The 1,005,603-nt window shown below is 47.6% G+C and overlaps 2 protein-coding genes and 2 long non-coding RNA genes across 10 annotated transcripts; 1 reads left to right on the forward strand and 3 right to left on the reverse strand.

Moving 5' to 3' along the window:
• Positions 1 to 107,486: 107,486 nt before the first annotated feature.
• On the reverse strand, positions 107,487 to 213,040 carry KCNK9 (potassium two pore domain channel subfamily K member 9). Of its 3 annotated transcripts, none has more exons than XM_008972889.4 (3): positions 211,837 to 213,040; positions 124,937 to 125,778; positions 107,487 to 108,244 (listed from the first exon to the last, which is right to left on the reverse strand). In XM_008972889.4, the coding sequence occupies exons 1-2, from the start codon at positions 212,501 to 212,503 to the stop codon at positions 124,937 to 124,939; spliced, it is 1,509 nt and encodes a 502-aa protein (XP_008971137.3). In that variant the 5' UTR covers positions 212,504 to 213,040; the 3' UTR covers positions 107,487 to 108,244. The 3 variants fall into 3 exon arrangements, 2 of the variants coding, with proteins under 2 accessions (XP_008971137.3, XP_063462989.1); XR_004673092.3 differs by lacking the exon at positions 107,487 to 108,244 and adding an exon at positions 119,212 to 119,347 and having other exon boundaries at positions 123,072 to 125,778; XM_063606919.1 differs by lacking the exon at positions 107,487 to 108,244 and adding an exon at positions 119,213 to 119,347.
• A 26,500-nt stretch (positions 213,041 to 239,540) lies between these two features.
• TRAPPC9 (trafficking protein particle complex subunit 9) lies at positions 239,541 to 964,942 on the reverse strand. Of its 5 annotated transcripts, none has more exons than XM_014346060.6 (23): positions 964,643 to 964,942; positions 957,109 to 957,702; positions 943,584 to 943,729; positions 939,294 to 939,422; positions 930,697 to 930,723; positions 909,525 to 909,646; positions 901,527 to 901,652; positions 874,892 to 875,108; positions 863,957 to 864,100; positions 815,582 to 815,708; positions 804,802 to 804,947; positions 795,293 to 795,378; positions 791,934 to 792,060; positions 788,222 to 788,354; positions 779,973 to 780,136; positions 755,897 to 756,049; positions 724,608 to 724,732; positions 526,859 to 527,001; positions 491,561 to 491,671; positions 412,960 to 413,113; positions 388,616 to 388,706; positions 241,171 to 241,394; positions 239,541 to 240,424 (listed from the first exon to the last, which is right to left on the reverse strand). In XM_014346060.6, the coding sequence occupies exons 1-23, from the start codon at positions 964,924 to 964,926 to the stop codon at positions 240,257 to 240,259; spliced, it is 3,741 nt and encodes a 1,246-aa protein (XP_014201546.4). In that variant the 5' UTR covers positions 964,927 to 964,942; the 3' UTR covers positions 239,541 to 240,256. The 5 variants fall into 5 exon arrangements, with proteins under 5 accessions (XP_014201546.4, XP_034822537.2, XP_034822535.2 ...); XM_034966646.3 differs by lacking the exon at positions 964,643 to 964,942 and adding an exon at positions 963,915 to 964,322; XM_034966644.3 differs by lacking the exon at positions 930,697 to 930,723 and having other exon boundaries at positions 964,643 to 964,892.
• Positions 354,845 to 358,733, reverse strand: LOC134731010 (uncharacterized). Its single transcript, XR_010113039.1, has 2 exons — positions 357,955 to 358,733; positions 354,845 to 357,600 (listed from the first exon to the last, which is right to left on the reverse strand). It is a non-coding gene; the product is annotated as an uncharacterized LOC134731010 (long non-coding RNA).
• On the forward strand, positions 414,053 to 422,849 carry LOC134731011 (uncharacterized). The gene is made up of 3 exons (XR_010113040.1): positions 414,053 to 414,111; positions 416,731 to 416,897; positions 419,199 to 422,849. It is a non-coding gene; the product is annotated as an uncharacterized LOC134731011 (long non-coding RNA).
• Positions 964,943 to 1,005,603: the final 40,661 nt, after the last annotated feature.

Raw genomic sequence — 1,005,603 nt, forward strand, 5'->3', positions numbered from 1 at the left:
CTAACGTGGTCAAATATACTGTCTCCAGAGCTTTGTGTTATCAACACTAATAAGTTCTAAAAACCCAGAGGTCTTGGGAGTGAGACTGAGAACATTAAAAGGGAAAGTGGATCTGCCATCTCTGATTCCTCTATCCCTAGCATAACAAGTATAGCTTGGGGTTCCCATCAGGAATCATAGATGGTTTTTTGGAGAAGAGGTGGCCAATATTGACTTAAATTACTAGACCACCTGAAGAGGCCAAAATTAGTGTTTGCATATATTCATCTCAAGAGTCCTTAAATTCCATGGTTGTGAATGGAGGAGGAGGAAGGTCTCATTCCTACTATGACCCAGTAGCTTTGTCTTTGCAAATGATGCTGACCCCATGTCACTCAATACAATGTTTTCCCCCTTCCAGGATTGAGGTCTGGGTCCTGATCTAAATCAGACCCAGGGGTATGAAGATATCGTTTCCAGGGGTGACCTGTCTGTGCTGATGACTTGGGAATAAACCCGTGGCAGAACAGGACTGCAGCCTCATGCTCAAGCCTTGGGTCCTAGATCATCCCCTTGCGCAAAAGGAGGGGACCACTGCCTTGCATGATCCTCACCACCTCCAGAGGTAGAACTTGGATGAATCTTTGCCAAATGCTGTCAGGATCCACAAGGCTTGATCTTGGCCCACAAAGGTCCTGAGTGGCTCTCGCAGGAGCTGCAGTTTCTAGCCCCAGGACATCAGGGGATGAGGAGACAAGACTCACAGCTTGAGACCCAACAGACCCAGAGAGATGTTAGTGCTTGAAGACTCGGCTTCTCTCTGCCTCTTGCCTGAAAGCTCCCTATCAGCCTAGGGGAAAACCTGCCTGGTGTTGTCAATAAGGTCCCAGGTCACACATGTCACGATATTCAGGGAAGTCTTCCCATGTCTGGGCCCCTCAAGGCTGGCTCCCTGGGTTAGGTGAACACACAGTGCCTGTCCCCACACCTGGGAGTGTCTGGAATCCTGCCAGGCCACACCATCTCTCCTTTGGCCAGCATCACTTACTCTTCCCTCGTGGGCCCTCCAGGGCTTCTTAGTTGAAGGTACGTTGGGGTCCACATCACTCTCGGGGGGCTCTCCATCCTGGAGAAAAGCATCTTCTCTGTTCTACAGCATCCCTTGTCTCGCTCTGGGAACTCTGCTACCTCCTGACAGGCCCTGATCTTCCAAGATCAGGACCTCAGTACCGAAAATGATCCCTTGCTAGTAGTTGTGATGACATGGAGTGCTCATCGGATCTCTCTGCCCTGCTGGGATCTGAAAACTCGTAGTTCATCTGAACGCCTCCTGAGGAAAGTAGATTCTAAGTCTCTCTGCCATGAGGATGTGGTCTGAGAAGGCTCTGGTCTGAACATTCCAGGGTCTGGTTGTCCACATGCACCTGGTTATCTTGTCTCCTTTGCAAGCTGTTCCTTGGCTGGTCCTCATCGCCCCAGCTGAGGCTGTGCTTTGGGGACACCTGTACCCTACGGCTTCATCTGGTATCTGTGCTCCTGTTCCCTCTTCCTGTCTGCACCTCTAGTAGAGCTTCTAAACTTCAACTGGGCATCCTCCAATACCTGCTACCTGTCCCTATTGGGAGTCTCATAGGTGTTTCAAATGCAGGTGATTCTAAATGGAGTTCAACTCCCCTACACCATCTGCATCTCTGCAATTCCATCTCACTCTGCTGTTTAGAATGAGAGTAAGGCATTACTTTTTAGTTTCCCATTGTTCTGTTGACTTATTGATGCCTCAGGGACTTAAGCAACTATGCAAAGCTAATGGTAAGGAGGGGCTTGAGGGCAAAGATGGTGACCCCTTCCTGTTGGGCTTTAATCAGGCAATGCTGCACTGCTGTGAGTCCCTCTTGGGTACAGTGGCCACTCCTTCAGGGCATTATCCCCTTCAGGCCCCAACCCTACCACCCTTTTCATTAGATCTGAAATCTATGCCTGATGACTGAGGCAGCCCTGAGTTAAGGGATCATGTTCCAAGGGGTCAGACAAAGCTTTGCAGGGCTCTCAACATAGTGAATGAACTGCTGAGAAGAGCAGGACCCACAGCACATCAGCCTGCCCTAAGCCTCTCCCCAAACCAGGGGGACTGGGGGGGAGCAAGGCCCAGTGTAGGAACTTACCCTGTGTACGCTTGGCAAGTAACACTGGTATATGTGACTGATTGGGATGGCAAAAGTTTGATCTACCAGCTTTTTAATAGTAAGTGTACTTTCATAAAGCTGGGGGGCACTAAATGGAAGCCTTCCAGAAAACAGTGAGGGGTCAGACTGGAGTAGAATCCAGGATCTTGTGTTGGAAAACGATTATCTTGGCATCCTCTGATAGCTATGAAGCCCTAAACACCAAGACTGCTAATGGCTGTGCCCTCTCTGGTGGCACCCTCATTCTGTTATGAGTCCTTAATAGTCATTCTGGCAGATCTGGGATACTTAGGAATTCTACCACGCTTCCTAGAGGCAGGCCAAGTCAAGGGTCATGTGCATGGTGATCAAGGGGGTTTTGGGAAAATCTGCAACCACAGTCTCTAGGACCTAGCTTTTAAGACTCCAACTGCTGAGAATGGGGCAGACTTGCCAACTTGGACTGTTCAGAAAATTCACCAGCCTGTCTATCCTTAGTTATTTTACTAAGAAGGTAGATTGAAGGAATGTCACAATGAACATATCCGTGACACCACGACCCAGGAAAATGAGTTCTATCAGCAAAAATTACATGCTTTCTCTTCAAGTCACTATGGCCAAATGTAATGACAATGACAAATGGCTCTGATCTGTACCTCCTCATTCTGTGTATTTCTATTAACTCTCCTGACTTTTGTATGTTGTATGTAGCAGTAGTTTCTCCCTATTTAGTATCTTATCTGCATATACTCCAGCTGATCCTACTGTTGAACTATATTTAGGTGGTAGCTTTGACTGTTACAATTGGTGCTCTCATAACACTGGATGTGAACTAGCACACATACATATGTTTTCCTGCTGTGTATATGCTCTGCAGTGAAATCTCTGGGTCAGACCACAGTTGGCTTTGGGGCACACACCAAGCAGTCATCCACAATGTCATACTATGTTCCTGGTATGAGAGTTGCAGTTGCTGTTCATATTCAGTGCTTCATAATTCAGTCACTAACTTCAGCCCTGCCGGTGGCTCAGGAGCAGTTTCTCATAGTAGCCTTCTGAATTACTAAATGTATTAAGTTATCCTGCTGCATATCAAATATGCACAGTATTGACATGAGACAACATCTCATGATCAGACTTATTAGATTGCTGCAAAAGTAATCGCAGGTTTTGACATCACTCAGTGCCAAAAACCAATTACTTTTGCACCGACCAATACATTCTGTGACTTTGTTTGCTAGGACAGTACAAGGAGTGGTCACTATGGCAACAATCATTTATGAGGGATGGGGTACGTAGGGAATGGTGGCACATCAGTTCATAAACGTGTTCCCTCTTCCTTCTAGAACCTGGGACCCAGAGGGTAAATGAGTAAATAAAGACTTCCATTCTGGCTGCAAGACGGAAGAACATCTTCCCCCAGCTCAAAATGCTGTGGGTTTGTTCTTACCTATTCCCATAGGTCTTGGTTGTATAACTGTAGACTTAGGTTACAACGGGGGTTCTTTACTCACTTGTATCTATAGCAAATTTTTGTCCCTTCCCAGGAAGTCATAGTTGTTGCTGGGTCATTGAGGGCCCCTCTTCCCAGTCCCTGTGTGGTTCCACATGCTTGGTGTGGCCTTGGGCACCTTGAGGCTGACAACACAGCTGGGTTGGAAGTCTTCCATCATCCAGTGTTCTAGAGTGGAAGCAACTGGCAGATGAGGCTCCCTTCCTAAGGTGGACTCTGACTGACTTCTTAGACAATCCCTAAGAAAATCCTCATCCCGCATAAGGTAACACTTGCAGAGCATCAGGAACTTTGGGGGGTCCCCCCAGGCTCCTCGGCACGGCTGCTGGTAGTGGTGGCCATGTCACCTATTTCCAGGGTAACTGTTGCCAAGGGTGGTGACAGCACCCCTGCCTGAGCATCTCCCCAGGCCCTCTAAGAATGAGTGGGAAGGTATTGGGGGGTGACAGTCGCTCACTAAGAACACCAGAGATAGAACAATGATTGCTCCCTGTAGTACAAGGTAATGGCAAACCCTGTTCTCATGTCCTTCCCAACGTGTGTTAAGACAAGGATGCAAAGCAATGTTGAGATGGAAAGCAAAGGACTCCTTGGTGATGCCCTAACATACTGGGTTGCAGTGTAACTTTCTATCTTACCACGGAAGAACCCCAGAATGACTTCTAATCTTGCCCCTATCTCCTGAGCAGAACTGACCCCCTGTGTTCTACACGGGTAAGGAAACTGCATTTGTGGCTCTCTGGTTACCTGAAACTGTGCTCCTTAAGAAAGCCAGGACAGAGAGCTGCAGAAATGAAAAATAACCACCTCATAAAGCCTGCAGACCACTTGGGCCACAGTCTATGTCCCCAGGAAATGGGCTTGGAAGTGCAGAGATGGGTGCACCAGCGCATCTCATGGGAACTTGGCCTGGTAAAGGAGCCCCGGTGAAATGGGACGAGATCCTGGCTCCAAGCCTGTTGGTGCCATCTTGGTCCTGGACAGTGGGCACTGCACAGAAGATAATACATTCAAAGCTGCCTCCTAAGCCTGGTGGCCAGCCCCTGTGCCAAGAAGTAAGATGACTCCTGTTCTAGGTGCCAGCACTGGAGCTCCGGGAAGCCTGATGAGGTGGAACCTTCCACAGGCTTGTCCCTGGGAAGCAGGAGCCAGGGCCTCCTGATAACTGGGAGTATGTGGCTCTGCCTACCTCCCCAAGCTGGTTCTGGTGTGGTTTGTGGGTCTCAGCTCAATGCTCCTATAGTCATACTGGGGTGGGTTACTTCCTGGATGTGTTACTTCCTGGATGTGATGCTGCACCACAGAAACATGCTGTTCAGTAAATGAGCAAATTAGAGCTACCAGAGTCTCCCTTTGACCTTATTTTCTTCCTTTATCTGAGCGGTAAGTTGTTGTTCATTGAACTCTAACGCAATAGAATTCTGCTGAACATACAACTGAATGAGGTGATGTTGACCTACAGCATATGGATGCTACTCTAAATATTGAAATATCTGCAGCTGTAGTGTGGCTGGCAGAACAAGCACGTCCCTGCCAGCCAGCAGAATTTATCCTAGAGAACAGGGATAGACTTGCATAGATACCACAGTAGGTGTGTCATGAGGCCAAAGAATGGGGAGAAGGCAAGGCTTCATAGACCTTCATAAGACTTGGGCTTCTACTTTGAGTGAAATGGAAATGTACTGGTGAGCTTTGAATTGTAGTCCTTATTTTCTTAAGGATCTCATTGGCTCTGCACGGAAAACAGCTTGCAGGGGAAGAGAAACCACTTGGGAGCATCATGCAAAAAGTCAAGTGACAGCTTAGTCTAGGTGTGTGTGGATGTGGCGGTGACAACTGATCAGGTCTGAGCCCATGTTGAAGGATGGAAACTTCTGTATACTTCAAGTAGGAAGCCTGTATGGGAGAGGTTTGGGGAGAACGTATAGGTGTAAGTTTGACATGCATAAAAGGAAATGGTCGAACTGCTGTTGCTGGCTTTTAAAATTCTATTTCAAACTGTGTACAAATTCCACTCCAGACAGCAGTAAAGAATGAATTTCTTATGCCAACTAAACTAATGGAGAGAAAAAAGTTGAGTCTTCAAGTAAATAGCAATGGGAAGGATGGCCACCACACTGAGTTGAGAAGGAGTGGGGAGAGATGGGTTGGGGAGTTGGTAATTAGCTATAAAATAAGTGAAAATTAGCCTTCACCCTGAATGAGGGTCCTCACTGACCAAGAGTTAAGTGGTATGGAATGACACTGACTGGATGACTGAAGTCAAAACTTGGAAGGTAGTTCATCTAAAAGGTCAAGAAATGGGACCTGCCAGTAACCACGGGAATTGACTTGGGCTCTTATGTGGAATGGAAGGAAAGGTTTTGGAAGTAAAGTCAGGATAATGAGGCAGACTTCTGGCCACATTAACATATGTGTTGACCTAATTGTGACAGACAGTGCTGAGGAGAGGAGAGAATGAGGTGCTAATGTGTAGTCCAGGAACGAAGGATGACCCAGGAGTTTGGAGCATACATGCAAAAGGTGGTTAAGAAGACGGAGAAAGTTCTCATTCCTGTGACATTGGGAGCATGGGAAGAAATACTACAGAAGAGGCTTGCCATGAGCAGATGCCATGCCCTAGAGTAGCAGCCAAGTTTCTCTTTCCCCGAATCCTGGGAGCTCCCAGGAGTTTGAGAGTTTGGCAACTCTGCCAAAAGGAAGCCCAGGGTCCCAAAGAACTCAGTAAAGTGTCTTGGGGCATCTCAGATGTGTGTCCTAGGCGATAAGAGGCCAGGCAGGAAGTATCAAGGCCAGGCATCTTAACATTTGTCTGATTCCTACTCTTGGGTACGACACTTCATAGGATTGTTTTCCACCTTTCTCGTCTACTGACTTCTGTGGTTAGAGTAGACCCTGGAGCTCTAGATCCATTTTCTTTACACAAAATTTGTTCTTGGTCATCATAAAAATGTGACTCTTCTGCTTACCAGACTTTATTTTTAAAGGCAGTTGACTTGAATGAACTCTGATCTCCCCAATTAAAGTATAACAGGTGCTGAAGATAAGAATCTAGAAATGGGCAACACATCTAGAAAAGATGGTTCTTATGCCAGAATTCCTCATCTGAGCTGGTTCACGACATGGAAGTGGGGTTTCTCCTTTCCTCACTTCTAACAGGGCTTAGGTATTCAAGTCCTGTTAAATACTAACACTGTCCTAACTCCAAATGAAGGAAATTAATACTGGAGACAAAGTTGCTATGAGGCTAACTTTCAGTTGAACAGAAGGCTGAACCCAAAAGATAACCAGAGTTTTTATGCCAGAATCAAATATAACAAGACTCAAATCGGGATCCCTGAGCTTGGACCCCTCCCAGTCATGTCTAATCTGGGAAAGCCTCCTTTGGACCTATTGTGTCGTATTTGGCCTTTGACCCCACCCTGTGTTTGCTGAGAGGGTTCTGGTGTTACTGTGTCTTCTACATTCTAGCATCCTACTTGGGAAGGTCCTATTTGTAAGAACCATGGGTATCTTTGGCAAGGTCACGGGGATTGTGCCTCTTAGCTCCTTAATGACAATCTAGAGCTAACAGCATGGTGGAGGCCTTAGAATTTCCAAGATGGTTAGATCTTGAGTTTCAGAAAAGACTTGGTGCATACAGACCAGAAACGGACACGGTTCTCCAGAGACTACAGAAACATACCTATGGAGTATGGCTTCATGGTGACAGGTGGCACTGGCAAGGACTCTAGGGAGGCTGAGCTGAGAGAACTAGAGGAACTCTGAAGGGTCTTTGTCCTGGGGGGAGACTGTATAACCTTGGGAGGGGAGGGAGGCAACAGACTGCCTGGAAGGTGGGGTAGAACTTGCCATATCAGAGGCCCAAAGAAAACTCAGAAAAATTGAAAGGGAAATTCGGTGTTAGTAACCACACTTAGTGAAAAGTGTCCTTGACCAAGGACAAAGGCCTACCCACTCTGGTGTTGCAGCTGGGCTAGTCTCTGTTCCTGGGGCTTCAGAGCACCAGCACTGGGCAGTCAACATCAAACTAAATGGTGTGTGGCATTTCAGTTCACCTCAAGATCCAGCCCCTGTTTAGGGTGAAGCCGTGCTCTGGGTGTGCCCCGGGGTGGGAGTCTAAAGCTGCCTATGTTCCAAGTTGACATGAGAGGGTCAAATCTATGTTTCATTTGAATCTGAACCTAAGTCAAAGGCTGAAATCTAAAAAGCCCCCTACCAGCCCCCATCTCACCTGAGGGGCATCGAGGGGCCTCCCCAGATGACGTATCCCCACACAGCATGCACACAAGTCCAGCAGGAAGCTCCTTGAACTCACTCTTGTCAGGTTCAAGCTGGTTGAGTCCTATTGCCTGTGCACAGATTCAACAGAGATCTGTTGCCCACATGATTAGGATTCAAATCTAGCCGGACAATGTTGAATAAGCAGAAGTCTGAAATCATGAAACGGGACTTAGGTCCGCAGCAGCAGGATTCTTCTCCAGTCTCAGGGCCAGCGCCTCCTGTGTCTCATGCTGCCTCTGCTCCTGCAGCAGCTGGCCACTGGCCACTGACCACTGACCTGGGGGCCTCATCCTGGAGCTGCTCCCACAACTTCTCTAGCCCCTCACCCTGCTGGTGATGGTGCTGTTCTTGTCTCTCAGAACAAGTGCTCTGTGCTGCAGCACAGAGCAATCTGGACATGTTTCCCAGAGTCCTGGGGTGCAAGCCCATGGACTAGTCCAGTCTTTCCCAGCTTTCGGAGATCTCAGTTCAAATCAGACCAGAGATTGTTGAACATGCAAAAGTTTGAAACCATAGAACTGGATTTAAATCCACAGCCATGAGAAAATAAAAGCCACATACATTACCATGCTGCTGCTTGTAGCTCATATTGTGAATGTACTCGTTAAAGCCTGTGTGAGTGAACTTGAGACACTAAGGGAAGCTCTAGAGGCCTTAAGGCAGGAATAAAAACCGGTGATATATTGAGGCCCACCTTTGAGGACACAGAAGGAATAGGTTGGTCAGATCAAAAGATGAGGTTCTTGAACTTCAGCCTGGGCAAGTCCATAGGACCTTCCAGGAAGCAAAGGGGATTTATCACCCTCTGGATTGTCACCAGGATAGGTATGGGTCCAAGCACAGCCTTTGTGACCACACAGTAACCCAGCCTTAGCAGCCTGACAAAAGTCAACATACATCATGTAAGCGAAGTAAAGGCCTTCAAGTTCAAGAGCCCTTGACAAGGGGTAGCAGGTGGGGTTTGTCTTGTGGTCAACTGGGGACCTATAGTAGCTATAAGGCCTAAGCTGTGAGAGCCCCTAAAGTGAGCCAGGAGAAAATGCCCTAGAGCCACTCACTCCTACTTCCTTGAAGGTACTCTGAGGGATGGAGACCTCCCTTGGGAACCAACCTCCTGGTACAGAGATCTTGCACCAAGGATACATGAGGCTTTCTGTGAGATGGGCTTGGACATGGAGAATAAGTGTGGGAACTTGAACACAGAGGGTAGCAGCTCATCTAAAACTGGTAGCTGGAAACCACCCCTGAGATCAATCTCCTTGGGCAGGTAACTTTTCTTTGTGTGCTGTCTCCATGGCCCCCCGACCACACACACATCTGCGGTCCCTAAAGGCTGAACTCCTCACTCTTCCATGTTATTTGGCCTCTGTATTAGGGTTCGGTAGAGGGACAGGATTAATAGGATAGATGTACATATAACAGGAAGCTTATTAGAACTGACTCCCATGATCACAAGGTAAAGTCCCATAATAGGCCATCTGCTGCAAGCTGAGGAGCAAGGATGTCAGTCTGAGTCCCAAAACCTCAAAACCGGGGAAGCTAACAATGCTCCCTTCAGTCTGTAGCCCATGGCCTCAGAGCCCCTGGCAAGCTACTGGTGTAAATCCAAGAGTCTAAAAGCTGAAGAACTTGGAGTCAGATGTTCAAGGGCAGGAAGCATCCAGCACAGGAGAAAGATGAAGGCTGGAGGGCTCAGCCTGTCTAGTCCTTCCACGTTCCTCTGCCTGCTTTTATCCTAGCCATGCTGGTAACTGATTAGATGGTGCCCACCCCGGTTGAGGGTGGGTCTGCCTCTCCCAGCCTACTGACTGAAATGTTTAATCTCCTTTGGCAACACCTTCAGACACACCCAGAAACAATACTTTCCATCCTTCAATCAAGTTGACAACATTAACCGTCACAGCCTCTCATTGTGTTTGGACAATGAGAAGCTCCACATGAGACAAAGGAGGGACAAAGACAGCAGTGTGCATGACTGCCCCCATCAAAGGTCATTTTGAGCTGCCTGTGTTCAACTGAAGGTGGCTGCGGCGTCAAGGTGGTTGTCTCTTAGTATCCCAAAATCCATCTCCAAGCATCTCTTCTAACACCCCAAGTCTGTAAATAGCTCCTGTTGTTTGTCCTGGGATTGCTAACCTGTATGCCAGCAGTCCTCAGTATGTTTCCTGGACCATCAATTACCTGGAAACTTACTGGAAACATGAGTTCTTGTTTGTCCTACCACCCCCCCACCCACGCCCCCCCCCCCACCGCCACCAACTACGAGAGCAGAAATTCCAGGGGGGTAACCTAGCAACTGGTGCCTGAACAGGCTCCTCCAGAAGATTCTGATGCCCACTAAAGTCTGAGCTCTCCTGCTTAGGATCACAAAGCCGCCTAGGCTGCATTCCACTGTGGGCCTGACAGGCTCACATCCTGTCAACTTGGATTGAAGGATGTAAAGTATTGTTTCTGGGTGTGTCTTCGAGGGTGTTGCCGAAGGAGATTCCCATTCTGCATGGTCTCCTTGAATCACTGAGTTCAAGGGGGCCACGTGTTTCCTGTCAGATCTCCTCTGATGCCTCAATGCTGTGAAGCTACACTTGCATTGTGACTACTGATCACTGCAGTGATGTGGCTGCAAGGAAGGACAGATGCCTTAGGTTTCTGGATAATCCTTAGGGTGGTGTTTCCAGGATGAGTGTCTTATTTTCCTCCCATACTAAAGAGGCTTAGGTAGCTCAGCCCAAGTTACTATACTGGGGAGATGATGGCATCAAACAGCCTCGTTGTCACGGAGGCCCTGTTTGGAATAATGAAGGCAGACTGTGTTGTCTCAAACTGTTTAGCTTCTCACTGATGCCTACAAAGTCACCATCCCCTAATACCAAACTAGATAGGGAAGCCATGGCTGACTCCCAATTCTGTCACTGCAGAGGTTGTGATATCCCAACTTCAAATTCCCGGTAGGATCCCAGTCTGGATATGTGGGCTCAGGACTTGATATTTGGGGGGGATCAAGACCCGGGTGCCTGTGACATTGGGCACATCCTGTTGGTGGGATATCACTGAGGTTACAAAATTACCTCTCCTGGCCTCTTATTTTGAGGCTATAAACCTATCATCTTGGGCCTTAAGTAGTGGTTCACAAGCAAACCCAGGGTACATGGAAGGAAAGATGCCTAACAGTGACTTATCTTTAGAAAACAAAGATGCTCTGTTGTTTCCCAAACAGATCAATGTTATAGCTACCCCTAGGCACAAACAGCATGTGAATATGAAATGAATAAACCTAAAGCAATGTTGTCTGGCAGGATACTCCCTTCATATCAGCTGTGTGTGGCATGAGTTGAGGGTGGGGGTGAAGCTCAGTCTTGGGAGCAGGCACCAAGGATGCCTGAACTTCCTGCTGTTGAAGTTTCCTGGAGCCTTCCAGACCTGAGCCAGCTCTGTACTGTATTAGCATTTTACTGTGCAATACGATTTTTTTTGGCCTGGTACATCAGGTGGCATCCAGCTTGTGGGCCAAAGTTCAGCCACTGGGACTCTTCAGCAACTGATAGTCTTTTAGGTGTTTATTGCTACCAAGACCCTGAAAGAAACCAGGAGTTAATTTCTAAATGTAGAGCACTTACTGGCAGAAACAAGCACAGCTCACCCATTTCCTGGAACCCATGTTGTCATTCAATCTGGGCTTACCAGTAGCTGCATGTAGCCTCTGCCACAGACTCCCACTGGCATACCTGCTGAGACACAGGACTTGAGGAATGGCAGTCTGGACATGGCAAAGCGTTTCTCTTGCTGTGTCAAACCCATAATAGCAGTTGTAAGAATAACCTGGTTAGTGGATCTGAGTGGACTCCCCGAGTGTTAGATGCCCTCCAAGTCTCAGCCTACCAAGAAATGTCTCAACATTTAGTGCAAAAGCAGCAGCTCACCCCTCATTCTTAATAGGCTGTCCTGACAAGTTCCAGATCACAGTACCTAGCAGTGACCCTGGGTACGCTCCTACCTCAGAACCCTCGTTGCATGTCTGAAGCACATGCCTGATACTAAAGGCAGGATGCTTTGTCTATGTTAAGAAGCCAACAGGACAGAGCTCTGACCAGAAAGAACATGTCCCCAGCAATGGTGTGTCCTGGCCTGGGGTAAAAATGGTTCTCATTACCCAGGGGAATTGGCTCCATGAGCAAGAGCTGCTTGGAACAAGCACTTGCCTGGAGATGTTAGTGATCAGATCGACCTCTGGAGGTCTCCCCTGACTCCCTCAGCTTCCAAGGAGGTGGCTGTTCTGCCTGGCACTGCTCCTATCTCCCTCAGGGTAGAAGCAGGACAGTGGCTAGGAGGTCCATTTAGGTCCGTCTACTTCAAAGCTTTGGAGTTAGAGCCTCCACGGGATTCCCAGAGCTCCTTACATACATCATATCCCCTGAGATTTTTCTCCCTGACCTTGACCAGTCTCGTGGAGTGTCCTGAAGGAAGTCTTCCAGGTGGTCTGCTCCATGAATATCTCTGGGAGGCCTGAATTTACTGTGGAAATAGTACCGAAAACAACCTAGAAGCCCAAGGCTGGCTCAATTTCCTGTTTCTGGAATTGGGAGCACACTGATCATTCGGGAGTGGGTCCTGGTTCCACAGTTCTGCTAGTCTATTTTCTCTCCAGATCTTGTCACTTTCATGAATATACCTTCAAATTCCTTGACTTTCTCCTCTATCATCGCCTTTCCCGCTACCTTGCGCATCCAGCGAGTTTTAAACCTTACATGTATAACTCAATCCTGAAATTTCCATTGTTTGTCTATTTCTTTTTAATATTCCACTTGTTGGAAGTGTTCACAATTGCTTGTTGGATTATTTTCTAATCCTTTAATCCTGATATTAGTGTCTTCTCAGTGCTCACATCCGATTCTTATTCAAACTGAAATGTTTTCTGGATCTTGGTACCACGGGTAAACCCAGGATGAATATTATAAAACTTTGAGTTTTACTAATAGGTCCTGTCTTTGCATGCAGTCCACCTGTTAACCTAATTGACACTTGGCCAGCGACCCGTGAAAGTGCTGTGCATCTGAACATAAACTCCTGTGGTACACCTCTGACCAATCTCCCTCCCCACCCAGATGAGGAGACGCCACCCAGGGTCTCCTCAGTTCCAGAGTGCATGGGGCTGCTGGGTGCCTCGTTACCGCAGGAGAGAAGTGTGGTGGAAATCTGCACCCTTCTCGCAGGCTTGAGCAAGAGGTGGGCAGCCCCTCATTACTGCAGGGGGTGAGAGAAGGTTCTTCCCACGAGCTCTGCTGCATCATACCACTCTCAATTCATGCCTGCTTGCTTGGCAACAGCACAGATTCTAATCTTTTGAGGCTCGTTAATGAGGCTCGTTGATGGCTTTTGGGTCTTTTTAATAGAGAAAGGGGATTGATAATGTGAAATTATGGACAACACAAAGAAGCCAAAAGAGGTGTGTATATGGATACTCAAGTCTTAAAAACCCTGTAGCAGTGAAGGGAGACACAAGGTCCCCAATGTCCACGTGACCATACCCTGGGATTCGGTCCTTCCAAAGAGTGCTGACCCCATCTCACTCCACACAAATGGAATGCCTTTTTGCCCTCTCAGGATGGAGGACTCTGTCCTGATCTGAAGTGGTCAGAAACACCAGGAGTGTGGAGAAACGAGCCTCCCACCAGTGACCTCTGTGTAGTTGAGGGTTTGGAGTAAAACTGTGGCAAAACGAGGCGGTTGCCTTGTACTCATGCCTCAAGTCATAGGTTCCCTTTCCTTTATGCAAAAGGTGACAACTTCTGTCTACACGGGCTCTCATGATCCTCTCCAGAGACAACACTCAAGTGAGTCTCTGCTACATACAGTCACAGGATCCTCAAGGCTTTGAAGTCACGAGGCTCTGGGGTTCTGAGTTGACTCCCAGAGGGGCCATGGTTTCTTCTGCTCCCCAATCTCCAGCCCTAGGAGCTGAGGAGAAAGGAGTCGCATGCAGCCTGAAATCCCAGGGGGCTCATACAGGTCTCCACTCAATACCAGGCTTTGCTGCCTCTCTCCTTCCTGGTACTGGCTTGGATTCTCCACCCTCAGCCTGGCCTCTGTGTTCCTTTGAGATTTACAGCCTCCTTGCACATGTGGGATTTCTGCCTATCAGGTCATGATATGCCTGGGGATCTTGTAGCTGGGCCCTGAAGGGCTGGCTCTCTGGGCTGGATGAACACATAGCCCCAGGATACTTGCGAGCTCCAGGAATCCTGCCAGGCCACACCATCTCTATTCTTGCCAGCATCTGTTGCACTTCCCTCATGTCCATCAAGGGTGGATCCTCTATGGCAGAAAGCATGTTGGGGTCCACACTGCTCCCTAGGGTGATCTCTGCCCTGGAGAACATCATCTACTATCTGTTCTGCAGGATCCCCTGCCACCTTCTTGGAAAATATCTTACCTCCTAACAGGCCCTGACCTTTTCCCAAAACCAGGGTCTCAGTCCAGACTGCTAGTCTCTTACTAGTAGTTGTGACACGGTTTGTTCATTAAATTGCTACTGATGTATGGGGCTAAACTCATGTAATCTGAATCCCCCCTGAACAAGTAGATTTCAGTCTCTCCCAGACCTGCTGGGAGGATGGGGTCTGATGGGTTTGGTATGAATACTGTCTGGTCTGGTAATCCACACACATGCTTAGCTTAATTTCATGTCATTTCCCAGCTACTTATTGGCTGGTCCTCATTGTCCCAGTTTGGGTTGTTGATGGCGGCACCTCTACCCCACAGCTTCACCAAAAGGCTCTGCATTCTAGTCCCCTCTCTACATCTGCACCTATAGTATAGCTCTAAGCTCCACCTGACATCCTCTAAAACCTACCCATCCCTATTCAGGGATCTCATAGGGTCCACAAAAACGGGTGGTTCTGGCTGAAGTCGACTCCCTTATGTCAGCAGGATCACAGCCGCTGTTAGGAGGCAGGAAGAAGTCAGGCCAATGCATAGCGCTTTCTGTTCTTACAGCACTAATAAGGCTTTGAGAATCTAGGGACAACTTTCTTCCTGAGCTACAGCTTGGAGGGACATCTGATGAAACTGAACCAAATACCGAAAACATCTTTGAGACCTAATCGGATCCATAGAGCCTGGGGCCTCATTTGTTTCTGCCTCTGGTTATAGTCAGGGTGCCCAAAGAGGATTGAGCCCAAGCAATGCTGTTCTGTTAATCAGAGGTGACTGGCTATGTGGGTGATGAACACAAGAGATGTTCACTCTTGCCTTTCAATGGGCAATGGCTTCTTGAGATGGTGAAACTGCCAAAGATCTGCACTCAGTTTCTGGCAAAAATAGCTAGCGGACAAGTCTATAGTTCCCAGAAGACTGAAATGCCGGAGTTACTTCAAGCCAACAAACAGCAATGTGTGATGTTAAGAAGTCTGCTTGGAAACACTTGGGCAGATCTTGGGAGTCTTAGGAATTCTACCTCACTTCCTGAAAAGCAGGTGCTGTTATGTCATGTTCATGACTGAGTCCTTGAGGGAGATCCAGGTCTGCAGTCTGTTCTGTAGGGCCCAGGCTGCAGGCCCCCAGGTGGTGGGAATAGGGCAGACCTGCCGATTTGGACTATTTTGAAAGTTGAGCAACCTACGAACTTGGTCCTGCTGGATATTTCGCTAACAGAATGCAGTTAGATGGAGGGAATGTTAAAGTGAACACTCATAAACCCAGAAAGATGGAATTTTACTAGCAAACTAGACACATTTCCGTGCCTTTGCCAGTCACGCTGAAGGTAAAACAAATCAACAGTGACAGGTGTGACAAAAATGGCCATATTTTTATCTTTGATTCCATTTAGATACTTGCATCTTCTGAGACTGTATACAGCTGCCTGCTTATTTCTGTTGCTGTCTAATCTATGAATATACACTGAGCTTGTCTGTTCTATTGAGATAACACACATGTGGTATCACAGACTGTCATGGTTAGTGCTCACTGGATGTGGAAACTGGTAATCACATCTTTCGTCTTCTGTTGTCTGTACACCTTGCTGTGAAAGCCCCGAGTTACAGGCTTTGTATGATTGGCTTCGGGACCATTTCAAATGTCCTTTCAAAAGAACATGTGGCCAGGCGTGGTTGGTTAACACCTGTAATCCCAGTGCTTTGGGAGGCCGAGGTGGATAGATCATCTGAGGTTGGGAGTTCGAGACCAGGCTGGCCAACATGGTGAAACACTCTCTCTACTAAAAAATACAAAAATTAGCCGGGCATGGTGGTGCATGTCTGTAATCCCAGCTACTGAAGAGGCTGAGGCAGAAGAATCGCTTGAACCCGGGAGGTGGAGGTTGCAGTAAGCCAAGATCTACATCACTGCACTCCAGGGTGGGTGACAGAGCAAGACTGTCTCAAATGCTGCTTTCTTTGCTCAGTGTATGAGAGTCGCTGGTCTACATACCTGCCAGCACTTGGGAATGTCAGTCTTTAAACTCAGCCCTGCTGGTGGCTTGGTAGCAGAATCTTGAAGTGGCAGTTTGAGTTCCTGAAGTTTTATTTCTTCACAATTACACTTGCTATCTGATTATAAAACACACAAGGTGTTCTTGTCAACATGATACCTGTCATAATGACCAGACTTCTTATGTATTTGCCAGGACAGCACAAGGGAGTGGTCATCATGGCACTGATCTGGGTATTTCTATGGGGGATGGGGTGGGTGGGGGTGGGGTATGCTATATCATCTGAACATCTGAAGCTTCTTTTGCAACTTCATTCTATAACCTGGGATCCAGTGAGTAAACAGGTCCCAATTACAAAGGTCTGGCTGCAAGATAGAAGAACTACCTTTTTCCTCAGCCCTGGAAATTCTGTGGTTCTTCCCCCTTCCTGGGGGGCCTCAGTCCTATAACAATAGATTTGGATCAGAAAGCGTTTATCCACTCACTCGGACCTAGAGCTGACTTCTGTCCTTACTCCAGAAATCATTGATTTATCAGGTCACCGAGTTCCCCTCCCTTTCCAGCCTCTGCCTGGGTTCATGTACTCGATGTGGCTTTGGGCAGCTTGTGGCTGACCACATACCTATGGGGAAAGGCTTCCTGCATCTGGTCTTCAAGTACTGGGGTATTCAGCCAACGATGCTTCCCTCCTAAGTGGGCTCTGACTTATGTTTTTTTTTGAATGCAAGGAAAATTCCTAAGAAAATGCCTGTTCCACATCATAAGTTGGCAATTTTTGGGGTCATCAGCAGTTTTGTGAGTCCTCTCAATCTCCCCTGCATGGTCGCTGCAGGTCTTAGCTGTGTTCTGTTTCCAGAGCAACTGCTGCTGGGGGTGGTGGTAACACCCCAGCCTGAGACCTGACCCTGAGGAAGGCAGATGCTAATCACCTGGTGTATTCTCACTACTTTCTAAGTGAAATTGAAGGATTTGCTTTGAACTTGGTGTCTGAGGGACCTTCTACCTTACCTATCAATACATTTCCTAGTAGAGAGCACAAGATAGTTTGTAAGACCTCTGAAGTGGATGAAAGACAACTGATGTCAAAATGAAGGTAAAATATGATCTTTGCAACAGGTTTCTGGAAAAGGATCCCAGGTATGGCTTTGGAGTGTGTGAAGTTGAGGACCAACTTGCCTTTTACTGAGGTACAATCAACTATCGTTCTATAAAGTTCCTTACTAAAGGAGGACATTGTCCAATCTTCTAACATGGTTGTGACGGGAAGTCTTTCTAAATGTGGGCTCCTGTACAGTACAATGAGCACAACAGTGTCCATGGAAATCCAAAACTCAAGACCTTGGCCATCATCATGATAGGTCATGAGCATGTGGAGACCATGTGGCCATGACACTCTAAGGATCCTCAATCTCGAGGAATGAAGTGGCCAATCCTCAAATGTAGGAGTAGGTGTATCATAAAGTCACAAGAGTAGAGATAAGGCAAGGCTTTGCAAACCTTCGTAAGGACTTCTTGGCTTTTGCTTTGCCTGAAATAGGAATGGATGGGTGAGCTTTGAATGGTAGGCCTTGTATTTTAAGAATCTCACTGGCTCTGTGTGGAAAACAGATTTTAGGGGAAAAAAGACCGGTTAGAAGCACTATGCAGAAGTCCAGGTGTGGGCCAGGTACAGTGGCTCACGCCTATAATCCCAGCACTTTAGGAGGCCGAGGCAGGTGGATCACCTGAGGGTCAGGAGTTCGAGATTAGCCTGGCCAACATGGTGAAACCCCTTCTCTACTAGAAATACAAAAAATTAGCTGGGCATGGTGGTGGGCACCTGTAATCTCAGCTACTCTGGAGGCTGAGGCAGGAGAATCGCCTGAATCTGGGAAGTGGAGGTTGTAGTGAGCCAAGATCGTGCTATTGTACTCCAGCCTGGGTGACTGAACAAGACTATCTTTAAAAAAAAAAAAAAAAAAACCAAAAAGGTGTAAAGTGGTAGCTTAGTCCAGGTGTGCATGGGCATGGAGGTGAGAATTGGTCAGATATGAGCCCATGTGGCAGGAAGAACTTGACAATTTCTGGATACTTGAGGTGGGAATACTATATGGAAAATTGAGAAAGTCGCAAGTTTGGCATAAGTTTGATAGGCATAAAAACTGCTCATTTCTTTCAAACTTGCTTTACTACTTAAATCTTACTAATTGGCAAATAACTGTATATCCACGGGATGCATAGCCATCTTTTGATACATAATTATAGTGATAATAGGGTAATTAGCATATCCATCATCTCAAACATTCAATATCCTCCTCCTAGCTATTTGAAACCAGATAACTATAGTCATCCTACAGTGCTATAGAACATGAGAACCTCATTCCTATCTAGCTGTAACTCTGTATCCTTTAACAAGTCTCTCCCTGCCCCGCCCCCGCTACCCTTTCCAGCCTCCAGCATTGTCCTACTTATCAGATCAACTTTTTTAGTTTTCACATATAAGCGAGAACATGTGGTGTTAACTTTGTTCCCAACTTATTTCACTTCATGTCCTCCAGTTCCATCCATGTTGCTGTGAATGACAGGATTTATTCTTTTTTATGGCTGAGTAATACATAACACTTTCTTTACCCATTTCTGTTGGACACTTAGGTTGATTCCATATCTTGGCTATTGTGAATAGTTCTGCAATGAACATGGGGGTACAGATGTCTCCTTAACATCCCAAAGAAAGGAAATTAACATAAGTTTCTGGTAGCAGGATTGCTGGATCACATGGTGTAGTTCTACTTGGAGTTTTTAGAAGGGACGACCTCCATACTGTTCCCCAGTGTCTGTACTAGTTTATATTCCCACCAACAGTGTATAAATCCTCTTTTCTGCATCCTTGCCAGTGCTTATTTTTTTGTCTTTTGATAAGAGCCATCCTCACTGAGGTGAGATGATACCTCATTGTTGCTTTGATTCGCATTTCCCAATGACAAGTAATGTTAAATATTTTTTCATACTTGGCCATTTGTGTGTCTTCCTTTAAGAAATGTCCACTCTGATTTGGCCTTTTTAAAAACTGGAATTTTCTCTTGATATTTGAGTTCTTTGTATATTCTGGATATAAATTCCCCTTAACAGACAAGTAATTCGCAGGTATATTTCTCCCATTCTGTAAGCTGTCTCTTCAGTGTTTCCTATGCTGTGCAGAAGCTTTAGTTTGGTATAATCCCTTTTATTTTTCCTTTTGCTTCCTGTGCTTTTTGAGGTCTCACCCATAACCTTTTCCCAGACTCGTAGTCCTGAAGTGTTTCCCCTATGTCTTCTAGTAGTTCTGTTTTGGATCTAACATTTAGGTCTCTGATTCATATTTTGAGTTAATCTTTGTATAGGATGAGAGAAAGGGGAGGGTTGGTGTCTAGTTCTACTCTTCTGCATTTGGGTATCTAGTTCTCACAGTACCATTTATTGAAGAGACTATACTTTCCCCAATGAGCGTTCTTGGCACCTTTTGTCAAAAGTGACTTGGCTATAGACATGTGACTTGTTTTATTGGTCTGTATATGGTTTTTATGCTATTACCATGTTCTAGCTACTACAGGTTTGTAGTACATCTTGATGTCTGGTACTATGATACCTTCAGTGTTTTTTGCTCAGAAGTTTTTGGCTCTCTGGGGTCTTTGGTTCCATTAAAAACTTCAGGAAATTTGTTTTATATTTTTGTGAAGAATGTCATTAGTACTTTGATAGGGATTGTGTTGACTCTATAGATTACTTTGGGGTAATAAGGACACTTTTGATCTCAGTCTAAGTGTGGGATGCCTTTCCATCTGTTTGTATTCTGTTTTCTCAGTTTGTAAGTTTTCCTTGTAGAGGTTTTATTACCTTCTTGGTTACATTTTATTTATAGGTATTTTTGGTAGGTTCTTGAGATTGTCTTTCTCTTTCAGCTAGTTCGTTGTTCACATGTAGAAATGCTACTGACTTTTACGTGCTTTGTATATTGTAACTTAATCTGTTTATCAGTGAAGAGTTTTTTGGTAGCATCTTTAGGTTTTTCTATATAAGATGTCACCTGAAAATGCTGACAATTTGACTTACTCCTTTTCAATTTGGATGTCCTGTATTTCTTTTGCATAATTGTTCTGGCAAGGACTTCCAGTACTATGTTGAATAAGAGTGGTGACAATAGGCATCCTTGTCTTGTTCCAATGCTTAGAGGAAAAGCTCTTAGCTTTTGCCCATTCTAGGATGTTAACTATAGGGTTATCACATGTGCAACAGGCTCTTTCCTATTGCCCAGATAGAGCCAATTTAATAAGACAGGGGAATTGCAGTGGGGTTTTACACACGCAGAGCCAGCTAAATGAGAGGCTATAGAATTTTATTATTGCTCAAATCAGCCTCCCCAAGAATTGAGGCTAGAATTTTTCAAAGACAGTTTGGGGAATAGGGGTGGCTAAGCAGTGGATGCTGCTGATTGGTTGGGAGTGCAATCACAGGGGTGTGGGAAATGGTCCTTGTGTATGCTGAGTTGCTTCTGGGTGGGGCCACGAGTGGTTGGTGGGTCTGGGTGGAACCATCAGTTGTCAAAAATGGGGAAAAAAAACTATCTTGGCCAATCTTAAGTTCTTTAGTAGTGATATTATCTGCAGGAGTAACTGGAAGTTGCAAATCTTGTGACCTCTAGAACAATGGCTGATAATTGTTTGCCTACACTTTAGCAGAGTTTTTAGGCTCCTCTTATCCTTCTAACCTGGTGGGATCTCACTAGCTTTACAAAGGTGGCTGAATTTGGGGAAGGGCTATTTTCATTTAGACTATAAACTAAATATTCTCCAAAGTGAGCTTGGCCTAAAGGCCCAGGAAACAAGAGCAGTTTTGGAGGATAAAGACAGGAGTTGGGTTAGATCAGATCCTTCATTTTCATAACTTTGTTATATTGAAACTGCCTTTGCAAAAACATATTGCCCTTATTGAAGTGTACTTTTCTCTATACCTAATTTCTTAAGGGTTTTATCATGAAGGGGCATTGAATTTTTATCAAGCTGTTTCTGCATCTATTCAGATCATGGTTTTTTCTGTTGATGGATCATGTCTGTTGATTTGTGTATGTTGAACAAACTTTGCATCCCTGAGACAAATCCCACTTGATTATGGTATATTCTTGATATGTTTCAAAGATTTGGCTTGTTTGGTACTTTTGAGGAGTTTTGTGTCTATGTTCATTATGGGTATTGGGTTGAGGTTCTTTTTCTCATGTCTTTGCTTTTTGGTGTCAGGGTTAGGCTGGCCTTCTAGAATGAGTTGGGGAGAATTCAGATTCCATTTTTTTTTTTAAATAGTTTGAGAAGATCCGGTGCCAGTATTCTTTAAATGTTCAATACAATTCAGCAGTAAAGGCTTCCAGTCCTGGACCCTTCATTGTTGGAGACTTATTACTGATTCAAACTTGTTACTTGTTTCTGTTCAGATTTTTCCTAGTCTTAATTTAATTTTGGTAAGTTGTACATGTCTAGGAATTTATCCATTTCCTTTACACTTTCAAATTTATTGGGACATAGTTGTTCATAGTAGTATCTAATGATTGTATTTCTGTAATATCTTGTGACAGCTCCCTCTTTTTTTGATATTCATTTGGGTCGTCTTAATCTAGTTAATGGTTTGTCAACTTTTAAATCTTCTAAACAATTTTTGGTTTCATCTCTTATTTAGTCTCAATTTCATTTATTTCTGCTCTGATCTACTTCTTTCCTTCTAATTTTTGGTTGGTTGGTTCTTTCTCCTCTAGTTCCTAGAAGTACATCAGTAAGTTGATTATTTGAAATCTCTAGTTTTTTTGACTATAGGCATCTGTTGCTATAAACTTGCCTCTTAATCCTGCTTTGGCTGTGACACATAGGTTTTGGTATTGTTGGGTTTCCATTTTTACTAGTTCCAAGGAATTTAACTTCCTTTTTAATTCTCACCTTCACCCATGGGTCAGTCAGGAGCATGTTATCTAACCAATGTATCTGTATAGTTTCGAATGTTCTTGTTATGACCTCAATGGAATAAAACTAAATATCAATAAAATATTCTCTTTTAAAAATCATGATTTGTTTTGAGTCCTAACATGTCACTCCTGGAGAACGTTTTATATGCTGATAAAGATATCCTGCAGCTGTTGAGTAAAATGTTCTGTAAATGTCTGTTAGGTCCATTTGGTCTGTGGTACAGTTCAAATCTGTTTCCTTTATTTTCCTGCCTAGATGATGTGCCTAGTGCCAAGTAGGATGCTGAAGTCTCCAACTATTATTGGGGTCTAGTGCTCCTTTTAGATCTAATATTAGTTACATATATCTGGATGCTCCTGTGGGGGTGCATATGGATTTACAATTGTTATATCTTACTGATGAATTGATGTTTATTATATAATGTCTCTTTATAGCTTCTAAAGTATTTTGTCTGACACAAGTGTAGTTACTATTGTCTACCTTTTGGGTTTCTATTTGCATGAAACCTCTTCTCACTTTCAGTCTTTTGTGGGCCTTTCTGATAAGGTGAGTTTCTCTTAGGCAGCATATAATTGGGTCTCTAATAGACTGGCTGAATGGAGGTTTTAAATGGAGAATTTGTTTATATTGCTATTATTGATGGGTAAGGACTTCTGCTGTAATGTTTTCTGGTGGTTTTATGTATCCTTTGCTCTGAATTTGTACTTGTGGTTAAATAGCTTTCTATAGTAATAAGTCTTGAGTCATTTCTCTTCGTGTTTTGGCTCTACCAGTGAGTTTTATAGTTTCACATATTTTCATGGTGGTTATTACTGTATTTTCACTTCTGGATAGACTCTCAAACATTTTATGTAAGGCTAGTCTAGTGGTGATGAATTTCCTTACTCTTTGCCTCTCAGTGAAATATTTCTCCATTTCTGAAGAACAGCATTTCTGGGTATAATATTCTTCCTTTCAGCACTTTCAATATATTCATTTTTCCACCACCCCCCCCCCCCCGACCTGGAAAGCTTCTGCTGAAAAATCTGCTTGAAGCCTAATTGGGGATTCCCTTAAATGTGACTTGATGCTTTTCCTTTGCTGCTTCTAGAATTTTCACTTTTGACAACTTAAATCTAACTCAGACCTATTTAGTTTGAATATACTTGGAATTCCTTGAGCTTCCTCAGACATTGGCACATTCAGTTGGTAAGAGATCATTGGGGTTACAAAAGCTACCTTTCGTGGCCCCTTATTTCAGAATACAAACCCAGCCATCTTAGGGCATAATTGGTTTTCAAATCAAGTACATGAAAAGGGACAATATTTAACAGTGAAATCTCATTAGAAAATGGAAAGAGATTAGATTTGATCATTCCACAGAATTGTGGGATCATAGTTAGAGCTTCCCCCAGAGTTCATGAGTTTGAAATAAGCAAGATAAAAACTTTAGGGGAAAGCTGTCAGGATGCCACTCCCCATCATGAAGCCGTGGGTACGAGTTAAGGGCAATGAAACACAATGCTGGGAGCAAGTACCATGAATGCCTTCCTACTGTTGAAGTTTCCTTCCGCCTTCTAGATCCACATTTTAAATATTTCCACATTGTACTGGCATTCTGCTGTGCAGTACTTTATCCAGTATATCAGATGGCACCCAATTTGTGGGTCAAAGTTTAGCCACTAGGAATTTTCAGGCCTTTGGTAACATGTCTTTAGGAATTTATTGCTACAAGGACCCAGGAATGGGCTAGGAGTTGGTTTGCAAATGCAGAGTATTTGCTGGTAGAAATAGGCGCAGCTCTTCTCTTCTTGAATGTGTTAAATCATCCAGTTGGGCTCTCTAGGGGCTCCATATAGTAATCTCTCTGCCATAGGCACTTCCACTATTCAGAGACAAAGACCATGTGGCATGGCAGCTTATCTTAGTCTGGACGTGAAACAAAACCTTCTCTTGCTCTGCAACTAATTCAATAATTGCAACTATAAAAATGATCTGCTTAATGGATCTGAGAGGTAATCCTAAATGTTACAATCCCTCCAATTCTTGAGAGGCCTACCAAGCAGTGTCCTAATGTTAGCAGAAATGCAGCAACTTGCCCCTCGTCTTTACAAGGACATCCTGTCAAGTTCCAGATTGCAGTACACAGCAGTGACTCTGGGGCTCACCCCAGCCTAGAGAATACTCATCACCTGTGTTTGACGCACAGCCACTTCTGCTTCTTGATTCCTAGAAGTGGGGTACATTGTCCATATTGAGAAGCCAGGACAGACCTCTGACCAGGAAAGACAACCTACTCCCCAAATGGGGTGTTCTATCCTGCTCAGCCATGGTCTTGCCTGAGACCAGAGTTCTCAGTACCTGGAAGCACCAGCTCCACAAGCAGGAGCTGCCTTAGAAAAAGCACCTGCCTAGAGACGTTAGTGATAGACTTTAATTCCCTTTCCCCCTAAAAAAGCAAAACTAATGTTGATGTTGATGTCAAATGATGTTAGACAACCCAAAGAAGCCATGGGCAATGCTGTGTGTCTATTAGTCACATGACAGCTTTAAAATTCTATAGCTGTGTATGAGGAGGAAGGAGGTCTCAAATATCCCTGTCCTAACCATGTGGTTTAGTCTCTCCCAAGAAACATGGCCCCTTATATGCATGTTGAATGTATCTCTTTTCTCTCTTGAAATGGAGGGCTTTATATCTTGACTTAAAATAATCAAGACCAGGAATACAATATAATCTGCCTATAGTTAGGGGTTTGGGTAAAACTGGCAGAACAGGACTGTCACCTTTTTCCCCAGGCTCAAGTCCTAGATTCCATTTCCCTTACCCAAAAGGGGAACCCTTCCCGCATGGGCTTTACCATCTCTCCAGAGATGAAACTTGTATGAGTCTCTGCTGTATGCAATGAGGATTCCAAGGCCCTGAGGTTGCTAGGCACTGTGGTCCTGGATGGCTCTCAAAGGAGCCATGGTTTCTCCCCTTCTCCCACTCCCCAACACTCGGAGATGAGGAGAAAGGAATGGTGTAGCCTGAAGTCCCAGGGACCCACGTAAGTCTTCATTCTATTACAGGATTTTCTGCCTTTCTTTTCTAGTACTTGCCTGGATTCTCCTTCCTCAGTCTAGGGAGATGCTGGCTTCAATGTGCCTTTATGCTTTTCAACCTCCTGGTGTGCATGGAACTTCTGGTCTCTTGGGTCATGGGGTGCTTGGATATCTTCCCAAAGTGGGGCCCTTAAGGGTGCTCTCTGGGTTGAATGAACATATAGCCCACTGGCTCCATACCTGGGGGTTCCAGGAATCCTGTCAGGCCACACCATCTCTTTTTGCCAGCATCTGTTGTTCTGGTATATCTCTCAAGGGTGGATTTTCTATTTTAGAAGTCATTTTGAGGTCTACATCACTCACTGGGGTGTTTTCTGCCCTAGATAAATATCCCTATATGTTCTACAGTATCCTCTCCCTTTTTCTTGGGAATATTTTGCCTCCTAACAGGTCCTGATCTTTCAAGACTAGGGTCTCAACTTCAATTGTTCCCCTAATAGTAGGGGTGACATATCTTATATGGAGAATTGCACCAGACATATGGGGCTAAACTCATGTCATCTGCATGTCCTCCTGAATAAGTGAGTCTCAAATCTTTATCTTTATCTCAGCCCTGCCATGTGAATTTGGTCTGAGGATTTAGCTCAATGCTGCTTGGTCCAATGGTCCACACATGTCTGGTTATCTTATCTCTTTTGTGAGCTGTTCTTTGGCTGGACCTCATTATCCCAGCTGGGGCTATGTTTTGGTGTTACCTGTTCCATGGGGCTTCACCTAATATGTGTGTTCGTGTTCCCCTCTTCCCATCTATACCTTTTGTGGAGTTCTTAACTTCATCCTCCACTACCTACTACCTGTCCCTATTGGGGTCTCTTGTAGGTTCTTAAAATGGCAGGTGGTTCTAAGTGGAGTTCATCAACTCTACTGCACCAGCTGCATCTCTGCAATTCCCCATCTCATGGCCATTTGTAAATAGACTATTTCTTCTTAGTTTCCAATTATGCCATTGATTTTTGGTGGTGGTGGTCTCAGGAACTTAAGCAGATATACAAGGCAAATAGGAAGGGGGTGATTAGGGAGAGATGGTGATCCCTTCAAGGTAGGTTTTAATCTGGCTAATGCTGCCACTGCTGTGGGTCCCTCTTAGGTGCAGTGGCTGTTCCTGCAGGGCATTAGATGTGTGATACGGTTGGCAGGGGCTGGGTCTGCATGGTCGGGGAGCAAGGGCAGCTACAGTGGGCTCACCACAAAAGGAGAAAAGCAGGGAGGTGACCCTGAAGGGCATTTCAACTATGTAGGATTACAGCCGCTGCTAGGAGACAGGAAATAGGCTATGCAGCACTAGTCAGACTTCAAGAATTTGAAGATAAGACAACTTAGCTCTTCCTGAGCTACAGCTTGCAAGGATGCCTCATAACACCAAACCATGCACTGAAAATATCTCAAGGGCTGATCAGACCCACGGATCCCAGGTCTTCATTTGTTCCCATTCCTGTGTGTAAGTTTGGATGCCTGAGGCAGGTTGATCCCAAGAGACACACTGTTCTATTGACTAGAGGTGACTGGCTGGCTATGTGGGTGGTTATATAAGAAGTGTCTGCTTATTTCAACAGGCAACAACTTGAGCTCACAAAACTTCCAAAAAACTGCATTAAGTTTGTAGCAAAAATAGCCAGTGGTCAAGACTGTAGTTCCCAGAAGACTGAGATCCTAGAGTTACTTTAAGCCAAAAAACAAACAAAACCCCAAGTGTGGTAGTCTGGGAAAGGCTTAGTCTAATCTGGAAGACTTAGGAAGTCTACCTCAATTTCTCCCAGTCAGGCAAGCTCAGGTCATGCCCTCAGTGACCAAGAAATTCATTGGGGCAATCTGTGTTACAGCTGTGCTCTATGGGACCCAGCTTGAAAGACCTTGGTTTACTGGAGATGAGGCAGACTTGCCAACTTCGGACTGCTTGAGAGCTGAGAAGCCCATGAACCTATCTGTCCTTCTTGCTGTGTATTTCACTTAGGAGTGAAGTTAGACTGGGGGGACTACTAATGTGAACACACACAAAACTACATTCCAAGAAGATATGGAAACTTCCCACAAACTAGATGCCTTTCCTCACCTCTGCTAGTCATCATCACTGAAGATGATAAACTAGTCCACAGTGATAGACATGGCAAAATAGTTGCATTTTTGAGCTGTACCTGATTCAATTTCTCTTCGTGACCTCATCTGAAATTTGCGTACATTGCATACAGATGTCTGCTCACTTCTGTTGATGTCTAGTATTTGGGCGTACTCCAGCTCATCCATCCTACCATTCAAGTGGTGGCTTGGGAAGTATCGCACTTAACATTTTCACAAGTTTGGATATGAAAACCTTAAGTATGTGTGTCTTTTGGTTGTGTACGCTGTTTGAAATCTGTGGGTTCTAGACTTCATATGGTTGACTCTGTGGACACCCCAGTCTTCCAAAAATGATGTGTCATTTAACATTGTCACTGTGTGAGTTGCAGTTGCTGTACATACTTGCCAGTGCCAGGGATGTTTAGTTTCAGCACTTCTGGCAGCTGGGTCTTATGGTAGCTTTTGAATTCTTAATTTTATCCAGGTGTAATTATATCTCCTGTTGGTATAAGGTATTCTTGTCAACACAATACACATGTTGACTTCATGATCAGATTCGTGATCTGTTGCTACTTTGTTTGGTGGAATAGGCCGAAGAGTGGTCACTATAGTAACAATTTATATATGTCTATCAGGGAGAGGGTGAGTGGGAAATGGTGGCACATCAGATCATCTGAAACCTGTTTCTGTAACTTTATTCTAGAACATGGATGAGTAATAAACAGGTCCTGAGTATTTGATAGTCTCCCTGCAAGATGAAAGGAGAATCTTTACCCCCAATTCAAAGAATTCTGTGGTCCTTGTCCTCCCTTTTTGTGGGCCACAGTCCTATAAACACAGGTTTGGGTCAAAAAGGATTTTCCACTCACTCAGATACAGAAATGTTCTGCCTATCCCAAGAAGTCATTGCTGGTTGCCCGGTCATTGAGTGCCTCTCCCCTCTCCAGCCTCTGTCTCGGTTCAGGTGCTTAGTGTGGTCTTGATGGCCTTGAGCAGCCTGAGGTTGGTCGCATACCTGGAGTGAAAGGCTTCCTCCATCTGGAGCATTTAGCCACCTGGGCTTCCTAAGTGGGCTCCAAGTTCTTTTTAAATGGTAGAAGGAAAATTCCTAAGAGAATCTTAGTTCCATGTCATAAGGCAATGCTTGCAGAGCATCCGCAGGAACTGTGTGGGTCCTACCGATCTCCTTGGTAGGGCCACTGCTGGTCCTGACTGTCACCTGTTTCCAGGGTCACTTCTGTTGGGTTGGCAGGGCATGGTGGTCCCCCTGCATGGACCTGAATGGGAAAGGAGGCAGGGCTGATCAGCTAATCACCTGGCCTACTCTTTTTCTGACTTTTGTCTTTCTTAAAAGATTTACTCTGAACTTGATGCCTGGTGAACCTGCTACCTTACCTGTCAATACCTTACCTAAAACTAAAATGTGAAATGGAATTGGTAGCACATTCTACAATATTTGTCTCCTTTAGCTTTTTTCTTGGAAATTCTCCACTAAAGTGCTTGAGTCCAGTCACTCTGCCTTGCAGAAACAACTCAGGCCCAGAAGTGAGAGGAGAGACCGCTTGTCTTGCTGCCTGCTTTCTATTTTGAGTTAGGAGTTTAGTTTCTAACAGGTCACTTAAAGACTCCTTTGAGTGTTAGAGGAAAAGCCTGAATCTTCTAGTGTCTCATTCTATATGAAGTGGAAAAGTGATCTGCTCAGTCCTTGACCCCGTGAAGCTGGGAAGAACTTCTGGTGTATTAGTCCTTGGCTTACATGCCAGTTTCTATTCTCAGAAACTTGGGTGAGAAACCAAGGGCCATAGACTTCCATGAGCTAGTTGAATACTTAGGGCATCTTGGCATTTGACTAAATCTGCCATAGCAGACAAACTAGTGGGGACAGGGGAGCTCCTGTTCCTTGCAAGATACAAAAACTGATACCTATAAGATATGTAACTGGACTTGGTGAGGTAGCCGTTTTCTATGGAAACTTCACACTAAGAAATGGCAGGGAAGGGGCATCCCAGGATGCTTAGAGATGAAACTAGCATTCCTTCCCAGCCCAGTGTGTCCTCAAGTCCTCTAAGGACAGGATGAATGCCAAGGAATCATTGAGGGGGGTGGCAGTCATTCACTACAATGGCAGGGTTAGAACAATACTTGTGCTACATAGAACAAGACCAGGGCAAGTTGTCACCCTGGTGGGACAGGTACAAAGTGTGTTGAGACTGAAAAGCTCATTGGTGATGTCCTAATAGATGCAGTGGAGAAACATGGTTGCAGTGTGACCCTCTCCCTGTTGAAGGAACTCAAGCTTATCTTCCCTGTCTCCTGAGCAAGACTCTGCTACCTTCATGTAACACATTAGCGAGGAAAATGCAGCATTGGCTCTCGGGGTGTATTTGGAGCTGCATAAAGTTTCAGAGAACTTCTGCAGTGCTCTGCCTTAGCTAATTTCCACCTCCTAGAGCTGATGGCAACTTTTGGGTAGCAGTAGATGTCCCTGGGAAATGGGTTGGAAGTGCACAGGGATAGGTACAACCAACACACCTCCCAGGAACTCAACCTGGTGAAGAAAACAGGAAGATAGGAAAAGACACTGGCTCCAAGCCCCATCAGCACCCACCCCAGCCTGGATAGTGGGTGTCTCACAGAAGGTACCACACACTGGAAGACTTTCTAAGCTGGGCAGTCAGCCCCTGAGCCAAGTGATAACTCCTATCCTTGGTGACAGCATTGGAACTCCAGGAATCCTGACAAGGAGGTTGAATCTTCCCCAGGCTTGTCACTGGGTAGCAAGGCCTTGGGCTCTTACTGATACTCCATAGGAGTGTATGGCTCCGCTTGCCCATACAAAGCCAGTTTCTCAACCAGCTTGCTGGTCCCCATAGTCACACTGGTGTGGGTTACTCTCCGGATTTGATGTCAAGCTAAGAAAGCATGCTATTCAGTAAACTAGCCAGTGAAAGCCACCAGTATCTTTAATGTGCCTACTTCCTCGTATTTTCCCCTCATCTCAACAGGTTATTCACTGAAATTAACTCAACAGATTTTATACTACATACCCCTGAGTGACGATGTGACCTATAGCAAATGGATACTAAAATACTGAATACCTACCACGTGTAGTGCTGCTAAGGAACAAGCGTGCCCCTGCCAGATGGCAAGTTATACCCTAGTGTCTAGGACAGAACACACCTACAGTTACGAATTGCTTAACGATGGGGACGCTCTGAGAAATGTTAGGTGATTTTCTTTGTCATCGTATGAACATCATAGTGTACTTAGAGACCTAGATGGTATAACCCATTGTACACCTAGGCTGTATGGAATAGCTTATTGTCCTGTCTACTGTTGTATAAGCAGTCCATGGTTGACTGAAATGTCATTGTGGTATGTGACCATGCCCATGTGTATATAGCCAAGAGATATAAAAGCAAGACCTTGTAGGCCTTTATATAAAGGGTTTGGCTTTTGCTTTGGGTGAAATGGGAATGGATTCATGAGTTTTGAATGCCCAGCCTTATGTTTGAAGGATCTCACTGGCTCTGTGGACCATAGGTTATAGGGGAAAAGAGACCAGTTCGAAGCAACATGTAGAAGTCTAGGTGTACAGTGGCAGCTTAGTCTAGGTGCACGGTTGTAGAGGCATGAATTGGTCAGATATGAGCCCATGCAGGAAGAATTGACAACTTCTGGATACTTGAGGTAAGAAGGTTGTATGGGGAAAATTTTGCAGGGAAGGCAAAACTTGGGAGTGGTAAGTTTGATATACGTAAAAGCAAAGCTGTTGAAAGCAAACTGCTACTAATTTTGTCATCTCAAATTCTGTCCATATTCTATCCTGACAGCAGCAAGAAATGGATGTTTTCATGTCAAACTAAGGTGGAGAAGGAGAAAGGAGGATGAGAGTCTGCAATGAAATGGCTATGGGGATGGATATCAATGCTAAATTGGGAAGGGAGGGGAAGCCGGTTGGAGGCCTACTAACTGTATTTAAAAAAAAAAAAAAAAAAAAAAAAAAAAAAAACAGGATCCATAGCTGAATTGGCCTCCACTACTACAACAGTCCTTATGAGGATGAAAGATTAAGTGGTATAGAATGACAAAATGCCAGGGTAGGATGACTCACAATATGAAGAGTTCCTCTAGAGATCAGGCATCTACAGGTAACCACAGGAATCAACTTTCTTGATGGAGAAAGTCTGTGGAAGTGAGGTCAGAACGAGGTTCACTCTTTGGTTCCTTCAGCATGCATGAAGATGACATGAGCATGACAGGTGGCGCTGCTGAGTGGGGAGAGCAAGGTGCTACCACAGCCAAGGAATGAGAGGGAGCCGCCAGGTGGCCAGGACACGCTTGTAACAAGTTGAAGAGAAAACTCCATGCCTTGGACTTGGAAAGTGCTGTGGAGTTGGAGTGAGGAATGTTCTGTAGAAGTTAGGAAAACATTCTCCTGCTCTACTCCCTGTAATGTTGGAAATATGGGAATAAGTTATTTTCTGTAACCCTCATGAGCAGATGCAGTGCCCTCAAGGAGCAGGCAAGTTACTATTTCACCACACCAATAAGGAGCCGCCAAAAGTTTGGGACTCTTGTCTTTGGCAGAGTTGCCAATATCCCCAAAGAATTCAGTGAAATGTTCCAAACCATTTCAAAGGAGTGTGTCTTACAGTGGAATGACAGTTCAGACATATAAGTAATCAAGATCTGGCATCTTAGACTTTTCTCTTTTGATTCTCTATTTTCTTGACCACACTTGAAAATACTTTTCTGATGTTCACTGCTTGACACCTCGTGGCCTTCTGACTCTGCTTACCTGAGGCTTTTATTATCTTGACTTGAACTTTTTGATGTCCCAACTTATGAGTGCGTAATAGCCACTGGGAATGTGAATCTAGGAATCTGTGTATCTCTTCCAGAAAAGATGACTTTTACACCAAAACCCCTAACCTGAATTGATCCATGCCATGGAGACAGGGCTTTTCCCTTTCTTTCCTCTTTATCCTTAGTCAAGGTTTAAGTATCAACACTGTAGTCTAAAAAGCAGAGAAATTCATATCCATGATAAACCAATATGAGGCTAATTTCCAGTTGGGAACAAATTCTGGACCTAAATGTTGATCAGGTTTCCATGCCAGAATCAAGTATAACAAGACTCAGGAAATACAGGGAGCTGAGCTTGGGGCCATCTCCTTTTCACAAGTCTGATCAGGAAAATCCCCCTCTAGGCCTATGATATCCTACCTGGCCCTTGTGCCACCCTCACTGCCAATGCCAAGGAGACTGTTCTACAAACTTTGTCCACTCGATTCTAGCTTCCTATTTGGGAAGGTCCTATCTTCCTAGAGAAAGCCCTGGTGTCCTTGGCAAGGACAAAAGGGATTGTGCCTCTAAGCTTGTCTTTAAGGGGCTAACAGCATGACAAAGCCTTGGAGCTTCTCAGATGGTTTGATCCGAGTTTTGAAAGTAACGGAACTCTGAATAAGTATAGCGTAACAACAATCACTGACATGTTCTTCAGAGAACTAAGGAAAGGGAAAGTGATGCAGGAACTGGGTTTCCTGGTGAGGGGTGGCGTTGGGGAAGGAGTCGGAGGCTGAGCTGATGGGGTTAATAACCGTGGCCCTGCTGGCTCACTGTCAGAGACTGCTTCTATACCCCTAGCAAGGGGGGAAGGGAAGCAGGTTGCCTAGGAGACAGGTGGGATTTGCCGTATCGGAGAAACTTAGAAATATGGAAGGAGGAAAGCTCAGGGCCAGAAGTAAGTTGAGGGAAGAGTGGAGTGGAGTGCCCTTTAACAAGGACAAAGATCACCCCCTCCAGGGTTATGGCCAGGCTGACCTCAGGACAGGGGGCTTAGAGCACCAACACTGGGCAGTCTGACATCAAACTGGAGAACACTTAGCATTTCAGGTGAATTTAAAACTAATCCTGGTTTAGAGTGAAGCGGGACTCAAGCTGTGCCCCGAGATGGATCTAAAGCTGCCTATACTTCAAACCAACACAAGAAGGACAAATGTGTGTCTGATTTACAGGAAAGCATCTTTGCTTGAGAAGCCCCTCACTTTGGCCTGGGGGCGGGCAGCGGTTGAGTCTCTCTAGCCAGCCTAGCCAGCTTTCCCAGCACAATAAGCTAGAAGAATTACAAGCCCAGCAGTAACTCAAGTTTTAATTCCTGCTGGGTTCTTGTTGGCTTAGTCCTGACGCCTGTGCACAGATACACCAGAGATGTTGCTATCCATGTGATGAGGGTTCAAATCAGATTAGATTGAATAGGCAGGAGAAGTTTGAAACCAGGAAACTGAATTTACATCATCAGGCTCAAGAAAATGGCATAACTAGAGGCAGTATATAGGGGTCACCTTACAGTTTCTTGTAGCTAATTCTATTAATCTACTTGAGATTTGAAACTACTTGGATGAATCTGGGTGAATATTCCGAAGATCTCAAGTGTTAGGAAGTTAATGTAATATATTGAGGTTTACTTGGAGATATTGAGTTGGGGGCTAGTGTATCAGATCAAAGGTGGTGTATCCTGAACTTCAGTTTAGCAATTAACAGACATTCCTAGGAGCAAGAGATGCCTCTTCTTGCCCGCTGTCAATTGTTGCCTGAGCCAGGTGCAGGTCTAAGCCAAACCTTATACAGTAGCCCTGCCTTATCAGCCCAGCTAAAAGCCAGGTACTCGTAACATGAGTGGAAGGGGGAGCTGGCTCCTAGGACTCCTAGATGAGGAGTGGGGCCTGTCTGGCCAACATGACCTCCCTAAGACCTGCCTGGGGGGTAGGGGGGAAGACTCCTGTCTTGCTATCAAAGGTGAGGGTGTAAAGAACACAGCATGGCCTTAAGGACTTCCAAGTTTCCACCATAGAATTCTCCATGGTGGAGCTGATGGTAGAGTAGTCCAAGCTTCCACAGTGGTACCCATGCTTCTGGTGGCTATCTAAGCAATGGAGCCAGGTGTCTTGGAGTGCAGGCATTTCAGCGGTTGTTCATACCACAGAGGCATCTCTTTTCTACATAAGAGCATACCGGGCTATGGGTCCTATAGTAGCTGGAGGGCCTCAGCTACTAGAACCCCTAAAGTGAGTAGGGGAGAAACACAAGTCACTCAGCCCTGCCAATGGGATACATCAGGTAAGAGGACTCTCCTACTTAACTCCACCTTTTAAGAAGGGCAGCCATTGGATGGGACCTTGTCAACAAGTACCCAAAGCCCAGACGCAGCTCTGGCTCTATTTCCTGAGCCACTTCTACTACTAAGAGCCACATAGACCAATAGGGAAGGAGGAAGACAGGGTTGAAACCTGAGTCCCTCCATATCTTGCTCAAACTGGCTCCACCTGATATCCCCAGGTTTGTGCTACTTCAGTAGCTTAAATTGACAGGAAACCAGAGATTTTCAACTCTTGCTAAGCTTTCTAGGTTGAGAACCATGATATCTTTTGTCTGATAATTTAATATCTACTTTCCTATGAAAGCTCAATTGTGAAGATGCAAGACTATTAAAATAAATATGGCCACTTCTAATGTATTAGAAAGCAGCATGAACTCTTTCCTAAACATTCTTGGGTTGATGGAGCTGTTTTGAAACTGCAGATTTTTCACCAATTAAAGAAGAATAATAAGACTTAAAACGGAAAACAAACTGGCAGCTGGAAAGTCCCGCTAAGACCAATCTCCTTGGGGGCAGACATCTTCCTTCTGTCTCCCGGATCTCTCCATCATATTTCCATACATACATCTGTAGTTCCTGGAGCCTGATCTCAAAACTTTCCCATAGTCTCTGGCGTCTTGGGTTTCCCCAATGAGAAGCTCCACACAAGACTGGCAGGAAGGACACAGTGACATCAGTAGTGTGACTTTGCCCCGTCCCTCAAAGGTCATCTTGAGCAGCCTGTATTCCTCGACTGAAGGTGGCTGCCATGCCAAGGTGGTTCTATTAGTTTGCCTGTCCTCTAATGCTCCAGTTTTAGTAACAGCTCATGTTCCTTAATTCTCTGGCCTGATACTTATTTGTTCTCAAGAAATTCCTAGATGACCACCTATCTGGGAACTTACTAGAAATGTGAACTTTTATATACAGAACCCAGCCTACCAGAGCAGAAGCCCCAGGGGTGGATCTAGCAATCTGTTTTAGCAAACAGTCTAGGGAGGTCCCCATGCCACTAAAGTAGATCGCCCCTGCTCTGGGTGACAAAGCCCCTGGGTTGCATTCCCCTGTGGTTCTGAGGTTCTCCCTTCATTCTGCATCTTCCCTCCTTGAGTCCATTGAGTTCAGGGTGCCATCAGTTTCCTGTCTGATTGCCTCTGCCTCAATAATGCCATGAAGCTTTAGTTTATATTGAGTTCTATTGTGGCTTTTGATCATTTTTTCATGCTGTGGGTGGCAGGGAAGGACAAACTTTAAGCTTTGGAGATAAATTTTGAAGGCATTATTTCCAGAAGGGGTATCCTATTCCTGCATGCCCCACAAGGCAATTTAGCCCAAGTTACAGTATTAGTGAGGAGATAATGGTGTCAGAAGACAGCCTCATTGCCACGAAGGCCCTGGTTAGAATTAGAGTCAAGATCTTCTGTTTAGAGCTGGGTAGCTTCATACTGTAAAGTTGCAAAAATTCCAAACTATGGTCTAGAGAAGCTGGCTTCCAGCTCCATTACTTTGAGATCATTTAGAATGAAGAGCCTATGAGTTCCCAACTTGGAATTCCCAGTAAAATTTCAATCTGGATACTTGAGCCCAAGACTCACTGCATACAGATACTTGGGAGCCTGTAACATTTGGCACCTTCTATTGATACATTATTGCAGTTACAAAAGTTACCTTTGGCCTCAAGGTTGAAGCTATAAACCCACCCATCTTGGTTACCTTGGCCCCAACTTGGTGAGAAGGGAAAAACTCTAAGAGTCACCTTGCATCAGAAAATGCAAGAAGTTTGGCTTGGTCATTCCCTAAACTTGTGGGGTCAGAGTTACTGGCTTTCTAGAAAATTTTTCTTCAAACTGTCCTTCAGGCTACCCTTCCACCATGGAGCCATGGATGAGTTGAGGCAGATAATCTCAGTGCTGGGAGCAGGTGTCATGGACATATGAACTTCCTGCTATTGAAATCTCCTTCAGCCTTCCAGAATTGAGCCAGCAGTCTTTTAAATATTTCTACATTATACTGGCATTCTGTACAGTACAATTTTGATCCAGTAGACTGCACCCAGCTCATGGTACAAAGTTCAGCCAATGGGAATTCTCAGGTATTTAGTGGACCATCTTCTAGGTACTTGGTGCTACCAGGACCCAGGAACAAGCCAGAGTTGGTTTTCAAATGTAGAATAATTGCTAGCAGAAGTAGGCATAGCTCTTTTCCTAGAATCTGACATTCAATTTGGGCTTTCCAGTGGTGTCAGGTAGCAAGTCTGCCATAGGAACTCATACTACTATATCTATTGAGACAAAGGCCATAGGCATGGCCCTTGTCTTAGTCTGGACATGAAGCAATGCCTTCTCTTGCTGTGTCCAACTCAACAGAAGCTTTAAGAATGACCTGGTTAGTGCATCTGAGCACCAGCCCCAAATGTGCTATAGGCCCTCCAAGTTTCAAGAGGCCTATCAAGCATTGTCTCTAAAGTTACTGCAGATGAAGCAACTTGTGCCTCTTTTGAGGCTATCCTGATGAGTCCCAAGTTAATATAGCAGTGACTCAGGGGCATGCGTCTCCCTGGAAAATCTTCATTGTGTGTGTTTGAAACATTGCCAGCTTTTTGGCCTTTCTGACCCATAGAATCGGGATGTTCTCCTGGCTTCTCAATATGGACAAAGCAGAGCTCTGACCAGAGAAGACAACCTGTGCCCAGCAATAGTGTGTTTCTGACCTGCTCAGCTTGTAGGTTGACAGAGCTGTTCTCGCTACCCAGGGAAATCGGTCCCATGAGCAGGAGCCACTTGGAACAAGCATTTGCCTGGAGATGTGTGATCAGGTTGCCTTCTGGCCTCCTCAGAGCATCTGAGGAGAGGTGGCTCTTCCTGGCACTGCTCCATGGTCCCCTGAGAGTAGAGGAGGGACTATATGGTACTAGGAAGGAGTCCATCTACTTGGGGCTTTGGCCAAAACTGACATGGGATGCCAGAGCTCTGTGCAGATGTTATACCCAGTAAGATCTTTCTCCCTGATCCTGACCAGACTTTTCTTGAGATGGTCTCACAGTGTCCTGAAGGAAGTTCTCTAGCTCACCTGCTTTGTAAATATTTTAGAAGACCTGAGTTTAAGACCAGAATCTAGACATTCAAGGCTGACCCAGCCTCCGACCTCTTAGTGAAGTAGCACGTTGATCATTTCAAGGTGAGCTCTGGTTCTACAGACCCACTTAATTGTTTAAACTCTATGTTCAGACTTTACCATTTCTATTGCCCTGACTTCAAGTTCGTGACACTTGTTACTTGTATTCTGCTACTGAGTCCGTCCAGTAAGTTTTTACCTTTGTTATATGTTTCAGTTCTAAAACTCACTTGTTTTCTTTGAGACTTTCTATTTCACTTGTTTCAAGAGTGTTAAACTGCTCACTGGAGTCTCTTAAACATTTTTCTATTTTTTTTAGTGTTCATATCTGATTGTCTTTTGTCTTTGTTTTGGCTTAAAATAACATATTTATCTCAGTTTCCATGGGTCAGGATCCTGTCTTATTCAAGCTGAAATGTTTCTGGCTCTTGAAAATGACATAGAAAAGTTGAGACAGGGTGATCCCCAACGTATATTTAGGGAAGCCAATTGCTGAGGACAAAACCAGTCTGAAGGAAGACCTCTAGAACCTTAGGTTGTTGGTCACTAATTCACTCCTCAGGCTTGCATGAGGACTTGAAGCACATGAGAATGTGGGTATTCGCTATCCAAGATGAGCAGGCCACATGGCATTACACAGGAGCTGGGATGGGTTTTGCTTTCTTTGGAGCAGCAGTAAGTTACTAAGGTTCATAAAACTCTCTATAATCTCTACTAATGTTCCAGCTAAATAAAGTGGCTAGTGGATAAGCCCACTTATAGAGGACTTAAATAAAAACGTATAGCCAACAAAATCAGTTTTTATCTGAGAATAAGAACAACCCCAATAAGGTGATAAAACTAAGAATGTCCCCACTCTCCTGCTTAGAGGATTTAAGCTAAGAGTAACGTCCAAAGTAACATGAAGCACCTAGACCTATATTTCTCCCATCCTGTGTGCCATGCTCCCAGCCAACAAGGTGTCCATATTTTAGCCTCTTGGAATATCATGTCCACCTATAGAGGTTCTGATAAACAGGTTCTTATTGAAGTGCCATTAGGAGCCATGGTTTGAGGTGCATGACTAGCTCTATAGGTCTGTTGTCCTCGTGGAGATGTTCTGTTCCCTGAAAGTTTTGACCTTGTTGTAGTTCATGACTGTAACAAAGTTACGTGCTCAGATGCAGCTCCCTATTCTCTTCATAAATTGACTATCCTAAGGATGTATGCTGCCTCTACTGTTATCTGGAGAGCTAGATGGAAGGACATTTTTTGTGAAAAAGCAAAAGAAGTCTCAAAATGAGCTACCCTGGATATCCGTTAATAAGCTTTTATTTTAAATCATTACTTTGGAAATTCTCTAAGAATTGTGAATACTCACATGTAGGCTTGTTGATGGTGTAGAAGGTTCTTCCTAACCCTGCTGCCAAGTTCTTTATACATAGAGCCCCCCTACATTGCCATAACTAACGTGAGAAGATTGTCTAAAGCAAGGCAAACTATTTCATGGCTTGAAAAAAATCAAAAGGCTTTTAAATGGAATTAGATTGTGTGCTAAATTGCAGTAGTGCTTATTAGTAACTAAATAGCAAGAATATGAAACTTACAATCTATACAAACTGCATTTTCTGCAAGGATAATAATTGGCTTTAACAAACATGTTTTCTGAGTTGAGAAGTTTGGTTCTTAAAAGCAGTTCTTTTCTGTTGCCCATAATAGTAGGAATATGGAGGCATTAAATAACCTATACTTTTTTTCTTCTCCTTGTTATGCAAGCTTTCAAAGTAATAGAACTGGGAGAAAAAAAGGATGTCCAGAGATGCAATTTTCTTCATGGTATACCTTCTTGTAAGAGGCTGAGAGTTAAATTTAAGAACTTAACCAAGAAGAGAGCCTTTTCTTGAACTCCTTCTTTCCAATGTTTCCAAGGTGTTTCTCCCATTGAGCTGGTTAAATTTCCAGGTATCAGTACCCACTAGGACATCCGTTGCCTGCCCAGTGTGAGAACTGCCACAAGACTCTCTCATTAGCTGCACATCTCGCCCCTATGCCAGCCACATGCCTTGGAAACATGAAACATAGATTTGGCCAAACAGGGTGCTGATCACTTTTCTCAGTGGAAAACAGACATTTTCTAATCAATGACTCACAGTGGCCATGTATCCTGAGATCAGTGTGTTTCAGGATGATTCCAGTCATAGCGCAATAGTACCACTGAGCCTGGGATAAAGGAAGCTTGGTATTTGGAAGCTCAGTTCCCTCAACAATGAGTTTCTGTTTGCATCAACTGGGGTGAAGCTAGTATAGAATACATTGTGGAGTCTGGGCGTATCCTCAGTGCCCTTGAGAAGGCTGAGGCACTGTTGAACAATGAGCAGAATGGGTCACCCTTACCCCCTCTAACAACCCCTATGTTGGTCATAGCTGATTCTCTCCTCTGCTTAGGGGTCTCGGCCAATGTCATCTTTGGTATAATGAAGGAACTGGTGACCACAGTTCACATCAAGAAGCTACTAAACAAGGGGTAAAGGCATCTGCCTTGTATCTTGGTATCTTGAAAAAGGGCTGTCCTTGCTGGAGTGAAAAGGATAGACGTGTGTTTTTTTTGTTTGTTTTTCTGAAAACATATGTCCTGTTCAAAGTTTATAAATTGTCAACCCAAGTGATTAAGTTTATTTGCATGTAAGTAGCTTAGCCAGTCTTAATCTTGAGAGTCTAGTCAACACTTTTGGATTCTAAAAATCTTAGTTGAAGTAGACACTGAGAATTGTATCCTACACTGTGCTGAGCAATAGATGATGTAGGTACCCTACCAAGACCCCCATCCTGCCACCTTCATCTCGGTGCACACCTTTGAATTGGCTTATACAGACCTATGACCTGAGAAACAGAGCATGAAGTATATGTCCTGGGGTGTCTATCTTCCTTTCCTCAATGCAGAGGTTACAAACTTGAATGCCTCTGAAGCCAGGCATGGGGTTTAGATAAGGGCAGAGCACCTGGGCAGCCTGTGGTGAACTAAGCAGGTCAGGACCTAGTGAAAAAAATTGCTTCTCAATTCAGTTACTTTCACCATATGTGAATTCAGGCCCAGCGTTGTTGGATCATTCCCTTAAAAAAACTAGGAATCTGGATTTTTATATGAAATCTCTAGGTACGTTTATAAACCCACAAAGCAAAAGCTGTAGAAGGAAGCTTTTTATACAGTGAATATATTATATAATTCTATGAACATGAAGTTCAACATGTAAAGCTAATCTATAGTAGGGAACAGGGTGGGGAGGTGGGAAGTCCAAATTGATAGTTGCCTTTAAGGAGATGAAAAGGGGGGGGTGATTGGAAAAGGTCTTCAGGGAAGCTTCTGGAATAGAAGTAATCTTGTGGGGATTGGGTTACTGGTACATGCATTTACCAAGACCCATTGAATGGCACACTGCAGATCTGTACACTTCATGTGACTTCTTAAAAGTAATAAATATTGAACTTGAGCTCAATTATTGAATAACAGGTATTTAGGGGCAAGAGCCGATGCCGATAACTCATTTCAAAATTTATCAAAAATGAAATTTTTGGATACATACACAATAAAGCAAATGTTGTTTAGAAAATGTAAACTGTGGCAATTAAATGGTAGATAACTATAAAGTTATTTCAGCTTTTCTGTTTTCTCCTTAATGTTAGAGGAAACAAATTGCAACCAAAGAAAAGTACCTGGAAGTCAAAGCTAACAGCTTAACACTTCAGCATTTATTCACTTGTAGAGAAAAGCATGATGTTGCAAGGAATTCTATAGTTCCTCTCTTCGAGCTGATTGTATTAAGCCATAAATCACTACTGCATTGCTGAAATAAGGAGTTGCAGTTTGTGTAGAGAGATTATAATCATCATCAATCACCATAGACATTATGGGTAACAGTAAAATGAAAATAGAAGCCATTTAATTAGTAAGTACTCTACCAAACATTGTCTTCTAATTCTCACAACAGACCTCCTAGGTGGCTACTCTCAAACTCCATTTATGTGGAAACTTAAGTAATTTAAGTCTTAATTTAAGTAAACTAAAAAACATGAATCAAGCTAAAAATCAGTCTGTAGGATTCATTTACTAGGGCAGTGTGGAGCCAGGTATAATCTTGCGTTGGTATGAGATTAAGTTCATCAAGTACTTTTTGCTCAGAAAACTCTTCATAACTTACAACATTATTCTGTGAACTCAATTTCAAAGTATTGTGGTGGGTTGTCATAAAATAGAAGTGTTAATTTATAGGTACCTTACAGCTGGAATATGGGAAATTCCTGTAGCTTTACATTAGTGTAGCATCACTTTTCTGTAAAGAATTTAGCAAATATAACCGTGCTAACTTGTAGTGACAGGAAAACCTTGGCTCAAAGCAAATAGAGCTGCATACATTCCAGTGGAAATCGGTACATATCATGACAAAGGAAATTCTAAGTTGCCAAGAAAACGGAGCAATGCAGTGGCCTGGAGGTGGAAGCCAGGGGCCAGCAGGTATGTCCAGGACTGTGCCAAGCCCCAGGGCAGGGGCTTGGCTTGCCTAAGGGCCTCTCTCTGCTGCCGTGGCTGCTGCTACCAGACACTGCTACCTAAGCTTCTAGATCTTAACAAGGCCTCTGTGCCTGTGGACTTTTTCCCTCTACTGTTCTTGATAGTGTTGGAAGCTAGTCCACATGCAAAAGTGAGTTGTGTGAGAGGGGCAGTTGAACCTCTGGGCACCTGCTTTTTCATCGTATATTTATGGGGAACGATGTGATGTTTTGATCTACATATACATTGGTTAGCTTGAAACTTTCTGCAATGTCACTTCACTAACTCATTTTTGCAACAAAAATGTTAAATCTATGAAAAATCTTGAAATATACAGTATGGTAACTGTTCATCTATGTAGTACAGTAGACTAAGAGTTGTCCCTCCCACCTAACAGAAAATTTGTTCTTCTTGATTAACATCTTTTCCTCCCATCCCCATCCCCCAGGATCTGGGGAACTGTACCCCAACCATTGGCAGGGAGAGACATCCATGGGGCCTCCAGAGAGCCTGAGAGCCACAGAGCAAGTGGAGGAGGAGGCAGGTCCAAGACAGCTCATCTCCAAGTTCATGTTCAGACCTAATTAAATTCATCTCCAAGTTCATGTTCAGTCCTAATTAAATGGTCCTGGTGGGGCTTCTGAAATGCCCACTGCACAATTCCATATTCCTGGTAAGGGCTGGGGCTGGGAAACACAAAATGAAGGGCCCCTGGTTCTGTAGCATGTACTAGGGCTGAGTGGTTGGATGTTAACCTAAGAACAGGAAATGGGCTTCTAGGCAGAGCCATAGGCTCTGCCCCCACCACCCACACAGCCAAGATTAGATTGAGCCCAAAGCTCAGTTGCAGGAAGAGGAGATGAACCTGTATCAGCCCCTGGACCAGATGGGAAGGAGGAACACTGGGAAGGGCCAACCTGGCTTGGGGGTTCCATGGCCTGAGGTTCCTGGACCCTCCCCTCTGCCCACACTCCATGTCAGCTGACCAAGTCTCCCTGTGGCTACAAAGGCCAAGTCCCTCCTCAGGCCGAAGAACCCTGAAGCTCCCCACTGGCTACATCTAGTGCTCCTCCCAAGAGATGGCCTCTTCTCTGGTAGAGCAGACCTATGGGTCTTTAGTTCTCACTCTGGGAATCATTTGGCCTTAATATGCAACTGGGCTCTCACTCTGGGAATCATTTGGCCTTTATATGCAAGAGGCCAGTGTCTCCTGGAAGATTTGCCGTGGGCCTTCCTGGAACACAACACTCCTACCTGCCTTGGCTGTGAATTGAGACAGAGAAGTCTCCTCTGACTTCACAACAGAAGCCAGGGAGTGCTCATCACACAGCCTACACTGCTGATGCAGTGGTCAAGTTCCCACCACGTGGGCCCAGAAGCAGGTGAGACAAGGGAACCAGAGTTGGTCACAGCAAAAATTGGCCAGTGTATGCCCACAGGTGCCAGGGCAGTACACAAAGATGCTTGATCAGTGGGGCTGGAATTAGATGAGCTTGTCGACTTGACACTTTCTTGAGACACAGAATCTAACACTCTGGCAAGGACACCATAGGATGGTGTGAACTCACTGCCAGGTGTCAACTAGAAGCCTGGGGAAGCCCATTGTGAGCAAAGTTGAAGTGCCAGAGTCCCTGTGGCAGACAGCAAAGAAAAAGATGGTGCTCAGGATAGTGGGCATGCCAGGGTTGGTGTACAATGTGAGTTCAGAAGACAAGTAGGAGATTACGCAATGGCCCAGAGGACATGTGCTTCATGAAGACCACCAGCAATGCACCAGTGAGGGACACAGCATCACTGAGAAGTGCAGTGGCATCTCCTGTGTAGACCAAGGCTGGTGGTAGGAGAGGAGTCCATGGAATTTGTCCTGCTGTTAGCAATGGGGACTGTTCCATACGCTACTCCCATCTAAGCAACAGAAGTCAGGCAGCCACAGCTAGACATCTCATGACTAGCAAGGTGACTGCTGTAGCCAAGGGGCCATGACGTGGGAAAAACAAAGACAATTGTTAGAAAATATCATACTAAGAAGTAGTACTTGGCTGACCTGTTTTGCCCCAAGGATGTAATCAAAAGAAAGCATGAAGGAAGAACAGGAAGTTGAGAGGAGTACTAAAATAGTCCTGATTCCTTACCCAATTCCTGGACCTATGACAACTTTTAAGACCCATAACCCATCAACTGATGAGGTAACAGATTTCCAAAGAATCAGCAAGACCAAAATTATATTCTGATTTTACTAGTTCTTTTCCAAAGAAACATGACCATTTTATGGGGCTGTACCCTGAGGAAAAAGAAAACCCAGCCATTTCAAGGATTACTTAAACATGAGAGATGTGGTGTTACCCAAAACTGCTACCATCCTCATGACACTTGGTTAGATGGAAGCATTTGTGACCAGTTCCCAAGTGGCCACTTGGATAAGGTCCAGCTTCCACTGGGTCTAGTGCATCTTCAGACACAACTTGTGGTTCCTTCCCTAGTCCCTGTAAAATATGACTGAGGATGACATCCTTGAGTCGGAGAGACCTTCACATTTGGGTCCTTGGCCTGTAGAGTAAGAGCTGTCATTGTAGTCAAGGTCAAGTGGAAGCTGCTTAAACTGCCCCCTTTTTCAACAGGATAACAAATCAAAAACAGATTGTATGCTGGGGCGAGGGGCACAGTGACAGCAAAGATTTACCCCACTCTTGAGGGTGATAAAGCATGTGTGGGTGTGGCTATCCTTCCCACATCTCCATTTTTGCTAACTGTCTTTCCTCTACAGAAACTGGAAAGAGCCTGCAAAAGGACTGTGGGCCACCATGAGCTCAAGAAAGTAGAAATGATCCTAGCTGCTGTGCCAGACATAGCATTGTTGCTAGCACAGATTGGTGCTGTGCAGTATCGGGTACATGCTATGCACATGCTGACTTGCCAAATGCACTACTTGAAGTCTCAGTGTGGGGGTAAACAGAATTGCTTGCATTCACATAGAACATTCAACAATATGCATTGTTTTGTTCCAAGACTGTATAAGTGTCCCTGCTCTATCATAGTTCAAGAAGACTGAATTGTCTGAGAATCCTGTAGAATGTCACAGTAGTCCATTACTTTAACAACATACTGATTGTGAAAGATGAGCAAGAGGGGGGTCAGCATTGGGGAGGCCTTGGCATAAAAAACCTGGACCTCAGAGGGTAGGGTGGGGGAGAAATTCTACAAGAATTCTAGGAACTGTAGCAGGACAAGCTACAGACAAAACTCCTCAGACACCGGATTAAAGAAGGAAGAGGGTTTTTTTTAATTCAGTCGGGAGTGTCAGCAGACTAGCGTCTTAAGAGCTGAGCTCCCCAAAGACAGAGTTCCTGGCCCTTTTTAAGGGCTTACAACTCTAAGAGGTTCCACGTGAAAGGGTTGTGATGGATTGAGATCACATGTGGTTAGAGTTGGAGGGGGGGGCGTTAATCTTTTAACCTCAAGCTGGGTCATCAGTGGCACCGGCTGGTCTTGCCACTGACTTCATTCCTGTTTTTCAAATTTTACTTCTTCCTCCTCTTCAGAGACAGATGGTAAGAGAAATGGCTTCTCTCCTCCTTCCCCCCTTTGAGAACCTCACTCACTACTGGGAGTTCTCACTCTCATCTACATTACCCAGGTCTTCCTGCCAGTCCAGTTCCATTGACTCCTAGAGTTACATACTCTTCTGTTTTCCAGTGGGGATTGGTCACTTCCTGGGATGCATACCTTGTGCTGGGTGACATTATACACACAAGTCCCTTTTAAACAAAAAGACTGTTTTAACTTTTTGCCCTACCTCAGTCTGAGGAATGTCAGTTGAAGTCCTTATTGTACAAGTCCAAAATTTAAGAAAAGTGAGTTCCACGATGAGTTTCCTCGTGCTTCGGCCATGCATGGACCAGTCAGCTTCTGGGTGTGACTGGAGTAGGGCTTGTTGTCGTCTTCAGGGTCACTCTGCAAGGGTTGTCTGGGCTTGGTCTTGCCTCCCAGGTTTCAGGCACTGCGGGTTTTACACGGCTGCAGTGGATCCAGGCTTGGATTCCCTCTACCTTCACAGTGGTAGGAGTGGTCAGGATGACAATCTGGGGTCCTTTCCACTGTGGGCACAAAAAAAGCTATGTTCCAGTCCTTGATCCACACTCGATCACCTAGGGAGAAACGGTGAACTGGGGAGAATAACAGGGCATGTCTTTTACCCAGGCTGAGATTGTTTGTGTAATTTTTCCTAAAGCCTGTTGCTGTCACTGTAACTCAATTTCACCTAACTCTGAGTGCCTGGAAGTCCCCACAATATGGGAGGGGGCCTATGATATAATATTTCATAAGGGGAATATGCTGTTCTTTTAGAAGGGGCACATCTAATTTTAAATAATACCATAGGGAGAACCTGTATCCATTTTATTCCTGTTTCCTGACATACGTTCTCTAAACTATTTTTGATAGGCTGATTCATCCGCTCCATCTTTCTGGAACACTGAGGCTGGTAGGCGGCATGCAGTTTCCACATGATCCCCAATACCTTTGCCATCTTCTGTACCAAGTCAGCCACAAATGCCGGCCTGTTATCTGAGCCCCAATCCATAAGGGCGGTCCAAATCTAGGAATAAGATCTCAAAGGAGTACACAGGTTATTTCATGAGCTTGCTCAGTTCATGTTGGATAAGCCTCCACCCACCCAGAGTAGGTACACACGAGAACTAGTAAATACTTGTTACCTCCACACTTCAGCATCTCTGTGAGGTCTACCTGGAGATCTTGAAAGGGGGCTGCTCCATAAGCTTGTATGCCAGGCGGAATGGCTGGACCTTGCCTTTTATTATGCTGTCGGCAGGTAACACACCACTGCATCACCGTTTTGGCAAGGGCTGGCAAATGCGAGATGTAGAAACATGGGCCTAACAACTTTTCAAGTGACTCCTGACCTAGATGGGTGGTTTCATGCACAACCAGTACAACTGCAGCTCCTAGCAGCTGTGGTACAGCTACTCTCCCATCTGGTAACCGAATCCATCCTTTCCTCCATCACTTGTCCTCCCTCTACCTGAAGAAAGTCCTTTTCTTCAGAATAAATAGGTACAAGATCAGGAGCCTGAGGGAGCAGAGGGGCTGTAACTGATGCCTGGAAGGGGGCAGATGCTGCTTCTTGAGCCTCTGAGTCAGCGTGGGAATTCCCCAAACCCACCAAGGTGGAAGCTCGCTGGTGTCCTCTGCAATGCATAACTGCCACCTTGTGGGGCTTCCATACCACTTCTAATAATTGCAAGATTTGTTGTTGATATTTTATGTCTTTTCCCCCAGAGTTCAATCGGCCCTTTTCTTTATATAATGCTCCATGCACTTGAAGGAAGGCATACTGAGAATCAGTGTAAGTGTTTACAGTCTTACCTTCACTGAGTTCTAAGGCTGGAATTAAAGCAATGAGTTCAGCTTTCTGGGCTGAAGTGCCCTGGGGCAACGATCTGGCTTCGACAACAGTGTCCAGGGTTACCACTGCATACCCTACACATCTCTCTCCTTGTGGGTTGATGAAGCTGCTCCTGTCCACGTATAGTTCCCAGTCTACTGATGCCCAAGGCTGGTCCCAGAAGTCAGGTCTGCTAGAGTAAACTGAGTCTAACACTTCTACACAATCATGCTCGACAGGGCTCTCTGATACCGGGAGAAAGGTGGCAGGGTTCACGGTACAAACTTGTACAAACTTCAATGGTTATACAGGGATTTTCACAGAGCAAACTTTGGTACTTGGTGAGTCTAGCATTCACTAGCCAATGATGTCCTTTAGTATTCATTAAAGTCACCACAGCATGGGGGGCCTTTATGTTCAGGTTTTGCCCAAGAGTCAGCTTATTTGCTTCTTGTACTAGCAGAGCAGTTGCTGCCAAGGCCCTCAAACATGGGGGCCATCCTTTAGAAACCCCGTTTAGTTGTTTAGAGAGGTAGGCCACCAGCCTCGGCCAGGGCCCCATAGTTTGTGTTAAAACTCCAACTGCCATCTTTTCTCTCTGACGCATACAATGTAAAAGGCTTTGTCAGATCGGGTAGCCCCAGGGCTGGGGCTGACATAAGTTTTTCCTTTAACTCATGGAAGGCTTGCTGTTGTTGGGATCCCCATTCAAAATCTTCCCCATCCCCCCCAACCTTTGTGACCTCATACAAAGGCTTGGCTAATACTGCAAAGTTTGGGATCCACAGTCTACAAAACCCCACAGCTCCTAAGAATTCTCTCACCTGCCTTCTGCTCTTAGGCTCTGGTAGATTGCAAATAACCTGCTTTCTTTCTGACCCCAGGCTGCACTCCCCGTCAGATAGTAAATCCCAAGTAACGTACCTGCTGTCAGCAGATCTGAGCTTTTTTTCTTAGGCACCTTATACCCACAATCCTCCAGGTGCCAGAGTAGGGCATCCATTCCCTTGGCACACCTGGCTGCTGTAGGGTGTCCCAGGAAGAGGTCATCAACATACTGGAGCAATATGCAGCCTAGGTCTCTGGTGGGAAACTTCTGGAGGTCTCCAGCCAATGCCTCCCCAAAGATGGTGGGGGAGTTCTTGAACCCTTGGGGAAATGTCTTTTAGGTCCAAGCAGGTGAACCAGCTGTCCTCAGCTGGCAGCAACCCCAACAATGTGTACGGGTTAGGTACTGTTGGACGTAAAGTCACTGTAGCTTGATTAACCAAGTGCAAATCCTGTACTGGCCTGTAGTCCTTGGTCCCTGGCTTGGGAACGGAACAGGCAGGAGGGGAGTGTTCCATGGAGACTGACAAGGAACTATAATTCCAAAAGTTCTTAGGTGTTTGAGATGGATCTGGATACCTTTTAAGAGCTGCTCTGGGGACCAGATACTGTTTTTGCCTAATGGGCTGGGCCCCAGACTTAACTTCTGTAAGTACAGGGGCTTGGGTTGACTGCCAAAACTGGAGGTTGTCTTCCACCCATACTCTTGGCCACCGCCTAGCCAGAGTTGGTCTTATGTCTTGGCCTGGCTCAGTTCAGAAAAGTTTCCATTCCTCCTCTTGGGGGACCGTAAGGGTCATGATGACTCCAGTTCCAGGTAACTTTAGCAGCAAAGAGCCATGCTCTGTAAAAGAAATAGTGGCTCTCAGCTTGCTAAGCAAGTCCCTTCCCAACAAGGGCAAGGGACAGTCAGACATGTACAAAAACTGATGAATCACTTTATGTCCTCCTACAGTATAAGTCCAGGGCGAGCAGAAAGCTTGCTTTGCTGAAACCCACATGGCTCCAATTATGTCAATAGTCTTTTTGGATAAGGGGGTGACCGGGGCAGTTACTACCAAATGTTCAGCACTGGTATCTAAAAGAAAATCAATGTCTTTACCCCTGACTGTCATTCTAACCATAGGCTCTTCAGAGGCACTTGAGCCTGGTCCCCCTCAGTCCAATAACCCTTCTGCCAGGTTGAGCAGGGCCCCTTCCTCCTTGTATGGGGCCTCCTGCTCTGAGTCACCTTGGTTTTTTTTGTTTTTTGTTTTGTTTTGTTTTGTTTTTAGCTGAGGGTATTTGTTCTTCCAATGTCCTATTTCTTTACAATAAGCACCAGAGTTTGCTAATTGCTGGAACAAGCAATCCCCAAATCTTAGGCAAGCTGAAAGGGGAAGAGGAATTGTGGCATTTTACATCTATTACCACAAAGAATTGCAATGCCAGATTAGTCTCTAGATTTCCAAGAGGCCTTACTCCAAAGCTAGATGTACTGTTTCAGCCAAGATCCTGGGTGACACACAAGTCTGCTGGCTTTGTGTGAGGCTGCAAGCAGGAAAAAGGCTCTGCAGCAGTCGAAGCTGGCTCTGACATTCAGACCATACAATAAAGTAGACCCTAAGTTGGTAGAGATGTCAATGGTGGGAAAAGGGTACATTGTAAAGTTTGTGGCAAACCCCCATGGGGAAAAATCACACTGCAGATCCACAAGGTTCTAGATGAAGTCATGTCTGTTTCCAGCACCATACAGAGCTGTCCTGACAAAGTAAAGTAATGGCCTGCCATACTCAGAATTAACAGACTGGGTAACTTACTAAGGAAAGAAGTTTAATTGACTCACAGTTCAGCATGGCTTGTGAGGCCTCAGGAAACTTACATTCATGGCAGAAGGTAAAGGACATGGAACTGAAGCACTAGCTTGGAGGTGGTGCTGCAGGTGGGTGCTGTCAACCAGGATGTAGAAATGCATGCTCAGTTTTGAGAACTCTTTATGGCCTTCTACTCCAGTAGAAAGCACACATGATTCTGGAAACCAACAGATAGAAATAGGTGTAGCCCCACTTACCGTCATCCCCTATGACTCATGGGAAACTTTGTGCTTACCTTCTCTAACTCTGTGATCTGCAGGATTGGAGATCCCAATCCCAATGGGAGGGTTTATTCTTGCCAAGGGACAGAGCAAGAGTCCCATTGAAGTATAAGCTATGACAACAGCCCAGGTAGTTTGGACTCTTATATCCAGGGACAATCAGGCAAGGATAGGTATCACCAGGATGATGGGAGGTGACTGCTCTGACCATCAGGTACAGGTAGAACTGCAATTATAAGGAAGAAAGGGAGGGAAGCATGTGTTTCTCAGGTGATCTACCTGGAGACCCTTTGTAGTCGAGAGACTACAAAAGTCTCTCCTCTTTGAGAGGAGTCAAATGTGAAAGCTACTGATTAGATTAGAGGAATGTGTTCCCATGATGACCTTGTCCAATGAAGTCAGGATTCTTCTAGGTTAGCTTCATTTTTCTGTATTTCACTAGCACTACTCACAGTAGCAGAGCCCATAGAGAAGGACAAGTGCCTCAGTCACCCACTTATGCTGGTGAGTGGACAAGTACAATGATCCAGCCTGAGAAAGGTATGACCACCAGAGGCTCACACCCCTCAAATGTGAGGGTGAGCTCATACCACCTAAGCCAGTAACTCCAGTAGAAGCTGTGGCTGAGGGTCAGGGGAAACTGAAAGTGGAGGAGGGAGACTGTGGGTACCAATGTGGCTTTGAGACCAATTGCTTTGACATGGGCTGTAGCATGGCCCACTAGAGCCCATGAAAAGCTGATCTCCACCCCCCACACACACACACCATAGCTGAGACTGTGTGAAGGTGCCACTCTGTCCTTGGCTTGATTTGCATCACACTGTGGCCAACCTGATTCAGATTTCCTGGAAGAACTTCTGCTGATGGTACATAAGAACTCTGTGAATGATGTTCCTCTGTCTTCCTTGGAAGAATATCAGTATACTTACAGAGGTCTAAAGATCCCTGGCTCCTCTTCAGTAGGCAAATGTCTATCCTACCCACTCTACAGAAAGAATGCTAATCTGTCTGTATTGGTTTTTCACACTGCTATAAAGAATTGCCTGAGACTGGGTAACTTACTAAGGAAAGAGGTTTAATTGACTCACAGTTCAGCATGGCTGGGGAAGACTCAGGAAACTTAATCATGGCAGAAGGTGAAGGGGAAGTGAGGCACCTTCTTCACAAGGCAGCTGAAAGGAGCAGTGCCGAGTGAAGCGGGAAAGAGCCCCTTTTAAAACCATCAGATCTCGTGGGAACTTGCTATCACAAGAACAGCATGGAGGAAACCACCCCCTTTGAATTACCTTTACCTGGTCTCACCCTAGACACATGGGGATTATGGGGATTACAATTCAGGATGAGATTTTGGGTAGGGACGCAGCCAAACCATATCACTGTCCCATAAAATGAGTCTTACCCAGCTTTTGGAAGGATGTATGTTCTTGGTGAGGCTCAGAAAAGGTACATCCATGGAGAGGTAACTCATGGCTCTGTAAAAGAATGGATGTAATTGAAGGTTTAAGTACTTAGAGCAAAAGCCAAAGAGGACCCTTTTCCAGACTGAGTTGCTTTCCCTAGGCATCCTGGAATTTGGAGTGAGATGTTTTTTGTGGCATGTGTGCATCTTTTCATGGGCAGACCTTTGAAGAGGGGTCAAATGTGAAAGCTACTGATTAGATTAGAGGAATGTGTTCCCACGATGACCTTATCCAATGAAGTCAGGATTCTTCTAGGTTAGCTTCATTTTTCTGTATTTCACTACCACTACTCACAGTAGCAGAGCCCATAGAGAAGGACAAGTGCCTCAGAACATACAAGCAGCTCTTACAATGGAGAGAAAGTCGTTGCTGATTCTTGGAAAGACTTTCATTGGAGCAGGTCTTCACTGACTCCCCTGACATCAGTGCAGGGTGAGGGCTGCTTCCTGATACTTGCACCACCAGATCTCCATGTCTTGGGATGATCCCACATACCCAGTTCACTGGACACAGACCAGAAGGGACTCCAGAAGGCATAACAAATAAACGAGCATTCTCAGAGTCAAAAGCCTTCAGGCAGAGAAGGGCCCGTAGAAGTTTGTGCTGAGATGCTGGCATGAGATAGTGCTCAGAAGAAATGAAGCTGGAGCCTTGGCCTTGAATACTCCCCTATTCCAAGTAGGCAATGGGACTCTACTCCACGTCTTGCTATTCTATGTGTTCTCCTCCTCCATATATCTGGCTGGGACTTCTCTCCTGAAGCTAGTCTCCATATGGCACCTAATGACCACACCATGAGCTCTCTAGCATCCACACCAGGGAGTGTTGCCTGTTTTGGTGCTAAACCCATGGCTGCGGGTATGCTAGGCACATCAGCTTGTCACTGTGGGAATCGGGGCTAAGGCATGCCTTTCGAAGGGAAGGCTTCCTGAGCAGCTGCTTGCTTCTGACATGGACTTGTTCCACTTATGAGACTTCACAGGATGTCTTATTTATGGTGGCAGAGCATGTTGGTCACAATTTGAACACCTTCTAGGATTTTTTGACAATCTCTGTCTTGGGTGACAAGCTGGCCTGTTGCTTGTTGCCCTTCTGCATTCAGACCTGGTTGAAACATCATAACATGAAATATGAGATCTGGGTTTCCAGGAAAATGCTGAAGGGGCTAGAGTGCAGGGTGCAGCTCTTCACAGGATAAGCCTTGACCTGTGAGGACAGAAAACTGAGGGTCCAGGCAGATGCACTTTTGTTTCTTTTCATGGATGACTCAAAAGTGCAATTACTCATTGTGACCCTTCTAGGTCCAGTGAATTCACCCGTTGAGTAATGTGGATGTCAACTTAGACCTGCACCTGTTGAGCAATGTGGATGTCAATTTACACCCCCTCAAGACAGGGTAGCCAGAATGGGACTGCATTACATTGCTTCTCACCTTTCCTTACATCACCAGCTTCCTCATTCTCACCAACTTCAGCCTCCTAGCTGGGCCCAGAACACAAGGCAGATGATGGGAACTCCAGATCACAAGTTGCCCTATGAGAGCCCTGCACTGGGCAGAGACGGCCAGGCCCTAGTACCCACCATGCTCAGTTGTCAGCAGGGCCTTCCCAGGAAGAATATATCCCCAATTCAGAGGCTGAGAACCCTGAAGATGCTGAGAGCTAGAGGCTGTCAGACAACTGTTCACCTGGAAGGTGAACACATACCTTCTTAAAGGGTGATCCAAGGTGTACACTTCTGTGGCTGTCACAGCCAATCACTTTGTGCCACATGGGTCCATCTCTCCACATGTGCAGAGCATCAGTTTTTGCAGCCACTTGTGGGCCTTTCTTCTGGAGGGTGGTGAGAGGTTGGAACTTTAGAATTAAGGAAGAACAATGGAGGAGGAGGAAGGTGATCACCTCTTGTGGCCCATGATCAACTTCTGGAACCAGGCTATAGTTAATTATTCCAAACTCACTTCTCTGACACCTGTATTTCTCTCTGTGCCTTACCTAGACCCTCGTTCTTGAGGGGCCGGAGCCCCTGCTGGCCTTTCTGTCTCAGGCTGGTGTTGGTGTACTCCATTCGGTCACAGCCAAACAAGGAAGAACCAAGTGTCTCAGAGGGCTACCTGAGTGCGCAGTATCTCCACTCTTCCACCTTGTGTCACAGCAAAACTATCTGATTTTGACAGGGCCAATGTTCCTATCAAGGTGATGACCCCTTTTCTTGCCTGGTGGTCATAGACACCCTGCACCCCAAAGTATCCAAGCAGCAGCCATGACTTGAGCTCCCATGGGACCCTTGCCAGGTTCCCTGGCAAGCATGTGCTGCTTTTGAGGGACTCTAACCCTGCAGAGCTAAGAGCTGCAAGAATAGGAAGAACGTGGTCCCTCGGGGTCACGGCAAGTTATGGCAAGCAGGGCCTCGCCTGTTTCTATCTGTTGACCTTCAGATCCATTCGCCCTCTTAGGGGGATGCACCCCACAAAGCCATCTATTTCACTTCCTATTCTGCATCCAGGAGGATGGCACGATCTTTGCCTAAGGATTGATCTGAGCTAGTGCCTTAGCTTGCACGTCCAGGAGGCTGTTGTGATGCTCTGAGGCCAACAGTGTCCAGATGGTGCAGCATGTGATGCCACCTGCCAGTCCCAAGAGTCTCCCGCACATCCCTTGCTACAAAGTAACTCTGACCGTCAGATACGATATTAGCCCATGCTATGGGTCAGGCCATCCAGTAACTCCCTCCACAAAAGCAGTTCTTGCTTAGATGTTCTGATGATAGGAAAGGCACATCTATGCCCAGAATGTGTGTCCATTAATGTGAGAACAAATTGCTGTCCCCTCAAAGAATCCAAATGAGTATATGTGATTCCAGGCAGACAGCTCATCTCCTTGAGGCATGGGGCAATGGCAGGGACTCAAGACTATGTCCACCCTGCCGGCCACAGAGGCTGCAGGAGTTGAGTGGACCATACTTCTGGGCCTGCATGCAGCCTCTGTCATGGACACCACTGCCTCTGTGTCCACTGTGCCAGTCCTCGGGTGACTGGTAAAGGCCAGCTAACATGTCTAACAGGTTAACAGAACGTAACCACTTATGTTAAATAGGTGAACATAAAATTCACCCAATTTAAGTATATAATTTGGGTTTTTAGTATATTCACGAGGCGGTTAAACCATCACCGCTACCTGACTTTAGAACCCTGTACCCATTGGCATCCTTTACTCCCCTGCCCCAGCTCTAGGTGGACACTGCTCTACAGTGCCTATGGAGCTGCCAATTCTGGATAGTCCATGTAAATGGAATCTTACCACATGTGGCCTTTGTCTTGGTTCTTTTGCTCAGCACGTGTCGTCAAGGTTCACCCATGCTATAGCACTCACTTCCCATGGCCTCTGTTGTCGGTCAAGCATGAAGGTAGCCACCCCACCTCTATCCCACCACATATTCTATGTTTGGATTTGATGGTGGCTTTTGAACAAGAAGTGCTTTTTTTCCGTGTCTCGTGGCAGAAGCACAAAAGACCTGCAGAGCTGGCTTCCTTCTCAGTTGGAAGCCTCTCCCAAAATAAATCAAAGTGAGTCTGTGACCTCGGCAGACTTCAGGCATCTTCCAACGACAAGATGTCACCATGGCAGAACCTTGATTTGTTACTCAAAGGCAAAAAGTGGCAATTATTCTTCCATTGCCTACTGATGTCCGGAGATGGAAAAGCCACAGGCTTTTGGAACTCTCAACTAAAGGTCTTTGTAGCACAAGCCAAAGAAATCCGTTTTAGGTCCTAAACAGCACTACACATTCCCAGGAAGGTACAGGTGCTCTGCGCAGTGTCCTCAGTGGACACGGACTTGCAGTTCAGGTTCTGCGTGCTCTGCCCAGTCACTTCTGCTGTTGGGCATCTGATTCAGGCAGGGGTAAGCAAGAGGTTCAGTGGTATCCCCAGCTATGAAAACTGTTTGTCTTGCAATCAACCACAGATGGTTTTGTGAGGCTAGAAGCAGCTCCTCTGATCCCAACCAAGTCTGGGCCAGAGGTTCCATTTAAGAAGAAGCAATCATTGCCCTTGATGTTAGTAATAAAAAGGCCATGAGGTGAAGGCTGCCAGGTAAGGCAGCTGACTGCAGCTGCAGCAGTGTGTAGCAGGTCTACTGTGCTAAGCATAAAAGTCAGGGGGTGCCATTTCTCCAGGTAGGAATCCAGGGCATGGCTCTGCTGGCTTCCAAAACAGATGGACTCTGCACCAATGGAGAATCCACAGCCTTTAGCTGCTTCTAGACCACATTTCTCACCCATGTCAAATGGTGTAAGGGGTCCTATCTCCAAAGAAAGCAGGTCACCTGCTGGTGCCATGACTCTGAAGGGCAACCAGTCTCCCTAGAGAGAGAAGGCACTGCTGTCAATGAAATGTATCGTGGCTCATCTGAGAGCTGGGCCCTCTAGAGAGGGGCAAAGTCCTTAAATGATCCCCCTACCAAGGGCTCTCCACCCAAGAGCAGAGCTCTGACTGCTGCTGAAATAACCCAAATCTGACCACTGACTGAAGGTGAAGTCAGTGGGGCAGCCTGGTCTGGAAGGTTCTCCCTTAGAATTGGACTTGAAGAGGTTAAGATTCCCCAAGTTCACATGGACTTGACCCTCTGTGTTGTTACCTTCCCTCTTTGCCTGCCTCACATGTGCCATTAGGTGCTAAAGAGGTAGGGAGGGCGCATCTGGTGTGGTGGGTCTGATCTCTTTTAGCCTGGTTATCTTTTCCTGTATGGCCTTCAATTTGGTGACCCTAATAATCCATGATAGATGTTTAAGAGAAAGTCGCAAAGACAAACTGGCAATTTTTCTTCAATCCCATCCCACTTGCTTTCAGTTTCTGATGGGTTCCTTTGTACAGATGTGGGTGTGGGAAAAAATGTATCCTTTGTAATGTAAAAGATGAAATGATATGCCATTTACCTGAAATTAGTGTTTCCTTTAAGTGTGTCTGAAGTTATAACCTAAAACTATTGTATCAGGCTGATGAATAAGTACCATTTATTTCATATACATAATCATTCTATCAATAGAAACATAATGTAAAGCTATTTAAATGTCCCCAGTATCCTGACCTTTCCCTCAGCCCCCAGTGGAATAGAAGCCATGATTTGGAAGGTGCTAGAAGCACCAGCTCCTGGCTACAGCAGACATGCCCTGCTTCCACATCTGTGTCCTTCACCCCCTCATGTCTCTAGCCTCCAGTGACACTTGAGCGATAAGGGGGCAGGGCTTGCCCACTGCAGACCCATCTCAGTCCCAGTCATTTCCCTCCCAGGGAGAGGGGACCAGATCCTCATGAAGATGCTGTTTGGAGCATGGGAAGAGTATCTCTCAGCCTTTATTAGATCCTAGGGAGACAGAACACTATGTCTGACATCCTCTGTAGGAAGTTAGAGGCATCTTCTATCTGGAGTGCCACTGATTCTTTCCCAGCCCTTAAGGCATTGAACAGGAGGGCAGTAGGGCAATGGGAGGGTAGGGTGCAGTGGAAGTCTGACTCTTAGCATTCCAGCAGCGGAGCTGACCTGGGAGTGGTGGCCCAGTTGCCCATTCAGTCTTGCTATGGTGCTCATCTGGTTGAGGCCCGGTCTTAGTGGTGCTCCAGAAACCTGGAGAACCTAGAAGGGCTGCAGACCTGTTCTCTCATTGCTCTGCTGGAGAGTGTTGAAGGAAACAATTGGTATCTTGGTTACTTGCTGAGGAATCTAGTTTAAGATCAAGGGAAGGTTCTTAGGCTGTGGCTAGGAAATGAATGCAAATCCCTATGTCTTGGTTCCAAGCTCTGGATACTGCAGAAAAAGCCCACGTGGAGTTCCTTGGCTGGTATCTGGAGGTGAAAGAGGATGGATCCTAGATCAAGTTGCATAAGTGAAATTATCATGGGGGGTGAGTGCAGCCTACAGCTGATCTCTTGAAAGACTTCTTCTATAAGAAAATAGAGCCCAGGTGAATTTTGTTCACATCAAATGTATTGATCCTTAAAAATACTGAAGCATCCTAGAAAACTCTTCCAAGAAGCTGTTCTTATCTTGCCGATATCTCCTGGATGTTTTTGGAGGATAAACTTTCTTGGTCTCTTTTCATTTTCTTTTTTTTTTTTTTTTTAACCTTTTGTTTGTTTTATTGACAAATCCTGGCTTGGAACTCTTCAGTTCTGCTTGACTCTAGGTGGTTCTTCTCCTGCTTTATTTTCTCCAAAACTATGAGGCCAGACACCACCCCAGGGCTTCAAGGAGTACCTTTGAAGGGTTGCTTAGTGTTCAAATTCATACCACATCACAGTGGGCTTCTCCACCAAGGGATGGGGGTGTCTTCAACCTTAGATGCTATTTCTGCATGTTTTCCTGTGACTTCTCTAGCTGGAGTCCAACCCTAGTGCTTCTCCTTCCTCCTCCCCAGGCATTTTCTACTCTTCCTTAGGTACTTTTCCCTGGATTTCTTCTCTGGGTGCTGCTGCTTTATCTCCTTTGCTGACTTTCTTTCCACCATGTTCCTTGAAATGGTGGATTCTAGACTTTCCTCCCAGGATGCACGGTCTGCCTGGGTATAATATCTATCCCACCCATTTCCAATTTGTACACCCCCGACCAAGTCTGTACTGAGTTCCAGACCCATGTACACATCTGCATATTTGAATGTTTCCAGTTCCTTCCAACCCAATTTGCCCTAAATGAATTGCATATTCTTTCTTCCCAAACCTGCTTTTTCTCCCTTATCCTTTTGTTTCTCTCTCCAGTGGGGCCCTGCACCCAGATGATCAAGCCGAAAATCCTCTACTTGACTCTTCACTAACCCCCACCATTCAAAAAAATCTAACCCATCACCAGATCTGGGTTATTCCAATTATAAATCTCTTGAATTTAACTATATTCATTCAGCTCTACTGCTTAAATCCAGGTTCAAACCAACTTGACCCCTTCTCCCTGTTGACTAAAGCAGTACCCTAACCTAATTCCCACCTTCTAGGCTTACCTCCTTCTAACCCTTGATTCTCCCTGCATGGGTTCTGGTCATAGCTATGTTCCATTTCATTTCACCTTGTACGTACCTGCCCTTTTTCTGATCCTGTCAAAGTACAGGGAAGAATGTAAAATTTTTAGTTGCCTGAGTTCAAATCCTACCTCTGCCTTATTAAATAAGACCTTGGACATGTGTACTTAGTGCTTCTGTATCTGCTTCATTATCTTAAAACTGATAACCCTCAAAACAACCCTAGGAGTCAATTCATTTACATGTGACTGTTAGTTTCCTATGCTGCTGCTTTAGAAATGTTCAAAATGACTAGGTCTCAAAAAATCTTGCTTCCATGGACAGAAATTCCCTAAGCTGAGCTTTCTGAACATTTGACAGATGACTTGATATTTCTCCTGCCACCTCCCCCTGCCAGTTTTTAAGCAAAGGTCCCTTTTGGTTCCTTTCTGATAACTAGAACTTTTTTCCCTTTTCTAAAAAATTATGACCTCTATTGAGGTAACTGTAGACTCATATGCAGGTGTAAGAAATATGAAGAGATCACATTATACCCTTTACCTAGTTTCCCCCAATGGTAGTATCTTGTGAAACTATAGTGCAATACCATAACCCAGATAATGACATTGATTCAGTCTAGATACAAAACATCTCATCACCACAAGACCCCACACTTACCCCTTTACTGCCACACCCACTTCTACCCTCCACCTACTCCCTCAACCCCTGACAACCACTCATCTGTTGGACATTTCTATAACTTTAATTGCAAAAATGTTACACATCTTATGATTCCACTTATGTAACATTTTGGGATTGGCTTTTTTCAGTCAGCATAAATCTCTGGGGATGTATCAGGTTGTTACATTTGCTGAGAGTATATCTTATATATTAATGCAGGAAAAGTAACAATCTAAAGTGATGGGTGTGTTAAGTTAATCATCTCACAATGGATACACATATCAAAACATCACAGGTATACACCTTTAAATATATGCAATTTTAATTTGGCAATTATATTTCAAAGCTGGAACAAAAAGAAGGTAGGCAAGACATGAGACAGATGGCAAGTTAAGTATACAATTTTCAAGACCATTAGTCCTCAGGAAAATGAAACCACAATGATTTCACTATATACCTATGAGAATGGCTAAAATAAAAAATAGTGACCACAGAAAATGCTGGTAATGATGTAGAGGAACTTGATCACTCATACACGTTGCTGTGGGTGAAGAGGTAAAATGATTAGCTTTTCATGTGTTACTCCTGCCAGCTGAGAAATCATGTAGGGACAGAAAGTGGGTTGGAGTCATCAAACATCTTTTTGGGGGCAGGGGTGTGGAAATGGGAAGATGATGGTCAAAGGGTACAAAGCCTCTATTCGCAAGAGAAATAAGTTTTTCTTTGGGATATATTGTGCAACGTGGTGAAAAGAGTATGTTTCAAAACTGCTAAGTAAATTTCAAATGTGCTCAAAGTATTTGAGGTGATATGTTAAGCTTGATTTAATTCCGATTGTGTTTGTAAATCATGATATCACTTTGTACCCTATAAATATAACTTGTCAACTTACAATTTTTAAGATGTTTTTAAAAGTAAAATTCTGCTTGTACTTTTTTTTCCCCCATTATGATTCTTTGGCCACATTTGTTCCACCCCTTACGAAGCAGGCATGTTTCTTCTACATTAAGGGTGTAGAGGAGTCCTCCTGACCCTCGGTCAAGCCCTCCCTAGGGTCTATTTTCTCCATCGAGTCCTTTCAATTTCCTCTCTCTCCACTCATGACATGCTCAATTACCCACTCCCAGTCTCCCACTCCCATGAGGCCAGGTCACAGGGCTGAAGAATAAACCATGGAAACAAGCAGTTTGTTTTGGCTACCCAGTGCCCTCGCTGGGGCAGGCACACTTGAACCTTGAGTCAAAACCCCACCACAACTCTTGACTTTAGCCACATCTGTGCTGGACAGCTCCTCCCCCTGTGAGCCTCCACCTTCAGCAGGCTTGCAGCTCTCAGTTTTGCCTCAAAGCTTTCTCCAGTGCCCAGAGACTACTGGGCTTTATAGGCTAGAAAAGGTGGGGGGCATTAATGCTTTTGGGGGCAGCACTCAGAAATGAACTGGTAGGCTCCTGACTTCTGAATTCGGCTACTGATCCCAGGCGGCACCTGAAGGACCTGAGGTTCTGTTGGATGGCAGTGGTGACAGCTTTGATGATACCTTACTGTGACTCTTCCTACTTCCCTTTTTTCTCCTCACCACTGCTTCCTTAGAATTACCTGAGATAGGGCCGGGTGCAGTGGCTTATGCCTGTAATCCCAACACTTTGGGAGGCCTAGGCGGGTGGATCACGAGGTCAGGAGTTGGAGACCAGTCTGGCCAACATGGTTGAAACCCCGTCTCTACCAAAAACACAAAAATTAGCTGGGCGTGGTGGTGGATGCCTGTAATCCCAGCTACTTGGGAGGCTGAGGCAGGGGAATAATTTGAACCCGGGAGGCAAATTTGCAGTGAGCCAAGATCGCGCCTTTCCACTGCAGCCCGGGTGACAGGGTGAGACTCTGTCCTAATTTTAATTTTTCCTTTTTTTTTTTTTTTCTGAGATAAACTAACATCTAAGTGCTTTTATCCAAATCTGTTTTTGTAAGAACTTGGCCGGCCCAAGGCAGCATCGTGAGAGGAAACCAGGTTTGAAATGCTGAGACCTCTTTCCTGTTCCTTTCTCTGATATCCTGCTGAGACTCTCCTTAGCTAGACACCAGAGGGCAGTGGAGCCTGTTGACAGGTACCAGGGGAGGTCAGTCCCTGAGAAGACAGCAGGGAGGGGACACAGGGAGACTGAGCAAGAAAAGCCAGTGGAAGGTGCCATCTGTGGTCCCTTTAAAAAAAAAAAAAAAAAAAAAAAAAACTCAGGCCAGGTGCAGTGGCTTATACCTGCAATCCCAGGACTTTGGGAGGCCAAAGCAGGTGTATCACTTGAGGTCAGGAGTTTGAGACCAGCCTGGCCAACATAGTGAAACCCTGTCTCTACTAAAAACACAAAAAATTAGCCAGGTGTGGCAGCGCACACCTGTAGTCCCAGCTACTTGGGAGGCAGAAGTGGGAGAATTCCTTGAACCCAGGAGGTTGAGGCTGCAGCGAGCCGAAATTGTGCCACTGCACTCCAGCCTGGGCAACAGAGTTGAGAACCTGTCTCAAGAAAAAACCTCAGACAACAACTTGCTTTCAACTGGACATTAATTGTATTTACAATTACTGGTAATTAACTCTAACATATTATGTGCTTTCTAGTTATCTTACATACTAAGTTACAGTCATCCTCCTTTCTGACTTTCCTTAGGTTAATTTTTACTTTATTTCCCCCTCTAAACTCTAATGTCAAATATTTTAGTTATGCTAGGGATTTCTAATAACACTGATATCAAAAGCTAATATAAACTGAGATGCTTACTTCTCAGAAAATGAGGGGGACTGGTCCATGAGCCCTGGGAGCCCAGGTTCTCAGGGGTTCTAGAAATGCCACTAGACTGTTGGTGATCCGGGCTGTTAGACTCTGCTCTTACTCAGGAAACCTGGCTCCCTGGCTGCCTCCCTCCAACCCTAACACCAGATCTCCTGCCCTCAGCCTCCTTCACCATAAGGGGTTGGCAAGCATGGCAGCCTTTGACCAGTGAGATCCAGAAAAAGGCCAGAGGATGGTCCTCCAGAGGCCCCTTCAGACATAAGAGCTCGTCTCTCCTGTGAAGTCTTTGGCTGTCCTCTAAGAATCTTGAACTGAATATTCCCAGCTCTGGAAGCCACTGTGAGGCTTGGGTTACTTATTCAAAAACATACGTTGGGGCAGAGATGGCTGCACCCTGGACTGGCCTCACAACCTAGGGAGGGTCCCCATCATGGAAACCAGTGACAGGCAGGGGCTTCATGCAGGTGCAATAGGGAGAGTAGCTAAGTCCTAGAGGCATGGAGTGTCCAGAGCCGAAGTGGGAGAGCTAGGCAGTGCAGCCTTTCCTGAAGCCCTTGACTGAATTCCTCCCCATTAATTTCCATTTTTAACCTGGTAATTCTATTAGAGACAGCCAAGTCTTGTGTGGTTCTCTGCTGAATAGAAGCTGTCATGTCAATTTCTACACTGGAAGGTACACAATACTCTTTGAACATTCCATTTTGTCTGCATAATGAAGAAAATGGCTACCATGGCATTGCCCACTGAGTCAGGCCCTGTGCTCTGGGTGTTCTTATTTAATTCATTAGCTCTTATGGTTTCTGAGGATTAAATGGTGATGGGTGTAGTCACTCTATCGGTAGATATCTATGTGAAGCCTCAGCATGTAACTTGCTCAATCCAAAAAAACCCCATGTTATGGCAGATGTCCTATGGGACTGATGAGCAGAATTCTTGTCATAAAACCTGGCCTGAAATTCTCTAATGCTGGTTTTTAATCTGATAAGTAAATGTGACACTGTTGCCTCTAGGTATCCCCTTTAGTAATAAAACCAGGTCAGCTATTCCTGGGATGAGAGTTGATGATGGGGCCTCAGCAGGAACACAGGAGGCCATTAGGAACCTTCACTGTCCTCGGGAAACTTGCAACTCAACTTCAAAGTACTGACTGGGCACCAGCATTACAGTACTGCTGTAAAATTAAACAAGTAACTACAGAATTTGAGGACTTGTTCATGAAATTTAAGTATTAGTGGTCCATTATGGCTCAATTTGACACATTAAGTTCTGGTTTAATCTCTTAGACAGAATATCTGTCTCTGTAATTCCTAGTGTCTCCATGTTTTGTCACTATACGTGTGGGGACATGAGGATTATGGTCCCATACAACCATGGGAGGTTCCATGGTTGGGAAGGTAGAAGCCTATTGTTAGAAACAAGAGCTCAGGGTCACAAGGAAAGAGCACTCAAAGGTTTTCTCAGCAAGGCAAATTTACTTCTACAGAAGGGTGCTGCTCACACTTCTGGCCACTGTGGGAGAACACTGAACAAAGGAGGGAAAAGGGGTTTTTATCCCTAACATGGTTAGTCCCTGCTTCTGTGTCCTGTCCCCACTGGCTGGAGTCAGACCGCACAATCTAAACTGACCCAATTGGCTACTGCTTAAAGTTGAATGTGGCTAATTAGGCAGGAAGGGGGAGGCTGTCCATTATGGTACAAGGCATGTTTTGGTATGTCAGGGTACAGCAAAGCCAGGAAGAGCTGTTTCAGTGGGGGGGCAGTTTACAGAATGGGTAGCCAGGAGTAAAATAGGACTCTTTCCAAATAAGGAAGAGATGTGAGTTACAGATTGGAACTGGTGGGAGAAGTTGTTTTACAGAGCAGGTAGCTTAGGAGAAGGGACAAGGAAGTTGATCTTGAGAACAAAGAACAAGGAAGTTAGAAGTTAATCCTCTAAAGAGGAACTTACTGTACTTGGCACTATCATGATCTCTCTCTACTGAGGTACACCAAAGCCATTGCCCCTACATTGGAAGAAGAAACTAGCTTGCTATTTAACTTGCTCAAAGCAACACAGCCAGTTACCAGTAGAGAAGGAACTGATGCCCAGGTCTTCCAATTAGGTTGAAAGACCTTCATCACATGGTGCTGGGAATCAGTGGAATGAAGCTATAGCCCCAGACTTACTGTGAACCTTGTAACCTTGTGCTGGTCTCCTAAGTGATGTGGTGCTGAGTTTCTCACATCTGCAAATGAGGATGTATTCTGAAGGTTTTATAAGATCTTGCCTCCACGGGTGATGTAGTCAAGGTTGAACACAGGAGCTGAGTTGGCCATGTCCTGGGCTTTGTTAGAAGTGGATTATTTGTGACACTGGCTGAAAATGCCACTTGCCAGCAAACATGCTGCACTGGGGGCTCTCCAGAGAAATGGAACCAATTTGTGTGTGTGTAGACCTATAAGAAATTGGCTCACATGACTACAGAGGCCAAGTTTTGGGATCTGCAGGGTAAGAAAAAACCTTGGAGACCCAGGAGAGCCGATACTATGGTTCTGGTCTGAAGGCCAGTAGGCTAGAGACTGTGGAGAACCAGTGTTCTAATTGTTCAATGGCAGGGAAAGAACGCAATGTCTCTGTCTGAAGGCAGGCAGGAAGAATCTTCTTACTTCGCAAAGGGTTGACCTTTTCTTTTTCCTACTCGGTTCTTCAACTGTGATTGAAAGAAGTCCGCCCACATTACAGAGGAAACTCTGCTTTACTGAGCCTACAGATTGAAACTGAATCTCATCTAAAAGTACCCTCACAAAAACACCTAGAGTAGTGCTTGAGCAAATATCTGGGCACCCATGGCCCAGTCAAGTGGATACATAAAACTTCACACATGCCAACTGTCTTGAAAAAGTATAGATGAGGTTCAGTGTTCTTTGTTGAAAATGTAAGTAAAGAAATATAGAAGCACCAGAAAATGTCTCAAATCTAAATCTTAGATGAGTTAATGTGGTGTTTCTTAGTTTCGTTCTTGCATAACGAATGATACTACAGGCCTCTTATGGTGCATAACACACTGCAGTTTGACCTCCTTCTTAGGACTTAGTTGGGAAACTTTCTGAAACCCATCCTATGATGCCCGCAGCTGGACTCCTGTTCTGGCTTCAATCTCTGCCCCTAGCATGTTCAGATTGTCAGTGTGTACAAGGGCAATGTTGTAAGATATCTATTTGCCAGGCAAAGAGATGGTTCTCAAACAGCAGTACATGACCCCCTGCCAGCATAAAATGTTTTCACTCACATTCCACAAAATAGGACTAATGTTGTGACTAACAAAGCAACACATATTATTGTTTGATATTCTTACTGCTTCTGAAATGCTGAGTAGTTGGTATCTTACTCACCAAAGTAAAGCCTATAACTCAGTCCTACTGCACTTTTGCTTTGAAATCTAAAAGTCTAGGGCCACTTATTAACAGGGCTTGTTTCTGGAGATTAAAATTTGCTGATACATCTACATTTTCCCATGAGGTCTGAGTCTGGTAGTTATGATGCTGTGCTGCAGTTTGAGGGAACCCACAGTGACCCCTGAAGTTGACATAACTTACCTATGGGATGGATGAAGACAGAACAAATGTTATCCCAGGGAGAGGAGAAGCTTGGGCCCCTACAGCTGGATCCTGCCACCATGATAGATAGCACCAAGCATGTTCACTTATGGAATGAGGCCCAGAAGAGTGAGTGAAGATGTGATACTAAGATGCACACAAGGGATACTCAGGGTTGAAAGATGGTATTTGCTGGGACTGTGCTCACTCTTAAATAAAGTACATGTGGCCACCAGATTGAGAATCATGTACAAGGCACATGTGAGACAACTGACTTGCTGGTCACTTAAGCATCTAATCAAGAATGAGCAATTTGGCTCCACACATGAACATGTTTCAGTTTTCTGGAATGTATTTTCTGGGAGGAACAGCTCACACACAGGGACCGGTTAGCCCTGAAGGCTTAGCAGCTGTGAGACTTGTTAATATATTGAAAGAACACTATCTAGTATAAGAAGGGTTGGTGTTAGTCACCATGTCAGGACTAGGGTCTATGTATATTAACAGCAAGGCAGGCATGGCTCAAAATAAGGATTTTCTAACCAGCTCTCAAGAGGTGGAATGAATTGGCTAGTCAAGTAGATATTTCATCTCCCTACTAATTGCTAAGTTACATGGTTTGGATGTTTGTTGCCCAATCTCACATTGAAATGTGATCCCCAATGTGGTGGGAGGCGATTGGGTTATGGGGCGGGCCCCTCATGTGTTGGTGCTGTCCTCACAATAGTGAATGAGTTCTCATGAGATCTGGTTGTTTCAAAGCATGTGGCACCTCCCCACCTCTTACTTGGTCCTGCTCTGTCATGGAAGATGCCTACTCTTGCTTTGCCTTCTGTCATGAGTAAAAACTTCCTGAGGCCTCCTCGCAAAGGCTGAGGAGATGCCGGCTCCACGCTTCCTGAATGGTTTGCAGAATCATGAAACAATTAAGTCTCCTTTCTTTATGTAAATTATGCAGTCTCAGGATATTTATAACAATGTAAGAAATGACCTGTTGATCATTTGTTCAATGTCTAGAGAATAGGTGAGTGGAATCTGAAATGTGCATGACTAAAAGATAAGCATGATGCTGGAGGCTCCTGTGTCCCATCCCCACCCCCCCCGCCACTCTGATGCCTTCAGCTACAGGGTGCGGCATTAACCGCCGTCGTCATTGGTGAGCCATGGGGCTATTACCATAAGCCATATTGATGACTTGCTTGTTTTATATTGTGTTCTTCCCCTTCCAGGAAATAGGATGAGTCTCTGAAAGCACTGTATGTCCCCTGGGTAGGTAAGATACCACTAGCTGAAGTGAATGGAGAGTTTTCTGCTTATGCACAAATTCTTTCTTGCCAAAATCAGTTAATTCCATTTTTCTACAAGGTGTAACATTCTCTCTCTATCCCTCTTGACCTCCATGCTGATTCTAGCATTCTTTTCCAGCTGAGAAGTTCCATTTTCATTGACCAGTTTTTCTCAACTATTAACCTCTAGAGTCTATTCATTAACCAAATGTGGGTATCTGCTATGTATCAGGCACTGTTCTGTGTACAGGGACATGTCCATGAACAAGATGAGGTCCCTGCTGTCATGGAGCTTCTAGTGGAAGATACTAATGACAGCTCTGGGTGGAGGGGTGGAATCGGGGGGAAAAGGAGGTATGGACAGGGAGGGGTGGCCTTCCATCAGCTGTAACACCTTCCTTCCCCCTCAAATGTCAGGTCCCCTTTGCCTCCCCTACACATATGAATTTGGTAAATCAGGTAATCAATCTTGGCCGAAGCAGGCCTCTTATTCCTTCTTCCTCCGAGTTGACTTCCTTGATATAACCAACACCATTCCAATTCACTTGCAATCTGAACTTTGGTAACTCCTTAGTAGAAGCAAATTCCCTGTGGTTCCTTCTACCTAGTTGTCTAGTCCACCACACATGGCATTTGATGTGGTGGGTGGAAGGAAGTGGTGTCCAGTCTTTATTAGAGCAAATTACACTGGTGGTCAGGACCAAATCTTCAGCTATGTTTTAATAAAACCAAGTTTGTCCCATTGTCTTCACTGGATTCCCTCCAAAGCAGACCCTGAGAGAGAAGCAAGTAGACCCCGAGAGAGAAGCAAGTAGACCCCGAGAGAGAAGCAAGTAGACCCCGAGAGAGAAGCAAGTAGATAAAAGCAGTTCCTGAAACAAGGGTTTACCTTGAGCACACAAGGACCAGCAGGGAGGGGAGGTGATACAGAGAGTAAAGGCAGCCAGGAAGAAATGTCTTAAGCCGGCTCGCACAGCAAAGAACTGATGAGCCCTTCAGGAAAGCTCTCATATTCATAATATAAAACAGACTTCAGAGTGGTCCTGGACTGAGAGCTAGGTTATTGTATACCCCAGACAAGTATCTGCCATTGACTTAAAGGGTGCTTCTTGGGCGGGGGGGGGGGTGTTAATTCCAAGGCACTTCCAGCCCATTGTGCAAAGTGGTTCTACAGCCTTCAGGCAGCCCTCCAAGAAGATGCAGCCATTTGCTCTGGGAAGTCAGTCTGGTATGCACAGAAATTGTGGTGTTGGTGCCCAAGGACATGGGGTGGAGGGTTGACAATGTGTTTTACTAGGGTTGGAGTATCAGGTGCTAAGATGAAGATTAATTTTTGCTTTAAATGTGGTCTATAATACAGACTAGGCACTAATAACAGTAAATGAGGCTGGTACAGTTGTTCATGCCTGTAATCCCTGCACTTTGGGAGGCTGAGGCTGGCAGATCACCATCCCAGCACTTTTGGAGGCCGAGGCTGGCAGATCACTTGAGGTCAGGAGTTCGAGACCAGCTTGGCCAACATGGTAAAGCCCTGTCTCTACTGAAAATACAAAAATTAGCCAGGTGTGGTTGTACGTGGCTGTAATCCCAGCTATTCAGGAGGCTGAGGCAGGAGAATCACTTGAACCTGGGAAGTGGAGGTTTCAGTGAGCTCAGATCGTACCACTGCACTCCAGCCTGGGCGACAGAGTGAGACTCTGTCTCCAAAAACAGTAAACAGTAAATGGTAAAGATAAAGGCAGAGTTTCCATCTTATTTGCATTAAAAAGGTATTTTTAAAAATGAACAGTATATAAGGACTTTTCTCTATTATAAGTTCATATTTTCTCATCCTGAGTCTTAAACACAAAACCATCAGTGGAGAACTTGTTTTCTCTCTATGATGGTAGAGTATTGGCCTTACTCTGTCTTGGATCAAGTCAGCCCTTCATTGAAATCTCAATATCCTAAATTTAGTCTTGAATCTGTGGAAACCATGGGAAACATCCAGATAGAGTACTCAAGCCAGGTCAGTGGCAGTGTCTGCTCAAAATGGCTAAGCCAAGGAAATGATCCTATCTAACCAGAAGACTGTACCACACCCCTCTCTTCCTCAGTACTGCTTAGGATTCTCCAGCTTTGAGTTAGGATGGTGAATAAGGTAAAGCTGTGCCTGAGGGACATGAGTGTGGCCACCTGGCCAGGGACTTGGTGGCCATGGGTTTGTTAAAGTGGCGCCCAAGGCACTTTGCAGTCCTGCAGGTGAGCTTCCGGAGCTGGCTGTTTTAACTTATTAACCTTGTAGTTGCTGAACATTCATTGGTCCAATTTCCAGCAGGCTGTTATGTCAGACATTCTTCAGTTGTAAGAGGCAGATTTTCTGGAATACCTTCAAGTATTCAACGGGGGACTTAGTCTTGGTGGGATATGTTATCTCAAGGGTTAAAGAGGTATTAGGACCCCTGTGATAACCTGAACGAGGACTGAGAAAATAATCAAGGTTCAAGATTAGTCTCTTCTACATGGGGAAATAAATAGACCCTTTCATTAGATTTTTTTCTTCATACAATTGGTGCATATGGCCCTAAAACAACCAATAATCGCTCTAGTTCATAAGTTTATATACCTATATTTAAAGCTGGTTTCTTTATTCACTAGAGTCTGATTAGCAATTAATCTCCTGGGGAATTACTGAAAATGATAGAATGGGGAACTCCAAAACTTCATCCTTCCACAAAAGCAACTAATAAGCTGGCAAAAACTGTCAGAGGCAACTTAAGAACACTAGAATCTGATTAAAACCTTAGCAAGGGAATGCTTAATGAAGAAAGAAATTGCTGAATTTAGGTAAGAAAATGCACGTAGCATTTTTACTACCCCTGCTCACTATCTTCCTACTTTACCAGCTGGGAGTTTGCTATGAAAAACAGAGCCCACATTCCTGGGAGAGGTTGCTGGCACCACAGGAAGTAACGCGGACTTTATTCTCAGAACTGTGATAGTGTTTTGACCTACTTGGTAGCTTCAGCTCAAGTTGTGGTTTCAACTGTCTGTTTCCCCAGAGATTAAGTGGGTGGCAATTGTTAAAAGTATTTAAAGGCAAATGTGTAGCCACAGCTACCTGAGGAAAGGAACAATGGTCAGGTGAACAATCAATACAAATGCCTGTGGGGAAGAGATTGGGGAAGGAGATATTTGGAGGAATAAAGGCTTTGAAAAAAATTCCCATGTATAATCTAGAATGCCATATACATGCACACCTGTCTGGGACTAGACTCCTCAAAAGGCCTGAAGAGGCTCTAGGCTTCCACCTCTGGCTGACCTTCAAGCTCTGTACAAGGAAGTAGAGCTATATGAAGGCCATATGAGGCCATATTAAGTCCATATGAAGAAATCATGATGATGGTGTTTCCTTTTGGGGTGGTGATAACTTTCTGGAACTAGATAAGAGTTACGGCTGCATAGCATTGTGAATACACTAAATACCATCACTTCAAAACGGTTAAAATGACTTTATGTACATTTCCCATCAACTAGAGTCTTGTGGGATACATACAGCAAACTGAGGAACTACTTAGGACTCATGATGGAACTATTATCCTCCTAAAGGGTCTCATGTCAGCATATCCAAGGCATATTTGTTGGAGCTGTACCATCTTTGGAACAGCCAAAAATATTGGAAAATGTGACTGGCAAGACAGATACACAGAATGGATTACCTTGACAGAATTGATCTCAACCCTCAACGTTGAGGAGCTAATAGTAAAGTTTTAGTTCAAGAATCATCCCATTAAATGGATGTCATCATGACCCAGGCTGAGACTACCACTGAAAATCCCTGGGCATTGAAAGCCATGTGTTCAATGTTGTTGTTCTACCATCTCTCAGATCTGATTAATTTTAGGACTTAGGAATGAAGGGTGGATCATCTTCTAGTATATCAGTTACTTCCTCTTTGAGCTATGTTGGATCTTTCTATCAAAGCAAGACCAGCCCTCTACCAAGATGACCTATTCCCTAACAATAATGGTCTCATGATATGCCACACGTGAATCTCTGCAGTGGAGTTCCCTTTTGTCCTCTTATGCTAGGTCTTCTAGGATGAAGCCTCCGTGGCCATTACTAGCTGCTCTGTCGCAGATTATTTCTGAAAAAAAAAAAAATCTATCATTTAATGCAGAGTATGGAATTGTTACAGATTCTCAGTCTGAAACTAACAGAATGAGCTCAGGAAGTCAAATGAGTCTGGCCCTAGTTCTTAAGCACTGACATGGCTGCAGATTGGGAAGCAGACTGAGAGACAATAATGCACAAGGTATTTATTGTAGAGTGCTTTTGGGATCAATACCTGTGGGAAAAAAGGAAGCAAGGTTGGATAGAGGAGAAGCTGAGCTATGACACAGTCCAGTGGAGGCCACAGTTTACCCTGTAGAAAATCTTGAAGCTGGGATGATTCTTAGCTATCCCAAAATTGGGGGAGAAGGCCAGGCTTTTATATTATCTCTGCCTGTCAACACCATGGGCATGGTGACTGACCTTAGGCAGAGAAGCTTTCTTCATCTGAGACGGTCTCCCATAGAGTAGTGAAAGTTTAGGGCTTTCTTCAGGTAGCACTTTCCTAGGTGGTTGAGGAGGAGAAGACTTTGTTTCAAAGAGGATTTGACCAGTACACGAAGGTGTCTATCCCAGTCCATCCTTGTACCACCCAGATCCACCTCTTCTTATAAGTTCTAAAAGTTACCCTAGGATTTTAGTGGAGCTTGCTTTCTGAAGGAAATACAGAAGACGGAGGTTAAAGAAGCTATATCCCATGAAGCAGCTGGTGTTGGGCCTGTCACCTGATCGACAGCATCACCCTCTACAGGCGGACTTCCCTCGCCCTTGTGTAGCACCTCTGCTGGTCTTGGTGGCTTCCCCGATAGCATGACCCAGCCTGTCATCCCTCACGGGCCTGATCTCCTGGACATCACATTTTTCTGAGGCTATGAATGCTGTGTACTTGCCAGTCTATAACCAAAACGGAGCAAAAGACTGCCAAGAAAGCACTCAAGTAGATCATCTGGGTACAAAAGCATACTCATTCCTACTTGCCAGGGTGAAAGCAACCCTACCTCCTCCTGATGACGGGAGTCAATTACCCCTGCCAGGATGGTGTCCCTTTTTCTCCTCTGCTGGTTCCTTAACTCAAGGAGTGTACAGTGCTTAGGGAGAAACCAGAGCTTATGGTTAAATAGGTCTCTTGCCCTTGCCTCTCTTGGGAACGAGTACCTCTGTCTGAAAAGCCCCAAGTTGTAGGATCAAGAACAGGAATGAAACAAAACATGGGTCACTGAGAGGACAAATGGAATCCATGTCTCCTCTCAGTCCTTGGTTCTCAGATGCATGGCAATGTCAACCACAATCCACCTCTTGCATACTTAAATTCACTTTGTGTTAATGACTTGGCTCTATAGAAATGTCTCTGATTTGAAGTGTTCTGCATCGGGAGACTGTCACCCAAAGTATTTCCCCCAAACAGGAGCAGCAGCCACACCCACTGCCTAGGTTGTGCCTGAAATGGCCTTGCTTCTCTTCATCCCCTTCCTTTATCCCCCTCATCCCCACCACCTGATCACTGGCCTACATCCTCCTGCAATGCTCCTGGGGAAAATCAGTTTAAGCAGTGTGCTACCAAGAGTGGTCCTAGGAAGCAGAGTTATAGAATGGGATTTTTGGAGGCAGATTACTCACCGGCCAGATGACAAGGACCCCGTTGCTGGCAATAGGTGGGCTATTGCTAGTAATGGTAGAACTAGGGGAGTGGTTCTCAAAGTGTGGTCCCCATGCCCGCAGCAGCATCTCTTAGGAACTTGTTACAAATGAAAATTCACTGACCTCACCCCAAACCTACTGAATCAACCTTCAGTGGGGCCCAGAAGTGCATGCTAAAGGCAGAGACTCTGCCCCTGTGGAGTCTGTCTGACAAAAGGGCATGCACTGTCTTGAGCAGTATCTCTAGCATGTGAGAGAGGAGGAGGGGAATGGTACCTATAAGGGCTGGAATCCCTTGAGTGTGGCTAGGTCAGCCAGCTATTAAGTTGATGCAAAGATAACTGGTTTTTGCCATTGAAAGTAATAGCAAAAACCACGACTACTTTTGCACCAACCAAATACATTCGTAAGGCCCAATGTAAAGGTTAAAAAGGCCCCATAGTGATGTTTAGAGGCCTGAAGCTCCTAAGCCCTGTCCTCATGCAGGGAGTCTGGCTTATCTGATTCTACTCAGGTGGAATTTAGGACCCTGTTACTTCACAGGTTTTAGGCTTCTGGTCACCTCTGGCTATTTCCAAGCTCAACATCCAGTGGGCCACAGCATCATGCCCTGCTTTTTGCATGGTGCTGTCACTTTTAAATATATCACCTATTTTGAGACCATGGGGCACTTAACAAATGTACTCACCATACTGCACTGGGATTGACTGTTTGGAATTTATTTTTTAAATAAAAATCCTAGGTTTATACCTAGGAATGGAGTTTCTGGATCATATGGTAACACAATGTTTAACAACTTGAATGAATGTCACTGTTCAATCCTACCAGCAATATACGAGAGGGTGGTGAATTCCTGTAATTTTATGTTGCTTCTGTATCCATTTTGAATGTAAGTTGGGACTTTCTTTGCCGAGAAGCAGGACTTAGTCACCTCTGATGCAGGTTCTAGTTCTCTGCCTCCTTCCAGTTCCTCAGGGTGGTCAATCCAGATATCTGTCTTTTGCAGCTGCCTCCTGGTGATGGCACCTCCCTATGGGATGGCCAGATACAACCTACCTGGCTCACCCCACTGACCCAGGTGAACTGCAGATATGCTGCAGGAGCGGCTACCTCTCGGTCACAGCGTGATCCCATGGAACTCACACCTGCTTGCTCTGAACCCACCAGTCAGCACTTTCCATGGGAAACCTAAGTGGGTGCCACCTGGACCCCAAAAAAGGCTTTGGCCCTCAAGTCCCCCCACCATCACTTTCATTCTTCAGAACTAGCTGAGCATGCATTTCCCAGATGGCTTCCCTGCTACTCCCATTGGCCCTGTGAGGCACACTGCTCTCTTCCTGGATCTGTAAATAAATTACCTCTGTGATCTCATGTTTTGTCGAGTTGCCACCTCTATGCCTTGCCTGATGCACACATCCAAATCTAACTTCTTCCTGAGTTGGTGCTTTCCTTCTTTCTGTGAGTGGCCGTAGTGGTAGAAATAAACTGGACACAGGTCAAACAAGAGTTGCAAAGGTGTCTGTCAGGATAGACAAGTTTTCTGTGAGAGGTACCACCTGAACATGGGTCAGACATCTGAGGATTCAGCCATCCTCCAGGATAAAGCAGTACCCCCTCAAAGGCACACTGCATCATGGATTAAACATTCCTGAGCAAACTTTCAGGAGCCCCACCAGGGGGAATGATGACTTTAATATTGGCCTTTTTACCTGGCTTAACCTAGTGTTTATCAGATTTCTCCACCATAACATTCCTTTCATTCACTCTTTCTAAACTGTCCTCTTTGGAAGGAAGTCACAATACACAGCCCATATTTAAGGGATGGGAAGTTATACTCCATCTTTCATGAAGCACGTCAATTAAAATTTTTCTGCGTGAGAGATGTGTCTCCTCTCCTGTTAATGAATGTATTCTTATTCGTAGGGGACTCATGGATACTTATTTTATACTTTGGTTACAATCCGCTACTACTTACTTTTTGCTCGAATTGGCCAGGAAATTTGTTCCTATGCCCTTTTGATTTACTCCCCATCAATGTGTCTTGTCTTGTTTAGTTTGAGCACATACTTACTTTCCGGCATTACAAGATGCTACAGACTCGCCTTGCAGATTTCCTGCCCCTGTCTCTGAATCATTCATTTCTCTAAGGAGCTCCTTTTATCAGAATGGTCTTAGAAACCAAGATCCCTGTCCTGGGTACACTTGTTGCTATTGAAGTGTCATTTCTTTTTAGGCCCTTGACAAGGTTTGGCTGTGTCCCCACCCAAATCTCATCTTGAATTGTAACGCCCGCAATTCCCACGTGTCATGGAAGACACCTAGTTGGAGGTAATTGAATCATGGGGGTGGGTCTTTCCCATGCTGTTCTCGTGATAGTGAATAAGTCTGAGATCTGATGGATTTTATAAAGGGCAAGTTCCCCTACACAAGTTCTCTTGCCTCTGCAGCCATGATTGTGAGGCCTCCCCAGCCACGTGGAACTGTGAGTTCATTAAGCCTCTTGTTCTTTATAAATTACTAGTGTTGGGTATGTCTTTATCAGCAGCGTGAAAACAGACAAATACAGCTCTCTCAGACAACAAAGCAAAGAAATGTGTGTATGTGTAGACACTAACCTGTGTGTGTATATATATCTGTAAGTTTCTGTATTGATGTTAAGCTAAACATGAGTTCACATTAATGTCTAACACTCTAATCCATTACCACATAGATCATTCTAGCTCCTTTCCTTGCTAAGCTGTAAATTTCCATTCCTACAGTAAGACATCTAGGTCCTACCACCTGTCCATTTAATTATTCAACTTCTAGTACTACTATGTATGCACATAGAAGTATTAGAATCAACGTCCCCGAGGGAAACTACATTATTGACAAGAGCATGTTTGTGTACATTTTCTTTTACATTTATTCTTACAAACTCTATTTCCAATTGTATTTGGGTTATCGCATTTTCCCTCTCCGTCTCTAGAGAGGTTGTTTCATACATGTTTACTACAGTTAGAATCTTTTGTCAGTCTACATTCTTTCACGGGATTCCCTGACCTACTAAATGATTTTTACTTGCATGCGTTAAGATTTACTCCTTGTGCATAAAAGTTCTGTGGGCTTTGACAAATGACTAACATCATATATCCATCATTGCAATATCATACAGAATAATTTTATCACCCTAAAAATCCCCTGTGCGCCACCTATTCATCCCTCCCTGCCTCCCCGAACACCGTGGAAAACACTGATCTTTTTACTGTCTCTATAGTTCTGTCCTTTAATGAATGTGACACAATTGGAATCATACAGTGTATAGCTTCTTGACCTTAGCAATCTGCATTTAAGGTCACCTCATTTTTTGTGGCTTGATAACTCATTTCTCTTTGTTCCTGAAACATCTATTGTATAGATGTACCACAGTTTATTCTTGTCATTGACAATACCATAGTTGCTTCCAGTTTTGACAATTATGAATAAAGTTGCTATAAACATTCACATTCTCGTCTTCGTGTGGATGTAAGTTTTCAAATCAATTGGGTAAAAATGCTTATGCGTACAACTTCTGGATTGCATGCTAAGGTGATGCTTAGCATACAGTCATAAACATTTTTACCTAATGCTTCGTGAGGAACTACCAAACCATCTGCCAAAGTGGCTGTAACTTTTGCAACAAGAGAACAAGAGGTCCTGCTGCTCTGTGTCCTTGCTAGCATTTGACATAGTCACTTTTTAAAATTTCAATCATTCTAATGGGTATGTAGTAGTATCTCAATGTTTTTTAAATTTACAATTCCCGAAATGTGTTGCATCTTTTCATATCCTTGTTTTTCATTTATTTATCTCCCTAAAGTATCTTTTGAGACTTTACCTATTTTTGAATTGGATTGTTGTTTCCTTTTGGGTTTGTAAAAGTTCTTGTATTTTGTTTTGTGTGTGTGTGTGTTGTTTTGAGACAGGGTCTTTGTCACCCAGGATGGAGCGTGGAGTACAATGGCACAATCTCTGCTCACTGCAACCTCCGCCTCCTGGGTTCAACTGATTCTCATACCTCAGCCTCCCAAGTAGCTGGGATTACAGGCGCACACCATGACACCCAGCTAATTTTTGTATTTTTAGTAGAAGTGGGGTTTTGCCATGTTGGCCAGGCTGGTCTCAAACCCGTGATTTCAAGTGATCCACCTGCCTCAGCCTCCCAAAGTGCTGGGATTACAGGCAGAAGCCACCACATCCAGCCTCTTGTATTTTGAATATAGCTCTTTTATCAGATATGTGATTTGCAAATATCTTCTCCAGTCTGCATCTTTTTATTACCTTCACAGCTTCTTTCACACAGAAGTTTTTAATCTTAATAAAGTCTAAGTTACCAATTTTTGTCATGGACGGTGCTTTTGGTGTTCTTATTAAAAACTCATTGCCAAGCCAAAGATCACCTAGATTTTCCCCGATAATATCTTCTAGAAGCTTTAGTTTTGTATCTTGCTTTTAGAGCTATGATCCTATTTTGAATTTTGTGAAAGGTATAAAATCTGTCTAGATTCATTTTTTTCCATATGGGCATCAAAGTGTTCTAGCACCACTTGTTAAACACTTTTTTCCTTTGTGAGAGATGAGTAACATATTTGTGTGACTCTATTTCCAGGCTTTCTATTGTTCCATTAATCTGTGTCTATTCTTTCACAAATATCACTGTCTTGATCACAGTAGCTTTTATAGTAAGTCTTTGAAGGTGGGTAATGTCGGACTTCCAACATTTTTCTTCATTATTGTGTGGTCTATTCTGTTCTTCTTATATAAACTTTAAAATCACTTTGCCAATATCTATAAAACAGCTTACTAGAATTCTGGTTGTAAGTACACAAAGTGATCTTTTAAATCAGGTAGAAAAGAAAACCAAACCATACATTCCTACTGTCTCTATATTCACCTATGTAGTTATCTTTATCAGTGTTCTTTATTGCTTCATGTGGATCCAAATTACTGCCTAGTATTTTCAATATCAGCCTGGAGGACTCCCTTGTTATTTCCTGTGGGGCAGGAATGCTGGCAGCTCTTACAGGTTTTGTTTACCTGGAAAGTCTTCATCTCTCCTTTTGTGTTTGGAATATTCTTTTTCTGGATATTGAAGTTTTGGCTGATCAACCTTTATCTTCCAGCACTTTGAATGTGCCATTCAATTGCCTTCTGGTCTCTATGCTTTCTGATGAAGTCAGCTGTTAATCTTATTGTTTCTTATTGCTTTTGAAACTTTGGCTTTTGACAATTTCATTATGATGCATCTGGGTATGAATGTCTGAGTTTATTCTACGTGGAGTTTGTTAAGCTAATTTACATGTGCGGATGAACGTTTATCAAATTTTAGAAGTTTTCAAATGATTGTTTCTGTCCTTGTCTCTCCTATTCTGCTGCTTCCATTATTCATATGATAGTATTGATAGTGTCCCACAGGTCTCCGTAGCTCCTTTTCTTTAACTGGATAATCTCAAGTGATCTGTCTTCAAGTTTGCTGACTTTTTTCTTCTGCCAGTGCAAATCTTCCATTGTACTCCAGTAAATTTCATATTTCAGGTATTTTCTCCTAAATTCCACAATTTTATTTAGTTCTTTTTCATAATTTTTGTCTCTTTATCAATATTCTCCATTTGGTGAGACATTGTTATCTAAAGTATTAGGATACCCAATACGTTTACTCTGAGACAGTTTCTATCAGCTGTCCTTTATTTTTACCTATATGGGCATACTCTCCAATTTCTTGTGGGTGTTGTAATTTTTTTTTTTTTGAAGATTGGACACTTTAAAAATCAGATCTCCCTTCCACTACCCCCTGCCAGGTTTTGTTGTTTTAGCTGCTGCTGCACTTGCTGCTGCTGCTGTTTTTGTAACTTTCCTAAATTGTGTAAGATTTTTACTGCTTAGTGGTCATGTACAGCCACTGAAGTCTCTGCTGAATGTAGTGATCCCTTCATGATTGGATAGAGTTCCTTAAATGTGTTAATCCAAAACCCTTCCAGCCTTTGCCAAGGGAATCTGTGTGTGTTGGCAGATAGCTTACCATTCTTCCTCAGCCTTTACCTCCTGTTTGCAAAGAACTTCAAAATCAGAAGTGAGAGATTTAGGACTTTAAGCCTTTCCTGGGCATGCAACATCTTAGCACTTGCGTGTAGCCATTTAGATTGACAGGAATATGTTGGAATTTATCACCATATAGACATCTCCATTTTTCCTTTTAAACTGTAGGGTTGGCCTCTTGTTAGCCCCAACTGGTAATGCTGCCTTAGATATCTGTGATGTTAAATAATTGTCTGATTATCAGCAAACACCTTGGCATAGAAGTGGTTACGCAGGTAAAAATAAAGAATATCCCTGAGGCTGGATCTTGTCATTGGAGGCTTTCAGATTAAATAGTGGAAAATTCTGGAAGTGGGGCGACTAGGGAGCTCCAAATTGTTCTGCCTCTTCCAGTGGCTTGCCAGGCTAATTTCTAGAGCTACTGTAGTTGCAAAGCTGTTATGGTTGTCAAGGTTACCACGAAGCTGAGGGAGGAGGAGGTTTGGAATAGAGCAAGTTAAAATGCCCCAGAGTTCACTGATAATACTTGAAATCCATCCATTTTCCTTGAACATACACTCCTCAAATTGTTGTTGTAAGCCTTTAGACTAATTTCCAGGGTTTTGAAAAAGTTTATTTTTGACATCTTGCCTGTATCACCACTGGTTTTTATGGAGTAGATTTTCAAAGGTGGTTGTTCAGCCTTGGGAGAAGTGCAGCTTTTTTGTCTCTCGATACCAAATGTTTCCATTGTTCTCAAATGATACCCATATCTTTTCAAGTGTCTGGGTCAATTACAAAGTATCCCATATTATGAACAAAATCCAGAACTTCTTAGTTCCAATATGATTTGTTTTCCACAGAAAATTTTGGTATTAAACCACAATTTCTCAATGTTCTCTGGAAAAGGGAGGATGGGGAGATAAAGCTATCAAATGTTGAATATGAAGAGTTTTCAGGGAAAAAAAGCACATCTTGCCATTTAAAGAATTACTCAAACTTCACATGGAATATGTCCATTTACTATTTACTGTATTATGATCCCCAAAAGTCAAATGTTATAATACAACAGCACTTGTACTACTAACATAATATCACAGGAAAGGCATATTATGTTTAGCCCGAATAACTAGCCAAGTAGTGATGCCTATAAACTTGAGCTTCTACTGAAAAGAAATTCACAAATATTCTTAAATACGCAGCCAGAGGAAGTTATTTCATGTTTAGTACATGCATTTAAACTTTTAAGTAGTTTATAATAGAATATGCCTGAAATTCTTAATTGTTTAACTTTTATTTGCTTGAAACAGGGTTAAAATAGCAAATACCATGAGAAGAGAAACTTCAGAAGGAAAAAAAGCCTTCAGTATCAATCATAGAGGTGAAACATGTAATAATGGTTAAATTTTTAAAGCTCGCTAGCACTTGACTACAAAAACAAATGTTTACCCTAATCCAGTTAGCAAACTCTGATAAGGAAGTTATCCCAGTGAAACCTTAAATTTCCCACTTACATGATATTATATATTATCACTTTCTAACTTGTTTAAACTTGTGACATTTGATATTTTCATAGTCACTTTATTACAAGACTTAAGGAGAACCAGACTAGCCAACTCTCGTTTTCCACTAAGGCAATAGCCTCAACGGAGTCTTAAGACAAACATTCTTGTTTTTTTCCTTCCTTTATACTGAGCCTAAAAGCTTTTAATCTCTTGTTTTCTAAGCCCGTGGAATCATTCAAGCCTGATTGTTCCATAAAAGAATTCTTTCTCAAATGGGAAATTAAATTAGAAATAAAAGTTAAATCATACCTTATATTTAATGTGTTCAACTATTTGGAGTGTATTTTGCTATAGAATACTTGGAAGCCATAAATTATTAATTTTTTTTGAGTAATTAAGAAACAGACTTATCAAACACTCAACTTGGCCAAGATGCAAACATATTATAAATAGGAGATTCTAAAATAAGCATCTGACAAATTTAGCAGCAGAAATTTCATGTCTCCAATTAAGTATCATAATTGATTCTTGAAGGCATCTTTCCAAACAATTCTCAACTTTGCAAATGCTGAACACTAATTTTAACCCAGTTATCTCTATACATTTGAACAAATCAAAGTCCAAGATCCAGAGTTCTCTAGTAAATTTTTTTCTTTCAAATGCTCTTGCCAAAACTGGGATTTTTTTTTCCACTATTTCAGAACCTGCACATTTCAAAGCCAAAAAACTGGAACATATTTTTGTATGTGCACTGGCTATTCAAGTTCATTTGTGTGAAGAAGAAACCACAATTTATTCTGCTCTCCCCTGTACCATGGGGCTAGAAGTCTAACAACTGTATCTGCAGAGTCCCTTACCTCTAAGGTCCTAAATACAATCTGCATTTTGCTAGCAAGAAACACAAAAAGCCTGGAAAGTGAAATTGAAACCTATCCCGTTTCTTCCTCTCCAGCGTGTGTGCTTGCCAAATGGGAGCTTTAGCAGCCTCCAATTTCCTTGGTAATCCTGCCTCAGGCTTGTAGAAGAGCCATAAAACCTGCAGTGACTTCCTTAAGGACCTATACCCTGTGTAGCAGCTGCTGCCTGCCTCTCTGTAGCAGTGAACCTGGAGTTATTTGGCCCTTTCTAACTTTCACTCCCCTAGTACTGCTGGCAGTTGATAAGTATGTGATTCCCTAAGTCGAATCATTTCTGCTGGAAATACATAGTGACTTTTTGTTTTCCTGTAACCTGGATTTGATGGTATTTGATGCCCCCAAACAGGGCAGCCTGGCAACTTCTGAAGCATTTTACAGAGTGAAGCTCCTCCTCCTCAGCCTTCATTGTCACTGCGAGGCATTGTCAGAATTGGAGCTTCTGAGACTTCCTTAATTTCTCATCTCTCATAGCTATGGGGTCGGTGTATCATAAAACCAAACCCAGATTTTAATCCTTCATATTACAAAATAATCACAAAAGTTAGCTTAATATCTACATCAGGGATCTACATAAAACTCCAATTCATTCTCACCCTCCCCATTCTCAGGATACTATTACACTCAAATCACTCGCCAACTCCCAAATCCTACTGAGCTCCACTGCTACAGAAGCACCCAAGCCTTACCTGCCTGAGGATTCAAACTTCCCTTGGCTTTTAAAGATCCTCTACTGACTTCACCCAAGAAAATTACCTTGCAAGGGGACTCTGAATCTCCACAAAGCACACTTCTACCACCTCTCATTTCTTTTAGACCAGTAACTTAAATAGAGACACACACCCAGGGGACAGAGTTGCACATAGAAAGCAATAGCTTACACGCTGTCAGGATTGCAACCTTTGGTTGTTACATCAGCAGAAAACTAGGGGTGTGTCTGGAAATAGATTATAAAGGTATTAGTCCAGGGAAGAAGAAATGTAACATTGTACTGGTTTCAAGTAATAATAGAGCACTTACTTTCTATAAAAGTCTAGACTTAATGTGTTGTCTTGAGCAGCTAGCATCAATTGTTTGGTCTAAATATGAGTTCACTGTTGGCCTGCATTAAGTTGAACTTAAGATGCTAGAACTGCTTTAGCAAAATATAGAAGAGTAACCCAAAGTCTTAGATGTAGATATCAGAGCATGGGCTTAATCTTTCATGCCTCATCCCTCATGCCCTTGCCCTACCCTTTTTACTCCAGAGTTGCTGCAGCAATTTAGATAAGGGTGGTCGAACAATGCCCCATCTTAATTGCACCACATCTGCCTTGTTTTCTGCCCAAGACTTCTCTCTTGCTGCCCCGTGAACACCTGTGGGAGCCCTCTTCTCCATTTTTGGCTCAGGCACAAACCTGAAATTGCAAGGTAGCTACTACCATCTGGCCAAAGGGTAATGAAATACAGAACCAGACTCCTCTGTCCCATGCCTTGTACAGCACATTCTATGTACTCAGAAGGCTCCAGAAAAGCTTAGTTAGCCTCAGTTTTCAGTAATGATGAGAACTCTATTCTTCCCATGGCTTGTACAGCACATTCTACGTGGTCGCTCAGAAGGTTCCAGAAAAGCTTAGCCCCAGTTTTCAGTGGTGATGAGAACGTAACCTCTGCTGCAGTGAATATCAGGGCCCCTTTCTGCCTTTTCCTATAGTGAACATGGTGACCACCACCCTCTCGCCCTCCTCATTGAGCACTGTCTCCAGCCACTGCAGTCTTCTGTCCTTGCACATACCATAGACCTCAGGCACCCAGGACTCTGCACCCCTGGAAACCACCCCATCTGGGGACTGATGGAAAGTCTTATATAAATACTTCAGCCCAATTGCCACTCGGGTGAGATAATCTCGACCCTCTGGTTCTGAGTCCTCCCACAGAGTTAACTTGCTTGACAATGTGCCCTTCATTCAGAAGAGGTTACTAGGAAATGATAGTAAAGGAATAGGGAAATGAGGAGAAGGGAAAGGCAGAAAGTTAGCACTTGAATTCTCGAGACCTGCTTCTAAGAAAACTTGAAGACAGCTGTTACTGGAAGAGGCTTCAAAAAGTGGATGATAAGGGAGATCTAGACTCGGGTCCCTTGCTGGCCAGACTGCAACTAGGACCCCATGACTGATAGTAAGTACATAGTGACAATCCCTGGCATGCTGGAGATCATGTTACCAAGGCCCTTCCTGCAGTTAACTTGGATGGACATCAGTAGAACAGGGTGGACTGTCGTGTATAGTATCTTTAGCACAGGGAATATCTGGCAATGTCTGAGATAGTTTTGGTTGTCACAACTGGGCAGGGGGTCTCCTGTTATCTAGTGGATAGAGGCAAGGGATGCTGCTAGACATACCATGATGTACAGGACAGTCCCCCACAACAGGAATAATCAGGCCCAATATCACCCAGTGGATCAGAACCCCAGGTGCCTGTCCAGTCTTTTGATTATGCTAGTCTCCAAGCTTTATACTTCCTCTTAACATTAAAACATTTAATTTTGTTTAAAATTCAAATGAATTTAATTATAAGACTTTATGTACTAATCAAACAAAATGCCTAACTTGTTTAAAGAGTGTTCGTAAATCAGTAGAAGAGATTAACATGTTAAAATCCCCAAATAGAAAGCAAAATGACACATGAAGATCTCTTAATGACCATGGCCAACAAACATGCGAGAAGAGATCCTCATTAATAACCAATGAAGTGTAAATGTATCAGGATCGTTAGGTAAACAAATCACTCGATGTTTCAAGTAGGCAGAGACTTAAAATGGGGTACCTGGGTATGGTGGCACCTGTAATCACAGCTACTCTGGAGGCTGAAGCACGAGAATTGTTTGAACCCAGGAGGCAGAGGTCGTAGTGAGTCAAGAACACACCACTGTACTCCAGCCTGGGTGACAGAGTGAGACTCAGTCTCAAAAAAAAAAAAAAGGTGGTGGAAAACTATAGGTGTTTACAAAACATCTGGGAAAGCTGGAAGAAGGTGGTCCACTCCTAGCTCTCAGATGTTGCTCAAAGTTGCTACTGCCACCCAGGCCAGGGGAAGCAGGAAGTCCCTGTCAATGGTACTATTTACAACCAGCAGCAAGGAGGCAGATGTTTTAGGGAAGATATCAGATCAAGAGCCCTTCAGATCCCTGCCTCTGTCTACTTCCAGAAGATGGATGTCGCTTCCCAGGCTGCTTCTGAATCTTGCCTGAAGCCTCTTGTGATGGGGTCTAAACCAGTACAGTGCCAGAAAGGGATTCTAGAAAATGTAGCTTCCAGGTAGCAGTCCCTGTGAAATAGGGAGAATAGAGGCGGGTCGGGGGGAGGGGAAGGAAAGTTGCTGAATGCAACAGAAGGTTGCACCTTAAAACAATGACACGATGCCAATCACAGCTCACTTACAAGATGCTGAGGGCTCTCAGTCAATGAGACTAGTTCCCTCTAGAAAGGCAGTGCAAACTCATCCTCTTCCTGGCAGGGTTTCCACTAAGATAAAACCGTGATCACTGAAAATCTGCATATCGATTGACCAACCCAACTCAAGGAATTTATCTTAGCATAATATTCACACAAATTTACAAAACTATATACACAGATATTCCTCATATTAAGATGCAAAACTGATACAACTTAACTATTAATGGATTTTGATTAGTTATATGTCATAAAAGCATGCAGCCCTATATGTAAGGCATGTTTGTATTTGATAAAATATTCTATTTACTTTTGTGTCTTTTGCCCTCAAAATAAAATCCCAAATCCTTACCTGCAGGTGTCTCTGGCCCCTGCTTGGTTGACCAACCTCATCTCATGCTGTTCCTCCTCATTACCAACTATGCCTCAGCCACATGGTCTACCTTCCAGGGCCTCTTCCCTTCTAGGGGCCCTCTCCAGGGCCTCTTCCCTTCTAGGGGCCCTCATTCACACAGTTCCCCTGACGGAAACACTCAATATGATGTATGTCATCCTACAGAGGCACTTATGTAAAAGTACATATAAATATGTGCATAAAGAAACTGGATTTTTTGAAGATATTCTTGTATTTCTTATCTGGTTATACTTGCAACTCTAAAGCTTATTAAATTACTTTGCAACTCTAATGGTTAATTTGAAAATCTAGAGAAAATTACACATGAAACATTGCAACAAATTTGAAATTCTAGTGGAAACAGATGCTTTCCTTGTGAAATGTTTTTAAAAGAATGACTTGCCAAGAAGGTGATTTGACCAACCCTACAACCTAGAAAACGTTTGAGTCACTGTTATGAACTTCTCTCAATATCTTAGAGGTAGATTTTGTTTCATAAATTAGCTTCAATATGGTCTTTTATAGTGAAATGTGTCATGCATATAGAACGGTGTTTATAACATGAGTGCTTTTTCTTTAAATACACATTGACTGTCCAGGTTAAACTATAGGCTGTTTCCTAGTATCTTGAAAGCTTTCTATGTTTCTCCCTTATGGAATCTCCTTTTCCTTCCAGCACCCAAGAAATTAACACAAACGTTAACACACTGATTCTGGCTTATTTCTGTAATAAATGTAAATCCTCAACAGAGATAACAAAACATACCGTATAGCTTTTTAAATGAACAAGCACAAGCCTAGATAAGGAAAAGGTACTTGTGCCTCTATCAGACAAAGACACCTGTGAGAAGATAAACTAAATGGACTCCTGGGTCCAAGGCCAGCATGACCTTCTGCTTACAAGGATCAGTTTGGTACAGAGTGGACAAGCTGAGTGAGTTCTGGGAAAGAAGGAAACCCCAAAGTTGCATTCAGCTGATTGCAAGAAGGAAGAGGCTACTCTGTATTTTCAGCTTCTAAGCTTTCCCTTGGCTCCGTCCAGTTCTGAGAAACATTTCTGAATAGAACGATTCTGTTTTTACCTGAGTATCCTCCAGGGATTCCCGCATACAGACCTGAGGGGAGAGCAAAAACTTCAAGAGCTTAACACAAACCAAATACTAAAAAGGATGGGCCACGCTGACCTGGGGGATTCTGTCCTCGGATTAAAGAGATGGGGCTCTTGGATGGCTCACTCTTGGGACACTCTGAGACCCCAGAAACCAGGCTGTGAGAAGTCCAAGCTCCAGGAAGAGGTCTTGTGAACTCAGCTAGTGTTTACCCTAGCTGACAGCTGAGCACTCAGCATCAACTGCCAACCATGTGGGCGAGCAGGGGTAGCGTCCCACCCAGTGGAGCCTCCAGGTGACTCCGGACTCTGTGAGATGGTTAATCTTATGGGTCAGCTCAATTGGGCTATGGGGCCCAGTTGTTTGGTCAAACACCAGTATAGATGTTGCTGTAAAGGCTTGTATTATATGATTAGCATTTAAATCAGTAGACCTTGAGTAAAGCAGATTAACCTCAATAAGGTAGGTGGGCCTCATCTGATCAGTTGAATGCCTGAACAGAACAAAAGACTGACTGCCCTTGAGCAAGAGGGAATTCTGTCAGCAGACACACCTCTGACTTGGACTGCAGTGTTGGCTCTTCCCTGGGTCTCCAGCCTGATGGCCTCCGAAGTTAAACTACATAAGCTCTTCTCTGGGTCTTCTGCCTACTGGGCCACCCTGCAGATTCTGGATTTCCCAGTCTCCTTAACTTCATGATCTAATTCCTTAAAATAAATCAATCTCTCCCTGTGTATATACACATACTATATATATATATATATATATATATATATATATAGTATATGCATACATAAATTGGTAAATAAGACAATCTGTGTATATACACATACATGCACACACACGCACACACCATATTGGTTGTTTTTCCAGAGAACTCTGACCAATATATACACCCGCAGTAATCACAACTGCAAATGCAGACACACAAATACCACCACAATCGCACAAGTAAGGACCACCTAGCTGAGCCCAATTAGCTCAGAACCATGAGGAAGTCATGAACGGTAGTTCTAAATTATTAGGGTCCAGGCACGGTGGCTCATGCCTGTAATCCCAACACTTTGGGAGGCTGAGGCGGGTGGATCACCTGAGGTCAGGAGTTCGAGAACAATCTGGCCAACATGGTGAAACTGTCTCTACTAAAAATACAAAAAATTAGCTGGGTGTGGTTGCAGACACCTGTAGTCCCAGCTATTTGGGAGGCTAAGGCAGGAGAATCACTTGAACCTGAGAAGTGGAGGTTGCAGTGAGCCGAGATTGTGCTGCTGTACTCCAGCCTGGGCAACAAGGGTGAAACTTTGTCTCAAAAAAATAAAATAAACTATTAGGAACTGGTGGGGCTTGTTATACAATGAGATCATGGGAAGACTCAGATAAAATGGGCTTTCTTGCTCATAACTGAGAGCATCTTTACAATACATTGTCCACCCTCTTTTAACTTACAACTTTTCCTGTGAGGTCTTGACAGTTGAGGCTTATTTTGTTTTCTCCAGTTTCCTCTAGGAACTCTACTTCATTGGAGAATATTTGCTTTGTTTTTCCCAGACTAATTTTCTCTTCTGACCTTCTAAATACTCTAAATATCTGTAGAGGATCTCGATCGATTAGGATGAAAAGACAAAGAGCAAATTCCCTTTCAACCCTGATTCTGCAATGATTCCTGATGTAACCATTGGAAGTTCAAAACAGGACTTTTCACAAGAATACACTAGCACTGAAAACATTTCACCATTGGATTGGTCATTTTAGCAGGACTTGGCGATGGTCACATAAGCATAACTGGTCATCCTCAGGGCTTAAAACATACTTGTATTGTGAATCTCTACTAAGCATATTAATATCAACTATTGTGCCTTCACTGTGAAGTGGATCACTTGTAAACACCAACTAGCCCTTCATTTTATTTCATACTGTGTCCGAAATCAGTATATCCCTCCCAGTTTTGTTCATTTGCATTGCCCTGGAATAAAAATGAGGTTAAAGATAAAAGGATAAACAAGTTTGTGAATCTCTTGTAAGTAATATATAGATGAATTTAAACCTAAGAGTTAGGTGTTTTGTTTAAAGAGTTTAAATCATTTAGTGTCTTTTCTACTATGATAGTTCTTTTACAACATTGTGTAGTGCTTTTAATTCTGGTGGTTCATGTATGAAAGCAAGACAAGTTTAGTTACGTGTGGCCTTCAAAGTTACTTCAGAGAGCTTTTTTCAAAAAATTGACAGTATGTAAGCCAGGTAAGCAATGCTATAATTGGGTTAATTATAGCACCTAAGTCATAGTATTTTTGCAAGCATTAGATAATGTACATGTATAACCCTTGACTCCACATATGAGTTAAATCTAAACAGTTTCAATACTTCTACTTTTAACTATATGCTTGTACAGAGAATTTGTTACTTAATCTGGAATCTAAGAAATAATCTGGATCAAACTTTTAAAAACTTGAAGTGTGCAAAAGCAAACTAAGTTATTTGAGAGTGCCTTAGTCTGCCACAACAAGACCAAAGACTTGGGTGGTTTATAATCAGCAGAGACATTTCCTATACTTCTGGAGGCTGGAATTCTAAGCTCCAGGGTGCCAGCATATTTGAGCTCTGGCGAGGGCCCTGTTACAAGTTGCAGATAGCCAACTTTTTCTTGTGATGTCACATGGAAGAAAGAGGGTTGGAGAGCCCTCTGGCTTCCTCTTTCCTAAGAGGACAAATCCCATTTAGGAAGGCTCCGCCACCAAAATGCCTCACCTCCTAACACCATCACCCAGGGGTTAGGTCTCAATATGTGAGTTTTAGGGGCACACAAACATTCATTCCATTACAGAGGGATTTCCAAGGAACCAAGCCACCTAACAAATATGTCCCACCCTTCCATTCCCCACTGGTTTGGGAATGCATTTGAAGAATTTATAAAACAGAATTCTAATGTGTCAGCCTCATTACTGACAAAGGCAGAGCTGGAGGATGTGACTTCATGTCAGAGCCAAAAATTAAGCCACAAAATTAAACACACTCCATGGAAGTGTGGGACGGGGCCTGGCCCTGAAGGAGCAGAGGAGAAGGCTGTTCTCCTTTGGCACACTGGGACCCCCCAGGGAGGAGAAGAGGAGTCTGAGCTGAGCATGTCCAGTTCATTGTTCCAAAATTGACCAGTCAGTCAAGTCATTCTCCCTTCTTGATGCAAAAGGACAAGCTTGGTCAAAGCCAGGAGTTAACATTAACTGAGATTTTTCTATCTAGGAGGAAATGTTCCAAGTGGAGGAGCACCCATCATGCTCATCTTTTCATAGGGAAATCAAATGACAGCTGCGATGGAGCATCTGACACAAACTCTCCTGGGGTTCTCAGGCCGCACCTTCCTCTTTGTCACCTTCACTGTGTCCTTTTCCCTGGCTCAACCTCTCCTGGAAAGTCCCTTAGGGTTTGCTCCTTGGTCCTATTCTCCATTCTCCCTCACCTTCCTAAGTGAGCTTATTGAGAGCCTTAAATACCAGAAAAAGATTGAAAGCTCCTCACTTAATTTTCTATATCAAGTGTAATTTTCATATTAAAATATAATTAAATGGTTATATTTATGAACATAAATGCAAAACATGGAACACACTAGCATATCAAAATACCAATTATAGGCCGGGCAGGGTGGCTCATGCCTATAATCCCAGCACTTTGGGAAGCCCAAGGTGGGCAGATCACCAGAGGTCAGGCATTCAAAACCAGCCTGGCCAATATGGCAAAACCCCATTTCTATTAAAAATACAAAAAAATTAGCTGGGCACGGTGGTGTGTGCCTGTAATCCCAGCTACTCAGGAGGCTGAGACAAGAGAATCACTTGAACCTGGGAGGCAGAGGTTTCAGTGAGCAGAGATTGTACCACTGCACTCTAGCCTGGGCAACAGAGCAGGACTTTGTCTCAAAACAAAAGAAAAACCAATTGAAGTAGACACTGTAGTGTACCACAAGGTCTCTCCCCACTCCTTTTATTATTGACCAAGTGATTACTAGATGATGGGAGTACTGGTGGCTGATAGCTGTTAGCTGAGTTCTTCTCTGGGCATTGACCTTGGCTGAAGAGAGTCACTTTACCCAGGGTGCAAGGGTAAACCCCCTTCCTTGCAGATGCAGAGGTACAAAGGCCTAGCCACTGCGGACCAGTCCAAGACAACTCTGAGCCATCCAGTTCCAGAGTTCCCTGGGGGATTAGCAGTTCAATTACCCGTTCCCTCCAACCCTGTTACCCTGCTTCTCCGATTGCCCCAGGACTGTGCTGCTCATAAAGTTCCATCTGATACTTTCCATGGAACCCAAACTGCAACATCAATAGACAATGACCAAGTCAGCTTTAATCAAATATGATTAGTAAAATACTTTGTTTTCAGGACTTTTCTGTTCAATAATATCCTGTGCAACCATATTGCATAAAGCTGCTGGAGGATATGCTCCAACAGAGCACAGGGGGAATACACAGTGAAAGTGGAAGATGGAATGGATGAAACACTGAGAAACTTAAGGCAAGGTCTAAGATGACTGCTGTGCACCAAGCAATTAGTCTGAATTAGAGAAGAGTGAATCGGGAGCAAACATTTTAAAGACCGCTGTTACCAAGAGACCTATTGCCGCTGTTGGTAAGATCCAGGACTGAGTTTTGTCTGTGTTTTTATTCAGACATCACACATGATAATCTTGCTGGGTGTAGAATACTAAGCCATGAATTATTTTTCATTAAAATATTCTGATAAGCCGAGGTGGATAGATCACTTGAGCCAAGTTTGAGACCAGCCCGGGCAACATGGCAAAAACCCAGCTCTATTAAAAAACACACAAAATTAGCCAGGCATGGTGGCATGCACCGGTAGTCCCAGCTACTCAGGAAGGTGAGGTAGGAGGGTCACGTGAGCTCAGAAAATTGAGGCTGCAGTGAGCTAAGGTCATACCACCACACTCCAGCCTGGGCAATGGGAGTGAGACCCTGTCTCAAAAAATGATAAAATGCAGAGAAAGTGTAGCTTTAACTTAAAATGTTATGACCACTGTTAATGCAAATATTTTCTGACTTTTTCCAAACTAAAGCGCATGCCTGGCTAACCCAATGCTTCGTACTCTCAAAGCACTTAGAAACAGATTCATGGTAAAAGTTATTTTAAAGAGGTATTCTCATTAATGCTTTGATAAGTCTCATAGTCTATGGTTTCTATCAAATTTTAACTAAGGTGAAATCAAAGAAATTTAAGGCTTATGATTATATTTCTACCAAAAGCAAGAACATGATGAGTTTAGCTATGAATAATTGTAAGATAACATTAATATGTTGGTGTCTGTGACAACATCTGAACTCCTGAAGTCAGATGCACAAGGTTTGGATGTTTTATTCTGCCTAGAGTGGGACAGCGACCCTTCTATCCCTCCTTACCCCTTTTATGGTCACAGGCTTGAAGATCTGAAGAAACTACCTACTGTCTTCTCCCACTTGGGCTATCTCCATAGCCTTCTCGGTTATCTAAGATTATTGAAGGTTTGTGTCCCAGTTTCCTCCTTTGTTGTGGATAATAATCATCCCTATCTCATAGTTTCGATGAGATGGTGTATGCAAAGCACTTGAACCATGCCTGGCCACAGTAAGTGCCACAGACATTTGCTAGATAAGAAGTTCTGGAACATATGTTGAATAAAGCGAAACCTGTTTTCCACAGAGGATGATTCCCCAAATGTCTATTTTTCTCTTCCAAAAGGGGGTCATACTTGTTGCCTGCTGTGTGGTAGGTACCCTAGGGCTGGGCACTGAAGTTGTACCAATGACAATGGCTCATTCTGTTCCAAGTGGGGGATAGGCATATATAGTCGACCGATGATTAATGTCTTACAAATGTTTACAAATTTGGAGAAAGTAGGATGAAATCAAAGTTGCTAGGGATCGTCCTGGGGTTAACACGGACAGTGTTAAGATGGGGCACTTCATACACCAGACCTATGGCTTCCCCCAGAAGTGACATGTATTGCTTCTGCTCATCTATCTTCAGCCAGGAACATCTTTCTCCTCCTCATAAAACCCCTTACCTCCACCTGACCAACTCCCACTTAGCTTTTGGGCTCTCTGAAGGAAAGGCTTGAGGCATTGTGAGAAACTAGAGGAACATAGGATTTATGTGGAAGGGGCAGGGTGGGGGATGCTCAAGAAATCCCTCTCCGAGTCCAAAGGATGAGTAAGTGTTGACCAGGCCCCAGGAGAGGGCATTCCAAGCAGACCAAGGAACAAGGGCCAGACCCTGAGTAAGGAGGACACTTGGTGCCCTGAAGAGGCCAAGAGATGATTGTGGCCGAGGGAGGGGCAGAGAGCCAGGGAGGACGGTGTTGGAAGGTGAGGAGGTGGATGGGTCAGGCCTCACAGCATCTGGTAGTCCGTGGCAAAGGATTCAGACAATAGCCTTCCTCGGCCCACTCCTGGCTTCCTGTTGGCTTAGGATACCAGTATCCTGGTAGTGGTGGGAGCTATCATGGATCAGAGAATGTGGAAGCTAGTGTTGTCGTCCCCCAAGCCAGAGGGTCCCGATTTGATTCACAGCAGAGATTTGAGTCCTTACTCCCAGAGTTTGACTGGTACCTCCAATCCCCCTGTGAAGCCCCAGGGTGCGGGCCTTAAGGGAAGGGTTTATCCGTAGGATATTATTACAAGTGGTCTGGTTCACCTAGGTGCAATGGGGAGAGCAGGTGACAGATCAGCAGAGGTGGGGCCCTGGAGCTGCTGCTCTGCATTGCTGGTCTTGTTCAGTGTCCTCTGCCCAGTTACTGGAGGATGCCTGTTGCTGAGTGAGCACAGAATGGGCTGTTGAGCCAGTGAAGGGAGGCACAGAGGGTTGTCATCAGTGAGGTGAGGGATGCCCAGGCAGAGGGAACAACATATGCAAAGGCAGTTTCCTGTAACCTGAATTCCCTGCCTGACATAATTGATTAAACACAAACTTTTGCTCATTCTTCCCTATCAGGACTTCAAGAGGAGGTGGCCTGTGAGTTGACATTGTCATTACAGCAATTAAGCCTGCCTAAGGGAATGCAGACTACAGTGAGAGGCAGGGAGGAGGAGCACTTATCTCATTGTGTTTGAATGATTATTAAACACTCACTAATTGTGCTGGGCCCTGGGGATACAATCTGCCAAGCAATTACACCCAGCCAGGCCTTCCCAGATAATCTGTTGGAGGGGGGTGGGAATAGCATTTCTAGACTGCCTTCCAGGTGAGGGGGGAACAGAGAATAGGACTGCCTGGTGTCCCTTTCCCTCTGGGCTTTGGTCTCTGCAGGGTCAGTCCCTCCTGCCTCCTTTGTGAGGCCTGGACCAGAGCTCCTGGGAGGACTATAGGCATCTCCCAAGGATGGAGCATCTTCCATGAAAATAGCTGTGATTGACTCTAGGGTGGCCACCTGTCCTGGTCCTCCTGGGACTTAGGGGGCTGAGAATGTGGATCTTCAATGTTAACACCAGGACAATCCCTAGCAATTTTGACTTCATCAGCCTTTCTCTCATGCATATCCAATGGTGCCAGGCCTGGCTGAGCCTTTCAAAGGCTCATGAGGTATGGTGAGTTTTGGGCGGAAAACTATGCACTGTCTATGGCACACATGTTATCTGATTCTGTGTTGTAGACAACTGATAGCAATGCAAAAAAAAACTTGGGGAAACTTATTTTCACGTAGACATGTATTTCAACATTCCTGAGCTATAAACATGTCTGTTCTTTGGATTTTCATTGGAACCGGTTTTAAAATGTCATCAGTTTCCTCGTTAATTAGATTAAAAAGTTTAAATAGAAGTGATGAGATTGGGCATCCTTATTTGTTTCTGATCTTCAAGGAAAAGCTTTCGGTACTGGAAGTCCTAGCCAGAGGAATTGGGCAAGAAAAATACAGCTATGCAAAGTAGAAAGGAAGAAGGAAAATTGTCGCTCTGCCAATGACAATTTTATAGAGAGAAAATCCTAAAGACTCCACCAAAAAAACTGGTAGAACTAATAAATGAATTCAGCAAAGTTACAGGATTCAAATTCAACATGAAAGTACAAAGTTGCAGTGATGTTGGATGAATAAGTCTAAGATCCTAATGTACAGCATGGTGACTTCATTTAATATTGTAGTACATACCAGAAAGTTGCTAAGAGTAGATTTGTAGGTACTCCTACCATTTTTATAAAAAGGCCACTATGTTTTTAAAAAGGACATGTTAATTTACTTGATTGTAGACATCCTTTCACTGTGTATGTAAATGTATATCCAAACATCTTATATACTTAAATGTATACAATAAAAATGCAAAATTGGCCAGGTGCGATGGCTCATGCCTGCACTTTGGGAGGCCGAGGCGGGCGGATCACGAAGTCAGGAGATCAAGACCATCCTGGCTAACACGGTGAAATCCAGTCTCTACTACAAATACAAAAAAAATTGGCCAGGTGTGGTGGCTGGGTGCCTGTAGTCCCAGCTACTCAGGAGGCTGAGGCAGGAGAATGCGTCCTGGGTTCACACCAGAGCTTGCAGTGAGCTGAGATCATGCCACTGCACTCTAGCCTGGGTGACAGAGCAAAACTGTCTCAAAAAAAAAAAAATGCAAAATCAACATACAAAATTGAGTTGCATTTCTATATGCTAACAATATAGCATCGGAAAAGTTAAAGCCCATTTACGATAGCATCAATGATAAATACTTAGGCATAAAATTAGCTAAAGAGGCAACAGATTTGTACACTTCAAACATTGAAAGAAATTGTGAAAAATACAAATAAATGGAAAGACATTCTATGCTCATGAATTAGAATAATTAATATTAAAATAGTCAACTACTCAAAGTGATCTACAGATTCAATGTAATTCTCAATAAAATTCCAATGGTATTTGTTACAGAAATAGAAAAACTGCTTAAGTTCATATGGAACCACAAAAGACAACCTTGAGCAAGAACAAAGCTGTAGAAGCATCACACTTCCTGATGTCAAAATCCATGACAAAGCTACAGTAAATCAAAACAGTATGGAGACTGGCATCAAAACAGAACAATGGAACACAATAGAGAGCCCAGAAATAAACCCATTTATAGATGGTAGACTGATTTCTGGCAAGGGTACCAAGAACACACAATGGAGAAAAGAACACCATTTCTCAACAAATGGTGTTGAGAAAACTGGATATCCACATATAGAAGAATACGATTGGGCTGTCTTGTCATACCATACACAAAAATCGACTCAAAATGGATTAAAGTCTTCAACATAAGACCTTGAACAGTAAAACTACCAGATAAGAACTGACAAAAAAACTTATCATTAGCCTAGGCAACAATCTTTTTTAATATGACCCCAAAAGCAGGGTCATATTAAAAGCAAAAGTAGACAAGTGGGATTGCCTCAAACTAAAAAACTTCTGTACAGCAAACAATGAACAGAGTGAAAAGACAACACACAAATTGGGAGAGAAGATCTAAAATAGCTGCAAAAATCACTTATCAGCCTTTTGGCTATGTCGAGGGCAAATATTTGCAAGCCATACATCTGATAATTGGTTAATATCAAAAATACATAAAGAATTCAACAGCAAAATACCCATCAATTTAAAGATGAATAAAAGACCTGAAGAGACATTTTTCAGAGATGACATGCAAATGATCAACAGGTATATAAAATAAGCTCAACATTTCTAGTTACCAGAAAGAAGGAAAATCCACAATGAAATATTGCCTCACATCTGTTAGAATGGCTATATCAAAAAGACAAAAGAGAACTGTTAGCGACATGGGGAAAAAGGAATCTTTTGTACACTAGTGTGAATATAAATTGGTACAGCCATTGTGGAAAACAGCATGGAGTTTCCTCAAAAAAAAAAAAAAACCTATTATATGATCCAGTGATCCCACTTTGGGTATATACCCAAAGAAAATGAAATCAGTATCTTGGAGAGAGATCTGCACTCCCATGCTCATGGCAGCATTATCCACAATGACCAAGATAGGGAAACCACCTAAATGTCTATATGGATGGATAAAGAAAATGTGGCGTATACACACTCTGGGATGTTATTTAGCCTTAAGTTCTGCCATTGGAGACAACACGGATGAACCTGGAGGGCATGAAGCTCAGTGAAATCAGCCCGGCATAAAAAGGCAACACTGCATATGGAATGTAAAGCCAGATAGGCACGGTGGCTCGTGCCTGTAATCCCAGCACTTTGAGAGGCTGAGGCGGGCGGATCACCTGAGGTCAGGGCTTCGAGACCAGCCTGGCCAACGTGGCGAAACCCCATCTCTATTAAAGATACAAAAAAATTAGCCAGGCATGGCGGTGCAAGGCTGTAATCCCAGCTACTTGACAGGCTGAGGCAGGAGAATCGCTTGAACCCAGGAGGCAGAGGCTGCAGTGAGGCAAGATTGCACCACTGCACTCCGGCCTGGGAGACAGAGTGAGACTCCATCTCAAAAAAAAAAAAAAAAAAAAAGCCAAACTCATAATCAGAGTAGAATGGCAGTTGTCAGGTGTCGTGGGGGGTAGGGAGCATAGGGAAAACAGGAAGATGTTGGCCAAAGGTACAAAATTTCAGTTATGCCGGATGAATAAGCTCTGGAGGTCTAATGTACACACTGATTGCTGAGACATCCAGCTCTTTTCCTTTCCTAGCTCCAAACTGGGCAGTCCAGCCTTGGTCCTTCAGACAGGAGTGGAGAAAAGGGTACTGTCTTGGGACTCTGACCAACACCAGGGAGTTTTCCAAAGAAGGCTCTGCTAGAGCACCCTACATTGAAGTTCAATCAACAAGTATTATCCTTAGCAAACTAATGCAGGAATAGAAATCCAAATGCCACATGTTCTCACTTATAAATGAGAGCTAAATGATGAGAAAGTGTGGACAGAAAGAAGGGAATAATAGACACTGTGGGTTCTACTTTTGAAGGTGGAGGGTGAGAGGAGGGAGAGGAGCAGAAAATATAACTATTGGGTACTGGGTTTAATACCTGGGTGATGAAATAACTGGTGCAACAAACCTCCGTGACATGAGTTCACCTCATGTCAAAGAAGGAAGAAATGTCAGTCCCTGATATCTCAGACACTGCATCCATGAGATTAAATGGTATGCTATTTTTTAAGAGAAAAATGTTACAGAATAAAAAATTAGCTTTTAGGATTTGAAAACAAATACAGATGTGGAAACCTCAATAGAAGTAAATTCAATAGAAGCTTTAAAAACGGCTTCTTGAAGATATCCCCAAGAAGAAAAAAAATAATGAAACATAAGAATATGAAAAGACTATCGCAGGAGAAATAAGTTCTGGATACTATGAGTTCCAGAAAGGGAAATTAGAAGAAGTCGTTACTACATTTTTAAATATTTTCCCAGAAGTGAAGGACATGACTTCTTAGACTGAAAGGGCACACCAAGTACCTGCATGTCAATGCACATCATCTGAAAATTACAGAACAACAAATGAAAAGATTGCATTACTTCCACAGGAAAAATAAACTCATACACAGGAACAAGAACCAGAATGCCTTTTAGATTTCCCAATAGCTGTGTTAGATTCGAGAGCAATCTTTCTTCCAGAATTTGAAGAAAAATATCTAACTTGGAATTCTATTCCTATTCAAACTGCTAATCAAATAGGATTAGTAAAATACTTTAGGTTTTGGAGACTTTTCTATTCAATAATCTTCTGTGCAACCATTTTGCATAAAGCTGCTGGAGGGTATGCTACAACAGAGCAAAGGGGGAGTACAGAGTGAATGTGGAAGATGGAATGGCTGAAACACTAAAAAACTTAAGGCAAGATCTAAGATGACTGCTGTGCACCAAGCAATTAGTCTGAATTAGAGGAGAGTGAATGAGGAACAAACATTTTAAAGACTGCTGTTACCAGGAGACCTACTGCTGCTGTTAGGAAGATCCAGGACTAAGTTTTGTCCGTGTTTTTATTCAGACATCACACATGATAATTTTGCTGGGTATAGAATACTAAGTTGTGAATTATTTTTCTTTAAAATGTTCTGATAAGCCGAGGTGGGTAGATCACTTGAGCCAAGTTTGAGACCAGCCTGGGCAACATAGGAAAAACCCAGCTCTATTAAAAACACACAAAATTAGCCAGGCATGGTGGCATACACCGGTAGTCCCAGCTACTCAGGAAGGTGAGGTAGGAGGGTCACGTGAGCTCAGAAAATTGAGGCTGCAGTGAGCTAAGGTCATACCACCACACTCCAGCCTGGGCAATGGGAGTGAGACCCTGTCTCAAAAAATATGATAAAATGCAGGGAAAGTGTAGCTTTAACTTAAAATGTAATGACCACTGTTAGTGCAAATATTTTCTGACTCTTTCCAAACTAAAGCGCATGCCTGGCTAACCCAGTGCTTCATACTCTCAAAGCACTTAGAAACAGATTCATGGTAAAAGTTATTTTAAAGAGGTATTCTCATTAATTCTTAGATAAGTCTATAGTCTATGGTTTCTATCAAATTTTAAGGTGAAATCAAAGAAATTTAAGGCTTCTGATTATATTTCTACCAAAAGCAAGAACATGAGATTGGCTATGAATAATTGCAAGAGAACATTAATATGTTGGTGTCTGTGATGACATCTGAACTCCTGAAGTCAGATGCATAAGGTTTTGATGTTTTGTTCTGCCTAGAGTGGGACAGTGACCCTTCTACCCCTCCTTACCTGTTTTATGGTCACAGAATTGAAGATCTGAAGAAACTACCTACTGTATTCTCCCACTTGGGCTATCTCCATAGCCTTCTCGGTTATCTAAGATTATTGAAGGTTTGTGTCCCAGTTTCCTCCTTTTCTGTGGATAATAATCATCCCTATCTCATAGTTTCGATGAGATGATGTATGCAAAGCACTTGAACCATGCCTGGCACACAGTAAGTGCCACAGACATTTGCTAGATAAGAAGTTCTGGAACATACGTTGAATAAAGCGAAACCTGTTTTCCACAGAGGATGATTCCCCAAATGTCTATTTTTCTCTTCCAAAAGGGGGTCATACTTGTTGCCTGCTGTGTGGTAGGTACCCTAGTGCTGGGCACTGAAGTTGTACCAATGACAATGGCTCATTCTGCTCCAAGTGGGGGATAGGCATATATAGTCGACCAATGATTAATGTCTTACAAATGTTTACAAATTTGGAGAAAGTAGGATGATGAAGTCAAAGTTGCTAGGGATTGTCCTGGGGTTAACGTGGACAATGTTAAGACGGGGCACTTCATACACCAGACCTGTGGTTTCCCCCAGAAGTGACATGTATTGCTTCTGCTCATCTATCTTCAGCCAGGAACATCTTTCTCCTCCTCATAAAACCCCTTACCTCCACCTGACCAACTCCCACTTAGCTTTTGGGCTCTCTGAAGGAAAGGCTTAAGGCATTGTGAGAAACCAGAGGAACATAGGATTTATGTGGAAGGGGCAGGGTGGGGGATGCTCAAGAAATCCCTCTCCGAGTCCAAAGGATGAGTAAGTGTTGACCAGGCCCCAGGAGAGGGCATTCCAAGCAGACCAAGGAACAAGGGCCAGACCCTGAGTAAGGAGGACACTTGGTGCCCTGAAGAGGCCAAGAGATGATTGTGGCCGAGGGAGGGGCAGAGAGCCAGGGAGGACGGTGTTGGAAGGTGAGGAGGTGGATGGGTCAGGCCTCACAGCATCTGGTAGTCCGCGGCAAAGGATTCAGACAATAGCCTTCCTCGGCCCACTCCTGGCTTCCTGTTGGCTTAGGATACCAGTATCCTGGTAGTGGTGGGAGCTATCATGGATCAGAGAATGTGGAAGCTAGTGTTGTCGTCCCCCAAGCCAGAGGGTCCCGATTTGATTCACAGCAGAGATTTGAGTCCTTACTCCCAGAGTTTGACTGGTACCTCCAATCCCCCTGTGAAGCCCCAGGGTGCGGGCCTTAAGGGAAGGGTTTATCCGTAGGATATTATTACAAGTGGTCTGGTTCACCTAGGTGCAATGGGGAGAGCAGGTGACAGATCAGCAGAGGTGGGGCCCTGGAGCTGCTGCTCTGCATTGCTGGTCTTGTTCAGTGTCCTCTGCCCAGTTACTGGAGGATGCCTGTTGCTGAGTGAGCACAGAATGGGCTGTTGAGCCAGTGAGGGGAGGCACAGAGGGTTGTCATCAGTGAGGTGAGGGATGCCCAGGCAGAGGGGACAACATATGCAAAGGCAGTTTCCTGTAACCTGAATTCCCTGCCTGACATAATTGATTAAACACAAACTTTTGCTCATTCTTCCCTATCAGGACTTCAAGAGGAGGTGGCCTGTAAGTTGACATTGTCATTACAGCAATTAAGCCTGCCTAAGGGAATGCAGACTGTATAGTGAGAGGCAGGGAGGAGGAGCACTTATTTCATTGTGTTTGAATGATTATTAAACACTCACTAATTGTGCTGGGCCCTGGGGATACAATCTGCCAAGCAATTACACCCAGCCAGGCCTTCCCAGATAATCTGTTGGAGGGGGGTGGGAATAGCATTTCTAGACTGCCCTCCAGGTGAGGTGGGAACAGAGAGGACTGCCTGGTGTCCCTTTCCCTCTGGGCTTTGGTCTCTGCCGGGTTAGTCCCTCCTGCCTCCTTTGTGAGGCCTGGACCAGAGCTCCTGGGAGGACTATAGGCATCTCCCAAGGATGGAGCATCTTCCATGAAAACAGAAGTGATTGACTCTAGGGTGGCCACCTGTCCTGGTCTTCCTGGGACTCAGGGGACAGAGAATGTGGGATCTTCAATGTTAACACCAGGACAATCCCTAGCAATTTTGACTTCATCAGCCTTTATCCCATACACATGCAAAGGTGCCAGGCCTGGCTGAGCCTTTCAAAGGCTCATGAGGTATGATAGGTTTTTGCAGGTTTTTTTTGTTTTCGTTTTTTTTTTTTTTTTTTTTTTTTTGCAACAGCTGGCAGGGCCCTGCTCACCCCTGCCTTAATTCCTGTAAGCTACCCCCCATCAATCTAGGCAGTCCCCCAACTGACAGTCCTCCAGGCCTAGCAGTTGATCAAGGCTCTAACAGGAAGCAGATGGATGTCCAAAGATTTCCTTGGAGAGAGTACCTGAAGCTACTATTAATAGACATGAAGGCAGAGTTAAGGGAACCAGGAAGGGAGAGTGGGGCACCCGGGGTCTAGGAACCTTGGGAAGCCTCTTTCCACATTGGAAGCTGCGGGGGTCTGGGTCTGGGGGTGGAGGTCTTGCTAGACCCCAGAAAGAGATGGACCACTCCATGACAAGGCAGTAAGGGATTGAGGTTTGATAGGTATCCTAATATCTTTCTGTCTACCCTCCCATCTTTTACCAGTGTCGCCCACTGACCAACTCCAAAGGGGAAGCCAAGGGGGGCCTGGATGATGCCATCCTAGAATCAGCCTCCTAGGCATAGATCAGGAAAAGGTGGGCAGAGAACAAATCTAGAGAAAAGCCAGTACATATACCAGTAAGGTAACCCCAGAGCAGAGCCTTGGAGCCTGAGTTCAAGAGTGCCAGGGCCAACCAATGACTTTCTCCAAAGATGCAAAGTATCCAAGAATGCAGGGACCTGGGGGTCCCCAGACCTTGGCTTGACTCCTTGCCTGGCCTATAGCCAAGTCTCCTCTGTGTCCTAAGCTATCACACAAGGATAATGTCACCTACTGTATGGGGGCACTGAGGAATAAAAGAGTACAGCATATTAGCATGTGTGATGGGGAGAGTAGTCTATCACCTGTTTGGAGAATGAGAGTAGGAATTTTTTTCTACCCTTATCAGATTGAATTTGATCCTCTCACAACACATGTAAAGTGCCTGGCATAGCGCCTAATGTGAAATATCTTATTTGGTTTCCGGACCCTGCTGGTTCTTGTGAGACTTCAGACTTAAGTAATTTGACTCAACCTCCCCTTTGGTAAATAAGGATTGTTATTTAAATCTGCCCCCCAAAATTCATGTGTTAAACTTAATCCCCAATGCAATGGTATTGGAAGGTGGGGCCTAATAAGAGATTGGGCCATGAGGGTGGAGCCCCCAGGAAATAGATTAACTCAAAAGTGAGTCTTGGGGGTGGGTTTTAAAATGGCCCCTGGTGCCCTCACACATTCTTGCTTCCTCTTTCCACCGTTTAGCCATAGGATGACCCTCACCAGGTAACACCATGCTCTTGGACTTCCCAGACTCCAGAACCATGAGTTAAATAAACTTCAATCCTGCATAAATTACCCAGTCGGTAGTATTCTGTTATAGCAACAGAAAATAGACTAAGACAAGGATCAAAATGGCACCTGCCAGATAGGTTCATTGTGAGGATTAAAGAGATATTTAGAACATGCCTGGAACCTACTATTGCTAGTATTAGGTTTAAATGAATTACCTCATGTAGGTCACTTAGTAGCCTCCCAAAAAATGACAAGCTCCATTTTACAGAGGAAGCACTTGCGTAGCTTTTTTATGTGTTAAACTTGGCTAGACTACAGTCCCAGTTATTCAATCAAATGCTAATCTAGATGTTTCTGGGTAGGTACTTCATAGGTATGATCAAAGGTCATAATCAGTTGACTTCAAGTAAAGAAGATTGTCCTAAGTAAACTAGGTGGGCCTGGTTCAGTCAGTTGAAAGGCCATAAGAGCAGAGTTGAGGCTTCCCTGATGGAGAAGACATTCCACCTAGGGGATACCACTTTTGGCCCATGCCTGAGAGTCCCAGCCTGCTCATCCTGGAGGCCAGCCCTGCAGATTTCATACTTGCCTAGACCTCACAATCATGTAAGCCAACTCCTTCCAATAAATCTCTTAATATATATTTCCTAATGGCTCTGCTTCTCTGGTGGGATACCTAGCTGATATAACCTCTGAGCCCTTGAGAGGGTGTAAGAAATTTGCCCAGGGCTTGTTCTGCAAGAGATGGAGAACTAGAATTAGGATTTAGGCCCCCTGACCCGAAGCCCTGCTCTCTCCCATTAACTGCAGAAGACTGGCTGTGTGGCCAGGGGGTGGCCTGATCTCCAGGGCTCATGGGTGAGTGAATATTAATTACTTCCCTGCCATTACCCCAAATGCTCCTGAACTTCATACCTCATTCCCCTTTCATGGCCAGCACTGTGAGCTGCATTCCAGAATAAAAGGCAGAGCCATTGTCTGGCAGGACAGGAAGAAGGGAGCAGCCCTCCAGGGCACCAAACCCCTGGACCATAGCCCAGGCCCCTGCACCTGCCTGCTCAGAGGATGCCTTCAGGAAAAATCCTTACCCCCAACATGCCAACTTTTTTTGTTTTTTTTAAACAAGATGCCACGTGCCCCCACCCCCTTCAAAAACCATCTATTCCTGGTGCCCCACTGGGGCGTTGCCATGGCAACAGGCAAAGCCAGAGGCCCAGCAAACAGGCCTGCTTTTCTTGATGGTTCTTTGGGGACTACACTGCCCTCAAAGAATATGCAAGCCAGCTTCCTCTTCTCTGAGCAGCAGTGAACAAAGACCCTCCCTTCCTTTTCTCTTTACCCCGAACCCAGGCCCTATAGACTGAGGACTCTGGCTGGAGGAGCCAGAGAAGAATTGCAGAGAATCCTAAGTTCTGATCCTAGGGCCAAAGCCAAGAGTAGATTCAGCACCCCCATTTCAGTTTGGGCCAAGAGTCGGGAGAGTGGGGTTCACCAAGAAATAATCAGAGCTGTTACCCCTTGAAGGGAAAGGTGGGTGATGCTTCCAAGGGGAATGGTGAGAGCTAAGAGCTGCTGTGTCTGGTCATATCAGCAGAACCACCTTGGAGACAACCATGCCGTAACACTAGAAAGTTAGATCACGGGACAGCTGGGGGGTGGGGGCTCTCATTCCACTCCAAGGTCTCACTTGTCAAAAGCAATCACCACCCTAGGCTCCGGCCCTTCTCCAGCTTGTCCCTATTAGTCAGTGTAAGTTGGCATCTGCACCAGGCACTACAGCATGTGACGGCAGTTCAGGTGAATCTGCTGTGGATGTGGGAGTGGCTAAGAGGAGTGGAGGGGACACATGGACTGCACATTGCCATCCTCGCCACGCTTTATTGACCCCACAGAGTAGGCAGGCCAAGTCTGTGCCAAAGCCCCAGACCTTGTTGTCTTACCATTGTTAGCCATGACCCTGCAAGAGAGAAATCAAATGAGATCGCTGTATGGGGCATGCATTCTAACTCCTGGCCTCACAGACCCTGGGGCCCTGAAAAAGCGGGGAGGACCAGCAGGCAGGAGTTTGTTCCCTCTTTGTGCTTTCCACTTCCATGAACCATTCTACAGATGTCCAACCTGCCTCCTGATTCTGCCAGAAACCTCTGACTGAGCCAGGCTCAGAGCTGACCTAAGGCAAAGTCCAGGAGGATGAGGACAGCCAGAGGGGTGAGAGCATCACAGGGTCTGTTGCTGGGAGGCCTAGGGAGTAGAGGCCATCTTCACATCTGAAGAACACAGCAGGGATTCAGCCACAGGGGTCTCCTGGGCCCCGAGCTCAGATACGCTTCTGCCTGGAGCCTTGGCTCTCACCCATCAGCAGCTGGAATGTTCTTCCTGCCCCCATCTGCTCAAGCTCACCTTTCCAGTGGAGAATGGTCCTGACAGCCAACTGTGTACAGCCACCTGTTTCCTGCTGGGCTCCAAATCCCTTACTGTTTTTCTCTGTTCCGTGACACTGCTTCAAACATATGGTATAATTATCTGTTACTTTTTTTGTCACCCCATGATGGACTATAAGCTCCTCAAAGGCACTTGTGTATCTAATATTCACATCCCAAGTCCCAAGAGTACAGTGTCTGGCGTACAATAGACTCTCGATAACTTTCCTGAATGAGGTGGATCTTTAAGAAGTCTCAAAATTGACCCCACCTTAGATACTCAATAATAAATATGGTTTTGTGTACAAGGGACTAGGCATGTACTAACCATACCCATAGGGTGCATCTGCCTTCTATCAAGGTAATACTCCAGCCTATTTGGGGTACAACTTTTGGTTAGTACCAAGGTGTCTGATTTGGCCTTCCTTGCATGGCCTTTGGTATAATAACTTCTAATTTATCTGGTGTTCAAAACAAAGGCTGCTCGCACATTGTTGTACTGATTGTACAGTGCACAGGTGAGCTCAACTAAGGTGATGCAAACAGGTGGAAATAGGACCAACCCTCCCCAACCTGTGCTTCTGTGAGCTTAAGCTGTGCCAGTGCGTTAATGAATGACTGTCTTCCACGAAGGTGCCACTGCTCCCTGGACCCTGTGCCCACTGGACAAACCTCAATAGAGGCGCATGTTTCCAGAGTGCATGTCATGCTTCAATAAAAGTTAAATTTGGGGAATAAAAAAAAAAACTTGGATCTAGAACTGCTTCCAGGAGAGGATGAGTTGATGTTGAATGGACCATAAAAAAATTGGGGATATGGAGTGACCTCTAGATTTCTTCCCTCATAGTAGGGCCACCTCACTTGCTGAGGCCAGTTCCTTGGGGTGGGGGGATTGTCCCAGTAGGAAACCTGGCATCAGAAGGTGCTCAGCACAGTGTGTGGCGATAGAACAATGCTTACTCCTAAGTTAAGCAAATACTTTCCTTTCCTAGATCACTTACGTTATCTTTCCCAAGATCTCTGCCTGGGCCAAGACTTGTACCTCGCTCTCCTGATGAGATGCTCTAGTGATGATCATAATGACATTTTGTCCACTTAGTCTGGGCTGTCTGGGTGCAGTGTGTCAAGCAGGCAGGGTCCACCAGGACAGAGATGGCGAAGTCCTGCTGGGTGATTTGCGGATGCTTTAATGAAGGGACTATTTTCCAAAGCTCAGCAGAGTGTAAGGAAACCGTAAAGGATAGTGCAGTACCCAGGATTCACTTCCTTAGGCCAGGAAGAAAGAGTATTTCAGAACCTGGAAGCCAGAGACAGTGTGGAGAGGGCTTCCTGGCAGAGGCTGAGGCCCTTCCTTTAGAAAACATCCAGACCACAGAGTTGCCACAGGGGAAAGGGAATAAATCCTCCCTCTTTCCTCCAACCTCCTGACTTCCTGCCAGAGCTCTGCATTGACCAAGCCTACATGGAAGCCACACAGGTTTGTTTCCGTGGACACAGGGCAGAGTAGACAAAGGTGGAGAGGGATTTGGAGGGGAGAATAGAAGATTCCCCCTACAATGAGTCAGGCTGCTAGAGTCTGTCATTGCATCCAAGCTCACCTGGCTTATTAAAAACTGATGAGCTTGTATTAGCCAGTAGAAGGGACAGGAGTAGATCTGGCCATGGGGGTGATTTCACCCAGGACTAAGCACTCTTAGACCTTGCAAGATGCCTGAATACTGGCTTCATCCCTTCCAGCCAGCCTGCCTCAGGGGCAGACAGCTCTCCCCATCCAGTTCTTGTTAGGAAAGAATAGGGAGAGCTCCAAGTGGTCAATTTGTGACTGGAGTCTGTCCCCAGAGCCACCTCTGGCCCAGAGGACACAGTGCCATAGTTAGCCTGCGTGTGAAGGTCCACCCTCAGCCCTGGCTGGGGGTGAGGTCTACGACCAGTGTACAGGTTCTGCCCATTGCTGAGTGTCTATTCCAATGATGCATTCCAGAACTTGGTCAGCAGCCACAGGATGGGTTGGGAGACCCACGGTGCCCACTTTGAGATGGACCTGAGCTACAACTCCAGGGATCACCTCACTCTCTAATCACCTCCTCTGACTGATAAACCACAGCAACATCCAGGCCTCCTGGAATCGGTGTCAGTTCAGAGCCAGGGTCTGGTGATCCCCAAAAAGTCTGATCGTTCTCCTTTCTCCCAGTGCACTGTGTCCCTAGTAAATGGCCATAGCTGCCTTCGAGAAAGGCGATGAGAAAAATTCACAGGATAAATGTGTGGCAGTGTACCAGGGTGCTTCCTCAAGGGCACTGGGTCTCCCTTTCATTCAAGGGGTTCTGGGTCTGTACCCTGGCTCAAGTCTGGGCTATTGCAAGGAGCAGCAAAAAGGGGCAGGTGCCAGGCAAATAAACATGCTAGAAGCCACTTTCCATGGTAGACGCACAGCCAACAGGAACACACTCCGGCACGCATACGGCTGAGCTAAAAATAATAACCACAAAGGCAGCATCTCAGAGTGCCTGGCATGTAGCTGCATTTATTACAAGCATCACATACATTATCTCAGTAGGTGCTTTGACTCACAGGGAGATGTTAATAATAATTCCTCAAAAGCGCCCTGTTTACACGAGAAGCCTGAGGTTCAGCGAGGGTAAGCAGCAGGACCACCTGGCATCTGTATGACTCGGAGGCACTGAGCCTGGAAACAGACCCAGTCCCCGCCCCAGGGAGCACTGACCCTCCCCAGTCCCCGCCGGGCCCTGCAGGAGGGCCAGGTGAGAGAGTTGCAGATGGGGAAACCCCACGGCACGCAGGCTCTGAGTCTGTTTATGAACGCGATTCTTGGTTGGTGAGGCTGACTCATTTGAGTTGCGAGGCAGTGGACTTGAACTTCTCAGACGATTTCCCCAGCTGAGTAGTGACAGACCTTCTAGCTCTGTGGCCCGGCCTTTAAGAGGATGTCTGGGCTATGCCAGCGAGCCAGGCACCTTGCGCTCCATCCAAACCGTTCTCTCTTTGGATGAATGAGTCGGCTCTCAGGTGGACTTGGCAGGATTAGAATCACAGCTGAGGCTTGATTGGTTCCTTACAGCCACCAGCTCTAGACACATTTTGAAAAGCGAGATCTGGATTTTTATCCGAAGCTGGTGCCATTCTAATTCAACCTCTGCCACTGCTGGTTAAGAGATGCTGAGGATCCAGGGAAGGATGAGACTGCCTCACTTACAGAAGGAGAGAGCTGTCCCCGTCCTCTGTTGGGGCTGCCTGCACGGTCCTGTTTTAAGGAGGAAACACAAAGAATTGAAAGTGAAAATCACATTTGAAATGGAAAAGCTCTATGGATGAAATATTTCTTAAAAGTCCCTGGATGAGGGTGAAACTGGAGTGAGCAATATTTAACCCAGATAATTAAGACCCCCTGCTCCTGATGTAAGATTTTATTGCATGTTAGGGTCTCTATAGAGACCCCTCTTACTGTTTGGGAAGATGATGTCAGCCAGTCATTAACTCAGATATTTATTGTGAACCCGCATGTGTCAGGCACTAACCGCCTGAGGAACGGTGTCCCCAGGAACAAACCTGGAGCAGTCAGGATAGGCTGACAAACCCCTATGTCATAGTGGCTTGAAGGTTTTTTCTCACCGTTTGTGTCCACCATGGGCCAGCTGGGGAGTCCCCACCTTACCTCCTCTCTTCAGGACCTGGGCTTAGCCACTATCTTGAAACTTGCCTGTCAGTGCAACAGAAGGAAAGAAAGTCCTGGAGGGTCTCACACAGTTCAGGTTGCAGCCGGGAAGTGATCTGTGCAGCTTCACCTGTGATTCATTGGCCAGAACTAATCACATAACCGCACCCACCCAGGGGACCAGGAAGTGCTATCCTGATAGGCCTGGAGGGTGCAAAGATGGGAGGGGCTGCTGCACAGCCTTGATGATCACAGGCATGCAGGATGGGTTGGTGATGAATGCCACCAGTGTTCCGGGGAAAACGGATTGATGAGATTTGCTCAGGAACCCCCTAGGTTGGCAAAGTTCAAATTTTTCTTTAAGACAGTAAATACTGTGAGATGTCTTGTGGTGTGAGTTGTAAATCTGCACAAAAGGGACTTAGAACGCAGCAATGCCTGTTACATTTTTTTGGAGGGTGGTGGGAGACCTTATAGGACCAGCAAGCTACGGAAAGCATTTTAGGAGATGCTCTGAGGATTACCAGAAAAGAACTTAGCACGCAATGCCTACCACACGATGATAGGAACTGCTTAGCACGGTGATCTCCTATGTCTTATTTAATAATGTCTACTTGACCATTTGCAGATGAGCCAAGTGACCAAGGACACAGGGATACTAAATGGTAGGGCTTACCCCTCTGGGTTGCTTGTGAGAATCATTATAAAACAAAGAAGTTCTGATACTGCTCATTGTGCAGCATAACACAGAGGTGCTCACGTGAGAAGGAGCTCAATTGAAAATTGGCCCCTGCAAGCTGGAACATCTGCTGTGGCTCTTAATTGATAGGATTTTCCACTTGCAGAAAGGGAGAGTAAAACCTTTGAAACCTCACATTCTTTACATGGTGGCGTATCGCTGCCAGTCATGACCTCTTTGTCACCGTGGTTTCAGTTGCCCTAGAGCATAACTGCTTTTTCCTCAAATGTCCTCTTCAAGGGAACTCACAACAAGAATGCTGTGTATTCCTGCTGTGGTGTGCTCCTACGGTTCTCATCAGATCATCCCAAATGTAAACTGCACAGAACTTAGTGAAAATCTAACCACATGATGGAGGAACAAACCAAGATATGCAGAAAAGTATTTTAAGTGACCATTATTTCCATTAACAGGTACACGGTGATAACAATGATGACAGTGATGAAGACTCCCTGGAATATGCTCCAAAGTCTCCCACCTGCCCCCCAATTCCTCATTTGGGCAGCGGCACAAGCACCCGTGTGTTTGGATTGAATGACCAGCAGCAGGGGTGTGGCAGAGAGAGGGGAAGGCGCTGTTGTGGGGTTAGAATCTCAGGTGTCCTGATCACACAGAGTTCTCATTAGGGAGCAAAAGGAAGTTGTGGATCCTGCACTGATTAGCCAGGGACTCAAAACTGCCTCATCCACGACTGCCCTCTTACTGAGTTACTTACAAAATAACTGAGTCAGCACATAAAGTCCAAGAAAGATGGTTTCGTATTTTAAGGCAAATTCCTTACTTGGTTGTTAGGGGAAAGGCCTCTGAGTAGGCCTGTCTACAATGAGGAAGACCAAGAGCAAACAGGGTATATGGCCAGGACTGTCCACCTTGCTCTCTGCTTTCAGAATGTGGTTTACAGGCAGGAAGACGAGGCATCAAAGCAGGTCTTGTCCAACCTGCTCAGGGTGTCCCTCTGAGCTTGGGCCTTGGCTAAAATAATAGAAAAGACAGGAAAGGAACTCAGCCATATTATCCCTTGAAGATTCTGGAAAGCACAGAGTTCTTAGGAAGCACTAACCTGGTTCACTGAGGATAGAAACTGTCTTCCAAAGAGAAGAGAAATAGAAATTGCCTTAGGTCATAAACCAAGAGCCAGCCCTGCTGTGGATCCCCAGTCCACATTCTTGGAGCCACTGGACCCCAGGATGCAGTTTAGCAACAGGCCCTGCCTCATGAGTTGGACGGTCCCACAGCCTCCCTGAGCTCATGTGTCAGGGTGCTGGGGACCTTGGATCCCTCTGAGCCAGGAAGTTCTCCTTCAGGGCCAGTGCAGGCCGTGAGACTAATGTTTGGGGTAGGAGGAGCAGAGGAAGAGAAGGATGCAAGAGCCTCCCTGGCTCTCCAGGGCGCAGACTCTGACTTCATCCCATCATTTAGGTATTCAGGGAAGGCTGAAGGACTATTGTCTGCAGATATGGCTCTAGGGTAGAGCTGTGAATGAATAAAGCAAGTGAAAGTCCCTGTCCTCTGCCCTGTGGGGCTCATGCTTCCCTGGGGGAGACACAATAGACATGTCAAGTGTTTAGTAGTGGCAGATGGTGATCAGTGCTAGAGGAGAAAGCAGGCTGGAGAGGCGACCTCCAAGAAGGTCACATCTGAGCAGAGACACTGTGGGACGGGAGGAGGTGGGGTGAAAAGAGCTGCTGGTTGAGGGAACAGCAGGTGGGGGTGCCACGCGGGCGCACCTGCACGCCATGGAGAGCACAAGCCGGGCACGCAGATAGGAGCAAAGCTGACCGGTAGGAAAGACCTGGCTTCTAGCCAGGCATCCACAGAAGGGTTGAGGAGAGAAAGCAATCCGTCCTTATTTACATTTTAAGAGGATTTAAGACCCCAAGTCACAATGCAGAGAACGGAACACGGAACACCCCGGAGTAAGTTTTTCTGTATGTAAATTAAGCCTCAATCACTAAGAATTAATAATTCTTACCAGGACTCAGGCCCATCTGTTTCCTGGATGAGCCCTGGGTAGGCCCTGGGGGATGCCAAACAGAGCTGAGCAGGTAAGCAGGGAAAGAGGAGGCATGGCCTCCGAGAAAGACAAAAAACAGCCTGGCTTTTTGTGGCTAGGTTCAGGAACATGACCTGTGGCCATGGTCTGCTTTTGGCCAGCATCTCCCGTTAATCTCTGGGACAGCTGCTGCAGCATCACCTGAGTGCCCTTTGGAAATGCACCTTCTCAGCCCCATCCTGGATCCAGACTAAGGGCACGACCCAGAAACCTGTCTTCATGAGCCTTCCAGGTGGAGCTTGGGAGCCCCAGTACTTGGGCAGCTCCTATGGAGCTGGAAGGAGCAGATTTGCCTTCGATATAAGGAACACTGAGCACCTGCTAACTGCCTCGTTTTCCCTTCTTGTGTCCATACACACACTGGTGGAAAAGGGCAGCATGGTTTGCCTCATTTTTAACTCAGATTCCTTGGCCATGAAAGAAAAACAAAAATCAGCAAATCCGGTCTCGGTTCAGTTGAGGTCAAACTCTTGGTTTGGTTTGGTTTGGTTTGGTTTGGTTTGGTTTGGTTTCATGGCTTCCTGGAAATGGTGCTCATCTACTTTCTGGTTCCTGGATCCAATTCAAGCTGCACAAAATAACTGAGTCAGCACATAAAGTCCAAGAAGGATAGTTTCGTATTTTAAGGCAAATTCCTTGCTTGACCGAGGTTGTTAGGGGAAAGGCCTCCGAGTAGGCCTGTCTACAATGAGGAAGACCAAGAGCAAACAGGGTATACAGCCAGGACTGTCCATCTTGCTCTCTGCTTTCAGAATGTGGTTTACAGGCAGGAAGACGAGGCATCAAAGCAGGTCTTGTCCAACCTTTCTCAGTGAAGAAAGACCAAGATACATTTGTAAACGTGCCATAGAGATTTTAATGGAAAAAAATTAGAAAAATGCATTATTGTACAACACCACATTAAATGATTTTTTTTCTGTAAAGACATTTTAAAATATATACAGGGCTGCGTACCGCACTCGTTACAAAAGAAAGATGCAAACCCTTGTGTAAGTTACATATTCTACATGGGCTGGATGTCTACTTGGACTTGTAAACAGTTACTAGTTTTTTTTTAAATATTAGGTAAGCTGTGACAATAATAAATACCTCTGATATTCATTTGATGGTTGTCTTATTCTGTTGAACTTCAGAACGGCATTCTAAGGCCATTTGTGAAGGTGCCGTCTCCACAGAGAAGGCCAGAGAAGATGAACAAAAGAAAACAAACAGAAGCAGTAGGCTCCTTTTGAATTTGGTTCTCTATGGATGAGTTTGAACTGCTGATTTTTGCCAAATCTGATACAGCTTCCTACCAAAGGCCTGACACCTTGACCACAATAGGGCCTGTTCAAATCCCACTCAACAAGGGAGGAAGGTGGGTCCTGCTAAGGGTCCGGGACCAACCATTTCATCCTCCTAGAATGTGAACAAACAGTCCCAAGGTAACTAAGCCCATTTCTGCTAGAACTTTCCTGATTTCCATCACCCTCCCACAGGGAGTGCTGTGGCAGGCCTCTGGTAGCATCTTCATAAGAACCAAATCCAGGTCCCCTTACTGCACAGTCACAAAAATGCCCAGCTATGCTGGGGGCTGGAGAGGAGGAACACAAAAATCCAAAGACCCACAGACATCCGGTCAATGCACATGCACACACATACCCCAGATGGATGCACGAGGGTCCATATCCCCATACCCCACCCTCCCCAGGAGGTGCCCCATGAGTATATGCCAATCATTTTGATGGGTGTGAGTTTGGAACTAATTCAAGCTTAATTTCTTCTATGCCTGGAGTCAAAAGCAACAAGTTTTCGTTTTGATGTTTTAAGGTACAAGGATACACAGTTGGCTGAAGTAAAAAATACTGTACATCTAAGAGGGATTATCAGCAATTTCTTGGCCTGCTGGGAATGGACTGGAAGTTTTTCTCCTTAATTCAGTGGCTTAAATTCTACTCATCTTTGATATCTCTGTCCCGTGTCTCTGTTTAACTCTAAGCCGCCTCATCAATGTTTTTGGATATACTTGATATCTTCAAATCTCTCAAGTGGGGGTTAATCTGTTTTCTTATTTAAATTTTAATCAACAAAATCAACAGTTTTGCCTAACCCAGTGCAATATCTATTTAGTGGAGATTTCTGATGAAGCAGAGGGTGGACTGAGATGATCTCATAAGGTCCTTCTCCCCCATACCCCCCCACACACACACACACAAAACGGCTGTCAAAATGCTATTTGTGGGCTGAACAAACAAATATATAATTAGCCTTTTTCAGTAGTGTGTTCCTCTGAGGAGCTATCAAATTATAGAGAAATCTTGTTAATTGTGGGTTCTGCTTCACTGGGTTCCCACTAATTGTGTTTTTCCTTTCATATTATTTTTCCACCCAACTTCTAAAATTCCACGTGAGAAAGTAAAACAGTTGCCCAGACTTGTTCTGGTTCCCATTCCTGCTCCCTGCTCCTTGGCACTGCTTCTAGACTCTGTGCATCAGGGAGGCTGTGGTCCATTGGCATCTTAGTCCCATGAAGCCAAGGACTTGATCGTCTAGCTCACCTTCATGGCCCCCAGTAAGGACAGCAGGCAGCACATGCTCAACGTGCTCAGTCAATAGTGGCTGGAGAAACGGCTGAATCGGCAGCCCGAGTTGCACAAAGGGGCCCCCGGGAGCTGCCGGGCCCACTGTTGCAGCCCCTCATGCCTCATAGCTGTGTCATCTGAGAGAAGTGGAATTTGGTTCCCTGGAGCATGCTCCCACCCACACCACTGTCCAGGCATCTGGTTCACTGGGCACTGAGTGCTGGGGTCATCAAGGAGACCCCATCTGATGGAAAAATCCATCAGAAGGATTAAAAGGGCTCTGTAGGGGCAGAGTCTCCAGTGAGAGGGAGGGAGTTTACAGAACTAATCTACCTGAAACAGGTGATGTCCTTGGAAGACAGGATCTGGCCCCTGTGTAGGAACCCAGCCCACTGCTGGAAAGACTGGGCCCTGTCTCTCCAAATTCCCCCACTGAAATGTCAGTCCAGGATGTGACCACACTGTCACTTCATCCTCACCAGTATCTACCTGGAAGACACCTGCCTCTTATCTCACCTGGCCTTTTCATCTTTTGTAGGAAAGGATAAGTGACTTGCCAAGACCAAGTGGTCCTATTACAAATGAGGAGGGAAAGGAAACAGGGTTGGGTGCTTAGGAAGGCCCCTGATGTCTACACCACCCAGTGCCTGCTGGCTAGAAGAGGCAAGGCTGAGAGCTCAGACTTTAAGAGACAAAGACTCATGGCTGAAGCTTACAAGACCTCCCTCCTCGAAATCAAGCACTGCTCTCTGGATGCGTAGAGGTCTCCAAGGAACTGACTCCCCCTTCTGTCTTCCCAACTGGACCCTTCAGGTGCCAGGACCAACTGTCACCACACTGAGGGAGGTGCTGGTGACAAGGACAAGTCCTGCCTCCCCACCGACTCCAGATTCCCTGCCAACCTGTGAGTCCCACACAAAGCTTCAGGCAAAACCCAGGCCCACCCTGGGGGCAGATTCCCACCCAGTGTTTTAGGTGGTTTATCACAGCAGCATCTGCAGAACAGGGGTTTCCACCCCCAATCCTTCCAGAACAGTCCTGTTCTCCAGATCCTTCCTTCGCAGACGGGGAAACGAAGGCTCTAGTGGGGCATTTGCCAGATGTGTTTGAGCATCACTGTGCTTCTCTAGCTCTTTCTCAGATCTACCTCCTGGGACAGGCGGCCAGCCTGGGTCACACCACAGTGTGGGAGGGTTCAGCAGAGGCTCTTGCACCCCCGCCACAGAGCCCTGTCCTGTGCAGGGGCTACTGCAGGCTTTGCGGGGGGGGGCAGGGCGGGGTGGGGTTGTACCTGCGCCCTCCAGCCACATTCTACTACACAACGTACTGCACGCCGTACCCAGCTCAGGTCCACCAGCCCACCCTTCAGGCCAGAGACCCCACTACTGCTGGTCTCAGATCTGCCTTCTGGGGGCCACTGTTGTAGAGAAAAGATGGACAAAGCTCTGTGTGATTAGTAACAATCAAAGGCTTCATCTGAACGTGGCTCTTGGCTTATGGTTTTGTCCGTGGTGCTGAGCCCAGAGCTGGGCTTTTGAACTGGGTGAAGGAACTGGCAGACTCAGCACATCTTTTTCTGGCTGACCTGGCACTTATTCCTCTCTAATGCCTGCTGATGTGAAATGCCCACTGCCCCCACCCCCGCGTATGTATTTGATTGACCTGGAGATGACACCCCCTCCCTCTTCCTCCTGAGGCATGCCCCTATCTATGTCCCTTCCTCATGGCAATCTGAGGGACCCATCCCGCGCCACCCCGCCCCACCCCGCCCCGCCCCGCCCCGCTCCGGGAGCTTCAGGATAGGTACCTGGAAATATGCAGTCAGGACACCTGACTTGGAGTTCCAGCTCTGCCGCTTTTCTGAGCCCTGTTACCCCATATGCCAAATGGGAGTGCTCTGCCCCACCCACCCCCCACCTACCTAGCATGAAGAGTGAGTGTGCCAGCGGGAAGAAACATCTTCACTTGCACGGTGTTACACTATATGCAAGTCTAAGAGGTTTGGGCCCCAGCTGAGCTGAGCTGAGCTGAGCTGACCTGAGGCAAGGCCCTTTGCTGGGCCAAGTGGCCCTCAGAAGGGGGTAGGGGGACATATTCTCCTAGGAAGCAAAGAGAACCCTGGAGTGAGGAACCCAGAGGAAGACATGGCAGGGTGGAACAGCTGCTTCAGGCCAAGCCCAAAGGTAAATGCTGGGCAGAGGCAGGCCCCTCTCTCACCAGGAAGGGTGAGCTCCAGAGGCCAGGCCTGTGGGCTGCTCTGCAGATACTGATGACTCACAGCTCGACTGGCTAAGGCTTTCTTCCTTTAGAGCAGGGCACCTCATGTGGTGAGGACGGGAGGTGAGCCTACCAAGAAATTAAGCAAAGATTGCACAGGGCTGTTGGTTAATTAAGGATCCATATGTCATTAAAACTAAAGCATCTGAGAGTCACCTGCAACAGAAAGTGTTGGGGGAGGTGGAGGGGGCATATTTTCCAATGCAGCTGAAGTCAGCTCAGCCAGTCCTCCCCACACTGGCGTCCTGTCCATGGTGGACACTGGGGCGGGGTGTAGTGGGCCTTGGTAGCTTGGCCAGACCCTTTAGTCTGTAAGTTAGAAAACTCAGGCCCAGAGGAGTGGGATGTCTTGCACTAGGTCACACAGCAAATCACAAAGACAAAATCTGAGTGTTGATTCCACCCATGTTCCCTAGACTTGACTTCTTTCCTGTACATCATCCCACCCTCACCCCAGCCTCTGCCCTCCCTCAGCCTCCACCACCCAGAGGCCTCATTTCAAAATCAAGCTCATATTTCTAAGTCCTGATGGGAACAGCTTTGCACACAGAGCTTCTCACCAGGAGCTGCTACCTCTGGGTCACCAGCACTCACCTTGACAGTAGGCACTCCTGGATCATCTGACACCCTCAGAGGACCCTGTGCTGGGTGACAGACCCATAGGTCTCATCTCCTGGGGGGTGAGGGGAGCAAGTGCCCACAAGGCCTTAGCCAGCTTCAGTCCCAGAAGGCACAGATGCAGGGAGTCAAGATCACTGTTTTTCATGAAATCAATCAGGAAACAAGTTCCTCATGCCAAGTAAGCTTAAGAACTTCTTTTATACAGCATTTTCCTTTTGTTTCATGCTAGTCTTTGGTAAAACCAGCGGAAGATTTCATCAAGACAAGACCCCAGGATGCTTAAGTTAAAGACCAAGATCTTATCCAGAAAGATCCCCATATGCAAATTCAAGCTAATGTCCTCTGCCTGTCAAAACCCCACCCAAACAAGGAGATGCCACAGAATTCAAGTTTGGTGAGACTCCAGGATCTATTTTTAGAATTTTATTATGGGAGGAGGACCCAGGAGGGACATCTAGATGGATAGTGCCTCCCTGAAAGCCTGAGACTCGGGCTAGGGTGGTTAGAGTGCAGGACCTTAACATAAACGAACTTTGTGGGCACTAGGGAGTCAGGGAAGGTTCTTGAGCAGAAGAGTGGCTTGAATGACTTAGGATGTGGCCAGCTTGTGGAGGGCCTTGAGATTTATGCTGTGTCATGTCTCCCAAGAGTGGCAGGATTCCACTGACAGTGGGATGGAATCTGTGCCCCCTGTGCTGTCGCACCCTGGGCCTTGGCCCATGCCTTTGCCTGCGCTGTGTCTCTGCCTAAAATAGCACCCATTTGCTCCTCTAAGGCTCGCCTCAATGATTTCCGAAACCCATTTCCTCCATGAAGCTCTGCCTGAGTTCCTCAACCAGACTTGATCACTTTTTTCTCCATAGTTTGATTTCAAGTCCAATGCCCCCAGAGTAACTTCCTCTGGGAGACATGGGCCTTGCTTTTATGAGAAATGCAAACATGTATAAGAACACTGTCAGGGTGCTTGGCACAGAGAAGGTGCCATTAAATGTCATCACATCATATCTAGTCTTCACAGGCACTCTTTGCAGTAGGTGTTATGTATAATCTCCAATTTAAAGGTGGGGAAACTGAAGCTCAGAGAGGCAAAACCACCACCCACCTGTGAATGGCAGAGGCTGGTCCTAGGCGTGCGAGATGCCAGGGCCTGAGCAGTATCCACACCCCCACGCCGCTCTCTGGAGGCGAGAAGAGCGTGTGCTTGCCTCTCTCAAGGCCCCAGAGCTAGGGGTGGGCAGGAGCCAGGCCACAGAGGCTGGGGGTTCCTGAGTCACTCATGGTGCATGTCCCCATCCCCTCGCAGCCTCCACCAGAAGTGTTGCCACAAGAAAACAGTGTGGACCCAGTTTCCTGATGACATTCCCATCACGGGGCCCAACTTCTTCAGAGTGACATCACAAGTATGCTCCTGTAGTCTGGTGCCATCCCTGTACCCGCCTTATGAGAAATACCTGGCGTGGCAGCTTCCAGCCCTGTTGTATGGGGCACACTCCACCCTGCCAGGCAGGTGCCGTTGAATCACCAGTGCTATGATGACCAGTTTTCTTCTCATAGATCTGGATTGGTTTCCAGGGATGGTGCAGAGGCGTGCATTGAGTTACCCTGTTTCCACTTCAGCAAGTTAAGACGTGCCTCAATCACGGTGATAAGTGGCCATTTGGGCAAGATGCCAGACATCTCAGTGCCTTTATTCTCGCGATGGTCCTTCCCTCTGGGGCACTGCCCAGTGCTTGCTGCTCCTGTGGCCGGGGCCATAGAAGGTTTGCTCCCTGGTGCGGTCGCTCACAACCAAAACAAGGACTAGGGGAGCCCAGAAGAGGACATCGCCAAGTCCAGCAGGGAGCAAAAGGGTCAGGAGACTCCAAAAGGAAGTGTGAGATGCTCTGTCTCCACCTCAAAGCTGGAGAGCAACGGGGAGACCTTCCAGGTAGTGGGAACGGCACGGGCAAAGGCGCAGAGGTAGGAGTCTGCGTGGACAAATCTTGATCAAAACGAAAGGTTACTTAGCCACAGCAGGGACACTGCGTCACGATAGCAGCACTGAGAAGGCTATAGAACTTGTCAGAGCAAAGATCTCAAGGACAGAGGTCACAAAGTATAGCCCTTAATGGCCAAGAGGCTGCCATAGCAAGTTACATTTTTATGATGATGAATGAGTGGAAGGGCTTGGCAGTCTCTACTCCTCGTTGAGGAGCTTTGGGGGGGCCAGGTGCCGAAAGAGCCTGACTGGCTTGCGGGGACCCTCACATCGAGCGTTTCTCTGGGCTTCCTGTCTATGTGTAGCTGGACCATCCCCACAGTTGTGTAGGGGAATGAGTAGAGGCATTCACCCAGCACAGCAGAGGTCCACTTGAGAAGGCAGAAATCCCGAAGCCGTGTTCGGCTTTGGCAGTGAGACCCAGCATCCACGGACGCCTCTCTTGAATGTGCAGTTAGTTCCCCTAACAGAGGAAAACAACATTTAATACGACTTATTTATCCACAATGAAAGCAGTTACCACAGAGGTCCCCAGAGAGCCAAACATCAAATGCATAAATCATGGCTGCTCGACATCAACTCTGTTGGGTTTTTTTTTTTTTTTGCCAAAACTGTCTTAACCTGAGGAAACAAGCAGAGGAGATCACAGGGCATTATTCTATAAGACTCTGGCCAGGACTTCTCAAAAAGGCCAACATTGTGAAGACAGAAATGGTGATGGGGACGTCCTATTTGGGGGAAGTCTGGAACAACAAGACAAGCAATTGTGGGAGGTGATCTTGGGTTGTATTTTAGACTCAATAAGCTCTTGGACATTTTTGAGACAATTGGGGATTTACATACAGTCTGTATCAGACAATAAGATTGTATGAAAGTTTCTTAGGCGTGACAATGGCACCGTCAGGTAGGAGAGTGCTCTTGTTCATGGCGGACAATTTCTTCTTTGGCTGAACCACTGAAAAGTTGCAGACATGACGACACATCGTCCAAACATCTGAGTGAGAGTTGGGGAGCAGGGTGGCAAAGTATTGAGGCTGGGGGTCTGGGCGAGAGGTCTAGGGAAGCTCATTGGACCATTCTTTGTAATTCTGGGATCTTCAACATAGAAGGTCAGTGTGGGGGACCGTGGTCATAGATTTGCTGTTTTCCTGAATCAGCAGCCTCTATCAGGTGTGGTCAAGAAAGAACCACATAGAATGGATTTATGCTCAGCGCTTTGGGGAGCCCAGAATGCACCTAGCCTTGGTTTGTGACCACCATAGTTCTCTCTGCTATTGCCGGTCCCTCTTCATCTTCCCCAGCTCCCCATCCCCTGCCAAACAAAGTGATTTTTGGCTTTCTTCTGGGTGGCTCAAGCTTCAAGTGTGCCCAGGGATCAGAACATCCAGGCCAAATGCTTTTGTGGGTCAAATCGGTTTTGTGCTAAGTGCCCATAAATCTCACCCAAGCTGTCTCGTTGTGTTGATGGGGAAGCCCCAGAGGCCCAGGGAGTGAAGTGACTTCCAGGAGCTCAGTGGAGCACAGCACAATAACAGGTCCCCTGCCTGCCATCCTGTCCTTATCTACGGTGTTTCCAGGGTCTGTGCTGGCCACGACTCTGGAGGAAACCCACTTTAGATCCACTGGCAGCTGGCCTGCATGGGACAGACCCCAAGTCACTCCACTTCCAGAACAAAGCCACAGTTTGCCAGAGTGCTTCACTGATGACGGGGCCAGTGCACTGATAGGACAGGGGCAGGCGCCTCTGCAGAGGGCTTCAAAGGGTATCTTGGGGCCTGTCATTTGAAAAAGAATATTACAAAAAGAAATGGAGCCATAAGCCTCAGTGATGGTGGTTTTTTGGTCATTTTCTCCTTGCTCACCTCCCTCTCCTGGCCAATGTGCACAGACAAGGGAGGCCTCTGAGAAACCCTGTTCTTCCCTCCAGCTTCCAGTTGCAAGTGATTGTCAATGAGAATCAGGACCCATCGGCTTCCAGATATGGATGAGGCAGAGAAAAACGACCTGCCTAGGCTTATCTGCAAGCTTCTCATACTGTCCCAATGTTATCTTAAGGCCCTGTGCACAGATAAGGAACAGGTGAGCTGAGATTCATCAATCTCCCTCCCTTTGATGGGTGGGGTTTTAATGAGCACCTCCCAAGGAGGCTTTTGTGGACAGTGGTCTAAGTCCATTTGCCAACTCTCCTGAAAGGATGATGGACCCCAGCGGGAATCCTGGGCTGCAAATGAGCTGCTGTGACCATGCCTGAATGCAGGCATTCCCCTCCCAATCAGCCATGCACAGTGGGAGCATGCAGATGCTTCCAAGGGGGTTCACATGTAGAGCCAGGCAGCTCGCTGTGCTTAAGGGGCTGTTGCCAGGATTTCAAGATGAAGCAGTGCAGGTGGAAAGAACAGATCTGATACTAGCTGTGGGGACAACCAAGTATCTCAAAACCCAGAGGGGTTGGTTCAGTCCTACGTAAAAGAGTCTAACAGGCTGAAGGCCAACACAGCACTTTCCACCCAGGATGGGTGCAATGAGGATTATAGCTGGATGGTCTCTAGCAAGTGTTGCCCCCAGGGGTCTTAGAGATATTACTCTCACTTGAACTCTTTTCAACTAAGAGTGCTCAATCTTCATCTATCCACTCCAAATATAGGAGGAAGGTTGGGCGGTGGTACTGATGATCCCTAAATACCTACAAGGCATGTTGATTTCTAGGTACTGGCTGGTGGGCTGACCTTCGGTGATTCTGGTAGCACGTGGCTCTTCCTGAGCTCATTCTAACAGAAGTTGAACCCTACATCCAAGCAGCCTGCTGTGACTTCGACCACCTTGCTGAACGGGCATGGTTAACTGGGAGAAGGGTATGAGAATCACTTGGATGAAAGAAAGAAATTACTAGGTGCAAGAGGGAGGAAGAGAGACCTGGGGCTAAGAAACTAAAATCGTCCAGCAACAAGAGATCTTCAGAAGGCTGTAAATAGAAACAGAAGTAGCCAGGAACATGGTAGAGAAATCAGTGGGAAGACCTAGAATCCTATCTCTGTGACCTTTAGATAAGTGTTCACCTTCTCTGAACCTCAATGTCCTCCTCTGAAAACAAAGGCTGCTCAGTGAGATGACTTGGACCAAGCTTCCTCCTGGCTTTGAGGATCTGATTCTAATGCTGATTGAGTGGTAGAAGTTGGGCATCTCTGTTTAGTGCTGTTTTATTAAGAGAAGAAAGAACCCTGAACCCTTAACTTGGCCCCTGCCCTCCCCACTCTGAGACCATTTCATGCTATACCTAGATATCTCCTTGGCCAGAGACCACAGTAGGGGGAAGAGATGGACCATCTGAGCAAAAAATGAACATCACCAAGCAAAACCAAGATTTGCCTCCATCCCCTAAATACTGACCATAAAGAAGGATGTTTAACTTTGAAAGACTCAGTGACCATCCTTCAAAGGGCTAAGCTGGTAGCAAAGAGAAGACATAGGAGGGTAATAGAGCCAAGATAAATTACAAGTTGCCTCAGATACTTATGTCAGTGGTCATGTGAGGAGAAAAGACTTCATCCTATAATCCTTAATCCTGTAGAAGAGAGAATGTTTTCTATAGTTCCTGGGAATAGAGAAGCTCTGTTACTTGAGGCATTCAAGCAGAAGTATGGCTCCTATATGACCAAGTTGACACAGATAGTGTAGTGGAGAAACCAGCTCTGTATGCAGGGTGGTCTCAGCATCCCTTTAATTCGCTCCAAGGGCCTGCTACATGCCCCCAGTGGGGAAAAAGGCAGGCGCCCTCCTCCGAGGGCTGAGTTAGGACATGGTGGTGTGAAGTCAGCTCCTTGGACTCTCCTGGGCTCCAGACTGAGACACCTGTCTCAGTTCTGTCAACAGCCAGCCTGTGACACTGAGCAAATCACCCTCTCAGTGCCTTGGTGTCGTCATAGATCAGATCACACCCCCCAACCATTTGAAGGCACCTCTTACAAAGGTTTTCATGAGAACCCCACATTTATTCCAGGCACACTCTTCTGAAGCATAAAGCATTCTGCAAATGCATTAAGGCTTTTATACCTCTGACCCCCTAGAGTCAACAATCTCATCCAAGAGGAAAAAAAAATTGAACTGCTGCTATTCTCTGGACAGATTTTAGAGCCCCAAGTAGGGCGTCCCATTAAACAAAATCTTAAAACAAGTGAATCAATAAAGACCTTGAAGGTTGAGAACTGTCAACTTTGGCCTAGAGAATCTGAGGTTCGCAGACTCCTTCGAAGGCCCTGTGTCCTGGACGAAGGGGAAATTTCAACATGGGATGTAGCATTAAAGTACATGCACAGCCTTTTCAGAGGAGTCTTGAATGCTCCAGTGTTTCAGCCCATTGGCCCAAATGCTTGGGACTGGTGGCATTCAGGTGTTGTCTCCTTTAAGAAATCCTGTAGGTCTACTCTTTCTAGGGAGCAAAGCCTCCTTTCTGGGAGATCTCGTTGGGGCCTTGAGACAGGCCAGTAAACCGTGTTCCTTCTGAGTATAGCCAAGGTCCATTTCCATGCAAGAGCCATGAACTTCATTTACAAAAGAGGAATGGGAGGATGGATGAATGGGTGATTTTTAGAAGATGGCAGGGATGGTAATGAGGGAAATTAAAGTCCCCTCAGTGAATCTGGAGGTCAAACTGTCCTTTAAGCCTGTTTGTTACTATAAGAGCCTCCACTGTGCCATATTCTACAGCCTGAACTACCCCCACCACCTCCCCCAAGAGGATAGCAGGTCTTCCCTTTGGGGGTCATCCCCTATTGAGAGTAGGGAGGAATGTGTACACTACTCAGACAAAATGTTCCCCTGAGATTGGCAAGTTCCCAGTAGGCCAAGACATAGCTCCTTGCCTCTAAACTCTTCCTGAGACCAACGTGAACTTTTTACCCTATTTACAAATCAAATGCAATTAGAGACGATATTTCTTGAAATAGATATGTATTTTTAATGAGGAATGCCCTGTCAATTTTCATGAGGAAAAGGAACCACAGCCACATACTAATACCCATTCTCACCCAAGCATTCCAACACTATAATTCTTATGGTGCTGCACAAAATCATCAATAAGAGGGAACTAGATACTCTGGGGTTCCAACAATTTTCCCGTTTCCCCTGACAATTCCAGTTGCATGGTAAATTGTTGGAACTGGAGGTGACAAAATTAAAAATGTCTTTTATAAGTTAATGTTATTGGCTTTGGATTATTTCATTTCTAGTTTTCTTGTTGATAGCGCATACCAGTTTAACAAAGTGCATGCTTTTTAAAAAATGTCTGAACTGGCAAGCTAAAATGGTTTGGGTCGTCTTGCCCACCCGCCCCTAAAAAACATTAATATAATTTAGAACCTAGCATTTAGAAAATATGGCCATGACACATCAGGGATAAGAACTGCTTAATGAAACATGCTTGATTTGGCAAAATACGATAAATCAAAAACCTTGTGGGTTTTGTCTTCCCGTTTTGTTTGGAAGCAGCCAAAAGCAGGCTATGACGTGTGATGGGAAAGAAAACGGAATACCTAATACTTCCCGTTTTGTCACGACACACGTGCACACAGAAGCACACACACAACACACACACAGTCACTCAGTCCTTAGGAAAAGAGAAAGGAGTTAGGCCAGAGACACCACTAAGGGTAGGCGATTGAAGGCTGAGCGTGATGTGCAGCTTTGGGGTGGGTATCCTCTCAGCTCTGTCTCCGTGGTCTTGGTCTCACATCTGTCCCGGGAAAACCACTGCAGAGATGGGGTGGGTGGGGTGAGAAATGTAAGGCATAGTCTGCTGGGAAGGAAGGAGGAGATCCATGCTTCATGCTCAGATGTGAGTTTCAGAGGAGGATGGGCCTGTATTTCCCTTTGGCCTGCTCTGTCTGGCTGGAAAGGTGGGGGAAAATGAGACCAAGAGACCAAGAAAGGAGGAAGGAGAGAAAGTAATAATGATGACAATAATAATAATAAATAAATAAGAAAAGACGAGTTGGACCAATGGAAATTAACACCAACTATGACAAATGACTTTTCTGTCCCATTTCCCTCCCCACACCTAAACGGACTTCCGGCGTTTCATCAGCCTCTGGTGGTCGGTAAAGCTGTGTAACCCAGGAGAGATGGAGCTAATAGGCGATGGGAAGAGGCTGTTTTTTAATGTGCTTGGTGAGATCTCCTCGATCTTGTAAGAGATGGAGTGGAAGTAGTGGGGGGCAAGCTTGGCGCTGAAGGAGTTCTGCGGTGCCACCGAGCGGCCGCCATAGTCCTGCGAGCGGTAGCAGGTGCAGGAGCACACAGACTGCAGGTCCGGGACGTCCGCCTTGTACCTGGGCCGGCTGGGCCGCGGCTCCTCAGGGATGTGAATGACCATGCTGTTGCGGTTTCCGGCGAGGGATGCCCTCTCTTCAGCATCCCGCCGCTCATCCTCACTGTTCATGGTCAAGAACCTGAGGACGACCAGGTTGAGGAAGGCCCCGATGACCGTCAGCCCCACCAGGATATACATAAAGCTAAAGGCCACGTAGAGCGGCTTCTTCTGCAGGGCGCCCTTGGTCTGCAGGGCCACGTAGTCCCCGAACCCAATGGTAGTCAACGTGATGAAGCAGTAGTAGTAGGCGTGGAAGAAGCTCCACTCCTCACACTGGGAGAAGGCGGCCGCCCCGATGCACAGCGTCCCCATGCAGGAGAAGAAGCCCACAGTCACCATGTTCTCCATAGACACGTCAGTGTTGCGCATGCCACAGCACTTCTTAATGCGCTTCAGCAGGTAGCGCACGAAGGTGTTCATGCGCTCGCCCAGGCTCTGGAACATGACCAGTGTCAGCGGGATGCCCAGCACGGCGTAGAACATGCAGAAGGCCTTGCCCGCATCGGTGCCAGGTGCAGCGTGCCCATAACCTGTGGGAAGGGGATGAGAAGAACAGAGAGAGCAAGTGAGGAGGGGTCTAGAGGTTGGGGGAAGGGAGGGTCGACTTGGTGCAGTGCAGTGCAATGCAGAGGGACCTGGTACTGGGGGAATTTCCTCTGCAGGGTAGAGGGGCGTGGCCATATATTGGAGGGAGGAGAACAAAGGACAGCCACTTTCTTAGAAGTCACATGAGGTTGGGGGATGGCAGGGGGGTAGGAACATTTCAGTAGGGAGGGAGTTGGGATGTGCTGGGATGGAAGGGAAGAGAATAAGAAGAACCAATGTCACTTGCAATATGCCACTGAGAGGGGATGGAGGAATATTCGAATGCCATCTTAGAGCCACATAAAGGCTTTAAAAAGAAAAAAGCAGATTCACTACTAAGAGAACTCCAAAAGCACCAAGCCCAAGGGAGAAACCTCTCTATGTCCACTATGGATTGACATGAAGAGTGGATTTTCAAAGAATGATACCTGCCATGGGCCAGGCACAGTGCTGAATCCTCTTACATACATCACCTAATTCTAGCCTCTAAACAACCATAATGATTCCAACCCCACTGACAAGAAAACTGAGTTAGCAGGGTAGCTTGATTTCTTCAGAGTTGGGATTTCAGCCCAGAGTTTTCAACTGCCAAGAATGAGGCTCAAAAGCAGAGACTTTGAATCAAGAGAGGCAATTGTAGAGTGAGATGTAAATGCCACAAAGGCATACTTTTAAAAATGTTTTGTTCGCTGCTGTATTCCCCCATACCTAGAAAGTAAAATATTTATTTAATAAAGGAATGAATAAATTTGCACCACTCTGTGAATGGAGCCTGGATAGAAATGAGGAAACAACCCTTAAAGACCTTATGTGTGTAAGTACTTTTGAAATTCTTGATGCAACTTCATTGCGTGGTTGCTGCAGGGAATCCAAGTCAAGCCTGTATTTCCTCACATTCGAAATGAAGGCAATGATGTTGAATAGGTGAAGTCAGCTGCAGGGTCACCCAAGCTGGTCAGTGACAATGTCAGAACCAGGATGGGATCTTCCCAATATGGCAGAAGGAACAAGAGACTCAGTAGGTTCAAACTGTGGGACTAACACTACCCAGAATAAAAACCTGGATCATGGACAGTGTTTGGAAAGAAATTTTGAAGGATGTACCTGGTCTTCCAACATCTAAAATCCTGCCCATCAAGATAGATTTCCCTGATGGGACCCTGTCACATGTTCATGGTCACTTAGCTTGCTTCTTTACCTTGGGTTCCATAAGTTTTTCCAAACCCATGTGTCTTTATCTGTTACATGGGATAATTGTTCCTAGGTGGCGTTGTATGGATCCGCCGAGATCAGACAGCTCCTAGCCAAGAGTGTGATACACAGTAGGGACCTACCAGACCCCAGGATCCTCTGCCGCTCCTTCCTGCACGAAGCTGCCTCTGACTGCTCTAGCTCACACTTCTCCATCAGGGCTTCATTGTCTGTGTCTCAGTCTGTCTGTCTCCGGTGGTGTGAATATGTGCCATAACCTACCTACCCCCATGGGCCAAACTCTCACTTGAAAAATGACATCACATGTTTGCCTCCAGAAGGCCTTCCCCCCATCCTCTCTGACCCTCAATCCCAACTAGCGCTGAGCTCTGACACCCCTCTGAAACCCCTTAGTCCTTATGAAAGAAGAGATATGACAAAGTTAGGCCAGAAAGGACAGGGTGGGGAAACAGAAAAGCTGAAATAATAGATATATCAATTGAAATTATCCAATCTGAAGAGCAGAGAGGAATAAAGAAGATTGAAAATAAAGCCTGGGGGGAGCTGTAGGGCAATATCAAAAGGTGTCCCAGAAGGAAAGAGAATCAGACAAAAAGAAGAAATAATGGCCAAAAGTAGCCAAATTTAGGTTGGGTGCAGTGCTTCACACCTGTAATTCCAGCACTTTGGGAGGCCAAGGCAGGTGGATCACTTGAGGCCAGGAGCTTGAGACCAGCCTGGCCAACATGGTGAAACCCCATCTCTACTAATTTTGTAAAAATACAAAAATTAGCCAGGTGTGGTGGCACGCACCTGTAGTCCTAACTACACAGGAGGCTGAGGCAGGAGAATCACTTGAACCCAGGTGGTGGAGGTTGTAATGAGCCATGATTGTGCCACTGCACTCCAACCTGGGTGACAGAGCGAGACTCCATCTCAAAAAAAAAAATGGCCAAATTTGATGAAAGACACAAACTTATAGATTCAAGAAATTCGGTGAACCCCAGGCAGGACAAATACAAAGAAAACCACATGCCAGAGTCAAGCTGCTTAAAGTCAGAGAAGATAATGAAAGTAGCCAGAGAGAAATAATATACCACATACAGGGGAACAACAATATAATATTGCTTACTTCTAAACATAAGCAACAGAGGCCAGGAAGCAGTGGAAGCATGGCTGTAAAGAACTAAGACTGCTCACTGAAAATTCCATATCCAGAGAAATTATCCTTCAAGAAAGGCAAAACAAAGACATTTTCAAATGAAGTAAAACTAAGAGTTCATTACCAGCATATCTGCACAATAAGATTACTGAAGGCTGCTCTGTCTGGGGAGAAGGACACCAGATGGAAACTTAAGTCTTCAGGAAAGAAGGCACATCTTGGCAAACAAGTAGGGTAAATATAAAAGATGCAGGGGTGGGAATCCTACTATATCTCCATATAGCTCACCTGTAGAGCTGATACAAAAAAAGCCAGCTGGAATGCTGGAGAATAACAGGAGGTTGTTGGAAACTTATTAAGTGGTAATGTTCCACATGTGATATATTTACTGGAAGAAATCACCACAGCATTTTCTGGGTCAAAAACTGCATACCAGGTGCCAGGGTCCCCCACCCCGACTTCTGTTCCTGCTAGGAAAAATAAGCAGTTTGCCTTGACAGGGCTTAGACAGCAGTACACTGGTATGTCCTGTCTCAGGCTTATGTCAATTCTCCTGCTGTCTTACTAGAGCATGAAAGAACTTGATCACTGACACACCATAGTGTTTCTCACTGGTCCACTGCATCGATGACATCCCTTGATCCCTTGGTAAGACACGTGCATGAGAGAGTATGGGAGATGAACAGCGCTGAGGTTCAGGGGTCTTCCACATTAACATATTTCCTGGGGTCCCAGTGGTCTGGGGAACAGGACCATTCCCTCAAGTGAGAGACAAGTTTCAGGACTCCCAAGGCCTTCTAGGAAAAAGAAGGTGGTACAGGGTATCCTCCACTGTCCTATTTAGGCGTTCCCAGCCACACCCTGCTCTCTACCCTGGGAGCTACATCAAGGGTCCCTTTGCCCTCTGGTTTCCAGTTGGGTCCATCCAATGGACAGCCCCAGTAGATCAGAGGAAGGGAAGAGGAGGAGGACTTTGGCAACTAGCCGCATCTGTCAGCAGGCTTACAGCAGCTACTCTCTACAAGTTCCAGGAACTGCACCCTTGGCATGTTAATAGCTCTCCACTGGTGCTCCACATACCCCTCATTGCTTCCCCCCAAACCTGCCTACGTGTTCAAGAAGAATTTATAAATAGCCCATTTATTAATCATTCAGTGTGAGAGTGCTATTTCCTGCAGAGACCCTGTTACACTATCTGTTTTCCCCTGGGTCTGCTTAACAAATGTGCTTATGATAGAACACTGCAGGTACTGTGTACAAACAGGTCTGCGAATATTAAGTCCACATGTCAGATGTTCCCAAATACCTGTACAGAACACACATACATGGCATCTATGAAGACTTCAGAGTATACACAGTGTACACTTGGAACCTAATGTGTAGAATAACGGCACATGTGACATAGTAGCACACTATATACAGATAGATGAGACCAAGAGGCACATATAACTACAGCGCACCCATATTCACCAGCAAATATTGTCTATGCAGTGTGTGCGCCTGTAGAACACACATGACACAGGCTGTGCATGTGCCACACCTATGTATATGCTGCAGACTGCACATTTTAGTAGTACACACCGTGTCTACAGATTGTATGTAGAAGATACAATAAAGGACATAGAAAATGCATGTATGCTGGACACGTGACACAAGATGGCCTCTAAGCTCTTCCCAAGAGGAGAATGAGGTACAAATCTAATACATTCCCCCAGCACCTGTGTGACAGCTCAAGTCCTCAGAAACCATTTTTTCCCCATCTGCAAATGAACATATCCCAGCATCACCCGCCCAGGGGTCAGAAGATATATTCATTCATCTACTCATACATTACCCATTCAGATATCTCCATTGACTGTGCCTTGGGACCTGCTCTTGGCACAGGGGATTCCACAAACACTTCTTTCCTGGAAATCTCCCAAGGGGCTCCAGCCAGCCTGTACCAGGAGCCCTGCCCAGTGCCCAACACGAGCAGGTGCAGATAGAGGCTGGGGCATGGATGTGGAAAGGCCACAGGTGACCCCTAGGCTGTCTGTTCCTGGTTACCTCCTACCCCACCTGTGAGCTCAGGAACCACACATGCCCAGGTGGATTTTCCCTCTAGGACTTCAGGCTCCTACAATACCCTACCGCCCCCTCCCCCTATCCTCCAGGCACTACAGGGTGGTGACCTTCTCCAGAGGACCACAGAGGGGGCAGAATCTCAGAAGTCCCACCCACCACTGGCCACGCTTCCCTCATCATAAAGGGGTCACTTATCCCTTTGGCAATGAGACTTCTGAAATGGATCTGCACAAAATTCAGGAGGGACACACAGGGCACTAAAGGTAGAGATAATGAAACCAGGACTCCCAGAGGGGCGCCTCCGACTGCGAGTGAGATCTAGCCAAGCAGCCTCAGTCACTCGAACCACTTCACAGACGTGTAAGATGAGGCTGCAGGAGGGTTGCCAACCCACAACCGCCCCGCAAGAGGCCACATCATCCTTACCTAACCCGATGCCTGGCACCCCCTACAGGCACCCAGCCAACAGCAGGGCCCTAAGCCAGAGCCCCACCAACTGAGGAATGCAAAGACCACACACAGGGTACAAAGTCCCTGCACACAAGGGACGCAGCCAGCCCACGCTGCTCATCTCCAGAGCTTCACCGCCTGTTTTGCTGACATCTAGGGGGATGCTGAGTTAGACACGCCTGCCTTTGGGACCTGGTACCGGTCCAGATGGTCACACGGAGTCAGGCCTCTGGGTGTGAGGTTAACCATAGTGGTGCTGGTGACAGACAGCACTGACAGCCTGAAATTTGGTTTCCAGCACTGCTCACACAGCAGCAGCATCCCCAACACCATCCTTCCCAAGATTCCAGGATGCCGGCATGTTCAGGGACCCTGGAGGGAGCTTACAGTCGGTTCCAGTTGAGTGGCTGTCCCAGCTTTCTCAGCCCGGCTGGCCCCTGCATCACTCAGTGCTTTAGGCTCCAGGGTCCTGCTCTGCCCACCCACCTGCCCTCCCCTGGCGTGCTCAGCTTTGCCGACAGGTGGTAGTGCCCAGGACCAGGCAGGGTGGGTAGATGTGAGTGGTGAAGGAGATCCAGGAAGACCCCCAGCTCAGCCCAGCCCCATGTCCCAGCACATGGAACCAACCCCTCGAGTGGCAGCCCCACCCACGGGTCTGGAGCATCCTAGGTCACCTGCTAAGTGAAGCCAGCCCTCAAAGAGAACCTCCAGTTCACCCGGCCCACCTCCACAGTCAGAGGCAACTGACACCCGGGGGCCGGTGATGCCCAACTCGACAGGGCAGGCCGGTGACGGGGTTCCTGCCCTACAGATCTGGAAAGGGGACAGTCATTGTAAAAATGGCAAAGCCCACTTGGAAAAGCTGACTCTGTCCTGGGCACTATGACTCCTGAGCAGACTCTGCGCTGTGCACTACGACTCCTGAGCAGACTCTGCGCTGTGCACTACGACTCCTGAGCAGACTCTGCGCTGTGCACTGACTCCTGAGCACCCTGGGAGGACCCCTCTACTTCCTCATCTGTGAAATGGGGCAGACGACGTGCATCAGAGCAGAATGAGAATCAGCCCCCTCACCAGGCCCCTCCCAGAATTGGCCAAATTCATGGGTCCCCTCACCGAGAGCTGGGCCCCACCTCAGGCTGGTGTGCAGCCCCTGGGGGTCAGACCTTCCAGCCCCCAGGTGCCCATGTGGATCTGTAGCCAAGGACGTCTGGGCCCAAGGGAACTGACAGCCTGCCTGCTTCCACAGGGCCTTCTTAGCTGGTTACTAGGTGCCTCTCCCAGCCCCGGACCCTGGTGGAAGCCTGGGGGCTCCCAGGACAGCACCCATAGGCTGTACTCCTCACCTATCCAGACACTGACTGGCCCTGCTGGGGAGTCACAGCCTGGGCCACCTTGGGCCAGACCGTGAGCTCCCGAGGAGAGCAGAGCCCACTCCTGACTCAGCTGTGCAGATCCCAGAGCCCAGCATGGAGGAGAAGGCAGCACATGGTATCTCCAGATGCCTTGCTGTGCAAGTGACTTCCATCTTCCCAGGCCTGCCTGGAAATCCCAGCCAATCCCTAAACCCAGGGCCCAAGGTGGCTGGGGGCAGCTTTGCCCAAGACACAGCATCACCCAGCCTGATTTTCATGGCCTCTTTAATATACTTAGTGGGTCTCTTTGATCTGTCCTGGGAGAGGCTTTGCAGAGAAGCAGCCTTCATCTCTCTGCTGCAGCTGGCTAACAAAATAGGAAAAAAAAAAAAAAAAATGAATAGGCTCCATCTTCCCAGAGGGGAGAGAGGCAGAGGACAAGGAAAATAAAACTAATCACTTCTATTAGGTCTGGAGCTCCCCGAAAAACCAGCTGTGGCTAGAAGGCAGCACTCACTTCAAGACACCTGCCACTCCCCAGTGGCTCCTGCGAGATTTCCCAGAAGTCATGGCAGCCACCAGGTACCAGAAGCTTCCCAGCTTCTCCTGTTCTGAACAGCATTATTTCACTTAAAGATACTCTAAGCACATGGGACATAGTAGTGCAAGATGCATACTATATACACGTAGGTTAGACCATAAGAGGCACCTGTTCTGAGCTCCATATTTTAATTAAAGACACTCAAAGTATCCAGTGGGCTGTCCCCACTGGAAAAAGGCAAATAGGGCAGCCTGGGCCAGGTGGACTGCAGACCAGCCTCGCTCCTGCACTCCAGCGCTCAAGAGCTGTCTGTGGCTCCCCATGTCCCCCCTGGCAATCTAGGTACATCCACACCTGACCATGAGTGACCTTCACAGACTTAAAGGGTAAAACCTCTGCCCTCCACCGTGGAGCTTATTCAGGGGAGAGGTAGACAGCGCAGGGCCTTTACCTTCCTGCCTCTGCAGCATTACTACCCCCATTCCTTCCACTTGGGAATGCCCAGGCCGTTACCCCGCTTACCTGAAACCTTGACCAGAAGCCATCAAGCTGAGCTTTGAATTCCCACTGCAGTGGGGTGGAGTGGAGGAGCCCAGCCCCTGATGTCAGGCCAGTCCAGGTTTGAGCCCTGACCGTGCCCTCGTAGAGACTGTGGATGGTTACCTCCCTCCCTGGGCCTCTTTCTCTTCTGTCACTGCAACCCCAGTCTCCCAGGGAGCCTGGCTATTCCAGGAGCTGGAGCGGCTGTCAGGCAGGTGAGGGGTGCCCATGGCTGTCTCCCCCAGCCCACAGTTCCCTGGGACAGGCTGCCCAGCACGGGAAGGAGATGGCCATACAAGTATTTAGGCACTGAGAAATTTCCTGCTGGAAGAGAATGAAATATTTATAAAGGACATGCAAAGTTTGTGCTGGTAAGAATTAAAACAGCCACAAATTCCATTAAAGAATGACTCAGGGTGGCTTGGAGGAGGAGCAGGCTGGAGAAGAGAGCTGCCCTCGGGCCTCAGGCTTCCCACCTGGCTCCCACGGAAGCCTGCGGCAAGCATCCCACTTATCCTCCCATGAGCATCGGCCCCGCTCAGGCCCCGGGATGAACTCGGCATGATTTAAACCCAGGCGTCTGCAAACACCAAAAGCAAAGTGATGCATGGGTCGCGCGTAGGGTGGGCAGGAATCAGTGGGTCCCAAAGTCTGGGTCTAGCTCCATCTCCTGCTTACTATGACCTTGGGCAAGACACCGTAGATCCTCTAAGCCTTAACCTTCCCTTCTGGCAAGGGCAATATGGAACGAAGCAGCCTCCTCCAGTGGCACAGCACTTTACACTTGACAATGCTTTTCCCAACTCATTCTTTCATGGACAAGGGATATCAGTGGTGGTGTGTCAAGTCCTCCTCTTGCAATATAACACAACCCCAATTTCTACTGGGCACCACACACAGGCTTGGTCTCCTGTTCAATCCAAGAAGGGAACGGTACTTTGTAGGCACTCTGACGGTTTCAGCAAAAGCCTCAGGGTTTGGGGCTTGACTGGTGACTCAAAGGCTTCGGCTTTTTCCTGCCAGACTGGAGGGTGCCAGGGGGTGAGGTCTGGAGCCCCTGCAGTCATTTCACTATCAGGAGGATGAACTCAGCCACAGAAGATAATATCCCGACCCCGATCTCAGAGATGGGAAGCTGTACAGAGATGTTTCACCCTGCCTCTAAGCCTGTCCTACCCGGAGTGAGCCCAGCTCACAGACAGTTCATTCTGTTCCCCTGTAAATATGTTGGCTTTAGCCAGGGTTTCACTGTAAGTGATTAACACCCAACCTGGAGTACACATCCTAATACCCTAGCCAGACTACAAATAACCCACAACCGTTTTGTCAACAAAGCACTTTGCAATTCACACTCCCCTGTGTCTCTTGTGGTTTCTCTTAGAAGCTACCTCTGATATGTATGTCCTGGGGAGAGGGGCTGGAAGGTAACAGGGCTGTGAGCAGGGAATGGCCAGCTGGCAGGCCAGGGCCTCTCAAAGAGCAGCTGCTCCCATCCTGGCCCCAGGACGGTGGGCCAGGGTGACTCAATTCTGAGTTTTAAAGAGAAGCCGAAAATATGGATTTTTAAAATGTGGTATCTAATTAGTGTCCAATTAAACATTTGAAAACATGGCACAGGCCAAACAAAATAAGATGAAACAGACCATCTGTCTCAAACGGAGGCCACACATGCTCCAGAAATGGTGAAGAAGGAAGAGCGAGAACAGAAGAGAGCTGGGGTTGTAGGGGAGGAGGGCGGCAAGAGAGTGAGGCGAGTGGGGGTCAGTGAGACCCACAAAATACACGGCTCTCCATCTCCTTTGCCTTTCCTCCCTCATGGTGAGGCCACCCGGGACAAGAATCATCAGTTGGCTCCATCCATTTCACAGATGCAAAAACAAAGGCAACATAGAAGCACCTCCAGCACTAGGCTGAGTTCAGCCCTGCCCTGCACAGGGTGCCGAGGAACCCCATACCCTGGCAAACATGGTTGTTCTGGGTAATCTAAGGCCCCTTCCCACAATCGCCATGGAGAACTTGAGCCCCAGGCCCTGGCTCCTTCCACAGATGGGAACACTGAGGCCCTTGTTCCTGCCGACCAGGCAGGGCATGGCCCCCTCGTCTTCCACATTGACCCACGCTCCAGGATTCCAAGGCCTCAGCCCTGAGCTGCCCTCAGAGCCCTGGCAACTGGCTTATTCTCAGGCTTGGCACCAAATCTTGGCAGATTTGGTGTTTTATTTAATGAAAGCAATTTCCTCATATGATTTATTATTAATTTCCAAAAAGAACTTCAGTTCCCTTTTGGTTACCCTTCATTTGATGCCTTAAGGGGGGAAATGGACCAAATATATAAAATATATTTCTAAAACATATGAACTTGCAAAGCACAAATTTCCAACAACATTCACGGAGGCCTTTCTCCTCTTCTGCTCCATGTAGCGCCTTGAGTGAGGCCCCCTCAGGAGAGCCCTAGGGCCCCTTCCTGAGGAAGGCCAGCCTCAGGGAGCCCCGTTGCCTGGCCCAGGGTTGCACTGGGTGGACATCTCGTCCCTGGTTGACCCATGGTTATCACTGACCCAGCACCTCTCGCAGTGGCCTTGGCCAGCCTGGCTCCGACTGCAGTCAGCCACTTTCCAGCTCTGTGGCTTCACCTCCCATGGGCCCCAGTCCCTTCTCATTATGAGGACCCAGCCGAGATTAAATGAAGCATCTTCATCCCCTTTCTATGGATTGGAAGGCTGAGCCTCGGTACACATCAGCTGTCATAGTTACATGTGCTTCTCCTTTAGTCCCCACAGCGACCTCACCAGGTGGCATCAGGAAACACCCTCTGCTGGCTGGGGCCGAGATGCATGTGGGGGCACCCCTGGGGAGGGCAGAAAGGCCTACACAGCGTGCCCCAAGATGTTCTCCACTCCTGGCTTATACCAAAACACCAAAGAAATCTGTTCTTAAAGCATTTTTAGCAACTTCACACCTAGGCGTGTCACTGAAACCTAAACAAATATTTGTACCCATGTATTCACAGCCTAGCTGAACACTCCAAACGTCCATCGGTGGATAGACGCCTAAACAAACGTGGTCCATGTGTACAACGGAATGTGTTCAGCCTTAGAGAGAGATGCAGTCCTGACGGGCGTTACAGTGCAGATAAACCTTAGTCAGCTCAAGCTGGGCTGCCATAACAAAATATTATACCACAGCCCTGGGAAGCTTCAGCAAAAGACACTGATTTCTCCACAGTTCTGGAGCCTAGAACTCCACAATGAAAGGGGGGCAGATGCAGTTTCTGGTGGGGGCTCTCTGGGGCTTTGAGGGGGCCATCTTCCTGCTGTGTCCCCAGATGGTGCAGAGAGAGACAGTGTCCCCATATCCCTTACTCTTCTCAGGAATCCTAAACCTGATGGATGAGGGCTTCACTCATGTGACCCCATTTAACCTCAATTACCTCTCCTAAAGGCCCCATCTCCAAATACAGTCACATTGGAAGTTAGGGCTTCAATGTGTGAATTTCAGGGGGCACAGTTCAGTCCATAACCCTGAGTGACAGAAGCCAGTCATGAAAGAACAAGTATTGTAGGAGTCCACAAACACCAGAACAGGGACAGCTATGGGGACAGAAAGCAGGTTAGTGGTTGCCTAGGGGTTGCGGGGGGGGGGAGAGGGTGTGGGGGGTGGCGCGAAAGGGTAAGGGGTTTCTTTTGGGGATAAAGAAAATGGCTCGGAACTCAGTTCCAGTGGTTGTACAACATTGCACTAAATTGTACACTGAACTATACTCTTTGAAAGAGGGAATTTTGCAACGCGCATTTTACCCCAATTTTGAAAAAGCGTTATTTTTAATGCTTCTAAGCTTTAAAACTCTTAAGCTGAGCCTCAGAGGATAAGGAAGTGGTGGAGGCGAGGCTTTGTGGGCGCTGGAAGGAAAGGGTCTGCTCGCAGGGGCTTGCTACGGGCCTGGAAACGCTCTGCAGAGTCCTGGGCTCTGCCGCCCTCACCTCCCTGGGGCCTCTCTCCCGGAGGATGCAGGCCTGGGCCAGCCCCTAATCCTAGAGCCACACAGCAGCAACATCCGACGCTCGCTGGTCCCACTTAGCCACCCACCCTTCCACCCACTCCAGCCTCCAGGCACAGGCTGCAGACACAGGCCTGAGCCTGCACCATATCTGCCAATGGAAGGCCCGCGGAGTGGCTTTGGGGTGGCAGCTCGGAGAGGGTGTAGGTGAACCTCTGAGGTCCGGGGACTTGGGCCTGCCCAGGGACACAGAGGGGAAGACAGGTGCGTAGAAGGCCTTCTCCTATGAAAGGGCCACACAAGCGCACTGCACATCGTGTGTCCTGAGCAGGAGGCCGACAGCAGGGTGGGTGGAGAAGGCTGGGGTCAAGGCACACCCCTTCTCAGTCCCCCAAAATATCAAAGGCTGGGAAACACAGAAGCCTGCAATCACACTCTTGCGAGAGGCTGGAGGTCATCCATCCCCCAAGTAAGTCTGCTTTTGAAAGAGGCTCCTAGAAAGTGTTGCCAGGAAGCAGCCGAATGGTCCACTAGGACGGAGAGCCCGTGCCTCAGGGGCTCCGCTCCCTGCAAGAGGGGCTCTGCGCAGCGCCGGCCACCGGAGAGGCAACGCCGCCCTCTGGCGGGCGCTCGGGCGACTGCAGGGACACGGCCGTGGGTGCGGGTCGGCCGCCCACGTTTTCCGGTGACTGCGTCCAGAACGCAGGAATCATCTGGGAAAAGTCACTAATCTTTCTTTCTCATAGATGAGATGTCATGCAATGAATGTTTTCTCAGAAGCTGCCATCCATCAGTGGCCTTTTAGCATTGACAAAAGATAAATAATGGTAACAATAACGACTACCAGATAGTGTGGGCTGGCGCTGGGCCAGGGACTGCGCCAAAATATTTTCCCTTCCTCAACCCACTGGTTCTGGGGAAGGGGATACCCTTTGCGGGGTCAATGGTATTCTCTCCGTGGCATGGGTGAGAAAACGCCCCCTAGCCCTGCGCAAAGCATGTTGCCTTTGTAAGCCCCCAAGCCAGCCTGATGTGGTCTTCAGCCTCTGCACTCAGAGCCTGGCCCTGGCTGCAGGCCGGGCGCCCGCACCTGGTCAGGCACTGGAGAGAAACCTGCATTTTCCTGCTGGCCGCCTCCACCCCTTTCCAGCAAAATTCTCCTCACTCCCTTCCGTTCTACTCTTTCTTCCCACCACTAAATAATTCCTCTCCCACTCCAAAAAAATTTTTAGAAATACTACAAGAAAATGTGGGGAAACAAGCCTAAATTTAAAAAACAAAGTACAGAGGGAAAAATATATATAAAATGTGGCTGACTTTTGAAAAGTCTATAATAGAAGAACTGAAAATCAAGCTAGGTCCTAATACCCTCTGTAAGTAATAATTGATATATTTTGTTTAAAAAAAAAGTGAAATCAAATCAAACTTTAATTCCTGTCTTGTTTCTGTTGGATTCTCATTTAGGGCTAATTCACCTTGCAGGGTCTGAGAGGGAACAGGCAGAGTTCACCCTGGAAGGATCTATGGGTCAGAAGAACAAGAGCCTTGAATGCCGAGTTACTGGGAGCTGTAAGTTCCGGTCAAACCAGAACAGGTGAGAATCATAAAACCCGATGCTTCTTGGGAGGTGTGACAGTGGAAATGAAGGTAAGACATGTTGCATGTGTGACTTCTAAAGCATTGCTTCCTAATAATGGGATCACCTGGGATTTGCCGCAATGCCCATTCTGCATGGGAGGTAGGGGGCTGGGGCCTCTGCATTTCTAGCAAGTGCCTCATTGACGTGAGTCACCACAGACCCCACCTCATGCAAAAAAAGGGTCTCAAAAAAGCAGGAGCAGGCAAGATCTGTGGGGTGCCCAAGGCCTTGTTCACAGCATGTTTTCACTGTTAACACTGAACTCAGTGCACGCTGACGACGGAGTCAGCCCACGCTGGAGTCTGATGGCAGCAAACTGGCTTCCACCAGGGCCTCCCGCGTGGAAGGATGCTCATTTTCTCAGGAAGCAACAGAAGCAGGTGGGTTCTAGCAGAGACAGACAGTGTCTACCCACATATGTGACCTCCTCCTGCTCCTGGGCACACAGCTGGGCCACAGAGTCCCTCGCAAGTAGACATGGCCATGTGACTCAGTGCTGGCCAGCAGGGTTCCAGGCCTGGCCCACTAAAACCTGCCGTATGATTTTTCTCTCTCTGACCTTCTGTTTCTGTCTCTGCCTCTGTTTCTCTCTCCCTGCTCCCATTCCCCCCGCTCCCTCCCTAAAGATAGAAGCCTCAGAACCTAAGGTGGGATGGTGCCTCCAGCTGTTAGGAGCCTGGGTTCTGAGTGACCACCTAGAGCAGAGCCCCTGCCGAGAAACAGTGGCTGTGATGCAAGAGAAAAAGTAACCCGTGATGCATGAAGCCAATGGCATTTGGGGGTACAGCTGCTATGCACCTAGCTCATAACATGTACTTAAGATGATTCTGTACAAGCACAGAAGTTGAACCTGGAGAGCAAAGACGTACAGACAGGCCCACCCCGCTTATTGTTCAACAACATGCGAGAAGAACCCCTCGGTTTGGTGCAGTCACGTCCATGGAACAGGTGAGAAAACGAGGGCTCAGGGACACGAGTAGCAGTGGGGCGATCTGGCAGGGTGCAGCCTGCCGTGTGACGCTGACAGGCCATGTGCACATAGACACAGGTACATACACACAGGCACTCAAACACACACATGTATACAGAAACATGGACACGCTCACATACACGAATATACACATGACATGCTTACATACATACAGATATGCTCACACACACATCTGGCCTGAGGCATGTAGCTGAGGTATAATAGAAGCAAGATTAACCTGAAGATTGAAAGCCCTCCTCACTCCTTATCTAATTATAGTAAACATGCAATAAATGTGAATGCTTGTAAAAGGCCTAGAATGCTGCCTGGCACATAGTCACTCAGTATCCTTGTTGGCCAAACGATGGCAATCATGAGGACCTCCTGGAGCTGTGAGGAATAAATGATTTCAGCCAAGTCCCTTGCCCAAGGACACACGACTAATAGGTGGCAATCTTGGATTGCTGCACAACTACGGTGCTGACCTCCTTCCGAAAATGCTGCAGGCACGCATGCACACACACTCAGACACACGTATACACTCAACAGGCACACTCAGACACGTACATACGCAGCCCAGAGGCCCGGCTCTCCCAGGCCCTCCCTTACATAACAGCAACCTGAGGTGTCTCCAAGTCTGCAGAGCAGAGTGGAAAAACCCAGGCTGCGCGAGGCTCACCAGCTCAGCCCAGCTGCTCTCGGTCTGTGCAGCCTCAGTACCTTGTGTCCTGGTCTCCCATCCTAGACAACCAACACCACACAGGGCCTTCCCCCGAGGCCTGCTGCGAGCGTGAAGACGACGACACACAAAGCAAGGGGAATGGCCTCCCTAAAGGCGGGGGCCTCTCCCTGGAGCCTGCAGCCTTTCAGTCCGCCCTTTGGTTCCCCAGAAGCCCTGTAACTATTGGCATCGAGCCTGTCCCAAGCATCCACTTATTGTTTCTTCTGCTCTCCGCCCCAGGGCATTTGTGCCTGCTGCATACAGGCCTTATATATACCAGCAGTCCTCCTGGCATACCACACCTCGCCTGCTGGTTCACTCCCATGTCCCTCAACCCAGGGCTGGGACAGCTTAGCACGGTGGACTCATGAGCCTGAGTCAAGGAGCCCCTACTACTTGGTTTCCTTAGGCTGTTGGGTCTCAAGTTTAAATGGCTTCGGGGACCAGGTAAGTGCCACTCATGGGGAAGGTGATTCCCTGATGAAGAGGAGATCCTGTGCCCACCTAAGGGGGCAGCCAACAAGCAGCTCCAGTTACTGGCTTGAGGGAATATGGCTCAGAGAGGCCTAACCTACCCCTCATGGGAAAGGCAGGCATCCAGATGCACCTGTGGGTGGGCCATGGTGCCCCACAGCCTCCCTAGCCTCTTGTCTGCCCTCCTGATCCACCTTTCCTGGAGCCCCTACTGCCCTCAATCTGCAGGTCCACTGGTGCTGGCCCTGCAGGACGGCACCATCCTGAGATGCCCCCAAGCGCTCACCTCTTTTCAGGAGCCCCTTTTATGGAAGCTGCCTGGATTCTCCATGAGGGCAGGGCCAGCTCTGCCCTGCTGGGATGGACTGTCCTGCCCAGAGCAGCAGGAGAGCCTTGAGGATGGCTCAGACCCCAATTTGTCTCCAGGTCCCCAGGGCCAGGCCTGGCACTTAGTAGGTAACCGTTCCCCAAACAGCTAGACATGGGAAGCTTGCACCGGTTCCTCCTCCCGAGATCATTTACCCTTGATTGAAACTGTGGGGAAGGGGAATCCTTGGGTTGAGGGGAGCAGGAGGAAGACAACAGCCATCAGCCAAGGCCTGCCCTGAGAGCCTCCGTGAGGGGACAAGGCTCCTCCTCGGGTGTTTTACAAAGAGCTTCTGGGACTTCATCTAAAGGGTGTTGCCTGGGTGATGAGCGGGCGGGGGCAGCCACCTCCACAGCTGTGGTGCGAGGCGTCTAGGGCCAGCATCAGTGGATTCTCACAGATCACCGTCTGGGTCGTTCCCCTGCTGCATGAGGACCCCTGAAGGGTAAGGTGAGCAGCCAGCTGGGAGCAGGAGCAGGCAGTCCTGTCAGAGAACATTCTAGAGCCTGTTTTACTGCCATGCATAGCTCCGCTGCCTGGTATATAGTAGCTCATCAAAAATTGTTTAAACAAATAAATGAACAAACAGAAGTGCACAACCAATGTTAGGGTGCCAGGCACTGTTCTAAACAGCAGAGTAACTGTAGGAGCTTCAGGTACTATCCCGTATCATAAACAAGAAAACAGAGGCCAGAGTGTCTGCCACCTGGTGACTTGGCAAAAGGTGGATGCAAACCCAGAACCCTGTCCCAAACCTGTCACCCGGGCCAGCTTGTTGCTAGGGCAGAGTCACATTTTCTATGTATGACATAGCAGTGTTGCTCACTGTCCCCTGAGGAGAGCCTAGCCCTGCCCCAAAGGGCCAGCGGAGGGGACCAGGGCCGGAAGGAGGACAGCAGCCTTCAAAGAGGCAAGTGAGAGTGTCAAAGTAGACAACACAGCTTAGGGCCCTGACTCCAGGGTCCTGTGGCTCCAGACTCTCCCAGGGTGTACACCTGCATCCACAGGAACAAGGGTGACAGTCCTGGGTGGCGGGGGCAGCTCCTACCCTCATGTCTGGGTGAGTGAAGTGGTATCTGGCATTCCCAGTGCCTGGCACATATGGGTACCTTCTCTCAGTCTTTCATTCAACAGATCACTACTGAGCACCTGCCATGGGCCAGGCACCGTGGTAGGCGCTGGGGAGTCAGGACCACGATGATAAAAATGGTAACAGTGACCACTTGATGCTAACATTTCAGGCATCACCATCAGCTCAGGGGAGCCAAAGACAGCTTTAAATCAACTGCCTCGTCAGCAGAGGGCATAGCTATCAGGAGGGTGTCACGGGGCTGGGGAAGAACAGCTCCAGGGAAGGCCTTTGGTGTCCTCAGTCGGCAGAGGAGAAACAGGCGCAGCGAGGCAGCCACTCACCCAGGGGCTCACAGGCTGAGCCCCCTGACCGGCACCAGGCTGTAAATGGGAAATCTGGCCCCAGGCTCAGCACCCAGAGAGAAGGGGAGGGGGCCTGCCCGCCCAGCTCTGAGGAAGTGGAGAACCGGCCCAGGCCCCTCCAGCCCTGCTAGAGGATACGTTTACAAACAGGAGCTGGCCCCGATTCATCTCTCCAGAGCCATGGAGCCCTTTCAATTAAAGCGACTGTCCAGCTGTCTGAGGATGAGGAATGGCCCTTGGGGTACAAGAGCAGTCCTGCATCTGTCTTGTTAGTGGCTAGGTGTCCAGAAGCTGCTTGTGCAGCCTGGGCCCAGGGAGCTGACGGGAGAAGGCTACCCCGTCCCACAGCGCTGAGCAGGTGGCTGCTCTCAGGGCCACACGCTCTGCTCTACCCGCACCCGAGGCCTCTGCCCCAGAAAGAAAGCGCAGAGCAGTTCAGCTCCACGGATGCTACAGGGGCGGTCCCTGCATAGCTGCATGGTGCTTCTCTGTGGCCACCAGATTCTGGCCTGAGGGAGACCAGCCCAGGGAAGTTGGCCTTCGAGGGACCATCTAGGAAGAGCACTGGACTCAGAGTCAAGCCCTAGGTTCAGGTTACAGCAAGGTCACTGTTTCCATTGGGGACTCAGTTTCCCCTGTCACAGATTGTCCTGCCATGTGATGTAGCTGTGAGGGTGCCACACTGGGCCAGCTGGCAAAGCACTTAACTCCGATGAGATGTGCCATGCATAGAGGCATCATTGCCTTTACGCTCAAAACAAAGCCGTCACTGGTGACCATCTTCCTGAGAGCGCCATGGTGGATATTAAATGAAATCACAATAGCAAGCAGTAGGAAGCTGTCCATAGATGTTAGTGGAAGCTGAGTCCCCTCCCTTGGCCCCATGGCTCCTCCGATCAAAACCTGTCCCCCAGAACACCATTCATCCAGGAGGACCTATGGGCAAAGCTGGTGCTCCAGCATAGCGTGAAGGTCTCTCCAACCTTTTTCAAACAGGATGAAGGGGATACTGGGGGAGCTCTGGCCTACCTGAGAGCAGCTCGCTCAGCCTCTCTGAGCGTCTGTTTTCTCATCTGTCAAAGGGAAGGGTGCCCCCGCGTCTTTCCCACAGCATTGCGAGGTGGGCGCCATGCATACCATACCCAGCCCAGTCCCTGCCAGCCCCAGTGGTGTCTGTCTTCTCTCCCAAGCCAGCCCCACGTGGCCCTATGTGTCTTTCTGCAAAATCCCATACCCCTTTACTTTTGAGGCCCCAACCACTCTCCCTCTGTCCCAGGCCAGGGTTTCTCAAAGCATGGCTACAGACCCTTCATGGGAATCCGTCAGGTGCTGGTCAAAATGAAGAGTCCAGGCCCTGGCCCTAACCGACTGACTCAACCCAAGAGCAGGACGATGACACCGCATCACAGAACAAGCTGGGTTTTGAGAGCAGCAGCTGTATCATGCACTGGGGTTTGGTACCCATTTCTGGGCCTGTGAGAGGGAAAGTTGGAGCTCCAGGGGTCCTGCAGTTTAGAAGGAAGCCCATGAGGTCCCCAAGGACCAGTCCCCACAGATTCAAGCTTCTTGGCCCTCTCTCTGCAGGGAGAAAACCATGCCCTGTCAGCCCATCGCCCTTGATACCCTTCCCAAAAAAGCCAAGGGTGACAGCTGCTGGGTGGACACTCTTCTGCAGCTGTCGCTGCTGATTCCCATCAAGGCCAGCGCCGGGCAGCACCAGCATGCGGGGCAGGCTGGCACCTCTGGGAGGGACACTTTTATGGTCATAATTACTCTGAAATAACAGGGAAGACCCGGGTCCTGGTGAGCCCACCTCATGTCTCAGCTATTTGACCTTGGGCAAGTCACCCAACCTTACAGAGAGTGAGAGACCTAAACATAAAACCAGAAAAGAAACGGAAAAAGCCTGCTGCTATAAGCCTGATTAATTTATCTCCTGGACTCCCAGCCACCTCTCTTTATTTTCTACTTTTTAGATTTTTCTATTTTGTAATTTGCTGATCATAGGAATAATACTTGCTCACTGAAGAGAATCACAAAAGAAAGCTAAAGAAGCAGGAAAAAAAAAAAATCACCCACAACCCCAGCACTCAGGAGGCAGCCTGGAAGCATCTTACATTCCCTGCTAGTCCTTTTCCTGAATACCTCTCCTCTATGGCTGAGAGGAGGCGGTATAGGAGTAATAACAGAGCCTGCTTTTTTTCTACTTATCAGAAAATGTGTGTGCTATCATATTGCCAATAAAAATTCTTCATAAACATTTTTAATTCCTCATAAGCTTCAAGTAGATGTGGCATGTCTTCACCTTAACAGGCTAAATAGGGAATCTGTTAGACCCCCATTTATGTTTTAGCCAAAAGCACACTGTTTCTGGCCCCTGGAATTCTGTTCATTCCATGTACAAAGACCAGAAACCAATATGGTGGCCAGGATTTGGGCTGAGCATTGCAAGAGTTTCAAAAATGAAGACCAGCCTTTATTGGCCCAGCACCAATGATATTCTTCTTCTCATGTCATGCCCAACTGCTAGAGATGATGGCTGTCATTCTCCTGGATGAAGGAATGCTCAGAGAGGCTAAGTACCCTGTCACAGTTCATGCAGTTCTCAAGTGGTGACACTGAGATGCCCGCCCTCTTCTCTGACCCCCAGCACCTCAGCTGTTCTCACGCTGGTGTGTTGATGCTCATGGCCAGGCTGGGCTGAATGGGACCTGCCAGTCCCCATACCCCGGCCCCCTGCCAAGGATAGAGTCACTCCTTAAGCCATTTGCCTGTCCAGATGCAGAACCTCTTTTCCCTTCCCTATTGCCCTTTCCTTTCAGCAGAGGTAGACTCAGCTCCTGCTGCTGACCCAATGCTAAAAGTGCTTTCTGAGGTCACAAAACTTTAGCCAACTTCCAGAAGGGCAGAGCGAGGACCCCCAGGAACTCAACTCTTCCAGAAAAGCAATGAGAACACTGGCAAAACCATCAAATCAACTTTTTTGAATTCTGGAAGTTAGCTGAAGTCTTGTAACAACTGGAAAAGTGTTTATGTAAGAAAAATGACTAAATTTCAGGAAGAAAAGAAAGGTTTATGGCATTTGAACCTGCCCTTGTCCTATCTCCCTGCCTCAGCTCCAAGGTGACCTGGAACACCCATAGCACAGCAATCACAATAGCTGTGAAAACAGCATCCTGGTGGCCATGGAAGGGTCACTCCTGTCTGGAAGCTCTGTCCCCAGAGCTCATTCAGTGAGAGGGCAGTATTTGTTGAAAACAATCAAAGGCAATGTTTTAACACAGCAGCTGTCCAAAGTACATGACCACTTAGGTCTAACAAGAGGCTGACCAAAAGACAAAAAGGAAAAATGGGAATAGGAGATTCAAAGGAGGCTTTGGAAAGCTACAACATACTCCCGGGAGCCTAAAAGGCTGTGTGCATGTACAAGGCATGTGCACTTGACATGGCCCCAACATCTCACCTCCAGCTGACCTTGAGGCTGTGCCCAAGCAGGAAGGGAAGGTGAAGACGGAATCATGACCTGCATGTCGGAGTGCTGACCGCATACCCCAACACACATAGGCTTCCTTGGCAGAGACTGCAAGGCATTTAAGGACATCTGTCCAGTCATCAGCCAACTACTAAGGTGACCAAGTGCCATAAGGATGTTCAAAGCACTAAAAGAACCATGTCTGACGAATTAAAGGAAAGTATGAGACCAATGGCTCACCAAAGAGTAAGTGTAAACAGATAGAAATTTAAAAAATAAAAAGAGGAAGAATAGAATCTTGCTCTTTGTGACTAAATAGATAAACCTGGAAGAAATTATGCTAAGTGCAATCAGCCAGAGACAGACAAATACTAAATAACGTCATCTAAAACAGTCAAACTCATGGAAGCAGAGAATAGTGGTTAATAAGGGGCAGGGAAACAGGGAGGTCACAGTCTAAAGATACAAAGTTTGTTATGCAAAAAACCTTCTGGAGATCTGTTATATAGCACAGTGCTTACAGCTAGCAATACTGTATTGAATACTTAAAGTTTGCTAAAAGGATAGATCTTAAGTATTCCTACTCTACACACACACACAATAATAGTAAGGGGAGTGGGAGGAAACTTCGGGAGGTGATGAATATGTCTAAGACCTGAACCCAGCAGCAGACCTCACCCCTGGGCACTCCCCACACTTCCCTGGGCCACTGATGCCTCCTCCATGCCCCTCTTCCCATCCCAGCCTTGGCCAGACAGAGGGAGAATGTGAGGAAGCTGTGCTAGTACCAACACATGTGCAGGTCCAACATATTCCCTGAGCTCACTGAGCACTCACTGCTGTGACCTCCATGGGTTTGTGTCCTCATCTGTGGAATAAGAGAACAGGAAGTATGTTAGACCACATCCCCATACCGTTAGCTGGAATCTCTCTAACAAGCAGACAAGACAGAATGAGGGAAGACATCAAGCTCCTTATTCATCCTTCAAAACTCAACCCAAATGTCCCCATCTCCAGGAACGTGGGAAGACATGACATGGATAAGTTGCTCCTCACCTGTACGTCCCCGTTTATTTCATACTTACAGACATGAAAACAAACAGCTGCAGATGATGAGACCACACAGGTCATGAATGACCAAGCCTATGTCAATCAGAATTCCCAATGACCAGCAAAGGATCTGGCACCCAGCAGGTGCCAAATACAGGTGACTATATGAATGAACAGGAGCTATGGAAGACTTGGTGGGGGAGCCATTCTTCCAGAATATTTGTCTGGCCATGATTAGGCCATGCCTTCACTGTTCAACACCTTCCATGGTTGCATTCACCTCAAACCAGAGCAGGAAACAGGGCTGGTGAGGAGAGGGGCACACGGGCTACTGCAGGACCAGAAGCAGGGAGCTTCGCTGGGTCCCTTTGACTTTCCCTGAGCCAAGTGCCAGCTGCTTTGTCTGGGGATAGTCCCTACCAGCCTCCCTGGGTGCCTCTAATCTAGGGCACCTGCACCCACCTCAGGCTCTGGGGCCGGGCAAAGTCCCAGCTGGGAGAGCAGTTTTCCTTACGAATCAGCTGGCTCAGCACCCGCTGTGGGGTGGCTTCCCTGGGAGTCCCCAGGTTCCCCGGCCCAAACACATGATACATAGAGGCATCATCCACTCTGCCTGTTTAATTAGCTGAGAACGCAGGAGGCCTGGAGCGAGTCCACCAGCTCTCTCTGGTGAGTTGCCCCTTTCTCCCATTCACCAGTCCAACTCCTGCTGGGCCTCCAGCATCAGCCTCCAACTGATCCCCATTCTCGTGCCTTTTTCCTACCCATGTCCCTCATCCCACCCTCCCCCAGGCCGTAGCCAACCCCTGTGCCCCTCACTGCTACCTGCCACAGTCACTCCTGCGCCACCTCTTCCTGCAGTCTCTGCCACCTCTGACAGATTCCGGACAAAACCTGAGCTTTGGAGCCTAGGAGCCAGCTGTGCCAGCTTCCTCATCCATAAAGCATCAGCTGTTACCACTCACCGAGCACTTGCTCTGTGAAACAGCCCATTGATGCTCACCAGAATCCCCTGGGACAGTTCCAGCATCGTCCCCATTTTGCAGAAGTGGAAATGGAGGCATGGAAGGTGGAGACCATTAGCAAGTAGTGACGCCAAGATGTGGCCCCGGGTGCTCTGCCTGCATCTGCTCATTTTGCAAGTGTGCCTGGCACGCTGTCTGGCGGGGAGTAGTGACCAACACAGGGTAGCTCTCTCCCTTCTCTGTCCCAAAGCACCCGTGGAGCCTCAGGCCCACAGCCGGAGAAAGTCCCCTGAGCCAAGGAACTGATGAAGGACAAGGACTGGGGTGCAAAGCCATTTGCCCTGCAGTAGCCATGGCTCCCCAGCCCAGCGCTGGGGGTCTGGAGTCTGGGCTTGGCATGTGACGAAGGGGCAGACCCACATGTGACACAAGAAAAGGCTCAAAAAGCACATACGTGTCAGGACTTGCAGCCTCCTGCTGCTTCTGAAGCCCAGTCTCTGGGTGACAAGACCCCAGCTTCCCTAAAGTGTCAGACTTCATGGCAGGGACCAGGCTGAGGCCCCCAGAACAACCTCCCCAGCCTGCCCACGTGCTAACTGCAGGGGCATGCGCCAGCCCTAGGAAGACCAGCACCACTACACAGCTGGCCCTTAACCTCTCTGGGCTCAGGGCCTGCCTCTGCAAGATGCGCTAAGGACCCTAGCTCTGCCCCATCATGGAGATGTCATCCATGTCATCCACTGTGAAGGCCAGGGCCCAGTGACAGTGGGGGCCTGCCTGGTTCCCATACTAGCCTCCCATCCACTTCCTGCCAAGCAGCCCTGGCGAACCAATACCTGCTTCATACCACACCCAGCCCTGGCTCATCCCTGACCTCCCAGGCCAGGCTCGGATAGATCTTGGGCCCCCTGGGCTCAGGGCCCTCTCCATCCCCAGCCAAAATGCCCTGTCTCTACCCCAGGCACCATGCTAAGCTCTGTGAGGTTCTGAGGCCGTGATGCATGCGACCTTCCCATCTGTAAAGCATCCCAGCTCTGGCACATCAGCGGCAGGGCTTGTGACTAGAATCCTGGTCTGCCACCAGACTTACCTGCCTCTCATCCTACCCCAAAATACCTCCTGAGCCCCTGACGCACTGTACATCTCCCATTCCAAGGATGAACCAAGTTGAGTAAGGCTGCTGGGATGTGGATGTGCTGGTCCCACAGCCTGCGACACCCCACACTACTTTCTTTAAGAGAACAGCCCTGGGGTCCTCCCCTAGCCACCCTAGATTGGGTTGGGGTCCTCGCTGGGCTCCACAGCCCCCCTGCTCATTAGCATCAGAACACCTAGCATGGAGCACTGTACTTTCTTTGATGTGTCCCAGTCACATACCCGCGCCCCAAGCCACCAGGGCCTGTGCATCCTATAACCACAACCCCCCTTGCCCTGTGGGGCTGGCCAAGGACAACCCTGGACAGGACTCCTGAAACCTTGGCAGCTCTGAGTGAAATTCAGGAGGGTCCAAGAACCTGGATGGGGAAAATCCCACCATCTTCGTTTCCACCGCCCTCTGGCTGAAATTTAGCATTTCTTGTTGCTGCGTCATCCACAGAAACAAGCTGTATTTTCATGCCACGTTCTGCGGTTGCAGACGTCTTGAGCATTGCAGACGTGCACCGTCACTCGGAGCTCACTGGAGGTGCCAGGCCCACCGGTAGCTCTCATTATTGAATGCATCAGTCAGGAAGCATATTTATCGCTGAATCACAGGTTTTTAAGAATTATTTTCATATGTGTGTTTCAGTTTTATTGGTTTCTTAGGACCAAATGAGATCACCAGGGAATCGCCCTGCCCAGGGCCTGGCATCAAGAAGCGGTCTGGCACGAGGAGGTGAGGCAGGTTCACTATCCTCTCCATCCCTGAGGCCCTGACCAGGGTGCCTTCCAGTGGGTCAAGACGCCCAGGGACCTGTACTTTCGGGGGTAGCGGTGTGTGCTGTGGTGAGAACCCTGGGCCCGGACCCTGCAGGAACAGCTCATTCATACCTTGCAGCTGCACCCAGCACCCACTCTCAGGGTGCCCTCACCGCATGGGGCTGCTGTCTGTGGGGCTCCCATCCTGCCCTCCTAAAAGTCATCCCAGTGCCCTCCCGCCTGCAGCCAAGAGCCCACCCTGGCAGGACATAGGGCTCAGCCCAATCAAGCCAGCACAGATGACTAGAGGGACCTGGGGCCCTGGGTCCTGGCACTCCTTAGCAGTCCTGAGCCCCCTGAAATGGGCATCATGACCATTGCTGTTTTGGAGGTGGAGCAGGGTGGACAGCGTCGATGACCGGAGCCTGCTGTCACATGCCCAGCAAAGGTGTGGCACACGGTGGGCCTCTCCAAAAGCTGGTGGCCTCCCGCTCTGCCCCAGCGCTCTGGCCTGCCCCCCGCGCTTTCTGCTACACACCCAATTTCCAGGATACCTCGCTGCCACCTCTTCACTGACTGCGCTGAGCCTCCTCTCCCTAGGAGCCCTTGTCCCTGCCGTGCCCACTACATGGCTGCCCTCCTGGGGAAGGACCAGCCGACTTTCCCTGGTGAGTCCAATGCAACTGCCCTGACACTGCAGCAGTGTGGCTGAGGACTGGGCCACACTGGTGTCCAGCAGGAGACAGAGTGAGCACTCAGGGAGTAGTCACTGGAAGGGCTGCCTGGCTGGCAGAGCTCAGCTTCTGTGATGCACAGGCCTCCTCTCAGGCTCTGCCATACAGATGTCCACCTCAGCTCAGGAAGAGGAGCCAGCCAGCCATAGCCTGGTGAGGTAGGGAGCTCCCCATGACTGGGAGTATGCAAGCTAGGGACAGATGCATACTCATCCAAGATAGTCTAGAACAGATTTCTGCATCAGAGAAGGGACTTTGAAGTGTCCTCCTGTTAGCCACTTCAGCCACTCCTATAATCCCAAGTTACATGTGTGACACAGGGGCAGCGCTTCCCCCACCTAAAATTATAAAGCAACTAATTTCATTCCCCACCAAGAGCAGCCTGTGCGAATGTAGTGGCTCCTTCGAAGACAACTGCTGAGACTTGGGAGAGGTGAAGAACATGGCTGGGACCAGAGGTCGTTGCACGAAGACGATTCTACCCCCACAGAAAAACTTGGAAATGGCACCAAAGCAATAAAATTAAAAACTTAAATTCACTCGTTTGTTCAAACAAAAACAATCCACAATTTTAATGAGCTCAAAAGCAATAAATGCATGCTTTACAAAAAATGTCAAGCCTTCCCACACATCCTGCTTCTGCCTGGCAAGGGGACAGTCCCTGGAGGCTGCCCGCAGGAAGTCATCCTGAAACCCCCCGAGTCAAAATAGGACGCACTGCCCTGGAAGGCTCCTCCCCGCACACCTGGCCGGGCACACCCGGGCAAAGAGCACAGATGCAGGGATTCAGTGGGGAGCAGCCACTTCCACTGCAGCTTCTCCTGAGACCTGCACCCAGTCCTGGGGAAGGAGCCATGGATGGGCCCTCCAGCCCCCACAGGGCCTGCTCAGGCCAGGGCAGGAGGGGACAGTACTGTTTGTGTGGCTTCATCTAAAGCAAATTCTGGAAGAGGGTATGCCAGGGAGAGTGGCGGCCCCCATGGGGAACCTGAGCAGCAGGGGGTGTTTTTGTTGCATCTGCTCAGGAAACCCCAGGAAGCATAGCTGTTAGCAGAACAAGATTGGGGTAGGTGGCCAAGGCAAAGAACTCGTGTCCCCTGCCACGCTCAGGACCCCTCCCTCCACCGAGGCCCAGCCTCTGCATCTGATAAGCCAGTGCCCCAAGACCCACGAGCCCCTGTGGTCCCCCTGCCTGACCCCCTTGGCCAGGCAAGGAATAAACCAGCCTGCAAAGGACATGGGCTTCCTCGTGGGCCAAGTGGGATTCTCACTCCCCTGTTCCATTCCCGTCACTGCCCCACAAAGCAGGGGCTGCACACCAGCACCAGGCTCAGTCACAGCCTAAAATCCAAAAGGCCAGTGAGCCAGGTCCCCTCTGAACAGCCCCCACCATTGGTCTCCACCCTCTGCTGGCCGCGACCCCCGCCTCTGTCTGGATCTCCAAGCCATTTCTATTCCCCAACGTCCTTCACCCAGACTGGGGGGTTCCAGGTGGCTCCCTGGAGGAAATGACATCAAACCTCCCTCTCCCTTCAGGACTCAGCTGCAGCAAGACCAACCCCAGGGGTCCCAGGACTCACTGGGGAAGGGGGTGCGGGCACTGAGGGACACAGGAGCATTCCGGATCCTGAAGATTTCCCTCCTGGGCCAAGGTCACCGTGCATGGGCCAAGGGGCGGGCCTAGGGCTTGGCACTGGGTCAACAGCTACCGCCATGATGCCGGCCCTCAGCAGGGCACAGGTGTCCCCTGGCAGCTGTCACCTGGACAAGCCCATGGCTTCCCATCCTATGGCTCAAGTCTAACCACGCTGCTGGCAGCCCCAACCCCACCCCTGAGATGCATGGGGGCCTCAGGGGCCTCTGCTCACTCCAGTCTGTGCCTGAAATTCCTCCCCAGGACCCCTGGCCAAAGCCTCTTCCCCCATCTACAAGCCCTGGTTCAATCGCCGCCACCTTCAGGTAGGCCCGCAGGTTCAGCTGAGCCATAGCCCCCAGCCCCCTTCCTCTGCACCATGGAAGGGAGTCAGGGGGGCTCTTCCCACACCTGCCCTGGACTCCAGCTCTCTGGTCCCGGGGTGGTGTCTGCCTAGATCCGGGCCCCATGAAGGCGGTGATTGTGGTCCCCACCTTTGCCACGATACCCACGATCAGGAACTGGTAGCTGTTGCTGAAATAACTATCTCTGGTTTGATTACTGTGCTAGGAAGGGCCAGACTCAAGCCCATTGCAGGAAGGGCTTTCCAGGCACTGTGGGATGTAGGTGCCATTATTGTCCCCATCATCCCTGTCCAACTGATGTGGAAAGAACCAGTGTCCGCAGCTTGTAGGAGGCAGCGTGGACATCCAAACACAGACAGGCTGAACCTGACCCAGAGCAAGAAATGTCCTTAGCATCCTGTCTCAGCAGCTACGGATATTCAACCAACGTCCTCAGAACATTTCTCCTTCCAGCGGGCTCCCATTTTTCCTCTTCTATTATCTGATTCCATTCTGTTCTGTTTCATTTTTTAATATTCTAGCTGTGACCCACTAACTTGATTTCATGACCCATTAATGGATCACAGCCCACGGCTGAAACCATATTCTAGGGTAGGGTTTTTCAGCCAGAGGTGGTTCGGGGTGGGCTCCCGCTGCGTAGGCTTGGAACACTGAGTGGGTTCTGAGTCTCAGATTCACACCCTAAGGTGGGTGTCACTTCCTCCAATTCAGAGATGAGGAAACTGAGGTTCTAGGAGCCCACGCGGTGGACCTGGGTAGCACAGGTGGTTTTGCAACCAGGGCCACTCAGGAGCATGGCACCAGACCAGCCAGCCTGCTCCCTGGGGTGCTCCTGCCCTGTCCCCGCCAGAGCCTCCCACTGCCCTCTGGCTGCTACAATCCCAGCATGCCTTGCAGCAGTGCCCACTCAGGCACTGACCGGGCTTCAGGGCCACCTCCGCTGGGCCCCAGCACTGCCAGCGCACCTCTGCCAAGAGCCCTGCCTCCCCCGCGGAGCTGTCCACCCCCTGTTCCAGAGGCTGCTGCCATCTCTGATCTATTTGTGCCTCCCCCCACATCCCCGCCCACAGTGCAGACAGACACGGGCTAGCCAACCAAGCCCCCAGGAGGTTAGCACCAGGTGCGAGGCGGCTGCAGAAGCCCTAGGCTGGTGTCAGACCCACACACGGGGTGGCTTCCCTCCCGCACCGTGTAGGCTTTTGTTGTCCCAGAATTAACAAAGAGAGCGCAAGCCACAGACCACAGCCCCTTGTGGCAGGGGCACCCACCAAGTGCTCCAGAGTCCAGAGTGGGGCACAGGGAGGCATTCTCCAGGTGCTGTGGGCCTGAGGAAGACCCAGGGCACCTCATCATCTCGGGGCCCCAGCAGCCCCGCCTGCAAGAAGGGGTCAGGATCCCTTCACCTTCTAAAGGCTCAGACCGGCCCAGGGAGCCCAAGGCCCACTAGACTCAAGGATTCAGTTCTAGACGGCAGAGGCTGCCCACCCATGCCTGCCCATGCCCAACTGCCCTCAGCATGGCCCAGGGAGGGGCCTTCAGGGTCCAGGTAGGGAGGAGAGGAAGTTGGCATAGTCAGGCAGTGGAAGAACTGGGACCTTCTCCAGCCCACGGCTTCCCTGTCTGTACATTGAGGCCGGTGCCACCTCCCCACAGGGCTGCAGAAAGGTCTACAAGACAAGGCGCTCTTGAAAACCCTGAGCCTGACACAGGGCCCAGAGCAGGTGCTAGGTGACAGTCCCCTCCCTCCTGCCCATCCCCCACACTCTAGAGCCCTGCACCTGCCCCAGCAGCCTGGCACCGGCTTGTTTTGCAGAGAGCTTCAGCCAGAAGGTTCTCAAGGCACCTGGAGCCAATTAGCCATCCATCCTGAGCCCCTGCCCCGTGCAAGGCCCCAAGCGGTGCACAGGAGGAATCCACCATCACCTGGCCCCTCCTCCTGCCTGCTCTCTGGCCTCCACCCAGAGGGCAGCAAGAGGGAGCTTCCCAAGCCTCAGACCAGACACTGCCCTGCCTGTGCCAGAAGCCCAAACCCGAAGACTCCCCAACACTATTGAGACGGCACCCCACCTCCTTAGCCCAGTGCCCCACACCCATCCTGTTCTTACCCATTCCCAGCAAGCTCAGACACTCCCTGGGGATGATGGCAGCTTCCCCAGGGTCCATGCTCTCTGGCTCCCTCACCCCATGCCCAGTGGCTTGCTTTCCCAGAAGGCTCCTTGCCCCTCTACTTGTCAAGTTGGAACTGGATCCAGTGTTCAGAGACTGAACTAGATGTCACCTCCCCAGGAAGCCCTGCCTGTGAGCAGGAGCCACAAGGTCACACCCCTCAGGAAACACTGTGGGCACCACCCTTCTTAACTTTGGAGCTCATGGAACCACCTTCCTCTCCAACCAGCTGTGTGCTGGTTCCATTTTGCAAAGCCCAACACCAACAGCGGACACATTGCCAAATTCCTTCATTTCTGAGTCTCTTCCAGTATCCCGTAGAGAAGACATGTGATCACGGGCAGATGACAGTCAGCTCCGTGGCTTCTGAACATTGATAAATAAGCAGAACAGAGATTCTAGCGGCCAGGTCAGCATGGAAGGAGGCCTCCAGGGGCAAGCCCCAGGGCTCTATCTTGGACTTGACCCGAGCAATACTTTTCATCAATGACTTGGATAATGACCCAGAAGCAGCCTCTTACACAGTGCAGTGAGGTACAACCCACCAGTAAACAGACAGTGCCCTAAAGGACTGTACCATGTTTTTATTGCTGGGAAAAACAGGGATTCCAGGGACTATTTGCTGACTGACTGACTGAATGAACGAATGAATGCATCCTATCTTAGATGAAAGTTCTGGCCATCTTTCCAGGCTTTTGAAATCTTTTAAAATCCTGAATCTAGCAAGATGAAATAAGTCATAACAAACATGAATTCCTACAAATGGACTCAAAATACCCATAGCAGAAACATAGAGAGCACCAACCAGTACCTCTCAGTTTAACACAATAAGCAGCCAGCTGTGGCTCCCCAAAAGGAATGACTGTGTGAAGCTCTATCATCTCTAATGGGGCCCCCTGGCTCCCTGTCCTAACACTGGCCGCCAGCCCAAACGCGTGCACAAGGCGGGGTGTGCAGTGCACACAAAGGTGGGCTGGGTCCATCTGGGCACTGGTCTCCCAGACCCTACACAAGGGACCTCTCCCGCCCTCTGTTGGCGGCAGGGGGCTCTGCAGGTCTGAGGCTGGAAGGCAGGAGCAGAGAGGCTCAGGCTGGGCTCCGTGAGCATGGGCTTTTAGGGGAGCACCCCACATGGTGGAGCAGGCCCAGGATGGCAACTGGGAAGAAGGCATGGAGGAGCCAGGGTAGAGAAGCTCTGAAGGTCCCAGGCTCCCCATTGCCAGGAGCCTGGGGGTGGTTGGTTGGAGGTCTATGGCGGAAGCTACCCCATCCATATCTTCATTCAGCCGTTCAACAAACAGCCCATGAGGACCTGCTGTTTGCCAGGCACAGCTGTAGACATGTGGGATTCTTAGTGAACAAAACTAGGTCTTTGACTTAGTGCAGCTCAGATTCTCACGTGGGAGGGGGCAGGGCGGGAGACAGTGCATGCCCAGCATGATGAACAACAAATGATATGGAAGGACAGATGGCTAGACGTGCACGTGGCATGTTCCCCTGCAGCGACCCCTGTGGCTAAGGGACAGCTATGCAAAGGCCCTGAGACACCTACCTGCATGTTGGCCAGATGGAGGAGGGCATAGAGGCCAGGATGGCCAGGTGCAGCTGGAAAGGAGGTGGCGGTGATGGCAGGGAGGTCACAGGGACCCAGCCACAGGGTCTCAGGGCCATCGTAAGGGTTTTGGCTTTCACTCAGAAAGACAAGGAGCTTCCAGAGTTCTGAGCCCCTAAGGGACTTCACTTCCACCTTAAAAGATCTCAGGTCTCCCGTTCCACCCTTACCCCCTCTCAGGTGGCTACCCCAGGACTGAAAATGGCGCAGCTGCTGTGGAAGGTCATGTGGTGGTTTCCCAAAAGGTCAAACCTAGAATTGCCACATGACCCAGCAATCTCATTCCTAGGAATATGCCCAAAGAAATGGAAAACAGGAGCCAAACACACACTTGTCCACCAACGTGCATAGCAGCACGCTAGCTGAAAGGTGGAAAAAACCCATCTCCTTCAAATAAGACATGGAATTTTATCCCTACAATGCAATATCATGTGATCATTAAAAGGAAAAAGGTACGGACACATTGCAACACGGAAGAGCCTCGAAAACCTAATGCTCAGTGAAGAAAGCCACACATGAAAGGTTGCCTAGCACAGGATTCCATTGATAGGAAATGTCCACCCTAGGCAAATCCACAGAGACAGAAAGTGGATCACTGGCCGCTAGGGGATGGGGAGGAGAGAATGGGAGTGAGTGCTACTGGGGACGGGGTATTACTTTGGAGCCGAAAAAAACATGTTGTTTTGGAACTACACAGAGGTGATGGTTGCAAGACACTGAATGTCCTAAATGCCACCAAATTGTACACTTTAAAATAGTTAATTTTGTAAAGCGTATTCTACCTCAATTAAAATGAGGGGAGACTATTGCAACAACCCATGCAAGATGGTGATGGCTGCCGCGTCACCCTGACGTGGCCCTCCAGCCTGCCTCCTGTCCCTCTGGACTGAGAATGGGCCACTAGCCCAGCATACAAATTCAGGAACTCGCCGGTCCCTGACTATTGATCATAAAACCCAACAGTGCCAGCCCCGTCACTGAGCAGCTGTGTCTCGGCCTAGAGCCTGGTGCAAGTGGGATTAACCAGTAGTAAATTCTTCCCCAGCTGACAGATGGGTAAGGACACGGCCCCTGCCCTCAAAGAGCCCACCACCAGGCCTCTGGACTCTTATGGGCAGAGTCAGCTGGCACTGGGTAGCACCAGACGCCAATGACACGTGCCGTGGGCAGATGAGGGCTGGAGTGAAGCCTCCGGGCTGGATGGGGTGTCATTCCCATCCCCCCACTGCCTTTCCTGGATTTTAACCTGCAGCTTACATTTTCCCTGTGACAGGTAATCATCTTAGCATACAAAGGGGAAGAAAGCCACTGGGCGCCTAAGAAATTACTTCTGTTGATTTTCATAATTCATTTCTATGAACACTCTTTCAAAACCAAACTAAACCCAACCCAAGAATGCAGAGCTAATATTTATCCTCCGAGGAGCTTTCTCCCCCATCCCCGACGCTGTGGCCTCCCCTCCCACACCATTTATTCCGTATCTCAGGAACTTCAACTACAGACGGGCCAGAATTGCTCACTTTCACTGAAGATGGATGGACTCCGGTTAAATTATCCTTTTTCACTGTAACTCAGCTGGTAGAAAATGACAGGATTTTCAAGTAGATGAGATCTGGAAAATTGGCCTGAGTGGCGCGTCAGAAGTGTGTATTTAATTATGTAAGCCCTGAAGCCTGGGGCACCGGTTGGCTCCAGAGATGAGCTTGGACCCGTTGATTTGGGGGCTGGCTGCAAGTGGACACTGGGGGTGTAGAATGAGGAAGGATTTAGCAAAATCAGAATCATCGGGTTGGGTTAAAGTCACTCCAAGATGTGCCTTGCACACATGCGGCCCCTCACTGGGTCCCTGCCTCTGCCTTGCCTATTGTGGACCTTACCACCCACCCCTGAGACAGCCACATGCCTGGATGCGGTCTTTCCATGCCCGGTCTACTCCCACTCCTGGGCTCTTCCTCCTGCACTGTGCGACAGATACACTCCCCTGCTCAAAAGCCTTCAATGGCTCCCCAGTACCTGCAAGACAACAGGGGCTGGCTCCAGGGCAGCACTGCCTGGCTTCCCATCCCAGCCCTACCACTTCTCAGCTGTGTAACCCTGGGGGGAAAAAGATTGCTTAACCTCTCTGCCTCAATCATTCATTTGAAGAATATTTACTGAGCACCTAACATGTTCTTGGGTCTGGGGATGCGGCAAAGAACAAAGTGGTACTGTCCGAAAGGCAATTAATGCTGGAGCAGAGGCTCCTTGGACAAGGAGGAGCAGGAATTCTGCACTCCCCAAGGAAAGAGGTGGGTGTGGGAGGGACACCCAGGGAAGACGCTTCTGTGTCATCTCCCTGAAGGCAGTGGGGGAGCAAGCCAGGCAGCTACCTGGGGGAAGAGAAGCGGCAGGCGCAAAGGCCCTGTGGCAAGAGAGCCTCCCAGGAATGCCAGCCAAGTTAAGATCATGTGGAGCCTGTGGCTGTGGGAAGAACTTGGCTCAAAACTCTCCTGGGGCTTCTCATCTCCCCCAAGTAAGATCCAAAGAAGAGCATCTGGAGTGGATTTTCAGGGGATCACGCTGGCTGCTGTTTGAAGAACAGACTGTAGGGGTGAGGTGGGAGCACCTTCTGCTAACCAGGCAGAGCCTTAGCTCACTCACGTTACTTCACAGCTTGGAGTTACTGGCAACATTCCCATCCCTGTGAGCCTCCATCACATCTCACCCTGAACATGCATCGACCTGGCACACACAGTGGTTTAGTAAGCACCTACTATGATTATGAACAGAGCACCAAAGAACCCAAGGGTGGGCGCCCACTCAGGACGGGGGCAGGAGCTGAGCAGAACTGGGTCCCCTGTGTGCACCTGGGTGTCTGGCTGCTGCTCCTCTCCCCCATCCCTCATCCCCTGTCCCTCCCTTACCTGAGGAAGTAGACCCCGAGGAGGGGGAAGGAAGGTGCACACAGGGACCATATCCCCTCTCCACTCCAGGGTCCCTGAGCATCTGACTCATGTGCAGGCAGTGGCCGGTACTGAATCGGATAGAGATGGAAAGTTTACAACTGCACCAGAGTAAACTTCGACAACCACACACCCCTGAGAAATGAGAAATCTTCCGAAGATGTGGCTGCAGGTGCTCCGCCCAGTGGGGAAGGCAGCACGTGGGAGGGAAGCAGCAGCCCCATGGCCTTCAGGGAGCTGAGCCTGGCCATCGTCATTCGGGGATTCTGGAGCAGAGGCCACCAGCCCCTTGACACCCCCGGAAGTGATGTTGCCATGGTTCAGAATGTGCCCGGGTGGCCTTCAGAGGCCCTTCCAACTCTGAGAATATTTGCTCCTATAAATGCTGAAAGCCCCAGAATATTGAGGTGGATGCAGAAGAGTACTGGGCTGCAGGTCAGGGAGCCCACCCCCTTCTGCTTCTTCCCAGCTGCGAGGCTATCAGGGTGGATGTGGAAGAGTACTGGGCTGCAGGTCAGGGTGCATTTTCCATCCCCTTCTGCTTCTTCCCAGCTGCAAGCCTAAGGCCTAGGAAATTCCCTCTAGCAGTTCCCCCAAATATGCCAGGTGGGGCTGGAGTGAAGGCACCTTGAAGATCCATTCAACCTGCACGGTCAGAAACACGAGCGTGTGTCCCACGCAGCACTGCTCCTCCACCTGTGGGGGTCCCCCTGCCCCCACATATCCTCCTGTTCTTGGTACCGGTGGAGGCTGCTGACCACAATCCCACCCCCTGACCACGGATGGGCACGGCAACCACACCTGGCCACCTGTGGCTCCCCACCCCATAGCCACAGGAGGGGACAAAATCATCATTCACACCCAGGGTGCAGATTGCTGTGAATAGAGTGGTGATAGCTCCTAGACATACTGTGAGGGTTTGGAGCATTGTTTTCTATTAAAGGGTGGAACTGGATAAGTAGGAAACCCCCTGCAACAACTATTGTGCTAGAATGGGGTGGGGTGAGACTGGTGTTGGACCTTCTGTAGCAGATGGATGGGAGTCAAGGATGGAGGCCAAATTGGGCTGACTTCCCAGCTGCTGCCAGAAGAAGACTAATTAGTGGAAGAGTACTGGGGTTGGGGTTTAAAATAAATATTTGTTGAAATTCTCATGTGTTGGAGAATAGGAGGAGTCATGCTATTGCTAAAATAAAGCCAATATCGCCGACACAACTACACAGGATTGCTGTATTGCCCCTCGGCCCACGTCCTTCCCTGCTATTGCTCTAAGGGGCTCTTTGATCTGGAGTCATTATCTCCAGATCTGGAGTGGGTACCAAATGCTGTGGTCCAAGTCCTAGGGAGACTCACCCATCACCATTTTTGAGACCAGCATCATCCCTGCTGCAATGAGAAGCACCTGACCTCCCACCCTTGGCTGTCTGACATTCTTTGTGTGCCTGGAGCCATAAGGACCTGAAATCTGATCTCCTCCTGAACTTCCCCATCTTGTGAATGCCTTGTGTTACTAGCCTAAGTCTCAAATGTCCTCCTTTCAATGCTCCCAAGAGCTGGGGCACATGATCCCCAGCTTGCAGAGATTATAGAGATAGCACAGCAGAGACAGTAAAAAACACCCACCCCCAATGCTTCCACAAGACACTGAGTTCTCCCTCCCAGCAGACAGGTGGCCCCAACCACCCTGAATCCCACACAAGGGCCGACTAGGAACTAGTTTTCCCAAGATCTTGTTCCAAGCAGATTCTCTTCCAGGTCTGCTGACTCCAAGCTCAGTGCTCACTCCTGAGCCCATCATGGCTCTGGGATTCTGTGTCCTTGTTCTCTGCTAAGGTGTCTAAGGAGCAACACCTGGTCACCCCAAGGCACGTATAGGGGGCTGTGGACATGCATGTGGGGTCCTTCCCTCTCTGCCTCACACCTGCATCCCCTCCCTGTAAGCAGAGGGGCCTTCCACCCATGCTCTGGGGGCGGGGGCCGCCAGCCTGCCCTGGCGCTCCTCCAAGGGCCGGATTCTCCTGCCGGGAGCTGAAGGCTGATTCAATGGTTATTTGTTCTGCCTTCCAAATGGGGGAAATACGGACCTTAAAGGCCTTTCAGGAGAAAAAGTGCTGCGTGATGATTATTTAATATTTTATGGGTCCATAAATACACAGAGCACTGTGCAGCCAAACGCTGTCAGCTACTGGCTGCAGGAGCACCCCTTGGCATGTGGCACGCTCTGGGTGCTCCTAGGGCCTAGATTCTGGGGGCCCCTCAGCCCCTGAACCTGCAGGGGCCAGGCAGGGACAGGACCATGGTCTCAGCTTCCTACAAGAGCTCTGTCCTCTCCTGTCCTGAAGTCAGAATTCACCATCTTGGGGGCAGGGGCTGATGCACGTACAAGCATCGTGGGCAGTGCTGACAATTTGCTGCTGTCCCCAATGATGCACCTTGTAGGGGCCCCCCTTCTGCCCCATGCCAGCTCCCCAGCACTCCTGAAATGCTGCCAGGCTGTGGATTTGACAGGGTGCAGCACCAAGCCCAGTCCAGCTGCTCAGGGGCTTTACTGTGAGGCTGAAGAAGCATCACGGATGCCACCAGCCCTGTCAGCCTCTGGTTCCAGACTGAAATTCCAAATGGCCGAGAGCCCTCTTTTTAAATGAATTTTATCATAAGATGCCACAGATATATGGCCAGGAATAGAAAATGTTATGAATATATTTACACACACTTGGCTTTATCATAACATAATCAAAACAGTACCTAAAATTTCTTTGTGACATATTTGCTTAAGCCTAAGCAAAATTGAGGTCCCCGACCTGGAGTGCCTGCCTAATCTAGTCCCTCCCCAGCCCCCTGCAAGTGAGCCTCTGCCCAATTTCTGGGTCCATCATTCCAGTGGTCTGCACTCAGGACTCCCCCAACAGAGACCCCCCCCCCCCCCCCGCCGCCTTTCCTCTTGTTCTCTCCAACAGCTCTGGAGTGTGGCTGAGATGCTTCATGGGAATGTGAGCCCTGGAGGGGAGCAGGTCCAGCCCCACCCCTTCCCTCACCCCAAGGGCCTGGAGCTGGCTCCCACCGCCTGCTATATGCAAACACTTGTTTAATAGATACTCAAACGCAAATCAGACAACACAAGGGAAAGTGCTTTCAAAACCCATAAATCGCTCTACAAACACGAGGCGGCATTATCAGCTCAAGAAAAAATCCATCTTCCACACTGTCCAGGGGCCCACGCGGAGCTCACTCCTCCCACCAGCCAGCTCAGCTCTCGGGCAACACCCTCCCAGGAATTTTGCTTGGGGTAGCCAGGGACCTCACCAATTCCAAGTCCCTAAACCCCAGAGCCTCAGAGCAGAAGGGGCCGGAGCTAAGGCCCGTGTTCCTTTCTTCCACCCAGGGGAAGTAGAGGCCCAGGATGGGCAAGTCCGTGGCTCATGGGCCACACAAGTGGGTGTTCGGCCTGGACTCTGACCCCATCCCCTGCCTAGGGCCTTGTCAAGTCAATTGCCCCAGGAACAGAGCTTTCCAGTTAGGAAAAGGACGATGCTGTTATTTAAGGAAAAAGAAAACTGTAAATAAGACTAAGAATCACTGAGGAATAGCTGAAGTTTGTCTGAATTTTCTGCCTGTATATCCAGTGAAGGCTCTGGGGAGCATTTTTAATATTTACATGGAAAACACAAGCTGCCAGATCGCTGGGTGCCCTGGTGACCTGCAGCGTTCAGCCCCCTTCATCTGGGGATGGCTCTGCCTGGTCAGAGAGCAGAGCTGCTGAACAGGATGCTGGCCTCGGAGCGTGGCCAGACCCTGCCAGGCCTCCCAAGGACCACAGCCAATGAGCAGATGCCCTGCCCGCTCAGGCCCTGGTGTTGTCTGACCCATCCCCACCCCCTTCCTGAGCTCCAGACCCTCTGGCTTCCTGGATGATCCCCACAACCAGACAACAGACTTCTCCCCACCTCAAAGCCCCCTGCCAGGCTCTTCCCTCAGGTAGGCGACAGGCAGATTCTGCGGTAGCCCTCAGGCCACAGCTGAACTGTCACCTTCTCCAGGAGCCTTTCACGTGGGTCCCTATGCAGTTCCCTGTGCTAATCCTTCCAGGCACCTGAGGATACTGTAAGATCCACGAAGACAGGCATTACATGCCACACTGGTTGCTTACTCATAGCCTCTGGGCGGGGGAAGGCAGATCAGCGGCTTGTTCACCATGCTACCCCAGGGCCTAGCTCAAGATGCACAGAGCCCCTGTGGCATCAGCTGCAGTGGGCCGCTGGGGCCAGAGGATGGCTGGGTGGGTGCAGAGGCAGGCGGCTAGAGAGAGTGGGCGGATAAATGGGCGAGAGGATGGCTGCAGAGGGGGCAGTGAATGGAAAGATGGGTGATGGACGGACAAATGCACGATGGATAGATGGTCAGCTAAAGAGACAGTTCCAGTGGACAGAGATGGATGGCGGGGGGCGGGCGCTGGGGCAGGTGGCAGAGCTAGAGATAAAAGTCTGGTGTCAAGATCCAAATGGCCTGGTTTCTCCAGGCTCCTCGCCCCCACTCCCCTCCCTCAGATACTGCTTGGGACCAAGCTGACAGTGACGAGGGAATGGGGTCAGGCTGCAGACCCCTGTGGCCTCGGGTTGTCAAGAAGCCTGACAGTCCATCTCAGAGAAGTGCATCCCTCCTTCCCTCCCCAGCCCTCACCCAGACCTCACTCGGTGCCCAAGAGCAGGAGCAGGACTCTGCCACCTCTTGTAATCACGAGGAGCAAACAAAACAAAACACTCCTTCCCCGGCTTGTTCCCAAAATAGCCTTTCTCGCCACCCAGACATGCTGGCTGGCTGGCTCTCTCCCATTCAAACCTGACTAGGCAGATTTTCTGGAGCACTGAGGTGGGGCTGGGGGAGGAAGGGGCATGGGAGGCTGTGACCCCCATCAGGTCCAGGTGAAAGAACACCAAGGGCAGCAGCACCATCCCAGGAGGGAGGCAGGAAGCTGAGCGATACCCAGCTCTGAATGGGGGACAAGTCCCACAGCCACCCTGTGAGAAATCCCTATTTCTCAGCTGAGTAAACTGAGGTTCAGAGAAGGGCAGTAACCCCTTAAGGTCACACATGTCTGACTCTAAGCAGATGTGGCCAACTCCAAACTGGGCTCCTCCCACACCCCTGGGCTCTCCCCACTCAGGGGCTCTGCCAATCAGAGCCGGAGGAAGAAAGTGGACATGGTGGACACCCCTAGATTGTCAGGGAAGGTTTCCTGGGGGAGAAGACAGGATTCAAGAGAATTTCTGCCTACAGCGAGGGGGAGACAGAGAGATGCTGTGGAGCCTTGGGAATGTCCCTGGAGGCCCCCAAGCCTCAGCTTCCTCCTCTGCATAATGGGAAGAAGAGCTCTGCCCCTGCAGGGATCAGGTGAAGTTCAAATCAGACAGAGGCTAGAGGCAAGCAGGGCGGCCCTCTAATCTACACTCAGCCATGAAGCTCCGGGACATTCAAACAATTCAGTACTCCCTCTGTGTCACCCCTCCTCATGGGCACAGCAAAGGAGGTATGTATGAGCCAGGTTGGGGTACAGGCTGATGCCCCCAGGTGCAGGTAAATATACCCCACCTAGTGCCCAGATCCAAGTGGCAGCTGTCAGGCTCTCCCTGCAAGCAGCTTGGTCTTCAGGAGTACTAGGAAGAAAAAAATATAAAAAGCCAGGAGCAGCCTGAGCAGAGAGCCCATCCAGCTGGGGCTCGGCCTGGGCCGCTAACTCTTTGGCCCCTCCAGCCCACATGCACCTGAGGTCCTGTGCTCTCGGACGCCCCTGCTGTCCAGATGCAGCAAGCTCTTACCACCTCTGGGTCTTCCCCACGCCGCTCCCTCGGCCCGGAGTGCCCCTCCCCACTGTCCTGGGCGTGCTTGCCTCTCCCTCACAATCTGCAGACAGGACCCGCCAGGTGCAGACAGATGAGTGAGCAGCTGGGAATGCTGAAGCTTGTCAGATGACACCTGCCCCGGGAAGCCATCCATTCACCCCAACCTTCCCTAACTGCTTCCCTGGAAATGACTGATGATTTTCTTCTTTATGCCAAATTTTGGAGGAGCTCAACCCCACACAGTGCCCTATCTATACCACAAATGCTTCTTCAATGACCATGGTTGTCTCCTAGACCTGCAGTTTATCCTAGTTTCCATGCAGAAGCCTAGCCCAGGCCACCGTGATCTCTCACCTGGACAGAGACCACAGCCTCTCAGGGCCTCCCTGGAGCCACTCTTGGCCCCATAGGCCACACCATCCACAACCAGAACCATCTTCTCCAACACAAATCAGATCCTGCCCAGGCCCTGCTCACCCTCCCAAGATGGGGCTCTCCCTTGCAGGCTCAGCCCTCCCCAGTGCAGCCTCACCCCCCTGCAGCCCCTTGGCCTCAGTACCCATTCCAAACCCACCACTTGCCCCCTCCACACCTTTGCAGGTGCTATGTCCTCCAACAGGAACCACCCTGTCTCCTGCCTGGTCCACCTGGCTGAATCTAACTCTTCCTTTGAGGCTCAGCTCCAAGCTTGCTGCCCTCAGGAAGCCTCCACTTGTCTCTCTTGGGGAAGTGAGAATGGTGGGAAGGCAGGTGCTAGCTTGAGCCAGGATTGCACTCAAGCATTCTGGTGCCCCTAACTAGCTGTGTGCCCTTGGGTGGGTTGCTGAACCTCTCTGAGCTTAACTTCTCATGGGTCTGGCTAGAAAACCACCACCACTTGAGAGAATTTAGAACAGAGGGAATTCAATCCAGAACATTAGTCACAGAGGTGATGAGGAGAGCACAGGAAGCTGCTTCCACCCTTAGGCAGTGGGAGAAGGCAGGTCAGGATCAGGTCTCCTGGCCAGAGCAGGAGCCGGGGAGGACCTGTGGCAGCTGCCAGGGACACCACAGTGAACCCTCTCTGCCTGTGGATCTCCTCATCACCTGCCCTGTGAGCTTCCGGCACTGGCTCCCTGAGCTAAAACCCCCCAGAGCCAGAGAGCAATAGAGCCTGGGAAACTGAGCTTCCCACCATACACTGCAGAAGTGGGGGAGGGATGGATCTGAGCATACGGCGTTGACTGGGACACTCCCTTTCCCCATATGCAGAATGGAGATCATTGCTAAGCTGCACCGCATGGTCACTACTAACAAGGCCCCATTTTATTCATAAAAGCTTTGCATGAATTAACTTCCTGCCTCCTCACAGAGGAGGGACGTTATCACCCTGGTGGGTGGGGAGGCCTCTCCAGGACTCACCTCTATCCCAGCAGTCCCCACCCACATCACCCCCATCCAGGCAGAGAACATGGCTGGCCCCTGCTCCCAGGATTCTCCCTGTCCAACAGCAGGTCTCCCCCATAGGAAAGGCAGAGGAGATGACATGGTAGGGTGGGCAGATATATGGACAATGGGCTATGGTTTCCTGTTGGGTTTAGAATAAAATCTCAAGTCCTTGGCTGTATCAGGTCAGGGTCATGGCATGAAACAGGTCATGGCATCCACTCAGATGGATCACATCAGGGCAAAGACCCTTGTCTTCAATGAAGAGAGAGTTTGCAGAGGCAAGGAGAGGTTGAGGGCACCAAGTAGGGCAGTGAGACACAAGGGGCTAGCAGGGGGCAGCTATTACCACCCACAGGGCTGAGGGGAGCCCAGTGAGCACTGCAGCCAGGGGCAGGGACCACCTAGTGGATGCTGTAAGTCATGGGGGGACAACCACTGCTGGAAAAGCTGAGCAGGGAAGGCACACCCATCCCAAAGCCCCATGGCTGGACCCACCTGGAGGCCAGCCCCCAGCTCTTTCCTCCAGAACACCCCACAACGTTGCTGAACACAAGGAAACCAGATGCGGGCCTCAGGCTACATGGGTCACACCTGACTTCCCTGCTGCCCAGCAAGCCCCTGGCCACTGGTACCCCTTTCCTTTTCTGCAGCTCCCCCTCAATCCAAGCCTCACTACCTCCACTGTGCAAAAGATACCACGGAGGGGAGAGCACAACCCCTGCCTTCTGGGATTCAGCCACACCCACCAAGAAACAAGAACTGGGTCCTGGATGCTATTCTCACAAACCAGATGTGTCCTCGGGGACTAGCTCTGTGAAACGGGCAGACTCCAGAGCCCCAGCTTTGCAGCTGACAGGCCTGGACTTCCCCACGGTCACACTGCCTCCAAGTGCAGGGCCAGTGTCCAGGAAGCGAGGTGGCTCTCCTTCTGGGCTGTTCCCTGCCCATGTCCTGAGTCTGCCACTGCCCTTGGACCTGGCCTCTACTCCAGAGTCCACCTGCCTCGGGCACTGTCCGAGGTGCTGACCACTGCTGTGGATCAGGGTACACGGTGGGGACTAAGGTTTGCTGAGGCAGTTGTGGAAGGGGCAGCCCAGGAAAGCTCCCAGAGGGTCTGCGATTAGAGGTGAGTGTGAAGACAAAAATTCAAGTTTTGGGGGAAGACAAGTTAGCCAGAAAGGCATTCTAGGAGGAAGAAACAGCATGTATCAAGCCGCTGAGTCTTCGGGGCCTTGTGAGTGTCAAATGAATTCATAGGCAAGAAACCGCTCTGGGACCTGAACACCTGCGTGGACACGACCCTGACTCTTGGCCGCTGTCAGGGACTTGCTAAAGGTCCCTCACTTGCTAGGGGTGGCTCCAGGCTGGAGTCCTGACCCCCTGAGACCCGAACCAAGGCTTTCCCTATGCACTACAAGAGCTGCCTTCAAATATTTGAAACAAAGCTCATGCCTAGGACTGAGGGTTCAGGCTGAGTTTCCCCTCTTGTCTTTGTCCTTTGCCTCAGACACATAGATTAAAAATAGAGAATACTCCTCTCCCCCTACCCTCCAGCAGCAGGTGTTAGACACCTGGCCTCTCTCTGGCTTGGACCCTACCCCCTGTATTGGTGTGGAAAGATCTCGAGGATTTTATTTTTGTTGTTGTTGTTGAGATGGAGTCTCACTCTGTCACCCAGGCTGGAGTGCAGTGGCACAATCTCGGCTCACTGCAAGCTCCACCTCCCAGGTTCACGCCGTTCTCTTGCCTCAGCCACCCGATTAGCTGGGACTACAGGAGCCCACCACCATGCCCAGCTAATTTTTTTTTTTTTTTTTTTTTTTTGTATTTTTAGTAGAGATGGGGTTTCACCATGTTAGCCAGGATGGTCTCGATCTGACTTCATGATCCGCCTGCCTTGGCCTCCCAAAGTGCTGGGAATACAGGCGTGAGTCACCGCACCCGGCCTATTCTTACGAGATAAAGCAAGAGACGGAACAATGATGAAGTATACTGCCTTTTGTGCAAGAAAGGGGAGATAAGATAATATATATTTGTGTGTATACCAGAAACAATATATTGATTTTTAAAACAATCCCCTATTTGTGATAACAGGAAAAAGTGGGAGGGATGGAGATGGGATGGAAAGAACAGAGTGGGGTGGGAGTCTTAAGGAGCACCTTCGTATTCTGTCTTCACAGAAGAACGATGTAAATGTGTTGCCTGTTCAGTAAAATAGCTGGTCAGAACTATTGTATTTGTTTGCTTATTTTTCTGTGACCCCGGGCACATTTCAGAAGGTACACGTTGAGCCTCAACCTCTCTGGAATATTATTATATTAAATGGTAGAGCCCCTAAAAAGCACTTAGAGCACCCCTTCACAGGTAGCAAAAGCCTGTATAACAGCCCGCGATGAAGACTGGCGACAGGCCCCTGGCTCCTCCATACAATGCATTAAAAATAGGATAGGCCCAGTGTGGTGGCTCACGCCTGTAGTCCCAGCACTTTGGGAGGCTGAGGCGGGCAGATCACCTGAGGTTGGGAGTTTGAGACCAGCCTGACCAATGTCGTGAAACCTGTCTCTGCTAAAAAAAAAAAAATATATATATATATATATATTAGCTGGGCAGTGGTGGTGCACACCTATAATCCCAGCTACTCAAGAGGCTGAGGCAGGAGAATCACTTGAATCCAGGAGGCAGAGGTTGCAGTGAGCCGAGATTGCACCACTGCAATCCAGCCTGGGCGACAGAGGGACACCCTGTCTTTAAAAAAACGAAAATAAAAAAAAATAAATCTGGATAAAACTGACATAGATGTGTTTTTCATTGAGTCAATAAGCATTTATTGATTAACAATAATGCATACTGGCTGTCATTAAAGGACTTAGCCCAGGAGACAGCCCCTCCTGGACAGGTTGTTTTGAGAAGATATGTCTTGCAACCATTCCCATTTTCCAGATGGGAAAATTAAAGCTCAGAGAGGTCACATCATCTGCCTAAGGAGGCCTAAGAGCTAGCTGGTAGAGGACACCAGTTGCTTCCACTTTGAAAGCCATTATTTCCCCTGTCCTCTGGCGATGGGAGCATCCTCAACCCCCAGCTTGTGACAGGCACCAGCACCTCTCTGTACATCTTTGACAGAAAAGCAATGAAAATGCCCAACTCAAAATAACTTTCCTGAGGCCCCCTTGAGAAAGTGACAAAGCCAGGCCTCAAACCCAGGGGGGCTGGACATCAGGGCATCAGCTCTTCAGCCACTCCCAGGCCAGAGTCACTGCAGTGGGGTCCGATCACGCAGACAAGGTAGAGAGCTTCTACCCCATGCTGACCCAGTCTTAGACATACTGAAGACGCTGAGTTGGGCCATGTGCCTCTTGCTGTGTGGCACACCATATGCCCCACATCCCAGTCTCCACCCACACAGAGCTTACATCCCAGTGTGGGGATCCCCCCACCCCAACTCAGCGCTTTGGGCCATTTCCATTTTCCAGGTGATCAGGGCAGGGGCTGCAGGCTCAGACCCCCAGCACCTTCAGGTAGCCGATGCTGGCCATGTCTCAGGGCTCTTCCCATCCCAGCTGTTTAGAAATGGCCAAAAGTACACAAGGTAGGGTTGTGGGTGTCCCTTCCCAGGCTTGCCCTCGTCACAGCCCTGGGAAGCAAGCAGGGCTCACAGGAAGGGTACGCCCTCCACTCTGGGGCCTCAGCTTCCCAGGGATAAGAATCACCTGGGGCGAGGTATCCTGGGCTCCCCATCATCCAGCCCCCAGCGCCAGCCCAGGCTGACGGCCCAGCTCCAGGGAACTTGGAGTTTCAAAGGAGGTCCCAGGAGAGGCCAACAGGGACTGGTGTCTACAATTCCAGGGCCAAGGCCTGGCTTTGGAGCCTGACACACAGGAAGTGCAGGCTGTGTCACTTTGGGACCAAGCTCCCAGACCTCTGAGGACGTCCATTTCTGGGCTGCAAAGGGGACCATTTGACCCACCTGGGTGGGATGTGGTGAGGCCTAGCCCCAGGAGGTGAATAGAGGCTCACTCCCCTTTCTCTGTGAGGGCCAGCCTCCTGTTCCTGTGGGGAGGGACTGCTGGCTCCTGGTCCACAGTCCACAGTGGATCCTCAAGCGGTGGCTTGGGGACCAAGGTGTGTGGAGAGGGGCTCAGGTCAGGATGGTGCTGGTGGGACAGGGGCAGACTCAAGGCCAGGCTGACCTTCACTGAACTTCCCCAGCGCCTGCCTAGCCTGACTGTGGTCGAGGACCCACCTCTCCCCCACCACTTGGGGAGGATCCTGTAGCCGCCCCATTCCCTGTGGGCCTCTGGGCCTCCCCATCCTCCTGAGGCCCCACATCCCACTCTACTGCAGGCAGAGATGGCAGGAGCAGGCTATGGGGTGAGCTGGGAGGCTGGGGTCCTTCCTGCCCAGGGCTCTGCAAGTGAAGCCACAGCAGGGACTCAGATGGGCCAAAGGCCTGGCATGCTAGGGGCTGGGTGTGGCCAGGATGGGGGACGAGGGGACACGCAGGTGGCCAGGGCAGTGTGAGGAGAAGGGGGACTGGGTGAGTTCTTTATGCTGAGCTGTACATGGCATCGACCCTGCTCTCTAGTGGCAGCTGTATTCATAAGACAGGGACATGCAAAAAAGGAGGCTCAAGTTCTGTGCCACCACCAGCCGCTGGCCTGACCCCATGCACCAGGTCCTACCAGGTCCAGGCTTGGCCCCTTCTGCTGGCCTGGACTGGACAGGCCTAGGCTGCCGGGTTAAGACCTCAGTCAGCCATACCCCACCCCCTGCTCTTCCAGCTGCTCCTGGCCTCGAGGGAGGGTCTAGCCAGGGTGGGCAGCCACAGCCATTTTCAACCCAACTCCATATTTCATGAGCTCCCACCCTGAACAGACACTGTGCCAGCCCAGAGGATTTAGCAGAGAATCAAGGAGACACAGTCTGGCCCTCCTAGTGAGGTGCGGGGGACAGGGGAGGGGGGTCAGGGAAAGGGGATAAGGGAGGAAGGGGAGGGGCGGGGGAAGAGGGGAGGGGCTGGAGGACAGATCTCAGGCTAGGAGCTTCCTGACCCTGCAGAGGGTAGATGCCCCTTAGTGTGCAGGGGCTTAGTAAAAGGGAGCACCCCTGCCTTCACCCCCAGCTCTTCACACCAGGGCAGCACCCCTCCAGCCCCACAAAGTGCCCCAGTGCTGTTCTAAGCCCCTCAGAGTCCATGGCATCTCCCAGACACAACACACTCCCTGGGAGGAAAGGAGGGACTGTGCAGGTCTGAAGAGGAAGAGACCCACCCAGAGCCTCTGCTGAAATGGGCTGAAGCTTCCTCATGCACACATGTGCACACGCCCCACATACACATGCACACACACATGTGCACACACACAGGGTCCCAGTGAATCCTCCCAGGCCACCCAGCATCAAAGCCTGGGAGCATCCAGGTCTGAAGACAAAAAGAAGACAGGTCAGCGCGAGGCCAACACAGCAAACGTGTTCCTCCCATCCGCTCTTGGGGGACTACAGGTGGTCACATGCTCTCGGCGCCCCCATCAACACAGAGCACCTCCTCTGGGCCCCATCTAGACCCTCACACACCACCACCTTAGCCTCAATCCCTGGCGCGAAAGACAGTGAGGCGAGAGTGACGCTTGGTGATGACAGCATTGCTTCCCACCTGCTCGTTCACCCTGAGGACACACCTGTGCAGGAGTCCAGCTACTCTGAAGCCACTCTGCAGAGAGACCACAGAGACAGAGGGAGACCCAGGCATTCACATTTTCCCCCCAGGAACAGACGCGCGTGCGCACGTGTGTGTGTGTGTGTGTGTGTGTGTGTGTGTGTGTGTGTGTGTGTGTGTGTTAGTGAGAGAGAGAGAGAGAAGGTGATTTTGTGCCGATTCCAGCCTTAACTCAGTGTCGCTGCAACCACCTGAGAGACCTCGAGGAAGCACTGCCTGCCTGAGCCCAGCCAGTCCCCAGAAATGAGAGAGAGAACATTAGCAAACGATTGCTGTCGCTTTGCACCACTGAGATGGAGATGTTTGTTACGTAGCCACGGATAAGTGGAACAAGCTCTTATACAGGAAGCGTGAAGTCAGTCAAGGAAACGAGAAGAAATTGCGAAATAACACATCGGGGCCTGACACTCTGTGCCAAGTCCCTGAATGCTCTGGAGAACCCTGCGAGGGCTTGCGGCTATCCTACAGAGGAGGAAACGGGAGCAGGGACCGATCAAGCCGCCCGCCCAAGGCCATACACTAAGATTTGAACCCAGCCACAGCTAAGATTTGAACCCAGACAGGACAGACTGACCGGGAGGGGCAGAACCAGGGCTGTGATGTCTGACATTATGTGACCTTGGTCAAGTCTGTCCTCTTTCAGGGCCTTCGTCTCCTCACCTGCAAGATGGGTATGTTGTGTTCAAAGACTTCTCTGCAGTCCTTTCCCTCCCCCTGAATCTCCTTGAGAGCAAACCCTGCTGGTTCCACTCTTCAGCATGAATCCTGCTGGTCCAGGGAGCTGCTCTGTCTCCCGCCCTAGCCCACCCAGCCTTCCCAGCCAGGCAAAGCCCTCCAGAGCCCGCCTCCCCTCCCCTCCACAGCCTCTAGGCCTTAACATATCACTGCAAGCTGGCTGCATTTCAAGCTATGTCCAGCTTCCCTTATTAGCTAAATATGCTCCCCCAAACTCAAGCCCCCCAACAAACCTAGTTTCACCGAATTGAGAATCCAGAAGATGCTTAGCCACCAGGAGCTGGCAGCCAGAAACTGCCGTCACCTTTGTCAGGTGCCAACCACAGACAGGGCACAGACCCCGCCCTCCACTCTACAGGCATATCCTGACCACCAGCAAGTCCAGCCTGGTCAGGCTGGGAACCGTAAGGCATGTGACCACATCCCAGCCTGGTGTCATGGCCCTCCAGGGTCTTGCCCAGTTCTCCTTGGCCAGAGTCCTCAGTCACTGGAACTTCTGGTTCCCAAGAGCCAGCTCCTCCAGCCATTGCAGAGGCTCCCTCTGGCTTCTTTCCTGGAGCACGGGCTGGGTGGGGCCACGGTGTGGCTTTTGCAGAAGGGAGGGAAAGATAACCCTCCCCCAGCAATAAAAAAAAAAAAAATCAAACCTGAGGGATCTGGGGGGGATGTCTCCTTCCTACAACAAGCACAGCAGGCCCCAGCACCAGTACAATTCTATACAAGGTAACCAGGCCCAGGCGGCCACACAGCCATTGCTACTGCACGTTTTAGTTTTCTGAGGCTGCCGTCACAAATTGCCACGAACTCGGTGGCTTAAAACAACACATTTTCTCTTGCAGTTCAAGAGGTTAGAAGTTGCAATGGGCCTCATGAAGCTAAAAATCAAGGGGTCGCAGGGCTGCCTACCTTCTGGGGGCCATCCGGGAGAGGTCACTCCCTGCTTTTTCCAGGTTTTAGATGCTTCTGCACTGCATGGCTCATAGATGGCCCCTTCCCCTGTCTTCAAAGCAGGGCTGTAGTCCTCACATCACACCCCTCCGACCTCTGCTTCAATCATCAGAACTCTCCTAACTCTACCCTCCTGCCTCCCTCTTATAAAGACGCTGATATCACATTGGGCCCACCTGGATTGATCCAGGAACCTCGCCCTTTCTTAAGCTCAGGTGATCAGCAACCTGAACTCCATCTGCAACCTTAATTCCCCCTTGCTGTGGAAGGTAACATCCACAGATTTAAAGACATCTTTGTGGGGCTGAAGGAGAAGACATTATTCTGCCAACTGTTAGGTGCCTACCTTGCCCTGGCTCTGTGCCCACCTGCCGGAAGAGCTTCACAGGTGTTCTGTGGACCTTAGCTCCTTCAGCACCCACCCTGCTCCTGACAGCTAACTCTGTAAAATGAGGTGGCCGTGCACAAAGGGCTGCCATCAGATCACCCCACAGCCTGCTGTCCAGACCAGCCCTTCTCAAACTTGAATGTGTACACAGTGCCCTGGGGTCTTGTCAAAATGCAACTTCCAACACGGTAGGTCTGGCAGGGCTGAGCCTCCACCATCCACCCCACTGCCAGGTGAAGCTGGCACTGCTGGCCCACAAACGGCATCAGTGTGGCCGAGCCTGAGAAGCTCAGCCCTAGAACCACCTCAAGAGGGTTAAATGCATCAACACCCGCCACACAGCACAACTCTGTCACACAGCACCTGGGAAGTAGTGAGTGCTCCTAAAGCAAGCCAAGCACCCCGGGAGCTGTGTCTTGTAAGGGAAGAACTTGGGTCCCATCTGGGATTTGATCCCAGCTACCTGGTCACCAGCCATGGGCCCTGTGGCAATTAGGTCCCTGTTCTAAGCAGGAGAGAACTGAGAGGGGAGTCACAGTAAATACCTGCTAGGGAGACAGCTGCAAAGCCTGGCTTTCCAGTGCACTGGCCAGGTGACAAGAGGCAAGTTCCTAACACTCCTGAGCCTTGCTTTCCCCATCTGTAGAATGGAAGTCATCCTATTGTGTAGGGTGGGTAAGACAATATGCAATCCCATTACCATGTACTAAGCACGGCGCTATGTCAGTGCTGTGTGAGGTGCTTTCTGTCTATTAAGTGCTAATATAAATACCTAGCAGGAGCCTCTCGGGTTTAAATGAGTCGGCCGTCCGGTGGCACTCTCTAAAGTGCTCAGAACACTGTGGTCATCCCCATTTTTACGGAGGAGGAAACTGAGACAAAGAGGATCCATCAGTCACCAAAAGCTCACAGGCCACTGAGCAGCATGGTCAGGACTTGAACCTAGGCTCAGCTCTGCACTCGCAGCCGCCACAACATTGCTGAGGCCAGGCTTCTGAGCCCAGGCTGCGGAGCCCAGCACTGTGCATACAGCAGGTGCTCAAATCCCTGCCGGCTGAACGGAGAAGGTGCTTGGCTGCATGGAAAGCTCTAGATCCATGTCTAGCTGTATCCGCTAGTTGGCACGTCACCAGCTCTTTACCAACATCTGGCTTGATTTTTGTCATTTCTTTCTGCTTAACATTTTCCTCATCCATTTTTCAACCTTAAGCCACCTGCCCCCTTCAAGGTAAGACCCAAGCTGGGCACTGAGGCCCTTGGCTTTGCCCTGGCCCAGAGGGCTGAGTTTCACCCTTCAGCAATGGTGCCATTCCTCCTGCAATGCCTGTCCCCTATGGCAGCATTGTCACGGCTGCCTCTGAAGCCATGCCCAGGTGAGGCCTGCCCGTCCACCCTGTCCAGCTCTCACAGGGCTCCCACAGGGCTTGGTGCAGACCAGACAGCCCAAGGGGAACATTGCTATGATGCAGATCTGCATGCCCAGGACACAAAGTGGCCCAAGGCCACACCATCTCAGAAGCGCCCGAGTGGGCTGGGATTCTGGCCCTGATTCCCCCATCAGACCAGTTCCCACAGGGGATGCACTCCAGGTCGCCTGCTGGCCTTAGCTCCATCCTTGCCGCCCAGGCAGTTCAGTCCCTAAAGGCCTCTTCCATCAAGATGGAACTGAATGGGCTTGTAGCAGGTGTTTGTGACCCTGCCATTGCACTTCTAGGGATTTATCCTAAGGAGAAAATTGGACAAGTGTGCAAATGAATGTGCATAAAAACGGTCCCCACAGCCGGGCGCAGTGGCTCATGCTTGCAATCCTAGCACTTTGGGAGGCCGAGGTGGGCAGATCACGAGGTCAGGAGTTCAAGACCAGCCTGGCCAACACGGTGAAAACACACCTCTACTAAAAACACAAAAATTAGCCGGGCATGGTGGTGCATGCCTGTAATCCCAGCTACTCGGGAGACTGAGGCAGGAGAATCACCTGATCCTGGGAGGCGGAGGCAGCAGTGAGCCAAGATCGTGCCACTGCACTCCAACCTGGGCAACAGGGTGATACTCCATCTCAGAAAAAAAAAAATGGTCCTCACAACATTCCTTATAACGGCAAAAAATGAAATAACCTACACCTCCAACATAGGAGAACAATTCCTAATGGCTGATTAAGATTCCATTGCACAGGAGGCAGAGCTTGTAGTGAGCTGAGATCGTGCCACTGCACTCCAGCCTGGGCGACAGAGCAAGACTCCGTCTTAATAAAAAAAAAAAAAGATTCCATTGCATAGTCGGGCCATGCACAGTGCTGCACATCCGCATCACTCCAAAGCCACACCTCCTTTTACCATTCCTTGCTTTACTACACTTTGCAGATACTGTGTTTCTTACCAATTGAGTCTGTGGCAACCCTGCAGCAAGCAAGTCTATTGGCACCATTTTTCCAACATCATGTGCTCACTTCGTGTCTCTGTGTCAGCATTTTTTAGCAATAAATTATTTTTCAATTAAGGTATGTGGTTATGAGTTCAGTTCTTCTGCATTTGCTGAGGAATGTTTTGGAGGGTGGAGGGTGAGAGAGGAGGGAGAGGAGCAAAAAAATTAACTCATGGCTTAATACTTGGATGATGAAGTGATCTGTACAACAAACCCCCATGACATGGGTTTACCTCTATAACAAATCTGGACATGTACCCTTGAACTTAAAATAAAAATTAAAAAAATTAAGGTATGTACACTGTATTTTTAGACACAATGGTACTGCACACTTAACAGACTGTAGTATAGTGTAAACAATACTTTTTTTTTTTTTTTTTGAGATGGAGTTTCGCTCTTGTTGCCCAGGTTAGAGTGCAATGGCACGATCTTGGCTCACTGCAACCTCTGCCTCCCAGGTTCAAGCGATTATCCTGCCTCAGCCTCCCAAGTAGCTGGGATTACAGGTGTGCGCCACCACGTCCAGCTAATTTTTGTATTTTTAATAAAGACAGGGTTTCACCATGTTGGCCAGGCTGGTGTCGAACTCCCGACCTCAGGTGATCTGCCCACCTTGGCCTCCCAAAGTGCTGGGATTACAGGCGTGAGCCACTGTGCCCGTCATGTAAATGGAACTCTTACATGCACTGGGAAACAAACACATTTGTGTGACTCCCTTTATTGCAATCTTCACTTTCTTGTGGTGATCTTGAACTGAGCCTGAGTATCTCTGAGGAAGGGCTGCACATGTCATTTCTCTTTAATCTGAGGCTCAACCTTGTCACGTTCAGCTGCTTTCTTTTCTAGCTCACATCTATTCTCCATACCTCGGAGACAATGCAGGTTCGGTCTAAGACACCACAACAAAGCAATAGCAATAAAGCAAGCCACACACATTTTTTGATTTCTCAGTGCATACAGAAGTTCTGTTTACACTATACTGTTGTCTATTAAGTATGCAATCGTATTGTGTCTAAAATGAAACAATATACATACCTCAATTAAAAGTACTCTACTGCTAAAAAAAAAAAAATGCTAATGATCATCTGAGCCTTGAGCAAGTTATAATTCTTTTGCTGGTGAAAAGTCTTGTCTTCATGTGAATGGCTGCTGATTGATTAGGGTGGTGGTTGCTAAAGGCTGGGGTGGCTGTTGCAGTTTCTTAAAATGAGACAACAATGAAGTTTGCTGCACAGATTGACTCTTCCTTTCACCAAAGATTTCTCTGGAGTATGCGATGCTGTTTGATAGCAATTTCCACAGACTAGGACTGCAGAAACTGGAGTCAGTCCTCTCAAACCCTGCTGCTACTTCATCAATTAAGTGTATGGAATATTCTAAATCCCTTGTTGTCATTTAAACAATGTGCATAGCATCTTCACCAGGAGAAGATTCCATCTCAAGAAACCACTGTCTTCACTCATCCATAAGAAGGAACTCCTCATCCATTAGTTTGATCATGAGATTGCAGCAATTCAGTCACATCTTCAGGCTCCACTTCTAATTCTAGTTCTCTTGCTATTTCCACCACATCTGTGGTTACTTCCTCAACTGAAGTCTTGAACCCCTCAAAGGGTTGGAATCAACTTCTTTCAAACTCCTGTTCATGTTGATATTTTGACCTCCTTCTATGAATCACAAATGTTTTTACTGTCATATGGAATGGTATATTCCTTCTAAAAGGTTTTCTATTTACTTTGCCGAGATCCATCAAAGAAATCTGTCTATGGCAACTATGGCATTACAAAATGTGTTTCTTAAATAATAAGACTTGAAAGTCTAAATGACTCCTTAATCCATGGGCTGCAGAAAGGATGTTGTGTTAGCAGCCATGAAAACCTCATTAATCTCTTTGTACATCTCCATCAGCGCTCTTGGGTGACAGGTGCATTGTCAATGAGCAGTCATATTTTGAAAGGAATCTCTTTTTCTGAGCAGTAGGTCTCAATGTTGAGCTTAAAATATTCAGTAAGCCATGATGTAAACAGGCTGCCATCCAGGCTTTGTTGTACCACTTGTAGAGCACAGGCAGAGTAGAATTGGGGGAATGGCTGGTGGGTGGAGCAGTCAGAACACACAACATTTATCAATTAAGTGTGCCCTCTTGTACAGATGTGGTTCCTGGTGCCCCCAAACAATTACAATAGTAACGCCAAAGATCATTGATCACCATAACGGATTTAATAAATAATGAAAAAGTTTGAAATAGTGTGAGCATTACCAAAATGAGACGCAGAGACCCAAAGTGAGCACATGCTCTTGGAAACAAATGACACCAGTGGGCTTGATGACACGGGGTGCCACAAACCCTCAATTTGTTAAAAAAATAAAAATAAAAAAAGCAGTATCTATAAAGTACAATAAAGTGAAAAGCAATAAAACAAGGCCTGCCTGTGCATTGTGTTAGGTATTGGAAGTAATCTGGAGATGATTTAAAGTATACAGAAGGATGTACCTGGGTTATGTGCAAATACCGCACCATTTTATATCAGGGACTTGAACATCCATCAATTTGGGTTTCGGAGAGGATCCATTCTCTCCCAGGTACCAAAAGACAAATATATTTGAAAAGGAAGAATATGGACCAACAACATCCTGAGTCTCAGAGCCATTGATTTTGGAGGGCAGGAGATCAGATCTTTTTTAACTCATCTGTATTTTCTTATATTTCTTACAATAATTATATATTATTGATGTGATTAAAATGTTTTTGTTTTTTAACGTTAAAAACAATGTGGTAGGTCAAACGTGGGTGGCCCGTCTCCCCACCAGCATCTTCTGCAGCTCTAGGATTTGATGCCCACCCCGGAGACATTCTCATCACAGGGCAGGGACAGGGCCCCAAGCTGGCCTGTGACGCACACCTGCAGTGGCATCCCCTCCACTATTGCCACCCCCAAGCCATGCGGAGAACCCCGCTCTGTTCTACATCCTACTCCTTCTATGGGCTTCCTTCCCTCGCTCCTTCCTGGGACCACCTCTATTCTGATAGCAATTATCAGTAACCAGAAGGAAGCGTAACCACAATAGCAACCACAGGCCTGTCAGGTGTCACTGGCCCTTCTGCTCCTAGAAGCTCATGTGCAGAGGAGGCCTGGGCTTCTGGCTGCCCAGCCTGAAGGGCAGAGGGCTTCTGTGGCAGCGGGCACATCCCCCTTTCTTGCCTGGCTCAGCCCCCATCACTCACTGATGCACCCTCCTAGGGGACACCCTTCTGGAACCCTTGGGCCAATATCCTCACTTCTTTGTACTGTGTTCGCAGTGGAAGGAACCAAAAGCCAGCCCAGAGGAGGTGAGAGACGCCTAAGCCGTGAACTCCCACCAGCAAGAGGCGGGAGGATGAGTCCCTGCGTGGCCAGCATTGAGCCCGTGCCCAAGGCCACTTGCTGGCGTTCATTCTTCTTTTTTTAGTTTCTTTTCTTTTTTTTTTTTTTTTTTTAGATGGAGTCTTGCTCTGTTGCCCAGGCTAGAGTGCAGTAGCACAATCTCAGCTCACTGCAACCTCTGCCTTCAGGGTTCAAGCGATAAGCGATTATCCTGCCTCAGCCTCCCAAGTAGCTGGGGTTATAGGCACATGTTCACCACAGCTGGCTAATTTTTTTGTATTTTCAGTAGAATGTAATTGTTTTTTGTATTTTCAACAGAATTTTTTTGTATTTTCAGTTTCACCATGTTGGCCAAGCTGGTCTTGAACTCCTGACCTCAAGTGATCCACCTGCCTCAGCCTCCCAAAGTGCTGGGATTACAGGTGTGAGCCACCGCACCCAGCCAATTCTTCTATTCATAAGTATTTATTCAAGGCTCCCCTGAGAGTGGCAGGAGCACCACCAGCCCCCACCTGTCCTCATGGGGTCTGCAGTGCAGTGGGAGAGGCAGATGTGAAAATGTTAACACACTCGCAGTTCCCGCCCTGATGAACGTGATGCAGCATCGGCTTGAGGCTAGGAGAACAAGGGCGGGGGTGAGATCCTTCCTCAGGCCGGGCAGGTGGGACTGACCCCAGCAGCCACTGACGGCAGGGGCTCGCCAAGGCTCCAGACCAGGTTCCTCACTCCAATCCCTCGCTTAACTCCCTGCAGCTTGGAGGTGGCTTTCTGGGTTCCTCCTCTCTAGGACAGGACACACACCACCCACCTGACTTCACCCAGCTGCCCAGAGGCAGGAGCAGGACCAGGGGAGGGCCTCGAGGCTGGCACAATGATTCCTTCCTTGGACTGTGTCTAGTTGCCTCCCGTCCACACTTCGTGGTGGCAGGCTAAGCCCAGTCTTTAAGAGGGTGCTCTGGGGCCCCTGCCACCTGTAATTAACTGCTCAGACAATGTTCTGGGTAACACCACATCTGAAGACAAAATCAGCTCAACCCTTCTGGTCAGTCAAAATCCATTCACTTGGGCAAACGTGGAAAAACCAACAGCCAACACCAGGCCATATTAAAAATCACACTACAAGATGGTCTCAAAATAGACTCCAATACACAATTCCCATGGCAACGGCCCCTCGCCTGAGGCTGCCCCCAGGGGAGCCTGGAGCAGAGGGACATGGTTGTGGGACAGGGTCGGCCCACCCTGTCCAGACACAGCCCCCGTGGGGGAGCCTCTCTGTCTACAGCAGGCTTGGGGCCAAGAACTGGGTCTCCAGTCCTGTCTCCTCTCCAGAGACAGGAGCCACATGGGAAGGAGCTTGAGGAGTGGAGTGTTTGGGGGTCACCTACATCCTAGGGTGTGCGGGTGGGGAAGGGCCACAGGCAGAAGGGGTCCCAAGCCCTGGGGCACCTGCGTGGGTTCCTCCCTGCCCGGATCTTCCCTGGCATCACAGTGCAGAAGGCACTGCGCCAGGTGGGAGAGGGCAGGCGCATGTTGGGGAGCAGCCAGTGGTGGGGAAGGACAAGAAGGCGAGAGGAACAAAGAAATGAATAACCAGAGGCTCAACCCACCTACCACGTGCAGAACGGGATTCGGGCAAGGAGAACGAGAGGCAAGAAGGTCCTCAATCCTTGGATCTGGGGAGCTAATTGCCCCCTTAGTTGACAAATGAGTGCCCAGCGAAACTGGGCTCAAAACCTTGTGTGATAGAGACAGAAAGTAGGTTAGTGGTGGCGTAGGCCTGGGGGGAATGGAGGGCTGGGGGTGATGGCTACAGGGCACAGGGTTTCTTTTTCAGATGAATAAAAGGTTCTAAAATCGACTGTGGAAATGGCTGCGCATATCTGTGAAAATGCTCAATACCATTGAGTTGCAGAGTTTAAATTAGGGGATTGTATGCTATGTGAACGAAATCTCAATAAAGCTGCTACAAAAATGAAAAAGTCAAAAGCCTTGCCAGGCCTATGCCAGGAATTGTGAGGGGCAGCTTAGCGGCACTGGATGGGAGCCGGTGAGCAGTGGGGATGCGTGCGGCCCACCCGTCCCCTTGACAGGTGTCACCTCACTTAGCATCCCTGACAGTGTGGCTGGTAAAACACCACTGGCCCATTTTACAGATAGGGACAGCAGGGTTAGGAGAGCTTCAAGGGCTTTCCAGGGCTGCACAGCCGGCAAACAGACTGCAAAGAGAAAGAAAATGTGAGCAAAATGTCAGCTCTACACATTTGGGATAGTGGGTTAAGCCCCTTTGCAGTTTGTAAAAATGCCACCAAAGAGATGATGGGCCCTCTTCTGCTGCAGTCAGGAGTGGGGTGGGGCCTCTCAGGGTGCTCTTGGATACCAGCCCCTCCCCACCCCTGCAGAGAGGAAAGTTTTCATCCCAGGACCATGCTGAGCCAGCATCCCACCTGCTCCCTGGCTCCCCCAAGGCCAGATTCGGGGAACTCTCCTCCTCCTGGAACCAGAGCTGACGGCTCCAGCCACGGCAGCCCCGCCCCTGCCCCACCGCCCTGGCCTTGTGCTATTCCCCTCTGCCTGAGCCCTTCCCTTCCTCCTGGCTCTAACCCCCTGCGGTGTGCCAGGTGGACAGGAACCCCAGGCTTGTTTCCAACAGCCAACCCACGTGGGGTGTATTGTGGAATGAAGGTTTGCATCCCCCCAGAGTTCTTATGTTGAAGCCCTAACCCCCAACAGGATGATACTTGGAGGTGGGGCCTTTGGGGGTGATCAGGCTTAGATGAGGTCATGAAGCTGGGGCCCTGTGATGGGCTGAGGGCCCTCATAGAAGAGGAAGGGGATGACCTCTCCTCTTTCCACTGTCTGCCATGCGAGGACACAGCAGGAGGGCTGCATGTACAGCCGGAAGCTGGCTCCCCAGAACCGGGCCCTGCCAGCACTCTGCTCTCAGGCTTCCAGCCTCTACTCTGTAAGAAGTCAACATCTGTTGTCTGAGCCGCTCCGAGGGCAGCCCGAGCTGATGAGTATAGGGGGCCAGGGCCAGGTGGGTGGGCACCAGTGTCTCCTACAGCCTGTGTCTCCTGCAACCTCTGTGAGGGGCAGGGACCCGGTTCTCCAATTTCACAGCTCAGGAGCCTGGGGCTCCCTCATGCCTAGGCCACACAGCAAAAGGGAGGAGCCGGGACTCCAACCCAAGACCTCAGGACCCCAGCCCCCAGTTCTGCCCTCATGCCTCTGCAGTGCCTCACGGGGCCAGACGGTCTCTCCCCTCTTCCGTGCTGCCTACACGTTTGTGAGAGCCACTGGTGCTGTGACAGGGCCCAGGCTGTCAGTCACTAAAGCCAAGCACCCCAGTAACCCTGGAGCCTAGCAGCAAGACAGGGACTCAGCCCGGGGTGGGGCCTGCGAGGCCCACACCCAGCAAGCACTTCCCTGAAAGCCACACCTAGAGGCCAAGTTCCCCTGGCCTGGCACCCCAGGGACATGGCTCTTCCTCCCCCCGAAGCCTTCCCCACTCTGGATCGCCTCTCCCTACCCCTCTTAGCCTCACTGACAAGAGACACAGTTCCGAGTGTCTGCTGTCACCCCCAGAAATAGCACTGGCCTTAGAGTCAGCCACAATGGATTCAATCCTGGCTCTCTACTTTTTGGCTGAGTGAGCTACAGGAAAATTACTTTCTCTTCCCAAGCCTCGGTTATCCACCAACCCCAAAAGGAGCAGCGGTGGAGGAGCAAATGACGTAATAAGGTCCACGGCAGGCCCTACTCCAGGCAGTGCCTGACCTGGGAACATTCGGGACATGGGGCCGCATGAAAAGGGTGGGAGGGGAGGAGGGGAGACATCTCAGCACCTCTTTGCTCACCCTTCCACCTGCCCCACTGCCTGGGCATCTTGTCCTTCCCAAAACGTATTCCACGCTCTGCAGTGGACTCAGTGTGTCCCCTAAAATCCATATGTTGAAATTTTAATCCCAATGTGACAGCATTAGGTGGGGCTGGTGGGAGGCAATTAGGTCCTGGGGGTGGAGCCCTCAAGAAAGGGATTAGTGCCCTTATAAGGACAGGCCCCAGAAAGCCAGCTCACTCTTTCTCCACCACATGAGGACACAGGAGAAGTCAGCCATCTGTAACCAAAAGAGGGCCCCCACCAGAACCCAGCCAAACTGCCACCCTGATCTCAGCCTTCCAGCCTCCAGAACCATGAGAAATCAAATGCTATTGTTTCTGAGCTCCCCAGCCTGTGACATCTTGTTATAGCAGCCCGAAATAAGACACTCTCAGTCCTTGCTTTGCCCAAGCTGACCCCCTGCCTAGAGAGCTTAGAGAGCTTATGTGTCCCCCACCCTCACTTCCCATTCATTTTTCACAACCCAAGTCAACCTTAAGGTCTCCTAGAAGCCTCCTGTGACAGAACCTGTTGGTGTTCACCAAACCTCATAAACCTGGTGCAATTTCCTCTTGGGCACATAGATAAACTACATTTCCCAGAATCCTTTGCACTTAGGTAGGATCATGTGACCAAGTGCTGGCAAATGGAATGTGGGCAGAAATAATACACTGCTTTTCCAGGCCTGAGGCATGAGAAATGTCCCATAGCTGCCCATGGGCTCTCCTTTTCTATTGGCTAGTTGAATGAAAGAATGCCAAAGCCCTAGAGGAGGGCAGGGCCACAAGATGGAAGGAGCCTGGGGCCCTGAATGACCAAGTGGAGCAGAGCCTCAACTCTGACCTGCATTAATGTGAAAGCCAAATAAATTTGTATTGTGTTAAGCCACTGAGAAGTGAGGGAAGTTTGTTACAGCAGTTAGCCTGTGCTGACTACTGCTACATATCTATACATCCTTCCCTCTTCTCCCAACAATGAAGTGTCCAGTGGTGGATTCCCCCAACCCACTTCTAGCCCTTGGCCTTCTGGGCCATCATTAGCTGGCTACTTGTTGTCTCCTGCTCTGGTCTGTGGGCTCTTTGAGGACAGAACTACAACTTGTGAGTTACTTATTTCTGTTTCCCAGCTGGGGCTGGTACAGTGCAGGCACTCATAAATGTTGCCTGATGAACACACCAGGATGTCTCAGAATAGGGCTACCTGGAAAATGAGAAGTTTGTCCTCAAAGGGCCTTCTAGACCCAGCCTGCCCCTGATTCTGAGAGGAGGCACTCCCTATGTGTAAGCCACATGCCAGGCACCATTCTAAGCTCTTCTCAAATATTTGCTCACTTTGACCTTCACGACATGGAGGCACAAAATACGTGAATCATGGCCGAGCATGGTGGCTCACACCTGTAATCCCAGCACTTTGGAAGGTCAAGGCAGGTGGATCACATGAGGCCAGGAGCTCAAGACCAGCCTGGCCAACATAGTGAAACCCGTCTCTATTAAAAATACAAAAAAATTAGCTGAGTGTGGTGGTGCATGCCTGTAATCCCAGCTATTTGGGAGGCTGAGGCACGAGAATCATTTGAACCCAGGAGGTGGAGGTTGCAGTGGGCTAAGATTGTGCCACTACACTCCAGCCTGGGTGACAGAGTGAGACTGTCTCAAAAAACAAACAAACAAACAGACAGACAAAACAAAACAAAAAGGTGGTGAATCACTTGTCCACAGTCTCACAGCTGGTAGGTTGCAAAGACAGGATGAAAACCCGGGCTGGCCAGTAGGCTGCAGAATGCATGCACCTCCCCCAAAGGCAGCCCCACATCATGGTTCTGGACCTGCCTTTAGTTGGTGGCCGCAGGGGACCCTACCCCCTGTGGCCACCAATTAAAGGTTGATGCTGGGCACAGCAGGTGGTGTAGCAGCTGCACCTGTGCCTGTGCCGGGTGTTAGATGCTTCTCCTATCACCTGTGGGGGTGTACACCCCTGGGTCACAGATGAGGAAACTGAGGCAGAGGCACTGAGTCACGCCAGGAGAACTGGACAATGCTGGACTTCTGTTTGGGCTCATCCAACCCCAGGGCCTGGGACTCTTTCCAAAACACTTGTCCCAGGGGCTAGTCTGACCCCAAATGCCAAAAAGTATTCATCACCCAGCTCGCCTGGGCTGCTGGTTTGTTTAAACCCCAAGAAGCAGCTCAGCGCCAAGGGAGAACACAATTCCTCTAAATGCCAAGCATTTGACTGAGGGTGAGAAAGTGGATTGGACACTCTTACAAGGAGGAACAAAAATAAAGGAGGTGTTCCCTGACTCCCCACAGCTGCAGAGTAATACCATGCATCCCAGCCCAACAAGACCCCAGGGCTGCAGAGTAATACCTCGAGTCCCAGCCCAACGGGTACCTACAGCTGCAGAGTAACACCTCGAGTCCCAGCCCAACGGGTACCTACAGCTGCAGAGTAATACCTCACATCCCAGCCCAACAGGTCCCCATGGCTGCAGAGTAATACCTCACATGCCAGCCCAACAGGTCCCCATGGCTGCAGAGTAATACCTCACATGCCAGCCCAACAGGTCCCCATGGCTGCAGAGGAATACCTCACATCCCAGCCCAACAGGTCCCCACGGCTGCAGAGTAATACCTTGCATCCCAGCCCCACAGCCTGACCCAGCCCATCCAGGCCCACTCAACTGCAGCTGGCAGACTTCTGCACCCACTGGTGCCAAAGGCTGCCCCCTGCTTGGCCCTGGAGGTTACTGGACTCATGTCCCATACAATCCCTCAGGTTTCTCAGGGCCATACGAACTCCTTGGAAGCCACTGGAATCAAGATTCTGCCCAAGGTGCAGGCTGCCTTCTCTCAGAGGTGAAGGGATTCCAGGATGTCGTGGAAGCGTCTTTCCTGACATGTACACCTTGCAGGCAGCTCCCTTCTCCAGTCTGAGACAGGAACCCACCTCCCCTCTGGGTGAGAGCCCTGAGGTCACTGTCCCTCTAGGACCACAGCCCCGTGTCCACCCTAGGCTCTTAGGAAGCCCCACTCCTGCTCAGGGCAAGGTGCATCTGGCTCTTGGTCGGCACCCAGCTCGGCCCGTCTCCACTCATGCTCTGAGCTCCGGGGCCTCCAGAGGGCCCTTCTGTTCTTCCAGGATGAGGCTCAGGAAGCCAGATCCTCATGCAGCTGGAATGTTCTCTCAACACCCCCGAGGGCCTCAGGCCCATCCCTGGAGAAAGTCCTGGATGCAGCCTCATAGCGCTGATAGAAACTCCACAGCCAGTTCCAAGGTCCACAGGTACCTTCCTCTTTGGGGGTCAAGGCCTGTGGGCTTGGGTGGGCTGTTCTGGCCCCCAGACCTCACCTGGCCAGGGCTGAAAGCCATCACTGGGCCCCTGATGCCACGTGGGCTCCCATTCTCAGACTAAGGTCCTAGGTCTATAGACAACACAGCAGTAAATGGCCTCTCTCCCCAGGTTTTAAACGGGTAAGAAAAATGCAACCTTCATCCACAGGGCACAGCTAAATCCAGCTTTTACATCGACACAGTGGCAAGACCAGACAGCTGTGCAAAGGCTTGGGCCTGCCCTGGCTGAAAGAACACTGGCTGAAAAGATGCATTTGCGGGTCTCGTTTTGGGGAGTTAGGGTTTGCTTTGTTTTTTTTAACAGCCCACTTCATAGTCGTAAGCATCAGAGGCAGGGTGGGCTGTCCCCTCAGCCCCTTCCCTTCTTCCTCACTAAGAGAACCCCAGTTTTATTTAAAACAACAACGGGCCCAGCTAAAAATACCAGGAGTGGCCATGTGACCCAATTCCAGCCAATGACAGCCTATGGGAGTGATGCCAGGTGGGTTCCCGGAGAGCGCCTGTGTCCCTGACGCACAGGTGCAGGCCCAGCTGGCACCTGCCTCTGCTCTCCCCTCCTCTTGCCGAGAAGGCAGGATGCGGAATGGCAGGTGAAAGGCACTCCCTGAGCACGGGGGTGTGGGAACTGCACGGGCCCAGGTCTGCGATGACTTCCCCCAGGAGCCCTGCCAGCCGGGCCTGCTGACACCCACTTCTTGTTACAAGGGAAACCCAGACTGGTCAGATTTTTCTAACAAGAAGTCAACACAGTCTAGCGATCATTCAGCCCAGGGCCTCTGGGTGTGCACGTCCTTGGATAAAGCTGAAGGGAGCTTAGCAGGAATCTGTCGAAGTCACCAAGAGCTTAGCACGTGCCAGCATGTCCTCAACTTGTTTGCTGGATGGATGGGAAGACTGCTCAGAAAGGCTACAGAGCTTGCCCAAGGTTACACAGCCTGTATGAGAGGGTCAGGATTCAAACCCAGGTCTTTTCAAAGAAGCCCAGGTTCTACCTTCACGGAAGGAGAAGCTAGAGAGGGAAACCTGGGGAAACACAGGGGTCCAAGCCAATTCACTCAGCAATAAGCACGTGTTTATGTCACCCGCCCTTCCTGTGATCCAAGGCTGTGGTGTCCCCAACCCCCAACTCCACTCTGTCCTGCAGCCCATGCTTCCCTCAGCCTGGGTGCCTTTCTCATATGCACCTTGTAGTATGTCACAGCTGGGTTGCTCAGGAGGGATGAGGCATCCTGGGTGAGGTGAGTATACTCTGTGTACCAGGCATGGGCCTTCCTGGGTGCATGGTCTGGGGACCATGGCTCCCACCCCGACCAGGTCTCTTCCCTTGCGCCACCTGCTCCCACCTCATACCTAGGGGGACTCAGGAGTGATACCCAAGGCCAGCAAGGGCTGGCAGCGTCCCTTCCAGCTGGCAGCGCCTCTGCCCAGAGCCAGCCAAGCGCGGGCTTCAGGTTCAGCCTTGGCCAGCAGCAGCAGGCACAGGGACCACAAGTTCCTGTGTCTGGGTCTTCTGGGGGTGGCAGAGGGGGCAGGCGGGGCCCAGCTTCAGGAAGGAAACTTCCCCAGGGCTGTGGAGGCTCACTTTCCACCTCCCCACCCGGATCTGCCCCTTCACCTTCCCCAGGAACCACAGCCATTATCCCGGGCCTACAAGTAGCAGCCTGGGGGCTAACTGGGTCCTACATATCTCCAGAGGGGCTATGATCCTGGACAGCAGGAGGGCCACCTCAGGCACAGTCCCGGGCTGGAGGAGGGACAGGAAGATGGATCCTTACCCATGGAGGAGATCAGAGGAGGAGGCTGACCTGGCCTTCTGTGGCTTCAGCATCTCAGATCTGCCCCTGCCCCATGCAAACCCACCACCCACACGGCCGAGTGAGTGCTCATGGCGTCGGGCACTTCCCCTGCGTGCTCCTAATCCCTGATCCACACTCAGCCCCGTGAGGCTGACACTCTCAGGATCCCCACTTGGCAGGAGAGGAAATGGGGCCCAGAGAAGGTGCTTAGCTTCTCTGGGGCCACCCATTATTAAAGGCCACACTAGGATGGAACCCAGGCGGTCGCATTCTAGAACTGCAGAGCCATGCCCCCTCTCTCTGATCCCAAGGTCTAGGGTGCAAAATCTAAACTCCTCCTCACAATCTCCACGGTCCTGCCCAGCAGCCTGGGGCTCTCTCCAGCCTCACCCCAGCCTCCTATCAGCCCCTCTCCTCCCACAACTTAGAGCTCCAGCTTTGTAACCGTCTCCTCAAGCACACATGTGGCTTTCGTGTCTGCTCTTTTTGCCTTGGAGCCAACAGCCTCTAGCACAGCATCTAGCATGGCACAGAACAGGCAGATGAGAACACTAATCATATCGCCCTCTGTGCATTCATTCTGTGCCATGTGGCCAAGCGCCTTCCACATGTGATCCCATGTAAGCCTCACAAAAATCTCCAGAAGGCAGTCATCATTCCACCCATTTTACATATGGAAACACTAGGCTCCAAGCTATGTCCATTCATGGTCACACAATGAGAAAGAGGCAGGGAGGGAACCATCAGGCTGTGCTCCTCTCCCGAGCACACCGCCCACCGAAGTTCACCAAGTGAAGAAACAGCAGAGTGGCCATGAAAGACACCGGCAGACGGAGTAACCTGGGCCAAGGTGTGAGACAGGAGGCAGGGACCATGTCAAAGGCACCAGCAGCCAGTGCTCAGAGCCCCACGCCCAGAGCTCCAGGGGAAGGAGCGAGAAGCTGGGAGAGCAGGGCGGAGCCAGGTGGGTGAGGTCCACACATCTCCTTACTTTGAACTTGACCCGGCAGACTTCCTAGTGCCCCTGAGTGCTTGGGAGCTGGAACAAGGGTCACTGGCTTTAGGAGGTCACCCTGTGCTGAGGGGCTGCAGGTGGCACAGCAGCACAGCGGGCAGCAAGCTGGCTGCTCCCTCTGCCATAAGGAACAAGAGTCTCCGAGGCCTCTGGGGCCAGCTCCCTGGGGAGGCTGGCAGTGGCCAATCTCACATCATGGTGTGGGGCTCCGGGCAACCTGTAGTGGACACCTGGCCTCAGCACCCTACTTGGAAAGAAGACGTCAGTGCGTGGACACTGCTATTTAACCAACCGGCATCTTATGTGGCCTGGACAGTCACAGCCATGCCTGGAGCTCAGGGAGACACCAGGAAAGATGGCCCAGACCCACGTGGGGCACAAAGGGTTACCTTCCTGTGGCCCAGCCCATGGAAGCTTCCGGTGGCACCACGGGAACCAGACCAGGCCCTGCAGGTACCCTGGGATTTGGAGGAAGAACGGCAAGTTCAGCAGGCACCTCGGGCTGAGTGGGGAGCACGAGGGGTGCAGGGAGAAGCCCGGCTCCACAAGAAGCCCTCCGAATGGGACCACCCACCTCTTCTCACAAACATCTGCCATTCAGATTCGTGGGCTGCTGTTTTTCAAGGATTTGCTTTTCTGAAAGACCTAGAGAATATTCTAGAACAGTTAAATATAGCTCTTGTGAAAGCTGTCCCATTTCCATGCCTATGTTCATTCAACAAACATTCTCGGAGGGCCTGCTTAGTGCCAGACACGGGCGGGTGGGGGCCTCAGCCCCTGGGAGATGAAGAAGAGAGTCCCTGCTGAGAGGTGCTAGGGGCAAGGGATAAAGACTGGCTTGGAAAGAGCTGAGCACGACACAGGGTGGCAGGTGCTGAACTGGCGGGAGCCCTGGAACTTCAGGGACACATAGGAGAGACATCTCACCTGCCTGGGAAGGCTGCACAGAGGAGACATCTTCAGTGGCTAGGGATGCCCCACTCTAGCCTGGGACTCAGTCTGCATGGGACAGGGGTGGAAAGAGGTACGGGGTGGAGACAGGGACAGGGCTGAGGGGTAATCAAGAGCTTACATTTCAAGGGCCATGGTAAGCAATGCATTGCAGGCTGTGGGCCACAGGGAGCCATGGATGGCTTGTGAGCAGGGCAGTGACTCGATCTCCTGTGGCTAGCTTGATGCACATAAGCACAGGCCCTGGGCCATCTCAGAAATGCATGCAGCTTGGAGAAGGCCGAGTAGGTGACGTTGCCGTAGTGCAGTGTTGCATAATGCCTGGTGACCCCCCCACACCCGCCCTTTAAAAACAAATGCTTAGGTCATCCCCAGAGGAAGCCAAAAATTAGAGAGGGCTCCTCTGTGTGCCCAGAATGGATCTAGACTGAGCTGGAAAACAAAACTCAAAGGAAAAAAACCAGAGCATTTCCAATGTCCAGGCCTCCTGGGACTGGGGTGGTAAGGGACTTCAACCAGAGGCAGTAGGGGCCAGGGAAGAGGGCATCTACAATTCTCTTCTAAATTTTAAAAGCAAGATCCCAGCTTACAGCAAATGTCCACCTGATAGGAAGAAGGAAAAGGGTCACAGCACTGACACCCTGCCTGTACGGGAAGATTCTGGTCCCAGAACGAAAGGCTCAAGGAGATAAGAGCAATGACCCACCAGCTCCAGATTTCTCCCCTGCCAGACGAGGGTGAAGAGCAGGTGCCCTGGAAGCCAGGCAGAGAAGGAAGCAGCCAGAGAGAAGAGCACCCGCCCCGCCCCTGCTGGCAGCTTCCTCCTTCTCCCTCCCTCCTCCCCTCTGCTGTTCTCACTCTGAGGTGCTCTCCTGCCAAAAGCATTCCCCATTTCAGCTCCATCTCCTCCTCTTCTGATTCTTTTATAGGGGACTCTTGGGACATCCCCAGATGCCAAATGAAGCAGCTGGTGGCCTCTGTCTTCAGCAGCAGGTCTGAGGGTTTCCATCACCAGCCACTAGACTTCAAAGCCATCCTTGTCCATGGGCTCACTCACGCATGGGGAGACTAAAGCCCAGACGGGGAAGCCAGGTCTGCCCGAGGGGTTGGAGTTGACCACGGGTTACCAGGTCACATCCAGGACACGTGGTAGCTGAACACAGCTGAGGGGTCAGAGGGCTGTCCCTGTCACAGGAGGTGTGTGAGCAGAGTGTGAAGGGCCACTGAACAGGCCACCAGAAGGTCCATCACTTTCCAGGAGACCAGACTGGATGTCCCCTAAGTATTAAGGCAGGCATGAGATGGGAAATGCAGCCACACCTCCTTCTCCCAGTCATCTGCCAATGATGGGTCTAAGTGTGGCCATGTGGCCCACCCTCGGCCTATGGGGCACAGGTGGAAATTGCTGAGTGGGGCTTCCTGGAAAGTTTGTTAGAAGGACAATCTCAACTGGCATAATCCTTCTGACCTTTGCCCCCTCCTTCTTCCTGCCTGGAACAGAGATGTGATAAACCCAAGTACAAATGCCAATACACTAAGGAAGACAAAGCCAAAAAGTCAAAGAAGCCCAGGTCCCAGGTGGTCCTGGACAGTGTACCCCAGAGACCACACCATCACTCACTGGACATCCCACCGAGACATGCCCTGAGAACTCCATGGCCCTGGTTGTTTCCAAGTCAGCCACATTTCATTGTAGTCCTCTTTGGTGTTCCTCACACTAACACATTACTTGGTGAACCCTCAGTGAAGGCATGAGAGTACATTCTTTTGTGCAATTTAGCACCATACATTTCTGATAGCAGTTATAACATTTGACTTATTTTCTTTCTGTCTTTTCTCCTTGGAAGCCACAAGTAAATGTGAACCTGTATCACAGCCAATATGAAGGTCAGTATACACCCATATTTTTTGACTAACTTTATACCTTATTTTTATGCCTTTTGTTATAAGGCATGTCAAAAACTTTCCTAGAAGAAAAAGAGTGAAAATAAGCTAAAAATATGAACATATACATAACAAATGCTAATTTTAAAAAAGCAGGTACAGCAATAAGATCAGGGAAAAAGAAGGCAAAAGGATCAAACAGAATTTTAAAAAGCTTGTTTTACATAGGCAAGCTTATCTCTGCCAAGAAGAAATAACAACAAACATAAACCTTTATGCATCCAACCACATAGCTTCAAAAAACATAAAACTAAAATTGTCAGAAATACAAGGAAAAACTGACAAGCTACAGTGACCAAGCACTGGTAGAGACACTAAGGGATCTCCCTCAGAAATTAAGTAGACCTGATAATAATTACAGTCAGATTATAAAGCAAGAGACACACATCAAAATGCCTATAGAGTGAGGCAGCTGAAGCAAATGAGTGAGATGACCTGAAATGATGATGCTAAGAACTATGGTGAACTAGACAGAGCACATGCTCCATTTAAGGCATAAAAGTTAATAAAATAATGATAATTTAAACACTACATGTACTAAACCCAACATGTGTGCAAGCTGATTGAGCCAGGAATCACCAGTTTTCAGACTTTGAAAAGGATTTGAGTAACATAACAAATAAGTTTGATTTAATAGGTTTGTGTAGAACTTTATACACAAAAAAGAAATAAATGCTCTTTTCAAATGTTCATGGAACTCAACAAGAATTAATCATTGCACTACAAAGAAAAAGTCCTGTAAATTTTAAAATACAGAAATGATGCATTATAAGTATGCCTTACAGATAGTGAACACTTGAAACACATTAGCTATTTTTTTTATTTATTTTTATTTTTTATCATTATACTTTAAGTTCTAGGGTACATGTGCGCAACATGCAGGTTTGTTACATAGGTATACATGTGCCATGTTGGTTTGCTGCACCCATCAACTCGTCGTTTACATTAGGTATTTCTCCTAACGCTATCTCTCCCACAGCCCCCAACGCCTCAACAGGCCCCAGTGTGTAATGTTCCCTTCCCTGTGTCCATGTGTTCTCATTGTTCAACTCCCACCTATGAGTGAGAACATGCGGTGTTTGGTTTTCTGTCCTTGTGATAGTTTGCTGAGAATGATGGTTTCCATCTTCATCCATGTCCCTGCAAAGGACATGAACTCATAGTTTTTTATGGCTGCATAGTATTCCATGGTGTGTATGTGCCACATATTCGTTATCTATTCTATTATTGATGGATGTTTGGGTTGGTTCCAAGTCTTTGCTATTGTGAATAGTGCCACAATAAACATACATGTGCATGTGTCTTTACAGTAGCATGATTTATAATCCTTTGGGTATATACCCAGTAATGGCATTGCTGGGTCAAATGGTATTTCTAGTTCTAGATCCTTGAGGGATCGCCATACTGTCTTCTACAATGGTTGAACTCATTTACACTCCCACCAACAGTATGAAAGTGTTCCTATTTCTCCACATCCTCTCCAGCATCTGTTGTTTCCTGACTTTTTAATGATCACCATTCTAACTGGCGTGAGATGGTATCTCATCGTGGTTTTGATTTGCATTTCTCTGATGACCAGTGTTGATGAGAAAACTGGCTAGCCATATGTAGAAAGCTGAAACTGGATCCCTTCCTTACACCTTATACAAAAATTAACTCAAGATGGATTAAAGACTTAAATGTAAGACCTAACACCATAAAAACCCTAGAAGAAAACCTAGGCAACACCATTCAGGACATAGGCATGGGCAAAGATTTCATGATAAAACACCAAAAGCAATGAAAACAAAAGCCAAAATAGACAAATGGGATCTAACTAAACTAAAGAGCTTCTGCACAGCAAAAGAAACTATCATCAGATCGAACAGGCAACCTACAGAATGGGAGAAAATTTTTGCAATCTATCCATCTGACAAAGGGCTAATATCCAGAATCTACAAAGAACTTAAACAAATTTACAAGAAAAAAACAAACAAACCCATCAAAAAGTGGGCAAAGGATATGAACAGACACTTCTCGAAAGAAGACATTTATGCAGCCAACAGACATATGAAAAAATGCACATTAGCAATTTTAAATGTGCAAAATGCAAGAACTAACTTAATCTTCTCAACAACCTTGAGGTCGATTATTGTTGTTGTTATCATCCTCATTTCATATATTGCAAAAGCCAAGGCACAGAGAGACTGAAATGCATGTCCATGTAATTACATTACAATTAGTAAATGACCAAGACAGAATAACACACAAGCAGTCTGGCTCCAAAACTCATTCTCCTACCTAATCATTTTGCTGACAAAAGTGTGTGTATGTGCATGAGTGTTTTGTGTATAACTTTAAAACACACGCTTCAAATAACCCTTGGATTAAAGAAAAAAATAAACTCACTTGCAAATTATTTACAAACAAATGATAATGAGACACCTATGGGATGCAGCCAAAGGGGCACACAGAGGAAAACATATAGCCTTTAGTGAATTTATTTGTAAAAAGAGAAAGCCTAGTAACTGTCAGTGCATGAAGGGAGGAAAAAAATAAATAAACCTAAAGAATGCAAAGTAAGTGTTTAATAACAATAAAAGCAAAAAATCAATAAAATTGATAACCTCCTATAAGAACACCAAGAGATGGTTCTTTTAAAAGATTACTAAATGTTGACAACTAATTCCAAATATTTTCAAAGAATGTAAGAGCCAAAGAAAACACATGTGCATGCCAGAGCCTGCAACAGAGCCAAATATTTCATCCTCTTCTATGCAGCAACCTGCTGCTAGCTGTCACCTCTTAGACATGGGGCTAAGGGGCTGGACCATGACAGAAGGCTTCTACTTCTATGCTACATTTTGTTTGGTTTTTCTTAAGTTTTCACCATGTAGATTTTCATACATACATACATATGTATACATATATATATTCATACATATATATGTATACATATATATTCATACATATGTGTATACATATATATTCATACATATATGTATAAATATATATTCATATATTCATATATACATGTATACATACATATTCATATATGTGTATACATATATATTCATATATGTGTATACATATATATGAATATGTATGTATACACATATATATTCATATATATGTACACATATATATTCATATATATGTACACATATATATTCATATATATGTACACATATATATTCATATATATGTACACATATATATTCATATATATGTACACATATATATTCATATATATGTGTACATATATATATTCATATATGTGTACATATATATTCTCATATATATGTATACATATATATTCTCATATATATGTATACATATATATTCTCATATATATGTATACATATATATTCTCATATATATGTATACATATATATTCTCATATATATGTATACATATATATTCTCATATATATGTATACATATATATTCTCATATATATGTATACATATATATTCTCATATATATGTATACATATATATTCTCATATATATGTATACATATATATTCTCATATATATGTATACATATATATTCTCATATATATGTATACATATATACATAGACGCACACACCAAGGTAGAGAAAAATATAATTAACCCCCAGATATGAATACTCAAGCTTCAGCAATTAACAACTCAAGGCCAATCTTGTTTTATCTAAACCCCCATCCACTTCTCCATGTGATTCAGGTTATTTTAAAGAAAATCCCAGACATTTCATTTATACATGCATCATTACCTCTTAAAGATAAGTGTTCATTTATTATATATAGTCATAATAATAATTTCATTTATACATGCATCATTATCTCTTAAAGATAAGTACTCATTCATTATATATAGTCATAATAATAATCACACCAAATACCTAACATTAATGTGTGTGTGTGTTTAAATTACAGAGGTTTTACATGTTATCAGTTTTTAAATCCAATTAAGAAAAAGTTTAAAAGCACAGTAGACTTTGTATAACTCAAAACATGCTAAAGGAGATAGGATCACCCATACCCTACAAATAAGGATGCTGATGATGAGAGCAAAATAATGGTTTACTTGCTGTACCCCAGCTAATAAAAGGTAGATGAGGGGTTGAGCTCAGGTCCCTTCATGACTGTCTTAATCCGTTCTCACACTGCTATAAAGAAATACCCGAGACAGAGCACTTTAAAGAAAACAGGTTAAATTTACTCACAGTTCCCACATGGCTGGAGAGGCCTCAGAAAACTTACAATCGTGGTGGAAAGGGAAGCAGGCAACTTCTTCACAAGGTGGCAGACAAGAGTGAGTGCAAGAACGAGGAAGTGCCACACTTTAAAACCATCAGCTCTAGAGAGAATTCATTCACTATCTCAAGAACAGCATGGGACTGCCCACATGATCCGATCACTTCCCTCCCTTGACACATGGGGATTACAGGTCTCTCCCTCAACACGTGGGGATTACAACTTGAGATGAAATTTGGGTGGGGACACAGAGCCAAACCATATCAATGACCGATCCTGGGTTGGGTCCACTCGACCATGGCAGGCTTTCAGCCTAGCAGATGGTCAGATTTTGATAGGTAACAATAGATTAATTAACATGTTTGGACAACAAAGTCTTCTTGACCATAGTAAGATAAACTCAGATTCATACATTTGATATGGCAGAAAAGCAACATGAGCTGAGTGACTTCTATGTGATGGGCCCTGAACTAGGTGCTTTCATCTCCCTGATCTCGCTTAATCCTCACAGCAGTCCTAGCAGGTTACTGTGGGCTGAATCATGTCCCCTCACCCCAAATTCATATGTTGATATCCTATCCCCCAGGACCTCTGGATGTAACTGTTTTTGGAAAAAAATAAGGTAAAATGAGGCCCTTCGTGTGAGCCCTAATCCAATATAACTGGTGTCCTTATAAGGAGAGGAGATTAGGACCACAGACATGCACGGAGGGATGGCTGTATGAAGACCGAGGGAGATGATCATCCACAAGCCAAAAAGAAAGGCTTCCGAAGAAATCAACCTGCTGACACCTTGATCTTGGACTTCAGGCATGAAGAACTGTGAGAAAAAAATATTTTCTGCTGCTTAAGTCACCCTGTCTTACTTTGTAATGGCAGCCCCAGCAAACTGAAACGAATCCAAAGGTAGACTGTGGACTATCTGTTTTACAGATGAGAAAACAGCAAATCATCTGAGAGCTATGCAATGCGCAGGATTTGAACCCACTTGGAAACCAAAGCTATGCTCTCCACTATACCAGGAAGGAAATCATGGTGAGGAGTAGGTGGCAGGATGGACTTGGCAAGAGGCATGGTCAGATGGCAGGCTGAGATGCTGTACCATTGCTTTGGGCTCATTGTGGGCAGGATATATTTCCCACCTTTTGACTTTGGCCTTGGTCACATGACTTGCTTTGGCCAATGGTATGTGGGAGAAGTGACAGCATCATTGCAGTGTCTTGGCAAAAGAGTCGTCACTTGCATTTGCTGCTCTCCTGTGCCTTTGCCATCATTTTTTTTTTTTTTTTGAGACGGAGTCTCACTCTGTTGCCCAAGCTGGAGTGCAGTAGCGTGATCTCGACTCACTGCAAGCTCTGCCTCCCAGGTTCACGCCATTCTCCTGCCTCAGCCTCCCGAATAGCTGGGACTACAGGCGCCCGCCACCATGCCCGGCTAATTTTTTGTATTTTTAATAGAGATGGGGTTTCACCATGTTAGCCAGGATGGTCTCGATCTCCTGACCTCGTGATCCACCCGTTTCAGCTCCCAAAGTGCTGGGATTACAGGCGTGAGCCACCACGCCCGGCCACCTTTGCCATCATTGAGCGAAAAACATGCAATGACTTGAAGCAGAGCTTCCCCCATCAGCCTGCAGACCAGTAATGGGTAAAAGCTGCCCAGCTGAGCCTCAGACTGTGAACAGTAATAGATGGTGGTTGTTTTCAGCCTCTGTGTTTGTGGATGATTTGTTACATACACATCACTAGCTAACTGATAAAGGTGAAAAGACACTGTATGTAACAACATAGTTAGCACAGACTCTGAAGTCAGACTTCCCGGGCATAACTCCTTTCTGCCACTTATTAGCTACATGACCCTAGGCAAGTTGCTTAGTCTCTCTGATCTTCTAGATCCTCATCTGTAAAACGGGGATACATGAAAATATCTATCTCATAGGATTGTTGAGAGGATGGAATTAATTGAGATAGTGACTGTAAAAAAACAGAATCCCATGGGCATGCCATAAACAATAGCTCTTTGGTTGTGGTAAGAGAATTGAGGTCACACTTATCCTGGGGAGCTCTGGTCAGGAGAACTAAGACAAACCAATGAGGGTCATTTTGGCCTTTTATTTTAAAACTGATGATGCTACTTCTACCTTTCCCTATGAGTGAGGCAGTTAACTCCCTGTCACTGGAAGGTTCAGTGATGCTGCCATCCTGAGAGGGTGGGACCAGATGCTTCTGAGTTCTCTTGATTGTCAGGTGATAATCACTGCGGCTGATCCTTCCTGTATCCAAGCTCTTAATTCCAGGCAGAGGGACAGTGTCTGGGACTGCACCCTGGACAGGCTGTGGGTGTAATGGAGACCACATCAAGCTTGAGGAGAGATTTGGGTTCAAGTCCTAAGCTCCACTTCATGACCTTGGGCAAGTCACCAGATCTCTCAGAGCCTCATCAGCATAACCAGGTAACCATTGGCCCTATTTCATAGTCTTGTTAATGGATGAAAGATGGTTGTGGATGGGAACCTGTCTTGTAAACTAGATTGCACCCAGGTCAAGCAATTATCCATAGTGACATCATTCCTGGCACACTGATGAAAAGGCATCCACCTCTGAAATTCTGTCTTCCACCAGCCCAGGGTGGGCTTATGTGGCAAGCATGCTACCACTGCCTGACCCATACCCATGTCAGACATGACTAATCAATCACACACGGCACCCTTCCCCACTGAGACTGCTTCGTGGTACAATGCTCCAGTGACCAGAGCCAGTCGGCTGGGTCAGACTGACAAGGCAAACTGTCTCCATCCCTGGAGCTGAAATGGGTCTACAGGCTCCCTTCCCCTCCCCCTCCTCATTTCATGCGTCCACAAGTGTCCTGCAGATCCCCCTGGACTGGCTGTGTCTGGGGTGAGCAAGGATTTCACTGTGGATACCAGCTTTCCAACTCCACATGAGCTTGTCCCAGCTGCCTTTCCAAGGCCACCTGAAGACCACTAGGAAAACACCCTGAAATAGTAAGAACATCAAAAACTTTTTCAACATTGCCGAGGGCTGCTGAAGTTGCAGTGAAGCCAGAAGACCCACCCCTGCTTGTACAGTTGTTGATGGGAACAACATAGTAACACAACTGAGTGCTGTGCCCCCTGACCTGCTGATCCCACTACAGCCAGCAAACCCTTAAAGGAGGATCTCACAGAATCCACACACACAGAGATGTCCAACACAGCATTATCTATAGTTAGCCTAAAGAAAGAAAAAATACATTAAATCATTATAAATAGAGGCATGGTTCAATAATTAAGTGTCCATTCGTTCAGTGGATATATAGCCATTAAAATCATTTCCCTTCAGTCTGTGGAAACTCAAGGTAATGTGTGATGTAAACTTAAAGAGAAAAGGGGCTCTGAAATGCTATGCATATCGCCACAGACCCCGTGGGCACCTCCCAATACCTGACTCCACCCACTGCTCACCAGCCACACCCCAGCTTGCTTTGAGAAGCAGCATGCCCCATTTTCCAGGTTCCCTTGCAGCTAGAGTTGGTCATAAGACATAGTCCTGGCTGATGAGATATAAGTAGAAGCTGTTGGGTGGGTCATCCAGGAAGGTTCTTTAGAAAGAAGCAGGCTCAGCTGGCACACGCCTTTGACTTGTGTTCTTCCTCTTCTTCCTGCTGGGAGAGATGCTGGAGAGGATGTTGGAGGTGGAGCAGCCACCATGGAACCATGAGACACCAGCCAGAGGACAAATGCCAAGCTAAGATGACTGAGCAGAAAGCTGGAAAGAACCTGCTCTCTCAAGGCATTGTGGAGCCACCTGTCAGCCTGTCTGCCTGCCCCACACTTCGCAACCAAGAAAGACAAAACGGCTGTTTGCTCAAGTCCTTGTTACCTAGCTTTTCTGCTAGAGGCTCCTGAACACGATCCCTAAATAATCCACTCTGATGAAATGATAAAGTCAGCAAGCACATTTGGGCAATGACAAGAAGGTGAACATGGAATGCTGAAGCCATTCTTGGATGTGATCATGGGGTCTCAGGAGAGTCGTGGGGAATTTCCTCCCTTTCACGAAACACTCTGCCGTTGCTTGCCAACTTTCCCTTTCCCATAGTATGAGAGCTATTTGGGGAATCAACACACACTGGCTTCCCCCTCACTAGTGTTTGGATACCTATGGCCTGAACGTTGTCCCAAACAGACACCAGACCAATTTCCCCAACTGCCAGAGCTCCTCAGCACTTGGGTGCTGTCAAAGAAGTTCTCTCTGGGAAACTGCACAGGGAGAGCCTCTCATCATGACCAGACTCACTGGGGAACGTTCTCCCACACCCCGTGGCATCCCTGGGCTGGGCCCTTCCCTGCAGCCCAGATAAGCTCAGCCTAGGTCCACCCAGCATCAGCGGCAATCAGCTCCCACCCACGTCCAACTGAATGCCCATGCCCTGGCACCCACGAGTGGCCTGGCACTGCCTGTTTCTAGACCACATGGGACCATGCACCCAAGCTTCCCTGACACAAAATGCTGCCTAGAGCTTCTGCTTCAAATGTGGAAACCAAGTGTCCACCCCACAGTTCTCAATACCACCCAGCTCACCCTGCCCACCTGAGCAGCTCACCCTGCTCACCTGAGAGGCTCACCTCAGGCCCACCTGAGAGATTCACCCCAACCTCACCTGAGTTTTCACCCCAGCCCCACCTGACAAGCTCATCCCAGAGGTATGCCCACCTTCCACACCTCTGACAAACACCACATGTGCACTGTGTGCCTGTCAGCTGCAGGTAAAGGCCTCTCACCTTCCTGAGTGGGCTGCACCTCACATGTCTGACAGGGCCAGTGACAGCCAAAGTCCATTTCACAAGTAGGCATCTCTTCCTGCCAGATGCCCTGCAGACTCACAGAGGCCTGGCGCCAGCAGCTGGCCTTGGGGACCAAGATCACACATCTAAGCCTCAGGAGTGAGAAGCTCCCCACTCAGCAGGACGGATCCCTAACCTGTCGTCTTCCATTAAAAGCAACAGCTTGAGTTCAAAAGGCTGCAGCCTGTCCTGCACCTACCCAGTGGTCCCAAGGCACAACCAAGCAGAAAGATGTCACCCCAAACTGCTCAGCTCTCAGCTGCTCCTGCTCTCGGGGAGCCAGGAGTACCAGCCAGTGTCCAGCCAGCCTTCCCTGAGCACCTGCTATGGGCCTGGCCAGGTGCAAGGGAGCCTGAGACCAGCAGCCCCTAGGGAATACTGATGTCTACTCAGAAAACTGAGTAGCACAGTGGGCTGGGGAGCAAAGAAACAAGTCCTTTGCTCAAGAGGATAAAGGACAATTGGGGAAAAGAGGAAGGCAGAGCCAGACTCAGAGCAGAAGGTGTGGGAACAGGGCCTGAGCGGGGCTGGAGGATGAAAAGGGCTGCAAGCTGAGGACCTGGGTCTGACTCTGCAGGGGATGGGGAGCTGCTGGGGTCTGGGGCAGGGGGAAGATGGCAGCCATGGGCTTTTAAAGGTCACTGCAGTGGTGGAGTGGAAGGTGGTGTCCCAGGAAGCCATAGTATCCCAACAGAACTGAGTTGGGGAAATCTTACTCCTTGAATGAGCCAGGGCTTGTATTCCAGTCCATAGCAATCCAACACAGAGACACCTTGAATGCAGCCTGTGGCCCCCAAAGCCCCCGGCTTGACACCATCCCAACCCCCATCCATTGGATGGCAGGAGCTTTTCCATCTCTGAGGAGCATTTCTCAGTCAGGGTGGCCTCAGGTGCCCCCTTGCTAAGATTGGGGCCATGAGATTAGATCAGGGGTTCGGCGGCAGCAGAAAGGGGGTGGTGGGGAAGTGGCAAGGGGAAGCTGAAAGTGAATTTGCCAAGAGTGGACAGAGCACAACCAGACCCAGGTGACTGTCCCCTAATGAGCACGCCCAAATGACCACCATCACAACAAAGCTGCCACTCACCAGCTGCCTCCTGGGTGGAGGAGGCGAGGAAACCTTTCACACACATTTCCTCCCATCCTTACAAGGACACAAATTCTGAGCTCTAAGTCTCCGTTTCATAGATGAGGGAGCCCAGGCTTAAGGGGTGTGCCTGGGATTGGGCCTCCGGGATGGGGCATGAGCCAGATGTGAGCCACCCTGCAGGGCGCTGGCATCCCAGGTCTGCCTGCTTCCCAGCTGTGTGCCTTCATAAGAGAGGCCACAGAGGAGCCCCTGAAATCCTGCCCAGGCGACAGGTGGCATCATGGCCCATTCATTGGATGGCTGGCCATGGGTAGGGTAGGGACCTGCCCCCCACTCTCCAGATGCCTGGCCCAGCATCCCTCTTGTCACACCAACATTCCACCCATCACCTGCCACCCCAAACTTCAGCCCACCCTCCTCTACTCCGGCCCCCTCCCTCCACCCCATTGCCACCTACTGGTTCCTCCCAGGGCTCAAGTTCTGATAAGGATGAGGATGGCTCAGGGCAGGTCCACCCCACTCACCTAGCACCACCTTCGAGCAGCCACTCCCCGGCCAGGCTCTTCCATCACTCAGGGCCGGTTGACCCCAAGACCCCAGGCAAGGTCATGGTTGGGCTGAGGCCAGCAAACTGTGAGCTGGAGGGACTTTCAGGCCCAGTGGCTGACATCTGCCCACAGTGTCCCGACAAGCCAGGCCAACACACTCACAGATGCACCTGAATTTTCTCATCTTCCCTGCCATGAATTTTTCCATCAACCACCCCTTCCTTTCTTGGTCCCTAGCACATAATTCTACTTTGTGTTCAGGTATCAATGCCAGGGTTTGTATTTGGGACCATACCAATGCAAGACAGGGACACTTTTGCTTAGTAGCACAAAATGGAAGTACATGTGCTCAAAACAAGTTAATGCAGGAAGGGGCTACCCAGAAAAGCTAGTGCACCAACTGAGGACATTAACAGAAGTATATTGTGTAGACAAGGGGAGGTGATGGTCAGCTCTCCCTGAATGCTCAGACTGGACTGGGAAAGCACATACAGGCTAAAATTGCTCAGAGGAGAGGAACTGGCTACAAAGGGCATTATTGGAAGAAACTCAGGAGCCCAGGGCTATCCCCAAATCCCTACAGGCTGTTACAGAACAGGAGGGAGGCCAAGCTCCACTCAGCCCTCCCTTTGGAGGATCATAAGCTACACGGTGAGTGCCCTGACCTAAAAAGGGAGAGCTTTCTACAGGTGGAGGTCCCCAGGTGGGGATGGGCAGGAAAAGAGACCCTCAAAACAAAAATCCCTTGAGGAAAGGGACCTCAGACTCCAGGCTCCTTCAGGCTGGCCATAGCAGGGTGCTCCACCTGGAGGTGGGAAGGACCCTCCTCCAATTCTCAGGCCCCAGAATTTCTCTGCCCATGGGACTCTCTCAAGAATGCCCACTGCCTTTCCTTTATCAGCCCAGCCTACCTGGGCTGGTTGCCTCCTAGTTCCTGGGGCTCTACTGAGAACAAGCATTGCATCTCTTTCTCCATGTTTCCCTCATCCTCTAGGAGGCTGGTGTATACACAGCCCAGAGCTGCTTGCTACAGTCTGAGTCAGAGGGGCCAACCCTCTGGGGCCAGCTCCCTGGGCCACTGTAGCATACTGTCCCCACTCCAGGCTCAACTTCACATCTGTGAGCTGAAATCCCTCTCATCTTCCAGGTCTAAGCCCCCCACGTTCCAGTTTCTAAATGTACATCTGCTGGGTCCTCCTCAGGTGACTACTATAGAGACAAGCAGCCCCTTGAAGAGAAGCCACCCCAACCCCCATGCACACACCGCTCCTCACCAGATCAGAACCCCACAAGAGATAATCTCAACATTCGTCTAAACACGTCCACTACCACTTCATTATGTGTTACATAATGAGCTCTTTACCACTGGAGGCATTCAAGAGATGACTAGCTTCGGGGGTTCTGGGGTGCTAGTAATGTTCTGTCTCTTGTTAAGAGTGCTGGTTACATGGACATGATTTCCTTATGAGAATTCACTGAGCAATACATTTGTGAAATGTACACTTTTCTATAAGAACGTTATACTTAAATAAAAATGCTTAAAAATCAGAAGTGATTGGGATTGGCTCACCATTTGCAGGAAGGAGATGGGGCTAGAACATCTTGGAGATCCTTCATGGAGGCCATTGAGGCATTAACACTGAGGCTCTAATGAGGGTACTGTGCCTGCTAACCACCGTGTGCCTCCCACCAGCACAGGGCTCCCACCCAGCACATGGAAAGGCAGAGGCAGAAATCTGTCCAATAAGCAAGTGAGTTGAGGACCCACTGAGTACACAGAGGAGGGAGGGAAGAAGGGAGGGAGTACACAGAAGGATGGATGGGTGGATAAATGGATGGATGGATGGATGGGTGAGTGGGTGGGTGAATAGATGAGTGGGTGGGTGGATGGATGGATGGATGGATGAGTGGGTAAATGGATATAAATGGGTAAGTGGGTTGGTGGGTGGATGGGTGGATGGATAGATGGATGAGTGGGTGGGTGGGTAGGTAGATGGGTAGATGGATGGATGGGTGGATGAATAGATGGATGGATGAGTGGGTGGATGGATAGATGGATGAAGAAGTGGGTGGGTGGATGAATAGATGGATGGATGGGTGGGTGGGTAGGTGGATGAATGGGTGGATGGGTGGACGGATGGATGATGGATAGGTAGACGGGTGAAGGGATGCATGGTGAATGAATGGATTGATGGACGGGTGGACGGGTGGGTGAACAGATGGATGGTGGATGGTTGGGTAGGTGGATGGATAAATAGTGGATGAATGGTGAATGAATGTATGGGTAGATGGGTGGATGGACAGATGGATGGTGGATGGGTGGATGAGTGGGTAGATGGGTGTATGGATGGGTGAGTGGGTAGGTGGGTAGATGGGTGAATGGTGGATGGATGGATAGGTAGATGAGTGGTGGATGGGTGGGTGGATGGATGGATGGTGGGTGGATGAATGGTGAATGGGTGAGTGGATGGTTGGATGGATGGATGGATGGATAAGTGGGTGGATGGGAGGATGGATGGGGATAGACAGAGGGATGGATGTGTAGATGGGTGGATTGATGGGTGGCAGATGCATGGTGGATACCTGGGTGGGTGGGTGGATGGATGTGTGAATAAGCAGGTGCATGGAGGACTAAGTGAGTACATTGTGAATGGAGAGATGGAGGTGTGAATAACCGCTGCATGGAGGAAGAGGTGTATACTGAGGCCTGTTTCACCTACTGCTGTGACCTCATTAGACTCCACTGATGAAAGTGACCCAGGAAAGAGTAGATGAGGGCAATGGGTATCTCCAACTCCTGGGTCTCACCTGATTCCCACCCCTCCTCAGAGCACCATGCTGGGTGTCTCCGCATTCCGAGGTGTCTCTTTGATGTACCCCAGAATCAGAAGAAACCCCACTTCTGCCCCATTTCTTTGCTGTGTCCATGACATCTACAAAGAGGCAGTGCTTCCTAGAGGGCCCAGAGCAAAGCGAGCCCAGGTCCGAGAAGGGTGTGGGGAAGAGGAGCTGCCCACAGGCATCTCCTGGCTCCCCAGCATGGCCAGCTACCCTGCTGGACATTACCAAGGAGGCCCCACTCCTCTGGGCCCACCCCATGGCGCCCTGGTAGGCCCTTCATCTGGGTCTGCTGGGCAGTTCTACTGAAGGGTGGAGCTAAAGGGAGAAGGAAAAACACGACGGACTACTCCAGGAGCCCAGCCCTGGTCCCAGGGAAAACACCACAGTTAGAGCCTTCAATAAGGAGATCCCAACTGCATGACAGAGTTCAAGGCCCTCTGCCTTGGTGTGTGTGGCCTTATCTGCGTCAGTTTCCTCATCTGTAAAGTGGGGGAGGTGAGTGCATGCGTGTGGAGGCTCCGTGCTCCTCTGGCACCAGCCTGTGGGGTCTGCTTGGTGCTGTATTCTGCAGCCCTTCTAAGAGGCCCACTCTGGCCCAGGAATTGTGCTGGCCCTGCAGGTGCATGGGAAAACACACACAGGTAGGGCCTGGAGCGGAAAACATAGTATTTATTAAAGAAAAAGGCTGGGACTGAGGCACGCAGTGAGAGGAAAGGCTGGGAAGACTTCTTGGAGGACAAGCCCCTGTAAGACAGGTTAAAAGAGCCAACCAAGGAACATACCCCCTGCATGTGCTAAGCAGGGTGGCAGGGAAGGGGTTCAAGCAGCCGCTGGGCTTAGCTGCCCCTGGACTGCACCCTGGACTGCAACCAACTGTTTGGGTTTCCAGCTCCCTCCTCCTCACTCAAGGCCAGGCCTTATCTTGTCATCTAGACTGTCCCCAGAGCCTCAGAGCCTTGGAGCAGCACAGACCTGGCAGGGCCAGGTGCTCACCCAGAGTGTGAACCACGTACCAAAAACTGCACCAAGAGTGCCAGGAAAAAAAATGGAAAATGCTGTCTGTTTCACAAAAAGTCTGTTTAAGGTGCCGTTTATGAATGAGAAAAGGAAGCTATCTCAAGGCACTCTGTTTTCCAGCAGGTACAGGCCTGGGAGCAAGGCACCTCCAGGGACCCCAAAGCTGTTTCTCAGAGTGTACCCTGCCCCCAGCCAGTCAGCTCAATCCCCACAGCAACCACTCCTAGCTTCAGCTGGGCCCCGAGGTTCTGGGGAAATACTGCCCCTGATGTACGGCTCCCGCTCCTGCAAACTGTAGCAAGAAAAGGAAAAACCCACCTCTCCTTCCCTACCTAAGCCCGATTTCAAATTGTCCTCTACACTCTGCAGATGAGATCTGATTTCTAAGATCTGATGGTTTCTTCTTTTTTAATGATCCTGAAGGTGATAACAGCTCAGGTCACAGATGTTAGATTGGAGAAAGAAGTGTCATGGAGACTCTAACTCTGTTGGATCGTGGGGAGAGGCTAAAGCGCCTGCTGTAGGAAGGTCACATGTGTGTTCCAGGGGTCCCTTACACACCATTTGGCCCCAAGCAGGCCAAATCCAAATAAAACTCCTCCACCCCTGTCCAGACCCTGGCCCAGCACTCCTGACTTTCACCACTTCCACCAACAGGTGGTGGGGCGGGGGTTGGGGGGAAACTCAGACTGAACCCCTAATCAAAAGGAAACTACAGGGTACCTACGAGGGTCTCCCATGCAAAGGTCTAGCACTTCACAAGTTTAGAACTAAACATAATCTCCGCAGAAATAGCTACAAGTGGCACAGACATCAAAGGAAGCAAATGGGGAGGAATGGAAACAGAGCCTGATAAATGATGTAACTGAATTTGCCCTTTGCGGGGCCCAGCTGGACTCCCCGTTCTTCCCTTGTTATGGCAATGGTCACTGTGCCCCGGGATCCCCAGAGAGCTGGGGTGAGACTCAGGGTAATATCCCTCCAAAGTCTTTTAGGAAGGCTCGGCCACAGATTCAACACAAAGTGGTAATTACATACGTTTTAAAAATCCATTTCACAGGGCAAGCTAATAGCTGCATCTGAGAAGAAGCCTTCATTCGTGGCCGCCCAGCACCAATGGCTCCTGTCCCAGCCTTGGAGACTTGGGCAAAAAGTTAAAGCATGCTCAAGAAATAGCTCAAGGTTAGATTAAAAATCAAAACGCCCATGAAGATTAACCTGACTCATTAATATCACTGCCCAATAGGAGACAAATCCTTGGAGGGCAAGGCTTGGGGCCGGGTTTTGTTCTAGGCCTAGGAGCACCTAAATTTGCATTTATATTAAAAAAAGAAAAAAAACAAACAGAATTAACTGGAAAGGTGCTTTGTTTCCTGTAAATTTGAACTCTTGTGCTAAACAGCTTCTTAGGGCAGAGAGCGGAGGCTCGATCAGGCTTCGCCCAAGAGCGTGGATTCCGTTCCTACTAAGTGCCGGCCACACTGTGCCTGGCAGCTGCAGCCCGCGGGATCTCACCTGGACCTTAAAAGTCAGCCTGTCAGGTAGTTATTGTGAGACATCTCTTCTACAGGTGGGGAAACTGAGGTCAGGAGTTGGGAAATGACCTCTCTCTGGTCTTTACACTATGGCCGAATTCAGATTCCAAGCCAGGTCTGTGGGTTCCAAGTTGAACGTCTTTCCACAACAGGACAGCTGTGTTAGTGTTAGAGCTGTCTTTTATTCACATACACATACACACACACACACACACACACACACACACACGCACACATACACACACATTTTTTTCCCAACCTTTCTTTCCAGAAAATCAGTGGAAAGCCCAAAGAAGGAAGCGAGGAAAATCAGCGAATTCCTCAGATGGCCTCTGGTCCCTTATTCATACAAGTCCCACAGCCCCTGAGGCGAAGCCGACACCCTCCATTTAGCTACACTTCCCTTGACAGCTTCTCTTTGGAGTTTTAACCGTTACAGGCATACACCCAGAGCTACCAATCAGAATCAATCATGGAAACACACCTCAATAAAAACTTCATCAGTCTCAACAATGTATTTCTTAAGGAAAACTGGCATATTTCAGGGTTTGCTTTTAACACCAATCCTCTCCTCGATGTTGCAGCTCAACTCTCGGGATCAGCCAAGCATTTTATGTGCCTGTTTTACTACTGGAAGCCAGCATGCTAGCCAAATTCACCTGCCTTCCATCTTCAACCCTAAAGGCATGTTTAAGGGCCTTGGGGCTTTCTCCTTTCCCCAGGGGTGGCCAGTTTCAGAGGCAAATTTCTTACTCTCCAGCTCTCCAGCAAACAGGCCCCTGTCTCCCAGAATCACTGCCCTGTGCATCTGCGTGCCACTGCCACAGTTTAAAGCCAGAGATAATGGCAATGACTGGCCCTCTCAGAAGCTGGAAACACAGTGTGGGAAGGGAAGGAGTCATCTGTGTTTGGGGTGCTGGGCAAAGGGCGTGGGGCAAGCAAGAGCCAAGCTGATTATGTAGATAACAGAAGGACAATTTCCTTCACAAACAGAAAAACCTGCACCAATGAATTAAACATTTAAAACAAGATGACTCTCTAAAAAGTATTTTCAACCAAGAAGGAAAGACAGGCCGTCCTGTGCTGGCGCTTCCTGTTGCATATGGCACTGAGAAATCCTTTTTTTTTTCAGTATGCAGAGATTTCCAGACAAAGAAAAATATCAAGAGGGAAATTAGAGAAGGAGGTCCAGAGAAGCGAGACAGGAGGAGCTGGGAAGAAGGGAGGGGGGAAGGAGGAGGTCCCTGCCCAGGGCACAGGGGTGTGAAGCCCTGAGGGGTGCAGGAAACAGACCACCCCCACTAACACACTGGCCTTGGCAAGTCCAAGGAGATGGCCCTAGAGAGGCAGCCTGCCTCACTGGGGCAAGTGAACCACAGAGACACCACCCTGCCTCCTGCCATGCAGGGTATCCACCGCGTCCACCCGGATGAAGGGACCTGCCCCAGCTCCCACAGGTCTCCAAGTATAACGTCTGGGAGTCCTCCCAGCCCCCAGCCTTAGAGGGGACACTGCCCTCGGGACCGACCAGAGACCCTGCTCTGTGAATAGCGCCCGTGGCAGTGGGGCTGGCGGGCATCCCTGCAGTTTACCAGCTGGACCCCCTCTCGTGACTGGGGCTCAAGTTCCCTGGTTTCTGGGCAACGTCTAGACTGGCCTTTCCCAGTGTCACAGCCTAGGGAGTGGGCAGGTTCTGCCCTGCCCCCACTCTCCACCTCTACTGAGAGCAATTGAGGGGCTGCCACCCCCAACGCAAGCACCAGAGAGCAAACTCTCTCCTCCCAGGGGCCTGGGAAGTCCAAGCTCCACAACTGGAACTCAGGGGAAAAAAGGAGCCGGGTGGGGGGAAGAGAGATGAAATCTGAGCTCAGAGAAGCCTGGAGCGGGGCCCAGGGGCTACGGAGGGTCAGTGCCTCTCACGCCCCAGGCGCACTCCCCTGCCACCTGAGTCCCTCTAGGAGCCATGGGTGCCAGGCCAGCCCTCTCCAACTCCCAGAGAGGTAGTAAGTGTAAGGCTCAGAGCCCCGCGCAGCCCAGCCCGCGCCGGGGCGGTGGGTGGGTGGGTGTCTGCTATGGGATTATTCTTAGCGCTCCACTCTCTTCGCAAAAGTGGCGCCTCCGCCCTCCCGGCTCAGGCACACTCGCTCGGGGCTCGCACGCCCGGCCCAGACACCAGCGCGGTGGAGAGCACCGGGTGGGGTCCCCGAAGGGTGAGGCTCGGAGGCGCCGCGGAGGTGGGGGCTCCCTAGAGAGGAGGGGGCGCTGCGGGAAGGCCCCCAAGGGAGGCTGCGTTTAACCCTCGACGCCCTGCACCCAGCCCGGCGCGGCGCGCTCAGCCGCCTCGCCGGACTCCTCCCGGGGCGCGGGAGCCCGGCGGCGCGCCCAGCCCTTACCTATGGTGGTGATGACCGTGATCGCAAAGTAGAAGGAGCCGGCGAATTTCCACTGGACGCCGGCGCGGTGCGGTTCCGACTGCAGGATCACCAGCTCCAGCTGCCGGTAGTCCTCGCTGCTGATGTTGTACTTCCCCTTGATCCGAATCTCCTCGGCTTTGAGTTTCTCCTCCTCGCGCATCTCGTGGTCCGACTCGAGGGCGTCGAACACGGCGGCGCCCACCAGCAGGTAGGTGAAGGTGCAGACGATGAGGGACAGAGTCCGCACGTTCTGCCTCTTCATGGCCGCCAGCAAGGAGCCGGCGCGGGGGGCATGTCCCGCAGGCTCACAGCCGCGCGCGTCCCACTGCAGCGCCCGGCGGCCGCCGCCGCCTCCTCCTCCGCCGCCGCCGCCGCCGCCTCCAAGTTGTAAGCGGCGGCGGCAGCAGCAGCAGCAGCAGCGGGGAGGCGGGGGGCGGGGAGGCTGGGGGGGGGCCCCTCCGCTGGGGCCGCCACAGCCACCGCCACCGCGAGGCGGCTGGCGGGGCAGGGGCGGCGCGGGCCCGGGCTCAGCCGAGAAGGCGGACAGGCACAGGAGGCTGCTCGAGCGCCGGGGCCAGGCGTCCGGGAACCCCGACACCCTGCGCCAGACCCGGCCGAAGCAGCCCGCCCCACTGCGCAGGGCCATGCAGGGCGGCCCCGCTGGGTACCGCGCGGGCCTCGCTGCCCTCCGCACCCCGCCCCCCGCTCCCGCGGGAAACGCAGGGACGGGAACCGGAGCCAGAAAGCGGCCGGAGGGCGGCCGCGGGGCCCGGTACCCCTGTGGGTCCAGCTCGCGGGTGGCGGTGCCCAGCAAGGAGCCTGCAGGTCCGCGCGCCCCGCGGAACCTGCTTCCCCTTTTACCCCTCCTCGCCCCCTCTCGGTGGTGGGGAGGAAAAGTTTGCGAAGTGGCGGTGTCTCTGGAGTCCCCTGCAAGCGGGGAGGGGGCCGAGCAGGTGCAGCGGGAGGGGCAGCCCGCTCCCCAAAGGTCCGCGCGCCCAGCGCCCACCCGGGCGCGCGGGTGCGCAGCGGGGTCCCCGCCGGGCGTCGGCCGGTGCGCGAAGTTTGCTCGGCTCAACCCCCAAGGCGCGGGAGCGGGGCGCGGCCCCAGGACGGCAGGGACCGCGATGGAGCGGCTTCGGGGGCGGCCGGGGGACGGCGCGGTAGCGGTCGGCCAGCCCGCTCCTCCGGGGGCGGCGGGCGCGGCGGCGGCGGCGGGAGGGGTCCCGCGGGCCTCGCGGAGCAGCGGGGCGGACGCGGGCGCATGAGCCGCGCGGGGGTCGGGGCCCTTCGGCGTCCGGGCGTCCCGGGAGGCGGCCGCCGCGCTGGTCTGCCCCGGGCGCTACGTGCGTGCGCGCCGTTGGGAGCCCGAATGTGTGTGTGCGCGTGTGTATGTGCGTGTGTGTGTGTGTGTGTGTGTGCGCTTGGCAGCCCCGCTCCGGCGGGAGGGCCTCGGGGAGCGGGGGCCGGGCTACGCCGAGGCCGGGCCTCCCTCCCTCCCTCCCTCCCGCAGCCTCCAGGGCGCGCCACCTCCCGCCTGGTCCCCAGCCAGCTGGCGAGGCTGCTGTGGCAGCTCCCGCTGCAGACCCAGCGCGGCGCAGGGCGCACGCGGAGGGAGCCCGGGAGGGGCAGCCTGAGCCGCCAGGGAGGGGGCGGGGGCGGAGCCGCCGGCGGGTTTTGGCGGGGGATGGGAGGATAAACGAGGCTTCTTGGGTCCTTCTAGCCCCGCTCCCCAAGAGCGCAAGCAGCCCTGGCGGGTGGAGAGTTTGAGGGACTCGGGGTTGGGGGAGGAAAACGGGATTCAGCCAGAGATGGCAGGCTGACAGCTTCAGGCAGATTGGGCAGAGAGTGGGGAGCAGAAGGGGAGGGGGCCATGGGCACACAGGAGAGCGGCAGCAGCGGTTCACGAAGTCTTCCCCACCCCCCCCCCCACCCCCCACCTAGCCACCCGGCGCGGGAGCGTGTCATTGGCCAGGGACATGGCCTCATGGAGTGGTGGGGTCCCGAGGGCTGCCTCGGCCCCCTCGCCTCCCAGCGGCACAGCCCGCTTGGGCCAGCACCTGCAGACCCGAGTCGTTTCCCTGGAGAGCGCTAAGGACAGCATGGGCCGCCACTTTTGGAGTCAGGACAGCGGGGAAAGACATCGCAATCCCCCGACCCAGTAACCTCTCTGTTGCTTTACTGAAGGAAAAAAAAAAAAAAAAAAAAATATATATATATATATATATATATATATATATACACACACACACACACATATATATATATATAATCACTCTTTGATATATATAATCACTCTTTGGTTCCCCACAGCTGGGCGCAAGGTGCGCCGTGGATGCAGCCCTGAGCCACGCGGTAGCCCCCTCGAGACCACCTGGGGTAGGAACACGAGGCTCGGGCTGGGGCGCACCTATTCCCTGCTTCCAGATGAGCCCTCTCCAGGCTTTATCTCCTTCCCATTTCGGCCTCCTTTACCTCCTCCCCCTCCCCGCCCTCTCCCTTTAGGCTATCGAGGGGCTTTTCCTTGACCTTCGGCTTCCTGAATCCCGCCTGGAGCCCTGGAGCTCCAAAAGGACAGACCCAAGCCTCAGAGACCCCTGGGCTCCTCTTCCTCTCCTGACCCCAGCCAAGGAAGGGATGGAGATGGGAAAGAGTTGCCTGGCGGCAGGCTAGCAGCTGGCCAAGGGGTGGCTGGGGAATCAGACCTAACCCTCGGGCAGCTCGCGGGCTCCAGGAGACCAGTCCCTTCTGTGGGTCGCCCCCTGGAGCGGTGCTCGGGCTCCCTGGCCTCAGGGACCCCGGGCCCAGAGGGTCTGGGACCCCAGTGCTTCACCGAGGCCTCCCAGCTGGGACGCTCTGCACCCCACTTTCAGGGATCACGGGTGCCCACCAGGGAAGGGGAGCCCGCGCTGTGGGCTACGTCTGAGCCGTCAGGTCCTCGCTGGGTCTGCGGGCGCCCTGGGGCGAGGGAGCGGGGAGCCCCACCCCGAGCAGGCACTCTCCCCAGATTCATTTTGGAAACCAAGGCCCCCGCGCTCGGCAAGTGAGCCTGGCTGCCGGGTGAGTCACCGCGAGCGGGCGACAAGGATTCCCAGCAGCTGGTAATTAATTGCGCCGTGGCTCAGCCCACGACGGAACCCCAGTCAGGCCTCCCGCCGCCCTGGCAGCGGCGCCACCCCTGAGTCACAGCCGTCGGGCCTCCGCGCGGTCCGGAAGCCGCCTGCCCGCCTCGGCGCCACCAGGGGGCACTGGACTCCGACCCACGGGGCGGCCGCGCAGCCGGCCTGGCTGCGGGGAAGTCCAGGCTGTCCCCGCGGCAGCGCGGGCGGGGGAGGGGCGCGCCGGCAGACGCCGCGCTCTGCAGAGCCACTTCGATTTGGTTTACGGAACTCCATTTGCATACAGCCTTTCAGGAAAGCGCAACCGCTGTATGCGTACTGGAAGGACCTCTGAGATGAATTACTCCAAACCCCTTGTTTTACAGATGGGAAAACTTCCAGCAAGACAGGATCACGTGCCCAGGATCCCACAGTGATTCCGATGTGGAGCCAGCCCTGGAAGCCTCTCCGTGGCTTCTGTCTAGCGCTCCTTCAAGGACCCCCGCTGCTTTCTGGCCCCAAGCTTAGAGTGCCTTGAGTGGCCACCTACCAGCCCCCAGACCCTGGTTCTTCCTCTCTTCCACCCGTGGGAATAGACCCGTGGACTCAGGACCTCCCAGGCAGTGTCTGAGCCGTGGAAGCAGAGGGTTCCTCGTCCGCCGGTCCACACCCCACATGTGCCACTTTCCAAGGCGCTGGACCTGGGGGTGGAATGGGAGCTCCTGGGAGCAAAGCCTGGGGCTCAATCGAGCATCCTCCCTACATCCCCAGCATCCATCCCGGATGGTGTGTGCCACACAGCAGCCCAGAGAGTCCGGCTGGGGGCAGCGCCTCTGCGTGCCTGCCTCCCTGGCAGCCCCGGTGGGTCTGGGTGTCCCAACTCTAGCCCTACCTCGAGAAGCATGTGGAACTGAGGTGTGGCCAATCAGAGTCCAGAATTCCCCAGAGCCACGGTGATTGGCTGGATTTGGACGTGTGAAGACCCACCTCAACCAATCAGAGCCCTCCTCTGGGTAGGGCTGTCAGCAGATAGGTGACCTGAGGAGGGAGGTGGGTCCTTCCTGACTCTTTGAGAACCCCTATGCAGGCACGTGGCGCACACGCCAGCCACCCAACTGGGGTGAGCAAGTGCATTGTCTTGTGGGCTTAAGCCACAGTCAGTTGGTCCCAAGCCTGTCCGGTGCTCCTGGTGCCCATGCACTGTGTTCACAGCCTGTCTGCGTCCTCCAGCAGCCCCAACATGGGCCTCCCTTGGACCTCAGTTTCTGTAAAAACAGATGTACCTTATTAGCTAATAAAGAACATCATGGTTTTATAACTCTATTTGCTTGCTGCCTACTTGTTTGCTTCGTTCTTTACACACAGTGGGTGTGCCTGCAGCCCCTGTTCTTACCCAGAGAGGCCCGGCAGTTTATCCTGGTCCCACAGTGAGTAATGGAGGACCCAATTCCCAGGCCAGTACTTCTTCCATATGACCGCAGTGTGTCTGGGCCAGGGTGGGCTGTCTGCTGCTCCACAACATCCTGATTCCTTGGTATGTTCAACGCTTTGTCACATTAATGCCCACATCTTTGAAAATAGGCAGGGGTGCACACTCATCATACCCATTTTACAGATGGGGAAGGCTAAAGAGGGGAGTGGGGCCAGGGGTGGGCTCACTGATCCTGGCGTACAGCCTGCCCTTCCCTCCACCTCTGCCCGGGGCAGACATCGCTCATTGATCTCAGCACTGTCTTTGGCTGGGATCTAGTACAGCCAGAGAATCTTGAACACAGGGGTACACATAAGGCCATTCCTGGACTTAACACTGACCTATGTCCTTTCAAGGAAGGTAAGGCACCAAGGAGTCCAGTGGCCCCAAATCACAGAGAGAGTCTGTGATGAGTCTCCTCTTCCTCAGTGGCCTCCCTGCCAGAAGTAGATATTCCTCACTCTGCTCTTAGCTGATTTCTCAAGGCCAGTGACATTTGCACAGTTGATGGCACAGTTGATAACTTTAGACCTCCAGCAGTGTCAGATTCCGGAGAAAAGCACTCCCAAGACAGGCAGCCATGCTCATCCAGGGGTTCCCAGCCTCCTCTTCAGGATGTGAACAAGTGTGTTGTGTGGTTACACAGTTTGAGAAACATTGGGTTAAACAGGGGCAAGTGCAAGACTTCTCAGAGCCTTTGTTCTGCTAACAGACATGGTGACCCCTAGATGGGAGTGCTGTGAGCAGTGTTTCCCAAACTCATTCAACTGCAGCATCAGGTCCTGAGGACTGTGCTTTGGGGAATTGCTGGCCAGCCCAGATACCTTTACTGGGAGGCAGGAGGTCTTGGTTCCGCTTCTGGCTCTGCATAGACAAGCCCTGCACCAGTTCTGGTCCTTCAGCCACCTCACTGTCCCTGCTGCTTGCAACTGAACCTCCCCTTCTCTTCTCCACCTGCCACCAGGGCCACCTTCTTAACAGGCTGACTCTTGCACATCCATGGTGAAAACTGTCCATGAGCCTGTGGGTCAAGTCTAAGCTCAGCCTGGCATTCCCATCCTGATAGCTGGCCTCCATGACCTCTCTCACCCAGCCCCTCCTCCTCATCTTTTAGGATTCAGCTCTGGCAGTGTCTCCTCCAGAAGTTTCCCTGCCCCTGCAGACTGGACTAGACCCCTGTGTCCCTGCATATACTCCTGGCAGAATGCTTCTACCACAATGACTCATTTGGGGGACTGCCACTCTCCCCCAACAGACTGTCAGCTCCTTGAAGGCAGGGGCCACATCTGACCCAACCTGGCCACAAAGGGCCTGCCACACAGTAGGTGCACAATGAATGTTTGATGAGAATGAAAGAACAGGGTTTGGTTCAATCACCAGTCATCACTCCTTGTGAGACCTCTCACAGGAAGGCAGAAGAAGTAGATGCAAGACAGCCAGGGAACACAAAGCTGTGCATATGGCAGAGATGGCCCAGGCCATGACTGAGAGAGTGCCCCCAAGGTTTAGGCCTTGGCTCTAATGTCTGTGGGTGTCCAATATAGCGAGGAGGGAGGAAAAGGAACAAGACAGACAGAGGTGGAAGAGAAATAATAAAGCAGAGAAAGAGGCTCAAGTGGTGGAAAGAGAGGGGAATGAGGCTATAGAGAGGAGTGGGGCCATGGGTGGGCTCACTGATCCTGGCATACAGCCTGCCCTTCCCTCCACCTCTGTCCAGAGCAGACATTGCTAATTGATCCCAGCACTGTCTCCGGTTGGGGTCTATTACAGCCTGAGAATCTTGAACGCAGGGGTACACATAAGGCCATTCCTGGACTCAGCACTGACCTGTTTCCTTTCAAGACCCCAGCTGAGAAGGCAAAGAAGATTTTAAACCCAGTGTGAGAGAAGAGAGGAGCCAAGAGAGAGTGGCAGTGATGGTGTATGTGGCACAGAGAACGGAGGCCCCTGTGTGCTGATTCCAGTGAGTGCACATGTCTCAATCACCTGCTGGATGTGGAGCCTGGGCTGGCACGTTCCCTGCTCTAGCTTGAGTCCTCAGGATAACTCTGTGAGACTGTCGCTATCATTCCCACTGGCCAGTGACAAAGCCAAGGCTCTCTGGGCTTACGACAGTTGCTATGGGAGGAGTCCTTTGAAAGGCACTGCCTCTGCAGGGCCAGGAGTTGGGGAAAGTGGTGTCCTTCTTCAACAGGCACAGGCGATAAGGGCTTGGGCCACTGTGGCAGCCAGAAGATTGAGATGGAAGACAGAGAGGTGATCCAGGCCCCGGCACACAGTAGGTGCTCAGAACTTGTTTCATTGGCTCCCTGATGAATCCAAAAATGGCAAGAGGAGTCCCCAGGACTCAGTTAGTGATAAGGTGAGTGCCAGGAGGAAGGGAGGCAGGAACTTGGCTCGGAATTTCTGAGAGACAAGGGACAGAGCCAGTGGTGGAAGAGGGGAACCGAGGCCAGGCTGGCTGAGCTCAGGTGACCTTTGAGTTATTAGACCTCCAGCTGCCAAGGAAGTGAGTGGGTGAATTGAGCCCAAACTGGATGGGGTCTCTCCCTTAGATGCCAAGCCCTGGTGGTCTTCCTGGGCATTTTCAAGCTCGAAGCTTCTTGGTGTGCCATGGGGTGTCCTTGTGGCCACGTGGGCAAAGGCGCTGGCATGGCTGACACCCACACTGTGCAGGAACAGGATGGGAGGTGGAATCGGGCCCAGAGTGGGGCGGATCTGCCCCAGAGCTAGGGGCTTTTAAGAGCAGGAATTTCATTTTAATAGATGATGAGCAGCTCATTCTTAGACTCAAGATCACATAGCAAAGGAGGGAAAAGCCAGGCCAAGTCCCCCTCCTTCAAGGCCCTCACTGCTTAAGCCAAGGACGCCCCCCCCACCAAGCTGCACACATGCACTTGCCCTTGCTTTATTAGAGGAAATCTGATTCGTGGATATCAGGCTTCTTAATGCGGCCTGAACCACTGCCCATCTCCACGCCTGACCCATAAATAGCTGCATTGCATTCCCCACGGAGCACAAGTGGCTGCCAGGATCAATCGGACAATCTGCAGAGGCTCCTCTGGCCAACACATCCCAAGAGGGGCTGCAGCAGGTATGAAACCTACGTCCGCCATGAGGATCTTATTAACCGAGGTGAGGCAGGGTTGATACTCCAGGGATACCCTGCTGTTCCAAAGCAAGAGGGGTGAGGGGCTGTGGGAGGACAGTGTGCGTCTCTGCCCACAGGCTCTCACTGCGATCCAGGGCTGGGCTAAGGAGCTGGGCCTCTAGGGCAGCAGGGAACACACCTCTGTCCCCAGCTCCCTCTCTGGATGCCCTGGGCACAAAGCAGAGGCTGCCAGGCATTTGTTGCTCTGATTAATAAAATGGATGTGGGGACAGCATAGTGACTGGTGGCCAGGAAATGGCATTGGTCACCTTTCCCTCAGTCACCTACCCCCACCCAATGCCCAGAATAATCAGACATGTGTAGTAAGGGGACATTTGTTGGACCCAGCTCTCCTGTCTTCTTAAAAATAAAGATAAAAATAAAAATGCGCTCTTAAAAACAAAGATCACAGCTTGTTGAGAACTCACTAGCTGTAAGACCAGGAAAGCCACCCTGTCAGGTCTCCTTGTCTTGCACTTGGAGATAAGATGGGATTCGCCTGCAGCGCTGCTGAAGTTGAGCCGGAACACCTGTAAAGTGTCAGCACAGGTGAAGAGCCAAAGCGAAGCCTGGACCCCGGGTCTGAGGACTCTCCCTCCATCGCATGAGCCTGTGCCTGAAGCACACGCCCAGCATCCCCAGCTTCTCCATCACCGGAATCCCTGGCTTTCCCCAGACGGTCTCTGAAGCCCCCATGGTCTGCGGGATGAACGTGGCTTCCCAGTCAGGCCCAGTTCCAAACTCGATGTGGTTGCTTGTGCCCTGTGTGACCTTGAGCAAGTGAGGGACCCTTTCTGTGCCTCTTTCCTTGTTGGTGAAACAAGGAGAAAGAGCCAGTCCCCTCCGGGGTAAGTCATGATACGAGGTTGCACGGCTCTGGCAGAGGCCTGGGTGCCCACTGTGCACTCAGCCAATGTTGATTCTCTTCCGAGTGTAGAGGGCATGCTGCCCTCCTCTCTCCACCTAACTGCCCGCCAGCAAGGGAGCGGTGCCAGCCGCCACAAGCTGACGGTGGAGACGCTACTACACAGCCAGCTCCCTCCCTGCGGGAGCTAACTTTAGCCCAGTCACATGGAGCATTAGTTGTGCCTGTGCCGAGAGTTTACAGATCCCTGTGGAAGGTGTTTAAATATTTTTCCTTTTCAGAAGCCTGGTTCTCGCCTCTGCCATTTTCACCTTTGTGTGGCAGAAGGTATTTTTGCAAACGCAGCAGAGGTGGCAGCAACTTCGCAGTGTGATGCGGCCTCCCTGCACACGCCGCTGCTATTTCGGGGACGCACAGGTGTATCATTTGTATCATTCCAGGCGCTGTCAACTCCCAGCGAAAGGGAAGAGAGGATTGGGTGCTTCCAGAGGCCCCCAAAGGCCCCCTCAGGCACTGGCGCTGCCCCAGGAGGCCTTCCTGGACCCCAAGCTGTTCTGAGCTATGGCCTTAAGAGCTCTCCAATGCAAAAGCATCTGCCCTCAGCACTTACCACTGTCCCCTGGAGCTTCCTAAGGACAGGCCTGTGTCCAATCCATCTGTGTCCCCGGCATCCAGCACAGCACCCAGCACAGGGACAGATAACATTTACTAAACTGAATTACCTCCTGGTGGCCTCTGGAAGTACACCGGCTTCAGAGAGGCTTCTCTGCCTCTGAGCTGCTCTCTGCTCCCTTCACTTGCTGGCAACATGAGGTTGATGGGAGATGGCAGGTTTGGGAAATAGAGGCCCATGGGATCATGTGGGGGCCGCAGGAGCCCCAATCAGCTCAGGCTGGGGGGTCCCAGCAGGCTTCCCGGTAGAGGGTACTTCAGTCTGGCATTTGTCCCTAGGCAGGGAAATGGGTGAATTCCCGGCTCACACAGTTGCTGTGAGCATTGAGCCAACACAGGTGATGCCTCTAGGATGTGTCTGGCTCACAGCAGGGGCTCATCCAGCTTGAAGTCCCTTCCCGTAGGGCAAGAAGGCAGGTTGTCGATTAGGCATCTTCCTCATTTGACAAAGGAGACTCTGGCACAGAGAAGTCTAGGAACTTGCCCAAGGTCATGGAAATAACTGTCTGTATAAGGGGACACCACGTACCTTCTGGGTCCCCAGAACCCAGGCCCAGGCCATCCTGAGTTCCCCAGGGAGTCTGATGCAGCTCAGCAACCCAGTTCTTCCCACTGGTATCTACAAGGGGTACTGGGGACCAGGCAGCAAAACCTGCAAGGTCCCTTTTCGCATGGAGCAGATATGCTAATGGCACAGATGGGCAACGAACCAGTTAACCAGCAGGATAAGCTGCAAGGATGATTGCAGGGAGATGATCAAACAGAAGGCAATGATTAGGAGGCAGTGTGTGGTGTAGGGGGAGACCTTTGGGATGCACTGGTCAGGGAAGAGTCCCCATGGAGACAGTATTTGAGCTGAGGCCTGAATGACATTTGTGGACCCAGAGGGAAGGCATCCGGACAGAGGGAACAGCGGATGCAAAGGCCCTGAGGGCGGAAGAGCTTGGCATGTTCATGGAAGAGCAAGGTGGCTGATGTGGCTAGGGTGTGGGCAGCCGGGAAAAGTGGCACAAGACAAGATCAGAGGTCAGCTCTCCTTGGCCCCAAAGAGGACAGGAGGCAGGTCTAGAGTGCAATGGTTCCTGAAGGCACAGGCAGGTCTGGACTTCCCTTGCGCATTCACAGAAATGCACTCTGTGCTTTGTGTAGAGGAGAGAGCTGAGGTATGGAACACCTTGTTGGATGGGTGTGGGATCTCAGCATCCACATTCCTGCTGGCCTCTGAGGGACAGGGACCTGGGACCTAGGGAGCTCTCTGATAGTATTTCTGATTCTGGAGGGAAAAAGACCCCCAAGAAATGGGTGACCAGTTCAAGCCACCATGACACCATCACTGATGACTGTAAACATGTGCAGGTTATGGTGTGCATGGCTCAGGTTCAGCTGGGCCACAGCTGAGCCTCCATTGCCACCCTGACCACCTCCACAGTGTCAAGGTCCACTCACAGGGACCAGGGGCTGCTGGGGTGAGTTTGGTAAAGTTCCCACAGCTTCTTCTAACACCAACTGGCTCCCAGTGCCTTGGAACAGGCCTGGCAGACACAATGTGATCTTACAGCACCAGGAAGTGTCCCCGTTTCTCCAGATCTCTCCCATTGCCACTCCAATGCCTGAAATCTCTTTAATGGTGGCAGGTTGAGTCATGGACCCTTTTTAAAAAAATCATGTTCCTTTTTTTTTTTTTCAGACGGAGTTTCACTCTTATCGCCCAGGCTGGAGTGCAATGGCACGATCTCGGCTCACTGCAACCTCCTCCTCCCCAGTTCAAGCGATTCTCCTGCCTCAGCCTCCCGAGTAGCTGGGATTATAGGCACACACCACCACCCCCAGCTAATTTTTGTATTTTTATTAGAGACACAGTTTCACCATGTTGGCAAGGCTGGTCTCAAACTCCTGACCTCAGGTGATCCACCCACCTCGGCCACCCAAAGTGCTGGGATTGCAGGCATGAGCCACCACACCTGGCCCTACCCTTTCTATTTTTGATCACAAAATTAATACCTTTTTACACAAAAATTGAGAAAGTAAAGTAATACATTTAAAAACGACTCCGAATCCTAAGGATTTTGCCTCTGGGGAAGTCTAGCCACACCATTTTAGCAGGTTGGTGGGGAGCCGGCTTCAGGAAACACTGACTTCACACCCCCAAGTCAAGAGTTGAGTTCAAGGGAGTCATGGCAATGCAAAGGCAATGGAGCATTCAGGGGAGGAGGTCAGAGGAGGCCCCAGAGAGGAACAAGAAACACTGATGCCCCGACCGGCCCTGCTGAGAGGCTCTGTCTGGGCCCAGAACCACCATCCTCCCCAGCAAGCACATCTCGAGTGGTGCTCCGGTTTTTTGGGCACTTCCCACGTTCCCACAGTACAGCCCAGGATGGGACCAGGCAGAGATTCCTGTCTCCATTGAACACAGGGCTCGGCCCGCGGCCACAGAGCTGGTTTGGGATGTGTCGAGAGCAGAAGCCCATGCAGCCAGTCCAGGCCCCACCTGTCCCCAACATGGTCAGCCTCCCTGGGCAAGCCACATTCTACCTGATCCTGACTGGCTCTGACACAGCTCCAGAGGTACCCAGAGCAGGTTAGGAGAACTTCCTGAGCATAAGGTCAGAGACGGTGCCACCTCCTGGGACGTCAGGAGGCATCAGGCTGGTCTCCCCTGGGTAGTGACAACTCTGCAGTCTGGAGCACTGGCGAATATCCCCCAAATCAAAGCCAACTTGAGTATGGGCACTTCAGGACCGCCATGCTTGAGGGAGGAGGTGGCTGGAAAGAACACCTTTTGCAAGGAGGGAGGCGGTATTGGTCAAGAACTCAGGCTGTGTTCTTGGGCAGACCTGGTTCAGATCTTGGCCCAAGCACCAAGATGTCCTGGGTGAGGGCCCTGGACTCAGAGCTTCAGGCTTTTCCCTTGCAGAATGGATGTAATGAAGCCTCCTTGCTAATCAGGTGGGACGGGGGTGGATGAAAATCTATAATGTGAGCCATGTGCTGCACTAGCTCAGTCTCTGACCTTGACTCAGGAGAGCACAGAAGAGTGGGCCTTGAGTCAGATGGTCCTGGTTTGGAATCCTGACTCCACTGTGTACCTGCTGTTTGGCTGTGGGCTGGTCACTTCGCCAGCCTGAGTCTTGGTTTTCCTGTCTTGAAGTGGGGATGGGAGCATGTTTTCCTCTTGGCAGAGTTCCTGGCTCAGGGAAGCACTGATTGGATGTGAGCTGGTCATGTTTGCCTCTGTCCTTAGCCTTGAACCTCACTCTGTAGCAAGCTACTCTTGCTTCTCCTCACACAGGGGCACCAGTGACACCCACACACCAGCAGTCCTGGGGACTCCAAACCCAGCCAGGTAGAGGTGGTAGCAGGAGAATCAGGGCATCAGGGAGGAAGAGGGGGATGTGGGGAGAAGCAGGGGAACTCCCCCAGTAGAAGGGGAAGTGAGCAGGTGGTCAGACAGATGGGAGAAATGGCAGGGAAGGCTTAACCCAGAGTGAGGTTCTGTGATTCTGGTCCAGGTGGACACCTCCTTGGTGCTTCCACTCCAGAGTCCTCCCTCTTCCAAACTAGACCTTAGAGTCCAACAGCCTCAGGACCACAGGAGAGAAACACATGTTCATTCTTTCTTGACACAAACATCTGTTAAGCATCTGCTTGGCCAATTCCTGGTCCAGGTACTGATGATACAAAGGTGAGGTGGGCACCATCCCTGCCCCTGGGAGCTCATGTTGCTGACAGCATATGTTCATGTGGCCATCACCATGGCCATGGTTCATCATCAGCAACAAGGCTCCCAGGTCAGCTCAAACACATCCCCTTCCCCCACTCCTTGTGTCCTTGGCCAACCTGACTTTCGGCCAACCCAGCACTCATCTCTACTATGGCTTTTGCCATCTTTTCTGGCATCATGGAAAGTATGCAGGAAAAAGATTCAAGGCCAGGCCCTGGGGACCACAGCTTCCTTCATCTTTCCCTCTGTCTTCACCTGGGGCCAGGCCTACATGCTGGTGTGATAGTTCTCCAGCCTCTCTCAGACCCTTCCGGTTTTCTCTTGAAGGCTTCCTCCCTAATCAATTTCTCTCTACTGGGTTCAACTGCACCTCCGCATCTTTACCCAGGGGCATTTGACATTCAGACCTGAGCCCTCAAGAGCTGATAAAGAAAACTTATAACATGTAAGGGGCCGCCAGCCAGACAGGAGAAGAACAGTTACACCTAGAGAAAGAGCACCCATATCCTATAGGTTTCTGAATCAATCGGGATGGGATAGGTTATGCAGCAGTAACAAAATATTTCAAAAAATTAAAAATCAATGGCTTAAAACAGCAAAGGCTTATTTCCTGCTCGTGTGAGGCAATGGGTGGCTTTGCAGGTAGCTCTGTTCCCTGGGGTCCCTCCCAGACAGGCCAGGCTCTTCTGATAAGAGCTTCATGATCCCTGGCAGGGAAAGGGAATGTGACAAATGCTGCAATGGGTTTGAAATCTTCTGCCCAGAAATGTCCCACATCACTTCCAATCTTGTTTCCTGACTGCAGCATGTCACATGGTCATGCCTGGGGAGTGCAGTTTGGCTTCCCACTCGGCAAAGACCTTGACCCAAGAATCCTGTCCCCAGGCAAGCTCCCCCTCACGTGGGAAGGCAAACGAGAGAAGTTTGAGAGCATGCTGCCTGAATCACCCACATCTCCCAGCTGAGGAAAAGACTCGGGAGAAGACTCAAACCCAAAAACAAATGAGACAGAATAGAGGCCACAAAATGAAGAGAGATGAAAAGGGAAAGACACAGTGGTGAGCAGCAGACCTTGATATGTGGATAAATTAAATCAAAATGAATAAGGATAGACCTGTCTCAGACTGCACAGCGGAAGTGCTGAGTAAGGGCTCCTGAAATAGGAGGTCCAGACTGGAAGGGAAAATTCTAATGATAGGCTCTTCATAAAAGCTATAGCTCAGCAGCCTCTAGGAGCTGAGGGGAGGGGAAGTTAGACATTTTCCAGAGTCTCATCCTTGAAGGGGAGGGGAGAGGAAGAAAATAAAAGAACTCTAGAAGTGTCACCTTTTTAGACCAAAGAAGAATAATTATGAAGGAAATAGAACATCTCGTTGGGTGAAATAGTTGGCATGTTGTTTTCAGCCAATAGTAGAGAAACCTGTGCCGGGTTATACAAGCCAGAAAAGGAGGTGGCTTTGAAAGCAATGGGAGGTTATGGTAGGGACTTCCTAATTAACAAAGGGGAAGAAATGGAAGGAAGAACAACTTAATCAGACCATCAAAAATGAGAGAAAGAGAAAGGACAAAAAATGGCAAAAATCAACAAAAGAATATTGTAGGAATTATGTTAATTAATTAAAGTTAATACTCCAAATGAAGTGAATTCTCCCATTAGAAGACAAATACCATCATATTGGGTTCAACAGCAAAATGAACAGAAAATGATAATAATAAGCCATGTATTAGAAATACACAGAAAACGGCTGGGCGCAGTGGCTCATGCCTGTAATCTCAGCACTTTGGGAGGCCGAGGTAGGTGGATTGCCTGAGGTCAAGAGTTTGAGACCAGTCTGGGCAACATGGTGAAACCCCATCTCTACTAAAAATACAAAAAAAATTAGTAGCTAGGCGTGGTGGCGTGCGCCTGTAATCCCAGCTACTCCAGAGACTGAGGCAGGGGAATTGCTTGAACCAGGGAGGTGGAGGTTGCAGTGAGCCGAGATCAGGCCACTGCACTACAGCCTGGGGCAACACTGAGAGACTCCGTCTCAAAAAAAAAAAAAAATTATATAATGAAACAATATGTAGCCATAAGCCTGTATGGGGAAAAAAAAGAGGAACTAAATATATAAAGCAAAAAAGTATTAGGAAAGAAAAGAGAATTTGATAAAGAAAATTATAATGAGAGATAACTGCACACTTCTATCAGACATGGACAAAAAAATACTAGACAGGGAAGCAGCAGTGTGATGTATTGTATGCCGGCTGATTGAATCCTAGTTTGAACAAATCAGATTTAAGAGGCCTTTTTAGGAACAATTAGGGAAATGTGAACATGAGTAGAGTTTTAGAAGGCCATAGGACATTATTGTTCTTTTCTCATGTGCAATAATGGTATCATGGTTATGTGGGGAAGCACCCTTTGTTATTAAAGGTGGATACGTAACCATCTAGGAGTGAAAGTCCATGAAGCCTATCATTTACTTTTAATACCCCAGTGAAAAAAAAATAGAGCAATATATGCACAGTTATTGGATCTTTGCAATGTGTGTGGTGTTCATGATACTTGTTTCTCTGCTTTTCTGTACATTTAAAATTTTTCAAAACAACCAGCTTCAAAGAATGACATCAAAATTGAAAAATGCAACAAATAGATGTGACCATCCATATGATATACAATGGACGAATACTTTTATTTGTTTGTTTGTTTAGAGATGGGGTCTCACTACGGTGCGTGGGCTGGTCTCAAACTCCTCAAACAGCTCCAGTGATTCTCCTACCTCAGCCTCCTGTATAGCTGGGACTATAGGTGCATGCCACACTATACCTGGCTAAAAATCAGTTTATAATAGAAACTAAGAACATTTTACCAAATTCAAGTACACAAGAACAAAGTTTTGCACAGGCCATGTGCTTCTGGCCATATCCCATATGAGTGGAAATAAATAATTAAAAGGGAGCAAAACAAGAAAAATGCTTTACTTAAAAATTTAAAATATCCCTACACAATCCTTGGATGAGAGAGAAAATCAAAGAAGAAATTAAATACTATTTGGAAAACAAAGAAAAAGAGAGGGTTTCCTATTAAAAGATAGGGAGGGAAGTTAAGACTGTTTAGAAACATCCAGCCTTAAATGTCTTTATTAGAAGGGGAAAAAGACTAAACATAACATTATTTTACTGCTTGTCTCAAGAAAGGAAAAGGAACAATAAAAGAAACAAAGAGGGAATTCACAAAGATAAGAACTGAAATTGATGAAACAGAAAATTTAAAAATAGTGTAAGGAATAAGTAAATGCAAAAGCTGGTTCTTTGAAATGGCTGATAAAATAGAAAAAAAACTCTCGTGAGTCCAATTACAGAGAATGAAGAAAGAGACTGAAATTAGACAAGATTAGGAATGAGAAGGCAGACATAACCAATATAACTACAGATACAGGGGAGATAAAAAATAATTATGAGAGAATATTATATGCAACTCTGTGATAACAAATTGAAACCTCAAGGAAATGGATGATTTTCTAGTAGAATTACCAAAATCAATTCAAGAAAAAAATGGAAAATTGTAACAGACCAATTACCATTTGGAGAAGGTGATTGGAGACCTGTCAGTGAAAGGCAGCAGAATCAGACAGGCTTACAGCTGAGTTGTACCTAATTTCTAAAGAACTAATCATTTCAATGTTGTTTAAACTATTTTGAGCCATAAAAAAGTAGCAAAACTGCCGTATTCATTCCATGCATCTAGAATAACTTTAGTACAGGTAGTACGAGATAATAGAAACTACACATGAATGGCACTTATAAATATAAGTTAAAAGTTTCTAAATAAAATAATACCAAACATTAATAGAATCCAGTACATCTCAAAAAGATAATACATTACCCTATTAGGTTTATTCTGGGAATGCACTGTGTGGTTGAGGACCCTAGGCCCTGAGGACACTTTGTAGGATATTGTCACCCCTCTTCTCCCAGCATCTTTTGGCATGACAGAAGCAAGTAGATGTTAGGCAAGGGTTACTAGTGCATTGATGAGCTCAAATTAACAAGACTGGAGAGATCTAAGACATCCAATGGAGACTTAATATCTTTTAGGAAATGCCAAGATTTTATACGGAAATTTTACTGGGTTTATGTCCAAAGCAGGCTCTAAACAATAATATTGTTTCAGCATCTTTTACACATTCCAGAAAACCAATTCCTTTCCCTTCTGATTTGAAACACACTATGGGAAAGGCTAAGGGAATTTTCCTCTTTTTGAAATAAGCAGCAGTGTGCACATCGCTATCCTGAGCATGAGATACACCTAATGTCACTGAATTCTCTGTAGGGAGAAACTCTGTAGGGAGGTGATACTATCAACACTGAGGCTTGGAGAGGTGCAGTGACTTCCCAGGACATTCAAATGGCAAGGGCAGAGTCCAGATCTAAAGGGCATAGTCCGGATCTAAACCCAAATGAGACTGGATGTGAAGCCCAAGCTTTCACTGGCAGACATGGAAGCCTCACATGTCCTCTGGTGACTTCCTGGTTCGTCGAAGAGTTCCAGTCCGTTTATTCAAGGCCAGGCGGAATACAACAAGCACTGAATTAGGCATCAGGAGACCTGGATTCTACTTCATGCTCTGCCACCAGCTTTTTGGGGGCCTGGGCCAAGACTTTTAAGACTTCTGCCCTTCTGCAACTGAGTTCCTTATAAGGCTTGTCTCCGGAGTGGTGGCTGTAGGTCGCTGTCCGTGGTGCTAAAGGCGTTCCTGCCTGAGGGCTCCAGCTTCACTCACAGAGGAGCAGGCTTGGGCGGCTGCCAGGAGAACACTGATTAATCAGCAGGTTTGAAATGGCAAACTAAATTCTAAAGGTGGAAGGAAGGAAGAATTCTTTATTGGTTTGCTGGGTCAGTGCCAAAGGATCTTAAAATTCTTTCTCTTTTTTTCTTAACCAAAAGCCACGTCTTTGACAATTCTCATTATCTGAATTGAATATCTCACTTTTTGGACAGAGACCTAGATTAATTAAGTTTCCACTGTGCAGGTGAAGAAATGGAACATTTCCTAATTTCTAAAGCTCTTTGTTTGCTCCTCACAAATCCCATTATTCTTTCCCCCAGAGGGAATCAGTATGCTAAATTTCGTGTTAATTACTTTTTGGTCTTTATCATTTGCTTGTGTGTGTTTCAACTTGTGTATATATCCTTAATAAATACATTGATTTGCTTTTAGAACTGCACTTAATTGGAGTCATACTGCATGTATTCTTCTATCCCTTGCTTTGTTCCTTCAACATTATGTGTTTGAGATGCATTCATGTTGTTGCATATTCATCATTGTGTAGTATTTTTCTATAGAGTATGCCATAGTGTATCCATTCCATTCTTAATATGACATATGCATTTTGTCATTTTTTCCTATTATTAGTAATTACACTATAAACATTCTGGAACATATATTATGTTGCACGAGACTTTAGGTTTCATTAAGGTATGTAGCTGGTAGTGGAATTGTTGGGTTATAGCCTATGACTAGTTCAACTTTACTAGAAGTGGCAGAGACTTATGGTGTTCACTATATCCCATTCTCTCCTCCTCCTATGGGAGATATGACCCATTTGCAGTCAGTTGGCGTCATGAAACTTGCTCTGCCCCATGGATTCTGAAGATAAGTCACATATCCTTGCCAGGTTGAATATTCTCAGTACAGTGTCAGACCCTCCTCATATTACTCCATTTGTGACTTGTCTTTCCACTCTCTTTGTGGTAAATTTTGATGAACAAATGTTCTTAACTTTCATATAGCTGTATTTATCATTTGTATGGCTTGTGCTTTTAGTGTCTTATTTAGAACATCCATTCACTATGCCAAGATAATAAAGATATCTATAATGTCTTCTAGATGCTTGATAACTTTGCCTTTCATGTTTACATATTTACCTAGAAAGCATTTTTTATATGGTGTGTAGTAGCGTCCAACATCTTTTTCCCTATGGTTACTCATTTTCCCAGCACTGCGTAAGGAACTGTCCATCCTTTCTCCACTGGTATGTGATAGTGATATGTCATGCATCAAGTCTTCACATAGGGATATGTCCATTTCTGGGCTCTCCACTGGTCCATTTGTCTATTCCACACTAATTGCTTTAGCATAACAATACATTTTGATTTATTCTTCAAGAGTATGTTAGCTGTTGTTGGACCTTTGCATTTCTACATAAATTTTAGAATCAGCTTGCCAAATTCCACAAAAAAAGTCAAGATTTTTATTGGCGTTGCATTGAATCTGTAGATCAATTTAGCAAGAATTTACAACTTTATGAGAAGGAGTCTTCCAACCTATTTATTTAGATCTTCTTTAATGTCCTACAATAAATTTTTATAACTTTCTCCATAAAGGTCTTGGATATTAAAGGAAAGATTTATTCTTGGTTTCTGTATTAGTTTCCTATTGAGGTTGTAACAAATTGCCACAAACTTAGTGGCTTAAAACAACACAAATTCCTTATCTTACAGTCCGGGAAGGATGAAGTCTGAAATGAGTCTTCTCACTGGGCAGAAATAAAGGTGTCAGTAGGGCTGCATTCCTTATGGAGTTCCTAGAGGAGAACATGTTTCCTTACCTTTTCCAGCTTCTGAAGTTTGAGGCATTCCTTAGCTTTTGACCCCTTCCTCCATCCTCAAAGCCAACGACATTGAGCTAAGTTCTCTTGCTGCCATCTCTCTGGCTCTCCTTTGCCTCCTTCTTTCCCTTTTAAGAATTCTCATGATTAAATTACATCTACCTTGATAATCTCCCTATCTTAAGACCAGATGATTAGCAACCTTAATTTTATCTGTACTCATTCTTCTTCTTTGTCATGTAACTCGGTATTATCATAGGTTCTGGGAATTAGGATGTACACATCTTTCAGATGCTGTTATTCTTCCTACCATGGGTTCTTTATATTTTTTGAAGTTCTAAGAATAACCTTTATAATTTTATTTTCTAGATGTTTGTTGCTATGGTGCAGTAATGTTGTAGATTTTTGTATATCAATTTTGTATACAACCTTGCTGAATACAATTCTAGTAAATCTACAGATTCTTTAGTTTTTGTTATTGATGATATAATGTACATGAGTTTTGTTTCTTGCTTTCTAGACTTTATGCCTTTATGTGTGATTCTCTTTGCTTTTCTGTGCTAGTATGGACCCCTTATACAATGTTGACTAAAGTGAAGATAATGAGCATCCTTGTCTTATTCCTACCTCAATAATGAGAATAAGGCTTGCTGTATACAGTTTTTACAGATAGTCTTTTATCAGGTTAAGGGAATTATCTTCTAGACCTAGCTTGCTAAGAGTTCTTTTTGGGTTTGGGGAGTTTTTAATCATGAAAGAATGTTGATTTTTATCAAAAGCTTTTGATATGATCATCAAAGGATGATCATATGATTTTTTCCAATTTGTTAGTGGGGTGAATTCACTAATGCTTTTTTAATGTGAAACCAACCTTGCATTCTCTGAATGAAGACACCTTGATCATGATACACTAACTTTTTCACACATCATTGAATGTGTTACCATTTAGAAGTTTTGCATTTTAAATGATGCTTGATTTAGCCTGAAATTTCCTTTCTCATGTTGCTTCGTCAGATTTTGGTATTAAGATTATACTAACCTTATAACAATATTTGAGTGTTTACTCTTTTTCCACATTTGTAAATATTTTGTATATCATTACAATTTTTTTGTTCCTTAAATATTTATTAGATTAAAAACCATCTGGGCCTACAGTTTTCTTCTTGGAAAGATTTTTACCTTGATTTGATTTCTTTACTGGCTTTAGGATTATGTAGTGTATTATCATAAATTCTATTACATTTTTCTAGAAAATTTACATTTAAGTTTTCAAGTTTATTGACATAAAATTCTTCATAATTTCCTCTTACATTTATAATATCCTTGTATCATTGTCTGCAATATCTGATGTCCCCTTTATTTGTAATGCAGTTACTTGTGCCTTTTTTTTTTTTTGTCCTTATTAATCTAGTCAGAGTTTTCTCCATTTTATCAGCTTTTTCAATAAATAACCATTGGCTTTTTCCTATTGTGTGTTTCTTTTCTATTTTATTAATTTATGATCTTATCTTTATTATATCCTTCTCTTTTCTTTGATCTCTACTGCCATCATTTTCAGTTCCTGGGGATGGTGCTTAGCTCATTAACTTTCACACTTTCCTCTTTTGATTACAAGCATTTGAGTTTATAAATTCTCCCTCTAAATACTGACTTATCTGAAGCACACACGTTTTGACATATACTTTTATTATTGTCCATTTTCAATATTTCCTACTTTCCATGTTGGTTTCTTATTTCAACTATGAGTTATCTAGAAGTGTTACCTAATTTCCAAATACATGACTTTTATAATTATAAAAAATTAAAATGATAATTAAACCACAAAAAAGTGATCAATTTCTAACTGAATCATATTGGGTTCAGATAATGTGATCTATAATACAGTCCTTCCACTACATATTGGGCCATAAAACAAACAATAACATATTTGCTTGATGAAAATGTCTCTGTACAGCGGTTGAAATACTCTATATATGTCCATTAGGTCAAATTTATTAGACTTTTCAAATCTTCTCTACCCTTAAAATTTTTGTCTTCTTAATCTTTCATTTTCTGAGAGAGCTCTGTTAAAATCTTCCACTGTAATTATTGGTTTGTCTATTTCTCCTTATAGTTCTGTCAGGTTTTGCTTTATGTATTTGACACTGTATTATTAGTTGCATACAAATTTGGAGTTATTATAGCTTCCTGGTGAATTACTACTCTTATCATCATGATATTATTGTCTTTATTTCTAGAGTAATTTTGGTTTTTGTGCCTTATAATTTCTTTTCATTAGGACTTTTCTGGTACATATTTTCTTGCCATTTTATTTCAACCTTCTGTATCCTTATGTTTTAATGTATATTGTAAACATCATAAACCTGATTTTGTGGGTTTTGTGATCTTTCAGCTAACAGATTTAGTATATTTTCATTTATTGTAGGTACTTATTTCCATAACTTATAATCACTTTTTAGCTGTTACATAACTTCTCTGTGCCTCATTTTTCTCCACTGTAATACAGGGATAATAGCAACATCTACTTTAAAGACTTTTGGCTGGGACCAGTGGCTCATGCCTATAATCCCAGCATTTTGGGAGGCCAAGGTGGATGGATCAGAGGTCAGGAGTTCAAGACCAGCCTGGACAACATGGTGAAATCCCGTCTCTACTAAAAAAATACAAAAAAATTAGCTGGGCATGGTGGCGGGCACCTGTAATCTCAACTACTTGGGAGGATGAAGCAGAAGAACCACTTGGACCTGGGAGGCAGAGGTTGCAGTGAGCTGAGATTGTGCCACTGCACTCCAGTCTGGGCAACAGAGTGAGACTCCATCTCAAAAAAAAAAAAAAAAAAAAAAAGACTTTGTAAGTAAGCTTATCTATATCTATATATCTCCTAAGGAAGGAATAGAGAGTTCCTTATAAGCATAATTGTTTTATATTTTATAGCATACATATGAAGGTTTTATATATATAATCTTAGGAGAATGCTTAACACATATGGCTATATTAAGTGTAAGCATCACTATTAGTATTATTAATACCATTAGGGTTGTGGTTTTATTTGTTCTGCCATTTCTATTTCTTTCTGTAGTTTTTCTTCTTTCCTTTCTTTACTTCTTTCAGACTGATTAGTTTTCCTTATTCCAGTTTTGGGGTTCACAAATTTAGAAGTTGTTCATGCTATTTTTCATCTTCTTGATAGTTACTCCAGAAATGGAAACCTGGAAACCTTTTTTTTGAGACAGATTCTTGTTCTGTCTGTCCCCCAGGCTGGAGTGCAGTGGTACAATCATGGCTCACTGCAGCTTCAACCTTCCAGATTCAAGTGACCCTCCAATCTTAGCCCTATGAGTAACTGGGACTACAGGCATGAGCCACCACCCCTAATTTTTAAATTTTTTGTAGAGATGGGGTCTTGCTATGTTGTCCAGGCTGGTCTTGAACTCCTGGGCTCAAGCGATCTTCCCACCTGAGCCTCCCAAAGTGCTGGAATTGCAGGCGTGAAACATCATGCCTGGCTGAAACTTTCATAAATAAAGCACCAAAGCCCAAGTCTAAGTCAATCAATATCCTTACCCTCCTCCTAAACCTTTGAAATTGAAATGAAAGGGCCTTATCACACTTTAATTCCAATCATCCCCTCACCAACATTTATGTGCTATTTTGCTATATATGTTAATTCTATTATGCTGTAACTCAACAATTCACAATTATTATTACATGTACTGTAAATGTTTGTTTAGATTTACCGACATATGTATCACTGAATTTGTTCTTCCTTCCTTCTTGCATCTCTGACATTCCATCTGCTATCAATTTCCTTCTACTTGTATTTCAAATTCCCTTTAATGAGGTTTTGGTGGTGGAAAACTCTGCTTTTGTTTATAAGAAAATGTCATTATTTTACTCATTGAAAAGTATTTTTGTTGCTCAGCACATTCTCGATATTATTTCACTAACTCCTGGACCCCACTGTTGTTGGTGAGAAGTCAGCTGTCAATTAATTGCCACTCTTAGGGAAGTAATTTTTCTTGTCTTTCTCTTTTAAAAATCATCCCTTTGCTTTGCATCTGGTCTCCTGAAATTGTATTATGATGTCTCAACTGTGTATTTTAAATGTTATCCTACTAGGAATTTCTTTGACTTCTTGAATCTGTGGATTTTTATCCTTATGAGTTTTAAGGAGTTCTCAGTCATTATTTCTTCAATACTGCATTTTCTCCATTTTCTTTATCTTTTCCTCCACGAACTCCAATTAGATATATTTGACAGTTTCTCACTTTGTCCTCCATGTTTCCTTACATTTCTTTCATATTTTCTGGTCTTTCTGGTTTCTGTTTTTAATAACATCTTCAATTCTACCTTTCATTCACTAGTTCTGTCTTGAACGGAGTTTAATCTGCTCTTTCAGCTATTCATTAAATATTTCACATCAATTCTGTTTTCCAGTTGCAGAAGTTCTGCTTGATTCTTTTATGATATTCTAGCTCTTTACCCATTTTTATCTTTTTCATTTCTTATAACATGTTAAGCATAGTCATTTTAGTCTATGTCTGATAAGTCCAGTATGATTCCTTTTCAACCCTGCATTTGCTGATTTTGTCTCTCCTAGCTCTCACTCATGATGCATTGCTTCCTTGTGTATTTCATGACTTTCTTTGTTTTTAAACTCTGAAATAATCATTTTCCTCATAGAAACTCTTGCAGGTTTTTGGATAAAAATGAATTCCTCCAGAAAGGATGTGTTTATTTCTTTGTCTGGTACCTGTATTATGGAGTGCTGTCTGTCTCTGAAATTAATTAACAACTTAAGGCTTGGAAGAGGCAGTTAGGGAGTCTAATTTGGGACTGCAAATTCATGGGAGGGTCAATATGGAATCAAAGGGTCAAGATGGAATCAAAGGGTCAAGACAGGGAAGTGTTATATCTACTCTCCTAGTAGGGTGGGAACAGGATTATTTTTAGTTCATCCTTTACTAAAGGTGTAATCTTTAGGCTCTCAAATTGATGCGGAGCAGTCATGTATTCGATTCCCCAGCCAGTGGGCCCTGAGCTTTGTCATCTTTCCTCCAGTTTTGGAAGGCTGAAGACATTGATACTCCGGCTTTGGCAAAACCCCTCAAAGTGGAAGTTGGCATCAGTGCACAGCTCAACTCCCAGGACTTTGCCTACACACAGGTACTGGGGTGAATATTTCTGACTCTCCTGCCGGGTCGTGGATGCACTTACAAATGTGTTTTCAGTAAGAGGCTTAGCCTAGACCCTTAGTCTAGATCTCTAGCCCTTCATGTTGAAAGCCTTTTTTGATCAAAATTTATTGTGTCTTAAGACATTGCTTGAGGCCCCAAGAGCCATGTGGTCACATACATCTCTCTCTCTTCCCTGCTTACTGGGATCAGAAATACCTCTTAACAAGTCATCATTGACAATTTCTTGGCTGGTAGGCTCAGAAGCCCCAAATGATGCTTACATGTTTTGAAACCATCTACAGGTCCGGACTTTGCCTGAATACTTCTATTGACAAAGAGCTCACTCCATCAGCATTTCCTGTCCCATTTCAGCACCTGTGTTAGAAAGTTATTCCTTACATGCTTCATGTTACCTAATACATTAAGCCATGCAGCGGACTAACGGAGCATAGCAATGTGGCCTGTTAAGGGTCCCAGGAGAAGAATGGAATTTCAGGCACATGGCACAGGGTATTTCAGGCACAGGACATGTGGATGGAATTAAAAAGAACAGCAATGGGAAGGCTAGGAGAAGGGACCCAGTATTTATTAAGAAGTTGCTATCATGTGCTAAAAAAAAATCTAGGAGGTTAAATCAAATAAACTGGTATGAAAGTGTCCATGAAATAAGTATTTTTATCTCTATTTATTCAGATAAAAAAAATCAAGGCTTAATTTAAGTAACTTGTTCAAGGTCAAGGAGTTGACAAGTGGCTGAGCTGGAGTTCAGCATCTCAGACATCTTCCTTTGAATCCTTGCCTTCCTTGTGAATTTCAGATGACGGAGCATGACGGCTGCATGATTATGGGGTCACCGGGCCTGTCCTGCCCTGAGGGACCAAGGATCAGAAGGGCAGAACCAACTCGCTCAGCTAGTGAAGTGAAATGGACATGATCTGTTCCTGGCTTACCCTCCGCTGGCCTTCAGGAGGTTTCTGAATGCACCAGGGGCCTAGAGAAGCAGCAACCGCTGGACTGTATTGCCAGGTAGCCAGTAGCGTGGGGCCCTGGAAGAGGCTGGAGGATACTGCACTGTCACTGAGACACCTGCCCCAGGTCCTCCATCTCAGCCACTGCCCACAAACACAGCTCCACAGCCAGAAAGACCCAGCCACAGAAATGCCAGCAAACAACACCCCTGGCTCCCCACATCCCACGGTAAAGCTCCAAATGCTTGGAGCACACACAAGGCCTGACTCCAGGTCACCTTCTCTACTGGGACAGAAAGGGTGCCCTGGGGGTGGGGAAGGGCCTGGGGCTGGCAGAGCCAGGCTGTATTTGGGTCATTTTCCAGGAGGCCTGGGTTATTTCTAACACCCCCTCCTCCAAGAAGACAACTTTGCCTCCTGCCCCTTGAGGTTCTTCCTTCTTGTGGCATCCAGCATTTTCTCTGGTAACTGTTGTGGGTATTTTTTGTAGTTTGGGAAACTAAAAAATATAGAAAACTGCAAAAAATAATTACAGTCACCAATATGCTTGCCACTCAGAATCAAACACTGCCAGAGTTTTCCATATTGGCTTTTCTAGGCTTCTATATGCATCTATATCTAATCTGGATCTGTGGCTGGATCTATATCTGTAGCTATGTGTGTACTTCTATCTTGATCTATTGTGCTTTTGAAAGGAAAGTATGTACTCAAGTCCCCGGTGACCAGCACCCTCATGCTGACATCAGATGAGATGTCAAATGCAACTCCAGTTGAGGTCACTCTTCTACAGGGGATGTGTATCCTTTCTACCTTTTAAACATGTTGTTATAGACACGTTCTGAGGCATAGAAAATTTATAATTTGGGGGGACATTGTCTACACAAGTGAGGTTGGGCTGAGCCCATCATCCTGCAATGTGTTGTTTCATTCAATGGCATATTTTTGGGCTCTGTTGAGGTTGACACACATGGATGCTGTTTGTTCCATTCAGAAACAGCCCAGGTGGCCAGGCCCTCAACTACGCTGAGGCATCCTGAACGGAAGGGCAGAAGAGACCGCCCTGGGGTCCCCACCCACTACTGCAGCCAGACCTTCTGGGGCTGCCTTCCCTGGGGAGCCTCGAGCAGACGCTGAATGAGCTCCAGGAACTGAGGGCCACTGGACACCTGCCCCCACATGTCCCCAGCCCACACCACATCACAGTGTGCTCCCATCATTCACTGAGCGACAATAGGAGGCCACAGATGGAACAAAAAACCTGTTCCTCAGGCCGGAGGCCACAGGGTGACCTTGCTCCCAGCGAGGGAGGTTTGGGCCTGGGGCTTCAGGTCCTCAGGAAGTTCCCTCAGCCCCGCAGGCCTCCTGATGCCAACATGACTCTGCCCCATGGGAGGCCAGGGCAGCCACTTCCTGGCTCTGCCTGTTTGGCCAACTGGCCTTTAGGAAGCCCTGCTCTCTGTCCCCCAATACTCCATGGGAGTTTCAGTGCCCAACGGGCGCCTGACGAGCCTGGTATCTGCTGGGGACCAAGGGCTGTTTATCCTCCCTGGGACCTGGGGAGCTAAGGGTCAACACAGCCAGAAGCCTGCCCCCAGGCCAGGACTCTTGTGGGTGGTGTAGACACACCCCAGCTCTGGCCCTCAAGGGAGATGTGAGCCGTGTGCTTTCTCTCTCCCGTCCTCCCTGAGGAACGCAGGGCCAGCTGCCCACTGTGGCGGCAGCTCGGGCCCAGTCACACTCCTTCACTGGTGATCTCCCTCCCCTGCGGGCCTCCCTCCACCTCCCAGACAAGCTGCTGGTGACCAGATTCCTGTCTCAGGGTTTGCTTATGTGAGATCTCTAACTCAGAACCCGTCCCCCCTTCCTGGGTCCGGCTTCTGCTGGGAAGCCAGCCACCTGAGGTGGGGGCTGACGGGCTGGGTGGGGGTCCCGGACCACACTGGGCTAGCAGATGCAGGGAGGCAGGGAAGGGGAGGCAGGCCATTTATTGAAGAACTGCTCGCAGACATGGACACACACAGCCATGGTAACCAGACGCCACCCTGGGGCCAGGGAGCACCCAGAAACAGCCCTGGGCTGCCAGCCCAGGCCTGGACATTTGCCCACCACAGGTGGAGGGCCTCTCTTGGCGTCAACCATCCACGACCTCCTACGGCACCATCTCTCCTGCCAAGTTGCCCATGGGGGTCTCCAGGAAGAAAACCAGGCTTGGGGGATTCCAAGGCCCAGGGAGGGTGGGAAGCTGCCCACGCCCTCAGGCTGTGCCCAGTCTCATGCTCACCATTTCTTTCTATGGCCAAAGGGAAGTGGCTGGACGAGGGAGGTCCCTCTGCTGGGATGAGCAGCACAGCACGGCTGGGGCCCCAGGTCACAGAAACGGGTGCAGGGATCCTGGGACCTGGGCTGGATGGGCACCTGCTCTGGGATTTCCTCTGCTTCAGCCTGTGTATGGTCCAGGGAACAGTGTGGGAAGGGGCGTGGCATGGGGGTGGGGCTGCCATGTCCGGGGCTTCTGCGTAGCCCAGCAAAGATGCTACAGGAGGAACAGGAGGAGAGGGCTGGGAGGGGTCTGGGGGAGGAGGAGGAGATGGGGCTGCAGTGAAGGCCTTGCTCATCGCAGGGGGTGTGGGAGGCCAGGCAGGGTCACCTCTGGCCCTGCAGAAAGAGGGACGGAAGTGGGCGGGCTCAGGACTGCGCCTCCAGGGCACGCACATGCACACTGGGCAGGCAGAACCAAGAAGGTGGCAGCTCCTTGCTGGTGCTGTCCTCGTGGAACCGGATGTGGAGGAAGAAGTCTCCCGTGTAGAGGAAGAGGAGGGCCCCAAGGCAGGCCGACTGGCCGGACGGCTGCACCTGAGCAGGGAGGAGAAAGACACATCAGTCTGGTCAGCAGCACGGGCCACGCAAAGCCACCAGGAATCCCGGGAACCTGCCTGGACACAGGTGTTATGGGGGAAGCGAGGGCCGCCCAGGCCTGGCTCCAGTGCCCCCTCCAGCAGGTCACTGCGCCTCTCCGAGCCAGTTTTCATCTTGGAAAGGAGCTGCCAATATTCCCATTCCTGAATTGTTTGGGGGCTCAGGGGGTCAGGAGTGTGGGAGGGAGTGAGGGAGAGGTTGGGGCAGAGGGGAATGGAATGTTAGCCTGTGCTGGGGCCTGACGGTGAGGTGCTGAGAGGCAGCTTGGGAGGTAGGAAGTGGGAGGTGGGTGCTGAGGGCGTGGGCTGGAGCCTTTCCGTGGGAGGAGCGGCAGGCACGGGATGGGTGACAGTGACATCACAGTGAGGCCACAGCAGGGTCCAATCACGGAGCGGCACCCTGTCCTGGGCACAGCTCCCATTCCCTGCACGTTTTCCTGCTTCACCAACCCTGAGGGCCTCACTGTCCAGGACTGAGAGACAGGTGAGCTTGTCTAAGTTCCTGCAGTGAATGGGGCAGACTCAGACTCAGTGTGCACACGTGACCACAGAACCCCTGCTGCTATCGTCTGCTGGACGTATGCTGACCCCAAAGCCCACCACCCAGGGAAGGGGGACGATGACCATGAGGGTCTGGGCCACATGGCCAGAGGCTCCCAGACCACCCTGCACACCACCACGCACCGCGTCGAGGTAGAAGGTGCTGGAGCCCACGAAGGAGACGGTGTCGTGCAGGTCGTAGTTGTGCACGCCGTTCTGGTGGTCCTGGAAGGGGACCACAGTGAGGGCGAAGGGCCCTACGCTGCGTGGGCTCCGGTTGGTCAGCCGCACCTCCAGGCGCACGGGGTCGCCCACCTGGCAGGCCGCCGCAGCCTCGCGGTCACATGGCTGTCCGTCCACCAGCACATCTGTAAGGGACACGAGACTGTCGGGGGCTGGGCTGGCCTGCACGGCCCAGCCGGCCTACCCCACCCACTCGCTGATTCATTCATTTCTTCCCTCCTTCACTCTGCAAGGCTGCCACCCACTCCCTGCCAGGCTGGACACTGGGGACACAGATGTGTGACCAGTTCCTGGTCTCCGGAAGAGGAACCTGGCAAAGACGGGTGTGGTGGCTAGAGCTATGACTCAAGGGGTCTGCACCCCACTGGAGGGGCCTCTGGGAGGGCCTCCTGCCACAGCCCACCTGGAAGGGGAGGAGCTCTCTAGTGAGTCAGGGGCTCCTGTCCAGGTGAGAGTCTGACACCGTAGAGGCGAGGGCGTGGAAGGGGCCCTACAGGCCCTAAAGTGCCCCAGGTCAGGGGTCAGGTGAGCTTTGGGGCACAGGCAGGCCCGAGGTCCCTCTCCTCCAGTGGCTGCAAGACCGCACACCCCAGGAGGTGGTGTCTTGATCTCGTTCCCCAGGAGGAATGCACAGTGGGCTCCAGCACTCCCTATAAAGTGGCTGCACTGTGTTTTCTTCATTCTATCAGCCTGTCCAGGGTGCCTGACACACAGCTCAGCACAGAACAGGTGCTCAGGGAAGTGGCACGGTTCTGGGACCCGTGGACCCTGCCAGGCAGGGAGCTGGGCCTGGGCGAAGGAGCATGGATTCACCTCCTCTTCCCTTCCTTGCTTACATGCCCCAAGAGCTTGCGGACAAGGAGGACGCCTCCTAACTGGGCAGCAGCAAGGAAGGAGGCTGAGGTCAGGGTGGGCTGGGGGCGGAGAGGGTGTGCCCCCTCTCAGGGAAGCGAGCTGATGATCAGGGTGGCAGGTTTCATGGTGAACCCCAAAAGATATGTGAGAATGTGACCGTACTGGGGAAGGGGGGTCTTTGAAGATGTAATCAAGTGAAAGGTCCCGATAGGAGCTCATTCTGGATTAGAGTGAGCCCTGTAGTGAGTGACAATGTCCTTATATGGGGCAGAAGAGGAGGAAGCACAGACAGAGACAAAGGCTGAGACTAGAGGATACGGGCAGGAGCCAAGGAGCCCTGGGTGGCTGGAGCCCCTAGGAGCTGAAGGAGGGAAGAATAAGCCCCCAGAACCTCCCATGGTCCTGCAGCACCTTGGTCTCAGCCTTCCTGCCTCCAGAACTGAGAACACACATCTGTTGTTCAAGTACCCAGTTTGTGGTCGTTCGCTGTGGCAGCCCTAGTAGGCTAAGACATGGGGGGGGGGACCCTTCCAGCTGGGCAAAGGCCACCTGCTGTGACCCTGTTGTGGAGGTCACGGAAGTGGGAGGTCCCGCAGCCTGCAATTTGACTTCATGTCATCCAAGTACAAACTGCGTGGCCCTGGGAGCCAGCCTGAGCCCCATGGTCTGCCGTGGCTGATCCTGTGCTGTGGGCTATCACGGCAGGCAGGTGGAATAAGGATGACATGATGGTGACACGCATAGGGAGAGCAGGTGGGCCACAAGAGCGCTCCCACCCCTTCTGCCCCTTAACACAGTCACGGGCATCCTGGGCCGGGCCTGTTGCCAGCACCCTGCAGTGGAGGATCCTGGAAACACCCTGACCCACAGCCCTCTGCCCTTGACCTCTGTTTTGTGGCTGCAAGGAGGGCCCTGTGGGGTGTCCTCACTGCAGCCTGGAGAGGAAGGTCCTCTATGGACTGGCCTGCCTGGCTCACACGGTCAGGCCAGAGCAGGCAACTTCAGGCGTGGTCGGGCCTCCTGCTGTCCTGCCTGGGTTCCACTGCCCTCACACGCAGGTGAGGGGGAAAGCACCTTCTAAGACCCCAAGCCACTCTTTCGACCCCTGAAGAGGATGGGGGCAGAGGGGACAGGATATTGAAAGTCCCCGCACCCAATTCCCAGCGAGTCCTGGCTCAGAGCCTCTGGGCCTGTCTCCTCTGCCATCCAGGGTCCTGGGTTCACAGGGAGGCTGTGGGGGCCTGGCAGGCAGCAGAGGATCTCGTGGCCACGGCACAAGAAGAAGGACTCCTGGGACATCAGTGCTCTCCATAGCCCGTGTGCCAGAGAGGCTTAAGGGTACGCAATTCTGAAACATTCATGTCCAGTGCGTCCTTATTTTCTCATCTGAGAGAAGTCAGCACGTGACTTACGATAAGGAGATGAGGACATGGCCTGTGCTATTAGGGAGCCACCTGAATGTGGCTCGTGTCCACTGTTTTCCAGTGTAAGTGACTGATGCACACCTTTTTATATTGAGCTCTGTCTGAATTCTGAGTTTATGTTCCTGGAACAGTGAGGCAGATGAAATGGTGGCACAAGAGAAATAAACATTTCTAAGAGAGGCTGATAGGTCAGACTGCCCTCCAGGAAGGCTGGAGGCCTGTGCCCATCCCCCATCCTCAGGGCTGGAGCTGAAAGGGGCTGCAGAAACCATCTGATCCCATTCATTCATTCCAAGATTTATTAGCTGGCTGCTGGCCCTTGCAGCCAGTGTGATGAGCATGACCCACTGCTGAGCAAGCTCACAATCCAGTGGGAGAAGGAACGCTCAGCCAAGACCTGGGGCATGCCAAGCCTCTGCATGATACAGCACTCAACAGGTGCCCACTATAGGGCCCAGGGAAGTAGCCCTTCACTCTGTGCCACTGTGGGGATGGCATCAGGGAAGGCTTCCTGGAGGAAAGGACACCTTTCTCTATTCTAGTGTTTTTCAAGGCTATGATTTGCCCTCAAATCCCAGCTTTTGCTGCATCCTACACTTCTGGATGTGCAGGGCCACCTGCACTGAGTCTGACCAGGCTGGGATAAGCCTGGGGGTCCTGAGGCCCTGCTCACTGGGCTATGTATAGTGCCCCTGAGTACTTCCAACAGTGCCTGATGTGCAGCAGACAGCATCAAGATGGGCTCTTTGTTCTCCCAGCTGGTCTGTCCTGCTGAGTCCAGAAGGTAGGACCAGAAGGACCTGAGCTTGAGCGCTTCTATCTATGGGACCCCAGGGTATGTCACTACACCTCCTGGGCCTCCGTTTCCTCTTCTGTAACATGGAGCCAATTCTAATGCTAACAGTTGTGACAAGTTCATATTCTTGCTGTGAGGAGCTCAGTCACAGCACGTCCCAGTACCCATGAGCATTTGAGGGACTTTGTCTTGAGGCCCAGTGCTGTTGCGGCAGCGGCTTTCGTCTCCAGCTTTGGTTACCTGTCTGTGCTGTGCAGCCCAGCACAGGGGGGCTCCAATCCATAACCAGCCCTTCTCCCTCCTCTACCTCTGTGCCACCCAAGCCAGGCCTCAGTAAATGTTTCTTGAACAGTGAACCGAACCAGGCGCGGTCTGAGCCTCTTGAATAAAAGGCGGGGAGATGGAGAGAGCAGATGTCAGGGCGGCCTGGTTGCTGGTTCCATTAAGGGAAAGATACGATTATGTGCAAATCAGTGAAGGGTAGTTGGCTCAGTACCACCCTGCCCTGTTTTTGTTTTTTTTGGTTTTTTTTTTTTTTTGCAGAGAACTGTGTGGGCTGCTGGGGCAGGAGAGGATTGGTCTGTGGGCTCCTGGGCAGAGCCACGCTGGCCTGCCTGTTTAACCCTTCCTAGCCCCAGCTCTGTACAACCCCTTGGGAAGAGAAAGCTGATGAAGGCTTAGAGCCAGTTGTCCCTGTGAACGCTGCTGGTGGAACCTTTCTTTGCTACTTTCTAAGAAGAGGGGAAGGAACGTGTGGCACTTAGGTGTGAGGCCAGGGTGGTAGGGGTTGGCAGGGGTTGTGGGCAGAGCCACACCCTGTCGGAGCAGGAGGCCAGGCTGCAGTCCCAACTTTGCCTCTGACTTCCCTTCACCCTGGGAAAGGCCGTTTGACAACTAGTGCCCCCTCCATCTCATCTGTGAAACTGGGATGATGATCTTGACCTCCCAGACTGGGGGCAGGGGTGAAGAGCAGAGAGGACCCAGCCAGAGCGAGCACTCCTGCCACAGGCTCTCCTGTGTGGCCATCATTGCAGAAGGAGGGCAATGCTCTGGAATGGCAGGCAGCACCTGTCTTGCTCTCTGCTCTGTCCCTGCTCCCAGGGTGACCAACTATCCCAGTTTGCCCAGGGCTAGTTTGGCTTTTAGCCTGCATTGCAGGAAACCCTCAGTGCCAGGCAAACTGGGACGGTGGGTCACGTTACCCCGAGGCCTGGCATCCACAATGACTGCTGACCAAATTAATGCATTTCTGTGCTCAGCAAGCAGCCGTTTCCTTCCTTGCTCCACAGCTGGGGCAGCCCCTACAGCTCCAGCAGCTCAGATCCAGGCATACAGGCACCAAATCCCCTGACGCTGACTCTTTCCTGTGACACAGAGGAAAAGCAAACCTTCCTATGACGGGGCAGAGCAGAGGTCTGTTTTTGTCCGAGAGCATTAAGCTTCCTGAATTCAAAAGGATGCCCTGGTCTCCCCTGGGACCCCCAGGGTACGGCTGAGGAAATGCGGTGGAAACGGGTCTAATGACCGTGATGATGATGGCGGCGATGCTCGCAGCTGCCTTGCAATGAGAACATGTGACCGCATGGCAGGGCTGTGCCCGGGTAGGATTCGTGACCCCGTCAGCAGCAACACCGGCCACATCCATTGTTGTCAATTCACTTCTCTGACTCTGGGCCCGAACAAGCGGTGTCCAGTCCTGGGGCATCAGAGGAAATGGGCTCATTTCTGCAGGGCCCCACTCTCCACAGCCACCCTGCTGAGCAGGGCTGCACGGAGCATATAAGAGGAGAGAAGAGAAGCCAGGGCCACCGTCCATTACAAGATGGCTTCCCCGACTCCAACCAGGACGGACCTGGGATAACTAATGGGAAAAATTTCTCAAAGACAAGCTGCTTTGAAGCAGTTTCTAAACTGCCACTGAGGGACAGGAAGGAACCACACGTGAAAGCGCGGGTGCTGCTGGGAGCTCACCCCGTCTGTGGCCCGCGCAGGGGCTGGCTCTACTCCTGGCTCCCCCAGCATTCGGCTTCTATCGGCGCTCCCCAGGCAGGCCCTGAGGGACAGAGCGGGCAGCCCAGGGGCCACGCAGCCTGCCTGTCAGCTTCAGCTGGGAAGAGTGGGTGCCTCCTGGGGGGCCCGCTGCTCAATCACAAGGTGAGCCCTAGAACCGGGACCCAGTTCTGTGACGGCAGGAGCCCGGCCGGCTGGTCCCCAGGAGGTGGGCAGGGATGCCAGCGCATGTGTCCCCTCCCTTGGCCGCTCCTCACCACCCCCCAGAGCACCTTCCCACAGCCTTCAGGTGGGGGTCATCCGCCCTCCCCCGCCGGAAAACCCTGAGTCTGGTGTCTGGGTGTGTAGGGTCCAGTTTTCTCCCACTGTTCTCTGGGGCTGGCCCCCGTCGGGCTTCCTGCCACCCTCCATTTCCTGGTCCACCAAATGAGCCGCCTCTTGGCAGGACTGGCTCCTCCTTCCCTCTCCCAGGCGGGATGGGGCGGGATTTGCACAGCTGTTTGTCGAGGAGCTGTTAGCAGCACAGGCCCCAGGCTCCTGACTGGCTGGAGAATGGACTGTCTTGGGTTTGAGTTACTTCTCTGTGAATCTCCACCTCTCTGAGCCCCAGTCTTTAGGTGGGGTAGAAGGAGACCACGTCAAGTGGGGTTTTGTTAGGGGCCGCTTGATCCTAACCACCATGGCTCCCAACCTTCCCTGAGGAGGGGAGGATCTGCAGGAGCAGCGGAGGAGAACTAGGACGGGGATGCTTTGCATTTCGACAGCTTCTCCAGGGCCCTTCCTCTCCCGCGGGCTGGCTGTGAACACTGACGAAGCTCTGTGCCGGATGCAATTGAGAGGATGGACGCAGCAGGGGCAGGTCCTTCCAGCCTCTCCCAAGCCAGGTGCCAGGCAGGCAGTTTCAGCCCACTCTGACCACGAGGGAGGCAGACCCAGGGCCTCTGGGGATGTTGGGTCCCCTTAGGCCTTTTTGCCTGGACCTGGAATGCCCTATCCCAGGGAAGCAGCAGCCTAGGGAGGGGAAGGGGCTCCTGTGCCCACGGCAGCCCGTGGTAGGGGGGTCATGAGCTGAGAGACAGAATGACTAAAGGTCGAAACATGCCTAGCAAAGCCTCCTGAATCCCCAGGACTTCCTTCCCAACAGAAGGGGTCATGTGGTTGACAAAATAATGTGCCCCCTCCACTTGCCCATGTCCCAGTCCCGGGAGCCTGTATGTCCCCTCCCATGGCAGAAGGGGCTTAGCAGATGTGAAGAAACGGAGGTCCTGGAGAAAGGGAGAAGACCCTGGGCCATCGGAGTGGGCCCAATGGCGTCGGGAGAGTCCTTACAAGGCAAGAAGGGAGGCAGGAGAGGGGCACACTTCGCTGCTGGCTATGAAGACGGGGGAAGGCGCACGGGGTACAGGCACCCCAGGAGCTGGAGAATGCCAGCCCAGGGAGGAAGGCAGCCCGCAACACCGATCAGACTCTGGACGCCAGAACCACACGGCGGGGTTATGTGCTGTTTAAGCCACTAACCTTGTGGTCACTTGTGAGAGCAGCTGGTGAGCCCAACACAGGTAGGGGTCTGAGGACACACACAGAGCCCCCAAGGGGCCCCAGTCAGCCTCAGGGCCACCACTTCCCAGGCCACTAGGGGAGACCCAGCCTGGGCGCAGAGCTGGTCCTGGGGCAGATGGCACTGGGTAGGGTGCACAGCTCTCTGAGCCTCGGTTTCCTCATTTGGAATGGTCGCGCCTTCCTCTCAGGGATGTGGAGTGAGTGTCAGATCCTCTATGAGAAGTGCCAGACAGAACAAGGTGTTCTAGGAATGTCGGCTCCTGCCCGCCCCCAGCTTCTGAAACCCAGCGCACCCCAGGCTAAGATCACATCATTCATTTATCTAACAAGCACTGGAGAGGCCATGAGCCTCAGGCCCGTGCTCCTCTGGGCAACCCTGACATCTCGCCCGGGCACCACGGGGTCTCACCCTCCACTTTCTCCTCCTGCCCCTCTTCCCCATGCCTTCCCCAGTAGAGTGGCTCCACCACCGGCAGCAGCTCAAGCTGGGTCCTCTCCTCCCGGACACCCATCCCCAGCCTGGGACATGTCCGGTGCCCATGCAGTTGGGCCTCTGCTCAGCCTCCACCCGCCCCGCCCTGGCTGGCCGTTCCCTCTCCTTTCTGCACGACCACAGCTCTAGTGTGAGACGCTGGTAGGCAGTGTCACTTCCATGCTCCTCGCCTGCCTGGCCCGTGGCTTCTGTTTATGCTCAGAATAAAAGAAAGTCTTCATGAAATTCTCACCCCAACTCTGGTCTCCTCGGCCCTACGAGTTTCCTCCCAGAGCCCATCTCCCGGGCTGTGTCCTCCCCGCCACTGCTCCCTGGCCATCCTGTCCCTCCAGCACATCCTTCCTGTCCCAGAGCCTCTGCACCTGCCGTCCTGGCCTCCCTACCAGCTCCATCCTGACGGTCAGGCCTTGGCCCTGCCAGAAAGGTTGTCCCTGACCACACAGTAGAGGGCTTCCTGCCCCTGCCAGCCACTCGGCCACATTCATGTAATTTCTCATGGCCCTGGCATCTGATCTGAAGTGACCTTGTTTATCGATTTGTTTCATTGTTAACTACCCGTGTTCCTCCTCGTCAGGAAGCTCCAGGAACACTGGCACTTGGCCGTCTCATTCACCATGGTGTCCCCAATACCCAGCACAGGCAGGCAAATGGCAGACAAGTTCCATTTCATATCTGCTGGACACATAGATGGATGAGTGAGTGAATACTGGGCTTTGGGGTTAGGTACCCAGGTTTGAACGCTGGCCCCACCACCGACTGGCTGTGCCCTGCCCCATTTAAACCCCTAGCGCACCGTTTGGCACATGAGGGACCAGGGCCACGTCCCAGAAGTGCGTCCTGAATAAGGACTCTAGGCCCAGCTACCATGCTCCGCTCTGGGCCCAGAGATGACTTATGCAGGAGAACCTCATGTTGTAAGGAATCTCCTGGGAGCCAATCAGCCTCCTTCCTCAAGGCGTCACATCGGCACCGGCCCCCTCTTCCCTCCTGTCCCTGGCCCTGCTTCTGTTTCATATTTAATACCAGCCAGAGTTATGGACATAATTGTGTCTGGCCCAGAATTCCTCCTGAAGTCCCTGCCACATTCATGCTATAGCACGTCCAGGCTCTGGTAGAAACACGGGCTATAAGTAAAGGCTGTGCCTGCCAGGGAGGGGCTTGGCAGGGCACAGAGAAAGGAAGCCATTGGCCAGCCTGTGCATGGGGCCAGGGGGCCACCGTGGGGCTGAGAACGAGGCAATGCGCGCATGCTGGGCAGGGGGAGGCAGGCTGGCCGAGGCTCACAGGTGGTAAAGTGTGTCTCACTCAGCGCCCACATCCTCCTAAGAGGTCAGAGAGCAGGTGCAGCTTTATTTGCAGAAGCACACCGAGGTGTAGAGAGGTGACAGGAGCTGCCTGGGCCCCATGCGGGCCCTGCGGAAGCAGGTCCGGGAGCCCTGTCCTAGAGAGTGGTAGGCAGGGGAGGCAGTTCCAGTGGTGATGTTCAACAGGATAAGGCCCACACGGGCGGTGGGCTCAGGTGCTCCATGGGGACGGGGCCCCAACTGGAGCCGTCCTGGGGCAGACCCGTCCTTCGGCCTCTCCAGCTCCGGCTGTCGTGACCCGTGCAGGACTCAGGCTCCTGGAGGGCAGATGTGGTGCTGGCGCAGGCCTTCCAGTCTGGGCTCTGCCAAACACTGCTTCCACTGTGGTCTGGCTGTGTCAGGAGCAGCGCCAGGAGGGGTGAATCCAGGGAGATGCAGAGGCCCAGCCCTGGGCAGCTGCCATTCCCATTTGATTCCACAGCTTGGGACTCCAGCCAGAGGTTTCTGTGACCCCAGTGAGCCCCAAGAGGAGGGTGGAGGATGTGGGGGAAGAGGCCTGCCCTACCTGCACCCACGGCCTCCCCCTCCTCCAGCCTGCCCCAGCAGGGCACTCCCCCTTGGGCGTGACACTCCCCATTGGGCGTGATGCTCCCCACTGGGCGTGATGCTCCCCCTGGGTGTGAAGCTCCCCCCGGGCGTGATGCCCCCTCCCCCGGGCGTGGCACTCCTCCTTGGTGCTCCTCTGGTTGTCAACAATGGCTGACTTCTTGAGCACTCGCTGTCTTCCAGGCCCGGGGCTCAGCGCTCTGTAGGTATCCCCTAATTCAGTCCTTGGAGCAGCCCCAGTAGGAGGGCTGACCCTTGTTCCATTTGACAGATGACGCTCTTGAGGTGGCGAGTGGCTCAGGAGCTGGTCCCAGGTGAACAGCAGTAGGTGCTGAGCCCCCACTGGATTCCTGGGTTCTGGACTTGGTCTGGTTTTGTTGTTTTTGTTGTTGTTGTTTTCCAGTAGCTTTATCAAGATAAAAGTCACATACCACACAATTCACCCATTTAAAGTGTACGATTCAGTGGTTCGTAGTATATTCAGATATGTGCGACCATAGCCCGTTTTCGAACATCTCCATCACCTTCAAAAGAAACCCTGTACCCTTTTAGCCATCACTGCCCTGCCCCCCAGACCCACTCCACCCCCAGCCCTGGGCAACCCAGTAATCTCCTTTCCCGCGCCATACATTTCCCTACTCTGACTCGCATATAAACAGAAGCGGAGGGCAGTGAGCTCCGGTGCCTGGCTTCCTTCGCAGAGCATGATGTCTCTAAGGCTCACCCGTGCTGCAGCATGGGTCAGTGCTGCGTGCTTTCTCATGGCGGGACAATACTCCATGTCTGGATGGGGCACATTTTGTTCATATAGCATCCACCAAGGGACACATGGGCTGTTTCCACCTTTGGCTGTGATGAGTGGTGCTGCTGTGCACATTTATGGAGAAGATTTTGTGTGGACACGGGTTACCATTTCTCATGGGTGTACACCTGACAGCAGACTTGTTGGGTCAAATGGCAACTCTGTCTAATGGTCTCAGGAAGCACCAGACTGTTTTCCAAGGCGGCTGCACCTCCATTCCCAGCGGCGGCGCGGAAGAGGCCTGACTGCTCCACGCCTTCTATGGCACTGTGGTTGCCTGGCTCTGGTTCACCCATCCTGGTGGAGGTGAAGTAGCATCTTGCCGCGGTTCTCACGTGCGTTCTCCCGATCTACCCCCAACCGGCCATGCTGCCGGCGCTCACTGCTCCCTGCGCAGACAGCCCAGCTTCGCCCCACCAGCCTGGGACAGCTGTTTGGAATGGCCCTTCTGTGCAGTCCTCTTTGCTTGCAACATCCATAAGCCATGAGAACCCTCTAGAACTCCAAGCCCTTGACCTCCATATTTCGGTAGTTTCTCACATTTTGGAGCCTGGGGCCAGACAGCAGGCCAGGGCTGAAGCTGGAAGTCTCTTCCCTAAGCAGCACAACACAACATGCAATCAGGGACCAGGCAAGTCAGGGGCCACCAGAGAGGGTCAGGACCCAAACTTTGGGCAAGCTATGGACCCAGAACATGGCCACGGGCAGAGGCAGGATGGACTCAGGAGTTAGGGAGCCAGGAGATGGGGCCAGATGGAGACCAGACCTTCAGGACATAAGGACCAGCACGTCAGATGGGCCCAGCATGCACGGTTGCTTTCAACTCTGATCTGCAGGCTGGGTGGGGGTAGGCAGCTGGCAGACACTCCTGGCACCCAGGAAACATTCACTGAAATGCTGCATCTGTGGGAGAAGAACAGCCCCCACCTGTGGGCTCGGGTTCAGTCTACAGCAGAGATTTCAAACCACAGTGGACTTTTCAAGAGACCTGCTTGACTGCACCCTAGAGAGGCGGGTTTCCTCTGTCTAGGGTGGTGCTGAGCATGAGTTTCTGCCGTGCATGTGTCCAGGGTTGCAGGCCCAATGCACAAGCCATGTCTGCCTCACTCAGAGTGGGCTGAGAGGAGCAGGGGAGGAGAAGATGTGGAAGGTGGTGGGGTGAGGCTACCGTGGGCTTCTTAGGTGGTTGAAGGAAACAGGTAAAATGTCTGCAGGGCCCAGGGTCCTGTGCAAATTACAGTGACAGAGGAATGATCTGTGGATTTCTTGTCCAACTGGCTCATCCAACAATCTGTTCACTTGTCCTTCAGGGCATGTCCCCTCAAGGCTGGCTGCTGAAGGTTTATTTTTCCTCCAGAGCTCAAACTCCCAGCGACGCCTCCCCGACCTGGCCCCACAACTCTACTCTCCAACCTTTTGTGCTGGCGAGAAACAGGGGACTAAGTAGACTTCAGCTGCAAATATCTAATTTGGGATTTAAAAATGTAAAGACAAAAACAATGCAGCGGAAATACATGACTTGAAGACCGAGGAACAAAGTGAGTCAAGTTTTTAAGGCTCTATCCAGCCTGCCTCAGCTATAATATATTTAACTTTTAAATTTCAGAAGACACACATTTTTCTGGTTGACATAAATCTTGGGCGGTCCTAAATTTTAGAGCCAAATTTGATTCAGGCAAGGTTTGGCTTCAGAATTAATCAAGGAGTTTTCTCCCTCTTTAGATGAAGCAAAATAAGTTCTATGGAGAAATAAAATAGCCAAGACCCGAGATGAGAGAGGACTGCAAAGCCAAGGTTTCCTGCCCTTCACCAACACGGGGCCAGCTGTCCTGTGGGGTGGGGGGCAGGCAGGCACATCCCATATAAAACCCTCTCATTTCCAATTATCTAACATAACTGGTGAACTTTCTCTACTGCTAATGTGGTTGGTTGCTAGCTACTCAATGCCCCCAGTCCAGCATGTTTTCCCTCTTTATTGATGACAGCCAAGTAACTGACCTTTTCACTTTGGCTGTTAGGAAGCTCAGAACTAAACATGAATCCACCTAAAGCACCATGTTGGCCTTCAGTGACCGTACGCTCACAGCCACTGCCACACAAGTGCACTCACAGGTACACGTGAACGTGCACTCACTGCCACCGCCACACACATTCACTCACAGGTACGCACAAACACGCACTCACAGCCTCTCCTGCACAACTGCTCTTCCAAGTCTTGACCAAGTATGCCAATATGGTTTCCCTTGGTCCAGACCTTCTGCATTTTATTTCGACTCTTTATTGTATATCCAGAGAGAGTTTGGAAAAGAAGTGAGAAGCATGGATAATGGCCAGGAAATGGGGGTGACGGTGCTGTGACAGAGTGTCTAGTCAAAGAGGCAGTGCACAGCCTGGGAGGTATGTGTCAAATCACACGGTCCCCACCCCTCCCCACCCCTGCTCCTTTCCACCACCCCTTCCCCGCTTCCAGACCCTGACTGCTGGGAAGGGGCCTTCTCTCAGGGTGCTGGAGCCCAAGGAAAGCTCAGACAGGGAGACAGAGGCTGGGTGACAGAGACGGAAGAAGGGCTTGCTCCGTCTCCGTGTCCCAGAGCACTGCTCCCCTAGGAGCCGAGGCAGGCCCAGCTCTGCACACTCCAGCTGGCTACACTCCCGCTGACCCCATGGACACAGAACACAGGCTCTTTCCCCCCATCAGCGACTGTCAGGGCATGCACTTCATGAAGCTGGAGCTTCGCTCTCAATCCACCAAATAGCATGCATTTTTAACAGTTACTGAGGGAGCTAATTAGTTCATAAACCAGGACGCCTCTTCCCTGGCATCCTGGGAGGGCGGTGGTGCTGGCCCCGCATGTGTAATTACCCTCAAGTCGAGAACAGCTCCTGAGGAGCTGTTGGGCTCTCTTGGGTAAATAATTTACTTTTACAACTTTTCATTAAAGATTAAAGGGAATTAAATTAAAATTAGGGCAAAATGAAGTTGGAGAGGAGACCTGTACAGCTTGGAGTTCTCTCATCGGAGGCTCTCTGCTTCCTGAGCTCACCCACCCTCCATCCAGGGATGCCAGGGCCCCTGTGGAGGGGAGACCCCGGGGATGTGCAGGAGGTGGGCTCCGGAGAGGAGAAGGACTTCCCTTCCAGGTAGGCCTCCTGATTACACCCTGCATGGCCAGGACCTGCTGGGGATGGTGGCCGTGGCTGCCTTGAGGACGGGGTGAAACACCGTCACCAACACAACACACTGAGGCCAGGGTCTCCCAGCCCATGGACACCCTCCACGGATACCAGGCCAGGATCCTCGGGTCGAAGGCTTTATGGCTTGGATGTGAGATTATGGTTGGAGCTTAGGTGCTGACTCAGGGGCCTGGGTGAGCCCCTTCGGAAGCCAGAACTTCTGCTTCCTTGTCTAAAAAAGGGAAAGGTGGTGCGTGGAGTGAAGGAGAGGACTGAGCTCTGATCCTGGCCAGAGAGAAATGCCCAATGAACAGAGGGGTGTGAATCACTGGTGCCTGGCTCCCACACCCAGGAGAGCTGAGAAAGGAGTTGTGGGTTAATCCAGGCCATGCACTTGCAGCGGCTCCAGCTCAGCTCCGCCTTCAGTACGCTCAAAGCGATTGGTAGGACAGCGGGTGAGTCGGGGTGGGCTGTGCACAGAGAGCTGAGCCTGAACACGGGCCAGGTCGTCCTAGCAGGGGCAGGACATGGGCTGCTGAAGGAAACCAGTCCTCCTTCAGGCCCAGGAGGCTCTGGGATTTGCTGCCCTGGCTGGAGCCTCCCTTGGGGACAAACAGAGCAGGACAGGGAGGCAAAGGGGAAGCCAGGGCCTCTGGATGGAGCGGGCAGTTGGGGGACCAGGGACTGGGCTCGCCGCCTTGCTGCTATGTGCCTTTTGGCCAAGACTTCACCTCTCTGAGCTCAAATGTACAAATCTATAGCACATGGGTAAACTGAGTCAGTGGGCAGCAGCCCGCCTCCACGTGCCCATGGCGAGCACACTGGCACTGCTTCACTGAACATTCTCAGTGACATTCCGAGAGGCATCATCCTGCTCACTTGATGGACAAGCCTGTTTTGGTTTAAAGAGACAGAGTCAGCACTTCAACCCAGGTCTCCCTGGCACCAAGGCCAGTGCACACCTTCACTCCACGGCTCTGTCATCAGGGTGGCATCTGCTGCCATCTGTGCCCCTTGCCCTCTGTGCTGGGCTCCTGCAGTCGCCGCCGGTGGCACCTCAGCTCTGTGTCTCAAGGCCCTGCACGTCTGCCCCCTCCGTGAGGCAGTTCCCTGCTCTCTCATGGAATACTCGACCTCGAGAAGGTTCTGGTTGCAGAGGCTGTCTGGGAAGTCATCGCCTTTCCTCCTGGGCACAGACTGCAGCCCCTCTCCCAGGGAGTGAGTTGGAAACACAAGATCAAGTCCAGACCAAGGGGACTTAGAGGGAAAGGACAACCCTGGACCGTAAACACATCCATCCTATAGTCCCCCATCTCCAGGCTGAGAGGAGAAACTGAAGAAACTGAGGGCTGGAGGAGGGAGGAGCTGCAAGATAGGCAGGCTATGGGACCAACAGGTCCACGGGGTAGGGGAGCCCCTAGGGGTGGGGCCCCAGGTGGGTAGAGCCTCAGGGTAGGCAGGGACATACAGGGGACGAAGACACGAGGTGGTCAGAGCCAGAACACTGTGGAGCCTGGGTCCCCAGGTAAGCGCCAAAAAGCTGCCTGCACCAAGAACACCATGAGATATAAACAAAATGAGGTTGGTGTGTCAGGTCCCTGGAATTTGGGGCTGTTTGTTACAGCATTTAGCTGTGACATTTACAGGCCACCAGAGCTCATTTAACCAAGCCCTCCCTTTCAGGAGGAAGCACCAGGGGCCCCGTGCGCTGCTGTGCCCACGGCCACATTGGGCATCCATGGCAGACAGGCACTGGGCCTCCAGTCCCTTCTCTCTCAACACAGGCAAGCTGTGTTTTGCACCAGGAACGCCTTGGCTCATGGAGACAATGACTATATTAAGTGCTTCCCCTTCAACCTTCTCTTTTTGGACAAGCACTTCAGACAACTGAAGATAAACCAGAAGAAAAAGAAAGGGGGAAAAAATGGAAAATATGCCTGCTGGCTGGAAGCATTATGCAAAGACAGCTTTCTGAGAACAGCAGAGAATTTAAAATGACTTATCTGTCCCCAAGCAATGTCTCTACCTTTTCAATCTCTCATTTTTCATCTTCTCTCAAGCCTGTCTAAATAAAGCAAAGACTCGCGCCACCCAGGCAGGCCCTCCGCCCCCACCGCTCTGTGTGGCTCTGTGTTGAGTCCTTGTCCTCATCACACAATGCCAACCCAGTCTCAGACTTTCTCATCTGCCAATCAGATCATACACGTGGGCACGGTCAGCACCCAGGGGGTTTGGAGGAATCATGAGACCCTTTCCTAGAGGAGGAAGCTGAGGCCTGGAAGGGAAGGAGTACGGGAGGGTCAGAGCAGATGTGAGGGGTGTGCAGGGGTCAGAGTGGGTGTGGAGGTGTCCAGGGGTCAGAGCAGGTGTGGGGGTGTGCAGGGGTCAGAGCAGGTGGGGGGTGTGCAGGGGTCAGAGCAGGTGGGGGGTGTGCAGGATCAGAGAAGATGCAGGGGGTACACACAGCAGGGGTCAGAGCAGGTAGGGGGGCGTACAGGGGTCAGAGTGGGTGTGGGGGTGTCCCGGGGTCAGAGCAGGTGGGGGGTGTGCAGGGATCAGAGAAGATGCAGGGGGTATACACAGCAGGTGTCAGAGCAGGTGGGGGGAGCGTACAGGGGTCAGAGTGGGTGTGAGGGTGTGCAGGGGTCAGAGCGGGTGTGTGGAGATTTGCAGGTGTCAGAGCTGGCATGGGGGGCATGCAGGAGTACTGAGGGGCTGCAGCTGGTTTTCTGTGCCGGGCCTTGCATAGGCTGCTTGTTGGCTCTGCCTGGGCATCTGCCATTGGCCTGTCTAGCGCAGCCTCTCCTCCCTGGAAGCCTTCCCTCCCAGGGACCTCTGTTGCTGCCCTCGGCATTCTGCACCTTGTGCCCATGTGTGCCACCTAGAAGGGCATTTACCTTGGGGGCAGGGGTCCGCCTCCACTAACAGGCTGGCACTTCCTCCCCCCAGGCCTGTGCAATGATCAGCAGCCAGAACTAGACAGAATGCATCTTTGCAGGGGTCCAGAGGCTGGGGATGCCCAGGATCCAGGCCCACAGCACCTGGGATTGACCCCCACCATGGCATATAAGTAAGCCTGGCCCTTTCAGACACCAGATCGCCCCTGCATATCCCTGCTGCTTGTCCCAGGGCCATGCCCTAGCCTTGCTCATTTCTGATTCTTCCCACTGCCCTCTTGCTTCTAATACTAGCTTGTGGCCACTAGCAACAGGGTGGGACTCCCCTGTTTCACTTCTAAAGTCACTGACCTCAGCTTTGTGAGGTTCTTAGTTAGGGTGACCGATATAGCTCTATCTGCCTAGGTATCTGGACTCCCATGCCCCAACCCTAGAACAAAGACTTGGACACAACCTCTTCTGCCTCCACAAACTCAAAAACACTAGACTACATGTCATCCACCTATCCATCCAGCATCTACCCATCTACCGTCCATCCATCCAGCATCCATCCATCCATCCATCCATCCTCCAGCGGACAAGAGATGCTCTCAGGCTGCTGCCCCTTTGTATTTATTGGCTGGGTCTCCCATCCACCATTCATTTATCATCCACCTATCTATCCACTATTCATCCATCCACTCACCATATACCCATCCATCCATCCATCCAACCATCCATCAATCCACCATCCATCCACCATCCATCTATCCACCATCTACCCACCATCCATCCAGCATCCACCCATCCACCATTCACACATCCATCTACTGTCCGTCTACCATCCATCTATCCATCCATCCAAAATCCACCATTCATCCATTCACCCATCAATCTCTCTACCATCCATCCATCCATCCACCATTCATCCATTCATACATCCATCCACTACCACCTGTTCATCTACCATCCATCCATCTATATATCGATCCATCTATATACCATCCATCCACTACCATCTATCCGCCATCCATCCACCATCTACCCATCTACCCATCTACCATCCATCCATCCATCCAACATCTACCCATCCATCCATCCACCCATCTAACATCCATCCATCCAACATCTACCCATCCATTGACCCATCTACCATCCATCCATCCACCCATCTACCACCCATCCATTCATCCAACATCTACCCATCCATCCACCCATCTACCATCCATCCACCATCCACAATCGAACCATCCACCCATCTACCGTCCATCCATCCATCCACTCATCTACCATCCATCTATCCAACATCTACCCATGTATCCACCCATCTACCATCCATCCAACATCTACCCATCCATCCATCCATCCACCATCCATCTATCCACCATGTACCCACCATCAATCCAGCATCCACCCATCCACCATTCACACATCCATCTACTGTCCATCTACCATCCATCTATCCATCCATCCAAAATCCACCATTCCTCCATTCACTCATCCATCTCTCTACCATCCATCCATCTACCATTCATCCATTCATACATCCATCCACTACCACCTGTTCATCTACCATCCATCCATCTATATATCCATCCATCCATCTATATACCATCCATCCACTACCATCTATCCACCATCCATCCACCATCTACCCATCTACCATCCATCCATCCATCCATCCATCCATCCATCCACCCATCTACCATCCATCCATCCATCCAAAATCTACCCATCCATCCATCCAACTTCTACCCATCCATCCACCCATCTACCATCCATCCATCCATCCATCCAACATCTACCCATCCATCCACCCATCTACCATCCATCCATCCAACATCTACCCATCCATCCACCCACCCATCTATCCATCCATCCATCCAACATCTACCCATCCATTCACCCATCTACCATCCATCCATCATCCACCATCCACCATCCATCCATCCATCCAATATCTACCCATGCATCCATTCACCCATCTACCATCCATCCATCCAACAGCTACCCATCCATCCACCCATCTACCATCCATCCATCCATTCATCCATCAACAACTACCCATCCATCCATCCACCCATCCATCCATCCCTCATCTATCCATCTATCTCCCTTTCCTTCCTCCCTCCCTTTATTCACTTTCCATCAGATTTCCCAATAGCCGTTCATGTGTTTTACCATTTTACTGATTTGTTCTGCTCTTCCCTCAGGGGAAATACTCCCAGTGGCTGCTGAATGCTCATCTATCCTTCAAGGTCTGGATGCAGTAAGTCATTGCTGCAAGCCTTCTGTACGCCTTCCGATTTCTCTATGCTCCCCTGAGGCCTTGATCATACTCTCCTTGTTCGCCTGAGTCAGATGAGTCCCATTAAGCCTTATGTCTGCCATTATTAGCTGTGGCCCTCTGGCCAGCCACCCATTCTACAAGTCCCGGAATCCTCATTTGTAACATGGACTAAGGGTGACCGCGAGGATGAAAGGACTTCTATGAGTAGCACTGCCACCTCAACACATGATGCTGCTGGGCAATGCCACCCCCCTCTCCTCGCCTGTGTTGTGGCCATGGGACAGCGAGGTGTCTGCGTGTCTGTCTCCTCAGCTGAAGCACCCCCATCATGGTTGTTTGTGCATCCCAATCCTGCTCCTTGACACAGAGCAGGTATTCCATAAATATTTGCTGAATCAAACTGACTTCATCTTGGCACGTCTCAATCTTGAACGGAGAAGTGCAAAAAGAGAGACCATCCAGTGTGTTCTTAGCTCAGGCTGGCTCTGCAGGGAAAGGTGAAGCCATGTGGCAGCCACCATTACATTGAAACAGCCGAGGTCCCCCAGCCTGCTGCTGCTCCATGCTCTGCTCCTGACCTCCCAAGGAGCCTGGCCCTCTCCAGACCCTGCTTTCCTTCCCTGGGAAATAAGGGCATCTAATGAGTGACCCCCAAAGCTCTTTCCCCTTTGCCTGGTCTCAGCTGCACAATTAACAGCAGATGTCACCAAGAACTAGTCAGTTTGTATCACCTGGGGCTCCCACATCTGCTCCCAGGAGTGCAGCTGGTCTGAAAAGGTGCCCCTCAGGAATCAAGGCCAGAGCCACAGTCCACAGGCACTCTGGGTGCTGCCTGCAGACAGCTGGGTGCTGCCTGCCTTCCAAGACTGCCTCCATTCGGGGGTGCTGCCGTGACCGAGATCACAGCCCCTTCCTGGGGTGACCTACATGCGGTGACTGATCCACACAGGGTATCAAGGCTGGGCCCCTCACCTCACCCAAACTCAGGGTAACACCAAGGAGCCATCCCAACTCCCATGGGTCGGCTGAAATCCTCACTGGGCCTGCCCAGCTTCTTTCTCTGTCCATCTGCTTCCTCCTCTCCTTCCCACCGTGCTGACCTGAGGGTGCTGCGTGCCAGCCTCTGTTTTCCAGAGACCCCCCCACCCCGTGACACAAGCTGAACAGCACATCTCCCTCCCCTGGCTGAAAACAGGCCTCCTGCTGGTGCATTCAACTCATCAGAGACTTAGCCTTGGCCCCACCACTTACTGACTGACTTTCTGAGCTTCCACTTCCTCATCTGTCAAATGGGCAAAACGTACTAAGAACACAGGGTGTGGCTACCAGGGAAACCCCAGGAGCTGTGCGGCACACGGAGCTGTCACTGCCAGGGGCCCTGGGAAGGACGGGCCAAGGCCATAGGTCTTGGCTGCCTGGGGCCAACAGGACAGGGGTGATGAGATGGCCCTCGGCCAGCCTTGAGGTCACCTGAGACGTCGCTGTAATTGGGGGAGCCATGAGGTCCGAGCCTGCGTCTGCCCCAGCTCCCACTGCTGGCTCAGTGCTGGTGTGGCACCTGGCACCCTCCAGGTCCTCGGGTAACTTGTGCTGAGTGAATCAGTGAACCTAGGAGCACGCAGGACAGACCTGTGGAGGAGTCAGCCAGGGTTGGGGATGAGGACAGCAGGTCGCAGGAGGAGCCAGGGTTGGGGTATAAGGACAGCATGTCGCAGGAGGAGCCAGGGTTTGGGTATGAGGACAGCAGGTCACAGGAGGAGCCAGGGATTGGGGATGAGGACAGCATGTCGCAGGAGGAGCCAGGGTTGGGGTATAAGGACAGCATGTCGCAGGAGGAGCCAAGGTTGGGGGATGAGGACAGCATGTCGCAGGAGGAGCCAGGGATTGGGGATGAGGACAGCATGTCACAGGAGGAGCCAGGGATTGGGGATGAGGACAGCAGGTCGCAGGAGGAGCCAGGGATTGGGGTATAAGGACAGCAGGTCGCAGGAGGGGCCAGGGTTTGGGGTATAAGGACAGCAGGTCGCAGGAGGAGCCAGGGTTGGGGTATGAGGACAACAGGTCGCAGGAGGAGCCAGGGTTGGGGTATGAGGACAGCAGGTCGCAGGAGGAGCCAGGGTTGGGGTATGAGGACAGCAGGTCGCAGGAGGAGCCAGGGTTTGGGGATGAGGACAGCAGGTCACAGGAGGAGCCAGGGTTTGGGGATGAGGACAGCAGGTCGCAGGAGGAGCCAGGGGGCGTGGGTATTGGGATGGCATGTCGCAGGGGCCCTGGAAGTGGGGTGTGCAGTGGGCCCAGTGGCTGCTCTGGCAGTGCCTTTCAGTACCGTCTAGAGGGAGGCCCCCCAGCCCAGGCATCATTCACTTCTGATGCCACTGGCCAGGCCTCTCTCATTCTTGAGGCCTGGTCTCTTGGGGCCTGGTAGGCTGAGTGCAGAGAGGACCTTCCACATCACCTGCACTGCCCACAGTTCTCACACTTAGTAGGCCAGCAGTCGGCACTGCTGGCGGGCTCGCCTCCCTGTCCAAGGGGGAATCCCTAAACCCACGGCAAGGACGCTTTCTGCTGGGCTTCCTCCAGGGAGTCACATGCCAGGAGGCTGCACGCCCTGATGCCAGGAGGATTTTTCCAGTGATTAAAAATGTGGCCCTGCCGAGTGGCCTCATTTTTTATTTTAAACAACCATGGCCCCAGGGATTGGGCCTGGGCCTTGTGGAGGCCTTCTTTAGAGAAGAAAGCAATTAGAAGATGAATTAAAAACAAATTAATCTTTGTCTTCTTGCACTTGGAAGGGAATCCCGTGACAGCGGGGAGGCCAAGTGCTCGGGCCTGGGAAGCCAGTGTCACTCCTCAGGGCCGGGATGGCTGGAGGTGCCCATCGCTGGACTTGCTGGCTGGGGCTGGAGCAAATGCCAGGCTTATGTGGGGTGGGGACATGTGCCTGTGGAGGAGACCGCCCTGTGTGGAATGGGACTCACACTGAGCATGCCCACGTCGTGTGCTTTACATTTCTTACTTGGTGATGAAGGCTTTATCCTGTCTATCTTGCAAAGGAAAGAAACTAAAGCTGAACTTGGCTCACATATTGACTCTGTCAACATCCTAGCTCTCATACTAGTCAGACCAGGAATACCCCTGGCTAGAAGGTGAGGCCAATGCAGAAATGAGGCCTGGTGCCCTTCTGCCTGCTGTGGGGAGGCCGGGGGCAGGGGACGGGGATGCAGACACAGGGAGGCAAACGGGGTACGAGGGAAGCACCTCGTGGGTTCAGCCGATAAAATGTTTACTGAGCCAGGCTCCCTGAAGGAGGGGTGGCCCCAGGGGCAGGAGGACCTGTGCCAGGAAGGCAGGGGCAAGAAAACCTTGTGTCAGAAGGTGAAGGCGATTGGGGCAGGCTGAGGAAGCTTTCCTAGCTTCAGTGTGTGGAGGTAGTGGCAGGGAAAAGGCTGGACAGGTAGCGAAACCGGGTTATGCTACACATCAGCCAAGTAAGTTATGGGAATCGCTCCAAGTCCCAGGTGGTGAGGCTGAGGCGGGTTTCTGACGCCAAAGCCTGTGTTGCCTCCCCATCCTCCAGCGGACCCTAGCCAAGCATCTGTGGAGCCAGACGGAGACTGTGGAAGGGCAGGGGCAGCCCTGGCCTCCCTGGCACTGAACCCAAGACACTGCATGAGTGAGAGGTGCCTCTGTTCTCTTTCTGGTCCGCCTCAGCATGCGCAGTGGTAGAAGTGTTGATGGCAACTGGTGAGTGGGCCGGGTGCTGCTTCAGCTCCACCCACAGCCCTCTGAGTTAGAAGCTATGACTGTCCCCATTTCACAGATGAGGAAACCGAGGGTCAGAAAAGTTAGCAACTTGCCCAGGCTGCATAGGGAATGGCAGAGCTGGAGTCTGAACCTAGCGGGGGTGCTTCTGAACTCAGTCCCCTGGGAAAGGGAAGGCAAAGCCGGAAGGGGCGGGGAGGAATACCTGCCGCTCACTGAGTGTTTATCATCTTCCTGGCACTGCACTAGGCTCTTTACATACATGGTCCCCTGGAATCCTTGCCTCTGCCCTCTGAGATGAGTACTATTGCCATGAGGAAGGTGAGAGGCAGAGGAGGAGGCGCCTTGGCCAGGCTGAAAGGTCAAGGCTGGTGTCCTGGGCTGTGCCACTTGGGCGGTGCTGAAATGCCAGGACTGCTGGGAATTCAAAGGCCCGGAAAGATATGGAGAGGACAGACTCGGCTTCTTGATCTAGGGCTAGAGCGGTTCCTCTGCAGAGGAAGGAGCCTGGCGATTTTTCAGACAAGGCTGAGACAGATGAGCGCTGTTCTAAAACAAAGCCAAGGAGCATTCTGAAAGGCAGCCTCCTCTGGGAAACACGAACTGCAGACACGGGGGCCGGGCTCCCCTGGGGGGACACAAATTCTAGATCCAGCTGCCACCCAGTGCTCCCAGGAGGGCTGGCACCCGCTCCTGCCCTCCCCCAGTCAGTCCTGCCAGGTGTGGAGGCAAGGTAGCCCTGGAGGCCAGATGTGGGGAGGGCCCAGGGCAGTGCAGCCTGCCGGCAGCCAGCACCATCACTGTCTCCAAGACAGACTCCCAGACCAGTGCCCACCCAGCTGTCCATGAAGCCGTCCCTGGGGGCTGGATGGACTCAACTCCCAGCCCTGTCTCTCCAAGCCCAGGCCCCTGCACCAGCACACGCCCGTCATGTCTGACCCCCCGTGCCCATCTCAGCATGAAGCATGCACATGCATGTGTGCGTTTGTGCACAGTGTGCTGTGTGTTGTGAGTGTGTGAGTGTATGTGGGTGTGGAGCGTAGTGTATATGACCTACTCCAGTGGCTTGGGGGCTGCAGCGAGGCCAGGTCTGTGTGGCTCTGTGAGTAGGGGAAGGAGGGTGGACGTGGACCCTTCGCTCTCCATCCTTGGAATACCAGATTCAGAGAGCAAAGAACAGGGAAGGAAAGCAATGGGGGCTTTCCCCCCCATTGCTGAAGGAAAGCAGACAGACAGCTCGGAGAGGGCCCACCCTGGGGAGTGGGAACTGGGGCCAAGATGCGCTCTGCTTGGCCCCTCCCTCCCAGGGTGGCCTGTCTCAGGCAGACAGAAAGTGACCGCACGCTCAGAACATCATCCAAAGGGCATCCAGCAACTTGGCAAAGTAGCAAAGGTTCTCTCCTTGACCAAACTCTCAGACTCCCTGAGCTCTTTCTCAATGAGGCCTTAACTTGTACATTTCCTCATTCATTTCTGCACTGTCCTTTTGTGAGAATCCTACGAAGTCGGTTTATCCAGACTCCACGTCTGATCACCCTCCGTATCTGACAGGGCTCCTCGCCTTCCACCAGCCCTCAGGTGACATCTGATCACCCCAGTCTGTCTCAGAAGTGTAAGGCAAGGAGGAGCAAGTCACTTCTTACGTGGATGGCGGCAGGCAAAAAGAGAGCACTTGTACAGAGAAACCTCCATTTTTAAAACCATTAGATCTTGTGAGACCCACTCACTATGATGAGAACAGCACGGGAAAGACCTTACCCCATAAGTCAACCATCTCCCACCAGGCCCCTCCCACAACACATGGGAATTACCGGAGCTACAAAATGAGATTTGGGTGGGGACACAGAACCAAACCATATCAGATGGGGTGGGTAGCTTGGGTCTTTCTGCCTTGGTGAATCTCCTACAGTCTCTGCACTTCCTGACTTGGTTGCTTAGCCTCTTGCAATCCACCAAGGTGCAGTACAGGCCTCCCTGGGCCAACAGCACTGCTTCCAAGGTAAGAACAGGGTTTTTGAAGGCAACTTGGAAATGAATGCCTTTCTGTTGTCTACTTACTTCACAGGAAGGCAATGTCAGGTCCCTGAACCACGTCCTGGGCAGGGGATGAGGTGCCTGTGCTGGGGGACCTGTTGGTAAAGGCTGGGGGAGAAACAGAGACCAACTCGGCCCAGACACACCATTTATAGGGTGCAGGGCAAGAGCACAGGTGTGGACCCACCTGCCACATTAGATCGACGTCTGAATCTTCAGAAGTTACCAATCAAGCTCACAGCCGGACATGAAGCTTGTTTAATCCTCCTGGCAAATTTACCTTTGTAGCGACCAAGAAGGCTGAGTTAAAATGTAGACTTCCCGGGCCCCTCAGAGTTCTGGGCTGGAAAGTGATGATGCGGTGTGCACCAGTTCCCTGCTCCCAGCCCTGGTGCTGGCTTGCCCACCTCCTCCTCCCAACCCCACACCCTGCCCGGTACTATGACCCCGCATTCTGACCACAGGCCTGGGACCCAACCCCTCAGCACAGCTCCGCCAGGCGTCATGCTCGTGGCGTGCTGTCAACACAGCAACCTTGATGACCCTGCCCCATCCTCCACTTCCTGGCTCCAGGTGCTGGGTCACCCCCCTTAGGGACGGCCCACTGGACAGCGGCCCAAGCCCTGAACCCAGGCCCGCCCCGTTCTGCTGTCCTGTCACGGGGCAGGACCACTCTCTAGGCCTGACGCCACACCCTGCGTATTTCTCAACCCCAAGCCCTCCCGCACCACGCCTGGCTGCCTGCACGTGTGCATCTGCTTCTTCTGCTTGTCTCCCCTGACTCCCCCTTGTTTATGCTCTGGTGCTCAGTTCAGAGGAAGATTCTTGACAGAGAGAAACAGATTGTTTCTTTTACACTTGTACAGGCAAAGCCGTGCCTGGATCTATAGGTGTCCCTCTATAACCTGGCCCTGTCTGGGCTCCCAGGCCCAAGGATGCTCTGCTCCTTCCTGAGACCCAGGCCAGCCCTCTGAGCCACCCAGCCCTGCAGCCCGAGTGAGGGCCTGCCACATGCTCATCGGAGGAGTGGGAGAAGGCCAGCTTTCAGCAGCCTGCATTTGGGCTGAGCGAGACCCCTGGAGTACCTCTAACGCAAGCAGAGCGGCCCGCTGCAAAAGTGTCCTGAAGTGCTGCTTCTGAGACCCCAAAGAATGATGTGTAATTAGCATATTAAGAACTAGTATGCAAATCATGGTGCTTTAAAACAGTCTGTTCTCTTAAATACAGTCACGCACAGCTTAACACTGAGGATAGGTTCTGAGAAATGCGTCATTAGGCGATTTGTCCTAGTGTGAACATCACAGAGGGCACTCACACGAGCCTGGAGGTCAAGCCTCTACACACCGAGGCCGTGTGGTGGAGCCCATTGCTTCTAGGCTATAAACCTGTACAGCGTGTGACTGTACTGAACGCTGTAGACAACGGCAACACAATGGTAAGTATTTGTGTATTACCCAAACATCTAGACACAGAAAAGGTATGGTAAAAATAAGGAATTATAATCTCACGGGATCACCGTCACACATGCGGTCCACCACTGACTGAAATGGCATGTGGCGCACGACTGTAATTTAATCCTCTCCACTGCCCTCTTCTCCCCTAGAGTATACATGTGCCCAGGAAACAGATGACCAAGGTGCAGAGGGCACCTGGGAAGGGAGAGCCCCAAGCAGCTGTCTCAGGTCTCAGCTGCGGGACCTTCAGCCTCTCATTCTGCCTCTGAGTTGCCCACCACACACCCAGAAAGGAACATGAGGACCAAGTTCCCAGTCTCAGTTGCCTGGTGATGGGAGGTGGAGCAGCGCAGTCCAGGGCGGCCACTGCACATGCCCTGCACTGGGTCTGAGAATGAGGCTGCAGCTGCAGCCGGGGCAGGGCCAGTGCTCACCCTGGCTTCCTGGAAGTGGGGTACGGGTCTCTGCTATGGACCGGCTGAAGCCTTCTTCATTCTGTGATTGAACAGGAATAATTCCTCCAGAGGGCCTTAATTTAGCACTAACCAGGTGCTAGAGACAGCAATAGGCATTTTCCAAGCGACTCATTTTTGTCTTCCTAATAACTCTGGAAGCCAGGCTTTATAGAGGAAAAAGAACAAGGCGCTGAGAGGGTAAGCCATTTGGTTAAAACCACAGAGGAGTGTGGGGATTAAAACGTGGCTCTGGCCGAATATAAAGCTCATGATCTTTCACTATGACTACAGGAAGGCCTCGCCTTTGGAATGAATGAAAAAGACCCATGGATTTATCTAGAAAACTAATTCCTTATTGAGTCATGGGGAACTTTGAAAATCTGACGGAAGCTACAGCCCCTCTCCCGTGGGGACATGTTAGTCCCCTCCCTCCCTCCCTCCTTCACTCATAGCAAATATTCACTGAGCAGTCACCATGTGCTAGGCACTGTGCCAGGTTCTAGAAACAAAACAACGCCCATGGCTTCCAGTCTCTTCCTTCTGGTAGAAGAAACCAGAAAACAAGCAAGCACACATGCACATAAACACACACACACACACACACACACACACGTGCACACATGTGCACACAGGCACATGCACACACATGCATGCACGCGTGCACACACACGTCGATCATTCAGGTGCTGGTAAGTGGGGACAGGATAAAGGGAGCTGGAGGCTGCCGTGTGGGTCAGGGGAGACGAGGAGTGGCTCAGACCAGGTCGAAGCTGTACAAGCTAAGAAGTGGTCAGGTCAGGCCATGTTCCAGCAGGCCAGTGATGGAGCAGGCGTAGTGTGGAAGGGGTCAGGTGTTGGGCCTCAGCAGCCAGAAGAACTGCCCGTTGACAACTGGGGACACCGAGGAGGACTAGGACTCGGGAGGTTAGCAGTATCGAGCATTTGATCTTGGCCTTGTGAAGGTGGAAGTGCTCATTAGATACACGGTAGGTCTGCCGATGGGGGGTTGTGACCCCAGGGAGAACGGTGTCTCAGAAGCCAAGTGAAGAAGGGCCTTGGGAGGAGGGAGCTATCAGTGATGGCAAGTATGATGAGGGCACAGGTGTGGGGACTGTGTTGGCGTGGAGGCCACAGTGACACATCCACTGTCTGGATGGAGTGGTGGGAGCTGCAGCCTGGTGTGGGTGTGCTCGAGAGAGCTAGGGGAGAAGGAGAGGAGGAATGAGCAGAGGTGGCACATTGGAGTCCCTGTGGCTGTAGCAGGGGCAGTGAAATGGGGTGGCTGGAGGAGGACGTGGATCACAGGAGATGGTGGCATTTTGTGATAGGAGATGCCACAACATCTTTGCTGAAGAACCTGAAGCAGTCCAGAAAGAAAGACCAGGGAGCAGGGCAGGGCTGCAAAGCTGTGTCCCAGAGGGATCACCTATGAAGCCATGGACAGGCCATCAACCATCATCCAGGACATGCTTAAAATGCAGGCACAATAATTCATTCCCTTCTAGTGCCGGCAGAATGGCTTTCCCAGCACTGAGTGAGACACGGGTTCAGCTGAGGTGGTTCTGCCCCCTGTGGCCTGTCTTACTGTGGCCTCAGTTCACTTTTCAGAGCATGCCTGTGTTCACAAGGACACACCAGGCTCCACACTTAATGACCGGAAACCCCAAGTTGGAGGCATCCCCGTCCTGGTGTGTACGTAGGGCATGTGCAGGAAGACAGCTGGATCTGGATCAGTGAGGCAACCGGCTAGAGGAGGTGACCCCTACCCCTGAGCTGCCCGCTCCCCACCACGGTCCAGTGCATCGAGTCTGCAGATGTGTTGGGAAAAGAAGCATACAAGGAGTGAAGAAGACACTGAAACGTGGCAGCAAGTACTCGGTTCTCGTCCCAGAACCGCACTCCTGTCTCTCTGCAAGACTGATCTAGACACTCTGCCTTCTCTCCTACCATCGTCTCCATCATCCCAGCGCACAGTAGGTCTTCAGGCCACATAAGACAATTCATTCTAAAGGAGACACTCCGTGACCTTCTTGCCAGTCTCTCCAAGCCAACGCTTGGGTTCCTGCATGAGGATCCACTGAACACCTGCTCAGGCTGGAACGAGCACCCACAGATGCACCCAAGGGTGGGGCTGCTGCCTGGTCCCCCCAAACACACTCTCTCCAGTTGGTTCGTTTGTTCTCCATCCCATCGCTCAGAGGGGGACCTCACCACAGGACCTGGGTAACTGCCCAAGTTCTGGTAGGAGAAGGGAGGAAAAGCCAGGCTGAAGTCAAGAAGACCCCACTGAATGGGATTCCTAAAGCTCCCCCAGCTACAGGGTCACGGACGCCCTCGAGGGACAGCACTATTGTGTGGACATGTGTGGGTTTGTGTTTTCCTAGACAAATAGTCCAAAGCTTTCATCCAATCATCAAAATGCTCTGAGGCTCCAGAAGGTTAGTAGCCAATATCTCAAAGGACAGGGTGGCCGTGGGTGGGAGGAGAGATGAGGGCAAGAGGATTAGAGTTAAGGGAAGAACAGTTTAGAAATAGGCAAGGAAGGGAGGGCTTTTCTTGGTTTCAGGTCAGAACCCCCATCAAGGGGCTGGGCAGGTGAAGTGGTGGCAGGCTCCGGAGGCCCTTGATGAAGGACAGGGGCTGGGATTCCCAGAAGGCTGCCAGAGGACCCTGTGTGGGGTACGGAGGTGAGGGTCTGGGGGCAGAGGCAGGAACAACCGTAGGAGTGGACACACAGATGTGTGCTCTTGAAATGCCAAGCCTGTGCCAGTCTGCCTCCGAGGTATAACCCAGGAGAGCTCTTTCCCACAACTGAATTTGGATCACCCAGCCTGGCACAGGGCACACTTCATCCCCAGCCGGGGTCTGTGCCAGGGCGGTGAGCTGGCGGCACACGTAGGTAGGCTTCTCCCCCATCTGACCTCACGCTGCTGGGGCTGCCTTGAAGGGTGCAGGTGTGGCCCTGAAGCTTTATCTCTCAAAGGGCCACCAGCACAAACATCATCACTGTGTAATTTCCGTAGATGCAACAGCTAAAGTGCAAAGTAATCCAACAGTGAAATGTTTTGCTGTCTTTATTCCAAGGCCTCAGGGAACGTGTCAAATCCCCTTGGCCCCAAACACTAGGGCGCAGAGATGGAAAGAAAGAGGAGTTCTGACAGCCTCAGGCTCCCTCACCAGCTCTGCCAGCCCTGACGGGATGCGTGTCCTTGGGTGTGTCTGCCACCTGCTCAGGCTCAGCCCATCTGTAAAAGGAGGGGGCAGGCCGGGGAGTGTCTCTGCTCCCGTACTGGGGTCTGGCCATCCATAGTTGGCTCCACACCCCTGTGGCCCCTCATGCTGCAGTAATGCCCTCAGGCTGGGCCTGGCCTCCCTGTGCCCATCATGATCCTCCTACCTCAACAGTTGGCACAGTGGCTGTGCTCTGGGAGCCTCTCTCCCCAGGTTGCCTCTAAAATGTCACAACTGATTCCCCAAATGCAAGTTGTGGCTCTGTCTAAGTCCTTCAATAAATATGTACTGACTTCTGCACCAGGGGCTCTGGAATCAGACCTGGGAGTTCGGATCAGGACCTGGGAGTGCACACGCGGCCCCAGGTGCTCCTCCTCATTGATAACGACCTAACCGGCATCACGCGGGGACACAGCAGCCCTTCCATGCAAGGTGTTCAACACACAGTTTCTATCATTAAGGTCCCCGCTCCTGAGGTCACTCACTGGAGGGAGACAACAGATCGGTCTCAGGCTCAGCCCTCTGCTCACAAGAGCTCCCCGCCTGGCTCCTCCTAAGAACACTTTCTTCAAGGCCCAAGCCAATGGAATGTCACATCCTTTGGGAATCATCCCTGTTCTCCTGAGGGAATTGCTGTCTTGTGCGTCCCGCAGACCTGTGGCTACAGCACTTATCATATGCTCTCTTGCGTCCTCACCTGCATGTCTGTGCCCACCACATGACTGTGAGCCCCTGGAGTGCAGCCCTGGCACAGGGCCCGGCTGGCAGTTGCTGGACCATGACCCCTGGACTGTGCCCCCTGCTATGCCTGCTGAGGACGCCAATGAGGACCCTGATGATGACAAGGCCACGTGTCAGCTACCACATGGCTCCAGGTGCTTTACACATCATCTGATTTAGTGGAGACCTGGCAAGGCAGGAATTACTACTTCTTATATAACAAATAAGGCATCCTCTGAGAGGCGTAGAGACTAGCCCACATCACACAGCTAGACAGGGTACAGCACAGATGTGAGCCAAGTCTGTGCGCCTCCAAAGCCTTGCTTTTCCCACTCTGCCTGTGTTTTCTGAAGTGAGCTAAGTTCATCAACACGGGTAGAAAATGCAAACTGCTACCAGAGAAGGAGGATCCGTTCCTTCTGACACCAACAGGATGGCTGTCCCGCAGAGCATCCCATCCTCAGGAGGGCAGCATCCCGTCCTCACGAGGGCTCCGCCCCAGACAAAGTGGGAGGGAGTGAAAGGCCTCCAATGCTGGGTGAGACGGATCCAGGAGGAACATGCTGGCAGGTGCATGTGGGGGTGGAAGGGGGAGGGAGAGAAGATTCCAGATGGAGGGAACAGATGAACCAAGGTGCAGAGGTAGAGGCTTGGGCTTGGGCTGCACCAAGTAGCCCCTCTGGCCGGGCCCAGATTCTGCACAGAGACGCGGAAATAACAGGCAGGACAAGCACTTCATCAAAGAAGAAACGCCAGCCACTGATGAGCACGTGGCAAGGCGCCAGGCCTCTCCAGTAATCAAAGAATGCAGGCTGAGAGACTGTAGCACAATTCTTTTTGGCCTAGTAGACTGGCATAGATTTTTAAGGAAAATAAAAGCTATTGCTGGCAAGAGTCAAGGGAAATGGATATTTTCATACATGGCTGATTAGAGTCTAAAAGCTGTAATATTTATGGAGGGCAACCTCACAAGTAGCAAACAGCCTTGAAAAATATACAGACCCTTTGACTCAGGGTCTATTCACATTGTTAATATGGGCAGATTTATAATACAACATTATTAATATGGCCAGATTTATAATATGGGCAGTATTATAACACTGAGAAACTAAAAACTCCCTATAGTCCAAAAATATGGGGGGATGGGCTAAATACTTTCTGGAACATTTGCATAAAGGAATACTATGTAGCCATTAAAAATCATAATTTACATGTAGATTTGGCATGGAACATATTAAGTAAAAGCATAGTTTTACATATTAAGTAAAAGCATAGAAGAAATACATAAAGGAGGCAGTCATTTACTCAGCATTGAGGATCTGGTGCCTCCCAGGTGCTGGACCCTGGAGCCACAGCAGTGAATATGACAGCTGTGACCCTAGCTCCTGCAGTTCCCTGGGCAGTCAGGGAACTGGGGGCACGGGGCAGGCAGGTTTTGCCACCCACCAGTGGTGGGCCAGCCCCTGCAGGCCACACTGACTGCGCTGGCTTGGAACACCCTAGCCATATTTTCAGTGATGTCTAATTTAGAATAAAATATGTACCTGGAAAATCATCTAGAAAATTGCATACCTATCTGTTAATGGTCACCATCTCTGGATGGTGGGATTTCTGGTAATAGTCTATTTCTTCTTTGTGTTCACCTCCAATTGTTAGTTTTCTACAATGAGCATGACTTCCGTTTTCATTTTAATTCATCAACAGGGGTTATCTAAACACAGAGCTCATAGCTCACTTTTATTCTAATCTTTGTACAGCTCTATTAAATGTCTACTAACATATGTGACAACTAGTGTTAGGGGCTGAATCGTGACTCCAAAAATCCCCATGTTGAAGCCCTAAAGCCCAGTACAATACCTCAGGGGGGGAATGTATTTAGAGACAGGGCGTTCAAAGACATACAAAGTAAAATGAGGCCCAAGATGGGCCCAGTCCTCTCTGACTGGTGTCATTATAAGAGGAGATTAAAACAGACACACACAGAGGGAAGACACAGGAAGAAGGCAGTCATCTACAGGCCAAGGAGCGAGGCCTCAGAAGAAACCAGTGCTGCCGACATCTTGACCTTGAATTTCTATGAATTTCGAGACTCCACAACTGTCAGAAATAACTTTTTGTTGTCTAAGCCACACAGTCTGTAGTGCTTTGTTAGAAAAACTACTACAGTAGCACTGTTATCCTCGGGGGCAGGTTCCAAGACCCCCAGTGGACAGCTGAAACCTCAGATAGTACTGAACCCTATATACACTATGTTTTTTCCTCGACATACATACCTATGATAAAGTTTAACTTATGCATTAGGCATACTGAGAGACTTACAATATTAACTAATAACACAAAAGAACAATTGAGTAAAATAAGAGTGACTGAATGCCAGCACTACAACACAGCAGCTGATCTGATGGCAGACACCTCCTAGGTGGCTCAGGGTGGGGAATGTGCACAGCGTGGATTCGCTGGACAAAGGGAGATGCAGGGCGTGACGGGCAAGATGTCACCATGCTACTCTGAGCACTGCACAATTTAAAACCTACGAATTGTTTATTTCTGGAATTTTCCATTTCACATTTTCAATCTATGGTTGAACGAGGGTCACTGAAACCAAGGAAAGCAAAACCGAGGATAAGGGAGGACTGCTGCACTTCCAGATACTTTTAGAAAGAAGCAAATGCAAACACAGAACACAAACAAAAATAAAGTGAAGAATAAAAATAAGATCGAATAGTAATGATCCAAAGGCTTAAAATAAACAGTAACCTAGATCTCATAGGTCAGAGAAAATGAGTGGAAGAACTAATATTCACTAAATTTTAGGTAGAGCATGAATTACTTTTATATTGATTTGTACAAATTGTTTAAAACATGCTTTAAAAAAAGAAGAAATACATAAAGGAAGTGGTCATTTACTCAGCATCTAGGATCTGGTGCCTGCCGGGTGCTGGACCCTGGAGCCACAGCAGTGAATATGACACTTGTGACCCTAGCTCCTGCAACTCCCCGGGGAAGGCAGGGAACTGGGGGCACGGGGCAGGCAGGTTTTGCCACCCGCCAGTGGTGGGCCAGGCCCTGTGGGCCACACTGACTGTGCTGGCCTGGAAGACCCTAGCCACCCTGGGCAGACTCCAGCGAAAGCCCTATCCCGAGTGCTGGTCTCCCATCTGCACTGCAGGTCTCTTCAGGACCCTTCATTTCCTAAGGCACCCACAGCGCTGCCAGCCCTTTACTCCTGGCAGCCTGGCTCAGAGGGCAGTGGTGACAATGGAGCCAAGACGCCCCGGAGAGAGGTTCTGCTGCCACCTCCCGACCTTGTATGCTGGGCTGGGGCCTCCACCTGAAGAAGCCCTGGCTCCCGGAAGCCGGTCCTCACTGTGGCTCCCCGCATTTTGAGACTCACATTTCTTTCCATGTTTTGCTCCTTTGCAGAGCGGGGAAGGCTTTGGTGTCTGAGGCTTTAGGGATTCACAATGGGAGTGTCATCTTAGTGAAGTTCTCCAGGCACAGGTTCACAAAGGTTCCACAGGGAGCTGCTTTGGCGAGATGGGCCTGGGTCCCCACGGGGCCCCATCATTCTCCAGCTCTGTGACATTGTGAAACTGCACAAACAGTGCCTCAACTGAGAGCTCCCAGTGGACAGCTCAGCCAGCGTCTGGTGCTCTAGGAGGGAGGAAACCATGGCAGATGCTCTTTTCCTGAGGCCACAGAGCTGGGGGACATCACTAATGAGAAACAGTAAGAAATTCAATGACTTAAAAATGGAAAAGGAGAGGCCTCACAGAGATGGACTGAGCCCTTAGCGTGGTGGGGAAAACAAGTTCAACAACCTGGACCCCAGCAGGCAGGAGGAAAATTCCAGAAGACAGTAGTGCAGGAAGGCAGCTGAGGACAGTCCCACCACCAGAGACCTTGAACAAAGGCTGGCCCTGCCCGGGCCTGGCGGGCGTAGGGAAGAGTCACCACGCCTCTCCTGATGCGTCTGGGCTTCTGGGACCCTCCCGCAGGAGTCCCTGGACAAGTGGAGAAGAGGGTTGGGTAGAGGAACTGGTCTAGAAAGTGTACCCCCAGGGACACCAACATGCTGGAGACACTGAACTTGCTGTGTGGTCAGCCCTTGAGCATGCCTCTGCCTGCTTGGGAGCTGAAAGGGGGAGCTCAGATCCTTTGTGCACCTGCAGGGCAGGGAACTTCTCCTTCCCAGCCACCTCCAGTCCTGGTGCTAGACTGGGTCCCAGAAAACTCTAGGGCCCCAAACTCATCTCTTTTGGAACTTAATGCATCATCTATCTGCCACATTTGCTCCTTCTGCAAAGTCCCATCTCAGAGAACGGTGCCACCCAGCACTCTCAGAAGAAACCTGGCATCAGCCCTGGCGCTTCCTGTCACTCATTTCTAGCCAATCATGAAGCCCTGCCCAGGACGCCGGATCCCATGTGTAGAAACACAGTGTATGCCAGTTGAAGCCAGGGGTCCATGTGAACCCAGAGTGTCTAGGCACTACTCATCCATGCCTCTGGAGCCTGCAACCCTGGCCAGCTCTTCTGAAATAGGGGCTTTGGGGTAGGTTTTGAAATAAAAAACATGCAGGAGAGAAAGCTGAGCTCTGGCCAGGTCATGGAAGCGTAGGACAGTGCAGCCAGGAGGACCACTGCTGATCATCTGAAGTGACTTTCACAGGGGGGAGTGGCAGCAGACCCCACACGAGTGGTAGGCGCTGAGGACCACACAGATATTTGTGACAAGTGGAAGTAGAATCTGCGCGTCAGTGATTGAAGCCTGTGTGTGCAGACAGCGCAGACCCCACAGCCACCAGGCTGGGCTGACCCAAACCTGCTCCTGCAGCTCTCCTGGCCAGGCCAGGCACTCTCGGCCTTTAGGGTCAGGTGTGTCTCTAGGACACAACACAGGAGCCTGACTCAGTGCCCACAGCCCTCCTGGCTTGCCGAGAGAGGGAACAGGGAGAAGTCTCCGCCCAGCATGGATCTGGGTGGATAGGTTTGTTGAGAAGGGAGATATCTGAGCTCACAGTGACAGCCCCTTTAATGGAGACTTAATTATGCTGCGGCCTGGTGTGGAGGATGGATGGGGCACTGGCTACCACATGCTGCTGAGGGCTATCAATCTAGCCCGCCAACCTCTGAGGCCTACAGATAACCTGCTTCTCACATCACCTGGGATCCACATGGAAGGTGATCATTAAGCCAAACGGCCCACACGTGTGCACATGTGCTTACACGCATGAATATGCTCCAGGTGAACCCACTGATGCGCAGGTCTGTGCCTGTGGCCCTACATGCCTGTGCAGGGCAGAGGGAGAGGCCCAGACTGAGTGCCCTACCGGTGCCTGGTGCTACAAAGAGGTCATTTCACATCACCTCATGGGAACCCAGTGAGGGGAGAGTATTATCCCATTTTACAGATGAGGAGATGGGGGCTGGGGCCTCATCAGGGACTCATCTGACAGTCCCCAAACTCCTTCACTCTAGCCATCGCCACGCTCCTGGGATCCTGAGAAGTCCCACACTCTGCCTGTGAGCTCCCCAGGCGTCTGCCTTTGGGGTGCACATGGCCACCCCCACTGCCTTGCCTGGAGTCGGCTACACATAAAATTCCCAGGGCCACAGCTGAGCCCAGGGGTTATCTAAACGCAGAGCTCATAGCTCACTTTTATTCTAATCTTTGTACAGCTCTATTAAATGTCTACTAACATATACGACACCTAGTGTTAGGGGCTGAATTTTGACTCCAAAAATTCCCATGTTGAAGCCCTAAAGCCCAGTACAATACCTTAGACATACAAAGTAAAATGAGGCCCAAGATGGGCCCAATCCTCTCGGAATGGTGTCATTATAAGAGGAGATTAAAACAGACACACACAGAGGGAAGACACAGGAAGAAGGCGGCCGTCTACAGGCCAAGGAGTGAGGCCTCAGAAGAAACCAATGCTGCGGACATTTGCAAAGTGAATGCAAAGTGAATCCCTGCAGAGCAGCTTCATGAAGCAGGTGAGGCCGGAGGCTGAGGTCACTGTGTTCCTTTCCAGCCTAAAGCCCCAGTGAGGCACCCCTCCAGGAGGCCCACAGTTTGTGCCCTGGGCCACCTCGCAGTGGCTATGGGTCCCGTGGCAGGACCACGCCTCTGAAGGAGCACTGGCTGCCTCGGGAGCCACGTGGCTGCACCTACCCAGCAGGTAGGGCTGCGTGGTGTTAATCACCCAGCACGACGCCGGGCACGCCCAGGTCTCTGCCTCTGTCCCTCCTCGTGCCGATGGCTCTAACAGGTTTCAACGAAAATCCAAAGTGAATGCTGGAGAGTATTTAGCACCAGTGGGATCACTAAAATGAACACAAATGAAGACAAAGTTCCCAACGGCTGCCAGAGGCCCCGGCTACATTCCAGGAGTTTGTCCTGAATGCCTCCCTGGGAGCAGGCAGTGCAGCAGACGGCACTGGGTGGGGGAATCAGCGGCCTGAACAGGCGACTGCCCCGAAGGGAAATGGAGGCGATGATGGGGTAAGTCCTCCCCGGTGGATGGACCTCAGAGGTCGTTGGGACAGCTGGGTCGCTAGGCTGAGCTGGACAGTGACAGCTGCTTCCTGCTCACCACACCATCACTCCCATGCCCCACGCCAGCCTGCACCTTCCCCACAGCCCCCACCCTGGCTCCCAGGCATCTGCCACCTGCCTCAAAGTCCCTCACCACCCGCTCACTCCAGCTGGCAGCAAAACCACCCACCAGCCACCTCTGTAGTCCTCTGTGTGTGTGGAACCTTTGCCTGAAACCGACCAACCAATCAACCATGCATTCATTCATCCAGCGACTCTCAATTCAGCTCTTCCTATGTGCCAGGCACCCTTCTAGAAAGAAAATTAAAATGTCTAAAAATAAATAACATAGGAAGACAAAGTGCCTGTTTTCACGGCGCGCATGTTCAGTGGAGAAGTCAGAAGACATCCAAACATCATCTCCCATGTGGGACAGCGGTCGACCCTACGAAGGAAAGCCAGGCCGGCTGCGAGGGGAGAGAGGAGCACGGTGCTGAGCTGGACCAGGAGCCTGGGGAAGGCTGGAGCTGCAGGCTGCTGAGAGCGCAGTGGGAGAGAGACAAGCTCCCCAGGCCACATGGATGCGGGCGAAGGCCACTGCGGTGGCAAGAAAGAGGAGGCCCCGAGAAGCTCCCACGCCTGCCCTGAGTGAGACAGAAGTCGGCATGGGCTGAGCAGAGGGTCACAGATGGATTTATGGATCACAGGCCACTCGGGCTGCCCTGTGAGAAGAGACTGTGGGTGGTGACACCCAGTAGGGACAGGTGGAAGGCTCTGGAAGGGGCTCAGGAGAAACCGGAGGATGGAGGCTGGGACTGGGGGCGCGGTGGGCTGGCCAGCCTCAGGAAGGGCTGGGTGTGCGTGTGTCTGCACGGGTGCGTGCGAGTGTGTGTCTGTGTGTGACTGCATGTGCGCACACCCCGGGGCAGCTTTATCTCCTCCCCCAACACAACCTCACCCCCATGACCTTCACTGTCCACTCACAAGCATCACTGCCTGGAGAGACCCCCTTCCCGCTGACCGCCAGCGACAGCAGCTGCGCCGCGTCCTCCCTCCCTGGCTCACCTGCCTTAGCACAGTGCGATGTTTCCTCGGCCTCCCCAGGACCAGAAGCAGCACATGGCCAGAAGCAGGTGCTCAACAACATTTCCCAGAGGAATGAGGGCATCTCCTGGCAAGGCTGAGCTGAGTCTTATTATCATTAATTACTGAAATTGTCATTTCCTGATGAGGACAGGAAGACTTGGCAAGGGAGCAGAATCTCTCCAGTGGACAGGTAAGGGGCAGAGCTAGGAACCAACCTTGCTCTTCTGGCCCAGCCCTAATCCCTGTCGATGTCACACACTTTTGGGAGTGCCCGGAGGGGGACAGAGAACACACAGCATCAACAGCAAAGTCTTCAAGTCCCAGGAACAAGAACCTGAGAGGAACGCCCGGATGGTATCATGCAATGCTTAACCAGATAGTGGGGCACAGGCTGCCACTAAGGGGTCCAAAGGGGCTCTGGTCCCCAAGAATGTCTAAGGGCCAGAGTGGGCCCAGGAAGCATCCTTGGGGCTGTCCGGGTCTGTGGGGCACCTAGCCCTGACCTGGGCGGGACTCTGGGGAACCCTGGGCCTCTGCACAGACTCACACCCACCCAGGGGCTCACAGGGCCATGTCCACAACAGGTGGGAGGACCTCAGCCCCTTCCCGCCTGCCAGTCCGGAAGCTCTGAGGGGCTGACTCCCAGTCACAGGGTGAGCTCTCTTTGCTTGCTTCTCTAATAAAAGCAAACTAGATGAGAATATTGGTCTCCGGAGACCGAGCCGAGCCCTGATTATTCATTCCCTTTGTGTCTTTCATTCCTGTAAACATTTTCCCTTTGCACAGGCTGATAAATTTGCTTTTCCCAGAAATGCTTAAGAAAAGGCCTTTGGCCTGGGCTGGGCCCAGAGCGTGTTGTTCTCAGCTAGAAATCACTGACCGCTTTTCTGGGGCGCTGGGAAGTCAAGGGGCCGAGGCCACATCTCCAGGGGAGGGGTGTGGGCTGACTGGGGGCATGGCGGCAGCCCAGGGCTGAGTCCCAAGGACATCTGAGGCCAGCCTGGTTTCCCCCATAGATATGGCCTGGCCTCACGAGGTGTGAGCCCAGAGCCCAGGCTGTGAGTCTGGCAGGCTGGGGCCATCCCGACATCCCCCTAGCTAGCCACTTCCCTCTTTTCGTGTTGCCCTACAAGGTGAAGCCCAAATTCTGGAGCCTTCGGAGGCCTGCCTGACCATGGTCAAGATGAAGTGCTTGGCTCTCTGTGGCCATCTGTCCTTCCTGCCCAGTACCTGGGCCTCAAAGTGCCCTGTGCCTGGAAATGCCCTCGTCCATTTCCAGAGATGAGAGGCAACTCCGCCTTCGGGCACACCCAAGGCAGGTCCACTCCAGAGAGTGTCTCTGGGCCATGCATCTGACAAGCAAGGCAGCCCCTGGGCCAGCCTCCCAGCTTCTGTTGCTTCTGGCTCTGAGCTGTCTTCCTCCTCTTACCAGGCACTTTCAGAGGTCTTGAGCAATAGCCACCAGCCCTGACCAACCTCCTTCCTGAGGACAAGAGGACAAGGCTGGACTCTGCCAGGACCACGTGCTAGTCATGGGGGCTTGGGACCCAGCCTCAGTCTCTGGGCTCCCCGACAGGGTTCCTTCCATCCTGCAGGCCTCCTGCACAGGGACGCCAGGCTGCAGCCTCCCAGTCAGATGACTCAACGCACAGATGAACTCAGCCACTCCAGGCAAAGCCAACAGGCCCAAACAGGGGACGTCAGCTGCTATGTGACGTCATCTCACTCGTCACAACATAGTATTGATCGGTTTGTCCTCCGTGACCCAAAGAGAGGTCACAACAAATTGGGAAGGATGGGGTGGCACCAGGGTGAAGACACATGCTCATCACCCAGGGGTTAGCGTCGCTTGTTTACACAGGTGATGCATCTCAACCCATTCGGCAAACGGGAGCTTCATCGCAATAGCGACTGCCTAATTAGGAAGGCACAGCTGACCACGCAGGCCTCATTCGCAGCTGTGTTCTGAACCTGGACTCCGCCACATGGCTCGGAGCCTCTGGAGCTTTGGTCCCGTCATCTGCCTGTGTGCACGTGTGTGTCTGTGTGTGTGTGCGCACACACACACAGAAAGGCACATGTGTGCTGGCTTCAAGAGCTTGGTGTAGGACAGGCTCCCCAGCTAACAAAAGGAATGATAAATCTTACCTGGGAAACGACAGCATAAAAAGTTCCTCAGGGAAAACAAAAATGATTCTGAGGCAATAAAAGCCAAAGTCCATTGCGCCTGTGAATTACTATAAAATGACAACATGGTTACTTTCGCCTAAACCACCAATTGATGACGTGGGGGCTGTGCCTTGCACCCTCTGTAGCTCCTGTGTGCCAGTTCCCAGCTTGCCTGTAACCCCTGCAGAGCCATTCTTGAACTAGCCCCAAACACAGAGGTTCCAGCCACACTAGGCCCTTCCACTCTTCACACACACCACCAAGGTCCTTCACCTTCCATGGCCTCCTGCTCTGATCATCTTTCAAGAGTCAGTTCAACTGCCACCTTCTCCAGGAAGTGTTTTCTCTACCGCATGGTCAAAATTAAACACAGTCCCCTTTCCTATGGATTTCCATTTCAGCATTTAGCAGGAAGTACTTCTGCACCACCTACCTTGGTTAGACCACATGCTCCTTAGGGACAGGGCTGAGCAGGGTCTGACAGATGCTGGGTGCTTAGTAAATGTTTGCTGAATGAAGGATAGAGAGCTTCATTTTTCTAAAGTTTACCCATGAGAGTTGTTAAAACTCCTTAGGTCTGGCTCCAAATAAGCCCCAGAGGGAACAGAGCATGCCTGTTTATTCACTGTGTTATCCCCTAATGCAAGAGCTAAATGTGCAACCTAATGCTTTGTAGGGCATTGTAGAGGCGAGGCCTTGTAGAGGCGAGGTCAACATTTCCTGAATGAGCAAATGAATGAAGGAAAGATTTCCTCCTTGACAATAAAGAATTCTAGATCGTGTATTCATCCTGGCCATGAGACTTCTTACATAACGTGTATGTTGGTGAAACAAAATCTTATCAAAACATTCAGAATGAATGAGGCTTCTGCTTCCAGTCAAGACGGAGTAACAAGGATAGATTTACCCTCCTCCTGGAACAAACAACATAAAACAATAAAACAGACAAAATACATGAAACAATGGTTTCCAAGACACTGGCCATTAGGGAACAAAGAACAGAGAGAGAAAAGACACAAATGAAGTGAGCCCTAGAATCATCCCAGCTCATTGTGACAGCACAGGGAGTGGGGACCTCAGGGGCACCCCTAAAGACTGTGAGTTGAGGAGCTGGAACTGAGAGTCTAGGAAGGAGAATGCAGCTAGAGTTTACAGGACAGAATACTGGAAAGGAGACAAGAGAGCTGCAGCTGACGGGGAAGGAAGGGAGAGAGAGAGAAAAAAAAAAACCTATAGAGATCGGTGGGGGGTTCCCTTACGGATTCAGCAAGACACTGAAAGTACCCAAGGCTAAGGGCAAGAAACACTTGAGAAGTTACAGGAAAATGTGCCTGATGCTCACACAGAGCGAGGAATAGTGCCTGTTCCCATCAGTCAAACACACACACACACACCCATCAGAATTCATAAGGCATTAGGTAGCACATTTAGCTCTTGCATTAGTAGTGGGGAATAATTAGTCCTAGACTAAACACTGCTCTGTTCCTGCCTAAAAAAAATCTTAAAAGCAAAACCCAAAAGGATGTAACTGTTTCTGAGTAATTTAACTGTATCTTAGCATCTCAAAGATATTTATAGCCAGCACCCAACAAGACAAAATTTATAATGTCTGGCACCCAATGAAAGATTACCAGGCATGCAAAGAAACAGAAAAATATGACTCACAATGAGGAGTAAAAACAACCAATCAAAACAGGCCCAGAACTGACATAAATGTTAGAATTAGCAGTGAGGACATTAAAACAGTTATCATAACTGTATTCTATTTGTTCAAAAATTTAATGACATAGAAGATACAAAAATGATCCAGACTGAACTTATGTCAATGAAATATATAACATCTCAGATAAAAACAAAAAGGATGGAGTTAACAGATTAGACCTTGCAGAATTAAAAATAGTGAATTTGAAGACACAGCTATACAAACTATCCAAAATGAAACACACAGACAAAAAAAATTTATTAAAAGAAAACACTGGTAAGCTCTGAGACAATTTCAAGTTGCTGAACACAGCTGTAACTGGAGCCCTCTGAAGGAGAAGAGAGAGTGGAGGGAGACAGGAAAAATAATTTAAAAAATAATGGTCAAAATTTTCCCAAAATCCATAAAAACTATAAACTTAAAGATCCAAGAAGCTACACAAATCCAAAGCACAAGACACATAATGTAAACTACACCAAGGCACACTATATTGTAAAATGTTTTTGCCATTACTTTTAATTTGCCATTAAAAGTAATGGCAAAAACTGCAACTACTTTTGCACCAACCTAATAAGTACTGCTCAAAACCAGTGACAAGAATACCAAATTAGACAGAAAAGAGAGACATGTTGTATACAGAGGAATGAAGATAAGAATGACAGCCAATTTCATATCACAAACAATGTAAGAGAAGCGACAGGGGACAACATCTTTAAGTGCGGGGTGGGTAGGGCAGAGAACTGTTAACCTAGAATTCTGAACCCAGCAAAAAACCAACTCTTTCAAAAACTAAGGTGAAACAAAGAATTTTTTCAGAAATACAAAAGCAGAAGGCATTCAGCAGCAGCAGACTCGCATTATCAGAACTGTGTAAACAAAGTCTTTTAAGCATAAAGAAAATAGCACCATATGGAAACATGGATTAATAAAAAGGAATGAAGGCACAGGAAATGGTAACTACATGAGTAAATACATAAGATTTTCTTCTTGAAATCTCTTTACAATAATAATAATGTCCTGTGGGGCTTATAACATATGTATAAATAAAACGTATGACAACAATAGTATTAAAGCCCATAGGGAGGATTGCAACTATATTATAATAAGGTTCTTACAGTATACACGAAGATGTATAATGTCAGTTCATGACAGACTATAAGTCAAAGATGTATACTCTAAACCTCAAATGCAATCACTAAGATAATAAAAGAGTTATAGCTAATAAGCCAATGAAGGAGATCAACTATCTTTGTTCATAGATGACATGGTTGTCTATTAGAAAATCTAAAAGAATTGACAAAAAAAACCTCCTGGAATGAAGAGCAATAATTAGAAGGATGCAGGATACAAGGTTAATATACAAAAGTCAATCGCTTTCCTATATACCAGCAATGAACAAGTCAAATTTGAAATTAAAAACATAATATCACTAGCATCCCCCAAATGAAATACTGTGCTATAAATCTAACAAAACATGTACAAGAGCTACACGAGGAAAACTACAAAACTCTGATGAGAGAAATCAAATAAGAACTAAATAAATGAAGAACTATTCTATGTTCATGGGTAGAAAGACTCAATATTGTCAAGATGTCAGTTCTTCTTAAGTTGATCTATAGATTTAATGCAATACCAACCATAATCCAACTGTGGACATTGAAAAACTGATTCTAAAGTTTACATGGAGAGGTTAAAGATCCAGAATAACTAACACAATATTGAAGGAGAAGAACAAAGTCATAGCACTGACACTACCCTACGTTAAGCCTTGCTATAAAGCTACAGTAATGAAGACAATGTGGTATTGGTGAAAGAAATAGATCAATGGACCAGAACAGAAACAAACAGATCACGGGAACAGAACAGAGAGTTCAGAAATACACTCATGTCTGTATCATAAACTCTGACAAAGGAAGAAAGGCACTAAAACAGAAAATATAGCCTTTTAAACAAATGGTGCTGGAACAACTGGACATCCACATACAAAGAAATTAATCTAGACATAGACTTTATGCCCTTCACAAAAAATTAGCTCAAAATGGATTGCAGACCTAAATGCAAAATGCAAAACTATAAAGCTCCTAGAAGATAACACAGGAGGAAATCTAGATAACCTTAGGTATGGCAATGCCATTTTACATACAACACCAAAGGTAGAATCAGTGAAAGAAAGAACTGGTAAGCTGGACTTCATTATAATTTAAAGCTTCTGCTCTGTTAAAGACACCGCCAAGAGAATGAGAAGACAAGCCGTAGCAAATATTTTCAAAGATTTATTTGGCAAAAGACTGTTATCCAAAATATACAAAGAACTCCAAAATCCCAATGATAAGAAAACAAACAATCTGATTTTAAAATGGGCCAAAGAGCTGAACAGACATCTCAACAAAAAAGAGGGAAAAAAAGGCAAATAAATATATAAAAAGATGCTAAACATCATATGTCAATAGAAAATTGTAAATTAAAATAATGATGAGATACCACTACGTGCTTATTAGAATGGTCAAAATCTAAAACACTGACAATACCAAATGCTGACAAGGCTGTGCAGCAACAGGAACTCAGTCATTGCTGATGGGAAAGCAAAATGGTACAGCCACTTTGGAAGAGAGTTTGTTGATTTATGACAAAACTGAAATGCTCTTACTAGTATAATCTAGCAGTCACACTTCTCGGTATTTACCCAAATGAGTTGAAAATTTATGTCTACACAAAAACCTACATGTGGATGTTTAGAGAAGTTTTATTCATAATTGCCAAAACTTGGTAGCAACCAAGCAACCTTCAGTAGGTGAATGGATAAACTGTACTTATAGACAATGAAATAGTAGCACCAAAAAGAAATGAGCTATCAAGCCATGAAAAAATATGAAGGAAACATAAATGTGTATTACTACGTAAAGGAAGCCAATATGAAAAAGCTACACACTGTATAATTCCAACTATATGACATTCTAGAAAAGGCCAAACAATAGGGGTTAGGGTACAAAGAAGGATAAATAGGCAGAGAATAGAGGACATTTAGGGCAATACACCTATTCTGTATGATACTCTAATAGTGGATACATGTCATTAGACATTTATTCAAACGCATAGAATGTACAATGCCAAGAGTGAACCTTAGTGAAAACTGAACTTCGGTTGATATTGATGTGTTAATGTAGGTTCATTGATTATAACAAACGTACCACTCTAGTGTGGGATGTTGAGAGTTTGAAAGGCTGTGTGTGTTTGTGTGTGTGCCTGTGTGTGCGGTGGGAGGGAGGGGTATATGGGAACTCTGTACTTTCTACTCGATTTTGCTGTGAACCTAAAACTGCTCTAGAAATAGTGTATAAAAATAATGGAATCATAAAAGTACTCAGTGAATCCAAAACAAGTCAGGAAAAGAGAAAAATAGAACAAAGAACAGTTGGGGAAGGCAGAAAACAAACAGAAGATGATATACTTAAACCTAAGTATATTAATAATCACATTAAATGTAAATGAACTAAATGCAGATGCACCCAATAAAAGGCAAAGATTTTCAGGATAAAGAAAAGCAAGCACTTACAAAAAATGTACTTTAAGTGTAAAAAAATAAATAGGTTAAAATTTAAAGTATGGAAAAAGGGGCCAGGTGTGGTGGCTCATGCCTGAAATCCCAGTACTTTGGGAGGCCGAGGCAGGCAGATCACTTGAGGTCAGGAGTTTGAGACTAGCCTGGCCAACATGGTGAAACCCTGACTCTACTAAAGATATAAAAATTAGCCAGGCATGGTGGCATGCACCTGTAGTCCCAGCTACTCAGGAGGCTAAGGTAGGAGAATCACTTGAACCCAGGAAGTGGAGGTTGCAGTGAGCAGAGATCATGCCACTGCACTCTAGCCTGGCCACAGGGGCCCCACCCCCAGAAAGGGGGAATAAGGTATATCATGTTAATACAAATGTAAAGAAGGTCACATTGGCTATATTAACATCACAGCAATTGATATTATAAAGTTATAAATGCCATTTCATAAGTATAAAGGGGTCAATTCCTCAAAAAATACATAAGAATCCTAAATTACATACCTAATAACAGAGCTCCAAAATTCGTTAAGTAAAATCTAATGGAGCTGATTGGTAACAGACAAATCTACTATGGTAGGTGGGCAACTGAATATCTTGTTTCAATGATCGATACCAGCAAATAGAAAATCACCCAGGGCATAAAAGACTGAAATGACATTGTCAGACAACTTGTTCTAATCAATATTTATAGAACATCCTGCTTGAAAATAGTAGAATATAAATTATATCAAGTGAACATTGAGTATTACCAATATAGACCATATTCTTGACTAGAAGTTTAAAAGGATTCAAGTCATACAATGGATGTTCCCTGACAACAATGAAATTAAATTAGCAATCACTAACAGAAAAATACATGGAAAATTCCCAAATCTTTAGAAACTGAACAACACACTTCCAAATAACCCTCAGGTCAAAGAAGAAATTAAGTGAGAAATTAAGAATTATTTCAAACTGAATAAAAATGAAACCTCATCTCTACTAAAAACACACACACACACACACACACACAATTAGCTGGGTGTGGCGGCGGGCGCCTGCAGTACCAGCTACTCGGGAGGCTGAGGCACATGAATCGCTTGAACCCGTGAGGTGGAGGTTGCAGTGACCTGAGATTATACCACTGCACTCCAGCCTGGGCAACAGAGCAAGACTCCATCTAAAAAAAAGAAGAAAAAAAAAGGAAAACCTTGATAAACTAGACTTAAACATTCCTGCTCTCAAAAGACACTATTAAGAGAATGAAAAGACAAGTTACAGATCGGGAATATGTACTTGCAAATCATCAATTTTATGAAGGACTTATATACACAATATATGAAGCACTCTCAAATGTTACTAATAAGAAAATAACCCAAGGCCAGGTGCAGTGGCTCACACCTGTAATCCCAGCACTTTCGGAGGCTGAGGCAGCGGATCACCTGAGGTCAGGAGTTCGAGACCAGCCTGGCCAACATGGTGAAACCCCGTCTCTATTAAAAATACAAAAAATTAGCTGGGTGTGGTGGCGGGTGCCTGTAATTCCAGCTACTCTGGAGGCTGAGGTGGGAGAATCACTTGAACCCGGGAGGCAGAGGTTGCAGTGAGCCAAGATCGCGCCACCGCACTCCAGCCTGGGTGACAGAGCGAGACTCTGTCTCAAACAAACAAACAAACCCAGTAAAATAATAGGCAAAAGAGTTGACAGACGCCCTCCTAAGGAAGACAACATAGATGGCAGGTAAGCACATAAGGTACTTAACACCGTGAGTCAGTAGGGAGATGCAAATCAAAACCACAGTGAGACGCGAATTCACTAATCCGTTAGAGGGCCTAGGGTGAAAATGACCGACCACATCAAGTGCGGTGGGGAGGTGGAGGAACTGGAACTCTCGTGCACTGCCAGTGGGCATGTAAAATGGCACAACCACTTTGTAGAACAGTTTGGAAGCTTCTTAAAAAAAAATACAACTACCACCTGACCTAGCAATTCTACTCCTAGGCAGTTACTCCAAATAAATGAAAGCACACGTCCACACAAAGTCTTTTACACAAATGGTCTTAGCTGCTTTACATTTGTAATAAGCCACAAACTGGAAGCAAGCCAAGTGTCTATCAAGTGAGTGGATCAGAACTGTTATGGTATATGCATACAGTGGAATACTACTCAGCAGAACAAAAGAGCTACCGGGACATGCAAAAACATACCTGAATCACACTGCATGAACAAAGCCAGTTAAAAAAACAGTGTGGGAATCCATTTATTTAAAACTCTAGAAAGTGCAACCTCACTTACAGTGACAGAAAACGGGTCAGTGATCGGAGGGGAAGGTGTCAGGGAGGGTCAGAAAGGAGCAGGAGGGAGCTTGGGAGAGATGAACGTGCTCCGTCCAATCTTGGTGGTGGTGACGGTTTCATGGGTGTGTATGCTTCAGAACACACCAAATGATACACATTAAATATGTTTCATTTATTGTGTGTCAGTAAGACTACAACAAAGCTGTTAAAAAAAATTCAGAGACTGAGTCAGTCATGGCACACCAACAATCACTTCTATTACTACCAGCACCCAATAAGTCCTTGCCTTTTTTATGAAAACACAGCGAGCTGACAGGCATGAGTGAGTGTGGCCACCCGGCACAGTCACAGCCTGGGGGAATGGCCAGTCACTGCTTGATTTGAATTTCAGGAGGAAAAATCTTGTTCAGAGGCAACTGAGCTGCTTTATGACTCTTGTAGCCTGAGCGGGGAGGGGTGGGGGGCAGATGTGGCTGGACCCACTGTACAGTCATGACTCTTTCATCCTCACTGCAGCCTTGGGAGCAGGGGTTGCTGTCGCCACCCTTTAAGGATGAGGACCTGGGGTTCAAAGAGGTGACACCTTCCCTAAAATCTCCCTGCCGGGCAGGGGCAGAGCCAAGGGAAGGTGGGAACTGGGCCTGCCTGGCTCTGTCCTCCCTTCTGCCCCGACCCTGCAGACGCTTTCAAAGCCTAATATGGAAAAAGGCCTCGCTGAAAGCTTAAATGTAAATGAACCAAGCTAAGGACGCTGATATACACAGAATTTCTTTCTACATGGTTATTAGGTTAATAGTTAAAAACTGGCGACTATTAACTTTCACTTTAAATTTATTGTTCAAGCTAACACCACTGTTTTTCAACGTCCCTATCCGGGGTCGGTGCTACCTGCCAATGAGCACCTGGGTGTGTTTCTGTCTAGAGACCACTGGGTGCTCACCAGACCCCACAGGAAGACGGCTCCCAGGGGTGTGGCTTTGAGCGATTTTGATTTCATCGCCAGGCCTCCAGATGTGTCCTGGGTGAAAATCTTGATTGGGCCTGTCTTCCAGGGCTACTGTCAGGACCAAATCGGGTGGGGGCATGGAAGAGCTTTGCAAGGCACGGGGTTGTGGGAAGTGAGACCAGGAACCCCACCGCGGGCATGTGACCCTGTGGCGTCCTCCACCACTGCCAACCATGGTACTACAAAGGGCATGGACTCAGAACTAGGAACCCGAATTCCAACCAGGCTTCAGCCCAGAAGCCACTTCCCCTCTGCACTGGTTTCTGCTGGGGACAATGATGACAACACCCTAAGTCCCACGGGACCGCCTCCCAGATCAAAGACCCACATGCCCCTCTTGGCGCCTGGCAGGGCAGCCCCTCCTGTGGCCCAGGACTCTGCTGAGCTTCAGGTCCTGGGTGGCTAATGTGTGTGTCAGTGTATGTTGGAGGAGGGGAAGGGTGGTGGATTAATTTTAAAATTTAACTTGCTTTCCTTTTTCCCACAGGGAAAAGGAGTGGGAACAGGTTTCTAAAAATAGCCTGGCCTGTCAAAACTGTTAACTATCAGGCAGGGCAAGGATGGCGGCTGCTGGGGAGGGAGAGCGGGAGCTGCGGAGGATCCCAGCCTGGCCCTTCCTGGTGCCAGCACCCTCCAGGCACAGCCAGCCATCGGGCGGCCCATGGTCCTGGGGCATGGCAGCTGCTCAGGCAGTGCCAGCAGACCCTGGCATGGAGGTCCGTGGCCACTCCACGACAGCCCATGAAGAATGGTACCCACCCCCGCCCCCGTGTGAGATGCTGGCCCTGGGCACACGCTTTGTTCTCCCACCTCCCTCCTGACGGCCACGCAGAGTCGAGTTACCAACACGCCTGCCTTCGTGGGCGCAGGCTGAGCACAAGGTCCACAGCCCTCCCTTGACACAAAGTCAACTCACTGTGACCCACAAATCACACAACACCGTGGGCCAGCTGCCTTCACAAGAGGTGTGGTGGGGGGCTTTCAGAAACAAAACAAGATATTGGGGGCCAGCACAGGGGCCCTGTTGCCAACCTTCTGCAGGTCAGACCAAAGTTTTAAAAGAAAAGCCCACGTGGGGAGCATTTTGTTTTGAAAAAGCCAAAAACAAAACACTGAATTCTTTCTGAGAAACATTCTATCCATGAAGATGCAAACAAATTATGGGAGGCTAAGAACACGGTACAGCTCAAATCAGCATGCACGCTCACCTAAACATCATCAATTATCCAAAATGCACCAGAAATGTCAGTCTGGAGCTCTTGTGTGGGAAAGTGCTCCATTCACTTTGGCACTGGCTCACACTCATCTGCTGCAGCCCACGGCCTGCCCGGCGGGCGGGAGACCCACGCCTGCCTCGGAAGCACACAGCCAGGTGTCTAGGGTCCCGGGCCTGCACCAAGCTCTGGTGCTGCCTTGAGGGGAGCTGCGTGGCTGGGTTGTGAGATGGAAACTGAGGATTCCATGGTCTTCCCTGCCCACTCCTCAGGCCTGCTGGGAGCCACAGGGATGTGGTCGAAGGGTGTGCACGCTGCCCCTCGGTGCGTGGCTGTGTGTGGTTATCACAGCAGCCTCCCTGACCCAGCTTCACATGCCTGTCTAGAGGCGGCCTCGTCCCCCCTCCCCAGGATATTTACATCTCAGACCTCCTGAGCCACCCTTTAACACAGGGAGGGGCGAGTGCCTCTCTGAGAGCTTCCTATGGGCCCAGCGTTTTTGGGCATCTGCTCATGTAACCTGGCACCCAACCTGTGTGGTCAACAGTGCTGGGGGGACACCCAGACCTCCCTCTTCCGGCCGTCCACATGTTCCTGGCTCTTTGCTCCCGAGTGCGCTGTGCTGGGATGAAGGGTAAGTACGCCTGTGACGCCGGAAGCCTGTGTGGGTCCCAGGGGAAGGCCAGGTAGGAGGGAGGTGGTTAGGAAAACCGAGAGAATCATGTGATCGAGGGAGGACTGAATGGCGGTCTTACTGAGCGGAGACCTCGACTCCAGGACCGGTACATCCCTTCTGTAGGCCGGCCTCAGTGCAGCATTTGAAGGCGGGCCCTACCAGCAGCCTTCTCGGGCTCCCATCCCCGTGCGTCCCTCCCGACCCAGGGGAAGGACATTTGGTGTGGATCATCCTTCTCAGTAATGGGGTTATTTGGGGCCTGGCCGGGCTGGGGAACATGACGCCGCGTCGCTGCTGAGCGGGAACAGCAGGTGTCTGTCCATGCATCTGCGGAACATGCTCGCAGCCCAATCTCTACATCAGGACACACACACGGGCAAGGACACTGGGAAATTGAATCTTATTACTAATTAATGGCTTTAATGCCTATGATTAGGCCTCAAAAACAGCCTATTTTCTGAAAGATAAGTTTAGCCCTGTTTGAACAGGAACTCAAGTGCTCTGCTGCTGCTGACGCAGAGAGCTCAGCTCCACTAATCACATTCAGAAGTTCCGAGCCCACCACCTAGAGTTTCAGAAACTGTGCGCTGAGAATGAAAGAGACCGGGGAGCGCTTTGTTCTTCAGCAAGAGGTGCCATGGTAGGGGCACGGACAAGCGTGGGGTATGGGGTTCGGAGACCAGAGCCGGTGCTCACAGGGGAAGGCAGGCCTCCATCTCTGCCCTGAGAGGCAGGCTCCGGGCACTGACTGCAATCCAAGGGGTTGGGGTTCTCACCAGGGGTGGTCCTGCCCCTGGGGAGACACTTGGCGGAGCCTGGAGACATTGCTGGTTGTCACATCTGGCGGAGTGGGTGCTACCGGCATTCAGTGGGTAGAGAGCATGGACGCCGCTGCATGTCTGACAATGCACAGGACAGCCCCACGGCACAGGATGATGGGCCCCAAATGTCCGTCTGTCCAGGTGGAGAGTGGTTATGGTTGGATGTTTGTCTCCACCAAATCTCATGGTGAAATCCAATCCCCAGCATTGGAGGTGGGGCCTGGCGTAAGGTGACTCGATGTAGGGGTGGATTTCTCATAAATGGTTGGCACCAGTGCCTTGGGGCTGTCCTCGCGATAGTGAGTGATTTCTCGAGAGGTCTGATTGTTTAGGAGAGTGTGGCACTTCCTCCTCCTTCTCTGTTGTGCCCGCTCTACCTTCTGCCATGAGTCAAAGCTCCCTGAGGCCTCCCCAGAAGCCAAGAAGATACTGCCATGCTTCCTGGACAGCCTGCAGAACCACGAGCCAATTCACTCTCCTTTCTTTATAAGCTACCCAGCCTCAGGTATTCCTTGACAGCAATGAAGGAAGGCACGAGGCTCCCAGGGGAGTGCACAAGCCACGCTGGTGAGAACAGGGTCGCAGATCCTCAGGGACGGTCCCTGTCATGCTGCCAGCTGGCCAGCTTCGGGCAACTGCGGCAGCCCAGACACACTCGCACTCTGACACGCAGACTCACACACACAGGCACCCGTCTCCCCTGCACAGACTCTCACACAGGTGCCCGTCTCCCCTGCACAGACACACACACACACTCACACAGGCGCTCATCTCCCCTGCACACACTCACACAGGTACCCGTCTCCACTGCACAGACTCACACACACACTCACACAGGTGTGTCTCCCGTGCACAGACTCACACAGGCACCCATCTCCCCTGCACAGACTCACACACACACTCACACAGGCGCCCGTCTCCCCTGCACTGCTTTGCCCGTAAGCCCAGGCGCTGGGCTCTGGTGCCCCTTCTAGCCTGGATGTTGTATGGATTGGCGCTACAGTCAAGGCAGGGCAGCATGGTGGTCACAAGCCCAGCTCAGGGGCAGCCCTGGCTCTGTCCTCGCCCAGCTGGGTGGTTGCTGGCTCATTAGAACCCCAGTTGCCTAACACAAAGGGACAGGGACAGTGCACAGGTCGCTCTGCATGGGATGCGGCTCCGCAACCCAGGACTCAGCACTGCCATCACCCCTCTGCAGCGCGCGTGGGGTGGGGGTGTGGAAGGAGCCCCTTGACAAGGATTCCACCATCACTGCGTGGCCAGGCTCCCAGGAGCTACTTGTCCATACCCCAGCTTTCAGCACACGTCACCTCCCACAGGGAGCCCTCCCTAATTTCCCCCAAATAAAACAGGCTCTTGCCCGCCACCTGCCGCCTATCCTTTTTTTCTGTCCCCGTCAACATTTGCCCTGTGCTAGACTCCAGGCCTGTGCTGGTACAGAGGCTCTAGGGGTAGAGAGCACAGTCCCCCGTTCCTGTCTGCTGGGGAGACAGACACTCAGACAGCAGGTTTAGTCTCCCTTGAGGTCCTGAGATGGGGGGTGGCCAGGGGAGTAGGGGGACCTCTCCATCTCAGGAGAGCTTCTGGAGGACATGCCTAAGTGGCATGCTGAGGGTGGAAAGAATTATCCAGATGGCAGCAGGCAGGAAAGGCCTAGAGGCAGAGAGAACAGTGTGAGCAGAGGCCAAAGAGCAGTCTGTGTGTGCGTGTGCGTGTGGGCCTGGCTGCGTGTGGGCCTGGCATGGTATGCTGTGGGGCGCTTACATACACAGATGCACTTGGGAGACAAATGCCCCACTGTTCCCACTGAACGAAGCAGCAACTTGGTGGCAGACGCCTGGATGTGGGGCTGATGGGGTGGGCCAGGGCCAGGCTGGGGAGCCAGGGCCACCAGCCTAGAAGCCCTGCTACCCTGTGTCTGAAAACTCTAACCCAGCACCTGAAGACCAGTCCTGGGTGTCTGCACTGCACAAGGAAGGAAGCAGGAGCTCTGGGGCTGCAGGCCTGGGACTCCCACAGTGCATTGCAGAGCTGGACCCACGGCCGGCGAGGGATGGGCTCAGCCTGCACCCCACCTGGAGCAATAGTGCTGCTATCTAGTCAGACTTTACATCCTACTCGTGCAGGGACGAGAACCAACAGCAGTTGGAAAAAACATCATTCACAGGGAAGCAAGAGGAATACAGGGTCTCCATGGGCCATCTTCTGTCAAGGGACGGAGCTGGCAGGTGGCAGGGACAGTTCCACAGAGCAGCTCCTGGCATCTTGGGGCCCACAGGACTAGCTTGCCACCTGGACAGAGTGATCCGCTGGGTCTGGCGTTGCACTGAGATGCACACCCAGCCAGGGGTCCAAGGCGGCCCAGCTGCCAGGGAGGAATGCTGTGCTCACATCCAGCCTCTGCCACTTACTAAGCTGCATGCACTGGGCAAGGTGCTTCATCTCTCGGAGCCTACATTTCTTCTTGGAGTCACTGTCAGGACTAAATTAGGGGACTCGGCTGTCCCTTCCTCTGCAGCCTTCTCTTCCAGGACCCCTCTGTCCCAACCAGACTCCTTTCCCTGTGTGTTCCATCCACGCAAAGTGCCCACCCCGGCTGTGCCCACTCCAGCTCATGGGTGTGCCCTGCGCTACTTGGTGCCAGTCTTTGCAGGAGACTGCAGGTCTGTCACTCATCAGGGGACTCCTGTTCAGCCCACAGGGCTCCACCCCAGCAGCATTTCTTCAAGGAAACCTTCTCCAGCCTTCACAGGCTCCTGCCCGCCGCCTGCCGCCTGGCCCCTGGGAGCCCACTGTGCCTTGCGCTGACCTGGGGCCTGGACTGTTACTGACAGTCACCTGTTTGTGCCACCACGGACTGAGAGTGCCGAAGACTGGATAGAGACTTAGTCATCTCTGCACCCTAGTGCAGAGCTCAGGAGCCTCAGCTGAAGGAGACACAGCTTCCCTGAGGGCTGAAGTCGCTGGGGGTGGCCTGGGGTCAGAGGCTGTGGCTGTTTAGAGAGGTGGTACGGTACACTGTGGGTGGTACACAAGTCAGCCCAGATCCACATGGAGTCCCAGATCCACATCCAGCTTGAGCAGCTCCAGACAGTGGAAAAAGGGCAGTTCACTCACTAACCTGAGTCGGAATGAAGGAGGGGGTGATATTTGAAATAAAATGGAAAGTCTCTCCCAGGACTGCAGGGCCACATGTCCTCCTCTCCCATCATCCCTACGACTTGAGCTCCCAGCTCCACCCCACTGGCCACAGCACCTCCCAACACGGCCTCTGCATGCTTGGGGCTTCAGCCACAGGCTCCTCCCCGTCACCCCTGCAGGTCTCTTGGGAGAGGCCTCCCCTGCTGACCCCCTTCCTGCCCCACTACTCCTGTCCCCCACCCTGCTCTGCTGTTCTTCATGGCTCTGAGCGCCGCTGGGCAGACCCCACCCATGCGGCTCATGCCTGCCCCGTGCCACCTGCCCCAGGAGCTCCTGAGAGCAGAGGCCTGGCTCCCACTGTGGTCCCAGCACCAAGAATCCTGCCTGGCTCTGTGGCCTTGGTGGTCCCCTAACGATGTGCCGTGGGGTCAAACAGGGCCTCCTCTCCTCAGAAGCTGCCCGCACTTGTCCTCTAGCTGAACCTCGGGTACTCGCCTGCAGACATCTCAAATTACCACCCCATCTCAGGCCGTTTCCAGATGTCGCTGTCCATAGACAGGTGTGCCAGAAAAAGGGGACTCCAAGGCCAAATGGAGGCATTCTCGCTTACCAAAGGGGAGCGGTTTCGTTAGGCAGGGACTCCTGGGAGCCTCAGTTGAGCTGAGGTGCTGGCATTTCCACAACAGACGCTGGGCCCACTTCAGGGACACACTTAGGGAAAGCCAGGTGTGAACCCTGCCCAGCAACTGTGTGCTCCCCCAGGGCAGGGCCATGACCTGGCCATCCTCTTGGCTCCCGTTCCTGGCACTCCCTCTCCAGGAGCACTGCTGGGGACCCAGTGCTTCTGCCTGGGAGTTCTTGGTGCCTGAGGCTATGCTGGTCCCTGCCATCCTCAGAGGGGCTGGCGAGGACGAGTGCTCAGTAAAGACAGCAATCCAACCATACAAACCAGCCTGTGGGAGTCGCCTACCATTCTGCACAAGCAGCAGTGGATGGCCCAGAAGTCATTGGACTTTTAAGGCCATTCACGTGGCAGAGGCTGTGCCATCCTGAGTCACCTGACATCAGGTCCATGGACCAACACAGATCCAGCTCCTTTCCTAAACCTGGGGTGAGGAGAACGCAGGGAATAAAAAGACAAGAACCAGCATTTATTAAGCACTTACTATGTCCCAGTTATTTCTCATCCCTTAGCTTGCTTAGGCCTCTCAACTCCCCAAGAAAAAATAACTTATCAGGGTCTTGAAGGGAGACCAAAGACAATGGGCAGGCACAAAAACTGATTTCACCGCCAGCCCAGGTCCCCCATGGGCCCTGCTGGGGAAGGCCTGGGGGCCCAGGTGTCCTGGCTCCAGCACAGAGCCTGTTCTTCTCTGCAAGGTTTGCATCGTGCCCACAACCCCATTTATCAGACAATTACGGTGAGAGGAAGGGCACTGCCGAGAAGTCAGGAGAGCCAGGCAGCCATCCCGTGTTTGCAGTTAATTCCCCATGGGCCCTTCGGGAAGATGCCACACTTCTCCTGGACACAGAGATCTCAAAACACTGCCTGTGAGATGAGTCGGACCAGATGATCCCCAGGGACCCTTCCACCACTTGCAGCCTGTGTTTGTGTGATTCAAACACAGCTTTTCCCCTGAGCCACATATGGCTTAATTGCTAGGCAATGCAGCTGATAGGATCTGTAATCAAAGCTGGGCAGGGAGGGGGTGGGGGCGGCGGGGAGAAGTGAAGTCATCAGTAAGCGGACACTTTGATGAGTACTTACAGTCATCATTTGGCATCTGAAAGCATCCTTTTCAATTATCTGAAAGATAATCCGCAAACTAACCTGAAACCCAGGGTACACAATTAAAGTGTTGGGAAACAATCTGATGTCATGATGCTCCCCTGGGCCAGTGAGCGTGAGGGGTGGGAGGCGGACCTCTGGGACAGTAAATCAGCTGCGCACAAGCCAATTACCACCCGGAGATGGATCCTCAAAATGGCACACGGAGGGAACTGGATCCCAGTGCGTGAATACACAGGGTCATTAGCCCACGGTGAACGCTCACTGAACAAACACAACACAGGAGAAGGCGGCCAAACTCAAATTGCTGTCTTTAAGAATCTCGCACCCTTGGTAAGAGCATGAAATGGGTTTGGTGGAGGAAGAGGAGGATGAGGAGGAGGAAGAGGAGGAAGAGGAGGATGAGGAGGAGGATGAGGAGGAGGAAGAGGAGGAGGAAGGAGGAGGAAGAGGAGAAGGAGGAGGAAGAGGAGGAGGAGAAGGATGAGGAGGAGGAGGTGATGATTTTGCTTAAGAGGCTTCCCTTCGGTGCTGTTCACAAACATATTCATATAACTCAGTCCATTTAAGCAGAGCCCTGCTGTGCCCTATCTGAGGGCCTAGGCAGGTCACTCAGTGATACTGGGCTCACCAGCAAAGGGGGAGGAGCTGACCTCACTTTACCTGGTAGGTAGTTGGTTCCCGCCCAGAGACCCTGATCCAATGATGCATCAGATACCTCCCCATCCCCACCAGCCAGCAACCACTCCTTGAATGCATGTGTCTACGAATTTGTCAATTCTGGACATTTCAAATAAATGGAATCATACACTATGTGGCCTTCTGTGCCTGGCGTTTTTCACTTAGCATGATGTTTTCATGGTTCATCCATGTTATAGCATGTGTCAGCACTTCATTCCTTTTCAGAGCTGAATAATATTCCATGTTATGGCTATGCCAGATTTTGTTTATCCATTCAGCAGCTGATGAGCATTTGTGTTATTTTCTCTCTCTGGTTATTATGAACAACAGTGCTATGAAGGTTTGTGTACAAGTTTTTGTGTGAACATATATTCTCCTGGGTATATATCCAGAAGTAGAAGTTCTGGGTCATACGGTAACTTTATGTTTAACTTTGTGAGGAACTGCTAGACTGTCTTCCAAAGTGGCTGCACTATTACATTCCCACCAGCAGTGGGAGGGTTCCAGTTTCTCCACATCCTCAGCAACACTTGTTACTATCCGTCTTTTTTATTCTAGCCATCCTAGCTGGTGAAAAGCAGTATCTCATTGTGGTTTTGATTTGCATTTCCCAAATGACTAATGAATAATGCTTGGCATCTTTTCGTGGCTGCTTGGCCATTTATATTTCTCTTTGAAAAAATTTCTATTCAAGTCCTTGCCCATTTTTATATTGGGTTATTTGTCTTTTTTACTGTTGAGTCGAAAGAGGTCTTCGTATATTCTGGATACCAGTCCCTTATCAGATATATGGATTGCAAATATTTTAATCCATCCGGTGTGTTGTCTTTTCACTTTCTTGATGGTGTCCTTAGAAACACACATGTTTTTAATTTTGATGAAAGCCAATTTATTTATTTTTTTGAGATGGAGTCTTGGTCTGTCGCCCAGGCTGGAGTGCACTGGCGTGATCTTGGCTCACTGCGACTTCCGCCTCCCGGGTTCAAGCAATTCTCCTGCCTCAGCCTCCCGAAGAGCTGGGATTACAGGTGCCCGCCATCATGCCCTGGGAATTTTTGACTTTTTAGTAGAGACGGGGTTTCACCATGTTGGCCAGGCTGATCTCAAACTCCTGACCTCAGGTGATTGGCCTACCTAAACCTCCCACAGTGCTGGGATTACAGCCATGAGCCACAGCACCTGGCTATATTTATTTATTTATTTTCTGCTTGCACTTCTTGTGCCCTACCTAGGAAACCATTGCCAAATCGAGGCCATGGAAGAATTCTGTGTTTTCTCCTAAGAGTTTCATAGTTTTAGCTGTCATAGTTAGATATTTGATCAACTTCATTCTTTTGCATAAGGATCTCTGGTTATTCAAGCACCATTTGTTGAAAATCTGATTCTTTCTCTATTGAACTGTTTGGCAGCCTTGTTGAAAATCGCTTGGCCGTAAATGCAAGGGTTGGTTTCTGGACACTCGATTTCAGTCTGTTGATCTGTACGTCCATCCTTATGCCAGCACCACATTGTCTTGATTATTGCAGCTTTGTAGTAACTTTTGAAATTGGGAAGTGTGAGTTGTCCAACTTCGTTCTTCTTTTTCAAGATTATTTTTGCTATTCTGAGTTCCTTGAATTTCCATATGAATTTTAGGATCAGCAGCTTGTCACTTTCTACCAAGAAGCCAGCTGGGATTTTGACAGAGATTGTGTTGAATCTGTGGATCAATTTGAGGAGTGTTGCCATCTTAACAAAATTAAGTCTTCCAATCCATGAACACAGGGTGTCTATTTATTTGGGTTTTTAAAAATGTCTTTAATTTCTTTTAACAATGTTTTGTAATTTTCAGTGTACATGCTATGCTCTTTTTATGTTAAATGTACTCTTTAGTATTTTATTCTTTTCTGCTGCTATTGTAGATGGAAGTTTCTTAATATTATGTTTGGATTGTTCACTGCTGGTGTATATAAACACAATTGATTTTTGTATACCAATCTTGCACGGCAATAGAGACTTTTAAACAGAGCTGTGATTTAGAAATACTACTTTAGCACCCTAAAGAGAAGATTCTGGAGATACTGGGGACATTGGAATCAGAAGGGGGTTGATGTGTAACCCAGGATGAGAAGACGGGGACCTGAGCAATGGCTGTGATTGCTCCAGAGACTGCTTGCTTGTTTGGTTTTTTCAAAGACAGGGGCACTGGGGAGGTCTGGACAGGGTGTGGCCCAAGGTTTGGCTTTCTCAGGATCTGTGCTTTGAAAGAGGTCAGCTCTGTCAAGGGCGTAAATACGGTCCCCTGGGGAAGAGCTGGTATGCCAGTGGTTCTCTTCTGAAGCTCAGGGTCCTAGCCAACACTTCCCTGAGTTTATCTGGGAACACATAACCAGATCTGAGAAATACTCTTGCATCAGTTCCTGCTATAACAAATTACCACAAACTTGGGGGCTTAAAACAACAGAAATGTATTCTCTTACAGTTCTGGAGGCCAGAAGTCTGAAATCAGAACCACCGGGCCAAGTCAAGGTGTCGGCGGGGCTGTACTTTTTCTGGCGGAGATTCTGTTCCCTGTTTTCTCAAGCTTTTCGGGGCCACTGGAATTCCTTGGTTTGTAACCACATCACTCCAATCATGGCCTCCTACTCTTCCATGGGTAAAATCCCCCATCTCCCTCTTAGAAAAATGCATGTGATGATGGTGTTTAGAGCCTGGGATGGTTTGGATCTGTGTCCCCGCTCAAATCTCATGTTGAGTTTGTAATCCCTAATGCTGGAGGTGGGGCCTGGTGGGAGGTAATAGGATCCTGTGGGTAGATCTTCCCTTTTGGTACTGTTCTCATGATAGCAAGAAAACCTATCATTTTTTTTTTTCTAATAGCAGTGAGAGAATGGACTAATACATAGCCCACCCACGTAATCCGGGATAATCCACCCATCCTGAATTCCTTGATCGCACTGCAAAGATCCACCCCAACCTTTTTTGCACTATAAGGTAACATGCACACAATCCAGAGATGAGGACATGCCTATCTTTTGGAGGCCATTTTTCCACTGACCACACTGATCCTTGTGCAGATGAGGACAACTCTGTAGACACATGGCATCCCCAAAACCACATCCATGGAGGGGCCAGCCCTTACCCTCCCTGAATCACCCACTGAAGCCATCAGTCCACTGCTGGCTCCCACGAGGGTCTGCTTCCTCAGACTGCATTTGCTATCCAGTCTCACAGGGTTCCATCAGACCCTGTATCCCCAATTCCACATCACCCCCCATGAAAATTCCGTGCCCTGTCTCCAACTGTCCACACTCAGTCCGTGGGCAAGGAGCACGGAAGAGCTCCCATGAGCTCTTAGAGCAGTAGCAGGAAGAATGTCCTACACCGGCCTGGCAGGGGAAGGAGCGGGGCCGGGCAGCCTTGGGAAAGGCTCTGCAGTCCCACGGGCTGGGGCTCGTCCCCCTTTTCAGAGCCCCACACTGTGCCGGGCATGGGGCCACTGAGGCAAATACAACAGAACTGCTGTCCTCAAGGGCTTCTCAGGCCGATGGGGAAAGACAGGCAAGGAAACTAATCACAAGAGGGAAGTGATGCGGGGCCCAGAGGGCAGCGGCTGAGACAGACACGAAGATGGACAAAGGGCAGGACTAGCTCCAGAGGCAGTCAGATTCCGCAGACGCATGGAAGGCACAGCAAACAGATGCCACAAAACACCTACGCTTGCTAGCAGCTGGCCAGGTGCCAAAAGATGGAGAGGGCATTGTACTGGATGGGCCAGACTGCGCTCCTGCCGCTGGGGCGCCTTTGGCTGAGGTCCCCAGCCTGCTGTGCTGTGTGGTGCTGTGAGACCTGTCACCTGTGCCATGCTGACTACACATGTGGTAGCCACCTATGCCAGGACAGCATTCTGTGGCTGGCCAAGGCCTAAGAAGCAGTCAGGCCCAAGAACTCAGCCAACAGGGCCAGGGAAGTGGGTGACTAGAGCTGCCATCCTGGGAGCATGTGCCCCAGAGACCGAGTGAGACTGAGCTGTTGGAAGAGGACACACGTGTCCACACTGAGGGGCCAAGAGCAGGGTTTCTGGTGGGTCCGTGCAGAGGTAGGAAGACAATTCGGAAAGACCAGCTGCTTTCTGGGTCACCTGTCCCAAAGCTGAGGGGCAGTGAGATGTGCAGCTCCCAGAAAGAGCAAGTGCCCCTCCCGGGAAGGAACTGACAGCTGTTCCCGAGGCGGCCACTACCACTGCCCCAGAAGGCAGGTTTTCATCTGTGTGGAGATGGGACTCTAAGACATTCAGTCGCTGGCTTGAGGTCTCAGAGCTGGTCCATTGCAGGGCAGGGACTGGAGCCCAGGAGAGCTGTCTGAAACCACACTCTTCCCTCCCTCCAGTATCTTCCCTCTCTCCGGTATCTTCCCTCCCTCCGGCACCTTCCCTCCATCTGGTATCTTTACCTTCCCTCCCTCCGGTATCTTCCCTCCCTCTGGTATCTTCCCTCCCTCCTGTATCTTCCCTCCCTCCAGCAGCTGTCCGTTGATGGGATGGGTATCTCCACAGGGACAAGTGTGAGGTGCCAGACGAATGAGGGTGGGGACAGACCACACAATGCCTTCCTCTTCCTGGGGAGACTCGGCTGGTGGCCTCCCTGCTTAGATGCATCCTCCTGAAAGTGACATAGTTCATGCCTCCTGCTCACATTGGGCCACACACCCCAGCATCCCAGCCCGGACACCTCCTGAGCCAGGGTGCTCACCAGGAGCAAAGCCGCAGGCATCAGGGCTTACAAGTGAGTGGTGCGTGGGTGTGGCAGGCATCTGGGGCCGGGGGAGCCCATGCCTATGGAGAGGGACACCTGGCCCCCAAGGAGGCATGGTGGCTGGAGCTCCTGCCCCGCCCCCCCTTCCCTTGGCTGTGTCCACTGTTATGTGAGTGAAGCAGAGGCAGTGAAAATGCCAGGAGCTGTAACCTATAATGGGGTGCTGGGAAATGGGGATGCGAAAGTGGGGGGTGGGGTATGGTTATCAACCGGGATTCCTGTTCCAGCCAGGAGGCACTGTGACTTTTACAGTTCTGGGTTTCAACTGCACGGTCGCAGATGGGACCTGCCAGGAATCTGCACGAACTCCTCTGTGTCAGTTATGCTGTGTTACCTCCTTTCTTCCAATCTGTTCTTTATCCTGAAACCTCTCAAGCGCCAATTAGCTAATAAATGGGATTTGCGGAGCATGCAAACCCTGAAGCAGTGGTCTGCCTGTCAACAATCTGTGCCTCTCGGTAACCTCCTAATCCAGGACTGGGCCTGCAGAATCCGCCAGGGAGTCTCTGAGGCCTGTGGACATGGTTCCTGGACCTCTCCTGGGGCTCCAGAAAATCTTCCCCACCCAGGTGCTCTTAGCAGAGCCCACTCAAGGTGCTGTGTCTCCCAGGAATTGGCTGGAGCTTGATTTTCTAGCTCTGGGCTTCTTCCTCTAGCCCATTCCTCTTCCCTCCTCTCCACTCCCTGTTGTCCCACGCAACCCAGTACAGAACGGCATGGGTCAGCTGAGCACACCCTCTGTGCCAGGCGGGGAGCAAGCAGGGTGGAGAATCTGGCCCTGCACAAATGTACTTGGAGTGAAGACTGCCCACCTGATCATGGCGCAGGAGAGACCAGCGAGAAAATGAGGCCATGGGTTCCTGCTCACACCTCCGCTTTGCTGGCCCCACGGGGACTGGCTTTTCACTAGGGGTGGAGGGGAGACAAGGAGAGGAGCTGTGTTTGGGAGAAAAGGGTCCCTCAATGATCTGAGATCCTGGCTATGGGAGGGGTCCCTGGGGCAGTGGAGGAGAAGTGCAGTCAGAGGAGTGGGCTTCCCACCCTGGCTCCCAGCACCACCCAGTGAGGACTCAGGCATCCCTTGGACCTCTGACTCAGTTCTTTCAACTTTGAAATGAGGTTGCTACTAAACCGTTCACAGGATCGCTGTGAGGATGAAATATCATAGTGATCGCAAGCTTTCAAATCCTGTAAGGTGCTTATGTTAGTCCAGTAGTGCAAAGTTGAGTAATACTCTCTTTTACGGGCAAGAGATCAACTAGTATTCATTGCTGACGATGATGGGAATGCTTTCTATGTGGAACATTCTGTTTGGAAAAAGTGACTGTCAGTGCCTCTAGGCTCTGATTTGAGAATTGAAGCTTTGCAGTGTAGGCATTAGCGGGGTGTGGAATGCGAAGTGTATGTGTCACGTGTGCATCCATATCTGAAGGTGCGTGTGTGTGTGCTGTTGTATGAGTGCTGTGTGTGCATGTTGTGTATGTCGGTTTGTGTTGTGTGCCTCCATGTGTGAATGTGTATGTGAAGATGTGTGCTGTTGTGTGAGTGCGTTGTGTGCGTGTTATGTATGTCAGTGTATGTTGTGTGTGCATCCGTAGATGAATGTGTGTGTATGTGAAGGTGTCTGTGTGCCGTCGTGTGAGTGTGCTGCGTGCTTGTTGTGTATGTCATTGTGTGTGCATCCATGCGTGAATGTGTATGTGAAGGTGTGTCTGTGTGCCGTCGTGTGAGTGTGCTGTGTGCACGTTGTGTATGTCATTGTGTGTGCATCCATGTGTGAATGTGTATGTGAAGGTGTATGTCTGTGTGCTGTTGAGTGTGTGTGTGTCACAGGCTCTCATCAGGCTCACAGCCTCTCAGGAAGGCAACGTCCGTTGGAAACTCTAGAGCGGCGAGTCCTGCAGCCTGCCCTGCCCTCCAGCCCCGTGGGCAGAAATTTGACTCTACCACTGCCTAGGAGAAGGGATACAGGTGCTCCTGCCTCTGATGAACCACACACAGTGCCAGGGGACACAGCCACCTCATGCGGGAGCCCACCCTCCAGACAGTGCAACTGCAGGGAAGCCTCAGGCCCAGCACCGCTCTCTGTGCAGGCAGTCAGACCATAAGCCCACAGTTGGAGGGTGTGCACACACAGACCCCGAACACAGCTGGATGCCAACACCTCATGTCTCATGTTCTGCCTATCACTTGCACATATCAGCCCATCAACAAATGTTCACTTCCTTCCCAGTTTACTGGCAGAAGGTTTTCCAGAGAACTTCAAACCCACTTTTCTCAAAGGCGATATGTGGCTGTTCCCCGGAGTCACTGGAAGGCAGGGCTATTTCTTGAGATAGATGCATCACGCTGTCTAGTTTCTTTTCTCAGAATCTGCTGCTCCACTTTACCACTTCCCCAGGAGGTCCGGGCTGTGGCTGGGATTTTTATTTCAGTCACTTTGGCAGTAGTCTGAAATAAATGACGTCTAAATGTGTCATTTGAACTTTCAACGGAGTTTACCATAGATGAAGAAAGATGGTCCCCAATCACCTTTCTCCAGTGAATCCCTCAAGTCTGCAAACAACACAACAACCACTGCTCTCACAGCACCACCACCACTATCCATCGCCGCCACCACATGCCACCTCCATCAAGCACCACCGCCACCACCACCACCAAACACCACCACCACCAAGCACCACCACCACCACCGCCACCAAGCACCACCACCACCGCCACCAAGCACCACCGCCACCACCACCACGCACCACCACCACCAAACACCACCACCACCAAGCACCACCACCACCACCGCCACCAAGCACCACCACCACCAAACACCACCACCACCAAGCACCACCACCACCACCGCCACCAAGCACCACCACCACCGCCACCAAGCACCACCGCCACCACCCACCACCGCCACCAAGCACCATCACCACCACCCACCACTGCCACCAAGCACCGCCGCCACTACCCACAACCACCACCAAGCACCACCGCCGCAGCCACCACCCACCACCAAGGCAGCTCTCTCCCCACAGCCTCTTCCATGCAGTGCTTCAGACACATTACTGAATCCCATGAGGCCCCCTGTATGGGAGGAGTATAAAATTCAACCAAGGAAAGCTCCCCACCAGCCACCATGGTTGGGAGCAGCAGGCTGGAGCTCAGGGCCAGGTCCTCAAGTGGCAACACTCACAGCATGTTTCATGCATGAACTCACTAAGCCCCCTCCCCTGGAGAGGGGTCCTCATGCTGGGGTCCAGGGGCATGATAGAACCCGAGGGAGGTGTCTCTTCATCATGCATCCCATTGGGGTTGCAGGTGAAGGTCAGACTATAGCTCTCTCCTGGCCTCCTTCCACTGTTGGATCCACACACCAAACCCTGCAGAGACCCCCTGGATGTGGAGTAGGCGTCCCCCAGTGTGTCCTTTCGGTAGTTTCAGTGGCTTTGTGGAATCTAGCGTGGCGTGGGGTGTGCCTGGGCTGCCTCCTGCCTGGAAGTCTGAAAACTCCAGGCCATGCACAGGCATCCAGAGTCCACCCAATCCAACCTCCTCCCAGTGCAGGGCCCTCACCAGGGTCGGAAGTGGGAAAACCCCACACTCGGCAGGTAGGGACCTGCAGACCTGGCAGCCCTGCCATTTGTCAGCTGTGCACTCAGGGTAAGACACTGAACATCCTGGGGCCCCGGGTTCTTTGTTCTCTCATTTGCCAAGAAAATGTTTATTGAGTATCCAGTGTGGGCTTGGCACTGTGCTTGGTGCGTTCCTCTGGGAGTCGGGGCTGGCCAGGCTCCCCTACTGTCCGGGAGTAGTGAATTAATGATTTCTGAGTAGTATATATTTTGACACATAAAACCTTTCAAAATGCAGAGTCCACAAGAGAAGTTATAAAAGGAGCCTGTAGCATGAGTGGGAGGGCTGGTAATTCCTGACATGTATTAAAAAGATCAACCACAGACCCAGAGAATGCGGCCTCAGAGAACAGCTATTAAGCATAGACGAAAATACACAGAACGAAGAAGGAGGGCTCATGATACACTTTAAAGTACCAGAAAGCCCACTCCAGATTGAACTAAAATGCAAGCCTATAAGTGTCTCAATGTATAAAAGCCTGGTTAAGGCTAACCTGTAATCACAATGTATCCATATAATCACATAATGATGACTTCAGAGACAGGGGTGTGCACGGAGCACGCTGGAGAAGGAAGCCCCGAGCTCTCAGTGTAACAGTCAAGGGCTGCAAAGTGTAGCTCGAGAACGGGGCGTTAATTGAGAGCTTCCTACCTGCCAAGTATCATGCCAGGCACTAAACATAAATTCCGAGGGCTTAACCCTTACCATCATCCCACACGGCAGCTGTGGCTCCTGTTCCAAGCGAGGAAGCCAGGGCCCCCAGAGATCAAATGATCACCTACAATCAAAGGGAGCAGCAGATCTTTGCCAGTTTCTTTGTGTGGTCACACAGTCTCCGCCCCTTCCCATGGGTGGGGGCCCGGCGGGAGGGGTAGATTTCCCTCCTGTGTGCAGCAGTGGTGGTATGTGGGTCCTGGCTGGTTTACTGGCTGTGGGGAGAGCTTCCCTGTCCCCTCTGTCACTGTCCTTGGTGGACTAAAACGCAGGCACATGATCTTGGCCACCTGGATGTTTCCACTTGGGGCTCAGCGGCAATGACACCAAGGACCCGTGAAAACAGTATGTAGCAGCAGCAACAGGATTAAGAGTGGAGCAGAAGTAGCCTCAGGTCCCAGAGCAGCTCCCCAAGGGTGTACCTGAACCAGGTGGCATCCAGGTGTGACCTCAGCTGGGTCCGGCAGTAGCCGAGCCTCCTGAATCCCCATCCTGACTCTGAGTGGCTCCTTGAACTGCCTGATAGCCTTCCCAGGCACCTGCTGTTCTGCTGAAGTTGACCAGAGTCCGTTTCGGTTGCTGGCAGTTAAGAACCCTGATTCTCAAGCAGCAGCTGCAGGATTCACACCAGGCCCTTTGCATCAAAGCTGTACCCTTTCCTTTAGGATCCTGCTTCTCATGATGGGGAGAGAGAGGCTTCCTCACTCCTCTGGTGTGCACACGCACGGGGGAGAAGCTTATAGAAGGGGCGGGGGTGTTAAGGAAAGTTGTCTTTCAGCTTGACTTTGGAAAAGAGCCAGTGCTTTGATGGGCCGCAGGCCAGGAAGGCCCGAGCACTTAGCGGCCTCCGGAGAGCCACCTGCCGATGCCCTCGAGACACCTTCAACCAACCAAGGGCCCTCAGAGGCAGGAGGAAGCCTGTCACCTAATAATGCCCTGCACAGCCTCCACCCACTCAGAAGGACTGAGGCTTCCCAGGGAAGGGACAGAAAACTTGGGAAGCCAGGGATTTCCAGCGCAGAGAGCTGGGGCTGTCTGTGGGGTGAGTAGGGGCCAGAAAGCATAGCCAGCGGGACAGGAGTCCTTTGAAGAGACACCATTGTTGCCAAGGCCACAGCGGTGCAGTTCACACCAGCCAGTTACAGGGATCAGAGACCCAACCCCAGAATCACATTCCTCATGACCCATGCGTTCAGAAGAGCCTCTGAACTCCAAGGGGCAAAGTGGACAGCTGGCAGCCCTTTCCCTGGCCAGCAGAGGTGGCAGCTCTGGTAAAACTAAGAGTGGGGAGGAACATGAACTTGCTTTACTGATTCCCTTCCATTAATAAAACAGAGGACCCTACACGGGGCGCTTCATAAATGTGCTCTTGCTTAATCACCAACAAAAATCTGCAAGGAAAACGCAATGAACAGCACAGGAGCCAACAGGAGATGTCCTCAACACAACCACCGGCGGAGGCACTGCGTACAAAAGTGTGCGGAGATTGAAGCGGTCCTCCACAAAAGGTGGGCGAATGGTACCAAGCAGGGGTTCTGTGTTACAGCTCCTCTCTGCTTAACACCCGAGAAATTCTTTCTTTGACTATGAGCACAGAGGTTGTTAATAGCCTTCAAGGAAAACCAGTGTAGAGCCCACAGGAGGAGCTCAATCTAAATCAGATAAATAAAAAAATATGAAAAATGAAGCTCTATTGAATGAACAAAGCACAGGCACCGGCTGGGTGGGTTCTGGAGGTAGGGATGAGCTCTGGCTGTGCCTTAGATGGGCTGGACTCATACCATGAGAACTTCTCCACAGACAGGAAGGGCATTCGGGTGTGGGGGCAGGCACAAATGGAACACGCATCCCTACAGGTGTGTATCTTGTTGACCTAAGAGGAGAGCAGGAGGTGGGAAAATCCTCGTTAAAGTCACCAAGCCTGAGGATCACAGAGGAGTGCAAGTGGGTGCGGCCTGACCCATTATTAACTATTACTTTTTTGAGACATACTTCATGTACCATGCAATTTACCCATTTGAAGTATACAATTCAGGCCGGACACAGTGGCTCATGCCTATAATCCCAGCACTTTGGGAGGCCGAGGCAGGAGGACTGCCTGAGGTCAGGAGTTCGAGACCAGCCTGACCAACATGGAGAAACCCTGTCCCTACTAAAAAGTACAAAAAATTAGCCGGGCGTGGTGGTGCACACCTGTAATCCCAGCTACTCAAGGGGCTGAGGCAGGAGAATCGCTTGAATCTAGGAGGTGAAGGTTGCAGTGAGCTGAGATGGTGCCACTGCACTCAAGCCTGAGCGACAGCGCAAGACTCCATTTCAAAAAAATAAAGTATACAATTCAGGGTTTTAAAAATATATCACAACCATCAGCATTATTACATTTCAGAATATTTCTATCTCCCTTCAGCACTATTTAATGCCAGCATATTCCCATGTACCCCTAAAAAGCAACTCCATACCCACTGGCAGTCATTCCCTACCCTCCCCACCCCCTCTGACAACCACTAATCTACTTTCTATCTCTATAGATTTACCAATTCTGGATGTATCATATAAACAGATTTGCATAATATGGGGCCTTTTGTGTCTGGCTTCTTTCACTTAGCATAATATTTTAAAATATTCACCTATGTTTTCACATATATTAGTACTTTGTTCCTTTTTCTGGCTGAGTAGTATTCCACTGTATGGATATACCACATTGTATCCATCAGCTGATGGATAGGTAAACAAAAACACTTGAGCTGGCTATTTTCACGTTTTGCTTTTATGACAAATGCTGCCAAAAACAGGCACGTACAAGTTTTGTGTGGATGTATGTTTTCAATGTTCTTTGCCTAGGAGTGGATGTGCCTGACTCCAAACCCCTTTGTGTTCTCTGACTTGCATCTGACAAAGGTTCCAACATGGATTAACACCAGAGTCTACTGATTGTAATATTTCATTATCAAAAACATCTATTTTGATAACCCTTCTAAGGACTAGGAAACAAATGCCAGATCCAGATAATCCACTTAACTTGTCCCACTTAGCATTTATCCAAACAAGAGAGAAAAAGTCACCTTGAATTGCACAGAAGCCATTTCTGAAACTGACTTCATAGTATAGTCCTGTCCAAAGGCAGATGCAGCAGTCTGCCCTGAGTGCATCAGCAACACTGACTAAGTGAGCACGGGGAATGGCAGTGAAGCGTCCTCTTCTAGGCATGCCTAGAGGCTGACGGTGCTGGAGAGGGAGGAGACTGCGAACTGAGGAATAGCAGGAAAGTTCCCAAGAGCCACTGGGCAACTTCCTGCGCCAGACAGGAGGCAGGCTATGAAATCACTGAGTGTGGATACGACAGCCGGGTGTAAATCTCACTGAAGCAGGGGGCCTGGGCAATTGCCTCCGACTTCAGTCTCTGTCCCACAGCAGGGCCTTTCTGCGGCCTCAGGATGCAAGTCTAATTTTGCCTGCTGGCATCTGGGGTCCTCCAGAGCCTGGCCTCCTGACAGCCCAGCCCTGATCTTCCTGCTCTCCCTGCAGAAGCCCCCATTCTCTCTTAAGGAGTCCCCAGATGACAGCCAGCACAGCCCTGCCGGCACCATCCTCTCCCAGCCACAAGAGCCAACCCCCACCTCAACCCCAGTAGCTGTGACTGTGCCTGCCATATAAATGGCGGCCACCACCCTGCTGAGCCACCAGATACCCCACATGCCAGCCCCTGAGGTTGGCAAGGCACATTCCTGAGCGGCAGGATACTGAGTGACCGCCCTTCCTCCCGCCACCCCAGACCCTCTCCCCTGACTCCTGTGTGCGCTGAAAGCAGAGGTGCTAGAGGCACATCTGGCATCTCTGCACATCTGCCTGATGCTAAATCACTGGGTAACTGGAAACATACAGGTGGGGGGAGATTCTGCTCAGACAGGCAGACCTGGCACACACATTCACCCTGTTCCCTCCTGAAACCCACAGAGAGACAGACAGTGCCAGAATAAATATGATATGAAGCCACCAGGAAGAGGAGGCAATGACAGCTGTGGAAAGAGGGCAATTAATTTTTGGAAGAAGCAAAGAGGATGGGTGAGGGGTAACTGACCTAACAGAGCAGCAGAAGCTAAACCCTGGGAGGCGACGCCAAGGAGACATGGCCACTGCTGGAGGTGGGGACGTGAGGGTTCACGAAGCAGGAGCAGCCACGGGGCATGGGCAGGGATGAGCAATGGGTGCAGAGTGGCAGCTGAACGACCATGATGGATCCTGCGAGCCAGGGTCCAGCCGGAGCTGACAAAGTTTCAGGGATTTCACGAGTTGGCTGACATCGTGTTGGGACCTTGAAACTGGCCACTACAGGAGTGTTTACATCTCAGAAACCAGCAAATGCTACAGACCAGGGCTTCCCCATCCCCTGAGAGCTGGCTGTTAAACTTCTACCAGCACACCACTGCGTAAAGCTCTCCTCCTTCAAATGGCCAGGGATGAACAGGACCTTGGTGGATGGTGCAGAAGTTCTATTCTTGGCAGGACTTGGGCCAGGAAGCCTCTGGACTCAAGATTCCATGAAGGAGGGATGAAGGCAAAGTCCTGACATGAATTATGGAGAGGGGCAGCCTCCTTCTTGGATGTGGCTCCCTGAATGCTGGCAGTGAGGTCCATGGCATACTCCAGGATCTCCTCTGGCCAGGCCAGAGGACAGACCAGGCCAGAGGACAGACTCAGGATAGGTGGGGGAGTCCCTAATGAACTCTGGGTGGGGCCCACCATGCTTCCTGTCTGTGAAGCCCACCAGTCAGCCATCCTGCCCAAGCACAGAGACCAGCACTTCCCATCTACTTTAGGGCCTCATAGGAACAAAGGCCAAAGGGCACAACCACTTGAGAACAACCTTTAAAGTAAAAGAGACAAAGAAAAATGAAGGGGAAGACAAAGAGGAAGGCAGAAACAACTCACAGAACAAAGAAACCTTCACAGAAAGTGGCAATTAATATTCTCACAGAGATAAGAAAAGGCAGTCCAGCCATTACAAAAGAACAAGGTTCTATAAAAAGGAACTGAGAACAAGGAAGAGCTCTTGGAAATTAAAAATTAAATAAAAAAATTTAATACAGAGATTGGATATGAAATTGTGGACATTTTCCAGGAAGCAGTATAAGCATTCTAAGAGATAGGAAACAGCACAGAAAAGAAAATTAAAGGACTAGCCAAGGAGGTCCAAGATCCAGTAAACAGGCATTCTGGAAGAGAAAACCCAGGAACAGGGAGGTAGAATTAGTTTAAAAATCATTTTTCAAAGTCCTTGTTTTGATGCCTGTGTTTGTTTTCACTGAAATGGCCCACTGAGGGCCTAGAACAAATGAGTTTCGAAGAACAACAGCAGGAGGCATTATGTGAAATTACAGAACCAGAACATTGGAGACTGAAGAGAAGATATCAAAGGCTTCCCAAGAGAAGCAAGCAGGTCACCTGCAAAGGATCAGGAGCTCGGAATCTGGATGGCAGGGGACTTCTCAATAGGATGGAGGGAGCTTGTTTTTTAAAGCTATGTATTTTTGGAAGCTAAGAAATGAGAGCAACACCTTCACAATTCCAAAGGGAAAAGAATCTAAATCCTAAATTCACCTGACTGATAAAGAATCTAAATCCTAAATTCTGCTGAGTGATCAATTAAATTTGAGGGAGATTTAAGATATATTTTTTTGGACATGCAATATTTCAAAAACATTTTTTTCCTATGCACTCTTTCCTGGAAAAGCACTAGAGGATGCACTCCAGCAAACTGAAGAAGTAAACTGATAAAGAGAAAGGCAGGAGAAGCAGAAGCAGGATCTGGCACAGACGAGAGTCCAGAGGCTTGCTGGGGACAGTGGGAGGAATGTGCCAGGACCACAGCCCTACAGCAGACCTGGAGCACGGCAGGCCAGATGGAAGCAGGACATGAGAACGCTGGAGAGACATCTCCTGGAACCACGCATGCACACACGATGTAGCTGATGGGTTTGGTGGTATTGAGAGGAATTTTGTGGTTCTGATGGAAAGTTCAAGAAAAATTAGCATCACAGAAAAATAAACACTACAGAAAATACAATTATAATTCTAGAAAGAGCAAAAAAACTGTTTAAGGAAGGGAAGTATAATCATAATACATGCTTGGCTTAGCTGTGAAAAACAATCGCATTGTCACAGTAAAAATGAACAGAAGAACTCTGTGGGGATTTAACCAAGAACTGTGATAGAACTGTAGTAGACAGGTAGAGGTGAGCTGCCCACAGACGATGTCTAACACCGAAAGATCACACTACACCAGCGTACTCTATTTGGCATTAATTCAGTCATATTTTCAAGGTAAATACCTAAGGAAACAGTTTAGCATTTGCAGAAGCGCCTCTGAGGACTGGCGCTGGGTGATGGGGCGGGCAGGAGTGAGGACTGTTGGTCTTCGTTATGTGCCTTGTGGAACGAATTGGCTTTTTAAGTCACATGTATATATCACTTAAAAATAAAAAACCTTTACAGAAAACTCATCATTAAAGGAAAATGTTAATGAGTTAAATAGATATTTTAAACTAGAGACTCCTATATAAATTAGTGTATTTTCTGCACCCCCAAAACACACAAACCAAGAGTAAAGGTGTTGGAATCAGGGCCTAGAATTTGAACCCTTGGAAGAGCTTTGCCTTCCAGGGGCATGGGCTATAGCTAAGGTGAACCTCAGTTTCCTCAACTATGGAAAGGGGGAAAACACAAGCTACTTTACATGGGTTTCAGGAAGGTTAAAAACACCGAGTGTGTGAGGCTGGGCCAGAACGGTGCTTTGCAGACAGGTGCTAGAAGGTTCTAGAGCTGCAAGCTCCATGCCTGGCCCTGACAGCTTCCTCCAAATGGGAGTGACCGGCCCACTTCTCCACCCTTCCTCAGGCTGTCTTCTCAGCTCTCCTGAGCTCTACCAGGGAAGGGGTCTGAGATGCAGAGGCCGGGTGCCAGCTGCTCAAGGACTGTGCTGCTGGTCTCCCTTTGTCCCCACAAGCAGGGCGTGCCCCAGCAGGTAGAACATAAAAAGGAGGCGAACTAGGCCCACTCTGATGAGGTCTCACATCTGTGTGACCTAGAGTAAGTCACGTCCCCTCTTGCACCTCAGTTTCCTCCTCTTAAAATGTCATGACAAGGCACCTGCTGTGGGGCTGGTGTGGGGACAGTGCAAGAAGGGAGGGGGAGCACCAGCTCAGACTCCTCCTGTCCCACAGGCAACATGCTGCAGTGCCTCCCAGGCCCACGGCCAGCCCCCTTCTCCCATCATGCTCCGGAGAGAAGGCACCTTCTGGAACCATCCTCTAGAACGATGGCAGATGCCGCAGGAATGAGACTTGGTGCTGGTCTATGAGCTGAGAAGGGCCAGGCCTAGAGAGGAGGGAGCACCAGGCCTCCCTAAACACCGTTCCCAGCACCTTGGCAGCAGCACCGGGTGGGGAGAGGCAAACAGCTCACCATGAGGCCTGAAGAGCTGCCTCTGGGCCCAGCTCTGCTCAGCACTAGTTGGGGGGCCTCGGAAAGCTGGTCCCCAGGTCAGCAAGGCAGGCTTCCTGGGGTCTAATGTGTGCAAGGCTGCAGAATGGGCTGCCTGGGGACACAGAATGAATCAGACGTCACAGGCCCTAAGGAGCCCACAGAATCATGGGAAAGACAGGCAGGTAGCAGACAAAAACCACATGGTGACAGCACCAGGGCAGAGGTGACGGCACCGGGGGTGAGGTGACAGTGCCGGGGCAGAGGTGACAGCATGGGGGCAGAGGGCTGCAGACAGGAATGTGGCTCACAGAGGACAGACCTCACAGCCCAGCCCAGGGGTCGGTGACGGTGCCCCAGAAAGTTCCTGGAAAAGGTGACACCAGAATCCAGCTCAGTCCAGCTGACTCAAAAGTCCCCTTTTCTCTCCCTGCATCTTCCCTCACTGCCTCTGAGCTCCCGCCTCTGAGCTCGAAGCCCGGCAAGAAGAATCACATTCCTCCGGCAGCCGCCACAGCTGTTCAGTCCGCCCAGCATCCCTGTGCTCCGCGAGGCAGGCGGTGGGCGGCCAGGGGCAGGCTGTGATGTCAAACAGGGAGAATTATGTCTGCTGGGAGAGGCGGCAGGACAGAGATGAAGCCTCGAGCTGGGCCTGTTTCCATGCCAATGGCCTTCCCCGTGGAGACACGGGCGATGAGAAGCCAAAAACAGTCACCGTCGCTGCTCAGAACCCCTCAAGCTGTCAGGAAATGGAGGAGAAATTGCTTAGCTTGGGAGAGCAGACTGTCTAGCAGGAGGGAGGGTGAGAAGTCCCTCAGGCAAGAGCAGGCCCAGGAAAAGGACCCCGGGGCCCCTGAGGAGGACATTAGGCCCAGGGGAAGGACCTGGGGCCCCTGAGGAGGACATTAATGGACAGGACAGTGAATCCAGAGTTCAGAGGCTCCTCTGGGCCCAGTTTTACTTCCCTAAATTCAGATCTCATAGCTCTCCTTCCAGGTAGATAGGAAGCTGAGACTCTGAAATACTAACTTTTCCAGTTGTACAGCCAATAAGTAGCAGGGCTAGAACCTGAATCCAGGTCTGTTTTCAAAGCTTTCCCTCCTAAACTCTGCTAGTTAGCCTCAAAAAAAGAAAGGAAAGGAAAGGAAAAAGGAAAGGAGAGGAAGAAAAACCGTAGCTGTGAGCTGCAAGGGTGGCTATCCTAAAAAACTCCCAGAAGGTGCCAGAGACAGACAGAAGGTGGGGTTTCAGAATCCTGCACCCAAGGAGTTCCTATAAATCACCCAACGTGCTTGCAGAGCAGGGTCTGGAAAACGATGCTGCTAGCTCCTTGAGGACAGACATGGCCGGGCACCGAGTTGATGCCAGCAGGGCCATTGATGTCACAGGAAACCCGCATGCTCCTTGCTGCCACCAGTATGTGTACGGCAAAGCTGCCAGCACCTGGGCCCGGCTCTTAGCAGCTTCCCCCAGGCCCTGTTGTGGGTCAGCTTCAATCCCAGGGTTGCCTGTAAAGTCCTGCAGTGGACAGTCTGTTTTAGACTGCTTTAGAACATCTGTATCAGTCAATTGAGGGGAAGGGACTGCAACAGGAAGAGAAAAAATGCAAGACAGCCTTCAGTCCGGATAAGCTCCCATCACTCCCAGCTCCCTGCCCGCCTTCCCTGTGGCAGAAGGTGCGCGTCATCCTCTCTTACTGGAGATGACAATGGGGGCAGGGGTAGCAAATAACTTGCTCGAGGTCACAAAGCTGATCTGAAATTCACATTCCTTCCATTTCTAAATCACCACAACTACTCAGCATTCATAACTTTTTTTTTTTTTTTTGAGACCGTCTCGCTCTGTCACCCAGGCTGGAGTGCAGTGGTGCGATCTCAGCTCACTGCAACTTCTGCCTCCCGGGTTCAAGCGATTCTCCCGCCTCAGCTTCCCAAGTGGCTGGGATTACAGACTTGTGCCACCACACCTGGCTGGCTAATTTTTGTATTTTTAGCAGAGACAGGGTTTCACCATGTTGGCCAGGCTGGTCTAGAACTCCTGACCTCAAATGATCCGCCCAGTTTAACCTCCCAAAGTGCTGGGATTACAGGCGTGAGCCACAGCGCCCGGCAAGCACTAACATTCAACAGTCAATCCACAGATATTTCCTGACAGGAGGGACTGTGCTACCTACGGACTCGTGGTGGGAAGGCGGGGTGAGCAGTGGCTCCAGGGATCACCAGCAGGGGAACACACAGAGGGCAAGGAGCCTGCGTGTGCAAACACGGGTGGCTCTTGTGCTCATCACCTGACTCTTAGGAGCTCACTGACTCTTCAAAGTCACCTTGAGACCTGACGTAGAAGCCGAGGCCCAGCGAGGTTAAGGAACCTGCATAAGGGACACGGGCAGTGAGTGATGGAGCCAGGCTGGGGACCGGGCGGGTGGATTCCCGAGCCTGGATAAAACTGGCTTAACCACTGGAGAAACTGGCAAGAACGGCTGTGTTTGGCAGATGCTATGGATGGGAAGCACAGAGTGGGTGGGAGAACCGCAGGGCACCAGAGGGCAGCCTTGGTGACTGGGGAAGCTTCTGGAAGGGGTGGTGTGGAGGCCTGGAAGGCCAGACTTGATAGATGAGAGGGGGTGATCAGGCAAAGCGGGGCCTGGGTGAACTGGATTTTCAGAGCAAGGTTCAGAGGAAAGCCAAGGGCAAGGGGATGGTGGGTACCTTCCGGTAGAAAGCAGCTGGGCCAGCCAGATGCTGGTGAGGCTTTGGGGAAAGGAGGAAAGGCTGGTCAATCTGTCCCCAGAACGTTCCTTGCCAGCCCACCAGGTGCAGATTTAGAGCAATGCTGGGTGCGCTGCAGCACTGGGAGAGCTTTGAGTCCCTGGCTTGTGGGGCTGGGAGAGACGCAAGGGGGCTGCCCCCATCTCAGCATGGAGATGGACCACAGGGGCCGACCCAGAGAGGACAGAGGAGAGGTGGAGCCCAGAGAGTCCCCTCCCACCCCACTGCTCCTCAGAGAACATCCCACGGCTCCTGAGTGTTCTCTGGGACCCAACTGCAGGTCTGGGACTTGCCTACAAAGAATAAGACGGAGCCTCCTACAGAGGGTCATTTCATTTTTACATAATATTCACATCTTAAAATGGAAGGGCATCTGTCATGACCTCTGCAATGCCAAGCGACCCTTCCTGTGCTTCGTGGATAAGGACACTGTCTTGGGTCCGCCAACTCCTGCCGGGAACAGTGACTTCCCACCTCCTTCCATCAGCTGCTTGGAACCAAACTCACGGCCCGCCCTCACTGCACATGCAGGCACAGTCTCAGCTTCATTTCTGTCTCCATTTAATAACCATCTTATTCTTTTTCTCCTTTTGCTCCAGATGATATGCATTTAAGTGTATATTATCTTGCATTTTTGATGAATCCTTGTGAGCCATTTAAGTCCTATCTTCAGTAAGGAAGAACATAAACTAAACACACACACACACACACACACACACACACACACACACACACACCAGCCACTGCTTTCTGAGCACCCCCAGGGTGCTGCAGGCTGGGCCTGGTGCTCTGTGCAGGTCAGCCCCATGCCTTGCAGGGGCCACTGGAGCAGGTTCACAGCACCCCATCTGGAGTTAAGTCAATGAGGTTAGAGAGGCCAAGACACCAGTTCAGTGGACTTGGCTGGGGATAGCAGGTTCAGGCTGCAAATCTCATATATTTCCACATGCCATGCAGCAGTGGAGGGCACAGCTGTGTCTCTTTTTGAGGACAGAATCTTAGAATGCTACTTATGGCAGTTACATCTCAGGAGTTCCTTTTTCCTTGAAAACTGAGAAGTTGATAGACTACCGAGAGGATGAACTAGTGGCAAAGGAGCAGGATGAGTCTGCGATTCAGTGCTGCTCCAGGCAGCCAGACACACGGATCGTCCTCACGGCCCTCAATCGAGCAGCCGTGGCGTGCCCTCCTGGTCTCCTGCCCCACAGGCCTGGCTTCTCGTTCATTAACCCCTTACCCGTGGATGCGTCCTGGCAGCAGGCGCCACGTGGCTGGTGAGAAGGGTGAGGCTTGGGCCCATGGCTGCTGCTCACCGCACAGCCTTCTCTTTAGAAGGTTTTTCCTTTGCAAGGGTCCTAATGATTTCTGCTTCCTCCACTGCTGGGGACCACTCAGCGATGAGCTGCTCACTCCTCTATGGGATGGATGGTGAAATAGAGGCAACTTAGGTAAAAGACTTTCGGGAATACCTCCAGGCTATGGGAACAGACAGAGCCATATACAACATGACCTGCACTCTTGGGTCAGGGAGAGACTTGCTTACTCATGTCTTACAAAGCCATACCGAGATCCCCAAAGACAAACAGGAGGATCACAAAAATGTGCTGAATTAATCCACTTCAGTTCCACAATTTATTCTTAAGCTACTGTGTGTACCAGTATATGCTAAGTAATTGGGCATACACTGTTTATACATGAGTGTAGGGCTTACTATCCTCATTTCATGGATGAGAAAAGAGAGGCTCAAAGACTTCAGGTCATTTGCCCTTGGCTAGTTAGTGACTGACCTCGGGGCTTTCTGACTCCAAAGAGTATTCTTAACAGCTTCCTGCATGCATGCCCTGTCTCTAGGTGCTGGGCCCTGTGCAGTGATGAAATGATGTGATCCCTCCCTCAGGGGTGGAGAGTCTGATTAGGAGCTGTGAGGATAAGAGAAAAAGACAGGCCTGGCGTGGTAGCTCATGCCTGTAATCCCAGTGCTTTGGGAGGCCGAGGCAGGCAGATCACTTGAGGTCAGGAGTTTGAGACCAGCCTGGCCAACGTGGTGAAACTCCATCTCTACTAAAAATACAAAAATTAGCCAGGCATGGTGGTGTGTGCCTATAATCACAGCTACTCAGGAGGCTGGGGCAGGAGAATTGCTTGAACCCAGGAGGCAGAGGTTGCAGTGAGCTGAGATCACGCCACTGCCCTCTAGTCTGGGCAATAGAGCAAGGCTCTGTCTCAAAAAAAAAAAAGAAAGAAAAAAATAGTAACACAGTCAGTGGTGTGCTGGTATATGTTTAACAACTGGCTATTGTGGGGGTAACCTGACTTTTAATATTTGCCAGTTTCTAGGGTGTAAATACTTCCTGCCTGGCTGATTTCTAGTTACCAATGTGATGTTAACTGGCTTATGAAATTCCTGACAATGTGAGCTGTCCAAGTGGAGTGAACAGTCTTGCTCCTCCGTCGCCTGGCAAAGCCCTTCCCCATTCTATGAGAACCAGGTCAAATGGCAATACCTAGGGAAAACTTTCCTTGTCCTCTTCAGACACAATTTGTCACACTCTTTTCTGTGACCTCTTAGTCCCTTGTACACATCTTAACCACAAGATTTATTCTCTAGTACAGGGGTCCCCAACCCCCTGGCCACAGACTGGTACCGGTCTATGTCCCGTTAGGAACCAGGCTGGAGAGCAGGAGGTGAGCGGCGGGTGAAGCTTCATCTGTATTTGCAGCCACCCCGCATCGTTTGTATTCCTGCCTGAGCTCTACCTCCTGTCAGATCAGCAGTGGCATTAAATTCTCACAGAAGCGCAAACCCTATTGTGAACTGCACATGTGATGGATCTAGGTTGCGTGCTCCTTATGAGAATCTAATGCCTTATGATCTGTCACTGTCTCCCATCATCCCCAGATGGGACCATCTAGTCTAGCTGCAGGAAAACAGGCTCAAGGCTCCCACTGATACTACATTATGGTGAGTTATATAATTATTTCATTATATATTACAGTGTAATAATAGTAGAAATAAAGTGCACGATAAATGTAACAGGCTTGAATCATCCTGAAAGCATCCCCCACCACTGTCCATGGAAAAATGGCCTTCCAAGAAACCAGTCCCTGACGCCAAAAAGGTTGGGGACCACTGCTCTAGCATTTATCATCACTCCTTGGAAGCCCCTGGGACAGGGACAATCTCATCAGTGCACAGAGGCGGCATATGGAAGACAGTAGTATTTCAGAGACAACTATAGATAAATTCCACTGATGAGCACAGGGCAAAAATTCTAAATGAAGCATTAGCAAATCAAATCCAGCAGTGCATCGAAAGAATCATCCACCAGCACCAAGTATGATTAATCCAAGGACAGCTCACACCAAGAAATCTACCATCCAGGCCGGGCGCAGTGGCTGACATCTGTAATCCCAGCACTTTGGGAAGCCGAGATGGGTGGATCATGAGGTCAGGAGATCAAGACCATCCTGGCTAACACAGTGAAACCCCATCTCTACTAAAAATACAAAAAATTAGCCGGGCATGGTGGCGTGCACCTGTAGTCCCAGCTACTTGGGAGGCTGAGGCAGGAGAATCACCCCGGGAGGCAGAGGTTGCAGTGAGCCGAGATTGTGCCACTGCACTGCAGCCTGGGCGACAGAGTAAGACTCTGTCTCAAAAAAAAAAAAAAAAAAAAAAAGAGAAAACTACCGTCCAAAATCATTACAACAGTGAAAAAGGAAAAAAAGTTACAAGTATGCTGATAAATGCCAAAAGACATTTTTTTAATTTCAGATTTCAGAAAACTCTTAAAATGGAGAGAAAAAAAATTATCTTATTTATTTATTTTTTATTTTTGTGAGATGGAGTCTTACTTTGCCACCCAGGCTGGAGTGCGGTGGCACCATCTCGGCTTACTGCAGCCTCTGCCTCTTGGGTTCAAGCAATTCTCCTGCCTCAGCCTCCAGAGTAGCTGCGACTACAGGCATGCACCACCATGCCTGGCTATTTTTTGTATTTTTAGTAGAGACGGGGTTCCACCATGTTGGTCAGGCTGGACTCGAACTCCTGACCTCAAGTATCCACCTGCCTTGGCCTCCCAAAGTGCTGGGATTACAGGCATGAGCCACCACACCTGGCCAAATTTATAAGAACTATTTCATTAAAAAACAAATATTCCACATATACACATTTTAATGTATTTCCAAATAGAATGCTAACTTTAAACTGGATAATATGTTCTTAAAGTTCAAATGGACAAATAACTACAAAAGCCATAAAGAAATGTGAGAAAGAACTTGCTTTATCGGGTATTAAAACATATCTTAAAGCCATTACGACAAAAGGGCATGGCATTAGCACAGCAGTCTTTACAGTAGAACAGATAATTCAGAAATAGATCTGCATTTACAAAAGAACTAAATATATTACAAAGGTGGCATGCTAATTCAAGGAAAAACTGATGGTTTTTAAAATCAACTGGTCCTGGCATAACCAACTAAACACAAAGTAAAACAAAACAAGGATCTATCTTATTGTATATGCACAAATGAATTCCAGATGTTTTAAATTTTAAAAATAATAAGAGAGTATGTGCGTATATATATGTTTTATATATATAAAATCTGGTAATGGGAGAGACATTCCTAAGAAGATATACTGGATTGCAGAAAAATGAACAGATTTTATGTGGCAAAAGCCATGAAAACAAAGTCAAAAGAAATATAACAGACCAGGAAATGTATCTGCAGCACCAGGAAATGTATCTGCAGCACCAGGAAATGTATCTGCAGTAGGCAGTCTTTTCCTACTCCAGGTCACAATCTCCTACAAATGGATAAGAAAAAGCCACACAATTCTATAGAAGAGGCAGAGAACGTGAACAGGGCATCTAAGGAGAGAAATCCACATGATCAAAGAAACACATGAGCAAAGCCCAGCCTCTGGAGCAGCCAGCGAAAAGCAAGTTAAAGCAGCAACAATGTGTTTCATCCGGTGGATGGCAAATGGCAAAATATGAAGTCCCTGAATGTGCACAGTGCTGAGAAGGGCGAGGCCCAGGGGCTGCTCTCCCAGGCTGGGGCCACGTGGATGCTGCAGCCTGGTACTTGGAGAGTATGCTGTGGCACAGGTCAAAATGTCAGCATGCGGGTCTCAGAGGAATCTAAGAATAGCAGGACCCCGCTTCTGTAAAACAAACCCATTTCCTGTATGTTAATACATCTCCATATGCATCAATGTGAGCCTGGAGAAATGTGGAAAAGGTCCTACCCCAGGGTCCAGACCGGGCTTCTCCGAAGGATGGGAATGGAGGTGGCAGAGAAGATTAACACTTTCTATACTGCTTTGCATTATTTCAATAGTTAAAATAAGCAGAGATTACTCTTACAGCTTAAAAAATGTAATCAATGTTTTTAAAGTGCTTCCTCGACTACAAACCAGCACCCACGGTGAGGCTCCATGATGGTCCAGCCACCACTGCGCACGGGACCCGTGAGCTTGTTAAGGCTTCTGAGTAGAGACCAACAGATGTGTGTGCCATAATAGCCTGGTAAATAGGAATCAAAAAGGTAGCAGCTGGAGTTCTCCCCATGGAGCTCGACGGAGAGAAAATGAATCGTAGTGCCATGCTCGGCTATTGGCTGGGCCTAAATTGTTCCTTACTCTGAGAATTCGTTAAGTGGCTGAGCAATAAAGAAGAGAGATTTGAGAGTTCTTTCTCGGCACAATGGCTTTGACCCCTGCCCTTTCAGTCGTGATGGCTTTATTAGGGACCGTGGGGTGCTGCAAACAGCCTTGAGGCTCTGGGCAGACCAGTTCATCCAGCTCAATTAAAAACCCATTACCTGGCGCTGAGCTGGGCCAGCTGTGGGCCAGGCCGTGGGGGAGGAGAGGTGACTTCCTCAGTCCCTTCCTCAATCCTGTATTAGCATCTACTCCAGGCCAAACACCAGCACCCAGGAAGCAGACCTGGAAGACGGCATGACCCACTCCAAAGTGGCTCCCAGGTTACTGGGGTCAGTGACACATGAGGAGATGATCTCCACAGCCTTCTAAGGCATGGCCTCCCATTTGTAAAATGAAAGGGTTGCCCAGGTGCTCATGTGCTCCGAGAGAACAATGCCAGGTACCGGCTACATAGGGCAAGGAGACCCCGCCCCAGGCTCCTGGGGAGCTCAGGTGAGGACACCGACACTGGCAACCCGGGCCTGTGTATTGACACCCTATTGTGCGGTTGAAAAGAGCACACCCAGGGGCCAGACCTCAAGCAGGTGCTAGAGATGGCCTCCCTCAAGGAGAGGAGTCTGACCTGAGAGCCAAGAGCCGTAGGATGGCGGGGGGGCCTGCCTTGCCTCCATGGGAAGGACAGCAGAGGAGCTGCCATCTGCCAGAGGCCTGCTGAGTGCATGCGCCCTCTCAGACACGCTGCCTGCCGCTGACACATGGAGTCTTCAGACACCAGGACCATGGCTGGGTAGGGTGGCAGTAGTGTAAACATGAGCAAAGCCTTGTTCCTGCCTGCCGCAGTCAGTTCAGGCAACTGTCACAATGTGTCACCACTGTGGCTTAAACAACAGACATTGATTTCTCACAGTTCTGGAGGCTACAAGTCCAAGACCAAGGTGCCAGGAGGGTGGATGTCTGCTGAGGGCCCTCCCCTGGCTGGCAGTCGGCTAACCTGCTGCTGTGAGCTCAAGATGGCCTTTCCTCAGGTGTGTGCCGCTCTCTGGCGCCTCTTCCTACAGGGACAGTAATTTGATTGACTCAGGCCCCATCCTCATCCCCCATTTAAGCTTAGTTGCCTTCTCAGAGGTCTCATTTCCACATACAACCACACTGGGGGTTAGGGCTGCAACACACAATTTTGGGGGGACACATTCAGTCCGTACCAGTACCCTTCCCAGTGCCCAGTCACCCCAGAGGCGCGAGGTGGGAGGAGCTTTGATTGTCACAGGAAGGCAGTGCTTGAGCTGGACCAGGTGCCCAGCGGTCTGACGTGGAGAAAGCGTGTGATTTTAAGTGGGGGAAGCAGGTGGGGACCGAGAGTTGACATCCAGGCTAAGGGGCTCAAGCAAGCAGAGGCTTGGTGCCCGAATGCAGAGTGGGTTCACAGGAAAGAGAAGAGACCAAGGTGCCCAGGGTGTGGGTGGTTGAGGAGCCTGAAAAGATGCCACAAAGAGCTTGAAACGCCACGCCAAGGACTTCAGATGTCCCCTGCAACCATCAGAGACTCTGGCAGGGTCACAGTGACCCACCCAGACCAGCAGATGCCCCTGTTTATCCCTGGACTTGGGCCTGAGCTCCAGGAGCTGCCATGCCCAGGAAGAGGGATGCACGGGGGTCTCTCCCAGGTGGAAACAGAGACCTATAAAAAGCCTTGTCTGCTGACGGACAGTGTTCCTGGGAAGCCCTGCAGCAGAGGTGCCAGTCTTTCCAGGTATGGGGCTGACGCTGAGCTCTGAACATCCCTGGGGCCTGCAGAGGCAACTGCGCTGCCACAAAGAGAGGCCTGATGGGCATCCTCAGGATAATAAAACGTGAACAGCTGGGGTCTCGCGGCCACATGATGGTGTTCAAGCCCACACCTGCTCCCTCCAGGCCCTCTCACCCACCCTTGGCACAGAAGGTCTTGGAGAGAGAGTTGAAAGGTGCTGGACTGACTGCTGAGAATTTGTTACACATGCCCGTGAGGATCTGGATAAAAATACCCAGGTCTTCTATTACAGGAGCAGGCAGCAGTTTACATGGGGCTCTCACATGTATCAGTTCACCCCATTTTCACTCAGAGCCAAAAACTTACGGGAGGGAGGTGATGTCTTCCCCATTTTACAAGGGAGAAAGCAGACTCAAAGAACTTGACCATTAAAGAAAGTGGTCAGGTCTTGGCCACAAGGTTTTCTGGGTCTTGGAACTAGCCCTGAGCGGTGCGTGTACAGATCACGTAATTTCGGCAGCCCAGTTTCCTCATCTGCAAAACGGATGAGGTGAGGAAGTCGCCGGGTCACTGTGACGATGCCAAGCGTGCTTCCTGTGCAGAGCTTCGGGGGCCTGCAGGGACATCCAGCACCACAGCACTGTCATTAACATCAGTCACCACGTGGCTAAGGCCTTGGAGCTGCCAGGGCCACAGGAGAGGCAGTGGAGCACGTCGGGCGGTGGAGGAAACCCACGTCTGAGCAGGGCGACTTTCCAAAGGATGCTCCATGGGAACACCCGTTTTAAGGGATTTAATGGACTTTACCTTTATATTTATATTTATGTTATTTTATTATTTTATTTTATCTTTTGGCGACAGATTCTCACTCTTTCACCCAGGCTGGAGTGCAGTGGTGTGATCTTGGCTCACTGCAACCTCCACCTCCCAGGTTCAAGCGACTCTTGAGCATCAGCCTCTGGAGTAGCTGGGACTATAGGCAAGTACCACTACGCCCAGCTAATTTTTTGTATTTTTTAATAGAGATGTGGTTTTGCCATGTTGGCAAGGCTGGTCTCAAACTCCTGCGCTCAGGCAATTCACCCACCTCAGCCTCCCAAAGTGCTAGGATTATAGGTGTGAGCCACTGTGCCTAGCTGACTTTACCTTTGTAAAAGGTTCCATGCTGTAAGGAGGCTGGGCCTGGTTGGGTGTGATGGGATTCACAGATTTCTTTACTCAAGGCCTCCAGGGTTTTCTGTGTGCTCTCGTGAGTCCCCTGCAGGGAGGTGGACGTGACCAGGGAAGCCCTTCTTCCCCCTCACAGAGCGCCAAAAGGACCTCTCATTCCACAGAGACCACTCAGGGGTGGGGTTGCTGGAGTGGGGGTCACAGATGACCTGGGCCCTGGACGTGGGATGTGGGCTGCGGGACTACAGGATTACAGAGGGGTCTGAGAAGGTCTTACTGAGGCATGGGGTGGCCTCAAGGCAAAGCTAGAGCCCAACAGGGCAGCCCACGCAGGGTGGGCAGAGAAACGGCTCCTGTCTTTCAGGGAACTAGCCACTCCTCTGGGACCTGCAGCCACACTGGGTCCCGCTCTTTCCCGCCGAATGGAGGAGAGGAGAAGCACAGGTCCTGGTGCAGGCGGCACTGGCATCCTGTGAGGATGAAGGCCTGTCCATCCCATGGCTGTGCAGGATAAGGAATGACGGGCTGTGGGCCCAGGAAGTGCTTCCCGGGCGCCGGATGGATGGGCACCAGGGCCAGGTGGGGGCTGCATGGGTCGCATGCACAACCTCAGACCTCAGGATCGGAATCTCTATTCAGAGAATCTCTGCCCTTAATCCCTTTGGGATCAATTAATGTTCCCAAGAAAAATGAAAATTTAATTTCCATAGTAAGTTCCGAGAAAAAGGTCACTTCCACCTGGGGGAAATTTCATGGCTCTGGTTTGTTTGCTTTGGGCCAGGGCTTCTGCAGGACACAGCCAGTGATCAGACGCCCCGTGGAGGATACCGCCGCGCAGCCGGCTTGCCCGGAAGGCAAAAGGGAGGCAATTCCGAAGAGCAGCCGAGCCTCCGAGACAACAGCCGTGAGACGATGGCCGGAGCTGAGTGTCAACGCCCAAGGATTTCCAGGGCTTCCTCACCCATGGGTTCCTGAATCAGAATATTTCCTGTGCAAAGCGCCGTGCCAGGCTCTGGTGGGGAGAGGTGAGCATCGGATATCACCCGCCCATGGACCAGGCCATGATGAGGATGTGCAACAGCAGGGGAGCTCCAGGGCCCCTGTCCTCTCCCAGGTGGGGGTGAGAGCCCATTCTGCCTGGTGCGCAAGGAAGAGGAGCGTGGAGAGGTCTTCCTGGCCAGGTCTGAACTAGGAGAGGGCACAGAGAGCCCAGGGTGACCCAACCTGGAGCCTTGTTGGTTCTCCCAGTCTTTCTAGGCCCAGAGGGGCAGGCTGTGAGAGGGGAGTGGAGGGAGAGGCTAAAAGCCAGACTCTGGGGGCCTGGAATCAATAAACAGGGAGTCCACTGGGCTGTGGTCCTTGGAGAGGTGTGATTGATCGGAGGGGCGCTTCCAGAGGACTACACTGCAGGTGAAAAGAGGAGGGATGGAACAGGAGAGTGAGAGACAGTGTGGGCCAGACAAGACAAGGCAGGGCTTCTCAGCAGATGGGGGCTGCAGGAGCCGGCCGGGAGAGCCTGGGCAAGCCATGCTCAGCCCTGGCCAGCTGGCGCTGTGGCCTCCTTCCCCCACAGGGTCGGTGTCTGGGGGGAACAGAGACCCCTGTGAGTGGCACCAAATCAACGCACAACTGAATGAAGAGGGTGGGAACCACGGCAGAGGCGGTGGAGTGGGGCAGCAGGAGGGGATAGCAGAGACCTTGCCAGGCCACATGGGCAGGGCTCGGCGATAGACAGGAAAGGGCAGAGGAGTGTGAGGCTGTCAGCCTGGCCCGGGGCTCTGGCTCGTGTGAAAGGCTGGAGTTGACGCCGTTCCTGTGGACTGGGGACGCCGGGGGAAAAGCAAGGTTGGAAGGGAAGGAAAATAACTCCATTCTGGAGATACACTGAACTGTGAACAGAAAGGTACAGCAGGAGAGCCTGGGATTCTGCAGAGAGGTTGGTACAGGTCCCTGTGGGAGCCATCAGTACAGAGAGCAAGCCACAGAAGCCGGAGACACACCATGGGGAGGAAGAACCAGTTAGAAGCCCGGAGAGAATGGAACACACATGTCTTTAGGGAATATACGCGTGATCAAAGAAGGGACAGACTGCTTGCCGGTCCATCTTCTGGAACCTGGAGTCACTCTGCAGTAGCTCCCAATGCAGGAGCTAACACAGAACATAGCCATCAGGTGGAAACCCTTGCAGGACACCTCTCACACCTGTTTGCCCATTTCTAAAATGGGGAAGGGATGGCACTTGGCCCACAGCTGTTGCAGAATGGTGAGCTAGAGCCCGGGAAGCACCTACAGCAGGTCTCGGCCTGGAGCAGGGCCTCGCGGCTCAGGGTAGTGGCTCCCTGTGCCTGAGGAGGACAGGCACCTTGGTTTCTTCACCATCTCAGTATCCGCAGGGCCGAGGCATGTGTCTGGCACATGCTAGACGTCATTGCTAGTGGCCCTGCATGCAGGACAGAGGAAGGCTGAGCCATGGCTGATCCCCGTAATCCCTTTGGAAGGGATTCTGAAGCTTCTTGCAGCTTCTGAAGACACCACGGCAAGCTGGGAACCCCCTGATGGGGACTCCGGGAGCAGGGTAGCAGCATTTAGACGGGGCTAAGGGAGATGGCCACAGAGACCGCGTTGGCTTCCTCAGGAGCTGGGATGCAAGCACAAAGAGGAGGTCAGGCAGTCTCACCTTTCAACCCAGGCCTGCCATGTGCTGGGGTGGTGCCAATAAGGACTGCGTGCCCGCACGTGACTGATAAGTGAATGGAGGCTCTGAGAAGCCAGGTGTCCTGGCAAAGCCAGCCAGGACAGCAGCAAGAGGGAGGAGCTCGGTGCCAGGCTGTTCTTGCATTGCTATCAAGGAACACCTAGGGCTGGGTGGTTTACAAAGGAAAGAGGCTTCATCGGCTCCCAGTGCTGCAGGCTGTACAGGGAGCATGGTACTGGCATCTGCTCAGCTTCTGGGGAGACGTCAAGGAGCTTTTACTCATGGCAGAAGGCAAAGTGGGAGCAGGCGTGTCACACAGTGAGAGCAAAAGTGGGAACAAGGCAGGGAGAGGTGCCACGCTCTTTCCAACAACCAAATCTTACGTGAACTCACTCATCACTGAGGGAAAGGTGCTAAGCCACACATGAGGAATCCGCCCCCATGATCCAAACACCTCCCACCAGGCCCCACCACCAACAGTGGGAATTCCATTTTAGCATGAGACTTGGAGGGGACACACACACACATCCCAACTACAGCAAGCTTCCCCGATGGGTCTGGCTGCAGGGCTGTGTTCCCCTCACTCCACACCTCTCCCCAGCATGTTGCCCAGTGTGCCCACATGACGCCTGTCTGCTGAGGGTCACACTGTACCTGGTACACAGAGGTCCTCAGTTTGTATTGGCTTGTCCTGAACTGGCGTGAGGACAGAATATCCTCTACTCTGCAAGGGTGGCTGCTTTCCTCCTAGCATTCTCTTTTATGACCTATTTGGCATCTCTGGTCCCCAGGAGCTAATCTAGGAAACCACACTACATGTTTCCTCAAAATAAGCCAGACAATGCGGCCAAAGGCACACCAAAGGTTGTCAATTGAAGATAACCGCTCACATTTTCTACCAAGTGGTTCAAAGACCAGGCTCCATTGAGAAAAGTCATTACCAAATCGGGAAATGCTCCTTTGAAGGAACATCCTGAGATTTCCCGGCATGGGGCTGGGCGATGCAATTAACATTTGTTGCTTGAGTTCCCCAGGGTGTCTGACACTGGGCTGTAACATTCATTAAGGGCCAGGCCTACAAGGTCATCGACACATCATTTTGTTTCCCTGAAGCTGATCACCAGCGAGCAACTTGAAGGAACACTGCCCAGGTCTGTCTGGCTCCAGAGACGGCACCCTAGGACTATGCCAGCAGGCCCTCTGTCCCCCAGAGCCCAACGTCTGAATCTCAGCATGAAACCAATGAATAAGAGATGAGCAATATTTATACAAATACATGCAATCCGAGGGAGGGCTCACCCAATGAAATGACAGATTCATTTGAATAAAATCAGCTAAAGATACCCAACTATTCTATATTTGTAAGATCAAAACTTAGAAAAGAAATTCTTCTTTCCTTCCATATATGTTCTCTGCTTAAAAATTCCTACATTTGGAGACGCAGAATGGAGGAAGAAAAAAAATGCCCGCAGATCAACATGGCAAGCTTCTCTTTCCTTGTTCCTGTATAAATCTTCGTCTATATTTAGAGAGAGTTTCTTTTCTGACTGTAACATACATATGTGTACTAGACTAATGTGTGAGAATGTGTAAATGTACGGAGACGCCCTTCCGGAGGGTATAAAGTCTTTGCTCTCTCTTCGCTCTACGAACCAATCCCATCACTGCTTTGGTGCGTGCACCACTTTTTAAAGCCATCGTCTCCTTTACTTCTCACAATCACTGTGCAGACAAACAGGAGGAAGCAGACGATAGGGATGTCAAATATTTGCCCAAGCTCACAGCCTCCAAAGCAGTAGTCTCTGTCTTAGCTGCAGCCTTGTGACCCGTTCCCGTTCCACCACCTGACATGGGTCTCCCACACGTGCTATAATGGGAGAGCTCTGCCTCAATGCTCATCTGCACGCAAACACACGAGTGCAATCTACTAACACACAGTCCCAGGAGGAGCAACGTCTGGATACCCCCATCTGGAGATGCTCACAATCCTGGTTCTCACCAAGAGCCTTGGGATGGGCGCTGTGGGAGAGAATCAACACGAACTCCTGCACTGTAGGAGGGAGGGCCCTTCCAGCTCACACAGTTTGCGGGGCTATGATCCCAAATATTATAACACAAGAGTGAAAAGAATGGATCCTGAGAGACAGGAAAGGGACGAAAAATGCAGAAAGAATGGACATCTGCTCCTTACTGTCTCTAGCGATGCTACACACATGAGCTAGGCTTTCCCACTTTCTAAACCAGGAGACTGTGGCTCACAGAGGTCAATGGCTGGCCAAGGTCACACGCCTAGTGAGTGACAGCGCTGGGGCTGGAATCCAGCCACATGTGTGTCCACAGACCACGCACTTCCCAGGCCCTGGTACCATAGAACTCTCCTCTCTACATGCATGGGTAGGGGTGGCAAGGAGAAGAGTGACATGGAAGGAGAGAGAGAAGATGAATGACTGTGAACACAAATACTCCATTAGCATAAGCTGAAGTTAGCTGGAAACAGAAATGCATCTACAGAGCTATCTAGAAACAGGACGATGGTCTGTGGCCTGCTAGCACGCAAGCAAGGGAAGGAGCCTGACGTGCACGTGCACACACATGTATACAAACACATACACACACATGCATACACACACAAATGAGCATACACATGCACACACACACTACACATGCACACACATGCATACACACACAAATGAGCATACACACACAAATGAGCATACACATGCACACACATGCATACACACACAAGTGAGCATACACACAAATGAATATACACACGCAATTACACATGCACACACACTACACATACACACACATGCATACACATGCAAATGAGCATACACCTGCAAATGAGCATATGCACGCAAATACACATGCACACAAACACTACACACATACACATAAACACATGCATACACAGATACAAATAAGGATGCACACATACACACATGAATACATATACACACATGCACACACAAACGAGCAAGCACATGCAAATACACATGCACACACAAACGAGCAAGCACATGCAAATACACATGCACACACATACACATGCACACACCACACACATACACCACACGCATACACACACATGCATACACAGATACAATACAGACATACACATACGAATACGCATGCACACACATACACATGCATATACACATGCACACATGCAAATACACACACACACAGACACACACCTCTAGAAGGGGCTGTGTTAGCCAATGCCAAACACCAGCCTCGGCTGCTGCACCAGGGAGCCCGGAAGCCTCTCTGGATCCCAGGCCCACACTGTGAAGAGCAAGGCTGCTGGTGACCACGAACAGAGGGTCCCGCCCAGGACACCTGCTCTCCAGGGAGGCTGAACTGTCAGGGTTATTGAACAGTGACGAAGTGCACGGCAGCAAGCTCCATCGCTGGCCGCGCTGACTGACATTTACCCTGCACACAGCCTGTGCCGAATGCTCACGTGCACTTGGCACTCACAGCGACCTTGGGAAGCGGGAGCACTTGCCCCATTTCAGAAACGAGCCATCTGCTAAGAGACAGGAAGGAGCTCCCTGTGGGCACTCAGTGGGCAAACAGGAGAGAGGGCTGGGAATTGAACCCAGGGCACGCAGGCTCCACAAGTTCACACTCTAAGCTTCTTGTTGTAGGTTCCAAGGACACATCTGGGGCAGAAGACAGCCGCCCACACATTAGTTGGACTTGTGTGGTCTGCTGTGTCGTGTGTGTCTGACAGACTCTGAGGAGGATCTGCTTGTGCCAAGACCTGGGTTTCCGGGGTGGAGAAGGTGGGCAAGAGACTCTCCCAGCCATCAGTGAGGTTTCTTGATATTTGATCCTAACAGGGGCTACAGGAAGAGACCCACAATTTATACACACACTCTTCCCACACACTCACATGCATGCATGCACGCACACTAACACACACACGCTCAGTCACACACAGGCATGCATAAACACACACAAATCACCTCAATTTAACTGAGAAATTAATTACATTTGCTCCCTATAAGGAACTGGCATAGACCTGGACTCCTACCCAAGCTCCCCACCCCGCTGGGTGCCCCACAGCCTGTGGGAACACCCCCACCGCCGCAGCCTGTGCCAGCCTCTCCATCCAGTCATCCACCCCACCCCTCACTGAGCCCCACTGGATGGGGGGTCAGGTATCATGTGAGAGGAGGCTCCTTTGCTTTGCAAAGCAACTTGCAGCAGTGAAAGTGTTACTCTCCTCAATTTAGAGAGGGGAATGGAGGCCCAGGGGGATGGACGTGCTCGGAGTGTCTCGGCCTGCAGTAGGGAGAGCAGAAGGCTGCCCAGGCCTCTGCCTCCGTGCTCTTTCCACAGTGCTTCCGCCCACTCCATCACGTTGCCTTGAGTAGCCCCATTGTCCTGGCTACGTTTCAGAGTGCCTATTACTCAATTATCCCTTCTCCTCTCCGTGAAGTGTCCATTAACCTTGTGTCTCCAGGTTCCCGCTTCCCCTCCCAAAGTGCTCATAGCGAGCACCTACCTTTCATGTTGTCACAGGCGTCCCCTGCCAGTAACCAGCTCTGAGAGGGTGAGGGCAGGGGCCACCTCTGAGGGCCTCGTTCGAGCTCACAAGCTTCCCTTGGGAAGGCTCTCCCAGCCCTGCCAGACTCATCAGATCAAGTCTGATACCCTGTGAGTGCACTTTCTAATCAATGAGCAAAACGGCCTCTTTCTTCCTTGGCCTTCCAGTAAAAATAGCTACATTTGCATGATAACATCTGAGGACCACCCAGCTCAGAGACTGCTTTTAATACTCGAAATCTGACAAGGCACGTACACCATGCAGACAGAATGCGCGGGGTGTTCGCGTGGAGCAGCTAGTGAGACCTGCCGCTCCTGCCAGAAGCCCAGCCGCTGGTTGGTCTGGGACGAGCAGGTAGGGCCCGAAGCAGGGGAGGCTGGTGGGGGTGGGAGACCAGTGGGCACAGAGTTGGGAGAGGGCCCAGCAGGAGGACCATGCCATTTCCCCAGCCTCCCCAGGACTCAGCTTTGCCACCTTGAACTCAGCGAGCTCTTTGCCAAGGGCAGGTGTCATATTCTGGGGAAAGGTAAATAAAGGTCCGCCAGAGTGAGCACAGAGGCCTTCCCTCTGCTTGTGGGGCTCTAAGCCTGGCTGACTTCTCTTCCGCCTCATGAGCCTGCCCAGAAGAGCCTCCTGCAGGAAGCAGCCTTGACCTCCAAAGTGGATGACGTGTCCCTTCCTGTGGGGAGCTCCAAGATGACCCCCGGAGACCCTCGCCCTTGGATAGCGTCCTCCCCATGAGGGTGTGGGAACTTGGGAATGTTATGGCTTCCATGATTACGGCATTCTCTGCTAAAAGGGAGATTCCTTGAGTGGGCCTAACCTAACAGGGTGAGCTCTTTAAAGGCAGAGAAATTTTTCCAGCTGATCCCAGAAGGGGAAGTCAGAGATGAGAAGCATGAGAAGGGTTCAACACCCCACTGCAGGTTTGAGATGGAGGGGCCACGTGTCCAGGAATGGGGGTGGCCTCTAGGAGCTGACAGCAGCCTCCAGCAGACATCAGCAGGAAGCTGGGGCCTCGGTCCTACAGCCACAAGGACCTGAATTCTGCCAACAATAAGAACAAGCTTAGAAGTAGATTTTTCTCCATTCCCTGATGAGAACCCGGTCTGACAAAACACCCTGATTTTAGCCTTGTGATCCTGGAGCAGAGAACCTTCATAAAACCTATAGCCCCCTTCCCCCAGCCGACTTCCCCTTCCTTAGCTTTAGGATTCTGCTAAAAGGGGCAGCAATTCTGCTTCAGTTTCTTCAGAGAATGTCTCTGCTACCTGCTGGGCCAGCAGTGTTCCCAGGCAGGCTGCTGCCTGTGTCCTGCCTTTCCCGCACAGGCCCACCCTCTCTGGCTGATGACCCAGCTTCTTCTGCTCTGGCAATGGAAGGAGCTGGTCACGAAGAACCCGGCCACGGCACCTGGCTGACTTCAGAGGTTGGCAGGGCACATGCCCCGCAGATTAAAGAAGTCATTTCCTTACTCGAAGCGGAGGCTTGCCCTAAACGCAGGCCTTGACGGGTGGTTCACAGGCAGGGCACTGTGCTGCCCCTTCCCAGACGTGGCCTTCCCAGCAGAACAGGCAGGAAAGAGACATTTCCAGAAGCAGCTGCGGCCACCAAAGAGGGGCTGCTGCTAACGTGCAGTGTGGACTTTCTCATGAGAAGAGCTGAGAGGTGTGCCCGTCATTGGACTGACTGATTTCAGCTTCCTTCCGCTTCAGGAGCAGGAGGGGCCGGGAATGAACTTGAGTGTGGGGGAGGGGAGGCAGGGCCACCCTGGTGTTATTCCTGGGTATGGCTACTGAAAGTCAGGAGGGATCAGAAACATGAGAGCCCCTGGTGAGGAGGTGCCTTGGCGGTGGAGGAAACGCAGGCTTTCCTGTGGCATGACCTGTGTGCAAAGCGCTACCCAATCCCTACCAGCCACGTGGCTTTGGTAACCATGTGACACTGGGCAAGTCATGGAGCCCTGTGTGGGCCTCTGGAACGAAGCAGGGTGAGAAACTCCAGTGCATAGAGTTGTTGTAAGACTGAGGTGAGGTTCTGTGTACCCAGCGCCCACCAGAGCCTGTCACAGTGGGAGCTGAGTCACAAGGGACTCTGCTTGCTGGTGGTGTGGTTAGTGCCACCTGCTAGGCTTGGCCAGGCAAGAATGTCAGTCAAGGTGAGGTATTCTTGCATGATGGTGCCTACACCAGCTGGCAGCAGAAACCTGACGCAACTCCATAGCTGCAAATGGAGATCCAGGGAAGGCTCCACGGACCATAGAGGGCTGTGTCGGGAGCAGTGAGTCTGACATTCCTAATGACCTAGGACAATGACGTGTGTGTTCACCACGTGACATGCACAACTGAGAGACAGAGCTGGCTTCCTGAGGAAGGGGGGCGGGCACAGCTGCAAGGCACGGGGGACCCCTCCACCGCCAGCAGGCAGGCGGAACGTGGCGTCTGGTGAATGGCAGGGAAGCCGCCCTCCATGACGCTGAGCCCTCAGGACCAGTGCACTAGTGGGGACGTTGTCGCCCCATCTCACAGCTGAGGGAGTTGAAGCCAGAGAGTGTGGCTTATCCATGGTCTACCAGGAGTACAGGCAGAGTAGCCTGAACTTGGAGTCCTGCCTGGCAGGCTGCAAAGCTGTTGGTATTTCCATCCCTCCTTGCCATGTCCAAGTTCACGAGAGGGATTCTCACACCCGAGAGATACAGGCACTGTCATCATCAGGCCCGTTTCAGGATGTAAACCGCAGCTCAGAAAATAAGTCATTTGCCCCAGTAGCGGGGTTGTTGCTGGGAGCCAGCTCTCCCAGGTTCTGAGTCCAGTGTTTTCCCCACTACCCCGTGGCAGTCATTAAACAGGCGGTTTCTATCCCACCTGTTGAGGATTTATTTCATTCCGGTGCTGACTCGCCTGGACAGGGAAGCCCAGATGCCAAAGGTGAAGATTGCAAAGGTGAAAGTCCCCCCCATGGAGTGGGCATCGGACTCGTTAGCAGGTTTCTGTTGACTGGGTTTTTGCTGTTAATGAATGCGACCTGGGGTGAATCACCTCTCCTCTTGGAGCCTTGGACTAGAGCACTGGTTTTTAAATAGGGGAGTTGGAGGCAACAGGGGCGAAAGCACCCTCAAATCTTCCCCCATCTGACCAGCTCCTCTGACCTCCTCACCCACTTCGAGCAGAACAGAGATGCTTTTTATGTATTTTACATACTGCGTTGTGCACACATTGCCTTTGATTAATAAATTTCTGAAGTCACTGAGCCAAGGAACCTGGCAGGTCCTCCGGGGCTCCGCTGCTCCGCGACTCTGCAGCAAGCATCCTCGCCGCCATCCAGCCTTCCCTCCTGCGCCCCATTGTGTCACTGTGATGGCGCGCACGTTCGCCCGTGCTGTGCGTGGATGCACGGATGGATGTCTAATATCTATTCATCTAGGTATCTATTTTTGTATCCACGAGACATCCTCACTAATAAACCTGGGGACAGTGGGGAAAGCAGCAAGAAAGGCCAATCAGTGCTGCTGCTGTAAAGCGATCAAGTCCCAAAGGACAGCAGACAAGAGACACCGCTGCCAAATCTGCTTTCTTTAATTAAGGCGGAGATTGATAAGAGCTGTCAGAGTGAAATGAAGAGACTCCAAGCCTCACTGCTTTGCCAAGACATGAGAGGGAAAGCTGAAGATTAAAAAAAAAAAAAAAAAAAAAAAAAGCTTCCCTAGAAAGTCCACAGAATCCATTACAAAAAGGATGAGGCTCCGAGGACAGCAGAGAGTGCAAGAATCACCACCCCAATCAGCAGTGGAGGATGTGGCCTGAGCTTGCCAGCTGTTTGGACAGGTTATATATATCTATATCTACCTACCCATCTATCTATCATAAATGCTATTTTCCACCAAGGAAAGCTGGGTGTAGCACAAAGGGAAGCATTTCTTTTTTTTTTTTTTTTTTGAGACAGAGTCTCACTCTGTCGCCCAGGCTGGAGCGCAGTGGTACCATTTCAGTGCAGCGCAGCCTCCACTTCCCAGGTTCAGGTGATTCTCCCTCCTCAGCCTCCTGAGTAGCTGGAATTACAGGCACCCACCACCACGCCTGGCTAATTTTTATATTTTTAGTAGAGACGGGGTTTCATCATGTTGGCCAAGCTGGTCTCGAATTCCTGACCTCAGGTGATCCACCCACCTTGGCCTCCCAAAGTGCTGGGTTACAGGCGTGAGCCACCACACCCCAGTAAAGGGAAGCAGTTCTGAAAGAAGAACCAGCTCTCCATCTCAGACCCCGGAGCGGGACCGATCCTGGTTCTGACCCTGCGCCCGGCACTCGATGTGTGTGTTTCCTGCAATTCTCCCCAGGGGCACGTGCATGGGAAGCCGCTGGGGGGACCTGGAGGAGAAAGAGCTTCCATGAGCAAGCTCAGGGTTCGGGAGGGAGGTAGGGCCCAGCCCAGGCATGCATGAAGCCCAACTGCTCCCCTGCAGCAATGCAGATGCTGCCGCCACACGGGGCAACTGAGGGAGACTGAAAACTCACACGATTCATCCCAAGTCCAAAAAGAACTGAAGAGAGACGGGCGTGGCTTCCCGAGAGTCATTTGGGACATTCTGTGGAATTCCCAGGAGCAGACACCAAGGCTCCACAAAATCTCAGCATGCATGCAATTAGTTATGGGAAGAAACAGTGCTCTTTCAGGAGGATGCTTCTAATTGGAGATACTTCATTCTGTAAGCTAAAAAATAGGATCTTTATAAACCCTCGATGTTTGCCATCATTGCCAGAAACAATGAGATACGAAGGTACCCCATCACCTCCAGGGAGGTCAGAAAGGCTTGATGTGAACTGCTGCTTCTGTCTCTGTGGGTTTGTCGTTGTTGTTGTTAAAAAAGGAAATGACAAGGAGGACTTGGGGCCTAGCGATCTGGGTTCAAGTCCTGCTTGCTTGTGAGACCTGGAACAAGGAACAGGACCTGTACAGGTGACAGTTAGGTTTTAATAGTCTATGCACCGGTGGTGTTAGTTCAGGGAACAAACCAGGAAGTGAACAGAGAAACTCTCGGTAAACTTCAAAGCTCAAGATAATACATCTGCAAAGCACAGAAAGGCTGGACTACGGTTCTTACCATCACCGTGACACACATGCAAGAGCCCTCCTGCTGCCGCTGTTCACGCCAGCTGGGGGACGTGCTTCACTCTGTGACACCCTGTCGAGGCAGCACAGTAACCAGAGGCACCACCCCCAGTGCACAGCTGCCACGGGGCAGGGTCTTCCGGCTCCCAACTGACAGCCCACCACAGCCCCCAACGGCACTTCAAAAAGGCCCCTGTCCTCCCATAGCCATCTGTCCAAGGCAAAGCTAGCAACTGGATGGGACCAAAGAGGAACTCTGAGGGGTACTTCTTGCCACAGCAGGAACTCAACAACATGCTCCCCCACCAGCCCCCTGAAGGCTCACGTGCCCAGGGAGGGCCTTGCCTGCACTGCCTCGGTCTGCTCTCACTGGGTGGCCTCGCAGAGACCCATGGAGTGGGACTGGCCCCCTGAAGGCAGGCCTGTCTCCAGCCCAAGGCGTTTCTGAGCTGCTGAGTCCTAGCTCTGTCCACGCACATCTTTGGCACACCCACGTGGCTGTCCCCTGCCATTTCCCCACACCCCTGGTCTCTCGTCCTTCCAGGCACCCAACCCAGATGCCAGGAGCCCCTCGGCCCTCCTCTGTGCTCCCCGCTTCTCACTTGCCACCGAGATTCTCCTTCCAGAGTCCATCCAGTCGGCCCATGTCTGTCTGTCCACAGGGCTGGCATGGCAGTTCAGGCCAGCAGGAGCTCCTGGCCCGGTGGCTACACTGTCTTCTCACAGCTCGCCCATCTCTAACCATGCTGTCCCCTCTTCTGGCCCAGGCTGCAGGCTCCTTCCACACTGCACATCTGATCACACCACCCAAAGCCTTCGACGCCCCTGCTTCCAGGACAGAGCCTAAAGGGCTCGCTGCACCCACAGGCCTCCACGCCAGGACTCTTCTCTCTCTTTGTGGAATTCTCCCAGTTCCCCACAGCCACAGCCCCAAACCCCTGGATGCACCGCTCTCCATCCGTGACTTGCCTCTTCTTGTGACTGGATAGCTCTTCCTCATCCTGCAGGTCTCAGCTGAAACATCTCCTCCTCCAGGAGGCTTCCCCTGCCCCCTGTGCTGGGCACACGCACCTGCCTTTACCTGTTCTCCCACTTGGCACACATCGCTGAAGTGTGACATCCTTATGGCTTTTCTTCCCTGCTGGACTGCAAGCTCTGGGGGCACAGGAGTCACATCTGTCATGCTTACCATCAGAACCCGAAACACGAACAGGTAAACATGAATAACTTAGGCCATGACCTCTGGGGCATGTGGGGTGGCACCAGGACTGAGTGGGGAGTTAGCCTGGGCCATGGAAGGGCTCTTTCTGGTGTGGGCCATTTTCATGGGCTGCTCGGAGCCCCCCAAGAAACAGAATGTGGGAGCCTCTGAACCACCCTGGCGGGGCTCCTTGGCCGCAGAGTTAGTCCACTTTCCTTCAGGGCCAGGCCTCTCCAGGAAGAGGCTGCTGCTGTGATGACGGGGGGTGGCAAGGTTGCCGAGGAGGCCTGCCAGCCTCTGGGAGGAGGAGGAGCAGCCTCATGGAACACTCTTGACCGCATCAAAGGTATTTTTCTGGCTGCCTCTGACAGACAGGCTCTCTAAATGAGGCCTGATGTCCAGGGCTTGCCTAGGAACTTAGACATCGGTTTTCTTCCTCCTGCTGCTCTCCCGTCCAGCCCTGCTGTGGAGAGGCCCAGGGCCTCACCTGGATGTTAACAGCAGTGTAGCTGAGGATCCAGGTCAGCCGATGTGCAGCAAGAGGGACACACCAGGGGGCAAAATCCACATGGCCATGCTGGGAGGGGTGGAATTCTCCCTTTTCACAAGGGAAGGCCCTATTTAGAAGACGCATCTCCTGAATAACGCCAGACAGTATCCTAGGGTGGCTCAGCCCCTGCCTCTCCCTCAGGGTGCATCTTTGGCCAGATAACCCTCCCAGGTCTGACTGCTGGGCCTAGCACTGTGCTTGTCCGGGACGTGGCACAGGCCTGGGCCCAGGCACTCACTACTTCACACATTCAGCAAATGCTGAGCACCTGCCACGCTAGACACTATGCTCAGCACCAGGGACATTCTCAGGGGATGTGAGCATCATGGACATGCCATCATGGAGACCACTCTGGAATGAGACACCGGGGGCTGGGCAGTGAATGCAGCAGAACGGGATCCAGGTGGAGGGGTCCTATGCAGCCCCAGGGCAGGGATGGCTTTCGACAAGCCAAGTCCATGCTGTGGGAGGGGACAGACAGGCCACCAGGTAGTGAGGGGCTGACAGGCCGTCTCTGCGGGGATGCGGACAGTGGGGAAGAAATGGCGGGCTCAAGAAAGGTTCTCAGGGGAGTAGACAGTAGGGTCAATGATTTTGGCCTCTGTGAAGGGACTCAGCAGAGGGGAGACTGATCCCTCCTCATTAGTCATGTTCAGAACCCACAGTAGCTGCTCCCCGAAAGCGGATGCTCATGGCGCATTCCTTCTTCCCACTGCTTGTTTCCTAGGGGCGCCTACTCATCCTTCAGGTCACAGCTGAAATGCCGCTGCCTCCAGCTCTGCTGGGTGCTGCCTCCAAGTTCAAAGAATGTTCCAGGGTGAGCAAACGGACCATCCAAAGGGAGAGTGGGCATGGCCTATTCCGGAGACAGAAAGTGCCAGCCGGTGCCAGGCACTGGGACAGCGACACAAACAAATGGCCTCTCCCTTCCGGATGCCTGCTTTCACGGCAGTTTTCTACGTTGTAGCCAACAGACTTCACTTTCTGAGACTGCGTTCCAAAGAAACCCTGGCTATTAACAATGACTTTATTTCTGTAGTGAGAGCCACAGAGGGTAGTTATTTTCCACCAAAAGCACAGTAAATGAAACGTTCGGCCAGTCTGGGCACCACCAGAGAGTCTGTACTAAATTCCCCTGGACTGTGCAGTCCATCCCACGGCCTGGCAGAGCAGGCCCAGGAGATGTGAACCACACAAAGCAGACCTTATTACTGCCATGCCTCTCCTCAGAGAGGGCTCTGCTGTGACACTGTGGCTGCGGCGGCCCTGGCCTCCCCTGCAGGGAGGTGGCTTGCAATGGCCACTCCTCTCAGATGCTGAGGAACAGCTGAGGAGCGGGGAAACTTCTGCCGCTTTCATGTCCCCTCACTCATTCATTTTTCACTGGTTCCAATAGAATTGATTCTAATCTCCTATGGATCAGGAGTGATCCTGGATTCGGGGAATGTGAGTTGATTCCATTGAGACTCAAATGCTTAAATCTTCATGGCAAAGGCACCATGTGAACGGGGCCTGGAAGGAGGCAAAGGAACTAACTTAGCAGCGGTGGACGTTGATGAGGAAACTGCACGACTCAAATTGGAGGTCGGCAAGGGTAGCGTGTTCCTGGAGAACAGACCAGAAACGCAGCCTGACCCTAAACCTTAGTGGGCCTTCAACACACCAACGGGGATTCTGCACTGGACAGTCGGGCCAGGAGGGTGGCGGTTTCCACGCATGGGAGGTTTCTCAGCAATGGAGTGGCACAGTCCACACTCTCACACTCTTTACTGGCCTTGCCCATTCTCGGATGTGTCAATCAACAGGCACATCCAGCCTGCCCCACCCACAGCCCAGGGTTGCTCACCAAGGCCTGGCTGCCTCTGGTAGGCTTGTCCTTCCCTTGTGCCCATGAACAGAGTTTTCTGCTACTTTCTATGGCTGCCTGACTCTGACATTCCTGTAGCCAGCCCTTCTAGGGTGCTTGGAAGGGTAGGATCTGATGCCTCGGGTCTGGGAGGTACAAAGGGATATGTTAGTTTCCTACTGCTGTGGTTTGAAGCAAGACAAATTCACTGTCTTGAAATTCTAGAGCTAGAAGTATGAAAGAGGCCTCGCCTGGTTAAAATCAGGATGCTGGCAGGACCGCATTCCTCCTGGAAGCTCCAGGGAAACATGTACCCCTCGCTTGCCTTTTCCTGCTGAGGGATTTCCCACATCGCCTCGCCCCCGGCTCCTTCTTGTGGTCCTTCTCACATCGCATCACTCCGGCCGCCTCTTCTGCCTCCCTCTTCTCTGAAAGGACCTTTGTGATTACCCTGGGCCTATCCAGATAACCAGGCTTGAAGGTCAGCTGCTTAGTAACTACCTGCACCTGCAACCCTAATTGCCTTTTGCCATGTAAGGTACCATATTTGCAGGTTCTGGGGTTGGGTTGTGGACATCTTGGGGGCTCTTGCTTGCTCTGCCTAGCACATGGGGGGTACAGGAGCCTGCTGGTGGGGGCCGGCAGGCCTCACTGCTGTGCTGTTTCTTCCCTGTCTCCCCCAGCGTGCCTGCTTATCTGGCAGGAGCAGCTGACTCCTGAAGTCAGGCAGCACAGAAATGACTGTGCTCATGGTCAACACACCTGCCGAGTACAGGCTCTGGCCAATCCATCCCAGGGCAAGGCTGGCCAGGTAGGGAGGGTGGTGCTGCTGACAGCCTCCTCTGTCCCTGGTGTGATCACAGGCACCTCATGGATGCAGGAGCTCCTGGTGCAGGCAGAATTCGCAGAACCCACAGTGCTCACAGTAGGGAGCCGATGGGAGGCACCCCCATGCTGGGCCCTGCCCACTCACGAGGAGCTCACTGGCTGGTGGGGGACCCAGCCCCCTAAAGCACCCCAAGGCCAAGTGACAGAGTTCCAGGACGAAGCCACCACCCACTGGGGAGCAGCCCCAGCTGCCTGCACAACACAGGGAACTTCTGAAAGACAAGCCACAGGACAATGTCCAGGTTTACTAGACAGGGCAGGAGGGAAGCTGGGGACCTGGGGTGGAGAGGACTGAGCAAGTGAAGACCGGGGACATGGGAGAGCCCAGACCGCTTTGGAAAACACAGCAGTGTGAGTCCAGCTGAAAGGGGCTTTGAAATGAGGAAAGAGAACTCAGCAGAGGCTGGTCCATGAGGCCCTTGCATTAGAAACTAGGAACTCTGCACTGGACTTTTGGCCACTGGTCAGAGCTGTGCTTTTAAAACACTGTCCTGGCATCAACCTGGCCAATTTGCAGCCTCTCTTTTGACAGCTGCAGGGAGAGTTAATTTCATTGCCTCTTGAAATGTTGCTGCTGCTGGCCTTGGGGATTTTTCTCCTCCTCCACCTGCTTTTTAAACAGTCTAGGCCCAGAGCTTCCCACCTGTGGAAACTCGCTCTAGAATTTCCACTGCTGTCCAGCTCTTTGTCCTGAGGAGAAGGCTTCCAGCCAGGCCTCCGCACTCCACATTCAAAGTGAACAGCAAGAGTTTCTAAGGGAAAAAACAAACCCTACTTCTAACTCTTGTCAAAGCAGATACTGGCTTCGATCGCACAGACATCCCCCACTGACACCAGCTTCACAGCAGCCCTGACAAATAAACACAGTCAGCAGGCGATTCATCACATTTGTAAATTGAATCAACATCCGCTCTCGCCTTCGTGCCCGGGGCCATGATCACAGCATGGCCCCCGCCTGAGAAGGCTGGACTCCCATGGAGGAGGGGCCGGCAGGGGGTGGGGAGGGGGCGGGCCTGTGGCACAGAGAAGTGTCCCTCCACCGCCCTGTCTTGCTGTTTGCTGTCCTGCCCATAGACGGGCTCAGGGTGCTGGCCATTGTGCTTCTGGGAGGGCATCCTGGTCAGCTGGTGGGTCCTCCGAGTTCTGCACTTACAGTCACTAATGTAGCAGCTGCACTGCCAGGTCCTACAACCGGGTTTCATTTCATGTCACCCCTCTAATCTTAAGCAGATTTTCATCGCACAGATGAGGAAGCTGAGGTCCGGGCAGGTGAAGGAACAGTACGTGGCAGGCTGGGCATACCTTGCCAGATGCTTCCAGCCAACCTGGCCTGCCCCAGCCACTGCCCAGCCCCAGGCCTGGTGGTCCAGGTAGAGGCAGCTGAAGGGCGGGGACTGGGCTGTCTTGTTTGTTGGTTTATACCTTATGTGCAATACCATGCCTGGCATATGGTGGGCACTCGACACATAGGGCTAAGTGGAAGAACACGTGGCATGCTGTAGGCATTTGGGCATCTGCTGAATAAACAGTCATGTGAGGTAAACAAGGCAGAGACCACTGGCCTCGTTTTACGCACAGATAAACTGAGGCTCAGAAAAGTGAATTCCCAGAGCCAGCAGGAGGGCGGCAGGGCTGAGACTCGGCCCCAGGGCTGGTCACTGGCTCACTGCTCTCTGGGACTTCCAGGTCCCAGAAGGGAGAAGCCTTGAAATGCCCACTTGTGCATCAAGTGAACTTGGACTCCTCTGAATTTCTGTCATTCATAGCAGGTGTGATAGGCAGAACGATCCCTCCCAAAGATCCTGACCCACGGAACCTGTGGACTGGTGTTCTTCCATGGCCAAAGGGGAATTAAGCTCACTTGGAGACAGGAAGCTCATCCTGAATTATCCAGGTGAGCCCCATGTAATCACCAGGGTCCTTAAAAGTGAAAGAGAGAGGTAGAAACGTCAGAACCAGGGAGGGGGCATCAAGAGAAAGGCTGGACCAGCCACTGCTGGCTTTGGTGGAAGGGGCCGGGAGCCAAGGAGAGCAGGTGGCCTCTGGAAACCAGAAAAGGCAAGGAATGGATCCTCCTCAAGGGCCTCCAGAAGGAATTAGCCCTGTGACACCTCAATGTTAGCCCAGGAGCCCCACTTCTGACTCTGCCCTCTGGCACCGCATGAGAATAAATCTGTGTTGCTTTAAGCCACCATGTGCACGCTGATTCACCAGAGCAGCCTCCAGCCACTGCTGCAGCTCTTGAGCTGCGGACTCCAGCGCTGGGCCCTCACTCCCTATACAGTGCTCTCTAGCTATTCCTTGGCAACCTGAGTGTGGCATATCTTGTCCTGTCCTCCCCACTCAGCTCTGGGTCTCCAGAAGGCATGGGCTGTGGACTTCTCCAGGCTTCAGCGGCTTCCCAGAGACCCATCTGCAGGCGGGCAGGTGACTATGCTCACCCGCCAGAGTCATAGAGTGGCTTTCATCAAGGAAACCTCCTCATCGCTAGGAGGACAAATTCAAGGACAGCTGTAGACTCCCAACTCTGTCCCTGCCCTGCTGGTACAGCGCCTCCCCAGCTTCACCTTCCTCTGTGAAACAGGGCACCTGAGATCACACCCGGCTGTTGTGAAGGTCATGTCCATTTCTTGGCAGAGTGCCTGGCAGGAGAAGGGGGTCAAACCAGGGTGGCCCCCTGCTTTGTCCTCCCCACATGAAATAATTGGGCTCTAAACATGTCACAGGATGAGAGAGAAGGATGAGGCTTTTCTATTTCGTCAAGACGTTCCTTCCCTGCTCTTTCTGTGAACAACGGAGGGGCCGTTAATTTTCCAGAAAGGAGAGTATGCAGAGCCCTGTGCAGGGCGGGCAGTGGGTGAGGACTGCTCTATGGCTGGGCTGGTCCTGTCTGGACACAAACCACAGACTCTAAATTTTACACCTTAAATTAAGGAAGAGAAAAGGTGGAAGAGAGGCAGGTAAGAGCAGGAGAGCAGGGAGGAGCTCTGTTGGCATGGACTGCTGGTGGGAGTGGGGACTGGAATAAGCTTTAGGACAGTCTGGGGAAAATAGAATTGTTTTTCATTTTGTGGAAGGAAGGGCCACCTCATTCACCAGCTAAGCAAGGCCTTTCTCCTGCTTTCTCAGAAGGTCCAAGTTGCTTACAAATGCGATGCCTTTGCCCGGGGCCCCCAGCTGGCTGCGGCAACCTGCTGGCCAGGCTTGGCCTGAAGGCCTCAGCCACCCCCATGCTCCCAGTTCATCACCCCGTCCTCAGGCCTGGCACATCCCGTGTCAGCAGCTTGGTGTCCCACTGGGCCATCAGTACCACATCCTCCACACCTTCCCATCCGCCCCCTCTCCAGCCCTGCCCGGATTCATCGTGGTTTCCTGTGTGTCCCAGCACTCAAGCAACACGGAGCTGAGTTTCTCCAATTTGAGGTAGCTAAGGATGATGTCGCCTTTAAGGAGATACTAGGTTTGACCCTTGGTTTACCATTTACTGGTTATATGGTTGTATGACTTGGAAAAATTACTTTTTCTGGGTCTCAGGAATGAGGCTAATGCCACCAAGCGTTGTAGGGTATGGGGAGGGGGAAAGGAGCTGCATGGGGTACAGTGGCGGCCCAGGCTGGCAGTCAATAGAGGCACAAACTCTCGCCTGTGCTCCACTGCATTCCTGGCCCAGGCCTTTATAAACATATACGGGTTCCATAAAAGCGTACGACATTAAAACGCACTGGAGTGCCAGATGGCTAATAGCTTCCTAATATCCACTTTCTCCCTCCAAAAGAATGGAACCCCAATATTTAGCTGGGCATATTAATGGAGCCCGTACTTCCAGGCTTCCCTTGCAATTGGGTATGGCACTATGACTAAGTCTGGCCAAGGGATGAAGGGAGAGGGTTTGTGCAGATTCCAGGAGGTCTCCTTACATCGGGGAGGGAGTGCCTTCCTCCTTTCCTCCATGCTCCCCGCGGTGTGGGAGCAGCTGTCCTGACTCCAGGCTGTGCCCCAGGGCAACGGCAGAGGTACAGTGCAGGTGCCTGGCACTGGTAGGTCACATCAGCTTTGGCCTGTCCGCCACCAGATTTTAATGTGATGGAGACCTGTGAGCTTTACTGAAGCCACTATTACTCGGGGGTTTCTGCTACTTGCAGCCAAGCAGACCCTAACAGACAAGCTGTGGCCTTTGGGGCCAGGCAGGATCCTTGTTGTCAAAGGGTTTCCAGGCTGGCAGATGAGACCAGAAAGCCAGCCCATGGGTCAGAGCGGTGGAGGAGACACTCTGAAGAGGGAGCAGGAAGGACCAGAGCACCAGGGAAGGCTTCAGAGGATGTGGGGACTGGGAAGCTCCAAAGGGAAACATGGAGGAAGAGGTGGGTGCCGCAAGCTGAGGCCGAGGCCAAGGGGGCCGGCCTGGCCATGATGGGCCTTGAGCTTCATGCTGTGAAGAAACACCGCTACAGGCTGCAGGGGGAGGAGCCATGGTCAGACAGCTCGGCTTGGTGCCGGAAGCGGCAGAGGCTGTGTGAACAGTCCCAGCAAGAACAGATGCCGGCCTGCACTCATGGCTCCCCACTGAACCTGATGATCAATGATCAATCCCAGATTGAACTGAGCTCTTAGTTCCACCCCCCACCCCCCGCAGCAGCCAGCACTGCGGGAGGGTGGGGATCAGGATAACACTCGTCTGGCTTGGCTGCTGTTTTCCTATCCATGGCCCACGACCAGGCCCCACCAGTTGGCACCAGCCTGTGAAACGCAGACTCATCTCTCCGAACTGACTGCCTCTGGCAGGACGAGGTGAATTATCCTAAATCAAGTGGAGGCAGTGAATACATTATCTCAGGAATAAGAAGAAAAATGAAGATGGATATTTACAAACAACTCCTAAAGAAATTCACCCCCACACGCATATAATTTTAATGGTCTCTGAAAGAAAAGGCAACTCTTTTGCTGAGCTCTAGTCAATCAGCATTGGCAAACACAATGCTAGCCGCATTGGAAGCTGACTGATACATTCAAAACTCTGACAGACGCAAGGCCATCCCGGAGTTGGGCATGGAGGAGGCCCATTCCCATCCTCCCTCATCCAGTCCCTGCTGTGCTGGGGCTGTGCCCAGCAGGCCACCCACCATGCTGTCTGTGGAGGAGGCCCAGGGTGAGCAGGCGCAGGTAGTAGGCTAACTGTACAGGCAGGCTGTGCATTCAAGACCACAGCAAATCAATCCATGTTTTTGATCATGCAAATTGATTATCTAAATCCATTAACAAGCTCTTGAAGCTATCTGGTCCAGTCAATCACACTATTCATTCTTTCAATCATGCATTCAGTGATGACTTATTAAGAGATGACTGTGTGCCGAGATCTGGGCTTGCAGCCATCCCTGCCCTGCAGGGTCCCCAGATGCAGCAACTGTGGGTGCGCAGCAGGACAAAGCTCTGACAGCAGGGAAGGAAGAAGGTGCAAGACCATAAGAAGCAGATCAGAGGGTTCCTGGGGAGCAAATGCAGCAGCCTTCTAAAACTAAGGGCTTTTGCCAGCAGAGCTGAATGCTGGCTGATGGGAGACAGCAAAACCAATAGAGGTTTTCTGAGCAGGGGAAACACTCTTCCATCCACACACCCCCGGAACTGTGAGGTGAAAAACAAATGGAACCAATTTCCTTCCTGGCTGAGGGATGGAATCAATGCAATTAATTCAGTCAGAAGGAAAGACACGTGCAAGCACAGGGGGTTCCGGAGCCAGTTCATCCCACTCCTCACCCAAATGCACACCACACTTGCAGACCAATGAGGAAACCCTGCAACAGTCCCGCCTCGGCCGGGTCTGGGGATGGGCACGAGCACCTGTCCCCTGGCGGCGTGGCCTGCAGATGGGCACGAGCACCTGCCTCCCAGGCGACCCAGCCTGCGGATGGGCACGAGCACCTGCCTTCCCGATGGCCTGGCCTGGGGATGGGCATGAGCACCTGCCTTCCCGACGGCCCGGCCTGTGGATGGGCATGAGCACCTGCCCCCCTGGTGGCCCAGCCTGCAGATGGGCACAAGCACCTGCCTCTCCGGCGGCCCAGCCTGCGGATGGGCACAAGCACCTGCCTTCCTGACGGCCCGGCCTGGGGATGGGTGTGAGCACCTGCCTCCCTGACAGCGGGTGAAGGCAACAGAAGCTTAAAGACCCTCCAAGGCAAAAAGCTCACCACCACCAAAGCCTCCACTCCCTGCCGCCGCTGCCTGTGCCCTGTGTCAGCAGCAGCCCTGGGGCACGTGGGGCCTGGACTTGGTCTGCCAAAACTGGAACAAGGCCCCCAGCCCCTCACGCAGGGCCTGTCCCAGGAGCTCCATAGCCTCTTTCCTTGGACAAATCACACCATCTAAAGGGCTTTTTCCATAAGCATTGTAGGGAGAAGGGAAGCAGGTATGGAGAGACAGGCAGATGACAGCCTAGGTCTAGACAGGACTGCATGACTGAAGACAAATGTCCCCTGTCCAGCCAGCCACCGCCTCCTGAGCACCAAGTGTGCATCACACGCGAGGGGCACTTTGCTCACTCCTCTACAAGCTTCCCTGCAAACACTGCAGATAAAATACTATTAACTGAAGCCCACGTTGCCTCTAAAGATGACAGAAAATAGATGAAATACACACATGCATGAGAGGCATGCACACATGCACACAGATATCCACTCTAGAGTGGCATATCACACGGTGATAGATTGCCTGCAATACACAACCCAGAGAGGAAAACTTCCAGTGTTTATTAGGAAACCAGGACATGAGATATGGAATAAACATATATGTGATATATATATATATACACACACACACACACACACACATATATATATCCAAAATCTATGTGTGTGCATATAGCTCAAGTTGGATCACCTTCTATATATAGACATACAAATGTATAGATACAGCTCTCCCCATATAAATATGTATGTGTGGGTATATATATCTCCCAGCTCCCGAAATAGAAGCCTATATACTTAGATGAATTACAGTGTTTAAAAAGAAAGACTCAGGAGTGGTGTGTGCCCATGTTCCCAATAAGCCCTTGTTGTCTTTCCCTTCCCCGTAGGCAGCCTTCCCTTGGCTCAGCGTTTGCTTCGCCAACTCTAGATGCTGCTGCTTCACATACTGAAGCCCCTCAGCAGGTGTGCTGTCTAGCCTGACCGTGCCATATGAGGCTAGAGACAGATTTGCTCAGAATGCAGTGTTTTGCAGACATCCAAAGTTGGATGGAATCATCTTGAAAAGCTTTTGCCTGGTCAATTCAGAACACTCAATATGGGTGACTTCCCGGCCCCCTGATTCTGCCTGAGAGTCATTCAAGGTGCCCACTGGCCCCTGAGTCAAACGAGAGTGCTCAGTGTCCCCTTGGACTCTGGATGACAAATCACCAGCCATTTCTCAGGCAAAGCCATTCCCAAATTGCACTGAGCCTTCGTCTAGGATACCTGGAGAAAAGATCTCCTGAGAACTCCAAAAGCCCACTTAGAGGGCCACAGCCAGAAACAGAGCAAATGGGAGGTGGATGATGTGGGTTGGGCCATTAAGACACTGCTCTCTTGACACCAGGAGAGGTTCCCTGTTGACACCAAGCATCTCCAATCATTTGCCACTGGGGCTGTCCCTGTGTTCTACTCAGGGGTCAGCAGCGGCCAAGGCCATGACTCTGGGAAAGTCCGCTGTGTGCCAGATACCAGAACAGAAACCAGAACACGTGTAGCTGCTCCCTCTCCTCTCCTTCTGGTTCTGCATTTTCATTATGTACCTTATTCTAGCCACAAGAATGTCTTAAGGAAACTATGGAATAACTATACTTTTATAATGTAAATGTATTACATTACAATATTAAACAGATCACATGTTCCAGGTTATAGATCAGAGTACTTGGTGTAATATTCAATAATGCGCCATATGGTGTGTGGACACTGTTGTGGTAACACCATCATGAGTGTGAACATTTTCTGAGTGTGTCCACACTAGGAAGTGTGCTCAGTGCTCTCTGCCCTCTGCCTCACTGAATTCTTGAGTTCTAAGATATTAATGTCCTCATTTTACAGAGGATGAGATGGTCAGGAGGTGAAGCCACTTCTTCACAGTGGAGTCTGTCTGCCCAGAGAGCCAGCTCTGCCAGCATACCTCACTTCGCCCTGGCTCAGCACCAGCAGCTTCTGACCTGAAGGAGGCCCTGAGGTTGCTCCTGTCCAGGAGAGGGCCTGGAATGGTCTGAGGGCCTGAAAGCTCTTATCCTCCTTGTCCACCAGTGACCAGACCTCCCAGGGGCTCTCTGCTCTGCTTCTCGGTTCCCGCATCAGCTCCCAGGAACACTTGAGCCCAACCCTGCATCTCTGTCCAATTGCTTAGAACTCTGAGCCCCTTCTCAGTGCTCCCCTGGGGACTAGACCATTACGAAATTGCTCTGATGTCTGTTTTCTCACCTCATACATATGACAAATGGGTATGAGGGACTCAGAAGAGGCTCAGAAGAATGAAGTAGTAACTAGAATTTTTGAATGTCTACCATGGGCTGATCACAGTGGTAATTATTTTATGTGCATGACATCAATTAATGCTTACCCTGCAGATGGCTGGTTCTCATGATAAGCAGGGGCAGAGCCAACACTAGAACCCAGGGCTCCTGACTCGCAGAGTTCAGTGTTCTTTTCAGATAGCCCAAAGCACCAGTGCCCCTCATGGGGCAGGAGCTCTTGGTGGCTCTCTTGCCATTGCAATCCCAGCATTGCCTTGTCCTGGGGAGAAACTGAGCTACCTGTGACAACACTGTAATCAGAAGTCATTATAATTGTTAAAGGAAGAGCGAAATGCTAATATACCTGCCAATGCATCTGAAAACCACTGGGCCATATAACTGGCCATTTGTAGGGATATAAGTTACAGAAGGAAAACTTTTTTCTGTGTCAATGAGTTGAACAATCAAGTCATTCATCCATCCATCTACAAATACATATGGCCATCTACCCACTCATCAGCGGTCCACCCATTTATCCTTTCACCATCCAATTGTCTACTAATCCAGTCTTCATCCCTTCACCCAATTATACACTGACCCATCTGACCATTGACCCATCTAGCTATCAACTCATCTTCCCATATACCCAGCCCCCATCCACCTTCCCAAAAATCACTTAATGAAGTCCTACCACACACCAAGAAGCATTCCTGATATGGGAGTATCAAGATGAGTAAGATATCCTCCATGCTCAAAAGAACTCTGTCTAAAAGAGATCATCGTGTAAAAAGAAAATTGCAGAAGCTCTCCATCCACAGATTTTCACCTTAGGAACTTTCACAAGAATCAGTAATGGAGAAAATGCACATCAGCTCAGCTCCCAAGCAGCAGATGATGTCATGGGTTCCTTACACACTGTTACTGTCATAGCCTAACCTGTCAGTGAATAGAGGAACTTCTGTATAACAATGTGATCAGACAGCGATATGAACCACTGCAGAGAGGTATGAACAAAGTACAATGGGAGCCGAGGAGAGCAGTATATCAGGGTCAGGGAACAGCATACTTTCTTGAACTTGACCGGATTCAAACCTAAGTCAATGTCATTCCAGAACACACACTCTCCCCGTGTCACCATGCTACTTTCAACTGGAATTCAGGAGCTCAGACCCACAGCAACTCAAAAGATAGATGCTGACCACAGATGCCACCAACTGCTCCTCCATCTTGACTCCTGGAGCTGTATGAGAGTGACAACAGGATGGTGGTTGGACGGTGGTGCGTCCTGGAAGGCATGGGACCGGGCCTGCTTTCCACCTGGTACCTATTTCAAACGGGGATGAACGGTCAAATCGTCCATCAGAGCAGGTCCCTGAACTCTGGTCTCCAGAGGAAGCAGAGCGAGTGGGATAGCACTAACACGAGAACACAGCCTGGGAATCCTGGAGAGTGCCGGAAAACCAAACCCAACGTTCAAAACGGAAATGAGTCGGGAAGGGGAAAGGTCCCGCGGACTCACGGCAAATGTTTACATTTGATGATCTTTGGAACATATGCATGGCTGCATACAGTACTTGTTGTTAACATTATAGAGAAGCCTGAGCTGGCACCAGCAGGAGATCTCCAAAGTCATTCAGTCACGCACAGTCTCCCCGAAGGATCTGGGTGGGCTCTGTGAGGGGCAGGTGGAGAAGGACACTGGATTTGGTGAACGGACTGGCTGTGCATCCCACAGATGCTCCTGGAGGGTCTGCCAGGGGAATGAAGGACGTCTCTGATATGGTTTGGCTGTGTCCCCACCCAAATCTCATCTTGAATTCCCATGTGCTGTGGGAGAGTCCCCGTGGGAGGTAATTGAATCATGGGGGGCAGGTCTTTCCTGTGCTGTTCTCGTGATAGTGAGTACGTCTCATGAGATCTGATGATTATAAGGAGCTTTCCTACACAAGCTCTTTCTTTGCCTGCTGCCTTCCATAGATGATGAGACTTGCTCCTCCTTGCCTTCCACCACAATTGTGAGGCCTCCCCAACCACGTGGAACTGTGAGTCCAATTAAACCTCTTTCTTTTTAAAGACATGCCCAGTCTCAGGTATGTCTTTATCAGCAGCATGAAAATGGACTAATACAGTCTCTGAGATCTAACCTCTCCCTCCTTCACACTCCAGAACACTGGTGTGCGCCCATCTTATTTCTGGTACCGGATCATGAATTCATGGGTTGATGCCCACCTTCCCCACTGGACAGGAGGCTCCTCACCGAGTGCCAGATACACAGTGGGTGCTCTGACAATATCTGTTCTCCTCCCTGGTCCTGGTTCTGCCACTGATGAACTTCCTTCTTGTGGGCAGTTTCCAAATGTGTAAAATGACAGAGAACAGTCAGACTGATGATTTCTACCTGGGCTCCCAAAGGCACTAATGGTGTTAATGGTAATGATTCTCAATATTTCAGACAATCAGTTGGAAATCATGTGTTTATCTTCCATCGGGCAGCACAAACCAAAGAAAATATTCCATTTTCTCCCTCTGGGCTGGCATGATCTCTGTTCTATGAGGTTACACCAGCTACCTTGGGCTGGCCGGGAGCTCTGGTTGGCAGATGTGTGTTTCTGATTGATGACATGAAAAGGTAAGTTCATCATCCTTTATTCAAGAGGATGGGATATCATCTTTCAAAATATGGGCAGCCCCTGGGGAGAGGAAACTGCAAACATAGTCTCTTGGAGGTAGGCAGAGCAAACTGGCATCTTGAGTTCTGGCCTGCCCCCTGTCTGATCATCTGGGTCAGCCGCTGACCAAGCCATACGCTGCTGTTCGTCATTCACAAAGGTTCTTTGTATCTTCTTTCCCGTAACAGTGAGTCTAGGCGTCCCATGAAGTGTTCCGTGGTGACGCCAACACCTGGCATTAAACCACTCCTGTCTTGTCAGCATGGGGACGCTCCATGCTGAATTCTGTAAAGGCCTCTGGCCCCCAGGCCTTCCCTGTTCCAGATGGTTCTGGCCAGCCTTCCCAAGCTTGGCTCCAGTAGCACATGGCGGTGGCAGGAGCAATGTGCAGGATGCTTGCCCTTCTGGAGACACGACAACCAGTTTCCCATTTGCAGTGTGGGTCCTCATGAGAAAAGGAGGAGGGGAGGCCAAGCGATCAGAGGCATTTTCCAAATCTCTTCTCCTTTTTAGGAAAGAGCCAGAAACTGTATCCCTGTGCCCATGGTACCTATGACTCCCCCATCTTATTCACCAAAGAGACTCTGCCCCACAGGTGGAAGGGACTGGGAAGAAAGGGACAGAACTCTGTTCATCCTGAATCACCTGCACCTAGCACAAGTCAGGTGTTCAAGCAATGCTTGCTGACCGAATGAACAAAGGAAGGAAATAATAAATGCAAGGACTAATGAATGAACAAACAGGGCTTCAGCCACCACCTCCTGCAGGGTGGGGATTCAGGCCTAAGCTCTAAAAAAACAGGAGGCCTTTGCATCAGTTCCTCCTGGGCCAGTGATGGCTGGACCCATGAAGGGGCAGGGCCAGGGGCAGGCTGGGGGCAGTGGACTGCTGAGAGCAACATGTGCTCACTCTGAGCACCCAGGGTAGAGCCGGGACAGAGGCCCCTCAATGGACAAGGGCCTGAGAGCCAAGGTAGGGTATCTTTACAAAGGAAGCGAAGGGCTCTTATTTTAGTTTTGGGTTTTCTAATTATTTGCAAATAAATATGTTAATATTTTATACTACCTACATATGTGTAGTTATCACATACATGTGTATACCATATGTATATAATACTACATTATACCAAAATATTATTTAATTTTATTGTTTAATTTTGTTTTAATCCTCAGGGCAAATGGTCTCACTGAAAGGGTCATCCAAACAAAACAATAAAACCAGGAACATTAACACATCTGACCACAATTTTGCCTTCAACATTCTACAGGAGAAAACTCATCACTCTCTATCTGATTATCGGACCCTGGGAGGGATTTGCGAGGCTTTCTGGGTTCAGAAACCTCAGGAGGTCGAGTTCTTCCACACTCTGGAATGTTTTCCACCCCCTACATGACTCTGGAACATCAGAACTGAAGTCATCTCACTTTCTTTGAGTCAGAATCGATAGGGGTGGCTGGTTCCCTGGAGCCTCAGCTCACAGACGCTGCCATGAATGACGCTTTTAGTACAGGAAAGAGGCAGGAGCCCACGCTGGGGCAGGCCTCACTCTGCCACTTGCCAGCCACGGAAGCTGGGCACTGGCCAGGCCCTTGGTGTCCGTGTCTGTGCCCTGGGGTCAGGGAGGTGACACCTGGAGCACCCAGCACAGGACCCAGCACACAGGACGCCTTCAGTAAGGGCAGCCCATCAGCCACCCAGATTCAAACCCTGGTTCCTCCACTTCCAGCTATGTGGCTCCACGGAAGGAGCTTAACCTCTCTGAGCCTCGGTGAGATGGTAAGAGTAGCAGGGGCCGTAGCTACGCTCGGCATCACGCCTGCACACGTAAAATCCTAGTAGGTGCTGCTCTCATCCTCTCCTCTCTGCTTTCTCTTTCCTGGTCAAATCTCACAGAAGCCTTGCTTGCAGCTACCCTCAGCAGCATCTGAGGACTTGGCAGTGGCAGGTTCTCAAATAAGCTCAGGAAAGAGGGTGCCAAACAGGCACTGAGGCCAGCGCTGGTTTCCCTACGACCTGCCTGGGAAGCACACTGGCCTGCTCATGCCCCCTAAAATCACCCAACCTGGCTACCCCCTTCCTGGCTTGAAGCGAGGGCTGATGGGGTACCGAGCCTTGGCATGGGCTGGCTCCTTCCCTTCCTATCAATCGTCTTCATTCAAAGCTGGCACGGTCTCCTGAGGCAGATGCGTCAATGATTAAACCATTATTTGTTCATGTCTCTGAGAGGCGGGAGACGCTGCCTCCTCCACAAACATCCCTGGAAGCCAATCGGGCCTACCTGGTCTCCTTGTAACCCAGAGCTGGGCTGCAGATCAAAAGACAAGTAAATAAAATAGGCCCAAAGATTCTGCATCTAGACTATCAAACCAAAATAGGTATGGGAAGTGAAGAGGCAGCAGCTAAATATTTGTTTTCCTCGGTAATCAGGTGAGCAGGCCTGGGCTTTCCAGACCTCCTGTTTAGAATCCCACGCTGCTCCCACGCAGCCCTAGGGTCAGTGCAGTGCCTGGCGCTCAGCTCCAGGGCCCTAGCAGGCAGGGGTACCTTGCCATGTCACTTCCTTCTCTGAACTTCAGATTCAACACCTTCAAATGACAACGGCATCATCAACATGGCAGGTCCACGTGGAGACCCGAGAGGATAAAAAGAAATTCCCAGGCAGCTCACCACAGCTGTGCAAGTGCTTACACGACGCGTCATCTCGGCTCCGCTCCTGACCTTCTAGATAAGATTCCCTGGAAGGTGAGGGAGTGGGAAGTCCCCTGTTTACGCTCTTCAGGGGAGTCTTATGCGGTCAGCCCAGGCCCTGGCGCCTCTCTCTGGGAACCTCTAATGAAAAGCCCTACCAAGGTGGGAGGATGTCCAGGAGCAGCATGTGGGGCATGTCCTGTCTTCTGCCGCAAGCCCGCTCGACCCCAGCACCTCAGGGCCGCCCTTGTGAAGAGGCCACCTGATGCGTGGTTTATAAAGCTCATAAGACTGGCAACTGCTGGAGGCACGGGCCAAGCCATAAGACTCTTATTTCAGAACAGGAAACCTGGGTCCCCCACAGAACTAGGGGGCAGTGAGGCCTGGTAAAAAGCATTTGCATGTTGAGACAGATAGAATTGGGTTCAAATTCTTGATCTTCTCTATCTAGTCTGACCTTGAGCAAGTTCCCCAACTCCGAGTCCCAGGGCCTTCATCATTAAAATAAAAATGATGCTCTCCAGCTTCACAGGCTGTGTGGGAGGGTGACCGAGGCAACGCACACAGCCAGGGACACGGAGCACAGACTGAGTCAGTGCACTGAGTTTCTTTCCCTCTGTGCCATGCTCTCAGCCAGGGCCCCTCAGATGTGGGGATTTGGAGAAGAGGCCTGTGGGGTGGGGGTGGAGGGGCACACAGGCACCGGAGGGGCTGCAGGTTGGGGACTGAATTTCAGCATACCTCTTCCAGCCTTTGGCCACCTCTCCCTGCAACCACCTCAGGGTCAAGGCCAACCCTCTCCAGGGATTTTTTCCTGAAGCCATCTCTGCTCCCCAGAAAGCAAGACCTCAGACAGCCCTGCGGCGGCTCCCCTTCCTCTACTGCCCTCCCCCTCTGGGACCGGGAGGCCGGGAGACTTGGCCTTGGGAAGCAAACCCACCAGCTCCTCGCTGCAGCCTGAGTCTAGCAGAAGAGAGGTGTGGGACAATGTCCTCTCAGCTTCCCCCGAGCTCATGGGTAACACAGGTCAACAGCAAAGCAGCTGGACAGCGGCGGGGGGTGGTGTGCAAAACGGATTTGTGAATGTTCTCAAGAGCAACGGCATTAGCTGCACTGTGAACACTAACTCCCTTTGTAAATAGGACAGGCTTGCTTTCACTGTTAATTTCCTCCCATGTCAAAAACCAGCACCTGCAAAAAAAAAAAAAAAACCCAAGTGATTGAAGGAAGGGGAGGGGATGGAGGAAAAGTACAGGCAAAACCAGTGAGGTAGAAGGAGAACGTGCTCATTCATTCAAATATTCATCTACCCCCCCATTCATTCTAATGTTGTCTGTCATGTTTCATTCAAGTATTCTCTAAGCTGCTGCTGTGAACCTGACGCTGCTCAGCACAGGGACACAGAGATGACTTGGGCACACACCTCTGCTCCCGGGAGCACTGAGGTCTGAGAGAGGAAGCAGGGTGATAAGGAGCAACAGGACAGTCGGGACGCCCTGGGAATCTGGGCGGGGGGAGCTGGTTCAGACAGAGTGGGGTGCCTACCCTGCATTTTGAAAGAGCAGAAAGGTGCCCAGGGCACTCCAGGCAGAAGGAAAGCATGTGCGAAGGCAGGGGAGTGTGAGAGTCCACGGTTTCCAGCAAGTGCACAGGGATCGGCACAGCAGAGGAGGGAGCGGTGGAGCGCCAGGAGGTGAGGCCAGAGGCTGGCGGCGGCTCATGGGCCTGGTATCGCAGGACACACGCAGGAGTCTGGTTTGTATCTTGAGGATAAAGAGTGCTAATGAACATTTGCAGGGGAAGGCCTGTCCCATGGAGGCAAGGCGAGGCATAGCAATATTTCCAGTGTGCTCGCCGACAATCTGAGTGCGATTCTCCCCACATCCCAACAGCAACCCAAGGCAACAGTCCCCATTTTATCTCCACTTGACAGCTGGGGAAGCCAAGGGTCACACAATAAACACATGGGGCAACGTGGACCCCAGTCCAGGCCTGCTGACACCAAGTCCAAGGCCCGTTCACTCTCACGGCTGCCACTGGCCGAGGAAGGCATGGTGGCCACAGAGCAGCCTCACAACAGCCGGAGCAGCCACAGGAGCTCCGTGTGGTGCCCTCTGAGAGTCAGGAGCTGAGCATGGGGCCGTCTGACCACCTTCTGCCTCCTCCCTGCCTGGGCAGCCCGCTGCTTGTAAAGCAACTTGCTCACCAGGAAGCACCAGGCTGGGTGCCCTGGGCTGCCTGCCAACAGCTGCACACAGCCAGCAGCAGGTGGAGAGAGCAACTAGCCCCAAAAAAGGTGCAATGGACCCAGGTGGCCTGGCCAGGGACCCTGCTGCCTTCAGCTGTTATTGACAGGTCACCGAAGAGGCAGTTGTCCCCATCTCTAGCACTTGTCTCCCAACCATCGAGCCATCAGCTCAACATCAGGGCCTTCCCAGTTGTCCACTGTGGATAAACATCTGGCAGCAGAAAGGAAGGGAAAAGAGGCTTCACCATCTAGGAGAACTGCTTCCAAAAAGGCTACTCGAAGGAACCTGCTCAGAAGTGGGACCAAAGCATCACGGCAAATATGATGTGACTGGGGCTTTGCCTTGAAAAATGAAATCTAAAAACATTACGAAAACAAGTTTATTACGGGTCGTACTTAATAAAATTCAGGTTCCCTTTGCCATAAGGACTAACTCTTTAAAACAACAAGAACAACAGAGAAAGAGTCAAGTTTTGGCTGCTTTTTCCTGTACTTTTCTGACAAACGTGTGTGACAGCACGGTATGGGGTGCTTCCTTTGCACCCGACTTCCGCGATCATAAGGAGGGTTGTGCATCTTTGCGTGATGCTTGCCGTGCCTCCCCGGGGCCTCCGCCCAGCTGCTGAGACCCAGGCCAGCTCCTCTGCCGGACTCCTCCACGGCTCAGGGTAGGACTCCAGCCGCATGCAGCTCTTCCATGCCATTTTTGTCCATCTAGAGAAACATGCATCTTTCCCAAGATTTTTAGTTGACTTCGCAACTGACTCACATCCTCTCTGCACTCCACTGTCAGGTGTGTATACATAGGGGACAGCCAGGAAGGCCCCAGTAGATCTGGGGACTGGGTGGGTGGGAGATCAGTGCTAGAGGGGACAGGACACAGGTGAGGGGCCCCCTCCCCAAGAGTCTGCTCGTCCATGAGTGTCTACACCTGCAACACAGCCGGCACCTGCAGGAACTTAACTGCTCAATGATAATGCTCTGTGCCTTCAAGCAGCACCAACGGTTTTGCCGAGGCCAGAGCCGACAAGTAGCCACTGCGACCGGGACTGTGAATCCGGGGGGGCACAGTCTGCACACCCTCCCCACCCGCTCTAAACCTGTCCCTTTAAACACGCCTCGCATAAGTCCCATCTCTCAGTCTTGGCTCCTCCTATAGTCTCCATCTAGAAGCCGTCTCCTCTGCTTCTGCACGGTGAAATTGGGCCCCGAGTTTCAGATATCTCTGAGATGTCATGTCTTCATGGGTTCTCCCTCCTTTCCCACAGCAGACGCCGCCCTTTCAGCACTCCCTGTCCTCTATGCTGTAGGAGTGGCGTGGAGGCCAAGCTGAGGGATTTTGTTTCTCCAGGGTTACTCCTCCAGCCCCCCGGTTTCTGGCCCGAGTCAGAGTCCAGGAGGAGTCACTGATGTGCACTGAGCTGCCTGCGTCTGATGCCCACGTGCCCCTGTGTGGCCGTGTGACCTGAGGGGTCTCTCCGTTCCTGGACTCCTGGTTCGCAGCACCCAGGAGCTTTTAGGCCAGCTCCTTTCCCGATCACCAAGCCCAGCCTGCGCTTCCATTTTTGGATGCAGCAATCACTACTGCTCACTGTCCTAATGACCCCCAGAGACATTTAGTTAAGGCAGCGCTTCTATTGCTTACTAAGCAAAGCTGAATTTCTGCATAATAAAGTTCACGCTTCCAGAAATAGAAAAGGCATCTGGATGGTAACATGTCACAGCTTCGGAAAGAAGGAAAATTCATGCTTCTCCCTGATGATATCATGACACTTTCTCCATTCCAAAAAAGAGAATGGCCAGTGGCTGCTCTGCTCCCCAACCAGAGACACTCAGCCTACACACACAGAATGGGTCCTGATGTCAGATCTGCCCCATGCGGCCAGACGGCCAGAGAGAAGCTGGGGACATATAACAGTTCAGCCAGGCCCTGGCACCCAGAGGACGTGGGGTGCCAAGAAGAGAGGCACGTCTTTGGGAAGAGCTGCAGTATGTTCTGGCCATCGTCAAGGGAGCTCTGTGGCCAGCAACCTGGGTTGGGGGACAGCAGGTTCCTGAAGGAACCACGACGGGAGAGGGAAGGGGCCTGCTCTGCTAATTCTTTAATTAAAACAAGTCCAGCCCCTCTGGGGCCACAGACCCCTTGGGAATATGATGAAAACTATGGACCCTATTCCCAGAAAAAGGAACTCACACTCATAAAATGGGTACAACTTTATACGCTTTGGGGATGACTCACACCTCGACTCTTGGTTCAAACACTTGCTCACTGCAATGTGAGCTTTGTGAAGACAGGTCATCTTTTATCTCTGCAGCTCCAGTATCAGCACAGTGTCAGCACATCCAGTAGCTGGACAGATGTTTGTGGAGTGAATAAACAGTTGAATAAATGATCCTCCCAAACCACCCATGGCTGTCAGTGAGCCTTAACCAAGCACACGCACTCTAGAAAAAAGCCCACATCATCTTCAAAAGGTAGAGCAAGCCCACTGAAGACCAGCCGGGTATGACCCCACACATGCTGAGGCTCTCAGAACCCAGTCCAAAAGGGGCTGTTACACGGCTCCAAGGGGTGGAGGTGGGGAACAACCTCAGGGAGCCACTGGCCACTCCTATGCAAGACCTTCTGCTGCCATCATAATTCTGTGCTACATGCACGATCATTTGGTGAATGAATGGCTGTTTCCGGGATAGTCACAGCCAACGCCAGGATCTGGGCCTCCGCTGTGTGTCACAGGATCCCCGGCCCCCAGCTCAAAGAGGCTCTGACAGTCCTCACGCATGCTCAGGTAATCCAACAAACCAGGCCTGGAGCTCAAGGCTGTCTGAAGCCCAAACCTGGCTCTTTCCACACTTCCTTCAGCACTTCCCCCCAGCTCATCCCCCCTGCACCCCAGTTCCTGGCCCAGAGCTGGGTCCATGGTCTATGGTCAGCAAACAAGTGCTAACCGGGTGAATCCCTCACTAAGCACAGACCAATGCCTGTCGCCATCCGTGGGCCCTCACATGGGGGGCAGCCTCTCTCCTGGGTTCCTCGGGCCCAGTGGCAGATTTCTGCTGAGGGGCCTCCCAGCCCTGCACACCTCCAGGCTGTAAGCTCTGCACCCTCACCTTCACCACCTGGAAATAGCTGCTCCTTACCAGGCTACAGTCAACAAACACTACAGCCTGGAGAGCCTGGGAGCTGTGGCTGCTGGTGGAGCAGGCGTCTCACAGGCTGGCGCCTACCGGCTTTCTGGCACTTTCCCACAGCAGCCCTTCTATATTTTCTGTCAGGCGGCATATGCTGGCGGGAAGAACTGGGTTCCGTTTGTGCTTGTTAGAAATGCTTGTTCCCTGCTGCCGCAAAGAAATAGCACTCGAACATAAATGTAATTTTCTCAGCAAGGCAATTTTTACCTTCTGCAGAAAGGGTGCTCCTTGCAGATTAACAATGGTGAGAGCATACCTGGACAGGGGAGGGGAATGAGTTCTTATTCCTGATGCAGGTAGCCCCTACTGCTGTGTCATTCCCCTATTGGCTAGGGTTGGACTGCACAGTCTAAGCTAATTCCGATTGGCTACTTTAAAGAGAGCTGGGGTATGAGCCAGAGTGGTGGGGTGAGTAGTCTGGTGGGAAGGACACTTAGGAACAGGTAACTAAAGGTGACTTAGGTCAGAGCAGGTGACCAGGATGAGTCAGGATGGATTGGGTGACCAGGGGAACAGATGTGAACTACTGACTAGGACTGTTGGGAAAGTTGTTTACTGAAACTAGAAGCAAGGGGGCGAAGAGAACCAGGAAGTTAAACTTTAAAATGGAGAATCAAAGAATAAGAGAGCTGAACATACTGACATATTGATTCTTTGAAAAGAAACTTGGGGTTCACTTATATTTAACATGCTCTGCACTTTTCCTTCTGCCCATTCTAGGCCACCGGAGAGGGGATGTGCTTTGGGGTGCTATGGAACCCACAAATTGAGTGGTTTTGAACAGACCCCGAGTCTCCAAGCCTTGGTCTCCATATGGGAAAACGTGAAGACGCACTGTCTCCCCTGCCTGCCATGCTCCAGTGCTGCATCACTCCATTCCCTACAAAAGCAGGGGTCTTCACCGAGAGCCCGGGGCCTCCCAGGTAGACCAAAGGTGAAATGGTCACCTCCCTGGGAAAGGGGAAAGATGAAACTCTGTGTCCACGTGTTTTTATCATTCCATTCTCCAAAGAGCCTTGGACACAGATCAGCGAAGCACTACTTGCCTGTCTGAATGCAAGACCATCAGGTGCCTTTGCTAGGCAGATATAATGTGTACATTACCTGATTTCATCTCTCTGAAGCCATACACATTGGGACTCTGGTCCATTTTACAGATTCAGAAACAGGTTCTGTAAGGTCACGGTCACTGAGCAAAAATGGCTCTGCTGGGAGACGCCGCCAGGGCACTTGGCCCCGGGGCCTCAGCTCTTCCTGGCCTGTGTTGCTTCACAAAAGGGCTGCTGCCTGTGTGTGCCCTGCCCCACCAGGTCTCTGCCTTTTCCACCATCAATGGGGACTTGTGAGCTTGTTTCTAGAGAAGGGGCTTGTCCTCTGGGAACACTGATGTCTCAGAGAGCAAAGGTTACTCAGCCGTGTTCTTCCAGCTGTTGGGCTGGCCCAGCCATCCAGTGACGGAGCACCAGCCTTGGGCCTTGGGGAGAGGATGTCGGCAAGAGCTGCCTGGGAAAGGTCAGGGGCTGTCTTTGAAGTTGCCTCATCAGGCTCAAGGTCAGCTTCAAAGGGGCCCAGAGGCGGGGATGCCTGTAAGGATCACTTCCTCTGTTGATTCCCAAGGAGAAGGAGTGATTTCCCCCAAACCTCTTAGTACCAAGGCCTAAACTGACCTACGTGTGCTTCCAGACCTCTCTTCCTTCCTGGGACATTAAGTGTCTTAATCTCACTCTCCATGAAGCTCTGTGCATACTCAGCAAGTCCTGGGCAAGTCCTAAGTAAGCCACAGAAAGGGAGGGGAAGCACGGTGAGGCCAGGGGCTCCCCAGGGTCACAGCGCCCTGGTCCGGCCCCACATGCACCAGGGCACTGCATTCCCCCCGGGTGCCGTGTCCTTCCCACAGCCTAGGTCATTGTACAGACATGTGTGCTCCGTGTGGCGCCACCTTTCGATCCGGTGGGTGGCCCTTGGGAGCCTCTCTAAATCTCCTGGCATGTGGCAGAGGCACAGGGATGCACAGCCCCTCCTCTGCCAGGAAGCTCCAGCACCTACACAGAGGGGAGGGCTCTGAGGCCAGGCTCTGCTCCCATCTCAGGAGACAGTTCCCAGACTACTGACAAAAGCTCATTTGGCGTGTCTTCTCCGGGAGAAAACACCACAGGAATTGGCTGTATTTTATGCAAAGTGGCAGAACTCAGGAAGGCAACGGACTTTGCAGCCCCTCTCAGCTCTCGCTCAGGTGGGTCCTAGCATGGTGCCTGATGCACTAACCCCACAGGCGCGGTCCCTGTCTCCCCAGGACTCAGTGAGCAGGCCCTGAGCCCCAGGAAGCCCAGGACTTGCAAAGACAGAAAGGGCCAAAGGACAGAGACCTGCCCGCTGCCCAGCTGCAGCACAGGGAGGAGGCACGGAGGGCCCAAAGAAGGGGTGCGCCTGGCCCCTACATGCTCTCCAGGCTGCCGGGGAGCACCCCTTTCCCCTGGCAGGACACTGCTTCCTCTGCTGGGGATGCTGCCCCAGGCCTGTGGTGAAATCCAGAGCGTGGAACCTTGAGCACTGTAACAGGTCAGGCTCGGGACCCGGGACTTGGGGGGTGAGGCCCTTTCTACTCGCAGATGGTGTGAGGTGCAGTACTACCCAGCAGGAGCACTGCTGCCCCTTGCCAGGCATGGCTCAGCAGGCGTTCCCTGAAGGGGCCTCCACTTCCCATCCAGAATCGCTGTTCCCGCCTCTGAGAAAGGCTGAGATGCTCAACACATCAACGTGGGGAAGGCAGGGACAACCCCGAACACCACCACACTCATCCCCACTGGCTGTGTCTGCAGCCTTGGCTTGAAGCTGCAGCTAAAAATAGATCTGCCACTGAGGGGCACGGGGAGGGGATATGGAGCGGGCAAGGAGCAGCATTCACACCGGGCAGGCTGGAAAACAGAGTGCAGGTCTGAGGCTCTAGCTGACATCACCCAGGATGGCCAGAAAGCCCCACAGTTCCCAGCCAGGACTGGGACCAGAGAGCATCAAGGTGCTGGGGACAGCACCGCCCACCAGCGGGACCAATGCCTCCCTGCCCTGCTAAGCACCCAACATTCTGGCCCAGCTCCATCAGGCCACCACAAAGCCCCCCTCCCTCTCCTGCAGCCCGAGGCTAGTTCAAGGAGCCATTTATTCAGCTGGCGCCCAGGACTCTTTCCTGTGCTGTCCTTGGATGAGGCATCCAAGAAAAACAAGAGATTCCATTCACTGGTACAGTAAGTCCCAGCTGATCCACGTCCAAATAGCCCATTCAATTACTCTTATCTCTACCAACAACATATGTTTTCTCTTTCCACGTCCGTCCTTCAATGTGAGGGTTTGGAAAGGCTGCAAAATTCGGGGATATAAAAATTCCTGCAAGATGAAGGCGCCAGGGGTTAAATTTGTTTTTAATCTTAGAAGGAAACAATGGAAAACTGGAGAAAGACTGAAATCTCCATCACTTATTTTTAGCACGTCATATCTTTTGAAATTCATTTTCTCATTTAAGGGATGGAATACATCTGGGACACTGTGACATAGGCCTCGTCCTGTGGATGGCACCAGGCAGATGCTGACTCAAACGCCCACTCTGTGACTTCCTGGCTAGGGGACTGCAGAGCCCTAGCTTCCATCTCTGTAAATGACAGTAGCATACCTGCTCCACGGGCCTGCCGGGAGCAACGGACAGCGTCTGTAGAGCAGACAGCAGCATGCCGAACGCCAGCAAGCCCTGCAGGGCTGTGGGCACTACCGCCCTTCCCAGGGTCATTGTCCTGATCCTAGAGGTGAAGAAGTCTCAGCAAAAGAAAAGCGCTTGGACCCAGACTGGCTCATCTGCTGGGAACAAAGGTGTTTAATGCCAGCAGTTATTCACCTGCACCGATGTGGACACATCCCAGTCGAAAGCATCCTAAGATGAGGAGAATAAATATCACCAGGTCCAAGGGTGACGCCATGAGCTCCGCAGGAACCATGTCTGAACATTGCCCGGAAGCTCACGTGAAACTTTGGAACTAAGAATCCCACAGAGACCTGGGCTTGATTCACATCTGCACTCATTAGCACCGGTTCAAGCCAGCGGTCTACATTCTCTTGATTTTGCTGTGATTAGGTGGCGGCAGAGGAAAAACTCAAGGAGGCCCAGCAAAAGAAGCCATCATCACAACTAAGGCTGTCCCCATGGGGTCTGAAGAAAGCATTTCAGAAGGCTGCTCTCAGGGCGAGAGCCACAGGCGTCTCTATAGACAGAGGTGGCTCTCCCACAGCAGAAAGAATCAGGTCCCATGTCCATGCGTTCTGGTCTGGCAGAAGACAGACTTTCTCCTCAACACACCTGAGGACTCCTTGAGGAGATGGACTGTTTCTCTCTGATTCATTCATTCACAAAACAAGTATTTGTTGAAGGCTTACTATAGACCACTCATTCAACAAGCATTTACTTTGTACCCACTCTGTGTTGTGAGTTCATAGAGGGGGTGAAACAGACACAGATCATCAAAGGGGAGTGAGAAAGAGCCACCCCTGGGATGGGAGCAGAGAGAGGAGAAAGCAAAAGGTATGTTTGAGACCAGGCCACCATTGACCTAGGCCGGGAAGAATGACTAAGAGTGAATGGCAAGGAAAGCTATGGAGACACGGCAGGGAAGGGAATGTCACAGGAAAAAGCAGGGACCTAAGGTCAGAGGCCACCCCTTCCCTCCCCAAACAACTCAGCCTGAAGCCATGGGGTCCCAAGAGAACCAAGTTGGTCCAGGGATGGGGAGGAAGGTATCCGCACAGTAGAGCTGCCCCGTGTGTGAGCCACCTGTTGACCCAAAGAGTCAAACTCTGTAAAATCTTTAAAGAGATTGATTCTGAGCCAAGTATGAGTGACCATGGCTCGTGACACAGCCCTCAGGAGGTCCTGAGAACATGTGCCCAAGGTGGTCGGGGTGCAGCTTGGTTTTATACATTTTAGGGAAGCCTGAGACATCAATCAAATACATTTAAGAAATACATCGGTTCGGTCCAAAAAGGCGTGACAATTCCAAAGGGGTGGGGACATGGGGGGCCTTCCAGGCTATAGGTAAATGTAAACATTTTCTGGTTGACAATTGGTTGAGTTTGTCTAAAGACCTGGGATCAAAGGAATGTCAGGTTAGCATAAGAGGTTGTGGAGACCGAAGTCTTATCATGCTGATGAAGCTTTTAGCTAGCGGGCTTCAGAGACAACAGGTTGCCAAATGTTTCTTATCAGACCTAAATGTGTTGATGTTAATGCTGGGGAGGTATAATGAGGAATATTCCACCCCCACGTCCCATGATGGCCTGAACCTGTCTCTCAGGTTCAATTTTAAGAGCCCTGGCTGAGGAGGAAGTCCATTCAGATGGTCAGGGGGCCTTAGAACTTTATTTTTGGTTGATGCACCCCGTGTGAGATACCAGAGCCCATCCAGGGTAGGAGGGCATCCACACAGTGGGGAGGCCTGGCCTGGGTGCCAGAGCAGGAGTGAGAGGGGAAGGCAGGAACCTGTGGGATCTCTGGGCTGGGTCCCCTTGGTGACCCGTTGAGAGCCGAGGAGTGTGGGAAGGGCTGGGATGGAGATGGCAGATTGGTTACATACAGGAAGACCAATAAGTTACAGATTACAGTAAAGATAATGAAAGCCGACCTCTCCATGCTGAGGACATGAGGTACCAGTAAGGAAAAGGGACAAACCATAAGGAACTGTGCAGTGGTGGATTGGAATTAGTGGTGTCAGTGTGGGCCAGTGACTGTTAAGGTGGATAGACAGAAAGAGATGTTGAGGCTGTGTGTGTGTGTGTGTGTGTCTATTTCTATTCATATGTATATGTCTATTTCCCAGCTCCATCCTCTGAGAACGCTTGGGAACAGCAACATCCCAATATGAATGACACCCCGCCCCGCCAAAGTATGGATCTTGGTTGGTGTGGGATCACTGCAATCTCCACCTCTCAGGGTCAAGTGATTCTCTTGCCTCTGCCTCCTGAGTAGCTGGGATTATAAGCACCCACCACCACAGCTGGCTAGTTTTTGTATTTTTAGTAGAGATGGGGTTTCACCATATTGGCCAGGCTGGTCTTGAACTCTAACCTCAAGTGATCCGCCCACCTCGGCCTCCCAAAATGCTGGGATTACAGGCATGAGCCACTGCACCTGGCCTGTAAATATCAATTTTCATTAGAGGGAATCAAGACTCCTGTGAGAAATGAGTGATATCAGGGCTTATATTTGAGATGAACCTGGAATATCTTGTGCCAGAAAATAAGTGTGTGCTCAAAGAATAATGATGCAGACAGGTCAAGAGACACAGAAGACAGCCAGAAGGAGCACCCAGAGGTCAAATCAGGATAATCTGGGTATCGAAATAACTAATAATAGCAATGAATTTTAACCCAATGAATAAAATTGAAAATGATGAATCCATACAAATATAAATAAGCACATTTAAAGGTCTGATGAGGAATCGGATATCCATGATGAGGAATCGGATATCCACACAGTTTCAAAGCACCTTCCCGCAAGATACTTAGTAACAACAAAGAGAGAAAGAGTAGCTTTACAGTAGAGGGAAGCAAACACCATCTTAATCAAATGGTGAAATAACCATCACCAGCAATGGTACAACTAGAGATTGTGGGCCACCTGACAGACACAAAGAGAAGGACTCAGCCTCACTTTTGTGACATTCCTGCCACAAATGTTCAAAACTGAATCTAATCATGAGGACACATCACATACACCAAAAGTGAGAACATTCTACAGAATCGCTGATTGGTAATATCTTAAAGTGTCAAGGTGATGGAAGTCAAAGAAAGATGGAGGAACTGTTCCAGGCTGAAGGAGACTAAATGTATATAACAGCTCAACGCAGCAAATGATTCTGCATGAGACCCAAATCTTAAATATAAAGGACACTGTTGGGATAGCTGGAAAAACTGGAATGGGATCTCGGCATGAGATCATCATATATCAATATTCATTTCCTGATTTTGATGACTGTATTGTGGTTATACAAGAGAATGTCCTTGTTCGTAGGAAATACACATTAATAATTTGGAGGTGTTTGGGGCATCAGATCAACCACATATTCTAAAATGGTTCAGGCTGGGAGCAGTGGTTCATGCCTGTAATCCCAGCACTTTGGGAGGCCGAGGCAGGTGGATCGCCAGAGGTCAGGAGTTCGAGACCAGCCTGGCCTACATGGTGAAACCCTGTTTCTACTAGAGATACAAAAATTAGCCAGGTGTGGTGGTGGACACCTGTAATCCCAGCTACTTGGAAAGCTGAGGCAGAATTGCCTGAACCCAGGAGGCGGAGGCTGCAGTGAGCCAAGATTGTGCCACTGCACTCCAGCCTGGGCAACAGAGCAAGACTCCATCTCAAAAATAAATAAATAAATAAAATGTTCAGGAAAAGAAAATTCTTACTACCATACTTGCAGCTTTTCTGCAAGTTTGTGCATGATATTATTTCCTTTCTTTCCTCTTAAAGGAGCGTGCTGCAGTGGAATACGTGGTTGGAAGTCAGCAGACCAAGGCTTGAAATCCAGATGGAGGCCACTAGCTCATCATTATGATTTTGGGAAATATAAATATATTGGGAAAAACGTGAATTTTGAAACCACAGTAACTGTGTTCTGGTCCTTGCTTTGCAGACTGAATGTCAACCTCACATACGCTTTGTTCTCTCCCCTAAAGCGTAGTAATAACACTACCTACTCTGGAGATTGTTGTAAAGTCTGTATTATTAACTTCTTCATCAAATATTTATTGCGCATGTAATAGAGGCTCCAGGGACAGTTCTAAGCTCTGAGAATACACTGACAACAAATCCGTCCTGCATGGAGCTTATATTCTAATGAGGGTAGAGAGACAAACAAGAAACAAATCTGTGATATGACTAAATATCAGAGGATTATAACAATTGTGCAGAAAAATTAAGCAACTCAGACCTTGGAAGGAAGGAGTGGTAGGTCAGACAGAAGATGTAGAAGGAAAGTTTAAAAAGAAAGAGGAAGAAAATTACCACACAGAATAAAACCAAGAAAATGCAGATCACAGAAGTATATAGAAAAATTACAAAAACAAAAAGCAAACAGAATGTATGACATAACCAAGACCAAACATTTATACCACAGCAATGCATATAAATGGCCTAAACTCACTTATGAATTAAAAAGACTTTGAAGTTGGATCAGAAAGCAAAACTCAATGCTTCATCCAAGAGAACCACATAAAAATGTGATTCTCAAAGGTTTAAATTCAAATGATAGGCAAAAGTATACCAGCCAAACAAAAAGAAGGCAGGGGTGGTAGTTATAATATCAAAGAGGGATGAAATAAGGGCAAAAAACATGAAAGGAGACAGAGAAGGGCATCTTAAATAATAAAGGGGACAACCAAAGGACAATAATTACGAGCATCTGTGTGCCACAGGCCATCAGCATTCACACTGCAGGTATCACGGGACACACACATGTCACATCAATACAAGATCACTCATGGTGCAATGGACCCACATGAGCATTAGTTGTGATTCACTGCTCAAACCCCATGGTAGATCAAATAAGAAAGGATCTTAAAGAACTACCCCATATCATTAATAAAGTAGAGCTAATTGATACATTTTCAACTCAATACATTTAAAACAAGGAACATAACTTCTTTAAAAATGTCCATGGCATAGTTACAAAGATCTTAGCACAAAGAAAACTTGGTAAATTGTAAGTGGTAAAAATAGTACTGAACTGATAATACCATTATATTAGAAAGCAATGACAAAAGAAGAAAACAAAACAAAGTAATTACCATAGGAAGTTTTTTTAAAAACTATCTTTTAACTCTCGGGACAGAAGTGAAATATAAATTAATTGCAGAATGCCTAAAACATATCAAACATGAAAACATTAAATTCTAGAACATGGAAAAGAGTAGAGAAACAGGGACCACCGGAAAATTCATATCCTTAAATAACTGTATTTATAATAGGAAATTTTAAATGAATTAAATATGCAACCCACAGGTAGATATTTAGAAAGGCAAAAAGGCATTGAGGGAAGACTATCTATAGCAGATATTAAAATATACTGTACTGTAAAGCTAGAACGACTACAAGGGTGGTGCTCACTCCTGGGTACATGGACAGAAGAGAGTCCAACAATTTCCCTAAATATATGAGAAAAGTGATTGGGAAAAGATAGATTATTGATTAAATGACTTGGGGACAATTAGGTGGCTTTTTAGAAAAAGAAAGGGAGGACCCATGCCACACTCACCTTAGCATATTCCAGATAAATAAAAGATTTGAATATTAAAGCAAATGAGACCATGAACATACCAGGAGAAAACATGGGAGAATGTTTTAAAAATGTAATCCAAATGAAGCAGGTCTTTTAAAGCATGGTTCCAACACAGAAGATATTTTTTAAGAGATTGCTCTATTTGAAAGGAATATCATACAGTGCGACTCACTCTGGTGAGGAATGACATATTTCACGAGGATATTTGTTGCCATCATGCTTATAACAGCAAAACATTAGAAACAACCTACGTCCATCAAAAGGTACAGAGTAAATAAAGGAGGATGCATCTGATGCATAGGTTCAAAAGAATGCACCAGCTCCACAGGATGGAGATGGAAACATACCCGAGATCTACCATTAAGTGAAAAAATAAAAATAAACAAACATGGTAGAACAGCTGTCACAGGATACCATTAAGGAAAAGAAATTTACAGACTATGTCTGCAGACACAACCAGAAATGGGACAACAGCAGCCCATGGGGAGAGGATCAGGGTTAAGGAGAAGGAGACTTGCACATCCTTTCTTACCTCCTAAATTCTGAAGTATGTTTGTGCATATTTTTTCTTTGCAACATAAATAAAGCAAATAAACACTTAGTGCACTGGCTTGCAGGGGCTACCATGCAGTGGGAGAAAGGCTTTCCACTGATATTCTGAGGCTTTCCCTTGGAAGTGGGGAGTGGGGCAGTGCTGGGAGGGGGGCCGTCTCTCTTCGCTCCCACACTTACTCACTGGTGGTCATGAAATCAGCTTTATGATTTTCAAGTTCCCTCTCTGTAAAACAAGGGTTGTTTTATGCATCTGATGAGGTTGTGTGAGGACTGTGTGACATGAGTGAATTTAAATGCCAGCAAAGTCCCTGCAGTAGAGGCTTCTCAATAAAGGTAGTTATGCTGATTACAAGTGAGAGTCCGCCAGCTGAGAGGTGCCTTCGCTCTGTGGCTCAGTTTTGTTATAACCCGGACACCTGGGCCCACCTTGGGTAGGCATAGGGCATGCTATGTTGAGTCCATTTTTATTAGCTCTTGGCTTATTAGGATTAATAACCTGCTACTTGCCACTCTATGGAGATTTCAGACTTCTTTCCTTAGCTTGTTTTCAGAACCTGACAGCTGCACTCACATCACCCTTTCCTCAGCACCTGCAGGCATTTATACTGTGTCTCTCATTTCCTGCTGGAGGGTCTGCCCCAGCCCCGCGAGCCAGAAGGCACTAGGAGCACACCAGTTGGCCTAATGCCACACTGAGGAGGACTATTAGAACCTTATATTTCCTGGAATCTGAATCAAATGATGAAAGGCATGGCCCCATGTCCCATTCCCCCACAGGAATAGACGACTGCAGAAATTACCCTTCCAAAAAAAGATGTCTCTTAAAGAAAGCAGCAGGCAGCTAGAGGAGGAGGAGTAAGAGCTGAGGTACCCCAGAGGCAGCCCCCCTGAGTCTAGCACAGACTGGCACCAAAGGTGTTCAATAGCAATTTGCTGGATGGGTGAATATGTGGGTGAATGGACGAATATGTGGGTGGGTAGGTGGGTGGATGGACTGATGAGCGGATAGGTGGGTGAATGATCAATGGGTAGGTAGATGAATGAGTTTGTGGGTGGCTGGATGAATGGATGGGTGAGTGGGAGCAGACAGATGGTGGTCAGATGAATGAGTTGATGGATGGGTAGATAGGCTGGTGGATAAGCTGGTGGATGGGCTTGTGGATAAATGAGTGGGCTGGTAGATGGGTTGGTGGGTAAATGGTTGGATGAGTGGATGGATGGATGGGTGGGTGGGTGGGCTGGTGGATGGGCTAGTGGGTAAATGGTTGGATGAGTGGATGGATGATGAGTGGGCTGGTAGACGGGTTGGTGAGTAAATGGTTGGATGGATCAGTGGGTAGGTGGATGGGTTGGCATGTAAATGGTTGGATGAGTGGATGGATGGATGGATGGATGGATGGATGGATGGGCTGGTGGATGGGTTGGTGGGTAGACGGTTGCATAAGTGGATGGACGGATGGGTGGGCTGGTGGATGGGTTGATGGGTAAATGGTTGGATAAGTGGATGGATGGATGGGTGGGCTGGTGGATGGGTTGATGGGTAAATGGTTGGATAAGTGGATGGATGGATGGGTGGGCTGGTGGATGGGTTGATGGGTAAATGGTTGGATAAGTGGATGGATGGATGGATGGGCTGGTGGATGGGTTGGTGGGTAGACGGTTGCATAAGTGGATGGACGGATGGGTGGGCTGGTGGATGGGTTGGTGGGTAAATGGTTGGATGAGTAGATGGATGGATGGGCGGGTGGGCTGGTAGATGGGTTGATGGGTGGGCTGGTGGATGGGTTGATGGGTGGGCTGGTGGATGGGTTGATGGGTAAATGGTTGGATAAGTGGATGGATGGATGGATGGGCTGGTGGATGCGTTGATGGGTAAATGGTTGGGTAAGTGGATCGATGGATGGGTGGGCTGGTGGATGGGTTGGTGGGTAGACAGTTGGATAAGTGGATGGATGGATGGGTGGGTGGGTGGGCTGGTGGATGGGTTGGTGGGTAGACAGTTGGATTAAGTGGATGGATGGATGGGTGGGTGGGTGGGCTGGTGGATGGGTTGGTGGGTAAATGGTTGGATGAGTAGATGGATGGGTGGGTGGGTGGGCTGGTAGATGGGTTGGTGGGTAAATAGTTGGATGGATGAGTGGGTTGGTGGGTAGATGGTTGGATAGGTGGGTGGGTAGGTGGCAGAGATGGGGAATGGATGCTTGGAGGATAAAAGTAAGCAAATGAAAGTCTAGAATAGTGCTTCAAGACCAGTCTTGATGTTACTGCTGATTTGTCTGGGAACGCTGGGTCAGTCCATCAGCATCTCCCAGCCTCATTTTCCTCATGGATAGAAAGAGGATGCCAACACATTGATCACTGATAGGTGATCATATTATTCATCATAAAAGGATAACAGTAATAAGTGAACACTCACAAGTGCATCAGCTGGACCCTTCCCAGCATCCTGGTTTGGGCAGAACTGTCCCTTTCTCCCCAGCACCTTCCCCCACCCCTCCATCAGGCTGTGTGTGAGTGCCGGGGGTAAGCCAACTGCTCCCTGCACTTGCTGTCCGTCAGTGCCATGCCCTGCTCAGGAGGATCCAGGAAGCCTCCCTGCACTTGCTCTCCCTCAGTGCCACGCCCTGCTCAGGAGGATCCAGGAAGCCTCCCTGCACTTGCTCTCCGTCAGTGCCATGCCCTGCTCAGGAGGATCCAGGAAGCCTCCCTGCACTTGCTGTCCCTCAGTGCCATGCCCTGCTCAGGAGGATCCAGGAAGCCTCCCTGCACTTGCTCTCCCTCAGTGCCATGCCCTGCTCAGGAGGATCCAGGAAGCCTCCCTGCACTTGCTCTCCCTCAGTGCCATGCCCTGCTCAGGAGGATCCAGGAAGCCTCCCTGCACTTGCTCTCCGTCAGTGCCATGCCCTGCTCAGGAGGATCCAGGAAGCCTCCCTGCACTTGCTCTCCGTCAGTGCCATGCCCTGCTCAGGAGGATCCAGGAAGCCTCCCTGCACTTGCTGTCCCTCAGTGCCATGCCCTGCTCAGGAGGATCCAGGAAGCCTCCCTGCACTTGCTCTCCCTCAGTGCCATGCCCTGCTCAGGAGGATCCAGGAAGCCTCCCTGCACTTGCTCTCCGTCAGTGCCATGCCCTGCTCAGGAGGATCCAGGAAGCCTCCCTGCACTTGCTCTCCGTCAGTGCCATGCCCTGCTCAGGAGGATCCAGGAAGCCTCCCTGCACTTGCTCTCCGTCAGTGCCATGCCCTGCTCAGGAGGATCCAGGAAGCCTCCCTGCACTTGCTCTCCGTCAGTGCCATGCCCTGCTCAGGAGGATCCAGGAAGCCTCCCTGCACTTGCTGTCCCTCAGTGCCATGCCCTGCTCAGGAGGATCCAGGAAGCCTCCCTGCACTTGCTGTCCCTCAGTGCCATGCCCTGCTCAGGAGGATCCAGGAAGCCTCCCTGCACTTGCTCTCCATCAGTGCCATGCCCTGCTCAGGAGGATCCAGGAAGCCTCCCTGCACTTGCTCTCCGTCAGTGCCATGCCCTGCTCAGGAGGATCCAGGAAGCCTCCCTGCACTTGCTCTCCGTCAGTGCCATGCCCTGCTCAGGAGGATCCAGGAAGCCTCCCTGCACTTGCTCTCCGTCAGTGCCATGCCCTGCTCAGGAGGATCCAGGAAGCCTCCCTGCACTTGCTGTCCGTCAGTGCCATGCCCTGCTCAGGAGGATCCAGGAAGCCTCCCTGCACTTGCTCTCCGTCAGTGCCATGCCCTGCTCAGGAGGATCCAGGAAGCCTCCCTGCACTTGCTGTCCGTCAGTGCCATGCCCTGCTCAGGAGGATCCAGGAAGCCTCCCTGCACTTGCTCTCCGTCAGTGCCATGCCCTGCTCAGGAGGATCCAGGAAGCCTCCCTGCACTTGCTGTCCGTCAGTGCCATGCCCTGCTCAGGAGGATCCAGGAAGCCTCCCTGCACTTGCTCTCCCTCAGTGCCATGCCCTGCTCAGGAGGATCCAGGAAGCCTCCCTGCACTTGCTCTCCGTCAGTGCCATGCCCTGCTCAGGAGGATCCAGGAAGCCTCCCTGCACTTGCTGTCCGTCAGTGCCATGCCCTGCTCAGGAGGATCCAGGAAGCCTCCCTGCACTTGCTGTCCGTCAGTGCCATGCCCTGCTCAGGAGGATCCAGGAAGCCTCCCTGCACTTGCTGTCCGTCAGTGCCATGCCCTGCTCAGGAGGATCCAGGAAGCCTCCCTGCACTTGCTCTCCGTCAGTGCCATGCCCTGCTCAGGAGGATCCAGGAAGCCTCCCTGCACTTGCTCTCCGTCAGTGCCATGCCCTGCTCAGGAGGATCCAGGAAGCCTCCCTGCACTTGCTGTCCGTCAGTGCCATGCCCTGCTCAGGAGGATCCAGGAAGCCTCCCTGCACTTGCTGTCCGTCAGTGCCATGCCCTGCTCAGGAGGATCCAGGAAGCCTCCCTGCACTTGCTCTCCGTCAGTGCCATGCCCTGCTCAGGAGGATCCAGGAAGCCTCCCGGCACTTGCTCTCCGTCAGTGCCATGCCCTGCTCAGGAGGATCCAGGAAGCCTCCCTGCACTTGCTCTCCGTCAGTGCCATGCCCTGCTCAGGAGGATCCAGGAAGCCAGGCAGAGCACCTCCTCTCATCTGCCTGGACACAGTCACTGTTTCCAAGGAGCTCACAGTCTTGGGAAGAGGACAGACAAATGGCCAAGTAAATGGGAGGGGGTGTCATGCAGGAGCAGACAAGGGTGCTGAAGGCCTCCTGCAGTGAGAGTTACTTCAGGTGGAAGCAGCCAGGGGCTGGGGGGACAATTCGTTCCACTTGGCGTCTGTTCTCAGCCATATTCCTGTCCTTTGTACTGGAGTTTTCTCCAGGGACCTGGCTCAGAAAGATGTAGCCCTGGCTCTAGGATCAGAACCCCTAGTCCACCTCTGGCCTCCGGAAACAAACACCAGCCCAGCCACCATGGTGCCACATTCTGTGCTGGCTCTGGGGTTAGTACCTCCCTCTCCCGGGACTGGAGCGCACATCCTCTCAAACTGGCTGCTGCCTTGCCGAGGATCCAGACTGACCCACAGTCAGGCCGTTCTTCTCGGCAGGAGCATGGGTCAGTCAACCACCCTGAAGGCCAGGCTGGCCACAGGCATGCACGCTGCACCAGTAAGGCTGCTCTGGGAATGGATCCTTGGGAACTGACCAGGGCTGTCATAAGGCAGATGCCAGGAATACCTGCCTTAGAGTTATAAATGGAAAAATGAAACATTAATAAGCAATAATAAGGGACTGCCTCAGTGCATCTGGGCACATCAACATGGAACTATTTAAATCATGTGGAAGAATGACATCTACGCCTAGGCTCAAATCTGGCCTTGGACAGGAGGAGGATGGCCTCATTCACTCTTTGATGGAGTCAGCAAACCCTTACTGAGCACCCACAGGTGCTGAGGATGCTGCTGCATTCTCAGGCACCCACCAGCAGCAGAAGACACAGCCCGCAGACAGTACAACCTTAAGGAGAAAGATACCAAGGTGGGGGTGGGGAAACGCGCAGGCGGAAATGCAGCTGGGCCCAGGCGAGGCACAAACGTGTGGGGCCGGGGAGGCCAAGGCAGGCTGCCTACAAGAACCTGAGTTAGAAGGAAAGGGCTGGATAAGCCTATGGGAGGCAGCAGGTATGAAGGCCTGGGGGGAGCATGGCTCACAGGGACAAGCAACTGCAGCTGAGGAAGCCTGGAGCCCAGGTCACAGGGAAGATAGACAGGCCCAGGGAAGGGAGGCAAGGATGAAGAAGGTGCTGTGGGCAGTGGGGGGCCTTCTGAGCCAAAGGCCAGGCTTGGGAGTCCATCCTCAGGGCTCTGTAGCCATGAGAATTCTCCAGGTAGGAGAACAACAAGCATGGCCACAGGTGGAAGATCGCCCTGAGCGCCGTGGGAAAGACAAGTCCCACACGCGCATAACCGGGGGCAGGGACAGCAGCTATGGGACCAGTCACAAAGCCTCTCCACCCACCGGTTTCTTCCAAAAGCAGACAGTGCTTACCCCACTGGGGCATCGGGAGGAACAGATGAGGGGACGCTGGAAGTTACGCCTTCCTGAAAGGCGCAGTAGGTGCTCCACAAACACTGTTTCTTTTGGGGATCAAGATCACAATTAAGCAGGCTCCCAAATGGTATTTCAAACAGAGATGTCTGCAGCTAAATAGAAGATTGAGGAGTGAAGGTAGACAGGACGGGGGAAGAAGAGAGAGGAGGGAGAGGAGAGAGACGAGGCAGCAGGCAGGGTGGGGACAGGCCCTGCATCCAGGCTGCCTGGGTTCAGATGGGATGAGGTGGCCCTGGGGCTGCCACATTCCGGGTTTCCTTTTTCCCGTCCACATGAGGGATGTCGTAGCAACCTCCTCCAGGGTTCCCACAGGGACGCAGAAAGGAGACTGCGCCTGAAACACAGCAGCCATGTCCACAGATGGAACACCGGGGGCCTGTGAACAGAGGCCTCTCCAAATGGGGGATTAGGAGCTGGGGCTTTTCCTCTGAATATAGGTTGTTTTCATTTTTTTTCCCCCTTCAAAAAGAAGGTAACTACTTTTGTAAAGAAAAACAAACGATCCTCTTTGTCAACCCATGCCCAGGGATGCCAACTGGGCCATGCGACAGCCTTCGCCCCCCACACCCACTGCCGGGCAAGCTGGGCCTCAGGCCAGTTGCCACAAGCCGTCATGGTCCCCAGGAAGCGGCTCTCAACTCAGGCCGACCAGGCTCTCAGAGTCACCAAAACCACCCAATTCACCATCGTGGTCTCCAGGAAGTGGCTCTCAGCTCAGGCAGACCAGGCCCTCAGAGTCACCAAAACCACCCAGTTCACCTGCCCCAGTGGGCGGAGGCTCCTCCACAGGCCTCAGAAGTACTGACTAACACTGGCCTGGAGCAGATGTTTGGAGATGTGGGCTGTGCTGGAAAAATCCACTGCTGGTGCTGTTGCTAAGCTACCTGGGAAGGAGGCAGAGGGCCGGTGGGCAAGCCCAGCTGCCAGGGTGGCCTGGGGCACCCACTGCCACCATCGATGCGGCTGTCCTACTGTCCGGCTAGTGGGAGCCGGCTTTCTCACTCCCTTTTCCAGGCAGTCTGAGCTCTGAATGTATTCAGCGACTCGTAGCAGCCATTCTACATGAATTTCATGTTAGAAAAAAACAAAGCTCCCCACATGATGTCCATGTTACACAATTTGATGAAAGGGCACGTTCTCACTGTAGGGACATGTCTCTCTGCAAAGCCCCAGAAAGCACCAGGACACAGCTCAGCCTCAGAGGCACCAGGCAGAGCTCTGGCTGCTGGCACCGTGGGCTCCAGACTCCTGAACGGAGCTGGCTCAGGGCAGAAGGTGCTGTTCGGATGGAAGCAGCAACACCCAGACACCATGGGATCCACAGCCTGCTCCAGGTGGTCTGTCCTCGGGGAGGCCCATGGGTTCTGAGCCACATCCTCATGCGTACCGGGACTCCTTCCTGGGAAGGCGGCAGCTGGGGGTCAGGCTCTAGTCTGTCTCTCGCCTCTGCTTCTGGAACATCTGCACAAGCTCTGAGGCCAGCAAATACCAGGATCTGTGTAAACAACCTGCTGACTGATCTGGAACCCCAGCCCTCATCGGACAGAGAGTGGCTCTAAGGCAGGGATTGAGTTTATTTTTGGGTCCCCAGCACTGAGGACAGTGCCTGGTGCAGAGTAGTGATCAACAGATGTTTATTGAATGAATGGATGGATCAATCAATCAATCAACATCCTCCATGCAACCTTAGGCCCCCAGCCTCACCTCCCTCTCCTTACCAGCCCACCCATCTTCCCTGTGGTTCCAGGCTCCATCAACAGCAATCATTTGTCCCCACGAACCATGTCCAGCCCCACCTCACTCTTCCAGGCCTTTGTATCTGCTGTCCGCTATACTCTCCTAGTCATGAAGAGTTTGGACCTTGAGCCATGCTCCCCAAATGTGAGAGCACCACATCTCCTCCGAGATAAGGCAGAGGACTGTCCCGCACACAAGCCATCAGGTGGCTGCTCTGCCTCCCAGGCTGGTGTTGCCCTCGTTCCCACACGTGCAGCCTTCACATCACAGCTCAGAACTGGAGCTCACGGTGGGATTTGCTTGGTGATTAGTTGAAGAATGTGTACTGAAAATATCCACTCCATAATGTGGATACAACCTAATCTGTATTCACTGGATGTCTATGAAAGACAGCACAGACCAATCATTGATGCATCTGAGAAAATACAAAGAGCTATAAAGAGGAAAGTGTTAGCAGTGGAAGAGGCAGGCGGAGGGTGGCACAGTCGTGGGACACTCAAATCCGCATGGCAAACGCTTAGCCCCATTAGTCACCATGACCGGGTCTCTATGGAAACGCCTGGAAGATGGTCCTCAAAATAGACAGTCAGGGAGCATGCTGGGTTTCTGCAGCAGGCACAGAAAGGTCCAGCCCTACCTCCTGCTCTTCCCACCTGGAGGATGGGAGCAGCACATCCTTTCCAGGACTGTTCATGGGCTGAGACGGAGGGGTCTCAGGAGCTCCAGCCCGATGTGCAGATTCGGGGTCCAGTTGTGAGCATGGCCCTGCTCCTGGCCCAGCCCTGCCCTCTGCCTCCTGCCTTGCCATCAGACCCTCTGCAGCAGGAACACACTCACTCTGGGATTCAGGCCCCAGAAGCAGGGAGATTCTGGTGGTCCCCCACTGCCCGTAGTCTGGCATCAGCACCCACAGCACAGCCCCCAAAGATCACACCCGCCTCTGTGAGCCTGAGGAACATGCTCTCTGCTGGGCTCCAAGCCTGAGGAACATGAGGAACATGCTCTCTGCTGGGCTCCTGGGGGTTTCTTCAAACCTCCACTAAGTATCTTCACTTTACAAGAGGGAAACCCAAGTTCACAGGACTTGACCATCAGCTGAAGTCAAGACTCACCACGAGGGTGCAGCGGAGGCTGTGCCGAGACCCCAGTTGGCTCAGCGCTGACTCCTTGCCAGTCCGAGCCACGCAACTGCTGTCATCATCACACAATAAAGTTGACAGCTCTGCTCTCTGCCAAGATCCCATAAAATATTAATAACTTCTGAGAATCCACGCTGAGGGAATCGCCCCAAAACACAGAAAAGGCTCTAGAAAAAGCCACTACATGTAACTTTTATAATAGCAAACATTCTGAAGCAATCTAAATGTTCAACAATAGAACAAGTATTAAATTATCTTGTATTCATTTGATAAAATATAGTTCAGCCCTTAACAATATGTGCGAGACATGTTTATAACATGGGAAATGCTTATACTTTTGTCAAGCGTAAAAAGGGACACAGAAGTATAAATACAGTAGGATCATCCCTGTGGACAAAATTAGAATTGGAAAGTAGCAAAAAGACTTGGGAATGCACAAAAATGAATTAGAGGTTGTTTTGGGGATAGGGAAAGACTGTTTTTTTATCTATGTTTTCTGATTGTCTCTCATCTTCTACCATGAGAATATATTCCTTTCATGAAGTGATCTAGCGGGAGGTTGAGATTCTGGTGGAAGGAACTCATATTTGAACCTGGGGCTGTTCCCTCCCAGCTGTGCAGTGCTGGGGGAGACCAGCTGTGCTGAGCTCAAGTTCCTCCTCTACATGGGAGAACCTCAGCCTTCAGGGCAGTGGCAGGGCTCGGAAATAACAACCTAAAGACCTCACGCCTGGCCCAGCAGGTGAGCTGTCCTGCAAAACAGTTGCTTTGAAATTAGAGGCTGGGCCTGCTAGCTTGCACCTGAACTCCCAGCACTTTGGGAGGCCAAAGCAGAAGGATCACTTGAGGCCGGGAGTTCAAGACCAGCCTGGGCAACATAGGGAGACCCCATCTCTACAAAAATTAACAAATACAAATAACAAATACAAAAATTAGCTGGGTGTGGTTGAAGCGAGAGGATCACTGAGCCCAGGAGGTCAAGAATGCAGTGAGCTATGATTGCACCACTGCATTCCAGCCTGAGCGATAAGCAGGAGCCTGTCTCAAAACTATGTACAAATTCAAAAATTCAAGAAGAAACTTTTCCTTTTTGAATTGAATTAGTGAGCCTGCTCTAAGTCAGAGAAAGAATCAGTCAGGCCAGGCCAAAGCTGGGGATACTGAGTCTGCCAGGGAACGAGGGCCCAGCCCGGCATGGCAGCCTACAGGTGTGATAGAAACTCCCACAGGCCATGGGGGCTTCTAGGGAACTCCAGCCTTAGTTCATCCTTGGAGGGGACTCTGGAAGAATGGTGAGGGGAGCCCAGGTCATGGGGGGTGGGGCGCAGGGAACATGGCAGCCCCAAAGCCCTGGCTGGGGGTGAGGAGTGGGTGGGTCCGAGACCTGGATTCCACCGCGCGGGACGGGAGGGGAGCTTCCTGGGCTGTGTCCCTGCATGCGGACCCTGCACCACATGTGCTCCCAGTGGGCCTGAAGGCGGGTGCAGGACGTGGTCATGGTGAGGGGCAGACAAAACTCACCCTTTCCTCATGCACCACCACACCCTGGCTGGCTAACTAAGGTCTGAACTCTCCACCTGTCCCTGCCCAGATGGTAAACTCAACCCAATCACCCATCCCTCTAACCCAACTGAGAGCTCTCTCCTCCATACCACCATCCCAGCCCCTTCCCTTCAGAGCCATCTCCCCTCCTCCCAAATGCCCTCTGCCTGCAGGATCAGGCTGCTCCGGCCCCCGCAGGCTCTCCCCAGGCCTCCCCTGTGTTGGCCCTGCTGTCCTACACCAGGCACCTCCTCTCCTAGCCTGGAGTTCCTCGAGGGAATGAAGAGAGAGAAGACAGAGAAAGAAACCAGGGAGATTTTAAATGCTCGATTTGTGAGCACTGGTTACATGGCAAGGAATTATTTGTGTTAGCTTGTTTCATTCTCCCAACATCCCTGCAAGGTGGGTGAGTCACAACACTTCACAGAGAACCAGAGCTCAGAGCATAAGTAACTGCTCAGGGCACTCGGCCAACTTGGCAAAACACAGCAAACTTGAGACCAGAAGCAGGTCTGTGGGATTTGAAGCCAAGATCGTTCCATGGGGTCCGCGTCTGCTTGTTCCTCCACATCCCAAGGGCCTGAACTATGAGTCACAGGGCAAGGTGCCTGTTCTCCCTCTCTTTGTATATACACAGATATATAAATGTGTGATCCCAAACAATGCTCGAAGAGAAGACTCTGCTCAGAAATGGAAAACCCCCACATGGCTGCTTTGGGAAGAGATGCCATTCAACTCAGCCGAGGTCCCTGCAGGCTTTCACTGTGATCTTGCTGCAGTCAGGGACCAACCCAGGTGTGCAGGCGACCGGCATAGCCATGGCTCCCAAGCAAAGCAAAGATGCCAAGGGCCTCTTAAGTGGCAGAATGCAGTAGGAGTGGAAATGGATACCCTGGTGGCCATGGCAAGACCCTTGCCCCACTGGGACTCACAGATCCAGCTGTAGCATTGGGGAGGGGGCTGGAGTCACCTTGACCCCTGCTACCCAGTTCAGCTCCCATGCCCTATGACTTGCAAAGTCTCAAGAATGTGCTGGGGTCCTGTTTAAGGTTTAAAGACTTGACCCAACCCAGACCCTCCCTGCACTCCCCACCCTCCTCACAGGGGAAGGCTGAGTGTCCTGTGCCCCCTTGGAAGATCACCTTGGAAATCCAAGTTCCAACAGTGCCCACGTCACAATCGAGAGTCACGTGCCCATGTGATGAATAAACATCTCAAGATCCCTAAAAATGTTCATAGCCTTTGACCTAGCAGTAACTCTTAACTAGAAAACTTGTCTAGTCAGAAAATCGAATCAAAATGTATGTATTAACATGTTCACTGGAAACAGCAAGATATGATAATAGTGAGATAAACTGTGACACTGCAAACAGGAAAATATCATGCCCCGTTTCTGGAAATGGTTCCACACTGTAGTGCTAGGCCCTGGCCTTGGCAGGTGCCGCCAGCGACTGAAAGCGCACGGCTGAGCTGCTCGCTGCCGGGGCTCCCACAGGGACAGGCTCACCTCCTGAAGGCAGAAATGCCTTTCAGATCTTAGCATTGTTTCTTAAAAGCCATGCATTTTCTCCAGGATAAAGGGATTATATTCGCATTATTTGCCAACATGCCTCCGTGCCCACAACCGGCAACCCAAACACTATCAATTACCAAACAGAAAAAGCAAGCCTGGGGAAGAAACGACGTGGTGCTGCAGAAGGAGCCTCCTGCCCTCCCGAGGTTCTTCCAGTGGCCTCTGGCTGGAGAGACTGTCCACAGGCTCACTCCAGGAGTGGCAGCAGCTGGACTACCCCTCCCTGGGGAATTTGTTTCTTTTGCCTGATAGAATATATTAAGACAAGTTGAACCTCATTTTCACTAGTCTTTTTAGGGAATCCGAATTCCTTTAGATCCAGATGTATTTTCTGTTCAAACCTTAATAATTTAACAAAAATAGATCTGACTGCCAATTGGTTTGCTCAGCACTCATATACAGAGTATCACATGTGGTAAGCGCCCCATCTCCTATCCACCCTTTATACCACCTGAGCTGCCTAACAACCTGCTGAAGTGGGAATTATGTCCTCCAAACTAGCAAATAGACCTGCTCTGGTCTCATGATGAAGTCACTCACCCACATCTGATGACTGTCCTCAGATGGCTGAAGTGCTGCGTCTCAAACCACCACCCTAACAAAGGCAAGGCTACCTTTCTTTAGTTATGAAAAAAAGAGCTGGCCTACCAACTGCTAACCATCTCTCTATGCCATGCAAACGAGACCTTAAAACCACCTTCTCAAATTCTCCAAGAACAGAGACAGAAAAAGATGGCAGCTCTTGGGCCAATTCCGACTCGCTGAAAGCAAGAAAAACATGTAACCACCTCTTAATGCCGTGGGCCACACTCCAGACCGCAGGGCCTCACCCCTCTCCTTACTGTCCCCCAGACTGAAGAGCTCCTGCCTGGGCCTCCCTCTGATGGTGGCCCCACCATGCATGGATGCCAGGAAGGGGGTCTATGCACTGCCCAGTCCCTGGGGTGGGCAAGGGGGTGGTGAGGATGAATGCCACAGATTCAAGGAGAGCCCCTTGTGAGTTTTCACACCAGGGCTCGGGTATATGGCTCCTAGAACTGGGTTGATCTTCCAGGAATAACAGAAATATCTGCATAAAAGACTCTGTAGCTTTTAAAACAGAAGTGATTATAATAAATCATTGCTTTGCAGGTGGTAGGGATTTATGGAGTGCCAGACACATTTACAAATGTCATTTCACTTTGATTCTGAGCCCCAGAGCAACATGTGAGGTCGCCATGGGAGAGGTCCATGCCGCCCTGAGATGGGGAAATGGAGGCTCAGGGTGCCTCCCTGACGCAGCACGTGGCTGGACCGAAACATAAATCCAGGACCCCTGGCTCCACCAAAAGCCTCTACTACACCACAGAGGGGACTGAAGCACCATGAAGAAGGCCTTTGCGTTCAGACAAGAGTGCAGTGAATACCACGGCTCTTTTCTCTCACCCTGTCCCCCTACCTGTTCCCCCAGAGGCTGCAGTGAAACAAGGTCAACAACGTCAATGAAATGTCACCTCTCACCCTGCACTGAGCCCAGCTGTGGGGGCCAGTATGCATCTGCGCAGGCCTGGTCCCACCACTGGCCCACATCATCTATGGGGAAAGGGAGTCAGCACAGGGGGTAGGAGGGTGGCGAGGAGACAGGTGCGGGTCTCAGAGGAAACAATAGTGCATGGTGGCAGGGGCTGCACTGAGCACGTAATAGACATCATCTCATGTAATCCCTGGAGTAACTTATCCAGCAGGCATCATCCCATTCCATAAAGGAAGAAACTCAGGCTCAAAGAGGTGAAGTGATGTGCTGAAGGTCACATAGCTAACACATGATAGAGCTGGGATCTGAGTCCAGGGCTGCCTGATCCTGAGAGGCCATGGAACCAAACTACATTTCCAAAAGAAATCCCTGAGCCCCCCTATGAAAAAAGGGTGCTATGGATTGAATGTCTCCTCCAAAACTCACGTTGAAACTTAATCCCCAGTGTGGCAGTGTTGGGAGCTGGAGCCTTTAATTGGTGATTGGGTCGTGAGGGCTCTGCCCTCATGAATGGATTAATCCATTCAAGGATTAATGTGTTGATGGATGACTGGGTCCTCATGAGTGGGAAAATGGTGACTTTATAAGAAAAGGAAGAGAGACCTGAGCTAGCACATGAGTACGCTCAGCTCCCTCGCCATGTGATGCCCAGCACCACCTGAGCACTCTGCAGAGTCCCCAGCAGCAAGAGGGCCCTCACCAGACATAGCTCCTTGACCTGGGACTTTGCAGCCTCTACAACTGTAAGAAATACATTTCTTTATAAATTACCCAGTTTCAAGTATTCTGCTATAAGCAACAGAAAATGAACTAGTACAAAGAGGAAGAAAATCAGGGCAAGAAATGGAAGCAGCATGTAACACAGCAGGGGGCTGAGCCTGGCCTAGAGCCTTCACGCCTCCCGGCAGGCACCTCTGCCCACACAGGCGTGTGCAGCTTCCAGGCTGTTCTGTGCTGAGAGGCGTCCTGGGGCCAAACCAACTTCCTAGTCCTGGCTCTAATTGTCCACTGTTCTCTCTAATTTCCCCACTATTGTACATTTTTAAAGGATGTTCTTAGTACACCCAGGGGAGAGGGCAAAATGAACAGAAAGGACCTTTATGATCATTAAGGACTAAAGCTTTTCTACATCTGAAATTCCCAAATTGCCCAGGCTTCTTCCAGCCGCCCCACCAGTTTTCAGGCAGGACCGCGCTGAGGTTCATCCCTGGCTGGTAGAGGCCTGGTGGCCTGTAACACAGTGCTCCCGGCTCTGCTCACTCTGGAGCCCCTGGGGCAAGTGCCAGCCTCTGAGCCTCAGTCTCCCTGTTTGTAAATGATGGAGAAAACCTCACTCACGGGACTGTGGCGAGGAGTGCATGGCAGCTCTTACGCAAAATGCCTGGGACAGGAGATGCTCAACAATCCAATCTGACGTGCTGCACCAGGGAGGCACCCTGAGCCTCCATTTCCCCATCTTAGGGCGGCATGGACCTCTCCCATGGCGACCTCACACGTTGCTCTGAGGCTCAGAATCAAAGTGAAACGACATTTGTAAACGTGTCTGGCACACCATAAATCCCTCTTCTCTGTCCTGTGCCTCTCCAATTCCAGAACCCTCCTTACCCTTAGGGCCCACCTAGAACAGTGTCAAGGGCAGTTCGTGCCCTGGGAAGGACCTTGTTTCCAGACTGCAGGGACTTCTCCCCGCTCAGCCTTGTACCATCAGAACCTCTCCCCCAGGGCTCTGCTCCTGGGTGCCCCGCTGGTCACCTACCCAAACAAAGGCCCCCAAGCCATCTCAAAACCCTTACCTGGGGCTAGGGCTGCCGACCCTCAGACAGAAGGGAGGAGCCCACCTGCTGCCCACTTCTTCCACCCCAAGTCACTCTGTTCTTTGCTCTTGGGCCCCTGTTCTGCCTGTGGCCCTCCCTTCGCTCATTTGCCCCATGAAAGTCCTGCATAGCTACCTGGTGGAATCTCCTCTGGCAACAGATAAAATACAGCTAATCCCCCTGGGCCTGACCCCACCTCACGGCCAGGGGGGCCCAGATGTCTTTCCCGGCTCAGCTCTCTGAGTGTAGGGACACGGCTGACTGTGCTCAGGTCATCAGGAGATAGATAGGACATTTCCACCTAGAAAAGTGGCTGGGCTACAGGGAAGCCTCCAGAGAACCAAACTGTGAAACCCTCTGCAGAAACACCAAGCCTTTCCTTCCTGCCACTCAGGCTGGCTCAGAGAGGAGGAAGAGTCCACAGAAGGAGCCCGAGTGTAAAATGGAAACCCATAGCCGCCATGATGGTGCCCACCTGGTCCCAACAGCTTTCATCTGTGAGGAGCCAGGAGGCAGCCTCTGCAGGATCAGGGGGTCTCCAGGCTGAAGGGCGCTGGTGGAGTGCAAGGAGAAAGGCTTGTTTTCTCCTCACGCCACTGGAATCATTTCCATGTGTCTCTAGCCCATGAAAGGGGCAGAACAAATTTATTAATGAACCGGATCCTGGATCAAAGAGGAGCTACTCATTCACAATGACCTCTTGGGTAAAGAAGAGGAAGAAAGGGGATATGTATGCTTGCAACTGATTGTCTGCAGGGGATCCAAAATAGATGAGCTGATTAAATAATTTCCAGATAATAAAGATTCTCACTTCAAAAGAAATGCTAAGCTTGTTTCTCAGCAAAATATTTTTGAGTTCAATGTAGAAAGGCACAGTGTAGGGTGGAAGTTCCCAGGTACAAGAAGAAGAAGCAGTCAAATAAACTGTGCTAAGTGTCCAGTAATGGCGTTCTCTTGGGGTTGAACACAACGTTGAGTTGAGGCATTTACAAACCAAACAATTTTCCACACAGACAGCATGAAAAGCTGTCCATGCGTAGTCGTGGTGAGTGGGGTGAACACAAGGGGTTCACCACACCCTGTTCTCTTTTGCCATCCCAAGCCACTCTCAGTTCTGGAAACAGTTGCAGAGCACACACCCCGCCAGACACAGTCAATTGCCATTTCGGAAGACGGCCCACTCTACAGCAAGTGCAAGTCAAGATGTAGGCCGAGATCCACCTGCTGCACCTGTTTCGACGGGCAATGAGCCCTTCTCATGTCTGCACTGTCACCGGAGTGCTGAGCTGCCCGCCTAGGTGAACAAAGATGCCCTCACACAGAGGTGCTGGCGCAGTATGGTGAGCCCGTCTTTTTCCCCCAAGGTTTCCCGTGATGACCTTCAGCACCCACCAACATTTGGGGTGCCCAGCCACACCCCCAAGACCTTGCTCGTGCATTTGGAGAAAAGGAGCACATCCACCCAGAATCGATGGGCGGCTGGCGGGTACTCACCCCACTGCAGAGGCGCCAGCTGCAGGTGCTCCAGGACGAGCTGGTTCAGGAGTCCTTCCACACTCGCCTCGCCGCTGCGCTTCAGGGAGGGGTGAGCCTTGGTCAAGGAAAACGCAACTCCTGCGGAGCCCAGGGACAGAAGAACGTCTAGAAGTCTCTAGACAGAGACCCTCAGATGGGAAACCTCCTACAGCAGATGTCTCCCCTCTTCCGAAGGGACTGTCTAACCAACCACTATGACATCACCCTGGGTATGTGGACATCAGGGGCATATAAAACAGCAAGTGCTTCTCCTCCTACCCCTCAAATCTGGTAAATTAAACTACTGTTATGTAAGAAAGGGAAATCCACTGGGATAATTTTAATCCAACAACTATTCTTGCTGGGGAAAATAAAGAGAAATGGAAGGTTATTTTTCCTTAATAAAATATGCAAACTGGTTCACTGTTCAATACAACCCATGAGTTCTTTGACATGCGTCAGTTTCATGCTGGTTTCACGTCGGTCCTGTTATCCTTCTTGATGTAATTACACATATTATTATGAACGAACTCACTTAAGCAAGCTCATAATCGAGGAAGCCATAAAGTCTCTCAGCAAGTATCAGTGGGTGAAGAAATTAGGTTTAAAAATGTAGAAAAAAGAAATCTCCCTTGCGCTAGTATTAAACAGCCAATGTGATTCTCAGATCTGTAAACCTCTTTCCCTTTTCCTACATAAGTTAAAGCCACCACATTTAAGTTGCAATAAAGGGGGAAATTTTTAGTTTCTGACATTCTCTAGTGATTGCAAAAGTGGAGAAAATACCCCACCTTCCTTCTTCCTTTCATAAATTAATTCCATTCAACAAACACATCCAGTTCATCTGAAGCACACCGTGCACAGCAGGTGGTGTGGCCTTGAGGATGAAGGAAGGGTGGGCCACGCACCCTGAAGCTGAGAGGTTCACATTCTGGTGAAGGCAGCAACGTAGAACCTGAGAATCGCACTGGCCAACCCCAGGGACAGTCCTATGGGAACAAAGCTCCTGCAGTTTGAGGTAGAATGGAGCAGAGGCTGAGCATTGCGAGAGAGAGGGAGCAGGACGAAATGGAGGCCCCGGGTCTCTCCTGCTGGCTCGTGGGGGAGTCGGGCTCAGAGGTGCTCAGCAGAGCGGGCATATCCCCCTCATCAATGGTCCAATGCAATAGTCACAGAGGGCTGTCCAGACAAGAAGGCTGCCCAAGAGGGCCAGCCGGTCACACCACCACAGCCACCAGCAGCAGTACAGGCTAAGGGCAGCAACATGCTGCCCTGGGGGCTCAGGAACCCCTACCCACTCCTGTGTCCTATTTTAGCTTTTTTTTTTTTTTTTAGAGACAGAATCTCACTCTGTCACCCAGGCTGGAGTGCTGTGGCATGATCTCGGCTCACTACAACCTCCGCCTCCCAGGCTCAAGTGATTCTCCTGCCTCAGTCTCTCGAGTAGCTGGGATTACAGGCACCCGCCACCATGCCCAGCTAATTTTTGTATATTTTTAGTAGAGATGGGGTTTCACCATGTTGGCCCAGGCTGGTCTTGAACTCCTGACCTCAAGTGATCTGCCCATTTTGGCCTCCCAAAGTGTTGGGATTACAGGTGTGAGCCACAGTGCCCAGCCCTAGTTTAGCTATTTTGGACTTCTTTCAATTCTTCCCAAATACTGTGTGCTCTCTCTGAATTCCAAGCCTCCCCTCCCACACTCTGCATGTTCTGCCTGGAAATGTCTTTCCCTGCCCTCTTCTCTTCCCTGACTTTATATCTCAACCTGACCTTGCTTCTCCTGCAGGAACCCTCCAGAAAGTGTGCATGCATCCCATGACAACCTGTGCTAGACACGGTCATCTTCCTGTTACTTGGCTTCAGCCCTAGCCTGTGAGCTCCATGAAGGCAGAGACCTGGTCTTAGGGCCTAGAACAGTGTTTGGTTCACAGAAGTTGCTCAATATATATTGCCTGATGAATAAATGAACACTAAATGAGCAAATGTCCCAGGTAGGAGTGCAGAGGCCACGCCTCATTCAGCAGCACAGCCCGTAGCCCCTCCACACGCAGCACAGTGCAGTGGCTATGAGACTCAGCAAACCTTCCTGCACCTGACACCCGGGGGCCTGCTGATGGCTTCTGCACATTCTCAGGGTTCACTGCTCAGGGTCTTCTTGCTCCTGGCTCCAGTCCACACATGCTGCTTGCTTCATTCCACAGCAACCCAAATGTCTAACTCATCCCGTCCTCCCTCAGTAGAGAATCCGAGGGCTTGGGAGCTGTGGCTGAAGCTCTGAGGCCGGCAGAGATGCCCTGGCCCTGAGTAAACAGCTCCTGCCCTCACTGGCTCTGCTCCCTCTCTTCTCTTCGTGGAGCTTGGTGCCGAAAAGGGCAGGTTCTGGAGACTCGGTCCAACTTTGAATCCTGGCACCCCCACAAATGAGCTTTGGTTAATTTACTTAAAGTCCCTGGCCTCACTTTCTTCATCTGTAAGATGAGCATGCTAGCAGTGCTAACTTCACAGGGCCGTCATGAGGAGTGCACGGAATCATACCCCTGGCCTGTGGGTAGCATTAAGTAAGTGTCACCTACTGTTAGCATCAGCCTCATCCCCATTCTTCTCCTCTCTCCTGTTCCTCCTCCCTCTCGGAGGAGAGGCAGAAACTTCTCTCCTTGCCCCAGGAATTCAGCCACCATTTCTGTTGCCTCGAACTCCCTTGGGGATCTTACTCTCCCGCAAGCAATTTATCAAAGTGTTTCCTGCAAAGATAATTCCCTCCCTTAGAAGAATTCTCCAAACGAAATTTTCTCCATCTCATTACACACACAGCCCATGTTTGCTGAACTGATACTGTTACTGACAAATACTCTGCAATGAACTTTTAATTATCTGATTTTGCCCTGTGACAATCCTGGAAGTTCGGATTCTAGCATTCACCTCATTCATTCAATAGTTAACAGGCAGCTATCTGAGCTAGGGTTTAGGGTTATGGAGCTGACTGTGACCCAACAGACAGTCTTTTCAGAACATGCTGACCTCCAGCAATCATACTTCCAGGTTTATACCCAAAAGAACTGAAAGCAGGGACTCAGACTGATATTTGCAAACCCACGTTCACTGCAGTGATCTTCACAATAGCCAAAGGGTGGAAGCAACCAAAAGTCTGCCAACAGATGAATGAATCGACAAAATGTGGTCTATCCGCAAAATGGAATGTTATTCGGCCCTTAAAGAAAAGGACATTTTTGACACATGCTACAACATGGATGAACCTTGAGGACATTATGCCAAGGGGAATAAGCCAGGCACAACAGGACAAACACCTATGATTCCACCGATCTGAGGCACCTACACTGGTCAAATCCACAGAGACAGAATGGATGTGGGCGGGGCAGGGGAATGGAGACCCCTTCGCTTCAGCCATAGTGAAAGCAGGTGGCCTAACCACGGAGCTGAACAGCTGTCCCTTCTCGGGAGCCAGTCCCCAGGCACAGACAGCCACAGATATTTTCTAACCTCACTTGGGGCCTGAATCGCCTGAACTAGGTGCTGGGTTATGAGAACAAACGTTTCCAGGAGTGCTCAGTCCCTGAGGGAGACAAGGAATGGGAGGGAATGTTTCATGGGTGCCCAGTTTCAGTTTGGGAAGGTGAAAAAGTTCGGGAAGCAGATGGTGGCAATGGCTGCATGATAATTTGAAAATGTTTCACACTCCTGAGCTGGACACTGAAGCACAGTTACGAAGGTAGATTTTCTTAAAATGCCGACCCAGGAAGGAGGCTATAATTAGGAAGCGGAGCAACGCTAAGGAAGCCCGGAGGAAGCCATAATCAGGAACAGAGAACTGAGAAATCTCGCAGGGTAGCGGCCTCTGAGCAGAGGGCCACAGCAGGAGCTCAGGAAGCCCTGGACAAGGACAGCCCCCCTGCGGCCCCCTCGTCCTTCCTAAGGCAATTTTGCAGGCAGCTTCCTCCAATCAAGCATGCAGCCGCCCTGTGTGTTCATTCATTTTGCGTCAGTGGCCATTTCCTCCCTCAGCAGTCAGGCTGCATCTCCACGAGGGGTGCTCCTTCTCGGGGAGTAGGCACAGGAAGCAACAGCTGGGGATCGGGGTCCTGCCTTCCTGCATCTCCCACGATGAGGACGGAGGCCGCCGCCCCGGGCCTGTTTTGAGCGCCAGCAGCAGCGAGGCACCCCTCAAGGAAGCAGCGCCCTGCAGCTCCTTTATCTTTTTGCAAAAGCGAATCCGACTCTCCCTCAACGAGCCAGCACACGTGGAACCCAGTGGGTTTGGATGTCCGGGGTGTTTGGGACCTCAGGCATGACCTGTGTGGTCCCTTCCCAAGCCCTAAGCCGCAACAGGGAGGTCAGGCCCTACGGGCATCTGGCCATTCGTGCTCTCCGTTCCGAGCACCCCATCAGGGCTAAGGAGGTGCCCTGCTCCAGGCCCAGGGACATCTGCAGAGGTTGAGCTTGCTCCCTACCACTGCACTCTTCTCAGGAGAAACAGCCAGGCCCAAGGACACCACGTCTGCCTGCACAGGGCAGTCCATGGCCAGCCAAGCCCCAGACTTGAGGTGAAACCAGGTTCCTAGGCAACTCCTGGGAGGACCTTAGGCTCTGGATATGTGGCAGGCTCACAGGTGGAGAGAGGGCTGGCCTGGCTGGGCGACGAGGGGTCAAAGGCCATTGTGAGGGACCCCTTCCCGGTCTGTTTTCTCAGTTTTCAAATACGGGAAGGCGAAGGCTTGTCTCCCTCAGGGACTGAGCACTCCTGGAAACATCTGTTCTCATAACCCAGCACCTAGTTCAGGCGATTCAGGCCCCAAGTGAGGTTAGAAAATATCTGTGGCTAGATGATGAGTTAGTGGGTGCAGCGCACCAGCATGGCACATGTATACATATGTAACTAACCTGCACAATGTGCACATGTACCCTAAAACTTAAAGTATAATAAAAAATTAAAAAATTAAAAAATTTAAAAAAAAAAAAGAAAATATCTGTGGCTGTCTGTGCCTGGGGACTGGCTCTCAAGAAGGGACCGCTGTTCAGCTCAGTGATTAGGCCACCTGCTTTCACTATGGCTGAAGCGAACGGGTCTCCATTCCCCTACCCTGCCCACAGCCAAATGCCTGAGTAAACGGCAACCCACGCTCAGCTTCCCAGAAATTTTATTTTCTTAGGAGGAGTTACTTAGTATTAAGAACTCATTGGCTGGGAAGGTTTGTGTCTTTATGAGCAGGGCATTGCAGGGTTTCATTGCCACAGATAATGAGTGAATTGTTTTTCTTCCTTTGAACCCACAGATTTGAATATCCTCATTTTAATGCTCAAGGCACCATATTAAATTACTCGTCAAGGTGAGGAATGTGAGAGTAAGGGAATCTCATCAGCAAAGATTAAAGAACTTTTCTGAAGGAAGGGGAGGAAGCAAAGCATGCATCTGGCACGTCGGAGAGGCCCAGGGACACCTGTCCAGTGGTGAAGGGGCAGGTGCTCAGCCCAGGAGCCTGCACTTCACCCTCCCTACAGTCTTGCTGGGTGAGGGCTGGAGCTAGGATGCAATCCCAGGGCTATGTGGTTCCCACGCCTATGCTTCCTCATGCACGTGCTCATCCACTCAGGCTGGGCCCTGGGCTGGATGCAGGGTCCCGAACCCAGCTCAGCGGCACATGCGGCACCCTCCTGGAGCCCCTGGTCTGGTGGCCACAGGCCAGGTGGGATTGGCTGCACCCTGCTCCCCGCTGGGGCTCCCTGAATCCATGAGTTATCATCAAACTCGGGGCTTGACATCTTTCAAGAAGGCAAGCAAAAAATGCAGAGTCCACCATAACCCCATGGATCTGCACACTTGGGGGGGTGGGCAGACCAACAGCCAAGAGCTCCCATCTCCAGGGTGCGTGCTGCAGGCAGGGCCCGCTGTAAGCAGCTTGCACGTGCTCAGCGATTTAACGTTCATCATGGCATTACAAGGTAGGCATTATCTAATTTACAGAGAAGGAAAGAGGCACAAAAAGGTCAAGAAACCGGCCAAGGTCACACACCACATGGCAGCCCACTCTGCCCCCAGAGGCTGTGTTCTCAGCCACTGCCAAAGGCCGCGTTCTCAGCCACTGCCAAAGGCCTCCAAGTTACAGAAACTGGGCAACAATACCAGGCCCCGAATGTCATGTTTCTGCGTGAACATGTGCATGCACACCAGTGTGAATGGGCACATACCCATACATGGGCCGCCACAAGCACATGCGCCGCAGCACCCCGAGTCCCGCACAAAGGCAAGGCTGCTAAGAAGCTTCAGGGCCCCGCTCCTTCCTGGCCAGGGAAATCTCCTGCACTGCTGTGCTGCTCTGGCCCCCACCCCGGCATGGAGCCCTCTCTCCCCATGTAGTACCCAAGGGACACCACGATGGCTCATACCAGGACCCTCCCAGGAGAAGGTCAGGGTAGAGGGAGGGGAGCACCAAGGTGGCCCTGAGACTCCAGCTGCCTCTCTCTGGAGAGGAGGTGAAGGAGAACCTCCTGCAGATGAACTGATGATAGTCTAGCTCTCAGGACTGTCTGCCCTCAAGAATCTCCGAGGCAGAGGTCCTAGGGCCCCACTAGGATAAAGAGACACAGGAGAAAATGTGGAGACAGAGGAAGACAAAGAATAGGCCAGAGGGCTGGCCCTGTGAGCATTACGATGATGACGTCTGCCAGTCACAGGTAACACGCACCACAGGTTTGGGACAGGCACCCACAGTTTATTTTCTTGGAAACTGTACAGTGTATTCCAAAACTGCTCAATTCCAGGGCTCCTAAGGTTGCCCCAGCCTGACCCACACCTGCTCCAAAACCACTCTGGCTTTCCTCCGCTATAGAAGCACACAGCAGCTTGGGTACTCCTCCACTATAGAAGCGCATCGAGGCACAGGCACTCCTTCACTGTGGAAGCTATACCATGGTGTGGGCATCCCTCCACTGTAGAAGCGTGTCAAGCCACAGGCACTCCTCTGCTGTAGAAGCTGCACCATCACTGGCACCCAGTCGTCTATCAGCCGGGGGAGGGGCCCTGGGTGCAGTGTTCACAGCCTCAGTCCACAACGGCACCTCCTCTGGACAGAGGGAGTCCCCAGTGCCCGTTCTGCAGGTGGTCAGGAGGATGAAAAGATAGAGGGGAAGGCTTTCAACCTTACTGATGCTACAGGCCCTGTGGGAGTTAAACTCACTCTGCCCTCCAAGGATTTACAAACCGAGACGTGCCGTGTTTCTCGTAGCCCTGGCGAGGGGCTCCTTCCTCTGTGCCCCACAGCCCTGGCGAGATGCCTCTCCTGTGGAGCTTCAGGGGCTCCATGCTAACTGTCCATTTCCATGTCTGTTTTCATAGTGGACTTGGAGATCCACATCCTCATGGCGTGCTGCAGACCTGGACGCACCCTGCTCTCTCCTTTTCAGGCTCTGTGCCCAGCTCTTCCTGGAATGTTCCTCCCCTTCTTCTACCTGGCAGACTCCTCTCTTTCAGACCCAACACAACCATGCCCCTCAGGGGAGCCAACTGAGCACAGCCACATGCCCAACCTGCCCTGGCGGTCTGCACAATGCTCTTTCGAGCGTGATCCAGCAACGCTGCAGTTGGCACTTGCATGTCTCTTTCCCTTGAGGAGCCGTGAGCACCTTTCTTTGAAGCTCTCATGTCTCATGCAACTCCTCGGACCAAAAGTAGCTCCATAAACATGGATTAAATAATGTAATGAAAACATGCATGGCAAGTCTGCATGAATGTAGGCATAAGGAAAACGACAGTATTCATCAAAAGCCGCCCTTCACCAGCAGTGCACCCACAACGCATCTTCAGCATGGGGAACAGAGTGGCTCCCTGACGATCTACTCTGGCACACCAGGAGGTAACTGATGCTGGCCCTTGGCACAAAGTCAGCACACACAGCCAGTACCGTCTAACATGTGAGGGGACCGAGCCTCGGGAAGGTCAAACAACTTGCTGGCTTTGAGTGACAGGCAGGATGCTAGCCCCAGCCTGGGATGTCACTTAGCTACACGTGATGCTCACAGAGTGGAACTCCTCCCTGCCCACAGGGGCACGGGGCAGATGCAAGCCTGCTCCCAGATAACTCCGACCAGTCCTGTGAATTCTTCTGTGGCAACCGCTTGGCACCAGCATCCCTGCCCACAGCCACCCTGCAGCTGCCTCCTCAATTCCTGTTACTCCATCGGCCACACCAGCCCTGCGTGCTGTGACACTGCTGGCAGGAAAACACAGTCAGTGCCCTTTATGAGAATTCTTAGAGGTTTCGGGCAACTAATTTTGATTTAGGGTAAGTTTCTAGAAGGTCTCAGGCTAACTCAGGGCAGCCCCCTGCACTTTCTACCTGTCGAGTCCCGGCACCAACAAGACCCTCACCGAGCAGTGTGCAAAGCTGTTTCCCTCCTTGCGGGGAGGCCCAGGAGAGAGCCAATGCCAACCCCCAACAAGACCACTGGTCACTGCACACGACTGGGTGATCCTGGGGGTTGCTGTCCTTTCCAGGAGGGGTCAGCTCTGCTGAGTCAGTTTGCCCCAAGCCCCCACCTCACCAGTGGCCTGGGCTCAGCCCCACTGCTGCAGTGCCCTGAGTGTGCCACTCCTCCTAGGAAACGCCATCCCCTGCGGAGTGTGAGGGGACTGGACCCCGGGAACTAGAGTGCCTGCAGCGGAGGGAAGTGGGGCTGCTGCTTCTCTTTCCCTTGCAGCCACCACAGAACAGAGCAACTTCCTCTTCAGTAAAAAAGACATCAGATCTCACTTCCTCCGCTCCTGACCAGACCCCTGTGAGCCATGCTGTGACTCACTCTAATCAAAGGCAGAGGAGAGTGGAAACGTGTGTGCCGTGCTGGCAAGATGAGCTCTGTTTCACTGTTCTGGTTTCGGCGTTCAGCTGTCATCTCACGGCCCTCATGGCTCATGGGCACACGAAGTCACGCTCAGAGCAGTGACCAATTCTCACTGAAGAAAACGCTCCCACTGGCCAATTCTAAATCTCAGAGTCGTCCAACTGGGTCCCAGAGTGGAAGGGGGAAGGGAAGACACGTTGGGACATGCCTCAGCCATGTTGGGCACTACGACAAGGGCTGTGCATGTTCCCTTCAACCAGGTGGGGCCAGGACAGTTGCCACTCTTACTCAGGGAAAGAACCAGAAACCGGAGGGCTCAACCACACATCCCAGGCTACTCGGGGACAGAACGGCCACCCCCGGAGCCACTTTAACTACAGAGGCCAGGCTCTTTCCTGCAAAACGACATCTCCAGAGGAAAAGGACCTGCTCAAGAGCCCGTCTGCCAGACTGGTAACAATATGGAAGTGGAAAAGCATCCCTGTTGACGAGGCGGGGGGCACACAGGCATGCTCCCGCTTTGCGGTAATATTCTGCAGCAGGAAAGAGGAGAGAGAACATTGCCTATGAAATAATATGAGAAGTTTCCCAAGATATGCAGTAAGTGAAAAAAGCAAGATGCAAAATGTATACATACCTTTTGTGTAAAAAAAAAATTGCGGTAAAAAGGGTGTTTGCATGTACTTATTATTTCAGAAATAAATTTTGTAAGTTTCTATAAGAAACAAATAAAAGTGGGCGCTCTGGGAGGTGGAGAAGGAAAAGGGCAGATGGGAATGTCTATTTTTTAAAACGATTTTGAACCATGTGCACCTACTTAAGGTAATACAAAAATTAGCATAACAGAAGTAAACAATAATGTGCCCTTGGTAACACCATGAACAAAACTAAATGCTGAGAGTTCACTATGGGCCTGGGACGCTGGGACACAGCTGCACTTGAGTGTGGGCCTCACCCCGGTCAGAACTGAGAGGCTCTAGGGAGGCAAGTCACTGATACACTTGGGCTCAAAACACACATTTTTGTTTTTCTTTCTTTCTGCTTTCCCTCCTGATTCTCTTTGGAGTTTATTTTCACTTTCTTGAAATAAAGACCTAGATTTTGGCATATTACTCTCATTAAAAAGTCTCACACCAGGCTTTGGAGGCAGGCAGCAGCCCCGTGCCTGCAGAGCAGAGACCATGCCTAACAGGCCCGGCCAGGCTGAGAAGCTCTGCAGTGATTAGTCCGGGGAGCAAGTCCGCCTGTGAGTAATTACCAAGTTGCCAAATGGTGCTGGAGCTTTGGAAGCCATTCCAATAGCATATTTCTGTATTAATTTGCTTTCGGACGTGAGCCATAAAATTATACAGCTAAGCTAATAAAGCTAATTACCTGCATGCATATCCGACTTCCTTTCAGCCCTGTAAGCCACCCAAACAGTCTTGCATCTCAGCCTGTGCACAAGAATGGCAAGGCTGGCTGAAGGCAGCGATTACAGCCACAGTTGTAATACTACAACATACAGTGGCAATGGTGGCAGTGATGGGGGTGGCTACTATCTCTTAAATACGTGGACCCTGGCATTCGGAGCAAGAGGTCAATCCATAATGATGATGACAATAGTAGTTCCTATCATTATTGCCACTATAGAGAACATTTCCAAGGTGCTTGCTGTGAAGGATGCCCTGGGTAAGTGCTCAACACGCATCTTCTCACTGCAATACTCACCACTTTCAAGCTAAGACTTCAGAATATGGTGGGTATGAGATAGGTACTGTTATTTCCATTTCAAAGATTTTTCTAGAAAACTGAGGCTCATGGAAAGAAAAAGAAAGCCAGTGCCGCTAGCAAGTGGCAGGGGCCAGGCTTGAACCCAGCCAGGCTGACCCCTGAACCCACACTCTGCTCTCTGGCTTTCAGAGATTATTCAATATGTTGTATTGACTCCTCACTGTAAACCTGGAAACCAGGAGCCATGAGTCCCACTGGACAAAGATCCTGCTGTCCACAGGGCCAGGTTGTGCCAGGGCCCTGCAGTTGGCCAGCGGTTGGGTCAGTGTCCACACCAAGCCTGGCCAGTGTTTTTCCAGCCCAGAGGGAAGCCCAGCACAGAGCTCTCCATGGTGCTGAAGCAGCTGCCTCCCCTCAAGGCACTTGGGGATGAAGTTTCCAAATCATCAACAGGTTTTTACCCCCACCATTCTGCCCCTGCCTCTCAGGAGACAGAGATGAACACACTGGCAACAGAACTGTGAAATCACTCCTGGGGCCAACCCAGGCTTCACAGAAGCCCCCTAACCCATGCCCACTGTTTAATGACTGACATCCCTGTGTGCCTGAGCCCTAAGAAGACCCACGTCCCAGCCCAGCTCATGTTCTCATATCTGGAGCTGCCCACAGGCAGTTTCTAACACCCTTGCAAGGAAACACAAATTCCTCTCACAGTGTCCTCCAAGCTTGCCACTTTCTGCCTCAGAGACACGGCTGAGTTATTTGGAGTCCATTACAGTTTGCTCACATGCCCTGCTGGTCAAACACCTGTGGAGGCAGTGAGCCGTGAGGTCCAGGGGCTGGGGCTAGCCCTGCTCAGTTTAACCGTCCTCTGCCATCCCTGCTCAAACCAGCAAGATGAATGAGGAGGCAGCCCCACCTTCCCAACTGCTTAGCTTCTTGGCCTTCCCGTGGGAAAATATTATTTCAAAGAACAGAAAACATGCAATCCAAGCCACTAAAGAAAGAATTCAGAGGACTGCTTGTGGTTCCAAGCCCTGGGAGAGGAAGGGACAGTGCCCCAGTCACCGCCACGTGGTAGAGGCTCCATAAATGCCTGCTGCTTTTCCCTGAGCACCTGTGACGTGTCAGTTACCTACAGATCATCGCACTTAGTCCTCAAAACAACTTCAGGTTTAGGAAGCCTCCTTGGGGATGTTAGGTAATGCTCCCAAAGCCACACAGCCAGAAAGGGGTAGATTCAAACTCACCCCAGTGGGGATTCAAATTCTGGGTCTGCTGCTCCAAGAGCAGTGCCCCCTTCCCTGTCCAGACTCCTCCCATGAATCCGTGTTTCCAGCGTAACCAGCCTGAAGTCCACAGCATGCCATAGTGACGGGGTCAGGAGCTCACCTTCAAAGCAGCACTAAAGACACAGAGACGTTTGGGTCCTGTGGAACGTTAGAGGCACTTGTGTTGCCCCTTGAAGAGGGCGAGAGCCCCTTGGACTCAGAAAGCCTTTTTCTCCTGTGAGGTCACACATGAAGTTTTCTGGGGGACGACGTAAGGCAGTGGGAACACAGATGTGCTCTGTGTTATCGGCTTAGGCCAATAACGGTGTCAGCTCGTCCCCTGCCAGTGAGATGGTGAGGCATAACTCCAGGAGTAAGGGGTGTAAGCAAGTGGGGCTCCTTCTAGAAGAGGGGCAAGGGGCGGCTACTTGCCCAGGAAGAGCAGCCCCAAATATGGCAGGCAGGGAGCCCCAGCACAGCACTTGGCAGGCTGCCCCTTGGCTCTGGGCCCCGTGCCTCACTTCCACGGTAGCGCCAGTCACCCTGGGTTTCAGATACTTATGGCCATGACTGATTTCCCAAACTAGACCCCGGTAAGCATCCTGAGGACAAGGGGCAGGTTTATGGTCTCTGAGTCCCTAATTCATTTCCACAGACTTGGTCACAAGTACAAGTCAACTGAATGAATGATTTTTTCCAGGGATGATGCAGAAGGAACCTGATGGTAGCTTTCAGTGACCACCTATGCAAGGCCACAGTTTATCAGTGAATGTCTACCCACACAAGCTTGTGTCCGGGAAGATTTACTGAGCACCTACTCTCTACCTGGCACTGGAGGAAGCCACGCTTCCTCGGGGCAGTGGTCTTATGTGTGTGTTCAGCCCACAAAGATTACACAGCACACTCAACTCAGAGCCACATTCGAGCTTCATACCCGCCACATGTGAGATGCAGAGGATGTGGCTCTTCTGTGAAGGGGAAACTGAGGTTTACAAAAGTTGCATATGTCATACCCCGCTCTCTCCAACAGTATCAGATCTCAATCCCTTCCGTGAATTTAAAAATCTGGCTTGAAGAGAAAAAAATACACATTGAAAAAACAGAAACAGGCCGGGTGCAGTGGCTCACGCCTGTAATCCCAGCACTTTGGGAGGCTGAGGTGGGCGGATCACCTGAGGTCAGGAGTTCAAGATCAGCCTGGCCAACATGGTGAAACCCCGTCTCCACTAAACATACAAAAATTAGCCAGGCACGGTGGTGGGTGCCTGTCATCACAGCCACTTGGGAGGCTGACGCAGAAGAATTGCTTGAACCCAGGAGGCAGAGGCTGCAGTGAGCCGAGATCGCACCATTGCACTCCAGCCTGGGAAACAAGAACAAAACTCCGTCTCAAAAAAAAAAAAAAAAAAGAATTTAAAAAAACAGAAACAAACAAAAAAGGATATTTAGTTGACCCTTGAACAGCATGGGGTCAGTGGTGTCTACCGCCTACACAGTCGAAAATCCACATGTAATTTTTGACTCCACCAAAACTTAACTACTAATAGCCTAATGTTGAACTGAAGTCTTACAGATAACATAAACAGTAAATTAACACGTATTTTGCATGTTATATGTATTACATACTATATTATTACAATAAAGTAAGCTAGAGAAAAGAAAATATTAAGAAAATCATGAGGAAGAGAGGACACATTTCCTATTCATGAAGTGAAAGTGGACCATCCTTCATCCTTATCTTCACGTTGCGTAGGCAGAAGAGCAGGAAGCGGAGGCACTGGTCTTGCTGTCTCAGGGGTGGCAGAGGTGAAAGAAAATCTACATTTAAGTGGACCCACGTAGTTCACACCTGTGTTGTTCAAGGGTCAACTGTGCCCTGAGCTATACTGGATACTCCCCATAATTACCCCCAAGAGAGAGGCCCCATCCTATCTTCCTTCTCTGCAAGCTGCATGGTTCAGAGCAGGGTCACTGCTCTGGTTTTCCACTGTAACCCTTTAGAGCAGAAATGAGTTTCACAAGTCAGGTAACCTACACACCAGCAAGAATCCTGTCCCTAGTTGGCCTCCTTCATTCCAACTCGACACCCTTTAAAGGCCTCACGGAGGGCTGAGGGCAGGAGGCTGGGAGAGAAAGCAGAGACAGACCTGTACTGCCCTATATGTATATTTGGAGACTCTTGTGCCTAATTTCCAAAGGCAGGGAGCACAACCCCACAGAACCAAATGTGTTCTAGACGTACAAGGCCAGGCCAGGAGCAGGTGGAAAGGAAGACTTCATTCCACCATTTGACCAGAGCCGTCTGTCCTCCTCACGGTGAAGGCGATCCCGTCACTCGCTGGGTCAAAACCCTTCAGGGCGACCCACTGCTTTTAGGACAAAGTCCCAACACCCCAGCACAATCCATAAGCTCCCTCACAGCTTGCTTTTCCTGTTGCCGTTTCCCCTCTTAGACCCTGAGCCCGTGTGCTTGTGTGCCTGGGTCCTCACTTCCAGAGACGGCGCTGTTTGCTGTCTTTGCTCTGCTTCCCCTCTGCCTGGAGCACCCTTAGCCTTGTCATTCTGGTGAACACCCCCATCTTCTAGAGCTCAAACATTGCCTTATCTGGGATGTCTCTATCCTGGAAACCAACCCTTCTGTCCTCCCTGGCTGCCACCACTGCACCCTGCAGAGCACACATCCTGTCCTTGCTGTGTTAGGTGCTGGGGATTCAGAGACCAAGTTGGGGGCCTCCCTATGTTAAAGAAGCCCAGCCTCCTGGGCAAGGATTATATCCTACTTATTATCAGGAGTCATTCTTTCTTATTTATCACATTTAATTATTTAATCAATATTTCTACAGAGCCTTTTTGTTTACAAATGTTTCCATGCGTGCCATCTCAGTTAATCTCCATGTCTTGGGAACTATGAGTGTTGACTTCCAAATCTTTGAAAAACACAGCCAGATGCAAAGCAAATGCACAAGGTTAATAAAATACCTTCCCTGTCATTTTCTGTGAGGCCATTAGCAGTAAAATATTTGGTAATGTACCGCAGTCAAAGACCATTTGAAACCATGGGGCAGCTTTGAGATCCTGTCTATATTTATGTGACTGAAGTCTACCATGACCCGGTTTGGCATTTTAGGAAAAAATGATTGCTTGGTTCACTCTGCCCCTGGGAAACGTGAAGCCAGATGGGAATCTGTGAGGTTCTCTTTGGAACCTGTAGACCTGAGGTGTGTGAGCCTCATCTCTCAAAAATAAATAAATAAATAAATAAATAAATAAATAAATAAATAAATAAAAATAAAATAAAATAAAAGTAAGTGCTATGCTCAGAACATCTGGTTAGTATCCAAAGTCTACAGAGCAAAAGCTTGAACTCCATCATGGAGAATTTGACATGAAGGTTTTCACACTGGATTTGGGTTGAGCATCATGAAGTGGGTGCTCTGGGGTGGGGGTGCCTTCAGTTGGGTCATCTCTCCCTGCTGGAAAATAGGCTGTTTGCATCCCACGCGCAAGCTCTGGAGTGAATGACTACAGGTGCAGGGGCTCAGCTTAGCCCCACTTCAGATCAAATAAATTAGCAAATTGTCATAAATAGAAATTACACTAATGGAAAGACTGCTTTAAATGATTAATGAGCCTCTTTGCCATGACTTTGTTTTCTAATTTGCATCATGAACTTTCAGAATGCTGATGTTCTTGCCGCTCTCATTTCAGTAAGTGCCCCAGCATCTCAGCTGAGTTCCCTGGTGTGAGAGACCCAACTGGACAGAAGATGTCACACAGTGGGATGTGCTGCCAAGGGGAGAGGTCTGCAACTGGCTCACTGCTGCAAATCTTGCCTGGGTGAGAATATTCCAGAGTCCCACAATGGAGAGCGGGTGAAATGGACAGAGCTCTGCATGGGGTGGTGGGTACCAATCAGTGGTGAGACCTAGGAATGCTGCCATCTCCACAGGCTTCCTCTGGTAAGTGGGGATAATGCGAGGCCCTGGCAGAAGCCAGAGGCGCTTGTGCTTCTTCCTAGATGGAGCTGAGCACACAGCACTGAGGGCAGCAGCTGCCCGTGCCCCCGGCTCTGCCACGGACCAGCTGGGTGACCTACAGCAAGCGAGGTGACCTCGCTGGGCCTCCCCGTTTTCTCATCTGTGCAACGTGGATAAAACTACTTCAGAGAGTTGTTGTAAAAGTGAAGGGAATAAATCTGTATAAATTGCCCAGAACGGTGCCTGGCATCTAGTAAGTGCCATATGGGTTTTAGCTGTTACTTAAGCTCTGTAACTTTATGATTCTATTACATAAGCTACGCATGCTCACAATAATCATCACGCTAAAAATACAGTGTGTATATGTCCAGCATGTACCTGATCACACAAACACAACACACGTCGATCCGTGTGCACGTTCACACACACATGCATGCACACACATGAAGATGGGAAATGGTGCTGTGGATGCCGGGGAAAGGCCCTTCCCCGCTCTCATGTTCCAGATCTGAAGTCTGTGCTGCCTATGTGTCAAACCCCGACCACTTTCAAAGTCATTTCAAGGTGGGCATGGCCACCAGATTTGGATTTGGGGGAGGCAGCCATCAAATCTGTGCCTCTCCCACCTTACCCTCCAGCCCACCGAAGGCCCAACAGCCAGGGTGATGTGACGGCCTCGTTGGCTGGCAAGGCAGGACGTCTCTCTGTGGCTGACAGGGCTTCCCTGCTATGGGAGATTAAAGGCCTCAGAACCACGTTATTACAAACAGCTATAAAAGCCAAATTCCCTCAAGGCAGATACAAAATGCAACCCTGCATTTTACTTAAAATGATCAAGGAATCAGCTGCACTGATGGCAGGAGCCGTTTATAGTAAAATTCATTTAGAGAAAACTATTTCTCCAAACGTAACGATTAGAAAAACACAGTGTGCTATGTTTTAAAAGAATCTTGTTTAAAGATATTTAATTTTTTTCAGGAGATAAGACAGAGCTCCATTAGGAAACATGTCTGAGAATAGGCCAGAAGCCACTTTGAGAGGCCGAAGGGTGGGCCCACACAGCCCAGGTCAAGTGCCTGAGTCCCGCCTCTGTCCTGAAAGGGAGGATAGGTCAGCGGAAGGCAACTCCTCCTTACTGGAAAGAAGGCAGTCTTGAAAATGGAGAACAAAGCCCAGTGTGACTGCATTCCAGGTGAGATCACCCAAACAGGGCCACTGTGCCTAAAATCCTTACACTGTCCTGCTGGTGAAGCCCGAATAAAACTGACAAACACCGCCGCCACTGTGGAGCCTCTTCACTTTGCAGAGGGTGACTGTTGTCTGCAAGACCCAACACCCCTCAGCAGTGCACAACCTGAGACCCAAGCTGTGCCTGGGCTCCCTGTGCCTGGGAAGGCAGCTGTTTGAGGACACAAGGCCCCCTGTACTGAGATCATGGTTACACCGTCCACATGCCTCCACTCTCCAAGTCATGTCTGTTCATTTGTCCTCCGCATTTCACAGATATTCCACTCCCATCCCCTACTCTGGGTATCTAAAGCCATTTGCCTTGGGCTTCTCCAGCCTCTGCCTCACTCTCAAAGCAGCCAAATTGGTTAAAAATGCTCCTCCAGACAGAATGGAGGAGGCGGATGCTTATCAGCCTGGTGGGAAGAGATTGCTCAGACGGCCCAGGTCATTCGCCTTCATGGGGATCAGCCAAACTGCGCACCCAGTTCTTCCTACTCCAGCTCACACAGCTGGATTCTGATACCTCAGCAAGCCTTGCACCAATTCCTGAAATGCTCTCCAAAGGGTGATTTGCAACAAAAACAAGGAAAATGAAAGGGTGAGTTGACCCTAGGCTTGCCCGAAGCGTGTCCCTCCCCTGCTTCCACAGCAGACGGTCTGTGCAGGGCTGCTCTGGAAAAGGAGCCAGGCTGCGACGTAGACTCCTCCTGTGAGTTGCAGCTCCTTTCACACACTCACCACGGCACTCGGCATCGCGCAGCTGAGCTGGTAGCCATTCTGTTTGCTGTGTCATTGAAATGGAAACTATTCATTCAACAAACCATTTTAGGCTGGGCATGGTGGCTCACACCTATAATCCCAGCACTTTGGGAGGCCGAAGTGGGCAGATTACCCAAGGTCAGGAGTTCGAGACCAGCCTGGCCAAAGTGGTGAAACCCCAACTCTACTAAAAAATACAAAAATTAGCCAGGGGTGGTGGCAGGTGCCTGTAGTCCCAGCTACCCAGGAGGCAGAGGTTGCAGTGAACCTCTCTGCAACCATTGCACTCCAGCCTGGGTGACAAGAGTGAAACTCTGTCTCAAAAAACAAAAAAAACAAACAGTTTTCATACCTATGTGCTAGCGATTATACTCAGCACTTGGGCAAGCAAAAGAGAACACATACTATCACAGCAGGGTCCACACCTGATTTTGAGCATCTGGTGTGCCCTGGTGTTCAGTCCAACCTCTGGCACATGGTAGAGCCTCAATAAACGGCTGTTGGATGAACAGGATTCCACCTGACCTCAAGACGGCACAATCTGGCAAGGGAGAAAATCTGCAGAAAAAAACTAATTTTCTGTACTAATTAAAGACTGTAACTAACAAGAATGAAGTACTGGGTGTCACAAGAGCCCAAGGGAAGGGGCTGTTGCAGCCAGGCCGAGATGGGAGGGAGGCTGATGGCAGAGAAGGCTCTGAGGAGCAGACAGTGAGGTCCATTCTGAAGGATGAGTAAGGAGGGCCTCCCCTGAGGTCAGGTAGCAGTGTGGCATGAAGTCTTCCAGCAGGAAACGGGCAAGGGGGATTCACCTTTGCTGACGCCTTCCAGGGCCAGGAGCTATGTCTGCACCTTGCAGATGTGATCTCAGTTGAAGCAGTCAACAGGAAAATAACAAGTTTTGGGATCCTGACTATGCCTCTAGTTGCACAATCTCTGGTGAGTTATTGAACTTCCAAAGTTTACTTATGTTTTGAAAGGGGTAGGTACTACCTGCTTTGCAGGTCTGAGGTAAGGAAAATGCTTCTGCTCACCCATAGGTGATCAAAAAGGCCGATGATTCTTAGAACTTATCCTGACAGCAACGGCCTGCAGCAGGTTTTGTCACACCGGCTGCACAGATTAGTACATGGCCCTCAGGTCACACAGTCTCCCTTTCTGGATGTTGGGAGTGGCAGGGCCAGCCTCTGACCCCAGGCTCCAGTCCTCAACAATGTGGCATCATTAGTCCTATCCCAAAGGCAAATATAGAAGATTTCTAGATCACGTGGTAAAGGCTATTATCTGCTATTAACAGAGTTCACAGAGAGTTGGCTATGCTAAGGTTTCCCAAGTTCAGTAAAATTGTCCAGTATTGGTAGCTGGAGGGTAAGAAGAAGCTTAAAAGAAGAGGGTACCAAAGGTAGGTAGGTTTTATCCAAAAAGCATTGCTGTATAGCAAATAAGCCCAGCTCTCTGGGCCAGATGCTGCATGTACTAGGAAGAGATGCCCCCGCCCTCCAGGGAAACGGCACAGACATTACAAACAAGCATGCTCTTATCAAGCAGGAGAGGTCTGGGTCGGGGGGGCTGGGGGGAAGGATTCTCTTTAAAATCAGCAGGGTGATGTGGGCAAGAAAGCCTAGGAAATGCGGAAGAAAGGGCTTAAGAGATTTGTGAGCATGAGGAGTCCTCTGTGAAAACTTTGATCCTGGGATAGAATAAGGATAAATGCACGAAGACAGCAGAAGCCCTCCAACCTGGCGTGTGCGTGACAGGAAGGGACACAGGGAGAGTGCTTCCCCTGAGTGTGCCACAGGAGCAGGGACTCGCCCCGTGCAGCTCCGGGGAAGCAGAAGCCCTTGCTGTCCCCACTTCATGATGAGAACAGAGAAGCAGAGAGAGAAGGTGGCCATGACCAAGGTCACCCGGGGCAGGGACTGGTGGGAGAATGGCAGGAAACTGCCTGTGTCTGACCAGGTTTCCCAGCCTCTCGTGGGAAACATGGCCCCAGGCTTGGTGGCAGGTAGTGAGGAAAGCTTGCTGTACAGTAGCTAACACATAGCAGCCACACAAGAAGTGGTTTTCATAGTCATAATAATAAGAATGATAAATAGGGTTTAAGAAAAGATTTCCTAAAGAAAAAAGGGGTACCCAGCTGGGTGCGGTGGCTCATGCCTGTAATACCAACACTTTGGGAGGCCGAGGCGGGCGGATCACGAGGTCAGGAGATTCAGACCATTATGGCCAACATGGTGAAACTCTGTCTCTACTAAAATACAAAAAAACTAGCCGGGCGTGGTGGTGTACATCTGTAGTCCCAGCTACTCGGGGGGCTGAGGCAGGGGAATCTCTGGAACCCGGGAGGCGGAGATTGCAGTGAGCCGAGATTGTGGCCACTGTACTCCAGCCTGGTGACAAAGCAAGACTGCCTCAAAAAACAAAAAACAACAAACAAAAGAAAAGAAAAAGAAAAAAGGGGTACCTAACCCATTAGCTCATCCAGTCAGGCCCAGCACCAGAATGTGACCCCCACTCTGGAAGCAGGATGGCTGACCGCCCTGGGCCACCTCCCCCACAACAGGTCGCCCTGTCCACAGCAGGGACAGGCCCTGTGCCCGGCCAGTGCCCTGGGACATGATCCTAGGTGTCTTCATTGTAATCTCTCTGGCCCTGGGCTCCTTGTGATAAACGTGCCCCATCTCAGAATGGGAGAAGGGGCTGGTCAGCAGGGCTGGGGGCTACTCAGAGGCCACCCACAGCCCTCCAGCACTCTAGGAGGAGTGCCCGGGGGTGCCCAATCACACGTGGGGTCTGAGGGAGGGGACAAGAACAAGGAGGCTACTGAGTTTAACCCTCTGTTTCGACAGAAATTAAGTAGGGAAGGGCATAGGGGAGGGGCAGGAGGGAGAGATGGGGGAAAAGAGGATTGGGAAGGAGAGAGGAAGGGACAGGCACTCAGAGGCCACCCCCAAGTCTGAACCCTGCAGGTTCTTGGTGATGGGTGGCCGCCTCTGCACTTTCTTCCTGTGCCGCTCCCTTTGTTCAGGCCCTTGTGGTCCCTCGGCACTTTTTTCCTGGGTACTCCCTTCGCGCAGGCCCTCATGGTCCCTGACTTAGAGCTGCTCACGCAGTGGCTCCTCAACCCACCAGCATCCCCAGGGGCGCTTGCATCTTTGCAACCCACTTGTCACACTGTGGCCAGGGTGGCTTTCAAAGACATCAATGTGGCCACGCTCATACCCTGCCTTCTGGGTCCCCTGCTGAGGACAGCACAGCACATGCTGAACCCTGGGCCCTCTTCGTCTCTCTACGTGAACAGGAATGGGCTGAGATCTCCACCTACTCCTGCCAGGCGTGACCTGAGGGAAGCTCCCATCAGCCCCACAACGCTGCACTGCAAGTGCCCATCTCTGTATCTGTCCCCTCCCCTTTGATGGGGGTATCTCCAGGGCTCACCTCCTAAGAACAAGCAAATCTGTACCATATTTGTCATTAACAGGTGAAGAGTGGGGTGAGAGCTCCCGGCAGCCCTGGGCTGCCCATCGTGTCATCGTAGCTGCTTCATAGACAGGTGTGCATCGACCCAGTGCAAGATCCCCAATTTCCTTTAAAACGCATCTATCCAGACCCATGCGCTACAGGTGGGCAACTGCTACAACTATGGACGGGTATCAAATTAAGCTCAAATGTTTGTACAAAGTCTAAATGTTTAGAAAATATTATTAAAATGCATAATGAAATTATTAGCCAATTCAATCTTTGGTCTTTCCATCTGCTTGAATTCAGGTTTACAATAGCAAAATTCTGCTATTCCTCTGACGCCAGATGTCATTAACAGATGAGAGTGGGGGGAAGGGAGAGGAGAGGAAGAGAGAGAAAGAGGGGGAGGAAGGGACAGAGGCAGAGAGGGAGGGAGGGAGGGAGGGAGGGAGGGAGGGAGGGAGGGAGGGAGGGAGGGAGGGAGGGAGGGAGGGAGGGAGGGATGATGTCCTTAATGTTAACTCTCTTTCACTAAATTTGCCTATAGGGACAATCAAGCTCTCATAAACTTCCGATCAGTAAATGTATGGGGCAGATGTGCTTGGCACATGGTAGGCAATCAATAAATATGTGTTGCATGAATTATTAAGCAAATATACAGAAAATAGAGAAGTCAAACGCAAAGACATTTTCTGTACTTTTTTGATACTGGTTTTCAAAGAACACAAGAGTTCTGTGGGCCACTATCATCCCATTAGAAGGCAGCATGTGCTGGGCGGGGACTGCAGGCTGGCAGACAAGCTACGGGGTGCAGGAACTGGCCACGCCACTTTGTCTTTGTGAAGTGGAGTCACAGTTTTCATCTGCAAGACGGGAAGACAGGATAATGAAACCGCCCCAGGAGTCAGGTTGCCGACAAGGGTGACATGGCCCAGGGCAGCACCAGCCCAGGGTGGTGTCTGGGAGGCAGCAGCTCTGACACTAGCAGGGTGCCCCTGTGTGCCCAGCACAATGAGGCCCTGGGAGGGGAGGGGAGGGCTCAATCTCTGTGAAGCGTGGGGACACAGAGGTCAAAATCCCAACCATCCTAGGGCTCTGGCTTTTATCTGAGCCCAGAGAGAGATCGTTCAGGAGAATGAATAACCCGCTGCCAGGCCCACCATGCACCTGCCCCTTCCTCCACTGGTGCTGCTGGCGCTGAGCTGGGGCTGCATCAGACCCATCCAGGACCATCTTGCTCTGCATGGGGTGCCCGGCCAGAGGCTGAGTCTCTGAGACCCCGAGTAAGAGATGCCTCCTGCCTCACATAGAGCCTCTCCAACCCTCAGCCTGTCAGAAAGACCCAACAGAAAGACAGAAAGATTATCAGAAACATGGGCCTATCAGAAAGACCCAAGATCCAGCATAGACGCTGGGAGTTGAGTGCCAGGGGTCCCTCCTTTCCCCAGCCTGACAGCGTGGGAGTTGCCTGCGGAGCCTTCTCCTTTGAAGTCTGAGACTTGGGGGTGAGCACTTTGCCAGCAAACTTACCTGGGTTGGTCCCTGGCCCTACCCCTCATGGCTGAGACTCAATTTCCTTCATGGGAGCCACAGTGCTGGTCAGGGAGATGTGGAGGAGATAAATGGGGTGATGGGTGCGCACCCGACACAGTAGGAACCAGTCTGACTCGCTTCCTTGCTATGGCATTTTGCTCATTAAGAACTGGCTGAACCCTGACTTTGTGCCGAGCTCTGTGGGGAATACAAGGGAAAGACAACTCCCATTATCCCCACCTTTTTACTTCTCTCTGTATCAGAGATAAACGCCTGTAACTCCACAACAGACTGTTCCTGTTCACTACGTGAGTCCCCAAGCACTCTATTTTTCATGTCTGGTTCACAAAACCTTCTATCTACATGTAAAGTGCTTATTTTGTCACAAACTCCTTGGAGACAGTGAGTCTGTGAGGCCCAAAGTCCCTTTAGCTTGAACAAAGGAATTGGCCTCAGGTTCTGGAAACTGTGCTGTGTAGAGCGAGGACACTTTCGGAATCCAGGAGGCCGTCTGGAAGGATCCCAGACCACACGACAGAGCAACGTGTGTATCCCCATATCTGCAGAATGTGTGCATGACTGAGATCATTAACAGACATTCCCATCAGAGCTGCCCCTTCCCCGGAGATGGGCTCTCATGCCTCAGTATTTTGGGGCTGTTTCCTACATTTGTCCCTTTAATAAACTTCTATCCACTTCTAGCAGCCACTCAAATGTCACCTCCTCTATGAAGCCTTCCTTGAATGCCCCCACCCAGTGGCCTCTGAACCTGCAGCACTCGGCAGGGTGCTCTGCCTTCGCTCCCCAACAGTGTTCAATTCCCAGAGGACACATCCACTTCCTACTAGACAAACAACTGCATGGAGACCTTGTCTTTGCATCTCAGCCTCTTAAATGCCTTGCAAAATGCCTGACTCAAAAGTAGGTGCTCTCCAAAGATTGCTGAACAAACAAATGAGGGAACCTGGGCTTCTCCAGAGTGCTCGGTCAGTCAGTGGAGTGTCTGCGAGGAGTCAGCCATTGATCCAAAGTTCAGACCAGGCTCAGTGACTGTGTGAAACACTGTGTTACAGCACAATCCTTCTGAAACTCTCTCCAACTTTTCAAAATGGCATCTTCATGCCTCGGTAAGCTGTACAATCCGATTTCAGTTTCTCAGACAATTGCACTTGTGTTTTCAGCTGTCAGTCTGTGAACCCCCCGAGCCCGGCACTGATAGGTGGCCATTAGAACCTGTCACTAACATGAATATCAACACTGGCAAGAAGCATGTGATCCAAAGACGAGAGCACCACCGGCTCCGAGAAGACCTTTCCTCGCCCCCAGTCAATACTGCTCCGAGTGGGGCCTTTGAAGTGTTAAGAGGTTAAGGAAATGCCAAGCCTTTGGTCCACATCTCCTTGCCACAGCATTTCTGAGCTACCTGTGGTGAAAATTCAACAGCTAAGACCCTCATGGGTCTTTCTTAGAGGTTGGAACCCTGGGCAAAGATGCCCCCAGGCCCAGGTGGCCCCCGGAAAAGGATATGATTCTCCAGCAGATGCCCAGCTTGCTGTGGATCTCCAGGCCTCGGGCTTCCCGCCGCTCTTCCTCCAGCTGCTTGGGGTTTGCAAATTGCCCCTTCTCCCCAGGGGACTCCGGGAAACTCTCAAAGTTGAACTTGTCCACTTGAATAGCCATTCTACGAGAAAGGGGAAAACACAGCAGAGAATTCATCAGTAGGGCAATTTCTGTCGGCTGTTGGAGAATCAGCACATGCCAGCGTGAGACACTATAATGAATCATTATCGTTAGTAATTCATAACGGATTCATTCCAAGAAAATGAAATAATAGACTCCCAAGGTGGCCCTGACTTCAGAGCTGGTTCAACACACAATTTGGAGCTGAAGACACAGTCATTGCTTCAAACCTCTGGGAAGACCTGTGTTACCCCAGATAAAAATTTCAATTCCATAACACAGCAAGGCAGGAAAGAACCAGTGTGCCATAGATAGTGAGCTGGATGGCGACTTAAACTCCTGTGCAGTCATGGAGAACGCTGACAATTATTTAACCCTGGGGACCCATCAGCCCACTGGGAACTGCCTGTTTATCCTCTGAGTGCTGTCTGCCTCCTCCCCCTACCATTTCCTTCTCAGGCCAGGTGGGCATGCCCCTCCCACAGCCCCCCTCAGCTCTCATTTGGAACGGTTGCATTTACCCAATGTCTGTACCCCTATTGTATCTAGGAAATAACTAGCTTGTTTTTGATTTTACAGGTTCATAGGTGGAAGGGACTTGCCTTGTCTCAGATGAGACTTTGGACTGTGGACTTTTGAGTTAATGTTGAAATCAGTTAAGACTTTGGGAGACTGTTGGGAAGGCATGATTGGTTTTGAAATGTGAAGATATGAGACTTGGGAGGGGCCAGGGGCAGAATGATAGAGTTTGGCTGTATCCCCACCCAAATCTCATCTTGAGTTGTACTCTCATAATTCCCATGTGTTGTGGGAGGGACGTGGTGGGAGATAATTGAATCATGGGGGTGGCTTCCCCCATACTGTTCTCGGGGTAGTGAATAAGTCACACAAGATCGATGGTTTCATAAGGGGGAGTTTCCTGCTGTCATCCATGTAAGACGTGACTTGCTCCTCCTTGCCTTCATCATGATTGTGAGGCTTCTCCAGCAACGTGGAACTGTAAGTCCAATTAAACCTCTTTTGTAAATTGCCCAGTCTCGGGTATGTCTTCATCAGCAGCATGAAAACAAACTAATACAACAACAGAGGGTTTATCAGTCAATGGATAAAAGTAGGTGTTTTGGGCCGGGTGCAACACCTGTAATCCCAGCACTTTGGGAGGCCGAGGCAGGCAGAATCACTAGAGGTCAGGAGTTTGAGACCAGCCTGGCCAACATGGTGAAACCCTATCTCTACTAAAAATACAAAAATAAGCCAGGTATGGTGATACACACCTGTAGTCCCAGCTACTCAGGAGGCTGAGTCAGGAGAATTGCCTGAACCAAGGAGGCGGAAGTTGCAGTGAGCCAAGATTGTGCCACTGCACTCCAGCCTAAATGGCAGAGTGAGACTCTGTCTTAAAAGAAAAAAAAAAGTAGGCCTTTTTTTTTTTATTATTGCATAGATTGTGCTGTGGCCAAAACATTCAGCAAAACCATGCTCTAATTGGCCCCTGTGGCTATTCCCTTGAACAAGCAAGAAATAAGAGGACCTGCTGTTAAGGGGATATAAAGACAAGATAAGACCCAAAGAAGTCTCAGTCTCCACGACAGCTTGGGAAAGAACTACTGCAGTGCCAATAAATCTCTAGTATTCGGCCTGAGGCATGACATGCGGGGCTGAGCCACACAAGAGCTAGAGACGCTCTCCGCAAGCAGAGGACAGTGCTTTTGTGGCAAAACACGCTTTTTAAAAAAATCACTTTTACTATTATTTTCTGGTTATCTAAGTAGATAGCTTATTGTTAAACAGTTGGAAGATAGAAAAAAGCATAAAAAAGAAAATAAAAGCATTCAAATATTATACTCTAATGTTAATATCTTTACAGTCTTTTCCCTAAGTATTTGTATTTAACATAGTTTAAAATCACTACATATATATGTATAAATCATGATGTATCATATACACAAAGAAATACACCCACACACATAGTTTGAAGTCTTGTTTTATTCTCTTAATATGCTATGAATATTTTCCCATCGTTAAAAATTAGTCTGCGAAATATTCTATCTTAGGGTTGTATCATAGCCTACAGAATGGTTCTCCTATTTTTTGGACTCTCAGCTCTTTTCCATGTTTAAAAAAAATGACTATTGTAGAAAAAGACCTGACAAACATCTTTGTGCTGAGTGTTTCTGCCTGCACTTACAACTGACTCTCAGGAACTGTTCCCAGACGTGGAGCCACTCATTGGAGGGTGTGAGGTGTTTCAGGCTCAGAGGCCGAGTCTTCCAGAAGCTCATCTCCGAGCAGCATGGACAGGCCTGCCTCCCTCTCTGCACCACTGCCAATATTGGCGATGATCAGTTTTTAATCTTTGCTAGTAATAGGCAAAATGCCACTCCACTGATGTTTTAATGTGCAGGTCTGAATTACCCCCGAGGTCTGAATTACCCCTGAGGTTGAACATTTTTTCAGAAGCTTACTAACCATGTCTCTTTCTTCCCTTGTGAGTAACCTACCCGTGCAGCGAGAGCTTCTAATTTTCCACCCAGCAAAAAGCTCCTCTTATTTCCCCGCCTCAAAGGCAGACTGAAGCAAACTAGTGCTCTCTTCAACAAAAGGTCAGAATATTTCCTAAGTTTCATGAAAAAGGCCAGCTTAAGTTCACTGCTTGATAATCCAAAAGGAACTAACAACTTTCACCTCTCAGTTGAGTTTGACAACAGTACCAGGTTCTCTTCCTGTTGAACACAGAAAAGAGAAACAGCCAGCAGGCAGCTCCCTGGGTCAGAGCACACGCTGGATGCTGCGGCCACTGGAACTACAACTGTGTGATATCTAATCTGGGGGTATCTTTCAAACAATTTCTGGTTGAGTAATCATCACACTCTATCACCCTCCTCCAACCTTAACAAAACTGTAGCCAACTCTGCCCATAAAACAGAAAAGGGAAGAAAACAAAATGTAAGGAGCACTTGCTGTGTGCCAAGCCCGGCACTGGGTGTTCTGTGTGTATGCTCATCTTTGTTAACTTACAGCCAGCCCAGGGAAGGCCAAGCTCTGCTTCATGTTACAGATGACAGGCTGCACCTCTGGGTGCCCAAGCCATCTGGCCCAACATCATGGAGCTAGCAAGCCTCGCTCAGAGCCTGTGTCACAGACTCCATCCTCTGTGTTTTGCCTTGAGCTTTACTTGGCTCTGCTTTGCTTAGGCAGGACACCTAAAGAGAGACCATTTCTTGCTCATGCTGTTTGCAGAGCAGCATGGGACAGAGACCCTGAAACTGCAGACCCTGCCTCCAACAGGCCTGCTGCTTGTGTTAACGGCCAACTGCTTCCCACATTTACAATTGCCTTCTCCTCTGCAGCCCTGGGATGGCCAACGCTGGCAAAAATCCCAAAGGCCGCGTTCCTTTTCCTGCAGTGACAAAACTGGGGTACCAAGAAATCGAGTGACTCACCTAAGGTCACCCAGCTTCAAGTCCTATTGCCAGAATTCCAAGAGCCAAGGATGAATTCCCCAAACCACAGAGGGGCTCTACCTAATACCTCTATCCACCTCTAATACTTCTATCCACCTGGTCCCAGGCACAGCCCCTAAACCTGAGCCCCCTCCTCCTGGCTCCTCCCCACCAGGAAGTGACGGCAGCCCTGTGACTGTTAACCCGGAAAACTGCGAGAGGCTTTCCCATGGAGGGGTCCTCACACCTGGGTTCACCCCTGCCGGAAGACACCACTGCATCGTGTGCAGCAGCTGCAAGGCCTGCGTCATGGAAGGCGAGAGCCCCTGGCCGGCTGCCCTGGTAGGTGACCTTGCTCTAAATTCAATGGCAGCACTGCCAGAACTTTGAATGAGGGCCGAGGCCATCAGGTTTGAGGCTTGTCACTCCTGTGGAGAGCAGAGCTCCCAATGACGGTGGGTGGCTGGAGAGATGTGGACGAGGTGTCTGCCCCACAGGGAGTGCCAGAGGGCATGCGGGGTGGTGGCGCTTGGCTGAGAGGCTCGCAGGGAGACGACCCGCAGGCAGGGACACCCAGGTGCTGGAAGGTAAGGAAGAAACCCAGGGCCACCGAGGGGCACGAAGCTGAGACCACCTATTGCAGTCATCTTCCAGAGAGGAAGGGCGGAAGGCACTGAGGTGTAGCTGGCAGTGGCCTGTCCATCGTGGTAGGCACCGGGGCAGCAGCGCAGCGGGAGATGGCGGCAGGCTTCAGAGCCCAGCACCTGGGCTGGATGCCCAGCTTGGCTTGGAGGTGAGTTTGGGGCAAGGCCTGACACTTCCCTGAGCACCTCTGTGGAATGCAGTCAGTGCCACCCGCACCTAACAGCTGGGAGGGTTTGCATGTTCTTAGCACCCGCACAGGGTCTACTGTCACCAGGCCACAGGCCACGATCGGCTGAGTGCCTTGATGGCTCCATAACGGCTTTCTCAATGAGCAACCTACTTTTCATAACAACAACAAAGCAACAACGCCTTGATGCTACATTCATGCCACCGCCCTCACCACTTGGCCCCCACAGCCTCGGAAGCCTGCCCACCTGCAGGTGTGGTTTGCACAGGACGGCACATCCCTCCTCGCCCTGGGTTTAAGCTTAAACACACAGGTGAGGTCTTATGTTGGGGTCAGTGACACATATCAGAGAATATTCATGCAATTCCCCATCAGAACGTTTCCAAAAAGTGACTCGGAACCGTGGCTGATGCTCTGGCAAGTCACAGCAAAGGGGTGGGAAATCATCATCTTTGGAAACTGCGTGGAAAAGGCCAGTAAGGAAACCCGCGCAGAACTGACGGCGAAGGCACCTGCCTCGTCTGCAGTGGGTGTTGGCAGGAATGGCCTTTTGGGCGGGCTCCTGGAGGGTGGCGGTGCCGGGCCCTGCCCAGGGGTCTGCCCAGCAAGGTAACAGCTCTTTGAGTGATGACTTTTTGCTAGAGTGGGTTCTAATATTATTATTTTGATTTTTTTTTTGAGACACAGTCTTGCTCTGTTGGCCAGGCTGGAGTACAGTGGTGCAATCTCTGCTCACTGCAACTTCCGCTTCCTGGGTTCAAGCGATTCTCGTGCCTCAGCCTCCCAAGTAGCTGGGATTACAGGTGCATACTACCACATCTGGCTAATTTTTGTATTTTTAGTAGAGATGGGGTTTCACCATGTTGCCCAGGCTGGTCTCGAACTCCTGACTTCAAGTGATCTTCCCACCTCGGCCTCCCAAAATACTGGGATTACAGGCATGAGCCACCACGCCAGCCTTGTTTCAATTTTTAATAAAGTAAGGACTTCATGCTGAGGACAAGGCGTATTACCCGCTGTTCGTGTCTGACTAAGACAAGAATCTGGGTCTGGGACCCCAGTCCAGGATTCTCTGCAGAACAGGAGGGCTTCTGCGGGGAACATCAGGGCAGAGACATCTTCCCTGAATGGGCAGAGGGGACAAGAGGCCAGTCCTTGCCACAGCTGTCTGCTGACCCAGAGAGCAATCTTTGGTCCTGGGCTGGGAGCTCTGTGAGGGAAGGGCTGTCTGAGTCACCTGCGTCTCTTCCACACAAGCCTTAGCTTCTCTACACCCAAACTTCCTTTTGGAAAATAAGAAGCATACTAGTTGGGTCACTGGTCACCCTGTGAGGAAGGGGCTTCTGCGTGTAAATGCACTTGGCACTTTGAAATGCTCTCTAGAGATTCGCTAAAGGGAATAGACTTAAATCCTAGATGGAGGAAAGGACCAGGCCCACACAAATCTTCCAAGGCAGGACTTCAGGGGAGCTTATATTTAGGTCAGTGCAATTACTTTTGTACAGGCCTATAAAACACACAATCAAACTATGGCTCTTCTGGGAGGCTTGTCCAACTACATAAACCCCTCAAGACACTGTCCTCCTGGAATAGTCACCTTCGCTCACAATTTTAAAGTTCCTCACAATGTGCAAAACACACTGGGGTTTAGTTTTTTAAATCTGATTGAGGCTGATACACCCCACTTTGTAAGATTTTGTGTAGATTAAATAAGATAGATGGTGGATACAAACGGTCAGCGAAGTATCCAGTACATAAATAGCACTCTATAAATAGTGGCTGCTGTCATGATTCTGAAACCCGCATTACAGATGGAGAGACCAAGGAGCTGAGGCGCTAAGGAGATGACCTAAGGTTGCAAAGTGAAAAGCAAGGCCAAGGAGGGGCTTCATTTCAAATACCAGATGCGGGGCCGGCCCTCCATCCGCTCCTCGGAACGCGGCACTCCGCTGCCTCCCGGGCAGATGGTCTCCACCGCTACTTGCTTCTGTTCATCTCTGACGGCAGAGTTAAATAAAATTAATACTATTATTGAATGCCAATTTTCATGTTTAATTTTATGGCCAAATGTGACAATAATAGTCAAGAGTCGGCACTAAAAAAAGGTGCTGTGATTTTTGAAGAGTCTATAAAAAAATGGTGGTTTTTAAAATACCAGATCATATGATTCAGTCTTTGAACAGCGGATAGCCTCACCAGGGAAGTCACAATGACATTTAAATACAAATCAAGGAGTCGGATCTCAGGAGGCTAGCCACATATAATTCAACTGAACTTTCATTGAGAGATAGTTGTTAGTTATAAGACTAGCTTTCCAAATGTATGTGGTACATCATATGTGAAACCAGCCTGTGCAGAACACCAGCCTATGCTGTTTTGCAAAGAAGTACGATGCCAAGTGAGAGGGAAGCAGTCATCTTCCTGACTCGTCCATCCTGAATGAGAAGGGACTTTGAGCAGACAAGGAAATGGCGTGAACACGGATGTATGGATCACGCCCTGAGAGAGGATCATTTTATCCTTCAGCCTCCTAGATCAATTATGGTAAAAAAGAGAAATCCTTCTTCATTATTATTTTCTTTTCTTTTTTTTTTTTTTTTTTGTTGAGACGGAGTCTCGCTCTGTTGCCCAGGATGGAGCGCAGTGGCGCGATCTCGGCTTACTGCAAGCTCCGCCTCCCGGGTTCATACCATTCTCCATTCTCCTGCCTCAGCCTCCCAAGTAGCTGGGACTACACGCGCCCGCCACCATGCCAGGCTAATTTTTTGTATTTTTAGTAGAGACGGGGTTTCACTGTGTTAGCCCGGATGGTCTCGATCTCCTGACCTTGTGATCTGCCTGCCTCGGCCTCCCAAAGTGCTGGGATTACAGGCTTGAGCCATCGCGACCGGCCATTATTATTTTCAATTAAAGGGGAAAGATAAGCTGTATTTTGAAAGTCAAAGCTCTAGGTGATCCAATCAAAGCACCATCGGAGAATGCACCAACACCAAAGCAATGGCGCCCCCGTCCCCTGGGCCTGCTGTGGGCCTACCCCGCTGCCAAGCAACAGGCTCGGTCGCCACCGCCTCCATCTTCGCAGCAGCCCTGGGAGGGAGCAGATTCGCCTGTTGCAGAAAATAAGGTCGCTTGCCCAAGGCCACAGAGATGGCAAATGGGAGACGGAGAAGTCAAAGCCAGGCTGGCAGGAGCCAGGAACCTGTGGTAAGCGTTGACTGAAAGGGTCCACAGAGTCGTCCCCATCGCCTGAACTCGGGCACACATGCTGACAGGTGCTTGGAGATAATACCGCTCGTTGTTAACAAGCAGCCCAGCACTCCCACAGCCAGCTGCGGCCCATGCAGTTAGGGGACTGAGAGCTCTGCCAGAGGTCCGTGCTGCAAATAAACAAGCTGTGGCCTGGGGCCAGGCAGTCTGTGGTCCTGTTCTTTGCTCCATGTAGGGCTAGAGAAAACACTCAATGGGAGAAACTTGGGGAGGTGCAAGCGTGAGACAGAGCCTGGCACTCCTTCAATCATGGAAGTCTATGATTCGCAGGCATCTTGTTTTCTGAATCTTGAGCTCCTCACTGTAAATTGGAGGTTGCGTGAGGCCCATTATTTCTTCAGTTTGGATTCTGTGAGTTCAGAGAAGGCCAAGGGTTGGAAGTAGAGTGAGCATCAGGGGAAGGTGGCCTCTTGCTGCAGAGGTGGCTTCTCCGAAGAGGGATGGTGTGCTCTGAGCACTCTGCTTCCTCGATCTGTCAGCCTGGCTGGTCTCCCAGGGAGGGAACCTGCGAAGAGCCCCCGACCCTGCACTGGGAAAGCCCCAAATACACAGCTTCTCATTTTATGCTTAAGGAGATCCTATATCACTACCCTCAGGTCACAGAGAGGTGCACTGAGTTCCTACGAGTGGAAATTACCCGCCAGTCACCAGAGCGTGAGCAAACCGGCCAGAGCGAGGGGCCCTCCCCGGCCCTCCCACCACGGAGCCGGCTCCCCTTGCCCTTTAGGACTCAGCCAGACACTGCCTTCCCTGAGCAGTGCTGTTCTCAGCGTGGAAGTGCCCGACATCGGGAGCTTCTCCCTCCATCCCAGCCAGCACTGCTGTGGGAAGCACAGCCCCTTCGCTTGCACTTCTCCGGATCAATGTTTATTTTAGGACCTTTAAGTATTGTTTTCTTCAGTGCAGAAAATAGTGCTTAATAAAATGGAATTCACCTAATGCCACTGGCTGCCAGCTGCCCTCCCTCTCCAAACGGCAGAAGGCAGTGCAAGACCTGGGCTCCTCCTGCACCACGGGTCATTTTAAATTGATCTCTTTCTGCAGAGGCCTCCTGAGGAAGCAGTTTTTCCATCTTAACGGGACTGCTTGGCCTGCTGGGTCCAAACAGCCACAGGTCCAGCAAAAGCAGGGAGGAGCCGGTGCCCGGAGCTTCATTCCCCACGGCCTCTGACACACAGCATGCAGGGCCAGGTCTTAGAGTCAGTAGGCAGAGCTCAGGCGCCCACCACTGCTCTCGACTCCCTGAGGCTTTGGCGCCCGGGCTAGTGTCCTGGCTGCAGGGCTGCATTTGGGAAGGGGTGCTGTGCCGAGGAAAGGGCATGGGCTTGCAGCAACACGGACTGGAGCGCAACCCTCTTCTCACCTATTTGCTTTGTGACCGGAGGCAAGTCACTTGAGTGTCCCCAGGCCTTGGTTTTTGATCCACAACGTGGATCTCCTATATTGCAGGGCTAGTCGGGATTTGGGAGAATTGATTTGAACCACTTGGCACATAATTGGTGCTCAAAACAATTATAGCTATTATAATGCTTTTGGGAGCAATTCAAAAGTTTTAAAGTGGACGATGGTGATGGTTGCACAACTCTGTGAATAAACAAAAATCACTGAGCCGTACACTTCAAATGGGTAAATTGCGTTGTGTGCAAATCAAATCTCAATAAAGCTGTTATTAAAAAATATTGCTATTAAAGGAAGTTATCATGATAAAGATCAAACGAGGTAGCTTTTATGAAGACATTTTGTGAAGGTATAAAATGCAAGATAAACATGAGATGTTCTGGGCATTATTTTCACCCATCGACCTGTGTTCATAGGTAACACTTCACTCAAGCTAATATCAGGGTGTCTGCGTCTCCACTCCATCCTTACCTTGGTTGTGTCAGAGCTGTTTTCTTCAACTTGGTGCCCCCCATGCTACCAGCGTGTGGCCCAGAGCAGGTGCGGAGGACCCCATGCACAGGAAGGCAGTGGCTTGAGGGCCCGAGGCAGCACGGTCTCCATGCTCCCTGGTTTTACCCTTCATGACCCGCTCAGACTCCAGGTGTGGCATGGCACTGCCCGGACCCTTCCGCCTAGTGCTGGAATCGTTTCAACACTCTTCCAGATTTGTTCTGTCTCTAATGGTGGGTTTTTGGGTTTTCTCCAATGCTCCTCACTGAAAATTCTGAAGGTGTTTGTATTAAGATTAAAATATCTATCAGATTCTTTACCACTGGGGTGCGGTGGCTCACGCCTGTAATCCCAGCACTTTGGGAGGCTAAGCCGGGTGGATCACTTGAGGTCAGGAGTTCGAGACCAGCCTGGCCAACATGGTAAAACCCCATCTCTATTAAAAATACAAAAATTAGCCGGGCGTGGTGGCGTGCACCTGTAATCCCAGCTACTCTGGAGGCTGAGGCAGGAGAATAACCTGAATTCAGGAGGCGGAGGTTGCAGTGAGCCGAGATCGTGCCACTGCACTCCAGCCTGAGTGATAGAGTGAAAGTCTGTCTCAAGCAAAACAAAACAAACAAACAAAGATTCTTTACCACTTTTCTGCTATTCATTTAAAGTCTGAAAGACCTGGTTTCTGCCTGGGTCTACTTCTAATCTGCTGTGCCCTTGGGCAAGTCACCCTGTCCCTGAGCCTCCCTCCTGGTCTGTAAAGAAAGGAGCCGCTGCCTACACAGTGGCAGCCAGGAGCCAATGAGTGACCTACGTGGGCCCAGGGCAGGGCACACAGCTGGGGCTCCAACAGGGCTCACTCCCTCCTGCTTTCTGAATTGTAATGGAAAATCAACTGTTTTCAAGTTTCTCTGCCTTAGATGACAGAGAACCAGAGTGTTTCCTTGCTTTTCCAAAGCGTCACGTTCAGCTCACAGTAAGCTGGAAAAAATCTGCTACCACAGCAACTGCCTAAGTGAAGGAACTAGGTTCAGGACCAGCAGCACCTGCAGAGGCAGCTAAGTTACGGTTCCACACTTCCTTAAATGAAAAGCTGGTGCACTGACAAAATCTCAGCTCCTCTCAGTTCCTCTTAGGTTCTTCTGGAATGCCTGGCTGAACTCGAGGAGAGAGGTCAAGGAATGGCAGTGTGGTGGTCACAGAGTCTGCTTCTGCTTCCATCACCTCTGCCACAGATGTGGCTACATCCCACACCTGCCGTAACAGGTCTCTGAAGGTGTGGGTGCCACAACTGGGAGGCCACCCTGCCAAGCAAGCGGGACCTTGGCAGCCCCCATCGCACTCATGTAATTTGGATCTTGCAGCACAGCTAGAGGACACTGGCCACTCCTGTGAAACACAGGCTGATGGAACCACTCGGCTGTAGTCTCCTGAGGCCCTGCAGTCTCACCATACCACGCGACTCCTCCAGCTAATGTGTGAGGGCAGGCAGTCATCACATCACGGCAGAAACAGGGATGCTGCCCAGGGCCAGATCTGAAGGCAGAAGCTTGGGACAAATCACACTGGGTTTGGCTCAGCAGTGTTCAGAGAACAGCTGTCATCTTGCAGGCCCTAAACTCAGTGCATGGGGACATAAAATGAATCAGAAACAAGCCCTTATCTTTCCAGGAGCTTCAGAAGCCCATGAGAGAGATGGACAACAGAGAGCCGGGCTTCATTTGTGTAAGCTGTGGTAAGTGCTATGATACAGAACTTTTAGCATGTTAGAGGAGTATGCAGTATCAGGAACTGATCCTGCCTGAGAAGCTTCAGGAAGAGCTGGAGAGAAGTGTTGACCAAGTTAAGACACACAGTAAGGGGAGCTGGCAGGTAGAGGGCTGCGGGTAGAGAAGGACCATCCCAGATAGAGGGAGCATTACTTGCAAAGAGCCAGGTGGACTAGTGCATGCAGGCCAGCCAGGGACCCTGGATGATCATCTGAGTGGACAGAGGGGCCGGGGGAGGGACGCAGCTGAGAGGTAAGCAGGGGCCAGATAAGAAAGGGCTATGGGCTGCATTCAGGTGCACACCTGCCCCACTGCTGCCGCATCCGAGAGCGCACACATCTGCCCCCTCCTCCCCGCCACGTCTGGGAGTGCACACCTGCCCCCCACTGCCACATCTGGGAGCGTACAGGGCTCAACCCCCGCCCCCAACACCAGCCCCATCCAGGGGTGTGCACACCTGCCCCTCCCTGCTGTCAGAGAAGCCCACATGGAAATAAATGTCAAAGGCTAGTGTTCAGAACATAGGAAATCAAGCAAGGTAGCACAGAAAAGAAACAACAGAAGAAAGTAAAGAACATTAACTATAGAGAGTGAGAATATTTACTGTTCGCAACAATCACATATGTTAACTCATTTATTTTCATTTCCTTCCAAGGTTGATCCTTGAAATGGTTTGGTGTTTTTTTTTTGGATGGAGTCTTGCTCTGTTGACTAGGCTAGTAGAGTGGCACACTCTCGGCTCACTGAAACCCCTGCCTCGCAGGTTCAAGCGATTCTCCTGTTTCAGCCTCCTGAGTAGCTGGGACTACAGGCACGTGCCACCACACCCGGCTACTTTTTGTATTTTTAGTAGAGATGCGGTTTCACCATACTGGCCAGGCTGGTCTCAAACTCCTGACCTCATGATCCGCCTGCCTTGGCCTCCCAATGTGCTGGGATTACAGGCGTGAGCCACTGCTCCTGGCCTGAAATGGGTTTTGTCTTCACAAAGCAGATGAGGAAACTGAAGCTCAGGCAATGAAGTGACTGCCAGGAGTCAAGTCTACGTGGACACACAGGACATGTCATTCCCTGGGCCTCCAGACAGGCATGGCTGGCAGTGAGAGCTGGGGCAGCCTCCATAGGAGGGCAGGTGAGGCAGGGCTTCCTTCCCCAGTTCCAGGTGAGACGCGGCCCAGAGGCCAAAGCCCAGGACCCAGATCTGAGGTTCCCAAGGAAAAGTGCATCTTCCTGCCTTCCTCACACAGAGGCAGGCGAGAGGTAAAGGACGGGTCCAAATCTATCCCGCGGACACTAGACAGAGCTGGGACACGAAGCTCAGGCCCAGAGAGCTGAAGGTAGAGAGGGAAAGAATAAGGAACCTCTCTGGCCACTTTTGCTCCTGGTATGTCATTAAAGCAAGCAAGCAAGAGAAATTGGCAGGAGTGTTTTTGGCACCTGGATTTCAGAAACACTGTGGCAGCCTCCCTCATCAGGCTCATCAGAAACCACAGAACCAGCAGAGTCAAGCCCTACAACAGCTTTTGTAGAATAGCTGCAGATGGGCCAGACTGGTAAGCCAGCTAAAACACAGTATTAGGGTCCTGGGATGCCATCCGTTCCGGAGGTGAATGAAAATCTACTGAGGGACACCGTGCCTAGGTCATCAGCCTCCATGGAAATAAACATCCCTGTATAATCATCTCCCCGCTAAGTGGAGCTGAACCTATACAAGAAGACTACGTTGCAGCAATCTTTTTCGACAGAAATCTTTCCATGTTAGGATGCAAATTTCCCTTCTTTCTACAGGATGCCTGCCTCAGTGTGACCCTGTGACAACATGCCATGGGGGCTCAGGTGACATGTAAAATGCCATGCCGTGGGTTTCTTCCGGCGCCCCATCTGAACACATGTGAGCTGCACGGGCCTCTGCGGCCGCCATTGCTCGCATTGGTGTCCCCACCCCGAACTCGCGTTTCACTCAACACTCTGCTCCTGTCATTCCCAAGTTTCAGCCCCACCTCCACCTGGCAAAATTCCCCATCTGCTGGCCTCCTTCTCTCCCTGTGCTTCTAGTGGCTTCCCTGACGAAGCACGTCTGAGGAGGCCAGCACTGCACATGTGCAGAGTCCTCAGAAGAGCGGAGACAGAAGGTCTGTGTGTTCACCTTTCTAGCACCTGACTCAATGCCTCAGACATAGCAGGTGTTGAAGAACAGGCTGGTGGAACTAAGAGGCACCCAAAAGCCTCCTGGAGAGAACGACTCAGTAGAGAGCTGACTGGTTTTAAGGCAGTGAAATGCCCCCATTTTGTTAACAAAATGCCTCAATCATATTGAATCAGTAGCTATTAGTTTAAAAATGCTATTATATCTAATTACATATTTCATCAATTCTAAGTGAAATCTCATTTTCCCTAGATTAAAGGGGGAAAAACAAACAGGAAAAGGACATACTCAAATGTGCCTTGCAAACAATCAACAAGGTCCATGCCGAGCACGGGGAGGGGGCATGGCCAGGGCCCCACAGGCCTTCTTGTCCCAGGCCCCAGAGCTCAGTGCAGGGTGACAGAGAAGAACTCCAGGGTGTGGAGTCACAGAAACCCAGACTTTCATCCAAGCTCTGCCTCAGTATCAGTGTCATCCTGGATAAATCAGTCAAGCCTCTTGAAGTGTTTTCTTGCTGTGAAGGTGAAGGACAATAATGCCAACCTGAGAGTGTAACGGTGAGGTTTGAAAAGTCGCAGGCCAAGCGCTGGGCACAGAGCATGCACCTGATGGCCAGCAGTGGTACCTGGCAACACTGCTTCCCATGGACGACAGAAGCCCTGCACCTGACCCGGACACATGGAGCTGAAGGGACAGCAGAGGTCACAGAAAATGCCAGAACCTCGTTAGGAAAGGTATTCAAAGCCCCCCAACTCCCTGGGCCCATGGACCTCTGGTTCTTGCCTGCATACCTGTACCACGGGACTGCATCCTGCCTGGGAACCGTCAACGCACCATCATGCTGCCGGGCCCTGGCACAATCCTATTCCAGCCACCAGGAAGCCCTGCCTTCAACTCTTAGCCTAGGAATCGACTGGCTCTTCAGGGATAAGCTCCAATACAGTCTGCTTCGTAAGCCACCTGGACTTCTCCCCACCCCACCCCCAGGAACCAAGCCCTCGCTATACCCATCAGTCTGTGCTCACACTTTAACCCATCATCAGCCACGCTTGATGGCACTGGTTTCTTTGGATGCCTATTTCGTCCGCCTCCTTCGCTCCTGGACCGTGAATTCTACAGAGTGAGGGAATTACATCTTACTCATCTTTTACAGGCCTAGAACTCAAGGGCTCATTACATGTTTGCTGAATGAGTTACTGGAAACGGCCTTAGATCACCTGAATGATGTTCGTGAGCAGGGGGGTCAGCGGTGTTCAGTGTGGCCTCAGAGGGTAGAGCCAGAGCAGATGGCCTGCAGTGGCCACCAGCTTCGCGTTCTCCAGCACGAGGGGCCACCCCACTACAACTCACGCCTCCCACTGCCTACAGGGGAAAGCTCCCGAAAAGCACACAAAAACAGCTCCCTGAGGAATCCGGGAGTAAAACAAAAGCAGGAGAATGTGGAGGAGCCGACACACGGAATGAGCTCGCCCACGGGGTGGGGGCGCCTCCCACTTTTCCCTCGACCTTTTCTCCACAGTGTGGAAAAAAATGCCCCATTGCAGAGCATAAGGCAACAACACTGGAGGCTGAAACTCTAACAGAAATATCGCCTTTCTGCCCAGGAAAAGGGGTGGAGTCTTTGTAGGCTGCAGAGTTGCATATGGAGGTGGGGGAATCTTAGAGGTGAGAGAGCTAGAGAAGTGGACCCTTTAATTCTGCATAGAAACCTGCAGAAATCTCGGATTGATCCCTGAGCAAAACAGACCCAACCGAACAGTACAAAGCTGTAAAGGCCGGGCACGGTGGCTCATGCCTGTAATCCCAGCACTTTGGGAGGCCGAGGCGGGCGGATTGCTTGAGGCCAGGAGTTCGAGACCAGCCTGGGTAACATGGTGAAACTCCATCTCTACTAACAATACAAAAACTAGCTGGGTGTGGTAGTGCACGCCTGTAATCCCAGCTACTCAGGAGGCTGAGGCCGGAGGATTGCTTGAACCTGGGAGGCAGAGGTTGCAGTGAGCTGAGATCACGTCACTGCACTCGAGCCTGGGCAACAGAATGAGACTCCATCTTAAAAAAAAAAAAAAAGAAAGCCTTAGAAAACAGAACTGGGGTTTGACTACCCAACACACACACACGCACACACACACACACACACGCACACACACACGCACACACACACGCACACACGTTTCAGATTTACCTCTGAGTTATGCACAGGATAGACCTCAGCAGCATGGGAAAGCCGTGAAATGAGATTTGAGCCACACACATGTCTCAGCCTGACTCCCCAAGAGGCACACGGGTGGGACAGACCCAATGGTGTGCTGCAGCTAGCTGGTTCCCGCTCCCAGGAGCCAACTGTTAACATCTCTTCTCCACTCTTCATTCAGTGACGTCATGTGGATAGCTTGAAATTGGCCAGAAGGCAAGTATTTGCACTACAAAAATCAGCAAATGCTATGATCCAGGGCTGGTTGTTAAAAATTAACCAAGTCACACTGGAGAGACCCAGAACAATGTAGCAGAGGCCTGGGGAGGTGAGCTTGAGGAGCTGAGATGTGACCTCCCATCCCAATAGGGCCAGGCAGAACTTAAGGTCTGAACCTAACTAGACTGAGGACCTGACAAGACAAATCATCACTATTCTCCAGAGGCTCCCAAGAGAACCCACAGTCTGCAAAAAATAACACCCACAATGCCCAAGACACAATGGGAAACTGACAAGAGGAACGAGATCGATTCAGAAGAACGAATGGGTACCCCAAGATCCCCCAAATGCTGGAGCCACAAGATAGTCTTTAAAGCAGCCGCTATAACCAGACTCCCGTGACAAAAGAAAACACATTCAAAATGAAGTTTTAAAAATAGGAATTTACAACAAAGAAATAGAAAATATAAAAGAGAGGCAAGTGGACATTTTACAACTTAAAAATACAATGAATTAAAAAAAAAACAACAAAACTCATGAATAGCTTGAACCTGGGAGGCGGAGGTTGCAGTGAGCTGAGATTGCGCCACTGCACTCCAGCCTGGGTGACAGAGTGAGACTCTGCCTCAGAAACAAACAAACAAACAAACAAAAACACCTCCTGAATGGAGAACAGTAGAATGGAGGTAACTGGGGAGAGGGTAAGTTAACTTGAAGATAGACAAGTCACAAAAGAAAATATTGAGAAACTAAACTGCATCAAACATAAAACTTTTGATATTCAAAAGCAAATCACGACTGGGAAAAAAAAATCACAACACATTGATTAGACAAAAGATTTGTATCCAAGACTATATAAAGAAATCTCAAAACCCAATAATATGAACTCAAACAACCTAATGAAAAATAGGCAAAATATTTAAATAGACATTTCATCAAAGAAAGTTTCAAATAATCCATAAATACTTGGGAAGATGCTCAGCATCCACAGTCATGGGGGAAATGTAAATGTCAAACTATCACAATGGGAAACACCCATACTCGAACAGCTACAATGAAACAGACTGACCACATCAAGCATTGGCAGTGACTGGGGTGGAAGAACGAGAACTCTCACACACTGCTGATGGGAGCGTGCAAAGGAATCTGCTATTTTTTCTTTTCTTTTTTTTTGTTTTAGACAGAGTCTCACTCTGTTACTCAAGCTGGAATGTGGTGGCACAGCCATAGCTCACTGCAGCCTAGACCTCCCAGGCTCAAGCAATCCTTCCACTTTAACCTCCTGAGTAGCTGGGACTACAAGTGTGCACCACCACACCCAGCTAATGTTTTTTATTTTTAGTAGAGACGAGGTCTCATTATGTTGTCCAGGTTGGTCTCGAACTCCTGGGCTCAAGTGACCTGCCTGCCTCAGCCTTCCAAAGTATTGGCATTATAGGTGTGAGCCACTGCACCTGACCTGGTCTGGTAGTTTCTTAGTTATCCACAGACCTATCATATGGGCCAAAATCCTACTCCCAGATATTCACCAAGAGCAATGAAAATACGTCTATGCAGAGGTCTGTTGAGGAATGGTTATGGCAGCTTTAATAGCAGTAGCCAAAAAAGTAGAAACAACCCAAATGCCCATTAACAGGCGAATGCATACATAAATAATGGAATACTTTACGAATGAAATACTCAACTACAAAAAGGAACAAACTACTGTTGCAGGCCAACCACGTGGATGAATCTCCAAACCATTGTGCTGAGTGAGTGATGTCAGACAAATGCAAGTCCTCGCTATGTGATCCCATTTATATAAAAATCCTGGAACACAAGAGCTAATCCACGGCAGAAGCAGGCCAGGGGTTGCTGTGGGACAGACTGCAAAAGGGCACAAAGAACTTTTGGGGGTGATAGAAACATTTGTTATACTGAATGTGCTGAAAATTCCTTGCGTATAGACACGTATCAAAGCTGATCAAATTATACACTTTAAATATGTAGGGTTTACTCTTCCACAATAATCCTTCTATAGAGTTGTACCAAAAGACAAGCCCTGTGAAATATCTCCCCACCAAAACTATCTGGCTCTAAACCACTGGAGAAGTGTGTCTTCTAAAGTCAGAAACACCTCGGTTTGGGTTGGGTGCAGTGGCTCATGCCTATAATCCCAGCACTTTGGGAAGCTGAGGCAAGTGAATCACCTGAGGTCAGGAGTTCGAGACTAGCCTGGCCAACATGGCGAAACGCCATCTCTACTAAAAAGACAAAAATTAGCTGGGCGTGGTGGCGGGTGCCTGTAATCCCAGCTACTCAGGAGGCTGAGGCAGGAGAATCGCTTGAACCCAGGAGGCAGAGGTTGCAGTGAGCCAAGATGGCGCCACTGCACTTCAGCCTGGGTGACAAAGTGAGACTCCATCTCAAAAAAAAAAAAAGAAAATAACAAAAGAAACACCTGGGTTCAAATCTTAGGCCTGGCAAGAGACTGAAGTTCCTTGACCTCAAGGCCTCTGTGTGTACAATGGAAAAGCCCACAGCATCCACCGACCTCAGAGCTGCTGTCGGTACTGGGTGAGTGCATGGCTGGGAGGTCTGTCCCAGCCCTGGAGGTGATGTATTCTCCATGCTTGTGTGCTGGCCACAGTGTCTTGCCCTCTCTCCACTCCTGAGAGTTCCTTCCTGGGAATCCCAAGGCACCGTACAGTCTGTGTATGGCGCTCACAGGGTCTTTTCTCACCCTTTTGTGGGTGCATTTTTATCTCTAGGAAACCACAGGCGTTTGGAGAGGAAGAATGCATCACAGCCCGTTGATTCTCCACAGTCCCTTGCATCACAGTCTGTTGATTCTCCTCGGTCCCTAAGACAACGCCTTGCAAGCAGCAAGCCCCTCGATGTTGCTTACGGGAGACGTGTGCGTGGGCGCGGGAGGGTGCCCAAGCTGGTGCTGTGCACGCCAATGGCAATCCCATCTTGTGGAAAATCTATGACTAGCAAATACTTCACGAAATCAGGAATTATTTTTAGTTCTATTTGTTTAAAATAAAGAAGCCATTCTCTTAAAAATGTATTAATTAATTAATTAATTAACAAGCTTCTACATTTTAGGTTTTATATACTTTTCTGTCACTTTCCCTGACAAAGTCACACAGGTAGGAACCATGACTGTCACATTTTAAACAACGATGTCTCTAAAGTCTTACAAAGCACAGCACAGAGTGGATGATCAATACATGAATCTACTGAAAGCTTGGGGTCACCAGGTTAACAGATAACGTCTGATACATTTGAGTTAAGACAAGGTGCCTTGAAATAACTTTAGTGCAATGCCGTTCTCAAACACAGCAGTGGTCCCAGGCTTACAGTAAAAAAAAAGGGAGGGGGCCGAGCGTGGTGGCTCACGCCTGTAATCCCAGCACTTTGGAAGGCTGAGGTGGGCGGATCATGAAAAAAAAAAAAAGCTGAGCTGTCCTGTGCTTCGGGCAGCCTCAGTTCTTGGCTTTGGTTTTCTCTCCACACAGAGTCACCGTGCTGCCTGCTGCTTCTTCCTGAGCTACAGGCTTCCATGGTCTTCCAGAAGAATACTGTCCTCTTCTGAAACCATGTTTCTGCATATGCCCTGCTGCTTCAGGAACCATGGCGCCATGCACCCGACACATAGGTGTGTGGGAGTGGACTCAGGTCCCTTGGCTGGTCACCCAGCAAGCCTGGGCAGCGCTGGCCAGGTGTTCAAGGAAGGCCCAGCAGAGCAGGCTGAGCTGGGATGGGCCTCTGGGGTCTGCCCTCCCCACCTTTCCATCCTCATCTCCAGCCCAGCCCCTCTCTGCCTCAGACCCTTCCATGTCCTGTAAAATGGAGCAAGCACCACCTTGTAGGTGCAGTCCTCAGGAGCAGCACCTGACACACAGAAGGCCATCAATATACGTGTTTGGCACTGTGCGTGGATTCTGCCGATTCTCTACACTTCTCTGTTACAAACAGGTAATTTAAAGAAAACATTGAGCATCGTGAACGGCATACGCTAGGGGCTGAACAAGCATAACTTCACTTCTCTTATTTCTGGGACCTCCCAGATGCCCAAGAGGTGACAGCCAAGGGGGTGACACTCAGGAACAGCTGAGACCCTTAAGCCTTCTACGCACTATCTTAATGCACGTTTACCCCTCCATCCCAACTCCTGAGATGGGAAGGCTTATAGTGTGGGGCAGTGGGGCTGCGCCAGCCGGGAGTTGATGTGTAACGTGAACAAGATACAGCCAAGGTGAGCAGTGGCAAGGCCAGCGCGCTCACACAACACGGTTCTCGCCAGTCAACTTCTCCCGTGGTGTCGGTAGGGCAGGTGGGTGGCTCAGGATCACAGGGAAAACAAGGGGGTCAATGACTAGAGCCAAGCCTTGGAAATGGACTTCTGTTCTGCTTTCCAAGCAGCAATGCTAGCATCAGACAGGAGATAGTCACACTCCTCTTTTTTCCATCCTAGACATCAAACAGACAAAATGGTACCAGTGACAGATTAATATTCAAAGGCCACCTTGATCCTTCTAGACCCGTCAAATACAATAAGGAGCATCCCCCATGTTTAGCCCCATGGAGGAGGGAACTTATTTTGCAATGAGATTTCGTTTTCAACCAATCCTAGTAACTGGCCTTCCAGAGCTGGAGCTCCCTTAGAAACCCAGCCTCATTCCACCGCTATCTCATAGATGAGACCCTCTGAGGAGACGCTCAAACAGGGAAGGAGGCGAAAACGGGGCCACCCAAAGGTTATGAGGATGAAATCACGACGACAGCAACACTGTTGAGTGCTCAGTGTACGTTGGACACCTGCATTAGCTCATTGACTCTGCACCCGGTGGTATGGAAAAAGGCACATGCAGGGTGCCCACCCTGCTGGAATCAGCCCTCAGGTCATGGAGCCTGTTCCCTGTCTGTCCAGGAAGCAACCCCGAGGCCCTGGCTCTTGTCCTCCCACCTCCCAAACTGCCCCAAAGGGGTGAGGAAAAGAGCTTCTAGATGATTCTAACCCCACCTCTATAACCGCAAGCTGTGAGATCCTCGGGAAACACTTCGACCTCATGAGGCTCAGTTTTCTAATCTGAAAAATGAGAATATTAACCATAGACAACTGCCACTCACTGAACACCAGCTGCAGTAGAGCCGAGCATACATGTAATCCTCACCGCAACCATAGGAGCTGGATCCTGACATCCCCATCTCACAGAGGAGGAGACTGAGGTTAATGACGTGGCAAATATCCACAATGACAGTTTCTGCAAGTCTTTCCTAGTGGAATCACCCGCAACCACAGCCCTAGAAAGAAGGATGAACACTCTTCCACAGAGGCTGGCACGCACCTTAAGGCAGGTGCCCACTGGAACCCTGTCTGTGGTGTCAAGGATTTTACAGTTGACCTTGAAGACCACCTAGTCCAAAGCTCTCATTGTACAAAAAGCCAACCCAGAGGTCACACAAAGCTTTGGACCTGAGCCTCTGGGCCCCGCAGTCTGGAAAGTGCTCCTTTCTCTGCATGCTACGGGGCTATCAACTTGAGCTGGTCCAGTCTGCAGATCTACATCCTGCCCGCCTGAGCAGAGGCGGGTGTGGGACCAGTGCGGATCTCCACGATTTGTCAGCCCATCCTGATAAGTCTGAGGCTCTGACCATCATATCTCATCACAGCATCATTAGGATTACAAGTGCCATGCGGTAGAAGAGGAAGGGAAACACGAACAAAAGGATGAGAAATTAAGCCTATTTCACCCGGAAAAGATGACTCTGATTTATTGCTCTATAGCAGCTGACGATGGCCTGTCAGAGAAATTCTGTGTTGAAAATAAAGAATAAAAATCACCCAGAGTTGTTTTGCCACACATCCAAATTAGAAAATGCTACTCTCCGGATGATTTATGCTTCAATTTTTTCCCTTATTCACAGAGAATTTGTCCAGCATTACAAGAGCACCTAAGAGCAATAATACAATTCAAAAGGAGACAGAAGAGGCCGCAGAGGTGTTGATGTGCGGCTGAGGGCGGGGTGCTGGCCCAAAGGCAGGGCTTTGGTGCTCAGAAGCATTGACCTTATAGGGAGGAACAAGGAGAAACCAGCCAGGCAGGCCCCGCAGGCAGCCCACAGAGCCACTTCGCGGTGCAGCCGAGGGAGTCCCGCACCACGGGGCCTCGCTCAGGGTAGCCACTGTGGGAGAATGTCCCCACCTCGTGGATGTCAGGCTTGGCCACAGGTCCTTGGCCACGGGACCTGAGCAGAGTGACATATGCCACACTGGATCAGAAGCACGCTGGACCACCACGTGGTATGGCTCCCTTTCTTTCTCCCGTCATAAGTACAAGATGTTGGCTGACCTGACTCCTGGGGTAGAAATGTCATGTAGACACTGGGCGCGGTGGCTCACGCCTGTAATCCCAGCACTTTGGAAGGCCGAGGCAGGTGGATTGCCTGAGCTCAGGAGTTCGAGACCAGCCTGGACAACATGGTGAAACCCGTCTCTACTAATTTACAAAAAAAATTAGCCAGGTGTGTTGGCACATGCCTGTAGTCCCAACTACGTGGGAGGCTGAAGCACGAGAATTGCCTGAACCCCAGAAGTGGAGGTTGCAGTGAGCCGAGATAGTACCTCTGCACTGCAGCCTGGGCAACAGAATGAGACTGTGTCTTCCCAAAAAAAAAAAAAAAAAAAAGCACTGTCATGCAGGGCAGGGTCCCAAGGCCCCAGCCAACCTCTCGTTGACATGTAATGTAAGAAGATGTCAACTCATGCTTATAGTCACTGACATTTAGGAATAGTCTGTTACCACAGCATACGCTGGTAAAAAAAAAAAAAAAAAAAAAAAAATCATACAGCTCTTCTTCCCGGAACGCCCCTGCACCTCTGCTCCGGTACACAAATGCTTTCTCTTCAAGGCATGGTGCAAAAAAGCCACTACTTCCAGAAGCATCTCCTCATTCCCAGCCGGGAGCAACATCTCTCTTCTCGAGACCCCAGCCCCTCCGCTGTCTACCCATGGACTTCCTCAGTGTTTGTTTTTTGCATGATTCTTTGTGACCAAGCTGTTTCTCCAGCTGCCTTGAGGACATGCCCTAGGGAACAGTGCTCTGAATCGTACCTGGATTCTGCGCCTACCTGCTCCATCTAAAGCAGGAAACTCCACAACTAAGATCTCTTCTAACATTTAAGGAATAGAGCCTAATTAGCACATGAATACGTGTTGAACTGTGAATGAATCAATGAGTATGGAAACTACATTATACGCAGTGCTGATAGAACCAAGTTGCCAAGGGAGATATCATCTCTCCTGCAGGAAGGAAGTCCTGCCTCCCACTGATCCACTCAGCGCACAGCCTTGAACAAAACAGAGCAAGAGTTATAACCTTCAGATGTGGGGGCAGAATAGGACCCATTTGGGCAGACACAGGCCACGGAAACCACAGGGCCAGCGTCTTGAGCCCTTGATCAGACACCTCCTGCCCACCGCGCCCGCAGCGGACGCTTCTCCACACTTTTGCCCAGATCTCTGCACCGCGTGGCCCGGTCTTGCCTCCCTGAGGACCACACTGGCTGCAACCCAAACTCGACTCTTCTACTTAGACTTGCTCAGCATTTTTGTCGTCCCTGCCCTTGGCCAATCCCTGTCTTGGTTTCTGCTCTTCCCACACAAAGTTTTGGGAATCAATTCATACATATTTGAGATTAACCAAAGTCCATGATCAGTTCTGGACCGCTATGGATTCCAGATCCACCTTACGTAGCCGTGTGAGCTCCGGTAAATTACATAACCCATCAAATTTCTTTATCTATAAAGCAGCAACAATAATGTCATGAAGGATTAAGGTAAAGATGAGAAATAGTATAGCAAAAGCATCTACTATGCTATGTGGTTGCTAGTAGGTGTCTTCTATTATTTATAAACCTACATGATCGTAATACCATCCTGTCCATATTTCTCCATCCTTAGCTGCTACTATGTTATAGAAACCTCTGTGAGAAGTTATACTCAGCAGAATTCACTTTTGAAAACAAATTTTTTGTAAAACAGGTTAAGCTATGTGATTGCCTTCATTCATTCAACAAAATGCTTTGTGTGCCGACACTAACAGCCACTGTTTTAGGCAAATGTGTTTGAATCCCTGACTTCAAGTCCAATCAGAGAGAGACAGAGAGATTAGGCAAATGTGGCTGAATCCCTGACTTCAAGTCCAGTCAGAGAGAGAGAGAGAGAGAGAGAGAAGATGAGAGTAGCTGTACGCACAGCAGGAGCGTGCACAGGCTACCTGGCAGGGGTGTCTCCTGTCATTACAGTTAGCAGTGACAATAATGACAAATATTCTACCACCATCAATGACAATTTGCACAGACAATGGAAAACCTGGGCTCTTGAAACTTCATTCTTCCAATCTCTTGTAGGCCATGCACTGCTGACTGGCTTTCCTGGTGCTATTTCAGTGGTACTCACAGTGTAGAGAGAGTTTTTTACTTAATGATCAGCCCGTCTGAGTCATCACTTCTAAGCCGCTCAGCAATTCTCTTTCAACCCTCTTCCACCTTCAGGAAACTGCCTTCCATCCGCCGAGGAATCTCCAGGCTGCACACGTGGCCACAGGAGGCCCCATCCCTGCAGACCGGGGAAGGCGCGCCCTTCTGATCTTGCAAGTAGACACATGGGGCCCAATCGCAAGGGTTCCTCGGTCAGTGTTCGCTCAGACAGGGGACATGGCTCTGGGCAGGACAGTGTGCTGGCCAAAGGACGAAGTGGCTGACCTGCAGCCACTCAGACTCTCAGACTTGAGATAGGAGCCCCAGCACTGCCAAGTCCTACTTGTGGGCTGGGTCAAACCAGGTTAGCTTTCTGAGGTCTTGCCAGGACACATGCTTCCCAGGCTTGTTGTGAGAATTAGGCAAGACAATGTTCATAGAGTCTCTGGTACATCACACGGAGAAGACAGAGGACCACAGGTATTCCCTAGGAGACCTGTCACTTCACTGCTCAGGATTTCAGCCCCTCCCTGTACATGATCTCACGGGAGCCCCGAAAGACCAGACAAGACATCACCGTGCGAGAGAAGGTGCATGGTGAATGAAAGCCTACTGATGTCTGCGTGCAGGACCTCCTGTCCTAGAACCCCAAAATGGTAGACTCGGGGGTTCTTCAATGTAGTGGCTGCCAGGGAAGGAGAGGGGAAAGATTTCTAAAAAATTACACGTGCTTTTGTGTTTGGGAGATCTCGCATATCCTGTCTGCTTCTCAGGGTTACAGGATGACCTGCCAGCTCTGAGACCTTTGACTATTTCCTCACCTCTCTGGGTCTCAATTTCCTCATCTACAAAATAAGAAAAAACGTCTATCCCATGACATTCTTACAGGAATTCAATGAGAGAGAATGGACTGCGTGTGCAGACAGTGCCAGGCAAGTCCATGACCAGCGTATTTGAGTCCTCCCCTCCCTTCCTAGCTCCTTGCCTATAAAAAAGAGAGAAGAGGATGGTATCTAGCTTCCTTCCCAAAGCTCCAAGCTGGGAAACAGGGATATGATATGGCATTTTTGTGAAAAGCATCTCTTAGTTAAAATATGCTTCTTCAGTCTTTGCTTTTTTTTTTTTTTTTTACATTTGTTCTAAGCTCAACTTATTTGCCGTATGAACTCGGGCAAGTCACTTGATGACAGTAACAAAAGAATTATTTTGCTATTATAGCCTACCATTATTTAGTATTTTACAATTTAACACAACTTCAGAACAATCACCTCATTTCATCCGTACAAGAACCCTTCCTCGTTCACCGATGGGGAAACTGAGGCACACAGATGCCACACTAGTCACCCAAAGGGATGGAGCCGGAAATGCAGTGTCAGGATGGCATGTGACCTTTCCTGCTCCAGTCCCACAATGGGGAATCCTGCACCATGTGGGGAGGGCCACTCCTGCCCAGGGCTCGGGGAACCTGGTGCGAGCACAGGCCTGGAGTGGCGTCACATGCTCACGCTGACCTCCACCTCACCTGCTCCACGCCTGTTGGCCTCTGAAGACTCTAAAACTCCTCACCTGGATTCCCGGCATCCCTAACTCCGGCCCTTTTGAGATAGCGCCTACCAGAGCCCAGGAGTGCCACAGGCCAACAAACCGTCTAGCACGCACCATCACAGCTCTTAGTCCTGCTGAAGGAGGATTTAGAGATGGAAAATCCCAAACACCTCCTAAAGTGATTTCCGAGGGAGGCAGTGCGCTTCTTCATTCATAACGTGCATGCTAAGTGCCAGCTCTGCCAGGAGCACAAGGCCACATGCTACGAACACAAAGACAAAGGAAACGCAGCCCCTGCAATCAGGTGCGAATGGTGAGTGGGGAGGTAGACGCCTATATGCGGAGCTGTGACAGACGCTGTACCAGAGCTGGGAGCCCGTCCAGTGGGAGCATGGGGAAGTCACTCGGCTTAGTGCCTTCTAAAGGTAGAGCAGAGCCACTAGGCCCCTGAGCAAGGGCAGGGCACCCCAGGACGAGGACTGAGAGCCAAAAGGTAAGTGTGTGGCACACACAGGACGAGTGGGCACTGAGTGTGGTGATAAAGCAGAGAGAGAATGGGGGAGTGGGCACCGCAGTGTGGTATAAAGCATGGAGAGAGTGGGGAGTGGGGACTGCAGTGTGGTATAAAGCAGGGAGAGAATGGGGGAGTGCGCACTGCAGTGTGGTATAAAGCATGGAGAGAGTGGGCACTGCAGTGTGGTATAAAGCATGGAGAGAGTGGGCACTGCAGTGTGGTATAAAGCATGGTGAGAGTGGGCGAGTGGGGACTGCAGTGTGGTATAAAGCACGGAGAGAGTGGGGAGTGGGCACTGCAGTGTGGTATAAAGCATGGAGAGAGTGGGCACTGCAGTGTGGTATAAAGCATGGAGAGAGTGGGCGAGTGGGCACTGCAGTGTGGTATAAAGCACGGAGAGAGTGGGGAGTGGGCACTGCAGTGTGGTATAAAGCATGGAGAGAGTGGGCACTGCAGTGTGGTATAAAGCATGGAGAGAGTGGGCGAGTGGGCACTGCAGTGTGGTATAAAGCACGGAGAGAGTGGGGAGTGGGCACTGCAGTGTGGTATAAAGCATGCAGAGAGTGGGCGAGTGGGCACTGCAGTGTGGTATAAAGCATGGAGAGAGTGGGCAAGTGGGCACTGCAGTGTGGTATAAAGCATGGAGAGAGTGGGGCTGGACTTCAGGCTGGAGGGGAGCAAAGTCAGACCATACCTTGCTGCATCCCAGGAGGGGGCTGCTTTAGCCCCCTGTGTCTACAGGACATTGCATTGTGTTCTTGAAGAGTAACAGTAAAAGCTCTTTTTATGTTATGGGAAGAGGCACAGAAGAGTGAACACAAAACAATCCCAATTTGGTGTGAATGAAGTAAAGTAGACACAGATAGCAATATGGGTGCGGGCCCAGAGAGGGAGGTATTCTCTCTGGATGCTGTGATTCCGTGTCATCCAAACATTATTTTCTACATACTTTTCCTTCTTTTCTAAAATGAACACATGTTATTTTTGTGGGTTGGACTGACGTCTCAAAGAAGAAAAGAAATCCCCTTCCTAGGAGCCCAGGGCAGCTGCGGGGACAGCGCTGGGGGCAGCGGCTTCAGGAGCAGGCAGAGGCTGGAGGGCCGAGGTGGCAGGGCCGGTGCTGGGGCCAGTGGGGCCAGGAGAGAGGGAGGATCAATGTAAGCCAACAGAGAGACCAGCGTAGTCCACACTGGAGGCAGCAAGGAGAGGAAGGGAAGAGAATTAGAATGAGGCGGTTCTGGAAGCGCTCCTGGCAGACGGCAGGGCAGTGAATGAAAACACTTGGAAGGCGCAGTGTGAAGCGGAAATGCGGACGCAAATGTCACGTATTATTACCACTGCCGCCACGGTTTCTAATCGCGTTAAGCATGGGTAATGAAGCCTTCTCTGGCCAGCGCTTGACAAAGCCATCACTGAGCAGCTGCCACCAGGGCTCCACACACGCTCTGGTGCCCGCTGTGGCTCAGGACGCCGACAGGTGAAATGCATTACCAGATGCACAGAGACACCTCTCCTCAGTGGCCCTGAGTCTTCGGGGATTTGAAAACAGAGTTCTCCTTGTGGGAGATCAACTCTGCCAGAAAAATCTTTTGGGTGTCTGGCTTAATACTGAAAATGCCACAACCATTGAAATATGAATAGGAGAATGTCTGTAATGATATGAAATTGACAATTAGGGATAAGAAATACATTCCTGCATTGAAACAATAAAGCAGCAGCCTCTCTCCACCCATGGCTTCCTGGCAGGTCTTTGGGAACCTGACAAAGCTGCCCCACCTGTGTGTCAACTCAGCCGTCCCTATGCCGAAATCAGATAGAAAACCACACAGTCAGTGGGTCCTTTGAAACAGTCTATCTTTATTTTTTTTTGAGACGGAGTCTCACTCTGTCACCAGGGCTGGAGTGCAGTGGTGCGATCTCAGCTCACTGCAAGCTCCGCCTCCCGGGTTCACGCCATTCTCCTGCCTCAGCCTCCCGAGTAGCTGTCACTACAGGCGCCCACCACCATGCCCAGCTAATTTTTTGTATTTTTTAGTAGAGATGAGTTTTCACCGTGTTAGCCAGGATGGTCTCGATCTCCTGACCTCGTGATCCTCCCGCCTCGGCCTCCCAAAGTGCTGGGATTACAGGCATGAGCCACTGTGCCCGGCTAGAAACAGTCTATGTTAAATGTGCAATTCCTTGAGACACACAGAGCTATATCCGATTAATTTTTATAGGCCAAAGGAGAGAAATAAGACAATTGAATAAAGTGCCATGTCCTCAGATTCAGCTCCTCCATTCCTCCCTGCCACTTGACAGACAGGAGGGAATGCCCACTGTTCTCCAGGCGACAGGCACCAGGACACAAGGGCCATTCAAAGATGACTTGTACTCAAAGAACTGGCCAGACAAGTGAGCAGGCAACTCCACCATACTTCGCTAAGGGCTATATTTGGGGGACATTTGCCATGGGAGCCAGAGAATGGGCGAAAGCCCAGAGTCCAAGGAAGGTCCTGGAAGAGATAACACCTCTGCTGGACACCGGGGTCTGGAGAGGTCAAGGAGCATAGGAGCCAGGGCCCTGCGGTGAGTGGACAACACACAGCAAGAGGCGTGGCGGGCAGGTGCCAGCACCTGAGAGGGGGCCGGGGAGCGGGGCGAGCCAGAGAGGGCAGCCCCCGGCGAGTGAGGAAACTCCAGAAGGAGGTGGTCCAGCACGCCGCATGGGGCTAAAAGGACAGAGCCTCCCCAACCGAGACCCTCAGCCCACCCTCCCAGTCCCCATTCCCAGGGCAGGATCTGCTCCCAACCCGTCCAGGTCCACAAAGGCTCCTGTTTGAAGCTGCAGGCCTGCAGGTGTGGGAAGCACCCCTGTCGTGGGGCTGATGTGCATCCTGGCAGCCCCGTGTCCCAGGCCACCCCGTCGCTGGGGGCTCTGTGCCTCCCTCTGGTCCTTTTCAGCAAGTGCTCCCACCTTCTGTGGCTCCACAACAGCCTGGTCACATCTGATCATGGCTTATTCAGTATTGCCCAAAACAGTTTCAGTTCCTAAGTCCTAGAATTGGAAAGAAATCTCTAAGTTCAGAATGGCAACAAAAATGCCTCCAGGGCCCAGGAAGAGAGGGAGGCTGGTGCAGAGGCAGGTGCAGGTCTCGTCTGCGGGAAAGGCCTGCCCCTCTGGCAGCCAGGCCACAGCATGCGGCTCTGCACAGCTCCAGCTCCTGATCTCTCGAGAGAACCAGAAACGAGATTGAATCTGAAATTCCTATATTTTTACAATGACAGCTCAATTTGTTGTTTTTTTTTTTTCACCCTAGGCAGCCCAAATATACCTGCGAGCTGGACTGGGCCTGCTGGCCACACGTCTGGGATTCCCGTCGTTTGGTTGGGACACACCATCATCAGTTCCCCTCACCCCTGTCTTACAGGATCCGCCACGGCCTCCACCCTCAGACACAAGGAGCGCAGGTGGGTTACTGCCCCCAAGTCTCTCTTACTTCTGAACAGTTCTGGCAGTCAAGTTTTTCTTAATACATCTTCTCCACCATCTCTCTAGACACTGACACAAATTACTAGACAGAGAAACAGGGAAGACATCAGATACTGAAGTTTGTGTTAATTGGGGAGTTTTTGCTATGCTCTATTCCAACAAATATTATCATCGTCATCATCTTCATTTTCAATTTCATACTGCGAAAACCTCATAGTGCCAGAAGGAATGAAATGAAACATAATGAAATGGGGGGGATTTTAAAAATTGAAAAGCAAATGAATCAGACACATAGCTAGAGTATATCTGCTCCCTCCTTGCAGAGGCAGGACTTGGAGAGCGGCAGCCCCAGACTCAGCAGAGTCACAGGCCTGGGCTCAAAGGTGCAGAGGGGCCGGCAGGGACACAGGGCAGGGGCCACGCTCCAGCTAGGCCAATGGCAGCTCCACTGTCACCCACAGAACTTCCTCCAAGAAGCTATGACCAAATCAGCCAGAGAGGAGCCACAGGCACCTTGGCCAACGTCCCTCTTCCTCCTTCCCCACCTCATGGCCGTACAGAGTTTTGGAAATTAGGAGCCAACCACAGCAGAGGTGGCTGGAACCCTAGGGAGGGATGAATTCACTCTTCCACACAGAGGGAGGCTGAGTTCCTGCAGGGCGCTGGGCCAGGGTGAAGGGGAGCTGGGGAAGGGGACAAGGCTGTGGGTGTCCCCAGGCATCTGCGATAGTAAAGTGCATAAGCCAGGCACCCACAGCAGCCTATGAAGGGGGGTTGGGGTAGCATCTCCCATCGCTGTCCTCACTGGGACGCACCTGGGGTGGACCCACATGATTGGTTCTGTAGCAGGCCCAGAACCCCTTGGCATGGGCAAATGGAAATGCCTGTCTGGGCCTCAGCTGCAGACACTGAAGAATAGGGCAGCAGAGCCTTGGGGAGGCACTATTGGCTAGTCTTCAGAGCGGGTGGGCATCCTCCCCGGCCCTCAGCCTTCACAGGAGGCTGCCAGGTGAGAAGGGTGCAGTCCACACGCACCATGACCAGGACCCTGGGGCTGCAGAAGCCTCACAGGGAAACAACAGAGGCCGTCAGAGCAGAAGTGGTTTGTCCACTTCCCTGGAGGGCCGGCAGCCCCTAGCCAGGAAGTGGGGCTGAGATGCTGCCCCAATGCCCAGAAGTGAGGATTCAGGGTGGGGCCCTCTTACTCTAGGAAGAGGCTGTGCTCTGAGTTGCAAGACTAGAAGAGTAGGAGTGAAAATGGGACACAGAGGGCCCAGTATGGCAGGAGGGCAGGCCAGGGGCTGGCAGGAGGGCAGTCAGTGCCCTCATCCTGTTTAGCCTTAACAAAGGCAGAGAGAGACTGTGCCAGGTGGTAACATCACCATCCAATTCAACAGCACAAGGAAAGGAATTTTCCAAGGCTAGTCACAGCTATCTACAACAAACTGGTTTGCCCAGACAGTATGACTGTAACTGTGGCAAGCCAGTGCTCCCAAACACGACAAATGCAAGCATTTCAGTGAAGGTCTCAGGGCAGGCTGGCCGAGGAGGAGGCAGGCTGGGCAGAGGGCATATTCCAGTCTGCACCTCTGGGCTCAGTCTCTGGCCCACATGGGCTCCGGGCATGGGTTTGCCACACTGTTCTGCAAACTTCTTCCTAAGGCAAATGGGAGACAGTGCCAGAGCATATCTGAAGGAGCCTCATGGGGAGGGTCCTGCAGATCAGTGTGCAGGAAGGACAGAGACACATGAGGGTGTATGAAGAACACAGGCTCCAGAAGCAAACCCATCTGGGATGGAACCCAGCTCCCTCCACTAAGTCACTTACCTTCTCAAGCCTTAGTGTCCTTTTTTGTGTTTTACAAATTAAAAGACTCGCCTTACTGATTTGTGAACACTGAACTGGGCTGACGGATATGAGAACACTTTGTGGACGGTGACTCGGGATGGTAATAACAGGGGGCGGCCACATAGCAACCCTTCTCTAGTTCTCAGCAAGGGTGATGACATCTCCGCCTGCTGAGCACGAGGGTTCTCCCTCATTCTGGCATTTTACCTTCCTAGGGTCGGTTAAGGAATAGACACCCAATAGTTATTTATTGAATCCCTGGGCATTGACCCAAAAAGTGTTCTTATTTGGATCAGAAATTTGGTCATTGGTCATTTTATTTTTTAAAAAATCATGAGAATCTTAAGCGCTTCTAATGGAGGCAAGATGCTAGAGACAGAATTTGAGAAAAACCATTCTCAAGATACCTGAGAAAAACCATCATCCCCAGAACTTCTTATTGGTGCTTAATAGGTGTAACAAGAGTTCCACAGTCAGATCAACTGGGGAAGCGTGAAAGTTGGAAAAGTAGAAAAGTTCCAGTACATCTGAGCAAGCTCCAAAGCCTCCTGCAAATAATTACTATAAATTCTGGACACATTTTTTTTTTTAATAAGCAACCTGAAGGCACTGGCAGGAAAAGAAAAACAGACATAGTCGAGAGAACAGAGAACAGACACCCGGAAGAAGGAAAACCACGGTGCCAGGTACCCTTCCTTTATGACTTCTTGTCTGAGGACAGGCCGAGTCAGCACCACGTGGAAACGAAAGCTTGGGGAGAGACTCTGCCATCTTCCTTGGCCACAAAGTCTGAAGACAGAGTTTGGGGAAACCACAGCAAGGGAAAGGGAGGGAGAGTTCAGGAAAGGAGAGGGCCGAGAGCAGGAGTCCAGAATGTTGTGCACAGAATCTGCCCAGAGCTTTGGCTTACTCCTGAACCTGGTGTGCATGGAGCAGAGTCAGTGAAGTCCAGCTAAGGAGAAAAGAACAAAACTGAGATTCGAGATGTCCAAGAGGTAGAGTTTTGTTGTTTTTTTTTTTTAAATTGAGACAGAGTCTCATTCTGCCATCCAGGCTGGAGTGCAGTGGTATGATGTCAGCTCACTGTAACTTCCGCCACCTGGGTTCAAGCGATTCTCCTGCCTCAGCCTCCCAAGTAGTTGGGACTACAGGTGCATACCACCACGCCCAGCTAATTTTTGTGTTTTTAGTAGAGACGGGTCTTTGCCATGTTGGCCAGGCTGGTCTCGAACTCCTGACCTCAGGTGATTCGCCCGTCTTGGCCTCCCAAAGTGCTGGGATTACAGGCATGAACCACTGTGCCCAGCCGAGATGGAGTTTTCAATTACAGTCCAACAAAGATAAACAACTGCTAAATAATAATTTTTTAAATGAACTCTCTCCAAAGGACTATAACAGAATCCAGAGACTCCACACATAAGATGACAATGTTCAGGATATAATTGAAAGTTAACTGACCTAAGAAGAACCAAGAAACTGACCCATCCTTAAGAGAAAAGACACTCAATAAATTGACATCAATTTGAGAGAATACAGATGTTGTAATTAGCAGACAAAGATTTTTTAAGTTATTAAAACTATACTCCAGAACATTATTGAAAATACTGTGGCAATTCAGGAAAGAATGGGAAAACTCAGCAGACAGATAAAAATTACTTTAAAAAGTGGAAAAGCTAAAACTGAGAAATAGAGTATCTTTAATAAACAATGCATTGGATAGGCTTCACAGAAGAATGAAAGTGATGGAGGAAAGAATCAGTAGATGGAAGATAGGTCAAAGTAAGTCATCTAATCTTAAGAAGACAGATAAATGAAACATGAACAGTTAGGAAAAAAACAAAACAAAACAGAGCTTCAGGGACCTGTGGAACAATATCAAACATTCTAACATACCTGTCCTTGGAGGCACAAGAATGAGGCCGAAAAACACATGTGTTCAAAGAAGTCATAGCCAGTATTTCCCCTAATTTGGTGAAAAACATAAATGTATAATCTTAAGAACTTTGGCAAAACCCAAGCAGAATAAGGGAAAGGAATTTTCAACCAGAATTCTATATCCAATGAAAATATCCCTCAGAAATGAAAGCAAAATAAAAACATTTCAGATTAAAGAAAACTAAAAGAAATTATCAACAGAAGTCTCCCTTTACAAGAAATGCTAGAAGAAAATTCTTGGAGTTACAGGAAACAAGTACCAGATGGAAATGAAACTTGGCTATTTAGGTAATAATGAAGACCATCAGAAATAGTAAATACTTGGGCAAATATAAAATATTGTTTTCTTATTTATTTTAAATACAGATGACTTCTTAAAACTTATATCATTATCCTTGTGTGATTTATAATGTACATAGATCTGACACATTTGACCACTATAGCTTCAATGACAGGGCTTAGACACAGGAACCAATGTGGTTGCAAATATTCTATATTTTATGTGAAATGACACAATAATAACTTTAAATAGACCATGAAAATTAAGGTTGTGTATTGTAATTCCAGCAGCAACCACTAAAAACATAAAGAGGTATAGGTAAAAAGCTGACAGATAAATTCATATGTGAATATGTAATTCATATATAAATACATACATATATGTTATATAGAATTAAATAATACAAAAGATGGCAGGAAAAGGGAAACAAATGAATAAAAAGCAGTGGGGTCATTCAGGAAACAAGTATTAACATAGCAGACTTAAACCAAATACCAATAAATACCTGAAATATTAATAAATTAAATACTCTTAAAAGACAGAGATTGTTACAATAGATTAAAAAAGCAGGCCAGGCATGGTGGCTCATGCCTGTAATCCCAGCACTTTGGGAGGCCAAGGTGGGCAGATCACCTGAGATCAGGAGTTTGAGATCAGCGTGGCCAACATGGCGAAACCCCGTCTCTACTAAAAATACAAAAAATTAGCTGGGTGTGGTGGCGTGCACCTGTAAAGCCAGCTACACAGGAGGCTGAGGCAGGAGAATCACTTGCACTCAGGAAGCAGAGGTTTCATTGAGCCAAGATCATGCCATTGCACTCCAGCCTATGCAACACAGTGAGACTCCGTCTCAAAAATAATAATAATAAATAAATAAATAGTAAAACAAAAAAATAAAAAGGCAAAATTCAACTATATGTTGTTTATAAGTAAAGTACTTTAAATATGAAAATTTACGCAGGTTTGGAGTGAACGGATTGCAAAAGGCATCCTTTGCAAATAGTATGCTTATATTACCATACTGGAGTGGTTATATCAACATCATATGAAATAGACTTCAAGACAAAGAGTATTACCAAAGACTCACCATTGTCCATAATGAAGTGAAGTGAATCCATTAGCAGGACATAGTACTCACCAACATATGAGGATACAATCAAAGAACTTCAAAATACACGAAGCAAAAACTGACACAATTAGAGGGAGTCAGACAATTCCACAATCATAGTTGGAGATTTTAAGATCCTGCTCTCCACAATTGACAGCACAATTAGCAAAAAAAAAAAAAAAAAAAAAAAAAAAAAAAAAAAAAAAAAAAAACCAACAAAAAGCAGTCAGTAAAGACATAAATGAACTGAACAACACGTGCAACTCCACAGCTGGTGTGCAGACAGCACTACAGCAAACAACTTCAGATCCACGTCCTCTTCCAGTGCATAAAGTGTGCTCACCAGGATGAAGCTGATGTGGGTCATAAGACAAGTCTGAATAGATGTAAAATGACTGAGTGATACAGAGTACACATTTGACTCTAGTGAAGGATGTATCTCCCTTGGTTGTTAGGGGAAATATACCGAGGTTTGCAATTTATTTTCAAATGCATGAACAAAATATGATGGACTAACGGATAAAAAGGTGGATATAGTAATAGATACTCAATAAAGGAAATATAGCAAAATAGTAGTGGTACAATCACTGCTGTACCCACCACCTAGATTTAACTTTGCTGTATGTTTAAAAATCTTTACAATTAAAAACATTTCTAAAAATCAACTCATTTTCTGAAATGGAAGACTTCTCAGAATCCTTAAGATACAAATGTGTGTGGAAATCCCCAAGAGGGGGAGGTGGATATGCGGAATTTTCCAACTGATCTCTCTCAAGAACCAACCCCCACCACTTTTAAGGAAGATCTCAAAGAAATCGAGGCTCAAAGACCCTCCTGGTGTGGTCAAATAGGCCCTAGCAGGCTTTGTGCCAGGCAAACCTGATCTTTATTCTAATTTCACTGATTCCTCACTGTGGAATTACTTCATCTTTCTGAGTCTCACTTTCATCATCTGTTCAATGGGGCTAAAAATTGCATGCACTCAATGGATTCTGTAAGAACCAAGCATGGCCAGGTGTGTTGGAAGCCCTCGTCAATGGCTGGTATATACCAGGCGCTTGAGAATTTACACTGACCCTCTCTCCCTTGTCCTCTGGAGTCGGGAGTGACAGGCTTGGAGTTTTGCTTCTTTGCTCTTTCTCTAGCAGTGCTATTTACCATGAATGCTTATAGAGGAAAAGAAGCAGGAAAAGCAAGCATTTAGGAAGGTATGCCAGTGTCTCAAAGGCCAGATAAAAAAGATGTTAGGTGGCAGCACAAGGGGAAAGAAGAGGCAGGTGAAGAGATATGAGAGAATCCGCAGAATTTTCTTCTAAAAAAAAAAAAAAGGCCCTGGCCAAGAGCAGTGGCTCACGCCTGAAATCCCAGCACTTTGGGAGGCCGAGGGGGGTGGATCATGAGGTCAGGAGATCGAGACCATCCTGGCTAACACGGTGAAACCCTGTCTCTGTTAAAAAAAAAAAAAAAAAAAAATAGCCAGGCATGGTGGCGGGCGCCTGTAATCCCAGCTACTTGGGAGACTGAGGCAGGAGAATCGCTTGAACCCAGGAGGTGGAGGTTGCAGTGAGCTGAGATTGCACCACTGCACTCCAGCCTGGACAACACAGTACGACTCCATCTCAAAAAACAAAACAAAACAAAAAACCAAAAAAGGCCCTGGCTGGGAAAAGAAAGGTTTTCACACCCTGCGTAAGGAAATGGAGAGAGAAATGAGTTGGTAACTAAATTGCAGGGTTTCCATGCAACTCACCTGGCAAGTCAAATAAGTAGCGTGTTGTAGCAAGACAGGGTGGTATCATTAAAGAAATATTAGCATGATGGGGAACAGAGGAAATGAACTACACGCGCATTTCTTCTGCTATATTCTCACACTTCAGATGCGAGTGAGGGATTCCCACCATTTTCATAAACCACCAGGTACTAATCTCCATCAATGCCACCAAATAGCATTTACCAAGAGATAATGTGGTTCTGTAGCCAGGGCAGGCTGCAGGAAAAGCAATGCTGTATTACTCAGCCGCCGGGAGCAAAGGACAGAAGAATGACAAACTAACCAGGACAAAGTAGGAAGAAAAATAGACCTTTGTTATATATGCCAATATCTCCCTTGCTTTAATTTAAATAAAGCTTTGTTTTGTCCTTGTTGAAAAGTAGAATAAAGTTCTTATTCCCCTTGAAATCTTGTATAATTAAAAATATAGTATTAAGGGCCAGGCACGGTGGCTCACGCCTGTAATCCCAGCACTTTGGGAGGCCTAGGCAGGTGGATCACCTGAAGTCAGGAGTTTGTGATCAGCCTGGCCAACATGGGGAAATGCTGTCTCTACTAAAAATAAAAATTAAAAAAAAATTAGCCGGGCATGGTGGCGGGCACCTGTAATCCCAGCTACTCGGGAGGCTGAGGAAGGAGAATCTCCTGAACCTGGGAGGCGGAGGTTGCAGTGAGCCAAGATCACACCACTGAACTCCAGTCTGGGCCACAAGAGCAAAATTCCATCTCAAAAAAAAAAAAAAAAAAAAGATATATATATATGAGCCAGGAGAATTAACAGCACGGGATTTTGAGTCCAACAGACCTGGATTCTTGTCCACGTTCTGTCCACTGGCACTTGCATGACCGTGGGAACATTACTGACCCACTCTGAGCCTCAGTTTCCTTATCTGTGGAGTGCGAATCATAAGCCTTGTATCACAGGGTCCTTGAGTATTAAGTTCACTCTTTCATCCGGGAACTACCTTGTACCAGGCACTGTTTTAGATGCAAGGGAAATAGAAGGGAACAAAACAAAGAGCCCTCCTTACACTGAGTGGGGGAAGATGGTTCAAAAACACACACACACACACACACACACACACACACACACACACACACACACACTGTGACGTACAGATCCTAGCGTGTTCCCCATGACCCCTGCCCTGGTGTTCACACCCTCCCTTTTGTTTTTGCCAATATAACGGCTTTGCCTTGAGTAAGGAAAAGAGAATCCCAGGGAGTGCAGACAGCAAATGCTGATGCTCTAAGGCGAGAGGACATCTGGGAAGGTCAGAAGACATCAAGAAAGCCAATGTGGCTAAGACAGAGGGGCAGGCAGGAGAGGCCACAAATTACCAGGCTGGCCCGATGCCCTTCTCCCTAAGTTTTGTTCATTACGGCAGCCCCTTCCTTTAGGAGGAGCCCCCCACCCCACCTCCACCTCCACCTTCAAATGTAAAATTCTTATCAAGATTTCCAATTACGGCAACCCTGATCTGGCCACAGGATTGGGGCTAGGAGCCAGGCCTCATGCACAGGTGCCCCCTTTGCAGCCTTTCCCATTATCAGGGTGAGCCTGTCAACCAAGCCTTCTCACTGAAATATTAAAAAGACAATAACAGGCCAAGCGCAGTGGCTCACACCTGTAACCTCAGCACTTTGAGAGGATGAGGTGGCGGATCACTTGAGGTCAGGAGTTCGAGACCAGCCTGGCCAACATGGGGAAACCCTGTCTCTACTGAAAATACAATAACTAGCTAGTGTGGTGGCAGGCGCCTGTAATCCCAGCTAATTGGGAGGCTGAGGCAGGAGAATCGCTTGAACCCAGGAGGCAGAGGTTGCTGTGAGCCAAGATTGCACCACTGTACTCCAGCCTGGGAGACACAGTGAGACTCCATCTCAAAAAAATAAAAATAAAAAAGACAATAACAAACTAATTAAAACAGAAATTTCTGTGAGAATGATCACAGGAGAAAAAAAACAGAAGACACAAATAATAATATTAGGAATAAGAAAACCTGATTTCATTACAGGTACTAAGACTGTAAAAGGGTAAAAGAAAATTATGAATAATTTTTTGCCAATAAACTTTAAAACCTTAGATATAATAAAATTGAGAAATAATTCTCAAGGAGAAAGCATGTAACTCACCAAAGCTGACTGAAGAAAAAACAGAAAACATTAAACGTGGCGTTACCATATGACCCAACAATTTCATTTCTAGGAGACATCCGTGGGCAATGAGAACATTTCCATATAAAAACGCACACAAGAGCGCACACAGTAGCGTCATTCGTGACAGACAAAAGGGGCAGCAACGTAAGTGCCCATCAATCGATAAACCACTAAATAAAATGTGCAATATCCATGTGATGGAATATCATTTAGCAGTAAAAAGGAAGGAAGTATTGATACATACTTTAACATGAATAGACCCTGAATACATTACATGCTGAGTAAAGCAGCCAGTCACAACAGACCACACACAGAATTCCACTTATATGAAATGTCCAGAATAGGTAAATCCATAGAAACCAAAAGTAGATCAATGGTTGCCTAGGGCTGGGGGTGGGGGGAGAGGAAAGGGGGAGTGGTGGCCAATGGGTAGGAGTTTTTGTAGCATGGTAGGTGATAGTGTTCTAAAATCAATCATGGTAACGGCTGCACAACTCTGTGAGTATCCTCAACATCAATGAGTTAACGAGCTGTAAATAGGTGCATCATAGGATATGTTAATTACATCTCAATAAAACTGTCATTTAAACAGAAAAGAAACTGTTATTGATTATACATGTCTGATATAAATAATTCTGCCCCACCTTCAACACAGACATCTCAGCTTATACACCACATCCTGCAGAACAAAGGTCTATAAAATCATTCAAGGTAGCACGGCACCCCCTAGAAACTTTTTGTCCCATGATGGCGTGGCAAGTGGTAAGTCCAGCTTCAGGTGACCGTGGGGGAAGCAGGGCGTGTGGCCACAGGAGCCCAGGATAGATTGCTGGTCCACAGTCCAGGTTCTGCTTAGTCCTCATCTATGGAATGAAGGCAACTTTCATCCTCAATGAGTTCTCATGAGGATTCAAAGTAACAATATGCAGAAATACTTTTTACTTGGCAAACCACGGAGCTCAGGCTTTTTATCACTCGCCTACGAAATGGAAGGTGAACCTGTCAGCAGATGATGCCTGTCAATTAACAATGGTTCTCGCGAATTCAAGGCTGAGGGAATTGAAGTTCAGGGTGGCTGGGGAACTTGTCCAGAGTGGTATTGCTGATTTCACAATGAGTAAACCAGGGCTCAAGTCAAATCTGCTGTTGAACAGACAGCATTAAGCAAGATAACCAGTTGGCCGAGTCGTGACTTTCAACAGGATGAATGCATAAGTTGCCGCTGTGAGGCATAACAGACATCATGTTGACAAGGCTGCACCAGCCAAGGGCCTTCCAAGAACTGGTGATAAAAGCAACAAACCAACCCCCAAACCTTAGAATGCTACAGGTATGAATCAGACCTTTCCCAAATCACCATGGGTTTCTTGATATAGTCCCAGAAATCAACAACTTAAACACTGGTGAAAACATTCGGCAACTGACAATTCAACTAGGCTACAAGAGCAGAAAAAACGGACTGATGTAGTGGTTGCGCACCAACCAGTAAGTGAACACCGGCTGCGAAGGCCTCTTTGGTATGCACCAAAACACAGGGCATGCGGCAAGAGGAGGCGCGGCAGGGAGGGAGCCGCAGCCGCCTTACAGCCAAACAAATGAACTATAAAAGGGTGAGGTGAGTCAACCGAGGACAACGCCCTGCCAAACAGAGTGCCTCACCTGCTCACGGCTTGGAGTCAGCCAGACCCAGGCGGGCACATCCCCACCGCCACCTCCCCACCTGTGACATAGGCCTGGTTACGTCACCTCTCTGAGCTCCGTTTCTTCCTCCTAAGAAGTTGGAGAATCACCCTGACACCTCACAGAATTGGTATGGGAAGGAACAAAGCCTCTGCCAACACTCCTCACACAAAGCCCTACACCTATAGGGGCTTGATGCCTGCAGGCCCCACCGTTCTCTTCGAAGTGGTCACAGCTGGGTGTCCCAGTGGTTAGCACACGAGTCAGGCCAGTTGGAGCTACTCATTTTTTTCTGTCGCCTTCCTATTCAAACCACTGAACAAAAACTGTGCCATGAGGGTTCAAGATGAGAAGAAATGTGACAGTCACGTTCTGCCGCCTGGGGGCACCATCCCGGCCTTTGCCACTTTCCCCAGCAGACTGCTCTTGCTTGCAGACAAAGTCCTTGGATCTCCAGCACCTCCTCTTCTGTTTGTACCATTAGAATGTCAAGTCCAGAGGGCCAGAGGTACTACATGTCTGTTGCTCATGTAAGGAATAAATGCCCATTTTCCGCACAGGGCACTGAAACTTAGAAGAAGCTGTACCTCAAGCTGCAGAGTTAGAGGCTGGGAGGCAGAGGCAGGCCTCTGTTCTTCTCACTATGTGATTACAGACGCCGAGCTCACTCCACGCACCTCTGAGTCTGCACCAAAGGGCACTGACAGGACAGAAAAGGGGCTCACAGAGATCACCTAAAGGCCAGAGATTGAATAGGGATTAATTAGTTGTTTCAAATCTAATGCAAGTGAAGAAAAACATGCCTTGAAACGCTTAAGGCCAAGCAGCAGGTGAATATACCTTCTCATCACTGTGGCAATTAAGCATTATCTGGGAGGAAGGTGTTCTGGCCACCTAAATTGCCACATTCCAATCATTTGCTCATCAGGCTCACACAAACATGTATTTTCATCAAGGATAAATTTTCTCTTCTAATTTCCTTCTTTCTAAGGAGTAAGGTGAAGGAAATAATCATCTCCTCAAGCTTAAAAGCTGAAGAAATACTTTACCTTCTTACCCACAACTTAAGCTGTTACTAACTTCGGTCTCAAAATGGCTCTTTTTCTTCCTTTCGCATTTTTGTGGCTAAAGCCCTGATCCACGTTACTTTCAGAATTAGATTAATAGGAAATTGCATGCCAGACACTGCGTAAGGGGCTTTTGTATCCAGAATCCCATTTAATCTTCACAATAATCACAATAACAAAAGAGGAAATCATTTTATTATTATTATTGTCACAGAAGAAGGGTCAGTCTGAGTTCAGGTGACTTGCCTAAATCAAATGGTTAAACAAGTGAGGAAAGCATGGTGTGAACCTAGGTCTGTGTGACTCCAGGCACGGTGCTTTCTATTTCACGGAACTTTTAAGGAAGACTAAAGTAGAATGCACCAAACAGGACCTGAAACAGCAAGACTGCACAGGAGCCCGGCAGCTCGGGTCACCAGAGGGCTCTCCCTGGGAGCAGTGAACAAAGGCCTGGGCAAAGAGTGTGCCAAGAAAAGGGAACAAGAGGATAGAAAAAAGACTCAGAGGTGAAGATCCTAGGAGGCCTATGTTTGAGAACAAGATACTGCAAGACAAGGCAGGTCACCAGAGGATGGGGCCGAGGGGTGCTGGTGGGGCACCTGGAAAGCAGTTATGGCAGTCGACTCACACTGCCAGGGTGGTGGCAGCAGTGACAGTGTCGATGCTGTTCTCTACTGAGCACTTCCTCTGCACCAGGCACTGTGCTAAGCACATCACATCCATTCTTTAATCGGATTCTATAACAACCCAAACCAGCACATTCTATTATTAACACACTTTACAGATGTGGAAACTGAAGGTAAAGAGGTCAGCTAACTTTCCAAGACTCCACGGCTTGTCAGAAGCAGAGCTGGACTTGAATCCAAGTAGTCTGACTCTAGACACCAAGCCTGAGACACAGGCCAAACTGCCTGCCACAGGAAGTAAGAGGATGGCTGTTTCCAGTGCCCTGGATTCAGAGGCAGAGGACACGATGGAATAATCAATTATCTACATGCAAAAACACCCACTTCGATCCACCTTGCACTATCTACAACAATTAACAAAATGGATCATTTTAAGATACGTAAAACCTACAACTATAAAACTTGTAAAAGTAGGCCAGGAGTTGCGGCTCACGCCTGTAATCCCAGCACTTTGGGAGGCCGAGGCAGGTGGATCACTTGAGGTCAAGGAGTTGAAGACCAGCCTGGTCAACATGCTGACACCCTGTCTCTACTAAAAATGCAAAAATCAGCCAGGCATGGGGGCGCACACCTATAATCTCAGCTACTCAGGAGGCTGAGGCAAGAGAATCGCTTGAACCCAGGAGGCAGAGTTGCAGTGAGCCGAGATCGTGCCACTGCACTCCAGCCTGGGTGACAGAGCAAGACTCTGTCTCAAAAAAAATGTGTAGAAGTAAACATTAAAGGAAAAAATTTCCTAGAAAAGACATAGAAGACATGACTCCAAACTGATAATTGGACTTCATCAAAATTAAAAACTTCTTCTCTGAGTGACACTTGAAAAGATAAACTAGATTGAAAGTAAATACTTATAAATCATAAATCTGATTAACAGCCTGTATCTAGAATATGTGACGATCTCAAAATGCAAGAGTGACAAAACAAACAACCCAATTTTATTTAAATAAAGGGCTTGAACACACACTTCACCAACAAAATCTACAGACGGCAAGCAGACATATAAAAATGCTTCATATGATAAAAAATATATCACTATATACAATATCTATTCATGATCAGGGAAATTCAAATTAAAACCATAATGATATGCCACTACACATCTGTTAGAATGGCTAAAATGAAAAAGACTGACCACATCCAATGCTGCAGACGATGTAGAGAACCACTGATACACTGAACAGTGTGGACAGACCTCAAAATAATTATCCTGAGTGAAAGAAGCCAGATCAAAGAGGAATAGTACTGTATGATCCATCCCCATATTAATAGAACTCTAGAAAGTGCAAAGTTATCTGCAGCGACAGGGAGTAGATTGGATTGGTGGTTACCTGGGGACTGCGCCAGGGGTAGGGAGCGATGATGAGGGCACAGGGAAGCTTTTGGGGGTGATGAATATGCTCACTGTCCCGATTGTAGCAATGGTTTCTTGGGTGTAAACAGATGCCCCAAATGATCGCATTGTACATTTTCGTATGTGTAGTTTTTTGTATGTCAATTTTACCTCAAAAAAGCAGTTGTGATGGACTGAGTGACTGCGCCCCCCAGTAATTCATATGTTCTACGCTTCCCCTCAATGTGACGGTATTAGGAGGTAAAGCCTTTAGGAGGTAACTATGGTTACGTGTGATCATAAGGGTGGGCCCTCAGGATTGGATTAGTGTCCTTATAAGAAGAGATGCCAGACAGCTTGCCTCTAGACCTGTGAGAAATACATGTATGCAGTTTAAGCCACCCACCCAGTCTGTGGTACTTTGTTACGGCAGCCCCAGCAGACCAAGCTTTTAAAAATCAATATAAGCATATTCTAAATCATCTAAATGGCCATTTGTAAGAAGAAGCTGCCAGGTAATCTCAGGACCTGTGTTTGCGTTTGTGTCTTTGGCTGCTTGTGCAAGTGTTATTACCTTCACCGCCACCAGCTAACAATAAGCAACAAAGGTAGAGGTGCTCACGCCACTTGACACTCAAGTGACATCACAGCGTGTCAGTGAAGATTTGCCCTGGTTTGAATAAAGGCCAATGTTGAGAATACAGATCCACTCCATTGTATACACAGGCATGTTAAAATAAAAGGAGCCAGCTCTGCAGCTGTCCATATACGTTCACAATTCTACTGGCAATTTAGTTGTACCAAAACATCTCATCAAGTTAATCTGGTAATTTTATTTGTATTGGTCTTACAATTTGGCATGTATATAATTTGGAAAAGCGGTTTCACAAATATAAGTATTATAAGCATAAGGATTCTGTATTTAATTTTATGTTGATGCATATTTAATGTTTTTATTATAGTACTGGTTACATAAATGGTAGGGATCAAGCACATTTTTTCTTGTGAAAGGGGTCGGATTTCAAAGCCTCTGCCACCAGCTGCACCAGCCATCGGCACCATCTGACCACCTCCTACCCTCACCTCCCCATTTCTGGTAACAGTGATGAAGGAATGATCAGGGCCAGAAGGGATCCTGCAGGAGCCTCATGTAGGTCTTGTTCACTGGGTTCTTGAGGTTCAGTTCAGAAGCCTGATCATCTCCGTGTGGGTTCTTCGCATGCTGTGACACACAGCACCAGCCACACATGCTGCAAAAAAACCCTGGACGGACCCAGGGGCTCCTCCGAGATGGATCCAAGAGCAAACTTGGTTTCAAGCGCCCATGTTCAGCATCAACACGTGAAGCAAATACAACATTAAACAGCTCCTACTTATCAAAACGGAGAAAGGCTCCAACCCCACTGCTGCAAATGCTCTAAGACAGGAAGGGATTTAGGCTCCCTCCCAGGCAGCCAGTCCAGAAACAGGCAATGCAAGATTCCTCGAGAACTGCACAATTGGAAGGAGATGAAAAGTATCTAACTGGAAAACAACAACAACAGCAAAAGTGGGAATGTGGGTCAGGACTACTGGAAATAGGAAATCCACCTTTTTCAGCCAGCTACCGACCAGACTCACCCCCAGTCTGAGTTTCCTGTTCGTGAGGGCTGCGCTAACATTCTGTTTCCACTAACGTCGAGGAATCCTCAAATAGGTCCCAGGGGCTTCTTTCCAAGAGAAACTGAAAGCTCTTCAGCGCTTCTGTGATGCCTGGTGTGGTCTGCCTTGCTGCCATCCAGCATGACTGCCCCAGTGCCCCGCCCTCCCTCATGCTCAACTATGGATGCATCTTGGCCCTCAAGACTGTGTCTGGGTCCTCGTTTCTCCCGCCGTGTGGCTGGAGGGGAGGCAGCTGGTTAGCACGCAGAGACCTGACGAGAGTGTGGCTGTGCCTAGAACCAGCTCCGATGCTCCTCGTTCGAAACACCCACCCCTGTGTGCACAGCACCTTGTTCTTTCGTGCATTTCACCCTACATGGGATGTTGTTTCGTTTTTTTTTTCTTTTATTTTGAGATGGAGTCTCACACTGTCGCCTGGGTTGGAGTGCAGTGGTGTGATCTCAGCTCACTGCAACCTCTGCCCCCCGGATTCAAGCAATTCTCCTGCCTCAGCCTCCTGAGTAGCTGGGATTACAGGCACCCACCACCACGCCCAGCTAATTTTTTGTATTTTTAGTAGAGACGGGGTTTCACTATGTTTGCCAGGCTGGTCTCAAACTCTTGACCTTGTGATCCGCCCGCCTCAACCTCCCAAAGTGCTGGGATTACAGGCGTGAGCCACCGCGCCCGGCCCATGGGATGTTGTTTCTGAGGCATGTGTCTCCATCAGCTGACAGCATAGCGTCTCCTTGATGTTGGGCCTACGCCTGACCTATTTCTCCATCCTCCACCACGGTGTCTCGTACATGGCAAATGCCTCCTAGGAATTGTTTCCAATCAGGACAGGCCCTTCTGATTGACAAGAAACAAAGACCTGTGTGCCTGGAACAGCACTGCTCAGCTCAGCAGAGCCTGGCGCCTGTGGATGCAGAGGGGAGTAAGCCACTGTGTGCACTGGCCAGACTGCTTCCATCCTGGCTCCGCGTAGACTCGCTGTGCCAACCCGGGCAGGTCCTATGCCTCCTACTCCCCTATCCCTACAGAGCGGCCTCCCACACCCTGGAGGACAAGCACCTCCTTCAGGCCGTGCTGAGGGGTGAATTCTGTGGTAAAAAAACCAGCCTCTCTCTTTCAGTTAACCCACAAATCTGATGGGATTTCAGGAGCTGAAGAGGGGATAGGACGTCAGTGGGGACACCCGATAAGGCCCTGAGGTGCTTGCTGCCTTCGAGCGGGAGGGACACGGCTTCAAAGGCCACTTCCTCAGAGACAGCAAAATCGCATTCCACACAGAGCGGGCCCCATGCTCTGAAAACATATTTGATCCTATGACATTTATAAGCCACAAGATTTTCCTCACAGGAGCTAAAAATAGCTAACACAGTTCCAGTGAGTCCAACAGCCACAGCCACCCTAGTCCGGAAGCTTGGGCCAGCCCAGGCCAAGAGGGTTGCCATGGAAACAGCAGACCTGGGAGGGTGCCATGAGCAGGGAGGGCCGCGTACCTGCCCTGCAGCCTTGGGGGACTCGGGTGACTGAGGTAGGTGGCTGTCCTGGACGGGGCACGCTAAGGTGGGCGGCACCTGTCGGAGGGGAACAGCAGGCAACCTGTATCGCTCTACATGTAGCCTTTTCTTTTTAAAATAAATGAAGGGATGTTTGGCAGACAGCAAGGACTCTGGAGTCAGAGAGAGGCAGGGACAGCAGGAGACCTGTCACAAGTTGAGTCTGGGGACCTAGGTAGGGCACGCTGTGTCTGGGTGTCCTCGGGAATAAAATGGGGATGGCAACACCGCACCATAGGGGCCGTGGGGCGATGTGCTGTGCCTTCTGGCGCCTGGCACGTGTGCTCAGTACACAGGGCTGTGCTCTCTCCACCTCCAGCTGTCCAAGCTTGGAGAGGCAGAGGGAGAAAGGAGCAAGTGTCACATTCCCTGGCCCAGAAGGCCCGGCACCAGGTGCATGCCATGCAGGAAACCCTCAGCCACAGCCGCAGGGCTGGCTCACTCGCTTGCTCAGGGGACACAGGACCCCCCTGTGCCATGCAGGTCACACTGCCACCTCGGGCCGAGCCATCAGCAGCATAAGGGGAGCCCATCACAAAGGGCTTGCCAACCATCCCAGCCTCCTCTTCGTCCCCTCCAAAGGCCCCCTGTTCTAATCAAACTGACGTCGTTTCTGTTCCCAAATGTATCAGAGGTTTCTGCCAACCTTCCAGCTCCACCCACAGCCCTTGAGGAGAGGCTCCCTGAACAAAAAGACCCTGAGTGTGACATGGTGGCTGACTGGCCCACAAACAGACTCTTGATGCAAACCAGCCAGACCCCTTGTGGGCCAGATGCCGATCATGCGCGAGTCAGTTGGTGATGGGGACTTGGGCTGAAAGGACTCACTGCCACTGCAGGCATGAGGACAGCAGCCGAGATAGGCGTCCCAGAAGGAGGGAAGGAAATCGGCCGCCTTGGCCCCTGAGCTTCCAGGTCCCAAGGCCAGTCCCCACAGCTCCCTTCCCCTGACAACACACTCACACCTCTTGAGCTGGCAGGTGTGTGTCTTTGTTCCTGCCACTAAACGCTCTGGTTTTTTAAACCTCAATGTCTTTTCTTTCCTTTCCCCATTATCTCAGCATGCTGGAACCACACCGTTCCCACAGCTCTGAGCTCAGATGTCTCCACGAGACTCACAGTCTTTGCCGACCCCAGTTTCCAGGTGGCTGCCCCCACCCCCGGCTCTGCATGACGGCATTTGCGTCTGTGCCTGCTCTGCAGGCTTACAGGAAGGCTGACTTCTCAACAGTTTCTGTTATCCCGACTGCACTCAGCACAGAGCCATCACTCAGTAAAATGTGTCTAATTGGATAAAAGAGACCCACGCTCTTCTGCAAAAGGGCTGCTTCCACCAAGAAAGGGACTCCAGGTTCCTGAAGGGAGGCCGACCACTGTGTAGCCCCAGGAACACGGTGTCTGGGATGGCGGAGGCACCACACTTATTTACAGACACGCCCCGAGGCAGGACAGGGTGTGCAGTCAGCTTCCTTAGACACGTAAGGAGTGCCTTTTCCTTTCCACAAGGACAAGGGGAGTTGTGTAGACACCATGAGATGTGACCATTGCCCTCGGGAACACATGCCAGAGATGACAGCCTGACACAGAGCACTGCATTCCGAGTCACACGGGGGAGCACTGCATTCCGAGTCACACGGGGGAGCCCTGCATTCCGAGTCACACGGGGGAGCCCTGCATTCCGAGTCACACGGGGGAGCCCTGCATTCCGAGTCACACGGGGGAGCCCTGCATTCCGAGTCACACGGGGGAGCCCTGCATTCCGAGTCACACGGGGGAGCCCTGCATTCCGAGTCACACGGGGGAGCACTGCATTCCGAGTCACACAGGGGACTGGCTCCCAGCTTGGCCACTTTCTGGATAAGTGACTGGGAGCAGATCATTTAACCACAGTTACCCGTGTGTAAAATAAGGTTATAGACAGTTGTCAAGCCCCAAAAGCTGTCAGGAGAGCTTGATGAAGTATTCAGGTGAAGTTCCTGGCCTAAGATGCCAACACCAACGGAGGGCTTGAAACGCCAACTTCACCGAGCACTTGCTGAGGGCTTCCTCTGTGCCAGGTACTCTTTTGGGAGCCATAACATCCATAAATCAATGGCCTCCAAGGAAAGCTTGTAAAATAGGTCATTATCCCCATTTTATGGCCAATAAAATGGAGGCTTAGAGAGGGAATGAGTTGCTTCTCGCCCCACAGCTGGTGAGAGGTGAAGCTGAGCTGTGGACCTTGATCTGTTGGGCACCAACACTGGCAAGCCCTCTTAAGGAAGAGCACTGCCAGGGTCCACCTTCCCACCACCAGCACCCCTCCCCAGTGGCTCCCTGGGCACTAAGAGCTTTGTTATAGGGAACAAATGGAAGCAGAACAAAAGACAGAGGACCCAGTGACCAGGACCATAAAGGGAGTCTCATTAATGGAGCAAGCTACAATTACAGGCACTGCTTAAGCCAGGACAGCCACTAGGCCAACAAGCCAGAAGAGAAGGGCGAAGGGAGCCACCCAGTACCTGGCCCTGTGATATCATCCTAGCAGGGACATAGTAAAGATGCTAACTCAAGACCCCAGGCAGGTGGAGAACTTCAAAGGGCCAATGAGGCCACCCTGGCCACTGGCTCAGACCACACAAGACCCAGGAGTCTCAGCAAAGCCTTAAGTTAGGTCACAACCCAAGACACAGAGAGCAAGGGCTGTGGGCGATGGAGGAAGGAGGCGGCGGCGAGAGGCTCTCACAGACTGAGCACCTGTGTCAGATGCTTGAGCAGACACTTTATAGAGAACAGCTCATGTATTAGTCACGAGGAATCATTTTTCAGATGTGGAAATCAAGGTGTCAGGGGTTAAGTATCTTGCCCAAGATGGATGGCAAATAAATGCCAGGTTGGAATTTGAATATAACCCCCTCTGGCCTCATCACCTGTGGTCGGCATACTTTGGACCCTACAGTGCATGCAGCTGCTGTCCACAGACAATGGCCTGAGCCCCATCCCTTGATGAGACTCCTCCGACCACCACTGAACCTCCCAGAGCTTGGACACCCCAGTGGCAAAAGCCTTTACAAAAGAACAAAGGCCCAGTGAGACTCCTGTTGGGGTGAGTCTGCCCAGCATCACCCTCCGGAAGATTCAGCCTGGCCCTGAGCCCCGACACCCCGTGTTCCAGAGCCCTCTCCCTCTGTACCTGGTCTGAACTGGCCACCCCTCCTTGGGTTCTCCCGCCTCTCAATGTCATTCATCCTTTTTGTCAGCCTGAACCTTTGTCAGCCCAGCTCCACTACTACCCGTGCCTGTGCCTTCCACAGGCCACACCGCCCCACGGCTACCAACCACTGTGACAGGGGACCCAGCTGTCAAGTCCGGACTCTGCCTCTCACCAGCTGTAGGCCAGGACTAACCAATCTGTCCGTCCTCAACGGAGAAGCCAGAATCCTGCCTGTTAGCCAGAGTTGTGGAGAGGACGGTGACCATGTGGGGGACACCCAAGCACCCCACCTGGCCCTCAGGAAGAGCCCCAAGTGACAGAGCTGCTGTCCCTTCTGCACTCCTGCCACTGCAGCTGGTGGGGCTCAGCTTGCATGGGGGCTCCACAGCAAGTCACAATCTGTTCCCAGTGGTGCCCGCGAGGAGCCAGTAGGGACAAATAATGGTTGTTCGGTGGCTTAACCCCTAACGTTTTAGGATTTCCCTTCAGGGTCCAAGTGTCCCCAATACCAAGTTCCATAAAACAAGCAAACAAATAACAAAACATCTCCTTTTGTAACCCCTTCAGAGCTAGAGACAGGAAGAAAAAAACAAACAAGGCAGATTACAGGACATGCGATCCCAACCCAGAACGTCCTTCTCCTGGTATATGCTGAAGAGGAGGACAGCAGGAAACCCACAGGTGTCCTCGGACAAACCCACGTGTCTCCTCAGCTGCACCTGCACATTTCTACTGTCTGCCCACTACACAGAGCAGGGATAGCTGTGGGCACACAGGCTCTGGTTCAAGGGCCTTCTTTCTATATGATGGCAGTAACTGCTGCCATCATGCCGGCTGTGGCAGGGAGCATGGCAGGGAGGCATGGCTGGGGCTGTATACTCCATGGAGCCCGTGAGAGCCCCACCCCTTCTGAATTGGAGTGGGAGCACCTGGGGTGCCACAGCTGCGCAAACCACCACCCAAACCATAGCTGCAGACCCAGGCCTCCTGCTCTATGGAGCAGGCAGGAGCCCCACCCTACTGGGCAGGGCTACAGCCACTGAAACTGTAGCTATGGAGCCAAGCCTCCCTGTGCTCTCGGGGGAGCCAGGAACAGGCAGGAACTGCCTTCCCAGGTGTGGCTGCAGCCATCCTCCCAGGTGCAGGACCTGGGCGTTTCTGCAGCCTGTAGCCTGCACCCTTGGGAGCCCCAGAAAGGACCCTCCCCTCGTCCCTGCAGGCTCAGGGGTGTCTGCTCCCACTGCCTGGCCTCTCTCAGCTCCTGGTGCCTGCTCTGATCTCAAAGCGGGGGACTTGTGCTGCCTCTTCTGGGCCCACCCATGGCTGCCTATGGACCAGTCGGCAGGCACTTCCTCACCTGTGAGGTTTATAAAAGCCCCAGACTCAGCCAGGGCAGGAGAGAGGATGACAGAGGATAGCCAGAGGACAAACAGGGCAGAGAGATGATGGGATGACCAGCTGCAGAGACAAATAACCCCTCTGCTGATAGCTGGAGATGATGGGACAACCAGCTGCAGAGAGGAACTCCTCTCTCTGCTGAGAACTGCAGACATCAGGACAACCAGTTTCAGAGGAGCTACCCTCTCCAGGGCCTCTTCTCTGCTGAGAACTGAACACTCGAAGGATGACCTGCCTACAAAGAGGAGCTATCCACTGTGGTCTCCTCTAGCTGTTGTAACACTCAATGACGCTCATCTTCATCTTGTTCACCCTTCATATGTCTTTGTACCTCAGTCTTCCTGGATACAGGACAAGAACTCGGGCAAAGGCACCACTGGCCGCAGAGATTTCTGGGAAGATAATCGGCACTCCAAAGATCCCAAGATCCCAGAACAGTAAGATTGAGTGTCTGTAATATATCACATGCTAAATAGCTATTATAACACATCAGAATAAACTTGATAGCCATCCATAAGCCGTGAAGCTGAGCAAAGGCACCAAGGTGTAAGAACACAAGTTGTATGTTCTCTTTTTTTCATTCATCCATTCATTCAACAATCACACAGTATTTGTGGTTTTTCAGTAGTGTCTATCATCCAAACACCATCATATCCTGCCTCTTCCATCTAGTCATTGGAACATTTATCCATGTTGCCAGAATAAACTTGGGGTGAGCCTGAAGTTGGGCCTTGACATGGTGCCAGACATCAGTCCCAATCCTGGAGAACCCACTGCCATTCTCCCAGCCCCACTGGAAGCATGTGGCCACAGTGACCAGGAGGACACATGGACTTTCACAGCAGGACCCAAAGAGCTTCTGCAAGAACCCACCAGAGCTCCCTCCCCGGTCAGCTCAGGGAGGCCCAGCATCACAGCCTTGAGCAGCAGAAGGGTCCTCATAATGGAGAGAGGGAGGCAGTTGGGTTAGAGCCACAGAAGGAGGCAAACTCATGCAGAGGCTGGAGGGAGGCTGGGCCACGAGCCAAGGAGTGCAGGGGCCTCAGGAAGCCAGAGGAGCAAGGGAACAGATTCCCCCCAGGCCTCCAGCAGGCACACAGCTTACTCCTCCATGTTCAGACCTCTGACCCCCAGGAGTGGAAAATAATAAATGTGTGTTGTTTTAAGCCAATAAGCTTGTGGTAATTTGTTACAGCAGCAATAGAGAACTAATACCACTAACGAGAGACAGAGGTGTCTCTCATTAAAGACTACATTATATTTAATGTGGCCTGCACATTAAATATCATGTAGCAAGGTTTAATTTTTCATAGACCTTTGGATACAATACATAGAAATCGGTGATAATACTGGTATTTTTTCCACCCCAGTGGCTCTCATGCTCTCCCTTGGAGCCTTGCGCTAAATCATGGCTAACAGGCTAACAATGCTGCGTCTGCCTCCTTCTAAGCCCAGGCTACGGAAAACAGCACAGCAGATCCTTCTAGGAAGGTTAGATTTAACCCTAGGCTTCCCAAGGATGGCTGAGGTGTAGAGGAGTTAAGGAATTTGCCCATTTTCACTTATTTACTGTTTTGCTCACTCATTTCATTTCATCCTTATTCCCTGGGTGAGCGTGGCTTCCTGTGGCCATGTAGGAGCTTTTGGAGGGATGGAAGACTCCTCCTTTCAGTTGAAGGCAACACAACTCATTCTCCTTTCATGGCCTCAGGTCTCGTAGGCCCCTTTCCCTTTCACTTTCAGATGATCTACCAGGAAATGTTCAGGTTTTCATGAAAATTAAGCACACCTTCATGCTACAGCATACCTGCAAAGCCATTTGATAGATGTAACACAGGACCTAAAGGGCATCGGAACCAGTGAGGGATTCCCTCCGAGAACCAGTTCTACCAAAAAAAAAAAAAAAAAAAAAAAAAAAAAAAAACTACAGACCAAGTCTCAAACACAAGGATGCTTATTTCTATGTTATTTAAAATACAGAAACAATGGAATCAATTAAAATGACTGATGATAGGGCATGATTAGTAAATTATGGTATATATGTAGAATTGACTTATGCAACTATAAAAAAATTATGTTTGTTTTTAGCCGGGCGCGGTGGCTCATACCTGTAATCCCAGCACTTTGGGAGGCCGAGGCGGGTGGATCACAAGGTCAGGAGATCAAGACCAGCCTGGCTAACATGGTGAAACCTTGTCTGTACTAAAAATACAAAAAATTAGCCGGGCGTGGTGGCGGGCGCCTGTAGTCCCAGCTACTTGGGAGGCTGAGGCAGGAGAATGGCATGAACTTGGGAGGTGGAGCTTGCAGTGAGCAGAGACCGCGCCACCTGTACTCCAGCCTGGGCAACAGAGCAAGACTGTCTCAAAAAAAAAAAAAAAAAAGGCGGGGGAGCACCTCAGGAGGCCAGGGAAGGCCTCAGGGCAGAGATGATGTCTGGGAGAATGAGGTAGGATTCTCCAGACTGACAGATGGATGGTGGTCTCTCCACAGGGTGTGTGGAGAATCAGTTCATAGCCAACTCTGGAATGCACTCTCTCACAGAGCACTAACTCAACACTCTCTAAGAATCCTCCGCCTTGGAGAAGATTCAGTGGCTATGATCTAAGAAGCCGAAAGCCAAGTTCTACTCAAGGCTCTTCTACCAGGCACTGAGAAGGCCACTCTGAGCCTCAGGATCCTCATCTGTGAGGCAGGGCATCGGGGCTTTTGGTATCTCAAAGATCCCTTCCAACTTAACCATTCCACAGCTTAAGGGACTTTGGAGGTATTTCTATACAGAAAAATCATTACAAATATGCAGAACAGCATCTCCAAGATGATAAAGCCTAGTTATTTAAGAAAACATAAAGAGATGAAATGGTAGGAAGCACGGCAACATTGTATACCTTTGAGTCCTCAACAAATTTGGGGAAAAACAATATTTGCTGGAGGCCAGATTTTTAATTTCCCTAAAGTACTATTCCCACCAAGGACCTTAGACCCCAGCGCTGCTCATACATGCACTTGAGAAGCTTAGGTGAAAGCAGGAGAGGAATGCTGTCCATAACATTGCCCAAATGCAGCTGATCTATCCTATCGTACTGAGCCTAACTGGGGCTGTTGCTCTCCTACTGATCCACTGGACTCGGGGCCAGGTGAAGGTGCTGAACTGTCCTCAGCTCTAGGACTGAGTCTATTCCAAGTCAGCCCAGGCTGGCTGTAACTCTCTGTGGACTGGCCTGTCTTCGTCCCTCAGCAGGGGGTCTCTGGGGGACACAGGGCCCAGCTGCCTTCCACAGGCTTCTAACCACAAGGCAAGGATGACGGCCCATTCATCTGCAGGCCCTCAGCCCCTAGCACAGTGCTTTGCATGTTCAGGAATTGAGAAAAGATTGTGCAGTGGAAAATGACCATTTAGGATAGTCCTATGTTTTCTGAAATGTGCCCTCTACAACTTGCAATGCTGGGAGATTCTCCCCACATGACAATCCTTGAAAAGCCACCTTTTCCCCAGGATGACACCCTGGGGTGCTGCAGCAGCTCCCGAGGCTCCCAGCCACCTCATTAGCTTCCTTTGAACAGACTGAAGTCTGCACACGTCCTCCTCAGGGGAGTCCATCAGAGCTGCAGAACTGGGGCTGACAAGGTAGGTCCTAGGATCTCATTGAGCCGAAAATGATGCATTCATGAATTTTTAATAGTAGAAAATTTATCAAGAACAAAGAACAAAGGTTTCCAAGGCAAAGAAGCTTTGCTTGCTGGTCTCCAGGAGCCCCCAGCTGACACTGGCTAAGATTTTCCATCCCGCGTCCATTCACATTCACCAACCAAACCTCTGCTTCCCTGTTCCAGAGACATACCCTAGTGCAAGGGGAAATACAAACAATGCAATTACTTTTAAAAAGCAGAGACGCATCACACGGGGGAGAGAAGGCTCCATGTTCAGCAGAGTTAGCTACGTGCTGAATGTGGAACAGGTTCACTGGGGAGGACTAATTGGAAATAAAAGAATTTCCTTTAACCTAATCACCAATAAACAGCAGTGAGGGAAGCACAGCAGACTGACATCTCGGGCTGACATCTCGCACAGCCTGCACCGCAAGGCCTTCCGGCACAGCACCAGGCCTGTCTGCGGGAGGCTTTGCAAGGGGAAAATGTCCTTGGTACCCATCCATTCTGAAAAACAGTAACTACGACTACTACTTTCACATAGGACGTTTCTATGAAGTTGTGAAGAGTTCTGCTCAGCCAGTGCCTCTGGGCCCCTCCTCCAAGCGCGTCACAGTATGAGAGGTGGGGGCAGAATAGACAAGGCCACTGGCTTGACCATCTCTCAGCCTCGAAGGGAGGTGGTCATGGGGCACAGTCATCCCATTCCACCCCAGAGAAGGAGACCAGATGCCAGATAACCTGCATCCAAGCCCCACTTTGCTGGGTTCCCGGCACACGGAGTGGTGGGAAACACAGGATCACCCTGGGCCCACAAGCTCCTCTCTCTGCCAGGGCAGGGTGCTGTCACCCAGGGCTGAGACTTCTCACCCATCAGACCCTGTTCTCTGCTCCCACAGGACGCATGCTGCACCCTTCCTCAGCCCTAGCTCCTGCAGCGGTGGGGCTCCTGCAGGGAGGCACACAGGCCCAAGCTTGGTCCTTCTTCCAGAATAGCCTACTGTGCACGCATTGCTTCTGTTTTTGTCTCAGTCTGTTTCTTGTGTTAAATGGGTATAAATTTGCCTGTTCCTTAGGGCTGCAGGTGGCACGATGCTTGGCACACTCTGCGTCTCAATAAATGCCAGCTCCTTTCTAATCCCACTGTAACAAAACCTTCTCAAGAGCAGGGAGAGAGCTGTTTTTCTGTACCGGCCATGGGGGTTGAGTCTAATAAGTGCTCAATAAACCCCAGTGAAAAGAACAACAGCCTCATTTACATGCTGAGTACACACGTGCATCAATACGTATCATGGCAGGTTTCAGATGGTCATTTCGGTGAAACCTCAGCACCATTCCCGACATACGGTTTAGCACAAAATGGGTGCTCCATGAAAGTCTTTGGAATGAAAATAGAAAAGAATAAGAGAATACAGAGTCAACTGTAACATGACATACTAACATAGGATAAGAAAAAAGCATGCACCCTTTAAAGAGAGCAAAAAGTCAACGTAAAGACAAAGTTTTAATAAGCATGGTAGTTTGTCTTTAAATGCAGTGGAAGTGCGGTAGATTGCGTTACTGTCCGAAACACTCAGGGCCCCTTCCTACAGGATCATCCAGCCTCACCTCGTTGGGTTCTGGCCGCCTCATGACTTGTTTGACTGAGAGCATAATGGAAGTCACATGGGCCACCTGCAAGCAGAACGCTCATGAGCAATCCTTGGGTCCTTCCCCTTCACTTTTCCGTCTGCCATACTCCCCAGTATGTCTCAGAGAGGACTTGGGTCACTAAATGAAAGCAGACCGCAGCAGAGCCAAAACCAGGCTGCAAGAGACACCGAACTTAAATGAGAAACAAGTATTTGTACTGCTGCACTAAGTCACTAAGATTCTGGGCCATTTGTTACTGGAGAATAACTTATCCTGCACAGAATGATACAGATCAGAGTTTGAATGACTCGATCCAGTTCCTACTGTATTGGCCACTCAGCTAGGTGTCGGTACAGAGAGATGATGAAGACAGGATTCCTGCCAAAGGGGGCTCCCAGTGGAGAGACTGATGTCTAAACAATGACACTGGGCATATGCTGTGCAGGACATGTGGACAGAGTGCTCCAGGAGCCCTGATCACAGTGGCTGGGGAAGCCAAAGGCAGGTGACATGGTGAGGAAATGCCTGGGCCCGCCAGGAAGAAAGAGCACAACTGGCTGTTCATGGCCTCACACCCACAGTACTGTATGTTGTATTACCCCAGCATTTTTCCTTTGTCTTCTCCCTCTGCTATGGAATAATAACTGGAAACTGTATAATAAAACAGGTTTTAAAAAGCACGCTTTGTTTTTGTTTTTAAAAAAAACACAATGGTGGCCGGGCGTGGTGGCTCACACCTATAATCCCAGCACTTTGGGAGGCCGAGGCGGGCAGACTGCCTGAGACCAGTCTGGCGAACATGGTGAAACCCTGTCTCTACTAAAAATACAAAAAAATTAGCCAGGCATAGTGGCGTGCGCCTGTAATCCCAGCTACTCAGGAGGCTGAGGCAGGGGAATTGCTTGAACCAGGGAGGTGGAGGTTGGGAGACTGCAGTAAGCCAAGATCGCACCACTGTACTCCAGCCTGGGCAACAGAGCAAGACTCTGTCTCAAAAAAAACCAAAACACAAAACAAAACAAAAAAAAACAAAAAATAAACAAAAAAAAGCACAATGGTGCTTCTGTGTGCTCTTTCATTATGTAAAGCTGAGAAACCCGCACCCCTGGCCCACAGCCTGATCCTCTCCCCCATGTTTAGCTGCCTATTATCTGTGTGTCCCCATGTCTCCAGCAAGTCCTGGAAACTGGCCCCACTTAAAAGCCTTACGTTCTTTCCCAGGAGGGGATGCCCAGTCTGACTCCTGCCTTCCTGGGATCTCAGAGAGCTCCAAGACGACCCTGAAATATGGTGGGGACAAGGCCAGCAGGGACAATGGGACTCGGCCAGCTTTTGGGCCAGACCAGCCTGGGCTCCGGGATCATGTCGCTAGTGAGCAGGGATATGTGCATTCACAGTCACCCACTCCTTAAGGGAGACGTTGTCTACTCCGGACAAGGCTTATGTGGAGGGGCCTCTTCCCGTTCTCCTCTTCAGAATGACAGGAGCCTGACACAGAAGAGTACTCATAAGTGGAGCAACTACCACTTACGGATGAGTTGTTAAATACAAGACAGGCACTACACCAGGTGCACAAGAGCGAGTCACCCAACTTGTCCTCATCCCGGCCTAGCAAGGGAGGTACTGACATCATCCCCATTTCACAGATGCCAACACTGAGGCTCAGAGAGGTTAAGTCACTGACCCGAGATTACACCACATGCAAATGTGGTGAAGGAAGGACTCTAACCCCCGTCTCTGCAGCCCAGAAGCTTATGGCCTGTCCACAATTTGTCACATGGAGAGACCATCAGCTCCAGCTGCACTTCAGACCAACTCCATGGCTAGAACAACAGGAGTCCAGAGATAGCAGGAACAGGAGTCATGGTTTTGTGTGTGTGTGCAAGATGTGTGAACACAGCCACATTCTCTGAACACACTGCACGTGGATCGTGCATGTCTAACGCAGCCATTCCAAGTGGAAAGATGAGCGAAGGGAATTGAGAAGATGGCCCGGGTGGGCAAATGCCCGTTCTTATGTTCAAGATCCAGTGTCGCTGCTTTGGGCACGAGACAGAGGGCATCGTGTCACACACCTCCCACCCCAGGGCAGCTTCTGTGCCCCTCCTTGGATGCCCCCGCCTCCTGTGCTCATTTGTACTGCAGCCTTTCCCTCTCGCTAGACTGGGGTCTCAAAGCCATTGTCCTTTTAATATCCGCATCTGCGGCGCCTGGTGCGTGGCTTGGCTCCTGGAGAAAACGTGATTCATATTTGGAATGGCCAAGCAAGGCAGGTCTGACAGAAGTCACTGCAGGAGGGTCTCATGGCCTAGGTTCGGATCCTGGCTCAGACACATCCTAGCAGCGCCACCTGGGGCAAGGGGCTTCACCTCACCAAGCCTGGGTCTCCTCAATGGGCTCGCAGGAATATGACAAGGATCACAGAGGTGACAAGGCACATCTGCAAACCTGCAGCTAACACTGAAGGGCTGGAAAATGTGAACCTGTAGAGCACAAAGGTGTCAGCAAATGTCAGTGGGATGCCATGGAGTGCTCCTCGCCCCGCAGTGCCACCAGGCACTAAGGTTCAAGCTTGGGAAGCCAAAAATGCTCTCCCCTGCCATGGCTGCTTTGACTGTGTCTATCTCGGGGAGTTTCCAGTGGCTAATAGATCTGGAGTTAATGTAACTTCACAAAGACTTTCGGAACTAACACAAATTAAATGACTCCATTATGTCAGCCTCATTTCACTTTGGTTTTGCCGCCAACAGTTCTAACAGGCAAGCACTTTGCTCTATGACATTGTCTTGTTATCCAAGTTCCCAGCCAGTTTTCCACATTGAAGTATTTCTTTCATTACGCAAAAAATGTTGTGTTAGCCACAGTCTAAGGAAAGACAGCAATTTTTCTTGGCCATAAACAGCTGGGTCATAAACCACAGCCTGTTTTCCACGAGACCTCCTCCTGCTTCTCTTTGTGCCCTTCCTAGGCAGAAAAGCATCATGTAAGGCTGAAGGGAAGCACCTCGGAAACAGGTGCCAGTGATGCCCAAAGAGAAGGAGCCGGGCATCAGGAGTCCAGGTCCCAGCTCTGCCGCCTGACGCTGGCGCCCGCAGCGTCTCTGGGCATCACAGCCCTCTGCTGGGAACTGCAGAACTCGGTCCCCAGTGCTGTTCACAGCCTCAGTGGCATGTCACATGAGAGAAGATGTGAAAGTCTTAGAAATTAGGGAACCCAGGACATGAGAGGCATTTGAGGACTCAAGAATGGGCAGGAAGGAGAGGATCAAGGGGAGGGAGGGCACAAGGGAAGGCAGGAAGGCAGATCTGGGCTGGGAGAAGCGGGAGCCAGTAGCCTGAGATCCCTCTGGCACCCCAGAGAGAGGCCCCTTCATACAGCCTGTCCCAGACCCCAGACACACGGAGGAGCGCGGCTTCCCTCCGCCTTTCCCAGGGTCTTACTCACAAGAGGGAAGAAAAAGGGTCACCTTTTCCAGGGGCCTTGCAGGGTTATAATCAGCTCTACTTCTACCTCCTCATGGGACCCAGCAGAGGCCCAGCTTGCTGGACTGAACCTAAGTGTCAAGGGCCAAATTCAGGGAGCAGGGCTGTGGCAGGGGTAGAGTCACGTGCCAGGCCTGCAATGCGCAGCCCAGTGCCCTTTGTCCAGGATCACAGTACAACCTTTCTGGTGTGGCCAGAAGCCAGCTGAATCTGAAAGAATGGGGGCCACGTGGCTGGACAACCTCTGCCCCCTGTCGAACCCCCTCCACCCCAGCTGTGACTCCTGCCCTCCCCGAGTGAGTGAACAGCAACCCCACTTGCCCTGTGGCCCAAACCCTTCACCTCCTTCTCCATACCCCACACCCCTAAACCCTGTTCCCCTCCTTCTCCATACCCTACACCCCTAAACCCTGTTCCCCTCCTTCTCCATACCCCACACCCCTAAACCCTGTTCCCCTCCTTCTCCATACCCCACACCCCTAAACCCTGTTCCCCTCCTTCTCCATACCCCACACCCCTAAACCCTGTTCCCCTCCTTCTCCATACCCCACACCCCTAAACCCTGCCAAATTCTCCTCCTACCCACACATCCTGGAATCCACCTCTTTTCTCTGCACCAATGGCACCCCCAGGCCCAGCCACTGCAACCCACCCCGAGATCAGCACCCAGGCTCCCGCCAGTCGTCACTCACCCCTTCCAGGCACTTCCCAAAAGGCCAATCTGCTGGCACACTCTCCTGCCTTCTCACGACCGTCCCTTCCCTCACGAGAGACCTGACTTCGACCTTGGCTCATGGGCCCTGCTGCCCCTCCAGCCTCACCCTGGACTATCGTCTCTGCCCTCACTCCCACCCTGAACAGCTTCAGCCTCGGGAACCCAGTGTGCTCCCCTGCGCCCAACCTCCTGGCCTGGCACAGGCAGTCCTCACTGGTAAGCAATCCCCACCCAGCTGCCCTCTGCCTGCCCAGCTCCTCCTGGCCGGTGAATCTCCCCTGAAGGCCTCTTCCACCAGAAAGCTGTCCCCAACACCTGCACCCAGGCTGGCTGGAGGATGAGCTCCTCCTCAGCAGTCTCTGGGCCTGCCCCTGCCTTCACACCTTGCAGAGGTGGGTGCTCTATCCCCTCGAGCCCAGTGCTCTCTGCACAAAGAACCATGCCTTGTTCTCAGCTGTTGCACCAGCACCAGGCGTGCCTGGCAAGATGACATGCACTTAATATGAGGAATCAATGGCAAGAATGAATGCTAAAGTCTATATATATATATATATATATATACACACACACACACACATACACACACACACATATACACACACACATATACACATATATATACATACACACACACATATATATACATATATATACACACACACACACACAATTTTTTTTTTGAGACGGAGTCTCACTCGCTCTGTCACCCAGGCTGGAGTGCAGTGATGGCTCACTGCGACGTCCACCTCCCGGGTTCAAGCAATTCTCCTGCTTCAGCCTCTCAAGTTGCTGGGACTACAGGCACGCGCCACCACGCCCGCCTAATTTTTTTTGTATTCTTAGTAGAGATGGGGGTTTCACCATGTTGGCCAGGCTGATCTCGAACTCCTGACCTCAAGTCATCCACCTGCCTTGGCTTCCTAAAGTGCTGGGATTACAGGCGTGAGCCACCGTGCCCGGCCCTAGTTACATATTTTTAATTTTCAGTATAAAGAACACACCCTGATACCACCCCACACCCATGCCCTCATGCCACCACCAAAGCTTCAGGGAGAACTGAGCAAAACACATTTAAGGAAACAAATACCTTTGACTCTCTCAGCTTATAAAATGCCCATGGCCCAACTCTGAGGAGGGGTGAGTCCCAAACTTACCTGGGAGGTGCTTCTGTACAGAAAAACAACATTTGATACTTGTTTTTACCAAAGTTTTCTCACAGTAATAGATTAAAATTAAGATGATGAAAAGAACCGCATTTTAGGAGGCTCTACCCAGGAGTACAGGAAAACACAGAATTCCTCTGCATCCTTGCAAATGTGCCTCTCCGGGGAGGCTACGCCACAGAACCCCATTCCATCTGACAGGCTACTTGGAAAAAGGGCACAGGGCCTCAGAAGCTCAAGGTTCAGACTCCCCAGACCACGTACAACTCACACAAGACACGACCTGGGCCCCAGACACCACAGCCCTGGCCATGACTTGGCCCAGAGCAACACAAATCACAGGTGCCGTGGCCAAAGTATGTTTTATCTGTACCTCAACTAAGCCTCAGCATCTGAGGCTGGATCCCTGGGGTCACAGAGAGAATGAAAACTTAGACCCCAAAGAACTTCCCTAAAACATGGAGGATGCAAAATAAATAAAAATTTCTTTTCCCATTACCAAAATGCTCATAGATGAGGCAGATGGGGAAGAAGGTCGGAGTTCCAGTTCCCCACAGCTGATACTCCGTCCCAGACCCGGCCTCAGGCTCCCCTTGTCCAGGGGCTCGGCTGAAGCCCAGCAGCTCCTCTCCTCCCACCACTGACTCAGAAGGGACGACCATGTTCTCATTCCTACCCCCAGCTACCCCATGGACTAGGGCGAGGAGGAAGAAATGGCTTCAACAACTAGAGCGCAGGAGGAATTTAAAGCCACCCTTTTTCTATGGCAAACGTTTCTACCATAAGAAAAAGTACGGCCCAGTTATTGTGGCCCTGCATAGACAAACGTTTAGCAAGTCCTTGTCATGTGAACAGATAGGGACCCAGCACAGACTGGCCTTTCATGCATCCGTCGAAGAGGAAAGGTCTAGGATAGGGGAGGCCTTGGAGGGGTCAGGCCCCGCACCGTATCACCCCAGCAGCAGGGTGGCCACGGGCCAGCGCCCCTGGACAGTCCAGGTTTAGGCCTGCCGTCCCTGCAAGATCTGTGATCACTGTCTGCCCTTCATTCTTAAAAATCTCCAGTCCTGGATGAAAACCACAGGGCCGTGGCACCCACCCTGCCTCAGCCTCATCTCACACTGACCGTAAGGGTCACACAAGGCAGGGCTTACCAAGTCCACCTTCCTACCAAGACCTGACCTGGACAGGGGGCAAACTGAAAAAGTTGAAATGTTCCACTGCTAAGAGAAGAGGGAATAGTAACGGGAATAAAAATCACTGAGAAATTTCTATGAAATTGGAAAATGACGAATGAACAAAAGTAGTTTCCAGCCTCTGGAGTCGCTGGCGCTGACCCCAGAAGGCACGGGTGAAACCACACTGAGCAGCACCAGGGCAAAGTCGAAGGCGGTACTGAGAAAGGTTTTCCTTCCCCACGTGCAGGACCCTCTGGGAGGCTGTGGGAGGAGGCCGAGGTGAGTGCCAGGCCCCCAAACCACCCCAGGGACCTTCTCCACAGACCCACTCCTGGATGTAGAGACACGCACCAGGCCCGTCAAGCTACCGCCATCCCTCTCGAGTCCCTGCGAACCTCCCCACACACCCTGTGGGCCACCTGGGAGGGAGAAATGATCTGTAAGGATGAATGGCAGGTGAGCAAGGGCAGAGTACCAAAGAAAGCAGCAGGAGCTTCGAGAGCGGCCTGACGGCTCCATGGTCCCCCCATCCCCGCCGCCCAAGCCTCCAGGCCACACTGGGTACTCGTCAGGGAGAGGCGGTGAGGAAAGGAGTTTGAGATTATTCGGGCTCAGGTTTCTGTCCTGTGCCTGCCACGGCTGAAAGATGGATGGGGAATCTGAGATAATAAGAGGCTGAATTCACAGCTCGCCCAGCAGGCTCATGTATCGGTACGCAAGAGAAAACTGTGCGCTTCTAGGAGAACAAGTTACAGACAACACAACAGAAAATGGAAAGCTAGTAGGATCTCAGAGCGTGGATGTACAGTCTCCCAGGAAGGGCAGGAATTCCTGGGATGAGCCTCCGCCATGTGACGGGTTCTTCCTGAGCTAACCCAACATCTCCCCGTTCCAGCAGCTGCAGCATCAGCAGAGAAGACCTCACCACTGATTACATTAAGTGCCCACCACAGAAACACCCACATGACCTCACTACAACCTCTTGGCAACCCAGAGGGGTAGTTATGACAGTCCTGATTGTGCAGCCCTTGTGGAAACTAAAGCTCACAGAGGTTAAGAAAATGAAGTTATTCAACTCAGGTTGGCTTGAGGTCAACGTTTTCTCCATGACATTCAGCCAGCTGGGGCCCAGGGCCCTGGGCCCACTAAAGCACCACTGTAGACAAGGGAGGTGGGGCACACCCCAGGCTGCCCACTGTGCCGGCTCCTGCTGTGTGTGCTGTTCATGCTCCTTCTCAGCTCCTACAGGGCTCCATTTTACAGACGTGGACACGAGGCTCACAGAAGACCAGCTCATGTGGAGGCTGGGCCAGGTTTCCGTGGTCTTCCACTCTGCCCAGCAGCCTCCAGCTGCCTCTCCCTCTCCGCCCAGTTCCCCAGGGGCTGTAGCTCTGCCGAGGGCACCTCCACAGGCCATCCCTGGGGCTGCCTGCTCTGCCTCCCATCAGCAGACCTAGATCAGCCGCACCCGATTCAAAGGGCTCCCCCAGCACTGCACCCCATCAGGGTCAAAGCCCATCCTTGTCTCCAGACTGCCTCTCCAGCTCACTCTCCAGGCTGGAAAGCACCACCAAGAAGGGACAGCGGTGATTCTGAGTGAACCTAGGACCAAGGTCTGGCAACTTTCACTAGAGGCCAATGAAAACAAGGACTGCCCTAGACGAGACTTTCCACCAAACTGCATGTGAATGAGGCTCCACACACAGGTGTGGCTTCTGGGCAGCACTAGAGACAGTGGCGACTGCGTGGGCAGCCTGGATCACTGGCCTCCGCATTTCTCTAGCACACAGGTTCTGTGACTTCCCTGAACGTCAGAGCACCTGGAGGGCCTCTTAAACTACAGATCCCTGGACCCTGCCCCACAGTAAGTCTGGCGTGGGTCTAAGAATTTGCATTTCTAGCAAGTTCCCAGGTGATGGTGCTGCTGCTGGCCTGGGTCTGCACTTTGAGAACCACGGCTCCCACAGGAGGCTTTCGAGCCAGCAGTGAAGTGGTCATTTATGCTACAGGTGAAAACAGAGAAACCCCAAAAGACAAAGATCAAGGCAAAGGCATCCTCTTCAAAAACCTACAAATTCCTCATTAAAAAATATAAAGACCAATTTCCCTCAACCTGCCAGCCAAGGTCCTCTAGGATTTGGCCCAGCCAAGTTGACCCCTCACCACCTCCACACTCCTACATTAGCACCAAGCATCAGCATCCAGGCCATGGGACGCCATTTCCCTCCCAACTTCACCCCACTCAAGCTGCCCTGGCTGTGCCAATGCCCCTCCTCTCTTCATGTCACCTGTCAGCCCATCCACTGACATCCCCATCAGCTGCTCTCTCTTCTAATAAGTGTCTTCAGAAAATAACTCTCATGTTTATGGTCAACTGATTTTAGACAAAGGTACTAAAGCTATCCAATGGAGAAAGGACAGTCTTTTTTTTTTTTTTTTTTTGAGATGGAGTCTCGCTGCAAGCTCCACCCCCCAGGGTTCACGCCATTCTCCTGCCTCAGCCTCCCCAGTAGCTGGGACTACAGGTGCCCACCACCTCGCCCGGCTAATTTTTTGTACTTTTAGTACAGACGGGGTTCCACTGTGTTAGCCAGGATGGTCTCGATCTCCTGACCTCGTGATCCGCCCGCCTCAGCCTCCCAAAGCGCTGGGATTACAGGCATAAGCCACCGCGCCCGGCCAGGATTTTTTTTAACACCCCATGCTGGAACAACTGGATATCCATATGCAACATAAGAAAAGCTTTTACCTCACACCTGACACAAAAAATTAGCTCAAAAGGATTATGGACATAAATGTAAGATTTAAAACTATAAAACTTCTAAAAACAACATAGGAGAACATATTTGTGACCATGGATTATGCAGAGGCTTACGACACCAAAGGTACAGCCTACGTTTAAAAATTTATAAAGTGTACTTCATCAGCACCTACAATTTCTCTCACCGCTAAGAAAAAGACAAATCGCAGACTGGGAGAAGTATCTCTAAACCAGGCATTTGACAAAGGGCTTATGACCACAATGCACAAGGAACTCTCTGACCCAATAATAAGGCGGCTACGAACCTGGTTTTAAAAAGGGTGCCAAAGGCTCAGGCACCTCACCACAAGGGATCTGCGCACGGCTCGTGAGGAGCTGAGAAAACGCTCCCATCAGCCCTTGGAGAGGTAAATGAAAACCACAGGGAGAAGCCACAGGCCAAGACGTACATGAAGCAGCCTTGCAGAGTCTGGCAGGGAGGACTCAGCTGCCATCCCAGTGCCCTTCGCCTTCTGCGGGGATACTGGCACCACAGTCACTTACTCACAGGCACCTGGAAGGCAGGATGCTGCCTGTTCACCTCTGCTCCTCTGAGAGGAGTAGTGTGGGGGAGCTGTAGGGGGAGACACAGGGTCCCCGAGACAAACTGGTGAGCTGCCAGAAGTCTCTGGAAGTTTCCAATCCTGCAGGGCCCCGGAATCAGGGCCAATGCTGCCCCAATTTCTCTCCCTGGGCAGCTACTGGGTCTGGATTATCTGATGAGTAAGACGATTCTGGCCTGAAAACATACAGCAAATGTCTTCGCATCTTCACCTGATCACTTCCAAACCTCAAGCAGTAAAGCACTTTCATATTTTGTTTCGAGCCATGAAGGAGAAGAGTAAGGGTTTTTCTGGGGATGAGAGGGCTTGAATGTGCCAGGAACAGGTGTAACGGTCCATGCGGGACAGGGCTGGGTAAGAGAACACCATCAAATGAAACGGCCCCATCACAGAACTGATAAACACTCAGTATCTGCCGATGGAGATTCACAACAGTATCCATGAAGTAGCTTCGAAAAAAAATGCTGAGGCCAGGCGTGGTGGCTCACACCTGTAATCCCAGCACTTTGGGAGGCCGAGGCGGGCGGATCACAAGGTCAGATCGAGACCACCCTGGCTAACATGGTGAAACCCCGTCTCTACTAAAAATACAAAAAATTAGCCAGGCGTGGTGGCGGGCACCTGTAGTCCCAGCTACTCCGGAGGCTGAGGCAGGAGAATGGCGTGAACCTGGGAGGCAGAGCTTGCAGTGAGCGGAGATCGCGCCTCTGCACTCCAGCCTGGGCGACAGAGCAAGACTCTGTCTCAAAAAAAAAAAAAAAAATGCTGAATACGATCAAGCCTCCCTCCTCCTCATTCATTCATTCATTCATTCATTCATTTTTGAGATGGAGTCTCACTCTGTTGCCCAGGCTGGAGTGCAGTGGGGCGATCTCAGCTCACTGTAGCCTCCGTCTCCTGGGTTCAAGCAATTCCCCTGCCTTAGCCTCCCGAGTAGCTGAGATTACAGGTGTGTGCCACCACGCCTGGCTAATTTTTGTATCTTTAGTAGAAATGGGGTTTCACCATGTTGGGCAGGCTGGTCTTGAACTCCTGACCTTAGGTGATCCACCCACCACGGCCTCCTAAAGTGCTGGGATTATGAGTGTGAGCCACCGCACCCAGCCTCCTACTCCTAATTTAATGAGGAGTAAAAAAAGAGAAAGAAGACCGAAAAACAAGTTTTGTTTTGTTTTGTATTTTTAGTAGAGATGGGGTTTCACCTTGTTGGCCAGGCTGGTCTCGAACCCCTGGCTTCAAGGGATCCTCCCACCTTGGCCTCCCAAAGTGCTGGGATGACAGGTGTGAGCCACGGCGCCCGGCTGAGGAACAAGTTTAAGAGGACTACAGGCACACAACCGGCAGAACCCCACCGTGGGACCTTGTTAATGAAATGCAAAATGTCCAAGAGGAAAAGAGGTGAACAGTCAACCTGCACATTAAACATGGATTGAGACATAGCCATTTCTTGAATTCTGATGCAAACCAATGTTAGGAAACAGGTCACTGAGACAACTGGAAATTTAAACACCGACTGGGTACTTGTTGATAATGAGGAATTGTTCATTGTTAATTTTAAAGCATAATGAAGTATTGTGACATTTAAAAAGAGTTACAGCATTAAATATGAAAATGTTTACAGATGAAATAATATGATTGATTGGATCTGCTTCAAAATTAGAGGAAATGGGGAAATAGGTAGGGATAACAGATGAGAAAAATCCACCGAGAATTGCTGCTTGTTGAAGGTGGGCGAGAAGCACGTGGGGTCATTATCCGAAGATGGTGCCTTCTGTGTATGTGTGTGAAATCTCCATAATAAAGTTGTGACGTGAAAGACCACACAGCGATGGCTGTGTCTGTGCCAGGCTACCCTCTGCAATGCCCTTTCACTCGGGCACCTTCACGGAAGTTGCCCAGGCCTGAGGCGGGTATGGCTGGGATTCTCACTCCCCGCTGGACAGATGAGGGGCTGAAGGCAGGCCGAGGTCCCAGAGAATCAGTGGAGCTGGGATCGCAACGCGTCTCTGCTCCGTCCAGAGCACTCTGGTTTTTTTTCCACAGATAACCTGAGTTGCTTTCTTCATAGACGGGCAGAGACATCTGGGTGGGCTTCACAGGAGAGATATGTGTGTGGGACTCGGTGGCCGGGCTCCCATCCCCAGGAGGGGAAGAGTTCTCGCCCGCAGACCAACTGGGGCGCTGTGGTTGACAGCAGGCCAGGTGCGGAGGCGTGAGGGTCAGGTCTGACAGGAATGCAAGCACCACAGAGAATTAACCACTGGTGTCAGGACTTGGTGTCTCTTCCTGGTGACCTGAAGGTTGACCACCACCCTGTCCCTCTGAAAAATCTCCTGCTGGGCCAGGCTTGGCTTAAGAACCGTGTAGGGGGTGAGAGCCTGGGAGTGAAGGCTCCGGTGGGACCAACTGCCCCAGGAAGGAGGGGCCCTGGGCTCTGGCCAGACGCTGCCACGGAGCTTCCCACTCACCCGCCCACTCACAAGCCAAACGTCTCTAGCGCAGCACAGGCCAGATGGAGGACCAAGGTGGTGGGAAGGTCGGACATGAACGCACACGGGTGCTGCTCGCAGACAGCTGCAGCCTGGCGTCATGGCTCCTGCACTCGGGTGCACGGTCGGCACCAGAGGAGATTAAATATCCCAATGCCCAGGCTGCGTCCAGCCAGTCCAGTCAGGATGCTGGCGGGTGAGGGGAGGGGACAGGCACCCCTCTTTAGTAAAGACCCCCGGGTGATGACAACACACAGCAAAGTCTACGAACCTCTAGTACAGCAAGAGGGAGAATCTGAGGTGGAAAACAACAAACCCCATCCAAGAGACCCACAGTGTTGGGGAGGACAGGACAGCGCCCCTCACAGCAAGGCCGGGGGACCAAGAGACCCACAGCATCGAGGACGGGACAGCCCCCCTCACAGCACCGCCAGGGGGACCCAGGACAGAGCTGGCCTAAAGCGGGGCTTGAGGGAAAGAAGAGCCGTGGCTGATGGGCAAGTGACGCCCTGACTCCTCTCTGCCAGCTGGGGTGTGGGGCTGAGACTCCACAGACCACATTCCCGCTCTGCCCATGGGTGCTGGCGGGAGGCCTTCGGACCACAGAGGGAAGAAGCGATCTGCTCTCCCTGGGCCTCCCCTTGCCCCTTGAGAGTTTTCTGTCTATGATTCCTGCAGGTGCCCCCCAGTGACATCGCACCTCACTTCCAAGACCCCAGGTGTCCCCTTCTCAAATGGCTGTGGCAGCTCCATGCCCCCCCAGACTTCTCTAACAAGATGCCAACCCCGAGGGACCACACCCCTCCCTGCAGCCGCCCCATAACTGGCACACCTCAGTGTTGTCCTCTGCCTGCCCGGGCCCAGCTACCAACGTTACACCTCGGACACAGTTCTCCATAGCGAATCTTCTCTGTTCACTAACCGGGTGGCTCCTCACTCCTGACCACTGCCAGGAGAACTTTCTCTGCCTCCACTCTCAATGCCACTGAGAATCCAGGCAAATGGGGCCCCAAATAACAACCAACTACTTGAGCAGAAATTGGGTCCGGTCACCTCCACAAGAAGGAAACAAAAGTCCCGGAATGCCTGCCCTGCACACGAGCCATGACGTGCTCCAGCCGTGCGATCTGGAGGGGGACAGCTTTGAAATTATCACTGTAACAAAGGGGCACCAGGAGGTAACAGCACCATCACCAACGGCTGGCCACTGGCCATGCATCGGGCATGGCCTCTAACGCTGCTCTTTAGATCAACCTGCCGGGCATGGATTCGATTCCTACTTTATGAAGAGCACTCGGCGCACAGTGAGGCCCTGCCCAGGCACGCGAAGCCAGCTCGGGGCGGAGCTGAGGCTGCAGAGGGCTCCGTGTGGCTCCAGGCCGTGCGTGTTCATCTCAGCCCAGCAAGTGGACAGCTGGGAACAGGTCTGCAGACAGGGTGGGCGTGGGAGGAGCCACACGCCCCCCACCTCCCACGCACTAGGAAAGGCTCCAGACATTTCCCCACCACAGAAGCCACCCACGGACAACAGAGGCAAAGACCCAGAAGGAAAACCTCCTGTCGAAGGTTTCTGAGGAGCAAAGAGGCGCGTGGTGTGTAGAAAGCCAATCAAGTCATCCTATTTTTCTTTTCTCACGAAGAGAGAAGAATTTCTCTTGGCATCTGAGTCAGCAAACCACTGCATCTTCCCCAGCATTGAATTTCTCGAATCCAATTGCTTCTCCAGGCTGAACGCGAACGTTCCTTCCCTCTGCCTATTAATCACTGGGAGGTCCCTATTGATCCCAGAGCCATCTGGGTTTGTATCAGGAAAACTGTAAAACTTGCTCATTAGTGGGGCCAGTGGGGGTTGCAGAGACAGCTCTGGCCAGGGAGTCCAGAGCCCAGGATCTAGCAGGCCTCTGCCATGGGCTCACTAACTGACCTCGGGTCTCCATCTCCCCACATCAGCTGAAGGGATGAGGGCACATCAGGATGCTTTCTCCTTGTTTCTAGAAATTATGTTTCTGAGGGACTCTCCTCATTTCCTTTCAGATTGAAAAACAAGGTACAAAGAAAATCCACGCAAAAACTCATCTGTAACTCAGACTGCAGAAGGAACACAGAGGGATGAGCAATGCCAACACAGTATAAATGAGCTTCAATAACAACCTGCAAGAAGACTGGGCTCCACACGATTAAGCATCACTTTGATGATTCACAAGGTTCTTTGGAATGTTTGAAGGAATTAAACCAGAAACAAAAAGTTAGAGACAGGCGAGAGGAGTAGCCAGATAGTTGAGTTGGGGGCTGCTCTGACCTGGGATAAACAGGAAAGTGCAGCACCCACATAACCCCCAGGAGATGGGGTTGCCCAGAAACCACTTCCTCAAAGCATCCTTGAGGAGAAGTTGTGGAGCCCCCAGGTTGGCCGTTGCCTGTGGAGCTCTTCCCTGCCCCTCTCGCAGCAGAGCCATGCCATCATCCACGTGGATGCTCTATCAAGACACAGCCAGAGCTGGCCGCTCAGATCCTGCCGGCGGTCCATCTCCCCAGCAGCCGCAGCGTTTGGGTGCTTCGGTGCCAGGTCCGCTGCACCCTCTAAATGCGGTGTCCCTGCAGCGAGCGAGGGGGACAGAGCCGGGCATCTTAAAGCATGTAATGAGATAACATCTATTATCATACATTATAAAGAGGTTTATGCATACATGAGGGTTGTCATGAAATTTAATTTCAATGGTTTGATAATTAGGCAAAAAAACCACAATTGTCGTATCTTAATTTTCCAGTAAATTTGCTGCTGCTGCTGCCAACACTGTATTTTCCTAAGAAAGTTCATGCGGTTTTACTAAGGAGAGACATCCACTGTTTCTGGTTGTGCATGGAAACTGGACGAGGAGGGAAGGCCGATTCTGGGAACGCAGCCTAGGGAACCATGGGCAACTCCCACAGAAAGGCAGGCGGTGGAGAACAGGTGGCTGGTGCTCAGCAGCCCAGTTCCAGCTCCGACTGACTGCATGCCCCTGGTGGGTCTCAACCTCTTTTACTCATAGGGAAAAAGGAGTGCAAAGCCCACTCCCTGTAGAACTGCCTATGAAAGTGGTGTCTTTCCCAACACTGCCCCGGGGTAGAAATACAAGTTAATACAGATCTCCAGCTGCTCGACTGGAAACAGGGTTCCGAATGTCATGACCAACGGCCTGGGGCCCAGGAAACAGACTCACCAGGCACCAAGCATCACAAATCACATCTGGCAAAAGCAAGGTTAACTAATGGTCCTTAATTACAGAACTGATGTATCACACATGCCACAGAAACTCACAAGCTGAGGGATGAGTCACTAATTTCCAAAGGACCTTTTAAAGGAGAGATTAGGAAGGTGAAAAAGTACTTTCTACATCCAATCGCGTCAGTATTCCATTGTAAAGTATGAGACTAACAAGATCTCGCTAAGAAATATGATAAGAGTGGCACTGCTAATTTCTAAAAACTCTAATATTCACAGTCTATGAACACCTCTTTCACACTTACCACCCCACCACACTCCCCTCCACCATGCTGCTCCCCCTGCCTGCACGGCTCTCCCTGGCACACTGGCCCTGGCCACCTCCTGCTCACTCGTCACGTCGTGCTGTAAATGAATGTTTATGCCCCACGAAATCTACATGCTGAAATCCTACCCTCCATGGTGATTATATTAAAGGGCAGGGCTTCAGGGAGGTGATCAGCTCATGAAGATGGAATCCACATGACTAGGATCAGTGTTCTTCTAAATGAAGCTTGAGAAAAACCCTTTGCCCCTCCCACCATGTGAGGACACAGTGAGAAGCCTCCAACTACGAAGCAGGAAATGGGCCCTCACCACCCACAGAATCTGCCCAGCGTCTTGATCTTGAACCTGCAGCCTCCAGAATCTGCCCAGCGTCTTGATCTTGAACCTGCAGTCTCCAGAACCATGAGAAATAATTTTCGGTTGTTTATAAGCCACCCAGTCTACGGTATTTTGTTACAGCAGCTCAGCATTTCCATATTCTCATCACCTCCTCCAGGAAGCCCTCCTAGCCACCTTCCTTGGCCCCCCAGTCCTAGGCCCCCCTCCTATGTGCTCTGCATTCTCCTCACACTGTATAACAATTGCCTGTTTGTGTGCTTTTCTTCCACACCTAAATATAAGTGTAGTGAAAACACAGGCAGCGCCACACGTACTCAGCAGCTTCACTCCCAGCAGGGCCTGGCACCTCAGAGATACACAGGAAATATTTGGTGAATTAACAAATGAACACCCTGGATATCAAAGGCCCAGTTTGCTTCTCCGTCTCACCCTTTCTTCTGCTGGGTGAAGCTGGACTTTACAATCTTGAACCCAACTTACCAAAGGCTGCACAGAGCAGAAAGTGGGAAATAAACAGAATTTTGCCCCCGCCCCGGCCTCTCTCACACCATCCCAAGCTTGGCTCCAGCATCATCTCCCCTTGGTGTGTGGAGCAGCAGGGCAGAGCCTGGATGTCAAACAGACGGGGTTCCACAAAGTGGCTTTGATCAGCCACTCATTTTGCTTATCTATAAAATGAGGACACTGTTCCCACATGAGAATATTATGAGGACTGAATGTGACTTCATATGGGAAGTGCTCAGTAAATACTATTTCCATCCTCTCTTCCCCCAGGAAGCATGTTGCTCCTCCTCGTGCTGTTGGGGACACATTTCTATCCATAGCTCTTGCACTGGGTGAGATGAGATCACCCCTTCCTACTAGGAGGGAGGAGAGGCGGCAGGCACCACAATTATCTAACTGGGGTTGGTCTCTCAGATGGCAGGCCACCTTTGAATGCCAGTTCTGCAAACGGCAGCATCCAAGCCATGTTAATTCCAGGAATCTGGCTCTTCCTTTAAGAGTAGGCTGTGCTATCTACAGAGAGAAGTTCTGTGCACCTGCCTCCCTCCCAGGTAGCAGTGAGAGCACCACCTTCCGCTCCTGCGGGTAGCGATGAAGCTGGAGTCTCAGCCCCACTACTGCCCACACCTCCAGGCAGAGCCCACGCCCTCCCTACTCCAGAGGGCAGATTGCAGGCAAAGGAAGCTTCTTTAGGTTTAGCACAGCCTGGGGGTGGGGGGTGGGGGGGTGGTGGCAGGGGTGCCTCTTCGTAGGGGAACGGGAGAGCCAGGAGAGAGGTTCAGCTCAGGACTCCGGGAAGGAACTGGATACTCAAGACACAAAGCCTGGAAGGACAGGGACCAGGTCTGAGGTCTGTAAGGTGCTGTCCGGTGTTGCGAAGTAAGGTAGAGCCATTTCCACTTCCTCCACCTGCACTGCTCTGCACAACCCTCCACGGAGGCCGAGTGTGCATCTGACCCACAGGAGGCCGGTGAGGCACTGAGAGAGGTTTGGGAAAGGGAGGGGAAGGGAATCATGCATTCTAGGGCTCAGGGCAGAGTTGCATGGATTCATGGGTGTCCCCAGCAGTGGGCACAGCGGGGGAAGCGCCTAAGATGACTTCCCAGATGGACGTAACTTCATGACCTCTAGTTCACCCACCGCTCCCACCCGGCCCGGGACAGCAAGATGCCCTTGTCAGGCAGAAAAGGGCAGCCGCTCTGGCTGGGTTAGACACTTGTCCCAATGTGTTGCCAATCCCCAGCAAGGAGGGGCCCTTATTTATTCTTCTCAGCACGCCTGAAGCCTGACACGGGGCTTACCACACAGCAAATTGCTGAAGTATCAATATTTATTGAATGAATATTTTATGAATAAATAAAAGAATATTCGAGTTAGAAGCATTCAGAAATGAGAATTTAAGCAAAAACTTAATAACAAAAAAGCCTGAAGCACAAGACTAAATTGTGATTATTTGCAGCTGGGATTGTTAATGTCATCAGCCTCGCGTTGCCAAGAATGAGTCAAGTTTACTATACAGGACAAGCTTAGCAATTTATAATTTCTTTAAAGTGTTTTATACTAGTGTCATAAGAAGACCAGATTTATGTTCTCTGGGATCTTGGACTACATCAAGGTATTTAGATAAGAAAGAGCAGTCCGAGGGCTGACAGTTCCCTATGCAGCAGCACTGGACCCAGCACTGCCAAAGGCGTAGACCCCAGAGGATGCATCGATGTTCCCCGAAGGCACCTGTCCTCATCCTGAGGAACCTGAGGTGCCACAGCATCCAGCCACAGCCCTCACAGCTCATACACACAGAAGCATACACCAGCCCCACACGCATACCCACACCCAAGTGACAAGTCCTTTCCAAGGGATCTTGGGAAGGAGGATTTTCTGGCACCTCTCAAAGGCAGGCCATAAATGCCCCCCAAGCCATTGAATCTCTAGCTTCCAGCAGCCCAAACAGGACCTGCTACAAGGCTGCAGGGCCTGGCTTGACATTCATGCATGTCATTAACAATAATCACATTAAATATGAATACCCTGGAAGCCACCTCACAGTGAGTGCATTAGCATGGAAATGAATAAAGTGGCATATTTACACAATGAAATATTAATAGCAGTTCAAATGAAAGAACCAGATTTATATTTGGCTCCAAAGAATAACGCTGATTTTTAAAGTTTTAAAAGGACATATATGATATGGAACCACTTATGCCATTGAAAAAAAAAAACTCTCGGCCAGGCCTAGTGGCTCTTGCCTGTAATTCCAGCACTTTGGGAGGCCGAGGCGGGCGGATCACAAGGTCAGGAGTTCAAGACCAGCCTGACCAACATGGTGAAACCCCATCTCTACTAAAAATACAAAAATTAGCCGGGCATGGTGGCAGGTGTCTGTAATCCTGGCTACTCAGGAGGCTGAGGCAGGAGAATCGCTTGAACCCAGGAGGTGGAGGTTGCAGTGAGCCAGGACTGTGCCACTGCACTCCAGCCTGGGTGACAGAGCAAGATTCTGTATCAAAAAAACAAAAAACCAACAAACAAAAAAACTGTCAAAATAATGTTTGGGTGGGGATATATGTCTATACAATAAAGTAGTAAAACATGGATGTGGAATGATACCATCACCTCTAAGAAAGAAATTACCTTAAAGAGGAAGGAAAGAGAAAAGAAGATGGGATGAGGTGGGCAGAAAAGAAGAGTTTAGCTATTTTTACTTTTATTTTTGCCAACAATTTCTTCTAAAAAATTTCAAATATAAGGTGAAAAAGATTTACACTGAACACCCCATATGCCCATTAAGAGACGCTACTGTTAACATTATACTATATTTGCATTAGCACCTAATGTGTTCATCTGCCCATCTATTAATCTGTCAGATATTTTATAGAACTCAAAGACTATTGTAGCTATCATGCCCCGACCCCAAACCCTCCAGTGTGCATATCATTGACAGAGCTCAACACTGGCTTAGTTTTTCCTTCTGATATAAAGCTGATACATCAGGAAATGTACAAATCTCAAGTGATTAGTTGCTGAGTTTTGACGAATAGATACACGTGTGTAACCCAAAACCCTACTGATGTATACAACATGACCATCACCTAGAAAATTACCTTATGCCCTTTCCCGATCAAACCCTGTTCCAATCTCTCCAGAAGGAACCAATGTTCTGAGTTTTTCCATCGTAAATTGGTTCTGCTTGTTCTATAGGTTGGTGTAAAAGTAATGGCAAAAGCCGCAATTACTTTTGCAGCAACCTACAGCATTTCGTATCAATGGAACCACATGGCATATGCACTTTGGGTAAGGCTTCTTTCACCCAGCATCCTGTTCCTGAGAGTTGCAAGTGCTGTTCTGTGTATGAGTAATTCATTCGTTTTTGTTGCAGAGTACCACACCGTTCCGTTTGTAAGAAAACACCACCATTTGTTTGTCCGTTCTCCTGTAATGGACACCTGGCCTCTATTTTCTGGCTAGGAACGTTGTATAGGTCTTCTTGTGACCATATGTTTCATATTATCCTTAAATAAATAACTAGGGTTGAAATAGCTGGGCAAAGGGTAAGTGTATGTTTAATTTTATAGGATAGCCCCAGACCTTTTTCCAAAGCAGCTGCACTATTTTATATCCCCACCCACAAGGCATGAGAGTTTCAGTTGCTTCACACCCTCACCAACATTTGGTGCTGTCTTTAACCATCCTGATGAGTGTGTCATGCTGTCTCATCGCGGTTTAGACTTACATTCCACCACTGATTGATAATGTTAATGTTGCTATTTTAAAAAACATTTTATTTCCTTAAAACAAATGAAAGAGGCAGAGAGAGAGAGAGAGAGAAAGATCTGGGGCAAATAAAACAAAATCTAGAATGTGGGTATGCCAGTTTCTAAGTGATTTTCTGTATGTTTGAAGTCTTCAGCAATTAAAAATAAAAATATTATTCCCTCTAGAATTCCATGTGTAAGTGTGTGTCCCTAGAACCAGGCTGGGCTTGGAAGCACAGCCTCTTAGTATGGAGGGAGGGTGAGTGGAGAGTGGGTCAGGGGCCACTGAGGGGCTCCGCCATGGAAGGACAGCATCACCCCGGAGTCACTGAGCTCCACCTGCCTCCGGGCATGCCCTGGCCTCGCTCCTGACCAGCTCTCACTTCCGCATCAGCTCCTCACTCACCTCTGCCGGGCCAGGGGTCTCCTGAGGCTGACCCTGGCCAGCAATTGGTAGTGCCGCCTCTCTTTGCCCTACAGAGACTGGGCTTGGGTGACTGTGCTCCCCTCCCGAAGGCCTGAGCCTTGCCTGTCTTTCTGTAGCATTAATTCCTCTTGATGCTGACATGCAGTTCCCAGACTGATGCCAAATATTTCCAGATACCACCTCTTTTTTTTTTTTTTTTTTTTTGAGGCGGAGTCTCGCTCTGTCGCCCAGGCTGGAGTACAGTGGTACGATCGATCTCAGCTCACTGCAACCTCTGCTTCCCGGGTTCAAGCGATTCTCCTGCCTCAGCCTCCCGAGTAGCTGGGATAACAGGCATGCACCACCATGCCCGGGTAGTTTTTGTATTTTTAGTAGAGACGGGGCTTCACCATGTTGGCCAGGCTGGTCTTGAACTCCTGATCTCAGGTGGTCTGCCTGCCTTGGCCTCCCCAAAGTGTTAGGATTACAGGTGTGAGCCACCACACCCAGCCCAGATACCACTTTCTTAAGAATTTAACAGCAAAGATGCCTGGATGCTGCTGGGTCCTCAAATGTGGGCTCTGAAAGCACATGTTGCTACTTCCTCAGACGCCATCCGGCTTTACCTACTTTGCACTTAGCTCTAATTTAAAACGACTCCAGATTCTCCCACGAAACTTGAATAGTCACTACGGTATCTCTGAAAGGGAGACAAACTGCCCATCCTCTGAGGACTTGGGGTGGATTATCTCCACACCCTCCCAAGCAGCGTGGTGAAGGCAGAGGGTGGCCTGCGGCGGCGCGAGGGTCTATGGGACACTTACCGCTGGCACTCGCCAGCGTGCAGGATGAGCGCCTCGCTGCTCCTGGTGCTGACGGTCAGCTCATGCTCGGTGGAGTTGAAGACATCCAGGAGCAGGTGACACTGCCGGGTACTGCATTAAAGAAAAAAGAAGGTTCAGAATCCTCTGACAGCCAAAGAGGAATGACTCTCCCTTTTTCTCCTCTCCAAAGACTTCCCACCACTTAAGAAGGGCAAAGTATATCGAAATGCCAAGTGCTCCTGGGCTCAGAGGATTACGGAGACTGGTTCTGAACACGAGTGTGAACTCTAAGGAGTGGGTGTAGGCATCAGCTCCTCCTTGGGCCCGGGGTCCTGGGGACATGTGTTCACAGCTCAGCCATGCCTTTTACCAACCAAGTGGCCTTGGGAAGGTAACCCGAATTCTCCAAACCTCAATATACACTGACGACTGGAACACCTGACTCTAAAGTCTGATCATCTGCAGAGAAACACAGGCATACAGTGTCATTCAAGGATGCTGTGTCCAAGCCAGCATCTTCAGCTACCAGGTTCCACGCTGGGCCCTGAAGCGTGGTGACGCATGTCCTGCTTGTGTGTGTGTGCACACCCAGCACGAGCTTCTCCCATGCGGGCACCTCTCGAACTGGGGCAGACACTGCGGGGTCTACTCATCACCCTCCGAAGCCTCTACTCTTTTGTTTCCTCTCCTCCAGAGGTGACAAGTAAAATGCTCAAGTTCCCATTGTTCCTTGCAAGGGCTGGTCCATGTGGTGAAGTTCCAGCCAGTAAGGCACAGTCCCCTAGAGACTTTCCTTCCCAAATACAAATGCGATGTCCTGGGAGAAGGCTTTTAGCCTTCCGCCTTCCTCACTCCCCTTCCTTTCTCCCTAGAAGCAAGCAGGATGCCCAGAAGCTCAGTAACCATCAGGGACACTAAGGACAAAAACCACAGGCTGTGGATGACAGAGCAGGGTCGGAGGTGCTTGAGAGCAGTCACTTCTTTGGGTGGCCGTGGCAGCCCTGCACTGCCGGCCTCTCTCTAGCCGTGTGAGCTCCATGTACAAAGTGGAAAAATCCAGCCCCAAACGCGCCGTCTGTGTCCATCACCATCTGATAGGTTAACATCACAGTTGAATGCTTGCCGAAAACTCATACAGTATCTCAGACACCAAGTATCACAGTCAGCACATAACAGGTCATCGATAAATGTCTGCTGAGCTCAGTGGATGGCTGCACCCACGACAGGACAGACACAGATGACAGCAACTGAGCAGAGGCCATTCTTCTTGGAAGAGCAGGGTAAACAGTTTTCATGGGGGGAGAAAACACAGAGAAAAAGATCTGTGCTCTGGGTCATTATTATTAGCCTAGTGTGACTTCAAAACATGGCCTTCCAAAGGGCATTTGAATTCTCAAATGTATTTCTCCAAGTGGGAGGCAAGGCTTTGCTGGCTGTTAAAGGAAAGTCCGGTCAAAGAAAGGGACAATAGCCTGTGACTTCATGACAACAGCCTCGGGGGTAGTCCGTGGAGCCCCCTGCACTGGAGACGGAGGCTCAGGAGAGGACAGCCATGCTGCTGTGATGCCTGGGGCCCTGGATGCAGAGCTCGAAACCCTTGGCTTTTCCCGATAGATGTGGACTTCTATTCATTCCAAAGCCACACATGTCCTCGGCAATTTCCAGAGAGCGGAACTGAGGTACAGGGGGTAGAGTGACAGGCCCAGAAGTTCACGCACACACATATACACTCTCATACACATGCACACACAAGTAGGACTTTGTCAAAAGGCCACGGGGCATCTGTGAAATATCAATTTTTCAGAACATGGGCGTGTGTGACCTGCTCCCAGGCGGAAAGCAGGAACACATCACCATTTCTTTTTCTTTTTCTTTTTCTTTTTTTTTTTTTTGACAGAATCTCACTCTTGTCGTCCAGGCTGGAGTGCAGTGGCGCAATCTCGGCTCACTGCAACCTCCACCTCCTGGGTTCAAGAGATTCTCCTGCCTCAGCCTCCTGAGTAGCTGGGATTACAGGTGCCCGCCACCATGCCCAGGTAATTTTTGTATTTTTAGTAGAGACAGGGTTTCACCATGATGGCCAGGCTGGTCTCAAACTCCTGACCTCAGGTGATCTGCCCGCCTAGGCCTCCCAAAGTGTTGGGATTACAGGTGTGAGCCACTGCACACGGCCACATGTCACCATTTATATCATGTAGCACAGCGTCAACAGGTGCCGCACACCTTGAGATGACAGCTCCCATCAGTTGAGTCTGGGTTTTCTGGGTGGGGCTGCCTTCCCCAGAGGTTTGGCGCTTGGAAAACATTCATTAGCTCTGACAGCTGCCTACAAGAGGCCTCTTCACTCAGCTCACAGAAAAATGAGCTTCCGAGAATGAAGATCTATTCCTCTGTTGTCATAACTTCATGAAATCTTTAATCACAGCAAAATCTTTCATCAGAAAAGGGAACTCGTAAAACATTTATCAGAGGAGGAAAATTGAAGTGATTTTTTAAAAGCCTGGAATAAAAGGTTCAAATATATTTTATTTTCACTCACAGAATACAGTGCTTAGGAAATGGCACAGGAATGAGCAGCATCAATACACAATGCATTTCTGTCCTCTTGCTCTTCTTTTTTCTGACTCACTGTCTGAGTGTGGGGGCGTCTGGATCTAGTGTTTCTATTCCTTCTAATTGTTGACATGATGATGTATTGGTGGAGCTTGGCTTCCTATCTGTTATTCATAAGTTTCCTTTCCCAGACTGCAGCAGTGGTTTGTGCCATCATAATGTCATTTATTCTGTGTACCTTTCCATATGGCTTTGGATGCTTGGTTTTAAGGCTGATGCTCTGAGCATATGGTTTACCTTAATTCTTGTTTGCTTTTTGGGTTTTTTTTTTTTTTTTTTCTGGACACATCTGTCTGAAGTATGGGGAAATCCAAGAAAGCTTCCTGGAAGAGCTGAGACCAAGGCGAGTCTCTGAAGGGGACAGACACGTTTGCCTGGCTTAGAAGACACAAGGGAACAAAGTCCCGGCAGCATGGAGGAGCCCAGCTATTTTGGAAATCTGTAGTCAGGTTGAGTGTGGGAGACCAGGCTGCCAGGTGAAAAAAATAAGCCCTTTTTCAGCAAAGAGAGCAGTTACATATTAATAAAACCACTCTGATACAGTAAGTGGGCACTGTTTCTTCAGCCCCAAATTGGAGATTTTATTAAGTATTTCATCCAAAAAATACCTCCTGAGGAACTGAATGAGAAACACAAGATCCCTACATTCATGGCTATTATACTCCTGTGAGGGAAAAGGGCAGGACCGATGGGGTTGTTTTAAAAAATAAAATTTGCTGTCATTTTTTATAAACTTATAAAAAAAGTTGAAAAAGATTGTTGAATAAAAGATTAAGACATACAATCAATACCAGTCATACACATCAACTAAAAACAATTACAAGACAAACTTTTTGAGAAAATACATTTATAATAGCAACACAGTCCACAACACAGGTAGAAATAAATCTAACAAAATATATGCATGATATTTATGTAAAAAATTATAAATTCATGGAACAATATTAAAGAAGAAAAATAAGTGTACAGATGTACAGGTTGAGTATGCTTGGACCAGATGTGTTTCAAATTTTGTTTTTAGATTTTGGAATACCTGCATTATACTCACCAAGTGAGCATCCCAAATCCAAAACTCTGAGATGCAAAACACTCCAATAAACATTTCCTTTGAGCATCATGTCAGTGCTCAAAAAGTTTTGAATTTTGGAGCATTTCAAGTTTTGGGATGCTCAACCCACGTTATGTTCAAAGATGGAAAGACTTAATATTTTTAAAGAAATTATCTCTTTCCAAATTTCTATAAACTCAATGCAACTCAATAAGAAAAATCCCAAAAGGGTTTTGTTAAAACAATGATGTGGGAGGTTTTTTGGAAGGAATCTGGCCTACTAGATGTCAGGAATTGTTATAAAGCTGTAATCATGAAGACAGAGGCACTTGGGGCAGTGACAGAGAAATACATTAGTGAAAGAAAAGATAGCTACAAAGCAGACCCATGAATATACGGAAACTGGAGAGATGATTGTATTGGTGGTGTTGATTAATTAGGACAAGAGTCACTGAATAGTGCTGGGAAAAATGACTATGCAGGTACACAGAAAATTAGATCCCTACCTCACATCATATATAAAAATAAATTCCAAACAGAATGAATAGCTAAATATAGAAAAACAATATTTAAAAATCTTTAGACAAAATATAGACGAACAGTTCATGACCTTGGAAAAAAGAAAGACTTCTCAAATGAGTTATAATACATATAAAATATAAGGGAAAAGAATAAAATCTTTGGCTGCATTAAAATTAAGAATTTTGGTACAATGAAAAACATCAAAAACCAAAGCAAAGACAAGCTTCATTTTTAATGTGTTGCAAATATCTTTTCACAGGCATTTGCAACACATTAAATTGACTAAGGATTTGAATTCTGAATTTATAGAGAACTCCTATAAATGAATAAGAAAAAAATGACCCAATAGAAAATTAAGCAAAGGACAAGAATCAATAATTTAAAGTAGGGAAAACCCAATGACCAATAAACAGGAACAGAAGCTCAATCCAACTAGTAGTTAGAGAAATGGAAATAAACCCCAAGAGTATTATTTCTCACCCAACCTATTGGAAATATTTTTAAAGCGTCCCAGTACCAAGAGTTGGTCAAGCTATAGATCAACAGGAAATACGGGAATTCCTGTCACTGCTGGTAGGGATACAAATTGGTACAACTCCTTCAGACAGAAAAAGAGTTTGACCTAACAATTCCATTTGTAGCTGCCTATCTTGGTCAACTCAGAGTCTGGTAAAAGGGCACATTCAAAAGTGTTCAATGCAACATCGTTTATAAAAGTAAAGAACTGCTTTTAACTAAGTGCACATCAACTGGAGAGTAGATACAGACATACAATGGTAGAGTTATATGATGGAAACCTATGCAGAGGTGACAATGAATTTAAAAGAACTATATGCCCCACCACAGACAAATCTCATATTAAAATTGCTGGGTAAATAAGTTGCAGAAGATATACAATATATATGTATATCAAATTTTAAAATATGTTTTAAAATACTCGATATTGTCTATAAATATCAAATTTAAGAGTAGTCATTCATGCTAAGAGAGCAAGAGACACAGTGTGGAAGAATATACAGAGCTTTAACAGCATATTTTTATTTCTTTAAATTAAAAACATAAAAGCAAATACAATATACTGAAATATTAAAAATGGACAAGTCTGTATGGTAGATAAATTGATACCTCCTAGACATTTATTTATGTTTCTTATACTTGAAATGTCTTATAAAAAGTTACTTTTAAAGTCATTTAGAATACTGTGTTAGCCTGGGATCCCCCCAGAAAGCAGAGCCTGAGAAAAGGGTTTGCACAGAGCTAGTGCTTAGAGAAGGGATGCCAGGAAGCATGTAGAGTAGGCAAAGTGGGGCAGCAGAGGAGAAGGTGATGCCAGAGGGCATGTTGCTGTGCGTCGCTGAGCTGGCGGCCCTGTCGGCAGCTGGGGCTCAATCATCGTCCTTCTGTGGAGCCGAGAGGACTGCGCTTCACACTGTACGCCTGAGGCACAGAATAGGAAATAATTGCTCTCCCAACTCTTTCCCTCACTAGTCAAGCTTTCCCCCAGAGGGGTCAGTTCTCTCACACTTCATCCATGCACTGTGCAGAGAGACTACCCATAGCCACCCAAACCTACAGCCTCAGAGAAGGCAGTTAGAATATTCCAGAAAGCAAGAGATGCTCACGACGGCTATGGTAAGGTGCTATCAGGTGACACCTGCATAAATTTGGTTGCCACGGCAATAGCTAGTCTAAAAGTGGGCTACTATATGAGGCAGAGCATAAGACATGTATGACACAAATATTTCTTAAAAATTAAGTGAATCTCTTGACATTAACACAGATGTTTTAAAATGACTTCAGATCTGATGGCAAACAAGGGCCTCCCTGAAGAAATGATGTTTCAGTTGGGAATCCAACAACAAGAAAGCAATCATGTGATGGTCTTGGAGGACAGCTTTCCAGAGAGAATGAGCAGTTAAAGCAAAAATCGTAAGGCACAGTGTGATCAAGGAACAGAACAAGCAGAGAGTGGTGTAGGAGTAAAAACAGAGGAAAGGTCATAGGGAAATATTCATATTTCATTCCAAGCATAATGGGAAGCTATTTTGAGAGTTTTAAGCAGATGAGTGACATGAATTGGTTTGTGTTAAAAAAAAAAAAAAAAAAAGGTGAGTTCCAATTCTGGAAAAGATGGAGTAAGCACAATCTACCTTGTCTCTCCCACTGAATGCAACTATAAATCATAGAATGCACTGAGCTGAAGATGAAGACTCAAAAAATAAATGTTAGAAGGTGGATCACAGTAGGAGCCAGAAACTGAAGTTATTCTGAACTGGCAGTGAGCTGCATCTCTCTCCAGTACCACCTGTCCTCAACTGAAAGGCAGCGTGGAGTCCAGAGGCATGCCCTGGGTATAGCCAGACAGAGCTCCAAGGGCAGCCTCTCTTCCTGGTCCAATAAGTGGGAAAAGGTACTATGAAGGGCCACAGAAAGTAGGAGAATCCCTGAGTCTTTTCCCTTTTTTTCTTCCCTTTTCTCCCAGCCCAGCCTCAAAGCAAACCACAGGAGATAATGACATCAGAGCAGTATTGGTGGGACAGGCTCACACACCTCCCTGATACAAACCACCTCACTGACCCAAAGAGCTGAGGTCCCAAAACCAGGAGGCCAGTTTGCATCACTCTGATTTCCTTCTCTGTGCCTCTGGACAGTCAGTCCTCCATGTAGACACACAGAGGGGGAAGCTCACATCCTGGCTTTGTAGCAGGCACATAGGGATAGGAGCCCCCAGTAATTTGGGAATATTTCAGAAAGGAGATCGATTCAGAGAGCAGACAAAGTCAAGCATGAACTCCTAAGCTCACCAGGGAGCTGAGCTTGACAGAATCAGACCCTCAAGAGCAAACCACGGGCTTTGATAACTGATCTCCAGGCAAGAATGCCGACGGGCACCCACATGCAGCTGATCCAAGAAGCACCACAAATGCTTTGAAACTGGAACTGCAGCACAGCCTGCAAAAGGTACTCCGCATTTAAAAAAAAAAAAAAAGTACCAACATTTTCCCCAGTATTCAAACAAGACCCCAATGCCTCCCAATATTATAGTCAAGATGTCCAGAATACGATCTAAAATAACTCAACACAGAACCAGGAAAATATCAAGTCATGAGGAAAAAGTAAGTAACAGACAATAACTTTGAGATGACTGTCTTATTAGAAAGAGACTTTAAATGCATTCCAAGAAGTGACCATACTTGAAACAAGTGAAAAGATGGAAAATCTCAGTGAAAAAGAAGATATAAAAAAGAACCAGAAAAACTTAAGCAAAAAAAAAAAAGAAAGAAAGAAAAGAAAAAAAGAAAAATTCACCAGATGGTGAATTATCTTAGTAACTGAGAGGACAAGTAGACATAAAATCAGAAAGAATATAAGATAAACAAAATTACCATTGACCACCCAGATCTCACTAATACTCAGAGAACATTCCACCCAAAAGCAGCAGAATAATCATACTACCCAAGTGTACATGCAATATTTACCACCAATCACATTCCAAGACCATGGGTTGGGGGGGGGGGGGTGGGGGAACTTTAACAACTGTAAAATAAAAATCATACAATGTGTTTTTGGGATCAGTAAGGAATTAAACAAGTAAATGTGAAGATAGATTAACAGATCATCCAATGGAAACAACAGGGGAAAATAAAACAGAAAAATAAAAAACACTCTTATGGGACAACGAAACCTCTAAAAATCATGTCACAGGAGACTAAGAAACAAAGAAGAAAATAACATGCCATTTTTAAATAAATAATGGCCACACCCCCAAAAAGAAATGGCAAACAACATAAACAGATTCAGAAACCCAAAAAGTTTTTTGTTTTTGCTGTTGTTGCTGTTTTTTTGTTTGTTTGTTTGTTTGTTTTTGAGACAGAGTCTCGCTCTGTCACCCAGGTTGGAGTGCAATGGCGTGATCTCGGCTCACTGCAACCTCTGCCTCCCGGGTTCAAGCGATTCTCCTGCCTCAGCCTCCCAAGTAGCTGGCATTACAGGCACACACCACCACACCAGGCTAAACATTTTTTATGGTATTTTTAGTAGAGACGGGATTTTGCCACATTGGCCAGGCTGGTCTCGAATGCCTGACCTCAGGTGATCCACCCACCTCTGCCTCCCCAAGTGCTGGGATTACAGGCGTGAGCCATCACGCCTGACCCAAAAACTATTTTTTTTTAATCCCTGCCTGGAAACATAATCAAACTGCAGAAAGCTAAAGAACAGAAGCCACCTGGAAAGCTGCTAGAGCAAACAATACATCCTGCACAGGGAAACAATGCATTCTACACAGAGGAAACAATGCATCCTACACAGAAGAGACAATGCATTCTACACTAGGGAGACAGTGCATCCTTCATAGGGGAGAAAATGCAACCCTCACAGGGGAGACAATGCACCCTACACAGAGGAGACAATGCATCCTACCCAGGGGAGAAAATACATCCTACACGGGGCAGACAATGCATCCTACACAGGGAGACAATGCATCCCACACGGAAGAGACAATGCATCCTACCCAGGAGAACAATGCATCCCACACAGAGGAGACAATATATCCCACACAGGGGAGACAATGCATCCCACACAGGGGAGACAATGCATCCCACACAGGAGAGACAATGCATCCCACACAGGAGAGACAATATATCCCACACAGGGGAGACAATGCATCCTACACAGGGGAGACAATGCATCCTACACAGGGGAGACAATGCATCCCACACAGAGGAGACAATGCATCCTACCCAGGAGAACAATGCATCCCACACAGAGGAGACAATATATCCCACACAGGGGAGACAATGCATTCCACACAGGGGAGACAATGCATTCTACACAGGGGAGACAATGCATCCTACACAGAAGAGACAACGCATCCTACCCAGGGGAACAATGCATCCTACCCAGGGGAGACAATGCATCCTACACAGGGAGACAATGCATCCCACACAGGGGAAACAATGCATCCTACACAGGGAGACAATGCATCCTACACAGGGGAGACAATGCATCCCACACAGGGAGACAATGCATCCTACACAGGGGAGACAATGCATCCCACACAGGGAGACAATGCATCCCACACAGGGAGACAATGCATCCCACACAGGGAGACAATGCATCCCACACAGGAGAGACAATGCATCCTACACAGGGGAGACAATGCATCCTACACAGGGGAGACAAGGCATCCCACACAGGGAGACAATGCATCCTACACAGGGGAGACAATGCATCCCACACAGGGGAGACAAGGCATCCCACACAGGGAGACAATGCATCCTACACAGGGAGACAATGCATCCTACACAGGGGAAACAAAACAATGAATTTTTCTAAAGTCTGAAGAATCCTCATAAAAAACCACAGAGGGCAGAGAAAGTGAATCATTTTTAAAATGCTGAAAGAAAAGAATGTCAACTCAGAAGTCCATATCCATTAAAGTATCTTTCAGGAATAAAAGTAAAGACATTCTCAGATAAAGGAAAATTAAGAATGTCAGTCATCACTAGAACTTTTCTAAAAGAACTGGTAAAGAAAGTCCTTTAAACAAAGGGTGAATAATAATACAGGGAAACTTGAACACAAAGAAAAAAGAGTAACAAAAATGGTAAGTATCTGGTTAAATGTAATTTCCTATTAAGTTACTTAAAAGATACACAATGGACTGGGCGCAGTGGCTCATGCCTGTAATCCCAGCACTTTGGGAGGCCAAGGTGGGTGGATCACAAGGTCAGGAGATCGAGACCATCCTGGCTAACACGGTGAAACCCCGCCTCTACTAAAAATACAAAAACAAAATTAGCTGGGCGTGGTGGTGGGCACCTGTAGTCCCAGCTACTTGGGAGGACACAGCGAGACTCCGTCTCAAAAAAAAAAATAAATAAATAAAACAATAAAAAAAAAACCAATGAACGATATATGATGAACACAAGCTAAAATTATAACATTGGGTTTACAATGTATACAGATTTAATACATTATACAACTAAGACATGAGGAGGGGAAAGATAAAAGAGCCTATATTTGAGATTCCACCAAGTGATAAAATATTATTTCTAAGTCAACTGTGAAAATCTAAGAGCACTTATTATACTCCCTAGAGAAAACACTGGAACAGCTCTACAAAGAGATAAAGTTAAAAGCTCAATGCTTTAAAAATCAAATAGTTTAAAAGAACATAAAAAAGGAGAAATGGAACAATAAACAACAGAGTGGATAAACAAAAAACAAACCAAAAATACAATGGTAGACCTCAATTCAAACATACCAAGAATTACATTAAATATAAATTACTTAAATAGTCTCATTAATAGACACAGATTGTCAGAATACATTTAAACAAAAAAAACACTCAACTATATGCTATCTATAATAAATCCACTCTAAATATAATGGTATATATATGTTAAAAGTAAAAGAATTATACCAAGAAAACATGATTCAAAAGAATACTGGGCTGTTATATTAACATCAGACACCTAAAGAGGGACATTATATAATGATAAAAGCATTAATTCACCAAAAATACACAATAATTATTAATGTGTATGAACCTAACTATAGAGTTTCAAAATACATGAAATAAAAAACTGAAAGGATAAATGAACAAAATCACAATTAGAGACTTCAACACTCTTCTCTCAGTAATTGATAGAACACAGACATGAAATCAATAAAGACATAAAAGTAATAAACACCACCAACCACTTCATACTGATTGATAATTAGTGAACACTCCACCCACCAAGAGCAGAATATACGTACTTCCCAAGTGCACAGCAACATTCAACAAGGTAGACCACATTCTAGGCCACAGAAAAAATCCTGAACTAATTTAAAATATAAAGCATACAAAGTATCTTCTCTGACCAAAACAGAATTAACCTAGAAATCAATGGCAGAAGGAAAGCTAGAATATCTCCAACTATCTGGAAATTTAATCAATGCACTTCAAAACAACCCACTGTTCAAAGAGGAAGCCCCAAGAGAAATAAACTATTTTGGAGTGAACAAAAATAAAATATGATATATCAAAATTCTGTGACTGGAGCTAAAGCAGTACTTAGAGAAAAATCTATATCATTAAGTGATTATATAAGAAAGAATGGCTTCAAATCAATAAGCCTATCTTCTATCTTAAGAAACCAGAAAAACATGGTACTGGTACCAAAACAGATATATAGACCAATGGAACAGAACAGAGTCCTCAGAAATAACACCACACATCTACAACCATCTGACCTTTGACAAACCTGACAAAAACAAGCAACGGGAAAAGGATTCCCTATTTAATAAATGGTGCTGGGAAAACTGGCTAGCCATATGTAGAAAGCTGAAACTGGATCCCTTCCTTACACTGTATACAAAAATTAATTCAAGATGGATTAAAGACTTAAATGTAAGACCTAACACCATAAAAACCCTAGAAGAAAACCTAGGCAATACCATTCAGGACATAGGCATGGGCAAAGATTTCATGACTAAAACACCAAAAGCAATGGCAACAAAAGCCAAAATAGACAAATGGGATCTAATTAAACTAAAGAGCTTCTGCACAGCAAAAGAAACTACCATCAGAGTGAACAGGCAACCTACAGAATGGGAGAAAATTTTTGCAATCTACCTATCTGACAAAGGGCTAATATCCAGAATCTACAAAGAACTTAAACAAATTTACAAGAAAAAAACAAACAACCCCATCAAAAAGTGGGTGAAGGATATGAACAGACACTTCTCAAAAGAAGACATTTATGCAGCCAACAGACACATGAAAAATGCTCATCATCACTGGTCATCAGAGAAATGCAAATCAAAACCATGATGAGATACCATCTCATGCCAGTTAGAATGGTGATCATTAAAAAGTCAGGAAACAATAGATGCTGGAGAGGATGTGGAGAAATAGGAACGCTTTTACACTGTTGGTGGGAGCGTAAATTAGTTCAACCATTGTGAAAGACAGTGTGGCGATCCCTCAAGGATCTAGAACTGGAAATACCATTTGAACCAGCGATCCCATTACTGGGTATATACCCAAAGGATTATAAATCATGCTACTATAAAGACACATGCACACGTATGTTTACTGCGGCACTATTCACAATAGCAAAGACTTGAAATCAACCCAAATGTCCATCAATGATAGACTGGATTAAGAAAATGTGGCACATATATACCATGGAATACTATGCAGCCATAAAAAAGGATGAGTTTATGTCCTTTTCAGGGACATGGATGAAGCTGGAAACCATCATTCTAAGCAAACTATTGCAAGGACAGAAAACCAAATACCACATGTTCTCACTCATAGGTGGGAGTTGAACAATGAGAACACATGGACACAGGGTGGAGAACATCACACACCAGGGCCTGTCACACACACCAGGGGGGAGAGGGGCTGGGGGGATAGCATTAGGAGAAATACCTAATGTAAATGACGAGTTGATGGGTGCAGCAAACCAACATGGCACATGTATACCTATGTAACAAACCTGCACATTGTGCACATGTACTCTAGAACTTAAAGTATAATAATAATAATAATAATAATAATAATAATAAAAGAAACCGGAAAAAGAACAAATGCTTAAAGGAAGCATAAAAAGGAGATAATAAAGGGCAGAAATGAATTAAAATGAAAGCAGACAAATAGAAAAATATCAGTAAACTAAAAAACTGATTTTTCAAAAGATCAATGTAATTGATAAACCTCTAGCCACAATTACAAAGGAAAAAGGAGAGATAACACAAATGACCAGTATCATAAATAAATGAGGGAATACCACTTCAGCCACAGACATTAGAAGGACAATAAGGAAATACTACAAACAACTCTCCTCACATAAATGTGACAACTCAGATGAAATGGACCAGTTTCTTGAAAATCACAAACTACAAAAATCCATCCAAGAAAGCACTTATCCACTGCTAGTAGTGATGGAAAATGGTACTACCACTCTGGAAAACAGCTTGGCAGTTTCTTACAAAGTTGAATAGTGAAAAACACATTATATAATCCAGTAATCCCAGTCCTAGGTATTTATCCTAGAGAAATGAAAACCTAAATAGGTAGCCTGAAAAGTCCTAAATCTATTAAATAAATTAAACGTATTGTTTTAAAAATCATTCTGAAAAAGAAATCTCTATGCCCAGATGGTTTGCTTATGCATTCTACCAAGCATTTCAAAAAGAAATAATTCTATACAAAATAGTAGAAGAAACACTTCTCAGAACATTTTATGAGGCCAGCATTATCTAATACCAAAACCAGACAAAGACGGAAGAAAAAACGACCGCAAATACCCTTCATACCAATAATACTCAACAAATTTTTTGATACCAAAAAAAGCATCTGACAAAACTGAAATTTCATTCATGATTTAAAAAAAAAGCACTCAACCAACTATCAATAGAAAAAAACCCCTTAATCTTCAAAAAATATGGATGCTAAAAAGTACAGAATGCTGATGAATAAAATCAAAGACCTACATAAACAGAAGTATATGCAGTGCTCAGATTGGAAGGTGCAATATACTTATCAATTTTTCCCAAGTTAATTCATAGATTTAACAAAATTCCAATCAAAATCCTAGAATGACACTGTAGATGTAGACAATCTTATTTGAAGATTTCTATGGAAATACAAAGAAACAATAGACAGAACAATTAAAAATAAAAGAAAAACTCTGAGGACTCAGAGTTTTAGAGGATTCTACTCAATTTTAGTAGTAAAAGATTTACTGTAGGGTACACTAACATAGTAGTAAAGACTTATTCTAGGGTACACTAATATAGCAGTAAGGACTTACTACAAGGTACACTAATCAGGACAGCGTTGTACTGGTGAAAGAATATCCACATAGTTCTCTGGAGCAGAATAAAGTGTCCAGAAATAGAATTACACACAGATACAGTCATTTTATTTTTGACTAAGAAGAGAATTCAACGGAGAAGAGATAATCCGTTCAACAAATAGTGTTGGGACAACTGGATTCCACTTATCAAAAAAAAAAAAAAAAGGAAAAGAAATTTAAACATCACAATTTATACAAAAGTTACTCAAAACACACAGGTAAATGCAAAACAAAACTGTACGATTTTACAAGAAAACATAAAAGAAAAAAAGCACAACCAAAAGTAGGATCCAAAAAAGGAAAATTAGATTTATTAAAATTAAAAATATCTCTCTGTGAAAGACACTGTTAAATGAATGAGAAAGTTATGGAATTCAAGAAAACATTTACAAATTACATACCAGATGAAGGACTTGTATCTATAATATATTTTAAAAACTTTTGAAACTCAACATCAAGAAAACAAATAACCTAATAAAACATTGGGCAAAAAGACTTAAAAAGGTACTTTACCAAAAAGCCAGAAAGACAACAAATAAGCACATGAAGAAAGGATCAATGTCATTCATCACTAAGAAAGCACAAATTAGGCCGGGTGCGGTGGCTCATGCCTATAATCCCAGCACTTTGGGAGGCTGAGGCAGGTGGATCACCTGAGGTCAGGAGTTTGAGACCAGCCTGGCCAACATGGTGAACATGTTTGTGAACAACAAAAACCAAAACCTCGTCTCTGCTAAAAATACAAAAAATTAACTGCATGTGGTGCCGTGCGCCTGTAGTCCCAGCTACTCAGGAGGCTAAGGCAGGAGAATCGCTTGAACCTGGGAGGCACAGGTGGCAGTAAGATGAGATCGCACCACTGTACTCCAGCCTGGGTGACAGAGTGAGACCCTGTCACAAAAAAAAAAAAAAAAAAAAAAGTGCAAATTAAAACCACAGGAAGATACCACTATATGCCTATTAAAATGGGTAGAAAATCTTTTGAAAACTGACAATACCACATGCTGATGAGGAAACAGAGCACTTATCCACTGCTAGTAGAGATGGAAAACGGTACTACCACTCTGGAAAACAGCTTGGCAGTTTCTTACAAAGTTGAATAGTGAAGAATACATCATATAATCCAGCAATCCCAGTCTTAGGTATTAAACTAGAGAATTGAAAACTTAAATTCACAAGAATCACTCTACATGAGTATTTACAGCAGCTCTATTCTAATCACAAAAAGCTGGTAACAGCCTAAATGTCCTTTAAACAGTGAATGGATCCACAGGCTGTGACATACCTGTACAACAGAAAGCAACTCAGAAATAAAAAGGAACAAACTGTTGACAGACTCAGTGACACAGACAGATCACAGAATGCAGAATGAAAGAAGCCACTCCAAGAAAGGAACACACAGTATTATTCCATTTATAAGACATTCTGGAAAAACCAGACTACAGAGATGGAGAATAGATCAGTGTTGCCACAAGAGGCGGGGGATGCAGAGCATGATTCTAAGTGGCAGTGTGTGAAGTGTTGGGGGTAATGGAACTGTTCTTTATCCTGACTGTGATGGATACACCAAGCTATCTGTGTGGCTCATTAAAGTTAGAACTCAAAAAATCGTGCACCAAAAAAGTTCATTTTACTCTATGTTAATTTAAAAAACATTTAAATCAATGCAATTAAAAAAACAAACATCACGATGAGTCTGAAGGACCACAGTGCATTAAGTTTACTCCAATACTGGTCTTGTTGCTTAATGGCTATAACATCATAAGCAAGTCATTTAATTTCTCTGACTGTCAGTTTCCCCAGTCCTCCAATGGGGATAACAACGCTTACGTTATGGAATTATTAGGAGGCTCCAGTGAAAAAAAGTAAGTGAAAGTGCTTTGTAAAATCACAAGAAGAATACCACTATAAACATGGGGGGTGGGGCTATTATTAGCTTGGTTGCTGTCAGTGGAGCTGCAAAACCTACCAGCCAATGACTCAATATTGACTCAGCTAAAAATGAGTACCCGCCAAGGTCCAGCATGTCTAAAAACCATGGTGCCATGACTAGAAATCAAGTGAGACTCTCTTTTCCCCAAGTCTGGTAGATATCCCCAAGGCCTCCCAGGGTCTAGACACCAATGTTTGCTCATTCCCAGGAGTGTACTAAAGTGAATTAGCATAAAACTAAAACAGGTAGTGATGGCCACCCACACCTTTGGTCAAATTCATGTGGTCTTTTAAAAGTCTATAAGCCCGCCTATCTTCTTAATCAGTCTTCTTTCCAGAATGGGTAGTCAATATGAGACTGGAGAGCTTTTTCACATTTTAAGAAAGCCAGGGAACCTAATTCCATCTGAAGTCCAGAGAAAACAAAGAACAAAGAATCAGAGGGTTTTCTGCTGATGTAACCTCACGCTTACCTCTGCCACACTGCTATGGAGCTTCCTGATCTCACGGAGGACTATGAATGACTACCTATCTACCAGATCAGGGTTTCTGAAACATAGCACACCAACCACCAAAAACCAAACCCTCGGCTCTAGATAAGACTCAATGAGTTAAAACCTCTAGCAGTGACACCAGGGACTCTGACTTCTCTGGGTTTGGGCTTCACTGTGCAAGCTGAACCTGCAGAGTAGGAAGGTGCTGAAATCTCTATGGGGAAGGAACGCAGCACACAGCACCAGCACATGAAGCACAGCAGCGTGGACACCAGTCAGGAAAGGTTCCGAAAGGAAGTGACTCCTGCACTCACAAAGGCACTGAGTATAATTCTAAGCGGCAGCCTGGTGAAGTTTTGGGGGTAAACGAGCAGGTCTACTAGGGAGAGGGCTCTCTGGTCACTGCGAACACTGTTTGCAAAGGTCTCAAGCTCAATCAGCACTGCTTATTGGGGGGAACTTCCAGGACCTTCCTCACAGGAGTGAGGAAACGTGGGTTTTGGGAAGACAAGGGAGAAGGGCTGGGTCAGATTATGGGAAGTCTTGGGTACCAAGCTCTAGAACTGGAACTTGACCTACAGATGATGGGACTCACTAAAAGACATTAAGAAAATAGGGGGAAAGGTCTTAGCCAGGCATGGTGGTGCACGCCTGTTGTTCCAGCTACTTGGGAGGCTGAGGCAGGAGAATCTCTTCAGCCCAGGAGGTTGAGGCTGCAGTGAGCCATGATCACACCATTGTACTCCAGTCTGGGTGACGGTAAGACCCTGTCTAAAAAAAAAAAGGAGGAGGAGGAGGAGGAGGAGGAAGGAAAATGTCATGTATGTCTTTTAGAATACTTTGGAATCTACTGACAGAAATAATTGAAGGAAGAAATTGAAGGCAAAATGGCTGTGAAAAGTTGTCACAACTATTCAAGAAATAAATTAGGAGGCTTGTCCTAGGGGACAAAGGTGACAAGCCTGAGTCAACACATGGCTATTCAAGTAAAAAGAACAGGTTTAGTGGCAGATGGGAACGTGGTGGCATTTCCCCATCAACAACTGAAAAGCAACCCAGTCTTTGTGAAGGGTCTCTGAAGCTTTATGTTATGGAAGACAGTAAGGATAACTGTTTCTAATTTTTTAATTAATAAACTTTAAAAATATAATTTTTTAAATGTTCCCTTAAGAGAAACAATTTGGAATGGGTGGAATCAAAAAGATAGATACAATAACAAATATTGGCAAGAATGTGCAGAAATCAGATACTCATATTCTATGGGAATGTAAAATGGTGCAACCACTTTGGAAAACAATCCAGCAGCTCCTTAAACTATTTAAACATAGAGTTACCATATGATCCAGCAATTCCACTCCTAGGTTTGTACCCAAGAGAAATGAAAACATGCATCCACACAGAAAATTAAACATGAATGTTCATAATAGCATTATTCACAATAGCAGAAAAGTGCAATCAACCCAAATGTCCGTCAACTAATGAATGAACAAAATTATATCCATTCAACAGAAAATTATTCAGCAATAAAAAGAAATAACATACATAATTGTGGCTGAATCTTGAAAACAACACACCAAGTGAAAGAGGTTAGTCACATGTTGTTTCCATTTATATGAAATATCTAGAGTAAGCAAATCTAGAGAGACAGAAAGTAGATCAGTGGTAGACTAGCGGTTGCCTAGGGTGAGGGAGGGAAGTAGGGGAATAGAGAATGGCAGCGACGGGTACAGGGTTTCTTCTGGGAGGATGAAAAGTTCTAAAATCAGATTGTTGTGACAGCTAAACAACTCCGAATATACTAAAACGTTGAATTATACAGTTTAAGTGGGCGACTTATGTGACATGTACATTATATTTCAATAAAGCTGTTTAAAAAGAAGAAAGCCATTTGAGATCCTGAGTGTACAGGAAGCAGGGGCGCCCAGGAATTGGAGGAAGAGATCCACCAAACACACTCACGGCGCACACAGCAATGCTTCATCTCTCAACTGACCCACACGCAGTGCCATAGTTGTTGAACAAACAGTTGAAACTTTGTTACACTGTCTAATTTGTGCCCACGAGGGATCACTGGTTAAAGAGGAGAGCCATGAAGAACGCACGTAATCAGGGGCAATAACAGTAACTCTGCAATTGTGCCTCCGGGTGACGGTAACCAGGTCTCTGAGTTGCATTCATCTAATCAAAATCCATTTGCAGCACATCAAGACATTTGTAAGGCCTCAAAGTACAACGTTTAAAATATAACATATAATGATGATTATGTCCAATTTTGCTTTTTGTTTTCTGGGAATTAAGACAATCCAAATTCACAAGAAATTATTTGTAGAAAAGTACTTGCAAATAACAACCTGAAATCATGTTTCATGCATCACCATTTGGAAATTAAACTCTACAATGATTAAACAAAGAAACGAAGAGAACTTTAAAAATGCAAAATGCAAGAATTCCAAACATAAGTTTGAAAAGAAACTCTGACTAATTGATGATGTTGCACAATCTACCTTTCAAAATACATTCAATCCCCAAACCAAGCATGGTATACTTGTTTTTAATTGATGTTTATAAATCAGGCTTTGCAATATATTTAAAAGTATACAGTGCTTATCAATACAAAATCTTTAAATCTGTTATTATTTTAAAATGAACTTTAACATATAATATTTAGTAATATACCAATCTAAAATAAAATATAGATCACGTAAAATTCTTGCTTTTAATAGTAATATGCATCAGTAAAACATAAAATGGGTCCTGTCTTGAACAGACCGGGGAGCAGACACAGAATACTGTGAGATCATTCGCTAGGAGACAGTGCAGTTGCTTGGATAACAAGCGGATGACACATGGAACTCGGGAGCACTAGTTATGGAGTCGGTGTCAGTCCACATAGAATGTCAACCTGCTCCTGCCATGTGAAGGCTGGGTGCCAGCTCCTGCCCTGCACAGAGCTATAATATATTAATAATAGGAATGGCAACAAAATGTGTGTTCATCATCTCAGGGCACACAAGACAATAGGTAAGGGATGGGATGAAGCAGATACATTGAATTGTTAAGTTCCCTTCCAACAAGAGGGTCTATGAATTGACTGTGATGGCAATTTCAGGGCAGGGTGCTGTGTGGAGCCTGTGACACTGGTTCCAGTTTGTTCTCCAGCCTCCTTTTCTCACAAAAGCAGGTCTCAGTGCAGATCTCGCAGCATCTCTTCTTCGGTCTTCCTTGGGGAGCTTCTCAAAGCACAGCCCTATCCCTCTCCTCAACCACCACGAAGGATTCGCTGCCTGGGCTGTTTTCTCTGCAACTTCCACAACGAAGAGGGTGAGCCCCTTACTTGCCCTGGAATATTCTTTCTGAGGATTTCTGAGAGGTAAAGCAGCCCCTGATGGCAGCGTCCAGAGGATAAAAGCGCCGTCAAAGAGGAAGCGGGGCGACAGCTTGCTTGGCAGACTCAGCCTGGCTTGATGCTGCGCATGCACTGGACAAACGGCAGGCACAGGGCACAGGGCACGAGGGTCGAGAGTGAACTCCGCCCTCACCTGCGGCTGTTGTGACCACCTGCCACCTCCCGGCCTCCCAGATCTTGTCTACATCCGATGCCTCATTATAGATACAGAACGGTTTTTTTAAAAAATTGGAAAGTTGATCAGACTTTTAAAATATCACAAAGGAGTCTTAATGTGGCATTTAAGATAATTCCTTTCAATATTATTTTCTAAATATCCCAGCCACAGACCTGAAGAGTTTATATCCAAGTAGGAAAGGCTGGGTATAGGGTGCATAGAATTTCCCCACACATCTATTTCTTTTGCAATTTCTTGTGAATCTATCATTGTTTCAAAATAAACTGAAAAAATGACATGGGTCTGAATCAAACCAAGAGAATCTAAAAACTGTTTCTATTTTTAGTCATCTAAGGAGGGGAAGAGGGAAAAAGAGGTCTACAGTCCTGTAGCTCCTTCCAGGGTTTAGAAGCATAATGGAATTGGACCATTTTTGCCCTGTAGAAATGTACTTATCATGAAAAAAAAGGAAAGTCTTAAGTCCTTGATACTTCAGAAGAACATCCATAGACTCCCCCATTTCTACACTAGGTCAACCAACATTTAATATCACTTCTGTGGTTCAAATATGGTGCTCTTGTTATAACAGCAGACTGATATTGTCAAGACATCACAGGACAAATGAGCACTGGCCCAGCTTACTACGCTCATTTTAAAAAGTACAGTCAGCAAGGATCAGGAAAACCAATCATGTATATGATTTAAATGATCTAAATAAAAAATAGCGAAAAATATTTTACATTTATTTATACTTTGTACTTATTAATTTAGCAACAGATTTGTACAACCTGTCCCCCTACCATCTTCCCCTTCTCATACACGACGCCCCCATTTCCACAGATTCTCAGGACAAAGGCCTTGGAGCCACCACACCTCCTGTGAAATAGCAAGGCTTAGCCTATTTAATGTTTGTTCTGAGGATATCCAGAACCTGACCATTCTTTCCACCTTGACCTCTCCTGTCCCAGAGTTACTGCGGCAGGACTGACATCCACTCCCACCCGTGGCGCAACAGCACATTCTCCGAAAGCAGCTCTCCAGCTTTTCACAGCACTTCCCCCCTGCTACGCTGATGTTTGCTGTCTACACAACCTGCTATATTTATGCTTCTCGCCTATCCTTCTCCATTCAAATATAAGCTCTTTGAGAGCATGAACTCAACTTTACTCATTGCTGTCTTCAGTGCCTAGGACAGTGCTTCGCAGAAAATAGGGTGCAAGGAGTATTAGTTCCAAGGAGGGAGAGAGGGAGGGAAGATGAACGCTATGCTGGTGAGGCTGCGGGGAACCAGGTCCATTGATGCAAACTTCACTGTACTCTATACCAAGAATTTTTGATGAACAATTTAAAATGACAGACCAAAATCTAGAAATTACTTATGACTTTTTGTAAGTCTTATTTCATTATTTATTTATACCATGAATAACAAATCGAAATTTAATTTTTAACAGTTATAACAACTAAATTTGTGGAATATTTTCAATTTTAGATTTTGTAAAATCTTAGATTTTTGCAATTTAAAAAATTAGTTCCCAATATCACACCATCTACAAAAAACATATGAAAGATGGATGAATAATCTCAATGTAAAATTATAAATATATTAGCAGGAAATCAAGGAGAACATATGTCTAATCTTAAGTAGGGTAAGTTTTTTTTTAGTGAAGCCCGAATGAAGCCAGTAAGAACAAAATAATTTTACTAAAAATGTTCGCAAAAGGTGACCAAAATAATTTGTAGTAAAATACAAATAGCAAATTCAGATAAGGTTAAAATATACGGCACACAAAACTTCCTGAAGATCAATAGAAAAAGATTAATACAAATTTTTGAAGAGGCCAAGATTACATATAAGAGAATACACAGAAGAAATGCAAATGTTCAGTAAACATAAAGATGGTTTACCTTACTCAAAACTAAGGAAATCAAAATTATACACAGTGAGATATTTCACATCCATCAAACTGCAAACCATGAAAAGAATGAGATATTCAATGATGTCTATGATAGGGAGAAACGAACAGTCTCACATGCTCAGGAGGGTAAATTATGGAGGAAGATTCCATATTAAAACTAAATTTTTAGAATTTATATTACAAAAACCACCCACATATGCACAAAGTTTATATATAAGAATGTCCAATGCAAAACTGCTTGAAACAGTAGAACATAGAAAACAAACCTCACTCAACAGAGAAGCATTTAACACATTATGGGGTATCTATCGGACAGAAGGGCACACAATCTGTAAACAAATGAGGAGACCTAGATGTACTGATGTAGAAAGATGATCAACATGTATCATGTTTTTTTAATTTGCAAAAGATTAAAATTTTACTTCTATTTTAAAAATAATGGTAACAGGCAGGGCATGGTGGCTCAAGCCTGTAATACTGGCACTTTGGGAGGCCGAGAAGGGAGGGTCCCCTGAGGTCAGGAGTTCAAGACCGGCCTGGCCAACAAGGTGAAACCCCATCTCTACTAAAAATACAAAAATTAGCTGGGCGTGGTGAGGCAGGCGCCTGTAATCCCAGCTACATGGGAGACTGAGGCAGGAGAATCACTTGAACCCAGGAGGCAGAGGTTGCAGTGAGCCAAGATTGTGCCACTGCACTCCAGCCTGGGCAACAGAGCAAGGGTCAGTCTCGAAAAATTTAAAAATAAAAATAATAGTAACAATATTATATATATTTAGATGAATTAAAAAATTTGGAAACATTTGTGTCAAATTTTTAATAATGGTGTCTATGTGAGATGATATTGCAACAGATACTCATCTCTACTTAACGTGCTTCCAGAAGGCATACTTTTTTTTTTTTTGAGACGGAGTCTCACTCTGTCACCAGGCTGGAGTGCAGTGGTACAATCTCGGCTCACTGCAACCTCCGCCTCCCGGATTCAAGCGATTCTCCTACCTCAGCCTCCCAAGTAGCTGGGACTACAGGTGCATGCCACCACACCCAGCTAATTTTTTTTTTTTTTTTTTTTTTTTTTTTAGACAGAGTCTTGCTCTGTAGCCCAGGCTGGAGTGCAATGGCACGATCTCAGCTCACTGCAACCTCCGCCTCCCGGGTTCAAGTGATTCTCCTGCCTCAGCCTCCTGAGTAGCTGGGATTACAGGTGCCTGCCAACTCACCCAGCTAATTTTTGTATTTTTTGTAGAGACAGGGTTTCACCATGTTGGCCAGGCTGGTCTCAAACTCCTGACCTCAGGTGATCCTCCTGCCTCAGCCTCCCAAAGTGCTAGGATTACAGGCATGAGCCACTGCGCCAGCCAATTTTTGTATTTTTAGTAGAGATGGGGTTTCACTATGTTGACCAGGATGATCTTGATCTCTTGACCTCATGATCTGCCCGCCTTGGCCTCCCAAAGTGCTGGGATTGCAGGCGTGAGCCACCGCACCTGGCCAGGCATACATTTTGTATAACAAGTTTGAATGACTAGCTTTTAGAAGGAAGAAGTGGGGGGAAAAAACGTATTATTTTATATAATCATCCTACTATTTATAGATAAGGCAATGCGGGGCTCAGAGCATCTGAGAGACCTGTGCAAGGCAGGAAGTAGAGTTCCATCCCCTCTAATTTCAAATCCTTTCTTACCTCCACAAAATCAAGGTACCCTGCCACAGTTATTTGCTATGTCCCTACTACGTGCCAGTCATCTGAGAGACTTACTTAAAAGGGGAGACACAGAAAAGACACTGCCTGTAACATACCTGTAAAGACTGAGAATGAGAGGGAAGAAGGGGCGTGGACCCCATGCGCTGCAGGCTTGCCACGCATCAGGCACACAGTTTCTTACTGGAATCCTCCCTACAGCCCAATAAGGAGGCCCGCTTTATAAAGATTCTGTAACTCGCCCAACATGGCAGAGCTGGGATTCCAACATGAGGCAGTCAGCCTCCAAAACCCAGGTCCTCCACCTCTCGGCCCTCCTGCATCCTGCTGGTCAGGCCGAGGCCCCCCAGTGACTAGGGTCCCGATGCAGCCACGAACAACACCAAGCTCGTTCTTTCTTCTCACTCTGCCTGAGTCCCTCACCTGCAACACGGGGCAACACGTTCTCTAGCCCACCCTCCCTAGCATGTCAAATGTACAAGGACAGGCGCTGAAGTCTCCCATGAGCCTCTGAAGGGGATTGAGGGACTACCTCACTTTGCAGAGGGTCACTGTAAGTTCTGAAAAGTGGCAACACCTGGAAAATGCTTCCTAAGGAAGCAAAGGGGTTACAGGGAGAGCAGGGTGTGTAGCAAGGCACCTGGCCCTTAGCGTGTACTCAATAATCATCCAGATCCAGTTCCTTTATACACACTGAGACGACAGCGCCTCAACACCTACATGCACAGGGCTGACCGGGCCACACAGAGGCAGGAAGGATGCTAACAGCCTGGTCAATGGGACCCTAAGTGTAACGGATAATTAATGCTTTTGTGAAAAGATGACGCTGCTCTTGGGTACCTGCTCGGCAGGTAAGGGCCAGATGGAGTTCAAGCCCATCAAGCCCATCACAGTCGCAGCAGCTGGGTTCCACTCGGACCGTGACCCCGCCTCTCCGTGCACTCCTCCAGGAACCTGTCTGTACTAGGGCTCCAAACTTCTCCCTTCTCCAGCACTGCACTTCCTGTCAAGCCACTCCTGACCCTAAGGGAAGGAAACTGTACTCCCCAGTCATCTAAACAAACAACTCAAATCCCACTGTAGGCCCTCCGGCTGGTCAACGCAAATCTAGTTGTTCTCTCGCCAAAGCTCCTGCCACACGTCTTTCACACTGCAGCGTTTCTTCAAAAATTCGGTTAACCACTGACTACTTACTTCACCTGCTGCTGCCCAAAAAAAGAGTCACAGAGTGGCTGCCTTCAGAGAGCTGACCATAGGTGAAAGGGAGGCCAACAAAGGCTTCAGGATCCGCTGAGGTCAGTGATGTCCTTCGGGAGTGCTGGAGCCAGCTGCTGCAAAGCCGCCTGTGTTTACGAGACTGGCTCATCCCTTTGTCCCTAGAACCTGACACACAACAGAAGTGCATACACACAAGGAAAATGACAGCCACCAATTTTCAATTATCTGCCTTGTGTCAGGCACTGTTTATAATTTTTCAGACCCTTTATAACACACAGTTTTACAACCCTGCACAGTCAGTGTTATCTCCTTTTCAAGATGAAGGAAAAATGATGCTGAGAGAAATGTGAATGGCTCGCTCAAAACCACAGCGCCAATGAGCAGGAGAATCAACACTGGAAATCAGATACAGGCGCATGGGGCTCTCACTCCTGGTGCGCACTGCAATTCTAAATTCTTGTTAAATTTAAAACCAATCTACTAAGTAAACATAGCAACTGGAAAAAGATCTACCACAATAAAACTCCATAGTGCCCCTTCCAGGGGTGAGCTGTCCCCACCACACAGGGAAAGTGACGAAGGCCTCGGTGGCAGGGTGTCTATCAATAATGTCGTAACGATTACACCCCACGCCCTGCTCAGAGGAGTGTATTTTCCACATAGATCAGAGTAGAAATGTCTAAGAGTGGATCGTTTACTGTAACAGGCTAGAAAGAAATTGCTCCTCAGGAGAGAGGGAGGCTTGGCACTCAGACAGGGATGGTCCAGCCTAATCCATTTCCATCTCGTCCCTAACAAGGTTACCAGGCAGCTCTGTGTAAAAAGCAAATCTCAAAGGTAATTTGATCTTTTAAATAAAAGTCAACTGAGACCTATGTACTCCCTGGTGGGAGAACAGTAAAAATAATAATAATAATAATAATAATGAGAATTCTACCTATCTATATTGTGCTTTGGCATTTAGAAAAAACTGCCCCCTCTGTTATTTAAATGGATTCTCTTATCGCCCTGGTGAGGTGAGCAGAGCTAAGAGGCTCACTCTCCCCCTAGGGAGTGCAGAGACCAAGCTGCGGCAGAGAAACACACTCCTCCAAAGATACGGCTCCTACAAAGGGTCTGTTCAGTGGCAGAATAGACACCAGAGCCCAGGACTCCAGGCTCCCAGGTTAGAGCAAGTGTGGCAGCAAGCTTTGGTCTGGGTGTCCCCAAGGCCACAGTTCAGATTGCCTCCCTTCCACTCACGAATGCACAGGACAAGGTGAGGAATGTAACACCCCCAGATAGGAATGCCAATGTCAGAGGGTTCTCGGGAGTGTGCATGGGATGCCCGACGCAACACCCAGGGCATGCCCTGGAGTCTAGCAGGCCGTGAATAAATAGGACTGCTCTTCCTTCCCATGCTCTCATACAGAAAACCATCATTTTAAAAAATACCAATAAGAAAAACTGCAGAAATTATCAGTATCAGTGAGAGGAGCAGACAAACAGACTACCCCAGGAGTAAATAACTCACATCCATTTGTATTTTGGTTTCACAATAGAGTATATGATTCATGTTATGCCAGCAGTAAAGTAGTCCTTTGACATATATTTGGCTTCTATTTGCACCAAAATTAGTCTGAATCTCTGTGCAGGCTCGCACTGACATGTATGTGGCCATCTTCATTGTCCATGCTGCAGTGGCCTGGAAGCCAGGACATCTAGATGCCAGCCCTGTCACCTGCAAGCTGTGTGAACCTGAGCAAATCAGAAAACTCTCCGGGCCTCGTTTGTGATGCAAATGTGTTGAAATGGGCCATCTCTGGGGATGCATATAACTCTAACATGGCGTGATGCCAGAGTACAAATCTTCACCTGTGAGCAAAATGAAAAGTAATGAATTCACAATACACCATGCATCACGTAACTTCAATAAACTGCAAAGGCCAAGAGCCGAAAATGCATACTAATTCTGTTGTATTCCAGGCCTTGCAATTTACACAGGTCCCTATTAAGAAAAATAGAATTTAGCACTTTGGGAGGCCGAGGTGGGTGGATCACTTGAGGTCAGGAGTTAAGAGTCCAGCCTGGGCAACTTGGTGAAACCCTGTCTCTACTAAAAATGAAAAAAAAAAAAAAAAAAAATTAGCCAGGCACGGTGGCTCATGCCTGTAGTCCCAGCTACTCGGGAGGCTGAGGCAGGAGAATCACTTGAACCTGGGAGGCAGAGGCTGCAGCGAGCTGAGGTCGTGCCACTGCACTCCAGCCCGAGCAAAAGAAAAGAAAAATAGAATTTAAATATATATATAAACGGGGTCATCCCTTTTATACAAAAGAAACACCTGAATGAATAGAGTCTTGGTATTTTACATCCTGTCATTCCTAAGCCTTCACCGGCTGCCCACCGTGGGGCAAGGCGCTGGGTCCTGGGAGGCAGAGGATGACCACCTGGCTCCATGTTCCACAGAGCTCAAAATCTAGTGGAAGAACCAGAAACCCAACATTAACACTTCTCCTGTTCCTCCCACCGTGGGTGGTGAAATCCTTCTTTCTTCGAGAATTAGTACAATGTTTCATTTTTTTGTGATGCCTTTCCAGATCTCCCCAGTAAAAATTAGGTGCTCTCTCCAACATATATATATTTTCGTACATGAAATGGTAAATCAAGGTTAAAATTTACATACAACAAAATACACAAATCTGAAGTGTATACTAGTCTGATTATTTGTCTACAACCCTATAACCCACACCCCTATCAATATATGCAACATTTCATCAAGTCAGAAAGATATTTTCTCTTCCCTTTAGGGTGACCAACTGTCCTGGTTTGTACTGAGGACTTTGCTACGGGGAGGGAATTTCAGAGCTAAAATCTAGAAAATCCCAGGCAAACCAGACAGTTGCTAACCCAAATCCCTTCCCAGTCAATTCCTGCCCCACATTACCTTAACCCAGAGTCAACCACTGGTTAGATTTCTTTCATCATAAAACAGGTTTTCCTGTTCTAGAAAGGTGTACACATGGAGTCACACAGTATGTTTCTTTTATGACTCGATTCCTTTGACCAGCATCATAACTTTGTGCTGACCCCATTTTGTCGCATGTACCAGCAGTTTTTATTTCTGAGGAGTATTCCATTGTGTGGCAGCACCCCACATTGTTTATTCATTTACCTGTTGATGGGCATTTGGGGTTGTTTCCAGTTTGGAGTTATTAGGAATAAAGCTGTTACAAAAATACTTGCAGGAGTCTTTTTGTGGATGTGGACTTATATTTCTCTTGAGAAAATATCTAGGAATGAAATTGCTGGATCACTGGGGAGGAATATGTTTTAATTCATGAGGAACTGCCTGACTGATTTTCTAAAGTGGCTACACCAGTTTATACTCCCAGAAGCAGTTTATGTGAATTCTGGCTGTTTCACATTCTCCCTAACATTTGGTGTTCTGTTTTTTAATTTTAGCCATTCTAGTGGGTATATAGTAGTATCTAATTGGGGTTTTAATTTGCATTTCTCTAATGATTAATAATGTTGAACACTTTTCGGAGATAACAGGTCATTTGAGAAATATCTGTTCAAATTTTCTATTTATCACCTTTTTAGAATTGTACAACTTCATCAATAAGATACAAGATGTTTGTTACATAAATATGTTATAATTTTTTTAATCTTAGAATGTAATTTGCCTTTTAATAAGCTGAAGTTTTTAATTTTGATGAAATTCGTCCTATCAAGTCTTAGTTTTATGGTTAGCAGTTTCCGGCCCCATCTAAGAAAAAATTTGCCCCTAAATCAAGAAGATACTGTGCTACATTTTCTTTGAGAAGGCTTGCAGTTAAAGGTTTTACTTTTAGGCCTAAAATTCATCTCCAGTGAATTCTTGGGCAGATGTGATGTATGGGTGAAGGGTTGTTTTTATTCCCCCACACAGACGTCCAGTTGTTCCAGCATCTTTTATTAAAAAGACTTTTCTTTCCCCATGAAATTAGTTTTGCATCTTGCTAAAAATCAACTGATGAGATACAATTGGAACTATTTCTGGACTATCTATTATGGTCCATTGATCTCTTTGTCTGTCTTTACACCAATAACATACTCTCTTGATTACTATAGCCTTACATTGTCTTAAAATCATACAGTGTAAGTCCTCCAACTTTGTTCTTTTTTGTCAAGTTATTTGTCTCTTCTAGGTCTGTTCAATTTCAAAATAATTTTATAATTCCACTAAACAAAAATCCTTCTAGGATTTTGACTGAATTGCATTCAACTTACAATCAGTTCGGGGAAAACCACTATCTTAAGAAAAACTAATTCTTCCAATCACTAAGCATGGTATACTTTTTTTTTTTGATACAGAGTCTCGCTCTGTTGCCCAGGCTGGAGTGCAGTGGTATAATCTCGGCTGACTACAACTTCCACCTCCTGGGTTCAGGTGATTCTCCTGCCTCAGCCTCCCAAGTAGCTGGGACTACAGGCACCCACCACCACACCCAGTTAATTTTTGTATTTTTAGTAGAGAGTGGGTTTCACCATACTGGCCAGGCTGGTCTTGAACTCCTGACCTTGTGATCCACCTGCCTTGGCCTCTCGAAGTGCTGGGATTATAGGCATGAACCACCGTGCCCGGCCACCTCTCTAATTATTTAAGTCTTCTTTCATTTCTCTTTATAATGTTTTGTCATTTTCTAGGTAGGGATAAGATTTGTAGAAATGTTTTCCTAAGTGTTTTATGATTTTGATTCTACTGCATACATTATTTTTTACATTTCATTTTCAAATTGTTAGTTGCTGGTATATAGAAACATAAGTGATTTTTTTTTTTTTTTTTTTTTTTTTTTTTTTTTTTTTTTTTTTTGAGACGGAGTCTCACTCTGTCGCCCAGGCTGGAGTGCAGTGGTGTGATCTTGGCTCACGACAAGCTCCGCCTCCCAGGTTCACGCCATTCTCCTGCCTCAGCCTCCCAAGTAGCTGGGACTACAGGCGCCCACCACCACGCCCGGCTAATTTTGTTTTTGTATTTTTAGTAGAGATGGGGTTTCACCATGTTAGCCAGGATGGTCTCGATCTCCTGACCTTGTGATCCACCCACCTCAGCCTCCCAAAGTGCTGGGATTACAGGTGTGAGCCACTATGCCTGGCCACATAAGTGATTTTTAAATATTGAGTGGCACCCTGCAATCTTGCTAAATTGACTTATTATTTCTACTAATTTCTTTGGTGTGGCAGATTTCTTACAATATTTATGTACATAATCATATGTACCATACAAAGACAGACATGTGAATAATAATAATTTTATTTCATTTCCTATTTTAATAGCCTTATTTATTTTCTTCCCTTATTGCTCTGATTAGGACTGCCAGAAAAATAATGAATACGGTGGAAACGTGCCTTGTTCTTATTCTTAGAGAAAAAGTCATCAGACTTTCACCTCTAAGTATAACATTAACTGTGGGGTTTTTTGTAGATGGCCTTTGTCAGACTGAGGAAGTTCTCTTCTAATCCTAGTGTACTGAGTGTTTCTGGCATAATTAAGCATTGACTTTTGTCAAATAATGTTTCTTTATCAACTGATATAATCATATGATTTTTCTCCTTTATTCTGCTAACGTGATGAATTCTAATGACTGATTTTTCAATGGTAAAACAACCTCATACTTCTGAGTAAAACCTGAATTGTTCATGCTGTTTTGTCCCTTTCATATATCACTGAAGTTGATTTGATTTTTTGTTTTCATATTTCACATGTATATACATGAGGTTATTGGTCTACAGTTTTCTTTTCTCATAATGTCTCTGACTGGGTTTGGCATCAAGGTGATGTTGGTATCATAAAATGGAAGTTGGGAAGCATTTCCTCCTTATTTTCTGAAAGTTTTTGTAAAGGTGATATTATTTCTTTCTTTAAAAAGCTTCATATATTTCAGAGTGGAGCCATCTGGGCCTACAGTTTGCTTTGTGAGAAGTTTTTAATTAAGAATTCAAAATCTTTAACTGATGTGTGACTATTTATTTTTTCTGTTTCTTTTTCCTGTGTCAATTTTAGTAATTTGTGTGTGTGTGTGTTTTTTTTTTTTTTTGAGACAGAATCTCGCTGTGTCACCTAGGCTGGAGTGCAGTGGTGCAATCTTGGCTCACTGCAATCTCTGCCTCATGGGTTCAAGCGATTCTCATGCCTCAGCCTTCCAAGTGGCTGGAATTACAGGCATGCATCACGTGCCCAGCTAATTTTTCTATGTTTAGTAGAGACGAGGTTTCGCCATGTTAGTCAAGCTGGTTTCAAACTCCTAACCTCAGGTGATCCGCCTGCCTTGGCCTCCCAAAGGGCTAGAATTATAGGTGTGAGCCACCACGCCTGGCCATCATTTTTCTTTTTTTTAAGAGACAGGCACCTTCTCTGCCACCCAGGCTGGAGTGCAGTGGCAAGATCGTAGCTCACTCAAGGTATCCTCCTGCCTCAGCCTCCTGAGTAGCTAGGAGTATAGGGATGTCTCATCACACCCGGCTAATTTTTTTAATGTTTTGTATGTTTTATGATTTTTAATAATATTATCTTATTATCCTTTTAATGTCTGTGGAATTAGTAGTAATGCCACCTCTTTCATTCTCATTATTAGTTATTTGTGTTTCCACATTTTTTTCTGACCACCCTAGTTACAATTTATTAATTTTATTGTTAATATTTTCAGAGGACCAACTGTTGGTTTTACCAACTTTATGAATTTATTTGTTCATACTCTATAGCACTGATATCCACTCTTTATTATTTCTTCTGCTTACTCTAGGTACATTTTGCTATTCCTTATCTAATAAAGAAGCAATATCACTGATTTTAAGCCATTCACCGTTTCTAATACAAACATTTACTGTATTATAAATAACAACTAGGCACTTTGGGAGGTTGAAGCAGGAGGATTGCTTGAAGCCAGGGGTTTGAGACCAGCCTGGGCAAGATAGTGAGACTCCCATCTCTACCAAAAGTTTAAAAAATAAACCAGTTGCGGTCCTCTGCACCTGTAGTTTTAGCTACTTGGGAGGCAAGGCAGGACAATCACTTGAGCCCAGGAGTTTGAGGTTACAGTGAGCTATGATGGTGCCAGTGCATTCCCACCTGGACAACGGAGTGAGATTCTATCTCAAAAAAAAAATACACATATACACATACAAAGTAGGTGGAGCTGATTAAAAGAATTGTCCAAGTTTTCTATATTGTTACTAATTTTTTTGTCTACTTATTTTACCAAATACTGAGAGATAAATGTTGACGTTTTCAACTACAATGGTGGGGTTATCAATTTCTCCCTTCAGTATGTCAGTTTTATTTTGAAGTTATATTTGTAAACAGTTTCATTTGATCATTATGTACTTTTGATGACTTGATTTTGCTGTCATTAAAAATTGTCCTCTTTTTCTCTTGAAAGTCTAACCGTTTGATATTAAGATACCCAAACCAACTAATTATTTGTGTTTACATATGTCTTTATGTCTTTTCCTTCATCTTTTTGTTTTTACATTATGCATAGTTAATGTCAATTTCTTATAGAAAAGGTAGTTGGCATCTTACTTTCTTATACAGTTTGACAATCTCCATTTTTAAAGGTACTATTAAATCTATTTACATTTAGTGTAACTCTGGATACAGTAGATTTGAGTCCTCCACATTGTCATCTGTTTCCCATTTGACTGTACGTTCCTTGTTCTTTTCTCCTTCTTTCTTGATACCTCTTCCCCTTTTTTGGGGTTAAGTATTTTTAAATATTCCATTTTATCTCTTCTGGCTTATCATCCATTCCTTAAGTGGATTGCTCCAGAGTTTGCATGTATCTTTAGCTGATCACATCTTAACTTCAGAAAATATTATAACAATTTGCATATAACACAAGAATTTCTATTTTCCCACCCATTCTTTGTGCCACTTTTGTTACATATTTTATTTGTATATGTGCTATACACTACAGAATTAAATGTTCTTATTTCTTTAAGTAGTCAATTAATCTTTCAAAGAAATTTTAAAAGTGAAGGAAGCAAATCTTTTCTATTTATTCACTTATTTACTATTTATTAGGTTCATCACTCCTTTATATAGCTTCCGGTTTCCATTTGCTTTTATTTCTGATGGATGAGCTTATATCAGGGTAGTAAAAAACAGGAATTGTGCTCCATTTGTCTCTTAAACCAGGGATCTCTTTATATAGCACCTGAAACTTTGGAAGTGTTGGCTTATGGAACAAATGAAACTATTTCCAATACACTCTGGTAAGTGCATTATCAGAAGTACATGTAATGTTAAGGGACCCACAGAAAGGCCAATCCACTCTGCCAAGTCACACTCAGAAAAATTTTACAAAAATGGTAACATGGGTCAAGGTCAAACAGGTATTTTCCAAAAGGTTGAATAAAGCATCTTCATTCAAGAGAGAGAACAGTGTTAGAAAAAGGTGTGCGCAGAAGCTCACTAGTGTAAGCCACCTGCACATATCCCAGCAATGGCGAGGAGCAAAGCGCCCTTTACACGAAGTATGGGACTGGGGCAAAGGGACCGAAGGGGAAGATCTGGGCCAGATCCTTCAGCACCATGGATGTCATAGTGGGGACTCTGGACTTTATCTCATCAGCACTGGGAAAGTATGTGCCAGAGCAATGGCACGGGCACATGTGTACTTAAAGGATGACAACGGGAAACAAGGCTGTCAGCAGAGAGACCAATGGGGCAACTCTCTCTACAGTGACAAAGGCGTGCAGTGGATTGCAGAGACATTGGGAGACATCTCAGAAGTCCAATCCACAGGGCTTGGGGACCACTTAGACAGGAATAACAGAAAAGGAGAATTAGAAGACATCAAATCTCAATCCCAAGAGCAGGGAAAAGAACCACGGAAACCAAAAGAAAAGGGAGCAAGGGCCACAGGCTTGGGGGCAGGATCCACATAGCGCTTCAGCTGACCACCCACGCTTCCAAACCTCTGTGTGCAGCAAACCACATAGCGGCATTTTTCTCATCTTCAACTGTCATTTAGAACTGCAGGGGTCATGACGTGAAAACCAGATATCAATAGGGGAAAAAAAAAGACGAACTCAGTGACAACCTGTGCCGCTTCCAAGAATTATTTATGTGGGCAACGGCAGCAGGAGATGAGGGGATGAGAGAGAAACACACAACAGGTTCATGATGGAGCAAATGTAATGCTCAGAAAGGGCCTGAAATACTCTAACATCCGTAGCCATCCTGGCCAAGCCTTCCCCAGGGGCAAGTGCTTTAATGCTTTATACAAATTCAAAACAAAGGCGAGTCTTGGCAGGAAAGGCTCTTACTCTGAGGACTGAAAAGGTGTCAGATGATGAAATGTGATGCTAAAAGGCCCAGCTAAACCATTAATTCTTGCTGAAGGCATTCTCCAATGGCTGGGAAGAAAAACAAGTCTTTCCTATAAACTAAAACCACACTTATTATTTAGAGCTGTATCATTTTCAAGGGATTTTATGCCAACATTAACATGGACAACAACATGCTGTCTCACGCTGCAGCACACAGGGCCCACTGGAGGAGGAGGGGCTGCACGGGATCCCCCCACCACCCCCTTCGAGGATAGACAGGTGAACATTTAAATAATACCCATCCAGCCCACCCTACTCAGATAGGCAAGACCTAGCCAGACACGAACACCAGGACGAGCTCGGAGGTGAAGAGCACCTGCTTCCCGAAGGCTGCTGGCACTACGGAGGAATGGGAGCCACAGAGGGTCCCCAGCTGGCAGGAGCTTCATTCACCTCCAGCTTCTAGATTCCACTACTCCAACGTCACCAGAGGGGAAAGTTCTGGATGAGAAATATCATTCTCCCACCTCAGAAAAGAATACCCTGAGTATCTCTTGCCACCTCTGGGTTTCAAGTGTACAAACTGTCCAATTTCTTTCTCCCTGAAGGAAGATTAGGTCTGGAAAGCAGGCAGGAGAGAAAGTCTTTGTATGCGAAGGGCCTCCTGGGCAGAAATGACCTGATGCCAAGATGGCTGGGAGCTCCACAAAGTGCCCATCTTATGGGGATGCCAGGAATGATGCAGAAGAGATGCTGGACTTGTCCAGGAGTCCCTAAGACATGTGCTATCCACTGAGCCCCCGCTAACAGGAGAGGCAAGCCAGAATGCAGCCAGGCCAGGCTGGGCGGGAAATGTGTGTGCACAGTGAGAACCACACGTAGGAATGCTGCAATCATCAGCGTTATGATTACAGCACGGCGTGATATGTAAAGCCCATTCACTTACGACCACCTGAGAGGCAGTTCTCATGTAACACCTGGTTTCCTAAAGAGAAACCTACATCCCAGAGATGCTCAGCAGCTTGGCCCCATGGCACGGATCTGACGGGATGCATGACAAAAACACACTGAGGTCAGGATTCCAAACGTAGTGCTGTTGAGACTCTAGAACAAGATGGCTGTGCGGCAGGAAGACATTTACCTGGTTGCTGGGAGGGTGCTGACTCGGGTGAAAAATACAGATGGCTCAACTTCTACATGCAGCCCCAGGGAGAGATTCCTGTAATATCCTTCAGTGTGGCCCGGGCCTCCAGAGTATTTGAAATTCAGGATAGCTTCCAGGGTCTAAAAGATATTAAAAAAAAAAAATACACACACACATATTAGTAACTCTCTAGTTTGATCCACCAGGAGGCAAGCGGCTTCACTTAGGAAGAGTCTGAAGATAATCCCAACTAGTCAAGTCATCAGCATTGGCTGACTCACACCCCCGGCGGGCACCGACTCACACCCCTGGTGGGGACCGACTCACACCCCCAGCGGGCACCATCTTACACCCCCGGTGGGCACCATCTTTCCTGTGATGCCCCAGAGTCTACACAATTCTCAGCCTGTACATGCAAACGGAAAGGGCTTCCAAAACTTACTCTGTGGTTAAATATGGCTTCTTTTTTTTTTTGGAGATGTAGTCTTACTCCATCTCTGTCGCCCAGGCTGGAGGCAGTGGCACAAACTCAGCTCACTGCAACCACTGCCTCCAAGGTCCAAGCAATCCTCCTGCCTCAGCTTCCCAAGTAGCTGAGATTACAGGTGCACACCACCACGCCTGGCTAATTTCTGTATTTTAGTAGATATGGGATTTCACCATGTTGGCCAGGCTGTTCTTGAACTCCTGACCTCGGGTGATCCACCCGCCTTGGCCTCCCAAGGTGCTGGGATGACAGGTGTGTGGGATGACAGGCGTGTGGGATGACAGACGTGTGGGATTACAGGCGTGTGGGATGAAAGGCGTAAGCCACCGCAGTGCTGGGATTACAGGCATGAGCCACCGCAGTGCTGGGATTACAGGCGTGAGCCACCACGGTGCTGGGATGACAGGCGTGTGGGATGACAGGCGTGTGGGATGACAGGCGTGTGGGATGACAGGCGTAAGCCACCACAGTGCTGGGATTACAGGCGTGAGCCACCGCAGTGCTGGGATTACAGGTGTGAGCCACCACGGTGCTGGGATGACAGGCGTGTGGGATGACAGGCGTGAGCCACTGCGCCGGCCTAAACACGGCATTTTAGAGAGAAAAACACATTTCTATGAGCATCATTTCAACATCAGATGAGGTGACAGGCGGGGGCGGGGGTGTTTCTATCCAGAAGGTAGGGTCACTTGGGCTGACAGTGAGTAAAAGCCGACAAACTCCACACTCAGGATGCTTCCTGGAACCCATCCAAGAGATGACTTCCCAGGGCAACCAAGGCATTCCAGGAGGGGCAGGGTGCTGCACAGCGGGGAGTACCCATGTGCTCCTGCTGGGGCCCAGCGGTACCCAGTGAGAGGCGAAGAACAGAGGTATGGGGAGACCCCACCCATGGGGGTGGCGCTGCACTCAGGATGGCTGGGGACGGAAGGGGAACATTACAGCTTCTCCGCAACCCTGAGTACAGGGCAACATCAGGGGAATGTGGAGCCTGGGGGCACCCAGAGTAACCATAGCAACAAGAAGTTCAACCAGGTTCCCCTCCGGACTGAAGGACCCTGCCTTCCCCAGGACCCTCCTGAAGCAGCGGACACAGCAGATCCAGCCCATGGACCAAATCTGACCACCGCCTGTTTTTGTGTGGCCTGAGAGCTAAGAACAGTTTTTACATTTGTTTACAGCTTGTAAAACAAAACAAAACAAAGCAAAACCAGAGAAGAATATGCAACAGAGACCATATGTGGCTGGCAAAGCTTAAAATACTATGTGGACCTTTACATCAAAGATTTGCAGATAAAACCCAGAGGAAAACACAGGAACAAATCTTCATGACCTTGGATTAAGCAAAGGTTTCATGGATATGACACCAAAAGCATAAGCAAAATGCAAAAAAAAAAAAAAAAAAGAAAAGAAAAAGGAAAAAAGGAAATCAAAGCTTCTCAACTGTTACATAGGGACAATAATTAATATGTATCTCACTAGATCCGTGCAGATTTGATGAGGAAATATAGTGACAGAACAAGAAGTCGCTCATTAAATAAATTCCTTTCTCCCCTGCAACCTACCCATCTGACACCCTGAGGCAACATGTCTTAGAATCGGAGGAAATGAGTTTTAGTCCCGTTTCTTCTAGTTTTGTTTTATATTCTTGTAATGTGGCAAAGTATGCATAACATAAAAGTTACCATTTTAACAATTCTAAGTACACAGTTCAGTGGTGTTAAGCACACTCATTCTGTCTATCAACCATCTCCATCATCCATTTCCATCCCCAGAACTACTCCATCTTCCCAAACTGACCCTCTGAACCCATTAAACATGGACTCCCCAGTCTCCCTTCCTCTAGGCCCTGGCACCCACCATGCCACTTTTTGTATTCCTGAATTTGACACTCTAGGCAGCTTGCATGAGTGGAATCCTACAGTACTTGTCCTTTTGTGACTGGCAGATTTCACTCAGCATCATGTCCTCGAGAATCAACCGTGTTGAATCATGGGTCAGAATTTCCTCTTTTTAAAGACCAATATTCCATTACATGTATGTACTGTGTCTTACTCATCCATTCATCTGTCAGCGGGCACTTGGGTTGCTCCTACCCCTTGGCTCGTGTGAACAGTGCTGCTATGGTTGGACAATGCCGAGACCCTGCTTTCAGTTCTTTGGGGTATATGCCCGGAAGTGGAATTTCTGAATCGTATGGGTATTCTCTATGTAATTTTTTGAGAAGCCACCATATTGTTTCGCACAGTGGCTGTGCCATTTTACATTCCCACCAGTAGTGCACAGGGTTCCTGTTTTCCCACATCCTTACCACACATTTGCTATGTTCTGTTTTTGTGATAATGGCCATCCTAAGGGACACAAAGGAATATCTCACTGTGGTTTTGATTTGCATTTCCCTGGTGACTAGTCATGTTGAGCATCTTTTTATGTGCTTATGGTCCATTTATGTATCTTCTTTGGAGAAATTTCTATTTGAGTCCTTCAGTCTCATTTTAAAAGCTCACTATTCCAAATCCCCTCTCACCACTCCTATAGGTATATTTCATGACTACATATTGACAGGTTCCCTTCAATATTTGTACCGCCAGAGAAATACCTTCACTGATTCTCTCCACCTATGTAAATATTACTACTCGACAGCCCAAATAAAGCCATGCCTTCCTCTTACTTACAAATGGCTCAATAAAATACAGATTTTTTTTTTAATATTCAAGGATCATATTTTGGCCTCACCAAAATCCCAAATCCTTTTTTCATTCCCTTTACTCCCAAGCACCGCCCTGTCATCTCCAAAGGGCTGCTGATTTCTTGTGAACACGTCTTAGACCTCTTACATTGCCCTTGTCATAAGCAGAAGGTGAGACTCGACACACACACACTCAGTAAGTCTTTCTGTCAAAACTTTCAGAGTTCAACTGACTTTCATCTGTTTGATCTATTTTTTCATTCATCTTTTCAAACACTTCCTGGGTATCTTCTGAGTGCAGGGCTCTGTGCTCAGTACAAGATGAAGAAGATGTAGTCCCTGATCTCAAAAAGCTCAATAAATGCTGAGTGAGGCAATGTATGAATAAGTTAAATAATAAATAAATGAAGCCAACCAACCACCTAACATATACACAGCATCTTTCTCAAAATGCAGGCACAGTGGTCATGGAAATAAACAAACTCTCAGTAATGGCTGTGAAAAGCCAAACTCTGTGAAGTAACAACAAATGTCACACTGGCTTTTTGTTTGTTTTTTTAAGGTAAACTTAAAAGTCACCTACAGAGAGTGATGTAAAAGAAAGCACCTGGGGAATGATCAAAAAGTACACAGACAACTGTCAAAGTACCACATCACCAAGAAGAAATAGTCTGTGTTTCTACTTTCTGGGAATTTACTATTACTTTACTCTGTAGAAAACCACAAAAAAGATATAATTATGAGGGGAAATATCTAATTTAACAAAATCAAGCACAGAAAAGTTGTATTACTCCATTCTCACACTACTATAAAGAACTGCCCGAGACTGGGTAATTTATAAAGAAAAGAGGTTTAATTGACTCACAGTTCCACACAGCTGGGTAGGCCTCAGGAAATGTAGAATCATGGCGGAAGGGGAAGAAGCATATCTTACATGGCGGCAGAGAAAGTGAGTGTGTGTGTGAAGGAGGAACAGTCAAACACTTATAAAACCATCAGATCTCATGAGAACTCACTATCATGAGAACAGCATGGGGGACACCGCCCCCATGATCCAATCACCTCCCACCATGTCCCTCCCTCGACACGTGAGGATTACGGGGATTACAATTCAAGATGAGATTTGGGTGGGGACACAGAGTCTAACCACATCAAAAGGTTTTCTGAAGTTCAGTGTCACTGCCTTACCTCTTTGAGATAAAAACAAAAACCAGAAATAACAAAAAAAGACCTCCTCAGTCTTTTAAAATTAGAAGATTATATATAAGGTCTTATATATTATATATATGGTCTTATTAATAATAAGAACATAAAGGGAGCTGGGAAGTGGAAAGACACAGGATGTCCAAGCCCTTTTCCTCAATCCAAGAGACTTCATAAAATGTTCCCATCTGAGAGCATTTTTCAATCCTTACTTTGACAGAAGACTATTACAGAAATCATAAACGAGGGACTACAACCAAAATGTTTATTTTCTAGGCACACAACTTATTATTCCAGCTAACATGAAAGGCCTGTCAGTAGGTACCTTTTATTAAAGAGCACCTACTCCATGCCAAGTGCTGCACTGAGTGACTTAGGCACCCAACTGCAACAGTCACGAGAGCCCCACAAGGGAAGTGCTGCTTTCATCAATGAGGCTCAGAGCACCCAGGAAGCAGCACAGGCAGGAACTGGATGCAGAGCAACATGCCTGCACAGCCCACTCTCTTGCCATTCAGGCAAACTGTTTAGAATAGCATTCATTCACCCATGCAATCATTCACTCACTAACCCTGTCTACTATGTCACAGGGACTGTGGCACTTGAGAGGAAGAACGCACAGTGCCACCCTTGGGGCACTCGAGTCTGGTAAAAGAAACAAGCCTTGATGCCTCTGAGTAAATTATGACACGTTGTGTCATGGATACGTGTATTAGAATATATGAGAATACAGGAGGAGAAAGGACTACATATGCCAGGTGGGTAGGAGTTGCAGAGGAAGGAACAACAAACCAGTAAGGAAGACAGGATTAGACAATTATCAATTGAAAATGGATAAATAATAGAAAAAAACAACTATACTAAAACCTACTTCTTAAAAATATCAATAAATGTGACTATCCTCTAAGTTGATCAAGAAAAAAGAGAAGAGAAAAACAAATTGCCAACATCAGGAATGACAATGATTATCGGTACAGATCCTACAACCATTAAAAGGACAATCAGGGAAGAGTATCAATAATTTTGAGTCAATAGATTCAACAACTTAGATAAAATGGTCACACATTACCAAAAGGAATCAAGGAGAAACAGAAAATCTGAAGAGCCTCATGCCAATTGAAGACAAATCAAGAATATACTCCCAAAAGATGGCCAGGCATTGTGGCTCATGCCTGTAGTCCCAGCAGTTTGGGAGGCTGAGCAGAGGCAGATCACTTGAGCCCCAGACTTTCAGATAGCCTGGCCAACATGGCGAAAGCCCAACTCTACTAAAAGTACACAAATTAGCTGAGCTTAGTGGCACAGGCCTGTAATCACAGCTACTCAGGAGGCTGAGGCATGAGAATCATTTGAACCCGGGAAGTGGAGGTTGCAGTGAGCCAAGATCATGCCACTTTACTCCAGCCTGGGCGACAGAGCAAGACTCTGTCTCTGAAAACAAACAAACAAACAAGCAAATAAGAATATACTCCCACATTTTCTTAATCCAGTCTATCGTTGTTGGACATACATTGTGCACATGTACCCTAAAACTTAAAGTATAATAATAATAAAATTAAAAAAATATATATATATACTCCCAAAAGAAACCCCAAGTTTAGATGGTCTCTCAGCTGAATTCTAACAAACATGTAAATTAGAAAGAATATCAATTTTATATAATAAACATTTTTAGCAATTAGAAAAAAGGAGAAAACTTTCCCAATCTTTTTATGAGACCAATATTACTCAAATATCAAAATCAGATAGAAAACTTCTAAGAAAACTATTCATGAGGCCTATATCCCTCATGAATTTAAATGTAAAAAATATTTTTAAAGTACTAATGAATCAAGTTCAGTAAAATATAAAATGGGTAATACATCACGGCTATCAATAATGCAAGGCTGGTTTAATCTTCAAAAATCAATGTCATTCACCATATTAATAGGCTATTGACAGGCAACAAAAATAAAAGCTGAATGATCAATAGCTTCAGAAATAATAGTTGACAAAATTCAAAACCCATTTATAGTTTTTTTAAAACTCTCAGCAAACTAGGCATAGAAAGGAACATCCTCATTCTATGAAATGCACTCATGAAAAACCTACAGTCAAAACCATACTTGATGATAAGCAATGGAATGTTTTGCATCTAAAATCCAGATTAAGATGTAGCTGTAATAATTTTTAGAAGCATTGTACTTGAGATCCTAGCAAGTTCAATAAGTCCAGAAACAAAGGGCATACATCTTGGAAAGGAAGAGGTAAAACTATCTTTGTTTGCAGACAACATAGTCATGTACCAAAAACATCCTAAGAAATCCACTGGAACTCTCAGAAATTGCTGGTGGCACTATAAAATAGTAAAATCCTTTTGAAAAATAGCTAGGTAAATCCTCCTACGCTTAAACCTACAATTAACATATTACTCAGCAAAGCAACTCCTACCAAGAAAAATAAAAACACATATCTACACAAAAACATGGATGTAAATGTCCACGGAGACTTTATTCATAATAATACCAAACTGGAAACAACCTCCATGTCCAACAAGAGGTAGGTGACCAAATAAACAAATTGTAGTAAATTCATAAAACGAAATACTACTCAGCTAAAGAATGGAGCAAATTACTGATACATACACAACATGGAAGAATCCAAAACACCTTATTCTGAAAGAAAGAAGCCAGACACACAAGAGTGCATACCATTGCTTGTATGTATATGAGATACTAGAAAAGCTCAGCCTTTGGTAGCAAGGAGATCGGCAGTTGCCTGGAGTTAGAGGCAGGAGAGGGTTAGCTGCAAAGGGGTCAGAGAAACTATGGAGGGTGATAAAAATATTCTATATCTTTATGGTGGTGGTGGTGGTTACATGGAGTATATATTTGTCACAATTCATCAAACTGTATGGTTAATGAGGCTGCATTTTATAGAATGCAAATTACACTCAGTAAAGTTGATTTTTGAAATTGATCCTGACCATTAATAGACATACAATCACTCGTAAACATTATTAAAGAATCTAAGTCACAATGTGGGCCACGTTGATGTGGGACCAGCCATGTCTAAGAGCGAATGTGAGGCCCTCGAAGAGGCTTCAGATGGAGACCTAAGAATCCCGGGTTCTGCATCAGAAGAAACAGCAGTGAGGTTATGATTCACCATAATTAAAGCTTCATGTGACCTGAGAGAAGTCACATCACTTGTCCAGTTCTCAGTCTCCTCACCTTAAAACCTGAGGGTCATGCCAGATGTAGCCTGAGGTTTTGACCAGCTCTTATATGAACAGTTATTCTTTATTTTCCTAATGTTCCACAACTTCTAATATAACTAACACTATTGTCAGAGAAAAACAATCACCCTCATATGTATGCCAGCCAACTTAAATGTATATGAAGTAGATCTCTAATATTTAAAGACCTCAATTGAACCTGTCACCACAGATTTCCTTCTGCTCTGTTTCTATAATATGACATAAAATTAATAGCTGTGATGTGATCCACTTAATAAGTCAAACATTCAAGACCAAAGGCTGGGGCTCATTCCCCAAGAGACCAGCACAACGGTTTACTTAAGGTCAATGAAACTCACAAATGAAAGCCATACCATTACTTTCCAGTTAATTAGCACTTTCAACCAAAGTTTTTCTTCAGTGTTAATGATGCCTTCAAGATGCCAAGTAACTACAAATTAAGTGATCCATCCACAGCAGTGCAGGGATGGGTTTGAACAACAGCAGCCATCAAAACAGCTTCCAGCCAAGAGGCCCAGGAGTCCCGTGGTGGCTGAGAAGAGTTAGGACACAAGGTCCAAAGGAGGGGGTATGTCTGGGGACTGTTAGAAGACCAAGTTGAAAGTCTGGTTTAGGATACTAAGGAGAGCATCAAGTCAGAGAGTCGAGGCCAGACAGAACCTGGGACCCCCAACCTAACTCCCTGGGCGATGAGCCCAATGCCATAGACCACAACAGCACAGAGGGCCACCACGTCCTACCTGCACTTACGCTCCAGCCAAATTTCACCTTCTCTGAGAAGTCTTTCCAGCGTCTCCAAAGAAACTCTGCCACTCTCTAACACATACCACATGGACACTCTGCTCCAGCACCCATCACACCTGGAGTTACATACTTTGTCGATAAGAAGTGTATTCAGTCATTTAAAATGTAAGTGATATAAAATGGTCAGTGCTGAGATGGCTTGCTCCCACCTCTGTCACCACGTCCAGACCACTGTCCTCTCCCATCCCCTGTAACCACCTTATTAGTTTTCCTTAATGTATCCACATTTATTTACATACATTTATTTACACAGAAACAAGAAAATACAAATGTAAACTTTTCCTCCCCCCCCACCCTCCTCCAGCCAGCACCACCTTGCAATAAATACATAAATTACACATGCTGTCCACCTTTGTATGCCTTATTGTTTGTTAACTTTCACTTAATAGATCCTGAAAATTTTTACTTAGTACAGACAGAGCATCCTTTATAGAATATCCTTTGCAGGTTATTTGTAGACATGTGTGCCATTCCATGGTACAGATATGCTACAGCTTACTTAAACAGTACCCTAAAAATTGGATTCATAGTTGTTTTCAATATTTTGTTATTATGAACAATGTTATAATAAATAACCACATACATAAGTTGCTTTCCATATATGAAGATATTTCTGAAAGATATATTTTTCAAGGGAGATTTCTGGGTCAAAAAACAAATCTTGTCATTTTAATGGATACTACCCAAATGTTCAACTGAAAGTCGAATCATTTCACATGTTAACAGCCATGCTTGAGAGAGCACTTCTTTTCTCAAAGCCTTGAAAATAGGGTATATTGTTCAACTTTTGGCTTTTTGACAGTCTGACAGATGAAGAATCTCAATGTAGTTTCATTTTACATTTCTCTCATTATTAAAAAAGTGGAACATCTTTCCATATGCTTGGCACATTTTTATGCCTTTTTCATGAATTACACATTCATATCATTTCCCTATTTTTTTAATTGACCTGTCTTTTTTGTCCAAATTCCTGGGAGGTTTTCTACACTAAGGAGATTACCCCTTGTACGAAATCATGTCTGCAGACAAAGACAGTTTTGCTTCTTCATTTCCAAAATCTATGTCTTTTACATTTTCTTTCTTGGACTACTGCACTGGCCAGGACTAGTAAATCAATGGATGAGAATAAAGATTCCAAAAATAAACCCACACTGACACAGGTAATTGATTTGTTACCAAAAGCTAATGCAATTCAATGATAAAATTTACCTTTTCTACAAACGATGGTGGAACAACTGGACCAATGTGTAGAAACAAATCTCGGCGTTGACCATACATTATTTTGAGGTGGGTCATACATCTAAACATATAACACCTAGAACGTCTGGAAGAAGACATGGAATACCTTTGTAGTCTTGGGATAGGAAAAGAGATCTCGGAGAAGACACAAAAAGCACTAAACATCAAAGGAAAAAAAAATTCATTTCATTTAAGATAAAATTTCATCCAGGGAAATCTCCAAAAAGTTAGAATACAAAATTTGTCCATTTCATCCAAGTTGTCAAATGCATTGAAATGCAACTCTTCATAATTTTGTTTTTTTTTTTTTTGAGACAGAGTCTCGCTCTGTCGCCCAGGCTGGAGTGCAGGGGCGTGATCTCAGCTCACTGCAACCTCCACCTCCCTGGTTCAAGTGATTCTCCTGCCTCAGCCTCTTGAGTAGCTGGGATTACAGAGGTGTGCCACCATACCTTGTTAATTTTTGTGTTTCTAGTAGAGACGGGGTTTCACCACGTTGGTCACGCTGGTCTTGAACTCCCGACCTCAAGTGATCCACCTGCCTCGGCTTCCCAAAGTGCTGGGATTACAGGCGTGAGCCACTGCGCCCAGCCCATTATGTTCTCTTATTAACCTTTTCACGTCTGTAAGATCTATAGTATGTTCCTCTTTCATTCCAGATGGTAATAGTGTTTCTCTTTTTGATACACCTGCTAGGGAATTATCAACTTTATTAATATTTTGAAAGAATTAATTTTTGGCTTTGTTAATTTTCTCAAGTGTGTGTTTGTACCCAACACAAGACTTGGCACAAAGCAACTATTCAATAAATGCTTGCTAAGTAGAATTACATTTGAAGATGATTTATACATTAACCATGTATCAATGTCCATTAAACGGATGGATGGATAATCTTATTAATAAACACTTTTTCCATACTTCATAACCTGGCTTTACAAAGATTTCCCTCACCTCTCCACCCTACCCTCTTCCCACTGACAAATTCTTCCTTGGTTATTGGGTTTCTGCGGACAACTCACATCACCTAGGGAGTCTCTGTGATCCTGCAAAGCCCAGGCTGGCTGCACCTCCTCAATAAACAGCACGGAGCACGTTCCCTGCCTCTGACTTACCACGCTGCAGCACAAGTGCTTGGATCCTTCAACAGAATAAAAGCTCACTGCGGGCAGGGACCATGCTCCATACCTAGTGCCTTGAAGAGCAGGTGCCCCACATGTATTCCGTTTAACTGAATGACAGCATCTTCACAACAAATCTCAGAGAAAGGAGAAAGCTGACATTCAGTAGGCTCATACTGTGCTCCAGGCACTGTGAGCAGCACTTCAGAAACTTTAAGTCCTACCACAATGCAGCACAGGTATTACTACCTCAACAGCTCACCACTATTGAAAGCTTAGGGAAATAAATAGCCTTGCCACAAAGCTCAAAGCCAGGTCTGAGTCTGAAGGTCCTGCTCTTCCAGCAGCCCTATGCTGTCTCCCAGAGAAAGGCTAAGGAGACAAAGAAGGAGACTGTGAGCAGAAAGCTGGCACTGCCCTGAAGAAGCAGGCCTGGGTTCCCGAAGGAAGACCAGTTTCACAGATGCCGCGCCATGAGGCTGCCCTGGACTTGGTGCTAAATGCTGCATTCAAGATGCTCACAGTTTTTCTCCTTCTGTATACACAGCTGGAGGAGGGTAAACTGTGGAAGGGATGATTTTAATAAATTTAGTAAAACTGAAATACAATCAGCATGAAATTAGGCAGCAGAGATTTGTCAGGATCAGCAGAATTGTCCTTACATTAATTCACTGTTATAAGCCATAAGCAATTAGGACATTTTCCATTTGCACTCATTTAGTTATGAGAAACACTCTCTGGCCATAGGATGTGGCCTTTTAAATACTGATGATCTTCAATATTAGAGAAATGTACTTGAGAGCCAGCACTTCATCAGACTTCCGGCTTATAGAAAGGAATGCTATATCCTTCCAAAGGTGTATGACTGAAATCAACTCAAGAGGAGACACTAAGGTGTTACGCATGCAGGAAATTGATGGGGACTCCCAGCAAAGATGCCAAACTAAGTACCTGCAGAGGGCTAGAAACTGCTAGCAGGTCAGCAAGAAGCAATCCACACAACCACTGTGTGTTAGGTGGCCGGCCCCTGCCAGACACAATGCTGGGAGCTGCGCACACTGGGTCTCTCTCAGGACTTCCCCATCCTACCCGACAGGAAGGCCTTGAATAGCAACTGTCGTTCGGCAAGGTGAGGTACATTGCTCCAGTTCCCGTAGCTAGTAAACCACAGAGCTCAGGTGCATCTGACCCCAAAAGCCACAATCGCCAGGCCCTAACCACACTGAAGGCCACTGATAAAGGACAGGGCACTGTGACTTCACCAGGAATCGGCCTGAAGAAGTGTCTTTCGATGCCTTGCTCCACGTGAGCACACAGCCAACACCAGGCAAGGCGGTAAACTGAGAACCCCTGCAGGAGAAACCTGGCGTCTGGCCACAGCTCCCCCATCAAGCCTAGGTGTAGACTCAAGAAAGTCACTTGTCCTTTCTTGGCATCAGCTTTCCCATCTGTGAAATATGGATTTGGACCAATTAATCTCCAGTGGCCCTTTCCACATGACTGGGCTACACAGGGGAATTGAATGCCCAACTCACCCATCACTGGACAAACACTGGCTACGAGGGTCCACGTGGCGGGGCTGCAGAGAGAGCAGAGGCAGCCGCAGCCAGACCACACAGGCACACCAGGCTCAGAGAGGACCCACGCCTGTGCTCCCAACAGGCTGGGAAGCCTTCGAAGACTTTTTAGCTAAAGGCATGACCTGAACGACTTCTTTAAAAAAAAAAAAAAAAAAGAACACTCTGGCTGCAACATGGAAGACAGACTGGGGACAAGGCTAAAGAGGAGGTGCCAAGCTAGCGGATGAAGTCACTGCCAGGTGAAGACTGATGGGGACGTGTTCAGGGGGTGGCATGGAGTGAACACTGATGGTCAGGCTCCGCACACGTGCTGCCATTGAAGACATCAGAGCTGACCGACGGTACGCTGAGTGGGAAGGGAAAAGGGAAGCCACGGATCTCTTCAAGATTAGATTCTTGACCGAAAAAAACGAGAAGAATGCACTACCAGTTACTGAAGTGGGGGAGAGAGGCGGAGGAGCAAGAGGACAGGGTGTGGTGCGAAGATCCATGACTTTGATTTAGGACACAGTAAGTTTGAGATTCCGAAGGACATCCAAGTAATGACAGTGTGACACACGAGTCCTGAGTGGGCAGAAGTCGGGCTGAAGAGACGTGGCTCACAGGGAGACGCTGCAGAACTCAGAGCAGGGAGCCCATCTGTCCAGAGAGAGAGCAGGAGCCAGCGGAGCGACCCTCACCTGATGCCTGGGGTTCCTTGGAAGCTAAGATGCTGCGTGTGTGTTTACGGAAAATCATCACGATCACATTATTGTTATTTTTTTATTTTTTTAAATTGTACTTTAAGTTCTGGGGCACATGTGCAGAACGTGCAGTTTTGTTACACAGGTATACACGTGCCATGGTGGTTTGCTGCACCCATTAACCTGTCACCCACATTAGGTATTTCTCCTAATGCTATCCCTCCCCTAGCCCCCCACCCCCGACAGGCCCTGGTGTGTGACCATCACATTATTTTATCATACAGTCTTTCAGCCCTCTTGCTAATAAACACTTGTCATGTGATGTATTTCAAATTTTTACAAAATGCATCTTAAGCAGCAAAGAATAAAATAGTTAATAGCACCCACTCTGAAAGCAGGCTGCCCAGGCTCAGACCCCATTGTCATTTCCTGCCCAGGCCCCTGAGCGAGTGATCTGATCTCTTCAGGCAGCAGCTTTCACATCTGGGTTATCAGGAAGACAAAACCAGCTAGTCTTACAAAACACCGAGAACAGTGCCTGGCGTTTGGAAAGAGTGCTATAAGTACCAGCTAATATTATTATTACTAAATCAGTATTCAACAGTGAGAAAGGAAGATAAGATACTTGGAACAAATGAATTCATAAGTAGAGCCAAGAATAAAGAAACAAATTTCCACATCTGTTCTTCAGATAAACCATCACTGGCCCCAATTGCCCAGCTACAGTTCAGACCTCAGCATAGCTGCTCCCAGCCCTTCCACATCGGACCCCTACTGCTCCTCCTGTCTCAGGTCAAACACATACCACACACACACACATACACACACACACACAAATGCCACACACATATACAGACACACTACACATGCACATACACACAGACAAAATGCACGCCATACACATATACACACATACCCAATACACACACATCCCACACTCGTACACAGACACACATACACCACACACCCAATACACACCCCACACACACACACCCAACACACACACCCAAAACACACACAGACATGCACACCACACGCACACCCAACACACACAGATACACACATACCCAACACACACCTCCAACACACACACAGATACACACATACCCAACACACACCTCCAACACACACACAGATACACACATACCCAACACACACCTCCAACACACACACACACACACATACACACCCCAGAGCTTCCCTCGTGCTGCATGGTAGGAAAGTTGCTGAAAGCTGTATTGTTTCACACCTGTGTGCCTGAAATGAATGTCCTTACCCACTCTCTCCAACTAGGACATTCCTAGTCCTTATTCCAGAAGACTAAGAAACTCCCTCTGGTACTCCCTGCCCTCAGCTTAGACACAACCTCTCTGGCCTCTGTGTCATCAGACATCTCCTCCATGTCTCCATCCCACCAAAGTGTATTTTCATCATGTGAGGAGCGGAGAATAAAAAGGATGGCACAGGACCGCTGTGAGAATTGAATGAGAAGCTGATTCGCCGCAGTGCCTGGCCCAGGGCAAGGATTCCACAGGTGCTGGTTCCCGCATCCCCTTGTTCACCTCTGCTCACCCGTGCTCCACGGGCAGGGCCACACGGGCCTCCAGCACCTGCAACGTGGCCTGACACCCCTGAGGCTGCATCCCAAGCTGGCCTTCAAGTCAGGATGATGAGAAGGACCAGGCCCCTCACTCTAGAGGGTGGAGATGACAGTATTGTGGGGAACAAATAGGCTATGTCCTGTGCATCACAGGTCACCAACAGCACATCTGGAAAATACCTGCAGCGAACAACGCATTGACACAAGGTGTGTGTGGATGGACGAGTGGCCCTGTCTCCACGCACACTGCTGTCTAGATGGCGATCAAGTAGTGAGACGGAAGCAGAGCACACAGTAACTGATCCAGAGGGAGGCGGCCTCTCCTGATGCAACAACACCCAGTGTCAGGCATGACGGCGGCCAGGGTAAGGTCAAAGCAAAAACCCCACGAAGGGAGACAGGCAGCTGAGCACAGAGGCCTTGATAGGAAACCAGATGTGCCAATATCTGCCGAGTCTGTCTAATCCACGTGCTTAGATGGTTCCCGTCTGCAGGGCGCAATCAGAGGCCCTCCTCGGAGCCTCCATAGGACGCAAGTCACAGCTTCAGATGGCTCTGTATCTCTGCTAGACTGTGTGTCCCCGGAGACAGAACACCCAGCATTTCATCCTCACACCCTGGTACCTGGAACTCACAGGGAGCTCAGCACAGAGCCGGGGAAGGAGCGGAGCGAGAAGGGGCACAAACCTGCACGGTCAAAGCCTCAGGTCAATGTGCAGTGATCTATAAGATCCCATCCGGTGTTAAATCTGTGGTAACGAGTCCATCTTTGATATCATTAGCCCTACGCTACTGCACCTTCATTGCGGTGCTAATAGCATTCTAGCCTCAGAGTCTGGAAGCACCATCGAATCCACTTTTACTGTCCACGGCCTCTCTGATAGGCATGGGGCCACGTGCCCTATTAACCAGGACTATAAACGTGAAGTTCATTTACTCAAATGGTAGAGATGCAATTATGGCTTCACCCAAGAGAGCTACAAGAATAAGAAAGGCTTGATTCACAGAGGACACTTTCTTGTTAGTGAGATTGGAGTTAGGAGCCAGGTTTACGTTTGGGAGCTGTAAATATACCAGATAAACAGTGGGAGGATTTTCCAGTATACTCAGCGCCTCCCTGGATTGTGTGATTTTAAAAAACATATAATTATTACCCACTTTTTATAGGTAAGAAAACTTAAACACTGAATGATTTAACGTGCACAACAAATAAATAGTTTAAATGCCAGCTGTATTTAAATTCAAAACCTGTGTTCTAGTCATTGAGCCATGGAGTACACTTGACTTTTTCTTCTTCGATTTTCACTTCAGTGTTTTGATAAAAAACTTGATGTATGAATGTCTGTGGAAGGTGCAGCTGGAAGCTCTCCAGCCCACTCTGCTCACTAGGTAGCTGCCTTCCTGCTATGGTGCTAGCGATATCCCTAAGAACTGATGGTGCCAGTCAGAGTATGTGGCTTGGGCTGTATGAGGCACCTGATCACCAGGGCTACTTTCAACCCTGGACAACTTGTCAGTGGCCAGTCATGATCTCTCCATTGCCCTTTTCATTGATCTCTTCACTGAACAATTACATGGTGAGCATGTTCTAGTATGAGTCCACAGCTCTAAAGGGATGACCAGGGCTGCACACAGGAGGTTTGTGATCAAGGGAAAACCCATATCCCTCTCCCAGGAGCAAGACCCCATCAAGATCAAATGGAGCAATTCTAATACTGACTATGTGGAGGAGTCTACAACTCCCTTAAGAAATTTGAGACTCACCTGAAGGGAACCACTGCTGATAGACACATGTATATCATGAGAAGCGTGAAAACTCCCTCGAGACTGTCAGCAGTGCCCAGCCCACCACTAACTACTTACCACCCAAGCCCCCCAGCCAAGACTATCCACAACAATCATGGCCTAGTGGAGGTACTCATGACCACAGCGCACACCAACACTACGTCCCAGGAGCCTGCCCCTCTAACAAAGTGAAGTGTGATGGCCTTGCTCACAACATAATCCAACATCCATGGACACTGCCAAGGTCAGTGGTCAAGTGGCAAGGTCATCTCTGAGCTTAATAGGAGCACACTCAGTCCTCCTATTTTAGATGGAGTCTCACTCAGTCGCCCAGGCTGGAGTGCAGTGGTGCGATCTCGGCTCACTGCAAGCTCCACCTCCCAGGTTCACGCCATTCTCCTGGCTCAGCCTCCCAAGTAGCTGGGACTACAGGCGCCCGCTAATTTTTTTGTATTTTCAGTAGAGACAGGGTTTCACCGTGTTAGCCAGGATGGTCTTGATCTCCTGACCTCGTGATCTGCCCATCTCGGCCTCCCAGAGTGCTGGGATTACAGGCGTAAGCCACCACGCTTGGCCGCACACTGGCAAGCTTTCTATGTCACCATCCCAACACACATCATTCAGGGATATGACCTAGTGTCTAGAGGAAGCCAATTATCATGACCTCAAGAAGGTGGTGATGCAGTAACTAAAGGACTCCTTGGAAGGTGTCCTGAGCCACGGGGAGGCCCAAGTCAACTGCAATCAAGATGTCCATGAAAAGGGGGAAACAGTCAAGAGATGACCACGGAAAGGTGGAAACGTTCAACAGAGGTGTCCACAGAAAGGTGGAAACATTCAACAGAGGTGTCCACGGAAAGGTGGGAACATTTGATGCTGGCGCTGGCATTTACCTTCGACAACTACTTTGTCAAGGTAATATCCAGGTATGAATGGTGGACCTCATGGTCCCTGTGACCTCCAAGAATGACCAGGCCCAACATCTCTTGCAATAGCAGAAGAGGAAAACAAGCCCTCAGCTACTAGAGCTCCCTGACCCAGCCCTACCCGCAAGACACTCTGAATCTCCTCTCTCTGAAAGTTTCCATCCCTGGACCCATGAAGAAGGGAGATCAGGAGAATCATGTATAAACAATACCATCAACATACTGTACCTGGCAGGGAAAAAATATACACATATATAGTAAAGTGTCCAAATGATTAGAGCCCTGTGAAACAATGAGCTATCAGTACAGGTGTTCAAACAGTGTACACCTGCACAGCTAGGTAAACTAAGAGACTTTGCAAGTACTCCCTCCCAACATCAAAGATTAAATGATTTTTTTCCACAGAAAGTGAGAATTAAACAGAGGCTAAGAATCAAGTCAGTAACTTTGTTTTTCAACTGGGAAGCCCAAGGTCCAATAGCCAACAGACCATGGCCCTGAACTCAAGGCCAAGGCCTGTGTTCCACCCTAGCCCTGCTCATCACCCAACCCCTTCTGCAGGGGATGGGGAGAACGCTCGTGACTTGCTCGCCCTCATGGCGGTCACACCATCCTGGGCCTCAACATGGCATCTAAGTCTAATCTAATTCCAGCTTCTGGGCCAAGCGCAGTGGCTCATACCTGTAATCCCAGCATTTTGGGAGGCCAAGGCGGGCAGATCACTTGAGGTCAGGAGTTCAAGACCAGCCTGGCCAACATGGTAAAACCTCATCTCTACTAAAAATACAAAAATTAGCTGGGTGTGGTGGCATGTACCTATAATCCCAGCTATTCGGGAGGCTGAGGCAGGAGAATTGCTTGAACCCAGGGGTGGAGGTTGCAGTGAGCTGAGATCGCACCACTGTACTCCAGCCTGGGCAACAGAGCAAGATTGTCTCAAAAAAAAAAATCTATTATAGCTTCTTATCAGTGAAAGAAGCACAACAAATCAATATTCGGGACAATTGGGACAGTTTGAATATGGAACGTTTATGACATAACACTATTGTACTAATGTCGAAGGTCATGGGTGTGACAATGGTTATTTAGGAAAGTATCTTTCTTAGGAGGCATGTAAAAATTATTTAAGGAGAGAAATAATATAAAGTCTGCAACTTAGCCCAAAAAAGTGTGTGTGTGTGTGTGTGTGTGTGTGTGTACAAACATATACAGAGAGAGAAAGTAGAGAAAAAAGAAAATGGGTATAGATGATCAGTATACAATTTTTTCAACTTCATGTTCGAGATATTTCAAAATAAAACGTTGGGGAAAATACTAACAAATCAAGTCTTCTAGAGTCTTTGACTTTAAAACAATCATTCAAAATGTGTAAAGGAGGCAGCCACCTTGCGGAACACAGGCATGCTCCAAGGATGGTTCCAGCTGCTTTTTATAGAAGATTCCTGATCTTCCTGAGAAAGACCAAGGCATGGATATTAGTTCCCCACTTTTTCAGCTGAGATAACTGGGACTTGGCCAAGGTCCCAGAGTTTACCCCAGGACACCTGGTCTTTAGGGAGCCTAGCTGACCTCCTTCACCTACGCTTGCTCTCCACGGCCCTGTGGAGTGTCCGGGACCGCCTGGGCCCACGCCCTCTGCTGATGCCAGAGCAAAGCAAAGGTGGCAGAGCCCCCACCTAACACATCTCTGCCTTCCCAGCACCGGGCTGCTCCTGAGTCAATTTCCTTCTGCTGATCTTCGCAGTTATTCAACGACTCTTCTAGTCTGTGGCCTTTGCTTCTTTCTCATGCCAGCAAACCTCCTTATTTACACAGAAAACAGAAACTTTCTGTCTGCTGAGCCAGCAGTTGTGCCTCCGGGCTCCTTCGCGCTGGGCAGCCCTAGGTGAACGGCTCCCATCTGAGGGACTCAGTCCCTTTGTCTTCACACGGGAACCAATGTAATAACTTCCCTACCAAACTGTTTTTCAGCTCAACTGGCAGAACAAGAGCCAGGGCCCACCGGTCCCGTCTCTTCCATGGACATCAGCTGTCCCCCACTCTCCCTGCCTGATGAAAGTTAAGGAGCTAGGACTTGGTGAGGAACGCTGTTCTAAACCCTCTGTTGGCTTCTATGTGCAGTAAGAAAGGCTGAATCCAGCATCTAGAATTTCTTCTTCTAGTCTATAAGCTCTTCCACTTTTTATAGTTTCCAGAATATCTTACATAGGCCAATTGGAAAAGAGGGTAAAGAAAAGAAGCTACCTCTTAACAAACACCTCTTGTACACTAAATTCAGTTTTGTTTAATCATCTTGTGGCTAAAGCCTCAAAGTCATCCTACAGAAAAAAAGCCCATTATTCCCATTCTCCAGGTGAGGAAAATGAGGCTTAAAGAGCATGAAGTAACATGTCCCAGACCTCACCTTCAGTGATAAACCTTGTTCTCCGTTCTTCCTGCTTCCATGGGAAGGACTTCCCCAGCATAGTCCCTTCACCCTGGCTACCCCGAACCCCAGACGACCATCCTGAGGCCTGATGGGTCAGTGTCATAACCCTTGAGATCCATTCACAGCACATCTGAAGGAGCAGCTCTGCCCTCCAGCCTGCAGCAGGGTCACCAGGGGAGCTTGCTTGAACACCTAGATCGCTGGGCCAACACCAGTGTTTCTGATTTACAGGTTAGAGAGGGACCCAAGAATGTGCATTTCTAAGAAGAGCCCAGGTTCCTGAAGCTGCTGGTCCAGGGACCACACTTTAAGAACCACTGCAATGGAAATGGGGCGATACAGGCAAGTTCCCTAATTAGTGAGATGGGGAAAGCATGGTGACGTGGGCCCCAGTCCTTCCCTCTCCCCTCCAGTGGCCCTGCCAGCCTGCCCCATGGGTGTGGCCTGCCCATGACTGCCTGGGTACAAGGAATTCTACCATGAGGCCTGCCTACAGCCAGGTCAGACTCCAGCCACAGCCTGCAGGTAAGCAGACCGCCCCATTCCTGCCGTACCTGGCAGTTGTTCTAAACTCAGATCATTGTGCCAGCAGGGTGTCAGTCAGGCGCCTTCAAACCTTGGTAGTCGCCCTGAAGACGTGCCAAGGTAGACGGTCAAGCCAAGGCTGACCCCAGTGCCATCCCCTCTTTCCTCTGCTTCACAGCAGTCCAACAAAAAGCCACACTCCTCGACTACTGGACAAACATTCGCTGGGTGTCCCCCTGTGCCAGACACTGTGCTGGTCCAGAAGCAACAGAACAACGACGACCAAAAAAAAAAAAAAGCACAGTGGGCTAGGATATGACATCCTACTTAGGCACTCAATCCCAAGACATCAATCACCTCTGGCCACTGTTCCCCTACAACCACTCATGGGCCAGTAAAGAAACCGTGGCTTGGATGTGCAACTTGCCCAATAAATCCCACAGCTTCAGTGGCAGAATTTGGTTCCATACCTGCCCAACTTTGAAGACCGTGCTAACAGACAGCCATGACACCACTGTAAAAATTGGCATTATAACCTGTTTATCAGGCCCCACCCATGAGCATTTCTCCAGGGCATGACAGTGCCCCCAGGACACAGCACAGAGCCTGGCAAGCTGCCCAGTGGAGGAGGTGGGTAAATGCTACGGACGGAATACATAAATGACGAAAGCAACACCTTCGGCACTGATACGCAGGGCTTTCAGAAGATTACAGCTTCTCGCCTCGGGGAGAATAAGTCCCTATTATAAATGGAAACCTTATAGTCCCGCAGATGCTCTTTATTTTTCCTAATGCACAGCTGCAAAAGAGAAAATTTTCCCTTGTGTGCTAAATACGCATTTCTAATTACCCTCACCTAAGATGCATTCACTCTAAAGACTAAGAATAGCTAACTGATATAACTTACACGGAGTAATATAGTCTACGTCAGCTGGAAAAATTAAGCCAAAGGTAAACTAGGATTGGTGAAGAGTCAATAAGTTATTACAAGGAATCGCCAAGATTGAAAACAAAATAAGATGCAGAATGAAGGCTTAGAACTTTACCTCCAAAACCAGAGCCAAGTCACCACCAAGGCATTTGACTTCCTGAGTCCTTGCCTCTGGTTACCCCATCTCCAGCAGAGATGGAGAGGAAAAGGAGAAGGAGGTGAGGAGTCTGAAGGCCCAAAGTCAGACACCAGTCCAGTGTTGCTATTCCACCGGCTCTGAGACCTGGGCAAACAACCTGACCCTCTGCGCTTCAGCTTCCTTGCGTACACGAAGCGAGGATGGTGGCACACCTGCCTGCTGCAGGCTGTGAGCATTAAATGAGCACAAGGATCTTGGGTTTAACAAACCCAAGTCCGGCCAGGTGCGGTGGCTCACGCCTGTAATCCCAGCACTTTGGGAGGCCGAGGCGGGTGGATCACCTGAGGTCAGGAGTTAGAGACCATCCTGGCCGACATGGTGTAAACCCCATCTCTACTAAAAATACAATAATTCGCTGGGTGTGGTGGCACGTGCCTATAGTCCCAGCTACTCGGGAAGCTGAGGCAGGAGAATCACTTGAATCTGGGAGGCGGAGGTTGTGGCGACCTGAGATCGCGCCCCTGCACTCCAGCCTGGGAGACAGAGCGAGACTCCATCTCGGCAGAAAAAAAAAAAAAAAAAAACCAAGTCAGGTCCTTTGCTTCTGCTTGGAGAACACTATACATCCTAAGGAAGATGACGGTGGCTGCTCAGGTCTTCCGGGGAGATGAAACCCACAGTGTCCAAGGAGGACATGCCCAGCTCAGCCTCGAGGCAGCAGAGTCCCAGAACAATTACATTCCCTTATTCATCCTTTCACCAAATGGTAGTTCTGAGTCAATACCATTTTATGTAACTAAGAAAAACGAAAAGCAGTTATCACCAAGACTACAGTTTGAAGTTAGTTAATATTCTAGCAGCACTGGCTTTCCATAAATCAGCTGTCCTCTCAAAAGAATGGTGGGATTTTAACCAGAAGAAAAAGGAATCTGGAGACTCTTTTTTTAATGTGGGACTGGATCTAGATGGGAGGATGGGACTCCTGTGACACAGCAAGCCACCCTTCTCCCTGAGGAACACCTGGGTAAGAGCTGAGGGGCCTTGCCCGAGGAGACTGGCGTCCCCCACCTTGCACTAGCACTGTGCTGAGCGGTCTTGCCGCTCTCCGGTGGTGCTTGGCACGGTCCACGGTGCAATAGAGCTCTTCCCAGGAAGTTGGATGCTCCGTGTGTTGTCCCGGGTCTTCGCCGACGGCTATGAAACCTGTTCTCTCCTCTGTGAGACAGAGCAACAATGCCTTCTTGGCAAGGAAAGGCAAGGAGCCCAGTGTGGCTACAGCTCAGGCTTTATAGCAGGAAAGAGAGCTGGATGGACAGGGCGGGCAGGCCAAGGGGCCTTCGCCCCAGACTCCCCACAGCCGCCGACTCCCTCCCTTTCCTCGAGCCTTCCTCCCTGTCTCCAGCAGCTTCTGTCATGCTGGCTAGAAGGCGGGAGGTTCCAAAAGGAGCCCCTGCTGTCCACAGCCTAGGAAGACTTCTGCGATGTTTCTCCTCCAGAAAATGGTTCCCAGAGCATTCTTGGATGCCCATCTTACAGGCTTTGTGCTTTGGTGGACATGAGCCCTGCTACATCCAAGGAAGTGCAGTCATCTTGCACTTTCTAAATACTACAGCATGAAGAAAAGGACCCAGAATTTATTCTTCAATGCCCCATACCCCTTTTCTAAATTAGAATTGCCCCATATTTTATAATTGCCCTAAATTATAAATGTTAGTAATTGGCCCTTCATCCTAAGATGTAAACTAAGATCTGGGTTCATATCTTAGCTCCACAAGCAACCAACCTGGGCACATTATTTCATTCTCTGGAACTCAACTTTTCTACATCTGTAAAATGGGACAGATATTCCTTATTCTGTAGGCCTGTTCTGAGAAATAGAAACGTGTACAGAAAAAGCCTAGAAAGGTTCCTGTGGCACCCACAATAAACTGCTCTTGTTCCTTTCTGTGGGAGCTCTTCTGTGACCAGCTGTCTGTGCCGTGTCCTGGAAGGGAGGCCTGCAGCTCCCCAGAGATTCTAGCCCAACCCTGCCTGGGCCCCGCCAGCCTCTCCCGGCACAGCCTCACAGCAGGCATGTTGGAGGAGCTAAATATAGCTCCTCAGACTCCAGGGTGGATGGTCACCCGCCCGGGCTGTGCCTCCTTCCACATCACACACGCGCACGCACACAACACATGATCCTCAGCGGAGGCCCCTTTCAGAAACACGCATGCAGAAGCTCAGTCAATCCACCTGCAGTGCACGGGGGACAGCTCGCATTTCGGTATGCTAAGAATAGCCCGGGTTGCACTAAGAGCCCGAATGCGAAGGGTATGGAAGTCGTTCTCTGCGGAGGCCGCGCTGGCACCGGAGAGCCAGGCATGGCAGCCCACAGGGTGAAAGGCGGGTCCCCGGGGGCCAGAGGAGAGGCTGAGAGAATGGAGAAGAAAATGAGTGACTGCCTCGGGATATAGGGAAGAAAACCCATCACGCATGACGAAGGGGACAAGAGTGGGCTGGCTGGGCCCGGCGGCCGCTGCTCAGCTCTGCCTGCTTCTCTGCAGGCTGTGTGAGAGCAGACACAGCCACAGCCTCTGCTGAAGGACAACATGGAGAACAACAGCAACAACAACACCCAGTTGGTGCTGAGGGGCTGGGTGCCAGCCCCGAGTTCCGGTGTGCTGGAGCATTCTTTACAGCAGACATGGGACGTGAGCCCGGGCTGGCTGGCTCTACCACCACCCTTAGCAGAAAGCCAGATCAGACTCCAACCAGACTCCAGTGCACACACCACTTTCCATGACCCAGCAGAGGTCGGGGCAGAAGTGGAGGGCGAGGTCAGGAGACAAAGGGCCACCAGGGGCCAGGCCACATGCTGCCAGCAAGGCAGGGTCCAGCCATAGCCACAGGCCCCAGCCAGAGCTCAAACAAGGACGCATGTGCAGCATTGGCTGGGCCAGCTGCATCTTCACAAATGGCCCAGCAGAAGCTGGGCTGGCCAGAAGCCCCTCTGATAGGCAGACTCTCTAAAGTCCCCTCCTGGAAATGCCATCTTTGGAGATGGACACAATTGGCTTGTCCATGCCAGCTCTGCACTAACAGCTGTGGGTCCCTGAGCATGCCTATCTCCTTGTCTAGAAGATGAGGCAGCCAACCACTGTGGCTTCACAAGGCTGCTGTGAGGACAGTGCCTGGCATATGCAATGTGTCCGATCAATTGTCGTAAACAGGATAATGACAATGATGACAATGACTCCACCTTGTACAGGGTAACATTCAGATGGCATAAAGACAATCTTACCGGAAGCTCTGGAAGAAACAAATACTAGCTCTTTAAGGGTCCACCTCTTGGGAGGAAGAGTAGGAAAGTCGGGGTGAGGGCAACATTTCTGGACAATAGCCCTATGCCAGGTGCCAGGCCAGGAACATCAGAGCGTGTTTAGGCTCATGTAATCCTTGCAGCCATCCATGAAGTGGAGACCAAGAGCTTCATGGAACAGACAAGCAGAGCAAGGCTCAGAAAGGCCAGGAGCTGTAGCTTGGGTGCGGAGGGACAGGGTTTTCATCTATCTGAAGCCCCAAACACAAATTCTAACTCTCAAGTCTCAATGCTCTTCCCAGAGTGGGAGACTGAGGTTTAGGGAGCTGAAGTGACTCACCCAAAGTCACAAAGCTAGTGGAGGTGCGGGGTCCAGCATGAAGGGAGGGCACCCGTGAGCCCAGGACCCCCTCTCCCGCATGAACAGCAGGCCCAGGGCCGCTCTTACTTGCTTCCTGTCACCCATCCCCTGCTCCCCTACTCCCAGCTCCAACCAGTTCGTCAGTACCACCCCTCTAGTCGAAGGCAGGAATCAGGTGTCATTAATCTTTATACCCTCGGCTCTCGGAACACAGCAGAAATTCCAGAAATGTTTACCAAAAGGAAACACATGAGAAGCTGAGGCGGAAGGAAGGCGGGCCTGCGGGGGTGGTTACAGAGCAAACCCAAGGCACACAGCACACCAGAGGCCCACAGCAACATCTGATTCCCCGCGATGACAGAACTGGCCCCATCCCTTTCATCTCATAGCTAGGGGACTCTCTTGCTACATAGATATGGAAACAGAAACTCATACAGGTAAAGTAAACCCCCACGTTCACAGGACCAACTGAGGGCAGGGCCAGAACAAAAACCCATGCTGGGGCCTGCGGGCCCAGAGTTGGTCCTATGGCATGAGGCTCCTAAAACTTTTGGCAAGGAGAGTCATGCCATCTGACTTAAAAAGATAAATGCTCCCTTCCGGGCCGAAGTGGAAAATCAATAAGCTGCAACCCAGGCTTACTCTTTGCCAGAGGAAGGGGAGAGCTCCAAGGTTCCTGCTATTGTACCCGGGCTCCTGTTCCTTCACTAGGGACCTGCAGAAGGCACACTGTGGACACTGCGGGAAGAGCCGGCCCTCAGTGATGTGTTCTGCCCACCTCTCATGAAGCATGAAGATAAATCCTACAGGGCCTCCCTCCGAGACCACCAAATTATTTCCCTGGCAACCAAGGAAGTGAATAGAAGGTTATGTATCCCTCCCATTTGCTCGTCGGTCTTTGAAACTCATATACAGCTGAAAGGGGAAGGTCACAGGGACCCCCTGTCCAAACACCAAACCCTGGGATTTCCTTGAGGCTGGAAATGAAAGCGGATCTCTGAGCAGCCTTCCTGAGCGTCTGTGTCCCACAGAGCAGGCACTGTGTGAGGTTTTGTGGAAGGTCTCCCGCTGAGTCCTCAAGATCATTCTGTGAGGTGCGAGCTTTATTCCTCACTGCAGGGATCAGAAAACTTGTCCAAGATCAAGTGGGAAAGGCTCCCTCAATTCCACCACAACTCAGTCCCCAAATCCGATAGCCATTGAGCAGACAGTGTGTAACTGTTGCCTACACGCCATATGACACATGCAGGTTTGAGCGGTGACTGTCAGGCAGGCCACTGGGGTGTGTAACACCAGGGGCATGAGTACAGCGTGGGGGCAACAGGGCTAAGCCACTGAGTGTACAAGGGACACCTGGGGACCCATGTTGATAGTGGGGCCACCGGATCTGAGCTCAGCCATGAGCTAGTGAGAGGATTCGGCAATGGAGGCCTTTGGTTTTCACACCGGGCAGCTCAGGCGTAAAGCCTCCAGTGCTTCATGAGTCATCAAAGCCAATGAAGAAGTCCTTGGCAGAGGATTCATTTGAACTTCCCTTTAACACTTCAGCTGTGGGGAGTCTGGCATGAAATATGCGCATTAGCTACTCTCCAACTGGAGAATGCAGAATTAACGTTTGTGGAAAACCTACATGCTGAGCGATGTGCACACACCATCTCATGTGGTTCTCACAACAATTTCCCACTTTGCAAATCAGGGGACTGAGGCTCAGAGAAGTATCATGTTGTGCCTCTACCAGGTGAGATGCCCAACCCCAACTCCCACCCCAGGTCCTCCCTCGGTGCCCCCACCCCATAAACAGAATTCCCTCTGATACTGCATGCACCAGCCTCCATGACTCTCTGGGTCTCACGGTCCCCTGATGGGGGCACACGGGACTCAGGACACCCTTCCTCATCCCCAGCACCTCCACCCAGGGCACAGGAAATGCTCATGAAATGTCTATGGAGGAAGAGAGATGGGAGATGGAGAGATGGGGGCTGGGGAGGGAAGAAGGGGGGAAGTAATGAGTCACCACCCTGGGGTCCCACCTGGAAACACCAGATGGGAACAACCCACCGACAACCCCAGGAGGGAAACAATGGCATCCAGCTTCCAGGGCACACACACTGGGGGGCCACACAGCCCTGCACAGGGGGAAGGGCACCTGCACATGGCCTTCTTTCTCAGCTGGGCATCTTGGCGCTCTCAGGTTCTTCTGGACATTGTCTTCCACGCTGAAGGAACGGAAGTCACCAAAACAGTCCTTGATGGCTATTTTAGACCTTCAACTGCCATTAAGACACAATCTCGTACAGAGAGGGTTTGTGGCCATTCCGTACAAGGAATTAACAAGAACGATGAGCTCCCACTACAGATAGCATCCTTAAAGGAATGAGTCATCAGAGACCACCAGATGTTAGCAAGAGAGAAGTGCCTTCATTCCTGCACACTCCTCCCTCCCTCATGCCCATTAGAAGACCTGAAGGGGCAGTGGAGCCTTTAAAGTCAGGGCCACAGGGCCAATGAGACCTCCGCCATGAGCACCGTGACCTCAGTGAGCACTGTGGGACCTGCCAGGAGGGACAGAGCAGCTCCACACTGGGATCTGAACCCCAGGGGTTCCTGTAAGCCCTGCACCGTTGGTGGGTCATTTTTCACATGGGTGTATCTGAACCCTCAACCCTGGATTCAGAAGCCTTAATGGCCACAGGTTTCTCAATTGCTTGCAGCAAGCATCTGAGGGGTCCCTCTCCCTTTCCTGACACAGAAGATGAGGAGGCAAGGGTGCTGCACACACCTGCAAGAAACAGGCTTCCTCCTCCCACCCCATGGCACCCACACAGGAAAACATTGATCATTCTTTTTTTTTTTTTTTTTTTTTTTTTTGCCTTTGAGAACATAAAGCAAATAGCAAATACAAAGCACATTCTTAGGAAATGGAAAAATTTGTTCTCTAGAGATTTATAGGAAATGGTCTATAAAGGACATTGATAATTATTTAAGGATGCATCGTAAGGACGGCTGCTCCCCCACGTAGGACAAAGGGAGTATTTGTAGTCCTGGATCCCTGTGGGTAAGAATATGTGGAGAGGACTAATGAGAAGAGCAGACATCTAGACTCATTAGTAGTGATTCAGTATTTTTCACTCTCCTGTAAGATCACAGCAGGAGTTTAACTGTGTTTCCAATCCAAATGCATCCACTGTATTTCTTTCCATTGTATGCAGGGTAATGGACCCATGAAAGGGAAGAGGAAGACTGCAGAGAAGAAAATGTTCTCCCCCACTTGCAGCTTCTCTCCAGCACCAGTAGTTAAGAAAGATGGAGCGTCAGGGGCCGGCCAGGTGACCACCAGAGGAGGAAGGCAGAGCAGGCAAAGCACAAGGCATGGCAAAGAGGGGTGCGGCCTTCTGCATTCCAGGGTTTATAATGCTAATTCAAAATTACCACAGCAAATAAAGAACATCCAGAGGTGGTATCTCATCACATAGTATTCTCCAAAAAAAACAACAACAACAACAACAACAACACAGAAACTGCAGTCCTTTCTCTTAATTGGATGCAAATGCAAGGAAACCTTCTCTTTAAAAGTAAGTCTGGAATAATTTCAGCCACAAAATAAATAATGATAGTAATGGCCGGGCATGAGGGCTCATGCCTATAATCCCAGCACTTTGAGAGGCTGAGGTGGGAGGATCACATGAGTCCAAGAATTTGAGACCAGCCTGGGCAATATGGCAAGAACCCATCTCTACAAAAAATTATTTAAAAACTTAGTCAGGGCTGGGTGTGGTGGCTCATGCCTGTAATCCCAGCACTTTGGGAGGCCAAGGTGGGCAGATCACTTCAGGTCAGGAGTTTGAGACCAGCCTGGCCAACATGGTGAAACCCTGTCTCTAGTAGAAATATAAAAATTAGCCGGGTGTGGCGGCGCACATCTGTAATCCCAGCTACTCAGGAGGCTGAGGCAGGAGAATCGCTTGAACCCGGGAAGCAGAGGTTGCAGTGAGCCAAGATCGCGCCACTGCACTCCAGCCTGAGTGACACAGCAAGACTCCATCTCAAAAAAAAAAAAAATTTAGTCAGGCATGGTGGCATACACCTGTGGTCCCAGCTACCAGAGAGGCTGGGAAAGGAGAATCTCTTGAGCTCTGGAGGTCAAGACTGCAGTGAGCCGTGGTTGAACCACTGCACTCCAGCCTGAGTGACAAAGCGAGACCCTGTCTCAAAATAAATAAAAAATGATAGGAGTGGATTCAAATCCACTAAATAAAACAAATACCCATGACCCCCAACTGACACTACTAAGTAAAGGGGAGGAAAAAGAGACATCTCTTTCCCACAGAATTCCCACAAATGAATGTAGGAGGAATTATGGAAATAGAAACGTCACCATTTGGCAAACACATAATCATTGAAGGTAAGAATCATCACAGGATTCGTGAGAGAAAGGACGATGAGACAGAACATTTACTTAGTCTCAAAGCTCCTCCCACAGACATTCATTAAACACAGAGGAAAACTTTTTAGTGGAGCAGCCTGGCAGACACCACCTGACCACTGTGACCAAAGCTACCAGCACCAGGATGAGGCTGACCCAATGGTTGTCCAGGAGTGTGCTGCCTAATTGGCACACATTTGTGAATTTTCCAGTTTTCCTTGTACAACTGATTTTTAGCTTTATTCTACTGGGTTGGAGAAGATACTTGGTACAATTTCAGTCTTTTTAAATTTGGTAAGACTTACTTTGTGACCCAATGTGTGATCTCTCCTGGAAAATGTTCTGTCTGCACTTGAGAAAAATGTATAATCTGCCACTGTTGGGTGGGATGTTCTGTGTAGATCTGTTAGGAACATTTGGTCTATAGTGTTGTTCAAGTCAACTGATTTCCTTCCTCATTTTCTGTCTGGATGTTATCCATTCTTGAAAGTGGGGTATTGAAGTCTTCTCCTGTTACTGTGTTGCTGTCTTTTTCTCCCTTTAGTCAGTGTTTGCTTTACATTTAGGTGCTGTGATGTTGGGTGCGTACATACTGATAACCGTTACATCTTCCTGTTGAATCAACCATTTTATCATTATACAATGGCGTTCTTTGTCTTATGGCAGTGTTTGCCTTCATGTTTATTTTGTCTATCAAAGACACTTGTACTCATATGCTTATTGCAGCACTATTCACAATAGCAAAGTTACGAAATCAACCTAGATGCCCATCAACAGTGGACTGCATAAAGAAAATGTGGTCCATATATACCATGGAATACTATGCAGCCATAGCAAAGAACAAAATCATGCCCTTTGCTACAACATGGATGTAGCTGGAGGCCACTATGCTAAGTGAATTAACACAGAAACAGAAAATCAAATACTCTATGTTTTCACTTAAAAGTGGAAGCTAAATAATGGCTACACACAGACATAAAGATGGAAACAAGAGACATTGAGGACTCCAAAAGTGGGGAGGTCAAGGGAAGGTCTGAAAATCTACCTGTTGGGTACTATGTTGACTATTTGGGTTATGGGTTCCACAGAAGCCCAAACCCCAACATCATGCAATACATCCATGTGACAAACCTGCACATGTATCTCCTGAATCTAAAATTTTGTTTCAAAAGAAATCAAAAAGGAAATTTCAAAAATACCTTCAGACAAACAAAAACAAAAAAACAACATACCAAAACCTATGGGATGCAGGAAAGCAGTACTAAGAGAGAAGTCTGTGGCAATAAACACCTGTAATAAAAAAGAAAACTTCAAATCCACAACCTATCTCTATACCTTGAGGAATGAGAAAAAAACAAACTATGCCCAACATCAGCACAAGGAAGACAATAATAGATTAGAGCAAAAATAAATGAAATAGAGAATACAAAAATGATTTTAAAAAACAACTAAATTTTTAGAAAAGCTAAAATTGGCAAGCCTTTAGTGGGACTAAAAAACGAAGAAGAAAAGATGACTCAAATAAATAAAATCAGAAATGAAAGAGGAGACATTACAATCAATGCCACAGAAATTTGAAAAATCATTAGAAGATGACTATGAACCATTACACAACAACAAATTGAATAACCTATGAGAAATGGCTACATCGTAAAAAAAAAAAAAACACAAAACCTACCAAGACTGAATCACGAAGAAATAGAAAACCTCAACAGAATCACAACTAGTAAGATGACTGAATTAGTAATCAAAAATTTCCCAGCAAAGGAAATTCCAGGACCAGATGGCTTCACTGGTGAATTCTGTCAAACATTTAAAGAATTAATTCCAATCCTTCTCAACTCTTCCAAAAAGCTGAAGAGGAGGGAACACTTCCAAACAAATTTTAGGAGGCCAGCATTATCCTAATCCCAAAGCTAGACAAGAACCTTATAAAAAACTACAGGCTAATAACCCTGATTAACATAGATGCAAAAATCACCAATAAAATATAGAAAATCAAATTCAACAACACATTAACTAAGTGAGATTTATCTCTGGATGCAAGGAAGGGTCAGCACAGGAAATCAATCAATGTGGCTCTACCACATTAACAAAATAAAGGGCAAAATCACAGGATCACCTACACTGATGCAGCAAAAGCCTATGAGAAAATTCAACACCCTTTCATAACAAAAACTCTCAATAAGCCAGGAATGGGAAGAAATTACCTCGATAAAATACAAACCATATCTGAAAAGCCCACAGCTAATATCACACTCCATGGTAAAAAAAAAAAAAAAAACTGAAGGCTTTTCCTCTAATATCAGGAATGAAGCAAGGATGACCACTCTTGCCACTTCTATTCAACACAGTAGTGGAAGTCCCAACCAGAACAATTAGGAGGAAAAGCAAACAAATAAAAGGCATCCAAATCAGAAGAGATGTAAAATTATTTCTGCAGATGACATGATCTTATATCCAGAAAACATTACTCTACAAGCTATTAGAACTGCTAAACAAATATCAGCAAAGTTACAGGATACGACATACAAAAATTAGTTACACTTCTAAACACTAACAATGAACTATCAGAAAAAGAAATTAAGGAAACAAATTCACTTATAATAACATAATAACATCAAAAATACTAAGGAATAAACTTAACCAAGGAGGTGAAAGACTTGTACATTGAAAACTACAAAATATCGCAAAATATCGATGAACAAAATTAAAGATACAAATGAATACAAGGACATCTCGTATTCATAGATTGAAAAAATTAATATTGTTAAAATAGCTATACTACTCAAAGCAATCCACAGATGTACTCTCCATCTAAACAATGGCTTTTTTTTAACAAAATTACAGAAAAACCTTAAAATTCATATGGAACCATTATGAACCCAGAATAGCCAAAACCATCTTGAAAAACAAAAATAAAGCTGGAGGCATCCACTTTCTGATTACAAAATGTATTGCAAAGCTATAGTAATTAAAACAGCATGGTAGCCAGGCACAGTGACTCATGCCTGGAATCCCAGCACTTTGGGAGTCTGAGGCAGAAGGATCACTTGAGCCCAGGAGTTTGAGACCAGCATGGGCAACACAGAGAGGCCCCATCTCTACAGAAAGAAAAAAAAAATTGCCAGGTGTAGTGGTGTGCACCTGTAGTCCTAGCTACTCAGGAGGCTGAGGAGGAAGAATGGCTTAAGTTCAGGAGTTTGAGGCTGCAGTGAGCTATGATTCCACCACTGCAGTCTAGCCTAGGCAATGGAGTAAGATCCTGTCTCTAAAAAAAAACAAAAAACAAGTAACAACAAAAACCTAGCATGGTACTGACTGACAGACATATGAGATCAATGGAATAAAGGGCTCAGAAATAAACTTATGCATATAAAGTCAACTGATCTTCAATAAAGGTGCCAAGAATACACAATGGGGGACAGATAATCACTTTAACAAATGGTGCAGGGAAAGCTGAACACCCACAAGCAGAAGAATAAAATTGAATCTTTATCTTATACCATACACAAAAAGAAACTCAAAATGAATTAAAGATTTAAATTTAATATCTAAAATGTTAAAACTCCAAGAAGAAAACATAAGGGAAATGCTTCATGACTTGGTCTCTGCAATGATTTCTTGGATATGACACCAAAAACACAGGCAACAAAAGCAAAACCAGACAAAATGAACTATACCAAACTAAAACGCTTCTATACAGAAAATGAAACAACCAACAGAGTGAAAAGGCAATCTACAAAATGGGAGAAAATATTTGCGAACCATTTATCTGATAAGGGATTAATATCCAAAACGTATAAAGAACTCCTACAACTAACTACTGTAGTTAACTAAATAATAAATAATAAATGATTAATAAATAACACAATTAAAAATGGGCAAAAGATTTAAATAGAAACATTTCTCCAAAGAAGACACAGAAATGCCAACAAACATATGAAAAGATGCTCAGCCTCGTAAGTAATTAGGGAAATGCAAATCAAAAACATGATGATACATTACCTCGCACCTGTTAGGATGACTATTATCAAAATCAAAATGACAAGTATTAGTGAGGATGTGGAGAAATTGGAGTCCTTGGACACTGTTGGTGGGAATGGAAAAAGGTACAGCTGCTATGGAAAACAGTATGAAGTTTCCTCAAAAAATCAGAAATAGAACTACTAAATGATCCAGCAATTCTGTTTATGGGTATTTATCCAAAAGAATTGAAATCAGGATCTCAGAGAGATATGTACACTTCCACATTTACTGCAGTATTATTCACAATATCCAAGAGGTAGAAACAACCTCAGTGTTCACGGACAGATGAATGGACAAGCAAAATGTGGTCGATAAATACAATGAAATGTTATTCAATCTTTCAAAAGAAGAAACCCTGCCACATGCTACAACATGGATGAGGCTTGAGGACATTATGCTGAAGGAAATAAAGCAGTCACAGAAGGACAAACACCGCACGATTCTGCTTAGTTAAGGGATGTAGTCAAACTCATAGATGCAGGAAGTCACATGGTGGTTTCTGGGGACTGGGAGAGGGGAAACGGACAGTTGTGTTCCATAGGTATCAAGTTTTCAGTTACACAAGGTGAGTAAGTTTAGAGATCTGCCATAAGACATTGTGCCTGTGGTTAGCAATATTGTATTGCACTCAAAAAAATTTGTTAAAAGCCATCTCAAGGTTACATGTTCTTCCCACAATGGAAAAAAAATGAGAGCAAACTCATACATGCAGTAGGTGGCCCAGCGTCTGATCCAGGATGAGCTCAGCACACCAGAGCTCTAGTGGAGGTGGTCCTGCCAGTCCCCGACCACCTGCACCACGCTGGGGGCAGCATCCACCCAGCAACGGCGGGCATTCCAGCTGAGCTTTTGTTTTTCTAAGCGCATTGCATACAGAAGTGCTCGCGAATGTGACAGCTCATGGGGCACGTCTACTCGGGACTTCTGGGACACTGTCCTGTTTGGTTTTAGAAAATTCCTGGGTCAGCCCTTGAAATGAGCTGAGATTGAAATCAGTCAGCAATGGTGGAACATTAATTTCCTTTTCTCCAGTCACTTCTCAGAATCTTTAATATATGATGTGCTTAGGGGTGGGTGGGGGAGGAGGTTATAGACACTACGGTGTCACTTTGACAACTAGTTCCAAAATGCCCTCCCTGTAAATGTCCACGGGGTTCAGTGATCATTTAAACCCACTGGCGAAATTTCCTCCACTGATTGGTCTTTCTCTGCATGAGAACACAGCCCTCACCTCTTCCAGCCCCATGACTCTATGAACTGTCCTCAACTATTCATTCATTCATTCACTATTCATCCCTTCAGCCTCTTTTGCTCACTAGAGACCTCTGGGCCTGGGCTAGCTGTGCACCAGGAAAACAGAGATGGAAACACAGGGCCTGGGCCTACAAAGTTCTTGCAATACAGGAGAAGGAACCTCATAGACAAAGACAAGCTGGGCAGGGAGCATCCTGACGGAAACCTGCAAGACAGACAGTGGAAGGAGGAACTAAGAACAGCCAGGAGAACCAGGGTTGCCAAGAAGGCCTGTGGGGACGAAAGAGAATGTGGAAGACAGACATTTAGGCAAATGGACAGATCTGAAAAGAAAACAAACAAAGGATGCCTTGTGCAGGGAGCCGCATGCAACTCCACATGGGCTCTGGCCAGAGTGTAAACAGCCATGATGGAGAAAGAGCTGGGAGCCGAGTCGGGAGAGTCAGGAGAGTCAGGAGAGTCAGGAGGGCCTTTGCGGCAGTGGTTCTCAGACTCCGTTGCATACTAGAAACTCCTGGGAGGCTGGTTCTGCGTTGTTGCTGCTGCTGTTTTTAAATCCATCGTAATGAAGTATGATTTCCATACAATAAAACATACATATTTAACTGTCAAGTTCAACGTATTATGACAAATGTATACTTGTATAATCCACAGAGAGAAAAGATAAAGCCACTCCATCACCCCCTAAACCTTCCTCCTGCCCCTTTACAACCAATCCAAAGCCCTCTCACCCCTCCAGGACAACAGAGATCTGCTTTCTCTCTAGATCTATCTATCTAGAATTCATATAAATGGAATCATAACAGTGTATACTTTCTGTGTCTGGCATCTTTCACCCAGCATGCTTTGTTGAAATTCATCCACGTTCTTAAGTGGAGCAGCAGCTTGTTCCTTGTTGTCAGTAGCATTCCACAATACTACAACTATTGATTTATATATAGTTGGCTGCAGGGGTTATTTCCAGTTTGGAGCTATTCTGAATAACGTTGCAATGAACATCAAAGTACAAGTCTTGTACAGGCATGCATTTTCATTTCCCTTGGGTAAGTACCTAGAAGTGAGTTTGCTTCATTGTACAGGAGCTATATGTTTAACTTTAAAAGAAACTGATGAATAGTTCAACAAAATAGCCACACCATTGTACACTGTCACCAGCAGTACAGGTGCGTTCCACCTATCATACGCCACTGGTCTTCTGGGCAATGTGTGTGTAGGTGTGTCTAATCGTGGTTTTGACTTGAAATTCCCTGAAAATCTGTGATATTGAGCATCTTCTCCCATGCTCATTGGCCATCTATTTCCTTTATGAAGTGTTTGTTCACATTTTTGCACACTTCTAATTGTGTTGTTTTCGTGTTATTGAGTAACAAAATTTATTCACATATTCTTGATACAAGAGCTGCATTTTCAGCTCTAAATGTTTGATGTTGTCCTTTTCCTTCCACTCCTTTCCTCATTATATTTATGATTTCCTTTAAATTCTTAAGCATAATTCTAACAATCATCTCAAAGTCTGTGTACGCTAACACCATCATCCTTATCATTTCTGAGTCTGCTTCCAGTGACAGGCTTTCCTCCCAGTTATGGTTCCTATCTTCCCGCTAGTTTTGTAGGGCACTGTGAGTTTTCAGCTGACGAACGTCTGAATGTCGCTGTCATCCTTTAAAGAGTGTCAGGTCTCCTTTTGATTGGCAGTTGCGTTACCTGTGGAGCAGCTTGTTCTTTCTGATGCCTGTTTTCCAGTCCTCTTAAGGCACATCTAGAGTAGCCTTCACTCTGGGGCCAGGCCGGCCCCACTGCTAAGTAGGGGGCTCTTCTGTGGTCTCTCATCCAGAAGGCCTCGGGTGTCCCACGAGGTCCCTCCCCTGGCTGTGAGGCTCTGGGATTCTTCAGTGCACACCTGCCTGGAGTTCTCTGCCTGCCTGCAGGAGTTTCACTCTCCATGTGTTCAGCTTAGGATTCAGCAATGGCCTCGTGGTGACCCCCAGAAGACTCTGGAGCTCTATCTTTGCTGAGTTCCTTTTTCTCTAATGTTCTGCCCCAAATTTCAGCCCCTTGGCCTCCTGCACTCTGCCCTCCACCCCCGCCACTGAGCAAAGCTGCCATTCTTTGCCATTCCCCATCCCTACCCATCCTTACCCGTCCCAACCCAGCCCTACCCATCCCTACCCAACCCTACCCATCCCTACCTGTTCCTACCCATCCCTACCCATCCCTGCCCACGGGCACTACCGAATTGGCTTCTCTGCCCTCAGAGACCACAGTGCTGTGCTGGGTGGGTTTTGGTTTATTTCTGGGGGGAGGAAGGATTAGGGGGAAGGATTTTTGTCTGTTATCTGACGACCCTTATTTAATTCATCTCCCCCATAATTTTTAGTGGTTTGCAGCAGGAGGGCAGGCCTGGCACCAGTTGCCCCATCATGGCAGACCCAGTGTGCTCTTAGAGATCTTAGGGCGAAGGCCATGTCCAGATGGGCTGAATTCTTAGGCTCTCCAATTGATTCCAATATTCAGCCAATTTGTGAAAACAAGGCTTTAAGAATGAGGGATCTAACATTACAGGTCAGCATTTCCCAGTCACACTGTCACAGTCTGGAGAGACTGTAAACTATCCCCACCTCCGATGATGATTCAGGCAGTCTGACATGGGGCCTGCGCATTTTTTTTAATATCGTCAGATCATTCAAATCTAATGAGAAGCCAGAATTGAGAAACAGATCTGTAGGCACTGGGGAGCCACTGGAAGATTTCAGAAACAGTTAAGGCCAACATTTGGTTTCACACTGGAGTTGGTGGAAGCCCTTAATTTATAAATATTCTCTTAGCACCATGAAAGAGGCAAGGTGTTCACGGGAAGACTGCCATTCCCAAGGCTGCCCGGCAGCCTGTTGTGTCCTCTCTTGCAGCTCTTGAGGCCGCATTTTAATTTTGATTCTTCTAATCAAGAGCATTTCGTAAATACCTAGTATGTGCCAGATGCTGTCTCGGAGCTGGGGATGGATACACAAGTCTGGTTCTCTGTCCTCAAGGAGCCCACAGTCAAGCAGGAAGCAGAGAAGCAATCACAGGCCACGGCACAGTGAGTACAGAGCCATGGCCGCTCTGACAGGCTTGGCAGCATGCCACAGAGCCTTGAACAAAGGAGAGGCGCCCTGCCCAGCCCCAGCAGTCTAGGAGGCTACCCCAAAAGACAGGCTGTCTGAGCTGGGCTCTGAAGGAAAAGGAGGTGTAGACAGGCGAATGAAGTGGAAGCACTGGGCACTTGCTCTAATCACAAAGCAACAAAAATATAAAACTGAACAGGCCAGAAGCCTGGACGGAAGGGGGAGAGGCTGAGAACAGAGCAGCAGTCAGGGCCCACGTTGGGAAGGGCTTTGGAGACCTCTGATCCTGTCATTAACAGAGCCTTGAAATCAATATGCGCTGGCGGAACACCTTCTCCAGGCCAGTCCTCCCACCATGGGCTTGGAGACCAGGCCCACTCCAACACTCCAGGGAGCAGGGTGAGAATACAAACAGGGCCACCTCCCACGCATCTCCACATTTACAACTGCAAATCAAGCAAAGCTAACAGCCCAGTCACACCCCATTCCCTCGCAGGTGTGCGCACACTCAAACACAATACACGCACAGCCAGGGGCCTCCCTGCAGTTCACCCTTCTGACCTGAGGAAAAAGGCAACACCTTCCAGGACCCGCCTGACCACCTGGGAGCCTGATGGGAGCACAGGTCTGCAGGGCAGGACAGGATGGGGCCTGGGATGGACCTGCCTAAAACCAGGATGGGCCTCCACCTTCCCTGTACACAGCGGGCTCTCTGCAAGGGGCTGTGCCTGTCATTCCCCTCCTCTAAGATCTCTGATGCTTGGTATTCCATCCTACTGGGCATGATCAGACCTCAGCATAATCTCAGACACGGAATAAACCCACGCTACTGAGCATGACATTTCAGCAGGACGTGTGTAACCTGGCTCCTGCCTGCTTTTCCAGCTTCACCTTCTATTTCTCTCGCCCATTCCTTATGTCCTGGCTGTGTCCTCCGCAGCCCCAGGGCCTTTACTCCAGCTGCTGCTTCTCGCTGCCTCTTCCACTGGCCTCTGGGTCCCTCTTACTCCTCAAGGGTCACCTTTGACAGTGCCCTCAGAGACCCTCCTCACTTCCCGTAAGCCCTGCTCAGCACTATCACTTTCCTGTTTCCAGCCTTCACAGCACCTGCCACCAGCCACATTCCTGCTTTCCTGTCCACTTGCTTGTCTGCTCTCCTACTAGAAGATGAGCTCCTATGGGGAGCACAAACCTGACCTTATTCACTGCGTCATTACCAGCACGCACAGTGGCACCTGGCACATGGTGGCACTCAGAAAGCTTCTGAGGAAGGAATGGAGGGTCTTCATTCCATCCCCCTAATTTGGCCCCAGAGCCACCCAGCACCCCGACTATCACACACTACTTCTCAGTAGCCAACTGTATGAGTCTGTTCTCACACTGCTAGAAAGAACTTTCCAAGACTGGGTAATTTATAAAGGAAAGAGGTTTAATTGAGAGTTTAGCATGCCTGGGGAAGCCTCAGGAAACTTACAATCGTGGCAGAAGGTAAAGGGGAAGCAAGAGACCTTCTTCAGAAGGCGGCAGGAAGGAGAAGTGAATGCAGGAGGAACTACTGAACACCTGAACACTTACAAACCCATCAGATCCTATGAGAACCCACCCACTATCATGAGAACGGTGTGGGGGAAGCGGCCACTGTGATTCAATGACCTCCACCTGGTCTCTCCCTTGATACATGGGGCTTATGGAGATTATAATTTACAGTGAGATTCGGGTGGGAGCACAAAGCCTAAGCATATCACCAACACGTTTTGGTTTTCAGTTACTCCTCTTTGGCTCACATGGCCTTCCGCTTCCTGTGCTCTCACCTCACGTCACCACGCAGTCAATTCTCGCGTACCTTTCACGAGCCAGGTAACACGGTACTCACTTTCAGAAATAATCCTACGGCCATCTTGTTCTTAGAGCTCCTAGTTGATTTAGTGTATGTCCCTGTTAGCATGTGGCATTCCAGAGCTCTAAACACATCAGACTGTGCCTTATCCAAGCCTATACCATAAGAGGCCCAGGAGAAATGTTTGTTGAATGGATCAGGGAACAGAACAGTGAACGGCAATAAAGAAAACTTAGATTTTGATAATCAGTAAAAATAGTGCCTGAGTACAAGTCACACTATAAGATTTAGTGCATACTTTTTTCCATAAAAGAATTATTTCGGCAGGATGCTGAACTAATACCAACTAGAAATATTTCTGCTTTTGAGGAATTGCTCTGTGTTTCCTTAAGAACGGGACTTGCGGGAGGGGTATGCATCAGATTTCTCCCAGTGTCTCCTCAGTGGCCCATGTTGCCTGCTCTCTTGTCATCCTTTCGGGTTCACAATTTGCCCGCTTCCTATCACACCCCTAAATGCAAGGCACACGGGTGGCCCTGCCTCCCGAAACATGCTGGCCCCTGCTCTGCCTCTCTGTTGACACTGTGTCTCCTCTTTCCTGCCAGCAAAAATTTGACTCTCTGCTGCAGGCCGTCCTAAAATGGCAGTTCTTCCATGAAGTGAAGGGTGAATTCCTTTTTCTCTGTGTAGCCATTTATCTAGTGTGGTTTTGTGACTCAATGCATCAGAACAGCATACCTGTCTACAATGACATAGTCACATAATTAATTTTCCCAACTCGACTGTTACATTTGGCAGGAATAACAAATTTCTATGCCAATTGTACACTAACCCACATGACCTTTTCCTGGAAAATATGAGAAATAGCATTGTGTTCATACAATAATGGGTTATGTGAAATGGTCAGCTTTCTTTTACCTTTTCTGGTTTTACAACGTGACATTCATTGATGTATACCTAGAGTCCTGTGCAACATGAGTTGGAGGTTGCCACTCTAAGGGTAAAAAGGAAGCGGAAACAGAAAAGCACAGGAGCGACAAGGAGGCATTTTAAAACGGATGAAATATAAAGGCTCTTAGGAAACCAAAAGCTAGGATGGCAGTCTTTATCTCTACCTGATAGCACACGTTGCATGCCAGACCCAGAGCTCCTGGAAAGCAGGAAAGATATTATACTTGTGAATTTCCCCTGCAGGCGCACAGGGTCCTCACAGAATTAGAGAGGTAACAAAGCAAAGAGAAATTGACATGCATATTCCAGAGGCTTAAATGCTGGAGGGCTAAGTGCAGCGGCAGGAAGCTGTGAAGAAAAGAAAACTTCATATCCTTGTCCTGGGAATTGCACAAACATTAGCCAGTGTTATCTCAGCAACATTACTAATTCCTGGCAATAGGATCTCTAGGAGGTATTTCTCTGTGACTGGTTTGGACACCAGATTAAAGAAAAAGGATACAGTATTATGGCCTGGATGTGCTGCTAGTATACAAAAGACTCCCCCCATTCACTGCAGGATTGTAAAGGCCTCTACCCATCCAAGTCTCCTGAAACAATGTTTGTCCATGGGAACTACAAGTGCAGTACCTCTTCTCTACAGTGAGAAGAAATGATCCTGTTACATTCACACAACTGTCATCTCCCCTTCCTAATGAGCACAGACTTCGCCCAAAGGATAAGGTTGGTGATCTTGGCAGTAAGATATCATCCCCTATAACCAAGGAAGACATTATATCCATATGCTTAATACAACTTGTATTGATGCTCCTTACCACGGTTATTTACCTTGCCACAATAATCCCTTAAGCCAAAATCTAATCCAGAGCAATGCCCTAACTCTCTTTAATTCTATGAAACATGAGAGAGATGAAGAAGCTGCAAAAGAAAAGTCTGAAGCTAGCAGAGGTTGGTTCATGAGGTTGAAGGAAAGAAGTCATCTCCATAACATAAAAGCGCAATGTGAAGTGGCAAGTGCTGATGAAGAGGCTGGAGCAAGACATCCATTAGACCTAGCAAAGATCATTGAGGAAGATGGCTACACTAAACAACAGATTTGCAGTGTAGGTAAAACAGCCTTCTACTAGAAGAAGATGCCATCTAGGACTTTCATAGCTGGAGGGCAGAAGTCAACGCCTGGCTTCAAAGCTTGAAAGAACAGGCTGACTGTCTTGTTAGGGGCTAATGCAGCTGGTGACTTGAATTTAAAGCCAACATTCATTTCCCATTCTGAAAATTCGAGGACCCCTAAGAATGATGCTAAATCTACTCAGCCTGTGCTTTTAAGTGGAATAACAAAGCCTGGATGACAGCGCATCTGTTTATAGCATGGTTTCCTGAATATTTTAAGCCATCTGTTGAAACCTACTGCTTAGAAAAAAATATTCCTTTCAAATATTATTGCTTATTGACAATGCACCACGTCACGTAAGACAGCTGATGGAGATGTACAAGAAGGTGAATGTTGTTTTCAAGCCTGCTATCACAGTATCCAATCTGCAGCCCATGGATCAAAGAGTCCTGGGAATTTTGCAAACATTGACATTTGCCAATGTATCTTTACATGTACATGTATTCTTTAAAAAATGCATTCCATAAGGCTACAGCTGCCATAGATAGTGATTCCTCCAATGGATCTGGGCAAAGTACATTGAAAACCTTCTGTAAAAGATTCACCATGCCAGTAAGAACATTCATGATTCCTGAAAGGAGGTCAAAATAGCAGCATGAAAAGGTGTGTGGAAGAAGTTGAATCCAGACCTCATGGATGACTTTCAGGGGCTCAAGACTTTGGCAGAGGAAGTAACTGCAGATATGGTAGAAATAGCAGTAGAATTAGAATTAGAAGTGGAGTCTGAAGATGTGACAACCGACTGACATGTGACAACCGACTGACATGTGACAACCGACTGACATGTGACTCTTGTGGATGAAATCCACCACTGATGAACAGGAGGGAGACATGGGAGCAGTAAGTGGGGTGGAGAGTTCACAGAAGCACTTTGTAAGCCCCAGGAGACCTGAGCCTATGTGAAGGGAGACATTGAAGATGCCAATGGTCATCAGATGGCTGTGAGCTCCTTAAGAATGGCGATTGTGCTGTGTTTAATGTCGCTCCCCCACAGTCCACACAATGAATATCTCTTGAAGTGCAGTGAATTGAACTGAACTAAGTTGATATGAGCTGGGGCAAGACCTGTGAGATTCAGAATACAGGCAAAATGAAATGTCTGTCTGAGAAAATGAATACCAGAAGTTTTTATTAGGTTTACTCTAGACTACAATTTGTAAATACGTCAATGTAAAGACATTAATCAGTGAGTAATTACATGCAGCATGCAATTCTCAACTAGCAGGGATGTACTTAACACCTACTCTGTGCAAAGCCTATATAAATCCAATATATAATGGAAAACTATGGTGTTTAAAAAGAAATCTGAAAAGGAGACAGAGATCAAAGATACCTGGCACCAAAGGATGGGCACCCTCATCTCAGGGAGCAGTGCCAAGGGGCACAAAGCATGCCTGATGAAGGGAAGCTGCAGTCTTTTCCCTGCAGCACTTGCAGGGGAGCTGTCAGAGGAAGAAAGGCTCCTGCATGTGAAGCCAAGCCATCTACTGACAGGCACCCTCTCCAGGTTCCAGCTGTAAGCTTAGGGAAAACATCTGTAAGGACAAGTGACAGGAGTCTTGAATAGGGTAAACGTATTTCCTCTGCTTGAAACATTTTTGTCACATATCTGTTCAACAGAATGTAAGCAGTCATTCAGAGAAGAAGCCGTGGCTTATGAAAGACCCATTTCTTTCTAATTCAATCTTCTAAGGTTTCTTTTGTTTTGTTTTGAGACAGATTCTCGCCCTGTCTCCCAGGCTGGAGTGCAATGGCGCAGTCTTGGCTCACTGCAACCTCCGCCTCCCGGGTTCAAGCGATTCTCCTGCCTCAGCCTCCCAAGTAGCTGGGACTACAGGCATGTGCCACCAAACGCAGCTAATTTTTTGTATTTTTACTAGAGACGGGGTTTCACCATGTTAGCCAGGATGGTCTCGATCTCCTGACCTTGTGATCTGTCTGCCTCGGCCTCCCAAAGTGCTGGGATTACAGGCCTGAGCCACCGCGCCCCACCAACCTTCTAAGTTTTTAAATGATCAAATTGGGTTCTTGGCAATAGACCACCTGTTCTGATTTCCCTCAATCCCATGAGAACTACTGTCCATGTCCACTTACGTGAGGACAGAGCTTGGTCCCTGGTTGCATCTAAGCAAAGAAAAGAACTGAAAGCGAACTTGGGGGCATCTTCCTCAATTTCTTCATTTTGCAGATGAAAATCCAGAGAAGAGAGTGACTTGATCAAGGTCACAGGGCAAATAAAGGGACAATATAAGCACATTAAAGGGGGTGAGTATCAAATACAAGAGTCTTATTTTCTTTCTCTATATGTGTTATTCACCTAGACCAATCAGAGCTCATGCAGAGAAAAGGCAAGACTTGTGAGAAAAAGATGTTGCAAAGGAAGGAAAGAAGTCCAGAGAAGCTTGGCTGCCAACTTCAGTGCTCTACAGGACTGTGGAAAGAAGAACTGAGGCACGCATCATGTCACCAGTGGAAGCACCTGGCCCATACCCAGCCCCACACCTGCAGTGTCTGAGCAGGCATGTTTTCTCATTAGGCAAGTAAAACAAGCTGATTTATGTGTCCATTTTTTGGTTGCCTGTATTGCTTCTGAACTTTGCACTTACCTATAGTGTGTGTATGCGGGTGGGTGGAGACCTCGTGTGGGAACTGTCAGTCTCCTGTGTCTGAGCTCCTTACAAGCAAGGATTATGACGGATTCACCCTCACAGCCCCAGTGCTATGCGTGCCACCCAGTAATAGAGCAGAGCCGCCTGGGGAAGTGGAAGGCTTCATGGAGGTGTGACACTGAGGCATTTAAGAAAGAAATGGTGGCTTCTGAAGGGATGAAGAGAATACAGAAGGCTTTCCAGGCAAGGGAAGCAGCTCTGTTTTCTGCTGGCCATGAGCAGCCTTGAAGACACGGATGCCAAATGCAACCAGAAGACCAATTAGACTTGCAGGGAACTGAGAGAAGTCACAGTCACCTCGCATCAGGGCAAAGATGCTTGGGCAGGCTGCACAAGTGACACGAACTCTTACATTTGGAGGGGACCTTCACTCAGGAATTTTAAACAATTATGAATTAAATAAGTTTCACTTTCAAAAACATTCCCATCATTAATATTGCTCTTCCAAATGAACAATTCAAACTCAGCCACGCTTGTCATGAAATCAGGCCGCTGGTTAAACAAGAATGGATGATCACCTGCCTTATGAAATTCTTCAATCGAAATAGCTTAATTCATCCATTTGTATTTTGCAGGCCACAATCAAAGCCTAATTAGTTTATCACAAACAGCACTACTCTGGACGCTTGTTCAATCTGCATTCAGAACAGCTCTTCATTTGGCACAACGATATAGCTTTGCCTAATAAATTAAATCAGTGAGTATTAACTACCTGAATTATGCATGAACCTTTCTGTGTCAATGCAAGTTTGATTATTTAATCTGTGTAACTATATTGAATAATTCACCTTTGAATTTCCCTTGCATCCACAATATATAGGGGATAAAAAACACAAGAAGGAAAAGATTTTTAAATGATGCCGACAAACTCACTTTCTGAAATGCACAAGCCAACTGGCTGTGCCTGAGTCCAGTTCCCAGCACAAGCAAAATGAGCAGGCCATGCCCAGGGCTCAGAGCACAGTTACGCTTATCAAAGGGAGCTGTCCCGATCCCCTCCTGAAGCCGCTGTGCTCAAGGAACCATTAAAGAATGCAAGCATAACAGCAGAATTCAGTATCTGCTGAAGAAGAAAACATGTTCAATCGAATGTTGCTATTCTCTCACCACTGAGTGTAGCAGTGGCGCAGAAACCTCAGGGCCCACAATCCGAAGGTTGGCTCAAAGCCCACTGTCAACCTTCCCTGCCCACCCCACCTGGGCAAATCAGCAACTTAAGGCCTCAGTCTATTCCTCTAAACAGTAAGAATGTGATCCACCTTAAACGGCGGGGGTGGAATTTGGTGGGCATGGGTCAGGCACCAAGAAGTAAGTGTTCAGCACAGAGGTCTGAAAAGGCCTCAGTGCTGCTTCACTGAGGGCGGTCCCTCTGGGCCCTGTTTACTTGCACACAACTTATAAACGAGTATAATCTGCATAAACTTAGATAACTTTGATTGTGGCCTGCAAATCACATTAATATACCCCATATGACCCCACAATACAGCATCACTTAAATAAACCATAAGCCACCAGAAATGTTTTCTGCTGATGGGTGTATCAGGCAGGGTTCTCTAGAGGACCAATCAGACACAGTGTGTGTGCACATGAGACATGAGAGGGGATGTATTAGGAGAACTGAATCCCTAGATCACAGAGGCCGAGAAGTCCCACACCAAGCCGCCTGCAAGCCGGAGAACCAGAGGAGCTGCAGGTCCGAAAGCCTCAAAGCCAGTGAGGCCAGTGCTGTAGCCCTTGGTCCAAAGCCACAGGCCGAGAACCCTCGGGGCTGCTGCTGTCAGTCCTAGAGTCCAAAGGCCAGGGAGCCCAAAGTTCTGATGTCCAAGTGCAGGAAGAGAAAAGTGTTCCAGCTCCAGAAGGGAAAGACAATTCTCCTCTCCTCTGCCTTTTTGTTCCACCCAGGCCCCCGGCTAATGGATGGTGCCACCCACACTGACGGTGGATCTTCACCACACAGTCCCCCAACTCACACGCCAGTCCCCTCAGGGACACACCCAGCGGCAACGCGTTACCAGTTCTCCAGGTATTCCTCAATCCAGTCAAGGTGACAACTAAAATTCACCAGCACGAGGGGCACTGAAGTTGTTCTCGTATTTGCTAATACAAATACACTTGGAAGGGCATCTTCACGCATACCTTTTTTTCTACTTTTGAATTACTTTAAGGTAGAGGCAACATATAGAAATGTCACAGCACAGATGATATGTGTTAACATGCAGCCTTCTTAAGACATTGTACCAACTTACATTGGCAACAGAAACATATTCATATGTCAGTCTCCATAAACTTTGTCAGCACTGGAATTAATGTAAAAAAACCCATGCATATATCCATAATACATACGCATATATATAATATATACATACCTACCTACATAATGATGGCTCAAAGCTATGTGATTTTTCTTTCAATAATCGACACTTAATTAGTAATTCCGTGAGGAAAAATGATGAGAAAAACCAGACTGTTCTTGCTCCATAATTAGACAAGGAGCTCCTTGAGGGGAGGAACAGTAGGGCTTCGTTTCGAAATTGACCATAGTGACAGAAGAGCGTGGCAGGTTCTCAAAACACGCCAAAAACTGGCTCAGAAAGATCAGGCTGCTCACCAGCATTTCACACCAGCAGGGCTGTCCCCTAAAGCCACACGCACAGACTCTCCATAGAGCCACACACGATCAAAGCCATCAGCAGGCCCAGGAAACACTTCCAGGAGGGCTGGAGACAGGCAAACAAGCATTGCCAGGCAGCTGTGGGTGCCAGCCCCTCCACATCTCTTACCTACAGCCCTGGCTGCCAGGCCCTCCACATCTCTTACCTACAGCTCAGGCACTGTTGTGAAGCAGAGGGACGGGGGGCCCAGGCCTTGGCAGCACACGGCCAGAAGCAATGGGAGCAGGACCACCAAGGGTTAGTGCATACAATCGTTCTAGCATGTTGAGCTTTGGTGCCCCATATTATCTCACCTAATCCTCACAGGTAAATAGTATTTTTTCTCCAATTTCCAGATGAAGAAATGGAGGCTCAGATCATGAAACCTGCCTGAGCTGAAGCCAAGGCTAAGTGATAACAGCTGATTCAAACTCATGTCTGGCTTATCTTGAAACCCATGGCCTTACCTACAGCTTGTGGTTGTGCCTGATGGACTGAGCTGCAAGAAGGGACTGCTGGAGTCCAGGAACCTCTGTGGACCAGCCCTCAACACTCCCAGTCTCGCTCTCACTCCAGCAGTCATGCTGCTCAGTCCCTGGCCCTAAAAGGCACCAGATCTACTTTGTCCTTTAAGCCTCAACCAGGCTTCTTCTGTGGGCAAGCAGACTGGCAGAAAAGAACAGGCACTTTCCCTGGAAGAGTGAGGAAACACGGGCTCAAGCGTGTAGTCTCCCTCTTAGAAAGCAGCCCTGTGATACTGGAGGAAGGCACAATGTCTTGGGAGGCCCTGATGTGCTGGACAAAGGGGCCTTCCCTGGAGTTGCACAGTCCTGCCAGAGGCCCGGTGCCTGCCTCTGGAACCCTCAGTCTGCCCGTGTAGATGGGGACGGTAACGCCTGCCCCACAGGGTCTCCGGGGGTTAAGTTGATGACACATGCAATAATGCAGGGGTTCTATAAGCAGTGGCTCCTTTCTCTCAATGGGCCTCTCTGGACAAGCAGATACCACGCTCTGGCTCATAGAACGATTCTGAGGAGAAAATGAGGTAAAACGCACAAAAGCTCTGAGCAAATTGTTAAGACAAAAGTAGCTAAGAGATTTTGAAACACACACACTGCGTATGACAAGCAGTAGAGAAAAGACAACACCATAGCCCAGCGGGGTTGATCCCGGGAAAACAAGGACCAGTTAGCACTGGAGTCAATCAGTGCGCTCTGCCACATTCACAAAATCAATGATTAAAATCACACGATCATCTCAACTGATGCAGAAAAAGCACCTAACAAAACTATAAGGCATAAAACAGAGCAGCAGCTGTCAAGAGTTTGGAGTAGGGGCCAGGGTTGCCTACAAGGGAGTATGAGGGGACATTTTTTTAAGGTGAAGAAATTGTTCTGTATCTTTATTTTGTTGGTGTGGTTTCACAGATAACTTTGTCAAACCTCACAGAATTGTACACCAACAAGAGTGAACTTCAGTGCACGTAAATTATATTTCAATAGATCTGAATTTTTAACAAATGAAGAGGCAGCCGGGCACAGTGGCTCACGCCTGTAATCCTAGCACTTTGGGAGGCTAAGGCGGGCAGCTCACAAGTCAGGAGTTCAAGACCATCCTGGCTAACACGGTGAAACCCTGTCTCTACTAAAAATACAAAAAATTAGCCAGGTGTGGTGGCATGTGCCTGTAGGAGGCTGAGGCAGGCGAATCGCTTCAACACAGGAGGCAGAGCTTGCAGTGAGCCGAGACTGCGCCACTGCACCCCAGTCTGGGCGACAGAGCGAGACTCCGTCTCAAAAAAAAAAAAAGGAGGAGGAGGAGGAGGAAGAGGAGGAAGAGGAGGAAGAGGAGGAAGAGGAGGAAGAGGAGGAAGAGGAGGAGGAGGAGGAGGCGTGGTGGTGGTGAAGAGGCAAGCCACAGATATGCACTAGGAGAATGTATTATATCTATATATTCAATGCATATATATATATATCTTCACTATATGTGTGTATACATAACATAGTGTCACTATATGTACATAAATATATGTGCATATGTATATATATATCTTCACTAGATACATCTTCACTTCACTGTATATCTGACAAATTATTTAGATCCAGAATATTCAAGAACTCCTACGAGTCTATAAAAATACAAACAACCCATAAAATGAACAAAAGGCTTGAACAGACACTTCAGAAAGGAAAATATATGAATGGCCAATAATCACATGAAGAAGTGTTCAATGTCCTTAGAATTAGGGAACCATAAATTATAATCAATGAAAAGATAATCACCAGAATGACTACAGTTTTAGAATGTGATCCCACTGTACCATGGTGAAGGCGCACTGCACCGGAGCTCTTACATTGCCGGGGGAATGTAAAATGGAGCAACGATTTTATAAAACTGTTTTGATAGTTTCTTATAGTTAAACCCATGCTTAGTATATGACCTCACAATTCTACCCCTTAATAACTACTAGTATTTCCAATTTATCAATATTTCCAAGAAAGAAAAATCATGTCAACAAAATTACTTGAAAAATGTTCATAACAGCTTTATTCATAATAGTCAAAAACTGAAAACAAATGTCTATCAATAGGAGAGTAAACAAATTACAGTGTGTCCATGCAATGGATTACTAATTGAGCAATAAAAAGAAATGAACTACTGATACAACTGGGATAATCTCATGAACATTGTACTGAGCAAAGAAGCAGGACAGAAGAGCACTTATGCTGAGGTGCCTATTATGTGACACTCTAAACTAGGCAAAGGCAAAAACATCAGAACCAAGGACACCTCTAATTAGCGTATGGGGATTAACCTAGATGGGATACAAGAGAACTTTCTGGGGAGATAGAAATGTTCTACGAGGGAGAAGGGTTAATAGAATGTATCCATCCATCCAAACTGTAGAGTTAAGATGTGTGTGTTTAAATGTGTGTAGCTTTACCTTGAAATAAAGTAACTGAAGCTCATTATCATCATCATTCTCAACACCATCACTCAGTATGGGATGGTGAGCTGGGTAGGGATGATAAAGATGGGAATGGCTCAACGTTGATGATTACTGAAGCTGTTAATGGATGTGTGGATGGTTCCTCACATTCTTCTGTTTACTTTCTATACGTTTAAAATTTTCCCTAGTAAATGAGTTAAATTTAATCACCTACTGCATCCCTGATATACGTCTGCCTTGCATGTTCACACCTGTGACCTCATTAAATCCTCCCAGCAATCCTGTGAGGCAAGTCCATTGTCCAGGAGAAGAAAATGAGACGTGGAGAACCAGCCAAGGACCCCCGTGTTGCCTTTCATCCCTCCTGCCACTGCCCAATGCAGGTCTTTACCGTCACAGACAGGAAGTGCTCCCGATCACAGACAAAATTCCAAAGCCATCGTGGGTCAGACAGCAACGGAATGAGTAGTGCAGGGCAGGTAAGCAGACCTCACAGAGGTCCAGAGGACAGGAGGCAGGCAGGGTTGCTTTCCTGACAAGACTCCTCCTCCTCCTACACCCCTCCAGCCCAGGGACACTGGAGTGGACGGGCCCTGGAACACAGCATCCCCCAAACTACCCAGCAATCAGAACTCCAGTGGTCACAGCCACGCTTCACTGTCACCCTACGGAAGAAATGCTCAGAAAAGCCACTACTTTGGGCTTCAGGGCAAGTGCATCTCCTTCCAGCTTTTCCCCATCCCTCTTCCTCATCTCCAAAAGGGAGGCCACTTCATCAACATCTGCTTCCCGTCCACCAGGGTCCCTCCGTAGGGGAAGGAAGGAGATGCACAGAAGATGGCAGGGTGGGAAGGATACATCGGGTTCTTGGCTGATGTCGCTGCACTTAACAAACACTTACTGGGCTCTCGTTGTCAGCCAGACTTTGTTCTGGGCACTTGAAAAACTCAGAGGACAGACAGTCCCCGCCCTGAGGGGGCCAATTCCTTAGGAGAAGACAAGCAAGATCAAGCTGTGAAAGACCTCAGCTCGGTGGAGTCACAATCTGATTGTGGGCAATGCAGGCCTCTTGAAAGAAGGGCCGCTCAGTGGAGAGCTCTGGAGGTCCTTCAGGAAGAGAGAACGTCGGGCACAGACAGGAAGGGGTCAGAGGGCAGGGACTACGGGACCACAGAAAGTAGCTGGGCCTCTGGTGCTGTTGATCGCCAGTGGTATGACCTGCATTCAGATGCTGATCCCTGTAAGCACCTCAGGAAAATTGCTACCCAATTTTTTTAGATGAGGGGACTGGAACCCAGAAAAGAAACATCACTTACCCAATGTCAGCCTTCATGTTAGAAGAGCTCTAAAGCCTAGACCTCCTGCCTCTGACCCACTCTCCTCTGTAATAAAAGGAGGCAGTGTGTGCCCATCAAGAAGGTGACCATCAGAGCCCTGCAGACAGGGCTCGGCCCCAGAGCAGGTGACTCCAGAAAAACAGCACCCTTCTTTGCCTCCTAGGCCCTGCGTCTTATAAAATGGAGTTACCGACACCTACCACACTAGACGGTTGTGGAGGTTAAATGCTATAATGTACATAAAACTATTCACAGAGAAACTATGTTTTTATTGTTACTCATTATAAAGATTATTTTAATAACTCTTGACTAGTTGGGGCCAACTTAGTAGCAGCTCTGTGTGGTCATCACGGAGTGAAGACAGAGAAGATCAGCCCACAGTCAGCAGTCAGCACGAATGTCAGACCTCAACTCTGTCAATATGGACCAAGTCCCCACATCCCTCTCCTCCTCCAGCCTGCTTACCGCCACCATGTGGGATGCAAAGGCACTTATTCCTCCTCCATTAGGAGGGTTTCAGCCCCATGGAACTGCCTTCGCTGCCGCCATATAAGTAGCTAGCCAGTGTCATCACTGCCACCACCACCATCAGCTCCAACATTTGTTAAGCGTGTACATTATATGCACGTCAGTGAAGTGAGCACGGCACAGCATCATCCCCCTTCTTTCCTATAACCACTTTTCCATAGGAGAAAAGAAGAGGCTGCCAAGTATTCGGATGCCCCTCACTGATGTAGAGCCAATGTCTGTGATATTTCTAGGGCTGCACACATTTTCACCTTCAGCTGCAACAGCCGTAAGGAAAATATCCTTCTGAAGCTGGACACGGGGCATTCTGACTCACTTCTGCTTAGCTGCCTTTTGCAGTTACTGATTTGAAGCAACTAAACATTGGAGTGAAATCTCTTATGATAGCCCACTTCTAATGCAACGATAACGAGAAGAGCAGTGCTAATAATAACAGCTAACAGGAAGCCCTTGCTTTCCTGCAGGCTTTGCACATGATTCTTGTAAACCTCAGGCCAGTCCTGAGAGGAGGTGCTATCACGATCCCCATTTTACAGGTGGGGAGATGGAGAGACGCAAGCTGTCCAACCACTCTTAAGCACTGTATATATACATAGCATCACTGTGACGAGTCTACATAAGGAAGAGAGTTTCTGATTTGCATGTGTGGAACACAGCATGGCCTATAAATGTCCACTTGATGACATCACTGCCAAAATGGCGCCCCGGAGAGCCTCGAAAAGAGCTGCCCTCCCCTGGCTGCTGTGTGTGTGGCCCTTGCTCGTCAGTGGGCCTTCGGTGACACTCTCCAGTGACACCACCGTAAGAGCTGCATCCTTGCTTTACAACTCGTGCATCCTTGCTTCACAAAGTAAAAAGTCCACAGACACTGTTCTTTCTGAAAAAGCCAGGATCTAGCCAGGATCAAACATCAAAGAAAGTGAGGTCAAAGGAAGAGTGCAGAGGAGAGCGCCAGGCCTCCCGAGCCAACGTGTGTGTCCATCCGCATTCCACGCTGTGTCCCTCAGGCCATGGGGCCCATCCCCTCTGGGTGCCCATCTGAAACTCAGAGATGACAACACCCGATTCCTAGGCCACTCACTGTGAGGTCTGAATATGATCACGAAGATCAGCCATGGCACCCCAAGGCTGGCCTTGGCATCGGCGCCTAGTGTCACACAGCCCTCACCAAGACCACATCCAAGCTGCTATGAGTTCATCCATGCAAGCAACTATCATGCACCAGTTAAAATTTGTCGTTGACATAGATGTAATTACATCTGACATAAACATAAAATGTAAATAACATTTATATAATGTATAGAAAACATAACCACAAAATCAGCTGGGTACAATAGTTCACATCTGTAATCCCAGCACTTGGGAAGGCTGAGGCAGAAGGATGGCTTAAGCACAGGAGTTTAAGACCAGCCTGGGCAACATAGCAAGACTCTGTCTCTACAAAAAATTTAAATATTAGCTGGGCATGGTAGCACACACCTGTAGTCCCAGCCACTCGGGAGGCTGAGGCAGGAGGATCGCTTGAACCCAGGAGGTAAAGGATACAGTGAGCCTAGATTGTGCCACTGTGCTCCAGCCTGAGTGACAGAGCAGATCCTATCTCAAAAGAAAAAAAAAGGAAGAAAATATAACCACAAAATATAAATATAATACATATTTGTTTGTGTATTGAACAAATATCTTCCCATTAGACTGAAAGCTTCATGAGGACAGGGATCATGGTTCACTTGTTCAACAGAAGATAATAAATAATGGTTGAGTAAATGAATAAATGGGTGAATGAACATAATCCTTGCTCTTAGGGAACATGTAGCTTAGTGGAAAAGAATAAAAAATAAAAAGATAATCTAATGACTTTCCAGCTTTCTTTTCTGTCATCTCAGAGAGTTAGGTACCAAGGCAGGTGTGACCAGATGCCTACTCTCTTAAGAGCTGACCCCAGAGATCCCAGCCTGAGCCCCAGGGCTGAGGCAGCCCAGAGAAGGTGCCTTCCGATATCTTCTGCTTGCATGCATTTGAGCAGGGCAGATGCTGGCCAGGGGGGACTCCAAGGCCAAGTGGCAGGTCGATGTGATGTGATGGACAAGGCAAGGACACAGAACAGGGAGAGGACCCTTCCCACTGTGGACATCAGGAGTTACTTCCTGAACAAGGCGGCAGCTGGGCCAGGCCCCAGGGATGGGACCAGAAATGTTGAGATGGGGAGAAAGCAATGCAGGAGGAAGAATGATTGTGTAGAAAACAGAAAGGCAGGAAAGCTGGAGGACCGAAGGGCTAGAACAAGAGAAACCTGGGAGAGGAGATGGAAAAGGCTGCGTGGCCCCAGATAGAAAAGCCCAGCATGGACAATCGTGGTGTTTCTTATGGAAAAACATGACTTTCCTCAGAAAATGGAGAACTTTATCCTGCATTTGTCATGGAGATAAAATAATTAGATACAAAGTGTGAAAAACCAGTTACACTAGTAGAAACACTGCAAGGCAAACTGTCTTCAAAGCATGCAGTTCATCTCCATTTAACTGGAAATTACTGTGAAAGAAAGAAAAACTGTCCCGGAATCAGCTTCCAGACAAGAAAGAACCTGTTCCAAACCATCTCTTCATGCTTTTCTCTGCGTTCAAATTGCAAGAATACAAAGTTGTATAGAATTTTGGAAGAACTTTTTAGAGAACATTTCATTTTAACAAAAGGCAAGGAGAAAACTGCAAAAGTGCTTGTGGTTTTATAGCAGTGCCATGGGAAGACACTGCTGTTATGCTGAGAGAAGGTAAGTCACGCAGGAGTGGCTGGACTCAAGTTCAAGCCCAGGCTTTTCAGCACTCTTTGATCCCACCAAAATCTTGGCCTCAGGCAGGGAGGGTGGAGTGGCAACTGCACTGGATGGAGGCTTAGTGAGGTACATGGCTGAACACGGGGGAGGGCTTCCAGATATGGGACAGAAGGCCAGAGGTGGGATGGGGCAGGGATGAGTGGATGGAAAAGAGCTTCCTAGGTGAGGAAAGGAAATTATTCTAGGAACTGAAGGCAGTATGGGCAAAAACATGAATCACAAGGACAAAGAGGGGTCTGATGGAGGAGCTGCACCCACTTTAAGAAGAGGCAGCTCAGGGTTGAGAATGTGTCATCTTCTGAGGAGCCCACGCAGGAACTGAGAGGATGTCACATGCAGGTACACAGGAGCCACAGTCCCAAACTCAGAGGTCTGCACTCTAACACCAGGTCAGCCACCTCCCCTCCCTGCCCCCAGTCACCACCAGTCAACAGGGGACCTACCCAGCAATGGCTCAAGGCTTTTCAACTCTGACATTCCTAAAGCTGGATGGATCCTATCATCTCTCCAGCAACTGTACAGCTTTCCAGTGATATGGTTTGGCTGTGTCCCCACCCAAATCTTATCTTGAATTGTAGCTCCCATAATTCCCATGGGAATTATGTCATGGGAGGGACCCAGTGGGAGGTAACTGAATCATAGGGGTGGGTATTTCCAATGCTGTTTTCGTGATGGTGAATAAGTCTCACGACATCTGATGGTTTTATAAAGGACTGTTCCCCTGCACATGCTCTCTTGCCTGCTGCCATGTAAGACGTGACTTTGTTCCTCATTCACCTTCTGCCATGATTATGAAGTCTCCCCAGCAATGTGGAACTGTGAGTCCATTAAACCTCTTTCCTTTATAAATTACTCAGTCTCAGGTATGTCTTTATTAGCAGAGTGAGAACAGACTAATACAGATGGCCAGAAGCAACAAAGAATCTGAGAAGAGTTCAGACTTTGAATGGGTGACACTTAGTTCACTCTTGGTTCTGCTCCTTTAACAGGTGTTTGAATTTGGCAAGTTCCTTAACTTGATGAGGCCCCAGAGAAGTAAGATAACACCCCCTGGAAAGTGCCTCCAGGACCAGAGAGGCCACAAGCAGCGGCTCCAGCAGAAAAGAGGCACCTGCAGAAGGGCAGTGAAGTTTGTTGATATTTATTACAAGTGCTCTCCCTACACCCAAGGACCTGGACTGTTGTTCTCCCCACTTTATAACTACAGTGGCACACTGGCAACAAAAACATCTAATTGTGCATAATAATAAAAAGGCAGGCCAGGCATGGTGGCTCATGCCTGCAATCCCAGCACTTTGGGAGGCCAAGAGGGTGGATTGCTTGAGGTCAGGAGTTTGAGACCAGCCTGCCCAACATGGCAAAACTCCATCTCTACTAAAAATACAAAAATTGGCCAAGCGTGGTGGTAGATGCCTGTAATCCCAGCTACTCAGGAGGCTGAGCCAGGAGAATCGCTTGAACCTGGAAAGTGGAGGTTGCAGTGAGCCGAGATTGCACCACTGCACTCCAGCCTGGGCGAGAGAGCACAATTCTGTCTCAAAATAATAATAATAATGATAATAATAATAATAATAATGAAGAAGAAGGAGGAGGAGGAGGAGGAAGGGAAGAAGAAGGCGATGGCATCACTTTCCCCTGGTCAGATGTTATTTCAGCTCAAAGTTTGCTTTAAGAAATGACACCTTGGAATTAACCCTGTTTCATCAAAAGGCCAAGATTCCCAAGAAGAGATGTTGAATGATCCAGGGGAATCAAGTACATACAAGGTCATAGAAGGCACATACATGGTCAGTGATGAACATTCCATATCATGTGTGGGTCTGTAATAGTTCTCCCTATAACTTAACGCTCAGCACTGTGGAAATTGAGAACCACATGAGTAAACTTTCCTTCACTTGTGATGCACAACAGCTAACAGTACAAAACACCATGCCACACTCATTCTTGTCTTAGTCCATTTGGTGTTGCTGCAACAGAATACCTGAGTGTGGGTAATGCGTAAAGAAAAGAGGTTTATTTTGCTATGATTCTGGTAGCTGGAATGTCCACAAGCATGGCACTGGCATCTGTTCGGCTTCTGGTGAGGGCCATGGGCTGCGTCAAGATATAGCAGACAAGAAGAAACACCAGAGGGCATATGCAAAGAGATGTGCATAAGGAGTGAGTCTTGCTTTATAACAACCCACTCTCATGTTGACTGATCCAGCCCCATGACAGCGAGAACTCTCTCAGGAGACAGCACCAATCTATTCCAGAGGGTTCAGCCCCCATGACCCAATCACCTCCCGCTAGGCCCCACCTCCCAACACTGCCATGCTGGCAGTTAAACTTCAAGCAAGAGTTTTGGTGGAAACAAACCACATCCAAACCATAGCACCTGTCACGCTCACAAACCCTAAAAACATGAATTCTAGTGCTATGGGCCAGAGCCTTCATCAAGTGTGTAATGACCCTGCAAACACGCTCAAGTGCCAAAGAAATAGGCACAGAACCAGAAAGCTTCTGTTGAATGCTTCAGAGCACAAAGGGCTTCATGTCCACTCTCTCCTGAGGTCCTCATGGAAGGATGGTGAGGAAGGTGTTGCCATAGCCCATGGTGTCCACGGTACAAAGCCTGGACTCCTCCTGTGCCACCAACCAGGAAAGCCCCTTCCTGCAGGGAGGCACCCACCCTGGCTCTGGAGGTGTGACCAAAGTTTTCTCAGAGAAGCAAGGCCAAGATTAACCATCCTATGCCATCTATCCCCAGTGCGTCTGCAGCTGAGAAGCCCGCCCTCCTTCCTCAGCAGCACACTCTGCCTGGACCTCTGCTCCTCACAGTCCACTACCACATCTCAGGCTATTCAGCACCCATCAGCCTGGAATCCCAGCTCTGGCGCCTCTCCACAGAAGATGGCTCCAATGTCTTCTCTTTATTCTCAGTATTTTGCTCCACATAGTCAAAGTGAAGAATAAAATGAATGCAATTTTTTTTTTTTTTTTTTGAGACAGAGTCTCACTCTGTTGCCCAGGCTGGAGTGCAGTGGCACAGTCGCAGCTCACTACGACCTCCGCCTCCCAGGTTCAGGCAATTCTCGTACCTCAGCCTCCTAAGTAGCTAGAATTACAGGTACCCACCACCACACCTGGCTAATTTTTGTATTTTTAGTAGAGATGGGGTTTCACCATATTGACCAGGGTGGTCTCGAACTCCCGACCTCAGGTGATCCGCCCACCTCGGCCTCCCAAAGTGCTGGGATTACAGGCGTGAGCCACTGCGCCCGGCCAATCAGTACATTTAGAAATGCACATTTGATTCCTGTGTAAGGCATTTCGCATAAAAACACTTACAAATGAGGGAAAACCACGTCAAGTCGCACGTTCTTTTGGGGCGGGGACCGGAAAAAGATGGTCACCCAAGTGTTTCAATCTGCTATTCTCTCAAGACAAGGCTGCCTTCCACCCACCAGTCCATGTGCCCCTCAGTCCATATCTCTGTCCTCAGCATTGCGCCCAAGGCCCGGCCTACAGGAGGAACTCCGTGAATATGACTTAACTAGCACTCACTGCAGTTTCTAGATGTTGGTACCATCTCTGCCTCTCCCAGGGGACCACGCACACTCTTACTCACCTCCAACTCCTCAGGCCCAGCCTTCTCTAGCACACAGCATGTCTTCAAAGCAAGCCTGGGAACCAAATCAAATTGAAGCGTGCTTAACAAGCAAAGGATGTTGTCAGGGAAAGCAGCAGCTTTAAAATGTTTTGACCCATTTCTTCCTTATCTGAAATGTGAGTTTCTCTCCAGCCCATATGAAAGCCACATGTTTCTGTTATCAGACCCAACAGCCACATAAAAGCTACATGTTTTTCTGACCTGGGCCCAGCAGTGATTTTTTTTTTTCCCTAAGAATTTAAAGGAAGGAAGAACCTGAAATATAACATTAGACAGCAATGTGTTTTCTAAGGATGAAAAATGTGCTGAATAAAGTGGGGAATCATTTTTTTTCCTCGACACAAATATAACTCCATCCCAGCTTGCCCCAGTGAGAAATAATGCCCCAGAAGCATCAGCAGAAAGGGCATCTGCATTTCCCAAATAACAAAGACAGGTGAGAGGCGAAAGTGCCACCATGTCTTGATATGTTAATGCATTTTAACAACCTAATTAACATTAGGTGGTGACAGATACACAAAAGAAAAGGGGTTAAGGAGTAAAGGAATAAAGGAATATAAATGACTGAATTTGAAAATACTGCTTTGAATAGCCTAGCCTTTGACAAACTGTTATTAACTTCATATTTTTCCAGCCTGATGTTCACATTAATTTTTCTGCTAGAAATACAGCTTTTGCAAAAGATTGTTAAACACATTCTTTTCTCCTTTTGTTAAACAAAATACATCAAAATGGTCTGATTTAGTTCAAGATTGTGTGGCTGGAGGTCACAATTCTACGTATTTCAGACAAGGAGCATCCTCAAACTCAGCTGGTCACGTTGACTTGGGACTGCTTTTCTGGGAAGCAATTTGACAGCAGGTAACAAAGGACTTAAAAATGTTCACATTGGCCAGGGGCGGTGGCTCACGCCTGTAATCCCAGCACTTTGGGTGGCCAAGGCAGGTGGATCACAAGGTCAAGAGATCGAAACCATCCTGGCCAACATGGTAAAACCCCCTCTCTACTAAAAATAAAAAAATTAGCTGGGCATGGTGGCATGTGCCTGTAATCCCAGCTACTCAGGAGGCTGAAGCAGGAGAATCGCTTGAACCTGGAAGGCAGAGGTTGCAGTGAGCTGAGATCGTGCCACTGCACTCCAGCCTGGGTGAGTGAGACTCCATCTCAAAAAAAAAAATTCACATCTTTGGACTCAGTAATTCCACTTCAGAGAATCTATCCTAATAATATGACCAGGAAAACCTTTCCACGGAGATATCAAACAGTGTTTAATAAAATTACAAATAAATGGGGCAGTATCTCAAGGTCTAACATTGGGAAAAATATTTAGAGTATTCTGATAACATCACTGACAGTCTTTACAATTAAACTGACGAACATTGAGTGGAATGGGAAAATGCTTCCGTATTAGCGCTGGGCGAATAAGGTAGAGTGCAGAAACGCACACGCAACCCAGTACCCAGGGAAGAGCGAGAACCACAGAGAGAAAGGTGAACGCGGAAATCTCAGCTCCACCGTTCACAAGCTGGGAGGTCTTGGCCAAACCACCTAACCTCGCTGCCCTTCCATTTCTATTTGTGTAAACTGGAGAAAAGAATACCCACAGAAGGGTTTGGTGTTTTTTTGTTGTTTTGTTTTTGTTTTTTTTTTTTGAGATGGAGTCTCGCTCTGTCACCCAGGCTGGAGTGCAGTGGCGTGATCTCAGCACACTGCAACGTTTGCCTCCTGGGTTCAAGTGATTCTCCCACCTCAGCCTCCCAAGTAGCTGGGATTACAGGCATGGGCCACCACGTCCAGCTAATTTTTGTATTTTTAGTAGAGATGGGGTTTTACCATGTTGACCAGGCTGCTTTTGAACTCCTGACCTCGTGATCCGCCCGTCTCAGCCTCCCAAAGTGCTGGGATTACAGGCATGAGCGCCGCAACTGGCCCAGGCTTGGGTTTTTTGTTTGTTTGTTTAAGATTCAGGATCTTGCTGTGTTGCTCGGACTAGAGTGCAGTGGCTGTTCACAGGCACCATCATCCAAGTGACTGTTTTAATAAAAAGCTTAGAATAGTATGTATCATGGAGTAGGCACTCAGAAAATGGTAGCTATTATTATTATAATTATGCATAGAAAAGGGAATAACAACATACAATGATTGAGGCTGGGCAGTGGAACCATGGTTAATTTTTTTCCTCCAACATTCTTACAATTTTAGCATCTTCTATAGTAAACATGTTATACTGCTATAATGAAAATAAATCTCTATAAATCTAAAACTGTCCGCTTAAAAATCCTAAATAGATAGGGTAATAAAAATATTATTAGTCTCCTCACTTTCACTTCCTTTCTGCCTCAGATGGGAACCCAGCTGTTTTAATCCATATATAATGGCCTCATCCATGGTAAACAGGCTAAGCGTGTCCCTTCTCTGGTTAAAAGCCTTCGATAGTAGCCTATAGGATGATATCCAGGCTCACCACATGACACTCAAGGGCCTTCATGATCTGACCCAAGCCTACCTTTCTAAAAGGCCAGCATGGAAATCAGAATGTATCACTTCCCCAGTGCTAATGTCACCTTCTGAGTTCTTCTGCCCAAGAACTGCCGAGGACAAGGCTGCTGACTGACGGGCAGGCCCAGGACTGTCCAAGGCTCCCAGTGGTGAGCAGCATCCTGAAAGATCTGGCATGGTCCTCGGCCCCTCAGCCAGGTGATGCATCTGTCAGAAAGCCCTGGCTCTGGGGCCTGAAACCTCAAAGGGTAGGATAAGCTTTTTCCTCCCTTGGAGACCTTTACCAAGCATGGGTAAGTGCCAGCCACAGGGCTAAGCTCTTGCCTGGTATCTTCTATCCTTGGAGTAAGTGTATCATTAGGCTCCTGTTACAGACAGGAAACTGATATCCAGTGGAGTATGGTAACTTGCCCAAGAGGAGAGGCCTGGGATGAGAGTTAGGCTGGACTCTGAGGCCTGTGCTCGCAACGCTTGACTCTGAAAGCTTTACATCTGTGTGATCTATAGCCAATCCAGGTACAGATTCATGGAGAGTGGAGTTGGGGGTGCAGGGAGAGCACACTCTGCAGAGCTCCATGTTTCACTGCACACACCTTTTGCAAACCTCATGCCCCATGACTCTTTGAAAAAGAGAGTTCCCCGACGCTCCACAGTCTCTCCTGCTGTAGTTACAGGAGTGACGGGGACTACGTGATGAAGGCTCCACGAGCCCACACGCCCACGTCCAGCAGGACTACACCACTTGCCCTTATTTTACACTTTGGGTTCCCGCTGCAAAGTATGTTTGCAGAAAGAATCTTACTGTTTAAAAAAAAAAAAAAAAAAAAAGGCTTGGAAACCACTGGTCTAGACTGAAAAACAGAAATTTCAACCTCTTGTATCTTTACCATCCTGATAAAATCTCTCTCTTTAAATATAAACCATCCTTTCTTTTCCATGCAGAAGCTCTTTCTGTTGTGAAATGAGAACCACCAAAAACTCTCTCGAATGGAAATGCCAGGGAAGCCCCGTCAGGCAGCCCGGCCTAAGCTCTGAGGACTGGGTTCACTGAAGCCGACGTGCTGGAGGGAGCCCAGGACTTTCAATCCCACCAGGTGACCAATTCTGCTATTTCAGAGTGAGCATCCCCCTTCTGCTCTGCCTACTCACTTAAGAGAAGAAAGGGGCAAGTCATGGACTGCAGCAGCCTGCTGAGGTCCACGCCACCCTGCCCCTACAAAAGCAGATGACAGCCTCTGCTGTGGGTAATCGTGTCCCGATCTGGCGCGTTCCACATGGGGAGCCACAGCCTATCTCTGTCAACGCATTGCCTCTCATTTCTCTGATTCATTGTTAAAAATAAACATTTCTTCTTCAAAGTGCTGGCAGAACTCTCCCCTAAGCCTATAGCTTCCCCCCCACCCCACACCCCCTTAGGAATCACTGTGGTTTTTTCTAAGGGTAGGCTGGCAGAAGGAAATAAAAATGAAGCCGTTCAGACTTGCACACACAACTCTAAGAAGACTTCTCCATTTTCTAACTATGACTTTCCCCACCTGAAGCAGAAGGCAACCTAGCAGGTTGCCAGATCCTTCCCACCCTCCTGAAGACTAAACCAGAAGCACAGCCTAACCAGGGCTTGGATCGTGTGCTGGAGCGCGGGTATGGTGTGGGTGAAAGACACAGGTTTTGAAATGTGCTACCATAAAGAAAGTACAAGAGGATCCCAGAGTATGGAGGATGAAGGAGGAGGGGAGAGAGGAGATGGTGGGAGAGGAAGAAGGACAGGGGAAGACGATGAGAAGAGCAGGGAGAGGAAGAAGGACAGGGGAAGACGATGAGAAGAGCAGGGAGAGGCAAGAAGAGACAGAAGAAGCGGGGTAGAAATGGAAGGGGAGCAGGTGAGGCAGTCAGTTGAAATGACACGTCTCTCCACCAACAATTTTGCACTGCAGCCCCACATAGCCCCTTTCCTCTGTGATGAGGGCAGCAGCCTCCCCATGGCTCTCAGGGGCCACAGCTCCACCTGTGCCCTGGTGCCCAGCTCCTGCTGCCTCTGGGGGATTGGTCCCAGGCACCCCATCCCGTCCTGCTCCACCTGTCTCTTCCACTGTTCAATCCTTGTCAGTGCACACAATCACACACTGCCAACACCACCTTCAAAACATCCCTCTCTCGGCCGGGCGTGGTGGCTCATGCCTGTAATCCCAGCACTTTGGGAGGCCGAGGCTTGGGATCCTGGGTGGATCACAAGGTCAGGAGTTCAAGACCAGCCTGACCAAGATGGCGAAACCCCATCTCTACTTTTTTAAAAATACAAAAATTAGCCGGGTGCAGTGGCAGGCGCCTGTAATCCCAACTACTCGGGAGGCTGAAGGAGAATTGCTTGAACCCAGGTGGCAGCAGTTGCAGTGAGCCAAGATCACGCCACTGTACTCTAGCCTGGGCAACAGACTGAGACTGTCTCAAAAAAAGAAAAAAAAATCCCTCTCTTCATCCCACACCTCCCTCCAGCCACCATCCTGTTTCCCTCTTCTCTACAGCAGAGCTCCTGCAAGCACTGCCTGCTCGGGCTGGCTCCGCTTCTTGCCACCGTCAGCCTGCCATCCTCCTACTCCTCTGAAATGACTCTTTCCAATCTCAAAGCCAGTGGTCAACATCCTGGCCTTGTCTTCCTGACGTTCTCAGCAGCTGTCATTTGCTCCTAAGCCACGCCCCATGTTTCCAGCTTTTGAGCTGCCTGCTTTTCTTCCCAGTCCCTGGCTCTTCCTCCTCTGTCTCCTGTGCCCTCCCCCCGGCCCCATCACCCTGCAGATGTCGGGGTGCCTCGAAAGCACAGCACTCTATCTCTGCAACCCCCTCAGGAATGTCATCCAGGCCCAGGATTTTAAACGCTGCCTCTAAGCTGCTGACTGTCACACTTTTCCCTCCAGCCCAGACCTCTCCCTGGAGCACAGATGGAGCACCAACAGGCTCCCGCACAGCCCCGCTGGAGAGCCGAACGGTGCTCACACATGACTCGCCTGAAGAATATGGTTGTGTTTTCCCCACATTCTAATCCCCACCGAGCTTCCTCCATCTCAGTAAATAAAACAACCACCGTCCAGTTGCTCAGGCCAAAACCTTAAAAGGCACCCTTGCTTATTCTTCAGTGCATCTAAGGTCTGACCCACTGTCGCCAACCTCCTCTGCTGCCGCCCTCATCCAAACCACTGTCATCGCTTGTCTGGACAACGCCACTGGCTCCCCACCTCGTCTCCCCTGCCTCTACTCGTCCACGTTTCCCTCTCCACCCTGCAATCCATCTCCAACCAGCAGTCACAGTGACCATTCTCATGCATGACGAGCAACCGCACTATTCCCTGGCTCTCTCCTGCGGCTTGTCGCCGCCAGCCCCAGAAAAACCCACCATCACTGACAAGGTCCTGGAGAGCAGGCATCAGCTCCCAGCTCCTCCATTACCACGTGGTACCATCTCTGGGCCTCTGCACCAGCTGTGATTTCTGCTTGGAAGATGTGGCTTACCAGAGCCCCTAGCTCTTTAGACGGCTATCTCTTTCTTATGGTTCAGACCTCAGGACAAATGCTACCTCCTCAAGAGATGCTCCTTGGTCACTCTGGCTATACAAGCCTCCCTAGTCCTTCTGGACCATATACTCATATTTCTTCCTGGAACTGTCACTCTCAGAAGGTATTTGATTTATTTGTTCACATTCATACTTTACCCTCTCCTCATTAGAATATAAGCTCCGTGATGGCAGGACTCTAAATGTCTTGTTCACAATTGTATTTCCAGTGTCCCAAAACCCATTTGACAGATAGTAGGTGCTCAGTATTTGTTAACTGATAGTTATGCAAGAAATGTGAAAATCTATCACCAAAGAGGTATCCATCCTTAAAACCATCTTAGTGATAAGAGCCCACCAACCTAGAGATAAACAAGAACAAACTTGGGAATGGAAAAGTTGTAGCATAGAAGTGGCAAGCCTCATCTCCGCTTAAATACACAACGAGGACTGGGACCTTTTGAAATTATGACTTGAGAGCTGAATATTAATGCTATAACCCTTAACAAAGAAGAAATGGCCAGTACTTGAAGGTGGGGTGGGAGATGGTAAAAAGTCTAAGTGCATACATTCCCTTATTTTTCCTAACAAGAAACTCATCAGTAATTTGAAAATGTGACATATACAGTTGAACAATACAACTACGCTACTTCCTCAGGTTTTTCACAATCTTTTTTCTTCATCTTAAAGAGACCTGATAGGGAATCATATCTCTCGTCATGAATAAACATATCAGAAGCTCAGCAATTCCATAAACTTCACTTCGATTTATTTTTTTCTCTGATATGCTAACGTAAAATTAAATTAATAGTTTTATTTAAAAGAGCAAGTAGAGTACGATCCACTTTTAGGGGAAATAACTTCTCCTTCCTGCCAGTCTTTCTCAGCACACGTAAATGCAGAGGATGGGTCTGTTTGAAGGTTTCTCTGACATTAATAACGTCGATTTCTGGGTAGTAAGGTTTGGGAAGCCTTTTTCTCTAGACCCTTCTGCTGTGCTTGTATTTGTAAAAATGAAAATCATATTTAAGCAAACTGCACTTAAACAACAAACACAGAAATAAAAACAATAGCTCCACCTCATGATTTAGCAAACCAAGCTCCCACTGTGGGCTGTACAAGTTTCTCCTCGAAGCCCCTCAATGCACTGATGGCCTTTTTCTTCTCTCCCACTGGGCAGCCCACTTCAAAATCCTCTTCCCCCCCAAGTGTTCCCCAGAGGCAGCACCTCATCCTCTTCTATCCGCACGAATGTCTCTATCTTTCAGAGGTCAGAAATACACTCATCTAAAGCCCTTGAGGCCAGGTGTTTTTCAGAACTAAGACTTGCTCGGGTTTTAGAAAGACCATAGGGTATATACACCATGGACCAGGCAGCCCCCTGTAACCAGATGCATTAAGTCTGCAGTCAAATCAATAGATAGTCCTACTACGTGAAATAAGGGAAGACTTTAAATGGCCCCATACAAATTTATGCCAGGTTTCACCACTAATGGGCTTGGATACCGTCTTCATGAAAAGAAAAGCCTTTCTTTGGGGAGCTTTTCGGATTTTGGAATAGCAGGCAGAGGGCCATGGAGCTGCCTAAGCTGCCTTCCTGCCTGTCTCCCCAAGAGACACTGAGCTCCATAAAGATGAGAACCTCGCGTTCTTTATCACAGATTCCCAGAGCCAAGCAGAGGGTCTGGCACACAGGAGAGGTCCCGCACTTGATAGATGAGTAGGCTGGTAGACCTTCTGAGTGTTTGCTTAAAAACATAAGGGCAGGCAGCTAGGTGTGGTGGCTCACACCTGTAATCCCAACACTTTGGGAGGCCGAGGCGGGCATATCACGAGGTGAGGAGATCAAGACCATCCTGGGCAACACGGTAAAACCCTGTCTCTACTAAAAATATAAAAAATGTAGCTGGGTGTGGCGGTGCACGCCTGTAGTCCCAGCTGCTCGGGAGGCTGAGGCAGGAAAATCGCTTGAACACGGGAGGTGGAGGATGCAGTGAGCCGAGTTCACACCACCGCACTCCAGCCTGGCGACAGAGCGAGACTCTGTCTCAAAAACAACAACAACACAACAACAACAAAAATAAGGGCAGGCAATGTCTATGCAAATTCAAATACAACTGTGACTATGTTGGTCTCCTCTGGCTATTATAACATATGTAGGTTGACCCGGTTTGAAGTCATTTGAATGTGTCTGTATGAATTCAGGTTCTGCCCATAATATGGAAATATTCACACCAATATATACACACGGAAACACACTGTTCACCTGGCACCAGACACTGCCTCCCGCCCCGTGAGCAGCTCCCACAGAAGCCCTCCTACCGCACGCCACACCTGCTCAGACCCAGGGCTGAGAGAACTCAGCTCTTACGATGCCCCAGGTTCAGAGTGAACCCTAAGTGGAGGGCAAGTTTCATTTCTTCACCTGACATTAAACAGCTTATACTCTTAAAAAATAACCTATTATCTTAGCTCCACTGGCGTATTACCAAGAACCAGGTAACTCATTTCCAGGTCACCCGGGAGACCAGGGGGTTGGAGCTAATCCATAATTCCAGATTTCCTGGCCACGCCAGCTGTGTAGAGGTCCAGGCCAGGCCCTTAGCACACTTCATGGCTAACCCTGAAAATCGCCATCCCCCACCAAGTGTACCCATCCCTGCTTTCAGAACAAAGTACATGAGCCCATCCCAGGATAAGGAGGGTAAAGAGCTGGGCATCTCATTAACGCCCGGCTCCGATCTTGAGCTCATGGAGCAGCCTTGCCTTGCAGCCTGGCTTCCCATGCAGCTGCTCATGGACAGCGGAGGCCAACAGGCTGATGTGATGGACAGACCATTTCTAGGCCATATTAATGGGCTGGCTTCTGGGTGATACGTCTTAGCTCCAGAAGCCGGACTGGTGTGACCCTGCTCCCAGAGACTCGAGCGCTCCCAGTGCTACAAAAATTAAAAGTCACAGTCCAAAAGGCTGAGGATCAGCCTCAAGGACTGACAGAAGACTGCAGAGAGAGAGACAACAAACCATAATTATATAAGAACAAGTCATAAAAGGCAAAACCCTGGGTAAGAGATCACATCCCTTCTTAATGAAAGCAGAGGCACAGTGAGACGCAATAGCTCATCTGAAGCCCCACGACTCGGAGGTGGCAGCCTGGCCCCATGCATGTCGCTGCAGGCTCTCCATCTCCTGCCCCCTCATCCTGCACCCCCTGAGATATCTGCCTTCCTGTCAAGGGTCCAACATACCATGATGGCCTCAGCAGGCTTCATAACCCTAGGGCCTAATACCAGACCTGGCTCACACTAAATGCTGAATAAATGTGCAAGAAAGACTGGCGGGAAGATGGATGGGCGAGGCTGAGTTAATAGGAGGGGTCTCCGTTTCATGCTCTGGGAAAGGGCAGCCAGGGCTTTCAGAGTCCCAAGAACTCCTCCCAAGTTTCCAGCTGAGCTTGCTTCAAGGAAGGACACTTTGAAAATGTCTCTACTTCCTAGGCACCGCAATGTTACTACCAAGGGTATTTCCTGTGGAAACCAGGGGTTCTCTTTGGAAGATGATGGAAAACCTCATTATAAAGTCAAGGATGGAGCTAATATTTGGAGAAATAATTAACTGCAGTGATCTAGATAACAGCAGAGATGAAAGACAGCAGGAAGTCAGCTGCGGCAGGGGCAAGAGGGGCCTCTGAAGTTGGCTTCAAAGGGTTCTGATCTGCTGTCCCGCCTGCTGCGATGAAGTTACAAAAATAACAGAGAATTAAAAACTGTCCTCAACCCAGGACTGCTCTACCCAGCAGTCTCCTCTCAACTGTCGGTGACTCCCTACTGCCTGGGGACAGAGGCCAACCCCAGCGTGCTTTCAAGACCTTCTACAGTGGCGCCCATTCCACCTCTGCAGACCCATCTCCCGCCAGCCCCACAGCGACCCTTCGATTCAGCCGCAGAACCCTGACCACCCCCAGCCCAGACCTCTGCTGTCTCCTCAGTCTAGAAACTCCTCCCTCCTCCTGCCGGCCAGCTCCACTTAGCCAATTGCCAAGCACTCCAAAAAAAAAAACAAACCTTTTTTACCAAAATATTGATGGAAGCCACCATTAGTTATGTACTCTACTAATAAAAGACATTATTTAATCTATTCTTCAACATTTTTTTTTACTTTAATTTTTCTTTTTTTTTTTTTGAGACGGAGTTTTGCTGTTACCCAGGCTAGACTACAAGGGCGCAATCTCGGCTCACTGCAACCTCCACCTCCCATGTTCAAGCAATTCTCCTGCCTCAGCCTCCCAAATAGCTGAGATTACAGGCGCCTGATGCCACGTGAGGCTAATTTTTGTAGTTTTAGTAGAGATGGGTTTCACCATGTTGGCCAGGCTGGTCTTGAACTCCTGACCTTAAGAGATTCACCTGCCTCAGCCTCCCAAAGTGCTGGGACTACAGGCATGAGCCACCACGCGTGGCCGCAGTGCATAGAGCATCTAAAATATCTATCATTTTGTTTTCCAAGTGAGAAAAGGAATCAGAGAGACTGAGTAACTTATCCAAGAGCACACAGCTAATGAGTCCAGGAATCAAACCACGGACTGACTGGCCCCCCAAGCACTTCTCTTTCCCCATATCCCACCCCAATAAGACCAAAAGTTACTACTGCCTACCTCTGGTGACAAACGGATGATGGAGAGAAAACATCTCACTACGTGATCATCTCTGGGTGCTGGAAATGATGGTGACTTTTTAAGACATTTCTGTATTTTCCATATTTTTGTATTTGTTTTAAACATACAGCATAAGGGTTAAAAGAATGGAACTCAGATTCAGAAAGAACTTGATTCTAGGCTCAGTCACTTAGGAGTTATGAGGGCTTACACCCTCTAGGCTTTATTTTCCTAATTTGTTAAAGGGGGATAATCCATTTACTTCAAGATTATTATGAAATCAAATTAGGCAGCATATATAAAGTACTTAGCACATGGCCTAATGCAAGTATCTGAATGAAAAAAAAAAAAGCTTTCCAGAATGTCCCCCTGCTCATCTTCCTCTTGTCAGCCTACACATAAACCATCCCCAAACACTCAAAAATCCTTGCCATTGGAAGACCTCCAAAATCTGGGATAAGGACCTTTCCCTGTGGCTTTTGTTCTAGTAGCTACCAATACTTCTTGACAGAGATTCATGTTCTCTGCATTCCCTGGAGGTGCATCCTGTGCAGGAAGTTGCTACGGGGTTCCTGTGAGGCTGGAGTTCTACTGGTGTTCCTTGCCTAGTCTTGGGAATAGTGGATGATTCCCAGCAGATGGTGACCTGAAGAACAAGCCCTTAAAGTCCAACAACTATTAGAAACAAGGCTTCAGGCCAGTTGCGGTGGCTCACACCTGTAATCCCAGCATTCTGGGAGGCCAAGGCAGGCAGATCACTTGAAGTCAAGAGTTCAAGACCAGCCTGGCCAACATGGTGAACCCCATCTCTACCGAAAATATAAAAAATTAGCCAGGCATGATGGCGTGTGCCTGTAATCCCAGCTACTCAGGAGGCTGAGGCAGTAGAATTGCTTGAACTCAAGAGGCGGAGGGTGCAGTGAGCCGAGATCGTGCCACTGCACTCCAGCCTGGGCGAGAGAGCGCGACTTCGTCTTAAAAAAAAAAAAAAAAAGGCTTCAGACAGTAAACTAAAGTGTTTAAAGCTGGATAGAATTTAGAGGCCAAACCTGACCCCTCATTGGGCAGAGATGAAAGCTGAGCCCTCCAGAGACAAAGGTGCCTGCTTGAGGTCACCTGACAATGACTGGCAGGGCTAGACTTAGAATCCCAACCATGGCCACACACCTAATTTCTTTCACCCTTAGTCATCCTCATTACTGTTGCTTTCTTTCCAAAACTCCCCATGGAGTCCACACTGCATCGATTATGAAGTCTAACGAAGTTCCCTCCAGGACATACCAGCCAGTCCAGGAAGGGTTCCATACTGACCCTCCCCAGGTGGCTTCCCTTCCCTTGAAGAGCTGAGGAGGTCATGAGAGCACACCTAGACCATCTCCACTCTGACTACCAGGCACATTCTGCCCACTCATCGCACCTCACCCTGTGGACTGACTCTCTCACCAACACCCACCACTCTGAACTTAGAATTGCCAAATTCTTTGGCTGGAGGAGACATGGTGGTCACTTCCAAATAGCAACGGGCACCGCTCACTGAGCAGCAGCTGCCTGCAGGGAGGTGCACCCACAGCATGCCTCATCCCAGGAGTACAAAAGGGTGGTCATCTTCCATTTTGCAGAAGAAACTCATGCTTGGGTTTCCAGTAACATGTAGACAGCCTGTGGGTGTGGCAGCGTAGGCAGGCGCAGGTCGGGCTGGCTCCGAGAGCCACGCACGGTCATTCCATACCTCAAACTCAACGTCTCCCTCACACCTCCTGCCCACCACCACCCAGAGGCTGCCAAAGGAAAGGTCAGAAAGGGGAAATGTCTTGCCTTTGGCCACCCTGTTAGCCACAGCACTCCATCGTGTATCCACCATGTAACCCAACACAACTGGTACCTACCAGTGACCTGAGAGCTACTCGGAGAGGCAGCGGAGTAGAGGGGAGGGAAGGAGAGGGAAGTCCTCAAGAAGAGGGCCTCGTCCTGTAAGCATTCATATCCGACCTAGCACCGGGCACGGTGCCCTGGCAAGCAAGACGTCTATGCCGCAACAGAGGCAAGCCTGCACTCTGGGTCCGAATCCCAGTTCCACCATTTCCCAGCATGTAACTCTGGGCAGCTTCCTTCATTTTCTGGGTCTAAGTTCCCTCATCTACAAAACAGGACCAATAGTCCTACCCAACTGGCTTTGTATCAAGAGCACAGCACATGAGGATGTATATCGCACCTAGTACATTTATTTCCTCACCTGCAGTGGGTACTCAAAAATATGGCTGTTGATTACCAGAGTCCATCCATAAATGTTTTATTGAAATAGTAAATGCATAACCCAAGTCTGATTAGAATTGGATTTCCAGAAGCCCAATCCAGTGGTCACTCTACAATAACACAGGGTCTCTTCTTTCCAAACTCCAAACCATGGTGTGCCTGCCGTGGCCACACCTGTCAGGCTACACAAGCAGCAAGGACCCCCTGAGACCTGAACATCAGATGTCTGGCTGGAGGCTTCAGCAGGTCTTCAACGCCATGGCCGGCAGTTCCTCAAAGCTAAAGCTGGTGTATGAATGAGCTGATCATGATGACAGCTTTATAACATGCACCTGACAGATGGCACGTTGACAGTGAGGGGAGCTTCTCTGGGCTGGGACAGAGAATGGCAAATCAACCATCACCGGAGCAAGGCTCTTCCAGCAGAGCTGTGAGGCACTGGTTAGAAAGCTGATGACCGGCTGTAATCTTGAACAGTTACATTAATTAAAAGCTGCATCTTTATCAAGCAACACTTCCCAGGGAGAGAGAGGAGTGAGAAACACGCAAGTGGAGAGGGAGGCTGCAGGAAGGGGACCCGCTCCCCAGAAGCCCAGCGTGACCTTCAGGCCTCCAGACAGGACCCAAAGAAACCCTGCTGCCCTTTATGTGCCATGAAAAATCAACCCCCACCAAAGAAAACCACTTTCTTACACTCATGGAGAAATACCTGCAAAATTTATTAAAGGGCGTGACGTGCTAGACACCTGAAATGAGCCAAGTAGAGGGACTGAGAAGAAGGTCTTGGGAGAGAGGAAAATTTTAAGTGGGGTGCTCAGCATCAGCCTTGCCTTATGGAGAAGGTTCTAATTCAGCAAAGACCTGAAAGAGGTGAGGACTTCAGCCTCATAGATAACCAGGGAGGAGCATTTCAGGAAGAGCGGTGCCTCTCTGAGGTGCAGACAACACCTGCGCTCCGGGTTTGAATTCTACCTCCACCACTTCCCAGCATGTAACCCTGGACAACTTCCTTCATTTTGGGTCTGCTTTCCCTCACCTACAAAGCAGGACCAACGGTACTACCTGCTTGGCTCTGTATCAAGAGTATACCACGTGAGGGAGGGCGCACATTCCACCTAGTACATCTCCTCACTTGGAGGGGGACTCATAAATATGACTGCTCATTACCAGAGTCCACCCATAAGTGTTTGAAATAAGGAATGCACAAACCAAGCCTCCACAAAGACAATAAATTAGCAGTGTGCCCACATATTCCTTCAATAGCTAAAATACACAGGGGCTGAGTGCCGGAGGGAGGAGAGGAGACAGGAAGGTAAGTGGGAGGGGATAAGGTTATGGAGAGCCTTTCAGGCCATTGTAAAAACATTAGATTTTACTCTGAGCAGCTAGGGAGCCACTGCAGAGAAATGATATATTTCACTTAGATGTTAACAGGATCCCTCTGGCCACATGTTGAAAACAAAACAGACTGCAGACAGAAAAGCTGGAAACATGGAACCCAGTTAGGAAATTATTGCAATAATCCAAGTGAGTGTGAATGGTGACCTGAATCCGTGAAAAGAAGGTAAGAAGTAGCTGCTTCCAAATACATTTTACAGATAGAGAAACCAGAATTCTTGAGGAATAGGTATGAAGTTGAACAGAATGGTAAAGAATGACTCCAACGTATCTGGCTTAAGCAACTGGAAGGATAAAGTTGCCATCAACAAAGTCAGGGAAATTGTCAAGCCGGTTGGAAGTAAACTGTCGGTCGCGTTGAGTGCAGGATGACTGGAAGACACCCAGTAGAGATATTGGGTAGGTAAGTGGAGAGGAGTGGTTGGAATTGAGAAAATGCAGAAGCTGCCCTCGTCTGATACTGACAGCCACGAGCGCGCAGGAGACCACCGTGAGGAAGCGTGGAAGGAGCGGAGAGGAGGACTAGGACAGGGACGTGGACTGGACGTGAGACATTCCTATGCTGAGAAGTCAAGAACAATGTGTCCTCGCAGCTCCTCCTGCAGCACCTCACAGTGCACAACCGGCTGGGCCAGCCCATCCAGCATAGAGATGTGAAAACCTGTCCAGGTCGCTGGTGTATGGCCAGAACAATGGCACGGGGCAGGGAAAAGATGCTCACCCAGGTCTCAGGTTGCAGGTGGAGCTGTGTTGCAGTCAGAAGGGGAGGGACCTCCTCTACCCGGCTCCAGGTCTGGTTCTCGTGCACTGCTGCAGCAGTGCTGTCGTTGACAAAGCAAAGACACCTGCCCTGGTCCTCCGTGCAGCTGGCACGGAGTCACAGTCAGCAGAAGAGGAACACACACACCCCACCCCCACCAGGTCCTGAGTGCACAGCCGCAACAGTAACACGGTCCACAGGATGAGACGGCTCACCCGAGTCCGCCATGTGCAGCCCTGCCACTGTCTGCAGGGTAAGGACGCCCACCTGGGTTCTTGTGCCAGCCACAGTTGTACCACAGTCCGTAGGGTAAGGACTCCCCCAGAGTAAGGACTCCCGCCTGAGTCCTGGCTGCGCAGCCTGTGTTGCCAGTCGCAGGGCAATACACTCGCCTGCATCGTGGGTGCCCCGCCACCGCCCTGCCACAGTCTACAAGGCAAGAACGCCCGTCTGGGTCCATAGTGTGCAGCCGCAGCTGTGCTGCTGTCCACACGATAAAAACTCCTGGCCACAGACGTGCCACAGTCAGCAGGATAAGAATGCCCAGCTGGATCCTGGGGTGCACAGCCCCAGCTGTGCCGCTGTCCACAGGGTAAGAACGCCTGTCTGGGTGGGTCCTTGGTGCACAACCACAGGCGCGCTGCAGTCGGCAGAGTGAGGAGCCTGCCTGGGTCCTCCATACGCAGTCGCAGCTGTGCCGCTGCTCCCAGGGTCATGACGCCTACCCAGGTCCTTAGTGCGTGGCTACAGACGTGCCGCAGTCCTACCGGGAAAGATGCCAGCTCATGTCCTCAATGAGCAGCTGCAGAATTGCCGCCGTCTGAAGGATAAGGACGCCCACCAACATACGCAGTCGCACCCTTGCCGCAGTCCGCACAGCAAAGACGCTCACCAGGTCCTCCGCAGCCAACCGCAGGGTAGTGTCACCCAGGTAGCTCTCAGTGCCGGCTTCAGCAGCACCAGGCAATCCGCAGGGTAAGGACGCCTGCCGGGGTCCTCCACAGCTATCTGCAGGGTAGGGAACGCTCAGCTAGGTCTCAGTGCAGGGGATTCAGCAGCGCTGAGATCAGTGGGGTAAAGAGCTCGCCCGGGTCCTCCGCAGCCATCCACAGCGGAGAACACTCAGCCTAGATCTCAGAGCGAGGCTTCAGCATTCCTGCGATCTCCAGAGCCACCCAGATCCTCCGCAGCCTACCACAGGGGAAGACACCCAGCTAGGTCTCCGTGCGCCGCTTCAGCAGCGGCGCAATCCACAGGGTAAAGAGTCCGCCCAGGTCCTCCGCAGGCTTCCGCAGGGGCGGACACTCAGCTAGGTCTTCAAGCGCGGCTTCAGCAGCACCAGGCGATCCGCAGGCTAAAAACGCCCCCCAGGGTTCTCCGCTGCCATCCGCAGGGCAGGAACACCCGGCTAGGTCTCTGGACAGTTTCCGCAGCACCACCTTCCACAGTATAATGACGCCCGCCCCCGCAGTATAATGACGCCCGCCCGGGTTCTCCGCAGCCGTCCACTGGGTGGGGACACCCAGTTAGGTCTCAGTGCATGGCTTCAGCATCCCCGCGATGCACAAAGTAACGACGCCTCCTCCCTCCTCTCATCCTCTGCAGCCGTCCGCAGAGGACGACACCAGCTAGGTCTCAGTGCGCAGCTGCAGCATTCCTGCTATGCACAAAGTAATGACGCCCACCCAGGTCCTCCGCAGCTGTCCGCAGGGGAAGACACCAGCTAGATCTAAGTGCGCAGCTGCAACAATCCCGCGATCCACAAAGTAATGACGCCCGCCCAGATCCTCCGCAGCCGTGCACAGGGGAGGACACCCAGGTAGGTCTCAGTGCGCAGCTACAGCGTTCCCGCGATCCACAAAGTAACAACGTCCGCCCAGATCCTCCACAGCCGTGCACAGGGGAGAACACCCAGCTACGTCTCAGTGCGGGGCTTTAGCAGCGCTAGGCCATTCACAGGGTAAAGACGCCCACCGGGGTTCTCCATCACCACCACAGGGTAAGACACTCAGCTAGGTCTCAGTGCGCAGCTGCAGGAGTGCCGCAGTCCGCAGGGTATTGACGCCCTTCGTGATCCTGCGCAGCTTTCCGCAGGGGAGACACCCAGCTAGGTCTCTGCGCAGCTGCAAGAGTGCCGCAGTCCGCAGGGCACTGACGCTCTCCTGAATCTTCCGCAGCGTTCTGCAAGGGAGACACCCAGCGAGGTCTCTGCGCAACTGCAGTAGTGCCGCAATCCGCAGGCTACTGACGCCCTCCAGAGTTCTCCGCAGCCTTCCGCAGGGGAGACAGGTCTCAGCGAGCAGCTGCAGGAGTGCCGCAATCCTCAGGGTACTGAAGCCCACCCGGGTTCTCCACAGCCTTCCACAGGGGACGACGCACAGCTAGGTCTCAGTGAGCTGCTTCAGTATCCTGGGATCCACAAAGTAATGACGTTCGCCCAGATCCTCCGCAGCCGTCCGCAGGGAAGACACTCAGCTAGGTCTCAGTGCGCAGCTGCAGGAGTGCCGCAGTCTACAGGGTACTGACCCCCGCCCGGGTCCCCCACAGCCTTCTGCAAGGGAGACACCCAGCTAGGTCTCTGCACAGCTGCAGGAGTGCCGCAATCCACAGGGTACTGACACCCGCCCGGGTCTCCGCAGCCTTCCACAGGGTAGGAACACCCAGCTAGGTCTCAGTGCGCGGCTTCAGCATCCCCGTGACGCGCAGGGTACTGATGCCCACGCTGGTCCTCCGCAGCCTTCTCCAGGGGAGGACACCCAGCTAGGTCTCTGCGCAGCTGGTGGAGTGCCACAATCCTCAGGGTACTGACGCTCACCCAGGTCCTCCGCAGCCTTCCGCAGGGGAGAAACCCAGCTAGGTCTCAGCGCGCAGCTTCAGCATCCCCGCGATCCGCAGAGTATTGACGCCCACCCGGGTCCTCCGCAGCCTAGAGCAAGGGACTGCGGAAGGAGTGCCGCAATCTTCAGGGTATTGACGCCCACCCGGGTCCTCCGCAGCCTAGAGCAAGGGACTGCGGAAGGAGTGCCGCAATCCTCAGGGTATTGACGCCCACCCAGGTCCTCCGCAGCCTTCCGCAGGGGAGATACGCAGCTAGGTTTCAGTGCGCAGCTTCAGCATCCCTACAATCCGCAGGGTACTGATGCCCACCAAGGTCCTCCGCAGCCGTCAGCAGGGTAGCGACACCCAGCCAGGTCTCAGCGCATGGCTTCAGGAGTGCCTCAATTCACAGGGTACTGACGGTCACCCAGGTCTTCTACTGCTGTATGCAGGGTCGGGACACCCAGCTACGTCTCGGTTCGCGACTTCAGCCGCAACATGATCCGCATAGTAAGGACGCCTGCCCGCCCAGGTCTTCCATGTACCGCTGCGGCTCTGGCGCAGACTGCAGCGTAAACACCCCTGGTCGTACGTTCGGCCCCGCCCTCAGCCCCTCCCTTCCTGGGCACCATTGGGGCCTCCTTGTTGGCAGGGCTGTGCTCGCACCGGATCCGAAGCGGACTCTGCATTCAGGCTCACGCGCTCTGGAAGGGGAGGGCGCTGGAGATGGGGGTGGCCGTGCGTCTGCGAGCTGTGAAGCCTGTGTTTGTGACTGTAATCTCACTCACGGGTGACAGGGCCCTGAGGATGACTCCGTGTCCTAGACTGCGGGTATTAACATGGGGCCTCTTCCGTGCCTTTCCGAGGCGAAAGCCTGGGTGGGTTCGGAGGCGTCAGCGCTAAAATCCTATAGGCTAAGTTACAGGGCCTTCTCGCTTTATTAACTAAAGGACTAGTAACAGCCTCAGAGCGCTCCCTGGAGGACTATATGTGACGTACTAATTTCTAACAAAAAGTTGAAATTAAGAAATTTTCACCTTTTCATGTTTTTGTACATAGAGTGCTATTTGAACCATTTATGTTTTCTTATTTGTCCTTCCTCTTCTAGCCACAGGCCATCTTTTGGCCAGGCAGCTTTATTCCAAATCAAAATGAGCATATATTTTTCTTTGAGACGGAGTCTCGCTCTGTCACCCAGGCTGGAGTGCAATGGTGCCATCTTGGGTAACTCCAACCTCTGCCTCCCAGATTCAAGCGATTCTCCTGCCTTAGCCTCCCAAGTAGCTGAAACTACAGGTCCACACTACGATGCCTAATTTTTGTATTTTTACTAGAAATGGGATTTCACTATGTTGGCCAGGCTGGTCTTGAACTCTTGACCTCAGGTGATTCACCCGCCTCTGCCTCCCAAAGTGCTAGAATTACAGGCCTGAGCCACTGTGCCTGGCCATTAAAATAAGCATTTTAAAATACATTTTTAGGTGCTGATCACAGAGAAATATTTGAAAATTCTGGTTACTATGAACTTGGGTTGGTTTTGTAGGGTTTTCTTTTTTTTTTTTTTTTTTGAGACGTAGTTTTGGTCTTGTCACCCAGGCTGGAGTGCAATGGTGCAATCTCGGCTCAGTGCAACCTCCGCCTCCTGGGTTCAAGCGATTCTCCTGCCTCAGCCACCCAAGTAGCTGGGATTACAGGCATGCACCACCACATCCAGCAAATTTTTGTATTTTTAGTAGAAATAAGGTTTCACCATGTTGGCCAGGCTGGTCTCGAACTCCTGACCTCGGGTGATCCACCCACCTTGGCCTCCCAAAGTGCTGGGATTACAGGTGTGAGCCACCATGCCCAGCCTGGTTTTTTGTTTATTTTTTGTTTGTTTTTTCCTTTTTTTTTTTTTCTTTTTGGTAAATTTTGCATGAGGAAAGGAATGTCTTCATAGTTGGGAAAAATATTTATTTCATGATATTCTGAGTATATCAATATTTCAGTTGCTATTTAGAATGTCTTATCCCAGTTAAATATCAGATTGGCTCCAGAGAATGCATATTGGAGAGTAGTGTGCTTTTTGTTCCATGTGGTTTTATATGCTGTTTTATTGGTTTGTATTTGCCTAGTTACTAGAATCCAAACTGTAACAGAATGTAGTTAAAACCAGTGATTAAGTAACTTATGATGCTTTGTAAGAGACAATAAATGTGGTATTTGGGGTTGTTGCTGTGATTACTAGTGCAACTCAAAATTATTGCTTCTCTCAAAGTTTGTAACACTCTGTGTTAACTTTAATTTTTAAAAATGTGTCTAATGTGTTTTCCTGACTACCCAGGTGGAAATGAAAGAAAGAGATGTAATAGACTCATGTGAATTTAATGGAAAATCTTAGCCTGGGTCTCAGAGAAATTGAAATTCTTATAGATGTCTTAAGTTGGTATTTGGCACATAGTGCTAGACAATAAATATTTGTCCAATAAATAAAATACCAGCCTCCCCCCACCACATACACACGCACACACATGCATGCACGCACACACATGCATGCACGCACACACACAGACATAGACATGGGGGAGAAGAAGACATAGTTTACCATGTTCTCTCCCACACATAACTTCCTCATTGGCTGGTCAACACACAACTCTTGGTTTGGTTTGGTCCTGCCTAGTTCACTGCTTACTTCTGTCTCTATCTTCGGATTAGAGTAGGTTGAAGGGAAGACAGAAGGAGAAGAGACTGAAGAAGTGAGCAGAGACAAGTTTTTCAGGAGGCCGGCCTGCAAAGGCCAACAAGAATGGCAGTGTGGACTCGGAGTACACATGGCTGCCTCTTGCACATGATGCTATCTTGCTGTATGATTCTTGGCAAATACTTTCAAGTCCTGCCTCTCACTCTGTTCACCCCCACTGAGCGAGGGGCCGGGCAGGATAAAGCTCAACCCCCCACATGCCTGTGGCTCCCATTTTGAGGGAGTTGCAAAGCTGAGTGTCTGAAGAGCCAGGATCATGTCTGACTTACGAAGATGAGGCATAATCCTGACCAAACAAGCACCCAGTGATGAAATGAAGGGATGCTAGAAAGCAGGAATTCCACTAGCAGAAGGAGCATGAAAGACCTGCCGCTCCCCACTCCCACAGCACAGACGAGAGGACCGAGGGATGGGAGGTAACAACAGAGGGTTAGCAGTAGGGTTTCCTCATACTCAGCCTGAGACACCCTCCTTAATTACATCAGCGCTCTCTTCCAGACCCTCGATGACAATTGTTTACGAGCTTCCCTTTTTCAGAAGCATTTTTAGTGTAGCATTATCGGGGCAAATATTTACCTCCCTGTGCCTCAGTTTCCTCATCTGTAAACCAGGACTAGTAATAGGACCCACCTCGGAGAATTGTGAAGATTAAATGACAGAACTCAAGTGAGGCAGCGCCTCTCATCAGGGGCAATTCTGTCCCCAACCCCACCCACAGGGGAGCTTTGGCAATATCTGGTTGACATCCTGGTTGGTACAAGTGATTGGGGCAGGAAGGGACCCTACTGGCCTCCAGTGGGTTGAACTCAGGGATGCTGCTAAACATCCTATATCCTGTAGCCCCCTCCAACAACAAAGAATTATCTAGAAAAAATGTCACAGTGCTGCTGTTGAAAAGTCCTGATGTGAAATCTTAGAATAGTGCCTAGAATCTAATAAGTAGCAATGAAGAATAGTTGATACCATATTACTAATGATACCGTCATGACTACAAAGCACTCTCCTTAGCCATGATGCTATCTCAGCTGGTCTTCACAATGACGCTCTGAGAAACACACTACTATTCTTTTTACAGATGAAGGTACTAAGAGGTTCTAAGACAAAATGTGACTTGCCAAGAGTTACCCAGCTAAGAAGAAACAGGATCAGGTCTTGAACCTGGGCAGCCCAACTCCTGTGTTCTTTCCATCACTCCACCCTCCCACCTGGGAGAGAGAGACAGTGTATACCAACAGCTGATTCCTGAGCAACAGAAATACGTGTTTTTGAGCATATCAATGAAGATATCTGAATAATTTATTGGCATGCACCTCTAAATCCAGACGCTGGACCATCCCTTTGCTTCCTATGTTTATTCATTCACTCAGCAGTTACTTAGCACTTATCCTGGGTACCAAGCATTGTACCATATGCCAGGCTGGAGATGCAGGGATGAAACTGTCTCCTGGGAGGGCAGATCTGTAAACAAAGAATGACAGTAGAATACATGTGCTACACTGTATGCCAGGGCTGTCGGCTATAAGCATAGAGCTATGGAGCCAGATGAAAGACCTCTGCAACAGCCTGAACGGAACCAGGAGGGCTCCCCACTCTGCAATGGGTCTTGAAGAACGAGGCATTTTCTAGGAAGATCAATGAAGAAAGATGTTCTCGGGAGGGAGAAATATGAGGCAACATGGAATATCATCAGGAATAAAGATGACTGAGACCCTGCGATCTCTGAGATACTCACAGGCCCGTGCGATAGTTGGATATCTAAGTGGGCACTCATGATCTTAGACAAATAATATGCAAGTAGTATGATGGCACGATGGGGGGGAGCTGTGAACTAGCTAGGGAAACAGATGAAAGAGGCCAAGTTTCTCCCGATGTTTTCAGCCACAGTCTGAAATGCAGCAGCTCTGAGGCAGGGAGATGACAACGCAGGCGGCAGGAATGCTGCGTCACACACAGGTGCTGTAAAAAGCTACAACACACACCCTCCTGGGGGTGCCATTCCCCCAGCCCAGGCACCAGGCCCAGACCAGCTGTAGTTACCCAGCTAACAGAAGAACGGTTCACACCGACAAGGCACTTCTTAAACATCCTTCTTGTGATTAGGACATTTCCCAGAGTTGCCTCGAACTGAAGCCTCACTTCCTCTTTCTAACCCTTTTAGAAACAGTGTTAATGGCGACATTTAACGACATGGAGCTCCCTGAGTTGACTCTGCCTCCACTTGCCCCCTGGGCCTGTCATCCATGCTGCATCGTGGCAGGGTCCCACTCAGCAGCAGCCCTGACTGTGTGGCTCCTGGGACAGCCCAAACGTACTCAGCCACCATTTGGCCGGCTCCAGCCACCTGCCCCCAGGACTGAAGGTTATGCAGATACACAGACCTGGTCCATCCTCTTCTACCCTCCCCCAGGTCTCCCCTTTCCAACCCCAGCTCATGAAGTCCTCGGTTCCTGTTTCTTACTGTGATTAGCAGCGTATCACTGTCATTAGTGGCCTCACCCAGAGGCCTCAATCTCAAGGGAAATGGCAACTGTGCTCAAATAGTGGTTGACGCATAATAAATGGTCTATAAATATATGGCAAATTGATGGATGAGTTGGTAATTTATTCTGAACAGTCAGCACTTCTCTTGAGACTTCGGCTAACACTGTTGAATCTGTCTCCCCCTGGTTATCCAGTTTGATTCCCTGGGCTGGTCGGATGGTTCCTTCCTGGCCACAGTACAGTGCCTTTCTTCCTGGAACTACTGGGCCTCCTTATTGTCAAGAGAGAAAAAAATAACTATACTTCATAAAGACACCTGCTTAGGAGAGAAAGCAGAGCGCCATGTGTATAAACCCTCCTGACGTGCCCTATCTTTTCACGCTTCCCTCCCTTTGAGCACCCTGTGGACCTTTCTGGAATGAGCTCCATCTACGCTTCTCTTACCCACCTGGTAAACACCTCGTCTCCTCCTAGATCTAGCAGTACCTCCTCTGTGAAGCCTTTCCTCAGCTCCTTCTCCCTGCCCTCTTTATGTCTCCTCTGGGACACGTTCTTTTTGTCTTTAATCGCATCTTCATTACCCAACTCACCCTGTGGGGGGAGGCTCCAGGAAGGAGAGAGACTGCATGCAGTCTGAATCTCAGACCACCAGAGGGTCTGTCCTCAGTGACAGAGGGCCAGCGGGCAGCACTACCAGGCTGGCCACTCCTTCATAGGAGACCTCGTGTGGCAGAAGGGTCTGTCTCTCATCTTTCCTTAAAAGCAGAAAGGACGAGAACGAGCAATCAAAGGTCCAAGCCTATCCAAAGAGCTAAATCACCAAGTCAAATGTGGATTTTGTAATGATGAATTAAAAAAAAAAAAAAAAAGTCTGGTGCTCAGATCAAAAAGCAACACCAATGACAAAGTGCGGGATGATGAATCACCCAGGGCTCAGCTCAACCTTCAGAACAAAGGCAAGGTCAGTGTTGCCAGGACGAAAGCCTCTCCGCCTGCTTCCTCATTCAGCACCTGAACAACAGCCATCAGATCGTGCCATCAGAGCAGAGGCCCCGGGTCCCAAAGAATCAACACCAGGTTCGCATTTTTGTGTCAGACAGTCGTTCACAGAAAAGCCAGAAAAGTTGCTGACAGGTACCTAGGTAACTGATTTCGACTGAAGATCAAAAAGAATTTCCCAACTGTCAGTTATCCCAAAACTAGACAAGATGCCTGAGAGGGGATTGCCAGTTCCTAGGCAAGTTCACACAACATCGGTCACTGAGGAATGCAGGTCAAGCCAGACCTTGCCAAGATGCCCGCAGGGTGAGTGGATGTCACGGCCTATGGGGCTGCTGGGATGGTCATTCAAAGCAACTACACATGGAGGGGGCAGACTGTGAACACCAGCTGTGTTCTTGGTCATGGGGGAGTGGGGGGGCAGTGAGGTAGGACAGGGAAACACAAGCTTTGGAGCAAGAGAAACGGACTGCAAGTCTTTTACTGACCAGCTGTGTGACCTTGAAAAGGCCATTTCACCTCTGAGACTCAAATTCTTCCCATGAAAAAAGAGGATAATGCCGACCTCAAACGTATTGTTATAAGAACGAAGCAAGATAGCCTATATAAAGGGCTTGAACAGTGCCAAGCTCCACAGAGATACTCAGAAACACAGGTCCCTTTCCTGTTTTTCTCCTTGAGTAGTACTGATCTTTACATCCCTGGCAATTAGCAAAGTGCCTGGCACATAATACAGTCTTAATAAACATTTGCAAACGTTTACATTTCAGTGGTGCCTCTGTTCAAAATAGGAGTTCGGATCCTGAGCTCCATGAGCGCCAGAAGTCTAAGAATCTCCAGACATAGAGAGGAGATTAGCGTGTGTCCTTTCTTTTGAGGGAATGATCCATGGCTTTAAATTGGAGATTCAAAGAAGTCCTTGGCCAAAAATACAGCAAGGACCACCATACCACAGGCATTGAAACCACCACCAGGAGCATATCCTTCTTCTCCTCCCTTCTACTCTGCTTTCAAGTCCTGGTTCAATTCAAATCCCCTCCTCTGAAGTCTCAGAGCACTTACTGTCTGTACAAGGTCTTAGTAATTATGAAATCTCAGATCCACAGGAAGGTAGAAATGGAAGGCTTTTTATGGTCATTCCTTTGTTTATTCGCTTACTAAGTATTCAGTTCAGCTCCTCCAGTGCACCAGGCATGGTGCTTTATGCTAAGACCAGAACATCAAGTAAAATGGAACAGTCCCCACCCTCAAGACAACTGCAACAAAGATAAAACTAAGTAACTGGAGAACTGTCATTGTAAGAGAACCGAAGGATGCTATGAAAGGGGCATGTAGCCAAGCCGTCCAGAATTGGAGGCAAATGGTACCGTGGGAGTGGCCCTCAGTTCCAGCAATGCCTCTCAGAAGTGACACCTGAGAATGGAGGAGGAGAAAGCCAGTGCAAGGGAGAAGAGGAATGGTGCCTCAGGCAGTAGGTAAGCATGGCCAAGGCTTACAGGCGAGAGCATGGAAATCATTTCCTTGTGGCCAGGCCACAAGACAGCCATGAGAAGAGCTGAGGCAAGACTGGCCAAGGGTATGGTATTGTAAGGGAGATGGGAAGGAATGCATGGTGCACTCTGATTGGGGGGTCACGGAGGCAGCACAGAGACTCAATCTGTGCAGGGCAGAGAGGAGTGAAACATTTAAAGTCTGGCAGTTTCCATCTTGCCCATAATTTAGGCTAGGAAGAGCAAGTATGAGGCTCCTGGTTTTCAAAATGTGTGTAGTGGGGGTGGGGTGTAGGGGGATGAGACAGACAGACACGCACACATATATGCATGTAGATATGAGGATACATGTGTTTATACATAGACAGGTTATCCTCTGGGTGATATCCGAACTCACAATTCACTGATTCATAATCTGTGGAGGATGAATGGAGAAGGGGTGGGGGTGGGGAGTTAAGAATTTCCCAGTACAGTCCTCTGTTTCCAAGTAAGGAGACTGAGTCCTAGAGAAGGTAAATAGCCAACTATATAATTATCAAACAAGTCTCTTAGTTATTTGGAAAACCAGAATCAGAAGCCAAACTGCAGATGCCCAGCCCTGCACCCACAGCCACTAGGGGCACAGCCCTTCATCACGTATCTTAGATCCCTGGCAGCCTCTCAGAGTGGATGGGCAACACTTGCTCAATTCTGATGAGCTAGTTTGGTCTTTCATCCCTAACCTAGTCACACAGAAGCTCTGCACAATTCCCAGCACAGTCCCTGACACAGAGAAGGCGTTTAAAGCCAAGTGTCTGTTTGACTTTACAGCATTTTGGTAGCACAAAGCTCCCGCTCGCCCCCCCTTGCCTAGGGCGCACCTGGCCCCGACATCTACGCCTACCCTCACAGGCCTCCCAGGTGTGTATGACCAGGAAGATAAGTTGAAAGGATGAAGCCTGTTTGAAGGGTGGTTGTCAGACTCCCCGACCTTAGAAGAGCATCTTTCTGATGGTGTTTTTTGTTGGGTTTGTTCTCTGTTGTGTCCCAGTGCCTAGAAGCACACGTGGTATGCAGAAGGCCCTCAGCAAGTATGCAGGGAATTAACTGGCCAGATGTTCCTCATGACCCGTGCAGTTAGTATTTGGCTTCAGTCAGAGCAGCGTGACATTTATCTGTTATGTATTTGGGGGATCTGTGAAGGTTTCACTTGAAGCAACATCCTATGACTAAGAATAGATTGAAAACCACTATCCAGAGGGGAGATATTTTTTCTTTTCCTTATTTCGAGAAGCCTTTTTACTTACTGAAAAACAGTGCAATATAAATGGAGTTTCCAAAAACCAAAACAGAGGTAATTTATAACTACCCAAAATACTTTACTTTTCCTTTCCAATTCTGAAACAAATGTGATTCCAAAATGCCTCTAGGTACATGTTTGGATTTTATAAAAATTATATAATGAAAGTGATGCCTCACAAGCAAAGGGAAGGCGAGGTCGACACAAGCCTCTCGCCATCCGTGGGCCGAGCACAGAGACAAATGGAGGCCCCCCTACCTGCTGAGCACCAGGACAACTCAAGTGATTCCAGGACATTCTGAGATGGGGAGGGGGCACTAATAATAATTACTCCAGGGCAGTATGAACAGGGCCTGTCTCAGACAAACTGGGGCATAGGGCACTCTGGTAATAACCAGCAGGAGGTCATTAAATGCAAGGTCACCACTGGTCAAAATGGATGATTATCATCTAGGAGGGTCAAGTCCTAGCAAAATATGATTGCCACTCAAAAATACGAAAAGAAAACAGACCATGTGGTACAGTGAAACGAACATATCTGGGTCTAAATTCCAGGCCTGCCATTTACTAGCTGCATGACCTTGAAAAAAATACTATACAATTTACCCCTCAGGGTTAAGGATTAAATAAGAAAAAAATAGATATGAGTGTAATCTACGGCATCTTACTGTACTCAGGGGTTGGGGGTACAGTGAGAAGCAGCTAAGGGTCAATGGTGCCTTCCCATTCCACCCTGTCAAAAACTGGGGAATATGGGGCAAGTTATTGAACTTCTCAAAAAATTCCTTTCCTCATTTGCCAACCAATAACCTCTCCCACCTGAAAGCATCAAAACAGAAGGCAGACACAGCCCAGTGTTTTACCCTGGGCCACGCAGGCCAGCCTGCCTGTTTCCTGGTCTGATGAACATTGAGGAAGGTCAACAGAGGCTGGGGAGACTGGGCTTTGAAGCCTTGTAAAAATTAATTACTCTTAAATCCTTCATGCTGAACATGCTCTGTATGCTCCTCCTGATCTGCTTATACCCTCTGCTGTGTTCCAAGAGGCAGACTCAGGTGACAGCATCAACAGGCTCCGCATGCCCCTGAGCTTCTGGCCGGGCTCAGCCCACGGGAGGCCCCAGATGAGACAGTGGAGAGTAGGGCCGCAGTGGTTGCTCCCCTGACCCTAGACTGCCAGGCTCTGCTCTGCTCTTCCCAAAGAGCCCAGCTGCCCTCTGGCAGCAGCTCCCCCATGCACCCCCTGTGGTAGCTCCCCCTACAGCAGCTCCCCCTGTAGCAGCTCCCCCCGGAACCCCCTGCAGCAGCTCCCCACATGCTCCCCCTGCAGCAGCTCCCCCTACAGCAGCTCCCTCCTGCAGCAGCTCCCTCCTGCAGCAGCTCCCCGCTGCACCCCCTGCATCCCCCGCGGTACCTCCCCCTACAGCAGCTCCCCCTGTAGCAGCTCCCCCCATGCTCCCCCTGCAGCAGCTCCCCCTGCACCCCCTGCAGCAGCTCCCCCCTGAACCCCCTGTAGCAGCTCCCCCTATGCTCCCCCTACAGTAGCTCCGCCTGAAGCAGCTCCCCCTGCACCCCCGGTAGCAGCTCCCCCTGTAGCAGCTCCCCCCTGCAGCAGCTCCCCCTGCAACCCCTGTAGCAGCTCCCCCCGCACCCCCTGTAGCAGCTCCCCCCATACTCCCCCTGCAGCAGCTCCCCCCTGCACCCCCTGCAGCAGCTCCCCCAAAGCTCCCCCTGCAGTAGCTCCCCCCTGCAGCCCCTGCAGCAGCTCCCCACTTGTTTGGGTAACTGCTTCCTCTTGTCCTTCTACCTGGAGGGTCCAAAGTCCCCAGCTGCTGATAGCCCCAGGATGCTTCCCATGCCTCCTGGGTTTCCCTTCACCACCCAGGTCCTTGGAAAGTCCCCTTTATTCAACTGTCCCCAGTTACCCCTCTGAGTGTGCTGCCTGTTTCCTGTGGGGACCCTGACTGATACATCCATTAAAAGCCCCTTTCTTTTTCAGTTACTCCTCAGTTTGGGCCTTAAACCTGGCACATGCTGACCAGATTCCCTGAGGCTCAGGTGAGGTCAGCTCCTCCTACCAGGCAAACTCAGAGGTCATTACCTTCAAGACACCCATCCAGACTCTTCTCCACCTGCCTCTGCCCAGGCTGGCCTCAACACCTTTGCCGCCAGCTCCATGAGCACCCTAACCCCATGCTGTGCTCCTTGGTCACTTACTGTTGCTGCCTCTGGAACATGGTGGGGGGAAGCAGGAGCACAGAGAACAACGTACATCCCCCACTCCCAGCCCCTTCCCTAACAGCACCTGGAACGAGGTGGGCACTCAGCGACAGCTGCACTGATGCCCGTGAGCAGAGCAAGACGCCCAGAGCAGGTCTCCCTAAGATACAAACCTGAGTGCATGTGCTCACACTTCTCAGGGATGAGAGTCATTCATTCATTAAAAGAGTCCCAATGTGTGTATGAGGACAACATAGAACTTTCCTTCAAAATGGAGGTAAAGCAGAAAGGAAAGACACTGACAGCAGGATTTGCGACTCGCTGTTAAGAACAAGGCAAGATACTTTGTCCTGAAAAAGTGATCGGTGTGATAGATTAACATACAGAAAACAGTGGGCAGATAAAACTCCTTAAAATATTTATGGCTTTTAAGTGATTCTGAAAAGAAGCAAGCTCTCCCTGTATGCGCCAGCACACTCCATCAACGGGGACATTTTAATAAGGTGACTCCTGCAGGAGGCTCAGGCGCAGGCGCCATGGCAGGACTTGGTGGTATGTTTCATAAAATATTCACAACTTTCTCCAGAAAAGAACATCTTTGGGTAGCCCTTCTCCTTCATCAACTTGGCCACTTTCATAAACAGAGGAGGAATAATAATACTGACATGTCAACGGGAAGCTTTGGCTCGCCTTGCCTCGGGCACGAGGAGAGTAATGGAGAATTCCAGACGACGGTGGGACAGGTGCAAGGAGAGTAATGGAGAATTCCAGACGATGGTGGGACAGGTGCGAGGAGAGGAATGGAGAATTCCAGACGATGGTGGGACAGGTGCGAGGAGAGTAATGGAGAATTCCAGACGATGGTGGGACAGGTGCGAGGAGAGGAATGGAGAATTCCAGACGATGGTGGGACAGGTGTGAGGAGAGTAATGGAGAATTCCAGACGATGGTGGGACAGGTGTGAGGAGAGTAATGGAGAATTCCAGACGATGGTGGACAGGTGTGAGGAGAGTAATGGAGAATTCCAGATAATGTCAGAGCTCCCGACCAGTAAGCCTCCATTTCATGTCAGGCACTGGGCTGGACACTGGAGATGCATGATTTTTCATCCTCTCAAGAGATCTATGAACTGTCCCCATCTTTACAGAAGAAACTGCAGGTCAGAGCCGGTGGGTTCGTCATTATCTCCTAGTCTCATAACATCCTGTCAGATAGAATGGCCACATTCACAGGTGGAGACATTCTGCTTAGAGGCCCCACTTTTAATAGGTGGCCTTGCAGATCATGAGCTGCAATTCAAACCCAGGTCTGTCTGGTTTGGGTTTGCATCATGCTATATCCTAGACATATCACTATTTTTTAATTTCCTTTTTTTTTGAAATGGAGTCTCGCTCTGTCACCCAGTCTGAAGTGCAGTGGCGCAAACTCAGCTCACTGCAACCTCCGCCTCCTGGTTCAAGGGATTCTCCTGCCTCAGCCTCCTGAGTAGCTGGGACTACAGGCATGAGCCACTGCAGCCAGCCTAAATTCCTCTTTTCTTGACATCAAAAAAAAAAATTCTTCCACATAATTTTTCCTTTGCTTACTTATATATGAGAGAGCAGTTGGGAATTTCAGGGGTTGGAAATATGTCTAGTATTATGTGGGGAGCAGAGAGATTGGTGAAGAAAGTAAAGAGCACAGGCCCAGCAGTGACTTATGTCCTGTGAAGTTTCGACAAATAGAACATAGTCCCCTGGACAGAGGGTGCTTCATTTCAGGGAGAATGACACAAGCAGCGCCATCCCAGGCAGCATGTGCTGCATCATGGGGAGGCTGAAGCCTGCTCTCAAACTCATAGCGGCAGGGACAGTATTTCCAGCAGGACCATCAGGAAAGTGTCCAGAAGCAGGCAGCATACAGAAGGTGGGCCTTTGAGAATGAAATGACACAGATGTTTGCCATCACTTACCATGGCAGGATGAACTGTTTTAAAACAGCAAAAATGTCGGGTGGTGATTTCCATGTCAAGGATGGGGAGAGAGACCACCCTTTCCCGGCTTCAGGGTTGCAGGAGCAGGCACCTGCCTGGCCACTCACTGCTCAGAGGGAGTCCTGGGCGTGGAGAAGTCAGGGAGGAGACGCCAGGCAGACTCAGCGGGGACCCTCCACTGTGAACCTGGGCTCTGCCTGTCCGTAGGAAGCAACTTCCACTTCCTACGCCCCAAGTCACAAAGAGGCAGGTTCCTCAAGTTTTGGGGGATAAGTTCAAGTCCAGGGAGTCTCCGCAAGCCCATGTGAGTAGAACTGATCCACCGAATTCTCCACTGCCAACTTGATGACTGGTGCACATACAGTTTTCACCTCCCAACCTTTAATTGGCCCTCAACTCAAAAGACCCTCTACATGTCCACGTTAGAGTCCCTGACACAATCAAAGCCTGTGCAGCTGCACCCACGCTTCCCACTCGATCGGAAAGTCAGGCCTGCTCATCTGCGGAACTTCTGGCTCGTTTACGTAAGAGCTGCCTCGAAGTCTCTGATCAGAATTGACTGTTTCCATAATCCCTCCCTAAGCCCTTCCTTTGAGTGAGGTGGCCTCTTGCATACTTCAACAGCACCCAGTATGCACCTCCAGTAGCATAGCTGGTAGCTGGTCTGAGTTCCTCACAAAACTCACTCTGCTTCCGAGCGGGGACTGTTATTCCTGTTTCCAATCCCCTCACCTAAACTAACACCTCCAGGTCAGAAGGCTCTCCTTACATTTGAGGAGTAAATGGAACACCACCCCCAGGCCATATATCCAGTGAGTCAGCCAACAATGAATGTCTCTATGTGCCTAGCGATGGGTTCATAAGGACGAAAAGGACTGAAGGAAAAAAAAAAACAAAAAACCTCACAAAAGAAAATATTCCTAACAGCAACTGCTGACGTTGCAAAAGACACATGGTACTTTAGGCCCATGTAGTCCAAAGTAGAAATCTGATATCATAATGTCATTAATTTGACTGTTCTCTTCGACAAAAATTTGAATTAAGCTTGATCAGAAAGATGACATTAATGTAGCCATCCTTGGCACCTGATGGTAAAATCTTTAATCCCAGCACAGGAAGGTATCATAATAGGACCATCCGTCACCGATGCAATCATTTGATAATTGCTTTTAGGCCCTGGGTCCTTACATCCAAGACTTAAAGACAAAGAAGGAGGAAAGAGGTGAAGCGCCTGTGATTAGGAGAGCAAATATGTGGCACGTGAGGAGGAAGCATATGGGAGCGGGAGGGAGAACCGCAAAGCCTCCTCGGAAACAGAGAAAGTTTCTGTGAGAGGAAGGAAGTGAAAGGAGCCAAGAGACAAGAGGAGGGAGGGAACTGTCGATGATCCGGAATATGTGAGTAATAACATAGGACTCAATGAAAAAGATGCAATATCCACGGAATAATACATTCAATTAAGTTCAATCAGGAGTCTGACTACCTCCTGAGAGCTGGGTCTGTGCTAGACCACGGAAGGAGAGAGAAGAATAAAGCAGGACACTTCCTGACTGAAGGAAGCCCACAATGTACGCAAAGTAAAACTGCAGGTAATAAATGACAACAGAGTGTGCTAATTGAAGCAATAAAAAGTGCAGCCATGGGGAATTGGCTCCAGGAACCCCACAGACACCGAAATCCTTGATTCTCGAATTCTGGTATAAAATGGCACAGTATTTGCATGTCTACTTACCCACATCCTCCCGTGTAATTTAAATCAGGTCTAGGTTACTTACAACCTAATACAATGTAAGTGCTTTGTAAACAGTTGTTATAATGGTTTTTTTTTTTTTTTAGATGGAGTCTTGCTCTGTCGCCCAGGCTGGAGTGCAGTGCCGTGATCTAGGCTCATTGCAACCTCTGCCTCCCAGGTTCAAGCAACTCTCTGCCTCAGCCTCCAGAGGAGCTGCGATTACAGGTTCCTGACACCACACCTGGCGAATTTTTTTGTATTTTTAGTAGAGACGGGGTTTCACCGTCTTGACCGGGCTGGTCTTGAACTCCTGACCTCATGATCCACCAGCCTTGGCCTCCCAAAGTGCTGGGATTACAGGCATGAGCCACCGCACCTGGCCATTATACTCTATTTTTTTGGTTGTATTATTTTTTTTTCTCCAAATATTTTCAATCTATGGTTGCCTGAATCTAAGGATGTGGAACCGGCAGATGCAGTAAGGCCCAGCTGTAGAGTGAATGCACAGAGCAGGGGCTGGATAATCACCTGGGACAAGCAGCCTGGCGAAGGGGAGAGCATACAGCCTTTGGAACCAGATTTGGGCTTAAAGGCTTGTTCCACACTTACGGGCTACGGGTCACTGAGGATGCTGTGCCCGGGGCCCTTGTTCTCCTTCCAAGGGCCAGTAATAGTCACCCTCCAAGGGACGGTGTGATGAGCGAATGTGACAGTGCTTGTGAACACCTACAAGACCACCTGGTGCACAACAGGTGCGGATTATGATTATTACTGGGGGAAGGAAAGACTGCATAGAAGGCAGTGCCTGAGCACAGATCAGAAGGAGCTCACGAGCATAAAAGGTGAGGAAGGCTGTTCCCAGCAGAGGGGACAGCAGGCACCTGGCAAAGAGGTGTGACAAAGAACAGTGAGCCCAGGAACTGCACGCAGGGTATGAGGGGTCAGGGGAGAGGCAGGGGCAGGGTGTGTGTCTGTCTGATGGGTGAAGGGGGTAAATTTTTTATTCTTAAGGCAATGAGGAATAATGAAAAGGTTTAAAGTAGGGTGAGATGTGATCGTACCAGCATTATAGAAAGATCACGCTGGCAGCTATCTGGAAGCTGGACAGGGTTTATTTTGCACCTGTTAAAAGAATCCATGGTCAACTTTTGGAGGCAGGAAATTCATACCTAAAAGTAACGATTATCACTCCCCTAGAGGCACCAATTCTACATGTGACGTGTTCTCTCCTTGTGAAATTTCAGAGGAATCCAGTTAAGCAGCCAACTAAGCACTCATTTTCTTCCTTTGAGAGAAGGTAAGACTTGTACAGAACCTGAGGGAAGATGATGAGTCATTTGTTTGGCATTGCCGTTATTTTATTGATGCTGATGCCTGTAATTTACAAATTTTAGGGGACCATTTTAAAGAGTCACATATATCTCTCTAGCACTAAAATTGATTCATGATGCTATTGTGTTTTAAAGACAATAAATGCTTGCTGTGGTTTTGAGTAGAAGTAACCCCAGGCGCTGCCCACGTCTGGGGTACACACTTCTGGCAGCAGCGCACAAGCTAGAGAGAAGAGATCTATGGTTTCTCAGTCCAAAGGTACCGTAGAGGTTCCCTACAGGTGGGGCAGCAGCGATGTGGGGGCTGAGTAGGCGGAGTTCAGTGAGTAGGCGGAGTTCAGTGAGTAGGCGGAGTTCAGTGAGTAGGCGGAGTTCAGTGAGTAGGCGGAGTTCAGGCTCTCCCACACCAACCACCCAGATACAGCCAGAGCATCCGGCCACAGGCTGGATCCACACAAACAGGAGGAGGAGATGTCCTCTCACCTGAAGTTCTAACACCACCCCATTCTGACCCTTGAGCCAGTGGGGTACTGTGGGAAGAGAGGGGTCTCTGGAGTCTGAGAGTCTTACTGACTTAACTGTGCACATCATTTTGACACACTAAGACTCAGTTTCTCCATCTGTAAAGTGGAGATAATATGTTCTTTGTAGACTGGTGTAAGGATAAAAATGAGATGATACATGCAAAGTGCTCACTACACAGTAGTCATGTCTTAGTCTATTTTGTGCTGCTGTAATAGAATACCTAAGACTGGGTAATTTATAAGGAAACAGCAATAAGGTAATTTATAAGGAGCAACTGGCTCACAGTTCTGGAGGCTGGGAAGTCCAAGATCAAGGCTTTAGCAGGTGATGAGGGCCTGGTTTCTCTGCTTGCAAGATAGTACCTTGCATACTACATCCTCTGGAGAAGGACACGCTGGTTCCTCACATGACCCTAAGACAGAAGGGCCAAGAGAGCCCACTCCCCAAAGCTCTTTTATGGAAGCATTACGCCCACTCACAAGAGCAGAGCCCTCATGCCCTAATCACCCCTTAAAGGTCCCATCTCTTAACATTATTATATTGGCAATTAAATCTCAACGTGAGTTTTGGAGAGGACAAACATTCAAACCATAGCAAGGCATATGATGGCAGCTTTTATTTAGTGCTGAGCAGTGAAAAAAATAAACATAGGAAGTGAGTGAGCCTCTAACATGCTGCGTAACAGAACTCACTAAGCAGCAAAAGTAAGCTTGATGTTTTTTTCTCTTAAAGAGAATTTGGAAAATAAATTCTGATTCATCACTACAGTTACAAGATACAACATCAAATGCACATTGTCTAGAAAATAAAAAATAGATTTCTCTCAAGCTAAAGAGCTTCAAAGACCAACAGTGCATTTGTAATTTACCTCTCATGACTGAACTATACCGTTTACCTGCAACCACTAGGAATTTGAAATCATAACTGTGTAACTAATTTAGAGCTTACAAAGTCCATACAAATATATTTTCTCATTTACACCTCATAAACTCTATGAGATGGTCACTATTAATCCCATTTAAATCAGAAACCAAGATTTGCTCCAGGCAAAGCTCCATGAGATGCACGTGGGTGGCGCTTTGATACCGAGGAGCGAGACCCCAGTGCCTACAGCACCCACAGAACAGACCAGCTGCCTGGAATGGGAACCGGACAGGAAGTTCAACTAAGTCCAGCTAGAACAAAGCAACTACTGCAACACACACTTTACCTCCAGAATGTAGGTAGCGCCTGCCATTACAGGTGATTAGCAAATGCTTAATGAATGAACGTCTACCATTTCAACTGTTATGGCCTTCAAGAGGCTCCAGAGATTCCGTTAGTAGTCAAAGGATTCTGTAACGTCTGAGTATCTTAGTGGACACCCTGTGAAGTCTCTTTCTAGCCCACAATGGTCTCCTTCTTTGGGAACTGTTGTCTGTGCACAGGAAAGGCCTCTGATAGCCATGTCTGTCACTAAGGGGCTCAGGGCCCACTGGCCCAGGTGGCAGGAGCAGAGAAGGACACGTAATAGAAGCTGAGCCAAGAAGATGCTTCCACCTGCGGGTCTGGAGTTGATGCTGAGAGAATCCTATCAGGGCTGTAGGTTTCACCTGTCATGATGTGAACTGGGGGCTGAGACAGCTATGGGTGAGGGGCATGGGTTTGAAGCAGCAGAGGAGCCAGTGAGTAGAAAAAGACAAAGGTAGGACAAGAAGCCACAGAGCAAGTGACAGCACTTGAGCGACAGTACACACTGGTGCAGAAAGCCTGGCAGGCTGGTTCTGAGGACTCTCCAGCCCGGGTCCCACCTGCGGCCTGGCCCTGCAGTGTGTCCTGGCTTCCTGTGAGACACCAAGCTTCTCCTAGGACAGTCCCTCTTTGGCTTAAGACAGCGTGAAGGTGATTTTGTTAACTACCGTCAAGGGTCTTCATTTAAACAGGCCCCTTCCAAATGCAGTCTAATGTCAGGCCAAGGCCATCTGAAATGTAAGCATCTCCAGGAGACCCAGGTAGGCACAACAGTGTCACAGCAAGATAAGGCAAGGAGAAAAGAGGAGCAGAAAGCCGGAGTGCACAGCAGGAGGCGAGGACAAAAAGGCAGCCAGCCAAACCACGCCAGGCGTGGCATCCTGCAGCCAGCAAGCACACGGGGCTGTCATCTGGAATGAGTTCAGGAAACTCAGGCTAATTTTAGCCATAGCCTAAGAAAACTGTGATCAGGATGATGAATTGGCTAAACAAAAATGTAATGCATGATAAGGCAAAACAGAAGTCCTTCCAGGATGGCCCCTCAAACAGTTCCTCCCAACCCCCTTTCCTGCAAGTCCCCACCACGCCGCCAGCACCACTGACCAGGGGCATCCTCACTCCACGCCTCACCCCGTGAGTTTTGGAGAAACTCACCCCGCGAGTTTCTGGCTGTAAAGTGCTTTCTTCTTCATGTACGACTCCCAGCCACCCTCTAAGGGCTTCCACAACCTAATGAAGATGAATGTAATCCCTTAAGGCATTTCCATAACCTATAAAGTAATTAGACCGTCACATATACACACTTGAGTACATAGTAACATTCCCATCTTTGGGGTTAAAAACTGAGGTAAGAAGAGGTCACGTAATATTTTCAGAGTGGCTCAGCTGAGAAATAAACCAGGGAATTTAACCAGGTCTTTAACTCCAAATTATTCTACCTCATACCATGGGGTCTCTCAAATGTCACCTTCTCTAAGAAAACCTTCAAAGTTCCTCTAAACCAGAAAGGAACCCCCCTTCCTCTCACCTGGGCTCCTGTAGAACTGTTTGTGGGCTTCTCAAAGTATTTCCCTCCATCTCCCTCTAACCTACTTCCTTCTATACACATCTCAGTACCCTTGGCAAGACTGAATTCCTTGCTTCCAAGTCCCATTCAGATTCCAGGATGCCACAGTTTCACATAATGGGTGGTCAGTAGATGTTGAGAAAGTGAATGAAGATAAACTGACATAGCACATCCTTTAGGATTTATTTCTTAAGGTGAACCCCTGGGTGTTTGGCATGTATGTGTTCAGCACTGGTCTAGGCACTGTGACAGATAAGAGGTGACACAGCCCCAGCCTTGAGTTAGATAACGTATACCATGCATCCACAAGATGGAAATTAAGGCAGCTTTGAACTCCAACAGAAAATACCTTCAGCTCAAAGTATGGTGTAATTTCTTTTCCTTATTTACCAGAAAAATAAACAGAGCCAGCACCAAGCTGAAATGATGAATGAGGTGGGTGCTCTTCCAGCACCTCTCCTCAGCAACTGGAAGGAGAGATCGTTAGCATTTCCCTGATTAGCAAGCTGAGTTAATTAATACAATATAGAGTGCTTCTCCCAGGAAGGAATTTTAAATAGATTTTAAGATTTTCACTTCCATACAGCTTTTCTGCAATACTCTCATCCATCTAGCCTCCATCTATCTATCCATCCAACAACCATCCATCCATCTATCCAACATCCATCTATCCATCCAACATCCATACATCCATTCATCCATCCATCCATCATCCAACATCCATCCATCCGTCCAACATCCAACATCCATCCATCCATCCATTCATCCATCCACCCATCCATCCAACATCCATCCATCCATCCATCCAACATCCATCCAACAACCGTCCATCCATCCATCCATCATCCATCCATCCAACATCCATCCATCCATTCATCCATCCAACATCCATCCATTCATTCATCCATCCATCCAACATCCATCCATCCATTCATCCATCCAACATCCATCCATCCATCCATCCATCCATCATCCATCCATCCATCCATCCATCCAACATTCATCCATCCATTCATCCAACATCCATACATTCATTCATTCATCCATCCATCCATTCAACAGCCATCCATCCAACATCATTCATTCAACCATCCATCCACCCTTTCAATCAAGATGTGAGGGGTACATGCCATCAACAAATACTGTGGAAGTTTCCGAGAATACAGAGGTGAAATTTTTTAAGGGTCAAGGAACAAAACCCAATCACTAGGCAAGATGTTGGGTTCTCTAAGAGCTCTCTATCAAGTTTCCCTCAGGATATCAGGGATGCCTCCACTGAGGAGCAACCCGGAAAGAAAAGTAGGAATTCACTAAGCCACATATTTATGTGGGAAATTTAAGTGAGGAAGGGGATGAAAGGAGATTTTTAGGGAGAGAACACAATGGGTGCAAAGGCCTGAGACAGAACAGAGTGATCAGAACATCCATGGGCCTGGGTGTTGTTGGACCTTGAGATGCAAGAGGGACAGTGTTAAGGGTCAGGGTTGGAGAAGCAAGAAAGGAAAAGATGATGGAGAACTTGGTTTATCTAAGGAGTCTGAGTTTTATTTCAGAGCCATGGGGAAATCAAAGTCAGATTGTCACTTAAGATACTCCGGCAGTAAGGAAGAGGCAGGAAGGCCAGGGCAGAAAGTGCTGCAGTGACCCAGGGGAGAAGTGGTGCAGGCCTGTGGCAGGGCCCAGGCGGCAGCAGCAACAGAAGCCCCAGAGAGGACAGAGTGGATTCAGAGAGATGACCTAGATTTTCCTGCCAATGTTATAATTATAGGCACACTGTGAAGTCATTACCAAAGGCAAAATTGCGTGTCTATCCTATTGTAAACTCAACTATAGGCCCTTTGATGAAAAATCAGTGGCTTCCACTTCACCATCACTTATTAAAGGGCTCCTCTGGAGAGCTCTGTGCTCCTTCCAGTAGGGGTGAAAGTGATAAATACAGCAGAGTCGTGTGTCTGTAGGGCAGGCTCTTAAAGGGGTCCCATGATCCCTACCCTCTGGTGTTCATACTACTGTGTGATCCTCTCCCCTTGAGGGTGTGGGTGGGTCCTGTGACTTGCTTAAAGCAGAGGTGGTAGGACCTATGTGATTACTCATCTATGATTACATTACATGAGACTGTAGGCTCATGTTGCTGGAGTCCACCTCTTTCTTTCTCTCTCTCTCTCTCCCTTTCTCCCTCCCTCTCTCCCTCCTACACTGTCTTTGAGGATGCAAACAGTCATGCTGGGAAACTTCAATGAGTCAAGGATCTGCAGGTGGCCTCTAGATGCTGAGGTGCATTCTTCAGCCAACAGCCAGCTAGAAACCAAAGCTCTCACTCCTGTGACTACAAATAACTGAATTCCACCAACAACCGAAGGGAGCTTAGAAACAGATCCATCCCCAGTTGGGCCTCAGATGAGACTGCAGCTCTGGCCAACACCTTGACTTCAGCCTTGTCAGACTCTAAGCAGAGGACCCAGCTAAGCCATGCCTGGACTCCTGACCCATAGAAACTGTGTGCTAATTAATATATGTTGTTCTAGGCCACTACATTTGTGACAAGTTGTTAGCGATAAATGACTATTGCATATAGTAGGAGTGAACAAAAGTCTTAGACCCAATTCAGTGCCTATATCTGCTATTTATTACCTCTGTGCCTTGGGTTAAGAGACAAAAGCTTTCTAAGCCTTAGTTTTCCCTTTCTAAGAGAAATAATTCCTACATCCTGATGTTTCTGTGAGAATTAAATTTTTTTAAGTGTATATCTAGGTCCAACACAAAGAAGAACTCAATGCCTCTTCTGTACCTCAAAGACTGGGTAATGAGTAGGGAGTAGCAGAGAGGAACAAAGCTGCCTCAGGTGTCTGAGGAGGGGATCCATGCTGCAAGGCAAGTGCGCAGCACAGACGGGAGGCAGGTGACTCAGCCATGAGGCTCAGGAAGCCTCTCTCGAGAAGGGGCACCTGAGCCCATCTTGAAGGGCCCCGATGATTTTGTGAGGCTGGGGTCAGAAACATGGGATCCACAGCCATCTCGAGCATGAGGTTATTCACAGTTTGCATAGACTTAATGTTTGCTGGATGTGAACATCAAAAAGTGTTACTGGGTCCTATACATTTTTATTTTTATTTAATGTGTTGAGCAAGATGCACCCACACAGCTGCCAATCTGACATCTCTGTTTGGATGTCACACAGATACCTCAAACTACTGCCTCTGCAACCACATTTCTTACTTACCCCTTTAAATCTGATCCTCTTCCAGGCTTCCCCATCTCAGTAACCAGCCACACCATCCACCTCGTTGCTGGTCACTGTCCCGGACCCCTCTTCAGAGCCCTTCCCACAGTCACATCCGCCATGACGCCCCACTCTCACCCAAGCTCACAAGTGCTCCAGCCGGACCTCCCACTGCCACGCTTGCCTCTTGCACACATTCTCCCAAGTGGATCTGTTTTTAAGTGAAATTGCACATTTCACTTTCCTGCTGAAAAACCCTTCCCTGGCACCTGCTGCCTCTTGCTCAAATGCAGACCTCCAACCCCTGCACGTCCATGGCCTTGCAGAACCCAGACTTGCCAGCTCTGGACTGGTCACATCTGCTCTCCCTGCCCTGCCCTCACAGCCCGGCCACACCCACTCTGCCGTGGGCATCTGGGGTGCTGACATACTGCTTCCTCTCCAGCCACGAGCCCCACCCCAACTGCACAGCTGGGTTCTTCTCACCCCACTGCACCTTATTTATTCCATCATGCCCCATGTATTTCTCACACATCACTCATCAAAAATTATAGTTGCATAGTCATCTGCTGCTTATTTATTTTCTGTCTTCCCAGGAAAACTATAAGCTCCACAAGAGTAAGAACAATCGGTGTCTGTTTATTACTGATAGTATACTAGGGGCCAAACAGTGCCTGGCCATCAAAGGACACTGCAAAGTATCTGCTGAATGAATGGAAGTCTTGAGTTCTTTGTGAGGAGTGCAGGTGAAATGGGTCCATCAGGAGAGGCTAGGTTATGCTGTGGTAACAAGCAGCCTCCAAATCTCAGTGGCTTACAACCAACATTCATTTCTTCACTGGACAGGCTCTGGTCCATGTCTGTCTCACTCTGGACCTTGGCTGAAGCAGCACGTGTCCCCACCAGGACTTTGCTCACCTTATGCTGGAGGCAAAAGAAAGATGGCCACAGCCCCCAGTTGGTTATTTAAACTTCTGCTCAGCAGTTTACATGTGCCCCTGTATTAGGTTCCTATTGCTGTTATGACAAATCATCACACATTTAGTGGCTTAAAACAACACAAACTGATAATCTCCCAGTTCTAGAGGTCAGAAGCCTGCACAGCAGCATGTCTCCAGGGCTGCGTTCCTGGGGTAGGGTGCAGGGGGGGCTCTGCCTGAGCCCTTTCCAGTTTCTGGAGGCTGCCCGCTCTCCCTGGCTGTGGCCCCTTGCTGCATTGCCCCAGCTCTGGCTTCCATAGTCACAGCCCCTACTCCTCTCTCTGCCCAGCCCTGCCTCCCTCTTGGAAGGACCCTGGTGATGACACTGGGCCCATCTGGATGATCCAGGATCGCCTCCCCTTCTCAAGGTCCTTAACTTCATCACATCAGCAAAGTCCCTTTGGCTACGTCAGATCACATGTACACAAGGTCTGACACACAAGGTCTGAGCATCGGGACGTGGACATCTTTGGGCGGGGGGCATTACTGCATCTACCATGTGCCCCAGCCATTCACAGGGGCCAAAGCAAATCACAAACCCAAGCCTGACACCACGCAGGCAGGGAAGCACAGCCCCTCACGGGAAGACCCTCACGGGGGAGGACCCTCATAGGGGAGGACCCTCCGAGGGGAGGATCAAAATCACTCTCAAAGTCTGAAGGCAGTGAGGTGGGGGTATAATCTCCCACAGGGAGGGCAGCATATACCTGGTAGTAATCAGAGAATCTGCCATAGTAGGGGTGATCAATGGGAGAAAAGAGTCTTATTTGGCTCTAGGAAATATTAATACGTAGTTTCATATTTTGTAGAGCTTAAAAAGAAGACCTTTGGGTTTCAATGTTGCCATTTCTGGAAAGAAAGCCCCATACCCTGAAGGCAAGTTCTTGATAAAAATTGCAGGGTGTCACTGTCCCCCAACCAGGTGGCCTCAGATAAAACCCGGACACTGCTCTTCACATTCTTCAAAGAGACATGGCAACATCCCCTGCCCACCTCCTCACGGGGCTGCGAGGGGAAGTGAGGCAAGGGACAGTAGCAGGAGCTGGGCCGATGGTGATGCAGCAGCCGAGGTCAGCAGGCAGAGGCCCACCCAGAGCTCGGGGGCAGGACACGGCCTCCCTAAGGGCCTCAAAGGTAACTGGCCCAGGGGCACTCGGAGGGAACCACCAAGCTGGGTTGTTTCTGGGAAAGATCACTCTGGAAACAGGGGAGGCACCGAAAGGAGTGCTGCTCAGCAGACGGCTGCGGTGACCCAGGAAGCATCGACAAGAACCTAGTCACTGACACAGAGCAGGGGCACGCAGACCACGGGGTCAACTCAGGTTTATGAGGTCATTGCTAATTGGCATGGAACTCTGGAAAGCGCGTCATCTGTCATTTCAGAAAGCATGGCAGTGTCTGTCCGGGAATGGCAGCAAGGGGAAGGTGTGCAGGGGACCTGTGGGTGACGGGAACATTCTAGGTCTTAGGCATGTTCATTTATCGAATCTCATTCTTTTTTTTTTTTTTTTTTTTTTGAGATGGAGCCTCGCTCTGTCACCCAGGCTGGAGTGCAGTGGTGCGATCTCGGCTCACCACAAGCTCCACCTCCCGGGTTCATGCCATTCTCCTGCCTCAGCCTCCCGAGTAGCTGGGATTACAGGTGCGTGCCACCACACCCAGCTAATTTTTTTGTACTTTAGTGAGACGGGTTCATGTCCAGATCCTTGTTTGTTCCAAACCTGCACGTTTGAGAGAAACAACGATTAGACATCTCCTTTGAGCCAAGTGCCACGCTAAATGCCTTTTTGCACTTGACCATCTTTAATTTCCAGAGCCCATTGACAGGAGGGCTTCTCTCTCTTGGTTTGAAAGTGAAGAAGTGGTGTTAATTTCACCGTGTTAGCCAGGATAGTCTTGATCTCTTGACTTTGCGATCCGCCAGCCTCGGCCTCCCAAAGTGCTGGGATTACAGGCATGAGCCACTGCACCAAGACCGTCAAATCTCATTCTTTACACAATTCAAATGAGGGCATTTTGCGGTATGTAACTTCTTCCTTAGTAAAGTTGATTTGAAAGAGATTGTCAAGCAGACTCGGAGGAAACCAGATGAGGGGCAAAGCTGCTCTTAGCTCTTCTCCTGGCTCTCCATTGCGGGGTATCCACTGAGATGGCCAGGGAGGGAGAGGACCAGCCTGGAAGAGGAGACACGGTGGGCCCCATCTGGAGCATCTTAACCGTGAGACACTAGACAGAGGAAAACCGACAGGCCCATTTCAGAACCAGACTCTCAGGCACCAGGTTCCAAACAAAGACGTTAACGAATCAGCCCCCCAGTCCCATGTCAAGGAGTTCTCTCAAGGAACATCGGTGGAAGGGAATTCGAACACCCCGTCACGAGAAGTTCATCAGACACTCGTAAGAACATCATATTTTATAGCGATAAAAGCTCTGAGATAGGGTCCAATTTCGTCTGCAGTTGAATACAAGCAGCACAATGATCCTGAAATTAAATGACATCATCTGTCACAACAGCAGCTTTCTAATTTGAATTACAGCACTGTGGAATTTTAAATGAAAGAGAAACATTCAATTAGGACAGTGTATTTAGCCAGAGCATAAGTAGCGAGAAGTAGTTCAGTCTGGCTAACTTTACCAAATCTCATCTCCAGGCCCCACAAAGGCAGAGATGTGGAAGGGAAGCCTTGAAATCCTGCAGGGTGGGCCTAGCGTGGCAGGTGTGGGGGCAGGGAGTGGACTCACGGGCGCTGTGACCCTCACTATGTGGACGACACTGAACACATCACTAATTGTGCGTTTGCAGCTTCATGGCACACCACTGACAGCCATGAGTTCTCATCCTCACCCGGTCCTTTCCCAGATGGGGCTGGGTGCTAGACGAGGCAGAGAAGAGCTGGGTCTGGAACTGGAGTCTACCTTTCTCCAGCAGCCATGTCTGGGCATCTCTAACATATGTATCTGGAGACACCGCTTCTTCACTTTCAAACCAAGAGAGAGAAACCCTCCTGTCAATGGGCTCTGGAAATTAAGATGGTCAAGTGCAAAAAGGCATTTAGCGTGGCACTTGGCTCAAAGGAGATGTCTAATCGTTGTTTCTCTCAAACATGCAGGTTTGGAACAAACAAGGATCTGGATAGAAGCTCTGTGAGGCATGCACCAAGCCTACCTGCGTGATGGACAGGGGCTCAGGACATATTTATCCATTGACTGAACAAATGAATGGATGAATGAACAGAATCATGAACATACACGACCAACTATGTTAAAGTAGGAAGAAACAGAATTAAATTTATTTTTGGTGATTTTAATCATACATCACACCCTATAAAACACATTATCATACAGCTCTCTTCAATCAGATGCTAAGCATCTTGAGGACAGTGGCCATGCTTCATCCATGACCCTATCCCAGCAGTAAGGTTGGTACCTGGCATGGAGCAGGCCCTCAGGAAATATCCAAGGAGCTAAAGAAACAAGTATCTCTTGGCCTCCTTGATTTAGAATCATGTTAAGGATGCAGGGTTTTTTATAAACCACAGATTTCATTGATAATAAAAATACATATTCCAGAAATAATTTCATTTTATCAACAAACATTAAAGGAGATACGTTCTTGATTGCAAAGGCATTCCCATCACAGGAAATAGCTACCATATCCAAAAGCATTGCTCCCATACAGTAACTAGCATGAGACTAAAACCATGACACTAAAAATCTCAGTTTACAAATTTGTGTTGCTCTACCAGCTTCTTTCTTGCCAAAAATGAGTCCCCAAGAATATAAGAGCTAAAGTGAGTTTACTAGATTAACCTGAAGTCATAAATTCTAAAGCATAAATTCACCTGTATTAAGAAAGTGTAAGCAGTGTGGTGGCTTTTGCAGGGTGAGCTATAAACCAACAGAGATAGCATCTAGTTGCCTTACTAAAATGATTCATGGTGAAGAGCTAAATTGGCTTTTCAGCCAAAAACAAAGACAGCACAGACAATGGCATATACAAAAGTTAGAATTTACAATTGTGTTAATTTGTTTTTATCAATACCAAAGGCAACAAATATTTATCTTACTTTCCTGTGGCTCTTTAGTTGCAGCCTAATTCAGATCACCATAGAACAGTTCAATCACAATTATGCTCGGTGGTGAGACAGCCCAAGTGTGGTTTCATTTACTTTGGAGCAAAGAAAAAAAGAAAAATACACAAACACACACACACAAGTTTTCATGGAAACCAGCTCCAGCTCCGGCGTAAGCAAGCTATCCACGGGAGATGGCTGGTGCTCACAGAGAGACCACAGTGGGTCACCCTGTGCCCAGCCAGAATGGAGACTGCATGCAAGAAGCAGTGACTAACGGTCTGAGGTTAATGAGCGGCTAAAGGCCAAGGGTGGGGACAAAGGCTAGGGTATAAACTGTGTCCAATTTTTCCAAAAAAGTCTGGGTGAGGCAAATTCATTCTCTTTGAGAGAAGTGAAGGCAGGAAACTGGCACTAATTGAATACCCACTGTGCTCCTTGTACGGCAGATCCTCAAAATGATCCCGTGGGGTGGGGATTATCAGTGCTACACTTTTCAAGAGAAAACTGGGGCTCCCAAGGGGTCGGCATGATTTCGCCAGTAAATGGCGGAGCCGAGATGGGGAGCCAGCTCTGTCCAGCTGCAAAACCACTGCTCTTTCCACCTAGCCATTCTGCCTCAGTTACACCCTCCTGGCGATGGGTCAGTCCTAGGAAAAGGCCTGCACATGGGAGATCTTAAAGCTGCTTCCTTTCGAAAGCAGACAACTTCACAGTCATTCAAGCTCCCCATTAAGACTCCTCTCACATATTTAACAAACCTGCACGTTGTGCACATGTACCCTAGAACTTAAACTATAATAAAAAAAAAAAATATATATATATATATATAAAGAAGACTCCTCTCCTACAGATCTGCTGCTCTGCCAATGAGGTTGATTTTCATGGGGATTTTCAGTTAGCAGAAGCAAAGTCCTTCTTTCTAAGCGTCCAGTCACCTCTAAAGCATATGCTAATTCCCTACTTAAATCTGTTTCTTTAACAACAGATTGGTGTCCATCTCCTTTCTGAACAAGGCAGGCCTGAGGTTCCTGGGTGAGGCAGGGCAGGCAGGTATCCGTGAGGAGGGGAGGCTGGCTCGGGTGTGTCTGGCCCCTTGCAAGGTGAGGCGGCACCCACTGAGGAGGACACCCAGGGGAGAGTCGAAGCCCCAAGAGGATGAAGTGGACATCCGTGTGTGAGACCTCAGGGCCTGAGCAGGGTACGGGGTCCTAGAGGTGGAGCCCAAACAGGCTGTGTGAAGAGCCCAAGTAGGGAGAAGAAGCGATCCCAGGGAGGGGCAAGCTGGCCCAGGGCATCGGAGCCAAGGAGGGATCTAAAGGGTGTCTACACACGGAGTGAGCCAGCACGGGGGATGGAACCCGAGCTGCGTGGGCAGGATGTCCACACAGGGGGCAGGGGGCAGTAGAGGCGATGGGAGACTGGGTACACACAGGAGGACTGAACACCTAAGTCAGCAATGGAAGGATGGTGAGAGCCAGCTTTCTCCCCGAGAGAAAAGGAAGTTATGGTGAGAGCCAGCTTTCTCCCCAAGAGAAAAGGGAGTTACAAACACAGAGAGAGAAAATTAAAATAAAGCCAGTGATACCGGATCGGAATTGGAGGGATCTCTGAGAACTCATGTTTTGCGATGTATAGAGATGGATAGACGAATAGAAATGTAAATGCATGTGTACGCATGCACACGCACATACATACATGACCTATTCACTGAGAGGGCCTGAAAGCAGTGGCATCCGAATCAGCTACATGCACACTTCAGGCCCCAACTGTGGCTTCGGAGGAATCAGGGCCCCTGGAGAGATGACTGATTGCAGGGCTGGAGCAGGGAAAGGACAACATTAGCCTGGAGCATCTCACGCCAGAAAGCAAGGAAGAACTCAAAGAGTGATGCCCACGTGTCAGAAGGACACAGGCAGCTTGAGGGGCGCCCACTGGTCAAGTCTGAGGCAATCTGGGTATCAAAATAAAGAACTGGAGTGGATCATCACCATTAAACAGAATGAGACTGTGAATTCATAGTGCTGTGAAGAAAGGGATGCACAGACCGGAAGGCTGATAAAGAACAGGATCTTTACATCACTTTACAGCACCTTCGTAGAAATGCTTCCAAATTTCAGAGTAACTTCACAGTGGAGAGGCCGGGCAGACACCACCTTACTCAAGTGATCATTGTGACACTGTCAGAACTGGGATGAACCACCTGATAGGTACGATGGGAACATGGCATCATTCTGTAGTATTCCTGTCCAAATTACAGAACCTGACTCTTGTCATGAGGTAGCATCAAAGCCAACTTGAGGGGCATCCTCCGAAATAACTGAATTATAATCTTGAAAAATATCAAGGTCATGAACATTAAAGAAAGCCTGAGGAATGCTCCAGATCACAGACTGAGGCTAAAAGAATCAGATGATTCTAAGTGGGACCCTTTCATCTAGAAGCCACTCCTGGGACAGCTGGCAAATGTGAACAGGGTCTGAGGACCGGATGGCCATCTCCTTATTTTGATGGTTATGCTGTGGGGTACAGAGAATGCTGTGTGTTGTTTGGAAACACACAGGAAAGTGCTTGGGGGTGACAGGGCATCGGGTTAACAGCTCAGCGGACTGAGGGGGTTCTTTGTACTATGCTTCAATCTTCTGTAAGTATGGGATTGCGTCAAAATTTTTAAAAATCACACAGAAAAATTGCCAAGCACAATAAATGTTCAGTGTAAAACATTTAGGAAATAGGACAGAAAATTAAAATAATCTATTATTCTCATCACTGAGGTAACTGTCATTAATTCCATACGCAGACTTCCAATGCTTTTGCTATGAATAGATTTTTAATAAGCTGAAATTATACTGTAAAGATATTTTAAAAGGGTACTTTTAAAACTTTCTCAGTGGCTACATTTTATTCCATTGTAAAGGTGTTCAATAATTCAATTAACCAATCCTCTATTATTTCAAATTTAGATTGTTTCCAATTTCTCCTTTGTGATAAAGAACACTGCAATACACATCAGTATGCACGTCAGGTTTTGTTCTTTAGGGTATATCAGTAAAAGTGGAATCACTGGGTAATAGGGTACAGACTTCTTCAAGGTTCTTGATACATAAAGGACTGCCACATTTCCCTGCAGAAACATTACACTAAACTATACTACACAACTGTATTGAGAGTATCTGCTAAAAAGTGCTTTGAATTTTAACACGATCACCATCTGTCCAGTGTTAGCTGCTTATAAGGCTTTCTCATAGACATAGTTCATCTGGCCCCTGCAACAGCCCCCTGAGGAAGAAAAGAGATGAGCACGAACCGCTAACTACATCCAGAGAATGCCAGGCTCAGAGGCTCAGTGATGCGCCAGGCCTCCTGGCTGCCAAGGGGTGCGGCTCTGTGGTGGAAACTGCACACCGCTTCTCCTAGACGGCCCCGTCCTAGACAACCCTGCCACCGAAAAATGAAGCACTGACTTTTTCTCCCCTCAGGGTTCAAACCCAAGACCTGTTCTTTCACAAAGAACCTTGAGGGAACAAAGGCTTGAGGGCGAGTCGCCTGGTGGTCCTCTCCATCCAGACAATCCAGGGCTCCCAGACAACTCCTCACTCACACACATTCAGTAACATCTCACCGACTTCAAGGTTTAGCAAAAAGTCCACCAAAGCTCTTCCTAATCTGGCCTAAAGCTTACATTTGGCTCCAGCCTCACATCCTACAAGGGTTTGGAGTCAGCCCTCTTCCCAGGGGACCGAGGGGACCGCTGTCCCTGCACCTTACTGGATGCAGCATGAACTTTCACAGTCGGCCCCCCAGTGAGGACATCTCTCACCCCTTCAGCCACAGAATTCCAGCTTGCCCTGAAGGCCACGTAGTCCCTGCTCTCCGGATCCTCCCTGGTCACACCTCTGCTGTCACCTTCCATGCTATGCCAAGACAGCCATCCCCAATCAAGACCCTGTTGCCTGGAAACTAAATAGGGGTAGTGACTGATGGGGACTTTCTCATCTCTGCACCCAGGGTCCAGCACAGCACAGTCCTCCGTCCAAAGGCTGCAGAAGTTGGTGCCTCCAAAACAACGTGCTCCTTGGACTTTCCCTTTGTAAGAAGTGTTTATACTCAGAAGAGGAAAAGGCCATTAAAAAGGGGCCGAAACCACATAAGACTTCATTTCTAATCTTGACACCCATGGGTCTTTTTATTTGCCAGAGGCGTTTGTAAAACAGCATGATTTTCTCTCATATTATTTTATTATCACCCAAACCTCAGCCTCAGTAGATTGCCATCATCTTCCCTGTTTCCACTGTGAGTCACTGAGAAATGAGATTAGGGCTTTACTTTCACCACTGCAGCTTCACTCCATCAAGCCCACCAACGCAGAGCTTGACACAAACACAGAACAAACAGCAGTCCCCACGCAGACGGCGGGGCCTCCTAATCCCTCCAACAAGCACTCACCAAGTGAACCGAAAAGACCTTAGCCCTGGAGACCTCGGTCTAGTGGGCAAGAGAGATAGGACACAAGACAATGACAAGACGCTGATGAGGACAGGGTCATGCAGAATGTCTGGGAAAGGTGCAAGTGGGAGGCTCAGAATAACCTTCCAAGAGGAGGCCAAGTCGGAGGAGGAGAAGGAGGAGGAGGAAACAGGAAAGGGGAGAAATCCTTGATGGTGGACACAGCAGCAAGTGCTAAGGCTTGGCAGCACACAAGAGAGGGCATGGGCACCCAAGGAACTACAAGTGGGATGGGTCATCTGAAACCTCCCTACCAGGAAGTCAAGGACTAGATGGCTTCACTAGAAAATCTGACCCAACATTTAAAGAATTAAAACCAAACCTTGTTAAACTCTCAAAAAATATAAGAGGAAGGAATGCTTCTAAACACATTCTGTAAGGCCAGCAGCATCACCCTGAAACAAGATCAAGCCAAAGACATCACAAGAAAAGAGGAAAGCTACCAATATTCCTGATGGATACCGATGCAAAACCCTCAATAAAATACTAGGAAGCCAAACTGAACAGTAAACTAAAAGGACTATGTACCATGACCAAGGGGGATTTATTCCTAGAATGTAAGGATAGTTCAACATTTTTAAAAAATCAATGTGATGTACCATATTAATATAATGGAAAAGATCCACATGATCATCTCTCCTGATGCAGGAAAAATATTGACAAAATTCAACATCCTTTCATGATAAAACATAAAAATCCAACCAGCAAAACAGAAACAGAAGGGAACTCCTCAACATGATAAAGGGTATCTATGAAAAACCCACAGCTAACATCATACTCAACAGAGAAAGACTGAAAGCTTCCCCTAAGATCAGGAACAGGACAGCATGCCTGCTTTCCCCACTGCTATTCAATCCCGAATCAGAGTCTTCCTCAGAGCAATTAAACAACAAAAAGAAATAAAAGGCATCCAAATTAGAAAGGAAGAAGTAAAACTCTCTGTATTCACAGGTGACATGAGCCTACATTAGAAAATCTCAAAGAACACACAAGAAAGCTACTAGAGCTAATAAATTCAGGTATGTTGCAAGATACAAATTCAGCACACAAAAATCTGTTGTATTTCTACACACCAGCAATGAATAATCTGAAAAGAAAATTTAGAAAGCAATTCCATTTAAAATAGTATATGGAATAATACCTAGGAATAAATTTAACCAAAGAGGTAAAAGACTTGTACACTACAAATTACAAAACATTGCTTGAAAAAAAAAAGGATGACCTAAATAAATGGCAGACATCCCACGTTCATGGATACTAGATTTATTATTGTTAAGATGCCAATACTACCCAAAACAAAGATTCAACTCAATCCCTTTCAAAATTCCAACAGCTTATTTTTTCAGAAATGGAAAAAATGACCCTCAATTTCTCACAGAATTGCAAAAGGACCCCAAATAGCAAAAACAATATTGAAAAAAAGAACAAAGTTAGAGGACTCACATGTCCTGATTTCAAAAGTATCTACAAAGCCACGGTAATACAAACATTGTGGTTCTGACATAATAATAGACACACAGACCAAGAGAATAAGATTGAGAGTCAAGAAATAAACTCATACTTCTATAGCCAATTGATTGTCTTCTTTTTTTTTTTTCTTTTCCGGGGCAGAGTCTTGCTCTGTCACCCAGGCTAGAATGCTGTGGTGTGATCTTGACTCACTGCAACCTCCGCCTCCTGAGTTCAAGCGATTCTCCTGCCTCAGCCTCCCGAGTAGTGGGATTACAGGCGCTTGTCACCATGCCCAGCTAATTTTTGTGTTTTTAGTAGAGATGGGGTTTCACCATGTCAGCCAGGCTGGTCTCGAACTCCTGACCTTGTGATCCACCCATCTCAGCCTCCCAAAGTGCTGGGATTACAGGTGTGAGCCACCACGCTTGGCCAGCCAATCGATTTTCAACAAAGGTGTCAAGTTTATGCAATGAGGAAATAATAGTCTCTTCACCAAATATTACTGGTACAACTGGAGTTCCACATGCAAAGGAATGAAGTTGACCCCTACCTCACCCCATATATATAAATTAACTCAAACAGTATCAGTTTCCTAAATGTAAGGGGTAAAACCATAAAACTTTCAGAAGAAAAACAAATAAATCTTCATGACCTAGACTTGTCAATAACACAAGCAAATGAAGAAACAAAACAGATATATTGGACTTGATCAAAATTTCAAACTTTGGTGAATCAAAGGATATTATCAAGAAAATAAAAAGATAGTCTACAGAACGGGAGAAAATATTTGCAAATCATGTATCTGATAAGGGTTTAATATTCAGAATGTCTAAAGAACTCCCACAACTCAATGACAAAAAAATAACCCACATTAAAAATGGGCAAAGGCCTTAGATAGATTTTTCTTCAAAGAAGATATAAAAATGGCCAATAAGCACATGAAAAAATACTGAACATAACTAGTCATCAAGGAAATGCAAATCAAAAGCATGATGAGATAACACTTCCCACCTAGTAGCATGGCAGTAATTAGAGAAACAGAAAATAACAAGTGCTGGGGGGATGTCGAGAAATTGAAACCCTTGTGCATTGCTGGTGGGAGTGAAAATGGTGCAACCAATGTGGAAACTTTTGGTAGTTCCTCCAAAAACTAAGCATAGAATCCTCGTAAGTCATAGAAATTCCACTCCCAGATGTATACCTCAGGGATTCAAACATATAATTTATCCCAATACTCATAGCAGCATTAGTCACGATAGCCAAAAGGCAAAAGCAAACCAAGCATAAACGGATAAACAAAATGTGCTATATATACACAATGGAATATTATTCAGCCATAAAGGGAAGGAAATTTTGACATATGCCACAACATGAATGAACTTTAACAACATTATACCAGGTGAAATAAGCCAGGCACAAAAGGACAAATACTGTATAATTCCACATACTGAATCATCTAGAATAGGCAAATCCATAGAGACAGAAAGTAGATTAGAGGTTACCAGGTGCTAGGAGTATGGAAGAACGAGGAATTATTGCTTCGTGGATACAGAGCTTCTATTTGGGGTGATGGAAAACTTTTGGAAATGGTGGCAAGAGTTGCATAACATGGTGAATGCAGTTAATGCCACTGGCTTGCACATGTGAAAATGGTTGAAATTACATACAAATGTCGCAATACAATTTTTTAAAAGAGAGAACAAAAACAGGTGGTAGTCGCTGTGCTCTGAGTGAAGAAGCAGGGGTTGGTTCAGGGGTTGCTGCTAAGGTGGTGGGAGCCTGGCTTTCCTTCTATACAGAAAAGCGTAACAGAGTCAGCTCTGTGTTTTAGAAAGATGCATCATGATGATAAAACAAAAGTGACAAATTACTAAACTCCAATCAGGAAAAGATGAAATTACAAATTACCACATCACAGTGGGGCATGGGGAGAAAAAAAGGAAATGGATTTCTCTCTCCATTTTCACATCTGCTATGTTTCCAGTGATTTGGAGAGGGAGGTAGGTACATTCCCCACGCCCTGCAAAGGCTTAAAAAAAAAATAGACAAGGGCAGTGGTGGCTTAGGGACCAGTGGGCAGAGGAGAGGGCTGTGGGAAGGACCTGGTATGGATATTTCAGGTTCCACTGGAAAAAGCAAAGCCACACAAAACCACGTGACCATCAGGGGATCCGGGTGTGACCTCCCTGAAGCAGCAGGAGCCCACACAGGAGGACAGGGGCACGAGGCCCGGCTGCCTGGCAGGCACAAGCAGGACAAACTCCCCGCTCAGAGCCTGTTGTCTGAGTGCCATCTTCATGGGGCCTTACTGAGCACATACATGCATTTACTTCTCGGTACCTACCCATGGGCAAGGAACAGTGTGACACTAGAAGTACAGAAATGAGTCACAAACTCTAATCTTGTCCTCCAGGAACTTAAAACCTAGGGCAGTCTGGCTGGGCGCGGTGGCTCACACCTGTAATCCCAGCACTTTGGGAGGCCGAGGCTGGTGGATCACCTGAGGTCAGGAGTTCAAGACCAGCCTGGCCAATATGGTGAAACCTTATCTCTACTAAAAATACAAAAAGTAGCTGGGCGTGATCGTGAGCGCCTGTAATCCCAGCAACAGGGGAGGCTGACGCAGGAGAATCACTTGAACCAGGGAGGCAAAAGCTGCCTAGGCTGATGGGACAGTGGGAGATCCAGGCTGTGCCACACCCTGGGTACAGCCCGAGCGGACAGGGTGCCCAAGTCAGAGGGACAGGACCAGAAACATGAGCTGACCAAGGGTGCTGAGGAAGGCCTGATTCCAAAGCAGGAAGCATGTGCTTTGCAGACTTCCCACCTAATTAAGAGAATGTAAACCCAAGGTTGAAGGAGGAGGGATAAAAATGCCCAACTAAGCTGCAGGACTGGACAGGACAGAAATGACAAGATACCCAAAGCACGGTGGAGCAGGAGAGGTCAAAAGCCTCTCATGAAAAAGCGAGGAGAGGGGAAAGGAAGGGCCAGCACCCACAGGGCTTGGGCAATGCACACCCACCATGGCCTGACAATTTTAACTTGAAACAGGGCCACAATTGGCAAATAGACAAAGCCATGCAGTATGCCAGGAGGGCTCACCGCATCCCCTCACTCAAGTCTTCCTGGGAGTCAGTGCTCCTCACTGGGCTGCCAGCAACTCCAAAGCAGAGACCACATGCTCCAGTGACCACCTTGGCCCCACACCTGGCACTCAAGGAGGTCTGCGTAATTAGTAAGTGCTGGATCTCATCATAGAGATGACTGTCCAAGATCACTCATCATAGAGATGAGTGTCCAAAGTGCTGTCCAAAGTCCAGATCACTCTGGAGCGGGTAGTGAGCTTTCCACGGCAGATAACATGGTGGCGAGCACGTCCTGGGTGCCTACCGCAGACCGGCCCTGGGCGGCCTCACCCCACGCTGCCCACTCACTGTGACGGTCGTGGTCAAGCCACTGCGGCAGGATCTCCCACACCAGCCCCACCCCACACCTGCTGAATCAGGTTTTACATTTTAACTAGACGTTCCACCAATGGTTTACATTGTCTTTAAAATCTGAGATGCATCTGATTCATGCTTCAGTATTTGGTTTACAATCCTACGTAGTAGATATTCACAGCTCTATCTTATATATGAAACACTGAGGTTTGGGGATATCATGAATTTTGTCCAAGTAACGTGGTTAGCATTTAAATCCATGTATGTTTACTTTGTAAACCATAAACATATACGATTATAATTTTTCAATAAGTAAAACCAAATCCAGGTATGTTTGATTCTGAAATTTGTGCACATAAGCATATCATGTGTTATTAGCAAATCTCCATGAGATATTGGCATAATACATGCCAATATTACTGTCATCTTATTAAAGCAATAGTTAAAATAGCAGCTGACCGGGTGCACTGGCTCACGCCTGTAATCCCAACACTTGGGGAGGCAGAGATGGGTGAATCACTTAAGGTCAGGAGTTTGAGATCAGCCTGACCAACATGGTGAAACCCCATCTCTGCTAAAAATACAAAAATTAGCCAGGCACGGTGGGCAAACACCTGTAATCTCAGCTACTCAGGAGGCTAAAGCAGAAGAATCACTTGAATCTGGGAGGCGGAGGTTGCAGTGAGCCAAGATTGCACCACTGCACTCCAGCCTGGGCGACAGAGTGAGACCCCAATCTCATAAATAAATAAATAAATAAATAAATAAATAAATGTAAAAATAAAATAGCAACTAATCCTGGAGTGTACTAAACTATGTGTTAGGCACTGTGTGTATGTTTAACACACAATCTCTCTCTGGGCTCCGGGTTTGTTAAGAAGGGGCTCGGGAGAGGTAAAAAGGATGCCCCACGTCCTAAAGGCCCTTTCTAAAGTAGCGTCTTTGCCAGTTCTGTTCTCTCTCAGTGTGATGTGCTCTCACTGCATCCCCCGGTCCCTCTATGTGCTTGCTGGAATTTATGGTAATTTTCAGTTCTGGCCTGACTGATCCCAGAAGGTGAGACCAGCTTCTGTCTCTGGGTTGATGCTTCCCTGTATGGGGACAGCAGCTCAGAACAGTAAGCACATTCTGCCTTGTCCACTCGCAGTATAAACCAGCAGAGATACACAATGGCAGGAATGCATCTGCTGTGCTCAGCCTTCAGAAGAGGGAAACAAGTGGTAAGCAAACAAACAAGTTGGTGCCGGTATTTTTTCTCTTAAAAAGATAAACAAAATGGGGGGATTGGTGTCAGATACATGGCAGCATGGTCAACCCTGATCTAGGGAGTGGCCAATGTCTGCAGCCTGGGGCAGTGACCCAGGTGTGCAGTCTGAGGGTGCAGAGGGCTGAACCATCACAGAAAACCGGCTGTGCTCGGTCAGAGTCAGAGACTCAATGACATCCTAATGCTCAGCGAATTGGGAGTAGGCCACGCACGATACCTGGAAGCTCTGAGGTTTAGGCACAGAAGCCCACATCACACCCATTCTAGAAAGAACAGCCAACTAAGGATTTAGAAGTGAAGGATGGCACAGGTAAGGGATCCTTGAAGTCAAGAGTCCAATGGGCACAGAAGGCTGAGGGGGACAGCAAGTCAGGGAATGGTGGGTTCCTGCCACTCCTGTTCCCACTGCCGGGAGCCTGTCCCATCCCTGGCCTGGCACATTCCTATCCCTACTTTACGGCCTGCTCAGATTTTGTGAAACCCTCCTCAAAACCCTCCCTGGGAGAGTTAGGTCCTCCTCCCACCTTGTATCCCTTTCACCTTGACTACACGGTGCTCATAGGAATGTTCTCATAAAGAGAGACACAGAACTTCCGATCCAGCATTTCACACGGGGGTTATACCCAACAGAACTATGTGAATACATGCAACAAAAAGACACAGACGAAAACATCCATCCAGCATCCTTATATAACAGCGCCAAATGGGAAATAACCCAAAGGCCCATCAACAGCAGAATGAATCCACTGTGGTGTATTATACAGTGGAATACGGTAGTCCAGTGAAAAATGTGTAAACTACTGCCACATACAAAAACACAACATTGAGGAAAAGCCAGATACAAAAAAAAAGTACTCATCGTACAAAGCCATTTATGTGAAGTTCAAAACAGGCAAAATAACCTATGGTATTAGGTTTGGGACAGCTGCTACCCTGGGGAGGAACGGACAGTGAATGGGCAGGGGCACCGCAGGAGGCCCTCCGAGAGCTGCTGATGTCGCATTTCTCATTCTGAGAGGTGGTTATCTAACAGCGTTCAAAAGCCCGCAGTTTTGCCAGGGTAGTCAGTATTTCGTTATGCTGTATGTCACCTTATGATGTGTGCGTTTTTCTGACTTTATGCTTTAATTCAATAAAAAGTTCATTTTTAAACAAACAGCTACCATTTACTGAGGGAGTGGAATATGTTCATTATGAATAACAATGACCACACCCAGTGAAGGCAGGACCACAAGGGGGTGCTTGTGTGCAGTGAGCGGCAAACAGCTGTGTGCCCCACGAGGGCAAGTGCAGGGGTGAGCACACGCAGGGGCAGGGAACCAGACAAGGGCTTCTTGGAAGTAGCCCTTACTCATCCCATAGTCTTTGATGAACCACTCATTGAATCAGGAGCTGCTCTCTCCTTTGTCTTAGAATTCAGACATCCCAGCTCCCAGTGGCAGCCCTTTGGCTTCCTTAAACCACTCCCTCGCATGTTTATAAATTACATTTAACCTGTTCAGATAGGCTATTCATTCCAGAGATGCATGTCCTCCGATTAAGTGAGAAGTTCTAAAGAGCAAGAAACTTCTGTTTTCCTACTGGTGTTGTGTGGTGGTGGGTTTTTCGGTGGGTTTTTTTGTTTTTGTTTTGGCCTGGATATTTAATACCTTGCTTTCCCCAGTATGCTTGGTGTTATCTGGCATTGAACAAGAGCATCGAAGTGTCTCTTCTATACATCAATCAGCCAATGAAACAATTCAACAAAGCATCCTCCCACACAGTGATTTAGAGAGAACAATTGTATGCACTTCAGAATTCCACCCATAAATCCCTCATGTCCCACTGCCTTTCTGCCTCCCAGATCTTGCCACATTACCCACATAGCTATCTTCGTAAAGCAAAAGTTGGACCAAGTCAATTCTTCCCTCCGAAACCTGCAGTGACTCCTCAGTAAGTAGTCATTCCTCAGTAAGGTGCTCTTGGCCTTCAGTGGTCAAGCGCCATGTTATCTTTCCAGCTTCAACTTCCACTAGATCCCTCCAGAGATTTATTTCTGCTACAATCACCACCCCAATGGGCTGCACGGTCAGTTTTCCCCTCAGCCAGTCATTTCTCTACTACTTTCCCTCGCTATACTAATCATAGTTAATCCCGAGGAGTTGTCCAAATGGCAGCTTTTAGACATTTCTACAGAGCACTTCCACTGTCTTTTTATAATAATAATTTTGTTCTTCATGCTAACATACTTGTTTAACTATAAGCAACTTGTGGGTAGGAGAACCAACCACATTTCTAACATGGCATTCCTCATGGGAGAGTTCATTAGAAGCATGGGGAATTCATAAGTCTACTTATTAGACTATAGTTGTCCTCCCTTTTCCCCTGTTCACTTCCCATGGTTTCAGCTGCCCGTGGTCAACCGTGGTTCAAAAATATTAAGTGGAGAATAGCGGAAATAAACAATTTGTAAGTTTTGGATTGAGTGCCTTCTGAGTAGCATGATGAATCTCTCACCGCCCTGCTCTCTCTCTCCCTCCTGGGACCAGCATCCGCCCTTACCTGGCACATCCACACTGTAGACACTCTCGACCCATCAGTCACTTAGGAGCTGCCTTGGTTATCAGATTTTTTTAAAACCCAGTACACATAAGGTTCAGTACTATCCACAGTTTCAGGCATCTGCTGGGGGTCTTGGAACACACACCCCCAAGGATAAGAGGGGATGACTGTATGTCTCTGTTCTGTTTGTTTTGAACCCACTGACCCATGAGTCCTTCTAGATAAATCAGGACTGCACCATGCCCTAAGGGATGCCAGTTTCACAGCTTGTTGTAGTGGTGCTCTAGTTAACAAATGAATATTCATAAAGAGATACTTTGATTTTTAAAATCAATAAGTTGCTAAATGAGAGAAATCATATGCAGTGAAGCAGGAACAACAGATCTTAAGGGACTGGTTAGTCCATATTCAAAATCAAAAGATGACTTCAGCACCCCGGCGGGCGGCGGTGGCTACCTAGCTACCTTTACTGTTATATATGTTAAGGGCAGGGGGAACCTTGACCAATATTAATTAGTAGTGCTGCCCACTCATTTGTCCAGTTTATTCACTGTTGAAACATAAGATGCACTCCATTTTGGTTTCCGTTTCAGAGTACATTTATGCATTCAAATGCTGCTGAGCACCCTGGGGGAACAAAGCACAGGGCTGATAGACTCTTCCAAGGCAAAAGGGTTAATGGTAACCATGGCAACTGCCTCCAAGAATAGCATCATCTGCAGCAGCATTCATGCTGGGGCAGTCGACAGAATGGTTATAAATATACCTATTAGCAGCCTGAGCTGAATCTTTAAACAGCACTGTTGGGAGGAAAGGTGCCTAAAAATAGCTCCCCACGCTTGCATTTGAAGACATGTCCTCAGACACACGGCATCTCGTGCACACATTCGCACACGCACAGAAAGATTTTTCATTTTCTTTTTTCTCCAAGTGCCAAGAATTGAACATTAGAGGCACACAATAGACAATGTGACATCTGATGACCTTCCTCTTTCATTGCCAGATTCCAAAAAGCACCCCCAAAACAGAAAGGGCAGCCATGTGCTGGTCCAGATGCAACAGTAGGCTGGTGTGGGCCGGCACCGCAGCAGCCCCGGTGTCCACATGGCAGTGTGGCCCTGGCAGGCTCCATGTGCCCTGCTCACTGGGAAGGCTGCTCCTGCAGTGGCCTCACATGCAGACAACAGGCTGGACTGAATAGCTGCTCCCAGCAAGGAGGTGGCTGATTCCCACCCTCACAGCCCTGCCAGGTTGACAGCCCACTTCTTCCATGCAGTCTTCTCCTATTTCCCCCACTTTTACACTCCAGGGACATCTTATCCACATTACTCATAAAAGATGGGTTATTTTCCACATAGGATCAGGGTGCTTGAAGCTAGACAGTTGCAGGCTTTAATTTCAGCTTAGCCACTTTATTAGTTTACTGGCCTAAATAAATTAGCCTCTCCAAACCTTCATTTCTTCATTTGTAAAGAGTCATAATGAAATGCCAAATGTAGAGAGCTGCTATAAGGAATAAATCAGAGAGTAAAAGAAAAATGCCTCGCACCCGGTAGTGTCCAACTTGTGAGTTTTCTTCCTCTTCTCACTCACTCTTCTACTCAGATACATTAAAACCCTCTGGAAAGCAGGGACCATATCACCCAAACTACATATCCAAGTAGCACAGCACCCAGGATAAAAGCAGCTGTTAGTGGAGTGAGTGAATGAGTGGCTGGAGCTCCACAGTGAGCTCTGGGACACAAATATAGAAAGGAACAGGACAGAGAATAAAGGGAGCTGAGACAGTATGCTGGTTAGCATGCGTTTCCCTGATTAGTATTTGTAAGAACATTATCAAAAATAGTTCATCTCCAGGTGGTGTACAGGCATCCATCAATCAAAGCACAGCTGGGCAGAAGTCTGGGCATGGTCATGCCAGGGGCCCTGGCAGCATGATCTGTGCCCTGCTCATTCAGGCTTCAGCTGCACTGCCCACTTCCCTGACTCCCCTTCACTGATCTATCAGTGGGACTCACTCTTATAGTCTACATACCAGTCCTCTGATGGCTATATGTCAGTCACGTCTCCTCCCCTTTTGGAAATTCTCTAACTTTTCTTCGTTTGGGATATTTCATATATACAGAAAAATGCGTAACACATGTAACTTGCATGTAAATTTTGCTCATAATGTCCTTCTTAGAAGTTTGTAAACATTTAATAGAATCAAACTGATCAATCTTTTCCTTCCTGGTTTGTGCTTTATCTGCCAAGCTTAAGAAACTCTTTCCTACCCCATGGTCTTTAAGACAGGCTCCTACATTATCTTCTAAAATTTTAAACATGTTTGTCATTCATACCTGTGTATTTATCCTACCGGGTGCTGATTTTGTTAGTGGCATTTCAAATTTTTTCATATGCATAACCAAATGTCCCAGCATCTTTTATGAAAAGTTCTGATTTTCTTCCACTGATTTATAATGCCCCCATGCCATTCCATATTCCATCAATTCTAAAATTCTTATCAGAAGGTTTTCATAAAACTATGTATGGTCTGCCATCTGGCTGACAACAATTATAAAACTCCAGAGATTGTAAAATGAATCTGTACTTCAAGAATAAAACAAAGATGCTTCCTAGAATTACTGACATAGTGCATATCAAACTTCTCTATACCTATAAATCTGATTCGGGGCTTTCAATTCTCTTTCATTTGTCTATTTGTCAAATAAATAATCTGTATAAGACTATTTTAATTACTATTGCTTTATAAGCCTTAATATCTAATAGGCCAAGACCCCTTAACTTGGCCACATCCTTCAGTTTATCTTGGCTATTCTTGGCTCCTTCTTCTAGTATATGAATTCTAACATTTACTTCTCAAGTTGATTTTTAAATTCCTGTTGGAATTTTGCCAGGAGTTATGTACAATTCATAAATAGAGAGTAAGTTGACATCTTCAAAATATTGAGTCTTCTAATCCATGAATATGGTATATTTTGCTATTTCATCAGGTCTACATTTACATTTTGTATGTTTATTGTTTCGTAATATTCTTCATAAAGTCTTGTACACGTCATGAGGTTCTTTTCAAGGTACCTCAGGGTACTGTTGGCTAATGAATGAGACTATTTTTCTTTTCATTCATTCATTCATTTAGATGGAGTCTCACTCTTTTGCCCAGGCTGGAGTGCAGCAGTGCAATCTCAGCTCACTGCAACCTCCATCTCTCAGGTTCAAGCGATTCTCCTGCCTCAGCCTCCTGAGTAGCTGGGATTACAGGCACCTGCCACCACACCCAGCTAACTTGTATTTTTAGTAGAGACGGGGTTTCACCATGTTGATCAGGCTGGTCTCAAACTCCTGACCTCAGGTGATCTGCCCACCTCAGCCTCCCAAAGTGCTGGGATTACAGGCATAAGCCACCGCACCCAGGCTCTTTCTCTAACAGTTTATCCATAGATTGTCTTGAATTTTCCATACAGACAATCCTCTCATCTACAAATAAGGACAGTATTGTTTCTTCCATTCTAATTAATATACCTCTTTTTCCCTATTGCAGTAGCTAGAACTGAGAAATTCCAAGCAGAAGCAGTGATGGCAGACGTCCTTGTCTTGTTCAAGACTTTGAAAGCAATGTGCCTAGAGTTTCAACATTAAGTATGTTTCCTAGAGATTTTTGACAGACATCCTTTATTAAGCCAGTAATGCTCTCTTGCAGTCTGTTTTAAAAGAGCTGTTATTATAAATAAATGGTGAACTTTACTGAATTATTCTGTAACAATTTAAATTATTTTTTCCTCAACCAATCTGCTAGTATATATGTAACACTGGGAAATGTTCTGCTGTAGAACCATCTTTGCATCTCTGAGATAAACTCTACTTGTTTCTGACATAGTTTATTTTATCTCGGGCAGATTTCAATTTGCTAATATTTCCCTTAGTTGTTTTTTGGGGGTTTTTGTTTTTGTTTTTGTTTTTGTTTTAGTATGCTAAAATCCTAGTCACTGGTGAACTTTTTGGACCAAGAACCTAGCTGTTTCATACTGGATTTTATTTCCATTTCATGAAACGTTTACCTCACTTTTTAACTCAGAGGTATTTTTTATTTTCTTCCTTCACATGTTTTCTGTTACTGCCTAAGTCTTTTTGCTGGCAAGGACAAATCAAAGCCTGACCTTACTTAGCTATCTTGGTTAGAATTCAAGGCCAATTCCTTTTCAATAATTCCATCCTCAACATCTCTCCTGTTTTCATACTTTCACCTAAACTCAGTACTTATTACCTTACATGGGACAGTGTATATTAAAGGTCCTAGTAAAATACCTGGAATATAATAGTGATTCAATCCAATTAACAAACTGATATATGTTCAATAAACTAGTCAAATTTTCAAAATCAACTTTTTTCAAGGACAAAGAATTTGGAAATGTTATATATCTAAGGAATTTATGAGGCTATATCTAACAAATTCTTCACCAGATACTCAATTCTTCTACATGCTGGACTTCCTAAATATCTTCTCTGCCTGGTTCAGAAATGCATTACATGCCACTGCACATGCAGGAGGCAGCTGTGGAGACCACCCCAGCATGGATGCCAGTGGCCACAGCAGACACCTATCTGCCCACTCAGAACAGGTTCCAAGTCGCATTTGGCCAGGAACTAAATCCCACACTCAACCTTGAGGAGAATTTGTCAGTGGGAACCATGCGTGCTGGGTGTGGGGAGGGTGGTATATGCATGTGATTGTGTGCATATATACATTTTTTCTAATTCAACTTCTATTTCAGCCACTTTATGTATCTCCATTTTTTAAAAAAAACAGCATGAACCTTGGAAACCACATCTGCTTTAAAAGACTTTTCTTAACTATGACATTTTGTAATTAATTTGAATTTTAAATTTTCCTTTAAAACTGTGACCTCCACCTTAATGAGATGGCTCTTGCCTGAGTCTCTCATCTTCCTATGCCTCTAATATTTCATAATGAATGTAACTCATAAGCTTCTTACAGCGTCCCATGGGCCAGGCTGTGAAACTACTTGCTCTGTCATTTTATAAACTCTATAACCTTGGGCAAGTTACTTAATATCTATAAGCCTCAGTTTTCTAACTAAAAAAAAAAAAAACCAGGAAAAGAGCACTTATTTTCCAATATGATTTTAATAACTAAATGTGAAAAAGTATGTGAAAGTACCTGTTACCCACGCACTCAATAAAGATTCATTTCCTTCTGTCAACATTTCTATTCAAACTATTGGCTTGGTGCAAAAGTAATTGCAGTTTTTGCAACTAAAAGTAGCAGTATCTTCTTTTCTTTCTACATTATTGCCTCCTCTCATTTTCCAGTTTCATATTTTACTCTACCCTACAACATTGAACAGCCAAATACCCACTTTGTTGTTCCTGCCTTTTCCTGGTTTTCTTAGACTATTTCTGCCTTCTTAGAACGCACACGTTAGCGTGAACCAATGCAGGGAATCCAGGAAAGCCTAAGTGCTGCCATTGGCAAGAACCTCTTTCGATGTCTGGATCACTCCTCTGGGTCAACCCTAATGCCATGAATCTCTCAGATAGATTTAAGTGAATTCCTTTGTTGAGTGAGGGCAGCACAAACGCTCCTAGCACACAGGCAGAACTTCACAACTCACGAACGTCTCAATTCCGCAGGTGAGGCCTTGTTCCTGGCATGAAGACTCAGGTGCGGTGGCCGGCACTGGAAAGGTGAGCTGGCCGTGTCAGACAAGAAGTCCTGTTTCAATGCCTTTCTCATAAGTAGCCATAATATTTATTATACATGGATAACTTCAGCGCAAGAAGATGAGAAATCAAAGCCTAAATCAGAACTTAGCAACATGATTACAGTTATGTTTCAGTGAACATCACTCTGGCTTCAATGAGCATAATGACAGTGATAGACAGTGGTAGACAGACAGACACAGCTTAATCTGTGTTCAATTAATAACACTTCATGGTTTTAAAAGCATTTTCATATGGATTATTTTACTTGATTCTCAAAATAAGCCGCAGAGAGTTAATTTACAGATGACACCGGAGCCGAAGTAGAGACCTCAGCAAAGCAACACGGCGGCGGCTCAGGACAAGCACATGGAGCCTGTGCCCAGACCCGGCAGGTCTAAGGCGTTGCCACCTCGTGCCAGGCACACGGAGGTGCCGGGCTTCTCCCTGGAACTCAGTGGTGGGGGAAGGCAGCCATGCACTTATTCTGCTGCTCGAGAAACACTTCCTGAGATCCCACTGTGTGCCAGGCGCTGGCTCTGGCCCCGGGGGCACAGCAGTGAAGCAGACACACCCTAGCCTCCTGGAGCCTGTGCTCCGTGCTCCCTTGTCACGCACACGGGCAGCCCCCACCGAGTAGGACATGAGGCCCAGGGCTAGGGAAGTGTGCAGGGAGGAGGGACAGCCCTCAGACAGCCAGAGGGAGTCAGACGTATCCTGAACATTTTGTATGTAAACACCCAGATCATTTTAATAAAAAATGATGCTCTCGGTCGTTATTCCACATTTTCAGAGCTAATTTCCATTCATCATTCATTCACGGGAGTAAACCACATTTCACCTGACTTTCACACCCACATTCTAGACTCGGCTTAGTTAGCTCAGTTACACTAAACTCTTTTCCATGCCAAGTTTTCCATTGTCAGAGAAAAGAAAATTCCCAGTGTCCTTCATGGACTCACTATATGCAAAGAAACTTCAGGGCTGTCCATTTATCATCTCATTCTCACGGTCCAGAGTCATTTTAATGTGCCACAAGGCCATAAATAGTCCACATTGAAGCTCAGGGCACCAAGAACCCCTCTGGCTACATGCCAACATCCCACGGTCCCAACACATCTCAGTGAAAGCTTCATGTCCCCACTCACCCTGACCCTATGAGGTTCCCCCCAAAAAGCTTTCCTTTCTGGTATGCCTTCCAGCTACCTTGCTCCAGATGAGAGACAATGCCAAGCAATTCATTTAGAGACTCATATCCTACCTTAAAACAGAAGGCATAAAAAACATTTTGGGGACTAGTAAGCTCATAGTTTTCAGCACAACAAGAATGATATAATGAACAACTTGGATAGAGTTATTCTCATTCTTGGGTTTGGTTTTTCTACTTGTTGTTGTGATCTGTTCATACTTTATTGGGATTGCAAATTGTTAATTTGCAGCCATTATTTATAGCCATGTTCTATTGATGATGCTTCCTGAAGAAGCTAATGCATTCGGGGGTGGGTTTCTTCTTATGTTCACTGTCTTTAAAACAAAAAAGAGCACAAGGCTTTTACATTTCAGTGTGTGCTTTGCTGGGCTAAACCAGTTTGTCCTGTGGCGCTAATACATAAGAAAACGCTTTCCAGGCGGCAGGACAAGCATCCGCGTGCCCCTGCAGGCATCTGAGATGTCACCCTCTGATCTCGTTCCATTGCTCTGGTCTACCTGCAGACAAGGACTAATGAGTCCCAACAGCAGCATGGTCAGCACGGGCCTAGAAGACAAGCCACTTCCAATGGATCAGGAAGTTCAAAAACAAATGCAGGATCCTTGAGCTCTCAAATAGGAATGAGAATATTATTCCCTGGGGCCAGGCGTGGTGGCTCACAGCTGTAATCCCAGCACTTTGGGAGGCCAAGGTGGGTGGATCACTTGAGCTCGGGAGTTCAAGACTAGCCTGGCCAACACAGTGAAACCCTGTCTCTACTAAAAATACAGAAATTAGCCGGGTGTGGTGGCACCTGCCTGTAATCTCAGCTACTCAGGAGGCTGAGGCAGGAGAATCGCTTGAGCCCAGGAGGCGGAGGTAGTGGTGAGCTGAGAGAGATCATGCCATTGCACTCCAGCCTAAGTGACAGAGCAAGACTCCGTCTCAAAAAAAAAAAAAAAGAATATTATTCCCTGGGATTAGTGACGGCTTCAATTCCTCATTTGTGAAATGGGGATAAAATCTCTACCACATGGGGCTGCTGTCTGACTCGAATGTACGTGAGTCATCGTCCACGGTTCCAGGCAAATATTTACTAATCCCCTTCTCATATCCTTGAAAGGTCTGCTCGCCTTGACGCAGCACATGAAGTACGAGTGCAAGCCCAGTGGAGCCTACGTGAGGTGGCTCTCTGTATATCATGCATACATACATGCATGTACGTATGTGTAGGTGTTATGTAAAACACTATTTAAATCCCATAAGATTCAAGACTTGGTAAGAGGAGGAACCAGGAGACCTACTCAGCCAGAACAGAGCTCAAACATTTGTAGCCTCCATCCAATAGCAAGGACATAGAGGCAGTCCATCTCTGATGAGAGATGTGTGTCACATGATGACAGTGGCAGTGGTTATAATGATGGTGATCAGGTCTTAAGGGCTTAGCATGTACCAGGCACTGTGGCCAAGTTCTCTACTAATATCTTATTTAGGCCAGATGCAGTTGCTCACACCTGTAATCCCACCACTTTGGAAGGCTGAGGCAGGCAGATTACCTGAGGCCAGGAGCTCGAGACCAGCCAGGCCAACATGGCAAAACCCTGTCTCTACTAAAAATACAAAATATTAGCCAGGTGTGGTGGCAGGCACCTGTAATCCCAGCTACTCAGGAGGCTGAGGCAGAAGAATCGCTTGAACCCAGGAGGTAGAGGCTGCAGTGAGCCGAGATCATGCCACTGCACTCCAGCCTGAGCAACAAGAGCAAAACACTGTCTCAAAAAAAAAAAAATTATCTCATTTAATCATTGAACCTCATGTGTACATATTATTATCCTCATTTTGTAGATGAGGAAACTGAAGCCCAAGAGTTGGTTGGGATGGATACTAAATAGACTAAAGGATTCATCCAAAGGGGCACTGATAGTAGCAGGCAGGAGCTGGAACCAGAGAGGAGATGAGATCATCCACGCAGGGAAAGGAAGGTGTAAAGATCACATGGGTGACAACCAGACCCTGGGCAGCACCCACATCCCACGGGCCTGGGGAGAAGATGAACCTAGGAAGAAATCGGATGAGCACAGCTTCAAGGGTCCTGGGACCCAGAGGCAAGAGGAGGAAGACCCTCAACGCAGCCTCCAGGCTCGGCCACCCCTCTGTCACCGTGTCTTGCAGCTTGTTTTTGTTTGTTTTTCCTCAGTGACTTCAAATAAGGACAAAAGAAGTATGTTTGTTTCAATGCTGTGGACACCACAGGTCTGTAGGGAACGCTATCCTGAAAGACAGCAGAGCTGAAATTATAAACGACTTCTACTGGCTGATACACAGAACCAAAACCAGCAAGATGACATTTAGCTAACAGAGACTCGTCTAGCTCCCACATTTAGGTTCAAAAAAATCAGCTGCACCGGAACAGAAATGGGGAAGTGGAGATTGACAGCAGGGGAGGGGATAAAGAACGAGGGAAGGTATCTGACACCCCTACTTCTCCTCAAGGGGGGCCAGGAGCACAACTCAGCGCTGGTGGGGGGCACACCCTCAGGTGGCATCAGCATCAAAGCTGCCCCTAGGCAGCAGCTGTAATCTCAGGCCTCCGGGCTCAGACTCACAGCAGGCCTGGGGTTCCGTCCCATGGTGACTCTGACCCTGCTGAGCTTCCCTATGGGACATCCTTCCTCCCGCTCTGTATTGGACTGGGAGGGCTGCTGTGATAAAGGCTGCAAACCCAGCAGTGGAAGCAACACAAATTCCTTGCCTTGTAGCTTTGGGGACCAGAAGGCTCAGATCAAGACATCGGCAGGATTGGCTCCTCAGAGGCTTCTCTCCTTGGCTTGCAGACGGCATCTTCAGGCTCCCACGTGCCCTCCCTGTACATGAGCCTGCCTCCAAATGTCCCCTTTCTATGAGGACACCAGGCACATTGGACTAGGGCCCACCCTAGTAACCTCATTTTACCTGGATGACTTCTGTAAAGACTCTCCATGTAAGATCACATTCTGAGGTGCTGAGGGTTAAGAGTTCAACACAGGAATGCGGTGGGAATGTCATTCAACCCATAATACTCTTTCAGTTCCTGTGACCCAGAAGGTCCGTCATCAGCTAACTGCTCTCCTCACCTGACATTCTAGTGATCTCCACCCCACAATGACAGCAATATCTGTCTTCATGCCAATGACACTCAAATCTTTACCACAACCCTAGTTCTCTCTCCTACTTCTAGATGTGACGTCAACTGCCTGCTCAGCACCTCAGCCTTGACACACCCCACACTGCTCTGGCATTCACTTTTGCCCTGGGAAAAGAGCCATATTCCATGGAGGCTAAGACCATGCACTGGGGAGCCTGAATGGCTGCAATTCTGCTCTCCTTGCTTCCCAGCTCTATGACCTTGGGCTGGTTATTTCCCATTTCCTCGCCTAGTTATGTGGACTGATAGGCTCCCTATAAAGAGTAGTTAACACACATAAAAGGATTAGAAAAAAGCCTCGGACAGCATAGTGTCTAATACATGTTGACTATTCATTAAGTTAACTATGTGCATGAAGCCATTCTCCCAGGACCTTAAGCTTTAAAAAAAAAAAAAAAAAGTGACTCTTAGGATTAGCTTGTCAATTTCTACCAAAAAATGAGCTTTTGATAGAGAATGCATTGAACCTGTAAATCAGTTTGGGTAATATTGCCATCTTTTTTTTTTTTTTTTTTTTTTTTTTTGAGATGGAGTCTCGCTCTATCACCCAGGCTGGAGTGCAGTGGTGCGATCTCGGCTCACTGCAAGCTCCGCCTCCCAGGTTCACGCCATTCTCCTGCCTCAGCCTCCCAAGTAGATGGGACTACAGGCGCCTGCCACCACGCCTGGCTAATTTTTTGTATTTTTTTTTTTTTTTTAGTAGAGACGGGGTTTCACCACATTAGCCAGGATGGTCTCAATCTCCTGACCTCGTGATCCACCCGCCTCGGCCTCCCAAAGTGCTGGGATTACAGGCATGAGCCACTGCGCCCGGTCATGTTGCCATCTTAATAATATTAAGTCTTCCGATCCATGAGCATGGTATGTCTTTACATTAATAGGTCTTGTTTAACTTCTTTCAGTGATGTTTTTATGGTGGTCAGTTTACAAGTCTTGCAATTCTTTTTGTTAGGTTTATTCCTAATTATTTTGCTATTTTTGAGGTGATTTGACTTCCTCCTTTCCAACCTGGATGTTGTTTATTTCATTTTCTAACACAATTATTACCTTTTTGCACAATGTTGAATCTAAGTGGCAGGAGTGGACATTCCTATCTTATTCCTAATTTTAGAGGGAACCCTTTGTTTTTTACCATTAAGTGTGATGTTAGCTGAGGGTTTTTCAAAGTTATCCTTTATCCATTTAAGGAATTTCACCTTTATTTCTAATGAGACTTTGGTTCTGTTTCCTGCTGATTTGTATCATGAAAGGATACCCTCAGTCTCTTGCCTGCAAATCCATTCTCCCCACAGCTCCTAATGTGATCTTCCTAAAATGCAAAGCTCATGATGTCACAGCTTTTTCCTCAGACTACAGGACACTGTCCAAGCACAGGCCCCTCCTCATTTCTCACCAGTTTTGCTTTGCCCTTTGACTTCTGGCAACAAATTGATTAAGATTTCCTAACATAAGCTGCTACTTCTTCCCTCCATGATTTGTTCTTTCTGTCCCTTCTGCTTGGAATGCAATTGCTATGACCATTCATTTGCCCCTATCATTCTTTTTAAATTGCATGATTTCATCTTAGAAAACGTCCCTAAATGCAATATAGGTAAGCTTCCTTTCTCCTATGCTATCAACACTCTGTGCACATGTGTATCATTACAATTACCATACTATATTCTAATGTTATGTTTATGGCTCTTTCTCCATAGACAATCAATTCGTTAAAGGCATTGTCTCTGCCTTATTGACCTTTGTTTCACAGCATTTAACACAGCACCTGCATATAGTATATAACATATGGCATTGTTGAATGAATGAATGAATACATGAATGACTCATCAAATCAATCCTTCACTTGACCAGCATAGTGATTTTTCTAAAGTGCAAATTTGATTATAACATTCAATTGCTAAAAACCTTTCAATAGCCGCAGATACATTTCAGGATCAAGTCCAAATTTCTTCAGAGGGTATCAAAGATTCTCCAGGATCTGCCCTGAGCCCACCTCTCTCCATTCGCATCTTTTGTAACATACCCCATGCTCTAACTGGCACCCAGAGCTCATTCAAGCCTTCTACGTTTGCTTATGTGACACCATCTGCCTCAGAGTGCCTTGAACACCCTTCCCTACTATTTACCTGGAAACCACCCAATCATTTTCTCAAGAGTCAGCTCAAACATCACCTTTGAGCTCTAGATTTGTTTATACAGCTGTCGACTTTGCTTGGATGTTTTAAAGGCACCCTAAACTCACCAAATCTAGGACTAAACTCATGATCGCCTCTACCCTACCTCTGCCAATGAAAAGAGAACACCTTTCCTTTCCCACGTGCCCTAGCTCAAGCACGATTCCACTCCCCATCCAACGCCCAGGCCAGAAATCTGTGAGCCATTACTGATTTCATCACCTCTCTCCATGTCCTTTTCTTCTTCCCAAGTGTCTCTGAAATCCACCCATTTCTCTCTGGCTCCACATCCACTTTATTCCAAGCTATCACCAAGTTTTCCCTCATCTTGTACAACAGTCTCTTCACTGACCCCCTCTGCCTCCACACTGGCCTCCCCATCCAGCAGCTGGGGTGCAAATCTCATTGTCTTGCTCCTCCTCAAGCGCAGTCCTGAAAAGGCTCCCGTTGCTCTGATAATCAATAATACCCAACCCCACTGTGGCCTCTAAAACTGTGTGTTCAATTCTTCCCCCACCACTGCTCCCACCTCCTAGCCCTCTGCCACCTCTGCTTTGAGCATTCTCCCTCTCCTCCTTTCAACTCACTAACGATTACTCATCCTTCTGATCTCAGCTTGCACTTCATCTCCCCAGAAAAACCTGGTCTTACACCCTTGTCTAGGCCTGCCTATGAAATCACATCCCTTTTCTTCACAGCTTTTATCTCAGTTTGAAGTAACATCCTCATTTGAATTAAATTACTATGTCTACAGACTATAAACCCATGGAAGAAGGCACCATGTCATCATGTCCCTATTGTCCAGCACATGGCTGGCACAGAGAAGGCACTCAATAAAGTATTTGTTAAGCAAAATCTTTATCACTGTAACTCTCAAGTAGGAATGGCCAGTTCCCTCCTGCGGGCTCCACTGTGCCTTGTCAGTATCCTAGCATACCATGTAGGGCATCCTGTTAGAATCCTCTGTTGATGTATCTTCTCCTACTGGACTGTGAGTTTCACCTGGACAGGCTTCTTCGTGGCCATCCCTGGCACTCAGCCGAGGCTCAATAAATATCTCATGACTGGAAGGCATATTCAAGGGATGGGTGGATTCTGGGGGCTACAAGTTAAAACGACAAAAGGTTTCATTGGTAAATACCATAAAAGGGGTGAGGAGATCACAATGGGTTTCTCCACTGGGGCCATTTGACTCAAAGACAGAGAGGCTTAGGAGAGACGGACTCCAGACTCCCTCGCCTCAGGATTAGGAGCTGCTAAGGCCGACTTGGTGAGGCTCCAAAGGCAGGGACCAGGACCCATGAGTGGAAGCTGCGGGTGGTAGTTACGGTAAAAAGCCTGTGCTCCCACCACTGGCTGTTACCAAGCAGGATGCCACAGCCACCACACAGCCCTGCCTTTGCTACAGCTTCAGCTAGATTCCTGATGTTCAAGAGTGTTTGCTGAACACCTGTTACATGAAAGCCGGGAACAAGGGAAAGAGATGCAGAGAAGATCCATGTTACAACAGAGGGGAGCTCGCAGATGATCACGCAGGCGATCACGCAGGCTGCCTCCAACCCTCGGGCTCTAAGAAATCTCTTTAATAAATTAAAAGGACAATCTCGTTTGTTTTAATACGTAACCCTTCAGCCAAAAAAGATACATTTCTTTGGGTCTATTGACATGGGACCCCCTGGCTGTCAATCAATGTCCAAAAAAGCAGGATAGCTAAACCAATTGAATGTATAATTTGATTTTTGCAACAGTTGCCAAATGGATTGGCAATGCCTCATGGGAAAGGGGTTATGTTCTAACAAAACAAAGATATCATCTCTCTTTTTCAAAGACACTTGCAAACCTTTAAAATAACTTATCTGAGAGCCACTACTGACGATCAAGGGCATACCTTGCTTGGGGAGGCATAACAGTCAATACACTTGCTTATGGCCCACAGAGAACACATGGAGGGGAAGGGGGTGGTGAGGTTTGGAACTGGGGGGCCCGAGCTCCCTCCAGTCATGTTAGCTGTAGAATTGAGGACAGTCTTCTTGACCTCTCTGAGCCTCAGCTCACTCCTTGCTAAATGAAGGGGTAACGTTCAATGCAGACAGCTGGGTGAATCAGAAGAGAACCACCACAACACCAGGCTACCATCCGCATGCTCAACACCTCCCGCCACCACCTGCTTCGTGTAGCCTATGATCCCCTGAAGAAAATGATAAACACACAGACATCTGGCAGCACCAACCTGGGAGCAAGGTGACGGGAGCATTCAATGCAACCTGGACATTCACTAGTTATGTAACTTCAGTGCAATCATTTAACATCTTAAAGCCTCAGTTTCTGCTCTGAAAAGTGAAAATAATGATAATGCTCCCACACAGGGATCCTGCGAGGCTCAAATGAAAAATGGATACAAAAGTACTCTGTGAAACTTGGGTTATTATCACTGCAAGTAGAAATACTAACAAATTATTTTTCAATTACACATTTATTTTCCTTCTTCTATCATACAAGAAAAAGACCACATGATTCCTGAAAGAAATCTGGCAATAGCCTGTCTCTGCAGCGGGAGCCTCGGAGTTCTGTAATATTCGAATGGAACTGCTGAAGCAGTGGAGCTCCAGCCCTGCTTCCTCCGTGACCTCTGCAGAAACAGAAGATGCAGCCTCAGGCTCAGAGAGATGAAGAAAAATCATCTGTTTCTAAGTTACAACCATGAAGAAAAGAGTACCGCCACTGATACAATATGAGGGCTGTCAGAGGAGCCGTGGAATGGAGATATTGCAGAGAAGATGCTAAAATAAAAAGGTGTGAAAGCAGACAGAATGACAAAAATTTAATGCAAGAAGGGGAGAGCTTCAAAAAAGCAGAGGCCCAAATAAAATGAGCAGAAAGCTATTGTGCTGCAGGAAACATGGGAAAAGCCTCCCTTTTCCATTCAAAAGCCTCCCTTTTCCATTCGAAAGCCTCCTTTTCCATTCAAAAGCCTCCCTTTCCATTCAACAGCCTCCCTTTTCCATTCAAAAGCCTCCCTTTTCCATTCGAAAGCCTCCCTCTTCCATTCAACAGCCTCCCTTTTCCATTCAAAAGCCTCCCTTTCCATTCAAAAGCCTCCCTTTCCCATTCAACAGCCTCCCTTTCCATTCAAAAGCCTCCCTTTTCCACTCAAAAGCCTCCCTTTCCATTCAAAAGCCTCTCTTTCCATTCAACAGCCTCCCTTTTCCATTCAACAGCCTCCCTCTTCCATTCAACAGCCTCCCTTTCCATTCAAAAGCCTCCCTTTTCCATTCAAAAGCCTCCCTTTCCATTCAAAAGCCTCCCTTTTCCATTCAACAGCCTCCCTTTTCCATTCAACAGCCTCCCTCTTCCATTCAACAGCCTCCCTTTTCCATTCAAAAGCCTCCCTTTCCCATTCAAAAGCCTCCCTTTTCCATTCAAAAGCCTCCCTTTCCATTCAAAAGCCTCCCTTTCCATTCAAAAGCCTCCCTTTCCATTCAAAAGCCTCCCTTTTCATTCAAAAGCCTCCCTTTCCCATTCAACAGCCTCCCTTTTCCATTCAAAAGCCTCCCTTTTCCATTCAAAAGCCTCCCTTTCCATTCAAAAGCCTCCCTTTTCCATTCAAAAGCCTCCCTTTCCCATTCAACAGCCTCCCTTTTCCATTCAAAAGCCTCCCTTTTCCATTCAAAAGCCTCCCTTTCCATTCAAAAGCCTCCCTTTTCCATTCAAAAGCCTCCCTTTCCATTCAAAAGCCTCCCTTTTCCATTCAAAAGCCTTCCTTTTCCATTCAACAGCCTCCCTCTTCCATTCAACAGCCTCCCTCTTCCATTCAAAAGCCTCCCTCTTCCATTCAAAAGCCTCCCTTTCCATTCAAAAGCCTCCCTTTCCATTCAACAGCCTCCCTTTCCATTCAAAAGCCTCCCTTTTCATTCAAAAGCCTCCCTTTCCCATTCAACAGCCTCCCTTTTCCATTCAAAAGCCTCCCTTTTCCATTCAAAAGCCTCCCTTTCCATTCAAAAGCCTCCCTTTTCCATTCAAAAGCCTCCCTTTCCCATTCAACAGCCTCCCTTTTCCATTCAAAAGCCTCCCTTTTCCATTCAAAAGCCTCCCTTTCCATTCAAAAGCCTCCCTTTTCCATTCAAAAGCCTCCCTTTCCATTCAAAAGCCTCCCTTTCCATTCAAAAGCCTCCCTTTTCCATTCAAAAGCCTCCCTTTCCATTCAAAAGCCTCCCTTTTCCATTCAAAAGCCTCCCTTTCCCATTCAACAGCCTCCCTTTCCCATTCAAAAGCCTCCCTTTTCCATTCAAAAGCCTCCCTTTCCATTCAAAAGCCTCCCTTTTCCATTCAAAAGCCTCCCTTTTCCATTCAAAAGCCTTCCTTTTCCATTCAAAAGCCTCCCTTTTCCATTCAAAAGCCTTCCTTCTCTTCTTTCTGTGGACCAGGTGGAGGGGAGGGAGGAGAAGGGAGGGAGGAACCAATCCACCCTCAACGAATGACGAAATGAGTGCAGGGGTCTGGGAAGATTCAGTAGCAGAACAATGAGATTCCATGTAACACGGTGAGAGATGCTAAGCAAGGGGACTGTCGTCCAATCTGGGGCTAAGAATGCAATTAAAATAAAAATCCAACTCATTTTCAATGAGTGAAACTCTCAGATACCAATTCTGTGTTCGATCATACATTTTCTTTTTCACTAAATTCAGTAATCTTTCTTTAAAAAAAAAAAGGGAGGGGGTTCTTTTCCTAAGACTAATGCATTTTCACTGTCAAAACATTAGGAAACAGTGAAAAGCAAAAAGAAGAAAAATTGCCTATAATCCCAAAACACAGAAATAACCCTTGTTAACATCTTGGTGTATATTCTTCTAGACATTTTTCTATGCATATATATATAAATGCGTATTTTTATAAGAACGGGATCATATCATTCACACTGTTTTATAACTTGCCTTTTATTTCTTAAGTCATAGGTATTTTTCTATGTTAATAGTCTTTCTAGACCTTTATTTTTAACGGTCATATGTCATAATTTCATTCCCTGTTGTTGGACATTTATGTTGCTTCTGATAACCCTGGTATTATAAATAATGCTATAACAGATAACCTAATATATACATCTTGGTGCATTCATCCATTTTTTTCTTCGACATGAAATCGTTAGTCAAAAGGTTTGTATATGATAGTAGACCAAGTAACAGCCCCCCCTCAAATATATCCACATCCCAATCCCAAGAACCTGTGAAATGTGACCTTACATACAGGAGGGACTGCAGATGTGGTTAAGATGAAGATTCTGAGATGAGGGGATTATCCTGGCTTATCCTAGTAGGATCTCAATATAATCACAAGGGTCCTTATTAGGGAAAGAAGGAAGCAGGAATGTCAGAGGAAACTGAATGTGCAACACTGCAAGCTCTGGAGACAGAGGAAGGAGCCACAAGCCAAGAGATGCAGGCAGCCTGCAGAAGCCAGGAGGGCAGGGAGACAGACTCTCCCCAAGAGTGCTGGGAGTGAAGGCGTTTCACCTACTGAGGCCTCTGGCCTCCAAAACTGCAAGATAACAAATTTGTGTTGTTTTAAGCCACTGAGTTTATAGTATCTCTTACAGCAGCAATAAGAACCACATATATGTTCAATAAATTTAAATGTTTATTTTAAAAGTATGTTACTTCTAAAGTAAACGATATTTGATAAATCACTACAACCTTCCCATTCTAGTCCCGCAAGCTGAGCAGCATCTGTGCTCCGGAGCCACCCAGACTCGCCTGCTGTGGACAGTGGGCAGGCTGTCCCCAGAATGGAAGTAACATTGTCTTGAGCATCTACTATATGCCAAACACTACCCTGGATTCATATCATCTCTTCCCCTAAGGTTGGAAACAAGAACTTATTTGACACGATTTTACAACTTAACAAATGAGAGCTCAAGAATGTCAAGTGACTTCCCCTAGATGCATGTATGTATTCATCCATCATCCATCAGCTACTGGAAGAACACCTATGAACATCCAGACGCTGAAGTGTAGGCACTGAAGTTGCAGCATGTGTAAGACAGAGTCTCTGCCCTTGGTGGAAGTTCCCTGCCAGGGACGGACCCGGGAAGTGGAGAGCCAGGCTGGGTGCCTAAGTCCTGCTGCCCACAACACAGTAACCTCCCCCGCCCGCTGCCGCCAAGCCTGCAAGTCTCTTCCTCTGCCTTTTTCTTTTGTTCTTAATACCTAATACCTAAAATTCCACTTCAGAAAATTTAGATTTAAAATGCCTAAATCTATTACCACATTTACTATCACCCCTACTAGAATGCAGGCTCTACGGAATCAGGAATCTTTCTTTCTTCCAGTCATGGATTTATCCCACACACTGAGAATAGTGCCTTGCACAGAGCAGGCCCTCAGAAGGTAATTGTTGAATTACTGACCACCGCCCATGCAATTTCCCCTGTATCCCACTGCTCTCCAACTCCTTAGACATCTGCCGATGTCTCCTCTGCAAAGGTCTGCCACCTACCTACCTCCAAATCATGTCCACAAATACAGCACATTAGGCAAGGAAGAAAGAGAGTACTGCATTTTAAATAAAGCAATATTTCATAGATAATGCCAGAATGTCTTCTGAATCTCATCCAAATAATTTAGCTAAAGTAAGGAAGGAAGTCAAGTCTCTCTGCAAATCCAAAGAAAATCGAGCATTACATGTAAAAGAGGAGCAAAAAAAACCCAAATCAAATTCTCAATCCTATTTCTGAAACAGGCCTTGTGTAAGGTGCCCACAGTGGTGCAAAGCACTGTTTCATGAGAAAGGGCAGCCCTGTGTGGCCAAACAGATGAACTGCAATGTTCCACATCGCCTGCCACCGCATCGACCACGTTCCTCTTCCTCACGCCGCCAGGGAAAATAGTCTGCGGCCCCTGTTTTAGAAGTTCCTGCCCTATTTACGCTAATATTCAGAATCTACAACGAACTTAAACAAATTTACAAGAAAAAAACAACCCCATCCAAAAGTGGGCAAATGATATAAACAGACATTTCTCAAAAGACATTTATGCAGCCAACAGACACATGAAAAAACGCTCATAATCACTGCTCATTAGAGAAATGCAAATCAAAACCACAATGAGATACCATCTCACACCAGTTAGAATGGTGATCATTAAAAAGTCAGGAAACAACAGAAGCTGGAGAGGATGTGGAGAAATAGGAACGCTTTTACACTGTTGGTGGGAGCGTAAATTAGTTCAACCATTGGTGAAGACAGTGTGGCGATTCCTCAAGGATCTAGAACTAGAAATACCATTTGACCCAGTGATCCCATTACTGGGTATATACCCAAAGGATTATAAATCGTGCTACTATAAAGACACATGCACACGTATGTTTATTGCGGCACTATTCACAATAGCAAAGACTTGGAACCAACCCAAATGTCCATCAATAATAGACTAGATAAAGAAAACGTGGCACATATACACCATGGAATACTATGCAGCCATATAAATGATGAGTTCATGTCCTTTGTAGGGACATGGATGAAGCTGGAAACCATCATTCTCAGCAAACTATCACAAGGAAAGAAAACCAAACACTGCATGTTCTCACTCATAGGTGGGAATTGAACAATGAGAACACATGGACACAGGAAGGGGAACATCACACACCAGGGCCTGTCGGGGGGTGGGGGAGTGGGGGGCTGGGGGAGGGATAGCATTAGGAGAAATGCCTAATGCAAATGATAAGTTGATGGGTGCAGCACACCAACATGGCACATGTATACCTATGTAAGAAACCTGCACGTTGGGCACTTGTACCCTAGAACTTAAAGTATAATAAAAATAAATAAAATAAAAAGGAAGCTTGAAGATTCCTGAAAAAAAAAAAAAAAGTTTCTGCCCTATTTAATAGTCAATGAAAGGGAGTAGATATCAGTGAACCAGATTATCATGAGTTCTGAAACAAGAGCGAGATTCCTAAGCACTCGCTATGCATCGTAGAATGTTTCCGGTGCTTAAATTAACTGCCTGACTTCATCAGAAGTGGCTATTTTTATCCGTTTTACAGATGAGGAAGTTGAGGCTTGGAGGAGTCAGTGACTTGCTAAAACGTCTCATGGCTAAGAACTGACAGACCCTAGAGTTTGCTGGGACTCAGTGTTTCCATCTAAAGCAAGAATGCCCATCTCCCCCCACCCTTCAGTAGGGGAGGAGAACACATCACCTGCAGGTATTTGCTGGGTGCTTACTGTGTTCCAGGTACCTCGCACACACACAACACTCGAGGTAACTCTCATCCCAATTTTACAGAGGTAGAAGCTGCAGCTCAAAGAGATGAAGTCGCTGGCCCCGGATGACGCAGCTAGCGTGCAGCCGAGTCAAGATTCACTCCCTGGTCTTCCACTTCAGATACAGGTCAGGTATCCCCTAACTGAAATGCTCAGGACCAGAAACATCTCCAATTTTTTTTTCCGCATTTTGGAATATCTGCATATACATAATGAGCTATCTTTGGGATGGGACCCAAGTCTAAACATGAAATTCACTTATGTTTCATATACACCTTATCCACATAGCCTGAAGGTAACTGTATATGATACTTTTGATAATCTGGTGTCTGAAACAAAGTCTTGACTGCATTTTGACTGTGACCCATCACATGAAGTCAGGCGTGGAATTTTCCACTTGTGGCGTCATGCAAGTGCTCAAAAAGTTTCGGATTTGGCAGCATTTTGGATTTCAAGTTAGGGATGCTCGATCTGCACAACTGTTCATTCCAGCATATCACAGGGCCACAAGAGAGGCACGGCAATGGCTCAGCAACTAGATTTGGGCAATGAGAGGCCTCAAAAGGGGAGAATGGGAGGGAAGGAGAGAAAGGCAGAAAGGGCGAGGGGGCAGGGCGCTACAGATGCAGAGCAGGCCACCAGGATGCCCAGAGCAGCGGCATGGTGCAGAGACACGCACAAAGAGGCCTGGTTGCAGGCAGACGGGCAGCCTCCCGCAGCCAAGCCCGAGTGTCCGGCAGAGAGGAGCCCTGAGCTGTCTTTCCCTGAAGGTGCCTCTGTGGACACAGCTGCCCGCAGCAGCCCCAGCAGACCGGTTAGGACACTAGTCCTGCGCTGTGACGCTATCTGTCTGCCTTGAGTTTCCGGCTTACCACTCTATTTCTGTAAATTATACTGAGCTGTACCGAGAGAATCCAGGCGAAACTGAGAATGAGTGAAATACTGAGGTTTCTCTTTCAAGAATGAGTGATACAGGGGACAGCCACAGCCTGCCACCCTGCTTCTTCCCTCCCCTCCTGCCACTCCCTGAACTCACACTCAGCCTCATGCCTAGGCTCCAGCCCTACCGAACTGCTCGTGTTTGCCCCAAACCAGCACGTGGTGTCAGCCCCCTGCTTCTCCACATGCTGCTTCCGTGGAAGGCTTTTCTACGTACTTTAACCTAGGCCAGTACTGCTTCCTTTATTGATCTGCTGATTACACTGAGTGCCTTAAGGACAGTACCTATCTTATTTGATCTGTATTTCCAGAACTAAGTCCAGTGCTTAATACGTAATAGGTGCTCAGTAAATATTAAATAAATGAATGAAAGATCAACAAACTATATCGCCTGTCCACGCTGCAAAATAATTCAGTTGAGGGGAAGAGGGCAGACTCAAAAGCATGAAGCTCTGTGAGGTAGATGGTGGTCATGGTTGCACAGCAATGTGAATGCACTTCTTGCCGCTGAACTCCTCACTTAAAAATGGTTACAGGGGCCGGCACAGTGGCTCATGCTGTGTTCCCAGCACTTTGGGAGTCTGAGGCACAAGAATTGCTTCAGGCCAGGAGTTTGAGACCAGCCTGGGCAATAGGCTAAGACCTCATATCTACAAGAAAATATTTTTTTAATTAGCCAGGCATGGTGGCACACACTTGTAGTCCTAGCTACTTGGGAGACTGAGGTGGGAGGATTGCTTGAGCCCAGGAGTTCAAGACTGTAGTTAGCTATAATTGCACCACCATATTCCAGTCTGGGCAACAGAGCGAGACCCTGTCTCAAAAAAAAAAGAAATTATTACAATGGTAAATTTTACATTATTTGTATTCTACCAAAATTTTTTAAAATAATTTTTTAAAAACATAGTCCACACTCTTTCAGCTCTGGAGAACTGCCCAGTTCCTCCAAGAAGGTGGCAGCTATGCACGCAGAGGGCTTGCCAACCACCAGTCCCGCCAGCCCTGTGCAGAGCTGCTACCCACTCCACAGCCCCCACTCCAGGGCCATCAACCCTCAGCTCCAGAAGCACAGCAGCTTGGTCTGCCTCACGGTGACTTTCAAAGCCAAATTCCTCGAGTTTCTAACTTGGGCTGTGAGTGCCTTAAAGTGAGGGACTAGTCTCTCCCAATGCCCATAACCTAGCCTGCAGTCCTGGGCCTAGTCAGCATTCAGCAGAAAACAACAGTAGCTGCCGGACATGGAGCAGAGATTCTGTGTCCAGTTTTCTGGATGGTATTGCCATTTTCCACCAAAGAGAATCAATTCCAAGTCTGCTGCTATCTCAGTGCCGAATGAAATAATGAATAACTGAACGAAGCGCTGAATGAATGACTTTGGTGGGAAACGGAGAGGGTGGCGGGCGGATGGACCAGACAGGGGAACGCTGTGCGGCGCATCTCACGTGGCAGCCAGCAACTAGGGAAACGTCTGAGTCCAGAAATCAGTTCAGCCTGACTATACCTTCAGAATACATCCAGATTTCCCAATAGTTATTGTAGCCTTTGTTTCAATAAATTGCCTTTCAAGGGAGATAAGGGGGAGGGGAGGGGACTCAGAATATAATTATTCATTCAGGTCTCCAAACATGGATAAGGGCAGTGCAAAAGCCTATTAACTCCAGGAGCAAGAAGAGAGTTGTAAAAAGAGAACTGACTTACAAACTATATTTTAAAAAGAAGGTTTAGCATTAATTAACAAATGGAAAGGAGGAGAAATTTTTAGAGAAACTAAAAATATCTCACCTAATAAAAGAATTGCTAATTTAACTCGTTCGTGAAGATACAAAAAGTTTAGAAGGAGTAAAATCTCTATGCTGTGTATCTTTTATTAAAATATGTGGCAGACAAATGGGGAGAAGTCACCCAGCACCCACATGTACTCAGCAAACACAGCGACCACCCCCACAAGCCAGGGCGGCTCCAGGCAGTGGGGACACGGAGATGCACGAGAGCCACACCTCATCTTTCGACTCATTCTCTCCCAATGCTTACAACCAAACTTCACAAAAGAGAGACTGCATCTGCTGCTCACTGTACCCCAGTGGCTCCTCAGTACATAATTTGGCTTCTGCCCATAAACTCTATAGAAACTTCCCCTAAAAATGTCCTAAGTCGTCAACAAATCCACATTGCCAAATTCAGGGGCTATTTTTCACATTTCTCCTGCTGGGTCTCCCTGCTATTAATCGTGTATATCTTTTCTGGACAATGCCTTGGTTTCTGCCACCCATCCTTCTTCCTTCTTCAGGCTCTTCTGTGAACAGCTCTGCATTTTCCCATCCCTCAGACGCTGGGATGCAGAATTCAGCAATGGCCCAATTTCCTCTCCCACAGGATCATGCCTTGAGTGGCTGCTGCCATTCTGTGGCTGTCTTCTCCCCTGCCTGGTACTAACAGCCATGTCTCTGTCTCTAGCTCAGACTCGGCTGGACAGCTAGGCGTGGTCTCCTGGGCCTCCGTGCAGCACAGGCCCACAGCCTCAGCAAGTCCAGGTGGAACTCCGCATGGGCCTGCCACTCTTCCCTCCATCCACAGCCACACAAGTCAGGAACCAAAATCCACCCCGCCACGTCCTGCCAATCCCTGATGTGTGTCCATTTTATCACCTGAATGTCCCCCGTATACAGCCTCTCCTGCCCATACCTAACTCCTGGCTCAAGCCCGCATCATCTCTCAGCCCCCACCAGCAGCAGCCCCTGCCTCTCTCTAGTCTAGCATGAGCAGCTGCTGGGATGATGGGGCCACAATACCTGGCCTTGCTCGTTATAAGGTAATGCCTTATGTGTAAGTACTTACTATGTACTAGGAAATGTGCCAAATGTTTTAATGGATAAACAGATTCAATGCCAACACTCCCTTTATAAAATGAGTACTAGGCTGGGCGCACTGGGTCACACTTGTAATCCCAGCACTCTGGGAGGCCGAGGCGGACAGTTCACCTGAGTGAAACCCCGTCTCTACTAAATATAAAAATTAGCCAGGCGTGGTGGCGTGTGTCTGTAATCCCAGCTACTGGGAAGGCTGAGGCAAGAGAATCACTTGAACCCGGGAGGCAGAGGTTGCAGTGAGCCAAGATCGCACCACTATACTCCAGCCTGGATGACAGAGTGAGATTCTGTCTCAAAAGAAATAAAAATAAAAACAAAATAAAATAATAAAAATACAAAAAAATTAGCCAGGCATGGTGGTGCATGCCTGTAGGCCCAGCTACTCGGGAGGTTGAGGCAGGAGAATCACTTGAACCTGGGAGATGGAGGTTGCAGTGAGCTGAGATGGCGCCACTGCATGCCAGCCTGGGTGACAGAATGAGTGTCTGTCAAAAGAAAAAGAAATGAAAGAAAGGGAAGGGAAGGGGGAAGGAGGGAGGGGAAGGGGGCAAGGAGGGAAGGGAAGGAAAGGGGAGGGGGGGAAGCGGGGAAGGAGGGAAGGAGGGAAGGGAAGGGAAGAACTACCATTATCTTCGTTTGACAGATGAGGAAGCTGAAGTCCATAGAGCTCAAGTATCTTACCTGAGATTATCTGCAAGGCAGGAGCAGAGCCACAGTTCAAACCAAAGCAACCTGCCCGGAGCCCAGGCTATCAGCCACTCTATCCTGGTGCCTCTGCCTACCTCCCCAGAATCATCCCTCACCCCTCACTGTACCCACCCCTGATATGACCCAGTGAGACCCAACTGCTTCCTACATCTGCACTTTTCTCTGCTCACGCTGCTGCCTCTGCTAAGCGCCATGATCCTGCCTCCCTCGATGTCTGGATCAGCCAGGGTGCCCTGACTGTCCATGCTGTCCATAACTCCTCCAGGAGCCCCGCCTGCATGCACCGCAGCACACTCTGCATATGTGCACCTAGGACCAGGTGGTGTGGAGTCCAGCTGGAATAGCAACCTCAGTGTGATAACACTCATCATGATGCCCAAAAGTCATGACCGAAAGCTCCCCAAAATCAACCCCTGTGCAATAACGCATGCCCATCAGGTCCCATGGTTCCCTTCCCAGCAGCCTGGCTGGGCATCAGCAGTGAGTGCCATCACACCAATATCCAGATGTGAGCTTAGAGCAACAAAACTCAACTGGAAAGAAGGGAAGCCAGAAAACGCGATCTCCCTCCAGCCCTAACCCTCTAGGGTGCCAAATGCAACAATGATTGAAAAGTCGTTCCTCCTGGAAGGCCATGCTCTCAGTCACACCCAGGGTCGGGACCGGAGTGGACACATGGTCCTCACCTCCAGGGAGCTCAAGCTCCCACAGGGAGTCAGGATTGTGAACACACACAGGAGCGTGTGCAAGCGGTCCGACAGAATATGGTTAAAGAAGGGAGGGAAGGCATGAGTATCATGAGTAGTGTTTCTAGGGAAATATTTTCCCCAGACATCCCAGGGTCTGGCAACATGTGTGAGAAGATCCTCCACTCTTCCAGCATGAGGAATTTCAGATACTGAGCTGGGGTCTGGAAGGCCACACGCAGCAAGAAAGCAAGCAGGCAGCTCTGCGGAATGGGAATGCTGGTTTCTAGACACCTGCACCTAGAGCTTAGCCAACTTGCCTATCTGTCTTTTTCTTCAAATGTGTATACAGCCTCCTCATCCAATGAAAGAATGGCAGTTCCCACATCTGAAGCCCTGCACTGGGCCTAGGCCTGACATGTTGCCCCACTCCCTCCCAGCTGAGCCAAGAACTGGTGCTGCCTCCACTCAACAGTCGGGGAGGGAAAGCAACTTGTCCTCCACCTGCCAGTGAGCATCACTGCTACTTAGCTTGTTTGAATGCAAAACGCATGATCTCGCCATTATAGTACTGAAGACCAAAAAAGGTAGCTGAATCAATCAGACAGGAGTATTCACTGGCAGCTGCCTGTATTTTCACAATGGTACCAGGTCACACAGGACACAGAAGAATCCAAGTGACTGTTCATAGCTTTCAAAAAAAAAAAAAAAAAAACTTGTTAACAATCAGTTTGAGATCAGAGTATGCAGGATTCATGTCAATATCCATGTGACACAGAGCACAGGAATAAACAAAGAGCTAAGGCTCTTGGTACATAAGCAGGACACTGACAATTAGGTAAAGGATTAATGGTTGTGCCACAGATTTTTATAAGAGGATTTCAAAAATAGGGGTGAAGTGGTTTAAGGACTGAGATAGGAAGGGGAAAAAACACCTCTGCACACACACCACACGCCAAAAGCACATGAGGTACTTTGCACACCACAGCACCCCTCTGAATCCTCACAACAGTCCTCGGAAAGCCATCACCATCCTCACCTGACAAGGGTGGAAACGGAGGTTCTGAGGGCTGACTGAGGCCATACAGCTGGCAGCAGCTGGAATGACTCTCAAGCCGATGTCTGACTGGCAAAAAGACAGCTTCACCTTTAGACATGTGGTAGTTATAGGAACATGAAGGCATGTGAATGGGAATATCTCAAAGAAAATTGGAAATGTAAGAGGAAAGCTCAAGTAGGAAGATGGGGCTGATGATGAGTTTTAAGCTCCCGCTATTTCATAGGCATGAATATGTATTTCTCTTTCTTTCATTTCTAAAGCAAAAGGCCACACGAAAGCTGACCCAGTACTTCTACAAAGAAACGACAGTAATTAAATGGGAACATCTCCATTTTCTCGATGATTAACTGAAGGGAAAGCATCCCTCTCACAGGAGGGTTGTGCTCTGAATGAACCTGCTCAAAGAGCAACAGTAACTCCGGCACCCAGAAAATATGCATTATGGATAAAAGGAGAAGTTAAAGTTTTGCAGAAATCTATGCAGCAACTGTATGAAATGTGGCTTATGGCTGTAAGTCAGATACATGGACGAGACTAAAAAAGATGCCAAGCCATCATCTCCCCCTCCCCAAACCCCAGCTTTCTCCTCTATCAGGTCACTTGCTCAATAACGAGATGCACTGACAATGAGGTAGTTAAAGGTATCTAGGTATCTTATTAGTGTGGCAACTTTATCATTTTGTCATCACGTACTTTGATCATTTCAAAGTGATCAGGATGATTTTTAAAATTTGTCAATAACATATCGAAGGTGACATTGGCATAATGTAAGATTAACCATTCTCCAGTGACGAATGGTTCGGCAGCCTTCAGTGCATTCACAATGTTATGCAACCACCTCTATCCAGTTCTAAAACATTTTTTTAACCCAAAAGGAAACCCTATAACCATTTAGCAGCTGATCCCCCTTCTCCCCACCCAGGACCTGAAAACCACCAATCTGCATTCTGTCTCTATGGATTTTCCTGTTCTGAATGTTTCCTATAAACGGAATCATATATACTTTCACTTCCCTTCTCTCACTTAGCCTGTTCTCAAGGCTCATGGACGCTGAGTAATTGCTGCTAGCATGAGTTAGGAGGGCTCTTTGATGATTCCTCGCTGTCCTCAGAGTGAAGTCTGTTTTCCTTTAGAATTTCTTGCCGTCATGTCTGGTCCTCTCTCGAAGGCAAGGACAGACGGATTGAGGGCCAGGAGAGGTGGTGCTGCCTGAGTGACCAGTGTCCAGGGGAACAGGCCTGGGGCCAGGCCATCCAGATGTGGGGTGCATTTCACTCTCTCCAGCTTCATGCTTTCCCTCCCCAAAATGATTTTTCTCCACAACCCACAGATCTTTTATGCATTGAATAGTTATTGTGTCTCCTTCACTAGAGGGTAAGTTCTATGGGGAGATGCACCAGAGTTTGTTTACTGCTCTCTGCTCCTATTTTGACATAGTAGGCTTTTAATAAATGCCTGTTGAATGAGTGACTGGATGCTGGAGATTCTGACACAAGCTGTTTTCGAGGGGCTCGCGGTACCCTGGAAGGACAGGCAGATGAACCAACATGCATGAGGTAAGCACGGGGGAAATATGAGCCCAGAGGAGCCTGTACATCTCTGAGGAAGCTGGGAAACATTCATTTATTTTTAAGTAAATAAAAATAAAATTGCTGTTAGTTTTTTACAGTGAACATAGATAATATTTGAAATAAAAAATAGTTATTGAGTGCAAATCAAAACCACAGTGAAGCACCACTTCACATCCACTAGGATGGCTACAATAACACAGCTGGGAGGTAACAAGTGTTGGTAAGGATGTGGAGAATTCAGAACCCTCGCGCATGACTGGCGGAAATGGAAAATGCTTCAGCTGCTGTCGAATACAGCTCCTCAAACGGTTCAACAGAGAGTCAGCCTAGGATCCAGCAATTCCACGGAGAGGTACAGACCCAAGAGGATGGAAAACAGGCATCCAAGCAAATACATGCACACACATGTTCACAGTAACCCGAAGGTGGAAACAGCCCAGGTGGCCATCGATAGATGATTGGACAAACAGAATGCGGATGTGGAAGGGCAGTATGATGACATATTGTCCAGCCACGAGAAGGAAGGAAGCACTGATGCTCAGCACGGCATCCATGAGCCTTGAGAACAGGCTAAGTGAGAGAAGGGAAGTGAAAGTGTATATGATTCCATTTATAGGAAACATTCAGAATAGGAAAATCCATAGAGACAGAATGCAGATTGGTGGTTTTCAGAGCCACGGTCGGGAGGAGGAGGATCGGCTGCTAGATGGGTATAGGGCTTCCTTTTCGGGTGAAGCTGTACCCTCAACCTCCCGGGCTCAACTGATCCTCCCACCTCAGCCTCCTGAATAGCTGGGACTACAGGTGTGCACCGCCATGCTCAGCTAGTTTCTGCATTTTCTGTAGAGACAGGGTTTCACCATGTTGCCTAGGGTGACCTCAAACTCCTGGACTCAAGAATTCCACCTACCTTGGCCTCCAAAGGTGCTGGGACTACAGGCGTGAGCCGCTGTGCCCTGCTATATATGAGTCTTTTACATGACTTTTTAAAAGCATTTTATTGGAAGCAATAAAATTATTATATAAATATTCTTTTATTGCTGTTTTAACAAACAGAAGCCCTATCAGGATGCTCATAATCTGTGATTTCTGGAAGTGGCAGTGGGGTGAGGACAGCTGGAGTTGCTGTATGACCGTGTCCTCTATGTCACACATGTGAGAGCCATGATCTCTAATTTCTGTTGGATGCTATGCTAGGCACCCTCCATAATCATGAAATCACTCTACCAAAGGAGACAGTATCATGTCTGTTCTCTAGATTAAGAAACTAAGTTCACAGAAGGAAAATGATCTTCCAAAGGCTGCTCAGCCAATAAGCAAAATAGCCCCAACAGGAAGCCAGGTGTGTCTGATCCCAAATTCCACAACCTCTTTGCCTGTGGCCTCTCTGAAACACTTGTTGAGAATCTGACATATGCCAAGGGTTGTGGGAGAAAGGTAGAAAAATAGTCTTTTCAGGAACTTGAAACCCAATTAGGGGGACATATAGACATCCCACTCTGGTCTGTAACAGAATGAGCTACAGAGACTCAAGGAGGCATGAAGAAGGCTCACTGGAAACTGATGAGGATCAGAAAGAGCCTTAGAAAAGCAGTCTCAGGAGCACTCTCTGAAGGAAAGCAAGGATGACGTGGTTGTTTTATAGCCCAACATGAGCTCACTCCTCTTCTGGTCACAATACCCCCATTTCCCTCTAGAGAACTACTCAGCTCCAGTGCTACTCCTGTGCTGGGGTGAGAATGGCCAGGCCTGCAGCCTCACAGGTAGATCTCAGACTCAGGCCTAGCCAGCCCCAGCCTCCAAGAACCTCGGGCAGGTGACTGGGTCATGAAGAGGTGGGTCAGAGGTTTTTCAATGAAGACAGAGAAGTGCACATTATTTTCTCATCATCCCACCTGGAAAACACCAGCCTGACACCTGGCCAGCCACATTCCTGGCACCTGGAGCCTAAGAATGATGTCAAGTTGCGAGAAACAGGTTAGAGAGTTGAGAGATGACGTCTGAAACTGAAAACAAACCTCCATCTGCACTTTCCCATTAAATGAGCTGATAAATGACCTCTTCTGAATATACCACTTAGAGCTGGGGTTGGGCATTTCTGGATCTCTGGCTAGACAACCAAAATATCCTCTTCAATCTTAATATTCTTATGCATAAACATTACAGAGACCAAAAAAATACCTATCTCACTATAGACAGAAACAGATTGGTGACAGCATATATAGGTAAAGAAAAATACTCTTTTAAAAGAAGAAACAATTACTAAATAAATGCTGCAATTTTTTCACCCAACCATTGAAAATATTTTACTGTATGTATAAAATGGAACATCATCTAGGCCACTGCTGAAGACTAAGTTCTCAGGAAGAACATACCTGTAAAACATACCCTCTAAGTCATTGAGGGTCTTTGTGATTCTCTATGCTTACAGCTATGTCCTGTTAGATCTTACAAGACTTATTTATAGCAAGAATCACAAACAGCAAGGGATAAAAGTACCTGTCGAGTCAAAGCGCACCAAGAGCTGAGGTCCTCTGCCATGCAGCTTCTTCCACTCTCGAGCCCCCAGCACCTGCACTGCCTGGCAGTGCATCTGAGGGGGACAAAGGGACCCCGTGGACCCGTAGGAGGAAAAAATTGGGAGAACTCCAAGTCCATATTCCTGAGATGCCCCCATTCTCTACTCCAGTGCCATGCTAATATTTATACTTTTTAGTGCATTCAAAGCAGGACTCTGGGGTAGGAGTATGGCCGCACCAACCAAGGCACTGTGCAGGAATCACCCGGGGTGCTAGGGGTCAACCGTTCGGAACATAAGGGCTCTGTCTTCAGGAGTATCTGGCGGCGTGAGGAGGGCAGAAAAGCAACAGAAAATGACAACTGCTATGGGTGCCGCATGTACTCTGAGCCAGGCTCGGAGAAAGGCTGAGTTCGTATCTGAAGGCTAAGCAAATACATAATAGAAATTCAGTGCAGTAATTGCTCCCACTCAAGTATGTGCCAACTGCTGTGGCCACACAAAGGAAGAACTGTCTCTTTATTCAGGAGGAAGGGCAGGCAGAGGCTGTGGCATTGTACTGGACCAGAAAGCATGAGCACCTGTGGAGCACAGCAACGTGAAACAGAGCACTCTGAGCACACAGGGAGGACTCCCCAGAGACGGGAAGAGATACAATTAAAAGCCAGGATGGTATCGGATTGAAAAAGGACCATGATGTCAGTTTCAACTAGTTCTGGACAACAGAGGAGGTTTAAACTACCTCTGGACAATGGAGGGGGAGTTAAACTACCTCTGACAGTGGACAGGGGGTTAAACTACCTCTGGACAATGGAGGGGGGTTAAACTACCTCTGGACAATGGAGGGGGGTTAAACTACCTCTGACAGTGGACAGGGGGTTAAACTACCTCTGGACAATGGAGGGGGGTTAAACTACCTCTGGACAATGGAGGGAGGTTAAACTACCTCTGGACAACGGAGGGGGGTTAAACTACCTCTGGGCAACGGAGGGGGGTTAAACTACCTCTGGGCAATGCAGGGGGGTTAAACTACCTCTGGGCAATGGAGGGGGGTTAAACTACCTCTGGGCAATGGAGGGGGGGTTAAACTACCTCTGGACAATGCAGGGGGGTTAAACTACCTCTGACAGTGGACAGGGGGTTAAACTACCTCTGGACAATGGAGGGGGGTTAAACTACCTCTGGGCAATGGAGGGGGGGTTAAACTACCTCTGGACAATGCAGGGGGGTTAAACTACCTCTGACAGTGGACAGGGGGTTAAACTACCTCTGGACAATGGAGGGGGGTTAAACTACCTCTGGACAACGGAGGGGGGTTAAACTACCTCTGGACAATGGAGGGGGATTAAACTACCTCTGACAGTGGACAGGGGGTTAAACTACCTCTGGAGTCTACAATGGAGGAGACTTAAGAAAGGAACAGCCTACTTGAGTTTTATGAGAGCTACAATCGCAGCAGCAGCAGCAGCAGCAGCTGACATTTCCTGACACTCAGAAATGCCGCACACTATGCTAAATGCTTTGAGTTTAGAAAGTTTCCAGCACACAGGAAGCAGCAATAACATTACCTATTACTATTATTAAAAATAATTCTCCTAACCAACCTACAAGAAAAGTACTATCATTCCCAAATTTATAGGCGAGAAAACTGTGATTAGGTGAGATTCCTTTGAACATGGTCAACAGCTACCAAGTGCTCACGTCCAATTACATGACTGCAGACACTGTCTCTGAGCCACTACACTTGTTGGCTGTCCAGTGTAGAATGAACTGGAGGGAAGATACTGAAGCCGGTGGCTGGTTAAAAAGCTGCACAATACCTGTGGTCAAAGCCTGAGATCATGGGGCCCTAAGCATGAGACAGTAGCTATGGAGACAGACACTGAGAAGATAAGCAGAGATAATGCTACTACTGTTCCATAGGGTCTGCATTTGTACTAGGTTTTATACTGACGTATGCACAACCCATTAACTGATAACAGCTTTCAATTAATAGTCTACAAGACTACTACAAGAATTACCAGGAAGGAGAGAACCAAGATGGAACAGATGCAGCAGTGGAATCACAAACTAGAACCCTTGGATTAAAGACATCTTCTGTGGCCGGGCGCGGTGGCTCATGCCTGTAATCCCAACACTTTGGGAGGCCGAGGCAGGAGGATCACGAGGTCAGGAGATCGAGACCATCCTGGCTAACAAGGTGAAACCCCATCTCTACTGAAAATACAAGAAATTAGCCAGGCTTGGTGGCGGGTGCCTGTAGTTCCAGCTACTCGGGAAGCTGAGGCAGGAGAATGGCGTGAACCCAGGACGTGGAGCGTGCAGTGAGCTGAGATCACGCCACTGCACTCCAGCCTGGGCGACAGAGAAAGACTCCTCAAAAAAAAAAAAAAATCTTCTGTTTAGCCCACTCAGTGTCATATGAAACTTGGTGATTGAATTGCCTTCGGTCAGGGTACAGATCTTCTGGTCCCCACATACCTCCAGTAGGGGACTCGCTTGCCCCATGCAAGCATTTGCTCACCCCAGTCTAAGATATGTCTATAGACTACGGCATAAACTTAGCTATCCATGCACTGGAAATATTTATCAGGAAGATTTCATCAATGTGGTACAGAAATATCAGAGACAGCAAAATATGTCCAGTAGTCAGACTAGAACGTGCTTCAGTCTTGGCTCCACCTGCTCACTAGTACGTGAAACTGGGTAAGTAGCTCAGCTTCTCTGAGCCTCTGATGATGTCAGCATCTGTAAAATGGGGTTATTGTAATAATTAATAAAATGGCAAATACCAAGTGCCTGGCATGGCAGATGACACACGGCAGGAGCCTGAGCCATGGTAGCCATTATAATCATTATTCAGAAGACATGAGTTTGGGGGGTAAAGGGCAAGAAGAAAAGTGGAGAAGAAGGAAAAATGTTTAGCTTTGAGGATTTTTTTTAAATTGAGATTTACACATATTCTCACTTATAAGTGGGAGCTAAATAATGAGAATATATGGACACATAGAGGGAAACAACACACTGAGGCCTCTCGGAGGATGGAGGGTGGGAGGAGGGAGAGAAGCAGGAAATATGACTAATGGGCACTGGGCTTAATACCTGGCTGATGAAATAATCTGCACAACCAACCCCCATGACACATGTTTACCTGTGTAACAAACCTGCACATCCTGCACATGTACCCCCAAACTTAAAAGTTAAAAAAATAAATTGAGGTATAATTCACACGCCACAAAATTCACCCTTTGGAAACGGTATACAACTCAGTGACCTTTAGTGTATTCACAGAATTGTGCAATCATCATCACTATCTAATTTCGGAGTATTTCCATCGTCCCAAAAAGAAATCATGTACCCATTAGCAGTCACTCCCGATTCCCCCTCCTGCTTTCCCCCAAGCCCCTGGCAACCATCAATCTGCCTTCTGTCTCCATGGAATTGCCTATTCTGGACACTTCCTATAAATGGCGTCATATGACGTGTGGCCTTTTGTGTCTGGCTTCTTCCGCTTAACGATGTTTTCAAGGTGCATCATGTCAAAGCATGGATCAGTACGTCACTCCTTTTCTGGGCTGAAATAATAATTCTATTGCATTAATCTACAACAGTTTATCCACTCACCAGCTGACAGGCATTTCGGTTGTTTCCACCGTTTGACTATCATAAATAATACTGCTATGAACATTGTGTTCAAGTTTTTGCAAACATGTTTTCAGTTCTCTTGAGTATAGACCCAGGGTGGAAATGTGGGCTCATATGATAACTATGTTTTTTGTGGAACTACCAAACTGTTTTTCAATGCACCTGGGGATTTTTTTTTTTTTTTTTTTTTACTGTAACCGAAAGTCAAAGATACTTAAAAATCTCTTTAGAATTTAACAGACAAGAAAAATGGGGAGTACATGGTGTTGCCTGGTTTCAGTCGTCAAATCTCAGAATCTATTCAATTACAATTCAATTTCCAACAGACAACCACTTACTATGTTTCTTTAGAAAACAGTACACACAGCTAACAGGAAAATCAGCCAACAAAAGGATGCCAAAGAAAATTCATCCAATAGTTGCCCCAAATAATTGGTTTTTGAATTATGAACCTCCATTACGCTGAGTGTCAGCAAGAGATGTATTATTTCTTTGAGGGAAAGGGAACAAGCAGACATTGGCATGAGAGACGCCACAGCAGTTTCCAGGCTTCTACCACAGAGTTCCTTTATTATGCAATTAAGCAAGCAGCAATGCTGCTCACCTGAGATGCCGGCCAGGTTCTGAAAAAGAGTTGGTTCGAGCATGTTTCCTACTCTGAATCACAGCCTCAAACAAAAGAAATGAACGCCAAAGAGATTAGAAAATGAAAGGCTCACATCTCCAGAGTAAACTCTACTTGCTGACAAGACCAATTCTAAAAACAGAAAAGTAACTGAGTCTTAAGTATGTGCAGACAATAGCTGAAGATTTAGATGTAAAACAACAAAATCTGACGACATCCATGGGTTTAATCCTGACACTGCCATTGAACAGAATATTTAAACCATCCAGCCTCTCTGTGTGCTGTGCTCCAATGCTATACACTCCACAACAGTGTGCAACCGTGTACCATGACTTCTGGAATGCAGTGAGGATTCTTTATTTGTGTAGCAAACATTTACTAAGGATCAGAAATAATAAATGCAAAACATCTACAACTATCTCACATAGTAGGCAATCAATAAATTGAAGCCATCCTACTGAACATACACTTATTCAGCAATGAATGTGCATGCCAGACATCGGGCTATGCCCTGAGGACAGACACGTAAAAGACATTCCTTGTTCTTAAGAAACTGAGAGTCTGATGGAAGAGACAGGGAAGGAAGCCGTCGCAACTCAGTGTGTGCTAAGTGATGTGACAAAGGAAAATACAGGGCCACTGAACACATCGACAGGCTGAGAGGTAAGGAAAGACAGTCAAAGACGATCTCTCTTGAACTATGAAAGTTGTTTTATTTTATTGAGAAATAATTAATATGAACAAAATGTTGCCACTCCAAGTGTATGCAAAACCACCCCTAATAAATTAATGTATTGGTGTATCCACTTGCACAACTAACATGTAGAGTATTCCCATCACCCCTAAAAGTGCCTTCCTGCCTCCTCTCTGGCCATCTAACGTCCCACCCCAAAGCCTCCAGCAACGAGTGACCTGCCTCCTGTTATGACAGTTTCACTTTGCACATTCCAGAATTCCTTATGAACAGAATCACACAGTCTGCATTCTTTCGTGTCTTGCTTCAACAGACAGTAACGTTTCTGAGATTCATCTGTGTGTTGGGCATCCCGGTAGCTCGTTTCTCTCCACTGCCACGTGGTATTCCACTGCATGGGTATGTTAAAGTTTGTTTATCCATTCATCTGTTCCTGGACATTTTGTTTCCAGTTTGGGGCTATTATGAATAAAGCTGCTATGGGCATCGGTCATGTCTTTGAGTGAATCCGTGTTTTCATTTTCCTAAGGTTCATAGGGGAGAAGAGGAATTGCTGGGTCATCACATAAGTATATGTTTAACAATAAATAGCTAAACATTTCCCCAAAGTAGTCACACTATTTTACATTCTCATTCATAATATACGGGAGTTCCAGTTACTCTGTAGCCTCACCAATGCTTGCAATAATCACTCTTTTTAGTCATTCAAATGGATCGCATAATGAAATCTCCTCATGGTTTTAGTTTGCATTTCCTTACTGACAAGTGATGCTGAGCATCTTTTCATGTTATTTGCCACGCACGTATCTTCTTTGGTGAATTAGCTATTCAAATCATTTGCCTATTTTTAAAATCTAGTTATTTGTCTTACTATTGGTTGTAAGAGCTTTATGTCTATTCTGGATACAAGTCTTTTCAACAGATACATGTTTTGCAAATACTTACTCCAAGGCTGAGCTTGCTTTTTTATTGCTTTAAAAGTGGCTTTTGAAGAGAAGTTTTTAATTTTGATGACGTCTAATTTATCATTTTGTCCTTTGTGTTCTATACTTTTTGTCCCAAGAAATCTCTACCCATCTCAAGACTGAGAAGATTTTCTTGAGGGTTTTCTTCTAGAAACTTTACTGCTTTATATCTCTTATACTTAAGTCTATGATCCATTTTGATCTAATTTGTATGTACATGTGGGGTTAAGGGTCAGAGTTAATTTTTGGCATATAAATAATTAGTTGTTCCAGCATCACCTGTTGAAAAAGCCAATCCTTCCCCCTTTGAATTACCTTGGCACATTAGTCCAAAATCAATTGACTATTTATGGATGGGTCTATTACTATTAATGGGGACTTCCTATTTTGTTTCCATTAATCTATGTTTATCCTTATGCCAATATCACACTGTGTTAATTACTGTAGCTTTGTTGTCTGGGATATTTTAGTTCCTACATACGTCATACAAACTTTAGAATAAAGCAATCAATTTCTAAGAAAAAAAAACAAGCCTGCTGGAATTTCGATTACACCTGCATTGAATCTAAAGATCAATTTGGGAAGAACTGTCATTTTTAATATGAGGTATTACTACTCATAGCCATGTATATCTTTCAGTGTCTTTCTATTTATTTGGATCATTTTCTCAAGACAATCTTTTATAATTGTCTTGGGAATAGACAATCTCTTATAATTGTCTTGAGAAAATGTATATTTTCTTGTAATTTTCAATGTACAATTCTTGCACATCTTTTCTTAAATTTATCCCCAAGTATATAATTTTTGTTTTTATAAATGATATGGTATTCTTAACTTTATTTTCCAAATGTCCATTGATAATATATAGAAATAGGTTTGACCTTTGTATATTAATCATGTATCCTATTACCTTGCTAAATTACTCTACTTTTTGTAAATTCCTTAGTATTTTCTATATGCATAGTAATGTTTTCTGTGAATAACGAGTTTTATTTCTTCCTTTCCAATCTGGGCACATTTTTTGTTCCTTATGGCACTAACTAGACTATTCAGCACAATATTAAATAGAAGTAATGAATATGAACGTCCTTGTCTTCTTACCGACCTTAGGAGGAAAGCATTCACCATTAAGTATAATGTTGAGCACAGAGGCCTGTTAGCAAGTGGGCTTCTATTTCCAGTCTCCTAAGTGTTTTGTATCATAAATGTGTGATGCATTTTGTCAGAGGCTCATTATACATCTATTGCTATGATCATGGTTTTTATTCTCCTTCATTCTATTAATATAGTGAATGATACTGATTGAAATTTGAATACTTAACCAGCCTTGCATTCTCAGAATAAATCTCACTAGATCACAATGAACCACCCATTTCATAGAATGCTGCATTCTTTTTCTTCTTTTAATAAATATATCATTGGATTCCATTTGCTAATTTTTCAAGGGTTTTGCATACATGCTCATGATGGACATCGTTCTGTAATCTTCTTATAGTGTCTCTGATGTTGGTGTCAGGATAAAGCTAGCCTGATAATACAAATTGGGAAATGTTCCCTCCTCTACTTTCTGAAATTTTTATAAAAATTGTATTTCCTTTTTATTATAATGTGATAAAATTTACCAGTGAAATTCTGTGACTAATATTTTATTTGGGGAAATATTTTTGAATAATGAACTGACTCTTATTAAAGAAATGGCTATTTAGGCATTCTGTTTCATCTTCAATAAATATTGGTGATGTGCATCTTTCAAAATATTTTTCTATGTCATCTAACTTATCAAATTCACTCACATGAAGTTTTCCATTACAATTATTATCCTTCTAATGTCTATAGGAAAGACTGATGTCTCCTTTTTCATTCCTGATATTGATATGTTATGTCTTCTTATCTTGGTAAGTCTGGCTAGACGTGCATGCATTTTATTGATCTCTTCAGAGAACAAGCTCTTGGTTTCACTGGGTTTTCTCCATTGTTGTAAAATTGATTAATTTCTGGTCTTTATTTTCTTCTCCTTTCTAGTTACTTTGGCTTTAATTTCTTCTTTTGAGACAGAACATAGCTCATGAATTGAAACAAGTCTCCTTTCCCAGTGTAAGCATCTATGGCTACAAATTTCCATTGAGGCAATGCTTTAGTTGCATCCAGAAATTATGAAATGCTGTGTTTTTATTTTTAGCCAATTCACAATGTTTTCAAATTACCCTGTGATTTCTTCTTGGAGCCCACGGGTTATTTAGAAATGTGTTGCTTAATTTTCAAATATTTGGGGCTTACCAATGTATCTTAATGTTACTGAGTTTTAATTTAATTCTGTTGTGGTCACATAGTATACTCTGTATGTGATTTAAATATTTTAAAATTTATTGAGACTTGATTTATCACCCCAAATATGGTCTATCTTACCAAATGTTCAATGTGTATTTGAAAATAATGTGTATATTTGTTGTTGTTAAGCAATCTAGAAATGTGAACTAGATCAAATTGGTTGTGAGTGTCAAAGTCTTCTATATCTTCACTGACATTCTTTCTATTTGATCTATCAATTACCAAGAGTGGTGATATCTCCAACTATAATTATGGATTTGTCCACTTCTCATTTCAATTTTGTCAGCTATTTGCTTCATGCATGTTGAAGCTCTGTTATTGGGTGTACACATTTTGAAATGTCACATGTTCTTGAAGAATTTACCCTTTCATCATTACAAAACGTCCCTCTTTATTCCTGATAATACTACTGGTCAACTTTGTCTTATATTAGTAAAGTTGTTCCTGCTTTCTTATGACAAGTGTTTGCCTAATATATCTTCTCCAATCCATTTCTACTTAATCTATGTTTTTATATTTAAATGAATTTCCTATAAACAATTTATAGTTATATCTTGATTTTTTTTTTTTTTTTTTTGGCCAGTATGATAGTCTCTACCACTATATTGAAGCTCTTAGGTCATTTACACTTAATGTGGTTATAGATGTTGCTGAGCTTACTTCTACCACCTTGCTATTTCTCCCGTCTCTTTTTTGTTCCTTTTCTCTTCTTTTCCTGCCTTATTTTATAATTGAATTTTTTAGGATTCTATTTTATTATAGATTTATCAGCTATAACACTTTGTATTCTTTTGTTTTGTGTTTCTTCTGTCATTTCAATGTGCATCTTAAACTCATCACAATCTATTTTCAAATAATATCATATAACCTTACATATAATGTAAGAATTTACCACCATATATTTCCATTTCTCCCTTCCATCCTATGTTTGTCATATTTTTTCCTTTATATATGTTTTAAAGACATAATAGTATATGGAGGTTTTTGCTTAAAATGTGATCAATATTCCTTCAGGGAAACGTAAAAATTCAAAAATAAATTTCTATTTATTCTTATATTTACCTATATTTCTACCATTTCTAATACATTTCAAGATCTGAGGCATTGTTTTTTCTGCCTTAGAACCTCCTTTAAGCACTCTAGCAGAGTAAGTCTTCTGGAGAGGAATTCTCTCAGCTTTTGTCTTTATCTGTATTTTTTTTTACGGATATTTTTGCTGGATATAGAATTCCAAGTTAACAGCTATTTTTTTTTTTTTTTTTACCAAGTGAAAGATCAAATTCCACCGTCTTCCAGGAGCATTTTTTCCAACAAGAGGTCTACAATTATCATCAGTTTTGTTCCCATGTAATTTGTGGCTTTTCCTCTGGCTAAAGATTTTTCTCGATACAACCAGTTTTCAGTAATTTGATTAACTTATGTGACTGTGTGTGTGTGTCCATCCTGACTGGGGTTTGTTCAGCTTCTTGGATCTGAGGATTTATCATTCTCATTAAACTTGAAAATTCAAAACTTGATGTACTTGTTCAATTTAAGACCTCATGCATGCATTTCTCAGGCTAATTCTCAGTTGCCATCTCTTTGAATATTTTTCTCTCCAGGATTTTTTCTGCTTTCTATTCCTGGATCTCCAACTAGACTCTTACTCTATGCTCTCAACTATTCTTTCACATTTTCTACCTGTCTCACTGTAACCCATTTTGTGAAGTTCCCTAAGCTCTATCTTCCGAATTACTCTGTCTTCAATTGCAACTAGTCTCTTCTTTAACTCATCAACTCTGTGTTTTAAGTTTTTGTTTACTTCAACCACCATATATCTATTTTGAGAGGTGGGGGGCGTGGGGAGACAGAATCTTGCTCTGTCACCCAGGATGGACTGCAGTGGTGTGATCTCAGCTCACTACAACTTCCACCTCCAGGGTCCAAATGATTCCCCTGCCTGATCCTCCCAAGTAAGTGGGATTACAGATACCTAACAAGATGTCCAGTTAAGTTTTGTTGTTTTGTTTTGTTTTTTTGTATTTTTAGTAGAGATGGGGTTTCACCATGTTGGCCAGGCTGGTCTCAAACTCCTGGCCTCAAGTGATCCACCCACCTCGGCCTCCCAAAGTGCTAGAATTACAGGTGTGAGCCACTGCACCCAGCCGTCACTATATATTTTTTATTTTAGAATCTCCATGAGGTTCTTTTTCAAATTAACTTGCTTTTGTCTCATACTTGTGGTTTTATTTCTTCTAATGCCATTCTGACCATTTCAAACAGGGTTCTTTAAAAGTGTCTTTCCTGAAGTATAAATTCTCCCATCTGCTGCCCCTGTAGATTCCCCCTCATGGTGGTCTGCCTCCTTGTGTAGTTTGTTGTCTGTGGCTGTACACTCGTGCTCCACAGAAATTACTTCTTATGGGAAGTCCATGTGTCTGTGGCCAGAGAAGTATCTCTATGGAGCAGTTTTCTACCTGGCTTGGCTGCTCCCTGCAGGTTTCCTATGGTAAATCTGTGCATCCTCAGGTGCTAGGCCATGGCATGCTTCCCTGCCTCTCCCCAGTCTGGGGACCAGACTTTCCTGGTCCAATCTGAGGGAAGCCCTTCATGACTCAGTACCAGGGAGCTGCAGCCTGAACTCCCTTCTTCACATCAGCATACAAGCCTAGTGCTGGTTGGTAAAGTTTATCACAAGGAGGCACTTTGGCTTTAGTTTCTGTTAATCACTCAGATTTTGAATTTCCTCTTTGCTTCAGGTACCCGGAAATCTTGCTTTCCAGTGCATGCATTTATCCAAAAATTCTTTATAGTCTCTGGGTTGAAGCAGGCAAATGTTTCCGAAGCCTGCCTTTCCCTAAGACCTTGGTCTACTCAACTGTTTTCTACATATTTCAACTAAAAAAAAAAAAAAATACGGCTTGGGAATGTTAGCTTCCAAAAGTAACTGCCCACTACTCTAAATTCGATTTCACAAATATGTTTGAGAATGGCCACTTCCCAAAGCTGTTATTCGATAGACAGAAAACAGCTTCACTACTGATACATTAGTGTCTGCTAATTCTGAAACTGCACAGCCCTAACTTCATACTATTTTAAGGCAATTTAGTGCACGCTGATCTAAGCTCACTGATCGAAGCACACTGCAAAGTGTCATTTTGCCAAGTGTCCTCTCAACCTCTTGCTCAGAGTCTTTCCATTTCATTCTCCAATAAAGAATATTAGGAGCTGGCAGAACAAATCCTTGTGCCATTTGACTGTTAAATCCTATGAGCTTACTTTAAGAAATTCTAAAAATACAGCCTCTTGGCAATCAGGACCCTCTTGACCTGGGCTTGACCTATTACCCTCAGCTGAACACATCATCACACACACCACAACTTGCATCATGCCATTCCCCCTTCTCTGCCCGTCTATGCATCCCCCAAATTGTGGCTCAACCACCAGCTTCCCAGTGCAGCCTTTCCAATGCACGGGAGCCAGCACTCTCTCCCTCCCAGAGCAGTTTGTCTGTATCACTATAATCAGCTTCCTATTACCTTCCAGAATAAACTAGAAGCCTCCATATACATCACCTCCCTTAATTCTCACAGAAAACTCTGCATTATTGGGAAAAAAAAAAGATAAGCTTGAATTTGTCATATTTTTCCTCCAGTTCTAGCTTTCTCTACCACTGAGCCATAATCTCCTTCAGGGACACAATGATGATTTCACCCATTCTTTAATCCAAGAAACATTTGCTGAGTCTACTAGGTACTAGGTACCAGGCACTGTGTTGGGCACTGGAAGGGAATAAAAAATAATCCCTGCTTGGAGGTGTTCACAGTGTAGCTGGGGATGGGGATGGTTGGTGGAAGACCTGTGTACAGATAAACTGGAACAAAACGTGTCCTTCTGAGCTCTACAACCCCAGCTCCTGACACAGTTTACTGAATACACGGTGGAGGAAAGAGGAGAGACCATCAAGTCCAATGATACAATCAAAGGAATCCACTCAGGAAAGAGATGAATGCTATTAAAAACTACCAAGTGCAGAATTCCACCTCGATTACGTATTCCACACAGCAGCTCTGAGAGTTCACATCTGAATTGAAAGGGTCTGAGAAAACATTAGCCAGTAAACAGTCCTGAGCTTCTGCCAATTAGAAATGGAGACCTGGCTGGGCACAGTGGCTCATGCTTGTAATCCCATAATCCCAGCACTTTGGGAGGCCAAGGTGGGCAGATCACCTGAGGTCAGGGGTTCGAGATCAGCCTGGCCAAATGGTGAAACATCTCTACTAAAAATACAAAAATTAGCTGGGCATGGTGGTGCACACCTGTAGTCCCAGCTACTCAGGAGACTGAAGCAGGAGAATCGCTTGAACCCAGGATGGGGAGTTTGCAGTGAGCCAAGATCAACTCACTGCACACCAGCCTGAGTGACAGAATGAGACTTTGTCAAAAAAAAAAAAAAAAGAAGAAGAAGAAGAAGAGGAGAGGAGAGGAGAGGAGAGGAGAGGAGAGGGAGGAGGGAGGAGGGAGGAGGGAGGAGGGAGGAGGGAGGAGGGAGGGGAGAAGATCCATTGGTCTGAGCACTGGCCTTCTCTACCCTGTGACCAGGCCTGGAGAACTGACTGCCAATGTCAGCAGTCGTGGGCTGAGAGTGGGGGCAGGGCCACAGCTGGCAAGAAAGCAGGACAGCAGTGAACCTGCACAGAAACAGGGCAGACATATCCGTGAGGCCCAGTGACATCTCAGATAATTCCTCTTTTTAAGTCTACACTAGTCTAATTTACCGAAGATATGGCAGGTGGCTCTTTTTCCATTTTAAAAGTGTTATGCTGTTCTTTGAAAAGCAACACACAAGGAAAAACAAAGAATTGGAAGAAAGTTCACCAAAAGTTGACACTGCTTGTCTATTTGGTAGAAGTAATGCTCATTTTTTAAACCATCTTTATATTTTAGAATCATTAAAATTAGCTATCTCTTAAATACCTTTATTATTTTTTTCTCTTTTTGAGACAGAATCTCACTCTGTTGCCCAGGCTGGAGTGCAGTGCCACAATCTCGGCTCACTGCAACCTCCACCTCCCAGGTTCAAGCAATTCTCCTGCCTCAGCCTCCCGAATAGCTAGGATTACAGGAGTAAGCCACCATGCCTGACTAATTTTTGTTTTGTTTTGTTTTATTTTTAGTAGATACAGGGTTTTACCATGTTGGCCAGGCTGGCCTCGACCTCCTGACCTCAGTTATCCACCTGCCTTGGCCTGCCAAAGTGCTGGCATTACAGGCATCCTAAATACCATTTTTATAATGAAGTAAAACACACATACAGAAAATCACACAAAATATGAACAAGGTCCATGAATTATTACAAAGCACACATCTAAATCCAGCACCCAGCTGGAAAAAGAACATGCCTGCGCCCACCACCCTCTCCTGTCTGCTCTGTCACCGAGCCCATCCCTCCCCAGAGCACCCTCTCTCCTGACTGCTAACACAACATTTTAGATTTGCAAAGAAGCAATAAATAAAAATAAAATAATTTTTGATGCTTAAGTTCATGATACCAGTTCTAGATAGGAGAGCACTCTTTCCATGAGATAGCTTGCCAATAATGGCAGGCTAATACCTATAATCCCACTATGTTCTCAGGTTCAGTCATCAATTCAGCTATAGAATTGATCATTTTTCATAGCCAGAGACCACCATGTACGCTGAGTACGGTAGAAGACATGGGAAGCATCCAACAGGCACACTGGTGACAGGCACTCCTCACACAGCACACATAAGGACAGGACGCACCCCTGCCCTCCCAGGGCTCTGAGTCCAGCGGGACAGACGCACGTGGAGTCAGAGAACTCGGCACGGCAGGGAATGCTGGACAGGCCCACTTGCACAGAGGAGGCTGGACAGGTGGCCTGGTCGGGACATAGATCCAGGTGCTACGCCATCAGCAAAATGCCAGTGCCTTAAGGGCTGTGGAAGTGCGTTTCTCTCTCCCTTAACTGCCACGCCCAGGCAATTCAGGCCTAACAGGGCAGCTCTAGGGGGCTGAGGACCGAGTCCACCTTGCTGTTCTGCCTACCCCAGGGTGTGGTCTGATCCTGCGAGCACAAGGTAGGCCACCACTCCTGCCATGTCCCACCAGACGGAGAAGACGGAGTTCTGGTCATGCTGCCCACCCTGTACATGTCATTGCCCAGGGCTCAGCCACATTCCCACATCAGGACCAGGGGAAGCCTCCACCAGCGAGGGGCGGGGACTGTGTGGTGCAGTGCCACGTGGTGCAGTGTCGCGGGCGCCATGCTCGGGAACCCGGCATTATTTCGCAGCTGATGGGGAGATGGGGAAGGGTTTTAGGTGAGAACTGATGCAAACAAATATATATTTTAGGAAGTGCTTAAGTAGCTTTATAGCAGAGAGGAACTACAGGCTCAGGGTGCAGTTAGGATGCTGTTGTGGAGTCCGGGAGGCCCTCAAAGCCTGCCCCAGACACTGAGGGTAGGAATTAGCCAACAAAAAAGTCAAGGAGAAGGGGTGGCTGCCAAGGAAGACCCTTCCATGCCTCAGGCTCCTTGTCTGTGACGCTGGGGTATTGTTACCCAAAAGCTATTGTCACAAGTCTGTTATGAAGCTCAAATAATGCAAAAGATAATAAAGCCCTGTGAAAATTATAAATTACTACACAAACTTCAAAGTAAAACATTTTCTCAAACTTAATCTGACCAATTTACAAAGCAAATTTAAAGAACCCCATTAAAGAATTTCTATAGCTACAAAATAGTCACTGTACAATTTCTATACATTTTTATCACTGTTCCTTGCTCAATAGAACTACTTCTGTCTTGTTTTAAAAGTTATTAGGCTGGGCATGGTGGCTTATGCCTGTAATCCCAGCACTTTGGGAGGCCAAGGCAGGTGGATTACCTGAGGTCAGGAGTTTGAGACCAGCCTGGCCAACATGGTGAAGCCCCATCTCTACTAAAAATACAAAAAAATTAGCTGGGCATGGTGGCGGGCACCTGTAATCCCAGGTACTTGGGTAGCTGAGGCAGTAGAATTGCTTGAACCCGGGAGGCAGAGGTTGCCACTGCACTCCAGCCTAGGCGACAGAGCGAGAGTCTGTCTCAAAAAAAAAAAGTTATTAAATGGCTACGTATATTTAATATTATATTTGTAATATAAGCAATACAATTTATAAGTATCCTTTTCTTCTTCACTGTATACTTCACCAAATACGAGGTTTCTGCGTCTCTTCATTACTCTTAATTAATTGAAGCAAGTAGAAAAACAGGAATCCTAAAATGCTGGGATCTTGACAGTGTGAGTGGGAATGTACAGCTGGTGAAACACTTGCCCTCAGGTGCAGAATCATCAGGTCTTCTTAATTATTTTTAACACTAAAAATTAAACCCAACATTGCAAAATCTTTCCCTTTTTTTTAATCAAGCAAATCAATAAATCTATGGATGAAAGCTAGTTAAAAAACACAACAGAGATAAATGCTGTTATTTTTATTCCAGTGGGAGTGAGCATCAGGTCAACCACACCCACTCGATACTCATCTCTACACGGTACTCTACAGATTGCGTATCCCTTTTCCCAAGTGCTTGGGACCGTAAGTGTTTTAAAAAGATTTGGGATTTCTTCAGATTTCTGAATACAGTCACCCCTCGAACTACATAGGTTTGACCTGGGCAGGTCCACTCATATGCGGGTTTTCTCAGCCAGACGTGGGTGGAAAATACAGTATTTGTGGGATGCAAAACTCACATAAACAGAGGGCTGACTTGTCATATACACAGGTTCTGCAAGGCCAACTAGAGTACTTGAGTATACGCAGGGGCCTTGGAGCCGGTGCCCCACCTAGACCAAGGGACAACTGTATTTGCAATATACGTACTGGCTGAGCATCCCAACTCGGAAAATCTGAAATGCTCCAAAATTTGGGGTTTTCGGAGTTGGGATGCTCGACCTATACTAAGAAGCTGTAGCTGCTTCCGAGGGTCCCACATGGCTGAGACTCAGCTCAAGGCTATACTTCCTGAAACACAGGTCAACTGTCGCATGTCATTGAAAAAATTCCAGTTCTTCACTTGGACCCTTGAAGAATACTGAAGAGCAGCCGCTGTATGTCTCTAAATCCCTTTTCTACATCCTAACCTTCTTTCACCAGCACAAACTCTGGAGCTAACAAAAAGATACCAACTTCTCCTCGTCGTCCTGGCCTTTCCCTGTTGGTGGTTTTTTTTCTTTAAGACAGGGTCTCGCTCTGTCACCCAGGCTGGAGTACAGTGGCTCGATCACAGCTCACACCTCCTGGGCTCAAGTGATCCTCCCACCTCTGCCTCCCTAGTAGCTAGGACCACAGGCACACACCATCATGTCTGGCTAATTTTTGTATTTTTTGTAGAGATGAGGTTTCACCATGTTGCCCAGGCTGGTCTCAACTTCTGGGCTCAAGTGATCTGCCTGCCTTGGCCTCCCAAATCCCACAGGTTCTTAAAAGCAGTGATGGGTCAGTGTGGTCGGGAGAGGAACTGGGCTCCTCCCACACCTGTACATCCTCTGGGCTCATCTGGCTCTTCTCATTTTTCCAGTTTACTCCCAACAAAATATCCAGGAGCAGCCAAGAAAATAGTGCTCCCCATCCTGGCCTCCCAGAGATCATGGGAGAAGGAGAAGCTAAATGTGTGAGCAGGAATAGAATATTCTTCAGCAGGTTGAGGGTGGGGGAGATTTCCCCAGCAAGAATGAGTGACAGTGTCACTGCCTTCAGGGATTTAAATTTTAAACAATCCCTGGTATCCACAAGTAGATACACAAAACATACAGATAATAAAATCAACGCACAAACACAGAATTGAATAAATATATGACAGCATGAATAAAAACCCGTGAATGAATGCATGTCTCCTGATCCTCTGACTGCTGCCCTAATGGGCCCTCGGATTAAGTAACATCTCCCTCCTCTGAACTCCAAAACACATTACTTCTCAGCACAGCTGTTGGGAAGTTGGAACTCTCTATTCTGCTACAAGCTTGTTTCTATGCACAGCTTATATATTTATCTCTACTGAATCCCTGCTCCCTGCAAAACTCCAAACCCCTCCAACTCTGACCTTGATGGCACAGCTCTCCCGACCACACTGGCCTATCCCTGCCTTTAAACATGGCATTCCCCTTTACCAGCCTCTGCCTCACACTTGCTGGCACCCAGACCTGAAATGTCCTTGACCTCTTCCTCCTTCAAGTCTCTCTTCACTTTCCTGACTGCCCCCTTCAACACTGATGTTCCCCAGGGATCTACCTTTGCTCCTCTTCTCTCTTGATTCATTCCAAGGAACCACACACAATTTGACCACTATCCACAGCTGATGGTCCCGAATTGATGCCACCAGGCTGGACCTCCCTCCAGAATTCCAGCTGAAATTGACTTCGTTAGTAGCACACATCCACCTGAATGGCCAACAGGCAGCCCTGTAACTTCCCAAATACCCTCTGAAACCAGCCCTCCTCCCGTTGTTTCTAACCCAGGGGATGGCTTTGCCATCCACAACATGGCCCAAATAACACTACAAATGCTTCTGTGTATGGAACCCATATCATACACAAATATTGTTTTTCAACCAAATCCTTCTCACATCAATTCCCTCCTTTCCACCTTCACTAAAACTGCCTTCTGCAAAATTGAATCATTTCTCTGCCTGTGCTCTTTCAACAGCTTCCTAAGTGGCCTAACACATGCCTGGCATATATTTGCTGAAAGAATGCTGGAACCAAGGAACAGTTTCCCTGCTGTCTCCAGGAATTCCTCCTGCCAGGTTCGTTTCCACATGGCCACAGAAGTGACCGCCCTAAAAGTAAGATCAGATACACAACTCCTTGCCTTAGAAGTTCTGCCAGCTCACTATTTCAGAAGACCAGCTCCTCTTGCCAAAGTGTTATCACTGGGAAAAACTAGCGACCCAAGCCTCGAATAAGAGGGGAGGCATTTTATAAATCACGTTACAGTTCTACCAAGCAGTAACTTAAAAATAAGCTTGCATAGGATAAGAAAATGCTTATAACATAATTTTAGTAAAATAGAGGCCTAGACGGCTCCTAAGGTCTGATTTCAGCTACATAAAGAGATGCGTGGAGAAAAACTGGAAGGAAATAGGCCATAATGAGAGTAGCACCCATTTCTGGGTAGTGAGATTTTGGGGAATGTTTTGCCCTTCTCCTTTCGAGTTTTCTCAAGTTTCCAGATTTTTTTTTTTTTTACAAGGACCATTCATTACTTTGTAATAGGAAAAAAATAAGCACAAATAAAAACAATCTCCCAAACCTTGTGCTTCGCATTTGCAGCTCTTAGCACAAGCCATCTGGTTTTCAGCTCTCTCTATGGTCTTATCTTCCCCTCCTCTCCACACCTCATGCACACAAACTAAACTCCTCCTCCTCAGCAGCAGCCACATATGCCAGTCCGGGAATAACAGCCAGGTTCTGCAGGGCAGACGCACGGCCTCCATAGCTCTCTCATCTATCTTAGGCATCGCCACATTCTTGGTAAGTTTTGAAGCACAAATACTCATAAAGATGTGATCAACCGAACTGAGAAAACAGAGAAATCAAAGCTAACAAGCGCCTGTTGACCACTGTCCTATACCAGGAGCTCTGGTCAGAAACCAGAAGTGAACAAGTTACTAAAACTCTATAGAAAACAGCTATAACAACAACCACCACTAATCCGGCCAGGCGCGGTAGCTCACGTCTGTAATCCCAGCACTTTGGGAGGCTGAGGCTGGAGGATCACTTGAGGTCAGGAGTTCGAGGCCAGCCTGACCAACATGGTGAAACCCTGTCTCTACTAAAAATACAAAAAAATTAGCCAGGCGTCATGGCAGGCGACTGTAATCCCAGCTACTCGGGAGGCTGAGGCAGGAGAAGTGCTTGAACTCAGGAGCCGGAGGTTGCAGTGAGCCAAGATTGTGCCACTGTACTCCAACTTGGGCGACAGAGCCAGACTCCATCTCAAGAAAGCAGCAACAACAACAAAACAACGACTAATCCCTATTAAGGGATGAAGAGCAGTGGAATTACAAGCAGGAATTAATTGGTTCAGAGAGACTGGGCCCAACTGCCCAGGTATACCCAGAAGCAGAGCCTGGAGGAACCAGATCTTACTTGAGAAAAGGTGGTCATTGTGTTACACAAAAGGAGGCTGCAAAGAGAAAGAGGCAAAAAGCTGTGCTGAAGAACAAACTGCTAGCTTCTTCTCCGCCATGGCTTTCCCTCCTTCCTCACTCTAGAAAGTTGCTATTTGAGAAGTAGATTTCTTTTTTTAAACCCTTAGCAAATTCAAGAACGTGCCAAGTTTCATTGCCCAGCCTTTCAAAGAAAGAAGGTCAAATATATAAGAACAGAGACGAATAGAGGGTAAAGCAAACCTTTGGAGGACTGCAGCGTGTTTTTGCTGCCACCAAACAGATGCTGCATGGTTGAGGGCTTCTCCAACAATCGGATTCTCAAGTTCAGTGTCCAGGACCAAAGTCACGTCTGCTGTTAATCCCTGTTCTCAAATGAGAAGAACGGGCAGTCTCTCGGAGAGGCCAGATTAGGAGAGGGTGGGGGTTACAATAGCCTCTACAATGCTCAGCATCTGCCCCCACCAAGGCACAAGTGCATTCGCTCAGGCTTTGATCACTAAGACAGACAGGAAACAAACTCAAAGCTAACTCTTATTGAGGGCCGACAACGTGCCAGATGCTCTCATATGCATCTCATCCATGCTCACAAGAGCTGGCTGAGATCCATATTATTCTTATTTTTCAAATAAACTGAGGCTCACAGAAACTCAGTAATTTGCCAGTGGGGGATACTAATAGTGGTGAAGTCAGGTCTGACTTTAAAGCTTCATATGGTTTGGATTTACGTCCCCACCAAATCTCATGTTGACATGTAATCCCCGGTATTGGAGGTAGGTCCTAGTGGGAGGTGTCTGGATCATGAGGGACCAATCCCTCCTGAATGACTCGGCGCCATCCCTTTGGTGACAAGTGAGTTCACGTGAGATCTAGTTGTTTCAAAGTGTGTGGCACCTCCCAATCTCTCTCTTGCTCCCACTCTCGCCATGTGACACATCGGCTCTGGCTTCACCTTTTGCCATGATTGTAAGCTTCCTGAGGCCCCACCAGAAGCCAAGCAGATGCTGGCACCATGCTTCCTGTACAGCCTGTGCAGAACCATGAGGCAATTAAACCTCTTTTCTTTACAAACTACCCAGTCTCAGGTATTTCTTTATCACAATGCAAGAACAACCTAACAGAAAGCCCAAATGCTTGCCCAGCCCCAAATTTCCCCCAATAAATACTATGCTGTCCACGAAAAGGCAGAGGTCACCGGCTAATACCCCACAGCACAGTGGAAGGAGCACAGGTCTGAGAGTCTGTAACCCTGAGTTTAAATCTCCTCCCCTACCCTTTCCAACATGACACTAACACATCACTTACTTACTTCTCTGGGCCTAGCCACCACCAAAGGGTGAGAAGCATCACTCAGGACTAAAATGAGGATTTGAAAAGATTGTGGATGGTACCTGGCATATAGCAAAAATTTGAAAAAATATGGTATCCCTTCTCTTGTTTATAAATGTTAACATCTTGAAGCTTTGGTTAAGCAAAAGACTCTAAATCAGCTGTGTTCATTTCTAATCAACCCCAGGCTTCAACACAGGTTCCTTAAACATCTATAATTTGCAAATCCAGATCCAGACAATGAAGGCCAAGCAGGCTGAGTAAATTGTCAAGCCTAAGAAAGGGTTTCGGAAAGTTAAAGCAAGGTCACAAGAGTGGCACACGTGTATTTCACTTATTTAACTGAAAATGGTTTCCCCACAGCCATGCTAGAGTGATGGGTGCCATATTCCATGGCATGATCACCTCAACGTAGGCAAAAGGACTCTGTTAGAAGAAGTCACTGGCTGACTTCTGCAGTCAACAGGCCCAATCGTCCACAGAGCAAGGTGATCTGCAGAAACCTCCTGGCACAGTGCCTGGGGCGTGTTTTCTAGCAGTAAAAACAGGCAGCATGGTGCAGGGGAGGAGCAAGCTGCCCGCCCACAGCCCTCGCACCAGCTGTGCAGTCAGGGCAGCCCCATTATGCAGAGCCTCGCTTCAATAACTGCAAAACCTGCTCCGACGAGGTTTAAGAACCAGACATGACATGAGATGCATTGAATGAACTGCTTGTCACATGGGTAACTATTAACTATTCCAACTAATCATATAAAAACTACTAGCCACTATTTATTGGATATTTTCCCCAAACACCCAAGGAATGGCTGTTTATTTAGTTATTTATTTTTTGAGATGGAGTCTCCCTCTGTGGCCTAGGCTAGAGTGCAGTGGCACAATCTCGGCTCACTGCAACCTCCACCTCCCAGGTACAAATGATTCTCCTGCCTCAGCCTCCTGAGTAGTTGGGATTACAGGCATCCACCATCACACCCAGCTAATTTTTGTATTTTGAGTGGAGACAGGGTTTCACCATGTTGGTCAGGCTGGTCTCCTGACTTCAAGTGATCCGCCCGCCTCGGCCTCCTAAAGTGCTGGGATTACAGGTGTGAGCCACCATGCCCAGCTGAATGGCTGTTTAAATCTTGCAGAAGTAAAACAAGTATTTCACTGGGGAAAGACAGGTTTCAAACACCTCTGCCACATATACCTTCATTCCAGAGCTGCTTGGAGGAAATTTTCTAAATAATCTTTCAAATCCCTGGCTCATCAATCTAAAATGTGAAAATGTGTTCTGAAGTGCTTTTCTACTGGAGATATTGGCTATTTCCCCACGGGAATACATTTAAATTACACACTTAGAACTAAGGCCTAGATTCTTGCAGATCTAAGCTTTAAAATCATGAACACGAATTTCACCCAAACAGAGTGACCTGCCTTCAGAATAGGGAGAAGCTTCATGTTGTAGGCATTGCAAAGCCTAGCTTCTTACCTGAGTCAGCTGAATGTAAGTCTTGGATATAAATCTTCAAAGTTGAGCTGAAAACATATACTAGCACAAACTGTCCATTTTTTATATCACTGGCAAGTTTAAGAAGTTCAGATTTGAGCCAGAAGGAAAGAAATGACACTCTCCCACAAAGTTCCATAAGGGCAGAAGGGATCTTTGTACTTTCAGAAAAAAAAAAAAAAAGCTTGGTTGGTAATTGTGCCTACTGCTAGAAAGTCCACTGGAAAGGCTGAAACCAGTCCACAGGAGGCCCGCTGTGCTAATGGGAAGAGCATGCACTTTGAGGTCAGGTGACCAAGGCCACCTCCAAGCTGTGCGATTGTGGACAAACTATCGCTGCAAATGAAGACTGTAATACCTATCTTTCAGGGCTGGTCTGAGAATGACTAGCAATGCATGCAAAGCACTCAGCACAGTGCCCAACGCAAAGAAGGCTCCCAGTATGTAGAAGCTAACACATTTTGTCATTTTGCACAAGGCAACATTCTGGGAAAAGTCCAAAAAGCAGATTCAGAAAACACAGGGTCCAGTCCCAGCTCCAGTGCTTCCTTGGAGCCACAAATTCTAATCCCGGTTTTAACCCATCATTGTAACCCTAGGGCTCCCAGGGTTGAACTCTCTGAAAATTAATTCCATCCAGACATTCTACTGCTTAAAACCCCCATGACCACCCATTTAAAATCTAAACTCCTTAGTATGGCAAAGGCCCCTGTCTATCTTTTCCGCCTCTACATTCACTGTCCTCCTTTCTCTGCCTTCCTAACTCCTCCTATCCAGTCTCTCCCCAGCCCGCACCCCTTCACACCCCACCCACAGTCATCCCCCTCCCTCAGTATGATCTCTCTTGGATACCAAAACTGCTCAAGTCCCTGATATAAAATAGCACATCTGTATATAACCCATGCACATCCTTCTGTATAACTTACTCTCTAGATTTATTATACCTAATAAAATGTAAATGCTATGTAAATAGTTATATTGTATTATTTAGGAACTAATGATAGGAAAAATGTCTGTACATGTTCAGTACAGATGCAGTTTTTTTGCTTGAATACTTTCAATCCAAGGTCGGTTGAATCCACAGCTGTGGAACCCACAGCTGTTGAACCCATGGACACAGAGGCCAACTGTAACTGAGGCTCCTGAAATACACTAGGCACATTCTGTGCCTGTACCTAGGGCACTCGCTGACTGGAAGGTCCCAAAGGAACCTCAATACCTACTCATCTTTCAATACCCAGTTCTGGTATCAACTGTCTTTGAAGCTTTAAAATCCCTATGAGCATTTGCATGCCTACACTTACACACCCCTGACCATGTATTCTGCACAGATCACACCTGTGACACTAAAACACACTCAACAACCCATCATACAGCTCACACCTCTGACCACTAAAACACACTCAAAGACCCACCATACAGATCGCACCTGTGACACTAAAACACAGTCAATGATCCACTATACAGCTCACACCTGTGACACTAAAACACACTCAACGATCCACTGTACAGATCACACCTGTGACACTAAAACACACTCAATGTTCCATCGTACAGATCACACCTGTGACACTAAAACACACTCAAGGTTCTACTGTACAGATCACACCTGTGACACTAAAAGACACTCAATGATCCACTGTACAGATCACGCCTGTGACACTAAAACACACTCAAGGATCCACCGTACAGATCATACCTGTGAAACTAAAACACACTCAACGATCCACTGTACAGATCACACCTGTGACACTAAAACACAGTCAAGGATCCACTGAACAGATCATACCTGTGAAACTAAAACACACTCAACCATCCACCATACAGATCGCACCTGTGACACTAAAACACACTCAACGATCCACCATACAGATCACACCTGTGACACTAAAACACACTCAACGATCCACCATACAGATCACACCTGTGACACTAAAACACACTCAACGATCCACCATACAGATCACACCTGTGACACTAAAACACACTCAACGATCCACCATACAGATCACACCTGTGACATTAAAACACACTCAACTATCCACTGTACAGATCACACCTGTGACACTAAAACACTCAGCAATCCACTGTACAGCTCGCACCTGTGACACTAAAACACATTGAACAATTCACATACAGACAACACCTGTGATACTAAAACACTCAATGATCCACCATACAGATCACACCTGTGACACTAAAACACACTCAATGATCCACCATACAGCTCACACCTGTGACACTAAAACACACTCAACGATCCACCATACAGATCACACCTGTGACACTAAAACACACTCAACAATCCACCATACAGATCACACCTGTGACACTAAAACACACTCAATGATCCACCATACAGATCACACCTGTGACACTAAAACACTCAACAATCCACTGTACAGATCACACCTGTGACACTAAAACACACTCAACAATCCACTGTACAGATCACACGTGTGACACAAACACACAACGATCCACTACAGAGCTTGCACCTGTGACACTAAAACACACTCAACGATCCACTATACAGCTCACACCTGTGACATTAAAACACATTCAACTATCCACTGTACAGATCACACCTGTGACACTAAAACACTCAGCAATCCACTGTACAGCTCGCACCTGTGACACTAAAACACACTGAACAATTCACGTACAGACCACACCTGTGATACTAAAACACTCAACGATCCACTATACAGATCATACCTGTGACACGAAAACACACACAACGATCCACGTGTGAACTCCTTTTGAGAAAATATCATTTTATCTTTTATATCCACAGCACATAGCAATTGCCAGGAACAGAGTAACATTCAGTAAATGTAAACTACATGCATAGGTGAGTGCATCATAGATGAATGCATGCTTCATCACTTCTCCACAGAAAACTGTGGGATTGATAACAAGTGAGGGGACTGGATCAGGACACTAGGAAGAAAAGAGGAGGAGAATAAAGTGGGCGAGGAAGAGAAGATAGAGAAAAGGAGAGAGAAGAAAGAGAAGACCTTGAGACAAATGTAGGATAATATTTTGCAAATAAAGCGGGAATGAGCTTTGGAATTGAGAATCCTAACATGAGCCGATGTTAACATAAGAGCACTGCAGTCTTAAAACACACAAATCCTTTCTTCACTTGGAGCCCCTTAAAAAGCCTGTAAAGAGGGCAGGGCAGGTGCCTCCTCCTCACTTTGCAGATGAGAGCCGTGAGGCCCAGAGCAGCACGGTGACTTTCTCAAGGAAAAGGGGCTGAGGAAATAAAGGCTGAATTCAAACCCCGAGGTGTTTTTGTTTTTTGTTTGGTTTTGTTTTGCTGTTTGATGGTATGCAGCCCTGCTATTGAGATGCATCTGCCTCGGTATCAAGGACTATCTAGATGAAATACAGTGATGTGGGTTTTAATTTCCTCTTTCCTTACCAGATACGTATTGACATTTGGGCCACAATCCAACCCTTAGGGATATTTCATTTAATGAGCTCCCTGTTGCTTTTTAAAACAGCCATATCTCTTCAAAAGCACAGAATATAAAACAAAAGAGAACAGAACAAAAGAAAACAAAGCGAGATTTGTCACGGGGGAGCCAGCACGGGCTAAAGACAAGGGCAGGGCAGGTGGTCTTTGGGGCTCAGAAAGAGCCTTTCCTTGACACTCCCAGGGCAGCTCAGATGAACTGTCCCCTGCTAACACAATAATGTTCAAGAAACGAGAGAATGCTAGTTTTCCCCAGCACATCTTGTGCAGCAAGATGAGAAGGAAGCTTGGTGCACTGGCCATCTAGTCTCCAAGGCTCAGCTTAAGCAACACCCATTCTAGGGAAACTGTCTCTGCTTCCTCCTCAGAGCATTCACAGCATCCACAGGGTGACCCTGAAACTGCCTTTGCAAAATGATGACTGAGGCAGTAAAAGAGCTTTAACTTAACTGACTCCATCTTGCTTCTAACCTCCAAGCTGTCCTTGTTCATTCCTGGGCATAGGCTGAACTAACTTTGGGAGAAACTTTATAGTTTAAACAAAGACGGTAAACAGCCCTTTCCCAAAGCAGACCTCCTCCTTGCCTGGGGACTAGACTGCCTTTGTAGTAGTAACATCAGCCACAAGATTAAAAATTATGGTTTAGGAGTCACGCAGATGGAGGCTACAAGATTCTGACCCTCCCTGAACTGCTCCTAAGATCAGTGCTTGAGATATTTTGCAAACCCTGTACTTGATGGATCAGCTGGTACCACCCAGATCGATAAACTGGCTTGTCTGATCTTGCGGCCCCCACCTAGGAACCAACTCAGCACAAGAACACAGCTTTGACTCCCTGTGATTTCAGCCCTGACCAATCAGCACTCCCGGCTCACTGGCTTCCACCAAGTTATCCTTAAAAACTCTGCTCCCCGAATGCTCAGGGAGACTGATTTGAGTAGTAATAAAACCGGTCTCCTGCACAGTTGGCTCTGCGTGAATTACTCTTTCTCTATTGCAATTCCCCTGTCTTAATGAATCCGCTCTGTCTAGGCAGCAGGCATAGTGAACCCCTTGGGTGGTTACAATCCTATGGTGTCACTGTCCACTCCAAGTCTGCCTCCTCTCTAAGTCTGCCTCCTCTCTGGGCTGAGATTTCCTGAATGGCAGGAACCATGTCTCTCCTCTGGTAGTCTGAGAAGTTGGCATAGCACCAAGGACGTTCTTCAGCAAATATTTATTAGCACATTCAACATGCCAGATACAGTGCTTGCAATGAAGGACACCACGGTGAGACGGAAAGAGGGAGACAGATGATGCCAGCACAGTGGGCTGAACGCGGCAACACCCGGCCCAGGGCAAGCGGGGAGTGCGGGACTCCTGGGGGGAGCAGCAGTGCAGTGAGGCCTGGACCCCTAGGAGAATTCAGAGAGAGAGAAGAATGAGTGGAGCTGGGGAGCTGTGTGGCTCACAGCTTCTCAAAGCACAGTACAAAGCAGGGCTTCTTGCACGTGAACATGCATTTGAGTCACCTGGGGGTCTGTGGAATGTGATTCCAAACTCAGGAGGTCTGGGAGGGGCCTAAGGGTCTGTATTTCCGACAGGTCTCCTGGGGAGTGCTGATGTTCTTAGCTGGTAAACCACACTGTGAGTAGCGAGAGTGTGGACTATCCCTGGTATCTGGATACATGTAAAGACACAAATCCAGGTCTAGATCTTCCGACCTCACAGGGATCCTGTGAAATGCGTATTAACCAACGTCACTGGAGGAAATAATTATGCAGACAAGTTAAGTAACCTGTCTGATGTCACACAGTTAGTAGGTGATCAAGCTGGAATGTGAACCTAGGGCCATCTACGCCCCCAGAGCCTTTCTTCCTTCCACTGCATCATGCTGCTTTCTCAATAAATATCTGCTCAACTCAATAAATCACTAAGCATCCCAAAGTCAAAAGTAAATATTTTTGCATCACCCGCACCACAATCTATATCCACAGATCTTCCATTTTTTTATTGCAGACTCTTATGAGCTTAAAAAAACACTTTTGAGAATACATCCCCAATAGGCACATTTATTTAAAGTATATATTAGTACATTTTTAAAAGAATGCAAAAATAAGTATTAAAACAGATGAAATGGTAACTTTGGAAGACAATGTTTTGACTGAAAACCATAGGGCTAAAGATAAAAGGAACTGCATACTACATACCCACAAAAATTAAAAATAATTTTTAAATAAAATTTTTTTAAAAAAAGGAATGCCACAGAAACTGTGTACTCTAGTTGGTAAAGCTGCTTCTCACAGGGTGCAGAGGAGCAGCTCTGAAAGTGCTTTACATGCACACTGGAGTCAAATAAGTCAACGAAGAGTAGCTGGTGGGACCTAGTTTCTCACGGCCGGAGAGGGAAGTTACAGATAAACAAGACAGGAAAGCTAGAATGAGCCCTGTGGGACTGGGCTTAGTTACACTCATGTTTAACCAGATGGATAAATACAGAAATAATTACAGAGATGTGTAGATGCATAGGTTTCCTAGCGCTATCCACTGAACGGGCCTAGAAGCAAGGCCAACCGGGACAAAACCTTCGTAAAGAATTCCAAATAATGTCTGTAGATGCACCCCCACCAGAAGGGGGAGCTCAGTTCCCATCCTCCCAGCCCCTGCCTCCAGCCCTAGAGTGTGGGCTCCACTTAGTGATTTGCTTCCCAGGAAGAGAATATAGAAAGGGGACCAAAAAGAGTCACTTTCCAATGGAGAAACCTGGCAAACACGACCCCGGCCAGGCGATCAAGGTCAACATCACCAACAAGTCAGGTGGGCACCCCTGCGGCGGCGTCATAAGAAGGGCACGTCGACTCCTTCTCACTATAAGGAAAATATCAGAGAAATCCAAAATGAGGCGCAATCTACAAAATATCTGACCAGCACTCCTCAGTACTCTCAACGTCACGAAAAACAAGGAGAGACAAGCCATCATAAACCGGAAGACACTAAGAAGACCCGGAGGATAGATGTCATCGAGCATCCTGAATGGGACCCAGGACAGAAAAGGACAGGAGCGGATACATGAGTAAAATCTGAATCAAGGATAGAGTTTAACTCACAGTGACGCACCCACGTTGGTTTCTTATTGTGTGGCAAATGTACCCTAGTAATGTATAACACTGACAATGGAGAAAACTGATATGAGGGATACATGGGAACTCTCTGTTCCATCTTTGCAGCTTTTCTGTAAATCTAAAACCATTCTGAAATAAAAAGGTACTTTTCAAAAGGATGAGATGAAAACAGATGTAATATTCTTCCTGTGTTCCAGTGGCATGTCACCACCGTGCTATTCTAACGCCGGACGCAGGGCTCACAGACCCAAGCCTTTCAGAGTCCAGAGGGGTAAGAAGAGTGTGACAGAGGCAAGTGGACAGCCAGGCAGAGGCGGGACTGTGGCCGGCTGGGAAGCACGTGCCTGTCTAAGGCATCCTAAAGCAAAATATTCCGAAAGAGAAAACAGAAACCTGCGGGTCCAGCCAGTTGGCTTCCTCTAAGCTGAGGTATAGATATTGGAAACCAGAATGCAATTTTCACAATGGAATTAATTACAGTTGTTTAGGTAGTTTCTTGAGAGAAGGTCTCCCGTCCTATATTTCCCAAACACTGTTCACCTGCTGATCTGCCTTGATGTAAAAAACAACAAACAAACAAAACTGTTTCTGGATTTTTCCAAGGATACTGCCTCCACTGATTTTTTTTTAACAATCATTTGATATTTGACAAATTTTATTTTAAACTTTTCCAGAAAACAGCTCATAGAGTTCTCATTTACTTACCAATGCCTACTGTGTATACTGTTACAAAATATCTTTGATTCCCCAGAACGGATCTAATTTCAAATATTGTATCTCATTGTCATTCATATGTTTTGTCAGATGATAGGTCTTGATATTTAATTTAAAAATACAGTCATACTCTGAGTCATTTTGATGCTGGGGACATTTTTATATAATACATCTAACTCCCACTCAAACACTAAGTCAATATTATCATCCTAGAACTTATGAAGGGAAGAATGGGAAAAGGGGAGCAGCCAGGGACTGGGAGAGGCTGGGGGACAGGATGATGACCGAGCTTGGCACAGCACACAGCAGCAGTGCCGTGTCAGGCGAGAGGGAGCGAGAAGGCTCAGCTGGCCCTGGTATGTCAGGCTCAGCTCTGACATACCATCAGAGCTATGGCAGGTTGGGAAGGGCTCTAAGGAAAAAATGTGGAAGGTTCCAGCATCGTGGGAAAGACTTTGGAGTCAGGCACACCTGAGTTTGCACCACAACAATGCCATTTATTAGCCACATTAGTTTACAAAGTATCTGCTCTAAGCCTCAGTTTCCTCATTCCAAATGGAGATATCAACACATTACGGTTATTTGGTGAGATAAAAGCTCATCTTCTGTAATTAAAAAAAAAAAAAAGCAATGAGGCTTTCAAAGATTAGTAAGTCATGTCAAAATGGCATGAGAGCCAACTTAAGAAAGCTCTCTTCGGCCAAATTATGACAAGTGAACAAACAGAATAATGACTGTAAGTGAATCAACGGAAATCCATGCGTCCACCATGATACTCAAAAACAGAAAAGGGAAATAAAACCCAACTTCTCAACTTCTGCAGAAGCTCTTAAACAATCCCTTACTTTGAAATTAGAAAGTAAAGGGGGAAAAAAAGTAGCATCTTGTTTCTGTTTTTACCCAGGCACTATATTCCTGGGTAATTAAATAGCCCCAGTGGTTGAGCTAAAAGTTCTAAAATTTACAATAAAAGGCCACTTTATAAAAGTAGAAAAAATAATAGAGAAAATCCTTTCATAGAACTTGAATGACATTATTAAATCAGGCAAAGATTATCCATTGATTTTAAAACATTAGATGCATGACTGACATATTTGTACTACTGCCAAAGTATTGACCCTCAGAATATTCTCTGGTTGCAAGGAGAAAAACAATGGGCTGAGGCTCTCATTGCCCTATCCAGAGGTCAATCTTAACCTCACTAGTGGTGGGACAGCCAGATACTGGGCATCTATTTCTAAGGTAATGCAACCTGAAGTACCAACTTCACCTATGAAGTATTCTAGGCAAAAATGTTTCGTGTGAATTCATCAAGACTTTGCATACAAATTCTACTTTAAGGGAAATCAGGGGATGGAGAAACAGATCCAATAAAACAACTAGACAAATCCAAAAGGTAAGACATTCTACAGGACAACTGATCTGGTCTCTTCAACAAGCGTCCAAAAGAAAAAAGTGGTGCTAGCTGAAAACAAACTTAAAAGCAAAATGCAATGCAATGAGTGATCCTGTATTGTATACTGGTTTGGACTACCTTGTTATAATAAAATCTGGGGATCAAATGGGAGAAATTTTAAAATCATCTGCAGAGTAGAAGCAATAAAAAATTACTGAAACAGAAAATGGAATAGCACTAATTGAACAAAGCAAGACACAAAATAGTATTTATAGTCATCTAATTTTGAATTACGGGGAAAACACACCCGCAGGTATTCATACACGCAGTTCATTAAATGATCCTGAGTGATATACACTCTGGCTTCATGGTCGTGATCTCTGGGCAGGAGGAATGTGAAATTTCTCTCCTTTCATTTCTGTTTGTCTCAACGGTATTCCTGCACTAGTCTTTGCTGATAGTGCTTCTGTAATGATAAACGATTTGTTGTTTGTCTGAAAAGTCCCTGTGTCCTAACAGGCTCACAGTGTTGCTCAGTGAGGCCAGGACAGTGACAGTGCTGAATGCTTCCACCTGTGTGAGGGCTTGTCATTCATAATGCAAGTGAGGACTTCGGAACTTCACCTGATGAATGGCAAGTTTCCTAGCAGGAAGTAAGATGTGAAAATCGGTGCTTGCGGGAAGGTTGAGCTAACAGACAAGCAGAAGGTAAATTCCGCAGAAGAGACAGAAGAGACCGGCTGGAAGAGATCAAAGGAATTCTGCTGGAAGTGAGAAGGACTCAGCCAAGGCAGTGGCTGTGTGTGGCCATGGAACATCATAATCATTTAAGAGTCCTTTCTAAGGAAGAGTCTGCAGGACTTCCCCACTGGCTGGGTACCAGGAGTGGTGGAAGGATCACATATGAGGCCAAGGTATTAAGCTCCAAAGACTAAGAACATCAAGAAAACCTGAAAGCCCTCCACACACACAAACTGCAGGAGGACAAGGTACATAAAGGAGATTACAGTGGCCAGTGCTGTCAAACTTGGTGAAAAGATGGACGATGATAATGGTTTGGATGTTTGGTCTCCTCCAAATCTCAGGGTGAGATGTGACCTCCAACGTTGGAGGTGGTTCTGGTGGAAGGTGTTTGGGTCACGGGAATGGATCCTTCATGGTTTGGTGCCCTCCCCACAGTAATGAGTGAGTTCTCACTCTGTGAGTCCAAGTAAGAGCTGGTCGTTTAAAAGAGCCTGCCATCCTATTCACAATAGCAAAGACTTGGAACCAACCCAAATGTCCATCAATGATAGACTGGATTAAGAAAATGTGGCACATATACACCATGGAATACTATGCAGCCATAAAAAAGGATGAGTTCATGTCCTTTGTAGGGACATGGATGAAGCTGGAAACCATCATTCTGAACAAACTATCGCAAGGACAGAAAACCAAACACCCCATGTTCTCACTCATAGGTGGGAATTGAACAATGAGAACACATGGACACAGGAAGGGGAACATCACACACCGGGGCCTGTCGTTGGGTGGGGGGAGGGGGGAGGGATAGCATGAGGAGATATACCTAATGTAAATGACAAGTTAACGGGTGCAGCAAACCAACATGGCACATGTATACATATGTAACAAACCTGCACATTGTGCACATGTACCCTAGAACTTAAAGTATAATAAAAAAATAAAAATAAAAGGCCTGCCATCACTCACTTGCTCCTGCTCTTTCCCTGTGACACACCAGCTCGCCCTTTGCCTTCTATCATGATTGGAAGCCTCTGAGGTCCTCACCAGAAGCAGATGCTGGCACCAGGCTTCCTTGCAGCCTGCAGAACCATGAGCCAGTTAAACCTCTTTTCTTTATAAATTACCCAGTCTCAGGTGTTCCTTTACAGGAATGAAAACAGACTAATAGAAATGATGAACAAGGTCAGTGAGAAAAAGATCACTGGATTTTATTGAGAGGAAATCTTAACAGACAATTCCAGTGAACGGAATTTCATCAAAATGCTGAGGATGTAGGCCAGATGCCAGAAGGTTACGCTGGAGGAGCTTGCTCAAGAAATTTAAAAATCATCTACGGAGATGTCAGTTTAAAAACAGAGAAAAGGAAAGAAAAAGAAGGAAGAAAGTATGTGTAGGAATACTCAAAGTAGATACAATGTGATCACATTAAGTAGCAATATTGACATCTCCTTTACAATGATTCTAATATATAACTTATGCTGCCTAGAAAATTCTTAGTGTCACCAGGAGTTAAATAAGATATCACTGGTATTCAGAAGATACAAAGATTACCAAAAGCATGGATAAGTCATTTGACAAAGCAAAAGTTATCAGAAGTTTATACTGCATAATACAGGAAACCATTTCCTGAAGTCTACAGTAAATGTGTTCATTTATTTTTTGCTTTGTAAGAACAAGAACCCAAACTACAATATGTAGAAAGATTGGAAACATTCATCACTAAAAGCATCATTTACAAAGAGAGTGCTATGTAAATCTCATTAACACAGAATTAATGTTCAAGTGCTCTGATCCAGAGGAAATCGTTAAGATTAAGAACTTTAACTTAAATAAACAGAAATTCTCAGAAGACTGCCACTTCACGGCCTACTTGAAAATAAGAAATTTTAAATCATGAATGCACTACATGAACTATTTTAAAAATCAAAGAGAACAACTCAAATGGATTAATGAGAATACAGATGAGCAGGAGGAATCCCCACCCAGGAGCCCTCTTAAATGTAGCTCAGCTGCCATCCAGACAGCTAGTTCAGGCAGGCCTGGGCAACCTAATTCGAATGTGGGCTCCCGCTCACCACCCCTCCTACAGTCTCCATCTCAGCTACCAGAGTCACCATCTGCCCAACCATGCAACCATTCTTGTCCTTTCACCTCACTCTCCAGATGCTGATTCCCACACAGTATTACTGACATTACCTAGGAGAAGTCTCTGACAAGTGGCCACTCTGGCCCAGCTCCTCATCCTCAGTCTTATTTCCAACCCTCACCATCTTCCCTATGACTCATTGAACCGATCCTTCACACATTTTGTCAGATTTATTCCTAAGTGTGTCATTTGTTTTGAGGCTGAAAAGGATGTTACATCATGACCAGGTAAGGTTTATCCCCAGAATGCAAGGTTGGTTTAACATTCTAAAACCAATCCATCTAAGTCACCACATTAACAAAGAAAGAAAGAAAAAATATGATCATCTCAAAAGATACATAATAAGCATTCGGGAAAATTCAGTATCCTTTCCTAATTTTTTTTAAAAAATTATCAGTAAACTAGGACTATAAGGTTCAGAAAGATAAAACAATTATCTTTTATGTTACAGAACTGCTTTTAAAGTCAGCCAAAGACTAAACAACATCTAATTCTTTTTCTGCTTGCAGTCTTACGTTTGCTTTCTTGCTTTTCTTTCTTGTCTTACAATTTTCCTGAGGGGCTATTATTTATACAGCAATAATTTTCTTTATCATAGGATATCTTATGCCTTGAAATGAATGTCAGAAAATTCTCTGTATCCTGTCTTCCTTGGCAGAACAAGGAAAAAAATCTAGGATATTCAAGTTTTGATTTACAAAACTAATAAATTCTGGCTAGGGGTGAGTCACAGTGTTATTACTCCCTTACGGTCTTAAGGTGGCTCCACAGTCTGCATTAAGGAGTCTGGATCTTTAAAGTGGCATTCAGGATTCTTCACTTGTGGTCTCACCTTACATGCTCTGACCTCATCTTTTATGGCCCTACTTCAACAATATTGCCCCAAATACATACATACATACACACACACATACATATACATACATATATATATATTTAAAAAGCCCGTTTCTCCTTGTTTTTGCTGAGGCTGGTCCTTTGGCTTAGAATGCCTTTCCACCACTCCCTGCGCCTTTTTGCCTGCCTCCTTCCCAAGCCGTCTGTGACCCTTTTAGTGGGAACAAGCATCTGTCGAGCACCCGTCATGTGCCAGACAGTCTGCTACGCATGGGGAAAGATGAAAGGAAAGCACTTCTGCCTTCACGGAGCTTGAAGTCTAGTGGGGTGACAGACAAGGACAGTGCCAACGACTCCACCCAGTGATGATGAGACTGCACCTGGAGAAGGCAGGCAGGAGCCGTGCGTCTCTTCAGCTCTCAGGAAGCGGAGCATTCCCTGCAGTTGGGTTCTGTGCAACCTCCTTCACCATAAGAACTCCTGTTGACATACTAAGGATGGTCTCCATTTCAAAGATGGCCTGAAGTAACCCGTCCACTCTAACAAAGCGGGTAAAAAGCTGAGGTTCATTACAGATCTGTTTGAAGCCAAATAAATATAAGGTTTTCCCTCCTTCATTCTGCCTGTTTCAGTAGTGGAGATATTTCTAGGGGTGGGGGATAGAATTCTTTTTGTTTGACGTTGTCTCTATTTAAACTGCTTTGGATTTTTTAGAAACTAATAATGTCACCTAAATGTCCTTACCCAAAGCAAACATATTTGCTTTCTGTCAGTCATTCTCAATAGCAAATCTAACACAATTTTCCTGTTTAGCAAGAAATGCAATAAAAGCACACATCTCCTTCCACTGTCTGGTTTTTTTCCTACTGTCTTCACATGGATCATGCTGAACGCACTGGTGGCGGCTGGTTTTAAGAGAATAGTTCGTGAGTCCCACCTAGCACTGCAAAGATTCCCCGGAGTCCCTGCGGACCCTGCGGATGAACTACCTGGTGCTTCGCGGTGACAGCGTCTTGCAAAGATTTCAGGGTTTCTGAGAATCCTGGTGTTTTGCTGCCATGAATCATAACCTGGGAGAATACTGAAGCGGGGCTAGCAGCTTTATACATTTGCTAGACAGGTGTTTCTAGGCTTCCTCCAAATAAGCATGTCAATGCCTAGATTATTTGGATGTTTATGTTAAAATTTAATCTCAGGCTGGGCGCAGTGGCTCATGCCTTAATCCCAGCACTTTGGGAGGCCAAGGCGGGAGGATCACGTGAGGTCAGGAGTTTGAGACCATCCTGGCCAACATGGAGAAACCCCGTCTCTACTAAAAATACAAAATTAGCCGAGTGTGGTGCACACGCATGTAGTCCCAACTACTTGGGAGGCGGAGGCAGGAGAATCGCTTGAACCCAGAAGGCAGAGGTTGCAGTGTGCCGAGATCGCACCGTTGCACTCCAGCCTGGGCGACAAAAATGAAACTCTGTCTCAAAAAAAAAAAAAAAATTAATCTCAAATGTTTATTAAAATTCCTTCTCAGGAATTCAGGTATTATCAGTTAGTCGCTGAGGCACCCCAAACTAAGCTACTTTGAGAGAGCTTACCATGTACCATTTCTATGAGACACACCGGAAGTGTTCGTAAGGATGCTTGTGGTCCAGTCCTAAAGACAACAAAAAATGTCAAAACAAATTGAAAAATATTTCATCTCTTAAGGTGGTGGTCCTCAAACTGTGGTCTCCATACCAGAAGTAGCGGCAGCACCTGGGGACTTATTCTACATGCAAACTCCCAGGCCCTCTGCAAATGGGGTCCAGCAAGCTGTGGCATAACCAGCCTTCCAGGTGATGCTGATTCTGGTTAATGCAGGTGCCACTGCCTTAAGTTGCTGGCATGATCAGATGTAGCAGCCTATGATCAACAGGAAGACACACTGGAAGAGCAGAGCAATTCTTTAGAGGTCATTTCATTTGCTTTCCTGTTCCCTCATCCAACGTTTAATGACAGCCTGCTCCATGTCAGCCCCTGTAGCAGGCACTGGAAATGCAGAGGTTCCTGTGGTATCCCACTCTGATTCACGGACACAAAGTCTACCGGGGAAACCACACATACATGCCATCGGCCCTTGAACAACATGGATCTGAATTGAGCAGGTCTGTTTAGAAGCAGATTTTTTTTTCAACCAAAGGTGGAACAAAAACACAGTATTGGTGGGATGTGAAACCCACATATTTGCAGGGCCAACTTTTCATATTCAGGGGTTCTGCAGGGCCAACTGCAGGACTAGAGTATGTGTGGATTTGGGTGTATGGAAGATCCTGGAACCAATCCCCCGTGTATACCAAGGGGAGACCATCATTTAAAATGCTGGCAGTTGGTGTTGATGTTGTTCAGACAGTGTTTGTTGCTCAGCACAGCAAACCATCACTGACATAGGCCCTGAAGGGGCCCCGTGGACACACTCTGCCTCTTCCGTGGCATCTCTGTGGTGAGGCCTCTGCAGACGATCCGCCTAAAACAACGAGCAGGAGTCACTCCCGTGTCTTTCCTTGTTTGTCCACGTGGTATTTGTTTGCTGCTTGTCTCTTCTGCTGGATGTCAGCTCAGGAACTTCGCCTTGTTCACTGTTACGCCCCCAGCATTCAGAACTGGGCATGCTCTAGGTGCTCACTGGATGTTTGCTGAAGGAATGGATTACATGAAATGTCACAGGGGTTCCTGGAGACAGTGATCATCATGCAAGGCAAAGGTTCTAAGGTGTCACAGGAACTCAAGGAACAGGCCGTCCCCCTTCTCTGTCCTTAACATCTGTGTTAGAATTCCACATGCAGCAGACTCTCTCTGCATCTCCTACTTCTACATTTCTTATTAAGTTTTGAAATTGTTGAGCAGATTAAAGGATTCGTTTGAAGCTTTTATGCTTAAACTTTGTGGAAAGAAATTCCCTGTCTCTGTAACTATTACTGGGACAGATTAGAAATAATTTGGAACTGAATTGGATTTGCTATTTTGTAAGCTTTTCTTATCTACCAAGGCTAATAGCAGAAACTTAACTCCTTACAATAGCCCCGGAGAAAGTATTATTATCTGCATTTCACAGATTGGAAACTGAGGGTCAGATAGGCTAAAGGGTTTATACTCCACTGCTCTATAAATATGGTTTGAATTGAGACAGAATGTTTTGTATCCCATGATAAGTTGGGAAACTTAGAAATTATACGTAAAGGGGCAGCAGGATATCATGGAAATAGCGTGAACTTTGGATTCAGACCTATCCTGATTTGAATTTTAACTTCTACTTAGTAACTGCTTGACCTTGGGCTAACTTAATCTTTCTAAGCTGTTCAGTCATTTCCACTTGAATGATGGGAAGTTGCGGTCATGAGGGAAGTAATCTGTAAACACTGTCACCGTGCTAAATCTCCTCGGCGTCACATCCCGAGCCTCTGTCTCGCTCTTCTTCTGGCCTCGGCCTGTTCGGCTGCCTGCCATGCCTGGGCGTGCCAGCCTAGTAGAGGGGCCGGAACCGCGAATTCTGCCATCGGCCGGCCCGGTGCCGAGCCTGCCTCTGCCACTGAACTACTGAGGGGATTCAGGGCAAGGCACCCAGCAGGGCCATGCCGCTGTCTTCATCTAGAAAACAGGAAAGCTGGGAGTGACCCCCGCCTCACAGGTCTGTGGTGAATGCGCACCGTCAATGCAGAGGAAACTCCAGGGGCAGGGCCCAGCACCAAGTGAGCATCGGAAAATGCTGGACAGGACACTGTGGCGGCTGCTGCTGCTGGAGGGAAGTGCGGGGTTCCTCCACTCTCTCTGGACTTCCCCATCCCCTCGTCTGCCTGAAGAATCCCAGCCGGTTCTCCGGGAAGCCTTCTCTCTTCCATGTCCCCCCACGCCCCCGCTAGCTTCATCTCCCTCCCTTGCCTAAGCCCTTTCTCTCCTGGATTCCCTGTACGCCCACCCCCTTTCCCACCCAGCAAACCGATGATTACATGGCTGTCTTGGGAACAAACAGATGATGAAGGCACTGCCTGTCCCCAAGGAAGGCCACAGTCCCAACTGCACACCTCTACGGCAAGAGCAGCGCTGGGCACCATTGCTTCTGTGGATGTTCTCTCCCCCGGCTCTACTGCAAGATTTTCAAGGGCAGAAGCATGTCTTATGCAAGCCTGTGGCCATGCTCCTCACACAAATCAGGCTGCTGTAAGTGTTCAAGGAATAACTGGCATAATACGTGTTTTCCTCACCGCTGATGGGAACATCCATTCTGCTGCCCCCCAGGCCCCGAAGGGCTCGTGGAAACCATTTTTAATTTGTAACACAGCTTGATTAAGAAGCAATGCTATTTGTTGTATATCCTAGGGTTTTTTTTTTTAAAAAAACTTGAATACATTTGCTCCTAAGTTGTCTTTACAGATTCTTTTGGTCCATTTGCAACTGTAATTATTAAAATGTAAAAGTTAGCTGGGTGTGGTGGCTCACACCTGCAGCCCTAGTGCTTTGGGAGACCAAGGCAGGAGGTTCACTTGAGGCCAGGAGTTCAAGACCAACCTGGTCAACAAAGCCAGACCACATCTCTACAACAAATTAAAAATAAAAAAAAAATATTTTTTAAAAATTAGCTGGAAGGCCAGGCATGGTGGCATATGCCTGTAATTCCAACACTTTGGTAGACCGAGGCAGGTGAATTACTTGAGCCCAGGTGTTCGAGACCAGCCTGGGCAACATGTTGAAATCCTGTCTCTGCAAAAAATACAAAACTTAGCCAGGTGTGGTAGCACGCACCTGTAGTCCCAGCTACTTGAGCCGCTGAGGCAGGAGAATCACTTGAGCCCAGGAGGTCAAGGCTCCAGTGTGCTGTGATCACACCACTGCATTCTAGCCTGAGCAACAGAGCACAACCCTGTCTCTTAAGAAAAAAATATAAAAGTATATAGAAACTTCATAAACATCCCACAATTCTTTATTTTAAAAGCTAAAGTAACGTATTTTACATGACGTATCTGAATGTTGTTAGAATCCCAAAAAACCCAAAGTTAAGCTTTATTCTGATCGAATGAGATAAAACATACTTTACTGCCTTGCTTTGCCTCACTAATGAAGAGAATCTTCAGGCAACCCCGTGGAGAGGGGCTGTCTGGCCTCACTGTCTGGAATATCCGGGTCAAGAAATGTGTACAGAAGGCATGCTTCACAAGCCCATGGCCACGAGGCGCTTACAGTGATGGGGAGCTCAGCAATATAAGCAAAGGACAACAGTAACAGTGTGGGAGGTGCTACCATCCAGGTGGGAACGGACAGCAGACGAGGACACAGGAAGAAGGGCCTGACTCTGGGTGTGCCACTTGCGGAGGAAGGCTCAGCAGACCAGGTGACCTCAGAGCTCACCCAGGAGGACAGAGGAGCATGCCAGGAATGAAAGGAAGTGAGCAAGAAGGCCCAGCCAAGCAAAGAGCCTGCGCTCAGGACCAGCAATGCAAGAAGACACGCCTCGTCCAGCCAGGTAAGCAGATGCGGATGGCTGGCCTCAGGCAAGCGCAGGCCACCTCTCATGGTGAAGGACAGGGGTAGCTGCCCAGGGCTGGTAGATGCATTTCATCAGGCAGAGGAAGCTCCATCCTGTTTCTGATTTGCTGAGAGTTTTCATTCTAAATAGATGCTGGGTTTTTATCAAGCGCTTTTTCTGTCTCTTGAGATGGCATACATAGTTTTCCATTTTCAGTTTGCCAATATGCAGAATTACATTTGCAGGTTTTCTCATGTTAAGCTAACCTTGCATTCCCCAGATAAACCCCAATCCGTCAATATTTTACATAGGGTTAAATAGTAGATGCTCAATTTTTGCTTAAAATTTTTGCATCTGTGTTCAGCAGGGATATTGGTCTGTAGTGCTTTGGGTTTTACTCTTTGGGGATTTTTTTCCCCCATAATCTCTTTGCCTGGTTTTGGTATCAGAGAAATGTCGACCTCACAGAATGACTTAAGAAGTATTCCTTCATTTTTAGGTTTCCTGAAGGAAGAGTCTACATAGATTTCATATTATTTCTCCCTTAAGTGTTTGGTAAGATGCATAAGTAAGCCATCTGGCCCCAAAATTTTCTCTGTGGGAAGGCATTTTTTTTCTTTTGTCTTTTTTAAAAGTTTTTTCTGGCTTGGCATGGTGGCTCACACCTGTAATCCCAGCACTTTGGGAGGCCGAGGCAGGCAGATCATGAGGTCAAGAGATCGAGACCATCCTGGCCAACATGGTGAAACCCCGTCTCTACAAAAAATATATAAATTAGCTGGGCATGGTGGCGCACACCTGTAGTCCCAGCTACTTGGGAGGCTGAGACAGGAGAATCACTTGAACCCAGGAGGCAGAGGTAGCAGTGAGCCAAGATCGCGCCACTGCCCCACTCTAGCCTGGTGACAGAGCAAGACTCTGTCTCAAAAAAAAAAAAAGTTTTTTTGTTTTTTTACTTTCTAATCTTCTTTTTTGTTGACTTTTTTATTTTATTATATTTTCCATTTCAATTTTCTTTCTGAGCCCTCATGATCTTATATGGGAAGGTTTTAACAAAACATTCTGTTTCCTAAGTGGCTATGTCTATTGTGGTTGTCTACATCTGTGTGTAAGCATTGGTATTTTGTGTCTTCTAAGGAATTTGTCATATCATCTCAGTTTTCACATTTATTAGCATAAACTTTTTATAATATATTCTTATCATTTTAATATCTATAAAATATGTGTTATGCCAACTCTCTCATTTCTAATACTGTTAATTTGTGTCTTCTCTCTGATCAATCTGGCTGGAAGCTGATGAATTTCATTAACTGTTCTCCAAAAATAAGCTTTTGGTTGCTTTGTCTATGTTGGGTTTCTGTTTCCTATTTCATTGTTTTCCACTCTGATCTTTATTATTTCCTTTTCTACTGACTTTGGGTTTAATCTACATTTTTTTTTCTAATTTCTTAAAAAGAAGCACAACCCCTGGCTCCCACAGGAGCTGCCCATGAATGAAGCTACAGCTATTACACCTACCTGCTCAAATTTTAAGAGATAAGATGTTGACAAGGGGGAGCAGGAACCAATAGGCTCCCCAAAGCCAACCGTGCACAGAGCTTAAGGGAGGCCTGGCCCTGCCTCCTGGCAAACTAGTTTCGTTAGGATTTCAAAACTGCTTTCCAGCAAGCTATAAGCAGGTGTGGAGTGTTTACAGAGCAGTACTGCACATGGAGGGAAGTGGAATCTATTCAGAGCCAGAGAGCACACCACGATAAATGGCTGCAGCCGTGCATGCTGGTGTCCGCTCCCTGACTGTTCACAGTCATTCCAGCCACTTGGAATGCTTTATCCTCCAGGTCTCAGCTGGCTCCCACATCTCTATGCAGCTCTGAAGGCTGTGCATAAGTTGGATGCCTTCAACAGGCAAAGCCATGGGTACCTCTAGTGCCACACGGCACACAGTCCAACTCAGGGAAAAGCCTCCTGTTGCCGGGCATTTCTGCAGCCCCAGTTCGTGATGTGGGCACCAAGTTTGGGCCCTTCTCAGAAGGGCTCTCAATGGAGCCCCTGCCATGTTCTGGTTACGATGACATGTTTTAGGCACGTCATATCCAACTCAGAGGGTAGACACCAGCCTGGCTTTGCAGTTGGGGGAAGCCAGGCTAGGCAGCACTAAGTACCTGGCCAAAGGCCCACAGCTGATCTGGGCAAAGACCAGACTCCCAGCTACTCAGGGGACCCGACATCTACCTGTTCCAGAGGCCCTTACACCCCTGCCTAGTCCAGAGCTGCTCTTGTTGTTAACAACCAGCAGGACTGTGACTGACCTGGACTCACTGACCAAATCTCATTTTCCTCCTTACATACAAGAATGAAGTCCCAATGAATTATTTCCTGCCTTGGTCCAACCTTCTTTCTTTCCCCTGCCAGGCTCTTTTATCATTTAAGCCTCCCAACAATCCTATGAAGGAAGCATTGTCGTTCAATTTTACAGAGGGGGATGCTGAGAGTCAGAAAAGCTGAACTGTCTTGCTGGCTTGCATAAATATTGTTTCTAAGATGCATCCAGTTCACACAGTCCCTATTTTCAACCCTAGAAGATTCCTCCTGAGGCATGCAGGAAAGACAGTCATGAACGTGGACAGACACAGTCACTCTAGCTAAATGGAGGAAGGCATCTTTCTGGAAAACCTGAGAAACACATGTTATCTTTCCCACTTCTCGGGGTGCTCCCTAGGAGCAGCTTTCACTGAATTACTTGTTTCCATGACTACACCATTCCTCGGTGATAGTTTTATAGGTTTAGCACGATTCCAATTAAATCACATCATTCCTGCTTCGGGGAGAAGGGCTCTGTAACAAGCTCATGGTGCCAGATGCCCCTACAGCAATAGATGTCCCCACAGACAGCACTGTCAGCCACTTCACTTGCACAGCTCCCGCTCCGGTCCCCAGAGAGGCTCAGCCGTCCCGCAGAAGACAAACTTCGACAACCAGAAAATGCCGCATGATTGCACAGGTTTGAAATCCACCATATTCACTACTGATGGATCTCAGGCAAACCCAACTGCTCCCTCTTACCCAGGACGCACCCACGCTCCTTCCGTGGGTGGCACAGCACCTTTACCTGGAAGGCCCTTCACGGACCTTTCCCATCAAATCCTGTCCTCCTTAAGGGTGGGACCACAGGATGAAGATTATTAGAAGAGACACAGAGGGCAGGCACCAGGCACGGTGGCTCACGCCTGTAATCCCAGCACTTTGGGAGGCTGAGGCAGGTGGATTGCCTGAGCTCCGGAGTTCGGGACCAGCCCAGGCAACACAGTGAAACCCCATCTCTACTAAAATACAAAAAAAAAAATTAGCTGGTCCTGGTGGCGGACACCTGTAGTCCCAGCTACTTGGGAGGCTGAGGCAGGAGAATTGCTTGAACCCGGGAGGCAGAAGTTGCAGTGAGCCAAGATCACGCCACTGCTCTCCAGCCTGAGCGACAGAGCAAAACTCCATCTCCGAAAAAAAAAAAAAGGAAAAGACAAAGATTCATGCCCTGACTCCACCACCCATAGACGCGGCGAACTTGGGCAAGTCTTCCCTAAACTTCCGCTTCCCCACTCACCTCATAGGATATTTACAAGGATTGAGGAAACCTGGGAATGTCAAGCACCCGAACAGTCCCTGCCCGGCAGATCCCAATCCATAAACGTCAGTTCTCTTCCTCTCAGTTCCCACGCTAAAGCCGTGGAGGAGGGTGCCCAGGCCACTCGAGGAAAGTGGCTGGCCTCCAAGGGCAGACGGGGGTCGCAAGGCAGCAATGAGACAGAGAACCGATGAAATGATGGTCCAAGGGGAAGGCATCAAAGGCCTTGAGTGCAGGATACAGAGGCGTTGGGACTCTGTCCACAGGTAAAATTCAGAAAAGCTGTAGTGAAAGAAGAAGGTGTCACAGTGTAACTGACAGAGACCAAAGTGGGTAACTTGGAGAGTGTGACATCACCTCAAGGAGCCTCCGTTTTCTCCTTAGAGGATAATAGCACCTACTCAAACAACTCTCAATGGAATCCAAAAGGACAATTTCGATGCAAGTGCCTGATATGCAAGAGTTCCTCGGTAAACGGTAATGATATTTTAATCATTACATTTAAATACATGTACGAACATTCATCTCTATCTATATACATTTATAATGATTCCAAAGAAAAACAGCACATTCACCCTTGCAACACTCAATTGAAGAAAACAAAATCCATGCCACAGGCACCAAGACCCAACCAAGTGTGAAGAGCATCTCCTAGATTTTGAAATGTTACCCTAAACTGTAAGAGCCTATCCTGTGAGACACAGAAAAAATCCTCTTCTTGTCTAATAGAGTATCTCAAATGTGAGAGATGCCCCCCAAAAGAAGTATGAGTGGATCACAAAGCAAAGGAAGGAACCAAAGAACTCCGCGTGCCTCTGAAACCCTTGGCAGCCTGGCCTGTCTCCTCTCAGCCCTCTCCGTGCTCCCGTGCTCAGGACGGCAGGCAGCCTGGCCTGTCTCCTCTCAGCCCTCTCCGTGCTCCCGTGCTCAGGACGGCAGGCCTGCAGCAGCATGCCATACACACACAGACTTCAGGGGCCTCTGCACCCGCCAGCCGCAGGTTCGGGAATGCCCTCTCCACCTTGGCCTGCTAGCTCGCCTCAGCTTCTTCTTCCTTCAATACTCCACTTGAGTGCAACTTCCTCTCACAGGCCTTCCTCGACTTCCTCCGTGCAGCCACAGCCACGAGGATCACCTGTATTCTAACCACTTTTTCTTGTTTTATTTACTTGTATCTTAGCCACCAGCCCAGGAGTTCCATGAAGTCAAGACAGCCATGATGCACCCTTGTTTCCCCATCACACGGCACGCTGCTTAACACGGTCCTCAGTGGACAAGGCTGAGTTACTGGCTTGTATGACAGCCCCCAACTCAAGGGCTCCTAAAAAGGAGGCCCCTGAAATCCATCACTGTGTCCCAGCCCCGGGGCACCGTAACTGACTCACAACTGGAGCACAATATACGTTGTGCTTTAATTCAGCAAAGAGGCAGAGTGAGGGAGGGTCAGAAGGAAGCCTGAACCCAGCCTCTGCAGTCAGCGCTGCTAGGGGCTTAAGGGAGAGCACCACATCTGGTGCACTGCAAAATGGATGGAGTGATACAGCGACGGCAAAACAAGGACGTCCCCTGTAGCCTTGAGGAGGTCCTACTCGGGAGGAGGTCTGGAATGGCACAAGGAAGGTGGGAGGAAGACACGAAGCAGCATAGGTTGAAAGTAAACTCTGTGAGGGACTGGAGTCTGAGGATGAGAACAGGCTGCGCAATGAGAGGGTGCCAGTGGCAGTGGACGGCCTCTGGCAGGATCTAAGCATGAGGAGTAGCACCAGAAGGGGACACTAGTCAGGTTCCTTTCCCACGAAAGATTCTATAACCCCGCATCTGGACTTACAGCATAATACAAATAAATATACCCCCTACAGCTGTGTCAGAACAGTTTACAGACACATGTAAACACCTGCTCCCCAAAATTCCCAGGGCCTGCCTGTGCCAGTGAATCCCTACCGTAACAAGGAACACAGATCGTGAAAGGGCCCACACTAGTGAGCAAGCTAGTATATTCAATGCCATGGCGAGCCAGGCATGGTGGCTCATGCCAGTAATCCCAGCACTTTGGGAGGCCAAGGCAGGCAGGTCACTTGAGGTCGGAAGTTTGAGACCAGCCTGGTCAACAATGGTGAAACCCCATCTCTACTAAAAACACAAAAATTAGCTGGGCATGGTGGTGCACGCCTGTAATCCCAGCTACTGCAGAGGCTGAGGCACAAGAATCACTTGAACCCAGGAGGTGGAGGTTGCAGTGAGCCGAGATCACGCCACTGCACTCCAGCCTGGGCAACAGAGCAATACTCTGTCTCCAAAAAAAAAAAAAGTCATGGCGAAAGTCTAGAAGGAGTTCAAGTGCTCAGATAAAAGCATGCCAATAATCTATACAGAAAATCGCAGCTGGTCTCACAGCAAACGGCCAGCAGAGGTGCACGACGCCACCACGACACTCAAACCTCTCCACTACTCCACCAGCATTTAGGAATAAACACCTAAGATGTTAGTAGGCCCAAAGGAACATCTTTCCAAATCAGCATTTTTCATTCTATCCCCAGCTCTGAAAGAATAACCAGAAGGTAAATAGGTCTGAGGGGTGGGATTTCCAGAATTGCTTAGTGGGAAGCTTGGCTAAACCTCTGCCCAAAAAGCAAAGATGCAAATGGACAAAGTCATCAAGAACAACCATTTAAAGATGTTCAAACTGACCAAAGGCATACAACAAATTGAGAAGCATTTATTCATGACAATCTCGTTAATCTTGGTAAGAGCAAGGGAGACTGTGGCATTTTAGACAGGGACTGGTTCCACCGCCCCTGCTACTCCCAACTCCTTGGCACACAAGTTCGACCTGGCCAGGAGAGACAGGCAGAAGACTGTCTGCTGCTCTGCTACCTGCTGGAAGAGGCTGACTTTATTTGGATCAGAGGGTGGAAAACACATGTCCAGGGGTGTTGTCAAAAATAACAGTGGGAGGCCAGGTGTGGTGGCTCACATCTGTAATCCCAGCACTTTGGGAGGCAGAGGTGGGTGGATCACTTGAGGTCAAGAGTTCGAGACCAGCCTGGTCAACATGGTGAAACCCCGTCTCTGCTAAAAATATAAAAATTAGCCGGGTGTGGTGGCGCACGCCTGTAATTCCAGCTACTCTGGAGGCTGAGGCAGGAAAATCGCTTGAACCCAGGAGGCAGAGACTTCAGTGAGCTGAGATCGCACCACTGCACTCCAGCCTAGGTGACAGAACGAGACTCCCATCTCAAATTAAAAGAAAAAAAACCTGGATTTTAGGAGGAAACAGTCAGGGAAGGTAACACTGCAGCTGGCCTAAAGTCACAAAACTAGTTGGGGAAATGATAAAACAGCAGACCCGCCAGAAATTCAACAGGAAGAGCCAGTAAATGAAAGAGCACAGAAGGCCTTGGTAAGCCCCCAGTTACCCCAGTGAAACCGTTTCTATAAACTTTATACAATAAATCAGGGAAGAAAGGAAGGGGAGAAGGAAAAACAAAAAAGCCTGCAGCACACTCAGCGTTCATCACGAGGGCAGCCTGCCCGACCTGCTTCCTCAGCGTTGCCGGTGCCTGAATTGCCCCAGAATCACACAGACCTTGCTCCAAGACCCTAGTTCCCCTAACAGCTCCGTCGATAGCCACTTGAACATTACAAAACATTACGTTTTCCCTTTGAGATATTCTTTCCGGTCCTGCATACCAGTGTAACTACTGACATCTGCTGGCCTGAAGGACCCCACTTATGCCAGGTGTCTGAGGGACCTCACGGAGAGTTAATTCATCAAAGAATGCAGTTTCCACATCCTGATGTTTCATCCCCCTCACCACAACCAATGACCCCAGCTTTTCAGGTCCTTACCTTCCACGACCCCCTTATAACCCACAGCCCAGAATTCCTCAGGGAGATGGGTTTAAGGGTCTCCTCCCACCTCCTCGTGTGGCTTCCTGCTGTCATTAAACTATTTCTTCGCTGCAAACCCTGCTGTCTCCATGTCATGGGTCTGCTACTATACACGGGGCAAACAAGCCTGTTGGTCCCACAACGCTGGAAACCTGGGCAGCTGTGCACATGCACAAGCCCTCACACGTTCAGGACAAACCAGAGAGGGCCCCCATGAGCCACTGACCCTGGCTCAATGTGAGGCCTTGTGAATTCAGACGAAAGAAACAGCCCTGCAGTTTGACAGCAATCCCCAAGGCACGTGCAGATCCATCGGGGAATGGTGGAAGGCCTGCTGAACTGCAGCATTTCAGCACAACCTCTAATCAGACACTGGCTGCCCACAAAGCTCCAGGGCACCTGGGGCACGCCCTGGGAATCCAGGCGAGCAGTAAAAACAGGAAGGAGAAAATCATCAACAAAGCAGAGACGTCACACACTGAGGAAAACAGACTCCACGAAGGTAAGTCAAGGCAAGTTGCAAAACTGATGGACACACAAGAAGAACAGCAACACACAGCGCCAGGGGAGGGCGGCGGGGCTCAGCCTCCAACTTGCTACGATCCATTACCTAAAAGATCCAGCTTTCCACAAAAAATTGTGAGACATGCAAAGAAAGTCTGCCTCAAGCCCACCAGACAGCACCCTCCTGTACTTGGTAGCTCTGTGCATGTGCCGTGCGGTTGCACACTGGGGCCTTTGCTGCCTCTGCTGGGAAGCTTCTCCCACACCAGTCCCCTAGCTAACCCAAGAGCCCAGCAACACAGTAACCAAGCTGCCGTGCAAACAGAAGCTCTCCAGGAATGGGGCACTCCCCGCTACCAACAACCCCCTTCTTTACTGCAGAGCCCAAAAGGGGAGAGGACTCTTCCCCTAAAACTAGCTCCTTCCAAGTTCAATCCACTGACATGACCTCCATCAACCAGAACTGGCCTATTCCTTCTTGCCATGACCTCATCAGATAGCACCCCATGCTCCTCCACCCCTCCTCTTGAGCAGCTCCAATGTCTCAAAGTCCATTGTATCACTGACTCACAAGCATCTTGGCCAAGCGATTCTGATGTTCCTAACCAGTCCCTGCCCTCTTAAATTTGGCATGAGGACTGTAAACAGCATCCCAAAGGCTGGTCCTGAACACAAGCGTGCCTGAAAGTGACACTGCCGCCTGCAGCCCAGTCACAGCTCTTAGGCTCTGCAGTCCTCCTGCTCTACACGCTGTCCCTGGGCCAGCTCAAACAGCCAGAGCTTCCCATGTGCTGAAGACTCAAAACCCCAGAGCACTTGTGTAGGCCTCTCCACGGAGCCAGCAGCCACCTCTGCTCATGCTGGCCCACAAGCCCGCGGCACGTAGCTTTGCACTGACATCCACTTGCTACCGGCATATCTGTCTTGGCTTCCTTGGTGCTTCCAAACCAACAATTGGGAAGGGTTGCCAAAAGATTAAGAAAAATGTACAGGGTAAACATCCGAACTGAGGTATGCAATAAATAAACTTTTCAAATGAATAGAGAAATGGCAGGAGAGAGTCTGCTTTAATCACCGCACGCCTGGATTCAGCCCACGGAATCTCCGTGTTCCAAGGACATAAGAGTTTGCAACACCAAACAATGCACTCAAGCTTCACTGTGACGGCTTTCCAAAACATTGTCCAAGAACAAAGAATACCAAGAATCCAGCTTTCAAATACACATAGCCTTTCCTTTCTGAAAAGGACTCAGAGCTGTGCTTCAGAAACGGCTTTGCAGAAGCCCGAAAGGCACGTGGCAGATGCCGTCTGCCATACCCACTCACCTTCACGTGGCTGTAGTCGCCTGCTTTGTTGCTCTCGGGTGGGTTCACAGGTTTGCCCTCCACTCGGGGCCGAACGACCTGCCGAAAAGGACTGGACAGGGGAAAGCCACTCACACTGATTCCATCTACAAAATAAGAACAAAAATCATAAGTAACACATCAGCTTGGTTTTGGGGTTTGCTGTTGTTGTTGTTTGGGACGGGTCTCACTCTGTCGCACAAGCTGGAGTGCAGTGGTGCAATCTCTGCTCACTGCAACCTTTGCCTCCTGGGCTCTGGTGATCCTCCCACCTCAGCCTCCCTAGTACCTGGGACTAAAGGCATGCGCCACCACACCTGGCTAATTTTTGTATTTTTGGTAGAGGTGGGGTTTCACCAAGTTGCCCAGGCTGGTTTTGTTTTTGTTTTTGTTTATGTAGGGGATTTTGTTCAAAAACTGTGACTGTAAGGAGCATGCCAGTTTCTGTCCTGACTATTCTATCTTGTATCAGTTACAGCTGCCTGATGTGTCCTCCATAAGCACATATTCACGTCTACTATGAGTAAAAGCTGAGAGTGCATCAGTCCTTAAAAAGGACAGCTCCTGACCACCTGGATGTGATGACCGAGGCCCCAGCCTTCCCTCTGCGTTTGGACCACGCAGGGCCCATCTCTCTCCTGGGCCTCTGCTGAGCCGCTCCTCAGGCTGGAATGAGTTCCCCTCCCTTCGTGCAGCCAGCTCTCTCTTGCCGCTTGACCTTAGTCTAAGTGCTACCTCCTCACCCAGCTTCAAGCAGCCACCACTCTCTGCCACAAGACCCTACTTAAACCTCCGAGGAGCCACACTCTGCCATCTGGTTTTTTTTCTTACTTGTTAACAGTATCTATCGATTGACGGGTCTAACCCACGAATCATCTTTAAGTCCTCTCTGCATCTCATGTCGCATGTCCATCCCAAAAGGAAATCCTGCTAGCTCTGAGAGTATGTCCAGGGATGGCTTTCGTGGTTCGCACCAACTCAGACTCACTGTAGTTTTCCTCCTGGCTCTTCTCCCCCGTTGCCTTCACTCCTTTCCCTAAGTCAACTCCCCACACAGCTCGCAGAGTCTCCTGAGGAAAGGGGGCTCACACCCTGCCCCTAGCACTCAGGAGGAAATGTCAAAGTCTGCACTGGTCTCCAAGGCCTCTGCATGATACACCATTTAACAGAAGAGAAGACCTGGCGGAATGAACGAGATATTTGACTGCAGTTTTACATATTCTCAAGAACGTAAAGATACTGCCTCCTGAGGAGTTATCTTCAAGTAGCTGCAGCTCCCTAACAGAACCCAGCTGGCATGCGGGAGAAGTCTACCTATGAGTATGGCGAGTATCACAGACTTCCAGTGTAAACCAGGCCAAGAGAACAAACCACCAGAGGCAACTTGTGCAAGAAATCACGTTCATACTGATTTTGACTTAAGATACATGGAACAGCAGAGACAAAAGGGCAAATGGTAGAAAGTGAGGTTGGTAAGATGTGGACTCACATCGGTATGACACTTTATGGTTTCTAAACTTGCCCTCGTTTTATTTATTCTTTCTTTTTAAGTTCCAGAGTACATGTGCAGGATGTGCAGGTTTATTCCATAGGTAAACGTGTGCCATGGTGGTGTGCTGCACCTATCAACCCATCACCCAGGTATTAAACCCAGCATGCATTAGCTATTTTTCCTAATGCTCTCCCTCCCCTCACTCCACCCCACAACAGGCCCCAGCGTGTGTTGTTCCCCTCCCTGTGTCCATGTGTTCTCATTGTTCAGCTTCCACTTGTAAGACAGAACATGTGGTGTTTGGTTTTCTGCTCCTGCGTTAGTTGGCTGAGGATAATGAAACTTGTCCCCATTTTAAAGAACAGCAATAAACAACCTGCTCGCAGTCATACTGGCAGTCATTGATCCTAGGCATCGTACCACACATGAATGGATGTTTAGTAAACTTGATTGGATGGATGGATGGGTAGACGGGTGGCAAGTCTGAAACTCACACTCGGTGCTTTTGATTCTAAGCCTAGGATCCTTTTCGCTTTAACACAGTTGTTGGGAAAGAAAATTTCAATGGCTGCATATCTCAAACGAACCCATCTAAGCAACTTCTTATTAAGAAACTAAAGCTTCTTGTGATAAGATGAAGAGTATTTACTTTTAATTGACACAAAATGTATATTTCCAAATTCGCAATAACTTAGGCCCATGGCCCTATGCCTAATATCTCTTTGCAAAAATATGCAATTAACCAAGCATAATAGAAATAGTTCATAATTTAAAAAAAAAAACAAAAACACTTCTCTTAAGCATCATTTGCTAAGGTATGTCCCCTTAAGTAGTTCAATTTTCAGGATGACAAACAATATTCAACTGGGTAAAGAAGAATTAAGCAATTTTCTACTTAGAGGCTTCAAATCTTCAAAAGCTAAATTATCTTACGTTAAAAAATAGTCTACTTGAAAAGTCCATGACACCTTATGCCCAAAATAGCACATGAAGGAACCAGACATTGTGCATCTACAAAAAGAAAAATGACAAACTGATCTGTTTCTGTTGGTGGTGCCTATGGAAGACACGTATGAAGACTGTGATCAAGCACTTAAGAGCAGGGTCCTCTCTGCACTTAGAAGAAAATGGAGGTGCCCAACTGGCCCCTCTTCAAGCACTGCATGTGGGCAGCAAAGGTCCACCTGATGTCCCACAAGCAGCTCAGGCTGAATAGGCATGAAATGAACTTCAGAAGATTCTACTCCTCATAACAAGCTAGACAACTCAGACCAGCTCAGCCACTGAGAACAGCTAGAAAACATGGACAAAGTAGTCTTAAAATCCATGCAAGCATCAGAGAGCTAACAAGAACTACAGGGCTACTGTCTAGCAGAGGGGGAAAGACAGAGACATGAGCCTGACAAACATCCCCTAGAGGTGCCTGCAGATTTCAGAAGAGTTCACCAAGAGAATCTGAGCAGAATCTGAGCAGAACCTTTGACATACTCAAAGGACTCGATGTGAAAAACAGTGGTGTTCAGTGTTCCCCATGGAGAGTGGATAGCAAATCTGGGAAGCTTCAGGTAGGGCCACAAAGCAAAGGGTAGACTGTAAATAAAGCAGCCCTCACTGGGCCTAAGGCCCAGCTTTGAACCATGTCAGTCCCTGCAACTGGTAGGCCATTTTTCTACCAGAATTTATTCCTTGTCACTCCTTGTTCTACCCCCATTTTTTTTTACCTTTATGCATTGGTAATTCTCTTCCCTCTGACAATCTGATATCCTAATATGCCCCAATTTTTGGTCTCAGTTCAAATGCTACCTCTTCCATAATGCCTCCCCTAGCTGTCCTAATGGAAAGCAAGTACGTCTTCCTCAGAGTTCCAGCATCTTCTCTGTCCTGAGACCCGTGCCTACCTCCTGCTGACCTGTATACAGGCAGAGAGCCCGGTAGGAGATCAGAGGGGTCGGGGCTGAGGTGCGGCTCCCCTTCTACCTGGCTGAATGAACTTCATCAAGTCAAATAACCTTCTACAAGCTTTAAATCCATCATCCCCTAAATGGGAATAATTAGAACACATATACTGTGAGGTTATACAGAAGAATAAACGAATTATTGCATAGGAAGGATTTATCACAACGCCTGGTACGGGGCAAGCATTCAGTAAAAAGAGCTGTTCTTATTCCTACTGCAGCAAATTATGCACGTCTTACATTCCTTCATGACTACAAACTCCTTGAAGACTGAATTCTTGTCAGATTCACCATTACGCCCCTCATAGTAGCTGATGCAGGCTCTAACAAATTGTAAGCCCTCAGTAAATAGTAACTAAATGAATGAATAAATTACAGGGTCAAATCCAGTATTTAGTTGACATGCACACAGTTTACACACACACGCTCAATAAAAATTCCATCATCCCAAAGTCACATTCAACAACCAACTCCTGGTTATCTGAAATTTCATCAGGTAGATATGTGCGAAGACTTATTTGTAAAGACTCAATCAAAAGCTGTTAAGGTTGAATGAGTTTATTTTCTCTCTTTTTTCTCATTTCTCTCAGCACCACGGACACAATTTATAAAACCTCTCCACGACACCGTGATGCCTGCTGTGAAGGGTACTAGTGTTATGAACAGAGCCATTTGCAAAACGTCAACTCCACATTTTTTTAGCATCTTACCCCAGGAACCAGGTCAAGCGGACCTCTAAGCAAGCATGGTATGAAAGACCACTCCATGTGACTTCACCCAATAAGTCGTCCTCTGTTGAGTGAAGGCCGGGTGCCCAAAGGAGTATTTTTGCCATCTCATCTCTGTGTGTGTCTGTGTGTCTCTCTGTATCTCCACCCCTCTCTCTGACATATACACAGGGCCCGTAATACAGCTTGGCCACCTCCTCCCGAGGGAAGGCTCCCATCCTTCGCAAATTACACCAACGTTTTTATCTCCTGAAGGACCCAGATTCTTTTTGTTTGTTTGTTTTTGCCTTGGAAATACCAATCCTATTTTACACTTATAAAAATGGTAAATTCTTCATTTCTGGAAATGGTCAGAAGTTTTGGCCTGTAGAGGAAAGTAGAGTGAACACCTGGCTTTTGTCTGCCCAGCATTTCTCGTTTCTCTGGGGAGCAGCTCCTTCTTCATCCCATGTGGTTCTGGTGGGATCAAGGTTGGCCTTGATCCTGCCATGGCCAGAGATGAAAACATCCCATCAACAGTGTGTATCCAGAGAACAAACAGAAGGTACAAGAAGGGACATGAAAAGCCCTCCTTTGAGATTTGATTTACAAATTCTAGGAAGAAAAGACTCCGGTTTGTCTTCCTCTGAATCACGTTATAAAGATCCAGCTATGGGCCAGCGTGGTGGCTCACGCCTGTAATCTCAATACTTTAGGAGGCTGAGGTGGGCGGATCACTTCAGGTCAGGAGTTTAAGACCAGCCTGGGCAACATGGTGAAACCCCATCTCTACTAAAAATACCAAAAACAGCTGGGCGTGGTGGTGCACGCCTATAGTCCCAGCTACTGGGGAGGCTAAGACAGGAGAACTGGTTGAACCTGAGAGGCAGAGGTTGCAGTAAGCTGAGATCACACCACTGCACTCCAGCCTGGGTGACAGGGAGAGACTCTGTCTCAAAAAAAAAAGAAAAAGAAAAAGGAAAAAAAAAAAGAAAAAGATCCAGGTATGGGGCCTGCCTGCAACCTTCCTTCCACAACACATTGAGATACCCTGGGCAACACACAACTCTACGAACCTTAGTTTTCTTGGCTCTAAAACACGAACCAACTAAAAAACTCAATGAGATTTGATGTAAAAGTACTTCGGAAAAACACAAATCAGCAATGTTTTGGAACTAGGAGGCTGTGGGATATGAGCACTTTGCAAAAAAAAAAAGAAAAAAGTCTTAAAATTCCATCTGAAATTTGCCTCCTTTTTGGACACAGACCTCAAAATCTCCAAGAAACCCCCAAAACCTGTCATCTTCAAGCTCAGAAAAATACTAAGAAAGCCACTCCATGGATTCTTTATAGACTACAGAAGTCTGTTCTCAAATCCAACTAAAGATACAAAACACAAGAAGCATATAAATTACAAATGCGGACAGGTAGGAGGCAGAAGCCAGCCTTCGGAAAACTGAAGCTGAGCCCTTCGCCCATACAGGAACAGAGCTGGAGAGAAGGGGGCAGCTGCAGAGGGATGGCGAGAGATGAGATGGAATAAGATGTCGTGAGCAGGGAAGCAAATCACTGGGCGCGCCTGGGAAGGATCTCTCTCCAGCTGGGGTGGGGTGGAGGGGAGAAAATTATGTTCAATCACTTAGCCAATTTTTCTGCCAACACAGGCTATCACAAATAGAACAGAGAACAGATTGGGATGACAATTAATAGGAAGACAGGACAAAAAAAGTTACAAACAGATGAAGGCGGCCTAGTAGGAGGACTAAAGAGTTTAGTGGATTTATCAGGACAGAGGGTATTTAAGAATGGTATGAGTCTGGTAGATCATCATGAATAAAACTGAGCTTTCAGAGAGAATTTCATACTTCCCATTTATAGAGCTCAACTTTTCCATTAAGAGCAACTCTGTGGGAAATTCAGAAAGACAATTTTGTATGCTAAAATAATACTTCTCTCTAGAATTCAGCCATATCCCAACCATGATGACAATTGGGGAAAATGACAGCTGAAAGCAGGATTTGTGCAGGGGAAAGAAAAAGCAGAGTCACAATAAAAACAGCTCTTCTAGGAAGGGGTGAGGGCCAAGGGCCATGTTCGTGGCCTGGCACCAGGCGCTCAGTGCACACCATCCAACTCTTCACACCCTGCAAAGTCAGGCATTCTCTTACCAATTCTACAGATGAAGAAGCTGAGGCTCTGAGAAGGTAAGTACCTTGCTCAATATCACACAGCTCATCAGAAGCACAGCCAGAACTAGGCCTCATGACAACTGGATTGGTCACTACCCAGCAAAACTGACCCAAGGAATACACTTCAGTCCCCACACTGAGCTTCCAGAAAAGCTCACCAGCCAAGGTTGTTCTGTAGCACATCACTGGGTCAAAACCGTACACCATGCGTTCCACTAAACCGATCACAAGGACCCTTGCAGGGGCTTAGCATCTATCTCCAGTGGTAGGATCAACGTAGGGATGTGTCCATTTTGGTACACTTTCAAAAGAGACACTAATGCATAAGGTTGAATACATTTTACTCTCTTGTGAGAGGCACCAAAAATAAACTAGAATAAAATACATTAACAAAGGCAATAGGAGGCAACAATCGCTCAGTGGGAGTTTGTCAGGGTATGCTGTTCCAGGTAGAATATATTTTAAAGATGCTTTCTCATTTAGTCATAAAATCTACAGGTGCCAAAAAAGCCCATCTGGTTATCATAAAATATCCTCAAGAAAACCAAAGCAGCAGAAGCAGTTGGCTAAGAAATTAGCCAATACTCATCCTTAATTTCCATAAAGAAAGCGGCATGCTCGTTCATTCAGAAACTTTGGAATATGCTTAGGAAAGAAAAAATAATCATACAGGAATAGTGGCCTTCACATACTATTCAAATGGCAACAGTCCACATTCCCCATGGGCAGCCTCACTTTGAGACTGGTCTTCCTTCTGTTGGATGCTCCCTGCAGTGGGACCAGACGTAAAGTCCTCTGCCCTCACTGACATCAGAAGCCTCCATGTACAGGAGGCTGTAACTACCAGCTGAACACGTGAAATGTTCTGGCTGGTTCCCAGCTTGTTCTAAACTTAGACTGTGGTGACGATTGCACAGCCCTGTGGATACACTCAAAGTGACTGAATTGTGCCTCACGTGAATTCTATCACAACAAATATTTTTTAAAAACTAAAAGGGTAGTACAACTGTGTTACAGTACAACACACTTTGAGGGTAGGGGGGAAGATAAAGAGAAAAGAGAGATTATATCCAAATGAACAACGATTAGACCAGAAGCTAACCTCCCAGCAGCAAGGGAAGTCATAAGAATTCATCTTCAAAATATGAAAGAAAATTCATCTGCTACATGAGACTTAGGTATATGCAGAACTTTTTTTTAAGAATGATGGTGACAAACACATTTTTTGGCTAAAAACTAAGAGAACCTACCACCAACACGTTCTCACTAGGGACTTCTAAATATTATACTTCAGGTACATAGAAAATAATTTCAGAAGGAAGGTCAAAGGTGTAGAAAAGAATGGGAAACACAGAAAGCGGTAGGCAAGCAGATACATCGAGCATTGTGCTTTAGTCAATTCCGTATGTTTTCTTTTTCTTTTTTCTTTTTTTTTTTTTTTTTTTTTTTTTGAGACACAATCTCTCTGTCGCCCAGGCTGGAGTGCAGTGGTGTGATCTCGGCTCACTGCAATCTCCACCTCCCGGGTTCAAGCAATTCTCTGCCTCAGCCTCCCGAGTAGCTAGGATTATGGGCACCTGCCACCAAGCCTGGCTAATTTTTTTTTTGTATTTTTAGTAGAGATGGGGTTTCTCCATCTTGGCCAGGCTGGTCTCGAACTCCTGACCGACCTCGTGATCCACCCACCTCGGCCACCCAAAGTGCTGGAATTATACGTGTGAGCCACCGCGCCCGGCCTCCTTTTTCTTTTTTGAGACAGAGTCTTACTCTGTCGCTGAGGCTGGAGTGTAGCGGCGCGATCTCGGCTCACTGCAACCACTGCTTCCCAGGTTCATGCCTTGGCCTCCCAAGTGGCTGAGATTACAGGCGCACACCACCACACCCAGCTAATTTTTGCATTTTTAGTAGAAATGGGGTTTTACCATGTTGGCCACACTGGTCTCAAACTCCTGGCCTCAAGTGATCCACCAGCCTTGGCCTCCCAAAGTGCTAGGGTTACAGGTGTGAGCCACCACACCTGGCCTCCATATGTTTTCAATGTACCAAATATTCCCTTGGCCTCTAAAACATACAAAGCAACATCACATAGGCAGAAAAGGTCCTTTAAAGTTGCAGCCCTAAAATCTGAGAGTGAGATTTCCTTCTAGGGTCCCAGATAACTCCACATGGCAGTGCACACAGACAGACACTTCCTCCCAGTCATTTCACAGGGAGTCCAGACTGTCACCTGCCAGGGGAAATGTAAACATTCACACAGCAGCAAGGCCATCTCACAACAGGCACAAGCATATAACATGCTCCAAGAGCCAACGTCCAACCAAGACTGCATGTGGCACCTGCTGGTAAGAATGATCTCCTTTGCTGGACAAAGACACTGGCCACACAGAAAACCAACTACAAAGCACTTTTAAAGCACTGGACAGTCCTGTTAGCAGAAGGATATTATTGCATTTTCTTCCCTTCTAAAGATGGTTAAGAAAAAAAGAAGTAGGGCTGGGCACGGTGGCTCATGCCTGTAATTCCAGCACTTTGGGAGGCCAAGGCAGGTGGATTGCCTGAGGTCAGGAGTTCAAGACCAGCCTGACCAACATGGTGAAACCCTGTCTCTACTAAAAATACAAAAAAAATTAGCTGGGCGTGGTGGCAGGCGCCTGTAGTCCCAGCCACTCAGGAGGCTGAGGCAGGAGAATGATGTGAACCCGGGAGGCAGAGCTTGCAGTGAGCCTAGATCGGGCCACTGCACTCCAGCCTGGACGACAGAGTGAGACTCCATCTCAAAAAAAAAAAAATTAGCCAGGCATGGTTGACACACGCCTGTAATCCCAGCTACTCGGGAGGCTGAGGCAGGAGAATTGCTTGAACCTGAGAGGTGGAGGTTGCAGTGAGCTGAGATCGCGCCACTGTGCACTCCAGCCTGGGCAACAAGAGCAAAACTCCATCTCAAAAAAAAAGAAAAAAAAGTGGATGAAACTGAAGCAGGTGAGGACTCAGCCACAGGTAAGGAAGGCATTTGTGAGCACTGGGGATCGGTCCTGGAGGGTAGGCCCTCTTCTGCGGAAATCATCAAGAGAAGTGGAAACTGTGGCTGGGGCTTTTAGGGCCCCTTTTAGGGGGTCCCTCTGACTGACACAGGAAGTCAGACTTGGATCTGGGCGCTTACAACAGTGACCTGCACTGACATCTTTACTAGACCATAGAGTGCTGGGGGCAGGAAGCCTGCATTTAAAGTCTGTATCCAAATAGTTTGCCACAGTGCCTAGCACATAGTAGCTATGGAGAAAGATATTTGCTGGGTGAATGAATGAGCTAATGTCATTTCCTAGTTCCTCTGTGATAAGAAATGCCTCGCAGCCTCAGGTGCTGCCCGGCACATGGGAAGCCCAGGACACGCCTCCGAGGCCAGCATTTCCAGGGACAGTGATGCACGGACACTCCCTGAAGTTGTGTCATGTGGCAGCCAAGAACTGTATGCCTGCACTGAAAAGCACCTAATAAGGACATGAATGAATGACTTTGTGAATTAATGACTTCATGAATGAATAAGTAAATGACCATCTTCCAGCAAAAAGAGAGAAAAGCAGTTTGTTGCTAGGCTTTCAAATCCAAAGATTATTTTTAAAAACTGCTAGTAAATCACTGCCTTTCCTCTTTTTTTTTTTTTTTTTTTGAGATGGAGTCTTGCTCTGTCGCCCAGGCTGGATTACAGTGGTGCAATCTCGGCTTACTGCAATCTCCGCCTCCTGGGTTCAAGCAATTCTCCTGCCTCAGCCTCCCAAGTAGCTGAGATTACAGGTGTGGCACCACCACACACAGCTAATTTTTCTTTTTTTTTTCTTTTTTTTTTTGTATTTTTAGTAGAGGCCCCTCTCTCTCCTCCACCACACACACAAATGTTAAGTCCCTGGAACTGACTTTGCTCTTTTCTGCCACAGGGTTTTTACACGCACATAAAACAACATTTTCCTACCCTACCCTTTTCACCTATTTAAGTCCTGCCCCTTCTGTAAATCTTACCTCAGTAATTATTCCCACAGAAAAGTCTTCCCAGCCCTTTAAATTAAGTCAAACCCTGATTATATACTCACAACATCACATATTCTGTACCTAGCATTTAGCAGTTAGTAGAGACAGGGTTTTGACACATTGACCAGGCTGGTCTCGAACTCCTGACCTCAGGTGATCCACCTGTCTTGGCCTCCTAAAGTGCTGGGATTACAGGCGTGAGCCACCGTGCCCAGCCTGTTTTTTTAAAAAAAACATCTTAAAATAGAGATGGGTCTTGCTATGTTGCCCAGGCTGGTCTCAAACTCCTAGGCTCAAGCTCAAACTCCTAGGCTCAAACGATCCTCCCACCTTGGCCTCCCAAAGTGCTGGGATTACTGGTGTGAGCCACTGCGCCTGGCCATAAATCACTTCTCTGTAGTATAAGAATGTCAGAATGGATTGCTTTAAAGAGTAATGAGTTCCTTGTCACTAGAACTGGCCAAGCAGAAGGCAGGTAACTTCTTGGCCAAGATCTTGGGGAGCAAGTGGAGGGAGGAGGAACTGGGGGAACCTGGCTTCCTCACAACTGCTTTTGTCCTTTTCTCTATTACCCTAGCCCGGAGCAGAGTCACTGGATGAAGTCCCAAAGGATTAAGAGACATGCAGGTCTGGGTTCAAGTCCTAAAGGTGTTCTCTTCACTTGCCCAGAGGCAATTTGCTGAAAGGAGCACTAGACATGGAGTGGAAGCCCCGGCCCCTCTGACCTGAGGAAAGACATTCAACGTCACTGCGCATCAACAGTGACGATCTCAACAGCACGGAGGTTCCAATCCTCTTATGCCTCCACCCCAGGTTTTGTGTCTTTTGTATCTTGTTTATATGTGTTACTCCATTTCTACTTGAAGAGAAACACAAATAAATGAACATCAATTCTCCAAAGAAAGCCACAGAAATAGCTCAATTAACATACGTTATTTTAGGATAAAAATCAGGGAAACAAAACCAGAACACTGTCAGTTTGAGATTAAAGTAGAAGGCCTATTTCATAGGATAATAAAGGAAGAATGGTGGTTTCCCAAGCCAAAGCGTGACATGTGCTTGTTCTCCTTTTAGAAACTAGAAATTCAAAGTATAATCTGAGTGTTTCGTGTGTTCTTCACAGTTGTACCAAAGCACTGCGCATCCCTAAAAGACAGGCAAAGCCATTATCTCTTCATTAAACAGTCAGCCGAATCAAAGAAATCACAGAGCTGACAGTTTCAAGGTAGAGCATTGATTTTTAAAAGTCTCCAAAGTAAAGGCTCACCCCATCATCCCTCAAAATGTTTCTTCTGCACAAATTAGTTTTAACTCCTATGGCCTAAGTTTCTTAAGGACTTTTTTTTTTTTTTGAGACGGAGTCTCACTCTGTCACCCAGGCTGGAGGGCAGTGGCGCGATCTCAGCTCACTGCAACCTCTGCCCTCCGAGTTCAAGCGATTCTCCTGCCTCAGCCTCCCGAGTAGCTGGGATCACAGGCCTCTGCCACCACGCTCAGCTAATTTTTTGTGTTTTTAGTAGAAATGGGGTTTCACCATCTTGGCCAGGCTGCTCTTGAACTCCTGACCTCGTGATCCACCCGCCTCAGCCTCTCAAAGTACTGGGATTACAGGTGTGAGACACCGTGCCCAGCCTCAAGGACTAACTTTATAAAGGCTTCTTTCTCCCCTCCCTCCCTTCCTCTCTCTCTCACACACACACTTCCTCTCTCTCTCTCTCTCCCTCCCTCCCTCCCTCTCTCCCCACCACACACACACACACACACACACACACACATACATAAACTCACCCTCTCTCTCCCCTACCACACACACAAATGTTCAGTCCCTGGAACTGGCTTTGCTCTTTTCTGCCACAGAGTTTTTACACACGCATTAAAAAAAAAAAAAAAACAAAACATTTTCCTACCCTACCCTTTTCACCTATTTAAGTCCTGCCCCTTCTGTAAATCTTACCTCAGTAATTATTCCCAGAGAAAGCCTTCCCAGCCCTTTAAATTAAGTCGAACCCTGATTATATACTCACAGCATCACATATTCTGTACCTAGCATTTAGCGGTTATAATTTTTCATTTATTTGTGAAATTGCTTATCCCTCTCACTAGACTTATGCTAATACAGTAGCCACTAGAGAAATGTGGGTACTTAAATTTAAAGTAATTAAAATTAAATACAATTAATAATAAGTCATTGAGATCAGGGGTCCCCAACCCCCGGTCCGTGGCCTGTAGGAACTGGGCCATGCAGCAGGAGGTGAGCAGAGGGCCAGATCAGCAGAGGCATTAGATTCTCATAGGATCACAAACCCCACTGTGAAATACACACGCGAGGCATCTAGGTTGCACGCTCTTCATGAGAATCTAACGCCTGATGATCTGAGGTCGAACAACTTCATCCAGAAACCACTGTCTTCCATGAAACCCAACCCTGGTGCCAAAAAGCCTGGGGACTGCTGCTTTAGATACACCATCCATGTCTCAAGTGACCAAGGCCACATGTGGCTGGTGGCTGCCATGGTGGACAGTACTGCACAGGCCATTCCCTCCAGTACAGAAAGTTCTGTGGATGGTGCCACCCTGGACGCTGAGCTCCTAGAGGGCAGAGACTGTGTCTTATTTTAATCTAGACACTCCCAAGAGTAGCAGAGTGCATGGAATAAAACAGATATGCAATAAGTATTTGTGAGGAAGACAGAGAAAAAAAAGAACTACGACTGCTTTCTTTGCTAAACCGTGCCCCACTTTATAAAAACCCAGAAAGAAGGAAATTGTGTAAGTCCTGTTACCTGATTAGAAGAGAACATTAAGAATTAGTTACTTCCATAATTTCAGACCGTATGACATAATTCCAAATCTTCTATAATTCCTGCTCTCTATTCAACAAATACTTGTGAGTACTTAATATGTGCCACACAATACTATACACACAAGTTAATTCAAGATGGTTCATAGGCCTAAATGCAAAAACTAAAACAATACATTCTCTAGAAGAAAACATAATATTTCCATGACCTTGATGTAAGTAAAGATTTCCTAAACAAAAATTAGTGCTAACCAAGAGGAAAATAATTATAATACAATTAAGAAATCTAAGAAAATTTACAATTTTTTTTTTTCTGCGTTGGAGTTTCACTCTTGTTGCCCAGGAGGGAGTGCAATGGCACAATCTTGGCTCACTGCAACCTCCACCTCCCCAGTTCAAGCAATTCTCCTGCCTCAGCCTCCCAAGTAGGCTGGGATTACAAGCGCCTGCCACCATGCCCAGCTAGTTTTTTGTATTTTTAGTAGAGACAGGGTTTCACCATGTTGGTCGGGCCGGTCTCTAACTCCTGACCTCAGGTGATCCGCCTGCCTTGGCCTTCCAAAGTGCTGGGATTACAGGCGTGAGCCACCATGCCTGGCTGAAAATTTATAATTTTTAGTTAAGAAATCTAATTTAAAAAATTGATAAATTCTCTTCATTAAAAGACAACATAAGGAAAGTAAAAAGCCTAGCCACAGAATCTAAAAGGTGTGCAATACTCATAGCTGACAATGGACTAATATCCAAAATATGTTGAGTACTACTATAAATCAGTTGGAAGGTAAATAACCCAATAAAAAAATGAAGAAAATATTTTAATAGACACTTCACAAAAGTATATATCCAAATAATAAGTATATAACAGATGTGCAACATCACTGGCTACTTGGGAAAAGCAAGTTAATACCACAGTGAGACAATACCACATGTAGACCAGAACAGCTGTAATTTAAAACACTGACAATACCAATGGGTGGCGAGGAGCTGGAGCAAGAGAGAGTTCATACATAGCGCTGGGATGTACAGAAATCCCAAGAACCACTTTGAAAATCTGTTTGGCTATGGATCTATTAAAGCCAACATAAACCTGAGCTTATGTCTACCAAATACATGCACAAGAATGTCTATAGCAGCATCATTCATAACAGCCCAAAAGTAAAAACCACCCACATGTTCATCACAAGTATAATGAATAAACTGTAGTATTTTCACGCAATACCATCCAGCCATAAAAAAGAACAAATGGAACACACAATATGCATGCATCTCAGATATCATGTGGAGGAAGAGGAAAAAAACAAGAGACACTGATTTCAGACTTCTAACAGGGAGACATTAAGAGTATACAGTTGTGTCACTTTAGGCCAAAGGAAAAAAGAAAACAAAAGAAAGTACACTGTATTTCCTTTTTTTTTTTTTTTTTTGAGACAGAGTCTCACTTTGTCACCCAGGCTGGAGTGCTGTGGTGTGATCTTGGCTCACTGCAACCTCCGCCTCCCAGGCTCAAGCGATTCTCCTGCCTCAGCCTCCCAAGTAGCTGGGATTACAAGCGTGTGCCACCATGCCCAGCTAATTTTTATATTTTTAGCAGAGATGGGGATTCACCATGTTGGCCAGGCTGGTCTCGAACTTCTGGCTTCAAGTGATCCACCCACCCCAGCTTCCCAAAGTGCTGGGATTGCAGGCGTGAGCCAGAGTGCCCAGTCACTTATTTCTTCTACACGGAATTTAAGTAAAAACAAAACTAATCTATGATGATAGAAGTCATAATTGACAATTATCTTTGTGGGCAGCTATTGACTGCCACAGGACTCAAGAGAACTGGAGGGTGCTGAAAATTATTTATATCATGAGCTGGGTGTTTACATAGATTCATATGAACATAAAAATTCATCAAGCTATAAACTTAACATTTGTGTTCATTACTGTATGTAAGTTACACTTCCATAAAAAAAGACTTCAAACACCACTTAACAAAAACTATCAGGGAATAAATCTAGTAAAATCTGTGGGACCTTTATAGAGAATATGAGGCAATATATTTGAAAGACATTTAAAATGAAAAATAAATGAAGAGACATACAATATTCATAGATAGGAAGACTAACCACCATAAACACGTCACTTCTCCCCCAAATTAATCTATAGATTTGATGCAGTCCCAGTCAATATTCTAACATACTGCTTTGAGGAACTTGACAAACTGATTCTGAAATTGATGTGGGCTGGGCGTGGTGGCTCATGCCTGTAATCCCAGAAATTGGGAGGCCAGGGAGGGCGGATCACCGGAGGTCAGGAGTTTGAGACCAGCCTGGCCAACATGGTGAAACCCCGCCTCTATTAAAAATAAAAAAATTAGCTGAGCGTGGTGACACACGCATGTAGTCCCAGCTACTGAGGAGGCTGAGGCAGGAGAATCACTTGAGCCTGGGAGGTGGAGGTTGCAGTGAGCCAAGATCATGCCACTGCACTCTGGCCTAGGTGAAACAGTGAGACTTCATCTCAAAAAAATATAAAAAATAAATAAAATAAAATTGATGTGGAAGATCATCAGACAAAGAACATCCAAAAAGCTCCTGAACAATCATCTAGTAGGGAGACTTGCCCCATCAGACCTCAAAACTCATCATCGCAGGGAACAGAGAATAAGCAGCAACTAGGTCTGCCTGGAGAAACCCAGAATTTGGAACAACTGCCTTGAGATTCAGAGAATGAGTAAGAGTTTTTCAAGAAAACAAGCAGAAGGAAGACAGTCTATACCAATGGTTCCCAAACTTTGCTGCACATTAGAATCTTTTGGGGTGCTTTGAAAAACTGTAAGTCCAATTAAATCTCCAAATTTAGGACTAGGAGCCAGGCAGTGTTTTTTAAAGACCCCCAGGTGATTCCAGAGTGCAGAAAAGCTGGAGAACCACTGGTCTATTCTTGCAGTAAATATGAGAGCACGGTGCAACTAACTCAGAATTCCCGGAATATAAACCACAGGAGGGAGGAGGGGGACAGCGAGGCAGCAGCAAGAGCAGAGCGGGCAGGCCCCAGGAAAGATTGTCCTGAGGGTGACGGGATGCCACCAGAAGTCACCCAACAGAAGAGGGGCACAGTGAGATTCTGCCTTAGAAACATGACTGCGGTGACAATGTGGAAGATAGTGGAAAAGGGGACAAAATTAGCAGCCGGGAGCCCAATCCAAAAACTACTAAAATGGCAAAGATGAGAAATGACAAGGGCCTGAATCAGAGCAGTGACGCGGACACGAGGAGAAGGCGTGAAAATACTTAGAAAACCAAATTGGCAAGACTTGGTGTGATCAACACGATGAGCTAACAGTAAACCAACTGGTAGTGATCCGTAGAAATCATCCCTTTCCTCTTTGGACAAAAATACTCTGAAATCCCTGCCCTGAACACCTAGCTGACTTGTCTCACGGTGAGTCACCGCCAGCCTGGGCGGAAAGGGCAGTAATGAGAACAGCCAGCTCAGTGGTCCAGGAGACGTCGGCTCCGGCTGCCTGCAATGGGGATCACCTGTTGCTGATGAATGACAAACACCTGGATTTTCATTCTATCCTGCTAGTTTAGGAAGTTATTTTCCAACCCAAATTTAAATCAAAGAAGTGAGTCAACCTCCCCACCTACAGGCTAACAGTGGCTAGGGAGACGTGCACTTACAGGTTATTAGACAGATGTCTGGGGCATATTCAGCTTACGGGTGTTGGAAAACTTTCAGTGTCCAAAGGAGACCCAGCAGCAGGAAGGTGCTCCTGAGAGCTCCAGGGAAGCAGGAGCAGGCTGACCTTTCCCTCGGCTGCGCCGCCACGCTGTGAAATTACTGCCTATGAGTCAGACTCCGGGGAGATGGCACGGGCTAAATATAACGCTGGGCAGGCTGGCCGACGCGTCATTAACCTTTTTCCTTCAGAACAAAGGCGGATAACCCACCGAACACAAAACAAAAGTAGCGCATAATATGACAAATGGCCAACATAATCCGAAAATAATTGCAGATCTGAATTAACTGTAAGATGTGAATTGATTTCAGCTCGAAGATGTAGAGAGCTGGAAACAACAATGCGCCCCTCTTGTGACGAGGTAAAAGAGTTGGATATACTGAAAATTAACTTTCCCTGCCTGATCAGAGAGCTGGGGCCACGGGGAAAACAGCTAGCCTGGAATGCAGAGAGAGGCCCCTGCACGGGAAGCGCGACCCCCGTGCTGACGCCGGGGCTCCAGCAAACACCAGGCAAGGCAACAAAAAGCTTCAGCTGGAACCTTCAGGAACTGCCCCAGGCTAGGGTGGGCTGGCAAGAGTGGAGGGGCCCGGGCGCTGCAGACACAGGGGCTTCCCACCAGGAGCTCACTGGGAAGAGGGAGCAGGCCCCGGAGAAAGCTGCTCCTTGGAGCAGCTGGCTTGGGGGCACCAGGCCAGCCTCCCTTTCTGTTTCACGGAGTCAAAGCAGAGGGAAGAACAACGAAGACGGCAGCAGTGTGAGGGCACGGAGGGAAGCCCCACGCCAGCCTCCACCCAGACGCGCCTCCCTCGGCCCCCTCAAATCAGGAGCCCACAGGCAGGCGGGCAGCTGGGGGTGGAGGGGCGCTGAGCCGCATGAGCACGAGGACGTCTGCAGAGACCGAGCCTAGGAACAAAGTGTAAGAGGGCCTCAGATGGGGCCCTCGGGAGTTCCAGCGTTTCCAGGTAAAGAGGAAAAGGAAGAATCTCCAACTGAATGGGACAGAGAGCTGCTTCTGAGGCAGGAAGAAAAGCAAGAGTATTGGGGGAGGATGCAGCCACCAGGAGCTAGGAACAAAAAACAAGTAAGACTCCGGCCCTGCCCGCGAGATGAGGGTGGTGGAGTGAGAAGGACCAAAGCGCAGGTGTGCTTCCCTTTGCTCGGGACTCACTGGCACGGAGGCCGCATCCACCTCCTCACGGCCGTGGAGGGGATGCGTGGGAGGCGCCTGGACACCTACACCAACACACCGCGCACTCCACCAGGCCCTCTGCTCTCGCCAGCCCCTGGGCTCTCTGGCCTCAGGAAAGAACCCAAGTTTCCATGAAATCCCTGGCCTTCTTCTTAGTAACACATTTGTGGGAAAAACTCAGGCGAATAGAAATTGCAGAGAGAAAAAGAAATATTATGGCATTAAGATTCCAATCACCTTTGTCTTTGAATTCTGGGTAATTCAGGATGAGTCACTGTTCTTTAAAAAATAAGACTACGAATTCCAAAAATTAGTATTTATTTTCAAGAGCAGTAGCAGATGAGGACAAAGACACTGAATAACTGTCCCAATTTCAGAGTACAATAAGGGGGGAAGGGGCAAGTTATGAAAGTGAATATAATGCGTTCAAGAGCGATGGCTCTCGAATAAAATTAATTCCTGACCACAATGATAAGTGGAAGCATCCGTTATCATTAAATTGTGAAGAAGCAAAATATAATGAAATGCCAAATAGACATGTTTTTTTTCACCCTAGTCTCCAGTTCTGCACAAAGAACTGAACTGATTCCAACTTCCCACAGGCAGTTTGTCTTTCGCCTGATAAACATGAGGCATTTCAGGCAAAAAGAACTGCATTTTTCTAGGGGGACAGAAGAGATTCTAATGGGAGCTCACGAAACTACTTGACCTGCTACTAAATTGTGTAATGCAAACCCAGCAGCGTCCAATGGTGACAGTGCGCAGGGGCTCCGAGGGGAGGACTGGGGAGAATTCTGACCCCCCCAAGCTACAGGATCTCCCCTACCACTGCATGTCCACATCACCTCTTGCTCTCCAGCTCACCTGGCACACTCCTGGTTAAGACCTTCCTGCCTCAACTTCGGGTGGTTACACTTACCGCCTGCCATACACAGGTAGGTGAATCTCAGATGACACTCCCAAATCTAGCCAACTTACCTTCTTTTATTTTTTGAGTCAGGGTCTCATTCTGTCGCCCAGGTTGGCGTGCAGTGGCACAAACACAGCTCACTACAGCCTGGAACTCCTGGGCTCAAGCAATCCTCCCACCTCAGCCTCCCAAGCCCAGCTCATTTTGCTTAATTTTTTGTAGAGATGGGGTCTTGTTGCACTGACTGGCCTCCAACTCCCGGACTCAAGTGATCCTCCCACCTCTGCCTCTCAAATCACTGGGATTACAGGTGTGAGCCACTGCACCCAGCCCCACTCACCTTCTTAAAACAGAGTTTCCCATCATACCAGCCTTCTTTTAAAAAGTTGTCAGCGGCTCTCCAGTATCTTTCAATGAAGTCCAAATTACTTCTGGAACTTCAGGCCTTCCACAGCCTACCTGGGCCTGCCATTCCCACGGGGATCCCCTCCTGCTCCTGGGTCATCTAAGCTGTCCAGACCGGCCTTTATTCAGGGCCACCCTGTCACCTGCATCCCTGCTGGTGGTATCCAGCTCATCTTTAGTCAGGACCTGTTCAAAGACCATTCAGGCCGGGTGTGGTGGCTCACACCTGTAATTCCAGCACTTTAGGAGGCTGAGGCAGGCAGATCACCTGAGGTCAGGAGTTTGAGACCAGCCTGTCCAACATGATGAAACCCTGTCTCTACTAAAAATACAAAAATTAGTTGGGCATGGTGGTGTGTCCCTGTAATCCCAGCTACTAGGGAGGAGAATCACTTGAACCCAGGAGATCACTTGAACCCAGGAAGTTGTAGTGAGCTGAGATCACACCACTGCACTCCAGCCTGGGAGACAGAGTGAGACTCCATCTCAAAAATAAAAATTGGGCCAGGCGCGGTGGCACAAGCCTGTAATCCCAGCACTTTGGGAGGCTGAGGTGGGTGAATCACAGGTCAAGGGATCAAGACTATCCTGGCCAACATGGTGAAACCCTGTCTCTACTAAAAATACAAAAATTAGCTGGGCATGGTGGTGTGCGCCTGTAGTCCCAGCTACTCGGAAGGCTGAGACAGGAGAATCGCTTAAGCCCAGGAGGCAGAGGTTGCAGTGAGCTGAGATCGCGCTACTGCACTCCAGCCTGGCAACAGTCCGAGACTCCATCTCAAAAAAATAAAATTAAAATTAAAAAGATTTTAAAAGACCCTTCATTCAGAGTTCAGAAAGCAACACCAGATCGTCACAGCCAGACAGCTCTCCCGTCTCTGAACTCAGGGTGTGGAACACTCGGCAGCCTTTGCAGCGTGCCTTCCGTCCCTCACTTGCTTAACGTATGCCAAGAAGCTGCTCTGACCAGGCCCCACTGCGTACTGGGAAAGGAGAGAGCACAGGGCAGCTACGTGGGAGACTCAGGGAAGGATGAGCTCGAGCTCTGCCGCCACAGGACATGGAGGGAGGGGACACTCAAGGGCTTGCAGGAGGGAGGTGCCGAGTGGGTTGGCAGAAAAAGAGAGACGGACATTCCAGGTGGAGGGAAGAGCACAGATGAAGGGCATTTCACAAAGGCCAGGGTATGGCATGCAAGGGCCCAGCAACACGAAGAGGCAGAGAGAGAGAGAGAGAGAGAGAGAGAGAGAGAGAGACTGGGACCAGATTACATAGAGACTTAGACACCAAAGTGAGGAGCACATTTGTTTTTGAGAAAACTGTAAGACACACCAGAAGATGGATTCAAGAGGGCCAGGCTAGTGACAGCGAAAGAGTTAACTAGGCTCCCGTGAAGGCTCAGATAAAACGTGTTTGGCATGTGTACCAAGGCAAAGAGGGAGAGAAGATGGAGGGATATTTAAGAGAAAGAACAGATGAGCCTTGGGGAAGAACGGATGGAACTCCAGCGGTGAGAGAACCATCTGCAACAGCCCCAGGACTCTTGCCGGCACTTCCCAGCAGATGATGATGGCTTTTGCCACCAAAGGAAACACAGAAAGGTGAGCCCGTCTGGAGAGAATGACAATCCATCAGAGTTTGAACAAGCTGAACTGGAGGTGTTTTCAGGGCTGCCAGGTGAAAAAGTCAGGAAGCCAGCTAAAAACATTGACATGGAATTCAAGACCGGAAATAGACGTTTCAGAGTCATTACCATCATGTTAGAGCCTGTGAAATCATTTAGGAAAAATATAGTGTATGGTAAGTATTAAGGACAAAACTGTTAGGAACATCCATAGCTGGGGATGCAGCAGTGAAGCAGAGTCGGGAACAGTCAGTGTGGCACGGCACGGGCCAGGGGAGGGAAGCTCCCCACCTACAGGAGGACTGGCCAGTCACTGGCGTCTCCCGAGGATGAGTAAGTGGCAACCGCGGAGGGGGAGGGAGGTTAAAAGCCTGATTTCAATGGCAGAAAAGTACAAGAAGGATGAAAAAGTGAAGGGGAAAGAGTAAGGAGTAGCCAAAGAGAAACCCATGGTTTAGAAGAGGATTTGGGCATAGCGGCTGAGGGACTGGTACAAAACTGCTCAAAGCTTAGTGCGCAGAACCCCCCAGAGAATGGGTCAGAAACACAGATCGCAGCCCAGCGCCCACAGAAAGGGATGTCGAAGAGCTGGGTGGGCCGAGGAATCTGCGTTTTAGCAAAGACACTTTGATGCAGGTGGTCCATGGGCCGTGACCTAGAAAAACAAGGGCAAGTTCAAAAGACCAAAGAGAAAGGATACCTGATCCGGAACACAAGTCAGACGATTCACCTCTGATGAGAGGAGGAGCCCATCTTCCTCCACAACGAAACAGATGGGAAAAACAAGGGTATCCCAGAGGAAAGAGGGGAAGCAGAGAAGGTTTCTGCCTGATGGCCTCTGTGGATCTTTGAAAAGAGACCATGTGCTGAGAGGAAGGGATACAAGAGTGGGGAAAAGCCTTAAAAAAAGTGGCATGTTGACAACAGCTGAAACTAGGCACACACTTGCCCCTGTGTTTTGATGAATGAATGTTTAGTGGGAGAGCCCTATGATACAGATAAGCATATTTTCCCCATGGTGTTCAAATTCATGAGATAAAATGGGCACTATTCACCAAAGTCAACCTGTCCCTTCTCAAGATACAAAAGCAGCAGATGACTTAAAGGACCAGGTTTGCCGCCCACTCTCTATTACCCTCCTCTCTGACAAAGACAGGAAGATTCCTTACATGAACTGCTATCGTATCCCCATTTTTTAAAAAAGCAAGTCTCCACTTGTCCACCAGAATTGTGACATTCACTTCCCAGCAAACCAGAAGTTTATAGGTACCACAAAGATGGACCTAGAAATACTGTTCTGTTTGTTCCCTAAGGCAGGGGCCCGCAACCCCTGGTGGCCTGGTCTGTGGCCTGTTAGGAACTGAGCCACACAGCAGGAGGTGGGTGGCAGCCTAGCGAGCTTTGCAGCCTGAGCTCTGCCTCCCGTCAGCTCAGCAGCGGCCTCAGGTTCTCACAGGAGTGCAAACTCTACTGTGACCTGTGCACACCAAGGATCTAGGTTGCACGCTCCTTATGAGAATCTAATGCCTGATGATCTGAGGTGGAAGAGTTTCAACCCAAAACCATCCCCTTGCCACCATGGTCCGCAGAAAAACTGTCTTCCACAAAACTGGTCCTTGGTGCCAAAAGGGTTGGGGACCGCTGCCCAAAGGGAAGGAAGGAGTGGGTAACAGCAGGACAAGCTCCGCAGCAGGCAGGGCCCCTGGTGCTGCTGTGTGAGGCCTTGGACAAATCATTCCACCTTCCTGGGACTCAGGTTCCTGTTCTGTCAACCAAATTGATGAGCTGACATCTACCGTCTCGTCTCATTCTGTGATACTAGGGATCACTATTTCCCATACTGAAACTGAAATGCCACAGTTAATTATCATGTCTAACAGAAACTGTCAGCAGGGAAAGTTGACATTTCTCTTACAAAACCAAAAGCCAAAAAGTACACAGAGAAAGAAAACCAAATTAAATAATTAATTAATTGAAAAGGAAACCAAAGCAGGTGATGCTTTCATCCCACCGTCAAGAAACGGCAACCCAAAGGCAGTTTTCATGTGACGCATCAATTCCAATAAAATCAAAACACTAATTTATCAATCTTCCCGACAGCTCCCTGTGCTCAAACATGTCCCTCAGACAAAGAGGGCACGTGCAGCAGCCTGGCTCGATCTTCTGGATAATTCCTTCATGAAAACCTTCTTGGATAAAATAATTTTTCAATCTCATCAGATGACAAAGTTGTCTGTTACGCAAAAGTATTATTACTAAGGTGTTTCCAATTCCTTTTTTTTTTTTTTTGGAGACAAGAGTTTTGCTCTGACACCAGGCTGGAGTGCAGTGGTGTGATCTCGGCTCACTGCAATCTCTGCTTTCCGGGTTCAAGCGATTATCCTGCCTCAGCCTCCTGAGTACCTGGGATTAAGGTGCACGCCACCACACCAAGCTAATTTTTGTATTTTTAGTAGAGACGGGGTTTCACCATGTTGGCCAGGATGGTCTCGATCTCCTGACCCCATCATTCGCCTGCCTCAGCCTCCCAAAGTGCTGGGATTACAGGCATGAGCCACCACGCCTGGCCTCTTCTTTTAAAAAACACTTTATTGTGAAATACAACACTGATTGACAAAACCACCAAAAATAAAGGTATCACTTAATGAATTATTATGAAGCAAACACCCTAGAAAACACCACACAGGTCCAGAAGCAGAATTTTACCAGCCCCCGAGAAGCCCTCGGTTTGCCCATCCCAATGCTGGCGTCCTCCCTCGCCCACAGGGCCCACCACCCAGACTTTGTGCTAGTCACTGCCTTGCTTCTCTTTGCCATTTTACCACATAAGCATGCAGCAATGAAACTACGGTTTAGCTGTGCCTATTTTTAAATGTGTCATTTAACTCTCTCTTAAACTACAGATAGCCTTTTCATCTCTTTGTTTTGTGGTGTGTGTGTGTGTGTGTGTGTGTGTGTGTGTGTCTGTAAAATACACATAATTTAAAGTTTGCCACTTTAACCATTTTTAAATGTACGGGGTCAGCAGCATTAAGCACATTCACACTGTTGTACAATCATCACCATCATCTATCTCCAGAACTTCATCCCTTTTTCCCCCTGATAATTTACTTGTTGAGAGAACCAATTCATGGACTGCAGGGTTTCCTGGAGTCTGGACTGCCAACTGTGTCCCCGTGGTGTAGTTTAACAAGTTTTTCTGCCTTCTGAAGTCCTGTAAATTAGCAGTTAGAGCCAGAGTGCTGATCAGCCTCAGGTGTGATTCTGGGACACTGCTAATTCACAGAAGGTGCTGTGTTCTCCCAGCAGGAGGAACATAATGTGTGGTTGTCTCTTATTTTGTTATGTGGATGCTTACTGTCTTGACTCATTAATCTATTAGGGATGGCAAAATGATGATATTCGAACTCTATCCTACTTACCTCCATTGTTAGCCCAAATACTTCTATAAAGAGAGACTCCCCTCATCAACTGTTATTAGATCGTCCAATCGCGCAGTCTACATGAAAAGGCAGAATAAATACTCATTGCTTACCATTTTCAAAATGATAAATCGCTTCCCCATCATTTTCCAAGGGTGAACAATTCTCTCAAGTAGCATTGAGAACTCATGGACTGAAACACAGTTCGCATCTTTACTGATGCTCAAATTGCCAGTGGTCACTTCTTCAGGCGGAGCCCTTCAACACAACCTCAATGCTCTCTAATCGCTCCTTTGCTGCAAGTTTGACAAGATGGTCCAAGATCACCTTCCTGCTCTGTTTCCTGCTCCACATCTAGAACTGGTTATTTTTCTCTGAGTGAGAAAGTGTGTTTCAAGACCAGGAGGTGGGCATTAGGAATGCTCACTGCTGCTGGACTGGTCCGTTTCTAGACTCGGACACTGTACAAGGCTAGGAGATTGATAGCTTTTCAAATAGTTCATGATTTCTTGCTATTTTTTATTCAAATTCTAAACTACAAGGTTTTTACTTAGCTTCATATCTGACATCAGTTACTTCCTGTCTTCCATATGAGAATCCTAGTTCAAAACTAGATTCAGATGATAGAATGAGATTATCACAGAATTAATCATTTACTTTACCCTACACTGATACCTAGTTTCAGAATATGAGTACTAACACTATCTCTACCAAAACAATTACAGAGAACAGTTTAAAAATTACTTTTGGGGCCGGGCATGGTGGCTCACACTTGTAATCCCAGCACTTTGGGAGGCCGAGGCGGGTGGATCACCTGAGGTCAGGAGTTTGAGACCAGCCTGGCCAACGTGGTGAAACCCCATCTCTCCTAAAAATACAAAAATTACCCAGGTGTGGTGGCGTACACATGTAGTCCCAGCTACTTGGGAGGCTGAGGCAGGAGAATCACTTGAACCCAGGAAGAGGAGGTGGCAGTGAGCTGAGATCGTGCCACTGCACTCTAGCCTGGGCGATAGAGCCAGACTTTGTCTCAAAAAAAAAAAATTACTTTTGCATATGACTTCCCATGCTCCCCCCATGTTTTAAATTATTGTGATGGATACTGTAAGAGCAGATTACCATGACATACTATCTTCTCCCTTTGAATGCTCATTTGGTCTTAGCTATACAAGCAACGATATGTTTAATGTTCACCACAAGTCCTTATGACAACGTCTCTCTAGTTATTTTGGCTGTGCTTCCCTAGTAGAATCCTCAAGAAATCATGAGAATTTAATTCTTCCAGTCTTGCATGTTGACAACAATTTGTCTAAGCCCTGTATACCTAAAAGTTAGTGTGGCTGTGCCTACAAATCTCTGGCTTAAATTTTCATTACATGAGTAGCTAGACATAGTCTAGATACATGCTATTCTATTGGCTTCTGGAATACTGCTGCTGTCAAAAAGTCCAATGATAATCTGATTTTCTTTATTTCATAAATCACTTGCTATCTGGGTCTAAAAGCCCAAAAGACTTTAAGTCCAGTAATGTAACTAGAATATGTCCTGGTCATTCTAAGTCAAGATTCTCATGTATACAGTGTACCCATTCATGCAATAGTTTCAAGGGTTTTTTTTTTTTTAATTCCAGAAAGTTTTCTGTGAATTATAGTTTTTAACATGTTGTGGTTCCATTGTTTCCGTTTCCTTCTCTGGTGTCTCATAGCAGATATATGTATGTATATATGTATGCATGCATGCATGTACGTTAGATCTTCTTTGCCTAGCTTCTAAGTGTGTCACTTTCTCTTTAATCATCTTTCTCTCGATTCTTTTTTCTTCTCTCTTTTCATCTTCTGCTTCCCTTAATGTATCTGACAGGTATATATAACTCACTAGAAACTACAATGCTGGAAAAAAAAATTTCTTCTATTTCAAATTCTTTCCTGAGTTATATCCATCTCATTTCTGAGTTTTTCTCATTCAGATTTATGTTATTCTTTTGTACTTCTTCTTCATGTCTTTTAGCTCATTATGGGTTTTTGTAATTTTTATCAGCTCTTGAGCATGTTCTTCTATGTTATCTCGCTGCTTATGTTTTCACTAGAATCACTCTGCATAGAGTTTGGCCATGATCCTTTTCTGTTGACCATCTTTACATGAAACTAGTTTTCATGAATGTTTAGGAGAAATGATTCAGGATAGCTCTTCTAATTCTAGTAAATCTACACACTGTATTCTGTGTTTTGGGGTGGTACTCAAGAATATAAGAAATTACTTTCTAGACCACTTAACTGTGTTCTCCTCCCCTAGTTTCAGCCAGATCTTCTCTTTCCTTGCTTCTGCTATCTCACCTCTGTTCCTAGCAGCTTCTCCACAGGTGAGGCTTTGTTCTAGAGGAATTATTTGCACTCATCTGCTACTGGAACATACAAACTCCTCCACATTTCAGCTGCTGTTCTCAACTTGGCCCACTGAGCTGCCCAATGAGTACCTGCTGGCTGTGTGGGGATTCCTGGGTGTGTGTGTTTCCGGCTTCCTCTTGTGCAGACGGTGAAACCGTGTTGTTATTAGTGGTTCGTCCACATCTACTTATATTTTGGGGTCCGTGGGGATACTCTGGCAACTGGTTTTGCTATATATTTTTGCCTATGGGTATTTGGTTTTTCTATTCTAGTTGTTCAGTCTGTTTGACTGAATAGTTCATATATTCAAAACCTAAGACAGTTTGCCACCATCTTCCAGGACTTCTAATTTTAAACATAAAATTCCAAGAAATCAGAGATTTCAAGTATTATAAGGATCATAGGAAAAGAATATACTATTTTGTGGGTGAAAAGTTGACTTCTCTTACCCTAGGCTAGTTATATGAAGAAGATAGATATCTGCCAAGAATTTGAAGATAAGGTAAATAATTTGCTTTCTGATGTTTCATTTAGAAACAATTTCTAAAATTCACTTAGAAATCAAAATAATACATCAAAACAGTGCTCTACAAAATCTTTTTCTTGTTACTATTTTGAAAAATATCGAACCTACAGAAAAGTTACAAGAAATGAAGATCTATATCTCTTTATCTAAAGCCAACTTTTTTTTATAATTTCAACTTTTATTTTAGATTTGGGGGTACATGTTCAGGTTTGTTACATGAGTATACTGTGTGATGCTGAGGTTTGGGAAATGAATGATTCTGTCATCCGGACAGTGAGCGTGGTACCCAACAACTGGTTTTTCCCTCCCTGCCCCCCTCACTCCCTGCCTTCTCGAGTAGCCCCCGTGTCTGTTGTTGCCACCTTTATGTCTGTGAGGACTCAATGCATACCTCCCACTTATATGTGAGAATATGCTGTATTTGCCTTTCTATTCCTGCATTCATTGGTTTAGGATAATGGCTTCCAGATGCATCCATGTTGCTGCAAAGGCCATGATTTCATTCTGTTGTATGGCTGCATAGTCTTCCAGGGTGTATATGTACCACATTTTCTTTATCCAATTCACTATTGATGGCCACTTAGGTCGATTCCACATATTTGGTATTGTAAATAGTTAAAGACACTTCTTTTTAATAATTTGACATTTTTACTTTATTTCTCTCTAGATTCACATTCACACTGTATTTTTTTTCCTTCACCCTATTAAAGTAAGTGCAGGCAAATCATCTTTCACTCTTTTTTTTTTTTTTTTTTTTGAGATGGAGTCTCGCTCTGTCACCCAGGCTGGAGTGCAGTGGCGCGATCTCGGCTCACTGCAAGCTCCGCCTCCCGGGTTCACGCCATTCTCCCACCTCAGCCTCCTGAGTAGCTGGGACTACAGGCGCCCGCCACCACGCCCAGCTAATTTTTGTTTTTGTATTTTTAGTAGAGACGGGGTTTCACCATGTTAGCCAGGATGGTCTCAATCTCCTGACCTCATGATCGGCACACCTCGGCCTCCCAAAGTGCAGGATTACAGGCGTGAGCCACCGTGCCTGGCCTGATCTTTCACTCTTAAATGCTTCTGCATTTATTTCCTAAGAACAAGAATTTTCTGCTACAATTTCAATTTCATTATCATACTCGATATATTTGTCATTGATACAATAATATTATCTTATAGTATTCAATTTCTTCAATTGTCCCAAAACAAAGTCTTCTTTTTTAAATCCAGGATACAATTAAGGATCATGCACGGCATTTGATTGTTATAGCTCTTCAATCTCCTTTAATCTAGAACATTCTTCCCACTTGCGTTTATAAAATGGGAATTACAACATTTACTTTATGGAGTTTTTACAAAGATTAAATAGAAATAATGCCAGAAAAAAAGTGGCTAGCCCAGTCTTTATACACAACATGTGACAATGCTCAATAAACATTATCTTCCAGCTATCTATGGCCCACACTGAATCCAGGATCCCGGTTTGTGCAACAGCTATCCAGGTTGCTGTGAAATTTTTAAGCGTCATTTAACTTCAGTAACCATAATTAATGCGAGTCCATGCCTGAGAATCAAATTGGATCCACACGTGGTCCCCCGTTAGATGTCTCTGAGACTGTTAGACTGTGAGCTACAGGGGGTCATCTCCCAGTTCCCAGAGGCCACAAATGAGCCTCTGCCACTGAGTTCACAGCCACGTCACATAAGGGCGCCGTGATGGTCTCGTGCTTCCTCAGACTGAACTGCACGTAACAAGGCAGCCTCCATGGACCAAGCTCTGGGTGGTTCTTTGTGCCTACCTTTTCCTCCATAAAACTTGACCTGGTTTCCTGGTTTTTCTAAGGTAAAACTTACCTTAGAGATTCGCTGTCTCTTTCTGCCACATACTATGTAAACAACCAGCCAGAGCTTCTATTAACTGTTATTAATAAAGGGGGCATCTCATGAGTAACCACTACGTGCCATGACCAGCAATCAGGCCAGCCTCACATTTACAAACCACCTGGTGACCATAATTCGAGGTCTGATTTGGTTTTGTTTTAAAAGATAGAAGAAGGTATTCCCAGACTACAAGTCCCAAATTGCAATTTTGCTCAATTTTTCTCTCTGACCTTAGAAGGGCAGAGAGACTGCCCTAGTCCCCTCTATAACAAAAGGCAGAAGCACAGTCATAACAGGACAAAATAGGTCTGCACTGAACATGCAAATTCAAACAACCAAGCACAAAAAGCCAAGCCTTCCACTTGGAAGCCTTCCACACTGTTCCTCAGGAATAAGACGACCCTGGCCGGCCATGGGAGAAACCACGGTCACCATTCCCTCACTGCTAGCCTGGAGTCCACGTGCCAAGACATAGCCCTGGGGTAATATCCAGTCCCAAGTGTTCCAGGGGCAGGTGCTGGGCACCATTTCTTCTGCCAAACCCCCTTCTTGGGAAAAAGAAGTCAGAACCTATGTAACCCTCTGTCTACTGATTAAAAAGAAAAAACGCAGTTCAGCGGGATAAAGCCGTTTACAAACCAACCAAAAAAAATCCGTGTCATCAGACATTTTTAAGTCTTGGTATAATTTTAAATCCTCTCGACTTTTTTCATTTTCTAATGTATCCAACCCTAAATCTGTTTTTCTACATTTGTTAATAATATAAAAAGAATATTTTACCAAATACCAGCACTATACAAGAAGCTCATGCTGACTATTTGAACTGCAGAGGGTGCAGACAGCAAACTCCATGGACGGCGTCTGTTAGGGACTGAGCTGCGTCCCCCTTCCCCAGCTGCATCTACTGAAGGCCTGTCCCCCAGTGGGACAGCTTTAGGAGGTGGGGCCTTTGGGAGGTAATTAGGGTTAGATGAGGCAATGGAGATGGAGCCCCCTCTATGAGATGAGTGCCCTTGTAAGAAGGGGTGGACAGCAGAGCTCCCTCTCTCCTCCACGTGGGGACGCAGCACGAAGGTGGCCATCTGCAAGCCAGGAAGAGGGCCCTCCCTCACCAGAAAATCACCACGGCTGACAGTCTGATCTCAGACTCCCAGTCTCCAGAGCTATGAGGAAATAAATCTTGGTTGTTTAAGCTGTTCTGTCTGTGGTATTTTGTTAGGGGAGCCTGAGTTGACTGAAAGACTCCACACTGCCTCCAAATGAATGCTTCATAATTTGGCATAATTAATTTATGAAATCTTTTTTTTTTTTTTTTGAGATGGAGTCTCACTGTGTTGCCCAGGCTGGAGTGCAGTGGTGTGATCTCGACTCACTGCAACCTCCGCCTCCCAGGTTCAAGCGATTCTCCTGCCCTCAGCCTCCTGAGTAGCTGGGATTACAGGCATGCGCCACCATGCCCGACGAATTTTTGTATTTTTAACAGAGACAGGATTTCACCATGTTGTCCAGGCTGGTCTGAAACTCCTGGCCTCAGGTGATCCGCCCGCCCTGGCCTCCCAAAGTGCTGAGATTATAGGTGTGAGCCATCACACCCAGCCAATCTATGAAATCTTATCTCTAATCAGTCCTAATGTTACAACAAATATAAATTTCCATTTCTTCCACACTCCACCTCCTTATAGATATCATCAGACTTTGAAGGAAAACTTTATCATCACGGCTAATTAGATGTCTAAAGAATCACAGCAGTTATACTTGAAAAAACGCAGTAATTCCTACATTCCACTAATTTAGAATGACCTGCTGGTAAATGAGTACAAAATAATAAAGAGTGAGAATTAAATCATTTAGATAAAAAGTACTTTTATTACTTTCAGACACATACAGTAACACACTCTGTTAACAAAGTGCCCAGGAGATGTCTCAGGCAGCTTGAGTTAATGAATGACAAGTGAGTTACAAACAGCAAACAGCAGGCATCAAGGGATGGGGGTTGCTACACAGTATCTAGGACCCTGACGTGCTAATTAAAATTAGGAAAGCGCTTACCATCACTGAGATCCTGCAGGAGATTCTCCTGGCAGGAGAAATCCAGCTTCACTTTGATGTTGATTGTGAACGTGGCCACCTTCCCAGGCTGCAAAGGGAACTGGGCAAGGGTTTCCTCCAGCTTCCAGCTCAAGAAGTCGCCGTACAATTTTTCTATAATAATAACAATGACAGTGATGAGGATGCTGTAACTGAGGCAGTATGGGACTTACCAATCCCCTAGAAAATTCTGAGGCATTCTCAAAAGCCAAGGAAAAAGAAGAGCTTTTAAAATGTGTAAGATCAAAGTGACAAGAACATTCCAGAACCAAGAAGTGTTGCAAGGCAATCACCCCTGTTTATGAAGGAGGCACAGGGAGGAGGAAGAACGGCTCATCTCTAGAGGCACCGAGCTCAAGCCAAGCCATCTTGACGCCTTAGTGAGCAACTCCTTCTCATTGACCAAATAAATGCTGTTTTGCTCTTATAAACTAAATCAGAGTTAAACTAAATTTCTCCACAATGAATATTTTCTGTATTATATCACCTTAAAGAGAAACAGATCCAAGTGTAGTAGGGAAAGTGTATATTTAATATGAGACACCTCTTCACAAAAAGAGAATAAAAAATCAAAACCCAAGCGGGACACTGTGGCTCACGCTTATAATCCCAGCACTTTGAAAGGCTGAGGCAGGGTGAATCACTTGAGGTCAGGAGTTCCAGTCCAGCCTGGACAACATGGTGAAACCCCATCTCTACAAAAAAGTACAAAATTTAGCCAGTGTGGCAGCGCGCCTCTGTAATCCCAGCTACTCGGGAGGCTGAGGCAGGAGAATCGCTTGAATCCGGCAGGCAGAGGTTGCAATGAGCCAAGATCATGCCACTGCACTCCAGCCTGGGCAACAGAGCAAGACTCCATCTCAAAAAAAAAAAAAATCAAATCAAAGAATTAAGGACGGCACCTTGGGAAGGGCCTCTGGGGACAGGTGTTTCCCTTGCTTTCTGGCAAATACACCATGGTCTTTAATAAAAAGTCTTGAATGTTAGAGTCACATGGCCTTGACTTTGGTGCCTTTTTGACACTGACTAACTCGAGTGCCATGGAGAATAATGATCCCTTGGAGTCAAGGTTTCTTCATGTGTAAAATGGGGATAACAATTACTGCACCACAGGGTTATTTTACAGATTCAATAAAGTACTATCTGTAAAAGCACCAAGAAGACCACAGCACTGTAAGAACCTCAGGCAACACAGGAGGAAGGGGGACAGGAAGGGGACATGGGGAGGCCACTGCTGGTGCCCACTGAAGTAGCTGCGTCTCTCCAAGGCTCCAGTTCCTAAAACCCAGGCACAGTATGACATGCTGCCTTGACATCTGGCAAAACTGGGAGGGCCCCAAACGGCCTCACCACAAGTCCCCTCCTGACTCTGCTCCTGCAGATACAGGGTCCCTCAGCCAGGCAGGTTTCCAGGCGTGGAAAGCAGGTGCAGCCCTGTGTATCCTGGGCAGTGGGTGTCAGTTCCCTGCCAGCCTGGAAGGGACTGAAATAAGCCAGTCACATCCTCCCTGGGGAGCCGGGGGCAGCCCTCCCTCTCCATACCCCAAAGCCCGCCTCCCCCAGCCCCTGGGCAGCTGCTCTCTCTGTTCCTGAGTGCAGCTCCACATGGCCCTACGTGGCATGGCATCCTCCTTCCCCAGCTGTGAGTGTCTGTGACCAATGAACTGCTGTCAGGTGCACATGCCCTGTGTCGCATGCTAGGTGTCTGGCTGTCCCCACATGGTAGAACAAGAAACCCTCCTGACCAACACAGGGGACAGGAAGCCATGAGCACGGGGCCCTCCTCCTCCCAGGAAGGGCCCAGCTTCCAGGCTCTGCAAAGGTCCTCCTCCTGGTGCCCCTCCAGCCTAGGAGGCAGGAGCGACTTGCTGTTTTCCCACTATCCCCTTTCTGGGAACCAGTTTTTTATGCTGAACGTCTTCGGTCTGAATAAGGAGACGGTTTTAGAGAGATGAAGTAACTTATCCATGGTCACAAACTATGGAATCGGTCTAGAATCCTAGATCCAAATGATTCCAAAGTCACATTCACTTCCTGCATGAAGACATTTCATGGTGAAGTTCAAATGTAAAGTCCTGGTCGGAGGACCCAGAAGTGAACCTCACAGGAGCTCAGGGGAAGACGGAGAGCTTGACCAAAATCCCCATGAAAGAAAAAAGATACGTGGTGTGCTAACTCCAGAACACGAGGACAAACTGAGCTGCAAAATAAGCAGACATATTCCTGGCCGGAGGTGTGCTCGACCATGGCACGGTCCTGCAGAACTGGCCAAGCTCCCTCTGGAGCAGGTCTGACAGATGGCGTTTACGTCTCCATGTTTCCTTAAAGAAGGATACTAACACAGAGAGACAGATCCAGGGGACAGCGTCCTTGAAAAGTGTTTAGAAACCACATCACATTCATTTATTTACTTAGTCATTCACAGAACACCTCAAATGTGCCAGACACTCCACGTGTTACCTCACTTAATCCTCCCAACAACCAGTGAAATCATGGAAGGAGGTTAGCATACGTAACAGGTCATTCAGCTGTCAGTGGAAGTCTTGGCATATTATAGATGTTTGATAAATATTAGCTGCCCTTCAGCATCACCCAGTCCACCACCTTAGATGGTGTTCAGATGCTTTGCAAACTGATACTATCACAGTATTTTAGAATGATCTGGGAAAAGACAGACGGCTGGGAAAAGGATGATGGAATTGTTGAGCAGGCTGGTTCCTGGAAAGTCAACTTTAACGACAGTCTGAGGAATGAATCCTTACGTTCAGATGGTTTCGAGAAGCTGTAGGCCGGGCGCGGTGGCTCACACCTGTAATCCCAGCACTTTGGGAGGCCGAGGCGGGCAGATCACCTGAGGCCAGGCGTTCGAGGCCAGCCTGGGCAGCAGGGTGAAACCCTGTCTCTACTAAAAATACAAAAATTAGCTGGGCATGGTGGCGCACACCTGTAGTCCTGGCTATTCAGGAGCCCAAGGCATGAGAGTCACTTGACCCAGGGAGGTGGAGGTTGCAGTGAGTCAAGGTCACGCCACTACGCTCCAGCCTGGGCAACAAAGCGAGACTCCGTCCCCAAAACGGAAGAAGCTGTGGCTGTTGGATGAGATTCTTATAGGAATTTAGTGAAAGGGAAATGGAGAATTGGAGGAAAGTATTATCCAAAACTCAAAGTGGGAGATGGAATGGGTCAACAAGAATCACCTAAAGTCAAAGAAAGTGAATCATATCCAATTATAGCCACTCTAATTACAGGATAAAAATCTAAACACTTCAGTCAAGCTTTGGGGGCAAAGGGTACAAAACGCTGGTCGCTTTGGTATTTCATGATGACAACAGGGTACTGAATTCTCTGTCTGGAAACCCGCTTCAACACACAACATTTGGCCCTTGGCTGCTCAGGGGAATGTGTGGATACTCACATATATGATTTATCCATTAGACGGTAAGTCACTCAGTCAGAGAAAGAACAAAGATCTGTCTCCAAACAGGAAAAGAACTTCAAAGCCATCTTACAGGTGAGAAAGCGGAAGGAAAAGGAGAGTCTGACACAAAATCACATCATCAATTGGGTCGCAGCTTTCTTCCCACTCCTTCAGAAGGGCTCTGACGACATCTTGGCTCATTAGTAAGGAAGGTAACTGACTTTCTTCCTTCCCACCTGCTCTCTCAAGCCATGCCAGTTCTCTGCCTACTCGATGTGACCTCCTCCACGCAGGACCCCCGGGCAGGCCCACCTGCTTCCGCTTGGTTGCCATTCTATGTGTATTCTGAGAATCTACCCTCCCACAAGACGCTGGAGTTCCTTTCCACTGTGCTCTTCTGTAGGTGCTGACACGTCTGTGGGCAGCTGCAGCAGCTGTGGTTAAACACAACTGAAACTACAGGCCTGGGTTCAAACCCCAGATCCCCACCTTCCTAGCTTGCCATTGGCTGTGTTACTTTCCTGGGGTCTCAGCTTCCCCTTCTTTTACAAGTAAAGTGGGGAGAAATACCTGTACCTACTTTCTAGGGCTGCTGTGAGGGTTAGTGGGTTTAAAACATATAGAGTACTTAGGACAGGGCACGGTGCCCAGTGAGTCTCAGTTAAGTGTTTGCTGTTATAATTATTCAGGTTAGGCAAGAACACCACCAATGATGGGGGCTTGTAGCCTTCCATGTCTACTACTTCCTGCTACTTCCATTACGGAACAGTCCCAATAAGTGTTCAGGTGTCTGAGCTCTCCCTCTGTGCCAGGCACTGTCTGAAGTTCATATGCTAAGGCCAGAGGAGGCATGAGTCTCAGCCATAGTGCAGAGTAGTTAGCTTACAGCATACCCTGAGCTCCTCCCAAAATCTCCATATGCCAGCATTATCCACATCATATGAATGAGCAAACTAGAGTTCAGAGAGATCAAGCAGCTTTCCTAAGGGTACAAAGCTAGGATGTCCCAGAGTCAAGAAGTGAACCCTGGCCCTCACACCCATTCACCGTGCCTCAGTCCTCTGGCAGCTCAGAACGCAGTTGCTGCCTCTTCTCCACGCAGCAGTGCTGGCACCGGCCTGGGCCTCTTCTGCGCTGAGCCAACCTGTCCACCCTCCTTCTACTTCTCCTCCAATGGCACTTGGAGGTGCCATCCTGACGACACTACTTTAGACCCACCTTGGTTTGTAAAGAAGCCTCCCCAAACAGGGGCCCAGGAGTGGGAAAAAGGACCCCGTGCCATGCGAGCGCACAGGGGAGGGAGGAAAGAAGCACACGTCCTTTCAGAAGTTGACATCTGGTGACACCTCCAATAGACTCCTAGCATGGGGGGGGTCCCTGAATATGCCGAATGCTTTCTTAAGTCCAGAACTCTGCCCCATTGTGTGCCCACTACTGGAAATGTCTTCCCCTACCTTCTCTGCCTGGCTGGATTTTCTAGAGCTTTTTAATACCCAGGTCCAGGGTATCTACTCAGATATGCAACCATCCCAGCCCTTGTTCTTAGGCTGGAAGCCCTCCCGCCATGCCTGCAAACACCTGCACGTACCTCCAGGACAGGCTCCAGCACTCTGCACCCAACTGTGTGAGCTGATCTTTCTGTCTGTAGCTCTCACTGGGATGTGCATGTGAGGAGAACTGCATCACTGTCCTTTGGCAAAGTAAGTAGTCATTCTTCAGATAAATATTTATTGAGTGTCTCCTGTGTGTCAAGCTCTGTAGCGAGCACAAAAAAACACATCAGTGGGCAAACAGGCCAGTGACCGCTCTCCCAGCGCTCATGGTCTGACAGAGGAGACAGAAATTAGGCAGGAAACTAGACACAAGACAACAAAGTGTGTCATGACCAGGTCAGTCTGTCTTGGGTACAGGACAGCACAGGACAGACAAGTCTGGAGGGCCAGAGAAACTCCCCGGAGAGACCGCCATTCAGACATGGCCTGAGGGAGCAGGAGGGCTTGGGCAGGTTCAAAAGAGGGAGGGTGACCCTGTGCGACTAATTCTGGACTTGTTCTCCGCGTTCACACGCTCCCTGGCACAAGTAATGGATTTGACATTTCACTCAAAACTCCTCACACACACGGCTGTTGCCATCTTCTTCCTCTATAATAATCTATAGAACATAAAGATTTTAGATGTTTGCTGATAATTCTTTTGTTCTTGGAGCACATGGCACTAACCTAGTCTGGAAACACAATTAAATTTTACAAATTTTCCTGATCTCTCACCTAAACTGCAGTCCAGAAATTCAAACCGCCTGCTAGATACATTCTCTAGGGGTTTTGCCAGCACCTGACCCCAAAATGGAAGCTATCACTTTCCCTTCCAAACCATTTACAGCACCAAGATCCTCCTGATGACCCAGGAACTTAACATTATATAAATATGCACCCAGTAGATTCATAAATGGCATTTTGTCTTTCTTTTTCGATCCAGTCAATCAATTCAGGATAGAATGGGATAAGAGAGGCCAGGCCACATGAAACCAGTGCAGAAAACCAATGGGGCCTGCTTGCTGGGGGCCAGGGCCCAAGGCCTCAAGAACATTGGAAGTGTGTGCCAACTTCTTTAAACGGCCTATCCCAGGGCTGCAGGGGTCCTGGCCAACCTCCCCGTGAACCGCCGATACAGCTGAGATACTGAGGCCCTGTAAGAGCCTCCCCTCCCAAGTGTCCTGTCAGACCATTTCTGAAACACGGGCCCCAAGAACCAGCCGCCCCTTTGGGTCCTGCCCTGTGGCAGCTCAGCCCAACCCGCGGAGGAAGCAGCAGAGGGCTCTCAGGCTCATCTCCGGCTGCAATGGCACATAACAGCAACATCGTGGGATGGGCACCCAGGAATCCCCTCTCACGGCTGCTCTCCTTCCCCGCCCTTCACCCCTGTGCCCTAGTTACCCGCCTGCACACACCACTCCCTCTGCCAGGAAGGCCCCGCTCACTTTCCCAAATACAGAAACTCTATGCGTCCTTCACAAGCCAACTTGGAGGCTCCTTTCCTGTGATGCCTTCCCATCCCACATCACTGCTCTGGGCTCCAACACACACGCCTCTAGCGGAACACCATCCAGGTACCAAGCAGCTCATTCTTCCACCAAACGGTCAAAAACGGAAGGCAGGGACCAGACCTTGCCTTTGAACCTCACCACCTTGGGAGGCAGGGTGTGTGCTAGTTACAAACCCCAGCTTCAGGACAAAAGGCCCTGGGTTCAGATCCTGGCTCCGGCCGGCTATCCTTCGGTAAGTTACCAAAGTTCTGTGTATCTTAGTTTACTCATCTATAAAATGGGTCGTCATGCAGAATCAACAAGTTGACGGAAGTCAAATGCTTACAATAGTGCCCAGCTTAGAATAAGTACTCAACCAATGCTAGTTATTCCTCCCACTCCTCAAGCCCCAGTTTCCTTCTCCTAACCGGACAATCTTCACAACCCTTTATCAGAGCTGTGTGGACGAAGTGATTCCTGCAGAGTGTCTAACCCTGTCCCTGGCATTCAGTGAGTGCACGTTAGGGTTAGCTGCCATCAGCGCCCCTTCCCATGCAATGCCTCACAGGGCCTGGCCACCAGCAGGCACTCAACAGTGCATGAGGCAGAACACACACGTGTGCCCAGACATCACGCTTAGAACAGATGGAAAAGAGCTATGTGAAAAAAGCGGAATACCACAGTGTATACGATTAATTCCAACTACATGAAAACACTGACATCGAAAAAGAAAACGAAGACCTGCCTATCTGCTCTTATTGGTTGTCCTTGAGTCATGAGATCATGGGTATTTTCAAATTATTTTATATTTTTTTGAATTTTTGACAATAAGTATACATTACGCTTTTATAAACAAACATATACACGCTCACACCTATACACACACATGCATGGATATAAAACCATGCTAACATTTCACTCGAGTCGAAGCTCACCACCCTACCACCACCCTCCAATTTAGTATAGAGAGAAGCCCCACGGATCTGGCCTGCAAATCCACGTGCAAGACTGACCTTGCTAAGGCCCGTGGCTCGAAAGTGAAGTGCGTTCTGAGCCAATGGTGATGCTTTCTATGGTGTCCTACAAGAGGGCCAGGGACTGGTGAGAAGGACAAGAATCAAATGGGGCATGTGTATCACTGTTGAAGTCCCCAGACTCAACTCTGCCAGCTGAATAAACTTCTCTGAGGTGGTGGATGAACTCTGTCGCAGCCATGCAAATTGGAAGGTGATCAAATGCCTAGAAAAAATTTGCCCAGGCTAATGAAAACCACGAGTCCAAACTAATTAGGTAAGTTCTACCTCTCCTTTCTACTACCTGTGCTAACATAGCATGGAAGGGCCACTCTGGAGGAAGCAGGAAGGAGAACATGAGACAATAACTGAAACAACCATCTATTAAGTCCTATCTTCTGACTTCACATTACAGCTACATTGTCCACATGTGTATTAAAGAGGCAACTAAAAGTCAGAGAGTTTAAGCAACTCACCCAAAGCCCAACAGCTAATAAGTAACAGAACCAAGAGTCAGATCCAGCACTGGCAAAGACCAATCTGCCTCTCACCCCTTATCTGAACCCATGAACCCAACCAGCATCATCACCAGGCAGAAAGCACACACAAGGAGAGGCTCACGAAGGTGAAGGGAGAGAGTACTTTAAAAAGATATGGCAGAAAAGAAAATATGATGGCCAAGCACATGAGCTCTGGGGTCAGACACACGTGAATCTGGGTCCTAATACTGCCATCTCACCAGCTCTTTGAACATGGGCAGTCACATGTCCTCTGTCATCCCAAGACGCCCTGTCAGTACATGGAGAGCACGTGAGAGGTGACGTGGAGACAGAATGAGACAGCATAAGGGCTTTCTGCAGCACCTGGCACAGACGACCCGCCTAGGTCATGTGCATGAAAGTCCTCTGTCTGCTCTGCAGCACTGTGATGAGACTTGGTTTTCACATTCTATTGCTGCCCATTTCATTCATTCAATGGACACTTACTGCACAGCCTTAAAATATCTTCATGGCAGGCGCTATGCTAGGTTCTGGGGACAGAGATAAAGAAGACGTAGCCCCTGCCCTCTGGGGAGGTTGTCTCTGATTGTAGGAAGAAATGGTATCGGGGCTACAGGAGAAGCCCCTGAAAGCTGGGACCAGATGAGAGATGCAGCTTCTCTCTCTCTGAAAATTTCTGTAAAGTTTACAATACCATTACACACAGAACAGGTTCAACAACTGCTTGCTGAATTAATTGCCCAAGCCAGGGTAGCATATAACTGAAATAAGACTTGCTGTCCTAGTAGCTGGAAGTAAAAGGTGAACCTGCTAGGGTCCCAGACCTCTATAAAATATCTCATTCTTTCAGCTCTCAGTCTAGCATATCAGGAGTGTACAACTAAATTCAAAAACTATAATTATAGCACTATTCTTGCCTGTTGGGATGGCTTTTCTTTTCTTAAACGTGCTTCAACTGAGAGACGAACCCTGTCAAAATGGACTGTGAATGCTCGCCCACCAGACTTCCCCATAGTCATGGCTGCAGGATGCGTCAGACACCCAGATCAGGAGGAGTGGCTTGTAATGGAGACATGAAACTAAAGAAATACCACCTGCCCAACACAACCTGGAAGGAAGAGAAGGGGGAGGAGACAAACATTTACCATGCTAGTTACTGTTACTTAAATCACCATCACCAGCCATCTAAGCTCTATGGAGTACTCCCGTAAAACAGGTACTAAGACCTGTACGTCTATTGTCTCATTAAATCCACACACTGATTCTCTGAATAGGTCCTGCTATCACACCCATTTTAGGGAAGCTACTCAGGCCATGCAGAAGTGGGTATCGCCAGGATTCAACACTCTGCTCTACAACCCACCCCTTAATAAGTTCACTGGCTTAAACCTGAAAGCCTGTGAAATCATGCTGTAGTTCTATTTTAAGAAGTGCGCTTTTCTCCTCATTTTTTTTACAGAGACCTGACATACCAAAGACCCCAAACAACTAACTGGGAGTTTGATTTTCAGGAGCTCCCAAGTGGCAGGCCAGACAACTTCATCCCCTCAGCCCTCCCTGAGTTCTTTATTTCCCATCCGTGCTCCCGAGGCGTTGAACATGACAGGTCTCACAGAACTGATTAAAAGGCATTTCACTTTGTCTTAAGATCAGCTTATTTTGTAAACTTCTCCAGCGTGACCCTAGAAATGTGTACAACGCTGAACCGTACCAGAAAGCCGCTGCAATCGTGTATCCGGGGGGGGGGGGCAGCAAGTTGAATGACTTTTAGTCATTCAGGAATTTCAATGTCTTTCTAGGAGACACACCAGTAAATCCATTCACTGTGGTTAGTCAACATGCAGTAGAAATAATACAGGATGTGCAGTTGGAATTCAGTTCAATTCAGTGCACATGTCTGCCTCCTACACTGAGCCGTGAGCTCCTCAGGACAGGGTTCGTGCATTATTCATGTGCCTGCATGGTGACTGGCATGTCAATGTGATGTAAATGTTTGATTGTTGAATAATACAAAGCCAAGTGAGGTAAGTGTTATTGTAACAGAATATAAGCAAGGCAATGGACGGTAGAAGTGGCATAATTAATTCTACTTGAAGGGCTCGGGAAAGCTTTCAGGAGGTGGCAGTGGACGGAACTGCGAATGAGGGACAGACTTGGGGATGCACAGAGGACATCTGGGAGTGAGCAAAGTTCCAAACACATAAAAGTGTGTTCAAAGACAGCTGCAGCACAAGGGCTGTGGCAGAACATTCTGCACTCCCCAGGGCAGAGCCCTCGGTAGCACTCACCCCGGTGTCCCCAGTGCCCGATACGATGGCCACCATGTAGGAAGTGCTCAGTATGGGCTGCTGAGGAGTCCAGCAAAGGCAAGAGCAGCTGGCAGCCATGAAGACAGACAGGTGAGCACCAGAGGGAGCAACCACTCCAAAAAAGAGCAGAGAGGACCATCCCTCTGCTGCCCCCGCCCTGCCCACTGCTTTCACGGGACACCTTGCACCTGTTTACCATTGAGCCTCCCATTACTCTCAGAGCTCCAGGAGGACAGGGATGACTGTGGTCCTGCTCCCCAAGGCACAATACCTGAAGCACAGTGGGTACTGGGGAAATGTGCAAGAAAGAAAGGGAAGGAAAAAGGTGGGCAGCCAGCCATGGGATGGATTTCCCTGAATGCTGGGCTAAGAAACTAGGGATAGGAAAATAATTTCAACATGTTTTAGAAAGGTGACAAATGAGTTGACATTTTTATAAGATGACAATGGCAGCAGCATCAAAGATAACAGTACCTTACAGGAGGAACTAGGATTTACCAAGCCCTAACTAATGCCAGGTACTGTATTAAGTGCCTTGCATGTAGTATAACAACCAGAAGAGCTATGGAGTGCCAGCTCCACTACGAGGGGACAATGGTCACAGACACAAGTAACTTGGTCCAGGTCACCCAGTCAGTAGGTGGCAAAGCCAGGACTCTAACAAAAGTCCATCTGATCCTAAATATTATAACGTTGACCATCATAAGTAACTTGAAAATTGAGGGAGGCCTGACCTAGGGGCTTCCGACTAGTCTGCTGGCCTGGCTACCCGGAGCCGGCTGCCGCAGCTTTCCTCAGCTCCATCTCTACCTCTGTCCACGCCCAGATATGCAAGTGGGACTTGGTGTGAAAACTGAAGCAGAGATCGGAGGAACTGAATCCTTTCCCCCGCTCCCCAAGACACTCCACTCTATGACAATACCAAGAAGTAGAAGCCACTTTTCTCCGAGACTGATTTCTAAAATTTTGCCCTGCCTTGCCGTGATTATTTTTAAGAAAAGAATTATGTAAAAATAGCCTAATAAAAGCACCTCGGAAACAGACCAGACCAGAAAGTTAGAAAGCCCAGCAGGGTGGGTAGCTCTCATATGGCACTTCAGCCAGCTCATTACCGAACCCCTCGGGTCCTGAGAATTGCACGAGTAACAGGTTTCCCTTTGTCAGCAGGAGCCAATCGTCTCCTCCCCGTCAGCACCGCCTGTGGCCTCCCAAGGTGCTTCTCGCACTCTTGCCTTTCCCGGGTGCTCCCCATGGCCTCCCAAGGTGCTTCTCACACTCTTGCTTTCCCGGCTTCCTTCCATGTGTTATGAGCAGGCCTTATGCTGACTCTACTAAATGGCTTCTGGTTTGGATTTGCTATGGTTTTAATGAAAGTATACCTTTATTCACCTGGGGAATTGTTACATTTCACCATCCCAGAAAGTCTGAGAACAAGGGGAAAGCTAAGACAGTTTCTGAATCATCCTAGAAAAAAAGGGGGGCGGGGGAAAGAAGAGAGAGAGAGAAAGAGAGAGAGAGGAGGGGGAGGGGGGAGGGAGAGAGACAGAGAGCGGAGGGGGAGGGCAGGGGAGAGAGAGAGATGAAGCCAGGAAATGTAGACAAAGGCACCTGACTTCCTCAAGCGGGGCATGCATTTGCTTATTTCAAGTCAGCCTTAACAATTTGGATGTTCTCGTTTTCCAGGCCCTGGCAGACCAAGGAAGCCAAACCATCAGTCTTGGGACTGCAACTAAACAGCTACTCCTACCCCACCCACCCTGTGCTAAGCACTGTGTTAGGTCCTCCAGAGACAGGAACGTGTGTTCTGGGATGACCACGTGAGAGAGGGACTGGATCCTGGTAAGTATCCAGACGAGAACACCAAGCCTCCAGCACTCAGTCAACTTGCTCAAGACAAGTCGCAAAGCTAAATAATACGAGACGCCAAAACCCGTGTTCTTGTCGTCACGCCAGCTGAACAGAGACTGTGCTGGACAACCCGCAGCGACAGAGGCAACGAGCAACAGCAACACCCACGAAAGGGAGAGGAAAACCACACAGAAACCAGGAGGGCAACAGGCAGGCCTATTCCACATACGCAGAAGCAGCAGAGTGCAAGAAGAGATTCGACGCTGCCACCCCAGGCCATGCCCAGGCCAGTAACTGAAGAATGTTCAAAGTCCCACCTTCAGAATGCTACTATTTCCAAGCATAAGGTATGCTCAGAAGATGTCTAACCACACTGCTTATTTGTGTATTAAGTTCTGTAGCTTAAGAGTGACGTATTCAAATAACAAGCAAATCCACACACATGGGAACAGCTTATTCCCCTCTGATGCCAAACAACCAAGGTATTTATAGCTAAGAAATAAGAGAGGAAATTCACAGTGCAGAGATGATTTTTCTATAGCCACAGCACTATGGAAAGCTGAATAGCTTGGTCGTCGGATTTAATATGTGTTTGCACCTCAAAAGTGGGCCTGTTTTCCCCATCCTTCCTGTGGCACAGAACTGGGTGTCTGAAGGGGCTCTGCAGAATCCTACACAGTAATATGCTGCAGGAATAACAAGAGAGCCATCGATTAACAGTGGAACATCTGTCACCAATTTCTTTCCCCTGTGAAATTTCATTTCAGAAATAATAGTCATTACTTAAATGCTAGCATTTAGGTAAGGGCTATCAGGTGAAATTGGTTACTTTATGTCGATAATAACAGAGGAATTACTGCCGCTGTGAACTTGAGACATGTAAGAAGCCATTAATATTACCTCCTAACTCCAGGGATGCTGTGGTACAACATTCATGAGAAAAGCAATAAAGAGAATCTCGCCTCAAAACATTTATGAATTTTTAATTATAACAATACGGAGCCATCATTTTTTGTTAAAATATTAAACAGAAGAATGAAGAAATTAAGCGGTGTGTATGTGCATTTATGTATACAGGTATGTATATGTTTCTATTTGTATCACACTCACATACACATATCTTTGAACATTTCTGGAAAAGCTAATATAGTCAATGTTTCTTAATTTGAGCTTTATTACAATGAAATCTATGACTAAGCAAAAGCAAGAGTTCACCTCTTTCACAATCTACACATAAAAACTTGCTTACAAGTGGCCAGGCATGGTGGGTCACGCCTGTAATACAGGACTTTGGGAGGCTGAGGCGGACAGAGTACTTGGGCTTAGGAGTTCAAGACCAGCCTGGCCAACATGGTGAAACTCTGCCTCTACTAAAAATACAAAAGAAAAAAATTAGCCGGGTGTGGTGGCTCATACCTGGAGTCCCAGCTACTCGGAACGCTAAGGCAGGAGAATCGCTTAAACCTGGGAGGTGGAGGTTGGAGTGAGCCGAGGTTGTACCACTGCACTCCAGCCTGGGCGACAGAGTGAGACTCTGTCTAACAAAAAAAAAAAAAAAAAAACTTGCTTACACGTGAATTCAAATTAGAAGAATTACATGACATCGCTAGACCCTCCTTGTCCATAAATGGGGTGGGTTATAAACACTCATCTCTGTGGCTGGGTGCAGTGGCTCATGCCTGTAATCCCAGCACTTTGGGAGGCCGAGGTGGGTGGATTACGAGGTCAGGAGACAGAGACCATCCTGGCTAACATGGTGAAAACCCATCTCTACTAAAAAATACAAAAAAATTAGCCGGGCATGGTGGTGGGTGCCTGTAGTCCCAGCTACTCGGGAGGCTGAGGCAGGAGAATAGCGTGAACCCGGGAGGCGGAGCTTGCAGTGAGCCGAGATCGCGCCACTGCACTCCAGCCTGGGCAACAGAGCAAGACTCCGTCTCAACAACAACAAAAAAAAACCCACTCATCTCTGTGTTAGGAATTTGTGAACACAGGGACACACTCACCCCATAAAAGCCCCAACGACAGTCTAGACCCCTGAGAGGCCCACAAAGATCTGTCTGACCCTTAATATCATGGATCCTTACCATAAACTTAAAATGCAGGGGATTTTAAAGGGAGTCTGTAATAGTAAGAATTAAAATAAGTCAGGAAAGCAAAGAAGATGAGAGGAGAAAACAAAGCAAGAAACTTCTTTATCTGAAGATTGATGTCTGCAGAAAAAGCGGTTTATTCTGAGGGAGTGAAGATGTGTGCAGAGACTAGAGGGGACCCCTCATGGGACTCTTGGTGCCTCCCAGGTGTCAGGGATGGAAGGAAAAGGAAAAGGGGAAGGACAATTTGTAGGGTCCACAGGCAGGCTCCTGCAGGCACCAGGCACCGGCATACAAACGTGGTCTGCAGAAATGATGCACACACCATGCTATCTGTAAAGCAAACAAGCTCGACGTTGTCCCAAGAGCTTTCCCCATCCTGCGTTAACATTTCACGCTCACCACAACCCTATGCAGCGGGTAAGAGTGTCAATACTACGTAAGCACTTACTATGCGGCAAGCATTGCTCTTAGTTCTTAGCTGCTAAGGATGCAGCAGTGAAATAAACAGACGACCACCACCGCCCACCCAAAAAGACCTCTTACACTTGGTGTGATTATTTCATCAGAAAAAACTCCATGAAGTACCACTCACCTGGTATGTGGAGAGCGCTAAGAGTAAAAGCTATTCTTTTGGGGTTTTTCGTTGTTGTTGTTGTTGTTGTTGTTTGAGATGGAGTCTCACTCTGTCACCCAGGCTGCAGTGCAATGGCACGATCTCGGCTCACAGCAACCTCTGCCTCCTGGGTTCAAGCGATTCTCCTGCCTCAGCCTCTCAAGTAGCTGGGATTACAGGTGCCCACCACCAAGCACAGCCAATTTTTGTATTTTTTAGTAGAGATGGGGTTTCACCATATTGGCCAGGCTGGTCTTGAACTCCTGGCCTTGTGATCCACCTGCCTCGGCCTCCCAAAGTGCTGGAATTACAGGCGTGAGCCACCACACCCAGCTGAGTAAAAGCTATTCGTAGTACTGAGATATAAAATAACTCTATTGAAGTACAAATAGAGTTATGGGAACCCAAAGAAGGGGGTTTTTCATCTCGTGTGGCAAAATTTTATACAGCAGACATTTTAGAGACAGTTAAAGAAGCTAAGCTCAATGGGCTCAGAATAAAGATAACTCAAAAATAAAAATCAATCCACAACCAAGTCCTATGCTGTCTCCTATAGTTAACATCCATAACCAAGTCCTATGCTGTCTCCTATAGTTAACATCCACAACCGAGTCCTATACTGTCTCCTATAGTTAACATCCATAACCGAGTCCTATGCTGTCTCCTATAGTTAACATCCACAACCAAGTCCTATGCTGTCTCCTATAGTTAACATCCATAACCGAGTCCTATGCTGTCTCCTATAGTTAACATCCACAACCGAGTCCTATACTGTCTCCTATAGTTAACATCCATAACCGAGTCCTATACTGTCTCCTATAGTTAACATCCATAACCGAGTCCTATGCTGTCTCCTATAGTTAACATCCACAACCAAGTCCTATACTGTCTCCTATAGTTAACATCCATAACCGAGTCCTATGCTGTCTCCTATAGTTAACATCCATAACCGAGTCCTATGCTGTCTCCTATAGTTAACATCCACAACCGAGTCCTATACTGTCTCCTATAGTTAACATCCATAACCGAGTCCTATGCTGTCTCCTATAGTTAACATCCATAACCGAGTCCTATGCTGTCTCCTATAGTTAACATCCACAACCGAGTCCTATGCTGTCTCCTATAGTTAACATCCACAACCAAGTCCTATACTGTCTCCTATAGTTAACATCCACAACCGAGTCCTATACTGTCTCCTATAGTTAACATCCATAACCGAGTCCTATGCTGTCTCCTATAGTTAACATCCATAACCGAGTCCTATGCTGTCTCCTATAGTTAACATCCACAACCGAGTCCTATGCTGTCTCCTATAGTTAACATCCACAACCAAGTCCTATACTGTCTCCTATAGTTAACATCCACAACCGAGTCCTATACTGTCTCCTATAGTTAACATCCACAACCGAGTCCTATGCTGTCTCCTATAGTTAACATCCACAACCGAGTCCTATGCTGTCTCCTATAGTTAACATCCACAACCAAGTCCTATGCTGTCTCCTATAGTTAACATCCATAACCGAGTCCTATGCTGTCTCCTATAGTTAACATCCACAACCAAGTCCTATGCTGTCTCCTATAGTTAACATCCATAACCGAGTCCTATGCTGTCTCCTATAGTTAACATCCACAACCAAGTCCTATGCTGTCTCCTATAGTTAACATCCATAACCGAGTCCTATGCTGTCTCCTATAGTTAACATCCACAACCAAGTCCTATGCTGTCTCCTATAGTTAACATCCATAACCGAGTCCTATACTATCTCTGCTCCGCCTCCCTCACCCTCCCCACGACCAGAGGCTTCTGCTCATACTCCCATGTCCTCTGAGCAGGCCCTCTGTTCATTCATGCTGGCAGCTTTTGGTGCTGTAGGACTAAAGTGACAGGAATTACTGCCTTTGTGTATTTTGGAAACAGATGGTTTGTTTTCATTAATGTAATTCCACATGTAAATGTACCGCAGCTTGGAACAAGAATTAAAAAAGAATGATAGCTTTCATTTTTCACGTGTAACCCTGTTGTTTTGAAAATGGCTCTGCCATGCTGTCTATTTACATTTATCATGATTACAGGTAAAGTCACAAGAGCTGGGAAGGAGGAGGCCTTTGTTTTTGTGCCAGCTCCTCGTGCAGCTGACCTGTGACCTGAGGCTGGCCACCCACCTCTTCTGCTTTCACTTTCCCTGTGCATAAAGCCAGGGTGGCCCTATGTGCCCTGCGCATCCTCAGACTGACTGGGGACCCGACTGGAGAGAACCACAGAAAACCACACAATAACAAAGACAGACGAGGCGTAGGCAAGGCATGACGGGCGACTACGCTTGAGGGCTGGGGAGAGAAGACGACCATGTTGATGGTCTCGGCATGAACCACCGCCAAAAGCATCTCCCTTGGAATTCTGTCCCGCTGCCACAGTGCTCACCACCTTCTACATCATCACTAGGAAGTGCTCACTAGGCCGACCAGGTAAATGGAAAGAGTGGCTTGCCCCGGGGCTGGGGCAGGGATTGGCTGGGAAGAAACATGTGGGAATTTTCTGGGGTGGCGGAAATGTTCTATATCCTGATAAGAGTTTGCGTTAGACAGATCCATGTATTTCTAAACCTCACTAAATGGTACACGAGATTTGCACACGTCACTGTACATGTATTTTACCAAAAAAAAGTGAACTCTAGTTAATGGTACATGTGCTACAGCATTTAGGGGTAAAATATACTGAAAACTGCAACTTACTTTAAACTGCATTAAAAAAAAGTAAGATGGATTTGGCCAGGTGCAGCGGCTCATGCCTGTAATCCCAGCACTTTGGGAGGCCAAGGCGGGCAGATCACGAGGTCAGGAGATCAAGACCATCCTGGCTAACACGGTGAAACCCTGTCTCTACTAAAAATACAAAAAATTAGCTGGGCGTGGTGGCGGGTGCCTGGAGTCCCAGCTACTCGGGAGGCTGAGGCAGGAGAATGGCGTCAACCCGGGAGGCGGAGCTTGCAGTGAGCCAAGATCGCACCACTGCACTCCAGCCTGGGCGACAGAGCAAGACTCTGTCTCAAAAAATAAAATAAAATAAATAAATAAATAAATAAATAAATAAGATGGATTAAAGGATGGATAGGAGGCTGGATAGATATGTAATAAAACAAATATAACAAAATGTTCATTACAGAACCTAGATGGTTTGTATGTAAGTGTTTGCTATAAAATTCTTTCAACTCTTCTGCATGGTTCAGTATTCTTATAATAAAAGTTTGAGGATGGAAATGATGGTTGATACAGAATAAGTTCCAGATGAAGTCAGAGGCATAAGGAACACCAAGGATGGTCGGGGACGGTCGCTCATGCCTGTAATCCCAGCACTTTGGAAGGCCAAGGTGGATGGATCACTTGAGGTCAGGAGTTCAAGACCAGCCTGGCCAACTTGGTGAAAGTACATCTCTACTAAAAATACAAAAAATTGGCCAGACATGGTGGCAAGCACCTGTAATCCCAGTTACTCAGGAGGCTGAGGCAGGAGAATCTCTTGAACCTGGGAGGCGGAGGTTGCAGCAAGCCAAGACCGTGCCACTGCACTCCAGCCTGGGCAACAGAGCGAGACTCCATCTCAAAAAAAAAAAGAGAAACACCAAAGGCTAAGGTAGCCTAGAAAGGTGGGACAGAAGCTGGACCTTGAGATGAGACCTCAGATGACCAAGAAGCAGAGGAAGGCCTCTCTGGGAAGGGGGCAGTGTCTAAGGCAGAGCAGCAGAGGCAGTGACCTGCACAGAGCAGGCGTGGAGAGGGGAGCATCTAAGGCAGAGCCATGCCACACATTCAGAGTCGCACAGTGGTTCCCACACGCTTGTCTACGTCCTCCACTCAGACAACAGGAGGGACAGGCATGCTCTCATCAGCCTCATTCTCGAAATGAGGCTGATAGGGCCATGCCACCAAATGTCTTTCCATCACCAGTTACTCGGTACTGAGCACCTGCTATGTGCCAGGCCCTGGAAATAGAAGAGAAAACCCAGTCACTGCCTTGGAGAGACCATACCCCGATTAGAGAAAGAGACCAATAAAGAAGCCATCACTATACACAGTGGCAAGACCTCCTGTGGCACTAAGTCAGAGCAGCCCGAGGCAGCAAAGGAGACCCAGGAGCCCAGGCTTAGGCAGGCTTTCCAGAAAGGGCAGCCAAGCCAGAGCCCAGAGGATAAATGCTCCGGAGCTGAGGAGGCAGGAGGGGTGGGAGAAGTCAGCATGGCGTGCCCGGGGAGGAAAGGGTGTGTCTATGGCAGATGGCAGGAGCATCCAGGAAGCCAAAATTAGCTCCTGACAGCAATGCGACTCCAGCTGAGGAGGAGAGGTGGCCACAGATGAAGCCAAGCATGGGGCAGAGGCTCGGCCACACAGGGCCACGGGGGCCACAGGGGCCACACAGGGCCGCGGGGGCCAGGGCGACAGCAGCCACTCATGGATTTCTGAAGACAGAAGCAGGTGAAGACTTTTGCTTCAGAAAGAAAGGGGGATTTTGTAATGAATAATGGGCACACGATTACCACTGAGTTTATTTGAGGTAAGGAAAAAATGTTTTCCAGTTGCTAAGCTGGGAGGGCAAGTTAAATTACAGGAGATGTGAGAAAAGTTTGCCACATAGACTGTAATTTTCTGTTATTCAATATTAGCTTGCTTGTTCAAGTATCAACCAAACTCTATAACCAATTAATTAAGTTCAGAGTACCAGATGAAGGCTTTTATGCCAGAGAAGCACCTTCTACCTCACCCAAATTGGTCCCAAAAGGAGGGTGGGTAGGAAAGCATGAAATTAAGGTAGTATCATTAAATTTCTCAAAGACTAAGAGTACACAAAGTTTTTAAAATAAGACACAAATGAACAACATTTTTAAAAGAAAAAATGATTAAATGAACCACATTAAAGTTAAGAACTTCTGTTCATCCAAAGCCACCACTAAGAGGTAAAGGCAAACAAATCATTAGTATGGGAGAGGATGGTCACGCCACGCGTCCAAGAAAGAGCTCACACCAAGGGTATACATAAAGAAGTCCTCCAAGTCAGGAGAGATGGGGAAGGGGAGGGAGAAACAGAGATCGAGACAGAGAAGACAACCAATGGGGGAAAAAAGGGCAAAGTCCTCATACAAAAGAGGATATACGAGTGGCCAGAACATTGGAAAAGTGCTCAACTTCACCAATCATTGGGGAAAAGCAAATTGAAACCCGAATGCTACACCAGTATATACCTCACTCTTACCACTCTCAAGAATGAATAACATGACTGCAAACACCAAGTAAAGGCAGGTGAAATGAATCTATGCCATCAGAAGTCAAACAGTGGTAGCCTTAGGCAGAGAAGTGGCTAGACATCTGATGCACAAAACTTCAATCCTCATGACAACTCTACAAAATGGTGGTGTCTGTGGCAATAGCAATAGTGGCAGTGGTGGTGGTGGTAGTGGTAGCAGCAGTGATGGTGATGGTGCTTGTGAGGATGGCAGTAATGGTGGTGGTGGTGGTGTTAGTGATGGTGGTGACAGGGGTGATGGTGGCAGTGGTAATGGTGGTGGTTGTGGTGGTTATGGTAGTGATGGTGATGATGGCGGTGGTTGTGTTGATGATGAGGTGATTGTGGTGGTGGCAATGGTGATAGTGATTACAGTGGTGGCAATGATGATGGTGATGGTGGCGATGGTGATGGTGATGGTGGTAGCAGTGATGGTAGTGGTTATGGTGGTGATGGTGGCAGTGGTGAGGGTGGTGGTTGTGTTGATAGTGGTAGTGGTGGTGGTGGGGGTTGGGGTGGTGTTTGTGGTGGTGACAGTGGTGGTGGCAGTTGTGACAGTGGTGGTTGTGGTTGTTATAGTGGTGATGGTGGTTTTGGTGGTCACAGTGGAGAGAGTGGTGGTTGTGGTGTAGTGGTAGTGAGGGTGGTGGTGATGATGGTGATCGTGATGATGGTGATGGTGGCGATGATGATAATGGTGATGGTGATGGTGGCGATGGTAGTGATGGTGGTGCTGGTGATGGCAGTGGTAGTGATGGTGATGGTGGTGGTGGCAGCGGTGATGCTGGTGGTTGTGGTGGCAGTAGTGGCAAGAGTAGCAGTGTATTAATTCACTTTGCATTGCTATAAAGGAATACCTGAGGCTGGCTAATTTACAGGGAGAAGAGGTTTTATTTGGGCCCACAGTTCCACATCCTGTACAAGCACGGAGCTGGCCTCTGCTTCTGGTGAGGGCCTGAGGAAGCTTCCATTCGTGGCAGAGGAGGGCAAAGCGGGAGCAGGCAGTCACACAGTGAGGGGAGAGGGGAGGAGGCACCAGGCTCTTTCGAACAACCAGCACTAATGAGAACTAACAGAGTGAGAACTCATTCATTCCCATGAGACGAGCACCCAGCCATTCATCAGGGATCCACCCCCATGACCCAAAAGCCCCCACCAGACCCCCCTCCAACACTGGGGATGATATTTCAACATGAGAGGTGGAGAGGACACACACCTAAACCACAGCAAGTAGTAACTTGTGTGAGAACAAATCTGAGTGCTTATATGCCAAGCACTGTCTCAAGTGCTTCACACATATTATCTCATTTAATTCACAGTTAAATCAATGAGATGTAGGTACTATTCTTAGTGTTATTTTACAGAACAGTAGGGCCAGACAGTGCCCTCCCCAGAGGTCTGGGTGCCCCAAGCTGAGACTCCAGCACCGGAGCCGGGCCACTCCTCTGAGGTCTCAGTTGCCGCTCCTGGGTACTTCCTCTCAACTTCTGGGCCACACTCGTCCAACCTCTTCACAGGCTGTGCCAGCCCAGGGCAGGAGCTGCCTCCCTCCTCGCACCTCCTGTTGCTTTACATTATCTTTGCCTCTCAAACACTCTGCACCTGTCAGCCATTGTTCATAGCGATTCTTTCTGTTCTGGTGTGGCCTGTCTCCTGCCTGGCCCCGGAGTGACACAAGGAGGGACCTGGCCACCGACAGCTGTGATCCAGCTCGGCTTGGGCTGCTATGCCACTAGTTCCCTTATCCTAGAGACAGGCCGCCTGTGTTTTTATTATTGAAAATGCAGGTGAGGCTTGCAGTGAAGCCTTTCACACACAGGTTGTGTGATCAGTGAGCTCCAATGCCTCCTTCCCCTCCCACCCCAGGCCTCCCCTTTCTTGGCCAAAGGCCTGGCACAGAAAAGGTAACCCCTCGGCATTCCTGCTGCTCCAGGCACCTGCCCAGGCCCCTCTGCCTGGCTTTCATTGCTGGGGCACTTTTGGGTGCTGTGTTGCCTACTCGGGGAACAGCTTTTCCTTAGTCCTCCCAGGGTCCCACTTCCGCTCTCGCCCTCCCTCTAACCCAGTTTCCACGACACCTGTGGCCGATGCTTTGTTACGGGGGGGTTGAAATGATTTCCTTGTTTCACAGGGAATGGTTTTATTTTCACTGTTTCTTCATACTTTGTTGTTCGGGGGAGATTTCAAGAGAAAGAGTAGAATAAAAATGCTACTCTTCTGCCACCTTTATGCAGAAACCATGCCAAATTAACAACTGCCAGCAGGTTCTGTACTGGGCCCCGGCTCCCCAGGGGATGGGACACCTCCCTGTGATCTCCTTGGGGCTGAAGCGAAGCCTAAGATGAATGCAAGAACCACTCCTCAGGGACAAGGGAGCAAGACGAACACATCAGACTTGCATTTTTAATAACTATTTAGCATATAACAATTTGCCACTTACGGCCTCACTCAATAAAAAATACACTTCTTATTCCATGTTGTGTGACTAGCACTGAAAGGAAAAAGGAAAAAAAAAACCCACAGAAAAGGGAAGGATTTAAGACAAGAAAATATAAAATGAATGTGCACTGACAAGCTACAGGAGACTTCCTGCTCCATGCCCACTCCCTGCTCTGGGCACACCCGGCCCTCCTGAGCAAGAACACAAGGTGGGCTGCCCCACGGCTCCAGCCCCGTGACCATGCACACAAATCACTAGAGGACAAGCCTGGGTTGCTCCCCAGGGCAAGGCTCCTTCCAGGGCAGACACGGACCGGGAGAAGGGGTTAGCAATGCGGACGCAAAGCTTCGTGCTTTACTTCCTACAGACACAGATTTCTATCAAAATCAGTGGAAGAAATACGGGAATACAAGATACCCTGAAATTCTCCAGAGCGGTACAAGCCCAAATTAACCCTTTCTTACACACTCCAAACTCATTCTCTCATGACATAATTCTTTGCCTGCAAATTCTCCCAAGCTCAGCCCTGGACCTTCCCTCAAGCTGGAACTAACCAGAGGGTCTGTGGCTCTACCTCTAAGAAACTTGGTTGGTCGCATTATAATGTCATTAGCATGGGGAGGGAGCCCTCTGCCAGGAAGTAACATGTGATTAGTACATCATCTACTGGAAACTTAACCAGAACCAGTCAAACTCCCCTTGTATGCCTGGTTCATCTCACCCATAGGTCAAAAGCACATAAAACACCCCAAAGTCCTGCTAACTTGTTTTCCCTTTTTCATTCTCTGTCTGGTCTCACTAGCCTACAATTTCTCTAACTGTATTAAATTACCCGGTTTTATTTCCACATATTACTCTTGATACTTTTCCCTCCTCCTATACAATACATTCCCCCTTTGATCAATGCACTCACCAGCCTCTGACACACCAGGTGTCCTGCCAAACACGACCTCCCTAGTTCACTCTTGTAATGTATGTGCTAAATACTACCCCCCCATTTATCCAAGAGGAAATCGAGGCACAGGAGTAACAGTTCCCCAAGGACAAATAGCTAGTAAATGGTGAAGTCCAAATTTCAACACAGGTCCCCTGACCCCGTACTACGCGAGCTGGATGCATGATGGGTTGGATCCCAAACAGACTCTTTCCAGGCCTGCTAATGCTTCTCTCCCATTCATTGAAGAAACAGTTCTGCTGAGTAGCTGATGGATGTTGAGGTCTGGGAAAGGGCACTGGGGATATAGAGGTGTGTGCTCGGTCCCACTGTCTTCTGCTGTGTGTCTTTCATGAAGAACTGGTTTCCCACTGTCATGATGGCACCAAGCCTCCCCAAGGCTCCTGCACTCAAGCTCTCAGCCTGTAAGCTCTCGCCTGACTTCTACTGACTTCAACTGAATCCACAAAGAAGTTTTTAGATACTCTGAAAACTGAGTATTTAAAGTATCTCTTCTACAAGTAAACAATACAAACATTCCCAGGATCAAAGCTGCTTACAATACCTACCTTTAGTGGTGAGAACTTTCGAGGTGACCTCCAGTTTCTCCAATGGTTCCATTCCAATATTTTCCAATTTAATGATTAGTTGCTGACTTTCTCCATTGTAAAGCTGGACAGATATATTAGTAGATATTTCATCACCAGAAGAAGGTTGCAATGAATGTGCAGATCTAAAATAAGAAGAAGAAATTTAAAAAAGAAAGAAGGAAGAAGCCAAGGCCATTTGAAAATTACTCACTTCCCAAAGAAGAATCACCATACTCGTGCATTTCAGAAACAGGGGCTAGGAAATCTTGGCTTCATACATGGAGTTCAGTACCCAGCTATCAGGAATGGAAAGTGAGCTGCCACATGCCTCATGCTTTCCTCATGCAGACACGTCCAGGTCTTCGTGTGTCATAAACGTGAACACCCTCACTCAGCCTTCATTTCTCATGCATATGTGAAGCATAAAAATACTTAATTACTAAGTTATGGGGTATAAAAATTACATGATGAATTCATTCAAATAAACCATGAGGCCGCTGTTCTCTCAAAATCTAAAAAATGTCATGCTTAGAAGTACCTTGGGAAACTCCATAGATTTAAGAGGAAAATGTATACCAACCATTCCAGCTGCTAACATAGAGCTGAGGCCAAAGAGGAAAGAGAAGCTGTCCCACAGACCCCTTCCTACAGGTACAAACTGTAAGGAATGCCCACCAACACCTGGCGTCACATGAGGGCAGCTGGGCCAGGCCCTGGGGTCAGGCAGTATCTGTGGGGCTCCATCCTCACACCAGTCAGGTGAGGCCCTGGACTACGGGACAGGCCAAGGCAGCCAAGCCAGATGAGCGTGCAACACAGAAGCCAGGGCGTCCCCGAGGCTCCTGCACTCAAGCTCTCAGCCTGTGAGCCCTCACCTGACTTCTATTGACTTTAACTGAATCCACAAAACTAATTGTCCTGGTTGCATCCTTCCCAATCCACAGGCTGCAAACAGTGGGTTGGGAAGGAGGTCACTGGTGATCACAGAGAAAATATATCTGGTAGCACAATGGGGACAAATGCCAGCGGATGACAAATAGAGGCATGTGACAGGTGAGGTTAAACACACACGGCTCCCTGGAGAAGTTTGGCCACAGGACAAAGGAGCAGACAGAGGAGGTGGCCAGAGCGGGGAGGCCAACATGTTCTCCTGGGGCCTGAAGGTTTCCTGCGTACCCCACTACCTTCTTCCTGTCCCTGAAGGATTTCCACAGAGAGCCACAATTAGTCCAGCATACTTGAGCCAACATCGTGTGCTTAGTGCATCCAGAAATGGCTCATGAAGTCAACTAAGCGGACTGTGGATCACCCCACTCCAGACACTCTCCAGAAGTCTTTCCAATGCCCAGCTCCTCCTGGCCCTGCTCCCGGTCACAGCACACAGGATCGGAGTTGGATCTGCTTCCCACGCCATGGGAGCACTTGGTGTCACACACTATTGGTCCAAAGGACAGAAAAGAATGTTCCAGACTCAGACCTCTGCCACCCAAGGGAAGACATGCTGCTTAACACAAGCCAAGCTCATGGTGCCGGGCACGTGTTTCCTGGGGGCTTCCAGATACAGACTCTGATAGAGGAGCTTCTGCATCCAAACCAAATTTTGGTGAAACAACTGCATAATAAATCAAGGTGAGCTCCTTGGAATTTAAATATCTTTAACGTTCATGAGTCAAGAAATAAACTTCCTCTGTCAAGGAAGGAAAATTGGACTCGTGTCCTTACCATAAAGGGCTTTTTCCCATCTTTTAGCAGGCAGCCTTTCTCAAGCAAAAGTTTATAGTCAATGTGGATTTGCAGAGAAGGTATCGGAAAAACATAAAACATTGCCAAGATTCACTATTTATGTCTCAAACAACAGGATTTTGAAACAAAACAAAACAACGCTTGACCTGGCAGTCACGGGGCCTGGGCCTAACACAGGCCCTGACGGTCCCAGCTGCAGCATCCCAGTTGTCGTGAGCAGTGGAGTTTGGGTGGGACTCGGGCTGGCACTGAAAAGGAGCTGAGTCCTGAACAGGCCATGGCACTAAAGAGATGGCAGCAGGGACCCCACTCCAGCCAAGGTCAGGCCCCCAGGGAGGGGCTGCAGAGGCTGGGCAAGGGTCAGGTCCAGTCTCCTAGGAGGAGATGGGGACCGGGAGCTTCTTGGCAGAGAGAAACTCCAATGTGGGACTATGGGCAAACTGTGGGAGGTAGGAGTAAGGTCTACGGTGACGAGACTCTCTTGTTTAAGGAGATGGCCCCTCATATGAGGTCTGTGTTGGGTGAGGCAGCCCCTGGGTCTGAGCAGCACAGGAAGTGCAAGGGGAGTCACTGGTGCCTGAAGCTTGGCACGCCTGTGTCCCCCGAGCACTCTGTGGGCTCAGCTGCCCTTCCTGTAGCTCTGCCCTCCCCACCCCTGCACCGGACCAAAAGTTTTTTCAAGACAGGGACAATTTTTTTTTTTTTTTTTTTTTTTTGAGATAGTCTCGCTCTGTCGCTCAGGCTGGAGCGCAGTGGCACAATCTCCACTCACTGCAACCTCCGCCTCCCGTGTTCAAGCGATTCTCCTGCCTCAGCCTCCCGAGTAGCTGGGATTACAGGCTCATGCCACCATGCCCAGCTAATTTTTTTGTATTTTTAGTAGAGATGGGATTTGGCCATGTTGGCCAGGCTGGTCTCGAACTCCTGACCTCAGGTGATCCGCCTGCCTTGGCCTCCCAAAGTGCTAGGATTACAGGAGTGAGCCACCGCACCCGGCCGTGACAATATTTTTATCTTGCATTATCAGCTCCTACCCAGCCAGGCAACTGGCACATAGCAGGTACTCACTAAGTATGTATTGAACAAATTAATAAGCATCTCAAACTGGAACCACTGTGCGACACAGAAAAGCACGCTAGCAGTAGTCAAGATGGGCCTGGGACAGAGTGGCCTGCTGCACACTTCACAGCTGCCTCCTGCTGAGCCTCACCCTGTGCAGTGCATCTCTGCATGGCTGCCTGGCCACGGAGAAGGCAGGACAACGCAATTCCACAGGAGATGCCATCAGGCCACCTGCTCCTGACCTCTGCTCTCATGACTGTCAGTGCTCAAGGCACCACTCCCGCCAGGCTCCATCTGGGCACCCGCGACTCCCATCCTGGAATGCTCTCTGCCGCGTCCCGCTGGCCGCCTACCAGCTCTGCTCCTCTGCGCGTCTCCTCGGCAGAGCCTTTCCTGAGAAGTTCCCTGCAAAGCAGGCCTGGCCATCTGACGCTGCTTGGCAAAGTGACCTGCCTTCTGTCTCTGAAGGCCTGCCTCTTCTGGACATCTCATCTCATCTCGTCTGACCCACTGTGTTTTCATCACAGCGCTGAATTCTCCTGCGCCATGGTCTGTATTTATTGGGTTGGTTGACTTGTTGTTCCCTCTTCTTTGCATTTTCTTCCATGCTTGATTATCTGCCCAATTGTTGTGGATCTTGTAAGGCCCAGTTGAATACCACATCTTCTGGGAAGCCTTCCCGAACCCCAAAGACAGGGTCAACCTCTACTTTGTTTTTATATTACAGGGCCAGTTAGCAAATTTGACTCTAGTTAGTCTGAGTACCTCCTTCCAGACTGAGAGCTCATACAAGGGCAGCGGCCTAGGTTGAGGGCATTTTTTATTCATTGCATTTTTTATTAATTGCTAGTCCTATAGCACAGGGCCTAAAGCACATGGTAGGTGTCGATAAATGTTTGTGAGTAAATTTAATGAATTAGTCACTGGAATGTTCATATTAGACTAATAACAATCAAAACTCAAAGAATAGTCACATTTTATTTCAGGAAGTCACCTTAGAAAAATATATACATTATATACAATTTTTTAAAATAAGAAATAAAAAGCAAACATTTTAACTCCAAATCGGTTCCACTGGACCCTCCTCCTCCAGCCCCTGGTCCTCATCAGGACCATGCTGGGATCCACATTCCTCCCCAGGGCCCAGGCTCGGTGCCGTGGTGGCCGCCCACAGCAGCACATCTTGTTGAGAGGTAGCAGGTACCAGAGCATGCATGCACCCCCGCCACAGTGCATCCGCAGGACAATAAAAATGGGGGGTCAGAGGCATTATCTTTGGAAATGATTCTAAACACAGGAGAAAAATGTGGGGTGGGCAAAGAGAAGCAGCTAGAGGACCTGCTTTCTTCACTGCCTTTTACAGCTGGCAGGGACCTTCGGGGACACCTTATTAGCAGGACAAATGACAAAGTTAAAGTACCGCTTCTCAAGTTATTTTTCCTTTTTGGTAATCTGCCCTTAGCGTTTCTTCGCCTTAAGCCACCCCCCGCCCTTTTGCTGGAGCGCCGGCTGGGGCTCGCTAAGCTGGAGACGGAGCCACAATCTCCTTTACGAGCTCTCTCAGTGCTCACCTCCAGCTTTTGTTGGGCGGCTGGTGCCCTGTACGGGCCTGTGAGCGCGTGCCGTGAAACTGTAGCTGAAGCGAGTGTCCTTCCTAGCCTAGCGCCCACTGGGTGCCACCGTTCTACGGACAGCAGTGGCAGAATTTCAGCAGCCAAAGCCAGAGCTGGGAGTCTGAGCATCTGGCTGTTCAAGCTAATGTGCTTGGAAGCGTCCAGGCCCGGGAAGTCCTGGTGGCAGGCTCAGCGGAAATCATGTGTCCATCCAACACTGAAGCCTTGCCAAAATTCATCTTTCTAAATAGCATGTGCAGGTATAAAATCCACCTAGCTTAAGTATGCAATGCAATCATTTTTGGTAAATTTACAAATCACTGATACCCAGCGTTTTTTTGTTTTGTTTTGTTTTGTTTTTATTTTGAGACAAAGTCTCGCTCTTTGTCCCCCAGGCTGGAGTGTAATGGCGCGATCTCGGCTCACTGCAACCTCTACCTCCCAGGTTCAAGCGATTCTCCTGCCTCAGCCTTCCAAGCAGCTGGGATTACAGGCTCCTGCCACCATGCCCAGCTAATTTTTGTATTTTTTTTTTAGTAGAGACGGGGTTTCACCATGTTGGTCAGGCTGGTCTCCAACTCCTGACCTAAGGTGATCCGCCCGCCTCTGCCTCCCAAAATGCTAGGTTTACAGGCATGAGCCACCGTGTCCAGCCTGATACCCAGTTTTAAAACACTTGCAGCACCCCAAAGAGATGCCGCAGGAGCACTTCCAATCAATTTAGTCCCCACACCACTGGCAGCCTCAGGCAGCCACTGAGCTATGTCCTGCCGCTAGAGACCTGCTTTCTGGATGTTTCACATCAGAGGACTCACGCTCTGCGCCTCTCACATCTGGCTTCTTGCACTCAGCAGCTCGCCTCTGAGGCTGGTCTGCACTGGGGCACGTGTCCCTTCGTCCCTTCATTGCGGAGTGGTGTTCCACTACAGGACACACCACATTCTGCTGACCCATTCACCAGCTGACGGCCATCTGGGCCCTTTCCAGTTTTCTGACTGTGAACGATGCTGCTATGAACACTCGCACACAGGTTTCTGTGTCAACATATGTGTTCCGTTGTCTTGAGCAGGTACCTAGGAGTGGAGTTGTTGGGTCATATGGTAAACTTATGTGTAACTTCTGAAGAAACTGCCAATGTGTTTTCAAAAGAGATGTCCCATCAGCATCCCCATCGGCCTTGCACGAGGCGTCCAGCTTCTCCGAAACCTTGCAGCCCTGCTATCGTGAGCCCTGTGAGCGGGTGTGAACTGGAGCCTCACATGGTGCCAGTTCAGAGACTAATGATGTCAACCATCCTTCCAGGTTGCTTACGAGCTATTTGTATATCTTGTGGTGAAATAGGTACTCAAATCTCTTGTCCATTTTTTAAATTAGGTTGTTTGCCTTATTTTTATTAAGTTTTAAGAGTTCTTAATGTGAATATAAGCTCTTTATCAGATATTTAATATGCAAATATTTTCTTCCAGTCTGTAACTTTCATTCTTTTAATGGTGTCTTTGGAAGCGTAAAAGCTTTTAATTTTGATGAAGTCCAATCTGTCAACGTTTTATTCCAGGGATCCTGCTTTTGGTGTCACATCAAAGAACTCTGCCCAATTCAAGGTCATGATAATTTTCTTTTATTTTCTTCTAAAAGTTATATATTTTCAGCTTTTAAACTCAGGTCTATGATCCCTTTTGAGTAAATGTTGTCTGTGTTTCATTTTATTCCCCGATTATACGTCAGTGTCTCCACCTGTCCTTCCTCTGTCGAAGACCGCCCTGCCTGCCCTTGCACCCGGCCAATTCCTCCTCCCCCCCATCAAGCCTGTTGTCGCCTCCTGGAAGAACTCTTCCCTGAGTCCGTGACCTCCCCCAGCACGTGGGACCTCCCACATCGCAGTCCTGACGACAGTGCACTGTGATTATTCGGCAACTTGTCAATTTCTCCACTTGACAGAACTTCCCGTGAGGACAGAGACCAGGACGGTCATGATCAGTGCTACAGCCCCATCACCCAGCACAGCAACTGGCAAATGAAAGGGTCTATTGAACACATGAATGGGCTTTAAAAACATTTCAGAAAATCCCAAGACCCATTTTATAAAAATGGCCAAAAGGATATCCATTAAGTGTTATTCGTAAGTGCAAAAATTAAGAACAGGCTGGATATGGTAGCTTGTGCCTGTAATCCCAGCACTTTGGGAGGCCAAGGTGGGCAGATCACTTGAGGTCAGGAGTTTGAGACCAGCCTGGCCAATGTGGCAAAACCCCATCTCTACTAAAAACACAAAAATTAGCTGGGCGTGGTGGCGGGTACCTGTAATCCCAGCTACTCGGGAGGCTGAGGCAGGATAATTGCTTGAACCCGGGAGGTGAAGGTTGCAGTGAGCCGAGATTGCGCCACTGCACTCCAGCCTGGGCGACAGAGCCAGACTCCACCTCAAAAAAAAAAAAAAAAAAGATTGTGCCACGGCACTCCAGCCTGGGCAACAGAGCAAGACTCTGTCAAAAAAAAAAAAAAAAATTGAGACCATCCCAAATTCCAATAGCAAGGAAATTAATGGGTATGCAATTTTGAGATATCTTTATGATGCGCTTTGTTGAAGCAATTAAAATTGAATTTTCTCAAGAATTTGTAAAGGCATGAAGAAAAGCTTACATTACGTGGTTATGCAAAAAGTAATCTATAATACTATATATGATGTCGTGTAATCTCAACTATTCAAATACATATTTTTAAATAGGATGGATAAAACACTGGAAGGAAATATCACAACAAATCATTTATAGTAATTGCTTCTGGGACTCCTGAGATTTCTTTTTCTTTCTTTTTTATGTTTTCCTGTAATGCTAAAAAACAAATAAACAAGATCAAAACTATTTCTTAGAAGATAAGAGTTGGCTGAGCACGGTGGCTCACACCTGTGATCCCAGCACTTTGGGAGGCCAAGATGGGTGGATTGTTTGAACCCAGGAGTTCGAGACCAGCCTGGGCAACATGGCGAAACCCCATCTCTACAAAAAATACAAAAATTAGCCAGGTGTAGTGCTACAAACCTGTAGTCCCAGCTACTTAGGAGGCTGAGGTGGGAGGATCGCTTGAACCTGGGAGGTGGAGGTTGCAGTGAGTCGAGATCACAATACTGCACTCCAGCCTGGGCGACAGAGTGGGACCTTGTCTCAAAAAATTAATTAATTAAAATATAATATAATATAAAAGTTTAATTAAAATTCCCTTTTTTTTTTTTTTTTTTTGAGACAGAGTCTTGCTCTGTCGCCCAGGCTGGAGTGCAGTGGCGCGATCTCGGCTCACTGCAAGCTCCGCCTCCGGGGTTCACACCATTCTCCTGCCTCAGTCTCCTGAGTAGCTGTGACTATAGGCACCCGCCACCACGCCTGGCTAATTTTTGTTTTTATTTTTAGTAGAGATGGGGTTTCACCGTGTTAGCCAGGATGGTCTCAATATCCTGACCTTGTGATCCGCCTGCCTCAGCCTTCAAAGTGCTGGGATTACACGTGTGAGCCACCGCGCCAGGCCAAAATTCCCTATGTTTTTAAGGGAATTCCTAAATTCCCTAATTTTGTTTTTCAAAAGAATTATGATTCCATAGGCTAATTTCACATTCTGTTCTGATCATGGTAAGAAAGATTTCAACTTTGTTCTAATTCGTTTGAAGCAAAGCGTATTGATGTTGCTTATCTTACAGAAATCCTTCACCTATATTCTGGTCATAAGAATTACAGGCTCTTTGTGCCATTAAAAAAAAAAATGTAGGACCAAAAATGATGCCTCAGAGCCACTCTGCTCTGTGACCCTCGTGCACACTACCTGGGCAGAGAGGTGCTGATCTGCAGTCTTGGCAACGCGGGAATGACTTCGACTGTGGAGCCACTGGTTTTTATTCCTGGCAGGTTATCCAGCAAACAGTCACTGAACACACCGAAGACCGTGGTATGGTAACCTGGAATAGAAAATGAACATCTTCACTCCACTGGCAAGGCTTTGGGTCTCACGCCCACGGCTGAAGCAGTGCGAAGAGTACGGGGCTCCTCTTCAGAAGACCTGAGTTCCGAAGCTGCCCGGGGCCCGCCGGCGCTCACCCACACTCCCGCCCTCAACCCCACCACCCTCACTGTCCTCGTACGTGATGGGGAGGATAACAGCATCTGCATTCCTGTTTCACAAGGCTGGCTGGGCCCAAAAGAAAGACTATATATGTGAAGGTCCTTGTAAACTATAAATATCTACTTAATAATCAGTATCTCATCCCTTTACTCATTTGCTTTTCAGATTTATCCATCTCTAAAACGAGAATGTTAATATTCTTTCCCAGGACATAATGTGACTTAATGAGTATGTGAAAAATGCTTCAAAGCCTTCTGTTGAGAGATGAAAGTTCACACACGAGCCAATTGTTATTGTAGCTGCTGCTGATATGGCAGATGTGCTGTATGTGTATAAGCACCATAATTTAAAATTAGCAAATTTCCCATGTTAAAAAAAAAGTCCACTGGTTAGATAATCACTTGAAATTGTTTAAGCAAAGCTTTAAAATGGCTTTTGAAATTTCACGAGATAATTATTATAAACAACATTCACTCTGTAACAAAATTAAACAATACCCCATGGCTAGATGCCTAGGGTGACAACTTTTCTGCATTCATATGAAACTATTCCATACCAAAAGGAGAGGCAGGCACTCCCTCGTGGGCAAATCAGGGACCTTACACAGCCTCAATCAGCCCCGTGCTCACCTCCTGCCAGCTTAAAGCTGCCCTATCAACACAACTCCCATTCAGAGCAGCCACGCTTCCTCTAAAGTATACCTCTTCAAAGACGTCTTTAACTGGCAAACATTCTCCTCCCCAAAACCACATCTTGCACTAATGTCCTTTCTATAAAACCTGGTATGACATGGTTTCGTCTGCTAAGCAGCCATTATTTTGCGATTCTTAATTTAAATCAGTCATTTTCCTTTTCTTACCTGTTGCTTAAAATAACTGCCATATAAACCCAAAAGTCTGAGGACAAATAGCACATTACAATGTCTGATAATACAAGGTCAGTCCTTTTGACTTCGTTCCCAAAGCGGGCCAAAAATGAACACTCACTAGTCTGGACCCAGGATAAACCACTAAGAACTGCGTGACTAAGGCTCTGACTCCTCAACTGTGAACATACTAGTTATGGTTATGTGCTATTCTGAATCAAGCACTTCACTCCTCGTTACTCCTCTCTCATCCATTCCTATCTCCTATGCTCCACTGCCAGGCCACGGCTATGGTCCTACCTCTGTCCCTTTCTCCCTGGGTCATCGCTGAAGCTTGATCACTGCTGTCCCTGCCTCCAGTCCTTCCCATCTCAACAGGGATCCTGCATCCTGAGGGATGGCTCTGAACTGCCCACCTGACCACATCTCTCTTCAAATAACGCAGTAGCCCCAATGCCCTCCGGAGAAAGCCAGCATCCTTTGGCACCGTGTGTAAGAACCCAGGTCGGCCCTCTGCCTCCCTTCCAGCCTGTCTCATCCCTGCCACCCTGGCCTGGACCACCCACTCTGACCACCCCCAGGTCCCCCAAATGTACCATGTTCTCTCTTACCACCACGTTGTTCTGCCTGGAACCCTCTTTCTGCCCCCTGTGGACTCCCCCCACAGCCCACCCCCATTCATTTGAATAGTTCCTAGTTAGCCTTCAAGCCTCAGGGTCACTGACCCACCCACTCTCCCTGCTGGGTCCATGCCCAGAGTCATTCGCTCCCACGGCCACTCCACTCCATATTCCCACTTGGGGCAGCACACCCTCACCTACGATTACACCTGCCTCACTCACCCGTAGGGAGCACCCTTCCAGCAAATGTTTGCTCTTCCAGCCAACAAACACACACTGAAGACCTACTGTGTGCCAGGCTCCACACTAGGCACGGAGCTGCAGCTGAGCGAGACACACGAGGCCAGCAAGGAATCTATCGCACAGAGTCAGGAAGGAGACCACCGCACAGGGGCCTAGGCCAGCGAGCCCATGCCGAGGAAGGCTCCCGGAGGAAGGAAAGCCTGTGCTGAGGACTGAGGGAAGCCCAGGAGCCGGCCAGGGTGATAAGCACTCGATGGGACACAGGCAAAGCCTCGGAAAGCCTGGAAAGCTGCCAGAACTAAAGAGTCTTCGGAGACTGAAGTAGGAGGGGAGAGGCAGAGAGGAGGTTGCGGAGGCCAGCAGGAGCCGGACCACACTGGGCTCCAGAGCAACACTTAAGGACTGGGCCTTGATAACAAGGGCCTGGCGACAGCTGTGAGGCTCCCAGTTGAGAGATGTCAGGAGCATATTCACACTAGGAAGATCGCCAGGCCACAGATGGGAGGTGGGTCTGTTAGCAAGCAAGACCAGGGCAAAAACACCAGTCCCAATGCTTTCGTGACAAACCCTAGAAGAGTTATGATCTGCAAGACCGGAAGGGGCAGTGGAGGTGGAGAGAAGCAGCAGTTCTCAGGAAGCACTGAGGGAGGGAGGTGGGGGTGCTGTGACAGACAGCGAGGGTCAGGATGACCCCCAAGAACCCGTTAGGGCAAATGGCTGATGGGAATGCCCGCACTGAGACGGAGGCTTGACGGGGGCAGGGGCAGTTTTGGGGAGGCGAGGTAGCGAGTTCTGATCTGCATGTATTATATGCGAGGCACCCAGGGGCCAGCTGGGAAGGGCTGGAGGTGCAGGCTGGGAAGAAGTCCAGCCCTGGAAATCATCTGCACATTGGAGGAACTGGAAGACAGCAAGGCCAGGGCATTGGTGGGATCACCTAAGGTAGCCTGTGGAAGAGGAAGAGTTAACAGGGCCAGGGAACACAGGGCGAGGGGTGGGGAAGGAAAGAAGTGGGGTGTGAGGAAGGCCTGACTGAGGAGTGGGCTGCAGAAGACAAGAGAGACCCAAACAGAAGGGCCAGAGAGGCAGTAAAACATCCGCAGGGGCAGGGTCACAGCAGCTAGAGCAGAGAGGCGGTAAAGTATCCAGAGGGCAGGCTCGCAGCAGCCAGAGGAGAGGGCATGCCTAGTGGAGGGTCAGCCAGGGACTCAAAGGGCACTGAGGAGCGAATTTAGAAACAAAACTGAAAAGTAGGCCCTGGATTTAGCCCAAAAAATACTGCTTGTGACAGGAGTTTTGGGGAAGTGAAAAGGGCTGAGTCCAGGAGGTAGAGGGTTAAAGGCCCTCTGCAGAGGGGAGATTCAGCGTGTGTAGACACCCTCTGAGGAGTTCCAGCAAGGAGCAGGAGGAAGGCAGGCTCACTGGAGGAAGACGGCAGAAAGGAGACGAAGCAGAGGGAGGAGGGGCATGGGCAGTGGGGTCAGAGCACAGGAAGGACCCCTCCCACCACCACACATCCCGCACCCCACGAACAGGTTTTTCTCACGCTTCCCAAAGAGACAAGGTCTTCATTATCTTCTAACTGGTTAGGACTGGCATGACGGGCGATCGGCTCTGGACCTCATGGAGGCCATGCAAGGGTTCAGCAGACCCTCCTGAGCAGGAAGCATGAAGGGACTCTCCTTACCGTTCACAGCAATTGTTCCAGTCGTCTGCGGGACCCCGACGAGCGTCACTGGGTACAGACCAGATTCAGCCGGAAGAGAAAGCGCCGCAGGGAGAGACTCGAACTCCACTCCGCTGGTGAGCAGCCCCTAAACCAAGCGACGCAGCATCGTAAGCCCGGAGCAAACCTACTGTGCGTGCTCAGTTCCAAATGCGCCTTAAGACATTGGCTATGGCACATCCAGAACTGCTGGAATAAAATCACCAACAGTCTTCACAGAAACCCACAGAGAACTTCGGAGACAGTGTACAGTGTAACGCAAAACCACCTAAACATGGTAAGCACTGCAGGTGCTCAGGCGATAAACCACGGATCCACTTGATTTCAGCCCTGTTTGCTGTCTGATATTTATCATTTTACCAAATGGGAATGTGAACACAAAGAGAAAATATTTTATTTATAAACAAAAATAAATAAAAACATGGCTGGGCATGGTGGCTCACACCTGTAATCCCAACACTTTGGGAGGCCAAGGTGGAAAGAACACTTGAGCCCAGGAGACCAAGACCAACCTGGGCAACACAGTAAGACCCCATCTCTACAAAAAAAATTTTTAATTAGCCAGGGAAGGTGGCATGCACCTGTGGTCCCAACTACTTGGGAGACTGAGGTGGGATGATCACCCGAGCCCAGGAGGCTGAGGCTGCAATGATCACACCACTGCACTCCAGTGTGGGGGACAGAGTGAGACCCTATCTCAATCAATCAATCAATCAAGTGTGGAAATATACCACCAGTTAATATTCCTGCCACACATCTGTGAGTTATCAACTTATTTCGGTATGTACTAAGCTTGCTAGTACAGGCACTAAGCTTGCTAGTGAACAAAACAGGCAGATTCCCTGGCCTCAAGACAGTGGCCCATGATTGGAAGCAGTACAGGTATGTCGGCCCTCAGGACTTCTCAGCATTGTAACAGAGGTCCTACTCAGGGCACTAAAGCAAGAAAAAGGAAGAAAAGTCATACAGGCAATTACTCACAGAAAACAAAACCAGGGTCAGAAAACGCTATGGAATCTACAATGAAACTTGAACTTTCGAGTACATTTAGCAAAGTGACAGAGTCAGAAAAAAACGCGTTATTTCTATAGTTTAGCAATAAGCAATTGGGTAAAATATCATTAACAAGCGATCAAAACCATCAACTACATTAGAATAAACCTAACAAATGACAGGCAAGGTTTCATAACAGTTACAGAACACTGCTGAGATAAAGAAGCCCTGGGCGAAGGGGGAAATCCTGGATTCTTTTTAGCGGGTTGGTTTTCTGCAGCAGTATGGTCAAAGCTACCCTGCAACTATCTCAGATATGACAGGACTGAGCATCTAAGTAGATGTGCTGATGTTGGGAGCCCGAGTTCTCACGCGGGAAGAAAGGACACACACAGATGGAGGAAGGCAAGCACCCTCTGGAGAAGTGCTGGAAAGCGAGGGTCCCCGTGAACAGGGCAGATCCTACATGCATGTCTATGGTGCAGACACAGGGGTATACACATGTGTACATATATGTAGGCATATGGGTTTAGATATATATATATGTGTGTGTGTTCTCATGTATGTGTATATGCACACAGACTTTTCCCAACTCTGTCTACAGGAAGCACCCAGAAGCAAAGCCACTCTCTCGGCAGTGAGTACACTTAGTGCCCGGACTTGGAGCCAAGGTGTGAAATGATCTATGTGTGGAACAGATGCAGCAGGCAAGGGTGGAAGCCGAGGAGCCAATTGTCTCTAGGCAAATATATTGGCATTTATTTCTTTTGAAAATAGCTAAAGCAATATGGCCAACTGTGAACATTTTTTAAATGTGAATGGTGGAGATGCAAGTGTGTACTATTCCCTGTAACATTTCATAGGTTTAAAATACTTCCTAATTTAGTTTTTAAAACTTTGCCCATGATTTGTGGGCTATCTCCATGTGGTGCTTTTTATTTTGTTCCCTGCTCTTCCTCATTTGTTATAATAAGCACATATTGTTTTTAAACCAGACAAAAATGAAAGCTACATTTTAAGACCAAAAAAAAAAATGTGTAAGAAAGAGCAGCAGGCATTTGATACTTTAACCACTTTGGGGAAAATTCTCTAAACTGCTTCTCCCTACTAAGGCTGAGACAGAAAGCCACAGGAAAGGCCAGAGCCAAATCCTACTGCAGGTCAGTCCTCACCCAACAGGAGGAGAAGCGCTCCTCCCGAGCGCACCTCGAGACTACAAGCTGAACATCCAGCTGAGCTTCCAGGAGCTCAGACAGATTTCGGGAAACTATGCCACGTGCTAGAGGCCTAAACAGCATTTCAACAGCCACCACGTGTCCACCTGGCAAACTGCAACTCAGCCTGTACTCACAGCCAGGCTGTCACATCTGTCCCAGGAACCCTTCCCTGACTCTCCAGGGTCAGGCAGACTCCCCTCCACATCAGGCCTGCAACACCTCATGCACCCCAACAGAGCCTTGGTCACAGTCACAGCAGGGACCAGGGCCTGATCATCTCTGTCCCCTCAGGGCCTTGCCTGGGGCCTGACACATGGCAAGAGCACTCAGTGAGATACCTGCATGAAGGGCCCGCCTCTTACCCTGAACACCAGTCATAAAACTCTAAAAGACAACGTCCATTCTCGCAGCACCCTCCTTTGCGTGCTGCTGAAAAGTTACACAGCAGCACCACACAGCAATGCAGAGAAGACTTGAGGGATGGAACCTACATTGGCATGGGGAGGGCCTGCTCTGAAAACACAGAATCAGCTTAGAGGGCCAGTACAAATCTCCTTCCCCCTGACTAGAGAATTGGGTAAGCATTTCCAATAGAAGAGATTACAAACTGAATTTTTCACACCCTACACAAAGCACAGAAATGGGACATCAGGATTTCAAAACAAGAGAAAGCTTGCGGTGGTGGTGTGGTCATTTATCCTCCCATTCCACATTGTTCTTCCCCGGGGCCTTGATCATCTTATCATCTTGCAGCAATAAAATAATGCTGATACCGTTGAGTAGCAGGCAGAATGTGGACTTTGCAACCTCAACACATCTCACGGAAGCTTCGAAATTATTATTTCACATCTTATACCCAATCAACTAAGCTCGGCATATGTTCAAATCAGAGGTTTCTTTGTAGGTTCAAATATTTATTGAAAACCAAGCCTAAAGACACAGGAATAACAAAACATGGTCTTCATTTACAATAAGCTTATATGCTTTGGCAAAACAAACATAAAAACAGACACATATCGTAAGATGTGTGCCTCAGACATTAAGTAAAACCTACTTTAATGAGAAGTTTGTATCTTAGCCCAAAAAGGTCAAATGATTGGTGATACATACCATGTTTTCAACTCGAAGTTCAAACGGCATTGGGTTATATACCATCAGCTGAACTTCACACACATCTCCTTGAACCCACTGGAAATCTAGAAAATACACACACATAAATGAATCCATGTATTAGTTGGCATTTTTTCACTTTCTACATGGTTTCCAATTATTCCTTTGGCAATTCACATTCTCAGTGAGGCAGCAGGCTCTATGATCATCTTGAGATGGGTGATTCAAAGCTGCTTTTTCCACCAGCTTTCTCTGAAACAAAGCAAGGCAGCTGTCACTGGCACTTTGATGCCACATGAATGGCGCTTGTCGCTGCCTTTGGCGGGCTGCATTCATGCTGGCATCAGTCCAGATGGCACTGTTCTTGGTACAGAGCCATAAGGCACACTGCGCTTCATGGGGCCCAGAAGCTGGCAACACAGGAAGACGGCACTGGGGTCACTTGTGAGTAACACGGAGTGTGATTTGCCCTATTCCCCTAAGATTGTGAGAGGGGAGGCTTCTCCTCCCCACCCACTCCCAGGTCAACTGCAGTTCAGTACCTGTGCAGGGGCAGAATTCTGATGACGTCCAAAACCCCCAGCCTTGGTGTGCACAACCTGGTGTGCATGCAGTATGTAATCCCCACCTTCAGTGTGAATATGATGATTAGGCTATATTGTAAAACAAAGGTGGAAAGTTTTTGCAGATGTGATTGAGGACCCCAATCCGTTGACTCTGAGTTAATCAAAAGGAAGGTTGTCCTGAATGGGCTTGTTCTAATCAGGTGAGACTGCACAGGAGACCATATCCTTGCCTAGAGGGCCTGTGGAGGGGACCACGTGGCAAGGGCCTAAGAGCAGCCTCTGGGAGCTGAGAGCAGACAGCTGGCAAGAGAACGGGGATCACAGGAAATGAATGAAGAACGGCCTGAGGAGTCGTGAAAGCAGGCCCTTCCCTTAGTTGAGCCTCCAGATGAGGACACAGCCCCAGATGCCACTTGGATTTCAGTCCTGTGAATCCCTGAGCAGAGGACCCAGCTGAAGCCCACACAGATCATGAGGAAGCAGATTTGTGTTGTTTGAAGCCACTGAGTCTGTGGTCATTTGTTACAAAGCAACAGAAAGCTAATTCAGCATCTGTCCCAATTTCCATCACCCCCTCCTCCCTTTACAATCCTCTCTTAGGAAAACCAGAAGGAATTTCAGAATCAATCAACATGTGGCAGGCATGTGTTAGGTGTGAGGCACTTCCACACAGGTTATCTCATTACTCTGCATAAGGACCTCCTGAGATAGGTATGATAACCCCCGTCACTGCAAGGCAAACACTCAAGGTCCAAACAGGGTAATAAATTGGCCCAGGAACCACACAGCAAGCGAGAGGAGCTGCTGGATTCTGGCCTCTGAACTCAGAGGCACCCCGAGCAGACACGGGTGGCTAACAGGGCAGTGGAGGGCTTTTTCTCCAGCAGATAAGAAAGTCTGTTGACCAGAATTATTCAACTTTCAGAGCTTTCATAAGCATGTTCTCAAGACACAGCTTTTCCCACACACTCTGCAACCTGCACAGAGATGAGGACTGACTCCACCACACCTATGACATCTGACCCAGAGCTGGCATGTTGACATGGCATAAATTCCCTATTTAATAAATGGTGCTGGGAAAACTGGCTAGCCATATGTAGAAAGCTGAAACTGGATCCCTTCCTTACACCTTATACAAAAATTAATTCAAGATGGATTAAAGACTTAAACGTTAGACCTAAAACCATAAAAACCCTAGAAGAAAACCTAGGCAATACCATTCAGGACATAGGCATGGGCAAGGACTTCATGTCTAAAACACCAAAAGCAATGGCAACAAAAGCCACAATTGACAAATGGGATCTAATTAAACTAAAGAGCTTCTGCACAGCAAAAGAAACTACCATCAGAGTGAACAGGCAACCTACAGAATGGGAGAAAATGTTTGCAACCTACTCATCTGACAAAGGGCTAATATCCAGAATCTACAATGAACTCAAACAAATTTACAAAAAAAAGACAAACAACCCCATCAAAAAGTGGGCGAAGGAATGAACAGACACTTCTCAAAAGAAGACATTTATGCAGCCAAAAAACACACGAAAAAATGCTCATCATCACTGGCCATCAGAGAAATGCAAATCAAAACCACAATGAGATACCATCTCACACCAGTTAGAATGGCGATCATTAAAAAGTCAGGAAACAACAGGTGCTGGAGAGGATGTGGAGAAATAGGAACACTTTTACACTGTTGGTGGGACTGTAAACTAGTTCAACCATTGTGGAAGTCAGTGTGGCGATTCCTCAGGGATCTAGAACTAGAAATACCATTTGACCCAGCCATCCCATTACTGGGTATATACCCAAAGGACTATAAATCATGCTGCTATAAAGACACATGCACACGTATGTTTATTGTGGCACTATTCACAATAGCAAAGACTTGGAACCAACCCAAATGTCCAACAATGATAGACTGGATTAAGAAAATGTGGCACATATACACCATGGAATACTATGCAGCCATAAAAAAGGATGAGTTCATGTCCTTTGTAGGGACACGGATGAAATTGGAAATCATCATTCTCAGTAAACTATCGCAATAACAAAAAACCAAACACCGCATATTCTCACTCATAGGTGGGAATTGAACAATGAGAACACATGGACACAGCAAGGGGAACATCACACTCTGGGGACTGTTGTGGGGTGGGGGGAGGGGGGAGGGATAGCATTAGGAGATATACCTAATGCTAAATGACAAGTTAATGGGTGCAGCACACCAGCATGGCACATGTATACATATGTAACTAACCTGCACATTGTGCACATGTACCCTAAAACTTAAAGTATAATAATAATAAATTTTAAAATTAATTAATTAATTAATTAGTTAATACAGTGCCCACCAGGTGAGCTAACAGCTCCCCTAATGCCTGCACCACCATGTACTCATCTGAGCCTCTGGACAATGCAGTGAATGGCCACAGTCTATGTCAGCAGCACAAATGTTATGCCCATTCTACAAAAAAGGAGAACCCCCCTGACAGGCTGGCCTGCCTGCCTGTCCTATGGTCCTGAGAAGCAAGAAAACTGAGATTCGAACTCCAGTCTGTCTCCAAAACCTACACTCTTTTCACCCTACTGCTTCACCTCTCAGGACCCCGGAAACTCAGGTCTTGTCCTTCCCTCATCCCAGCTTCCATGCCCCCCACCTCCCAGGCCCACCAGCTTCTGAGGACCTTCAATGGGAGGGGGCTCACCCGACCTCCTCATTTACACAAGTCAGTGGCCAGAGCACAACATGCTCCCAGCCCACCTGACCCCGCCCCACCAAGCCTGCCCGGGGCCACTGATGGTCAGCATCCCAGACCACTCCTCACCACAAATGAAGAAGGTCACTCTCTTTAAACAAGTGGCTAACGCCTGGTAATTAAGAAATGGCTTGCCCTATCATGGTCATGATGATGATGATGATAATAATAAGCCATTTGAAAAATCATTTTCTAGAGTACTGAAAAAATAATGTACACTTAGATGGTCCACGTCTACTAAAGGGTAAATCTAAAATAAACTGTTGATTACATAAAAATTTATTCTTCTTTTTTTTTTTCTTTTTTTGAGATGGAGTATCACTCTGTACCCAGGTTGGAGTGCAGTGGTATGATCTCGGCTCACTGCAACTTCCACCTCCCGGGTTCAAACGAGTCTCCTGCCTCAGCCTCCCAAGTAGCTGGGACTACAGGTGTGCGCCACCGTGCCCGGCTAATTTTGTTTGTATTTTTAGTAGAGACAGGGATTCACCATGTTGGCCAGGCTAGTCTCGAACTCCTGACCTCAACTAATCCCCCCCACCTTGGCCTCCCAGAGTACTAGAATTACAGGCGTGAGCCACCACACCCGGCCTGAAAAGTGATTTTTGCTGAAAGAAGGAGATAACCCCTTTCCATCCTCAGCATGTCAAAGCACACAGTGGTGGCCCTTCCTCACTATTTTGTCCTAGAAGTAGTGGGAAGGCACAAGAATTAGCCTCTCTGAAACCCCCTCATCTCAGGCCCTGCCCTCCCTGTTGTGGGACACACTGTGCATGCTGTCATCTGTGGACCCACGGCACCGGGCAGTGGCGTTTATTGACAAGTTCATCTCTTTCTGCTAAACTGTATGGACCCACGTGGCGGGAAAGACTCCTGATTTATCAATGCATCCCCAGCACATAGCACAGGGCATATAACTGCTACCAAAAATGTTTCTGAATGGCTGCCAGGGACTTTAGAAACATTATCTCCCTTGATCCTCAAAACCACCCTCCGTGTCAGCTTCTAATGTCCCCATTCTTCAGATAGCATGACTGCAGACCACAGAGGCGCAATCAGCTGTCCACGGTCACACAGTGGGAAGCTGCAGGGCCAGGGTGCAGCCCAAGTCCACCTGACAGCCACAGCCTCTCCAGGCCACCACGCTGCCTCTGGGGCAGCAGTCGACCTTGGCACTAAGCCTGGCAGCACCACAAAGACCTATCACAAATGACAGAAGGCCTTCAACCCAACACACTCAAGCTGAGGCCAGTGTTGCAGTCATCTTTGCATGGATGTAGCTCAGATGATGGCCACACCAGCCAACACACAAAGACTCGTGAACTATCCCAAGTTAAAGTGGAAAATGGTCTCAAACACTACCCTCAAGAGTTTCTTCATCTCTAAAACCCTATGCCACCTGCTGTGATGATACCTCCCCCAATTATACACCGAGGTTCATTTAGAGAGACTGGAAATTTAGGTTAAAGTTATGTGATCTGTCAAGCTTCTGCACAAGCACTCACTGATCAGTACGCTGCCAAAAAGATATTAGAAGCTATGGGATATAAATTGCATTTTCCTACCAAACAAATAATGTGCATTTTGGCTGAAACTTGCGTTATATCTCAGAAAAAAATCTTACATCATCCACTGAATTTGTCCTCAGCCCAGATGAGCAGGTACTTCTTACTATGGTGAGAAGCCATATTATAAAGAAAAAAGGCCCTGGGCATCGAGTCCTGCAACCTGGCATGGAGCCCGGGGAATGTCACTGATAAGCTATCTGACCTGGGGCAGGTACTTAAATTTCGTTCAGTCTTAATTTTCTTATCTGCAAATAGGGAATATAATAATGCCGGCAGCATCAGCATCAAATAGTTTTGAGAATCACTGGATAATGTTTGCTTAAGCCCTCTTCAACAAATACAGACTGTAATTTTCATACAAGGAATCTTCGACAATGTCTTTTTATTTGTTTTTTGAGGTAGGGTCTTGCTCTGTCACCCAGGCTGGAGTGCAGTGGTACAATCTTGGCTCACTATAGCCTCGACCTCCCAGGCTCAGGTGATTCTCCCACCTCAGCCTCCCAACTAGCTGGGACCACAGGTGCCCGCCACCAGGCCCGGCTAATTTTTTGTATTTTGTGTAGAGATGGGGTTTTGCCATGTTGGCCAGGCTGGTCTCGAACTCCTGGGCTCAAGCAATCCACCAGCCTCAGCCTCCCAAAGTGCTGGGATTACAGGCGTGGGCCACCACACTCGGCCAACAATTTCTTAAGATTGAAAAGGAAAAGCAGAGAGGCAGGGCCTACAATCCATGCCATCAGTGGCACAGGGCCCTGCGCCCTGGCATCTGGGTTCATGCTCTGCTGTTGCTGTCTTCGAATTCCTAGTGATGTTTGAACAAAGGCCCTGTGTTTGCATTTTGCACTGGGCCCCACAAATCACATGGCCCATCCTGAGAAGAGGAGTCTCACACCTCCAGTCTCCTAAATCACCTCTAGAAGTTTTTCTCAACGAAAGGACTGAAGCTTTCCTCAAAAGTTCTGTAGGGGAGATAGTTCATCACCAACCCCAATGAGAACACAAAAGAGCAGCCAGAGACTCTAGAAGGTCCCAGGGGGAAGAGCCTGAGCACTCGTAGGACAGCAAGTCCAGGGCCAGGGGAGACAGAGGAGCCCTGAGGGTGGCCTGCCCATCCCCACGGAGCTCGGAAGACGTCCTCCAGAGAGGAAAGGTGGAGTTCCCACAGGAGGCCAGGAAACGACGTCCCCAAAACACAGTGAGGACAGGATTTGTACAGCTCTCTCCTGCTTACCGCAACACACGCTGGAGCACATCTGGGGCTGCCATCAGGCCCTGCCTGTTCATCCACCACGTCTACCCAGCACCTACACTTCCTGTCACCTCATGTTCTCCAGATCAGAGAAGCAGTGGCAGGAGAGACAAGGTTGGGGTGTCTTTCAGAATCAACAGACTAAAAATGGCATTTTAAAAACGCATACACACACACACATGCATACAGACACTCATACACACACATGCATAGACACACACACATACACACACACACACGCATACACACAATATACACATGCATACACACACATACAGATGCATACACATATACACATGCATACACACACATACACACATACAGATACACACAAATTCTAGAGTAGATTATATAGTTAGTGCTCACATTTTCAGAAATTTTCCAAAATACAGTATTGACTGCAGTTTTTCAAGGGCATGACCCCATGTCTTTTTATTTTCTTCTCATTCTAACAGTGAACAGCTAGAACAGCTGGAGCCACTCCTTACAAAGCCCACACGGCTCCTCAGATGGAGGCTGTGTCTGAGCCTCCAGAGGGCTTCCCCAGGGTCTGCGGGGCCCCCACCCCACACCCCACTCCCAGTTAGCCCAGTGTTTATTGTTCATTCGAGTTCAACGTGTAAGTAACCAGGTACCCCTGCTGACAGATGTACAGTTTTAGAGAGCGTTTAATTCACATTTAGTCTTGATAGTCAACTTCTCACGTTTGTGTCTTGCCTGCATGAACTAAACAGAAAAACCAGCCGAGGGTGAGGACTGTGAGGTCCAGGTAATAGGTCTGTCCCACACCTGCTGTGCACGTGAGAGGAAACCATAGGGTACTAATGGGAACAGGACACGTGGTCTGTGATGTGAAATCAAGCTTGTCACTAACTGAGTAACTTTTAGTTACTTCTAAAAGTCATTTCTCTAAGTTTGTTTCCTCATCTGTAAAAGGGAGATAAAAATGAAATCTCCCAAAAATACTGGAAAAACTAAATAAGGTAACATATGATAGCCTCTTATAAAGCACAATTAGAATAAAAGAAATGATTACCATTTTTAAAAGCGTAAGGTTCTTTGAGTACTCCTACCCTAGTTATGCCCTTTATCTCAGCAAACAACTTTATTTCCTCTGAAGCACTTTATTTTTTAAGGCATTCAGATAATTTACAAATTGTTAATGAAGTTTATTAAGAGACCCTTACAGAAGCTAAGAAATCCTAGAGCTAGTAATATATGAGAAATGTTCATCAAGACAATGTGCTGGCTGGACGCAGAGGTCCCCACCTGTAACCCCAGCTCTCTAGGAGGCCGAGGCAGGGGATTCACTTGACCCCAAGAATTCGAGACCAGCCTGGGCAACATGGCAAAACCCCGTCTCTACAAAAAATACAAAAATCAGTGGGTGTGGTAGTGTGCACCTGTGGTCCCACCTACTTGGGAGGCTGAGGCAGGAGGATCAACTGAGCCCAGGAGGTTGAGGCAGCAGTGAGTCCTAATTACACCACTGCACTTCAGCCTGGGTGACAGAGCTAGACCCTGTCTCAAAGAAAAAAAAAAAGATGATGTGCTACACGTAGTGCTCTGATTGTCCCTTCTGCCTTGAATTCCACCATGCCCTGCCAGGAACATGAAATGTACAGTGAGATCTAGGTTCTCCTGTGAGTTCTTGGACATGACACTTAAACGTCGTGAATCAGTTTCCCCGTCTACAAAATCTATAAAATGGGATTCATAATATGTACCCCATCCATTCATTCATTCTTTTGTCACTGGTCCAGGTGCTGGGGAGACAGCAGCTGCACACAGCCTGACAGAATTCTGGGCTTCAGGTGATATTGCGGGACAAAGCATCAATGGGCCAGTGTGGGTTTGAGCTGGAGAGAAGCTGGGAAGAGAATCCCAGACAGCACCGCTAGAGATGGTGGGAGGAGTGGCCTGCAAGGCACTGGGATCAGAGAACACCCCTCTGAGGGAGGGGGCATTTGAACAGAGACCAAAAGGATGTGACAACAAGAGAGCCAATGATAGAGGGGCAGGGGACGAGTTCCTGGCAAAGGAAAGAGCGAGCCCCAAAGCCCTGGGCCTAGAACAAGCCTGTTTCTTTCCACGACCAGAAAGGAGTCCCTGTGGCTAAACCAGAGTGATGGTGGCAGGAGGTGGCATGAAAAGCCCGACAGAGTGGGAGGGGTGTGGGCAGGGCGGGGTCAGGGAGCGCCTGCAGTCCGTAACTCGGGTTGTGGGTGAGCTTGCGAGTGCAACAGGAAGCCTCTGTCCTGGAAAGAAAAGCATGGTGGAAAAAGGAGCCGGAATGCCTTCTTCCTAAATTGGAGGTACAGGAATTAAGAGCAGAAATAAAGAAACAGAAGGAGAAGAAAGCACTGGATATCAAACACAGAGCGCCGCGGTTGCGCAGGCCTCCCGCTCACACTCCTCAGAGGCCCCGGCAGTCGCCAAGCAGCGGCCAGCCTCCAGGCCCTCAAGGTTCTGTCACAGGACATGTGGGCTCGACCGGCAGTGGTCCCCAGTGACTGGCAGTCACAATCTCCTGCAAGGGGCCTCGGGCATGTCTTTGTGGCAGCAAGGGATGGGGAGCTTGGCACCACAGCTGGGCTTCGGGAAGGACACCAAGGGACAGGGCCGGTGGTGCTTGCTGAGCCCTGGTGCAGGAGGGATGAGAGCTCAGACACAGGAAAGCTCAGGAGAGATTGTCCACTCCCAGTCTCTCCCACAACACAGCTTAACCCAGGACTGACTATCCTGATCACCTGTGTTCACAAAAGAACATAACACAATTACCTCATCTCCCACTCAATCCTGAACACAATCCAACCATGAATCTTTCTTTGATGATTCAGAAGTCACTTCAGCCCTTGGAAAATCAGTCTACATCTCCAATTATCACTCTTCTGTAGTTCACATAAGTCTCAGTTAACAAAAGTCTTTCTGGTTTCCAGAACTTTCACAAAATTACCTTATATGAAATAAATTTTTTAAAATCAGATCTATGGGCAATTGCCTGCCAAAAGCAGCAAATCAAATAAACTTCCATGACAGATTGCACACACGCACACACACACGCACATGTGTGCACACATCCACACATGCACACAGGTAAACACACATATGCATGCATGCACGCATGCATACACACATACACGCACATATGCATGCATGCACACATACACACATATGCATGCATGCACACATACACACATGCATGCACACATGCACACACATATACACACATATGCATGTGTGCACACATCCACGCACGCACACACACGCACATGCATGAACTGGCTCAAAATGCTGTTCTAAAAATCTAGAAAAGGCATTGGAAATCAGGTGGCAGAGCACGGTGGGAAAGCCAGGATCAACATCCTACCTATTTTCTTGTTCCGCTCTTCTCCACGGTTGTGTGCGATAATTGGTGAATAGATGAAAGGACTTTTGGTTGACACGTTCTGACCCAGCAAGCTTTTCATTTTGTGTGGCCGGAGGCTAGCAGGAAGGTTCAATAGTTTCACATGCCTGTTGTTTCAAACAGAACACAAATACTTCAACTGTCTGGTTAGCGTAGTTTCAGGATAAACACAACCAAACATGATGTATCAGAAAAACAGTAAATCAGTCAGAAGGAAGATAAATGGAGGGAGGAAAAGCACTCCGAGGCAACAGGACACAGCAAGGAAGTGTTGCAACAGTAACTCAAGATTCTCCCAGACAGGGGAAATCACTCCCTGGAACTGGGGGAGCAGCCACTTCCCTCTGGGTACTCCTGAACTGGGCCCAAGGATGGTCTGGAGTCAGAAAGGCCAGCTTGAAATCTCGCTTCACACTTACCAGCTGTGTGCCTTTGGGCACGTGCCTTGCCATCTCTAAGACGTAGGTTCCTTGTGTATAAAGTGCAGGTGGGGCCACCACCTTCCCCGTGGACCCATGGGGAGGATCCAGCTAAAGACTCCTGGCACAGGGCCCACTGCCTGACCCAGGATGGCTCTTCTCTCTCTGCCTCTCCCTTTCCCGAGGGACCTGCCCACAGCAAGTGGCAGCCAGACCCTGACCCATGGGAAGAGATGGCACCCATGAGAAGGTCAACAGCACCCTCTGCTCTACTCGCATGCAGCAGCATCTGTATCTGTCATCGCTTCCCACAGCATCCCAGCTGTGGATGTCTGCCAGTCTACACTCATGCTCGAATTTATCCAGCTAGCATTAAGATAAATTTACCAATCCATGGAGCCTGAGTATGAGCAGGCACTGTGCTAACCACTGCATATGTATTCTCTCACTTAAACATCACAAACACCTCCTTAGTTTGGGTACTATTACTATTGTCTCCATGTCATCAATAAGGAAACTCACGCAAGAGGGACTAAGTATACTGTCCCAAATCCGATGGCTGGAAAGCAATAACAACAGGTGACACTATGCTCTTAAACCACAGTACTAGAAGGTGCTGTCACCCTTGTGACCAGTTTGGCAAGATGGTGGTTAAGATCTGGAACACTCCTGGACATCAGACAGAAAGGACAAGGAGTAGAGGTGGGAAAACAGGAAGACTGATAGTGACACTGATCGTGATAAATCTACGTGCTCCCCACCCCCCGCCTCCCGGCCTCCGCAGGAAGGTGAGGCCACCTGAGGAGCTCTGGCCAGTAGGTTGTGAGTGGGAGCCACCGAGGCCTCTGTGAGACACACACTTTAGAGTGACGGGCCAGCCCCCAGCTCTCTCCTTCGGCTGCACGGCCATGGTGATCCTGGAGGCTGGACATTGAGAAGGTGGAGCACCAGACAGATGCGACCTGGAGCACTCAGCAACCTCCCAGAGCTCAGCTGCCCTGGAGAGCCGCCCAACCCACACCAAACTTGTGTGAGGGAGGTAGAAACTGTTGTTACAGTAAATCACGAAGATTTCAGGGTTAATTTTTCTGCCACAGTGCACCCTAACCTATACTGCATAATAACAACTGCCTTACAGAATCCACAAAATCACCACCTCTCTCAGTGAGGAGGGACCTCAGATGCCTCATTCCAGCCTGCCCTGTGCAAAGCACGCCTACAGCACTCAGCAGACAATCCCCACCACAGACCCACATCCCAGCCCCGGGGAGCCTGCCACGTGCGTGGTTCTCACCCACCACCCTCAGTGACTCATGGCAGGAGATGGTGCTAACCCCACGCCCTCCAGACCAAGGGCACACCCAGCATGTGCTCCCCAGCTCCCTTCGCTCTGTGTGTGCCCTTCATTATGCCTTTATCATAGCGGATCACAACCATTTCATTTTGTATCTGTTTCCACTCAGCTGTGAGCCTGCTGAGGACAGGGGCACCAGGGCCTTATCTCTCTGTAGCTGCAGAACTAATAAAAATTGTACTTGGCCTATGAAGCTGCCAACAGTAAAGCAGAAGTCCAGGGATAAAGTGTCCAAGACAAGGATGATTTTGACAGATTCCATCTGGAAACTGCTGACACCGTAAAAACCTGACTTCCCTCAGGAACAGCAGCCGTCGGGGCCGTGCAGAGCACCGCAGAGCGCTGATCAGGAAAGCGACGCCAGACGAACCGGTCGAGAGGAATGACAGTCAACAACCACTCACCTTTTGTTTCTTGGTATTTAATTCATCAATCTTATTCACAGGGAAACATATCCAAGAAGAGATGGGTGGGGACTACGACTGCCCTCAAGTGCCTCGTGTGTATGACAGCGTGGAGGCTGCTTGCTCCGAGTCCGGAGCAACTGAGAGAGCTGGAAAGGGCGACCACGCCAGCTGTAGTAGCAAGGTGGGGCCAGCCGCTCCCATCCTGAATGCCACTATACATTTCTTATCAGCTCCAAACAGCTCTGGTTTAAGAAATTCTTAAGGAAGGTTATGGCTTGGCCGCTAGACCATGTATGGGAGAAAATCCTGGACAGTGGCATGAACACAGTCATGGAGGCTGCATCCTGATTGGTGTCTGGGAGTCCGAAGCACGACCCTGAATTTGGGCCTCTAAACACCTCTCTGAATAAATGCCTAGAATCCTTCCTCAAACGGTAGAATTAACTTAAAAGTTTAAGTTTTAAACGTATCAAAGCAACTCGAAGCTCACTCTCATTAGAGGATTTGGGTCTTTGTTCATGTAAACGCCTTCATTAACTCTTAAGCTCTTCTCCAGGTTGAAGGAGCTCAATGTTAGCTCTTAAAAAAAAATATTCAATGAATCCCACTCCCCATCACTGCCCCCAAATTAAAGACTCACTGGTTAACTGGAAATGGCACTGAAACTCTATTCCACTTCCTTAATAATAATCCAGGACTTACAGTGTGTTAATAATCTACATGCTTACTAGGGGCCTGGTAGTCTACTGTTGGCTACTGTGTACACACTGTATCATTTTTGCAGAGAATTCCATAAATAAGGAAAAAAGATCACTTATAGTTCTATCAGAACCATCCTCTGCTTTAACTCTGGTCAACAGCAACAGGATGTGGGCTTGGCTGCCTCCTGGCAGATGAGATCACGCTTGGCCACTACCATCTCTTCGCAATTAGCCTTGGGCCAAAAGCACGTCTTAGGCACTCAACAAATATTTTATTAATTGAATTTTGGAATACAATTAAAATAGGGATGTATTTTGGCTCCTTTTTCATTACTTGCATCGTAATTACTTGAAACCATCTTTGGGTGAGCCTAGTTCATGCTCCCATGCTACAGAGAACAAGTAAGTATTTTCCTGTATATTGCTAAAATAGTTTTATTGTCAAATACTAAGAAAGGCCTCAAGGGAAAAGAAAATGGCTCTGATCATCTATTCTAAAACCAAAGTCATAATTATGAGCCAAACCCAGCAGTAAATTCGTTTATGTTTAACGATTCTATATAGCAGGTCTGATAATTTACTCACCAATGTAGACATTTTTCAACCAACTTACCCTGTAACACTAACAGGAGCTTTAGTCTTCAAGTGTACATATTACTGAGCTCTTCTTATGTCATAGGGGTTGACCTGCAACACATGACTTAATTTTTTTTTTTTTTTTTTTGAGACAGAGTCTCGGTCTTTTCACCCAGGCTGGAATGCAGTGGCATGATCTTGGCTCACTGCAACCTCCACCTTCTGGGTTCCGGCGATTCTCTTGCCTCAGCCTCCCAAGTAGCTGGGACTACAGGCACCTGCCACCACGCCCGGCTAATTTTTGTATTTTTCATAGAGACGGAGTTTCGCCATGTTGGCCAGGCCGGTCTCGAACTCCTGACCTCCAGTGATCTGCCCACCTCTGCCTCCCAAAGTGCCAGTATTACAGGTGTGAACCACCGTGCCCAGCCCCAATTTTTTTTTTTTAATTAAACTGGTAAAATCCATGTTTCCGGGCATAGGACGTTGAAGTGGTTGGTTGATATATGAAGACAGTCCCGGATTTGTTTCCTAAGGAAGCACCTTGGCCTAATCCATAGCTACTGCCCAGGCCTTCCTTCAGGTGGAGATGAGGAACAAGGATTTAGGAAGAGGGGGACAACCCTACACGTGATATGGACATTTAACTACTGCACACAGATTCACTGCAGGCCTGCCACGGACCAGGTGCTGAGAGCATTAACAACACGAGCCCGCTCCCCTCGGTCAGCATTGGCAGACACCTACCAGCTCTTCTTGATGCCTGAGAACATAACTCTGGATTCTCTGTTGCCCAACTCCTGCCAAAAGCTCAATGGCATTCATGAAGGAGTGTGTGATGCACAGCAGCCCACCCGTTATCCTAGATGCTGGCAGCAGGGGGGCTAACGCAAGTCAGTCAACAGCAGGCCACACCGCCCTGTCCTCTGGGAGAGCCACCTTCATCCCCTGGTGCTCCGGTCCCATGCCCTCAGTGTGCGTTACCGAATGCTAACAGCAAAACAACGTCAGACACCTGCCTAGATCTTCATGGGGATGTTGCTGAGCATGCTACTCAAAACATCAGAATGTTCTCTTCGAGAGAATCCACTAAAGAGGTTTCCCAGCTCACTGCTGGGAAGAGATGCATTTCCCCAGTGTGGCTGATACATGCCTGTTCTTGAGAGGGGGGGCTCTTGTAGTCAATCACACTTCCTTCTTGTCAGTTACCTCAGAATCACGCTCTCTCCCATCTCCAGCCATTACGTAGGACATTATGAATTCCAGGTACTAACAGAACTTGTCACTTTAGTTTTCTATCCCACTGTTACTTTCCCCTCACTCTGTTTACCTTAACTTGTTCTTTTTTTTGAGAGAGAGAGAGAGGGAGTATCGCACTGTCACCCAGATTGGAGTGCAGTGGTGCGATCTCCGCTCACTGCAACCTCCGCCTCCTGGGTTCAAACAATTCTGGTGCCTCGGTCGCCCAAGTAGCTGGAACTCCAGGCATGCGCTACCACATCCGACTAATTTTTTGTATTTTTGGAAGAGATGGGGTTCCGTTCTGTTGGCCAGGCTGGTCTCAAACTCCTGAGCTCAGGCAATCCCCCTGCTTCGGCCTCCCAAAGTGTTCACATTACAGGCATGAGCCACCGTGCCAGACCCAGGAATTTTTTAAAATAACTAAATAGCTACATATCTGCATTTCTTAAGGGAGTGATGGAACTAATTCATTTGATTTAATTTAACATGTACAAACAAAAGTAAAAACTGACAGGGAATGGTAAGGTGACATCTAATTAGAGGCAAAATTCCCTGAAACCTCTATAAGAACTCATGTCTGCAAAGAGCTTTTCTGCTTATAAAACAATTTCCCAAATATTTCATTTGATCCATGCATAGGAGGTATGTCTCATCAACCTCAGTTCAAGAAGAGGAAGTTAAATCATTTGCTCAAAGTCACACAGCTAACTGCAGAATGTGGGACAGGAATACAAGACTACTGAACAAAAGCCAGTGGCTTTTCCAATTTTACATGAAGGGGGTTTATTGGTGCTTGGCATAAATATGTCAATGCATTTTAGTTACTATCCTTCCTTTCTGAAACCTACAGAGATGCGTACACATCAGTATCCCTCACACATCATCATGACAGTCTTAGAGAAGGAAGTGGCATACAGTCTTTTCTAGAAGTATGGCCCATGGCATATCTTGGGGGAAAAAAGATCTTGCTTTGACAAGAAAAAGAAAAGTGCTGGAGGCTAAAGAATTATGGAGGCCAGGCGTGGTGGCTCATACCTGTAATCCTAGCACTTTGGGAGGCCAAGGCGGGTGGATCATGAGGTCAGGGGTTTGAGACCAGCCTGGCGAACACAGTGAAACCCTGTCTCTACTAAAAATACAAAAATTAGCCAGGCATGGTGGCACGCACCTGTAGTCCCAGCTACTCGGGAGGCTGAGGCAGTAGAATTGCTTGAACCTGGGAGGCGGAGGTTGCAGTGAGCCTAGACTGTGCCACTGCACTCCAGCCTCAGCATCAGAGCAAGACTCTGTCTCAAAAAAAAAAAGAAGAATAATAATTATGGAGCAAGGACATCACATCTGTCCTAATTCTCCCTACTTTCAAATGGCAAAAACTTAGGAGAAAGGCATGAAAAGCGAATCTGGCCAGCACATTAAAGCGTGCACATTTTTATCTATGGGTGAAAATTAGTCTCATATAAAACATGAGCCTATTTATTAGTAAGAAGAGAAGCATATAACCAGCCCTCTGCATCAGAAAGTGCCACAAGTCCAAGGAAGAGAACATGCAGTTCATAAAGCGTGCACTTGCTTCAAGGTTGCACTTTTCCAAGGTATGCTTTCTGACTTGGGAAGGGCAGATATTCACCAATGCATTATCTTGACTCATAAGCATTACAGGTCACAAACAGAAACCAGGACTTTTGATCTGGAGCAGTGTGGTGGGATGAGCGGGCCTTGGGTGTCATCTGCTATTGTGTCCTTGTCTGTTGCCTCCTAACATCCACTTGCCTCTTCTCCTGTGCCCAACTATTCGTAGGTTTTGCTTTAGGGGAAATACACACGGTCTCCTTGCAGCCATGTGGTTTGCAGGGACTCGGTCCGATCTAAGCACATAACTCCATGAGGGGCAGTGAAAAGCAAAAGGACATTGTCCCCCTGAAAGAAAGCAGTGTTCCTTTACAGGTGTTACTAAAAGGCACCTGCTCTCTTTTCCTGGACACAGTAGCGAGAGGATGTGAGGCCTGGAGGTGATGAGCCACTCTGATAGCACCTGGGGCCTGCAACTAAAGCCAACACTGCAGCGGACAGAGCTCAGAGGGAAAGAAGCCAAGTTTTGATGAGGTTGTTTGAGCCCTGACTCCAGCCCTACCTGAATTCCTCCCTGAACTTTCCAGGTATATGTGCCATAAATTATTTTTGCCTAAGTTAGTCTGGTTTCTATCAGCTGCTATTACAAAATATTCTAAGGGATCCAACTATTTACTCATTCAACACACAAGGTCACCTGGGGGCTACAAAGACAAAGAAGAGAGAAGGACCCAAAATGTCAACAAAGATGTCCAGTCAGGTTCTATAAGCGCTACAGAAGAAAGATATGGCATACACTGTTGGCTGGCTGACCAAGCACGAATTTCTGACCCCATTCTCCATTCCCCACCTATATCACAGATTCTAGGAAAGCTAAATATTTATTTTCTCAGCCTGTCTTGCAATTAGAGATGGCCATGAGACACACTTCCTGTTAATGAGACTGGGGCAGAAGCCTACTCGAATCTGTCAAGAACATTTTTGCTTCCCTATTAAGCAAAAGATAGACATCTCTAGACCTGCCCTGTCTCCCTTCTTTCTGCCTTGGATGTAGATGTGTTATCTGGAGCTGCAGCAGCCATCTGGTAATCATGAGGTAAAGACAGAGTTACAGAGAGGCCACCTGTTTCCGGCTTCTTAATAAACTAGAAAAATAACTTCCTATTGACTATCTACTATTAGGTCTTCTGTTCTTTACAGCTGAAATAATTCCTAACTTACAAAGAAAGTATAGTCATTTCTACCTGGGTGGCTCTGGAAAAGGCTTTATAGAGGACATAATCCTTGAACTAAAATCGTGAAAGATGACTAAGTGTCATCAGGCAGAGCAGGGAAGCACAGGCATTCCAAGCCAGAGATAAAGCCTAAACGAAGGAACAAAACCGGGCACACATTTGGCCCACTCTAAGTATTCCCACAAGGGAAAGCAGGAGCATAGGACCAAGGAAATAGGGCGCTCACAGTCAAAGCTGGAGACAGGGCAGGCCACAGAGGCCCTGCAAGCCATGCAAAGCAAGTACATTAGAGTCTGTTCTCTAAGCGGTGGGGAGCAGAGTAGGCTACGAGATACTCCGGCTCTCCAAATGTTCCAAAGACTTTCCCTTTCATTTGACCAGTCGTACTGAGGTTCCGTGGGTTTACCACACTGAATCTCAGGCAGTTCTTCTTCCCAATTTTCAATGAGACCAGGTACGATCCACGTGAGGAAGGAGTCACCAGGACACTTAGGGGTTACTTCTCTAGCTAAAGTCTTCAGAAAACCATCACGAATATGTTTATGCAGATGGTGGGTCATACATAAAATTAGATTTTTGAAAACAGCCCATGGCCGGGCATAGTGGCTCACGCCTGTAATCCCAACACTTTGGGAGGCTGAGGCGGGCGGATCACGAGGTCAGGAGTTCGAGACCAGCCTGGCCAATATGGTGAAACCCCGTCTCTACTAAAAATACAAATATTAGCCGGTGGTGGTGCCATGCGCCTGTAGTCCCAGCTACTCAGGAGGCTGAGGCAGAAGAATCACTTGAACCCGGGAGGTGGAGGTTGCAGTAAGCCAACATCATGCCACTACACTCCAGCCTGGGCAACAGAGTGAGATTACAACTCAAAAAAAAAAGAAAGAAAAAGAAACAGTCCATGACCACACGGGGCAAGAACAATGGCACCAGGATGCTAGGCAAGACTCAGCTAACTGTTCGCAGGGAGCTCTGCCACAGGAGCCTCAGGACCCTAACAGAGAAAGAGACACACTGCCCAGGAAAGGGACGCGCACAGAAGGTTCGGAAAACAGCGCCTGCCCAAACGGTAGACTGTTACACTTTCACCCAATCTGCCTTTTCTAATGTTTCAACAGCCGAGGGACTCAAATGTGAATGTTACAGTACTTTTCAATGTGCTGTTTGAAAACACAGGTGAAAAAATGTCTCCAAGAAGAAAACTAAGATGTACTGAGTGCTTCCTAGGCGCTAGGCATGCTGCTCTGCGCTTTCGTGTGCCTCCGCTCAGCTGAAACAAAACAAACCACCCTGCGTGGGGCAATTTTTAAGCCCGGCTTAAAGATGAAGAAAACGAAGTGTAAAGAGACTGCTTCTCTACCATGGCCACACACAAGTGAGAGTGAACCCAGGGCCTCTCGCTTAACTCCAGGGCTGCCTGGCAGGCTGTGAGGAGAACAAGCATGCTTCTTCCTTGGTTCCAATGACCTGCAAGGACCAATCATCCCCAGCTTCAGGGACAAGAAGCCTCAGCTCCTGGATATCTACACACAGCACCAAACACCCAGAATGTTCTGTAAGCTTCATAACATTCTACTAGGCAAGGTTTTCTAAATTTAAAAATGATTCAAGTCATGATGTAAATATAAAATTATTAAGAAAGGCTTTTCTAGACCTTAATCTTTAAAAAATGAATCATGCCCTTAATCCCAAGTCAAATGTGTTCAGCTCTAAGTCTTAGTCATAGAAAAGCCTCAAAGGCCCCTTTGCTCCACAGCCTGCCTGAGTGCTGAGCAAGCACTGGGCACTGCAGAGCAGCCACACCCTTCCTGGGCCCTCCAAACAGCGGTGTTGCAAGTCCCTCTGGACATTCTGAGGAGCAGCCACAGCACCTTCTCAGGCCACAGCCACGCCTTTTGGATGCTGCCTCTTGCAGCTCTGCCCGATGAACAATCTCAGCAGTGCTCTTCAGAACACCTTAAAATTCCAGTGTGGCCTGCCAGGGGCTGCAATGCACAGCAATCCTTTCTGCCCCTACTTCTCAGGAGCACACAACTCTTTGGCAAAAAGAAACCATTTCATTTGGCAGTACTATACTTGCCTTCAAAGAATGCAGGGAGAAAGAAAACTAACATTTCTTAAGCACCATACACATGCTTTTACATGTTACTTCATTGAATTCTCATAATAGCTTAATGCTATCAGTTTTCTTCTTAATTTTGGGGGCATAGTGGGGAGATAAGCAAACTGATACCCAGGAGGTTGAGTGACTCATTCATGGAATGCAGCAGGCCTGTGAGTCAAAGCGAGTGCATGGCAAGACCGAGTGAAGCTGGGGAACAATAGCCAAGCCAAGAGCGTTTTAAAGATACTTAGCATCTTCATCACACTGAATCCTAAGGCGACAGCACTTCCACTCGACAGCAAAATGTCAAATTCAACTGTTTCTTTCCGGTCTTCAAACAAATATTTCAGAAATTCAGAAATCACCTCACAAGATTAGTTCATAAACCTTTTGCAGGTCCTAAGCTTTGAGTGGTGAAGAAAAAACAAAAACCTTTTGCAAGGACCCACTTTGCATGTGCCAAAAGGTCTCCACTCTAAAATCTCACACTCTTAGGAGTGACAGTCACACAGAAAGGACGGCACATGGCAGCAAATCCTGGGAGAGCGGTGAGCAATGGGTGCCATGGAAACTCAGGGAGCTCGCCTCTCAGGAAAGGTGTCCTGGAAATGGGGCTGAGGATGAGCATGAAGGAACAAGGGAGCACAGACAGAATGAAGCCGGGAGAGGAGAGAGCCTGCCAGGCAGAGGCGGTGCAGAGCAAAGGTGGGAGCTGGCAAGCGCTTGTGTGGGTGAGGAGCTGCCCTGTTCCCGTGTGGCTGGGGTGCATGGCCTGCGGAAAGGGAAATGACTGAAAACTTCCAAGGAGAAGACGATGCGATCAGACTGGTTTCCACCATGGTGTAGTGGTCGCAAGGCAGGCTTTGGAACGAAGCAAGGCTGGGTGCAGACGTGACTCCGCCATTTAGTGGGCACAGAACTGCAGCAGTTACGGAATGTCGCTGGCCCTGACTCTCTCATCTCTAAAATACTTACTTCCATGTCATAGGGCTGCTTTCAAGTTTAATGAGATAATGAACCCGATACATAGCCAACAAAAATGGGAGCTCTTCTAAAGATCTCTATTCACAATCAGACTAGAGGACAGTGTCCCAGAGGGCAGCCGCCTTTCCGGCTCTGCAGCGCCCGTCTCACCTGACGATGGGAAGCTTGGTGAAGGGCACCGGTGGCAGGGTGAGGCCGCCAGGGAGGGCGATGGGCTCCATGGTCCCAGGACACTTGGACGTATAGTTCTCTAGGCTTTGGGCCACATCTTTCTTTTCTGAAGAGAAGATGAAAACAAAATAAAGATGTATTAGGCAAAAGTCAAAGTGGCTGGCTTTCATTTTACTTGGGGCATTTCATGACAGTCCAATGAGTCCAATCTTCTGACAGAAATGAAGGGGCAGTGAGCAAAAGAGACCAGAACAAAGCAGAAGCCATATTCCACTTATGTGAAAATCACCGGCACTGCTCCTCTTAAAGGCCTGTGGATAAAAGGGAAACTAAGTTAGTATCCTCCAGGAGACTTCCATTTTCCAAGAAAATAAACCCTTATCAAATTTCAAGAAAGTCTGTAGGCAGGACTAGAGAATCAGTATATTTTATAACTTAACCATACTTTTTCGGCAATTACTAGGTAATTACCAAGCAAAATGCCAGGACCTGTCTGTCCCTTAGGAGTTTGTAATTTATCTGTATGACAGACACTTAGGCAAATAATTACAAATCAACATTTTTGATGCAAATATAGAGCTTTGTGAGAAAAGACTTGTTCACCATCCCGCCCCCATCCCTTTCACAAGGAGGGAGGAAAAGAGGACACAGGTGATAATCATGTCCGCTTCCTGTCCACGGCACACTCTAGACAGGCCACGGACACAGACCCCTTCTCACCCACAGCACGACAGAGCTCAGAAGCACCTGCTGCGCTCTAGGACTCAGGCTGGCTCAGGAAGGCAGGCACTCCTGTCCCCACTTTGCAGATGAAAAACCTGAGACCAAGGGAAATTAAGCAGCTTGTCAAAGACCTTACTTGGCCTAAGGCCTGTGGTTTTCTCCCTAGAGTGTTTTAAAGAATTAAGGAAAGGATGGGATTATGGGAGGGGTGTGAACAAGGAAGTCCCTCCTTGCAGCATCTAGCTTCTCTGTGAAATACCAAAGTGACTGCTGATGGGGAAGACAGAGGACTTGAAGAGAAGAGCAGCAGAGGGACACGATCGCCAGGGATGACACCTAGAACAGCGAAGTTAGATCCGACTCCAGGAGATGCCTTGGTCTTTCCCTATCTACTGTGCTACCACCTTAGGGGAAGTCCTTCAACCTTTCTGCATCTTGTTTGCCTGCAGTAAGAGGAGTGCCTATATCAGGAATTACTAAGGATAAATGCGATAATACATTAAAAAAACAGTGACTGGCAGATATGGTGCACTGAATAAACTGAAATGATAATAACCATTATCATCATTATCATATAGCTGCACTGGAGTGGACAAAGAGCAGGTAAGTAGCTGCATAGTGAAGCCAAGTGCTCCACTGAGGCTGGTGACCATAAATAATAAATATCAAGGCAAGGGCTTCATAGAGCTCAGGCACATGTATTAATTGTTAAACTGCTACCATAGGAATTTTCTGTGCCTACGCATTCTTCTTCTTCTTCTTCTTCTTTTTTTTTTTTTGAAACAGGATCTCACTCTGTCTCCCAGGCTGGAGTGCAGAGGTACAATCTCAGCTCACTGCAACCTCCGCCTCCCAGGTTCAAGCAATCCTCCCATCTCAGCCTTCTAAGTAGCTGAGACTACAGGCATGTGTCACCATGCTTGGCTGATTTTTTAATTTTGGGTAGAGATGAGGTCTCACTACATTGCCCAGGCTAGTCTCCAACTCCTGGGCTCAAGTGATCCCCCCGCCTTGGCCTTCCAAAGTACTGGGATTACAGGCATGAGCCATCACATCCAGCCTCCCTCATTCTTAGGAAGCCAGAGAGCAGAGCAGAAAAGTGACCAGAATTACTTTTGAACACAACACAACAATGTTAATCTGAAACATGAAAAAAGCCTTTAAATAACCAAATCATTCTCAATCTATAAAAATCTCCCAAAGGGCTCCAGCTGATATCATGTATATTATCTAATTTGCCTAATGTTAGGCAGAGCACTTATGGTTGAGGTATCCTATTCAGTTGAATTCTACCACCCCATACACACTCTCGGTAAATGCTGCTGAAATGAAGAAGGAAAGGGATCTATTTGTGGTGCCTCATGCCACTTGCACCGTTATCCAAGAAAGGAAAGGCACCACAGTGTATCACTCGGCTAAGCTCTGAATGGCATTTCTAGACAGAAAATAACGTACACACTGAGTAGCACAGGGGAGGCTGCTTCACCGCAGTGTGGTCTGGCTGTGCCATTTCATTAGAGAAGCCCCGTGTTTGTGCTTTAGGTCTGGTCACTATGCTGTGGAGGAATGTCCTATGTAGGGATACAGCCCGGCTGGGAGCACTCTCAGAGCTTTGTGGAAGGCCAGGTTGGGGGTACCTCAATATTCACTTATTCCCCTTGAGCGTAGCAGGGCACACCTCTCCGCTGTGCCTGCTGACTCCCTGAAGGGAGTCAAATGCTAATCTTCTGCTGGGGTGGAAAAGGGACCGTCGCCAGCTGCAGGGGCAGAGGCGATCTGCGGATATGTAATCAATTGTAAATGATTTTCAGCAGCGCCTACTGCCATGTGGTGCTCCTGCTGGGGACAGGGAATGGGGGTTGCTTCTTGGCTTTCCCCTACTGCCATACGACCCCATCGCCATTTCAGTGGGGTTTCTAGAGTCACACGCTTACGCCCAATTGTCAGCATGGCCCATCCAGTGCAAAGGCCCCATCCACCTTCTCCTAAAGGATTCAAGTGTCGGCTATAAATTGTTGCCAGATCTATTATTTCATCAGGAATTACAAACTGGTGATTTTCTAATTCTCTAATTCCTCTGCACTTAGAAGCTAGAATTTGTTTATAAGGAAGGATTTTTTCCTCATCAATCATTTGGTTATCCTGGAACGCAGACAACACAGACATTAATAAACGGTTGAGTCTTTCCCTTTATTTACTCAGTGGAAAACTATTGCCCTGTGAAACTCCAGTAATGACCAATGCGTTTTGTTTATTGTTTAGTATCATTATATACTGATGGATTTTTATCTCTTTGATGTTTCCATTGATTGTTATCACATCCTTTTTTATTTCTAATGGATACATAATAATTGTACATATTTCTGGGGTACAGTATGATGTTTTAATGCATTTATTGTATAACAATCAAATCAGGGTAATCAGCATATCCACTGCATCAAACATTTATCGGTTCTTTGTGATAAGAGCATTCAAATTCCTCTCTTCTAGATCTTTTGAAATATACCTTTTTGTGAACTATAGTCACCCAACCGTGCATTAGAATACCAGAACTTACTTCTCCTAACTAGAGCATTGTATCCACTGTCCATCCTCTCCCCATCTCCCTTCTCCCAACCATCCCCAGCCTCTTCTAACCTCTATTCTGCTAATTCCATGAGACAAACGTTTAAAAATTTCACACCTGAGGAAGACCATGAGGGATTTGTCTTTCTGTGCCTGGCTTTTTTCACTTAACATATGCCCTCCAGGTCCATCTGTGTTGTTGCAAATGACAGGATTTAATTCTTTTTTATGGCTGAATGGTATCCCACTGTGTATCTATATCACATTTTCTTTATCCATTCATCTGCTGAATGGCACTTAGGTTGATTCCGTATCTTGGCTATTTGAACAGTGCTGCAATAAATGCAGGCATGTAGTCACCCCTTCGACACTGACTTCATTTCCTTTGGATATATGCTCAGTAGCGCAATGGAAGATCATACAGTGGTTCTATTTTTAAGTTTTTTGAGGAACCTCCATACTGTTTAACATAATGGCCATACTAATTTACATTCCCACCAATAGTGTGTAAAGGACCCCTTTTCTTCACCTCCTCACCAACATTTCATCTTTTGACTTTTTGATAATAGGTATTCCAACTGGAGAAAGGTGATCTCTCATAGCGGTTTTGATTTGCATTTCCCTGATGATTAGTGATGTTGAGCATTTTTTCATACATCTTTTGGCCATTTGTATGTCTGTTTTTTGTTTTTTTTTTTTTTTTTTTGGTGGGCACGTGAGATTATAAGGGCTGATTTTGAGAGATAAAATAAGTTCAGTTTCTCTATAAATTAATCATTATTGTCAAAGACACACTGATGCAAGACCAGCATATGAGCCCTTGTGTCAGATTAACAAGGTTTTCTTGGAGCATTAACCAACTCCTTAGTAAAGATTATAAAGATTATAAAAAGCTTATGAAAGTTATATCTTCTGTTCAAGATTAAAATTTTATAGTTTATAAAATTTTGAAAAACAAATTTAATTGGTTTCATGCTATTTTATTAGGTAATATTGTTTGGAAAATTAAGGCTTCTTTCTCAAAGAACGAAGGTTTTCACCTTTTTAAAAAAATCCTTGAGTTATTACTTTGGTCAAATGAATGACTTATTTTACAATGATCTGTGATATAAGTGTTTTAAACCTTTGACCTTTCCAAAATCAAATTATAAATTATATCTTCTTCTGAACCAATTAATCCTTTAAGATACTAGGTTCCCTAAAGTCCAAAAGTGACATAATTTGTCTTATTTGGTATAAAAATTACACAGGAAACACTGTCAAATATGAAATGGTGTTTAGTTTTCTTTAGGCTATATTTACACAAATATGTTATTGGTATGTGTTCCAAAATCACGGGAAACTCCTATAATTCTGATATGACTTAGTGTACATTATCAGTAATAATTATAATTGTTATGTTAAATTATTGTGTGCCACAGAGGTAACAAATTTCCTTATGGATTGTATCTTTGACTATGGCTGCCCTAAAACCTTTTGTCATCCACAGACAATTGTTGTCTGTTTTGGTCTTTAGAAGGTGGTTTTATAATCAGCTATAAAACTCTACCAGGAGCTGTTGAATACAAGTTTCTGATAACTTTGGAGATTGTGACATCAGAATAGAAGAAAAACTTTCAGGACTCATGGAGAACTGAAATGTTCAGGAATATCAAGCAGAATGGGAATTAACTACAGACCGAACTAATACAAGACTGAAGTAATCTTTTTGATTTTTTGCTTAAAACGTTGCTGGTCCTTTGTTTTGTTTTTTCAGAGTCAAGGAAATTTTCTTTTGAGCTATTAACAGCTTTTAATGATTGAGTGTACTCCTATGAACAAAATTTAGAACATATTTGTTTCATTCTACCTGACTCTTCCAGAATTTGGAAACTATTTGTGAGTATCCTTAATACCTAATTTGTTGAGAGTTTTTATCATGAAGGGATGCTGAATTTTGTCAAATGCTTTTTCTGCATCTATAGAAATGATAATATGGTTTTGGTTCTTCATTCCGTTAATGTGATATGTCACATCTATGTTCAACCATGTTCGCATCCCTGGGATGAATTCCACTTGATCATGGTGGAAGATCTTTCAAATGTGCTGTTGAATTTTGTTTGCTAGTATTTTGTGGAAGATTTTTGCATCTAATCTTCATCAGGGATATCTGTCTTTTGAGATTAGTTTTCTTTTGTCAATGGTGTGTCTTTCTCTGGTTTTAGTATACCAAAGTAATGCTGGCTTCACAGAATGAGTTTGGAAGTAGTTTGAGAAAAATTGGTACTAGTTCTTTGTTAAATGTTTCAGCAGTGAAGCCCTCAGGTCCCGGGCTTTTCTTTGATGGGAGACTTCTTATTACTGATTCAATTTTCTTATTCGTTTTTGGTCATTCAGATTTTCTATTTCTTCATGATTCATTCTTGGCAGATTGTATGTGTCCATGCAGTTATCCATGTCTTCTAGGTCACTGAGTTTGTTGGCATATAATTGTTCATAATAGTCTCTTGTGATCTTTTATGTTTCTGTGTTATCAGTTGTAAATTTCTCCTTTTTGATCTCTGATTTTATTGATTTGACATTTATTCTTTTTTTCATAATCTAGCTAAAGGTTTGTTAAGCTTTTCAAAACACCAGCTCTTCATTTCATTAATCTTTTGTATGGTTTTTCTAATCTCTATTTCATTTATTTCCACTCTGATCTTTATTATTTCCTTCTTTCTACTAACCTTGGTTGAGTCTGTTCTTGTTTTTCTAATTCCTTAAGATGCAGTGTTAGATTGTTTATTTGAAAGCTTTCTTCTTTTTTGATGTAGGCACCATCTTTGGCCAGTGGGAGTCCCTTCTGGTTGGTTCCTGTGCCCTTTGGATAAGGTCCCATTATTCTTTGATCCCTTTGTTTCTGGTTCATATCCAGCCCCAGGCCTAGAATTAAATCACTTCTCCAAGGAGCGCTCATTCCCTTTAGTGGAAAGAAGTGTTTAGAGACTAAAACCCAGAGGCTAGAAGTGCTCTTTGCTACTGGATTCCCATTGTCTCTGAAGGGCTTTACAAAGGACAGGACAACTTACAAAGTTTTCACAGTGGTAAGATTATAAGTGATTTCTGCTTTAATTTTTTTTTTAAGTTTAACAACGAAAAACAAAAGATTTGGACTATAAGCTCCTTAAAAGGAAGAAAGTCATGTCCCTACCCACAATTACATTTACTGAGCACTTACGATGTGCCGAATATTGTACTATGTTCTTTAGACTATAAAATCTTTAAGGCAAGGGATTCTGGTATATATTAATAACAAACTTCATTATTTTTTATCCAAAATAGGCATATAATACCCTCTTACAAAATACCTGCCAAAGAAGTGGGGAAAGGCATTATGATCCCCCTTTTAAAGTTCATAAAGATGAACTCAGGAACAACCCTGGACATTTGATTATGGATTGGTATCAAATGTCACCAAAAAATAATTATTAATGTTTTAAGTATAATATTGTAGTTATATAAGAAAATGCTCATTTTTTAGCAATGCATACTAAAGTATGAAGGTCTGAAATGATATGTCTCTGAGATTTTCTTTAAAATAATTCAGCAAATTTAAAAAGCAAGAGATGAAGTAAATGTGTAAAAGTCTTGATAACCACTGAATCCAGGTGATGGATATATGAGGATTCATTTTACAATTCTTTTTACCTTTATGTTTGAAAATGTTTCATAGCAATAATTTTTATTATATTTTGACAAATTATCATTGCATGTATTTATAGGATACAAAGTGTTATGATTTTTAATACAATGTGAAATGATTAAATCAAGCTAACATGTCCATTACCTGAAATATTTAACATCTTTTTGTGATAAGAACATTTGAAATTTGTTCCTTTAGTAATATTGAAATGTACAGCACTCAACTCTTAGCCATATTCACCATGCTGTGCAACAGATCTCAAAAAAAGTCAGCTTACTCCTCCTGTCTAACTGAGGCTTTCTACCTTTTGACCATCATCTCCCCATTCTACCTACCTCCCAGCCTCTGCTAACCGCCATTCTACTCTCTACTTCTATGAGTTCAATTGTTTTGAATCCCACATATAAGTGAGAACATATGGTATTCATCTTTCTGTGTTTGGCTTATTTCACTTAGCCTAATGCTCTCCAGTTCCATCCATGTTGTCACAAATAACAGAATTTCTTCCCTTTTTACAGGTGTATAGTATTCCATTGTGTGTACATACCACATTTTCTTTATGCATTCATCTGTTGATGGACACAGCAATAAAGTTTAATGGGCTTGGAGAACTGAAATTATTTTCTCATGGTCATAAAGAGGAACAGAGTTAGGATTCAGATCAAGAGTTGACTGAGTCTTCCTGTTTGAAAATATTAAGCCTGACCACATATACCCAGTGTTACCATAAGAGGAATAAAAGAACACAAGGCCGTGGTGGCTGCTGCTATCTGTTCCACATGCCAAGCTGGAGAGAAGCTTGTGAAAAATTTAACATGTTCACAGCATATGATTTGGTTAGTGGGAGGTGATGATTCCTCAACTTATGTCACTAAAAATCAATCCATCTTATTCCATTTTTGATCAGATTATCCAACAATGATTTTAGTCAAATTAGAGCACCTAATGCCCTTGAAAGTTATTTTGAACTTTTTTTTTTTTTTTTTTTAGATGGAGTCTTGCTCTGTCGCCCAGGCTGGAGTGCAGTGGCGCGATCTCGGCTCACTGCAAGCTCCGCCTCCCGGGTTCACACCATTCTCCTGCCTCAGCCTCCCAAGTAGCTGGGACTACAGGCACCCGCCACCAGGCCTGGCTAATTTTTTTTGTATTTTTAGTAGAGACGGGGTTTCACCGTGTTAGCCAGGATGATCTCGATCTCCTCACCTCCTGATCCGCCCACCTCAGCCTCCCAAAGTGCTGGGATTACAGGCTTGAGCCACCGTGCCCGGCCAACTTTTTGTTTTTTTTGAGACAGGGTCTCGCTCTGTCGCCTAGGCTGGAGTACAGTGGCACAATCTGCAACCTCCACCTCCCAGGCTCAAGCGATCCTCCCACCTCAGCCTACCGGATAGCTGGGACTACAGGTGCACACCACAACACCCAGCTAATTTTTCATATTTTCTGTAAAGATGGGTTTTTGCCATGTTGCTCAGGCTGGTCTTGAATTCTGGGACTCAAGTGATCCACCCACCTCAGCCTCCCAAAGTGCTGGGATTACATGAGTGAGCAACTACGCCTGGCCCAAACAGAACATTTTTAATGAAAGCCTAGTTATTACTTAACTATATTGTTCTTACAGAAGCAGAAAATATGATCACCAAAACTTTGGATCAGAAATGATTTACGACCATTTAAATGGACACTGGCTTGAAAACCAGTGCATCACGATTTCACAGTTATTCTTGTCTCTGCTAAGTAATAATCGGAGACAACCAGGCTTGCATTCAGTCAGTTATGGTACTCTAAACAGGTAGAGAATAGAAAGAGGGGAAAGAAGTACATCTTTTTTTTCTAAATCCAGGAGGAAAAACCTAAGGAAGAAGGAAAAAGAAAATATGGAGGAAAAAGTACAGGTGTGGTTTGATCAAATATCTGAAGTTACATTTTCACAATCGATTCTGGTACTTTCACTTATAGAAATAATACCACAGTTAGTATTTGAATGGTTTTCTTAGGAATAATGATATTGATCTTTCAACATAACAGTGCTGAGGTCTCTTTGGAGGCTCCCACTAAGCAGGGCTTTGTCCCCTGGTGTCTACATAAGTGGAAAACAAAACAAAAGGAAAAGATGGAGCTGACACATCTTTATTTGTACCAACACAGGCTATGTTGAAGGACATGACCTAAGGTTTTTTAGAAACTGAAAGTCCTCACTAACACCAAGAACTGGGCAGACACAGCTTCCTTCCCAGACACAGGCTGCGCTGAATTGGTCACCCCCTAGCCCCACTCAGGGGAGGCCACGCCAAACGTCCAGCACAGAGCTGCAGACGGAAACTCAGGCTCTGTGACCAACGAGCTCCCAAGACCAAGCAGGGCCCAGCCAAGTCAAATCCAGCACCCGGTTATCAGGACCAACAGCAATCAGATAAGTCACTCTGCCTCTCCACATTTACCTAGCCAAACTCCCTTCTTACAAAAGAGGCTTGAGGGTTTGTGAAGAGTATTATTCTCCATTAACAAATACAGTGTCATTGTTATCCCCATTTTATTACTGGCATACTTGAGGCCCAGGGAGAGGAAGTGATTAGCCCAAAGTCAGAAAACCAGTCATCTGTGAAGCTGGATCTCAAAGTCAGGCCCTCTACAAACCCTACATCTCACGATCTTTCTACACTAACCTTGTACATCCAATAGCATCCCACTGTCATGAAAAGGTTACTATCCCATTAAGTGCCCATTACGAGTACACCTGCGGCAACTTCCACTTCTAGAGCAGCTTCTAGCAGAACAGCACTCCCAGCAGTAACTTAAAGAGCCAGATAAAGTGTCAAAAAGAGGAGGGGGCACTGGAGAGTGGCCAAGACATGGAGGACTTGCAAGATTCCAGACAGAAGGGAAGCTCGCTGAGAGGAGCACAGTTGCCTGCGGCACCACTTCACCCCGGGAGTGGTGCAGATTCTCAACAGGGAGAGAACCACTGCCTGGGGCAGAGAAGCCGGCAGAGCACTCCAGGCAGTCTCATGGGGCCAGGAGAGCCATGGCTGAGGCAGACCCTGAGGAGCCAGGTGCCAGGAGGAGCCAGGAGTAGTGAGAGTGAACCCGGAGCTCAGCATGAGCTCCCCCCTCGCTTGTTCCCATTCAGCTCCGCAGGACAGAAGGCTGCCAGGTCCATCCAAGACTGCCTCAAAAGCAGAGTTGCTGTTCAACTCTAAAAAGTGGCACCAGATGGCCTTTGCGCACTAATAATGAGAATGAGATGCATAAGCTGTAAAAGGGGCTTCTTGAAAAACCCATCAGAGAGCTGAGGAAGCAAAGGAACAGGCATGAGCTAAATTCCAGGAAGCAGCAAGCTCTTCCTAGGAGACAGGGCCCAACAGCTGCTTTGTCCCTGGCAGAGGAGCAAGAGAAGGGAGAATTGGGCAGAGAACGGGGAAAGGAGAAAAGGGCTGAACTTGGAAGACACTTTCACTGCCTTCATGTAGGTGGGCGCAACAGAGTAGACTCCCATGGGCAAATCTACCATTCTCCAACGCCTCCTGCAGGCTTTTGCAGAGGGCAAAGTGCAGTACACTGAGGCTGAGGGCAGGCAGGACAGCTAGGAGGACAGTCCCAGGCACTCAGGACCTCCCCTAGATGCCTGGCAGCTGCCACAGAAATCCAGGCAGGGCAGAGAGCTGGCAGATGCCCTGAGGGGCACTATGCTTTCTCCAAGCACAAAGCAGAGGCTTGCTGAGCGTGGTAGACAAGAGAACAACCGAGATTCCTCCTCCAAGACCATGGCTGCCAAAGGTTAGGGCCAAGCAGCAAAGCTTGAAGAAACCCCTCCAAGGCATCAGGACCCTTCACTGAGTGCAAGGCAGTACCCTGTGGAAGGCTGGGGGCAGGACCGAGAGAGAGCTCCCAAAATGCAGAAAGCCAGAGATAGGGCTGGAGATCAGAGAAAACTCCCCCAAACCCACAGATCCAGCATCCAGGCTCAAAGCACAAAGATGGAAAGCTGGTGACTGGCTGCAAACCAAACTCCAGTCTTTTCTGTGCTCAGACCCCAAGCCAACAGAAGGTCAAATCCTGACCAAACACCTGAAGCTAAAGATGAAATGACCCCAAGGAGAGCTAGGACCAAGGCTACACCCAGCTCAACTGCAGATCAGATTGGCAATGCCCCACCCCCCTGGTGGCAAGCCTTTTGAGGAGGGTAAATATTTACTTTACACTTTTTAATACAAGTCCAGAAGAGGAAGTAGTACAATATTTGAAGGGGGTTATGTTAAAAATGCATATTATAATCTCCAGAGCAAGCACTTTTTAAATAGAGATATGGCTTAAAAAGCCAACAGAAGCTGGATGCGGTGGCTCACACCTGTGTTCCCAGCACTTCTGGAGGCTGAGGCAGGAGGATTGCTTCAGGCCAGGAGTTCAAGGCCAACCTGGGCAAAGTAGCAAGACCCCCATCTCTACAAAAAAAAAAAAAAAATGTAAAAATTAACCAGGCATGGTGGTGTGCATCTGTATTCCCAACTATTCAGGAGGCTGAGGTGGAAGGGTTGCTTGAGCCCAGGAGTTCAAGGCTGCAGTGAGCTATGATTACGGGCCACTGTACTCCAGCCTGGGAAACAGAGTGAGATCCTGTCTCAAAAAACAAAAAAGCCAACAGAAAAGACAAAGTAGAATACAAGCATGATATCATAAAATATCTACTTGGCCTCTGACTACATTGCCTGGCATACAACTCCTTAAATTCTTAGAATCTCCAAAGTGATGTATGTTTGTGCACTGAGTTGACCGAAGGCTGGCAGTCCCCAGGCAACTTCAGGATAAGGCTGGTCACCAGAAAGACCAAGGCATGATTAGAGCCCCACAACGGGGGACGGGAGAGAGACTGAAAGTTCAGTTGATCAGCAGCCAGTGGTCTAATGAGTCATGGCTATGTCATGAAGCCTCCACAAAAACCCAGAAAGACAGGGTTTGGAGAGCTTGCAAATAACAGCTAGGGGCTCCTGGAGGGTGGTACACCTGGAGAGGCATGACAGCTCTGAGCCCGTTCCCCCACACCTCGCCCTGGGCATCTCTTCATCTGTATCCTTTGTAATATCCTTTACAATAAACCAGTAAACATAAGTGTTTCCTTCAGTTTTGAGAGTTGTTCTAGCAAATTACTCGAACCCAAGAAGGAGGCGGTGGAATCTCTGATTCACAGACAGTCAATCAGAAACAGAGGTCATAACCTGGGGACCTCTAAGGGTATCTGAAAGGGTGGCTGGGAACCGTCTCATGGGACTGGACTCTCAATCTGTGGGATCCAACACTATCTTCAGATAGACGGTATCAGAAGTGAATTAGAGGACACCCAGCTGGTATCTGTTGGAAAACTGACTGACTGGTTATTAAGGGGAAGAAATCCTTACACACATTTTGGTAACCAGAGGTCACAGAAATTTTCTGTGTTGGTTGTCGTGCTGAGAGAACAGAAAAAACACTTTGAGTGTGTTTTTCCACAGAACAAAATATATTTTATTCTCCCAAATAAAGGCATAAAAGGAGAAAAAAGAAGAGGAAAAAAACAGATATGACAAACAGAAAACAAATACAAGATGGTAGACTTGAACCCATCCACACAAAACTCGATAAAAAACCCAAGATCCAACTATATATACTTTATACTCTCAGGAAACAAACTTTTTTTAAAAAAAATATATTTTTTATTTGCATAGGTTTTCGGGGAACAGGTGGTGTTTGGTTACATAAATCAGTTCTTTAGTGGTAATTTCTGAGATGTTGGTGCACCCATTACCCTAGCAATATACACTGTACCCAATTTGTAGTATTTTATCCCTCACCCCCCTCCCACCATTTCCCCGGAGTCCCCAAAGTCCGTTGTATCACTCTTTTGCCTTGCATCCTTATAGCTTAGATCCCACTTACAAGTGAGAACATACAATGTTTGATTTTCAGGAAACAACCTTTAAATATGAAGACACAGACTGAAAATAAAAGGATGGGGGGGAAAGATATACCACACGAACACAAGTAATAAGCATAATAAACCTGATGTGGCAACATTAATATCAGACAAAGGGGATTTCCGTGTAAGCAAAGGGATGAATGGACACATTTCATAATGAAAAAGGCAATTCATCAAGGAGATACAATGCTAAATTTGTATGTACTTAATAACAGAGCTTTACAATACATGAAGTAAAACCTGATAGAACTAAAGAACAGAAAGATTCATGATTTTTTTAAAGTTGGAGGCTTTAACAACCCTTTGTTAAAATAAATAAAAGAGGCCAAGCATCGTGGCTCACATTTGTAATCCCGGCACTTTGGGGGGCCAAGGCAGGAGGATTGCTTCAGCCCAGAAGTTCGAGACCAGCCTGGGCAATATGGTGAGCCCTGTTTCTACAAAAAATAAGAAAATTAGGCGGGCATGGTAGTACGTGCCCATGGGCCCAACTACTCAGGAGGCCGAGGCTGGAAAATCACTTGAGCCCAGGAAGCAGAGACTGCAGTAAGCCACGATCGTGCCACTGCACTCCAGCCTGAGCAACAGAGAGACACCCTGTCTCAAAAATAAATAAGTGAAATTTAAAAACTTTTTAAGTAAAAGAATAGACAACAATGATAAGGAAGATTTAAACAAACTATTAAATAACTTCTTCAACTGACATTTATACAACACTATACCCCTCAACTGCAGAATATAAGTTCCTTTCAAGTACTCACGGGAAATCCACCAAGACAGACCAAATGCCACACCATAAAACACATCTCAATACATTTTAAAAGACTGAAATCACACAGAATATGTTCTGACCATTACAGTATTAAAACAGAAATCAATAACAATACCATTTCCACAACGGCTACAAATACCTGAAAAGTAAGCAATACATACACACGTCAAAAATAAAAACAAAAGTGAAATGTTAAAAATATTTCCAACTGAATGGTAATAAAAATACAACAGGTCAATATTTGTGAGATGTACCTGAAGCAGTGCTTAGAGGGAAATTTATAGCCTTAAATGTTCATATTAGAAAAAAACAAAGGTCCCAAACCAATATCTAAGTCTGCACTGTAGAAGCTAGGAAAAGACATAAAATTAAATATAAAGTTGAAAGAAAATAATTAATGAAATAGGAAACAGGAAACAATAAAGGAAATCAACAAAGTCAATGGTTCTTTGAAAACAAATGATAAACCCCTAGGAGAGAAACACATATCATCTATATCAGGAATAAAAAGGAGGCAGATCCTACGCTCATTAAGAGGATAATAAGGGAACAGTATAAACAACCATATGCCAATACATTTGACAAATGTGGTGAAATAGACAAACTCCTTGGGGGTAAAATGACACAAGAAAAAATTGACAATCTTAATAGTCCTGTATTTATTAAAGTTGAATCTGTAATCCAAACTCCCACAAAAATTTCCATCCCAGATGGCTTCACTCGTAAGTTCTATCAAACATTTAAAGAAGAAATAATACCAATCTCATACAAACTCTTTCAGAAAACAAAGGAGCGAATACTTCCCAACTTGTGTTATGAAGCCAGCATAACCCTGACACCAAAACCTGACAAATAACTAAAAGAATAAACTTAGACAGTAAAAGTAGCATGGAGTCTTCAGCAGTCTCACAGAACTAAAGAGATAAACAGCAGCATTCAGGATCCACTGAGGAAGAGAGACCCCCCCCAAAAAATACCATGAGTTCTCAGCTGGCACCCCCAAAGCACTATACAATAAGAGTACACAGAAGCCTTTTAAAAACTGCAATTTGTATATCTTTATTAAAGCAGCTGATATACAAATGGATACACAAATGGAAATATACAAATGGAAATCTGATATACAAATGGAAATCCAGGTAGTTTCTAAGAAGTCGGGGGTTACTGGCCAGGCGCGGTGGCTCATGCCTGTAATCCCAGCACTTTGGGAGGCCGAGGCAGGCGGATCATGAGATCAGGAGATCGAGACCATCCTGGCTAACACAGTGAAACCCCATCTCTACTAAAAAAAAAAAAAAAGAAGAAGAAGTTGGGGGTTACTGCAGGGAAGGCACCTAAAGACCTGTGCAGTCATTACTTTTTGGGGAACCTTCCCTGGTGACTCTGCCTTGTGCTCCGCTCTGTCATATTTGGATTTGGTGATGCAGAGGCAGGACACATAGTGCACAGGTAGCCTATGTGCCTCATAAGTAGCAGTGATCTAGAAATGCTTTACATCCCCCCACCATGATCAAAGGACCCGCTTTGCCTGCCACCACCTACAATGCTCTGCAACCATGACCAGTGATTCCTGACATACTAATGTCTCAACAACTTATTTTCCCCCTTCACTCAGACAAACATCATCAATGATGACTTTAAGATGTACATTATGGCCAGGTGTGATGGCTCACGCCTGTAATCCCTGCACTTTGGGAAGCCAAGGCAGAAGGATCACTTGAGCTCAGGAGTTCAAAACCAGTCTGGGCAACACGAGACTTTGTCTCTAATAAAATTCAAAAAAAAAATAAATTAGCTGGGTGTAATGGCATGTGCCTGTAGTCCTAGCTACTCTGAGGGCTGAGGTGGGAGGATCACTTGAGCCCAGGAGGTCAAGGCTGCAGTGAGTCCTGATTGTGCCACTGAACTCCAGCCTTGGTGACAGAGCGAGACCCTGTCTCAAAAAAAATAAAATAAAATGTATATTACTTATTTTCTCTTTTGGTCACAAAAAAGAAACATGACACAGTGATGCAAAAAACAATCATCCAGGCCGGGCGTGGTGGCTCATGCCTGTAATCCCAGCACTCTGGGAGGCCGAGGTGAGCGGATCACCTGAGGTCAGGAGTTCCAATATGGTGAAACCCCGTCTCTACTAAAAATACAAAAATTGGCAGGGCATGGTGGTGTGAGCCTGTTGTCCCAGCTACTCGGGAGACTGAGACAGGAGAATTGCTTGAACCTGGGAGGCGGAGGTTGCAGTGAGCTGAGATCACGCCACTGCACTCCAGCCTGGGCGACAGGACATCTAAAAAAAAAGACAAGACAAGACACGACAAGACAAGAATCATCTGACCCTCATGCACTGCTGGAAGGAATGTAAAATAGTACATCTGCTGTGCCAAACAGTTTGGCAGTTCCTCAAAAAGTTAAGCATAGAATTACCATATGATCCAGCAATTCCACTCCCACTACATATATACCAAAAACCATTGAAAATAGATACTTAAACAGGTACTTGCAGAACAATGTGCATAGCAGCAGCATTCACAATGGCCAAAAGGTAGAAACAAGCCAAATGTCCATTGACTGATGAACAGATAAACAAAATGTAGTCTATCCCTACAATGGAATATTGTTCAGCCCTAAAAAGGAATGAAATTTTGATAAATGCATAATACAGAAAAACCTTAAAACATGCTAATTGAAATAAGTCAGACACAAAAGAACAAATACTGTATGACTCCACTTATATGAGGTACCTAAAATAGGCAAATTCATCAAGAGGAAAAGTAGAATGATGGTTGCCAGGAGGATCAGAGGAGTGAGAATGAGAATTATTGTGTAATGCGTACAGAGATTCTGTTTGGAGTGACGAAAAAGTTCTAGAAATGGAGGGCGGTGATGGTTGCATCACACTGTGAATGTATGTACTCAATACCACTGAATTTTACGCTTAAAACAGTTAAAATGGTACATTTTGTGTTGTGTATATCTTACCACAGTTTTCAAAATCAATGTAAAAATAATTTAAAATTGGCCGGGCACGGTGGCTCACGCCTGTAATCCCAGCACTATGGGAGGCTAAGGCAGGTGCATCACCTGAGGTCAAGAGTTTGAGACCAGCCTGGCCAACATGGTGAAACCCCATCTCTACTAAAAATACAAAAATTAGCTGGGCATTGTGGTGGGTGCCTATAATTCCAACTACTCAAGAGGCTCAGACAGAAGAATCGCTTGAAGCCAGGGAGCAGAGGTTGCAGTAAGCCGAGATCATGCCACTTCACTCCAGCCTGGGCGAAAGAGCGAAAGTCCGTCTCAAAAACAAAATTAATTAATTAATTAATTAATAACAATAATTTAAAATAAAACAGTATCACTTACAAGCTCAAAAAAAGGAAAATACTTAGGTAGAAATCTAACAAAATATGTACATGATCAATCGTTGAGGCATGGTATGTGTCAGATGTGGTATAAGGTCCAGGAGCTTTACATAAAAAGGAAAGAATTAATGGCATTTGCAGCAACCTGGATGAGACTGGAAACTATCATTCCAAGTGAGGTAACTCAAGAATGTAAAATCAAACATCATATGTTCTCACTCCTAAGTGGGAGCTAAGCTATGAGGATGCAAAGGCACAAGAATGATACAATGGACTTTGGGGACTCGGGGGGAAAGGGTGGGAGCAGGTGAAGGATGAAAGGCTACAAACTGGGGTCAGTGTATACTGCTCAGGTCTCAGAAATCACCACTAAAGAACTTACTCAGGTAACTAAATACCACCTGTTCCGCAACAACCTATGGAAATAATTTTTTTTTTTAATTTTAAAAAAAGGTCCTGGAGCTTTAGAGATGCTTAGCTATGACCAAGGAGGCCACAGTCTAATTAGCATAGTTATAATTTATGAATTAGGGTGAAAGGATTTGATGCTCGATTGGACACAGAAACTGAAGGAGGTAGAGACAAGACTGGCACTGAGGGTGACGGCTTTGGGGACCGGGTGGAGGAGAGCCACTGGCCGAGACAGAAGCCCAAGGTCAGAGGAAGGGCAGGGCAAGCTCGTCGGAAGACAGCAGCTCCAGCAGGTTGAGTCTAAAGCACCGGAGGGTGGAGAGACCCAGACTAGGGTAACTAGGAAAGTATACTGGGCTCAAGCGGACCCCTGAGCACCATGAACATCAGCAGAGGTAACACTCCCAGGTAGAATGTGAAGGTGACAAAGAAAAACAGAGGGCCCAAGGATGACATTCTGGGGAACACAGAGGTGAGGGGCAGTGAGAAACACATCTGGAAAGAATGCTAGAGGTTCGAGATGAGACTCAAGAGGCCAAAAGGTGAGATCTTCTGGAAAGAAAAGAAATGGGGGTGGATATGAGAGAAACATCTGTTGGGATCACCATACGTGAGAGTTAAGTGGTCATTTGTGACCTTCAAAAAAACTTTCATCCATGCAGGAACCCAACAGCAACAAATTAAAAATGGGACAGGAGCAGACAAAGCGATGGCTCGTCTCCTAGGGAGCACATGGCATTTCAAGCGCACACAGACAGCGGTCTGGAAGTCAAGTGCTGCATTACAGGCTCACCTGCATTGCCTTACTTAATATTTACATTTATCCAGTGAGTCAAATATTATCATTAGCCCCACTGTAGGGAAGAGAAAAGTGAAAATCAGAGATATTATAAATCTTTTCAAAGGCCACACTGCTAGTAAGTGAGGCTGAGATTTTAACCCCAGGCTTCTTGAATCTATTGCTCTTTCTACCATATTAAGCAACCTCCTCGGCATTTTTGTGCCCATTTGGGAATCTAAGACTTGGAAAGGTCATGTTACTTTCCTGGGGTTATTAAGGTAATAAGAAGCTAAATTATATTCAAACTCAATACCGGCCAGGCATGGTGGCTCACACCTGTAATCACACTTTGGGAGGCCAAGGCAGGCAGATCACCTGAGGTCAGGAGTTTGAGACCAGCCTGGCCAACGTGGTGAAACCCCGTCTCTACTAAAAAATACAAAAATTACCCAGGTGGTGGTGGGCACCTGTAATTCCAGCTAATTCAGGAGGCTGAGGCAGGAGAATCACTTGAACCTGGGAGGCAGACGTTGCAGGGAGCCGAGATTGCGCCATTGCACTCCAGCCTGGGCAACAAGAGCGAAACTCAGTCTCAAAACAAAACAAAACAAAACACCTCAATGCTATATGTTCACGCTTTTTGCTTTCTTCAGTTTGTCACTTTGCCACTGAGATTGCCCCAAAATGTGACTGATATCCTGAAACCGCCACTCCAACATGTCCAGCAAGTTAAGCATCTTACAGAGCAAGAGAAATCAACTCAGCTTTTCTTCATTCTGCATATACATCCAGGTAGCATAATGGTCTACCTAGAAAGGCTGAAAAAGTCACATGCCACCACTATAAATATTAATGATATGACAAACCAGGAGACATGGAAGAAGATCTGTCATGTAACAAGAAAACAAGGCATTTCCTTAACAGAGTGTGGATTAACTTAGATAAATTTGCAGTGAGCCACATTAACTGCCTCCCGTCAATAATTTTTCATATTTGCTAGTCACTTAATTTTCAGAGTGACCAGCTGGAGGCCCTGATGAACAATCATTCAAGTGCACCAAAAGACTGAATATTTTTCCTTGTTCCTTTCAGGTTTATAAACATGTTCTACCAAAATGAAAGGTAATTGTGTTAAACCATCAGGTCACTATAAAAACATCTATTTCAAGCACTGCCTAGAAAAATTTTTAACATCTCTAGAGATCTTAACATAATGCCCAGAAGAAGAAATTATATTAAGAAGAAAGACCTGTACTACCCAGAGCAATCTACAAATTCAAATTACTTTCTTGGGGCTATTCATGTAATAAATTGCTAGATTATATTCAAACTCAAAGCTTTAAGTTCAAACTTTCTGCTTTTTTCATTTTGTCATGCTGCCCACCCAGACTGCCCCAAAATGAAAAAATGCAAAGAAAACACAGATATCCTAGAACTAATCCCTATCAAAATACCAGTGATGTTTTTGACAGAAATAGAAAAACAAATCCTAAAATTCATATGGAACCTTAAAAATCCTCAAATAGCTAAGGCAATCCTGAGCAAAAAATAACAAAGCAGGAGGCATCACATTACCTGACTTCAAAATATACTACAAAGCTATAGTAAGCAAAACATCATGGTACTGGCATAAAAACAGACTTGTAGACCAATTAAAAAAAAAAAAAGAACCCAGATATAAACCCATGTTTTCACAGCCAAATAATTTTCATCAAAGTTGTCAAGAACATCCACTGGGAAAAAGACAATCTCTTCAATAAATGGTGCTGGGAAAACTGGATATAAGTATGCAGAAGAATGAAACTAGACCTCTATGTGCCACTATATACAAAAATTGACTGAAAAGGGATTGAAGACTTCAATGTAAAAACCAAAACTACAAATCTAATAGAAGAAAAACATAGGGAAAACACTTCAGGTCATTGGTCTAAGCAAAGATTTTATGGATAAGGACTCAAAAGCACAGGCCAATAAAAACAGAAATAGATAAATGAGATTATATCAAACTAAAAAACCTCTGCACAGCAAAGGAAACATCACAGTGAACAACAATCTGCAGAATGAGAGAAAATATTTGCAAACTATTCATCCAACAAGGGACCAATGTCCAGAATATAAAGGAACTCAACTCAACAGCAAAAAATCATCATCATCATCATCATCATCATCATCATCATCATCACCACCACCCCATGAAAAAGTAGGCAAAAGACGTGAATAGACATTTCTCGAAAGAAGACATACAAAATGGCTAACAGGTATATGAAACAATGCTCATCACTAATCATCAGGGAAATGCAAATCAAAACCACAGTGAGAGATCATCTCACCCCAGCAAGAATGGCTGTGATCAAAAAGACAAAGGATAACAAATACAGGAGGGTGCAGAGAAAGGGGAACTCTTAGGTGCTGTTGATAGGAATGTAAATTAGTACTGTTATGATGGAAAACAGTTTGAAGGTTCCTCAAAGAACTAAAAATAGAACTATCACATGATCCAGCAATCCCACTGCTGGGATTTCCAAAGGAAAAGAAATCAGGATGTCAAAGAGATACCTGCACTCCCATGTCTACCGCAGCACTAAGTCACAGTAGCCAAGATATGGAATCAACCCAAGTGTCCATCAATAGAGGACTAGATAAGGAAAATGTGCTATATATACACAGTGGAATGTGATTCAGCCATAAAAAAAGAATGAAATTCTGTGATTCACTATGACATGGTTGAACCTAATGTCCTAAAGGGCATTATGTTAAGTAAAATAAGCCAGGCACAGAAAGGCAAATATCACATGTTCTCTCTCATATATGGAAGCTAAACAAGTTGATCTCATAAGGAGAGAGTAGAGGCTGGGAAGGGTTGGGGGAAGGAAGGATAGGGAGAGGTTGGTCAACAGAGACAAAATTACAGCTAGACAGGAAGAATAAATTCGAGTGTCCTATAGCACTGTAGGGTGACTAAAAGTAACAACAATTTTTTGTGTATTTTCAATTGGCTAGAAGAGAGGATTCTAAATGTTCCCAACACAAAGAAATGATAAATGTTTGAAGATGGATTTGCAAAGTACCCTGAATTGATCATTACACATGATATACGTGTATCAAAACATTACACAGTACCACATAAACATATACAATTACTGTATCAATTAAAAATACTAAAATAAAAAATTTTAAAGTTTTAAAAAAATAAAGATAATAAATTATTAGAATCTGCACATCTAACTATGAAGTAATGGTTAGATAAACTATGGTACAGCAGCATAATGCAAATTTATGCAAACATTAAAAATGACATTTATAAAGACTGCAACAATATGGAAAATGTTATGTCACATGGAAAATCAGGATACAGAATTATATTTACAAAATAAATTCGATGTAAGGAATTAACCCGCCTGGGCACAGTGGCTCAAACCTGTAATCCCAGAACTTTGGGAGGCCAGGTGGGAGGATCACGAGTTCAAGACCAGCCTGGTCAACATCGTGAAACCCCCAACTCTACTAAAAATACGAAAATTAGCCGGACACAGTGGCACATGCCAGTAGTCCCAGCTACTCCAGAGACTGAGGCAAGAGAATCACTTGAACCCGGGAGGCAGAGGTTGCAGTGAGCCGAGATCATACCACTTCACCCAAGCCTGGGCTAAAAAGCGAGACTTTGTCTCAAAAAAAAAAAAGAGAAAAAGAAAAGAATGAAAAGAAAGAAAGCAATTAACCCAATTTTTAAAATAACAGAAAACAATACAAAAGAAATACACTAAAATGTTAACAGGGCTTGCCTATATAGGATTATGCATAATTTTTTCCTGTTTATGTTTTCCAAGATTTCTAAAGGAAGCATATATTACTTGTATAATAAAAACTATATATGTAGATAGCTAGATATAGATGTAGATATAGACATAGATACATAGGTTTTTGTTTTGTTTGTTGTTGTTGTTGTTGTTGTTGTTGTTGTTGAGACGGAGTCTCACTCTTGTCGCCCAGGCTGGAGTGCAATGGTGCAATCTCAGCTCATTGCAACCTCCGCCTCCCAGATTCAAGCTTCTCCTGCCTCAGCCTCCTGAGTAGCTGGGATTACAGGCACCCACCACCATGCCCAGCTAATTTTTATACTTTTAGTAAAGACGGGATTTTGCAACGTTGGCCAGGCTGGTCTCAAACTCCTGACCTCAGGTGATCCACCCGCCTCAGCTTCCCAAAGTGCTGGGATTACAGGCATAAGCCACCATGCCTGGCCATAAAAACTATATTTTAAATGCTCAAAATTGAATTTTCAAAAAGGTTTTACAACGAAAAATCAGGGTTTGTTTATAAATGCCCCATGAGTGAAGAACATAGTATCATAAAATGTCAATGGCATAAGAAAACTTTGAAGTTCCTTCATTTCCACAAAGGTGGAAGTTTAAAGTAAGGGAATTTATAGCCCTTCCCAGTGTAACACAGATGTTTTACAAACAACAGCTGCATTGATAACTGACATTTAATGAGGTCTTACTACATGCCAAGCACTAGTCCAAGCACTTTACATATGCCTTACTAAATGATTCCCAAAACCTTACCAAAAAAGTGCCATTGATTACAGATGAGAGAAATTGAAGCTTAGAAAGATCTCACCCCCATTCAGTTCAGTGTGCCTTCTACTTCTCCACCACAATCTCTCATGTGTAATATGCTCAGCCATCTCCCTTTATTCTAAAACTATTTCATATTTCACTTCATATTCATTTGACAAACAAATCTTGAATATCCACCCTCTATAAGGAAGAAGCCTATCTTAAATCGCTCAACTGGAGTCCCACATCTTCAAGCACAACAGCAAAATCTCGTAATTCCTTTGTCTGCCTAGTGGAGTCTCAATTGATACATTTTAGGAAATAATTTGAGAAAGGCAATGTGAAATTAAATCAGTTCCATGGCTCGGCAAGGTGGCTCACGCCTATAATCCCAGCACTTTGGGAGGCCAAGGCAGGAGGATCACTTGAGGTCAGGAGTTCGACACTAGCCTAGCCAACGTGGTGAAACCCCATCTCTACTAAAAATACAAAAATTAGCCAGGCGTGGCGGCACATGCCTGTAATCCCAGCTACTCGGGAGGCTGAGGCAGGAGAATCACTTGAACCCGGGAGGTGGAGGTTGCAGTGAGCCGAGATCGTGCCATTGTACCACAGCTTGGGCGACAGAGCGAGACTCTGTCACTAAATAAATAAATAAATAAATAAATAAGTTCCACATGTATTGACTACTTTCTAGGTAAAAGCATTGCCCAAAATGATAAAAGATAAAAGGTGAACAGACATGATCCCTGTCCCCAAGGAGTCTGTAATCTAGTGAGGGAATCGGATAGGTAAATTATTCTGAAGGTATAATAAAATGATGCTGAATTGAGAACTAAGCAAGATAATAAGGAGGTGCAGAGGAATAAATTAATTTCTTAATAACAGGAAACAGGGAAAGTACAAGAACAGAGCATGCTACAATAGAAGCAGCATGAAAAACCATGTGATACACTTAAAAAGCAAAAAATGTTCAGTGTATCTGAAGTATAGGTTACATGGATAGAAAAAGTATGCAATGAGCCTAGAAAGATGGTTTGACTCAAATCGTGAATGTCCTTGAGAAAGATGGTTTGAATCAAATCGTGAATGTCCTTGAGAAAGAGTTGAGACTTTACTAGATAGACAAAGGGTAGACACTGCAGATTCTTAAGGAAGAGAATGTGATTTAGCTTGCATTCTAAGGAGGTAACTCCGGCCGCAATGTGACGCACAGGCTGGAAGGAGCAAAGCCAGGGAACAGGACCATGATGTCAAGAGTCTACTGCACTATTCCAAGTATAGGTGTTGAGAGTCTGAACCACAGTCATGACCACGATGGGGAGAGGGGAAATCCCCACATGAGAGAAATTCAGGCATTAGAATGGGCATTCCAGGCAATTAATAGGATACGGGATAAGTACGACAACTTGGGGATGACTGACAAAGTTTTAAGCTTCCAACACTAAGAAAATGCCAACACCCTTAACTCAAACGGGAAACATAGAAGGAAAAGAGAATGAATTCAGCTGAGGATATGGTAACTGCAGGATCCTATGAGACATTCAGGAGACAAATCCAGCCTTCATTTGGAAACTGAAGTTCAGAGGTCAGGAGTGGAAATATAACCATGTGAAATCATGAGCAAATTTTTGTTATATTTTGAATATATCAAGAGCTTCACTCTTAAGTCCCATCATAAGTCTTCACAATTTTTTTTTTTTTTTTTTTTTTTTTTGAGACAGGGTCTCGCTTTGTCACCCAGGCTGGAGTGCAGTGGCGTGATCCCAGCTCACCGAAACCTCCGCCTCCTGGGTTCAAGCGATTCTCCCGCTTTAGCCTCCCGAGTAGCTGGGATTACAGGCTCCCGCCACCATGTCTGGCCAGTTTTTGTACTTTCAGTAGATCCAGGGATTTCGCCATGTTGACCAGGCTGGTCTCAAACTCCTGACCTCAAGTGGTAGGCCCGCCTTGGCCCCACAAAGTGCTGGGATTACAGGTGCAAGCCACCGCACCTGGCCAACAATATTTTTTAACTTTATAATCTCAATGACTCACTGTGTAATTCCTTATTTTTAAGAACCTTTTTTTTTTCACAACTCAAATTATTACTTTTGATGTATAACTAACTTCATAATTTTTGAAACCAAAATTTCTTTTCCATCTGCTCAGTTTTCTCCCCCATGATGAAGCATACTTGTGTGTCACGTCCCTGAGGTCACGGGACTTAACAATTACAGTAAAAGCCCCTTGTTTATTTATGACATAATGATCACAGTTACAACAACAAAACATTTTGTTCAACAGATATTCCTACTGTGTATAGTCTGTGGCTGCAAGCCAGCCGAGATTCCCAACCCTGGCTTGCCTCTGTCTGCACCACGCTCTGCTCTGCGGCAAATGAGAGACAGCTGATGTGAACAGGGAGGCAAAGAAAGGCAACACCAAAACTGAGGGCCACTGGAAATATGTAGAAAATGCACCACTTCTTTCATTTCCTGCCCTTCCCCAGCCCCAAGAAACACAGTAAAATGAGGCGAGGTCCATCTCACTAAGATCAAGGCCCCAGTAACGCACACCCTCATCCAGACCAAGTCCCTGTCTACTCTGACACTGATGGATGGCAAACTGTTAACACATTTTCTTTGGGCTGAGTAGCAAAATAATGAGCAAGCAACAAAATGAAGGGGTAGCTGAATAAATTACATTCTGACATTTTCTATCTCATCCAATCCTTGTCTTTCAAACAAATGACAACTGTATCTAAGTTGATAGATAACCTCCTTGGTACAGAAACAAACTAATGGAAGTCATCAGTGTTGAAAGTCTAACCAGGGCCGTGACGATGGAAGGGAGAAGACGAATTCCACATGTGATAAACTCAAGCATTAGAATGAGTCTTCAGGCGATTAACAGGATATGGGGTAAGTAAGACAATTTAAGGATGACTCCAAAAGCTGTAAGCTTCCAAAACTTAGAAAACAGCAACACCCTTGACTGGTGTCTGATGCTGGCTGGTACAGTCTTTAGTGGGTGCAGCCCCTTGTCAGTGTCGGACACTGAGATCCAACATCCACTGAGTAAGTGTCCTTAGCTGGCTGCAGGTGACCCAGGATGTGCGGTCAGGCATGTGCTCCAGAGCCAGGCGCCCGGAACTGTAATCCCAGCTCGCACATGCAGCCGCGGAAGCCCACCATGCCTTACTGCCTCCTCCTCGTAATCTCAGCCTGCAATGATCCCTCTAACCATGATGATCCGAGGAGTTCACGCACATGAAGGCACATGTTACACCAGGCCCAGCACACAAGAGGTGTGTGACAACTCCTGTCACACACTCTCACAGGACCCAGAAACCGACTGCAAGCAAAGGCTGCTCACAGTTCCTCTACATCCAGAAGGTGCTGCATTTGAGGAAAGATAAAACAGGAAGAACATTCTAAGAAGATAAATACTCGCTGGGTGAGTGAGAAAATTAATTAATCAAGCTTGAGCAGGCCAGGACTGTGACATATGAGCCACAGAGAGAGAGGATCAGGACTTGTCAATCCAGAAAGCAGAGATAGAGAACAAGGTCACTGGCAAGAGACAGAACAAACGGACTGCGACTCATCCAGATGCGCCTCCCTCCGGCTCTGCCATGCAGCACGTGGGTGCGGGTACCGGATCCACCTGCCCTGAACCTGCTGCCTCCCCCACCAAAATGGGCTGCCTAGGTGCCAGATGGGCACGTGATCAGCGGTGCTGTGAGAGTGGCTGTGGGAACAGAGGGAGGTGGAGACAAGGCTTAGGAGGGCAGTTAATAATAACTGAGAGGGCTGCGAGATGAACCCTCAGGCCCTCAGGGCTGTGCACAAACAGCCAAGCCAGCACCACGGGCCGGGCACCCTGTTGCCTGGTGCAGGTGTTCTGGAGGGGCCTTCCAGAACAGGCTGGACCCCAGCGGACTGAGCAGAGAGTCTTCTCCCCTGCAAAACGGGGTTGTCTGACAGTCAGTCCGGGAGGAGATAAATCCTGAACGTTCTAAAGAGGGCCTCCGTATTTTATTTTATACCAAGGAATATGCCATTTCTTCCCCTAAAACAGATCCCTGCCACTTAGAAGTTGCTAAAAAAAATTATTAATTTGAATTAAACTCAATGTCTTTTTTTAAATGACAGCCAGAAAAGTCTCATTTTTCTCTCTCAGATCACCGAAGTGGACACCAGCAAGACTGGGTGGCTGCATGGGCCAAATAACTGTATTCTGTCCCCGCACCATACGTATAAGCAAAGCCCACAAATATGGACCAGCAGGCAAAGGAGGCACAGGGGAGGTCTTCAGCTGACATTTCAAATGTGTCCGCTCCATGACCACTTCCAAAAGAGCAACACAAGCATATAATGTACTGTCAGTCACTGTGGCCTCCTTTGCAGGTCATAAAAATCAATTGAGTGGATAGCGACCAGCGTCCCTTAGGATGGGACAGGACAGACGAGACCATGGTGCATGGTACAGGTTGAATCGTGTCCCCTCCCCGCAAAATTCATATATTGAAGTCCTAACCCCCTGCACCTCAGAATGTGACCGTGGGTGGAGACAGGTTCTTCAAAGAGATAATGGAGGTAAAATGAGTTTTCCTGGGGTGAACCCTAATCTAATATGACTGGCGTCCTTATAACGAGAGGGGATTAGGACACACGCACAGAGGAAAGACCATGTGGAGACCTGTCAAGAAGACGGCCACCTACAGGCCAACGGGAAACGGCTCAAAGAAAACCAACACCACCAGATGGCCACCTACAGGCCAAAGAGAAGGCCTCAAAGCAAACCAGCACCGCCAACACCTGCATTTCAGATCTCTGGCCTTACAGCCACCTACAGGCCAAAGAGAAAGGGTTCAAACCAGCACCGCCAACATCTGCATTTCAGACCTCTGGCCTTTGGGGCCAGAATAACAAATTTGCAGTATGTGAAACATATGGCAAGATTAATTTTTACAGTATATAATAATTATTCTCTGTCACTTCACATTGAAGTGACAGAAAATACTAATCGGCTTGAAATTATCAATCAAATCTGAGATTCAGTATCTAATACAGAGCTCTTTGACAAGTGAATGAACATATATGAGTGCTTATTTAATCCAATTCCTACACTTTTTATAAAGGAGAAAACTGAGGGCCAGGGAGAAGAGAAGTTCACACGTGGAAAGGCTAAGGATAAAGTCTCACCTCCCAACTCCTCATCTGGTCCTTTGTCCAAACAAACAAACGAGGCCGAACCCTGAGGAAGACCCATAGTCCTTGTGCATCCAGCCTGCATGCTCTTTTCCAGTTCGTTCCAGTTTCCAGATCCAATACTGCGTATGAAACCCCACCACTTCACTATGGCTTCAATTCAATCATCAGAAATTCTGCTTATCTTATTCTCACATGGTCCTGATACAGAGATGCCTACATTTTCATCACTGAAGTCACACTTAGCATTAAGTACCTGCAACATACCACTGAGATAAACTTTTTTTTTTGAGACTGAGTTTTGCTCTTGTTGCCAAGGCTAGAGTGCAGTGGTGCAATCTCAGCTCACTACAACCTCCACCTCCCAGGTTCAAGTGATTCTCCTGCCTCAGCCTCCCAAGTTCAAGTGATTCTCCTGCCTCAGCCTCCCAAGCAGCTGGAATTACAGGCGTGCACCACCACACGCAGCTAATTTTTTGTATTTCATAGAGATAGGGAGTTTCACCATGTTGGCCACGCTGGTCTCGAACTCCTGACCTCAGGTGATCCACCCACCTCAGCCTCCCAAAGTACTGGGATTTACAGGCGTGAGCCACTGCACCCAGCCAAGATAAACATTTTTTAAACTAAATTGGTCAGTTAAAGATTAGAGTCAGAGTCAGACACAGTCAAAAATAAAGGCTCCCCCATCTGTTCCCACCTGGCTGAGAAACAATCTTTGGGTAACAATCACCTGCAGAGAAACAATCTTTTGGTAACTTTAGCTCCTTACTCTGTTGCTAAAACTTTCAGTAATACCCACTGAAAGCCTAACATTTCACCAGAGAGATAGAAACTTTTCTTTCTAACTTAGAGACCTAAGTAAAAATATGTAGGTCTCTAAGTTAGAAAGAACTGTACAGCCTCACCCGCGAAACTGCCCACCTGCCTAGTGGGTGAAGTAAGCAAACACACCAGCACTGTTGAAATCCCACTGTGGCAGGCACAATGCCAGGCAGCTGACACATTCTTTCTGATAAATCCTCCACCTAACTAGGCACAATCTTCTTATTTTTGCAGTTGAAAAACAGGCTTGGTAAAGTCAGTAAATTGTCAAAGGTCACATTTGATAAAGTACATGAGCCAGGATACAAACCCAGCTCTGCCTGACTTTAAAGATCACAGCCCCTACTGTCCTCTGCTGAATTAAAGCATCATCGTCCCCTTCCTACACATGCAGTAGCCCAGGCCCAGGGGCAGTCAGCATCTTCCCCAAGGCCACTCAAATACCCATGAATGATATGCATACATCATCAAAATAGAAAACTGTGAGACTCTTTAAGAGCAGCATATGCTGAAACACTCTTTGGAAGTCACGAACAAATCCACGTAACCAACAACAATTACTATATATTGAGCACAGGTTCTCAATTGAGAACAGGTTGAGAACAGGTTCTTTATATACACTGTTTCTAATCCTTATGACAGCACAGGAAGATAGGTATTCATCCTCATGTTACTGAGGAGGAAACAATAGCAGAGGAAAAAAAGGCAACTGGGCTTATTAAGCATTTATTGAGCCTCTATGATTAGGCTGGGATTAAAAACACAAAAAGACTACATTCCAGCTGTCCCACCTCACACCTCAGTCCACAGACATGAAAACTAAAAATTAATATATATGAAATATAAAAATTAATGTGTAGGCCCTGAAAAAGCCAGCTCCACAGGATGAATCCATCCTGAGTGGCTAACAGGACCTAGATTCAAGTTAGACTCAAGCAGCCATCTGCTGACTAGAGGTCACACACAGACCTTGAGTTCCTGGAAAACCCACGTGTCTGCTTAACTTAGGGGCCTACATAGCTGCCTGTTCCCATTCATGCCATCAATAGACTGTGACCTGCAACAACCAATCAGAACTCAGCAAGTCTGAAACCTTCAAGTACATAAGTGAACCTGAGTGGGAACCTGGGCGGGAACTTTCTCTGTAAAAGACAAACCTTTCTTTTGTTCTGTGGAATGGATAGCTTCAGTTTGCATCAAAGGCTGTTCTCCTCAGTTTGTAAACTATTCCCCAGAATAAAGTCTCCCCTCTAAAGTCCTTTTCAGAGAACTCATGTTCACAAATGTGATAAGCATTGTTATATACGCATGCGGAAAAAAAAAACTGTGGGAAGAAAAAAATTTTCTTCTACCAAAAGGTGTCAAGGAAAGGGGCTGGAGGGAAGCACGGAGCACGGGAAGGGGGGCTAGTGCTCCATTCTGGGTAGTGAAAAGCCAGAAGAAACTCACAGTACGTGTGTGTAGAGCCTCTGCTCTGGGCACAGCAGCTAAGTCTCTCTCCCAAGCTAAGGAGACGGCCTGGGCCAGACTGAAAGAGCAGTGCACAATGTGCGGGGCCTTCGGCCTCTGACACTATTTCAGCAGAAGATTGCTGCAGATAAACACCTGCTTTAGAAAGATCACTTTATCATAGGGGTGGAGGACAGGAAAGAAAGGGCGGATCTGGAAGACAGGAGGTCCCTCAGGATGAGTTGCCATATTCCGGACCAGAAGTGGCAGAGTCCAGGCTGAGTAATGGTGTCTTGGCACTCTGTGCAGCAGATGGTGGGCGGGCAAACGGAAAGCAGGACTGCACTGCACTGCTGGGGAGAGGACACCACCTGGAGCCACATTGTCCCACAGAGACAAGATCCTTCGTGACGTTGCAGAAGGTCCCTTTCGATACCACCCTGGGATGTTCTATTTTGGTTCACCTAAAACCTGGCAAATTAGTATTTTCCTATAACTAGTATATCCACTAATATATTTGGGATTTTGAAGTACTGATAGTTTTTCTTCACCTCACTATTTTACATGTGTGGTTTCTCTACCAAGCAGGCATTTTATTAGCAGGTACTTATTATGTTGTACTACATGATATTTATCTCTTCAACATACAACTAAAAGTACATCAAAAGCTTCCCTTCATTTCTGCTGGGGTTTTATTCAATCCCTTCTCTCTAGTTCTGAACAAACAAAAGGGATTGCATAAGTTGCAATGGAAACAAATTATACCCCTTTACTGACAAACTCCCACTGGGATTCCTTGTAACACAGCAATGCAGATGCATACCTTCTCCCCAGCCCAGTGAAAAATGAAATATAGCAAATCGAAGGTCCAAAGAAACCACATAAGCCATCTGGAGAAAAAAATGCAAGGGGGAAAAACGCATGTCAGGAATGAAAAATAGGAAATATATATACATATATCCTTGGCAATACAAAAAAATCATGTCATTCATTTTTGGCCAGAGTTCGTATTTTAGCTCTTTATGCTCTGCTATATGAGGCTAAGGGACAAAAACTCAAATGTGAAGTCTGCAGATACTTCACAATGGGAACAAAATACAATATAGGACATCAACATACGACACGTAGGGCTTTCAACCCGAACCCCGTATATTTTAGTCTGTTAATCTATACAATGGGAAGCTTGCGATCACTATGGCCAAATTCTAGCAAAATTCCAAAATCCAGCAAAAATAACACATTATTGTTTTAATACTATTTTAGAATTTACTGAAATTCAAAAAATATAAAGGACATATATTAAAATATCCAAGATGATAAAAGATGACCAGAAAAGCACATCACAATTGAAAACTCCTCATAAGTGAAAAGCCAGCATGGGGTAGGAAATGGAGGGGTGGCTCTGGCCCTGTGTGGTCCTGAGCCCGGCAGTGCTGGGCTGCGGCCTCAACCCTCACTCTCCAAGGATGACTGCTGGGCTGAAGCCCATGGCATGCCTATCAGCCTTGGCATTTTTCTTTTCAATAAAAGTGTTTCACTAAATCTTTAACCAAAGGTGATACAGTGTTTTGCATTACTTTTCAAACATATAAGTTTACAAGCCATGAGAAATCTCACTGGGCCACGTCGTGAATCTGACTTGGGAAATACTGCCACCCACAGAGGCAGGGCCGTGAAAGGACGCAGAATTCCTCTAGGGGTGACAAGGCAGCAAAGGTGACTCTGCACATTTCACTTCCTAACCAGTCAAACGATAAGTGAGGAGGGGAAAGAAGGGAGGCTGGTTTTCAGAAACAGACAAAGACCCACAGAAGCCCTTAGTTAAAAATACCCCACTAGTAATTTCCACTTGTCAAAGCCTGTGTCTCAGACCTGGCACACACCTCCTGTCCTGGCCTCCCCGGGGTCCCTGCAAAGCACAGATTCCTGGGTCCTGGACCAGGGATTCTGACTTGATAGGAATGGGGCCCTGGAACTGGCATTGTAAATTCTGAAGATTTTCTTTAAAAATAAAAGCATTGTCCCTGAGAACTAAGTCTTACTTGCACAAAATAACCAAATCCACACCCAGCTGAGTGTGGAGGGCAGAGGGAGAGAGGAACTAACAGCTGTCTGAGCTTCCCAACCCGAGACAGAGTGGAGGGAACGGTGGAAATAGAACCAGCTTTAATCCTCACACACACCCTGTTATGGTCTGAACGTCTGTGTCCCCCCAAATTCACGTTATACCCTAACTCCCAAGGTGATGGGATTAAGAGACAGGGCCTTTGTGGGGGCGATCAGGGCATGTGAGTAGAGTTCTCGTGATAGGAGGAGTTCCCTTGTAAAGGAGACCCCAGAGAGCTCCCTCGCCCCTTCCAGCACGTCTCTGAGCCAGGAAGTGGCCCTCACAGGACACAAATCTGCTGGCACCCTGGTCTTGAACTTCCAGCCCCCTGAGCTGTGAGAGGTAAATGTCCCTTATTTATAAGCCACCTAGTCTGCAGTATTTTGTTAAAGCAACCAGTAAAGATGCACCCCAGGAGGTGGGTCCTTCTTGTGCCCCTTTTCCAAATGGGGAAAATGAGGTGGGGAGAAGTTACATGACTTTCTCCTGCTGCACAGGGAGTCAACAGACATTTGCTGAGCCCCTGTCACACAGTGCTCCAAGCCACAGAGACTGCGCAGGACAGTGGCACACCTGCCCTCAAGGAGCCTCCATCTAGCAAGGAGGGAGACTGATGGTAGCGCCAGGCAGAGAAGGGTGGGCGTTTGGCTCAGAACTGAGGTGCACAGAAATGACAGCCATGCCAAGACCCAGGGGGAAGCTGTTCACGCAGAAAAAAACAAGCGCAAGGTCCCGGACAAGAGCCAGAAATCAAGTTTGTTTTCTCAGAGACACAGAAACAAGACAAACCTGGCTGGTGCTGAGTGAATGTGCAGAAGACTGGAGAGAGGTGAGCAAGAACTGAGGAGAAACATCAGGTGGACCTGGGAGGCTTCCAAAAATAACCCGGCTTTCCCTCCACTTCCTGATACGTGTCCTGGGAGCCACCAGGGAGGTTTAAGCAGAAAGGTGCTAGGGCGTGAAGCCGTGGTCACATCTGGGATGTGCTGAGGCAGTGAAGCCTCCAGGACTTCCTGATGTACTAGACGTGGGGCCTGACGGCGGGGAAGCCACGACAGCGTCAAGGTTTCTGCCCAAGCAGTGGGGCGGGCAGGGGCACCCTGCACCCTGTGCTGAGAGGGAAGCGAAGGCAGGGTGGGCAGGTCGACAGTCAGGCCTGCGGCGCCGCAGCAGGAAGAAGTACAGGCACCATGAATTTAAAGACCATCCCTGAAGCCCCAGGGCCAGGTGAGATCCCCCAGCAGAACATGCAGAAGTGGGAGAGCAGGCAGGGTTGAGGAGGTCCTCTGTGTGGGTGGTGAAGCCACCAGGAACAGAGACGGGGTGGAGGTGCTGAGGACAGAGCAGGCCAGGTACTGAGTGAGGAGAAGTAGCCAGTGCACCTGGCAATGACCACAACACAAGGAAAGGCAGGAGCCATCAATCCTAATGGTACACCCTCCCAAAGAGCTGGAGTGTTCTGAGGAGGACTGTTTGGAAGTAGCAACGGAAAATGATGCCCGTCCCATCTCTGGGCCCTGAGGTCCTGGGGGCAGAAGAGAAAAACCAGCATGCATTTGAGAGAACAGCAGGGCAGGCAGGCCAAAAAAAGGGCTGGTTTTCATCTCCTCGGATTGCTAGGATGGCATTGTGAGTGGGACAGAAATGTATTGCCCGGCACTGGGCTACACTTGCATTTCACTTCCCTGTCCCTTCCGACTAAATGCTGGCGACAGGCCCCGGTCACAGTTATGCCAGAAACACTCCCACACATTTCCAAACTTCCCTGCTGAAGAGCCACTCACTCCATATGAGAAGGTTAAGGGAACACTCGGGGAGGAAGAGGAGGAGGAAATGCAGGAGTCAGCTACCAACAGACCTCAGGTTCCTGCAGTCACCACGGAAGGGGTCATGGGAGCAGGAAGGGATGGGAAATGGGGCTGGGGTGGAGACTCCTGGAGATGGACCACCTGGGGCCTGGGCCGCTGACAGAATGGAGAGGCACAGAGATGTGGCCACCGTGGACATCCGGGGAGACCGAGAGACAGCAGCTGAAGACCCAGGGAAGGCTGGACACAGCCCTGGGGTTGGGGCAGATGCAAGGGGACAACCCAAAGGGGCTTACGGGACTGGAAGAGTTAAGGAAACAAACACATCCTAGTGTTCAAAGCCAGCTCTGCCACCTCCAAATCCATACTCAGACATGCAAGGTAGGATGGCACCAAATAGAAACCGAGCCTTCGACCTAAGGAAGCTGAAACACGTGAAACTGCCTGGAGTGCATCGGCTGGGGAGGGTGAGGGTGTGGGAAGCAGCAGCCAACCTCGGCTTCTCCCAGTTGCTCCATCTCCCCGGCCAGTTTCTCCGGGTCATCCCCAAAGGAACTGCGTGCCCCTCACACTGCTGGGATTACGCACAGTACCCAACTTACGCGAGATGATCCACAAATACCTGCAGAAAGGATGCAAAGGGAGCGGCTGCTCCTGTGCAGCTTTTCCAGCTCCTCCTTGTCCCTTATTATCCGAACAGTACTCCTAGAACCCGTAAAACACATCCTTTGGAGTCCTGAGGGTCTACTAAAATTAAATGCTCAGCTCGAACACCACAATTTTACATGCAAAAACCAAGATTTTTAAAGGAGTTAGTTACTTTATTTTTTCTTATGCCTTTCACTGTCCAATTCACTCTCATTCAGAAAGCCTCACATAGTATCAGATCAATATTTTTCTATCCAAGATGGGAAGAGGGAGGAGGAGAATTATTAGTATCCATGTCTAACCCATCTAACTAAACCTGTAAGGATGGACTTGCCAAAGAGGAAGCAAAACAAGAAGTTGTTTCAGGTGTTAAAATTTCAATCAAATATCAAATATGCTAGAGAGAGATGCAAAGAAAATGAATGATTTTTCTTGATGGGGATTTATCTCCTGCTTCCTAAAAGTGGACTTGAGATTCACACCAGAAATTAAAATCGTCACCACTGTGTCCACTCGGCTGAGTTGGAATGACACTTCCCAGCCCCTCACTGCGAAGCTGAGTCAGCACATGGAGTGATGTCTGAGGCAGAGGCACGGGGCAGCATCGGTTCCGGGGCCCAGGGCAGGACACACACCCACACTGGTGGACTGGGCAGCATCCCACCCATAGCTCCTCTGCTCCTCCAGCTCTGGGCCAGGCATGCATGTTTAGCACAGCCGCAAAGGGCACCAGCCTCTCCTCCAGGAGCCCCCACCATTAGAGCAGGAGGCTGGGAGGTGGTGAGAAGCTGACATGGGCTCCAGGCCATCCCCATGGGGTCCAGCTCAGCCCCACAGTTCCTAGCTTGTCCTTGCTTCCCTCCCTTCACATCCGCCTTCCCTTCCCAGCCACCTGCCTGCCTCAGGCCTTCGGGATCCAGCAGCAGACACCAAAACGATGTTTCACAGGCCTGGGTAGCCAGCTCCCACAGCACGTAGCCCGATCCCCTATAAGAAATCCTATCTATGTGTGCATATGTATAGACATGTGCACTGACAAAGACTCTCTCCTTGACCAAACCTCAGACAAGCTCCTGTGAGTCCTCTTTCCAACGAGGCCTCATCCTTCAGCCCTGTCCTCAGCCTGCCTAGCCCAGTTTCAACAAGAATCCCGGGAAGTCACCCTGGGCCTCCCTGTTAGGCAAGTTTAGCAAGAATCCCCTACACTTAACGTCTCTCCTCTTAGTAATTTTCCATCCACTGACCCCCTCACTCTGCTCATTGGCTATAAAGCCCCACTTGGCCTTGTGGTATTCAGAGCTGAGTTCAATCTCTCCTCTGTTGCAATAGAGTTGACTCCTACTGTAGTAGTCTTAAATAAAATTCTCCTTACCATTTTAACAAGTGTCAGAATAATTTCTCTTTAATGGTGTACATGTATGTCTCTAGAACTGTGATGAATACAGTGATTTTTATAGCTGTCTCATAATTTTCCAGGTGGTACTTCTTCCTTTTCCATAAGTCCTCTGGTCAAAGGCTGTTTTGAAATTGTTTCAGGTTCAATGTTCAATGGGTGTCTTTTCCTTCAAAGAAACATAAACATATATCATCACCCCACCACCAGGGACCAGGAGCACTGGGCTAAGAAGAATTTGCCATCGGCAACTCCAGCAGCTCTAAGAAGGGCATTCACTCACATGACAACTGAACAAAAATGTCAGTCAAAGGTGCCATGGCAAGTGTTTCCCCCTTTCCGAGGCGCTGGGACGCCAGGGGTCCTGCTGTTCCGCCACTCACAGCTGACTGGATAACTGGGTGACTGTGGGCAGACCACTTCATTCACATCACAAAGCACGATGGCAGGACACCATCTGCCCCATCAAACCCCAACTAAGTTCCAGTGATAGTCAAACGAGCAGGAGGGAGGAAGCAATCAGAAGACTGGAAAAGAACTTCACATAAAAGAGATACAACAAACAAACCTGCAGAAAAAATCCACCCTTGCAAGTCACCAAGAAAACGCAAATGAGAAGAGTAAGGCAGCGTTCTGCACACACTGAATTAGCAGCCCTGCTGCTGGCTGCATCCAGCAGTGTCTCAACAGCAACCACAACGCTCAAAAAGGCTGACCCAGGAAGCCCCCTCCTGATGAAAACTCTCTCTTGCTAAAAAAAAAGCCAAAGACCTAAAGATGTTCACCACAGTGTTATCAACAGTACCAAAAACAACCTGAAAAGCAAGCAAGAAAGGGAACAAAAAAAAGCATGTATTATTAATGCATTCAACTATAGGTGACTGCCAACGTGTGCCTCTAGCTAGCTGTAGGGTGTGGGGCTTCCTTTGGAGGTGATAAAAATGTTCTAAAACTGACTGTGGTGATAGGTGCACGTATCTGTGAACATGCCAAAAAGCTGAAGTGTACATTTTAAATGGCATCTAAAGGCATGAGGCCGAGGGGAATCACCAGACACTGGGAGCAAAGAGACAAGCGGAGGCAGAACCAAGCCCTGACGCAAGTGCCCAGCACACGGGAATCAGAAGTGGGGAAGTTCCAGGATGAGCTGGGAAAAGGAAGAAAGCACCGTGTAGAGGAAGCACTGCACTGAGAGGACACTGTTGACAGACAGAAAAAGAGGACAGGAAATGACTCCTGCTTTGGAAACTGGTGACCTTGGCAAGGGAGAGGAGAGGGACGTCCGGCAGAGGGGGCTGAAGGGGGGCGTGCGAGGGAAGGGCAAGCAGGGGGGCTGAAGACGGCGCACGACGGAAGGGCACACAGGGGGGCCGATGGGGGCGCACGAAGGAAGGGCACACCAGGGGGCCGAAGGAGGCACGCAAGGAGAGGGCACACAAGGGGGCCGAAGAGGGCGCGCGAAGGAAGGGCACACAGGGGGGCCGAAGGGGACGCGCGAGGGAAGGGCACACAGCGGGGCTGAAGAGGGTGCGCGAGGGAAGGGCACACAGCGGGGCCGAAGGGGGCGCGCGAGGGAAGGGCACACAGCGGGGCTGAAGAGGGTGCGCGAGGGAAGGCAGACGACCCTGGCAGAGGTTCCACTTCAGAGCGGAAGGTTGCTTGGCTTGGCTGGGCTGAGCTGAGCTGCACATCGTGGTAATTACGGCATGTTTGCACACAGGGAAGCCAGTGGGGTGGGAGAAAGGGAGGCGGCAGGAGGGAGCGGGGAACACGGAGTGGGCAGGAGGGCATGAGCGCTTGTGCCATGGGCTTTGCGGCCCTTCCGCAACATTCCAATGAGACACCAGGCCTGGCGAAGTCAACATCCGCCCCCTTCCAGCAGTGCCCCTTAAAGCATGGCACTGCACCAAGAATAGGGGCGGGAATTGGGGAAGGTGAAGAAGACCTGATGAGGGTAACGGGCCGCCACCACGTCCAGGTAGCCCGGCAACGGCAGCACAGGATGTCAGGCTGCAGAAGCCACCTCTGCCCAGCAATGCCTCTCTCACTCAGCTACACAGTCAGCAGATGATTTACATCCTCTAAGTAAGTAACCAAGCCTTGCTCTGATTAAGTAATCCTTCCCTTAACTCCCTTTTCTAAAAACGTCTTCACAATCATCTAACATAACTGGTTCCCTCTGCCACAAAGTCAAGGAGCACCTTTTGAGGGAACAGTGGGATCTGCGGCAGCCTTGGTTAGGAAGACGCGCCTTTCCAGCAAACATGCCCACTAAGGTTTAGAAGCAGAGATGCTGAATTCTGCTCTGAAAATAACATTTTCTGAAGCAACAAACTTTGCTTTCTTTCAAAATAATTGCAGTGATTATTTTTGGTCTCCTGTATTCAGCGACGTCTGCTGCCACTTCCACCCTCCATCAAGGTGACTTTGATAGAGACAAGCAGCCCACGACAAGATGAGTGACCTGCAAGGTGCAATCACCAGTGGCCACCCCAGGCAAGTCCCATTAGCAAACCAGATGGGGAAGTGACATTTAGGCTTCTCCTAAACAGCCATCGCAATGTGACAGGGACAGTGGCAAAGCGGTGTGCAGGTAAATATCAAAGGGAGGCTGTCCATCCATTTAACGGTATTTCTTCACACCTACTGTGTTCCAGGCCGTCCCAGGACAAGGCAGATGGGGTCTGCTAGCCTCTCACGTTAAGACTGGGAAACGCAAAGCGGCAGGTATGATGCAGAAGAGCCGGGGGTCACGGTGGTCTCCTGGAGAAGACGGCACTGGAGGTGAGACCTCATGGAGAAGTGCATCATTCAAGATCGCCCAGGAACAGGCATGTGGGGCTCTGGGGTGGAAAAGTCTTGGCACGTAAGCATTAATTAAGGAAGCCAAAGGAACTGGAACCGGCAGCAGACGAGAAAGTAAGGGACAAGGTGGGAGAGAGGGCAGGGCCGGGGACAGAACCTGCAGGCCACACTGAGTCCTGGGTTTTATTACAGGAGCAACAAAACAGGATCTGATTTGCAATTTAAACAGTAACTGTGAGGGGTGTCCGGAGAATGAAGCAATGGGAGGCTGGAGTGGAGCAAGGGAGAGGGGCAGGAGGCTCCAGAGGAGATGATGGCAAATTAAATAGAACGAAGGCAGTCAGGGTGAGAAAGCAGAAGCAGGCTGACTGGGCCTCTCAACGAATCCAAGGTGCAGAGGGGAGAGGATGGCAGAAAAGGTGATTCCAGGGCTGGGCCGGAACAACCGCGTGGGTAGTCAGGTAAAGGATGAGGAAGGAGAAGCGACAATGGATGAGAGACACAGGCCCACGCTAGTCGCTGACTGTGCTGCCATTCTCCCCGCACCCCTCCAGCCCCCCACGCTGCCTGCCCCTAGAGACAAAGACGGCCAAATCCATTCGGCCCTTCCTAGCTGTAGCACTGAGCCCATGGATTCAACCAACCGAGGATTGAAAATATTTGGGGGAAAAAATTGCATCTGTGCTGAACGTGTGTAGCTTTTTTTTTTCCTTCCCTAAACAATGCAGTAGAATAATGGCTTATGTAGGTAGCATTTACATTGTATGAAGTGTTACAAGTAATCTAGAGATGGCTTAAACCATATAGGAGGCTGGGTGTGGTGGCTCATGCCTGTAATTCCAACACTTCGGGAGGCTGAGGCAGGAGGACTGCTTCAGCCCAAGAGGACAAGACCAGCCTGAGCAACAAGGCGAGACCTCATCTCTGCTAAAAATAAAAATAAATAAATAAACAAACTATATGGGAGGATGTGTATAAGTTATATGCAAATACTATGCCATTTTATATCAGGGACTTGAGTATCCCTAGGTTTTGGTATCCAAGAGAGAGCCTGGAGCCAATGGCCCCTGCCAATACTCAGGGATGACTGTGCTTCCCATCACGCTTACAGTGGGCTGGCATGACCACATGATCCGGTTCTAGCCAATGAGACAGAGAGGTCTGTTAGAGACTCTTAAAAACTTTTGTAACAGCTTTGTTGAGATATAATTCACATAGCAGTTGGCCCATTAAAAGGTGCAATTCAATGGTTTTGAGGATATCACACAGTTGTGCAACAACCACCACCATGTACTATTGGAATATCTTCACCGCCTCAACCCCATACCCTTTAGCCATCGCCCCCACAAAGTCCCCCATTCCCCCAGTCCTAAGAAAGACGAATCCATTCTGCCCCTATAGTCTATTTTGGTCATTTCAAATAATTGAGATCATAAAACATGCGTGTGGAATTCAGAGCCTGGCTTCCTTCACTTGGCATTACATTTTAAAGGATCATCCATGCCACAGCAGGGATGAGTAGTTCACTTGTGGTGTGGCTGCACAACCCTGTGAGCATTCTCGAATACTTTAGATGGATAAATTGTAGGGCATATGAGTTAGCGCTCAAAAAATTCTTTTATTTTAGTAAGACTTTTGGTTTCTTATAGGCAAAGCATGACAGCAGCTATGGGGAGAGAGGCACTGCATAGCGACGGTTGTTTCGGAAGTTTAAGATGCTTAAACAACCTCAAGGTCTACCAGCAAGTCAGATTCGTGTTGGATACCATGAGACCTGGGATTCTGCGCTACTTCCGCTCAACGAGGAACTGGCAGCCTAATCTTGATCCACACTTTCAAGGGCGAGGTGGAGAGGCCACCTTCCCAACACCTTAGGACTGGGCTGAACATTAAACGCGGGGGAAACAGCATGCACTGAATCCCCGGTTACACTGGCCGCCGTTCCCTGCCTGAAGAACACCTCTGGGCGGCACCATCCTTTCCTTCCCCTTGCTCCTCTTCCTCTGTTTCCACCTCCCACTCACCCCTTCCCCAGGCCAGTCAGAGCAGTGCTATAGTTAATTACAATATTATAAGACAAATTATAACAGCAGCACATCTTGGAAAAGAATCACATCCACATCTGACAGCCCTTTGGGGTGATTCTGCTGTTCCCTATTTCTCTCTCCGAGTCTTCTTAAGGTAACCTTGAGCAAAAGAACCACTAATGTCTGACCAAGGAGCTGGCATCCAGGTCCCCCAGAAGGAAAACAGTGCCATCTTATGATATTTACTAAGCACTTCTTGGCAGCAGACATTGTTAGGCACTTCAGGTGTGTCATCTCCAATCCTTAAAACAATCCCACAAGGTAGACGCAAAAACCAAGACACAGATAGGGTTTTCGAGAAAACACCATCTACCCAGAGGCCTCCAGAAAGACACTGGACCAGAGTAGAAGAGGTAAACCAAAAGCCTTCAGATCCCAACAAGACCAAGCCCAGGAAATCATGTGCAACGCAAACCATCTATACTGTAGCGTGAGAACATCACACTCCCTGCCATCCTAACCTGGTAAAGTCATTCCAACAGCAGAAATGCTGTGAAATAAGGCACATCCTTAACACAGGTTCATTCACTGGCCCCCTCCCATCTCATGGGACCCCCCCCTTTCGTCACTCCTCAGTCTTTTCACAGTAGCATTAATATGACATATGTATAGTATGCATTTTTCCCCTTCTTTTCGTAAGTATTGATAACCGCACTTCACTCACAGTAGCAGAGCCTACATATGGTTGAACCTTACTCGCTCACCTGGGGCTTTTGATCTCAGTCCCTGAAACAGTTTACCTAACTAGTTTTTCCCCGTGCTCCCTTTTTTAGCTATGTGATGTGAAAGCCACGAGTCTTTTTTATTTTCCACAGGAATTGGTGTCAGTAACTGTAAATTCATCCTGAAACGGCCAGTGCAAGGATGAACATCAGGCCGCGGGCCAGACCTGGTCCATAGGCCACGGTTTGCCAAACCCTGCTCAAAAGCCTGATCAAAGGCCACAGCAGGATCTTTAAAATTGCCAATTAGAAGAACTATCCATTTGGTAGCATAGCAGAAGGTGGGTTTAAAGAGACAGAAGACATCATTCATTCAGCCGGCATTTAAGGACCTGTAAGGTACCAGGTGCTGCTCCAGATATGCATGACAGTTGGTGTCTTTGAGGAGCTTAGAGGCTTGCTGGGTGGGGAAACAGACCAACACCTCCACAGCCCAGCATGCTGGAAGCTCTGACAGCGGCAGGCGCAGGGCACGGGGAGCTCCCAGAGCGGGCACTGCAGTCATGGCAGGGATGAATTCCTGGACAATGTGACAGTAATGGAAACGGCATGTACAAAGGCAGCAGAATAGCAATGCTGTTGTATTTGGAGAACTGTCAACAATTTAGTACGGCCAAATACAGAGTGAATGTGAGAGTGGGAAAAGATGAGTCTGGAAATTACAAATATGTGCCATTCTAAACCTTTCACAAAGGAAGGAATCCCTCTGCCCTTTTAAAAGACTCCCGTGCAGTTCACAGGACCAGGTTTGCATGCATAACCCATGAGGCTTCAGAGGATGACAGCGCCATTAATCTACTGCTGGAATGCCACGGAAGCTCTGTGCCCACACGCATGGGAAGCCTCAACAAAGATGGCCCTGTACCCATGATCAGAAAAGCAACACAGTCACGGTTCCTAAGAAGATTCCACAAATCATCAGGGTAGTACATCATCTTGTAAAAAATGACCAAAGTCTTGGAGAACTCAGAGCCTTTCCATGTAAATACTTGCCCTAATAACGTATCTTGCAGGTTCAATCTTTTGCAAATACTGGAGGGTACACATGGAGCAGAAGGCCCCAGATGATGCTGTCTTCAACTGCACATCACCAGTCCAGCTTCACAAAGGACAAGAAAGCTAGAAAGACCCTCTTCAACCCTGGGGTCACGTTTTTCCATTGCTGGCTGCTCTTCTATTCCATACTTTATTTCAATGCAGCAAAATTTAGAAATGTTAGTTATCAAGTCTGTGAATAGCACCATGAGCTCTTCAGAAAAAAAGACCATCCAATAAATTATAGTATCCATCATTAAAAATAACGAACCGCCACCTAGCCCTGCACAACCCAGCTGTCCAAATGAGAAAATGGAGGCTGGGGAGAATGTAATTATTGATCGGAGGTTACAGTAATTAGAGGCTGAGATGAGTGGAAAGAACCTCTCAGACCTCCTGACTTTTGTCCTTTTCTCAGACGACTCCAATTAACCAAATATCATTATATAAAGGTCTTTCAAGAGACTGTTATTTGTTCAACAGTATCAAGTGTCCCAAGTTCTTCGCCTTTTAAACTAAGTGTCTTTAAATCACTAATTAATATGACTTTAAATAACCATAAGACACTATCAGCATTTCATGGATAAACAAATTTTCCTGTCACCTAAAAACATACAGCTTGGACCCCATCAATCACAGTGTGCGTCCCCTTCCCAGGACAAGGGGCACCTGACACCTCTAGAGGGTTATGCTGCCTTTTCATCAAAAATCAAACGCAATTTATATCTAATGGAAACACAGCCCATATGGAAGCATAGTGATTTCGTTCTCTGTTATCTCACTGGGAACTAACAATCCACCAAAAGAAAGCAGACCTTAGAAGTACATCATGATCACAGCTCCTCCTCTCTTTTCCCATCAACCGCCTGATCTGAAATCGAGCTGAGTCTGGTTGCAGCTTTGTCAGTCATCCAAACTGAGATGATGAATCTCTCCTAACTCACTCTACAAATACCATGGATCAAAACTTCCTACTATGACTAATTCAAACTCAGATTTTAAACATATATTCTCCTCCAGTATTTCTGGTAGATCTTAAAAAGAGAAAAAGAAAAAAAAAGAAACTATCCTCAGGATTCCAGCGTGGAGAAGATACACCGAAGAGAGATCACAGCACTGGGGGGGAATTAACTAAGGGCTCTGGCCATAAAAGCAATGGCCAGTCGTGACCATGTGAGGGAGACAAGCAGTCTAATGGGCGAGCCACATCCAACTTGAGGCCTCCGTCCTCACTTAGGGCTGGTGAAGACCACAGGCTGTGGTTAAACATGTCGTTTCAATAAGAGTTCACATTTACATATTTTACACACATATATTAAAAGAGCCTCCAATGTGACCTGTTATAAAATGTCTAATTACTCAAAAATATAGCATACAGATCACCCTTTTTGAAAGATCATATGAGGAAAAGGTAGCTTAAAAATATAAACAGGATAAGAAAAAACGGTGGGGAAGGCAGAGGTTAAAGCATCAACGAGAACCCTCGCTGTATTTTCCTATAGAGGTTTTCTTTGCCACCTGGAGAAAAACGCTGACACTGAGTTCTGGACAGGAAGGGCAGGGGAGATAGGCAGGCACACACCCACCACCACTCCCAGGCACGGGGATGCTCATCAACAATACATGAATGCTATTAATAAAAAAAGAAACACAGCAACAGAGCAATTAACAGAGAGCACTATGTGCCCATCCACTCTCTGTTCTTCCCGGCGGCCATTTCATGGACACACGTGTAAACGTCAACCTCCGAGCACGTGGGGCTGGGAAACACAATCTACTTCTCAGTGCCGTCATCAAAATAAGACAAGGCCTCACATGTCTGGAGTGGAGACAGTCGGCTCATCAGCCTGACACAGAAGAGTAGAATGGGTCACTCCAATTATTGATCCTGCATACACGCTCAGTCATCTCACCATGTCCCATGGAAACCGCAGGGTACCCAAAGGGGAAGATATGGCCCATGCCCTTGAGAAATACAAACTCCAACAGAAAAACACGATGCAGCATACGTATACACACACATACAGTGTACAAACACATATGTGTTCCTTGTAAAAAGAATGTGCTTTTTTTTTTTTTTTTTGAGCTGGAGTCTCACCCAGGCTGGGGTGCAGTGGCGTGATCTCGGCTCACTGCAACCTCCACCTCCTGGGTTCAAGCGATTCTCCTGCCTCAGCCTCCCAAGTAGCTGGGATTACAGGCGTGCACCACCTCGCCCGGTTAATCTTTGTATTTTTAGTAGAGATGGGGTTTCACTATGTTGTCCAGGCTAGTGTCGAACTCCTGACCTCAGGTGATCCGCCCGTCTCACCCTCCCAAAGTGCTGGGATTACAGGAGTGAGCCACCATGCCCGGCCGAGAATGTGCTTTTGAAAAATGTCTGAGGACCCAAGTCAGAATCAACTTTCCCATAAGCAATCACGATGAAGGCAAGGGCTGTGACAACATCACTCACACCTCAGCAGCCATGCACTTGGCATCTAGCCTTTGCCAGGTCCAGCTCCAGGTAGACAGCAGGCAGAATGAGGTTTTCTCCCATGGAGGGAGACAAGCATGGACCAACTAAATACGCAACTGATGACCGATAAGTGCAGGAAGGAAGAGAGCAGAGGCCCAGAGTCCCTGGTCTAGCTAGGGACTTGTGAAGGCTTTCAAGAGGAGGCCAGGCCCAAGAGGAGTCACATGGTGAAGGGTCAGGGTGTGGGGACAGGGGAGGTGCACCGGCCCTGCTGTGGGAAGGAAGGTGTGTGCTGAAGAAGTTCAAGATGCAGCAGACACAGCAGGCAAAGGAGTGACACTGACGGCTCAGGCGAAGGGCTCAGGGCCGTGTCACCACAACTCACCAACCGTGGGGACTGTGCTTACTGAGGTGAGGTATGTGGGGACACTGCCACCAGGAGAGAACAGAGTCCTGGCTACAGAGGCAGAGGGACATGCCATGGGTCAGGGATGGCACCCGAGATTCTAAGCCCCTACACAGAGTCCAGGCACTACCTCTTTAGATTTGCTGGATCACGGGGAGGCTCAAGAAATTCCAGGGGAGTAGGGGAGGTGGGCAGCACTCCCAGGGGCTGGGGAGAGCAAACATTCACTCGAGCAGGTAACACCAGACCACTGCCCAAGCCGCCACTGAGCCACAGTCACCCCAGCAGGAGACACGGGTGGCTCTGGGAGCTCTGCCTCGGCCTGCTGCTCCCTCCCGTCACCGAAACGCCGGAGTGCAAATGGGCCATGGAGCCAGCTTCCACGGTGGCCCTGCTGGCCACCTGCTCACTCTGCAGGTACAATCAAGAAAAGCACAGTTCAAATGCAGCCCCAAAAGCAACAGCGACCCAATACACGCAGAAAAGGAGCTGCACGGCTGTCGCAGGGGCCCCGGTCAGAGCAGAGATTCACTTGGGTCACCAGAAGTCCTCAACAGAAAACAACAGCTACTCCACACGAGGATGCCAACAGCCACAATAAGTGGTGTGTGCCTTCAGAACCTTGGCAACAAAGAACCACAGGGGTTCATGAAAGGAGAATTCCTTTCTCTTAGAGATGGCTGTGGAAATCACTGTAGGGAAATCAATGTTTCCTTTAAAGAATGCTAGTGTTTCAACAGGTGCAGTGAGAAGATGGGCTTTATGAGGACTGCTTAATGTATACTAGGTTTCTTTCTTTCTTTTTTTGAGACAGAATTTCACTCTTATCGCCCAGGCTGGAGTGCAATGGCGCAACATTGGCTCTCTGCAAGCGCCACTCCTGGGTTCAAGTTATTCTCCTGCCTCAGTCTCCTTAGTAGCTGGGATTACAGGGGCCTGCCACCATGCCTGGCTAATTTTTTGTATTTTTAGTAGACACGGGGTTTCACCATGTTGGCCAGGCTGGTCTCGATCTCCTGACCTCAGGTGATCCGCCCGCCTGGGCCTCCCAAAGAGATCGGATTACAGGAATGAGCTACCACATCCGGCCAGAATTAGTGCATTTAAACCTCACAACCACCCTCAGAGATGCACACCCCACGTTACCCTGGAGCCAGAGCCTGCTCAAAGACAGAGAACAGCCAGGGGAAAGCAGTGGGTGGAGGGCTGGAGAGAAAGATGTGCTGCTTTTAGAAATGTGAAAACAGAGAAGCACGAAATTTGGGAGGTGCCAGGACATGAGACTGAGGGAGTGGGGTCGCCGCCTGGACAGCAGCAGTGACGGCACAGCACTGCAGGGGGCAGTAATGAGTCGCCCAGACGGCCTGCAGGGAGGAGAGGCCCGTTCCCCAGGGGAGAGTGCTGCCTCCCCAGAAGTTGTCCTTGACGGGCAAGAGCCCTTCATCAAGACCCTACCCTTTCCTGGGAGCAGTGAGCACCCAGGGCCTGGCACGGGGACAGGAAGCCCCGGCCCTCCCATCGCCAGAGATCTCTCCGACGGCTTCCCAGCTGCACAGGCCCTGCTGGGTCAGCAGAAGCCTTGTCTCCTTGCTGAAGAGAACCACATCACCCAGGGTAGACTGCATTCAACTGCTGGTCAGTGAGGGAGGAGAAAGGCCCGGCCCCCTCAGAACAACATGGGACACGTCTGCAGGCCATGGCAGTGCAGGGCTCCCCGTGCGGCTGAGGCCTGTGTCCATATAGCACTGAGGCCCAGCTTCTCCCACTGTCCAGTCTCGCCTCCATCTCTTCCCTTCTACGGGGCTGATCCCATGAGTACGTCCCAATACACTCTGCACACATCAGTCTCCCCAGCAGACAGCACTTCCCCAAGAACCCAGCTGGCACCACACACTGGGCCAGGGCCAGGGGTACAAGGAGGAAGGCAGGTTTGGGGCAGCTGAGCCCCAAGCGCGTAGGGAAACAGGTCATGACTAAAACTCAAAAAGCAGATAGCACCCAGGAGCAGTGTAAGAAGAGAAGATGAAGGCCAATAAAGGAGCCCGGGAGAAAGGCAACCTTGAAACAGGGGCAGAGACACCGCGTGGCCCCATGAGAGCCAACACATGCAAACCTCATCTTTGGTTCTGGAAGGGGGGATGGAGTTACCCAGTGACTCGAAGGGGCACGAGGGGCCCTGGGTTCTGTTCATGCCCGTCTGTGATCTGGGTGTTGATTACAGCGGTGGCCACTTGGTGAGAATTTACTAAGCCACATTCCTATGAGTCGTGCACTCCTCTATGTAAATGTTATGCTTTGACATTTATATTTTTAAAAAGGCAGGCTAAGGAAATGGGAGGCAACACAGGAGGCTGAAAAGAAGCCTGAGAGGCGGAGGGAAAAGCCATGGAGTGTGGCGGCCGAGGAGCAGGAGGAGATGGCGTGAAGGCAGGAGGAGGTGGCACAGGTGTCCCAGAGAAGTGAGTGTGGAAGGAGGGAGCCAAGGCATGGGGCAGGGACCTTGTCACCGACGAAGAGCTGGGCAGCATCTTCCACCCACTGAAACCCAAGCCCAGGGTTTACATGAACCAGCATCTAAAGTGCTCTCATTCACAGTTCCTTGAAAAAAACATTGTGGTTTGAGCTCACTCACCCTGATCCGACAAGAAGTCCAGCATGGTCTGTAGAAGGAAGGACAGGTGTCTGACAGAGAGGGCAGGGTTCCCCATCCTTCGGGAGGCGTAGACCAATTCATGGAGCAAACGCATCTGGACCGCAGCCCAGCCTCTGTGCGTGCCTGCGATGGAAGTTACAAAACATCACAAAAGTGCTTGGAGAGGGTACAGGAAATACGGTTAATCTAAGTTGTAAAACTTGGCAATTTGAAGACAGATGCCTCAACCACCAAACTCCAAGAGCAACAAAAAATATTTCCTCTGCTTTTAATGACCCTGGAAAAGTACTTTAAAGTTGGCATGGTTTTCATACAGCAAAAACAGGCATTACACTATAGCTTCTCTCTCTGCAAAGACATGATTTGATTTCAAAAATAGCCTGCTTCGAAATAATAAGCTTAGAACAAAAGATGGATTTCATATATCTGAGCTAGAGACATACTTTTTTTCCAAGAAAATACTCATATTTGAAGGGCCTTCACTATCAACAACCAACAACATTAAATCAAAAATATAATATTTCTCTAAAATATAAGAAAAATGAAGAAAAGTAGATAGCTAAATTAGAAAAAAAAAGTTAAATTCTACAGCTGCTCACTCCAAAACAGTTTAGCATCTTTGAATTAAAGACGGAGAAATCTGGATGCACAGACAGTTGAAAAGTATCTCTTTTTTTAAGAGATGAGGTCTTTCTCTGTCATCCAGGCTGGAGTGTGGTGGTGCAATCACAGCTTACTGCAGTCTGGACCTCCAGGGCTCAAGCAATCAATCCTCCCATTTCAGCCTCCTGCGTAGCTGGGACTACAGGTACACACCGCCATGCCCAACTAATTTTTTTTTTTCCAGTAGAGACAGGGTCTCCCCATGTTGCCCAGGCTGGTCTTGAACTCCTGACCTAGAACGATCCTCCCACCTTGGCCTCCCAAAGTGCTGGGATTACAGGTATGAGCCACTGCTCCCAGCCAATCTGTGTTAACACACACACCCTGCCAATGGCTCTGATAACCAACCACACAGACTGGCTAATCACTGCTCCAGCTGATCCAAAACTTAGACCATGAAAAAACGCATAAATGCACATTCAAACTCTGACAAAACTGCCACGCACTGAAAGTCCGTAATAGCTCACGACAGTCGGTTGGTTAACAAGTATTTACTGAGAACACAATACTGTGCAGGGCAGGTTCTCGTGCCATTGACACTCTTGTGGGAAGAGTCAGGCCTCAGCCCTGGGAAACAGCATGCTGGTGGATGCTGGGACGAACACAAACAGTAATAGTGAGGGCTGATGGGGCTGAGAGATGCTGCATCAGCCAGGGCAGGTGGGCAAGGAGGTGACATCTGGGGTGAACCCTCGATGAGAAGGGGGCCACGCCAAACTGTAAAACGGAGACAGTAGTCGGAGTACAAGTTAAAGTTATGAGGCTTCAGTGCAATAACCCATTTAAAGCACTTCAGCAGTTTATTTATCATAAGTTCTCAATAAATGCTTGTTGCTATTAATATATTATTCAATGAATATAATGTGGTTAACACACAGGTCAACCTTTGACTCTAGCTGTGACATGATTAATGATCCAACCTGTTCCACTGTTTCACTAAGAATGAGTCCTCCATTTTTTTAAATCCCTATTGAGATTATTTATTAAGTAAAATTACCTGCTTGTGTGTCAAAAGCCCCCATTCAGGTATGACTTCCTGTACCTGAAGACTGTGCGTTACTTACTATTGCATCCCCAGGACAGGGCCTGACGTGAGACTGGGCGCTCGGCTGAGGCTACTGGCGAGCAAACAGAACAAGAAGGGATGCCTCCTCCCTAACGCAAATAGCAGGGGCCCTTCCTTCTATCCTAACCTTTCTCTGTTTGCCCACTGATATTTGAAGACGTTGCTCCAAGGGTTCCACCGCTCACAGCCCTTCCTGAGCTCTTCCCTCAGCACTCTGCCCTGCACAGCTGACCAGTCCCTCTTCTGTATTTCCGCTGTATTTTGCACAAATTTCAGCCCACAGGAGTTATCTGGCAGGTACCATAAGGCATCTGTAATCTCATGTCTTTGTTTCTCTCATCAATCCTTAATTTCCTTGGGAGGCAGGTTTGTGTCTTATCCATTCAAGTGTCCTTAATGCCTGGCAGGGTGCCTGATAACAAAGTTGGTACTTAGCACGCACGTGGATCAAGACGCAAGGCTGGTGAAAGGAAACCCTCCCATGGTGCGGACGTGCATACAGCTATGAAGGAGTACAGTGATGTGGTTTCTAGGATCTGCTTTAAATACTTCAACAAAAAAACCAATAAAGTAAAAATAAAGCCAATGTGGTCAAATTTTGATAATGACTTAATCTGGGCAATGGACACAATATTCTATTCTATCCTCTCTAATTTGTATATATTTAAAGTATTTCTCCATAACTTCTCATTGAAATCCTTGGAGCTGACCATACACACACTTAAAAAAAATAAAAATAAAAATAAAAAAACACTACTTTATATCTTAGTAGTTTATCTTCCCGACATCTTTTGGAATATAAAATGGTAGTACTTCTCATACAACTGCAGGAAAGGAGAGAAAGACGAGTCCCTGCAATATTCCACATTGTCAAAAGAAGCCAAGACCAAATGCCAAAATGAAGAAGAGATTTTTTTAAAGATTATGAAGCTGAAATCAATGTCATGACTAACCTAGCCATGAATTCAGAAAGACCCAATTTAACTAATCTCAACACTACCATATCCAGAAGGTTTTCTCACATAAGAATTGGGCAAATATCACTTTGCTGATTCTTTTAAAAATAGATAATGATCCAGTTCCTACCACGGGCGATTATGAGTAAGACCGAGTATACATTTTCTTAACAGTAAATAGTGTACAAGTCATAATTTCTATGTGGCTCAAAGTGCTCTCCCTATAAAATGTGAATTATTTTTCTGAAGGCAGATTTGCAGCATATGACCCAGTGATAAAATTTTCAATATCTTGTAATCAAAAATTTCACCAATTTGGAGGTTTATTTTATATATGAACTATTGCCTTTTAGCAAATCCATCTGCCTTAGCAGTCTCTTTCTTTCATAAGAGTTCCTGGGCAAAATTTAATCCCTCGTCCAGGAAAAGGCTTGAGCAAAAGGCATGATCAAAAATCTTCATATACAGCAACACAAATAAGATTTAAATGATACTAAGCGGCCCCTTAAGCCGGCAAATACACACAGCACACATCAGTGTTCCTTCCTCGACCGTCTATAACCAGCTAGTGCAAATGTTCATTTCAAGAAAAAGAATACATTTTGGGACCTGAGAATACAGACAATTTGCCTTTTATTTACAGGTACAGGGTGTTAGTAGATTTCCATTAAATTCTCTGGGAGATGTTTAAAGCAGTCCAGAGCCACAGTGGAGATGGGGTTTAAAGTGACTTTTGTGTTTTGTTAAACATACAGCCAGCTGACATTTATCATTTTTAATCTCAGCCAGTCACCTTCTTTCTCTAGCCTCTTTCACAAAATAATGGAAAATGTCTCCTCCTGACACAAGCGTCTTTTTTTTTTTTGAAACGGAGTTTCACTCTTGCTGCCCAGGCTGGAGTGCAATGCCACGATCGTGGTTCACTGCAACTTCTGCCTCCCAGGTTCAAGCAATTCTCCTGCCTCAGCCTCCCGAGTAGCTGGGATTACAGGCACGTACCACCATGCCTGGCTAATTTTTGAATTTTTAGTAGAGACGGGGTTTCACCATATTGGCCAGGCTGGTCTCGAACTCCTGACCTCAGGTGACCCACCTGCCTCAGCCTCCCAAAGTGCTGGGATTACAGGCGTCAGCCACTGCACCCGGCCCCAAACATTTTTCAAATGTATTTACAAATCATGGGAAGTGTTATAAGGAAGAACAACAGAATTCAAGGAAAAGAGACAACGGCATTCGATGAAAGAGAAAAATAAAACAGTTCCACTTAAGGCTGAAAGGACCACTGAGGACCTCTCCGAAGAAATGGCATCCAGCTGTGACCTGAGGATGACTGGGAGTGAGGCAGGAAGGACAGGGAAGAGTGTCCCCGAAGGAGGCAAGAGGCATCAGAAGACCTCAGACTGATGAAGTCTTAAATGTTACAGATAACTGGCCCCGGGACAGGAAAAAAAGAAAATGAAGACCACTCCTAAGATAACTTGCATAGAGCCCAGGAGCTTGCTTTTACCCTGAAGCCAGCCTGGAGTTATATTCAAAGGATGCAAAAAAAAAAAAAAAGGAACCGAAAAGCAATTTAAATCTTGCCTGAAGTCTCTCAAAAGCACAGCAAATGGGGATTCCATTCACAAGTGCACATAGAAATCTATTACAATACACTTTCTCATCACTCTACAAAGCAATAGTGTGATTGCTTTAAAAACTTTCTTCTTCCTAAACACTACTCCTTCCCAATTAAATTTCTCCAGAATCCAGCCTAAATGAGCTTAGACACCCAACTCTCCCCTGCTAAGACTCTGAGGTCTAATCTCTCCTCCTCCACCAGTAACTCTTAGCATTTTTTTTTCGAGACGGAGTCTCGCTCTGTCACCCAGGCTCGAGTGCAGTGGTGCATTCTCGGCTCACTGCAACCCTTCCACCTCCCAGGTTCAAGTGATTCTCCTGCCTCCACCTCCTGAGTAGCTAGGATTACAGGCATGCGCCACTACACCTGGCTAATTTGTATTTTTTTAGTACAGACGGGGTTTCGTCGTGTTGGCCAGGCTGGTCTCGAACTCCTGACCTCAAGTGATCCACCCATCTTGACCTCCCAAAGTGCTGGGATTACAGGCATGGGCCACCATACCTGGCCACTCTTAGCCTTTTAAAATGTAAATCCTACAAGTTTTAGGGCTTGTCCAGTTATTTTGTCCAAAATTAACTGTGTGGCTAAGGCAGGCCCCTCCCTGGCCCTCATCTGTATGCAACCAAAGGCCAGGGAGGGCCTGCCCTAGCAACACACGCTGTTTCTGGGGGAGCCAGGGAGGGACAGGCCTTGCAAACCCCATTCACGCTGGCCTCAGGGGATGCTATGGGAAGCATACTAGACCTGACCAAAGATCTCATTTGACAAACAGCCACTAACATTTGCTGAGCACTGTCCAAAGCACCTCACAAGGACTAACCAATTCAATCCTTACAACCTCTACCAGTAAACGAGTGTAAACTAGTGGCCCACTTACAGATGAGAAAGTGGGCACACAGGACTCAGGGACACGGCCAGCATCCCACAGCTGGTCAGTAATGGCGTCCTGTGCTCTCACCAGCTGTGCAACCTCAGGAGTAACACTGTGCCCTGCCTGCCCTGGTCCCTCACATGGCACGTGGAACGCGTGGTTTCCACTCACCAGGCTGTAAGAAATGAGGTTACGCATGTGAAACCATTTACCATGAGGCCACAGCTAGCCTTGGCGTGGATTAGAAAGAGATGCCCCGTAGGCAAACACAGCCTGCAGGCACCAGGCTTAGCAAGGCATGCCCAGAAGGTCCCTACAGGAGACAACAGCGCCCCTTCATCTGAATGCACCCAGCTCTGAGCTGCAGATGGCTGGCAAGCAGGGCCCAGCACCCCGCACAGGCTGCAACTGCACGGCGACCCTGCCCAGCACAGCAGCTGCTCCAGGTATGTCACCTAAAATACCAAGAAACAGCGAAGAATATGGGAACAATCACCTTTTGTGAACAATCAATTTTTTGTAACATCTAATAAGGACAATTTATTTCAACTTTTATTTTAAGTTCAGGGCTACAAGTGAAGGTTACACTGGTAAACATGTGTCATAGGGGTTTATTGTACAGATTAGTTTGTGACCCAGGTATTAAGCCTAGTACCCATTAGTTATTTTTCCTGATCCTCTCCCTCCTTCTACCCTCCACCCTCCAAAAGGCCCCAGTGTATGTTATTCCCCTCTATGTGGCCATGTGTTCTCATAATTTAGCTCCCACTTATAAGTGAGAACATGTGGTATTTGGTTTTCTGTTCCTGCAGTAGTTTGGTATGAATAATCACCTCCAGCTCCATCCATATCCCTGCAAAGAACATGACCTCATTTTTTATGGCTGCATAATATTCCACAGTGTATATGTAGCACATTTTCTTTATCCAGTCTATCACTGATGGGCATTGAGGTTGATTCCATATCTTTGCCATTGTGAATAATCCTGCAATGAACACACCTGTCCATGTGTCTTTATAATAGAATGATTTAAAGAAATGTAAATCATTCTATTATAAAATTTTTTAATAAATAAAAATATCCCTAATCTCGAGGCTTACTATAAAACTATAGTACTCAAGATAGTGTGGTACTGGTGAAAGAACAAATAGGTTAATGGAGCAAAAGAGACAGCCCAGAAATAGAATCTCATAAGTATAGTCAACTGGTCTTTGACAAAGCAGCAAAGGCAATCAATGGAGCAGAGACAGTCTTTTCAATAAATGGTGCTGAAATAACTGGACATCCACAAGCAAAAAAATAACTCTAGACACAGACCTCACACTCTTCACAAAAATTAACTCAAAACAGATCATAAACCCAAATGCAGGATGAGAAAATACAAACCTCCCAGAAGTTAACACAAGAGAAAATCTAGGTGACCTTAGGTATACTAATGTTATATCTTTAGATAAAACACCCAAGGTATAACCCATCAAAGAAAGAATTGATAAGCTAGACTTCGTTAAAATTTAAAACTTCTGCTCTGCAAAAGACATATCAAGAGAATGAGAAAACAAGACACAGACTGGGAAGAAATATTTGCAAAAGACACAACTGATAAAGGACTGTCATCCAAATCATAGAAAAAACTCTTAAAGTCAACAGCAACGAAACAAACAACCCAATTAAAAAGGGGGCAAAAGATCTGAACAGACATTTCACCAAAGAAGGTATCCAGATGGCAAATAAGCATAAGAAAAATGCTCAACATCATATGTCATCAGGAAATTGCAAAGTAAAGCAACGAGATACCACTACACACCTATTAGAATGGCCAAAATCTAACACTGACAACCCCAAATGCTGACAAGGATGTGGAGCAGCAGGAACTCTCATTCATTGCTGAAGGGGATGCAAAATGGTTCAGCCACTGTGGAAGACAGTTTGGCGGGTTCTTACAAAAGTAAACATATTTTTACCATATCATCCAGGAACCATGCCCCTTGATATTTACTCAAATGAGCTGAAAACTTATATACACACAAAAACTTGCACATGAATGTTTATGGCTGCTTTACAATTGCCAAAACTTGCAAGCAACCAAGTTGTCAACCAAGATTCATTAGGTGAATGTATAAATAACTGTGACATATTCTGATAGTAGAATATTATTCAGCACTATAAAGTAATGAGCTATCAAGCTGAGAAAAGATATGAAGGAAACTTAAATGTATATTACTAAGAGAAAGAAGCCAATTTGAAAAGGCTACATATTGTATGATTCCAACTATATGACACTCTGGGAAAGGCAAAACTATGGAGACAGTAAAAGGGTCAGTGGTTGCCAGAAGGTAATAAATAGGGAGGGAGGGATGAGGAGACAGAGCACAAAGGATTTTCACGGCAGGGAAACTTCTCTGTATGATATCATAATGGTGGATACTCATCACTACACATTTGTCAAAACCCACAGAATGTACACCACCAAGAGTGAACCCTAATGTAAACTACGAACTTTGGGTGATGATGATGTGTCAACATAGGTTCATCAATTGCAACAAATGTACCACCCTGGTATAGGGTGTTAACAGTGGGGAAGTCTGTGCGTCTGCAAGGGCAGGAGGTAAGTGGGTCATCAGCCTCAATTCACACATCCTCATGGTCCATCTAAAGGTGCCAATCATGAAATAAGGGGTGGGGAGACAGGTTCCATCCTATCCCTCCGGGGAACACCAAGGAAAAAGAAATTAGAGAAAGGAAGGGCAGGTGAAGAAAAACTATCATAAACCTCATCTCAGAGCACACCTTATCCATCTTTGTGTATGACCTCTCCAGGTCTCCTCTATTCTGCACCCCATCATGGTTTTGGGGGTTTCTTTAAACATGGGACTTGACATCTGTCTGTGCTGGCTGTGCTGATGATTGAACTCATACTGTTAGTGGAGTTCATTTTGAACCTGGATTTTATCCCTTGCTTTTGTCTTAGCCGTTGGTGATGATACTGAGTGCAAGAGGTCAAGAGCAGAGTTCAGGACCCTCTCCAGCAGGCCTTCTATTCTGCAGGGACGTCTTGGTTCTTGCTTTGTGCTGGACACCATTCACATGTTGAGGGTGAACACACAAAGTGCCAAACTCCCTGCCAGATCTCAGCCATCTCACCTGAGTGGACAGCATGACAGGCTTTTATCACTTGCCCAGAGTGGTCATCAGCGCTCCGCCTGCCCCTGTGGCTCCAGAGAGGCAGGATATCTTAGGCTCTAAAGACAAAAACCCATAAAAACTGGGGATTTATATGGGGAACTTGATGGGACTTGGGGGATTTTCAACCCTGAACACATCTGCTTCACGCAGGGCCTTAGCTCTTCCTGGCATAGCTTCTGGCCAGACCACAGCAGTCCAGAGCAGAAGTGCCCTCCCCAGACTGCAAAAGCACCCCCCAGGTCTAGTTCTCTTCCCTAAAGAGAAATAAGAGGCTAAAGTGCTGCGTACACTCCATCCCAGCCTCCCTTCACTCCCCTTCACTGCCTGCCTGACTCTCCTCCTGCTATATTACTCACTCAGTCTGCATTTTCTCTTCCAAACCCAGTGCCCTCCTTTTAAATGAGGCAGGAGGATCGCTTCAGCCCAAGAGTTTGAGGCCAGCCTGGGCAACACAGCGAGACCTCATCTCTAAAAAATAAAAATAAATAAATGATTTCAAATATCACAGTGTTCTCAGCCAGGGATTTCGCAAAGTATAGCTGCCATGCCAAATCTGGCCACCATGTACTAATGTAAACACAGTTTCATGGTGTATGTGCTGTCCATGGCTGCTTTCACACCACAACAGCAGGGTCCAGTCATTTCCGCACAGACCGTGTGGCCCATAAAGCCTAAAATATTTACTATCTGGCCCTTTACAGAGAACATTTGCTGACCCCTGCTCGAAGCTAACCAGAATGCATCCTGAGAATCGGATTTGAGGTTCTATCAAATATAAGTGTTGCCTTGGAAGATGGTTGAACAGTAAGAAGTCTGGGGAGTGTGACTTAGGAGTGACTGTCACAGCAACCACAGACACGTAAGAAGCAGGCTCTGGAAGGACCTGAGAGCTCTGTGCAAACACCAGGAAGCTGTCACATGTGAGAGGCACCTGTTTATTTCCACTGTGGAGGGCAGAAACTGTCTCCTTTGCCATCGCATCACTCACCCAACACACTGCATGGCATGGGGGCAGGAGTATAATGAACTACCTGTTGAATCAATGTACAAAAAAGTCCAGTAGATGTCTTCAGATATTCTAGCAGGTGAAAGTAAGGAGAAACATAATGTTTAATTCAACGTTGGGGAGAGCCCTAACTATCAGAATTATCCAAAAGCAGAACTTTTGGATTCATCATAAAGCCATGAGCACCTCCAGTCAGCAGAGGCCAGTGAAATGGATGGACATGACCACATAAAAAAGATACTGAAGAGGCCGGGCATGGTGGCTCATGCCTGTAATCCCAGCACTTTGGGAGGCCAAAGTGGGCGGATCACCTGAGGTCAGGAGTTTGAGACCAGCCTGGCCAACATGGTGAAACCCTATCTCTACTAAAAATACAAAAATTAGCTGGGCGTGGTGGCACGTGCCTGTAATCTCAGCTTCTCAGGAGGCTGAGGCAGGAGAATCACTTGAACCCAGGAGTTGGAGGCTGCAGTGAGCCAAGATCATGCCATTGCACTCCAGCCTGGGCAACAAGAGTGAAACTCTGTCTCAGGAAAAAAAATAAAAATAAAAAGGATGCCGAAGAACCCGTTTTTGCCCTGGTGGGAAATTAACCTACATGACATCACAGTTCTTTCCTGTCTAGAAGCCTATACCTTCACTAGCTCTAGGCTTGAACTGAAGAAAAAGTGTTGTATGTTTCCTATCTAAAAGTAACCCCTCAAAAATGGTTTTTTTTTTGTTTGTTTTTTGAGGTTTTTTTTAGATAAGGTCTTTCTCTGTCGCCCAGGCTGGAGTGCAGTAGCACGATCCCAGCTCACTGCAACCTCCACCTCCCAGGTTCAAGTAATTCTCTTGCCTCAGCCTCCTGAGTAGCTGGGACTACAAGCGCACACCACCATGCCCAGCTAATTTTTGTTTTTTGGTAGAGACAGTGTTTCACCATGTTGGGCAGGCTGGTCATGAACTCCTGACCTCAAGTGATCCGCCCACCCTGGTCTCCCAAAGTGCTGGGGATTACAGGAGTGAGCCACCGTGCCTGGCCCCCAAAAATGTTTTTTCTCCTTCTAATCAGCCTTTGTCTAATACTGGGCATTATCCTTGTACATATTTGTTATTAGATTGATAGCTTTATTTTTAATACATATTACCCTGCATTAATATTTCAGAATAAGAATTTACTGCTGAATGCATAGCTCAGGTATACACATATACCCAAGGATATTTATTCTGGGTTCATTGATTTGTGCTAACCTAACTAAATCTCATGAGTAAAATTCATTAGGTATTTCCAGTGTTTGATTGATGATGACACACCATGCCAATGAACTCAAAGGCAATTTCTGACTTCCACTGATAAAGATTCAAGAATCCGAGCCCCAAGGCAAAGCACCAGTACTTTTTCCTATAATCGGATTATAGCAGGCACCCAACTCCAGGGCAGGGATCTAGTCATTCTGGAGCCACCAGCACCAACCACGATGTCTGCCACTCAGGGCAGGGGCTGAAACAGCATGTGACCATCCGATAGAAAGCAACACCTTAGCGCCAGCAAGGGGACTCCAGTACCTCTGCTGAAATCTTTGGGATCCAGCGACAGACTGTAGCCGGGGAGCGTTTCCAGGAGGAGTTTGTAGCAGGCCCTCCACCCAGGCTCCGCGATGCTCGGGGCCACGCACTGCATGGCGGCCACGCGCTTGAAGAACGCAGACTTGCGATGGAAGCCGATCAGCTCATAGAGCTCGGAGAGGATGCTGTAGCGCTGAATTTTCTCTTCCTCAGAAAGCTGAAGCACAGAGAGAAAGTAAAAAGCTTTTGAAAGAAACGTATAAGTGAAAAAAGAAGCACACATTAAAAATGTCTCTTCATAAAACAAAGACCTGAGGAGAATCAAGGAGAGGGAAAGCCTGGTGAGCAGCGCAGGGCGCAGGCCCCAGGTGGCTTCAGACCTTCCCCAGCCACGGCTGCAGGTGCAGCCCATCCTCCTGCTGATAAAGCCCAGATTCTCTGCTACAAAGGTACTTGCTACAAATCTGAGACCTCTACTTTAAGTTCCTTTACAAAAGAAAAGAAAAGGAACAAGAGTTCATCTACACAACAGGATTTTATCAAGGTCTCTCATCAAACACAAAAATTCTTAAAACACAAGAAGACACAGAATCATGTAACTGGGTAATGAATTATTAACAATACCACTGATATCAGACTTAAGACTTCAGGGTTTACAAAAAGTTTTCTTTCATCCAAGACCCAACTGAATCCTCCCAACAACCCTGTAGTGTAGCAATCATAACTTCTGTTTCTTTTCTTTTTTTTTTGAGACAGAGTCTCACTCTGTCACTCAGGCTGGAGTGCAGTGGTACGATCTTGGCTCACTGCAACCTCCACCTCCCGGGTTCAAGAGATTCTCCTGCCTCATCCTCCTGTGTAGCTGAGATTACAAGCACCCACCCCCATGCTGGCTAATTTTTGTACTTTCAGTAGAGACGGGATTTCACCATGTTAACCAGGCTGGTCTCGAACTCCTGACCTCAGGTGATCTGCTTGCCTCAGTCTCCCAAAGTGCTGGGATTACAGGTGTGAGCCACCACACCCAGCCAACAACTTCTGTTTCTTCAGCACCTACTGTATGGCAGCAGACTTAACGTACCTGATTTACTCAATACAAGCATCCTGTGAGCTGGCAAATAAGGACCTTAACAGCTCAGGGACACATTAATCACCTGTGCAAAATCACACAGCCAAGAAGTATCAGGGACAAGACCTGACTCTGGGCCTGGGCCCTGCCCACTGCACAGCGGCCTTCAGAGAAGAAGGAAGGCAGAGCCCACTCTGCTGCTCCAGGAGCACTGCTTAAGGAAGCGCTTCTCCCTCCTCTGCCCTGGACGATGAATGTTTCCCTGATGTTTCTGTGAGTACAGAGCCTTAGCTTGAACGCCCTTCCAACTTGGGCCTCCAAACCCTCCCTCCATCCCCTCTCCTCTGCGCTCACTGCTGGGGCCCTCGTCAGCCCTTATCTGGAAGAGGAATCGGCATTGTCTTCCTACCACCTCTCGACCTTCCTTCACCTGTCCACACACCCCTGCCAGACTTAGGTTCCTGAGACATGGCTCAGAGCCCATCACCCCAGCCACGGTTTGAATGTTTGTGCCTCCCCAAAATTCACATGTTGAAAGCCTAGCCCCCAAGGTGATGGAATTAGGAGGTGGGGACTTTAAAAAGTGATTGGGTCAGGGGGTGAAGCACTCACAAATGGAATTAGTGCCCATATAAGAAGAGACCCTAAAGAGCTAGCTCACCTGTTCCACCATGTGAGAACACAGAGAAAAGACGGCGGTCTATGAACAAGCAAGTGGGCCCTCCCCAGACACCAAACATGCTGGCACCTGGATCATGGACTTCTAGCCTCTAGAACTGTGCACAATACATTTCTATTGTTTATCAGCCACCCAGTCTGTGGCATTTTGTGACAGCAGCCTCACCGGACTAAGACAATCCCCATCTTGAAAACACTAGACCCCTTCAGGACTGTAAAATGGAGCCCAAATGCCTTCACGGGCACACCAGGCCCTCCTCAGCCCCAACCTGCTCTGGAAATTCGAGGCCCCACTGCCTACCTATGACCTCACCAGACTGAACAACTTTAACTCACTTGTTTTCTCATTCTGTCAACACATATTTACTGAACCCCTACTCTGGTGCCAGCCACTCTTGTGGCAGAGGATACAGCAGTGAGCAAAACAGGCTAAGACTCCTACCCCTGGGGGCCTCCATGCTAATGACAGGCTAGTCCCCTGGCTTAGAATCAGTGGGGAGGATGACAATAAATCAATGAAAAAATAAACAAAATAGCTGCTCTAAGTCCAATGAAATACTCTTTGACATAGAATCATGGGTGGAAGCGTATGAGGCAGGCTGTACTAGGTGACGCCGCTGGGGCACACAGGCTCTCTGCTCCTGCGCTCCCTCCACAGCCACATCTGGCTCTCCCTTTGGACACTCAGTTCCAATGCCACCCTCTCCAAGAAGCTGGTCCTCATGCCCTTCAGCGGGAAGCTACTGCTTCTTTCCCTAAATTCTCCTAACCATGCTGGACTCCATAATTTCCTTTCTCTGTGTCTCCCACACTATTTATGTACACATCGGATCTCTGCCAGCCCCACTTTTCCTACAGTGAAAGGTCATGCCGACGCCGATGAGTGTGAGAATCCCTGTTGCTCCACCTGCTCACCAGCATATGAGGATATCACCTGCTCACCAGCATATGAGGATATCACCTGCTCACCAGCATATGAGGATATCAGTCTTTTTTATTTTAGACGTGGTGGCTTTAACTTCCATTTCCCTGAAAACTAATGATGTTGAACCTTTTTCATATGATCACTGGCCACTGGTATATCTTCCTTTGTGAAGTGCTTGTTCAAATCTTCTGACAGTTTTTAAAATTAGATCGTTTGTTTTATTACTGAGTCGTAGGAGTTCTGTATATATTCTGAATGCAAGTCCTTAGTTATATGTGTTTTGCAAATATTTCCTCCCGGTCTGTTGCCGATTTATTTCCCTAAGGGAGTGTTCATAAGCAAAAGCATTTCTCTGTGATGTAGCTCAATCTATCAGCTTTTTCTTCTATGGTTAGTGCCTTCTATGTCCTCATCTGAGAAAAATCTTTGCCCGAGGTCACAAAGATATCCTATGTTTTCATCTAGAAGTTGTTGTCTAGGTCTATGGTCCGTGAATATTCAAATTTGAGTAGGACATGGCCTGTCCCTTTCCAGGAGTGTGCAGTACAGCAGCGAACAGAAGCCCCAGTGCTGGAGGACAGCAGCCAGGGACGGGGTGGAAGAGGACTGTAAAGAGGAGGCAGGGGTTGGCCGGGCACAGTGGCGCACACCTGTAATCCCAGCACTTTGGGAGGCCGAGGCAGGCAGATCACCTGAGGTTGGGAGTTCGAGACCAGCCTGACCAACATGGAGAAACCCCGTCTCTACTAAAAAATACAAAATTAGCCAGGCGTGGTGGTGCATACCTGTAATCCCAGCTACTTGAGAGGCTGAAGCAGAAGAATTGCTTGAACCCAGGAGGCGGAGGTTGCAGTGAGCCAAGATTGTGCCATTACACTCCAGCCTGGGCAACAAGAGTGAAACTCCATGTCAAAAAAAAGAAAAGAAAAAAAGAAAAAGAAGAGGTGGGGGTACTTAACGCCTTCATCACAAATCTGGAAATGCCCAGACCTTCAGCTGCACCCACTATGTGCCAAACATGATCAAAGATGTTGGGGCAGAGAAGACAAATACTGATCTTAGCCAGTGCCCGTAAAGAGGCCACCATCTAAAATAAAGGTGACAGCCGGGGAAGGTCACATGCCTTGGCCACCAATGCGTTAGAACTCCCATTGATTCTTTCATGGGACCTATCTAAGATGAAAGGTTGTAAGTAATACTAGGATCAGTAATAATATTACTTCATTCCTCTTATCATTTCAGTGTAATAAGAAATCAAATGATAAATACTATATTGCAAATGGAATTGACATCACTTCAAAGCCCTAAAACGGTTCCTTAATGGGAAAAGCTCCAGCGCAACTGCTGTTGGGCACTAGGCAGACAATTGACTGAGAAGCCGTGAGCCCAGAGAGCCTCAGGACAAAGCCATGTTTGGTCGACACAGGCACCTATGGCACAAGGAGCCGGGGAGTACAAAATGGTCCCTGACAAAGGTAGGCCAAGATCCTCAGGAAATCTTGAAATGAGATGAAATCCCCAAACTCATTTCCAACCTGCTGCTCTTTTAGGGCATATTAATCAGCACATCTTTGTTGTAATCTTTCAATAGGCTGCACAGTCATGAAGTCCAAGTTCAGGGCCCAGATGTTTATGTGAGGTTCCAACGAAAGTGGCTCCAAGACTACTCAAGACAAGGAGCTTTATTCACAAGGCAGACTCTGAGGGATCCAAATATTAATTCACCACTCCATTTCCAAGTAGAAAGTAAGTTTAGACCTGCTTTATTCTGTTAATAAGAAATAAAGTGACAAGATCAGAGGGAAACTCCAGACACAGGACTTGTCTCTGGCAGGATGGAGAGGGAGGAATACAGCCTGGAGCTGTAAAGTCCTGAGTTCCAGGGCCACATCTGCATATCCCTAAGAAACAGGGATCATCAAATCTAATTACGATTGTCAAAAAGACTCAATGAAATAATGCAAACACTGAGCATAAGCCTAAAACTCTCAGTGAGTGTTCAAGAAACAGAAATATCACTGTTAGTTAATGCCTTTGACACCACAGGTTCTAACCCCAAGTTAATCAGCCACTGATGCTCTAGAAAATGCCTTCACCCTCATCAGCCTTCTCAAACGTGGGCACTTGCAGTGATCAGAAGAACAAGTCAGTGACAGATGTGTAGGGGCAGCCTGGTGGCCGCACTCAACTAAGTGATGACCATGGGAGAATGCCGGATGGGAAACAGCAGGCCCCACACATTCCCAGGTTTGAAAACACACTCTGCTTCTCTCGCCGGCTATTTCCAGCCATAATTACATGGAGAGAAAATACATCTTCAAAATTATACAAACTTTCCATATATGTCTATCAAAAAAGTTTGGAAAAAACATAACCTACTTTCTTATATCCCGGAGTAGGGGTATGAGGCATGCACCAAGGATTTTCCTTTATAAAGCATCTGTCTAAAGTAATTGGATCCATTTTCAGTTTTAATCATTCAAAAGTAAGAATGAAAACAAAGCAAAACAAAACAAAAACTTCAATAAGACCCGGTCCCTCAAAACTTCATGAAGTAGTAGAGGAGATAGGTCCATAAAGAATCACAGTGTTGGAGGCCAGGCACGGTGGCTCACGCCTGTAATCCTAGCACTTTGGGAGGACGAGGCGGGCAGATCACAAGGTCAGGAGATCAAGATCATCCTGGCCAACACAGTGAAACCCCATCTCTACTAAAAATACAAAAAATTAGCCAGGCATGGTGGCAGGCACCTGTAGTCCCAGCTACTTGGGAGGCTGAGGCAGGAGAATGGCGTGAACTTGGGAGACGGAACTTGCAGTGAGCCGGGATTGCGCCATTGCACTCTAGCCTGGGCACAGAGCAAGACTCCATCTCAAAAAAAAAAAAAAAAAAAAAGAATCACAGTGTTGAGGCCAGGCAATGTGGCTCATGCCGATAATCTCAGCACTTTGGGAGGCTAAGGCAGGCAGATTACCTGAGGTCAGGAGTTCGAGACCAGCCTGGCCAACATAGTGAAACCCCATCTCAACTAAAAATATAAAAATTAGCCAGGCGTGATGGTGGGTGCCTATAGTCCCAGCTACTCAGGAGGCTGAGGCAGGAGAATCACTTGAACCTGGGAGGTGGAAGTTAGCAGTGAACCGAGATCGCGCCACTGCACTCCAGCACAACAAGAGCGAGGCTCCATCTCAAAAAAAAAAAAAAAAATCACAGTGTTGGGAAGAAGATGGATGGAGAGATGGCTGAAACAGGGATGCTGTGCCCTATGCCTTGGACAGATACCTGGAAGGTTCCTAGACTACCAGGTGTACCCACCACGTGCTAGAGGAAGGACACTTTGTAAACAGTCAGTGCCCTTGTTGAGTGCACCATCCAAAAGAGATGGCCAAGCAAAGTCCGCGCTTGACCCCTGATCACCTCAGTTCCAGCCTTTGATTCATTCTTGGATAACCTGAAAAACCCACTCCTTTGGCTTCAAGAAACACTGCCTATTTTACCATCTTTGGGTTTAGTGAGCAAGCGAGTTCATGTGTACTTTAAAGATGATTTGAACTCTGACTACAGCTTTTCTCCACATTCATCTTTCCATACCAGAGTTCTCAGTTTCTTTTTTTTTTTTTTCTCTTTTTTTGAGACAGAATTTCACCCTTGTGGCCCAGGCTGGAGCGCAGTGGCGTAATCTCGGCTTACTGCAACCTCTGCCTCCCAGGTTCAAACAATTCTCCCGCCTCAGCCTCCTCAGGAGCTGTGATTACAGGTGCCTGACACCACACCCGGCTACTTTTTGTATTTTTAGTAGAGACAGGGTTTCGTCATGTTGGCCAAGCTGCTCTCAAACTCCTGACCTCAGGTGATCCGCCTCACCCTCCCAAAGTGCTGGGATTACAGGCGTGAGCCACTGCACCCAGCCAAGTTCTGAGTTTCTTTAAGTCTGTTCTCCGTAAAATCTAGTCCCTCCAATGACAACTCATGCAGCCTGAAATTAAAAGCCAATTAAACAAGACCATACACAGCTAAAACGTCCCCCACCCCCCATCACTCCTTTCCTAAACTCCTCTCCTGCCTGTCCGAAATAGACTAATGCCTTTCCTAAACTCCTCTCCTGCCTGTCCGAAATAGCCGAGACTAATGTGAGTGCACTACACTCACAAAACACTGCAGATCTGTCTCCTCAAACAGAAATGAGCTCTCCACAATAGGAGACCATTCGCATTCCCCTCTGAATTCCTAGCATATCGTGCTGGCAACAGATACGATTGGCATTATAGTTTCTTTCCTTTAAAAATACTTTGGGCCAGCCCAGCCAACACAGTGAAACCCCGTCTCTACTGAAAATACAAAAATTAGATGGACACGGTGGTGCACACCTGTAATCCCAGCTACTTGGGAAGCTGAGGCAGGTGAATCGCTTGAACCCGGGGGGCAGAGGTTGCGGTGAGCCACGATCACGCCACTGCACTCCAGCATGAGTGACAGAGCAAGACTCTGTCTCAAAAAAAAAAAAAAATACTTTGGGATACTTAAATGAGACCTTGGGAGAGAGGCAAAGGCAGTGTATTGGGGGTCTAACATCTCAATCCAGAGCTTCCGTGAACCTTTTTCATGTTTTCTGTTCACTGATTCATTCAGAAGGTAGCTTCTCACTCCAGAAGGACTTATGTTTTTCTGCCAGGAGTTTGTGGTCACTCTTATACCAGGACAACTTTAAACTAAACCCTCTTTGGATTGGTTTTGTTTCCTTCTGTAATGCTTAATACTAAGCGTCAACTTGATGGGATTGAAGGATGCAAAGTATTGATCCTGGGTGTGTCTGGGAGGGTGCTGCCGAAGGAGATGAACATTTGACTCGGTGGGCTGGGAGAGGCAGACCCACCCTTCATCTGCTGCCAGCACAGCTAAGAATACAAGCAGGCAGAAAATATGAAACGACGAGGCTGGCCTAGCCCCCCAGCCTACATCTTTCTCCCGTGCTAGATGCTTCCCCCACTAGTTCTTCATTTTTGAGACTCGGACTGGCTCTCCTTGCTCCTCAGCTTGCAGACGGCCTAGTGTGGAACCTTGTAATCATGTGAGTTAATACTTAATAAACTCCCCTTTATATATGTATATATCCTATCAGTTCTGTCCCTCTAGAGAACCCTGACTAATACACCTTCCAACAAGATCAAGTTTCCTTATTTTCTTACTTTAAGGACTGAGGTATTTTCTATTTCATTCTTTTGCTAAACGTGTTGTTTAGGGGATCTTGGCTTTACACATGGGTCTGCCATCCAACTCCCAAGTCTGGGCAGGTCTAAGGTTTATTTTCTATCCCTCCTATGTGAGCACTGAAAACTGTTACCACAGCTAGGCAGGGCATTCTCTGGCTTCCAAGGCCTACTGACTTTCAGAATTCCTGCTTTTGGGAAAAGGATTTCCTTTTCCTTTCTTAACAATGAGCTTTGCATTTTGAAAGACGTTGGGGATGGGGATGGGGGGATTTTTATCTCTTAATCAGAATTTTAAGGAACTTGTGCTGAGAGTTTTTGGACCACTATATTGTCAGAACAAAAATCACTAAGTATTTTCCAAACTTAAGTATTATTTGAAATTTTTCTTTTCTTTCTTTTTAACTATTAACAGACTTTTTTTTTTTTTTTCATTAAAAAACATTGCTCAGTCCATGGCCCAGCCTGGTATCTGGGGCCACAGGGCCTGCCCGGTGCTGGTTTTTACCAGGGCAGCCTGGTGCTGGTGTCCGAGGCAGGCCTGGCACTCACGTTGCTCTCCTTTCCCTAGTGGAGGTCATCTCCCTCCATGCTGTGCTGCCTGGGGCCGGAGGAGGCTGGTGCAAGGCTGTCCTTCCCATCCTCTTCCATGCACCTTTTCTTATTTATGTGCGACCGTGGGTGTAGCTGTGGTCTCCTGCCTGGTTTCCTGGCTCTTGTGAAGGTGTGTGTGTGGATGGTTGTCAGGTTGGTGTTTCTTCAGGTGGGCAAGTGCCGAAAGGTCCTATTCTGCCATCTGGCTCACATCACACCTTCCCTAAGAGAATTAATATCAGCCCCAATCTTCACATTATACATGACACATTTAAGGTGAAGCAAACATGCAGGGAAGAAATGCTAGGATAAATCATTTGTCCCCATATATTGTTTGCCTTATAAAAGAATTATTTATTGCAATTAAATTTGCATAAAAAGAAAAAAATTAAGCCAGCAACTAGACTGAAGCCTTGAAGGGACATATGAAATTAAGAAAGGGATGAAGCCAAAAAATGAGAGGACAATCTATACGCTTAATAAAACCCCTATCCTACGGATGAAATTACCGATTCCTACAACACCTTATCTAAATATGACAGTAATGTAAGATGCCTTTCTTATTAGGAAACGGCCAAGATAAAAAATAATCAATTAAAACAAAAAATTAAATTCTAAGTTTTGCCTGCCAACTAAATTTGTCTCCTTCCTGGAAAAAAGGAAGATTTACTGGTTCTTTATTGTAGGTATCTCGTGTTCATGGATTGGAAGACAATATTGCTAAGATGGTAAAACACCTCCAATGGATCTACAGACTCAGTGCGATCCCTATCAAAATCCCAGCTGACTTATTTGGAGAAATTGACAAGCTTATGCCAAAATTCACATAGAAGTACAAGAACCCAGAATAGCCAGAACCATCTTCAAAAAGAACGAAGCTGGAGGAGACACACTTCCCAGCTTCAAAACTTACTACAAAGCTATAATAACCAAGATAGTGTGGTACTGGCATAAGTACCACATAAGATCAATGGAATAGAAAAAAAATTACGATCAACTAATTTTCCACAAGAGTGCCAATGGGGAAATAATTGTCTTTACAACAAATGCTGCTTGGACAACTGGATATTCATATGCAAACAAATAAAGTTAGCCCCGGCATGGCGGCTCACGCCTGTAATCCCAGCGCTTTGGGAGGCCGGGGTGGGTGGATCGCCTGAGGTCAGGAGTTCAAGACCAGCCTGGCCAACACAGTGAAACCCTGTCTCTACTAAACATAGAAAAAATTAGCCAGGCCTTGTGGCAGGCGCCTGTAATCCCAACTACTCAGGAGACTGAGGCAGGAGAATCACTTGAACCCGGGAGGCGGGGGCTACAGTGAGCCAAGATCGTGCCACTGTACTCCAGCCTGGGTGACAAAGAGAGACTCTGTCTCAAAAAAAAAAAAAAAGAATAAATTGGACCTCCTAACTCACATGATGAACAAAAATTAACTCAAAATGGGTCACAGACTTAAATGCAAAAACTAACCCTATAAAGTTCCTAAAAGAAAACAAGAAATCTTAATGACCTTGGGTTAGCAATCTTTTAAATATATAACACCAAAAACACGTGAAGAAAAAATAAATAAATTAGACTTCACCAAAATTAAAAACTTTTGTGCTGCCAAGGACACTATCAAGAAAGTGAAATGGGCCGGGCATGGTGGTTCATGCCTGTAACCTTAGCAATCTGGGAGGCCAAGGCAGGTGGATCACTTGAGGAGAGGAGTTCAAGACCAGCCTGGCCAACATTATGAAACCCTGTCTTTACTAAAAATACAAAAATTAGCCATGTGTGGTGGTGTATGCCTGTAATCCCAGCTACTTGGGAGGCTGAGGCAGGAGAATTGCTTGAACCCGGGAGGCGGAGGTTGCAGTGAGCTGAGACTGTGCCACTGCACTCAAGCTTGGGCAACAGAGCCAAACTCCATCTCAAAAAAAAAAAAAAAAAGAAGAATAAAAGAAAAAGAAAGAAAGTGAAATGACAATAACAAAATGGGAGAGAAATTCTGCAAAGCATGGATCTGGTAAGGGACTAGTATCCAGAATATATAATGAACTCTTACAGCTAAATAACAAAAAGAAAGTAAACCCCAATTTAAAACTTGACAAAGAGGGCCAGGCGCAGTGGCTCGCGCCTGTAATTACAGCACTTTGGGAGGCCAAGGTGGGCGGATCATGAGGTCAGGAGATCGAGTCCATCTTGGCCAACATGGTGAAACCCCATCTCTATTAAAAGTGCAAAAAAATTAGCTGGGTGTGGTGGCATGCGCCTGTAGTCCCAGCTACTCAGGAGGCTGAGGCAGGAGAATCACTTGAACCCAGGAGGCGGAGGCTGCAGTGAGTCAAGATTGTGCCACTGCACTCCAGCCTGGACAACAGAGTGAGACTCTGTCTCAAAAAAAAAAAAAAAAAAAAAAGCACATGGGAAAAATGCTCAACAGCATCAGCCATGAGGGAAATGTTAATCAAAACCAAAATGAAACATCACTTCACACCCACTAGAATGGCTCTCATCAAAAGATGGACAATAACAAGTGTTAATGAGGATATAGAGAAACTGGAACCTTCAGACATTGCTGGTAGAAATGTAAAATGGCGCAGCTGCTTTGGAAAAGTTTCACAGTTCCTCAAAAAGTTAAACCCAACAATTTCACTGCTAAGTATATACCCAAGAGAACTGAAAATATGTGTTCCCACAAACACTTGTACATTCCCACAAAACTTTGTTCCCACAAAATACATGTACATGAGTGTTCATTGCAGCATTATCCTTAATACCCAAAGGGTGGAAACAACCTAAAGTCCATCAACCAATGCATGGATAAATAAAACATGGTATCTCCATACAGCGGATACTAAGTGGCCATAAGAAGGAATGAAGTGACGGTTCCAAGATGGCCGAATAGGAACAGCTCCAGTCTACAGCTCCCAGCGTGAGCGACACAGAAGATGAGTGATTTCTGCATTTCCAACTGAGGTACCGGGTTCATTTCACTGGGGCTTGCTGGACAGTGGGTGCAGGACAGTGGGTGCAGTGCATCGAGCATGGGCCGAAGCAGGGCGAGGCATCGCCTCACCCAGGAAGCGCAAAGGGTCAGGGAATTCCCTTTCCTAGCCAAGCCAAGCTGTGACAGATGACACCTGGAAAATCGGGTCACTCCCACCCTAATACTGTGCTTTTCCAATGGTCTTAGCAAACGGCACACCAGGAGATTATATCCCGCGCATGGCTGGGAGGGTCCCACGCCCGGCTGGGAGGGTCCCACGCCCACGGAGCCTCGCTCATTGCTAGCACAGCAGTCTGAGATCAAACTGCAAGGTGGCAGTGAGGCTGGGGGGGGCGGGGCACCCACCATTGCTGAGGCTTCAGTAGGTAAACAAAGTGGCCGGGAAGCTCGAACTGGGTGGAGCCCAACACAGCTCAAGGAGGCCTGCCTGCCTCTGTAGACTCCACCTCTGGGGACAGGGCATAGCCAAACAAAAGGCAGCAGAAACCTCTGCAGACTTAAATGTCCCTGTCTGACAGCTTTGAAGAGAGTAGTGGTTCTCCCAGCACGGAGTTTGAGATCTGAGAATGGACAGACTACCTCCTCAACTGGGTCCCTGACCCCCAAGTAGCCTAACTTGGGGGGAGGCACTCCCCAGCAGGAACAGACTGACACCTCACATGGCCGGGTAGCCCTCTAAGACGAAACTTCCAGAGGAACAATCAGGCAGCAACATTTGCTGTTCAGCAATATTAGCTGTTCTGCAGCCTCCGCTGCTGATACCCAGGCAAACAGGGTCTAGAGTGGACCTCCAGCAAACTCCAACAGACCTGCAGCTGAGGGTCCTGACTGTTAGAAGGAAAACTAACAAACAGAAAGGACATCCACATCAAAACCCCATCTGTACATCACCATCATCAAAGACCAAAGGTAGAAAAAAACACAAAGATGGGGAAAAAACAGAGCAGAAAAACTGAAAATTCTAAAAATCGGAGCACCTCTCCTCCTCCAAAGGAACACAGCTCCTCACCAGCAACGGAGCAAAGCTAGACAGAGAATGACTTTGATGAGTTGAGAGAAGAAGGCTTCAGATGACCAAACTTCTCCAAGCTAAAGGAGGAAGTTCGAACCCATTGCAAAGAACTTAAAAACCTTGAAAAAAGATTAGACAAATGGCTAACTAGAATAACCAGTGTAGAAAAGTCCTTAAATGACCTAATGGAGCTGAAAACGATGGCACGAGAACTACGTGACGAATGCACATGCTTCAGTAGCCGATTCGATCAACTGGAAGAAAGGGTATCAGTGATTGAAGATCAAATGAATGAAATGAAGGGAGAAGAGAAGTTTAGAGAAAAAAGAATAAAAAGAAATGAACAAAGCCTCCAAGAAATACGGGACTATGTGAACAGACCAAATCAACATCTGATTGGTGTACCTGAAAGTGACGGGGAGAATGGAACCAAGTTGGAAAACACTCTGCAGGATATTATCCACGAGAACTTCCCCAACCTAGCAAGGCAGGCCAACATTCAAATTCACGAAATACAGAGAACACCACAAAGATACTCCTCGAGAAGAGCAACTCCAAGACACATAATTGTCAGATTCACCAAAGTTGAAATGAAGGAAAAAATGTTAAGGGCAGCCAGAGAGAAAGGTCGGGTTACCCACAAAGGGAAGCCCATCAGACTAACAGTGGATCTCTTGGCAGAAACTCTACAAGCCAGAAGAGAGTAGGGGCCAAAATTCAACATTCTTAAAGAAAAGAAGTTTCAACCCAGAATTTCATATCCAGCCAAACTAAGCTTCATAAGTGAAGGAGAAATAAAATCCTTTACAGACAAGCAAATGCTGAGATTTTGTCACCACCAGGCCTGCCCTACAAGAGCTCCTGAAGGAAGCACTAAACATGGAAAGGAACAACCAGTAACAGCCACTGCAAAAACATGCCAAATTGTAAAGACCATCGAGACTAGGAAGAAACTGCATGAACTAACGAGCAAAATAACCAGCTAACATCATAATGACAGTATCAAATTCCACATAACAATATTAACCTTAAATGTAAATGGGCTAAATGCTCCAATTAAAAGACACAGACTGGCAAATTGGATAAAGAGTCAAGACCCATCAGTGTGCTGTATTCAGGAAGCCCATCTCACATGCAGAGACACACATAGGCTCAAAATAAAGGGATGGAGGAGGATCTACCAAGGAAACGGAAAACAAAAAAAGGCAGGGGTTGCAATCCTAGTCTCTGATAAAACAGACTTTAAACCAACAAAGATCAAAACAGACAAAGAAGGCCATTACATAATGGCATAATGGTAAAGGTATCAATTCAACAAGAAGAGCTAACTATCCTAAATATACATGCACCCAATACAGGAGCATCCAGATTCATAAAGCAAGTCTTTAGAGACCTACAAAGAGACTTAGACTCCCACACAGTAATAATGGGAGACTTTAACACCCCACTGTCAACATCAGACAGATCAACGAGACAGAAAGTTAACAAGGATAACCAGGAATTGAACTCAGCTCTGCACCAAGCAGACCTAATAGACATCTACAGAACTCTCCACCCCAAATCAACAGAATATACATTCTTCTCAGCACCACATCGCACTTATTCCAAAATTGACCACATAGTTGGAAATAAAGCACTCCTCAGCAAAGGTAAAATAACAGAAATTATAACAAACTGTCTCTCAGACCACAGTGCAATCAAACTAGAACTCAGGATTAAGAAACTCACTCAAAACCACTCAACTACATGGAAACTGAACAACCTGCTCCTGAATGACTACTGGGTACATAACGAAATGAAGGCGGAAATAAAGATGTTCTTTGAAACCAATGAGAAGAAAGACACAACATACCAGAATCTCTGGGACACATTCAAAGCAGTGTGTAGAGGGAAATTTATAGCACTAAATGTCCACAAGAGAAAGCAGGAAAGATCTAAAATTGACACCCTAACATCGTAATTAAAAGAACTAGAGAAGCAAGAGCAAACACATTCAAAAGCTAGCAGAAAGCAAGAAATAACTAAGATCAGAGCAGAACTGAAGGAGATAGAGACACAAAAAACCCTTCAAAAAATCAATGAATCCAGGAGCTGGTTTTTTGAAAAGATCAACAAAATTGATAGACCACTAGCAAGACTAATAAGAAGAAAAGAGAGAAGAATCAAATAGACGAAATAAAAAATGACAAAGGGGATATCACCACCAATCCCACAGAAATACAAACTACCATCAGAGAATACTATAAACACCTCTATGCAAATAAACTAGAAAATCTAGAAGAAATGGATAAATTCCTGGACACATACACCCTCCCAAGACTAAACCAGTAAAAAGTTGAATCTCTGAAAAGACCAATAACAGGAGCTGAAATTGAAGCAATAATTAATAGCTTACCAACCAAAAAAAGTCCAGGACCAGACGGATTCACAGCCGAATTCTACCAGAGGTATAAGGAGGAGCTGGTACCATTCCTTCTGAAACTATTCCAATCAATAGAAAAAGAGGGAATCCTCCCTAACTCATTTTATGAGGCCAGCATCATCCTGATACCATAGCCTGGCAGAGACACAACAAAAAAAGAGAATTTTAGACCAATATCCCTGATGAACATCAATGCAAAAATCCTCAATAAAATACTGGCAAACCGAATCCAGCAGCACATCAAAAAGCTTATCCACCATGATCAAGTGGGCTTCATCCCTGGGATGCAAGGCTGGTTCAATATATGCAAATCAATAAATGTAATCCAGCATATAAACAGAACCAAAGACAAAAACTACCTGATTATCTCAATAGATGCAGAAAAGGCCTTTGACAAAATTCAACAGCCCTTCATGCTAAGAACTCTCAATAAATTAGGTATTGATGGGACGTATCTCAAAATAATAAGAGCTATTTATGACAAACCCACAGCCAACATCATACTGAATGGGCAAAAACTGGAAGCATTCCCTTTGAAAACTGGCACAAGACAGGGATCTCTCTCTCACCACTCCTATTCAACATAGTGCTGGAAGTTCTGGCCAGGGCAAACAGGCAGGAGAAAGAAATAAAGGGTATTTAATTAGGAAAAGAGGAAGTCAAATTGTCCCTGTTTGCAGATGACATGATTGTATATCTAGAAAACCCCATTGTCTCAGCCCAAAATCTCCTTAAGCTGAAAAGCAACTTCAGCAAAGTCTCGGGATACAAAATCAATGTGCAAAAATCACAAGCATTCCTATACACCAATAACAGACAAACAGAGAGCCAAATCATGAGTGAACTCCCATTCACAATTGCTTCAAAGAGAATAAAATACCTAGGAATCCAACTTACAAGGGATGTGAAGGACCTCTTCAAGAAGAACTACAAACCACTGCTCAATGAAATAAAAGAGGATACAAACAAATGGAAGAACATTCCATGTTCACAGATAGGAAGAATCAATATCATGAAAATGGCCACACTGCCCAAGGTAATTTATAGATTCAATGCCATCCCCATCAAGCTACCAATGACTTTCTTCGCAGAATTGGAAAAAACTACTCTAAAGTTCATATGGAACCAAAAAAGAGCCTGCATTGCCAAGTCAGTTGTAAGCCAAAAGAACAAAGCTGGAGGCATCACGCTACCTGACTTCAAACTATACTACAAGGCTACAGTAACCAAAACAGCATGGTACTGGTACCAAAACAGAGATATAGACCAATGGAACAGAACAGAGCCCTCAGAAATAATACCACACATCTACAACCATCTGATTTTTTACAAACCTGACAAAAACGAGAAATGGGGAAAGGATTCCCTACTTAACAAATGGTGCTGGGAAAACTGGCCAGCCATATTTAGAAAGCTGAAACTGGATCCTTTCCTTACACCTTATACAAAAATTAATTCAAGATGGATTAAAGACTTAAATGTTAAGTCTTTAATGTTTTTAACTAAACTTTAAGCTAAGTCTTTAACTAAACTTTAATGTTAAGTTAAAACCATAAAAACCCTAGAAGAAAACCTAGGCAATACCATTCAGGACATAGGCATGGGCAAGGACTTCATGTCTAAAATACCAAAAGCAATGGCAACAAAAGCCAAAATTGACAAATGGGATCTAATTAAACTGAAGAGCTTCTACACAGCAAAAGAAACTACCATCAGAGTGAACAGGCAACCTACAGAATGGGAGAAAACTTTTGCAATCTACTCATCTGACAAAGGGCTAATATCCAGAATCTACAATGAACTCAAACAAATTTACAAGAAAAAAACAAACAACCCCATCAACAAGTGGGCGAAGGATATGAACAGACACTTCTCAAAAGAAGACATTTATGCAGCCAACAGACACATGAAAAAATGCTCATCATCACTGGCCATCAGAGAAATGCAAATCAAAACCACAATGAGATACCATCTCACACCAATCAGAATGGTGATCATTAAAAAGTCAGGAAACAACAGGTGCTGGAGAGGACGTGGAGAATAGGAACACTTTTACACTGTTGGTGGGACTGTAAACTAGTTCAACCATTGTGGAAGACAGTGTGGTGATTCCTCAGGGATCTAGAACTAGAAATACCATTTGACCCAGCCATACCACTACTGGGTATATACCGAAAGGATTATAAGTCATGCTGCTATAAAGACAAATGCACACGTATGTTTATTGCGGCACTATTCACAACAGCAGAGACTCAGAACCAACCCAAATGTCCAACAATGATAGACTGGATTAAGAAAATGTGGCACATGTACACCATGGAATACTATGCAGCCATAAAAAAGGATGAGTTCATGTCCTTTGCAGGGACATGGATGAAGCTGGAAACCATCATTCTCAGCAAACTATCACAAGGACAAAAAAACAAACACCCCATGTTCTCACTCATAGGTGGGAATTGAACAATGAGAACACTTGGACACAGGAAGGGGAACATCACACACCGGGGCCTGTTGTGGGGTGGGGGGAGGGGGGAGGTGGGAGGGATAGCATTAGGAGACATACCTAATGTAAATGACAAGTTAATGGGTGCAGCACACCAACATGGCACATGTATACATACGTAACAAACCTGCACGTTGTGCACATGTACCCTAGAACTTACAGTAAAAAAAAAAAAAAAAAGAAGGAATGAAGGGGGCCGAGTGCGGTGGCTCACACCTGTAATCCCAGCACTTTGGGAGGCCAAGGCAGGTGGATCACCTAAGGTCGGGAGTTCGAGACCAGCCTGACCAACATGGAGAAACTCTGTCTCCACTAAAAATACAAAATTAGCCGGGTGTGGTGGCACATGCCTGTAATCCCAGCTACTTGGGAGGCTGAGGTGGAAGAATTGCTTGAACCTGGGAGGCGGAGGTTGCAGTGAGCAGAGATGGCGCCATTGCACACTCCATCCTGAACAGCAGAGTGAGACTCCATCAAAAAAAAAAAAAAAAAAGGAATGAAGGACTGATTCGTGCTACAACATGGATGAACCATGAAAACATGACGCTAAGTGAGTAATCTAGACACAGAAGGACAAACACTGTCTTTTTTTTTTTTTTTTTTGATGGAGTTTTGCTCTTGTCACCCAGGCTGGAGTGCAATGGCGCGATCTCAGCTCACTGCAACCTCCGCCTCCCAGGTTCAAGCGACTCTCCTGCCTCAGCCTCCCAAGTAGCTGGGATTACAGGCATGCGCTACTATGCCTGGTTAATTTTGTATTTTTAGTAGAGACGGGGTTTCTACATGTTGGTCAGGCTGGTCTCAAACTCCCGACCTCAGGTGATCTGCCTGCCTCAGCCTCCCAAAGTGCTGGGACTACAGGCGTGAGCCACCGTGCCTGGCACTGTCCTTTTAGGTGAAGGGCATATAAGTGTTCATTGAACTACTCCTGCAGCTTTTCTGAAGTTGTGAAGTCTTTCCAGGTAAAAATAAAGTATATTATATATTACAAATATAAAACAATGAAAGCAATCCCTCATGGGGGGGGTTATGGATTAAATGCAGACACAGGTGTGCACACCCACCAATGGTCACTGCTGTCACGGCCACTCCGGCGAGTGGTGCTGATGCTGGCGAGCGCCACAGGATGGAACATGAGTCATAGCTGACTCCACTTCATGCATCCAACAAACATTAAAAAGTGCCTGGTCTATGACAAGTATTGTGCTTAGCACAGTGGCTAAAAAAATGAATAAGATATAGTCCCCAGTCTAGAATCTGCATGCATTACCAAACTTTCCTATTAAAAATGTATCACTTTAATATTCAGCTCAGCTCTAAGGTAACCCCTAAGGTAAAGAGCTTAGAATTTCTAAAAGCAATAAGTGTCTGTAATATGCTCTGTTTATGCATTTATTTACATTCTGCCTCATTCTAAAAAAGGATCTAAAATCAATTTTTTAAACACATACAATTTAACAACAATAACCAAAAAAAAAAAAAAGATAAAAATCAGTGTAAAGAGAAAATGAGAATTCTAGTTAAAGGAAACCAGGGGAAGGTTAAATCACAAAAATGTCTGCCATGAAGTAGATGTAATTATTAAGGGTAAGCTAGAGACTCAGCTCTAAGGCTCCTAACAGCTAAAGCAAAACGATAAAGATGAAGGCCAGGCGTGGTGGCTCATGCCTGTAATCCCAGCACTTTGGGAGGCCGAGGCAGGTGGATCATTTGAAGTCAGGAGTTCAAGACCAGCCTGGCCAACATGATGAAACCCCATCTGTACTAAAAATACAAAAATTAGCCGGGCAGTAGTGGCGGGTGCCAGTAACCCCAGCTACTTGTGAGGCTGAGGCAGGAGAATCGCTTAAGCCTGGGAGGCAGAGGTTGCAGTGAGAGGAGATCCGGCCACTGCACTCCAGTCTAGGGAAGAAAGTGAGACCCTGTCTCTAAATAAATAAATAAATAAATAAATAAAAAGAGATAAATATCAACGCCCACAAAATAAGTATCTGCACCAACTGCAGGCATGTCCTCAGGCAGGAAGCTGTGAAGCACCATTCTCATCCTGGAGCATCATTCTCATCCTGGAGCATCATTCTCAATGCCTTCCTGGGTTAAACAGAACAACCCACAGCACAGATATGGGGCTCATTCTCCAGGCTCTGGCTTTTCCTTTATTTTAGTCCTCTCCCTCTTTCCTCACTTTATTGGGCTTCAAATGGAGATCTGAAACTCCAGCCTACGGACTGGGTCAAAGATTCCCACCGCTTTGCAGGCAGCTGCCATCCACAGCCCAGCGGGGCATCAGAGGCCCACCTGGCTTGCTCATATCTCTGCAGCTTTGACTGCTCACTCAAGAGAGATTTCCTTATATGCCTCTTACTCTCTCCTAAAGACAAGGTGCAATATACCAGACTCTTGTTCATGCAGAAATGTCTCAGTTCCCTCTCTCTCCCTTTACATCTCTAATAAGGAACTTACTTTCCTCCTTCCCCATCCAACAGTTTCTTTGTGAGAACTATGAAATCCTCACAAACAATCTCTGAAAGCCACGCACCCTGCTGGCTGGACTGAACTGTTTCAGCCATAGCTAAGCTGCATTCCTACTACTTTCCCCCTTCTATCTTAAAAAGCCTTTCCCAAATCTCCCCGTGCCTCTGATTTTCAGCTTAAATTGACATAAAGTTTGAGGTTGCAATTATTATGTGCATATCCAGCAGGCTTTTCCTGGGTTTCCTTAGCAACAGCTTCATTAAGGAACTGCATCAAAATTTTTAAAGAGGCTATTCTTACATCTGAACAGAGTAGCCTGCATAAAATTTGAATGGTTTTGAAGAGAAAATTAACCAGGAACAAAGAGGTGGCAGGTCTTAGTCAGCAGTATCATAAGCCAAAATGTTTTCAAATGGCTCGGAATCATTCCTGAATATTTGGTTTGTGGGAGGCAAAGGGTGTTGGATTCAATGAGAGCTGATCCTAGAGTATGTTCTCTAATCTGGTAAAGTCAGATTATTTTCTAGTTTTTCAAACAATTCCTTACTACCACTTTATCTTACTGTCACTTGCCATTTTTGACTAATTAAGAGTTAAGAAAGTGAGCCGGGTGCGGTGGCTCACGCCTGTAATCCCAGCACTTTGGGAGGCCAAGGCAGGTGGATCACCTAAGGTCGGGAGTTCGAGACCAGCCTGACCAACATGGAGAAACTCTGTCTCCACTAAAAATACAAAATTAGCCGGGTGTGGTGGCACATGCCTGTAATCCCAGCTACTCAGGAGGCTGAGGCAGGAGAATCGCTTGAACCCAGGAGGCAGAGGTTGTGGTGAGCCAAGATCGTGCCATTGCACTCCAGCCTGGGCAACAACAGCGAAACTCTGTCTCAAAAAAAAAAAGAATTAAGAAAGTGAGCAGGGCATGGTGGCTCACGCCTGTAATCCCAGCACTTTGGGAGGCCAAGGCAGGTGGATCACCTGAGGTCAGGAGTTTGAGACCAGCCTGGCCAACATGGTGAAACCCCATCTCTACCAAAAATACAAAAATTAGCCGGGTGTGGTGCGGGCACCTGTAATCCCAGCTACTCGGGAGGGTGAGGCAGGAGAATTGCTTGAACCCAAGAGGCAGAAGTTGCAGTGAGCTGAGATCGCGCCACTGCACTCCAACCTGGGCTACAAGAGTGAAACTCCGTCTCAAAAAAAAAAAAAGAATTAAGAAAGTGAATTTCAATCATTTGGGTAGTTTGAGGGAAACTACCTGATGTGGTACATAGAGCTTGGATTTTAGAACCCAAATGGTTTAAATACCAATGGTAGTATCTACAAGACAATCCTGGAGACACGGCAAACTCCTCTCCTCAATTTCTCATCCTTAAAATGGAGCGTAATAAACTACTTTGCAAAGTTGTTGTGATGATTATGGCCAATATCTGAAAAGCATCTAGCTAAATGCATGCACCAAGCTGGCTGCTTAATCACTCATATTATCAATGAGTTTCAGCTTATCCGATAACGGAGAGGCTCTGCCTTTTCATCTTTTTTGTGTGCCAACAGAGCTTATTTTACAGGATTAATACTGCTAGAGCAGGCCTGACTAGAAAATTCCCCAGGTCTACAAGGCAGAACATGTTCTTTTCCTTGGATCAAATTCACAATTATCTATGTTTATGTTTATCTGCTCAGTACCATTTCCCCCTGTAGACCTGAAGCTCAGTCAGCGTGAGACCACGTCTGTTTTGCTGCCCGCTGAACGCTCAAGGCTAGCAGACGACGGACACAGCGCCTGGCCTTTGGTGTGGAACACGTGAGGGAGGGCAGGAAAGAGAGAACCAGCACGCCTCCCAGAGGCCCTTCGCCTCGGAAATTATGGTCTGGCTTTGGACAAGTTGTACAACCTTTCCTTAGCCTGAGGTTCCTCCTCTACAAACAAGAATATCCGTACTGGAAACACAGAATTATAAGGATTAAAGAAAATAACCAAATTCACAAGCCTGTAAACTGTCTGTTAATGGGTCCTCAACAAACAGGAGCTGCCTGATTCCCTTTGATACAACCAGTGAGCCGTGAGGCAGACATGTTTGCTGAATGCTTTCTAAAAGCCAAGCACAGTGCTTAGCACTTTATATGCATTATTCTATCATTCACAACTTACAGCAACTCTAGAAAGAAGTGAATATTATCATTCCCATTTTATTTTATTTTATTTTATTTTTTTAGATGGAGTTTTGCTCTTGTCACCCAGGCTGGAGTGCAGTGGCGCCATCTCGGCGCACTGCAACCTCCACCTCCTGGGTTCAAGCGATTCTCCTCCCTCAGCCTCCCAAGTAGCTGGTATTACAGGTGCCCCCCACCACACCCAGCTATCATTCCCATTTTATAGACTTGGAAACAGGCTAATGAGGTTACATAACTATTCCAGGTCGCACAGTGAGGAAATGGCAACTTCAACCTAAATCTGGGGGGCCAAAGTCCATGCTTCTTCCACCTCATCTCTACTTCACTATTTGCTTGTAAAAATCCACATGTCCAACCCATAAATGTATAGGTAGACAGTTATTAAATGAGGTATTTGCTGCCATTTGTGAATTATCTTAGATAGATAATTATCATAAACCATTCACCTAAACAACTAAAGAAAAGACAGGTCAATCCATATCCCTGCACACAAAGAGAAGGAACTCAGCAGTGAATTCCGTAAAACGAAAAAACCCTTTCCAATACCACTAAATCCAGATGTATTATTTATCAGTTTTTGTATTTGCACAGGGATTCTTAAAGCAGAAGGAACCTGCAATAATCATATCTCAGTTCCTTTCAAAATTTCCATATTAGCCAAAGTCATTTCCAGGAATAGATACAACTCATCAATTCTACAATGGAACATACTTGATCAAGAACCAAAAGCTTGTTCTATTTCAGAAAAACTACAGACCCCTCTTCTTTATTGTTCTTATAAAATCCCACCAGAACTCATTATCTTGCTGCCTGCTCATCTGGCAAACAAACATGGAGATGAGTCAACTCAAGCCAAGCGTCGTGCTGGGGAAAACTCACAGGGCCACGGAACCACATCTGCACTGTCCCCGCCCGCCCAGCATGGGAGAGCGCTGTTCCCCTTTTGCCGTGTCTTTGCTGACCTCTAGTGGTCCACAGGAAGAAAGAGCAAACAGCAAAAGGACAGGCTGCTCCAAAGAACAAAATGTCCTCACATTTTAAGTGAAAACATTTTATTTTATGAAATGTGTGTTTCTATACCCACCAGTGAAAACAGATTCCCTGCATGCCCAATTTAGCAGCATTAACTTGCAAAGGCAACTCCAGTTGTTAACGGCAAGCCAGTCTCAAAGCCCTGCCCCCGGCTCCCAACCAAATTGTCTGCAATTCCACTGCTTCAGGCTTTCGGAGGGTCCGTTTAAAAGCACAGTCCACCCTCCACTGTCACAAAAGATGTCTCTTTACACCCTCCAATCTGATCATAACACTTGCCCACCACAGAGTCACTTTATGGAGCAGGCATCAAGACAGTACTGGACAGGAGGTGTCAAGGCCAGTCCTTCCAGTGACCACATGAACTTGTTATCCTGTCATTTTACAGACCATACTATTAAGAGGCAGAAACACCGAGTGATTGTGCTCAAGGTTACGCAGCGAACAGGTGGCAACACAGGGCTGTGAACCCGAGCCCATCTGACAGCGCGACTCCACTGCGACTCCCAGCTTAGATTCCTTCAGGGATTCTCTCTTGCCCACCTGATGACTTTTATGCAAGACCTGTGACAGGAACTGACCTCAGCCTGCGTTGGGGCCTCTCTTCCCCACACTGTCCCTCACAAACAAAACTGCTATGACCCCCAAGTGACTTCTGTGCTCAGAGCTCACACTCAGCCACATGTTTACACCCAGTCTCTCTGCTCAGAGGCTCCTCAGCACCACTCTGCTGGGTACTTTTCACTCTCCTCAGAGAGCACCTCCTCCGGGAAGCCCTCCACCCTCAGCACTTAGAGCATCAGGCTCCGGGGCAGGGACCACATCCTCATTGGCCCTGCAAATCTGTGGCCCGGCGCAGTGCTGAACCCCACGTAGGTCCCCCAAAAAGCATGTCAAATGAGAAGTATGATCCAGCTGTTGGTTCATTTGCCCGGCATCACTGGGGAGAACACCTCCCCTTGGGCACCCAGGTAACTGAAGTTTCCACTTTGAAGTGTCAGGTTCCCGCTTCTGCCCATCTTTACCAGAAACTTCAACATAAACTGCAAGATATGGACCTCTTCCTAACGCTCTTCTGATGACCCACTGCACCAGTGGTGGTGCTGTTTCCCTCACACTACGTGGCCTACAGCTTTGAGGGACTGTGTTGTTGTTTGTTTTTACTCGGTTTATGGGCTTTACTCTGTTCTGGTCGCTCCCTTTGGTGTGACACTGACACTTGCCACTTTGACTTATCGGCCTCCCTACCAACGTCTAATCTAGGAAATTAGCCAAGATGACGGGTCCAAGATGCCGGGTCCAAGGGGCAGTAAATACACTTTACAGAAGAGGGAACTGAGGCACACAGAGGTTAAATATCTCGCCAAGGCAAGTGAAGCTGGAATGCCAACCCCAGCAGTCTGTATCCAGTCTGTGTGCTCAACTCTCATGCTAAAACGCCTCTCTTTTTATAGACTATGGCTATAAACATTATAAAGTACCAAAATATGGACCAACTCTGAGATGGTGGTGAACTGTTATTTTGTTTCTACTTAGGTTATCTGCTTTCAACTGAAAAAATTAAGAATCTCTGTAGTCAATGTGGCAACATTTCAACATATTAAATCTGGATGATAAGCATGAGTGTCTTATTATTAGTCATACTTCTTTGTGTGTTCAAGAGAAACTGATTTGAAAGTCTCCTCTCTCCTCCACCCCCTGCCCTGTCTCTCGCCTGAGCCCCCAGACCCACACCTCTCTCGTTATGTGAGAAGCTGAACCTCTCCTCTTTCCCTCCACCACTGCCTTGCAGCTTGCCCTCCTCAGAGCCCAGCCTGACCATCGGGCACCTAACAGAGCAACACTCCATTCCACCCGACCCACAGCCGGCCGCCGACCCTTTCCACGTAGACTCCCAAGCACGTTTCCAGCGGGCTGGCCTTCCCGCCAACAGCCCCAGTCCTTTGGGGAAGCTGTCAGCACTGCTCGCCTGGGCTCCCCAAGGGCCTCTGCAATGGGTCCCCTCCCTCCCTCTCCCTCCACTCCATACAAATCTGGTCACATCAGTCCCTGATGTTAAGACCTTGCCTTTTTTTTTTTTTTTTGAGACAGAGTCTCACTCTGTCACCCAGACAGGAGTGCAGTGGTGTGATCTTGGCTCACTGCAAGCTCTGCCTCCCAGGTTCACGCCATTCTCCTGCCTCAGCCTCCTGAGTAGCTGGGACTACAAGCACCCGCCACCACGCCTGGCTAATTTTTTGTATTTTCAGTAGAGACGGGGTTTCACCATGTTATCCAGGATGGTCTCGATCTCCTGACCTCGTGATCCGCCTGCCTCAGCCTCCCAAAGTGCTGGGATTACAGGCGTGAGCCACTGCGCCTGGCCAAGACCTTGCTTTTAAAACCCGCCGCTCTTAGAAGCAGCCCCAAATGCTTCACCTGGCCGAGAAAGCCCTCCCGCTCAGACTCTGTCCTCCCTACCCATCTCTCTTCCTCTCCCTCCCTCCCTCTCCTCCCCTCCCTCTCCATCTCCCCATCTTTCCACCCCCACCGCCATCTCTGACTTTATTTGGTCTCTCCCAGTGATGTGTTCTGTTTCTGGGCATCACTCATGCTGAGCCATTTTCTTCCTGAATGACCTTCTCCCATCTCCTCTTTACCTGGCTATCTCCTATTCATCCTTCAAGGCCCAGTTCCAATCTCACTGACTTAGAGACTGTCCCTGGCCCCCACACCCTCCACCTCCATTAAACTAAGTTAAATCCTTTTGCCACTTGCTCCCTTGGTACCTGTACCTCCAATTTTTTTCCACTTACCCACTGCTCAATGTCTGCCTTTCCCACAAAACTGTCAGATGGATGAGGACAGGACCCACCTGCCTCAGCTCTCTTTCCCCCACCCTTAGCACAACGCCCTCCTCACTAAGTATCTGCTGAATTACAGTGACCTACGTTCTCATACTCGTCTGGTGTCCTTAAGCAAATTGTTTAACTTGGTCTCAGTTTCCCTATCTATAAAGATCCAAGTTAAACTAAATATCTAAAATCCTTCTAAGACTATCAATTTTAGGATTTAGCATTATCAATCCACAACTAAAGGTTTTGATGATTGTTTTATTAAAAATCCATTTAGATTCAGATTTAAGTATTATTTGCTGGGTTACCACTGTGTCAAAGGAGCTATACAAGTGCTTTCACAAACTGCATGTTTTATAAACCCAACACCCCAAACAGGGTTACAAATGGCAAGTACTTCATGAGTGACAATATCAAGACAAGAGGCGTGAAGCTTGTTGAAGGTTGCCAAGCTGGTAAAACACAGTTACTTCTCCAAAAAAACAAACAAACAAAAAAAAAATGCAAAGGACAGCAAGTTCTGAATTTTGAAAGTTAAATACCACAATGAAAGAAGTAAAATATACAAATAACCACGTTAATTAGAAATCAAGTTAAGATTCAACAGTTTTTATCATGGCATGCTGAACCTCAGCAAAACGAAATAAGCTGAATTCATAGTGAATCAATTCCATAAGAACTGGATGAACTCTTCCACTTACAGGTAGACATACACTCACCTGTCGAAGGTTAATGTAAACTGCATTCTGAAGAAATTCTGATGCTTCCATGCTCCGTTTCTGAATTGCAAGGACACGTACAGCCTTGATGCACGCTTCCAACTCAATCACTCCCGCATTCTTATACTGCAGGGTGTAAAGGAAATGCCTCAGTCAAAAAAGAGTTCAGATGTTTCTGTCACATTCTAAAGGCTGTGCTACTGGGACTCAATAACTACAACAGCACTTTCCCCATCACAGGGCTCCAGATACCCCTCCTGATATGGTTTGGCTCTGTGTCCTCACCCAAATCTCATCTTGAATTGTACTCCCATAATTCCCACATGTTGTAGGAGGGACCTGGTGGGAGATAATTGAATCATGGGGGTGGTTTCCCCCATATTGTTCTCATGATAGTGAATAAGTCTCATGAGATCTGATGGTTTTATCAGGGGTTTCTGCTTTTGCATTTCCTCATTCTCTCTTTGCCTGCTGTCATCCATGTAAGACCTGACTTGCTCCTCCTTGCCTTCTGCCATGACTGTGAGGCTTCCCCAGCCACATAGAACTGTAAGTCCAGTTAAACCTCTTTCTTTTGTAAATTGCCCAGTCTCAGGTATGTCTTTATCAGCAGCATGAATACAGACTAATACAGTAAATTGGTACCCAGAATGGAGTGTTGCTGAAAAAATACCTGAAAATGTGGAAGCGACTTTGGAACTGGGTAACAGACAGAGGTTGGAACAGTTTGGAGGGCTCAGAAGAAGACAGGAAAATGTAGGAAAGTTTGGAACTTTCTAGAGACTTGTTGAATGGCTTTGACCAAAATGCTGATAATGATATGGACAATGAAATGAACAATGATATGGACAACGAAAGAGGGCTGAGGTGTTCTCGGATGGATATCTCAGTTCTTGTTGGGAACTGGAGCAAAGGTGATTCTTGTTACGTTTTAGCAAAGAAACTAGTGGCATTTTGCCCCTGCCCTGGAGATTTGTGGAACTCTGAACTTGAGAGAGATGATTTAGGATATCTGGCAGAAGAAATTTCTAAGCAGCAAAGCATTCAAGAGGTACCTTGGGTGCTGTTAAAAGCATTCAGTTTTAAAAGGGAAACAGCATAAAAGTTTGAAAAATTTGCAGCCTGACAATGAGATAGGAAAGAAAATCAGATTTTCTTAGGAGAAATTCAAGCCGACTGTGGTAATTTGCATAAGAAGCAGCCAAATGTTAATCCCCAAGACAATGGGGAAAATGTCAGAGGTCTTCACAGCAGTCCCTCCCATCACAGGCCTGGAGGCCTAGGAGGAAAAAGTGGTTTCGTGGGCCGGGCCCCGGGTCACCATGCTGTGTACAGCCTAGCGACTTGGTGCCTGTGTCCCAGCCACTCCAGCCAAGGCTGAAAGGAGCCAACATACAGCTCGGGCCATGGCTTCAGAGGGTGCAAGCCCCAAGCCTTGGCAGCTTCCATGTGGTGTTGAGCATGTGGGTGCACGGAAGTCAATAACTGAAGTTTGGGAAGTTTCCGCCTAGATTTCAGGAGATGTATGGAAACAGCTGGATGCCCAGGCAGAAGTTTGCTTCAGGAGTGGGGCTCTCATGGAGAACCTCTGCTAGGGCAGTGCAAAAGGGAAATATGGGGTTGGAGCCCCCACATAGAGTCCCTACTGGGGCACTGCCTAGTGGAGCTGTGAGAAGAAAGCCACCATCCTGCAGACCCCAGAATGGCAGATCCACTGACAGCTTGCACTGTGCACTTAGAAAAACCACAGACACTCAATGCCAGCCCATGAAAGCAGCCGGGACAGGGGCTGTACCCTGCAATGCCACAGGGGCAGGGTTGCCCAAGACCATGGGAACCCACCTCTTGCATCAGCATGACCTGGATATGAGACATGGAATCAAAGGAGCTCATTTTAGAGCTTTAAGATTTGACTGCCCCTCTGGGTTTCGGACTTGCATGGGCCCTGTAACCCCTTTTGCCAATTTCTCCCATTTGGAATGGTTGTATTTACCCAATGTGTATACCCCCATTGTATCTAGGAAATAAGCAGCCTGCTTTTGATTTTATAGGCTCATAGGCAGAAGGGACTTGCCTTGTCTCAGATGAGACTTTGAAGTGTGGACTTCTGAGTCACTGCTGAAATGAGTTAAAACTTTGGGGAACTGCTGGGAAGGCATGATTGGTTTTGAAATGTGAGGACATGAGATTTGGAGGGGCCAGGGGTGGAATGATAATAATCTGACTCTGTGTCCCCACCCAAATCTCATCTTAAATTGTACTCCCACAATTCCCACATGTTGTGGGAGGGATCCAGTGGGAGATCATTGAATTGTGGAGGTGGTTTCCCCCATACTGTTCTTGTGGTAGTGAATAAGTCTCATGAGATCTGTGTTTTTATCAGGAGCTTCCGCTTTGGAGTCCTCTCCTCATTCTCTTTGCCTGCTGCCATCCATGTAAGACGGGACTTACTCCTCCTTGCCTTCCACCATGATTGTGAGGCTTCCCCAGCCACACGGAACTGTAAGTCCAATTAAACCTCTTTCTTTTGTAAATTGCCAGTCTCCGGTACGTCTTTATCAGCAGCATGAAAATGGACTAATACACCTCCCCACCAAAGCCAGAGAATTTGTTTGTGAGAAAGTCTATCCTTTATGGAAGCAAAAGCGATTGGTGTGGCTGAGTGAGTCTATGAATGCCACATAAATGTGTATGCATTCATTAAAATAATATGACCACAGTAGCTTGCTATTTTGCAAAATTTCAAAATATTATCAATGGATGCTTTGCTATTCATTTCTGCTTATCATCCCCTGTAGTACTCTAAAACATTTTTAGAAACTCTCACACCTGCGGCTGTAATGCAGTTGTTGTAAATTCATTTTACTTAGTTGCAAAAAATCCAGCTCCCTGTGTGCTCAATGCTTTCTGACTTTGTCTCCGAGTTGCTTGTTCCTACTTCTCAGTTCCTATTATGGTTCCTGAGATGAAGAACAAATGAGGGCGTTTGGAACAGAAAAGGCTTCGTGGAATTTCATTCAACTACGCAATAAACTGGGGAGTATCTCTTAAGCTTCATCCCCAGTTCTCCTAGCTTCAAGCCAGGAGAGCCACCCCCAGCCCCTCTTACACACCATGTGGCTCCAGACCCGGGAGCAGGGAAAGGAGAAAGGATTCAGGTTCCAGAACTCTTCCACAAAAGAAGAGTTCAGATGGATGGATCTCCTTCCTTCCCTCCGATGCCCTTCTCCCTCCCAAGCCTCCACTGCAAAATCCTCCATGCTAGGCATTCTGCATTTTTGTTTTCTACTCCAAACCTTATTTTTATTTTTTTTCCTAGTTATCCCAACTGGACTGATTTTCAATTGATGTTGCATAATTTAAAATTAAAGAAAGAGTTTATAGAGGTTGTCCATGTATACTAGTACCTGAAGAGAAACAGAGGTTGGGAGGAAAAACACACTAATATTCTTTTGCTGGGGCATTAGGACATGTGAAAACCAATGCATATAATCGACAAGCCTTTGCTGAGACCCACTAGCGGCCTGGTGTGGCATCACTGCTAATGAACATGCAGTCTATTTACCAACCATGAAGAAGCAAAGGCGCAACTGGTTATCTTTCTCACTAAAATCATGTATAAGGTGGGACAAGCAGTTTTATAATTACTATGCCAGAAAGGATAGGCTTCATTTCTCCCCTTTTCCACACACATAATGTACATGTAATCTGTGTTATATTAAATATAAGTTATCACAGACGATCAGAAAAAGGAGCTACTTATACCTGCTTAAATACCAACAATGAAGTCAGAAATCTATCAATTGTATATACTGTTTCATGACACAAGAAAAAACTAACACAGGGACTTGATTCTATGGAAATGCCATTTTTCCTTCAAAACTCTTAAAACAGTTTCTATTGACGTGAGAATAAAAGTCATCACAAATTTTTCCCACATATTTTTGGTTAAATTTACATATTTTAACGTATATTACAAAGAGATTTAAAATGAAATCATGAAAAAAAATTTTTTTTTTGAGACAGAGTCTTGCTCTGTTGCCCAGGCTGGAGTGCAGTTGCTTGATCACAGCTCATTGCAGCCTCAATCTCCCAGGCTCAGGTGATCCTCCCACTTCAGCCTCACTGGTAGCTGAGAAAGCAGGTGTGCACCACCACACCCGGCTAATTTTTTTGTATATTTTGTAGAGGCGGGGTTTTGCCATGTTGCCCAGGCTGGTCTGGAACTCCTGAGCTCAAGTGATCCTCCCACCTCAGCCTCCCAAAGTGCTGGAATTACAGGCATGAGCCATTGCACTCAACCTCTTTTTTTTTGTTAATTCTTTCCTACCATCCAAATTTTCATGGCCAGTATGATTAATATATTATTCCTCAAAAATTCTAAAATAATTTGTTCAAGTTAAAAAAAAACAGACTGGAGTTTTGATGGGGCTTTCAATATGTTTTATTCTGGGAGGTTATGTGTAGTGGCTTAGGCCTGTAATCGCAGCGTCTCAGGAGGCCATGGTGGGAGGATTGCTTGAGGCCAGGAGTTCCAGACAAGCCTGGGCAACATGGACAGACCCCATCATTACAAATAAAAAATAAAAAATTAGCCAGGCGTGGTGGCGTGTACCTGTAGTTACAGCTACTTGGTCATCTGAGTGAGGCCAAGTGAGGTAGGAGGATGAGGGTGGGAGGATTGGTTGAGTCAAGGATTTTGAGGTTACAGTGAGCTGTGATCATGCTACTGCACTCCAGACTGGGCAACAGAGCAAGACCCTGTCTCAAAAAAAAAATGGGTGGGTGCAGTGGCTCACGCCTGTAACCCCAGCACTTTGGGAGGCCCGAAGCAGGCAGACTGCTTGAGCCAGAAGTTCAAGACAAGCCTGGGCAACATGGTAAAACCCCAACTCTACAAAAAATACAAAAAAAATAGCTGGGCATGGTGTTGCACACCTGTAGTCCCAGCACACAGGAAGCCAGAGGTGGGGGGATCACCTGAACCTGGGAGATAAAGGCTGCAATGAACCGTGATCACGCCACTGCACTCCAGCCTGGGCAACAGAACAAAACCCTGTCTCAAAAAAAAAAAAGAAAGAAAGAAAGAAACACTCTTAGATATCAAGTAAACTACTAAAATAGATAAAATATGGTGCTGAAAAAAAGAAAGATTCATAGAAAGGAATGAAAAGTTAATATGTGAAAGTATTTAGTACAGCTAAGAATTCAAATCAAAAAGAAAAAAATATGAATTCAATACATTGTGGTGCGACAATGAGGTAATGACCTGGAAAAAATAAATTGTATTCTTATGTCATAATACACACAAAATAAATTACAGATAATTAGATAATTATAAAAATATTTTAAATGCTAATAACGGTGAATACAAATATATGTTTGCATAGATTATCTCAGCTTATCTTAACTACAGCTCTATGAGATGATGGGTACTGTTATCATCCTCATTTTAGAGATTTAAAAACTAAGGAAAAGAGTTTTATTCTATCATTAAGAAAGTATTTCTAAGCAGGCCAGGTGCAGTGGCCAACGCCTGTAATCCCAGAACTTTGGGAGGCCAAGGTGAGCAGATCACTTGAGGTCAGGAGTTCGAGACCAGCCTGGCCAACATGGTGAAGCTCTGTGTCTACTAAAAATATAAAAAATTAGCCGGGCATGGTGGCTCGCACCTGTAGTCCCGCTACTCAGGAGGCTGAGACAGGAGAATCGCTTGAATCCAGGAGGCGGAGGTTGCAGTGAGCCCAGATCATGCTACTACACTCGAGCCTGGGCAACAGAGCAAGACTCTGTCTCCAAAAAAAAAAAAAAGATATTTCTAAGCATAATGCCAAACTCCTGGCCTCAAGTGACCCGCCCACCTAAGCTTCCCAAAGTGCTGGGATTACAGGCATGAGCCAATGCACTCAGCTGTATTGGCAAATATTTTTCAAAAATAATAGCTAGTGTTTGTTTATGGAGGAGTAAATTCTTAATAACCTTTTTGGAGGACAATACAGGAATATATAACACTTTAAGAAAAGTATACTTTTTTTTTTTTTTTTTTGAGACGGAGTCTCACTCTGTAGCCTAAGCTGGAGTGCAGTGGTGTGATCTCGGCTCCCTGCAACTTCCGCCTCCAGGGCTCAAGTGATTCTTGAGCCTCAGCCTCCCGAGTAGCTGGGACTACAGGTGCACACCACCACATCTGGCTAATTTTTTGTATTTTAGTAGAGACAGGGTTTCACCATGTTGCCCGGGGTGGTCTCAAACTCCTGAGCTCAGGCAATCTGCCTATATCAGCCTCCCAAAGTGCTGGAATTACTGGCGGGCATGAGCCACTGTACCATGCCAAAAAAAACATATACTCTTTAACTCAAGTCAACTTCTAGGAATTGTTCCCTTAAAAAAAATCAATCCAAAAAGATGTATGCATACGGGCATTTATCAGAGAACTGTTTACAATAGGGGGAAGAAAAAACAGAAATAAATAATAATCAGTAACAGGATTGGTGAAATAAATAATTCTACATCTTTTCACTCTCCATCAGAGGAGGAATTTGAAGAGTAACTTGAACATAACCTATGATAAATGTTAATATCATATCCAGGATAAATTTCTAGAAAAATTGAACCTAAAGGAATAAGGATACAAGAACACAAGAATATAGGGGCAAAAATGTTCAGTAAAGCATTTTTTCTAATTCACGGTGAAAAAGTGAGAAAGCCTAAGTATCCATCCACGAGAGAATAATTAAGCAAATTAAGGCAAGCTGTGAAATCTGTAAGAGCAGGCATTTCATCTTGTTCTAGGTGCTGTTTATGAGCATGTCTCACAAAATGTCTTGATGAATACATGACTACATCCACATTTTGGAAAACCTTTCCACACTCTCTGAAAGAAGCAAGCAGGATTTTAGAAAACCTTTCCACATGCTCTGAAAGAAGCAAGCAGGTCCGGAGGCGAGAGTACACCTGTGGTCTATGAGATACTGCTGAGTGGGTAAAGCAAGTGCAGAATAACATACTATGATCCCATTTTCATAAATAAGATGTGCGTGTGTATGTGAGCATGTGTGTGTACGTGCATGTGTGCGCACGTGTGAGCATGTGTGTACGTGCATGTGTGCACACGTGAGCATGTGTGTACGTGCATGTGTGTGCGTGTGTGAGCATGCTCGTACGTGCATGTGTGTGTGAACATGTGTGTGCATGTGTGTGAGCATGCGTGTGTACGTGCATTGTGTGCGGGTGTGAGCATGCGTATGTGCATTGTGTGCGGGTGTGAGCATGCGTGTGTACGTGCATGTGTGTGCGTGTGAGCATGCGTGTGTACGTGCATGTGTGCACGTGTGTGTGAGCATGTGTGCGTGTGTGTGTGTGTGTGTGTCTCATAGGCACAAAGGTCATGGAGGCTATGGACCAAGTTGTTGATAATAAACCAAGTTGTTAATAAGAGTAGAGGAGGTAGAGGACTTTCATTTTTTCACTTGATGCCACTCTTCCGCACAACTTTTCTTTTCCAGTATTTTAGTAAGTACATTTGGAATGCGAAATTGTTTTCAATCCAAACTAAAAAGAAGGGTGCCTCCATAAGATGGAATGCTCTACAGGTCACTGAAAATTATGCCATGGAAGATTTCAACAGCATAGAAAACACAGACTAAAATGGGTCACCACACAGTACATAAGTATGCTCCATTTCTTAAAATATAAATAATATACTTTGATAAAAGAACCAGAAAATAGATATAAAATATTAACAATCATTATCTGTGAGTACGCGGGCCATGAGAGCCTTTTTTCTCCCTTTTCCAAATTTATTATACTAAACCTACACTGTTTTGAATCAGAAAAAGAAAACATTTTAGGCATATAGTACTATGCATTAGAGAGCAAGACATGAATACTTACAGAAATAAATAATTAAGAGACACTGCAGCATTACACAATGTAAAATGGAAACTTCTGATTAAAACAACACAACTGTGTAAAAAAATCACAAAGCCATAAAATCACCTTGCTGTAATAGGAAATCGCCTCTTTATACTTGTCAATTATGTCTTCAGGGCTAAGGCAGTTCTTAGCACGTCCGATCTCAGTACTGGTGTCAGGGTTGATGCCATTGGTGGTGAGGGCACCTGCAAACCAAGAGGAAGAAAAGAAATAATCTTTTGCTTTTTCTGTATTATTTATTTGTTAAAGAGGAGCATGAATAAGACAAAACTTAAATATGCCCTACTGAAATTTAAATAATGTAAGTGTTTAGTCTTCACAGCTTATATGCTTCCTATAATAGCCTTGCTATCAAAGCATTGTATTAAATGTTAGTTAACTCAAAATAAGTTTTCCTCCCTTTTGAAATTTTTTATTGAAGAACATGAAATGCATTACATAAAAGTAACATATTTACAGTAACTAGCTCAATTGTCTTGAAGGCAATGGTGAAGTCAGCACACATTCTCTCATAGCTTGAAGCTCTTCATGTTAGCAAGAAACCACCCCGCATCCTCAAAGGAGGTCAACTACGCAAAAGCATTTTCTGAACCACACGGCATTTAAAAAAAAAATTATAAATGATAGTATGCTTTCTATGCCTTTTTCTATTTCTGACCAACTCCTATCAATAAGCAGAAGCATTTGATTCCCCAGCCACCAAACCCACATGGACAAGCATTTTGGAGCAACTTCCATTTAAAGAATATAACCAACTAAACAGAGAACTCTGGCAGAAAAAAAATAAAGATAAAATATTCATTGACTTCACAGAACACTCAAAAAATATTCTCCTAAATCTCAATAGCAGGGAAAGCTGGGCTTCTATGAAACCACTTGTTTAGCTTACAGAGAGTGAGCATCTCCCACAAATCCTGTTTCCCTTGCGCTGCTGGGAGGCTCAGGGATGAGCTTGCCACCCATCTGTATAATCTCACAAGGCCAAAGACGTGCATCTCACACTGCCCTCATCCCCTGTGCAGCTCACTTCTTACCCTTGTTTTCTAATCTTGGTCCAGTTTTTTCATCTGCTTATTGTTTGTTCTCTAATTCTGTAAGCTGCCTCAAAAGGTTTTTTGGAACAAGACAGAAGAATAAACAGGTAAGTGGAGAGATGGATGGACAAATGGAAGGAGAACTCTAAGAAAAGGGGAGCGAAGCATTTCATGTGCAAAATCCTCTTCTGGTGAGGGAAGAAAGAACTGTAACAGAACTGTGGAGAGGCAGGTGGTTTAGGACTTTGTTTCCTGCTGATTTTGTGAAAATCACAGCAAGAGACAAGAGGGAAGAACTATAAATGATAATAGAAAAGGGCATGCTTGGAAAAATATATCTCAAATATGCACTTTTTAAAGAATAGATCCAAATCAGCAAGACCCGGTGACATAAACTGTGGGTAGAGAATTGAGAACTCCATCCCCCAGGTACCAGGCACCCCTTCGAGCAGTGAGCATTCACACAGTTGTTATAATGCCATAGGGGCAAAAGCGACATTTTTTCACACTCAGTGGAAGCAGGACCTACGTCAGGAACATCCACATGTGTCATCATCTACAGCAACTCTATGAGAGTATTCTTAGTGTACCCCATCTCTGCAGGGGAGGAGACAAGATCCTACAGAGGTTAAATCTCCTTACTAGTTCTCACAATTACAGAGCTGGTGACCCCAAGTAGGAGGCCATCTTGGGCCTATGTTCTTAACAACAGAAGTGTGGTGCTTTGTGTGCTTTTCATGCTTATAATACATTTGTTTCTAGCATAAGTTAATATTTAGTAAGTGACAAGGAGTCTTGATTTATTTCATTAGCTATAATGAATTATCTTCACATTGTTGAGTTTTACTCTCTTTTTTTCCCTTGGAGAAATGGTGGGGGGGGGGGGTCAGAATGAGGTGGGTTTTTCATTCTTCATATGGTATCTCATCTCTTCTCTGGGAGTAAATGATCAAAGCATAAGAGGGAAATCCCCCCGACAGAGAAGGAACAAGTGCTCCCTCCACCTTTTAAAGAAAGGGCATCTCCAGTCATGAGGGCTAATTTGATCAACTTAATTTCTTTTTTCTTTGAAACAGAGTCTCTCTCTCTGTCACCCAGGCTGGAGTGCAGTGGTACTGGAGTGCAGTGGCACGATCTCAGCTCGCTACAATCCCCCTCCTCGCTACAATCAAGTGATTCTCCTGCCTCAGCCTCCCAAGTAGCTGGGATGACAGGCACCCACCAGCAAGCCCCACTAATTTTTGTATTTTTAGTAGAGATGGGGTTTCACCATGTTAGCCAAGCTGGTCTTGAACTCCTGACCTCAAGTGATCTGTCCAACTCGACCTCCCAAAGTGCTAGAATTACAGGTGTGAGCCACTGCGTCTAGCTGATAAACTTAATTTCAACATCAAGGCTAGAGGAAAAACTTCTATGTGGAGCAACCAAGAAAAATATAAACCATAGGAAAATAACAAGAGCATCGCTCCCAAGAGAGCTTAGTGGGTCAGACCAATTTAATTTCATTCAACAAAAGACTAATAAGTTCTAGAAACACTAGTAAGCCATAGATTTGATCTTTCTTGACATCTGTAAAGTTGTGACAGCCCGTATGAGATGTCATCATGAACTAGTCGACCAGAGCCATCAAGACCCATAGCCTGTAGATTACAGGCAGGAAAATCAATGCCACAGGAGGCTAAGACCCAGATGGGAGGAGAGACAAAGAAAGAGCATGGATGAGAAGTCACGGGGAGGGGGGAAGGTTGAAAAGGGCACCACCACAAAGGTTCTCAAGTATCAGCCCAACAATGCTTTCATCATTCACTAAAGAGATAGGTACTGAGCTGCTACCACACAAGACTGTATACAAGGCACAAAACTGGAAACCCAGACATACACATAAGATAAAGCAAAAAAAAGAAAGAAGACAGCAGAGATGGATGCCGCTTGAGAAAGGTTTGCCTTTCTCTCCTAGAGAGAAGAACAAAAAGGGCTTAGATACACCAAGAACCAGTGTGGCAATAATTTTAGCAATGGCTAACAGGCTAGCACCAGCCTGGGTCACTAACATCTGCTGTCCAACTACAAAACAAAAACCCTGCTACGTGGGCACTGTGGGCTTTATTTTGTAGAGGAATGGCAGGAAGACAAGGCATCCATAAGCCACAGTGTGGGATCGAGTCCTCCAGCACCAGGACACAGTGCCTGGAATCACCAGGGCCAAGATGGACTTTTTAATAATGGTCTGGGACACCTGAGTGGCCATTTGGAAAAAAAAAAAAAAAAATCAAACCCACACCTCACAGGAGACACAAGACTAAACTCCAAATGGATCTGAGATCTGAATGTAAAACAGAAAACCATAGTTCAAAAAACACGGGTAAATTCCTCTAAAACCTGGACAAAGGAAAAGGCTCTCTATCACACAAACCTAAATGCGATAAAAGACTAATATATTCAACCACATAAAAACGCAGCAAAATTACTATAAACACAGCAAAACATAAATGATAATCTGATTTAAAAATATATGCAACATATATCACAAACAGCTAATTCCACCTACATCAAGGTCACAAAAGTTGAAAAAGAAAAACACAACTAAAAATCCAACAGAAAAAAAAAAATGGCCAAAAGATTTGGGCAGATAATTCATAAAAGAAAAACATAAAAATGACCCTTAAGCATTTTAAGATATTCAACTTCATTAATGGTAAGAGACGCCATTTGTCACGTATCTAGTTGGCAAAAATGTTAAAAGCCTGACGACACACAGTGTTGGTGTATATATGGAGAAAACACTCGCATGCACTGCTACTGTGAGTGCGAATGATGCAGCCTTTATGAAGAAGACTTTGGCAGGATCTAGTAACACTACATTTATGTTTACTTTTTGACCCAGTAATTCCACTGCTAGGAATTTACACTGAAGACACACCTTCAACAGTACAGAAACATACCTATGCAATGTGATTTGCTGATATATTATCTGTAACTCCCAAACACCGGAAACAATCAAACATCCACATGCAGAAGAGTGGTGAAATAAAACCCGGTACCTGCACACTTAGTGTGCCACGCAGCTGTGAAAGTGGATGAGAAAGATCTCCATAAGCTGATATGGACTGATCTCCAGGATACATTAGCAACCAAAACAGAATAAAAAACACCAAGTACAAAAGAATACATGTAATATCTTACCTTTTGCACAAGAAAAAGAATTAAGAACATCAATGTGTTTATTTAAAAAATAAGAAGAAGAAGAAGAAAAGGCCAGGAACAAATGATATAAGGGTAGGGAAACGAAGTGGAAAGAATAGGAGAGGCGCTGGGCGCGGTGGCTCACACCTATAACCCCAGCACTTTGGGAGGCCAAGGAAGGCTCCTGGGTTGAGCCCAGGAGTTCAAGACTAGCCTGAGCAACGTGGCAAAATCCCATCTCCACAAAAAAACACATGAAAATTAGCCAGGCATGGTGGCACGCACCTGTGATTTCCAGCTACTTGGGAGGCTGAGGCAGGAGGACTGCTTGAGCCCAGAAGACCAAGGCTGCAGTGAGCTGTGATCATGCCACTGCACTCCAGCCTGGGCGAGAGCATGAGACCTTGTCTCCAAAAAAAAAAAAAAAAAAAAAATAGGAGAGGAAGTGGCACTTCTCTGGGTAACCCTTTTTATATAGTTTTGATTTTTGGAATCATATTAACATTTTATATAGATTTGACCAGGCGCAATGGCTCATGCCTGTAAGCCCTGCCCTTTAGAAGGCTGCGGCAGACAGATCGCCTGAGGTCAGGAATTCAAGACCAGCCTGGCCAACATGGTAAAACCCCAGCTCTATTAAAAATACAAAACTTAGCCAGACATGGTGGCATGCGCCTGTAGTCCCAACTACTCAGGAGGCTGAGGCACAAGAATTGCTTCAACCCGGGAAGCGGAGATTGCAGTGAGCCAAGATCATGCCACTGCACTCCAGCCTGGGCAACAGAGCGAGACTCTATCTCAAAAATAAAACAACAACAAAAAAAAGGCCGGGCGCAGTGGCTCACGCCTGTAATCCCAGCACTTCGGAAGGCCGAGGTGGGCGGACCGCAAGGTCAGGAGATCAAAACCATCCTGGCTAACATGGTGAAACTCCATCTCTACTAAAAATACAAAAAATTAGCCCGGCGTGGTGGCGGGCACCTGTAGTCCCAGCTACTCGGGAGGCTGAGGCAGGAGAATGGCGTGAACCCAGAAGGCAGAGCTTGCAGTGAGCCAAGACTGTACCACTGCATTCTAGCCTGGGCGACAGAGCGAGACTGTCTCAAAAAAAAAAAAAATTATATAGATTTAGAAATATAAAACAGCAACTCAAAGAACTGTAAAAATAAAAAAAGGAAAAAAGATTTAAAAAATCAGCAAAGATGGGGAAACTCATTAATGATATATAAACAGAAATAATTACATTTCAAATAACATAATCACACTGACAGGAAGCATTAAAGGACAAATCCAAGTAACCTCTGACTGCAGCACCCTGTGTATTTATCCTTGGTATCATGACCAAGTATCATGACCAAAAGAACCACAACCAATCCTTGAACTCTAACTCTAGGTAGGTGTTTTGTTAGTTAGTTAGTATGAACTTGACATAACAGTAGAACTTCTCAAAGGGCCTAGAATCAATGAACCTTAGTAGCAATGAGCATGCTTAGTGACCAGACCTTGGTTTCTAAATACCACTTTCCAACAAAAGAAACTAAAGCTCCTTAGAAAAATGTCCGGTTCCAGAGCTGGAACAGGGAAAGTACAAAATGAACCTAAAATATCTTTCTATGTTTTTGAGATGGAGTCTCATTCTTGTCGCCCAGGCTGGAGTGCAGTGGCGAAATCTTGGCTCACTGCAACCTCCGCCTCCCAGGTTCAAGCGATTCTCCTGCCTCAGCCTGACAAGTGGCTGGGATTACAGGTACCCACCACCACGCTCAGCTAATTTTTGTATTTTTAGTAGAGACGGGGTTTTGCCATGTTGGCCAGGCTGGTCTTGAACTCCTGACCTCAGGTGATCTGCCTGCCTCAGCTTCCCAAAGTGCTGGGATTACAGGTATGAGCCACCGCGCCCGGCCTGAACCTAAAATATCTTGAGCCTGAAAGTAAACATATGTTCAATAACTGATTGAGGAACATGTCAAAAGGTTTTAAGAATCAGCTTGAAGAGCTTCCATTGGCCAAATCTAGCCAATGAGCTACAAAATAAAGAATAATAGCAATGGATTAGAACCTACTAAAAAAATAATGATCCATAAGTCCATAACAATAAGTGGATGGATGGAAAGAAAGAAGGAGAAAAGAAAAAAAAAGCTCCTCCTTATAGTAAAATGCGAATAAACACATAAGGAATGATGAAGCAAGAAAATCGCCATTTGGCAGCCAGCACAGTAATAACTGACTCAGGTGAAACTCTTCACTGAATCAGCCAGAACCAGTGGGTGAAAGTGTGATGACAAACAGGATGTATACAGTCTCAAACAATTTCCCACAAATTACTTATTATTTACATCGAGAAAAATAGTAACTTTACAGTGGAAAACTCCATCAGACTCCACTTTAACCAATTATCAAAGTTAGCCTCACCAGTAATGGGACAAATGAACCTCATGTCCCTCTGATTTAATGCATGATGGATCACTTACTTGACCCCTCCCTCTGCCCTGCCAAAATGCAAAACCTCATAATCATAAAGCAACTTCAGGCAAACACAAAGTGAGAACATTCCACAAAATAAATGGCCTGCAATCTTCAGAAATATCAATTATCATGAAAAACGAAGATAGGCTGAGACGATACTAAGTGCCATAGACACTAAATGCCGTGTGTGATCCTGGACTGGATCCCACATCAGGAAATAGAACTGCTGTATTGGAACAGCTGGTGGAATGCAAATAAGGTCTGGGGGGTAGATAAAGATACTGAATGCATCAACGTTAAATTCTCTGATTTTAATCACTGTACTGTTTATGTGAATGACCTTGTCCTTAGGAAATGCACACCGAGGTATTCAGGACAGGGCCTCAGGTCTGCAACTCACTGTCAAATCGCTCAAAAAAAACTTTGTATATGCACAGAGATCAAATAATAAAGCAAATGATAACAACTGGGAAATACGGGTGAAGAGTACATCAGAATTATCTTTACCACTCTTTTATAAGATTTATAAGTTTTAAATTATTTCAAAATCAACAATTTAAAAAAATTAGAATTACGGTAAACTCATTAAGCTACAAAACAATTCTATTATATTAAAAACAGGATGCATTTCGTAAAGACAAAAGCGCTAAAACATATACAACTGGGAATATAAATGAAATGAAAATGGGGAAGATAAATTATAAATTAAGATCATAGGCCATGATCCATTGGTCTTTGTGTCTGGGAAAGGAAAGGAAAAAGGAAAGGAAAGGACATAGGCCATGAGCAGAATGAGTCACTTTATCACTTACACACTCATAACACTCGCTAAGTGCCAGGTGCTGAGCTGGGCACGGGGAATCCACTGCCACAGCAGTGTGTGCAATAATTAAAAAGTCGCCACCCGGGTCGGGCACGGTGGCTCACGTCTGTAATCCCAGGACTTTGGGAGGCCGAGGAGGTAGATCACCTGAGGTCAGGAGTTCAAGACCAGCCTGGCCAACATGGTGAAACCCCATCTCTACTAACAATACAAAAATTAGCTGGGTGTGGTGGCACATGCCTGTAATCCCAGCTACTCAGGAGGCTGAGGCAGGAGAATCGCTTGAACCAGGGAAGCAGAGGTTGCAGTGAGCTGAGATCACACATTGCACTCCAGCCTGGGCAACAAAAGCGAGACTGTCTCAAAAAAAATAATAATAAATAAATAAATAGTCATCATCTGGACACCATGATGAAAGGAACATAAGTGTCAGGCCAGCCTTTGGCTTTACTGACAGCTGCCAGACACCTACTGAAGAACCAAGTCTTTTTTTTTTTTTTTTTATACTTTAAGTTTTAGGGTACATGTGCACAATGTGCAGGTTAGTTACATATGTATACATGTGCCATGCTGGTGTGCTGCACCCATTAACTTGTCATTTAGCATTAGGTATATCTCCTAAAGCTATCCCTCCCCCCTCCCCCCACCCCACAACAGTCCTCAGAGTGTGATGTTCCCCTTCCTGTGTCCATATGTTCTCATTGTTCAATTCCCACCTATGAGTGAGAATATGTGGTGTTTGGTTTTCTGTCCTTGCGATAGTTTACTGAGAATGATGATTTCCAATTTCATCCATGTCCCTACAAAGGACATGAACTCATCATTTTTTATGGCTGCATAGTATTCCATGGTATATATGTGCCACATTTTCTTAATCCAGTCTATCATTGTTGGACATTTGGGTTGGTTCCAAGTCTTTGCTATTGTGAATAGTGCCGCAATAAACATACGTGTGCATGTGTCTTTATAGCAGCATGATTTATAGTCGTTTGGTTATATACCCAGTAAGGAACCAAGTCTTGAAGGAAGGTCTGATTTTTTTTCTTCCCCAGGAACATAAAAATTCTGGAATAAGACTGGAGATACGTCATCAAAAGAATTAAAGGGAAATTGACCCAAGAAGAAATATGAAGAAGTTGTGGTTTTTAAGCAAGCTGAAAGAAGATAAAGGAAGCATGACCAAAAAATATTCTACAGTAGAAATTTTTAAAAAATAAAAACAAAAAGAAGGCCAGGAGCAGTGACTTACACCAAAAATCCCAGCACTTTGGGAGGCTAAGGCAGGAAGATCACTTGAGCCTAGGAGTTCGAGACCAGCATGGGCAACATAGTGAGATCCTAACTCTACAAAAAATCTAAAACTTAACCAGGTATGGTGTCATGGCCCTGTAGTCCCAGCTACTTTAGAGGCTGAGATGGGAGGACTGCTTGAGCCTGAGAGGTTGAGGGTGCAATGAGCCATGATCATGCCACTGCACTCCAGCCTGGGTGACAGAGAGAGACCCTGTCTCAAAATAAATAAATAAATAAACAAATAAATAACTGAAATCATTTAAATGTGTTCTCCAACCACAACAGAATTCTTTTTTTATAACAGAACTATTTTAGATATCAACAACAGAATGAAATTTGGGGAATTCACAAATACTTGGAAATTAAATAGCACATACCTAAATAACCAATGGGTCAAAGAAGAAATCACAAGACAAATTAGAAAACACTTTTTTTTTTTAATTTGAGACAGATTCTCTCTCTGTCCCCCAGTCTGGAGTGCAGTGGTGCGATCTTGGCTCACTGCAACCTCTGCCTCCCAGGTTCAAGCAATTCTCCTGCCTCAGCCTCCCCAGTAGCTGGGATTACAGACGTGCCAACATGCCCAACTAATTTTTGTATTTTTAGTAGAGATGGGGTTTCACCATGTTGGCCAGGCTGGTCTTGAACTCCTGACCTCAAATGATCTGCCTGCCTCAGCCTCCCAAAGTACTGGGATTACAGGCATGAGCCACCACGCCTGGCCTAGAAATTAGAAAATACTTTGATTAGCTGGGTATGATGTCATGTGCCTATAGTCTCAGCTACTTGGGAGGCGGAAGCAGGAGGATCTCTTGAGCACCGGAATTCTAGGCTGCAGTGAGCTGTAATCGCCACTGCACTCCAGCCTGGGCAACAGAGTAGAACCTTGTCTAAAAATAAGAAGAAGAAAATAAAAATAAAAATAAAAATAATTGGAAAAAAAATACTTTGAGCTGAAAACTGGCCAGGTACAGTGGCTCACACCTATAATCCCAGCACTTTAGGAGGCCAAGGTGGCCAGATCACTTGTGGTCAGGAGTTCAAGATGACCTAGGCCAACATGGTGAAACCCCATCTCTACTAAAAATACAAAAAATTAGCCAGGCGTGGTGGTGCACGCCTGTAATCCCAGTTACTCGGGAAGCTGAGGCAGGAGAATAGCTTGAACCCAGGAGATGGAGGTTGCAAGTGAGCCGAGATCATGCTCTGACACACAAAAAAAAAGAAAAGAAAAAGAATACTTTGAGCTGAAAACAAAGCCATAATATACTAAAAATGATATGCCACAAAAGCAGTGCATAGAGGGCAATTTGTAGCTATAAATACTTACATTTTTTAAAAACAGGCCAGGTGCAGTGGCTCACATCTATAATCCCAGAAGTTTGGGAAGCAGAGGTGAGAAGATCACTTGAGGCCAGGAGTCCAAGACCGGGCTTGGTAACATAGAGAGACCTCATCTCTACAAAAATTTAAAAAGTAGGCAGGCATGGTGCATACCTGAAGTCCTAGCTACTCAGAGGCCGAGGCTGAAGGATCACTTGAGCACAGGAGATGACTATAGTGAACTATGACTGTACCATTGCACTCTACAAGCCTGGGCGACAGAGCAAGACCCTGTCTCTTAAACCAGAAGAAAGAGCTCATGTCAACAACCTAAGAAACTAGAAAAAGAAGAGAAAATTAAATTCAAAGCAAACAGAAGGAAGGAAATAAAGATTAGAGCAGAAATAAATGAAAGGGGGAATTGAAAAACAATAGAGAAAAGTCAACAAAAACCAAAAGTTCATTCTTAAAACAACCACAAAATTATGAACTAGCTAAGAAGAGAGAAGAATCAAGTTACTAAAATCAGAGCTGAAAGAATAGACATTACTACCAACCTTACAGAAATAAATTGTAAGACAATATTATGAACAATTATACACCAATGAATTATCTAATTTAGATGAGTTGGGCAAATTCCCAGAAAGACACAAACTACTAAACCCAACTCAAGAAGATCTAGAAAATCTAAATAGACCCATAACAAGTAAAGTGATTGAATCAATAATCAAAAAATCTCCCAGAAAGAAAAGCCAGGCACACAATAATAGACAGAGAGCCAAATCATGAGTGAACTCCCATTCACAATTGCTTCAAAGAGAATAAAATACCTAGGAATACAACTTACAAGGGATGTGAAGGACCTCTTCAAGGAGAACTATAAACCACTGCTCAACGAAATAAGAGAGGACACAAACAAATGGAAAAACATCCCATGCTCATGGATAGGAAGAATCAATGTCATGAAAATGGTCATACAGCCCCAAGTAATTTATAGATTCAATGCTATCCCCATCAAGCTACCATTAACTTTCTTCACAAAATTTAAAAAACTACTTTAAATTTCATATGGAACCAAAAAAGAGCCCAAATAGCCAAGACAATCCTAAACAAAAAGAACAAAGCTGGAGGCATCACGCTACCTGACTTCAAACTATACTACAAGGCTACAGTAACCGAAACAGCATGGTACTGGTACCAAAACAGATATATAGACCAATGGAACAGAACAGAGGCCTCAGAAATAATGCCACACATCTACAACCATCTGATTTTTGACAAACCTGACAAAAACAAGCAATGAGGAAAAGATTCCCTATTTAATAAATGGTGTTGGGAAAACTGGCTAGCCATATGCAGAAAACTGAAACTGGACCCCTTCCTTACACCTTATACAAAAATTAACTCAAGATGGATTAAAGACTTAAACGTAGGACCTAAAATCATAAAAATCTTAGAAGAAAACCTAGACAATACCATTAAGGACACAGGCATGGGCAAAGACTTCATAACTAAAACAGCAGTGGCAACAAAAGCCAAAATTGAGAAATGGGATCTAATTAAACTAAAGAGCTTCTACACAGGAAAAGAAACTATCTTCAGAGTCAACAGGCAACCTACAGAATGGGAGAAAATTTTTGCAATCTATCTATCTGACAAAGGGCTAATATCCAGAATCTATAAAGAACTTCAACAAATTTACAAGAAAAAAACAACCCCATCAAAAAGTAAGCAAAGGCAAAGGATATGAACAGACACTTCTCAAGAGAAGACATTTACGCGGCCAACAAACATACGAAAAAAGCTCATCATCACTGGTCATTAGAGAAATGCAAATCAAAACCACAATGAGATACCATCTCACGCTAGTTAGAATGGCGATCATTAAAAAGTCAGGAAACAACAGATGCTGGAGAGGATGCGGAGAAATAGGAATGCCTTTATACTGTTGGTGGGAGTGTAAATTAGTTCCACTATTGTGGAAGACAGTGTAGCGATTCCTCAAGGATCTAGAACCAGAAATATCATTTGACCCAGCAATCCCATTACTGGGTATATACCCAAAGGATTATAAATCATTCTACTATAAAGACACATGCACATGTATGTTTATTGCAGCACTGTTCACAATAGCAAAGACTTGGAACCAACCCAAATGCCCATCAATGATAGACTGAATAAAGAAAATGCAGCACATATACACCATGGAATACTATGCAGCCATAAAAAAGGATGACTTCATGTCCTTTGCAGGGACATAGATGAAGCTGGAAACCATCATTCTCAGCAAACTAACACAGGAACAGAAAACCAAACACCACATGTTCTCACTCATAAGTGGGAGCTGAACAATGATAACACATGGACACAGGGAGGGGAACATCACACACCAGGGCCTGTCAGGGAATGGGGGCTAGGGGAAGGACAGCATTAGGAGAAATACTTAATGTAGATGACGGGTTGATGGGTGCAGCAAACCACCATGGCACGTGTATACCTATATAACAAATCTGCACATTCTGCACGTGTATCCCAAAACTTAAAGTATAATAAAAAATAAAAATAAAGAAAGGCCAGGTACAGCTGTCTTCAATGGTGAATTCTACCAAATATTTAAGGACAAATTAACACCAATTCTTCATAAACTCTTCCAGAAAACATAAGAGGAAGGAACATTAACCAATTCATTTTATGAGGCTAATGTTGCCCTAATACCAAAACCAGAAACAGACATCAAAAGAAAACTACAGATCCACATTTCTTACGAATATAGACGCAAGGCCGGGCGCAGTGGCTCATGCCTGTAATCCCAGCACTTTGGGAGGCCAAGGCAGGTGGACTGACTGAGGTCAGGAGTTCAAGAGCAGCCTAGCCAACATGATAAAACCCTGTCTCTACTAAAAATACAAAAATTAGCTGGGAGCAGTGGCATATGCCTGTAGTCCCAGCCACTCGGGAGGCTGAGGCAGTAGAATCGCTTGAACCTGGGAGGCAGAGGTTGCAGTGAGCCAAGATCATGCAACTGCACTCCAGCCTGGGCGACAAAGCGAGACTCCATCTAAAAAAGATTAGATAGATAGATAGATAGATAGATAGATAGATAGATAGATAGATAGATAGATGGATGCAAATATCCTCAATAAAATACTAGCACACTGAATCCAGCATGATATAAAAAGGTTTATACAACATGATCAAGTGGGATTCAGCTCAGGAATCTAAGGTTAGTTTAATGTCTGAAAATTAGTAGAATAAAGGACAAAACCACATGATCATCTCAACAGACACAAAGAAAGCATTTGATAAATTCAACACCCTTTCGTGATGACACTCAACAAACTAGGCTAACCAGGCGCGGTGGCTCACGCCTGTAATCCCAACACTTTGGGAGGCGGAGGCGGGTGGATCACAAGGTCAGGCGATCGAGATCATCCTGGCTAACACGGTGAAACCCCGTCTCTACTAAAAATACAAAAAAATTGGCCGGGCACGGTGGCTCGCGCCTGTAATCCCAGCACTTTGGGAGGCCGAGGCGGGTGGATCACGAGGTCAGGAGATTGAGACCATCCTGGCTAATACGGTGAAACCCCGTCTCTACTGAAAATACAAAAAAATTAGCCGCGCGTGGTGGCGGACACCTGTAGTCCCAGCTACTCGGGAGGCTGAGGCAGGAGAATGGCGTGAAGGCAGGAGGCGGAGGTAACAGTGAGCTGAGATCGCGCCACTGCACTCCAGCCTGGGCGACAGAGCGAGACTCCGTCTCAAAAAAAAAAAAAAAAAAAAAAAAAAAAAAAAAAATTAGCCAGGCGTGGTGGCGGGCGCCTGTAGTCCTAGCTGGTGGGGAGGTTGAGGCAGGAGAATGGCGCGAACCTCGGAGGTGGAGCTTGCAGTGAGCTGAGATCGCACCACTGCACTCCAGCCTGGGCGACAGAGCGAGACTCCGTCTCAAAAAAACAAAAAAAAAACAAAAAACAAGGCATAGAAGGGAATGTTCTCAACCTGATAAAGGGCATCTGTGAAAAACCCACAGCTACCATCATGCTTCATGATAAAAGACTCCCCCTACAATCAAGGATAAGACAAGTCATCCAAATTAGAAAGGAAGAGGCCGGGCGCGGTGGCTCACGCCTGTAATCCCAGCACTTTGGGAGGCCGAGGCGGGGAGATCACGAGGTCAGGAGATCAAAACCATCCTGGCTAACACGGTGAAACCCCATCTCTACTAAAAATACAAAAAAATTAGCCGGGCGTGGTGGCGAGCGCCTATAGTCCCAGCTACTCGGGAGGCTGAGGTAGGAGAATGGCGTGAACCCGGGAGGCGGAGCTTGCAGTGAGCAGAGATCGCGCCACTGCACTCCAGCCCGGGGGACAGAGTGAGACTCCGTCTCAAAAAAAAAAAAAGAGAAAGGATGAAAAACTCTGTCTCTTTTCAGATGACATGATCCTGCCTCTAGAAAATCCTAAAAAATCCACTAAAAAACTTTTAGACCTAAGAAATGAGTTCCACAAATTTGAAGGATATAAAACCAATACACAAAAAATTGTGTTTCCATATACTTGCAATGAACCATGTGACAATGAAATTAAGAAAACAATCCCGTTTACAACAGCATGAAAAAGAATAAAATACTTTTTATTTAACCCAAAAAATTTAACCCCCAAAAAAAGTATAAAATGATGTTCTGAAAACTCAAAACATTGGCTAAAAAAAAATTAAAGAAGGTAAATGTTGAAAAGACATCCCTGTCCATGGATTACAAGATATAATCTTCTTAAAATGGCAATATTCTCCAAACTGATCAACAGTTTGGAGAATCTCTATCAAAATCTCTATCAAAATCCCAGCTGGATTATTTGTAGAAAACGACCATCTGATCCTAAAATTCATACGGAAATTCAAAGGATCCCGAATAACCAAAACTATCTTGAGAAGAAAAGAACAAATTCAGAAGACTTACACTTCCCAATTTCAAAATGTACTACAACCTACCTGGGGTGGGGGAGGTATGGGTAATTTTTAAATTTATTTATTTTCTTTACCTTTATTTTCTAAATTCTCTATAATGAAGATGACTTTTACAATAAGGAAAAAACATGATTTTGTTTTTACATTTTTTTTCTTTCCAACTTTTATTTTATGTTCAAGGGGTACATGTGCAGGTTTGTTACATGTATAAGTTATTTTTTAAACATGCACACCTACTGCTTAAAAAAAATGTATAAAGAGATAAACAAATATCTAGTGAAAAATAACTTATAAATAAGAGTATATTTAAGTTTTTCATAAATTGAAAACTTAAAAGCAAAAACCCATCAAGTTCCTAGGGGAATTTGTATAACATATAAAAACAAATTCATTTTCAAAAGTTCTAGTTGACCAATGAAAACCCAACAAACAAAGGGAAAATCACATTTGATAGTCAACTTTAAACACATGGAGAGGAAAAGGCCTAGAAATTACAGCCCCAGCCAGGTAATGTGGATCACGCCTAAATTCCTAGCGTTTTGGGAGGTTGAGGCAAGAGGCTCACTTAAGGCCAGGAGTTCAAGAAATCACAGCTCCTGTAATTCAGATATTAACTCAATATAATGGAAGGAAACCCTTCCCTAGGAGACAGTGGAATTCTGTGCATAAGACAGGATAAACTCAGCCCAAAGTGCACTAGCCACAGTGATGATTTTTTAAATAGAATTCTAAAGTTAGAATATTGTTGAAAAGCTGCCAAATCCTCTGAAAGACGGAAATACATGCATGAACACACATATATATAAAGTCTACCCCCATGCTGCATATAAATGTTAGCTTATTTTTGCTTACTCATGGGCACTAATTACTTTAATGGAGCCAGAATATTTTAAATTATGACAGGTAATCAATATTACATGACTTGTCAAATCTAGTTAACGAACTTACTCTGTTGTGTAACCATAATACGTCTAAGACATCTAAAAGCAGTGAAAATACCTTTGTATGTTTTTGTTTTCTGGAAGTCTTTACAAAATTCCAGGCTTTTTCTATACATCTGAGAGATATTTCTATATGATTTTTACCTTGTGAAACAAACAACAGATACTGTTGTCAAAATTCTGTCATTGTACACAGTGACTGAAGACCTCCATACTCTAGCTAATCCACTGGACAATGAGGCACTATGCCAGGCACTGTGCGAGGGAACAACAGGAAAAAAAGGAAGACAACGACCGTATTCTGGAAAGGCTTACAATCTGTGTCAACACTGGGGATTTTTTTCCTTTAGTTAACGAAATGGAATTAATCAAATACTGTTTTTGAACTTTCTGTAGTCATGACACTACCTTTATTAGTGTGATGACCAGAAAAGCCTTAAATGACTTTGTTAGCTCAACTAGCAGTGATCACCACTGCAGAGTAAGTAATGCAGAAATTAACTGATAGCAATGATTCTGCCTACATTCGACCAAAAATAAACCTACGCCGAACTCTGCGAGGTGAATGAAGAGATAAGGTCCCTCATGACAAAAAAAAAAAATGGGCAAGAAATCAAATAAGCAAAGTTTTCAGTAAATGATTCCCTAAAGAAAGCAATAGAGTATGGTGGTTAAGAGGATAAATCCTGGGTGCAAACTCATGAGTTTGAATGCCCACATCACCACTTACTAGCTATGACCCTCAGCGAGTCAGAAAACCTTCCTGCATCTCAGTTTCCCCATTTATAGACTAGGGATAACAACAGTACCTGTCTCCTAGAATCGTGAAGATTAAATTGCTTTAGGTGTAAAGTTTATATAGAGCACCTTAAGTCGTAGATATGACATCAAAAGCACAGGAACAAAGAAAACATAAACTGGATTTCATCCAAATTTAAAACTTGTATTGGCTTCAAAGGACACCATATCAAGAAAATGAAAAGATAACACACAGAATGAAAGAAAAATTTTGCGAATCATATATCAAAGGACTCATATACAGAATATATAAAAAACTGTTACTAGCCGGGTGCAGTGGCTCACACCTGTAATCCCAGCACTTTGGGAGGCCCAGGTGGGCGGATCACCTGAGGTCAGGAGTTTGAGACCAGCCTGGTCAAAATGGTGAAACCTCATCTCTACTAAAAATACAAAAATTAGCCAGGCATGGTGGCATGTGTCTATAATCCCAGCTGCTCAGGAGGCTGAGGCAAGAGAATCGCTTGAACCCGGGTGGCAGAGGTTGCAGTGAGCCGAGATCACACCACTGCACTCCAGCCTGGGCGACAAAGCAAGATTCCGTCTCAAAAAAAAAAAAAAAAAAAAACTGTTACAACTCAACAATAAAAAGACAAAAAGACAACCCAATTTAAAAATTGGTAACTATCTAAATAGATATTTTTTCAAAGAAAATATAGAGATGACAATAATCACATGAAGAGATGCACATCATTAGCTACGAGGGACATGCAAACCAAAACTTCAATGAGAAACCAGGTCACATCCACCAGGATGGCCACAATCAAAAAGGTAACAAGTATTGACAAGGATGCAGAGAAATCAGAACTTGCATTCATTGCTAGTAGTAATGTAAAGTGGTACAGCCACTTTGGAAAACAATCTGGCAGTTTCTGAAAAAGTTAAACGTTGAGTTACCACATGACCCAGCAACTCCCCTTCCTAGACATACACGTAATAGAATTTAAAACATATGGGCCAGGCACAGTGGCTCACACCTATAATACTAGCACTTTGGGAGGCTGAGGCGGGATCACCTGAGGTCAGGAGTTCAGGACCAGCCTGGCCAACATGGTGAAACCCCTTCTCTACTAAAAATACAAAAAAAAATTAGCCAGGCATGGTGGTGGGCACCTGTAATCCCAGCTATTTGGGAGGCTGAAGCAGGAGAATCGCTTGAACCCAGGAGGCGGAGGTTGCAGTGAGCCAAGACCGCACCATTGCACTCCAGCCTGGGCAACAAGAATGAAACTCCATCTCAAAAAACAAATAAATAAATAAATCAAACAAACATATGTCCACACAAATGCTTATAACATCATTATTCATAATAGCCAAAAGGTACAAATGATACAAATGTCCATCAACTGATGGAATATGGAAAAACAAAATGTGGCATATATATATACACACACACACACACACACACATATACACATATATATACACATATACATACACATATACATACATATATAACACATATACATACACACATATATACACATATACATATATACACATATACACATATATACACATATATACATATATACACATATATACATATACACACATATATATACATATATATACATAGAATGGAATATTATTCTGCAAGAAGAAAAAGAAATGCATACTGACACGTGCTATATGGATAAAGCTTGAAACATACAGTAAGTGAAAGAGGCCAGTCACAAAAACCACATACCATTATATGTATGATGCCATTTATATGAGATGTCCAGAACAGGCAAATAATAGAGAAAGAAAATAGCTTACTAGTTGCTTGGGGGTAAGGGAAGGACATAGGCAAAGGAGAGTGACTGCTAACAGGTACATGGCTTCCTGCTGGGGTTATGAGAATGTCCTAAAACTGATTGTGGTGAGGGTTGCACAACTTTGTAAATATACTAAAAATGACTGGATTTTACCCTTTAAATAGGTAAACTGCATTAAAACTAGTTTGTTTGTTTGTTTGTTTTTAAAAAAGCACCTTAGAACAGTGTCTCTCACATAATAAGTGCAAACTGCTCATTTTTATTACAGGAAGAAGAAACTCTCCTCCACATGAAAACGGAAAAAGCAATTATGAGTCAACTAAAATTATCCAAAAGATCATTTTACGTAAAGTAGTTGCTGAATGTACACGAAATGTTTAGAAATTAAATTTAAAAAAAAAAAGATGCCAGGCACAGTGGCTCATGTTTGTAATCACTTTGGGAGGCAAAGGTGAGAGGATTGCTTGAGGCCAGGACCAGCCGGGTCAACATAGAGAGACTCCATCTCTATGAAAAAATTAAAAAATTAGCTGGGCATGGTGGCACACACCTGTAGTCCCAGCTACTCCAGAGGCTGAGGTGGCAGAATTGCCTGGAGTTCAAGGGCGCAGTGAGCTAGGATCGCACCTGTGAATAGCCACTGCACTCCAGCCTTGGCGGCAGAGTGAGAACCTGTCTCCAAAAAAAAAAAAAAAAGGAAAGAAATGAAAGAAAAAAAAACACAAGAAAAAAGAGTTTTAAGAATCATTCCACTTTAAAAATGCAGATAAAGAACACAAAGGCCTAGCTGCTAGAAATGCTGGGAGGGGAAGCTTAGTTCTTAGGATGAGAGACGGAGGAGCCCCCGAAAACCGTGAAACTCTTCTTCCGGTTTTGGAAACGGTGGTGGGGAAAGCGGGTAGGAAAAAAATTTGTAAACAGCTTGCTTCAAACATTATGTCCATTTAAAACTCAAAAATCAAATGAAAGTGATGTAATTTTGTGATAGCTTCACATGAATGGGTTTTCCGGGAGCTGAACAATTTTACAACCCCTGAGAGAGTGTTAGCTATTCAGATAGAGAGGCTGTGAAGAATCAAATTGCATTGCTCCTAGGAGCTAGGAAGATTCCCTACCAGCACTGTCACTGCTAACACATTTGCAAGGGTTTAGAAAGGACCAACGCTTGAAAGATATGATTTCAGTAGCGAGTCAGTCCTGATACAAAGGTCCCCACGAGCAGAGGCCAGAAGGCATTAGCAGGAACTGGGGTGGCCTGGAAGGCAGGAACCAGAATGTGGGGCCAGGACGGCATCCATTCTCTTTACTCGCTCTCCCATTGGTAAAGAGAAGTCAGGTCCACACGTTTCTCATTTGGGACCATTACAGAGGATGCCCTCACATACCAAACACTGGTTTCTGGGTCCTTCCTGGCAGTTTTCACCTCTACAGCAGAACCTTGATGCACCCTTGAATAACAAAGCCCCACAGAATCTCCTCACTTTTCCTCCCAACACTCTAAACTCAATTTCACCTCTACACAACCTTATCTTGAAAAGCGTCGGAAATCTTTTTAAAATGCCTTATCTCAACAAACGCCTGATTTTTCTTATAGCTCTAAGCTACTTCTATATGGTGTACACATCTAATTCTCCTACAACTAATGTGATTGACACACTGCAATTCAGTATTTTATAGCAGGCATAACCAGCCAAACTGGGGCTCAGCAACTCATACTGGTGAAATACCAGTACATTCAACATCCATTTCATTTGTCATTAGTGTTGGCGGGGCTTTCAGCTCTTCAGTGGCATAAAGTCTGCCCGCCTGACTGTCCCCCAGATGCCTTCTCATCAGCAACTCAGGTCTCCTGAAACCAAAACTAAGCATTTGTTGTCCTTTCTCTACACATTCCACAAACCCCATCAGGAAACTTAGCCATGGCCTAGAGAAAGGAGTGAACGCAAATGTTAAAACCAACGCCTGCAAACCTGGGGCACCTTCATTTCAGAGCCAAGATGCACGAGGAGATGAAAGCGAATGTGTTAGTCACAAAGCCTGTGTAAGCACAGCCATCTGATTTCAATTCTAGACTGTTTTCATTTTGTATTATTTACCCTGTCATTGTTTCTCATTAAGTCAGAAAATAATAGAGCTCATCATGAAATAATTAAGCACTGTAATAAAAGAGGTTTTTGCTGTATTCATTACAGAAGATATTACAAGGGGAAGAAAAACCTGCCTTTGTAAAAACTACGAGATCTCTTTCCCTGTTAAGAACACACAGACGAAATGCAGTAGAGAATTAACTCACGTGGAAGGGAGCACAAGCCACAAATCAGAGCAAAGTCGTGATTACAAATGAATTCAAAATTAACAGGACAAACATGCTCAATGCATTCAAAGAATTAAAGGCACAATTCTCAAATCATTCACTTAGCCATGCTAGAGGAAGAAGCCTCCTCAACAGACAACATAAAGCAACGGGGTGCCCATCAAGCAAGGACCCACCAATCAATCATCAAGCTTTTAACAGTTCTGATTTAAAGTTACTTAAATCAGAATGTTCCAAAGATCATCATCCAGAAATTTTAACCATTCATTCACATCACCATGAAACAAGCACTTAAAAAAATAACCAAAAGAAACTAAACACATAGATCATGTACCTGGATCAATGAGAACTTCCTGTGCCCCTGGAAGAAAGAACAGATTATGGTATTTTATTTGGAAAACAAAACTACTTTTAAAAATAACTACTAAAACACATTTCATAATTCACATAGCCTAGAGAAAAATCTGACTTGTATCTGATCAGAAAAGCAATTCTGAGGAACAGTATGTTACAAGTTTGGTGCCTTTTTGCTTCAGACAGGAAAAGAGAAAAGAAAAGCTACTATTACTCATACCCTAAACAAATTGTTAAGTGCCTCCTCACCTCTCTGCCTTCCCACTTTCTATGTTCATGCTCCCAGTTCTTTTTTTTTTTTTTTCTGAGACAGAGTCTTGCTCTGTTGCCCAGGCTGGAGTGCAGTGGCGTGATCTCAGCTCACTTCATCCTCTGCCTCCCAGGTTCCAGCAATTCTCCTGCCTCAGCCTCCCAAGCAGCTGGGACTACAGGCGTGCGCCACCACGACCGGCTAATTTTTTTTTTTTTTTTTGTATTTTTAGTAGAGACGGGTTTCACCATGTTAGCCAGGCTGGTCTCAAACTGCTGGGATTACAGGCATGACCCACCATGCCCGGCCTGCCAGCTCTTCTTAAACAAGTATGACAATTCCTTATTTCCACAAATAAGCCAAGTGACAAAGGATTATTATTTGTGCAAATGTATGTCAGCAGCCTAGAATGGGGGAGAAAAGGTGCCAGTGGCTCTGTGGAACTTTTCACAAGCCCCCTAAAATACATCTCTCTATATATATATCTCTCTCTCTCACACGCACACACACACAGAATAACTGGACACTTCATCAAGTCAAAGATTTCCAACTTTTAGAAGGTAGCTTTGTAGTTAGCTTAAAATACACAACTATTAACTTCACTATTATGAAGAAACTTCTGAAAGCCTTGGTGGTCTGCTAAACTACCCAAACATCTGTGTGATCCAATTCAACTTCTCTATAGAATGCAATTTCCCATCATGGCAAAACACACCTCAAGGGGTACTGGTTCCAAGAGTCATGTTTATCATTAGCTATTTTCATTTTTAAACATGTTAAGAAGATTCAAAAAGGTATGTCCCAATAATCTTATGGAAATAGCACATGTATTCAATTGTCTACACAGAGAAGAGGCCCCATGATTACGGTGCTATTTAAGAGCTATTTTGTGTATAGCCATCTCTGTTTGTAAATGCAGACTAAAAATCACTGCAATCTTGACGCCACCATTAAAATAAAAAACAGGTGTTTTCCATTGAATAACACCTTTCTGCCAAGCATGATGCTTAACAAATATCGTGTATGACCTTCAGAGCAACCCTACAAAATAAACAGATGTTAACCCTCCCTGCCTATGGGGAGACTGAAGCCCAGAGGAGCCACGGGAAGCCCCACCGCCACACACGCCACGACACCAGGTCCAAGGTCTGCACTGAGCAGACGTTCAGCTGCACAGACCTTGAGGAAGTCTGGATTTCCAGATAACCCTACAAACGTTTTGTTCTGTGAAGAACCTGGCCAAATATATTATACTATGCCATGTCCTTTAGGTAGGGGATATGAGTTAAACTTTTGATGCCCCAGAGTTATTATCACAATCATCAATCATTTGACTATTAGTATCATCAGCCTCTAGTGGACTGATTTCACATTAACCAAACCTGTAAGTGACCAGTGTAGGAAAACTGGAGGTTTAACTATTAATGTAACGGGAGACACAAAATTATCAATCAGACCAAAATATCAGGGTTCAACGATCAGCACATTTTCTCTTCAAAGGCCAAATCACAGGCAGGAGATAAGTAGAAATCAGGTCCATACGTCTCATTTGGGACCATTACAGAGGATGCCCTCACACACCAAATGCTGGTTTCTAGGCCCTTTCCTAGTGGTTGTCACCTCTACAGCAGGATCCTGACACCTGAATAACAAAGCCTCACACCATCACCCCTGCCTGTAAAATGAAGAGAGTGGGCCGATGCTTCAGTTTGTTCCTGTTCTAAGGTAAGCCTCTGTGAGCCTCATCTTTTGTTTATATTTAGGGGTATTAAAGTGTTCAGATGGGGAACTGAATACCACTCCCTTCCCTGAAACAGAATTCAGTAGTTGTATTTTGTTGAAATACAAATCAAGTTCATCTAGAAAACTCCACTTTCTCTGAACAGGAGTTTGCTAGATGAATTTGATGGACTAAAGTTCTGTTACAGGGAGAAACCTGCTGTCTACACAAGTGATTAATGCAAACTGCAGTGCACTCTCTGTGGACAGTGGCCAAGACACAAATGCCAGCGCTGCATAACTCTCTCTGTCCCACCCTTTCCACACTGGCCAACCCCCTGACTGATGTATAGATGTACACATGGAACTGTAGATATGCTGATACCTCTAAACCCCAGAAGCCAATCTACTGAAGCTCAGCCCGACTGCCAGGGGTTTTTTGTTTTGTTTTTTGTTTTTCTGTTTTTTGGTGTTTTTTTTTTTTTTGAGACAGAGTGTCACTCTGTCGCCCAGGCTGGAGTGCAGTGGCACAATCCCAGCTCACTGCAACCTCCGCTTCCCAGGTTCAAGTGATTCTTCTGCCTCAGCCTCCCAAGTGGCTGGGACTACAGGTGCGCACCACCACATCCGGCTAATTGTTTGTTGTTGTTGTTGTTGTTGTTGTTGTTGTTATATTTTCAGTAGACACGGGGTTTCACCATATTGGCCAGGCTGGTCTTGAACTCCTGACCTCGTGATCTGCCCACCTTGGCCTCCCAGTGCTGGGATTACAGGTGTGAGCCACTGCACCTGGCCAACTGCCAGGATTTAAATCCCAGCTCTGCCACTTACTAGCTCCATAACCTTGGTCAAGTTCCTCAACCTGTCTATGCCTCAGTTTCCACATCTGTAAAACTGGGATAATAATCCAACCTACCTTAGCTGGTTGTTGTGAAGATTAAAGGGTTAAATTGGTTTATGTAGAATGTGTGTAGAGGCTGAGGTGGGTGGATCGCTTGAGGTCAGGAGTTTGAGACCAGCCTGGCCAACATGGTGAACCCACATCTCTACTAAAAATACGAAAATTAGCTGGTCATGGTGGCGCACACCTGTAATCCCAGCTACTCGGGAGGCTGAGGCACGAGAATTTCTTGAACCCGGGAGGCAGCGGTTGCAGTGAGCCAAGATTGTGCCATTGCACTCCAGCCTGGCAACAGAGTGAGACTCTATCTCAAAAAAATAAAAATAAAAATAAATAAAATGTGTGTAGCACATTTTAAATGTTCAACAGATGTTATCAGCCGGGTGTGGTGGCTCACGCCTGTAATTCCAGCACTTTGGGAGGCCGAGGTGGGCAGATCACCTGATGTCAGGAGTTCGAGACCAGCTTGGCCAACATAGCGAAACCGCGTCTCCACTAAACATACAAAAATTAGCTGGGCGAGGTGGCAGGCGCCTGTAATCCCAGCTACTTGGGAGGCTAAGGCAGGAGAATCACTCAAACCTGGGAGGCAAAGGTTGCAGTGAGCCGAGATCACGACATTGCACTCCAGCCTGGATGACAGAGTGAGACTCCATCCCAAAAAAAAAAAAAAATGTTATCTGTTACAGTGATTTTACAAATCTCCCTTCTAATCATCCTTTGTATTTCCTTACTAGTCTAAATAGCAAAGGATATCCTTATTTCTGTGTTACAAAGAAAGAACTGTCACCCCATGACCTATTTAAACTGAGGGGGAAGATGGCACTTGCTCTTCACTCCTCTGGTTTCCATAATAAAGGCTTTGTCCTAAGCACCACTGACCTCTTGCCCACCCCCTTTCCTCCCCCACCCAAGTGGAGTGAAGTGTAAGATGAGTTTGGGAGACAAGCTGGGCATGTGAACCCCTTCTTTCACCCTTGGTTGCTGCGCTCAGGAAGCACACAGGATGTTCTGCTCCGCCATGCCTATGGCTGACAGGGAGAGGGCCCCTCGTAGGAAGGTCTGCTGTGGCCCAGAGCCACCAGATCTTGGACACACAGTAGTAGGATGCCCATTTTTCTGCATCCCTCAAGTTCATGGAAAATGTGGGGGTTGTTTTTTGTTTTTTAAGACAAGGTCTCACCCTGTAGCCCAGGCTGGAGTGCAGTGGGCAGAATCTCAGCTCACTGCAACCTCTGCCTCCTGGGCTCAAGCAATCCTCCCAACTCAGCCTCTTGAGTAGCTGGGACTACAGGCACGTGCCAACATCCCAGGCTAATTTTTTGTATTTTTTGTAGAGATAGGATTTTGCCATGTTGCCCAGGCTGGTCTTAAATTCCTGGGCTCAAGCGATCCACCCACTGTGGCCTCCCAAAGTGCTAGGATTACAGGTGTGAGCCACCATGCCTGGCAGAGAATGTGGTTTCATCACTAATAAGGGCGGCATTTTTATTCTCTACCTTACTCTTGTCTCGTCTCTCAATTGGTTGTTGAAGAAAACAGGGGTGTTTTTATTGGGCCCCTTTAAGCCCCAACATATACTAATCCACAAATAATTCTGTGGCTTGGGTAGGGTCAAGATGGCTACATAACGGCCATGTCTCTAAACCTGCAGCTAAATTATGGGTATAAGAACTACTGACCCTCCTCGCCGGGCGCAGTGGCTCACGCCTGTAATCCCAGCACTTTGGGAGGCCAAGGCAGGCGGATCACCTGAGGTCAGGAGTTCAAGACCAGCCTGGCCAACATGGTGAAACCCCGTCTCTACTAAAAATATAAAAACTAGCCAGGCGTAGTGGTGGGTGCCTGTAATCCCAGCTACTCGGGAGGCTGAGGCAGGAGAATTGCTTGAACCCAGGAGACAGAGGTTGCAGTGAGCTACTGCACTCCAGCCTCGGCGACAGAGTGAGACTCTGTCTCACAAAAAAAAAATAAAAATAAAAACTACTGACCCACCTCAAATATTTCCTTCATTTCCTGAGTCTCTCTTCACGAAAACATTTTTCCTATTTCAATGCCTTAGTAATTTCCAAACACTATAAAATGATGACTTCATATAAAATAATAGCTAATGGTCGTGAGATATTTTATGAGATGACCGCCATGCTAAACATTTTGCACACATTCTCTCTAATTCTCACAATTCTACAAAGCAGAAATTAGGAGCCCCTGCTCACAGATGCAGAGCGAGGAGGTGGGGGGCACCTGAGAAAGAACTGCAGGACCTGCGTTCAGACACAAGCCAGCTGAACGAGGCTTTTCCATGACACCACACCACCACTCACTAGCAAACATGCAAAACTGGGTGCAATACTCAGGGAGTTCCAGATTCTTTTCAGCTTTAAGGTGCTCCAGACGGTTTCTATCTCTTTTATAAATCATGGCTGACTGGCTTCTGACATTGGAAGAAAAGTCCAATTTCACCACTGTCCACATTGCATATCTGAAATTTTCATGCTGAAATGACATAATAAAAATAACTAGAATACTTTTCCAGGTATCCAAATATAATGGGCATAGTGCTATTCTAAAGCATTAAACAACAACAACAGCAAAATTCAAATGAAGGAAGCCTTGTCTAAGTCTTCTTTCACCAACAGGGAAATTAGGACATTAAAAATATATGTGTACAACAGCGCCACCTATGGCCAGAAAGGTCTTTCCAGGTTGCTGAAAAAAAAAGGTAACAAATTTAATTGTTGGCATAATAAGAAATGATCAACAGGGCTTTTTAAAATACGATGCTCAGAGACCATAACTAAAAGTGTAGCTAGCACATACTGAAATCTGCTTCAAGGAAGGGAACAGTATTCAGTATTTAATCCGAAAACTTTAACACCCCTAAATATAAACAGAAGACACAGGCTCATAGAAACTAATCTTAGAACAGGAAGAAAACTCGAGCATCTGGCCCACTCTCTTCATTCTACAGGTAGTGAGGTTGAGACCCAGAGAATTTGTTCTTCTAGCAATCAGTGGCAGAGCTTTCTCCTAGTCCTTGGATTTTGCACTATACCAAAAGCCACCTTAATCTATACCAACCCTATAATCATAAAAGTCACGTCTGGCCGGGCACAGTGGCTCACGCCTGTAATCCCAGCACTTTGGGAGGCCGAGGCGGGCGGATCATGAAGTCAGGAGATCGATACCATCCTGGCTAACACGGTGAAATCCTGTCTCTACTAAAAATACAAAAAATTAGCCAGGAGTGGTGGCGGGCGCCTGTAGTCCCAGCTACTCGGGAGGCTGAGGCAGGAGAATGGCGTGAACCCGGGAGGCGGAGGTTACAGTGAGCCGAGATCGCGCCACTGCACTCCAGCCTGGGCAACAGAGCAAGACTCTGTATCAAGAAAAAAAAAAGTAATGTCTCTATATTTCAGTCAGTAAATAGCCTAAGTGTCTTACAAAAAAATACTTCCCAAAGGACTGCCAACTATTAATCATACAATTTTGTTGAAATACAAACACATTTATTTACATATTAAAACAGCATAATCGGCCAAGCACAGTGGCTCACACCTGTAATCCCAGCACTTTGGGAGGCTGAAGCGGGTGGATCATTTGAGTCAGGAGTTGGAGACTAGCCTGGCCAACATGGCGAAACCTCGTCTCTACAAAAATTAGCTGGGCATGGTAGCACACACTTGTAATCCTGTTACTCAGGAGGCTGAGACACAAGAATCACTTGAGCCCGGGAGGCAGAGGTTATAGTGAGCCGAGATCATGCTGCTGCACTTCAGCCTGGGCAACAGAGCAAGACTCTGTCTCAAAAAACAACACACAGGCCAGGAGCGGTGGCTCACACCTGTAATCCCAACACTTTGGGAGGCCGAGGCGGGCAGATCATTTATGGTCTGGAGTTCAAGAGCAGCCTGGCCAACATGGTGAAACCGCATCTCTACTGAAATTTACAAAAATTAGCCAGGTGTGGTGACGGGCACCTGTAATCCCAGCTACTCGGGAGGCTGAGGCAGGAGAACCACTAAAACCCAAGAAGTAGAAGTTGCAGTGAGCCGAGATTGAGCCACTGCACTCCAGCCCAGGTGACAGAGCGAGACTCTGTCTCAAAAAAAACAACAACAACAACAACAACAAAAACAAAAACACACATAATCTATTCAACAATGTCCCCTTGTAGTCAATCTATAAAGGAAAAGTGACTGATGTCAAATCAACGTTTTTACTTTTCTCATCTATTACAGATACAGGAAAAAAATCAAAATTGTCTCAATCACAAAAAAGATAAGCCTGAGGCAGAAGAATAGGATCTAGAGGCAAAGAACCTAAGGTTGTTTCACACAGACTTCCTACAACTAAATTGAAAGGAAAACCCTAACTTTCCATGACTAAGTAACAAAAGGACCAGAGGCTGCTCCCTTTGACCTTTTCTGCATGGCAGATGGGAAACTGGCTGTCCGGAACCAATCAGACTGATTGCGGGTGGAGTCTTAGTTTGCAGAGAAGTATAACTTTGTCTACTTTTCATTTGCATAGAAGCATAACTTTGTAATTTCACCTTAGCCTCAGATTGGTTCCTTTTTGCAACCAATCAGATGTTTGCAAGGAGTGTGACCTTTGTTAACTTCAGCCTCTGAGTGGCTGCTTTCCGCAACCAATCAGACTAACTGCAGGCTACCACTTCATTTACAAGAGGTGAGCATGAAGTGGCCAATGGGAAACTTCTAGTGGGTATTTAGACCCAAGAAGATTCTATATCCGTGCCCTTGAGCCCGCTGCTTGGCCCACTCCCACACTGTGGAGTGTACTTTTGTTTTCAATAAATCCCTGCTTTCATTATTTTGTTGCTTCCTTCTTTGTGACCTATGCAACATGATGACTAAATCCTGAGCCATTAAAGGCAGGTTCATTCATCAAGGACCAAAACGTTCATGTTCATTCAGCATTCGTGGGTCTGCTCCACCCAAGAAGTTTTCTCACTCTTCATTGGTTCTACCAAGCATAAGCAAATCAAACAACTCATTGAGAGAATGTCATCAGCCAATAAAATAAGAAACTGCTCCCAGGCCCTGAATCAGCTTATTAAAATTGACCTCTGGGACTAGCTTCTCCTAATACATAAAATTATAAAAAAGACTTAGACACAGAACCTCAAGTGTGTTCTACCAGGAAATTTTACACAAGTATTCCAGAAATCAACCAATCATTCTAACCCATTAGTGGTATTCCGTAAGATTGAAAGTATTCAATAAAATCAGAACAAAATGTCTCATACAAGATTTCTGGGCAGGGCACGGTGGCTCACGCCTGTAATCCCAGCACTTTGGGAGGCCAAGGCGGGTGGATCACGAGGTCAAGCATTCGAGACCAGCCTGGCCAACATAGTGAAACCCCGCCTCTATTAAAAATACAAAAAATTAGCCATGTGTGGTGGCGGGCACCTGTAATCCCAACTAGTCAGGAGGCTGAGGGAGGAGAATTGCTTGAACCTGGGAGGTGGAGGCTGCGGTGAGCCGAGATTGCGCCACTACACTCCAGCCCGGGCAACAGTGCAAGACTCTGTCTCAAAAAAAAGAAAAAAAATTACTGACTCAATAGATTTTACAGTTTATTTAAATATTAGTCCTAACTCAAAGGAAAAAGTAACAAATGAGTCTGCTTTATTTAAAGACTGCAAGTGAGCAGAGGCCGGAAAAAGGGCAGAGCTCACCTGGCCGGTGTCTGTTGGCTGCTTCAGCAGAAAGGGTGCTGCCCTGGAACCTCCGAGCTCCACTCTTCCCACCAGTTCCACCAGGATAGTGATAGATGACAGAAGCTGAACACAATCCTTCCAGGGCAGCTGGGCATTAAGAAAACAAAAAACAAAAACCAGCATCCTTAGTCAAGTCAGTGACCCTTCATTAGCTCAAACTGCAGTAACTAAGAATGATTTAAACAGGTGGATTATTTGGAAATGCCAATTTTTCTTCCAAAACAAAGATCAAACCTAAAGATCACTAGTTTTTTGCAAAATGGGAACTTGCCACCTGCCTTTCCCATGCCCATGTCCAGGCAGGCAACACAGAACACTCTCACCACACTCAAGGTTTCCCTGCAGGGCTGACTGCACACATAAAACAGGCCAGCCTCTGCGTTCATCCATTCACGTGGCCGGCATTCCTGCACAAACTGTGTGGCAGACTGCGCCAGGTTCTGGAGCTACCGAGATGTATAACAGAAAGTGCCCTGGATTGAAAATATTTCACAGTAATAGCACCAAAGCAAGACCAGAATGCCTTTCCAGACCACGCACCCCATAGGCATCTGCTCCTTTTGAGGCTGTAGACCTCCCTCTTCCTCAAAAACAGCCATATTAACTCGCTACACAGTCCGTTCTTCTCTCATGACGTAACAACCTAATAATCTCCAGCTATGCCACATGCCTTAGAAGGTGTGCCGCAGTATTCATCTCTATCATCTTTATCCATTAATTCAGTGGTCCTTAAACTTTTGGTCTAAAAACTCCTTGATGCTCTTAAAAATGACTTAGGATCACAAAGAGCTTTTTTTGTGATGTGGGTTATACCTGTAGATATTTACCATATTGGAAAATAAAACTGAGAAAAGGATTTAAGTATTTATGTATTAATTCCTCTTAAAATAGGCCAGATGCAGTGGCTCATGCCAGTAATCCCAGCACTTTGGGAAGCCAAGGTGGGTGGATCACTTGAGGTCAGGAGTTCAAGACCAGCCTGGCCAACATGGTGAAACCCTGACTCTACTAAAAATACAAAAATTGGCCAGGCATGATAACACACACCTGTAGCCCCAGCTACTTGGGAGGCTGAGGCAAGAGAATCACTTGAACCTGGGAAATGGAAGTTTCAGTGAGCTGAAATCACGCCATTGCACTCCAGCCTGGGTGACAGAGCGAGACTCTGACTCAAAAAAATAAAAATAAAAAATAAAATAATAAGCTTGTCATGTGTTAACAGTTTTATGAAAAATAATTGTTTTCCAAAACAAAAATAAAATACTGGAGGAATGGCATTATTTGACATGTTCACACATTTATTTAATATCAGAGTTAATACAAGTCAGCTGGATCTTCTATCGGCTTCTACATTCAGTCTGCTGTGATGTCAGGCCTAAGTAGCTTGTGGACAACTCCACTGTCCACTTCTGAGAGGCTGAGCATGGAAGAGGCCCACGGCACACAGCACCGTCCTTCTCTGTGTGCCCTTTAGGAGCCCTCCTCATCCAGTCCAGCGCCGCATGGGGAAGGCATATGGGCAGTACCAGTCTTTCTGGAGAAGCACCTGCTGCACATGCCCTAGTCTCAGAGCCCACTGGGAGATGCACAGATTCTCTAACTGATACAATAGGATACTTAGGGAGACAACGCTCTTTCAAGAAAACCAAGTAAAACTATGTCTTTCTCAGCCTGCATAATCCTTTATCTGATTCTCTTTTCTTTTCCATCCCTAATTCTTACTCCCTTTCTTTCCCCACTTCTATTTCCCTAGCCTCTTTAAAAAACTAAATTTAAGTCCATTTTAAGTTTTATTTTGGTTTTTTCTTAAGAGACAAAGTCTCACTCTTGCTCAGGATGGAGTGCAGTGGTGCGATCGTGGCTCACTGCAGCCTTGACCTCCTCAACCCAAGCAATCCTCCTGCCTCACCCTCACAAGTAGCTGGGACTACAGGCACAGACCACCAAGCCCAGCTAATGTTTTTTAATTTTATTTTATTTTACTTTTTTTTTTTTTTTTGGTAGAAGTGAGGTCTCCCTATGTTGCTCAGGCTGGTCTCCACCCAGTTAATGTTTTTTAATTTTGTTTTGTAGAAGTGAGGTGAAGTAAGGTTTTTTTATTTTTTGTAGAAGTGTTGGGATTACAGGCATGAGCCACCGTGCCTGGCCATTTGAAGTATTTCTTATATTTGGCTGGGCACAGTGGCTTATGCCTGTAATCCCAGCACTCCGGGAGGCCAAGGCAGGCATATCAGCTGAGGTCGAGTTCAAGAGCAGCCCGGCCAACATCGCAAAACCCCGTCTCTACTAAAAATAGAAAATTTAGCCGGGTGTGGTAGTGCATGCCTGTAAGTCCCAGCTACTAGGAAGGCTGAGGCAGGAGAATCGCTTGAACCCAGGAGGCGGAGATTGCAGTGAGCCAAGATCATGCCACTGCACTCCAGCCTGGGCAACAGAGCGAGACTCCGTCCCCAAGAACGAAAGAATTTGTTATATTTAAAATGTTCTACAGCACCTCGTTAAACTTCTGTTACAGAACTCACCTCATTACTTCATTCCGACTTGTATTATCATAAGTGGCTGACAGGTGTCCTTGCTAAACTGTCAACCTCAACGAAAGAACCCTGTTTTAGTCCTTACCCACACATTGTTCATTTAACAAGCATTTAGGGAGCAACTGCAACATGTCAGGCAATGGACGCAGCCAGTCCATCCTCCCAGGACCACCTCCAGGAGGCGCAGTCCCCAAAGGGAAGACCACAAACAGACATCCGATTCCAGCACAAAGTGTCAGCAACATCTCAGGCAGAGCACCCGCTCTGCCGACTGCTGCGGGGGATCAGAGATGGCTGTGCTTTGAAGTAGGATTTCTCCTTGCCTTTCTTTTAATTTTTAAGATTGACATAGAGTTCACACACCATATAATTCACCCACTTAAAGTGTGCAAGTCAGCAGTTTTTAGTATAATCACAACTGTGCAACCATCACCACTGACTGACTCTGGAACATTTTCATCACCCCAGAAAGAAACCTTATGCCCGTTAACTGTCACTTCCCATTCCCCCTCCTCCCAGCCCCTAGAACCAGTTGTCTACTTTCTGCTTCTATAGATTTGCCTATTCTAGCCACTTCATATATAATCATACAATCTGCGGCCTTTTTCATGCCTAGCTTCTCTCACTTAGCACAAAGTTGTCAAGGTTCATCCGTGCTGCAGTGGTATCACAATTTCACTCCTTTTCATGGCTGAATAATATTCCGCTGTATGCCCATACCACATTTCGTTTATCCATTCATCATGTGACACATGGAGGAGGTTTTGAGGGAGGAGTCTAAGAGGTGAAGATCATGGGGAACGGCATCCAAAGCAGAGGGCAAGGTATACTAAGAACAGAGGAAAAGGGAAAGCGTGGGCAGGGCCTCCTTCAGAGGACGCACGGCAGGGTGGGAGGAGGGCAGCAGACACAGCAGGGAAGCATCCCAGGCCACTGCTCGTGGCAACCAGCACAGGCTGGCTGCTTTTCCTCCCTCATCCCTTCTTTTTGGGGACTTTCTTCTGCCATTTCTTCTCATTTCTTTTTTTATTTTATTTTGGGTTTTTTTTGTTTTGTTTTGTTTTGTTTTTTTTGAGACGGAGTCTCGCTGTGTCTCCCAGGTTGGAGTGCGGTGGTGCGATCTCGGCTCACTGCAAGCTCCGCCTCCCGGGTTCACGCCATTCTCCTGCCTCAGCCTCCTGAGTAGCTGGGACTACAGGCGCCCGCCAACACGCCCGGCTAATTTTTTGTATTTTTAGTGGAAACGGGGTTTCACTGTGTTAGCCAAGATGGTCTCGATCTCCTGACCTCGTGATCCGCCCGTCTCGGCCTCCCAAAGTGCTAGGATTACAGGCGTGAGCCACCGCGCCCGGCCTATTTTGTTTTTTTTTTTTTGAGATGGAGTCTCGCTCTGTTGCCAGGCTGGAGTGCAGTTGCGCAACCTCTGCTCACTGCAACTTCTGCCTCCTGGTTCAAGAAATTCTGCTGCCTCCGCCTCCCGAGTAGCTGGGACTATAGGCACGTGCCACCACGCCCAGCTAATTTTTGTATTTTTAGTAGAGACGTGGTTTCACCATGTTGGCCAGGATGGTCTCAATCTCTTAACCTCATATTTGGCCTGCCGTAGCCTCCCAAAGTGCTGGGATTACAGGCGTGAGCCACCACACCCAGCCTCTCATTTTAAATAACAGTTGAAACAATTACATACCAGATCATCTTCATCAGCTCATCTTACCTCCAAGCCACAGAAAGTCATTCACAGAACGCAGCAGCTCCACCGACATGTGGTAATGTACCAGGGAGTCCTGCAGCATCCCTGCCTGCAGGCACAGGTCCCCCACGTGCTTCCGCATGCGGCCTTGGCACCGCTTCTTGTAATGTCTAGAAAATACATGAAAATGTATCTTTATTACGATACAACTCCCACCCAGAAAGCACTCTGACTAAGCACTATTCAATTCTCTCACTACTGAAAATGCTAAGAAGGCAACTGTAGGCTCTATAATTTTAAGTCAGCAATAATCATTGCCAGTTATGTGAGCTGGAGTGGTCTTGATTTCAAAAATGTACTGCCAAGCAATTTGTTTAAAGGTGATCGGTACGTAAGGACTTCTACCATGTCTTTCACGTAGGCAATGTTACAGTTGGATTTTTCTTTTTAGATTTTCCAGTTGTAACATTAGCATAAGGAAGTTTATGTTTCAGCTTTTTTAAAAAATCAATTATCTTCCACTTCTTAACATCAAACCTCTTATTATTTTATAAAGAGAGCTATGATGAGTCTTATTAGCCAACCATTTGGCTTTAGCAAACAAGACGTTCATCCTCGCTATTTCAGGGCAAGCTTTAGGAAAGCTTCCAGAGAGCAGGGCCTGGGGTGCTCACTAACAGCTCTTTAAATATTGGCAAGGATACACCACTAAATAATGCAAAGGCTTCTGAGTCCCTAATCAACTCAGAAACCAAAGAAACTGTACCAAAGTATTCCTTTTATCATTTTTAAATACTTCTAACCTTTAAATGTTCTATTTCTTAAGATAGATTATTTTTTTTTAAAAGAAAAACTGCAGCTGGATTAAACTTTCCCTCATCAAGAAAGCAAACTTATCAAGAATAAAACTCCTCTGGAAATCCAGAAGATGTGACGTTTCTAAGTAAATGAATGTTATTGACACATCTCAATACAATGTTAAATCCTATCATGTCTAACTCTAACGAGTTCAACAAACTCTTTGTTACTCTGGAATTTAGTGTTTCCATTCTGAATAAGTTTTAAACAACGATCACAACGTAAGGCAGACGCAGAAAGAAAAAGAAACGCCAGCCTTCATTTGTCTCCTTCCTGGCCACAAGGCAGTGTCAGGATGGCCCCTGCTAACAAACCCTCCCCATAAGAAAATACAGCATCTGGCAGGGTGCAGTGGCTCACGCCTGTAATCCCAGCACTTTGGGAGGCCGAGGCAGGCGGATCACAAGGTCAGGAGATCGAGACCATCCTGGCTAACACGATGAAACCCCATCTCTACTAAAAATACAAAAAATTAGCCGGGCGTGGTGGCATGCGCCTGTAGTCCCAACTATTCAGGAGGCTGAGGCAGGAGAATCACTTGAACCCGGGAGGCGGAGGTTGCAGTGAGCCGAGATCGTGCCACTGCACTCCAGCCTGGGGGACAGGGTGAGACTCTCAAAAAAAAAAAAAAAGAAAAGAAAAGAAAGCATCTAAGCTGCTCTTCCCATCCCAACAGCAGTCACCTCAGCAGCCTCCGCCTAGTCTCTGACTCCTCACTCTGCACTCCCTTCCCCTTCATTGCTTCTATACACACACGGCCAGAGTGTCCTTCCCAAAGCACAAATCAGTCTGTGTCCCTCCCCCACTGCAAACCTTTCACAGGATGCTCAATTCAGTCGCAGGGAGAGGCATGCAGTCCATAGCTAGCCCCTCCCACGGCTCTGGCCTCCCCTCCTACCACTGTGGCTTTGCACTCCACAGGCAACCTTGCTGCAATGCTGAAGTCCCCCAACCTCAGGCTCTATCTGCCTCACAACTTCCACTCTCTTTTAGGCTCATCTCAATGACCAGGTTCTCAAGGAAGCCTTCCCTGACTCCAACCTCTGCACTTTGGGTTAAGTGTCCTTGATGTGTTTCTAGAACATTGTTACCTTTTTTTTGGAGACAAGGTCTTATTCTGCTGCCCAGGCTGGAGCCCAGTGGCACAATCACAGCTCACTGCAACCTCCAAGTCCTGGGCTCAAGAGATCCTCCCACCTCAGCCTCCCCAGTAACTGGGACCACAGGTGTGCACCACAACACCTGGCTAATTGTTTTTTATTTTTTGTAGAGACAGGGTCTCCTTATGTTGCTCAAGCTGGTCTTGAACTCCTGGGCTCAAGTGATCCTCTTGCCTCAGCCTCCCAAAGAGCTGGGATTACAGTTCTTTGCCCAGCCAGCTCTTACTCTCAAAGGTAGACAGTGTTTTGCTCACTTCCTTGGTATGTTATCCTGTTCCAAATGGGAAAAAAAAAACTCAGTATCCAAATGGACATTTTCCTCCACCAGTAACATAACTGTCAACTCTTAATACATGAATAAGTTTACAAATACTACTGTATATTAGTTTAATATATTTTAAATTAGACTTTAAAGCAACAACAAAACTTTACTCCTAACCAATTAGAAAAGATTTGATTTAAAGCATCCTAAAGAAGTAAATTAGGCCAGGCATGGTGGCTCATACCTGTAATACCACCACTTTGGGAGGCCGAGGCAGGAGGATCACTTAAGGCTAGGACTTCGAGACAGCTGGGCAACAGAGCAAGACCATGTCTCTACAAAGGCTCAGGTGATCCTCCCACCTCAGCCTCCCAAGTAACTGGGACTACAGGCACACAACCCCTTGCTCAGCTAATATTTATATTTTTTGTAGAGACAGGGTCTCGCCATGTTGCCCAGGCTGGTCTGGAACTCCTGGGCCCAAGCAATCCACCTGCCTTGGCCTCCCACAGTGCTAGATTTATAGGAGTCAGCCACTGTGCCCAGCCTACAAAAAAATTTTTTTTAATTAGCTTGGCATGGTGGCTCCCACCTGTAGTCCCAGCTACTCAGGAGGCAGAGGCAGGAAGATCACCTGAGCCCTGGAATTCGAGACTGCAGTGAGCCATGATTTTTGCCACTGCTCTGTAATCTAGGCAACAGACCAAGATCCTGTCCCTTAAAAAAAGAAAGGAGTAAATTATTACATCTTCACATGAACTTCACAAAAGTGTACACCTGCTGTAGCAAAATATAAGCTACAAAATTTCAAAAAATATTTTTCTAGTAGCATCTTCTAAATACATAACTTGTTTTTAAAAGTGCAAACATTATGATAAACAATTTGTTTTGAAAACATAGGACTTTTACAAAAAGTCATATAAATACTCTTATAGTTTTTCATATGAAAGTCATAATACAATAAAACCATACAAATATTTTAAATTGTATAAAAACAAAATGAGGCCAGGCGCGGTGGCTTACACCTGTAATCCCAGCACTTTGGGAGGCCGAGGCGGGCGGATCACAAGGTCAGGAGATTGAGACCATCCTGGCTAACACGGCAAAAACCCGTGTCTACTGAAAATACAAAAAATTAGCCGGGCGTGGTGGCAGGCGCCGTAGTCCCAGCTACTCGGGAGGCTGAGGCAGGAGAATGGTGTGAACCTGGGAGGCGGAGCTTGCAGTGAGCTAAGATTGCGCCACTGAACTCCAGCCTGGTCGACAGAGCGAGACTCTGTCAAAAAAAAAAAAAAGAATAAAATGCTTAATATTTTTCTGATTTTGGTACTATTTATATGGCTTATGGAAAACAAGAGCTTGGTATTCTAGTCCAAAAAACAATTTATCTGCAAAGAAATTTCTACATTCAAATCCAAAGAAAAGCTAAAGCTGCTCAACAACAGTTTGCAACTAAAATCCAAGGGAACCTGGATAGAGAGAATCTCTTTTGCAGGGTCGGGGATGGTATTACACAGTTTAAGAAGTCTTTGGGCCTGGCGAGGTGGCTCATGCCTGTAATCCCAGCACTATGGGAGGCCGAGGCAGGCGGATCACGAAATTAAGAGATAGAGACCATCCTGGCCAACATGGTGAAACCCCATCTCTACTAAAAATACAAGAATTAGCTGGGCATGGTGGCATGTGCCTGTAGTCCCAGCTACTCAGGAGGCTGAGGCAGGAGAATCGCTTGAACCCGGAAGGCAGAGGTTGCAGTGAGCTGAGATGGCACCACTGCACTCTGGCCTGGCAACGGAGCGAGACTCCATCTCAAAAAAAAAAAAAAAAAAAAAGCCAGGCGCGGTGGCTCACGCCTGTAATCCCAGCACTTTGGGAGGCCAAGGCGGGCGGATCACGAAGTCAGGAGATCGAGACCATCCTGGCTAACATGGTGAAACCCCGTCTCTACTAAAAAATACAAAAAATTAGCCGGGCGTGGTGGTGGGCGCCTGTAGTCCCAGCTAATCAGGAGGTTGAGGCAGGAGAATGGTGTGAACCCGGAAGGCAGAGCTTGCAGTGAGCCAAGATCGCGCCGCTGCACTCCAGCGTGGGCAACAGAGCAAGACTCCATCTCAAAAAAAAAAAAGAAGTATTTGTATACTTAAATAACGGCTACAGCCCATAATTTTGCACTACAATGTTTTGGGGTGGGGAGCCTTTTGACTACGTGCCTGATGTAAATACAATAAGTATACTAAAAGGTGCCCACGTGGTAGAGCTGAAGCACCAAAGCAGACAAACTTAAGATGCCAGAGCAGCTGGGCACAGTGGCTCACACCTGAAATCTCAGCACTTTGGGAAGCCGAGGCAGGCACATCATTTGAAGCCAGGAGTTCGAGAACAGCCTGTCCAACATAGCAAAACCCTGTCTCTACTAAAAATACTAAAATTAGGCAGGGCATGGTGGCTCACGCCTGTAATCCCAGCATTCTGGGAGGCCGAGGCGGGCGGATCACCTGAGGTCAGGAGTTTGAGACCAGCCTGGCCAACATGGTGAAACCCCATCTCTACTAAAAACACAAAATTAGCCAGGCGTGGTGGCGGGCTCCTGTAATCCCAGCTACTCAGGAGCCTGAGGCAGGAGAATTGCTTGAATCTGGGAGGCGGAGGTAGCAGTGAGCCGAGATCGCGCCACTGCACTCCAGCCTGGGCAACAAGAGCGAGATTCCATGGTAAAAATAAAATAAAATAAAATAAAATTAGCTGAGTGCGGTGGCGCACACCTGTAATCCCAGCTACTCAGAGGCTGGACGCACAAGAATGGCTTGAGCCTGGGAGGCGGAGGTTGCAGTGAACCAAGGTCGCGCCACTGTACTCCAGCCTGGGCAAATGAGACAGTGTCTCAAAAAAAAAAAAAAAAAAATGCAAGAGAGCTCTAAACAGAAAGTTAAAAAAAAAAAAAAAAGAAAAGAAAAAAAAAGAAATGCAACGTTTTATACTCAGTTTCAGATGCTTTATGGACCATTAGCTGATACTGTATCTTGCCTAATGAAAAACTGAAAACAAATTGTTAGTGTTGATTTCTTCCATCTGAACTTTTTTATGTTAAAGTTTGAATATTAAAACATCACTCTATACAAAGAAAGAGCAAGAAGCCAGCCACGTGGCTCACACCTGTAATCCCTGCATGGATTATACAGCATGCCTGTAATTCCAGGCAGATTGCTTGAGCTCAGGAATTCGAGACTAGCCTGGGCAACATGGTTAAACCCCATCTTTACAAAAACATACAAAAAATTTAACCAGATGTGGTGGTGCACGCCTGTAGTCCCAGCTAATCGGGAGGCTGAGGTGGGAGGATCACTTGAGCCCAGGAGGCAGAGGTTGCAATGAGCCGAGATCACGCCACTGCACTCCGGCCTGAGCAACAGAGCCAGACCCCATCTCAAAAACAAAAAAAAAGAGAGAGAACTGAAAAGTTTTCATTAAAAGTTCAGAAGCGTCTACATTTTGTTTTGCATATATGCATTATTTGCAACCGTGTCAATGTAAAAGCAAAATGAAAAACCTGTCTCCCTGGGATGTAAAACACTTTGACGCTACCTAACTATCAAGGAAGGCTAAGCTTTGTGAAATAAATCTGCAACACTTAAGCAAGAGAAGTTCTTTTGACGATTTTTCTGAAAGGCTCCGAAACTGATTTACTTTAGTCTTCCAAGTATAAGAGGAAGGTAACGTAATTAGTAGAGAGAACATGCATTTATTTAAAGTCTGAAGAACCTGAGTTTGAATCCTGCTGCGTCATTACTAGCTGGGTGACGCTGGACTCATTATTTAACCCCTCTGAGAGTGCTTCCTCCCAGCAAATTGGGCCTGTCACAATCTGCCTCAGGTGGCATCAGTGCAACATAAATAAAGTAGGTGGGTGGGTGGCTAACTGGTATCTGATGTATAGTCACATTCGTTTCCCCCTTCTCCCCTTTTAAACTTGTATTACCCGTAGTCAGGTTTAAGCCTCTGATGATAGGCTGTCTTACTTGTCCTCATATCCACTCAGCATAGTGCCTTACACTTAAAAGTGTTAAAAAAGAACTGCCTCCAGCCGGGCATAGTAGCTCACTCCTGTAATCCTAGCACTTTGGGAGGCCAAGGCAGGTGGATTGTCTCAGCTCAGGAGTTCAAGACCAGCCTGGGCAACATGGCGAAACCCCATCTCTATTAAACAAAATATAAAAATTAGGCTGGGCACGGTGGCTCACGCCTGTAATCCCAGCACTTTGGGAGGCCGAGGCAGGCGGATCAGGAGGTCAGGAGATCGAGACCATCCTGACTCACACGGTGAAACCCCGTCTCTACTAAAAATACAAAAAAAATTAGCCGGGCGTCGTTGCGGGCGCCTGTAGTCCCAGCTACTCGGGAGACTGAGGCAGGAGAATGGCCTGAACCGGGGAGGCGGAGCTTGCAGTGAGCCAAGATCACGCCACTGCACTCCAGCCTGGGCGACAGAGCTAGACTCCGTCTCAAAAAAAAAAAAAAAAAGATTAGCCAGGCATAGTGGCACACACCTGTAGTCCCAGCTACTCAGGAGGCTGAGGCAAAAGAATTGCTTGAACCTGGGACGCAGAGGTTGCAGTGAGCAGAGAACGTGCCACTGCCCTCCAGCCTGGGCAACAGAGTGAGACTCTGTCTCAAAAAAAAAAAAAAAAAAAAAGAACTGCTTCCTCAATAGTAACTAGCAATGTTCATAAGAGGGTTTTGTTTTGTGTTTTTTATCTTTTGTTAAAAAGAGCTATTCCAGAACTATCCAACAGTCCCTCCCCCAATTCCCCAGCACCTTTCTCCTCAAGATGTCCTTCCTGATCTGCCCTTCTGGGTCCATGGGAAAGACAGTCTGTTCAGCTGGGACTCCATCCTGCTGCCAGGACGGAGGAGGTGAAGGGCAAATCTGGCCACATCATTCCCTTCGGATTTCTTTAGTAGCAGCCCCACCCCCAGCACCTTTAGAAGAAGTGGCAGCTGCACCTAAAACCCCTAACTCCGTGGAATAATATAGAAAACCCCAGTCAGGAGCAGTGGCTCACGCCTGTAATCTCAACACTTTGGGAGACTGAGGCAGGAGGATCACCTGAGGTCAGGCGTTCCAGACCAGCCTTACCAACATGGTGAGACCCCCATCTCTACTAAAAATACAAAATTAGTGGGGCATGGTTGCAGATGCCTGTAATCCTAGCTACTTAGGAGGCAAGGCTGGAGAATCACTTGAACCGGGGAGGCGGAGGTTGCAGTGAGCTGAGATGGTACCACTGCATTCCAGCACGGGCAACAAGAGTGAAACTCCAATCTCGGGGAAAAAAAAAAAACAGGATCTGGGCTGTCCTCCAGTCTCCTGGTCACGGCAAGCACCCAGGGGTCAGCCCGGGGCCTTCCTCCTGCCTCCATCTGCATTCTCCCTCGCTCAGCTCATCCACATTCAGGGTTTTCAACACAGGCTACATACTGCAAACAACCATGTGTCTCTCTAGTCCACCTCCTGCCCCTGAGCTCCGGACTCACATCCAACTGCCTCTTTAATCTCTCCGTTTGAATGCCCAACAGGCATCTCAAAAACACTTCCCCCATGGCCTCCCAGTTTCCCCCATGGTAAGAAACAGCCCACCGGCTACTCTGTTCGAGTCACACTCTCAGACAGATTTCTCCTTTCTGTCCATCATCTTTTCCCCATCTCTGTCTCTAAAGTATATCACAGCTTCATGCCCCAGCACCTAGCACAGCACATGGCAAGCTTCCCATAAATGTGTGCTGAGTCACCTCTGGAGGGCACCTGCTAATGAGGGAGGTCTCTCCTGGCACAGGTCACTTAGGAAAGGCGCTTGTCTCTCACACAGGAGGTGGAGAGGACAGCCCAAGACAAGGACTCAAGACTCTCCTGTGGTCTGAACTCTGAAGGGCCTGCGGTCCAGGAGAGCACTTGGGTTGTGAACTCCGAGACTCGGCTGCCAGGAGAGCAGGGGAGGAGGGAGCCTGGGCCAGGCTGTCCCCATGGATCCTGGGAGCCAGTGGCGGCAGAAAAGGCCCACAGCCCAGGGTTAAACCAGCCACCACTGGATCCCTGCCCTGCATTTTCCAAGCTGGACAGCTACGACTTCCTGTACTTAATACATTCATGTCTCTTCTGTTCCGCCACCCTAGAATGTGATGAAATCTTTCAGAAAGCCCAGCCTGTCTCAACTGGGACAAAGCAAACGAAGAAAGAAAGTGTTGGTACTTGGACCAGAGCACTGAGGAAGAAACAAGGCCCCTGGGCAGTGAGGTGGTGGCAGCAGGTCACAGAGCGAGAACCTTTCCCTGAGGGGGATGAAACCACAGGGGACTAGGCCAGCCAAAGAGTGTCCTGCAGGGCTGCCCTTGGTGTTGGAGACTCTAGATCAGTAATGCAAACAAATGATGTGCCACCAGTGAGGGACATTAGCGTCAACAAATGCAGACACTGGCTTGGTGCAGTGGCTCATGCCTATAATCCCAGCACTTTGGGAGGCCAAGGCAGGTGGATCACTTGAGGTCAGGAGTTCGAGGCCAGCCTGGCCAACACAGTGAAACCCTGTCTGTACTAAAAATACAAAAAACTAGCCTGGTGTGGTGGCACGTGCCTGTAATCCCAGCTACTTGAGAGGCTGAAGCAGGAGAATTGCTTCAACCCAGGAGGCGGAGTTTGCAGTGAGCCAAGATCGCGCCACTGTACTCCAGCCTGGGCGAGAGAGTAAGACTCTGTCTCAAAAAAAAAAAAAAAAAAAAAAAAAAGCAGACACAGTTATTTCTATGTCTTACCTACATGAGGTTAAATGGAAAGTCTAGAGCAGGTAAGAGCCTGTACAATAGCTAAGGGTGAACTGCCTCTCTGGTTCTGAATGCTCATTGGCAGAAACAAAAAGGAAAGTGGTCACTTATACAGGGCCTTGTGTCTGCAAGATCCAAGTGAACTAGAAGGCCGTATTTCCCTGACACTTAAACAAATTGCCCTTGAGCCCTCATAAGGGGCGCAAAAGACTGGTGTGGGTTTTTTTGTTTTTTATTTTGAGATGGAGTTTCGCTCTTGTCGCCCAGGCTGGAGTGCAATGGCATGAGCTCGGCTCACTGCAACTTCTGCCTCCCAGATTCAAGTAATTCTCTTGCCTCAGCCTCTCAAGTAAGCTGGGACTGCAGGCACATGCCACCACGCCCGGCTAACTTTTTTATTTTTGGTACAGACAGGGTTTCACCATGTTGACCTCAGGTGATCCACCCACCTCGGCCTTCCAAAGTGCTGGGATTACAGATGTGAACCACCGCGCCCAGCCTGGTGTGGGTTTTAGAATGGCCTGTGTCTCCTTTATGGTGGAAAGTCGCTGAGGTGAAGGAAATGGGAAATGGCATGCTCAAGGCAGAAGCAAAAGAAAAGACAGCCGCACCCTCCCACAGCTCCCCTGGCCGCCAGCACACTCCAGTGCCAGCATTCCTTGCCTTCATGCACGGCCCACAGCCACAGCCGGGAATCACAGGCCAGAAACGTTCGCTCAGAAGCCCAGGATCAAGCATGGCGCTGCAGCCTGAGACTTTTGCAGTTAAGCTATCCCAGGAAAACCCCCTAAAGCCGCCTAAATCAATTAGCAATTCACTTCCTCAAAACAAACAAACCAAAGAATAAAGGCTGGTGTGTCACTAAATGCTACAGACGGAACAAGATCCCCCAGAGCAAATATTTTAGCAAACACCAAACGCCAATGGGTTACGTGCTAAAAAAAAGCTAAAATTAAAAAACATATTTTAAAAAAATGAAAAGACTATCCAGTTAACATATAGATTTAGACAGCAGTGTTTGTTTTTTAAAGCAGTGAAGGCTATGAGAAGGCAGCACATAGGGAAATCTAGCTATTTTTAATGCAACATGTTTACAGCCTACCTTTTCAGACCCAATAACACACTCACAGGGCAGTATGACAGAAAAAAAGAAAAAGAAAAAGAAAAGAAAGAGGAACAAGCAAAAATTAGAAACATATAAGAACAGAAATAATTTTGATAACTACAACACTACATGGACAAGAATGGGCCATGGGTTTTCATGAGGGGCACATGTGAGCTGGTAAGTAAATTACACCTACACCTCGTGTACCGGGGAACTCCAGGTCCTGAAGGTAGAATGACCTGTCAGGAGGCCTATCAGTATGGTCAATGTGTCAAACCAAAACTGGCCTTACATCTGGACATTTCCTGTTGAGCTACAAAATACCATCCCATTTCAGGTTGGACACTTCCTCACTCCTACCAAGAGTTGCAGGGGAGACAAGGCTTTGTTCCTGCACCAAAGCATTCCTTCAAAAATTAGAGAACCGGCCAGGCACTGTGGCTCACACCTGTAATCCCAGCACTTTGGGAGGCCGAGGCCGGTGGATCACTTGAGGTCAGGAGTTCGAGACCAGCTTGGCCAACATGGTGAAACCCTGTCTCTACTAAAAATACAAAAATTAGCTGAGTGTGGTGGCGCACGCCTGTAATCCCAGCTACTCAGGAGGCTGAGGCACAAAGAATCGCTTGAGCCCAGGAGGCGGAGGTTGCAGTGAGCCGAGACTGCACCACCACACTCCAGCCTGGGCGACAGAGCAAGACACCATCTCAAAAAAAAAAAAAAAAAATTAGAGAACCATGGAGAAACAAAAGCAACAACAGGTTACCCATTATGAGAGAAGGATGTATTTGATTCGAGTTCACTGGTGTCATTATCTCACTGAAGTTCAAATGCTAACTGATGTCTAATTGCGGCTGTCCCACTGCAGTGAGCAAGCAGCTTTATGTGCCACTATATTTTCAGTGCCTGGAGCCATGCCTGGCATATGAAGGCTCTAACAAACACTTGTCAGTCATTATCCACTATGCGTGACGCACTGAGTCACAGCACACTCCCGCTCCTCCTGCAGAGTTGTGAGCTCAGATTTCAAAAGGCAAAAAAGACCTGGCATTTGAAGGTGGATCTGCAACCTCACAGCCAAGAAGTGGATGACTGAAAAATGTCACTGATGCCCATGTGGCAAAGGAGGAAGGCATGAGTCAAGGGGTCAGAGCAGGATTCCTGACCCATGCTGCCTGTGAGCTTCAATCCCTCACCCCTTCTCTGTAAAGCAGGGGCAGGCCACTCCCTGCCGACCTCGCAGGTGGCCGCCAAGCTGTGCACACCATACAGCAACACCTTATCAGGGATGACTCCCACAGTGCCTGCTGGCTGGACAGCAGTGTGCGCTATTCAAGAGGCACAGGAGGCGCAGCAGAAGGCAACGAGGTGAGGTAGAAAGGCCCCGGGCCTCAGAGACAGACCTGGTGCTTATATCAGCTCTGCTGCTTGGTGGCTGCCCGGGTCTCTGAACCTTGCTGCCTCAGCCCCACATCAGCCAGCACAGCAACCCCGTGTAGATCACAGGGCTGCCGTGAGGATTAAACACAGAGCAGGTCTACAGCATGCCTTTTCCTTTCCTTAAGCCAAATATGCACATTTGGGTGAAGAAATGAAAATTCCTTCCTTCCAGACCCTGCAAAGCACCACAGGCAGGTACGACTGAGGCTATTCTATGCTTCCAACTCTGAGGGCTGGACTTAAGACTACTGTGTCTCAATTCTGTGATCATCTCTCCTCATACTTACCAACAACCAGAACGACACCGTGTGACCTTAGATAAATTTCAGAAACGTACTGAGCACCTACTTTGCAGCAGGCACTATGGTGGCATGCACCTTACATCACTGAATCCTCACCTGTGGCTCATCAGCCAATCCTATACAGGAGGAGGGAGAGCCCTGTCCAAGCCAGGAGGCCAGTGACTGACACAGTGACACATCACTTTCCCTGGCAAATGGGGACGCCCTCTTGGCAAACAGCTGCTGCCTAGGCTTGCATCTCATCCAGCTCTGCAGAACAGCCACCATGGCAAGACACAGCAGCGAGCAGAGAGTGGAAGGAAGTGGCAAGGAAGAGCTCATCTGCAATTCTGATTTGAAATAAAGTTTTTGACTTAATAACAGGCAAGATGGGAAGCTGACCTTTTCCTGCTCTATCCAACACTCCTTGTACACAGAGGGAATAGACATACTTTTCATTTGTATAAGGTAGCTGTTTAGGAGCTCCCAGGTGGTATTTCTGGCATCCTGATATCCATGCTTGGCTGCTCTGTAAGTGAGGAATTCGACACTGTGGCCATCAGGAGGGAAAAAGTAGCCACATACGCAGGGTGCACAGCCCGGCAATCCGGAGACGTGGGCTTTACTTCTAGCTCAGCTAGGACCTAGCCCTTACCTCTCCAGATTCACCCTCTCATCTGTGAACCAAAGGGACGAGACTGAATAAAAGTGTTCAAACTGTGCTCTAGCACAGTGCTGTCCAACAGAAATAAAACGCAAGCCACGTAAGTACATTTCAGTTTCTAGTTGCCACATTTTTAAAAGTAAGAATGAAACAGTTGATACTGATTTTTAAAATATAGTTTATTTAACCTAAGATATGTAAAATACTATCATTTCAACATGTAATCTGTATAAAACATATTAGCAAGAAAGTTGGCCAGGCACGGAGGCTCACACCTGTAATCCCAGCACTTTGGGAGGCCAAGGCAGGCAGATCACTCGAGGCCAGGAGTTCAAGACCAGCCTGGCCAACGTGGCAAGATCCTATCTCTATTAAAGATACAAAACTTAGCCAGGCATGGTGGCACCTGCCTGTAGTCCCAGCTACTTGGGAGGCTGAGGCATGAGAATCACTTGAACCCGGGAGGTGCAGGTTGCACTGAGCCAAGATCACGCCACTGCACTCCAGCCGGAGAGACAGAGTAAGACTCTGTCTCAAAAAAAAAAATTAGCAAGAAAGTTTATTTTTTCAGAAGTAAGTCTCAAAATCTGGCGTGGGTTTTATTCACAGCCCATCTCAACTAAAACTAGCCTCGTGTCTAGTGCCCAAAAGCCACAACTGGCTGTGGCTGCTGTATGGGACAGAGCTCCAGGAGTCCCACGAGGGGAGCCCCACTAAAAAGAGGGGAGTGTACAAGACAACTCTAAAGGACTCCCCCAACCAAAGGCTGTCTCTGTCTTTAAAAGTCACTGGTTTTTGTTTGGTTGGTTTTTTTAGCAGCACTCAAACAGATTCTGACAGAAAGTCATTAGTTTTAAAAACCAATGGACACCACCTTTCTACTCCTTGCTGCAATGAAATTCTGCCCTGTGCTTTCCCTTTCTGATGTAGGGAGGCCAAGGGGCCTAGGTCTCTAGGTAAACTTACCTGCTGTCTGTGTCCAGTCCTACAAAGTCCTTTTTCTCAAACGGGACACAAAGAAGGGGGATCTTATCCCCAGACTTGTCTGTGGCTCTGTCCAGGCGCTTGGACTCCAGCACGATGAACAGTGAGTCGATGAAGTCCTCGATTCTCTTCTCCACCGTCTGGCAGTCCTCGTAGTTGGGGTAGAAGGCCACGTCGGTGCGCGGCTGCTCCACGATCTCCCCCTGCAGCCCGAAGACAAAGAGCCGAGAGTCATACAGTGTGGAGCCGTAGATCTCCTTCTGCACGTGGAACTTCTCGAAGGTCTGTGGCCAGTCCTTGGCTGAGAAGCAGTCTGTGATGGTGATGAGGCCCACGACTTTGCGGTGGGTCTGGAAGTCGCCCCACTCGTTGTTCTCGGGTGGGTAGTGGTGCCTGTAGCGGATGTAGAGGACTCGCTGGGAGTCCCGCACGCTGATCTGACTCACAGAGCAAATCCTCTTATAGATCCTGAAGAAGTTCTCCTCGGAGACGATGCCCACAGGCTGGACCACCACGAGCAGCGTCTGGTGGTCCTCAGCACACTGCATGTAGTCAGGGACGCTCATTTTGAAGTCCCTGTTCAGAGAGAAGAAATGAGGCTGTGAGACGCAGAGTCCTGAGTGCTGAGAGCCCACCCTGGGAGGCAGTGACTGTGACCTTCACTACCCAGAGGCAGGGGAAGCCCCAAGGAAAGCCGTGGCATCAACAGGTCTTAGGGCTCTACACGTGGCTGTCGCAGCTCTGATCATAATGCTGTAACTGTTGACCTTCAGTCCCTTGGCCTCAGCATGGAGCTTCTACAGAAATGGGGCTGTTTCTTATCTTTCTATTCTCACCACCTAACCAGGAGTAGTAAGAGTCAGTGCTCAAAAATGTCTGTTGAGTGAATGAATAAACACGTGTGTAATTGCTCCCCCATCCCCTCAACAGGATATTAAGAAAAATCCACCGTGCAATCACATCTGGATTTGAATTCCGGGCTCCCTGGTAGGGGTGATAAAAGAACTTGTCTTGGCCGGGCATGGTGGCTCATGCCTGTAATCCTAACACTTTGGAAGGCCGAGGCTGGCGGATCACTTGAGGTCAGGAATTAGAGACCAGCCTGGCCAACATGGTGAAACCCCACCTATACTAAAAATACAAAAATTAGCCGGGTGTGGTGGCACGTGCCTGTAATCCCAGTTACCCAGGAGGCTGAGGCAGGAAAATCGCTGGAACCCAGGAGGTGGAAGCTGCAGTGAGCCAAGACTGCGCCACTGCACTCCAGCCTGGGTGACAGAGACTCCGTCTCAAAAAAGAAAAAAAAAAGAGGCGGGGCGCGGTGGCTCACACCTGTAATCCCAGCACTTTGGGAAGCCGAGGCAGGCGGATCACGAGGTCAGAAGATCGAGATCATCCTGGCTAACGTGGTGAAACCCCATCTTTACTAAAAATACAAAAAATTAGCCCGGCATGGTGGCGGGCACCTATAGTCCCAGCTACTTGGGAGGCTGAGGCAGGAAAATGGCATGAACCAGGGAGGCAGAGCTTGCAGTGAGCCCAGATGGCGCCACTGCACTCCAGCCTGGGCGACAGAGCCAGACTGCATCTCAAAAAAAAAAAAAGAATTAAAAGAAAAAGAACTTGCCTTATAAAACTGTATCTAGACTGAGGAGGTTGCAAATGTAAAGGGCCTAGCATTGTGCCTAACATAAAAGGAGAGATTACACAAATATACCACCGTTCCTTTATAAACGGGAGAGTTGCCATAACCTCTCTGAGCCAATTTTGTCAGATATAAAAAGAAAACGTTATTACCTGATTCCCCAGAGCTGGGGAAAAATTAAATTAGATGACCCACGTGAAAGAATCTGGCTCATAGGAGATCCTCAATACATGTTTGTTGAAGGAATTAGTGAACAAACAAACAAATGAACAATCCAATGAATGCTGCCCCCAGCCCACAGACGGTCATGATGGAAATCCCACTGCCTGGAAGTCAGGGCCGATATTCAACTCCCAGCTCTACATGCACGATCTGGGTGACCTGGAGCAAGCCTGTGTGCTTCCCTGCACCCTAGTTTCATCATGAATACGAATGAGGATAGTAACACATACCTCAAGGTGTCAGCAAGTCAACATTCTGGTTGTGATAACATACTGTGGTTTTGTAACATGGCACCACGGGGGGAAACCGGGCAAAAGGTATACAGGATCCCTCGGTATTATTTCTGACAAATGCACATGGAGCTACAACTACTATAGTCTCAAATAAAAAGTCTAATTTTTTTAAAGGTTAGGGAGATTAAACGAGCTCTCTGTATCAAATAAGAAAAAGATGCCTCGATACACACCTCCACTGTCCCCATCAGCGGGCTCACACTTCCTGAGGGGATTTGGCCATGGTCCCCATGGCCAGAGGCAGCTGTACCATGAGCTAATGGGGTTCAGCTTCAGGCCCCTTCCATGGCCCTCTATCTAATTTTGCATTTTTAATTTTATTTTCTTTTTCTTAAATAGGAAGCCCAGAACTGCATAACCTTCAGGTCACCAAAGCCTGACTGCAGAGATCGTGGCAGTAAAACCCTCCCAGGTGACACTAAGATTAAAGTGACATTGCTATAAGACCTCTGTGAAATTCTAATGGCAAGCTTCTCACCTGCACGGAGAGGAGGAGGACTGCGTATCCCATTCTGAATATGCAGAGCCCACGATGGACTATACATCGCAACCCCACCTCTACGGACTTCAAAAATACACATGGATAGAGAAGTATGGACAAAATTAAATTTTAAAAAAAGGAAACCCTAGCCTCCCAACATGTCTTGCTTCTGCCCAGGATCTAAACGGTTCACAAGTATATTACATGTGTGTGACTCAACCCAAGTCCCTGACTCCAGTGCTCACACTCTCAAGGACGACGCCCCACTCTCTCCTGCCCTTTCCCCACAACGATTCCCTAAAGAGTCTTTTCTGCACACAAAAACCACCTTGGAAAGAACCAAAATCACATCACCTTCCAACAAAGAGGCATAAAACCCCTCGGAGGACATATCAAAATACTGAGCGGGGGAGACTGGAGCGCTCATGTTTCTCAAAAGTAGGCACGGGTTTAACAGAAGCTGAGAAACACCGAAGCCTTCATTCTACAGAGGAGGAGAGCGCGGCCCACCGCAGGTAAGAAAGGGCCTTATTTTAGAAGTATCATCTCGGCCAGACACGGTGGCTCACACCTGCAATCCCAACACTTTGGGAGAGAGGCGGGAGGATCACTTGAGGTCAGCAGTTAGAGACCAGCCTGGTCAACATGACAAAACCCCATCTCTATTAAAAATACAAAAATTAGCCAGGAGTGGTAGCACACACCCGCAGTCCCAGCTACTCCAGAGGCTGAGGCAGGAGAATTGCTTGAACTCAGGAGGTGGAGGAGGCAGTGAGCCAACATCACAACACTGCACTCCAGCCTGGGTAACAGAGCGAGACTCCATCTCAAAAAAATAAATAAATAATTTAAAAATAAAAACTATCGTCTCATCTAAAAAGCAGCATAATCAGCCGGGTGTGGTGGCTCACACCTGTAATCCCAGCACTTTGGGAGGCGGAGGCAGGCAGATCACTTGAGGTCAGGAGTTGGAGACCAGCCTGACCAACATGGAGAAACCCGGTCTCTAATAAAAATACAAAAAATTAGCCAGGCGTGGCAGCGCATGCCTGTGATCCCAGCTACTCAGGAGGCTGAGGCAGGAGAATCGCTTGAACCCAGGAGGTGGGGGTTGCAGTGAGCTGAGATCACGCCACTGCACTCCAGCCTGGGCGATAAGAGTAAGACTCCCTCTCAAAAAAAAAAAAAAAAAAACAACCTGACCTCACACCTGTGATCTCAGCACTTTGGGAGGCCAAGTCGAGTGGATCGCCTGAGGTCAGGAGTTCGAGACCAGCCTGGCCAACATGGCAAAACCCTTTCTCTACTAAAATACAAAAATCAGCCAGCCTTGGTGGCATGCACCTATAATTCCAGCTACTTGGGAGGCTGAGGCACGGGAATCGCTTGAACCCAGGGAGGAGGAGGTTACAGTGAACTGAGATCACACCACTGCACTCCAGCCTGGGTGACAAAGTTAAGACTCTTTAAAAAAAAAAAAAAAACACCTGCTACTGAGCCAGTTCTGGTATCTGAGACTAAGCTAATACAGGTATTAAAACAGCAAAAATATGTATCTTCAACTTGGTAGTTCCTCCATAGAGCTGCTATAAAACCAGCAATCCAAGAGATCTGAAAACGTGTCCACACCAGAAATGTGTACAGGAATGTACATAGCAGTATTATTCCTTTTTGAGACGGAGTTTTGCTCTGTCACCCTGGCTGGAGTACAGTGGCAGGATTTCAGCTCACCTCAACCTCTGCCTCCCAGGTTCAAGCGATTCTCATGCCTCGGCCTCCCAGGTAGCTGGGACTACAGGCGTGAGCCACCATGCTCGGCTAATTTTTGTATTTTCCGTGGAGATAGGGTTTCGCCATGTTGTCCAGGCTGGTCTCAAACTCATGATCTCAGGTGATCCACCTGCCTCAGCCTCCCAAAGTGCTGGGATTACAGGCACAACATTATTCTTGTTTTTTGTTTGTTGTTTTGAGATGGAGTCTCACTCTGTCGCCAGGCTGGAGTGCAGTGGCGCGATCTCGGCTCACTGCAAGCTCCGCCTCCCAGGTTCACGCCATTCTCCTGCCTCAGCCTCCCGAGTAGCTGGGACTACAGGCGCCCACCACCACGCCCGGCTAATTTTTGTATTTTTAGTAGAGAGGGGGTTTCACCATGTTAGCCGGGATGGTCTCGATCTCTTGACCTCGTGATCTGCCCGCCTCGGCCTCCCAAAGTGCTGGGATTACAGGCGTGAGCCACCATGCCCGGCCAGGCACAGCATTATTCTTAATAGCTAAGGAGTGAAAACAACACAAATGTCCATCAACTGCCTGATACACAAAATGTTAAATCTATACAATGGAATATTATTCAGCCACAGAAAGGAACAAAGTGCTGATGTAAGCCACAACATGAATAACTTTAGAGCACTGTGCTGAGTGAAAGAAGCTAAATACAAAAGGCCACATGTTGTATGATTCCATTAATAGGAAATTCCCTGAATATGCAAATCTATATATATCGAAAGTAAACTGGTGGCCGCCAGGGGCTGTGGGAGGGGGGAATGAGGAGTGACTGCTAATGGGTATGGAGTTTCTTTCTGGGGTGATGAAAATGTTCTGGAATGACAATGGTAACACAAGTGTGAATATACTAAAAATCACTGAATTGGCCGGGCATGGTGGCTCACGCCTGTAATCCCAGTACTTTGGGAGGCCAAGGCGGGTGGATCACGAGGTCAGGAGTTCGAGAGCAGCCTGGCCAACATAGTGAAACCCCGTCTCTACTAAAAATACAAAAAAAATTTAGCCAGGCATGGTGGCAGGCACCTGTAATACCAGCTACTCGGGAGGCTGAGGCAGGAGAATCGCTTGAACCCAGGAGGCGGAGGGTGCAGTGAGCCAAGATCGTGCCATTGCACTCCAGCCCAGGTGACAGTGCGAGACTCTGTCTCAAAAAAAAAAAAAAAAATCACTGAATTGTACACTTTAAAGCAGTGGATTTTATGGCAGGTAATCGAGGCTCAATGAAGCTGTTATTTTTGACACACTAGATTTCTGAAACATTTATTGTTTACATGTTTCCGGACAACTGTTTTTCCCTCTACACTACTAGTCTTCCACACAATTAAAAAAACGAACAAACACACACAACAAAACCTAGCCAGATCTTTAGGACGGCAATGTTCCTGGGCCTCCAATATCATTCACCCGGTGCTTTGTTTCAGGTTAACAAAGATGTCATAGGTAGCTATGACTACCTTAGAAACACGGGACAGTCACCAGTTTAAACTGGGGCCGTGGGGGATGGAAGGGAAGTCACTCCCCCATACCTTTCAACTGGGCCTTGCTTCCAGCGTTTTAATTCCTCTCTCTATAAAAACATTTGAAGACAGACAACGCATCCTAACACGGGAAAACTTTCGGTTAACAGACATTCACGTTGGGAAGGTCCGTAGGGGTGGAGGGGATTGGGGTGGGCTGACAGGGAGAAGACCACAGGCCAGTAGCCTGACTTCCTCTCCCCAGGGTTCCCTGGGATAAGTTGGAGTTGACAGCGCGCTTATCCCAGAGAGCACCGCCTGATGCCGCCCAGCTAGATCGCAGGCACTTTGAATCCAGGAGACAGGAGGGAAAGGGCTAGGGGAGAAGTCCGGGATCTCAGGGCGGGGAAAGCGCCGGGGGCGTGGGCTGTGCTGGGCCCCAGGCCCCAGCCGCGCGTCCCAGACCCCGCGGGCTCCAGGGGGCTTAGCCAGGCCCAGGGGCGGGGGGCTCCAGCGCCGCGGACGGCCCGGGAGGAGAAGCCAGGCGGAGACAGCTGGGAGGCGCAGAGGGGAAGGGGACCCCCGCCGCGGGCTCGGGAGAGCAGAGCCGGCCCGGGCAGCAGGTGTGGGCCGGGTCCCGGACAGGTGTCCGCCGAGTCTTCAGCGGGTGTGGACACGGCCTTGGACAGATGTAAGCAGAGCGCCAACAGGAGCAAGGGCGCCTCGAGCAGGTGCACGCTGAACCCCGGCCGGGCAGCGGACCCGGACAGGTGTGGCGGGCGCCGCCCGGACAGGTGAGGGCCGGGCGAGCCCCTCCGCGGGACGCGCCGACTCCACGGCCAGCCGCGCAGCCCTCCCCGCAGCCGGTCCGAATTGCCTGACCGGGAGCCCCCCCGCTTTGCACTTACACAGCCGGTGGCCCCGGGCCCGGAGCGGGAGCCCACGACCTGGCGGGCAGCGGGGCCGAGTAGCCTCTGCGGCCACTTCCCAGGCTCTGGGCTGGCGCTTCCGACTGGCGGCCGAGCCGGCGCTGCTCCTGCGCGTGCGCGGAGGCCAGGCCTGGGCCCCCGATCCGTCCCGGGTTTTGCAAGAGACGCGAGGGAAGCAAGAGGGTAGGAGCGAGGGAGAAAGGAGGAAGGAGGAGCGAGGGAGAGAAGAGGGGACAGGGAGCGAGGGGACATGGGGAGGGAGGAGGAGGAGGGAGAGAAAAAGGTGGGGTGAAAGAAGGAGGGAGGAGGAGCGAGGGAGAGAAGCGGGGACAGGGAGGGAGGGAGGAGGAGGAGAGTGGGAGGAGGAGGGGTGAAAGAAGGAGGGAGGGGCAGCGAGAGAGAGAAGCGGGGGACAGGGAGAGGGTGGAGGAGGGAGGAGGGAGGGAAAAAGGAGGGGTGAAAGGAGGGAGGAGGAGCGAGGGAGAGAAGCGGAGACAGGGAGGGACGGGACGGGGGAGGGAGGAGGAGGGAGAGAAAAAGGAGGGGAGAAAGGAGGGAGGAAGAGGAGGAGGGAAGGAGGGAGATGGAGGGAGATGGAGCGGGGAGGGAGGGAGGGACCGGAGCAAGAGAGCGGAGACTAGGAGGAAAGCTTCTGCACCTGGGGCGGCGCAGCTGGAAGGAGGCCCAGTTCTGTCCCCGCCGCTTACCAGTCCTTCAGGGCGCGCAGCTCAAATTTCACTTCCTCTGTGAAGCTCAGGGGTGGAGGCTCCGCGGAAGCCCACTGTGGATCCCTGCGGCACCCCCTGTGACCCTCACGGTACCCCCTGTGACCCCCACGGTCGTGCCCCCCACGTCGGTGGGTGACCGTGGCGCGCGCGGCCTGGGAGCGCCTCCAGGATCGCAGGGCCCGGGAGGCACGTGAGGTTCGAGCCCCAGCCTGGGCCGGCTTCCCCCTGTGTGGCGCGCGGTCTTGATCCCCAGCTGGCACCATGGCACGCCCGACTTTGAGGGCCCCAACAATCCATCCACATAAAAGGTTCCAAAGAGGCGACAGGGGCTAGGACAGCTGTCGTTAGTTCAGTGCCAAGGCGCCAAGCTTGCTAAGTGCGGGCAGAAGCCATTTAAGGATTTAAACCCCTCTGGGTTCAAAAATAAAATAAAATAAAGCAGGAGATGGGGGAGGCTTACAGACTTAAGATGCCCAGCACATGAATTAACAGTGGCATCCGCAGGGAAAATTGAAAACAGAGAGCCGCTCTCCGTTATGTATGTTTAATGTTCTGTTTGAATCTTTTAACATGTACATGTATTTCTTTTTCAATTAAAAAATCCTGGCCAGGAGAAATGGCTCACACCTGTAATCCCAACACTTTGGGAGACTGAGGCGGGTGGATCACTTGAGGTTAGGAGTTCAAGACCAGCCTGGCCAACATGGTGAAACCCCGTCTCTACTAAAAATACAAAATTAGCCAGATGTAGTGGCGCGCGCCTGTAATCCCAGCTACTCAGCAGGCTGAGGCAGGAGAATCGCTTGAACCTGGAAGACAGAGGTTTCAGTGAGCCGAGATCATGCGATTGCACTCCAGCCTGGGCAACAACTGCAAAACTCTATCTCAAAAAAAAAAAAAACACTAAAAAGGGCTGGGTGTGGTGGCTCACACCTGTAATCTCAGCACTTCGGGAAGCCAAGGCGGGTGGATCACCTGAGGTCAGGAGTTCAAGATCATCCTGGGCAACATGGTGAAACTCCAGTCTCCACTAAAAATACAAAAATTAGTTGAGCGTGGTGGTACATGCCTGTAATCCCAGCTACTAGGCAGTCTGAGGCAGGAGAATCTCTTGAACCCGGGAGGCGGGGGCTGCAGTAAACCGAGATCACACCACTGCACTCCAGCCTGGGTGACAGAGAGAGCCCATCTCAAAAAAAAAAAAAAAAAAAATCCTAAAATGGAAAAGTAAAGAGGACAGGAGTGGTTTTCTCAGCACATACAGCAGCAAGGGAGAAATGGTCTGAGCCAGCATTTTTCCTTTCAGCCAGCAGGCACTTACCCGCTCTGGGCTATGTGACCAGGGCTGTTTTATTATCACATGTGTTATAAAATAAGATACTATCCCTCATCCCTGCTCAGGGCTAGTGGAAAACCAATTGAGTTTTTATTGAATTATTTTCTACAGAGTCAGAATGAGTTATAAATAAAACATATCTTCAGGGCAAAACAAATAGAGCTGATTTCCAGCCTGCCAGACAGCCAGGAAGTTTTCAACAGAGGTGCCCAGGGGCTGAGGAAGAGTGTCTCCCTGACAACGCACAAGCTGCCCAACGTGGCTACCTCATGGTGTTACGACCGCATGGAGGCCGTGCAGTGGCTCACAGCTGTAATCCCAGCACTTTGGGAGGCCGAAGCAGACGGATTGCTTGAGCCCAGGAGTTTAAGACCAGCCTGGGCAACACAGGGAAACTCTGTCTCTTGGAAAAAATACCAAAATTAGCTGGGCAGGATGGCACAAACCTGTAGTCACAGCTACTCAGGAGACTGAGGCAAGAGGATCGCTTGAGTCCAGCCAGGTCGAGGCTGCAGTAAACCATGATCACTCTAGCCTGGGAGAGACAGCAAGACCCTGTCTCAAAAAAAAAGTGTTTTTTTTTTTTATTTTTTTAAATGAATAAATAAACAAAAGAGCGTATGGGCTTAACAGAGAATACAGAAAAGATACATTTAAAAGGCCACTGCTAATGGAGGTCTGAGTGCAGAAACTAGGCTCCAAGCTTACCTCATAAGATCCAAGCAAGGGAGCTATTTTTAGTGCTGAAGTCCAGAAAGGATACCCTACTTGGCTGGGGTCACACAAGTGGCTGGTGCTATTTAGGGATTCAAATCCAGGGCTGTCAGACCCCACAGACTGTACTTTTTGCATAGGTCTTTTCTTATTCTGTCTGCAAGTGGATAAGGCAAGCAACTTGGAAAGCAAGATTGAAAGCTGGCAAAAGGAAACATTGCTTATTTGCAATGTACACACTTCAATCAATTTATGTTGCTGTCTCAGCAAATCTGTGGGGGAAGGAGAGCGGGGACTATTATTCTGCTTTTTTTAAATTTATTTATTTACTTTTTTGAGACAGAGTCTCACTCTGTCACCCAGGCTGGAGTATAGTGGCACGCTCTCAGCTCACTGCAACCTCCACCTCCCAGGTTCATGCGATTCTCCTGCCTCAGCCTCCTGAGTAGCTGAGATTACAGGCACGCGCCACCACACTCGGCTAATTTTTGTATTTTTAGTAGAGACGGGGTTTCACCATGTTGGTCAGGCTGGTCTCGAACTCCTGACCTCATGATCCTCCCACCTCGGCCTCCCAAAGTGCTGGTATTATTACTCTGCATTTTTACCAATGAGAAAACGGAGGCTGAGAGTGTAAGAGCCTGCCACAGCCCAGCCCACAATGATCAAATGAGAACATCCAAAGCAGTCCCCGTACTGTCTAGGTCCTGGAGCTGTGCTCCTTTAGCATCTTTAACATTTCCTAAGCATCTCCTCTGAAGGGTGAGAATTCAAACATACAAAACCTGCCCTCAAGGAATTTACAGACATCTAAGGTTGGAAGGAATTTCTAAAATAACCAGGTCCAACCTCATACTCACACTCTCTCCCCTCTACAAAAGTCCTAACAGGCAGAATACTTTGATGATATGGCTATTTGTCTTAGTTGGTTTGGGCAGATATAAGAAATTACTAGAACAACACTGAGATCAGGGCGCCAGCATGGGTAGGGTGTGATGAAGGTCATCTTCTGAATGGCAGATGGCTGGCTTCTTGTATTTTCACATGACAGATAGAGAGCAAACTAGCTGTCTGGTCTCTTTTTTTTTCTTTTTAAGATAGAGTCTCACTCTTGTTGCCCAGGCTGGAGTGCAGTAGCGCAATCTCAGCTCACCACAACCTCCACCTCCTGGGTTCAAGCGATTCTCCTGCCTCAGCCTCCTGAGTACTTGGGATTACAGGCATGCACCTCCACACCCAGCTAATTTTTTGTATTTTTTAGTAGAGACAGGGTTTCTCCATGTTGGTCAGGCTGGTCTCAAACTCCCGACCTCAGGTTATTCGCCTGCCTCAGCCTCCCGAAGTGCTGGGATTACAGGCGTGAGCCACCGCACCCGGCCTAATTTTGTATTTTAAGTAGAGGCACAGTTTCACCATGTTGGCCAGGCTGGTCTCGAACTCCCGACCTCAGGTGATCCACCTGCCTCAGCCTCCCAAAGTGCTGGGATTATAGGCGTGAGCCACCGTGTCCAGCCTGGTCTCTTCTTAGAAGCGCACTAATCCCATTCATGGGGGTTCTGCCCTTATGACCTAATTACCTCCCAAAGGCCCCACATCCATATATGATCATATTGGGGAATAAATTTAAACATATGAATTCGGGAAGAACATGAACATTCAGTTCATAACAAGCTCTACAAGAAAATTATCCAGTAAACTCAGCCAGAATATGCTTCCCTGAAACATCCAGTCAAGGGGTCTCAAGAAATAGGACCAAGCTGGCCTCGGTATCTCATGTCTGTAATCCCAGCATTTTGAGAGGCCAAGGAGGGAGGATTGTTTGATCCCAGGAGCTCGAGATGAGCCCAAGCAACATAGCTAGACCCCATCTCTACACAAAATTTAAAAAATAGCCGGCTCGATTGTGCACACCTGTAGTCCCAGCTACTTGGGATGCTGAGGTGAGAGGATTGCTTGAGCTCAGAAAGTCAAGGCTGTAGTCAGCTCGATCGTGCCACTGCACTCCAGCCTGGGAGACAGAGCAAAGAGTGAGACTCTGTCTAAATATATATACACACACACATACACACATATAATATATATATAATCTATATATGAGACTAATGCCCCACAAGGCTTGCTGAGGTTGACAATTATCACAGCTGTGAGTTAATAATACAGGCTGGGACAGGTACGGTGGCTCATACCTGTAATCCCAGCACTTTGGGAGGCCGAGGCGGGCGGATCACGAGGTCAGGAGTTTGACACCACCCTGGCCAACATGGCAAAACCCCGTCTCTACTAAAAATAATAATAATAATACAAAAATTAGCCGGGCGTGGTGGTGGGCGCCTGTAATCCCAGCTACTCGGGAGGCTGAGGCAGGAGAATCGCTTGAACCTGGGAGGCAGAGGCTACAGTGAGCAGAGATCGTGCCACTGCACTCCAGCCTGGGCAACAAGAGCAAGACTCCGTCTCAAAAAAAAAAAAAAAAGTGCAGGCTAGACTCCAGCCTGGGCAACAGTGTGAGACCCTATCTCAAAAAAAAAAAAAAAAAAAAAAAAAAAAAAAGTTTAGGACAGAGTCCCTGCTCCATCACTCCCTAATTACTTGCCTTCCATATTTTCAGTTATTATATAAGGATAATCATTTCATAGGGCTATCATTAGGATTAAAGAAAGTGTGAGAAGGCAATTTGAGACAGAATGGACAAATTCTGTCACATGCTACTTGTACAGCCTCAGGGTAAGGTGACCATATAGCTTTACTTTCCTGGTACAATTCCAGCTTATGATTGCTGTCCTGGCTAACGGTGTTCCGGTTGGGTGATACAATCACTCCACTTTGCGCAAAAGCCAGCACCTCTCAAGGGTTTTGATCCCCCACCAGTACCATAAAGAGTTTCTTCTCCTTCCCGTGTTATAGGACTCCATAGTGTCATATCTCACCTGGGCTTTCTAGCTCACAGGCTATGGAGGGAAAAAATAACTATACTTATTTAGCACAACTAAGAACCAGCTACTTGGTTAGACCTTCATAACTCTTCCTTCAAAATAACACGATGGTAACTACCATTTACAAAACTTTTTTTTATCTTTTTTTTTTTGAGACAGGGTCTTGCTCTGTGGCCCAGGCTGAAGCGCAGTGGTGCGATCTTGGCTCACTGTGGATCCTCTTCCTCCTGGGCTCAAGCCAACGTCCCACTTCAGCCTCCCATCATGCCCGGCTAATTTTTGTAAATTTTTTTGTAGAGGCAGGGTTTCCCTACGTTGCCCAGGCTAGTCTGGAACTCCTGAGCCCAAGTGATCCGCCCGTCTCGGCCTCCCAAAGTGCTGGGATTACAGGCGTGAGCCACCGTGCCCGGCCCCATTTATGAAAGTCTTATCTGGCAGGCAATGTGCAATGTGCTTGGCATAAATATCTCATATCCTCACAATAATCGTGTAAGGAAGAAACTCGGACTCAACCTCAAGATAAGCACCAAAGCTCATTTTAAACCTCACTGCCCTCTGCAAGATGCTATACAGATGCTCCTCGATTTATGATGGGTTGCTTCCCGATAAGCCCATCGCAAAGTTGAAAAATCCCCTAAGTCGAGCCACCCTAAGTTGGGGACGCCTGCATCATGCTTTCAGAGGTGAATGTAAAGTGGGTGAAGGGGCTCAGTGATTGAGCGCTAGCCAGGATTCCACGCCAGGCCTTTCCGTGTTCAACAGCTGCTTTCAGAAGTGTGGAAGCCTCGGAGAGGGTCCCTGAGGTAAGATGGGCTGAGCGTCGCCGCCTTCTGCAAGGACACCAGCCTTGAGAGAAGAGAGGAGATAAGGTGCAAAGGAAGAAAGGCAGGGACGCCGCGGTTTCAGTCGAAGCGTGGGCTCCTTAAGGACAGGGGCTGTGTCCGACTCGGCTCTGAATCCCCAGCGCCTACACAAGCTCTGACACAGCGTACACTCAGTAAACATGGAGTGAATCAGTTCATTCAATGAATGAACGAATGAATGAAACGCCAGAGCCCGCCACAGGGGTCCGCTGCCGCTCCACGCCCGGGCCTCTCACCGGCCAATCAACACTGTGACTCGTACGCCCTGCCCCCTGATGCCACGCCCATCACTCGCCCCTCTGGATTCCCTCCGGCTGCGTGGAAATCCCGGAGCACTGGATTTCCCAGAGGCGCCTCCGGTAGCAGTGCGCATGCTCCAGCGCCGGTAGCTGAGGCATCAATTTCCCGCAGCGCCTAGGGGACGGATTGGAAAGCGATTGGCTTAGGGGACGGAAGCCAAGCTCCACCTGCCTGACACCCGGCTCTTCTCGCAGAACCGAAGATTCATTTTGGACAGCCCTTCCCCAGTACCACTCCCACCCCGACGTTGGTCCCAATCGGAACCTATCCTACACAAGGCTGAAAAAAAGAGGGGAGCGACCGGAAGTGACGCACGAGCGCGAGCGGAAAAACAGGGGCCCAGCGCCTGTTGCCGTGGAAACCGAGCCCTCGGCTTGCGTCCCGGGTGCGTCACCGCTCCGGCTGACCACGCCCCGCGCGCGGCCCCGAGGCCCTGAGGCCCAGGGCGGGGACCAAAAGCCGCGCGCTTGTGACGATGTCGGTGCGGGGCACGCTAAGGGGCGGAGAGGAAATTTAGGGCCTGCCTTTTGTACATTCGGTTATTCAGCCCAGAAATATGTATTCAACCCCAGGCGCGTGCCTGGCATTGTGGAAGGCGACACGTGAGGAGAATTGTGACTGGCCCAGATGTCACCCCCCCCCCAGCCCAGTAGTCATTCTTCTCTGGAAGTCCTTACCCATCTCACCTGTTCATTCTTCAACCCCCAGTTTCCCGGCCTTTTTCCTCAAGCCACGCCCTTCCACGTTTTCTTGTCTTTTCTGTGGTGTTCCTTCAGTCTAGAATATTCTCCACCTAGTACAATCCTGCTCCTCCCCTGACATTCTGCTGAAATTGCACTCTTCAGCCTTCCCAGGTAGCTGTGGGCTGTGACATGTGTCAGAGACTGATGAGTTTTCTTTTTACTTTTCTATATTGTCTCATTTTTTTCTTTAAGCATACATACATTGATTTTATAATGAAACATAAATCATTTTTAAAGAGATCAATTATTTCTTCTCAAAGAGCTTATTACTTTCGGGAACACTTTTTGGGGTGTTTATATTTATATGTATTACTATATATGTACTTTATATGTATACTTTTAAATTCACAGAAAATTGATACGCATTGTAAAAATCGTGATTATATCCTTTATCCATAATCACCAATTTTTACATTTTTGCCTCATTTTCACATTCTTCCTCTCTCTCTCTGTGCCAATTATGTCCTTTATAGCTATTTCCGCTCTGTCCAGAATCATACTGTTTCAATTAGTTGTCAAATCTTTTTTTAGTATCCTTTTATCTAGAACAGGGTCTCAGTCTTCCTCTTTCATGTCTTTGTGAAACTTGCAGCTACCAGGATGAGACAACTCTACTCAGACCCAAGCACACCAAGCCAGGAATGCACAAAGGACGGCTGATGTTTGAGATAAGAACTGTCTCAAGGACTTTCTATAATAACCACACAAGAAATTCCTATGTACGTCACAAGTCTCATGCGTTTCTCCACCTACGTTTTGCACATGTGCACACATTTATTTATTTAGAGACAGGGATCTTGCTGTGCTGCCCAGACCGGACTCAAATTCCTGGGCTCAATCGGTCCTCCTGCCTCAGCCTCTAGAGTAGCTGGGACTCCAGGCATGCGCCACCCTGTTATTTCTGTGACCAGGCTTAGCACTAGGCATTCTTTAGGACGACAGCAATTCAAATAAGATGTTCTCCAAAGAACACTTGCCTAGTAGCGGCATCTCCAAAAATAAATTGATGCCGCTCCAGCTTTGAGCCTCCAGAACCAAAGAAACCTGTTTCCAGACAGCTTATGTGAACTTCTACTTTTGGCCAATGAAAGCTCCCACTTACCCCTGCCCTATTCAGGTGCACCTGTGGCTTGCCATAGCCATATAGCCAGGTGCACCATCCTTTTTGCCTGCTCCTGAATAAATAAATTATATTAGGAGACATCTTTCTCTGATGTCTTTTTTAGGTTAGCAACTCTAATATGTTGGAAAGAATACAGGCCAGCTACTTTGTAGAATGTTCCTCAATTTGAGTTTGTATGATGCTTTCCCATGATTAGATTCAGGTTATGTATGTTTTGCAAAAATACCTCAGAAGTGATGGCATCCTTGGTGCATTATATCAGGAGGCAAATGATGTGGTTTTGTCCCATTGTTTGTAATGGTAACATTGGTTGCTTGGTTAAGGTGAAGGGTGCCAAGCTTCTCCACTGTAAAGTTCCTATTTTTTTCTCTGTAATTAATAAGTAATTTGTATGATACTTTGAGATAACAAAGTAGACTGTTCTTCATTAAACTTTCATCAATGAATTTAACATCCAAAGACGCCTCAAGAATGATCATCAAAAGCAGCCTACTAATGACTGTCATTTACCATTTAATACATTTCAAACAGTGCACGTGCTCTGTGACATATTCTGGGAAGGAACATGTTACCTGATACATAATAGCTGATCAATAAATAGTATTTACTGACAGGTTTCCTTCCTTTGTAGATAAATGAAGTTTCTTGTTTCATGGGGTATAATTAGAAGCATTACTTTAATTAGCCATCCTGATTATTCTTACTTTGTACCAGCATCTGCCTCGGTACCTAGTATATATTAGCAATTCATTTTTGAATTAATAATGGAAAATTATGTACACACACACACATACACACCAAGAAATTATATCAAAAGATTAATTGTGATAATTGAGCAGTTAATGCTTAACCAAGTGTTTTCACCGATGCAGGGCAGTCACTGTTAGAATCAGAAAGCTTTTAAAAGAAAATTATGATAAATCCAACTTAAGCAAATCAGATTTTACATTACAAAATAAAGTTCAAGAAAAGAAAGAAAGGATTCGAAAGGAAAAAAATTCGAAAAGGATCACGTATGAGAAGCTGCAGTTCCATGTGTGACCACCAGGTGCCGGAACAAGCTAGGTAGCCACACTAGAAAAACAAACGTCCTCATCTGGGCTGAATTTGCATCTAATTGCCTCAAATTGCTTCTGAAACCCAGGATTTTTTCTGTCACTTTGTCAGTGGAGCTTAGGTCAGTGAGTCCTGGGCAAATCGAGAGTAGGCTGAAGCTGAGGAGGAATTCACAAGCGAGATTTAACTAAATTGGCAGTGGCTTATTCTCGAACTGGGTTACTTAAGAATTCAAGTTATTATATATTACATCATATTGTATTATATATTTTATATGTTACAGACAATATCTAGTAATCCAACTGGAAATATATGTTGTATATTACATATCAAGTTATTGTATTATAATTCAAGTTGCCTTATTCTTTATACCTTTTGGTTTTGATGCGTGGTTTTATACCTTTTGGGTTTTGTACGATCTCGGCTCACTGCAACCCCTGACCCCATGGTTCAAGGGATTCTCCTGCCTCAGTCTCCCGAGTAGCTGGGATTACAGGCACCTGCCACCACACCCGGCTAATTTTTGTATTTTGTTTTTTAGTAGAGATGGATTTTCACCATGTTGGTCAGGCTGGTCTCGAACTCCTGACCTCAGGTGATCCACCCGCCCCTGCTTCCCAAAGTGTTGGGATTACAGGCGTAAGTCACTATGCCTGGCCTCTTTATACCTTTTGTATGTCCTAAATACAACAGAGTTAAAGCAAAAGTTTTAAAGGAAAGACTGAGGCTACAGGGATTATGCAAATTTTTTCAAAGAACACAAATCAAATGGAGGGTTTGGGAGTTTTTTAAATCACAATTACCCATACCTTTGCAATTTCTTCTTCCTTTTTTTTTTTTTTTTTTTTTTTTGAGATAGAATCTTGATCTGTCACCCGGAGTGCAGTGGTGCAATCTCAGCTCACTGCAGCCTCAACTCCCAAGTTCAGGCAATCCTCCAACCTCATCACATCAAGTAGCTGGGACTACAAGCACATGCCATCACGTGGCACGGCTAATTTTTGTTTGGTAGAGACAGGGTTTTGCCATGTTGCCCAGGCTAGTCTCAAACTCCTGGGCTCAAGCAATCCTCTGGCCTCAGCCTCCCAAAGTACTGGGATCATAGGCAGGAGTCACCACGCCCAGCCCCTTTCCTTCTTTTTCTGAACCAGGTAAAGAGGATTCAGATCAAACTGAACATCAGTGCGAATAGGACAAATATAAGTGGCTGGAAATATCCTGACAGGATGGAACTAGGAGAGCCCAGCAACATGCCTGTGGTGTTCCCGCCAAGGACGCATGCCCTGCGTCTAATCTTGATGAAACCACAGACAAACCAAAATGGGGACATTCTGCACGACCACTAGCCTGTGACCTTCAAAAGCATTGAGGTCATGAAAATCAAGGAAAGCCTGAGAAACCTTTCCAGGTTAAAGAAGACTAAAGAGACGTGACAACTAAGTATTATGCGTGATTCTGAACTGGATCATTTTGCTACAAAAATATACTATTGTGGCCAGGTGTGGTGGTTCTTGCCTGTAATCCTAGAACTTTGGGAGGCAGAGGCAGGTGGATCACCTTAGGTCAGGAGTTCAAGACCAGCCTGGCCAACATGGCAAAACCCCATCTGTACTAAAAATACAAAAAAAAAAAATTAGCCGGGCATTGTGGCAGGTGCCTATAATCCCAGCCATTTGGGAGACTGAGGCAGGAGAATCACTTGAACCCGAGAGGCAGAGGTTGCAGTGAGCTGAGATTTCACCACTGCACTTCAGCCTGGGCAACAGAGTGAGTGAGACTCTGTCTCAAAAAAAAAAAAAATATATATATATATATATATATATATATATATAACATAGATATGCTAATAGAACAAATATAAGTGGTTGCCTTATATTATATGTTTATATTATATATAATTGGAACAACTGGTGAAACTTGAATAGAGCCTGAGGATCCTGTGGCAGCCACGTATGGATGTTACTGTCCTGACCTTGAGGGCTGTGTTGTGGTTATGCAGAATATCCTTGTTTGTGGAAAAGACACAGTCAGCTCTCCAGGGGCGCTGGGGTATCCCTCAGCTACTTACTCTAAACCAATTCAAGAAAATGAGTTATTTGTACTGTACTTGCGACTTAAGTTTGAAGTCGTTTCAGAAATTATTAAAAAGAGGATTCCAGAGAAAGTCCAAGCCGTTAAAAATACCCCATGATTTTCCTGGCCTGACTCAGAACTACTGAATGAGAACACTGGGGGCGTGGCCTTGAGATGTGTGTTTTCCAAAGCACAGCCGGGTCTGGAAAGCAGCTACTCCGCACGGGCTGGGAGAGGGAAGCACAGCCTGTGCACACAGACCGGTGCCTCTCATCCTCCTTTCATCCACATCACCATCCGGCAGCTACGAGAATTCGTTCCACACAAGTTGCCTGGTTCAATTCTGCCTCCGCTGATCTCTGAGGTTTTTTGTTTTGTGTTGTTTTTTTGAGATGGAGTTTCGCTCTTGTTGCCTAGGCTGGAGTGCAATGGCGCTATCTTGGCTCACTGCAACCTCTGCCTCCCGGGTTCAAGTGATCCTCCTGCCTTGGCCTCCCAAGTAGCTGGGATTATAGGCGCCTGCCACCACATCAGGCTAATTTTTTGTATTTTTAGTAGAGACAGGGTTTTACTATGTTACCCAGGCTGATCTCGAACTCCTGACCTCAGATGATCCACCCACCTTGGCCTCCCAAAGTGCTGGGATTACAGGCGTGAGCCACCGTGCCCGGCTGAGGCATTGTTTCCCATTCCTGTCAATAAGCTGCAGGCCTTCTCCCTCCCACTTCAAAAAGTACCACTCTCAACTAAGAAAGCTGAGATCCTCTTTGGAAGTGTTCCTCTCAGAGCACTCCCCAAGGAAGCTCTTGGGTGCCTGGCAAATGAGAAGCTTCTGAGAGCCTCAGTCGGTCCAGCCCCACATTCCTGATGCTTTATGGTCCCCTTTGCTTTGACTATTAAGACACAGTCCTGACCTGGTGCGGTGGCCCATACCTGTAATCCCAGCTCTTTGGGAGGCCGAGGCGGGTGGATCACCTTAGGTCAGGAGTTCAAGACCAGCCTAGCCAACATGGTGAAACCCTGTCTCTACTAAACACAAAAATTAGCCAAGCGTGGTGGCGGGCAACTGTAACCCCAGCTACTCGGGAGGCTGAGGCAGGGGAATTGCTTGAACTCAGGAGGCAGAGGCTGCAGTGGGTTGAGATCATGCCACTACACTCCAGCCTGAGCAACAGAGCGAGACTCTGTCTCAAAAAAAAATACATAGGAGTTGTGGCCTGTGGTGGGGAGTGGACTTGGGGGGCCTCCTCCCCATCCCTCACAATCCACAGGAAACCTGCTCCAGCTCTGCCTAGCTCGGGACAAAGAGTACTGCCTTTCCTCTTTTCTGCCTGGACCCACCCTGCTCCAGCTTTGCCATCAGTCTTTATGCACCCACATATCCCCATAAGCCAGTTCAGGGGCCCCAGGAAGGCAAACCTCAATAGGACCTTATAAGGCTTCCTGATGGTGGGATGCAACACTCTGAACGTACTAAAAGCCAATGAATCATACTCTAAATGGGTGAATTTTCTAACAGGTGTCTTCTATCTCAATAAACCTGTTCAAAACAAAGCGCTTCCTGCCTACCAGTCCATCCTCACTGGCTGCAGTTCCCAACCTCATACCATGGTTCAGCCTTGCTAAACTACTTGTTTTCTGGATGTCACTCTTTCTACACTGCTGAGCTCTTCTCTTTTGCTTCCCTCCCATCCTCATTTACTTGCTCTCAAACCTTTTTTTTTTCACTTGCTCTCAAACTTTTTTTTTTTGAGACAGAATCTTGCGCTGGGCGTGGTGGCTCACGCCTGTATTCCCAACACTTTGGGAGGCCGAGGCGGGCGAATCACGAGGTCAGGAGATTGAGACCATCCTGGCTAACATGGTGAAACCCCATCTCTACTAAAACTACAAAAAATTAGCCGGGTGTGGTAGCGGGCGCCTGTAGTCCCAGCTACTCAGGAGGCTGAGGCAGGAGAATGGCGTGAACCTGGGAGGCGGAGCTTGCAGTGAGCCGAGATCGCGCCACTGCACTCCAACCTGGGAGACAGAGCGAGACTCCGTCTCAAAAAAAAAAAAAAAAGAATCTTGCTCTGTCGCCCAGGCTGGAATGCAGTGGCACAATCTCGGCTCACTGCAGCCTCTGCCTCCTGGGTTCAAGCGACTCTTCTGCCTCAGCCTCCCAAGTAGCTGGGATTGCAGGCACATGCCACCATGCCTGGCTAATATTTTTGTATTTTTGTATTTTTAGTAGAGACGGGGTTTCCCCATGTTGGCCAGGCTGGTCTCAAACTCCTGACCTCAGGTGATCCGCCCACCTTGGCCTCCCAAAGTGCTGGGATTACAGGCGTGAGCCACCGCGCCTGGCCAAAGCCAATTTTTAAAAAGTGAAAAACAAATATAGAGGGGATTGTAGCATCTAGACATGTTTTCACCGTAAACAAATAGAAAACCGGGGGTAGGGGGCAGAAAAGGGAACTGTTTTCAGACTCGACAACAGGCAGCTCAGGACTGTTCCCTGAGAAACAAACAAATGAGAAATAAACAAGTGGAGCTTTGTGCTCACTGGGCTTTCTGCCTGGAGTCTATATCTGATCCATGGTACAGAGGGCGGGAACTCAAACAAAGGCCACCAGTGTCACCCAGTAGAGGAGACAGAGAATGGACAGAAAGGAGCTAGGGAGAGGTAACCCAAAAAGTTGTGTATGAGCTACTGGGCTCACCGCTGAGATGTGCACACATGGATCGGAATGGCTGAAATTAGGCCTGGCAGGGTGGCTTACACCTGTAATCCCAGCACTCTAGGAGGCCAAGACGGGAGAATCACTTGAGCCCAGGAGTTTCAGACCAGCCTGAGCAGTGTGGTGAGACCCCGTCTCTACAAAAAATCAACAAATTAGCCAGGTGTGATAAAGCATGCCCATAGTTCCAGCTACTCAGGAGGCTGAGGTAGGAGGCTCTCTGGCTTGGGAGGTCGAGGCTGCAAGTGAGCTATGATTGTGTGACTGTACTCCTCCAGCCTGGGTAACAGAGTGAGACCCTATCAAAAAAAAAAAAAAAAAAAAAAAGCTAAAATTAAAAGACTCATGACACCAAGTGTTAGGGAGACACTGGAATTCTCATGCATTGCTGGTGGGAATGTAAGATGTACAAGTACTTTGGAACAAGGTCTGGCGATTTTTTATAAAATTAAACATATGCTTACTTTTTGCCCCAGCCATTCAGTGTCTAGGTATTTATCCAAAATAAATCAAAACAAACATATGTTCACCAAAATACTTGTCCAAGAATGATGACAGCAGCTTTATTTAAAATTGCTGCCAGGCGCGGTGGCTCAGGCCTGTAATCCCAGCACTTTGGGAGGCCGAGGCAGGCGGATCACGAGGTCAGGAGATCGAGACCATCCTGGCTAACAGGGTGAAACCCCATCTCTACTAAAAAATACAGAAAACTAGCCAGGCGTGGTGGCAGGTGCCTGTAGTCCCAGCTACTTGGGAGGCTGAGGCAGGAGAATGGCATGAACCCAGGAGGTGGAGCTTGCAGTGAGCCAAGATCACACCACTGCACTCCAGCCTGGGCGACAGAGTGACACTCTGTCTCAAAAAAAAAAAAAAAAAAAAATTAGCCAGGTGTGGTGGCAACTGCCTGTAGTCCCAGCACTCTGGGAGGCTGAGGCAGGAGAATGGCTTGAACCCAGGAAACAGAGGTTGCAGTGAGCTGAGATCGCACCATTGCACTCCGGCCTGGGTGACACAGCAAGACTCCTTCTCAAAAATAAATAAATAAATAAACAAAATAAATAAATAATTAATTAAAAAATAAATAAAATTGCCAAAAATTGGACATAACTCAAGTTGTCTGTCAATGGGAAGACTGATAAACTGTTGTATATTCCTATATACATTGCATTTATCCTCAGAACAATACTACTAAGCAATAAACATAAACCACTGATACGCGCAATGGCATGAATGACTCTCCCCAAGGGAAGCTGAGCAAAGAAAGCTGCAAACCGTGGAGTTCATGCCGTGTGGGTCTGTTTACGCAAAGTACCAGAACAGACAAAACTCATCCAAGGTGCAAAAAATCAGATACCTGACCCCATAGGTCTCCTTCTTGGTTCCCCTGGAAATGCATCCGTCTCAGTCAGCTTCCCCAAGAGATCAGCACAGCCAGGGCAGGCCCATTCTGATAAAGAGAGTTCCCATTTCCTAAAAAGGATGAGTGCAGCGGTTAGCTTGTCCACTCGGTCCGTGGGAAAGTCGTGTCAGGCCCTGGGTCCCAGCTGGGTACCCAACGGTGAGTCAGGTGGACACAGTCCCCACTGCGGGGAGCCCTGCAGCCTTTTCAGGGAAACAATAAAACAAAGGGTGTTCACAGGACTCATCCATGTGTTATAAACGGAATTCTGTCCTCTCTAAATTCATACGCTGAAGCCCTAACCCCCAGTCCCTCTGAATGTTATTGTGTTTGGAGATACGGCCTTTAAAGTGGTGATTAATTAAGATGGGGTTGTTAGGGTGGGCACTAGGCAAATATGCCTGGTGTCATTAGGAGAGGAGCAGACTAGGGCTCACACCTGTAATCCCAGCCCTTTGGGAGGCTGAGGTGAATGGATTGCTTGAGATCAGCCTGGGCAACATACAGAGATGCTGTCTCTATAAAAATAAAAATAATTAGCCAAGTGTGGTGGCACATGCCTATAATCCCAGCTATGTGGGAGATTGAGGTGGGAGGGTCACTTGAGCCCGGAGCTTAGGGCTGCATTGAGCTATGATCATGCCAATGCACTCCAGCCTGGGTGACAGAGCAAGACCCTGTCTCTGAAAAAGAAAAAAATATTAGGATACAGGCATACACAGTGGCAAGACCAAAACCATGTGAAGACACAGGAAGAAGGTGACTGTCTACATGCCAAGGAGTGAGGCCTCAGGAGAAACCAGCCCTGCCAACGCCTTGATCATGGACAAGTACTTTGTCATCCATCCAGATGAGATTCAGTTCGGGATGCTGCAATGAGAGATGACCCTGGAGGATCCTCATGGGCCCAATGTAATCACAAAGGTCCTTTGAAAACGGAGGCAGGAGAGAAGAGTCAGAGAAGGGGATGAGATGACAGAAGCCGGGGTCAGAGAAGGAGCTCTGAGGATGCTATGCTGCTGGCTTTAAGATGGAGGAGGTGGTGGCTGACACCTGAAATCCCAGCGCTTTGAGGGGCTGAGGCGGGTGGATCACTTGAGGTCAGGAGTTCAAGACCAGCCTGGCGAACATGGTGAAACCCGTCTCTACAAAAAAAAAAAAAAAATTAACCGGGTATGGTGGTGCATGCATGTTATCCCAGCTACTCGGGAGGCTGACGCAGGAGAATCACTCGAACCTGGGAGGCAGAGGCTGCAGTGAGCTGGGAGTGTGCCACTGCAATCCAGCCTGGGCAACAAAGTAAGACTCCATCTCAGAAAGTTAAATTAAAATAACATAAGATGGAGGAGGGGGCTGGAAGCAATGAACGCAGGCCCCTCTGGAAGCTGGAAAGAGCAGGAAGCTGGCGTCTCCTCTGCAGCATCCACCAGGAAGGCAGCCCTGGTGACATTCTGATCTCAGGACTTTGACCTCCAGAAAGTTAAGATAATAAACTTCTGCCGGCCACATGTATATCTTTAAGTGTCTGTTCATGTCCTTTGCCCACTTTTTAATGGGGTTGTTTGGTTTTTTTCTTGTCAATTTGCTTAAGTTCCTCGTAGATTCTGGATATAAGACCTTTGCCAGATGGATAGATTGCAAAAATTTTCTTCCATTCTGTAGGTTGTCTGTTCACTCTGATGATAGTTTCTTTTGCTGTGCAGAAGCTCTTTAGTTTAATTAGATCTCATTTGTCAAGTTTTGCTTTTTTTTTTCTTTTTTTTTTTTGATGGAGTCTTGCTGTGTCCCCCAGGCTGGAGTGCAGTGGTGTGATCTCAGCTCACTGCAATCTCTGCCTCCCAGGTTCAAGCAATTCTTCTGCCTCAGCCTCCTGAGTAGCTAGGATTACAGGCGTGTGCCACCACGCCTGGCTAATTTTTGTATTTTTAGTAGAGATGGGGCTTCACCATGTTGGCCAGGCTGGTCTCGAACTCCTGACCTCGTGATCCACCCACCTCAGCCTCCCAAAGTGCTGGGATTACAGGCATGAGCCACTGTACCCGGCCAAATTTTTGCTTTTGTTGCAATTGTTTTTGGTGATTTCATTATAAAATCTTTGCCTGTGCGTATGTCTGGAATGGTATTGCCTAGATTTTCTTCTAAGGTTTTTATAGTTTTGGGTTTTACATTTAAGTCTTTAATCCATCTCGAGTTAATTTTTGTATAAGATGTAAGGAAGGGGTCCAGTTTCAATTTTCTGCATATGGCTAGCCAGTTCTCCCAGCACCATTTATTAAATAGGAAATCCATTCCCCATTGCTTATTTTTGTCAGGTTTGTCAAAGATCAGATGGTTGTAGATATGTGGTTATATTTCTGAGTTATCTAGTTTGTTCCAAAAACAAGCTCAACATCACTGATCATAGAGAAATGCAAATAAAAACCACAATGAGACACTATCTCATGCCAGTCAGAATGGCTATTATTAAAAAGTCGAGAACAACAGATGCTGATGAGGTTGCAGAGAAACAGGAACGCTTTTACATTGTTGTTGAGAATGTAAACTAGTTCAACAATTGTGGAAGACAGCATTGCAATTCCTCAAAGATTTAGAACCAGAAATACCATTTGACCCAGCAATCCCATTACTGGGTATATACCCAAAGGAATATAAATTCTATTATAAAGATACTTGCATGCATGTGTTCATTGCAGCACTATTCACAATAGCAAAGACATGGAACCGACCCAAATGCCCATCAGTGATAGACTGGATGAAGAAAATGTGGTCCATATACACTGTATTAGTCCATTTTCATGCTGCTGATAAAGACATGCCTGAGACTGGGAAGAAAAAGAGGTTTATTTGGACTTACAGTTCCACATGACTGAGGAGGCCTCAGAATCATGGCAGGAGGTGAAAGAACTTCTTACATGGTGGTGGCAGGGGAAAAATGAGGAAGATACAAAAGCAGAAACCCCTGATAAAACCATCAGATCTCATAAGACTTACTCACTACCACAAGAACAGTATGGGGGAACTGCCCCCATGATTCAAATTATCTCCCACTGGCTTCCTCCCACAACATGTTGGAATTATGGGAGTACAATTCGAGATGAGATTTGGGTGGGGACAGAGTCAAACCATATCATTACACCTCTGGCCCATCCAAATCTCATGTCCTCACATTTCAAAACCAAACATGCCTTCCCAACAGTCCCCCAAAGTCTTAGCTCATTTCAGCATTAACTCAAAAGTCCACAGCATTAACTCAAAAGTCCACAGTCCAAAGTCTCATCTGAGACAAGGCAAGTCCCTTCTGCCTATGAACCTGTAAAATCAAAAGCAAGCTAGTTACTTCCTAGATACAATGGGGGCACAGGTTATTGGGAAAATACAGCTATTCCAAATGGGAGAAATTGGTCAAAGCAAAGGGGTTACAGGGCCCATGGAAGTCCGAAATCCAGCAGGGCAGTCAAATCTTTAAACTCCAAAATGATCTCCTTTGACTCCAGATCTCACATCCAGGTCATGCTGATGCAAGAGGTGGGTTCCCATGGTCTTGGGCAGCTGTGCCCTTGTGGCTTTGCAGGGTACAGCCTCCCTCCTGGCTGCTTTCCCTGGCTGGCGTTCAGTGTCTGTGCCTTTTCCAGGCACATGGTGCAAGCTGTCAGTGGATCTACCATTCTGGGGTCTGGACGACAGGCGCCCTCTTCTCACAGCTCCACTAGGTAGTGCCCCAGTAGGAACTCTGTGTGGGGGCTCTGACCCCACGTTTCCCTTCTGCACTACCCTAGCAGAGGCTCTCCATGAGAGTCCCACCCCTGCAGCAAACTTCTGCCTGGGCATCCAGGCATTTCCATACATCTTCTGAAATCTAGGTGGAGGTTCCCAAAGCTCAATTCTTGACTTCTGGACACCTGCAGGCTCAACACCACATGGAAGCTGCCAAGGATTGGGGCTTGCACCCTCGGAAGCCACGGCCCAAGCTCTATGTTGGCCCCTTTCAGCCACAGCCAGAGTAGCTGGGATGAAGGGCACCAAATCCCTAGGCTGCACACAACTCGGGGACCCTGAGCCCAGCCCATGAAACCACTTTTTCCTCCTAGGCCTCTGGGCCTGTGATGGAGGAGCTGCAGTGAAGTCCTCTGACATGCCCTGGAGACATTTTCCCCATTGTCTTGGGCATTAACATTTGGCTCCTTGTTACTTATGCAAATTACTATAGCCGGCTTGAATTTCTTCTCAGAAAATGGGATTTTCTTTTCTATTGCATTGTCAGGCTGCAAATTTTTCAAACTTTGGTACTGTTTCCCTTTTCAAACTGAATGCTTTTAGGCTGGGCATGGTGGCCCACACCTGTAATCTCAGCACTTTGGGAGGCTGAGGTGGGTGGATTGCCTGAGGTCAGGAGTTCCAGATCAGCCTGGCTAACATGGTGAAACCACATCTCTACTAAAAATACAAAAATTAGCCGGGTGTGGTGTCGCACGTCTGTAGTCCCAGCTACTCTGGAGGCTGAGGGAGGAGAATTGCTTGAACCCAGAAGGCAGAGGTTGCAGTGAGCCAAGGTCGCACCACTGCACTCCAGCCTGGGCAACAGAGCAAGACTCCACTAAAAACAACAACAACAACAACAACAAAACCTGAATGCTTTTTAACAGCACCCAAGTCACATTTTGAATGCTTTGCTGCTTAGAAATTTCTTCCACCAGACACCCTAAATCATCCCTGTCAAGTTCAAAGTTCCGCAAATCCCTAGGGCAGGGGCAAAATGCTGCCAGTCTCTTGGCTAAAACATAACAAGAGTCACCTTTGCTCTAGTTCCCAAGTTTCTCATCTCCATCTTAGATCACCTCAGCCTGGACCTTATTGTCCACATTGCTATCAGCATTTTGGGCAAAGCCATTCAACAAGTCTCTAGGAAGTTCCAAACTTTTCCCACATTTTCCTGTCTTCTTCTTTGCCCTCCAGACTGTTCTAACCTCTGCCTGTCACCCAGTTCCAAAGTTGCTTCTACATTTTCGGGTATCTTTTCAGCAACGCCCCACTCTGCTGGTACCAATTTACTGTACTAGTGGGTTTTCACGCTGCTAATAAAGACATACCCGAGACTGGGAAGAAAAAGAGGTTTAATTGGAGTTACAGTTCCACATGGCTGGGGAGGCCTCAGAATCATGGCAGGAGGTGAAAGGCACTTCTTACATAGTGGTGGCAAGAGAAGATGAGGAAGATGCAAAAGCGGAAACCCCTGATAAAACCATCAGATCTCGTGAGACTTATCAACTATCATAAGAACAATATGGGGGAAACCGCGCCCATGATTCAAATTCTCTCCCACCGGGTCCCTCCTACAACATGTGGGAATTATGGGAGTACAATTCTAGATGAGGTTTGGGTGGGGACACAGAGTCAAACCATATCATACCCTGCGGAATAATATGCAGCCATAAAAAGGAATAAGAGGCCAAGCGTGGTGGCTCATGCCTATAATCCCAGCACTTCAGGAGGCAGAGGTGGGTGGATCACCTGAGATCAGGAGTTCGGGACCAGCCCGATTAACACGGTGAAACCCCACCTCTACTAAAAATACAAAATTAGCCGGGTGTGGTGGTGCATGCCTGTTATCCCAGCTACACAGGAGACTGAGGCAGGAGAATCGCTTGAACCCGGGAGGCAGTGAGCTGAGATCGGGCCATTGCACTCCAGCCTGGGCAACAAGAGGGAAACTGTCTCAAAAAAAAGAAAAAGGAACAAGATCATGTCTTTTCAGGGACATGGATGGAGCTAGAAGCCATTATCCTCAGCAGACTAACACAGGAACAGAAAACTAAACACTGCATGTTCTCACTTATAAGTGGGAGCTGAACAACGAGAACATGTGGACTCAGGGAGGAGAACCACACACACTGGGGTCCTGGTGGGGGGTGGGGGCAGAACATTAGAAAAAACAGCTAAGGCATGCTGTGCTTAAACCTAGATGATGGGTTGATAGGTGCAGCAAACCACCGTGACACACATTGACCTATGCAACAAACCTGCACATCCTGCGCATGTAGCCTGGGACTTAAAAAGATAAAATTTAAAAAATAAATAAATTTATGTTGTTTTAAGCAACTGAGTTTGTTCAGGCCAAACTCCCAGCCCCTCCAGCGCCAGGCGGATGCAGCCATCAGGCCCAGCTTTCGGCGGAACATTTGCTCCATTATCAGATACTGGACGCCAGATCTTGCAGTCTCTTGTTAGTGCTTCTGCTTCCAGTGGAGGTGGGGGATGTCAGCCCTGGGAACAGCGTGTTCTTGAAATAAATGTCCTTTTAGAGGGAAGTGTCTGAGCCAGAGCAGTCAGGAAAAAGTGGGTCAGTGCCTGCCTTTTTTTTTTTTTTAAACAAGTGCACTCATATCCAGAGCTTGGTTTGGGCACAAAGCCAAGTAAGCTTGGACTTCCCAAGCTCCTGTCTGCGCCCACGTTCCAGACAGAGACCACAGAGAAATGGCCTTGCACATCCATTCAGGAGAGCGGGGCCCGGGGCCACCCCAGGACCGGATGAGGACCAGCCCCTCCTCCCCAGGGAAAGGGAGTTCGCAGAGTCCATTTGTTTTCTTTGCTGCCATCACAAACTTCTACAAAGTTAGAGGCTGACAACGGCACAATGTATAACCCTGCAGTTCCGTAATGGGGGCCAGTGGAGTATCCCTTTTCTGTGCTCATTTGTATTGTCTGCAGAATGCAGATCCTTGCAGTGTGGGACTGAGGTGCTGTCACCTTGCTGGGGTCAGTGGGGACCATTCTCAGCGTCTAGGGGCAGCCCCCTACCAGCTTGCAAAGCCGATGATGGCTGATGAGCACACGGCACCTCCCTGCCTCCTCCTCTGCCGTCACTTCTCTCAGACGGGCTCTTCTGCCTTTGTCCTCCTCTTCTGGGGTTCATGCCATTCCGCTGGGCCACCTAAGTAACCCAGGATCACCTCCCCAGTCAAGGTCATGAACTGACTCACACCTCCACAGTCCCTTTTGCCATGGAAGGCAGCAGGTTCACAGCTTAGGGCCGAGGGCACAGACTTCTTCACGGGCGGTTATCTGGGAGATGACAGCGAGGAAGCAGAGATGTGTAGACCTTCGCCCAAGTCAGACGGGCTGACCCCAGCCTGGGAGAGGAACAGACTCAGTGGCCAAGCTGGGGCTATTGTCTAGGGAGCCTGGCCTGGTTTGTACCCAGTTCCTCCGCACATCCCCGCCTTGCTGTGGGCCAAGAACTCCACTGACACCTAAGGGGGATTGCGCTCCGAGGTAGCAAGCGACGTGCTCAAGGTGGATTTCAGGCCAGGCAAAGTGGCTCATGCCTGTAATCTCAACACTTTGGGAGGCTGAGGCAGGTGGATCACCTGAAGTCAGGAGTTTGAGACCAGCCCGGCCAACATGGTGAAACCCTGTCTCTATTAAAAATACAAAAATCAGCCAGGCATGGTGGCAGGCGCCTATAATCCCAGCTACTCAGGAGGCTGAGACATGAGAATCGCTTGAACCTGGGAGGCTGCAGAGAGCCGAGATTGCGCCACTGCACTCTAGTCTGGGCGACAGAGCGAGACTTCTTCTCAAACAGCAGCAACAAAAACAAATACAAGATGCTCAAAGAACACCTGGGAGATTCATCGAAAAAACATCATCACTTAGGCACATTGTTGTCAGGTTATCTAAAGTCAGGATGACGGGAAGAATCTTAAGAGCTGTGAGGCAAAAGCACCAGGTAACCTGGCCGGGCGCAGTGGCTCACGCCTGTAATCCCAGCACGGCCTTGGGAGGCCGAGGTGGGCAGATCACGAGGTCAGGAGATCGAGACCATGCTGGCTGGTGAAACCCCGTCTCTACTAAAAATACAAAAAAATTAGCTGGGCGTGGTTGTGGGCGCCTGTAGTCCCAGCTACTTAGGAGGCTGAGGCAGGAGAATGGCGTGAACCTGGGAGGCGGAGCTTGCAGTGAGCCGAGATGGCACCATTGCACTCCGGCCTGGGCGACAGAGTGAGACTCCGTCTCAAACAAACAAACAAACAAACAAACCAGGTAACCTATAAGGGAAAACCTATCAGATTCACAGCAGATTTCTCAGCAGAAACCCTATAAGCTAGAAGGCAGAGAACACTGAAAAAGTGTATGGTTCATCCCTCCACATCTGTAGATTCCTTGTCCATGGATTCGACCAAGTGTGGATTGCAAATATTCAGAGTGAAAATGGATGACTGCATCTGTACTGAACATGTACTGACTTTGTTTTTTATTTTTTATTTTTTGAGATGAAGTCTCACTCTGTCATCCAGGCTGGAGTGCAATGGCACCATCTTGGCTCACTGCAACCTCTGCCTCTTAGGTTCAAGCAGTTCTCCTGCTTCAGCCTCCCGAGTAGCTGGGCGCACAATCTTGCACCACCACGCCCAGCTAATTTTTTGTATTTTTAGTAGAGATGGGATTTCACCATGTTGGCCAGGCTGGTGTCGAATTCCTGACCTCAAGTGATAAAACTGTCTCAGCCTCCCCAAGTGCTGGGATTACAAGCATGAGCCACCACACCCAGTCCTGACTTCTAAATCTTGTTATTATTCCCCAAACAATACAGTATAACAACTTTTTTTTTTTCTTTTTGAGGCAGGGTCTCCTTCTGTTGCCCAGGCTGGAGGGCAGTGACACGATCACCGCTCACTGTAGCCTCCACCCCTGGGCTCAATCAATCCCCCACCTCAGCCTCTTAAGTAGCTGAGACTCACAGGCATGCACCACCATGCCTGGCTAATTTTTGTATTTATTTGTAGAGATGGGGTTTTGCCCTGTTGCCCAGGCTGTCTTGAACTCCTGGGCTCAAGCAATCCACTAGCTTCAGACTCCCAAAGTGTTGGGATTACAGGCATGAGCCACCTTGCCCAGCCATACTTGAACACCTATTTACATAGCATTTACATTGTGTTAAGCGTTATGAGTAACCTAGAGACGATTTAACATATACAGGAGGTTATATGCAAATATAATCATGTTATATCAGGGATTTGAGCATTGTAGATTTTGGTTTCTGCTGGGGGTCCTGGAACCAATCCTGAGGGACAACTGTATTTCCATGGAAAATTCATAGCTAAGTCAGAGCCCAGTGTTCTTCTGCCTATAAGTTGTCTGAAAAACACTATCTTTCCTTCATTTATGAAACTTAGTTTTGCTGGATACAAAATTCTTGGCTGATAATTGTTTTGTTTAAGGAGGCTGAAGATAGGGGTCCAATCCCTTTTTGAGTGTTCTCTCCTGAATCTATATCGAAGCTATTGACTAAAGCAGATTTATTTCAGGAGTGAAAAAAGAAGAGTGTAAATTCACCTGGACCCAGATTCGTGGAGGCTGCAGCCCCTGCTGCTTCAGGAGTACATGTGGTTGCCGAGATACCTGTGGGGTTCCTCCCCGTGCCCTAACCTCAGGAACCTGTGAACATATTAGGTTATGTGGTAAAGAGAATTAAGGCTGCAGATTAAATTAGGGTTGCTACTAAACTGATGTTCAAATAGGAGATTGCTCATTTGTTCTAGATTATTTGGGTGAAGCCAATGTAATCACAAAGATCCTTAAAGATGGAAGAGAGGCTGGATGCAGCGGTTGACACTTATAATCCCAACACTTTGGGAGGCCAAGGCAGGCAGATCACTTGAGGTCAGGAGTTCAAGACCAGCCTGGCCAAAATGGTGAAATCCTGTCTTTACTAAAAAAAAAAAAAAATCGCTATAAGCAGTAGGCTGGACTGTTCTGACTAGTCAGCTACTGGTGTCGGAGGGGGTCAGCCCCACCTGAAACATATGGTGGTAAGTTTCCTGAGGCCTCCCAGCCATGCTTCCTGTACAGCCTGTGAAACTGTGAGTCAATTAAACCTCCTTTCTTTATAAATTACCCAGTCTCAGGTAGTTCTTTTTTTTTTTTTTTTTTTTTGAGACAGAGTTTCACTCTGTCACCCAGGCTGGAGTGCAGTGGCGCAATCTCAGCTCACTGCAACCTCCACCTCCCAGGTTCAAGCAATTCTCTGCCTCAGCCTCCCTAGTAGCTGGAATTACATGCATCTGAAACCACGCCCAGCTAATTTTTTTGTATTTTTAGTAGAGATGGAGTTTCACCATCTTGGCCAGGCTGATCTTGAACTCCTGACCTCGTGATCCACCCACCTTGGCCTCCCAAAGTGCTGGGATTACAGGCATGAGCCACCGTGCCCAGCCTCAGGTAGTTCTTTATAGCAATGTGTGAAACGGACTCACACAGCAGGTTTGCTTGCAGCCCATTATAAAAGTTCAGGGCTTCCTTAGCTTGGGATTCCTCAGCTATGATGCAAACCTACTGAGTGTGTGGCATGCACCTGGATCACTTCCACATCATCCCCATGGAAAATCAAGAACTCAACCCCTTTTACAATAGCTGCAAAAAAAAAAAAAAAAAAAAAAAAAAAACTTAGGAATATACCTAACAAAGGATGTGAAAGATTTCTACAAGGAAAACTACAAAACACTGCTGAAAGAAATCATAGACAACACAAACAAACGGAAACATATCCCATGCTTATGGATGGGTAGAATCAATATTGTGAAAATGACCAGACTGGCAAAAGCAATCTACAAATTCAATGCAATTCCCATCAAAATACCATCACCATTCTTCACAGAACTAGAAAAAACAATCCTAAAATTCATATAGAACCAGGTCAGGTGCGGTGGCTCATGCCTGTAATCCCAGCACTTTGGGAGGCCGAGGCTGATCAACTGAGGTCAGGAGTTCGAGACCAGCCTGGTCAACATGGTGAAAACTCATCTCTACTAAAAATATAAATAATTAGCTAGGTGTGGTGGTGCACACCTGTAGTCCCAGGTACTTGGGAGGCTGACGGAGGAGAACCACTTGAACCTGGGAGGTGGAGGTTGCAGTAAGCTGAGAATGCACCATTGCACTCCAGCCTGGGCAATGAGAGCAAAACTCTGTCTCAAAAAAACAAAACACAACACAACAAAATGCAGTACCACCTTCTTCCTGCAAGAATGGCCATTATCAAAAAATAAAAAAATTAGAGATGTTGGCATGGATGTGGTGAAAAGGGAACACTTCTACACTGCTGGTGGGAATGTAAACTAGTACAACCACTATGGAAAACAGTGTGGAGCTTACTTAAAGAACTAAAAGCAGAACTACCATTTGATCCAGCAATCTCACTACTGGGTATCTACCCAGAGGAAAAGAAGTCATTATTCGAAAAAGATACTGGCACATATGTTTATAGCAGCACAATTCACAATTGCAAAAATGTGGAACCAGCCCAAATGTCCATCAGTCAATGAGTGGATAAAAAAACTGTGGTATATATGTATGATAGAATACTACTCAGCCATAAAAAGGAATGAATTAGTGGCATACGCAACAAGCTGGATGGAACTGGAGACTATTATTCTAAGTGAAGTAACTCAGGAATGGAAAACCAAACATCATATGTTCTCACTCATAAGTGGGAGCTAAGCTATGAAGATGCAAAGGTTCAAGAAGAATACAATGGACTTTGGGGACACGGGGGGAAAGGGTGGAAAGGGGGTAAGAGAAAGAAGACTACAAATTGGGTTCAGTATATACTGCTCAGGTGATGGGGCACCAAATCTCACAAATCACCACTAAAGAACTTACTCATGTAACTAACTCATGTAACCTATTCCCCAAAAACCTATGGAAATAAAAAGAAAAGAAAAGAAAGAAACTTGAGACCCACACAGAATTGTCCCAAAAATCTTTTCAGACATTTTCTAGCCCACATTTCCAGTTAAAATGGTTATAATCATGGTATGTATATAACTGCATCCCATAAGATGGGTTGCCAGGCTCCTAGCTTCTCCATCTCTCCAGCTTGCAGATCCTTATCGTGGGACTTCGCCTCTGTCATGCTAAGAACCAAGAAGGTTCTTTTACATTTAATTAAAGTGTTTTTCATGCTGTTCAAAGTTATCTACAAACATCATTTTAAAAGCCTTTATGGGCCAGATGCGGTGGCTTATGCCTGCAATCCCAGCACTTTGGAAGGCCAAGGCGGGCGGACCATGAGGTCAGGAGATTGAGACCATCCTGGCTAACACGGTGAAACCCCGTCTCTACTAAAAATACAAAAAAAAAAAAAAAAAAAATTAGCAGGGCATGGTGGCGGGTGCCTGTAATCCCAGCTACTCTGGAGGCTGAGCCAGGAGAATGGCATGAACCCGGGAGGCAGAGCTTGTAGTGAGCTGAGATCATGCCACCGCACTCCAGCCTGGACAACAGAGGGAGACTCCATATCAAAAATAAAATAAAATAAAATAAAATAAAATAAAAAATAAAGCCTTTATGGGCTGGGTGTGGTGGCTCACGCCTGTAATCCCAGCACTTTGGGAGGCCGAGGCAGGCAAATCACCTGAGGTCAGGAGTTCCAGACCAGCTTGGCCAACACGGTGAAACCCTGTCTCTACTAAAAATACAAAATATTAGCTAGGCATGGTGGCAGGCGCCTGTAATCCCAGCTACTCGGGAGGCTGAGGCAGGAGAATGGCTTGAACCCGGGAGGTGGAGGTTGTGGTAAGCTGAGATCGTGCACTCACTGCACTCCAGCCTGGGTGACAGGGCGAGACTCTGTCTCCAAAAAAAAAAGCCTTTATATAAAGTGTTTGATTCCAATCAGACTATTAACACTGCTATGACTATCCTTGTATATATTGCTTTTTGCAAACTTCTGATTATTTCCTCAGAGACAGGCCCAGAGGCAGACTTCCTGAATCAAGGGCTAAGCCCACTTTTAATGCCTTAGCTACATACTATCAAATATCTTTTTTTTTTTTTTTTTTTAGACAGAGTTTCGCTCTTGTTGCCCAGGCTGGAGTGCAATGGCTCAATCTTGGCTTACCGCAGCCTCCGCCTCCCGGGTTCAAGTGATTCTCCTGCCTCAGCCTCCTGAGTAGCTGGGATTACAGGCACCTGCCACCACACCCGGCTAATGTTTTTCTATTTTTAGTAGAGATGGGGTTTCTTTGTGTTGGTCAGGCTGGTCTCGAACTCCTCCTGACCTCAGGTGATCCGCCTGCCTCGGCTTCCTAAAGTGCTGGGATTACAGGCGTGAGCCACTGCACCTAGCCTATATTGTGCTGGGATTACAGACGTGAGCCACCGCACCCAGCCTATATCTTTCCAGTAAGTCAGTACAACTTGCACAGCCCAAGCAGGGTATGAATAAGAGCCCTGCCCTATATGCCACAAACATTAAGAAATCATTGCATTGTCTTCTCACCCACATTATTAATTAAGCACATCAAAAACAGCCAAAGAGCTTCTTATCAGCGGGGTCTCCCACCGGGGTGGCCACATTGAGCTGACGTGATTCCAGGCCAAAGTAGGGGCACTGTCACAGTGTTGCAAGCTCCCAGCACTGGGACTGAAGCTTCTTCCAGGCCACGCGGGAAGAGGGAGAAACCTGATGACAGAGGCCTCAGACACACTGAGATGGCCCTTCCCCACTTATGAGGGAGTGACAGCGCCTTCTCTTCTTTTGTTTTCATTTGTTTGTTTTTGAGACAGTCTCTCTCTGATGCCCAGGCTGGAGTGCAGTGGCGTGATCTTGGGTCTCTGCAACCTCTGCCTCCAAGGTTCAAGCAATTCTCCTGCCTCAGCCTCCCGAGTAGCTGGGATTACAGGCATGCACAACTGTGACCGGCTGATTTTTGTATTTTTAGTAGAGACAGAGTTTCACCATGTTGGTTAGGCTGGTCTCGAACTCCTGACCTCAAGTGATCCACCCTCCTCGGCCTCCCAAAGCGCTGGGATTACAGGCATGAGCCACTGTGCTAGGCCTACTTCTCTGCTTTTTGTTTGTTTGTTTGTTTGAGACAGAGCCTCGCTCTATTGCCCAGGCTGGAGTGCAGTGGCGCCATCTCGGCTCACCGCAACCTCTACCTAGGGTTCAAGCAATCCTCCCACCTCAACCTCCTGAGTAGCTGGGATTACCGACACACGCCACCATGCCCGGCTAATTTTTGTATTTTTAGTAGAGACAAGGTTTTGCCACGTTTGCCAGGCTGGTCTTGGCCTCAAGTGATCCACCTGCCTCCGCCTTCCAAAGTGCTGGGATTACAGGTATGAGCCATCGCGCCCAGCCCTTCTCTTTTGACTAGCTTTTCCTGAATGTGCTCACTTTGTTAGTTGTAGTTATTTGAACTGTTGCTTGTTGCTTGAAATCAAGGCAAAGAAGAAGTCCCAAGAGACTTGGACGATGGTTAGTTTCAGGTGTCAACTTGACTGGATGGAGGGATGGCCGCTAGTTGGTGGAGCATTATTTCTGAGTGTCTGTGAGGATGTTTCCAAGGAAGATTAGTGGGTAAGTCAGTGGCCTGCGGGAGGGAGGCCCATTCTTAATGAAGGTCTAACTGGTTGGGGGCCCAGTTGGGATGAACAGGTGAAAGTGGGGGCACTGGCCCTCTCTGCTCTCCCTCCCTTCTGGAGCAGGACACCTTTTCTTTTTCTTTTTCTTTTTTTTTTTTTTTTTGAGATGGAGTCTCACTCTGTTGCCAGGCTGGAGTGCACTGGCATGATCTCGGCTCACTGAAACCTCCGCCTCCCGGGTTCAAGCGATTCTCCTGCCTCAGCCTCCTGAGTAGCTGGGACTACAGGCATGCACCACCACGCCCAGCTAATTTTTGTATTTTTAGTAGACAGGGTTTTGCCATGTTGGCCAGGCTGGTCTTGATCTCTTGACCTTGTGATCCCCCCGCCTCGGCCTCCCAAAGTGCTGGGATTACAGAAATGAGCCACCGTGCCCGGCCAGGACACCTTTTCTCCTGCTGTCCTCAGACAGGTTCTCTGGTTTTCAGACTCTAGATGTGGACTCTGTTGCACCAGTGGCCTCCTGGGGGCTCTCAGGCCTTTAGCCTCAGACTGGGGCCTGTACTGTCAGCTTCCCTGGTTCTGAGGCTGCCAGACCTGCACTGAGCCAGGCTCCCAGCTTCTCCATTTCTCCAGCTTGCAGGCGGTTTATCGTGAGACTTTGCCTCTGTGATCATAAGAACCAATTCCCCATTGTGTGGTTTTTGTTTTTGTTTTGTTTTTTTGATATGGAGTTTCGCTCTTATTGCCCCGGCTGGAGTGCAATGACACGATCTAAGCTCACTGTGACATCTACCTCCTGGGTTCAAGCGATTCTCCTACCTCAGTCTCCCGAGTAGCTGGGATTACAGGCATGTGCCACCATGCCTGGCTAATTTTGCATTTTTAGTAGAGACAGGGTTTCTCCATGTTGGTCAGGCTGGTCTCGAACTCCCGACCTCAGGTGATTTCGCCCACCTCGGCATCCCAAAGTGTTGGGATTATAGGCGTGAGCCACCGCACCCAGATTTTTTTTTTTTTTTTGAGACAGAGTTTTGCCCTTGTTACCCAGGTGGGAGTTCAGGGGCATGGTCTCGGCTCACGGCAACCTCCACCTCCCAGGTTAAAGTGATTCTCCTGCCTCCGCTTCCCGAGTAGGTGGGATTACAGGCGACTGCTACTATACCTAGCTAATTTTTTGTATTTTTAGTAGAGACAGGATTTTACCATGTTGGCCAGGCTGGTCTCGAACTCCTGACCTCAAGTGATCCACCCGCCTCGGCCTCCCAAAGTGCTGGGATTATAGGTGTGAGCCACCGCACCCAGCCCACTTCCCTGTTGATTCTGTCTCTGTGGAAGAACCTCACTAATACACCTTAATTGACCTTCAAAATAATAATGCTCAAAAGACTTCTTGCAAAAAAAAAAAAAAAAAAAAAAGGAAGGATCCACTAAAGGGCTAACCATCTTGTCATTTAATAAATGTAAACTTAAGGCTTGGTGCCATGGCTTACATCTGCAGTCCCAGCACTTTGGGAGGCCAAGGTGGGAGGATCACTTGAACCCACAAATTCGAGACCAGCCTGGGCAACATAGTGAGACCCTATTGTGTCCAGAGTTGGTGGGTTCTTGGTCTCACTGACTTCAAGAATGAAGCTGTGGACCCTCGTGGTGACTGTTACAGCTCTTAAGGTGGCGCATCTGGAGTTTGTTCCTTATGATGTTCGGATGTGTTCAGAGTTTCTTCCTTCTGGTGGGTTCGTGGTCTCGCTGGCTCAGGAGTGAAGCTGCAGACCTTTGCTGTGAGTGTTACAGCTCTTAAGGCAGCGCATCTGGAGTTGTTCGTTCCTCCCGGTGGGCTCGTGGTCTCACTAGCTTCAGGAGTGAAGCTGCAGATCTTTACGGTGAGTGTTATAGCTCATAAAAGCACTGTGGACCCAAAGAGTAAGCAGTAGCAAGATTTATTGCAAACAAAAAAAACAAAGCCTCCACAGTGTAGAAGAGGACCAGAGCGGGTTGCCACTGCTGGCTGAGGCAGCCTGCTTTTATTCTCTTATCTGGCCCCACCCACATCCTGCTGATTGGTAGAGCTGAGGGGGTCTGTTTTGACAGGGTGCTGATTGGTGCGTTTACAATCCCTGAGCTAGATACAAAGGTTCTCCACGTCTCCATCAGATTAGTTAGATACAGAGTATCAACACAAAGGTTCTCCAAGGCCCCACCAGAGCAGCTAGATACAGAGTGTCGATTGGTGCACTCACAAACCCTGAGCTAGACATAAAGACTCTCCACGTCCCCACCAGACTCAGGAGCCCAGTTGGCTTCACCCAGTGGATCCCACACCGGGGCTGCAGGCGGAGCTGCCTGCCAGTCCTGCGCCCTGCGCCCACATCCTCAGCCCTTGGGCGGTCGATGGGACTGGGCGCCGTGGAGCAGGGGGCGGTGCTCGTCGGGGAGGCTCGGGCTGCACAGGAACCCACGGAGGCCGGGGAAGGCTCAGGCATGGCGGGCTGCGGGTCCCGAGGCCTGCCCCGCGGGAAGGCAGCTAAGGCCCGGCGAGAAATCGAGCGCAGCACCGGTGGGCTGGCACTGCTGGGGGACCCAGTACACCCTCCGCAGCCGCTGGCCCGGGTGCTAAGTCCCTCATTGCCCGGGGCCAGCAGGGCCGGCCGGCTGCTCCGAGTGCTGGGCCCGCCAAGCCCACGCCCACCCGGAACTCCAGCTGGCCCGCAAGCGCCGCACGCAGCCCCGGTTCCGGCTCGCGCCTCTCCCTCCACACCTCCCTGCAAGCTGAGGGAGTGGGCTCCGGCCTTGGCCAGCCCAGAAAGGGGCTCCCACAGTGCAGCGGTGGGCTGAAGGGCTCCTCAGGTGCTGCCAAAGTGGGATCCCAGGCAGAGGAGGCGCCGAGAGCGACCGAGGGCTGTGAGGACTGCCAGCACACTGTCACCTCTCACTATCTTTTTTTTTTTTTTTTTTGAGATGGAGTCTTGCTCTGTCGCCCAGGTTGGAGTACAGTGGTGCAACCTCGGCTCACTGCAAGCTCCGCCTCCCGGGTTCACGCCATTCTCCCGCCTCTGCCTTCCAAGTAGCTGGGACTACAGGTGCCTGCTACCACGCCCGGCTAATTTTTTTGTATTTTTAGTAGAGACAGGGTTTCACCGTGTTAGCCAGGATGATCTCGATCTTGTGACCTTGTGATCTGCCAACATCAGCCTCCCAAAGTGCTGGGATTGCAGGCGTGACCCACCGCGCCCGGCCATGAGACCCTATCTTTAAAAAAACAAAAAAATTAGTTGGGCATGGTGGCATGCACCAGTAGTCCCAGCTATTCAGAAGGCTGAGGTGGGAGGATTGCTTGAGCCCAGGAGGTCAAGGCTGCAGTGAGTTGAGACTGCACCACTGCCCTCCAGGCTGAGCAATAGAGCAAGACCCTGTCTCAATTAAAAATAAAAATATGGTGCCAGAAATGGTGTATGAAAACAGAGGGAAAAAATCAAAGTAAAAATGAGTGAATGAATGAACGACATGTAAACATAATTGGGATGAATTCTAAGCACACCGACCAGGACCTGAGGTGCGTCTGGAATCTGCATGGCTCCTTCCCCGCTCCCACTCACTCTGTTACTGAGGGATGCTGACTCACTCCCGCCTTCAGGTTGCCAATCTGTAAAGTGACATAAAACAAGCACTTACATAAATAGTTCCTTCCAAAGTGAGAAAGGGGGCCGGGCACGGTGGCTCATGCCTGTAATCCCAGCACTTTGGGAGGGCCAGGCAGGCGGATCGCTTGAGGTCAGGAGTTCGAGACCAGCCTGGCCAACATGGTGAAACCCTGTATCTACTAAAAATACAAAAATTAGCCAGGCATGGTCGCGCATGCCTGTAATCCCAGCTACTTGAGAGGCTGAAGCATGAGAATTGCTTGAACCCAGGAGGTGGAGGTTATAGTGAGCCGAGATCACGCCCGTGCAGCCTGGGTAACAGAGCGAGACCCTGTCTGAAAAAAAAAAAAAAGAAAGAAAGGATTGAGGTGATTCATTGGCAATAGGGTAACAATACCATTTGTCATTCAAGCCAGAACATTTCTGAGAGTGAAAGGGAAATCTGTTAGTAATTATGCTGGTTTAAAGTGACTTTCCTGGCAAACTTCAGACACACAGCTGTTCATACATGGGCAAAATTAATGAATGGATGGATGGACAGACATTCACCTGCTGTGAGCTCTGCGCCAAGCTCTGGAGAGTCCCTCTTCACGCTGGCTGGCTCCGTTCTCACTCTGCCCTGCAGGTGGGTTCTGTTCTTCTTTTATGGCTGGGGAAGGAGGAGCCCAGAGAGCTAAAGCAACTGCCTAATGCCACCAGACCAGGAAAATGGACAAAGATTCTTTGCTTGGCCAATCTTTAGTCAACTTCAGAAACTTCTCCAAGGCCCATCTGGGTACTTCCTTGTAAAATCCAATTTTAGCAAAGAACTCCTCTTTTTTTGAGACGGTCTCACTCTGTTGCCCAGGCTAGAGTGTGGTGGCGCGATCTCAGCTCACTGCAACCTCCACCTCCCTGGTTCAAGAGATTCTCCTGCCTCAGCCACCCCAACTAGCTGGGATTTCAGGTGCCTGCCACCACGCCCGGCTTATTTTTGTATCTTTAGTAGCAATGGGGTTTCACCATGTTGGCCAGGCTGGTCTCAAACTCCTCACCTCAAGTGATCCATTTGCCTCAGCCTCCCAAAGTGTTGGAATTACAGGCATGAGCCACTGCGCCTGGCTGAGTTTTAGCAAAGAACTCTTCTAAGTCAGTTTACCCCACCCTCGATATCCAATTAGGTTACTTATTCTCTCTGCCCCGCAGGTGGTGTCTAAGCACCCTGGCCTGTCTTCAGCAAGCATCCTGCTAGGCTGGTTTAGCCCGCATCCCCTTACTCCCAATGCTTTCTCTTAGTAATTTTGCATCTGCTGTTCCCCACCATGCTCCTTGGCTGTATGTAAATCCTCACTTGCCCGTGCTGTATTCGGAGTTGAGCCCACTCTCTCCCCAGCAGCAATTCGTGGTTGCAGTGGTCCCTGCACCTATCACAAGGGGCCTGAACAAATCTGCCTTACTGTGCTCTAACAAGCACCACCGGATAACCTGTTCTTCCAAAACCCCAGATGGAAAGAATGAAACTGAGCAGCCAAATCAGCAACTGCAACAAAAAGCCTTCGGGTAGTGGGGAGGGGTTTGGGGGGCGGGGGCCTGTTGGAAGGCAGGGCTGGATGAAGGCCCTGAAGAGTCGCCGAGGGGCCTGTGTTGAAAGGTATCCACACCTGAGTGGGTTACTGGGTCTGAGGGGGAGGGCTTTGCACATGCCCCCCAGCTGGGCTGAGTTCAGTCCCCCAGTGCTGGGGTGGGAGGTTGATCAGTGCGTGAAGTGTGTTTGCCAAGTGAAAGCATGCCACAGCCTTTAGTTCTCCTTGACAGTACCACAGTGGAGGAGAACCCGGGGTGCCAAGAGGCAGCTGTCCCCCAGGTCTCTTGACAGGTCAGCGGCAGAGTGGGACCCAAACCAGGTTCTTGCCTCCAGGCCCCTCAGGTTGCTGCTGCTCTTGGTTTCCAGCTGGCCAAGAAAGCGCCAAGGCACTGATTAGAAACACAGGTTTTTACTGTGATGGCAACCAGCAGAGGGAAGGACAATAGGGGTGTCGGAGACACCAGGAGACATTTAGCAGGCACTGCCTGGAGAGGAACCTGGCCATGTGGAAGACACATGAGTGCCAGGGGTGAGGGCTGATTCCCGAAAGATGTCTAAGCCTACTCACTGCTGGATAGGATTAAGAGTTTTGTGGTTTGATGCCGGGTGCAGTGGCTCATCCCTGTAATCCCAGCACTTTGGGAGGCTGAGGTGGGCGGACCACCAGGTCAGGAATTTGAGACCAGCCTGGCCAATATGGTGAAACCCCAACTCTACTAAAAAATACAAAAACTAGCCGGGTGTGGTGGTGCGTGCCTGTAGTCCCAGCTACTCGGGAGGCTGAGGCAGGAAGATCTCTTGAACCCAAGAGGTGGAGGCTGCAGTGAGCTGAGATCGCACCACTGCACTCCAGCCTGGGCAATACAGGGAGACTCCATCTCAAAAAAAAAATTGTTTTGTGGTTTGCAAGTCAAGAGCAAGTAAGCCCAAGGGCATGACTCCAGGGGGACAGTGGCACCTTCCTACATCAAAGCCCGAATCCTGGAACCCTTCCCCCTCTCCCTTCTCCCAGTCACTCTGCACCCTAACTGCAGCTGGGATTGTGGCCTGGCCTTCTCTCCCTGGCCCTGGGGAACTCACATGGCATGGAGGAGCGGGATTCCTAGCAGGATCCTCTGCATGGAGCTCACTCCGCTGCTCACCTTCCTCCAGGCTGCTCCTCAGGCCCAAGCACCTTCCGTCTCTGGTGAGCTCCTCCTTGTCCTTCAAGGCCTAAATCAATAGGAAAGGTCTGGAGGGGCACACACCAGAAATCTGAGTGAGGCAGGATTGTGGGTGGAAGCATGAGGTTTTTCTTTCTTTTTCTTTTTCTTTTTTTTTTTTTTGAGACGGAGTCTTGCTCTGTCGCTCAGGCTGGAGTACAGCGGTGCGATCTCGGCTCACTGCAACCTCTGCCTCCCAGGTTCAAGCGATTCTCCTGCCTCAGCCTCCTGAGTAGCTGGGATTACAGGCATGTGCCACCACACCCAGCTAATTTTTGTTATTTTAGTAGAGAGGTGGTTTTGCCTTGATGCCCAGGCTGGTCTCGAACTCCTGACTTTAAGTGATCTGCCTCCCTCGGCCTCCCAAAGTGCTGGGATTACAGGCGTAAGCCACTGTGCCCAGACTCTTTTCCTTCTTTTTGCCTATCTGCTTTTCTTTTTCTATACTGGAGAGGTGTAGCTTTGGTGATAAGAAGAGGACTGTAGTGATGATCATGATGCTAGCGACGAGCGTAACGATCTGTCCCGGGTCAGACCCCATCTCAGTCATGAAACTCCCCTCCCCGCCTTTCCCACCCCTCCCCTCAGCAGGCTGGCTTCTTGGGGCTCCTGCATCGGGTCCTTATGTTTGTTGTTTTGTTGTTGTTGTTTTATAGATGGGGTTTCACTTTGTCACCCAAACTGGAGTGCAGTGAAGCAATCACAGCTCACTGCAGCCTGGAACTCCTGAACTCAAGCGATCCTCCTGCCTCAGCCTCCCAAGTAGCTGGAACTGCAGACACACGCCACTACGCCCAGCTAATTTTTCCTTTTCTTTCTTTCTTTTTTTTTTTTTCTTTGAGACGGAGTTTTGCCCTCTTTGCCCAGGCTGGAGTGCAATGGCGCGATCTTGGCTCACTGCAACCTCTGCCTCCCGGTTCAAGCTATTCTCCTGCCCTTAGCCTCCCGAGTAGCTGGGATTACAGGCATGCGCCACCACACCTGGCTGATTCTGTATTTTTAGTAGAGGTGGGTTTTCTCCATGTTGGTCAGGCTGGTCTCAAACTCCCAACCTCAGGTGATACCCCGCCTCGGCCTCCCAAAGGGCTGGGATTACAGGCGTGAGCCACCGCACCAGGCCTAAATTTTCTTTTCTACAAGTCCTTGTTTTTTATGCACAGCATCTGCACAAGCCATTCTCCCACCCTGGGGCTCTCCCTCCGGCCCCAGCCCCCTGCCCCATTGCCAACCAAACGCCACCAGCTCACACTGTGGTGTCTTCAGAGTCCCTGCGGCTTCATCACAGGTTGTGACTCCATGTGCATTTCTGTCATAACTTGAATTACACCCCTCACCCCTGTCCCCCACCCCTGGCTCCATGAGAGCAGTGACAGGGCCTTTCTTTTTTCTCTTTTTTTTTTTGAGACGGAGTCTTGCTCTGTCGCTCAGGCTGGAGTACAGCGGTGCGATCTCGGCTCACTGCAACCTCTGCCTCCCAGGTTCAGGCAATTCTCCTGCCTCAGCCTCTCGAGTAGCTGGGACTATAGGGGCCCGCCACCACACCCGGCTAATTTTTTGTATTTTTAGTAGAGATGGGGTTTCACCGTGTTAGCCAGGATGGTCTCGATCTCCTGACCTCATGATCCACCCGCCTCAGCCTCCCAAAGTGCTGGGATTACAGGCGTGAGCCACCGCGCCCGGCCAACAGGGCCTTTTCTTTTAAATCAATTTCATCATGACATAATTTCATAGAGTAAAAGGCATCCCTTTTAAGTGTACAATGTAATGAGTTTTGACAAGTGTATACACCCTTATAACCACTTTCACAATCAAAATAGAGACATTTCCACCCTGCCCCTTGGCAGTCAGCCCCATCCCCACCCTGGCAGGCAACCGGGGGTCTGTTTCCTGTCACTGTGAACGTGCTCAGCCTGATCTAGAATTTCATGTAACGCGGTCCTGCAGGAAGTGCGCTTCTGTCTGGCTTGCCTCGGCACAGTGCTTCTGAGTCATCCAGGCGACTGTGTGTACCCGTTGCTTCTCCCGCTGTTGGTGTTCCATGCAGGGATGTGCCATGGTTTGTGAACAGTCTCTCTGCTCATGGGTGTTTGAGTTGTTTCCACCCATAGTTATTATGAATAAAGCTGAAATGAACATTCAGGGACAATCTTGTGTGGACATACCTGTTTGTTTCTTTGGGTAAATAACAGAAGTAAAGTTATTTACTTTATGTAAATAAAGTAATTTATGGGAGTAAGCTGGCTCCCATGGTAAGAGGATGTTTAGCTTTTTAAGAACTGTAACCTATTTTCCAAAGTGTTTGGAACATATAGCATTGCCACCAGCAGTGTGTGAGGGCAGCAGTTGGGGCCACACCTCACTCTCTAACATGGGGTACCACTGCATCATGAGTCTTGTAGAGCGTACATCCTGGCTCCTGGCCCAGTGCTGGCCACTGTGGGTGCCCATTCTATTTTTTTTTGAGACAGAGTCTCATTCTTGTTGCCCAGGCTGGAGTGCAATGGCGCCATCTCAGCTCACTGCAATATCCATCTCCCAGGTTCAAGTGATTCTCCTGCCTCAGCCTCCCGAATAGCTGGGATTACAGGCGCCTGCCACCACGCCTGGCTAATTTTTGTATTTTTAAGAGACAGGGTTTCACCATGTTGGCCAGGCTGGTCTCGAACTCCTGACCTCAGGTGATCCACCTGCCTCGGCCTCCCAAAGTGCTGAGATTACAGGTGTGAGCCACTGCGACCAGCCTTTTTGTTTTGTTTTGTTTTGTTTGTTTGTTTTTTAGAGACAGGGTCTTGCTCTGTCACCCAGGCTAGAGTTCAGGGGTGCAATCACAGCTCACTGCAGCCTCAGACTCCTGGCTCAAGTGATCCTCCCACCTTAGCCTCCCAAGTAGTTGGGATTATAGGTGCCCAGCACCATATCTGGCTAATTTTTTTTTTCAGTGTTTTTTGTTTGTTTGTTTGTTTGTTTTTTATTATACTTTAAGTTTTAGGGTACATGTGCACAATGTGCCAGTTAGTTACATATGTATACATGTGCCATGCTGGTGTGCTGCACCCATTAACTTGTCATTTAGCGTTAGGTATATCCCCCCACTCCACAACAGTCCCCAGAGTGTGATGTTCCCCTTCCTGTGCCCATGTGTTCTCATTGTTCAATTCCCACCTATGAGTGAGAATATGCGGTGTTTGGTTTTTTGTTATTGCGATAGTTTACTGAGAATCATGATTTCCAATTTCATCCATGTCCCTACAAAGGACATGAACTCATCCTTTTTTATGGCTGCATAGTATTCCATGGTGTATATGTGCCACATTTTCTTAATCCAGTCTATCATTGTTGGACATTTGGGTTGGTTCCAAGTCTTTGCTATTGTGAATAGTGCCGCAATAAACATATGTGTGCATGTGTCTTTACAGCAGCATGATTTATAGTCCTTTGGGTATATACCCAGTAATGGGATGGCTGGGTCAAATGATATTTCTAGTTCTAGATCCCTGAGGAATCGCCACACTGACTTCCACAATGGTTGAACTAGTTTACAGTCCCACCAACAGTGTAAAAGTGTTCCTATTCTCCACATCCTCTCCAGCACCTGTTGTTTCCTGACTTTTTAATGATTGCCATTCTAACTGGTGTGAGATGGTATCTCATTGTGGTTTTGATTTGCATTTCTCTGATGGCCAGTGATGATGAGCATTTTTTCATGTGTCTTTTGGCTGCATAAATGTCTTCTTTTGAGAAGTGTCTGTTCATATCCTTTGCCCACTTTTTGATGGGGTTGTTTGTTTTTTTCTTGTAAATTTGTTTGAGTTCATTGTAGATTCTGGATATTAGCCCTTTGTCAGATGAGTAGATTGCGAAAATTTTCTCCCGTTTTGTAGGTTGCCTGTTCACTCTGATGGTAGTTTCTTTTGCTGTGCAGAAGCTCTTTAGTTTAATTAGATCCCATTTGTCAATTTTGGCTTTTGTTGCCATTGCTTTTGGTGTTTTAGTCATGAAGTCCTTGCCCATGCCTATGTCCTGAATGGTAATGCCTAGGTTTTCTTCTAGGGTTTTTATGGTTTTAGGTCTAACGTTTAAGTCTTTAATCCATCTTGAATTGATTTTTGTATAAGGTGTAAGGAAGGGATCCAGTTTCAGCTTTCTACATATGGCTAGCCAGTTTTCCCAGCACCATTTATTAAATAGGGAGTCCTTTCCGCATTGCTTGTTTTTCTCAGGTTTGTCAAAGATCAGATAGTTGTAGATATGCGGCGTTATTTCTGAGGGCTCTGTTCTGTTCCATTGATCTATATCTCTGTTTTGGTACCAGTACCATGCTGTTTTGGTTACTGTAGCCTTGTAGTATAGTTTGAAGTCAGGTAGCGTGATGCCTCCAGCTTTGTTCTTTTGGCTTAGGATTGACTTGGCGATGCGGGCTCTTTTTTGGTTCCATATGAACTTTAAAGTAGTTTTCTCCAATTCTGTGAAGAAAGTCATTGGTAGCTTGATGGGGATGGTATTGAATCTATAAATTACCTTGGGCAGTGTGGCCATTTTCACGATATTGATTCTTCCTACCCATGAGCATGGAATGTTCTTCCATTTGTTTGTATCCTCTTTTATTTCATTGAGCAGTGGTTTGTAGCTCTCCTTGAAGAGGTCCTTCACGTCCCTTGTAAGTTGGATTCCTAGGTATTTTATTCTCTTTGAAGCAATTGTGAATGGGAGTTCACTCATGATTTGGCTCTCTGTTTGTTATTGGTGTATAAGAATGCTTGTGATTTTTGTACATTGATTTTGTATCCTGAGACTTTGCTGAAGTTGCTTATCAGCTTGAGGAGATTTTGGGCTGAGACAATGGGGTTTTCTAGATATACAATCAAGTCTTCTGCAAACAGGGACAATTTGGCTTCCTCTTTTCCTA

This window comes from Pan paniscus, chromosome 7 (assembly GCF_029289425.2).
Source record: "Pan paniscus chromosome 7, NHGRI_mPanPan1-v2.0_pri, whole genome shotgun sequence".
In the NCBI taxonomy this organism is placed as follows: Eukaryota; Metazoa; Chordata; class Mammalia; order Primates; family Hominidae; genus Pan; species Pan paniscus.

Coding starts and splice junctions, on each gene's coding strand:
- TRAPPC9 (XM_014346060.6), bottom strand. CDS start 964,926: ATGGTGCCAGCTGGGGATCAAGACCGCGCGCCACACAGGGGGAAGCCG. Junction 756,050..779,972: donor GAAAGTTCTCACCACTAAAG/GTAGGTATTGTA, acceptor TTATTATTATAG/AAAAATTGTACGGCGACTTC. Junction 241,395..388,615: donor GCTGGCGCCTCTGCAGTGGG/GTGAGTACCCGC, acceptor TGTCCCTTACAG/ATGTGCTGGTGGACGGACAG.
- KCNK9 (XM_008972889.4), bottom strand. CDS start 212,503: ATGGCCCTGCGCAGTGGGGCGGGCTGCTTCGGCCGGGTCTGGCGCAGG. Junction 125,779..211,836: donor CACGGTCATCACCACCATAG/GTAAGGGCTGGG, acceptor CCCTTCCCACAG/GTTATGGGCACGCTGCACCT.